Raw genomic sequence first — 934760 nt, 5'->3', positions numbered from 1 at the left:
GGGGGCTCCTTAGTTGCAGCTCACTGGCTCCTTAGTTGTGGCATGTGAACTCTTAGTTGCGGCATCCACGTGGGATCTAGTTCCCTGACCAGGGATCAAACCCCAGTCCCATGCACTGGGAGCGTGGAGTCTTAACCACTGTGCCACCAGGGATGTCCCTTAATGTTTAGTTTTTTTTGTCCTGTTTTGTTTTTTAAATTTTTATTTTTTGGCTGCGTTGGGTCTTCGTTACTGCACGAGGGCTTTCTCTAGTTGCAGCAAGCAGGGGCTACTCTTCATTGTGGTGTGCAGGCTTCTCATTGCAGTGGCTTCTCATTGTGGAACACGGGCTCTGGGCACACGGGCTTCAATAGTTGCGGCACGCAGGTTCAGTAGTTGTGGCACTCAGTAGTTGTGGCTCACGGGCTCAGTAGCTGTGCCTCGGGGGCTGTAGAGCACAGGCTCAGTAGTTGTGGTGCACAGGCTTAGTTGCTCTGCAGCATGTGGGATCTTCCCAGACCAGGGCTCAAACACGTCCCCTGTATGGGCAGGCAGGGAAGTCCTGTAATGTTTAGATGTAATGTCTTATTAAAAAATTAGAAGAAAAGTAACGCAGGACCGTGAAATCTGGGAGAGATTAGTCATCCACTTCCTCTCCCTCCCCCTCAAACAGAAATTCCAACCTCAAATCTGTTTTGGAGGGAAAGCACATACCTGTTATTCTTGACCAGCAGCTATGATGACTATCCAGCCTTTCTGGTTTGAGCCCAAACTATCCCTGAATGTGTAATCTTCATTGTAACTGACTGCCTCATATATGAAAGCCAGTCCTACCTAGAATTTACTTCTGGGTACTCAAGCAGCTGGGACCCTCTCACCTGTGGGCCCTGCTAGCACTTCCGGCATTCTTTGTCACCAGAGCAATTTTGACATGGTCGTATTTATTGGTGCTGTTTTGACAAGACTGCCTCAGCTTTTCTTCATCTACCTCCCAACCTTAGTTGTCTATTACTGTGTAACAAATTACCCCCAAAACTGTTGGCTTGAAAACAACAATAACCACATATTCTCTCACCATTTTTGTAGATAAGGAATTTGGGAAAGAAGAGGCTGGGTGGTTCTGGCTTGAAGTCAGTCATGAGGCTACATTCAAGATGTTGCCCAGGGCTGCTGTCATCTGAAAGCTTGACTGAGGCTGGAGGATCCACTTGCAGGGAGGCTGTATTAATCACGTTTTCTATTTTCTGTATTTTATGTTTTGACATAAGCTGCGGGGCCTTACAAATGGATGGAGAGACTGCTCCTCCCAGGGCTAGGTAGTTACTAAAGCCAGTTAAAAACTTACTTGGGAGCATACCTCTCACGCAAGCGAAGCACCTCCTTTATCTACGTCACACACCAAGCCAGTATTGCCCTTGCCTTAAATTATCAGGGCAGGGTACCAGGCAACTAGAGACCACCCTTATAGCCCAAAGCCCACCAGAATTGTTCAAACTAGCCAATCCTAAGCTGTTTACTCTGCCCTGCCTTGCCTTTGCCAAAGAAACCCCAATAAAGGCTGTGGCCTAAGCTTTCCCCTTGCTCCTGCTTCTGCTGCCTGACCAAAACCTGGTGTTTTCCCTGTGGTCCTGCATGGCACACTGGCACCCTTCTCCTGGGAAAAGTAATAAATTCTTCTTTCAGTAGTACCAACTTCTCCATGTCATCACTCTGTCACCTCTATGAATTAAAATCCCTCAAGTACAGATGAGATAGACTCATTTCCTACAGCTGGTAGTTGGTGCTGACTTTTGGCTAGAGGCCTCAAGGCACTTTCCACAGGCTGCTTAGAAGTCTTTATAACATGGCTATGATTTCTGTCACAGTCAGTGATCCAAAGACATGAAGGCAGAAGCTGCAATGTCTTTTATAGAAACTTGAAAGTCACATGTCATTCCATAATACTGAGTCCTGCAGCTAGACCAGCTCTGAGTTGGTGTAGACTGGTCTCAGAGCATTCACACAGAAGGGCATGAATTCTAGGGGGTGGCTGTGTGTGTCACTGGGGAACATTTTAGAGGCTGGCTGCCACAGGGTATCATGGAAAATACTGACTTGCTACTTAAAAAATTTTTTTCCTTCAGAAAACAAGCAATTATACCCCCCCCCCCCCACCTCCCTCAAGCAGATATATCTGCTAAAGCACATTCTTGACTTTTCAAAATGTAACTTAGCTGACACTGAGAAGAGGAACCCAGGGATACTAAGTGCCTAGAACAAGCTCCTCTCCCTCCCTTCCTTGTCACATCAGTTTGGGATTAAAGATAATGGAAATGCATTGTTTAGTACTTAAGAATACTACAGAATGAATAATCTCTTTAACAAGACCATTACTGTTAATGTAAAAATATTCCTTAATCATAGGTCCTCTTGAGAAAAGAGTTTCAGGAAACTTATTCTAAAACAGAAATTCCTAACCAGTGTTTGAGGTCAGAGGACCCTTTGAGGCCTAATGGATTCTCTCTCCAAAATAAAATGTTTACACACAAAAATTTGCAACCTACTTCATAGGTGACTGAATGGAATTACTAGATTTCCTTCTTGCTTGCATGTCTAGGCTTTAGGAATTATTCATTCTACACTTTTGGAGCATCAGTGTTAGGGCGCTGCTGCAGGTACTAGGGGATCACAGTCACACAAGTTCCTAATGAGGGCAATAATCAGAAAACAACCTCAGATATTAGCTAAGGACAGGTTAAAAAACAGAATGTTACAGTGCTAGGGGTAAAGGAAACATGAGATGTAGCTAGGAAAGGCCCTTAAAAAGTGGTACTTGAATTAAGACTAGCATGAGGACAAAGCCACTAGTGCAGTAAAGGAATACCAAGTACAAAGAATCTGAGAAACAGATTTGACGTGTTCAAGAAACCAAATATGAAACACTGAGCAAAGACAGAACATGGCAGAGAGGCAGACACAAGACACACAGCAGAGCCATTAGGAACAGGGAAGAGTCATGGAGTTTTTTCGGGTGATCACAAATCGATGCCCTGTCCGTTGAAGGATTACGATGAAGCTGTGGGAACTGAGTTAGCACTCCAGATGGACCCTAGAGATGAAGATTCCAGAAGCCCTGCCCCACCCCATTTCTCAGGGTTCTGGTGGGTATGCCCTAGTTTCCATCTAAGTGGAGGTTGGATTACCTTTTTTATTTTCTTCTGGTCATGCCCCATGGCTTGTGGGATCCTAGTTCGCTGACCAGGGATCGAACCTGGGCCGTTGGCAGTGAAAGCTCAGAGTCCTAACCACTGGACCACCAGGGAATTCCTGAGGTTGGATTACTTGATCTCCCTCCACCCCCAAATTACTTCAGTCTTTTAGAGTATGATTGTAAAGATACATATACAACAAAAGAACGTATGTACTACCTCAGACTCCACCATCCACAGATAGATAGAAAACTGCTTGGGGTGGCAGTTGGGGCGGGGTATATAAACACTGGAGTGAGCTGGGGGAGATGATGAACTCAGTAGGTACAGAACAGGCCTTAGCATGACAGGGTGATTTTAGGTTCCCTAGGAACCCACTGCTGGAGTGGTCACACTGGCCCAACCTGGCCAAGAGTAAACTAAATGTAATCCATTCTTATCAATATGACCATTATGGTATCCAGTTGTTTGTACTTTGGAAGAAAATTTCTCAAGGTAGAGGAGGTGTCAGGCTCTCATGGTACTTTAAGATAGAGAGTAATGCGGCAGGCGAGGTGGCAGCAGCTTCAGTCAGCAATACCGGCTCCCCCGCTCTCTAGCACCTGTGGAGGACTGCTAGGAGCCCTAGTCCTGCAACAGTGATTCTCAACCAGGGGTGACTCTGCCACCAGGGAACAGTTGGCAATGTCCGGGTAGACGGGGAAGATTGCTAGTGACATCTAGTGGGTAAAGGCCAGGGAGGCTGTTAAACATTCTACAACATACAGGGCAGCTGAGGTTGAGAAATACTGCTCTAGAGTGACAGCAACACCTCAATGACTGAACAAGACATTTTGAACTACCAGAAATCATCTGGTGGAGGTCATGGCTTTTCCACACCTTCTTGGTGAAAAGTTCAAGAAACTAGTAACCATTCTAACGCTTCATTCAAGTATCAGCTGGACTCCTAACAAGAATCACACCTTCTTTAAACTGGAATACGAATATATGTGTTCTTTATTAGGGTGCTCACAAGAATGACACATTAGCACTGTCCTTCTGATGTGACAGAGAATACACACATCTGACCCACATCATGGCAGGAAATAGGCAAGGGGTAAGGGCTCTCAGAGCTGGTACCAAGCGTCTACTGTAGAAATCTCCATTCACCAAAGCAAGGATGTTCCCTTGAATTCCATCATCTTTGCTGTAGCTTCCAGTTCTCCATGACTGGCCCAGAATCCTCCATTCCAGAACCTCTTGCCACACCTTCAAGACCTAGGTCAACTGTCCCATGTCTCACTCACCAAGGTGCCTCTGGAATTTTGCAGCGTATCTCTTTGGTATGTTGCTGCCCTGCCACCCTCAGAGGCATAGGTGGGAGTTGGGGGGAAATATATTACCAAAAGCAAACAGCAGGGGTACATCAGAAACTGACTCTTGGGACATACACCCAACAACCTCACAGAAACATGCTTCCTCCCCAAATGATACATAATGTCCTAGAGAGCAAAGGAAACCCCTTGATTATTCAAACATGATCCTGTATGCTGGGCACAAGGGATACAAAGTGGACAGTGTTTACTTCCATCATGCCCTGCACAGTAGGAAGGTGGCACCTGAAGGCTGGAACCAAATCTCTACCTTGGCTCTTCCCTGCCTTTGAATGGTATCAACCACCCTGCTTCCACCTATTCTGGGCATGCATTTTCCAAAAGGGAGGATAAGACGGCAGAGAGAGAGTGGAAGTGGAGATTACAGGAGAGGCTGGGGAGGAGATGACAACCTAAAAACAAGACAAAAACAATACAAAAATACAAAAACCAAATTGAGCACTAAAATATTTTATAACAATAGAAAGTAGCTGGAAATACTATATGCTAACAAACAAACGATACATAACCCCTGGGGTAGGAGTCAGCAGCAGGGAGTGTGGCAGAGGCCACCTGTTTAGACTAAGAGCCTTTCAATGGACTGTTGGATGGATTGGATCTGCTGCTTCAGTTGTGAGCCTTCTTTGATGGTGACAGAACAGGCGATGACAGGTCTGGAGACCCCACAGGCTCGCCCCAGGGCCTGCTTGGAGCGCACAAACACGTAGGGCACATTCTTGTCCTCACACAGCAGTGGGAGGTGCAGGATGATCTCCAGGGGCTCGGCGTCTGCAGCCATCACAATGAACTCAGAGATGCCTCTGTTGAGGGTTTTGGTGGCTGTAGAGAGAACATGAGGCCAATAGGTGATGTGGGGTTGGGGCAGGGAAGCCACAACAAAGCAATTTCCAAGGAAAAGAAACAGGTGCAAGAAAACTGGGCAAAACGTCCAGGACTAAGCAATTCTGTGCCCCATAGTGGCCTTGGGAAGTGATAGGCAGCCAAGCACCAATTACTCATCCCCAATGCCTTTCTCAAACCCTACATCAAACCCATCAGTTCTGTCCAAACACATCCTAAATCAGAGCGCTTCTTTCCTGTCCTCTGCTACCACACTCATCCAAGTCACCACCACCCCTTGCCTGGCTGACCTCTACCAGCACGAAGCAGTGCAATGCAGCACTTCTCAAACTCTGTGATCAAGGATCAGGGTTTTACCATCCCAATCTGCCACGATCTATACTTCTGGAAAGCTCATACCACATGCAACTCACCGAGCAAGTTCAATGCACCACAGCATTGTTCAAATACTTATTCCTGATTGCTTATCTCTGTGACCCAGTGCTAGCCCACGGACCACACTCTTAGGTCCTCATGTTGGGCCTAATCAAGAGCATCCAGCCCTCTTTCCATACTGGAAATCTAGTCCAGAGACCCCACACAGGGACAGTGCCTTTAGCACTCTTCCTGGAGCACTCTCTGGTTGCCTTACCCTCATTGGCTCCTTTTCGAAGCTGCTTGTAGTTACATGACTGCTGAACGAGGTCCAATAGTTTCTTGGTGAGGTGGGCATCTGCAAGAGGGTAGGCCTTCGGATTTACATCAGCCTCAGTCTATGGCGGGGGGGGAAATCAAAGCATGAGTCAAACTGAACTAGAAGTTGTTCCAGACAAGTCACAAAATACTTCAGTCAACAATTGAGAGAGACAATGGTCAGCTTCCCTGCTCCCCCCCTCCAAACACACACATTTAATAATTGACACTGGCCTGCCCACTCTCAACTTAGAAAAATGAAAATATTAGGCTCAAGAAAAAAAAAATTAGTAATTACATAATCCAATAATGTATACTAAAGCTTATGTATTTTTGCCTCTTTAGCCTAATGCTTGCTAATATTATTGCAAATGGATTATTACAGGCTTCCATGGCTCAGTACCCATTTCAGTCACATGGGGTAATCTCTAAATTTAGATTTCCATATTCCACCCTGAATTTACTAAATCTAAACTAAGGTATAATTTATAGAAACCTAGCACAAAGTTCCCTCTATTCCCTTCAATATTTGAATCTTATTCTGTTTTCAGTAAGAATCCCGGTTTCCAAAACATCAACATATTTTCTCATTTATTCTACCCTACAATACATATAAAAATTGTTTCAGAATTGCTATACCAATACTACCTCCACCAACTATAAGGTCAACATTTCTTTTTATTCTTAGAATAATCTGACTAAAGCCGTCCAGAGTATTATATTCAAAAGTTACTCAAATTATTTTTTTCCTGTGGTTATCAATTTGATATACAATTAGGGCTCCTTCGTATTTAGTTTGCTTTTTAAAAAAATTCTTAAAAATATATAAAACATCTACATGGTTCCAAAGTCAGTGTTTTGAAAACTGGTAAAGGTAAACTGTAGAGCATTTATCCTGCCTTTCCTATACAGACTGTATTACTAGGTAACCAAATAGCGAGGATAAGTTTCTCCTGTATTCCACCTAATAAAGAAAGAATGATAAAATTAAATAGCACCATCTTGCAACCCATACTAATTTAATCCAAATTAATGGATCCAGACATTGATTTTAATAGCTACCAACATCACAAAAAATACCATGTGACCACTGCCCCTCTTAGCAAAACATCTGTGATCAAGCTGTCTTGGGGTGGGGGGGCGTGGGCGGAGAGCTAAGAAAAAATCTGATCCAGCCTTTGATTCTTTTTTTTGGCTGCACCGCAGGGCATTCGGGATCTTAGTTCCCCGACCAGGGATCGAACCCACACCCCCTTCAGTGGAAGCTGTGGAGTCTTAACCACTGGATCACCAGGGAAGTCCCAGCCTTTGATTCTAATACTAGATATTTTATATTAAGGAATTATTAAATTTTGGGGTATTGTAGTGGCATTGCAGTTGCTGAAAATCCTTATTTTATAGTCACATACTGTAATACCTATGGATAAAATGCTACCTCGGGCTTCCCTGGTGGCGTAGTGGTTGAGAGTCCGCCTGCCGATGCAGGGGACACGGGTTCGTGCCCCGGTCCGGGAGGATCCCACATGCCGCAGAGCGGCTGGGCCCGTGAGCCATGGCCGCTGAGCCTGAGCGTCCGGAGCCTGTGCTCCGCAACGGGAGAGGCCACAGCAGTGAGAGGCCCGCGTACCAAAAAAAAAAAAAAAAAAAAAATCCTACCTCAATGGATCCGTTTCAAAATAACACACGTAGGGAACAAATTGGGTGGTGCCTGGCCTATTCCATTCCTTCTATCCCATCTTCACCTCTCAACTTTAACCATTTTTATTAATTTCTCATTTGTTTTCCCTGTGATTCTTTTTACAAATCTATATTTTATTATAGACATAACCCGGGTGCAGCCCACGTTACCATTCCTGAGCACTGAGCAGTTCGCCCGCAGCGGTGCCGTCTAACCCTGGGTTTGGAGGCTGCTGATTATACACGTGTGCGGTGCCGCGGCGGCACAGCGGTTCTAGGTGGTGACCCATGGGTGATGGCCCAGTGGGAACACTCACCATTGAGTCCGCCTCGGCGGTCTCCAGCCCGATGCCGCAAAGACAAAGAAATGACCCACCCACAGAGGAGCAGGAAGTGACGTCAGGGGAAGTGGCGTCAATAACCTGATTGCACCAAAATGCCTGTTCCCTAATACCAACACATCGCACTGGGTGAATTTGTCATGGTCCCAGGGTGGTGAGGAATTAGGCAAGGGCTGGAGTAGACCTCTAATTATTTGCTCTCTTCATACATTCTAGAATCAGCTTTTTCAAGGTGTACAAAAAAAGCCTGCTGGGACTGATTTGTAGATTTGAAGTAATCCCAATTAGGATAAGACACCTTTAGGATACAGAATCTGTCAACCCATTCAAACACATGTATCTACCTTTAGTGCTTTTAAATAAAGCTTTGTAATTTCTCCAAAAGTTTTAATATCTTTTAGATTTACTCTTAAGATAGTTCAGCTTAAGAAAATTCACTCTATTCCGTAGTATACTAAGAATTTCTTCTGTTATAAATAAAATTGATGTTGAATTCTGTCATGTTTTTTGTACTGAGTTGGATGAATTAGACATTTCTCCTTAAAGTTTTTCTAATGTTAAACCACTTTTACACTCCCGAGATAAAACCAATTTTAATATTTTCTTATGATGGTTGCACAATTCTGTAAATATAAGAAAACCCACTGAGTTATACACTTTTTTTCTACTACCACCTTGTTTTGGTTTTGTTTTTTAAAATTAATGTATAATTGACCACAATATTGTGTTAGTTCCAGGTGCAAAACACAACACCGTTATTTGATATTTCTATACATTACAAAATGATCACCATTGAGTTATACACTTTTAGAGTGGAACTTTATGGTATGCAAATTATCTCAATAAAGCTATTTTTTAAAGTAGGTGTAAAGTTTTTTCATGTCAAAAAACTTTAGTTTTTCTTATTGAGTTATAATTAACATACGGTACATTAACTTAGTTTCTTTATTATTATTCAGCCGTCCTATTTCTACTTGAATTGGTTTTGATTCTATTTTTTTCAGGTATTTGTTCATTTCATCTAAATTTCTACATTTATAGATATCACATTGTTCATAATATCCTTTCTTTTAATGTTTGCAAATTATATCTCCTTCAAGTTTGTTACTCCTTATTTATAACTTTTTGCTTATTTTCTTGATTAATCTCACCAGAAGGGACTTTTCACGTTACTACTTCTCCCCCACCAAGCATTTTAGGTTCCAGTGCTTCATTTGTATCCTACATACTCTCAATATGTGGTATTTTCATTATTGTTCAGTTGTTTTCAAATTTCCCTTACATATTTTCCATTTGACCCACGAGTTCTTTATACCTTCTTTCTAAACACTTTGTTTCTGATTTCTAAGTCATTTGTATTTTGGTTGGGAGACCACGGTCTATATTATTATCATCTTTTAAGAGTTGTTTAACTTGCTTTATGACCCAGTAGGTGGCCAATTTTCATTAATGTTCTCTGCTTGAGAAGTGTCTTCTATAACTGATAGGTAAAGTATTCACTGGTTTCACTACGACCACTAGGTCAAGTTTATTCATAGTGCTGTTCTAATCTTCTATTTCCACACTGATGTTTTGGCTTCACGATCAATTAAATGCTATATAATTGCATATTTGTCTATTTCTTCTTGTAATTATGTCATTTTCATTTTACTTGTACCTTATTTTTTAGCCACTATCTTTACTGATTTTTTTTCCCGTTCTTTTTACTTCAACCTGTCTTTTAACTGAAGCACTTAGTCCATTCCTGTATTTATTTAAGTACTAATATATTGGGTCCAAATCTCCCTTCTTTTGTGCCTTCTATTTGTCCCACCTGTTCGGTTTCCTTTTCTCTCTTTCCTTCCTTTGAGTTTTTTCTCCCCACTATTTTCCCCTCTAGTGGTTTGGAGTTATTTATCTATATTCTTTTGGTGGCTATCTGAGAAATCACAACTTATGTCTGTCAAAATCTAATGCTCAATAATGTCACCCTCCTCTTAAACAATAAAGGTTCCAGCAACACTTTTATTCCTATCACTCCTCATAAATATACTTTTTAAAATGCCAGATATTTTTATTGCAGTTTCCAATAGCCCATCTCTGGAAATTAGGATTCTCAACTCTTAATAAACATAAAATGCACAAAAGGGGAGACTTCAGGAGATCCAACACGATCAAAGAAGAGTCACTTTATTGGTTTAATAAAAGTCAACAACAACAAAAATTCCACTCAACTTTAAAACCAAACCACCTTATAAATAGCAACTGAAATTTGCTTAGTGTGTATTTATTCACCTTTTAATTTTTCCAAGGGCTAACTGAATGAATGAATGAATGAAATCTTACTGCTAGGCAACTGTAACCCGTAGCTTGATGCGTTTGATTTCCCCATACACCAGACAGCCGAAACCTGCAAGGTTTTGATTTAACAACAAATAGTGCATGCTCACTCTCTCCATACCAAACGTTAGGTCTACTAAATGCATTTAAACTGAGATCAACCGATTCCAAAACTTTTCACGGCACTGCGAAAGATGAGCACTGGTTTAGAAGCTTTAAATTCTAGGCTCAGCCACGTACTAGCTTCAAAATGGGGGCGGGGCGGGCAGTAGGAGAGATACCGCTAGGATCCAAAATCCGTTAAAAGGATTAAACCTCATTACGGAAATCAGTGTTTTGTAAACTCTTCCCTCCTTACTAAGTGCCAACCAAAACTAGCTACCAGGCCACAAGATCTGACTAAAAAGTTGGAGACCACCAAGAGTTTTAGAGGAGCCGCACGTGGTGCTACCAGCGCTTCAGATTTCAGAGGCTACCGCCTCGCAGGAAGAGTCTTTCCTGCATTCCAGGCTGGGGTTCACTCCACGTTCCCCACAGCCCCCAAACGCCAAAGGCCACTTTAATCCCTGGCCCATGTAACTCGCGGCAGACACTAGGCGCGCAGACCCATGGAGAGCTCCCTCTCCTGAACATCAGCAATGGAGAAAGCGGGGTAGGAGAGGGCTGATCCAAATCCAGGGTTCCACCCCATACTCTAGCGATCCCCCCAAAAGAAAAAGAAAACCGATGGAGCCAAGTTTCCCCATCCATCCAGCTTTCAACTCTCTCCTACGTGGGTTTGTCTCTTTCTCCCAGGTTGGGCCATGCCCCCTCTGCTCACCGGAGGCTTTCGGCCAGGAGCACAAACTGCGGAAAGAAGCCCCAGCACAGCACCTGAGACCCTGAGTCCTCTAGACTTCTAACCTCGGGCCGGGAGAGAAGACAGTGCTTGGCGCTACGCGCCCGCCCGGGCCGGGCGGACGAGACGGCGCACGTTCTAAGCACCCGACAAGCTAGTGAGAGAACGGAACCCCGTCTCCCACTTCCCAGCCCTTCAGCCACGAGCACGCACTCACCATGGCTCCGCTTCCGTGGTACCGTCACTCTTCAAGGAGCACAGGCGACGTCAGAGCTGCAGCACTCACGGCTGAGGCAAGTCGCAGGGTAGAAGTGGAAATGGCAGCGTGCGGCAGGAAGCGGAAGTGGCGGAAGAGGCGGGCGGGTCACGCCCCTTAAAGGCACCAGCGGGGAATGACGCCAGTTTTGGGCGAGGGACCATATTTTGCTGTTTTTACTGTTATTCTACCATAAATTATTGGCCGAAACAGTGAGTTAAACATTCAAAAAATAACACACCAAAACAAAGATTTTCAAGGGTGTCGTCATTCCATTGCTAGTTTATCTTTTAGCACATTTTTGTGCTTTTAAAATCATCTTTTTTGTTCTACCCTGGTAAAGGAATGGTATGGAGATAATGATAGGTAATCCTAAATGTTCTCCTTCATATTCAGATGCCTTTGTTAAATTTTTCTGGTGGGGGTGGAGTCCACCAGAAATGGAATCCATTGAGTAGGGAATTCAAGAAGAACAGCAGGTTTGAGGATGGGGGCTGAGTTTGTCAGGTTGAGTTTGGAAATGTCTAGGACACCCAATTTCTTGTGGCTTAGCATGGTGCTTTTTTCCCTATGCTGCTCCAAATCTCCATTTTTTAAGGCTACACTCATGCCTCACCACCTCCAAGAGGTGCTCCTGGATTCTTATGGCCCTTACTCATCTCTCTTCGCATGATGCCAGGCATATCTTGGGACCATTTTGTTGTTGTTGCTGTTGTTGTTTTGGCCATGCCGCTCAGCTTGCAGGATCTTAGTTCCCCAACCAGGGATTGCCCTGGCAGTGAAAGCGCAGAGTCCTAAGCACTGGACTGCCTGGGAATTCCCTCTTGGGACCATTTGGATCTAGCCAAAACTAGACTGTAGTGGGCCAGTTCCAGTTATTTCCTTTGGAAACCTAGAAGTAGAGACGTAGCAGGACCCTTAGGAATCACGCAGTGCAACCCCTTCATTTTACAGATACTGAGGCCCAGAGAGGGGAAGCTCCTTGTCCACAGTCACAGAATGAGGCAGTGGCAGAGCCAGAACTGGACCCTGGGAATTTTGGCTATCGGCTTGGGTTACTTCTACCACATCTGGTTGCTATGCTTGAAAACCCAGCCAGATGGGTTTGAAGTGGCTCCAGGACTGAACATTTATTACGTGAAAAATCCCCCCATCAGACTTCATCCATGCATATCTATGACGTGTCAAAAAATAAATTTTGTCTCCAAATTAAGAAATTCCCACTGATGGCTCCTGTTTAAGAGTAGAACCTGAGGGGACTTCCCTGGTCGTCCAGTGGCTAAGACTCCACACTCGCAATGCAGGGGGCCCGGGTTCGAACCCTAGTCAGGGAACTAGATCCCACCTGCTGCAACTAAGGGTTTGCATGCCACAACTAAAAAAAGATCCCACATTCCGCGTGCAGCAACTAAGCTGCAACTACAGTCCTGCATGCCACAACGAAGATCCTGCGTGCCACAACTAAGACCTGGCACAGCCAAATACATAAATAAATAAATCGATATTTTTTAAAAAAGAGTAGAATCTGTGATTTGGACCCTGCTCCTCATCTTTCTCAGATCTTGTTTCATATTTCCTTTTTTTTTTTTTTTTTGCAGTACATGGGCCTCTCACTGTTGTGGCCTCTCCCGTTGCGGAGCACAGGCTCCGGACGCGCAGGCTCAGCAGCCACAGCTCACGGGCCCAGGCGCCCCGCGGCATGTGGGACCTTCCCGGACCAGGGCACGAACCCGCGTCCCCTGCATCAGCAGGCGGACTCTCAACCACTACGCCACCAGGGAAGCCCCATACTTCCATATTAATTGGACCTATCAGCTACCACTGTGGGAGAATGAAACCTTATTATTCCAGTTTACAGTCATAGATGTGTCATTATCATTTGCCTTTTTGATATCCTTTATAATAATGTCTGGTTGTTATTTGGCCTACCTGGCATCTTGGACCATTATATCCCAGATCTCCTAGTAATGACTGATAGGGGCTTGATGTTTTTATGACCATGAGTAATGAGACTGTATACTCTACCTAATTAATTGTTTCCCAACTATATAATAACTCAGTTTCCATGTTCTCACAGAACTAGCCCACCCTCTTGTATCTTGCTATTTCACTTGCTAGTTGGCTGATAAATGTTAACATAGGCTCAGAATCAATTTGTCTTAGAAATTTGTCTTTTACCACAGTTCTGTGCTTAAAATGCTAAATCCTTGCCATGGCTTACTATGCCTCTCCCCACTGGTACCCCCCTCCTCATCCGCATGTTACAGCCCCACCCACCTTCTTTTTCTACCCTGAGCTCACCGCAATCTCCCCAAGCCCATCCATCACTCTCTTTTGGGAGTGATGTGATGTGCTCCACTGTTCTGCTTAGTATTCATCACCTCTTCAGTGAAGCCTCCCTGATCATCCAGACCAGGTAATTACCCCTGCTGGATGCACCCACAAGCCCCCTCTACTTGCCCTTTGTAGCCTTCGTCAACTCTGTCTTTATTCAGTGTTTGCCTTTCCAACCATACTGAGAGCTTTATGAGAGCAGGGCTGGTAGATGCCTTGGACACTTTGGATATCTATCTTTTGGCACTGTGCCTGATCCAAAGGAAGTTCTTTTTCACTTAGGGATCTTTGGTGGGAAGCAAGCAAAAAAGAATCTGGGAAAAGACTCTGCAGTGGAGCCTGGAGGCTCAAGGGGAGCTGGTTGTGCGAGCAGGACCAGACATAAAATCTTACGCCAGTGTCCTAAATTTAGCTAAAGACCACCAGGCACACACCTCTACAGTGTTATTACTCATTGCAACAAGGGAGAACACATACCATGGGGAACTGTGGCACTTCTCAGTAAGAGGGTGTTTGGATTTACTATAGGATTTGACCTTGTGTCAAATGATTTCGGGAGGGTTCAAGGAAATGGGCTTTGCTCTGGATTAGACGCTATTAGAAAGTGTGAGTAATTCTATGATTGGGCATCCTAATAAATCTTATCTACAAGGTGGAAGGAATGAAGTGAGGCTAAAGCTATAATTGGTGACAAAATAGATATTAGCCAGGATGGTAAGGTGTTTGGTTATTTTTGTGGTTTTGACAATGTTCATGCTTTTGTCTGTGTTCAGACATGACTAAAGAGTGGTCTTGTTTTTTTCTTGATTATCACAGTTAGAGTGGTTTTGTCTGATGCTGACACTCTATGAAGTATTTTATGTTCAACAGGAGAACACCAAGGCTCAGCTATGAGTGTCAGGCCAGCTCCTAGCAACATCAGGCCTAACTGATAGAGCTGGGCCAGTTTCTAGCTGCCATGGGCTGCTTTTCTTTTTTTTTTTTTTACCAGCTTCCTATCCCTACCTTGATAGTTAGAGCCCTGGAAGAGAGGGCCCAATTGGCCAAACTTAGGTCACACCTCCACTCCTTGGCTGTCCTGGGCCTGTGAAAGAGTATCAGGTATAAGCCGGGGTAACATTTAACCAAGATACATTGTGTGGTATATTGAGTTCTTTTTTAAAAAAATTTATTTATTTTATTTATTTATTTTTGGCTGCACTGGGTCTTTGTTGCTGCGCACGGGCTTTCTCTAGTTGTGGTGAGCAGGGGCTACTGTTCGTTGCAGTGGGCATGCTGCTCCCTGTGGTGGTTTCTCTTGTTGCGGAGCACGGGCTCTAGGCACGCAGGCTTCAGTAGTTGTGGCATGCGGGCTCAGTAGTTGTGGCTCGCAGGCTTAGTTGCTCCGTGGCATGTGGATCTTCCAAGACCAGGGCTCAAACCTGTGTCCCCTGCACTGGCAGGCAGATTCTTAACCACTATGCCACCAGGGAAGTCCCTGGGTTCTTAAAGTAGAGAAATACTTCCCAACTGGTTGGTAAATAGGTGATGCCCTTCTACTGGGACCCCAGGGGCCACTTACCACCCAGGTATTAAAGGGTTAAGGCGTGGCCCATTCTGATTGGCTGATGACCCTGCCTGCTCTGTAATTCAATATTTTGAATATAACCTTTGGGTGAAAGTCTCCAGGGTAGCATTTATACTCCTACAAACAGTGATCTTGAGATGGGAAAGTAATCCCCTAACAAAAAATCAGGATATGTTGGGTGGTTAAACAAGAACACACATTCAATACAGTGTTCATTAAATGTTTGATATTGGATAGCCTGATGGACAAAAGGATGAAAGTATCAAATAGGAAGAAAGAAAGCAAGCAGACTGCAGTTTCCATCCCTCCATCATACACAGGGGAACTTAATCTCTCCATTCCAGAGGTCAGGATATTTAGAACAAGTTATTCTTCCTCTTAATTCCTTTTGGGCAGTTCCCTGATGTTGCCCTCACCTGTACTGAGGGCATGTTATCCAGCCCTGATGCCAGGTGCAGCAGCTGGAGCTGAGGCTGCAGCATCAGGAGCCTTTGTGAGGTGGCCTTAGCGACGGGGGTGCTATGAGGCAGGGGCTACCCCGCCCTGAAGTGGCTGGGTCAGCCATACCAGTCCTGCCCTACAACTCCTGAACACCACCTGCCTGACCTAAGCTGTGTCATGTTGCTGCCCCTCCTGGGCGTCTGTGCCATGGTGAGGCCCCATTCCAGGGCCCTGAGTGGGAGCCAGTGCGGGGCCTGCTCTCCGAGAATCACAGCTGCAGGGACCCTCGGTGCTGCGGCAACCTGCTTGTCCTCTGCCTCTTTCTGATCTGACAGGTCCAGAACTACTGGCACCAGATCACCAGGACCCACTCCAGCATGAGGAAGGTCATCAAGGTGAGGGGATCCTACACACCTCCTTCCCTCAACACCATGATTGTCTCAGTCATTTGTTACAAGGACCCTGTTCTATGCCCTGTGTATCAGAGATGAACTCAGACTGGTCAGGAAGAGCATTATCTTGCCCCAAACCCAGCGGTCACCCTGGACTTCTCTCTCCCTCACTCCTCAGGATCAATCCACCTGCAAGTCCTATGGGCTCTACTTGCAACCCATATCTCAAATCTGATCACTTCTTCTTCTTTTTTTTAATTTATTTATTTACTTTGGCTGTGTTGGGTCTTCATTTCTGTGCGAGGGCTTTTTCTAGTTGTGGCGAGCAGGGGCCACTCTTCATCGCGGTGCGCGGGCCTCTCACTATCGTGGCCTCTCTTGTTGCGAAGCACAGGCTCCAGACGCGCAGGCTCAGTAGTTGTGGCTCATGGGCCCAGTTGCTCCGCGGCATGTGGGATCCTCCCAGACCAGGGCTCGAACCCGTGTCCCCTGCATTAGCGGGCAGATTCTCAACCACTGCGCCAGCAGGGAAGCCCCGAATCTGATCACTTCTTAAAACTTCACTTCACCCTCCTGGGCAAAGCCACCCTCAGGGCTCACCTGGACTGTAGGTACTGCCTTCTGCCTGGTTCCTGCTTTCTCTCTCACCCAACCATCGTCAGTGCTCCACGCAGCCAACAGAATGAATTTCTTCTTTCTCTTTTTAAAAATGTTAACTCAGACTTCCCTGGTGGCGCAGTGGTTAAGAATCCGCCTGCCAATGCAGGGGACACGGGTTCGAGCCCTAGTCTGGGAAGATCCCACATGCCGTGGAGCAACTAAACCTATGCACCACAACTACTGAGGCTGCACTCTAGAGCCCGCGAGCCACAACTACTGAGCCCGCATGCTGCAACCACTGAAGCCTGCGCGCCTAGATCCTCTGCTCCACAGCAAGAGAAGCCACTGCAATGAAGAGTAGCCCCCGCTTGCCGCAACTAGAGAAAGCGTGCGCACAGCAACAAAGACCCAACACAGCCAAAAATAAATAAATACAAATTTTAAAAAAATAAGAAAAAAATTTTTAAAAAAGAAATAGACCACTATCAGCATCCCAGAAGGTTGCAGACACAACTGTGCTGATTTCTAATAGCATAGACTAGTTTTGTCCGTATGGAATCATACAGTAAGTATTTTTTTTGCACCTGGCTTAAGCCTAACATTATGCTCATGAGCAAGAACCAACTTTAAAAAAAACAGTTCACAGGACTTTGCCACTCAAGACTCTGCAATGGCTCTGATGGATACACTTCCAGTCAAACTCAGAATAAAATCCAACTCCTAACCACAACTCCAAGGCTCAGAATAATCTGCCCTGCATTCCTCTCTGACCTCATCTCCCAGCACTGTCTTCATCACTCACTCATTCCATTCTGGCCACACAGTCCTCCTAGCTGTTCTTATACAAATGACCCAGTTCCATCCTCAGGGCCTTTGCACTTAATGTCTCCTCTGCCTACAATGCTCTTTCCTCGGATGTCACTTGGTTTGTCCCTTGCTTCATTCAGGTCTCCATTCAAATGTCACCTCCTCTGAGAGGCCTTCTCTGACCAATATGTCTAAAGGAGCTAACCCCATTCCCACTCTGCTTTTATTTCCATTAGAACACTTTTCAAGGGGACTTCCCTGGCAGTCCAGTGATTAAGACTCCACGCTTCCACTGCAGGGGGCACGGGTTTGATCCCTGGTCTGAGAACTGAGATCCCTCATGCCATGCAGCGTGGCCAAAAAAACACAAACCAACAAAACACTTTTCAACACCTAACATTATGTTGTATACTTAGTTATTGTGTCTTCCATGTCTAAAAGACAGCTCCCAACAAAGAGGTTTTCTGTCTTGTTCATGCTGGTACCGCCAGCACCTAGAACAGTGCCTGGCCTGGAGTAAACTCTTTATCTTTCTTTCTTGAATGAATACTGTTTTCCCTAAGAGAACTGACTCCCCATTCCTGAGCCCCAGCATCCTCATCTGGATAATGGGGATTACAATCCTGATCTGAGGATTAGATGAGATAATGTGAATGCAAAATTTTGCTTCTCTGTTCTCACCTACAGGTGCCATCGCAGAAGGGGGCAGTGCCCTCCATGAGACATGACACTTGTTTTGGGCTGACCCCTGAATTCTCCTTCAGTCCTGGCCAGTTCAGGGGCCTGGATGCCCAACAATGGGCCCCAAATAAGAGAGGGGAATACTGGAGGAGCCACCAGGATTCATGGACCCAACATCTGCTTTCTAGTCAGCACCCAGGTCAAGGTTTACCTTGGGATGCCTACCCACCTTTGGAACACATCTTTTGCACCACCTCCTTTTTAAGCACCTGTATGCTAGCTCAGGACAGTTCTTGGGAAGCGTGGCAGGTACCCTGGTGTCGTAGTGATGACCAGACTCACCTGATTTTCAAGCCACTGCCCCCTGCCCTGGACACGTGCCAAGGGATGGAGCAGCTGTTGGTCCACTCCTCAGAAGAACTGGTACCACTGGAGCATATTGTCGACATGAGATGCCACCCCACCTCCATGGCCTCTTGCCCAAACCTCCCATCAGCCCAGAGGTTGCAGTTCTGTTCCAGAGAGTTCCTACCGGTTCCTTCCAACCAACAAGTGGGAATGCCCATCTGGAAGTCCTGGCGCTGCCCACGAGAGGCCTGGGCACCAGGGAGGGAAAGCCGGACACTAGGCAGAGAGGATAGTAGAGAGACCCATGCTCCAGGGTGGGTGAACCAGAGAGAGAGAAGAGGAGAGGATGCTTGGGAAATTCAGGCATCTGGAAGGCAACTCCCAATAAACTTTGGGATGGAGGACAAGGCAGAACCTAAGATCCTGGAGTTGGGGAGACAGAGACTAGTAATAAGTAAAGCTGTTGGAGAGATCTTGACACCATGGTGGGAGAATCAAGACCAGGTGAGAGTTGAGAATAGAGCTGAAAGTCAGAAACTACGGAAGAGAAATCGGAGGGATGCTGGAGGTGAGAATCTTCCTGAAACTCAGGCACGAAGAGGAGAGAAACAGAAACAGTTAAGATGTAAAACTGATGCAGAGACCCAAACGCCAATGTGGGAGACCCAGGATAGGAGTAGGAATAAGGATGCTATAGAGACCCAGTCTTTTGAGAAGAATAAGAAAGAAGCCAGAGGAGAGGATGAAGGAGAGACCCAGGCCCAAGTATTGAGGAAGCAGGGCCAGACTGGAACTGAGAATGGTGGGGAAACCCAGCTGCCAGGGTGGGGAAAACAAGACCAGATTAAAGGTGATACTAGTATAGAAATTCAGGCAGAAAAGAGGAGAAGAAAGGGCCAGGTTGGAGGTGAGAATGCTGTGCAAATTCAGATATCTGGGAGGGAGAACTTGGGGGAAGTGAAAAAAGAGGATGGCCTAGAGACCCAAGCCCTAGGGTGGGGAAAACAGGAATGCGTTCAAAGTGAGAATGTTACAGAGATCCAGACACCAGGGTGGGAGATGCAGGATCAAAACGGAAATGAGAAAGCTGGGAAGGTCCAAGCATTTAGGGTAGAGATCCAGAAACAACTAAGACATGAACTTCAAGTGGGGTGGGGAAATCAAGGCCTGAAAACAGGTGAGGATTCTGGGGAAAGCCAGATATCTAGAAGGAAGAACCTCAGGGAGATAAGAGAGGAGGATTGGGTGGTGATCCAGGCACGATTCTGGGGAGACCAGAAACTAGTAGCAAGTGAAATTGGCAGAGAATTCAAGATACCATGTTGGGAGAATCAGGACCAGATTGGAGGTGAACATAGAGCAGAAATTCAGGCACTGGAGAAGAGAGACCAGAGAAAGAACGGAGATGAAGATGGTGCAAATATCCTGGCGCCCGAGGCAGAGAACCAGAGACAATTAAGAGGTGTACCTCATGTAGAGACCCATCTACCAGGAAGGAGGAATCAGGAGCGGTTTGTTGATGAGAATAGTACAGACATCCAGGCAACAGGGAAGAGAAACCTGAGAGGCGTTAAAGGTGAACATGGTAAAGAGACTCAGGAACTTGGGGAAGAAAACCAGCATCAGTTAAACAGTGAAATTAATGGAAGGATTCTCATACTGAAGTGGAAAAATCAGGAACACATTAGAGGCAAGGATGGTGCAAATGCCCAGGCATCTGAGGCAGAGAACTGGGGAGAATTAGCAAGTAAAATTGATATAGAAACTCATTCAGCAGAATGGAAGAAAGAGGAGCAGATGGGAGGTGAGAATGGTGCAGAATTTCAAATCCAAGAGAAGAGAAACCTGAGAGGGACCACAGGTGATGATGATAAAGAGACCCAGGCTCCTGGAGGAGATTATCAGGGAGAGTTAAGAAGTGAAATCGATGTAGAGATCCAGATACAAGGGCAAGGCAGCCAGAATAAGGGTGAAGATGAGGACGCTGCAGAAATCCAGGATGTAGGGAGCCAGAGAAAGTGCAGAGCTGAGGATGCTGGAAGGCTTCGAGTACTAAGGGGAAGAAACAAGGGCCAAGTCAGAGGAAAGGATGCTGCTAAAGGCAATCTCCAAGTTGACTGTTCTGTGGGTGAGGGGCCCCCAGCCCTCACTGTCTCTGGATATGGGGCCATGGACCAGGAACAGGCTGTGGCCTCTGCTCCCTGCCCTGAGATGAAGGCTCTCCCCCACCAGAATGAACTCTTCCTGCTTGCCAGTGGGGAGGGAGAGCATTTGGCCAGCCAGAGCACGGCCACTGCCAGGAAGCACAGTGTCATTCCAGCCTCCTGGCAGGCCCAACCTAAACTCCAGAAAAGCCGACAAAGGGACAAAGGAGTGGTTCCAGGGAAGACCTCTGGCCTGACTCGACAGCTCTGCAACCCACAGTCTTTGGCTGCTGCCCTGGGCCTGCCCTCTGCCTGTCCCTCTGTCTCATGTGGCCAAGCCCCCCAAGCTGCCACAGCTCTGGTGGATTTTCCCACTGCCCTCACCATCCTGCCGAAGTGGCCAGTCCTCACGAAGTGCCAGCTACTGCTCCTGGAGTCCCTTATGCAGCGGAAGATTGCACACCTGAAGTGGGGCCTCCCCCAGCAGATCCTAGAATCCTACTTGCACTTTAACTTCTTAGCACCATGCCCACTGCCCCTTGAGGGGGTGAGGCTCCCTGGGTTACACAAAGCCTGTGAGCTGCAGGGGCAGCAGGAAGGGCATTGTGGGGCCCAGGGCCCCAGGCCAGGCCTTAAGTCCCCAGAGAGGTCCCAGAGCGTTCGGCGCCAAGAAAGGAAAAGCTCAAAACCTCCTACGCAGGCCAGAGCTCTGGAGGAGCGAAGACCACACCAGACAGAGCCAATGGGCATTTCTATCCATCCTGAAAAGCCTAAGAGGGTCAGACCACCAGGGGGCCTCAGAGAACGACAGGATGTCCAGAAAGAGGCTCCTCCTGGGGCCAAGCTCACTGCTCCCAGGAACCCCAGGCCTGCAGCAGAATCTAGTAGCTGGTGTGGCCAAGAAAGCGTCCAAGAACCCTCCAGTGAGAACAGCGGGAGCAGGAAAACGGTCAGGCCAGGGGTCTCCCAGATGGCAGAGAGGGCTCCCGGCAGAGCGAGGATCTCATACTCTGGGGCAGACCACTGGAGGAAGGAGCACGCATCTCAGGAGCCCCCCAGATTCAAATGTCAGCAGCCCACACACAGGAGAAGAGGAAGCCTGGAGCTGGAGGAAGGCAGAGGGGCTGGGCAGCAGCCTTCCTCCTGTCCCACAGACACCTTCAGCTCCAAAAGGAGTCTGCACTCTGCTGCAGCAAGGCTGAGCATGAGCTTTTTGAAGAGGATTTCCTGGTCCCCACACCTGGCCAAGCCCCAGCACTTAGCCCCCAACCTGAGTGTGAGGGATCCTGATCCTATCCTGCTTCCCGAAGTGGGTGACCCACATGCAAGGGAGGACAGCATCAGAGACCACGCTTCTTTGAAGAGGGACCTTCAGCCACCAGGTCACTGCGGTGCTGGGGTTGCTCTTCCCAAAACAGAAGAACTTGAGGAAATTGAGAACCCACATGGGGCCCCAAGGAATCCACCAGCCCCCCAAAAGTTTGGTCTTATGAAGCATTTGAGGGGTTTCCTGCTCCAGCATGGCTTTAGGAAGTAGGCAGTGGGTTCAGAATCCTCAAAACACGTCAGAGAAGGCAGGAGAGTGGTCTGCTTACTCCCAAAGGGCATGATAAAATAACCTCTAATAAAATTGGTTATTTGGGCCCTGTGGGGTTCTGATTTCTTTGGTACACGTTTTATGAGCGCCCCCCTTTGGCGGTCTGGGATACTTTGTGGGTGGGATAGAAGCTACTTCTACTCTATGGTTTTGAAGGTTCAGGGAATGTGGGTCAGCCCAATGCCATCTCCTGACACCTCCCCTCTCCAGTTCCTCAGAGGAGGGTTTACTGAAGTTTCTATCATAGTTCAGTCCTGTCCTATTCCAAGCTAATTCTGATTGAGGTCGGATGCTCAAATAGCTTCAGCTGCTTGTGGGAGGGGTGGTGCTCTGCACCGGACACTATTATTCATGTCCTTTCAGTCACAAGGAAGGGAGCTGATCACTGAGTATCTGCCCTGCTGGGATTCTGCTGCCTATGAACAGATTTCACGGAAAAACCATTTCCACCTCTTCAATTCTCAAGCACTGGCAACCCTAATTCCTTGTTGTTTTCCCTCACCTCACCCTCCAGGACATCCTGGAGCTAATTGTTTTTTTCAATCAAGTCTGAAACTTCTTAGCTAAAAGGCATTATGTCTTGTGATACTTCTGTAGACAGCTTCAGCAGGTTGAAGCAGATTCACAGAACTCAAATTTAATTCAGAAAATTCAATTCAGGTTTTCTCCTCCTCTCTCCTTTATCCTCCCCCACTTCTTTCCTTTCTCCCTTCCTTTCTTCCCTTTCATTTAGCTTTCCTATTTTTAAATTCATTGTCAAACCCATACATGCTCATTAAAGAGAGTTTAGAAAATTCAAAAAAGGGAAAAACAATCCATAATCCCATCACCCAGTTAATGTTTTGATGTTTTTCTTCCTATGTGTTGCCTATCACTACCACGGCACTTATACTGGGGTTGGCAGGCTCTAAGAAGGCTCCCGATGCTCCCTACCTTCTGGTATTCATGCCCTGTGTATTCTCCCCTCCTCGAGTGTGGATTGGATCCAGCGACTCACTTCCAACGAATAGGATACAGCAGAAATGATGGAATGTCACTTCCGAGAACAGGTTAAAAGGCTGTAGCTTCCATCTTGGGTACCTTCTCTCAATTCTCTTGCTTGTTCCCTGAGGGAAGCTGTCCTCCATTTTGTGCACTGCCTTATGGAAAGGCACATGTGGCAAGGAACTGAGGCAGCCGTTGGATAACAGCCCTCAAGAAAGTGAGGCCCTCAGTCCGGCAGCCTTTGAGGAAATGAATCCTGCCACCAATCATTTGAGTGAACTTGGAAGCAGATCCTTTGGCCCTAGTGAGCCTTGAGATGAGTACAACCTCAGGAGAGACTTTGAGCCAGGGTCACCTTGCTAAGCCATGCCTGGATTCCTGATCCACAGAAACTATGAGATAATAAATGTTTGTTGTTTTAAGCTGCTAAATATTGGGGTGTGTTAGTTTTCTATGGCGACTGTAACAAATTGCCACAAACTTGGTGGCTTAAAACAACTGAAATTTATTCTCTCTGTTCTGGAGGCCGGAAGTCTGAATGAAATCAAGATGTCAGCAGGGCTACACTGCTACCAAAGGCTCTAGAGGGCAATCCATTCCTTGTCTCTTCCAGCTTCTGGTGGCTGCAGGCATTTGTTGGCTTGTGGCACCATCACTCCAATCTCTGCCTCCGTGGTCACAGTGCCTCCTCCTTTACTCTGTGTGCCTCTTCTCAAGACAGTTATCATTGGATTTAGGGCCCACTGGATACTCTGGATGATATCTTCATTTCAAGATCCTTAATTACAACTGTAAAGATCCTTTGGAAAAAAGGTAATTTACAGGTTGTGGGGATTTTCGACGTTACATTAGTTTGCTCCAGCTGCTATAACAAAATAATACAGCATGGGTGGCTTAAACAACAGAAGTTTATTTTCTCATAGTTCTATAGGCTAGAAGTTCAAGATCAAGGTTTTGGCTAATTTGGTTTCTGGTGAGAGCTCTCTTCCTGGCTTAGAGATGGTCACCTTTTCACTATGTCCTCACACGGCCTTTCCTCAATGCCTGTACATAAAGAGAGAGATAGATCTTTCTCTCTTCCTCTTTTTATAAGGCCTCCAATCCTATTGGATTAGGGTGTCACCCTTATGACTTCATTTAAACTTAATTACCCCCTTAAAGGCCCTATCTCCAAATACAGTCACATTAGGGGTTAGGACTTCAACATCTGAATCTGGGGGACACAATTCAGTCCACAGCAGACATGGAGGTGTCTTTTTGAGGGTCACCATTCAATCCATTACATGGATTGTTATGCAGCAATAGATAACTAACACAAATGTACCCAACTGTAATAATTTGTTTCTCTTTCTCCTTGACTAGTTCTAGTTCCTTGAGCACAGGGACTGTCTCTTGCTCACTTTTGAATCCTCTAGATCATAGCGGAGTTCCTGGCTCCAAATTTTGTCTAAAAGAATACATAATTTGTTGACATTAAAAATGTAAACATAGAATAATGTTTAATTATATGGAAGATGTACATGATATATTTTTTCTGAGAAAAGTTTACACACCTTTGTATGTTGCTGTTGTAAAAAGGTATAGAAAAAGACTAGAAGAAAATACATCAAAATATTTTTTTCTTCTATTTTCTTCACTGAACATATATTACTGCTATAATATAATTTAATGGTGTTGAATAAATGTTTGCTTATTTATTTTACATACTTATGTATATAATTCTGCATCTTTTGTACACTTAGCATTTTAACGAGGATTTTTCCATGTTAAATCTACTTTTCTCAAGAATCAGTTCATAATACTACATTAAAAATAAACCATTGTTTTCCAAATTATTTTGCATGGAAATCACTTTTTCTACTCTGTCACACTGCTTCTGAATGTAGAAAACATCTCTTGAACTTATCTCCTTTAACACTAACCGGTTGCTGGGCACTTTGGTGCTAATTAAATCCTTGTAGATTGACGGGTTTTGTTAATACACTTAACAACAAACTATTTTTTCTTCTTCAGTATACCTTCTGCGCTCACAAAATCGCAAGTACTGTGCAGCCCTCTGTGAGACGATATTTTAAGGGGACCATCTTAGAATCTCTGAAAGAAAGGTGTCACCTTAGATTGTTTGAAAGGTGCCACGTAAATTTAAAATAATAGAGCTGATAGTTTTTCGATAAGAATCCCTGAGATCGTTTACTTTTTAAATACCAGAAATAGATTGTTTCCTTTTCTTACTTTTTCAAGGATAATAACAGCGTCTTTATAAATGCTTTTCAACCTTCGGCGTGGTAAAGACGAATTCCTGCAGGCTCCAAGAGCAAACAGCTTGAGGCTTAGAGGTAACGCTCTTCCGACTCCTGAGGCGCGTCACCCGCCCACAGGGGCCGCTGCTCTCCTGATACTGGCTGGCATTCGGTTCGCGCACGCGCATTACCCTTCTCCCCACGCGTCCGTGTCGAGCTCTGCCAAGTGCGCCTGCGCATGAACTGCGCGGGAAAAGGTGCTGCCGTGGTAGAACGCAAGCGGAGAGATGTCTGTGAGGGAGCCAGCGGCAGGCCTTCCCAGGCCCGGGAGGGACGAAGAGGCAGCGCTGCTCTTTGAGAGGGCCCATTACCGGCACGACCCGCGCTGGCTGCTGCCCGTGCCCCCACGCCTCTGCCTGGCCTGCGCGCTGGAGCTGCTGCCAGAGCCTAGCGTATCGGTGCGAACTGGCATTTCCCTCACCAACCGGGCGGGAGCAACTCCCTTCAACCGAGCGCACCTTCCCCGAAACTAAGCCGGGCCCACCCGCCTCATTAAATCTAGCCCCTAAACAGGCCCACCCCCTTACCGGCCACGGCGGCCTACCCCGCAGACCGCTCAGCATCCCCTTCCCCAAGGAGGCCCAGACCCTGGCCCTGCGCCTCAAGTGGGCCTACCCTGTCCGCACTAAACCCGGGGCTCCCAGGGCCCCCAGCCTAGACTCACTGGCACGCGTTCCCACCTTCCCGTAAGCCCTTCTCTCAGCTGCCCTCCCTTTGCCGACCCTCTCACCACTTCTCCAGGGTTTAGCCTTCACTCAGGCTCCCTCCCGCTTGAGTCCCCGCTCAGCCTGAGGGCAAGGTGCGCGCACCCTGGGGGCTTATTCCTTCGCTTTCTGACTGTGCGAATGGGAGGAGGGGGCTCCTTGGGCTCAGTGGCGGCAGGACGAGTGGAAGTTACCGCCCAGCAGGAGTGGGGTGAGGGGAAGAGCTTTCTGACAGGCAGAGCTGGCTGAAGCGTGGCCTGCCTGTTCCTTCAATGCCTACCCACCTTCGCAGTGAGTTTTTTGTCCGTGGAGACCTCCAAGAAGAGTTTGGGAGATGACTGTTCTCTCAGAGTCACAGGGCTGGAATTGTTGCCGTGGGTGGGTGGGGGATGAGCTAGATCAGCGGTTCTCAAATTTTTGCTCTAGGGATGGCTTTACACTTTTTAAAAAACTATTTATTTATTTATTTTTGGCTGTGTTGGGTCTTCGCTGCTACCGGGCTTTCTCTAGTTGCGGCCAAGGGGGGCTACTCTTCGTCGCAGTGCGCGGGCTTCTCATTGCAGTGGCTTCTCTTGTTGGGAGCACGGGCTCTAGGCACGCGGGCTCAATAGTTGTGGCATGTGGGCTCGGTAGTTGTGGCTCGCGGGCTCTAGAGCGCAGGCTCAGTCGTTGTGGCACACGGGCTTAGTTGCTATGCGGCATGTGGGATCTTCCCCGACCAGGGATTGAACCTTTGTCCCCTCCATTGGCAGACAGATTCTCAACCATTGTGCCATCAGGGAAGTCTGGCTTTACACTTTTTAAAAGTGTTGAGGACCCCCAAAGAGCTTTTGTTTATTTACTGTATTAAAAATAACAAAAGTTTAAAGGATTCATTTAAAAATAATAGTAGGGCTTCCCTGGTGGTGCAGTAGTTGAGAATCCACCTGCCAATGTAGGGAACACGGGTTCGATCCCTGGTCTGGGAAGATCCCACATGCTGTGAAGTAACTAAGACTGTGTGCCACAACTAGTGAGCCTGTGTGTCACAACTACTGAAGCCCGCATGCCTAGAGCCCGTGCTCCACAACAAGAGAAGCCACCGCAATGAGAAGCCCGTGCACCGCAGAAAAGACCCAACACAGCCAAAAATAAATAAATTTATAAAAATAATAGTCCATTACATATTAATATAATTCTTTTTATTTTGGCAAAATATAGGTATTGATAACACACAATTTACTATTTTAGTGAACAGTTCTGTGGCATAAATGATTTAAAAAATAACTATTTTCAAAGCAAAAAAGAGTGTAAGGAATATCTTTGTTTTACATTTTTGCAAATCTTTTTAATGTCTGGCTTAATAGAGGACAGCTGGGTTCTCATATATTTCTGCATTTTATCTGTTGTGACATGCCTCCTTTGAAAAATACTGTACACTTGTAAGAGAATAAGTGGAAAAGGCAAATAGCATCTTAGTATTATACAGAAATAATTTTGATCTTGTGGATCCCCTGAAAGTGTTCTGGGCACCCTCAGGGATCCAAAGACAGCTCTGAGAACCGCTGGGCTAGCTGGTAACATCTGCAATATCACTGAGGCTAGAGTTCTGAGGCTGCCATTGTTGGACAGTGAGACATAGAGATGAATAAGACAATGAGGTAGGGAAGAAAATAAGAGATTGCATTCCTGGGAATCTAGAAGGTGGACATATTTGTGGTCAAGTGCTGTGTGGGTTAAGGAGTGAAATTAGGAAAGGTTCTTTAGAGGAGGAAGCATTTGAATTACGCTTGAGAAGATGGGTGAGATTTGGGCTAGAGGAAATGGGGGAGCTTTTTCCAGGAGGCAAGGATTAGCAAGGATGAGTTTGGGAGGTAATCAGAATGTATTTGAAGGGCAGTTGAGGGAGATGAGATTGGAGAGCCACGGTTGAGATCAGTTCCTTTAAGAGTTTGAATGCAAGCTAAGGAGCTTGGATTTAATCTGTCAGGTGAAGGGACGTCATGGAAAATTTTTGAGTAACTCATTTAGATCACTAGCTTAATGCATTATGTGGGAGGAATTGGTGAAGGAGAACAGGAGATTTACACAGTTTAGAGGCAATAAGAGATGCAACTTCTCCACCTTTTATTGAACACACTTTTCTTAGCTTCAGTTTTCACCAGTCGAAGGGGTGATGTAGTCAGTTGTACCCATGTTCCAGTTCTGTCCTCGGTGCACACCCCTTTTTTGACCTAAGTTTTGCTATTGTCTTGAGTACTTTGCACAGCTGCTACACAGTTCCCTGTATAGGGAGGTGAATTGAGTGTGAAGATTTATATCTACATTGAAAGGAAGAATGAATTTTTCTCTACCTACCTCGGTGAGGCTCATGAATGGTCCCCAGTATCACTCTCACAGACTGTGGAAAGAGCCCTGACCTCGGACAACACCTGGTTGGATACTTAGATTTGAGTCCTTGGGAAGGTGCCTGAGCCTCAGTTTTCTCATCTCCAAAATGGCGATAATAATATCTGTTTTTGCTTGCTTTACCAACTCATTAGGCTTAAATGAGCTAGTTGACAAATGAGTGATTTGTGAACAGTAAAGTGCTATGTAAATATACTTTATTAGGAACCTTCACTCTTGTATAATCCTTTGTTTGAACACATGGATTCCTGTATGTAAATGATGCCCTTTTTCATGCTCCATAGTTTAGATGATTCTACCAGTATTATCTTGTAATTATATTTGGAAATTACACTTGTTTGGGTTCAGAATGGCTGAGACTTGGTTGCTATTGAATATTTTTCTTCATCTGCTCCAAGTTGGTGCGCAAGAAGCACGTGCTGTCCGGCTTCCGAGATGCTCTCATGAGGCATGCCTCCCTGGTCATGCAGCTGGTGGCTCAGGATCAGAGAGTCTGTATCCACTTCATAAGCATGCTTTTCGGTGAGATTGAAAGGAAAACTTGGCATGAATTTTGCATGTATACCTTGTACATTTGCTTTTGGGGTCTTGGAGAAATGGTCTTGAAACCATAGTTTAGACTTTTTGCGATATAACAGTTTAACTTACTAGTAAGTTGTTTTGTCATAATAATGAAGAAATTGTCCCCTTTCTAAGATACACGATGCATTGTATGGTAACTGGCTTTACCACAGCTCAGAGGTTAGTAAAAGTGTGAAGATGAATGTAGGAAATGTGTGATCTTTCAAAAAGTCCAGTCTCTGTGGTCTTTGAACAGGATTAGGAGTCAGATCTGGAGTCTGCTGATCTGAGTGTGACCCTGATTGAGTTACTTCTTCTCTTCTGTACCTTAGTTTCTTCATGTGTAAAATGAGATGGATTAAAAGGTCCCTTCTTTTTTTTTTTTTTTTCCCCCGGTACATGGGCCTCTCACTGTTGTGGCCTCTCCCGTTGCGGAGCACAGGCTCCGGACGCGCAGGCTCAGCGGCCATGGCTTACGGGCCCAGCCGCTCCGCAGCATGTGGGATCTTCCCGGACCGGGGCACGAACCCGTGTCCCCTGCATCGGCAGGCGGACTCTCAACCACTGCGCCAGCAGGGAAGCCCAAAAGGTCCCTTCTTTTAATACAATTATAATGTCCTATGGAATGAGCCCTTTTAGGGAGGAAGGGAGCTAACTCGAATTGGGTGCTTTTCTCTGCCGGAGGCTTTTCAGGCTTTTAACTGCCAGGGCAGTCTTTTAAGGGAGAGAGGATGATCTCCAAGGCTCAGGGAGGTCTTAGCTAACAGCTGGCAGAACTGGAATTTTACTCCAGGTCTGTTAGAGACTCCAGAACACACAGTTTTTGTGCTGTGCCATACTGACTATTTTTATCCTTTTAAAGCCAGAGTGGGTTACTGAAAATCTAGGGTTTGGTGCTGAGGATAGATTTTAGCTGGGACATTGCTTAAAGCTGCTGTTAGTCTTAGAATTCACAGTGTGCCTTTCTGGATTTGTTTGTCTTTTATCTGTTAACCATCCCCCTCTTACCTCCTTCTGCTCCAAGGACTGTTATGCAATGTGGAGGATGGGAGTATAACAGACCTCTGTATTGAAGGTAAGATTAAACTGTGTGTACCTAGCATTTGAAGCCGGGGATATTAGCCTGAATTGCAGCTTTGATTATTTGAGACCTTGATGAAATGTTCCATTTTAGAGACAGATAAAGAAAATTCAATTATCAATCATTAATTTTGCATTTCTTTCTTGGACACCTACTCTGTGCCACGTACTGTATCAGACACTAGCGTTGTATCTGACATGGTCCCTATCCTGTAAGAGTTTACAATCTGGAAGAGAGATTGTCTGGTAAATAACAAGGGCTGATGAGTGCTGTTACAGAGACATGTACAAAACTCTGTTTTTGTTACATTCATATTGGTTGGTTGGAAGTTGTCTGCACATAGGCGGTGGAAGTGCCTGGGTTTACCTATAAAGGACTCAAGAAGAAGGAAGACAAGAGCATTGGGATGAGAGGATTCTTTTCTTTTTTTTCCTTTTTTTAATAAACTTATCCATTTCATTTTATGTTATTTTTGGCTGCGTTGGGTCTTCGCCATAGCGCGCAGCCTTCTCATTGTGGTGGCCTCTCCCATTGTGGAGCATGGACTCCAGGCACGCGGGATCAGCAGTTGTGGCACGTGGGCTCTAGAGTGCAGGCTCAGTAGCCGTGGCTTACGGGCTTAGTTGCTCTACAGCATGCGGGCTCTTCCTGGACCAGGGTTCAAACCCATGTCCCCTGCGTTGGCAGGCGGACTCCCAACCACTGCGCCACTAGGGAAGTCCCTGGGATGCGAGGATTCTTGCCGAAAGAGCAAGAACTGTATCAGTTAGGTTATAGTCACGAAACATAAACCACACAAGTTATTTGAACAGAAAAAAACTTTAAAGAATTATTGACTAGGTTACTGAAGGCAAAAGTGAACCAAGTTTCACTGAGGTAACAATTTTTGAAAACAGCTTCCACCCCTAGGGATAGGGAAACAAAGGGAGAGGTTGGAATTATTAAGACTTACAAGTTTGGAGGAAGGACCCCATACATGAAACACAAACCTCTGAGGAGAGGATGCTGCTTGGCTGCTGCTGGGTCCATGACTATCCAGACATGCAGTTAGCAGCTGTAACTGCTAGCAGCTGTGACAGATAAATCAATATGGTCTGTATGTACTTTTGCCCATCTCTCAGTCTAGAGAATGTGGACAAACAGATGTACCCCTCGAAGGTCCGACAACTGGCAGGGGTGGGGAGATTTCCCTTCACCATTTTCCTCAAGACCACTCTTGAGTGGGGCTATAATCCTAAAGCCATCTGCTCCTGGTTGGTACCAGCATAGCTTGCAGAACCCTCATCAGATCCCAGGAACTTCACTGAGGTGGTGGATACTAGATGGAGATTGCAAAGCTAGAGGGAGAAGGACTTGCTCCTTCCTTACTGTTTCCTGTTTGCTTCCTGTCTTCCTGTTTCTGTGAGTGTTGTCCTAGAATGCTTCTTTACCCTGGAGGTGGCAGAGCCTTCCCTCAGCAGCAGCCAGATCTAGTCTGCAGCTTTCCCCAGACTTGTAGAGCCAGCCTCTTCTTTACTCCTCCTCAAAGACACCAGCAGAAGTATCACAAACAATTGTATAGAAGGGCGGGTTTGGGGTTGAGTGATAATATTATCGCCAATTATTGGCACAGGAACTAACTCCTAATTCTGTTTTTTTCATATATGAAGTAGCAAATTCTGAGGAAGGAAAAAGGTAGAAATAACATAGTAGTTTTCAACCTTGGCTTCACAATAGACTTACCTGGGAAACTAAAAAAGTATCCAGATGCTTAGACCCTTTATCTAGAGATTCTGATTTAATTGGTCTGGGGTGGGACTTGGGTGTTAGTTTTTTTTTTCTTTTTTTAAGCTTCCTAGGTGATTCTAATGTACAGCCTAGTTGTCAACCATTGGTTAAAAACAGTGAAGAATGGGGGAGATAGAAAAGACTAATGCCGATTACCACAAGCAAATGACTTTGATTAGAAGGACTATGAAAAGTGAACTGTGGGCCATGGGTTGTCTTCTGATTAGTAATGTTATTGTGTCTTCTCAGTCCTTATCCAGCTTACAACTCAGCTGAAGTTGGAGCAGACCATTCATTGCCTGCTGTATGAGTGTCACAAAGAGGTCAGTAAAGTAGCTGTTGGTTCTTGAGTACCCCTCAGAATCCTCAGATGTCAGAGCTGGGTCAACCCTTCTTTGGATAGATGGGGAGATTGAAATCCGGAGAGGAAAAGGGACTTGCCTGAGGTCACTGAGTCAGTGGCAGAGCCAGAGCTAGGGCCTGGGTCTTCTGCTCCAGTACTCTTTGTAGCTTCTTTCCTTCCCTTTTCAGTCTCCCAAATGCTGCCTCCATGTGCTGAAGTCCATTTTCTGGCGTAATCATCCATGGCCATTCTCTATATCCTCCTAAATATAATACAGATTTCCTTGATGAATTTATTAAGGAAATATGTTCACTATTAAGGAAATATGTTCACTAAATGCTCTCTTGCCTTAGTATTTTTGTTTGGTTTATTTTATAGTGAAGGCATTTGCTTTTATCAGCATCTAAGGTAAACACTGAGAAGGTATATTTAACCAGCTTTCTTCAATGTAGCCATAGATATCAGTTAAACAAGCAGCTTCTGCATTGTGTTTAAGATTTAGGAATAATATCAGAGTCACTTTTTTTTTTTTTTTTTGCAAAAGGAAGACAAATGTTCATTTAACACCATCAAGAGCAACATTTAATTAGAAATAATGTTAAATAATCATGTCATTATAATTACTCTGCATGTGGTTAACATATGATTAAATTTATAATTATATATATCAACATTTATCATTATGATTATGCCACTTAACATTTTGAGCACTTTCTATATGCTAGGCACTATGTTGGTGCTTTACATGCACTGTCTCATTTAGTCCTCCCAACAACCCTATGAAGTTGGTCCTAGTATTAATTCCCACCAGAAGAGTTAGGAATCTTACTTAAGGTACTACAGCTAGTCAGTAGAAAAGGTGAAATATTTACTATTGACTCTGCCTGTAAAGCATCAAGCATAGTACCTGACAAATAGAGGGTTCAGTGATAATATAACAATAATGATGATGATAACCAATTTTTTTTTGCAATGAACTAGAATTCCATCTTTATGATGTTCCCAAATTTCACCTCCCAGTTTCTGGCTCCATAGGAGGCAAAATATGCTCATTTTAATTTAGTTTAACAAACATGTACTGAGCTAGGTACTGAGGACACTGAGAGGAATCTGACTCAGTCCCTTTCCTTCGGGACTTCCCAGTCCAATAGGGGATATAGACACTTAGCTAAAGAGGCTGATTACTGACTGTGGTGAGAGACACATGCAGTACAGGGTTTGGTGTGGATAGGGCAAGATGAATTTTGGTGGGAGATCTGTCCTGATCCTAATTTATAGAGCAGAGTATGTTCACTCTCTGTAGCTGTGTAACATGCCCTCCATGCGAGGCAGCCTGGCCACCCTGACCCTTCTCGGCAAGTTGGTGGATGCGATCCCTGCTCTGGCAGACAAGCTTGTGATGGAGCACAGTGAGTGACCTCTGGGGAAGAGCTACCACTACCCTTTCACCTGTTTTGATCACACTTCCATCTGGGTGGTCCATTCACTGTGTACATCTGGGAAGTCATTACTTTCCTTCTCTAGGCTTTAGTTTCCCCATCTGCAAAATCTGCTCTATGTTGGCCAATTGGAAAAAAAAGTGTTTCTCAACTCTGGTCTTGGGCTCCTTCAATTCATTTTGTTAACACAAAAGAATTAAGTACCTACTATGAGCCTTCCTTTCAGGTGAGAGGAAGAATTAATTCTGGAATATAGAAGCACTTTTTTTCTATCAGTAAAAGCAGATAAATATCTCACAGAGTATTTATCCAAGGGTAAATCACTTAACTTCTCTAAGCCTTGGTTTTCCCTTTTGATTAAGTTCCCAGAAATCATGTATTGTGGGGCATTGTAGGGGATTACCATCACTATTCCATTCAGGGCAATAGTTTGGAGTGTCATCTAGCAGTTGACATTGTGAGGTTCCCCTGGCCCCTTGGTTGTTTTCTGGATAGGTGACCTGATGGAACATCTGTTGAGAGGTTTAGTATACCCCAGTGAGGGGGTGCAAGCTTCTGTCTGCTACCTTTATGGGAAGCTGTACTCCTCACCAGTTGCAGCCGAGATGCTTTTGGGCCATTTCCGGGAGAAACTGTGTCCTCTCTTCCTTTCCACCATGGATGGTGCCCAGACAAAGGAGCTAAAGATCAACTGCTTGGGTAAGACATGGGACTGGAGAGAAAAGAGAAAGCTTTTGAGGTTTTGCTTGAGGATTTGAGATATTGGCTCACTAGTGGTGGGGAGGTTTGCTGCTTTGCAACGGATAGAAGCTGTGGGTTTGGGAGATAAGAGGCACAGACTGCGAAAGATGCCTAATGTTGGGTGTGGTATCCTAAGAACGTCATCTTTGGAAGGAGAAGAGGAAGAAGAGTGGGACAGCAATTTTTTTGCCTCTGGTCTTTACTGCATGCCCTGGTGCATCCTGTACTTGCTGTCAAATTAATCTTCACACTGCATAGCTTGCATCCTGTCACTCTTCTATTTGGAAAATCATCTATGGCTCCCTCTGGCCTCCAGAGTGAAGTCCAAGTTTCTCTGCTTGTTATTTGAAGCTCAGTGTACCCTTTCAGCCTCTCCTGTTACTTCCTTACATAAATACACGAGATCTACTAAATGCTTTTGAGCAGGGAGCTTTTGTATTTTGGATAGAGCAAATGGACACTGTGATTGGTGACTGGGTGAGGACCTGTTTCAGAGCAGGAGCTACAGGGAAAAGCATAGTCTGTGGGTAACAACAATTTCTTTTCACAGTTTGGGCCAAGAGCTCTGTTATGACTAGTTCAGCCACACATAGAGAGTGTTCATTCTGAGCCAGGCCCTGTTCTGGGCTCTGGGGTCATAAAGATGATCAAACCCAGGCTCTCATCTGTGGGAGTTCATAGCCCAATATGGAGGACAGATGTGATCAGAGTCCATTGTGGTACATGCTTTCGTGGAGATTGCAAAGAAAAAGGTGGGATTCTATTCAGCCTAGTACTTGAAGTCCTAGCCAGAACAATTAGGCAAGAGAAAGAAATAAGAGACAGAAGTAAAGGAAGGAAGAAGTAAAACTGACTCTGTTTTCAGATGACATTACCTTATATATAGAAACCCCTAAAAACTACACTAAAAACTGTTAAAACTAATAAATGAATTCAGTAAAATTGTAGGATACAAAATCACTTGTGTTTCTATATACTAGCAACAAACAATATGAAAAAGAAACTAAGAAAACAGTCCCATTTACAACAGCATTAAAAAGAATAAAATACTTAGGAATATCTATGGAGACATGAAGAAGTTTCTAGGGGAAGTCGGAGGAGCTGCCTTGGGTGTATTCTGGTGCCTATGCTCCTCTTGCCTCACTTCCCAACCCCTTTGTTTTCTAGGTTTGCTGAGGCAGCTGCTGAAGTATGACCTCTTTGTGTCCATGATCATGAACAAATCTGCGCTGGTGGAAAGTACTGAGAGTGTTGAGGGGCCACCAGGAGAGACCTCACTGCCTTTGGTGCTCAAAAAGGTAGTTGTCTTGTGGTTCGTGGTCTCTGGGTTCAATAACAAGGGAACCTGAATGCTTCCTGGGCCTTTTTCCTTATCTACCACTCCTTCTATCCAGGATTTCCTAAGTATTTTCTTACTGGCCAAAACAATATGCTATTAGAAGGCTCAAAGTTGGTTTTCTTTCAGTCATGAAAGGATAAGTTAAAACCTGTGCCCTAGGTTTTAATTGGGAGCTGGCTGGTTATAGAGGCACCCTCTGCCTAGCACATACCAAAATTCTAGATTCCCAGAAAGAAAGTAGGGGTGGGTTCAGCATAAACTGCATTGCTTGTGCAAATAGTTTAGTCACAGTGAGCCACTTTTACCAGTTCTTGGAGGGTTGAGAACCCTCCTGAAATTCAACTTCCCAAACCCAGTGAGTGGCCAACCTTGCAGGCAGGACTTTCTAAGGATAACAGACTCAGGCCTGCAATGTTAACTCTTTTCTGCACATTCTTTGAAGCAAGGCTCATAGCAGAACCTTCCCTTATGTCCCAGGCTTGTTGAAACATCAAAACCAGATGAGGGCTGTGAAAGTACTTTTGCCAATGAAGGCCTGAGCCCTTCTTGGGGATGATGTTAGTGTTCTTTGAGTGCCATTGTGTTCTTTTGTTCTGTTTCTCTCCTGCTGCTGTTGACAGAGACTCCTTTCCATAATCTATAACTGCTCTCCTTGAGCACCATCCTTATGCCTGGCACCAGTAGTGTGTGAGGGATTCAGAGACAAATCAGGCTCCTGCCCTGAGGCATTCAGGCTGCTTCCCTCTGGTGCTGTCAGTGGTGTGACTGTGACACATTTTGCTGCCTGTTTCTCCAGCTTCTCCTTTCCAGAGATGAGACTCTGCAGGTGGCCAGTGCCCACTGTATAACTGCAGTACTGGTCCACTCGCCAGCGAAGCACGCCCCAGCCTTCATCCATGCTGACATCCCAGGTAGGAGGCCCCTTCTAACTTTCTCCTCTGAGGATCGCAGAGTTGTGCCTGGAGACCCTTGAGTAGCAGCAGCAGCAGTCTTGTTGGGAGTTCTTTGATATGCATACTGGAGGGATGGTTGGTGGCATGTTCATTGTATATGACAGACTCTAGGAAATAGACCTCATGAAGTCTGAATCCTCTTGCTACAGATTTCTAATATGACCTTGAGCAGTTTGTCACTGAACTTTGTCATTAATTTGACCATCTAGGAATAAACACCTAGCGTGGGGTGGTGGAAAGACCCGTGGACCAGGGAGGCAAAAGGAACTAATGTGTCTTGAAGGTTTGTTATGAGCCAGGAAATATGCCCTGAGGTGCATCGCAAATGTTGCCACATTTAGGTCCTCATCTTTGCTATTTTATGAATAAGGAAATTGAACTAGAGAAGGGAAATAACTGGTTTAAATCAGCAAGACTCGGCATTGGCAGAGAAGGGATACAAAATCAAGGCTGTCTGGCTCTAAAATCTCTTTTCTCTGTATCATGCTGCTGCCCATCCTGAGAATTAGGGGACCTGAGTTCCAGTCCCGCCTCTACCACCAACTGTTTCTGTCTAGGTCTCAGTTTCCCCATCTATTAAAAAGATAAGGTTACACCATAAGTCTGAGGGCATTTTCCAGGTTTATCTGTGAATGAATGATCATGTCTCATCAAGAGGGTGTGTGAACAGATGAAGTGACAGGTGTGAGATGCTGAATAAATCCAAGGCCATAGCGTTAGTTAAGGGATCATGATTACACTGTTGTCATTGATTGTTTTCTCCCTGTCTCCCTGGCCAGAGTTCCTCTTTGAGCATCTTTCCTCTTCCAGTGAAGTGCTTGTCTGGTCCAGCTACAACTGCTTGATACTTCTGGCAGAAGAGCCACTCTTCTTTTCCAAGTGCCACACGGTGTACGGTTGGTATTGTGGGTCCTGTACTAGCTCTGGCTCAGGTGGACAGCACTTCGAAGTTAGGTGGCAACAGCAGTGACGGGGGGCCAGCCTACACCTTGGAGAGGGGTGCTGGTCTGGTCATATCCATCAGCCCAAACTCATTACCAGATTCCACGTGCAAGCAGTGATATCCAAATAGTTCTGTTCTTCATTGATTGGCAGTATATATGTTTAGCAAGAGAAGGGCCACTAAATGAATTCCTGTTGCACCTTAAGAGCAACTTTACTCAGTCTTGGATTCAGTCTTTTCCTGCACCCCAGATATCTATCCATCTAGTTAGTCCCCAAGTTTTGCTGATTTATCCTTTCAAAGTTTTTTGAAACTGTCCCTTCTTCTTCTTTCCTGGTGATACCTTTCTTGTCTGGGACTTTTTATATCACATCTAGATTTTTAGACTGGGCACATTTAGTTACTCATTTTATATTCTGTGTTCTTATTCTATGCCAGGCACCAGGCTGGAACCTAGAGATTTAGAGATACATAAAATGTGGTCCCTGTCCTCTGGAAGGGGAGGGAGATATAAGCAAGCTTATTAAGACTGTGCAAGAGGGGAGGTACAAGACATGTAGGAGCTCAGGGGAGGCCCACAGCTCTGCCTGAGTGGACCAGGGAATGCTTCCTGGAGGAGTGGATGTCCTACCTTATTCTTTGAGGAGAAATAGGAGTGCGTGTAGTAGAGAAGGTGAAGCTCAGCTGGTAGGTATTGACTAAATACCTCGAATGCCAGGGTCGTGCTTTGGGTTGTGCTGGGTTTGGGGAGACAGAGATGAATCAGATAAGGGCCTTCCCTCAAAGATCTCACAGTCCTGTCCCATCAGCTCAACTTGTCAGGACTGCTCCATGAGGGCTGCTAGCAAATATTTGCTGTCCAGAGCCTCTCATCTCTCCTGGGAAGGCAGTAAAGAAGCCAACAAGCCCTGATCCCTGGCCTCTGCCATGTCATTTTGCGGTAGGGATCGAGTCAGTGGTGAGGAGCCTACAGGGAATCCTGAGGTTGAACAACACTGAGCTGCACAAGCAGGGCCTGCTGCTCTTTACTCAGATCCTGACTCGGTGAGCAAAGTAGTGACGCGTCAGGCCTGTAGGGGCCAGACTGGAGAAGGAAAGAAGTGAGGTATTTATTCCTGGTGGGGTCAGTGATAGGAGTTCACACACTCATTTCTCATTTACAATTTCTCAGGCAGCCAGAGGAGATCAAGCTGTTCCCAAGCTCAGCCCTGTGCAGAGATGCTGGCCGTGCCCTCCAAGAGGCAGTGAACAGCCCTGTGCTGGAGGTGGCTGCTGAGGCAGTGAAGGCCATTTCTGCCTTTCTGAGGTGAGAGACCCAGACAGGCTGAACTTTCCACCCCTGCGTGTACCCGAGGGCCTGTCAAGGCCAGAGCAGCTTCCAGGGGATGCTTGTCCTTTAGGTCAGGGAAATTTCATTGAATTATTTCTTCCACTGCTCTGTTTACTCTGTTCTGTCTTCCTGGAACTGCCATTTGGATGTTGGGCCTCCTGGATTGGTCATCTCTTTCTTTTCTTTGTCTGACAGTTTTTTATCTTTTTGTCATTATGTACTAGTTTCCAGGAGATTTTCTTGACTTTATTTTCACCTCCACTATTGAGTGTTTTATTTCTGCTTTCATATTTTTAATTTGGAAGAGTTCTTTCCAATTCTCTGCATGTTTTTTTAAAACAGGATTTTATTCTGTATTTATTTTGTGGATGTAACTTTTTAAAATTAGGTCATTTGTTTTAGTCCAGACCTTGCCCCCACTTCCTTTCTACTAATTTTTCCTTCTGCCCAAAATACTCTTCCCTGAAATCTTTGCATGACTGGACTCTTCCCATCATTCAGGTCTCATTCAGAGTGTCCTTCCCTAACTGACCCATCTGGCTATTACAGCACCTACCAGACACTTGACAGTTCTTGTTTATTCATTTGTTCTGTGTCTCCTCCACTATATAAAATAATCTCCAGGAGATAAGGGACCATGTCATTTTTTTCACTGCTATATGCCTCACTCCTAATAGATACTCAGTATATGAATGATGTTAAAATGGATGGTGAGACTAAGCAATCCTAGGGTCATGATGGGAAATCATTCCTTAGTAAGATGCTTGATATCTTGAGAAAACTAATGGAGGATAACCCATATTTATTTATATAGAAAATTTTACTTTGTTTCCACGCCCTCCCTTTTAAAAATCTAACAAAGTAATGTATTTAAGTGATAAAAAATAAAATACACACAAGGTTTATAATGAAAAGGAACAGCCGCCCAGTCCCCACTTCCTAAAGGAAACTAATTTTAACTCATTTTGGTTTTAGTTCTGGTGATTTATCTCCCTAAATCTAAACAATATGCTTGTAATGCTATTTCTTTATTTGTCAATTTAGAACATTATTCATTGACTTGCCAATAAGAAAAACAAGACTTAGGTCACATTATTTTGTCTTCTCTACACTTCCTTGGCATTTTTGCTAGTTACCATTTTATGTTAATTGATGTTATGTTTTCAAAATTTTAAATAATATACTTAAAACTTGTGTTTCTTGTTCCCTCAACTTGAAGCAGTACCTCTTGACACCCTACTTCGTTAGCTGAGTATATTAGCACCCCAGCTCTTTCTTTCCCTTCTCCTTACCGTCTACTTCTCAATGTCAGCTGTACCTTTAATTTTATTTAGTTATTTATTTTAAAAGGAAGATCTGGGGAGTGAAATGTCCATTGGGGACTTTATTTTATTTTATAATTTTTAAAAATTTTATGAATTTCTTTATTTATTTTTGGCTGCGTTGGGTCTTCGTTGCTGCGCGCGGGCTTTCTCTAGTTGCAGTGCGCAGGCTTCTCGTGGCGGTGGTTTCTCTTGTTGCAGAGCATGGGCTTTAGGTGCGTGGGCTTCAGTGGTTGTGGCATGCGGGCTCAGTAGTTGTGACACATGGACTCAGTAGTTGTGGCTTGCGGGCTCTAGAATGCAGGCTCAGTAGTTGTGGTGCACGGGCTTAGTTGCTCTGCGGCACGTGGGATCTTCCCGGACCAGGGCTGGAACCCGTGTCCCCTGCATTGGCAGGTGGAAACCACTGCGCCACCAGGGAACTCCCTATACCTTTAATTTTATATTGTAAAGTTTGTTAACATTTATAGTCTCTTCTGTAACTATATTTAAGTCTTCATCACTTGACTCTAGGTTGCTTCTAAAAATTGAATAAAAGAATAGCATTTACATTATAATGGCTTCAGTTTGTCTCTTTTCCCCTTTTGTCCTTTCCTGGATTTGAATCTCTAAATCTGGGGCATGAATCCCAACAAGGGTGAGATGAGTAAACCAACAGGGTAACAAAGACATAGAGTAAGAGCCAGAGTCAATCAGAAGTTCCCATGCAGAGCTGGAAATCTCCCAGGAGGTCAGTGTTATGGGGGACTGGTAGCACCTTTAGCACCTTCCAGGCAGGAGGTAGTATTTGAGCTGTGCTATGAGGGATGAGAGGGATTTAGATTTGTGGAAGGACCAGGGTTGGCCAAAACATGTAGGTAGGAAAATTTAGGGATTACTGAGGGTACGGTAGCCAGTCTGGCCAGCAGATTGTGTGAAGGGGAGTAGTACATGAAGAAGCCAGAAAGCTGGTTGGGTCAGAATTGTGGAGAGCTGTGGGTAGGGGGCTGGTTATTAATCCTTAGATAATTTTACTTTTGACTTTAATTTTTCAGAATTTTTACTGAGGTGGTCCCTCTGAGGTGGAGTGGTTCAGAGGGTCTCTGGGGAGCACAACCGGAAGGAGGAATGAAAAGTGAGAACTGCTGAAAGAATTTAAAGATGGCAGAACCAGGGCTTGACAGTCAATGTAGGATAGAAAGTTAGAGCTTCCAGAAATGAAGAGGGAAAGGGGAAATCAAGCCTTCACTATATACAGTTAATGGAGTGCCTGTTAGAAGGCCCAGCAGATTGCTCTCTGTTCATATGTCAATCCCAAATTCCCAATCTATCTCTCCCCCCACCCTTCCCCCTGGTAACCATAAGATTGTTTTCTGTGAGTCTGTTTTTCTGTTTTGTAAATAAGTTCATTTGTATCATTTTTTTTTTAGATTCCACATATAAGCGATATCATATGATATTTGTTTTTCTCTGTCTGACTTACTTCACTTAATAAGATAATCTCCAGGTCTACCCATGCTGCTACAAATGGCATTATTTCATTCTTCTTTTTTTAAAAATTTATTTATTTAATTTATTTTTGGCTGCATTGGGTCTTTGTTGCTGTGCGCGGGCTTTCTCTAGTTGCGACAAGTGGGGGCTGCTCTTCGTTGCAGTGCGCAGGCTTCTCATTGCAGTGGCTTCTCTTGTGGAGCACAGGCTCTAGGCGCGCGGGCTTCAGTAGTTGTGGCTCGCAGGCTCTAGAGCGCAGGCTCACTAGTTGTGGCGCACAGGCTTAGTTGCTCTGCAGCATGTGGGATCTTCCCGGACCAGGGCTCGAACCCACGTCCCCTGCATTGGCAGGAGAATTCTTAACCACTGTGCCACCAGGGAAGCCCACTTTATAGAGTTTTGACTCTTAGAAAGTTCTTCCTTATATTCTTTAAATAAGATCTGGGTCTTTGATAACGTTTACCTATTGATCCTGATTTTCCTCATCAAGGAAACAGAAAGCAAATTTGATCTCTCGTCCCCAAGACAGTTTATCACTTATTTGAGAACAGTGACCACCTTCTGTTCTAGATAGTACTTTTTTCACTGGGAGGCCCTTCTCAGTGAGAAAACCTTCTGTATCTTTAATAACAATAATAATAGTCTTAGCTGTCATTTATAAGGACTTACTAACTAGCAAACATCATGCTGAGTGTTTGGCATACATTATCCAATTTGATCCTTAGAATAATTCTATGAGGAGAGTACTATTAACTTTCATTGACTAGATGAAGAAACTGAGGGCTAGAGAGGATGAGGAATGTGCATGAAGTCGTGCAGCAGATATGTGTTGGAGCAAGGGTTTTTATCAGATCAGATCCTGGACCCGTGTTCTGATCTACCACCTGTCCCCCATTGCCTGAGAACCTGAGGGTACCTTGGAGTACCCTTACCTCACCATAGGCCTACCTTTGTCTCTCTGGGTGCAGGAAGGATCATCAGAGTGCTCTACCTGTGCTGTACAAGGAGCTGCAGGCCTTGCTCAAAGCCATGCTGAGCCGGTGTGCAGATTTTTCCCAGATCCCGTTGAACTGGAGGCCCCTGGTCAGTGCACTGCAGCCTGCTTCTTCTGGAGATCATGCTGTAATGTGTTTTTGGAAGATAATTAGTACATTGCATTACCTTTATATGCTACTTTATAGGTTTTTCTCATGCACACACGCCTACAATGAGATGTTATTTTTTTTCCTAACTGCAGAACTGTAGGACTTAATAATCGTTATCCTCATTATGAAACTGAAGTCGCAGGGGTTAAATAGTTTTTCTCTCAGGTCCAAAGCTAGCAAGGACCTGAGTTTGGATAGTAAATCCCAGGGTGTTTGTACCCAAGCCTACTACACACTTTGTCTTTTATTTATTTATTATTTTTATTTTTTTGCGGTATGCGGGCCTCTCACTGTTGTGGCCTCTCCCGTTGCGGAGCACAGGCTCCGGACGCGCAGGCTCAGCGGCCATGGCTCACGGGCCCAGCCGCTCCGTGGCATGTGGGATCTTCCCGGACCGGGGCACGAACCCGCGTCCCCTGCATCGGCAGGCGGACTCTCAACCACTGCGCCACCAGGGAAGCCCCACTTTGTCTTTTATATCATCCAAGCAGGTATGGTAAACATGCTCACAAGATTATTTAAGGCTGGATTCGCTATAATCTTAGAAAGAATCTGACCACTGTGCACTGTGTCATAATTGTTGGCTTTTAATGGGCCATGGACTTAAAATATCAGAAGAAATACTATTAACGTGGGTGCTGATTATGTCTTTCAGGATTAACTTTGGAAACTAAGCTCTTCACGCCTGAGGCGGTGGGGATTTTTGTGTGTGTTTTGGAGCAATAATACGGGCATTATAGCCAGTTAGGCTAATGTCCACTAGCCTGTGACAGTTTTCTGCGTATAACAGAACAAGAACCAGTCCTGTGCTTCACAGGGAGCCAAGTGGTTAAGGTTTCCTCTTCTACCATGTTTTAAAGGAGCTATTAGATGGCTGGATTTGTGGGGATGTACCTAAGATCCCCTGGAAATTGTTAGGTGTATGGGAATGCCAGACTCCAGTGTGAGAGGAAGAAGTCTGTAGTCCTCTAAGCAAAGACCAGAACACGAAGTAGGTACGTGGCCAATAGGTTCCCCTCTTTCCTTCTCACCTCAGGGCCATGCCTCCAGTAGAGATTCGGAGAAGACCATTCTTCGAAGAGGAAGCTTCCTCCTGAGCACTCTGGAGGGATTTAGAAATGCCTGCAGGTGAGGGGCCCTCTGTGGTCTGATGAGGGAGTAGTATGGAGGGTGGGTGTAGAAAGGAATCGGACAAAGGATGAAGCTCTAGAAGCAGCACTTGGTTTCTGATGCTTTGCTGCGTAGTGAGAGGACTTTGGCTGGGATGGAGGCTGGGGATGCGTGTGGGGTATGGAATGGGTATGTGGAGGAGGTTTCTAAAGATTCCCCCCGGCGAAGTTTTTGTTACTGTGCAATGAGGTTGTATCTCACTCAGGTTTGTTCCTCTTCCCAAGTAACCTAGTGCTATAGGTGTTCACTGAATGCTTGTTGGATTAATTCAGTACACATGAACAAGTATTTGTTGTATCTACTGTGTGCGAGGCCTGGTGCTAGACAGTGGGAGTAGAAAGGTAAGTCAGATTAGCTCCTACCCACAAGGAGCTCACAGTCTCCTGGGGAAGAGACAGTTTTGTTTATATGTGTGGAATTCATTACGTTGTCACAAACCTGGGGAAGGCATTCCAAGTAGAGAGAGCAGCATATGTAAAGGCAAAGAGATGTGAAACAGCAAACAGCATGGTATATTCAGGGAAATACATGTAGTAGGGTGGATGAGTCATGTGTTATGGGAGAGAGGGTAGGGAGCACGAAGCTGAAGAGGTGACCAAAGACCAGGTTCTCCCTCACTGAGGCGTCTGGAATTTTCTCCAGATCTGCTGGTCGGGAGACTTTCCCTGAGCCCTGAGCTCAGGTATCCCTCTAGGAGGATGCTTCTAACCTTTATGTTGCATAGGTAGTTGTAGATATACCCACACATTGATTTCTTAGGTTGGCTGTGGAATTCCAGAGCGAGCCTTCGGCCCAGGAGAATCCGTTCACAGCTCCCAGTGCTGAGAAAGAAGACACCTTGGAGGCCTTCTCAGAATTTCTTCTCAGTGCCTGTGACTCCTTGTGTATCCCCATGGTGATGGTGGGTTTTCCTGAGCCTTGGACAGCATGAAGCTTGGGGAGGAGAAGAATGTGAGAGCAAGCCAGGCTGAGAGGCACAAGACAGTGACTCGACTGCTCAACTGGACCTTCTGAGAGTCGTAGCAGTGTTGTTCTTGCAGCCACTTTTCCTTTGGTTTTAAAATCACAGTACAGTGTTTGGTTGTAAATAATAGATTAATAGATGCCTCTTAAAAAGTAGAAAGCAGTAATAATAAAATAATAAATAGGTAATGTTTATGAAGTGATAAATGCCTTATATTCATAATTTAACCCTCCCAGTGACCCTGTGAAATAGGTCCTATCATTTCCCCCAATTTAAAGATGAGCTTGTCATTTTTCTATGGTTGTAAAGCAAGTATATGACAGTTCTGAGGTTTGAACCTATGTATTTTTCTGCTTAGTAAAGAGTAGCAGTCAATGTCTGATCTAGGCTTCACTAAGGAGCACATATGTGAGTTCTATAAAATGACAGGTGAGAGACCTGAAGAGAGCCCTGGGTTTGAGCTGACTTGAGATGGAGATAGTAGGAAGAGCGGGGTCCAGAGCTGTTGACTGCCCAGATGACCTTGGGTGAGTCTTGTCCTCTTTGAGGTTTGGATATCCTGTGAGCCTGTGAGGAGCCACTGTTAGTTGGGAAAGGACACCTCCAAAATACCCACTGGGAACAGTAGGTGGCAGCAGGGGAGCATCCTCTGGTTCTGACAGGAGAGCCTCTTTTTCTTGAAGAAGCCTCTGAGGCAGAGTGCCAGGGTCTTCAGGTGGGTAGCTCTCAGGAGCCCGGGATTGCAGCTCTGACTGGCTCGCACTAGCAGTAGCCCTTCCTCACCTGCTCTGCCTTCCTCCTAGATTTATGGAGCGTTAGAGCTAGATCTAGAGCTAGATCATAGAATTACTGTATTATTGTTGCTTTCTACTTTTCTGTATTTTACACATTTTCTTTAATGAGCTTGTATTACCTTTCTAGTCGAAAAAAACTTGGTTTGAAAACCAAATGAAAAGTATCTGTAAGAACCATGTCCCTGAGGCCCTGCCTATTTACACACAGGGAACTGAAACAGCGAGAAGGGAGGGGGTGACTGACCCAAGGGCACACAGCGACTTCGTACAGAGCTTGAAATAGAACTCAGATTTCTCTACTCTTAATCCAGAGCTCTGTCTACCATATCAGGCTGCCTCATGATTCTGTTCAATGATCACATGAAAAAGAAACGTGAAGGAAGTTTGTAAACTAAATTATTATATGTTAGAAGCATGAGCGTCACTCTGCATTACAGTTTAGAAAGTGCCTTTTACACATGAGATATCATTTGTTTCTGGGAGGTAGGACTTGTTATTTCTGTTTTACTCTTTGGTAGAGGCCCAGAGCGGTAATGAATCTTGAACAGTTTATCAAGTGGCAGAAGATGTAAACCTTGGATGCAGGCTTGTGACTTCAGGTCCCCTAGTGTTTCTTGTGCCCTTGAAATGGAAGAATTTAGTCTCGCATTGCTAGATGATGCAGTTTTTGCTGATGCTGTTTCTTCTTCAGAGGCTCAGTCCTGGAGGACTGTGCTCTTCCTCTTGGTTCTTTGCAGAGGTACTCGGAACAGGCCACTCATCCAGCCTTGATGGAGGTTTTCCTCTCAGTTCTGCACAGCCTTTTTGTCATCGTCCCCCATATGAAGGAGGAATTCTCCAAGAAGCTTGGTAGGCAGCAGGCAAGTGTGGAAGTTGGGAGGGAGGCAGGCGCCTTAGGCAGTTGCTCAGGGTACTTAAAGAGTGCATAACCTGTGGATGGGAGGCTTACGTATTCATTCAGAATTAACATCCACACTCTGCCTAGTGTTGAGTGGAAGGGTATATCATCCATCAATCAAAAGTCCTTAAAGGCAGTTCTCAAATTAATTGACACTTCTCTGAGAATGTCAAGAAGGTTCCAGTTCAGAGCCCACAACAGACCTCCTTCCCCTAATTACTCTCATCCTCCACATTCCCTCAGACCTCACAAGATGTTTAGTGTCTCTAGCTCCTGAGCCCTGAATGACAGAAGTATCCCCAGTCATTGTGACAACTGAAAAATGTCCTGTGTACTTGCAAGTGCCTTATAGAAGAGTGGTAGCACTCTGTGTGAAAGTGCTGTCTAACTATACTGTACTGAAATGCCTTCCTAAAATTGAACCCAAGTGGCTCTTGACTCCTTCAGCCTTCTCCAGGTCTTCTTGCATGTATTTATTTTCTTCCCTCACTAGTCATTTTTTCTCTTCAAAATATAAACCTTCCTTTCCCACGTCTCCAGTTTTCATCCTATAAATACCTCAATTTGCAGAGTAAGCCCAGGAATCAGAGTCAGAGTCTCCTTTATCCTCTTCAGAAAGTGGTAGTGATGGTGAGAATGGGAAGGGGAGATAGCCAAAAGCAGAAAAGGGAGTAGAGAGAATGGTAGTAATCATTAATAACTAATGATAACTAACATAATATTAAGCTCTTACTATGTGTTAGATACTGTTCTCAGTGGTTTACATGTATTCATTCATTTAATTCTCAGAAAAACTCTAAGGAGTATGTACTATGATTATCCTCATTCTGCTGATGAGCACATTGAAACTTAGGTTGGACAACTTGCCCAAGGTCACACAGGAAGTGGTGTGCCCAGGATTCAAACTCAGGGAGTCTAATCTGGCTCTAGAGCCTGCTTTCTTAATCTTTATGCTATGCCTGCCCCTTATCATTATCATTTACTGTCTTTTCTTTTATTCCTGTCACATAGCATGCAGTGGGAAGTCTACCATGGAGAGGTAGCCAGGGCTCAGTCATGAAGGGCCTTGTTGACCAGGTTGGGAATTTGGACTTTATCTTGGGATCATTGAGTCTTAAAGAAGGAGAGTGACAGGCTCAGATTGCTGTTTCAGAAAGATCCTTCTTGGAACAGTGTGGACCATGAGTTAGAGGGAGGCAAGATTGGAGGCAAGAAGTTCAACCTCTTGCATTAACTCAGGTTGGTGTTAGGAACTAAGGTAGTATGTGTGTGTGTGGGGGGGTGGGCTGTGGTAGAATGATTGGATGTAGGGCATGAGGGAGAGGGAATAGTTTAGGGTAATGCCTTGGCTTCTGGCTGCCGTCTAGGTGGGTGGTGGTGTTTTTTATTGAGAGGAGGCTCCCTAGAGGAGGATCTGGTTTGGGAAGGCAGTAGAGGGTGTGATCAGTTTGGATCAGGGTACCTCTGAGATGCCTGTGAGATGTCCCAGTGGAGCTTTTAGGTAGGTAATTGACTATGTCTGAGGTCATGGGAAACATCTGGTCTTAAATATAGTGTCACTTGAAAGAAAAACGCACAATGTAAGAGTTGTAAGTTAAGTTTTATTTGGGGACCTTGCTGAGGACTATAGCCTGGGAGACAGCCTCTCAGATAGCTCTGAGGAACTGCTCCAAAGAGGTAAACGGGAAGCCACAATATATATGAACTTTTTTGTTTGGAAAACGTGTAGTCAATCATAAAAAGATTACTGCTAGTCACAAAAAACGGACATCTCAAGTTAATGATTTTAGTGCCTTTTTTTGTGTATGGGAAGATGCAAGAATCTGGGGTCATTTGAAAATTTCCCTTAGATAGCCATCTTAACTATCTAGGGGCCAGTATATCCAAAGTGCAGAATGTTTCCTGTTTTTCCCCATCCTGACTTCCTCTCAGGGTACACTGTTGGTGGGCTGAGGAACTGCATTGGCTAATGGCTTGATCCTTGTAGAACTGGAATAGCAGGCAGCATTTTTTTCTTTACAATAAATATAGAAGTTTTCATCATCCAGCCTTTCAATCATTCAACAAACATTTATTGGGTACCTGCTACATGAAGGGCACTGTCCTAGGGCAGAGGATGTAGCAGTGAACAAAACAGACCCCTGTCCTTGTGGGGCTGAGTCTCTAGTGGGGAACAGGTGAGATTCCTCATGGTGAGTGTGTAAAATGAGATGATCAAAGGACCAAGACAAAATAAAGTACAATATTTAGTGGTCAGGCGGAACAGATTACTCCAAAGTCCACTGGTAAGGAATGGTTGGAGAGGTAGGAAGAAACCCAGAAGGGGATGACATTAGGGAAGCCAAGTGAAGAGAGTTTTGTAGATGAGGGAGTGGTCATGAGTGTCAGATGCATCCCAGAGGTCAAGTAAGACAAGGACTGAAAAATGTATATTGGACTTGGCATCATGTAGGCTGTTGGTGACCTTGGCCAGAGCAGTTGCTGTGAGTGGTTGGTGTGTAAGCCGGACTGTAGTGAGTTGAAGAGTGAGTTCAAGGTGAGGCAGTAAAGGCAAAATAGGCAAATCTTTCCATAAGTTTGGTGTAAGGGGGGAGGTGAGAACTGGGGGTGTAATTGGAAGGGGACATGGAGTTAGGAAGGATTTTAGTACCCTCTAAGACTGGAAACACTTATTTCTGTTAGCAGTGTATACGAAGGAGCAGTAGAGAGATGCAGGGGTACTCAGCAGAGCAAGGTCCTTGGAAAGGAGAGGGGCCAGGATCCAGAACTGGGGAGTTGAGGGGCATACCTTTTGCAGTTGTCTGTATATTTGATGTGGGATTTTGAGCGAGTTTCTGATTGATGGTCTGGGTCATCCTGGAGAGGTCCCTTGTCGCTGTTCAGAGGTATCTTTGTTCTCTCTAGGAAAAGAACAGAGTACAGGAAACCCTTAGGAAGCTATTCCATGTAGGAAGTGGGAGGAACTTCTAGGAGACAGTAGGAGGCTGTGTGTAAGAGGGGAAAAAGTAGGACCTTTGTGATTAGCACATATGGGTTGTGTAATAAACATCCCTTGCTCATTGACATTGGGCAAATTAATTTTCTTATCTGCAATGTCCTCAACTAGAACATGGTGATAATAATGGGAGTGAAATGAGGCAACATATGTAGATTTCCTGAATGAGTGTACCTCTTAGTCATTGTGACAACTGACATATACTCCTTTCCTTCCCTTCATCTGCTCTTTCTGCTTGCCATACTTCAAGAGCCAAGAGAATCCAGTCTTGGGGTGCTGAATGGGTGCAGCTTCAGAAGTGTAGATCTCCGGCGGGGCAGTGGTGCAGAGTGCAAGGCATGTAGAGAAAGTGTGATTACAGGGAGGTCTATGTAGCCTGAAGCCAGCGAGAACAGGGTCAGGGCCCAAACTGCAAGAGAAAAGAGGGAAGCAGGCACCGCCAGCCAAGAGGGGGTAGAGACCTGAAGTTGGGGGTGGAGAAACTCTGGATCCCTGAGAGTCTGTACCACGAGGAACCCTTCCAGCAGACAAATTGGGCGTTCCCCTGCTGAGGGAGCCATGGGTTAAACTGCTGTCCTCGAAAGTTACTATGAAACTGAGGGATTAATTCCCTACCAGAAGCCCTGCAATAGAATAAGATTATCCCCAGCCCTGGAGCTGGTATAGTGGGAGCTCTTGTCAAGAATACTGCTTTTACAGGGACCAAGGATGGACAGGACAGAGGTCAGTTTTGACAGAGAGCTGCATGGCAGGGCGGGGTGGGAGCGGGGCAACTAGGAGAGTCAGGCAGTGCAGGGGCCTGGGCCAGGGTCACCAGCTAATGCAGACTGTTCATCAGAAAGGAAGATGAACTTTTATTCAGTACCTACTCTGAGCTAAGTATTTGTTAGATCTTCTATATTCATTTATTTTACTTAGTTTCACAACAACGTTCGAGGTATAGATATCAAAACTGAGTCTCAGAGTAGTTAAGTAAGTGTTCCAGAGCCACATTTCTAGATAGTGATGGAGCAAATTTCAAACCTGGGTCTGTGTGATTCCAGAACTAGTACCACCCAGACTTGGGAGTCTCTGTAAAAAGTCTACTTTAAATTGCTCTCTGCTTTCTTCTCAATTCTCCCAAGCTGCCTCATCCTTCATACAACTGACCCTGGAACTGAAGGCCAGGTTCTGCAGCGGCCTGAGGTATGTATGGTCCCAAGGGGACAAGTGTCCTTCTTGACTGGACAAGTGGAAATTTCTGATTAGTGTGGTTTAGTCATAGGACCTTGGGGGGGATTGACACTGTGGGAATTGCTCAGCAGCTGATGGTACGAGCTGGATGGGCTCCTGTAGCTTTTACTTGTCTGGTTCTGATACGACTTTCATTCCATGTGATACTTGGATGGGCACCTGTAACATCAAAACTGGAAGGGCTCTTAGAGATCATTTGTCTAACCCCTCATTTTACAAACAAGGAAACCAAGGCCCTCACAGGGTAATCGATGCTGTGTCCATCAAGAGAGAATCGTGTTCTAGTTGCTGCCAGCCCAGCAATTCCAGAGGAGAGACTCTTTTGTTTAAAGTAGAGAGGTTGCTGCCTCAGTCTGTCTCTTTAGGCTTCTAGGACAGCATTCCGTGCCTTCCCATTTTTGATTTGCCACCTGTCTGCATTTACTCAGCAGATTCCACTTGTTACTGCCTGCAGTCCTCAGGGTGACCTCAGTGCAGCGTCTAGCTCTCCTTCCATATCTCCGAATAGAACACCAACATTCAGGAGGGAATACAGGGATCCACCTGGATTCAGAGTCACAATTTTAGATGTTTTTTGTAGTTCTCCTCAGCTACCCATTTTGGATTCAACAGCTTCCTCTTTTTCTAGTACGCCTCAGCCCTTTCCTGACCCAGGAGGACTTTTTGTTTCTATGTTTTATTTTATTTTATTTTTTTAATAAATTTATTTATTTTATTTTTGGCTGCGTTGGGTCTTCGTTGCTGCACGCGGGCTTTCTCTAGTTGCGGCGAGTGGGGGCTACTCTTCATTGCGGTGCGCGGGTTTCTCATGCGGTGGCTTCTCTTGTTGCGGAGCACGGGCTCTAGGTGTGTGGGCTTCACTAGTTGTGGCGCACAGGCTTAGTTGCTCCATGGCATGTGCGATCTTCCCGGACCAGGACTCAAACCTGTGTCCCCTGCATTGGCAGGCGGATTCTTAACCACTGTGCCACCAGGGAAGCCCTATATGTTTTATTAAATTGGAGCTTAGTAGCCCTCCTTGATTTATTTTTTTCAGGAAATTTTTAGTGAATGCCTATATGGGCCAAGTGCCTAAGTTACATCTGTGGGCAGCAGGTTCCATATTTACTTTTCACAGCTACCTCCAGACCTTCTCTACCAGGGCCATGGTTAGAACTTCATTGGGCTCTGGCACAAAGCAGTGGTGCCCCAGTACATGGCAGGGATAATGCTGTCCCAGCCAAAATAGCAATGTACTCTCTTGTTCTGTCTTCCTCTTCTCCCACTAAGTCACTCAGCCCTAAACCAGGTGTGTTCCAGTTTCCTCTACTACATGTGCATCAACCTCCTCTCAGCTCCAGAGAAGACAGGACCACCTTCCCAAGAAGGTAAGATGCTGTAGTTTGACCACTCATGAGGTCTGTGGTGGTCTTTTAGAGTCTGGATGCCTTGCTGATTGGCTGGGTAGTGAGTCAGTACAGTAATAAGAAACCTTTGCTTGAAGCTACCCAGAGGAACCATGGAATCATGGAATGATGGAACTGTAGGCGGCTTCCTAGGGAGGTGAGATAATAAATAAATCAGAAAACAGTGGAATCCAAGCCCCTGGGACCTTTAGACTTAAGGGTTGAGAAGGACTCTAAAGCTCAACAAGTCCAGTTCCTCCCCGTGACCAACTTCTCTGCATTGTCCCTCACACCAGGGCTCTTGCTCTCTGCCTGTTACCCCCAGATACCTTTGCTCAAAATATCTTTTTTTTTTTTAAACCTAATATGAGATTTTCCTAGTCTATGTTTTCATGCAGAAGTGTATTTGTTGTAGAAATGGGGAAATGGCGAGTACTCTAGTGTTAAAGTTAGAAGATACTTTATTTATTTATTTTTGGCTGTGTTGGGTCTTTGTTTCTGTGCGAGGGCTTTCTCTAGTTGTGGCAAGCGGGGCCACTCTTCATTGCGGTGTGCGGGCCTCTCACTATCGCGGCCTCTCTTGTTGCGGAGCACAGGCTCCAGACGCGCAGGCTCAGTAGTTGTGGCTCACGGGCCTAGTTGCTCCGTGGCATGTGGGATCCTCCCAGACCAGGGCTCGAACCCGTGTCCCCTGCATTAGCAGGCAGATGCTCAACCACTGCGCCACCAGGGAAGCCCTGCTCAAAATATCTTGAACAGCCTGTTTCATTTCTCCATTCCTTCATTCAAGAAATATTTCTTGAGCATCTACTATGTGCCAGACTCTATTCAAGGAGCTGGTAATAGGGAAACAAAGTCCTGTTCCAATGGAGTGGGAGAGGCAGACAATAAACACATAGATATAATGTCAGGGGTGGATGAGTGCTATGAAAAAAAATAAAGCTAGGTGAAGGGATGGGGGTGATGGAAGGAGGAGGTACACGTTAGGGTTTTCATGAGGAGGTGAGGAGGTGGCATGTTGGTGGAGGTCTGAGTGAGGTCAAGGAGTCCCATGCACCATCTAGGCAGGGGGAGCAGCAGATGCAGGGCTGAGAGCTGGAGGTTTTCCCTTTTGCTGAGTATTAGTTGAGCTTCTGCAGCATGTCAGGGAGGCCTAAGTGCAGCTGCGGATACAGTGATAATTACGATACGTTCTCTGCCCTAAGGAGTTCCTCTATCCTAGACCTCTCCCTCTTGCTATAACATAAAACAGTTTAATCATTGTTTTATTCATTCATTCAACAAATACCGTGCCTTCTTTGTGGGTGACATTTGCTGCTGGCTGTGTTTCCTCTTTTTACATTTATGAAGATGTTGTCTTCTCCCTACAGACTTCCCAAACCGCTCTTTTTCCTTTGTCTTTCTCAGACACTATGCTGAGAGAGACAGCAGCACAGGTGAGCATTTTCATTCCTTCCAACATGGCTTGGCTTCTAGTTCTCTCACTGTACCAGCCACTCCTCTCTGCTCGGTGTCCAGCTCTCTGCCTCCTATTCAGGTGTGGTCTGGCCTGCACAGAGAATGACATGATGACTTCCACCATGGTGGCAGCCGCATCACAACAGCCTCTAGTGTTCACCAGCACCAGCCCCTGCTGCAGGCAGCTCCCTCTCTTGTTGGAATAGGAGGGGCCACACTGTCTGCCCCCTCAGACCCTGAGATCTTGTCATATCTCAGAGCACCAGGAAGAGCAGCCAACCTTACTTACTTATGGATGTGCGAGGCTCAAGGATATTAGTTTTGTTATTATCACAGTGGTCATAGTGTGCTTTGGTAGAAAAGGCCCTAAGCTTAGAATTAGGAAACCTGACCTGACTCTGCTAGCACATCGCAGTGGGACATTCTCCATGTCACCTTCCACTTGCCTGTAGGCCCACTGCACTGGCAGGATGGACCCTTTCATTTGACCTCTAACTTGGCCCCCTGCTTGCAGTCTCTCATCCTCCAACCAGTCTTCACCGACTGCTAGACGATCTATCCTTAACATCTCAACTACCCTGGCCTTCAGCCATTGTCTCCAAACATCAGTCTGTGGGGCATTGTCCGACAGTGATGGAGTTTTCTCTGGTCTATGGTGAAATTTGGAAAATAAGGGTAATGTAGTGAATTTTCCATAAAGGTGACTTTATTCAAAATTTAAGCTCTGAGGTCCTTTTCTTTCATATTCTTTTGGTAATCAAATGTTCTTTCTTTTAAGAAACAGAAGTTTCATAAGAAATTTAGGAATCTGTTCTCAGGATAAAAGCCATATTCTCTATTCATCATTCAAGGTCTTTCACAGTCTAGCTACAAATTACATCACACAGTCCCAAACCCCTAACACTCCACATCTATTCACTGAGGGGCCAGTCACACTGAACTCCTTCCTGCCCCTTATACATGACTTCCTCTTATGCCTCCAGGCTGCTGAACTCCTTGCTTCCTGGCTCAGGGAGTCTCTTCCCTCCTTTCTCTGCCTGTTTTCTCTTCACCCTCCACAGTTCCCTCCTCTTTGAGCTTGCCCTCCCCGTCGCAGGTGGCGTGAGTCACTCTCTCTTCCACGCTTGAACATGGCACTGATCACATGTCCTGTAATTATCTGTCTCATTATCTGTTTTTTCCCACCAGCTGCCAGCTACTGGAGGTAGGGCCCATGTCTCACAGCCTGGCCTAGAGTAGCCAATCAGTGGACATTGTCAAGTGAATGAATGTATCTATGTCCTTCCACATGCTACCTTTAGTCTCTCCTGGTAGAGAGGAAGAAGAGACTGATTTCCTTTTATCTGGCGTGTATCCTTGCTGCCCTGTGCAGTACTCTGTATGTAGTAGACACCCATGTGCTCATTACCTGCTCTCCTGTGTCCTTTGTGTGATTTTTCTCCTGCTTGTTCTCTCCCCAGAACTATCTGCAGTGTCTGAGCTTCTGCAGCATGGGCTGCCCCAGATAAGCAGCAGGAGCCCTGAAAGCCTTGCTTTCCTGTCGGATCGCCAGTACGTGGAGGGAGCCACTCGCCAGAGACAGTACTGCATCCTGCTCCTCTTCTACCTGGCCTACATTCACGAGGACAGGTCAGTGCTCAGAGCTGGTGGCTGACAGTTGGTTCTGGAACCTACATCTTTAGCCAAGTTCAGTTCAATAAATGTTTACAGAGGCATCCTCGCCAAGCCTGGTGCTGGGCACTGGGGACACAGAGATAAGTGAGAAATGGCTTATATTCCTCAGGGGCTCACATGTTGGAGAGGGGGTTAAGACAGGTGGGTAGTCTGTCTAGAGACAGAGGCCTAGAATGCTAATGAGAGTTCCTTGATATCCCTGAGGGTGTTGTTCACGCACCAAAAAAAAATATCAGTGCCTTACTTTGGTTTTAAGAATCACTATACAATTTTTTAAAATTTAAAATCAAAAGACTATTTTCTGTTAAGCTTTTAAAAAATAATTTATTGAGTTAAAATTTACATAATTAAATTAACTGTTTTAAAGCGAATTTAGTGGCATTTAATACATTCACAGTGCTGTGCAACCACCATCTCTATCTAGTTCCAAAATATTTCCATCACTCCAAAGTAAAACCTCTTATCCATTAAGCAGTCACTACCCATTCCTTTTTCTGCTCAGCTCCTGGCAACCAACAGTCTGTGTTCTGTCTCTATGGATTTATCTATTCTGAACATTTCCTATAGATGTGGTCATACAGTATGTGACGTTTTGCACCTGGCTTCTTCCACTTAGCACAGTGTTTTCAAGATTCGTCCAGTGAGCATAATGTTTGTAGCATGCATTGGTACTTTATTCTTTTTTTTTTTTTTGGCTGAATAATATACCGTTGTATATATACACCACAATTTGTTTATTCCTTCATCCATGGCTGGACATTTGGGCTGTTTCCACCTTTTGGCTATTGTGAATAGTAATGCTGTGAATATGTGTATACATGTATTTGTTTGAGTACTTGCTTTTCTCTTCCTTTTCTGTATATACTAGGTGTAGAATTGAGGAGTCATATGGCAATACAATGTTTAACATTTTGAGGAACTTCCAAATTGTTTTCCAGAGTAGCTGCAATCCTACCAGCAATATTTGAGGGTTCCAGTTTCTCCATATCCTTGTTAACACTTGTTGTCCATCTTTTTGATTATAGCCAGCCTAGCGGTTATGAAGTGGTTTTTGCATTGTGGTTTTGAATAGCATTTCCCTAATGACTAATGATTTTGAACATCTTTTCATGTTTTTCTTGGCCATTTGCACGCCTTCTTTGGAGAAATTCAGATCTTTGACCCATTTTTTTAACTGAGTTGTAAGAGTTCTTTATATGTTCTAGATACAAGTCCCTTATTAGATATATGATTTGCAATTTTTTTCTCCCGTTCTGTTAGTTGTCTTTTAACTTTCTTGATGGTATCCTTTGAAGCACAGAGTTTTAAATTTTTATTAAATCTAATTTTAAAAATTTGGGGGGGATGAAATATGTCTGTTTTTTCTGTTGTCATTTATGCTTTTGGTGTTGATTCTAAGAAACCATTTTCTAACCCAAAGTCATGAAGATTTACTCCTATATTTTCTTCTATAGTTATTTTCTTTCACAATTTTAGCTCTTACATATAGGTTTATGATCCATTTTGAGTTAACTTTTATGATGGTGTGAGGTAGGGGTCCAACTTCTTTTTTTTTTTTTTTTGTGGTACGCGGGCCTCTCACTGCTGTGGCCTCTCCCGTTGTGGAGCACAGGCTCCGGACGCACAGGCTCAGTGGCCGTGGCTCATGGGCCCAGCCTCTCCGCGGCATGTGGGATCTTCCCGGACCGGGACACGAACCTGTGTCCTCTGCATCGGCAGGCGGACTCTCAACCACTGCGCCACCAGGGAAGCCCCCAACTTCTTTTTCATAATGTGGCTTATACAGATGTTCCAGCGCCACTTGTTGAAAACATTATTTTTCCCCCTTTGAATTGTCTTGACACCCTCATTGAACATCACTTGACCCATGAGATAGTTTAAAAGTTTTTTTCTGGACTTCCCTGGTAGCACAGTGGTTAAGAACCTGCCTGCCAATGCAGGGGACATGGGTTCGAGCCCTGGACTGGAGAGCAACTAAGCCCATGCGCCACAACTACTGAGTCTGCGCTCTAGAGCCCATGAACCACAACTACTGAGCCTGTGTGCCACAACTACTGAAGCCCGCGCACCTAGAGCCCCTGCTCCGCAACAAGAGAAGCCACCGCAATGAGAAGCCCATGCACCGCGACGAAGAGTAGCCCCCACTCTCCATGACTAGAGAAAGCCCCTGCACAGCAACGAAGACCCAACGCAGCCAAAAATAAATAAATAAATAAATTTATATATATATAAAAAGTTTTTTTCTTATTTTAAAACTCGTGCTTATTGTAAAAACTCAAGAAAAATGATTGGCTATAACGTTAGAATACTTCCCCATACACCTGCCAGAGTTAACTACTATTAGGTACCCTCCATGAACTCTTCTGTGTGTTAAAAAACACGAATAGAGGGACTTCCCTGGTGGCACATGGTAAGAATCCACCTGCCAGTGCGGGGGACGCGGGTTCAAGCCCCGGTCCGGGAAAATCCCTTATGCTGCGGAGCAACCGAGCCCGTGCGCCACAGCTACCAAGCCTGCGCTCTGGAGCCCGCGAGCCACAACTACCGAAGTCCGCACGCCTAGAGCTCGTGCCCTGCAACAAGAGAAGCCATTGCAATGAGAAGCCTGCACATCGCAATGAAGAGTAGCCCCCGCTCGCCACAACTAGAGAATGCAACGAAGACCCAACAGAGCCAAAAATAATAATAAAACAAAACAAAACAAAACAAAAATCACACAAATATACTTTTTTTTTAATATACAGAATGGGATATAATACAAGGTCTTCAACTTGCTTTTTAACTTAACAGTATATCTTGGACATCTTTCCATGCTACTACATGTATTAATAGGTCTACCTTATTCTTTTGGTAGCATAATATTTATATTATGGCTATTATCCATTTTCTTTTTAGTTTTTAAATAAACATTTTATTTTGGAGTAATTTTAGATTTACAGAAAAGTTACTCTTCACCCATTTTCTCCTAATACATAACTGTGGTACATTTATCCAACTAAGACAGTAACATTGGCACATTACTATTTTTTCCAATTTTTTAAATTGTAAAATACACAAACATAAAATTTACCATCTTAACTATTTTTACTGTACAGTTCAGTAGTATTAAATACATTCATAATATTGTGCTACCATTACCACTATCCGTCTCCAGCACTCTTCATTTTGCAAAACTGAGACTCTATACCCATTAAACAGTAAGTCCATTCCCCCCTGCCCCCAGCCCCTGCAACCACCATTTTACTTTCTGTTCCTATGATTTTGACTATGCTTAGTACTAATTATAGTGGAATCATACAGTATTTGTCTTTTTGTGACTGGCTTATTTCACTTAGCATAATGTCTTAAGGTTCATCCAAGCTGTAGCATATGTCATAACTTCCCTCCTTTTTTGCACCAAATAATATTCCATTGTACATGTATATACCACATTTTGCTTATCCATTCATCTGTCGATAGAGACTTGGGTTGCTTCCTTTTATTATATATTGTCAATAATGCTGCTGTGAACATAGGTATACAAATATCTCCCTGAGTCCCTGCTTTCGATTATTTTGAGTATATACCTAGAAGTGGAATTGCTAGATCATCTGGTCGTTCTGTTTTTAATGTTTTGAGGAGATGTCATACTGTTTTCCACAGTGGCTATACCATTTTACAGTCCCACCAGCAGTGCACAAGGGTTCCAATTTCTCCACATCCTCTCCAATACTTATTTTTGTTTTTGTTTTTGTTTTGATAGTAGCCATCCTAATGGATATGAGGTTGTTATCTCATAGTTTTGATTTGTGTTTCCCTAATGATTAGTGATGTTGAGCATCTTTTCATGTGCTTATTGGCCATTTGTATATCTTCTTTGGAGAAATGTCTATTCAAATCTTTTCTCCATTTTTTAATCAGATTGTTTCAGCTTTTTTGTTGTTGAGTTTTAGGAGTTCTCTATGTATTCTGGATATTAATTCCTTATTAGATATATGATTTACAAATAATTTCTCCCATTCTGTGGGTTGCCTTTTTACTCTGTTGGTAGTCTTTTTTTTTTTTTTTTTTTTCGGTACGCAGGCCTCTCACTGTTGTGGCCTCTACCGTTGCGGAGCACAGGCTCCGGACGCGCAGGCTCAGCGGCCATGGCTCATGGGCCCAGCTGCTTCGCTGCATGTGGGGTCTTCCCGGACCGGGGCACGAACCTGTGTCCCCTGCGTCGGCAGGCGGACTCGCAACCATTGTGCCACCAGGGAAGCCCTGTTGGTAGTCTTTTGATGCACAAAATTTTTAAACTTTCATAAAGTCCAGTTTGTTTATTTTTTCTTTTATTGCCTATGCCGTTGTTGTCATAACCAAGAATTCATTGCCAAATTCAATGTCAAGAAAGTTTTGCCTTATGTTCTTTTCTAAAAATTTTATAGTTTTAGGTCTTAAGTGTGGATCCATTTGGGGTTAATTTTTTTTTAATATCGTGTTAGGTAAGAGTCTAACTTCATTCTGTTGCGTGTGGAAATCTGGTTTTCCCAGCACCATTTGTTGAAAAGACTGTCCTTTCCCCATTGAATGGTCTTGGCACCCTTGTTGAAAATCATTTGATGATATATGTGAAGGTACAATACTATTAACTAAGCTTTATTCAGATTTCACCAATTCTTCGTCTATCATTCCTTTTCTGTTCTAGGACACAAGCCAGGAAACTGCATTGCATTTACTATTACCTATTTAAAAATGTTTAATTTGGGGGGGTCTTAATCTGATAGGTGAGACATAGGGTAGAAAATTTAAAAGATATAAGAGGGTATATAGTGAAGTCAGTTTCCTCCTCTCCCTTGCATGTACAAGTATAGACGTCTCCCTCCCCCAGAAAGTAGCCCATTGAACACAGAAATGTTTAATGATAAATACGAGAAGGTGGACTGGCTGCCAAAGCAGGGCCTCCTGAACCCCAGAAGCAGCATCCTTCTGTTTAACACTGCCGGTCCAGCTGCCTGATGCTTTACCTTCTAGGTGTGAGTGAGGAGTCTCTGGCCTCTAATAGAGCCTTGCACAAAGCACAGAACTATGTGCTATGCATGTGTGACGATGCTTTGTTAAATATATACAACACACTCTTTGTGCAAGGTGTCATTAGAATGTGGACATGCTGGGACAGAAGGACAGTGGCTGAGGGAGGACGTGGCCGGGCAGGACAGCCATCTCTGCCTTTTTCACTCAGACTCTCCTTGGTTGACAGGTTTGTCTCAGAGGCAGAGTTATTCATGGCTGTGCGAAGCTTCCTCCTGTCTCTGCAGGACCAGGGTGAATGCCCTCCACTGGTGGTTTTCAGAGCTTCCATCTATCTACTTGCAATCTGCCAGGACAAAGACGGTGCGCTAGATGAGGTATGGACCAAAGTGCCTGGGGCTTTTCTTCCTCCTCTTGCACCTCTTCACATCATGGTTCCTTGGGAGACTATGATGATGTATATATAGAGAAGGTGGGTGGCAGAGAGAGAGTGTGTGTTGGGGGAGTGGGGGAAGATAGAGTGCTGATATATACATAGCCCTTGTAACTTAGCCAATTCTCTCAACAGTACTGGGAGGCAGAGATTATTATTTCCATTTTATAGATAAGAAAATCAAGACTTAGGTTAAAGTATTGATAACTTTTGCTAGGTCACACAGTTAATTGATGGCGTGACCAGGACTCCAGCTCAGACTTGACCAACTTCCAAGGCTCTTTTCTTAGTACCACCTCTGGTTTATGCAGGAGGAAAGAGGTGTGAAGTGTCTCCAGGTAACAGTTTATCAAAGTGTGTTGCCGGCACCCAGATCATTGTTAACCAGGCTGGTCTTGGATTGCTTTGAAGGTGGTTATATGTTACAAGTTTTCTCTCTCTAGCTTCTTTATAAACTCTCAGGGGTGGAGGACTATGTGTGATTCATCACTGGATCTGTCACCTTTTCCACTGAAAATTGCTTTTATTCCTTAGATGTGGACTCTTCAGCCTCAAATTAAGGACTCTCTTCCTTCACTGACTATTAATTTTGCCTTTTTAAAAAAATTACTATTGGGGCAAATGTGACATGAGCAGACCTGGTTTAATCTGAATGGAATCAGGAAGGTATAGTAGAAGTGCAAGTGTTCTCAAGTAAGACAGATGTAGGTATATAATGTCCCATTGTCTCTCTTTTTGTGGTATTAGCAGCCATTGGTGATCATTCCCTAGATCCTTTAATTCGTTAGGGATTGCAAAATATAATATCCTAATTCTGTCATTCTCTCTTTGTTTATTAACTGGACTATTTGTATAAAAAAAACTTCTCTCACCAACTATTCAGTTACTCTGAATGATAGATTGTATAGGAAGCATAGAGTGAATGTTTGATTCTTTCCCTTTAATTACCAGTTTTCAAAAAAAATGAGTTGGTTGCCTAGCACTCTCTAAAAGTGACCAAAGAGATTTTTTTAGTATCATTATGAGCTCATCGATTTAAAAATATTTGATGGTTTCAATCCACTATATTATCCTTTTGAGGATCAAACCGTCCTATCTTTGGCCAGTGGGAGACTATTCAAGGTTGCTCCTAAGCCCTTTTGACACAACCTTAGTGATCTTTGACACAGAGTTTGAGTTTTCTTTTCTTTTTTTAAAAATAAATTTATTTATTTATTAATTTTTTATTTTTGGCTGCTGCACGTGGACTTTCTCTAGTTGCTGCGAGCAGGGGCTACTCTTTATTGTGGTGCGTGGGCTTCTCTTTGTGGTGCTTCTCTTGCTGCTGAGCATGGCCTCTAGGTGCGCTGCTTCAGTAGTTGTGGCACGTGGGCTCTGGAGTGCAGACTCAGTAGTTGTGGTGCACAGGCTTAGTTGCTCCATGGCATGTGGGATCTTCCCGGAACAGGGCTCGAACCCGTGTCCCCTGCATTGGCAGGCAGATTCTTAACCACTGCACCACCAGGGAAGCCTGAGTTTGAGTTTTCTAGTATCACAAGATGCTTCAGGCATTCCTGCTCTCCCATCCTGTCTTGATCCTACCCAGTTAGGCTTTCACTCTTACCATATCCCTGAAAATGCACTTGTCAAAGTCACCAATAACAGAGACATGGCTAAAGCCAATAGTCAGTATTTTAGTCATCATCTTGCTTGACCTATCAACAACATCTCTTTTCTTTGAAACACTGCTTTTCCTTGGCATCTAGAATACCAGGTATTCCTAGTTTTCCTCCTACTTCTGTGGCAGTTATGTCTCAGTGTCTTTTGCTGATTCTCTTTTATCGCCTTGACCTCTAAATGTTGTAGTACCTCAGGGCTCAGTCTGTGACTGCTTTTCTTTTTTCTCTAAATTTACTGCTTTGATGATCTCATACAGTCTCATGGTTTAATTCATGGCTGGATTAAACAAGATCACTCTGGCCACTAGGACAATATAACAGAGGAGTACAAGGGTGAGGATGCAGAAACCAGTTAGGAGGCTACAGCAATAATGTAGGGAAGAGATAGTGGAGTAGGTGGTGAAAATTGTCAGCTTCTGGATATATTTTCAAGTTGGTGCCATAGGATCTCTTGATGGACCAGTGTGAAGTATGAGAATAAGAGAAGATAAAAGGATGTTTTCAAAGATTTTGGTTCTCATGAGGGTCAAAGAATTGTTGGATTGAAATACTAGAGGGAGTGAGCTGGAAAGATAGGAGGGGTGGTGGTAAAATGGGACGCTTGAAACTGGGATTATTTGGGAGGGTGCAGTTCTTTGTAATGACAAGGTCTAGATACATGACCGTGGGAATGAATGGCTGAGGCAGGTAGAGGAGATTAGAAGGAGGAAGTAAGAGAATTTAGAGGCCAAGGTTTTCGAACTAGGGAAATGGGAGTGAAAATAGCCCCCCTTGAGAGACTGTAGGCAAAAGAGGTTTTTGGCAGAGAATCAAAGCAGCAAGGTGAAGGGAATATTCAAAGAGGTACAGGACATAGGGAATTTGCTGATAACTGTGAGTGAGTTCTAGAGGGCACGTGGAAGGGTTGTGGAGCTGTGTAAGAGTGGGAGATGGGATTTAAAGAGGGCATGTCCTGAGCCATATGGGGGTGACCTGAAATTTCTGGGCTTTCTGAGGTGACTGATGTAAACGGGGGAAAAGGACACAATAGGAATAGTCCTGATGGCTTCAAGACTAATAATCGTGGCAAGATTGGTTCTTGGGGGCCCTCTCTTCCCATCTACCAGTGGGTGTGGAGACTTAGGAGGTAGTTATGGAGGAGCTCCAGATTTCCCCTGTTAGGTGTGAATCCATAAATGATATATAACATTGTTTTGCATTTTAAAAATTCTTATATAAATATATAAATGGCAATATACAGTCACAACTTGTTTTTTTTTCACTTCATTTTTGTTTTTCTATTTTTATTTATTCAGGTTTTTTAAAAAATTGTGGTAAAATACACAAACATAAAATTTACTATTTTAACCATTTTTAGTGTACAGTAATGGTATTGTGTACATTAATATTGTTGTGCAACCATCTCACCACCATCTATCTCCAGAAATCTTTTCATCTTGCAAAACTGAAACTCTATACCCATTAAACAATAACTCCCCTATGTGCATTGACCACTTATCATGTGCCAGGTGCCAGGTGCCATGTGGGTCCCTGTCAGGGTTGAGGTGAATCAAACAAACTCCCTGCCCTCAGGGAGCACCAGTTTGGCAAGAGAGACAAAAAGATCTCCTACAAGGCAGGGAACAGCTGCAGTGCTTCCTGGAGCTGGAGGACCATTGAGAGCTACGAAAGCACAAGGGGCAAGAGGTTGTGTCCGATTGTGGCATCAGAGAGGCTTCGTGGAAGAGATGGAGGTAGTGAAGGGAGAACTTTCAGGCTGAGCGTAGAGTAAGATTTAAGATACAGAAGTGGGGAGTTACCCAGTCTATCCATTCAAGGAAGGAAGCCTAGTTTAGTGTGGCTTGGCTAGGTCATGTGGGAGAAGGAGTGGAAAGAAGCTGGGAGGTAGACCTAAGTCTTTAATAACATGCTCGAAAAGGAAATTAAGAAGATAATTCCATTTACAGTAGCATTAAGAAATTAAATATATAGGAATAAATTTAACAAAAGAAGTGCAAGGACTTGATCACTGAAACTCACAAAACATTATTGAAAGAATTTAAAGAATACATAACTAAATAGAAAGACAACCTGTGTTCATGAATCAGAAGACTTAATGGCCAGTTATAAGATAAATAAGTGCTGGGGATGTAATGTACATCATGATGACTACAGCTAACAATGTTGTTTTGTATATTTGAAAGTTGCTAAGAAAGTAGATCTTAAAAGTTTTCATCACAAGGAAAAAACTTTTGTAATTATGTGAGGTGATGGATGTTGACTAAACTTATTGTGGTAATCATTTCACAATATATACATTTATCAGATCATTATGTTATACTCCTTAAACTTATACAATGTTATACATCAATTATATCTCAATAAAATTAGGAAAAAAGAAGACAATAGTGTTCAGATGGCAGTACTCCCCAAATTGATCTATAGATTCAACATAATCTTGATCAAAATCCCTGTTGCCTTCTCTTTTGTTTTTTTAAGATTTAATTTTATTAATTTTTGGCTGCGTTGGGTCTTCGTTGCTGCACACAGGACTTCTCCAGTTGCAGCAGGCGGATTCTTATCCACTGCGCCACCAGGAGAGTCCCTGCCTTCTCTTTTTTTGTCCAGAAATAGACAAGTTGATCCTAAAATTTATATGGAAATGCAAGGGACCCAAAATAGCCAAAACAATCTTGAAAAAGAAGCACAAGGGCTTTCCTTGTGGTACAGTGGTTAAGAATCCGCCTGCCAATGCAGGGGACATGTGTTCGAGCCCTGGTCCGGGAAGATCCCACATGCCACAGAGCATCTAAGCCCATGCGCCACAACTACTGAGCCTGCACTCTAGAGCCCATGCGCCACAACTGGTGAGCCCGCGTGCCACAGCTACTGAAGCCCGTGCACCTAGAGCCCATGCTCCGTGACAAGAGAAGCCACTGCAGTGAGAAGCCCGTGCACCACAACGAGGAGTAGCCCCCACTTGCCGCAACTAGAGAAAGCCCGCGTGCAGCAACGAAGACCCAACACAGCAAAAAAAATTAATAAATTTTTTAAAAAAGCACAAGGTTGGAGGACTCACACTTCTTAAGTTAAACTTACTACAAAAATAGAGTAATCAAGACAGTGTGGTTCTGGTATATGTCTAGCATAGACAACCAGATCAATGGAATACAACTAAGAGTCCAAAAATAAACCCATATTTTATTTTATTTTTATTTTTTTTTTGCGGTACGCGGGCCTCTCACTGTTGTGGCCTCTCCCGTTGTGGAGCACAGGCTCTGGACGCGCAGGCTCAGCGGCCATGGCTCACGGGCCCAGCCGCTCCGCAGCATGTGGGATCTTCCTGGACCGGGGCATGAACCCGTGTCCCCTGCATCAGCAGGTGGACTCTCAACCACTGCGCCACGAGGGAAGCTGAAACCCATATATTTTTAAAAGGATGCCAAGACAATTCAGTGGGGAAAGAATAGCCTTTTTTTTTTTTAAGAATAGTCTTTTTAATAAATGGTGTTGGGATAGCTGGATATCCACAAGCAACAGAATGAATTTGGACCCTTACCTCATACCGTACACAAAAAATAAATCAAAATAGATCAAAGACCCAAATGAAGAGTGAAAACTATAAAATTCTTAAAATAACATGTTAAGGAATTTGAGCTTTGTAATATGTACAATGGGAAGAGATAGGTTTTTGAGGGTTAATAAATGATTCAGAACACCTGCCCTTTGCTTTCTCTGTGCCAGGTCTTAGGCCAAGTGCACAGATCAATCTGCCGCAGTCCCTGCCCTCAAGCATCTCAAGTCTAGTGTGGGAGGTGGACAAGTACACGCTGACAATTATGATACACTGTGGTATCATTATAGAGCTGGGTTTCTCAGCCATGGCACTACTAACATTTTGCACAGTCTAACTCTTTTCTGTGGGAGGCTGTCCTGTGCATTGTAGGATATTTAGTGGGATCCTGCTCTCTCCTACTAGATGCCAGTAGCACTCTCCCAATCAAGACAATCAAAAATGTCTGTAAACATTTTAAAATGTCCCCTGAGGAGCAAAATCACCCCCAGTTGAGGACCATTGTTATAAGGTAAGCACAGTGAGGTTTTCTTTTCTCTAGAGGGTGCTGGTAGTAGATATCCTGGAGCACTGAGAAGCCAGTACATTTTTCCCGCTATGTCTTGGCTGTCTGTGTTTATTGGGGATTGGGGTCTCTTGAGTCCTCTGCAAGGTGTATTTACCCCTTTCTTCTTTGCCTCCAGGCTGTGGTTGGCGCCATCAGAAAATTACTAGAGGGCATCCCGGACCTGCACCTAGTGTACACCCACCACCCCCTCCTGCTCAGGTTATTCCTGTTGTATCCAGAGCTGATGAGTAGGTTTGGGCACCGTGTCCTGGAACTTTGGTTCTCCTGGGAAGAGAGCATCTGTGAGGAGCTGGATGATGTCGCCTCTGCTGGGCAGCCCACCCTTCCCGCCAGCTTAGCAGCCCTGTTTCATGTGCTCAGAAGCAGCCCCAGCACCCTGCTCATTTTGCTGGTAGGTGACCACTTGCTCATTTCTACATTCAGAGATGGTGGGCCCTCTCTCTCTGGGAGCTGGTTTATTGAGGTCAGGAGGCACCCGCAGCTGCTTCTGCCTGCCTCTGGACTTATCACTGTTTCCATGTGAGTAGGAGGTGCTTTCGGCTGGCAGGTGCCTGGTTTCTGTAAGTCTATACCCTTTCTTAAGTCTGATGGAGGTCGGCTCACTGAGAGATATGTGCCTCTCTAATCCCCAGGGGATATACCTATGAAATGCTGACCTCAGTCACCATTCCCTCCCGCCTCCCTGTCTTCTCTTAAGCATATTCTGTTAACAAGGGTTTGATGTCATAGGGGAGCCCTGGGGCACGTAGATGAAGATGTCTGATAGCAGAGGGACTCAGCCTCTTTTCTACCATAACTCTCAGGATAATGTTACATGTGCAACACCCTCCCTTAGGCATACCCAGAATTTTTTTGTCATGAGTTTATTGCATATTCCATTGCTTTTTTTATGAAGTAAGACATTCCTATAATTCCTATAATTTCTGTCAGGTACATCAGTTAGATAAGTAAGCCGCCTGCTGTCTGGAGTTTCTAACACACTGACTTTAATTCCATCTTTTTTTCCTCATTATTATAGAGATGACTGCTATAATTTATATATATATATTAAAAAGGAAATTTTTTACACATTTGACAATTTGTATTTAGTGACCAGTTACTAGTTTTAGGTCCCAAACTGAGCACACTAGCATATGAGACACTCTTTTTAGAACCCCTGCCTTCAATGCCAGTTACTTGGCTCCCCACCCCTTAGTCCTGGAAGAATGACATAGCCCTTTAGAGAAGAGTGGGTGTTCCTTTGATATTCTTATCATCAACAAACACGATTCCCTGACTTTATTGGAGTGACTGTGGTGGAAATAACACCTGCATATTATATATCTCACATCCTTAGGTACCTACATCTGTCTGTATTCACATTCTCATGTACACACTCCCCACTCAGACTTAAATCTTCACCTTTTTCCCTGAGATCTGTCGTCTTGTGAAATCACACACGTGTTGGCTTGATAGGGGCCACATTCATGCTTTGGCTCAAATTCTTCCTTGGAGGAGGAAGAAAAGAGAAGAAGGAACGGGTTAAAAATAAACCATTAGTGCATAGGGAAAGAAGAAAAGATGGGATGCCAGGCAGAGTAGCAATGGACAGAGCTAAGATACTGGATTTTCTTTGCCAGGTAATGTATTCAGGGTCAATTCCTCACATATAACAGGTACTTATAAATCTTTGCTGACCTATTGAGTTAGGGGTCTGGACAGATCTAAGTGTCTCAAAAAAGAAAAATTCAGATCTTCTGAGAAAGATACTAATCATGGTATCTTATTTTTTTCTTTTTAAACAGATGAAGAAATAGGTTTAGAGAGATTTGTCCAAGGTCACAAGAGCTGAGATTAAAACCCAGATTTTGACTCCCTAATGTTCTTTCCAGTAAACTCAGCTAAATTCAGTGTTTCATCTAATGGGAGAGCTGTTTGTTTGAGCACTAGGGATATAGGGATGAATTTCACCTAGTCCCTGCCCCATGGGCCAGTGAGAGACTCAGACACAACAAACCACTAACAACTGGAAGATGAAGGCTTCTCTGAGCTTCGGTTTCCTCACATGCATAAAGGAGATAACATGGGGATAAATGAAAGAATGTATAGGAACACTTGTGATATGCTATACAGGGTAGACTATCATTCACTGATTATTGACTGACTCTGAACCGGATAATGTTAATCTCACAGAGGCTTATTGAATTGCCAAGGTCATATAGCTAATAAAGATCATGACCATGACTGGAGCCTAAATTAATGAGTTTTTCACTAAATTAGATCCTAGAAACATCAGTGGTAAGAAAAAATAGCAAGGAACAGCTTTGTTGTTTGTTCATGTGTATATAATTCCTACCATTTCTCCCCAGCTTCTAGCTGCAGGAGAGGAAAGAGTCTAAAAATATGTGGTGGTACCAATTTCTGTTTTTGATATGTGTAATTAACAGGTGAAAACAAAGCTGTTAATTGCCACTCTTATCAACGCGTGGTCTTTCATGTAGGTTGTTTATGTGTAAAAAACAGCAGCTCTGTTTGTTCCCTGCTTGGCCACATCCCTCTGGTCGGTCCAGTCCCAGAGAGTTCTGGACAACTCTGGACAGGAGAGACTGTGGAGTGGGCCATGCTCCACCCAGAGCCTTCCCACTGACCCATATGGTGGGGTGCACTCCTTCCCCTGGCATTCAGCATGGCTGCCAAATGCTAAGTAGCCCCCTTCCTTTTGCACTAACATTTACTAACTCAGGTTTCTAAGGGACCAGCTCTGGCAGTCAGGCAGCTGTGTGCCAGTGAAGGAGCAGGAGTGGGAAACTGGTTTGGCCTTGGGCCCTGTGACCTTGGGCAAATCACAGGTCATCTGGGCTTTAGCCTCATACTCTGTAAAGTAAAAAAGGTGGTGGAAATGAACCTCTAGCCCTCTCATTCTGAGATCCTTTCCTTCCAGAGATGTTTTCTGAGTCCCTACAAGGTAACAAAAATGAAGCCAATCTCATCCCTGCCCTTCATTAAATCATAGTGTAGTAGAACTTACAATGCCACTGCTTTTTTGATAGGCAAACTACTTAATCTGTCCCAGTTTGCTCATTTGAAAAATCGGGGTGCACCTACCTGGAAGAGTTATCATGAAGATACAGATAATGTATAAACAAACATACAACTACAGTTTAAACACAGCACAGTACCTGACATTATCAGGCCCTAATTGAGTGATTGCTATTGATAATGTCAACAAAAATTAATCAATAGTCAATCTAAGAAAGAAATGGAAAATTTTATTTGAGCCAACCTGAGGATTATAACCCAGGAGACAGTCTTTCAGAAAGCTCTGAGGGAAATTCCCTGGTGGTCCAGTGGTTAGGACTCTGTGCTTCCACTGCAGGGGGAAAGGGTTCGATCCCTAGTTGGGGAACTAAGGTCCTGCCAGCCACGTGGTGTGGCAAAAAAAAAAAGGAAAGCTCTGAGGTCTGTTCTGCCTGTAAGAGGTCAAAGCACAGTGATGTAAGTTTTTGAGACAAATGATGTGTTATTGACAGTTTACACAATCCAGATCTACACGTACAAAGCAAGTAGTGGGTCACAGGTCATCGTGGCTCCTTACAAGATTAGGAAGGAAATTATCCCCTAAGGAGTTGTGCGTTGTGACCCTTGATGAGATTAAGAAAGAATGTTGTCTCCTAAGGAGGTCTGGTTAATGCAGATGCACAGTATACGCCAAAGGGGAGGGAGGAGGCCCAAACGAGTAGAAAAAAAATTTTGTTAATTTTTCTCATCTTGCCATAAAATATGAATTATTTCATCAATATTTTAGTTGTTTCTCTGGCAGCTGCGGAGGTTTTTAAAGAGCCAGGCCCAGACACCCCTGTGCTACCCAGTGATCAGCCCATCTGGATTTGTCTGGCCAGTTGCCCTGTAATCATGTCTCTCTGTGTCAGAAGTTGTCTTCCCTGGAAAGGGAGTCTGTGTGTAACCTTGGTTTCATGACACCCAGCCCTAACTGGCCTGTCCAATGGAATTGGCTTGTTTGAGCTAGAAGGTGCCAGGAGCTATCAGTAGGATAGCCTCTGGTGTGGCTTCTGCTGGCTTTGCCTTTAACATATACTCATTAAAATAACTCTGAAAGCAAATAAAAAGCAATGTTCTTTCCCACCTTCTGAAACCAAGGCCTTTACACCTTGGGGCAGAAATAGCCAGATGCCATGGCAGAGACAGGGCCTGATCTGGTCCTTGCTTCCCTTCCTGTACCCTGAATCTGTCCTAACCCATCCTCTGCCTGCCCTGTGACATCTCCATTCCCCGCCCCCTTCTCCCTTAAGGCACCCTCAGGTCCCCTGTTCTGAAATAACCTCTTCTTGACCCTGTAATTCCATTTACAAGAGAGAGGCATCCCGGAAAGTAGAAAGAGCTTTGGGCTTGGAGTTAGGAGACCCGTATTCAAATCCTAATTGTGCCACTTACTAGCTTACATGAAGTTTGGCACATCACATAATCTCTCTGAGCCTTCATTTTCTCCTATTTAGGATAGACTTATTTGACAGGATGATGCATGGTAGATGCTGAGTGAGTGCTTCTTTCCCCAGGTTCTGTGACACCATCATTTGGGACCCTTCCCCAGCTCCTCTCTTATTCACTGTCCACCTGTCCCTAACCATAATGCCCTCTGAGCTCTGGCTTCCTTCTCTCCTGCTCAGGACCTCATCTATTCCAGTCCAGTGGACACAGCCCGCAAGGTACTGATCGTCCTGAGGACCTTTTTGAGGAGGAATGAGGATGTCCAAGTGGGTGGTCTCATCCGAGGCCACTTCCTGCTGATCCTACAGCATCTGCTGGTGGAACATGGGTCCTCCCCATCAGAAGGTCAGTCTGCAGCTGCTGGGGGCATGTATTGACCTGAAGGTCAGACAGAAGTGGCATCTCTGCCCTGATGAGGTCTGCTCTAGGAGAGAGAATCAGAGTTTTCCATGCAAAAGAAAAGTCAGAACAGTGGGGCATCAAACTAAACTTTATCTCCTTCCTCTCATTGGAGAGTGGGTGCTCAACATATTTGGTTTGTGTATGTGGTTTGAGTGTGCTTATGTTTAATGTCTGCATGGGTGAGAGTGTTTGATGTATGCATGCATGTCCCCACCCTGCCCAGCATGTGCTCAGAGCTGTTTGTCACAGGAATGGCAGCCTCCAGTTGGGAAGAAAAAAGGGGTAAATACTGGGGAGGTCAGAGAGGCAGCAGCAGCCAGCAGGGGCTGGGAAGGGGGTGGATCTGTGATGTATTGGAAGCTCCTGGTGAGATCCAAAAGGATGGTTTCTAAATCTGGAATGGGACTCCCTGGAGTCAAGGAAGCTTGATATTTGGTACAGTATGAAGACACTGAAAGACTGGGATTGGTCTGATTACTCTCAGAAAGTTGAATTTTTAAACTTCAAAGCAATTAAGAGGAAGTAGGTAGAGAGCTGTGGCTCACTTGGTCCAGTTCTGATTGAGGACGGCGGTTTGGAGGTATGTTTAAGGGTATCTAGAAGAGCTGAGTCTTTCTTTTTCAGGGAAGGACAAGCCACAGCTAACTAATAATAGTGTTTAAGAGCCATGAGATTTCTTGGAAACACATAGTGGAATGACTGTGAGCACTGGATTGAGATTTGGGTTCAAGTCCTGGCCCTGGCCCTGCTGCTGTGGGGCCTTGGAGATGTCACTCAGCCTCTCTGGGGCTCAGTTTTCTTAACTGCAAAATAGGAATAACAATCCCTACTTCACATGATTTTTAGGATGATTAAGTGAAATAATGAATTCCTGGTACCCAACCCAGAGCTGGCACTCAGTACGTCAGTTACCCCTCTTCTAAATGAAGAAGGAAAAAGACAGGAAATAGGGGTAAATCCCAACAAACTATTTACCGCTGGTGGGTCGTGGGTGCCTGTCTGACCTTAGGGTGATCTGATGGTCAATCCCCCTGACCAGCTCTCCTTGTTTCTCACAGCCTCGGGGAACCTGCCTTTGCTGCTGAGCCTCCTCTCCTTAGTGCAGCTGAGAAACGAGTCAGAGCAAGAACTGGACAGCATGGCCATGAAGCTCCTTCACCAAGGTGCTCTGGCTGCTTGGGACAGTGCCTGAGGGCCTGGGGCTGGGCGTGCTGTGGGTGTGTTCTCAGTGGTGCTGGCCTTGTTCCTTTCTTCCACCCTTTCATCTTTTTGGAAGAAGCTAGTGGGTCAGTCTACTCCTGTGGGCTTTTTTTTTTTTTTTTCTTTTTGGAGGAGAGAGAGGTTTATTGCAGGGCCGTGCAAGGAGAACGGGGACTCATGCCCCCAAACCCTGAACTCCCCGAAGGGTTTCAGCAAAGAATTTTTAAAGGCAAGGTGAGGGATGAGGGTTGCAGGTTATGCAATCAGCTCGTGCACAGTTCCCTGATTGGTTGATCTCCTGTGGGCTTCTTGATAAAGGACCTTCCAGAACTTTCTCTGCTAATGTTTGGAAAATCAAAAAAAAAAAAAAAATCATTGTGACAAGCTCCAGTATCAGGAATGCCTGGGTTTGTTCTCAGCTTAGTCATTAATTATGCAACCTTGGGCAGTCACCTTGCCTCTATGAGCATTTGGTTCCTCATAGGTAAAATAATAGTGCATACCTGATTTAGGGTTGATACAAAAATAACCGTAGATGTAGAATGCCACAGGATGCTTGGCACAGAGTAGGCCTTCATTGGGTACAATCCATGTATCTTCATTTTTCCTGGCACAAACTCAGTTTTCCACTTCACCCCACAGCTGACTCAGGATCTGATGATCCAGTCACAGTTCTCTAGGCCTCTTTTCTACCCATACTTCAAACCTCTCAGGACCTTTTATTGCTCATTAATGCGGTCACTAGTTCATAGGCAGTACCCTCAGGAAAATTTGTTGAAGCAAGGTTGAAATTAATAGGAGAAATGGTGTGTCCTCAGTACCTGTGGACTGTCAGGTGGCCAAAGGTGAGGATGGTTTTTTTCCCTGCCTGGAGCCCAAGGCTTCTCATGAGAAGATCAGTGTCTAGCTCAAAAAGAGCCTCCAGGCCTGACCTGGAGCTGGTCATGGCTGCCTATCTTATCAGGTTAAGGATGATGCTCAGCTGGGAGGGAGGTCTGTGTGTGACAAAAACAGCCATCAAAAGGGCCTCTAGGGAATGGACTTGAGGACACGGGGAGGGGGAGGGTAAGCTGGGACGAAGTGAGAGAGTGGCATGGACATATATACACTACCAAATGTAAAATATATAGCTAGTGGGAAGCAGCCACATAGCACAGGGAGATCAGCTCGGTGCTTTGTGACCACCTAGAGGGGTGGGATAGGGAGGGTGGGAGGAAGATGAAAGAGGGAGGAGATATGGGGATATATGTATATGTATAGCTGATTCACTTTGTTATAAAGCAGAAACTAACACACCATTGTAAACAATTATACTCCAGTAAAGATGTTTTTTAAAAAAAAAAGCAGTAATCTAAAAAAAAAAAGGGCCTCTAAGGAATTCCCTGGTTGTCCAATGGTTAGGGCTCTGCACTTCCATTGCAGGGGGCATGGGTTTGATCCCTGGTTGGGGAACTAAGATCCCACAAGCCATATACTGTGGCCAAATAAATAAATAGAAAGGGCCTCTAACAGGGAGAAATAACAGGCTGAAACATACACGTGAAATGAATATACATTTATGTATAACCCTTGAGTACTTTTATTTGAGAGCATTGAGGGTAGAGGACTGTAGTTCACAGGTGAGGGTATGGTTGGGGGGCCTGCTTGTCTGGTTGACCACAAGCCAAGCAAAGTCAAGTGTGCTGCGGCTGCCAAAAAAGTGAATGGTGGGGCAGACAGCACAAGCAAGAAGAACTACGGTCCTGCAGCCTGTGGATCAAAAACCACATTCACAGAAAGATAGACAAGATGAAAAGGCAGAGAGCTATGTACCAGATGAAGGAACAAGATAAAACCCCAGAAAAACAACTAAATGAAGTGGAGATAGGCAACCTTCCAGAAAAAGAATTCAGAATAACGATAATGAAGATGATCCAGGACCTCAGAAAAATAATGGAGGCAAAGATCGAGAAGATGCAAGAAATGTTTAACAAAGACCTAGAAGAATTAAAGAACAAACAAACAGAGATGAACAATACAATAACTGAAATGAAAACTACACTAGAAGGAATCAATAGCAGAATAACAGGCAGAAGAACGGATAAGTGACCTGGAAGACAGAATGGTGGAATTCACTGCCAGGGAACAGAATAAAGAAAAAAGAATGAAAAGAAATGAAGACAGCCTAAGAGACCTCAGGGACAACATTAAACGCAACAACATTTGCATTATAGGGGTCCCAGACGGAGAAGAGAGAGAGAAAGGACCCAAGAAAATATTTGAAGAATAGTCGAAAACTTCCCTAACATGGGAAAGGAAATAGCCACCCAAGTCTAGGAAGCACAGAGAGTCCCATACAGCATAAACCCAAGGAGAAACACGCTGAGACACATAGTAATGAAATTGGCAAAAATTAAAGACAAAGAAAAATTATTGAAAGCAGCAAGGGAAAAACGACAAATAACATACAAGGGAGCTCCCACAAGGTTAACAGCTGATTTCTCAGCAGAAACTCTACAAGTCAGAAGGGAGTGGCATGATATACTTAATAAAGTGATGAAAGGGAAAAACCTAAAAACAAGATTACTCAACCCAGCAAGGATCTCATTCAGATTTGATGGAGAAACCAAAAGCTTTACAGACAAGCAAAAGCTAAGAGAATTCAGCACCACCAAACCAGCTCTACAACAAATGCTAAAGGAACTTCTCTAACTGGGAAACACAAGAGAAGAAAAGGACCTACAAAAACAAACCCAAAACAATTAAGAAAATGGTCATAGGAACATACATATTGATAATTACCTTAAACGTTAATGGATTAAATGCTCCAACCAAAAGACACAGGCTTGCTGAATGGATACAAAAACAAGACCCATATATATGCTGTCTATAAGAGACCCACTTCAGACCTAGGGACACATACAGACTGAAAGTGAGGGGATGGAAAAAGATATTCCATGCAAATGGAAATCAAAAGAAAGCTGGAGTAGCAATACTCATATCAGATAAAATAGACTTTAAAATAAAGAATGTTGCAAGAGACAAGGAAGGACACTACATAATGATCAAGGGATCAATCCAAGAAGAAGATATAACAATTATAAATATATATGCACCCAACATAGCACCTCAATACATAAGGCAACTGCTAACAGCTGTAAAACAGGAAATCAACAGTAACACAATAATAGTGGGGGACTTTAACACCTCACTTACACCAATGGACAGATCATCCAAAATGAAAATAAATAAGGAAACAGAAGCTTTAAATGACACAATAGACCAGATAGATTTAATTGATATTTATAGGACATTCCATCCCAAAACAGCAGATTACACTTTCTTCTCAAGTGCACATGGAACACTCTCCAGGATAAATCACATCTTGGGTCACAAATCAAGCCTCAGTAAATTTAAGAAAAGTGAAACCATATCAAGCATCTTTTCTGACCACAACACTATGAGATTAGAAATCAGTTACAGGGAAAAAACGTAAAAAACACAAACACCTGGAGGCTAGACAATATGTTACTAAATAACCAAGAGATCACTGAAGATATCAAAGAGGAAATCAAAAAATGCCTAGAGACAAATGACAGTGAAAACACTGCGATCCAAAACCTATGGGATGCAGCAAAAGCAGTTCTAAGAGGGAAGTTTATAGCTATACAAGCCTACCTAAAGAAACAAGAAAAATCTCAAATAAACAATCTAACTGGGCTTCCCTGGTGGCGCAGTGGTTGAGAGTCCGCCTGCCGATTTGGGGGACATGGGTTCGTGCCCCCCGTCCAGGGAGATCCTACGTGCCGCGGAGCAGCTGGGCCCGTGAGCCATGGCCGCTGAGCCTGCGCGTCCAGAGCCTGTGCTCCGCAATGGGAGAGGCCACAACAGTGAGAGGCCCACGTACCGCAAAAAAAAAAAAAAGGAATGGAGACTTAGGTAGGTTTCATATCTAGGATGGTGGGGGGCAGGGGAGCAAGGAGAGGTAATTCCCAAGAGGAAAGGGATGTGCTCTGTAGATGTCTACTCTCCAGTGTAGTAACTGCTCGCTGAGGGCTGGCAGAGCATGAAGAGGCGTTTAATCTTGCCATGAGAGATTAAGGCTTCATGAGGGAGGTGAACTTTGAGCTGAGCCTTGATTGCTGAATAGGAGGAAAGGAGTTAGCCAGATGGAGGTGATGTGAGAGAGAGAATACGGTAAATTTAGGGAACTGCACGTTGACGGTTACAGAGCTCCCCTGTGAAGGTGGTGAGTGCCCTGTTGCTGGAAGAATTCAGAGACTGGATCTTCTTTCTGCTGATGGTGGCAGGTTGGCCTATGTGACCTCTGCAGACTCTCCAACCTGGAGTCTGTGCTGGCATGAGTGCTGTCATAGGATGCCTTTTGACCACCTACACTTGTGCAGTCTGTTCTAATGTGCAGCTGTGGGCTGCTTGCCTGATGTTTGTTCAGATGGAGGGTGTGAACATACCTTCGGGTTTGTCACTGTTTCTTTCCACTGGCCGTAATATCAGGGGTGCTCAGTTTGTGCTTGGTCCCCAAGACTGACATCTGAAATTAGCCAGTTGAGGGCCCCTAGCTGTAAGAAGTGTGAGTGCTGGTGTGTGCTAAAGCCATGGAGTGCTGAGCACTGGGGCTCCAGGGCACTCTCATCTCTTGCAGTGAGCAAGCTGTGTGGGAAGTGCAGTCCCACTGACACGGACATCCTGCAGCCCTCCTTCAACTTCCTGTATTGGAGCCTTCATCAGACCACGCTGGGCAGTCAGAAAAGAGGTGCTGGGGCCCGGGCTGGCATAGTGAAGAGGAAGGGTGCTGGGCAGTGTCTATGGCCCTTGCTGCCCTCAGTTTTTCCATCTAAAAAAAATTAAAAAGGGGGTGTGTGGCTGGATTGGATGGTCCTAAGGTCCTTTCTGGTTCCAGTAACCTGTGGTTCCGAAATGGAACTTAGAGCCTTAAGCTGATCCTTTTGTTCATTCACCATGTGTGTATGAAGCACCCATCGGGTGCTAACTAAACACCACCTGCCCTGCCCAACCCTCTACAGCTGCTGCAGTGCTCTTGAGCAGCACGGCCCTGATAGAGCTTCTAGAGAAGACGCTGGCCCTCACCTGGGCTGAGGAGGGCTCTCCCAGGACCGAGCTCCTCTGCTCCGCCTGGCTGCTCACTGCCTCCTTCTCTGCCCAGCAGCACGATGGCAATCTGCAGGTTAGTTTCTAACCCCTGTTGCTTTGGGGCATGGGTGGCACTCAAGGAGTGACAAGATCTTGAGTTCTGATCCCAGATCTGTGGCTTATTAGTTGTGTAACCTTGGCAAGGTATTTAACTCTCTGAGCTTCATTTTCCTTGCCTACAAAACAGGGAAAAAACATTCAAGGCTGTTGTCAAGTTGGTTTACATTAATCCATTTAGCACACATGGATCACCTGCATGCCAGGCTGTATTCTAGGCACAGAGGAATAAAAAATGAATACAGTATATACCCCAGACTTGGGGAACTTGTGTTGTAATCTTTAAGCAAAGCCCTAAAAGGTAAGCAAGACTGTACCCGGCTAAAATAGTGGGGCAAGGGTGCTCCAGGCAAAGAGAATGATATGAGCACAGGCCTGAAGCTGCACAAATTTAAGACTTGGTATATATATTTGAAGAGTGGTGAGGTACTGCGTGGCTGGAGTGTAGGGAATGGACTGTCAGACTGGACAAGAAGGCAGAATCCAGCGTGTGACCTTGAAGTTGTGGGTGGCAAGCTGTGAGTGCCATACTGTGTAAGCTGTCATGTGACCGTTTGAGAAGGTGATGCAGGGAACAGGAGGGCCATGGACATATCCACAGAGCACCCCGTTTCCTCGCAGCCCCTCCCTCTTGTATGACCTTGTCATCCTAGTGCCCTGCATGAGCTCCTCTGTGGGCTGCTTCACAGTCAGGTGTTTCCTCCCTAAGGCTGGCTGCCCCTAGTGGACAGAAACCATCTCCTAGCCTTTGAGGTATCCTCACACTGTGCCCAGCTCTGTGCCAATCTAATGCCAGGCACACACTCATTTGTGTAGAAGTGAAGTGAGTTTTCAAGTTTGGCCTCTAGGGTTTCAGTAAGCTGTAGCACATCTACACTATAGCAGATCTTCAGCTAGTTGCCAATGGGGTTGATTTGGGACAGGAACCTCTCCTACTTTCCTATGTGCGGCTATTGGGCCCACCCCTCCCCCTGCAGTCACCTGCCTGGATGGAAGCCTGCACCTTGTTTTTGGTTCTGCCCTGGCCCTCAGCTCATAACTAGCCAATTACGTAACTATCTCTACTCTACGTTCTCCCCTCTGCCCTAGTTCAGGCCTGATCATTCATCCTCACCACTGATATGGCCTATTCACGATCTTCTGGCCTCCAGCCTCTCCCTTGCTCCACCGCTCCTATCCCTATGGCCACGGTCTGTCCACACTTACCCTCTGCTCACTGTCCTTCAGCAGCCTTTTTGTTCTCCTCATAGCTGCTGAGACCCTTCCTACCAGGCCCCTCTGCAGCCTTACTTTCTGCCATTCTACCCTCCTTTCCTGTCTTCTGACCAAGTGTTTGCTCTTCTCCCAGTCAACTGTGCTCTTTCACATCTCAGTACATTTTTTGTTTGTTTTTGGTTGATTTTTAATAGCTATTATTTTTAGGACAGTTTTAGATTTACAAAAACATTGAGCAGATAGCACAGAGTTCCCATATAACCTCCACACACAGCTTCCTCTGTTTACATCTTAGATTAGTATGGCATCTCCATACCTTTATACAAGTTGGTTCTTCTGCCTGGAACCTGCCAATTCCACCAGCTAACAAGCATTTTTTTTTTTTTTTTTTTGGCTGTGTTGGGTCTTTGTTGCTGTGCGCGGGCTTTCTCTAGTTGCAGAGAGCGGGGGCTACTCTTTGTTGTGGTGGCTTCTCTTGTTCTGGAGCATGGGCTCTAGGCGCGCGGGCTTCAGTAGTTGTGGCTCGCGGGCTCTAGAGCACAGGCTCAGTAGATGTGGTGCACGGGCTTAGTTGCTCCATGGCATGTGGGATATTCCCATACCAGGGCTCGAACTCGTGTCCCCTGCATTGATAGGTGGATTCTTAACCACTGCGCCACAAGGGAAGCCCTAACAAGCATTTTTGAGGAATTGCTTTGTGCCAAGCACTTGTAGATCCAAGTAGAGGAAAAGCTGCCTTCAGGCAGCGTATGTTCTGGGTAAGGAGAGCAGAGCAGACTCACAGCTTTGAACCTGTCACCCAAACTAACCCCTCAGTATGGTCATTGCTTTGACATTAAGGAGCATATTCACGATGCTGGTCCTCAGCTCTTCTTCACGATAGCTCTGGAGAGAGTGAAAGCAGGTGGCACTGTTCCCTTTTCATAGGTGAAGGAAGTAAGGCAGGCTGAGAGAGGTGCAGTGCGGTGACTTGCCCACGGCCATACAGCTGGCAAGTGGCAGAGCCAGGATTTTGATTCCGGGCCATTGGACTCCAGATCTGAGTTAGGTGGTTGGTGGGCTCAAGAGGAGACTGACCCACAGCTAAGGCTGGGGAAGACTCCCTGGTGCAGGAGCTCTCTGAGGATGGGGGACACTTGGGAGAAGCAGGGTTCTCCAGGTCTGGGCTTGATTTTCCTCCTCAAGCTCCTGAATCCAGGATCCGTGAGGCTCACAAGACTCTGTGTGGCCTCCTCTGTCCTTCTGGATGCAGCGGGTATGTGTAGGGGGGGTAAAAGATATTGTAGCAGGTGGTTTTCTGCCCAAGCTCCCAGAATGTGGGGGTTACCCCTTTACCCTCTGCCCTGCCAGGTTCATCAGACACTGTCTGTGGAACTGGACCAAGTATTGAAGGCCCTCAGCTTTCCGAAGAAAAAGGCTGCGCTGCTCTCAGGTGTGGGACCAAGGGCCTCTAGCAGGAGAGGAAAAACCTTTCCCCTAGATTCTGAGATGAGACCACCCCACCCAGACCAGTCCGCGATCACCCCTTTATTATCCCCGTGGTCTTCCCCATGACAGCGCTGGTGGGGAGGTGGGGAATGAGGCAAGAACTGGGTGTAAGGCGTTTTCTACTTTCAGCTGCCATCTTACGCTTCCTGCGGACAGCCCTGCAACAAAGCTTCTCCTCTGCCCTGGTTGCTCTGCTGCCCTCAGGGACCCAGCCACCGCCAGCCCCTGAGGACACTGTCCTGGCTCCACTGGGAACATCACAAGTGCTGTCCCTGGTCATCGGACTGCAGAACCTCCTGGTTCAGGTAAGGCCTTTGTGGAGTGGGACCCTGGCAGTGGAGCCTGCTTCTCTCAGGATGACAGCAGAAAGGGGTGGCTGCCTGTCAAGATCCTGGTATTCCCACTAAGGCCTAGAGAGAGGTTTGACTGGTTTTAAAGTTTCAGTGACAGAAATGAAACTCAAATTGTCTCATAACTGAGAAGTCCAGGGGTCAAAACTGACTTCAGGCACAGCTGGGATCCCAGAGGCTCAAACAGTGTCATCAGAACTCTGTCTCCATCTCTTGGCTCTGCATTTCTCTCTCAGCTTTATTCTCATGGGATTGGTAGGATGACCAGCAGCAGCTCCTGGCTTATGTCCTTCCAGCAGAAAGAAAGTTTCTCTTTCCTCGTAGTCCCCAGAATTGAGTCTCATTAGCCTGGCTTGGTAATGTGGCAGTCACTATGCCCAAAACATGGGATGCTCTGATTGACCTGCCTTGGGTGAGTGTCCTCTCCTGGAGGCTGGGGCATATGGTCAGCTCTCCCTAACTCACATGGACTAAACATAAGAGAGGAATGGTTCTGCAAGAGAAAACTGTTCTTAGAAGGAGGAGGAATGGATCCTGGACAAGCAAAACAGTAGATGTCCACCTCAGAGGGGTTTGTGTTTTACAGCTTAGAGGATTCTTGGAGATCATAGTTTATCCAGCAGTCACATACTGTGACGGGTGGTGGGGGCATGGAGATCGATCAGATTCCCGCCTTTGAGAAGTTCACAGTTTCAGGGGGCGGTGGATGGCGCCATGTGGATAAGAGGTGCTAACACAGAGTGGGCAGTGCTGGGTTGAAGGGAAGCACTGCACAGTGGGGGCACAGGACGTACATTACAGGCTGGTGTAGGGTGACTGTGAGGCTGGCTGTCAGAGAAGACTTTCTGGGGGAGGTGCTTGAGCTGGGCTGGAAATATCAAGTGACTTGTCCTAGGTCCCCGAGGGTAGGGGGCATCAGAGATGGGATTGATCTTGATGGCAGCACAATTTCGTCCTCTGATATGGACTCATTCCCTGTCCTTGGCCCTCTGGCCCATTCCCACCCATGATTCCCTGAGACCTTCTTCTCTTTCAAGGAGCTTATTGTCTGTTATTTTCAAATATGAGCTGGTCACTGTAGGGTGACCAAGGCCCCAGATGTTTATGCTGTTTTAGTTAGACTTGGACTCTCTTTTCCTGCTCCTTAAAGCTTGCCCAAGACCGACGGTCACAGATCCACGTGGTCTGGTCTGATGGCAAGGCATCATGGGCAAGAAGAGGGAGGTGGGGGCAGCCAGCAAACGAGTGAGAGGAGTTGCAGAGACTTCCTCGGTCGGGGGGGGGGGGGGGGGGGGGGGGGGGGGGCGGGGCCTTGATATGAGTGGTCTCCGCTGGCCGCCCAGATAATGACAGACATATTTGATATGGCTGTTGATTGTGGGAGATTACGTTCAAGGATTGATCCCCACTGGGCCTGTGCACAGGTTGGGGGAAGTGGGGAAATGTGAGGATGTAGAGAAGGCTCCTGAAGTGGGCGCTGTGCGGATGCCGTGTCTTGTCCTGCCAGCACATCTATTCAAAGGCTCTGTGCTCTTCATGGATCAGACCTCTATCACGTATAGCACTTATCTCTCTCTGTTGTGAGTTCCCATTTTCATATCGGTCTTCCCCAGGCTGTGAGCTCCTCAGAGGAAGGGACTGTGTCTGGTTAATCTTTGTGTCTCCTTCCCCTTGTGGGTTCAAATCCAGTTGGGAAATCACGAATCAAATGAGAAGCAAAGCATCAGCTTTATTGCTGACAAACACCATAGTAGAATGTAGCTGGGACTTAAGGTCGGAACGGGCTTTTTTTTAGTCTGAGATTTTTCAAACATACAGCAAAGACGAAAGAATTTTACAGTGAACACTCATATACCCACCATGTACATTCTTCCATTAACATTTTACTATGCTTGCTTTATCATATCTTATCCAAAAGGATTTTTTAACTACCCTCCTTCCCTTGGGCCAGACTGGGAGCCCATAGGCAGGTAAATTGTGTTTGCATTTCCAATAATGTCCATGTTGGACACTTAGCCAGCTGGCCAAGATCTTAAGAGTCTGAGTTCCTGGGAGCATGACCTTTAATACCTTAGTCCTGCCCTGATGGCTCAGTAGGTGTTAAGCTAGCATCTCACTTGTTAGATAAATCTCTCGTTGGGTGAGGAGAAGCCAGTTAGAGGTGGGAGGAAGGGCAAATGCTTTCTCTCCAATGTTTCTGAAAGGGCTGAAGTTCCTGTTTTGTTTTTTTTTTTTTTTTTTTTGCGTTACGCGGGCCTCTCACTGCTGTGGTCTCTCCCGTTGCGGAGCACAGGCTCCGGACGCGCAGGCTCAGCGGCCATGGCTCACGGGCCCAGCCATTCCGCGGCATGTGGGATCTTCCCGGACCGGGGCATGAACCCATGTCCCCTGCATCGGCAGGCGGACTCTCAGCCACTGCACCACCAGGGAAGCCCTGAAGTTCCTGTTTTAATATTCAAAACAGAGAGTGGGAAAATGATTCCCTTATACTCAATACCCAGCATAAAGCCTCCCACAGAATTGGCATTCAGTAATGTTTGTTGAATGAGTGAATGAGGACGCAGAAATGAATATGATGCTGTTTCAGCCATTTAAGCACCCACAGATTGCAGGAAACACAAGAAATTATAATTAATGGCAAAATGACCTATTATTTGAATCAAGGAAGGCTCCACAGGAGAGGTTACTTTTGAACTGGCTAATCTTAGGTACCTGGGAAAAGGGTGGAAGTGCCCACTGGTTAAGAGTTAATTTTAGATTAGAGAAGGAGAAAGGGCACAAGGCCTAGGGTTTGTTTCTAGACCTGCCACCTACCACTCAGGTGTCCTCAGGTCAAGTATTTTCTCTCTGGGCCTCAGTTTTCTCAGCTGTAAAATGAGGTTAGTGAATTAGCTCAACCACTTCAAACTGTAGGTCTTAAAGACCTTACGGATCCTGTGAAGGAGACTTAGGGGTTGTTAAAGAGCGATAGTGTTTCCCCTATTATACGTTTCACTAAGATATTCACCATTTTTTAAAAAAATATAACAGAGTTATTTTAGTATAGGATCTTAGTAGAATTTTAAACAGTGGGAAGAATATTTATCCTATGATTTACCTGTATAGTATAAATACATAAATAAACAAGTCATTGCCTGGGATTAATTTCCAACTGATTTTTTTTTTTTCCTTCAGTATAGTCACCATTTTTTGAGTGTTAACTCTGTGCCAAGCACTGGTTAAACCCTCTGTATGCATTGCTCATCTTACCCTCTTGGCAGCCCAAGTAATCCTTTTATCCCCACTTAGCAAAATCAAGTAACCTTGGCCAGGATCACACAAGATGGTAAGTGACCAAGCAAGGCTTCAAACCCAAGTCTGCCCCATACGTTAACCTCCAGGTTGCTACCTTCCAAAAAATAGCATGAGGAGAGCATAGGATTTTTGTTGGTGTTGTTAGTTTGTCTTTACATTTTAAAAAATCAGTTTTATTGAGATATAACTTACATGCAATAAAATTCACTGATTTTAAAATGTACAACTAGATGAGTTTTGACAAACATATACAGTTTTGTAAACACCACCACAATCCTGGTATAGATTTCCATCACCACAAAAAGTTCCCTTGGACCCCTGTTTAGTCAGTCCCCTCTCCCCATCCCTGACCCTTGGCAAACACAGATCTGCTTTCTGGCACTACAGTTTTACCATTTCTAGAATTCCACAAAAATAAAATAAAATTCCACATAAATAAAATAAAAAAAATAAAATAAAATTCCACATAAATAAAGTATGTGGTCTTATATGTCTATCTTCTTTCACTTAGCTTAATGCTTTTGAGATTCATTTATATTGTGTTATCAGTACTTCATTTCTTTTTATTGGTGAGTAGTAGCCCCTTATGTGGCTATTCCACAATTTGTTGATCCACTCACCTACCGACAGATATTTGGGACTTAAAGATTTTTGGCTATCATGAATAAAGACTGGAGTACAAGTCTTTGTGAATATCCATTTTTATTTCTCTTGGATAAATACCTAGGAGTGGGATTGGTGGGTCAAATGACATATTAGTTTTCTATTGCTGTGTAACTACATATCACAAATGTAATGGCTTAACACAACACCCATTTATTATCTGACAGTTCTCTACGTCAGAAGTCTGGGTGGGCTCGACCAGGTTCTCTGCTTAGGGTCTCACAAAGCTGAAATCAAGGTATTGGTCAGGCTGGGTGCTTATTTGGGAGAGCTGGGAAAGAATCCACTTCATCCTCCTGTTGGGGGTGGGTGGGTCTTTCAGCTCTTTAAGGCTACACACATTTTTTCTCACACAGCCCCTCCATCTTCAAACCAGCAATGCATGTTGAGTCCTTCTCACACTTCTGGACTCTCTGGTTCTTTTTCTGCTACCAGCCAGAGAAAACTCTGCTTTTAAAGCACTGGTGTAATTAGATTTGGCCCACCCAAACAATCTCCCTTTTGCCATGTAATGTAACCTAATCACGGGAATAACATCTGGGAGCAAAGGTCATGGGACCATCTTAAAATTCTGCCTACCACATATGGTAAGTGTATGTTTAACTTTATAAGAAACCATCAGACTGGGACTTCCCTGGTGGCACAGTGGTTGGGAATCCTCCTGTCAATGCAGGGGACACGGGTTTGATCCTTGGTCTGGGAAGAACCACATGCCATGGAGCAACAGAGCCTGTCACCACAGCTGCCGAGCCTGAGCTCTAGAGCCCATGAGCCACAACTACTGAGCCTGTGTGCCACAACTACTGAAGCCTGCGCGCCTAGAGCCCGTGCTCCGTAATAAGAGAAGCCACCACAATGAGAAGCCTGCGCACCACAATGAGGAGTGGCCCCTGCTCGCCGCAACTGGAGAAAGCCCGTGTGCAGCAACGACAACCGAACGCAGCCAAATAAATAAATTAATTAAAAAAAAAAAGCCATCAGACTGCCATTAGTGGCTGCACCATTTTTCCTTCCCATCAGGAGTGCATGAGAGTTCCAATTGCTTCACATTCTTGCCAACACTTGGTACTGTCAGTCAGTTTTAGCTGTTGATGAGTGTGTAGTGGTATCTCAAGGTGGTTTTAATTTGCATCTCCCTAACCCTAAGTTCTTTTCTTATGCTTATTAGAGCATAAAATTTTGTTTGATGAAAGGTTCTGCTGCTTTACAAAAAGATTTACATGCATTGGCTTAGATAAACTGTGTGGCTCTTACAGAATCTGTAATCTGTGAATCTCTTAATGGGGCCCAGGGCCCATCCTTTTCTGAAGCAAAACAGTCTCTCAAATGCAGGTAAATCATCAGTATAATAAGCACCGTGCTTTGTGTGTGTGGGTGAGAGATGAAACCAACAAACATTTCTTGATTATCTACAGAGCCACAATCCCAAATCTGAAATTCTGAAATCTAAATTGTTTTGAAAACCAAATGTTTTTTTCTTGGTTGGCACCAAAATCCACTGGTAGCAAAACCGGACGTGAACTTCTGTGGGGTTTTTGTTTTTGTTGTTTTCTTGCAGAAGGACCCTCTGTTGTCCCACGCTTGTGTTGGCTGCCTGGAGGCCTTGCTTGACTACCTGCATGCCCGGAGTCCAGACGTCGGTAGAAACCCTCCCCATTCTCTGATGTTCCCATGGGGGAGATTGGACGGGGCCAGCACCTGCCACCCTCCCACCCCAGACTCCCATCCTCTGTTCTATGATTCACACTCATTTTTTTTAGCCAAGCCATGTGGCTTGCAGGATCTCAGTTCCCCAACCAGGGATTGAGCCCAGGCCATGGCAGTGAAAGCCCAGAATCCTAACCATTAGGCCACCAGGGAGCTCCCTGATTCACACTCATTTTGTTTAATTCTTTTAACAATACTGCAAGGGCACTGCCATGCCCATCATACAGATGAGGACACCGAGGTTCAGGGAGGTTAAGCAACTTGCCCCAACCAAGGTCACATAGCTCTTAAGTGGCAGAGCTCTTCCTGTTGCCTGCCTCCCACAATAGTGGGATATGTGGTCTCCCTGTGCCAGGCAGCATGGGTGGATAGAAGCCCAGGAGAAAGAAACGCCCTGGGGTCAGCTTGTCCAATGCCCTGCCTTTGCTGAGCAACCCTTTTTTGAGCCAATAGGAGAAAGTTTTCTTTAGCAATGTTTCAAGGCCTTTAGAAAAGCAGCATTAACAACACACGGTTGACTGGTGTTTCCCATAGCACTCCATGTGGCCTCCCAGCCCTGGAATCGGTTTTTGCTATTTACCCTCCTGGATGCTGGAGAGAATTCCTTCCTCAGAGCTGAGATCTTGAGGCTCATGACCCTGGTAAGTGCAGAAAGGATGGTCCTGTGGTCTGAAGAATGCCATCCTCCAAGAAGGTAGAGGGGCTGGATGAGCCTTCACCCTACAAGAAGCCTGCCTAGGGAATTCCTCTGAATGCCCACATCTCCTCTGCCCAGACTACCCAGACATTCTTTCTCATTCACTCATGAAACATTGACCAGGCCTGCCCACCACCTGCCAGATCCTGTGCTAGGTACCAAAGATGTCAGTGAGCCAAATGTTCTTCCTTAAAGGTCCCTCAGTCTAGAGAAGGAGATAGACAAGGAAATTCATAGTTAAAATATAGTTATTAATGGAAGAGTAGAAGATAATGCTAAGTACCTAGAACACAGTAAGTGCCCACTGAATAAACAAGGCAGCAAGCCTGTGAATGATAGTAAAGTGGATCAATGAATAAATCAATGGTTGGTGTAGGAACCCAGAGAAAAGAGTAATTGCTTCTGCCAGAGCTGTGAGGGAGAAGTGAGTAAGAATATAGTAAGCACCCAGTTAATGCCTGTATTTCTTTAATAAAATGAAAACATTCAGCAGTGAAGGTAACATTTTAGCTGAGGCTTGAAGGATTAATAGGCAAAGAGAAGGAAAAGTATTGCAGGTACAGTATTGAAGTGAGAACAGCAGATATACGAGAATGTGGTGGTGTGTCTGGGTAACCACACATAGTCTAGTGTGAGGGGCAGGGTAGGAGTGGCGGGACTGAAGGGGTCAGCAGAGCAAACTCTCAGGGTCTTGCAATCCTCCTCATTACCTCACTCTCCTGTGACACAACCCCACCCCTGCCTACCAACACTGAGCTCTTGAAGGCAGAGTTCTGTGGGCTTCAGATCCATGCCCCCAGCCCAGTGCTGAGCCCAGCAGGGCACAGCAAATACCTGTGAATGAAGGAGATGCCGAATCACTACATGTTTGGGCCTTCTCTCCCTGGGCCAGTTTGTGCGGTTCCGGAGCAGCAGCATCCTCTCTCGTGAAGAGGTGGGCCATGTTCTGCAAGGCGCAGCTTTGGCTGACCTCTCTACCCTCTCCAGCACCACACTCCAGGCTCTGCGTGGCTTCTTTCTGCAGGTGGGTGGAAAGGGGATGCTATTTAGCCACTGTGAGGCCAGACCCTCTGTATCATCTTCCCTGTGGAGGTGGGGAGCTCTAGCCACAGCAGCCAGTGGGAGGTCAGGAGTGCAGGGGGTGGAGGGTAGAGAGGGCCTCTATGGAGTGGGCACTGAGAAAGCCTGTCTTCCCTACCCTCTTCTCCCCGCAGGTCCAGAGCATGGGCCTCCTGGCTGATCATAGCATGGCCCAGACCCTGCAGGCCTCCTTGGAGGGTCTTTCCCCCAGGGCCTCCACGGCCCAGCCGCCCCTACAGGACATGATGTATCCTTTCTTGCATCTGGGAGCTTTGACCTGAGCAGGGTCACCCAGGTAATGGGAAGCTATAACGTCATGCTTCAGGACAGAGAGTTGCACTGTCTACAGCCCTGTCTTCTACGGCAAGCAGGGGTCAGCGAGAAGAATTAACAGTGGTAGCAAGGACAATGACTTGCTCTGTTTATTAAGTTCCTACCGAGGGCCAGTCATGTTACATGCACTGTATCTAATCCTCACAGTAGCTACGAGTGTTAACACAGTTGTAACTTAGCTCAGAGAGGTTAAATGACGTGCCCAGAATCACACAGTGATAGCATCAGGATCTGACCCCAGACATGACCATCTCCAAAGTCATATCACCAGACTCAGAAGGGAGGTAGTCCTTCCCCAGGAGCTTTGGAGAAAGTTGCCCAAGCCCGGTTGGCATAGATGCTGCCCTAAGCACAACACAGTGGGGGAGGGTGCTGGGTGACTGGCACATCCCTGAGAAAGCCTGGGGCTGTGGGCAGTGCTCACTGGCCCTCTGAGGGGTTGTTGGGGTGCTCCAGAGACCCTGTGGTCTGGAGGTGTGTGTGTGGCCTCCCTGGCTCTCCTCCTAACCCTTTCCATGGAACGTTCCCTGATGTATAGCAACTACCCAGCCCAGGTGTTCAGGTCCCAGTTTTAGAATCCATCCCACTCTTCTCAGGTGCACCTCTGCTCTTGTCTGTTTTTGCCTTTTTGGGCCCTGGAAGTGTGGTTCTCCCATGGCTGGCCCCACCTCTCTGCTATTCTCCTCTCATGTTTGCTGCCAGCTGCCTGGGAGGAGTGGCTGTATCCCTGTCCCACATCAGAGACTGATCTCAGGACCTGAAGGCCCAGAAACAGAACTGAGACCTGGAGAAGACAAAGTCAGGGCACACTGGTTTGGGGGAAATGGATGACAACTGCAGCCGTGCATCTGGAGCCATTTACTCCATTGTTGAAATAGGAAATAGTGATATACTCACATGCCTGTGTGGGCTCTCCAAAAACATTTCCCTTTGGACTTACCTTGGCTCCCTCCAGCTGGTTCCTCAGCCAGGATGGATGGCCTCAGGGAGAGAAGGGGAGGGATTTGTTCTGCTAACACCAGCTGGTTACCTCAGTTGAAGACGTCAGTCAGGCCATCCTTGGGGCAGAAGGGGCAGAGAAAGGCCATGTGTTTGGTGCTGCTGTGGTCCAAGTGCTCTAGGAAGTACTTTACCTGCTGCTTCACCTCAGGTGAAAGTGGAGAGAGGTACAATTTCCAGGCAAGGAAGGTGAGCAGGTCAAAACCTCAGCTTTCCTAGCTGAGGGAAACTGCCCAGCTCAGCTCTTCCCTGGCTAAAGTAGGTCCCCAGTGTTCCTTTCTCTCCCGGCCCTCCTCAGAGCGTGTATTTGTGCACACACGTCTTTCAATGTCTGCCCTCCACAACTGCCCGCACGTGTTCTGAGCTCAGCTCACCAGGGCCTTTAACTCCCTTCCTGCCTGTCTGCCAGGGCCCCGGTGCCTGTACTTGGCTAGCCCTTGGGTCTGGCTGGACTGACCCTACGCAAAACTGGGCTGAACTCCATCCTAATGATAGGACAGGGAAGGACCCCACGAACTTGGGTTAGAACTTGGTGGATCCGAGGGGCGAGCAGGGTATGCCCCAACTCTGCACTGCACGTTACTTAAAAAGAAAAAAGTGTTAGCCACGACCCACTAAACTGATCTTGACAACTGCAGTTTAAAAAACACTCAGCTGGTACGGCCCTGGTGGTCCACTGTCTAAGACTCCCCGCTCCCAATGCAGGGCGCCGGGGTTTGATCCCTGGACAGGGAAGTAGATTCTCACATGCAACTAAACATCCCACGCGCCGCAGCTAAGACCCGGTGCAGCCAAATAAATATTAAAAAAAAAAAAAAACAACTCAGCTAACGAAACAGTTTCGGGGAGGGCGCTGGGGAGGCCGCCCAGCCTGCAGGGGTCAGGGCCTCATTGCTGATGCGTCCGACACACACCGCAGGCTGACTATCTCCTCCAACCACACCTCAACGCGGCTAGTGCGCAAGCCGCCACGCAGGGTGGGCGGGACCGAACTCCCAGGGACCTCGGGCAGGGCTAGCGCTGGAGCCTACTGGGCGGGGCCGGAAGTTAGGTCAAGGAGCGGCAGTCGCGGCCCGCGATCTTTGGGCGGGGGCGGCGCTTGGCAGTTCCTGCGAGGCTTCTGTGGGACACTGAGGTTCTGCGCCTCTGCCGGTCGTCTGCGGACCCTCGAGGCGAGGTGCACGCTGACTCCTGTCCGCCCGCCCACCCACCCGCCCGGCCTGGTAGGTGGGGGCGGGGGCGCCGGGCGGGCAGGCTCCCGTGGGGGGGGGGGGCGGGGGAGGGACCGAGGGCCCAGAACTGGCTGCACACGTTGGGGGTTGGGATTCGCGGACCCGGACGCCTCTTCTCATTAGAAAGACTTTCTCTTCCCGGAGCTCTAAAGGCTAGGGGCAGCGACCCTGGTCTCCGAGCCCGGGTTGCCGGCTCAGGATCCACCACCAAGCCACCTCTGCAGAATGGCCTCGGAGTCGTACGCCCAGCCGGGAAGAGCTCTGGGGACTCATGGGGCAGAGAGCGGGATTGAGAGGCGGATAAGTGGGAGTAACAGTAGAGACAGCAGGATCTGCCCCACGCAAGTCCGCTTTTTCGGCTTTCTTTTCCCACTTTTTCCTGCTTCAGTCATTACCGGCTGTCTGATTTCCCCTGACCCCAAGTTCTGCCTTAACCAGTGTTTGGTTCCCTTGAGTCTGGAGCGTGACGGTGGAAGGTAAGGGTTCTGGGTGAGCTTGAACTGTTTCTTCCCATTCTCTAGGCTTCAGTTGTCTCATCAGCGTGGGATGGGGGCGGTTCTCTGGTTGATCTGTGTGGGGTCTCACTGTCAATAATTGAGCATCTCTGGGACACACCTAGGTGTCCTAATAGAACAGTGGCCAGCTCTGAGATAGCCTGTGCTCATTAAGACTCTTGATTTAGCCTGAGAACCCATGAGTGACTTTGGGCAGTCTCCTCCTTTTTCTGTGCTTTGGTCTCCACGTTGGTAAAATTGGGCAGCTATTATCTGAGTAGAGGCTGCCTCTGACTACTGTATTTAAGATTGCACTTTGCTGACTCCCTCTTATCTTTCTGTGCTTGTTTTACAACTTCATTGGTTTCTCTTAACCCTACTAGGGATGAAAGTACCAGTGTGCAGGGAATTTTGTTTGTCACTGCCGTATTCCCGGCTCTAGAACAGTGCTTGGAACGTGACAGGTACTCAGTAGGTAATTGGGGAATATTGCCTAGATAGGAACAGGTGGTTCCTAAGAGAATAACAGCCGTCTTATCCCAAGACTGTCTTGCCTCCCTTCCCAGCCTGCACCCCTTCTTCCTTTCTGATGACAGAAGTCAGGAAAGGTGGGAAGCCCCAGAAGTTTCACATCTCTGACTGCCTGGGCCTCCTGAGAGGCCAGGATGGGGAATTGAGAGGCAATGATATTGACCAGGCCCTCCTTCCTCAGGCACAGTGCCTCACCCAGCCTTCTGTCTCTGCAACAGGGAGATGACTTCCTTATCCGCATTTTGCAGTGAGGAAGATGAAGCTCAGAGAGGCTGAGCAATTTGCCCGAGGTCCCGAAGTCAGTCAGAGCCAGAGCTCCAGTGCAGGGTTCCAGGCGTTGATCCCTGTTCTCTAAGTATCCCTGCCTTGCTGACTTTATCTTTCTCCCTCCCTCCTATCATCCCATGTCTTTATTTTGTGTCTGTTGGTCACTGGCCCTGGGCTAGGAACTGGGGATCCAGGGCTTCCCAAAGCTGGGTTCTTGGTGTTTGGAGGCTGTGTCATTATCAGGGGAAGTTGCTGTTCAACTCACTTTCTGTTTCATGTAACACCAAGCTCTGGGTCTCACCTTCTTTCTCTGGGTTACTCCCCTAGCTCCAGAGTCTTAGATATGGACCTTCTTCGGTTCCTGGCCTTCCTCTCTGTCCTGCTACTGTCTGGGACAGGAGTCACAGACACCCTGAGGACCTCCCTGGACCCGAGCCTGGAGATCTGTATCCTTTGGGATTGGAGGTGTTTTTGAGGGGTCTATAAATGAGGTTTCTCTATACCCACAACCCCTTGGGAGATTCCAAGGATGGAGCAGAACCCCCTAATAGGAACAGGGGAGAAAAAGTAAGGTGCTCTAACCAGACCTTGTTCAAGTCAGTTCTGTTCTGAACCTCAGTTTCCCCATATGTTAAATTGAGAAGGCAAGGCATATATCTCACAGCCATGAGGACTCTTGAGGATTGTACATGTGCCTCATTCTTTTTGGGTGAGACCCTGGCTGGAGACCAAGCCCTGGCATACTGGGCTGCCTACCCAAGGGCTGGGTCTTGAAAGAATAGAAACTCATAGAGAAGGGTGGGGGGCACCCCAGGCAGAGTATACAGTGTGAGCAGAGGGGTGGAGGTTCTGGGAGCAGTGAGTGGCTGTAGGAGACTGGGGAAAGACCACGGGGAGGGGAGGGCAGGAGCCAGGTCCTGAGGGTTGTATTCAGGTTGTTGGGTGTGGAATCCTCTGTGAAGTGGATGAATGATATGTTGCAGGATTCATATGCTTCTCGGAGAGTGTATTCGTTCCCTGGGGAGTCCCAGGCATGCACATCTATGCCCCTGGCAGAGACTTGCTGGCCAGGGTGGGCCCTCTCGATCGGGACCACTGGATTATCCAGGCAGGAGAACTGGTGCCAGTTCCTTAACTTAATGCTGCTCAGACAAGAAGATGTTTGAGGTGAAGCGGCGGGAGCAGCTGTTGGCGCTGAAAAACCTAGCACAGCTGAATGATGTCCACCAGCAGTACAAGATCCTTGATGTCATGCTCAAGGGGCTCTTTAAGGTGCATGCAGGCAGGGGGCAGCTCATGGCAGGCCTGGTCTTTGATCTGGACACTGATGGATGCGTAGGAGTTCCCCAAGGGGATGGTGTTCAATGAGGGGGAAGCGCATGCACAGAAGATTTTTTTTTATATATAATTAATTTATTTTATTATTTATTTATTTATTTTGGAGTATGTTGGGTCTTCGTTGCTATGCACGGTCTTTCTCTAGTTGCAGCGAGCAGGGGCTGCTCTTCATTGCAGTGCACAGGCTTCTTATTGCGGTACCTTCTCTTGTTGCAGAGCACGGGCTCTAGAGCACAGTCTTCAGTAGTTGTGGCACGCGGGCTCAGTAGTTGCGGCTCGTGGGCTCTAGAGCGCAGGCTTAGTAGTTGTGGCGCACGGGCTTAGTTGCTCCGTGGCATGTGGGATCTTCCCGGACCAGGGCTCGAACCCGTGTCCGCTGCGTTGGCAGGCAGGTTCTTAACCACTGTGCCACCAGGGAAGCCCCTCACAGAAGATTTGAAGTAGGGTTGAAGTAAATGGGGCTGGGGCTGGTCTGGGAAGACCTTTTCAAAGCCACTCAGCCCAGGTGGGGTTCCCTCAGGTGCTGGAGGACTCCCGGACAGTGCTCATTGCTGCAGATGTGCTCCCAGATGGGCCCTTCCCCCAGGACGAGAAACTGAAGGATGGTATGGTCTTCCCAATCTCTCCCTCTCCTCTTCCCCACTCCATCCTTGATCTTCTCTAGCAGCTCCTTCCCTCTTGTTCTTGTCACTCTTTTCTCTCTCTGGAAGTACCCTCTTGTGGCACCTTCCAAGGAGTCTCTTTGGGTAGTTGGGCACTTAGTATATGATTCTCCGAGTGTTTCTCGGCTCGTTTCAGAGCCAGTTTCTGTGTTCCTGACACATATATTCTGTCGTGTGGTTAGGTGTTTGAGACGGGGGAACTAGGGAGGAGGCTTTGCCCACTTCCCCTCCAGAAATCCTTGCCTTCACCACCCTGACCCTCCTGGTAGAGATGGCAAGGGTGGTTCCCATTTATAGGAGAAAGAACTGAGGCCTTTTGAAGTGACTGGCCCATGGGAGCAGTTACCTTCACTCTTTACTACTGTTCTAAAAGCTTCAACCCCCTTAAATCCTTTTTGAGACAAGGTGAGACCAACATAGATAAATAAAAGAATATTTTGAATCCCTTCATCTCCTTTTCCAAGAATTTCTCTTCAGTGGTAATTTCTCCCCATTAACTGGTTACATTCTAATAGTAGAGTTTGTTAGGTCGCACTGTCTGAGACAGGACGGAAGGAGCTTTTACGTATTGAATGTTGGGCACGTTACAAATATCTCTAATCTCCATGATAACTGAGGAAGGCACTATTCCCTCCAGTTTCCACGTGAAAGAGGACAGGCGGTTTGCCTGGCTCTTACCTGTAAACCAAGCGAACTCCTGAGTTCTTTGCGGTTCAAGATCGTTCTGAAGCCCAGGGGTCCCTGCCCCACTTGTCTCAGACCCAACCTGGCATATCTTTGTAGGAGTCTGCTTATCTCTGTGTGGCCTGGCCAGTGCTGGTGAGCGCTGCCTGGGCCTTATCTATAGGGGTCACTCAAACAGGGGCTGCCACCAGGGCTGGGCGTATAGTTACTATTCTTCATGCTAGCCTGGGTTCGGGGACCTGCCACCATAATGGACACTAAACTCAGTCTAAACTGATTTGTTGACTAGAGGAAGGATATTGGTGGGAAAACTGACCAAATTCAAATTAGGTCTGTGGGTTGATTAATAGTATTGTATCAATGTTAATTTCCTGGCTTAGATAGTTGTGCAGTGGTTATATAAGATGATAACATTAGAGGAAGGCCAGTGAAGGAATTTTGTGGTGTATTATGTAAGTCTAAAATTATTTCAAAATAAGAACTTAAGCATTTAAAATAAAATTGGGCATACGCTAAAAAGAAAACAAACCCTGATGTGTTCCCTGGCCATCCTAACAGAACTGACCCCTCACAGACACTGTAGTTGTGTTAACAAAAGGGCCCAGCTCTGGACATTAGGATACCAAGTTGGGGAGGTTAGGCCCAGCGAAGCCTCATGGGCTGCATATGCCTCCATGTGCAAAATGACACCCACCTCTCTGGTCCCCATGGCAAACTAGTTTTCTGAGCTGTGAGAAACAGGGGAAAGAGCATGTCCTTTGGAGTCAGCCCTGGGTTTGCAGCCCAGGTTTGCTACTCACGAGCCGTCAGCTTCAGTTTCCCATGTGAGAAATGGGAATAGCAGACACATCTCCTTCTAAAGGTGGTTTTGATGATTCAGTGACCTGGTAGACATAAAGCCCTTAGCATGCACTGTACATGTGGTCAGCAGCCTGTGGGCCTCAGGCACCGTTCCCCTTCTCTGATTAGTGGGCTTGTCTCTGTTCTCTGGAGGGTGCGTAGGGCTGGCCAGGAGGGCTGTAGAAGGGCATCTCCCCTGGCCACTCATCAGGGTCCTCTCACCAGCTTTCTCCCAAGTGGTGGAGAACACAGCCTTCTTCGGTGATGTGGTGCTGCGCTTCCCAAGGATCGTGCACCACTGCTTTGACCACAACTCCAACTGGAACCTCCTCATCCGCTGGGGCATCAGCTTCTGCAACCAGTCGGGCGTCTTTGACCAGGGCCCCCACTCGCCCATCCTCCGCCTGGTAAGGACTGGGGTGGAGGAGGTCCGGGAGCCCTCTGTCTGGTGGTATGCTGTGAGCCACGCATCTGCCTTTAGTGAGGCCTGAATGTCAGCCTTTGGTTGCGTTTTCTGTGATAAGCCTTGGGCCACCTTGAGGTGCCCTTTCATGGGGTTCTGTGCTGACCTGGGTCCCTAGGGGTCACCACCTGGCCCACATTTGTTCAGGCCTCGAAGGGGGTGGCCCTTGGGTGAGTAGGAGGCAGGAGAAGGCAGAGGATGACTAGCTTTTCCTCATCCGCAGATGGCCCAGGAGCTGGGAATCAGCGAGAAAGACTCTGACTTCCAGAACCCATTTAAAGTAGACCACACAGAGGTGAGCTGCTGGGACCTGTGGCCATGTCTGCTTGGCCTCTGCTGAGCCCTGGGAGGCCAGGGCCTGCAGGGGCTGGGGCACCTAGAGTGGAGTGTGAGGGCTTTGGACTTGGAGCCAGAAGTGCCTGGGTCTGGGCCTGAGTATCACTCGCTCACTGGTACCTTTGGGCAACCTGCTGGCCCTGTCTTAGCCTCAGCTCCCCGTCTGTCCATGCGGTGTGGACCTCAGCTGTGAGGGCCAGTCAGAGGCTATGAACACATCCATCCCAGTGTACGGTAGGCACTGTGCCCATCAGGCGAATGTCAGGGAAGCCATGGGAGGTCAGGCCATGCTTCTCTGCCCTTGAGCCTCTGAGCACCCAGCCAGGCTTCTGTCCCACATTCCTGCACATGTTCTCCTCCTAGGGGCTGAGGTGGGCTCTGAGAGCTGGAGGCTGCAGGGGAAGCATGACAGATACGGACACACAGTAGAGGGGAGGAAGAGATCAGAGGTGGCAGGGCAGGGCCTGAGCGGCAGGGAGGAAGGGCCAGAGCACTGTACTCCTCAAATCACAAGCTCTCCTCAGGTGTAGGGAGGGACCTCTGAAGGTTTAGGATTTTGCTGCTGTTTTATGGATGCTGACAGGTTAGAGACATCAGAGTTTATTGCAGCAAAAGCAGTTGCTGTTGGCCTGGTCATGTGGGTTTCCCGTATTCCCCAAGTCCCAGGAGGGTGACACAGAGGGGCCCAGGCAAATGCCACCCATGCAGTGGGTTTGCATCAAGTCTAGAAGCACCAAGCTTGGGAAATTCACCACCTTTATAATGAACAGAAGAAAACCAAGTCTTTGCAGGCAGACATCACCTCATCCTTCATGGTTGCTTTCTGCAAACACAACCTGAGAAATGGCCCAGGTACAGAGTGGTCTGGTGTACCAGCAAGAATGTGCAGGGCGATGGAGATCACCTCCCCACGGTCCATCCATCAGCCCTACGTGTCTTGGCTTAACTCACATTTCTACAGGAATGTCCTATTCCATGATTCATCTGATCAGTAGAGACTAGGACCACGTTTGTTCAGCTTGTCTCAGACTCCTGTCAGTAGGACTCTAAGCAGCAGGATGAGGCCACACGCAGTGTTGATCTCAACCATATGCTCCAGGGTCCTGGACTTAGCCAGCTCTGATAAGTCCTGGGGGGGCGGGGGCAGTAGGTCTTACATTCGAAAATCAGCACGCCGTCTAAGACCAATCTATCATCTGTTACCACCCATACAAGGGTTTAGACTGAGCTGCTGATCTTTGATGCCATTGCCAGTGATTATAGGGGCCAAGAGATAGACCCAAAGCAACGCTCATCCCCAGTGGAGAGGCATTCTGCGGCCCACTGTCTCCTACATGTTACCACTTGATTTGGGTCACCAGTGCATTGTTTGGCTGAGCTCTGGAGGCAGTGTTGCTGCTGAGTTGCAGCCTCGGTTGCCCTACATGGCATAACCAGGGTCACTCAGGGATCAGGAGAAGCAGATGGATTTGTATGTCAGATTGAAACAAGGTTGTTCTGGTCTGTGTGTCTACACAGGGTTACTTTGGGAGCTGCCTTGGATGGTATCAGACACAGCAGAATAGTTCAGGACTGACTGCGTCTATGTGAATTTTCCCATCACGTGGTTGAGAATGACACACTGGACAGCTGGTCTGACTCTCAACTGCAGCTGCCGCTTGGCTTGGGTGGACCCTGGGATTGTTTTGCCAGGCGGCAGTGCTGGATCTAAAGGACAAAGAGGATTAATTGTTCCACACACCTCCTGGGATCTAAGGCACTCCCTCCCCAGATTATTGGTACAAAATCAACATGTCACATCCCAGGACCTATAATTTCACTTTTCTCCAATTATTCCCTACTTTCACCTAGACTTTTTGTTCAGAAGGGTCATATGTGAGTGGGACAAGGGCATTTTTGCAAGATTTCTACAGACACATATCTCCCATCTTGGCCCACATGGGCCACTACAGGGAGACGTGGCAAGGAGCGTACTGAACCAAGTGGTCATTATTCTTTTTTTTTTGGCCGTGCCACGCAGCATTCAGGATCTTAGTTCTCCAACCAGGGATCGAACCCGTGCCCCCTGCAGTGGAAGCGTGGAGTCTTAACCACTGGACCGCCAGGGAAAGTCCCTCAAGTGGTCATTATTCTAACGATCTTGGGCCATACTGTTCCAACCAGGGACTCTAGGTAGCTGAACCAGAAATACGGAGTCCTCTGCTTTGTGTCAGTCCATGGTGGTGAGAGTATTGCCACACTTAGTACAATGATGCATGTAGGTGGCAGTGCCAGTCAACTGGGCTGTGTAGGCTTGATCAGCCTTTTGATTCTGGTTGGTCTCATCAGAGAATTGGCTATGAGCATCTAAGCGAGTGGCCCAGACTGCCCCATTGTCAACCACAGTTTGTTTCCACAGTTCATGGCCCCCAGGAGGGATGGCCATCTTTGATCTGCCAGTTTGTAGCCTGCTCATTTGGCAGACCAGATGGCTAGGACACTGACAACAGTCAGTAAGAATACAGCATGCCTGGTCATTAGGAATATTGTCTAGGCAAGAGTGACGGCTTTTAATTCAGATTGTTGTCTTACTAGCCTTTATGGCAGTTGGTCTTCCAGTGTCATCCCTGGGGCCAGATGGCTGCTGCTGCCCGTGGTCACCTGTGCCGAGGGTTCCCAAAGCCGCCCCAAGGTTGATGACTCGCTAGGAGGACTCACAGGACTCAGTGTGTACGTGTACTCGAGGCTATGATTTATTACAGTGAAAGGATCCACAGTAGAATCAGCAAAGGGAAAATGCTTCTTGGGTGAAGTCTAAGGGAAACCAGATACAAGCTTCCACGAGTCTCTCCCAGTGAAGTCACACAGGACACAATTTATTCCCCCAGCAACAGGTTATAAAAATACGTGTGAAAAGTTGTCTATCAGGAGAGCCTGTTAAAGACTCAGTGCCCAGAGTTTTTACTGGGAACTGGTCACGTAGGCACCCTCTGCCTAGCACATACCAAATTCCAGACTCCAGAAGGAAAGTGGGTGTTTAGCATAAACCACATTTTTGCACAGTTTAGGTGCAGTGAGCCACTCTTATCAGTTAGGGTGATGGGAATCCCTCCCAGTAAACCAAGTTCCCAGACACCAGCCAAGGACCAACCTTGGAAGCAAGGCTTCTAAAAGATAGCAGTGAGGCCAGCTATGTTAACTCTTCTGCACAGCACCATTAGCTCTTCATTTAGGTGAACAATCAGAGGACAGACCTGACTATTCAGAGGAACCTCTGACTCGAGGGCCCTGTTGAACTAGTGGCTTTGCTTCAGGTGACGGAGTGGGGGATATGGTTTTCCACACTAGCGTAGCTGCCTCCCCTTCATGTAAAACCAAGATGACACATCCTTCAAGGTTGCTTGCTGCAGTCACAACCCTGATAAATGGCCTGGGTAAGAACAGTCAGGACTGGGTTCTTGGTTACACGGCAAGAACATGCAGGGATGCTCAAGGCCATGGCAGATTGCCTTTCCCAATGAGGGGGCTCCCGTGGAGATGCTTTTTTTGCTGTGTCACTGGCTCTTCTTGCCCTGCAGATCATGAATGCCTCTCACACACGAGGAGGGTGAGAGCATGGGGCACTGAGAGAATGGGCTCCAGGGTAGATGTAATTTAGCTTCATCATAATGTGCTCTGCTTGGGCATACCTCAGAAGCAACATACTTTCCTTTTATTGGCTGGGGACGGTCCCAAGATTTTACTCAACTTTTTGGTATCCCGTGTGGACCTGTCCACCAGCAACAGTCCAGGTTTGCTCCGCTCACCTTGGGCATTCTCTCCATACCAGTGGGTGTTCCGGGAGTCCCCTCCTACTACATACCCATCACTAGAGCTAACTTGTATCAGGCTTCGTGCTGGCCACTGTCCCAGTCCAGAGGGAGCTGGCCCTCTCCCTGCTCTGAAGATGCTCACCGTCTGTTGGGGAAGGTAGCAGAGAAACACAGTCCCAATCTAGCATGATCTCTGTACCAGTGCAAGAGGGAAGGACCCATGCGAGGGAGCCTATGGAAGTAGGGGGTGGAGGCTCTGGCATAAGTAAGAAGTGCGGGGTTGACCAGCTCAGGGAAGATCTTCCCAGGCAGAGGGACCAGCTTGCACAAAGGCTCAGAGGCATAGCACATGCATTTGTTCAACGTTTAGTGAGTATCTACTGAATCCCAGCCACTAGAGAAGCGTTCTAGCTCTGCCCTCCTGGGAATGGCATTCTAGTTGTAGGAGATAGACAGTCAATAAAAAATATATGATAGGTGGTGATAAGGGCTACGGAGAAAAACAGAGGAACGTGGTTAAGGAATTCCAGGGGTAACACGGGAGTACAGTTGCTATTTCACATGACTTGGACACAGAAGGTTCTTACTGCAAAGACGTGAAACAGCAAGGGAGCCAGCTCTGTCTCTGGGGAAGAACATTCCAGGCTGAAGGAGCAGCAAGTGCAAAGGCCCTGAATTGGAAGCATATTTGGAAGGGTGGGGAGTGTGAGAGGGGGTGAGGTCAGAGTTGTAGGCCAGAGCACAGGACCCTTGCATGTCTTCTCAAGGGCTTTGGCTCCAAGACACATAGGAGCAGGGTGAGGGTCTCTGACTTATCCTTTTAAAGGATCAGCCTGGCTGCTGTGTGGAGAATAGTGAGGGGGACCAGGGAGGAGACGGATACTGGTAAGGAGGATGCTGTGCTTGTCTATTTGGGAATTAATGGTGGCTTGAACCAGGGTGACAACAATGGTGCTGGCGAGGAATGGTCAGATTTTGGTTGTTTTGAAGGCAGAGCCAATAAAATTCACTGAGGAAGCAGATCTGGAGTGAAAGAGCTGCATTAAGGATGACTCGACGATTTTTTACCTGAGTGTGTGGAAGAATGGGACTGCCATTTCTAAAATGGGCAGACTGGTGGGACAAGGTCGAGGGCTGGATCGGGGATCAAGGCGTCGTTTCTGGACCTGATGGGCATCTGAATGAAGATGTCAAGGAGGCGACTGGGTATATGACTGGGTTTCAGGGGAGAGCTTAAAGCTAGAGCTGCAAATGTGAGAGTAGCAGGGGGGCAGGGCAGGTATAGCAGTGGTCTGAGGCCTGAGGCCTGAGATGTGCCTGCACTTAGAGACGGGAGAATGAGGAGGAACTCGCAGAGCACCCCAAGACGGATCAGTCAGTGCTAGGGTAGCAAACCCAAGAGGGAATAATTTCCCAGAGGCCGTGTGAGGAAAGTGACAAGAAGGAGGAAGTGATCTTCCTGTCAGATGCTGCTGGAGGGTCAAGGAAGATGAGGCTGAGAATCAGCCACTGGATTTAGCAGCATGGAGACATGCCATCAGAGATCTCAGTAAAAGCTGTTTTGGTTGAGTGGTGGGGACAAAAGACTGAGTTTGGAGAAAATGAGAGGAAAGGAAGTGGACGCATCCCATCAAGTACGGGTGACGCTTTTGAAGAGTTTTTCTTTTTTTTTTATGTTTCAGGTGTACAGCATAGTGATTCAGTTTTTTTTTTTTAATTAATTTATTTTTATTTTTGGTTGTGTTGGGTCTTTGTTGCTGCATGCAGGCTTTCTCTAGTTGTGGCGAGCAGGGGCTACGCTTGGTTGCGGTGCGCAGGCTTCTCACGGTGGTGGCTTCTCTTGTTGCGGAGCACGGGCTCTAGGCATGCGGGCTTCAGTAGTTGTGGCTCGCGGGCTCTAGAGCACAGGCTCAGTAGTTGTGGCGCACGGGCTTAGTTGTTCCGTGGCATGTGGGATCTTCCCGGACCAGAGCTCGAATCTGCGTCCCCTGCATTGGCAGGTGGATTCTTAACCACTGCGCCACCAGGGAAGCCTGTGATGCCGTATTTTTACAGACTATACTCCATTAAAAGTTATTACAAGATGATGGCTATAATTCCCGATGTTGTACAGTATATCCTTGTTGCTTATGATAAAGGTTTTGTTTTCAAGGGGAGCAGATCAACGGGAGACTAGCTGGAGGAGGGTGTGGGTTCCAGGGTAAAGTTTAGTGTGATGGGAGAGACTACAGCACGTTTGCATGTTGATGGGACCCCCCAACCTATTAGGGAGGAAGAACCGATGGTGCAGGGGTAGGAGAGTTGCTGGAGCCTCATCCCTGAGGAAGGGAGGGAGGGGGGAGAGGAGAGCTGGTGCCCGGCGGTGGGGGGGGGGGGGGGGGCGTGGCCTAGCCTGGAAGAGCAGTGTGGGCACAGCAGCAAGTGGGTTGGTGGGTATGGTGGTGGGAGCTTGCGGAAGTTGTCTTCTGAGTGTTTCCATTCTCTTTGGAACAGGAAGCAAGGTCATGGGCTGCGAGTGAGGAGGGGAGGAGTGATGGAGGTTCTAGGAGAAGGTGTGTCTAGGAGAGCAGGAGAGTGAGTAGACCAGGGAAACATTCTGGATTGTCAGGCAGCACGAAGGGTCCGCTCGAGGTTAGCATCAGAACTTAAAGTAGGCATTAGCCAGATCTAGCGGGGAGGAGATCCAGGAAAGGGATAGGCATTGTTTCTCTTCTGATCCACCTAGCTGGGGCTGGTGGGGCCAGGATCTCTTGACTTGTCCTTCCCCAAGCCGGAGCCAAGAGTGTGGAGTCCTCTGTGGCTTGAGGGGTCTCCCAGCTCCTCCTTCCTCCCAAGAGGATCAGAATTAACTTGTAGGGATAGGAGGCAGAGTGTGATAAGGAAAGCACTGGTCAGGGAAGTGGGAGGCCTGGGGGCTAGCCCCAGTTGGGACTAGCTGTGTGACTTGAGCAGATCACTTACCCTCTCTGGGCTGCACTTCTCTGGCTTCATCCCATCTTCCAGACTTGTGGTTCAGTCTAACATGGTAGGTGGATTACTCCACAAGGTGGAGCTCCTAATTTGTTTTTAACATCTACCTTGATCAGACACTTATCAGATTTATCGTATGAACAAATAAAATGGGTGTATCTCACAACAAGGTTACCTGAGTTTTGGGTACTATCGTATCTCATATTCTAACGTTATTCATTCATTCATTTAAAAAATACATGCTAAGTGCCATCTATAAGCCCAGCAGGCCCTGCACTGGGGGCTTGTGGCTCAGTGAGCAGCATCCGACACAATCTGCCTGTCCTCGTGGAGAGTGTGGTCCAGTGGGGGCAACAGGCACGAAGCAGGTGGTCACAGAGGCAGCTGGTGGCAGGGGAGAAGCACTGAGAAGGAAACAGAGGAGGCAGCCCCAGCCGGGAGCCAGGGCAGGTCCCCAAGGACGGTGACAGCTGAGCTGGAGCTAATGTGGCAGAGGGGGTGGGGGCTGGGAAGAGCCACAGCACGTGCAGAGGCCTGGAAATGGGAGTGAAGGAGCCCAGGGACCAGAAGTGAGGGAGGAGGAGAGGGGGGCAGGGTGGACCTGCAGATGCAGCTGTGTGAAACCTTGTCCTGAGAGTAATGGAGAGTCGTGGAAGGGTTTAAGCAGGAGTCAGACTTACATTTTGAAAGTAGCTAACTGCAGTGAGGAGAATGGCTTAAGAGGGGCCAAAGAGGGTGTGGAGAGACTGGGAGATGCCCAGATTTATCAGGAGGGCGGTGGGGGAGGTGATGGGGATAGCAGTAGGATAGGCGAGACAGAGAGAAGTAGATGGGTTTGAGACTTAGGGGGTAAAATGGGCCAGGCCTTGGCAATGGACTGTGAGGGGTAGGGGTGGGGGTGGGGGCAATGCTTGGTCTCTGCCCTGCTTGCCTCGACTGGGTTGTGGGGCACTGCTGTTCATGAGGACAGAGACTCTGGAAGGGGACTGGGTTTTGGGGAGATGGAGCCATGCTGGGCTTGGGGCACGTTTGCACATTAGTGGAGGTGTCAGACAGGCATTTAGATAGGGAGATGCACATTTGAGTGGTAACTGACCATAGAGGTGGAACGGAAGCCCTGTGGTCAGATGAGCCAGTCTGGAGAGTGGGGGAAGAAGAGCAGAGGGCCTGGGGATGACCCCGGCTGAAGTCCTCATCCTCCTGCCCAGCTCGCCCTGTGTTCCCATCTCCTCACTGGGTACCACCGTGCATCCACTGTGGAAGCCACGAGTCTGGGCACCACTGTTGTCGTCTTTCCACCTCTTTCAGGCTCTGCCGGTTTAACCTCTGGCCCACCTGCTTCCCGTACACTCCCTTGCCTAGACGTTGCAACTTGTTCGCAAGTGGCAGGACCCCTGTTGTCTTACTCTTGCCGGCTGCCATCTCTTCCTCGGGGTTCTGGGAGTCTGTGGTGGTCTTCGGCACTCAGCCCCTTCACCCTGAGTGGAGTCTTTCTGTTGTTTCTCAGATGCGCCATGTAGGTTCAGCACCTGTCCCTCTGCCTGGAATGTACTCGTCCCTCGTCCTGTTTGCTTGGCAAGCTCCTGCTTATCTTCCAAGACCCACTCAGCAGTTTCCCCAAGCCCATTTAACTATCTCCATGTCTGCGGGCTGCCCGAGGGCAGGGCCTGTGTCTCAGTGACCTTCCTGTCCCCACAGCAGCCTAGCTCAGAGGGAACTCTTTGCTGCCAGCAGACTTAATCAGACCACTCTGTTCTTCCCCTCAGTTCAGCACCAGCACTGACCCTTTCCAGAAGGCCCTGAGAGGAGAGGAGAAACGCCGGAAGAAAGAGGAGAAGCGGAAAGAGATCCGAAAAGGCCCTCGGATCTCAAGATCCCAGTCCGAGTTATAGCCCTGGAGCAGCCCAGGGCTCAGGGGGCCAGGAGGAGGCCAGTCGGGAGGAAGAGGAGAATGCAGCGGTATGACTGGTGGTGAGAGCTGGCCCCTGTGAGAGGGGAGGCCGAGTTTGCTCAGACCCCTGGAGCTGGCTCTGAGCCCCAGCTGAAGGGACTGGGCCGCAGAGGGCTGCATTTCTCCCCAGGGACCTTCCTGGAGGGGTGCCAAGGGAGCCTTCAGAGGGCGCTGCAGACCTAACCCGGTAGAGACGCTGGGGGGAGCAGGAGGGATCCTGGGCTGGACTCTCCCGCTGGGTTAGGACCGCTGGCCGGCTGGCTGCTGCCCTTCCTGGCGAGGCAGCAGAGCTAGGCTCTGAGCCATGTGTGGAGGTGTCATGCCTGCTGCTGGCCCCACTGTGTCACCGAGTTGCCTGGCACAGTTGTCCCCTGCAGAGACAATAAAAGCCAGCAAATGCTCTGGGCTAGCAGGTTGGTTTGGGCCCCAGGGAGCCTCTCCATGGGGCAGGTGAGAGGGGCCTGGGTCAGGGGATAGGGGGCCCTCAGATGTAGAGACCACCTTAGAGGATATTCCTCCTCCTCAGAGGAGCCTCAAGCCCTGGCGGGGCAGCAAAGCAGGGGCTTGGCTTTGACCTCCAGTTCCCTTCTCAGCACTGTCATGGACAAGGGATCAGTGTTGAGAAGGGACCAGAAGTATCCTGGGAGGGTGTTTAGCCCAAGACAGCCTTGGAGCAGCGTGATCTCTGTCCTCAGGTATCCAGGGAAGTCATTGAGCAGGCTCGGGGAAGAATCAACTTGTCCTCTCTGGCAGCGCAGGGAGACCATAGCCTGCGGGTGGGGGCTCTTGGGGGACAGGCTGCAGCTCTGCAGGAGGCTGTGCTTTGTAATGGTAGGGCTACTCCAAGCTGGATTGATCAGATAGCAAGCTCCCTGTGTCAGGAGGTGTGTAAGAAAAGACCAGGGCCATGGAGCAGGGAAGCTGCAGAGGGAGTTAGGCCCTGAGTGGGCTGCCGCCCTTGTCATATCCCTTCCAGGCAGAGAAGGGAGGGGCTCTGGGGGGAATTCTAGCTCTGTCTCTTTGACTTTGCCAAGCCAGGGGAGAGACACACAACTATCCCCAACCCTCTACCACTAACAGTGCCCAAGGGAGACCCAGGGTCTTAGCCCATCAGACTTGCGGAGTGACCCTGGCCCACCCCTTACCTGTGCTGTGGCTTCATTGGTGTAATGAATTTGATAATGTCTGAACCGTCTGGCCAGCCCTAAACTGCTTCTCTGAGGTTGGGGCCTGGCTTCTCAGTGACAAGAGCCCTTCTCTGATGGTTCTTTGGTCATCCCGTAGATTTGCTGAGCACCCACTATATGCACAGCCAAAGAGAGGAGCCCAGTCTTAACTTGTGTTCACCTCTGTCCCATTTAGCATCTTTATCCTCCTGGGTTCTTCCTTCTATACCTTCACTTCTCACCATCTTGGTTGATCCCTTCCTCTCCACCCTCCAGTGGGCCCAAGTTTTCCCATCTGACACCTTCAAAGGTACAAACAGAACCACTCTGCTCTCTTCCCCGGGCAGCTCCAGCTGGGAGCTATGGGAACAGCTGCAGAGTGGGAGGCACTGTGCCCATTTACCTGATCTCCTGGTACTCAGGTAGCCCTCTGCAGAGGGTTACTGAGGCTCTGGGATGGGAAGGCATTGGACCAAAGTGAAAGTGAGTCATATGGTATGCCAGCAGACAGTCACCCCCCACTGTGGGGAGCCCTGTGAGAGCCACTGAATGGTGGAGTTGCAGGTGGCACTGTCCAGCTCAGTGCCTAGTCCAGAGCAGGGCAGCAGGGTTTAGTTTTCTGTTTCAGGGTGAGACTAGTATAATCTATACCAACCCTCCTGCATGTAAACAATGAAAAGGACTTTCTTGTCTTTTTTCCCCCCAAATAAGGTACTTTATTTATTATGTTATATATGTTAATTATCAAAAGTAATTTAAGTAATACTGAAATACCAAGAAAAAAGTAAAATTCACCCTAAATCCCACCATTCCCATAACCATCACTGACACTCAGCTCTTGGGCCTTCCATCCTTTTTGTCCTTCATGTGATACACAGATCACGTGTAACTTCAGTTACAGTAGCTACCTTGTATGGGCACTGTGTGTCAGGACTTATTCCAAGTGCTGGCTTGCATCAGCTCCTTCTGCCTCAGGGCCTGTGTGTGTGTTGTGTGTTCCCCTAGCTATGCCAGATGCAGTTCCCTCCTCATAATTTTAGGTTTTGTCTTAAATATCAGTGCCTGTTTTCTTCATCAGACTGGAAGCTCTCAGAGGGCAGGAACTGTCTCTCTGCCTGCCACAGAAATGTTCAATAAATATTGTCAAATGAGTGTACAGATGATCTCACTTAATCTTCACCACTACAAGGGTGCACTGTTCCCATTTTAGAGCTAAAAAAACTGAGGAAAAAAAAAAGTTATTTAACCAGCCCAAAGTCACACGGTTTGTAAGTGAATCCACATGGCTGCCTCCACCCAGCCTTTGAACTCTTAAGTCTTGACCGCAAAGCAACTGCTACCTCTCACAGACTAGCAGGAAAACATAGTGTTCCCTTTTAACAATATATCGCGTAAGTCTTTGTCAACAGGTATATTCATCAGGTCCTTATTGGGCTTCCCAGTTTTTCCCAGTTACAGCGGACTCTGAAGAGCTCCTTTGAGGGCACACTTCTCTGAGCACTCATACGTTTATTCCTTAGTATAAATTCCTAGAAACCTGCACAGTTGTTTACATCGTGACCAACTGCAACACTGGAAGTGCGGTGGCTGAAGGAGTGGGAATCCGTGGGTGGGTTGCGCCTCAAAATCCCTGCGGAACTTTGTCAAGATGTGCTCGGAACCCACCTCAGAATGCCTGTGGTGGTTCCGGGCACTGGCGTTATTTTAAAGGACTGCAGGAGATTCTGAGGTACCCGGGGTGAGGCAGCTGGAGTAAGCGCGTGGTCGCGGCAGGTGCAAGGGCGCAGAGTTTGTAAAATACACTCCGTACTTGGGCAGTTCGCGAGCCTCGGTAGCCGCCTTCGTAAGGGGCTTGGGAGAAACGCGACGTGAACGATCTCCATACTCCTCCGGGCCCCAGTGCTGGGGTCCAGTTTTGATTCTACCCGCCACCCAAGCGGGCTGGGGGGACCGGGGCTAGGGTGGGGGAGAGACAGCTGGGACGATGACGTAATGTGCTCAAGGCTTACTCTGGGGGCGCCCAGCGGGCGGGGGCGGGGTGGAAGGTGTTAACCCTTCATTCCCCAGCGGGTGGATGGAGTAGCTTGTGGAGCCGAACCAACAGAAAAGGGAGCGGTTCCTTTAAACTACGGGAAGGAGGTTGGGCTGAGGACCTGGAGGCTTCTCTTCGCATTCGCTAAGAGGCCGCCAGGGGAGGGGCCTCGATATGCAAATCTGAGCTGCTGATCGTTGACGCGCCATCACCCCACGCGCCGCTTCGCGCGCCGATTGGCCAGGACAAGCCTGGTCCCATTGACAACAAACAAGGGGGCGCGCGCGGCCTGGGGGCGGGGCCACAGAGGGCGCGGGTTGGGGCGGGGCAATGCCGCCCCGCCCCGCCCGCGCGGCGCAAACATGGCGGCGGCTGGCACCGGCCGGTGAGGCGGTATCCGGCGGGGGCTGTTGGGTGTCATGGGCGGTGACGGCGGCACCGCCCCCGCGTCTCCCTGAGCGGGACGGCAGGGGTTCCTCTGCACCGAGCCGGGCGATGGACGGGAGCGGAGAGCTGGGCGGTCTGGAGACCATGGAGACGCTCACGGAGCTGGGCGACGAGCTGACCCTAGGGGACATCGACGGTGAGTGGTGGGTGGGTGGGTGGGAGTGCGGGGGCGCTCGGGGAGGAAGGGGTTACGGCGGCGCGCGCGGGTGCGCGTGCGCCCACCCCCCGGCAGCCCCGTCTCGCGCGGGAAGACCCTGCAGGCGCGGTCGACCCGGCTGTCCCCAGCCCTTCCGGGCGCTGTGGGTTTGAGCCCCTCCCGGCCGTTCCGCTCGGGCAGGCCGCGGGATCTGCTTCGGGGCGCCTCGTGTCCGGAAGCGCAGCGAGGGTCGTGGGGTCGGGAACGCGGAGCCGGGGGCGTCGCGGGGGCCTGGCGGGAGCAGCCAGAGGAGAGCGCGCGACCGCTGCCTCCTTCGCGCTCCTACACGCGCGGTGCGAGGTCACGCTTGCCCGCCCAGTGGCTCCGCGTCGCACCTGTCACTCCACTCCCGACCGCGTGGGCGGCTTTGGGGTTCCCCGGGCCGGGACCCCAGGCTCTGCGCCCTCACCCCTGGTCTTCCCGGGGTTGAAACAGGGCCGAGTCTCCTGGCGCCTGGGAAAACTTTGGGCAGCGAGCGGCTGCAGAAGCAAGTTCTGATGAAGCGAGCGGTGGCGGCGGAGTGTGGACGCATCTCTCCGGGATAGAGACCCGGGCGCTCCTGCTGTTGCGCTGCAAAGGGAGTTGAGCAGCAGGAATTTTGAGCTGTGGCCCCTCGGGGACAGGCTGGGGAGCGGGTGGCCTTTGTTCCGGCGACCTTAACAGCGGAGAGGAAGAGCTGGTAGGAGCACAGGGATCATTTTGTGATCACGGAACCCAAAGTTTGGAGAGGGTCAGCGACTTGCCCAAGGTCACCCAGCTGGTTACGGAGCACAGTTCCTGGGCCAGTGTTGGTGTCGCTGCTCCATCAAGCTTTCACCTGCTCCTTGGGGGCGAGGAGTCCAGTGAATAGGTTAGTCATCATAATAATAACTCTGAATAGGTGGGTTCTTCTGATATTCTAGGCCCCAAACGCTTAAATTGTTTCACTTATTCCTTACTACAGTCCTTTAAGATAGATACTCTTTTTGCTCCCATTTTACAGGAGAGTGAGGCCAGAAAATGTTAACTTGTTTAAGGTCGCTCATTTTAGATTGTCCAGAACCCATACTCTTAATCAGTAACTCAGGTGCATTGTGCTCTTGAGTTTACAAAGTGCTTTCATGTCCAAGATCTCACTACAGCCTTGCAGGCAGGTATGATGACTACAATCTCATTATACAGATGAGGAAACCGAGGCAGCAGAAGATTCTCTTCCAGGGGAAGAGATAGTGGCAACAGCTAATTCAAAAGAATCCGTTTCCCATTTTGCTTCTGTAACATTTCACCCCTTGGCCTGACTTTTCTTTCTGATTTTGGTCATACAGACAGTGTGGTAAGACCCTTAAATGACGCCCCAAGTCTAACTACAGACTTTTCCACTGAATGCTCAGAAATACAGAAATGTGTTGGCAAATGGGGGAGGGAGGTTCTTGGAACTTAAGGGCAGCTAACATGTTTTGAGTACTTAATGTGCCAGGCACCGTGTTAAGCAGTCATTGCACATTAATGTCCTCAATCCTTAACAAGTACCATCAGGTAGAGACTGCTTGTTATACTACATTCATCCCCTCTTCATAGATCCTGAAACTGAGGCTCAAGGCAGTTCATTAACTTACCCAAGGTTACACAGCCAGTAAGGAGCATGTCCTAAACTGTCCACTAGCAACCTCACACAAAGAAATTCATGTGCATTTTGCATTCCCATTCCAAAACTGATTCTTATTTATCTTAATTTGTAATGTGTTAAAGTACCTGGTAGTTAAGTATTAATCTTATCCCTATAGATTTCTGAGTAATATGTATGTTGTGGAAACTACCACAGTGGTTCCATGGCTTCACAGGGCTCCATATTAGATTTGGGAGAAAATGGCTCCCTGTCTTCACTGGTCAACAAGTATTCAAGTGAGAGCTGTAGGGAACATGAAAAGATAGGAAAGATAGAATTTTATGGCTTTGTGGAGTTTGAGATGAATAATAGTAAAACTGTAGTGCTGAGTATAGAACAGCTCACAGTTATGCAGAGCAGTTAGTGAAAGTAAGTGTGGAGGGAGCTTGGTAAAGGCTGGCTTACCAGGAAGACCACACCAAGGAGATGGCCCTGGATGTGGGTCTTAGAGGAAAGAAGGGTTGGGTGGGCTGAAGGCCAGTGGTCTGCAGGCACAAATATCCCTGAAAACTTACCCATCCATCTCCCTCCAGAACATCAGCCCCATGAGGGCCAGGGCCTTGCATTTTGTTTCTTTCACCTAGAATTAAATATTTGTGGGGTGCCTGAATGAATCCAGGGACCTTGAGCTAGGCAGGATTCTAAGTTATACTAGACTCAGCCCTTGGTGTTGGTTTAGGTCAGAGCTGGCCAGCCCAGATGCTTCTAGGAGCTGGTTGGGTGAGGAAGAAGAGATGCTGTGGGTAGTGGGGGAGAGAGGGTATGTGTCACCTTGAGAGCACATGCCAGCCTCTAGGAGGTAGCCATGTGGATGTGAGGTGATGATCCTAAGAAGGTGATGGGATGGGGATAAGAAGTGGCCATTGTGCAAGGTGCTGGATGTGGCAGGACATGGCCTCAGTGAAACTTGGCCCTGAAGGCAGAGCAGAGGTGGAATCCTAAGATCCCATTAAGGCTTTGATCCTGGGCATTGGGAGGGCTCAGAAGCTAGCAGGAAGAGCTGGTTTGGGGAGGTGATGAAAATTTGTCTTAAATGGACTGAAATTGAGGTGCTAGTAGGAAATGGGAGGCAGATAGGAGAAGGTTAAAACTGGGGATGGAGATTGAGGACTAGTCACCCACCCATATTGATGAGTTGAGTATAGAGGTGAGAGGAGAAGATGGAACCGGAGGTCACATCAGGTGAGGGAAACATAATAACCTAAGGGGAAGTGAGCTTTTTGAGGAGCAGTTAGTGGATGATGGAGATAGTGCTGCAGAAGACAGCACGGATGACAAGACTATGAAAGGACTCATGGGATTTGGCAATTAGGAGTTCCACCTTTGACACAGCAGTCAGATGGGGTGGTCCAAGGCCAGGTAAACCAGAACGAAGTCAGGAGTGAGCGGGGGGCGGGTGGACAAGTAGAGGCAGCTGTTCTCCGTGGAGAAGGTTGAAGCAACTTTTCGGTGAGCTAATTTACTTTCTGTCCTCATGGATTTGCCTATTCTGGACATTTCATATAAATGCAATCATGCAATATGTGGCCTTCTTCACTTAGCATAACGTTGAGGTTCATCCGTGTTGCAGCACGGTGTTCCCTTATATGGATGCACCGTGTTTTGTTTATCCATCCATCAGTTGTTGGACATTTAGGTTGTTTCCACTTTTTGGCTATTATAAATGAAGCTGCTGTGAGCATTCGGGTACAGGTTTTTCTGTGGACATATGTTTTCTTTTCTCTTGGGTAGATCCTCTACGGTTTTTGTTGCTGTTTGTTTTTTCCTAGCGCTCATAGTAGCCCCATTTATTCACTTGCTTACTTTCCATGTTCCCGTAACTAATGCAGCCTTAAATCTTGTGACAGAAACTCAGTTTGGTGGTCAGTTTTTTTTTTTTTTTTTTTTTGCGGTATGCGGGCCTCTCACTGTTGTGGCCTCTCCCGTTGCGGAGCACAGGCTCTGGACGCACAGGCTCAGCGGCCATGGCTCACGGGCCCAGCCGCTCCGCGGCATGTAGGATCTTCCCGGACCGGGGCACGAACCCGTGTCCCCTGCATCGGCAGGCGGACTCTCAACCACTGCTCCACCAGGGAAGTCCAGTCAGTTCCTTTTATCGCCCTTGTTGATGTCTCTCCTGGGGCCTTCCCTCTTTTTGCCCCATCTGATGCTTGTCTAGGTCTGCTGTTTCACACTTATCCTGGGTCTACCCTTAACCATCACCCGGGGTCGGGGGCGATGTTGAAGCCCTTGTTCCCTAGTTCTTGTTTTTTTTTTTACTCCCTTGTTTTGATGGAGCACATCCTCCAGTAGCTTCCTAAGGAAGTGTACTTTAGAGGTAAATATGTGGGGCTTTACCTCTAAAAATATATTCTGACGTCTCCAATTTGATAGTTGGGGTGGGTTTAGAATTTTAGGTTGAAGGCATTGCCTCATTGTTTTCTAGCTTCCAGTAGTTGAGAAATCTGATACCATTTTAATTCCTGACCCTCTGTGTGTGACACGTTTTCTCTGAAAACTTGTGGGCTCTTGTCTTTGTCCTTGGTGCTCTGAACTCCACGATGATGTCCACTGATGGGCTGAGCTGTCAGTCACTGTCCCTGCTTGGTGGGCTCTGAAGGGCTCACAAAGTCAGATACCTACATTCATACAGTCCTCTTGCTGGTAGCCCACCCTGTGCCCTAGGCTTCAGAGTAACTTGCTGTTCCTGAGCCTTTGGGTGGCACTGTCTTGGGCCTCTGCTGGCTTCTCCCAGCAGTCAGGCACTGGAGAGGCGCTCTGTAAAAGTGTGTCTAACGAGGAAAGGAAGGCGCTTCAGGTTGAGGTGTTGGGTGGGCCCCTAGTCGAGGTGTCCACATCACTGGGAAGATCGGAGTGGCCAGCCTGTGTCGGGGAAGGTGTGGCCAGCACACCACTGGCAGGGAGGCGAGGAGACGGGTAGAAACTGGCTTCGTGTCTCTCCAGTGAGTCATACTTCGGAAAAACTGCTCAGTGAGGTGAAGCAGAGATCTACTTTTTACCCCTTTTTGAAGATGTAAGCTTTCTCTTGACACTAGAACATATATCACTGTTGCTAGTGTTTGGCTTGAAAGAGCTGCTGCTGCTCTTAGCTTATTTATTTTCTGCCAGTTTTTAGCGCCTGGTCTCATCCGGTTCCATTTCGTGGGATACATCTTCTAGGGTTGCTCAGACCACTGAACCAGTCTCCTGGGGTTTCTCCTTCTTCCTGGGTCTGTTTGGTTTCGCCCTTGACAAACGTGTTGCATTCACACCTGGGCCTTTGGTCCAATGTTCTTGAGCGCTGCCTGCCTCTCATGTCAGTCTTTTCTGTCATTCTCATACTCAGCTCAGGTCTTGGCATTTTTTCTTGGCATTTTTAAAAAAGTGTATTTTTGCTCCTGTATCGAATAGATCTTTTCTTTTCTCAATTTCATAATTTAAAAAAGAAGTTCTTAAGCAACTTTATTCAAATAGCGCTCCCTGAATATCAAATTGTCTATCCTGCTGGATTCTTGTCTGAACTTTATTAACGTGCACATGAAATGTTACAGCATTTTCACTTACGGGTTGCTGTATGTTGAAACAGTTGAGGTATAATTGCCTGTGATCCAGTGTAATTCATCTGAGGGGGCAAATACCTATCCATGTCCCCGTGGAACATTTGCATCATTTGCAGTTTTTCATTAACATAAGTACTGTTGCCCTGAACACAGATGAGCAGATCACTTTGGAGTCAGTTCGTTGGTGCGTGTTTCTCGTCAAGGACTCTTCAAGTGAAGAGCTGGGTGACAGCTCTTACACACTGCCAGCTGTAGCCCTTTCATTTTTTAAAACTTTTCCAGTGTTATAAATTACTGTGGTGATTGGAACTTACCACTTGGAAAATATTTTCATCTTTTCAAAAAGGTGATACATTCATATGACAAAATAAAAAGTATGAAAGGGTACTGTGAAAAGTCTTGCCCCCAGCCCTGTCACCATCTGCTTAGGGCCCACAACCCCAAGTTATTAATTTTTTAGTTTCTTTTACATCCTTCAAAACTTAATGCAAATAGAAGCAAATAGCAAGTATGGATTTTCATTTTTGCCCCCCTTTTTATTTTACCAAATAACGTGCTCTAAGCTGTGTTCTTCTGCAGCTTACCCTTTTTTTTCCACTTAACAGCGTACCTTAGAGATCTTTCCAGTCTTTTTCACTGCTGCATGGTTTTCCATTGTATGGATGCACTGTAATTCATCCAGTCCCTTTTTGCTGGACATTTGAGGGTGTTTCCAGCCTCACTATGAAAAACATGCTGTGGCGAATAGCTGTGTAAATTCGTCACTTCACACATGTGCAGGTGTTGGAGCAGGATAAATGACCGGAAGTGTGCGTCAGGGTGGGGTGGTGATATCTACACCATAGGTGCTGTAAGAGTCAAATGAGATAAAACATGTGAAAGGAAGGGGCAGGTACTAACATCCTCTTCTGGCTCATTTGTGGTTTTGATAGATCCTGTCAAACTGCTCTCCTCACTAGATGTACCAGTTTACTCCTCCACCAGTGTGGAGGAGAGGGCCTGTCCTTCTCAGCTTCCAGCTAGAGTCTGGAACTCTAGTCCCTTATTCTGCCTGTCTCTTTGCCACATGTATGCCAGTTAAGGGCTGATGCTGCCCCAGCCCCCCAACAATGCACATGTATAGACCCCTCTGTCCTGGCCTCCTGGTTCCTCATATTTCTTTTCTATACTTGAGACCACTGGACAGTCATTGGGCAGCCACCAACTTTCTGAGCAATCCCTTCCTGTGCCTCTAATGTTCCCTTTGCTTGCCCAGGACCCTAGTGGTTGCGGCTGTTTTACTCCTCTGCTGCCTTTGGTTTCTTGGAGTGGTCCTTTGTCTGGTTTGCTTGCTCTTTATACTTTTAAAATTGCTCCTGAAGGTACAGCAGCAGTTCCTTATTTTCAGCCCTCTGCCTTGGGGGACTTGAAAAATGACTTCTTGCTTTACATTGTTTCAGTGGGACTCTTTCCTGTCTGGGTTCCTTTTCTTGGTGTCTTGGTGGCAGCCCTTGCTGCCCCAGAATTTCAGTGCATCCTCCATCCTCGCATAAAAATTCTTTGGGGCTCTCCATTCCTATAAATAGTGTTCTGGAAGTTGCTTCCTTTCATTCTGATTCTCTTCAGACCACCTTTCACCAACATCTGCAGACGTTTTAGGAAATGCCCTTTTGTTATGAATAGCCTCACTTCTCACAATACTTTCCTTTGAACTTTTAAAAGTCAATTGTGGTAGTTTTTCTGAGCTAGTTGGGTGGGCTTTCCGTGATTATTTGTTGGGCAGGACTGAAATTGACTTGTGATTGCTGTTTTCCATTGTGTGATTCTTACAGACATACACTGTATTTGATAACAAATATGGGACCGTTTCATCTTGATCCTACAGGTGTACCATCATTTATCCTGAGGTGCATCAGTTCTCTAGGTGAAGGTGACTGTCTTATTCTTTATTAATTACTGACTGTCTCTGCAGTCACTGCTACTTTTCCATCCTTCATGAGGTTTTGAAATCACACTGTAGGCAGCACCCGCTACATGCCCAGCACCATGTCTGGTTAGACCTGCAGTTAAGACCCTTACAGAGGGCCTGTTTTGTGCTGGGCTCTGGGTACAGCACTAGCAGGGTAAGCAAGGTCCCTATCCTCACACAGTGTGTATGGCCCTTTACCTACATTGTCTTTTGCTCTTAATTTTTTCTTCAATTCCACGGTGTGTTACAGATGAAGAAACTGAGACCCAGATCACAACTAGTAAGTCATAAAATGGTGACCTCGGTCCACACGAGTCCAAGTCCAAAACCCATGTACTTTTCCTCTACTCCATGCCAAATCCCCATCTGATGTAGCGGGCTTCAGAGTTGTGAACACAAGGTGGAGTGGTGGGCTGAGGCTGGAGAGACCCAGGATCCTCTGCTCAGGTACACATTCAGACCACATGTGTTTATCAGGAAGGGTCTGCCCTGTGCTGGGCACTTCAAGTGACTTCCCCTGGGTCCTGCAGCACTTCTCTAACCCTTAGTTTCTGCTGTGGGGTGGGGAGTGGGGATGTCTGCATCACAGGTGTTGTAAGACTTGAGTGAGCTACAGCACATAAAAGGAAGAGGGCAGAAAATAACATTCTCTTTGACTCTATCTGAGAATGAATGAGGAACTACAGTTTGCAAGTTGACTCTTAGGACCAAGGGCCCTTTTTTAGAATACAGTTTTGGAATGTTTGTTCTTTTCCTTTTGAAGGTGGTGGATGGGACACAAAGGAGCAGTCACAGAACAGGGTAAAGTGTTCCACTTCTGGACCACAAGCCTCAAGGGTTAAACTTTGTTGACATGATGGAATTTTTTAAAGAGTAGCAGATCCCAGAGCCTGGGCCTCAAAGTAAGGCTCTCTGGGGAACCTCTGTTTAGAAACTAATCCTAAACCATTGAAGGGCTTGGAAACTGGAAAACAGGACTCTTTCTGCATCTCTCAGGCCTTTGGAATTGCTAATGAATACATGTCTAAATGTCCCTTATAATCTGGCTTCTGCATCTGGTCTGTTGGGTTCAGGGTCTAGTTTGGAACAGTGATGAAATTCCTCTGGCTACTGAACCAGATGTGGAACTGCCTTGTTAAACCGGTGTCTTCTTAGCTCAGGCCCTCACCATCCCATAGCAACAAGTGGAAATAATGCTTCTTCCTAAGTGTGGACATTCCTACGAGGCCTTACACTTTACAGAAGTCCTTCTGATACATTTGTCTTCCTAACAGTGCTGTGAGGCGCTTGATTTTTATATCCATTTATATCCATTTTGCAGATGAAGACATAGAGACAGATAAAATGATTTGCCCATGGTTTACTGGGCTCATGAAGTGGAGTCAGGAGTTGAACTTGGGCCTTCTGACATGGCCTCCTGTACTCTTCCCTGCCCTGTGGGAATGAGGTGGGAGATGCCCTGACTCAGGAAGCCTGTCTAGGAGCCCCTGTTCTGGTCAGTAGTTGTTTTAAAATTTTTAAATTTAATTAAAAAAATTTTGTTCATTCCAGTTCAGTGTGAGTATCCACTACATTCGCAGCACATCACTAGACTCTGGGGTGTTAGAGATGAATGAAACTGTCCCAACTTTCACGGAGCTGACATCTAAGCAGCCAGTCAGAATACAAAGCAAAATGCAGAAGAGGCCAGAACAGAGGAATAAACTCCAGGTTTTTGGAGCACTAAGGAAGGGAAGTAGGAAAATCTTCACAGAGACTTTGGCGTTTGAGCTGAGTTGTGAAGGGTGAGTGAACAGCATTTTAGAAAGGAGAATTTGGAAAGGCAAAATGTTCATTTTGACAGAGCTGGACCAAAGTTGGGAATAATTTGGCATGTTCTGGGCATATGTGATTCACTGTGGCCATAGTACAGTGTAGAACAGACGGTCTCAAACTTTAATGTGCCTAAGAGCCCCACCGGGGTACAGCCACTTTGAAAGGTTTGACCACTGTGCTCAGGTGATTTGCAGGCTATACTCTTGATGACTGTTGTTTGCTGTCTTCCTCAAACACAGCTTTGATTGGGTCCCTCTCCTGCTTCAGTGTGTCCTGTGTCAGTCAGGAGGCTTGGTGATAAGCAGCAGAAGCTGCCTCTGGCTAGCTCAAACAGAAAAGGAGTTTATTGGAAGGATGGTGCACAGACTGATCAGAAAACCTGGAGAGTCAGACTTGGAAAATGCGCTGGAGCCAAGGGCAGCTCAGCAGCAGAGTCCAGCTGAGGAGAGCCTGGAGCAACCTGTTTAGGACCGCGCTGCCTCAGCGATCTCTGCCTTGTCTCTGCTTCCTGGGGTCATTCCTGCAAGAGTCATGTTCCTGGTGGGATCATGCATTCATCAGAGCCGACCTGCAGGAAACCTTACCACCAAGACCACCCAGTGGGCGTTCTCCAAAAGGAAGATCAGGGTGCTGATGGGAGGGTCGGGTTGAAGGATGACAGACAAAACAAAAGTTGCAGATGTCCACTATGTTTTCTGTGCTATGCCGTATGGCACCGTTAAGGCCTTTCACAACTTAAGTGTAAGCAGCTCCACCTCTCCACTCTGTTCCATGTGCTGTCCGCTGCATCTCCTCCCAGGACATTTCCTGGTGCTGTGGTTTTGCTCAGACTGTTTCCTTTGCCTGCAATACATGTCCCTCTCTCTAACTCATGAAAGTCTCTTCACCCTTCTAGGCTCCACTTTCACTGCCTGCCAGGATGGGTCAGTCCTCTCTCTGCCCTCTGACAGCCCTTTCTTTGTGAGGCACCTGTCTGTTCTCGCCCTTGTCATAGTTTGTGGAGTTGGTTGGATTTCTCCGTCTTCCCTGTGAGGTTGGGGGTGGGAAGGGAAACGACACTTCGGAGCCCTTCCTCTATGCTGGGTCCCACTCCCGGCACTGCAGTGCACAGTTGTATGCGCGTGCTGGGTGGCTGTTTGTAGCATGATTTAATAACCTGCTTTGCAAGTATTATTTTTGTCCTTAGTTTGAGGGAGATTTGGGGGTGTGGTAATGAATGGAAGGGTACGTTGGTGAGTCGTTGGGGGTGTTTCACTTTTGCCTGAATGCTTTAAGGACTGAAAAAGGTTGAGATCCCCAGCTCTGGAGACTCTACCCACGGGAGGACAGTTCAGGTGAAGAAGTGGCTTTTGCCAGACATTGTGGACACTCAGTCACCTGGCATTATGTGACGCCAGGCCCTCGAACAGGATTGTGCGGGAGCGTTCCTTGGCATCTTACTCTCTGTTCCTCAACTTTTAGCCTCTTGTTCCAGGAGAGTGAAAGAGAGAACAGTGCGATGCGGGTGGGAGCAGACGAAGGGTTGGGAGCTACAGGACACCTGGGATGACACTCCTTCCCTTCCCCAGCTGGGGGTATTCGTTCTCATTTGAGAACAAGGCTCTTACTGAGCATCTGTCTGATGCCAGGCTCTGTCTGGTGACGTCTATGCAATAATAGAAACGAAGCATCTGTCCAGTATGGTGGCTAAGAGCTTGACTCTAAATCCCAGCTCTGCCACCTGCGGACTGCGTGACATTAGACAAGTTACTTTAGGTCTCTGTGCCTCATCTTCCTTGTGTGTCAAGTGGAGGCAATAATGGCATCCATCTCAAAGTGTGGAGATTAAGTGATGAAATCTGTGTGAAGTGCTTAATGTAATTGCTGACACATGGTAAGAGCTCAGGAAACATGAACAATTACTATACTATTTTTATTATTACTGCTAGTAATTGGCTTGAGTTTTTTCTTCTTAATTGTTGTTCTCAAAGTCTGTTCTTGACCTCTTTCTAAAAGCAAGCATTTCAAAGTAATAAATGGAATAAGATGGACAGCCTTTCAAACGGGGAGTGTCAACAAATCTGATGCCTTTAATTTGGTGTTGGGTAAGGGCTGGAGGCCTGGGTTCCCGGCCAGGACACAGGGTGGGACTGTCGCATGAGTGGGGACATTCTAGAGCCCAGTTGCTGTGAGGTGGGGCAGCCCCAGGGGTGGAGGGACTCCTGAGAGGAAGCCCCCCAATGTGCTTGTTGGGGCGACTTCTGGAGCAGGGTGCCTGCAGAAAGAGCACCGGGCCTGGGCGAGGGTGGAGGAGGCTCCTGCCCCAGCCTGCCGCTCGCTGACTCACCTGCCTCGCACCCCCTCTTTGGACTTGGGCTTGTTTCTTCCTGTGTAACAAGCCCTACCACCATCACCCCTTTCAGGCACTTCTGTGCCAGGCACTGTTCTGAGTGCTGTGCATAGAGTAACTCATTTAAAAGAGTGCTTGAAGCTACCTCATGGGGTGATTTGAATTGTATACCGCGACGTGTGGAGCTGCTAGCAAGGTGTTAAAAGCAGAAACAACTGGGGACTTCCCCGGCGGTCCGGTGGTTAAGACTCCGTCCTTCTAATACATGGGGCTCAGGTTCAGTCCCTAGTCAGGGAACTAAGATCCCGCATGCCACGTGGCATGACTTACGACTGGGTGACACTGCTAATGAAGTTCTTTTCTAGTAAAGAAAAATAAATCACATTTAAACTTTGTCTATAAATACACCCATACTCACACACAAACATGAGATAAATCGCAGTAAAAATCAACAACAGAAGCTTTTTAAGCAACATACTCCCAACAGGTTCCTCTTGCATCATGTGCCGTTTTTCATCCCAGCACTCAGCAGCTGGCCCTGGCGAGTGTTTACACAGGGTTTCTTTGCCAGAACATGTGCCTCTTGAAGGTGTTCAGTTTTGTGTCTGGCACATGGTAGGCTAAGTTAATGTTTGTTGAGTGCATGTCTTAAGGGATGTGTGTTCATTGATTTGTTATTTGTTTGAAGAAAGAGAGGTGTTCTAGAAGGGAGCATCTTGTCAAGGCAGAAGGTCTCATTTGGAGAATAATTTAATAATTTGGGAGGGAGGTATACTTGCAAAATGCAGTCAGGCAAAAATCTCTCTACTGCCCCATGAGTCAGTTACATGGGTGTTGCCCTGAGATGAATCTTCTTCCATTAACATTGAACTTCATATTGAGAGTAATGAGACGGATTACATTAAGTGCCCCCCTCCACACACACCCAGATTCCCTGTACTTTACTGTCTCTCCAGGTCTGTCTTGCATCTTTCTCCCAAGTTGTAAAATCCAAGAAATGTTTGTTTTGTAGGGAAAATAGAGTGCATAGAGGGGAGACTCAGACAAACCTAAATACAGATATAAATTCAGATCTCAGCCCAGCCACTTTGTAGCTTACATGAGAGGCTTGTGAAAGTAGTTTAACTTCTCTGAACCTTATTTTCCTCACTTGTAAAGTAGAATAATAATACTAGCATCTGGGTTTGTGTAAAGTGCTAAGTAGGTATCAGTGATAGCTGATTATCATGTTGTTCACATAGAATCAATATGAAATTAATTTAATTTTAGTCATAACCACCTTCTGTGCATTTAAATAAAATATGAACTATAAATTTGATTTCTAATTAGAAAATAAGTTTTATTAGCTTTGTCACTGAGTTGTTTTTGCTTTTAAACATCAGTAATGTGACTGTTGGCTTTTATTCAGAGGTTAAATTGGAATCTAACCTGGAGAGATGTCCCTTTTTCAAATGTTACGATAAAAAGAAACTATGAAAAAGTCAAATACATTTTATTACGTGCTGGACATATTTCTGTATATTAATATGCATCCATTGGAGTTTGGATTATTCCCATATTTATAAATAAAGAAACAGTCTCAGGGAGAGTAATGAATTTTCCAAAGGCAGCACAACAATTACATCACTAGATTCACAACCCAGTGCTGCTGATTCCACAGCCAGTTCTCTCTGAATTTAAACTTGGGAATCCCCATGCTGTTTGGCCTTCCAGTTAAGTCTTGGTTTACCTGTTTGACCTCCTGCTTTTCTTCTTTAATATGATTCTTTGCCACACTTCCTTCACACAGTCCCTAAGAGATAGGTGGCCTGTTTCCCAGTTTTCATACATAACCAGAACTCTTTTTTTTTTTTTTTTGCGTTACACAGGCCTCTCACTGTTGTGGCCTCTCCCGTTGCAGAGTACAGGCTCCAGATGCGCAGGCTCAGCGGCCATGGCTCACGGGCCTAGCCGCTCCACAGCATGTGGGATCTTCCCAGACCGGGGCACGAACCGGCATCCCCTGCATCGGCAGGCGACTCTCAACCACTGCGCCACCGGGGAAGCCCGATGCCGATTTTTTTAACTACCAGAGTGCTTAGTGCCTGGAGAGGTACAGGGGAGTGGAAGATTTTGTCTAGGTGCTTGTAGAACACAAGGTATAAGAAAAGCATTAAAAGGCTTCCCAGGTGGCACACTGGTTGAGAATCCGCCTGCCAAGGCAGGGGACACAGATTCGAACCCTGCTCCGGGAAGATCCCACATGCCACGGAGCAACTAAGCCCGTGCGCCACAACTACTAAGCCTGTGCTCTAGAGCCCATGAGCCATAACTACTGAGCCCACGTGCCACAACTACTGAAGCCTGCTTACCTAGAGCCCGTGCTCTGCAACAAGAGAAGCCACCGCAATGAGAAGCCTGCGCACCACAACGAAGAGTAGTCCCCGCTCTCGCAACTAGAGGAAGCCCGCGTGCAGCAACGAAGACCAAATGCAGCCAAAAATAAATAAATAAATTTTAAAAAAAGAAAAGCATCACAAAAATATATCTTACTGTATGTAATATGGCAAAATAAAATTTTTTAAGGTGAAAAACATAACTCTTATACTAATATATCATCAGCACATACCAAAGATTTATTAACATTATTGAGAAAACCAGCAGGATGACCAGGCTGGATTCAAGGGGAAAGTAAGAAACTGATATTTACATAGTTGGAAAGAAATAAGATTGCAAATTTAGATGCATAACTGGTTAATGTCCTACAGGGCAATAAAAACAAAGCTTTCAAGGTTATCTTTTTTACCAGAGAGAAATCATTTGCAACTTGTTTATTTTCTACATGAGAACATCTAATTTTACAGAATGTGTGCCTAATCAGTAGTAAATAGGAAGTCAGACAACTTTATGTTTCTGTAGAGCATCAGATGACCTTTAGAGCATTGTCTAAACCAGAGTTTAGGCAATGCTCTGGTATGACTTTAAAGAGAACTGTACTTTTTTTTTTTTTTTTTTGGCTGTTTTGGGTCTTAATTGCTGTGCTGGGGCTTCCTCTAGTTGCGGCGAGCGGGGGCTACTCTTGGTTGCGGTGCGCGCCGCTTCTCATTGCGGTGGCTTCTCTTGTTGCGGAGCACGGGCTCTAGGCGCGTGGGCTTCCGTAGTTGTGGTGCACGGGCTTAGTTGCTCCGCAGCATGTGGGATCTTCCCAGACCAGGGCTCGAACCCGTGTCCCCTCCATTGGCAGGTGGATCCTTAACCACTGTGCCACCAGGGGAGCCCAGAACTGTACTTTTTTTAATTTCCCATATTTTCAAGTTTTAGACTTTTTTTCTTAACAAATAAATCACAGTTGGGTTCAAGATCTAAAAGATGGCTGGATCTGAGGTAGAAAAGAGTCCTTGGTGGAAGAAATTGTGAGTCATTTTGAAATGGAATTGTGCAGTTAAAGGAAGAGGGCTGTAACAAGCAGAAAGGGTAAGGCTGCCTCCCCCACCCCACAAAGGCATGTGCCAAAAAGGAAGGGAGTGGGTATTTTTCCAGGCTGGATGATGAGCTAAGGTGAATGGGAAGTGAAATCCCCTGGAGTAGGAGGGAGCAATTGGTAGGAAGCTACCAGTTGGTAGGAATTGGTAGGAAGCTCATGTTCAAGAAGTTTGATTTGCTTTGAAAGACTGTTGGACCAACAAGATACTCAAAGAAGACGATTGTCACTGGGTTGAAGGCTGCGGTTGAAATCAAGGCAGGGTATGGAAGTGGAGCAAAGAGATAACTCTGTGATACTACGGAAGGAGACCTGCCAGGAATTCATAGCGAACTCACGGCAGCGGAAAGAAGAAGAAAGAGCAATTGAAGGTAGTGCCAAAGATCACTCTCGTTTGATTGAAACTCAAGAGCTGGCTCGGGTCTCCTGCTGTGTTGGACCAGAGAAGCCAGGACCGGCCAACTGAGCTGGGGCCCTCTGGGGCTGCCCCTGATACCCAGCCTGGGCAGGTGGCGAGAGAGCCAGACAGAGCAGACCAGAGGCCATTTGAGAATGACTTGGCTTCTCTTTGTGTTTTCTTTTTCTCTTAATTTTCAAATGTTTTATTTTATTATGTAATACTTGATATGTGCAAAGGAATATATGACGCATTTGTGTGTGTTGTGGAACACAAGCACTTAAGAACCCCACCTCCCCACCCCGTTTCCCTTTGTGGTTTCTTTGCCAGTAAAAAGAGTTTACTCATCCCTCGCTTAAAATATAGGATGCCCAGGTCACTAGTTTGTCATCCTGTGTCATTCAGTGCCTCCTCCAGACTCCCTTTCCCCAGGATGGTGACCCAGAATTCCCTTGAAGTATACAATTGTGTCCCTGTGCTCTGAGCTTCTTACCAAATGGCTGTGCCTCCTGGTGTTTGAGTGGAACAATTTTAAGGCAGCAGTTTGCCTGCTGTAACTGTCCCCCTGTTCCTTCTGTTATTGCTTGCATTTCAGGGCTTCTGGGTTGAAGGGTGTGGTTGACAACCCAGCTCCTTACCTGCCCCTCTGGGTGACTTGAACGGGGATAATTGATGTTTTACGTCCTGGGAAAGCAGTGGTGATCACAAACAGCAAGATGGTGGGAAAACGAAGAGTTATCTTACCATTGACCCTCAGGCTTGATATGGGTCTACATTTTACTTCATTTTTTTTAATTTTAAGATTCTTTAATTATTAGAAAAAAATCATCCTAGGAGGGGAGACAGGATCGTCAGCTTGAAAGCAGGATACTTGTTGCTCAAGAAGGATTCTTGCTGGATATTAGATTTTGTGTTTACCTCCCTCTCCCCCACGGTTGTGGTCCATCTCACTCCCAACAGCCTTACACACATCACACACCATGCTTCTGTGTTCGTAGGTTTGTTGGGCAGACCTAATGTGAAAGATGAAATGAACAAAAGTAACTGAAGAAAGTTTAGGTCAATATCCTTAGGATCTTTGGGAGGAGGAACAGAAACCATGTAATTTTACTGCACAGGATTGAAATTGTTCTGCTGTAATGGAACATACACATTCCTAAAAATTACCGCATTATGCAAAATTACACAGTAAAAACCACAGGGCTTATGGGGAAAGTGGGGTTAGGGTCATAACACTCAAAAACTTCATAGGTGACCGGAAAAGAGAGAGAAAAAATAAGTAGGCATTCTAAAAAAAGATAGGGAGGTACAAATTACCATGTATAAAATAACTAAACTACAAGGATATATTTATTGTACAGCACATGGACTATAGCCAATATTTTATAATAACTTTAAATAGAGTATAATCTATAAAGATTTTGAAATCACTGTGTTGTACATCTGAAACTCACATTGTAAATCAACTATAGCCCAATAAAAAAATTAAAATTAAATGGTAAAAATAAATAAAAAATAAGATAAGACCCCCTAAACAGCACAGTTTTACAGATGTTAAGTGGCTAAGAAATGTATAACTACCACAATAAATGTAGCACTCTACCTTAAAAAAGACCTGAGGTTTGCTTGTGGAAGTAGGCGTTGGAAGGTTATAGCTCGCAAGTTATTGTGAAGTGATGGAAGGAAGGCTTTCTGAAGTCGGATGGAAATTTCTGACCCCAGATGTAGAGGGTTACAGCTCATAACGCACGCAGGTGATCTGACAGCTGGTGGATGTTTGAAATGTGTGCGTTTTTTGTTTTCCTGTGTGGCTCATTTCAGCTGGGTATGGTTTTTTGCATTTTTTAGTGTTTCTTTCATGCATAAGTAAACACGAAATTTATGTTATGCCCAAATTATTCCCTAATACATCCAATGCATTGGAACAAATCTGAATTTTCCAAAAAAAAGTCAATGCAAAACTAACTGTCAGAAACCACTGTGTATAACATGTACTAGCTAATAGTAAGTGCCAGGCACTGTGCTGTAGATTCTATGTGAATTATCTCTCAACAACATGACGAGTTAGATATAATTGTTAGCCACATTTTATAGGTGAGAAAACTGTGGCTCAGAGAGGTAAAACTTGCCCCAGGTTACAGCGCTAGGCCAGGGTAGCTCTCAGTGAGTATGCCATTCTCTTTCCTGAGCAAAAAAACAAAACAACAACAACAACAAAAACCCAACAAAGTGGGGCAAATATTTGCAAATATATAAGAACGAGCAAATATCCATAATGTACGAAAGTTTTTAAAATCACTAAAAAGAGACAAACAGCCCAGTAGAAAAATGAACAGAGGTCAAGAGCAGGCAATTTACAAAGAAGGAATACAAATGGCCAGTAAAATGGGGGGGGTGATGTTTGACCTCATTTAATACGCATTCATGTAAATTAGAACAATTAGATGTTGTTTTTTCCAACTATCAAATGGACAGAAATATTGGGTTGGCCAAGAAGTTCGTTCGAGTTTTTCCATAAGACGTTACAGAAAAACTTGAACTTTTTGGCCAGCCCATTAAATGCGGGGAAACACTGGCAAGCATATAGATTGTTGTAACCTTTCCAAAGTATATATACCTGTCATTTGACCCAGCCATTTAATTTCTAGAAATTTATCCTAAGAAAATAATCAGATAAATGGGAAAAGATGCTTGTTCAAAGATTTTTGTCAGTGTTGTTAATAATGGTGAAAAGATGAAAGCACTCATCCATCATCACTAAGTGGTTAAAGTCTGGTGCATTAATATAATACAATACAATGTATTGTTCCCAAAGGGAGCAGGGACAAAATAGCATCTTCAGCGTGATCCCATTTTTGTAAAACCATCCCATACATGTGCACACTTGTGTTTGCAAGCAAGCCTTGTATAGGAAGAAGTCTGGAAGGATACACATCAAAACATTGGCGGTAGATGTCTCAGGGTGGTGGAATTGCTGGATGATTTTTTTTTTTTTGGCTGTGTTGGGTCTTTGTTGCTGCACGAGGACTTTATCTAGTTGCGGGGAGCGGGGGCTACTCTTCTTTGCGGTGTGTGGGCTTCTCATTGCGGTGGCTTCTGTTGTTGGGAGCACGGGCTCTAGGCGCGTGGTCTTCAGTAGTTGTGGCATACGGGCTCAGTAGTTGTGGCCCACAGGCTCAGTTGCTCCATAGCAGGTGGGATCTTCCCAGACCAGGGCTCGAACCCGTGTCCCCTGCATTGGCAGGCAGATTCTCAACCACTAAACCACCAGGAAAGCCCTGCTGGATGATTTTTATTTTTTCATTTAACTTTTTTCTACATTTTTTGGTAGTGAAGGTTACTTTTATGATTTAAAAAAGAAAATTATTTTAAAACATTGTCTAACACAAGATCCATAATAAATTCAAAATATAAGAATAAATGACTTCTGTAAAAGTAGTTCTTCTGGCACCTAACAGGGCTAGGTAACAAATACCCACTGAAAGAATTTTTGACTGACTGCGGTTTGGAGACAGCGTTACCCCATTTGGGGCTTCCGATTCTTTATTCTTGACCAGAATTAATCTGACCAGATTTCGAATTACCTCATTCTGAGGTAGATGCCACTAGACTGAGCCAGACACAGTGGCTTATGTTACCTCTAGGTCGCGAGCTCTGTAAAGTACAAGTGAACTTGGGGTCTCCTTGGATGAAGCCTGAGACTGTCAGGCACAGGTGACAGCCGGAGCCTCTAATTTTGGTTACGTGATCAAAACCCAGATATAGTTTCTTGGGGCCCAGCCTACTTTATCAAGCAACTTAGATCTTAGTTTATGAAGCAGCTAAACACAGGAATGTGGCTTGGTGGGGGAGGGTGGCTGACAGGAGTCCCCCCTCAAGGTGAGCTGGGGTTTGCAGGCCCTGGTGGGCGACCCAGCTCCAAGGAGGCCCGTGTCTGGCCTTCCATGTCTAGCCAAACTTCATTTTCAAACCTCCATAAAAACTGCCTTGGGCTTCCCTGGTGGCGCAGTGGTTGAGAGTCCGCCTGCCGATGCGGGGGACACGGGTTCGTGCCCCGGTCCAGGAAGATCCCACATGCCGTGGAGCAGCTGGGCCCGTGAGCCATGGCCGCTGAGCCTGCGCGTCCGGAGCCTGTGCTCCGCAACGGGAGAGGCCACAACAGTGAGAGGCCTGCGTACCGAAAAAAAAAAAACAAAAACTGCCTTCTCCCAGGCCTCCTTCTCTAGGTTTCATGGCTCTCTGCAGACACGAGAGCCTGTCTGTCCGTAGCACACGAATGATTGAATGATGGGAACAGGAAGAGCCAGGAGATGTGGGGAGCTCCCGAGGTGTAGCCCCCAGGTACTGAGCAGATCTGCGCCTGGGTGGGCCTCGTTCCACTTACCGGGGCCTCCCCTTCTCTGTCACCGCAGACCAGACGGGTCCCCGGGAGGCCCAGCGTGCCTGCTGCAGCAGTGGCTCAAAGAACCTCTTCATTATTTCTTCCTTCAAATGCTCAGTCTTAACAGCTCCTCTGTGCCCCTCAGCCCCGTGCCCATCTGCCTGGCTGGAGATAGCTCCCTGGAGCTCCTCATGTGTGGGTCGAAAAGGATTTTTTTTTTAAATTTAAGCAGTCGCATTCCATCTGCCTACACACACTTAACCTGCTTTGTGAACTAAGCTTTGTGACCTCCGTACATTACTTCACCAGCCAGACCATGTCTCCCCAACAAAAGGTTCTAGAGAGCACTCGACAGGATAAGTGGAGCTGAGTGCCTGTTTAGTGGGGCTTCAGAAGCACCACTGACAGGGACCTTTGTAAGGGTCTGCCCCCACCAAGCACTGTGCATCAATTTTCTTATTAATCCTCACCACAAAGAAGCCAAGTGAGTCTTCTTGTGGCAGCCTCCTGTAAGGAAACGAGGGTGTAGAAAGAAGTGACTTGCCCACGTTCACACAGCTGATTAGATGGGCCCTTTGAGACCCACCTAGTGCCAAAGCCTGTGCCCATCTACCCTCTGGCCTCTTTTGCCCTCCTTAGCTTTCCATGGCTTAGAACAATCAGCCAGGGAGTGATGTTCTTTTGGCTCACAAAGTAGTCCTCTGTGTTGATTCCCCAGAGTCAGGATTTTATGGGAGTTCTGGAAAGCTCAACGAATTATTAGGTTTCTCTTAATTTCTTAAAGCATTTTATAATATTGTGTTGTGCTTGGAATGTGTCAGCACCAAGTTGTGTTTTGTTTAAATTTTGTGCTGAGTTTGAGGGTATTTCTTAGTTTAATCATGTACAAGGAATTGGAATTTGTTGGTACAGGTTACAGTATCTGTGGCATTCTGCCCATTTCTCCCTCCCACAGCTGACGGCTGAGTGGGGACAGAGCAGGGTGTCGAGGTGTTGGTAAATAACACCACCGTGTAGTCATTGAATCTTGTGAGATGCAGTCTCGCCAGCAGGTTGAACTGACTGAACACTGAACATGCTGAACTGCTAAGCTCCAGTTATCCTGTGTGGAGGTCGTGCTAGAAACCCCTGGTAGCTTTCTGCTCGCCTAACATAAGACTCTTTATAGCCCAGATTCCTCCCCCTCACACACACAGACACACACACACACACACACACACACACACACACACACACACACTGCTAGAAACCTGGGAGGGACTTGCTGGTGGAGGTTTGACGAATGAATGGAGACAGTGTTTGGGGGCTTTGTTTTTCGTTTTTGTTTGTTTTTTCTTTTTGGTGACCAAATCAGAGCATCCTGCAGCCTTGAGGGTTTTGAGAGGAGGGTGCCGGAGTTTAGGAACAAGCAGTAGCTTTTTGGGAATGTGTTGGAGAGGAAAGGGGAGAGAATGTGGACAGGGGAGAGAATTGTAGATCTGAACATACCTGGGTCAAAGTTGAGGCCCCAGACTCCTAATGGGGAGCAGCCCTACGGGGAGGAAGGAGTCATGAGAGATGAGTTGTTAGTTGTGGATTAAGTTCGATTTGGGTGAACCATTGGGAGGATGAAGCAGGGGAAGAGGCCCTCTGGGCTGGGAATTTAGGGGTCCTGGGTACTTGGAGCATGATCTGCCAATAGAAGGCGGCATGATCTTCAGCGGACACATCCCCTTGGCTCCACAGGCTCCTTGCCCAGAGGAAAGGGGCACAGCCAGAGGGGTCCAGGGCCTGGGCTGTTCTGCCCTGACCTTCTGACAGTGAAGGCACTGGGGTACAGTCGAAGAAGGCGAGGCTGGGAGGCAGAGAACTGGTTCTAATCCTTGCTGTGCCCCGATGAGCTGTGTGACCTTGGCCGAGTTATTTCCCTGTCCTGGACTTCGTGTATCATCTTTCCATCCATTCCACCTCTAAAGTTCCATGACTTGGAGGCCATCAACTTTATCATCCCCGAGTGTTCCTGAGGGTACCAACAGTGCCCAGGGATATGCCCATCTTGGAGAGAAGGCCCAGAGTCTGCCTGTGGTGAGGAGAGTTGGGGTCTGGGGACTCCCCTGCCATGGGAAGCAGTGCTGAGACTGGAGGTGGCCTCACAGTACAAGGCTGCTGAGCTCCAAAGACTCAGGACAGCAATACCCCAACCGTAAAATGTGACCAGCTGTACCCTCCAAGAGGAACAGTCACCCTGCACAGAGGTAGCTCCTCTTAGGCCTGGTACAGACAATGAGGAAAGTGGGTAGAACAAGCCTGGAGGTGGTGAGGAGGGAGAAGAGCATCAAGCAAGTGAAGTCCTGTCCCACTCCCCCATGAGAGAGAGGCGACCCATCTCTGCAGTGTCTTGGGAAAGCTATTGGATTTTCATGCCTCGGTTTCTTAAGCAAATTTGAAAGTTAATAGATATTTTGGTTGGCAGTAGAATTACTCCTTTCCATTTGCTCACAGAGATGCTGCAGTTTGTCAGCAATCAAGTGGGAGAGTTCCCTGACTTGTTCTCAGAGCAGCTGTGCAGCTCCTTCCCTGGCGGTGGTGGAAGTGGCAACAGCGGCAGCAGCAATGGCAGCAGCAGCGGTGGCGGAGCCGGAGCCGGGGACCCCTCGGTGCAGCGGTCCTTCAGCCAGGTCCCGTTACCTTCCTTCTCGCCCTCGGCTACCTCCCCCCAGGCTCCAGCCCTACAAGTCAAGGCTCCCCCCACCGCGGTTCCCCCTCCGCCAAGGGCAACTCCCGTTCTTCAGCCCCGCCCCCAGCCCCAGCCCCAGCCTCCAGCTCAGCTGCAGCAGCAGACAGTAATGATCACCCCGACATTCAGCACCGCTCCCCAGACGAGGATCATCCAGCAGCCTTTGATATACCAGAACGCAGCTACCAGCTTTCAAGGTGACTCAGAACTCAGATGTAATAGCGATTGGTTGGTTCAAAAGTTTTTGTGCCAGTTTGCAGACACTTCCGAGGTAGACTGTAAATAGTTCTGCCCTCTCTGGGGATGACACAGCCTATCAACTTGGCCCTGTCTGAATGAGGTTTCAGTAGCTGGCCGTAAGCATAGTGGTGCAGGAACACATTCGGTCTCTTCAAATACCTTAATGTCTACTGTGCCTGTTTCAAGGATGCGTGGTCAGAGACTCCAGCGGGCACAGTAGCCACAGGGATGTCCTGGTAACTAGAGGTGGGAGCTTGAATAAAATTAGTCTTGAAACTCACCCAGGTACCAGGAAGATCTCAGCACCTGTAGGTTGAGAACCATTCATCCAGGAGACATCTCCTGAGCGTCCACTGCAGAGAAGAGTACTCCTGTTAACATAGGTGCCGTGTCTCCGACTGGCGGGCCTCACAGTAGGCCCTCGGTGTGTGCTGAGTGAATGAGGGACTTTCTGTGTTGTGCTGTGTCCCAGCACCTTTTCATCAGATTGCTCTCTGACCCTGTGGGGACCCCTGGGTGGGGTTAGTATTGCTCTACTAATTTCAAAGAATCTGACAGGTCTTTAATGGGCTTCAAGGGTTTAGGGGCTGGGGGGAGGCCACAAAGCGAGAAGCTGAGACCCTCATCCCAAAGTGCACCTTCCATTCACTTCACGGGAGGAAATGAAGCCCCAGGGAGTTGGCTCTCAACACCTGCTAACTCCCTTGCTGGGTGCAGTCACTTGCTGATTAGCTTCTCTCACCTCCACCCCAGCATCGGAGTAATGAAATAATTTGTACTCGTTCCCTCAGAAATTGATGCAGCCCTTATGGGATGTTCTTGTCATCTAGACCAGCTTGTAAATGGCTGTGCACATCTTCTTCAGCAACAGGTGGGGAGTTGGGATCGTTAGGAGGCACTCCAGCCTCGGTTATTGCCACAGCTACGGTGACAGAATGCATTCCTCGTCCACGTGACCTTTTTTCTTCTCTTTTCCCAAGTCCTTCAGCCTCAAGTCCAAAGCCTAGTGACATCCTCCCAGGTGCAGCCGGTCACCATCCAGCAGCAGGTGCAGACGGTGCAGGCCCAGCGGGTGCTGACGCAGACAGCCAATGGCACGCTGCAGACCCTCGCCCCAGCCACGGTGCAGACAGTTGCTGCGCCCCAGGTGCAGCAGGTCCCGGTAGGTGGCTGACAAGAATTCAGGGAGGCCTTGGTTGGGGCTCTTGGCCGGCCTGTGGTTGAAGATGTGGTCTACGTGCTAAGCAGGACCAGCGGAGTGTGAGGGAGTAGCTTGCAGGGCAGGTAGGGGCACCTGGACCTTACGAGACACCCGTGAGACCTGGCAGAGAAGACGTCTGCAGATGCACACTGGCACCCACCTAAACTCAGTAAATGCTGGTGTATTAACTCATTTACACATGTAATGGGTATAAAACTGAAAAGAAATGTGCCAGAATGTTCTTAAGGTGTGTATCATAGTGGACTGTATTTCTAACTAATGAAGTAAGTTAGCTTTAAAAAACAATCCAGTTTTACCATTTTTGCTTCCCAGCCCTTTTCCTCACATTCCTAAGTTTGTCCACAATCAGGTCTCTCTTCCTTCCACTGTCCACCCGAGCCATGCTTGCTCTGCCCCGGCTAGGCCGCTGGCATTGCTCTCCTCAAAGCCTTTCAGCCTTCCAACCCAGACCCTCTTTAGCTGTACGCCTTCTCCCCGGCAACCCAGTAATCAAGCTACATTCTCAGTTTTATGAAAATTTTATTTTCTCATTCTTTTCTGGAGGGTCTGTACAGGAAGAAGTAATGCAAAATAGAAAAGTAATGCTACCTTCCTTTTCCTTTTCTTCCTTTTCCATCCAGGTCCTGGTACAGCCTCAGATCATCAAGACAGATTCCCTTGTTTTGACCACACTGAAGACAGATGGCAGCCCTGTGATGGCCGCAGTCCAGAACCCAGCCCTCACTGCCCTCACCACCCCCATCCAGACAGCTGCCCTTCAAGTTCCGGTAAGAGCTGCCCCCCACCCCACCCCCACTTCTTGGGGGTTTTAGGCCTCAGAGATGGTAACGAAGCCTCCAGATACTGAATAGATGTGGCAGCTCTATGCAGTGTGTCAGATTGCAAAATTACCCCATTTTAGGTTTTTTTTCCCTTAAGAAGTACCAGCACTGAATGTTATGTGGGAGTACTAGGGTTTATGAGGGGCAAGAGAGGAACAGCAGAGGAGCCCCAGTTTCTGGGCAACAGCTCCACACAGGACCATCTGCCTCTTAGGTCCTGCTGATGGAGGTTTAGCTTCTGAAGGACCCTAGGCCCCCCAGGAAGGGAGGGGCTCCAAGGTGGGGTACATGAAATGCACCCATACTTCAGTTGTAGGGTCTTGGCCACTGTCTCATCTTGTGGCAAGAGAGTCTGAGAGAAAAAGTGATCAGAATTCAAAAGCAAGCCTTACTCATAAAAGCCAAGAACTAGAAACAACCCAACTATCCATCCAAAAAGAACTATTGATACCTACAACTACGTGGCTAAACCTCAACAATAGTACACTGAGCAAAAGATGCTTATCACAGAGAGTTCCTGCTGATGATTCCATTTATACAGAGTTCAGGAAGATGGTGCTGGAAGTCAGAGCATGATTACTGCTCTGGGGGAAGGGGCATGAGGGAACTTTCTAAGGGGATGGAAATGGTCTGTGTCTTGGTCAGGGTTACCTTGGTTACACACATTGTATGCATACATCACAATTCCATTAAGCTGTACACTTAAACTGTGTGCTTTTTACTATGTGTGAATTATTTCTTGATGACTAACGAAGTTAAGAAGCTTTTTGTGTGTTCATTGGCCATTTGGATATTGAGGCCATTTGTTGAAGAAAATAAAACTAAAAGTAGTGAAAACAGAAACAAAGAGCAGGCAAAGCAGATTTGAGGGGAAAACAAGGGGAAGCCTCTCTAGTTGGTCTGTTTAATAAAATGGCTCTGATTTTCACTTCTGCCCTTGAGCTTTTTGATGGGCAAATCGTATAAGGAAATGCAGTAAGTTAACTTCACCGTCATGTGAGAGGAAAATACGTGCCATACACCAGGAGAAAGTTCTGTGGTTGGTGCATTGTATGCGAGCTCAGAGGTGGCTAATGGGTCGACAGCAAAGCAGGAATCACATGACGTGTTTCTGGCATCCCTACATCAAAGGTTGGTGTGTATCCACATTAATGCTGTTGTGGCACATGACTAATCAACAGTGACTCTGAAAGGGGCACAGTACCTGAGGTACCACGGCTCCTAAGGCTTCTGGACTTAATTAACCCAGGAAGGGTGTCAGGCTATACAGCGTTTTCAGGTGATGCCACGTGGCCAGGGCCAGTGGGTTTGTGTTGCGAGGTTGCTTTACTCAGGCTAACCAAGTGGTCATTCTGCCCTTGTGTCTGTTCTAGACCCTGGTGGGCAGCAATGGGACCATTCTGACCACAATGCCTGTGATGATGGGACAAGAGAAAGTGCCCATTAAGCAGGTACCTGGAGGAGTCAAGCAGCTCGAGCCCCCCAAGGAAGGAGAAAGGAGGACGACACACAACATCATTGAGAAGCGGTATCGCTCCTCCATCAATGACAAAATCATTGAGTTGAAGGACCTGGTCATGGGGACAGATGCCAAGGTAGGTGCCAAGCAAAATGTTATTTCATGCCCCATCATCTCCCCTCTATCTGTCTTTGCTGCAGGAATTTAGGGAAGACCCAGGCCCAGGCTGAGTGAATGCAAGAATAGTTAAAGGTGCTCTCTTACTAAAGCATCTTGGTGTTTTGAAATTCCAGGATTATAAAATATTAACTGTTGGGTGTTGGTAAGGCCGTGGCCTGCCTGGACCTTTGAGTCTGCTCTGCAGTGGTAGTGGCCACCACCACCTCCACTACCACCACCGTGTCGCAGACACCTACTGCTCACTGATGGCCAGATACACAACCGTGTGTACATCTGAGGCAGCTGATGGCATTTTTGGCATATGTTTAATTGTATTCAGGGATGGCTAACAATATTTTAACCTTTTAGGGAGGAGGAAAAATGGAGATTGGATCTTTGACAAAGAACAAATAGAGGAAATTGGTTTTTCATAAATTTCTGGTGTTTCAATGAATGTACCTTTTGGCTTTGGCACATAGGAGATTTTTTTTACCTGTTGTCTGTTTATCTTTACCTCTATTTTGAAAGAAAATATAATTTTCCTTGTAGCCTACAAATCTGAAAGGTACTAATAAACCTTTACTTAAGATAACCAGCCAACAGTACTCTGGTTTTTTGTTTGTCATTTGTTTTCCTTAAAGTTTGTTTTGATGCTAGGATTATCATAGGAAGTAGGAGTAGCAGCTAATATATAGTGTTACTGTGTGCCAGGCCAGAGGCTAAACTCTTTACACATATTAGCTCATTTAATCCTCATGGCAAGCCTATGACTCATATACTATCATTATCCCTATTTCACGGAGGAGGAAAGTGAGGTTCAGAGATGTTGAGTAACTTGTCCTGGGTTGCACAGCTAAGTAGTGGGAGAGTCAGCATCTGAACTCAGCACCTCCCACTCCAGAGCCCGAGCTCTGGGCCTCTGCTCTCTTCACTGCAAGCTGGTCTGACGCCACCGTGTTTTTCACCCGTCTTCCTTCCCAGATGCACAAGTCTGGCGTTCTGAGGAAGGCCATTGACTACATCAAATACTTGCAGCAGGTCAATCATAAACTGCGCCAGGAGAACATGGTGCTGAAACTGGCAAATCAGAAGAACAGTAAGTGTGCTCGTTGAGAAAAGGGTTTCAGACTTTCCGGTTATAGTAGAAGTCCTGTGCTGGGCACCGGGCAGGGTCCACTGTTGTGTAAAAGGTGCCTTCAGGGGTGAAGCAGGAGCAGGGGCTGTGCATCCCTCACCTAGCCCAGCTCCAGCCCAGGTGGGGTGCTATAAAACGGACCGTTTGCCAGGTAGGGTTTTCTTTACAGAGCTCTTGAAGGGCATTGACCTAGGCAGCCTGGTGGACAATGACGTGGACCTGAAGATCGATGACTTTAATCAGAATGTCCTTCTGATGTCGCCTCCGGCCTCCGACTCAGGGTCCCAGGCAGGCTTCTCCCCCTACTCCATCGACTCTGAGCCAGGAAGCCCTCTATTGGATGACGCAAAGGTAATGAGCTTTTGAAATCCCCTGACCCCTGGAATCTCTCCCATCTCCCCGAAGTTAATAGTGGGGAGGCTGCAGACAGCGGTCCAGGTCAGGTGTTCAGAGGCCCTGGGCTGGAGAGGAACGAGAATTCTGTGAAATTAGCCACGTACTGGAGAATAAAGAAAAAGAAAGCTGACTCTGTATGGGGATACAACCTCCGGTTTTACTGGTCCTTGCTGAAAGGGCCCATCAGAGGGGAATAATGGCCAAATCCAGCATGGGAACACACAGCGGCTGTTGTGCGGAGCCAGGAGTTGCTGGAGGCGCCTCATCGCTTCCCTCGCCCATAATGAGCCTGGCAAGACCACTTTGTGAGCTTGATCAGTTGGGTTAGGATGATGCTGCCTCTGGGTCCTCTTTGGGAAATGATTACAATTTGCAGTCTAATAGATAACATTCCTACCAAGGGCCTTTAATTGTGGAAGAAAGCCCCTGGCAATTCTTGTTTAATGGAATTCGTTAAAAGAGGCTCAAGCCTAATGATCTTCCCAGGAGCCTGTGGAGACCACTGGGGTTTGTGCTGTATTTTGGCATTGGCAGTTTCTGGCCTCAAAAGCACAGAGTTCCCTTCTAGCATAAGTTTTTTTTTTTTTTTTTAATTTATTTTATTTGTTTATTTTTGGCTGCGTTGGGTCTTCTTTGCTACGCGAGGGCCTTCTCTAGTTGTGGCCAGCGGGGACCACTCCTCGTCGCGGTGCACGGGCCCCCCACCACGGTGGCTTCTTTTGTTGCGGAGCACAGGCTCTAGAGCGCAGGCTCTCAGTAGTTGTGGTGCACGGGCCCAGTTGCTCCTTGGCATGTGATCTTCCCGGACCAGGGCTCGAACCTGGGTCCCCTTCACTGGCAGGCGGATTCCCAACCACTGTGCCACCAGGGAAGCCCCTAGCATAAGTTTTTGATCAGACCATTTATTGTATCATGTACTTAATTTTATTAAGGAAGCTCTATTTTTGAAATATTTTATAAATGTGATTCTGCTTGGTAACAAAAGGCCACGTGACATATACGTTGAATTAGATAGGTGTCTGAATCCTCAGAAGAAATTTTCAAATGGTTTAAAAATACTGAAAACAAGTTGTGTGGGATGTACACCCTGGGAGTCAGCGGAGATCTGGTTCCAGTCTCCCTCCCTCCTTAGGCTCCCTGGGCAGGCAGGGCCTCTGCCTCCAGTTCTCCCTCTATAAAACTGGGGAGAAAACAAAACAATGTTGTGGTTTTAGATATAGGCAAGCGTCTGGGAATTCCCTGGCAGTCCAGTGGTTAGGACTCCACACTTTCACCACTGAAGGCCCAGGTTCAATCCCTGGTTGGGGCACTAAGATCCTATTAGCTGTGTGATGTGGCTTAAAAAAAAAAAAAAAGAATAAGCAAGCTTCTGTAAATAGGTTCATACTAAAGTATGGTCTTTAATCAACTTTGAGGTGTAATTTATATGTGATACAGTGCACCTATTTTACTGTATCGTGCAGTATGATGAGTTTTAACAAGTGTATACGCTTATGTAACTCACAGTAATCAAGATATAGAGTAAAAAGCTGAAAGCGTTTCTTCCAAGATCAGGAACAAGGCAAGGATGCCCACTCTCACCACTTTTATTCTACATAGAATTGGAAGTCCTAGCCACAGTGATCAGACAAGAAAAAGAAATAAAAGGAATCCAAATTGGAAAGGAAGAAGTAAAAGTGTCACTGTTGGGCATCTCTGGTGGCATAGTGGTTGGGAGTCTTCCTGCCAATGCAGGGGACATGGGTTCAATCCCTGGTCCGGGAAGATCCCACATGCCACGGAGCAACTAAGCCTGTGTGCCACAACTACTGAGCCTGCCCTCCAGAGCCTGCAAGCCACAACTGCTGAGCCCGTGTGCCACAACTACTGAAGCCCGCACACCTAGAGACCATGCTCCGCAACAAGAGAAGCCACCGCAATGAGAAGCCTGTGCACCGCAAAAAAGAGTAGCCCCCACTTGCTGCAACTAGAGAAAGCCCGCACGCAGCAACAAGGACCCAATGCAGCCAAAAATAAATAAATAAACAAACAAAAAAAAAACTGTCACTGTTTGCAGATGACATGATACTATATACAGGAAATTCTAAAGACACCTTCAAAAAACTGTTAGAACTAATAAATAAAATCAGTAAGTTTGCAGGATACAAAATTAATATACAGAAATCTGTTACATTTCTGTACACTAACAACAAAGTATCAGAAAGAGAAATGAAAAACAATCCCATTTACAATTGCATCAAAAAGAAGAAAATGTCTAGGAATAAATCTAACCAAGTAGGTAAAAGACCTGTACTGGAAAATCTATAAGACATTGATGAAAGAAATTGATGACAACACAAACAGATGGAAAGGTATATTGTGCTCATGGGTTGGAAGAATTAATACCATTAAAACGACCATATTCCTCGAAGCAACCTACAGATTCAGTGCAATCCCTGTCAAAATACCAAAGACATTTTTCACAGAACTAGAACAAATAATTCTAAAATTTATGTGGAAACACAAAGGACCCTAAATAGCCAAAACAATCTTGAGAAAGAACAACAGAGCTGGAGGTAGCACATTCCGTGATTTCAGACTACAGTAATCAAAACAGTGTGGTACTGGCACAAAAACAGACACATGATCAATGGAACAGAATAGAGAGCCTAGAAACAAACCCATACTTAAATCTATGACAAAGGAGGCAAGAATATACAAAGGGGAAATGACAGCTTCTTCAATAAATGGTGCTGGGAAAATGGGACAGCTACATGCAGAAGAATCAACTGGACTACTTTCTCACACCATCTACAAAAATAAACTCAAAATAGATCAAAGACTTAAATGTAAGACCTGAAACCATAAGACTCCCAGAAGAAAACATAGACAGTATGCTCTTTGTTATTGGTCTTAGCAATTTTTAAAAATTAATTAATTAATTTTAATTTATTTATTTTTGGCTGCGTCGGGTCTTTGTCGTTGCGTGTGCAGGCTTTCTCTAGCTGCAGCGAGCAGGGGCTACTCTTCGTCGCGGTGCATGGGCTTCTCATCACTGTGGCTTCTCTTGTTGCGGAGCACGGGCTCTAGGCGCACGGGCTTCAGTAGTTGTGGCACACGGGCTCAGCAGTTGTGGTTTGCAGGCCCTGGAGTACAGGTTTGGTAGCTGCGGCGCATGGGCTTCATTGCTCTGCAGCATGTGAGATCTTCCCGGACTGGGGCTCGAACCTGTGTCCCCTGCATTGGCAGGTGGATTCTTAACCACTGCACCACCAGGGAAATCTGGTCTTAGCAATTTGGGAGGAGCTGTGTCTCCTCAGGCAAGGGGAACAAAAGCAAAAATAAACAAATGGGACTACATCAAATTAAAAAGCTTTTGCATTGGGACTTCCCTGGTGGTCCAGTGGTAAATAAAGAATCTGCCTTCCAATGCAGGAGACACGGGTTCGATCCCTGGTCGGGGAACTAAGATCCCACATGCCACTGGGCAACTAAGCCTATGCGCCACAACTACTGAGCCCACGCATCTCAACTAGAGAGGCTGCATACCACAAACCACAAAACCCATGCGCTCTGGAGCCCAAACGCCACAACTACAGAGCCCAAGTGCTCTGGAACCTGCGCCCCACAACTAGAGAGAGAAAAACCCACACGCCACAACTAGAGAGAAGCCCACACGCCACAACGGAGAGCCCGCGCACCACAACAAAAAGATTCTGCGTGCCACAACTAAGACCTGACGCAGCTAAAAATAAAAATAAATTAAGAAAAAAAAGAGAGTAAACGGATGTAACCCTAAAAAAAAACAAAAGAAAAACCTTTTGCACAGCAAAGGAAACTACCAACAAAACTAAAAGGCTACCTACTGAATGGAGGAAGGTATTTGCAAACAATATATCTAATAAGGGGTTAGTATCCAAAATTTTCAAAGAAGTCATACAACTCAACATCAGAAAAACCCCCAAACAAACAACAATTTTAAAATGGGCAGAAGACATGAATAGACATTTTTGCAAGACATATAAATGGCCAACAGGCACATGAAAAGATGCTCAACATCAGGAATTCCCTGGTGGTCCAGTGGTCAGGACTCCGAGCTTCCATTGTAGGGGGCATGGGTTCAATCCCTTGTCAGGGGACTAGATCCTGCATGCCACAACTAAGATTTCTCATACCGCAACTAAAAAGATCCCACATGCAGCAACGAAGATCCTGAATGCCACAACTAAGACCCGGCACAGCCAAAGAAATAAATATTAAAAAAAAAAAAAAAAAGACATATGCACCCCTGTGTTCGTTGCAGCATTATTTACAATAGCCAAGATAAGGAAGCAACCTGAGTGCCCAGGAATAGATGAGTGGATAAAGAAGATGTGGTATATATGCAATGAAATATTAGCCATAAGAAAAGAGTGAAATCTTGCCATTTGTGACAACGTGGATGGACCTAGAGGGTATTATGCTAAGTGTAATAAAAGAGACAGAAAATGATAGGTGTTGGTGAGGATGTGGAGAAAAGGGGACCCTCATGCACTATTGGTGGAAATGAAAATTGATACAGCCACTATGGAAAACAGTAGGAAGTTTCCTCAAAAAATTTGCAATAGAACTACCATCCAATCCAGCAATTCCACTTCTGGGTATTTTTCTGAAAGAAAACAAAAACACTAATTCAAAAAGTAATGTTCACCCTTATGTTTATTGCAGCATTATTTACAATAGCCCAAGATATGGAAGCAACCTAAGTGCCCACAGATAGATGAGTAGATAAAGAAGATGTGATATATATATATATATATATATATATATATATATATATATATATATATATATATACACCGTGTAATGTTACTCAGCTGTAAAAAAGAATGAGATGTTGTCACACCATGTGTGATCCTAGAGGGTATTATGCTAAGTGAAATGAGTCAGACAAAGACAAATACATAGGATTTCACTTACATATGGAATCTAAAAAACAAAACAAATGGACAAACACAACAAAACGAAACAGACTGGTAGATACAGAGAACAAATGGGTGATTGCCAGAGGGGAGGGAGTTGGGAGGGTGAGTGAAATAGGTGAGGGAGGTTAAGAGATACTACAAACTAAAAAAAAAATTTAAAAAAAAGATACTACAAACTTCCAGTTACAAAATAAATGTCACAAGGGTGAAATATACAACATGGGGAATATAGTCAATAGTATCGTAGTGTTTTTGTATGGTGACAGATGGTAACTAGACTTACCATGGAGCTGATGTAATGTATGAAAACATCGAGTCACTCTGTTGTGTACTTCGAACCAACATAGTGTTGTAGGTCAATTATACTTCAATTAAAAAATAACAATAGGGAATTCCCTGGAGGTCCAGTGGTTGGGACTCCACTCTTTCACTGCTGAGGGCCCGGGTTTGATCCCTGGTCAGGGAACTAAGATCTTATCAGCTGTGTGGTGCAGCCAAAAAAACCAAAACAAAACAAAAAACAATAAATGGGGCTTCCCTGGTGGCGCAGTGGTTAAGAGTCCACCTGCCAGTGCAGCAGACACAGGTTCAAGCCCTGGTCCAGGAAGATCCCACATGCCACGGAGCAACTAAGCCCGTGCACCACAACTACTGAGCCTGCACTCTAGAGCCCGGGAGCCACAACTACGAGCCTGCGTGCGGCAACCACTGAAGCTTGCGTGCCTAGAGCCCGTGCTCCGCAACAAGAGAAGCCACCGCAATGAGAAGCCCGCACACCGCAAGGAAGAGTAGCCCCCGCTCACCGCAACTAGAGAAAGCCCGCACGCATCAACGAAGACCCAATGCAGCCAAAAATAAATAAAAGAAAAATAAATTAATTTATAAAAAAAACAACAAAATGATAAATGAATAAATCCCTTCTAGTTTAGAACAAAATGATATAGAACATTTTTATCTCCCATGAACTTACACTTTGCAGGAAGTGCACACACGTCTCTCCAGCCTGAGACTTCTGATCTGCCTTCTGTCGCTTTAGATGAGCTTGCCTGTTGTGGAATTACACAGAAACAGAATCCTGCAGAGTGTTCTCTTTTGTGATGGAGCTCTGTTGTAAAAGCAGAGCTCATGTCCCTCTGGTCTTTAGAACATGTTCTTCTCCCAGGTAGCAAGAGGGCAAGTGCTTTATTCCCATCTGACTTAATGGTCTTGAATTTAAATCTCATGATCTGATTCCGATATATATAAAAGTAAAATGCTATAAAAATCCATGCAGTATTCGTTCTAACCTTGTGGCCCCGTTTTGAAGGTCAAAGATGAGCCAGACTCTCCTCCTGTAGCACTTGGCATGGTGGACCGCTCGCGAATCCTGCTGTGTGTCCTCACCTTCCTGTGCCTCTCCTTTAACCCCCTGACCGCCCTGCTGCAATGGGGAGGGGCCCACGACTCGGACCAGCGTCCACACTCAGGCTCTGGCCGCAGCATGCTGTCTCTCGAGTCAGGTAGGTGGAAGGCCCCTCGTGCCACCCGGGCCTGGGTGGGCTGCTGTGGCAGGAGAAGGCCCTGCATGCAGCCACTCGGCTTGTCCGCCAGGTCCCGAAGGGCTTTCGTAGGGGGCCCCCGCCTGCTTGCTTCTGATAGGGACTGGCATAAGTCGCATTTCAGAAGTAACAGGGCAAACCCAAGTTCAGTCAGAAAGAGCAAAACAAATCAGGACCCTGCACTGCCTTAATTGGGGGTTTGAGGGTGTGGCTGTTTGAAGGAGGATGTGGTCTTCTTACTGCCTGAGTCATTAAACCAGGGGCCTAACCCTGCCTTGGCTAACAAAGATTTTTGTGGCATCCTGCCCCATAGAGACAAGGGCTACAGGGTTCCTAGTTAGGCTGTAGAACTGTCCCAAATTTGCTATAGTGTGGATTAAGGTGCATGTATTATTCCTCCCCTATGCACTTCGACATTGCTACTAAATGAAGCAGTCGCATTTGTTCCAAAAATGAGGTAGGAGGCTCTTTGCTCTCACAGTGAGGGGTCAGTCAGGTGCCCTGCAGTCTCCCAGGGCTGCTTCAGGAGGCGCTTCCCCACGGGCTCAGCTGAGACGCTCCTCCTTAGGTTCTGCGGGCTGGTTTGACTGGATGATGCCAACGCTCCTCTTGTGGCTGGTGAACGGTGTGATTGTCCTGAGCGTCTTTGTGAAGCTGCTGGTCCATGGGGAGCCAGTGATCCGGCCGCATTCGCGCTCCTCAGTCACCTTCTGGAGGCACCGGAAGCAGGCAGACCTGGACCTGGCCCGGGTGAGTCCTGCCGCCTGCCTTTCCCTTTCCTCCCCCAGGCTCGGCCCATAACTCAGCAACTTATTCCAACACCCCAGCATATAAAAATACCCCGGGGGCAAGAGGACGAGGGGACCCTACCCCCAACAGTTACAGGGCAGCGGAGGAGAGGGCACCTAGGCAGAAGTGATTCCACGGACACGAGCTGATCTCTAGTCTGTAATATGATGGGAGAGTAAAGTGCTCTGGGAATCTGGGGTGTGAGCAGAGTGGTCAAGAGCAGGAAGGCCCTTCCAAGGGGAGAGGATGGCAGGAATAGGTGGGCTTCTGGGGGACTAGCAAGTAGATGGGTATGTCTGGAGTGTAGGATATGTTGGGGGAGACGAGGGCTAAGGCTGGTAGTGTAGCTAGGGCCCAAGTTGGAGACGTATTTGACTAGCAACTGATTTGAGGTTTTTGTCCCAGTTCCCTGGAGAACCAGGAAGGTTTTTGAGCAGGAAAATTTGCTGCAAATCCTCTTTTGAAATCAACAAAGGAGTTTATGGGAAGGATTCTGGGGCAAACTCACGGCACGGAAGGAAGAGTTAAACACCCGTGTCTCGGGAGGAGCAAGGACCAGTCCAGCCCTCGGCAGCAGGTAGCCATGGGCTTGCTCTCCCCGCCTGCCAGCTGCGGAGCCCACAAGAGAGAATTTGGCCAGCCAGTCTGTCAGTGGACCTGTCAGCCATGTCCAGGGCTGCGGCTACTGCAATATAGGTGTGGTTGTTGGCGCCACCCCTAACGCAGGATGACACGTACCCCTAGATGTTTATCCTAGAGACAGGTTCAGGGCTGTGTTTTACGAACGTCATTCTGGTGGCTGTATGAAGGGTGGGTTGGAGGAGGGAGACACAGATGCATGGAAACAAGTGAGGGTGCTCTTAGAGGAGGCTGGGTGAGAGGTGACAAGGAGCTGGAAATTGAAAGGAAAGGCATGAATTCAAGAAATACCTGGGATGTGAAATGGAAGGAAAGTGGCAGTGACAGTGACTCAGAGATGGGGGAGGCTGGAAGCTGTGGTGGGCTCCATCTAACCGTGTTGCTTGAAAGTGCTATGAGAGGGCCCTGAGGGTGAGAAGCTTCCCGACCAGGAGGCAGGCCGTGGTGGCCAAGATGGGTCGGGACCAGAGTGTGCCGGAAGCTGTGCGTCTGCCAGGGGAGGGCACTCAAGGGCGAGTTGGATTGGTGAGTTGGAAGAGACAAGAGCCAAAGCCCGAGCCTTGGAAACAGCCAACCTTCCTGGGAAAGACGAGGAAGAGGAGCCAGGAGACACAGAGAAAGGCCCACCTCCTTTGGAACCTGTAAACACAGGTGCTTCTCCTGGCTGGAAGGATGGCAGCACCACCTCAGAGATTGTCATCCTCAGAGCGTTGGCATCTACTTTCCCCTTGTAAGGATCCTCTTTTCTGTAATGGTGCAGGAAGGAAAGTACAGGTATCATACCCACTGCGTGATGGGAAAGGAGAAGAGCGTTTACTCCAGTTTCTCAAGACTGTGTCGCCTCCAGTAATGAGAAAAACAGAGAAAAAGGCCTTCAATACAGGGCAGTAGACTCCCTGCTAGACCCTCTCAGGTTGGCAGAGAGTTGTTCAGATCCTTGGTTAGAGTAGTTTAGCTGTGTATTTGCCTAAAACTGTGGTTCTCAAACGTCAGCAGACATTAGGATCACCCAGAGGCCCTGACCCCAGAGGCTCTGATTCATTAGGTCGGGGGGGTGGGGGGGGGAGGGTTAGGGTGAGGCACCAAGAATTCACATTTCTCACAAGATTCCCAGAAACCAGTAGCATCTAAGAAGATGCTACTGATCTCTGGGAACCACACTTTGAGAACCTAAAAGATCACATCGTTCATCATCTAGATCCATGTCATCACCATATGTATGAAAGCTACGTACATAAATTCTGAAATTCTGAATAGTATTTGCTTGAAGATATAACATAGTACCATCCCAATTTAGTAGAAAGACTGGGAGGAAATATATTAAAATGTCAGCAGTCATTCTTTCTGGGGGATAAGATTACAGGTGATTTCTTTTTACTTTTTTGTAGCTTTCTAAATTTTCCCAGATTTTCTTCAGTGAGTATGTATTACTCTAATAGTCTGGAGGGGTGAAGAGAAAGTAAGAGTTTTTGTTAAAGTAAAACAAAAAGGCCACGTCAAGGCCAGCGAACATTACACCTTCTTGCTTCTTGCTAGGGAGATTTTGCAGCTGCCGCTGCAAACCTGCAAACCTGCCTGTCGGTGTTGGGCCGGGCACTGCCCACCTCCCGCCTGGACCTGGCCTGCAGCCTCTCCTGGAACGTGATCCGCTACAGCCTGCAGAAGCTGCGCCTGGTGCGCTGGCTGCTCAAGAAGGTCTTCCAGCACCGGCGGGCCACCCTGGCCACTGCCGCAGGCTTTGAGGAGGAAGCTAAGACCAGCGCTCGGGATGCAGCCCTGGCCTATCACAGGCTGCACCAGCTGCACATCACAGGTGAGGGCTGCCACCACGGCCTGTCTTGCCTCGAAGTGCCCCCATGCCATCGCTCCACCCTGGCGCAGTTTGCCAGTTTTCTGCCCCAGCTGAATGATGTCCCCTTCACACTACCCGTTTAGGATGGTTAGACAAACAGCTAGAGCGGTAAAGATTGCAGTTCATCAATTTAAGACACACGTTTTTCACATTAACATCTCTACGCTTGGCTTTGTCCTCTACACAATGAATGTCATGGTTGAGTTGGCAGTGTTTTTTCCTTGGTGGTACTTAATAGTGAAACTTAAAATTGATGGCATCTTAGATTCAGTGAAATATGATCATTTATTTCATTCAACGAACTCCTGCTCTAATGGAGAAGCAGACAGGTCAGCAAGTGAATTAGAGTTCCGTGTGGTAGAGGTAGCGGAAGAATTGGATTTCAGTTCAGGGGAAGGGGTCCTTGTTGGGGAGGGTTTCAGGAAAGGCTTTCTGGAAAGTCTCGGCTTTGCACGAAAGGATGCGTAGAGTTCACCAGCTCTGCAGAAGGGGAGGTGCCTTCCAGGCAGAGGGATGCATGTTCCCAAGGAGGAACCCCACGTGGGTAGCTCTGGAGGAGAATATTCCAGTGGTCCCCAAGGTTGGCTGTGCAAGGGGAGAGGGATGGGAGCCAGTGCAGTGGAGGAAATGACGTCATCAGGTCTGTGCTTCTGAGGTCGAGATGATACGCTCTGAAGAGAGCATTGAGGCTGCCTTCAGGGAGGACCAGTGGAAGCTAATGCAGGTGCCAAGAGGACAGGACAGAGATAAAGGAGAAAGTGGGGTTGACAGGCCTTGGGGACTCATTGGACGGGAAGGGTAAGGAAGGGAGCTAGCTAAGATGGTTCTCTGGTTTCTTGCTTGAGCGTTTGGGTGAACGCTGTTGCCACCAGCAAAGGTAAGGAAAACAAGAGGAAAATCAGTTTTCTAGGGAGGAGGTGAGAAGTTCCGCTCGGGACACTTGCCTGTGAGACACCGAGGGGAAATGATGCAGTGGTGGGGGCCACGCTGGATCTGCAGGCCAAGGAAAGGAGCTGGGTCTTTGGCCTGCAGGTGAGAATGAAAACCATGGGTGCTGATGAGAGAGCTTGTGGTGAAGGGGGCCCCTCGAGGGCATGTGGAAGGAGACCCACACGGAAGGGGCAGGCCCGGGACAAGGAGTCGGGCAGAGGCTGCCTGAGAGGTGGTCAGGCAGGAGAGGCCAAGATGCTTGGTGTAGAGGGAGCAAAGTCAGAGGGTTCAAGAAGGGAAGTTGCTGCTGGGCCATCGATAAGATGAGGGCAGAGAACAGCAGTGGGATGTGGTAACAGGATATAGGTAACAGCCCTGGTGGCTGAGGGAGGGAGCTTCAGCCCAGGCCCCAGGGGGAGTGGAGATGAGACACTGGAGCCAGCTGTGGGGTGTGAACACCTGGGGCCTTCGTAGAGTTCTAGCAGAGGGCCATTTGCAGACCTCCCCTGCTTCTCTGTCCCATCAGTGTGCCCGGGCCCGGGGGGAGGGAAGCAGCTCCATCCCAGGTCTCTGATCTGGAGGCTGCATCTGCTCAGGAGAATTCCAGCTGGGATGGTTCACATCACTCATTCTGCCCACATTCACTGAGCACTTTGTGGGCCTGGCCCCACGCAAGGCACCAAGAGGACAGAGGTGACACGGTCCCCACACTGCCCTCCGCCTTCCTTCCCTGCAAAGGAGAAAGGCCAGTCGGTGGTGCCTCCCAGGGGAGACCAACACCTAACGCCTGTGCAGAATGAAGTCTGGGGGCTGATAAAAGACCAGAGAGGCTGGGTGGGATTGGGAGGCCTGGCTGGGCCACCCCTGAGGCTCAGCAAAGTGAGGCGCCTGCTTGCCTTGGGCACCTCCCTGCACTGTGGTGAGGACTGAAGCAGGCAGCAGCGTGAAAGCCTCAGAGCCTCGACGGGCCCCAGGGCCTGAGCAAGGGCACTCTGGTCCCCGAGTTCAGGGCCACCGCAGATGAGCTGTACAGCCCTCACGGGAGGGTTAGTAAGCCTCTCCTGGCCTTCCACCTCCGCCCCATGATGTGTCCGCTGTCACGGCTCAGTTGTGTGTCACGTCCCCCCACCTCAGGAGGGTGTGCGCTTATATACTGTGGGGTCTTGTTGAATGAAAATAAAGTCAGGTCAGTTTGTTCTTGGGTTTTTGTCTTTAATTTTTATAACCTTTCTCGCAACATTTGGAGACGCAGGATTGTGTTAGCAGGACGTGGCCATGCTGTTGACGCCGTTTTGGAAAGCGTTGGAGTTCGCGCCTCTGAGTCCTGTTCACCGGCCTGCGGTCACAGCCACTCCCCATTACACAGGGCTGGGGCCGCGGGCCAGACCTGTGACCTGTGTTTTCTCTTGTCCCCAACAACCTGTGAGGCAGAAAGGAGCACACTGCTACGAAGTCACAGAGCCTGGCACCCCATCCAGGACTGTGTGATCACCGAGCTCACAGACTTTCTCCTCTGGTTCTGCTGGTGCTCCGATTATGCTTGAGAAAGCAGGAAAAAGCTTGAGTCGAGGGAATCTGTCAACAGTCGTTGTCCGTTTCTGCCGCCATAGGCAAGCTTCCTGTGGGATCCGCCTGTTCAGATGTACACATGGCTTTGTGCGCTGTGAACCTGGCTGAATGTGCAGAGGAGAAAATCCCCCCGAGCACGCTGGTTGAGATCCATCTCACGGCCGCCATGGGGCTCAAGACGCAGTGTGGAGGCAAGCTGGGCTTCCTGGCGGTAAGTGTGCTTCAGTTCCCTCCTGTGGACCTTCGCTGAGTGCCCTTCCCAGCCAGGAGCCAAGATGTGAACATAGGTGTGGGCCCCCGCCCTTGGGGGGCCGACCACCTAGAGGGGTAGACATTCATTCAGTGGGTCATTCCACAAATACTTAGGGCAGTGAACACAACAGACCAAATTCCTCCCTTAGAAGCATAACAAGGCATTTTAGTGCCCTGAGGTGAGAAGATTGATTCAGTGATAAGAGCGACCTGTATTCAGGGGTTAACATATGACTCTTCTGCTTGGAATCTTCTGGTTGTGTCTCCTGGTTCTTTTGTTCACTCAGAAGTATTCTATTTGGTACCTTGTGTTGATCACGGCACTGTGGATCCAGAAATGGAAAACAATGTATGTCTTGTGAGGAGCTCAGGTCAGATTCTGGGGTGGGAACTGGGGTTTCAGGCGCCTCCAGTGAGCCTGACACAGGGCCAGCCTCGGGAATTCACAACTGGATAATTCACAGTCCTTGTTACCAGCTAGTTCCCAGCCTCTGCTGACCTCAGGCTTCCTCTTACTGCAGCAGACACAGGCACGTTTCATTCAATGTCTACTTTGGGTAGGCTGACGAACACATCAGCTGTTTCAGAAAAGAATGATCACATCCCCCCTATCCGTTTCCATATCTCATTAATAACGCTGATGAGCTGAGAATGAGCAGGACCGTGCCCTGTGGTGACGCTGATACGTTTCTTGAAGTGTGTCACCGTAATCTGGGTGGCGAAGGGCATAGGAGAGCCCAGTGTACTTTCTGTGTCTCAACCCCGTTTCCAAGACCCAAATAAGACGTTCATTCAGCAAACGTGACTGAGTCCCTGCTCTAGGCCAGGCACTTCCCAGGGAGGACGTGCAGTGGCAAGCAGGACATTCGCCCTGCCTGGGGGAGCACATAGTCTGTCAGGGAAACCAGACCAGGACCAGGCCTTCAGGGCAGTAGATGAGTGTGAGGGTGGGGCTAATCTGGCTGCCCAGAGAGCACACTGGGCTCCCGACCCCATCTTAGAGGAAGTCAAGGTGGGCTTTCTGGGCAAAGTGAATCTAGGCTGAGAGCAGTCCTAGTGCTCTGGGCCAATGTCGTTACATTTGTAACTTCTCTGCCCCCCAGAAGTACTTTGAAGGCATTAATTTTACGGAAATACAGCATACATACAGAAAAATATGCACATTTTAACTTAACAGCTCTTTTTACAAAGTGAACTTACGCATGTAAGCAACCACCCAGATCAAGAAGTGGTACGTTCCCATCACCCCCAAAGCCTCCTCAGGCCTTCACTCATGCTGCCCTCCTCAGAGGTAACCATCATTCTGATTTCTGTCACCGTAATTTAACCCACCTGTTGTTTGTTGTTCCTGTAAACCTTTTATTGAAGTACAATATACATGTAGAAAAGTACGCAAATTATAAATACACAGGTCAGGGACTTCCCTGGTGGTCCAGTGGCTAGGACTCCGCGCTCCCAATGTAGGGGGGCCCGGGTTTGATTCCTGGACAGGGAACTAAATCCCACATGCCGCAACTAAAAAAGATCCCACATGCTGCAACTAAAGATCCTGCGTGCCGCAACTAAAGATCCCGCGTGCCGCAATGAAGGTCCTGTGTGCCGCAACTAAGTACTTATTTGGCACAGCCAAATAACAAATAAATAAGAAAATATTTAAAAATAATATTAATAAATAAGTAAATAAATAAATACACAGGTCAGTGACTTCACAAAATGAACACACTCTTATAACCAGCAGACAGATCAAGAAGCAGAACACGACCAAGATCCCAGAAGCCTACCTTGGGCCCCTTGCAGTCAGCAAACTGCCCCTCCCCTCAAGCCCTCCAGCCAGGTGACCACCATCCCCATGAAAGGAGAGTCACACATATGTCCTGTATATGTCTGGCTGTCTTCGCTCAGTGTCACGTGTAAGGTTCATTTACGTTGCGTGTACTTACAGATTGCCCATTCTCATTACGTTATAGTAGTCCGTTGTATGACTAGACGCTTACAAATGGACTTCTGGGTTGTTTCCTGTTTTTGGTTATTGTGAATAGTGCTGCTGTGAACATCCCTGTTCATCTTTCAGTGAACATGTGACTGCGTTTCTGGGCTGGCGCTGCTAGGTCAGAGGTTATGCATATGTTCAGCTTCAGTAGACACTGCCTGACAGTTTTCCAAAGTGGATGTACCAATTTTCACCTCACCAACAGTGGAAAGAGTTCCAGTTCTGCACCCTCACCAACCACGTGACAGTGTTGTTTTTTTAGCCCTGCTGGTGGTATCTCATAGTTTTCATTTGCAATTCCCAGGTGATGAAGGATGTTGAGCACCTTATCATTGGCCATTGGGATAGTTTGTTGGCCATTTGATCATTGGCCATTGGGATAGGTTGTTGGCCATTTGGATAGCCTGTTTTGTGAAAACCCTGTTCAAGTCTTTTACCTGTTTTTTATTTGTGACGTCTTTCTTTTTGTTGGTTTGAGGAGTTCTTTTTTCTGGCTATGATCCTTTGTTGGATATGTGCTTTGCATATATCGTTTCCCTCTGTGACTTGCCTGTTCTCTCTCTCAGTGGTGTTGATTGATGAGCACAAGTTATTTTTTTTTTTTTGGCTGTGTTGGGTCTTTGTTGCTGTGTGTGGGCTTTCTCTAGTTGCGGTGAGCAGGGTCTACTGTCTTCGTTGCGGTGCACGGGCTTCTCATTGTGGTGGCTTCTCTTGTTGCGGAGCATGGGCTCTAGGTGCGTGGGCTTCAGTAGTTGTGGCACGAGGGCTCAGTAGCTGTGGCTCGCAGGCTCTAGCGCGCAGGCTCAGTAGTTGTGGCACACGGTCTTAGTTGCTCCGCGGCATGTGGGATCTTCCCGGACCAGGGCTCGCACGCCTGTCCCCTGCATTGGCAGGCAGATTCTTAACCACTGTACCACCAGGGAAGTCTGAGCATAAGTTCTTAATGTTCATGAAATCCAGATTATTCGTCTTTTCCTTAGCAATTAGACATTTTATGTCCTGTTTAATATATCTTTATCCTACCCCAAAGTCATGAAGATACTCTCCTATGGTATCTGCTAGTCTCTTTATTTTCAAATGTTCCCACATAGGTCTATAATCCACTTAGAACGGATTTTTGTATGAGCTGGAGGTAGGGGTGCAAGATCGACTTTTTTTCATATGTATTATCTCCCAACCCCAGAATCTGTTGTTAAAATGACTGCCCTTTCTGCACCGCACCAAGTGGCACCTTTTGCTTAAATTAAATGTCCACGTGTGATGAGTCTCCTTCTGGACGCTCTAGTCAGTTCCATTGCACCAACACCGCACACCCCTAATGGCCAACCCCTCGAATACGTCTTGATATCTGGAAGTGTCAGTCCTCCGGCTTTAGTGACTAGTGTTTGCTCTTTACCTTGCCTTATAAATTTTAGGATCATCCCGTCATCCCAGAAATCCCACTGGGGTTTTGATTGTCTTTGTTGCTAAGACACAGGTGTTCTTTAATGGGCTACTCAGCCCATTTGAGGAAGGCATGTGTGTAACAGCTGAGGATCAGGAAAATGGTTCCCTAATGAGTGTCCCCCCACCCCAAAAATATTGGGTATGCCTAACAAGCAGTGAGCAGTTTAATGTGCATTTCCTCAGTTTTCTTCCTGCACGTCAGAACATATATGCATTATAATTTATTTAATGTGATCATATCAGAAACCCTGTTTTGCCACTTGCTTTTTTCAACCAGATTATAAGTCTTGGGCCTCTTTCTTTGTTGCCGCCTATTCCACTTGCTGCTCCAGCATGTGTAAATACTGTCCTTGATGGAGCCAGTGTGCCGCTGCTAGATGTTTGGGTTGTTTCCAGCATTTGCAGTTAGAAACAGTACTGCAGGAAGTACCCTCACCCGCTTGTACAATACCTCTTCAGGTTAAGTCTAGAGATGGTGATGCTGGGTCAAAGAGTATCAATATTTGGAAAATCAGTGGTATCGCCAAGTGTGCATTTTCAGTAAGGTGGGAAGAGGAGAGGAACCAGTCTCTAGGAAAGTAGCTGCTCCTCTCATCTGTTTGCTTCTCTTGGAAGGGGAATGAGAGACCCAGATAGTACTTTCTTAAATAGGAAGAAGCTTTGAATTTGGTGGAATGTATTTAGCCAGCAAATGAGTCAGGCATTGGGGGTCACGCAGAGGGCTGGCCTCCGTGAAAATGGTGTAGACCAGAGGTTGCCAAGCTTTCTTGGTTCGCGGCACCCTTTGTGCCTCAGTAATTTTTTTCATGGTTTCCTTGGGCTAAAGGAAATACCTAACAGTTCTGTTTGTTAATTAGGTGCAAACATCTTAATAGATACTTGTCTTAACAACTTAGTAGCCACTTGGAAAAATAATACACAAAACTGAAGGAAGATATAATGTTTGAGTTCTATTCTTAATAACCATAGATACTTACTAATGGGATGCGTGTGCCTGCTGCATGTGCCTTCTCAGACTTTGAAATCAGGCTGGACACCACCACCTTCACTTCCTGTCCCACACCAGCTTTCACGCTGCACTTGCTTTTTATTAAAACAGCCTCCAAAAACTCAGCTTCCCAAAGATGACACCACCCAGAGGACGGTCATGCAGTCTCACATTGAGACCGAACTGCCTCCATCTAGCAGTTTACATGGTGTCCGATTCATGTTGAGCATCGCTGTGTTTCCCCCCAAAGTGTGATATATCCAGTGGCACCCCTGTGGAATTTGCTGCAGTGTTTTGGGGTGCCTTGGCACACAGTTTGAGAACCGCCGAGTCGGACTGGAGTGGGAGGACATAACCTGGAGTTGGAACTGGCCCAGGGGTACAGGGTGGCCCTCAGGATCCGAACAGTTCTGAGTCTCCTGCCACAGCCTCTCAATTCAGCAATTAGCAGATGAGTTATGGTGGTGAGGTTGCTCCTCAGCCCCAGCTTGAGTGAATTCTGGTGTCTGTAAAATTTAGGAAATGATCATGGGGTGGTAATACCAGGAAAATTAAAAGAGCAACAGAAGTGGGCTTCCCCAGCGGCACAGTGGTTAAGAATCCGCCTGCCAATGCAGGGGACATGGGTTCGAGCCCTAGTCCGGGAAGATTCCACATGCCGTGGAGCAACTAAGCCCGTGTGCCACAACTACTGAGCCTGTGCGCCACAACTACTGAGCCTGCTCTCTAGAGCCCGTGAGCCACAACTACTGAGCCCGCGCACCACAACTACTGAAGCCTGTGCACCTAGAGCCCGTGCTCTGCAACAAGAGAGGTGACCGCATTGAGAAGCCCGCGCACCACAACGAAGAGTAGCCGCTGCTCGCCGCAACTAGAGAGGAAGCCCACACACAGCAACGAAGACCCAACGCAGCCATAAATAAATAAATGTATTTGTTAAAAAAAAAAAAAAAAGAGCAACAGAAGTTATTTTCTCAGTTTCCCTTCTAGAAGCCATGCCGTGGATGACTATCCCAGGATTTATATTTCTTATTAATTCAAACCACTAAACTGGAGCTCCCCCTCCTGCTGAGATGTGTTATAACTAAAGTTTTTCTTTTCTAAGAATTAAGCTTAAAAAGGTATTTTAACTTAATGATTTTCTAAATCGCTTCTCTGGGTTCCTCTTGCAATATCACCTAACCAGGCTTTGTTTCTGCTTCTGTTGGTGACGCTTGGGCCCTTCTTAGGGATCAGTGGTCCTAGATTTCCCCTGGAGCAGCCATCAAGCTCCCTTGCTTGTCAGGTATGTGCTCTCAGGAGAGAGCTGGGGGCAACTGTTAGAAGGTTCGCAGTCTTCAAAGGGCCTGGAATTACCACCAAACCACCCCCAACCTCTGTCCCCTTCAGGCTCCTCAGCTGCTGTTCTCTGACCGTTGCAGTTACAAGCTCACATCCAGGGAGGGCTTTGTTGAGGGTCAGGAGAAGGTCATAGAATTCTCTACATTTGCTCTCCAGTCCCCTTTTTAAAGTATGGTGATCAGCAAAGAGGAGGAAAGGCCATTAGCGCTGCCGGCCCTGTGATTAGAGATTGAAGTGACATGCCCCGCCTGGTCCTGTGAGTGCCATGATAACATTAGAGAACAGTTTGGCCGGGTCCTTTTCTTCTGGATTTAGGCAGCCGTCACCAGGTTCCCCAAGAAAGCCAGTCTCCTTGGTCCATGTTTCTTGAGTGGTACTTTGGCAGGGCTATTTCTGACCCTGGCCTTCAAGTCTTCTGAGGCCATCACAGTAGCTGATGGCTGCTCAGAGCCCAGTAAAGGTCAGAACCATCAGACTGAACCAGACAAGGAGGTGGCTACCTTCGTTGTGGAGGTGAGGGCTGCAGTGTAAAGGTTGAGGTCCACTGCCCGGCCCAGCAGCCCCTCCTCTGGGCTCCCTGCATCTCACGCTTCTCTCTCCCTCCATCCTTCTCTGCTGAGCTTCTCATTCAGATTGGCCTGTATCGAGTGGTTTTTATGGGTTGGAAAACATGGGTTTTAGAATAAAGATATCCTTACTCAAAAAATGACACAATTTCTGAAAACATGGTTAGACAGCATCGTCCCTACAATTCTTATTCCTGGGGCCCTGGAGTGATGTTATCCTGTGGGCAGAAGAGGGGCCTGGGAAACTGGGGCACTGGCTCTTTGAATTGTCCAGCAAAGAGGGTGTTCACGTCAAGGACTCATCCAGGGATGGCAGGGGGTTCTCTTTAGGGGGCTGGACGAGTCTCAGGGCTGCCCTTTCACTCCAGTGCTTTCTAGAGTGACAGTGATGGTAAATAACAGTCACTGACCACTTGCTGGGCGCCTGTTCTAAACGCTTCACACTCAGAGGTAAAAGAGATGAAAATTAGTCAAAGCAGAATACGGTTTTGCCTAAAAATACTCTGAAAGATATGTAAGTAAAATGACAGATGAGAAAAAGTCCCAGGACCCAGTGGGCCACCTGGCTAGGGTGCAGCGCCATTGACGGGGCTGAGGGCTAAAGTGCCGCGAGGGGCCTGGGAGAGCCCTCCTCAGCTCTGCAGTTGAATGCCAGCACAGCCCAGAACAAGATTCGAGTCGGGTTAGGCAGACCCAGCAGGACAGGGTGCAGCCGGGCCCCCGTGGGTGCCTTGAGGCCCCACCCCCATCCAGCTGGGGGTGGTATGCGGTCATAGAGCCCGGAAGACTCCACCAGGGCCATGGCCCTGGTTTCAGTGAGGGCATTTCCTTCCAGGTATGTGAGTGCCCCAGCCCTCCTGCTGACCTCCCTTCCCCAGTCTGCCTCCACCATGGTGGCGCAGCCAGCGTTCTGCCACCCTGCTGTCACCGTGGTCCTTGTCCTTCCACAGAGCTACTTCCTCAGTCGCGCCCAGAGCCTGTGTGGCCCGGAGCGCAGCGCTGTTCCCGACTCGCTGCGCTGGCTCTGCCACCCCCTGGGTCAGAAGTTTTTCATGGAGCGGAGCTGGTCCGTGAAGTCGGCTGCCAAGGAGAGTCTGTACTGTGCCCAGAGGAACCCAGGTGAGAGCACCTGTGCAGCTATGAGAGCCACCGGTACCACAGGGTGGCTACACTCCAGACACGTGGGGACACAGGATGCCTCAGCCATGTTTTCCTTAAACTCAGGGAGGTCATGAGCCTGGTCAGCAGCTAAGCTGGGTTTGCAGCTCGCCTCTCTCTGACATGCAGAGCCCGTGGTCCTGACATCAGTCACACCGCCACACGTTACTAATGGTGATTGAGCACCAGCTGGAATCTTGCCCTTGTTCTGGGCGCTTTGGAGACTCAGAGGATGTGTGGAGTTGCTGTTTGCTGGCCCCAATCTCCCGCTCCCCCTGGAAAGCAGACAGACATAGACGGAGCAGTTAGGGAACAACAGGCGACAGACGGTCATCAAGTGCTCAGAGTGGTGGCAGGGACAGGGCTCCAGGCGTTGGGAGGCGATGCTGGCTTGCTGTCCCCGGTGTCTGACAGTGATTGGAGTCCCCGCACCCGGCCTCGGAGCAGGAGAGGCTGTTCGGGGTGGCTCAGACTTGAGCAGCCGTGGCTTTCTGCTTTCTGTGCTTTTCCTCTCTCTGAACTGGGAGTCTGGGGCGAGTCAGACATGTCCTGCAGGTACAGGGGTGTGTGTCAAACATTTTGTGGGGAAGGGAGGTTCCACCGTCGTTTCTTTTTAATAACTTTATTGCTCAAAGGAAGAGTGATGTACAACACCAGAAAGTAAGGATGAAAGCAAAAGCCATCGTAAATCTCAGCTGCGTCGCCAGGCTGCTTTGTCTGCGCCGTGGACTGCCCCTGGCTCTCTCACCTCTGGTGGCTCTGGCTCTAGGCCTTCTCGCCCAGAATGTGTTCATAAGTGTCCTGCCTCCCCGCTCTTGTCAAATTGAAACCCACACGGCTGTGGCGTGTGAGTGAGGGGAAGGCTGGTGACGCCCTGCCAGCTGGGGGGGCCTGTCGGTGACAGTCAGCTGTCACAAGCATTGCAAGGCTTCTTGTTTAATAGGCTCAGCCAGACGATTGCTGGCCACAGGCCTCACGCAAAGGCTCTGGTAAGCGGGAGCGGCGTTTCCCTAATCCCGCCAGGCAGCAGCCGGCGCCACGTGCCCCTCTGCTGGCTGTCCTCCTGGGCCGCAGGAGAAGAGGCCGTCCCTGAGACGTGCACAGGTGTACTGTCCACCTTCCCATCTCCTGTCTCCTGACGAGGCTTGTGGCCGCCACACAGCTCCCAACCTTGAACGGAAGCGCTGGCCGTTGCGCCAGGAGGCACAGCACTCCTCACACGCCCCCGGAGCCAGTCCAGGACCCACCCCTCCCCACCCCCATCCCCACCTTCTGACTGTTCAACAAGCAGTGCTGGGGTCTGTTGAGGACGTTTGCCCCGATTCGGAGGGGACAGCTGCTCCTTGGGTTCCTCTCCCCACCCTCTATTTTCTCTGTAAGGCAAAATGAGCCCATAAGTGAGACCCACTTACCCTTCTCCCGGCCTGCCTCCTCTTCCTCAGCCGACCCCATCGCCCAGGTGCACCAGGCCTTCTGCAGGAACCTGCTGGAGCGAGCTGTGGAGTCCTTGGTGAAACCTCAGGCCAAGAAGAAAGCTGCAGACCAGGAAGAGGAGAGCAGGTACTGACCCCAGGAGGGGCCCCCTGCCTCGGGCCGTCTGCCCGGGAAGCGCAGAGGTGGCTGTGAGGCCTAGAAGGAAACAAGCCCTAGTGTAGGGTCAAGAGGGAGATCCAGTGATTCCTTCATGTTTACTTCTTGAACCTGGCAGCCCCGCGAGGGCCCTCTGCGGGCTCTGACCTGGCCTCTTTGCCTTGTACTGCCAGACCAAGGGTATCACTTTCCGCCTTTTTCTCCTTTTTACCCATCCCTTCACCAAGTGGAGTCAGTTCTCGGAGCAGTCAGGGATTTGATTCTTTTGCTTTGCTCTTTGCCAGGGGAAGGGTGGCCTGTGGAGGGTGTGGAGTGGAATGTGGGGAGCTCGGCAGAAGGCAGGCGCTCTGGCCCAGACACCTTGTGGGACCCCGACCTGTACTGAGTGTGTCAGACAGTGTCTTATTCTTACAGAGTTATTGAGTGCAGTCTTTCCTTCACAGAGTCAGACCTGAGAGGCAGACGGGCCAAGGTCACTCTGGTTCACGGCCCAGGTCCTGACTGGAGTGCACCTGAGCGGAGAGGGGAGGGCGGTCCTACCTGGGAGGTCAGAAAACTTCTGGGCAGAGACGACAGTTGAATTAGGTCTTGAAGGGCGAGGGATGCAAGAGAAAGCTGGCTCTCCCGGCAGAGGGGAGAGTGTCAGAACCGGTGTCAGGGCAGCCTGGGGAGAGTGTGAGTGGTGTGAGAGGCAGAGCTCGGGGCGCCTGGTGTGGTGGGTCTCAGAGCTGGGGGCTGACCAGCCAGGCCATGAGCGTGGTCCTTGTGTACATTCTGATGTGTGTGGGACCCTTTCTTTTCTTCCTAGTGAATTCTCCAGTGCTCTGGAGTACCTGAAGTTACTTAATTCTTTTGTGGACTCTGTGGGGATTGTGACCGCCCCCTTCTCCAGCAGCTGCGTGCTCAAGTCAGCCCTTGGTAAGCATCTTGTGGGGCAGCTCCGCAGGCCTCAGGTTGCTTGATTCAGCCCTTCACAGCCCTTGTGTCCCAGGGTCCAGGGTTAGTTATGAGTCTGCACTCGAGAATCTTCTCTGGATCTGAGGTGTGTATCTGCAGCCCCCATGTAGCCCTCATGCACAGTTCCGCCGTGCTGGACAGCGTTTTGGGGCCAGGAGATCATGATTCTCCTAGAAGTGTGACGATGAGTGAGTCAGTGCCCTCCCTGGGCCCTGGATGGGTGGGGCAGGTCAGGAATTCTCCCAAACGCTCAGAACGGGCAGCAAGTGGTCCCGGCACCGGGAGCTGGGGAGGGGCTCACCTTTCAATACACAGTGGTCCCCGGGGCTGCTCTTGGGTCTGACACTCTGCCAAAGAGGCCTTTCATCTGGGCACCTATATTGCTACAGTACCCGTTGCCTTGGGTGGCACAGCACAACCACCGACTGAGTTGTCACCAGGACATTCTTTGCTTCTGTTTCTAAACTGCCATCTGGGTGATGGCACACGAGCTGTCACCTCTTGCGCTTCTGAGGCTGCTGGGGGACAGCGACACGGAGCTCCCTTCTGGCCGCTCTCCCTAGAGAGAGAAGGATCCCAGAGAAGCAGCCGCCCCATCGTGACCACTGACCTCGTGGCCTGTCTTTATTTCAGAGTTTAGAAAAGAACATGTTCTTAGGCCTTTCATCGTACAGGTTCACTGAGAAAACTTAGCCTCAGAGAGGAAAACACTAAAAAGATTCTAACCTGAGCCTGTTACTACAAATACTTTGGAAACACCACTTTTCACAACTGTTGGAAGTTTAGGTTGTTTCCAGCTTTTTACTTAAAAATAACACCACAGTGAACATCTTCGTGGAGCCTTTTTTCTCTAGGCCAATTGCTTTGTGATGGATTGCCCAAAAAATGGGATTACTAGGTTAATAGGAGTGAACGTTGTTAAGGCTGTCAGTACAGATTGCCAAATGTGTTCTGAGATGGTGCTGGTTGGCGCTCCCACCAGAATCGTGTGAGAGGGCAGCCCACAGGCCCCAGCCCATCGCCAGGAGGGAGAGGTGGCACGAACGATGGGAACCAGGTGCAGCCAGCAGGCTCTGGTTTCTGTGGGCGCTGGAGCAGCGTTTGGTTCTGTTCACCTCTAGGTCCAGACGTTGTCTGTCGGTGGTGGACGTCCGCGATCACCATGGCCATCAGCTGGCTCCAGGGAGACGACGCAGCTGTGCGCGCTCACTTTACCGAAGTGGAGCGTGTTCCCAAGGCCCTGGAAGTGACAGAGTGCGTAGCCCCCCTTGACCACTTGCTTGCTTCTCTCCAGGGGAGTCCCCAGCGCCAGCTGTGCCAGGCTCACTGGGTTAGTGGGAGGGAGCAGGTCTGGGTGGCCATCTGGGTGAAGGGTCAGGCAGCCTGGGGACTACATGACAGATGGAGAGATGAAGTGAGGGGGTGAGGGCACCATGGAGAGACCAAACGTGGCGAGCACGTCTGTCCGTGTGTGTCACCCCAGCAGCGGTCCGCGCTGCTTCCGGGCCTCCTTGCACAGGCTGACGGGCAGGGAGAGCCGGCAGCCCCCAGCATGTTCAGAAGCTCCTGGTGGAGCCGGGCAGGGTGCTGATGGCTTACAGCCAGCACCGGCTTGTGCAGGCCCGAGGATCCTTCTCTCAGGTGCCAGCACTGCATCCAGTTTCCTCTCCGCCGCCCTCCCCCCCGCCACCGGCGCTATCACTAAACAGGCCTTTAGCACAAGGCATCACCGGAGAGCTTTGACTGTCCTCTTGGGGGACTTACGCCTGCTTCTCGGGGGCGTTTGGCCCGTAGTGACGAGCAGCCCGCCGGTGTCCTGGCTGCTTCTGACTGGATCTCAGTGTCCCTGACATCCTCTGCCATTCGAGAGAAATGGTAAAATGCTCCAAGACAGAAAGGCCTCACTGGGTCTTTCCTCAGAGCCAAGGCTGAGCAGATGCTTAACCAGGAGAGCGGGAGGGAGCTGAGAAAAGCAGGTTGAGGCAGTTTCCCTAAAGTCGGTCTGACACTCCAGTTTCATTGAAGTAACCCATTTTTAAGCACCCTGACCAGTGAGCGCCCACCCTGTGTGTGTTTTCTCCCAGCCAACGCACCTGAGGAAACTGAGGCTCAGCGGGCAAATCATCTGAAGTCACCTCACTTCTGAGAACAGAGCCCCAGTGTGCAGCTGAGACCCCCAGCGGGCGTTCCTTCCCCCGAACTCAGTCACTCCGGGGCCCCTTTGCTCTTTAGGGATAATGATGCTGTGGGACCCCTCCCCCAATCCCAGCCTCCCCACTGTCTCCCTGACCTGCTCTATGAAACGAGGCTAAGTTTCTCCAAAGAGTTGAACACCTGGCTTCTGGGGCAATGGCCGTTAGAGAACAGGTGCAGATAATGGGACCAGTACTGTACGTCACCACAGGTAGCAGCGAGTGGTATTGTGGCTACTTTACAGATGAGGAAGCTGAGGCACAGATTGTTTGAATGACCATCTTAGGCGGCTTCTTAGTGGCAGCCCTGGTGGTTGAGCCTGCGTCTCTGATCCCTTCCTGTTGGCCACGAGCCGCGTTCTGGGGTCTCCTGTACCTCTTCCATGATTCCGTCATTTCTTCTGCGAATACTTAGCTGAGGGCGTACTCGGTGTCGGCTGCGTTCTAGGCTCTGGGAGGCGGCAGTGAACAGGACAGCAAGTTATAGCCGTAAGCGAATAGACAGTGGCCGTCCTGCTCGGTGCCTTCTCCTGTGGGAGCCTTTGCCTGTGCCAGGCCAGTCTTGGCTCCCGTGAAGCAGCCGGCGCATCGCTGGGAGGGGTTCCGGGCCAGAGGCCAGTCAGCCTCCGGGAGTTCGCACAGCGCCTGGTGAGGGAAGGAGGCGCATAATTGGGGGAGCCAGGGGGCCTGACCCGGGGGCCAGCCAGAGGAGGCTTGTGGGGGGCAGGACAGGAGAAGGCGGACCAGAGGGCCGGGCAGGTGGAACAAGTCTCAGGAGACAAGTGGGAAATGGTGAGAAAGGGTATTCCCGGCAGAGGCACCCATGTCAGCAGAGGCAAGGAGTGAGGAAGGGAGAGGAGATGAGCTTCGGTTGCCTGGAGCCTGGAGCAGGGTCAGAGGCAGATGGGAGGCAGGGCCGCGGCCAGGCTGAGAAGGGCCTTGTTTAGAGCTTGCTCTCCCTCTGCTCCCCTCACTTCCTCCTCCAGCCATGCTCGTTCCTGGATATTCTCACATGTGTCAGACACTCAGGGCCTTTGCATATGCTGCTTCTCTGCCTGGAACCCTCCTTCCTAGAAATCCACACTCCTGCTTCCCCGGTTCCTTCAGGAGTTCCCTCAGGTTCCTTCTGCGCGAGTGTCACCTTTCCAGAGAGGACGTCCTTGACTATCCTTTATAAAATGCCACCCCCTTCCTCTGCGTGACTTTCCTTCATGGCACGTGCACCACCTGGCATTACGCAGTCAGCATCTAATGCATTTATCATCCGACTCCTTCACTAGGAAATGAACGCCGTCACCCTTCCTTGAATGAGGAAGGTGCTTAGGGGTGGGAAGCCTCCCTCACTCAGGGCTGGCATTTCCGATCTGGAGCTGGGGATCTGAAACCATTATGATGGCAGCATTTGGTTTAACAGACAGACCCACGTGTCACAGCAGCGAGGGGGCAGTCGTCTCCGGCTTGGGCTCCCCCTTCATTCTCCACAGGCGACGTGCACTGACATCCTGCCTCTTGCCTCTCTCACCGCCCAGGAGCCCCCTGGTGAAGGCCGTCTTCCACACCTGCAGAGCTATGCACGCCTCACTCTCCGGGAAGGCGGACGGGCAGCAGAGTTCCTTCTGCCACTGCGAGAGGGCCAGTGGCCACCTGTGGAGCAGCCTCAACGTCAGTGGGGCTGCCTGCGACCCAGCCCTCAGCCATGTGAGTGAGGGCTTCTCTGGCCCCTCGGGGAGGTGCTCAGCTCTGCTGGGTAAGAGCACTCTGACCCGCCTTGAGCTCACCCAGCCCATGGGGCTGTGCAAAAGACAGACCAGGCAAGCAGCCCCCTTCCCTAGATCGTAGGCTGTGGGTCCAGGTGGCTTTCCTTTCAGTACTTGGACAAGCATGTTCCCACCTGAGTCCTGGGTCCTGCGGGCCCTCAGCTTGGTCAGCCCCAGGCGAACCTCAGCTGGCCAGGGCTCTGCATTTGCTCCAGGCAGCTTGCCCGACTCCCCAGGCCCCCACGGGCCCCCGCCCCCTCACATGCACATCCTGAGCCAGCTGAGCGTCCTGGGCACCCCCGTGGCTGGCTGCACACCCTCGAGCGGGCAGCTGTGGTGCATTGTAGTTGCATTGCATGTTCTGGCGGTACCCATGCAATGTTTCCACAGTGCATCACAGAGGCCTGCCCAGCCCTCGAGAGACTTCCAGCCAGGCCTTGTCAGAGGGCTCTGCTCTCGCTGTTGGGTCACAAGGCAGGGCCATCCGGGAGAGGGGAGGGGAGGCGTGCACGCAGCTGAAGGTGAAGCATCATCTGTTCGCAGGGAGGAGCGTGGTCTCACTCCAGAAAGGGAGACAGGAGGTGTGTCCTGGAGGGTCCGGCTCTGAGCCCCTCACTAGGGTTTGGTCTGGCACTTCTGGCTAGAGGTCATCAGTGGCCCGGACCCTGGGGTGAACCCAGGACAGCAGGCAGCCCTACAGGACAGGCAGTGTGCCGACAGGGCCCAAGACCAGAGGCTCGAGGGGAGCCACGGCTCGCTTTGTGCGATTCCTCGCTGGTGTCCAGTACTGTTCGTCTTCGTGAGAACTAGACTGTCTCAGCTTAGTCTGGGGAAGGAGAGAGAGGCTGCGGGCACCCTTGGGATTGGGGTTCCTGCGTGGGAGAATGGGCCTAGAAGAAGGGAACTCCACAGAAGCTGGCCTTCCTCGGGGACAGAATTCAGCCCCAGGCTGCTACCCCACCTCTTAGAAGTGCCACCTTTGTTTGAGGAGAGAGACCTCATCCGTGTCCCCCCACCAAGCTGTCAGCAGCCAAAAAACACTGTGGCCGAGGGTCAGCCAACGTGCAGGTTCAAGGCAGGGTCCAGGTCTGGGGCAGCACGGTGAGCTCCCCAGGTCCAGCACCCTGGAGAAGGGGAAAGCCAGGCTGCACAAGATGAGGAATGGCCTGGGGGAGTCCATCAGAGCCTGAGGGCCGCATGTGACCCATCTCGAGAAGCGCTGCTCCCTGGTGCCGAGGGCCCTCTGGAGCAAGGCAGGTGGCCTGGCCTTGGCGCCTGGCGGCATCTGTGCTTAATGGCGCCAGTGTGGGCTAAGGCCAGTGCTTCTGAGGCCGGGCATGGTGCCTCCACGCATTCTCTCATGTAATGCTCACTGCAGCCCTGAGGTGCCCGTTTTGTGGGTGAGGAAACTGAGGCTCAGAGAGGTTTGGTCATATGTCAGGGTAGATCTGGGTCAGTGGATCCAAACCCAAGCATTCAGCTGCTCTGCGGCTCTGCCTTGTTGGGCTCCTGTCTCCCTGACCCCAGAGGCCACTTGGGCCGGGCCTTGGTTGCCCTCTGTTGAAGCGAGCCTCTTCTCCCTGGTCCTCCATCTCCAGGCTGTGCTGCCACTTCAGGCTTTTGGATTCCACTGGAAGGATGGGGCCAAGGCACCTTTTGAGTATCTCAGCCTCCCGGCCAGCCATGAGAGGGCTCCTGTGAGGTGGGAGGGACCTGCGACTTCCTATCAGGCCCATGTCCTCGCCACTGTGCCCCCTACATGAGCCTGCAGCCTCTCTCTGAGCCTTAGCTTCCTCACCCGCAAGATGGGAGAACAGATCTACCACCTGGGGCCATGGAAAGGACTAGATGCCATGAGCTTAAGTTCACTCTCCAGGTGTTCTCTTGCTCCCTGTGGGGTGTTTTCCAGGTTCCCCTGTCTGGGGCTTCACCCTTCGTCCCGGAGCTGGCGGGTGTCAGGCTGGGGAGGGCCTGGTGGGCGCTGGGATCCTTGCCCCAGGAATCGGCCAGTCACCTGTCTTCTCCCTCGTGGCCCACCCTGCAGGTGGTCCAGCTGCTGACCTGTGACCTGCTCCTGTCGCTGCGGACAGCACTCTGGCAGAAACAAGCAGGAGCCAGCCAGGCCCTGGGTGAGACCTACCACGCGTCGGGCGCTGAGCTGGCTGGCTTCCAGCGGGACCTGGGCAGCCTGCGCAGGCTGGCACATAGCTTCCGCCCGGCCTACCGCAAGGTGAGGCCCGGCCTGCTGGTGGGAGAGGGCAGAACCCAGCACAGCACTGGCCTGGGGTCGTGGAGTCGGTCTCCTGAGGTCAGCTGAGCTATCAGGCACTGGGCTGGGTGCCATGTATCCCTTTGTTTGGCTCATGTTGGTGGAGTACTTGCTGTGTGCCCAGCCCTGGAGCATGGTGGTGAGCAGGCCACACGGCCGCAGACAGAGGACAACACAGATTGCGCCTCACCAGTTAAACTCGGGAATGGGGGGCTCTGGGGGCAGTGGGAGCAAGAAGGGGCTCCCAGCCTGAGCGGAGAGGGGCGGGAAGGCCACGAGGAAGCTCTCTACTCTGGGTTCATAATTGGTGTCAGAGCAGCAGAATGCCCCTAGACATGCCTTTCATTCTTTTTCTGAGCCCCTGGGGGCTTTGGTTCTGCTGCCCGACGCCCCACGTAACATCCCCTTGGCGATGGCAACACGGTCTGAGATGAGCTCTGGGGGCAGATGTGTAACTGGGCTTGCTGGACGCAAATCATTTCGTTGTTTGGTTTATTTTTATTGCTAATTAGGGTAATATACTCAGCATGTTCTCGCTGCCTGAATTATTTTCCAGAAATTCAAGCGAGAAGGCCAGAAGTGTGGGGAGGGAAGGGTGCGAAAAAGAAGGGCTCAGGGTGAGGCTGCCCCCACCCTAGGGTGCTATGGGGCCCTCGCAGGGTTACGCTGTGGCCCGTGTGCAGCGAGCCAGGACAGACACGGCAGATGGAGTACAGTCATGTGACAGCCACCCCCCTCACCGTGGAGAAGAGGAAGTGTGCCCCAGGCACTGTGGCCCCCATCAAAGGCTTCCTCAGAAAAGACTGCTGCGGAAGCCCTTCACCGCCTCCCCCGGTGCCTTCCAGGGCAGCGCTCCTCACACACTGAGATGTTAAGGTGTAAAAGAACCTTGAGATGTTAAGAAATTAGAGACCTAGGCCTGGCCCCCCATCCCCAGTGACTTGTATTTACAGAAGAGCTGCAGACTTTCACCTGGAAACCTCTGGACTCTGTTCCTTTCTGAAGAAACAGGAGGCAACAGGACCCTGAACCTCCTTGGTGCTAGCGCAGCCGTCCCCCTGCCCCCTCCTGTCCCTGCCTCACCTCTGTCCTGTTTTCCAGCTGGAGGCAGCCTCCAGCGAAGTGCGGGTCCCCCCAGGCTACTTGTTTTCCAACCCCAGAGGGCGCGTTGGCGCTCCGGGTCAGCGGTAGAGGAGGCAGCCCTTGGCCTCTTTCTCAGCTCGCAGCCTTGCTCCTGCCCCACCAGGTGGCCTGTGCTGTGTTCCCCTTTCCTGCCTGGCTTGTGTCGGGGGTCAGAGTGAGGACGAGAGAGGTTGCTTTCAAGGGGTGAGCAGGGCAGGGTGTTGTGGAGAGAAGGGGTGCCTTCGGGTGGCAGACGAGATGCTGCAGGGAGAGAGACCTACTGGGGCACAGACAGGTAAGGACCCCCGGCTTGTGTCCCCCTGCACCTCCCAGGTGTTCCTGCATGAAGCCACCGTGCGTCTGATGGCGGGGGCCAGCCCCACCCGTACCCACCAGCTGCTGGAGCACAGCCTGCGACGGCGCACCGCTCAGAACGCCAAGCATGGTGAGCCCACCGGCACCCTGCGCCACGGCCTGGGCAGCCTGGGCGGGCCCTGCCTGGGGAGGGGCGGGGAAACGGGGGAGGAGCCCAGCCCTACCCTGCCCTCGGCATCTGCAGGGTTCTCAGAGGCAGCGCGAGAACCGAGGAAACCCGAGGCTTGATTTGGTGGGTGCCGGGGGAGGGTCCATGAGGTGCTGTGGGGCTGGGACAGCCTTGGTCGCGTTGTCACGTGGTCCAACCCCGAGTGAGGAGGGGACGGCTGCGCTGATGGGCCACACCTCGGCCCCGCCTTGGAGTAATAGCCTGTGGCACCTCGGGTTCAGCTCATCTCTGTGAACTAGGCAGGGCACTGGAACCGCCCTCACTTGAGGGGTGTGAGGATTAAATAAACCAGCTCACACCGAGCCCTGGGAACAGCGCCTGCGTCCTGGCGGGCTCTCATCTCAGCGAGTGCGTGTCTCATCGTTCCCACAGGAGAGGCGGACGCCTGGCCCGGCCAGCGAGAGCGGGCCACTGCCATCCTGCTGGCCTGCCGCCACCTGCCCCTCTCCTTCCTCTCCTCGCCGGGCCAGCGGGCGGTGCTGCTGGCCGAGGCCGCCCGCACCCTGGAGAAGGTGGGCGACCGGCGCTCGTGCAGCGACTGCCAGCAGATGATTGTCAAGCTGGGGGGCGGCACTGCCATCGCCGCCTCCTGACCCCCGGCTCTGCCCACCTCGGCCACCACTTCCCTCTGTCTCTCAGTCTCTCTCTCCCTCCTCCCTCTGTCTGTGTTCCTCTCCCTCCTCCTCTGCCTCCCAGTCTCCCTCCTCCCTCTGGGAGCTGTGGGATGAGCCGTGGCTTCTGAGCTGTCACCTGCCAAGGCTTTTGGACCACCTCAGGCTAGTGGGCCCCTTGGGCAGAGCCCCTTAAAGCTGCTGTGGATAGATGCCCACAGTCCAGGCCCCAGTGGGCCTGAGAGAGGAAAGTCAGGGCGGGGCAGGAGTTGGGGGCGCCCTGACGTGGAAGCGGCAGGGGGAGCTCCCAAGCTGCCCGGCCCCGCCTCCAGCCCTCCCACACTCTCTCCTGTGAACATCTCCCCACCTTTTCCTGCTTCCTGGTTGTTTATCAGGCTTTTTCCCTCTGGGGGACTTAGGTCTCTGGGCACCAGAGCGCTTCACCCTTGGCACTGTGCCAGCACGCCCCCCCTTTTTATACGAATGTTTTTATATCAGTGTGCTTGGGGTTGCCGTGATGCAGGGCTAAGTTGCTGTGGCATCTCTCTTTCTCTCCCTGGGTCTGCGTCCCCTCCCCTGTGCCTAACAAAGCCAGTCCGTTGTTTTCTCTTTACCACACAGGAGCCCCGGGAGGAGGGGGCCCAGCCCTTGGGAGGCGGGTGGGGGGTAGGGGGCAGACCTGGGGATGGATGAAATAATGTCGGCATAATTTTTTAATTTTTTAAAAAATAAACGATATCTTATTTAAGTGTCCTGTTCCTTCCCACTCCCCCGCCCCCTGGGATGTCAGCCCAACCTTGGGTTAGTCCCAGGGGGTTGGGAAAGATGAAGCCACCCATTAAGGACTGGGGACCAGGGGCCTTCATGGGTTCTCAGCTCCCTGTCACCCCAACTCCTACCTCCATAGTCTGTTTTTATCCCTAATTCTTGACCTGAAAATAAGCCAGGGTGGCAGGGACCAGACCCCAACCCCTCCCCAGTGACAAGCCCCTTTTCAGGGTGGGCACAGTGTTGCCCAAGGTGGGCACTAGGAATGAAGCCCCCTTCCTTGCGGGGGGGGCCCTGGAGGGAAAAGTGGTCCTACTTTTCTGGATCCCTTGGCTTGGTGCCTACCCGGAGGCCATTTCTCCTGGGACCCGAGGGCTGCCTGGTACCCCGGGGCCTGCTGGGAGGCTGAGAGGGGCTGCCCTCCTTCCCTCCCTCCCTGTGCTTCTCACCCACTCAGGCTGGTTGGGGCAGAAAGTGGGCCGGGACCCCAGCACAGATGGGGGTACACAGCAGGGAGGGGCTCCTCTGGCCAAGTGCAGGCTGGAACAGTCAGCTTGGACCTCACCCACTTTTTCTCTCCTGCCCACCCCCCCCAACTGTAATTTATGGCCCCGGCCCACTGGGTGAGCCAGCCTTTGTGTCATGTGTATATACTGTGCCTTTTCTCATTCTCGTTTAGGGGTGGGGGGGTTGTTTTTTCACTGAACAGGGGGATACACCTATGGCTTCCTTGATGTGGAATCATTCACTGTGTCCTGGATGTAGGTTATTGAATAAACACAGATTGGTACCACCCAGCGTGAGGCGTGTGAGGGTCTGTGGCACGACCGCTGTGGTGACTGCATGGCTCGGCCTCCAGTGGGGTCAGAACTGAGGATAGCCATTCCCTCTCTGCTGAGAGGCCCCAGGGGGCTTCAATCTGATGGACCTTCCTTGCCTGCCCATGCACTTGGCCCCTTCCTCCCAATGCTGGCTGCTTGGCTCACACTCCAGGGCTGGGACAGACCTGGGATAAAAGGGGTATTGGTGTTGCTGGGGTCAGAGGTCACTGTATGCAGGACACAGAGCTGGCTGTTTAGGGGACAGCAGGGTTTTTTGGGATTTGGGATGCTAAGCCCTTCTGTGTTCACCCCTCAGAGAGGAACCTCTCCCCTATTGGGTGGGCCACACCTTGGTTTCCCCGTCTCCCGGGAAGCAGTGAGCTTCTGAGGATGTGGCCTGCAAGTCACATCCAAGTCCAGCTCCTGTACTTGCCAGCTGGGTCCCCTTGCGTGGGGTGGGGGGAGGGCGCATGCATCACCTCAGCTTCCACTTCCGTGTGTGCAGAATGGGGCTGACAGTCCCTGCGTTTGACGAAGTCCCCATAGGCTGTTGGCCAGTTTGAGCGACACAGCACATGTGAAGTGCCAGTTTATGGTGAGGGCCTAGTGAGGCTGGTGAGGGGCCGGACCCCAAGGAGGGCTGGGATGGGGGAGTGCTGGGCCCTGTGGGGAGGCGGGGTCAGCAGTGCCACATCAGGATACGCCTGGGGGCTGAAGTGCATGGTCCATGACCTGGCTGGGCTGAGAAATGGGCCAAGTCCCTTCAGCTCCCGAAGCCACTCCGTTCTCTGAAGGGCAGTCACAGCAGACCACACCGTCCCACGGGCCAGAGCAGCCCGGGGCAGGGCTGGCAGCTGTAGCTGGTCTTTGTCCACAGTTATTACAGCAGCGTTTTCAGTGGAGGCCTGGCCCCCTGGGATGTAGATCCAGGGCCCTTGGGACTGAGAATGAACCAAGAGGTCACGCCCACCTCCCAGCATAGCCTAGCCAGGGCCTATGTCACCAGGGTGGGTGGCCATGGGTGGCTGATACGTGCCCAGGAACCCAGTCCTTTCGTGAGTCTCTGCAGGATCCATGGCTCAGCACCCACCCCCCTCCCCCAGCCGTATCTGTACGGCTGCAGGAGAGTCCCGGGGACAACCCCATCCTGGGTTGAGGGTGTGAGGGCTGCCTTCCCTGTAAGCCATGGGCGTCCTCACTGCAGGCATGAACATGGGCTTTGGGCTCTGTTCTGCCCGCGGGCTTCTGGGCCTTGATTTCCTCAACGGACGGAAGAAACAGCAAGGTGGACCCTCCTATGGGTGAAGAGCTGGTGGGTTTGGGGGCCTCAGGGCAGCCCAGCCAGCAGGAGGAAGGCCTGAGACTCCCTGTACCCTGGGAGCAAGGGCCCCTCTGCCAACACACAACCTTCCCTCTTCCCCCACACCGACTGCTGCTGCCATCCCACCACCAGATTCACAGTGGTTGCAGAATACGGAAGAGTCCTAAACTGGAGTCAGTTGGGTGACCTTGGCATGTTACTTAGGTCTCAGGACCTCAGTTTCCTCTTCTGAAAAGCCACACACCCATTGGGCTTTTGTGAGGATTAAATGGAAGAAATAGCAGCAAATGGTGGCCACTGTTATTAAAACAGTATACCCTGTGCCTAGGATACACACGAGGGAAACTTTGTTGAGGTCACACAATGGGGTCACACATACAACCCAGCCCTCAAGCTCCCCATCAGTGCCTGGCACAGACGAACCTGATGGACGCAGGCTGTTGGCAATGCCCTGGGCCATGGCCAGGTGCTGGGAGCCTGCCTGGCCGGAAGGGGGAGAGCTGGCAGTGCCAAGCATGAGTGGGGTAAGCACCCTGGTGGGGGCACTGCCAAGGCTCTGGGTCCAGCATCCCCATCCCTGTTTTCCCCCAGAGCAGCCACCGGGAAGAGGCTCCCCCATCCTGAGTACCAGCTGTCTACTCGGCCCACAGCCCACAGTCATCAGGGGGGTGGCCCTGGGCCAGACTGGCCAAGTGGCCAACAGCCCAGGGGCCGGCCCAGGGCCAGAAAATGTCAATGAGGCTCAGCCAGGCTCAGCCAACTCAAGCTGTAGAGCAGGTGACCGGCTGGAAGGGGCTCACCTCCATTAAGGGGCATGGACCCTCGGGAGCCCACCAGCCCTCTCCCCTGTGCCCAGCCTCAAGATGGCTGGGGCCTAACTGCGCCCTCTCCCGTGGCTCCTACTGGTGTGGACGTTAAGCCTGGCATTCAGCCCTGACCACCCTCTCCAGCTACTTCTCCCTGGCTCCCAGAACCCTTGCCCACCAGCTTTCAGGAGCGGTCCTCTGCTCTTGCACATGCTGTGCCCTCTGCCGGCACTGCCGTCTGTCCCGTCAATGACCAGTGCCTCCGCCATCAGTGCCTCGCAGAGCCAAGCTGGGGCTCCTTTATTCTCAGGGTTGGGAGTCACAGAAAAGGGTTTATTTACACAAGGAACCCGGGCCCTAAGGCCCCCAGGACAGAACCACTGACTTTACCCAAGTGGACCCAGGAGCCCTGCAGGCTCCGAGGCTCCTAGTCCAGTGGGCAGGCAGAAGGGCTGGCCTTCATGGCCAGCACCCCTCCTTCCGGTAGCCTGGGCCCCCCGATCAAGCCCATGGCGAGTCCCCCAGGCAGAAGAGGGCTCCTGGCAGTGCAGTGCCTCAGAACGAGCGGCCCCTTCTTCACACGGTGACCTCGGCTTTGCTGTTGGTGCTCAGGTGCCTGGGTCCGCGGCTGGCGCGTCCATAAAGGCCAGGGGGCTGCGGGCTGAAGGCCTCGGGCAGCTTCTCCACGGTGAACTGGCGCCGGGGTGCGTCGCCGGGCCTCCGGGGCGCTGAGGAGGCATGAGCCGCCAGGTGGCCGCGGGGGGCGGGCTGGGCCGGGCGGCCGTCCGTCCAGGCCTTGTAGTGGCCCGATGGGGTGGGGCCGGCGGGGGGCACGTAGCCCGGCGGGGCCCAGGGGCAGGCGTCGAGCAGTGCAGGCAAGTCCTCGGGGGGCCTCCGGGCTCGCGCCGGGAGGGTCGGCGGGGCAGCTTCAGTCGCGGGAAAACGCTGGTAGAAGTCCCGCGGGGAGGCCTCTGCGGGGACAGATGGGCGTGGGTCGGGGGCGTGGTCAGGCTCCGGGGGCGGGGCCTCAGAGCCTCCCGGCTGGGACAGTCCGCAGGGGCCTGGGTCTCAGCCCCACCGGGGAGGGGTAGGACGGGGACAGGCCGCTGGAGACGAGGGCTTCCTAGGCCCGGGGCTCCGGATTCGGCGACGGGGTCCCAGACAGGCAGCCTGATCGGGGTGGGGGGGGTACGGCCGAGGCGTGGCAGCCGATTGGCGTAGGCGCGATGCGGAAGCTGGGAACTTTAGAACTCGAACTGGGACCCCGAGCCCTGCAGTCTTGGAGCTTGGACACCTCGGGTGCGGTGGGCCCGGCGCTCCGGGCACAAACCTGGCCACTCACCTGCGGCCTTGAGCGCGGCTGCCTTTAGGGTGGCGTACTTGGCGTAGTCCGGCTGCCTCGTCAGGCTGCCGCCGCCCTGCAGCCGCGGGGCGCGCGGGGGGCCCGCTGTCGCCGAAGCCAGGGGCACGTTGATGGGGCGTTTCTTGTCTGGATGGGGGGAGGAGGAGATGAGACTCGGCCCGCTGACCGGAGGTCACCCTGCCCCAGCACTACCGCCTCTTCGCAGCCCATTCCCCAGCTACGATTCAATGAGAGCTTGTGAGATGACTTATGAACTTACGCCTTGGAGACTGAGAGCAGAACCTGACTCTTGAAGACAGACTCTCCAGTGCCTAGGACAGGGCCTGGCTCAGAATAACGTGAGTAACAGTGGCCAGCCCTGAGCCGGTGCTCATCTAACAAAAGACTTGCCAGCACGTAACGTTTGAGCCTGGCACTGAGGCCCAGGACCTGCTTCTCCCAGAGATGAAGAGAATATTTGAGGATTGGAACCCATACTGGGGGGAGGGGAGGTGCTGTCAAGCCTGCTTCACCAGCAGGAGTCCAAGAGGGAGGCACCAGCCTGAAGGAAGAGGCCCACAGGAGGCCACAGCCGTGGGCCAGTCGGACCCCAGGGCACTGAGCCAGAGCCTAGAACCAGGCAGACCCCAGAGCCTGAGCTGGGGATCCCCGAATCTAGAACCTTCCTCACAGAGTCCCTGAGGCTGGACGTTGCAGGACCCGTCGAGGGACCCTGGCCAACAAGAGGAGCTGACTAGCTTGCCCACTGCCCACTCACACACCTGCAGAGGCAGGCGGCTCACTTCTATTTGGGAAACAGCTCACAGCCTCAGCACACCCCTTCCCCTGCTCCCAGGCCCTCCTCAGACAAGGGCGGCTCTGTGCTGTAGATCAGCAAACACCCTCCCGCTAGTCTACTCACCTGTGCTCCTGTGGAGGGAGCCCCGGGGGAGGCCATCGCCCATCTGCACCTGGACACAGCTACCCAGAGGTGGGTCCAGAGGTGGAGGCAGTGGCTCCTGGGGGCCAGGCTGCTTCAGAAGTTCTGTCAGTGTCCTGTGGGGAAAGAGTGGTGACAAGCAGCCCTCCACGCCTCCTGCTTCCCCATCAGCCAGGTCTGGTCTATCAAAGGCCAGCCCCGGCCATCGCTTCTCACTGTGTGGCCCTGGGCAGCTCTTTCAACCCCTCTGGCCTCCCTTCTCTCCTGTGATTGACCTCATACATCCAGTTTCCCCTCCCAGGCACGACCTGTAGCCTCCACATGGCCAGTTCTCAGAGTAGGTCAGGAAACCAATGGGGTCACGTGTAACCAGGGCCACCTTATTTTCCAAAGGCTCCCCTCCTCCCCTTTCTGGAGTCCACTCCCCCAGATCCTCCATGTTGAGCCTCCTCTCCCAACACAAGCTCTGTGAGTGTATCAGGCTCTTGGACTTTGTTTGTGCCATTCCCTCTGGCATCAGTTACTTTCCTCCATCTCCTCCGGGAAAACTCCTACTCATTCTTCAAACCCCACCAGAACCCTTCCTCTACCAGGAAGCCTTTTCTACCTGCCTACCTAACGCCCCTCCTGCAGCAGGGGCTTCTGCTGGGTTCTGGAACAGAGCTGCCAGCACAAGCACGGAGGACAGACAAATGAGGGGAAGGAGGAACCAGGAGATCCTGCAGTGGCAGCCCCGCACCAAAGGCTGTGTGACCTTGGGCAGCCGCCTCCCTGGCTACCAGGACACCCAGCCCCCACCCAGCTGTGACGGAATCCGACTGAGCCTTCCCCACAGACAGCCAGACCCAGCCTTCAGCCCAGCTGCCTTCAGAGCACGGAACCCATGATTTTCTCCTAGCTTGGTCTCTCCCTCCTGGAGCTGGGGCCTCAAATGACTGATTCATGAAGAAGCACACTGGAGGTGGGACACCTGGGGTGGGCGCAGTTTGGCTGCAATGTGGCAGGGTCTGAAAGTCTCCTAGTGCCTGCCTGAGTTGACCTTCATGCCCTGCCCACTCCTCAGCTGCCCACACCTGTGGTCTCATCTCCGAGCAAGCAGTCACCAACCAGCCCTCCCAAACACCTGAGCAATTTTCATGCCTCTGAACCTTCGCAAAAACTTTCTCCAAAGACAGACTCCGACTCCTCACCAAACCCTCTGAGAAGCCTTCCCTGACCACCAACCTCAACACGGCAGAATTAAGGGTGAGACTTGAGGGGAGGGCAGGGGTTCAGAGCATAGCCACACACGAACTGAAGTGAGGCTCCAGGTCTCCCCAGATAAGAAGCAGGAGTCAGGGCACACAGGACCCTAAAGCCCAGAGAGAGGAAGGCACTGGCCCGGGCCACACAGCACATCAGGGTGGTCCAGCTCTTCCTGAAGCATTACTAGACTTGTTTCCCGGTCCCCTGAGGATGAAGTGGGTTCCAGTGAACGAGTCACTAGGCTGCCCCAGCCACGCCCTCTACACCATCATGGCCCTCAGTTCCTGCTGCCCCACTCTGGTCAAGAACAGGCCCTGTCCTCTCCCCCTCACCCAGCATGAGGCTCCAAGCTCAGGAAGCCCAGGCCGTGCTTCTGAAGCATCCAGGACCCAGGCTGAGAGCCACCACATTACACATCACGGATGCAGCACAGTAGCTGAGGCCAGGGTTCCAGGCCCAGCTCTGCCCTACAGCTGTCTGGGAGCTGGTGGCCTAAGTGGTCTGGGGGACAAGGGATGCCGTGGAGTGCCAAGGAAGCCCTCTTGCCCTTGAGGTCTAGGAGTGGGGAAGCGTCCACACCTAGCCCACCCAGGCATGGGGGCCTCTCTCCACTGTCACTTCTAAGTACCAGCCTGCCTGTCTTACACATGTCAGCAGCCCACACAGCCAAGGGAGTGGGGACCTGGGTGAGCAAGTGAGGAGGGTGCAGGGCCCAGGATGGGGGTGGCTGGGGGCATGTGAGTGTGTCGGGGGCAGGGGGGGTGTGAGTGTGTTGGGGGCAGGTGAGGCTTCCAGGGTCAGGACACAGAATCCCAGAGCCCCATCCCAGCTGAGGAAGAGAACCTGGGTCCTGTGGCCCCCACGTCACATGAAACTCAGAACTCAGCTAACACCTGTCCAGGCCTCACCAAAAACGAATCTGTACCCCGCCACATACACACTTCAGGTCCGCTTCTACACAGGGGGATACCCTGACCCTGCCTGGGGGCACTGAGTGGGGTGAGTGGGGAGGCCTTTTAAAAATCCTAGGGAAATAAGGTCAGGCCTGAGTCACAACTATGCGGGGTGGGAGGGGAGGAGGGAGGGAAAAGTGGGGAGAGAGCCAAGAGAGCTATAGAAAGTGTCCCTTCCCCGGGGACCCACGCCTCCACCCTGCGCTAGTGGGGCTCGGGGGCCCCAGGTCCCCTCCCCTAGGCGCGGATCTTGTGCCCTCGGTCGAGCGACCTGCCTTCCCCGCCCACTCCGGAGGAGGCGGGAGCCTCGGGGGAAGGCGGCCCAGCACCCAGCTCCCGCCGGAAGGTCAAGGGGAGACAGAGCGGTATCAGCTGTCTCCCTCCGTGAAGTGGGGGTGGGGGGCGAGAGAGACCTGGAGACAGAGCAGGGAGGGAAAACCTGGAGGAGGGGGCTGCTGAGAGGACCAGAGTTTCGGAGAAGGGCGGGAAGGATGAAGGATCGCGAGGGGGCGCCCACCTGGCAGGCCACCTGTCCCTGGGCTGGGAGGGGATCCCGGACCCCGGCCCCGGCCGGCGCGCTCTCACCTGGTCACGGTGCGCCGCGCGCGCGGTATGTGCGCCCTCTCCAGGCCCAGGCGCGCCCCGATGCCGGCCAGCACGAACAGGGCGGCGACGCCGCACACCGCGTAGACGACCGTGTGGCTGCGTTCGCGGCCCGGATCCCGGGGCACCGTGGCGTCGCGGGCACGCGCGGGAGGCCGGCCAGTCTGAACCCAGGCCGGCGTGTCGTAGTTGGAGCAGCGGCTCTGGTCAAGGCGCCGCGGTCCGTCGTGGCAGCAGAAGCGGTAGCCGCACGTGCCGCAGCAGAAGTTGTAGGCGCCTGAGCTGCAGTTGAAGGGCGGGTCCCACTGCCCCATCACGTCGTAGTAGCCGCGGCAGCGGTCGCCCCCGGCCGGGGCCGCCGTGCCGGGCGCCGCCGGCTCCTGCGCCTCGGGGGACCCCGCGCTGCCCGACGGCGGCCGCGCCAGCAGCAGAGCCAGCCCGAGCGCGAGCCCGAGCGCCGGCGGGCCGCGGCCTCCGCGCAGCCCCTGCGCCCAGGCCCGCTCCATCGGGCCCGCGCCTTCGGCTACAGCACCCGGCGCATGGCGGCGCGCCGCGGCTCCCTCCCGCCGCGCTCCGGGCCCGCTCGTCCGCGCCCGCAGGGATCAAGCCCGCCCTGCCGTCCTAGCGCTGGCTCCCGGCGGATACCTCCTCGGTCGTCAGCTTCCTGAGAGGACCCCAGACCCTGGTGGGCTCGCGGGGCCGCGCCTCCGGCGGGCGCGTCCTACGCCGAGCCTCACCTCGGACCCGAGCCAGCCAGTCCGCGCCCTGGGACTCCTCCCGGGCAGGGCGGCGGGTCCTCGCCTGCGCTCGGTCCCGGCCTCTCCCCGGCCCGGCGGGTGTGCGAGTCTGGGGCCTAGCGGGGGCGGCGGGCCGCCGGACACGGCTGCCTTCCCGCCGCCCGCTCCGCGCTGCCCGCGCTCTGGCTGCGGCTCCGGCTCCGCGCGGCCTCGGGCGGGCGGGGGAGGGAGACAGCGGGGGGAAGGGGGACAGGCGGGAGGGAAGCAGAGCCGGGGGAGGAGCGCGGCCGAGGCGACGGGAGGGAGGGGGCGCGGCAGGGCCCGCACAGCCTGGGTGCCCCACCAGGGACCCTCCCCGAAGGCCTCCCCCAAACATTCCCCGGAACTGGCGCTCCAGAGGGTTCAGCTCAAGGCTCTCGGAACTGTTACTTCGGACATTACGCCCGCCGCGGGAGCGCTTCGGTTCACAGGTGCGGGGACTGAAAGGACCCAGCAGCCCCAGAGAGTCGTTGCTGCCCACCCGCCTTCCTTCCCGTCTCCTCCATCGGTTCCGATCGAGACAGAGGTGTGACTTGAGGCAGGGAATGTTAAGTGGGAAGGAAACTCCCAGCAGAGCCGCGGCAGAGGGCCAAGTATGGGTCCCCTCCGCGCCACCTAGGGAGGAGCTTTAACCCCGGGGCGCACACCCTGGTCCAAGAACTTCTCAGTCACCGGGCTGGGGTCCTGGGGTGACCCCACGCCTATGGGTGATGGACCTGGCCTGGTCGGCGCCCTCCTGGGATCTCTCCGCCACCCCAGGTGTGAAAAGGAGGAGATTGGTTTAGCCCCTGCCTTGTATGAGGACAGCAGGGCGTCGCCTGGGGGCAGAGCCATGGGCAGATCCTTTGCCCTGGTCCCCACAGGATGCTCAGGTCCTTTCTCAAGCCCGGGGGAAGAGGGTGAAGGGCAGGTATGGAACCTACTCGGAGCACTACTCGGCTGTGGTTTTGGGTTTTTTTTTTTGCGGTACGCGAGCCTCTCACTGTTGTGGCCTCTCCCGTTGCGGAGCACAGGCTCCGGACGCGCAGGCTCAGCGGCCATGGCTCACGGGCCCAGCCGCTCCGCGGCATGTGGGATCTTCCCGGACCGGGGCACGAACCCATGTCCCCTGCATCGGCAGGCGGACTCTCAACCACTGCACCACCAGGGAAGCCCTCGGCTGTGTTTTTGAAGTTAGTTTTAATTGGAGAATATGACCCGATCCCAGGTGCTTTGCTTTTCTCTGCCTGTTTCTCATTTTAACATCAAAAACTGCCCGTTCTGGGGTCAGGGATCAATACGGGGCCTCCCACTGTCTAGATGGGAGCGTCAGGAGGGCAAGGGCTGCATGGACCACTTCTCCGATGTTCCCACACAGGGCAGGCCTCTGCCGTATTTGCTGAATGAATGAAGTGAAGTGACTCTAGTCTCTAGTTTCAGATAAAGAATTTGGGCTCCTAGGGCCCTTCCTGCTCCCCCTTGCATCCTCTCTTCACTCAGCAACTGGGATCAGCTTATAAAAATGGAGGAGGTGGAGGGAGGAAGAGGGAGAAGGATTTACATTTAAAGGAGGATCAGGTTTTCTGCTGATGAGATGAGGGGCTGACAGGCTAATTTCAAGGCTAAAACGGGAAGGCAGGTGACCTCCCTTTAATGCCCTCCCCCATCAGGGTGATTCCTTGTGCCCTGGCCAGAGACAGCCTGCTCCTCCCCCCTCCCCCCACAAACACGCCCAGCCCGGAGGACACTACCCCATTAAAAGACTTTATTACCATTTTAGAGAAAAAAGAAACTAGATGAGCAAAGGGATAAAATGAAATTGCCTTAATCCCATCACCAGGGATAACTGAGGCTTTACATACTGTTTTGTAACTGGTTTTTAGTTTGCTTTTTGCTGTCAAACTTTCAGATTATTATTCTGTTTATTTATATATTATAACTGTATTTTCTGGTGCATCCTTTTCTGCTCCCTTAGCTGGTGTTCCTAGACATGGGAACCACGGCACAAACTGTCCAGTCTGTATCAGTGCCCCCGTCACACACTGCCAAGCAGTCCTCTGTGTTACTGGGTCTTGGAAGGTGACTGCTTCTCCCCACTTTCCCACCCTATTGCTGGGCACTAGGTTTAAAGAGGCTTGTCGCTGCCCCCTGGGACTGTGGCTTCTTCCCAGGTAGGATCACCCTACTGGGCCCAGAACAAGTCTTCCAATGCTTTCCTCCCTGGGCCCCTCTCTTGCCCCCACTGTCCTGGCATCATTGGGTGCTCTGCTCAGCTTCCACCCCAAGTTGACTGCAGTCAGGAGATATATATATATATCCATTTATCCAATGAAGGAGCTGGCTTTCAGCTGTCCCCTCCACTGTGCCCCCAAGGGATTGATGTCCAACCTCCAACTCCTCCCCACATCCATCCTCCCCATCTCAGTCTTGTTCAGTGGTCAGCCAGGAACAACAGATGCCCACATCTACCAGGTCTGTGCCAGGCGCTCCATGCCCTCTCCATGTGAACACATAGCCTTGCAGTGGGGGAAGCAGGAGAGGGCAAATGCAAAGACAGACCACAGCTAACTGGCTGAGCCCTGGGGTCTGGCCATTCATTCAGCTGACACTGTCCTCCAGGTGCCCAGCCATGTGCTGGGCAAGGGGATCTAGAGAGGGAGCAGTCCAGCTAAGGGGGGATCCCTTTGCCCAGGCTGCCCTCCCTGGACCCTGGGGTCTCTCTCCAAAGCAAGGCACCAGAGCACCAGCCCCTCATCTCCACTGCCCGCCGTCCCCAAGCCTGTGTCACCAAAAATCATCCATTGATCCAGGCTTAAAATAACCCCTGGCATCTGCAGTGAGCCCCATGTGGCGGGCAGAGGAGCCGTGTCTCTGTTCATGAAGGGAACCCGCCCCACCCCCAGCTCCGAAAGCTGGAGTGTGCAGGTGTCTGAGTGTGCTCACGAATGTGAGTGAGAGTGTGCATGTCTGGTGCTGGCACAGCTATGAGAGCCTTCCCCGCACATGTGTGTGTCAGTGTGGATATGCCTCTGCATATGTGTTCTTCCCTCACTGTTGAGTTCTCGCCTGGTGTCCAGCTCTGGCTCAGCGTCCTGAGAGGAGAGGTTGTGGACATTAAGGAAAACCTGTCCTGGGCCTCAGTGTCCTGATTTTAGGTGGTAGGTCACCAGTCTGCCCAGCCCTCCTAGAGAGAAACCCAAGACCCAGGGAGAAGAAATGACTTGCTGTGACCGGCACACAGCCTGGAAGGGCTGGGGTATGGCCCGGAACCTGCCCTGTGAGCCCCAAACCTACCTTCTGGCCAGTTTAGTACAAACAGAGAGAGCAGCTGGAGGACCCCAGCCCAGAGGCCAGGCAGGTGTTCCTACCCCCAGTAGCAGCACACCCAGTGCCTGACTAACGCCTGACACGACAGCTCCTCCATAAGCCCCCAGGCCTTCCAGCAGGTTGTTTCTTCCTGGAAGGCCTTTCCAGCCCCTCACACTGAGAGCTCCTGTTTATTCTTCATTTTGGAACCAGACTATTGTGGGTTAGAATTCCTGCTCTAGTAAGACCAGTCGACCTTTCTAGGCCTCAGTTTTCTCATCTGCAAGATGGGCTGCTAGCTCCTCTTTGGCAGGGCTGCAGGAAGAAGCCAATGGGTCCCTGGATGAAAAACATCCAGGAACATGCAGCCTTTTGGGAGCCCCCGCCACAGCGGTGCTGAGAAGATTGTGATGGCCACTGTGGGTGTCGTCCACAAGCCTCAAAGGCCTCATTCCCAAGCCCACCCTGCTTTTGTTTTGTCCACGGTGGAGGGTTACGCAAGAAGCAGAGATTCTAGGGGACTACGTACTCCCTGCTAGTGCAGATGCGAAGCCAGTACTGGGAGCGGGGTCTGGAGGGGAGGGCCTGAGGCTCCTTTGTCTCCATGAGAGGCAGCTCGTGACTCAGGCTCCAGCTGCCTGTGGGAGGGAGGGTACCCCCGGGCTCCTGAGGTTGCGAGGGAGCGGGGGTTCGGGGTGGTGGTGCTGGGAACTGGAGCTCAGCTTCCCTTCTTAATTCCGCATCACCCAGTGAAGGTGCAAATCCGGAGCTGCCCACCAAGACCATAGCACGGGAACAGACCCAGAGAGGACGGTGCTCGGCAGAGGCCGTACAGCGCCTCCACCCGGGACAGGTGCTCCCTGACCCACTAGCCTGCCCATTCCTGGGACACACCTCCGAGGTCAGCTCCGAGCCCGGAGCCGGAGGGCGGGGGACGGAGTGGGGGAGGCCACCTCTCCCCAGAGTCGGGGCCATGCCCTGCATTTGGACCCCTCCTGGCTCGGGCCGCGGTTCTCGGGCCTCGCTTGAGGATGGGGACCCCGCGTGAGCGCGGTGGTCCAGAGTTTAGAGAGGCTACAGTTGGTAGCCTCCGCTCATCCGTGGCCTCCCTTTTTCCCTGCGGGTGGGCCTTGAACCCACCCCTTCTACATGCTCCTGACCCCGCCCCTTTCGTGTTACCTGGAGGCTCGGGGTTCCTCAGCCCCACCTCTCTTGACCCCGCCCTCGCCGCGCCTCTAGCCCTGGCCCCACCCACTCCGTCCCACAGCCCCGCCTTCTGAAGTGCCACCGGTCTCGCTGACCGCAGGAGCTGCCGAGATAGACTTTCACCTGCCCTGGAGTCGCTGGCACCGTCCTAGATCCATGCAGGACACCCGGGGCTGGTCCTCAGAGTCTCTGCAGCTCAGGGGAGTGAGGAGATGCTCAGAGGCCCCCTGGGCCCCGGGACCCCTGCAGAGTCCCTGGAAAGAGCATGGGCTGGAACACTGGCATGGGTGTCCTCCTGGCTTCTCCTCTCCTCGACTCTCCATGTGATCTTGGGCAGTGGTTCCTACCCCCCAACCCCCCCTTCCCCACCCCCAGGTCAGGATCAGGCAGCTGGGGAGCTGGCTCATATTGGAGAGAGGTCAAATTTCCGTTCTGGGTGAGGGAGAATTTGGCCTGAGCCACCAACAATAGAGCAAATGGGAATGAGCTCCCACCTTGTGCCCAGAGAAGGGCCAGAGGGGTCTGGTGGCTTCTCGGAGGTGACAGAAAGGGTGAGACCAAATGATGGGGTTGGAGGAGCACTGGGTTCCCTGAAGTGAGTGCCCCTGTGTGCCATGGGGGCAGAATGGCCACAGGGAAGGTTCTGACAGCCTCACCTGGCACTCAGGGGCCACACTGCCCAAGTCTCCAGCCTCTCCTCCTGCCCCCTCTTCTCTGCACCTTTGCACACAGTTCCTTGGGCCAAGAATGCCCTTTCTCTGCTCTGTTCCAGCAGGAAAACTCCACAGAACTCAGGGCATACCTCCTACTCTCCAAAGCACGCTAAATGCTAAATTAGTCACACACACACCCTCCCCGGGACTTCCCCAGTGGCGCAGTGGTTAAGAATCTCCCTGCAGAGGACACGGGTTTGAGCCCTGGTCCAGGAACATCCCACATGACGCAAAACAACTAAGCCCCTGCACCACAACTACTGAGCCTGCGCTCTAGAGCCCGTGAGCCACAACTACTGAGCCCATGTGCCACAACTACTGAAGCCCGCGCGCCTAGAGCCCGTGCTCCACAACAAGAGAAGCCATCGCAATGAGAAGCCCGCGCACTGCAAGGAAGAGTAGCCCTGCTCGCCACAACTAGAGAAAGCCTGCGTGCAGCAACGAAGACCCAACTCAGCCAAAGATAAATAAATAAATAAATAAATAAATAAATAAATAAATAAATTTATATATATATATAAAAAAAATTAGTCACTCCCGCGCTTGGGGCATTCCCTGGCTCTGGCAGGGATCAGGACCCTGTCCTGTCATTGTGTCCCGCTCTGTCTCTCCCACTGGAATAGGACCTAATGGCAGGGTCTGAGGCTGACCTCCTGGCACTGACCAGAATGGTCCTGGCACAAAGCAGGCGTGCTGGCATCTGGTGTGATCAACGGTGCAGTAAATAGATGAGCGATGGGAGTGGTAACTCCTGAGACCAGAGCCTCAGGCTCTGAAACTCACTGGGAAACTCACTTCCCAGAGGGAATTTCTAAGGGTTGGGGGCCCTGGGCAGAAAGGTGTCTTCATTCCAGGGAAGGAAGGAAGTAGAGGCACTTCTGAGGTGGAGACCATACTTTCCACATGACCTCTTTAATCTTGGACAACTGGTTGGTCCTCAGGCTCCGTTTTGAATATGGGAGATAGGCCCAAAGAGATGCAGCAGCGTCTAAAGGCAAGGGGGCCATCCTTGCCGAGACAGAGGGAGGTTAGGGGTCAGGTCCTTCCTCCCTGGCCTCACCAGCTGGGCCTCCCCACCCCCAGCCTGAGCCGGGAGCTAGGGCTGCCAGGGCAGGAAGTGAGACGTGCCTGCAGGAAGCCCCAGGAGGAACTGAGACTTCAGCCAACCCCGCCCCCCCCCCCCCCCCCGTGGGGCCCTGGGGACCTCCGGGACACCTGACCCTCCATCAGGAAAAACTGTCCAGAAACAGGCTAGTGGGAGGCGGGCTACTTCCCTCAGTTCCCATCCCAACAAGCAGCTCTCCCAGTCTATCGTGGATCCCTCTTACTGCAGAAAGAGACCAGCTGGGGAGGGAAATCTTTGAGTAGTGATAGAAACAAGGAGTAAAGCCTGGGATCAACGCCTGGAGTCTGCTGCTCCCCAGCAGAGCACCTGGGCCAGGGTACTTCTGGACAGGTAGGCGCCCGGGTGGAGCCCAGCTCCACCGCTGCTTATTGTATCTTGGGCCAGATCCCTTCACCTCTCTGGGCCTCTTCTTCCCTACCTGCAAAATGCGCCATATCATCCTGCTCACGGACATGAACGGGTCCAGATTTTCAGGAAAGCAATTTGACCAACAGGGGTCTTAAAAAAGGTCAAGGCCTTTTTAAAGCAATGACTCTCCTTCTGGGAAAGAGACTCAGTTTCCTTATCTGTAAAATGGGGGTGGGGGAGTGAGGATCCTCCACGTTGCCTTCCCAGTCCTACTCGGAGGGCCACAGGCCACGAGGACAACTTTGCGTCCAACCCCCCACCACCATTTTTCAGAAAAGGAAACTGAGACTGGACTAGGGGTTCACTGGGGACACGGTGGTGCCAGAGGTTTGCGTGTCTGGACCCCAGGGGTGTTCACCCACTTGTTTCGCCTCCAGGGCCCACCCCCTGGCTGTGGTAGAAAAGGTGGCGTGAGACGGATGGCCGAGAACAGCTCAGACCCCCCGAATCCTGAGATGGAGGGAAGTGGAAAGCTGGACCCGTTCTGGGCCTGCTCCCCACCCTCCTGCCTGTGCCCGCACACTGACCTCACCTCAGCCACCTGGTGGCCTGGGGGCGGGGAGGGGGCATCTGAGATGGGTTTGGGAGGGAGAGGAAGAGGCTTAGATGTAGTAGTCCAGGTTCTGGGGCTCCAACTACTGCTGGCCGCTGACTATCTTCTGAGCTGGGAAAGGGGTGGGCAGGAAAGGCAGGTGTCTGCTGGGCAGCTTTGATGGGCAGAAAGCAACTGATGCATGGAACAGAACACGGTCAAGATGGGAATTCCCTGGCGGTCCAGTGGTTAGAACTCCTAGCTCTCACTGCCGAAGGCCTGGGTTCAATCCCTGGTCAGGGAACTAAGATCTCATAAGCTGCGCAGCATGGCAAAGGAAAAAAAAAAAAAGGAACATGGTCAAGAACCTACAAGTGGGACAAAATGGTACTCAGAATCCCATCTGCTGATTCCCAGTCCATCGTGCCTTCCCAGGGTGCTAAGCTGTGACAAATTCCAAGGACACTGTCCAGGGTGGAGTCCAGGCCAGGAGGTTCTAACCCTGTGTCCCTGTGTAGGAGGATCGGCAGGAAAGTCAGCGGCTGACTGAGTGCACAGGATGGTCCAGAACTGGAAGAGATGGTCTCAGCTCCAGGCCCCAGAGCAAGGGGCACCACTGTCAGAGGAACAGTTCCACTGGGATGGTGGGTGACCATAGGGGGCTGGCACAGAGTGGCCAAGTGACCCAAGCACTTGAGGAGGACAGGCCACAAAGAGAAGGACACTCAAGGGACATCAGGTCCAGCTGGTTCAAGGCCAGAGGCCTGCCCTGGCCTCCTAACAAGGAGCCTCTTGCAGGTCCTGGGCCCTGCCCTGTGTACAGCCCAGTGTGCCCTGGAGGCAGCTGGGATTCCAGGTGGTCTCTGATGGAGATGCCTGTCAGTGTGCCTTCAGTGTGAATCTGCAGTCCAGCTCCAGAGGCTGCAGACTTCCTCCCAAGGGAAGAGAGGGCTTCCTCCCAAGGGAAGGGAGGGCTACAGCCTGGGGCTCTGCAAGCTGCCACCAGGGTGAAAATGGCATCATAGGTCCTAGCAGATTGGGCCAAGCTCAGGGGTGACCCTAGGATACAGATACCAAAGAATCAGCACAATTCAGGCTATTTCTTAAAATCATCTTGTACTCAATCCCAAAGAAAACAGGTCAGTTGGTTACCCATTGCTTCCATTTGTATCAGTTTAAAAGCAGGACAGCTCTGAGAGCAAGTATTAAAAAAATACAACACCCAGCTACAAATTAAGCATCCTCCCACTCGATAATTTTCCTAGATTCATTCTGGTTTCTGGTGGCTTCCCCATGCTTAAAAAAGAGTACCCCAACCACTCGAAAGCACAGAGCTCAGCCACGACCTTTGAGGGCTGCCATAGATGGTACGATTTTAAGCCAAATGCTAACATGCCATACGATGCCATGCAGTCTGAACCCTGTGGTCTGCGGTGCCTGTGGTTCTGCAGGGTTAGCCGGGGAGCAGCATGGTTCCCAGAAAAGGGATGGGTGAGAACTGGGGTGAAGAACCGAATTCAATCTCTAAGCCCCTGGCTGATGGCCCGCAGGGAGGGCAGGGACCACCTCCTGCCCCCTCCGTCGCTATGGTTGCTCCGGGCCGGCCGTCTTAGTGGTCACCAGCTCAGTGGAACCCAGCTCTGTGGCTGGCACAGGTACGCTGTGGGCAGGTGGGGTGGTAGCTGGGTCTTCACTGGGCGGAAGCCAGATGGGAGCTGTGGCATCCAGGGTTCCCAGGGAGAGGACGTTGTCACCGTCCAGGGGCTCTGGGGAGGTGGCAGGGGAATGCAGGGTCAGGATTGGGTCACAGCCTTCCCCCATCCCTGTTCCAGAAGCCTCCCTGGAGGAACAGCCCTCTGACTTATGAGAGAGAAGTCAGTTGATGAAGCCCCACTGGCGGGACTGGGGAGGGTGGCACATGATCGGCCCTCAGGACAGGAAGTGCTGAGAGCGCTGGCAAAATGGGAGAGGGCGAGGAGGGGTGGGAACCAGTCTGGCTGTCCAGAGAGAGGGCAGGACAGACCCCCTCCCTCGACCGGGCTCCCCAGCCTTGTGTCTCTTCCTCACACAAGTCTTCGTCCCCTCTGTCTGCATCACCCCCTAGAGCCCAGCCTCTGCTTCAGACCTCCCCCACGCCTTTACCCTGCCCCTGCCCCTGCCCCTCAAGGGCCATGTCTCCCCTCCGACGGCCCCCAGCCCTCTCGGTTCCCCTAGACACGGAACTTACCATCCTGGTCTCTGTCCGGGGCCTCCAGGGCCTCTGGGGCGGCCGCCGCGCCGGGCCGCCGCCGACGGCGCCTCCAGCTCACCAGGCCCAGCAGGACCAGGGCCAGCGCCAGGCCCAGCAGCGCGGGGGCGCCGAAGAGCAGCGCCGGGAGCGGCAGCGCGGCCTCGGCCGTGGCCCCCGGGCCCACCGACTCCTGCGGCTGCAGCGCCGTCCCGGGCGCCAGACTGCTCGGGCCACCTGCTGGAGGGGACGGGCAGGCAGAGCACGGGGCAGAGGGGAGAGGCGAGCGGGGAGGGGGAGGGTCGGAGGGAGGCGAGGCTGGGCCGCGGAGGGGAGGGACAGCCGGACGGGGCAGGGCAGGGGGAGGGGGAGAGAGGGGGCCATGAGGGCCACGCGGCGATGGCTGGTCGCCATCCAGGCCCCAGCCCACAGGCCCCCCTCCTCGCCCGTTAACGCGATGCCCCCCGACGTCCTGGGACAGGTGGGGGTCATGCCTGCGACTCTGGTAGGGCGGGGTCCTCCCGGCAGAACCCTCCCTCCCCTTTCAGGGCCGCCCTGCGTGCTGTCCGTCAGCGCGGCTCAACTCTTACCCGGTCTAGGCTCTGTCGTCCGGAGGAGACTGCAGGCTACGCATTTGCGAACCAGCGGGTCGAAGCACTGGGCCTGCAGGCACTGCGGGGTGGCCGGCATGTCTCTGCCCCTCAGGCCCCTCTCCCCTCGCCTCATGCTGCCGAAGCCCATGCCTGTCTGCCTACCCCGCTGGGGCTGAGTCTGGCCTCTGCTGCCCCATGGGGAGGAAACCGGGCGGGGCCACCACCCACCCCGCCCTCCTGCCTGCTGGGGTGGGACCAGGTGGGGCCACTCTTAGCCAGGGCCCCGGCACCCCAGACCTTCTATCTGTGGTTTCTCCATTCAACCATCACCTCCAGACAACCACTGGGCGGGCCCTCTGCTGGGCACTGAGATGAGGCTGGGGCTCAAACCAGGGCCTGCTCTTGGGGAGCAGAGGATGGGCCCCTTAATCGGGACACAGACCTCTGGGTGGCCTCCTCTGTCCTGCTTCCCAAGGCCAGCCCAGAGTCCTAGACCATGCTCACCAGGCATCTCCCCCCCACCTGCCTCCTCCGGGGAGCCCTCCTGTCCTTCTCAGGCAGAGCTGCTCAGTTCATCAAACACATCCTGAGTGGCCATACTGTACCAGGCCCCAGACGACTCCCACCCTGGAGGTGGTGATGGGGGAGACAATGCCTCACGGCAGCGGCATCAATGAAGATGATCACCACGGAGGGGACAGGAAAGCTTTGTGGAGATGATGAGAAGGTGTTTGCTAGTGGAGTGAGGTCTAGGGGAGCGCCCAGGGTGAGCAAGGGCCTAAATATGAAGGCCAGGGAGTACTGGGACCAGAGGCCCTTGACTGAGAGAAGCTGGGACTCCGGCTGGAAAGGCACTGGGGAGCCATGAAGGGCTTTAAGCAAGGCGTGTCATAGTCAGATTTGCCTGACTATGGTTAGCGAGGAACCACTGGCTGGAGTAGAGGGCACAGACGGGGTAGGTTCAGGGCCAGCTCGGTCTCCAGATCCTAAGCAGGAGGGACACTCAGATCCACAGATGAACAGACAGACGAACAGACCAAGGCCCAGTAGGCAGGAGGCAGCTCACCCACCCGACTCCTTTTTCTCAGCGCTGTGTGTGTCCAGGCTTTCTCGCCTCTGTGTCTCACCGAGGCCCCTCCTGTCTGTCTCTACTCCCTGGTGTTTGGGGCAGACCCACCTGTCTCTCACCTGTGTCTCTCAGACTGAGTCTCAGACAGACACACAAGCCCCCTCGACCTTCCTGGACATATGCTGCCCCCTCCCTGGGGGCAGGGGCTGGCAGAGAGCCTCAGCATGGAGCACGGACTTAGAGCCTCATGGTGGGCCATACCAGACCCCTAAGCAGTCAGGGCTGGAGGTGCACAGAGGAAAGAGTAACTGCCCCGGGGGCAGGGAGGGGGCTTAGGGGTAGGAGTAGATCTTTAGCCGTTCAAGGGGGAGGGAAACCTTCAAGGCAGAGAGAGGGGATGGGCAAGGGCAGAAGCACAGAGAAGGGCAAGGGGAAGCTTGCTCTGGGAACAGGCATGGCCACTGCCTCAGGGGGAGGCTGCAGATGGGCAGGGCCAGGCCTCAAGCCACAGGCCTGGGGCAGTGAGGGGCCCCAGGAGGTGTCTGAGTGGGGGAGAGATTCTCTGAGCTGTGCCTTAGAAGGGACCCTCTCCCCGGCTGCTGTGGAGTCGGAGACTGGACAAAGTAAGCAGAGCTGGCACCATAGCCTAGGGCCAGGGGACGAGCCAGCAGCTGTTTAGGAGGAAAGAGGGATGCCATGGAGTGAGGGGAGCAAGGCCAGCCCCCAGGTTTCTGGCTCCGGGGACCCTAGGACTCACACAGAACCCTGAGTTGGCCGGCCTTGGGGAGCCCTGGCCCACTGCCTCTCCGTCCCCTACCTACGGGCCAGCAACTCCGTGGCAGGAAGGTGTGGGCGGTGGGGCAACTGCAAAGGAGAAGTGGGTCTGGGGTGGTGGGTGTGGGTGTGAGAGTGGGTGTGTGGTGAGGGGGTGGGGAGCCCAGAGCTGGAGAGGAGTCAGGCCAGGGAAGGCCCTCCTATGGGGCAGAGGGGCGGCGGCGAGGCTGGAAGACTGCGCCCCAAGCCCCGCCCCATCGCCATAGCTACGGAAGCTGTTATTACCTGTTACCCCAGGGCCCTGACTTGCATCAGGCATCTCTTTTAACCCCAGTGGAGGGGGCTGGGTGTCGGGAGCCTGGAGGGGGAAGCTACTCCTGGGTGAGGGTGGAGCCAGGTCTGGGATCATTTACTTGAGCCATCACTGCAGGGGCTGCCCTGGCCTCTGTCTCATCTCACCGTGGCTGCTCTGACTCTGGGGGAGGGTTGTGGCGCTGCTGGTCGTGGACCCTGGCGCAAGCCATCTTGAGGGAGAAGCGGAGACACTCAAAGGTTTGACACAAAGGTTTCCTGGGTGCCTCCCATGTGCCTGAACAGCCAGGCGCTGAGGACGGAGCAGACAACAGGACACGTGTCGATGGAGCGTGCGGGCACCTGGCTCAGAACAAACCTTTTCACTTGCGCCTCTTAAACAGGGAAGCGGGAGGCCTCGAATCTCTGGACGACTTAGGAGTTGTTAAGAAGAGAAATTTCACCATCAGACCAATGTAGTAAAAAGTTATTCCTCAACGTATTCTTTTTTTTTTTTCTCACATAGCTCTTAAGTCAATTAATTTTTAAAATTTGTCTTCTACGTCACTTTTTAACTATGAGATGTGAGCAAGAGAGAAGAGTTAAACTTTCTAAAAATCAACGTGGTTCAAGCAAAGTTCCCTTGCTCTTTTGATAGTTTTTACTTTAAATAATTTGGTGTCATCACCTCAATGCATGTTGAAGCAGAAAACAAGGGACTTTGTTGCTGAAAAACCCTTCGGATGGAATCTATCGTGTTCTCAAGTTTTCATTCAATGATGAGTTTTTTTAAAAAGACGATTAATTTGAGTCTGTCAGGGAAAAGGGAGTCTCCCTTGATCTGTATCCCTGAAATGCCCCCCAAAACACCCTCCCCATGGTTCTGACACAGGTGTTATCATCATGAAAGTATTTCAGATGGGGAAATAAGGGCTCTGAGGGGCAAAGGGATGACCCAGCACGTTCGAGGTGGCCTGGGTGGGGGTCTGTGTCCAGCCGACTACGAAGTGTGGCCTGTGCCTTTCATGCCTCAAGGACAGGACTGGGGAAGTGAGGGAACTCTGCCTGTTGGACAAGCTCAGTGTCATGGTGGGGGCAGTCCCCAGGGGCACAGAGACCCAGCCCCCCAGATCTGGATGTGAAAGTGCTCTGAGACCCGGGATGCGTGTATTCTGTACTTAAAAATTAGTTTTATTTGTCATTTTGTGAGTAATATCTGAACACAGTCTCATGAAAAAACCCTCAAACAATACAGAAGCCTATGAGTAAGAAGGGGCATTTCCCTGCTGCCCCCAGAGGGAGTCTGTTTTCACTTTGGAGCCTTTCATCCCAGTCTGATTTTTATGCCTTTAAATTCTCGTGTACGTGCATAGAGGAAACCAGGTCTTGTGTTTCATAGACGGGCCACGTGGTGTGGATGGTTCTGTTGGCCTTTCCCATCCCTGGGCCCGTCCTGAGCGCTGTGCTGGCTCTCTTGCTCCATCTTTTGTTCTTTTCTTGGATGGACCCGGGCCCTTGGCGGTGAGACCGCAGAGCCCTAACCACTGGACTGTCAGGGAAGTCCCGCTCGCTCCGTCTTATTTTGTCACAGCGGCTGGAGCCCCCAGAGTAGTGATTCCCTTTGCCTTTCTCACGTATTAGCTCTGACATACAGCACACTGCCAGAAAGGGCCCCTCACCGGGGAGTGGGAAGGATGCGATGTTGGGCCTCTGGACACTGGGAGAGGGTGGGAGAGGCAGGGAGATCAGTACAAAGTCCTGGTGAGGCCAGAGAGACCCCGGGGCCCCTCTCCCCCTGAACCCGTTATACAAGGGCAGGTCATGCCTGTCCATGAAGCAGTTAGAAAATCCTTGCCCAGGCTCTTCCAGGCCCTCTCTGTCTACCCTCAAGCCCCCAGCCTCCCTGCACACAAACACACACACACACGCACACACACGCAGTCCAGGGGTTCCTGGCCAGAGCAGCCCCGGCAGTTCTCTCAGCCTGGCCCTAGGCTGGGGGACGCGGGCCCTCCATGGGAGGTCAGAAAGGAGACCCGGCCCTTTAGCCTCACGGCCACAGGGAAGAGAGTCCCCACCTCCTGGGGCCAGGCCTGCAGGTGTGTAAGGTGGACAGAGGCGGTGAGGCTAGGGTGGGGGCAGAGAGGAGCAGGGAACTCCCCAGCGGTCATCCCTCCGCAGGCACCATTCGGGACACCACACAGGAGGGACAAGGCCACTGGTTCGGGGCCTCCTGGGGGCTTTTGGCCCCTGTGTGACGCACAGGCCAACTCCGCGTGCAGACACCAGGTACTTACTGAGACCTGCTACGAGTCAGGCACTGTTCTAGGTTCTGGGGAGACAGCAGGGAACCACAGAGACAAAAGGCCAACAGTAAAACCATACAGTGGATGAGGAGGTGAGAAGTGCTGGGGAGAAAACGTCAGGACTGAAGGGTGGCAGGGAGGACCAGAGACTTGGGAAAGGCCCGGTGAGACCTCGGAACAGGGGGACAGAGGTGCGAGTGACCCCGGAAGATGTCTGGGGAGGAGCAGGCAAGGCCCAGGGACCGGCAGCGTGCACGCTCACCACCTGCTTGGCCCTGTGCCCTGCGTGTCACCTGAATCCCTTGCCTCAATCCTGTGGGGGGAGGTGGAATTGTGATTCTTACTTTGCAAAGAACAGAGCAAGCTCAGAAGGAAAAGGGATGAGCCAGGCAGCCCCCGGCCCCTGAGCTCTCCCACCGCCGCTCCCACGATACAACATCTGGGGGTCGATGACACTGGGGGGGTGGGGTCAGGTCCGGCACAGAAGAGGACCAAGTGCTGGGCAACCCCTCTGAGCCTGGCCTGGCAGGGCTGTTATGCAGTCAGACCAAGCCTCCACCAAATGCTAGCTCCCAGAAACCCCCAGGGAAGGCTGCCTCCTGCCCAAGCCAGGGGCCCTGGGCATTGCCCACCCCCTCTCCTTCCCAGAGCCGGTCAGGGACCCCCCTGTCCATAGGGTCACACTCAATCAGGACTCACAGATTTGGGATGTGCAGAGCCCACCACACTGTCTCCCTCAGCCTCGCCAAGTGTCTGTGAGAAGTCCTTTCACAATGATTCTCTGCATAGCCCCAGGGGAGACTGACGGATGGCAGGCTGGGGTGGGGGCAGTGTTTCAGTCAGCAGGCACCTTCTGGAAAGGGTCCCTTTGTGCTGGCCTGGCACCAGGTGTGAGGGGGCCTTGACCTCAAGAACCTCCTGCACCTTCTGTGGAGGGCCTGGAGGGTGAGCATGCGGCAGCTGCGGTGTCAGGCACTTCAGTTTCTCTGAGCTCAGGAGAACCTCAGCAGGCCGTGGGGCTCAGGGATGGGAAGTAAGCCACCCCAGGTCACACTGCAGGTTGGCCACAGACCCCAAGTCAATGGGACTCAGAGGCCAGGTCCTTTCCCACTGCATCACTTCCTCTCTGTGGCCAGGCTGCCCCTGCCTCTGCTCGCTGAGGGGTGGAGACACAGGTGCCATGCTGCGGAGCCCCCTCCCTGAAGGGAGGCCCTGCCTCCTGGGCAGACCCGGGCCTGAATGCTTGGGTCTGGGCTGCCTCCTACGGAGAATGTGAGCTCCTTGGGCCTGGGCTCCAGGGCTGCCCACAACCAGGTGGCCTGAGGACACAAAAGAACCTGTGACCCTGAACAAGCCCAGCTCCTCTGACAGCCTGGATGCCTCATCCACAAGGCGGGGGCCCAAACGTCTCACTCCCTCCTCTGTGCTCTCAGAGAGCCTGGACCGGGCAGCTCCCAGGCCCAGCAGAAGGGCATCCCTTCCGGGAGCCTTGGGCTGCCCACCCACTCGGACCTGCTGCCCAGGGGTCCATGCCAACCCTCAATAACTGCCTCAAACGTGACCACCCTGTGACCATGGCCAGCCCCAGAAGTCTTCCATTTGCTTGGAGTTTTATGTTTAAGATAACAGCTTCTGATTCTCAGTCCTCACAACCGGCTGGAAGAAAGGCATCAATTAGCCTGACCCCATTCTACAGATGAGGAAACTGAGGCACATCAAGGATAAGTGACCTGCCTGAGATGGGGAGATCAGTAAGAAGCCAAGTGCAGCCTCTCCCGTCTCCCTCCACAGCACCAAGCGCCAATTCTGGGCACCACGGGGGCGTAAAGACTGGTCTTCCGTCACCTCCCTCAGTCAAACTGTCTCCGGGACAATGTTGCTGGCCCCTACTCCCCGGCTGGGGGCAGTGGGCCTGAGGGTGGCCGGCAGCCGTTTAGGGGTTGGTCAGCTCTGCTGTGAGGCAGAGGCGGCCTCTGGGTTCCAGGGCCCCACGCCAAGCTCGCTGGAGCTGACAGCAGTGACAGCGTCACGCTCCCCCAGCACTTGGAAGGCTCCCAGATCCTCGGCTGGAGAACGTGATGCCACGCTATTTCTCATTAAATGGTACCAGGTGGCGAAGAAAACGTGGCATAGGGACCAGAGAGCGAGAGAGTGCCTCATGCTGGCTGGGGGTGGGGGCGGGTGTATGGGGAGGACCCCACCTGTCTCCAGGCAAAATGACTAGCCCAGAAGAGGCAGGCAGACTGTGCCCACACCGCTGCACTCTCCTGCTTGGACACCATGCTCCATCCCCCAAAGGCCTCCTCCCTGGCCCCCCCCCCCCCCCCCCCCCGCCCCCTCCACCCACCGCAGCCCTGCAAAGCCCTGCCCTTTGTGGCCCAGGCTCCTGAGGGGCTGAAGACAATGCCGGTTTTCTAGGAGCCGAGGGTCCTTCTGGAAGGCTGGCCTCCTGGACCTCTGCTGATCCAGCCCATCCCCGCGGATTCACTGCCCACCTTTACTGCCAGCCTCTTCCTTCAAGCCAGACCCACCCCAACCTCAGCACAGAAGCTGGCTTCCCTTCCCAGATGCTGCGAGTCCTTGGGCGATCCTTGTGCCCCAGGCCTGCTGGAGCCTGAGGCTTGCAACATCCTCCTCCTGCGGTGGGCCGGGCCCCTGGCCTGCTCTCCGCCCTCCCCTCTGTGAAGCCTCCCCCTGTGCTAATAGGAGACTGCCCTTCCAAATGGCTGCTTTCTCTGGCTCAAGGCCTGTGTGTCCACCATTTCTGTGTTCTCAGCTCAGGGCCTGCCCAGCAGAGATGCCCAAACCTTTGTTCAACGATTAGGTGCCTAAGAGAACAACCAGAGAGAAAAAGCAGAGAATTGGGGCCAGAGGTCGTCTCTGCCTCCGATTAGCTGTGCGACTGTGGATAAGCCTCTGATGACAACAGTCTCAGTTTCATTAACTGAAATGGGGAAACACTGTCAACCTCACAGGTCTGCGGGGAGGGTGGCAGGAGCGACTGTGTGAGAAGGGCTCTGTGAAGTGTGAAGCTCTGCGACGTCGGGTGGGTGACGTCTGGGACCTGAACCGAGTCTCCACAGCTGGCAGCTGAGGTTCTCGGTGGGCTGAGGGGGCTCCCTGGAAGACAGCCAGGCATCTGCAAACCTTACCGAGCACGCACGAGGGGTCGGGTGCTGGGCCAGGTCTGGAAGGAACCCAAGGAGAGGAGAAAGGCGGGCCCTACCCTTATGACGCCTGCACCGAGTTTCAGGTTGGCCCATCCTTCGGTGGAGAGCGTGAGCTGCGGCTGCCATGGTGACGTCAAAGCAGAGGCCCTGCAGTGCTGGCACCGTCCAAGGCATCAAGCAGGGCCGGTCGGTCCTGAGGCCTGAGGATGGAGGACAGGCCGGGGCACAAGCAGGAGGGGCGGGGTTGGGAGGGCGCTGTCACGCTCCAAGGTAGCCAGAACCTGGCTTTCCTCCTGAGGCCTCTCCCCCCAGGCCTCCTCTTCACCCCCAAGCTCTCACATGCATGCCCAGCCGGCCACGGGGGAGCAGCCGGAGCCCAGATCTGGCTGCCAGGGTTTCTGGATTCTAATCCCGGCACTTCCACAAATTCTAATGAGACCCAAAGGAGAAGGAAAGCAATGGTCATGGCACAATCTCTTGCTGCCAACCCAGAAAGCAGCCCTCAGATTCTCTCACTGAATTCGCACAACCTTAAGACTTCACAGTGTAATTCCTGGATGTGCACCAGGTTTTGAACTTAGCTCTGTGTGATTTCAAATAATCGTTCAAATAACTGTTCATCGAGTGCTCACCTGGCACTGTGTAAGCATCAACACGTTTATTATGAAATACAGCAGGCGCTCAGACAAGCGCAAGAGTCATACAACCTCAAGCACTTCACCTCCACCACGTCACACAATCCTCACAACGCAACAGGGTAGGGAGAACAATCTCCATTTCACACCTGGGAAAACTGAGGCCCCAGGAGGCAACAACCAGGTCCTATAACCAGGCATGGCAAGGCCAGGATGCAGAGTCAGACTGGGCTCACAGAGTCCAAGCTCCCCCCACCCGGCTCCTAATTGTTCTGAGTCAGTTTGCTCATCTGCAAAATCAGAGTGGTGGACGAGACTAGTGATTTTCAATCTTTTTTTAGCCACGGACCCTTTGTTCGGTTGAAGTCTTAAGTGGAGAGAGAACACGTCAGATGGACGAAGACCTGGGGCTCTGCTGGAGTGAGCGTGGGAGGGGGAGGGGGGCTGCAGTCCCACCAGCTGGGCTCCCTCCCCACCCCCTGCCCCCAGCACGTGCTGCTGGAGCTCGAGGACTTTGGGCCCTGAGGCAACTGCCTGCTGACCCCGGCCTGTCAAGCCCCGGCAACAGTGACTGTTTACTGAGCCGGGCACCAAGCCCTGGGGAGGGGCAGCCCGGGGGCTGGTGGCCCTCACAGGTCCTCCAGGGAGGGGTTCTCAGAGCTCTGCAGCAGGGACAGCAGGTTCAGGGCCGAGACGCTGGGCACATGGCCGGCGCAGATCTGCAGCATGCGGACCAGGCGCTGCGCCATGGTGGCTCGAAAGTCTTCTATCTGCAGAGGAAGAGCAGAGAACAGCGGTGAGGGGTCTGCTCCTCTCACGTGGAGCAGCTCCGCAGGCTGCCCGGGGGAGCGGGGTGCTGAGATGTGGGGACAGCTCAGGGCACCGCTGCCCAGCATGGCCACGCCCTTGTCCGCGCCACACCTCGCCGAGCCGTTTCCAACCACCTTAGTTTACCGAATCCTTCAAACACCCTCCAGGGATACCAGAGACGATGACCCTTGCTCCAGAAGAAATGAAGGCCCCGCAAGCTGGGCTGGCGAGGTTAGGCCAACTGTCCAGAGGCACACAGTTAGTGCCTGCAGAGCTGGCATCTGAACCAGGGCTAGTCCCAACCAACGCTGGGGTACAGTAGGCCCCAAAGGCTTCCCAACCTGGGATCTGTCTGAGAAAGACGCTCACAGGGGTAGAAAGGAGGGGTGGGTAGAGAGTGGCCCTTTCCGAGGACAGGGAGGCACTGTCAACAGACGGTTCCTATATCAGGGCCTCTGAAGGGCTGGCGGGCCCAGAGGAGCCATGGGATTAGGCAGGGGTGACAAGACTGTCCTAGGGCCTGGCATCAGATGGCGCGGGCAGATGAGGTGCTCATTAGAAATGTTGAGGAATAAACAGTGATGCTCAGATGTTCTCCCCTGACCAACAGGTGGCCTCAGAAGCATCTCCCCCTTCCCCTGTTCCCTCTCTAACTGGGGAAAGGGCGCCACCATCCACCCAGTCACCCAAGCTAGTGATCAGGCATCCCCACGTCCTCCACCATTTGCCACCCACGACATCCTGGGTTTTAAATCCAGAGGTGACGTCAGTCCTCATCACATGGCCTCATCCGCACTGAGTCTCCTCTCAGCAGAATCTGACGCAGCTGCTCCCTCCCCTTGACAAGTCTTTTCCACCTGGCTCCCAGGACCCCACCCTCCGGGGCTTCTCCTCTCACCCCACAGGCTGCTCCCTCCTCTGTGTGACATCTAACTGCTGGGGGTCCCAGGGCTTGGCCTTTGCATCTCTTTCCCCCACACTCGGTCCCCAGGTGATCTCATCCAGCTCTGTGACCTTCAAACCATCTAATTGCTGAGGATGCTCAAACTGCATCTCCAGACCTTTCCTCTGAATGTTAGACACACGTGCCGCTGCCTGCTTGGTTTCTGTGTAGACATCTAACAGACTCCTCAGTCTTAGTGTGTCTAAGACGGAGTTCCTGGGAGTCCCCCCAAACTGCAGTCGCCCCCCATCTCAGCCACAGGCAACCCTATCCTTCCAGTTGCTCAGGCTGAAAACTCCAGAGTCGACCTTGACTCTTCTTCCTCTCCTGTCTCACATCCAGGCCATCAGCACATCTGTTGGCCCCGCCCTGGAAACACCCAGCATCACAGACCATCTCATCTCCCTCTTCCCCAGACACCACTGAGCCAAGGCCACTCTTAACTCTTCCAGACACAGTCCCCAGGCCCATCTCCTTCTTTCTGCCCCTGTCTCCCTTCAGTCCACTCTCCTCCCAACAGTTGCAGGGACCCACTTAAAACCCGAGTCAGGCTGTGTTCCCCCTGCCCAGCCCCACACTTTCCATTGCTCCAGTCTAACTCAGAGTGAAAGCCACCACCTGTCCTACGACCCACAAAGCCCCACGGTCACTCTGACTCGTCTCTCACAGCTCTGCTCCAGCCACCCATGCCTCCCTGTGGACCTTGAACACAGCAGGCAAGTTCCAAACTCAGGGCCTTTGAACTTGCTGTTTCTCCAACCTAGTGGGCCTTTCCACCAGGAGACCCCACGGCGCCTTCCTTCAAGTCTTTACTTACAGGTCATTTTTTTTAGTGAGCCCCTTCAACCCCTATGTAAATCTTGCCACTTTACCACCACCTGACAGGTCACATCCATTCTCTAACACGCCATACGTTCTACTTCCTCACTTTGTTTCCTCCACTAGAACAGAATTGGGAGTTTTAAAACTGTTCTGGCTCTATGCTGCTTCCCTAGTGCCTAGAACAATGCTCGGCGCACTGTAGGTTATGTAAGAAATACTTGTTTTATTATTTTTTTAATTAATGTATTTATTTTGGCTGCATTGGGTCTTCGTTGCTGCGCGCGGGCTTTCTCTAGTTGTGGCGAGCGGGGGCTACTCTTCGTTGCGGTGCGTGGGCTTCTCATTGTGGTGGCTTCTCTTGTTGAAAAGCATGGGCTCTAGGCACGTGGGCTTCAGTAGTTGTGGCTCGTGGGCTTCAGTAGTTGTGGCACGCGGGCTTCAGTAGTTGTGGCTCGCGGGCTCTAGAGTGCAGGCTCAGTAGTTGTGGTACATGGGCTTAGTTGCTCTGTGGCATGTGAGATCCTCCCGGACCAGGGCTCGAACCTGTGTCCCCTGCATTGGCAGGCAGAGTCTTAACCACTGCACCACCAGGGAAGTCCAGAAATACTTGCTGAATAAGTCCTCTGAGCTCTGTGGCCTCTGCCTCTGAACTGTCCCTCCAAACTGCTGCTGCTCTCACTTGGACTCCACAGTCCGCTTCCCGCAGCAGCCTCGTCCCGAGGCCTCCTGCCTGTGGCCAGGCCTCCTCCCATCCACACATCATACTCCAGAGACGTGGCCCGCAAATCCCACTTCTGACCCTATCATGACGCCCCGTCACCTACAGGAAGGAATGGCTGAATTCCACTGCCAGGCTTCCAAAGCTCTGCAAATCCTTCTCCTGCTGCGTATGTTACATGTCGGTCTATTTTGCTTGCCTCTGAGAGGCAGGGCCAATATCTGAGGCATTTGTGTTCTCAGGGACCAGCACAGGGCCCGATCAGCGGAGCTGGGAAATGATTTCACTGGGCGAATCCCACACCTCCCTGGGTGTTTCCTCATATGTAAAACGGGGCTAATAATTCCTGCCACGCAAAGGCCTCAGAATACGGTGAGGCTCCAAGTCGATTAAGCGGAGGAGGGTGCCCCGAACGGGACGACAGCGGTACGAGGAGTGTTGACCGTCCAGACACTGGGTGCTTTGTGTGAGAGAATGCCAGGTCTAGGTTCTCAGCAGGGCTGCTGCTGGCTGGAAATAGAAAGTCGGCCCCAGACCTTTTTTTTTTTTTTTTTTCCCCCAGACCTTTTTTTGAGAGAAGTTCTCAGGCTAGAGGACAACCCAGGACCTGCTACAGCCTGCCACCTCATGGCCACACACAGAACTGCAGCACCACGCGCACCTCTGCCGTGGAGCAAAGATGGCGATTCCCCTTCAGCGCCAAGAGAAGGCAGGCTGTGTGCGTGTGCGTGTGCGTGTGCGTGTGTGTGCGTGTGTTGGGGGTGGGTCGACTTGTTCAAAGCCACACAGTCAGCCCGCTAAGACAGGAAAGGGACAGCTGCACGCCAACCTGGCTCTTCCGCTGACTTCCTAGCTGTGTGACTGTGAGCACGTCTCGCCTCTCCTGTTGTGAGGAAAGCCTGCAGGGACAGGCTCCTCAGGGGTGCCCCGGGCCTCAGGTCCTACCTGTGAGATCGGAGCATCGGTCTAGTCGGGGTTCTTAAAATAGTCATCAAATGTGAAACACAAATTTGTACATCTTAACCGATGCGCCGAATGAGATCTAGGGCAGGTCTAATGACTTCTGCAGTGTCGGAGTAGTAATGAGAGCTGCCCCAATCCCCATGGGACATGGCAACGTCCCGCCGCTTCTATTGCTAACAGTCACAGGTTCTGCTAATACTACTGACATCTCTTGCCTACATTCACAATGATAAATTTCTTTTAGAAGTTACTGAAAACAAGAAGTAATTTTTTTTCCTCGTCCAGGTCCGCAAATCCCCTGAATTGTTCTCCCTTCCGACCAGAGGGGTCCACAGACCCCAGAGTAAGAACCCTTGGTGATGAGGGACCACATACTGACTCAGTTCCCTCTTACGACATCACTTTGCTTTTGGGAACAGGTGCAAGACCCAGAACAGAGCAGAAACACAAATCTTTAAAACGAATCTCAAAACCAACTGAGCAGGCCTGGCGTGCGGGTGGGGCAGCCCAGGCCCTGGGAGCCCAGAGGCAGCAGCATCAACTCCTGCTGAGGACCCTTTAGCAAAAAGTCATCAGGTTCCGTACCACACAAAGAGAGGCTGAAGAGCAAAATTCAACAGCAAAATAGAAATCTGCTGTGCTGGCCCCACAATGAGCATTCACCTCGTGAGAAACACCCACACAAGCAAGTCAGGGCAGAACTAATATCACATGTATCCATCCAAGCACCTGCCCACCTACCCAGCCTCCCCTTCTGCTGCCTGCTAGACCCCCTGCCCCAGGCTGGGACCAGACAAGGTCTGCAATCCAGGGATGTAAGGGGGACACTGGGCACCTTCACTGCTGGTTAATGAGGCAGACAAGATGCCTGGCCTCACAGCACTTAACCCCAGCAGGGAAGTGAGATATTAACATGGACCCACAGGTACACACACAAGACTTAGTTACGAGTAGAGACAACGACGCAAAAGCAAGAGGTGATGGCGCCTGGTGTATGAGCAGAGCTCAAGATGTGCACGGAGCATCACCCTACTTTACATGTGCGAACCCAAGGCTTTCAGTGACCCACCCAAGGCTTACGGTGACCCACCCAAGGACGGCGAGCAGAAGAGCCAGGATTCAAATGAGGATCTTGTCTCCATATCAGGACCCCCTTCACCAGGGTACTCGGCGAGCCTCCAAGGAGCATCCCTGCCACGGCCACTGTGTGCTGACTGCCCCACCCCTCAACCCGCGTGCTTGGGGTCCTCACCTCCAGGTCGCAGAAGAGCAGGGGGCTCCGGTAGGTGTGGGCCAGCTGCATGACGGTGTTCCGGTGAATGCTGCAGTGGCTCTCCCGCCCAGCTGCAAAGAAGCCACGGCCTGTAATCTCTACCTTCATGACTGTGATCTAGGAAGCACTGGGCCAAGTAGTTCATTTCCCCTCTCTGGGCCTCCGTTTCTTACTAGTCAGTGGGGTGACAAGCCTGTTCTACCTTCCTTTCAGGGCAGTCAAGATCATCAAATCAGAAAATAGGCTGAAGGGGCTTGGAGAGAGTCCTCAATAAAAACACGAATTTCCTCATCTGTGAAATGAGGATAGTAACGACCCCTACCCTGCTGAGTTACTATCGAGATTCAATGAATGAACACACAGAAGTGACCTGGTGTCCATTTATCCAGCAGTGCTTAATGAGAATCATCTGCGCCAGGCCCTTCCTGCAAGGAGCTCGCAGTGTAGCTGGTGGGGCAGGCACACCGTCAGTGTAGGTAGAAGGGTTAGGAGTCTCTGACAGAGGCATGTGTGGGATGGATACCCTGAGGGCCCAGACTGCAGGGCTGGTCAGGTCCCCCAGGAGGCAGAAAATAGGGGTTAGCGAGATAAAGAAGAGGAAAGAGTATTTGAGAGAAGCCACATGGTACAATCATTAAAGGCATGGGCTCTGGAATATGACTCTCTACGTGTGAATCTCTGCTCTACCACTGCTCAGCTGCGGGGCCTTGGGCAAGTTACCTAACCTCGTGACCACAGTTTCCTCTGCTGCAAAACAGAGAAAATAGTACCTACTACAGTAGTACCTGTCGTGAAGATTAAGTAATATAGAAACAAAGCACTTAGGACAGTGTCTGGTCTATTGTGAGTGCTCGATGTAGGGTAGCTGTTATTATTTCCACTGTTGATATTACCAAGTTTCAGAGAACTATAAGCTGAGCCAAAGAGGGGAAGAGTAATAGGAAATAAGACAGGAAGCAGGGGCCAAACTGCAAAATACTTTGTGCCTTTACAGGAGTTTGGATTTTACTCTGAAAGCCACAGAGAGCCACTAGGCACCTCTAAGCCGTTATCTCAGCGGAATTAACTTGGCAGACGGATCAGCTCAGATTTGCTTTATAAAGACTGACAACATCAGATTCCAAAATGCATGTGTTTTCCATCACCCAGGCTGCCTTTGCAAGGAGTCCACCACAGGCCCAGCCACAGCCTGCCCTGGGTTGGCGAGGGAGGGGGTGAGCGGCGGGGGAGGGATGCACTTACCGCCTGTGGCGAGGAAGCTCACCTTCCCCAGGAAGAAGGTGGCGTCCACATGGTGCAGGGACTCCTCAACATTCCGGAGGCTGCAGTGGCCAGGGCGAGAGGACAAAGCAGAGGACAAACCTCACAACAGAGAAAGCAGAAGCCGCCCCGCCTCTGCTGCCAGAGAGGCCAGAGAACGAGAGGAGGGTGACAGGAAACAGCCCTAGAGGAATACTTTGTCCTTTCATATCTTTAAACTACACTTTTTTTTTTTTTTTTGCGGTACGCGGGCCTCTCACTGTTGTGGCCTCTCCCGTTGCGGAGCACAGGCTCCAGACACGCAGGCTCAGCGGCCATGGCTCACGGGCCCAGCCGCTCCATGGCATGTGGGATCTTCCCGGACCGGGGCACGAACCTGTGTCCCCTGCATCAGCAGGCGGACTCTCAACCGCTGCACCACCAGGGAAACCCTACATTTTTTAAAAAATTTAATTTTATTTATTTTTTTATACAGCAGGTTCTTATTAATCATCCATTTTATACACATCAGTGTATACATGTCAATCCCAATCTCCCAATACATCCCACCACCCCCCTCCCACCCCGGCACTTTTCCCCCTTAGTGTCCATACGTCTGTTCTCTACATTTGTGTGTCTATTTCTGCCCTGCAAATCGGTTCATCTGTACCATTTTTCTAGATTCCACATATATGTGTTAATATACAATATTTGTTTCTCTCTGACTTACTTCACTCTGTATGACAGTCTCTAGACTCATCCACGTCTCCACAAATGACCCAATTTCGTCCCCTTTTATACTGAATAATATTCCATTGCATATATGTGCCACATCTTCTTTATCCATTCATCTGTCGATGGGCATTTAGGTTGCTTCCATGACCTGGCTATTGTAAACAGTGCTGCAATGAACACTGTGGTCCATGTCTCTTTTTGAGTTATGGTTTCCTCAGGGTATATGCCCAGTAGTGGCATTGCTGGGTCAGATGGTAGTTCTGTTTTTGGCTACTCCACACGGTTTGTGAGATCTTAGCTCCCCGACCAGGGATGAACGTGGGCCCTCGGCAGTGAGAGCGAGGAGTCCTAACCACTGGACTGCCAGGGAATTTCCCAAACTACTTTTAATTACAAAGTGACTCAAGTTCGTAATATAATCAAACAGTAAATACGGGTGTATAAGTAAAAAGTAGAAGTCCCCGTCTCCAGCACCACCTTCCGTTTCAACTCCCCAGAGATACTGTTGCTGACAGTTGGGGGTGTAATTCTTCTGGAATATTTTTCATATGCAAATACAGACAGTGATAGGTACCAGCATCCAGTTGGGTCTAACTGGGTTCGACAACTCTGTTACATTCTTTGGAATGACCACACAGTACCACAAACTACTTTCCCTGTGATGGACATTTAAACGGTCTCCTCTTGTTCACCGTTACGAAAGATGCTGCATGAATTTTCTTTCCCACAGGTCCTTACACATCCAAGCAAACGTTTCTGTAGGACAGATGCTAGAAGTGGAATGGCTGGGTCACAGTATGTGTCTTTTTTAAGTGTAGATAAGTATTGCTGAATTGCTTTGCATTAAGATTACAGTGATTTTAAGTCATATCAATCATATGAAAACACTCTTTTCCTCTAAGCAACGGCACCCTGACCTTCTGGGTTGAGGCTTTCATTCACTCGTGTCCAGGGAGTGATGAAGGAACCTGTGGTCTCCTGGCCAAAAAGCCATCTCAAAGGTCAGGCTTCAGGCTGAATGAACACAGCCTGAGGCCAACAGCAACAGCGGCCCTGCCCCTAAGTGTGGCTGTGAAGCAGGATCTCTCCAAAGACTTGGGCCAGTGTCCCTTCTGGTGAACAGAGAGATCTCACCCAAAGAGCAACAGATCTGCTGAGCCAGGGCCTTCTGGCAACCACGGCAGATCTCAGCGCCACCTGGGCCTAAGTCACCACTGACTGGTTCCAACCGGTCAGGTAGTGCGGTCTGGACTTGGTCCTGATGCTACAGGTATCTGGTGTCTCTATGCCACTGGATTCCCAGGTGTTTCCACCACATCCTTCCCTTGATCCCTACCACAGGCCCAGGTATCTGCCTTGGTTTCTGTGCTGGACACTGTGTCCTGCTCTTAGCCTGCTGTCACCCAGGAGGGAGAGGGCAGACCTTTCTTCTGTACTCCCTAGGCTGGCTGCAGTCCTGTCCCCAGGGTTGCCAGCACCATAGGGAGACCGGATCAGGCCACCAGCATCAACACCACCCATGCTGCCACTGCCACGGGCCCGCGCTAGACTGGCTCTGATGCTGCCCAGGCCTCGACAGTCCTCCGAACACACTACACTCCTCCTGCCCTTTGCATTAACCCTCCACCTGGAACATTCTGCTCACTTTCTCTTTCCCTGGCTAATTTCTCGTCATCTCTCAGGTGTCTACTTAAATGTCACCTCCACCGGGAAGTCTAGCCTGACCTAAGTCCTGGGAGTCAGAGGTCTTGTTTGGGCTCTCACAGCCCCCTGCTTCCTTCTTTTTACAGTACCCATCGCAGGTACTGTAACTGTCTGTTCAAAAGTCTAGCCTCCTCCCCTAATGGACCTTGAGGACAGGGTCTGTTTCATTCATGTCTGTGCCTGCTGTCAGGGATACACAGTAGGCCTCAGAGAGCCAAATGACAGATGACACTGCTGGCATTTATCAGTGTCTTTTAAACATCTTGCATTGGCCACTGGCTCCCCGCTCCTCACCGTCTAAGTTAACCCCAGGCAGCCTCTCCCTGTCTCCTCTCCTTCCCATCACAAGTGAGGCCACTGTCCCAGCACATCCCCGCGCCAGGTCTACCTGAGCCCGGCAGCCCCCATCCTCTGGCTCTCACCTGTGTTTGCTGTGAAGGTTGACCACGAACACAATCAAGTCAATTCGGGGCCGATTCACATTGGAGGGCAGAGGGAGGGACTTTGCCAAGTGGCTGAAAAACAAGAAATTGCAGGACTAAATACGTACCCACATCACAATGACTGTTCACATGCCGCCCGTCACAGGGAAGAGGCTGTCAAGAGCTCCTCTCCTATTCACCTGAAGCAAGACTTTTCAGGTGAGCACAGGGGCAGGGCAGAGCTGGTCCTATCCAGATGACTCCTGCTCTACTCTCCCTGCCAGAAAGTTTAGTAACTGCCTTGGCAAGAGGGAGTTTTGGATATAAGATGGCATGAGGCTAGACATCTACACTGCATGCTGGGAGGGAGACCAGGCTCAGAAGCGGGGGAGGGTGTTGGACTGTGAAGTTCAGGTGTTAAGATTGAAGCTCTTTGGAGTAAGACAGAAGTGGCCCCAAATCCCAGGTCTGCCAATTATCAGCTATGTGACCTTGGGTAAGTCACCCTCATCATTCTTGTCTGGACTTAGTCTCAGATTGTCAAATACCCACCTGAAGGGTTTTTTTGAATCCTCTACTTCTGCCCATTTCCACATATGACTATTACTCATCTGCCCCCCACCCCTCAGCTTATAATTTAAGAATACCAAAAAGTATACAAAACACAAAAGTTAAAAAAGAAACACATACTCCTAAAAGTTCAGTTACCTAGAAATAACTACTATTAACGTGAGAACATTTTTCTAAACATCTCTCCATGTACATAATGTATACACATTCAGACACTAGAATACAGTAGATGTAATCGAAAAATAGGAGGGAGTTCCCTGGCAGTCCAGTGGTTAGCATGTAGCGCTTTCACTGCCGTGGCCCAGGTTCAATCCCTGGTCGTGGAACTAAGAACCCGCAAGGGGCATGGTGCAGCCAAAAAATAAAAAATAAAAATAAATAAAAATAGGATAATAGTATTAATTTTATCTGAATTTAGTGGAAGCAAAATAACTAAAGTAGAACTGAAAAAAAAGATGAACTTTGGATAAATTATTTTTTAATCACAAGAAGTTATTTCCTCAAAGAACCCAATTAAAAAAAGATTATGGAATAAATGAGTAAGTTGGTATCATTTTTAACAGTTTTCATTCTACCTATATGGGATTGATTCTCTATTATTAAGAAAAGTGAGAAAATTAGCATTCTTATAATCTACCTTACCATTTGGACAAAACTTACAAATGTAATTTATATTGCTATTATTAATGGTATTATTATATACATTTATATTTTGCTCTAACCATAACTTCGGACCTCAGCTAATGAAGTTGCCACTCTAGAACATGAGAGAGACAAAGGGTACTGAGGAAGGTCTCTCACTGGCAACTAAATGCTTCAGCAATAAAGAGACAATCATTTTTGCTCACAACTCATTGGCCAGAACTAGTCACGTGGCTCCACATAACCACAAAAGGTCAAACCTAGTTCCTGCCAAATACTACAAATGCAGAGAGCTGAAAATACTTGACAACAGAATGAACAGATGACCATATGGGTGATTTGCTTCTCCTGCCTAAAAGTCTGAAGAATTATTTACTTCAGAAGTAAATAATTGTCCATTTTTCCTGGAACAAGATATATGTACCCTTTTTAATGGACAAATTCAACTCTTCACTCATTCCAGGGAAGTCTTCTTCTACTACACTTCAAATACTTTTGCTGTAATTTTCTCAAATCTTTCTTCTTTGTAAATAATTAAGTCTTTAACCACATCTACTCTGATCCTTGCTGTTTCTATGTATTTATTAGATAGATTTCATATGGTATTATTTTTCACCTTTTTTGTCCTTAGCTCTGCAACCTCCCTTTTCCTCTCATTCTGTTGTGTTATTATTTGGTCTTTGAACGCTTCTTTAAAAAATTCATGTTCCTATTAAATTCCTCAATGGCACAGAGAACTCAAAAAGGAGCTTTCTTCCCCTTTCCCCAGAGTGGGTTCTTCATCAGATTTTTTGCATGTCATGTGACTCTTTTTTGCCAATGGTTTCCATCTTGCTGAATGTAGGCAATTTTATCCACGTTTTCCATTTACTCTGATGCTAATTAAATTATTTTTTTTGACTTTTTTTTGGGGGGGGGCCTTGCCCCATGGCATTCAGGATCTTAGATCCTGGACCAGGGATCAAACCCGTGCCCCCTGCAGCGGAAGCACAAAGTTCCAACCACTGGACCACCAGGGAAGTCCCAAATTAATTTTTTTTTATCCTTTCCAATTTCTGAGCTATGGGTTTGAGATTATTGGTTATTGTGTTTGGTGTTCTATAGCCAAAGAACCTGGCAACATAGGTAGAGCACAGATGGACATATGAACAATCTTTATTTTGAGGGAAAGATTACGTTGAAGGAGAATGATCCAAATCTAGAGGGTATTTCCTCTGTGGGAATTGGAAATGCCCCATACTAGGTAGAATAAGGGAACATAATCTTTATCAGGGAGAATGACACCCACATGTATTCAGTCACTTGACTCCTGCCAGCAGCTGTTTCTACTCCCTCTCAGTTAGAAGAAGGAAAACAAAATATACTTTTGGAGAAAAAGTTACTTTTTCTCCAAATTTGGGGGTTATCTGAGCATGTACTCTGTGCCAAGTATTGCTCAAGGCACTGGGGATTCACCAATGAGCAAAAGTCAAAGTCCCTGCCCTCAAGGGGCTGACCTTGGTCCCTAGGGGTGGCAGACTGGAAACAAGTAAAGAAACATGGCAACTTCTTATAGTGACAAGTGCTAGAGGAAAATAGAAAAACTGTGTGACAGTGATGGAGGAGGCCTTTGGACGGGGACAGATCACGCGTTAGGACGGAGTCTCTGAGGGGTTGGTCAACCGGCTCCACCTGTGCCCGCCTCTCTGGTGGTCCCCCTACAGCCAACCCCGCTCTCCCTTGCGCCCAGGCCAGCGATCGGACACCCCCAGCATAAGGCTACTTACACCTTCAGCTCCGATGTGCAATCCTCCTTGAGCATCGCTTCGGCCAGCTGCTGCAGAAGAGCATCCTCCGTGCCCACCAGCTGCCCAGAGAGAGAAGGCGACCGACTGATACCTGGACACAGCAGTCCCGCTGGAGGGCCCGGACGGCCGCGAACCCAAGATTCTGGCTCCAGCGCGCGAGGCACCCTTTTACCGAGAGGACTCCGGCAGAGGGCCCGAGGTTTGCACCCTCTCCGGTCCTGCCCGGAAAGCACTCACTACCTCCCCGGACCCTTCCTGGAAAGGCATCGTCTCTCCCGGAGGTCCGATCCCTCTACGCGGGAAAACAGAGTTTTGGACAGCCGGCACCCCGCCCTGCGCGCGGTCGCCCCGCCCAGCCGCCCCATCAATCAGAAACTGCGCACTTATTGGTGGGGATGTCCCTCAGCCTCAGAAGGGCGGGTACTCCGATTGGTTCAGAGTGTGGCTCTCCGGCCCACCACACCCCAGCCAGAACAGCCCACGCCAGCACCTCAGAGAGCGCAGGGGACCTGGCGGCTGAGGCACAGCCTGGGAGGAAAGGCGGGCGGGAGAATCTGGGCTGCTGACGCCTACCAAGATGGTGGCCGTGTTCAGGCCAGGCAGTTTGTCCAGCGGCCGCAACACCGACATCCCAGGGACAGGCCGAACCGCCGCTCGTGCAGTGCGCGCCGGGCTTTCAAACCACCCTGTGGCCCACCCCTTGTGCGTAATCGCGGGTCACGTGACAGTGCTTGGGCAGGACCTTCTTAAAGGAACCACTACCGCCTTTTCCGAGGAGAGGTTCCACCGCTGGCTCTAGGCACATAGGGTGCTGCCTGCGGGACAAGACTTTTATTTCACGACTGGGAGAAAGAAGATATTCAGTGATTCAGTTATTCATTTTCATTAATTCGTGCTCATTCAAGGTGCTCTTGATTCCTTCCAAACCTGTCCCTCACACATCTTCTCCATCTCAGTTGACTCCGTCCTTGCAGCTGCAAAGAACAAAATCTTGGGTCATTCTTGACTCCTCTTCCCCGCACCTCACAATCAATCCGTAAGCAAGCCTGTGGGTTCTATTCTTAAAATGCAAGAAGCCGACCATTTCTCACCACCTCCACCCCAGCACCAGGAGAAGCCACTCTCCTCTCTCACCAGGTCTACTGTAAGAGCCTTCTCACTGGCTCCCTGCTTCCACCCTGGTCTCCAGGGCTACTGGCTATTCTCCACACAGCAATCGGAGTCATCCTTTAAAAAGAGAAATCAGAGCAGGCCACTTCTCTGGTCAAAACCCATCAATAGTTCTCCTCTTGCTCAGGTACATTGCAAATGCCTTACGGGGCCTTTGAGGCTCTGTGGGTTCTGGCCCCTGACAGTCTCTCTGGCCTCATCTTCTGCCCTTCTCCCTCTAAAAACGGCTCTAGGACCCCTGGCCCTGTGGTTCCCTCTGGCTGAAATGCTCTCCTCCCAAATAGTCACATGGCTTGTTTCCTCACTTTATTCAGGTTTCTGCTGCAATGTCACCTCATCAGAGGGGGCTTTCTTAACGACCCTATCTAAAATAGCAAGCCCTCCCATAATCCCTCTCTCCCCTTTTCTGCTCAGTTTTCTCAATAGCACTTCACATATTGACTAGAACTGGGCAGCACCTGAGATTTTACAAACTAATAAACTGTTACTGTTTATTACTGATTAGTAATAGTCTGTTACCTTTTCATGGATGCTGCAGAAGACATGAAACTCCTGGGTAAGGGACAAAGGACATTATTACTCAAGGTAAAAGCAGCAGCTGTGGCTTTACCTTTGTTTGTGTCATTTTCCCCACGTCCCGCAAGCCCTGCAAAGGACCCACCCATCATGTTTGCCTGTACACCTCGTGGATGGCCTTATAGGAGAGGAACACAGAGGTTAGAAATTCAAACACTGTAAAACAGTGAGTGGTAGGCATGCCTGTCCTTTTTCCGGTTGCTTGTTTTTCCTGTTCTTTTCCCAACCCTCAAGGTTGCTTGCTGCAAAAACAAACCCTTAGAAATGGCCTGGGTAAAGAGCTTTCAGAGCCTTGCTTTCTTGGCATGCCCAGCAAGAACCTGCAGGGACTCAGAGCCCACAGCAGATTGCTTCTCCCAACAGTTATATAATATCTGCTCATTGTCTGTCTCTCCAACTAGAGCATAAGATACATGAGGGCAAAATTTTGTCAGTTTGTATGTCCAGCACTTTAAAAAATGTCTGGTACATAGTAGTTGCTCAAGAAATATTTGATGAATGAATGAATCGATTTACATCCGTTTGTTTATTCTCAGCAGTGATTCATTCATTCATTTCCTAGGGAAGACCCAATGCCCCACCCTGGGAACACAGATGAATCAGATGTTACTGACCAACTCAGTGTGATGGGGGAGTAGGACCGTGATCTCACAGTGTGTTCATTACTGTGACATGTGGGAGAAAAGAGGCATATTCCTGTCTAACCTAAATCCTTCTCACTGCGAACCAAACTAGTTATACCTTGCTTAGAAAGAGCAGGAAGTACGTGGCTTCAGGGAGCCCCTGCCCCAGCACAGATGGTGTTTTGATTCCCCATGGCACAGGGCACGGAGGGGACTCCCTGACAGTCAGGTAGTAGTAAGTACTAGGAAAATAAAGTAAGGTGGGCTAGGGGATAGAACGTGATGGGTAGGAGGAGGTACTTTAGGTCAGGGGAGGCCTAGCTAAGAAGGTGATGTTTGGGCAGATGTCTGCATGCGGTGAGAGAGGAGCCAATTAAATATAGTGAAGAAGGGAGGGTGGGAGGAGACGCAAGAGGGAGGGGTTATGGGGATACATGTATACATACAGCTGATTCACTTTGTTATACAGCAGACACTAACACACCATTGTAAAGCAATTATACTCCAATAAAGATGTTAAAAAATAATAAAATGGAAAAAAAGAAAAATGCTAAATAAATATAGTGAAGAAGAGGATTCAGGCAGAAGGAGCAGCAAGTGATAAGACCCCAAGTGGGGAGCATTCCTGACACTTCTGAGGAGCAGCAAGGAGGCCAGTGGCTGAAGCAGGTGGGATGAGGAGCGAAGGAGATGAAGCTAGAGAGCTGATCGAGGGCCAGGTGACTGAGGCCCTTAGAGAGTCAAGGAAAGACATTGGACCCTGCTCAGCATGGTCCAGGAGGGGCTGAGCTGAGGCCCATTCAATCAACCTGTGCTGAGTGCCTGCCTTGGGCCAGGCCTGGTGCTGGACACTGTGACCCAGGCACAGAGGTTTCAGTGGTGGATGGACAGATAACAACAGCCAAAGGCAGCACAGTGGGTGAGAGCCAGCATGGGAAGCAGCTGGAGCCCAGATGAAGGTGCATTAAGGCTCCCTGGGGGCCCCCATTACACTTTGCTGGGGAGGTGACTGTTGGCTGAGGGGTCAGGTGAGTGGGTGCTTGTCGCATAGGTAGTGCAATAGAACATAGTTGTGTGTAAGACCCATACTGTGATGAAGTGTAGAGACTGGCAGGAAGCCCAGACCCAGGCCTGGAGGTTCTTGTATCATCAACACCCAGAACCTGCAGGGCCATCAGAGACCCTCTGGGCCAGTGTTTTTCAAACTGACTTCTGCGAAACCCTGGGGAGATGCCTCAGGGGCACCGGGAGGGGCAGGGGAGAAGCTGAGTACGTAGGGCCCAGAAACCCCACCCCACCAGTTAACAGAAGCAGCTCTGGCTTCATCTCTGTTACATATTGAGCATCCTATAAACTTTTTTGTGAATAAAGAATCACGTGGCTAAAACAATATCTAAGGGCTGCTGATCACTTTTTTCAATAAATGTATTTATTTATTTTTGGCTGCGTTGGGTCTTCGTTGCTGCATGAGGGCTTTCTCTAGTTGCAGTGAGCGGGGGCTATTCTTCGTTGCAGTGCGCAGGCTTCTCATTGCGGTGGCTTCTCTTGTTGCAGAGCACAGGCTCTAGGTGCGCGGGCTTCAGTAGTTGTGGCACACGGGCCCAGTAGTTGTGGTTCGAGGGCTCTAGAGCGTAGGCTCAGTAGTTGTGGCGCACGGGCTTAGTTGCTCCACGGCATGTGGGATCTTCCAGGACCAGGGATCGAACCCATGTCCCCTGCACTGACAGGCATTCTTTTTTTTTTTTTTTTGCGGTACGCGGGCCTCTCACTGCCGTGGCCTCTCCCGTTGCGGAGCACATGCTCCGGACGCGCAGGCCCAGCGGCCATGGCTCACGGGCCCAGCCGCTCCGCGGCATGTGGGATCTTCCCAGACCGGGGCACGAACCCGTGTCCCCTGCATCGGCAGGCGGACTCTCAACCACTGCGCCACCAGGGAAGCCCAGACAGGCAGATTCTTAACCACTGCGCCACCAGGGAAGTCCCCTGTTTATCACTTTTAAAAACAGATTTATTAAAGTGTAATTGACACGTAATAAGCCACACATATTTAAGGTGTACAGTTTGGTAAGTTTTGATATAAATATACACCCAGGAAGCCACCACCACAATCAATTTATAATGAACGTATCCATTACCTCCAAAAGTTTCTCTGTGCCCCTTTCATCCTCCCCCACCTCCTCTCTGCCCTCCCACTCCAAACTGTTCAACGGCACTTTGCCAGCTTTGCTCATCATAGTTCAATACTGGAAATGCCCCAAATGTCCTTCAGTGGTGAACAGATAAGCTGTGGTACATTGGTAAGGCAACATCGTCAGTGCAGAGAAAAGCACTGTGCTCAGCAACAGAAGTCAGACACAAAGGAGCATATACCATAAGATTCCATTTACGTGCAATACAAATACAGGAAAAACTAATCTATGGTGACAGAAATCATATCAGTGTGTGCCTTTGGGAAGGCGGTACTGACTGGCAAGAGACAGGAGGGAACTGCCTGGGATGATGAAAATATCCTAGACATGGTCTGGGTGGCAACTGCAAAGGTGTATACACAGGTAAACGTTCATCACTTAAGGTTTGTATTTTACTGTATGTACCTTAGATCTTAATAAAAATCTCTCTGGAAACTCAAACTCAGTCCCCTTGGCCCACATATGCTGGAGAGGACACTTGCAGGACTCCCAGATCGTCCCACAGATGGCAGGGTGTCTGTAGGTTGGGGGACCCAGAGACCCAAAGCCATTTGACCCATAGCCTTTGCCACCTGCCTGTCCTCAGTTTCTGGGAATGGATTCCCCAGGGAGATGGTTCCTCGAAGACTCTTCCCCATCCCGTGGGCCTCCGGGGCTGCTCTCTCCTCCTGAGACGACAACCACTGCTGTTTATGGAATGCTCACTGGGCCTCTGAAACTTTGCAAACACTCTGTCTCTAGCATAGGAGGGAGGACCCAGGCTTGGGAGGTAGACCCTCACCTCCAGCCCACCCCCGCACACGCCCTGGCTTTGTCACTGAGAAGCTGAGTGACCTTGAAGAAGGAGAGGGTAAGCAGCTTCACGTCTCTGAGCCGAAGCTGCCTCAACCCCAAAGTGGGCTTCAACAACTAACCAGCTGGAGGACCAGATGAAGTGATGTGGGGCCCAGTCCTGGCCTGGCGGGGAGGGCTCCGTGGCTGGGAGCCACGACCATCTCAGGCTGTATCCCAGCCAGGGGGCCTCCGGGGCTGGTAAGGCAGAACCAGGAGGGCAGCCCCTGCGAGCGGGCCTGCAGCCCAGGCTAGGGCTCCGACCCTGGCACTGAGACTTTTGCCATGTGACCTTGGATGACCAAGAAATGAGTTAACATAAATATGGAAAGCACTGAAAGCAGTGTCTGGCATATGGTAAATGTTACATTGGACCAATGTGTCCAGAATCTCAGTCTTGGTTCTTCCCTCTATAACACATGACCCTCATTGGCTCTACTGGTCATTGCTTCTGTGTCCTGCCCACATGCCAGGGACCCCAATCTCTCCCTACCCTCAAATGACAAGTGGCCAAATCCTCCTAGTTATCTTGGTAGGGGACACTTCCTCTCTAGGTCTAGTAGCCGTGGGGTCCAGCAGCCTGCTGGGTGGCTCCCACCTGTCCCGAATTTATCCAACCCTGCTCTGCCTGTCATCTCTGTACCATGTGCACAGTGCAAGGGATCCTGAAGAGAAGGCTGGTTGCCAGGGCAACAGAGGATAAAGCCCTTGCTCTGCCAGGCTGCTGATTGGCTAAGGCAGGTCCCACCTCCCGCTATTCTGAGGGTGGGGGGCAGAGAGAAGGGTCTCCAATGGGCAGGGAGAGGTACAGGCTGCCGGAGCTAGCCCAGGACTGCCCCCTCCTGGCCCAGTCAGACCCCCTGGGCCTGAGAAACTCTGTCTCCCGTAGGGGGCGTTGGCCTCGCCCTTTCTCTGCTTCCAGCACCCGGGGCGGCTGCAGATGGCAGCATCTCTGGGGACGGCAGCTGCGACTGAGTCCACGGGCCGACGCTGAGCTGCTTAGGCCGAGGCTGTGCGCTCAGCCCGGAGCCCTCGGAACAGGCATCTGCAGGGCTTGAGGTGGGTGTGCGGGCACGGGGGTCGGGTGGAGGATTGAGTGGTGCTTGGGAGGCAGGGAGAGGGGCTCTGCAACCCTCACACTGTCCTGGATGGGACTTTAGCTGGAATGGGGGCTAGAAAATTCCTTATAGATCATCTGATAGCCCCCGCCCCCACCCCATCATTGTGCAGGGAACCCTGGAAGTTCAGAGAGGGTGAGGAGGGGCCCAAGGTCACACAGAAGGCCAGTGAATGTTTTGCTTCAGCTAAGCCAGTCCTCTGAGAAGCCAGGAGAAGGTCTGGGGTCCTCAGTTGCCCCAGAATGCCTGGGATTTTGTTCACAGGGCTGGAGAGGTTGGGAGGCCCTAAACACTGCTTCACAGGCCCACAGCATTGCAGCTGAAATGGCTTCTGATCTGCCCAAGTCCCCCATTCTCATGTTTAAGCTCAGAGGAGGCTAGGGTCCTGGGAGGAGCCAGGGGAGGCGGCACGAATCACTTGGCCTCAGTCACGCTAGTTTGGAGCAGCCTTTCTGCTTGTAGGTCCCCTTCTCCACCTCCCCCTAAACCCAGGCCACACCAAGCAATTCTGAACCCTCTCTTTGGCTCTATGGAAGGACAGATGGTTAGGAGGACACTGCTCTAACCCTGACTTTGGGCCATTAGCACACTCTTCATTTTATTTCTCCATGAGGAGAATAGGGCACCTTGAGACACTGTGTTTCAGAACAGCCAGTGGGGACCCTGGAGGGCAGGGGAGGGGCTCTGGGTGGACGCAGGACTGGGAAGCAGCATCTCTCCCTCCCCTGGCCTCACAGCCCACCTCGTAGACCCACCTGGCAGTAGAGGGACAAGAGGAGCTGGAGCTTGGAGACAGAGGTCTGAAAAGCTGGAGCTTCTCTTCAGCCTGCCCTGGAGGTCATTCCATGCATCCCCTTTCTTCCCTCCCTAGAAGACAAGGTGGGCCTTTGCTCATTTCATTCCGTTCAGGTATTTTCCCCATCAAACCTCAGGACATCGCTGGGGAGTTGGAGTCCAGCTCTGTCACTTCTCAATTGGGTAACTCAGGGCAAGTTAGTGAACTTCTCTGGGCCTCAGTTTCTTCATCTGTAAAATGTGCACAGTAACATCTACCCCATAGGCCTTCTGTAAGGTCTGTGACTGCATTCTGACTGTGGTCTCCCTGCCTGACAGGCAGAAGTGGGGCTCCTCACCTTACCCTTTTCTCACACCTCAGGAAGGGGCTGAGGGTGGGTTAAATGGGCCCTGATTTATTCCATTTCTGGAGAAGATAACCTGTGGTGGGGCTTTTGAAGTATGTATAGGAGTTTGCCACATGAACATGAATGCAAAGGACATTCCAAGGAAAATGAAAGCATATGCAAAGATGTAGACTGTATAACATGCAGATGCACATAGGTGACTGACAAGTGGTTCCCTGTGATGGCACGTAGTGTGGGAGATGAGGCTGGCAAGGTTGGCAGAGAGCAGATGTGGGCATCTCTGGGCCATTCTAAAGAGTCTGGGTGGATGTAAAACTTGTGAAGCACCTTAAACCTGCTAGCTTCCACTTTCCTGCGTTCCCCACCTCTGGTGCACTGGAAATAACAATAGCTGATATTCACTGGGTGCCGATTCTGCACCAAGCAGCATGATGCTAAGTGCTCCTTAGGCATTGGCTTGTTAAACATTCACAGAGACCCTAAGAAGTGGGTCCTACTTCTATGCCCATTTTCCAGATAAGGAAACTGAGGCCCAGAGAATTAAGAACAAACTACTATGTAGCACTTGGTAAGCGCCAGGCACTGGTTCTGAGCATTTTACGTAAATTAACTCTTTTAACAGTCACAACAGCCCTATGACCTAGATACTGTTTTCACTCCCATCTTACAGATGTGGAAACCAATGTCCAAGTCTTTTGGGGCTGGCACTGTGTCCATACTCTTATAATTATAAAATGGGGCATGGGCCTGAATTCAGGGGCCTGTGCAGAGCCTGTTGATGTCAACCAGGTCCCCCAGGGATGGGCAGTTGTTCACCATGCTTTCACTAAGCCACACCTAGCCAGGATGCACGGGTGGCTGGGGACCCACTCATCTGTGAGGGGCCTAGTAAGTGGCAGCCTCTGCAAATGCACAGTCAGAGCCGGGAGGGACAGCTCAGAGGAGGCATGGCCCCAGCTGTCCTTTTCTGAGTGCTCTGAGGGGTCAGTCACCTCACTGAATCCCCACAAGGCTCTGGTAGCGTCCCCTTCTGCAGGGGACAATGCTGAGGCCCAGAGAGGTTAAGCAACCTGCCTGAGGGCACACATACTGTTGAGGGACTGAGCCAGGGCCAGCCCTCAGCTATAAGCTTCCTTGTAGAAGGGTGAGTAGGAGCTGGGTGGGCCCCTGGGGTGGGGGCAGCTGTGTGCTTGGTCAGGGGGCCGGGGCTGCTGAGTCACTGCTCTCCACTCTCCAGGGTCTCCGTCTTCCCAGCCGTAAGGTGAAGCTCCGACCTCCTGGCTCTGTGAAGCCTGCGGGTCCCCCTCTGGGAGGGTGGGTGGGATAAGCAGCCTCTCTGCTGGTTCTCACCGACCGCGTCTCAGCAGCCAAGGCCTCCGCGATGCCGCACTTCCTGGACTGGTTCGTGCCTGTTTACCTGTTCATCTCTGTCCTCATTCTGGTGGGCTTCGGCGCCTGCATCTACTACTTCGAGCCCGGTTTGCAGGAGGCGCACAAGTGGCGCATGCAGCGCCCCCTGGTGGACCGTGACCTCCGCAAGTCAATGATGGTTCGCGACAACCTGGCCTTCGGGGGCCCCGAGGTCTGAGTTGACCGGCTCTGTTGGCGGTGGGGGGCCGGCACCGGGTGCCCTCTCCCGTCCCGCCCGGCCTGGAGACCCTGGGGCAGACGGAGGAGAATCCCTGGTCGTCCAGGCTCTCCCTCGCAGCCTGGCTCCTCCCAGGAGGAGGGGCTCTGGGAGGACCCTGGCTGTGGGGCACCTGGGTGCCTTGAGATGTCGCTGCTGATGGCCCAGGGCTTGCTCTCCAGGTCAAGCCAGCTTATCCCACACCTGCCTTCCCCAGCTCTGGGGACGCCCCACGGCCCCCCAGTGCCTTTGTGCTGTCCAGCACTCCTGCCCCTCCACCCGGCCTCAGGCATGGCTGCCCCTGCCTGTCCTGAGCCTTCAGATCTCCCACTTCCCTACCAGATCCTCGGTGACACTCAGCTCCCCACTCCAGCCAATGGTATCGACCCTACAGCTTCATGGGCCAGGCTTCAAAGCTGACCCAAGGAAAGGGCCCCCTTTGGAGGGATGTCAGCTGAGTCCAGCCCAGTCCTACCACTCCGGACCCGGGCTTGGCATGGACGAGTGTTTGTGGTGGGGTGTGCAAGGGGCAAGGCCATAGAGGAAGGAGGTGTGTGTGTGCGTGATAGAGAGAGAGAACGTTTGGGGTCAGGCGTGCGGAGGGGAGGAGAAGCATGTTTGTGTGAGGGGGGTGGCCCCCAGGCAGGATGCGAGGTGGTGGGGATGGGGTGAGCTTTGTGGGCAGTGTGGGGACCACCAGCAGTTCCCACCCCCCACCCTCGGCTGGACTTGCCTATCCCTTCCCTTTCCCAAGGCTGAGGCCACTGGCAGGAGCCCCTGCCCTCCCCTCCGGGTCCTGCACTGCACCAGGGGCCCCAAGCCCACCCTGGAGCCTCTCCTTCTCTGTGGAGCACCACTGCCTCCTTTTTGGACATAGATTGGCAACCTGCTCACTCCCCTCCTTTGGGGCGTCCATCTTAATTTATCTCAATAATAAAGACTCCATGACTATCTTTGCAGGACTGTCTCCTTTCCTAAGAGTAGGATCATGTCTATCATCTCACTGGGTCCTCATAAAAATCATGATAGTTCAATATCCCCCATTTGGGGGATGGGAACACTGACTCTCCAAGAGGAAAGAGCAGTTTCTCAGCAGTGGCACTATTGACTTTTGGGACCAGATCATTCTTTGTAGGGGGGCTGTCCTGTGTGTGGTAGGGTGATGAGCATCTCTGGGTTCTACCCACTAGAAACCAGTAGCACTTGTGCCTCCCCCCTAACTAACTGGATTCCCTGGGGTAGAGAACCAGTTAGGATATAAATTCGGGCACAGAGATGCAAAACGGCAGGGCCTTAAACCAAATAGAACGTTTTTCTTTCTTATGGTACAGTTCATAGGGAGGTTGTCCAGAGCTGATCTGGTGGACAGCTCCATGCAGTGTTCGGGGACCTGAGTTGCTCCTCTCTTGCTGCAGGGCTGTTGTCCTGGTTGGTGCCACCCGAGGGGGGCTCTTCGGCATCCCGAGGAGCAGGGTGGAGGGAGGGTAGAAGGGGCCACTTGCCCCTTTGAGGGACACTCCTGCTGGCTGGACCTCTTACATCCCTTTACACCTCACCAGTCAATACATAGTCACGTGGCTACTCCTAGCTGCAAGGGAGGCTGGGAAGAGCTGGGTGGCTGTGTGTCCATTTAAAAAGTCCCCCTCCTTACATATAGCTGATTCACTTTGTTGTACAGCAGAAACTAACACAACATTGCAAAGTAACTCTACTCCAATAAAGATATTAAAAAAAAAAGAAAAAGAAAAAAGTCCCCCTCCTTGAAAGGGGGAGGACACACAGAGGCAGCTGCCATTCCATTTTCATAGGGACTTGCCAAGGCAACAGGACAACATGCTGAGATTTGAACCAGACCTCCTGACCCCAGACCCGGGCTCACTCTTGCACACGCCCCATCTTAGGAGTCAGCAAGAGCAAAAGCTGCCTTCTCTCATCTCGAGGGGTGAGGCTGCCCTTCCTCCCTGGGGCAACCCAGCAATTGCAGGGGGCTGTGTTGCAGAGCCAGGTTAGAGTGAGGCAAGAGGGCCCCCTCATTCAATTCTCAGCACCTCTCTTGCCTCACCCTAGGCCCAGCCCTGCTGTTTCTGAGTCTCACAGCCCTGACCTCTGACCCAGCAGAGCATTTTGCAGCCCACAGGGATTCCCCCCACCCCCGCCCCCACACCAGGCAGCTTCCCCACCACACTACCGCCCAGGACTCTTGCAGGCACAAGAGACCAAACTGAAAACAGCTGCAATAATAGGGTTTGGTTCTGGACTCAGGCTCAGCTGGACCCTGGGGCTCAAGGATGTCACTGGGTCACTCCAGCTCTCCATCCTTCTCTCTCTCCATCTTGTTAAGCCCTGTGGGCTTCCTTCAGGTGACTTTTCTCCACGTGGTACAAAGGTGCCCTGGCAGCCCCAGGCTCATGCAGCCCTTGTGCCTTGATTTCAGGTGAGAGCACGCATCTGTTCCTGCACAACCTCAGGGGGTGGGCTCCTGTCAGCCCCCAAGGCTTACGAGCTTAGGGGATGGGGGTGCCTTGATTACCAGGCAGCTCTGGCACCCACCCCGGCATCCAGGGGTGGAGTTGGCTCTACTGATCACATGGTCTGAGGGGGTGGGGGTAGGTTGCAGCTGTTACTTAAAGGAGGGGAAGGGATGCTGGGCAAAACCCAAGAGGGACTGAGGACACTGCTTTACGGAAGAGGAAACAAGCACGGAGAGAAATGACCCACCCGGGGTGACCCAGGGGGTTACTAGTGCCTGGGTTTGGGACTGGGAGTCTGGGGTGGGGAGGGTGGGCAGGAACCCTCAGAATTTGGTGAGCATGTGAATCGGTGCTCTGGGTATGGACTTCCAGGGCAGGCAGGGCGTGGCGGAGGCAGGACCCATTGGAGGGCAGGGCCCTTCCAGTGCCTTACAGATCACCCCACACAAGAATGGGGGTAACCAGCACCACCCACTGGGTAGCCAGTCCCACACTGCCTCAGTTTCTCTGGCAGTGCCAGCCCCACTGTATTCTGAGCTGCCTTCCCTGAGGGGATGAACTTCTTTCATTATGAGGCTCTGCATTTCACGAGTTCCTTCAGTGCTAATCCAAGTGAGTAGAGGTGTCAGGCGTGGCGGTGGGGGTGGTGGTGGCTGGGAGGCCAGGACTGGGAGCCCCGTGCTGCTGTTACTCATCAGGAAACTGGAAGAGCCCAAGCAGAACCATGTGCATGAGTTAGGACTGATGGCTGTGAAGGTCAGAAGCCCCACCTCCACTAGCTTGGGTGAGAAGGGGAAGTTATCACAAAGACTCTGGAGTGTTCCGGTCCTGTAGGACAGGAAAGTAGCAGGGACTCAGGACAACTAGAAGCAGCCACTCAGACCCCCTTAGAATTCTTTCTCAGACCCTTTTTTTTTTTTTTTGGCCGCACCAGTGTCCCGTGAGATCCTAGTTCCCTGACCAGGGATCGAACACGTGCCCCCTGCAGTGGAAGCGTGGAATCTTAACCACTGGACAGCCAGGGAAGGCCCCTCAAACTATTTTTTATTCCTGCTTCTGTATACCTACTTCACTAACCAACCCCGATGCCCCCCATCATGGAAAATGTAGCAGCCAACTTCTGGCAACTTTTGTCTTACAGCTCCAGCCAGTGGAGAGAGAGTTACCCTGTCCCTCTCTCTGGCTGCAAGCACAAATATCTCAGGGGTGGGATTCATGGCTCATCCTAGGTCAGGCGCCCATTTTAAACTCATCACCCAAGGCTGGGGCAGGGTCCTGTGTGTGGTCCAGCTTGGGTCAGGGCCCATCTGGACCAGTCAACATGACCTGAGCACAGGTCATCTCAGAACCTGATGCCGAGTCCTACTGTCAGGTCTCTTGGGATATTACCTCGGGAAGGCGGGGTTCAGAAGAAATGATGAAAACTGCTCCCCCACCCCTAGCTTGAACACACCAGACAGTCCCTATTGGAGATGTATTCAGCTTAACTGAAGGCCTCAGACTAGATCTGGCCAGCAGCCAAGTTTGGTATGTCCAACACAGTGCTTTGAAAAGATGCAATTTTTTTTTTTTTTCTGCACCATGCAGCCGGCAGGATCTTAGTTCCCTGACCAGGGATTGAATCCAGGTCCTGGGAGTGAAAGCACCAAGCCCAAACCACTGGACCGCCAGGGAATTCCTGAAAAAATGCAAATTAATTGGCAACATTTCTAAGTCAGGAGATTTCACATAAAAATCTTTTTTCTGATTCCTCTTTAAAAATAAAAATTCTGGCCGTACTGGGTCTAAAGTGTGAAGGTGTTCAAGGTTACAGGCTTCACAGCCTCAGCAGGGAGGACGTTGACCGTGACCCTACCTGAGGCCTGGGCAGTGGCCAGTCTTCATCGCAGGAAAGCTGGCAATGTCCAAAAGCTGCAGCAGGGTCTCCTACCCCAGGCTTCCAAGGAGGAGCCTGAGGCTCAGAGACGGTAAGGGATTCACCCAAGCCTTCTGCTCTTAAACCTGGATCCTTTCCCTGTGCTCTCCCCAGGGCTTATTACATAAATGGTTACTTATACATGCTCCTCCTATAAAGGACCCAAGAAGGTTTTAGCTGAAGGAGCCACATACATGGGGGTGGAAAGGAAATATTCTGACTCTGACTCCTACAGTAATACTATTACTTGTCTCTGAGCTTCCTGGCAGCCACAGGGAAAGGGGAAACACAAAGAGATCATTTTATTCCTGTTAGATGATAGCAGGAGAAATTGACTGTTAATGAAAGACAAGTTTTCTGGTTCCAAATACTAAAAAGAAATGTCTCAGTGTTAAGAGCAACACAGTAGACTGTGCCCTCAGCACTTTTTACAAGGGGCACGGTTGACCTAGACAGCAGAGGCTACAGAAACAGGCCAGTGCCCATGGAACCAGATTTTTCCATCTGCTAGGGCATGCCAGAGGACTGTACTGGGAGCAACTTGAGGTCAGGGCCTGGCAATAGTAAATCCTATAAAACTGTCCATTTAAATTGCATTTTGGGGGGATTTCCCTGGTGGCGCAGTGGTTAAGAATCTGCCTGCCAATGCAGGGGACACGGATTCGAGCCCTGGTCTGGGAAGGTCCCACATGCCACAAAGCAACTAAGCCCATGTGCCACAACTACTGAGCCTGTGCTCTAGAGCCCACAAGCCACAACTACTGAAGCCCGTGCGCCTAGAGCCTGTGCTCCACAACAAGAGAAGCCATAGCTATGAGAAGCCCGCGCACCACAACAAAGAGTAGCCCCTGCTGTCCGCAACTAGAGAAAGCACGTGCACAGCAATGAAGACCCAACGCAGCCAAAAATAAATAAAATAAAAATTTTAAAATATTGCATTTTTTGGGACTTCCCTGGTGGTTCAGTGGCTAAGACTCCACGCTCCCAATGCAGGGGGCCTGGGTTCAATCACTGGTCAGGGAACTAGATCCCACAGGCCACAACTAAAAGATCCCACATGCTGCAACTAAGAGTTCACATGCTGCAACTAAAGATCCCACATGCCACCAAAAAAAAAAAAAAAAGGATCCATCACGCCATAAGGAAGATCCCACACACGGCCACGAAGATCCTGTGTGCCAGCTAAGACCCCGTGCAGCCAAATAAATAAATACATAAATAAATATTAAAAAAAATAACAATACGTTGCATTTTGGGGGGCGAGTTTCTTGCTCTGACACACAACTGAGTTCACCAAGCATTTCTGTGCGCCAGGCACTGAGAATCACAGATGATTAAAGCCCAGATAAGTGTCCTCTGTCAGTGCCTGGCATTGCGCTCAGCTCATGTCAGATTCTTGTAGAGAGCTGGTTGTTTTTATATCACTCCTGCTCTGCCTGCCTCGCTGGGTTAGGGTAAATGTCGAAGGAGGTAGTTGGCAGGAAAGCACTGTATAAATCCCATGCATAATACAGCTATTCTCCAGAACCCTGCAGAGGCATGTCACATACCTGCTCTACCCCAGGCACTAGGTCTGGCACCAAGAATGCAAAGACAACGACAATATAGTCCCTGAATCGAAGGAACTCACAGACTGGAGGGGCAGACGGATATGTAAACAAATTACAACTGTCCTAGCGAGAGAAGTATGTGTGAGAAACTGAAAATAGAACTGAATCCCAGGGAAGGGGTTTATCAAGGAGGATATGACTACTGATCTGGGTTTTGAAGGCTGAATAAGAGTTTTCCCTATAAAGGGAAGAGGAGCCAGCAAGTGCAAAGCCGTGGAGGCTAGGGAGGACGCAGACCTTTCTGAGAATTGTGAGTGGTGTCCTGTGATTGCAGCACAGAATACTGGCAAGTAAGTGGTGGGAGAGGGGCATGAACAACCAGAAAGTTGTGTTTCAAGTAAGGCTAGGTCCAGGGAGAGAACCTGATGACCTGCTAATTGCCATGTCCTCCAGGAAGGCTTCCCTGACCCCACCAGCAGCTTTCCCCATTACAGCCCTAGTCTTGTGCTGTGATTTTTTTTCACATGTCTGTGGAGAGCAGCGACGGCATCTTCTTATCTCAGCCTGCAGCCTCCATGGCACTGGGCAGGGCCTCCCTGAAAGCACGCTTGTCGGATGAGTGGGGCCTGTCTCTTTGTCTTGCCAGGGGCCACCCATCTACTTAGAGACAAAGATTTTAGAGAGGCTAGGAGGCTTTCTGGGGGTCAGGTTTTGTGCAGGTTTTAAAAATGCTTTGGGAGGTTTTGAAGAGTCCTGGGAGCTTTCCTTTCCCACCATCTGGTTGCTGTCAGGATACGGTGGGTATGTCTGGGCTGGGTCCAGGACAGGGAAACAGGAGGCGGGAATGTGTAGGGTCCCTGCGTAGGAGTGGCTGCGATGTTCGGACTCTGGCCCTGGAGGGCGGCACAGGCTTCTCATTGTTCTACCCCCTCGGCTCTCCACTCTGGCTGAGCGGGCAGGGCTTGGGAAGGCTTGAGAGACCAGCTTTGGGAGGGAGGCAGTGGCTCCAGGCTCCCTCAAAAGACTGTCACACTGTCAGTCAACACCCTTACAAAGAACCCTGGGAGGGCAAAGCCCCTTCTCCTCCACCACGTCAGGTGGGGGGCGGGAAGCTCAGAATTTGGAGCCTGGAGATGTGGGTGTCCAGCTACGGGTTCATTGTGTGAAACTTGGCAAGTCCATTTCCCTCTCTGTATCTGCAGCTGTAAACAGTTGATATTGATGTGGAAGTCACAGAAAATCACGAGGGTAGATGAAAGGGGAAATCAGAATTACAAGACAGTAATTTCAATGACTAAGGTTGATTGAATTCATTGCATGAGGGATAGTGCAACGGCACGTCTCACTGCATCCTTACAGCCGCGTGAGCGGGCCAGCAATGCTGCTAACCAAATATGTCTGTCTCTTCAGCTCTTGCACATGGTAGGGTTAACCTTCCTGCAACTAGTTCTTGCCAATGAGTTGTGATCAGAAAAGTCCAGGCCAAAGCATATAATAGCTACCATATGATTCACCACTCTCTCCTTCCTCTGCCACAAAGACCAACATGGCTCCAGAAGGCGGTCGCTCCATCAGCCGGGGTTCCAGAGTGAAGGAGACATGGAACAGAGCCTCAGTGGACCCAGACCACAGTGGACATGAGGCATGAATCAGAAATAAATAGTTGTTATTATAAGTCACTGGGATTTTGGAATTGTTTGTTACTGAAACATAATTTAACCCATCTTGACTGATATAACTCCCACTTCACAGATGAAGAAACTGGAGCTCACAGAGATTAAGTGACTTATTCAAAATCACACAGCTGTCACAAACCCAGATTTGAGACTCTAGAGCTTGTGCCACTTGTCTGGGAGGCCACCACAATGATTTTTTGCTTGGGTGGAGGTCTGTCCTTTGAGGCCACTTTCAGGCCTGTCAACCTTTCCTTTGGTGGGAAAAAAACTTGTGTACAGACACAAGGAGGTCATTGCCACTTTGGGCCACTAGAGGGCAGCTGAACCCAAGCGCATAATTAACAGGCAGGCAGTTTCGTCCAGGCCCCCAACACTGGAGGAGAGAGACAGGCAGGTGAGCCTCAGGAATACTGAGATGAACAAGACCCATTCCTTGCTCTCAAGGCCCTAACAGCCTGGCAGGGAGCAAGATGGAGGAATTCTAGACCTTCAAGAGGCCACATGAAGGCATCTGGTCCCTATTTAAAAAGGCAACTGAGGCCCAGAGGGGCAAGAGATCTGATAGAAGTTGCACAATGAGTCACTGGCCAAAGAGAGGAGAGAAGCCCACGAGTAAGGACCCCTGACTTCAGCTCAGGGTTTCTGCATCTCAAAGATAATGCAATCCAGTGGGGGTGGGCGGTAAAGGCTCCCCCAACTCAATCTGTCCAGGGAGAGCTGTGCTATCCCCTCCTCCAGCCACCTCTTTTCTTCCTAGAATCAGGCTGGTCCTCAGGCCTCAAAGCAAGGAGAGAAGGGGAAGAACTCCAGACAGATCCCCTCCCCCACCCACTAGGACTTCCACCAGGTTGTCCTGGTAACCAGAGCACAGCCAAGTTTGAGAACCTAAAGCTTGCAGGGTAGAGAATGAATAAGAAGAGGGGAAGTTCCTAGGTCCACATATTCACCATTCATTCAATCATTTTTTCCTTTTATTCATTCATTCTACAGAAACTTATGAGGGTAATTCTTACCAGGACCTGGGACCCAGAGACGAATAAAATCCAGGCCCTTTAGAACTGTGCTGTCCAATATCATAGCCACAAATTAAATTTAAATAAAATTAAAAATTCAGTTGCTTGGTCCCTGTGATGAGGCGAAGATTAAAGGAGATGCCAGGAGAATGCTTAGCCTAGTTCCTGGCTCAGGGTGAGTGCTCAGAGGATGTCCACCGTCACTGCAGTATTATAGTTACTGTAAGGATCTATTTACGTTCCCATCTTCCTGAGCAGAAGCGGGCTCCTTCCCAGTCCTGACGTAGTGCCTGGCACATAGTCAGTGTTCAGTAAATGGTAGCTATTATTATCACCTTCATTATTATTACTATTCTTATGATAGAGGCAGAAGAGGGGACCCAGCCCAGCCCAAGGGCCAGGGTCTGCTGACAGCCCGCAATGCCAGAGCCAGGCTGGGAGACCTCCTGGGTCTCCTCAGGTCCAGGGGAGGGTCATCTTCGCAGGCTCAGGGCCTTAGTACAGGGTCCAGGTGGAGGGAGCACGGGCTCAGGGGATAGTTGTTGAAGCAGAAAGCCCCTGCTTTAGTCTCCAGGAACTCCATCTTGCTCCAGGAAAGACCTCAGATGGGTGGCCAAGGTGGTCTGAGGGTCACAGAACTAAACAGGGTGTGGGGAAATGCACAGGGAAAGCAGAAGTGAGGTCGGCTCTGGGACCACTGGAGCGTGGCCATGTTTGGAGTCTCCCTATTCTTATGGCAGACATCTCTCCAGGGTCAGAGTCTGTGGGAGACAGAGCAGATTTGGGGAGGGCAGGCAGCAGGGCACCACACCCCACGTGTCCTTGAGTCCAGGGCAGCCAAGCCTGGCTGTTACGAGCCTCCCATGGCCCTTTGGGATTCCAGAGGCTCAGAGCAGCCATTCACTGACGCCCACTGGCTGAGAAGCCAGCCCCTCCCTGCCCCACAGCCCAGCCCAGCTGTGGATGGAGCTGGTGGTACAGGTCAGGAGAAGGCTGGGCCCTAGGCCTGGGGACTACAGCCTGGAGACTGAGGGGATCAGAGAGATGAGATCCGTGAGCTGGTCATCACAGCCAGAATCTGGGCGCGGAGGAGGTGAGGGCCCTGCACTAGAGTTAGCGTCCCAGACTGAAGAACACTAGACCTTTCTTGTTCTCTGATCAAGGTAGGTGAGTATTTGTGGGTGGGGGGAGGATAGTACCAAGTGATTGATGGTGGGTGGATGCTCAGTGAGGGGAAGGGATCTGGGGATGTTAGAACAAATAGATCTCAGAAATTCTGTCCTCTGGCCAGCTGTGTGTGTGTGTGTGTGTGTACACACGGAGGGTAGATGTTTGTGGTTAAGTGAAGGGTAAACATGCATGTACCCAGGTATGTGTGGTTGTGAGGAAGGGCCCCAAAGCAGGGCTGCAGGGATAAACCAAGTGGGGAGGTGATAAGGCAGGGACAGCCTTGGGTACAAATATGTGACTGGATGGGGATGAGGGGCTGGGGTGCCACCGTGAAAGATGATGAAGACCCCTCCAGTGTCCTGCCTTCCCCGCCCCTGCTCCAAACTTTAGGGCCCTAGCCATAAAATCACACTGCCCCCCATAAGCCCCTGCTGCCAGTCCCCCTCAGCAGCATCATGGCCCCACCTGCTGTGCCGAAAGCAACAGAAACAACTTTGCTCCAGAGGGTGGGTTATAGGGAGCCCAGAGTGTGCCCTAGCTGGCCGTCTGGGAGCTGTGGAGCCCCCGTCAGGGGATGGCTCATCCACGCAGACCACCAGCCAGTCCTGGACGCCCCCTCCCTGACTCGCCATGTCCTGGCAGTCCTGCTGCTGCTTCCTCTGTGCTATTCAGCCTTCTCCAGCCCCACCCCCAGCTCACAGAGTGTTTCAACTCGCTGCTCTCCTTGCTGCGAGGCTTACAGGATCTCAGTTCCCGGACCAGGGATTGAACCGGGGCCACGGCAGTGAAAGCCTGGTATTCTAACCACTAGGCCACCGGGGAACTCCCTCCTTGCCTCCACTTCTCTTCCCCCCTGATCTTGCCATCACACAGTCCTGGAGTGGCCACCTGCAGATCTGACCAGGTCATCTTCCAGGGCCTGAGCATCACTGTGGCCTGGCCTGGGCCCCAGTGCCCCTGCAGCCTTGTCTCACCCCTCCCCCACAATACAGCCTGGGAGCCCCATGGAGGATTTCCAGAAAGATGCCACATTTCCTCACCTTTGGGCCTTCTGTGTGACTTCCCCCAGCCCCAGGCCCAGCCTCCCTCCTTTAACCCCGAAGGCTGAGCTAATGCTTCCCCCACAAGGCTCACCTCCAGCATAGCTCTGCCTGCTTCACTGTCCGGTGCCCCTGGGGATGGCCGGTCTCCCCAGGGCAGATACTGTGGCTTGTTCACTGGATAAGTACCCTGTGAATGCTCATTACTTCTCTACTTCCCAAGCCTCACCTCGTCCAGGGCCCTCTTCAGCTCCAGTTCTGGCTCCGATTTCAGCTCCAGCAGCAGGCCAGCCCAGGGCTCTTTCCTGGTTCCGGGCAGGAGCCCCAGGTGCAGACCCTCTTCCCAAGCCAAACTGGTCACCTCTTGGTCTCCTACCTGGATGCCTGAACTCCTATTCTGGCTGCTGTGTGTGGGAACTCAGAGTCCTCTGGCCCCTTCTGGAAGAAGCAGATAAGCTTCCAATAACCACTGCCCTCCACTGGGGCTCCTGAAAAGGTATATGTGACCTCCATGGAGTTGGCCAGAGAGGGGCCACACTCAGGCCTGCAAAGGGAGAGGTTTCCTCATGCCAGGGCAGCCTGCTCATTGGGTTCCACCCATTGCTGGAACATTCTTCCACATTCACCTGGTATCTTGGTAGGGGTGTGTGTGTGAGGGCCCATGTGTGTGAGGTGTGTAGGCACGTAGCAGGTGGGAGCTGTAGGAGGGCTGTAGGAAGGGACAGGTGTACTCCACTGAGGACTTGACAGTCTCCCAAACAAGGCCCCTTCAGAGGAGTGCTAGCTGCTAGTCAGGACAGGGAGGGCCAGCACCTGCAGGCTCGAGCACCTCACCCCCATTTGGCCCCTTTTCTCTGTCGATCAGGGGAAGACGAAAGACCTGGATGGACCACGACTTTGCAATGCAGCCTCACGGAGCCCCAGGCGCTGGAACCTCCTTCTCCCGCAGCCACCTACTGGGGCGCCCTGCCCGCCCCTCAAAGCTCCCTGGAGGGGTGTCGCCTCTCATCCCTGTTCTCAAGAAGACCATCCATCTGGATGCTTTCCCCCAGAGCCACATCCCACAGGCTTCCGGCCGACCAGGCCTTGGAGCTAGGGCGTGGAGTGTGCCCCCACAGGAGACTGGCAAGAGCCTGGCACCCAGGAAGCTCAGCTCCATCTCCCTAACAGTCCGCCAGCACAGCCAGGCATGGCGCTTGGGCCCCCTGCCTTCTCACTGGGAACAGGTGTCTACCCCGGGCAGGGAGGCTGCCACCCACAGAGGAGGGAGGCTGCCTTCTCCTGACTCACCACCTGTGACCCTAGTGCCAGGGGACAGGGTCCACTCTGAGGGCCCAGGTCACCCAGGTCTGGCCAAGCCCAGCAGGGTGCCTGCGGTGGAGAAGCCCCTGGTGAGCTCATGCCTGACCCTGCCTTTCCAATCCCGGTTAGCTCAGGGTCCACCAGGTCCTGCAGGGCCAGGCTTGGTGGGTCAGAGGCACCCTGTCCCAATGACCGCCCATGTGCCTACCAGAGCTTCTCCAGGAAGAGGCAAGCCCCGGCCCAGGGGTATTCAGAGACCCCGGCTGCATCTCCAAAGGGCCATCCCTGCCACGGGGCCTGCGACGGCCATGCATTTGGCTGCCCTGGATACAACGAGGCCAGGCACATCCGGACATTCATCCACGATGGCCACCAATAGGCCTGGCTTGGCTGTCCACTTGGCTACACCAAACACATCTAGACTGGACACAAGCACTGAGTTCCCTCCTCTGGATAGCAAACTGGGCTCTGCCATGGACGTGGCTAAAGCAGGCACAACCAAGCCACGCGCGGTCACGGACGCGGTGACCCCAGACCCAGAAAAGCTGGGCAAAGCTACAGCAGGCACAGGCAAGCCAGATACAACCACGGAGGGTACAGCCAGGGAAGTGGCAGCACCAGATCCAGGCAAACTGGACACAGCCCTGGTGTTGGCCGGGGCGAACAGAGCCAAGCTGGACATGACTACGGGTTCTCTTGTGTTGGATACAAGCAGGCTGGGCACAGCCATGCATTCAGCTGTGCCGGTCACCCCAGACCCAGTCACTGGTGAGACCACACTGGACAGTGTCATTAAGCTGACGAGATCAGACACTGTCACCTACCCATCAATGCCAAGCAGAAGCACAGATGCAGCCCTGGACCATGCTACGGCAGATGCTGCCACAGACTGGGTCACAGCGCTCACCATGCTGGACCTGGCCAGAGAAACCAAAGGTAAATGCAAAAGGCTGGGCTGGGGATGCGCTGGACTGCTGGGGTGTAGGAGCCTGGAGCTGGATTACGCTTGGATAGATCTGGGGGACTTTAACGTCAGAGTTGAATGAGCTGGGAGAAAAGGGAATGGGGTTGAGTGGCAGAACACAGGGGGTGCACCCTGAACTGGGTCCCACTCTGCCAGTCAGAGGTCAGGTTGAGGGAAGCCATCAGAAGGGGGTTTACAGGGGTAATTTGTGGGAGAGCAATTATGCTGAGTCTGTCCTTTAGCATCTTCCATGATTGTTTCTTTGTTCCCTGAAGAGCTGAAATAATTAGGTGATCTATAGGTGAGTCCAGCTTGAAAAGCAAACCACCTACACGAAAATATAGACCAGCACTTCAGTAAGTGGTGATTTGTCTAACAGTCGACACTGCCACGCTCCTGTAGATGTGAATAGTGATCTCACCCGAGACCTTCTAAATCATCCCCAGTCGGTCTTTCAGGAAGATGGTTGTTGCTTAAAAGGTGCCTCACCTGGAATTTTTTCTCGGTCCCTTACCCCCAGCCCTTTAGTCCTGAAAGGTGAGTTGGGGACTTGTAGGTTGGAAGTCCTACATAGAAGAAAAAACAGGTCAACACAAGGGCTAGAAGTTCATTTGGTCTTAGAGAGGCTGTGACACGCCTAAAGTCGCACAGCTGGTTGATGGCAGTAAGCCGATGGGAACCCAGATCTTGGAATTCTACTTTGGGCAGTCTCATTCCCAACATTTCAAAGGCTCAGAGATTCCGGGTCTGGCAGATGCTTGGAAGGTATCCAGTCCAGTGGCTTAACTGGCGTTGGGGGTTGTCAGCCCCCTTCTCATTGCCCTCTGCACACTCGGCCTGGGGGAGCCCACCCAGGCTCTGGTCTTCCCTCCTCCCTATGGGACCTCAGCTCTCCCTCCATCTTCAGCCCAGCCCTCTCTCTCAAAATGCAGGTGTAGACACCCAGTGGCCTGCCGGACCCCTCTACCCAGACAACTCCCGGGCATGTCTAGAGGCAGCCCCTTTCTTCCTGACTTCTGCCCTCCCTGATCTCACTCCCTCAGCTGCAGGCACCATACCAGAAACCTGGGTATCCTCGTCTTCCTCATCTTTCTCTCTCCTTCATCCCATCAGTCTAATTCCAACTCTGTTGATCAGTCTCCTCAGTCCTTGGCTGTCTGTCCCCTCCTCTCCCTCCCTCTGTCCCTGTGAGGCCACCCCCTGCCCCTCCACGCAGCTGCCACAGGGACTCATATATTTCATGGCAGCACTTCCTGCTTAACAGCTGTTGGTGACCCGCTGTTACCTTCTTTGATAAGTCCAGCTCCTTAGCCTGGCTTGCAAGGCTTTGGACTTCTCCAGCCTCTTAACTCTATATCCTTGTCTGGACTTTTCCCTGCTTTGGTGCACCCGGGAGCTCTGTTGTCCCCAGCACCATGCAGCTGTCGCCTCTGGGTCTCTCCATAGGCTGCTTTCCCTTCTTCCCTCGCACCTATATGTGCCTTTCCATCTTGGCCCTCAGCAAGGGCCCTCACACCTGCACCCACAGTACCCGGTGGGTGCCCACCACCCTGCACTCACAGTACCCTGTGCATACCCCACCCCCTCCGTTAGGACAGGCCAGCTTTCTGTCTTGACCCACCAGACCCAGAGCTCTTTGAGGACAGAAATGGTGACCCTCATTCCTGTCCCCTCAAGGCCTGGCAATATGCTGTCCATTCAAGTGGACTGAATGCAAGGATGATTTTTCTGAAGGGTAAATTGAGGCTCAGGAAAGTTCCTGACTAGCTCAAGGTCACAGGGCTCATCATCCCAGAGCCAGGCCCGGAACCCGGGCTCCTGAATCAGTCAGGGTTCTACAGGCAGCCGCGTCTGGGCAGAACCGCGTTGAACCAGCCCAGCATCCCAGCCACCGCGTGACTCTCGCGCGCGCACCGCCTCCCGCAGCTCCCACAGGTCCCCTGCGCTCCCCGCCCCGCCCCGGCCTAGAGGGTAACAGACCGGGAGCAGGATCAAGGGGGAGGGACCGGGACTGGGATGCGGGAACCATGCCCCACCCGGAACCTCGAGCCTGCAGGCACAGCGCCCCCGCGCGCCTCCCCGGCGGCCCGCAACCAGCCCTGGGTACCCGCTCCCGTGTGCGGGCGGGAGGGGAGCCGCTGCGGGCGAGGACGCCGAGGGAGGGGGAGGGGAGGGCCCTCGGCGGGGCGGGCGGGTCACGTGGTGCGGGTGGCAGCGGCGGCGGCGGCGGCGGCGGCGGCGGCGCGGCGGCGGCATCGGTGCAAGCGGGCAGGGGCAGCGCTGCGCCGAGCCTGCCGAGTCGAAGTCCCGGGCTGGCGCGGCAGCGCGGGGCGCGGGGACGGCGCTGCCGGGCCGCGGGCCGGGCGGGTGGGCGGAGAACGCAGAGGGGCGAGGCCCGGCTGCAGGGTCTGCTCGGCCCAGGAGGAGCCCGCGTCCAGCTCAGCCTTGCAGCCCCGCGCCCTGAGCATCTTCCCGGAGGAACGGAGACAAAGGAGGATTCATGTCCAAAGGTAGGAAGGCCGGCGGCGCCACCGGCGCGCGCCGAGAGGAGGCTGCGGCCCCCAAAGCCCGGCTGGAGATGCTACCCGGGGAGGGTTGATGCGCTGAGGAACCCATGCGCGGTGACATACGCACGGACACACGCACACACGGTGGCACACATCCCAAGATGTACAAGCCCGGAGAAATGCACATATGGAAACGCGGAGAGATACAGAGAGCCCCGAAGAAGCGAGGAGGCACCCAGATGCGCACAGAAAGCTCCACACTGGAGCACACCAAGAAGTGCACACACATGCACACCACGCACAGGTATCAGGACCACCTACAGCCAGACAAGAGACCTGTGCGCTGACACGTAGACCCCTTCCCCCACACATAGGCGCACACTGAGACGGGCACCAGCTGGTGGTCTCCAAGGGAACTCGTTGGCCTCCAGAGGACTGGGATGGAGGCAGGGGTATCCCAGGGCCCTTTGCTTCTGTGAATGGGAAAGTACTAAGATATCTTTTGTGATTCCTTTTCTGAGAGCCGGGGGCTGGAGCTGGGGTGGACTGGAATTGCCTCTGCGGGTGGGGGCGCTGTTTTGAAGGCGGCTGGGGGCTGAGGAAGACCTGCAGCTCCCCATGGAAGAGCCTCCCCACCCCCTGGATCCCCACTAAGCCAGGGAGGAAGGTGCTATTCTGGAAAGGTCCCTTCCCCCTGCTGCCACCTTCCCAACAGAGGGGTGGGGTCCCTGGGCCAGACAAAGACAAAGCCATTCATTTGCCTGTAAAAGAAAGCACCAGGGTCCTTGCTTGGCACGGGGATGGGGGGAGGTGCTGTTTCTGTGGGGACTAAGCTAGAGCTGAGTGGGGTGGACAATGTCTCTTCCTGGAGCACTGATGGGCAGGTGGCTCCCGGCAGGGGGTGCTGCAGACAGATCCCCTCCTCTCCAGGGGCCCTGAGAGAGCTGGGAGTTTAGGAGGAGCCCCCAGAACCACTTAGGCGGGATGGCATATTTGAGCTACATCCTGCCGTGGCCCCATCCTGAGCTCTTGCCCCCCCTTGGGGAGCCCCCCTCCAATCCCTGTTGCAGGGGAAGGAGAAAGTCTCGTAACAGAGTCTACCTCCGTGACCGTGGCCCACACAAGAGCCATCTGCTGGGTGGAGGTCAGCTGCTCTGCCAAGGGAGCAGCATCTGAGGGAAGAGAAAAGTGATGGCTCTGAAGTAACATCTGCCTTCATTCATTCATTGCTGAGTGTCTTGTTATACTAGGTTCACTGGGGCACAGAAATCAATAAGACGTGGCTCCTGCGCTGAAGAAGGGTGGGAACTGGCATATGTTCAGTGCCAGGTCATTGATGTCCATGCTTTTGTATAAGCTTCATAGCAACCCAGCAAGGTAGGTACTGTACCTATTTTCCTGAGGAGAACACTGAGGCTCACAGGGGTCATCCAGCTGGGAGTCAAGTATGGGCCATCTGGAGTTGGCATGGCGGGACCAGGGGAGCTGTAAGGGCAGAGGATGGAGCTGCAGAATTCAGCTCCAGAGCTGCATTTGTCCTGTGCCCTGGAGGGCTTTATGCACTTGTCAGGCACCCTCACCAAACAGTGGGCCCTTGGGGGCAAGGACCTTGTCTGGGGTCCAAAAGTGTCCTTGGCATTTAGTCTAAAGTTTGGCTGGAGTAGGCTCCCATTTGACAGCCTGTGGGAAGGCCTGGATGGGAGGCATGGGATGGAGTGAGTGAGTGAATGAATGTGATGACTAGGAAGTTAGTCGGGGGCTGAGGCAGCACAGAAGAGAGGCATCCACACGAGATGGGAAAGCAGAAGGTTTCCTGAGGGGTAGCCCTTGGGCTGAATGGCGAAAAAAGAGGACGAGTTAGCCAGGGGCTGGAATGGGCGAAGGGTCTTCCAGCAAAGGCTGTGACACAGTGACCCACCACAGGTTTGCAGTAATTGTGGCTGATTGTAATTGCCATGCGGTTGGGAGGGGCAGCTTGCCAGCAGGAGCTCTATGGGTGCTCATAGGTGCTTGATAGAAGAATGAAGGTGAGATCTGCTCCCGTTCTGGACCTGCAGCAGGCCTGCTGTAGCCCCTAGAAGTTGCCTGGGAATCTGGTAGGCCACCCCCTTCTTGTAACCAGGGTCTGTCTTTTTGGGAATGATCTTTGAAGATGCTGCAGTTGACAGACCAGGGCTGAGCAGGCCATGGTGAGGACACACACTTTATAAAAATACTTACAAAAACTCCCATAAATAAATACTAGACTCACTTTCCAGGTCTGTAAAATGAGGTAAGACCCTGCCTGCCCGACACACACATACACACCGATGGATCTATCTCACAACACAGGTTGTGGAGACCAAATGGGCTGGCTGTAGAGGCATGAGGGAGATGAGCAGCTGGGCAGGGAAAATGGGGCATTGGCCCCCAGTGCAGGTGTGCTGAGTTGGGTCCGGGAGCCACGTGCAGAGTGGATATGATGGCCAGGCTGCTGAGAGTCAGCTGCTGCAGGGCTGAGCCAATCTTGCTGCCTTCTGGGGCCGCCTGGCTGGCAACAGCTTCCTAGGAAGCAGGAGGGAGCCACGCCAGGCCCTGGGGAGGTCCTGAGACTTTGTCAGATTTGGCTGTGCCTGGGAGTGACAAGGAAAGAATGGTTTCCAATTGAGAGAGAGAGAGAGAGAGAGTCTTGCCAGGACCAGTGGAAGGACCAGGTGGTAGGGGTACAAGAACAGACTCCTGGCTGGGTTTGGGGGTGGGGGAGGGAGGTACTCCTGTCCCCTCACCCTCTTTCCCATCTGCTGCTCCATCAGTTCTCTCTGTGAGCCTGAGACTCTGCAGGGTGGTAACCGTGAACCGTAGGATTCTAGAATGGCAGAGCTGGAAGAGGGCCTTTGGAGAGCGTGGAGTCCAGTAACTGTGCTGTGTAATTAGTATCTGGGGCACCTCCCTCTCACGAGTGCTTTCACATGCACCACTTCATTTCCCCTCCTGACAGGCTGTGAAGTTGAAAGGGACAGGAGCAACAGGGTCTGGAACAGGGAGGCGCTGTGCAGGCGCTTCTAGGCATATACCTCGTGTGCAGTGCTCACTACAGCCTTACTCACGATCCTAACCGGTTTACAGAGTACAGAGGAGGAAGCAGGCGCGTGGGAAGGGGGGGTGGTTTGCCCAAGTCCACAAAGCTGGCAAGCAGCAGAGCCAGGCTCTTTCCACATCACCACACACCCCCATTTTACGGGGAGGGAAATGGAGTTGCTGTATCCTGAAACCCACCCTGGTGGACAGTGGCCTGATGAGGAAACACACAGATTTCTCTTGTATGTGAATATACCCATGATCTGCCAGACACAGAGGGATGTTTGTCTTTCTCCACTGGGGAAGGGCTGTGATTTCAGCCTCGCCTTTCTTTTGCTACCCACCATCCCAAGAACACGTTGTGTCATGTCATCTTAGGTCAGTGATGGCCCCTACTTGGGTCTCATCCTCTCCCCAGCAGTCAAAAGGGGAGACTTATTCCCCCTCAGACTCAAAACTAAGGCTCGGAGGGTGTCTGGGGGCACCTCAGGGCACAGACCTCCTTGCCTTGCAGCAGTGCTTGTGGAACAGAGGGGACACGGAGGCTGGGAGACAGGAGTGATGCTCACTCTGCAGAGATGGGGTAGCCCTATATGTGCTTCCTCTTTTTTTTTTTTAAATATTTATTTATATATTTACTTGGCTGCCAGGTCTTAGTTGCGGTGTGTGGGATCTTTAGTTGCGGCATGTGAACACTTAGTTGTGGCGTGTGGGGTCTAGTTTCCTGACCGGGGATCGAACCCGGGACCCCTGCAATGGGAGCACAGAGTCTTAGCCACTGGACCACCAGGGAAGTCTCCCCATGTGCTTCTAAAAGACAAGCAACTGGATCAGTGACAGGCAGTCAACAGATGTTAGGTCCAGTATCCTAAAAGGTCTTTGCCGTTTTTCTGGGGGAGGCAGGAACTCAGGTCAGAATAACCCCAGACATCTCTCAGATCAGTGGTTCTCAGCTGGGGCACTGTTGTCCCCAGGAGACATTTGTCACTGTCTGGAAATATTTTCGGTCATTAAACTGGGGGGGCTACTCCCTGCATCTAGTAGAGGCCAGGGATGTCACTAAACATCGTACAATGCACAGGACAGCTCCCTGCAATAATTATCTGGCCTAAAATGTCAATAGTGCTAAGGTGGAGAAACCCCTGGGTTAGAGACACAGATGTGGTTCTTAGGAGCAGCGAGGTGCATATGAAAGTGCCCCAGCGACTGGAGGGTCTGGGTACTGGTCCAGATTTTGCATCTGACTTGCTGTGTTCTTGGCAAGTCCCTCCCCCCCAGGCGTCAGTCTCCTCATCTGTGAGATGAGAGACCTGTACTGGATGTCCCTTCCAGGCCCAACCCTGTATGATTCTGTATCCAGAGAATAATACTGTGCCTTCCACGTGACCTCTGCTTTCCTCTAGCCCACCCCTCCCACCTTGGCTTTTCAGGGCTCCCGGAGACCAGGACGGACGCAGCCATGTCAGAGCTGGTGCCTGAGCCCAGGCCTAAGCCGGCAGTGCCCATGAAGCCCGTCAGCATCAACCCCAACCTGCTGGGCTACATTGGCATCGACACCATCATCGAGCAGATGCGCAAGAAGACCATGAAGACAGGTTTCGACTTCAACATCATGGTCGTTGGTATGGAGGCCGTGGGTTCCCTGGAGGCCCTGGTGGCAGGCAGCACCCAGGATCCCGATTCTTTCTCGAGGATGGCCTCAGCCCTGGCTTCTCTAGAATGAGCTCTTTCTCGGAGGAAAGATCTCGCTGTGCAGATCACAAAGGCCTGAGCCCTGTCTCCCCACAGGCTGGCTGATCCAAGGGTGGGAGCTGGGGGTGGGTGGTCATTGTGGCCCCACCAACACCTGGCTGTGCTCAAGTTGCCTTCGTGTGTGCGGCACACGGCGGGCATCACCAGTGTCCTCCCCTAACTTCAGGAGCTGGGGGAGGATCGGATGAAAGGTGGTCTTCTTTCTGATCTTTTGTGTGCTTTCAAGCTTAGAGAGAATTTCCAGGACACTGGTCACTAAGTAGGGTCACTGGGTCACAGAATGTAAGAGCAGAGGGGGGCCTTTGCCTGACCTCAGTGAGATATTCTCTCTGTTGCTGAAACTGGTATCTGGGCATCATCCTTCTTTCCTCCTCCTTTATCCCCCAATCCAGTCAATCATCAAATACGGTCAATTTTACCTGGTAAATATCTCTCAAGTCTGTCTACCTCTCTCCATCTCCACTGCTACCACCCTAGGCCGAGTGGATCTCTCCCCTGGATTACCAGGGCCACCTGACTCAGTGCTGCTTAAACGTAAGGAGCTAGGCCAGAGTGTAAATCGTCTGGAAAGTCTTGCTGTAAAAAACATCGGCTAAACTAAACATTGTGCTTGGTGACATAAGTTGATTTACTTTCTGGTGCGAACTTCTTTTTCTCCCGATTCTCTGTCTCCTGTCTCCTTCAATCCATTGTCCACCAGTGACTGAATAATTTTTCCAACCTGCAAAACTCAAGTCACACACCCTACTTAAAATCTTTCTTAAGTTTACGGGTTTAAATTCCTAGCCTGGCCTGGCACTACCTCTCCGCTGCTGTCTTACCACTTCCCGTGTAGCATTTGACTCCTCCCTTACAGGGAACAGTTCTCCTGGACTTAACATGCTCTTTCCTACCTCTTAGCCTTTGTGTATGCTGTTCGCTCTCTCTAGAACCTGCCCTCCCAGCTTCTCATGGGTCATTTGAAGTCATTCTTAGGTTTTAGCTTAGTTATTGCTTCTTCGTAGAAGTCCTCCTTGATCCCAGAGAGACTGGATTAGGTTCCCTTTGGCATTGTCCGCTTATGTTTTGTCTCCCTCACACCCAATGGCTCCTTGAGGGTGAGGATGATGTCTTGTTCACCACTCTACCGCCCGTTCTAGCAAGGTGGGCCGCTTCTCTCCCCGGCAGTGCCTGTGGCATTCGTCACGGGTCAGTCACTGCGCGCAGTCAGTACCGAGCCCAGAGGTAGCCTTTTAAACATATTAGGCACGTGGCTACTGCCAGTTAATCAGTTGGATTGAGAAATGGACCTTATTTGCCATCCCTGGTCTCATCCAGTTCCCTCCCTCCCCACCGTCCTATCAGTAAAGAGAAACTAAGGCCCAGAGGAGCAAACATGGCTGGTCCAAGGCTTCAGGGAAGAAGCACAGTTGAGTCTAGAACCTTAGGCTCCAGCCCCCTGCCGGGCCCATTTCCTAATATATGACAGGAATGCTCTAGACCAGCACACCTCAGACTTTATTGCCCATTTGATTCATCTGAAGTCCTGTTAAAATGCAGATTCTGATTCATAGGGCTGGGGTGGGGCCTGGGGTACCTCATTTCCTACAAGCACCCAGGTGATGCCAAGTGCCACTCATTAGTTGCCAGCCTTGCCGGTGTGATTCTGGTGCATGTTTGAGAAACACTGCTCAGACCAGTGGTTTTCAAATATTTTTAGTGTGGAGCTCTCCCTTGGAATGAAATCTTCTGCTGAACTGCAGTGTCAGTATGCAAAGTAATTCTGTCTTTACTTTTAGTATGATTAAATATTAAAAACTTAGGTCAAGCAAAAACAAAACCAAACCGAAAACCACTACATGAGACAAATGCAGAGGTTGTTCCTTTCCCAGTGGTCCTGGGGCTCCAGAAGGAGAGAATGTGGAATCCAACTAACATTCCCCCAGGTCCTTCACCAGTAAGTAGGAAACCGTTCCCACCCACCTGCTCTCCCTACTCAGCCCCTTGCCTCCCCAGTGAGCCATCAGTCAAGGGCCTGGATCACAGCTCTAGAATTCTGTAAGCTCAGGGGAGAGATACTAGTCTCGGCGGGTGGGCATGGGGTCTCCCTGCCTTCTCATCTTCCTCCTGTCTTGCTGCAGGTCAGAGTGGACTGGGCAAGTCAACACTAGTCAACACGCTCTTCAAATCCCAAGTGAGCCGCAAGGCCTCCAGCTGGAACCGGGAAGAGAAGATTCCCAAGACAGTGGAGATCAAAGCTATCGGGCACGGTGAGGACCAGGCAGGGACCCCGATGGGCATTGTTCAGAGGAGCCTCTGGCAGAAAAGGGAAAGAATGGGGCTTCTTGGAGAATGAGACAGATGAAAGACAACCTCAAGACAGAATAGAATTAAGCCCTAAACACGAGGGAGCCAACTCCTTAGACTGTAAGTCCAGGAAAGGGGGTGAGGGAATTAGAAAGGAATGAAGTAGGATTTGAGCTGGATGACAAAGGCTGGGTGGATTTAGACAGGCAGAAGGGGTAAGGACGGCATTTCAGGCGCAGGGAACAGCATGGACAAAGGTGTTGAAGACCCTGAACTCGACTTTTCCAATAATCAGTCCTTCAGAAGGAAGGAGCCCAGCTCCCCCCGGGCTGGTAGGGGCACCTGGTGTCAGCTGGAGGAGTGATCTCCCTGGTGCCTTTTTTTAAGAAATTTATTTATTTATTTTTGGCTGCGTTGGGTCTTTGTTGCTGCACACGGGCTTTCTGTAGTTGCGGCGAGCGGGGGCTACTCTTCGTTGCGGTGCGGGCTTCTTGTGGTGGCCTCTCTTGTTGCAGAGCACGGGCTCTAAGCACGCGGGCTTCAATAGTTGTGGCATGTGGGCTCAGTAGTTGTGACGCACGGGCTTAGTTGCTCTGCGGCATCCTGGTGCCTTTTCTGTTCACTCCTCAGTGATAGAGGAAGGCGGTGTCAAAATGAAGCTGACTGTCATCGACACGCCAGGCTTTGGAGACCAGATCAACAATGAAAACTGGTATGTCTGCCTGTGAGATTTCCACCCTAAAGACTCTGCAAGGCAGATACGGAATGTGGCGCAGATTCACTCACACTGAGAGCCATCTGCGCCCTCCCTGCTGAGGGGTTAAGCGGGAAGGCTTGCTGAAAGAGCGGAGGGGCTTTGTCAGGAGGTGAGGGAGGAGGTCCTCATGGGGCCCAGGCATGGGGATGGAAGGGGACAGTACAGAGGGAATGTCAGCTGAGGGATTGCCTGGAGATGGGAGTGGATCTGTCATAATAGGCAGGAGAGGCAGAGCAAGGGGAACTGGGGTGCAAATCCAGGCTGACCTGAAGGCTATGGCAGGGAGCTTGACCTGAGAGCCAGATGTTGTAGCCCTGGACAAAGAGAGGATGGGTGGAAAACAGGAGGAAGGGGAGTTTCCATGGAGAACCTTTGCCTCTGGGAATCCACAGAGCAAAGCTGCAGTCAGCGTCCCGCCAAGAAGGGGTGAAATACATTGCCCAGGCATAGACGGAAGGGTCGACTGTGAAAAAAAAGCACAACGTAAGAGCTGTGAGTTGGGTTTCATTCACTGTCTCACTGAGGACTGTAGCCCGGGAGACAGACTCTCAGATGCTTCTGAGGACCTGCTCTGAAGAGGTGGGCGAGAGGCAATATATGTGTGATTTCTGGCTGGGGGATACGGAGAGTCAAGCAAACAGCTCAGCAAAAGGCACGTCACGAGGATCAGATATCTCAGTTAAGATTTTAGTGTTTTTCTAAGTAGGGGAAGGTGCAAGGATTTGGGTCCATAAAATTTTTTTTTTTCTGAAATACAACTATCTGAGGGCCTGTTTTCCCTGTTTTCCCAAAGTGCAGAGAAGCCTTATCCTGTTTTTTGTCCTGAATTCCTTTCAGGGTATATTGTAGATCAGCGACTGCAGTGACTAATGACTTAATCCTTGTAGAACCAGATGGCAAGTGACATTCCCCACTTTACAGAAGGTGCCAGGCAGAAGTTTGCTCCCAGACAGGGATGGTGACAGTTGTCCTCTGTGAGGGAGCTGGGGTCTGCCCCAGACAGACAGGACCACTCAGCAGCACACCTAGGAACTGGCTGTATTGATCTTAGAGAAGTGTCTGGTTGCCTTCTTTTCTGGCTATACACACACTTCTGGACAGAGAAGGGTTATTATTCATTGTTATCAATGAATTGTTGCCATGACTGAGTACTTTCTACGTGCCATTGCTCTGTTAAGTACTATACCTGTTCTTTCTGATTCTTCTATGAATCTCTCCAGGCACCTATTGTTACTCTCTTTTTACTTATGAGAAAACAGCTTCGGAGAGGGGCAGAGATTTCCCCAGAGCTGCCCAGCTAATAAGTAATGGATGTGGGGAAAGTGTGCGCTGCTGTCGGGAGTGGGATGGGGTTCTGCAGGGTCCCTTAGCCCAGTCAGAGAGCTAGGTCCCCAGGGGAGCTCTGCCCTTGATCACAGGGAAAGCCATCCATGGGAGGCCGAGGGATAATAGTCAGCAGGTAACCTAGACCCACCAGGGGAGGTAGGAAATGAGATGGATTTGAGGGGACTGCTTCCTGACCATGTCTAAGGTGAGCTCCCAGGTCCTGTCCTTCTGGGACATCCATCTGCTTTCTTCCCACCCCCCAGCTGGGAGCCCATTGAGAAATACATCAATGAACAATATGAGAAATTCCTGAAGGAGGAGGTGAACATAGCCAGGAAGAAACGCATCCCTGACACTCGTGTCCACTGCTGCCTCTACTTCATCTCCCCGACGGGACACTCGTATGTACCAGTCCCACCCCCATTGCTGGGCCTGGCTTTAGTTTGCATCATCTGTGCCCAACCTGTAGTGGGTAACCGTTACCTGGACTCAGCTGGGGAGGGCCAGATGGGCCCCAGTGTAGTCACAGTCCGGTGATTCCCCAGAGTTTCTTGCCAGGAGAGTGAAGCTGACCGTCAGCCCCTGCGCCGCCCATTGGTGTTCTGGCACCGTAGCACGACTGTGCCGGCGGACAGAAGTTGGCTTATGTGCCCCAGATGCTCCTCATTTGTTCAAGAGATACCTGCTTTGCACAAGCCTGGGGTCAGGGGCAGTAAGAAGGGTGAAATGGGGAGGGGCTGGGCTACTGGATTGGGGCTGGTGTTTGCGGGGGGAGGTACCCAGCTGTAGGCATTTGGAGGGCGGCCAGCCCAGCATGAGGAGCCAGGTGTCTAGAGATGAAGACTGGCAATAAGCAGGGCATGCTGGGAAGTCTGGTTGTTGAGTGTCAGGCGGGGCTCCATGCTAGGGAGTACCAGGAGAGAACGGAGCAATCCAGGTAGGCGAGCAGAGGGCGGGTGTCTCGTGATTTATCACTAAGCCCAGCTTAGTTCAGTTCTTGAGAAGATGGCACAAGCAAGGCAGGCCCCCAGTGTTGGAGGAATCAGATATTCAGCAGGTTTTCAATGGAGGAGCTCAGGAACTCAACAAAAAGTTTGCGTTATCCCTCCCTAGAACCTGGACCCAAGGTCAGAGCAAGCCAGCAGATGGCCTGACTGAATGAGTCCCCTAGACTGCAAACTAGAGCCAGATGGGGGCCCCAGAGTCCAGAGGAAGCTGGCCCCGCAGATGGGGGAGGGATCAGGCCCCCAGATGGAGCCCTGCAGGACTAACTGGGGGCTGGGAGGAGACCTGTCAAAAAGTGCTGTCTTGTAGGCAGAATAGACACACACATGTAACCGTGACACAAGGACGTTTGGGTAGGGACAGCAGTCCACAGCTGTCCCCAGGAGAAAGAAATCTCAGGTCAGAAAAGATGTCATGAAGGCGTGGTTTGAGTGGGGCTTAAAGAAGGCAGGATTTGCATGGGAACCGAGGAGGAGAAAGAGAGGTGGTGGACCGTGTGTGGGTGGAGAGTCGGGGTCTCTTCTGCACATTGAGATGGTGGATGTGTGTCGGATAGGAAAGGGAGCAGCCTCTTGGCCTCAGCCAGTTCCCAGCCCAGTCCTCCTGTCGCAAGGGTGCCCCTGGAATGGTGGCAGTGGCTGCGTGGGGGAGGGCACGGTGGCTCTGACACCCCACCTTCTCTGGGCCCCAGCTTGCGACCTCTCGATCTGGAGTTCATGAAACACCTCAGCAAAGTTGTGAACATCATCCCTGTCATTGCTAAGGCTGACACCATGACCCTGGAGGAGAAGTCTGAATTCAAGCAAAGGGTGAGAAGGCCCCCTCCTCCTTTTCCTGTCCCCATCCTTGCCTTCCCCTCTTCTGGTCCAAGCCCTCTCCTATCCTTCATTATTATATCCACCCTCTACCCCGCTTCCCACCCAGCCCCTACTCAACCATTAAAGAGGCTGGACTGGTGGTATCTGGGGACCAACAGTGAAGAGAAGTTAGTGCAGCTCCAGCCTTCTTGCTGCCCTCCAAACTTACCTGCAAAGACCTCTGAACACACAAGTCACCATGAGCATGAGAAACCACTCCTCACTGTTAGGCTGCTTGAAGGACTAATTAACCAACTGCCTGCTAGTCCTTATTGTTATTTTCCATAAGCTCTATCCTGTGTCGGACACACAGGCGACGGGGTTGGGGAGACGCAGAGGAAGTATAAAGACAGTTGCTGCCTTTAAGAAACTTACAATCAAGTAGATTACTGAAAAGATGCTGGGTGGCTTCCTGGAGGAGGAGACTTAAGCCGAGCTTTGAAAGAGGATAAACAGAGAGGCTGGGGGTGGGGGCGATGCACCTCTCTTCCCTGCAAACAGGAATATAACAAGTATGGCATGAGCACTGCCCATGTGGAATCTGTTCCCAGCTGTACTGCTTGTCTGAATCCTAATCTTACCCTAAGGTGAACAAGCTAGACCCCCAGACTCTTCCTCATTGCAGGCTGGGGTGGGCTATGGTAATTGTAGGGTTGGGGCTCCCATGTGTTCAGGATCCTCCTGCTGCCCAGGGCCTCAGAGTTCAGAGATAACTGGATTATCAAAGACTGCATTCGTCCCTCTGACTTCAGCATGCACACACTTGCACACGCATGCACACGCACACATGGCCCTCTCTCCCCTTACCATGCTTCTCCTCCCCACCTCTAGGTTCGAAAGGAGCTTGAAGTAAATGGCATTGAATTCTACCCCCAGAAGGAATTTGATGAGGATTTGGAGGACAAGACAGAGAATGACAAAATCCGGGTAGGTGCCTGGGACTCTGTTCATCACACGGATGCCCGCCTTAGTCCCCCTGGGCTGTGGGTCACGTACCACTTCTGCTTTGCAACCTGCTCTTCCCTTTCCATACTCCCTGCCCCACCTTGCCTGACCCAGACCAGAAGTGTCAGGGGAGAGGTTGAGGACTTGGGGCGCTGGACAGGACTGTGAACCCTGCACCCAGGAAGCCAGTGCTCCGTCCATCCCCAGACCACACGAAAGCCTCTCGTTCCCCCACAGGGCCAAGTGAAACCAAGGTATGGGGTGATGGAAGGGCACAGGCAGGAAAAGCTTCAGCCTGGGGTCCACAGTATCTATACTCTACCAGAGCTCTGCTTGCCAGCTTCCCCTTCTATAAAATTCAGAGGCTTATAGGCTCTTTTTTTTTTTTTTTTTCCCGAGAAGAACCCTTAAAAAAATTAAATGTCAGACAGACTCCAATATGTAAAACACAAAAACAGAACTGCTTTGGCTAAGTGACACAGGCACAGCCCTACCTTCTGAGCAGCCCCTGGGGTATTTCCTGGGATTTTTTTTTTTTTTCTGGCTGCGTTGGGTCTTCGTTGCTGCACGTGGGCTTTCTCTAGTTGTGGCGAGCGGGGACTGCTCTTTGTTGCAGTACGTGGGCTTCTCATTGCGGTGGCTTCTCTTGTTGCGGAGCACGGGCTCTAGGCGCACGGCTTCAGTAGTTGTGGTGCGCGGGCTCTAGTGGCACATGGGCTTAGTTGCTCTGTGGCATGTGGGATCCTTCCGGACCAGTGATCAAACCCGTGTCCCCTGCATTGGCAGTCGGATTCTTAACCACTGTGCCACCAGGGAAGTCCCTCTCCTGGGAATCTTAAGGTTTCATGAAACCTGGCTTGGAAACCACGGACCTATGTGATTTCTAAGATCCCTCTCAATTCTAAACTTCTACTATTCCATGATTCTACATCAGAATCCTGAGTTCTAGTCTGAGCTTTTCCATTAACCACTGTAACCTGGGACAAATCACTCATTTGCTTTGGTCTTGAGTCTCCATCATCAAGTGTGGTAACCTGGTAGAAGCCCCTTACCTGATGTAGTTGAGACAGGTAGTTGGTCAGTTAATTGAAAAAATCAATTGAAGTGAAGAAGTTATTTTAAAAATGAAACCTATTTATCTTAAATGTTTATAAAAAGTGTTTTAATACATTCATTAAACATTCTTTTCATAGAGAGACAAGGCCTCTCCTTTGAAGGTAAGTCTGCTCTGAATGCAAAAGCAGCTCACCTTTATCAAGTCTTTCTGAAACATTCAACTTAATTTTCAGAGAAACAACTCTCCACACTGATATGTCCTCAGCTTATATAACAGTTAATTTATCCAATTGCAACAACAAGTACACACCAGGCAAAAAGATTTGGGAACAGATACCTGGTGGAGCAGAGGGGCCTACGCACATCAGAAAGCAGCCTTTGAGCTCTGGAAGCTCAGCGGGTGTGGGCCTCTGCCAGTGGGGGAGACAGTGTAAAGCTTCAGTTACTTTGGCAGTCAGTCGTGTAGGTGTCGTTTAAGAGGTCTGTCTTTCCTGGTTATCTCACAGGGTTGTTGCAAATCAAACCAAACCTGATAAAGCGCTGAAGGGCGTGAAGCATTCTCCAATCGTAGGGAAGCTGATACTGAGGTTAACCTGCTAGGCACGGGGAGCAGTCGGGGTTGGACCCAGGCCTTCGGACTCCCAGTCCAGTGCTCTTTTTAAGAGACAAGAGCCTTGCCCTTGCCATCAATGGGATCACTGAATGAGCTTCAGAAATGTGCCGTTCAAGGCTAGAGGCCCGGGACCGTACTCCATCCTGCCCTTGGAGGCCCAGATGGTAGGAGGATGACATGCACGTGTGTCTGGTTTGTCAGCAGGAGAGCATGCCTTTCGCTGTGGTGGGAAGTGACAAGGAGTACCAAGTGAATGGCAAGCGGGTCCTCGGCAGAAAAACTCCCTGGGGGATCATTGAAGGTAATTCAGTGCATCTTCTTGAAGAACTGGCCGCTGGTCAGTTTTGCTTATTTATTAAGCATCTATAGGTCAAGGCACAGTCCTGGGATGTAAGATATAAGATGAATGTCAGCCAGACCCTGCCGTAAGGGGCTTCCAGTCTAATTGGGAAGATGAGGCTCACAGGCAGGAAGCAATAAAAGTTGGATTTAGCACCTGACCAGGAGGCACTAGCTCAAGGGTCAAAGGAGTTCAGAACATGGAGAGATTATACGGATCGGAATAACCAGAGAAAGGTTTTCACATGAAAGGAGGCATGATCTGAAAAACTCTTGAAGGGTTGTTCAGATGTTGCCATTTTCATTTTATGAGGAACGGTGTGACCTTGAGAAGGTCACAATGATTCTGAAAGTTCTCAGAGAATCACTTCAGTTGATCACATTCATTATGATACCCCTCGGAGGGGAGCAGGGTAGGCGTGGCCGTTCTCAGAACATCCGTCCTGAGGCACTTGAGTCTCAGACAGGTTAAGTGTCCTGTCCAAGATGACATGACTTGTTAGTGGTGAACCTTGGATTTTAGACCCAGATACTTTGATTCCAAAACCAGGTTCATCCCATTATATCGTGTTGTCTCTCATTTTTCTATGACCCTTTGTGGGGATTTTTTAAAAAATAGCTTTTTCTCATCATCTGCCTTGAATCATGAGAATATCTGCCCTACCCATTAGATTGTGAGACAAGAGCGTTTGTGGCTTAATCCTCTTCTGCTTCCACAGTCTTTGGCAAGTGATTTGCAAATCGTAGGCACTCAGTCTATGTTGAATTAAATTTATCAAACGCCATCGTGACCTTTTTAAGATGGCGTCGTTACTTTCTATGTGTGTTACTGTCTTCCAATCAGATTATGAGCTCCTCAAAGATAGGAATTGTGTCTTAGGCCTTTGACAGGTTTCTTAGACTCCCTGTGTATTAGTTTCCTTTTCTATAAAATGGGCAATACAATAGCGCTTATTCCACAGAGTCTAGAGTAGTATTGCGCCCCTGTAGCTACTTAATGAATACTTGTTCAATGAGTGAAATCCAATGCACTGAAGTGCCAAGATGAGCACACCTCTGAAAGGGTGACCATAGCCTGCCCCGTGGCTCCCTCCTAAATGCCTCCATGACCTGAACAGAAATTCACCGGCTGGTGTTGCAGCATTAGTGAAATGACCACCTGTTTTTTTTTTTGTTGTTCACAGTGGAAAACCTCAACCACTGTGAGTTTGCCCTGCTTCGAGACTTTGTCATCAGGTAAGATGCACCCCTCCCGTCAGATGGCAGGTTTAATTATTTGGGGTCTGGAGGCCGTCTGTTCAGATCGACTTCCTCAGTCCCCAGGTCTCTCTGACAGAGCTTTCTGCTCCAGTCCCAGCTCGCGTCTCAAAGGAAAAGGGGCTCAAGAGGTATCATGGGCTCTCTGGAGTGGGTCCAGGCCATGGACGCGATGTGTGGACCTCAGACGTGGGTCCCCTCTTCCTCCTGCCGCCGCTAATCACATCCCTCTCTCTTCTCGCCCTGTGTCCTTCAGGACCCACCTCCAGGACCTCAAGGAAGTGACACACAACATCCACTATGAGACCTACAGGGCCAAGCGGCTCAATGACAATGGAGGCCTCCCCCCGGTGAGCGTGGACACAGAGGAAAGCCACGACAGTAACCCATGACGACCCTTTCTCTGTATCATCACACATACCCACTTCTCCATGCACACACATCCCCAAACCACCACCAACCACCTTCTTCCTTTCTCTCCTGTCCCACAGGCCTATCTGGTAATTGTGGAGCATCTTGTCTACAGTGTATGTGTGTGTATGTGTGTGAGTGTGTGTGTGTGTCTGGTAAAAGTGTGTGTGTGTGTGAGATTGTGTGTGTGTATGTGTGTGCACCTGTGCAGGGGTGAGGTATTTTTACTGCCCTCCCTGGAAAGTCCCTTGTAAGTTTGGTTCCTCCATGGCTGTCCATTATCTGTCTCCTTTCCTTGTGTCCCAGAACAAAGCCGTGTGCCTCACTCAAGTGGTCTGGGGGAGGTTTAATTTAAAAATGATGGGAGCAGGTGAGCCACAGGTAATGCTTTCTTACCTCTGAAACCCACCTGCAAACAGGGACTGCAGAGATTCTCCAAGGACAGTCTGTGGAGCTAGACCTGGGAGGGGACGGGGAGTTGATGACTTAACCCTCTCTGTAAGTCCGGGTTGGTCTGGGGTAAGGCTAGGACTATTTTGGAAAAGAAAGATCAGGGGAGAGCAGAGAAGTAGCCCAGAGCTGGGCTCCTGCAGAAAGAAGTAGTACCTAGAAGTGGAGGAGAGAGCTCTACCCTTTGGTCCGTGTCGCGTTCACTGTCCGAAAGCTACTACCTGTCACCACCAAAGACTGCTTGCTTTCCGCACTCCCCTTGCCTCGCTCCCCTCGGCTTCCACTTCCTCTCTTTTCCCCCTTGCCCTCCTTCCTTCATTCTACCCCCTCTGACTTTTCACTTCTTTTTACCCTAATCCACTTTAGCTTCATTTCTATATTTAGGATTTATGCCCAGTCTACTTCCCAAAACGACTTTAGGCCACTTAAAATAAAATCATCACTTAAATCACAGGACAGTACAAACTGAGATTTCAAGAGAAATTGGATTTATAGAGAGGCATGGGAAAGAAAGTTTCTGCGGTCGAGCGCTGAAAATGGCCCCGAGCTTGTGGGCAGCCCAGCAAAGGAGGAGACACAGCGAGTTATGCGGTGCCCACTGGTTAAAGAAGCACATGTGCTGGTCAAGTGAGACAACCTGTTTTAGGCATTAAGTTCTAGAAGAACTGAGTCTAAAGTATCAAGAACAATATACAGTATTTGTCTTTCTTGGTAGTTTGGCAATTTAAAACCACACCTCCCTTCTCTCCATCAGGATTCTTCCTCCTTAAAGCTGGCTTCTGTTTCTCTCTTCTTCTTGTGTATACTTGACCCCCACCCTTTACTTCTCTTCTATTCTCTCTCTGTCTCACTGTCTCTCTCATGTTGAAGCTAATTGCATTTTTGTCTGTCTTTCTCTGCTTTTCCCCAGTTCCTCTTCCTGACCCCTGTAGACATTCCCAGTGATAGCCACAATCATACATGTAGCCTTTTCTTGCCTTTCCCTTCAGCCCTGTATTTATTAATGCATATATTTCCCCTGTTGTTTTACAAACAAGTTACTCTTTCTCCTATAGTCTGTAAGGTGGCTGAAATTTGGGGCTGGGGAAACAGTTTAGCCTTAGGCAAGGGAAAACAAGTGATACAGTTTACAGTAACCTCTTACAACCTCCTGTTCCATCTCCTGGTCTAACCCTAGGTGTTTTACTGGTCCCCTGCAGATCCCAGCGTTGATAGTCCCTTATCACTCAGGTGCTAGGAGAACACATAGACTTAAGACCAAGATTCAGTGGACCAGGAGAAAGAGGCAGGTGATCTGTTGCCAGTGGCCCAAAACTCATGGTCACAGTCTTTCCTGGAAGCACCTTACCAATCCAACCCACATCTTCCCTCACCCACAAAGTTATTCGAGGCAGGATAGAAGAGCGGCAGGGTCAGAGCCCAGAGGTTGCTACATTTCAACAGAAGAGGGATCCCTGGCTTATATGGAAATGTGGGACTAGACACCTCGGCCTAGCGGGGAAGGTCTAGGGGTGAGGGGGGGGCATTAGAGAGGCTGAGTAGGAGACTGATGCTTGGCGCCCCTAAATCATGATCTCAGCCTCCCTGGAGAAGCTGTTTTATATGTCTGCTGCCAGCTGCTGGTCTCCACACCCTCAACCGTTCTCAACCCCCCCGCAGGGAGAAGGCCTCCTGGGCATTGTCCTTCCACCTGTGCCAGCTACCCCCTGTCCCACTGCAGAATGAAGGCCATTTCAAGCGCCGCTCCTCCCTCCATTCCTCTCAGCTGTTATTGCTGCAGGGCCACGCCCTTTTTAGTGCTGTGTGTGTCCAGCCAACACCACGGCCCCTCTCAGCCCTCAGCCGGTGGGAGGGGCCGGCTGCCCCTTTAGGACAGTTGCTTCTTCCATTCATCCAAACCACCCCTCTCCTCCCAGTGGAATGGAGTTCTCGCCAGCACTGCCCTCCTCCATCATCTGTGTCAGCTGGTCCTAGCCCATCTGTAGGGTGAAAGAGCTCACCAAGAGCTCCTTCTGCCCTTGCAAACCCATACCGGCTACTTGTAACCATCTCCAAGGGAAATGGCATTGTTCCCTGTCCATTCATCTGCATGAGCTACTCTTGGCTTCCTTAGAGGGTCAAGAAAGCAACTTTTCTCCTTGTTGGATTTGTTGACGTCAGCTGTGTGAGCCCCAAGGTGGGACGAGGGTGCCTCCTTCATTGCTCAAAGCTTATTTATAAGGGTGGGTCACTACAGATCTGGGGGAGCAAGGGCTAGGATCACTTTTTAAAAAAATCACTGCTTGTGGCTGGCCGGGAGGGTAGTCACACACCCTCCCTGCCCCATAATGCAGCCACTTAGGGAGCATGGTTTTCCTGAGACATTCCTGGAGTTGACTTCCTTATCCTCAAACTTTAAATAAGAACTAAATGCACACACAAAACTCCAGAAAGTCACAGGATGTGAACTCTAGGAGGAAAAAAGCACCCTTCTGTCCACTTAGCAATAAGAGGGAATCTCTTCCCACCCACCCTGACTACTCTACCCCACCCCCTCCCCCACTCCGTTAACGTGAGTAATGAATCAGCCTGGCCACAGTTGGTCACTGTAGGCTAGTGGAAAATCCCCAGTGGAGGGTACAGCCCCGCATCAGATGCATGAATGTTTGCGAATGTCGGCTGCCACCGCCCCACACGCTATGTCTTTATGGAATACCCCTTGCCCACTGCCCCACCATTTCCACCTGGACACAACTTGCTCAAAGGCTGGTGACTTGTGGGCCATTCATCTACAACCAAGTCCTGATGGAGCAAGAGGCCCAAGCCTAGGGGATGCAAGAACGACCCATTTCTTAAATGTTACCAGTCCCAGCCAACCTTTTGGTGACATTATGATTAATTTTCCCAGTTGAAAGTAAGCAAACAGACACTCAAACTGGTTGTGTAAATGTTGCTAGACTTTATGTGTTGTACAACTAAACATTGCTGTTTGAACAATAACTGAACTGTGTTTTATTTTTGCTCCTCAATCCTTGGCCAAATTAGCCATTACATCATCTCACCCATGTGTGGAGGGTGAGACAGGGATCATCTTGGTAAGAAGTAGACACAGGAATTAGAGATGGAAAAGTTTTTGTGAGGTCAGTTCATCTTCAGTGGGCATGAAGTTGGACCCCTGTCATTATTCCCTGGAGTTTTGTATCCAGAGTGAGTGATGGAGCTATCACACTTTACCTTGAGGGATGCTATGCTCTGCATAGCCTGTCTCCTCTAATGGAAACAATGTCTATTTTCATTCAATTAATTTCCTAGCTTTCACCCTCCTTTTTCCAGAAGGCATAAAACCAAATCTAGGAAAGGAGTGGACCTATCTTGCCTAGAGACCTGCCTTGTTTTTTTTTTTTTTTTTTTGCGGTACGCGGGCCTCTCACTGTTGTGGCCTCTCCCGCTGCAGAGCACAGGCTCCGGACGCGCAGGCTCAGTGGCCGTGGCTCACGGGCCTAGCCGCTCCATGGCATGTGGGATCCTCCCGGACTGGGGTACGAACCCGTGTCCCCTGCATCGGCAGGCGGACTCCCAACCACTGCGCCACCAGGGAAGCCTGAGACCTGCCTTTTTTGCAGTGAAGACTTTTAAGAGCTAAACTTAAAGCACTAGCTTGTATTGTCTTTTTCAAACTTAAACCAATCCTTCCTCTCGTGAGGTTCACACTGTCTTCTATAGCCAGCAAATAACACAACTCTACCTGTATATTATCTCTCTGAATTTGAATGTGACAATCATGTGCAACTGTGTTTGGGTCCTCAACATTCTGTAGGGTGAGCACAAGGTATAGATGAATGGTGGGGAGTCAAGACGAGAGGAAGAGAGGTCAGCAGGCCCTTGGAGTCATTCAAGTAAAATGATGACTGGAACTAGAACGGCAAGGCCACACCAAGATGGAGGGAAGTGAGAAGATTTGAGTGACACAGCAGTGTGGGAATCATAAAATATCACAGCTGAAAGAAACCTAAGAGTTCTTCTCGTTCTTCCTTCAAACAGATATGGAAACAAGTCTAGAAAGCATAACCGTCTTGCCCAAGGTTGTACACTTAGTTACCAAGGCAGAACAGGGCCTAGACCTCAGCGCTTGTTCCCCTGCTTCACGCCATTCCTATTGTAGTCGTGCTTTAAAAGTATATATATATCTGGTGGTCCAGTGGTTAAGACTCCACATTCCCAATGCAGGGGACACGGGTTCGATCCCTGGTCATGGGAAGATCTTGCATTATGCTTGGTGCACCCTAAAAAAAAAGATTTAAAAAAAATACATATATTTCTGAAATCAGCATACATCTTACAACAGATGTCCGTTTATTTGGCAACTTTTTTTCCTTCAAGTTACACTTTAAAATAGTGCATTTTACAACTGACAACATCTTAAATTTGATGAAATATGGTAGGTGGTCCAGAAGATGTTAACATCCTTCTGTTTGAAGCCCTCTGGTGCTATTGGTGAAGTTTAAAGGAAATAAGAATACATACAACATTTTAGTTTTAAAAGCAATTCTGGTATAACGTATCCCACCTGATCTTCACAGTCACCCTTTGGAGGAGGCAGGGCAGGTATGATGCGTACCACAGAGACAAAAGGCTTTCTCCATCTTGGAGCTGGAACAGACTCACACAGGGTCGAAATTCCCCCTTTGATTTCCTGACCCAGCAACGCACCCTTTCCTGGATGCTGCCTCACAAGAAATCGGCTCTGATCCCAGGCTTTCTTTGGTGGAAGAAAGTTCTGCTCGCCTTAGGAGAGGTGAGGAATCGTTCTGGACCCTTTCTCCAAAGGGCAACAGCTTCCTGACTCAGGCCAGGGAGGGCGTAGGAAAATTCCACTTTTAATTTTGATTCCCAACAGGACCAATTCAAGTTCATACCCGTGGGCAGCGGGGCAGCCACATAGGGGCCAAGACGGCGAATCACCGTCGAGGAGGCCACTCATCACTCACTCCTCTGCGCTCCGGAGGTGGAGTCAACTCCCTGGGCCCTCCCCCTTCCCCATCAGGGCTGTCTCGACCTTGACTCCGTCTGGTCCTCTGACCAAGGCCCCTCACGTGACCAGCCGCCTCAGTCCCTTACGCCATAATCTCCGCCCTCCCCTTCAGAGCCCCACCCAACAGCTTGGCGCAGGCCCCGCCCCTTCCCATCTGAGGGGCGGCAGGAGCGGCCCTAGGGCAGGATGGCAGTGAACCGGAGCCACACCGAGAACCGTCGCTGGGCCCTCATCCCCTTCGGCGAAAGGTGCGTGAAAGGAAGCCTGCGGAGCTGTCAGAGGAGGCAGCAGATGCACGGGGAACTGGCGGCTCGCAAACTCTCAGCGCATCAGACTTTCCCGCCTTTTCCGCGTGCGCAGCGGGCGTGGCTCCGCCCCGACGCTAGGGCGCTTGCTGCCTCACGGGTGTTCGGAATGGGAAGGCGGCAGCGGGGGCCGTTGCACGTGTGAAGGGCGCGTGCTGCCTCAGAAGAAAGGTGGAAGTGCAGTGGTGGGAGTGGGGAGTCGCACCGACCCTCCGGGTCGCTTGCGGCTGCTGTTAGTGCGCTACCTTTGTAGAGTGACGGGAACAAGGTGCCAGGCTTCTGGGAGGTAGAAGAGGCATGAGTGTCTTTGGAATCTTTCTGGAAGGATCCCGAACTGTCAGGGGCCTCTCCTCACTCTCAGAACTTCGAAAAGCCCTCTCTCGTCTTCGCCCCAACCAAGGAGATGACTGGTCTTACTTTTTTCTAAAGATCAGGACCGGAAGAAGACGCGTCTAGGAAGAATGACGCTCTCTTGCCTCCCATGGCGGCCTTGGGGTTCGCACCGATCGCTCTGTGTGGTGCTAGCGGTGACCACCGCTCGCCCCTCTTCTCTCGCCTCTGTCAGGCTCAGCCCGGAGCCGCCCATTTTCACCTCCCCACCTAACACCTCGACTCTGCCCCGCTCCCCTCCTTCATCCCCCGCCCCCATTTTTCCAGAGGCCTGCTCCAGCCCCCGGCACTTCTTAAAGGTGCTCCTCTCTGCTCCGGTTTGCCCTCGTTTTCCTTTGCGCTCGCCTAGCAGTGAGACTCTGAAGCCCAGGGCTGTGCTCAGGTGAGGCAGAGCACACCTAGGTCGCTTTGAATGCATCTGTCAGGAAGACCATTTAAGTCAGTACCACACGCTGATGTCCAGATCTTTTTTCTATGCTTCCTTCCCCAGAATATTTTCTTGACAGATTTATACGCGCCGTCAAGGCGGTAGGTTCTCCCTTGCCCCTGAAGGACCGCTGCTGTTTGTTCAGTTTTGTAGTAGGAGATGATTGCCCCCCATTCTGACCGCGTGCACACTGGCCTAGAGAACGCTGACCTGTGTGCCTGTGGCTCTGTGCCTTGAAGCCACTTCTAATCTGGTGTTCGGGTGTCTTCTCATTCAGGCTACGAGTCTGTCTGTCTGCTTTTCTGTTTGTGTGCTGGAGGCAGGGAATGACGCATGGTTTTAAAAAATTGTAACATATACTGATTTTATGGTCCTTTGATTACCTTTGTGGGGTCCCTTGTGTGCTCTTGAATAGTTAACCATAGCCGAGCACTGTGCAAGGGCTTTATAGTTATAACTGCTCTATCTGCAATAAGGATCAGTACTAGTTTCCTCGTTTCACAGGTGGGAAAACTGAAAGAGAAGTAATTTGCTTAAAATCACATGGCCAGTGCATGTGGGAGAGCTCTGAACTTAGGCACTATGCATTCACTTCTCTACTCTGGCTGCCCCTCTAAAAGGAAAAGGACTGCTTCTCTTCTTTCTTCTCAGCAAAGAAGTCTCTGTAGGTGCTCTGGCTTCCTGGATAAAAAACACTTTAAAGAAATAGCTTGAGAGGGAGAAGATTGGTTATATTTTGACTTCTCTGGACTATTCACAATACACAGTTGAGAAATTCATCACAGCTTGGCTGTGTTGTGTGGAGATTTTTTTCTGATCCCAGCTGAAAAGTCATAAATGTGCGCGCCAGAGTCTACTGGTAAAAAGGGAAGACATTGAGTTTTGTTTTTTTTTAAATCCATATTCAAAAATGTGTGCAGGTAAAACCATGTAGAAAACTTGGGAAAAATTTTAAATTACCCCAAATTCCTACATCCAGTGCTTTTTACATTTTGGTATGTATCCTTCTGTACTTTCCCCTGTGGAAATATACACACCTTCCCCTGTCAGACTGCTTTGTAACTTGTTTTTCTCCTTTACCAATGTATTGGGGATGCTTTCCAGTGTCGGTACCTACATCATTATTTTCAATGTCTTGTACTCCAGTATGCATACATATTTGCTCCAGCCCATATCTGGGATAGTCTGATTTTTTTTTTTTTAAAAAAGGAGGGTATATTCTTTCTTTTTTTTTTTTGTCTGCATTGGGTCTTCGTTGCTGCGCACAGGCTTTCTCTAGTTGCGGCGAGTGGGGGCTACTCTTCGTTGCAGTGCGCAGGCTTCTCATTGCAGTGGTTTCTCTTATTGTGGAGCATGGGCTCTAGGCATGCGGGCTTCAGTAGTTGTGGCACGCAAGCTCAGTAGTTGTGGCTCGCAGGCTGTAGAATGCAGGTTCAGTAGTTGTGGTGCATGGGCTTGGTTGTTCCACAGCATGTGGGATCTTCTAGACCAGGGCTGGAACCTGTGCCCCCTGCATTGGCAGGCGGATTCTTAACCAGTGCGCCACCAGGGAAGTCCCAGATAGTCTGCTTTTAATTTGTCCTTGCTATAAACATTGCTGCAGTGAACTTTTTAAAGATTTATCTTTGCCCACCTGTCAGAATGTTTCTTTCAGATATATTCCTGAAAGTGGAATTGTGGGAGCAGAGGACACAGACTTTTAAAAAAATATTTTAAAAATATCTTTTTAATATGAAAGATCTTGTCAAAATATTAAAAATCTTTTATATTTAATATATTTATACACAGAAATATATTTATTGCAAAATTACCCTACAGAATTATATCAAATTACATTCCTTTTAATACTTTGAGTGCCCAATGCCAACACCCTGTGTTAATCTTTGATAGCTCTCTCAGTCTGATCATGGAATCTGAATACTGATATCTTTTTTTAAAGCTTAATTGCTAGTGAAATTATTTTTGTCTTATGGTTATTGACTATATGTATTTGGTAAATTTTCTTGGTTCATAAATGTTCTCCATTTTTTTGCTAAATTGTTAATTTTTTAATAAATATATTTATTTATGTATTTATTTATTTATTTTTGGCTGTGTTGGGTCTTTGTTTCTGCTCACGGGCTTTCTCTGGTTGTGGCGAGCAGGGGCTACTCTTCGTTGCAGTGTTCAGCCTTCTCATTGCGGTGGCTTCTCTTGTTGCAGAGCACGGGCTCTATGTGTGCAGGCTTCAGTAGTTGTGGCACGTGGGCTCAGTAGTTGTGGCCCATGGGCTTAGTTGCTCCACGGCATGTGGGATGTTCTTGGACCAGGGATCGAACTCGTGTCCCCTGCATTGGCAGGCAGATTCTTAACCACTGCACCACCGGGGAAATCCCAAAGTTGTTCATTTTTTGTGTGGTAAAAAGCACATAACAAAATTTACCATCTTAGCCACTAAAAACATAAAAATTGTATATATTTAAGTATACAACATGGTGATTTGATGTAATATACATAGTGAAATGATTCCTACAGTCAAGTTAATTAACGTGTCATCTCACATAATGATCATTTTTTTACTCTCTTAGCGTATTTCCAGTGTTCAATATAGTATTATTAAGTACAATATAGTCTTCATGCCTATATATTCGATCTCTAGACTTATTCATCCTACTTAACTGTAAATTTTGTAACCTTGCTTAACATCTCTCCACTTCCCCCATCCCATCAGCCCCCAATAACCACTGTTCTACTCTCTGCTTCTGTGAATTTGAATTTTTTTTTTAGATTCCACATGTAGGTGAGATCATATAGTATTTGTCTTTGTCTGGGTTATTTCACTTAGCATAATGTCCTCAAGATTCACCCATGTTGTAACATGTGACAAGATTTCCTTCCTTTTTAAGGCTGAATAATATTCCGTTTTACTCATATAACACATTTCGTTTCTCCATTCATTCATTGATAGACTTTTATGTTGCTTCCACCTCTTGGCTATTATGAATAGTGCTGCTATGAACGTGAGTGTGCAAATATCTCTTTGAGACCCTGCTTTCAATTCTTTTCGATATATACCCAGAAGTGGGATTGCTGGATTATGGAGTAGTTCTATTTTTAATTTTTGAGGAGACTCCATACTGTTCCATAGTTGTCGCACCATTTTACAATCCCACCAAGAGTGCACAAGAGTTCCAATTTATCGACATCCTAGGCAACACTTTTCTTTTTTCAATAGTAGCCATCCTAATAGGTGTGAGGTGCTATCTCATTCATGGTTTTGATTTGCATTCCTCTGATGATTAATAAAGTTGAACATCTTTTCATATTTTTAAGCCATTTATATATCATCCTTGGAGAAATGTTTATTTAAGTCCTTAGTCCATTTTTAAATCGGTTTGGTTTTTTTTGGTGTTGTTGAGTTGTAGGAGTTCTTTACATATTCTGGATATTAACCTCTTATGGTTTGCAAATATTTTCCCCCATTCTATAGGTTGACATTTCACTCTGTTGATTGTGTCCTTTGATGCACAAAAGTTTTCAAGTTTGATATAGTCCCATTTGTCTATTTTTGCTTTTGTTGCCTGTGCTTTTGGTGTCATATGCAAGAAATTGTTGCCAAGCCCAGTGTCATGAAAATTTCCACCTATGTTTTCTTCCAGAAATTTTGTAGTGTTAGAGATTATGTTTGGTTCTTTAATCCATTTTGAGTCGAATTTTTAAGATGGTGTAAGTTAAAGGTCCAACTTCATTCTTTTGCATGTGGATATCTAGTTTTTCCAACATCATTTGTTGAAGAGACTGTTCTTTCCCCATTGAGTGGTCATGGCACCCTTGTTGAAGATCATTTTACCATAGAAGTGGTGAGAGTGGGCATCCTTACCTTTTTCCAGATCTTAGAAGAAATGCTTTCATCTCTCACCATTGAGTATGATGTTAGCTGTGGGCTTTTCATAAATGGCTTTTATTATTTTGGGGTAGTTTCCTATGATTCCTAGTTTGTTGAGTGTGTTTATCATGAAAGAGTGTAAAATTTTGTCAAATGCTTTTTCTGCATCAATTGAGATGATCATGTGGTTTTTTGTCCGTCATTTTGTCAATGTGGTATATTACATTGATTGATTTTCTTAAAAAAATCTCTATTTTTAAAAAAATTTATATTAAGTTTGATCCTTTTCCTAACCCGTCCCTATTCTCTCCACAGCCCCCCACCCTGGCCCCTTGCCTCTGGCAACACCCTACTTCTCTGTTTCTTTGAGTTTGACTTTTTAAAGATTCCACATATAAGTGATTCCATGCAGTATTGTCTTTCTCTGTGTGGCTCTCTCTCTCTCTCTCTCTCTGTCCATACATATCTATCTATCTCACATCTTCTTTATCTGTTCATTCATTGATGGACACTTACATGGTTTCCATATCTTGGCTATTATGAATAGTGCTTCAATGAACATGGGAGTACAGATACTTGTTTGCTATCCTATTTTCATTTCCTTTGGATATATACCCAGAAGTGGGATTGCTGGATCATAAGGTAGTCTATTTTTATGTTATTGATTGACTTTCGTATCTTAAACTTTGCATTCCAGGGATAAATCCCAGTTGGTCATGGTGTATAATCCTCTTAATGTGTTGTTATATTCAGTTTACTAGTATATTTTTGAGGATTTTTTACATGAGTATTTTTCTGTTTTTTCTTATTGGAAGTTTTTTGACTACTGATTCAATCTCTACCTGTTATAGGTCTATTCCAATTTTCTTCCTTTAGTCAATTTCAGTAGTTTTTTTCTAGGAATTTACCCATTTTATCTATGTTATCTAATTTGTTGCCATACAATTGTTCATATATTCTCTTATAATCTTATTTTAAATCTCTGTAAGGTCTGTGATAACATCCCCACTTTCTTGCTTTTTTTAAAATGTTATTTATTTATTTATTTATATTTGGGTGTATTGGGTCTTTGTTGCTGCACGCAGGCTTTCTCTAGTTGCAGCGAGTGGGGGCTGCTCTTTGTTGAGGTGTGCAGGCTTCTCATTGCAGTGGCTTCTCTTGTGGAAGAGCACAGGCTCTAGGCAAGTGGACTTCAGCAGTGTGGCTTGCAGGCTCAGTAGTTGTGGCGCACAGGCTTAGTTGCTCTGTGGCATGTGGGATCTTCCTGGACCAGGGCTTGAACCCATGTCCCCTGCATTGGCAGGTGGATTCTTTTCTTTTCTTTTTTTTTTTTTTGCGGTACGCGGGCCTCTCACTGTTGTGGCCTCTCCCATTGTGGAGCACAGGCTCCGGATGCGCAGGCCCAGCGGCCATGGCCCACGGGCCCAGCCACTCTGCGGCATGCGGGATCCTCCTGGACTGGGGCACAAACCCATGTCGCCTGCATCGGCAGGCGGACTCTCAACCACTGCGCCACCAGGGAAGCCCTGGCAGGTGGATTCTTAACCACTGCGCTACCAGGGAAGCCCAACATCCCCACTTTCATCCATAGTTTTAGTAATTTGAATTTTCTTTTTTCCTTGGTCAGTTTAGCTAAAGATTGGTACATTTTGTTGATCTTCACAATGAAGTAACTTTGGTTTCATTGATTCTATTTTTCTATTCTTTATTTCATTTATCTCCATTGTAATCTTTATTATTTCCTCCCTACTGCTAACTTTGGGTTTCATTTGCTTTTGTTTTTCTAGTTCCCTAAGGTGGAAAGTTAGATTATTAATATGAAATCTCTCTTTTAAAAAATGTAGGCATTAAAAGCTATAAATTTCACTCTTAAGCACTGCTTTTGCTGCATCTAAATAATTTTGGTATGTATGCTTTTGCTTTCATTTAGATCGAAGTATTTTCTAATTTCACTTATGATTTCTTCTTTGACCCATTGGTTGTTTAAGAATATGATGCTTAGGGCTTCCCTGGTGGCTCATGGTTGAGAGTCCGCCTGCCGATGCAGGGTACACGGGTTCGTGCCCTGGTCCAGGAAGATCCCACATGCCACGGAGCGGCTGGGCCTGTGAGCTATGGCTGCTGAGCCTGCGCGTCCAGAGCCTGTGCTCTGCAACGGGAGAGGCCACAACAGTGAGAGGCCCGCATACTGCAAAAAAAAAAAAAAAAGAAGAAGAATGTGATGTTTAATTTCCATATATTTGTTACTTTGTCAGATATCCTTCAGTTATTGTTTTCTAATTTCATTCCATTGTAGTCATAAAAGATATTTTGTATGATTGCAGTCTTCATAAATTTCGTGAGACTTGTTTTGTGGCCCAACATATGGTCTATCCTAGAGACTGTTCCATGTGCACTTGAGAAGAATGTGTGTTCTACCTTTGTGGGGGGAGTGTCCTTATATGTTAGGTCTGGTTGAATTTTGTTAGATGTATCCATGCTTATCATTGTTGTATCTTTTTGATGATTAACGCTTTTAGTATTATAGAAGATTCCTCTTTGTCTTGTAATAATTTTTTTTCACACACACTGTATTTTATTTTTACAAGAGATAAATAAGTCTATGTTTTTCTGATATTAGTATAGCCACTGCAGCTCTCTTTTGGTTACTGTTTCATGGAGTATCTTTTTCCATCCTTTTACTTTCAACCTATTTGTGTCTTTAGATCTCAAGTGAGTTTTTGTAGACAGTCTATAGCAGTAATATGTTTTAAAAAAATATATTCTACCATTCTCTGCCTTTTAATTGGAGACTTTAATCCATTTAATTTAATGTAATTATTGATAAGGAAGAATTTAACTTCTGCTCTTTTGCTATTTGTTTTCTATATTTCTTATATCATTTTTGTTCCTCAATTCCTCCATGAGTGCTTTTTTGTGTTTAACAGATATTTCTTAGTATACCATCTTTATCTCTCTTCATTTCCTTTGCTGCATGTATTTTACTTATCTTCTTTGTGGTTGCCCCACAGATTATGTTTAACATCTTAATTTATAACAATCTAGTTCAAATTAATACCAACTTAGTTTTAATTATATGCAAAAACTTTACTCCTACATATCTCTGCCCTCTTATATTGTGATTGTCACAAATTACATCTTTATACATTGTGTGCTCATCATTATAGATTTATAATTATTGTTTTATGCAATTGTGTTTTAAATCATATAGGATGAAATGAAATGAACAAACCCAAAATTCATTAATATTGATTTTTAATTTACCTATGTAATTATCTTTCCCAGTGTTTTTTATTACTTTGTGTTGATTTCATTTACTGTCCAGTGTCTTTTTATTTCAGGCAGAAGGACTTCCTTTAACATTTCTTATATTTCAGATCTAGTAGTGATAAACTCTGTCAGTTTTTGTTCACTTGGTAATGTTTTAATTTTTCCTTAATTTTTGAAGGATAGTTTGGCCAGATTTAGAATTCTTGGTTGACAATTTTTTTTTCCTTTTAGCACTTTGAATATTTCATCCCATTACCTCCATATTTTCTGGTGAGAAGTTAGCTGTTTGTCTTATTGAGGATTCCTTGTGCATGATAATTTTCTTCTCTTGCTGCTTTCAAGATTCTCTGTATTTGGCTTTCAGCAGTTTGATTGCAATGTGTCTCAGTGTGGATCTCTTTGAGTTTATCCTACTTGGAGTTTGTTGAGCTTGGATGTGTAGATTCATGTATTTCATTAAATTTGGGAAAATTGTGGACATTATTTGTTCAAAAATTCTTTATTCCCCCTTTTTTCCTCTCCTCTCCTTCTGCCAGTCGCATAATACATACGTTGATATGTTTGATTGTGTTCCACAGGTCTGTTAGACTCTGTTCCTTTTTCTTCATTCTTTTTTCTTTCTGTTACTCAGGTAGTAACTATTCATCTCAATTGACCTATCTTCAAGTTCACTGATTCTTCTGCCTGCTGAAATATGCCATTAAGTCCCCCACTACTGAACTTTTTATATCAGTTATTATAGTCTTCAACTCCAGAATTTCTGTTTGGTTCCTTTTTATAATTTCTATCTTTTTATTTTTGTATTCTCTACATGATGAGACATTGTTTTCATCCTTTTCCTTAGGTTATTAAGTCGTTGTTTCTTTTAATTTTTGAATATATTTTAAATAGTTTATTTAGAGTCTTTGTCTAGTGAATCTAATTTCTTGGCTTCCTAAGGGGCAGTTTCAATTAATTTTTTAAAATAAATAAATTTATTTATTTATTTATGGCTGCTTTAGGTCTTCATTGCTGCGTGCTGGCTTTCTCTAGTTGAGGAGAGCAGGGGCTACTCTTCGTTGCAGTGTGCAGGCTTCTCATTGCAGTGGCTTCTCTTGTTGCGGAGCATGGGCTCTAGGCACGTGGGCTTCAGTAGTTGTGGCTCACGGGCTTCAGTAGTTGTGGCTCGTGGGCTCTAGAGTGCCTGCTCAGTAGTTGTGGCGCACGGGCTTAGTTGCTCTGTGGCATGTAGGATCTTCCCGGACCAGGGCTCTAACCCGCGTCCCTTGCATTGGCAGGCAGATTCTTAACCACTGCACCACTAGGGAAGTCCCATACTTTCTTGTTTCTTTGCATGCCTCATGTTTTTCTTTTGTTGAAAACTGGACATTTTTAAAAATTATAATGTGGCAACTCTGGAAATCAGACTCTCCCTCTTCCACAGGGTGTTGTTGCTGCATATTGTAGTTATTGTTTAGTGATTTTTCTGAACTAATTTTTTTTTTTTTTGGTGGTACGCGGGCCTCTCACTGTTGTGGCCTCTCCTGTTGTGGAGCACAGGCTCCGGATGCGCAGGCTCAGCGGCCATGGCTCATGGCCCCAGCCGCTCCACGGCATGTGGGATCTTCCCGGACTGGGGCACGAACCCGTGTCCCCTGCATCGGCAGGCGGACTCTCAACCACTGCGTTACCAGGGAAGCCCCCTGAACTAATTTTGTAAAGTCTATATTCTTTGTTATGTGTGGCTAATGACATGTGTGGCCTCTTTTATGTTAATTTAGAGGCTAGCTAGTGATTTGACAGTTTACTTGTATGTTTGGAACAACAACAACAAAATCCCAGCCTTTGCAGATGGCCTGTGTGTGTGTGTGTGTGAGTTGGAGCCTGTCTTTATCACTCAGCTAGGCAGTTTAAAACTCTGTCTTAACTTTCACTGCCTGCTTGAGCAGAGCAGAGCCACTGTCAACCAGAGGTAACAGTTTTGGGGCCTTCTCAGGTTTCTTCTGAGCATGAACTCAGCCCTGAAAATGTATGTGTGGTGCTTTCTAGATTCCCATGAACATGTCAGAGGTTTTCAAAGCCTTTATTCCTCAAAGTATCTCATTTCCCAGTCTTTCCTTCCTCACTTTTCAGTTTTTTTATTGTTTGCCCAAAATGTCATTCTTTGCCCCAGATAGCAGCTCTAACACATTTGCCTTGAAATGTTTTTGACAGATGTGCCCTAGGTAGCTGCCTAAGTCCTAAGAGAGTTCTGAGTTAGGCACATGCCCTTAGAGCTAGTCCTCCAGGAAGCCACTGGACAGGTCAAACCACAATAAGGTCTGTTCTCCTCCGCCCAGGAGTGGGCACCTATACTGAGAATATGGGTGGTTGTTGTCAAGGCTGTTGCCAACCTGGGGAGTGGAGGATAGTACTAGGGTAAGTTAAAGTGCACAGAACTCCCTTATTGACATTCAACTATTTTTTTCTTGATTAAACATTCCCCTAGTTGCTATAAACTTTTGATTAGATTCTGGAGTTCTAGGCTGACCTTTAGAGTTCCTTATTCCACCATTTTTGCTGACATCCTATTTTTTCATAGTCTCTTAAAAAGCCCTTTTTATCCATACACCACCATCCTAGTTCCAGTTCTTATTACCTCATATCGCAACATTTTTAGGAACTCTTAAATGGATCCCTCTGACATACCACTACTTCCTTGATCATGTGACTTCCCTGCTGAGACAGCTGTAAGTCACAGTTCTGCCTTGCCTATTGAATGATGTCTCCAAGCTCTAGTCCCAGCATGATTCCAGCTTTATCTCACTATTCCTCCCGGCCTCACTTCCATGCTGTTTTGATGAATCCACATAGGTAGGCTGCTCCCAAGTACGCAGTTTTCTTTCCACTGCATACCTCCATTAATGCTGTTTGCTCCCCATCAGGATTTTCCCCTACCCTCACTTCTGCCTACTGAAACACTATTCATCTCTTAAGAATTGGCTCAATGGGACTTCCCTGGTGGTCCAGTGGTTAAGACTCTGCACTCCCAATGCAGGGGATCCCTGGTTGGGAAGCTAAGATCCTGCATGCTGCATGGCATGGCCTAAAAAAAAAAGAATCAGCTCAAATGTCAACCTTTCTGTAAAGTCATTCCTAATTACTTCAACCAAGAGCTAATCTCTCCTTCCACCAAACTGCCATGATATTTTTGTTCCATTTATGTGATGTATGTCATATATTTCTTGCATTATTACCTATATTCATGTTTTCATTCACTCATTCTTTCAATATTTAGTAGCACCCACTTATATATTTATAATTTATATATACAAATTGCTAAGAAAGGGAAAAAACCCAGTAGGATTCTATGAGTAAGAATAGGATGAGCCCAAGTTTTTCAGGTTAGGAGTGCAGGGAGAACATGACAGACAGAGGGAACATGTCAGAGCGTTCGGGAGCACTCTGCGTGTGCCTAACGTTCTTTACCAGAGTCCAAGAAACATTTCCGTTAACAGAGTGCTTTATACCAACTGCACAAGAAGTAGAAGAATTAATGAATATACATTAAGAATAGAATTAGGTTTGATAAGAAAGAAGAACCCAATGGGACTTCCCTGGTGGTCCAGCGGTAAAGAATCCGCCTTCCAATGAAGGTGAAGGTGGGTTCGATCCCTGGTTGGGGAACTAAGATCCCACATGCTGTGGGGCAACTAAGTCCATGAGCCTCAACTAGACAGCCCTCGTGCCCTAGTGAAGAGCCTGTGAGCCACAATGAAAGATAACGAGTGCCACAACTAAGACCCAACGCAGCCAAAAATAATAAATTAATTAATAAAAGAGTGGGGGAACTAATTTTTTTTAAAAAAAGAACCCAATGATAAAGAAGAAGAATAAGTGTGAATTGTCAGAGAATAAGATCATTTAAATTCCTTTCTATTTTAATAAAATAGTAGTAGCAGTAGCAGCAGCAAGTAACTTTTATTAAAATCTCCCTCCAGGCTAGAAACTATGCTACGAGCTCTGTTTGTATAATTTTATATAGATTCTAAATTGTGTGCTGTCTGCCCTGTCTTTTCTGCAGTGTCTTGAAGCAGAGTCAGGATGTGGACCTCTCCTTCCTACAGCAACCAGTGGGATATGATCTCTTTAATGGTACAAAAAGAGGAACATTGTTTCTCACTTCATACCGGGTAATTTCTACTTCTACTTTGATCTGATTAACTCTACATTTTTCCTTAAAATGGAGAGAGGTTAAACATTGACTTTCAAAGTATTTTAAACCATTTCTCCTTTGAGATTTTCCATGTTGAAGTGTGATGGAAGAAAATTAGTCATGCTTCTCAATTAGGCCAGAATGCCAAAGCAGCCTTAACTTCAGAATTGCTCTTATATGTCTCAATCCATGGATAAATTGCATTCCTTTTCCAAAGTTTCTTTTCTCTCTTAGGTGATCTTCGTGACTTCACACTTAGTCAATGACCCCATGCTTTCTTTTATGATGCCATTTGGTCTGATGAGTAATTGCACCATTCAACAACCAATCTTTGCCCCCAACTACATTAAAGGAACCATTCAGGCAGCTCCGGATGGTAAGTGTCCCCCCTCAGAAGTGTATTTTTTCTCAAAAGCTTCCAGAAGGTTTAAGATTCAGACGTGGCCCCTGCTTCATTGGGTAGTGCTTCTCTTATTGTTTGTGGCAGTCCTTCTGTTACAGCATGCCAGCCTCTTAGTGAGTGTGTGCCGTTTCTTCCTCCAGGTGGCTGGGAAGGACAGGCTATTTTTAAATTATCCTTCAGAAAAGGAGGTGCCATTGAATTTGCCCAGCTGCTGATGAAAGCTGCCTCTGCTGGTGAGCGATGCTTATAAAATTATCAAGCACTTTGGGGTTTGGGGGCCTGTGTAATTGAAGTAAGACTGTTAGCTAGTGAAGACTTCTGGCCTCTGTGGTCAGGCGGTTGATATTTGCACATGTATTCAGCGGGCATTTCCTGAGCCTACTGACTATGTGCCAAGTAACATACTACGTGCTAGGAACACAAGATTTAGTCCCTCCCTGTCCTGAAGGAGTTTGCAGTCTAATGGGAGCTTACCGTCAGACACCTGAACAGCTAATTATACCTGATAGTCTTTTGTCCATTTAAGTGCCGGTCTCATGTATCACTGAGTAGTCTTGTTTTCGGTAGCGTGGCCTTGGCTCTTCTTCCTCTGGCATGGCTTTTTGTCTTCTCTCCTTTCTGACTTTGCCTTTGCTTCTCTTAGGTTTAATTCCCATCTTCCATGGGACTAAAGCATGGGAAGAGGTACCATCAAGCCCTGCAGCACTGATCTAATGGATGTACCAGAGGATACAAATAATCTTTTTATGTTATATTTTATTTATTTATTTATTTATTTTTTTTTTTATGTTATATTTTAATTCAATCTAGCCTCACTATATATCCCTCATTCTCTCACCTTTTGTACTCCAATCCAACTGGGTTTCTTTGTGCCTTGCCCTCCCACCTCTGAGCCTTCATGCTATTTGCTCTGTCTGGAATGCTCTTCCCCTTTCTCCCTTGCCTTCTCCACTCCCAACTCCAGTCTAGTTGAGACAAACACAGTCCAGTAGAGATAGACATATGCAGATACATTATCCTGTCTTATGGCATGTGCTGTAATAGAGGCATGGGCAAAGTTCTGGGGACACACAGACGAATGTAGTGAATTTTCTACCTTAGAAGACTGACTGGATCATGATGCTATAGACCATAGTCAAGTGTATAAGAGATAGTCTAGGGAATTCCCTGGCAGTCCAGTGGTTAGGACTCGATGCTTTCAGTGGTTGAGGATTGGCCCGGGTTCCATCCCTAGTCAGGGAGCTAAGATCCTGCTAGCCACATGGCCGAAAAAAAAAAAAAATGAGTATAAGCGATAGTCTAAATTGGAGAGGAATTGAGTTCAACTTTAGACATAGTAATTAATACTAGCTAACACTTATTGAATGCTTATCATATACTGGGCAGTGTTCCAAGGCCTTTACATGTGTTAATTTATTTAATCCTCACAAAAACTTATGATGTAGGTTCTATCATTATCCCCAATGTATAGCTAGGGAAACTGAGTCAGTGATGGTTATATAATTTCTCAAGGCTATACAGTTAGCAAGTGGTGGAGCTGGAATTTGAACCTTAAACATACTCTCTCTCTTTAAACTTTTCATTTTGAAAAAAAATAAGATCTATAGAAAGTTTTAAGAATATTACAGTGAACTCACATGGACCTTCATCTAGATTAACCCATTATTAACATTTTCCTACATTTGCTTTTTTAAAAATAATAAATTTATTTGTTTATTTATTTTTGGCTGTGTTGGGTCTTCAGTGCTGCACGCAGGCTTTCTCTAGTTGCGGTGAGTGGGGGCTACACTTCATTGTGGTGCACGGGCTTCTCATTGCGGTGGCTTCTCTTGTTGCAGAACACGGGCTCTAGGTGCGCGGGCTCAGTAGTTGTGGCGCGTGGGCTTAGTTGCTCCGCGGCATGTGGGATCTTCCCAGACCAGGGCTCGAACCCGTGTCCCCTGCGTTGGCAGGCGGATTCTTAACCACTGCGCCAGCAGAGAAGTCCCCACGTTTGCTTTATGTTATTCTTTTTTTTTCCTGCTTTTGTTTGAACTATTTGGGAGTAAGTCACAAAGATCATTTCCTTCATTTCTAAATATTTCAGTGTGTATCTCCTAAGAACAAGGGCATTCTCTCATCTAACCTCAGTGTGCTTATCAAATCAGAAAATTTAACATTGAAACAATACTATTGATTATTCAAATTCAAATGATTGACCATTACTATTCCTAATTCTAATAGCATTTTTTTTTTCCAATCCAGGATCTAATCCCAGATCACATATTGAATTCAGTTGTCCTATTTCTTTGGTCTCCTTTAGTCTGCGCTCAGCCTTTCTTTTTGCCTTTCATGACCCTGACATTTTAAAAAGAATACAGCCTTATTGTTTCGTAGAATATCCCTTAATTTGTGTTTGTCTGTTTCCTCATGATTATATTCAGGTCATGTATTTTGGCAGGAATACTGTATAAAAGATGTTGTGTCCTTTTGAGCCTACACTCTTAACCCCTGCACCATATTAAGTGTGAGGTACACAAGCTGCTAGAGGCAGTAGACATGCAGCTTGGAGCTCCAAAGATGCACTGTATCAAGACACTGATTTGGAAATCCGCAGCACATCGGTCATCTCTGAAGCCATGTGAATGATGGGCTCATTCAGTGAATTAAGGATGGTATGCCAAGGGTCCTCAACATTTAAAGGATAGGTAGGGAGGGGTGACCTTCAATGGAGATTGAGAAGGGGCTGACTGAGAGGTGAGAGAAGAATCAAGTGAGTTCATTATCCTGGAAGTCAAGGGAGGAGAAAGGTTCAAGCATTACTGGGTAGTCATCTGTCAGCTGCTGGAGAGATGTTTGGTAAAATGAAGACTGAAAAATGTGCATTGCATGAGGAAATTTGAGGTTTTTGGCAGAATTATCAAGAGATTTCAGTGAACTGCTGGAGAAGAGGGGTGATGAAGAACGATGTTAGAGAAAATTGAGGAGTAAGAAAATTTGTTGCAGTTACTGTTAAAAATACAGTGCAAATATATAAAGGCCAAGGAGTTCACAAGCTGTACCCAACTGGCAGCTCTTCATGGTCCAGAGGGCAGACAGCATCTGGAAGCCTGACATTGGATAACAGAGTGTCCTACAGACAGAGGGAGTGTAGCTATGAAGAATCCGGGTCAGGGGACACTTGGAAATCCAGTTCCCCTTTGCTACAGATGTCTGGGGAACTCGGGACAATTGCATTCTGGGTCTTGAATTCACTCTTATTTTTGGCCTCACAGTACTGAGGGGGCTTATTTTTAGGATTATGAGATAAGGGTCAGGCAACTTCAGGGGATTCTCTTCGTGCTCTCATTAAGTTCTGCTTCTTGGCCTGCAAAGGTAGGTCAGTGTCTCAGCCATTGCACAGCCACTTGGAAAGGATTTAGGCAACTTATATGAACTTGGCCCAATGTCTGAAACTGCTCTGGGTCTGATTATGTCATGGTTTAGGTGTGGAAGCCTATGCCTACTCCCCTGGCAAGAGTCAGGTCTTGTGAATGGGCTTCCTTGAGGCCTTTGGAATTAAACACCCATCATGCATCATGAGCTGATTATATGACCAGGAAAGATTCCTTTCGCCTCAGCAGAGTTGCTTTGTCAGGGCTCTTTGATTTAAGTTTTTAGCAAACATGTATTGAGTACCTATTGTGTGCCAAACACTAGGAGCGACAATTGGGAACACAACAGTGAACGAGACATAAGTACATAGTCCCTGCTTTTGTTAAACTTACAGTCTAGTGAGAGTCATATAAGAAATAAGCAAACATGTAAGTGAATAAAATAATGACTTATTCTGAAAGGGGATACTAATAGAATATTGAAAGGGAGGGTAACAGGGAAAGATGACAACTTTAGATTCAGAGTGAATTAGTTAAGATAATGCTAGCTATTGAAACAGATAAACCCCAAATTATCAATGGCTTAAGATAATGGATATTACTGCTTATATAAAGGCCAATCAGCAGGGGTGAAAGGGGGCTCTGTTCCACATAGCCCTTCAGGGACCCAGGGTAATAGAGTCTCTGCCATCGTTAACACATGGCTTCCAAGACCTCTTTGGGTAGTGAGCAGAGAGGGGAAGAGAGTAAAGATCTCACCTGGGAAGTTTTCATGGGTCAGGCCTGGAAGCAGTGTACATTACTTCTGGTCATATGCCATAGGCCAGAAATTAGTGTGGCAGGCTGATAATGGCTCCCAAAGATATAATCTGTGTCCTAATCCTCAGAATCTGTGAATGTTACCTTGTTTGTAAAAAAAAAAGCCTTCTCAGATATAATTAAGGATCTTGAGATGAGGGGATTACTCTGGATTATTCAAGTGGACCTCAAATACCATCAAAAGTGTCCTTTTAAGAGAGAGGCAGAGGGAGACAAACAGAAGTGCTTTCTTTAGTACTGCCATTACATTGGCCTTTAATGGACTTGCCAACTTGATAGAATTCTCACTTGGAAATTTTTTCTGAATACCTATCATGGTGGGTGTTATGCTAGGCCTTCAATAAGCACAGGCAAATATACACAATCACTGCCTTCAAGAAGCATACAGTTGAGGACAAGGGCAATGTATATTTTTAATCTTGTATCCTGGGGACATTGTTGGACACACATGTAAGGTGATGGTTAATACTCTGTTAATTATTTGGTTGCTAGCTGCTGTACATCTGACTTAAAAGAATTAAAGAGTCCCTATTTTGCCAAACTTGTCTTCTCAGCTGCCAGAGGAATTCCACTTGGAAGTGTAAATTACTGGTTCGGCACTTCAGGACCCTATATAATTACTGCACCAGGGGGCATGATGTGCACTCAACAGACGCCTTGTCCAGGTAAGATATGGCATGGAGGTTCTTCCTGGGAGGTGGAAAGGTACGCCAGGGGCTCAAAGATCTATTCACTGCTACCTTGCCTCCAATTCTGCTGCAGAAGAAGCAGCAGAGGTTTGGGGGGCTGGAAAATAGTTGAGTCCATGACTTCATTTCCAGACTAAAACTCAGTGGCAAGTCAGTAAATGACAGGCTTCCATTTCAGGTTTACTTTTAACTATAATGTACAAATATGGAGCATACCTGGGCAACTCCCATCAGTGGGAACAGCCACTTCCTGCTTACAGCCTGAGCAGAAACATGTGCTCTTGCCAACTTCCCCCTTCCCCTTTCACACAAGCATAGCCATCATGCTTGTGCCATGCCCTTCAACCTCACCGAGGACTCCAGTCCTCGGCTTTATGCCCTGTACACTTTCCTTTAACAGTCGTGCCTGTCCATAGCTGCTGAGTCATGTTCCCAGGAGACATAGATCAGTGATTCTCAACTACGGTCCACAGTCTGTTGGTGGACCACAAAAAGTCTCCTAACAGGTTACCAACAGACCCCCAAATGCAGGCTGTCTCTTGGGTTCTCCTTGGAGCATGACGTACATGTCCATCGGCTTATTTAGTTTTGTATACAGCTGAAGGATAGTTATCTATAGTCTTAATAGTTACCTTAGTTTTTAAGGGTTACTAAAATCTAATATTCAAGATCTAAAAGTAAGTGTTGCTAAAGTTTTATAAAAACATTTTTGAGTTGAAATTCACATAACGTACAATTAACCATTTTAAAATGTACAATTCAGTGGTATTTAGCGTATTCACAATGTTGTGCAACCGCCAGCTCTCTCTAGTTTCAAAAGTTTTTCAGGACTTCCCTGGCAGTCCAGTGGTTAAGACCACGCTTCCACTGCAGGGGACGCAGGTTTGATCCCTGGTCGGGGAACTAAGATCCCGCATGCTGCGTGGCGAGGCCAAAAAAACGAAACAAAACTTTTTCATCACTCCATAAGAATACTCCATACCCACTAAGTAATCATTCCCCATTGTCCGCTCCCCACATCTCTTGGTTTCCTCTAATCTACTTTGCGTATTCTGTGTATATCACATAAAAGGAGTCAAGCAACATGTGACCTTTGTATTTGGCTTATCTCACTTAGCATAATATTTTCAAGGTTCATCCAAGTTGTAGCATTATCAGTACTTTATTCATTTTTTGTGACTGACTAATATTCCATTGCATGTATCATAGTTTGTTATCCATTCATCCACTGATGAACATTTGGCTTGTTTCCACCTTTTGGTTATTATGAATAATAGCTCCTACAAACATTTGTATATAGGTTTCCAGGTGGACATAAGTTTTCATTTCTCTTGGGTATATACCTACATTTGGAATTATTGGGTCATATGGTAATTTAATGTTTAACTTATTTGAGGAACCACCAAACTATTTTCCACAGCAACTGCACTATTTTGTATTCTCACCAGCAATGTACAAGTTCCTATTTCTCCACATCCTTTCCAATGCTTGTTACTTAACTTTTTTTTGCTTGTTGTTTATATTAAAGCCATCCTAGTGATTGTGAGGAGATATCTCATTATAATTTTAATTTGCATTTCCTTGATGATAAATGATGTTGAACATCTTTTCATGTGCTTCTTGGCCATTTGCATATCTTCTTTGGAGATATATCTATTCCAGTCCTTGCCCATTTTTAACTTGGGTAGTTTGTCTTTTCATTGTTTGAGTTGTAAGAGTTCTTTATATATTCTGGATATCCTTATCAGATATGGGACTTGCAAATATGTTGCCCATTCTGTAGGTCATCTTTTACGTTCTTGAGAATATCCTTTGATGCACAAAAGTTTTAATTTTTGATGAATTTATCTATTTTTTTCTCTTGTTAGTTGTGCTTTTGGTATCAAATTAAGAATCCATTGCCAAGTCCAATGTCATGAAGATCTACCCCTATGTTTTATCTAAGAGTTTTATAATTTTGGCTCTTATATTTCAGTTATTGATTCATTACGAGTTATTTTTTTTTAATTTTAAAGAATATTTATTTATTTGGCTGCACCAGGTCTTAGTTGTGGCACATGGGATCTTTGTTGCTGCATGCAAGATCTTCATTGCGGCATGCAAGATCTTTTAGTTGCGGCATGCAGGATCTAATTCCCTGACCAGGGATCGAACCCGGGCCCTCTGCATTGGGAGCATGGAGTCTTAACCACTGGACCACCAGGGAAGTCTCTATGAGTTAATTTTTGTATATGGAGTAAGGTTAGGGTCCAGCTCTGTTCTTTTGCATGTGCTTATCCAGTTGTCCAGGAATCATTTGTTGAAGACACTATTCTTTCCCCACTGGGTGGTCTTGGCACCCTTGTTGAAAATCAATTGGTAATAGATGTTTAGGTTTATTTCTGGACTCTCAGTTCTATTCCCATTGGTATATGAGTCTATCCTATGCCAGTACCAGATTGTTTTGATTACTGTAACTTTGTAGTAAGTTTCAAAATAGGGAAGTGTGAGTCCTCCTATTTTGTATTTCTTTTTCAATATTGTTTTGGCCATCCATGGTCCCTTATAGCTCCATATGAATTTGAGAATCAACTTTTACATTTCTGCAAAAAGACCATTAGAATTTTGATAGGGATTGCATTTAATTTGTAGATCAGTTTTGGGGGAATTGCTATCTTAATTTAATATTGTCTTCTAACCCATGAACATAGGAACTCTTTTTATTTATGTAGGTCTTCTTTAATTTATCTCAGTAATGTTTTGTAGTTTTCAATGCACAAGTCTTTTTTAAAAAATATTTATTTATTTATTTGGTTGCGCTGGGTGTTAGTTGCAGCATGCAGGATCCTTAGTTGTGGCATGCGAACTCTTAGTTGCGGTACGCATGTGGGATCTAGTTCCCTGACCAGGGATCGAAGCTGGGCTTCCTGCATTGGGAGCGTGGAGTCTTCTCAATGCACCACCAGAGAAGTCCCAAAACACAAGTCTTTTACCTCCTTGGTTACATTTATTCCTAGGTATTTTATTCTTTTGGATGCTATCGTAAATGTAATTGTTTTCTTAATTTCCTTTTTGGATTGTTTATTGCTATAATTATGGTTTTTTAATTAAACTTTTTATTTTGAGATAATTGTAGATTCCCATACGTTTTTGGAAATAATACTGAGATATTCTTTATACCTTTTACCTAGTTTCTCCCACTGGTAACATTTTGCAGAACTATAGTATAATATCACAACCAGGGTATTGACATGGATACAATAAAAATGCAGAACATTTACATTACCACAAGGATCACTTCTGTTTGTCTTTTTACAGCTACACCTACTTCCCTTCCTCCCCCTCCTCTTTAACGCATGGCAACCACTAATCTGTTCTCCATTTCTATAATTTTGACATTTCAAGATTGTTATATAAATGGAATCATGTAGTATGTAAGCTTTTGGGATAGACTTTTTTCACTCAGCATTATTCCTCAAGATTCACCCAGGTTGTTGCATGTATCAATAATTTGTTCCTTCTTTTTGCTGAGTAATAGTTCATGGTATAGATGTACAACAGTTTGTTTAACCATTCAGCAGCTCAAGTATATCTGGGTTGGTTGCAGGTTTTGGTACAGGTTTTTGTGAGAACATAAGTTTTCATTTCTTGCCCATTAGGATGGCTGCTATCAAAAAAAAAAAAACAGTAAACAACAAATGTTGGCAAGTATGTGGAGAAATTGGAATGCTTATGTACTGTTGGTGGGAATATAAAATGGGACAGCCACTGTGAAAAATAGTATGGAGGTTCCTAAAAACATTTTTAATGACCCAGCAATTCCACTTCTGGGTATATACCAAAAGAATAGAAAGCAGGGTCTAAGAGACATTTGTACACCATGTTCATAGAAGCATTATTCACAATAGGTAATAAAATGAGTTAGGAAGTGTTCCCTCATCTTCAATTTTTTGGAAAAGTTTGAGAAGGATTGGTATTAGTTCTTTATGTGTTTGGTAGAATTCACCAGTGAAACAATCAGGTCCAGGTGTTTTCTTTGTTGGAAGATTTTTTAAATTATTGATTCAGTCTCCTTACTAGGTCTATACAGATTTTCTATTCCTTCATGATTTAGTGTTATCGGTTTTAGGCTTCTAGGAATTTATCCATTTCTTCTAGGCTATCCAATTTGCTAACATACAGTTGTTCATAGTAGCGTATTATAATCCTTCTTATCTCTGTAGAATCAGTAGTAATGTACCCACTTCCATTTCTAATTTTAATAATTTGAATCTTCTCTTTTTTTCTTGGTCAGTCTAGCCAAAGGTTTCTCAATTTTGTTGATCTTTTCAAAGAACCAGCTTTTGGCTGCACTGATTTTCTCTATTGTTTTTCTATTCTCTTTTTCATTTATCTATGTTCTAATTGTTATTATTTCCTTCCTTCTGCTAGCTTTGGATTTAGTTTGTTCTTCTTTTCTTAGTTCTTTAAGTTTTTAAGTTAGGTTGTTGACTTAGGATCTTTTTTGTTTTTTACTGTGTTTTTAGCTGTAAATTTCCCCCTTAGCGTTGCTTTTGCTGCATTCTTTGAGCTTTGGTATATGGTGTTTTTTGTTTGTTTGTTTTAAATATTTATTTATTATGTGGGGTGGTGGTGGGATGAATTGGGAGATTGGGATTGACATATATACACAAATATGTATAAAATAGATAACTAATAAGAACCTGCTGTATAAAAAAATAAATTAGGGGCTTCCCTGGTGGTGCAGTGGTTGAGAGTCCGCCTGCCGATGCAGGGGATGCAGGTTTGTGCCCCGGTCTGGGAAGATCCCACATGCCACGGAGCAGCTGGGCCTGTGAGCCATGGCCGCTGGGCCTGCGTGTCCGGAGCCTGTGCTCCGCAACAGGAGAGGCCACAACAGTGAGAGGCCCACGTACTGCAAAAAATAAAAATAAAAAAATAATAATAATAATTAAAAACAAAAAAAAGCTCAAAAAATTTATTTATTTATTTGGCTTCAGCGGGTCTTGGTTGTGGCATGTGGGATCTTTTAGTTGTGGCATGCAAACTCTTAGTTGTGGCATGTGGGATCTAATTCCCTGACCAGGGATCAAACCCGGGTCCCCTGCATTGGGAGCACCGAGTCTTAGCCACTGGACCACCAGGGAAGTCCCGGTATGTTGTGTTTTCATTTTCATTCATCTCTAAGTATTTTATAACCTCCCTTGTGAGTTCTTCTTTGATCCATTTGTGGTTTAAGAGTGCAGTGTTTAATTTCCACAAATTTGTAATTTTTCCAGTTTTACTTCTGTTGTTGATTTGTAAATTCATCCCTTTGTGGTCAGAGAAGCTACTTTGTATGACATCTATCTTTTAAAATCTATCCAGACTTACTTTGTTGCCTAATATATGTTCTATTCTGAAAAATGTACCATGTATACTTGAGAGGAATGTGTATTCTATTGTTGTTGGGTAGAGTGTCATATATTTGTCTGTTAGATCCAGTTGGTTTGTTGTATTTTTTATGTCCTCTATTTCCTTATTTATCTTCTGTCTGGTTGTTCTAGCCATCATTGTGAGTGAAGGATATTGAAGTCTACAACTATTATTGTAGTACTGTCTATTTCTTCCTTCAATTCTGTCAGTTTTTGCTTCATATATGTGATGGTCTGTCATTAGGTGTGTAAATGTTTATAATTGTTATATCCTTTTGCTGTACTGAACATTTTATTAATATGTAATTTCCTTCTTTATCTCATAATCTTTTTGATGTAAAGTCTATTTAGTCAGATATTAGTATAGCCACTTTTGCTCTCTTTTGGTTACTATTTACGTGGAATATCTTTTTCCAACCTTTTACTTTTGATTTATTTATGTCTTTGTATCTAGAATAAGTCTCATACACACAGCATGCAGTTGAATCATGAGTTTTTATTCATTCTACCAATCTCTGTCTTTTGATTGGGGAATTTAATCCACTTACATTTAAAGTAATACTGATGATGGGGGCCTTACTTCTGTCATTTCACTATTTGGTTTCTATATGCGTTATAGCTTTTTTGACCCTCATTTCCTGCATTACTGTCTTCTTTTGTGTTTAGTCGATTTTGACTCCTGATCTCTCTGACCTCCCTTCTATGCCCCCAGGACCCACGCGGCCTGGATGGGGTGGGTACCGGTCTGGGAGCTCAGCAGGCTCCCCGGCCTGAGTGGGCCAGGCAATCACCCTCCACTCCTCTCCTGCTCTTCCCAGAGAGTCCCTCCCACCTGCTTCTCCTGATCTCCCCAGCCTCAGGGGCGCTGATCCTGTCTGGCCTCCACTTCTCCTCCCCCCTCAGTCCCCCTATGACCAACTGGTTCACTTTGGGGTTCCTCCTGTCTCCTTGGGCATCAGAGTCCCCCACCAGAGGCTGGCAGGTGCCCTAGTTGTGGGGCGACACTAACTCCATGTCTTCCCACATGGCCATCTTGACTCCCACTACTCTCATTTCCTTTTGTTTATATTTCATAGCTGTTCTGTGTGTTTGTGTGTGTGTGTGTGTGTGTGTGTGTGTGTGTGTGTGTGTGTGTGTCTACCATGGGGGTTACATCTAGCATCCTAAAGTTATAACACTAATTTGAATTTTTACTGTCTTAACTTCAGTAACATACAAATACTCTGTACCTTTACAGCCCCTCTGTCTTCACCCCTTTCAGTTGATGTCACAAAATTCATCTTTATACATTGTGCCCCCCAAAACATAACCTAATAATTCTTTTAAATGCATTAGTCTCTTTAGTTATGTAGAAAACAAAAATGGAATTACAAACCATTGTTATAATAATATTAGCTTTTATAATTGCTCAATGATTTACCTTTATTGAAATCTTTATTTCTTCATATGGTTTCAGATTACTCTCTAGTGTCCTTTCATTTCACCTTGTAGGACTCCCTTAAGCATTTCTTGCAGGGCAAGTCTAGTAGTAATGAACTCCCTCAGCTTTTGTTTATCTGGAAACATCTTAATTTCTTTCTCACTCTCACAGGAGTTTGGCCAGATATAGGATTCTTGTTGGACAGTTTATTTCTAGCCTCCAATGTTTCTGGTGAGAAATCTGCTGACTTTCTTATTGAGGATCTCTTGTATGTGATTATTCACTTCTCTCTTGCTGCTGTCAAGATTCTCTCTTTATCTTTGGCTTTTGAAAGTTTGACTATAGTGTGTCTCAGTGTGGATCTCTTTGAGTTCATCTTACTTGGAGTTTATTGAGCTTCTTTGATGTTTATATTCATGTCTTTCATCAGATTTGGGAAGTCTTCAGCCATTATTTCTTCAAATATTTTCTCTACATCTTTCTCTCTCTCTTCTTTTTCTGGAACTTCCACAATGTGTATGTTGGTCTGCTTGGTAGTGTCCCACTGGTCCCTTGGGCTCTGATCACTTTTCTTCAGTCTTTTTCTTTCTGTTCCTCAGTATCAACAATTTTTATTGTCCTGTAGTCAGGTTTACCGATTCTTTCTTTTGCCTATTCAAATCTGAATGTAAATTCTCTAGTGAATTTTTCATTTCAGTTATTGTACTTTTCAGCTCCAGAATTTTTTGTTTGTTTCTTTTCTTGTTAGGTTTTCTATCTCTTTATTGATACTTCTATTTTGTTCATATACAATTTTCTTGACTTTCTCCACATTTTCCTTTAGTTCTTTGAGCATCTTTAAGACAGTTCTTTTAATGTGTTTTCTACATAGCTTAAACATAAATATGGATTATGGAAAAGTAACTTGACAGTCCATTCACACTGACACAGTCAAATCACTTAGGGAATGTAGCCAAGGAAATAAATAAATCTCATGTTTATTATAATATTAATTGGAAATTTGGAAGCAACATGCTCTCCAACAACCAGGGAGCACTTATCATAAGTAGCACTTATCAGCATGATAAAATATAGTCCAGCTTTTAATTTATGAAATACATTAATAATATAAAGAACTTTCTCATAATGTCAAGTAAAAAGAGCCAGATTTTTAAAAAATTGTATGGTTGTTATAATCATGATCGTATAAAAAAGATTAACAGAGATCCTACCAATAAGTGCACCAAAATATTAAGTTTTTGTATTTGATTATGGAATTATAGATGACTTCTAAAATTTTATCTCTTCTCTATTTCCCAAATACATATTCCTCATTGAGCATTTATTACTTTTTTATCATCAAAACAAACTTTATTAAGTATGTATCTGGGTACAACTATAAGTAATGTAGAGATATAACTATAGGGTTGTTTTCATGTTGATTTGAATTCTTCCACAACAAGAAATGATAAAGCCTTCAGCTGGTGATGGCTGAAGAATATGGCTTCTGCATTGTTCTGCCTGCCTGAATTCTCTTCCTGTGTCAGTTTGCTTCAGTATTATTATTTATTTTTTTTTTAATTTTAATTATTTATTTATTTTGGCTGCATTGAGTCTTCATTGCCACGCAAGGGCTTTTCTCTAGTTGCAGTGAGCAGGGACTACTCTTCGTGCAGTGCAGGGGCTTCTCATTGCGGTGGCTTCTCTTGTTGCAGGGCACAGGCCCTAGGTGCATGGGCTTCAGTAGTTGTGGCATGTGGGCTCAGTAGTTGTGGCTCACAGGCTCTAGAGCACAGGCTCAGTAGTTGTGGCGCACGGGCTTAGTTGCTCCGCGGCATGTGGGATCTTCCCGGACCAGGGCTTGAACCTGTGTCCCCTGCATTGGCAGGCGGATTCTTTTTTTTCAGTACGCGGGCCTCTCACTGTTGTGGCCTCTCCCACCACGGAGCACAGGCTCCGGACGCGCAGGCTCAGAGGCCATGGCTCATGGGCCCAGCCGCTCTGCGGCACGTGGGATCTTCCCGTAGTGGGGCACGAACCCATGTCCCCTGCATCGGCAGGTGGACTCTCAACCACTGCGCCACCAGGGAAGCCCGCAGGTGGATTCTTAACCAGTGCGCCACCAGGGAAGCCCCAGTATTATTTTTTATCTTCTATCTCCTTCTTACTTATTCCTTGTCTACTCTAACAAATGACTAACTGATATTTTTCCTTCTCAGCATACCCAGTTGTGGTCTACAGACCCCCACCACCAGGATATGGAGCATCACCTGCGGGATATGGAGCCCCGCTTGGGGGATATGGAGCCCCACCTGCGGGATATGGAACCCCACCAGTGACATATGAAGCCCTGCCTGCAGGGTATGGAGCCCCACCAGCTGGAAATGAAGCCCCACCTCCAGCATATGAAGCTCCACCTGCTGGAAATAGAGCTGCCTCTCACAAATCTGTGGCAGCCCAGCCGGAGGCTTCTCTTCCATCTACCTCATCTTCTCAGGCTCATTTACCACCTTCTAAGAAGTAAACATTGAAGACTCACCAAGCAAAGGGCACCCTAAAACTGAAGTCACAATAATAAGGATGACTCAGGTATGTGGTTAAAGGCCTGTCTCAGATAGCTGTCACACCCTTTGGGAAGGCAACCTTAGAGGGAAGATGAAGCTTTACTTCCATGCCTAGATTTTAGAGGCAGAGTCAACTCTTGATTAGATGGGCTAAAGGAGAAGTAGAATTGTAGAGCTAATTCTCCAGTAATTTGGTGTACATTGGGCTGCATTTTTTTTAACATGCCTTGAGTGAGTGTGGAAAAAATGTCCTGCATTTTCCCCTCCCTCATTCAAGAAACATTTATTATGCTCATTTTGCTAGGAACTAAGATATATATTTAAAAATATCAACTTGAACACTTTGTTGTTTTTCATAGCATTATTTATATTAGTGAATGGATGGGACAACTTAAATTTTCAGTAGTGAGAGAGAATTTCACAAGTTATGGTATATCCATACAATGAAATATTATGCAGCCATTGAAAATGATATCTAGAGGTAGGGGAAGCCTTCTATAAGAAGACCAAAAACAATGAAGAAATAAAGGAAACCAGTGATAAATTTGACTATAACAAAATTTGAAACTTCTGTATGACCAAAGTTAAAAGATAGGCAAGAGACTAGGAGAAACTGATTTCCAACATATATATTAAACAGACAAATAGTTTGTAGTCAGAATATATGTACTTCTGCAAATCAACCCAAAATAAAAAATGGACAAAAGATGTGAATTCTCAATTAATTGAGGCAATAGCATGACCAAGAATCATTTGAAAAGATGTTTGTTCAACCTGACTAGTGTTAGCTAAATGCAACTTGAAATGAGAATTTTTATTTCTAAAGATTTACAAACATTAAAAAGATTGAGACAGGGACTTCTCTGGTGGTCCAGCAGCTAAGACTCTGCGCTCCCAAGGCAGGGGGCCTGGGTTCGATCCCTGGTCAGGGAACTAGATCCCGCATGCCACAACTAAAGATCCCACATGCCACAACTAAAAAGATCCCATATGCCACAACTAAAGATCCTGCATGCCAAAACTAAGACCTGGCACAGCCAAATAAATAAATAAATACTAAAAAAAGAAAATGATTGAGACAATTGACGAGGTGACTTCCACCTCGGGCCTTTTTCTATGTTCCTTGTTGGGAACTGCCTGTAAGTGGCATCCATCCAAGCGAGAAACTAGCATAGGTTGCTGCGAAATGACTGTGCAGAGGTAGCCCCAAGCTGGCAAGGGATGGTCTGGGTTTTCTGGACTCTGTGTTTTTCTGGTAAAGGAACCCTGAGGACTGATCAGCTCTTGCAGGTCTAAAATCATGGCCCATGGACCAATAACATTCAAGTATGTGGCCATAGCGTTCTTTCAGCATGAGTGGGAATTCTCGACCTTGTTCAGAAGAAGTTGTACTGCAGTGTGATGATGGAGAACTATAGTAACTTGGTCTCACTGGGCCATTCCATTTCTAAGCCAGACATAATTGTGTTATTGGAGCAAGGAAAAGAACCCTGGATGGTTGTGAGGGAAGAAACAAGAAACTGGAGTACAGGTTTGGATTCAAGTTATAAAATAATCAGTGATAGAAAAACGTTTATACCTGGAAAACATTCATCTCTTCTTCTGCATCAGAGAATTCATAGTGGTGAGAAACCCTATGAAGATGAAGAAAGTCGGAAGGCCTTTAGTGATGCCTCAGACTTTGTTCAACATGGAAAAGTTGATATTGGGGCAGACAGCCAGGACTCCAAGATGGAATCAGTTGTACCACTGAAGAAGAAGCTCCTGAATGTCAAACTAAGGGAGCTGGCAAGCTGGATACTAATGCGGGATTTCATCCTTAAAGGAACTGCTGGAGCGTTTCAAAGAGGTTATTACTGGTATTACAAGTATTTCAACATGAAGAAAGGGAGCATTGTAGGGCTTTCTGTGTTGCTGGCAGCTTATGTGCTTTTCAGCTACTGCAGTTCTTACAAGGAACTTAAACATGAGCAGCCAAGTGAGTACCTCTGAAGAGGGCACACTCTGCATTCCTGACTATGACTTTTGCCTGGCACCCCTGAATCCTTTCATATCCTGATGCAGAATTAACACCCAAGAGAAGATGACTGGTTAAAAAAAAAAAAAAAAGGTCTCTCTTAGCAACTTTCAAGTATGTAATACAGTATTATTAACTATACTCACCATGCTGTACATTACACACCCGTGACTTATTTATTTTATAATTGGAAATTTGTAGCTTTTGACCACCTTCACCCATTTCACCCACTGCCTCTGGCGACCATCAATCTGTTCTCTGTATCTATGGCTTCAGTTTCATTTTTTTGTTTTTGATTTTTTAAAAAAATTTCACCTATGAGATCATACAGTATTGGTATTTGTCTTTCTCTGTCTGACTTCACTTAGTGTGATGCCCTCGAGATCCAACCATGTTGTCTCAAATGGCAGGATTTCCTTCTTTTTACAACTAATGTTTGATTGTATATGTGCCACATTTAAAAAAAATCCATTCATCTCGTGATGAACTCTTGTTGTTTCCTTGTCTTGGCTATTGCAGATGGCGCTGCCTTGAACACTGGGGTGCAGATATATTTTCTTTTATTTTTATTTTTAATAAATTTATTTATTTTATTTATTTATTTTTGTCTGTGTTGGGTCTTCGTTGCTGCGCACGGGCTTTCTCTAATTGCGGCGAGCGGGGGCTACTCTTTATTGTGGTGCGCGGGCTTCTCATTGTGGTGGCTTCTCTTGTTGTGGAGCACGGGCTCTAGGCACATGAGCTTAATAGTTGTGGCACGCAGGCTCAGTAGTTGTGGCTCGTGGGCTCTAGAGCACAGGCTCAGTAGTTGTGGCGTATGGGCTTAGTTGCTCCGTGGCATGTGGGATCTTCCCAGATCAGGGCTCGAACCCGTGTCACCTGCATTGGCAGGTGGATTCTCAACCACTGCGCCACCAGGGAAGCCCCAGATATATTTTCAAGATAGTGATTTTGTTTCTTTTGGATTGTTGACTTAAGAAAAAATGTACAACATGAGAGTTGTGAGTTAAATTTTATTTGGGGCAAAATGAGGACTATAGCCTGGGAGACAGCATTTCAGATAGCTCTGAGAAACTGCTCCAAAGAGGTAATGGGAGAGGTCAGTATATATGTGATTTTGGTGAAGGGGGAGTACATGCAATCAAGTACATATTTTTTTTGCAGAAGGTTACTGCTAGTCACGAGGAGCAGACATCACCCTGAAGGATTTTAGTGCTTTACTAGATATGAGGAGATATAAGAATTGGGCTCATAAAATCAGCTCCTGAAAATACCTAACTATCTGAAGACCTGTTCTGCCAGTTTTCCCAGAGCACAGAGAACCTCATGTCTGCTCTCCACCCTGAACTCCTTTCAGGGGGTGTTGAAAGTCAGCAGATGCAGCAGCACATTATTTAATCCTTGTAGAGGTAGATGGCAAGTGCCAATTTGTATTTGACAGGATGAAGGCCAGGAAGTGGATCTGCTGGGTTATATGGTAGTTCTAGCTTTGATTTTTTGAGGAACCTCCATGCTGTTTTCCGTAGTGGCTGCACTACTTTGCATTCCCTCCAGCAGTACATAAGGGTTCCCTTTTCTCTACGTCCTTGACAACACTTGTTATTTCTTGTCTTTTTGGTAGTGGCCATTCTTACAGGTGTGAGGTGATATTTTATTGTGGTTCTGATTTGCATTTCCCTGATGACTGGTGATGTTGGGCACCTTTTCCTGTGCCTGTTGGCCATTTGTATGTCTTCTTTGGAAAAATGTCTATTCGGAGCCTCTCCCCATCTTTTTTTTTTTTTTTTTTTGCAGTACACAGGCCTCTCACTGTTGTGGCCTCTCCTGTTGCGGAGCACAGGCTCCGGACACGCAGGCTCAGCGGCCATGGCTCATGGGCCCAGCCGCTCCGTGGCATGTGGGATCTTCCTGGACCGGGGCATGAACCCGCGTCCCCTGCATTGGCAGGCGGACTCTCAACCATGGCGCCACCAGGGAAGCCCCCCATTTTTTAATTGGATTGTTTGTTTGCTTTTCTATTAAGTTGTATAAGGATTTTTAAAAAATATATTCTGGATTGTAAGTCAACTATACTCCAATATAAAATTTAAGAAAAGACCGAAAAACTCAAGTGTTGGGAAGAATGTGGGGAAAAGATTATTTTTTATACACTATTAGTGGGAGCATAACTTGGTATGCCTTTTTATTTACTGTTAATTAATTATTCTTTTTTTAAATTTAATTAATTTATTTATTTATACAGCAGCTTCTTATTAGTTATCTATTTTATACATATTAGTGTATATATGTCAGTCCCAGTGTCCCAATGGTATCCCTTTTTAGAAAGAAATTTGGCAGTACCTTTTTTTTTTTTTTTTGGCTGCACCGTGCAGCTTGTGGGATCTTAGTTCCCTGACCAGGAATTGAACCCAGGCCCTCATCAGTGAAAGCACCAAGTTCTAACCCCTGGACTGCCAGGGCATTCCCCAAGTACCTTTTAAAAGTTAAAATATTTCTAGTCTTTTTTTTTGTTTGTTTTTGGTTTTGTTTTTTTGCGGTACGCGGGCCTCTCACTGTTGTGGCCTCTCCCGTTGCGGAGCACATGCTCCGGACGCGTAGGCTCAGCGGCCATGGCTCACGGGCCCAGCCGCTCTGCGGCATGTGGGATCTTCCCGGAGTCCCCTGCATCAGCAGGCGGACTCTCAACCAGTGCACTACCAGGGAAGCCCAAAATATTTCTACTCTTGATTTAGCAGCTTCACTTCTCAATATCCATTCCTAAGAAATACTTGCACGTGTGCACAACAACGTGGGACGATTTCATTACATTCATTGTTTCTAACAGCACCAAATTAGAAATATCCTATATGTCCATTAATAGTAAATATTTAAACTATGGAACTTGCATGCTACATATGCAAAAATTTCTATACCTTATTGTTAAATGAGAAAAACAAGTTTTATGCTACAGTAATTTTTAATTCCATCAGACTGAATGCCCCCTTTTAGAAAAAATATTTTGTAATGTCTCCTTTACTTCATTGGAATGAAATTCGTAGACAATTGCACATGATTCTGCACTATTTCAACCAAAATCAACCCAAGGCCATAAATGTGATATAAAGAAGAATAGAAGAGTAGTTTGGGTGTAAAGTTTTAAGTATTTTAATATACATATAAATGCTCAGATTCCACCGTACTAGAAGACACAAAGAAGTAATCAAGTGCTTACTCACCATGTGTAGATTCACTTTAGTTGTAAAGTGATATATGTATGCCTATTGGTGACTTGAATATCATGGTGGCATTGCCATTGGCAATATTGTTTTCCAAAATGATAAACATTTCTTGACAAATTTCCAAATAAAACGAAGTTTAATTTTCCCTCGATTTCCACAGTGGTTGAATTCCTGAAAAGTTCTGTCTATATTAAAATCATTTGAGCTCTAGGCTCAAATGATTATAAGCATGTATTTCACCTACATCAATGGCCAGGGATTCATCTGAAAGTCATGAGCGGGTATAGGATGATTTTTTGTTGTGAGGAACTGCCCTATGCCTTTCAGAATGTCTAGCATCTTTAAGTACCACCAGTGGCCTCCAGTTATGATAACCAAAAATATCCCCACTTATTTCCTAATCGCTCCTTCAGGGGTAATGCCATCCCTGCTGAGAACCACCATTCTAGAGTATTCTAGACTACTCAAAGGTTTTCAGCCTCTTAAGAGCTCACTGTTCTCTCACTCTGTCCAAGTTCCTAATTTCGTTGGCCTTTCATTACTTTCTTGCAGGTTTAATTTATTTGTTAAGCCACATGAAAGTGAGGCATTAAAAATTTAATTCTTTTTAGATATTGTATAGCAGAAGGGTTTCAGGGGCTCCAGTCCACAATATTACTAGACACAGAAGACATTTAAACCAAAACATTTTTTCTATGCATATTTATATGTAGTTGAGAACATGCTATATATATATAGTGTTTCAGCTATTTTACAAACAAGTTTATAGGTTTTTTAAAAAAATAACTTTATTGAGATATAATTGATATATTAAAAACATATATATTTGATGAATTTTATAGGTTTTTTTTTGGCCACACTAGGGATGGAACCCAGGCCCTCAGCAGTGAAAGCACCGAGTTCTAACCACTGGACCACGAGGGAATTCCCTTAAAAAGTTCTTCATAAATATCATTAGTGGCTACATAATATTCTGACATGGTTACACCATTACATATTTTCTTGATCCCTATTTAAGATATTTGATTTGTTTGCAGGTTTTTGCTATTACTAACAGCATTGTTAACTTCTCTGTTATGTAGAGCTTTAAAAATTTGACGGGGGTGTCATTTCCTTAAAACAGATTAGAGTTATTGATTGACTCTCATTGTAATAATTAGGAAACCAGATCTTCTATATTCCCAAGGACAGCCATTCCCAAGGAAGTCAGGGGGGTGTTATTTAAGGGTGTTATGTGAAAAAAGGGGTTATTGAGTCATATATATTTGAAAAAGCTAGGTAAACTGATTTCTTCATGACTTCATGACTTCTCAGCACCTATAATGAACATCATAAATTTCCAAGAGGGAGAGATTTTCAATTATACACCTTTTTTCAAAATTATTTGACCTTAGACTATTTAATTCACTAAACACTTTGGAAAAACTATGGTTCAGTGGAACAAAGTTTGGGAAACACTTTCTGGGATATTAGAATTAAAATGGACTTCAAAGCTTTTTCCAACAATGAGGCAAGTCAAAGATCATTCTTCCTCCCATTCCAAGAAAAAGAGTTTCATGTCCAGTTTACAGAGAACAGGAGATCTTCTTAAAGAAGCTATATGATAATATAGAGAGCAGCTAGCTGCTGCTCCCTCTTAGTTACTGGCATTGAGTCATGCATGGGTCTACAAAACTGCAGTGTCAGTAGCACACGGGACTGCCTGTATGCCCAGTCCTGGCACATTATGCTCGTTAGTATTCAAGGCTCTGCAAGGTCTGGCCCTTCCAGTGACCTCTCCAGCCAAGTGACCCAGCTGAGCATGACCTTTGCCTCTGTACCTTCCTCTCCACGTGTTCTACTCATCTTTCAAAACAGCCCAGAAGTCCTTTCTTCTAAGAAGCTTTTTCTGAACTCCCTTTCTAGGATAATTGCCCTTCTACTGAGCTTGTATGGTACCCTTGGAGTGTTTCTGGTGAAATACTGTGCCAGTCCTATTGGGATTGTCTGTGTGCTCATCTCCTCCACAACCCGTGAGCTCCTTGAGAGCAGAGCCTGTATCTCATTGCAGGGGTGCCTAGCAGAAGGCACCGCATAGAGTGGGTGTCTAGTAAACATTTGTAGAGTGAATAAATTGTGTTTATTCACTCTACAACACGAGTAAATTGTGTTTCTTGATTTATGATATACACATACATATACAACACATTCATATACCACTGAGTTCTGGCCACCAACTAAAGATTATAATTTGCAGAATTGGTTTTGTTTGGCAGACAGAAAGGATTAGAAATTAAAATTTCAGACTTTATAACAAATATTGGTGAGGATGTGGAGAAAAGGGAACCCTTGTACATTGTTGATGGGAATGCAAATTGGTGCAGCCACTCTGGAAAACAGTATGGAGTGTCCTCACAAAACTAAAATTAGAACTACCATATGATCCAGCAATTCCACTCCTGGGTATATAGCCAAAGAAAATGAAAACACTAATTTGAAAAGATATATACACTCCAATGTTCATAGCAGCATTATTTGCAATAGCCACGATATGGAAGCAACCTAAGTGTCCATCAACAGATGCATGAATAAAGAAGATGTGGTGTGTGTACACACACACACACATGCACGCACACGCACACAAAATGGAATACTACTCAGGCATTAAGAAAAAGAATGAAATTTTGCCATTTGCAACACCATGCATGGACCTGGAGGGCATTATGCTAAGTGAAATAAGTCAGACAGAGAAAGACAAATACTGTGTGATATCACTTACATGTGGAATCTAAAAGAGAAAACAAACTAGTGAATATAACAGAAAAAGAAACAGACTCACAGATACAGAGAACAAACTAGTGGTTACCAGTGGGGAGAGGGCAGGGAGGAGGGGCAGGGTTCAAACTACTACATATAAAATAAATAAGCTACAAGGGTATATTGTACAGTACAGGGAATATAGCCAATATTTTATCATAACTATAAATGGAGTATAATCTTTAAAAATTGTGAATCACTATGTTGTACCCCTGAAACTTATATAATATTATAAATCAACTTTACCCCAATAAAAATAAATAAATAGATTGACATAAAAAATTTTTTTTTTGGACTTTGGAGAAAGCTGTCTCTTCTCTGGCCGATTGAGTTGAACAGCCCTGAAGGCATGGTTATATTTCACCTCTTCCTACCTCACAGCCACAGTTTGTATGGTTCTTACTGGCCAAAGCCACCACGGGCAAGGGGGTCCCATAGAACTCATCTGGTGTTTAAAGGCCTTTGAAAATGACCTAATGACTATTACTATAGCTAGGTGCCAGGCAAGTGCTAAAGCACTTCAGAGGCGTATCTCACCATAGCAATCCAGTGAGGATGAAAATCTATTAATATCTTCATGTTACAGCTAAGCACACTGAAGCTTGGCAACCTTAGGAAATGAAAGAATCCACAGCTGTTGAGGTGGAGGCAGGACATGGACCCTCACCTCTGCTCCTGAGCATCCTCTCTTCATCCCACAGGTGCCAAGCGTAGGAGGCGTCCCCTGTGCACGTAGCGGCCTGATCCTCTCCACACACCCGTGAGGTCCTGGTGAGCTCTGAGTCTCTTTTCCTGCTGCAGGCTTGATCCCTGGTGATCAGAGGGCTTAGAAAATCAACTGTGTCAAACGTGGTTTAGCAGGTCAGAGGAGGGCTCAGATTTCTCACAGGACCAGTAGATTGGTTCCAGATCTTCTGCTGCCATGTAATTGGGGTGCAGGGCTTGCTGAGAGCCTGAGGTCAGCTGCCCTTGAGTCAGCTCAACTGGCACCGGAAAGAGATCTTTGGGTTTTTCATGGCCTTATGCCCTCATCTCCCATCACAGCCCCAGACCTAAAGGTCTTAATTGCCTTAGCGATGGCTCCGAGTAAAGGGTACTTATAACAGATGGGAAGGTGAAGAGTTTGAGAGGGGCAGTAATTAGGTCAATTGACCAGCCCGTTTATTAACTATCTATTCGTGCCCAGCACCCTGCCAGGCACTTCACATGCATAATCCAGTGAGGTGGGTGCTTGGACTCCAATCTCATAGATGAAGAAACTGGGCCCGAGGGAGGAGCAAATTGTCAAAGGCGCACAGCTGGCTGGAAAGCGACAGGGCGAGATCCAAACCTAGGTTTCCCTTTTCATTCAGACACTCATTTGTTGAGTGCCTTTTGTGTGCCATTTCTATGCACTTTATCAGTCAACAAAACAAACAAAAATTCCTGCTCTTATGGAGCTTACATTCTACTAATACGAAGACACAGTCAATATATTTTTAATATATATATATATATAAAATGTTATGATATAACTAGGCGTATCATATTCATACTGCTGGAAAAGCAAAGACAGAAGTTATTAAGAGCTATGAAAAAATATAGAGCAAAGTAAGGGAGATTGGGAAAACTGGAAGATTGGCAGAGGGAGCAGATTGTAATACAGCCTGGTTGAGAAGGTAATATTTGAGGAATGATTTGAAGGGTAAAGGAGATGAGGGAGTAGCCACGCGGATATCTGGGGAAGAGCGCTCTAGGCAGAGGGAACAGCTAGTGTAAAGGCAGCTTAATTCCCAGGTTTCTTCCCTTATACCCAGTGCCTCAAAACACAGATGAATGCGAGAAGACTCCTGTTCTCAAGGAAGGAAAATGCTTGAAAACAGACCGCAAGCCAACCAGAGTGAGAGAGATCCGAACCAGCAAGTAAAACAGTTTGGGGATGGAGACTGATTTCTGCTCCCTTTCCAGACTGATTCCTAAAAAGGTTGTCGTTAGAAAACAGGCCTCCTTCCTGTCTATGTCCTGAGGATAAAAGAGAAGTCAGTGTAACCGAAGAAGCTAGGGTCACCCTGGTTTTCACCCCTGATTAAAGCCTGCTTGCTGTTGCATACCGCTCCTTGGCCTTGGGTCTCTCTGTTTCTGAGGGCATCTGTGATATGCATTTCCTGGCGCTGTTCCCTTGGGGCCTCCCAGTAGGGCAGCTTGGATGCACCCAGGCTCTCAGCTTCAGGCTGGGTGCTGCACTTGTCCTGCTTCAACTGTTCATTGTCTGGTTCCAAGAGAGATGGATCTTCTCAGCTGAAGTCTCTGAATCCCCTTGATGGAGCACTTGCCTAAGTCAGGGAAGCCCATTCTCTGACTCTCCATGGAGAGGAGGGCCAGAATAAATTGATGTGAGAGCTTGTGGGACGACCACTTGTTTGTCGTACTGCCCAATATTGTGCCCTGGGCTTCCTAAGGATCAGTTCAGGTTAAGTACTTACTGAGGCTGCTCTGAGCCAGTCCTGTGCTCTGAGGAATCTGATATGCCCTGATCTCGAGGAGTAAACAGACTACCCCAGAGATAGACAATTTCATTACATTTTCCAAGTGTCCACCTTGTCTTGGACTCCACCCATCCCTAAAATATAAGATGGAAGCAGATAAGTACCACACCCTCTGTGTGGTCCCTGCAGGGAGGTTGTCTAGACCTCCTCCTGTTGGCTTGCTCTGCTGGTCTTATCTTCTCTGGTCATCAGACCTCTGATATGGCCTTGGCATACCTCAATATGGGCAAAAATAAATAGATATAAATAAATAAATAAAGCTGGAAAGGAACTTCCCTGGCGATCTAGTGGTTAAGACTCTGAGCTTCCATGCTTCCATTGCAGGGGGCATGGGTTCTATTCCTGGTCGGGGAACTAAGATCCCGCATGCCTCGAGGCACTGCCATAAATAAGTAAATAAAGGAACTAATTTAGAAATATTTCTGCTCAGGCTTGGGTTTTTCCCTTGGACCCAATTATGGCATTAGACTTCTGGCTTTTACCTGATGACCAATGAGAGAGACACTCCTAATTCCTTACATAAGTGCAGTGATAGAGGTCAGCACAGGGTTCAGAGGAGCGGTTCTGGCCAGCCCAAGTTGGTTCTGTAGGCTTCCTGGAGAAGGGGCTGTCTGCGTTGTTTTGATGCCCCAACCAGGAAGGCCTTTGGTCTGGGCATGTGGTCCAGCTTAGTAAGGAGACCGGTTGTCCCCTTGTGCCTGCACATCCTTCTGCTCCCTTCACAGACTGATTCCTAAAAAGGAGAAGAGCAGGTAAGGGGCTTGGAAGTCAACATTCCCATCCTCACAGCAAGAAAAAAAAGCTGAATAAATTGAAAATCAGTTACTCTTCTTAGATCCATCAGAGAATTGAAGGCCTCAGGGCAAACTGCTGTCTGCAAAACTGGGGAGACAGGTGGATACAGAGAACCACGATTCACCGAAAACAAAACTCAAGAAAGGAAACCCCACCCATGGAGCCAGCATCAGGGTAGGAAAACTTAAACTGCAGTTGACGAATTGCTGGAGGCAATTCAAGCTTGTAGGCAAGCTTGAGAGTTAAAAATTTCAGGGGTCCAGTCCTTGGGAGGAGTCCAACATTTCTGTGAGTTCTACCTCTAGGAGCCCTACCAGCTCCCCACAGTAAAGAGTGGAGAAAAGAAAAACCCTTTGTACTTCCAGCAGGGGTAATGGAATAGTAGCTATTTTGAAATTACACCCAAAGCCTTTTATTCCCTTAACATGGCCTATTCTCAAGAGAAATCATTTAACCAGGGTCTAATTGACTGGGGTTTTACCAGAGCCTAACTGACCCAGGGAGGGAGAATACCCAACTCCAGTCCACTGTAACCTTTCATGCAGAGGAAGGGAAATGTCCAAGTCCAGCCCTAATTAGTCTTTCTGCCTCCACTAAGGGGGGTGGAATCCCCCTTAGTGGGGTACAACTGGGGTACACTTGTGAAGGTCAAAGCCCAGGGGCAGAAGTCACTAAAAGTTTGACACCTAATCATAGAACTATAGAATTCTTCCTTTCCCCTAGCACCGTACCACCACATCCACAGGGCCCCTGCCTAACAACAGGGGATTACAACTGAAAGAACTGCACATCACAGACCTTATTTAAGCAGTCTCTAGGGAAACACAAAGACAACAGAGGAGACAAAAACTTGGACACCAGAGGAAATTTTAGTCTCTCACACCTGCAGATACAGCAAATAATAAACACAGCCTAATTGCAAGCCAGATAAACATAAGGCCTTACACTACAGGCCTATTTAACTCAGTTCCTTTTACATAGTATATCATGTCTGGCTTTTAGCATACAACTACAAGGCATACTAGAAGACAAAAAACACAGCTTGGACAGGGCGAGAATCAGAACCAGACTCAGACATAGCAAAAATGTTGGGATTATCAGACTGGGAATTTAAAACAACTGATTATTAAGAGCTCTAATCGAAAAAGTGGACAGCATGCAAGAAAAGATGGATAATGTAAGCAGAGAGATGGAAACTCTAAGAAACAATCAAAAGTTACCAATGCTCCTTGAAAGACACAATCTACCAAAACTCACACAAAGAAAAATAGATAATCTGGATAAGCCTATCTCTATTAAATAAGTTGAATTCAAAACTAATAACCTTCCAAAAAAGAAAGCACTAGGCCCAGATGGGTTAACTGGTACAAAACATTTAGGGAAGAAATGATACCAGTTCTGTACAACATCTTCCAGAAAATAGAAGCAGAGGGAATACTTCCTAAATCATTCTAGGCAACCAGCATTATCCTCATACCAAAACCAGATAAGGAAAGAAAGAAAACTGCAAATCAACATCTCTCATGAACAAAAAGGCAAAATCCTCAAAAAACTAGTAAATTGAATTCAACAATATATAAAAAGAGTTATACACCATGACTAAGTGGAATTTATTCCAGGTATGCAAGACTGGTTTAACATTCAAAAATCAATTAATATAATGCGTTGTATCAACAGGCTAAAGAAAAATCATATGATCATATCAACATGCAGAAAAACATTTGACAAAATCCAACACACATTCATGATAAAAACTGTCAGTAAACTAGGAATAGAGAGAATTTCCTCAATTTGATAAAGAGCATGTACCAAAAAAACTCTATAGCTAACATTAAACTCAATGGTGAGCAACTAGATGCTTTCCTCCTAAGATCAGGAACAAGGAAAAGACATCCCCTCTTACAACTCCTATTCAATGCTGTGCTGGAAGTCCTAGCTAATGCAATAAGACCAAAAAAAAAAAAAAAATCAGTTTTACTTTTTTCCAAGTCTGTATACATTTTATTTCCTTTTTTATCATGATTTTTATGATTATCTAGGTAGAAAATCCCAAAGAATCGACAAAAAACAAAAAACCTCTGAAACTAATAAGGAATTATAGCAAGGTGGCAGAATACAAGGTTAATATACAAAGTCAGTTGTTTACCAGCAATGAACAATTGGAATTTGAAACTAAAACACAATACTATTTACCAAAATAAAATTAAAATAAAATAAAAAGAAATACTTAGGTATAAATGCAACAAAATATGTACAAGGTCTATGTGGGGTAAACCTATGAAACTCTGATGAAAGAAATTCTAAATAAATGGGATAGCAAGAATTCTAAATAAATGGGTTAGCAAGAATTCCATGTACAGGGATAGCAAGAATCAATATTGTCAAGATGTCAGTTCTTCCCAATTTGGTCTATTCAATGTAATCCTAATCAAAATTCTAGCAAGTTATTTTGTGGATATCAACAAACTGATCCTACATTTTATATGGGGAAGCAAAAGACCAATAATAGCCAACACAATACTGAAGAACAACAACAAAGTTGGAAGACTGTCCCTATCCAACCTCAAGACTTTATATAAAGATAGAGTAATCAAGACAGTGTGGTGTTGGTGAAAGAATAGACAAATAGAGCAGTGAAACAGAATAGAGAGCCCAGAAACAGACCACACAAATGTAATCAACTGATCTTTGAAAAAGAAAGACAATTCAGTGGAGAAAGAATAGTCTTTTCAATGAATGGCACTGGAACAACTGGACATGGACATGCAAACAAAAAAATCTAGACACAGATATTTTACAAAATTAACTCAATAAGCATCAGAGACCTAATGTAAATGCTAAGCTATAAAAATCCTAAAAGATAACATAGGAGAAAAACTAATGACCTTGGCTTTTTGATGAGTTTTTAGAAACAACACCAAAAAGCACTATCCATGAAAGAAAAAATTGATAAGCTGGACTTCATTAAAATTAAAAAGTCTGCTCTGTGACGGACACTGTTAAGAAAATGAAAAGACAAGCCACAGACTTGGAGAAAATATTTGCAAAAGACACATATGGTAAAGGACTAGTATCGAAAATATACAAAGAACTCCCACAAGTGAACAATAAGAAGAAAAACGACCCAGTTAAAAATGGGCAAAAGATCTGAACAGACACCTCACCAAAGAAGATATACAGATGGCAAATAAGCATATAAAAAGATGCTCTGCATCATATGTCATTAGGGAATTGCAAATTAAAACAATGAGCTACCACTACACACCTATTAGAATGGCTAAAATTCAAAACACTGTCCACACCAAATTCTAGCAAGGTTTTGAAGCAACAGGAAGTCTCATTCATTTGCCGGTGGAAATATAAAATGGTACAGCCACTTGGAATATAGTTTGGTAGTTTCTTATAAAACTAAACATACTCGGGACTTCCCTGGAGGTCCAGTTGTTAAGACCCCACACTTCCACTGCAGGGGGTGGGGATTTGATCCCTGGTCGGAAAAATAAGATCCCAAAGGCTGCACGGCTTGGCCAAACAAACAAACAAAAAACTAAACATACTCTTACCACATGGTCCAGCAATTGAGCTCCTTGGTATTTATCCAAATGAGTTGAAAATCTATGTCCTCACAAAACTCTGCACGTGAATGTTTATAGCAGCTTTATTCATAATTGCCAAGATATGGAGGCAACCAGATATTGTTCTTCAATAGCTGCGTGGATAAACAGTGGTACATCCATACAATGGAATATTTTCAGCGATAAAAAGAAATGAGTTATCAGGTCATGAAAGTATACCTTAAAGGCAAATTGCCAAGTGAGAGAAGCCAATCTGAAAAGGCTACATACTGTATAATTCCAACCCTCTGATGTTCTGGAAAAGGAAAAACTATGAAGACTGAAAAAATTGGTGGTTTCAGGGGTTGAGGTGGGGGTAGGGAGGGATGAGTAAGTGGAGCACAGAGGATTTTAGGGCAGTGAAACTTGTGTGCTGGACTGTAATGGTGGACACAAGTCACACATTGGTCAAAACCTATAGAATATACAACACAAAGAGTGAACCCTAATGTAAATTATGGACTTTATTTTTTATTTATTTATTTTTAAATTTGGCCGCACCACGCGGCTTTCGAGATCTTAGTTCCCCCACCAGGGATGGAACTTGGGCCCCGGCAGTGAAAGTGCAGAGTCCTAACACTGGGCCACCAGGGAATTCCCTTACGGACTTTAGCTAATTATAAATATCAATATTGTCATCAGTCACAACAAATGTACTACACTAATGCAAGATGATAACAGTGGAGACACTGAAGGAGGCCTGGGGGGAAGAAAGGGGGTATAGAAATTCCACGTTCTTCTCAATTTTTCAGTAAACCTAAAACTGTTCTTTTAAAAAAGGGGGTTGGGGGGAGACAGGAGGACTGGGAAGCGCATTAAGCGGGAGAGCCTGTTACTTCCCATGCTTCCTATAGAGGGCTTCTGGGCTTAGTGGCAAAAACCACAATGTGGAAAAGTCTGGGCCTGAATAATTCCTTATTCAGGTGCCATTCTAAGTGCTTTACATATACTATCTCGTTTAATCCTCTAGCAACAATCCTATGCGGTAGGAACTATTAACGTCCGCACTTTACAGGGGAGGAAGTAGAAGCACAGAGATATTTAGTAACTTGTTCAAAATTGCTGCAAGTTAAGCCAAGATTTAAATCTAGATATTAGAACACGTAACTAAATCACCACAGGCAACTTTTTTCTCATTCTATAAACTGGGCAGTCTATTTTAGTGAGGGAAATCACCCCAATTTATTATACTTGCACATCCTGAGTCAGTACAAATACCTCTGTTCCAACCTGGGGAGGTATGGGGTCTCTTTCAGCTGAGAGGTCAGTCTTTGTAGGACCCCCTCCCACAAACACCCTATCCAGGGACTGTCTGGGGGAATAGTTTCTGAAAACTGGTTGAGTTTCTTTAAATAGGAATCCAGGGGAGTCTAGAATGTTAGACTGTTTTTATCAGGGGAGTCTAGAAATGTTAGACTGTTGCGGGAGACAGTGTTGTGGAATAGGTACTTTTCAACCAGTTCCTAACACTTCCGTCTTTATTTACCACCAATGTCTTTGGCTGTGCACATCGCCTCAGTGGTTCCCTTTCCACTGACGCTCAGTCATGGGGGTCTGGCCAGTCCCTCTTCTTCATCTTCACTATAATCACCCCCTGTCCCTGTCTCCCTGTCTCTCATCTGGACCCTTGCACAGCTGATTCCAGGCTCCCTATGTACCTGTCAGGGTCCAGCCAGGAGACAGAAACCACATCATTTATTTGAACAGAGAGATAGCTGTGCAGCCATAAGCACTATCTAACTTCAGAACATTCTCATCACCCACCCCCGCAAAAAACCCATACTCACTAACAGTCACTACCCATTCCCTCTTTTTTTTTCTTAAAGCTTTTTAAAAAATATTTTATTTTATTTTATTTATTTTTGGCTGTGTTGGGTCTTTGTTGCTGCGCATGGGCTTTCTCTAGTTGCAGTGAGCAGGGGCTACTCTTCGTTGTGGTGCGCGGGCTTCTCATTGCAGTGGCTTCTCTTGTTGCAGAGCACGGGCCCTAGGCGCACAGGCTTCAGTAGTTGTAGCTCGTGGGCTCTAGAGCACAGGTGGCGCACAGGCTTAGTTGTTCCGAGGCACGTGGGATCTTCCCGGACCAGGGCTCAAACCCGCGTCCCCTGCATTGTCAGGCGGATTCTTTACCACTGCACCACCAGGGAAGCCCCCCATTCCCTCTTGTCAACCACTTATCTACTTCCTGTGTCTATGGATTTGCCAATTCTAGACATTTCATATAAATGGAATCATACAATAAGCTCTTTTATGTCTGGCTTTCTTCCCTTTGCATAACATTTTCAAGGTCCATCCGTGTTGTAGCACATACAGTATGGATATACCGTATAGGTGGTATGGCACACGGGCTTCTCTCTAGTTGTGGTGTGTGGGTTTTCTCTCTCTAGTTGTGGCACGGGCTCCAGAGCGGTGGGCTCTGTAGTTTGCAGCATGAGGGCTCCTTCGTTGAGGCACATGAGCTCAGTAGTGTGGCGCCCAGGGTTAGTTGCCCCACAGCATGTGGGATCTTAGTTCCCCAGCCAGGGATTGAACCCGCATCTCCTGCATTTGAAGGAGGATTCTTTACCACTGGACTAACAGGGAAGTCCCTCCATCCCTTCATTTTGAGCCTATATGTGTTCTTAAAGCTGAAGTGAGTCTCTTGTAGGCAGTATACAGTTGGCTCTTGTTTTTTTATCCAACTAGCTTTTGATTAGAGAATTTAATCCATTTACATCAAGAGTAATTATAGAGAGAGTTCCCTGGCAGTCCAGTGGTTAAGACTCCATGCTTTGGGCTTTCCTGGTAGCACAGTGGTTAAGAATCCGCCTGCCAAGGCAGGGGACACAGGTTCGAGCCCTGGTCTGGGAAGATCCCACATGCCACGGAGCAACTAAGCCCACGTGCCACAACTACTGAAGGCTGCGTGCCTAGAGCCCATGCTCCGCAACAAGAGAAGCCACCGCAATGAGAAGCCTGCACACCGCAACGAAGAGTAGCCCCTGCTTGCTGCAACCAGACAAAAGTCCGTGTGCAGCAACAAAGACCCAACACAACCAAAAACAAATAAATAAAATAAAATAAATTTATTTTAAAAAAAAAGACTCCATGCTTCCTTTGCAGGGGGAGTAGGTTTGATCCCTGGTTGGGGAACTAAGATCCCGCATGCTGCATGGCTTGGCCAAAAAAAAAAAAAAAAAAAAAAAAGAGTAATTATTGATAGGTAAGGACTTACTAATGCCATCTTTTTGTTTTCTGGTGGTTTTATAGTTCCCTCGTTCCTTTCTCCCTCTCTTGCTGCCTTCCTTTGCGAATTGATGATTTTCTTTAGTGGTATGCGCTGTTTCTCTCCTCTTTATCTTTCGTGTATCACTGTAGGTTTTTGCTTTGTGGTTACCATGAGGTTTACATAAAGACCTTCTAGATACAACAGTTTATTTAATGCTGATAACAACTTCACTCTATTGCATACAAAAACTCTACCTTTTTACTCTCTCTCCCTTTATGTTTTTAATGTCACAATTCACCTCTTTTTATATTGTGAATTCATTAACAAATTATTGTAGCTATAATTATTTTTTAATACTTTTGTTCTTTAGCTTTTATACTAGAGTTAAGTGGTTAACACACCACCATACAGTAAGTCCCCTACATATGAACAAGTTCTGTTCCAGAGCACGTTCATAAGTCCAATTTGTTCATAAGTCCAACAAAGTTAGCCTAGGTACCCAACCAACACAATCGGCTATATAGTACTGTACAGTAATAGGTTTATAATACTTTTCACACAAGTAATACATAAAAAGCAAACAAACACAAAAAATAAACAGTTTTAATCTTACAGTACGGTACTTTGAAAAGTACAGTAGTACAGTACAACAGCTGGCATACAGGGGCTGGCATCGAGTGAACAGGCAAGAAGAGTTACTGACTGGAGGAGGGAGAGGAGGTGGGAGACGGTAGAGCTGAAGGATCGTCAGCCATAGGAGACGGAGGGCAAGCTGCCATTTCACTCACACCTGACGTTGATGGCTCAGGTTCTGGTTCCTTGCTGGATTCAATTCTGTCTGCCCTCCTGAAAAGACAATCCAGTTATGCCTGGGTAGTAGCTCTTTTTTTTCTCATCATAGATGACATGGTAGCACTGAATTGCATTCTGAACAGTTGCTGCAACCTTCGTGTACTGTTCTACATTCGGGTCCTGTGCCTCAAAAACTAACAGTGCCTCCTCAAATAAAGAAAATCCCCTTGCTATTTCCTGCATCGTGAATCTCTTCGGTTCTTCAGTTACTTCTTCCTCTTGTCGCTCCACTCTCTCAATTATTTTCATTTTTGTCTCCATCGTTATCGCTCGGTGCTTCTTAGCAGTACCAGCTACATCACCACTGCATTTATGCTTGCTTCCAGACATCCTGGGCTTGAAATAATGATACTGTACCACTGTACTCTATACAGTACTGTACAGTAAAGTACACAAAAGCACAACCACTTATAGAGGATGCATGCATGTGACAATGTACGCCAGACACATGAACTAACTTGCATGACTGGACATGGGAACGCACGTTCGCATCTTTGAAAGTTCACAACTTGAAGTTTCACATATAGGGGACTTACTGTATTACAGTATCAGAGTATTCTGGATTTGACTATATACTTACCTTTACCAGTGTGTTATGTATTTTCCTATGTTTTCATGTCACCAATTAGCATACTTTCATTTCGGCTTGAAGAGCTCCTTTCAGCATTTCTTGTAAGGCACATCTAGTGGTAATGAACTCCCTCAGCTTCTGTCTGGGGTGGTCTTTATCTCTTCTTCATTTTTGAAGGACAGCTTTGCCAGATAAAGTATTCTTCGTTGGCAGTTTTATTCTTTTAGCACTTTTTTTTTTTTTTTTTTTTTTTTTTTTTTTTTGGTATGCGGGCCTCTCACTGCCGCAGCCTCTTCCGTTGCGGAGCACAGGCTCCGGACGCGCAGGCTCAGCGGCCATGGCTCACGGGCCCAGCCTCTCCGCGGCATGTGGAATCCTTCTGGACCGGGGCACGAACCCGCGTCCCCTGCATCGGCAGGCGGACTCCCAACCACCGCGCCACCAGGGAAGCCCCTTTTAGCACTTTTAATGTATCATCCCATTCTCTCCTGCCCTATAAGCTTATAGGGCAGGAGAGAATGGGATGATACATTAAAAGTGGACAAATCCACTGATATCCTTATGGGGATTCCCTGGTAAGTTACAAGCTTCTTTTCTCTTGCTGCCTCTAAGAGTCTTTCTTTGTCTTTGATTTTTGACACTTTTTATCATAATGTATCTTGGAGAAGATCTCTTGAAGTTGGGTTTGCTTAGTGACTTATAATCTTCATGAACTTGGATACCGATCTCTCTCCCCAGATTTGGGAATTCTCAGCTGTTATTTCTGCCTTCTCCCTCTGTTCTCCTTCTGGGACTCCAGTAACTTGCAGGTTGCTTCTTTTGATGGTATCCTATAGATCATATAGGCTTTCTTAATTCTTTTTTTTGAATTTTATTTTTTTTATATAGCAGGTTCTTATTAGTTATCTATTATATATATATTAGTGTATATATGTCAATCCCAATCTCCCAGTTCATCCCACCACCACCTCCCCTGCCGCCAGCTTTCCCCCCTTGGTGTCCATACATTTGTTCTCTATGTCTGTATCTCTATTTCTGTCTTGCAAACTGGTTCATCTGTACCATTTTTCTAGATTCCACATATATGTGTTAATATACGATATTTGTTTTTCTCTTTCTGACTTACTTCACTCTATGACAGTCTCTAGGTCCATCCATGTCTCTACAAATGACCCAATTTCGTTCCTTTTTATGGCTGAGTAATATTCCATTGTATATATGTACCACATCTTCTTTATCCATTCATCTGTCGGTGGGCATTTAGGTTGCTTCCATGACCTGGCTATTGTAAATAGTGCTGCAATGAACATTGGGGTGCATGTGTCTTTTTGAATTATGGTTTTCTCTGGGTATATGCCCAGTAGTTGGAATTGCTGGGTCATATGGTAATTCTATTTTTAGTTTTTTAAGGAACCTCCATACTGTTCTCCACAGTGGCTGTATCAATTTACATTCCCACCAGCAGTGCAAGAGGGTTCCCTTTTCTCCACACCCTCTCCAGCATTTGTTGTTTGTAGATTTTCTGATGATGCCCATTCTAACTGGTGTGAGGTGATACCTCATTGTAGTTCTGATTTGCATTTCTCTAATAATTAGTGATGTTGAGCAGCTTTTCACGTACCTCTTGGCCATCTGTATATCTTCTTTGGAGAAATGTCTATTTAGGTTTTCTGCCCATTTTTGGATTGGGTTGTTTGTTAATATTGAGCTGCATGAGCTGTTTATATATTTTGGAGATTAATCCTTTGTCTGTTGATTCATTTGCAAATATTTTCTCCCATTCTGAGGGTTGTCTTTTCATCTTGTTTATAGTTTCCTTTGCTTTGCAAAAGCTTTTAAGTTTCATTAGGTCCCATTTGTTTATTTTTGTTTTAATTTTCATTACTTTAGGAGGTGAGTCAAAAAAGATGTTGCTGTGATTTATGTCATGGAGTGTTCTGCCAATGTTTTCCTCTAAGAGTTTTACAGTGTCCAGTCTTACATTTAGGTCTTTAATCCATTTTTAGTTTATTTTTGTGCATAATGTTAGGTAGTGTTCTAATTTCATTCTTTTACGTGTAGCTGTCCAGTTTTCTCATCACCACTTATTGAAGAGACTGTCTTTTCTCCATTGTATATCCTTGCCTCCTTTGTCATAGATTAGTTGACCATAGGTGCATGGATTTATCTCTGGGCTTTCTATCCTGTTCCATTGATCTGTATTTCTGTTTTTGTGCCAGTACCATATTGTCTTGATTACTGTAGTCTTAATTCTTATTTATTCTTTTTCCTTTGTTACCCTCTAACTGGGTAATTTTAAAGTTCCTGTTTTGGAATTCACAGATTTTTTTCCCCTGATTGCTCCATTCTGCTGGTCATTGATGCTCTCTATTGCATTTTTCATTTCATTCATTGTATTCTTCAGCTCCAAAATTTCTGTGTGGTTCTTTTTTTAAATGATTTATCTCTTTGTTAAACTTCTCATTTTATTCATGTATAATTTTCCTGATTTTGTTGAATTGCCTTTCTGTGTTTTCTTGTAGCTCGTTGAGCTTCCTTAAAACAGCTGTTTTGAATTCTTTATCAGGTAAACTGCAGATCTCCATGTCTTTGAGGTCAGTTACTAGAAGATTATTGTTATCCTTTGGTAGTGTCATGTTTCCTTGGTTTTTCACGTTCCTTGGAGTCTCACATTTTTGTCTTCACACTTGCAGTAGCGGGCACCTTCTCCAATTTTCACTAACTGACTTTGGGAGAGAAATCCCTACCATCAGTCCTGCTAGAGACTCTGAGGCTTTCTCAGACCATCTATGGATACACCTCCACCATGCTTCTTGCTCCCTCTTGTGGCAGAATTCTTAAGCTTGTTTGCCTTCTCTTGATCCTGCAACACACCAGGCCAGGTGCTGACAGCCTCCCTTTTGTTTTCCCAAGGGCTGAGCTAAAGCTCAAGTGTGTGGTCTCTCCCTCGCCTGCAGACTCAGGCCGGCTTTCTACAAGCCGTCTGCCAAAGCTCACTCTCACCACCATCAGGAGTGTGCACAGAGAGCTGGCCACGGGTAGGGGTGTGAGTGGGTGAGGCACACAGAGCACTGGAGGTGCCTACGGGCCAAGTGGGGGATCTGCAAGCAAGGTGTCCCCAGCAGCTCCTGGGCAGGCTCCTTGGAGTCTGCAGCACAGTTAGTAGGATCTGCATCCTTTAATGCCCTCCAAGTGTCCTATCTGCCACTCTCCCAGCCTTTTCCCACCCCGGCATCAGCCAGCTCACGACTCTGTACTCTGGATGGCATGAGAGAGGAATGTGCCTCTTTGGCAATGTCCCACACAGCTGGGGAAGTCAGGTGCGCACTGGCATGCTTCACTTTCCCCTGTGGGAGAAATCAACGGCCAAGAACGTCTCACCCAGTACTGAGCTGTGCTGCCTTGGGGGAGGGGTGATGTGGGTAAAATCAAACCCTTCCTCTTTTCCTCTCCAATGTGTCCCAACCTCTATTTTCTTTCTCCAGTGGTGTGCTGGAACTTCTCCACTGGAAACCTGGACTTCCACAAAGGCTCGTTCATCTGTGGGTGATTGTCTAAGACATTGTTCTCCAGGGTCTCCCACACTGTGGCTGAGAGGGGCTGGAGCCGGTTCACAGGCCACTGCAGGGTCTATAGCCAGGACCGAGGTCCGCATGCCTATTACCTGATGCACAGGTGGGTAAGACTTCTCCTGGGTCTCTTGGTACCTGGTGCTGGATCCCACAGGTGCTACAAGGCACTTCTGTCTGTGGATGGATGCCAAATTGTTGTTGAGTGCAGGGATATGTGAGGGCTGTCTTATTCAGCCATGTTGCTGATGTCACCCCACTTGAAAAATTCTTACTCTTTACCCTGAATATCCAGCTGACAGATGATATTCTTCTCCCCTCTCTTCTTGTTCACCCTTTCATGGATGGGAATGATCTGGGAAAGAGCGAGGATGGCTCTATTCCTGGAGCCATCTGATGGGGTAAAGACGGCAGAAAAGTTTGGATAACATTGAATGGGAGAAAGGGAATATTACAAGATTGTACTGCATTTTACCAGGAGTCTGGAAAAAGAAGGATATAGAGCAAGAATCATTAATGGGAAGCTGACATCTGACTCTGATATATCTGATACACACAATCACCAGTAGTGGTAGAGAAGATGTCCATTCCTAATGACACCCAATTCCATCCTTCTTCATTCCTTCTCTTGGGCATCCCAGAGCTGGAAGATGTGCACGTCTGGATGGGATTCCCCTTTTGTGTATACTGTTGCTTTCCTGAGGAATGCTGCTGTCTGTAATCCAGACTGAGCGTATTCTCCACGAGCTCATGTACTGTATTCTAGCCATGTTGGACTCTTATTGACCTGGACTTATTCACGGCCACCATCCCTAAAATGCTGGGCATCTTCTGGCTCACTCTCAGGGATGGAGATATATATATCTATAGATATAGATATAGATATAGTTTTTACTATATATATATATACATATAGTAAAAAAAAAACCAGTTTATCTTCTTAACCATTTTTAAGTGTACACTGCAGTACTGTTAACTATACTCACATTGTTGTGCAACAGATCTCTAGAACATTTTCATTTCGCAAAACTGAAACACTGTACACATTGAACTCCCACTTCCCCCTCCCCCAAACCCCTGCCAACTATCATCCCACTTTCTGTTTCTATAGACTACTTTAGGTGCCTCCGATAAATGGAGTCATACAGTACTTGTCTTTTTGTGACTGGCTTATTTCACTTAGCCTAATATCCTCATGTGTCAGTTCTTTACTTTCGTGGCTGAATAATATTCCATTGTATGGTTAACCGCATTCTGTTTATTCATTGATCAGTTGGAGGACATTTAGGTTGTTTCCACTTTTTGACTGTTATGAACAATGCTGCTATCAACATCTGTATATAAGGTTTTGTGTAGACACATGTCTTAACTTTTTTTGGGTACATACCTAGATGTGGAACTGCTGGGTCATGTGGTAACCCTGCTTAACCATTTGAGGAATTGCCAGACCATTTCCCACAGGAGCTGCTCCAGTTCTACATTCCTGCCAGCAGCATGAGTATATGAGTTCCAATTTCTCCACATCCTTGCTAACACTTATTATTATCTGACTCTTCTAGCCACCCTTTTGGGTGTGAAGTGGTATCTCAGTTGTTTTTATTTGCATTTCCCTAATGGTTAGTGATGTTGAGCATTGGCCATTTGCATATCTTCCTTGGAAAAATGTCTATTCAGATCCTTTGCCCAGTTTGAAGTTAGGTTGTCTTTTTACTGAGTTACGAGTTATTTGTGTATTTTAAATACAAGTACCTTATCAGATACATGAGTTGCAGATATTTTCTCCCATTGTGAGGGTTGTCTTTTCACTCTTTTTAATATAGGCAAATCACAGCTATTAATTTCCCTCTGGTCACTACTTTGACTCCATAAGTTTTGGTATGTTCTGTTTTAGTATTTTTGGTGTTGTGTACTTGTTTTCATTCATCTCAAAGTATATTCCCTTGTATGTGATGAGTCACTTGTGTCTTGCTTTCAAAATTCTCCCTTTGTCTTCTGAGAGTTTGATTATGATGTGTCTAGGTATGGATCTCTTTGACTTTATCCTACTGGTAGTTTGTTGAGCTTTATTGATGTATAGATTAGTATTTGTCATCAAATATGCAAAGTTTTGAGCCATCATTTCTTCAAATATTCTTTCTGCCCTTTCTCGTCCCCTTATGTCTATGCTGCACGGTGTGTCATAGGTCTCTGAGCCTCTGTTAATTTTTCTTCATTTTCCTTTCTATTCCTTGGATAGGTTAATTTCAACAGACCTATCTTCAAATTTGCTGATTTTTTTCTCCTTGGTCATGTCTGCTGAGCCCCTCTAGTGAAATTTTTCTCAGTTATTGTACTTTTCAACTCTAGAATTTCTATTTGGTTCCTTTCTATAAGTTGTCTCTTTACTGATATTCTCTATCTGGTGAGACACCATTCTTACCTCCTCTAGTTCTTTTTTTTTTTCTCCTCTAGTTCTTTAGACATGGTTTCCTTTAGCTCTTTGAACATATTTTAAATAGCTGACTTAAAATCTGGTACTAGGGTAAGTTAAAAACTCTAAAAAGCTTTCTGTTCTTACCAAGATTCTACTGTCTTTCTTGACTGAACACTCTCTGGGTTACTGAAAGCCTTTGGTTAATTTCCAGAGTTTAAAGTTGATTCTGATTATATATGGCAGACTTTTCATTGGTCTTAGAGAGAGCAAACTTTCGGTGGTTCTTACGGGACCATTTTTGTTGACCCTTTGCTTGGACTTTGATTCAAATAAACTATGGAAAAATATTTTTGAGACAACTGGTGGGAGTCCCCACCAGTTGTTGTGGGGACACATGTGTGTCCCCACCATGTGGCCACATGGGTGAGGATTCCAGACTTTCACTGCTGTGGCCTGGGTTCAGTCCCTGGTCTGAGAACTGAGATCCCGCAAGCTGTAGGGTGCAGCCAAACAAACAAACAAAACAAACAAAACAGAAACAAACAAAAACCCAACACACCTGGCAAAAACTGAAAGCAGCCTGGTTATCAGATTAAAACTTTTATTTTGTTGGATAAGAAAATTGTATATTCAAGACCCTATTGCCTGTTAGAGCTACATAGTGGTGGTTAGAGTTTTCTTTGATTTGCTCTCAAATACTCCAGCTTACATGCAAAAGTATGTGAGGGACGAGAGATATGAAATAATGGCACATGTTGATGGTTGTTGGATCTGGGTGATGGGTACATGGAGGTTCACTTACCATTTTAATGTTCAAAAATTTCTATAATAAAATTTTTTTTAAAAAAACAGAAGGGGTACCCTTGGGTCCAGACAAGGCTGCCTTGAACTGGGAAAAATTAATTTAGTCCCATACTGGCCTTGGGCGGAAGGGAGTAAAACAATGTCCTGGAAGATAGCGTGTGCCTTAAGAGAATAAAGGCTAACGTGAGAGAACCAGTCAGGTACCCTCAGGATAAAGTTATACAGCAAGTAAAGACATGTAACTATCTCTGTGTCTGGAAGGCAAAGAAACTGACTGGTCAAATCCATGCTGGTCCTTGGCCCCAACTCCCAAGTCTGGTGGTCTCCACCACATCCCACAGGGGTGGAAAAGATTTCTTTCCTGGGGCTAGCAAAAGAAGTGTTTCTGCCCGAAACCATTCTGCTTGGCTTGCCCAGCACTATGACCAAGACCCAAAGCTGGAGCTATGCATAGGGTGACAGACCTCAAAGGGCAGAGGCCTGGGATGAGGTAGGCTTCTGTCCTCCTAAGTGACCCACAGCCTCAAGACACCAACTGGGAAAAGGGAGCTTCCTCTGATGACCCCAGACTCAATCAGGGAAGCTCCAGAAATCTTAAATTACACTATAAAAGGTATGTTTGTGAGTTCTTTATAACATACTCCAAATACAATGACCTTAAACCCTGAGGGAGGGAACATGGGAGATCCACCCAGAAAAGTTCCCACAGGGCAGGACCATGCAAAGCCTGAGGCACTGGGTGCTCCCACATTCAAAGCACAAGGAGAAGGTACCTAGCCTGGTCTGCTGCTAGCTTTCCAGAGGGGAACAAGAGCCACTAGGGAAGACAGGTGCCCTGAGGCCTTAGCTAAAAAGAGGGCTTGGGAAACAGGAACCAAAGGCAGGCAGTCAGAACCTGCCATTCTTTACTTTAATACCCTTTTCCCTACGAGGAGGGGCAGGATATATATTGTAAGACACAAAGAGCCCCTGGACCTTTCTTTGCACATAGCTGAGGGATCTGAAACTCCTCTGCAGCCAGGTTAGGAGAGGAGAAACTAAGGGAGGAGCTGGGGGCACTGGTGGGCAGAGGACAAGCTACACAAGCCCTGTGGGAGAAAGGCAGAGCTGACTGCCCTCGGCTGCACCCAGCCCAGGAGCGTCAGTGAGCGAAGCCCTGTCAGGAAGGGGGAGAGGAGCTGAAAGAGGCTGAAGACAGTAACGCAACGTTCCTTAGCAGGTCAAGGGCCTTTCACTGTGCAGCAGAGGGGCTGCTGAGTGCGGGTAGTGGCTGGCAGACCCTGTAACGTCTGAATGCGGTGGGGAAGAGGGCCTGGGACCATCACTAGTCCGCCTCACTGTGCCGTTACCACCACCATGATGCTAGGCACAGCAGGGATGACTGGGGCGGGAGGCAAGCCTGGCATGGCCAGAAGTACAGTCTGCAGGTCGCGGTGGAATGAGGAGCCAGAAGAGGCCATACATCTTCCATGCAAGGTGAAATCTGAAACCAGCACCTTGTGTAGTGCCACCCAGAGTCCCCACCTGATCAGCCCCTGGCCCCAGGTCCATATTACAACTACTTGACTAAAGAACAGCTTTATTGGTGACCCGAAGGAACCAAGGTCACTCCCAGGCAGTGTCAGCCTGTAAGGCCTTCTCCGGGCAGGAAAGTTGATCACATAATAATTCATGGGACTTCCCGACAAGAGGTCAGAGCTCCACTCCTAATTTTAAGAAAATTCCAAATCCTGATTTCAGAGTCAGTAAAAAGAAGGTCAGAGGCTAGAATCCTGACAAGTATCGGTGCCTCTGCCTATGGGGGCTGAGGAGGCCGGCCGAGTTTTCAGCAACATCCATGGGGCTGAACAGATGAGGTAGAGGCCAGAGAGGCCACAGGAAGTCTCCCCAAGACAAGTTTCCAAGAGACTTCACACTTGTGCAGGGCGTAGAACCCGGCCCTGAGATTGCACTTTGGGTCTGACGGGTAGAAGACGACCCCACCTACTGGCCCTCAGCACGTGGAACCTCCGTGGCCTGGGCTCAGTGGTGCTGCCACAGCCTGTCACACGTCCCAGCTCCTCACTGCTGGGGCGTCCCCAGCTTCCTGATAGGATACAGGTACCACATCACCACCCCGGAAGGGTTGATGATCAATGTGAAGTTGGTTTTATCCCGGAGGCCACTGATGATGTCACCCGTGTAGACGTTCTGGGCCTGCAGGGGGGAGCACAGCACTATGCCACCCTAAGAATGGCTGCACAGGGACAAACCCCCCCCGCCCCCCACTCCAGGGGATGTAAGAGCCTGCACTTTGGCCTGTGTTGACCCTCCAGTATGCCCTACAGAAGTGGGAGCCCGAGTCCCCATGACTTCCCCTCTGGCAAAGCCAACAGATGCCCAAGTACTGGCAGTGGTGAGGGCCCAGCCCACCAAGAACCTGAGACATGTGCCAGCAAGACTGCAGAGGGGAAACACGCGGCCTCGGGGGCTGACGGGACTCATTTACACAAGGTAGTCGTTTGTGTAGCTTGAAAACACCAGTGCAGAGCACAGCACCAGCCAGAGGACCCAAGGCCCACGGCTTAGGGGACGGTGTGTGAGTGAAGGGGCCCCCGTATGAGTAGGACCCAGCAACACCCTCAGGGAAACCCAAAGCGCTGCAGGTAGCAGGGCACTCACCTCATACACCTTGGAGCTGGTGAAGTTCAGCCGGGCGAGGGAGGTCCGGTAGGGATACGGCATATCTGTCCTGCGGCTGAAGAAGACTATAGCACTGGCCTCACTTGCCAGGGGCCGCATGTACACCTCAATGTAGGATTTCTCCTGGCGCAGAACATGGCTACTGGCTGGGGTCCCTGCTCAGCAGGCCCTGAAGCTCCCTTCCCAACCCGCCCTTGAGCTCTGGGTCTCGCCAGCCCACAGTTCCATGTCAGGCAGAAGCTTGGAGGGGAAACCACAGCCCTCCAGCACACAACTCATCTTAACTCCACCTTCCATCCTTCCTTCCCTGACTCAGCAGACGCTCCCCGACACTTACTCTGTGCCAGGCCCCACGCCAGGACACAGATAAATGCTGCATGAGGTCCCGCCTCAGAGAGCTTACAGGATAACGGGAGAGACAGACATGGACAGCCCCTGGCACTGGACTGGAGGGCACCGTCCAGTTAGAACGATGAGCTCTGCCCTGAGCAGCCAGGAGGGTGAAGCCACAGCCTCCAGAAGGCCCCTGGGCCTGGCTCCACCATCCGCCCCTCTGGCAGGATTAGTTATCGCCTCTGGGCATCACCAGTTCAGCAGCTGCTTTCTATATTGGTGTAGATTTCCTTTTACTAGAGAGGCAAAGATCTGGGCAACGAGCACAAGCTTTGAGGTGACACTATCGGCATCTAGTCCTGTTGTACCACTTACCAATTGTGTGGCCTTGGTATAAAGTTACTGAGACCCTTCAAGTCTAAGTTTCCTCATTTGTAAAACAGGGAAGGAGCATCGACCTTCTGAGAAAATGTATCTAGAATGTCTAGCACACACTAGGTGCTCAACAACTAGTCTACACTAGTACTAGTAGTAGTTGTACTCCATGGCTCAAACAACTCCTAAACTCTGAAGGCAAGCCCTATTTCTCTGCCAGCCATCACAGACTTGTGCAGAAGTTTTGTAGTTCCAAACCGAGGGGCCACACTGATCCCTTGTGCATGTGTGGTGATGTCTCCCTTCCCCAAATCCCACAAGCTGTCCTGCCCTGGCCCTGCTCTTACCCAGGCAAGTGAGGGACAGTCGAAGCAGCTCCCAGTAGAGACTTCGACTGAATGCAACTAGGAGGGATTGAGTGGATTTCAGAGGCCCAGTCCCGACCCCTGAACCTCTGGCCTGCAGACTTGTTTCCAGGGGAGCCCAGTCTCTCAGCCTCCCTTCCTTGCTCCCACACCCCCAGTACCTTGAGAATCCTGCGTCCTTGGATGCCTAAGGGATCCTGGTTGATTTTGATCATGAGTGGATTCTGCAGAATGTCCATGTTCTGGGCGGAGATGGTACGCAGGTCCGTGGACATGAAGAGGGGGGCCGCCAGCACCGTCCACAGGGCCATCTGGGCCCGGGCTTGCTCGAAGCTGAGGCCAAAGTTCCCAATGAGCAACTGGGGGCAGAAAAGAGGATTGCTAAGCTCTGCCCTCTTCAGGGCGGTGGGCGCGGGGACCAACCCTAAACTTGTAGCAAAAGAAGACAGAGATGGGGGAGGATGGCCAGGTGCGGGCCCTGGTTCTGCAAACACCATTCCCCAGCAGCGTGGCCTTGGGGTGGGTCAAGTCACTTTTCAGAGCCTCAGGTTTTTTCTTCCATCAAGAATATGGGGGTGATAATATGCTCTGACCATGTCACAGGTTGTTCAGAGGATCCAATGGATCCTGTTGCCAAAAGCGTTTATAAACTGGAATATGCAAGTCAAGAAATACAGCCAGGATGGTAGTAAACCAGACCCGGACAGAGTCTCTGCTCCTGCCACTAGCCACCCACCTGCCCTAACGACAGCTGACTACACCAACGGGCACTCCCGTCCTCAGCGCAACCAATACACCAACAGGACACAAACGATTACTGCCAGCTCAACACTCTTGTGTACTTAGTGACACCAATTTAACTAAGCACTGTATATGTGCAAACCATGCCAGACATTTAAAGGGTCATCCTTCTGGGGACTTCCCTGGTGGTCCAGCAGTTAGGACTCCTCGCTCCCACTGCAGGGGGAGCGGGTTTGATCCCTGGTCAGGGAACTAAGATCCCGCATGCCATGTGGCATGGCCAAAAAATAAAATAATTTTTAAAAAAGGACTTGGCCCTGGGCCTGGTGCCTAATAGGTCAATGAAGGTCAGCTCCCCTCCAGCCCCAGGGAGCTGAGTCCTGTTTGCAACATCAGCCATGTGCTGGCCTGAAAAAAAAAATAAAACAAAAAAAAAGGGTCATCCTTTTAACCCTCAAAACAACCCTATATATATAGCAGCTGCTATTATTATTTCCATTTTCCAATTGACAAAGCTGAGTCACAGAAAAAATTAAGTCACGTGCCCAAGGTAAGTGGCAGAGCTGGAGCTGGAACTCTAAAGCAGGTCAATTTCTGTTTCTCCAGGCACCTCTCCATCTGGCCTAGTATTTGTAATTATTATAATCATCACTGACGGTAAATACTCGTTGACTAAAGAGATAGCTATAAAACTGTAAGATAAATTGCAAAGAAATTTAAGTGATCAGGGCTATGAGTGAGGTAGGTATGAGAGGCCAGTTCTGCCTGTGGAGGGTAACAATACAGAGCATTGAGAGAGGGGTCAGAGGCAGACCTGGCAAAGAGTCTAGGGAAGGGTGGCAAGAGAGTGTGGACTATCTGTGATCTTTACCCTATGCAGGAATAAGGTCTCACACAAGAGTCACTACAGATCAAGTTCTCAAGTTTCAAGACACATCAGAACTGCCTGGGAAGACTTAACAATGGGCATTCCCAGGCCCTCTCTGAACATTCTGATCCAAGAGGTGGGGTGGGGCCCTGGGAACAGAACTGTAAGCCCCCAAGGCAAGTCCAGCACGGCTGGTTCAAGGACACGTTTCTGATATGCTGGTCTAGAACCTGGCAGTCAGCGTCCAGGAAGACAGCATAGGGCAGTGGGCCTTGGGCCATCCCCCTCCATGCTGGTACCATGTCTGGGTCGTTCCAGTGCCCAGGGCCTGCCACCGGCTGCAGAATGTCCTGGTGGGTCACAAACCAGTCCAGGATGGAGAGCACGCTGCTCCAGGAGTCCTGGATGTCGTCATAGTTGCGCCAGAGGTTGCAGATGTCCACCAGCAGAGTGTAGTTCACCTGGATTTGGGGGGAAGGCAGAGTCCAACACCAGAGTCACACTCTGCTGCCTAGAGCCCTGCAAAGGGGCTGGGGAGCCTCAGCAGGAGACATAGAGGGTAGGGAAGGGAGAAGAGAACAGACCTTGAGCGTGTTCAGGATGGGGAAGGCCTCAGAGGGAGTGGCCCTGCTCTGGAGCTGCCCGGCCTCTCCTCCATGCGTGCTAGTGCCAGGAGCCGACCCCTCCCTCTCACGCCAGCTGGGGCCAAGCCCAGGGTATGGACCCAGGCTGGCATACCATAACCTTCCCTACCACACACCCACCCCCGTGTTCTCTCAGTGAGTCCCACCCTCTGCCAGGTTCTCCCTCGGGTCTGCAAGTCTGATTCCACCCTTTCTAGCACCCTACATGCTGAAGGGTCCCTGGTGAGATGCCCACGAGGCCTTTCAGAGGCCAGGCCCCACCTGCCTGGCCTCACCAGCCTTCTGGATCTCCTAGCCCACTCGGCAAAACCCAGGATTCTGACTGCTTGTTGGGTGCTGTGTCAGCACATAACATATGGTTCCCATGCCTTGGATACCCATCCCTTCAGCCCACCTGACAAGTGTCTCCTCTAAGACCCTGGGCTAGCTCAGGCCCCCTCAGGTACTTATGACCCTTTCCTAGACCTACAAATCAGCATGTGAGCAACTATGATGAGAGGAGCCCTGACTGCATAGAAGGCAAGGAGGCCTGGGTATGAGGGGCATTGCCAGGTGGGTTCACAGAATGGCTTACCTTTGGGGGGAGGCCCCCTTCGTAGGCTGGCCAACTGCAGGAGAAGGCGATGGGGCGGCCTGTGGCGTTCAGGGCAGCAGCCATCTTGGGGTACCCTGGAGAAGTCCAACCCAAACATTTTAGGATGAAGAGACACAAGATGAAATCTGGGGCCTCAGCCCAAACCTCCCACCAAATGGGAGGAAACTACGGTTCAAGGAGGTGCTTCCCTGTACCCAGAGCTGCAAACACTTCCCAGGTAGGGGCATGGTACCAACCCATCTTTAGGGAGCCTGGGAGCCAAGATCCCCCTAGGCCCTGGGTGAGGGGAATTGGGAAATGCTACCCGCTAGGGGCCATACAGACAGATGAGCACTGTGGGGCCTTCCATGGCCACCCCTCCCTGTCTACCTAATGGCCCCCAGCCAGCTGTGGGACCCACCCTCGGCCCGTTCCTCGGGGGTTGAGAAGCAGCCATCCAGCTTCAGCATGTCCACCTTCCACTTCGCGAAGGTTTGAGCATCCTGGACCACCTTGTCTAGCGTGGTGCCTGGGTAACCCATGCAGGTGAAGTTGCCCATGTCCGCGTAGATGCCCAGTTTCAGGCCCAGGGAATGAGCCTGTGGGGGGTTGACAACACACTGGGCTCAGGCAGCACCTCAAGGAGCCACCTCCCAGGCACATCTGACCACGCCCCATTAAAACCTTCAATGATGGGACTTCCCTGGTGACGCAATGGTTAAGAATCTGCCTGCCAATGCAGGGGACACAGGTTCGAGCCCTGGTCCGGGAAGATCCCACATGCCACGGAGCAACTAAGCCCATGCGCCACAACTACTGAGCCCGCATGCCACAACTACTGAAGCTCATGAGCCTAGAGCCCATGCTCTGCAACAAGAGAAGCCACCACGATGAGAAGCCTGCGCACCCAACAGAGAGTAGCCCCCGCTCACTACAACTAGAGAAAGCCTGTGCACAGCAATGAAGACCCAATGCAGCCAAAAATAAATTAATTAATTTTAAAGATATAATAAATAAATAAATAAAAACCTTCAATGACTTCCTAAAGCCCAAAGGAAAGGGTCTCAGCTTGCTGGCCTGGCCTCTGCCAACCATGATACTTCCCCTCCCTCCAACACACACACCTTGCATGGGCTGTTTCTGGCCTCTAGGCATTTGCTTCTGCCATTCCCTTGAATGCCATCTCTCTAGTATCAGCTCAAGAATTGCTTCCTCTGGAGAACCTTCCTGAAATCCCAAGCTGAATAAGATGTCCTTCCTTGCTCTCACCCACTACAGTGGGTCAAAACTACCTGTCCATGTATCTATTTCCTCCACCAGACTGTGAGTTCTCAAGCAGGGATTACAGAAATGAGCCCTAAGTAGGATGGGGTGGAAAGAGCGGTCTGGCCCACAGGCCAAGGGGCAGGGCTGGGGTGGGGCTCACGTAGTCAGCCAGGAAGGCCATGCCGTTGGGGAAGCGCTTGGGATCAGGCACCAGGTTGCCTTTGGCATCACGTCCACCAATCCAGCAGTCATCGATGTTAAGGTATTCGTAGCCCAGTTCCCGCCATCCATCCTGTGCCAGCCGGTCAGCCATCTCCATGAAGAGCCGCTCACTGGCGAGGGGTGGGGGACAGGGCTGCTCAGTGGCCCAGCACTGGCCTAACCTTAACCCCACCCCCCGTTCCTCAGAGCTTTTCAAACTTCTTAGATGCTCTGAGTGTGAATCCAGCCTACAAGTACCATGGCCTTGCTGTCAGCCGAGGACTAAGCCAGGTAACAAGTGTGAGGGGTACCAAGGATTATGTCATGAGCCATGAGCAGGGTGGAGCAAGAGGAGTGACGGGGCCCCCAAGCCAAGAAGCAGAACCGGGCCAATGGGAAGCATGCGGGGTCCGGCCTGGCCCTTAACAGTTACCTTCTTTCCATTATCTCAGCGGCTGCGTCCACCACAGGGTCCCTGCCCCACAGGCCTGAGGTCACCACAGAGGCCCCAAGCTGGTCATGAAGCTGAGTGTCAGAGGTCTCAAAAGTCACCTCTGGTTGCTTTCTCTCTGGGATGGGGGGCTCTAACCCTGCCCTCTTTCCTAGCTGACCCCCACTCGCTGCTCCCACTCTGTGAGGGCCCTAGGCAAGCCTGTTGGGTGGTGCCGACCTTACTCACCTGATGCAGTTCTTTGGGTCCTCGTTACAGTCAGTGTTGCAGCGGAAGCGTTCCCAGGCCAGCCAGCCCATGGGTGGCTTCCGCAGGAGCCCGTTCTCCAGAACCAGCACCTGGGCCACCAAGGCCAGCAAGAGCACTGCAGGGGGTTGGAAGGATAACTGTGAGTGGCTCCTATAGCTCCAGCCCTCACCCCACCCCACCCACGTGCTGCCCAGCCCTGCAGAGGCTGCTGGCCTGCACATTAGGGGAACTAGACTCTCGCGCTTAAGGTGGAATGGGCTCTTCCTGCAACTCCTGGCTCCAGGAGTGCTGTGAGTGGGTGGACGGTGCCTGGGGTGGGGCAACGTGTTTGAGGCCCGGATTCCCACTTTGCTGTTACCACAGCAGTGCTGGAATTATCAAAAACTAACACCCTGAGGTCATATCCCTTCTATACCCTGACCAGCTCCCCCCACTCCATTCACACAGAACTTGACAGTACAGTGTAGCCAGACTCCAGGTCTCCTGAGTCCCATCCAGGGCTCTTTGTTCTCCACAGACACCCAAGAGGCTTCAGAAGGGCTTAAGAGGCCAGCCGGTTGGACCTGCACCCAGCCAGCTCACTTTCCCTCTAGGGCCTCAGTTTCTTTATCTGCAAGATGGAATCACTGTACTGACTTTACAGGGCTGTTCTTATTACATGTTGATGTTAATAAGATAGGGCCTCTGTGCTTTGGGGTAGAGGGGGTGCGCAAGGAAGAGGCCTCTTTGGAGGGGAACTGATTCCTAGGTGGGGAGCACTTCCTCCTTTCCTGGCCCACTTCCAGGAATGAGAGGAACATGTCTCCCCACATACCCACATCAGGGAAGGAGGCCCAGACGCCACAGGACTGGAACTTCCTCCAGGTAGCTCCCACCCCCAACTGGTCACCTACCCTCCCAAAGCCACCCCCATCCGTGTAGGTACCTGTCTTCAGCAACATCGCTCTGGACTCAGCGTCTCGGGACCTGACCAGATCTGCCCTGCTTTTACCAGCTCTATATGTTGGGCTCTGGAAGCTAAGAAACGTTAGAAAAGCACTGGCGTCACTGCTGCCTGGCTAGCCCTGCCGCCCTTAACCTTGGGTGTGGATCCCACACTGGGTCCCCAAGCCCTCTCACCGCTCCCCCCCTCTACCCCAGCCATCACTTCCCCGAGCCTGGGTTCTTCCTGAGGAAATACTAAACAAGGTATCTTGGACGTTAGACCGCACCCCTTCTGCGCTGCTGGGAACCCCGAGCGCCCAAGGGCGGCCCTCTGCCAGACTGGGGTCAGAGAGAGGCAGCGACAGGCTCGAGGACGCCCAGGAAGAACGGAAGCGGCGGGCCGGGACCAGGCTCCGTATTCCCTCCAGGTCTGGGTTGCCGCCCCCCGTCCCCAAAGACCGCAGGCCCAGCGGCCCACCACGGGGACCCCAACCAGAGTCGTCCACATTTGACACTCACCCCTTCCAAGCCGCCTGCTTCGGTCTCCGGAACCAGCCACCACCGCAGTCACCTGATTCGCTTCCGGCGTTCGAGAGGGGCGGGGCCTCACTGCGCCTAACCTTCCCCGGAGGACCTAACAGAATCCCCCTAGCAACGTCCTGCCCCGCCCTCTACCGGCCCAGTAAGCCCTCGGAACATCCCCAAGCCCCACCTCCTTCGATCTCCGGCTCTGCGCGCCCCCGAGGCAGGCACGAGCCAACTGCGGCTTCACGTGAAGCTAGTCCTTTCACCTCTGCTGGGTTCCCTGAAGGCGAGGATAGTGCATAGATGATGCTCAATAAAGAGCTGTGGCGTGAATACCTGCTGGGGGCTTTTTTAAGGAAAAATGGGAGAATGCCCTGAAGCAGGGCCCGTAGTAAGCCGCTCAAAAACAGTAGTGGCAGATGAATAGGCACCACGAGGAGGATGGGTGGGAGAAAGCAAACCAGGTGGAGGACACAGTTCCTTCAAAGCCAGGAGACTCTCCTTCCTTACCTAATACTCGGACCACCCATTATTCTTATCCAGGCACTTTGCATATTCCTTCCTCTTTCATTCATCAAATACTTATTGAGCAACCGCTAGGTAACAAGCACTTTATTCTTGGTACCTTCACTTGGATGATCACTGGGCATCTCAAACATAACTGGCCCCAGACACCTGCCACTTCCATGTCTCAGGTAATGGCAACTCTCCTTCCAGGTGCTCAGGCCAAAACGCTGGAGTCCTCCTTGCCTCCTCTTTCCCTCACTCCCTACATCCAACCTCTCTGCAAACCTTGCACTCTCTACCTTCAAAACCCATCCTGAATCTGGCCACCTCTCTCTACTCTCCCAACCCCCATCACATCTTGCCTGTATTACTCCAGCAGCCTCCTCACCGGTCTGCTTCCACCCACATTTATTCTCTCCTTAGCAGCCAGAGAAATCCTGTAAAACAGGGGTCCTCAACCCTCGGGCCGCGGACCGGTATCGGTCTACGGGCTGTTAGGAACCAGGACGCACAGCAGGAGGTGAGCGGCGGTCAAGCATGAGGCTTCATCTGCCGCTCCCCGCTCCCCGTCGCTCGCATCACCGCCTGACCAGCCCCCCACCGCCCCCGCTCCCCACTTCCGTGGATAAATTGTCTTCCACGAAACTGGTCCCTGGTGACGAAAAGGTTGGGGACCGCTGCTTTAAAACATAGCTCAAGACCGTGTTCATTTCAGCCTGGAGTAACAGCCCTCACAGGTTTACAGAGCCCCAGGCCACACATTCTGACCCCACCTCCTGCTGCTCCTCCCTGCCCCCCTCCCCCCCCCCTTGCAGTTCCTCAAACACAACAGGCCTCTGGGCCGTTGCACTAGCTGTTCCATCTGCCTGGAATACTCTTCCTCCAGATTTTCGCACGACTGGCTCCCTCATTTCCTTCAAGTATTTCCCAAATGTCACCTTCTCAGTGAGCCCTACCTTGACCATTCTTTTGAAAATTGCAACCGCCCTACTGCCCCAACTCCCAGTCTCCTTGCCCCTGCTCTATATTTTCCACAAAATTTATTGCCTTCTAGCACATTTATTATGGGTGCTATTACTTTTTTAAAATTTATTTATTTTATTTTTCGGCTGCCTTGGGTCTTCCTTGCTGTGGGCGAGCTTTCTCTAGTTGTGTCGAGCGGGGGCTACTCTTCATTGTGGTGCACGGGCTTCTCATTTCGGTGGCTTCTCTTGCTGCAGAGCATGGGCTCTAGGCGCGCAGGCTTCAATAGTTGTGGCTCGCGGGCTCAGTAGTTGTGGCACACTGGCTTAGTTGCTCTGCGGCATGTGGGATCTTCCCCGACCAGGGCTCAAACCCATGTCCCCTGCATTGGCAGGTGGATTCTTAACCACTGCGCCACCAGGGAAGCCCATGGTTTCTATTATTAACTGAATAAAAGTTAATGGGGGAGACATAATAAACAGGAAATAGAAGCCTGAGCGTAGGGAAGCTTTTCTTATAAGTGGTTAGTGCTATAATGAAAATACAACCCAGGGATGTGACAGAGACCTGCAGGTAGGCTACTTTCTCAAGGCCAGGGAGGGGACATTTGAGCTGAGACCTAAATGATGTGAAGGAGCCCTGAGGAGTTAGAGCCGAGGGGCAGGCTTGAGAAGGAAGCGCATTCTAGGCTGCAGGAACTGCAAGGGCAGAACTCTGACGTGGGGACCAGCAAATTCATGGGGAGGTGTTCTGAGCTCACCGGCTTCCAGGGCTGCTGGGAAACCCTAGCCTCCTGCGTTTGGTTGTGCACTCCTGCAACCTTCACTGCAGGCCTAGCTGTCGACTGACTCCAGGCAGAGTCTGGGCGCTGAAGTGCGTTTCAGGCCGGCGGGAGTGGCGGAAGCAGAAATGGATAATCCCCAGAAGCAGAGGTCCGGGCGACGCCAGGTGCCGGGTTGGGTGGCTGGGAAGCTGGGCCGGGCCTCGCGGGCTGGATAGGAGCCCGCCCAGAGGAGGCGTCTGGGCCGAGGCCGTCCCAGGCTTGGCTCTGCGGGAGAAGTGGGCCGGGCGGGGAGAGGGGGACTGGAGGGGGAAAGGGAAGGTCTCCGAGTTCTCTGGGAGGTGGACTGGGTCCAAGGCCCCCGGACGGCCTGAGGTGGGACTCTGCATTCGAGGCCTCCCGCCACTGACCAGCACTGTGGCTCAGGCGGGTCACGGCCTGTCGGGCCTCAGTTTCCCTCGGGCATGGATCGCGGGACGGCTTCGCGGATCGCGAGGCCTAGTGAGTCGTGGGCGGGGAGGGGCGGGGGCGGTAACTCGAGCCGCCCAAGCAGGGTCTTTCGGCTCCCGTGGCCAAGTTAGCGGCCCGGGCGGAGGCGTGGGGTCCCGAGCCGGAATCGCCCCTGGCCGCGGCCGCAACCCACCCCGCGGGTCGTCCTCCTGGGCTTCGGGGGCGCGGAGGTGAGAGCGGGCCCGGCGGGCTCGGGAGGCGGCGGCCTCCGGGAGGGCGTGGCCCGCGGGGACGTGGCGGGACAGCTCCGTGCGCGATAGGGAAACCGAGGCGGCCGCCGCACCCGGAGTTTGCGGCGCTCGCCGGGGAGTTCCGGTGAGGCGACCCTGTTTCAGGGCGACAGCGGGTTAGGGGCTCCCAGCGGTGGCCACCGGCCAGGGAGTCCCACGCCCCAGCCCGCCGCTCCTCTAACAAAAGAATTCAGAAAAACGCGGTGCACCGGCTTCCCGCCGGGGTTGAAGTCCGGGCCTCGCATCCCTGGAGTGGGGAGGTGGGTGGAAGACGCCTGTCCCCGTGAGGGGGTGTGGAGACAGTTCGGTGGGCTCCGGATCCCCTCTCCGCGCCCCAGAGCTGAGGCCACTCCTCGAGGAAACATCTGTGTTCTCCCCCCACCCCACCCCCGCTTCTCCTCGACCACCATCGGAGAATGGCCCTTCCCCATCTCAGGACCCTGCTTGCTTCTCTCCATAGCCCTTGTCAAGACCGGTCCTTACGTTATTTATTATTTAATTAATTTAAAAATTCACTAATTATTATTTTTTTTTGTCTTTTTTTTACAGCCTGTCTCCCCCGCTGAAATGTAGGCTCCAGGAGGGAGGGACTTTGTTTTGTCCACTGTTGTAGTCACAGTTATTTTAACAAATAGTTTCGGAGGGCCTTCCCAAGCCCTGCAAGGGGCTGGATATTGGGGGTTACACTGGGAGACATTCTGGGGCTGGGGACAGCGGTGTAAACACAAAGGAAATCATTGCGGGATGAAAACAGAAGTGAGGGGGTTGCTGGTTGGGTCACCTTAGATCAGAGCACCTTCGTGATCAGTACCACCTTAGACATAGTGATCAGGACAGGCCTCTCAGATTAGCTTACTTGAAGACCACAAATAAACTGTGACAAGTGCTAGAAGGGAAAAGCAAGAAGCCATGAGGGCATTTAACTCTGACCTAGCATTAGAGGGCAGGGCAGTGAGGTCTGAACAGTGATGGTCAGGACAATGGGACTCAGCTCCTTAAATTGCCCGTAAGTTCAGGGCCTGGGTGGTCCCGTGGTGGTTGGGGGGGCGATTATCAGGGTTCAGGGAAGGCTTCCTGGAGGAGGTGGTGGTTTCATTTGGCCCCAAAGTCTGAGTAGGAGTTTTCATCCTTTAGGATGGGTTGACTGGCTTTGAGAATTCTTTTGCAGGTGTCCCAGAAACCACATGGTCAAAGGGCTGAGCCGTGTGGCCAGACAAGAGAGGCCCCTGCCTTTGCCCAGTGAGCTCTGCTGGTAAGTGGGTCATTGCCAAGACTTGCTCCCAAAGGGTGGGAGTGAATCAGGAGACCAAGCTCCGCTTCTCACTGGCCGTGTGACCATGGGCAGTTCACCTTCACTGTCCTGACCTCAGTTTTCTGAGTCAGGAGGACAGTTGGATGAGATGCCACTTGTGACCTGTGGGGCACCAACGTTCAGTGGTTGAGGTTGATCCTACTCAGCCGTGCCCTGTGTTTGTACTTCGCTCTTATTTACTGAGCTGGTCCCTGTCTGAACCCACAATGATGGAGGAATGAGGCAGGCCTGCCCCACCCCAGCCCTATCTGGCCCTGAAGGCTACTAAAGGACAGCTGTGCCATTAACAAATGAGAGGCCAGCAGGGGTCCACAGGGCTCACAGAAACCCTGGATGTGTGGCTTCAGGGTTGGAGCTAAGGGGCCCTCAGATTAGGGGATGGTCTAAGCACAATGGTTTTTATGAGTTTGGGGTCCATTTCAGCTCAGCTGATGCCTTTTCCTTTGGGTTTTAAACAGCTCTGTCAAAGCCCTGCCATACCTCCTGGTCTGATACAATCACATTATCCTTTTCTCTGAGTCCTCTGATGTCCAGTTTTTTGCATGATCCTCACAATAGCCCTTTGAGAGAAAAGGCAGGGGAGACTAGCCCATTTCACAGATGAAACACTGAGAGCCTCAGGGCACAGCAAGTGAGAAGAGCCCACAGGCCTGGGGCCCAGGTCTCTCCAGAGCCAGTGCTCTTTTTCCCACAGGGACACAAGGGCTGCCTCCCTCTGATCTGTGTCTGCCTCTCTCACCTCACAGTTCTTATGCGAGCCATGAAGCTGAACGAGAGGAGTGTGGCCCACTACGCCCTGAGCGACTCCCCAGCAGACCACGCAGGCTTCCTGCGCACTTGGGGGGGCGCAGGGACTCCACCCACCCCCAGTGGCACTGGCCGAAGGTGCTGGTTTGTCCTTAAAGGCAACCTGCTGTTCTCCTTTGAGAGTCGAGAGGGCCGGGCCCCACTGAGCCTAGTGGTGCTGGAGGGCTGCACAGTGGAGTTGGCCGAGGCTCCCGTGCCTGAAGAGTTTGCCTTTGCCATCCGCTTCGACGCCCCTGGAGTGCGCCCACACCTGCTCGCGGCAGATGGGCCAGCCGCCCAGGAGGCCTGGGTGAAGGCACTGTCCAGGGCAAGCTTTGGCTACATGCGCCTGGTGGTGCGTGAGCTGGAGAGCCAGTTGCGTGATGCCCGCCACAGCCTGGACCTGCATCGCCACTCATCCTGGAAGGCCATTCCCAGCCGCTGTAAGCCCCAGGCTTCTGACCACTGGTCTCCTGACCTGGAGAATGGTTACTCCCTCTCCAGAGATTGCAGCCCTATGGCCTTGGTGGAAGAAGGGGGCAGCAGGCCAGCAGGGCGGGGCTTGGCCGAGTGGGAGTTGCAGGGCCCTGCCAGCCTCCTCCTAGGCAGGGGGCAGAGCCCCGTGTCCCCTGAGACTTCCTGCTTCTCTACTCTACATGACTGGTATGGCCAGGAGATTATGGAGCTGAGGCGGGTGTGGCTGCAGAGTGCCCAGGGGAGCCAGCCAGAATGTGAGGAACGGGATAGGCCCTGAGCCTGGGCCCTTCGGGTTCAGCCCTTGTCCTGCTGGTCAGGACACCAGGGCCAGTGCTTTTTCAAGAGTTTAATGTTTACTGGTTTCTGAAGTTGCTGTTGGATGTGAGTTCTCCCCTTCCTATTTTTTAGGCTTGCTCCAGGTTCCAAATCCACCCTCACGCCTAGAGGGGACTGAGGAATCATTAACTTTCAACCCCTTTATTTCCTGAGGGCCAGAGAGGAGAGGTGGCTTGCTCAGCAGCCACAGACCTAGGTCTCCTGACTGCCCCTCTCTTAGCGGATATTAATGAAATGGAGGAAGTGGGGAATATTACATGACCACAGGCCGCTCTGCCTTTCACCTACACACGATTCTACAGACACAATTTCCAACATGGGGAATCTTGTATAAATACCAGAAGTTGGCTGCAGTGTTGGCTTGAGGGACTGATATTGTCAGAAAAAGTGGATTTACTGTGTTATGGGGCTTTCTGGAGCCCGGCTCATCCTGAGTGACGAGAAGATTGGGCATGGGACCCCCACTCTGCAATTTGGACAGGACTCTTTGGAGGGAGAGGGCACTTGGCCAATCAAGAGGGATTTATCCTGCTCCGAAAGCGTTAGGGCCCCATCTTCTTTCCCTGGCTGCCCTGTCAACAGATGGTGCTTGGTCATTGCCCCAGGAGGGCCAGTAGCTTTTATATGTCAGCAGAAATCCTTCCTGTACTGTGTCCTCAGCTGCCAAGTGGGAAGCTGAAGTGGGGAGGCAGTGAGGATCCCTGGAAAAGCCAGTTTCTTACTTTGGTGTTCAGTCCTGGGCCTCTAGAAGCTTGGGCACAGGCTTCCTGGCACGCTGTGATAAACTCTTCTCTCTTGGCTGGACCCCCAGAGAGATGCTCCTCATCCTGAAACCCCCTAGGAACTCGTGCATAGTCTTGCTTGGCACCCAGTGTGTGCCTGCCAAGATCCTCTTGTTCCTACTCTCACCAGCATGGTGCCAAGCATTTGCTTTATCGATTGTTCTGAGAGGAAAAGTGGCTGGTTGGACAGAGCCAGAGGCCAGATCAGCCTGATAGCCTAGGGGTGTGGTGGCAGTGGCTGGATGGAAGATGCAGAGCCTGGTCCAGTCATCCCTCTCCTCCGATATACACAATCTCCCCCTTCTTAGCCTCTCTCCCTTATTGGGGCCTTGGGCAGCCTGAGCTAGAGGCTTCGGCTCAGAGCCTCTTAAGTCCAGGAGGCTGACATGCCGTCCAGGGTCCTGGACCAGTTCCTAGGAAGCCAGGCCTGTTTCCCAAGAATAGGGGCCACCTCCCCAGCCCTGTATGGGAGCCCCACAGCCCCGATGCGTCTTGTTTTATACACAGACACTACGGGCTTTTTGTTATCTTGCTTATTGTTACAGTGCTTTTTATACGATTAAAACATTATGGTTTTTTTATTACTTATTTTGGCTCAAGTTTACTTTAGCAATCACCTAGACAGTTTGTGTGAAAGCCCCCATTTTTCCCCTTTTCAGATATATTTTCCATTTAGCTATACATAACATATACCTTGGCATGAAATAAAATTCCAAAATCATTCAAGTAGCACAAGTAACAAATTTGTATTTTTAAATTGTTTTAAAAAATACAATAGTTTGAAGTTCAATTAAAGTGGTTTCTCATTTCAACAACCCCCTGCTCTGCCACGCCCTGGCGGTCCTGGGTGCGGCAACAATGACAGAAATCTGAAGGCTTCACAAGGACAACTCCAGTCAGGTGGCCCCGCCCACCAGGCCCGGAATGAGGGCTGTACCGGGCCCTTGGCGTCATCCTCCTGACGTCACCATGTGGGGCCGCTACAGGAACTAGGCGCATTGCGCAAGTCTGTGAGCTGCACCTCTCGTCTGATCCCTAAAGCCTCGCGAGGCTTCGGGCGGCGTTCTTCCCGAGAGCGGCACGGGGGCTGGGTGGTGGGGTGCAGGTGCCCGGACGAGGGGGGGGAAGCTGGGAGATGGCGTCCGGAGCGAGTCGCTGGCTGGCGTTGGCACCCGTCGGATTTGGGGCTTTCCGGAGCGGGCTGAGCCTGGGGAAAGGTGGCGATGTCTCCGCCGGACGGGGCGGCTTAGTTCGGAGTCTGGTACCATCGAGGTCAGTCATCGTTACTCGCAGCGGCGCCATTTTGCCCAAACCGGTGAAAGTGAGTGTCTGCCTGGAGGCGGGGCGAAGGGGCTGAGGACAGTCATTGTGGGGAGTGTGTGCGGGCTCACGCTGATTGATAGGAGCAAAGGCCAGTCGAACGACCGCCTTAGACCGGAAGACGGATCAAGGACAAAGTTTTGCGCTGATGCGCTGCTAATTTTGACAAATGGGAAGAAATGGTCGGGTTAGATCCGGGAGTTGAGCGGGGTGCGTGGAGACAGATGGGGGGCAAGAGCGGAGAAAGACGGCACTTAGCACTAGCTCATCGTGAGGAGTGCGGTGCCCTGGCTCGCCGGAGCCACAAGACTCCGCTTTATGCATCCAGTATAGACAAGTCATGTAACCTCTCCACCATAGAGTTGATGGGATGAAAAACGAATTGTGGAGTGATTTTGTAAATAAAGGGTAAGTGGGACAGACCTTATCTTTTTGCGAGTTTTGACCTAGTATTTAATTTCATGTGATTGGGTGTGCAGAGAATTATTACCATCAGTGTTTTTACAAATGAAGAATCTGGGGCCAGACTAGTGAAGCCAGTGTCCAAAGCTAGCAGCTGACTTAGGTTCCGGAACTCAGATTTCCTGCTGGTACAACTGCCACCAGATCCTATTTTTTCCCACCACTGTGTTATCATATGCCCTCAGTACCCTTGGAGTTTTCTCACTAAAATAGGAACAGTCCCTTATGCCAAGTAAGTTTGCTTTTTGACTCCAGCGCTGTGTGAGACTTACAAAACATTCTTTCAAAGCTAGTCTGGCCGACTGCAAGCTCACACAAGGTGAGTTCAGGGCTGTTTCACAGCAGGAAGCACGGTCATGTTGGGGAAGAGCTGCCTTTAAAGAGGCACAACTGAAGCGAAAAACAACTTTTTTTTGAAACTCCGTAGGAAGATATGAGAGGAAATGTTAAAATTTTACTGAAACTCCGCCAGTGCATTTAAATAGCTAGTCTTTTAATATAAAGACATGCTCGATTTTCAAAACATATTTCTAAAATTTAATGTAGTGAAATCAAATTTCTCAGGCATCAGGGAACCAGTTAAAGAACTGTATAGAATATCCCTTCACTGTACATGTTCATTTTTTTGTAATGTTTTCATGTATTTAGTAGTTTATTCAAGGAGAGCTGAACTCTATTCCCTAGTCCAGCTTGTAGTACTTTCTCACCTGTTTATGAGTATCTGCAAGTAATTAACAGGTTGTGCCCTAACTTTTAGATGTCCACGAATGCCTTGTACTTTTCTTACAAGTGCACAGTTTGATGGCCATAAAATCACTTTATCTCTTCTTGTGATTTTTTTTCTTGCTCTGAACTTTTCCAAGGACTTTAAAATCAAGTTGCTTATCATGGATCTCAGGTCCACAGGAGGGAATGCTCCTGAGAGGGCCAGGCCTTCTGTGGTCCTACTGGAGTGGGCTCTGGCGCTCACAGCCACCACTTTGACCCTCTGCAGATGTCCTTCGGCCTTCTCCGTGTGTTCTCCATTGTGATCCCCTTTCTCTATGTCGGGACGCTAATTAGCAAGAACTTTGCTGCTCTACTTGAGGAGCATGATATTTTTGTTCCAGAGGATGATGATGATGACGACTAATAGGTAAGACTTGCTTTTGATGCAACTGTGATGCAGTTTGGCCTGGTAGCAGAATCTGAACATTCGAAGCAGAAGCACAGACTTTTAATGCATTGACTCTTGGTGACTAATGTTTTTATGTCACCTTTTCCCTATGCTGGATGAAAGAAACTATCTTATTGACTTACCGATTCACTGGCGTCTCTTCCAACCAGGTTGGATCCCAGCCAGCCTTTTCTATTTGCCCTTTTATGTACACTCAATTTTCTCAACCCACAAATATTCTTGACAATTTAATATGCCTTACACACCCACCACAAACAACTTCATTTCACCAGCTCCACATTGAAATTTAGAAACTGCAGGCCCTCATCAGTGAGCTCTGGTTACCAAGCTCTGCACCAGCACAGCCTGTACACGGGCACTGCCGCCTGGTTCATACACTGCTCACAAACCCTTCCCCTGTGCCAGTTCCATCCAGCTGTCTTGTGCTGACTTCCTGTGCCCTAATGCAGCCCTAATGGCTGCATTACCGTTATAAACAAGGACCCTCCTGACTCTTTAGTCTGGCATTTAAGGCTTGCGATGATCTGGTCACACCTGTTCTTCCAGCCTTACCTTCCATATTCCCAACCACATACCTATCCCCAATATTCACTATCTCTTGAGTTACTCACTCTCTTGCCCACTCCCAGTGGCCCATTATTCCTCCCAATTGAAAGATTATTTCCCACTGCTCTCATTTCTACCAATTCTTCATTATCTTTGATGAAGTCTTTCCTCCATTTGAAAGTGACTGCTCCATCCCCTAACTGACCAGTACCTCTTGTGACAGTCGGTATTATATGCTTAAGATATACCCTAAACTCTACTTGACCATATTCTTGCTGCAGGGAACATGTCTTTTTTTGTGTGTGTGGTACGCAGGCCTCTCACTGTTGTGGCCTCTCCCATTGCGGAGCACAGGCTCCGGACGCGCAGGCCCAGCGGCCATGGCTCACGGGCCTACCGGCTCCGCGGCATGTGGGATCTTCCCGAACCGGGACACGAACCCGTGTCCCCTGCATCAGCAGGCGGACCCTCAACCACTGCGCCACCAGGGAAGCCCTGGAACATGTCTTTTTATACCTTTAGGCCCCCAGTGCCCAGTCTCTGGTGAATGTTCAGTATATATATGAATGAATAATTGAATGTACTCAAAACTGCCTATCTCCTGCCATGTTTGGTAGAACCACTGTATGGAATTCTTTCAGTATATGGTAAGAGGACGGCTCTGTCACCCAATTGACTGCTGCTTTACTTTCTTGCAGGGCGTGGAGAAGTATAGAAAGGAGAAAGCCCTAACTTAAGAAATGGTGATGCTCGCAGCCTCTCCTCCTTCCCTATCAGCAGATGGGCCCAGGGAAAGCCCTCAGCCTCCCAACCCCAGTGAAGCCTCCTGCATGGTCTGTGACCATAGCTCAGATCCCCAGGCTCCGGGAGGTTCCTGGAGATGTGCTATCCACTGAGCATAATCAAATTGTGAATAAACATAATAAACATCAGCTCTGTATGACTGAGTGATGGCTGAAGTTTCGTAATACAAGTAGGCTGTAGTTGCAGTTTCTTCACCCTGCTGTCCTATCTGCTTCAGCTGAACAAATAGGTCTTTGATTTACAACCCAGGGCCTCCAGGCCCCTATGGATCCACAAGGTAATCATGGGGACCTGGGACCAATCTATCTTCGTTATTTACGAAAGCCCAATGGCTGCACAGGCTAACTAAAGGCTCAGCTTTTGTGCTGAGTAACACTGGCTAGTTATCCCATGCAATCAGAAGAAGCTTTGATTGTTTAAAACTCCTTGAGAAATACCACTTTTTAGAATTCTTTCAAAACTTGGATTCCTTAGATGAAAAAATAATAAAGGGCAAGAGGAAACCAAATACCGTATGCTAACACATATACATGGACTCTAAAAAAAAAAAATGGTCATGAAGAACCTAGGGGCAAGACGGGAATAAAGACACAGACCTACTAGAGAATAGACTTGAGAATACGGGGAGGGGGAAGGGTAACTGGGACAAAGTGAGAGAGTGGCATGGACATATATACACTACCAAACGTAAAACAGCTAGCGGGAAGCGGCCGCATAGCACAGGGAGATCAGCTCGGTGCTTTGTGACCACCTAGAGGGGTGGGATCGGGAGGGTGGGAGGGAGACGCAAGAGGGAGGAGATATGGGGATATATGTATATGTATAGCTGATTCACTTTGTTATACAGCAGAAACTAACACACCATTGTAAAGCAATTATACTCCAATAAAGATGTTAAAAAAAACAACAAAAATAATAATAAAGGGGTTGCTGGTGCTGAAAAATTTAGGAATCATCAGGGTGACTGTACCTATAGATACTGAACCCCTTTCTCCAGCATTTAGACTGTCCAGGGAAGGAACAGAGAAGACTACCATCCAAAGCAAACAGATCAGGTCTTTAACCTGGGTCAAGATTTATTCTCATCGCTAGAGCCACACTCCATTTGCAAAGGGAATACTTCTGTGCGTGCACTGAACAGCTGTGTCCCCTAGCAGGATGCCTGATTGACAAGTTAATTTCATCTTTAGGACCAATGCTTGTTGCGGACAGGAGGTTAGGCCTCTGAGCAGCCATTTTCTTCAGAACCCAGGGAAAAACAGCCCAGCTTGTCAGCTCTACTTCTGGGCCTCTTCGTGCTGCTCGGATCCTCCTCCAGTAGCAAGAGCTGGCTAATTTTGGATAATCTGTGCCATTACACCAAAATATCCAATCCTGGGGGCTGTAGAAACACAGCTAAGTTAACAAAGCCATCCAGCATCACACCCAGAACGGCAGTTTCTGAGCAGATGGCCTCACCATTCCTGTTTACCAACATGCAAGGCTCTGAGAAAAGAGAATCTAATTTACTGGAAACACCACACTTCAGGAGACAGGAAAGAACAGGTGGTGTGTTCAACTTGTTCAGACGAAAAGTGAGACTGCAGAAGTAGAGCTTCTCATTGGTTCACCAATGGAATTCTATCATGAAATGACCATCATATATTGAGTTTATTTGTGCTCTAAAATATTTAAATATCAACATGCACTTTTCCATTGAGTGATTTCACGGGTCGTGCCCAACATAGAACTTGGACAGGAAATCCTTTGGCCTTGGTGCTTCTGTTTCATGGAAAAACCGCATAACGTGTGTCCGCTGCTTCCACACTTTAATTGTTTCTTCCAGTTCCATCTTTCCCTGCACAAGTGAGGGGAGAGGTCTTCAGTCAGAGTGGTTGAGTGGAAGGAATACAACACTGAAGGCCAGGACTCGATTCTCTGCTCTGGCACTGACTTGCTGAGTGACCTTGGGCAAGTAACATACTGCATCTAGACCATACTTTCTGCATCTGGAAAATGAGGTGGTTGGACTAAGTAATTCTGAGACCTTTCAAATACTCCTTAACTCTCTGGCTGACTGGTTCCAAGAGGAGACTTTAGGTCACCAGGCCTCTGCCCCGACTGCCTAACCTGACTGGCTTAATTTACATTCCTGCTTAACATTCTTTCCGTGTTATTTACTGGCCCATATGCTGAAGTTGCCACTGATGCCAATGAGACGGACCAGAGAGACAGAATCAGGCCCAGGATCTGACTCCATGGCCTGCTCTTCCAGCTGAAAACTGGCAACCAGGTGAAGCAGTAACTTCCAGGGATGAGGTTCAAGAAGAGTTCAAACTTTCCTCTGTCTGTTTTTAATTTTAAAATGTAAGCCCCAGTGGATTTTCCCTTGAATAATCTTATAATCTATTTAACCAGGTGAGAACCTCCAAGTTGAACTATTCCTTTGAAACACTATGTAACAGTTGCTGACCTAGTAGTTGCTTTTAAACTTGGAGATAAAATGTTCATCTGAGAAGAGTGAGAAGCTCTGGACAAATTGGCTGCTCTTTAAAATCAGTCAGGGAGAGTTAGTTACCTTAATGACCAGAAGATCAACCGCCCTGGGGTCTGTGACGTGGGCATTCTTCATAAACATTTCTCGGACTTTATCCCGTCCCTGTTTCACAGAGATGTCTAGCTTGAATAAATGCACTAAAGAAAAAACATGATTCAGAGTAGAGATGGTTAAAACATGTTTTTAAAAAAACTGAGTCAACGGCTAGTCATTGAACACATAGGTTGCCCATTCATTCCATTCACCAAATACTAGCCTGACCTTAAGCTAGGTGCTTGAGGATGTGAAGAAGCGTGAGATATGGCACTTGCTCTCAAAGAGCGTATTTGTTTGGGGAGACAAGCCCACTGCATTTGAAGAGGCAGTATAGCACAGTTCAAGAGTATGAACAACCTGGGTTCAAATCCCAGCTCTGTCACTTATCAGCTATATGATTCTGTGTATGTTCACTTCTCTATGCCTGAGTGTATTTATTTGTGAGTGAAATAAGGACGACAACAGCACATACAACTACAGAGCTGTTGTGAGGATTCTATGAGAGAACGGTGCCTGGCATGGAATAAGCTCTCAATAAATGTTAGCATTATTATTACATGGAGCAACTGACAGAAGATGACATGGCTGAAATTAATGTACAGTGATATGGTGCAGGTTTGTGCACCATGCAAACTTAAGAGTTGAGGGAGACTGCTGAGTGTGCAGGTAGGGAAAGGCATCAATCCAGCAAACGATTACTACCATATTAGGTTACCTGGAAGAAAGAGAGGAGTTTAAGATGTAGCTCCTGCTCTCTAGGCCTTAAATCCATGAGTGCAAATATTAAAATCACAATATTCAGCGATCCCTGATTAAGTGCTAAAATAGTGGCACAGACTCAGTGACCTGGGAGTTTGACAAGGCATATAGATGTCCTTTGAAAATTAGGTGTTTTTATTCTCATCCTCTGGCAGTTGGACTTCAGTGGATTTGCTGATGGCAAGGACATGAACAGGGCCTTGTGTGGTAGGTGGAATAAGGACAGAAGAGGGGCACACGAGGCTCAGGGGACAGCATAACCAAGGCTCACAGGCTAGAATGAGCACTGTGGTTGAGCAGAGCAGTGGGCTCATTTGGTGAGGATACCCTGTGGTGTGGCCATTCCTGTGACATGTCCACTCTCGTCTATGGAACTATCACAACCAGCTCTGAAAACCATGAGGGCTATCTAGTGACTGAATTAATCAACAACAAAGTTTGAATCTTTAATTATACTCATAACTTAGTGATGGCAATAGAAAAATAAAGCTTCTGCTGAGGAAGAGATCATGCCAGGCTGATTCAACCAAAGAATAAGCAATAGCAGAAATCTAGTAGGAGAAACTGCATCCCAGCTTTGCAGGTAAGTGTTAACAGAGAAGACAGAGGATCACATGAGAAAGAACTCAGTATCCAGTGGTGTGCTGGAGCAGGCTGCCATGGTGAGCCAATTATACACATCTCTTCCCAAGTCGGCCGTCACTGACTTCACTTTGATAGCTTAAAATCAACCGTGGTGGGAGTATTTACATCATTGAAAATGGTAAACACTATAAATCTAGATTTCCTGACGGAGAATTAGCTGTTAAACACCATAGTATCACATGTGGAATTTTAGAAAAGAGCAAACAAAGGGACCATAAGAAGACAGAGACACAAATTAATGCAAACTAATATGGATGCTGGAATTTAGAATCTTACCACTAGAGGACTGTGGGGACTTGCCTTAAGTCAGACTACTGGTCCCTGGCAAACATGGGCCTAGAATCCAGGTTGCTTATTGGTTTTTAATTTACAATTTTGTGCTCTTTTAAGGAAAGGAGTATGAGGAATCTTCCCCTGCTATCAGTGCTTACCTTTCCTGCGTTTTCATATTAGAATCCTGCCCAACCTTGGGAGAGAAAAGCGAGGTGCCTCTGTGCATACTGGGGGAGCTGGTGTCCACCTACTCCCATTCCACAAGATCTCCTGAACCACACACCAGCGCACTGGGTGTATGAATCTTCTCCTCAGGAAAACATTCACAGGCACAAATGCAAAGTTTTGCCTACAGTGTCAGTTCACGGATCCCTGAATGCCCATCTTCCCAGGTTAAGAATCCTTGTCTCTAAAGAGGCAAATTCATAGCTTTGTCCTAGTCATCCTTCTCCCACCTCAACCCCCTGAACACACCCCCTCCACCAGTGAGAAAGGCTGCAGGAAGGCAAACAGGAACAGCCTAAGCTATAGCCCACTCAACTGTTCTTTGGTCTAAATCAGTGGTTGTCAAACCAGTAACGATTTTTGCCCACCAGGACATCTGGCAACATCTGGAGGCGTTTTTGATTATCACAACTAGGGGGGAGAATGCTAATGGCATCACTGGGTGGAGGCCAGGGATGTTGCTAAACATCCCACAATGCACAGGACAGTCTCCACAACCAAGAATTATCCAGCACAAATGTCACTGCTGAGAAGCCCTGGAGTAAATCATTTCCAACTGTTCTTTCTCAACTCACAGACTCCTGGCTTAATCTTCGAATCCTGCATATTTTAATTTCGATTTGAAAAAATTTGAGAGGCACAAAAAGAAGATATGGAAGTGCCCCTTTTGGATGAAGGTGACTTCCATAGTCTGTGTGTTTTCCTCAAGTTATTGTTAAGGCTTTTCTGAGTCAGGGAGGCTCTGACAGGTTAGGAAGGATGACACTGATGGTTCTCAGCCGTCTGCTCCAATTCATTTTGGTAGCATTCATACCAAGTGCCGGGAGATCCTTAGATGGGAAGGCAGCATGGTGTGATGAAAAAAGAACATGGGATCTGGGGTCAAACAAGCTGGGTAAGGTCTCCACACCATCATGAACTAGGACCTTGCCTGGGGTACAGCCTTCTCAGTCTATTTCTTCATCTACAACGTAGGGAAGACAATAACCTCTTACCTAACTCCTTTACGGGAATGTGGTGAAAATCAAGTGACAACATCTTATAAACAGTAAAGCATCGATACTGATGTTAACTATTAAAAATTTCAGCACTTACTTCCCATACCTCTGTTACATTTTGGGTTTTAATGATCTGGTTATATATGCCTATCTTCCTGACTAGACCATAAGACCCTGGAAGGCAGGGTTGTGTTTTAGTCACTTTCATATCTCTCTAGGCACCCAGTACTGACCCTGTAGTACAAGAGGTACCCAATGAAATGGAAATTAAACAAATGAATAGTTTCTATAGAAGGTCTCCTGTTGTGCTGTAACCAGCAAGCAGCATGTAGTATTTCTTCAAAGGAGGGAATCCAAGGCAGTTTCGTTCTGTGCTCCCATGTGGAGGCAACCACCCAGGCAAATGGCACTCTGTTCCACAAGCGCAGCATAACTGGGTCCCGTGAGATGCAGGGAAAACTACAGCAGAAGCTGAGCCAAGTGTAACAGCTGGACAATCAGGGTCTGAAGTCTGGCTCTTCCACTTACTAATGGTGTGAGTGAGACAAGTTTATGTGCCTCAGTTTTCTCATCTGCAAGACAGGGAAATGATTAGAACCCACCCTAAAATGAGGCAATGTAAAGCATTTAGCATAGTGCTGGGCCATATGTATGCATTTCAATGAATGTTAGTTATTATCAATACTTTTACTTATTCCCAGTCCTTAGTTTGGATCCTCAGCTGGAATCCCCAATGATGGATGTCATGACACCAGTGTACACACAGGCCTGAGAAAACGACAAGCTACAGATCACTGATCCTCCCCACTGACCCCCCGCCAACCTCCCCCTGCTCTACAGGCTCCTATAACCCCCTGCCTTCTCCTCTTCTCAGGACCCTTCTGACTGTGGGCTTATCTTCTCAAACAGTATTTGAGGGAAAGTCTTGGAGGGTGTTGATTTTGAACGAGCTAGATACCTGGGTTCTATCCTCAACTCAGTCACTGATTTTTACCGTTTGCCAACTATTCTTTCTGCCATCTGGGTCTTGTTCCCCATCTGTCCCCTGAAGGCATGTAAATTTGTAGTCCCTGAACCGCCCGGATCACTCCGGTTTCTCCCTCCCTTGTATCCTGTGGGTCTAAGTTATGGTCATGGGCAACCTCTCAAAAAGTCAGCTTGAGGACAAGTGACACTGGAGCAGACACAGCTCCCGTACATTAAAGAGCTGGGTTCTGCACGGAGTGTAAGCCCTACACATAACAGTAACAATAATAACAAGAGAGCAGTAGCAACCAGCACTTAATGAGTGTCTAAGTGTCAGACACTATCCTATTCAACAGAGCAACTCTCTGAAGAAGGTACTATATATTATCATTCTACAGATGAGGAAACTGAGGCATAGCGAGATGAAACAACTTGCTCAGGGTCACACAGCTACTAAGGGGAAAGTGGAGGCAAGTCCATGTAACCACCACATTCTACACACAGGCAAGGAAGTGGCACCCTAAGGGGTGCTATGGCGCTCCAGCTCACTTAAAAACACGATAAAACACACTAAATCAAATCAACAAAATTACCAAATATCGACAGTCCCTGACATCTGTACTGCCCTTGACAGTTCAGATGGGATTTTCCCCAAGTTTTCTTTCATCGGGTACACGGGGCAGCGCTGAGGGGGATGCCAAGATGAAAAAAAGTCTCTGAACGTGGGGAGCTTATATTTTAATCCTTCGGGTGAACACATTGGTTCTCTGACATCCAAGCGAAGACAGGGGTTCTGGGGGGGCAGGGGAAGGAGTTCCTAAGGAATACTAGGGGCCTGTGGCACTAGGTAAAAAGACTTTGGAGACTGGGGAGGGAGGCACCTCACCCGGAGGGGCTGGAAAAGACACCACTGTCTGATTGGATGACCTTGGAAAAGTCACTTCCCTGCTCCGGTTCTGCTTCTTTCTCTGTGGGGGATGTGGGAACCAGATGATCGCTCAAATCCCACCGCCCCTTTGTTTATATAACCTAATGGATGTCTGTAAACACATTCACGAACTCTAGTTGACTCTGGGTTCCAGATCCACCAGGGGCTGGCTCTGGGCCTTGCGCGGATCACTTCGTCTCTAGGTGCTTCCGCTGCCTCATCTATAAAGTGAGTGTGTCACTGACAGTCCTTGCTCTCCCTCCCAGGGGTTCGGGAAGAATTACGGGGGACAAAAGGGCAAGGGCGCCCTAGCAGCGCGGTTCCGACGCAGAGCACGACTGGTCTGACCCTGGCGCCGCCGCCGCCAGGTCAGGTCCACCAAGGCTCGTGTGGCCCTCCTCCCCTGAAGCGCTCGGGATCACCTCTGCCCAAGCTGGTGACCTCGGCTCGGACCGGCAGAAATGGGAGGCCGGGACGGCGGCGACCTTGGGCGGCTGCCTCCGGGGCCCCGCGTGCGCCGCTGCCTCTCACCAGTGTTCGGCACCTCCCGATACCAGGCGCGGTAGAGCTCGCGCACCCTCCGCTTGGCCTCGTTCATGTCCCGACTGAAAATGGGCTTCACCAAGGTGTTGGCCGCAGCAGCGCGGCGGAGGCCGCTTGCCGCCATCTTGCGAAAGAAACCACCTCCCAACTTCACCCCGTTTCAACCCGTAAGTCTGGCCGAGGGACAAATCTTTTTTCTCATTGGCTAAAACTTAAAGTCCCGCCCCTAAACTACTGGTGGGCGGGAGAACGGCTATGGGTCTCTCTGATTGGCTGAGAAGCCTCTCTCTCTCTCCCTCTCTCCCTCTCTCCCTCTCTCCCTCTCTCCCTCTCTCCCTCTCTCCCTCTCTCCCTCTCTCCCTCTCTCCCTCTCTCCCTCTCTCCCTCTCTCCCTCTCTCCCTCTCTCCCTCTCTCCCTCTCTCTCTCTCCCCCTCTCCCCCTCTCTCCCTCTCTGTGTGAGAGAGGCAGGTGGAGGCTGCGCAGGCTCACCTGCGGAATCTTACGCTCGGCCGTTGAACGTCCTAACGGTCGCCCGACCGCGCCGCCAGGGGCCGCTCGGGCCCAGGCCAGCCGTTGTGCCGCGAGTTGGCGCGTGCCTGCTGTCTGGCGTCCACTGCGTCACGCCCGCGAACTGCCCCGGGCGCTACTGTGGTAGCGCCCATCCACACGCACGTCGTGGATCTTCCGCGCTTGGGCCGTGGGCCCTGCTGAGGCAAGTAATGGCGCCTGGGCTGCTGTGGCGTTGGCCTGGCACCTCTGCGGCTTTTCCGCAATAACTTTTTCCCCCCTATAAACCAGCTCTTTTGAAGCGAGGTAGAGACGTGAAAGTGCTCTCCTGGCCTTGAGCTTCTGAGCTTCTCGGCCCTTCTCCACAGCCCAGGGAGGTGGGTTATATCATCAGCCCCATTTTAGACGGGGACGTTTTCATCCCAAACTCTGGATCTCTGTGAAAAACAGCCCAGAGTTTTGGAGCTGGAAGGAACCTTAGGTCGTCCATTCTGGGTACCTCTCTCTTTCCTGGCATTTTTCTTTTTTTTGGCCTTGCTGCAGGGCATGAGAGATCTTAGTTCCCCCATCAGGGATTGAACCCGCGCCCCTTGCAGTGGAAGCACAGAGTCTTAAGCACTGGACCAGCAGGGAAGTCCCTTTCCTAGCATTTTTCTACTGAGGCTATCTCTGAACATCAAGGGGAGCCTGGAAGGGTAAAGGGAAAAATAACAGCTAACAACATGTCAGGCCGTGCGTAGATTTTCTACTTAGTCTTAGTTAATCTCATAGATCAGGTGGGTACTGTTAGCATCCCCATTTTACAGGTGAAGAAAGTGAGGTGGTGCAGCCTAGGTCACTTGCCATTTTAGGTTCTGCCCCAGACAGACTCCTGCCTGGAGTCCACTGGTCATTTCTGAAAATGCAGTTGATAGATACTTTGTGAGTTTTGGGGAAGCAGCAGGGGTCAGGGCTGAGCTTAGCTCTGGAACCCCAGCCAGCATGGGGGATGGCCCTGCATCTAGCCCAGTCTTACCCATTTTAAAGGGTAAAAAATTGGATTTTTTCCCTGTATTATTTTTTAAAATGTATTTGTACATTTAAATGAATTATGCATGAAAAGAAAGCTTGTAACATTGTGACTACCTAGAGGGGTGGGATAGGGAGGGTGGGAGGGAGATGCAAGAGGGAGGAGATACGGAGATACGTATATGTATAGCTGATTTACTTTGTTATAAAGCAGAAACTAACACACCATTGTAAAGCAATTATACTCCAATAAGCATGTTAAAAAAAAAAAGAGCTGAGGTGATAAAACAAAATGAGACAGTGTATCTATAGCCTGCTGTTAAAGGCATCTACTAGATATTAGTTAAGAAAGAACTTTTGAAATATAAAAATGTGGTAACTGTGAGATGGGGTAGTGGAAAGAAATAGGAACCAAGAATAAAAGCCTTCCCCAAAAGTTAAAAAAGCATGTAACATATGTAAGTGATAAAGCATGGTAGAATGGGAACTTTTGAACTTCAGTACCCACCTCAAGAAGTTGTAGTACAGTTAACATTTATGTATTGTGTACCATGCTCCTGGTAACCACTGTTTTACATTCTTCAGGCACATTAACTTGTTTAAGCCTTGAAACACACCTGTGAGATAGGTGCTGTTATACCCATTCTACAGATGAGGAAACTGAAACACAGAGGCTAAGTTACTTGACAGTACTGGGTTGAGACCCAGGTAGCTGACTCCAGAGTCTGCGCTCTACCTCTGATACCCACCTGTGTAATTCTGACCTGGTTCATGCTCCTGCCTCCTCTAGGAGTAACCACTGTCATGAGTTTAGTGTTTAATATTCTTATGCATTGAAAAAAAAAAGGTCTCTAAAACAACTCACAACTGGGGGAAAATATTTGCAAATGGTATATTCCATAAAGGACTTGTATCTGGAATATATAAAAGACACAACTCAAAAAAAATAGCCCAATTTAAAAATAAGCAAAGCTGACAACACCAAATGCTAATGAGGATGTAGAGCAGCAGGAACTCTCATTGCTGGTGCGAATACAGCTAGTTTGGAAGACAGTTCGGAAGACAGTTTGGCAGTTTCTTGCAAAACTAGCATACTTTGTACTTCCCTGGCAGTCCAGTGGTTAAAACTCCGTGCTTTCACCACAGGGGGCTTGGGTTCGATCCCTGGTCCAGGAGCTAAGATCCCACATGCTGTGAGGGGCAGCCAAAAAAAACCCAAAACGAACAAACAAAAAAAACTAGCATACTCTTACCATATAATCCAGTAATCACACACCTTGGTATTTACCCAGATGAGTTGAAAACTTATGTCCACACAAAAACCTGCACATGGATGTTTATAACAGTTTTATTCATGATTGTCAAAAGTTGGAAGCCACAAAGGCGGCCTTCAGGAGGTGAACAAATAAACTGTGGTACATGCAGACAGTGGAATATTCTGGAGCATTAGAAAGAAATGAGTCATGAAAAGACATGGAGGAAACTTTAATGGATATTACTAAGTAAAAGAAGCCAATCTGAAAAGGCTACATACTGTATGATTCTAGCTATATGACATACTAGAAAAAGGCAAAACTATGGAGCCAATAAAAAGATCATTGGTTGTCAGGGACTAGGGTAGAAAGAGGGATGAATAGGTACAACACAGAGGGTTTTTAGGTCAGAAACCATTCTGAATGATGCTATAATGGTGAATACATGTCATTATATACTTGTCCAAACCCACAGAGTGAACCCGAATGTAAACTGTGGACTTTGGATGGCAATGATGTGTCAATCTAGGTTCTTCCATTGCAACAAATATAGCACTCTGATGGGGCATGTTGGTAGTGGGGGAGGCTGGAGGGTGGGCAGGGCAAGGGGTATATGGAAACTCTGTACTTTGCACTTAGTTTTTCTGTGAACTTAAAACTGCTCTTAAAAAAATAGCCTTTTTTTTTTAAATGGGCAAAGGCTTTGAATAGCTGTTTTTCTCAAGAAGTGATACAAATGACCAATAATACATGAAAAGACACTCAGCGTTCATTAGGTAAATGCAAATCAAAACCGTAAGATACCATTTCTCACCCACTAGAATTCCTAAAATAGAAAACAGACAACAGTCAGTGTTGGTGGGGACATGGAGAAATTGGAACCCTCGTACGTTGCTGATGGGAATGTAAAATGGTACAGCTACTTTGGAAAACAGTCTGGCAGTTTCTTAAAAAGGTAAACATGGACTTACTATATGATCCAGCAATTCCAATCCTAGTATCTACCCAGGAGAAATGAAAAGATTTGTCCACACAAAGACTTGTATGTGAATTGTTATAGCAGCATTAGTCACAATAGCTAAAAAGTAGAAACAGCCCCAAAGTCTATCAACTGGATATACCAAAAAAAATTTTTTTAAGTGGATAAACAAAGTATGGTACATCCATACAATAGAAAACTCTTCAGCCAGGATGAACCTTGCAAACATTATGCTCAGAGAAAGAAGATAGACACACAACAATACAGTATGATACCATTTGTATGAAGGGTTCAGGAAAGGCAAATCTATAGAGACAGAAAGTAGATTAGTGAGCTGAGTAGAAATGAGGAGTAAATGTGTAGCATAAGGTTTCTGTTTAGGCTGATGGAAATGCCCTAAAATTAGTTCATGGTGATAGTGTACAGCTTTGTAAATATACTAAAATTTATTGAATTGTACACTTAAAATGGGTGAAGAATGAATTTTATGGTATGAAAATTATATCTCAATGAAGCTGTTGGAAAAAAATGGTCTCAGGACTTCCCTGGCGGTCCAGTGGTTAAGACTCCACACTTCCAATGCAGGGGGCGCGGGTTCGATCCCTCGTCAGGGAACTAAGATCTCACATGCCACACAGCGCAGCCAAAAAAAAAAAAAGGTCTGATGATTTTTCAAATGTGTAAAGTCCAGTGTGTCTTAATAATGCCTTCTTCCTTTCATCACCTTAAAAAAGGAAAAAACCCTATTTGTCCTTATTAAAAACAATTATTTTAGAAAATTGGACAGGATAGCACAGTACAGAAAATAAATATCCTCTGTAAAATTAGAGGCAATGTAGCATATCGTGAAAAAAATTTATTGTCAGTCCCTGATATCAGTTACAAGCTGCATGTTACCTTTCCTCCATGAACATTGGTTTCTGCATCTGTAAAACGGGCATAACAATGGCTACCACACAGGGTTGAGAGGATTAAATGAGATAATGTATATACTAGGAAGTGCCTGGAAGAGTGTCTGCTTCACACAGATGTTTGATAAATGTCAGTTTTCTTTCCTTTGCCTACTAATCAGATTATGAGAATCCCGTTAACTTTCTTTAGCCTCAATCCCTACAACACATTTACAGAGTATACCCTAGTGACCAAGAACCAGTGGAGGGTGGTAGTCTTGTTGAGGTGGGAGGGTTGGAATGCACCCAGGGCATTGCCTAGATGCTGTGTTTGCATCTTAAGCCCCCATTTTTTACTTACATTATATGTTATGGATTAATACAAGTAGAGATTTCTAAAGGTGATTTTATGAACATTTAACCCAAGATTTTCAATTTAACCCAAATTTTTCAATTTTCTGTAGAAAAGAATATTACTTTTTTTTGGTAGGGGACATTGATGTACATATAGGTTAAGAACTAACCACTATCCCTAGCCACCTCTCGCCACTGTCGTTGGTGCCCAGTGAATGTTAAATTGGGTTGAATTGAAGACCTCAGCATTTAAGATACTTATGCTGTTGGTAGTGGAGTGAGAACTAGATCCCAGAATTGTTTTTTTAAGATTTTTTTTGATGTGGACCATTTTAAAGTCTTTATTGAATTTGTTACAATATTGCTTCCGTTTTATGTTTTGGTTTTTTGGCCTCGAGCCATGTGGCATCTTCGCTCCCCGAATAGGGATCGAACCCACACCCCCTGCACTGGAAGGCAAAGTCTTAACCACTGGACTTCCAGGGAAGTCCCAGCTCCCAGAATTTTTTACGTGGGTTCGGTGTTGTTCTTCTACTCCATCCCTCCTCTCACCCCACTTTTGGCCTTGATTTAAAGCTTTTCTATCTAAAATGGTTGCATCCTTCTTCCTGAGACCACCACCTTAGAGTCAGAGATTTGAGCAGAGGGTGTTTTGGGTTCCAGTGGTATATGGGATCATGGGGTCCCAAGATGGAAGCAAAAGCAACGGGGAGGTATCAGGAATTGATCCATCAGGGCCAAGATATATAGCCACATGCCTTATACTCAGCCTTTTCTTTCTGGCCCCTGTAGGGAAGGGAAAGCAGCTTTTATAATTTTCCCTGTATTATGCTACACATTTTAAATTAAACTTTTAAGATAATTATAGATTCACATGTATAAGAAATAACACAGAAAAGTCAGATGTACCCTTTACCCAGTTTTTCCCAATGGTAACATATTGTAAAACAATAGTACTGTATCGCAACAAGGATACTGACATTGATATAATCAAGATACAGAACATTTCCATCACCACAAGGATCCCTCATGTCATCCTTTTCCTTCCTTAGTCCCTCCCTAATAAAGGGACTCCATTTTTATAATTTTGTTATTTGAAGAATGTTTTATAAATGGAATCATACAGTATGCAGCCTTTTGGATGGGCTTTTTTTTTTTTTTCACTCAGCATAATTCTCTTGAGATTCATCCAGGTTGATAAATGTATCAGTGGTTTATTCCTTCTTATTTCTGAGTAGTATTCCATGGTATGGATTTACCACAGTTTAACCATTCACCCCTTAAAGGACATCTGGGTTGTTTCCAGTTTTGGGCTATTATAAGTAAAACTGTACGTATTTGTGTACAGCTTTTGTGTTAACACAAGCCTTCATTTCTTTAGTATAAATGCCCAGGAGTGCAATTGCTGGGTTATGTGTTTGTTGCCTATTTAATTGTGTAAGAAACTATTAAATTGTTTTCCAGAGCAGCTGTACCATTTTGCATTCTGATTAGCAATATATGAGTGACCCAGTTCCTGTTCTGCTTTTGGTGAAGCAACTTTTTAATTTTAGCCATTTGATAGATGTGTAGGAATAGCTCATTATTGTTTTAATTTGCATTTCACTTATGGCTAGTGATGTTGACATCCTTTCATGTGCTTATTTCCCATCTTATATTTTCTCTAGTGAAATGGCTTTTCATGTCTTTTGCCCATATTCTAATTAAATTGTTTACCTGTTGAGTTTTGAGAGTTCTTTATATGTTCTAGGTGCTAGTTCTTTGTCAGATACATGGTTTGCAAACATTTTCTACCACTCTGTAGCTTGATTTTTCATCTTTTCCGCACGGTCTTTCACAGAGCAGGAGTGTTTAATTTTGATGAAAGCCAATTTATAATTTTTTTTCCTTTTGTGGACTGTGCTTTTGGTGTCAAATTTAAGAACCCTAGCCCTAGGTCCAGAAGATTTTCTATGATTGTTTTCCTAAGAGTTTTATGTTTTACATTTAAGTACATGGCCCATTTTGAGTTAATTTTCATATAAGCTGTTAGATTTAGATTGAGGGGTTTTGTTTTGTTTTGTTTTTGCCTATGGATGTCTGATTACTCCAGAACCATTTGTTGAAAAGCCAGCTTTCCTCCACTGAATTGCTTTTGCACCCTTATCAAAATTCAGTTAAAAGCTACAATAATCAAAACAGTATGGTATTGGCATAAAAAACGGACAGACAGATCAACAAAACAGGAAAAGAATGAAAAGGAAAAAAGAAGAAAATCTTGACATTTGTGACAACATGGATGGATCTCAAGAAAGACAAATACCATATGATTTCACTCATATGTAGAATCTAAAAAACAAAACAAAACAAAAAAAAGCAAGTAAAAAACAATGAGCAAATAAAACAAAAACAAACTCATAGATACAGAGAACAGATTGGTGATTATCAGAGCAGAAGGGAGCTGGAAGGTAGGCGAAATGGGTGAAGAGGGTCAATTGTATGGTGATGGATGGTAACTAGACTTTTGGTGGTGATCACTTTGTAGCGTATACAGATATCAGATTATAATGTTGTACAACTGAAACTCATAAAATGTAATATACCAATTTTACCTCCAAAAAAAAAGTCAGTTGAGCCTATCAGTTGGTGACAAATTCTCTTGGTTTTCCTTCATCTGAGAATTTCCTGATTTCCCCCAGCATTCCTGAAGGATATTTTCAATGGATATGGGATTCTGGATTGACATTTCAACACTTGAAAAGTATTGTGTCACTTCCTTCTGGCCTCTATGGCCTCTAATGAGAAATTAGCTGTCATTCAAATTGATTTTTCTCATATAGGTCCTAGATTTGTTTTTCTCTGGCTACTCTCAAGGTTTCTCCTTTATTTTAGTTATAATATCCAAAGTATGTAAAGAATCAGTAGCAAAACAAATGAACAGAGAAACCAAATAACCCAATTAAAAAATGGGTGAAGGACCTGAATAGACATTTCTCCAAAGAAGATATATGAAAGGCCAACAGGTACGTGAAAAGATGCTCAACATCACTAGTCATTGAGAAAATGCAAATTAAAACCACAATGAGATATCACCTCATGCCTGTTAGAATGGCCATCATCAAAAAAACAAGAGATAACAAATCATGGCACGGTTGTGAAAGGAAAAGGAAACCCTGTTGGTGGGATTGTAAATTGGCACAGCCACTATGAAACACACTATGGAGGATCCTTAAAAAATTAAGAATTAGAATTACCATATAATCCAGCTATTCCATTTCTGGGAATGTAGCCAAAGGAGATGAAAACACCAACTTGAAAAGATATCTGCATCCCCACGTTCATAGCAGCATTATTTATAATAGACAAGACATGGAAGCAACATAAGTGTCCACTGATGATGGATGAACGGATAAAGAAGTTGTGGTCTAAATATACAATGGAATATTATTCAGACATGAAAAAACAGGAAATCCTACCATTTGCAACAGCATGGATGGACCTTGAAGGCATTATGCTAAGTGAAATAAGTCATACAGAGAAAGAAAAATACTGTATGATCTCACTTACATGTGGAATCTAAAAACAAAAAAAAAACCCCCCCAAGTCACAGAGGCAGAGGGTAGAGAGAGGGGGAATTAGAGAAAGGAGGTCAAAAGGTACAAATTTCCAGTTTTAAGATAAATGAGTACTAGGAATGTAATACACAACATGACTATAGCTTACACTGCTCTATGATACATAAGAAAGTCCTTAAGAGTAAATCCTAAGAGTTCTCATCATAAGGAGAAATTTTTTTTTCTTTTTATTGTATCTATATGAGAAGATGGATGTTAGCTGAACCTACTGTGGTAATTATTTCACAATATATATAAATAAAACCATCATGCTGTATGTGTTAAAATTTTACAGTGATGTATGTCAATTTCTCAGTAAAACTGGAAACAAAAAACTAAACAAAAAAATAATATAATATCATCAGGATTTTGATTGAGATTGCATTGAATATGGATTATAATTGAATATAGAAATGACATCTTGGAAATTCCCTGGCTGTCCAGTGGTTAGGACTCTGTGCTTTCACTGCTGAGGGTGTGGGTTCAATCCCTGGTGGGGGAACTAAGATCCCACAAGCTGTGGGTGTGGCCCCCCCGAAAAAAAATGACATCTTTATACTGCTGAGTTTTCCTAACAGGGAACATAGAATGCTTTACACATAGTATGTGTATGTATATTCAGACCCTAAGAGAAACTCAAGACCTTTGGATGGGGATCAGAGAACAGAGCATTTGTTGCTCACAAAGCATCTTGTACCTGTTCCCCACACTAATTCTATTTTCTGCTGTGTCTGCTGTTAACCCATTTGGTCCAGTGAGTTCTTAATGTCAGATATTGTATTTTGTTCTAGAATGTCTATGTTATCTATTGCTATGAACAAATTACCTCAAAACTTATCAGCTAAAACAACAAACATTTATTATCTCATGGTTTCCTAGGGACCAGGAATCCAGGTGAGGCTTAGCTGTGTGCCTCTGGCTCAAGGTCCCTCATGAGGTGGTCATCAGTCAGCTGGCACTGTGGTATCATTGAGGGCTCACCTGGGCTGGGGAAGAGAGTGTGAGGTGGCATCCACTTCGTGGTTGTTGGCAGGCCTTGGGCCCTCATCACTTGGGGCTCTCCACAGGGCTGCCTCATTATAAGGCAACTGTTTTCCCCCATAGCAAGTGTTCAGAGAGTGAGAGTGAGTACAGTGTTCAAGATGGAAGCCACAGTCTTTTTGTAAACTTATTTTGGAAGTGACATCTCACGTCTACCAAATTTATTCAATAAATCCAGACCACACTCAAATGAATACTAGGAAGTGGAGATTATTAGTGACTATCTTAGAGGCTTTCCTACCACAGTGTCTATTTGATTTTTTACTGATTTGAATTCTCTGTTGAATTACTCTAGCTCTTCATCTGTTTTGTCTATCTTTTTGTCTTATTTTCTTTAACATGCTAATCATAGCCATTTTTAAAAGTCCCTATCTGCTAACTCCAATATCTAGATTATCCCTGGGTCAACTTCTTTGACTGTTTATCTCTTAATTATCAGTTAATTTTTCCTCCTTCTTTATAAGTTTAGTAACTTTTAACAAAAATATTTATTTATTTGGTTGCACTGGGTCTTAGTTGCAGCTTGCTGGCTCCTTAATTGTGGCAGGCGGGCTCCTTAGTTGTGGCTCATCAGCTCCTTAGTTGCAGCACGTGGGCTCCTTAGTTGTGACATGCATGTGGGATCTAGTTCCCTGACTAGGGATTGAACCCAGGCCCTCTGCATTAGGAGCGCAGAGTCTTAACCACTGTGCCACTAGGGAAGTCCCAAAGTTTAGTAACTTTTATTGTTAGCTGGACATCATGGATATGTTGTAGATTATGTTAATTTTTCTCTAAAGGAATATCAAGAAAAATAATAGATACATGTATATGTATAACTGAATCACTTTGCTGTACACCTGAAACTAACACAACATTGTAAGTCAACTATACTCCAATATAAAATAAACGTTTTTTTAAAACCACAAAAAAATAAAAAAGGAACATCAAGTTTTGTTTTGGCAGGCTTTGAGGTTTGAATTTAGGTTTCAGTTGTTTGGAAGTATTTTAGTTTTGCCCATAGTTGTAGATGCAGTCCTTATTCCTAGGGGATGCTTTTCTGGAGTCTTAACTGAATGCCTGGAGTATGCACCAAAATCTCTTCACTTTGGCCAGGCCCAGTCTCCAATGTCATCCAGCACTATGTGACTCTGAATTTCCCCATGTGCTCTCAGCTCCCCAAAGTTGTATGCTACGCTGTCTTACCTGCTCAGCCCAGCAGGTGGCCAAGGACTCGAACATCTATACTCAGACCTTTCAGGCTCTTTGCCTATGGTTACCTCCACTTCACTTCCCTGACCCTCAAATTCTGTGACACTAGCAGCCCTAAACCCCAGGCTCTGCCTCTTATACCCAGTAAGAATTCTGCTCCCTGTCTTGGCTCGACCACTCCAGGTCACACTTAGGGAAGTACCCTCAGGAGAAAATCTGCATTGGTTGCTCTCCATGCCTAAAAGTAGTTGAATGTATTTTGTCCCCTTTTATGTTTTATGTTTGTTTATTGTGCAAAGGTAAATCCAATACCAGCTACTCCCTCACGGCTGAAACTTTTAAGTCTTTGAAAAGCCTTAGTGGGAAGCCGATATTTCACCAGCTCTATTTTTTTTTTTTTTTTTTGGTACGCGGGCCTCTCACTGTTGTGGCCTCTCCCGCTGCGGAGCACAGGCTCCGGACACGCAGGCTCAGCGGCCATGGCTCACGGGCCCAGCCGCTCCGCGGCATGTGGGATCCTCCCAGACCGGGGCATGAACCTGTGTCCCCTGCATCAGCAGGTGGACCCCCAACCACCACGCCACCAGGGAAGCCCACACCAGCTCTATTTTTATTTCCACTGTGCTGTTTCTTTTCCCTAATAGACAATTCACTTTTATGGGTGCCATATCCTCTCTTATCTTTTTGAGGATTTTAATATTTACTTTAAAGTCTCTTTTGATTTTCTCTATTAACTCTTTTCCTTAGTCATTAGTTTTTTTTTGTTTGTATAGCATTGTGCCTCTCTTTTCTACTGTTGGTTTTCTTCAAATATTTGGCAAGTTCTGGCTAAGTGCTCAAGTCTGTCTTTGAGATTCTCTGATGGATTCTCTTTGAATGGTTTTATTTACTGTGAAGTGGCATTAGTCTCTGTGGAGTCAAGATAAGACATTGCTAGGCAGGGTACACTTGTGGTTAGACTTTGGGATAATGGGGGTCCCCAGACCTGCTGGGTGTTACCAGCCATCCAGCAAGGGGCCTCACAATCATTGCTCTCACCTGGTGGTTGATGCATCTGTTTTTGTCTGCTTGCCACAGGTGGGGAAAGAGAGGAAGTCAGTCATCTTTTTGCTTCACATGAATCCCCAAACCAATCATCCCAATAAGTTTCTCTCCTGCTCCCCAGATCTGTCACTCTGACGGACAGAGACTCCCAGGGACTCTCTGCCTCTCACAGTGATGTTCTCCTGCCTGTATTTTGTTCTTTGGTTTCCTCTGTCAACCGCATCCTGCCTGCCTTCCATTTCTGAGAGATTCCTTATGGCTTCTGGTTCAACAGGGTACCACATTTTGCTTTCCAGCGCTATTATGGATTTATTTAAAGATCTACTTTCTTTTACCTCTGTTGTTTGAGGTAGGAGAGAGAGGCACTGTACACAGATGGCAGTCTGATGTCTGGCCTTAGTGGCTCCTGAGAACCTTTCTGTTGTCTTGACACCGAAAGCTGACTTGGCTCAGCATAGAATTCTTGAGTCACAATCATTTTCCCTCAAAACTCTGTAGAACATGACTACACTGTCCTTTAACATTTAGTATTTCATGTGGTAATTCTTATGCCATTCTGATTTCTGATTCTTTTTTCTTTTTAGGTAACCTTTTTTTTTTCCTGCCTTAATGTTTTCTTGTTCTTTACGTTCAAAAATCTTAACCAGGATATGTATACATATGGAAAGCTTGGTGTTACTTTTGCCTCATTAAGTCAATTTAAAATTATATGATTTAAGGGTCAAGGCTTCCTTCACTTCAAGGAATTGCATTTGCACCTTTGTCTAAAATCAACTGACAATATATGGGTCTATATCTAGACTCTATTCTGTTCCATCTCTCTTGACATCAGCAATCTCATACTGTCTTGATTACTGTCCAACTTTACTTTTACAAAATTCTAGGTTGTTGGCACTTCCATATGGACTTTAGGAACAGCATATCAATTTCAACTACCAAAAAAGTTTGCTGAAAATTTTATTGAGATTACACTGAATCTATAGATCAATTTGAGTGTGGAATTCACATTTTAATAGTTTTGAATCTTCTGATTCACGACCTTGGTTTATCTCTTCATTTATTTAGGTCTTTAATTTCTTTCAATAATGTTTTGTAGTTTTTAGTGTACAGCTCTTCCACATATTTTTTGTCAGAGTATTTCATATTTTTGATGCTATAGTAAATGATATTTTTAAAATTTTAATTCCCAATTGTTCAGTGCTATGAACAACTGACTTTTAATACATTTGTTTAAGAGCACTTTTAGGTTCACAACAAATACAATTGGTTTTTACATATTGATCTTATATCCTTCACTTTGCTAAACTCTGGTAGCTTTTTGGATGATCCCACAGGATTTTATACACAATCATGTTGTCTGCAAAATAAAGGCAGTTTTATTTCTTCCTTTCCAATCTGATTACCTTTTACTTCTCTCTTTTATTTTTTAATTTTAATCTTTGTAGTTCATTGAAAGAGGTGATCATCATTTAATGGCTGATTGTATCAAATCTGAAAAACATTAGTATAATCAATGAGCAAAATTATGATATAGATGCAAGTGAGAGGTTTTTGTCTCATTTGCAATTTGCAGCATAAATTGATGAGGGAATGTTAACACAAGTAGTTTTGTAAGTTATGCATGTAAAGGGCTGAATCATCGCAGTCATGAGGTTCTGACTCTAGAAATCTGTTACTAAAAGTATACAATTTGACTTCAGGAAAAAAATCAACAAGTGATAATAAATCAGATTTTAGGTTGGTTACTGGACTAGATTAAGCATGGTAAGGGAAGTCTGATATTATGCTTCTTCTTTGACATCGTTGCCCCATTCAGGAGTGTGGTAGGTTTACCGATGGTGTAAGGGATAATTACTTCTATTTCTTAACTTAGTTCACTGTCTAAAACTTCCAGTACAATGTTGCATAGAAGCAATGAGGGCAAACATCCTTGCCTTATTCCTGAATTTAAGGGGAAAACCTTCAGTATTTTACCATCGGGTATATTGTTAGCTCTAAGTTTTTCATAGATGTCCTTCATCAGGTTGAGGATGTTCTAACTACTCCTAGTTTGCTGGGAGATTTTTTTCAGGAACAGATGTTGATTTTGTCAAATGTTTTTTATGCATCTGTTGAGATAATCATATGATTTTTGTTTTTTAGTCTATTAATATGGTGAATTATATTGATTGGTTTTTGAATGTTGAATCAACCTTGCATTCCCGAGGGTAAACTCCTTTGGTAATGATGTATTATCTTTTTATATGTTGTTGTTTTCAATTTGCTAAGATTTTGTAAATAATATTTGCATCAATGTTTATGAGAGATGTTGTTTTGTAGTTTTCTCATGTCATCTTTGTCTGGTTTTGATATCAGATAATGCTGCACTCATAAAACAAGATGGGAAGTATTTCCTCCTTTTTTTCTGGAAGAGTTTGTGTAGAATTGGTATTATTTCTTCCTCAGAAGTTTGGTAGAATTTACTAGTAAAGCCATGTGGACCTGAAGTTTTCTTTGTGGGAAAGTTAAATAAATTCAATGTCTTTAATAGATATAGAGTTATTCAGGTTATATATTTCTTCTTGCATGAGCTTTGGTACTTTGTGTCTTTTAAAGATTTTGTCCATGTCATCTATGTTGTCAAACTTATCCGCATAGCATTGTTCATAATGTTCCCTTATTTTAGTATCTATAGAATCTGCATCAGTCACCTTTATCATTCTTGATATTGATAATTCGCATCTTATTCATTTTTTCCTGATCTAGTCTATCTAGAGGATTGTACACTTTGTTGAGCTTTTGGTTTTATTGACTTTTTTCTTTTCTTTGTCTGTTTTCTATTTCATTTCTTTTCACTCTGATTTTTAAAATTTCTTGTGCTTACGTTGGCTTTTATTTGCTCTTCCATTTCTAGTTTCTTAAAGTAGAAACTGAGGTCATTGATTTGAGACATTTCTTATTTTCTTTTTTAATTAATTATTTATTGAAGTATAGTTGATTTACAATGTTGTGTTAATTTCTGGTGTAGAGCAAAGTGATTCAGTTATACATATTCTTTTTTATATTCTTTTCCATTACAGTTTATTACAGGATGTTGAATTATAGTTCCCTGTGCTATACAGTAGAACCTTGTTTTTTATTTTTTAATTTTTTTTTACTTTTTGGCTGTGCCACGTGGCATGCAGGATCTTAGTTCCCTGACGCCCCCATGCCCCCTGCAGTGAAACCCACGCCCCCTGCAGTGAAAGTGCAGAGCCTTAACCACTGGACTGCCAGGGAAGTCCCATGTTTATCTATTTTATATATAGTGGTTTGTATCTGCTAACCCCAAACTCCTAATTTATCCCTCCCCCACCCTCTTTACCCTTTGGTAACCATAAGCTTATTTTCTAGAGACATTTCTTATTTTCTAATATAGGTGTTTTTAGTGCTATAAATTTCCCTCCATGTACTGCTTTAGCTGCATCCCACAAATTTTGATATTTTTTCTTTTCTTTCAGTTCAAAATGCTTTCTAACTTTCCTTTTGATTTTTTATTTCATATATATACATATGTATATATATATGTATACACACACACACACACACACACACACATATATATATATTTTAGCTGCACTGCAAATCCTGTGGGATCTTAGTTGCCTGACCAGGGATTGAACCCAGGCCCTTGGCAGTGAGCACAGAGTTCTAACCACTAGACTGCCAGGGAATTCCCTATTTCACACATATATTATTTATGTATTTATTTATTTTTGAATTTTATTTTATTTTATTTTTTTATACAGCAGGTTCTTATTAGTTATCCATTTTATACATATTAGTGTATACATGTTAATCCCAATCTCCCAATTCATCACACCACCACCTCACCTCCCCTGCCACTTTCCCCCCTTGGTGTCCATACGTTTGTTCTCTACATCTCATACACATATATTATTTAAAGGTGTGTTGTTTAGTATCCAATTATTTGGGGATTTTTCTAGGATCTTTCTGTTACTAATTTATAATTTAATTCCATGTGGTCAGAGAATGTACTTGAAATTACTTAAATCTTTTATTTTTTTTTAATTTTATTTATTTATTTATTTATTTTTTAACATCTTTATTGGAGTATAATTGCTTTACAATGGTATGTTAGTTTCAGCTTCACAACAAAATGAATCAGTTATATATATACATATATTCCCATATCTCTTCCCGCTTGCATCTCCCTCCCTCCCACCCTCCCTATCCCACCCCTCCAGGCGGTCACAAAGCACCGAGCTGATCTCCCTGTGCTATGCAGCTGCTTCCCACTAGCTATCTACCTTACGTTTGGTAGTGTATATATGTCCATGCCTCTTTATCGCTTTGTCACCGTTTACCCTTCCCCCTCCCCATAGCCTCAAGTCCATTCTCTAGTAAGTCTGTGTCTCTATTCCTGTTTCACCCCTAGGTTTTTCATGACATTTTTTTTTCTTAAATTCCATATATATGTGTTAGCATACGGTATTTGTCTCTCTCTTTCTGACTTACTTCACTCTGTATGACAGACTCTAGGTCTATCCACCTCATTACAAATAGCTCAATTTTGTCTCTTTTTATGGCTGAGTAATATTCCATTGTATATATGTGCCACATCTTCTTTATCCATTCATCCGATGATGGACACTTAGGTTGTTTCCATCTCTGGGCTATTGTAAATAGAGCTGCAATGAACATTTTGGTACATGACTCTTTTTGAATTATGGTTTTCTCAGGGTATATGCCCAGTAGTGGGATTGCTGGGTCATATGGTAGTTCTATTTGTAGCTTTTTAAGGAACCTCCATACTGTTCTCCACAGTGGCTGTATCAATTTACATTCCCACCAACAGTGTAAGAGGGTTCCCTTTTCTCCACACCCTCTCCAGCATTTATTGCTTCTAGATTTTTTGATGATGGCCATTCTGACTGGTGTGAGATGATATCTCATTGTAGTTTTGATTTGCATTTCTCTAATGATTAGTGATGTTGAGCATTCTTTCATGTGTTTGTTGGCACTCTGTATATCTTCTTTGGAGAAATGTCTATTTAGGTCTTCTGCCCATTTTTGGATTGGGTTCTTTGTTTTTTTGTTATTAAGCTGCATGAGCTGCTTATAAATTTTGGAGATTAATCCTTTGTCAGTTGCTTCATTTGCAAATATTTTCTCCCATTCTGAGGGTTGTCTTTTGGTCTTCTTTATGGTTTCCTTTGCTGCGCAAAAGCTTTTAAGTTTCATTAGGTCCCATTTGTTTACTTTTGTTTTTATTTCCATTTCTCTAGGAGGTGGGTCAAAAAGGACCTTGCTGTGATTTATGTCATAGAGTGTTCTGCCTATGTTTTCCTCTAAGAGTTTGATAGTTTCTGGCCTTATATTTAGGTCTTTAATCCATTTTGAGCTTATTTTTGTGTATGGTGTTAGGGAGTGATCTAATCTCATACTTTTACATGTAGCTGTCCAGTTTTCCCAGCACCACTTATTGAATAGGCTGTCCTTTCTCCACTGTACATTTCTGCCTCCTTTGTCAAGGATAAGGTGACCATATGTGCGTGGGTTTATCTCTGGGCTTTCTATCCTGTTCCATTGATCTATATTTCTGTTTTTGTGCCAGTACCATACTGTCTTGATTACTGTAGCTTTGTAGTATAGTCTGAAGTCAGGAAGCCTGATTCCTCCAGCTCCATTTTTCGTTCTCAAGATTGCTTTGGCTATTCGGGGTCTTTTGTGTTTCCATACAAATTGTGAAATTTTTTGTTCTAGTTCTGTGAAAAATGCCAGTGGTAGTTTCATAGGGATTGCATTGAATCTGTAGATTGCTTTGGGTAGTAGAGTCATTTTCACAATGTTGATTCTTCCAATCCAAGAACATGGTATATCTCTCCATCTATTTGTATCATCTTTAATTTCTTTCATCAGTGTCTTATAATTTTCTGCATACAGGTCTTTTGTCTCCTTAGGTAGGTTTATTCCTAGGTATTTTATTCTTTTTGTTGCAATGGTAAATGGGAGTGTTTTCTTGATTTCACTTTCAGATTTTTCATCCTTAGTGTATAAGAATGCCAGAGATTTCTGTGCATTAATTTTGTATCCTGCTACTTTACCAAATTCATTGATTAGCTCTAGTAGTTTTCTGGTAGCATCTTTAGGATTCTCTATGTATAGTATCATGTCATCTGCAAACAGTGACAGCTTTACTTCTTCTTTTCCGATTTGGATTCCTTTTATTTCCTTTTCTTCTCTGATTGCTGTGGCTAAAACTTCCAAAACTATGTTGAATAAGAGTGGTGAGAGTGGGCAACCTTGTCTTGTTCCTGATCTTAGTGGAAATGCTTTCAGTTTTTCACCATTGAGGACGATGTTGGCTGTGGGTTTGTCATATATGGCCTTTATTATGTTGAGGAAAGTTCCCTCTATGCCTACTTTCTGCAGGGTTTTTATCATAAATTGGTGTAGAATTTTGTCAAAAGCTTTCTCTGCATCTATTGAGATGATCATATGGTTTTTCTCCTTCAATTTGTTAATATGGTGTATCACGTTGATTGATTTGCGTATATTGAAGAATCCTTGCATTCCTGGAATAAACCCCACTTGATCATGGTGTATGATCCGTTTAATGTGCTGTTGGATTCTGTTTGCTAGTATTTTGTTGAGGATCTTTGCATCTGTGTTCATCAGTGATATTGGCCTGTAGTTTTCTTTCTTTGTGACATCCTTGTCTGGTTTTGGTATCAGGGTGATGGTGGCCTCGTAGAATGAGTTGGGGAGTGTTCCTCCCTCTGCTATATTTTGGAAGAGTCTGAGAAGGATAGGTGATAGCTCTTCTCTAAATGTTTGATAGAATTCGCCTGTGAAGCCATCTGGTCCTGGGCTTTTGCTTGTTGGAAGATTTTTAATCACAGTTTCAATTTCAGTGCTTGTGATTGGTCTGTTCATATTTTCTATTTCTTTCTGATTCAGTCTTGGCAGGTTGTGCCTTTCTAAGAATTTGTCCATTTCTTCCAGGTTGTCCATTTTATTGGCATAGAGTTGCTTGTAGTAATCTCTCATGATCTTTTGTATTTCTGCAGTGTCAGTTGTTACTTCTTCCTTTTTCATTTCTAATTCTATCGATTTGAGTCTTCTCCCTTTTTTTCTTGATGAGTCTGGCTAATGGTTTATCAATTTTGTTTATCCTTTCAAAGAACCAGCTTTTAGTTTTATTGATCTTTGCTATCGTTTCCTTCATTTCTTTTTCATTTATTTCTGATCTGATTTTTATGATTTCTTTCCTCCTGCTAACTTTGGGGGTTTTTTTGTTCTTCTTTCTCTAATTGCTTTAGGTGCAAGGTTAGGTTGTTTATTCGAGATGTTTCCTGTTTCTTAAGGTAAGATTGTATTGCTACAAACTTCCCTCTTAGAACTGCTTTTGCTGCATCCCATAGATTTTGAGTCGTCGTGTCTCCATTGTCATTTGTTTCTAGGTATTTTTTGATTTCCTCTTTGATTTCTTCAGTGATCACTTCGTTATTAAGTAGTGTATTGTTTAGCCTCCATGTGTTTGTATTTTTTACAGATCTTCTCCTGTAATTGATATCGAGTCTCATAGCGTTGTGGTCGGAAAAGATACTTGATACAATTTCAATTTTCTTAAATTTACCAAGGCTTGATTTGTGACCCAAGATATGATCTATCCTGGAGAATGTTCCATGAGCACTTGAGAAAAATGTGTATTCTGTTGTTTTTGGATGGAATGTCCTATAAATATCAATTAACTCCATCTCGTTTAATGTATCATTTAAAGCTTGTGTTTCCTTATTTATTTTCATTTTGGATGATCTGTCCATTGGTGAAAGTGGGGTGTTAAAGTCCCCTACTATGAATGTGTTACTGTCGATTTCCCCTTTTATGGTTGTCAGTATTTGCCTTATGTATTGAGGTGCACCTATGTTGGGTGCATAAATATTTACAATTGTTATATCTTCCTCTTGGATCGATCCCTTGATCATTATGTAGTGTCCTTCTTTGTCTCTTCTAATAGTCTTTGTTTTAAAGTCTATTTTGTCTGATATGAGAATTGCTACTCCAGCTTTGTTTTGGTTTCCATTTGCATGAAATACCTTTTTCCATCCCCTTACTTTCAGTCTGTATGTGTCTCTAGGTCTGAAGTGGGTCTCTTGTAGACAGCAAATATATGGGTCTTGTTTTTGTATCCATTCAGCCAATCTGTGTCTTTTGGTGGGAGCATTTAGTCCATTTACATTTAAGGTAATTATCGATATGTGTGTTCCCATTCCCATTTTCTTAATTGTTTTGGGTTCGTTATTGTAGGTCTTTTCCTTCTTTTGTGTTTCTTGCCTAGAGAAGTTCCTTTAGCAGTTGTTGTAGAGCTGGTTTGGTGGTGCTGAACTCTCTCAGCTTTTGCTTGTCTGTAAAGGTTTTAATTTCTCCATCAAATCTGAATGAGATCCTTGCTGGGTAGAGTAATCTTGGTTGCAGGTTTTTCTCCTTCAACACTTTCACTGTCACTCCCTTCTGGCTTGCAGAGTTTCTGCTGAAAGATCAGCTGTTAACCTTATGGGGATTCCCTTGTGTGTTATTTGTTGTTTTTCCCTTGCTGCTTTTAATATGTTTTCTTTGTATTTAATTTTTGACAGTTTGATTAATATGTGTCTTGGCGTATTTCTCCTTGGATTTATCCTGTATGGGACTCTCTGTGCTTCCTGGACTTGATTAACTATTTCCTTTCCCATATTAGGGAAGTTTTCAACTATAATCTCTTCAAATATTTTCTCAGCCCCTTTCTTTTTCTCTTCTTCTTCTGGAACCCCTATAATTCGAATGTTGGTGCGTTTAATGTTGTCCCAGAGGTCTCTGAGACTGTCCTCAGTTCTTTTCATTCTTTTTTCTTTATTCTGCTCTGCAGTAGTTATTTCCACTATTTTATCTTCCAGGTCACTTATCCGTTCTTCTGCCTCAGTTATTCTGCTATTGATTCCATCTAGAGTACTTTTAATTTCATTTATTGTGTTGTTCATCGTTGCTTGTTTCATCTTTAGTTCTTCTAGGTCCTTGTTAACTGATTCTTGCATTTTGTCCATTCTATTGTCCATTCTATCTCCAAGATTTCGGATCAACCTTACTATCATTATTCTGAATTCTTTTTCAGGTAGACTGCCTATTTCCTCTTCATTTGTTAGGTCTGGTGGGTTTTTATCTTGCTCCTTCATCTGCTGTGTGTTTTTCTGTCTTTTCATTTTGCTTATCTTACTGTGTTTGGGGTCTCCTTTTTTGCAGGCTGAAGGTTCGTAGTTCCTGTTGTTTTTTGTGTCTGTCCCCAGTGGCTAAGGTTGGTTCAGTGGGTTGTGTAGGCTTCCTGGTGGAGGGTACTAGTGCCTGTGTTCTGGTGGATGAGGCTGGATCTTGTCTTTCTGGTGGGCAGGTCCACGTCTGGTGGTGTGTTTTGGGGTGTCTGTAGACTTATGATTTTGGGCAGCCTCTCTGCTAATGGGTGGGGTTGTGTTCCTGTCTTGCTAGTTGTTTGGCATAGGATGTCCAGCACTGTAGCTTGCTGGTCGTTGAGTGAAGCTGGGTGCTGGCGTTGAGATGGAGATCTCTCGGAGATTTTTGCTGTTTGATATTATGTGCAGCTGGGAGGCCTCTTGTGGACCAGCGTCCTGAAGTTGGCTCTCCCACCTCAGAGGCACAGTACTGACTCCTGGCTGCAGCACCAAGAGCCTTTCATCCACAGGGCTCCTTAATTTGGGATGATTCGTTGTCTATTCAGGTATTCCACAGATGCAGGGTATATCAAGTTGATTGTGGAGCTTTAATCCGCTGCTTCTGAGGCTGCTGGGAGAGATTTCCCTTTCTCTTCTTTGTTCTCACAGTTCCTAGGGGCTCAGCTTTGGATTTGGCCCCGCCTGTGCATGTAGGTCGCCGGAGGGCGTCTGTTCTTTGCTCAGACAGGACGGGGTTAAAGGAGCCGCTGATTCGGAGGCTCTGGCTCACTCAGGCCGCGGGGTAGGGAGGGTCACGGAGTGTGGGGCGGGCCTGCGGCGGCAGAGGCCGGCGTGACGTTGCAACCTGAGGCGCGCGGTGCGTTCTCCCGGGGGAGTTGTCCCTGGATCCCGGGACCCTGGCAGTGGCGGGCTGCACAGGCTCCCCGGAAGGGCGTGTGGCTAGTGACCTGTGTTCGCACACAGGCCTCCTGGTGGCGGCAGCAGCGGCCTTAGCGTCTCATGTCTGTCTCTGGGCTCCGCACTTTTAGCCGCGGCTCGCGCCCGTCCCTGGAGCTCTCTCAAGCAGCGTTCTTAATCCCCTCTCCTCGTGCACCAGGAAACAAAGAGGGACGTAAAAGTCTCTTGCCTCTTCGGCAGGTCCAGACTTTTCCCCGGAAGCTCTCTCCCGGCTAGCCGCGGTGCACTAACGCCCTGCAGGCTGTGTTCACGCCGCCAACCTCAGTCCTCTCCCGGCGCTCCGACAAAAGCCGGAGCCTCAGCTCCCAGTCCCGCCCGCCCCGGCGGGCAAGCAGACAAGCCTCTCGGCTGGTGAGTGCCGGTCGGCCCGATCCTCTGCGCTGGAATCTGTCCGCTTTGCCCTCTGCACCCCTGTTGCTGTGCTCTCCTCCGCGGTTCCCAAGCTCCCCCACTCCGCCTCCCGAAGTCTCCACCCGCGAAGGGGCTTCCTAGTGTGTGGACACTTTTCCTCCTTCACAACTCTCTCCCGCTGGTGCAGGACCCGTCCCTATCCTTTTGTCTCTGTTTAGTTTTTTCTTTTGCCCTAACCAGGTACGTGGGGGGTTCCTTGCCTTTTGGGAGGTCTGAGGTCTTCTGCCAGCGTTCAGTAGGTGCTCCGTAGGAGTTGTTCCACGCGTAGATGTATTTCTGGTGTATCTGTGGGGAGGAAGGTGATCTCCGCGTCTTACTCAAATCTTTTAAATTATAGAGGCTTGTTTCATGGTTGAGAATGTGATCTTTCTTGGTAAATATTTCATGTGTATGTGAAACTAAGGCATTCTTCAGTTTTAACCACCATAGTTTTGTAATTATTATTTAGTTACATTTATAGTAATTTGGGGAGGGTATAAAAGCTATTGTCTTGAATCAGAAGATGTCTATTTGACTTCTTCAGGCACCCTGAGGGCAGTCTGTGTGTCCTGTTTACATTTCTATCCCCTGAGCATTATTCCTGGACCAGAATGAAAGCTCAGCAGACACTGGTTGAATAAATGGATTACACTTAGAAATGGTCATTTTAAATGGTTATTTTAAAAACAAGATTATTGTGTTATGTGACAAGACTGAGTCTTATACACCTTTGTGTCTTTGTGTCTCTACAGGGCTTTGCATACAGCTTGGCACATTGCAGGAGCTCAGGCAGCATTGATGGCATTGAATGGAACAAAAGAGATACCTACAAAGGTGCTTTCTCTGACTGGTTGGGATTTAAAGCCACCCTGAGGCAATGACAAGCTACTCTGGCCAAGGTTGGAGAGGTTGTCCTGTCATAAAGCCCCCTAAGACATGATGTCACACACAGACAGTGCTCTCCTGTGAAAGGGAGGGGCTGTGCACTGGACTGCCAGACTTAGCTGAGCTCCGGTGCCTTTCTCAGTCTCAGTCCTGGAGCCTGAGGGGAGGTGAATAGGTTGCCTGTACACTGATATGGTCAAAGGATACTCTGCAAATCACTAACGTCATCAGGGTTGGTAGATTTGGTAAGCAGTTTCAAAAGGTTGCGCTCAGTAAACCACCCAAGCAGGTGAAAATTGTCTTTACGACTCCTAGCCTGCCTGTCCTGCATCCCTTTCTACTTGACGTTCCCCCTTTCCCCCTCTTCTTCTCTCACTCAGGACTCATTTTCTCTCCTCCAAACCTTCCCTCAGAAAAAGCCTGATAACTTTGCTCACACCAAGTTATAAATAACTAAAAAGCTTACTGTAGAGTATACTGCTAGCAGTATTCTCAGAGAAGGAAATTCAGTATGAAGGGAGGTGCTGTAGTTCCCTGCAGAGAGATGAAGTGAGCTGAGGCCCGAAAAAGGCCCACTGGATTTGGTGACTAGGAGCATATTGGTGACTTTGGTGAGAGAGGCTTCAGAGGTTGATGGGGACAGAAACAGATTGCAGTGGGCTGTGGAGTGAGGGAGAGGTGAAGAGGGGTGAAGATACGTACTGCAGTCAGCTCTCTCAAGGAGACTGGTGTGAAGGGTAGGGGACAATAAGGACTGTATCTGGAGAAGGGATATGGGTTCAAGGGAGAAGGCCTTTCTTTTTTTAGTGGAAGAGATGAGTGATATGTTTAAATACTGATGGGAAGGAGCCAGAAAAGGAAAGGATGAATATACAAGTGAGAGAGGGGACCTCCAAACACCCAGGTTATGAGAAGACCAGGTGAATGGAGTACGAGAGGGGGCTAGCCCCAGAGAGGGGGGCGCAGCCTCCTCCCCTGAAGAGGAAATGACCTGTGAGAAGCAGAGGATGGATGAGTTTGGTGGCAGAAAGTCTAGGGAACACCCATCTGGTAGCGCGTGTGTTCCCTGGTGAAGGTGAGGAAGGCAGAGGAGGGGCTGGAGGTTTAAAGAGAGGTTCCGAAATAGTCCCTGTGGGGCTTCCCTGGTGGTGCAGTGGTTGAGAGTCCACCTGCCGATGCAGGCGACACGGGTTCGTGCCCCAGTCTGGGAAGATCCCACATGCCGCGGAGCGGCTAGGCCCGTGAGCCATGGCCGCTGAGCCTGCGCGTCTGGAGCCTGTGCTCCGCAACGGGAGAGGCCACAACAGTGAGAGGCCCACGTACATCTAAAAAAATAAAATAAAATAAAAAAACGAAATAGTCCCTGTGGAGAATGGGGAACTCACTTGGGAAACAGAGGCTCACCAGGCCACACTGAGGTCCACCTCACCCTGGAGACATTGACTGTACCACAGTGTCAGTTTATATGCAATTTGACACTGAAGGTGGGATTCTAGACAGGGAATTTCTGAGGCAGCTAGGGAATCTCCCCCAGAACTCCCAAGATTATTCCCAAAATGCTGTATAACACAGAAAATACTTTAAACTGTTCGTAGTTTTTAATCCTTTTTATTTACTATTATAATTAGCCACCTACACCTGGGGTCATTTTACACAAAATGTTTAACAGAGCTATACCTTTTTCCTTAATCCTCTCCCAACCCCGCTTTTCCCATCCTGATTCCCTGGGACCTACCTTTCCAGCTCTGAGGACGTTGAAACCAGCTTTTGTTTGGGGCTCTGAGGTCTTGGGAGAAATTCCTGAGCATTTTCCAAGCTCCTAGTGCTAGCCCACTCCATCCTGAGTTTAGCCTCCAGCTGTGACCAGCAGGCTCTCCCCTGGATGAACCCTGCTTGTGGAGGTCCTGCCATTCCCCCAACTGCCTCTAGCCCATTGCAATCCCTGCAAGCCACAGAGTAAAGGAACACCAGGACCCTGGGTCTATGTGATGCATTGACTGTTGCCATCTTTTCTTCTTAGACTGAAAATGGTGTTTGGTCTGTGCTGCCAGAGAGAGAGGTAAAGTTTAGGTGGGCCCTGTTACCATGCCCCAAAAGACCAGGAAAGGGGACCCCTCACTTGGTGCCACAAGGATGGGAAAATAGGGTTCTATATTCCCTTTTCCCTGACTGTTATAGTGTCTCTGGGACTCAGGGTCAGGGTGGAGGGTGTTATAGTGTCTCTGGGACTCAGGGTCAGAGTGGAGGACCTGGTACTGACAGGTGGGACATGCCTGTGTGTGTGTAGGCAGGGAGCCATCATCCTGGCAGTGCCGAGATGCTCTGTTTGAGGGAGTTCCCTGGTTGCCTAGTGGTTAGGATTTGGCGCTTTCACTGTGGAGGCCCAGGTCGAGGAACCATCCTGCATGCAGTGCAGCACAGCCAAAAAAAAAAATAAAAAAAAAATAAAAAAAAAGATGCTCTGTTTGTCCCAAGGGAGGGGTCCTAGAAGAGGAGGATGGACAATGAGATATTATTTCTAATCCAGGTTGTGGGATCTGTCAGTCCAGAGTAGGGAGGGCTTTGGAGGGCTTTGGGGGGAAGAGCTAATCCAGCACTTGAATGAATAACTATGAGTGTCCAGCCAAGGCTAAGTCCCTGCCTTCTGGCTGGAGAGGCAAGATGGACCTGTGTAAACAAGTAAAGAAGGAAAGGAGAAGGGAGTGGGTCAGGGGATCCTTGTGGGTTCCAGGCACCAAGTCTGGCTTTCTCAGCAGTAGGCAGAGGCACAGAGCATGCCGGCCAGTCAGCAGGGAGCCCAGGCTGAGCCCTGTTACTGCTGATGGATTCATTCATCCACAAGTATTGATTGGACGAGTGCTGGTGGAATAGGTCCTGGGGCTTGGACTGGGGAGGAAAACCAGCACCCACCGGTGAGGGCACGAGGCCCCAGCCTCACACTCAGCTCTGCTTTCCTTCCAGGCTATACAAGTTGCTGTATGTAGTACACATCTTCATTCTTGCAGGTAAGGGTCTGGGTGCTGGGGTAATTTGGGGATGATGGCAGGACCCCAGTCTCCAGCTACTCACTGGGATTCCCAGAGGCCCCCTCTTGAGACTGCCATGTACCTGGCTCCCCAGGGCTGGTCACACTGCTCAGAGCCAAGGCTGGTCTTCTTTCCCCCTTTCTTCCCTCTGCACCTTCATGGTGAGTCTGGGATTTGAACCCATATCTCACTCTAAAATCCATGCATACCCCACAAAACCGGCAAACAAACCAAAAAACGCATACAACCAAATAATGTCCTACAGCAGTGATCTTCAAATTTTTGCTTGCATACCTTTTGAAAAACTATCCCTTCACACATTGTAAGTTAATATCTAATATCTTTCATCACACATTAAAATAGTTGAAAAGGATATAATTTCTGGCATATTGTAAATACTGACATATAAAAATAATTACATCACTCTTTTAAACGTTTTAACTAGTCTTTCTTCATCTACCTGCAGGAGTGGTGTACTACTATTTTCAGGGGTGTGTGGGGAAAACAGCTCCTGACCATGAGATTGCTGGGGAATCATCACAGGTAGGGACCTCTGTCAGAGTTTAGAGGGACTGTCTCACTGTAGCAAAAACAGAGGTCATACTCCTTGATCTCAAATGGTCAACCAACTGTGTGTGTGTGTGTGTGTGTGTGTGTGTGTGTGTGTGTGTGTGTGAGAGAGAGAGAGAATGTGAGGGCTCTGGAGAAATTCCCTGTGTTCCTGGCAAAGTGTCAAACAGAGGCCCCACCTGCCATGGGCTGGCTGTAAGCTCACCTCAGAGTTCTGTAGCAGTGACCTAGACAAACCTAAAGGAACAGGTGACCCCTAATGCATGTGAGTAGCCCTGGAATATGGTTCGACACTCATATGTGAATCGGGTGGTGGTGAGCAGGACACCTGCCTGGGGTTACATACCCTCTTTAATATCCCAGGTCCAGGAACCTATGGCAGAAGCCCCTCCTCCCAGCCCTCTGTCAGGAAAACACAAATGGACACTGGATGCCCACTGAGGGCCACGTGCTGGATTAGGTGTTGCCCATCTATTGAAACCTCGCAGCAACCCAGTAGCTCCCACTTTATAGAGGAGGAAACGTAGGCTCCCAGAAGAACAGTGACTAGACCCAGGCTGCCCCAGGTGACAGGACAGAGCCACATACCTGGTCTCTGGAGGCTTCCTGCTCTCCATCTAGTGCTATTGGGAAGAGAGGATTTTCGTGGGAATAAGCTTATCTGTGACCCAGCAACACGGAGAAGTGTGTGCTACATATTTAGGGAGGGACTATTCAGAGGTTGGAGAGCCCCTAATAAGGCCCATGTTGGCAGGTGCCTTAGAGACAGAGTCCTATGTTGCTTCCTTTTTTCTTTTTATTAATTAACCAAATTTTCATTTTAAAAAGTTTTATTGTCATCAAAGATATGCATATACATAGTTCGAGGAGTCAAAGTTTTAAGACTTGAAACAAAAAACTAGCTGTCTTTTGTCCCTTCACCCATCCTCTTCACCCATGATTCCCACAACCCAGGGTGGGAGTCTTTCCAGCTTCCAATTTTCTAGCTGAAGCCTTTGATTTTGCCTCCATGGTTCTAAATAGAAAGCTTATCCTGCTTTGTCTTAATTTTTCAGATTTAAACATTATCAAATGAATTCCTACAACGAAAGATGAGGATTTAGCTCTTGTAACAGCTGCACACTTACTGCCACCTCCAACATACATCTCACCTTTCTCTAGTCTTCCAGTATAGTTATATCCTAGTTTTTTGCATTGTAAATGTTTTATTCTGAGTAATGACATCTTCAGTTGTTAAAAAATTTTAAGTATCAGTTTTGCTTTTTTGCTGACTTTTATGTTATTTTGGCTTTTTTTAAATAATTAATTATTATTATTTATTTATTTATTTTTGGTTGTATTGGGTCTTCGTTGCTGCGCGCTGGCTTTGTCTAGTTGCGGCGAGCGGGGGCTACTCTTCGTGCAGTGCGCGGGCGTCTCATTGCGGTGGCTTCTCTTGTTGCCAAGCATGGGCTCTAGGCGCGTGGGCTTCAGTAGTTGTGGCACGCGGTCTAGTTGCTCCGCGGCATGTGGGATCTTCCCGGACCAGGGCTCGAACCCGTGTCCCCTGCATTGGCAGGTGGATTCTTAACCACCGGGCCACCAGGGAAGTCCTCATTTTGGCTTTTAAGTCCCTCTCCCACACAGTGGGCTCTTTTCACTCATTTTAAAAAAATTAAGGTATTATTTATACAGAGTGAAATCCATCTCTTTTAGTGTGCAGTTCTGTGAGTTTTGACAAATGTATGCAATTGTATAATTGCCACCACAACCAGGATACAGAACAGTTTCATCATTTCAAAAAATTCCCCCATACTCATTTATAGTCAACCTTTTCCCCACTCCTAGCCCCTGGCATCCAGTGAGCAGTTTCTGGTCCCATAGTTTTGCCTTTGCAAGATGGTCATATAAGTGGAAACATCCAGGGACTTCCCTGGTGGTCCAGTGGTTAAGAATCCGCCTTCCAATGCAGGGGACGCGGGTTCGATCCTGGTCGGGGAACTAAGATTCCACATGCCATGGGGCAAGTACTGAGCCTGTGCGCTGCGACAAAGACCCAGCGCAGCCAAAAGTAAAATAAATAAATAAATAAATAAACAACAACAAAAAAACATCCAGTATGTAGTCTTTTATTTATTTATTTGGCTGTACAGCAGGATTGTGGGATCTTAGTTCCCTGACCAGGGATTGAACCTGGGCCCCCTGCAGTGGAAGCACAGGGTCCTAACCACTGGACCTCCAGGGAATTCCCCAGTATGTAGTCTTTTGAGCCTGGTTTCTTTCACTTAGCACAAGGCATTTGAGGTCCACCCAGTTGTGTGTAGCAGTGTTTGTTCCTTCTTATTGCTGAGTAGCTGTCCATTGCATGGATGTACCATGGTTTGTCCATTCACCAAGTAAGAAACATGTGGATTGTTTCTAGTTTTTTGGCAGTTACAGATAAAACCACTATAAATGTTCATGTACAAGTTTTGTGTGAACATAGGTTTTCCTTTTACTTAGGTAAATACCTAGCAGTGGGATTGTGGGGTCATGCGGCAAGCGTATATTTAGTTTTGTAGGAAACTGTAAAACCTTTCCAAAATGGCTGGCACCCATTTTGCATTCTCACTGGCAATGAATGAGAGGGTCCATTTGTTCCATATCATTTCCAACATTTACCTTTTTTTAGTCATTCTAATAGGCTTGTATTGTAATTTTATTTAGATCAATATTGAGGATTTACATTGTGTTTATTTTTTTATTAATTAATTAATTTTTGGCTGCATTGGGTCTTTGTTGCTGCGCACGGGCTTTCTCTAGTTGCGGCGAGCAGGCGCTACTCTTTGTTGCAGTGCGGGGGCTTCTCACTGCAGTGGCTTCTCTAGAGCAGAGCACGGGCTCTAGGCGCACGGGCTTCAGTAGTTGTGGCTCACGAGCTCTAGAGCGCAGGCTCAGTAGTTGTGGCGCACGGGCCTAGCTGCTCTGCGGCATGTGGGATCTTCCCGGACCAGGGCTCGAACCCGTGTCCCCCCTGCATTGGCAGGCGGATTCTTAACCACTGCGCCACCAGGGAAGCCTGAGGGTTTACATTTTAAAACTATGTAAATAGTATTCCTGAGTCACGTAGTGTACTGTAACTACTCTTTGTGTATAATTTTGTTTTTTCCTCTTTTTTAAAAATTTGTTTTCTCTGTACCTATAATTAATTCATCCAAAATCTCTACCAAAAATATTAATCTCCTTGCAATACACTTAGATAAATAAGGTGTTTTATCTGTATGATCGTTTCCCTGGAGACATATCTCATGGAGCCCTCCATCCTCCTCTTTCCATCTGGACGGGACGTCCTTGAGGCCTGCTGCTCAGCTGTCCTGGGACCTCCCTTCACCGTCATTGTGGGGAGTGCTTCACTTCTTTCACGTGTGGGAGCTGATGTTACTCTTTATTTGGGGGGAGCACAGCCTCCAGTTGCTTCCTGAGGGGTAGTCTTGAGATACTACATATCTGTAAAGGTCTTAATTCATATTTAACTAAGTTTGGCTAGGTATAGAATTCTAGACTAGAAATAATTTTCTGACAGATTTTGAAGCTCCTCATTTTCTTCTGGCTTCAAAGGGTTGGTGTTGAAAAGTCTGATGAAAGTTGAATTCCTAAAACAGACTTTTTTCTTCATATCTCTGGAAGTTTTTAGGTTCTCTTCATCCTCAGTGTTTTGAAATTTATTGATGGCATAATCTGGGGTGAGTCTCCTTCATCCATTGTCCTGGACACTTGGCGATTCCTTCTCTTCTGGAAACTCATGTCGCTCATCTTTGGGAAATTGTCTTGGTAAAAAATGAACATATTTATTTGATATCTCTCCCTGCCACCCCAGTTTGTTGTCTCTTTTCCCTCTTTCAGAAAGATCTATGATTTAGCTGTTGGACCTCCCGCTCTCTTCTCTCTATTCTTTACCTTCTAAAATTTGATTGGATTTTTAATTTTTAATTCCTATTATAATATCATATTTGTTTTTGAAGAATTAGAGATTGTTGTTTGAACATTTCTATTTTAGCGCCCATACTTGTTTTGTAAATGCAAAGTTTATCTTTCTCAAGCCATCAATTATTGTTTGTGTGAAGTTTTCCTTAAATCCTTGGTAGTCTTTAGGTGTCTTCGCAGCAGGCGTTGACAGTGGACTAGTACATAGCTGAGCCCTTAATATGTCACCTCAGCCTTCCTTCTCTCTCTCTTTCTCCTTGTCATGCAGCCCTTAGGGGAGACCTTAAGGCCAGTGTGGGGACTGATGGATAAATGCTACCCTGTGACCGCTCAGGTGGGTCAGGGCTGGGGACCCCTCTCCCCCTGGGGTAGGATGGCTGTTCTGGGCACCCTCGGTAGGCGCACACCATAAGAGGATGGGCCAGGCAGGGAAGGACTCCCAGACACTCACAGCTGAATGTCACTTCCCCTGTTTCCCTCTGCAGAGACGCAGAGTCAAGAGTGGGGAGAAGCAAGACTCTGAGGTAAGTGAGGCCTGCCCTGGAAGGGCCCGGGGCTGGGGCTGTCTCCTGTCAGAGCTCCCTGAGGCTCAGGGATGCCCCAGCTCATGGCCAGGGGTCCCAGGGAGAGTAGCAGGGCCCCTCTAGGAAACCTACAACCCTCCCACAGCGTGAGCTGAGAAGGGAGGGGCTTCCCTGGAAAAACAAAGAACTACACACACTCCAGGTGTGGAGAACAGGGAGAGGGGTTGGGGGATCAGGGGGCCTTTCTGCCCATATTCTGCCCTCTTGTCCCTCCCTGCAGGCCATGACCCCGAAGGCAACAGGAGGACCGAATGATGCTGCCCCCAAGGAGGAGGCTGATATCTTGTCTTCGGACGAGGGGGAGATGAGGTCCCCAGGAGAGGAAGCAGGCAGCCCCATTCCTTCCTCCATTCCTGCTGGGAAGGAGGTACCTGAGGAGGAGGAAGCGGCAGGGACCCCAGGCTGGGAGGTAAGGAAGCCTCGACTGGAACATCCCAGCATAGGTCCTACTGAGGAGCCCCAGGGCTCTGCAGGGTGGAGTGGAGAGGCCCTGGGGAAGGAGGGCAATGGGGGGCGGGGGCACCCCCAAGATGACTGAGCCAAACTGCCATCTCAGTCGAGCAACAGCTCTGTGAGGAGCTGAGAGGAGTAGACATGGCCTGAGCAGAGGAGATCTGAATCCTGGCCTCCCCTGACTCCTTGTGAAGTGAGGCCTGTTTCCCCATCTGTACAGTGCAGAGCCTGTCTCATCCCACCACTGTCCCCTTTCTTCCTTCCCAGGAAAATAAAAAGGTCCAAAAGGAGATTGCTGCATATACTTCTGGTAAGACAACTGGCCCCACCTGCTGTAGCAGGGCTGCTCTCCTCTCTAAGCTCGGTGACCCTGCAGAGGCCACAGACAGCCGAGCTCCTCCCTGACCCTCCTGCCCCAGGGAGGGGAGGGAAGAAACCCAGGTAGCCGGATGCCCTGTCTTTCCTGATGAGCACCCCCTGCCTCCTGCTTCCTTCTTGGGTTGGCAGGACTTGAGGCCACTGTGCTTGGGGTGGAGGAATGCCTAGCCTTATATCAACGTTGACCTGCTTCCCTGGCACCAGAGGGTACCCTGGCCCTGGGGAAAGGTTCCTCCCAGCAAGGAACCCACAGGGCATGTCTGTTTGTGCTTTTTAGAGGCTTCTGAGGTGGACCTAATGGAGGAGAGGCCTGGGGGCTGGGTCCCCCAGCTCCTGAGGAAGCTCTGGCTGGGCTGGTCCCCAGCCTCTGACATCCCCAAGACTCAGAGCCACGAATGACAAAACATCCAATAAATCCAGAGTTGCCGCTTCTGCAGGCCTGGCTGCCTCCTTTCAGGGGCCTCAAGTTTCCACAAACTCAGTGTGTTTTCATCCACGCTCCCTGTTCCAATAAGCTGCAGGAACACCACCTCCTGCCACTAAGCCCACGACAGGGGATAAGCTGGAGACTGAACGGGGCCCTGGCTGGTCTTCTGACTCAGTGCCAAGGGAGAGGCCAAGTTCCCTGAATGCTAAGAGCTGTGGAGCTCACTGTCATGAAGGCAAAAGTGGCCTGGCTGGGGGTGGTGCTTCTGCCTTGAGTGTCTGTGGTCCCCAAGCTGTTAACCTAAATGCACCAGGAAGTCTGCTTATGACTCAGGTAAGCAGACAGTCATTAGAAGCCCTTGGGTGGTGCCTGTGCGTGCTTAGAGGCCAGAACAAACTGTCGGGGTGGTGGGCACAGGTAGACGGTGGCAGTCCCCGCCCTCAGCTAGGGCTCCAGGCTAATGAGGTCCCAGCTCCAGAGTCAGAGCAGGAAGACAGGCCCCAGCAGCCATCTGGTGCAAACTTCTCATTGGCTGAAGGGGAATAGAAGCCTGAGGCCACACAGTGTCGCAGCAGAGCGAGGACTAGAGCCAGGGTGTCCTCCTCCCAGCTCCCCACATGGCCTCCTTCTGCTCTGGCCACCCCATTGTCACATGGGTCCAAGGTTGACCCCTTCCCTAGGGCATGCCTGCGGCCCACAGGGGCTCATTCCCGGCCCCTGCCAAGCCTCCTGAGTGCCCGGCCTGACCTGGCCACTCAGAGAACAGAGCCCGGGTTGGAGCCTAGATGAGTGTCCTCCCACTCGAGCGTGGCCGTGAGTGGCAACTACTATTGGGCAGGGGCTGGGAAATGAGCATCCCTAAGGGGCAGGGAAAGGGGGCCCATCCTATCTTGGGGTGACTGAGAGTCCCAGGGAGGTGGCACACTCCTGGGCTGCCATCAGGCTTCCCAGGGAGAGCTCTGGCATCTGAAGACTGAGCTGTGGGTGCTAACCCGGCCTATTGCTTCCCAGCCATCCCTGAGTTCGCCAGCTTTGGGGGCAGCAGACTTGATGGTGCTGGCTGAGCTGCTGGCCTGTGGTGCAAACTGAGGGTGGCTGGGCCTGAAATGTGGGCATCCAGGTTGAGTGGGGCCCTCCTCATCCCCACTGGGGCCTGAAATCTCTCACCAGCCTATTCTAGTTCCTTCCAGCAGAAACCAGGACCTATTTATAGACTTTGTCACTAACCCAAGTAACCAGTATTGGGTCTCCAAGGGTGACTAGGGGGTAAGGTGTCACCTTCTGAACCTCGGTATACCCATCTCTCAAATGGGGTCAAATGCCAGGTAAGGATGGATCAGGCAGGGGTAGGGGCTGGATCTGGGGAGGCTGCTGAGGCCCCATGAGCGCCAAGGGGCTGGTCAGGGGCCCTGGGTGGGACTCAAGCCAGGTTGGAGCCACCAGACTGGTTTATTGTACATCAGGGCTACTTTTGAGGAGTGGGCTGGGGGCTTGGTGCCCACCTCTAGCAGGGCAGAGCACAGAGCTGGTAGGGGGATGGGGTCACCAGGAAGGCAAAGACACCGTGGCCACTGGGGCGGGGCTGCCCAGTGGGCACTGAGAAGCTCAAGTGCTGCAGGAGGCTGGTGAAGAAGAGGAAGCGCTCCATGCGGGCGAGGGGCTCCCAAGGCACGAGCGGCGGCCTGTGGGCGGGCATGGGGGCTCTCTGAGCCTGGGGGCCTGGGCTCCTCCCCTTCAAGACTCCCTCAGGACAGGTAAGCAACCGGGCACCCCACAGGTACCTGCTGAGAAGGGTATGAAGGCCTCCTGCTTGACGAAGCAGCCCTGGGCATCCAGGAAGTGCTCCGGGTGGAAGTGGGAGGGCTTCTTCCAGATGGTCTCGTCCTTCAGCACTGATGACAGGTTGGTGATGAGTGTCGTCCCCTGGCAGGAAATATCTGTCATGGGTGGGTCTGGACTGGGGGATGCCTGGACCCCTGCGGCCAAACACACGTGGGCACACACCCTCTGCCTGGCACACACCTGGACTCTTCAAGTAACCCTCAGCCCAAGAAGCTTCTCGGCACCCTCCCTGTCCCCATGGCAGGGTAAGTGACTTGCCTCCCATGGGTGCCCTTACTGCCACCTGTCCCTTGGTGAACGGGCTCCTCCAACACTCTGTGACACGCTTTAGTTTGTCTTCCCTACCCGACTACGGGCTCTGAATGGACAGGGCCAGCCCTGCCTCTGCTCTCATCCTCACTCCCACCCAGCCTGGGACATTCAGTGCCTGTGGAAATGAGGATTGGGTGGCTTGGATTGCAGTCCTGACCCCACCTGGCAATGCCCACATTGGGGCTACCAGGTGGCAGATGGTGCCGAGCTGGGGTGAGGAGAGCCGCAGGCCTACCTTTGGGATGAGGAAGCCCTGAACTTCGATGTCATGGGATGTCATGTGGGGCAGGCCCAGTGCGATGATGTCCCCAAAGCGCTGCACCTCATGGACCACGGCCATGGTGAAGGGCATGAGGGCCTGATCCCCCATCTCTGGTTGCCTCACCTGCCCTATCACCTCATCGACTTCCTGTTGGACATGTCCTGGAAAAACAAGCATCCTCATAGTGGTCAGACCCAAGGGCTGGGCCCTGACCTCCTCCTGACTCCTGTGTAGGGCTGTGCCCACTCGGAGGGGGAGGTCACTGTGACCTCTGCACAGAGCTGTTACTGGTGGCCAAACCCACCAAGCTCAGGGGCCTCAGGCTGTCCCTTTCCTCCCTCCCCCATCCCACCTGGCCCCTTGGGCTAGGCTCTCGCTGCATATCTGGGTGCAGGATCATGAGGAGGAGGGCCCAGGCCAGCGTGGCTGAGGTGGTGATCACCCCGGCAGAGAAGAGGTCAGACACCACCAGGTGTGAAGCTGCTCTCGGGGTTCCCCTTGGCCTGGGCCACGCAGGGAAGGTAAGCGCAGGGACAGAGGGAGGAAGCCTCCAAATGGCCTTCCACTCTGCTCCTGTCAGCCCAGGTGTCTGGTCATGGGGTGATACACAGGCCTGCGCTTGCCTCACGGGGCCTTCAACCCTCAACCCACCTCACCTCCACCTCATCCAAGAAGGCGTCAGTCAGGTCTCGGGGTGGCTGGGCCCAGTCCCGGGTCACCCTATGCTCGATGACCAGCTCATCAATCAGGACCATGAAGGCTCTCTGCCCCGGGAAGACCTTGGCAGCCAGCCCTGGGATACGCGGGAGCACGGGGATTGCTTCCAGCACCTGTGGGGGTCACAGCTTTGGGGCCCTGGGACCTTGTGGTGCTCAGGCTTTCATCTGGACCAGTCAGGTCCTAGCCTCCTCCAGGATGTCCCCACCATTGACCTTGTTCCTCCCTAAGTGCAGGCCTCGCCCCTCTCTCCTGGCCCTGGGCGCAGAAAGATAAACCTAAAGTCTGCATCTCATGGGTGCCGGTGCCTTCCAATGAAGGAACCCTTCCTCCCCTAAGCCCGCTGACCCTCACCCCGCCTCTCCCATCTGTGTTGTCTGTCATTTCCCCACTTCCAGGCCTTTTCCCTTGCAGTTTCCTCTCCCGGGATGCCCTTTCCTCCTCTGACCCTCTACGCAAATCCTCCTCCGGGGAGGCCCTTTGCAGGACGGAGGCCTCCTCTATGAAGCGCCCTTCCCTCACCTGGCGCACGAAGCCAACCTCCTCCTTCAGTCCATCCTCCAATATGTCCAACAGCTTGAGGATGCGAAGGTCGCTGTACTCAAAGCAGCTCCCGAAGGTCAAGGAGGCGATCACGTTGCTCACCGCTTTATTCAGGAGGCGTTGGGGCTAAAGGGGCGTCCTGGGAGGGAACGGTGCATGTCAGGGCGTCGCCTCCATCTCCTCTTCCCCAGCCTCTTCAAACCTGTTCCCTGTCCCTCAGCACCCACCGGCCTGATCGGCGAAGGCGGCACAGAGGCACGAGGGCTCCTCGGTCACCCACTGCTCCAACGACTTCTTGCCCAGGCCGAAGTTGCGCAGGGTGGACGAGGAGAAGCGCCGCTCCTCGCGCCAGGCTTTTCCTTAGAGCGCCAGGATCACTCCTGGGGGCGGAGCGGGCACGTGGGCGTGGCTCGGGTGTGTCCCGGCCCCACCTTCTGCTAGCCCACAGCGCTGGCGGGCTCGCCGAGCCTCCTCGCCTCGGCCCGCCCCTCCCGGTGCTCTGCTCACACAGCCCCGCCCCCTTTGGGGCAGGCCTCGCCCCTCCGCTCCGCCCACACCAACCTCACCCTCCCCTCCCAAACAAATCCCGCCCACTTTGACACCCCCTTCCACCTGGGGACCGGTCCCACTCTCTGCCCGCCCGCATTGCTCGCCTACTCTCCCCTGCTAGGGTCAGGTCTTGGCTCCAATTTTTACTTTGCCCACCGGGACCCCCTTTCCTCTTCGGGGAAGGTCCTGGCCCGGCCCTACCCTGCCCGCTCTGACTTTGTCCTCATTCCTGCCCACCCTGACCTCCCCTTCGTGCCCGCGATGGCCCTGGGCCGCCCTCTCTCCGTAAGGCCCCGCCCCCTGCCTCGCCCGCATTCTTCCTCCCCCACCCTTGGCACAGACTCCTTTCTCCTCTTGCTGCCCCTTCAAATTCGCTGGCTCTTCCCTGCACCGAATGTCCGCGACCCTGCCTCCCCTTGGCCCTGCCGGTATCGGGTCACTGCTGGCCCAGTCCCCGCCGGGACGCGGTCTGCCCCCTCCTCCGCTTGCCTTCCGAGCGCGGCCCGTAACCCAGGTGCTCGTAAACTGTCGCAGGTGGGCGGTCGGAGTTGTCCTGGCTGCGGTACACCAGCGCCTCTCGCACAGGCGCCAGCCCGTTGAGCACGACGACGGGAGTCCAGACCTGCTGCAGGCTGAACACGTCCCCGAAGCGGCGCCGCAGCTGCAGGCCGAAGGTCGAGGGCGTTTGTCAAGCCCAGGCCCCGCCAGGCTGCGGGCCCAGCCTCATGGCGTGAGCCCTGCGGGAACCCTAGGCCCCTACCAGGAGCGAGGGGGTGCAAAGATTTTATCCAGTCTTGTGAGCCTGGGGGTTAATTACATCCACCACAGTCGAGGACCTCAAGTTGGATCAGACCACCCAGCTATGACTGTGCAGAGGTCACCAAAGTTGTCAATAGACCAAGTTAGCATCCCATTTTACAGGTGAAGAAACAGATTCATAGAGGTAAGCGTGAGGTCCAAGGTCTTGGACCTCATGGTGGCAAAAGATTTGAACCAGATCACTGTACCTCTCTCAACCTCGACTACCTGATTTAAATAGGGCTCAAGACCAGACTCCTCTCCCCCATTCTCGAGACCTTTCCTCCTGATTTAATCATAAGGGACTCAGGCTCACGTAATGTAAGAGCTGGCCAGCTGAATCCCCAGCCTGTTGCCAAGTCGTACTCCCCCACCCCCTGGCCTTTGCCCTCTTGGACCTTGGGCTGTTGGGAAAATCCAACTGTTCTCGGGCCCTGAACAAATGCCCTCCCTTAGGAAGCCTCTCAAATCTGCCTCCTCCTCTTGGCCCAGTTCCTTTTCCAGCCTGTGACTTCACCCACCACCCGCTGTCTGCTGCTAGGTGGGGTCCCTAAGACCTCCGCTGCCCACTTCCCACCCCCATCCTCCTTACCTGGCTAAAGCTGAGAAGTGGGTCCTGGAAGTTCACCTGCAGCAGGTTACCCAGCCCAGGCAGTGGCATGGGACCTGGTGGGTAGCGTGCGGCCCAACGTGAGTGCTGGTGCATCTGGTCCACCAAGAGCAGGAAGACGGCCACAGCCACGGCCAGGGTCACCAGTGTATCCCCAGTCAGCAGCATGGCTGCCTCAGTGTGCACTGGGCTCCTCAACACATCAGACACCTAGGACTAGCCCAGGCAGGGCACTCTCAACTGCACCTCCAGGGCTCAACCAGTCTGGGTCTTCTTTATGACAGGAGCTGAGACTGGCCTTTGCCCTCTGCCCTGAGCCAACCTGCCAGGGAGAGTGTGCTGCCAGAGGGTGCAGGGAGGGGTCGGGGAAAGTCAGGTGCACAGATGGCCACTGTCCCTCCTGCCCTCTCCACGTGCTTACAGAGGGTAGGGGGAGGACACAAGAAGTCCTCCCCTTCCCCTAGCCTGACTCCCCAGCTCTGTAAAGATTCCGAGGAAGAATCAGGGGTCTTCAGACTTGATCCTGCCACCCACCTGTCACTTTAGTCTCACACTCTCTAATGTGCTCACAGCCTCATCCCCAGAACATGTCCTTGTCCTCCCATGTATCACCTGCCTCCTCCTGAGTGGCCTTCACCTCCCAAGTTTGTTACTGGCCCTTGCCCAGCGCTGGAGGGAGGTCCTAATGACCAGAGGAACCACTGTAGGGGGATAAAGTTCTTGGTGTCCCCTCACTTCACACTAGTATACTCAACACACACACAGAGTCACACACTCAAAAACCACACTTACACACATTCACATACTGCCTACTCACATGCATATTTACACACCCACAAAGCCAGACACATTAACACGTATGTACCACTTACATGCTTGCACAGAGACCCAGCACCAAGTCCTCGGAGTTCTCAGTGGTTGCCTGGACCCAACCCACCTCCTCCCACCTCGAGGCTGCTCGCAGTGATGCTGGGGACCTTCCCCTGGCTGGCCGCTGGCTCAGCTTCCTTGGTTTCTGCCCGTTTCCGCCTGGTTGTGGCCATGACAAGTTTGAATCTGGGGATGGGGAGGCAGCAGGATTGTCTTCAGAGCTCCCTAGTCACATGACCAGCTGGTCTGATGGCCCAGAGACCCTTTCCTAAGTTTGTTACAAACTGGTCCTTGGACCTTCTAGCTCTTGTGGCCACCCAGGTGATGAATCAATCTTCTTTGTGTCTGTGCCCATTTCCTAACTTGGAGACATGTGAGGTGGGCACTTTACCTTGTTGACTGGACTGCCAGTAGGCTCAGGGTACTAGAGTGGCTTAGCATAGGCTGTGACTGTCCTCAGAGGAGTGGGCCTGCTTCCTCCTCCTTGATTTGTCCTTGAACATCAGCTGTTCAAACTCTAGAAGACAAGGGCATGGATACCAGATGGGGATGTAATTTCTTTACACCCTCACAGGCCTGCTGAGGAGCACAAAGAATGGATTCTCAGGCCTCTCCCTTTGCCGGCCTCCTCCCTCTCCATGGGTCCAGTCCACCCTGGCTCCAGCCCCACACCTTCCAATCCTGACTCTCTGGTCCCTTCAGTGGCTCCAGTCCTCGACGAAATGTGCAAACCTTGGTACCACCCTGCACCAGTGTGTGCCACCTCCAGGCTGGAATTGTGGCATTTCCTGGGTAGGGGTCAAGCCCCCTCACCCATCCCAGGGGTATATGAGGCAACCTCTCTTTCTGAAAACAGCTGTCCCCACTCCCATACCCCGACACCCCCATTCCCTCCCTCCCATCTCACTCCCCAGCGGGGGGAGGACCAGGTTCTTCTCAGGGTGCAGGACAACACAGAGTGCTGTGGCCTTCAGGTATTGGCTTTCAACATTTGCAATCCCTGCTTGGTCTGTGAAAGCTGCTCCTCCCCTTCCAAATTCCCGCATCTCCACCCTCCTGCCAGGCCCAGGGCCAGAGGGTCTAGCTGGCTGGGGCCCGACTGGGCCTTCCTCAGTTTATCTGGCCTTTCCTGCATCTTGCCTTGACCAAGGCTTGGGTTCTGTCCCACCCTGTCTGGATGCACCCTGTGCTGGGCGCTGGGCTGGGCACGGCACTGGCAGCATGGCGGGAAGGCGATGGTGGGCCCCTGCTTCAAGGTGCTCATGACCAAGAGGAGTGGGAGCCAGAGAGCTAACCATCAGGCCAGCAGTGCAGGGATTGCGTTGAGGGTTGTGGGGACATTGCCCCAGGCTGGAGCACACTTTCCGGGAAAACTTCCCAGAGGACTTCGGCTGGCTTGGCTCTGCAAGCCAAGGTGACCTGGCAGTGGGACTAAAGCACCAATGCAAAACAGCAGGACGGGGGCAATTTGAGGCTGGGGCTTTGCAAGGTCCGGCAGAGGACTGGATTGTGGGAAACCGGGGTTCCTGGGCCTCAAAGAGGCAGGGAGACCAGTTTTGAGGCCACTCAAAAGACTGAGAGGGTAAGACCCATGGGCACCCTGGGGTCTTCTCAGATCCAGCCTGTGGTCTTTCATCGGGGCTCAGCCAGAGAATCAGGTGGTGTTAGTCGGGCTGGCAGGATGGTCTATCACAGGTTTGTCACAGTGGCCCTCGATAAATTGCATCTCCCTTTTGTTTTGGATGTGTCACGCCCTCCCCAAACAGTCACTCTAATGGACATACGAAGGGCAGTGACAGACATGCCTGTAATTCAGGCAGTGCCCTCCCGTTACTGGGCGCCTATTGTCCAGGACAGGCCTTGAGGAAAACCTGTGATCGTGAGGCCAACGGCCTTTTTCAATCATTGTGCACACTCACATGCCGGGCACTGCTGTTCACTCCCCATCCTCCCCACACCCTGTAAGGTAGGTGGCTTTATGGTCCCCAAGGCACTGGAGTCTCAGGGATCACGGGGTCAAAGTCACAGAGCACCATTATGGTCTATCTCAAAACTCATGCTCTGAGCCACTGCTCTACCGTGGACTTCTATGAGGGCCAGCATTTAAGTTACTGAAATTTGTTATTTTAGAAACATACTCAGCCTGCCCTTGCTGGTTTCTGCTCTGGTGAAGCTGCTGGTGCTAGAGGGATGAGCCCCCCCCCATTCTCTCCCGTCCCCCAATCTCCGTGTCACACGTGTTCGCCCGCGCAGGGAAGGCCCAACTGGACACTGCGACCTGAGACTGAGTCCTGGGTGACGTCCGCAAGATGACGGACCAGAAATCGCCAGGCCCTGGGGCCCCCAAGCACGGAGACCCAGCCGTGGGACTCCAACGCGATGCGGAGCAAGCCCCTTGGAGAGAGCTCTAGAAAGCAAGTAGGGAGCTGCAGCGCCCAGAGAGGGCGCTGTAAAGTTGGTGGCAGTTGGCTCGCTATACCCACCCCCCCCCCCCCCCACGGGCAAGGCCAAGCCCGCGGAAGAAACCCCTCAATTCCCGCTCCTCCCGGGGGACAGAAGTGGGAGCTGGCATCTGACTCGCGGTACTGCCCTCCCGGGCCCCGCTGGGATGCAGGTGGAGGGCCGGCCCGGCAGCCGCCGGCGGGGAGGGGGGGGGCGTGGTCGGGGAGCGCCACGGGCGAGCGAGCGAGCCAGCGGTCTTGGGCGGGGGGGGGGGGGGGGCGGGTAATGGCCGGCCTTTCCCGTAGTTTTCCGGGAACAGGGCTTCAGCTGGACAAGATGAAAAAGTTCCGGAGCTCGGCTGCGCAACAATATGAATATGCCTCACACTACCGAACAGTACACTTACCGGTTAAGATGGTAGTTTTGCTGTGTTTTTAAACCACGGCGTAAAAATTACTTTAAAATAATACATCACCACTGCACACCGATTAGAGTGGTCAATATCCAGAACACTGAGAACACCGAATGCTGACCAGGATGTGGAGCAGCAGGAAGTCTCATTCACTGCAGGGGAGAGAATGTAAGATGGCACGGCCGTTCCTTACAAAAACACCTGTACCTGTACACTGACGTTTACAGCAGTTTTATTCATAATTGCCAAAACTTGGAGAAACCAAGATGTCTTTCAGTAGGTGAATGGATAAACTGTGGTATGTCCAGGCAACAGAATATTCTTCAGCACTAAAAAAGAAATGAGCTGTCAAGCCATGTAAAGAGGAGCCTTGCATGGAGGAGGAACCTTCAAGGCCTATTAACCAAACGAAAGAAACCAATCTGAAAAGGCTACATACTGTGTAACTCCAACTATATGACATTCTGGAAAAGGCAAAAACTATGGAGGCAGTAAACAATCAGTGGTTGCCAGGGCTCAGGGAGGGAGGGATGAAGAGGGGGAGCACAGAGAATTTTTAGGGCAGTGAAACTACTCTGCATGATACTATAATGGTGGATACATGTCACTAACCGTTTGTCCAAACCCACAGAATGTACACCACCAAGAGTGGACCCTAACGTAAACTATGGGCTCTGGGTGACAATGATGTGGCAATGGAAGTTCTTACCAGTCATAAAGAAAAAGCACCACTTTGGTGGGTAACGCTGATACTGGGGGAGGCTGTGCACCTGTGTGGGGGCAGAGCATATGAGGGAAACCGCCGTACCTTTTGCTTTACACTATGAACCTCAAGCTACTCTAGAAAATAAAGTCTGTTAAAAAATACAGAGAGCTCAAAAGTGGCAGGAGTTGAAATGCACATGAACAGCTGAGGCTTCCTGCAGAACTGGGAAAGCTAGAGTCAGGAGTGGAGCCTGGAACAGGGCCACTCCCCAGTTAACCGTCATTTCAGTAGCCAGTTTGAGGAACCATCAAAAGTGCCTTACTCAGAGTATCATCAGCAAGTCAAAAGAGGACAGAAGAACAAAAGGCAAAATGATGAAGAACCATTTGCTGTCAGGAAAATATTTTCCTTAAGATGCATATCTTCCAAGTTTTGTGGCTTAGTTCTCAACACCTGAAATCTATCAATTTCATTTGAACTGTGTTAATGCCAAGTCAAGACCAGATGGGAAGCCAAGGAGCTCAAAAAGCTGTCATTTCTATGCAGGTTCCGTGGCCGACACAGCACACCCACCCACACAGCTCCATCCTGGCCGAGCAAAATTATAAATGGACCGCACTGCTTGATGTAGCTATTATAACAAAATTAATCTGCCATTTCTGCAGCCTCAAATTGATGAGCACACAAGAACTCATTTATAACTGCTTATTTCTACTTCACAACATTCCTTCCAGTGTTACTGTTCTCTAAAAATAAAGTCCGTTAACATTGTATTATTTTTTAATAACCTTTAAAATTAATGTTGATTGGAAATATGTCCTCATATCAACTTAAGCAATCTGGCCATCCCCATACGTGGCTGAGTTCCACCCTCGAGGGTGAGTGGCAGGAGTCCTCGGTTTGTTTCATGCCAGGCTCTGCTGCAAGGCCTGCAGGAGGCCAGGACGGCTGGACCAGTGAGCTGGCAGCCGCCCCTGCAGCAGAACCAGAGCCACCCTGAGGACTGGGATGGGAGGAGAAAAGAGACGCGTTTGCTTTAAACAAAAAAAGAAACAAGGTTAAAATGAAGTTTATTATTTTTTTTGATTTTTTTGTTTTGTTTTTTAAATAAAACTGTTTGTGAAACAGCTATTTTATCCCCACGGCAGAGTGACCCCTGAAAGATGCACTAACCCCTTCTTAAGGCCTTAACAAGATTTTTTTTGTACTTTTTTCTTTTTTTAAAACTCAGATATTTAAAAACTGTACAATTTACAAAACAAAACAAAACAATACAACATAAAGAATCATGTAGCATGGGGCTGCTCAACCGACAGGCCCCCTTTTCCTTTATAAAAATGAAAGCAAAAGAAAAAAGGGTGGAGTGGGTGTTCCTGGTCAGCTTACCTCACATGATCATACCTGACACTGTCCCTCCCTGTGTCCGCTCCTACAGCTTAGGTTTCCGTCCCGTCTGTCCTGGGGGTCAGGGCACAGCTGCCTGAAACATGCCCAGAGGCGGCCATCCCTTGACCCTGCCGGCTGAGCCACTTAGTGGGATGCTTGGGGCTCTCACCGGCCACAGTGACCCAGGACGCAGCTGTGACCTTGGAGCTTGTGCCAATTTCACCCCCCCCAAAAGATAAAAATCTTAAAAATAATAAATAAATAGTGTTTCTGGAAATGAAAAAATTTATTTTTGTGTTTAAACATCATTCTCCCACTCTTGAAAACACGGACCATCCCCGCTTCCCTCCCCCTTGACCTTCCCACTTTGAGACAAATTACTGACAATAGAATAGTTCGGTGTGGTTTGTTTGCTCTTCCAACCCCGGGTCTAGAATCTCTGAATTGTGTAAGTTGGGCTAAGGATCTAAGTCAGCCCTGTCCTTGTGAGATGAGAGTTTGTTCAGTTCAATTTCACATTTAAATTTCACTGTTATTGGAACAAATTTGGAATTCTTAAGCTAGATAATTTTAAAATAGAATCAAAAGGGATAGCGCACCTTTCATTTAAACAGTCTTTCCAGACTAAAAATAGATTTATATATATATATTTTATCCCTCCCTCTTTTAATTCCCCCCACCCTTTCCCATCATCCCCCCTCCCCCCACCCCCCACATTGTCACTATGGAGATTGTGTCCATGGAAACAGCCATTCCAACTTCTTGGGTCTTTCTTTCCTGTGGTGTCACCAGTTTGAGAGTGATGTAAGAACTTAGGAAGGAAGTGCTGGCACGGGCAGGCACGCGGGGTGGGGCGGGGTGGGGTGTGGCTGCACAGGAGGACCATTTCCATTCCATCACAAGGGTCCACCACCTTCTCATCTCCACAGTCTCACCTGCAAGACAAGCAGACACTGGGTGCTGGGAAACCCTGTGTGGTGCTGTAGCCAACAGCCCCCGCTCCGTGGCGGCACCGGGGTAGGGGGACTCTGCAGGGTCCAGCAGCTGCAGAACCCCTGTGAACACACTGCTCACACTGCAGACGCCCAAGACCAATGGCGGAGCCAGTCGTGTGGCTCTGGGCCTGAAACAGGGTAAAGGCAGCAATGACCCGGCCAGCTGCGCCAGGAACGGACTCTGAGTGCCCTGTCCCGGGTGTGTGGAAGGAACCGAGACCAGGAGAGAGTTCTCTGACCCGCCAGGTGGGGCTGCCTGGAGTGGAGTGGCTCTCAGGGCGACCCCTTGCTTAGGACCCCACCATCTGGGGCCTGCAGCTGGGCTGGGCTTGGCACTTGGTGGCAGGGACCAGTCCTCACAGAGGTGGCTGAGTACCCAGCCAGTCTGTGGAAGAACCGGCTCAGGACCACGTGAAGGCTGCCTCCAGTCACAGGCAGCTCTTTACATCTAACAGCGAACACTCCACCCAAGAGCTCTGACGGAAGGCAGGTCTCAGCTCATCCTCTGAGGCTCCCCAGGCCCTGCCACTGGCGTCTCTCCTTCCAGTCCAGGCTCCAGGCTCAGGAAGACTATCCTGGTGATCACATGGGGTACGTGGGGTTGTATCAAGGGCCTCCTCAGAATGCTTCGCGGGCCATTCATTACATGTGCAAAGATCTCAGAGAGACACAGCAGTTTCCAAGGAATTCAGTCCAGAAAAATTACACCAGAAGCCAAGAGTGGTGGCACCCTCACCTTTCTGCCAATCACAGCACTCTTGGAAACCGTGTGTGTGTGTGTGTGTGTGTGTGTGTCTGTCTGTGTGTGTGTCTGTGTGTGTGTGTCTGTGTGTGTGTGTGTGTGTGTGTGTGTGTGTCCCTCCTCCAACCAATAAACCTCAAGAAAACCCAGACACCACTATCTCCTTTTCTGCTTCCATAAAACTTACTAATATGCAAAATAGTTAAGACTGGTCTGTGTGCATGAGCCATAAAGAGATTCCTAACTGCTTGACAGAAAACATGAATAAACAGGAAGAGACTCACAGAGACAGCAGGACAATGTCGCCACCCTCAGGTACAAGCAAACCCCGGGAATCCAGCTGGAGGCCCTGGGGACGTGGGCCAGTGGCTGAGCCATCCTCAGGACGTCCCCGGCCACAGTGTGGCTTCCCCGGCACTGATGGTGGCTCTGGCCCCACCTATGTGGTCCATGCTTCCCCCTCCCCCAGCACGGACACTCTCCACTCCTCACTCTGGTTTCCTGAGGCTAAGGCTGCCAGGAAGGCGGGGAGAAACAAGCAGCCTTCTCAGGTGAGGACAGAGGACAGGTGCCATGCATATCCTGCAAAGCTCTGCTGGTGGAGGGAGGGACAGGGCAGGGTGTGCCCTCTCCCCAGTGCTTGGCACAGTCTTGGGCCTGCACCCCTATCCTGCTCATTACTCACAACAGCAGGCCCCAGCCCAGCGCCCATCTCCAGAATGAAGGCTGTCTCAGCACCAGGGTCTGCCCGGCCGGTGGGCTGTGCACGCTGCTGACCCTGGGCTCCTCCCCTGGTGCCACAGGGGGACCTGGTGGTCCAGGCAGCCTCGGCCCTTCCGCACCTCCCGCCTGGGGCTTTGCCTTCCAGCCTTCCCAGCAGGGACCTTCCCCAGGGTCTGATATTAGACTGGCCCAAACACATGATACCCTGAATGTAATGGGACCCTAACTTCTCAGTTGCTCCTCAAAACTGTTCCTTCAGTAGGGAGAATGGGAAGAAAATTCTTTAAGCACCGAGTAGGGGCCAGGCACTATGCTAGGAGCTTTACAGACATTATTTCACAGTAACACTGAGAGGCCTGACCTCCATATCTTGGAGATGAGGCAGCTGAGGGAGGTGACACATGTGGCCCAAGGCCACGTGGCTGGTTAGAAGTGGGACTGGGGCTCACATCCAGCAAAGCTCCTCTGCTTGGGCCCCAGGGACTCTGCCTGCGAGCCTCCATTGTTGTGGGCCCCATCCAAATGCACAGGACACGGCTGAGAAGGCAGCACCCCAGGCAGGGCCACGGAGCAGGCGCGGAGCTGCTGCGCCAGTGAGCGAGCGGGCGGCCCTCTGTGCTGAGGACCTGCACGCTTCTCCGTAAAAAGGCAACTGCACGTTCAGCTGCCGGCGATCGGGACTTCATGCTGGGCCAAAGCCTTCCAACACCCCTGCCCTCGTCACCCTCCTTCCTGCTGCCCTTCAGCTTCACCTCCGTGGCCTGAACCTGGGCCGGGTCAGTCTGTCCTCCAAATCCTCCCGCGTCTGACACCAAGCTGCCCTCTCCACCTGCGGCTTGGCGGCACCCCCTCAGCCCCACGGGACCTGGCCAGGGTGTGGAGGGCAGCCTCGTCCTCAACCTGTACCCACCCGGGCGCCGTCAGGTCAGCACTCTCCTCCCTGGGCTGCAGGTGCTCCTCTATTTAACACGGCTGTCCGCCCTGCGAGGAGAGGGACTGCCGTGTGCCCCCTCGGGCCAGTGCACGACGGGACAGAGACAGCGGTCCCTGCGGACCGGGCAGGCAGTCTAGTGGAGATGCAGACGATACGTGAACACACAAATGACTTGAGGTTGTGGTGATGCCAGGAAGGCTGCAGAGTGGGGACAAGGGGACTTGGAAGGTTGCCGTGAGGAAGTGACACTGAAGCTGAGACCCAGAGAAGAGACGGAGGCACAGTGCTCCAGCGCAGGGAGCTAAGCGCGAGCACAAAGCTCCGCGGGAGGAAGCTCAGAGGAGCCGAAGGAGCCTCGCCGGAGACTCCAGGGGCCCTCAGAGGTGTGCTGGGCAGTCTGGACTTAATCCTACCAGGGATGGGAACCTCTGAAGCTGCAGTTGTGGGAGGCAGTGAGGGGCTGCCGGGGCTGGGGTGGGAGGGAAGGGGAGCCCCGGGACATGACGCTCTTCACACGCAGGCCGGCTGTGTGACATTCCGACCACAGAAGCTGCTCGGGAAGGCCCAGCTCCAGGGCAGGGAGGCTGCTGTGTGCAGCTGGCACCCAGGACAAGGCAGCAGATGGATGGAGGATACTGCTTCCTGCCCACTGGATCGGGAGACCTGGGGGGTGGGGTCTCCTTGTTTACTCAGATGAGAATGGAAGATGGCAGGGGGGATGTTCCGCGGTCAGAGCCCTGCCCACTCGCTGCCCTGAGCCAGGGAGGCTTCAGCACGGGGAGAGGGCAGCACAGGCCGGCCACACGGCTCCATCATCCACAGAGCCGGGAGGAGGGGGCCCACTGACAGCTGCCCGAGGACCTGTCCTCTGTGGCACTGCTGGCCTGGTGAGGGACAAGCACCAGGTATCTCACGTGGTGGCAGGAGATTAGAACTCACGTCTCCTTGCCCCAGCCCTGGGGTTTTCTGCCAGACAGGGCAGCTGTAGGGTCTGGTTTGCAGCTCTGAACCTCCTGCTCCTCCTGGGCATGGCTGAGGGCAGTGCACCCAGCATTTGCTGACACCGCACCCCAGGCCAGGCTGCGCCGGGCATGGTGGAGGCATTTCTTAACTGAATCCTCACAAGGTTGGCCACTGCTATCCCTCTTTTTTCAGAAGGAAAACAAGCACAGAGACATTAAGTGGCCTGAGCCTGGTCACACAGCACTTTCCACACTGCTCTGGGTGAGAAAGTGGGGCGCCACGAACCGGAACTCACATGTACAATCACTGTCCCTTCCCCGCCTTGTCGGGAGACCCAACGATGGTGGCTCTGTGTCCTCAGCACGGATACTGAAATGAATGCTCCTTGAGGTGGGGGGCTGCGTCTCTGTCCCCAATCACTGGGGCTTCCGCACAGTCTGCAGAGGGCTGACAGCGAAGGCCCACAATGTGACTGCTGAACCGCGAACCCAGGACGACGGGTCCAGCCTCGCGGGGAAGCACTCGATGACAAGCAGTTCAGGTGGACGAGACCAGAGGCGCATGTTCGTTCCTTCCCTCCAAGAGGTGAAGGTCTGCCCTCAACAGACTCGAAACGACCCCAAGCCGAGGGACACGCCACTCAATCACTCAGCGCCTCATTTCTTCTGTGTAAACAGGAATGATAACACCAACCTTCTGAGGAATGAACTACGAAGCCTACTGTCCCACGAGAGCCAAGGGCTCTGTCAGCTGGCAGAGCCCAAGAATGAGCAGAGAGAAAAGTGATGATGAACAAAATTAAAACTTCCAAGAGGAGATTTGCCCACCAGGCCCAGGGCCCAGAGTTCTTCTTTTTCTCAAACATGGGCTGGGATTCCAGGACAGGAACAAAAGGCACTGAGTAACCAATGGTTCTCTCCCTAACTGGCTCTTCCTGGACACTTCCAGGAACACTCCACGTGGCCTCCTATATAACCCAGCCCTAACCACCGGGGCCAGGAAGGTGGCAGAGCCCCCTAGACACAGTAGAAGGGCCAACAGAAACATTCTTGAAAACCACCCAGACTGCTGCTTGCCCTGAGGGTCAGTGGACCCCGCGGGTTCTAGAAGTGCACGGGGCTCCGTGTGATGACCCACCCTCCCGCCCTGCTCCGCTCCCTCCACTCCCAGCCCTACTCCCTGGAAGAGCAAGACAGAAAAGTGTGAGTGCAAAGTCCTCACTCGACAGCCCCTCAGGAAGCACTGTAACCCCCACCGGCCCCAGACACTCAGCACTCAGCACAGGGGCCTTCTCTGGAGGTCAGTACCGGGACCCACCTAAGAAACAGACGACTTCCCAGATGAAAACTGCCACATTCTGAGGTGAATTCTGTTTCTTCCTCAAAGTACTGTTAGGCATTCCAGAGAAAGGCAGACACCCCCCACCCCGACTTGTAACAAGGGGGAGGGGACATTCCACAGAGACTCAGGCACATGGGCTTGCTGTCCCAGAGAGCCAGGCCTAGCACACCTGTGTGGGTCTCAGCCGTCTGGAGTAAACACAGACGCCCTCACTTGCAGAGAAATAATCCCTTAACGAACAGTTCTGAGACAACTAGCCCCCCACCCCATCCTGTAGAAGCAAGTGCCCCAAGTTACATTTTGTTTTTTCTTCTCATGATGTTTTGCTCAGTGAGGACGGGGCGGGTGAGGAAGGCAATGGGAGCATTGCAGGCCTGCTGCTTCTAGAGACCCAAGTCCCATAATCCTGCTCTCACAGGCACATGCTGCCAGCCCAGACCACGAGCCCCCAGACACACTCACAAAAAGCACAACTCGACCTCCTGAGATTTTTAAAAGTAAAGTTAAACGGGATGCTAAAGTCTACTAAATCGTTGAGGGGATTTTCCTTCCCTTTGTACTTCTAGGAAAAGGAATCCTTCATAGACCTGGGGGAAAAAAAAGATTTCAAAAAACAAAACTTGGGGTATTTTTTGTTTTTCAAAGGAGAACCCATCATAAGCTTTAGAGATGTTAAGTAAATTAAGAAGAGGCCTCTGGCAAGAAGCCTTTCTGAGACAGGGCAAGAGTGAGGGCTGCCAGCAGGAGAGCCACCCCCCCAGAGGCTCTGTCCCGAAGCCAGCTGCGTTCTGCCCCTGGGGACTCCACACACAAGGCCTGAACCCCGGCGGAGGATGGGACCAATTTAAAGCCCCACGCCACCTTTCCACACGTATTCTGGGGAGCTGAGCAACAGATGGAAAGACATGGTATCCACCTGGCGCTGGCAGTCCACGCGATTAAATGCTGGTGGGGCAGCCTGGCCTGGGGTGAGCAGGAGGCAGCGGCCCGACACCCCCTTGCAGTCTGGCAGGGGCGGCGGCCCCGACTCACCTGTGCTTGCTGTACTTTCCATTCCCACGAGCACACTGCCCCCCTCACCCCCGCTCCGACTGCTCTGTGCTGAGGCTGCCTTTCGCTGTCTTGTTCTGCAAGGCGGGGAGAGGGCACGGGAGGGGAGGCTGACGCCGGCAAAGCCAAGGAGACAGGACAGGAGGGACAGAGAACGAGCGTGGGGGTCAGGGCAGGCGGAGGTGAGGAGAGGAACGCACATGGAAAAGGAAAGAAAAAGCAGAGTCAGTGCTGAGTGACAAACAGGAGATACTCAGACAGGGTCTTCTGAGGTAAACTGTGACCATTAAAAAAGAGAAGTTTTTAAAAATAAAAACATGTAAATTAAGTAAAAAATGGGAGAGAAAATTGTAAGATCCTATGATCCATATTGGAAAATAATTGTTAAAGAAAAGCATAAGTAAGCATCTTTCAGAAGCACTTTGAGGGCAGACCTGTCAGGGCGACCTCTTTCTAGTACTTTCTGGCCCCACTTAGAGACTGAAGACCGTGAGCACCAGTGGCCACCAGGGGTCAGTGTGACCTCAGCCGGAGGAGAGCCGCCGCTGCAGGGACTGCCAGGTGGCGGGTCTCCACCATCCCAGTCCTTCCCTGGGGTCCCTTTCTCCACGCCCTCCCGTCTCCACACACGCATGTGGTGTCTTGGAAACAGGCCATTCACACACACCCCCGCCCCCATCTTCGTTCCTTTCCTAAATTTAAGAGGTGACCAAGAGACCACCTCCTCAATCAGCTGCAGGCACCACTGGCTGCTTTGGCTGAAGTAAAACCTGGAGGAGACTGTGAGTTTCCCCAAAAGCCTGGAGTCAACTCTCTTTAGCCTGGGAAGACACCTCTGCTTATGTACCTAGACCTACAGCCAATCTCACCTCACGCCAATCTGTGATCTGGGGTTCCACTCAACTGCGGGGGAAACCAGGAGTTTTGTGTGTTTCTCTTCCAATTTCTCTTAACAAACACCTTTCTCCCCAGCTGCGCCACCCCATGGGTGCTGACCCCACACCACAGGGCTCCCTCCCATTTGCATCTCGGCCCTCCCGGGGCCAGGAGTGCTCGGCAGCCCGGGCCCTGGTGGTGTGGCCGTGACCCTGCAATGTCTGGTCTCCAGGTCTTTCAGGAGGAGCCCCGCCGCCACCCCCAAGTCCTGCGGGGAGGGGAGCACAGGCTCTGCAGGCTCTGACTCACCTTGTGCTTGGGGCACCTCACCGAGAAGTTCTCCTCATGGAGCAAACAATCTGCAAGAGAGAAGGGGACAGTCAGGACGAGCCTGGCGTGCGGCACAGCCTGCGGGGCGTGGGGCCACGCTGGCCAGGGCAGACAGGGTCACACATGGCGATAAGAGGTCTCCACACTATGATTTCTAATAGGAAACCACGCAAGACACCCCCAAATAAGCTATGGCACCTCAACATGGTGGAATGTCAGTCCAACATGAAACGTTTCAGAATAGTGAACACGATGCAAATTGCTCAAAAAACCAGGATACATAAATGTACAAGTACAATCCCAATTTTACCAAAATATTTTATATGCATAAAAAAGGACAAAGGAAATCTACCAAAATATGACAGTGATTCTCTTTGGATAGTAATATTATAGGTGATTTTAATTTTCTTTATTTTTTCTGTATTTCCATGATCATATCCTATTATTCTAATCATCAGAAACAATCTCTAATAAGTGTTATTGTTAAAATTCCTTATCTTAGGCTAAGGCCATTCCACAGGCCCACGCCAAAGCTTCCTTGTGAAAACACTTTGAATCTGGAGGCATCTTTTCTCCTCTGTGGAGAGTCACAGGTCAGAGACAGCAAGGAGGCCAGGCCCGTGAGCCCCGCTGCCACCCTTGCCCCACACACAACCCACGGACACACTGCAGAAGGTCCATAATCCCTGCTAAATGCTTCAGAGAAATGTGAAATCCCACGAGGGGGCGATTAATCCTTGGAGGAAAATCACTCATTCCAACTGTTAACACGGTGGTGACACATCCTCCATGATGGCAAGGACGCGCACCTGCCTCCAGGGGCGTTGTGCTCTGCGGCACAAGCGTCGTGCGCGGAGCAGGGCGAGGAAAGCGACTTAACGAGCTCACTCTGCACACCACAGCTCCTGAAGACCGACAGCCAGGTCACTGGTGCGAGACGCAGTGGCCGAATGTTAATAAATATTGATCACACATTCTCAGAGAGCGCCCAGGCACCAAGGCGGGAGGCGGCCGTGGTACTTAGCCTTGTTAAATTTACAATTTAACTCAGGTTTAAAGTGAGGTCCAGATTAGCGGCCTGTGTACCCACAGATTTCAAGTGAAACAGTAGTAAGCAACGGAGCACACAAATGGAAACTTTTGAGGTCCTCTATAATCTTAAATAAATAAAGACCCTTTCACAATTCGGCTAAGCCACCTCCCCTTCTGGAGTCCTAGAATCTCTAGGGTCAGATGGGTTTGGTCTTCACAGTTCCCGGGGCAAGCCTCGGGGCATGAGAAACAGCAAGTCCTGCTAACCTTTGCATCCCTATCCCCTCCCCCCTCCAAGCAAAGAGCGCGGCAGTAAATGAAATGTGTTAATTTAAAACCCACAAGTACATGGTGTGACCGAGGCTCCTGCTGCTCCAATCTGCCAGAGAGCTCACGAACAGCGGGAGACAGACAGCTGGAGCTCCAGGGAAGCACCTTCTCCTTACCTGGGCTGTGGCAGCAGCGCATGCTGGCAGAGTCTATAGTTTGGGCCAAAGAGAAACAGCACAGGCCACGCGGTGGGGAAAGACCACGCTTACACCACAGGGGTTTACAGAAATAAGGAGGGGGGCCGTGTTAGCTGGAAAAGATGCCATCAGAAAGGTAGAGGTGGCTCGGGTCCCCTCACTGCCACGAAACAGTGACCAGCTGTGATGGACCATTAGTAAAACATGCTTAAAGTTAGGAAACATGTTCCCTCGAAGTTAAAAAGAAGAAATAAAACAATGTAAGTAAACACTAAAGGCAACTTGGAACTAATGCCAGGTACTTCTGGGAATGGAAGTCTCCGAAACGAATCTACGAGACGGGGTGCACCTTTTGGCTAGGCCTCCCGAACAGGCAGCGGCTGTCCCCATTCTCGTCATGTCCACCGGCCATCAGGAACTGCACTTCCTGTTCCTGGCAGGGTGAGAACCACAGCTGGAGGGCTTAGACACCTGCAAGGGGCCAGCGAGCCTCTCCTGGGCTGCCTCCAGCCAGGCTCTGCTGGGGAAGAGCCAAGAGTGGCAGGAAGTGCAGTAAAAGCTCTCCTGAGGGCTCTGGACAGGCGCCTGGCCCCACACTGCCGGCCCGCCAGCCTCTCGTTTGATTCCTTTAAGCCCCTGGCAACACCCCGCACTGTGCAGAGGGCCTGGTCAGCACTTCCCCACAGTGAGGTCAGAGTCAATGGCTGGATCATCACGCAGGCTGGAAGAGACTCACCAGGTTGTCTAGTCGGCAGGGTGGCTTCCAGACACAAACAGCAGCACCCCAGAACAGTGTTCCACTTTGAGTCCTCTCTTTGGGCTTAAAGGCAGAGGACTCTGCTGAGCTCCTCATAACAAGCTATGTGGAGCTTCAGATACCCACATGCACCCGTATATACCCCATGCTGAGGATGGTGAGCCCGGGAAGGGAGAAGACGAAAGGATGTCTAGCGTCCTTTGGATCTGCCAGGCCCCGACAGTCTCCAACTCAGCTACAATCTCCTCAGAGCTACGCTTAGTACTCATAATGGCAAAATCCAGGCTGGGACTCAGGGACCCACCAGCCTCACCCCACCTCGCTGAGAGGCAGCCTCAGGGGCCGAAGGAGGGGAATAAGAAGGCGGGAGCAAGGCCCTGGGATGCAGAGAGCTCCTCTCCAGGGAGAGGCCAGACCACCAGTTCTTTCGTAGGACCCATCTGGGGCTCTGAACCCACTGCTGCAAGATCAAAGTCAGCAGCGGAGAGAACAGCTTTAAAATGCTGCTGGAAGGGTGGCTACAGAAGTGAAATTCCCAGCTGTGCTTCCTCATGAGGGTAAAAGAAAAAGCCCCTCTAGGCAAGATTCTATATGCACAGTGGGATTATAAATGAGCTACCACAGCTCTTTTTTCCTTTGGTATTAATTGTTGTGGCTTATTGCATTAAATACATTAAATCTTTTTTTTTTTTAAACAGCACTCATGTTCTTATTACTGCACTCTCCCACCTGGAGACAAATCCTATGCCTGTGACATAACAAGCAGCACAACAGAGCAAACTGTGATGTCACAAATGTGCAATCACTATTAGGAAGGGGAAACGCTGCAGGAGCCACAGATCCTCATGTTTCCATGGAGATGTCCCTGGTGATAAAAGTTTTCCCTTCGTTATGAACAGCTCTTTAAGGTTTGGGCAGCTGACAGTAAGGCAGAGATGAAAATGCCAAACTGTTCCTTACTCCATACAGAGATGGGGGACTCAAACTCAGGGACTTACTTTTATTGTAACTAGAAAGAAAGTCAATCAATGAATGCCTTTCCTGGATACAAAGATCCATTACATATAGAACAGAATTCCTGAGAAGACTGTGTGGGATAAATACAAGCATCAAGCTACACAGAGCAGTGCAGGCTTTGGGTCACTGTGACTCAGGTCATCCAAGAGACCAACAAAGACACGGTCACCTTGTTAAGCTGCTTCTTTGGTCCCAGCTCCGCATGGAGGAGCAGTTTGCAGCAGCTGGGACAGCAAAGCCAGAGGGCCAAGGCCCCGACCCAGACAGCCTTCCTCTCCCTGGATACTCGGCCACCAACTTCTGCCAAACAGAGACGTTACCAACTTATCTGGGCAGGCCATGCAAGGCAGGTTCAAACAGAGTGACAAGAGAGTCCTTTGCTTCCTAACACTCAGCTGGTAGAGCAGGCCCTGCTTCCCTGCTGGCGGTGCGTGCTAGAGGGCCTCCACTTGAGGGAGGAGAGCCCAGTACCTGTCCCGAAGAACCCCCAGAGCCTGGGCTAGAGCAGGGCGTTCCAGCCGCCAGCTGCACACGGCCATGGGAGTCTAAACGAAAGAAAAAGCTCAGTCCCTCATTCCCACTAGCCACCTTCCAAGCGCTCAATGGTCACACATGGCTTGTGGCTACTGTATTGGAGAGTACAGATCTAGAACATTCCCTCACTGCAGCAAGTTCTACCGAGCGACTCCACTCAACCCCTGGAGAAACTGTACCTGGAGGCAGGTGCCCCGTGTGCACACAGGGAGCACGCTCGCAGGGGGGACGAGGCACCTGCCTGCTGCTCACCTCAGGCTGCTGGGCAGAGCCTCCATGCAGGAGACCACCTCTCACCGCCCACCGACGGGGAAAGCCAATGCTTGCAGCATTCCCCACAAAAGACTTACACACAACTGCCGAAAACCCAGAACCTGACCATCTTCATTAAAAATCACGAAGCTTAAACTAGAAAAAGAAACAAAACGTTCTGAGGTAACCCTGGGCGGTATCATGAAAATGAGAAAAGGCAGTGGTTGGGCTTCTGAGAGAGAAGGATTTAATGGCTGTTCTATAGAACATGCCAGACCACGACCCAGGGTGAATTACTGCTCAGACTCAACAAGTAAACATGTAGAGGAGGACAGAGGATGGAAGGGACAGACTGAAACCCAAACTCCCTGAACTGACATTTCAAGGCTCTCTTCTTTTTTTATGTAATAAATTTATTTATTTATTTATTTATGGCTGTGTTGGGTCTTCGTTGTTGCATGCGGGCTTTCTCTAGTTGCGGTGAGCGGAGGCTACTCTTCGTTGGGGTGCGCGGGCTTCTCATTGTGGTGGTTTCTCTTGTTGCGGAGCACGGGCTCTAGGCGCGCAGGCTTCCGTAGTTGTGCTTCAGTAGTTGTATCACGCGGACTTAGTAATTGTGGCTCACAGGCTCTAGAGCACAGGCTCAGTAGTTGTGGCACACAGGCTTAGTTGCTCCATGGCATGTGGGTTCTTCCCGGACCATGGCTCGAACCCGTGTCCCCTGCACTGGCAGGCGGATTCTTAACCACTGCACCACCAGGGAAGCCCTCAAGGCTCTCTTCTTACTGCCCACTTATCCCTCTGGTCACACGGCACCCTGGCCACCAGCTGCCCTTCAGCACATGCAAACAAACTTTCATGAGAATCTAACTTTGGCATAAGCGTTATCTTTCTGTACCTTTCTTTTTTTTCGTCACACTGTGTCGCTTGGCAGGATCTTAGTTCCTGACCAGGGATCAAATCCAGGCCCCCAGCAGTGAAAGCCCGGAATCCTAACCACTGGACCACCAGGGAATTCCCTTTCTTGTTCTTTTTAGCTGCACCCCCTACAGAAACCTGGAAAGAAAAGAGGGAAGAGGAAAGGAGGGGCAACGAGAAGGATGTGAAAGGCAGGGGGACACACTTAAGCAAACGTCAGGAGCGCTGGGAGGAAGGGTGGTCGAGAGGAACTCAGATTCCTCCCACGCCTGTCGGATCCGACTCCATGTGCTTTATGCCTCTGTACCTGCTCCCATCACCTGGTCAGCCACCAGGCCATTTGAGCACTCTTGTTTGTCTTCCCATTTTCTCTTCCTCCATCCTGACTGAAAGCATGAGAACCTGCTAGGTGAAGGTCTCAGACCCATCTGATGCTCAAAAAGTAACTGGTGAAAACAGTCAACAAAAAGCCAAAAGTCAGGAGGAAGAAAGAGGATTTCCCAGGCTGCTTGAAGCTCTGAGTCAGAACTCCAGTCTTCTGCATTGCTCATTGGATGGCACTTCTCAGACAAAAGGTGTCCTTCTTTCAACAGTTATTACACTGCAAAACACTGCTCTGATCATCTCCAGAGACCTGGAAAAAAGGTTTGACAAAACCCCACACCAGTTCACAATAAAAACACACAACAAACTAGGAATAGAAAGGAACCTCTTCAGTTGCGTCAAGAACATCTATGAAAAGCCCACAGCTATCATCATGATAGATCAGAAACAAGACAAGGATGTCAGCTCTTGCCACTTCTTTTTTTTTTTGGCTGTGGACCATTTTTAAAGTCTTTATTGAATTTGTTACAATATTGCTTCTGTTTTATGTTTTGTTTTTCTGGCCTCGAGGTATGTGGGATCCTAGTTCCCCAATCAGGGATTGAACCGCACCCCCTGCACTGGAAGGCGAAGTCTTAACCACTGGACTGCCAAGGAAGTCCCAGCTCTTGCCACTTCTATCCAACATTATCTAGAAGGTCTAGCCAGGCAACTAGGCAAAGAAAAGAAAAGGCATCTGATTGGAAAGGAAGAAGTAAAACAATCTACTCACAGATGACACATCTTGTATATAGAAATCCACTAAAAAACTATTAGAACTAATCAGTGAGTGGAGCAAAGTTCCAGGATACAAGATCAATACACCAAAATCAATTATATTTCTATACAGTCACAGTGAACAATCTGAAAATGGAATTAAGAAAACAATTCCATTTATAACCACACCAAAAATAATAAAATACTTAGGAATAAATTTAACAAAAAAGATGCAAAATGTGTACTCTGAAAATTACAAAACACCGTTGAAAGAAATTAAAAACTGAAGTAAATGGCAAGACAGACACCCCATGATCATGGGTTGGAGGACACACTATTTTTTTTTTATAAGATTGTGACAACCCCTAACCTGATCTGCAGATTCAATGCAATCCCGCCCCCCCTCAGAAATGGATAAGCTGATCCTAAAATTCATATAGAACAGCAAAGGACCCAGAATACCCAAAACAATCTTGAAAAAAAGGAACGAAGTCGGAGGATTCACACTTTCCAATTTCAAAATCTACCACAAAGCTACAGTAAACAAGACGGTGTGGTACTGGAGAGAGTCCAGAAATAGGTCCATACACCTATGGTCAACTGGTTTTCGACAAAGGTCATCGAATGAGAAAAGAGTAGTCTTTTCTACAAATGGTGCTGGGACAACTGGAATCCACATGGAAAGAAATGAACTGGACCCCTACTTCACACCACATACAAAAATTAACTCAAAACGGATCAAAGACCTGTGTAAGGGCTAAAACTATAAAACTCTTAGGAGAAAGCATAGGCATAAATCTTTGTGATTTTGGATTATGCAATGGCTTCTTAAATATAAGAAAAGCAACAAGCAACAAAGAGCATAAGTGGCAAAAGAAAAACAGATAAACTGAACTTCACCAAAGATGCTCAATATCATTAGCTGTCAGGGAAGTGCAAACCCAAATCACAATGAGATACCACTTCTTGCCCACTGGGATGGCCATAATAAAAAAGACATAAAAACAAGTGTTGGTGATGATGTGGAGAAACTGGAACCCTCACACACTGCTGGAGGGATGTAAAATGGTGCAGCCACTTTGGAAGACAGTGTGACAGTTCCTCAAACAGTTAAACATAGAGTTACCATATGACCCAGTAATTCCACTCCTAGGTTTATACCCAAGAGAAATGAAAACATTTAGTCCACACAAGGACTTGTCTGTGAATGTTCACAGCAGCATTATTTTGTATTATTATTGTATAATAATACAAAAGTGGAAAACCTAAACGTGCATCAACTGAAGAATGATAAAATATGGTATATCCTTACAATAAAATATTGTTAGAAAATAAAACCAATGAAGTACTGACACATGCTGCCATGTGGATAAACCAGAGAAACAGGAAGCTAAGTCACACGAAACGCATCACAAAGACCACATATTGTGTGATTCCATTTACATGAAATGGCCAGAAAAGGCAAATCCACAGAGATAGGAAGTAGATTAGTAGTTGCCAGGGGCTGGGGGTGAGGGAGAGAGACCACCAAAAGGTAGTAGTTTAAGACGTGATGAAAATGCTCTAAAATTAATTGTGATTGTGCTTGCACAACTCTGTGAATATAATGGTAAAAATCATTTAATTGTGCACTTAAATAGGTAAATCTTTTGTGAATTATAAAATTTATAAAAAATATCACCCCATTTAATTCCTTTTTATTATCTTCTCTGCATTCCTTCAGAATTTACAAACAGAACAAGGTCAGAAGAGACAAAAAGAACTATGAAGGAGAGAGAATCAAAATGTTATTTCCTACCCTTCGGATGCTCTGAACAAGGGTCTGTGGTCCCATCTTACCTGCGTCAATGGCACACGGGTAATGGTAACGGAAGGAGCAGCCTTTGTTGTAGCAGCCCAAGGTGGCGCCTGCCTCCTGGCAGTGGGAACATTTCTGGAAAGGAAGGAAGAAGTCAGGCGTGTCACCATCCCAACCTCACCCCTCTCCCCCAGGCCTTCCCCAGACCCCGTGGGTCAGACCTCAGCGCATGTCTCTGCGGTTACAGAAGTCTGGCAGCAGGACAGGCTGTCAATTTCTAACCACCACTCACTGACCACACCATGCGAGGGATCCAGCAGTAATGTTTTAGGCCAGGCCTTACAAATGTTCACAAATAAATCAAACAGCACAACACAGGCACCCAGCCCTGCCCTTGGTGTGCCCACTGTCCACCTGCCTGTGAGCCTGCCTGTCCTTTCCTCAGTCCTCACCACTATGGTGAACTGCCTACAGATCTTGCCCATCTATTTCTGTTGTGGAAGTCTGGGGTAGGAGAAGAGGGTACGATAGTAGAGTTATATATAAACCTTTTAGAATTAAAAGTGGAATTTGGTTTCTAGTTTTTATTTTCGTAAGAAGATTTTATTTTTATTCTGCTTATCCCAAATGCCCAATACAAGTATATTTCTCTTTTCAGAAAATATGGGCTCCTGTGTGCAAACGGTATTTTTACACACAAATCCTATTTTAAAGGCACTAGGAAACCTGCCATGAATTTCTGGCTGAGACATTATTCTGTAATTGAGATGCTCCTCCTTCTTTGGTCAGGTTTTCGTAAAGTGGGGCACATCTCTATCATGTGATGTGGCTGCCATGATCGCTCAGTCCTGTGTCCTGTCAACAATAATCGTACTTGGAAAAACCACATTGGCCCTACTGAGGAAAGATGCAGACCCTTCTGGTGGCCGAGGACACACAGCTAAGGCTACCTGAATGATACAGATTCTGATTCTAGGGAATCAGATTCCTGATTCTAGGGAAAATAAAAGTGCTCCATAAGCCGTTACACTTGTGGAAAATGGCTCCCCAACACATACTACACACCCTTCCTGGGGCAAAGTGACCAAAGGGCACCCTTCCCTCTTTTCTCTTTTGCCTGGGATGTCAGCCTATCAGGGTCTGTGTGGCTTGCAGGCCTGCAGCAGTCAGGAATGCCTCACCTAGTGAAGTGAGGCCCACCTGGACGGTGCCATGGAATGAACACCTCCAACTCACAGCAGCAGGAGCAGGATGACAGGGAGCTGGATCAAGCTTCCCTAATGCTGATGCTGATGGAAAACCACACAGATGCCAGCAACAGCACAGCCCAATGCGCACCCTGAATCATGCGTCAGGCATCACCCGAATGATGCGGCTCATTTGGTCCTCATAACTACCCTGTGACATCCCCACTCTACAGATGAGGTTCCTAAAGCACCATAAGGGGAAGTAACCTGCTCCAGGTCAGAGCTGATCCCAGCTGACCACGCCTGGCATCCTCCAGAGGCAAATGCAGCAGGAACGGGGCTGTAAGACAGCCCTAGAAGACCAACATTCTTCTGGGTGCCGACAACCAGTAAATGTTTATCATGTGCCCTCATACCCTTGCCAAGAAACAAAAGACTACTTGGCCCAGAGTAAACCAAGGACAGTTGGCAGCTTCTCGGGCAGCCCTAGACTTTATCTGCTTTTATCAGTGCCACAGGGCACCTTCAGTACAAAGGTCTCACCATCAACCAGAGGGAATGAACATGGCTAATTTCTCAGTGGTCACCCACAGCCATTCCCATTACACCCCTTCTTCCTAAAGGAGCCCCGAACGGTCAGCCATCCGGAGGACTCATGCTCCAGGCCCTCCCCACGCCCCTGGGGGGTGAATCTCAGTGGTGGCCATTTAGGAATGGGTGTGTCAAGCATTTCTGGTAGTGAAGTCTGCAGGGAAAGGGACTTCTGGGAAAGTTTTGCTCTCTTAACAAGGACACAAGACAGAAAGGCAGGAACAGGTCATCTTCTCGCTCGACCTCTGTGAGAAGGGGATGGTGAGATCTGTAGCAACCATCTCGTCACCACAAGGGGACAGCTCTGAAGACAGAGCCCAACCTGCTGAGGGCTGCAGAGTGACAGGATGGAGAGAACCTGGATTTCTGTGACATGATTAAGCACTAAAGTAGCCAACCCCAGGACCATCCCATCTCCAGACTTGTTAAGGGGGAGGACACTTTTCTTAAAAAAAAAAAAAAAATTACCTTTTAGTTTAATTTTGTAACTTGCAGTCAAAATATCCTGACTGATACAGAAAGGGACCTAGGACTTGAGGCCCTGCTGTATAAGGTTAAGGATGTGGGCTCTGGAACCTAACTAACTCCCTGGTAAGTGATTCCACCACTGACCATCTTTGTGTTGTTCTTGGCCAAAGTCCTAAACTTTGTTTCTTCAAGCTGCAAACGTGGACCTGGTAATACGATCTACCTCACAGAGATATTGTGAGGGTTAAATGTGTTAATCCAGGCTTACAACAGTGGCTGGATCAAAAGCGCTCCGTAAATGTGACCCAAGATGACCATGTGCCAGACACACGACACAGACTGACGAACAGCCACCTGTGGAGCAGGCCTGTCATCACCCTCGGATCCGAACACTGTCCATTTCCTTCCTACCTCGACACACACCCCTCTGCCCCCGGGAGGGCTTCTCAAAGCTTCTTGTCCTGAACCAGCCCACAGGCCCCATTTTTCTCATCAAGAAAGCAAACCCATCCCTCCCCAGGAAATCACATCACTAAAATGATGCATGCTTCTTTCAATTAAAAAAGCACAACTAACTTACTATATTACTTCCAGAGGAGAAAGACCCTGTATGACCTATTAGGTAGGGCCTTAGAGAAAGGACCTTAAAGAGTTTAGGTCAGTGGTTCTCAAAGTGTGGTCCCTGGACCAGCAGCATCAGCTGGGAACTTGTTCGAAATGCAAATTTTGGGATTCTGGGAAGACTGTAGAGTAGTAGCACTGGGAATCTGTCCCCACACCTGGAAAAATAACTGCACTGGCAGAATCTGTCTGATGTAACTGCTCTGGAGCTCTGGAGTCTGTTGAAGACCTGCAACTTCCAGGGGAGATGTGGGTGGTAAACAGCAGTTAATTCTGCCCATCTCCCACTCCCAGCCAAGTGGCAGGCAACCTAACTATACAAGTTAAGGAACTATGAAAAGAAGAACAAACTAAACCCAAAGCTAGCAGAAGGAAGGAAATAATAAGGATTAGAACAAAAATAAATGAAACAGAGAACAGACAGAGAATAGTAGAGAAAAACCCAAGTGGGGACATTACTATTGATTCTACAGAAATAAAAAGGATTATAAGAGAGTACTATGAGCAACTGTACACTAGCAAATTGGATAATCTAGATGAAATGTACAAATTTCCAGCAACACAAAACCTACCAAGATTAAATCACAAAGAAATAAAGATTTGAATAGATCTATAATTAGTAAGGAGATTGAATCAGTAGTCAAAAAGCTCCCGAAAAAGAAAAGCCTTGGACCTGATGATGGCTTCACTGGTAAATTCTACTAAACATTTAAGAATGAACTAATACCAGTCCTTGGGAAACTTTTCCCAAAAATTGAAGAGAAGGGGACATTTTCAAAATCATTCTACTGAGGCCAGCATCACCCGATACCAAAGCCAGAAAATGGTGTGTGCACACACACAGAGACACACACATACACAGACACAAAAACCCTACAGACCAATATCCTTTATGAACATTGATGCAAAAATCCCCAACAAAACACTAGCAAACAGAATCCAACAGCACATTAAAAGGGTTATACACCATGACCAAGTGGGATTCATTCCTGGAATGCAAGGATGGTACAACACACAGAAATCAATGTAATATGTTATGTCAACAGCATGAGGGAAATAACTACATGCATGATCACCTCATTATATGCAGAAAAAACACTTGACAAAATTTAACACCTTTTATGATAAAAACACTCAACAAACTAGGAAACAAAAGACGTATATGAAAAACCGACAAGGATTATCATACTCAATGGTGAAAGACCAGTGGTGTTTCTTTTAAGATGAGGAACAAACAAGGACACTTGCTTTCACCACTTCTATTCACCATAGTACTGGAAATTCTAGCCATAACAATTAAGAAAAAAAAAGAAATAAAAGGGGTCCAAACTGGAAAGAAAAAGGTAAAATTATCTCTGTTTGAAGATATGATCTTATATGTAGAAAACTCTAGAGATCACAAAAAAAACAAAAAACAAATACCTTGCTAGAACTAATAAATGAATTCAGCAAAGTAGCAGGATACAAAGTCAACACAGAAAAATCAGTTGCATTTCTGATTCTCAGTAGCATCAAAAAGAATAAAATACTTACGAATTAACTAAGGAAGTGAAAGACTTGTACAATGAAAACTACAAAACACTGCTGAAAGAAATTAAAGAAGACATGAATAAATGGCAACACATCCCATGCTCATGGATTAGAAAACTTACTGTTATTAAAATGTTTACAAAGTGATCTACAGGGTGACCTTACAGAGTCAATGCAATCTATCAAATCCCAATGACGTTTTTTGCAAAAATAGAAAAACCTATCCTAAAATTTATATGGAATCTTTTTTTTTTTTTTGGTTGTGCCGCACAGCTTGCAGGATCTTAGTTCCCCAACTAGGGATCGAACCCAGGCCCTTGGCAGTAAAAGCACAGAGTCCTAACCTCTAGACCGGCAGGTAATTCCCATGTGGAATATTAAGGGAACCTGAATAGCCAAAACAATCTTGATAAAGAACAATGCCGGAGGACCCATACTTCTGATTTCAAAGCTTACTACAAAGCTACAGTAGTCAACAGTGTAGCACTGACATAAATACAGAGATATAGACCAATGGAATAGAATAGAGAGCCCAGAAATAAACCCTTCCGTATATGGTTAAATGATTTTTGAAAAGGGTGCCAAGATCATCCAATGGGGAAAGGACAGTCTTTTCAACAAATGGTGCCGAGAAAACTGGATATCCACATGCAAAAGAATGAAGTTGGACCCTTACCTAACAGCATATATAAAAATCAACTAACAAAGGACCAACGACCTAAAATGTAAGACCTAAAACAATAAAACTTAGAAGAAAACATGAAACAAAAGTTTCATGACATTGGATTTGGCAATGATTTTTTGGTTATGACACCAAAAGGCCCACATAACAAAAAGTAGACAAATTGGACTTCATGAAAATTTTAAAATGTTGCGCATCAAAATACACTAGCAACAGAGTAAAAAGATAACATACAGGATGGGAGAAACTACTTGAAAATCATATATCTGGTAAGGGATTAATATCCAGAATATACAGAGAACTCCTAAAACTCCACCAAATAACAACAACAACAACAAAAACCCCAACCAAAACAAAAAACCCAACCCATTTCAACAATGGGCAAAGGACTTGAATAGACACTTCTCCAAAGGAGATATACAAATGGCCAATAAACAAAGGAAAAAATGCTCAACATCACTCATCATTAGGGAAATGCAAATCAAAACGAAAATGAGATACCACTTCACACCCATTAAAATAACTACTATCAAACAGAAAAGAACAGTGTTGATGAGGATGGGGAGAAACTGGAACACTTGGGCACTACTGGTGGGAATGTAAAATGGTACAAACACTATGGAAAACAGTATGGCAGTTCTTCAAAAAATTAAAAATAGAATTATCATATAATCCAGCAAGTCCACTTTTGCATATATATCCCACCAACATGAAAGAAGAGTATGAAAAATATTTGTACACCCATGTTCACAGCAGCATTATTCACAATAGCTAATATGTGGAAGCAACTCAAGTGTCCATCGATGGATGAACAGCTAAGCGAAATACGGTATATGCATACAATGGAATATTTTTCACTCTTAAAAAGGAAGGAAATTCTGACACATGCTACAACCTTGAGGACACTGTGCTAAGTGAAATAAGCTAGTCAGCAAAAAACAAATACTATATGACTCAACTTATATGAGGTATCTAGAATAATTTAATCATAGTATAATGGTGGCTGCCATGGTATGGAGGGAGGAGAAAGTGTGGAGTCTTATTTAATGGGTATAGAGTTTCGGTTTTTTTTTTAAACCTGCACACAGATTTTTTTTAATATTAACTTATTTATTTATTTTTGGCTGCGTTGGGTCTTCATTGCTGTGCGTGGGCTTTCTCTAGTTGCGGCGAGTGGGGGCTACTTTTTGTTGCGGTGCGAGGGCTTCTCATTGTGGTGGCTTCTCTTGTTGCAGAGCACAGGCTCTAGGCGTGCGGGCTTCAGTAGTTGAAGCACACGGACTTAGTATTTGTGGCTCCCGGGCTCTAGAGTGCAGGCTCAGTAGTTGTGGCCCACGGGCTTAGTTGCTCCGCGGCGTGTGGGATCTTCCCAGACCAGGGCTGGAACCCGTGTCCCCTGCATTGGCAGGCGGATTCTTAACCACTGTGCCACTACTGAAGCCCTAGAGTTTCAGTTTTACAAGATGAAAACAGTTATAGGGACATATGGTGGTGATGGTTACACAACAATGTGAAGGTATTTAATACCACTGTGTAATTAAAAACTATGTATTGGGTTGGCAAAAAAGTGCCTTCGGTTTTTAAGTAAAAATAAAAGACACATTTTTCATTTTCAACAAGAACTTTATCGAACAACAAATGCTCCCTTTTGTTCCACTATCTTCTGCCATTATTCAGGCAACTTTGTGATTCCATCTTCCCAAAACTTTTTATCTTTTTGAGCAAAGAACTGTTCCAGGTGCCTTTTACAGTCTTCCAGGAAACTGAAATTTTTTCCATTAAGAGAATTTTGTAAAGACGGAAATAAATGGAAATCCGAAGGTGCAATGTCTGGTGAATACAGTGGATGAATCAGAACTTCCCAGCCAAGCTGTAACAGTTTTTGCCTGGTCAGCAAAGAAACATGCGGTCTTGCGCTATCCTGATGGAAGATTATGCATTTTCTGTTGACTAATTCCGGATGCTTTTCGTCGAGTGCTGCTTTCAGTTGGTCTAATTAGGAGCAGTACTTGTTGGAATTAATTGTTTGGTTTTCCGGCAGGAGCTCATAATAGAGGACTCCCTTCCAATCCCACCATATACAACTTCTTTGGTGTGGTTGGTGGTGGTTCATTTCGCTTGCCCCACGATCTCTTCCATTCCACATTATTGTACAGTATCTACTTTTCATCGCCTGTCACAATTTGTTTTAAAAATAGAATGTTTTCATTACATTTAAATAGAAAATCGCATGTGGAAATATGGTCAAGAAGGTTTTTTTCGCTTAACTTATGTGGAACCCAAACATCAAAGCAATTAACATAATCAAGCTGGTGCAAATGATTTTCAATGCTTGATTTGGATATTTTGAGTATGTTGGCTATCTCCCGCGTGGTATAACGTTGATTGTTCAAAATTAAAGTCTCAATTTGATTGCTATCAACTTCAACTGGTCTACCTGACCCTGGAGCATCATCTTGTGAGAAATCTCCAGCACGGAACTTTGCAGACCACTTTTGACACGTTCGATCAGTCACAGCACCCTCTCCATACACTGCACAGATCTTTTTTTGCGTTTCAGTTGGGTTTTTACCTTTCTTGAAATAACAAAGCATAATATGCCCAAAATGTTGTTTTCTTCCATCTTCAATATTAAAATGGCTACACAAAAATTCACCAATTTTGATGTCATTTTTTAAATCCATTCTGATGCAATAGCTGTCATGATACAATCTAACAAAACTGTTTCGAATGAAGTTAAAGACAACCAAGCGCTACTAGAGCCATCTTACGGAAACAAACAAACCTTTTGGCCAACTCAATACTTAAAAACGGTTAAACCTACAGCTACTAACATCATACTCAATGGTGAAAAGCTGAAAGCATTTCCTCTAAGATCAGGAACAAGACAAGGATGCCCACTCTTGCCACTTTTATTCAACATAGTTTTGGAAGTCCTAGCCACAGCAATCAAAGAAGAAAAAGAAACAGAAGGAATCCAAACTGGAAAAGTAAAACTGTCACTGTTTGCAGATGATATACTATACATAGAAAATCTAAAGATGCTAACAGAAAACTACGAGAGCTCATCAATGAATTCAGTAAAGCTGCAGGATACAAAATTAATACACGGAAATCTACTGCATTTCTATACACTGATAACAAAAGATCAGAAAGAGAAATTAAGGAAACAACCTCATTTATCATCTCATCAAAAAGAATAAAATAGGGAATTCCCTGGCGGTCCAGTGGTTAGGATGCCACGCTTCCACCTCAGGGACACGGGTTTGATCCCTGGTCAAGGAACTACAAAATCTCACATGCTTCATGGCACAGCCAAAAAAAAAAAAGAAAAAGAACAAAATACCTAGGAAAAAGCCTACCTAAGGAGGCAAAAGACCTGTACTCTGAAAACTGTAAGATGCTTATGAAAGATATTGAAGACGACACAAAGAGATGGTAAGATATACTGCTTTCTCGGATTGGAATAATCAATATTGCTAAAATGACTATACTATCCAAGTCAGCCTACAGAGTCAATGCAATCCCTATCCAATTACCAATGGCATTTTACAAAAAACTAGAACAAAAAAATTTTAAATTTGTATGGAAATACAAATAGCCTGAACAGCCAAAGCAATCTTGAGAAAGAAAAATGGAGCTGGAGGAATCAGGCTCCCTGACTTCAGACTATACTACAAAGCTACAGTAATCAAAACAGTACTGTACTGGACCAAAAAAGGACATATAGATCAATGGAACAGGATAGAAAGCCCAGAAATAAACCCATGTACCTATGGTCAATTAATCTACGACAAAGGAGGCAAGAATATAGAATGGAAAAAAGACAGTCTCTTCAGTAAGTGGTGCTGGGAAAACTGGACAGCTACCATGTAGAAGAATGAAATTAGAACATTCTCTAACACCATATACAAGAATAAACTCAAACTGGATTAAAGACCTAAATGTAAGACTGGATACTATAAAACTACACTAGAGGAAAACATAGGCAGAACACTCTTTGACATAAATCACAGCACTATCTTTTTGGATCTGCCTCCTAGAGTAATGGAAATAAAAACAAAAATAAACAAATGGGACCAAATTAAACTTAAAAGCTTTTACACAGCAAAGGAGACCATAAACAAAATGAAAAGACAACCTACAGAATGGGAGAAAATATTTGCGAACAATGTGACTGACAAGGGATTTCCAAAATATACAAACAGCTCATACAGCTCAATATCAAAAAACCAAACAACCCAATCAAAAAATGGGCAGAAGATCTAAATAGACATTTCTCCGAAGAAGACATATAGATGGTCAACAGGTACATGAAAAGATGCTCAACATCATTATTAGAGAAATGCAAATCAAAACTACACTGAGGTACCACCTCACTCTGGCCAGAATGGCCATCATAAAAAAGTCTATAAATAATAAATGCTGGAGAGGGTGTGGAGAAAAAAGAACCCTCTTGTACTGCTGGTGGGAATATATATTGATACAGTCACTATGGAGAACGGTATGGAGGTTCCTTAAAAAGCTAAAAACAGAGTTACCATATGATCCTGCAATCCCACTCCTGGGCATATATCTGGAGAAAACTATAATTCAAAAAGATACATGCACCCCAATGTTCACTGCAGCACTATTTACAATAGCCAAGACATGGAAGCAACCTAAATGCTCATCAACAGATGACTTGATAAAGATGTGGTATGTATACACAATGGAATATTCTCAGGCATAGAAAATAATGAAATAATGCCATTTGCAGTAACATGGACGGACCTAGAGATTACCATACTAAGTGAAGTGAACCAGACAGAGACAGACAAGTATCATATGATATCGCTTATATGTAGAATCTTCAAAGAAAAAAAAAAAAGAAGATAAAAGTGAACTTATTTCCAAAACTCACAGTTACCAAAGGGGAAAGGGGGGGTGGGGAGGGATAAAAAAGGACGTTGGGATTAACATATACACATACTATATACAAAATAGATAAACAACGAGGATCTACTGTATAGCACAGGGAACTATATTCAATATTTTGTAATAATCTATAAGGGAAAAAAATCTGGAAAAGAATATATATATATATATATATGTATAACTGAATCACTGTGCTGTACACCTGAAACTAACATGATATTGTAAATCAACTATACTTCAATAAAAAAACAAACAACAAAAAAACAGTTAAGGGGCTTCCCTGGTGAAACAGTGGTTGAGAGACTGCCTGCTGATGCAGGGGACACAGGTTCGTGCCCTGGTCTGGGAAGATCCCACATGCCGCGGAGCGGCTGGGCCCATGAGCCATGGCTGTTGAGCCTGCGCGTCCGGAGCCTGTGCTCTGCAACAGGAGAGGCCACAACAGTGACAGGCCCGTGTACCACAAAAAAAAAAAAAAAAAACAAAAAACAGTTAAGATGGTAAATTTTATGTTAAGTGTATTTCAGCACAATAAAAGAATTTAAAAGATAAAGAAATCCAAATTCTCAAGCCCCATGTCAATGTGCAACAAATCTCCAGGCAATTCTGATGCTCCAATACAGTTTGAGAACCACTGGTCCAATTTCAACCCCCCAACTTTTAAAAATTAATTAATTTTATTTTGGCTGCACTGGTTCTTCATCGTGGCATGCGGGCTTCTCTAGTGCAGTGTGCGGGCTTAGTTGCGGTATGTGGGATCTTAGTTCCCGAACCAGTCATCGAACCCTGGCCCCCTGCATTGGGAGCGCGGAGACTTAACTAACCACTGGACCACCAGGGAAGTCCCGTCAACTCCCCAACTTTTTAGATGAGGAAAAACAAAGACCCAGAGAGATGCTATGACTGGCTGAGGTAGGATTTCAGAATTCCTGGGAGCCATTTAGTGCTTTCGCCATTATACTTCTGTCCCCGGCAGACTAATGTAGACAGTGGGGCATGATAGGCAGAACTGACTCCCAAAGATGTCAAAGATGTCCAACTTCATCCTCAGAATCTTTGCCTCACAGCAATGGGACTGTGCAGATGGGGAGGGTAAGCTGGATTATCAGGTGGCCCCAATCTAATCACATGGTTCCATAAAGTAAAAAACCTCTCCCAGAAGTATCAGAGCTGCAGGCTTTAGGGAGATGTAATGATGAAAGCAGGGTCAGAGAGATGCAACACTGCTGGATATGAAGATGGAGGAAGAGGCCATGAGCCAAGAATGTAGAAGTTGGAAAAGACAAGAAAAATTCTTCCCTAGAGCCTCCAGAAAGGAACACAGCCCTGCTGATGCCTTAATCTGAACTGTAAGATAACAAGTGTGTGTTTTCAGCCACTGAGTTTGTGGTAATATGTTACAGCAGTGATAGAAATCTAGTAAGTGGGGATTTCCTGAGAATCTCACAGTAAGAGAAGGGACCGTTCATTTTCCTGTTACATCCCTCAGTGTAACAAGCTTCTCCCTCATGGAAACCCCCAAAATTTCACTCACTCTTTAGTAGGCATCAGGCTTGTCTGGCATCAGATTAGTGACACTGCAACTGGAAGGGACACTGGGTCTGTCTTCAACACATTTTTTTTTTCTGGTTCAAAAAGAGGCTAGAAGCAAGGTGACCTGCTGAAGATCCCATAACTAGAAGTACCAGAACTTAGAACTAAAGCCTCTTTTCTTCTGAACCCCAAGGTTCAACCATTCTTTATACCACACTGTGCTGCCTTCTAGTCCCCTTCATCTACTCAACTATCCAACATTTGAAAAGTACTTCCTACATGCCAGGTGCCAAAGACAATATAAAAACTTACCTGTATAATAGCTTCTGTTTCTATTCACCCCTTCTATCCTAAAATCAATACCCAGGCCAGTACCATTTCCAACTGGATTTTTTGTTCTTTAGTTTTTACCTGAAGAAACTATGTATACTACCACTCTCCCATAGTGCAAATAATTTAATAAAGTCACTGTACAGCTAAATGTCCTTTGTTTTTGACGCCACTGTTGTTACAAGTTTAATGATATTTATCTCCAGGAGAGATAAGTCCACACAATACTGTTCCCCACACAAGTGAGACACACAGTGGGACTTTTCAATCATGGTTTCTAAATCAAAGTACTTTTTACAACAAGCAACGGTCCAATCATCTCAACAGTGAATCTTTCGTTTATTTAGGGGGGAATAAAGGTTATTTTTAAGCCACTGTGCATTTCTTGATACTGTAAATCTTGGGAAATACTGGAGGTGGCAAATTGCTGGAGCCGAATCACCTAAAAGCAGTTTAGTTCATATCCAAAGGAAGCTCTGAGGGAGAATGTTGCATGCCTCTTCATTTACAGGAATGTCTTTCCTATGAGATGTAACGGCGACCTGAATAGTCGCTCTGCTTAACGAGCATCTCTGAGCAGCCTCAGTGCACTGAAGCATTTGGGTCAGGGTATTGTTAGTGTTGATGATGATCAGTTCTGTTAGAGCTTTAAAGATCACAGACGTTGCCACTACTGTGCCCAAGATGGCTTTTAGCCAGCACTGCACACACTTCTGCTCGTGCTTACAGTATTAACTTTTTCATGTCTGTCCACCCTCCACACCCCCCAAACTGCAAGACTCATTCTTGTATCCTCAGGGCCCGGCACACTGTAGGAACTGTTAATGTGGGCTGATGGAATGAACGCGATGCCTGACACACTTGAGAATGTGGAGATAACTAACGAGAATACTCTTCAACATGAGTTTAAAAGCTGGTGCTAGTAGAGCATGGAACATGTGGAACAAGGTATGTGTTAATTTTTGGCCACCAGCAAGATCTTCCTTTTCCTTTTAATTATGCCTTCCATATCTAGGACAGAAGCCTCTGCCGCCGAGCGGTCTACTCCAGCCACGTGGCAGCGACACAGTCTACCTGTAAAGAGCTGCCCCCTTTACAGGTAGAGCTGCCCTGGGAGCAGCTTTCTTTGAGGCAACTCCGCACCCTGTCGATTTTCTTTCAAGAGCACTTCAAGGTGTTGGCCAAAGCAATACATATAAAACCCTCTATGTTTTGGGTTCTTGCTTCCTTAGAGTTAATCTCTTTATGTCCCCTGAAAGCTCACGAGACCAGCTGGAAAGTTCTGCTGCTGTTTGCCATTCTCAAGACCTGGAAGAAGGGATTGGCACCAGCCTCTGGAGCCCACACCACAGCCCAGAGCACCACTAAGGCTTCAGAGACCCCCTCAGCGGGGAGAGACACCCAGTCAGTCCTTCCACAACCATTTACTCAGTGCTACGAGAAGTATATATTTTAAAGTAGCATCTATGTCCCATAGCTGTTCCAGAAAAACCATTAAATCTTAAAAAATTATGATGATACTAGTTTAAATGCCATCAGTCGTGTCAGCAGCATTCACTGGCTAACGGCTAACTGTGCCTCAAGACAAAAGCTCCCGGTCTGACTGGCTTTTCAGAATAAACATGGATGGTCTAATGTAAATACTACGCTCGTGTGAAGCAGCACAGGGGCCAATGGAAAGAGAACCTGAGGGTGTCAGCTCTTGCATGAAAGCCAAAAAAGTCACATCAATTTTATCATCTGCAAAATGGGGCTAACAATACAGCTGACCCTTGAACAACTCAGGTTTGAACTGCTGGGTCTTATACGTGGATGCTTTTCAATAGTAAACACTACAGTAGTACACAGTCCGTGGTTGGTCGAATCTGCAAAAGTGGAGGAACCGAGGGTATGGAGAGCTGACCTATCAGTTATACTCGGATTAATCCCCGTGCTGTTCAAGGGTCAACTTTGTTTTCCTTCCTCATAAAGTTGTTCGAAATAACTGTGAGAGTGTTTTATAAACTAGAAAGAGTTATATAATTGTTAGGGCTTACATGTCTTTTTTTTTTTTTTTTTTTTTTTTTGGCCACACCGTGCGGGAAGCAGAATCTTAGGTCCATGACCAGGGATCAAACCCGTGCCCCCCTGCAGTGTAAGCACAGAGTCTTAACCACTGGACTGCCAGGGAAGTCCCTATAATGTGTCATATTTTTGGCAGTTACTGATGTCAAAATTAGAAAACATACCAAGTAGATTCTATTACATTAAGACAAACTAAGTTTAAAAACTGTTTTTTGGAACTAATTTTTTTCCTTTAGAATACTGGCTGAAACAAGCAGACCCTGGGTGGTCCTGAGCATCTGCTGTCAGTCTTTTTGTAATTTGAGTTGCTGTGTGTGTTTCAACAGTATTTCACCTCTGAGGGAGTTGTATGGACAGCTCTTGGCCAAATCTCTGAACACTGCCTCTCTTAGCTACTATTCACTATTACTTTCATTTTATTTCCCCTCCTAATTCTATCCTTGAACAATACAGATTAATGGGAAGTATTTTTAATGTTTTGTGAAGCACTTTTGCATTGGAAGGAAAGGTTTTAAATAAACAAGGAGAGGCTTCCCTGGAGGCACAGTGGTTAAGAATCCACCTGCCAATGCAGGGGACACGGGGTTCAAGCCCAGGTCTGGGAAGATCCCACATGCCGCAGAGCAACTAAGCCTGTGCGCCACAACTACTGAGCCTGCGCTCCAGAGCCTGTGAACCACAACTACTGAAGCCCACAGGCCTAGAGCCCGTGCTCCGCAACAAGAGAAGCCACCGCAATGAGAAGCCTGCGCACTGCAGTGAAGAGTAACCCCCGCTCTCTGCAACTAGAGAAAGCCTGCGCACAGCAAGAAAGACCCAACACAGCCAAAAATAAATAATAATAAAATCTAACAAACAAACAAGGAATAAAAACAATCGAGTACAAATTAAACACTAGCAGGGGGTCAAAAGCGTCCAAAGCTGAGCAAAACCAGAGTGAGGAAAAGGGCCCTGCGGGCTGGCCTGCTGTGCCCTGTAGGTACTGCCCCTGCCTGTTTGATGACGCTGACTCAGGTTGTCTGCACCAGTGTCACCTGCCACGTGCTCCTAGCCACAGTTCTCCCAGCCTGTCCCCACCCTTGTTATGCAACCCCTCACTCACGTTAGGATAATCTACAATAATTTCCACCTCTGCTTCTGGACCCCTCACGATGAGGGGCCGAGACCCAGCCGGTGGCACGGTTCCTCACAACACACCCAGAGCCTAGCGGCTCATCTTCTCTGCCTCCAGGATAGAGTCATCTGCTTCCCCTCAAAACCAGGAGAGGAAACACACATGCACAACTTTCTTTAATCCAACTGTCATCTTTTAGATATAAAAATCTGGGATAAAATTACTCATTTAGATTCCCATTTTCCTCCCATAAAAACCCCAGTCAAAAAGTGGTTCTGCTGCTGACCCTGAAAAATATTAGCTTCTTTGGGAAAGCTTTTCAAACCACATTATAAACATATAAAAAATGTCTTTGTGGCTCAGTGGGAGTTGAGGGGTGACTGGCCCTGGAAGTGGAACAAAACGCATGACAGCATGACCAAGGTCAAAATCTAAGTGCGGCTGTTCTGGCAGCGTCTCCCAGCTGCATCCCTGGCCTCTGTTTCGATCCACGAGGAAAAAGCCTGTTCCCTGAATTTGTACTTGTACTGTCTTTGTACTTGCAGATGGGTTTACACTGAAGTTTTGATGCTTTGAATTAGGCTACAAGGTTTGGGATTAAAGGACTTTTTTTCTTCATTAACAATGTCCTTTCTTGTTTTTCTGTACTTCATCTGCCAAACAGAGGAGGCCAGAATTTACCCACAACCTTGAGCACATGAAGAATACATTCAGAGTGCACATGCCTTTCTACGATGGATTTGTTCACTTTACCATTCAGCAAACAAATAATGAAAACTTATTAGGTCTAAGATGCAGCTGGGGAAGAGTGTCTTTTCTCTAGACGATTCTATCCCATCTCTTTTTTTGTTGTTGCTATTTTACAAATCTGGACTTTCACACGTTAGGTGCACTGGAAGTAAGGCATCTGTTGTGCCTCCATGATAGGTGAAGGTGAGTAACCACTGGTTAACAGTAAAAAGCCAGGCTGGTGCTTCTTTACAGAATCACGAAATACAAGTTATCCTACTGAAAATGAAGAAAGGATTTTGATTTCCTAATGAGCTGTTCTTGGGACTTTTAATTTGCCTTATTAACACGTCAATTCTGAGTTTACAGCATAGAACTGCAAAGTCGAGAAAATGGAGACATGGGCTAGAAGAAAATTAATAAGAACCCAATTAGTTTGGTCTGTGTCGGCTCAAGTTTTCTCTATTCCTTATCTTTCCCTCTAATATCCTGGTTTCTCTAAAGGTTGTAAGAGACCATATGATCAAAGTGCCTTTGATTCTCGGTGGTCTTTGCCTTGATATTTAAGTTTTCTTAAATGGTATCAACTTCAGAAACGTAATCATCTTTCCTTCTTATTCATTCAACCAATTTTACCTGCCTATGTGCCAGGCAAGGGGGCTGAACTGAAGATCAAAAGTCTGCCACTGGGGAACTTATGGAATGGTCTGTAGGTAAGACACCAAAACTGTGATGTGTTAAGATGTAAATGGTACTTTAGAGCTTAGAGGTAGTATCCCTGACCTAGTGAGGCAGGTCAGGAAAGCATTCAGATGTCAGGGCAGAAGGAACAAACTGCCTTGCAGGAACAAGCACTCAGGGTGTGGAGAGCTGACACAGTGGGGCAGGATTCTGAAGGCGCAGAGAGCTGGTGAGCAGGAATGTGGGGTCAAAGATGGCCTGTTGTTGGGTGAGGCATGTCACAGAAGAGTTTGGGTACGGGGGTTTGGGGGTGGAAGTGCATACAAGAGGCTGCACTTAGAGATCTGGAGATAAAACCAATAGGACTTGGTGATAAGCTACAGCCACGGGGGTCTGAGATGTGTCTCGTGAGCCCTAGGTGTGTGTGGCGTTAAGTGGCGGGACCCTCACTTGGCAGGCACAGTGGAAGGGGAGCCCTTCCAGCATCTGTGCAGCAGGACTCTGATGAGGAGAGGACACAAGTGGCCCCTGCTCTAAAAGCTACTTACTCTGAGAAAAATTCCATTTAAGAACACAATGTTGTGGACTTTGAGCAATATCTCAACTGGAATGATGAGGAAAGAGTTTAATTTCAAATGACATTTTCTGGGTAACTGAAGGCAAAACTAGAAACCCTTTCTGGAACACATGAGTCTACACTATTTTGAATTGAACTGATTATTCTCTATTGCCTCAGAGTGATGATTCTATTATTAGGAATACTCTTGTAAGATACTAGGTAGAGACTAGGCTTTTTTTTTTTTTAAATCAAAGTGACTCGGAGGTATAACTTAAAACTTGCTTTTCAAAATAAATCTCTGCTATCAAGCTTTTTTCCTTATCATTTTCTTGTTTATCCTAAAGTGGAGGGGAGAAAACAATCCAGTTAAAGACATGTTCCAGTCGTTGCTGACATCTCCTGGATTTGCCTGCCTTATATTCAGTGGGCTCTTTTTCTTGGTTCCTGCCTCAAATATGGGCAGCCTAAAAAGAGACAAAGACACAAAAAGAGAAAAATGGAGAGACAGCTGGGTTGGAGAGGAGGCTCTGGGTTCCTTCCTGGGGTGGAGCTGTCCAGGGAAGTGGCAGTGGAGGTGGACCAGCAGCAGGGGCTCCACAGGAGACAGGAGACCAGCGTCCGGTCCTGCCTCCTCCGCTAGACCAGCCTGGGCCAGTTAATTAATTTCAGCCTCAATTTCGTCTCAACAAACTGGGAACAGTACCCAGATGGGAAAAAAGGAGGAGGGTGGAGAATCTTTTAAGAAAATCAATGAGGAAAACAAACCAAAAATCCCCCCAATCAACCCAGAATGTGCTCGACGGTGAAGGAGAAGAGTATTTTTTAAATGACGTGTAGGGTATCCTAAGACACTCTGTATAAAAACAGAAGGGATGGGACTTCCTTGGCAGTCCTGTGGTTAAGACTCTGCACTTCCACTGCAGGGGGCATGGGTTCAATCCCTGGTTGGGGAACTAAGATCCCACGTGCCACGTGGCCAGGAAAAAAAAAAAAAAAGATTAAAAAAAGAAGTAGGGAAAATGAGGGCCTAGCAGCAATCCCAGGATGGCCTCCTGAACAGCAGAGACCTTTGGGCTTATCTGCAACGACACAGGAAGCTGGGGATGGCAGTGCAGGCGTCCAGGAGGAGCTAGCTTGTAAAACAATCCACTACTAATGCTTACACCCAGCAATGTTGCCACTTTCATGCACTTGTTTTGAACATTTATCTTTTTAATACAACAGCATTTTTTTAATAGGACAGGCACAGTATTTAACGACTTTTTAAAAATGATGATAATGTTCTCTAAACATGTATTAGTACAGGTACTAGTCATTATTTCTACCAAGGTGCTCACAAAGCTTAAAGTTTTAATGATCACATATGGAATGAACTTCAAACATGGATATGGTGGGCACAGATGCTGGCCATTCACTGTGGGTTTTAAATATCCTATAATTCCTGGTCTAATTCTCATTCTCCTGGGTTAACAGTCTTCAGATTCAGCAATAACAAATTTACAGAGGCAAAACCAAAGCAATACAAAGCAATATCCCAGATAAAATGTATCTACCTGCCACAATTACGTTAAAACCAGTCTTCATCCCTGCCCCCCTTCTAAAATATTAAAGCATTATAAAAGAAGACTTAATCATTTTTCTCTTGATCTTAAAATGTACATTGCTATGTAAATGCATATTCTTCATAATTCCACTTACAAGAAAGTCAACACAGGCCTCACTAATGATGTTTCTTTGGCTTAACCAGACTTTGGTTTTTTCCTGAAACAGTTTGCATTTTATCTAACTCACAGGTACATATATTCCATTAAAACAACTGTAATCAGAGGTTTTCTTTTACAGCTGGAGAAGAAAGCTGTAACTCTGTTGAGAACATTATATATCTTGTCTGAGGGGAGTTTCCACATGGTAGGAAGAAAAGGGATGTGTGCCCTTTAAGAAGTTAGAAAGGAGGTTTAAGGCAGTAATTAGCATGTTTGCTCTGAATAGCAGCTGAGAACCTGAGAAAGGCTAGCTCAGCAGGAGGAGGAGCCCTGTGGCAGCCCTGTGAGAAGAAAGAGAACAGCTTTCTCTAAGTGTACAGATAAATGCTTATAGACAGAGTTTAAAACACTGAAATTTAAGTTGTACACGACTACATACTAGTTTAATTTTTTTACCCTTTGCTCAAACAGTGGATTGGCCTACAAGGAGATATGATTGCCTTTTGCGCTTTCTGAGTCTAAAAAGGCATCTTTTTTTTTTAAACATCTTTATTGGAGTATAACTGTTTTACAGTGGTGTGTTAGTTTCTGCTTTATAACAAAGTGAATCAGCTATACATATACATATATCCCCATATCTCCTCCCTCTTGCGTCTCCCTCCCTCCCTCCCTATCCCACCCCTCTAGGTGGTCACAGAGCACCGAGCTGATCTCCCTGCGCTATGCGGCTGCTTCCCACTAGCTATCTGTTTTACATTTGGTAGCATATGTATGTCCATGCCACTCTCTCACCTCGTCCCAGCTTCCCCTTCCCCCTCCCCATGTCCTCAAGTCCATTCTCTACGTCTGCGTTAAAAAGGCATTTTTTAAAAGAAATTACCTGCCAGGAAAGTGACTCTCAGTATAATCCTGCTCCTCTCCACTGATCATCCAACGCCGAGCCGGGTCTATGCATCCAGAAAGGCGCTTATATTCAACTGTTTACAATTTCAGTGGCAGAAATGATGAACCTGCTGCCACAACAGGCCTCCTTTAGCAAGATTTCAAATTTGTGCAGCTTATACTGGAACTTAAAGCTCCAAAGAAGTTCCAAACTCTTGGAGATCTTTTTCCTTATTTTCACTGCCTCTCTTCCTACTTGCATTTGTTTTATACTTTCTTGACCAGATCTGCTTCCACCTCACCCATCCCCATCTTCCCAACAGAACAACTGAGTATTGCAAGTCAAGATCTTGTCAGGCAAAGCCACCCTATTCCTGGAAGTGGCAGGTTCTTTAAGGGCAGGGGGCAGCCTAAAAAGGGACAGACAGCAGAGGCACTTTTATATGGGGGCATAGTCCCAGCAGAAAGGAACTTTAAAAAATGAGGACATCTTGGTATATTTAAGCTACTGCCATGCCAATTCAACTATCCATAGGGTCACTGGTCCCCACACCCTAGAGCCAGATCCCGCTAACCCTCTCAGCAGGCTTTATGGGGCCACTTAATGAGGTGATAATGTGTGAGACACCTCACAGGGCATTTCAGGTCCTTCCATACCTTGACTTCCCAGAAACCCTGCACTGGAAAAAAAAAACTTGGTCCAAACCTAGAATGGAAACTTTGGTACCAAAGTTAGTTGACTGGCTAAACACTGAGTTTTCAGAGTTGATTTCAGTCTGTCACTTGTCCCGGCATCACCAGAAGCGTCGTGGCCGCCACCCAGAAAGACTGAACATGCAGCATTCCAGGTGTTTCTTACCCCCAAGAAAGTCTAACAGCTACTAACTCAATCCACCTTCGTGGATGGGGACACTTTCTTCTTCATTTCAAGAGCAGGAAGATACTCAGCAAGAGGCCAATCCTTACTTCAACAGATGGAGAAAATGGGAACGCAGAAATAATATGACCAAGATCAGAATTAATTAAATTCAACAACTACCTCCCCAACCTTCAATTTTTTAATGTCAAGTGACTGTTCGACATATCTCATTTTACTCCTTACAACCTGACAGGGTAGATCAGTTATTATCTCCACTTCACAAGTTAAGAAATTAGGTTGGAAGAGGCTAAAGTGACTTGTCTACCATTACAATTTTCCAAGAAGTCAATCCCTACCAATATTTGGATGAAGGAAAAAATGAGATCTATAACGTTCTATAATCATCACTCCTCCCCAACAATCTCTTCTAGTGTCTTCGGAGACCATTCGTGGGGTAAATCCAAGAGCCTCTTTTGCTCTCCTTCTGGTACCTGTTCTCTGGGCAGCCTGGTCAGGACACAGTATTTATGTGATGAAAGGTGGGTCCACCATATATGTGGGTTTTCTTTCATGAGTGAGATTACAAAGAAGCAACAGAAGATGGGGTTTCATAATTCCCAAGTCAAATTAAGGAGCTGAAGGCAACAACTGGTGTTTGCTGGTGGTCTCAGTGTGTGTGTGTATGTGTGGCTGGATCATTTCCTGGGCTTCTGAAAGTTAATTTGGAAGGTTTTGAGTGGAGAGTCTTCCAGAGCTGAGCAATGAGATCTTGTTGGCATATGCAACTTAAATGGAATTCTCTTTTTTGCAAAGTGTGGGTGGGGTAGATGGTATGGGAGAACGGAATTCCCTTGCTGGAGAGGTAGCATCCTTGGAGGTGACTGGCTTTAATGAGGAAAAGGTCTGCAGCACTGCAAAGCCTCGCCTGCCAGGAGGCAGCAGCAGCAATTTATAGGGATGCCACCCACAACCGCGTGGTAGCTTTGCATGTTGTTCCGCAGTTTCTACTGCGGGTGCTTTGCTTATAGCCCTGGGCTGACATGTCGCTCTTGGAGAGTACCTGGACCAGAGTGAAGGTGCAAACATTAATGACTGTTTGTGTCCACCTGTGAGGGGTAAGGGGACAGAGGTAGTGACACTGAGAAAGCCACTGTTCAGAGAAGAGAATTAAGAGTGTGCTCCTGGCGGACTGTGAGTTTCAGAGGGCTTGATGGAAGGGTTTGGGAAAGCAGGAAGGTGTGGATCGTGACGTGGGCCTATTTTTCCCACCACTCACCCTGAGCTTTGGGCTGGTCCGAGCGCACAGTAACTCTGGGCAGGTTGGGCCTCCGGAGCCTTCCTGACTCACCTTTCCCCTCGCCCAAGTTAGGTGCAGCTTTTCGGTGTTTACACAGACCACACACCCTCACAGTCCTTACACACATGCTGATCTAAGCTTATCTAGAGCTGCTCTTAGCTGCAAGGAACTATCCATCAGAAATTCATTAATTCGTAAATGGTCACTTGGATGTCTAAAAGGGAGGCATCTTAGACTTAACATGGACGTGATACACCTCCTGATCTCCCCACCAAAACTTGTTCCTCCTCCAGGCCTTCCTGTTTAAAGAAATGGCACCGCATTCACCCAGTTGCTGTTTCCACTCCTGCCCACACAGGCCATGGGGATTAGCTCCTGCCGACCTCTCCAACCTCATTACCCTCTCCGCTTTTCTGCTACTGCCTCACCACACTGGCTTTCTTCCTGATCCTCAAACCCACCGAGCTCCATTCCTCCCTGCAGCCCCTGTACCCTCTGCACCTCTCTGGTCTCAAAGGCTGGCTTGTTATACCACTGCCACCTCAGCACCTCCAGGAACTTCCCCTGGGCTCCCAATCTAAAGCAGCTGCCTGGTTACTTTCTACCACATTGTCTTCTTTTAATTGTGTGCACCAATCTGTTCCTGGCACCTATCAGATGCCAACTAGTAAAGGGTGTAAGTAAACCAAGGTTGTAAGCAACGGCATGGCCACACTTGGGTTTTAGAAGGATCTCTTTAGAGTGGAAAATGGAAGGGGGTCAAACTAAAGAGTAGAGAGACTGATTAAGATGGTACCTAATTGAAAAGATGATGGTTTGGGGGTCTGGGGTGTTTCAATGAAGATATGAGAGACTTGAGTTCTCTAGGAAACAAGAACAATGAATGTCTCAATAGGAAACAAGGGAAGGAGTCTATGACGGCTCCAAGGGTTTTGGCTGGGGCAGAGGAGAGCACAGAACTAGGCAGGGGACACACATATGCTGGTTTTGAGTGAGGCCAGTGGGCAGCTTCATAGACAGATCTGGAACATGAGTTCTGAGTGTCATTAGGTCATATTCTCATACAGGGACTGTTCCTCTCCCTTCTGAGTCGAATCTCTCCTCTAGGTTGTCAGTCTAGGACAATAAAACAGTGTTAGGGCTCTGGGTGACTGACCTCTGGATCTCACGTTTTTGTCTCAAAGGGCACACAATAAAACACACAAACAACAAAACCTTTGGTGAGTGCCTTGTATACTGTGCCTCACAAAGAACTACCGGGATGAGCAATTAACACTACCATGGTTGACTATCTCTCAACCATTAATTTTTTTGCTGAAACTATAAAGTGCCATATAGAAAAAACTGTCACTCAGTCTCATTACCAAAACACATTTTAACATTTCCCTTCAATTATTACATGCTTCGAAAGATTACTTTAAATGACATCCAAAGGCCCACCTTCCTCCACCAGATATTACGTTGCTCATTACATGTCTTTCTTAAGTCACAGGTTCACGCTGTGCTGATCAGCCCTGTGTCATTCTCAACAGCGGCCCCAGGACTGACCTAGCCCCTGGGGAACCAATCTGGTGAGGAAGACAGTCACAGTACACGGTGCTAAGAAGTAGCGCAACAGGTATAATGGGAGTGCTGGGGACCTGCTGCTTGGGGAACCAGGTGACAGGTGAGTTGGTTTTTTAAAATCCATGTGCTTTTCATGAACAACAGTGGATTAAAATGCCCAGGCCTGTTGGGAGGTGCAAGGTCTTGTGTCAGCAAACAAATATATTTTGAGGGGCTGCCTTTTCAAAGCATTAATATATTTTGATTCTTTCCAGAGACAACTCTACCTAGAAATAAGCAAAGAGAACCATCTGGCAATTACCCTATTGCTTATCTTAACCAGTTTTAAGTAGTTTTTGAATGAAAAAAAAAAAGTAACTCTCAAGCAAACAAAGGACCTACATCTGATATCTGTCTGAACCAAGATTTAAATTTCATAGACACTATTTTCAAAGTCTGGAACCACCTGGCATCTCCACAGAGCCAGTCACAATGAGTATGCCTGAGAGTTGTTAAATGAGCATACGTTTTACTAGAAACTCTTCTACTAGCTGCTTAGTAAACAGGTGAGAAATAAAATGCCTTCAAAGGTGATGTCACAGGACAAAAGGGAACCTTCCTACACTGTTGGTGGGAATGTAAACTGGTACAGCCACTATAGAGAAAAGCATGGAGGTTCCTTAAAAAACTAAAAATAGAACTACCATATGATCCAGCAATCCCACCCCGGGCATATATTCGGAGAAAACCATTATTCGAAAAGGTACATGCACCCCAATATTCACTGCAGCACTATTTACAATAGCCAGGACATGGAAGCAACCCAAATGTCCATCGACAGATGGATAAAGAAGATGTGGTACATATATACATGGAATATTACTCAGCCATATAAAAAAGAACGAAATAATGCCATTCGCAGCAACATGGATGCACCTAGAGATTGGCACACTGAATGAAGTCAGACAAAGGCAAATATTATATGATACGCTTATATGTGGAGTCTAAAAAAACGGTACGAGTGAACTTATCTACAGAACAGAAACAGAGTTACACATGTAGAAAACAAACTTACAGTTACCGGGGGTAAGGGGTGGGGGATAAATTGGAGATTGGGATTGACAATATACACACTACTATATATAAAATAGATAACTAATAAGGACCTACTGGATAGCACAGGGAACTCTACTCAATACTCTGTAATGGCCTATATGGGAAAAGAATCTAAAAAAGAGTGGATATATGTATATGTTTAACTGGTTCACTTTGGTGTACACCTGAAAATAACACAACATTGTAAATCAACTATACTCCAATAAAATTAAAAAAGAGAAGTTGATGCCACTGCAGCTGGGTCTCACTCCCATCAGAAGGGGCCTGCACTACTTCAGACTTAAGTTTGTTATTTTGTTGGCCTTGGTCTCATGCGTCTGCTTATGTGGCAGCTCTTTAGTTCTGTTCTCACAAGGCACATTACTTGACAGCAGTATGCTGCCAATATATTCAAATCAAGTGTCAGTCATAAGCACACATAGCCAGAATCACTCCACTGTACTTGGATTAGTGGGACAGGGTCATATAGGGCTGAGTTTTCTCTTTGGTTTGACTTCTACCCAATAAGCTTAATGACAGGAACACATTTTTACTAAAATGACATGTGAGGACACCTTCTAGGACTAACATCAGCCCACAGTACTTATTTCATCTAAAAACCACAACTCAAAAGCCTCCAGGAATAGTCTGGAACCCACCAATTGCTGGTGGTTTCGCACTGCCCGTAAATTATAAAGGCTCAATTCCAAGACTGCAATACAGCCCTCTGTGGTCCATATATACTACACATATTAACTATTTTTGGTGGGAGGTGGAGTGTGGTTGTCTCGAATCATTCCATGAATTCTTAATTATTTTGGATCTCCTTTATGGTGCTGACCTGTCAAAAATGTTTATTTAAAAAACTTCATTACTAGGTAGACTCTTTACTGTGGTCTTAGATAATCATTATCAGAAATTTACCAACTCACAAGAATATTAATGTCTTTACTTAATGTGAAGACAGATTTTATTCTCTTCCTTTTGCCTCCTCTCCTTGAGGACTCTAATTCCTGAGAGTGTTCACGTGGGCTAATGCTATTTCATGAGACAGTAATTAATATTACACCTTAGGGCTTCCCTGGTGGTGCAGTGGTTGAGAGTCCGCCTCCCGATGCAGGGGACACGGGTTCGTGCCCCGGTCTGGGAAGATCCCACATGCCGCGGAGCGGCTGGGCCCGTGAGCCATGGCCGCTGAGCCTGCGCGTCCAGAGCCTGTGCTCCGCAACGCGAGAGGCCACAAGAGTGAGAGGCCCGCGTACCGCAAAAAAAAAATTACACCTTAAACACCACGCTCCCCGCTCCCCACAAACTTGAGTTTCCCACCAGAGTAATAAAAATGAGGAGAAACTGTTTGTTTCATATGCAGGGCAATTTTGCTATCCAGGAGGATACGTTCTGGACACTCCTGGGACGAATCACTAACTGTGCTAGGATGGAATGATATAAACCACAGCTTACTGAGCGAGCTTATAACAGGAACACATCTTCGCCAAAACAACACGTGAGGATGCCATTCTAGGGCAGAAACCAGCCCACAGTACATGCCAAGCATTTCTCTATGTACTTTCCAAAGAGTAACTCATTTAATGCTCAGGACAACCCTCTTCACAGCAGGTGCCATCAGCTTCCATATTTTACAGATGAGGAAGGTGAAGTACAGAGGTTAGTGACTTGAGCAAGTGACCCGCTAGGAAACTCACAGGAAGCAACGTGATTCCAGGTCTTTGACCTAGCCCCAGGTGCTGAGCAGAACGGCACACACACACACACACACACACACAGTTGCTGAGCAGAACGGCAAAGGCAGAAAGTTGAGGAAGATCTTTGAGGGCAACCATTAAGCTCACTGGACTTTCCCTTATTAGACTTCTTTCCAATACATGGGAAGATGGGAAGAAACTGGTCTCGGCTGTGGCCTTCAGGTGCCTTCAAAACTGGCCTTGGCTTGGGATGAGGGGGCGGAAGCTCCATTTTTTTAACAAAGCTGGGTAAAGGAAGCTGTGCCTCCCTCGTGCAGGAGCTGTGTGGGGCAAGGCACTGCTTTCTGCAGGAAGCGCGCGAACCTTCCTGACAAGGGCCAGGAGCCCTCACACAGGGCTTCTCTTCAGGCACCAGCCCTGGGGCCCGGGGCTGAGGCTCACTCACCTGTGAAGTGACAAAGGTCCCTCACAGCATTCTAACTTCAGATTTCTACTGGTTTTCTAACAAGGACTCAGATATTTGTTGAATTGAAATGAATACTTACTTTTACATACTATTTGATCATGTGAGCTCTTTTAACATATCAGCAATAACTCGCTTAACATCTCAGGGATGAATTATCTGGCCTAATATACAGTGACTTGTCAATATTCTTATTTATGGTCCTTCAGCATTTTCAAAGAAGAGTGTGCCCCTTATAAATTTTATTTAAAAATCAGGTGTAATGCTTCTCTCATCCCTAAAAGAAATAAAGAAATAGACTGTAGGAACACTAAGTCTTTCCATTTGTAAGGTAATATAAACAATAAAATTCTAAGCTTCAAATTTCACAGGAGATTCCCTAGAATTCAGAAAAACCAAATTCTGAAAGAAAATTAACCCTTTCTCTGTAGGTTCAGTCTCAAGGCCATCATGTAGTGTTATAAAAAGAGATATCTATCACACAGGTAAATGTTAAGAAAAATAGGAAATAAGATAATTACACAATTTTCTGCTGTATGATAAAAGTCATGGGAATAGAGAGATGAATAGGCCTCGGTGCCTTAATGTGTAATGTGGACAGGCTGTGACAGAAATGAGCGTTGTGATGACAAAGACCAAGTGATGGGGGCTGGGGAGGGAGGGAGGGAGTGTGAGGAAGATGGAAGAGGAGAATGAGAGAGAGTGTGGGAATGTGAGAGAGGGAGGGGCAGAGTAGAGGAGCATACAGGGGTGATGAGCTGGGGGTACAGGGATGAGGGGAGGGAAAGGAAAGAGTCAATGGGGGGAAGAGGGATACTGGAGCTAAGAGCAGAGACCAGGAGTCTATGGAAGGCTTCCGCAGGACCTGGGCTGGCGGCAGCATCCGTGCCAGGCTGCTAACTTAAGGAGCACATAGATGGGAATTCAGTGAGAATATGGGACAATGCCTTTATTTTACAAATAACCGGAGAAACTACCTAACCTGTTTTTGACATTTGAACACGTAGTCACATTTTCACAACATAATCAACGTATTAGTACTTTTATACTTGTCAAATTATGTTTTTTGTCACAATTTAAAGTAAATTAAGGAGGATGTTAGCCTGCTAGCTGTATGAAGGCAAATTATTATTGCCCATTATTTAAACTTGTAATAAAAATAAACTTTAAATACTTTAAATAACCTTTAAATATAATCTTTAATATACTTTTCAAGATTGAAAACAATCTATTTGGAAGGGGTGCCACCAGCCTAGGTAGTGGAGGAGGGGAGGGGAACAAGCACAGGCCGGCAAAGCTGAGATGTGCAGTCTCAAGGGACACACCAGAGATCCATGGCCACCAGATCCCTGAAAGCCTTCCCATTCCTAAACGTATTGAACAGGTTTTTATGTAACAAATTATTTGTATGTCTATTTAGAGGCAATTACTTCTGTCATACCATCCATGTCAGAGGACTCACATATATAATTACATCAAGGTAAATAATCAGAGGTCATAGTTAGACAAAACCAAAGAGGACACTCAGAAAAGTAAAGACGGTGAAGGCCGTTTGTACAGGAATGTTCTAGATTTCAGCTATTTTTAGATTAGTGTGAAGCTTACAGGGAGAGGAGCTATTGTTTGTCAAAGACTTTGTATTATTCTGTTATAATATCGTGCTTGTCAAAACACCTGATAAATACATAGGCCAAAATGGATCTTTAATCAAATATATGTGGCCTTATCTCAACACGACAGGATTGAGAGCACGCTTATTAAGCAGACCAAAATCGAAGGCATCTGTTAAAACCCAAGATAAAACTAGACTCAAAGTGACCTTGACAAATTGAAACAGCATCCATCAAATTAAATAAAAGAAGGCAAGTTAGTGTAATTTGTTCTTGAGTACATTAAGAAAAGGAGAATAAAAGCTAGGCAAATAAAACTGAAAAGGATCTTGCAGTCACAGCACAACATCAGCTCCAAGAGCCAAGAAGCATAACTTTTTAAACCATTTTAAAAATCAACACATCACTGGGCTATACTACCTGAGCATGTGTCACAAAAGCCAAGCCGTCCTTTATTCTGAGGGTAATGGAATGGTATCTTCTCTCTTCCTATCTCACTGAGTGGCTTGTGAGAATAAAACAGATGTGCAGTGTACTAAAAAATTCAATATACAAAGCTAGCATTCTATTCTAAAAGAGGGATGTAAAAAAAATAGAATGGGATCAAGGGAAGAGAAAGGTAATATTCTTAAAGGGCACTGGTATAGTGAATGAGTACAATATAAGAAAATAAGCTTAAAGCTGCAGTATGAGATTTAATTTAAAATTGGTCATGAAACTAATATAATGTTATATGTCAATTACATCTCAATTTTTTAAAAAAAGGTGGTCAGGTGTTCTGAAACCTGTTACTAAAGGAGAGTGGAATCTGCAGCCCTGATGGTGCCATCACAGAACCCCAAGATCTAAGTTTACAGCCTCTACTATATAGAAGAAGTGTAGGGACAAAAATACCTGTTTTTATGCCTTCTCCCTTTAAATGAAACTTTCCAACTTAAACAGTTGAGGGTGCAATTAATATTTTAAAAATCAAAAACTACTTTCAATGTTCTCTACCTAATGTGCTTCATGTTATTTTAACCATTTAGTCAATGGAAGCTATGAGGGATGGGTTAAAGAGACTGATTTATCATATTCAGTGTATTTGTTCCAATTATAACATTCCAGATTTTATTTTGGGATCAAAGCTGACAAGTAAAAGACTAAATTGTCACTTTCTGAAGACATGATTCCTGACTAGGAGTTTTAAAAGGCAGGCCTGCTGTTTGGCCCTTTTGAGGATGGAGGGAGCTGTGATTTAGGGTGGTCGCATCATTATAGGGTGCTTTCTACTTTCTATAAACTAGACTTGAATTGAGACATGGGATCTAGTGGTTTGCTGAGAAGGATTTAGCCTGCTGATTACTGGTTACCAGTTATTACTAGAGAATGTTCAAAAGTTTACACATAAAAATTACTCTGAGAGATGTTAATAATGTTCTATGTTGAAATAAAGAAAACATGGGCAGATAGGGACACACACCAAAAAGTAACAAATAAAACAAACCAACCCACCAAATACAGTAACCATCAGAGTAAAGTTGGCAAGCAGGCCATCAACTGGGGCAAAATGATGATTAATGGATTACTGAGCTCTCAGAACTGACTAAAGAATTCTGTGCTTACTTTAGAGTCTTAAACGTTATGTCCCTTTAGGACTTCGGCATTTTAAGACGCCACTGTGGGGGACTTCCCTGGTGGCCTAGTGGTTAGGATTCTGGGCTTTCAATGCCGTGGCCTGGGTTCAATCCCTGGTCGGGGAACTGAGATCCTGCAAGCCAAGCAGTGTGGTTAAGGAAAAAAAAAAAAAAAAAAAGCCACTGTGTCTAAAAAGCAAATCTATTTCAAACTTGGGGCTTTAGGAGTGACAATGATGGTGCAGAGGGGGAAGGAGGGAGAAAAAAGATCCTGTGGGGAAGTGGGGGGGTGGGGACAATGTCTTGGAGGGAAAAGCAAACTCCTTGTGTGGCTGAATTAGAATGTTCTAATTTAAAATATATGTAAATTTCACATTAATTACATTTTTTGACTATAGTTTACAAGCACTTCCTTTACATCAGACACTGTTATAAATTCTGGGGATAATGCAATGATAAAATACAGTGCTTTGTAGGGAAGATGTAGTGGGGAGGAGAGGACAGTATGAAGTGTCCAAGAATACTATGATCCTGGCTGATAAAACCCTTATTAAGTATGACTGAAAGTCACCTGTACATCTGTCAAGCATGGAAAGTTTCAAATACAAATCAATACAAAAAACTCTCATCTGATTAAACATCACAGACTGAACATACATTTACACACCTGTTTCCTTTCCACAAAATAAAGGGATAAACTTATAAATTCATGAGGACCTGAAGAATGGGAGGGGAAACAAACAACACACAGGAGATGTCCAAATTCTGGAAACCGGAAATAAAACAGAGCAAGTGCTTCAGCAGACTGAAGGGAAGAAGAGGGGAGAGTGCAGGGGAGGAGCCGCTAGAAAGCCAGCCATCTTGTGGCACAGAGCCTGGGAAGCACAGGTGTCTCAGAAAGTGGGGGGTACAAGGTGGGGCTGGAAAACAGAAGATTAGCTCAAAGCCTGTATGAGGAGTTAGGTCCCTTACTCAACCCAGTTTAACCATGTAACTGTCCCCACAGAGGGATATTCAGAGAAGAGAAAGTTGTTGAAAATATCAGAAATGAAAATAAATAAATAAAAGGTTGATTAGATGATAAAGTTGTAGGAAGCATGGAGAAATCAGAACAAAAAGAGAGAAAGAACACAGAATAGGAAAGAAAAGACAAAGCCAGAAGATCAATCCAGGAGGTACAATTCCTAATTAATGGGAATTTCAGAAGGAGAGAATAGAGAAAACAGAGGGAAGGAAATTATCAAAGAAGTAACACATAAACTTCCTGATCTAACAGCCACGAGTTACAGATGGCAAGAAAAGGCCAACCTCAAGGCCTATCATTTGAGATTTCAGAACTCTAGGGAAATGAGAAGATCCTTAAACTTCCAGAGGAGAAAGACTCAACACACATATTAGGGCCTGAAAATCAGAGTGGTTCCAGTCCTGTCGACTGCAACACTAGGAGGCAGAGGACAGGTCAGGAAGCATGACTCCAAGATCGTGAGAGGCAACTAGATTCTATACCCAACCAACCCTCCATCAAACGTGAGGATGGGATAAAGACGTCCAGATACATAAGATCTCAATGTATTTACCTCCCAAGCATCCTTTTTCTCGGGAAAATACTAAAGGATGATGCACTCCATTAAATGAGGACCCAGACTAAGTAAGGTAAAGATATGGGTAAGGTAACAGCATTCCACAGAGGGAAGAAGTAAATGATGATGACTGTGATGATGAACGCCCCAGGAAAAGTTATGAGAGACCTGACACATATACACTAATATGTATAAAGTAGATAACTAATGAGAACCTGCTGTATAGCACAGGGAACTCTACTTCACTTCGCTGTACAGTAGAAACTAACACAACATTGTAAAACAACCATACCCCAATTAAAAAAAAAAAAAAAAAAAAGACCTGAAGAACAAAACCCCCCTTGGAAGGAGCCGTTTGGATTGGAAAGATGTGGTCCAAGAAAATAAAAAGCAAATAAAAACATGAATTAATAATTCTAGAGAAGTGAAAAGTTTTAAAAGAAAGAAGTTATATCCACAGTATATATTTCGTAAGTATTACAGAGTCAGATGTTGAAAAATGGGACAAAAGATCCATAGATAACACAAGTAGCGGTAAAAACTTATCGTTTAGAAACACAGGAAACTGGCAGAGGAATCAGGTTTGAGAACGGGTGAAACAGGCATGTTTGTTTTAATGAGCTGGAGGACACTAGCATGGCCCTGTAACCTGTGAACACATACTGCTGATAAAAGTAAAAAGTGAAACAAATGTCCAAATTACTTAATTTTCTGTCTGTTATTTGGGTCTAGGAGCTTTATTATTATTTTTTAATTGAAGTATAGTTGATGTACCATATTATGTAAGTTACGGGTGTACAACATAGTGATTCACAATTTTTAAATGTTATACTCCATTTATGGTTATTATAAAGCACTGGCTATATTCCCTGTGTTGTACATGAGCTTAGGGGCTTTAATTTGGAGGAATCATCATGTGATGTGAAAGAAGAAAAAATACGGCTGAAACAAGTGAAGGTGGAAGAAAAGGAATCAAAAAGAAGTAACAAAAAGAGCAACTGGTAAGGGATTTCTCGTACTCACCATCTCTCTGGCTATTTCCAGCGCTTCCTGCAGGCCATAGAGCCTGCCGCAGACCAGGTAGATTCCATTGGCCCAGAGAATACAACCCTCATGGACCCAAAATTCATTGCTGTCAAGAGGTAGTTCAGGGATTTGTAACTCCAACTCGGGGCCACCTTCTGAAGTGGTGGGCACGGAGGGCTTTGAGTCCAAAACAGTCTTTTCGCTGCTGCCCTCGGTGGTTGCTTTTTTACAAGGGAGCCCCCTGGACAGGGACCGGGGGCCTCCGCCACAGTCTTCCGAGCGGTGTCGCCGCTTAAACCTGGGGTGGGCGGCCAGGCTCCTCTGCTCCTTCTGCTGCTGCTGCTCTTCCTCCTCCTCAGTGTCCGTCTTGGAGCCATTTGAAGCGCTTTTGTGCCGTACCTTAACTTTGCTCTGCATTTCCGTGGCCCTCTTAGGAGGCGGATTCTTGGGGAGAGTGGCTGCATAATCTTGGGGATAAAAGGGTCCAAAGAGGTCGCCCATGTTGCGGTAACTGGCCCACTTGCCACACAGACAGCACACCAGGTGCCCCATAACAGAAGACTCTGTCACGACAGGTCCCTGCAGCATAAAGGATGAAGCTGGGAGCACCTTGCTTTCAGTGCTGCTGGGTGGAGGGGTCAGGGACCTCTGACCCTTCCGACCCCTCACCAACTTGGTCTGTTCTTCTTCCTCAGCATTGATGATTGTACAAACGGCTCCAAGTTCACACTTGTTTACTACATGGATATAAGGGAAAAAAGACTTGTTCTTGGCATCAGTTTTATCCAGTGGCTGAGTGGCATACTTCAGCTTGATCTCAGGTTCTTGGGGCTCTACGATGGGAACTGCTTGTTTGGTTTTCCGCTTCCTTGGCTGCGCCCCAGGCTTCCTTCTCTCCCTCCTTTGCCTCTGCTTTTTTGGCTTTGGCTCTCCATCTGCAGAACCTTCTGGTATCTGGGGGGGCTGAGGGGGTGGAGGTGGTGGCTGCTGTTGTTTCTTTTGCTTATTCACACTACCAATGGGTCTCCCCTTCTTCTTTCCTGATGGGAAATAACCCTTTGGGGGGAAACCCTCCTGTTTGGGGGAAATGGTCACTGTATCGTTCTCTTTCTCTTCAGCCTTGGGGTTTGCCTCAGGAGCGAATGAGCCCGCTGGAGGTACATTCTTTGAGTCAGGAAAGATTAAAGGTGCTGTCCCACCCAGGGAACCATCTGGTCTCCCTTGGTTACTCCCAGGCTTCTGTGAGGTTGCGGATGTCATGGCACCAGGAGGTTCCTTTCCAGCAGTGGCCGTGTCTGGGTGTGTCTCGGTCTTCACTTTGTCATCCCCACTGCCACGCCACTCCTCCGAAGATCGTGCAAGAGGCTTTTCTACGCTCAACTCCTGGTTTGTTGGACAGACTAGGTCAGACACCACCTCACCTTTTCTCTTCTCCATCTCGGCATCCTGAACAGCACCACTCCCGCCTTCGGGAGGGCCGCTCTTCAAAGACAGGATGTCATCCAGAGTAACCGTGTCTCCCCCAGCCTCCGCACTGTTCGAGGATGCACTCCTCCTAATGTTTGGGGATGTGATCTTCTGAACGATAGCTTCCAATTTCAACCCCCGTCCTTTCCGTGGGGGCAGTATTTTGGTCTTGGCAGGACTTGTGAGGGTAACAGCAGGGCAGTTTCTACCATCTGGACTTGGAAGGTCCTTGGAGGATTCTCTCTTAGGGATGGACTTGATCTCCTGGCTGTGAGAAAGATGGGCATAGGAATTGAAGGCTTTATCAGCACCTTCTTTTGATGGGTGAAGGAGGCGCCCTTTATCTTCAGCGTTACTGTTCTTCACATCTTGTGACTGTCTCTTACTGGGAATGGGAGAGATAAAAGAACGGACACGCCTCCTCATGATTAAGGGGTTTTGAGAAGAATGATCCTCTTGACCTGGAAGCCTTAGCATAACATTACTAGGTTTGGATGACTGTGTAGACTCAGCTAGCCCATGTCCGTCGGTCTCATGGGGTGGTCCATACCTTTTCTGACTGGACATTCCTGGAGGACCGCCGCTTTTGGCTGGAGAAGTTTGCCGAGAAAGATCCCAACAAGATTCTTGTTGTAACTTCTGGGAGCCGTGCTTCAATTCGATGCCTTTGTTAGAAAGACCATCACTAGACATGAGGCAGCGCCCACCATCCTGACCGCTGGGGTCATGGTAAGTCCCCATTGGTGGGCCATACATCATGCCATCTTTGTCATTCTTCAGGGGGCTCCGTACTCGGTCAAGAAACTGCTGCTGCCTTGGACTCTTGCGGGGTCCTTCCTGCCTGTGCTGAGCCGCAGCGATCACTCCCTGAGCAGAACTGCTGCTCCAGTCCTTATATTCCTCTTGTTGCTGTTGGTACATCTGTCTCTTGTAATGGAGCTGAGAATTCAAACCTGCATTGGGGTCCCCATAAGCATGAGCGCGAGTGTTTGTGTGATAAGCAGAGGCCAGGCTTTCTGAGTTGGGAGAAAAGGGAGTGTGCAAAGAACTCCTGTTGGCCCTCTCTGAAAAGGTCATATGTGGGTTTATGTGATGAGGGTCTCCCCCTGGGCCTCTGCTCCTCCCAGGAGACATCTTCAATTTTTCTGAAAAGTCATGATACTGAGAAGGGGAACGACCCCTCATGCCCTCCCGACCACCAACTCGGCCAGGGACTCGCCGCATTGGCGTGGGTCTGCCGTCCTGTGGGCCATAGTCTGAGATGGAATCATGGGTAGCTGCTCCAGGGCTGGCGTTGCCTCGGTAAGACTCATGCTTGATGCTAGCAGGGTGGCAGTGGTCTCCAGATTTCTTGTTGTTGAAACTAGCTTGGGACTTGGATTGTTCAAAGTCTTCCTCTTTTATCTGCCCACTCTGCGATTTCAGCTTTGTTTCCATGGACACCAACCCACCTGGAAGAATGACCGACTGACTTAAACTTGGATTGAGACGTTCATTCCTCCCAAGTCTGGTGTCGGCACCCATGTGTCCCAGTGAGTGAGCCCCCGGGTCTCTGACAATCTGTCTTAGTGGAGAAATATCACAGATCACTGATCTTCTTTCAGAGAGGGAACCCCCGGGCTCATGGGCTGATGACTGAGGCTCTATTTCAAACTTTCTGGGAATTGGATAGTCAGCCAAATTGATCTGTTTCATTTCAGGAGCTGAGCCACTTGATTTCCTTTCCCAGGGGCCCCAGTGGGGATTTTCTAATAGGGAACCAATGCTTTTGTTCAAAAGGCCCCTGCTAGCTAATTCATTGGTTTGACTAACTAACACATTAGGCCTTGTGGCTCCTTCTAGGCCACCAGCCATGCCCTGGTGCTCCTGAGTACTCCTAGAATATCTCCTGTCAGGGTGGTGGTGGTAACCCTGAAGCACTTCCTGCAGGAGGCTAGGGAACTTTTCATTCCTACCCTTTCGCTCCCCATGGCTAGTGAAGTCCCCCTTATCTTGTCCTGTAGGAAACTGAGGAAAGCCACTGACATTTCTTGGCACGGCTGGCCCAAAGCTATCCTTGTAACTATAGCGCAAGCTTCCAGGAGATTTGCTAGGCTCAGTTCTGCCTATAAAACCAGAGCCCCCTGTGGAGTGCCCGCTCTGGCCGTTTCCTTCTCCATTGTGGTTGGAGTTATTATCTCCATTTTTGTTTCCTTTATTTCCTCCTCCCGGAGGCTCTGGCTGTGGAAGTGACGCATGACTGGTTTCCTTTCCCCCGCCAGTGCTGGGTGGCCTCTGAGTGGCTGCAGGATCATCCTCTTGGGAGCCTTTTTCTTGCCCACCAGGTTTTTCTACCCGACTTGTCATAGCTTCCCGGGAGACAATCACCCCAACTGTCTTCTCACTGACTTTTGGGTTGCCCTCAGATGACAATGGCATGTCCTTAGCACCTGGTGAAGCGGTCTCTTCTCTGGCTACAGGACTGGCACTGAGTCTGGGGGCTTCATTCTGAGTGACTTGTGCTGGTGAGGAGCCTGCTTTCTCTGAGGCTCCACCCTTGTAGGTGGTGTCAGAACTGGTGCTCTGGCCACTTAGCTGCCTCACCCTCTCACCTTGATCCTCGGAACTGCTGGAGCAGCCTCCATCCAGCGACTCTGCCATAGGGGACTTCAGTTGTTCTTCAGCCTGTGAGGAGCCTTCGGAGTTTGTGCAGCTGTCTGCTTTCTTAGAAGATGAAGAAGGCCTCTTGGAGGTCTTCTTCTGAGGTGTCAGTGCATCGGAAAGTAGCATGTGTTGAACAGTATTAGGAAGATTGGCCACTTGCGTACTCAGGGCACTCAAACTACTCAACCCAGGATCTGTCAGCCGCTTTTCTGGCACCCCTTCTAGTCCAAACCCTTTGAAGCCTGCAGCATGAGAATTAGGACTGGGCATCATTGATGGGGTTGGGCTGAGTTGAGGCATTAACTGTAGAATTCTGTTTCTGGAACCCATCGGCACATTGCCTTGCCCACACTGGAGATTCTCCCCACTCTGCATAAGAGGAGATGGGGTAGAGCTACAGCTTGGAGACTGAACCACAGAGGCAGCCGGGGAAGGGTTAGAAATGGGGCTGAAGTTCTGGTGAAACTGCATGGGGGACCTCACAGGAACCTCGGGCTGGCTGTACTGCCCCACCTGGCTTTGCAGCGGCAGCTTGGTGGCAGTGTTGGTATACTGCATCACATGCTGCGGATGCTGCTGCTGCTGCTGCTGCTGCTGTTGCTGTTGCTGCTGCTGCTGCTGCTGCTGCTGCCCCTGCTGGGTCCCTTGTGGAATCTTCGTCTGTTCAAAATTCTTCATAGATTGAGGCTGATAGCTGTAATTCGATTGTGTTCCGTAAGCCTGTGCATTAGAACCCACATTATGTCCTTCGTACTGGGATCCAGCATTCACACTGTAACTGCCGTCATAGCTCTGTCCAGACTGGCTGAAGCGTTGTGGTGAAGGGAAGGAGGAGGAGGTCGTGGCAGAAGACTGGTAGTGTTGGCCAAACTGACCCACTCTTAACTGGTAACCAGTGGCAGAGGCTGGCAGAGTTGAGGGCCGCTGCATCGGCTGCATGTGGGATGAGCCGGACGCTGGCTGGCCAGTGGCCTGCGGCAGAGGCTGATGGGACTGGTAAAGCTGCTGTCTCAACTGCTGCACTTGCTGCTGCTGCTGTTGGCTGGAAGGCTGCTGCTGGTACTGAGCGCTCCCTGGAGAGAAAGGTCCCGTGTAATCCTGCTGATAATGAGACACGCCACCAAGGGCAGAGTGCTGTGCTTGAAACTGGCCCACATGACCCTCACTCCCATACTGATTGCCAAAGCTGCTCCCCTGGGGGGGTCCATAGCTCTGCACAGGCCCAGAAGGCCTTCGCTGAGCAGGCTGCGGGGTTCCGGCTGCCACAGGGTCTTTGCTGCCTGCCATGTAGTAAAAGTCTCCAGCCTCTTTCCTGAAACCCTGGTAGCCCTGATGGCCGGAGGTTTCGCTAGCCATTGCCGCTGCTGCAGCAGCAGCCGCTGTTCCTCGTCGTCCACCACCACTGCTGCTGCCACTGCCACCACTACTGCCACCTGCACCCCCAAAATTCTGGAACATCTGGGCCTGGCGAGGGCTGAACTCTTCTATCCGGGATGAGCCGTGTACCTCCTGTGGGTAGCTCTGCTGGTTTCCGTGGTAACTGCTTTGCTCCCGGAAGGACTGCATACTGTTCAGCAGCACCGCAGCAGGCCAACAGCCCTCCTGGAAATGGAAGAAAAAAAAAACGAGTATTAGACATGCATCTCCTCAGTACAAATAAAATCAAGTTTAGAGATGGAGGGGACGTGAAAATTCAGATGCCCAGATGAAATTAACTGGTTTGAATTTCATCTCCTTTATTTCTTATCCTATCCATTTCTGAAGCTGCAAATAAGCAAAGAAACATCCATAAGAGTGAGGCAGAAGTCTACGATAGTATGAAAAGAAACATTCATTCTGGGTAAATACAAATTCAATACAGTAAAAACCTCACTATTAGATAAATGAGCCCCCAAAATATGGGGCTATATTGTCAATAAAAAATCCAACAATTTTTAAAAAGTCTTCCAGTTATGGTGGGGGAGGGGTGAGAAAAAAACACTTTCATATAGTTTGTTTCATGTATTATTAGACTGATTATTGAACTGAGAGTCTCACTTAATGATGAGGCAGTTACTCCCCTCCCCGACTCTGAGAAATAGAACTGGCCTGAGAACAGAAGTCAGCTCCTTATATCCTAATGCATGTGACTGCAGGTTTACTATAATTACCAACAATCTGTGATGGTGGGTGACCCCGGGACACTCAACTCTTAACACTGCATGGATTCCTTATTGCTTCAGTCAGCTATACAATCTTAGGGGTTAACCTCTTCTTGACACATAAGTATGTCCAAGCCCCACCACCCGCCCCCATCCTCAACTCCCAGGTTCAAAGGGCTAGGCATCATAAGCCAAAGTAGCAGTGATTATTTGTTCAGATTCTTTCCGGAGGTTTGCAAGAAGTTTTAGCATCTCTGACCCCCATGTAGTTTTTGACTTGCCAATCTAGTATTCACAAAGTTATTATTGGCCATTCCTATGAAAGAGAGAATTCAGTCACACAGGAGAACAGCAAAAGATATAGAGGAAAATTAGAATTCACCAAGCCTAGGACCTAGACTCTTCCCAAAGTCATCTGATTGGGTCAACACTTTGCATTACATTTGCTAATGTAATTCTCATGTAATATAATACTCCTCTTAAACAATTAATCAAGAGCTGTTTTTTTTAATTGGAGTATAATTGCTTTACAATGTTGTGTTATTTTCTGCTGTACAGTGAAGTGAATCAGCTATATGTATACATATATCCCCTACCTCTAGGTCTTCCCTCCCACCCCAACCCCCCCATCCCACCCATCTAGGTCGTCACAGAGCACCGAGCTGAGCCCCCTGTGCTGTACCACAGGTTTCCACTAGCTCTCTATTTTACACCTTTTGCCTGGGCCTGTCTCCTCAGAGTCAGAGATGAATAAGACAAGGTCAAACTGCTCCAAATGACTTTAGAATCAATTATTCAAAAAAGAAATTACAAAACACACATGGGCTAGGGTAAGTTAAGACAAAGTTTTCCTACAATGGCTTATGAATCTACTTTCTTAATTCCCTCTCAGGGGAGCTGAAAAAGAAGTTGCGGGCAGGAAAGTCAGTGATTCTTTTAAAAGATGAGTTGGTAAGCTGGATTCCGTATCTCCAAGCCCTGCAGTGGCTCCCCATTTCATCCCAAGTGAAGCTGGTCTGGGAGGCCCACCCCCTACCTCCTAACTTCTCTGACGTCCTCCTCTGCCACTCTCTGCCCTAGTTCTGCTGTCTCCTTGCCTCTGGGCCGGGCCACCAGCATTTCTACAGAGGAACTTTGCTCTTGCCGGCGATGCTCCTCCTCCAGAGGCACACGGCTTGCCCCTTTACTTCCTTCCAGGAACCAGTTTGGCTTTCCCCTGGCCATCCTATTAAAAAACAGCTAACTCCACACCCTCACCTGGGCCTTCCTGATTCCCCTGCCTTGTTTCCTCCCCAGTATTTATTCCCAACAGGTACATATGCGCTACTTCTATACTATCTGTCCCCAGCCCCCACTAGAATGTAAACTTCCAAGGGCAGAGACTTGGTGCCTTGCTGTAATCCTCCTGTCATTAAAACAGTAAGGAGCACACAGCAGGCATTCTATAAACCAGTAAATGCACAAGAAGTAAGCCTCAGAGAACCAGGCGAGAACTTCCATACTCAGAGGTGGTGGTGTGGCAGTGAGATGAGAGAAGAGCAGGAAGAGAAAATAGAATATGACTGATCTGAAAGCAGAGCTAGATGATGCCTGAGATCCTACCTGTAAAATTATCCAGTTCCAGAGGGAAAAAACCCCACTTAAGTCCATATGAGAGCTGTGAGGAGACTGCAGAAATTAAACATGGACCACAGCTGAAGATGGTCAGCAACTCTAAACTCTGAAAGCTTGACCTACTTCTTCCTGAAGTATCTTAAGTCTAAATAGCTAGACAAGAGTCTACTACTTGGATATTAAGTTTGATTATATAATCACATGACCCAAAGTCACCTTTAAACATTCAAGTACAAATAATCTCAGAATCTAAAGGAAACCTCTTCTCATCCTCTTCAAAATGCCTTTGCAACAGACAGCTATTTTCTGTGTTCCACTGCATCTGCTGGGCAACAGATAACTCCTACTGGAGTGCTTACTGTAGTGCTTGATACTGTACCAGCACTTTACAAGCACTGACTCACTGAATCCTCACAAAATCAGCATCCTCATCTTCCAGATGAGGAAACTGAAGCACAGAGTTCACAAGGCTGGCCTGGCAGTCTGCACCTTCAGGCCACGTTCTTAACACTACAGTACCCAGAGGATCTAATATGAGTCAGTGACAACTGCCACTTGTCCTGTCAGAGGTCAGCCTTGAAAGTGGATGACCCCACCAACAATACTTTGAAGTTATGTGCTTCTCTATTCCCCTCTCACAAGGACCTCCCAATTAAGCCACTTAGGGTAAATTAGTAAGCACCTTAGGAACTAAGACTGTCAGGACCAATTCTGTCCACACAGGTATTTTTCCTGTTTGTGGTGTCCTACCCTAGCTCTTAATGCCAATGGCTTTCTCTACATGATAAAAGGCAGCTACTAAATCTGGCAGTTTAATGAAAACCTTCCTTGAGAGATCATCTCTCCATAAATAAACATCTTACATGTTGTTTAATTAATCCTTCTGTAAATAAAATCAGTCTTCTGAAAAATGAGTATATAAACAATGTTGCCACTTGCTCCAAATTTTTCCTCAGCAAGAGCTGCTAAGAAGTAAAGAACACTGTAACATCAGCACTTCCCGCCTCCGCCTCCGGCTGCCTGGCTCCTCAGAGAATCCCATCTCCAGAGTGGGAGACAGATTTAGGTACAGTTCCTTCGGAGGTGTGCTCTCAGCCCTTCTCAGAGGTTTCCTGTCCTGTATGATGTCATCCTCTTCCCTATTGTTATTGTTCTGGTTTATGGACTAGATGAAAAAAGACTAGAGAAAAAAAAAAAACCACAGCCAGGTATCTCCTGCAGGGTATTAGTCAAGTTAAACACTCTCGGTACACATGAAGTATCTGATCACCAGAAAGTGGGTGCAAGTTCATTTTTTAGTATTTCCAAGTAAAGCAATTAGGAAAACCAAGTATACCAGCAATTGAAAATGTAAACCCAAAGTACTAATTTTAGCAGCAGTGTATAAAATAAGCTACTAATAGATAATTCCAATACTGTCCCATCATTTAAGAAAAGCAGAGCATCAGTGTAATCAGTTTTATAGCTTCATGATTAATAGTGGCAAATGCCTGAATTTCCTCGTTTGAATGAGTACAGATGCAGTAAAGAAAAAATGACACTCTAAAAGGAAGCAAAGTCACCCATAAGGAATTTCTATACCTAATATGAAAAAGGTTTACCAACTCGCCTCCCTCCCCAACTCTCCCCTTCCTGGTTCTCTCCCATTTTCCTAAACTTCCGAATGGTTTCGGGAGGGCTATGGAGGCGCACTGGTGAAGTCCAGAACGTAGTGCCTTATGTGTTCCATGGTTCATGATCCAGAGTCCACACTGACCTCACTACAAGCACTGCTTCCCCCTGCAGCCGCACTCTCCACCCTACCCCAGGGCCAACGACCTTGCCATCTTGTAGAAAACCAACATTAGCCTTCTTTGTCCTTCTTCCTCCTCGTGTCCGGTATCATCCCACTCCCCAAACCATTCTCTTCTCCACGAAGTTTTCCAAACTGTCTTCAAGACAGTTTCCTTGAGAGATCTTTTCCAGTACCTGCTTCCTCTTTTATTCAGGTTTAACCTTTGATTTTCTGCTTATTGTCCTCCCTTACCTTGAAAAAATGCTTTACTCTTCAAGATGTTAACAACACAAATACTTATAGTTATGGCCCTTGTCTGGTGGATTATTCTGCTTTCCCTCCAACCTTACTCCTCACCCACCTCCATCCTACTGTCTCTGGGAGGGGGCACCATAGGGACCGTCAAGAGGCTCCACTGCCCCTCTGGCTTCTGGTCCAGTTGCCTGGAAGAGGCAGGAGGAGGGTGAGGAGGAGGAATTTACCCTCCTGGCTCCCACCCTGCAGTGGCTGAGACTGGCTGAGATGACCCACCAATGGCCAAGCCCCGGGTGGGCAACCTCAGCAGCCACCGTCTCCAGGCTCGAGGAATGGCTTCCTCCTCTTGCCTTCCAGGCCCAGGGATACTAACACCTCCTGCTACTGCTAGCCCAGGAGACTCCACTTTCTCTACTGGTGTCCCCAGTCCCTGCTCGCCCTTTGCAAATAGTCCCAGTTCTGCACTGTGGACAACTCAGCAGCATTGTGACCACCCTCTTTCTAAGTTCTCCTCTGCAGACCAGAACCTGGGAGCTACCTTTTCAGAACCCTTTTTCCAGCATAATCTGGGTTAGAGTTTACAAAGAGGAGCACAAGAAAGATTTGAAAGGCAGAAGAAAAGGAGACGGTAATACTCCTGGAGGTGGCTGCAGCAGACGTGGATTCCTAAGCGGCTTCCCCATGAGCTCACAAGAACCACTCACTGTGGTGTTTCAGTGTGAGATGATCGGTAGCAGCTTCCCTGACCTTCCCAATCCCAGTTCTTCCAATGGTTGGGTAAATCCTTAATTCCTCTATCAAAACTCTTCATACCTGGAATAGAAAGCTTCCTTTTGCCTGAATGAAACAATTAAATGCTCCTTAAATTACCCAGTTTGAGTGTGCCATCTGTTTCCCACCAGGACCCTGACTAATATCGTTCTTCTCTCATTCCTAGGATTTCAGAGTAGAATATTATCACTTGGGAAGGGAGAGACTGCTATTTCATGCAACATACCAGAGGGTCTAAAAATCCTCCCACAACAAAACACCTATAAATGTCAGACAAAATGCACAGCCAAGCTGCAAGGAGGAAAGAAATGCCCAGGATTCAAAATTGGTTGGGACTCTGACCGCCAGGGATGGGGTGGGTCAGGTATGCAGGACTTACTAACCATATGGTAATGGTTTTAATGACAAGGCCTCCAGCCCTCTTTTGGTGGTGGTGGTGAGACAGAACAGTCACTTTTGCATGTAAAGACTCTAGGCAGTGTCACTTGTGGCTGGATTAATTTCCATAAAGATGACAAAATACATTTTTAGGCAGTCACCAACTCATTCTCAAGGACAAAAATGTTCTTTCCTCAATTGACCCAACTTCCTATCCCCAAGGAGAACCACGATCACCTCTTAGACATCCCTAGGCAAGATGCTTGAGAACAACCTCAAACTCATCTCTTCCTTGAACTCTTTGTATTTATGGTGTTACCTAATCCTGTGACTTTTCCACCTCTTGGATTTGCCCTTTACCTCTCCAGCCTTGTCACTGCCATTCTCATCTTTCTTGGACTAAAATAACATCTCTAGAAGGTCTCTTTCCCAGAACCAATCACCTGGAACAGCTTTTCTTCACCTGCTGTTTTGACAGCATTGCCTCCCCACATGCCTTGAAGCCCTCTGGCATCTTCCCAACCCAATTTCTGCTCATCTCCACCCTCTCAATCAAACCTGCTCCATCCGCTCTGGGCCATCGTCCTGCCCTCACCTTGAAGCCATCTCTGAAACATCCCTAGGTCCACAAATTCCTTCCTACTGAGTCAGGTCATATGGTTCCCAGAATCTTAAGAGCTCCTGAAATGCGACCTTTTCCACAAGTCTTCCTTGAAGCAGGTCATTTGTTAGCTTTTCTCTGTTAGTAAAAACAAACTTAGTGAAGTGCATTTGCCTTTAACCACTATCTAAAGGTATGCACTATTGATGATAATAGCTACCATTTATTCTGTGTGTCAGGCACTGGGTAGTTTTACATATATTTCAACTTACAGGTGAGAAAAAAAAAAACAGATAAATTATGTAATTTGCCAAAAGTCACTCTTCTAGGATAAACTGAAGCTGATATCCTATAACTCAAATTCTTTTGGTTCTAAAACCCACTTTCCCTTCTTTCACTGTACCACAAATTGAGCAAGGAGCACTTAAATCCAGGTTTTAAATATTCCTAACACTTTGGGTCTTCCCTGGCGGTCCAGTGGTTAAGACTCCACGCTTCCACTGCAGGGGGCACAGGTTTGATCCCTGGTCAGGGAACAAAGATCCCACATGCCTAGCAGCACAGCCAGAAAAAAAAAAAAAAAAAAATCCTAACACTTAGACAATAACTGTAGCTATCACCTATTTCCTGCATCTCTAACACAAGCCACACACTGTACCAGGCACTTTACATAAATATTAATGTATTTAATCCTCACCATGCTCTAACAAGTATTAGTGCTCCTTTCTGTAAAGTGAGGCTCAGAGAAGTTAAACAAGCAAAACATTCATAGTAAACAGACAGGTGGGATATGGAATGCCCACCCCAGAACCCAACCTGTACTTCTGACAGAAGCCTTCCATGAAACAGCAGCAAGACTTTGACAGATTGGGAGTTATTTTAGAAGGAAATCTTGAAATTTTCCAGAGTTGAGTTGACTTTCTATACCTGGGTAGTTCTATGTTGTTTGCTCTATGTATGTGCAAACATGGAATCTTCCTAAGTAGATCAGGCAAAAAGATTTGCTCAAGGTTTTGATTTGATATTTCATATTCTATATCATATTTGCAGATGAACAGAGCCTAGACCCTTCTTGGTGGCTGACAGGTGTCTCAGTACAATTAGGCCTTAAGAGTAAGATAATGTGCTGATGGTGCTGGCCTGTCCCTGGCTTGGGAGCCCAGAAAGCAGCTTAAGGAACCAACTCAGAATTTGCAAGTCTGTCGTCTAGAGGAAAAGACACCCACCAGAGTGCTACAGATGTAAGAAGTTTGCTCTGAGGGTCAAAATCTGTTTTGTATTAACCATGCAAGCTATAAAACACATCCACCTTCAACCACGATCAAATACATTGCTGGCAAAAAGTGGGAGCACAAATTCATAGCTATTAAATTAAAAAAAGAAAAAAAGCAGAGATGATATGACACCTGGTGAGGTTGGGGTGAAGCTGGTACAAACAATAGCAAAAGCAGCATAAATTATTACAACCCTTTGGAAAAGCTATTTGGTAATAAAAATATTAACATCTTTTGACCCAGTAATTCTATCAATATTTACTAGATTTCTATCCTAAGGAAATCTCAAAACAATCAAGCAAAAACCACAGTACCAACGTATTCACTCCAGTGATACCTATAAGCAGAAAAGATGGGCAAGAATCTAACTTTTTAGCATTTGAAAATGATTAAACACATTATGGTATTTTCACTCAATGAAATAGTACATATTCATTGAAAACAACTGTGAAGATTCTAGCACCATAGGAAATGCCTGTTTTACATACTAAGATGAAGAAAAGTAACCATATGTGTGCTATGGTTACAACTATCTGGAAGTCATTTGGTCCAAGGCCAAACAGTACGGAATAGTGAAAACCCTTCTATTATTCAGGGAGGCAGGATTGTGGATTCATTTTCATTTCTATAGACATTAATACCTGCATAGAAAATAATCACTTAAAATTTCATTAACCTTATTTTAAAAATATACCTCTCACACTATCTCAAAAATATCTTTGTTCTGCTGACAGCAAAGCACTTTCCTGACTGAGAAGGGAAAAAGGAAGGCAGAGGAGACCCTACAAGCCCAGGGGCAGGTGGGGGAGAAATGGGCAATGTCAGGCAGGAATCCTCGCTCTAGAAAACCTGGCACCAACACCACACATACACTGTGGTGCCCAAGTGAGTGTGTACACAGAAAACACCGGCTCTCTGAGCTATTTTTCAGAATTAGACCTAAAAACAGCTGAATTCCACCCCAGAGTGGGCAGCCCTATTTTTAGACATAATCTCAAATAGCTAAGAGACCACAGCATCCTATCACCACATGTTTCTGTAACTGCATGGAAACGCCATAAACTTCTCCTGGACAGGCCAAAGGGGCTCAATCCCATTCCCATTAGATAGCTGCCTGTCTCATATTCACAAGATCAATCTAGATGACCTCAACTGTGGGCAGGATGGCCAATAGTTTTGGAAAAGGCGTAGAGCTGGTGGTATCTCTGGAGCTAGCTGGGGCTCCCTGTGGGTTTTTTCCTAACTGTTGAGCCTGAGGGCTTCTGAGATGTTATTAATTTTTTTTCCTCACTTAAAGGTTGTATGAGTACATAATTTCTAAACCTTCACAGGCAAAAAGGATAACAGAAAGCAATCAGTGTTGCCACTTATAGGCAAAAATGGCTTCATTTTATAACAGCAACAAAATTTAAAAGATACCAGAGGACTAATCCAAAGTAGGAGTAGGCAAAAGCTACATGTCGAAATAAACTTTACCAAAGGACTCCAAAGAAGAGCTCAAAAACAAAACAAAATAAACCAACCCACCAGGGAAACACATAACGTATCTAGATGAAAAGACACAGTATCATAAAGAGGTCAAGTCTCCACAGATCAGTTTATAAAACTAATAACATTCTGGTCAAAATCTCAGTAGGGTCTTAAAAAATAATTTATTTTGAAATAATTTCACATGTACAGGAAAGCGACAAGGTTCCCCAACTGATAATACCATTTTACTTTTTAGTTAATATTTCATATCATTTGTTCCACTACCTATACATATTCATTACCTATACAGTCAACCCTCTGTTATCTATGGGCTCTGCATCTGTAGATTCAACCAACCACAGATCAAATATATTAGGGGGGAAAAATTCCAGAAAGTTACAAAAAGCACAGCTTGAATCTGCTGCTTGCCTAGCAACTATTTATAATATATAGTACTCACACTGAGTTTGTAACTATGTGTATGTAATGTAGCATTTACATTGTACTAGGTATTGTAAGTAATCTAGAGATGATGTATGGAAGGATGTACATAGTTTATATGCAAATACTATGCCATTTTATATAAGGGACTTGAGCATCCACAGATTTTGGTGTCTGAGGGGGTCCTGGAACCACTCCCCTGCAGATACTGAGGGATGACTATATACAGCCTGTATAAATATTATACAGCCTGTATAAAAATTAGCTTCTTCCTGACCTCTTTGAGAGTAAGCTGAAGACATGAAGCCCCATCACCCCTAAATAGTCCAGTGTACATTTCCAAAAAAAGGAACATTCAACTGCATAACCAGCATAAAACCCTCCACACCAGGAAATCAACATTCACACTACACCACCAATCCAATCCACGGAGTCCATTCAAATTTTGTTAACTGTCCCAACAACGTTTCTTTTTCCTTTCTGGCCCAGGATCCCATCCAGGAATACAAGTTGTCATGTCTCACCAGTGTCTCACCAATCTGAAATAGTTCCCCAATGTTTTCCTGACTTCCATGTCCTTAACAGAGCATAGCCCTTTCATTCTGTAGCATGGTCCTCAACCTGCATGTCCAGGCTCAGGTCCCGCTATCTTGGCAGTAGTATCAGAGACGTGATGCTGTGCTCTTTTCAGTGTATCACATCAGGGATGGATGGCAAGCCATCCCTCCACTGGTGGTGATGTCAATCTCATTCACCTGGTCAAGCCCATCTCTGCCAGGCTTCTCCACTGTAAAGCTACCACTTTACCTTTGTAACCGGTTGAGTATCTCATGGGAGAATCCTGAGATTATGCCAACATCTTGTTCTTTGTCAAACATCCACTCATTGATGACTCCCATGTGAATCAACCACCTCTAGGATGGTTGCCAAATGGTGATTCTCTATCCATCATTAGCAGGCAGAACTTTCCCTCCTCACCCATGTATTCATTCATCTATTTGATTCTCAAACTATCCACATTTGGCGAGTGGAGACCTCTTCAAACTGGCCCCTGTATCCTTTTGACATGTTCCATTCCTTGAGCATTCCCTTACTTCCTGGCACAAGATGTTTTAGGCTCATCATTTACTTTCCCCACCCCCACCCCTGGAACTAGCCATTTCTCCAAGGACACTTGATTCATTTTAGAGGAGGATAATATTTAGAAACAAGGATCTGAGTGCTAGGATTGTTCATTGCTATTGGGATGTCACTGTTTCTAGCTAGAAAATATTATGCATGTACACGAACACCCACACCTATAAGTACTTCTATATCTACAGTTGTATATACGTTTAAGAACCACACGTTCATCCTGACACCTCCAATTCCAACCCAAAACCCTCAAGGATCTTTCCAACCTTCCATCTTTCCATGTTTGTAATTCCCTCCTCAGATAGTTAAGACACCTGGCTCCCATTATCCTCAATATATACTTACATACTTGCTTAATCAATTTACTTACTTTGCTCAACATAACTCATCTCCCAAGCTCTGAAGCCTCATTCTTCAAGTCTCCTCACCATCACCCCCTCAACCAGAGGACTCTCCACTGTCTCTGTGAGGCTTTGATAAATGAATTCTAAAGCTCAATTAAAGAAAACATGTGAAGCTAGTCAAGAAAATTTGGGAAACTGAAAAGTCAGAAGATATTTGTCCTACCATGTATCATAACTTTTTCTAAATTATAATTAAAATAAATTAAAGGGTATTGGGATAACATGCTACATTTCTGGAATTTTTCAGCGAGAAAAATAATTGTGTTAGATCCCATCTCATGATAACCATAAAAATAAACTCCAGGTGAATTAGAAAGCTAAACATTACACACACACACACACACACACACACACACACACACACACACACACACACACACACACGCATTGTAATTTTAGAACGCTAATAATCCTAGGGAACCAAGCTGACATTCAGTTTTGAGTTTATAAATGCCATTCCTCACTAAATGGAACCCAGGCTTCTTAGAAAAATGGCTGATCCTCCAAGGGGCAAAGTACAAGGTATAAGCCTATAATAACTTCAACCGTGCCAGAAAGCCAGGATATACTTTCAGCCGAATGGAGACATGTCAAACCAGCCTGAGGGGGTACTTGTGATTTTGTAGGATCAAGCTTTTATTCCTTTTACTATATTAGATGAATTAACAATGGAAGAATTCCAAACTAGTTCTCTAGCTCTGTATGTATGAACATGGATAAATTTTAGAAATGATACATACGAAAAAGGCCTGGTGTTTGGGAATATGGTTCTAAGTGAAGGGAGGGAGGTACTCAGGAGGATCCAACTGTGACATCTGTTAAATCTGGGTGATGGGTACACAGGTGCCATTAGACTCTGTGCTTTTCTGTTTGTTTGACACATTTTGCAAATAAACAAGATTCTGGTTTCCCACTTAACCGGTCTGAGGAAACACCACAGAGTTCACAGCATGGAATTTAAGATTCTTCAGCTTCTGACACCAACAGAATTTCCAGCTCCGCTTTTCATGACCTCATTTCACACCTCCTACTCCAGTGACACCGAACTTCTCTCCATACCCCAAAGGTGCTTCAGACCTCAGGTCTTTGCCCAAGCTGTTACCATGTCTAGAATGCTAGTTCTCTGTCCACTTCTACCATCTGATTAACTCAGACGCTTCTGTGAAGACCTGCTCCAACATCCCTTCCTCGGGAGCGTCCTTCCAGTGAGTCAACCACTCCTGTCTCTGTCCCCACAGCTCCTGGCAGCATGATGTAGCAGAAAGGGCATGCATGGACTCTGAACCCGGACACAGTCAGATTCTGAACTGGTTTTGCATCATACCGTTAGTGAGATCTTGAGCACATTACTCACTTCTTAAGCTTCGGTTTCTTCAACTGTAGAACAGAACTGCCCTGGAGTTTGCCCTTGATAAGGTGAAAGATACAATGCACTATTCCACTAAGAAGACTTCTCCTGATACTGGAAGCAAGTCCCATCTTTTCCTTTATTACTGATAAATTTCAAAATAATAAGTCTAGAAAATGGCTGAGAAGGATACATACCAAAACATTAACTAGGGGAGGAATAACTTTTTACTTGTTTGATTTTTTTTTTTTTTAGTAAGGCTAAAGTCATGTGTTACTTATATAAAAAAATTTGGTTATGAGACAAAAAAGGTTATTGAAAGCCCCCCAGAACGGTCTGGCAAACAGTAGCTTAACAATCACTGAAGACTGATGTTATGAGGGTGAGGAGGGGTATGAGAGGACCAGAATGAGGATTCAGGCTAAACACCTAAAATGCAAAAAGAAGTAAGGAAGGTGCCTTCCCTCAAGGGGCCCATGTCTAACAGGAGAAACATTTACACATATGTATATTCATCTTTCAATACACATTTGAGCAAATTATCACGTTCCAGGCACTGATTCTAGGTTCTGGAGATACAGCTATGAACAAGTCTCAAGTCCCAACCTTCCATGAAAACAGCAAATAAAGACAAAACAATTACAAATAAATACACGCCAGGAACTAAGAAATGCTTAGGGAGAAGTAAGGGAGCCTAAGGGGACAGAGAGAAGGGTGTAGGGGAAAGGGTAGGATTTAAACAGGATGGTTTACACAGGAAGACAAGCCTCCCTGAGGAGGTGATGTGTGACTGGAAGGAGGTGAGGGGATAGGCTGTGCAGAGACCTGTGGCAAGGAGCACAGAGGTGAGGCAGGAAAGGGCTTGGTGAAAGGATCAACAAAGTGGCCGACGTGGCCAAAGTGCAGGGAGAACAGAGGGAGGCGCAGCCAGAGGAAAGGACCCTGAGCACACAGGCCTTGTTATCATGGGGTCTGCAGACCAGCAGCACTGCCGTCTGGGTTCTTGTTGGAGATGTAGAGTCTCAGGCCTCGTGAACCTACAGAATCAGAACCCGCATGTTAACATGCTCAACAGTGAGTCACATACATGCGAAAGTCTGAGAAGTACAGATGAAAGGCCTTTTAAGCCACATAAGGATGTTGGATTTTATTAGAAGGCTTTGAGCTAGAGAGCAGCATACTCTGGTTTCAATTCTCAAATGGCAACTCTGGCTGTTTTTTGAAAAACAGACTTTGGGAGGTGCAAGGGCAGAAGCGGGGAGTTAGTTACGAAGCTATTTTGGTCGCCTGGGTAAGAGATGTTGGCCGCAGAGATGGATGTGGTGTTGCTGGAGGTGGTGATGTGTGGTCAAAGAGAGGATATATTTTGAAGTCAGAGCTAATGGAAATTGCTAATGGATCAGAACTGGATGTGAGGGACCCAACAATGATGACAAACAGCAGCAGCCATGTGCCAATCACTGCTCTATGTCCTTTACAGTTAGAAGTCCATTCGGTCTGCACAACAGTCCCAGGAGGAAGGTATAGTTGAAAACCGCACTTTATTAAAATGAAGACAGTGAGGCAGAGAGAGGTTCAGCAACTGCCCAAGGCCTCAAAGCCCATCAGGCGGCAGCGCCAGGTCCAGGGAGCTTATACTCCAGCACCGTCCCTTACTGAGCAACTGTGACCACTGCACCGTTTATGGAGAGGGACAAGGCAGGCAGGGGGAGGGACTGAAGGAAACCAACAGTGCTTTGCTGGACATGTTAACTTTGAGATTCCTAGTGGCGTCCAAGTGGAGATGTCAGGTAGACAGCTGGCATGTCTGGATCTCAGGGGAAAGGTGGGGATGGAGATATAAACGGGAAGGTCATCAGCACAGAGATAGTATTTAAAGCCAAAGGAGTGGATGAGATCATCCACAGCAGTTTTTCAAACTGAAGGTTGTGAAATCAATTTAGTGGGTCATGAACGGTACTTAAAAAAAATGAAATAGAACAGAATGGAAAATAACAGTCCATGGCTCAGAGTAAGATGAAGTATGAGAACTTTCTTATGAAACTTCTGCTTCAGGCATGAGTGTCTAGGTGCATAAGTGAATGTAGTGTGCGTATACCAGGTTGGTGTGTAGTTTGGTCAAAAAAAGGTTTAAAGCCACTGGTCTAGGGATTTGTGTAGGATTGATCCCTTAATCACTCCAACATTTAGAGGCTGGGAAAGAGGAAAAGAAGCCAGAAAAGGAGAGTGAAGAGAAGAAACAGCTACTGAGGAAGAAAGGCAATGTGGGATCCCCGGAGCTGAGGGAGTGTGACATGCTGGACTCCAGATGTGCTGGTGAGGGTTGTGCAGTGTGATTCCAAACAGGTGTACACAAATGATTATGGGATGGAGAGGTAAGCACACGGTGCTGTGGAAGCACAGGGGTGGGTGACCTGTTTAAGGCCTCACAGCTGAGGGCAGAATTAAAAGGGGAGGGGGAGAGAAATGAGATTAGGATTTTTAGATCCTGACTTTGAGGGGACAACAGGATATCCAGTCTATAATTTCCATAAACAGCAAATATTCAGTCGTTCAATTTTTTTTTTTTAATAGCACCTACTATGTGCTGGGCTCTTTACCAGGCCTGGGAATACAGGGATGACTAAAACTATTCTGCCCTTTTGAAAAAGCTTACACTCTGGAAAGGAGAAAACTGCAAACAGATCAGTGCCACAAGGCAGAGCATGTAACAGATCTGACGAGGGCACGGGCAATTCTCCTTTCCAACCACACTGCTCACTGCTGGCCAAGTCAAGTCCACCATTCCATCCAGACCAAGTGTCAATACCTGTACTCCTACCTCTTGACTTGTGCTTTGCCCCTCCCAAAAATGTTTCCCAAATCTGTGTCATTCTTCAGGGCTTGGCTCACATCTGACCTCCTCACTGAAGCCTTCAGGAAACACTCAGTGATCCTGCCTTCCCTGAAGAGCTACAGCATTTCTTGTCCACACACCACTATCCAGTGCCTGGTCCCTGCCTAGTCCTCACTTCCCTACCTCAGCTGAGTGCCTCATTTCCCCAACTAGGGTTACATGGTTGAAAGCATGTAACAAACCTCTTTGACATCTGCCTGGCATTCTAACAGCCAAACAAAGACTTGCTTCCCCACAACCCAATTTAAATACATTTCAGCATTATTACTAAAACAGATCTGATCATGTCACTCCCTGACCTCTAAAACCTTCCCTGGCTCCTAATCATTAGTACAACACACAGACAACTCAGTCTTGTCTTCTAGGAACGCCATACAGCGTTCCTCTTCCCTGCCTCCCGAACACTCTAAAGCTGGAACAATGGCAATCAAAACAAATATAAAGAAAAAAGATGTATAGACATGAAATTAAAAAGGAGACATTCATCAAACTGTTGACAACAGCTGTCTTTGGAGTGAGGCTGCAGGGGACAGTCACCTTCCAGGAACTGGTTTAATGAACATGTTAACTTTAAAACAAATAAAATTTAAAAAGCAAAGAAATTTAATGACTGCAGCTATTTTTACTGAGTCCTTACACTATGTGCTAGGCAATATATTATAGTCTCATTTAATGTTAACAAGTCTATGATGTAGTTATTAGCCATTCTGCAGATGGAGAGACTGAGGCTCAGAAAGTTGAAGTAACTCTCACAAGGTTAGTTAGCTAGTCAGTGAAGAAGAGATGCTGGGATTTAAACCCAGGTCTAAAAAGAATGTGCCCTTAACCTCTCCTGTCCTTATTCTTGTTCGGTGCATTCCCCAGTGCCCCCACATACACCTCAGCAGTCCTTCCTTTGTTCTAGCTGGTTCCTCTGCCTGAATAATGTTAGCTTTGCTGACATGCCATTCACCTTCAAGGATTAGTGCAAATTCTGCTTTTCCCCTAACTCCTCCCTAGAGGAGTTTACCAACATTACCTGAGAGTAATTAAACCCTCTATTTCCCCAACAGCTAGTGCTTTGGCTCTCCTACTGCCATACATGTAGCAAGCATTCAAAGGCTGGGTGAATTAAGTTGACAATGTAAATTCTCCTTCTGACAAAAGCAAAGATAACAGATGGAGACCAAAAGCTTTCATCTGTGAGGGAAGTTAATCTTGAGAATGAGTTTCTATGATCCCTCCCTCATTCCCCGCTTTCAGCCTCACCTCTCTGCACCTCTTCCACAAAAGCTGAACATTACAGATCGCCACTTCTGATGAACAAAAACCACGTAACTTATTTAAAAATGTAAATAGTGTAAATCAAAAGGTTTTTTTTTAAGACATCTTAAATAGTTTTGAAAATTGGTTACCTTTTTCCAAAGGCTCTGACCTTTGCAGAAAAGTATTTTTTAAGTTTAGCACAAAGAAATGTGAAAATATTAAAAGATACTATACATACACATAAACACGAAGAGACGACAGCTAGTCAATCAGACATGCTTAAAATGCAAAAAGCTCTTTTAGCACCATCTGACCACGTCTGAATTTATGAGCAGAAGTTGAGGCCAAACGAACAACACACTGTAAAACAAAAGCACTGCCCCAGCAATCTTAGAAAGGAAATACAGGATGGGATGAACAGATTTTAACGTGTTCTTAGCTTCCTGGGTAAAGCGATGAGAAATGCAGTCAACTGAAGCATTAAGACTTGATTTTACTGGAGGTACCAAGACCACTGGTCAACCTGCCAAATGAAGCAAAGGCAGAACTGAGCTCTATGGGTGCAGTCCACTCCAGATAAAAGCCAGTGGACCTTTTTACAGTTTATGGGGTCCTCTCCGTATGGCTGGGGATGCAGGCATGGGACGAATACTGTCTGGATGACTGATTCCTGTGAAAGAGCACAGGAATTAGGAGGAGCTGAGGTGAGCCAAGTGGACACACTCTACAACTTGCACCATTGCCTCAAACTCACCACAACTTGAAAATACTGAGAGACAACGCTTTGGTTCCTGTTAAATGCATGTATAAGCTAAGTGTCCTTCTAAAGATTACTGAGCTTCCCACTTAAAAAGAGAGAAACAAAAAACAAAACAAAAAACCCCACAAAAATTCCACACCTATAAACAGCTGGAAGAATCGTTTCAAACATGTAACAAACTTCTAAACTCCAGCTCCAAACTAAAGAGAAAGAGTCAACTTTAAGTCTCCAAGAAGAGCCTCAAGAATCAGCAAATTGATCTGGAGTTGGAGGATTTTAAAGAAATAAAAAGACAGATCATTTCAGTAGCGTAGGATCTTCGTGAATGGCTTTAGCTCTCGACTGTATTTTATGTTCTCATTTCATTTCAAAAAGGAAAAAAAAAAAAAAAAGGGCAAGCCAGAACCATAACAAGGAGAGTGCCAAGTGTACAAATAACAGGCACTGAGAGACAAAAGAAACTACTCCTGACAACTGTTTGCTGTCTTTCTCTAGAGATTTGCAAAATGGGATTTCCCTGGTGGCGCAGTGGTTAAGAATCCGCCTGCCAATGCAGGGGACACGGGTTTGAGCCCTGGTCCGGGAAGATCCCACATGCCGTGGAGCAACTAAACCCGTGCGCCGCAATTACTGAAACTGCGCTCTAGAACCCGCGAGCCACAACTACTGAATGAGCGTGCTACAACTACTAAAGCCCGTACACCTAGAGCCCGGCTCCACAACAAGAGAAACCAAGGCAATGAGAAACCCGCGCACCGCAATGAAGAGTAGCCCCCGCTGACCTGGCGGCAACTAGAGAGAAAGCCTGCATGCAGTAACAAAGACCCAACGCAGCCAAAAATAAATAAATAAATAAATTTATTTTTTTTAAAAAAGAGAGATTTGCAAAGCAATAACCATAAAGCCCTCCTTGACTGCCCCCGCCCAATCAGCACACAACCATTTCTCCCCTTACGGGACAGTGAGAGCACCAAGCCTTGCTTTCTCACCTAGGAGTCAAACCAAATGTCTTGAAGAAAGAGACCAAGAAAAACATGTTTAAAAAAACTTCTGGAAATAGAATTTTATTTTAGTAACCCAAATGAGCAAAAATACAACTTTATTTTTGCAAGGTACAATTGCTTTCCCTATTAAACCTGTTTTCAATAGATTCTCCTGAGTGATGCACTGGAAAAAATACTACATTTAGAATCAGGAAACCTATATTTAAATACTAGTTTTGCCGCACTTGTTCTGTGACTTGGGCAAATTACTTAACCTGAAAGTCCCACTTTCTTCATTTGCAAATTACCTACCTTGTTGCCTCACAGGAATGCTCAACAATAAATCTGTAAACTGCTAAGTACCACATAAATTAAAGTGATCATTATCAGTACTACCGTCATCTCTCACTTTCCCAGGTAAAAATCTGAACCAATGACAAAACAGGCAAGAGACAAGCAACAAGGAAAAAAACTGGGAGAAGTTATCTATTAATCAATCAAACAAACAAAATACAACAAAACCCTAAAAAACAAAATAACAAATGACTGATAGAAAACCACTCTGTGACAGTTAATTTCTGTGTCATTCTCTAATTAAGAAAGCTCCCATACCCTGGGGTCTATAGTCCATTCATAAAAATCACAGCAGGGTTAAATTTAAATCTTCATCAGTGCTCATAATTCACAATCAAAATGCCAACGGAGCACATTCTTATTCTATAGGCAGGAGCCACAAGCCACAAGACAAATCCCCACCTTCCCCACTGAGGGACAGCGGCTTGACTGTCAAGACCCACTTGGAGGCAGCTGGTCTCTGACAAGCAGGGGAGCGTCTCTTCCTTCCCTGACCACTGGCATGGAATTAGCAAACACCAACTTTAGTTATTTTGAAATAAGCCCATAGAGAACAGATGGCTGATGAAAAGGCATCACCACTTGCAATCCCTAATTTTGAAAATAAAAGTCAAAACAACATAAACATCTTCTGAAAAATCAGCAATTTCCAAACTTTCTAGATGGTTATAACAGTAACTAAACTTTATCTGGTGATTACTATGAGTCAGGCAATATTCTAAAAGCTTTAGTTATTAACAAATTTAATCAGCACGACCACAGGTAAGTACAATTCATATTTTCATTTTTTAGACAAGAAAACAGAGGCACAGAATAGTTATTTGCTTAAGGTCACACTGTTAGTAAGTGGCAGAGCTGGGGTTCAAAAATCGGGTAACTGGCTTTGGAGACCATCTCTAGATACTGATTCTTGGAGAATCCTCTGACCAACACTGCTTGGTTTTCCTGACCAGTGTGCCACCTTGTACTCAGTGTCACACTGAGATGTAACCAAGACTACAGTGTGGTGTCTCTCACGTTATGGTCACTTGTTTCAAGGTGAATGTTCAAATAACATGAGCCCCTGAAAATAAGGTCTCATTTTCTGCATTCAATAAAATAATTTGGGAAAAAAACTGAATGAAATATATATATATATACATCTTTTAAAAAGTAACAAGAAGCTAACAGGATAATGAGGAATTACCAAGTTAATATCCTAGAAGGAATGGAAACCCAAAGATGTAATAAGACTGCTGATCTGCCGGAGGTGGTCAAGGGGCCCAGTGGCATGCCTGCCCTTCTAGGCCCTGCATAGGGAGACACTTGGTAACCTCAGCCCAGCCCCAAACCAGGGGACTGAGGCCCTAAAGGGCTGCATCCTAGGAGTAAGAGTGAACTAGAAGTAAACCAGTCTTCTCATGGACTCAGCTTCAAATCACCAGGAGAAGATCTCAAACTCTCAACCCAGATTAAAGTAATCCTAGTTCGCTAGTGCCCTCAGACACCTGGAAAAAGCAAATGAAAATCTTCCTTGGAAAAAGACATGAAGGCCTCTAATTACTTCTATAAATAATGTTGCAAATACTACATCTAGCACACAAACACATGAACAGACAAAATACCATGAGTAAGAACCATCATAAACAGTCAAAGACCCAAAGGGACTCCAGATAAATGAACTGAGAAAAGGAGATTATGAAACAACTATATTCACTCTGTTCTAGGAAATAAAAGCCAAGCTTGAAAAATTTAGCAGGGAACAGGAATCCATAAAAAACAACATAGCAAATTTGAAAGGACCCAAACTTTTCAGTTTTTATTGTATTTTTCAATACAATAAACCTATCCACTGAGTTCTTAATTTCAATTAAACGCAGATTAGTCAAAGAGAGAACTGGTTAAATGGAATACAGGTCAAAAGAAACCACCCAAAATGAAAAATAAAGAGGATAAAAAATATAGGAGAAGGGATAAGTGATCAAAAGGAAACAGTGAGAAAGTCTAACATACCCATATAACTGGAGTCGCAGAACGAGAAAAGAATGGGGACAAAGCAGTATGTGGAGAGACTTGCTGGGAATCCTCCAGAACAGATGAGAGAAATCAAGCCACAGATTCAAGAAGCCTGGTGAATACAAAATCAGTGATCTTTATTATCCTAGAACGTCTTCTAGAAATAACATGGCCTGTTCTGTAAGTTTAGTGCCACAACTAATTAACTAGGGGCCAGACACAGAGAATGTAAAGACGCACACTCCCAGCATGTGAAGAGCTCAAAGTCAATCACTTAGAAGAGATATGTAAAATCACAATAATCTAATACTCTCTCTACCTTTGCACTACTGAAAAGAAGGGGGGGAAGAAAAGAAAAGGAAAAGGCAGAAAAAAATGCTAGAGAGACGTATTTAAAAGGAAAATGGGTTAAGCGTAAAGGCAATAAACGAAAAGGTGCTTGCAGGAGTAAAAGTAAGGACACTCCAATGTCAGCCAAGATCCAGGCCTAGATGCTATTTCCATTCCGTTCACTGTGCTAATTAAGCATACCTCACAATCTAAACTCAAAGTCCTTGGCATGAGAAATTCAAAGAAGAATCTTTTCTTCATACCTTCTCCCCAATCTACCTAATTAAAATTTTTTTTAAATGTTAAATCTAGGGGCTTCCCTGGTGGCGCAGTGGTTGAGAATCTGCCGGCCAATGCAGGGGACACGGGTTCGAGCCCTGGTCTGGGAAGATCCCACATGCCACAGAGCAACTGGGCCCGTGAGCCACAATTACTGAGCCTGCGCATCTGGAGCCCGTGCTCCGCAACAAGAGAGACCACGATAGTGAGAGGCCCGCGCACCGCGATGAAGAGTGGCCCCCACTTGCCGCAGCTAGAGAAAGCCCTCGCACAGAAATGAAGACCCAACACAGCCATAAATAAATAAAATAAAATTTAAAAAAGTTAAATCTAAACAGACAATTCTGACTTAGCTCTTGGCTCTATTCATGGTGACATAAATAATTCTAATGAGCATCTGTTCCTCTATTACTTGAGACAACGTGGAGAAGCTGGCTCTTGGAAGTTCAGGTAGAGGAAGGAGAGTTCCACCAGGAGCTGAGTGAAGAGCAGTCATTTGGGAACAGAGACTACCTGTAGTGAAGTATACTACAGGTAGTATAATGTGAAAATATAATTCATGGAATCCTCAAGTTATATGAAAATCAATCTTGTAAAAAGCCCAAGGATCTCTGCCTTCTAGAAAACTCAAACTGCTAAGGGAACCCTCTAATCCAAGGAGATAAAACACAGGGAGGGAAACAGCTTCTGTTGTTGCCCTTCCCTCAAGCTTCTGTAGCATGTACATCCCCGTACTGGGAATCAAGTGGGAGAGGAGCTGGCACTAATACATCAACCCTGCTCCCAAGTCAGAAAGCTGACATGCAAAGAAGCAGGTGATACTGAGCAATGTGTTGATGAAATAAGGCAAACCCTTTCTGAAGTCTAGTGCTACTGAAGTTTCAGGATAGGCTGTCCATCACTTGGGAGCGCTCCTGTGATTCTGTGTTTGGAATATGACCTTCAGACTAAAACACAAAGACATGATTCAATACGTAACTGTAAATGTCTCTGTCTTAGGAATAAAGTGGCTTACAATATTTTACGCACACTAGGTCTGCCTCTCAAAGCTTGGTTTCTCCAGATCTCATGAGTCTTCTGAGCTGTACAGGCTTCAAAGAGATCAGGAAAAAATACAATGACTAAATAAATATACAGACATCAAACAATCTTCAAAATCATTCAAAATTTCTTCTGTTTCTGGGATTCAAGTACTGTTCAAATGTGCATACAGGCTTATTCATATCTAAACCAATAAAAAAAAATAAGCCAATGTGTCTTAGGAATTCCAGTGGTCCAGTGGTTAGGACTCAGAGCTTTCACTGCCAGGTCCCAGGTTCAATCCCTGGTCAGGGAACTAAGACAATGTGCCTAAACTAACTTGTTCAAATGTTACTAGCAAAAAAGAATCCCAAATTCTCAGACAATGTAAATCACATATCTGATATCTGATCAGAGTCTAGTATCTAGAATATATAAAGAACCCTTACAACTCAACAATATAAAGACAACAACCCAATTAAAAAATAAGCAAAGGACTTTCATAGACATTTCTCCAAAGATACACAAATGGCAAACAAGCACATGAAAAGATGCTCAACATTATTAGGGAAATGCAAATCAAAACCACAATGAGATACCACCTACCCGCTTGGATGGCTATAATCAAACAAGGGAAAATTACAAGTGTTGGGCAGGATGTAGAGAAACTGGAACCCTCATATATTGCTGGTGGGAATGTGAAATGGTACAGCCACTTTGGAAAACAGTTCCGCAGTTCCTCAAAAGATTATATACAAAAAAAAAAAAAAAGATTATATACAGTTACTATATGACCCAGCAATTCTACTCCTGTATATACCCAAAAGAACTGAAAACAGAGACACAAACAGATGCCTGTATGCCAATGTTCACTGCAGCACTATTCAAAACAGTTAAAAGGTGGAAACAACCCAAGTGTCCATCAACAGATGAATGGATAAACAAAATGTGGCATATACATACAATGAAATATTATTCAGCCATAAGAAGGAATGACGTTCTGATATGTACCACAACATGGACAAACCTTAAGAACATTAAGCTATATGAAATATGCCAGACACAGAGGACAAATATTGTACGATTCCATTTATGAAATATCTAGAACAGGCAAATTCAAAGAGACAGAAAGTAAATTAAGATGGTTAAAATGGCAACTTTGTCATATACTTTTTTTTTACCAAAATTAAAAAAAGAGAAGTTAACATGCAGCCATTTTTTTTTTTTTTTTTTTTTTTTTTTTTTGCCATTCCGTGTGGCATGCAGGATCTTAGCTCCCCAACGAGGGGTCGAAACTGTGTCCCCTGCAATGTAAGTGTGGAGTCTTAACCACTGGACCAGCAGGGAAGTCCCACGTGCAGCCATTTTGGAAAATAGTTTGGCAGTTCCTTACAAAGTTAAAATACTCTTATACAATCCAGCAGCCAGGTTCCTAGCTATTTACCCAAATGAACTGAAATTCATGTAAACACAAAAACTTGCACATTAATGTTTACAGCAACTTAGTAAACTGCCAAAAATTGTAAGCAACAGAAATGTCCTTCAATAGGTAAATGGATAAACAAATTGTGATATATACATACACTGGAGTATTATTCAGCCAAAAAAGGAAAGAAGTAATGATACATACTACAATGTGGATGAACCTAAAAACATGCTAAGTGAAAGAAGCCAGGCACAAAAGGTCACATACTGTATAATTCCATTTATACGAAATAATCAAAATAGGTAAATCCATAGACAGAAAGCAGATTGGTAGTTGCCAGGGGCTGGGGGAAGTGGAAAACTGAACCATCTGCTTAAGGAGTATGGGGGTTTTCTTTCGGAAGTGATGAAAATATTTTAGAACTAGATTGAGGTTGTGGGTGCATAATGTTGTGAATGTACTGAACACCACTGAATCGTTGAACTGTTCACTTAAAAATAGTTAATTTTGGTCAAAGGGTACAAACTTTCAGGTGTAAAATGAATAAATTCTAGAGATTTAATTTACAGCATGATTAGTATAGTTAATAATAATGTATTATATTAAAAATGGTTCATTTTATATTGTGAGTTTCACATCAATTAAAAAAAGGAAACAAAACCAAACCCAGGGTTTCCCTGGTGGCGCAGTGGTTGAGAATCTGCCTGCCAATGCAGGGAACACGGGTTCGAGCCCTGGTCTGGGAAGATCCCACATGCCGCGGAGCAACTAGCCCCGTGAGCCACAATTACTGAGCCTGCGCGTCTGGAGCCTGTGCTCCGCAACAGGAGAGGCCGCGATAGTGAGAGGCCCACGCACCGCGATGAGGCGTGGCCCCCGCTTGCCGCAACTAGAGAAAGCCCTCGCACAGAAACGGAGTGCCAACACAGCCATAAATAAATTAATTAATAAATAAAATTAAATAAAAAAACCCAAAGGAGGTATCTTGAACCTAGGACACCCAAGAGTGAGTAATCTCATTACTTGGTGCCCCCCACCCTTACTCATCTCCCTCAATCCTGGCTCACTCCTGTGACTTTCAATCGCCAGTCCTGCAAACACGTGAAGTACTGAAGAACAAGCTGCTAAATGGGTTTCAAACACTAAATTCACCATTGTTTCTTTTAATACTAACCTACTTCTCCCTTAAGATCTGAGCACAAACACTAAAAGCTAACCTTTCACCAACATTGTTCTAAAATATCTTTGTGATACCTTCTGCGATGCTCATTTAAGGGGGACAGGACAATGGATGTCTTGACCCTAAGACTGCCTCCTGCCGCATGATGCCAACCTTTCTGCCCACCTGTTCAGGACCACAATCTTGCTAAGCTTGCTGGCTCTTACTGCTCTCACTTCTCTAGAATCAACAAATGTTTTCTAGCACCTTCTCTTCTCTATGGCCAAATTTTTTATAATGTATAATCACTGATCTACCTGTTTGCTTCCCTCACTATACTGCTGAACACCCTGAGGACAAGTGCTGGCTGGGACTCATCCCAGAACTCTGAAAAACAACTGCTGCTGCTCATCCAGTCATTTCTGACTTCCTGTCGTCTATTCTAACGTGCAAGACCTGCTACACTTCATTCTTTACCTACCTCCCTCCTGACTTCTTTTCCAAAAGGTTCCTAACCACCAAAACAATCCTTGGATATGGACAAGTCTTCCCTGTGCCCAAAGTAAATACAGTTGGTCCTCTGTATCCACGGATCCAACCAACCGTAGACTGAAAATATTTGGGAGGAAAAAAAAAGATTCCAGAAAGTTCCAAAAAGTAAAACTTGAATTTGCTGCACTCTGGCAACTATTAACTAGCATTTACACTGTATTAGGTATTATAAGTAACTTAGAGATGATTTAAAATATATGGGAGGATGTGCATAACTTATATGCAAAACCTATGCCATTGCATATAAAGGTCTTGAGCATCCGCAGATTTTGCTATCCCTGGTGGGGGTGGGTGGGGCGGTGTCTCCTGGAACCAATCCCCAGCAGATACTGGGGGACAACTGTACCACCAATTCTGTGCTTTGCCTACTTTTGTTCTTCTCTACTTCAAAAACTATTCACAGTCTGCTCTCATATTCAATGCACTGCAGAAAATATAAGGAGTGTTGACAACCACAATCCTTGGCCTCAAAGAGGACTGGGAAAGGAGGCAAGAACATGTTTAGAAGGGTATAATAAAAAGTGAAGATTAAATGTACACAAGAAAATTACAAAATGCCACGAGAGAAACACCCAGGTAAGGGAAGGTTAGGTTTCATGGAAGAAAGAGCATTTAAGAAAGGCCTTGAATGATGGTGATCCCAATAGATGATAGAGAATGGGAAAAGAGAGTACAGATGTATGCATGGAAATGGGAACACAGAAGCTGCACTAGAGAATACGTGAAGGGAAACTGGAAGATGGGGCTGGAAAGGCAGGAAAGGGTCCTACTGTGGATAACAAAGCAAGGCATCTACATTTACTTCAGCACACAAGAGGTGTATTTTATTTCTTTAATTAATTAATTTATTTTTATATATTTTATTTTTGGCTGCATTGGGTCCTCACTGCTGTGTGCGGGCTTTCTCTAGTTGCGGTGAGCGGGGGCTACTTTTCATTGCCGTGTGCGGGCTTCTCATTGCGGTAGCTTCTCTTAGTGTAGAGCACGGGCTCTAGGCGCGTGGGCTTCAGTAGTTGTGGCTCGCGGGCTCTAGAGCACAGGCTCAGTATTGGTGGCGCACAGGCTTAGTTGCTCCACGGCATGTGGGATCTTCCCGGACCAGGGCTTGAACCCATGTCCCCTGCATTGGCAGGTGGATTCTTAACCACTGCGCCACCAGGGAAGCCCAAAAGGTGTATTTTAAAAGATTTTCTGGCAGTTGTTAGGAAGAGACCGAACCATGGCCCAGGGAAGAAGAGTTACTATTCAAGAGGCTCTGACAGGGCTTCCCTGGTGGCACAGTGGTTAAGAATCCGTTTGCCAATACAGGGGACAAGGGTTCGAGCCCTGGTCCAGGAAGATCCCACATGCCGCGGAGCAACTAAGCCTGTGCGCCACAACTACTGAGCCCACGTGCCACAACTACTGAAGCTCGTGTGCCTAGAGCACATGCTGTGCAACAAGAGAAGCCACTGCAATAAGAAGACCGTGCACCGCAATGAAGACTAGTCCCCGCAGGCCGCAACTAGAGAAAGACCGCGCAGCTACGAAGACCCAGCACAGCCAGAAATAAATAAATAAAATAAATTTTAAAAAAAGAGGCTCTGACAGAGCTCAGGCAGGTCTCCCACTACGCTCGTCCAAACCACTTCTAGTCCCCACTTCCACAACAGCCTTGTCTCCTACTCAACTGGCTCCTCAGCATCTTTTCAAGAGACCCCTCCTTCAACTCCCTCACTTAAATCACTATACAAAAAGAAAATAATTTAATAGTTTGTCCACAAAAGTAATTAAAAGCAAATCTTACAGACTGATATAGCCTATGGTACCTATTCTTCATAACAAATATGTGGGCTCCTATCGGATGCCATGTACTGCTCTAGGCAACAGAGATGCAAAGGTGAAGGAAGCACAGTTTTTAACCATGGAATTTACATTTAGTGGGGGAAAAAAAGATAAAAGACAAAAATGTCGTTTAAATGCTGTGAGGAGAAAGAGTGGGGCGCAGGGAGAGAAAACCTGTGTGTGTGGGGGGCTTCTAAGCTCAGATCGGGGGAAGGAAGCAGTGATGCAGTATGTATTTTTACAAGGCACACACTTTATATTAAAAGGGAGAAAAAGGTTTTGAGCCACACAGAGTTGGGTTCCAGCTATGTTTCATCAGAATTAAATAAAATAATGAAAATAAATACTGTGCACTGTGCCTGGCACTTGGTAAAGGATGTATAAATGTTAGTCATTAAATCAGTGGTTTAATATACAAAGAAAAAAATTTTGCACTGCAATATTTAAAAACTAGGTAATAATTTAGCATCAACTGTCTGAAACAAATACTTAAGAACTCGTCAGGAGGGACTTCCCTGGTGGCGCAGTGGTTAGGAGTCCACCTGCCAGTGAAGGGGACATGGGTTCAAGCCCTGGTCCAGGAGGATCCCACATGCCACGGAGTAACTGAACCCGTGAGCCACAGCTGCTGAAACTGCGCTCTGGAGCCTGCGAGCCACAACTACTGAAGCCGCGCAGCAACGAAGACCCAATGCAGCCATAAATAAATAAACAAATTAATTAATTAAAAATCCTAAAAAAAAAAAAAAAGAAGTCTTCAGGAGATGAACCACCTGCAAACAGAAACCTCAGAATATTTTGTAAAACAGTATTAAGAACCACCTTCATCTACAAATAAAAAGACAGTTCTGTTATTCAGTGCTAAAAAGAAGTGAGCTATCAAGCCATCAAAAGACATGGAAGAAACTTATGCATATTACTAAGTGAAAGAAGCCAATCTGAAAAGGCTACATACTGTATGATTCCAACTATATCATATTCTGAGAGTCAAAACTATGGAGACAGTAAAAAAAACTGTGGTTGCTAGGGATTAGGGGGAGGGAGAGATGAATAGGTAGAGCACAGAGGATTCTTAGGGCAGTGAAACTACTCTGTATGATACTATAATGATGGATACAGGTCATAAATTTCTCCCAACCACAGAATATACAATATAACACCAAGAGTGAACTGTAGCATAAACTATGGACTTTGGGTGAAAATGTGTCAAGGTAGGTTCATCAATTGTAACAAAGGTACCACTTTGGTGGGAGACGTTGATAATGGGGGAGGCTGTGCATGTGCAGGGGCAGAGAGGTATGTAGCAAATCTCTGTACCTTCCTCTTAATTTTGCTGTGAATCTAAAACTGCCCTAAAAAATAAAGCCTATTTTTTTTTAAAGTACGGGATATGCACTAAACTGTAAACAATAGTTATCTCTGGAGAGTAAAGTTATACACCTATGTATTGTTTGAGTTTTACAACAAGAGCATGTACTAATTTTATAATAAAAGGATACATTTCAAGAAAAAAAAGTTCTAAAAGTTGTTTCAACTAAAACACTATGCTAACATTCTTGACATTTTTTCTTTAACATATGTAATTATTTCCATGTATAACTATTTCAACAAAAGTAACTATTTTCATATGACCATTTTAACTCAGAACAAAAATACTGTTAAGAGTAGTAGGATTTTTTTCAAATTTTTAATTTAGTAGAGTTAAATCTTATTCTTAAAAGGAAATAAAATATTATGAAGTATATCTCTTAATACAGTATTAATAATCTGAATCAAGTCAACAAGAAAAACAATATATTGGCTTATGGAACCAAGTCTTTATGTATCTCTAGATGGAAAGACAAAATTTCCCATTTTCCTATCCCAAATGATTTAATTTAGAATGAACTAAAGCAGAGAGAAAACATGTCTCTCCCCCTCAGAACGTATATTACCTATTAATTTGCTAATGAAATCAGATATGTGACTTATACATAGTCAGTGTTGTGACTTTACATTAGCAGACACCTCTTGAGTAGTATTATCACTGGGTTCCTGGAAGAGATTTCCTAACAAATAATTCACTGAGGAAGGTTCTTTAGCAGATACAGAAGGACCGGTATCGAATACTAAGAATATCTGAATTGGCAAAAAAGGGGAAGTAGAGATAACACTTGGTCTGCTAAGAAAATATTCAATAAACATATAATCAACTACTATAATTAGAAGTCAATTTCAATTCTTAATAACATTTCCGAGGTTTACATCTTAAATATAAGCAAAAAGCATCAACAAAAGAAATCTTGTTTATATAAAAAGATTTCTGCCGAAATCTTAAAACCTAACATTTTGATTTTGAAAATAAGTTGCTGATTTTTTTTAATCTAGAGAACAGTAGACTGGGCTGGCATCCTTTGAAAGCTGAGTAAGATAAGTTCCATAAAAACAGGTAATAAACGCATGGAACTCATTAATTCAGAAAGGGGAAAAAGAAACTGAAGTTTCCATGGCACATTCCTTTGAAAGCTGGCAGGAAAATTTCTACTTCATTTATTAATTCACACAAAAACTATTTGCTGAGCACTAACTACACACCAAGCACTATTCTAGGTGCCGAGGATATGATGGGGAACCGCCCTCACACAGATGTTGTTCTAACAAGTAGGCCCAAAATGGCAACTCTGGACTCCACTCTATTTTTTTTTTCCCCTAAATCCAAACCCAAACTCTTCCCTTCAAAGGTGTCACAAATTTATGCTGCAAGAGTTATTTTGCAGTTCATCAAATTAAGCACAGAATCGCACAGTGCACAAGTTAAGGGCACAGAATGTGGAGTTAGGATGCCTGATTCTAAATCCTGGCTCTGCTACTTTTTAGACGGGACCTTGGGCAAAGCACTCAACCTCTCTGTTACAGCTTCCTCACCTGAAAAAATGGAGATAATAGTATACCCTCATAGGATTTTTATAAGAATTAAGTGGGTTAATATTTTCAAGTGTTTAATTACATAATTATTTATTTTATTATTTATTCAAAGTTTTTCATAAATAAAATATCCTTGCCCATCTGTTGGAATTAACGTGGGTTGATGCCAACATTTCCTATAAGTCCATGTTGTTTAAACCAGCTTTAGTTCCTTCTCATGCAGACTAGGGATTTGGCCATGGGAAAACCTCCAGAACAGGAACAGGAAAAGATGATCAATTCATCATTTGCTTCCAGCCCTCCCATCTCCTTCCCACCTCCACCTCTCCTCACAATCAACAAGTCTCTCAACCACATATCACAACTCTCTTCACAAAACCTTGTTTCATTAGTAAGAATAAAGTGCTCTAGCCCAGATTCAAGGCCCATCATCAAGCTATTCCCACTTCACCCTTGGCCCATACTTCCTTCTGACAGTCCCTTCCCTGCAATCTCCAGGCCCCCCTAAGAGCCTGCACTTTGCTATATATATATAACATGCCACATACTTCCAAGCCTTGCTTCTTGAAGGACCTTCCCTTGGAATGCTCTCTCCTATCGATCCTTGCAGATCCTGCTCACAGGTTCCCTCCCCTCAGTCTTCTCCGATATTCTTCCCATTCTTAATCAGGGGTAAACCTCTTCCCTAGAACTCTGGCTGCGCCACTATTATAGTCTTGCAGATCCTATATAGATTTTATGAATGTTAATTTTCCATGTCTGACTCTCCCACAGACACTGAACTCCGGGGAAAGGGAAGACGTTTTATTTACTTTTGCATTTTTTGTGCCTAGCATGGTATAGATTTAGCAATCTGGGCTGAATCGAAATAGAAATTTTCTTTTTCTTGTATTTCCTCTGATGTTTCATTCCCACAGGCTTCACTTGGCCTCTGTCTCTCATCTTTAGTGATAGCCAACTTTTAGCACTTTGCTAACCAATGTAGCAAAATTTCAGTTAAAAAAAAAAATTTAGTAAGTGACACAGGCTGCAACGTCCTTCACTCCAACTCAAACCTCTTATTCAATATGTTAGAACTTAACCCCACTTCCACAAAGACTTCTTAACTAAAAGATGAAAATTCTACTCCCGTTATGTTTAAACTCACATATCCACTAGGTAAAAGCAAAACAGAACAGCAGCACTAAATTCAACGCAACGTGTACTTTTTTGCTTATGTCTGTTCACTAATGTACAGGTGCCTGTAAGTCTTTAGGTTCATTTACACTGTGTATGTTGAGGGTGTAGGAGTCATTTGGCTGGAATCTTGGAGGCATGTTCGCCATGCCTCTGCCATCAAGTAGGAATTATTGCACATAAATGACTCTATTCTACTGCCTAAAACTCTCTAGGAGAAATTCCCAGAGTTCCTCACAGGGCAGGGAGTTCTTTGGTTTGTCCACCCAAGCCACTAGCACTCCCTCTGACCTCATCTGCTGCTGTTTTCCTTCTCAGAGTTGAGGAACAGCAGGCCATCACTCTTTAACATACCCTAAGACCCTCATTAACTCATTGCTTAGGATACTTTATCAGGCTAAATTAACTCGTTTCTTTGGCTGATATTTTCTCTGAATTTTCCCCCTATTCTTCAACTATTTTAGTTACTCTTAAAGATGCTTTACAAGTTTTTTATAACAAATCCAAATTTAACATTACTTTAATACATACTATGTGAAGGGGACATAAAGAAATAAAGATTAACAAGGCATGGTGACCATCTAAGAATACAATCTTGTGGTGAAACAGACACATTCCATAGTAACTGTAACATATGACATACATCACTGTAATATATGGATAAAGATAGAGGAGAAAGATAGGGCATTCCAGGCAGGGGCTCAGAAGCAAAATGGTGCATTCACTCTCAATGCATTGATAGGCAATGTGCCAGCTGCTGGGACTATAAAATAAAACACAGCCTTGACCGCAAGGACCTTAGAGCCTAGTGCAGTGGTATTCGAAAATACTTTGCAGTTTTTCCAGCAAAAGTCTTCCACAGATACCCAAGATAAGAAGAGAGAGACGGTGAGAGTTGCTCTAGCTGTGGCGTTGGGAAGAGGATGACTTACTTCTTCCACTACAGCCAGGCCACCTGGGGTACCTCAGGTCCAAGGGGATAAGAGTATCCCCCACCTTTCCTGTTTTGATACAACACTGAGAACACTGCCACCTACCTAACACAGTGAGCGCTTCATAAGCACTGGTTAAATAAAGCATGAGAGCTCTGGAATAATGTATAAGTCACTGGTCTAATGAATGGGAATGGCAGAAGCTTATGGGGACACCAGGCAGGAAAAGCTGAGTCTAAATCACTGGAATCCAAATCTAGACAAACAACTGTAAAGGTCTGACCAATTTCTCTAAAATCCTGGAGGCAGAAAGCTCGTCTTAACTACTTTTTACATCCCCCTGCAGTTCTTGTTTCCTTAGCCGGCTCTATCTGCTTGCCGCAGCAGTTTCTTCAGACCTTTCCTGTATTCTTCAAGCTTCCAACTCTCCACCTCGCTCTTGCCCCTCCAAAGAGGACCTTCACAGAACTCACAGAAAAGCACTCCTTACCTTCCTGCCCCCATGCGCATCTGTTTCCTGCCCACACACCTTGCTTTCCCCTGGAAGCGGGTATTCTTACTACCCAAAGCCAATCGCCTGGATCACACTGGGCCCTGAGTTCTACTGGAAGGTCCTCAACCCAACACTCTCCTACATCTTCAGCACGGCCCTGGGCTGGCTCCTTCCCACCTCAATTTACACATGCTTAAGGTTCTCTTATATTTAAAAAAGTCTTCGCTTGACCCGAGATTTTCCCTATAGCTACTTTTTACTTTCCTCAACAGCCAAATTTTAGGAAGGTTTGACTCCAAACTTGTCTCCACTTCTTCACCTCACTTTCTCATCAATACACAACCACCTGGCTTTAGGTATCCCCTCCTCCCAACTGACCCTTTTCAATAACCTCAGCTACTGCCTCTGACTTGAGACACTTTCTTTCCCCATGCCATGCTCTCTGGGTTTTCCTCCTAACCTGTCTGGTTGCATCCTGTCTGCTCTTTAAACACTGCCCTGCTCCCTTAAATGTTCACATTCCTCAGAATTTTGTCTGGACCTCTGAGCACTTGCCATTATTAGCAACAATAACATAACTGGGGCATGGGCTTGGAGGGTGGGGAGTGTCTAAAACTACAAAACCTTCTAGGGGCTGAGGTCTGTAAAGTCCCTGTTACTGGTGGGAGATGCCCATCACTCAGGCAGGAAAAAAGGAAGGAACCACTTCTCCACATATTGACATTCCCTGTTTAGCCCTGAGAGCAATCTCATCTACTCCCAGGCTGGAACATACACGCTAACCTCTAAGTCTTACTTCACAGTCCAGTTCCTTCTCCTAAATATCAGTTCTGTGTCTCAAACACTTGATGCCTTCCTTACAGGCATCTCAAACTTAAGTCCAAAATTAAATTCATCACTTTTACCCCACCCCAATCTTCTTGTTCTCCACTGTTTTCTATTTCAATGAATGGTATCACCACCACCTAATTTCCAAGCCAGAAGTCTTGACTCTCCTTGGTTCCTCCTTCTCCCTCAGAGATCTACCTCCTAGTAGGCTTGCTCTCATCTCGTCATCACCAGCCTCAAGATCTTCACTTAGTCAATACATATGGCCTACTATGTGTCACTACTGCTGTTGACGCTGAGTGTACAGCAGTGAACAAGCCAAGCTTAATCCTAGAGGGAGAAGACAGGCAAACAAATAAATAAAAGGATGAGACAAATTCAGATGGTGATAAAAGTTATGAATAAAATAAAGCAGGCTGATGTGACGGAGCACTACTTTAGGCTGTGAGGGCTAGAGAAAACCTCACAGAGAAAGAAATATTTAAATTGAACCTGGGGACTTCCCTGGTGGTTCAGTGGTTAAGACTCCGTGCTTCCAATGCACGGGGCATGGATTCAATCCCTGGTCCGGGAACTAAGATCCTCCATGCTGCGTGCCAATGTGGCCAAAAAGAAAAAAAAAAAAAGATAAACTGAACCAGAATGACAAACAGAAACAAGTCTCACACAGATTTGGGAAGCAGAGTATTCCAGGAGGCAGAGGGAAGGGCCGAGGGCAAAGTTCCTAAGGTAGAAATGAGCTTTTGAGCTTGAGGTGATCAAGAAACAGAAGGAAGGTCAAAGAGGCTGGAACTTAAGGGAGCAAGGAGGCCAGGCCAGATGGGCTCAGAGGGAGGCAGGGGTCAGAGAGACCCTTGTCGGCCACCATGAAAGCAATGGAAAGCTACTAGAGGGTTGTAGGAAGACAACTGACATAACCCAATTTGAATTTTTAAAGATCACTTTAGCTGAAAAGCAGAAAAAAATGGTTTGGGAGGGCAAAAAAAATTGGGAGTTGCAAAACCAGTCAGGAAACTAATAATACAGTTGTCCGGATAAGAGGGGATGGTGCTTGAGATGGGAAGGAACAAGTTTACGATGTATTTTGGACATAAAATGAAAAAAACTTGCTGGGAGATTAAATGCTGAAAGTGAGAGGGGAAAAAGAAATCTAGGACAATTCGTAGGTTGTTTTTAGGTATAATTTACATACAGCAAAATTACATGCAGTATATGATTCAATAAGATGTGATGAATGCCTACCAAGACACAGAACATTTCCATCACTCTAGAAAGTTCCCTCATGTCCCCTTTCCAGTGAACCCCCTTCCACCCAACCACTGATCTGATTTTTGGTATCACAGACTACTTTTGCCTATTCTAGAGTGTCTTATAAATGGGATCATCCACTATGTACTTTTTTGTGTCTGGCTTTTCACTCTGCATAATTTGTGTGAAATTCTTCCTTCTCCCTTGTAGTAGTTTGTAGTAGTTTGTTTCTTTTCACTGCTGAGTGGTCTTCCACTGTATGAACATACCGTTTTGTTTATCCATTCTCCCACTGGATGGACGTCTGGACTGTTTCTAGTTTTCGTCTATCGTGAAAAAAGCTCCTAAGAAGATTCTTGTACGAGGCTTATTTGTGGACATATATTTTCATTTCTCTTGGATTAATACCTAGAAATGGAACTGCTGGGTCACAGGGTAGACATAACGTTCAACTTTTTAAGAAACTTCCAAAATAGTTTTCCATAGTGGTGGCATCATTTTATAGCCTCATCAGCAGTGTACTTGGGTGGGTTCTTGCTGCCTGACTCCCAGGTGTTTCGCTTGAATAACTACCTACACCACAGCCAAAATGACACTCTTTTAGCTCTTCAAACATTTCTCTCTATATTTCTTTTTCTTTTTTTTAAGACCTTTGTAGATGCGCTCCAAGGACACTTTTCCTCCTTACCCCATCCCATTTATTGCCTGTCTCATGCTATTTATTTTCATTCAACAAATATCCTGAAAGATGAGAAAAGGCTGGGTTGGCCACAGTGTTCTGAGCAGAAGCAGCAGCATATAACGAAATCCCTGAGATGGGAAAGAGCTTGGAGCCTTCAGAGGACACAGAGAAAGTCCATGTGTCTGAAGGACGGCAAGCAAAAGCAGCAGAGAGGTGGCCAGAGAGGTGGGTAGGGGCCAGGGGACTCAGAGCCTTGGGAGAAATGGGAAGGAGTTTGGATTTTCTATTAAGTGCTATGAGAAACCATTAAACGATTTTAAGGGAGGAAAGACAGGTGACTCTTTGGCTGCTCTGGGCACACTGGAATAGAGACAGACAGACGGGTAGAAATGGGGAGGCTGTGTTAAGAGGCAATCACAATGTTCCAGGTAGGAGAGGATGGTGGCTCAGTGGTTGCGGCAGTAGAGTGGACAGATTCAAGTCGTACTATGGAAACAGCACTGACAGTAACATGGTGATGGATTAGATATGGAGGGTAGTGAGAGAAAAGGAGGAATGTGATTTGAGAGAGTGGGTAAATGGTAAAGCCACTTATGGAGAACGGGGCAAATGGAGGAGAGTTTGAGGAATATGTGTTAGTTCTGGACTTACGAAGCTCAAGTTACTAGTGAGATACCCAAATGGCAGCGTCAAGCAGGAGTTGGAGGAGCTAGGGAAGGTCTGGCTGAAGGTATCAACATGCGGGTCATCAGCTTACTGGCAATCATCAAAGCCTAGGGATATCCGAGAGCACCCAGGGAGCAAGGGCAATGAAATAAGAGGGTCCAGAGAATGCCAACGGTTAAGCAGAAGAAGGGAGGAACGAGCCATAGAGGTGGGAAGAGATTGCTGAGACAAGACAAGCGCCTGGATGAGGAAGCGAATGGTCCTCTCTTGAGAAGCCTCCTGTGACCTTTCAAGTCAGGAGGACCTATCTTGGTACAGCACCATGTACTCCCCCCATCAGAGCACTTTCAACAGCCCTGTTTAGTTGCCCTTCTCTACTGAGCAGATATTGGAGGATGTAAAATCAACAGGATTGTCAGGAATCAGCCCCGCTCTAGACAGTGTATTGGTACACGGTACAATGTGGAATGTTTGTTTAATGGACAACTACACTAACATTCACTGAGTGTCACCTATAGGTGGTGCACTCCACTATATACTTTTCCTATTTTAGTTCCTTTTCTCACCAGCCCTGAGGAAGATATATCTCCATTTTACAGACAAGGAAACTGTGGCTCAAGCAAAATGCCCAAGGTCACTCACTGCTAATAAGTGATGGAGCCAGACTGAGGCCACACATCCTCCTTCATATGCTCTGCTGTCTCCATAAACTTCCCATCACGTGGACTTTCTATTGCAAGAATGTCCTCTCATATTACTGCCAAAGGGATACAAACCTGTCCCCAGGTAACTGACCCACCAGAGTACTAAGTCAGGAAAATGTCCAGGAAAGTAGTCCTGCTCAAGAATCCCTACTATTTTTTTTTTTTTTTTTTGCAGTACGCAGGCCTCTCACTGTTGTGGCCTCTCCCGTTGCAGAGCACAGGCTCTGGATGCGCAGGCCCAGTGGCCATGGCTCACGGGCCCAGCCGCTCCGTGGCATGTGGGATCCTCCCGGACCGGGGCACAAACCCGTGTCCCCTGCATCGGCAGGCGGACTGCCAACCACTGCGCCACCAGGGAAGCCCCAAGAATCCCTACTCTTGTCAGGCACAGTGAATAATCTCCGGACTCCCAAAGTAATGCTTTATCTTAGGACGCTTCTAAATGTAGAAGTGAAACCTTCCCTGAAACTTGAGGTCTAGAGGTGAAAAACTTAGGACTGCTAGGGCCTTACCTCTTTTCAGTTCTAGAACTCAATTTTAGCCACATACCAGAAATTTCTCCCTACATCTAAAGGGCCTAATTTGAACTTCACAACTAATTCTGAATGTGGCAAAGAGCTTCTCCATGTCGTCCATTGTGGACCAAGATATAATCAGGGTGAGACTGTATCTCAGGGGGTCCAAAGAAACCAATATTACATAACTTTGTGAAAAGTTAACAGTAGTACTCTGCTTTCAAGATTGATGTACTGTCTTTTCCCTGACTTCTTAAGATTGCAACTACACAGGTTTCCTAAATGCATACATTAGCACCCAGAGGCTTCCTTTCTTTTTCTATTCAGGAGCAACTGTTAACTATCAACCCTCTGGTCAGAGCATGGGCTACGGGGGAAAGAACACTAGCCTCGCTGGCAAAGAACAGGGTCCTAGCCTTGACTATCACTGTCAGTGTAAAGCCGCATAACTCTGGGCAGGTCACCACCTTCTTGGCATCTTTCCTGAGTTGTAAAAGAAGTGTAAAGTGCCAGACTAGGTTTCTTTCAGTTCTCTATATAACTCTACCAGAGAGCACAGAAAGGGTGGTTGAAGGTATGTAGGATGCCACTGGCCGGCTGGGAAAAGTGCGGAGGACGAACCCTCCTGGCTGTGGATGACGAAGCCTGTCTGCCCTGCGCTGTTTCCTCTCCTGCCAGAGCCCCCACTCTCAGCCACCGGGGCTCCCCCCAACAACTCCCTCCCCAACCCAAGGTCACCTGGGATCCTCCATCTGAAGCAATACCTAGCAGAGTGTCCCGCATACAGATATCACTAACTTTTGCTGGCTTCATTTGAAGCTTTAACAAAGTACAATGATTGTAACACCCCAATCCAACTCCTCAACAAAGAAACATAAACATAATGAAACTATGTTTCTAATAATGCCTAGCACTCATCAACTCAATAACAGATCTCTGGCTTTTTTTTTTTGGCCCCACGCATGGCTTGTGGGATCATAGTTCTCCAACCAGGGATTACACTGGTGCCCCCTGCAGTAGAAGCATGGAGTCCTAACCACTGGACCGCCAGGGAATTCCCTACACATCTCTTTTTTATGAGAACAATTTTAATAAAGCAGACACGTTCCTTTTTCTTACCCTTTATAAGGTACCACTAATGACCCCTCTTAAGTTCTTTTGAGCCAGGTCCCCATTCACAAAGCATAGATATAAACAGAGGGAAGACTTCAACCAACCCACTTCTACTCTTTGGATTAACTTCTCAAGATGCTCAGGACTAAAGCAAATTATTTACTTTGTTTAACGCCATTTTCATCCATCCCACAGATCAAGTTTGACTGCCCTGCTGGCAGAAAACACTTCATAAGAGGGTACATCTTCATGACCACTCTGAAGCAGTATCCCTCGAGTCACTATCATATTGTCTTCTTACTCTCTTCATAGCTATTATCACCGCCAGACACTCTTACTGACTGTCTACAATCCCTCTCCAGAGCAGGCTCCTTCTCTACCTTGCTCACCACTGCATCTACCATGTTTAGAACAGTGCCTACAAAAGCTTGTTAATGAAAATTAGAACACAGAGGACCTTAATCCATGTTTACGGATGTGATGTTCAAACATGGTAACCACCTTCCAATCAGGATGATGTTCAAGTGTTCCAGTGAACTTCCACCCTTTCCCACAGAACAGCTTACATATGCAGACTGCAACAAGGATATTTTCCCCTGTAGCTAATGTTTTCTCTTTCTTCCCCACAATGAAGCATCAGATAACAAGCCACAGATACACCAATAAGTCACTTTATAGTTCTTCTTCCTGCTGGGTCATGCACATTACGTACAAAGCAAACACAGCTCTAACGTAGAAAGTACTGATTGTGTTTGTTGCCAAGAGAATCTTTCCATCCATACTGCATGTACCATAGGTATTAAGAGAACTTTCAAAGCTACCTAATAATATAAAAAAACTATTCAGTCTAAGTGCAATGTGACCAAATCATGCTCTATAAAAGCCTTGACTTCACTATATTTCAAATGTATGATTTTTATATACAGTATTGCTCCAATATAAATAGGGTTTTATTGTTTTGCTTTATTTTGTTACTCTTACCTCCACAAAGAGAAAATGAAGGCAGCCGAGTCAGAAGCCCCAGACAGATCTAACGAACACTAAGGTGCCTTGAACATAAGCCCCCATGAGGAAGAGAGCTTAAGGCATACTGGGGAAAGGGTTGTCTTTTGTAAATATATCTTTTGAGTCCCATCTGGTCAAACTGAGAGCAGGCACCAGATAATGATTCCTGTGCATTGTAAACCAGTAGTAACACAGACAGGAAAAGAGATAGCCCCTTACATATCGTATCACTCTTTGATCTGATAGAAGTTTTCAGCTCAAGATAGAACGACAGAATTGGGTACGAAAGAGAAGTTTTTAGATTAAATCTCAGGTGCACTGGCAAAATTGGCCAGGTACAGGGAAAGTGAAATTTTAGAAAACTGCCAGGGGTCACTAAACTATATCGCACAGTCACAAAAACCATCCTTTCCAGTATTTTGCCCGAGTCCAGATTTCAGATTCATTATAACTTAAAAAAAAAAGAAGGGGGACACAGCAGGAAATTTGTATTCCAAAGCCAACCTACCACTGGCTGATTTGTGTCTTGAGCTGGCAGTGAGCTATAACAGACCTAGTAAAGACTCTGGAGCCAAGGGGAGGACGGTCACAATCAAACCCTGACTCTCATTAGCTCTATGACCTCTCAGGGAAAGGAGAGGTGATATATCTCTCAGGTCTGCTGGGTGGATTTTGCAAGATAAGTTAAAATACCTCAGACAGAACCTAGCATTCTGAGGTGTTTTGGTTTTGTTTTTTAAAACGAATGTTAGTAAGCTTTCCTCTCTTTCTGAAGAGAAGGTTGAACTCACCAGAAGTCCAAATCTAATTTCTTGGTCTACATTCATTACATTTTATGAAGGTTAAAAAAAAAAAAAAAAAAGGTTGCAGAACCTAAAACCCACATCTCCTGACATCTTACCACCTTGGCAACCTTATCTCACATACGTAAACAAACAAACTTTTACCTCTGTAAGAGTTTTATAAACTTTTTCCTCACATAAGTTACAACAAAAATGTAAATTAACGTGTGGTAACTGTTCACAATTTAAGTAACTATAAGGTTTTAAAAAGGCCACATAAAACACAAGGTCATAATTCAAATACCAACATAGAATAAATTGTTTAGTTTTGGAAATTCCAAATACTCAATCTTTATAGTCATATAAAAGTGTCTACCTATGTGACAGGCCTGATGTTAACATACAAGAAAAAGTCTACCAAGGTGTCTCCAAAGTCAGCATTACGAGCATACCTCCCAATGCTGTGACCCTTTTTGAAACTGTTTGCATTGAATGAATAAAAAAGAGGTCCAAGAAAGACATATTACACCACATTAGGCACATGTCCTTCAAGCATCCCAGTACTAGAAATTTAAGACAAGCAAGACCAACATCTGAGGTCGGTCCAGAAGGACTAACCAGTCAAACGCAGGGCCTAAGGCCCTCACACACCATAAAATCAGTGAAACTGACTGGGGCTCTTCAGCATCTGAGAGGAAACGTCCAGCTCCCATTAAGGAATAAACTGGGGATGGGGATGCAAATAATTAGCGCACCCTGAGGTGACAGTTAACTCCACTAGCACACCACTTCACAGACAATATTATGGAATTCCACTTTGTCCCTACTCTGAGAATACTAAAGCTGGAAACTTCAGAAGTTAGCCAAACACCAAACATCCCTTGAAAGAACTTTAAATAAGATCCCTCCACAGCACCCTGCAGAGAAAGATCTTGGAACTCCTAGGAGCCAACCAACACACACAGACCCAAACACACATTAGCCACAACTCCAAGGAGTCCGATGTTCTCTGAAAAACCTTTTTCCTGATAACTCTTCTTGCAAAGAGAAAAAATACAAGGCACATTCAGCATAGGCCAGAATATTTCTGAGAAGCACAAACCAACATCTGGGATTTGAGGAAAAACTGCACACCGACCAAGTCTTACATTCTGTTGGAGAAGGAACACGCTGAAAACTAAAAAGTGAGACAGGCTTTTAAAAGCCAGGTAAGGGACAGCCTGCATTTCTCAGGAAGTCGCCTATGACTAAAACAAAAGCACAGATGGGGGTGGGCGGGGGGGTGGGGGGTACTACCTAAAACCCCTGTAATGTTTGACCTGAAGGAGAGTCTTCACTGAATGGATGAAAAAACTGGAGCCTTGGGGAGGTAGGTAACTTGGCCAAGGTTACAGTTTATTTGGTGGTAAAGCTGGAAGTAGATTCCTGGACCTCCAAGTCGAACTTCAGTGCAGTTTCCCACTTCACCAAGCTGCCACCCCATTTAAGACGTTTTATAAAACTCCTCACTGAGGCAGTTAACATAAGGGTCCAATTATCATTCAAAGATCTGTCTGTTAGATAATAGCTCGAAAATTCCATCCATTTTACAGCATTTATCAGAGTCATCTAATCTTCGAGGGGGAAAAAAAGCAAAGAGGAAAGGGGGGAAAAAAAATCCCAATTTCTATCTGTCCCCTAAGGGCAAACTAAAGGGTTGCAGACAGTGCTAGTATCCACAACCACAAAAACAGGCAATAATCCCCACCCACGGGCCCAGGAAGTTGGCCCCTCCTCTGCACCGCCCGCCCCCCGCAACTCAGTAAATTCCACTCCCATCCAGGCGCACGAGAGATGTTCCACCTCCCGCCGCTGACAGAGCGGGCTGGGCCGCATTGGCCACTCTCCTTCCACCACCACTTTCCCCCACCCCAAAAAAGACCAGAAGCCTAGAGCACCACCGGGCCCCCAAAAGAGCGTTTGCTCGCACACGGGGACCACCGGATCAAACACCCCGCCCTGCTCACCGCGGCGGGGGAGGGGGAGAAAACCCCACGCAGGAAGTGTGTCCCGCGCTCCACTCCCCGCCCCCAGGGCCGGGACCTTGCGCCCTGCCAGCCGGTACCTGCCCTCCGCCCCCAACAGGCGAGAAGCAGCCGCGTCCACATGGCTTCAGGTGTTCACATGGCAATAAACGGGCCCCCGGCCCTCCCGTGGCAGGGGCGCGCTCCGGCGCCCCAGCTCCGCTCCCGCCCGCTAGCCCGCCCGGCCCCTCCCCAAGCCCGGCCCTCAGCCCGCCCGCCTCGCCCCCTGCGAAGCGGCGAGAGCCGCGGGATACCCGGGGCCGCCAGGGACCCCGGGGCGGGCAGAGCTGACCCCGCCGATCCCCGGGCACCGCCCGCTCACATCCGCCGCCTTTGCACCCGAGGCCGCGACGAGCAGGTACCTTCCCCCGGCACCCTCAGGCCAGGACCGGTGCCCAAGCCCGGCCAGACTCCCAGGCCGGCCCGAGACCCCTCAGCGCCCTGATGCCAGGCCGGACCTTTTCCCCTCAACGCCCCGAGGCCAGGGCAGGCCGCTCCTCTCTGCACTCCCGGGTCGGGCCGGGCAGGGACAGTCGCCTCAGCAACCCGAGTCCCGGCCTCGGAGTCCTGGGGCTCAGCACTCCCAGGTCGGGCCGGGCAAAGACCTCTGCCCCCAGCCCCAGAGGCCAGACACCCGGCCTGGCCCTAGCTCCTCAACCCTGACCTCTGCCCCTCCCCCTCAGGCCCGGGCAGCGGTTACCTGTGGGAGCCCCCCGCCCGGTCCCTCGGCCTCGGCCGGGGGCGGGAGGGGAGGGAGCGGCGGCGGACGGCGCTGCGCGGGGTGGGGGTGGGGGAGCCTCCGCCGCCTCCAGCTCGGGCGCCGGGGCCGGCGGCGGGGCGGGCCGGGGCCGCGGCCCCTGGAGGCTCGCTCCGGCCCGCGCGCTCGCTCCCTGGTCAGGCGCGCCTCAGGGCGGGCTCTCCTGGCGGAGGCCGCGGCCGCCTCGCAGGGGCCGAAAGCGGCTCGGCTCGGGGTTTTTTCTCTCCATTCTCCCAACACACAGGAAATAACAGAGCGTCAGGTGACGGTTCGCGGCCAATCGAGAAGCTCCGGGCCGCGGCGCGCGGGCGGGCGGGAGGGCGCGCGGCGGGGGCGGGGCGGCAGGGGGCGGGGCCGGCGGGCGCGCGCGTGCCCACCCGCGTGCGGCGGCGCCGAGGCCTGTGCACGCCGGGCCGCAGGAGACATCCGCCCCGCGGCCGGGGTCGCGCGGGTGTCCCCTCGGCGGCCGGGGGGGATGTCGCGCGCGTCTCGCCGCTCGATCAGTGCCATCTTGGCCCGCAGCTCCCGGCCGTCCTGGGAGTGGCCGCGAGCCAACTTTCTGGGGAGTTGGTGGCCCGGAATCTCTCCTTGGGATTTCTAGAGTTCCCTGGAGCCGCCAAAGCCAGAATCGCATCTCTGTCAGCCTTGGGGAGCCCGCGGGCGAGAGCCCACTCTCCTCCCCGTAACCCGCTTAGTGGTGCCGGCTCCTGCCCGCCTAACGCCCACCCGGCCCTCAGGCCTAGTGCCCTCAACGCCTCCGCCCCTTGGCGCCCCGTGTCCTTGGATGAATGACTTGGGCCCTCTTGGGACTCAGTTTCCTCCGCAATACAAGCGAGGAGTGGGGAGGCCCACCAACCTCACGTGTAAAATAGACGCTCACCAAACGCCAGCCGCCTTCGCCTAAGGCGGCATTAAAAAGCTGCCATGCCTGGCTGACTGGACCCAGGGTCCAGAATTAATTTGGAGATAAGGTGGAGGATTTGCGGTGCCAAGGCCTCGGGCCGTTCCCAGCCTTCTTTTGCAAATCTCATGTATGTTTTATGGAGCAAAGGAATGGTTGACATTTCTTTTCTTTTTTTTTTTTTTTTAAAGAAAATCTCGGTTGTAAAACAACCAGAGATGTTTGTGCGGCCTGACCCACTGCTATCAAAAGTGAGAAGACCAGTGAGGCTAGGTTGTACTTGGAGTGTCTGTGATCCTCCCTCTGGCTCACCCAGAGCCCTGGCCAAATTCTCTCCCCACTCCGGGCCTCAGTTTACCGTTGGTACAATGGGAAGGAGAAGAGTGTGGACTGGATGTCCCTGACGTTGACTAAAATTGCTGATTCTAAATTAGACCCCATCTGCCCTAGATGTTAAGGGAGTATGTGGTTTCCTTTCCTGAAGCAACCCAACTTGAAAGTAAATTGGAATTGGAAGAAGAGGGTAGCAGGTGGAGGCTGATAGGAACCAGGTGTGGCCTGGGGGCCCAGTTTCAGTATATCTGAGGTCCATAGCTCCCCAGGGCCTGTCTCTACCCTTTCACCTCTCACCCCACCTAGACAGAGACATTAACACTCTGCCTTGCCTGGGGCCATGCAAAGAGGGTCCTGGCTGTGGTGGCACCTGCCCCCAGCAAAGGGATCTAAGGTAAGGCCTGAGTTGGTTCTGGCACCCCAGGAGGATGTGGCGGGGGAAGGCAGTGGTTTCTCCTGGCTTCTGTCCAATCACACAAAGTGGGGGCCGGCTCCAATGTGGGTCAGGGCTATTCCTGGAGACTTGATTCCCCAGCACCTCCTGCATGCCAGGCAGGGTGCCGGTCTCTTCTGGTCTCTTCCGGGGCAGAGCTGAACAGGCCGCCAAGCCCTGCCCTCTGGCTGTTCCCATTGTTCTATGAGTTTCATTTTCAAATTCTTTGGCACCAAGACCCAAAAGGCCAGTGCTGGCTTCTGCTTGAGTCAGAGCTACAGAGGGAAAGAGGGAACTCTCAGCACAGACCCATGTTTTCTAGACAAACACAGAAAGATGCATGAGAGCTTCCACTTGGTGTTGGGAGCACCCTCAATTTCTTGAGAGACTTCAGGAAGAAAAGGGAAGCCCATTTCCTTAGAGTCTCCTACCCCATCGTTCTTCCCTTCCTTTCCCTTCTTCCTCAGCTTATTCGGGTCTCAGACTAGGGGACCAGAACCTCAAATGGATGGTGACAAGCCATGCAAAGCCTCATGCAGAAGGGAAGGAATGCAGACAGATAACTGAAGTCCAGGCTCTTGTTTGTTCCTGCCTCCTGTCCTGAGACTGACCCTACCGCCCCCTCCCCACCCCTTTGGACCCTGCCGGAACAATGGCTAGTTAACCTCCACCTGGAAACCTCCCCAGTCCTAGGGCCAGGCCAGCCTGGACCTCTTCAGCCCTAACAGCCACTTTCCCTTTCAGTACCATTTGGAAAAAGAACATGTGTGGGCATTATGACCAACAAATAGATTTGAGTTACGCTTGGGCTGTGTGGCCCTGGACTAGTCACTTCACCTCTCTGAAACTTGGTTTCCTCAGCTGTAAAATGGGGATAATATGACCTCACTCATAAGGTATTTTGGGAATCTAAAGAGAAATGTATAAAAAAGTCAGTACAGTACCAGGCACACATTAGCAATAGCTACAGTTCTATGATGTGGACATACAAACAGACTGAGGTTCAGAGAGGTTAAGTCACTGCTCAAGATCCCATAATGGCCAGAGCACAATAGCTGGGAGCTCCCTCCTCTTTGATCACATTAGTGTCTTCTATTGTTCTCTCACTGTCTCATCTGTGAGAATCCTGTTTTTCTTTTTTTTTTTGAATTTTACAATTTTATTTTTTAATACAGCAGGTTCTTATTAGTTATCCATTTTATACATATTAGTGTATATATGTCAATCCCAAGAGAATCCTGTTTTTCCTACCACAGTTTAAGGAAAGGACAGTAGATTAGTTGGGGGTTTTTTTGTTTTTGTTTTTCTTCTCTCTCTCTCTTCTAGTCCAGTCCACTCAAAAAATACATATTGAATTGAATCAGTGTTTTCAATTCCAGAAGCAAAATTAATCCTTTCCCTCCTCCTCCAGCTCCGAGATGGCTTTTGGAAACCCTGTGTCACTCCCTTTATTACAAACTCCTCTGCCCTCCTCCAGGCGCCTGGGCCACTCCGGGATTACAAATGGAGCCTTCTGCCTCTAGGTCACTGATTCCGCTACCATCTGTCAGCATGGATTGATTGAGGAGACTGGCCCTGCTCGGCAGATCAGTGACTTGTGCGAAGTGAGCTGGGCTGTCGGTGCCTTCAGCGGCAGGCGGATGTCCTTCCTCTCACTCGCTGGCTCTCTTGAGCACAAGTACCGCCCTCACCTTTATCCTTCAGTGGCCCCAGCTCTCCTTCCTCGTAGGAGGGGCCTCCTGCTAACTCTAGCACGCCAGGAGGGAGGCCTCCTCAACTCGTGCTCACAATCCTCCAGGAGACAACTTACCAGAAAAAGCCTCTGCTTAACAGAGTGGGGAACCCCCCAAAGCGTCCGGCAGAGCCTGTCCCAAGCCAGGCACTTTTCCCACGCAAAGCACAAACCTAAGGGTGGCCTTCATTCCACACAGAGCACCTGCTGTGTGCTGGGCTGTAAACCCTGATGGAGGGAACACAGGGCCTCAGAATAAGTCTTTCTGGGGCAAGGGCAGGGCAGGCTCTAAGGCTAAGGGGGTGGGGAAGCCTCCAAATAGAGAGTCCGGGAATACCAAGCCTTAGCCACGTGGGGACAGCCACTGCAGGTCCCAGGAGGGCTGTGTGCAGCGCAGGGCTAGGGGAACGAGAGATGAGGCTGCAGAGGTGGGCAGGGGTGGGGTCCTACAGGGCCTTGTATCTGTGACCCATTTGGCATGAACTGGTTCCACAGGGTCTCACAGTGACCTCTGCTCAGGAGATCTGCCCCTCAACCCTGCCTTCCACCTCATTCCTCCAGGCCCCAAGTCGTGGCTCCCTCCTCCTCAGCTCTCACTGGTCACACTGGGCTGCCTGTGCCTGTGTCTGCCTCTCCCACAGGACCGTGAGTATTCACAGGGCAGACACCCCTGCTTCCCTCGGGTCTCTGGCATCCTCTGCAGGGTAAGGCACCATAACCATCAACATGATAACATGAATAATGACGAAACAGCCCAGAGGAATCCAAGCTGACTGGGAACAGGCACTGTGTGTCTGTAGCGACATCATGAGGTTGGTACTGTTCTCATCCCCACTTTACAAACGGGACGACTAAGGGGCAGAGAGTTGAACAACTTGTCCCAAGTCACACAGCATAGAAGAGGCCAAGCTGGGATTTGAACCCAGGTCTTTAGAGGTTGCACTCTTAACCACCAAGTTTCCCAGCACTGGGTAAACACTGGAAAGATGGATGGACACAGACAGTTGGTGGGTCCCAAAGTTTGCAGGTGGATAGGGAAACAGACTTGAGGGGACAGCAGGGTCGGCACCAGTCTCTCCCCACAGGTAACATGGTGAAGCCCTGGAGACTGGGCAGTTTGCAGGCGTTGGACCTGCAGACCCCATGCCTGGAAGACCCAGGCCTAACCGACAGCAGCAGGACGCATCAGCACACTCGGGACACTGGAGGAGTTGCAGCTGAGCAACGGGAGGCCCCTGCTGCCTGGCCTCACAGAAGCTCACCCTTCGGCCCACTCAACACTCCTGCCACTAGTGCCTCAAGTCTCCCTGGGAAGTCCCTGGCATGGTGGCCCAGCACAGGTCACGGAGCTGGGAGTGTAGCCTGGCCTCACTGATCTGTGTCCTTTAGCAAATCATCCAATGGCTCTGAGTCTCAATTTCTTCATCTGGAAATTGGAATGCGTGGGAGGAGGGGCCGAGTGGTCTGCCTGCCTCCAGGAAGTCGGGTCCCTTACCTGGCTGACCCCATCCACTGCTCCCAACAACAGTGGGAGGCAGGGATTGTCATCTTCATTGTGCAGAGCAGGAAATGGACACACAGAGAGGTTAAGAGACTTGCCGGAGGTCACACAGCGAGCAAGCAGCAGAGCTGGTTTGAACTCAGGCTTCTGGCCCCCGAGCCCCCACTGAGTCACTTACAGCACTGCAGAGTGTTCAAGTGAAGATGGAACGATCTAACAATAGCAGTGACAAAGCCATGTCTAAGCACTTCACCTGCTCTAACTTGCTTAGTCCTTATAACAGCTCTCCAAGGTGGGTCCTATTATTACCTCATTCTGCAGATGAGGAAACTGAGTCACCGAACAGCTAGGCAGAGTTGGAATCTGCAACCAGGCAGGTCAGGCTGCAGAGCCCCTGCATCGCTTTATCACAAGAGAACAATAGGGAGGCTCCTTTCCATTGGGATTATTTCTGCTTGAAAGCTCAAGACTTTTAGCCCCATCACTGTTGGGCTCCACGGGAAGGCAGTGCTGCATGCTGAGGCATGCTGGGAAAAGACTTTGTTCCGTCCTGCTTTGTTGACATGCTCTTCATTTTAAGCCTGAAACCCCAGCTTCCTGTGAAGAATTCAAACCGTGGAGAAAAATGTGGCCATAATACAGCCACTACTTCCTGCGCCTCCAGTATTCCCTGAGCTTGGGGCTCCGTGTGTGTCCTCACACTTAACCTTCACAACACCCAAGTAGCCCCCACTTCACAGCTAAAGAAACTGAAGCCCAGAATTGCTAACACGATGCCCAGAGGCACACAGCTGCTAAGTGGTAGATCTGAGACTCGTCCCCAGGTCCTTCTTGAGAATTCTGGCTCTTCTGACCACAACAGCTGCACCCCCGTGGGATGCGCGGAGGTGGGTCTTGTTTGCTGGGCTTTGAGGGAAATGCTGCTGCTCATCGTCTGCCACAGGCTGGCGCCTCAGTGTCACAATTCCTGGGCCGCAGGGAAAGCACCAGGACACAGGTGTGACAAGTGTGGACATCAATGTCCCCTCCACTCCATCTCTCCCTCCAGGGATTCAAGAATGGCTCCCCTGCCACCAAGGTGATTGTCTTCTGGAAGCAGTCATGCCCTGTGAGGTTCCTCATCACTGCCCTGCATCTCCCCGGGAGCTCACAGGATAACTCCAAGGCCCATGTGTGATTCCGGGGAAACAGAAAGCAGCAGAGTCAATGGATTCTCCAACTCCCAACTGGTCTTGTTGATTGCAGCCTCTTCTCCCGGCCCACCCATCCCTGCAGCAAACTCATTACAGTTTCCAGAAGCCAGCTTTGACCCTACGACCCCTGGCTCAGAGGTTGTTGGTGGGCCCCAAGGAGCTTCAGAATTCAAGTTAATTCTCATCCACCTGGAACACAAAGCCCTCGCCTGGCCCCAGCCACCTCTCCAAGCTTCTCTCACACGTCCCTTTCTGCTTCTTTGCCAAACCAAATGGGCTGTGTCCCTATCATGTGCCTGTCTGCTACCCAAAGCAGGAAGCCCTTCTCTCTTCCCTACAGCGTGAAATTACACCCTCTTTCAAGTCTTACTCAAATGCCACCGCCTCCACGAAGCCTTACCTTAATACTCATCATAAATTCACTCCACAAACATTGATTGAGCCCCTACCATATGCCAGGCATTGAGCCCAAGGGTCCCTGTTATCATGGAGCTTACAGTGCCATAGAACCATTAGAGCAAACAAATGATCACATAAATAATCATTTGGTAACAGCCATGAAACACATTAGTAAGCAAGTGGGCAGGTGCCCAGAGGGTGTATAATGGGACCCTGGGTCTTGGGGATCCAGGACATTTGAGCTGAGACCTGAAGGACAGATAGGAAGTTGCCACGTGATGAGGTTGGAAGAGAGCTCCAGGCAGTGGGCACAGCACAGGCAACAGCCCTAAGGCAGGAGGGAGCGAGTAGATTTCCAGGAATGGAAAGGAGGCCAGTGCGATTTCAATGAAATGAGTAAGCTGGAGATGCAGTTGGAGTGAGACAGTGCAGACCACGGAAGGCTTGGGGACTTTATCCCAAAGGCAAAAGGGGGAACCACTGAAGGATTCTGAGCAGAGAAAATAGTCAATATTCATTTATAAATGATCCTGGCCCGTGGCTGTCTCCTGAAAAGCCTAGGCTTTGCGTCCAGCCACCCCTGAACCTTGGCTGTCTGGTTGTTTGGGGGTGAAGTTTTCAAACCCCTCCTCCTGGACTGAGCTCTCGAGGGCAGGGCTGACCTCCGGTTCTCCCGCGTCATCCTCAGCACGTGGAGCTGCTCCAGAAACATTTGTGGAACGAACTAACAGATAAGACAAGACACTTACCAGCATTTCCCCCGGAAGAGGCCAGGCTGCCTGGGGGGCCTTCCACGTTCTCTGGAAATCACAAAATTCAAGGGTTTTAGTGAGGTCACGACTCAGGGAGCCCTTGATAGTAGAGCCGGCATCCCATGGATGCCCGCGCCCAGGGCCAGCATGACACCGCACAGGCATCTGCCCGTGACCGTGTCCTGAATGACCAGAAACAGAACCAAAAAATCCCAACAGCTGTTAAGGTGCTTTCGAGTTTACAAAGCACATTTCACAAGCAGCCTCACACAGGGTCAACCCTCTCGGGTGGATACAGTTGCTGCCCTGTTTTACAGATGAGGAAACTGAGGCCCAGACAAGGGAGGGTCTCTGGCAAGTCATCTCAAAGCCAAGACTAGAACCTGACAACAGTTCAGGCTACTTATGGCTCCCATGGGGTTAAGAGAGCTTTCCGGAAATTTCTTTTAAAAATGTTTTAAAGTGACATATTTCATCAGGATGTCTGTCAGCCAGCAGTGGGAGCCAACACACCAATTCTCACAGGCCGTTCCCCCTGCATGTCAAATCTGCACACTCAGCCCCAGGCCCTGAGGCTGGTGGCTTAGCCCACGGCACGGGAGGGGCCTGAGTGATGAATCCTTGGCTCCCTGGGCTTGGTGCTGGCACAAAGCAGGTGCTCAGGAGACTCTGAGTGTTCTCCAGGGGAACCTGAGCTGATTTGAGGGATAACAATAGAGAACACTCCTACGGCTCTCACATGTGCCAGGAAGCATGCTAAGTGAGTTACCCGCATTAACTCAGGTCATCCTCACAACAAGGCTACGAGGTGAGTACGCCAATGATCCCTATTTATATGTGTGGAAACTGAGGCTCAGAGCAATAGCTAATTAGCCTGGGATCACAGAGCCAGTGAGTGGCAGAGCTGGGATTTGAAGCCTTTAAGCAACCCCATGCCCTGGCTGAGTGAAGGTGGGCAGAAACCTGTGCATTCTCAAGGACCGCGACCATGTGGGGTGCCCCTCCTGCGCACACTTGATGACCGCTATTCCCATTCCCCATATATCCTGTGTGGGCGAGCAGTGACAAGCTGGCATGGTAACTACCCCATCTCCCCAGCCTCCCCTGCCCTCACCCCGTGGTCTCTGGGCTCCCTTTACCTATCCTGCCACCTATGGGCTCCCGCCCCAGCTCCTTTTTGGTAGTAGGTGGGGTGTACAAAAGAAAGGGAGGGGGCTTCCCTGGTGGCGCAGTGGTTGAGAGTCCGCCTGCTGATGCAGGGGACGCGGGTTCATGCCCCAGTCCGGGAAGATCCCACATGCCACGGAGCGGCTGGGCCCGTAAGCCATGGCCGCTGAGCCTGCGCATCCGGAGCCTGTGCTCCGCAACGGGAGAGGCCACAACGGTGAGAGGCCTGCATACCGCAAAAAAAAAAAAAAAAGGAGGGCAGAGGGCGATGCTACCTTGAGAAGGCTCTGTAAGCTCTGGAGCCTCAGCCTTTTCACGGGCAGAATGGGGACATTAACATCGCCCGCCACGGAGGGCTGCATCCACCCAAGTGCTTAATCCATGACCTCACACCTAAGTGCTGGTTCCAATTATTCTGGCCTCAGATACCCCTTGAGGGGGAATCACTCGTCCTGTGAGCAGGCAGGCTCAGGGAAATACGGTGCCCACGGTCACCCAGCATCGATCACCCAGCACAGCACAGTGGAACAAGGAATGAGTGGTCTGTCTGACTCTGAAGCATGAGTGGAGGAGAGAAGGGAGGGTAAATGAAACGTTTGGGTCTTCCACGCAACTCAGCGTCACACTGCCAGGTGTGGGCTGGATTTGGCTACCGAGTCCTGTATCCGCCCACACCCAAGGCTCTCCCCAAATGGTGCACATCGAGTGGTGTTGGGGGAGTCCTGTGCCCTCCTGGGAGCCACTATCTTGCTGGACCCTCTCGGCCCCCTTCCCCAGCCCAGGTGAGGTGTGCTGGTGGGGACAGGAGGAACAGTGGGAAGGCCAGACATCGAAGTTGTTCAACTGTGGGCTGACTGCAGAATAAAAGGGAAGAAAGCATCCTTTCCGGAAAAATCAATGGACAGATGTGACCTCCCAAGTCACAACCTACACGGAAGCCATCCAAGAAAATCAAAGAGACGAGAGAATTGCCACCCCTTACAGCAGCTGAGAGAGGTAAGCGAGCCCAATCCCCCATCAAACAGATAGGAAAACTGAGGCCCAGGGTGGGGCCGTGACTGGTCCAGGGCCCCACGGTACGTCTGAGGCTCTGCCACGTGTGAGGGGTGTCCAGTCCCAGGTGGCCCATTTGCAGTGGTGGGCGGGCCCTTGTGGTCCTCATGCCTCACAGCCCAGCCGTCGTCCAATTCCCTCTGTCTTGCCCACATTACCAAGGGTGTCCGTTTAGCCTCGCGCAGAAAACACCAAATATCTGAGGCTTTTCCCTGCATGCTTTTGGCTTCTGGGGTGCCCTACCCCCCACCCCCCACCCTCACACGTTAGGCAGAGTGAGGGGAGACTGTACTCCATAAGCTACTACATAGTTGTGCAATTAGAACAGAGCCTGCCTGACTCGCAGTAAGTGCTCATAAATGTCAGTTTTTTTTTTTGGCCGCGCCAGGCGTCTTGTGGGATCATCATTCCTCAACCAGGGATCGAACCCGGGGCCCTTGGCAGTGAAAGCACAGACTCCTAGCCACTGGACCGCCAGGGAGTTCCCAATGTTAGCTATTATTACTAGGCATGATTATCCTGGCCCACAGACACTAGATGCTAGAGCCTTCACTCTCCTGCACTGACTTCTTTGAGCTAACAGTTGTTGAGTGCTCTCCGGGAGCCAGGCTCTGGGCCGACTGCTTTGTGAGAGTTATCTCGCCTCATCTTCACCACAGCCCTGTGACTTAGGTACCATTAGTACCCCAGGAAACCAAGGCTCAGAGAGGGCAGGTGAGTTGCCTGAGGCAACACAGCTGGTAAATGGCACAGCCAGGGTTGAACCCAGGCAGCCTGGCTCCCGCTATGAACTGGGGGGAGTAGCGGCCCTCATCTCTTGCAGGAGCTTCCAGTCACGTCAGGGTCCCAGGCAAGAGAAGCTGCTCCAGGAACCCTCACCCAAGTTGGGGACCAGGCATCTACTCTGATTCCCCAGCAATGTTGGCCCCGTCTCAGAGTGGGGCCTGGGCTGGCCCTGGATGCCAGAAGTCCTGAGACTCCAAATTAAAAGGAGACCCAGGCTGGTTCTTATAATTCCCCGGCTGTTCAGGAATCCCAACAGCACAAGGCCACCCTGAGAGGAGCTAGAACAAGCCAGCTTTGTGTGCAACCTGCCCACTCTCATCAAGTCAGGCCCTCCCTTCTTCCAGAACTGGCTCCCACTGCTGAGAGAAAGTGTTCCCTCTCCCCTTTCCCCTTCCTGGGCTTCAGCCACTCAAGGTGACTGGCCTGTTACACCTGCAGCTCTCTGCTCTTATCCTTCCTTCTGGTGGTACACCCTCCCCTGCCTTAGCCTGGCAAACTCCTACTCATCCTCCAAGACGTTCAAATGCCACCTCCTCTCTGAAGCCCCTCTTGATTGACCTGTCAGAATTCACAAGGGTACCCCAGGGAAAACTTTTTTTGTTGTGCCTCTACGGTGCTGGCATAGCCAGCTCCCTCATAACCACAGCTGCCATTAATTGAGCACCTGCTGTATACAGGTGCTGCACCTGCAGTCTCCTTAGTCCCTACAACAAGCCTGCAGATAGAGTTTACTACTACCAGGTCACTGCCTTTTAAAACTGCATCCCTGAGAGATTAAGTAACTTGCCTAAGGTCATATAGCTAGAAAGTGGCCAGGGAAGACTGCAACTGAGGGCTGACTCCAAAGCTCCTGGGGTCCATCAAATTGGGGGCATACAGAGGAAAGGGGCTTGCTGTGCTTCTTCCATCTATGTATGCCAAGAGGGTGGGCACACGGCTCCAAGTGGGCAGGCTCTGTGAGCCTGGGCTGGGTGAAATGAGCTGACCGGCCAGTTGGAACCTCGACTGGTACTCCCAACACCTCTGAGAGAAGGGTCTCAAGCCCAGGCCTGGAACGGACCCAGCATCTTGGCCTTGAGGAGGGTCTATCCACTGTTCCTTCCTTTTCCATCTGATGAAGGAGGCTCCATGGGGCACCAGAGCCCCGCAGGCGAAGGCCAGGTGCTCCTCACACACAGCTCCCTGGCTCCTCTATGAAGGTTGGCTTGTGGGCCCAGGACCTGAAGGAAATGCTGGGGTAGATTAGCGAGCCCGCCAGCAGTTTCCAAAGGGACATTAGCCACATGAGGCTCTCCTGCTTGGGGCAGATGTCCCGGTCACAGGCATAGCTGTGGCTTGTCCCTACATGTCAGGCTTCGTGGGGGAAAATTCCCCTTCCGGTGGGTTTGCCCAAAGGAAGTGAGCCCATCACCCCTTCCAGGGTGTGAGGCAGGGTGACTGTTCCATCCTGGTGGCCCATCTTCCTGGGGTATCAATGGGTCTGGATCTGCTCCCCTAGCTTCCAGGCACACACTCCCTCTGTACTCAGCTCTGGGCGGGTGCTGGGAACACCGAGAAGGATGCCTTAAAAATCCTGTACCCAAGAGCCTGACAGTGACCACACCTCTCACAGCACTGTGAGAGGGGACATGGGGATGGGCAGGGCGCAGGCCCCCAGACCATCCAGGTTGAGGGCAGGGAAGGCTTCCTGGAGGAGGCTAACTGAATCCAAAAGGACTTGACCAGGCAAAGGAGGCGGTGAGGTCCAGGTAAGGAACCAGCTCCTGCGGAAGGAGGGCTAGAAAGAGGGCTACAGCCTGAGGCCTAGTGTGTGACAGGCTGGACCCAGAGGGCCTTCCCCTGACCCTGCATCTGAGGTGGGCTCCTGCCTTGGCTTTTCAGCTCGGATGTCTCCATCCCTGCTGGGGCCTGAGCTATGGCCTGGCCCTACTAAAGCCCCACTCTCTGTGTTCTCTGGAGACTTCCTCTAGAGACTGACCACCTCTGTACATGCCACTGCTCCTGGCTGAGCCCTGCTGCAGCCCAGAGCCTAGAGCTGTGGTTGCTTCCCAGCCCAGGTCAGGCTCAAGCTCTCTGCCCTCATGTGCCCGTCAGAGGAGACAAGGTCCTGGGACACCTTGCCAATACCAGCCCGGCCACAGAACCCGTTGCCACCCTCCTGCAGCTGGGGGCAGGCCCATCTCTGGCCTTGTATCTTCGAACCCCATCTGAGCCTCAGTCCCTGGCTGTCTGTCTCTGGTTACCCTTGGGAAGCAGCTGTGGGCAGAAGTAGCCTTCTGAGACCTCAGGCCGCCCAGGCTAAGAGAATGACAGGACAGTGACCCTGGCTGGGGATGGAGAGACCTTGCAGGGAGGCAGCCAAGATGGGGCAATGGCTGGGGGTCAGGAGAGCAGCCTGGGCTTCCTGCAGAGTGAGGAGGGGGCTGGTGTGCCAGAGAGGAGGGAGGACCAGCTCCTCCCCGCCATGCTGGCCTGTCTGTCTCCAGCACTTCACTGTAAAAATAAATGGAAAAAGCACACACCAGACAGAAAAAAGGGAGGAAAAAAAACAAAACCCCAAACCGCCCCACATGGGCTCCCTCAGCGGGTTTGGGCCAAGGCCTTGGCCTGGGTTACTTGCTGCTGCTTTTCCCGGGAAGCTGCTGGTGCCAAATTTGCATTTACCACAAACAGAGACAACACAATGTCATAATCCTTCTCCTGTCACTCTCCCCTCTCTTCCTCCTCCCACCTCAGACACGCACGCTAACACAAAATGACGGCTCCCTCGACAGCCTGAATGAGCAAAGCCCTCGATCTGCCTCTTAATTGCTGGCGTTTCTCTCTGGCCCGCGCTCCGTGCCCCTCGCCCAACTTGCAGCAGACCACCCACTGCCCCCTCCTTTGTCCCGAATCTCCGCTGACAAATGGCCTGCTGGAGGTGGAAGAATAAGCCTGGAAATAATGGTGGGGGGAGAAGCCAGCCCCTGGCCACCCCCGGCCGCCTCTGCACCCTCACTGCCAGGGTCCCAGCCACGGAAGCTGGCTGGACCTCAGGGGACGGGGGGCAGCGAGAGTGACTCAGCCCCTGGGACTCTGACCCGGGGCCCTGCCCTTCACGCCCCGGCCGCCGCGCTCCCAGAGCAGCCGTCTCTCCCCCCTCCTCTCCCGGCCACCCTCCCGGGCACCGCTCTGAACATCCCCCGCGCTCCCCTCCCTCCATCGCTCTTTATGGCAGTTTCAAAGCTGCAGCCGCCGCTCGAGCAGCTGCGGCCTTTGATGGGGACAAGGCAGTGAAGGCCGCCCGGGAGGCCCCCGCCCGCCCCCGCCCGCCCCTCCCCGGGAGCCTCGGGCCGGGCAGCGTGGCACGGCGGAGCGCCCAGCCGGCACGCCTCGCACGCCAGAGCAAACTTTCGTGACCGGAGGGAGAGACACGGCGCATGCTGCGTTACCTTTGCAGCAGCATCCTTCCTGGCACTTGCTCCAGACCCCTCCAACAGCCCAGGGCGACCGGCCGGAGGAAAACAACTCCCGAGTGAGGCTAGGGAGGAGGGGAAAGGGAAAAAGGAGAAGGAAAAGGAAAGGGGGCAGTTTCTCGTCTCTCAGCCTCCTCGCGGCTCCTCCTGCCCGAGCCGGCAAGTGAAGTCACAGGGCCGGGGCGGTGACATCAGCCGAGCCTCTGACATCACGGCCCCTGCCAGATCTCACCTCTGCAGGGCGGAGATGGAGGAGCAGCGGGGAGGAGGGGATGGATGGAGGAAGGAGGGGAGCACAGATTCCTCCATCGCCCTCAAATGCAGAGAGCGCGTGCCAGCGTGGGGGGGGGGGGGGCAGGGGAGGGGCGGGTGGCTCATCTCTGAAGAATATGTTTTATCTCTATAGATAGGGGCGATTATGTGTCTATAATTGGCCCCCGAGTGAATGGCTTAAAAGGGCCGAACGCCCACCACAGGCAAGAATCACAGCTCACTGCTGTTCCTGGAGCCCAGTGGGTCAAGGCCAGTGTGACGGGTCGCGGAGCGCCTACTGTGTGCGGGAATTCGCATCCAGCATCTTGGGCGGTGATTGCAAACACCTGGTGTGGCTCAGCGAAGGAAGGGCCTCCCCAAGGCGGTGCAGAAGGAAAATGCGCTGGGATTTGAGGCAGGTGGCAAAGAGGGTGGGATAGGGCCAGTCACAGCCAGCAAGGGGGCCCAGAGCCTGAAGGGCCAGCCAGGCAGCTTCGGGGCTTTTTGAAGCCTTTCACCGGCTGCAGGATCAAGGCCTTGGATTTGATTACTCAGCCTAGGCCACCCCCCAGTAAAGTTGGGCTTCAGTAGGGGTAGGCAGAATGCAGCAGTCCCCATCACCCCAAATCCCATCTCCAGGGGTGGCAGCAGCAGGCAGCCTGCCCTGAGCATGTGGCTAGCAGCACCAGTTCGGTGGGCTGAGCACCTACTACTACGTGCAGTCCCAGCACCGGGCATTCATGCTCCCCCTCTTACTCCGTGGCAATGCCTAAGAGGTAGGCGCCAAAGCCCCGTGTCAAGGTGGGGAAACTGAGGCCCAATACATGGAGGGACGAAACAGAGACCCAGGTGTCCAGTGCCTGGACTCCAGACCACGGCCAGATCCTTGGCCCTGCAGTGCCCTCGGCCTGAGCCTCCTACTCTACAGCTGCACAGACCAGCCCCGATGCCCACTTGCTTTAAGTAAACCATGCGTAGTCTAGCCTCTGCCCTCAGATGAGACACCACACAACCCGCTCTACTGTGTTCCCTTTAGCTCAAGACCCCAGCCCAGCCCAGGCCCCGCCAGGCCCCGGTGTGGCAATCCCACCGCAGCACCCTCTTCCCTGGCACCACGGAGCACCTGGGCTGCTGAACACAGGCTGCCCCTAATTCGGCTCACAACTTCATCTGAGCTCCTGGGCCTGGCATCGGGCGAGTCTACTAAGCGCCAGACTCCAGCTATCTCATTTCACCCTTCCCACGTCCAGGATGTCAGGGTTAGAGGCCAGGAGACCGGGCTGCTCCCAGGGTCTGGAAAGTACTTCCCTTTCTCCCAGGCTTTCCCCAAAGCCTGGAGCTAACGTTCCCACCTCAGTTCTCAGGACTCCGGCCATGCTTTGCACCGGTCCTTCCCCCACCAGGACCTGACATGGTGCAAAATCCACACCAGGCACTCAGTAAAGCCTTGTAGTAAACTGACCCTAGGCACAAAAGATGTGCGCACAGGCGCAAACACCAGCGAGGAAGCCCAGAAGAAACACCTCCATTCAGTTCCCTAAACAAACCACACTCCCTCTGGTCTCCAGGCCTTCGCACCTGCTCTTCCGCTGCTCGGAACACCTCACCCCACTGTCACCCGTTCCCTGGCTACATGAGGGTCTCGACTGAAACATCACTTCCTCCGAGAAGCATCTCCTGACCCCCAGGTCCAAGTGAGATGCGGCTTTCCATGTTTATCCCCCATCATAGCTCCTACTGAGTGTCCCGGGAGGCAGCAGGAAGTGGTGGAAAGGGATGGAGGCTTCAAGGCAGACTGCTCGGGTTCCAATCCCGGCTTCCCAACTCACTCACCGTGTGACCCTGGACAAGCCACCCGACCCCTCTAAGTCTGTTTCCTCCTTTGTGAAATGTGGGCAAGAACAGCAGTGCTATTGAGAGGGTCTCAGCACAGTGCAGACCCTCACCAGATCCAGCAGAACTGTGCCTGCCTGTTCACCTGCCTGCCTCCCCAGCCAGGCTGCTAAACCAGCCAAGGAGATGGGCCTGCTTTGTCTTCTGACCCCTGGCACAGTGCCTGCACACAGTGGGCATTCAAGAAATAGGCACCGAGGAAACCAGGCAAGGTTGGTTGACACAGTGGATTGGAGAACTTTAATTCAGTTCGGCAGGCACCTGGTTTTAAATCTTGGCTTCACCACTTCCTTCCTGTGTGACTGTGGGCAAGTTACTTAACTTCTCTGAGGCTCTTATGCTCCACCTGTAAAATGGGTATAAGAACAGAACCTGCCTTATAAGGTTGTTGTGAGGTTACATGAGAGAAGGGATGCAAAATGCTTAGACCAGTGCAGACTCGTAGCAGGGGCCAGATCCGTGTTAGATGCCATCATTATTACCTTATGTGATCTGGGCCTGAGAGGTGCCACAGACAACAGAGGGGAGTCTGAGAGAGACGTGGTGGAAGTGGGAAGGAAGTGGACTTTGGAAGAACACAGACTGGGCTCCGACACAACCTCAGTGAGCCTCAACTTCCCACTCTTGAAGGAATGTAACTAACGCTCCTTACTTCGCTGAGTTTTTGAGTGGCAAACTGCAGACAAGGAATATGAGTGAGCCTACCGGGCACTTAGTAGATACAGAATAAATACGGGTTCCCTTCAGTCCCCTCAAACTATGGACACACATGGACAGTTATTCAGTAACTTTTCACAAATATCTCAACATGGATGAGGTAGGATCACCAAGTAGGGAGCAACAGATGCAGAGAAGAGGCTTAGAAGGGATGGCAGCTGGGGGAGGCACCAGGAAAGGCTTCCTGGAGGAGGAGGTGTGTGAGCTGGGTCAGGAAGGTTCAGGGGAAGGGAGGAAGGAGTAAGTGCATGGACAAAAGAGTTGGGGCACCCAACCCCCCAAAGGCAAAGCACATTTCAACACAGCAACTCAGAAGGTAGAGGGGGCACTGTCGCCTCTGTTTGGGAACATGGGGTTTTGGTAGCACAGTGGCTGAGCTGGAGGGCTCCATGAGCACCAAGCCTCTGTGCTGGGCATGTTGTCATGGATACAGGCCAACAACACAGAGACCAGAATAACTGAGCTGGGTGGGATGCTGGAATCATCTGCCCCAATCACTCTACAGATGGGGAAACTGAGGCCCAGAGAGAAGAAGGGACTTGACCAAGGTCACATGTAGGTCAGTGGCAGGGACCTACCTGCCTACGCTTAGTCTCATAACCTCTAGGTCAGAATTCTTTTAATGGTAACGGCAAAGACAAGTTAATGGTACTTACGTAGTGCTTATTGTGTGCACCTGTGTCTTAGCTTCTTAGGAAGATGAACTCATTTGAGCCCCACGACAACCCTCTGGTAAGGGTCTACCATTACCCCCCCCCCATTTTACAGAGGAGCAAACTGAGGCCTAGGGAACTCAACTGAGTTGCCCAAAATCACACCGCCAATAAAGAACAGAGCCAGGATTCAACCCCAGGGTATCCAGCCCCAGAATCTGGGCACTTAACCAATACACCCGACTGCTCTCATAGCATGCATCCGTCCCATCGTGCATGCGTGCACCCATCCACCCAATCAAGCATGCATGCGTTCATTCAAGCAGTATTTATTTGAGCTCCTACTGTTCCAGGCACTCAAGAATCAGCAGTGAATGCACACCCAACCCCACGGAGCCCTGCCTGCCTCTCTGTGACCCACGCTGCCTTGTACTGTGCCCAGCCAACTCAGAGCTCACTAAAAACCGTCCTCCTGAAAAGCCTGGTCTCAAATTTAGCTGCTCAAGACCACAGACCGCTCTATTGCTGGGAAACCACAAACCAACCCCCCTTTTAAAAGCCATTATGTCGCTTGCTTAGGAAAGTGGGAGTGAAGACGATTGATCCAGTATCAATTTCTGGGTAGAATGGTGAATTGCATGGATGTCCGAGGCCTCACTGGCCCAGGGGAAAAAAAAAAAAAAAAAAGATCCTGCAAATCAGATTTGGAAATAGTACACGGGGCTTGAAGCAGTCGAGCGAAAAAGTTTAATGGTTGAGTTTTGCCACCACAAGAGCTTTCCACAAGTCCAGCCCCCTGGGCAAGGAGGACGCAGCCCAGTCGCATGCACTGGGTACCCTTTCGGATAGCCTTCGGGGCTCCCAGAAGACCCAGACCTTCTCCTGCTAATAGCAGACTGCCTGCTCTGCTCCAGGCCCACTACACTGTTCTAGCCCAAAGGCTGGCATGACTGTCCCACTCCCCAGAGGAGGAAACAGAAGAAGGAAGACTTTCCCAAAGTCAACACAAACCAGGCCTGGCTGGTTCCAAAGACTGTGGTCCGCCCTCAACATGGCCACTTCAGTGCAGCCTTGGGCAGGCCTTGTGCCTTCTCTGAGCCTCCAGTTTCCTCTTCCTTGAAGTGAAAACACTGAGAAGCAAGAGCAGGAGCTCCCTTCCAGCCCTGGCATTCGGTGCTTCCATCTGACAAGGCTGCAAGATTGGTGCCAAGGACAGGACGAAGGGCCGGCAGGCGTTCCCCCAACCCACACCACCACCACCACCTTCATCTCACCTCCACTAAACAGCCCCAGAACGACATATCTTAAAACAGAAATCCACTTCAGGGAGGTGAGGTATTTTAATACCCATTCTACAGATGGGGCTATACAGTCAAATCTGTAAGGGAAGTACTCTCTCCCCGCCACTCCTCCCCCAACACATTGAGACGTTCTGAACATCATCCGCCATTGCCCCAAAGCAGAGACAAAGTGAGAGGAACTGGGTGGCTACTGAAATCAGGTTATTAGTAGAATTATTAATAATAATCCCCAACATCTGCATAATAGCCACGTCCTGGCTGTGCAAAGGCTCCCAGCCTCAGTTTCCTCTTCCATAAAACGGGAATAATAGTGATTATTCTTCCCTGAGATGGCAGGACAAGAATCACGCATCCCATTTTGCAGATGAAGAAACCGAGGCCCAGAAAGGTGGTGTTAAGTGCACTGAAGCCACAACTCAAACATGGGTCTGTGACACAACGCAGGAGGCTAAAAGGAAAGAAACGTCTGGGGTGGCCTGAGATTCTGAACCAAGCACACTTTTATCTGCTGGCAGTCTGCTGATGGCCACAAATGAAGGGTGATTTGTCCCCCCCGGGGGCCATGAGGGGCCTGCAGCCTGCCCTGGGCACAACTGCCACCCTGGCAGACCCCCAGAGAGTCCCCCAAAGAATCTCTGCAGTCCCGAGCTTTTTTCCCATTCCAAACATGCCAGAGCCCCGCGGACCCCGGAGGCTGCTACTTAGCGCCAGATTAATCACACCAAATTCTCCATCCAGATACTGCGTGCAGGCCGAACTCCCACCGCTAATCGCCATAATATTCTCCTCGGCGTGTGCAGGCGGCCGGGGCGATGTTCCAGGAATATTAATTCTCCACCGCCGGCTCACTCTCGCCGCACGCATGCGCCCCCTGCATGGCCGGCTGCTGTTCGGGGATCAGGGGGCCGGGCAGGGGGACAGGGGGCCGGCAGGAGGCAGTGCCCAGGTCAGAAACCCTCCCCGGGGGCTGGGGGCTGCCCGGTGGTAAGCGGTGGCCCCAAGGCCTGGCTTACATTTTAACCTGCGCCACCGCAGGGCTGGAGGTGGCTCATGCCTGCAGTGAGGGTCGCCCCGCTCACCCTGTCTTTTCTCCCAGTTTTGCCCCCAAGCCCCCTGCCCCAGGACCTGCAGGAGGTTCAGGTCCCCCGAGAAGCCACAAAGCATGAGTCCTCTGATGTCCTCTCTACACAACAGAGCTTTGAGGAAACGGGCAGCTAGGGACCAGCTAATCCCAGCCAAAAAAAAAAAAAGAACACACAAAAAAGGAATGAAAGTCTTTCATCTGCTCAAAATATAAAACCGTGGGTGTGGAAGGGACTCAGGTGAAGGAAGTTGGGCTCTGCTGTGGGCCTGTCCCGGCCTGGAGGGCGCAGGCCTCCGCTGCCGGCAACACCTGACCCTTGCCTAGCACAAGGAGGGGACCCTCTCCCCATAGTGTGGCCACTAATAAGAGGGGCCCAGGAAAGGCTGGCGGGGACAGTGTCTAGCTTCTGGAGGGTCCCTGAGGAGACGGATCACACCTCTGTCCCGAGCCCACTGGCTCTGGTCGAAGCGTATGCTGCTGGGTCTGGGGACAGAGACACTGGCCTGTCTTCAGGGAGCGCCCAGCAATTCAAGAAAAACAAGAGCTCCCCTGCACACAGGCCCTGGGAGCACGCCTCCTGCCCATCCTGACCCCTAGAACACCGCTGGGAAGAGTCGCATCCTCAGGGGCTTTGCAAAACACCCCTCTTACCTTATCCTGGTTCAAACTCAGTACAACCATGGGAAGCAACTTTAATACTCCAGTTCACAACTAAGGAACCTGAGGCACGGAGAGGTGAAGTCAATGGCCCAGCCAGATGGGTCCCCAGGCTGTCAGAATTCAAAGCCAGTGCCCTCTCCTCTCCAGGGCACAGCCTCACTCCACACCCCCGTCCCTCCCCTCTCCAGGGCTCCGTCTCCTCTTTTCTGAAATGACCTTTAGGGTCCTTCCTGCTCCCACATCCTGGCCAACAAGCAAAAGCATTTATTGAGCACCTACTCTATACCAGGCCCAAGGATCCAGAAATGCACAAGGTTGTGTTGCTTAAGGAGTTACACAGTCTGGTGGGAGGAAAGAAAAGTAAACCAGTGACCACACTCCAGTCTGAACCGCAGGGGAAGGGGCCTTCCCCCATGGCCTTGGGGTTAGAGAGGGCTTCCCAGAGGAGGCAATCATTGAGGAGAAAGTGGGTGGGGAAGGGATCCCTGCACTGGAGTCTGGACCAGAGTGGACAGATCGGGCTGAGAGTGGTTTCTGTGAGTGGTACAGTGAAGGCGGCCTCTGTGTGAGGAGTCAGATGAGAGCAGGAGGGGTGTGGCTGTCAGTGGGATGGTGTACTGGGCTGCGCAGGGCCCCAGGCCTGGCGTGGATCCAGGTGGGCTGAACCAGTACCTACTAGGTTGTCTAGGCTGGCCCAGGCCAGGCAAGGGCAGGGCCCTGGGCCACGGAGGGCTGAGGAGGGGGCCTCTTGAAGCCAGGTCTCCTGACTCCTGGTCCAGTGATCTGACTGGGAGGCAGGGCCTGTAAGAATACCCAAAAAGGTGGGTCCAGACTAACGAAGTGAGCAAAAGGGGCCTACGTGAGGGTTTGGGGCTCAACCCAATTCCTTTCTGGCACAGACAGGTTAAGAGAATCAAGGTTTAAACCACAGAGGTGGGAATTCCCTGGTAGTCCAGTGGTTGGGACTCCGCACCCAGGTTCAATCCCTGGTCAGGGAGCTAGGATCCTGTAGGCCACATGGTGTGGCCAAAGAATAAATAAATAAATATTAAAAACAAAAGAGAAAAACACAGAGGTGAGGGATGGAGTCCAAGCCCCGGGCCTCCCCCACAGCAGCCAGCTCCTGTCCAGCCTGAGGGCCACCGGTCACCCCCCATTCCCCTGTGAACACGAGGTGTCTGACCTGAGCAGGTGCCCGGCACCCCTCACACACTACCCCTCACATAAGCCTCATGAGCATTAGAGAACCAAGGGGTCTCTCACCCATTTCTCAGATAAGGAAACGAGGCTGGGAGAGAAAGCACGGATGGAAATGAACACTCAGGGCCCACCTACATGCCGGGCTCTCTGCCCATAATCTCACAGGGTGGGATTACAAGGAGGGAGCTCACTCAGGTCCCACAGGCAGCAGAAGGCAGCTTTTTATGGTTCTTACGTGGGGGCCTGTGTGTGCACTGTCCTGTCCCCCAGGCCCCGCTTTCCCGATCAGAACATGCACACAGAGGCCAGGTTGCTGTAGAATGACAGCTTCCTGCCCAGCTCCTGCGCTTACAGTCCCGAAGCACCAGTCCCACGCCTTGGACTCACTTTTGAGAAATCCAAGGCAGGGCTGGGACTTAGCTGGGACCCAGTAGATACTCCGAGACTTGGGGGCAAGCCAGGTCCCAGCCCTGCCCTCAAGGAGGTAACATCCCAGCCTGTTAACTGTAACCAAGGTGGACCATGGGACCCCAGGAAGGTGGGCAGCAAGTTACCCTGGGAAAATCCCAGAAAGCTGCCTGGAGAAGGGGGCATTTGGCAGCAGCCTAGAGGGCAAGGAAGCCTGTGTGAGCTCCAAAGCTCCATACACGTGAGACACAGGGCCCCATGACTTCGTGGGAGACTGGGCTCAGGTTCAACTCTCAGCCCTCACCTCCCTCCCAGGCCCATTCCAGGCCAGCCCCTCCCCATTCTCTGCACCCCTATCTCCTGCCTCCAGGGTACCTTATGCCTGGCCAAACCCAGTGAAGGCCCAATCCCAGGAAAGTCCAACGGAATGACAGACATGTGCTTGGCATGCCCCTGGGCTCCAGTCCCACATACCACGTCCCATGTGGCACTGACCACTATGAGTGGCAGGGCCTGGGTCTCAGGTGCTGGGCCCCTGCAGGCAGGGCAGATGGACCAGGGAGTCAGGCTCTGGGCTCCCCCTAGATTCAGCTCTAAAGCAAGGCAGGGGATAGGGCATGAAGCCTGGGTGAACCAGGGGCCCAGTCCCCTCACAGGAGGCCTCCTGGTCAGGCCCAAGTCCCTGGAGGAGGCTGACAGGTGTCCTTCCTGGGTACCAACCCCCAAGAGATTCAACAGTATCAAGTGTTGGCTCCCGGCTCCTCCAACCAGGGAAAGACCCGGGTCCAGGCCCAGCCTTCCCCACTCCTGGCTGAGACTGAGCAAACCACCTCTTGGCTCTAAGCCTTAGTTTGTGCATCTGGAACATGGACCGGCCACACCTATCTTGCGAAGTTATAGTGAAGATTCCGAGTGATTAGTTGTTTGAAAGTGAATGACAAATAGAGGGGGTAAATGTCGGCTGCTTCCCTAGGGCTGGGCATTTAAAGAGACCCAGAGAAATAAAAACAGGTCCTCTCCTGGACAAGGGAATTCACATTGACCTCCTTTATGGTTCGTGACAGCCTGGAGAGGGAGGAACTACTATTCTAATTTTACAGGTGGGAAACTGAGGGCAGGCAGGTGAGGGGGCTTGCCCAACGTCACGGAGCTCCAAGTCCCAGGTGTTCCTTGCCTGATTCTCTAAGTGGGCGCTTTCAGGCTCTGCAAAGGGGTGGCAGGGAGGCCTGAGGCGCCAAAACCCAGCCCACTGGCCAACCCCAGCCTGAGGGCCAGGCTAGGGAGGCAAAAGGCTTAGCCTGGCCCCAAACCCCAGCTCAGGAAGAAAAGAGCCCGCACCGCCTGCATCCCCGAGCCTGCAGCCATCCCGGGCTCTGGCGGGGACTTGTTCTGAAAGCCAGGAGCTTATCAGCTCTAGCGTGGAAGTGAGGAAGGGGCTGGGAAGTGGGAACATCCCCGCAGGATGAGCCTCCTGGTGGGGAATCCCCCCTGCTAGCCTCCTGCACGCAGAGCCTGCAGTGCAGCGCATTAAGGGAGCACATGCACTGTGCTCACGGCACAGGCAGGCACCTGCCAATCTCAGCCCACGGCCCCCGCCCCAGCCCCCTCTCCCGGAGGGCAGATAATTCTCTCGCTCTCCCAGCCTGACAAAATAACTAATGCTAACTCAATAAAGTCCCCCTTGAAGGTTTTTAATTACCAGACTGTGCCGAAGACTAAAGACTCCGGGAGCGGGAGGGAGGCCAGGGGAGGCTGATGGAGGTCGGAGAGGCGGAGGCAGGGAAGCAGCTTCCCTTCCAACCCAGGGAGAGGGCAGCTGTCCAGGGTGCTGGGTCTGGCGGCCACAAGGATTTAGGATTCATCTCTCTGCAACAGCGGCCACTGATGGAGGCAAGGCTAGTTTCCTGGCAGGGACCTGACAAAGATTATCTCGCTTAAGCCTCACAGCCAACCACAAGGTCACACAGCCAAGCCCGGACTGTCCAGCTATACTTGGTGACAGGCAGAGTGTCTGGCGGCCTGCAGAAGGAAACACAAGCCAGGGGAGTGGCCGGAGGGGCTGGGGGCACAGGGATGATCCCTAGGAAAGGTCGAACGGTGCGCAGTGGCTTCTGTGCAGTAAGGTGGGCTGGGCCATGAACACAGCAAAGCCAGGAGCTGGCTGGCTAGAGGCTGCCCAGGGGGACCCATGCAGGACCTAAAGGCGGGAGAAGAACATCACCAGTTACGGGGCAAGGGGGCTCAGGGACCCCCACGAGGAACCCCCGCTGCCACCGAGGGAGACGATGAAGAGAGGGAAAGGCGAGGGTGTGGCACAGCCTAGTACCCAAGCCAAGCCTCCCACCCCTGGCCTGAGCACTCCCTCTCGGATAATAACACCTGAAGGGACTTGCATGGCTGCCTCTGTCCCAGCACAACCCCAAAGCCCGCCCTGCCCCGCCCTCTGCGGCTCCTGCCCACTCCACACTCCCAAGCCAGGGGCCTTCCTTCTACGCCTTCCGACTTGCCGAGCCTGTTCCCACCTCACTGTTCCCTCTCCCTGGGACGGTCCCCCCTTACATTTTTACACAACCGCCTCATGTCATTCAGGTCACAGCCCAAAGGTCCCCGTCTCGGATAAACCTTCCTTGAACTCCCTACCTCGTCCCTCTCTGTCAAAGGCCCTGAGCACCTGCCGAAAGAAATGGTGTGCAGCCTCCGGCCCCAGCCCCACGTCTATCCCCTCCTCTGGGCAGCCTTCCCGTGACCCAGGCAGAGTGACCAGCTCCCCACACGGTACAGGCCTCCCTCCACACTCAGACCCTAGGCATCCTTGAGAGGGTGACTCTGAAGCCCTCTTGCTGGGGTTCAAATCCCACTTCGGTCACTTATTAGCTGTATGAACATCTCTGAATCTGTTCCCTCATCTATAAAAGGGGTAAGTCCTTTATTTGTAGAGGTAAGTGCCTGGTGAGTGCGTGGTGTTGCCTAGAACCATCGTCACCATCACCATCAGCCCATCCTCTCCCCGCCAGGCCTCAGCTAACTGGATGCTGCATCCTTTGGCCCCGGCACAAGCCCTAGACGTGTGCGCGTCAGTGAGTGCTTGTTAGCTGACTGACCCTGTGAGACAGGCCATGGAGGTGCAACTGGCTCCTTTTTCTAGATGAGGAAACGGAGGTTGCCAGAGAGGCTTGCCGCTGTTCTGTGAACCCATTGCCCGGCTGTGCTCTTTTCGCTGCTGCTTCTGTGAATCGGCTCTTCTCAGCTCTTCGGAGGCACCAACTTCGGGGGCGGTGCTGAGAGCCGCCGCAGCTGTGCCTGGCTCCCAAGGGCTGTGTGCGGTGGCTGGAGGCCCCAACACCCAGCCCTGCCTGGAGCCTCCTGGCTGGGATCACAGCCCTGCGGCGTTCGAGCTGCTGCCCACCAGCCGGCCCCCTGGCATCAGGCCCGGGCCGCCAGCCAGCCGGGAGAGGAGGCAGCTTGGCTGGCAGCCAGCTCACAGTACCCGAGCTGTCAGCCAGGAGGCAGGCCAGGCAGGGCCGAGACCCCCGCCCCTGAACGGGGCCCTGGCCAGGCTACCGGGACAGGGCCAAGCTTCTCACTGCTACAGCTACAAGGGGGCCCTGTGGCTGCCAGCCCCAAGCAGGGCTCGGGACGTAATGTCGCCGGGTGGGGACCCAAGAGGACTCGTTTGCATTTACTCAGCTCAGCTTTTCACTATTGTGGAAGTAGCACGTGGAGCAGAGGGAATTTTCAAGTCAAATAATAATAAAAACAGCAACAACTACAGCTGACATTTAGCAAGCACTTACTCTGTGCCAGGTGTTTTATGTGTGACTGCACTGACTCCTCCCAAAGGGAGATGCTATTATTATCCCCTCCGCCGACGTGGCAACTGAACTCAGAGAGGTGCAGCAACTCACCCAGAACCACACAGCAAGCTGGGGGTGTACTCGGAATTTGAACTCAGGCTCCAGAACCCATGCCCCAACCCCTCCACTCCACTGGCTCAGGCAGGCCTAGGTGCCCACACTGGACTGTCCAGCTGGGTGACCTTTGGCAAGGAAGCCACCCATCTGTGAAATGGGCACCATCAGAGAGGGGACCACTCTGTACAGCTGACCAGGGGCTGAAGACAGAAAATCAGGACTGGGCAGAGGATGTGTTCCCTAAGTACAGCCTGGGGGATGGTCATGTCCATCGAGCAGCAAAACGAGGAGGAGTGAGCCCCGGGATGAGGAAACCCATCTCATCGGAGTCTCTGACAACCTGCCTCCACCTCCCCCTCCCAGCCTCCAGGGCACCCTCCACGGCCACGGCTGGCCAACGGTGGAAGTCCACCAAGCCAGGGCCCTGAGGATCAGCCTCTCCCCACCCCAAGAGGGTAAACTCGGGAAAAAGTGGCCAGAGGATAACAGGCTAACGGATTTAGACAAACATGTGCAGACACGTCTTGTGTGATCTCTCTGGTCTCTCGGCCCAGATCCTCTGTCCCCCCAGCAGCTGGGGACCATCAAGTAGGGCCCACCATTCCTGGTTCAAGGTCTCATAGAAAGGGCACAGAGCAGTCAGTGGTGAGTGTGTGCCAGGTTCAGGGCTGGGCACTGAGGGTGCAAAGGCAACCACTCAGCCCAGCTGCTCACATCTGTACAAAGTGCTGGGGGCTTTTTTTTTTTTTTTTTTACCATCTCTCTTCTCGTTCAATTCAAAACAAGCCCATGGGAAAGACGATATTGCCATCGTCCCCGTTTCCCACATGCCCAGAGAGGGACAGTGCCTTACCCTAGGCCACACAGCTAATCAGGGTGCAAACCTGGCACACCTATCACCAGATACCCTAACCCAGGGAGGGCCACGCCCTTCCGCTCAGAGCCACTGCTCAGCTCCCAGAGCAACTCCTCCGAGAGGCTGAGGGGAGCAGAGGAAGGACTGCGAAGGATGACCCTCTGGGTGGGCAGAGGTCCTCTGGAGAGAGGGTAGGTAAGGATCGGCACACGGGCAGTCAGCCTGACAAGCTGACTGTGGCCAGGGGCACCCAGTGGGCACCCAGAGGCAGGAGCCAGCCCCAGTGTCACTGACTGAGGCTTCGAGGAGGGAAACCCGGCAGATGCCAGGAGCACTCCTGGTGACTCCACAATGGGAGAGCTGGTGAGAAATGCCCAAAGTCCCAGTGGCATCACAGAAGCCTGCTCTGTGCCCTCCTGCCAGACACCCGGGCAGCAGAAGGCACCCTTATCCGGGGTGGGGGTGGGGATGGCAGACGAGGGTCTGGTCTCCGGCTCGGCTGTGTGACTGTGCAAGTCTTGGCACCTCTCTGAGCCTGGGCTCCTCAACTGTGCCGTGGTGAAGCAGGACACACGACCCCCTCACTGCCCCTGGGGCGCACTGGGCACACAGTAGGCCTACCGGCCTGCTGGCACAATTACAGTTTTTGCCCTAATTGCTTCGTCTCTGCACTTGCCTTTAACGGACACGCCTGCCAGGAGGACAAATTTAACCACAGAAAGTGGAGCAGGGACAGGCCAAAGCCTGGGGGCCGGCTGGTGGATGTCCCTTCCCCCAGCACAGATCACCCTCCTCAGGCCAGTCTGGAAGCAGCTAGCCCAGCACCCTGGACTTCATCCCAGTTGCCAGTCGGCCTAGAGGAGGCCCCCGCTCCTGCGTCCTCAGCCTGTGACCGCGGCCCAGTGCACTGGGCAGTGAATAACCCGGGTTGGGGTGGGGGGGAATCGCAGCCACCCCTGCCCTCTGGGGATGGGGAGAAAAATGGAGGGGGCTCTATGAGGCCACCAGACAAATCTGGATATGGGCCCTGGGGAGTCAGCCTTTAGAAGGCTTGGGGAGACAGGAAGGGTGGTGGGCAGATGGCAACCAACTGGGGATCCCAGAGAGCATCCACTGGGCAGGAGAGGGCAGGCAGGAGGGGATGGAGGGCTCCTTCCCAGCTCTGCCCCTCCCCTCCCTCCAGCCCCCTCTGGGCGTTCACAGCCTTCCCTGATTGCCTCTCACACCCGCCTCCCACCTGCACCCCGTCTGCTCTCTGCACTGCGCACTCCTATATTGCTTATTTCCCCCCGCCCAAATCACTCCCTGCCAGTCCACTCTCTCCCCTCTCCCCTCCGTCCTGACAGCAGGCCTCCAATGCCCCAGGCCCCAGTTTCCCGCCAGGACAAAAAGGCTGCAGCCCTGAACTGGGCAGTCTTGGCCTCAAGACCTCGTGAATAAAAGATGCTGGCAGTGGTGGGTCACTCAGGGACAGGTAGGACTGGGGCACAGGACGAGGGGGGGGTCACTCCTCCACAGTGGACACTACCCTCATTGGTCAGGGGTTCTTCTCCCTTTCCCCAGCCAGCAACTCTCCAACCCCGCTGCACCTCTCCCTGGCAAGGCAGCCCCCTCCCCAAAACTTCAACCTCTGGGGTGACTGGCCAGGTCTGTAATGTCAGGAAAGGAAAGCAATTAGCAGGCACCTGGAGGGGGAGGAGTGGGGAAGAGAGAACGTAGAGGAGAGGAAGTGGAGGGGAATGGGGAGGAGGGAGAGGAAGGGAGGAAGGGGAGTAGAGAAAGGCGGGGAGGAAGTAGGGGAGGAGGGGGTAGGGGAGAGGAGAGAAAGGGGTAGGAGGGAAAAGTGAAGGGGGAGGGGAGGAGAGAAAGGAGGGGAAGGGGCCAGGAGGAGGAGGGGAGGGCCGGGGAGGGGGGAGGGGGAGGGGGGAGGGGCGTCTGAAATCCCGCAACATCAAAGCCTTCCCAGCCGCAGAGCTCAGTCACGTGCTCGGCCTCGTTCCTCTCGTTCCTTCGCTGGGAGAAGCCGCTGGGCCTGGGGCTGCTGAAGGAATTTTAAAACGAGGCAGATTGCCTGGAATATTGGGGGGTGGGGGGTGCAGTCCGAGAGCTTTGTCTCAAAGCAGGTTTTGAAACCTTTCCCTCCAAGGAGGCTGTCGGGGCAGAAGGGGCCTCTGGTCAGCCGCTGGGCAGGTGGCCGAGGGCCAGGGCCACCCAGCGACGCCGAGCCCGCTGGTGGGAGGCCAGTGGCAGGGCCAGCCCAGTTATCCAGAGAAGCCAGAAATCCGGATTTTTTAGGTGAAGGCTTCCTCTTTTTAATATTAGAGAGAGAGAGAGAGAAAGAAAGAGAAAGAAAAAACAAACACCACGTGGGCCAAATAGGGCAAGTGCTGACCGGGGTTCATGACCCCAGTCTGCTGGGCTCCAAACCACTTGTATCCCAGGTGAGGACACCTGAGGCCCAGAGAGAAGAAGGGGCTTGTCGAGGTCAGGCTGGAGCCTCCAGGTCAGGCAGACAGGCGAGGGTCCCGGAGCCCGAGGGGCGCGCAGGGCTGTGGCTGATAGGGAAAGCCTTGGGCAGGGGATGGTGTCAGAACCCCACCCCCCGTCCGCGTCCAGCCGGGGCCCAATGCGCCCACCACTCATCTCCCCCAGACCTGCCCCTTGGCCTCCACTCGGCCTGCTCTCCCTGCCCACTTCTCACATTCCGTCCTGACCCATCGGCCAACTCCTTCACTCCCTAAGGCCCCAGGCTCAGCTGCATTGTTATTAATTCACTCAGTTATTCATTCTGCTGTCCACTCCCACCCCACAAATAAGGCCAGGACGGGGGACTATGGTTGGGACGGAGAGGCTGGGCTTCCAAGGAGGCAGCAGCTACCTCTGTGGAGTGGCGACTGGGGTCGGGGGGGTCTCTCCAAAGGAAGGTCCAGGGCAGGCGACTAAGAACTCCAGGCAGAAGGTGATGGGGGGCTGAGTGTAAAGGGCTGCTGGCGTCTAGAGGTAAGGCTGGGTGGGAGGTGGATGTGGGAGCCTCAGAAACCACACGCAGGAGCTCAGGAGATCTCTCTTGAGGACACTGGGAGCCCCTGGAGGTGTCTCAGCAGCAGGGAGGTTAGCTTAGATCCTCCCTGCCACGGAAGTCCTTCGTTCCTCCACTTGTTCCTTCCACAAGTATTCACTGCACACTGACTCTGCGCCAGGCCCCAGGCAGACGGAGGAGAGGCTGTCAAACGGTGCCGGCCCTCAGGTGGTGGGGGAAGCCGTGTGAACACCACAGACACCACTGCAGGGTGAGAGGGCTGTGGTGAGGCCTGGACTGGGCGGGCAGGCGACTCGGAGCCCACCTGGCATAGGAGCCCACCTGCGAGGAGAGGGCCGAGGGAGCGGCAGGTGCACAGACCCAGAGATGAGACGAAGCAAGGCTTTTCCAAGTGTCAGTAGTAGACGTGGCTCAGCAGGCTGAGGTGACACAGCTTCCTGACTTTATCCCAAGGGCAATGGGGGGGGGGTGCGGGAGGGAGCAGGACAACTGATGCTTGCAGGGTGAGGGGACCTGGCCGCATGCCTTGGCCCCCTGAAGGCCATCACGGGGTTTCTATCTGTAGAACCCGAGCAGATGGGCAGCTGTTCCTGCGGACAGACTTCATTTCCAGTTAAGAAAACTTTCTAGTGCACAGAGCCTTTTGGCTGGGCAGCCACACGGGCTGGTGTGAGCAGGACTCAGACTGACGGGCTCAAAGTCCGGGCCCAGACAGCTGGATGACCTCTGCGGGTCCCTCAACCTGAGCCCCAGGAGAGGAGCTACTGGGGGGCTCGAGAGAACCCCTACAATAGACCTAGCATGGCACTGGCCCCTGACCCCGGAGCCGGCATCCAGGGGCAGCTAAGGGGACAGTGGGGAAAGGGGTCAGTGCTTGGGGGGAGTTGGAGGGTAGCCCTCACTGAGCAGGAGCCTTGATGCCACCAATAACAACACTACAAGGTGTTATGAGCCCTGTTCTCCAAATGGGGAAACTGAGGCGGGGCTCCCACACCAGATTTAGGACAGGCACTGCGGCTGGCAGAGACCACAGTCAGGGTCTCCGGAAGGGACAAGGACAGGGCAGAAGGGCCCCAGCAGAGGGGCTGCCCTGGGACAAAGCCTAAGAGAGCATCCAGAGGGTGGGCGGCTTTCTCCTCAATCCTGGACAATCCACGGACGGCTGGGAGTGGGCGCTGACATGTGCCCAGCCCCGGGGAAGGCGGAGCTCAGGAGACCAATCTCTATACTCAAAGAGCTCCCACCCCACCTGCCAGCCACCAACGACCCCCCTTTTACAGATGAAGAAAACAAGGCAAGGAGAGGATGCTTTACCAAGGTCACCAGCCAATGAGAGGCAGAGCCAGGTGCCAACCCTCTGTACCCTGATCCTTCATTAGTGGGATTCCTGGATGTCTCACGCTGGGGGTGGGAGCGTGAAGAAGGAAAAAGAAAAGGGAAAAGGAAAGAAATTGGCACTGCTGGTGGTCCTGGCCCAGACAGCCTCTCCCAGGGCACCTCTCCACCATCCTCAGCCTACGGAGCACACAGCCCCCTCCTGCCTGGCAGCTCCGGAATGACTTCTTCACTGGGTAGAAGCCCTCCTGCTCCAGCGCTGAGGCCCCACCTGGCTTCACCGCAGCCTCCAGCCCTGCACACAGTAGGAGGTTCCTAAGCACTGGGGTGGATTATTCATGGAAACCCCCATGTGCTAAGTCCTGTAACACATGATCCTTTTTCTCCTCACCACCCCATCCCATGAGGGAGTGGGTGGGGAGTATGTTATTCATACCATTGTACAGAGGAGGAAACTGAGGCCCAGAGAGGTCCAGCCACTCCCCTCAGTCACAGAGAAGCAGTGACTTTCAGCCAACACACAGCAGAGACCCGAGCACCTTGTATTTTGACTCACGTCACTTTCACCACAACCCCTTAGGCAGCTATTACCGTGTCCCCATTTTCCAGACGGGGACCTGGATGCAGAGAACTTAGGTAACTTACTTGCCTGACAAGCAAGGGCACTGGGATTCAATCCCAGGCTGTGTGGCCCCAGTCTGCGCCTTTAACCACCTTCTCCCCTTACAGCCTCCTGGTGAGGGAGGAAGCGGGACTCGCACCCTGGCTGGTCTCCGAGGCCTGTGCCATTTCCACAAAGTCACCGAGGGGACCCTCACGGATGCCAGGGGGTTGGCCTGTGGATGGAAGGTGTGCACAGCTCCGAACTGGCTCAGGCCAAAGGAGGAGGAAGAGGAGGGGGGAGGAGGGCGTGAGGGAAAGCAGAGGGGGAGGGAGAGGCAGGAGAAGGGAAAAGGGGGGAGGGGGGAGGGGGAAAGGACAAAGGGGAAGCAGAGGGGGAGGGAAGGAAGGGAGAAGCATGTGAAGAGGGGGCCCCAGGGGCCACATTCCAGCCCAACGGGGACCAAGGCCCCAGCCCCCTCTGTGCCAAGGAAGATCTGCCCGGTCCCCCTGCCGCTAGAACATCAAAGCTGGTTCCCGGCCAGCCCCAAGGTAGCGTCCTTTGAGGTTTGGCAGAGATGGGGCCATATTTCAGGCTGATAAAAAGCAGGCTGCAGCCACCCCCTCCTGCCCAAGATTCCCATCTGGATTGTCTACTTAATACCCCATTACGGAAGAAAATATACAGTCAGCTCCCGCTGGCCTCAGCTGCCCATTCCTCCCTCCCTCGGAAAAGATCAAAGCTGTGCTAGATTCCCGCCCAGGAATTCCGTAACCAGAACACAGGCTGGGGGAGAGGCAGGTAGAGTCCAACGCAGGGATGCCTCCAGAACCTGGGGAGGCTGGGCAGGGGCAGGCGGCAGCAGGCTTCCAGGTGGGTGCTGGGGTGGCTGGCTCAGGAGCTTGGCGGAGAGAGAGCCCTGGACTTTGTGGGGGGGGGGAGGGTCACATCTCACCCTGGGTCCTGGGTGCCTACCTGGCCAGCACCACCCACAGTGCTCCCCCGAGCCCTCCCTTCTCACCGCCCCCTTGGCTCACAAAGCTGGTTGCCTTTATGTCCATGATGCCCTCTGAGATCTCCCCTGGCCCCACTGCAAGCGCTGGGGGCGAGGGACAGCTACAGATCAACCCGTATCTACTGTAATCAGCACATCACAGCTCAGGCTGGCTGCGGCCCAGGCCTATGCCAGGTAGGCACTTGGGTGAACATTTCAGTGTCATAGCAATACTGTGAGGTGGGCAGAAGCATCTCACAGCGGGGGAAACAGGCACAGGACTTGGGTGACTTGCCCAGGGTGGCAAGCAGCTGCACGTTGGGGCTGCCCAGTGTCCATTCTTCCATAGCGAGGCACAAGATTTCCACTGCGGAACACCCTCGCTTCAGGGTGGTCTTGGTGGAATGTGAACCAGGTGTCAGTCTCCCCAGAGAAGCTGACACCATGTCCTATACAGTGCGGGCAGGCACTGGACCCTCTTCCAGGCTGAGTCCCCGGAGTCTCCAGCTAACCTGTATAGCTTCTACCAGCGGTCCCATGCCCTAGGGTTTGTCTCCATGGCTTGTGCCCTCTCCAAACCAAGGAAATAAGTTCAGAGAGGCCCAGAGACCTACAGATGATGCACAGCCCCTGGGGAGCTCTGGGCACACAATAAACCCTTTCCCTGGTCGCCCAGTATGGAGGGAGAGAGAGCAGGACCTTTACTGCACACCCTCTGGGTCCTAAAACACAACCAGAGCAAATATCAGCCCTGCTCCTCCAGCGCTGTCTCCTGGGCCCTAAGGCTGTGGGTGAGTTTTAGTTAATGAGCTGGGCCAATTCCCTAATTCATACTAGGTAGTGGCTGACCCCTTCCCCCTGATGAGGACCACACCCCTCCTCCCTCCCCTGTATCTCCCTGCCTCCTTCTCAAGAAATGGCACTGTCAGGACTTCCCTGGTGGCACAGTGGTTAAGAATCCGCCTGCCAATGCAGGGGACACGGGTTTGAGCCCTGGTCCGGGAAGATTCCACATGCTGTGGAGCAACTAAGCCCGTGCGCCACAACTACGGAGCCTGCGCTCTAGAGCCCGCAAGCCACAACTACTGAGCCCACGCGCCTAGAGCCCGTGCTCCACAACAAGAGAAGCCACCGCAATGAGAAGTCCACGCACCGCAACAAAGAGTAGCCACCGCTCGCTGCAACTAGAGAAAGCCCGCGCGCAGCAACAAAGACCCAACACAGCCAAAAATGAATAAACAAATGAATAGATTTATTAAAAAAAAAAAAAAAGAAAGAAAGAAACGGCACTGTCATCTACCTGGGGCACCCCACCCCCTCAACCCACAGCATTCTCCCTGGTCTTCCTATGTCCCCCTCCCGGACACTCTCCACACTGGCCATCCCATCAGTCTCTCTACACTGTACATCAAACCAAGCCCCCTCCAGCTCCCAGGAGAGACCAAACTCCTTGCCCGGGATGGACACCTGGCTTGCCCTCAAGTCCATGTCATTATTTCCCCAGCAGCTGTTTAACTGACATCTGTGGGATGAAAGGATGGACGAAGCCCAGTTCCTCGGCACATGTTGTTCCAGAGCTGGGGAATCTCTGTCCTGTCCCCGCGCCCCTCCCATCCATCCTTCCAGACCCTGGCCTCCCCATTCTCTGGTCTTCATCCCTTTGGTCTGACAATGACCCTTGGCCAGGTGTCATCGCTGGCATGTCATCTGCCTCCCCATGGCCGGAGCTCTCTGAGGACCAGGTGATGTCTGCCCTTCATCTGCCTCCCCACGTCCACCCCACATGGGGCCTGGACCTCAGAGGCGCTCAAATGCTGGAAGGCAGGAAGAGCCTCTCAGGAGGGATGCTCGAGGCACTGGCTGCCCCACACTCATCCCATCAGAAATCAAACGCAGAGGCAGGGGTGCCCCTGGGGGCTCAGGGGCCTCTGCCCCCTCATGGTCCACTCAGATCCTTCAGATCCCGGCCTCCACCCCCCTTCCCCACTGGCGATGGAGCAGCAAGTGCAGGGCGAACCAAGCGATTTTCCAGACCTAGTGGGGCTCAGCAAGACAATCTGAACAGGGGACCAACCTCTGGCCTCTGCGAGGCGGCAGAGCGAACAACGTGAACACAGTGGCTGCTGCGGTCCCTACAGCCACCCCCACCCACCTCGAGCAGAGAGCTCGGCTGGCCAGGAGATGCTGCGCACGGCCGCCAATTCCCCGGCTCAGCGGAAAGCCTCCATTTTGCAGGGAGAAATTAATGAAAGGGAGAAGCCTGGGAAATTACGAGTTGCCACCTGCAATTTCTCCTTCCAAGGAAAGTGGCGCAATGGCTGATTAAAGCAGCAGCCGCCCTGCCCGGCTGGGCCAGCAGCTGAGGACCTTGTCTGCCTGCTAGAAGGCAGGTGGGAAGCAATGGGGGGTGGATTGCTAGGGGACCCCAAGCTTATACAGCACCCCCTGGGAACCTCCCAACTGAGGAAACCTCCAGCTGAGAGAAACTTCCTTGCCCCCTTTATCAACAGGCAGTCGGTGGGCCTCCGTTGTGACCCATGGAGCCCCATGGATTAAAAGTACACCCCCCTCTCCACCCCCGGGTGCTGGGTTCTTCGTAGGCCAGTGGGAGAATTAGGGAAATGGCGCTGATGGGGCTTCACCCATGCCTGGGGCTGTGCTGGGTGTCTCTACCTACTGAGTCCGTAATGCCACTGGGATGAAGCCACTGTGGCCATTTCACAGACCAGGAAACGGAGGCTCAGAGACCAACACTTGTCCGAGGCTGAGGATGAGGGAGAGCCAGGGCTGGGTGCCAACCCAAGCCATTTGGTGGCAACAGTGGGACTCTGCTGACAGCAGAGGGCAGCTCCTGAGATGAGCTGAGGGAGGACAGTTGGACAGGACACCCACTGCAGTAGCCACGACTTGCATCGGACGAGTGGCACGGAATTGTCAAATCACGGCCGTCCTCCCTCCCTGCCTGGTCACCACCCCAACCTTCTCCTTCCATAATCAAGCCAAGTTCCCTGATCCTGGCCTGCTTTCTGTATCCAGGGCTAGGGCAGTGGACAACTCAGAAGGATGACTTCAGAGCCACTGGTCTAGGTCCCACTGCCCCACCTAATCTGACAGGAGCCAGACCATTTCTCCCTTCCAACAGCCCACAGATCTCCCTCAGATCTCAGCCCTCATCAGCATATGAATTCAGACTAAGGTGTGAATGACTGATACGAGCTTCATCTCCCCTCCTCTAGGGTTTATGCATTTGGAGGCACTAAACTTGACTTCCTAACTGTGAGGATGATGGTTCACACGGGTGAAGAGCCCCCTGAGATAAGAACCTGGGAGCTCCACTCCTGGCACCAAGCATCAAACACAACAGAATGCAACCACCCCAGAGGAAGACCAGGCCTCCTCTGCCAGCTCATCCTCTTTGGCTGTGCATCTTAAGGTAAGCCCCACGACCTCTCTGAGCCTGAGTCTCCTCTCATCCTCCCCTCTCCAACCGTGTGACTCCAGGCAAGTCACTCAGCCTCCCTGGGCTCCAGCTCTGAGAACCAGGAGGCAGCCTGCTGTGATATCCTTCAGAAGGCAAACTTTGAGGCACTATCTCCCAGCTCCATGGCCCTGGCCGTATATTATTATAATGGCCTTGGCCAATAGGGGTGCAGGCTATTAGAATGAGTTAAGACCAGATTAATCTGCTTAAAAAAATATGCCTGGTTTTTATGCTGTGTATTCCCTCCTAACAACTCAGGCTCCTTCCAGGCCATTATCTCGTTTTATCGTTAATTCAATTCCATAAACATGTATTAAGTGTCTATTATGTGCAGAACCCTGGTCTGGTAGCTGGGGTGGGGTGAGGGGGCTATGGTGCAGGCAGCCCCAGCCCCCAAGGTGCCTACAGTCAAGCAGGGGACCCACCTGACCCTCAGATCTCATCTCAACTGGGACAGGAAGCGAGTGAGCCAGAGCTCAAAGGAGGGAGGTGCTCACCAACCTGGAGGATATAGGGATGCTTCCTGGAGGAGGGGGCCCATGAAAACTGGGATTGGAGATAGCAACATGGACAGAGGGCCTGCTCTGTGCCAGGTACTGTTCTCAGCACTTTACACACAGAGACTCAATCCTACCAACAACCTAGGGGGTGAGCACTAACGTCACCCCCATTTCACAGATGAAGAAACTGATGTTCAGAGGGGTGATTTATTAGAGGTCCCAAAACGAAGCCATGAAATCTAACCACAGAGTCTGGGCTTTGACCTCTATATAGGACCCCCAGTGCCCAGAGGGTGCCTGAAGTGGAGGGCGGGCACATAGCATCCAGGAAGGAATGAAGGAGAGAATGGAGGGAAGAACACTGAACCCCGGCCACAGGTCAGAACTGAGTCTGGTCCTTCCAAGCAAGGCCTTGAAGGATGGTTGGATTTGGGTGAGCAGAGATGAGGTGGGGCTGGGGGAGGGCTCCCCTGGGCAGGGCCACTCGGGAAGAAGCAGGACCGTGAAGTCAGTCAGACCTGGGTCCAAATCCTGGCTCCACCTCACTGGCTGGGTGATCACACACTGTTACTTAACCTCTCTGAGCCTCAGTTTCCAGCTCTGTGAAAATGGGGACGATAACACCTGCCTTGCTGGGCAGAGGTGAGGATGAAATGGGCTGGGGCTGCCCACTTGTACCCAGGGTGGACACTGGTGCCTGCAGCCTGGGTAGAGGAGTGACAGGACACACTGGAGAGGCCAGGTGGCCCAGACCACTGGCGTGGGAGGCCATGTCAGAAGCATGGACCGTGGACCTCAGAGAGGTGGCCCAAGACTGGACTGGGGGGAGCAGGTAGCACATGACCATTACATAAATGAGAAGACAGGTAAAGTGGGACCCAGCACATGCTGCGTGACAGTCACTGGCTCCTTCTCCTGTTCTCTCTCAAGGATGTATAGACAGCAAACAATCCCCAGGGGCCCCCACCTGCCCTGTCAGCCTGGAGGGAACAGGGTAGAGGCCGGACAAGCAGAAACAAAGGACTGTGAGCCTGGAAGCTGCCAGAAACCAGAGCCCACAGTGGCCACATGCCAGGACCACAGCAACAGACCACATGCCAGGAGCTCCGATCCATCACCCAGGCCCTCTGCAAGCACCCGTGTCCTGGTCCTCCCTGCTCTGGCCTGCCCACTTCCCTAGCCTTCTTCCTTATCATTCCCCTTCTCCCTGCTCCCAGCAGCCCCCAGGCTCCCGGGCCTCCCCACGTTCAGGAGTTCCCACCCCTACACCTCCGGTACAACCCTAACCCTACCCGTCCCTCTACACCTTTGCCCGCAGTACCCTCTTTGCCTGGAAGAACATGTGCTCTTCCTTCTACTCTCACCACAGACAGTTTTTCCTCTGTGAAACCTTCTGTGTGACCCCACCCCTGGCCCACAGACAAGGGAGGAGGGGGCTCCTCTACATTCTTACAGCCCTTCACATTCCCCTCAGCGGAAGCAGAGCAGCAAGTGACAAGGAATGCAGCTTTGAGTTCAAGTCCCTTTTCATGAATTAGCTGCAAGTTCCGTCACCTCTCTGAGCCTTGCTGTCCTCATCTGTAAAATGGGGTAATACTGGCACCTCACAGTGTGGCGGTGAAGATGAAATAAGAAAAGCATAAGACGATTGCTTGGAATAGTGGCTGGCTTTTATCACCATCAGGATGCTCTGAGGCTGCAGTCCATAGAGCTAACTCCTCACTGATCCTAATCTCCATCCCTCCCAACCCTGTCTCCCCAGTGCCCTGCACAGGACCTGTGCCCAGCTGCTGCTGGATCAAAGGGCAGAACAACTCTGCCTGGAGCAGCCAGGAAGGCTTCACAGAAAAAACAGTACCTACTGAGGTTCTGAAGGATGCATAGGAGTTTTCCAAGAAGGGCACAGACAAGGAGAAATCTCCAGGCAGAGAGAACTGCTTCAGTTGGAGCCCACAGGCCTCAAATGCCACACTGAGGAGTGTGGACTTTATCCTAGCGGCCGTAGGAAACAAATTTTTTAAGTAGGGCTATGGCAGTCACCTGATATTCATTCACGAAACATTTGCTGAGGGCTTACTACGTGCCAGGTACTGGGGATACTTCGGAAAACAAGACGAATGTGGTCCTGGGGCCACAGAGCTGATGTTCCAGTGGAGGAAGACAAGACAGTAACAGGGATTCTCATAAATAATTCATTGATTCCAGCTGTCTGGAGGGTTCAGCTGGAGAGGTAAGTGGTGCTATGAGACCACTGACAATAACAGGAATCCAGCCTGGTGTAGGTGGGAGCTCTGAGGAAGTGGTGTTTCAGCCAGACCTTAACAACAGGGCGTTAGCAGACAGAGCGTGAAGACAACATCCTAGGCAGACTGAACAGCATGGGCAAGGTCCTGGGGCGGGAAGGAGTGTGGCCTGCGGGAGGAAGCGGTGCCTGCATGGCTGGAACATGACAATGCGGCACCGGGTGGCAATGGGGTCCGGAGGGGCAGGGCCTGGGGGCTGAGGTGAGCAGTTTGGATTTTATCCCTCAGGCAATGGGTAGCCAGGCTGGGAGCCTGAGAATGGAAGATTGCCAGGTCCTGGTTACCCTGCAAATTCCTGGACAGGGAGCAATGAGTCAGCCCCAACAGGTAGATTTGTGGTTTGAGACACTCCCACACCGGGAGCCCGGAACCTCCCACCGCCCAGCCCACAGGCCCGCCCTCTCCTCCCCAGCAGAGTGGCCACGGGCAGATTGATGGGGTGGAGACCCGCTCCGTCTGGAGTTTAGCTCAGCTCCGGCTGTGTCTTGGGTGACAGTGGCTCATCAGTACTTGAGGAAATACAGCCTGGAGGGCGGACCAGTTAGGAGCTGCACAGCTGACCAAGGGCCGGCCAGAGCAGCGTCCGCTCCCCTCAGGACGGTGGACACGGAGGGCGAGAAGACGGGGAGCAGCAGGGAAGGTGGTCGGGCTGTGCTGCCGCTCCAGAACCAGCAGGCCGGCTCCCCGACCTGTAGTTGGCGCCACACCGGAGGCCCCGCAGGGACAGCAACTGGGCCTGTGGTCAGGGAGACCGAAGGGGTCTGTCTGAATGCTTCATCTCCTGGCACCAACACCAGCCCTGAGCCCCTCACCCCCCGATGCAGGGGGCGGGGGGAGGCAGCGGGTGGTGCTGTGTACGAATGGGTGCTCTGGCTCTCACACCCCGTCGCTGGAGGGCCATGCCTGAGGTCCCGGGCCTCTGCGTGCCTGTTTCCTCATCAGACAAATGGGAATGTTTCTGCCTCAGAGGGTGGCTGCAAGGCTCAAACCAGATTCTGGAGTGACTGCCTTTCACTACGAGGCCAGGAGGATCGGGCCCTCCTTCGGCAGCTGCGAGCCCAGAGGAGCTGCCCGTGGTGCCCTGCCAGTGCCCCACAATGTCTTGGGCAGGAGGGAGGCGCAGTAAAGGGCGTGGAGGGGAGCCACACGGACCCAAGTCCAGCTGAGGAACCTGCGGGGGGCCTCAGCCTCCTCCCCTGCAAAACAGGAACAAAAACACCTTCAGCCCAGGGCTGTGGTGTCAGGTAAGAGCAAGGAGATGTAATCCCAGGCACAGTGCAGGTGCACAGAACCTGCCACCTGTCCTCCTGACTCTGCCTCTTTTCCCCGTTTCTCTTGTAAACCCCTGAGCCGCAGCCCTGTACAGTCAAGACGGTGTTAGCCTCCTAGGCACGTGGGTTACCCAGAAACTGGGACTCAAAAAGGGTCTCCTCCCTGAAGTGGGTACTGAGGCTTTGCATTTTAGAAGAGGAACTTGGACAGGGCAATAGTTATGCCCAAGGGATGACTCATTAACGGTAAAATTTCTGCCAACTGGCACAGACAAGGGAGGAAGACACTGAAGGTTGGGGAAAGACCTTCCTAGGATTTTGAAATCACCTTGTAGAGATGGGCAGTAATTTACAGGGTATGCACTGTATGGCTGGCAATATACCAGGCACAGGGGCCGTAGAGAAAATGGAGAATCTCAGATATCTAGGAGGTGCCCATCAAGAATGAATGAAGAAGCAGGTGACTGGGGCTTAAAGGATCAAGGACTCCACCACTGGCTGTTTCCTGCTGGTCAGTAGGCTGCCTGTCTGGCACCAGGACAGCACACTCAGCCACGGCCCCACCTGCTCTGGCCAAACTTGCTGGGAATGGGATCCTAATGGGCGCAGAAGAGGCGAATCCCTTGGCTGGATTTGACCTTATAAATGGGGGTCTGACAAAGCCAGGCCAAGTGGGGCCCCAGGCCTTAAAAGAATCCATGAAGGGAGCCGTGAAGGTGGGCGCAGGGGACCCGGGGTTGAGGGACCTTCAATTCTGGAATCCTCTCTCCTTGCCCTGGCAAAACAAGTGTCAAGACCGAAGCCCAAGATGACAGCCCACGTTCACGGCCACCACCATCCTCATTACCATCCCCCACTGTACACCATGGGGACAGACCGCCCATGGCTGCCCTGGCTCAGCCACCATTGCTGTGAAGCCCCACTCCTCCCATCCCTGCTCTGAGCCTCGGGCTCCTCGTGTGAAAGATGTAAACGGTCACCCCGGCCATGAAAAGCCAGGAGGCCACAGATCGCCGGAAGCTCACGGAGCATCTCCTTCCCCTCCCCATGTCTGAGCAGAACGTGAGGGCATGGGGTGCCTAGCTCCTGGCCTCCAACCTCCCCATACCCCTGCCCCACATCCCAACGCCCGGGCCTCCGAGCACATGTCCACATAGCTCAGGCGAAAGGTGCCCGGAGGACAGCTGGATTTGGGGACAGGTGTCAGGTGTGGGTCATCAGTCCCTGTCCAGGAATGTTCAGGAAAACCAGGTTCCTGCAAACTTCCTGGCTCCCCTGCCTGGCTCACACCACCACCACATATGGCCCCTGGACAAGCCTCTTAACTTCTCTGGGCCTCAGCTTCCCCACCTGGGAGCGCAGGTGATAATGCCCCCCTGTGGGTGGGGTCCAGAGCATCTTCGGTGCCTGGCACTTGGTAGGTCTGCAATGACTAGAGGTGGCTGCTGGGATGTGGGTGGGCTTCCTGGTGCGTGGCCCGACTCCAACCCCACTGCTGCCGAGCCCCTGGGGCCGATGGTATGCGGCTGACCAGGTGCGCTTACCAAGGCTTCTGAGAGCCCGAGGTGGCCCGCAATCACCCAGTCCAATATGGCATCATCTCCCCAGGTCAGAGAGGAGCCCACAGCTGCAAACAGAGCCCTGCCCAGCAGGCATCCTCCTCCTCACCGTCTGGGCCTCAGTCATGCTCCTGCCTCCCGCAAGGCCCCTCCTCATATCTAACCCCACCCGGCCAAATCCTGCTGCCCTTCATGGCTTACGCCCAACACCATCCCCTCCAGGGGTCTTCTTGATCATCCGCCAGAATTCTTCTTGCCTCCTTGGGACACCTCCAGGGCACTGTTAGGACCCTGGCTCTAACCCTGGATAATTCCTGGGCACCTGAGATTCACAGCAGCCTAAACAGAATTCTGTTCTGTAAACACAGCAAGCTTAGTCTCACCCCAGGGCCTTTCCACATGCTGTTCCCTCTTCCTGAAATGCTCGTCCCCGAGACCTACACATGGCAATCTCCTTCCTGACCTTTACCTCTCAGCTAAAATGTCACTCTCCCAGGCAAAAGCAGGGGCTCTGTCTGTTGTGTGCAAAGCTGTACCCTTTGCACCTAGAACAGTGTCTGCAGCGAGGTGGATACAGGGAAGCAGGGATGTTCTACTCCTGAAGGGCCCCAGGCTCCTGCTGGGGCTGGTTCCACCGAGGGCCACCCCAACATAGGGGGAGACCTGTCCACTAATCCAAGGGCGTAAAGACAGACTTGGAGGTGACGTGGTACGTATCTGAAACTGGCCGGAACCCATCCCTCTGCCTGTGTGCTCTGGGGCAGACGCCTAATGTGAATTGTTTCTGTCATCAGGACACAGAGGGGCTTGACACAGACCAGCTGCCGTTGCCGGGGACAGGCTGCTGGAGCGCCGATGGGCTCTCAGCAAAATTGATGACCGTTGTCAGAAAATGATTTCCCCGTGGCCCGACGCAAGGCCTAGGAGGAACTCAAATCCCAGGCAGTGATGCCTCCCGGGGCGGGTGGGCGGGCGGCCAGGCAGGCAGCCAGACAGGCGCCTGCACCTGGCCCAGCTGTTTCCCAGGGCCGGGGAGCCCGCAGTTCTCAGGCGAGAAGAGGAGCCGGCAGGGCCCACACCCGGGAGGCCCGCACCCAGGGAGCCCTGCCTCCCCGCGATGAGAGTGCGGGCTCCTGCCCGTACCCCTTTTAATTCACTCTGTACATCCAAGCCCAGTGCAGAGCCTGGCACAGTGCAAGCACCCAGAGAATGCTTGTTGAATTAATGAGCAAATAAACGACAATTCTAAAAAGCTTCAGAGGACAGCACACCAGCATCTAGAGAAGAGATTTGCCAATTGACAAGGAGAGCAAAGGGCATGGGCGTCTGGCCACCCGGTGCCTGCCCATCCACGCACGGACCCTGTGAGGGAGGGAGAGACTGCATGGCAGGAAACAACAGAAGGAGACCCCATCACAGTCTACCCTGGGCCAGAACCCACCTCCCAGCCCTCCCGACACACAGTCTGCAGCTCATACCAGAGGTGTCCAGACAGAGGAGACAGTAACGGTGTCCAGGCAGAGGGAACCATGCAAGCAAAAATATGAAGACAAGAGATCGCATAAAGAGAGGGGCTCAGACTTTATCATTTATCCGAGTAGCAGGGGACCGGGGCAGGTTCTGGGATGGGAGTGACCAGGCCACATTCGCATGCTAGACCAGAAAGGTCATGGAGTAGAAATAGGACGGAGGCTGCAAAGTGACATGCATGACCTCTGGACTCATGGGGCCTGCATTTCACCCACCCCCAGGGCCATCTCCCAGCCGGGGGACACTGCAGCCACTCAGTAAACACAGACTGACCCACAGATTAACCTGTTGGTGCCAGGAGGATCAGAGGAGCCTGGAAGGGTGAGGCAATCAGAGGCTCCCCACCTGTGCCCTGGTCCAGCCAAACCACACCTGCTCCCCGATCGGTGCCTTTGCTGCAGCTGTGCCCTCTGCCTGGAATGGCGTCTCTTCCTGTCTGGGCAACTCTTCCCTCAAGACGCCCAAACGTCCCCTTTTCCAGGAAGCCTCCCTTGACCCCAGGGCTGGGTGCCAGCCTCCTCTGGCCCTCGGTGCTGAGCCCACCCCAGCACTGATCCCCTGGGTGGGGTCATTATTCATCTGTACACCTCCAGCTCCACTGGTGAGCCCCACATCTGGCCATCACAGGTGCCCAGGGCCCTGTCCAACCCTGACACCTAGCAGGGGCTCTGAAACAGCAGGGAGAGGTGATGAGCACAGGGTCCCCCTTGCCCGGGAATCCTCTTCACTGGCTGCCAGCAGGCTCAGGGGCGGCCCTGGCAGAATTCCCTCCCGCCAAATACACAAAGCCGCACCTGTGCCACGGCCCGAACACAACGCGTGAAAACCTCAGTCCCAGCACGAAGTCAGCAACCCTGCCCATCTCTGCTGTCCCCTCCTTCCAGAATATCTGGGGCAGTGGCCTTTCCCTTCCACTACTCCCCACTGATCCCGGGGCCCAGGAGAACAAATGCTCACATCTGCTGGGCTAACACGGGCTCCAGAGCCTAGTACGCATTGCCCCCAATGGTCAGATGAGGAAACTGAGGCCCGAAGACAGATCATCTTTCCTGGTCCTTTGCCCATGGAAACAGCAACTCTTGGCTTACAGGGGCTCCCAGAGGGACTGGAACCATCCATGACTATTTCCGCCTCACACTCAGCCCTCTTCAGCCCATCTTTTCTTTCTGAAACCAGGATCTGATCACATCGGTCCCCTGCTCAAGTGCCATTGATGGCTCCCACTGCCTCCAGGACCGTGTCCCAACTCCTTGGCTTCCAGCCCCTCTGGGGCTGGCACCTGAACTTGCTAGTGGCATCTCCATCACTCTCCCAGTCACAGCCAAGTGTCGCCCCTCCCCCAAATGCTGGGTGTCCTTTCCCACCCGCTTCTCTCCCTGGAATGTCCCCCGCCCCCCCCCACCTTCACTGCCAAGGGGACTCTGACTCACCCTTAAGGCATCAAAGGTCTCACCCCTCAACAATCTTCCCAGACGCCCCCAGTTCCAGGGAGCACCGGCGAGACCATCTGTCTGTCTCCTGAGCCCACAGAGCGCTCCTCATGCCTGGCCCGACCTGACCCACCCCTCCCTCACTGGCACACCCTCAGCATTTGCTGAAATGAATGAATTATCTCATTTAGCCACAGAGCACGCCCAGCTCAAACGCTGGCAGTTCGGCCAAGAGCCCTCGTGTGGAAATCACCACAACGAAGGTGGCAGTATTTCACCTCGCCCAGAAATTTACTGTAAATTCTCAAGTCTCACCAGAATGTGCGTGCGTGTGTGCGTGTGTGTGTTTGTGTGCGTGTGTGTGTGTGTGTGTGTGTGTGTGTGTTGGGGGGAGGGGGCAGTGCCGGGTGACCGAGCTTCAATTTAAACTGAGATGACAGAAAATCTCCTCCTCCTCCAAACGTGTCCGGCCCATCAAGCTCACCCAGGCCCTTCCCCAGTGTCACCTCATTAGCCCCTCACCACCCTGTGAGGTAGGTGGGCAGGGAAACAATACCCCCATTTCACTGAGGTGGAAACTGAGGCTCAGAGAGGCCAAGAGACCAGTGGGTAGCGTGAAGCCACAAATGAAAGGCTCTGCTCTCTCCTCACTGTTGGGTCTAGGCAGGAAAGGGCGTGTTGGATACAGCAGTGGAGCCCCTGGGTGGGAGTCTGCGGGCCTTTCCCACGGCCTGGAGGGGGAGGGGCGAGCCAAGGTGGGCACGGGGTGACCCCTCCCTCACAGACCTGAAGAGAAAAACGGCAGCAAGCCAGCGGGGCCCAATTAAGTATCCGGCTTCAAAGACACCCATAAGCCAAGAGGAGCCAGATTCCACTAGCGCCCGGGCAGGGAATCATCCCGGCTCCACGCCATGCGTGCCCGCCCATCCCCTGGCAGCCCCGTTGGCCATGCTCCCAGAGCCCCACGGGGCAGGCAGGCCCGGGCAGCCTGGGCCCCACACTGAAGGCCCCTACCGGCCCCGCACAGGGATGTGCCGGGGGGGGCTTGGGCCTTGACCCCACCACCAGCCCCAGCCCGCTTACCTGCCAGAGGCCCAGGCCATGGCCACAGGCCCTGCTGGGGCAGCCCAGGCCCCACCCTGCTCACCAGGCCTTATTTGCATATGCTAATTAGCTGCACATCCCTTGCTCCCCTTGCCAGCTTGTTTGGGGAACGGCTGGATCCGGCTATACCTGTACCGTGCTGATGTCACGCAGAGCTATTTCCAGCCTGGTTGCCATGGAAACCACAAGGCCTCAGCTCCAGTTAGGAGTTCAATATATAATTTACTTACTCCCCCATCCCCCCAGCCCCACCCCAAAGAGACTGGGGCGTACAGGGAACAATCGGCTAAAATATACAATAACACCCTCCACTTTCCTTGGCCTGTGAGGGGAGAGGAAAGGGAAGGAGGAGGGGGCCATGCGGCACAGCAGAACGGTAAATCCACTCTGGAAGAAGCGGGGATGGCAGAGAGGAGAGAAATGCTTTCCTCATTAAGAGGAAAAACAGAGGCTGGCATTTAGGGATGATTCCAGAGAGCGGGCTCAGCCCTGGTGAAGGGGGCAGGATGGGGCCTCTACCCAGCGACCCCAGCACTGCTTGGCCAAGCTTTCATCAGGGGCCTCCGGTGAGGAATGACTCCAGGCTGAACCATCAGGCTGCAGGTGACCAGCTTCACTCTGTGAGGCCCCAGGGCTTGGGAGTGCACTGCTATCTCGGGTGTTGCCAGGGCCTGCTGTTCAGAAGCTATCCCAAGAAAGGGGCATTGGCCACCTCCAGGCCTGGGTGTGCAGGATACCCCCGATCCATTGCCTAGCCAGCTGGGGCCTGGTGCCACGAAGTCAGCCGGGGGTGACACTTGCCCAACAGGGTTTAGGGCCCTTCCATTCCCCTGGCCTGAGGTCCAGCCAGCTCTGTTCTACAGGCATTCACTGACATCAGCTCCATGCCATGCCCTGTGAGGGACACTGGGGGTGCGGGAGGGCTGGGACATAGCCCCACAAGCAGGGACGCCCCAGGCTGGGTGGAGGAGGACAGATCCTAGCACCAACAAGGTCTACGCTGAGTGACATGAGCACAGGGCTATGGGGGCACCAAGGTGGTGTGTGACCTTTGGGGACAAAGTCAGAGAAGGCTTCCTGGAGGAGGTGCTGGCCTGAGCTAAGACTTAAAAGAGTGAGGACTTGGCTGGGGGGCGGGGGGGAGTGCATTCCAGGCAGCAAGGACAGCATGAATGAAGACCATGACAGGTGTTCCTATGGTCCTGCCCTTGTGCCCCACAGGCAGGGAGACCTGAGGGCTGCGCCCACCTGCAGTGCTCCAAGCTCGAGTTACCCCAGACCGCTCCTGCCTGGGCAGACATGGAAAGCCACGGGGGCCTCACTGTACGTGTGTGGAGGGAGACACAGGGCCCTAATTCCAGGTCTTTCTCTCTCCTCCACACTCCATAGCCCTTTGGGCCTGGCCACATTAGGACCCAGAGGGGCTCTGAGCAAGCCACTCCCTTTCTGACCTTCAGTTTCCTCCCCATAAAATGGGGAAACTTCATGCACCCCAATTGCTCACAGCAGCATTATTCCCAATAGCCAAGATAAGGATGCAACCTAAGTGTCCACCAACAGATGAGTGGATAAAGAAGACATGGTATATATACACAATGGAATACTACTCAGCCGTAAAAAAAGAATGAAATTTTGCCATTTGCAACAACATGGATGGACTTGGAGGGTATTATGCTTAGTGAAATAAGTCAGAGAAAGACAAATACTGTGTGATATCACTTATATGTGGAATCTAAAAGATAAACAAACTAGTGAATATAACAAAAAAGAAACAGACTCACACACACAAAAAATGGGGTCATTATTTGAGCCCAGAGAACCGAATGAGACAGCAGGTGGTCAATAAGCAGTACCAGAACGTTACAACCATTGTATCTAATTCTCACGAGTATCAGGATTCCCATTTTCTGGATGAAGAAACTGAGGCAGGGAGTGGACAATGAAATAAAGCATCAGGGCTGAGCTCTGAGGGCCCTTTCTCACACCAGGCAGAGGCCTATGTTTCCCTGTGGGCAGGCAAGGGAGCCTGCTGAGAAGTCCTGTTTCTTTTTTCTTTTTTACGTCTTTATTGAATTTGTTACAATATTGCTTCTGTTTTATGTTTTCATTCTTTGGCCATGAGGCATGTGGGATCTTAGCTCCCCAACCAGGGATGGAACCCGCACCCCCTGCATTGGAAGGCAAAGTCTTAACCACGGGACCACCAGGGAAGTCCCTGCGGCTGAGCAACTGGGATCCCCCAAATGGGTCTTTCCCAGGAAGCCTCCCTCTGCCTCCCACCCCAGCCCCTGGGCTTTCCCAGCCCTGCTCCTTCCAGGAATTTCCCTGCTGCTCGTCCTGCCCCACAGGAACCCCTAGATCCTGCCCTACCGCACAGCTCTGCCCTCTTCTGCTTACCATCCCTGCTCTGCCCCACTGCTGCCTTGATTCAAGAGTCAAAAAAGGGAGCACAGTGAGCCCCCAGTTCCTCAAGATCAAGCCCCTCAACTTCTCCACCCTTCCTTCTTCCACTCTCACCCCCAGTCACTCTGTTCCAGCCACACTAGCCTTCTGACTGTTCCTCAAATTCACCAACCACGTTCTGGCCCCTGGGCCTTTGCATGTACTATTCCACACATTTGAAAGGCCTTTTTTTCCCCAGAGAGCTGTGGAACAGAGCAGTGAGAACACGGATGATGGAGCCAGAAAGCCTATGTCTGATGCCAGCCTTGCCACTTAGCAGTTGTTGACCTTGGACACCGTCTGCAAAATGGGCACGATGACCCCCATGCCCTTGTTGTGCAGGTTGGATGAGTTAACATGTGCAGAGCAGGGCCTTGGTCAGGCACAATCAGCTACTGCTACCACGACCACCTTAGAGCCACTCGGCTGGTTCCCGACCTCCTTCGCGTCTCTGCCTTTCTCCCCAGGCTCCCAACTGACCTCCCCCCACCTCAGGCCCTACTCCCATCCCCCTACCCAGCTCTCCTTCCCTCTCAAGGCCGTCCCAGTCCCCGGCACCATCGTCTGTCAGGTCAATATCCATTGCCCAGAAAACCATCTCGGGAAGACAGGACGGTCAGCTCTGTGCGTGCTGTGTCTCCAGGCTGGGCGCACAACAGCTGCTCAGCATGTGTCTGGGGATGGATGAGGGGATGGACACACTTGGACATAAAGAATGATGAACACGTGACCCACAGCCTCACCCGGGCTCCGGAGCGATCCCTAACCGGGATCCTGAGTTCACCAGCCACACGGCGGCATCCGCGGCTTCAGGGTGGACTCAACTGTGAGCACCTGGCTGGCAGAGAACGCCTCTTGTGAGCGCTCACAGAGGCACCCGTCCCCTCGCCCCTGCTCAGCCCCCAGGACCAGGCACACTCACAGCTGCGTTTGTCCACGTGCATGGCCGTTCCCACTCCCCCACCGGCCCAGTAATGTACACACGGCCTCCCAGGAAACTGCAAAAAATCAGTTAATATAACATTATGGCTGAGAATTTAAATACACAGGAGTCAGGCAACGCAGACTTACAGTTCCCCAAGCAACTGTAAAAACCGCACAAGCAATTCAGGAGTGAGGGCTGGGAATGGATTTAAGGCCTTCTCGTTCAGAGGCAGACCCGGGGGCTGCTGTGCCCTGACCTGAAGGTGACGGACACAGGCTTCAGACAGATGGTTCTTCAGGGCACAAGGGAGCACCGGGCACCGGGGACATGCAACTCAGGCCACGTGGCTCACTGGACACGGCCCCTTTGGGGATCAAGGGAGGCACCAGCAGGGGCTGAAAGGAAGACGCCACGGTCCTATGAGCTGGGCTCCCCATCTCCCCCATCTCTGATGCACCCGCATCCCCCACCCTGGCTTCTAAGACCAGCTCACTCTAAGTCAGGACTCAGGACCCACATGCAGCCTGACACTCTCGTCCTCTCTGTCTGCAGAGGCAAGTGCCCCAGGGCAGCTTCCCAGGCCTCCTGTGCCCTCTTCAGCAAAACAGATCCCTGCCTGTAATGACTGACTCAAGAAAACAGGCTCTGGGGCCCTGCTGGGTTTACATCCCAGCCCCCTACTTCGGAGCCTGTGACCGTGGGCAAGTGGCTGGCTCTGTGTGCCCGCTACCTCATGTAAATGGGGGCACTAATACCTGCCTCACAGGACTGGGACAACTGGATGAATTCACACACATAAAATATTCAGAACAATGGCCAGCATGTAGCAAGTGCTCGGTAATATAAGCAATTATTATTGCTATCTTATCGTTTTCCTTTCCAATTCAAAAAGAATCTGAGAATTGCAAAACACAGACAGCGGCACCGAAGTGAGGGAAATGGAGTAAAGAATTCATTCATCCACTTAGTGAAGACTGATTCAGTGCAGCCACTATGGAAAACTGTGGAGGTTCCTCAGAAAACTAAAAATAGAATTACCATATGATCCAGCAATCCCACTCCTGGGCATATACCTGGACACAACTATAATTCAAAAAGATACATGTGCCCCTATGTTCACAGCAGCACTATTCACAATAGCCAAGACATGGAGACAACCTAAATGTCCATCGACAGATGAATGCATAAAGAAGATGTGGTACGTACATACAGTGGAATACTACTCAGCCATGAAAAAGAATGAAATAATGCCATTTGCAGCAACGTGGATGCAACTAGAGATTATCATACTAGGTGAAGTAGGTCAGAAACAGAAAGACAAATACCATATGATATCACTTACATGTGGAATCTAAAATATGGCACAAATGAACCTATCTACAAAACAGAAACAGACTCACAGACATAGAGAAGAGACTTGTGGTTGCCAAGGGGGAAGAGGGGTAGGGAGAGGGATGGACCAGGAGTTCGGGATTAGCAGATGTAAACTGTTATATATAGGATGGATTAAACAACAAGGTCCTACTGGATAGCACAGGGAACTATATACAATATCCTGGGATTAAACCGTAAAGGAAATGTATATAAAGAAAAGAACGTCTCTATGTGTGTAACTGAGTCACTCTGCTGTACAGCAGAGATGGGCACAGCATTGTAAACCAACTCTACTTCAATAAAAAAAAAAAAGACTGATTGAGGGCTAAGTGTGTGTCGGGCCGCATTCTGGGCACTGAGGGGCAGCTGTGAACACTCGGAAGATAAACGAGATGACCCTGGGGGAAGTGAGTCCCAACACCAGAGGCTGCTGCAGATCTGGCTCGGGCGTCCCAGCAGCCTTCACACAGAGGGAGGAAGAGGGGCGCTGGAAGACATCAGAGCTTCAGCAAGCCGTGTGCGTGATCACGACATCAAACGTCAGCAGGGAGGGTCTAGGGTCTCCCTGGGGAGGATGCGGGGAGGGACTTCCAGTGGAAGAGACAGGAAAGGCTGGGGAGAGGTAAGGACGGACATTCATTCCTTCACTGGAGAAGCATTCATTCAGCACAGAGCATGTGGGGCAGCAGAAAGATTCCTAATATGTTAGTGTGGAGTGAATGAATGAATGGGTGAACGAATGAGTGAATGCAGGTGAATGAGTCCAGGTTCGGATCACTCATCCAGCTCAGTTTTCTCTGGCCTCTAGTTCAGAGGCTGAGGCCCCCACTGGACAACCCAACCAAGGACATTTGAGTTCCAGGACCCAAGTACGGGAGCGTCATGGAAGGCTGGGGTGGCAGCCCCTCCCACAGCCAGGAGAGGAGGGGGCCAGCACACAGCGGGCCACTCAGACAAGAGCCGCTGGGTTCTGAGGACGCTTGGTCAGTCAGGGGTGACCTGAGGAGGTGACAGCTGAGCTGAATCATGCACAGATCGGGAGTGAGAGCCTTCCAGGCAGGGGATCCTGCGAGCACAAAGACCAAAGGCAGGGACAAGCCCGACAGGACGGAGAAACAGGAGAGAGGCAGGTGAGGTGAGCAGGGCGCGAGACCAGCACCAGGTCTCCTGCTCCAGCCGACCGGCCAAGGGCAGCCACGTTTTCTTCATTGAGGCAGGAACGCGGGCGAAGCTGAAAAACAGCGGGCACCATGGTTCAGAGCACAGACCCTGGAGCCAGGGTCTGGGTTTAAATCCAGCTCTGAGCCTCGGTTTCCTCATCTGTAAAATGGGGATGAGAACTGTACCAACTTCAGGAGGCTGGCGTGAGGACTGAGTCAATGTGCTCCAGAGCAGACGCTGCGGGAGGTGCTGTTATTATTATTATTATATGAAGGGGCAGGGGCCAAGGGAAATGAGGACATAGGAGGGAGGAGGACAAATTAGCCAGCAACAATAACAAGTAAACATTAATTAATTTCACTAGGCCTGATAAGGAGCTGAGAAAAATGGAAGCTGGGAGACATTAGTGATAACAGAAAATAATCTACAATTGAGAAAATAATCACCATTTGTTCTGAATTGTATGGTTTGCTAATGTCCTTTCACAGCCATTGGCTTGTGTGGTCTCCCGGCCACCCAGAGAGTACTATCGTCCCCATTTTTCAGGTGAGGACACCAAGGTCTAGAGAGGCCAAAAGGCTGGTTCAAGGTCACCAGCATGTCTGTGGACGAGGTGAGACCAGAAGAATCCCAGCCTGGTCCTTTGCCCCACGCTCTGCACAGGGCTGGGCGCAGGAACAACTGCTGAATGAATGAGTGAATGAATGAATGAACAATGTCAAGCAAACACGAATCAGATCTCACACTGGCAGGCCCTGTTCCAGGCACTTCTCCCAGCTTTCAGGCCTCTCAGCTGGCCCTCCCTGACCAGAGTTCTGCTTCTTCTTCCCACCGGGCACAAGGACACCTCAACAAAGCCACCAGAAGGTACCAGGGACAGTATCCCCCATCACTGGGTTCCCCTGGCTGTTCCGGGGACACGACCAGGCAACGGGATGTTCTTCCCCCAGGAGCCCAGGAGAGCAGCAGCCACTCCCGGGCTGGCCTTGGGAGGGAAAAAGGCCCCCAAGGTGTCCCCTCCTGCCTACTGGCCTCTCGTCAAACTCCTCTCTCTCACCTCACCAAACGGGGCCCCTGGGGCCAGGCTGCCTGCCTGTCCCAGCAACACCACTGTTTCCTACCCAGCAAACCCTGCCTCCCCTCCCTGGGCACCACCAAGAGACGAGACAGGGGCTGGCACTAGCTTGACCATTCGTGGCAGCAAGTCACGCTGGCTGGGCTGGGGGGTGCCAAAGGGGGCCTCAAGATTTCATGCAGCTCTGCTGGTGTTTGTGCAGCGCCACGGGCCTGGGCATTGCGCCAGGAGTCTTGGGTGGGCAGGACACCACGGTCTTGCCCTCAGGGAGCTCAGACTCCAGACCAGGGTCAAAGCTGGGCACGAGTGACCTCAGCGAGGGCTTGCACCAGAGGAAAGGGCCTCAAAGCTAGAAGGACCGAGAACGTTCACCTGCCAGGGCTTCGAGGAGAAGCTGTGGCGGAGCCGAGACAGCCTTGAACAGAGAGAGAAGAGGGCACTCCTGGCAGAAGGGACGGCAGGAGCCCAGGCCGGAGTCTGACGGCGTGTGGTGTGCTGGGAAGTGGAGGCCGTGGGGTGCAGGGTGCCATGTTCAGAGCCCGAATTCTGCCACTTACTGCCTGGGGGGAACTGTGCACCTCTGTAGGCTTCGGTCTCTCAGGTTGAAAGTGGCGATCAGGAGTCCTACCTCGCAGGGTTCCTGGGGTCAGAGGCACAGAAAGGCCAGGGGCTGTTACTGCCGTCCTCGAGGAGATTAGGCCGCTTGGTGCCTGGTTGGTGATGCCACAGGACGCCTGTCGTAGTGCACCACCCAGACTCCCTTTAGCGCCAATGTGAGGGCTTCCCCAGCTGCCAGGGATGTTGGTTGCCAGGGACTCACAGCCATGCCCCTCATTAGAAGGGAGGCCCCCACAACGAGGCATGCCCTCTCCCTGGGGACAGCTGCACCAGTGATCAGTCAATGCAGCCCTGCAGGACCACCCCGGCTCTGGAGTGTGCATGGGGTCCTGAGGTCTCTGTTGTGACTGCATCGCAGCCCAAATGCATCTCATGCCCCCAACAAGCACTGTTGCAAGAGCGCTCCCCGGTAAGCCTCCCGCGCGGATACCCTGGAGTCTGCTTCTGGTGAAGCCAAACCGTGACAACATCCCCTCCCACCTCACCGGGGCCCAAGGCCACGCAGCCAATTCCCAGCAGACGTGAAACACGGCACCTTTGCCACAGGTTATTCTGCAGCCTCACTTGGGACAGACCTCGCGACGCACATCAAACGCACCGCTCTCAGTTGGGATGTGTGCTGATGCCCTGCTGGCCAATGCCAGGTTCTGGGTGAGGAGAGGGGACATCACCGAGAGCACCCCCAGCACAGTGCGGTGAAGGAGCAGTGGATTCAGGGCCTCATGGAGCAGGCAGCATCCTCAGCTGGGCTGCCCCAAGCCAGCACTTCACCCCTGTGGGCCCCAGTTTCCTCATCTGTGAGACCACCACTGTGGTCGGGACCAAGCTTTTAAGTTGGCAGAGAACTACCACATTCACCCTCTTCGGTGGCTTTACCAGACCTTGTCAACCTTGCTCACCTTCCTCAGAGGAGCCCAGAGAAAGCACGTGGCTTGCCCAACATCACACAGCCAGGGGACCCCAGAACTGCAGCTCCGGGCACAGCCGGCCCTGTTCTACTAGTGGCCACTCAGCCATTCAGTCCGTCCTTTAACGAGCACTTACCAAGCGTCTTTTCTGGTGAGGAAAGTGCACACCTTTCTCCACTGCCTGAAACGAATCCCCGTGGCCTCATATCAGGAAGGGGAAAGAAATTAATGTGTATTAAATGACTACTGTATGCCAGGCATGTCCCCAAGGGACTCAAACCCTCATGACAGCTGCATGAGGCAAGTGGCACTATCTCAACTTAGCGGGGAGGGGCGGAGGGACAGAGCGGTCACAGAGCCAAGCCAGGGTTCACCCCACATCTGCCTCCAGGGTCGGCACTGCTGCGGTGGGGCCGCAGGGAAGCTGGGGGCACAGCGAATGAGAACACTGCTGGACGCAACCTCTCCTGACGTCTCCAGGTACAGAGACGCCTTGTGCCGAAGGAACAGAAGTGGGGAGTGGTGGGCACCTGCCACGGCCCTCCGAAGACCCATCCCGAGGGAGGGAACCTCTGACCTTGGCCATGAACTCATCCTTTCCCAACCTGCCAATGACACGGAAGCCAAAGGCGGGGGGCACAGGCCTCCCCACCAACCTTCAGAGGGTGAGTGGGAATCCGGGGAAATGGGGGAGGGAGGAGGGCTCGCTCATTTCCTGGGTGGTACCTTCAAGGCTGGGGTGAGGGCACCTCACACGGGCATTTCACACACCTTCCCATACGGAGTCCTCGCATCTAGGCTTTGATGGGGGCAGTGAGCCCATGTTATAGATGGGGAAACAGAGGTACTCTCCTTACCCAAGAAAACACACAGGGCTTCCCTGGTCACGCAGTGGTTAAGAATCCACCTGCCGATGCAAGGGACATGGGTTCGAGCCCTGGTTGGAGAAGATCCCACATGCCGCAGAGCAACTAAGCCCGTGCGCCACAACTACTGAGCCCGCACGCCACAACTACTGAAGCCAGCGCGCCTAGAGCCCGTGCTCCGCAACAAGAGAAGCCACTGCAGTGAGAAGCCCGCGCACTACAACGAAGAGTAGCCCCCGCTCGCTGCAGCCAGAGAAAGTCCGCGCGCAGCAACAAAGACCCAACACAGCCAAATAAAAATAAAAATAAAATAAATTTATTTTAAAAAAACCAAAACAAAATGAAAACACACTGAGGAAATGGCGGAGCTGGGCCACGAACCCTGAGATTTCCAGGCTTGGAGCTATGAAGATTCCCTGGATCCACAGAATCTAAAGGTGCATGTGTGACATCTGATTTGATCACTCCTCAGCCTAAACCAACCCCCTGGGGGTCCTGCTCCATAAGGCACCACATCCCTGCCCCTAGATCTTCTTGTTCCTGCCACACATGCCTTTCACGTCCTTGGATATATGGCACTGCCTACCACAGGGCCTTTGCACAGGATTTCCCTCAGCTTGACACACTGGCCCCTGCTTCTACCCATTTAATTCCTATCTCTCCCATCATAGCTCTGGGCCCCCTGCTCCAGGAAGCCTCCCTGATCTCCCTCAGTCCTTGCAGCCCTTGTCTCTGCTGCAGTGTTCTCTTTGTAGCCGAGAGCATCTAACCTGCCATTACTGTTGTTGGGCCATGCTCTATCTTCTCTTAGATTAGAGGATGAACTAATGCATCCTCTCCACCCACCCTCCCTGGCCTGGCCTGGAGAGGTTGTGAGCTGCTCTCTCCGCAGTAAGACCACATCTCCGCACCTCTCTGCCTGCTCTGCCCACCTGTTCCCTCCAGCCAGGCTGAAGAACCCGCCTGCAGAGCCCATCTCTCCAGAACCTGGTAATTTGCTGATAAACAGCAAATTACCAAGGTATCCTGAAGCCCTGGCCTCCCTGAGGGGTGACGTGGAGGGCTTCTGAGACAGAACAGGTGCCTTCAGGATCCAGGTGCCTGATGCCCTGCAGTCCAGCCCTCACCAAGGGTGTGTGTGGAGGCAACTCGGTCCCAAGACCCCAGGAGCACTCAACCCACAGGGCTCAGGCCCGTTCTCAAGCACAGCTCCCGTGCTACAACCCACCCTGAGCCTGATCACCTGTCCAGCCCCCTTACTCACCCCCGGTCTTTTGGTTACAAGCCCAGTCCTTAGCTTCAGACTGCCCAGGATGAAACCCAGCTTACCCCCTGGCTGTGTGACCCTGGGCAAGTCACTTAACCTCTCTGGGCCTGTTTCCTCATGTGTAAAATGGGGAGAGGGACCCTACTCCCTTACCTGGCTGTGGGCTGGGGTCAAGGGTATGATATATGTGAAACGCTTAACGTGGGCCCAGCACATGGCAAGGGCCTGACACACCTCTGGGAGCATCACTGTTCATTCTCGCTGAATTCATTCGCTGTGCCCTGTTCGAGAACCCGGAGGAAGCACCTGACACGGGCCTCAGCCAGGGAAGGGCAGAGCAGGTGGGAGACAGAACACGAGCACAGGCTCGGGGACAAGGAATCACTAGTTTTCCGGTGCTCTTTGCCAGCCCACGCCTCCCTGCCCACCGTTCGTGAGGCCTGAGACGCCTGTAGCACTTGACCTCCAGCCCAGGGAAAGCTGGGGTCCGCTCCGTCCACACCTGCATCCCACCAGCCACCCCCGACCCTGGGCTCACTCCACATCCCCCCTTTGGCAGCCTCACCTCCCTCCATCTCTCTCTGAGCCACTGCAGAAAGCTGGTGGGGTCTTCCAGAGGCGAGAGGCAGGTGAATCTCATAAACTAGTTCTCTTCCAGAGCCACCACCTCCCCAGACAGGCAGCAGCAATGGCAGCAGTCACACCACGCAGCAGTGATAAGGAGGGAGCAGAGTGGTAGGAATTCCTCCCTCCCTGCAGTGAGGCCATAAACCCGTCCTTCATCCCAGCTCTCAGGCTGCCGAGGGTTGCTCACGTCTGCCCTGCAGTGGAGGTGAGGGCCTGTCAAGCCTGGCACACACCTGCTCCGAGAGTGGCACACACAGGACAGATGGCCTCGCAGGACCCAGGGCCCCACGCTCCCCTCTCCAGGAGGAAGAGGCTGAACAAGGAGAGCAGAACAAGGAGAGCAAGGGGGCTAAGTAAGGAGAGGAACGGGGGAGGGGGCTGGGAGGCCATAAATGCTGGGCCAGAACGTGGGCTTCATGCTGTGGCAGCAGGGAGCCATGGACAGTATGGGGGGCAGACAGTGTCAGGACAGAAAGTGGGGACAGGATGGGCACAGCGGACACGTGCTGGAAAGCCACCCAGGAGACTACTGCAGGGATACAGGAGGGTAGAGATAAGGCCTGGCTGTAGATGCCAGCAGAGAAAACTGGGAAGCAGCCGAGGGCTGGCCATGGGGAGGCCGGTACCCTCCCCCACTCACACCATTCCCCCAGCCTTCCCTGATCCAAGGTCCAAGCCAAGCCCTCAGCAAAGGGTGGCCTCAAGCTGCTTGGAAGAGCTCCATGGGTGGTAGAGAAAGTGTGGGCTCAGGAGACACTAGGTGCATACAGGGCCTGGCCCAGAGTAGCAGGAGACCCACTCACCGTTCAGTTGAGGCCCCAGGCTGCCTGCTGGTCCATCTCCCTGCCCTCCTCTGCTGTGCAAGGCTTAACCCTGAACAGGGTCCCAAGCCCCAGCTCAGCCCCCTCCTCATCTGAGTGCCCATGTGGACTCTAACCCACACTGAGCTGACAAATCCTGGTCCGGGGCCTCTCGGGGGGGCCCAAGTAGACCTGAGTCTACAGAGGCCTGCAGGGTACCACACTCCCATGCTGTGGGCCTCAGTTACCCCATATGCAGCATAGGACCATGATCCTTCCTTCCAGGGCTGTCAGAAAGATTAAATGAAAGGTGAACTTGCCCAGCACAGGGCATGAACTAAGTCCTTTCCCCTGGGAAGCACTGACACCCTCAGCATGTTTCCAGATGACTCACATTCCTCCCCAGCACCACACTCTCTCCCTTCTACCTCAGGGCCTTTGCACATGCTATTCCTCTGCCTGGAACACTCTTCCCTGTGTCGCTCTCTCCTCTGGTTGTTCCGGGCTCAGTTGCCACCTCCTCCGGGAAGGCCTCCCTGGCTCCCCAGATGAGGTCCAGGTCCCATGAGTCTCTCCCACTAGAATGCAAACTCCATGAAGCCAGGATGGTGATTGGCTTGCCCACGGATGTGTGTTCTCATAAATATTTGTTGAATGAATGAATGAGACACAAGGACAACCGTCCAGATCTTCAGTGACAACACAGGGCCACAGGGGTGATGGGGACTGTCTTTTTTAAAATATTTATTTATTTTGGTTGCACCAGGTTTTAGTAGCAGCAGGTGGGCTCCTTAGTTGCACCTCGCAGGCTCCTTAGTTGCAGCATGTGAACTCTTAGTTGCGGCATGCATGTGGGATCTAGCTCCCTGACCAGGGATCGAACCCGGGCCCTCTGCATTGCGAGCGTGGAGTCTTATCCACTGCGCCACCAGGGAAGTCCCACGGGGCCTGTCTTGAGGGCTGTGGGTACCTGTCAAGGCCTCTGACTCAGCCTGCAGGGTCTGAGACGAATTCCCAGAGGACGTGACTCATCAGTCTGAACTCTCGATACTTAAAGCTGCAAGGAACACCCACTTCACAGATGGGGAAACTGAGGTCTAGAGTCAGGGGGCTGCCCTCTAAGTGTCCTGAGAAGCTGCCCTGCTCCAAAAATCAACTGTCCAAGGCTCTGACAGTCCCCCACCCCTGGGTGGCCCATCCCACCCGCCCTGGGACTGCTCCACAGCCCGCCCAGGGCCACTGCCTCCTCTCCTGGTCACCTCGGTGGCAGGGCCACTCGGGGCTCGCGTGGCGCTGGGCTTGCGTTTGCACGGCTGAGTTGGGCAGCTGGCAGCAGCGCAGCTCCGAACCAGCTGTTTGGATGACAAACTGCGTTCAAGCTTCATTAGGGTAATCACGGGCTCCCCTCCTGGCAGCGCCGCGGAGCGCGACTGTCAACCTGAACTAATCAAAGCCGGCCCCAGGACACCCGCCCGCCTGGCTGACAAGCCGCTCAGCCGCTGCGCCACCTCGCGCTGCACACCTCCCACACGGCTCCCAGCCGAGGCCCGGTCCGGCGGGCCCTGGAGAAGGCCAGCCTCACAGAGACCTACCCTATGCTCCCCAAGATCTTGCGAACCTCAGAGGCCCCATCAGGGTGGGACAACTGTGACGGTCACTCCCATTTCTTACAGCTGGGGAAACTGAGCTCATGAAGGGAAGCCACCCAGCTATAAGGGGGTGCAGCCACGCTCAGACCCAGGCCCCCATCACTCTTGTTCCCACTGCCTCCCATGCCCAGCCAACCCTACTTTTTCCTTCCCTTCCAGGCCTAGCAGGCCAAGCCTGGAGCTCAGAGGGTGGGTTGGCCACATGGACTTGAAAAGCCCCTTGATGGCCCTGAGCCTTGAGCCCTGAGCCCCAGGAGGGCCATCACAGGCTCTGGTGACACAGGTGTGGAAGGCACCCCGCCAAGCGCTGGGGCCAGCACTTGAGCAGGCATTGCTGTCTGGGGCAGAATCTGTCCTCTAGCCTGCAATCACCTCCCTGCTCAGCTGGGCTGCCCCTGGGCATCTGCCAACCAAAGCCAGCCCATCTGCCCTACAGCCTCAAAATCAGGACGTGGCTGTCAGGGCTTCACCTGACAACAGGGGAAACTGAGCCCCACAGAGGCAGTAACAGAGATGATGGAGTGTAGTGGAAAGAGTATGGGCTTTGGAGGCAGATGGATATTCATTCATTCATTCATCCACCCATTCACTCATTCAACAAATACTAGCTAAGAGGCTGCAGCATGGCAGGCACTCCGTACCTGCTGAATGAACAGATGATGAGAAGGATAGGTGAATGAATCAATGAATGGCGCCGGGGACGCAGCCGTGAACCCAACAGACACCATCCCTGCCTCCTGGAGTTTACTGTCTAGTGGGGGAAGCAGGTGCTTAACAGACAATTAATTACAAACGACATGGGCAGCGAAGAAAAAGCTGAACTAGCCTCGTGACATCCAGCAGGAGGGCCCAGCCTGGTCAGGGGAAGTCCAGGCAGGCAAGCTGGAGGAGGTGACGCTCCAGGTGGCCACTGGAAGGAAGCTGAGGGTGGACAGGAGGAAGGAACAGCATGTGAAAAGGCCCTGAGATAGGAAGGAGCTTAGGGTTTTTGAGGACGAAAGGCCCACCCGTCTATGAGCCTGGGGAGCAGTGACAGGGGCAGGAGCTGACACGAGCAAGGCCTGGGGGAGGATTTGGGTCTTTCTTCCAAGGGTGATGCGAGCCACCGGAGGGCTGTGAGCAGGAGTGTTCCCTCGGTGCCGTGGGCAGAGTCACTGGGAGGGTTCAAATCCCAGTTCTGCCAACTTCTGCTAGATCAACAGCACGGACAACTCGCCCAGACGTCACGCTGAACCAAAGAGGCAGACACCAGAGGGGGGCACACCGTGCCATTATGTCTATGTGAAGAGCAGAGACGGACAAAGCCAGCCTCTACGGTTAACGCCAGGTGGGCGACTGTCGGTGGCAGGTGAACGATGACTGGAAGGGGTGCGAAGGAGCCTCCTGGGGTGCTGGGAAACTTCTAGGTCTGGACCTGGATGGGGGTTACAAGGCTACACGTGTATGTGAAAATCTATCCCTCTGTACACCTAGACTGGTGCACTTTCCTGTATTAAGTTATACCTCCAAAAACAAAGTAAATAAGAACAAATCCTGGCTCTGCCGCTCTGCCTCTCTCAGTCTGTTTCTGCCTCTGTGACACAGGGACAGTGACAGGACCTGCCTCGCTGCACAGAGGGTTGAAGAGGATGGTGTGTACCTCGGCTGTGCGTAAGCCTGGCAAGCCGACAGCCAGTGCACCGAGAACGCAGGGCACGCCCAAGCAGAGACACATCAGGCTTCCCCTACACCTTGGCCCTCTGAGGGCCTCAGTTTCCCCATCTGCAAGGGGCCAGTATCTCCATCTGTCTCAGGGGCAACAGAGAAAAAGGAGTAAAAACCCTCATACCCAGGCACCTTTGAGTCCCCCTCCTCCCAGCCACAAGCCTAAGAATAATTCAGAGGGTGGCACCCATGGTTCTCAGGTGTCTCTGCCAGCTCTGCACACAGTAGGTACTGAACCAGCAACCTAGTACCCAAGGCCACACACAGCAGGACTGAGGCCAAGCCCAGGCCTCCAGTTACCCACCCTTACAGGCACAGAGTAGGCTCTTCCTGGGCACCTACTTTCAACGTGCCAGGCCCAGCCCGGGGCCTCCCCTCCAGCAGGAACGCCAGCCCACCATGGTGGCCCCTCCAGGGCCCACTAGGATTCAGGACAATGGGCACGGGGGCAGTGGGAACCCAGGCTGAGGGGCGGGCCCCTGCCTGGAGCTGGAGCTTAGGACAGACTCCTGTGGAATGGGCTCTGTGAGGCCCTGAACAAGGCTGATTCAATGTAACATCACCCTTGACACCAGAGGGGCCTCTGGAGGTAGGGAGAGGCCTGGCTCCCTGTCTGGAGTTTGAACGTCTCACTGGCCCCCCAGAGACCTTGGGCAGCCTTGGGAAATCAGATGGTGTCATTGCCAACTTTCCTGCGGGCTCAGCTATCCTCAGGGCCCTTTTAGCATCATTTTCTCATGAGTCTGCCAACAACATGGGTCATAGGGCTCAGGATCACCTTCAGCTCCATTTCTCAGAGGAGGAAACTGAGGCTTGGAGAGGTGTGGTGTTCCAGGACTATCCGAGTGCCCAGGATCCCAGTGGGCAGCCTACCAGGCACAGCCCAAGCTCCCAGAAGGGGAAGCCAGTGTAGTTTGTGCCCTGTCTTCCCCGCCACCTGGGGGCTGCTCACTCATGGCTATTTCACTCAGTCAGGCAGTCAGTCAACAAACACCAACAAAGAACCCACTGTGTGTCACAGGCACTGTTCTAGGAGCTGGAGGTAGAATGCTGAGCAAAGCTGCTGCAACACAGATTCCAAATTAACAACAGCTCTGTCTGTTACTCACTCGGCAAATGCCAAGAATAAGCACAGTGGTAAGGGCAATACACCCAGTACCTGTCCTGTGCCAAGTGCTGCACTAAATATTATCTAATTTAATCCACAGCCTCATGAAGGAGGCGGCATTGTCATGCCCATTCTACAGATGAGGATGCGGAGGCTCAAATTCAGTGACTGCCTAAGGCTGGTCTCACAGCCTCTAAGGGGAGCAAGCATCTAATCCCGGGCTTGCAGGCTCCTCATTCCTGTCTGTCTGTCAAGCCCTTCACAGGCATTATCTCACAGGAGTCCATGCCCGTGCTCACACTCAGGCCCTGGCTGGGTGCACAACCCAGCTGCACGCTCCCAGACCCACCACACACCACCCCTGACCCCGGGAACCCTACGGAAATCAGCTTAGCCCCAGTGAAGACCACGGCTCTGCGCTGGCTCCCATGAAGCATGTGGAGTAAGGGAGACACAGAAAAGCAGAGAGCCCCGCCTGGAATGCTCTCCCCCTACACCTCCCATGGCTGGCCACTTCTCTTCCCTGAGGTCTCGGATAAAAGCCTCCCTGACCACTCTGCCTCCATTAGTGCCCTCCCCCGCCCCCCACACAGCCTCCCCAGCATCCCTCAGCTCTCCTACATAGCTCTGCCCACAATCTGGCACCAGACATGTTTTAGCTTGTTTACTAGGTGACTCTCTTTCCTGCCATATTGTGAGGGTGGGGACCTGGTCTGTTTTGTTCACAAGTGCATCACTCCCCACACCTCACCCCTCAACGCAGTATCTTGTGCATAGTAGGGCCTCAATATCCTTATTAAGTGAATCAATTTGCTGAATAAATGTTGCAGAGGGAAAAGCCCAGGGGTTGTGAGAACACAGCAGGGGCATGTTACCCCCGATCTGAGCGGGGGGAGGAGGGAATGGGGAAGTGTTTCGGGCAGAAGGCATAGCAAAGGCAAGAGCCTGACGGCAAGAAAGACCTGGGCTCTGGGGATCTCCAGGCGCACTCACTGAGCGTGAGAGGAACAGCGTGTGAGACGGGGAGGCCATCAGGGTCCCGGAGAGGGTGCCAGGGGGCTCTTTGCAGGGCTCCAGCTCTGGGGCAGGGGTCTCCCACCACCCAGATCACGTACCAGCCCTGCCTAGGCCAGCCTGACACCCCAGCCCACAGGCACCAGGAGCACAGTCCTGGGCGCCCGCCTCTGGGTCAGGGAGCCGTCGACCACCCGTGCAGGCTGCAGCCTGTGGCCCCATTACCATGGCCTCCTCCAGCAGAGCAAACGAGTTGGCACTAAGAGACAGAGCAGCTTGGGTGAGCTTCTCACTGCAGAGGGTGGCACAGCTATGGACAGCAGGCTACGTCACTCATGTGTTGCAGCCACGACCTACGGGAGGCGGGCAGGTGGTGGTGGCAGTGGTGGCAGCAAGAACTGGCTATGTTCAGGCCAGCAGACAGCTCTCACATCCCATACCAGCACACCCTGGCACGGCGGGGTGGTCACGTGCGAAAGGCCACTCCAGACGCCCTCCCTCTCTCCAGGCCCAGGCCAGGCCTTGGCGCCCACCTCCCCTCCCCTCGGATAACTTCAGCTTTAACCACCACCAGCTCTAGCTGCCCCTGGACCCCTTCACCTAGATGTTCCCCAACTCAGTCCTGCTCCAGGCATCTCATCTCCGCAAATCTCCACCCCTGCCCCCAGGTATTCAGCCCAGAAACTGGTGCCTTCTCCTGGCCTCCTCTCTCCCACATCCTCAAACCACATGGACTCTCTCACCTCCAGCCCCGCTGCCATCTCCCTCCTTCCTCTGTCTCTGCCTCCAGCCCTGCTCCTGAGACCCTCTAAAGATTCCCAATCACAGGGAGAATAAAGCCCAAGCCCCTTCCTTTCTGCCCCTTGAAAGGCCAAACTCAGACCCGCCACAGGGCCTTTGCACCTGCCTCTGCCTGGGATGCTCTTCCCCCTGATCTCCCCATGACTGGCCCTCCTCGTCCTTCAGGTCTCAGCTCAAATGTCTCTTCTTAGAGAGGCCTCCCCCAGAGCACCCTGGCCAATGGTACCCACACTCCAGTCACCATCACTTCACTCTTTCACATTCTCATGTACCTACTTCCTGGCTCACTGTCTGTCTCCCCATCAGCCTGGGAGGTGCTTGACTCCGTGGCTGTGTCTGAATGGTCACTTGCTGTGTCCTCAGAGCCTGGCATATAGCAGGTACTCCATACCTCTGTTCAACAAATTAGTCCATCAGCTGTCAGTCTCCATGGTACAGCTGGACCTAACCACATCAGGGGATCCCGGGACCCGCTGGATGCTGCAGCCTCGTGTCCAAGGCCGCGGTGATCGGGCCTTTGCCTAATTCTCTAGCCTTGACTCTGGGGTTCCTCCTCTCACTCTGATTCCCAGACTCACACTGTGCCAGGATGCACTCCCTGACCCTTCTCTGCCAGCAAAGTCCTACTTATCCTCTCCACAGCACCTTCTCTGACCTGCCCAAGCCCATGCCTCCTGCTCCTGATGTCTCCTCCACAGTCCTCAGCACCTTCAGTCCACACCCCTCCTCATTCACTGCCTCGCATCAGCTTCCATCCCTCACCTCCTTTCCTGTCCTTTGTGCTTACAAGCCCTGGTGCCACAGGCAGTACTTAGCGTCCCCCACATCCTGCACTTTCACATCTCCAAGCCTTTGACCCCTGCTGTTCCCTCGGCCTAAGTGCTCTTCTCTGCTGCACAAACTCCTACTCATCCTTCAAGACCCAACTCAAAATGTCACCTCTTTTGTAAAATCCTGCCTGTTTTTTCCCATCCATCAGGATTCTTTTGGTTGTAAGAGAAAGAAATCAACTCAAGAGAGCTTGAGCCAAAAAGGGGACACGTCTATTTATGTAACTGAAAACTCCAGGGGTGGTTTCAGGCATAGCTGAATCCAGAGGCCCAGATGAAGTAATATATACTTTCATCTCAGCTTTCCTTCCCTCCATGTGATGACCTTATTGGAGAGTCCCCACCCTAGATATGGTCATGCAAGAGGGCAGCCAGAGGTCCCGTACGCACACCCTCTGGGTTCAGCAACCGTAGCCAAATCAATCTCCCCCACAGGCTCTAAGTCAAAGTTCCAGGAAAGCCTCTGATAGGCTCAGATGGGCCATATGCTCATTTCTCAACCAATCATCGTGACCAGGAGGATGGGGTGTTGGGCTCACCCTGGGCGATGGAAGGCTGTGGGTCCCAGGACCTGTGGGTGCCATGAAGACGAGCCTCTCAGGCCCCGGTCCCACTCTGGACACACCTCCCCCTCAGTCTCCATGCATCCCTGTGCTGTGGGTTCTGTCTACCCAGCCAGGGCCCTGGACGCTCACAGCTTCGCAGGACAAGGAATCGTATCTCCCTCACAGCTGGTTCCCTGCTGCCTACTCAGTGACAGCCCCAGAGGGCAGCCTGAGAAACTTTTTGCCTGAGTGGACGGAGGTCTGCTGCACAGAGGAGTCTACACGTGCCGGGTGTGTAATAATGGGTTAACCGTCACCCCTGGCAGGCAGCAGATCTGCATTTTCACGGAGGCCTCAGGGGGACACAAAGCTTTAAATGGCAATGCAGAAGGTCTGAAGGGGGGTGCCCACAGCGGGGGTGGCGGGGGTGCCCTGCGGAGCCCAGTCCCAGCAGCCCAGCCTGCGGCGGCCACTCGGCCAATCCCGAAGAGCTCGCTAAGGGGCTGCGAGTGGAAGGGCTGGGAAAATAATTACCGAGGAGGCCCGGGAGGGAGGCGGGGAGGCTGGAGAGAGGCTTAATGAAACTGCTAACGCGTTAGTGATTCCTGCCTGCTTGGGAAGGCGGAGGCAGACAGCCATGTTGCCAGCTCCCGCGACTGAGTCTGCCAGGCGGGACGGGCTGGGCACGGCGAGGCGGCAACAATAGGCACCTCTTCATCATCTGCCTCTCAACATGCGACTTTCAAAGGGCAATCTTAATATACTGAAGTCGGATGACAGTATATTTCAACACATCTCATATGACATCGGGCTGGAGCCCATGCAGATCCATTACAAACAGAATGGCTAAAATTCTGATTAAACACAGCATCACAGAGATCTAAGGACCACGGTGAGCAGGGTGCCTGCTCCCATTTTCCAGACAGGAAATGAGGGCCCCAGGAGGTCATCCACCTCTGGGGAAACAGGGTCATTCCAAGAAAGCATCCAGCCCTTTTAGCCCTCCTGTGAGCAGCCCCTTTGCCCAGACCCCACACGGCTTTTCATTCTCAGAAGAGCTCTATGACGCAGGCAGATGCCACAGCTCCCCTTAACAGATGTGTCCAAGAGTCTTGCCCAAAGTCACAATGCAAGGCCAAGAGGCCGGAGCACCACCCCGGGCTCAGGCTCTCGGTCCAGCGCTCCATCCTCCGCACTAGGTGGGCGCTTATTTAGCAATGCAATCTGCCCTGTGGTTTTCAGTTTACATCTCATTTCAGCTCCAGGTGAGAAAACGCAGGCACAGAGAGGTTAAGTGATGTGCCCAAGTCCTCACAGCTGGTTGGCTACAGAGCAAAGACTCAGAGCTGGGGGTTTTGGCTCCAAAACCATCTGCTTCTTGTTCAAACATCCCACGGTACACAGTGGGTACTTGGTACCCCCTGGGCAGTTGACAGAGAGATTTGGGGCCGCAGAGAAGCCCACACTCCACTTAATCAGGGTTCTCTGGGGAGCAAACAGAAGCTGGGGCAGTTGCCTAAGGCAGAAATGACCACACAACCGCACTCAGGGCGCTCCACTCTGAGCCAGGCGTGCGCCCAGCACACAGCAAAGTGCAATCCCCACTGTACAGATGAGGAAACTGAGGCTTGGAGAAGTGAAGTCAAATGCTTTACACAGTGACCCCCAGCTGGTAAGTGACACAGACCGAACCATTCAACAATTCCATGGGGTAGCCCTGACCCAACTGCTGCCTACCCCCAGCCTCAAGCAGGCACTTACCCAGCCAGCTGCTCACGGAACCCAGTCCCAGATACAGACTGGAGGCCAGTGATACGAGGAACCAAGTCGGGCCCACCCCCCCCCCCACCCCTAGATGCACAGGAAAGGCTGGGCGACAGGAGTGGGTGTGAAGAGAGGCTCTCGGTCCCTGTACACTGAGCAAAGCACCCCCTGCTCCCACGCTGGTCAACAGCCTGGTTGGGGTACTCAGGAGACCAGGAACTTGGTGCCTAGCTGGATGCCCCCTATCAGGGTCTAGTGCAGACGAGGCCTGCAGGGAAAGACTGCACCATCTCTACCTCACAGGTGTCCCCTTGGAGCCTTCCAGATATCCCCAGGCTTGGGGAGACTCCTTTCTAGGGGTTCTAGCAGCTCATCTGCTCCTGGGTTTGTTTCCCCAGGGAGGCCTCCGGAGGGTGAAGCCACTTCTCAACCCCCCTGTGAGTACAAGACGGCAGTGCAGGAGGCGTGTCCTGAATGAATGAATGAACGAGTAAGTGAATGAATGACGGAACAAGCCCCTGCCTCCTGACCTGCCACTGCAGTCACTTCCCCCAGCAGCCCCCACCCAGTGAGGAGGCTGTTTCTGTCCGCACAAAAGGACTCCCGCCTCACGAGACCAGCCCTGGCCCTCAACCATTGCCAGACAAGGGAAATGAGGTTCGGAGAGCCCAGGGCCTCACGGGAGGCGGGAGCACAAGGGTTAGGACCCAGAAACCTGGACTTCAGTCTGTGCCTCAGCCGCAGGCTCTGACTCGTCCTCGTTTCTAAAGGCAAATCCACACATGCTCCCTCGTCTGACCCCACCCACCCCAGGGGACACGGCCGTGCCCACCCCAGGGATGAGGACACTCGGGTGCAGAGCCGTAGAGGGCCTAACCCAAGGTCACGTGTTCATTAGGTTGCACAGGTCTCAAATCCCTCTGATCTTCCCATTCTCATCATCCATTCCACACTCCAAAGCCGCCTCTTTGCCCATCACCAACACAGTAAAGAAGGAGAAGGGGAGGGGGAGGGGGGGAGGCGGGAAGGTCCCCCCGCCCCCCCCCCAGCGGGCTCCTTTCTGGTCAGGGGAAAGGCCTCTAATGAAGGCCCCACGGATGCTGCTGAGCTGGTGGTGTCAGCCTGGGAGCCCCGCGGAGCTGCAGGGCGCGCATCTCTGCTCCCAATTAGCACACAGGTCCTCCATCAAAGCGCACGCCTGCTGCCAGGAGCAGAGGCCAGAGGGACAGCCCTTCTAACAGTAGGAGGAGGCCACGGCTCTCTGGCAGGCCCTGGCCCCTGCACCTTGCCTTTCTGCGGGGAGTGCAAAGCCCCCAATCCCCTCACTCACTCACACCCTCTCCAATCAGCCAGCTCAGGGCAGACGCCGTCACCCCCGGGGGACACGCTAATGAAGATGGCCGACATTAATCTCTTCCTTCTCCCGACAGGTCAATTTATAGTTCCATGGGGAGACCTGGCACTTGGCCAGAGGGCCTGACATAACTCTCCCTGTTCCCCAGGAGGACGGTGGGGGTGGGCTTGATGGGGCAGAGGGGGCTAGGGGCCCCAGGGACAGGGTAGGGAGGCCCCTCCACTTGAGTGTCCACCATCACTGCCCCAACAAATCCAGGTGGGACCTTGGCCCCTGAACGTAATGGCTGAGGGACAAGGCCTGCAGGTACCCGGGAGCAAATCTGGTCCTCAGCGCTTCAAGCCAGGGAACCCTGCTCACCAGCAGGAGACCCCAAGGACGCAGGAGGCTTGGGATTTCCCACTCCTCACATATTCCCATGGGGTTATGAAAGCCCCTCTAAGGAGCTACAGTTCATCTGCTTCTGACAGACCCCCCGGCGTTCATTCCTCAGAGATCACTGAGCTGGCCAGAGCTTCCAGGCTGGTGGGAGAGGCCGACGTGGAAGCACGTTGCCCCCGGCCGAACCGTGCCGAGAGCCATATGGAGGGACTCACCAAGAGCTGGGGGTGCCCAGGAGAAGGAGCACTGACGGCACCCACCCGAGAGAGGTCGGGGTCTGGGAGGACCACGGGGAGGAGAGGACACAGCTAGGCCCTGAGGATGAGTGAGAGTTCAACAGGCCAGGAGACACGGAGGAGGGGCTGTTTGGGGATGAGGCCATCTCAGTCTCACGGGTGACCCAGTGCTCAGGGGCTCTGCAACCAAAGGACATCCGGCTCACAGGAGTGAGGCTGCAGAGGGGGGCAGGGCAGACCACAGAGAAGCCCAGCCTCAAGAGACAGCTCAGGAGTTTGGCCTAGTTTAGGTCTGTGGACAGCTGAGGAGTTCAGAAGCTCAGAGCTGCTTTTAGAAAGACAGCTTCGGCTATGGTGTCCCAGAGCAATGGTGGAGGCTGGGGAAGAGAGGTGGGAATGTCCCGGTCAGAGGGTAAAAGGAGGGAGAGATGCTTGTGGGGTGGAACCAATGGAACCCTGTGGTTGATTAGATGGATGGACAGGTAAAAGTGTCCGGGAGGTCACAGGCCTGGGGGTCTCCACTTTGGGTGCGGATGGAGGCGATGTCATTGGTCTGGGGTAGGAGGATAAGGAATTGGGCCTGATGCTAAACGTATGAGTCTGGAAGGTGCCAGAAGGAGCAAAAACCCAGGCCTGGGCTTGGGAGAAGCCAGGACCCAAATGTTGGCCCTGGGGGGCAAAATTCTGAGCAGCGCTGGACTCCGCCCGATGCAATTCATTTCCTTGGCAAAGGTGAAGCCAGGGGACTAATCCCCCCTCCCAGACACTCCAGGAGGAAGCAGAGGCCTGGCAAAGGAAGACGGTAAAGCCAGGCAGTCAGTCCCAAGTGCTGGACAGAGCCCTCCTACAAGAAGCATATATGGGCCAGGCTGCCCCCACCTCCCCCAGTGCCAGAGCCCAGTGCTGGTTCTGCACTTAATAGGTGCTCCATGAGTCCCTGCTGAAGGGACTCCCCTTTCTTTCACGCCCTGGCCCCTCCCCACCCCACCCCCACCCAAGGCAACCCACCAGGTCTCATCTAATCCCCTCAGCAACCCTGGGAGTGTCTTCCATTTTCCTAGGCTGGAGACCCAGGCCCAGAGAACTAAGGGATCTGCTCAAAGCCTCTCAGCTTTCAGGTGCTAGAACCAGGGTCTAAATGACCCCAAAGCACACATTCTTAAAGAAAGGGGGAAAAAAGAACAAGGCTGAAATAAAGAACCTCAACGCTTACAGTGGATGCATTATGGTGGTGGGACAATGGCTGATTTTTTTCCTTCTCTTCTACAATGAAATATTCATACCCGCACTCTGTGGTTGTGCGTGCCCTAGTGGGGAGAGCTCCAGCTTTGGCGTCAAACAGCCGGGTGAGGGGGGGGCGGGGGTCAAATCCTGGCTTGGCCACTTCCTAGCTGGGGACCCTGAGCAAGCTATTTGCCCTCTCCTAGCCTCTGCTTTCTCATCTGTACAATGGGGACAAAAAAAACGCTACTTCAGACGAGCCGGTCACACCCGGCACACAGTAGGCACGCAGTAAGTGCCAGCCTTAGAGCATCACTCCCCCGCCTTCTCGCCACCTGCCCGGCCTCCAGAGGGAACTTGAGACGCCCCCACGTGCCAGACGCTGGTGCTGGGCGGGCACCCGGTCCCCCGGGCGGGCGCCCACCCACCCTCCTGCCTCACCCCGCCGCGTCCGCGCTGCCCGCTTACCCTGGCGGCCGGAGGGCCGACATCGGTCCCGCAGGAGAGCCCGGGCAGCGGGGCCGGGCTCCGGAGCGCAGGGCGCGGGCGCGGGCAGGGCGCGCGGGGGCGCGGGCCGCGCGCTCCGGGCCGTGCGCCCCGCGGCCGCCGCGTCCTCGCCTCCAGCGCGGGCCCCGCGCGCCCCGGCCGGCCCGGGGGCAGGCCCTGCGCAGCGCCGCGCCGGGTGGGGGCGGGCCTCGCGGGCCCTGGAGAGGCGCCCGGGCGGCGCGGGTTCCCGGCGGGCGCGGGCGGCGCCGCTGCGGTGGCCCCGCTGCTGAGTGGTGGGACGCGATTTACTGGCTGCAATTCCCGGCGCCCCTCGATGGCACTTAAGAGAGACCGGGAGGGAGCCGGGGAGAGCGCGCGGAGGGCGGGCGGGCGGAGGAGGGGCGGCGGGAGGCGTGCGCGCCGGCGGGGGAGGGGCGCGGGCGGGGGCGGGCGGGAGGTGGGGAGAGGCCCGGATGGAGGCGGCGGGCGGCCGCGGCGCGCCCGGCGGGGGGGGGTGGGGGGGCCCTTGCCTGCAGCCCCAGCCCACCCGCGCCCAGTTCCCCGCAAGGACTGGCGCCGCTGGTGGGGTTGCGCCAGCCCCCAACTCAACCGGCCCACCTCACCCCAACCTCCCCATTCACAAATCCCCCACCGTCCAACCGGCCCAGCCCTTCACATCCCCCCCAACTTCTAAGCAGCCGGCTCCACCTCCGCGCCCCCTGCCCATCACCACCACCACTGGAGGTCAGAAACTCTTGGCCCACGGGCCCGATCCAGCCAAAGCCGTGCTTGCTTTGACCTCATAGTAATTTTTATTTTGATTTAAAATTAATTCCCATCATTTAAAAATCGGTAGTTTTCACAGACAAATCTCCATTTCCAGCTTAGTTCGGAAAAGAGGAGGCTCAGGCGGAAGCCTCTCCCCTTGCATCGCTGCTTGGCAGCAGCCTTACCACAGCACTGGCCTGCAGCTCGCCCCAGTCCCCACCAGGCCTGCCTGCCTCGCCCTGGAGGCCTGTGCCTTGTCACACTGGCACCTGGCCTTTCACACACCGGCCCCTTCCCGTGCCTTTGCAAATCCCTTTCCATAGGATACCCACCCCCACCCCTTGAGGCCCTCTCCTGGGAAGCCTCTGCCACCTCCACACCCACAACCGGTGGCCACCCAGCCCCTCCCTGCTCTCACAGCCCCCCAGGAGGTGGTGGCGCCTGCCCTGTCCTGCCTGATTCCTTGCTGGCTGGCACTGTGGCCTCTGCGGCTGCGCCCTCACCACGGCGCTGCTGCTCTCTGGCTGGATTCTCCTTCGCATCCTGGCTCTGGGCCTGGCCCACAGTAGGCACTCAGTAAGTGCTGGCTGAGCGGTAACCAAAGAGGAACAGCCGGACTGGGATTCCACAAGGCGGCCTGGGCCATGGCGGGCACAGGGCACGAGTCCCTGCAGCTGATGTTCATTTTAAAAGCCCCAAATGTTCATTCCGGGCGGCTCTTGCCAACCAAGGAAACTAATGATTTCCACGCTTCATTTTTCTCCACCTTAATCCCACTGCCAAGGTTTCAGGGCCTCTGCTGCTGCTGCCCTCAGACTGGCATCAAATCCCTCCCTGAAGGTGCAGTCCACCTGGGGAGTGTCCAGGCGGCTCAGGGAGGGCATAACTGTGCCTCCCTCACCCTTGTGAGGTCACAGCAGGCTTCAGGGCCACAGATCTGAGGTCAGAAGCTGGCCAGTGCCCATGGGGGGAACAGAGTAGCCCAGAGAGCCCTCCTGGGCTGGTGCAGCTGTGATGACTCCCCTGGGCAAGTGTCTCTGGTACCCCTTCATCCTACTGCTTCCTGAGCAGAAGACAAGTGGGCGCCAGGCAACAGCCACCCCTCTCCAGCTACCAGGTACACCACAGAGTTTTCTAAAAAGCTGTGTCACAAATCCAGCCAGATACCAGGATCCCATCTTACAGAGAAGAAACAAGTTCAGAGAGGGTGACCTTGCTAAGGTCACAGACTGTAGGGCACTAAGCCAGGAGCCTCTGTGGCCCTCCAGAGTGTCCCTGCCCCATAGCAAAGTGAGACCCCCTCAGGGCTGTATCCAAAGCTAAGTCTAGGAGGTGGGACTGGTCTGTAATGGAGGAGGTGCAGGTACCTCGATCCCAGCGCTGGTTCTGGGCAGGCCTCCCTCGCAGAGCCTTGCACACCTGAGCCAACGCCTCAGAACCCTGTCCCCATCTCCTCAACCACCCCCTGGCCACGGTGGCCCAACCAGGTGCCCTTTCAGTGCGGGGCCAGGAAGCAGGCCTGGCTCAACAGCCAGCAACCCTGAACAAGTCAAAAACACCTTCCTGGGCTTTGGTGTGCCCATCCGCAACATGGGGGAACAACCCAGCCTCTATGGGCTTTCGGGGGCACAAACACGACAGCAGATAAGGAGGAGGGAGAGTCAGGAGGTTAAGTGCTTAGGTTCTGAGGTGAGCTGCTCTGAGTTCGCAGTCAAATGCTCTACCCCTGATCTATACCCCCTGAGCTGGTCTGAGTTTGAATCCTGACTTCCCAACCTCTCAGCTGTGACTCACCCACTTGGGGCCTCAGTTTCCTTCTCTGTAAAAAGTGTAGGAGCAGATCGTAAGACGATCAACTGACTTCAGAGACTGTAATGAGGCTGATGTGGGACCGTGCGTGTAGAACCACTCAGCACAGCCTGGCGGTCATAAGGTTCAAGGCTTATGACCTTGACCAGCAATAGTGAAAAGTATGGGCCCTGGAGGGTTCACATCCTAGCTCTACTGAACCAGCTGTGTGGGCTTAGGCAAGTTACACAAACTTGCTGGGCCTCAGTTTCCTTGTCTTTAAAATAGGAATATTAACGACAGTTCCCACACCATCTGGTGGTGCTGTAGATTAAATTAGACAACTCAGGTCCGATGTTTAGAACAGCGCCTGGCACCAGGAACACGTAGACAGCATTAGCTCACTGCTCGTTACTCTCAAGATTAGTAAGGGCAGCCAGTCCCAAGCTCAAGGACCCAGGACAGTCCCTTGACCACAGGCTGGGGAGCCCCAAGGCTGCCCAGCCTAGAGGCCTTGGTAGCAGTGACAGGCAGTGGGGAGGGAGGACTAGCTGAGTCCCTCAGGGTCCAGGATTGTCCTGGAGGCAGTCCTGTCCAGAGAGAGGCCCACCTGGACAGAGGAGCGAGGGACCCTTACAGAGGCCTTTCCTGACCCCCTAACTTCAGTACTTCCCGATTGTCCCATCTTTTACTGTCTCTGTAGTAACGATCAGTATTTTAAATCATCTTTATTCTCCTGTGGATGGTCTGTCTGTCTTTGCCCTCTCTCCATATAAGCTCTGTGAGGACAGAAATTTTTGTCTGTCTTGATCCTTGTCATATCTGAGTCAGAGCCAAGCACATAGTAGGTGCTCAACAAACATTTGCCACTAGAAAATCAGATGATAACATTTAGCCAGACGGGTGGGATGGCAGAGCTCCCCTTCCCAGAAGACAACCCAGTCCAGCTGCTGCCCCTTTGTTAGCTCAGTCCCCCACAGCGGGGGTTGGGGGGCCAGAGTCCTAGCCACTCTGCAGCCAGGAAGCATGTCACTGTCACTGCAGTGCAACTGGGCCTCTTGGGTGAGGGAGGGACCCAGGCAACTTTCTGGCTCACAACTCATTTCAGAGCTGCCTGGTGACACAGACGGGCCCACAGGCTCAGGAAGGCCCCGTTCCAGCAGATGCAGCCTGGGACTCCTGCCCTAGAGCCCGGCAGGGCTTCTCCACCCCCGGAACTGGAGGGGTTTCCAGGCTGAGTCCCAGGATGTCATTTGGGGGCTGGGCTACCACCCCCTCCCCAGCCACAGTCCCCTCACGTGTGCATGGCACTCCCCCGTTACAGTTTACAAAGTGCGTTCACAGACATTATCACATCGGCTCCTAAACGCCCCCTAAAAACCACAATAAATCTCTCGCTCTGGCTCCCAAGCCCACCGGCTGCTGCGTAATCAGCAATCAGCAAGCAGAGGGGCCTCAGGGCCCAGAGCCTGCCAAAGCCGACACCAGCAGGGGCAGAGGGGGTTCCACGTGGGCGGGTAGCAGGTGGTGGGTGGCAGGCCCAGCTGGGGCGCTGCGGGAGCGAGGAGCAAGCCCGAGGCCCAATCCTGCAAAGAAGAAAAACGCTGTCTGGGAGAGCAGCCAGCAGGGCTGGAGGGGAGAGGTCTGGGAACCAGACTGAGGGGTGGGGCAAAAGTTAGGGATGGGGACAGGAGGGTTCCTTAGCGCTTAGGAGCTTCACGGGGCAGGTGGGCCCATGGCGAGGCACCAGGGGCCCAGGGACAGGCAGCCTCATCTGGCTTTTCACCTGCTTCTGTCCACCCCCGAGATAACAGCCCCGACCAGTTAGTCCCCCAGTGTGCCAGGCCTTCGTGCTTGCTGTCCTCTGCCTGAATGCCTTTACTGCCTTTTTGACATCCTAACCCTCCTTGAAGGACAGTTCAGAACTCTCCCACCTGTAGATCCCTCCCTAGCTTCCGGAGGCTGCACCTCAGGCCTCAGCTGTGCCTGGGACCCCTCTCCTTGAACTGTCAGGCCCCTTTCCCTCTTTGTACCTTGTGCCCCTGAGGGCAGCAGCTTTGCAGTGGTCCAGAGCCAACCTCCCTCCCCACCCCCACTTCCCCCCGATACACACTGAGTCACAAGCAATGGCACGAGGCTGGGGGCTGCTGGCTGGCCAAACACCCCAGACCAGATGGTTGTAGAGGGAGGTGAGACCCCCACATGACAGGCCCTGCCAGCACTGCTCCTGTGTTTTCAGCCCAGCGCCCAGCTCCAGGCAGCCACCGAAAAAGAACTCTCCAACATCTGAGCCAAGTCAGCCAGCAGCCGTGGTTGGGTTTTGTTTTTTTTACCATTTGCCTTGATTCTCAAAGTTATAGGAGCTCAGCTTACAAACTGTGGAAGGTTCAGGAAAGTTTAAATAAGCAGGGAGAGGGAGGGCCTGGCCCGAGGGGCCTGTGGCTGCCCTGGCAGGCGTCCCTCCCGCAGACAAGCCTGTGTCTTGCCCCTGCTGCCTGCCTGTCAGGCGGGTGCCCGGGCAGGCTACGGGCTTGACCTCTGGGATGCAGAGGCAGTCGATCTGTCGCAGCTGAGATTGTGGCTGTGTTGCAGAGGGCGTGGAACAGGTGGCAGCTTCTCTGCGGTCACCTCTGAAAGGATTGGCGTTTTCCTTTCTCCTTGATATGAAAACCAGCTGCTGGGCCCGGGCCCCGGTGGGCGGAGACACCGTAGTTCCTGTGAAGTGTTCATCGTGCGGTGTCTCAAGTGGGTCAAGGCAGTGGATGTGAGGGAGCTGGAGGCGGAAGGTGACGCCGGAGTCCCTCTCTGAGCCCTGGGAGACGGCAGCTGGGACTGGGAGTGCGGAGCTCAGGGAAGCCCAGGGCCTGGCTCCTCAGCCTGGTGTCCCAACTCCTTTTCCCTGATGAGGGATTTGTATCCAGAAATATAAAGACCTCTTACAACCCAACAATAAAAGGACAGGAATTCCCTGTCGGTCCAGTGGTCTGGACTCGGCACTTTCACTCACGTGGTCTGGGTTCAGTCCCTGGCTGGGGAGCTAAGATCCTGCAAGCCGCGTGGCGCAGCCAAAAAACAAACAAACAAAACAAACAAAAAACAATAAAAGGACAAATAACCCAATTTTGAAATGGGCAAGGAATATGAACAGACATTCTCTAAAGAAGATGTGTAAATGGCCAAGAAGCACATGAAAAGATGCCCGACGTCATCAGTCATTAGCCAAAACCACAATGAGATACCATTTCTCACTCACTGGAATGGCTGCAGTCAAAAGACAGGCAATAACAAGTGTTGCTGAGAGGATGTGGAGAAACTGGGACCCTCATACACAGCTGGTAGGAATGTAAAATGGTGCAGCCACTGTGCAAAACAGTCTAGCCACTTGTCGAAAGGTTAAACAAAGAGTTACTATACAGGGACTTCCCTGGCGGTCCAGTGGTTAAAATTCTGCACTTCCACTGCAGGGGCCACGGGTTCGATCCCTGGTCAGGGAACTAAGATCCCACATGCCGTGCGACACAGCCAGAAAGTTTAAAAAAAAAAAAAAAAGAGTTACTATATAACCCAGCAATTCCACCTCTAGGTATCCACTCAAGAGAAATGAAAACACACATCCATACAACAATTTGTACGAATGTTTGTAGCAGCGTTATTCACAATAGGTCCCAAATGGAAAAAACCCATCTGACGAATGGATGAATAAAATGTGGAAATGTGGTCTATCCATTCAATGGAATATTATTTGGCCATGAAGAGGAATGACGTACTGATTCATGATACAACATGAATGAATCTTAAAAAAAAAAAATTATGCTAAGTGAAAGAAGCCAGACAAGAAAGGTCACATATTGTCTGATTCCATTTATGTGAAATGTCCAGAATTGGCAAATCCATAGGGACAGAAAGTAGATTAGTGGTTACTCAGCCCTGGGAGTAGGGAGAAATGAGGAGGGATTACTAATGGGTACAGAGTTTCTTTGGGGGATGATGAAGGTGTTCTAGAATTAGATAGTGGTAATGGTTGCACAACTCTATAAATATGCTAAAAACTAGTGAATTATACACTTAAAAATATATATATATTTATTTTTGGCGGCGTTGGGTCTTCGTTGCGGTGCGCGGGCTTCTCGTTGCGGTGGCTTCTCTTGTTGTGGAGCACGGGCTCTAGGCGCGCGGGCTTCAGTAGCTGTGGCTCGAAGGCTCTAGGGCACAGGCTCAGTAGTTGGGGCTCATGGGCTTAGTTGCTCTGCGGTATGTGGGATCTTCCCGGACCAGGGCTCGAACCCGTGTCTCCTGCATTGGCAGGCATATTCTTAACCACTGTGCCACCAGGGAAGCCCGAATTACACACTTTAAAAGGATGAATTTTATGGTATGTGAGTTATATCGCAATAAAGCTTTTTTTAAAAAAATGATAAATATCTCAATGAAGCTAATTTTTCAATGAGAAAATGTCCCATACTTCAGTCTACCCCACAGGCCCCCAGGAGTTGGCCCTGCCACCTGCCCAGGCTTGGCCCCTGCTGCTCCCAACTTTGGACAAAGGTGGGGTACCAGGTAGTGGAGGCCTCGCTATGTGCACAGCACCCTGCTTCCTCTCATGAGTCCCACCGGTGTCTGCCTCAGTCCTTTTGCTCCAGCTCGTCCTTCTTCCTGAAACACTCTCCCCCTCACCACCTCCTGCTCGTCCTCTGGATCTCAGCTCAGATGTCTGGTCCTTAGAAAGGCCTTACCTGTTCCCAGACCCCGTGACCTCTCTACTCTCACACAGTTCCCAACCTTCGATGCAAGCATGGTGCAAGCACGGAGTACACGCACAATAAACCGTAGCCAAACGAGTGAAGCAGGAACAAGAAGTTCAGTCTGAGGCTGAACGTGTTGGGAAGCACGGGCTGCAGAGGGGAGCAGGCAGGCCGAGGAGGGCCTGTGCGGAGTGGGCTCTCCTCAGGGCAATGGGACACCATGAGAATGAGGAGGGTGGCATGCCAGACTCAGGTTCAAGAAAGATCTCTTTGGCTGTTCTGCAGGGGATGGAGTAGCAGTACAAGGCTGGAGGCATAAGGCCAGGGGGAGGCCATGGCCTTAGTCCAAGCCTGGAGGAGCAGGGCCCAGCCTGCGGCTGTGCAGGCACAGAGGAGGGATACACGGGGAAGAATCCGGGAGCCAAAATCAAAGTGACTTGGAGACGGCACCAATGGAGGGGAGACGGGGTCCAGGATGACGCCAGGTACTGGTGGTGCAGAGGGCCAGGTGTGGATAGGGACATTTCCAAGTTAGGTGCGCTGCAGTAGGACCACATCTGGTGTGAGGTTATCTGAAGTGGCCAATTGTGGGACCTCAGCAAGTGGTACCCCCACCCCACTTACCAGATCTACACAGTCACCCCCGATCCCATATCCATCCCCCTTGACCCCTCATCTTCCTGGGTCAGGTCTCAGCATCCCTACTGATCAAGGCCACAGCCTCCTCACTGGTCTACCTTCTCAAAACAATTTGCCTTTTCTCATTCGTCCTCCGTGGTGCCGCCAGCACAGGGTGGGCCATCCCCCAGCTCAGAAACCTTCAATGGCTTCCCACTGCCCTCAGAACAAAGGTCAGATGATCCATCAGGGCCTATGAGACCCTCCGTGGTCAGCCCACCTGGCTTTGCAGAATCCCCTCACCCCCATGCACCCTGAGCCTTTGGGTATGCAGTGCTTCCACACTAAACGCTCTCTCTCCCTCTGTGTCGGGTCTAAAGACCACCTCCTCGGGACCCCCCCCATCCCTGTCTCCCTGAGTCTTGGCAGCACGGAGCCCTCAATTCTGTCAGTCTTTCCTGGAACCCAAACCAGTGACATGACCTGACCAAAGATTTTTAGTGATGGAGACTTCACTTGAAATGACTTAGAAATGTTCAACAATGAGATCACATGTAGTCACAAACTTGTTGAGTGACCTTAAACTGGAAAGAAGTAAGACTACCCTTTGGTCGTATTCTGCCCCGTGAAGTTGCTTCAGGCCTGGACATGAGATGTCAGTCCACGGGAGCAGAGATTTGTCTGCTGAGTTCATGGACACAGGCCCAGTGTCTGGGACAGCACCCGGGTAGTTGGGGTGCTGAGGTGGGGCTGGATGGGTGGGAGGAAGGGTGGTGGGTGGGTGGGTAAGTGGATGGATGAGTAGACGGGTAGGAAGGATGTGTGGAGAGGATTCATATGGGCCGTGGACCACTTTAAGCCCAGCCCCCAGTCCAGAGCACAGAGAGGGTGACCCTTCCCGGGGCTGGGCTGGGATCCGTGTAGCCCCCATGGGCACAGAAAGCCCCAGCTTTCTAATCCACCAGGGGCTGCCAAGCTGGAGATCCCGCTTGGCCATGGCATCTGCTTGTTTGGGGCTCAGCCGCCCCCCACCCTTCACAGCATCCCTGGCCTCCCTTAGGGTCTCTGCTGAGCCTCTGGGCTCAGCCAGCCTTCCCAGCAGTTTGACCAGAACTCTCTGGAGCCATCCTTGACACCTCTGCTTGCTCATGCGCTCCCTGTCTCTCTCTCTCTCTCTCTCTCTCTCCCACATCCAATCCATCAGCAAATCCTGTTAGATTATTTTCAGCAGCCTCCTATCCGTCTCCCTGGTGCTGCCCTTGCCCCTCCCCCAGTTTCTTCTCCACTCAGCAGCCAGAGGGATCCTTTTATTTTTTTTTTTATTTTTTTATTTTTTCAGAGGGATCCTTTTAAATGGTGAGTCCAGGAGGCCTCACCATCTGGCCCCCATTTCCTCTCTGAGCTCATCTGCTACTGCCTCCCCCTCCCTCACTCCCCTCCAGCCATGCGGGCCTCCTTGCTATTCCTTGACCGTGTGAGGCACGCTCCCTGCTCCCCGCTCCCTGCTCCCCGCTCCCTGCTCCAGGCCATTGCCCTGGCTGATCCCTCGGGCTGGAATACTCTTCCCCCAGAGAGCCATCTGACTCAGCCCCTCACCTCCTTGCCGTCTTTGCTCAAATGTCACTTTCTCAATTAGACCTTCCTTGGACACCTTATTTATTAATGAAAAAAAAAAAAAAAACCATCCACCCCTTGTTTCCCTTCCCTGTTTTATTTTTCTTCTTAGCACTTATCACTCTGGACCACAATATATTTTACTTCCTTATTATGTTTTTTGTCTGTGTTCCTCCATCAGGAAGTGATCTCCATGAGGGCAGGGGTCTTGTCCACTGCCCTGTACCCAATACTGAGCATGGGGTCTGCATGGCACAAATGAGGTGCTCAACAAACACGTGCAGAATGAAGGAAGGAATGAGTGAACCTCTCCAGGGTCCAGGCTTTCTCCTCCCTGAGCTGGCCTGCCCTAGGCTCAACGCCCATGCAGGTCCTCCCAGCCCCATCACTGCCTTTATCCCCTGGCCACTGGCAGCTCTGGCCCACCATGCGGCTACTTTGAAGAGTCCCAAAGCCCCTCCCCTGCCTGAGGGCTGCCCACACCCTCTCAGAGGCTGCTGGGATGGGTGCAGGTACCGGTGGCTCCCAGAGCTGAGTTCAAGGGAAGATGATCCAGGGCTGGCCCACGCCCCACTTGGTTCAGAACCACTTATGCAGCACCTTCCCCAGCGGGCCCAGGTGGACCCCAGCAGCTGGGACTCCCCTGAATACCACCCCCCGCCACCACCTTACATTCTCCTGTTCTTCCCCCTTTAATCCTCGCCTGACCGGGTAGACAGAGTGGATGGGGTCACTGAAACTGGAGCTCAGAGAGGTCACGTGAGCTGCCCAGGGCCCCCAGCAAGGTCCCGGGCTTCCCTGGTGCTGGGCCGGATGCGACTGGATAGAGGGTGCTGGCTCCTCCCTTGCCACCCCTGCTGCACTGGGGACAGTGAGCTGGGTGGTGGGGCCCATGCACGATGAGCTGACAGGATCTCCGGTGAAATCAGCTTGGGGACTGAGGCCAACAAATCGATGAGCAGTGACAGCTCGACTCAAACGTTTCACACAGACTTCACGCCGTTGCGGTTGCAGAGACGTGGCGGAGACGTGGCTCTGGAGACCGGCGAGGGGAGCTTGTTGGCCACGGAGGCCAAGCGTGTGTGTGCACATGTATGTGCACTGCAGGCACATGTGTGTGCGTGTGCCACAGGGTACAGGACCCATGAGCACACAGATCACCATGGGTCCCGAAGACTACATCCCCTCGCCCCAGTGACTCCAAGGGGTGGCCTGGCGATGGGGAAGGGCACCCAGGAGGGAGAGAAGGGGGCATCTGGACTACCCGGCAAAGGGCATAACAGGACAGAGTCCTAACCAACGCACAGCCCGACGCAGGTGCAAAACCCCTCAGCTGCTTATCCTCTGCATTTCAGGCCTAAGCTCTCTAAGCCTCAATTATACCATCTGCCAACTGGGTCTAACAATTCCCACGTTGAAGGTTAGTCAGGATTAAACACGACGAAGTAGGCATTCAATACACGATAACTATGTAGGTTACTGGTAGCTTTATTAGATCTCACATTTGCACAGGAGAACAGGCTGCCCATTTGTGCTGGAAGCTGTCGCCAAGCCCCCTGCTTCTGCCTTGCAGCGAGCAGGACACCAGACACAAGGCCCTACCCTCAAGAGACTCACAGATACTAATAATGACGTGCACGGACGTGTATGTCCCAGCCGGCTGACTGTCGGAGGCGGTGTGGTTTGCTGCTCTACAAGCACAACCTCATTTAATCCCCTGGAGAGCCCTGTGAGTTGGGGGCAGCTGCTGTCATCCTACAGAGGAAAAACCAGAGAAGTGAAGTGGCTTGTCCCTGGTCACCCAACGGGCGAGGGGCAGAGCCAAGATTTGAGTCAAGGACCTTCCTACCACGCACAGGCAGGACACGAACCTGCGTGACCTGAGACATCGACTGCTCACATCAAGGCGGCACCTGGGGCCGTGGGAACACTGGGGAAGGAGGATGTGAAGAGGGGTGGCTCAGGAAGAGACGGACAGGGAACTCCACTGCACAGGGACTTAAAGGCATGACGGCTTGGACAGGAGAAGGGGAAGGGTAGGCCAGGCAGGGAAGGCAGCCTGGGCAAAGGCCCAGAATGGTGACAGGGCAGCCCAACCCAGGCCTCCTCCCTTCTGCCTGGCTCCACCCTCCCGGCTGATGCGGCTCTCAAGGGCCTACTCACAACCTCTTGCCTCTGCCCGTGCTGTTCGCTGTTTGCATGCTGTGTCCCTTATTCTTCTCCCTTCCAAGCTCGGCGGGGGCAGGATTTGAAACAAGCCTGTGGATCCCTGGCTACACTGCCCTGCTTCACAGAAAGGGTGAGACTGAAGCCAAGAGAGACCCAGGGTAGAGAGGAGTCTGCCAGGAAGAGCATAGTGAGCAGAGGGAACAGAATGTGCAAAAACACGAGGGCAGAGTCAGGACTGGGCCTGGATCTGTCCTCCTGCAAAGCCCAGAGTCCCCACCACCACCCACCAAACTCCAGGGCTGCAAAGCCAGTGCTCCTTCCACTGCCCTGCCCGGGGGACGCAGGATGCAGGGGACGCTCACCCCTGGGGATAGAACCCCAGCTCCAATGTTGTTCAGCCCAGATGCTGCTTCTCCCTGAGCCTTGGCTTTCTCTCCTGTGACATGAGATGGTAGGCCCACCTCAAGAATTATTTGAGCAAAGGTAAGGAAAGTCTCTAGCACAGAGTAGGTGCTCTATAAATACCAACTGCCTGGAGCACCGTGACAGGGCCCATTGGAGTGAGATTTCCCCAGCTCTCTGGGTCCTGGCATTGAGCCATTTCCTAACCAGGGAGCCAGGAAGCTCTGGAGGGCAGGGAGGCTCTGGGCTAAGCCTGGGTGGGGCTGCGATTTACAGCAGTGAGGTTATTACGAAGATGAGATGTGAGCCCTGCCTCCTGGAGGCCAGTGTCAGTGGTGGCAAGAGGCCTGTGTCTGCCCTCAAAGCTGTGCTTTTCAAAAAGTCATCGTGCGGGGGGACTTCCCTGGCAGTCCAGTGGTTAGGACTCCACGCTTCCACTGCAGGGGGCCCAGGTTCCATCCCTGTCCGGGGAACTAAGCTGCGCGGTGCAGTGAAAAAGAAAAAAAAAAGCAAGAAGTCACTGTGGGGCCTCCCCGTTACTCAAGGTACCCCACGGCCCAGCTGACACATGAGACCAGGAGGCAGCTGTCTGGAACCCCTAGCCTGACCTACCCCCGCAGCTCCCCATGTGAGGGAGGCAGCGGGGCCTGCGGGGCTGCTCCACAGGCACAGGGCTGTTGGAGGTGGCCCCTTTGCCACTCTACCCTCTAAGCTTGGCTGTTATAGGGGAAGCTTGGGGGCCCCAGGAGGGGACAGTGGCACTTACTGGGCACCTTTTGTGGGCTCCTTGACTCCTAATGCCTCTGACAGCTAGGTATTAATATCCCCATTTCACAGATAAGGAAACTGAAGCTTGGAGAGGTCAAAGAAACTTGGACTGCTCAATCCAACACGACTTTAATCTCCCCTCCCTCCACTTGCAGAGGTTGTTGAAACTCCTGCAAAGTGTCCATCTTGGGCATACCTGGAAGAAAGTTCTTAGTGTAGGCTGAAATTAGCCCCGTGAAACTCCCGCTTCAGGCCCCAGCACCAGCTCTCAGCTGTACATGGCCTAGGCCCTCTGTCCCTAAAGCAGCCTCAGAGAATGAACCCAGCAGGACCTCCCCATTTAACCTGTGTGTCTCCCCTGGGTAACTGCTCCTCTCCGAGCCTGTCTCCCGACCTGTCAAATGGGGATAACAACAGCCCCTGTTTGAGGGGTGGTTTGGGAGGCTCCAGGGAGTCAATAAACCTGGAATATTCCAGGAGCTTCCAGAGTCTTCAGAGAAGTTCCAGCCAAGGGGAGAGGCTTAGAGGGTTTCCAGAGGACTGACTCACCTCCCCCAAAGGAGGAAGTGGCCTTGATCACGGCAGCCCTGCGGTGGGGGCATGGGACTCAGTCTCAGAGCCTGGCATGAGCAGGTTCATCACACCTGTGCGATGGACCTGTGCGATCCTGGCTCCCCGAGACCTGGCCCACCCAAAGATGGCTCAGTCTTGTGAAAGGGCAGCAGGGAGTGGGGACAGGTAGGTCTGGATTCAAGTCCCTTGTCTGCCACTTACCAGCTATGTGGTAACGTGGCTGCCAGTCACCTCTCTGCTCTGAGCCTTGGCTTCTCCAGCTTCGCAGGCCTGTCTCAGGGCTGTGGTGCTCAGCTAAGTGTGAGGCCAAAGTTGGGTGGCCCCTCAAGTGGAGAACCAGGCATGTTCCAGGGCTGGCCTCCGCTGGGGACAGCCAGGCTGCCCCTTTCATTGTCTTCCCTGCCTCGCTGCTCCCTGAGGGAGCGACTGGAGAAACACATCCAGAAGAAAGGCCCCATGTCTTTGCATATTCTGTTCCCCCTGCTCACCATGCTCTTCCTGGCATTCTCCTCTCTTCCCTGGATCCCTCCCTCCAGGTTTAAGTCTCACCCTCTCTGTGAGGCAGGACACGCAGCAGAAAAGGCACATAGTCAGGAGTCCACTGATGGGAAAACTGAGCTGCTGAAAAGAGAAGTGATGCATCCAGGATCACACCATTGGAGGGGAAGAGCCAGGATTCCAGCCCAGGCTCTGCTGCTCTGCCTAACGCCTCTCCAGGCAGCGCTTAAGCCCCTCCTCAGTCCATCTCCGCCAGCCACGCTGCCCACACTCATTCCCACCTCGGGGCCTTTCCCCACATGGTGACCCCAACCTGGAAAACTTGCCCTTCTCTCCAGCCACCTGACCCCTATTGACTTTAATACGAGGTTACCTGCCCACCAGGCCGGTCCTCAGCCCCTGGAGCACACTGCCTACCTGTCTGCCTGACCCTCCTCCCTGCCCAATTTCTATTCACCTCCCAGGTGGCCCTGAGTATGCCCCCTCCTTCAGGAAGCTCCCTCGGACCGGCTGGACCAATTCCTCCTCTGAGCTCATTCCCGGACACCACCCCATTCCACCTGCTTCGTGATTTCTGGCTTGGCGTCTGTCTCCCTCCTCAGACTAGGGCACCGTGGGTGGCACAGGAGGTCCTGTTCACATGTGTCACCTCAGCACCCAGCACAGAACCTGATACAGACCAGGTGTTTAGTATTTGCTGCCCCTTCATGGAATCCATCCATCTAGCTTTTCATTCCACAAATGTTTATTGAGCATCAGGGATACAGCAGTGAGAAGACAGGCGGGGCTCTGCCCTAGTGCGGGTTACGTTCTAGTAACAGACACATACATGTATAACATAAGGTCACGTGGGAATAGTTGCTGAGGAGCAACAGAGCAGGGAAAGAACAACCCAGTGGGGAGAGGATGGGGCGGGGAGGTAAGGGAAAGTCTCTCTGAGCAGGTGACATTTGATCGATGTAAATACCAGAAGGAAGTAGATACTGGGGAGAAGGAACAGCAAGTGCAAAGGTCCTGAGGTGGGAATACACATGGTATGATGGAGGTCAGTGGGCAAGATGGGGGGTGGCAGGAGCTGAGGGCAGAGAGGGAGCAAGCGGGGGCCCCAGGCAGGACTCTGCTTTGACCCTGAATGAACTGGGAGCCATTGCTGGGTTTTGGGCAGAGAAGTGCAGGATCTGGCCTAAGTTCCAGCAGGGTCACTCTGGCTGCTGCATAGAGAATGGATTCCAGGGGGCCGAGGGGGAAGCAGGAGAACCATGAGGAGGCTGCTGCACTCATACAGGTGGGCAGTTCAGGTGGAAAAGGGGTCAAACTGCTGGTATATTTTGAAAGTAGAACCAACAGTATTTGCTGATGGTGAATGGGGGGTAAGGGTGGGGTGGAGAGAAAGAGAGCTTGAGATTATGAAAAGAGAGGGAGACAGGAGTCAAAGATGATCCCAAGGTTTTTTGGCCGGAGGAACTGAGTGGAAAATGAAGGTGCCGTTACCTGAGGTGGGGAAGGTTGTGGAGGTGAATTTCAAGAGCTCGGTTTGTGATTGCTGAGGTGAAGCTGCCCCCTGGCCATCCAAATGGAGCTGTGGCAGGCAAAAGGCATCAGCTGGACAGGCCTGGAGTTTGGGAGAGAAGACCAGGCTGGATGTGGGCACCTGCTGTATGAGTCCCCACGTCTTGCACATAGTAGGTCGTCAGTGAGTGCCTTGTGAGGGACACAAAGCTGGCCATAGCACAGCTCCTGACCTGTAGGTAAGGTGGACCAGGGCCCCGCGGGCCAACCACGGAGAGTCGCATCCTGAGGGGGGCACAATGGGCCCCGCCACCATTCCTCAGCTAACATGGCTGGAGGGTGGTCTGGGAAGGCCTCTTGGCCAAGGTGGCATAAGAATCTTGGCAGACAGAGATGGGGCGGGCATTCTGAGAAGGCAGGGGCTCTGGCTTTAGGGATGAGGTGGGAAACAGGAGGGGGAAGGCCCAATGGAGCCAGTGGGGCTGGGGTTAAGTGGATGGTGCAGGAGCCCAACCCCTGGCTCCAATCCACGCCCTGGTACCTGAGGCAAGATACTTAACCCCTGAAGTCTCGTCTTTTCCTCTAAAATAGGAATGATAACCATATCCCCTGCATGGGTTGGTGTGAGGATCAAATGAGTTAATCCATGTAAAGTACCCAGAATAAAGTGATGGCAGGTTCTCGAAAATGTGACCTACCCATTAGTACTGAGTCCAGAGAAGGCGGTGTGCTCCAGCTGGGAGAACGAGAGAGAAATGAGGGGAGAGAACAGTGCATGAGGCCCAAGTGTGACGTACCTGGGGCCCAGTTAAGGAGGGGAACTTTATTCCCTTTAGGCAGTGGGGAGCCATGGAATGTTCTGTGCAGAGAGAGGAGCGGTGCTCTATTTAGTCCTCGATTATCCTCTACCTGTGCTCAGCTTGACGCACCCACTCCCATCCCAGGCGCAACAGTCCCACCCAGCAACCCACCTGCTGGGCTCAGGGGCACGTCTCACGTAAGAGCTAACGCTGGGTGAGCTCTTAACTACATTAGTTCTCTCAACTGCCCCGGGTATGAGGTTTGTCCGATTATTATTATGGTTTGACGAATGAGGAAACCAAGGCACAGAGAACGTCACACAGGTCAATGTCGTCACGCAGATGGTGGCTGCCAGAGCCGGGACACGAACAAACCGAGGCAGTGGACTCAGCTTCAGAATCTCCCCCAGCCTCTCCCGGCTCTGAGACAGACCCCAGAGCCCTTTGAAGTGGCCGGGCATCGTGTGGAGCACCCAGCACTACGTTTCTCCCAGCAGGCAAGGTGGGGTCGTTATGCCCACTCCCAGGGGCAGAGGCTGCAAGGTGAAGGGCCCCACAGCTTGTCCACGGAGGAGCTAGTCCCTTAGACTCCACATGCCCGCACTAGGGACCTGGCAGGCACAACACCTGGAACCCAGAGCTTCCTCTAACCTGAGCCTGCATCAGGGGTGAGCTCCCTCAGCCTGCAGCTATTTCTGAGGTCCTCGCTCCCCTTTGGGAGGATGGGGAAGACAGTGGATCCGTCCTCCCAGGCTGCCCTGGGGCTCGTGTCACAGGCCCCTTCACTGTCTGTTCCCCTCCTTTATCCTTTCAAAGTGGTTTTTCATCCCAAGAACCGACCTGGCTCACCAGGTCCCGGCCCTGCCCTGCAGAGAGGAGACTGAAAATCAGGCTTAACTGCATCCTCTTAACAGTTTCACAGCCAGAAAAACCAGCAGAGGGAAATACAATGTTTGCAGACCTGGTCAGGTCCAAGGTCACTCCATAAAAATGGATTCCTAGAAAAACATAAACCAGCAATTTACCCAGTGAATTTTATTGGCTCAAAAAAAAAAAAAGCTATCCCATTTGAATAACGAAGGGAGAGAAACCATTCCCAGTTCCTCCTTTATTAGTGAATAAGGACACACAAAACTCAACAGAAATGGAATGTTCACAGGCAGCTTCAGGACTGATTTATTAGCCGCTTTCGTTTCATAAAACCCAGCATTTTCTATTAAAATCGGATGATGTCCAAAAGGTCTGTTTGCTTTAAGAAATTGTATTTAATACAGGTCAGGTCCTAGTTTTATTTTTTGTTTTTTTAAACAAAGCTCATATTCTCCTGACTCCACGCCTGTTACTACAGCCAGAGGGAAACTGATTTCAGAATCCATCTGATAATGTCGGATTTCTTTGTGGCATCCACTTCATCGCTCAGCAGCCAGCCATGATGTCATAAGCCCATCAGATTTCCGGTAGGGGGGAAACGCTGGGGAATTGGAAAGAATGGATGTTTCTTACCCGTCAGGAAGGGGAGGGAAGGGGCTGGGTGTGTTTGGGAGGCGGGGGACGACGGGAGGCAGGCTCAATGTTTGTGATATTAAATGTCAGGCAGAAACCTGAAAAATCCAGCCACCCAGATGTTTTCTAAATATCCAGATGTCTGGCACCGAGCAGACCGCACTCCTCCCGCCCCCTCCCGTCCCAAGAGGAGCTCGACATTTCGGCTTTGACCTCAGGTCTCCAGCGAGTGCGGGCTGCCAGGAGCTGTGCATCCTTGAGGCTGCCCACCCTCGGGTTGGGAATTTTTTCTAAATCTTTACACATGGATGACAGGAGTAACTACGTCCAGATTTTTAAAAGCTGTTGAAGCAGTGATTTGAAAAGTTCAGTCCCTGGAATTAGCTTCCACGGAATACACTATGCAAGCCAAAAAGGAGGGAAAAAAAAATCCCTCAGCCAACACACACACAAACATATGTGACTCTCAAGCCATAGGAGTTAAAAACCCAAAACAAAACCAGCAAGTCTGAGAACCAAGGACTCGGAACTGACACTGAGAAGCGATGAGCCCTCCCACAGGAGCACGCTTCCCCCAAATCAGAAAAACACCAAACAGCTTTGTTCTTCCTGACAAAGCCCCTCGCTTCCAAGGAACAGACAGTTGCCAACAAAAGCACAGGGTAGAACTAATTTACACTCAGACTCGGGGCTTCGAGGAGTCATAAAGTACAGAAATGGAAATGGCTTTGCCTGGGAATCTGCCTCCCCACCACTGGCAACGGGGACCCCCGGGCCTGGGGGAGCCCCGCAGGCCACAGACGGAGCAGAGTCCTGGCTTCCAGTGGCCTGGCCACACGCCCACTGAGGCCACCTCCAAGGCCTGTAGCTAATTGCTCCTGAAAACGAGCCAAGAACGGCAGGCCCCTGGGGCCCAACCCTGCAGACTTCACAGGGAGCCAGGAGGAGAGGCAGCTGGGGAGGGGACCACCTCCAATTAGAGATGAGTGCTTGGATAAAGAGGAAAGGGGTGGCCAAGGGAAGGTGTCTGGCAGAGGGCAGGAGGAGGTGAGTGGGGGCTCAGGGCTGGAGCTGGGGGGCTCAGTGGCATCATCTCCTAGAACAACCCCTGTGCTTTTCAGATGCAGAAATTGAGGGCCCGAGAGTGGCTGAGTGGCCCACCCAAGGTCACCAGGCTAATTAGAGGGACAGCCAGTACTGGGGAACAGAAAACACAGGCGTGGCATTGCATGCCTCTTCCCTGAACGTTATCTAATTTAATCCTCACAACACCCTGTGAGGGAAGGATTATCATTAACCTCAGTTACCAGAGGAGCCAATGGAGGCGCAGAGAGGTTAAGTAATTTGCCCAAGGTCACACAGCTCGTCATTAGCAGAACTTGGCGTGAACTGCTGAGTCGCTGCCCGACTCCAAATCCAGTGCTCTTTCTGCTGGGTCGGGGGGGAGGCAGTTAAGGTTTAACTGGGAGCAGTGAATCTGATTTAAATACATCTTTTTTTTTAATTTGGTTTTTTTTTTTGCGGTACGCGGGCCTCTCACTGCTGTGGCCTCTCCCGTTGCGGAGCACAGGCTCCGGATGCGCAGGCTCAGCGGCCATGGCTCACGGGCCCAGCGGCTCCGCGGCATGTGGGATGTTCCCGGACCGGGGCACGAACCCGCGTCCCCTGCATCGGCAGGCGGACTCTCAACCACTGCGCCACCAGGGAAGCCCCTAACTACATCTTTAAAATGCTGGTGATCCCCATAGAACAAAAGGGAGTAAATCATTGCAAATTATTATTTTTTTAATTTTTTAACATCTTTATTGTAGTATAATTGCTTTACAATGGTGTGTTAGTTTCTGCTTTATAACATAGTGATCAGCTATACATATACACATATCTCCATATCTGCGAGTTAATTTTTTAAAGCAATTCCAGTCAGGAGGGCTGGCTGGGCGGCTGGGTGGGGAGCCCGTTTTTATTCCTTCGCTGCCAGGGCCTGAATAAAGCATGCAGACTCTCTAGCTGTGCGTGGAGGCCGCTCAGTCCCCTGAAGTGGGGAGGATGGGGGGGCACTAAAAGCTTTGTCAGGCGTCTGTGAGAGCATAATCTGCCACAGGAAAGCTGCCAGGCGCACAGGTCTGTCAGAGCCAGGGGAGGGAGGAATTCACTGAGCGTAGAAACGATGAGAAATGAAAATAAGAGTTGCCCCTCTACGCCTGATTCCTACTTTCCAGCCAGGAGTTTAAATGAACTGTAGATCACCTGGGCTGCTGTTTGTGGCCCAGAGGCCTGACTCCGGATCAGAGAGGCACTGCCCGGGGTCCTGTCTGTCCAAGATGTGGGGGGAGGAGGGGAGTTACTGTGGCCCTGTACCCTGGCCATCCTGGGGACCCTGCTGGCCACCACCTTCTCCCAGAGTGGCATTTGAAGGAAACCAAGCCTCCCAGAGCTGGGACAGAAAAATGAGGAGTAGGCTGATCTGAACTCAGAGAACAGCACAGTCACCTGTCCCCAGGCCTCCCCCCAGAAGGGTCTCTTCCCCTCCTGAGGGCCAGGCTCGGCGCTCCAGTGGGCCATCTGTGCCAAGCCTTTTCCTGCTCTCTTCCTCACCGGGCCTGCTGGTTTCTTTTACTTTGTATCTCTGAACAGCAAATGGGGTGTGGAGCCCAGGACTCAGGCCGGGGACGGGGAAAGAAAAATTTCTGCTGTCAGGATGCCTGACCTGGCTGAGCAGCTCCTGTTTTTCTGGGGAAATTCTACTCATCCTTTATTCGCTTGGCCTACCATCTACCCAGAAGGGATTCAGGTCCTGCCCTCATGCCTCTTACAGTTGATGGGAGGAGACAAACATCAACCCAATAATGACATAAGAATGTCCATGGAGGGAGTGGTTCCCAGGCTATGAGAGCCTGGCATAGGGAAAGTGTCAGGTCAGGGAGGTCAGGGAAGGCTTCCTGGAGGAGGAAGAACTGATGATGAGGCATTAACCCTTCTGACTCACTGTCGCCTCTGCAGAGAAGCCTTTCCTCATGCCCACTCAAGGTTGCCTCCTGTCCCCATTCCTTTCCTGACTGTTGTTCACCAGCTATGTCCCTGCACTGGTCTGAAGCCTGTGAGGGCAGAGACAGGGTTTGTCTTGTTCACCACCGAGTTGCCTGTGCCTGGGACACAGTCGATGTTTGATGACTACTTGTTGATCAAAAACATAAATAACATGTGCAAAGGACCTGTGAGGAATCACAGAGACTAGGAGGGTGTGTGAAAGTAAGAACGGGGCCAAAAGGCACAGAGAGGTGGGGCCACCCCGAGAAGCACCCTCGACCTGTAGGTGTCCCTCCAGCCTCTGGGCCCCCTTCTGCCTTTCCCCTGTGGCAGAGACTGGGGTTGGGTGTCTTTCTTCTCCTACAGAAGAGTGTCACATAGCTACCCTGCCCCACTTGATCTGCGCCAGACACAGCTCCCCTGGGTCGAGGTAGGTGAGCACTAGATTCACCTGTCCCATACTCTCCCACCCCCCCCCACCCCCACCCCCCCCACCCCCCCCCCCACCCCGCCACCGCCTTCCCTCCTCCATTCATTCCCTTGCCTGATGCTGTGAGGCCACTGGGAGCCACAAAGGGGCAGGGGGAGGCAGATCCGGATGTCCCGATCCAGGGCCTCCTGACACCCCACCCCCAGGTTTCATCTGCGCTCCCCCCGCCCACCATCCTGGCGCCCTTCCTCCTCCCTGAGGCAGAAGTGGAAGGAGAGAAGGAGCAGGGCTCCGGGCTTGGACCAGACCGGGTTGGAGTCCCCTCAGCTGATGACCAGCGCGTGTCTGGACACCAAGCTGGCTCTACCCCTCACAGGTGAAATGGAGATGCCCCAGGCTTCAGCGGGGACAGAGCAGGTGCTGGGCGGACCTGCCTGAGAGGCTCGAAATCAACCTCTGGTTTTCCTCTAGGGCTCAGTTCAGTTACTGCCTCCCCAACTCCCTTTGCCACCTCAGCTGCAGAAGCTGAGGCTGGGGTTTGGGCTTCCCCCAGGGCGCCTCTGGCCCGGGGAAGCGGCTGAGGCCGGCGGCGGCGAGCGGGGTCCCAGCCCCAGCGCGGCGCCTCCGTCGGCACGCGGACCCTCCGTCCGCGCCGCGCGCTCCTGCAAACTTTCCGCGTCTGCCACCCGCCCGCGTGTACACCTGCTCGTGGTTCTGCGGCGCGGGTCCACACAGCCTCACCTGCCCCCGGGTCGCTGGAAGGTGCCTCAGTCATAGTCCGAGTCTCCAGGCTCACCCGCCGCGAGTTACGAGGACCGTCAACCCCAGCCTTCGGGATCAGTCTCCACTACCTCGGGATTTCGGGGGTGCCTCAGCCCGCTCACCTGCGCTCGTCTACACCGCCTCGGCAGCCCCCAGGTCACTGAACACGTCTCAGCTCAGAGGCCGCGTCCACACCGCCTCGGAGATGTCTCATCTCTGGGGCCGCGTCCACACTGCTCAAGCCTCACGAGACCCTTCAGAGCGCGGACCGGGACACAGACCCCGCGACAGCCACTCAGCGTGGGAGGTGGTGCCCCGATCTTCTCCGGGCGCCCCCCACGCCCGGAGACGCCCGCGGGGGGCTGCTTACCTTGCCCGCGGCCTCACGCTCCTGTCCAGGCGATACCGTCTCTTTCATACATTGGTGCAAGATTGTCGATGGTGAAAGAAAATGTTGTATATCCTCTGCCGGTCACTTGGCAGTTCCCCACCCTCCCCCCTTTCCTCTTTTTTCGGCCCTTAAGACAATACTGGGCCCCAGCGGCCGGCCGCCGGCCAGGGAACTCCGGGCAGGCGCGGCTGACCGCGGCGGGGCGGGCCTTAGGCGGGGAATGGGCGGGGAGTGGGCGGGGCCGGGAGGGGCGGGGCACGCGGGCTCCTGCCGCCCTCCCTGGGGAAGCCTTCGTCTGCGACTCGAGCTCCTGTTCCGGCTCCTGATTAGTCGGCCGGCCGGCGATGCTGGCTCCTGATTGGCTAAGGCAAAGAAGGGGTGCAGACAGTGGGGGTGTGGGGTTGCGGGATCCATTCTTTGCCTTTTCTTTTCCCCTGTGTCCGCCACTACTCTTTTGGGTCCTCCTGAGATCTGTATCCTTTTCCTCACTGCTTCTGTACACCCCATCATAACACTTAACTACCTCGAGGGTAATGCGTTTCTTTGTCTTTTTCTACAAAATAGGTAGCACCTTGAAGTCAGGACACCGGGTTTGTGCCACTCACCGCTGTATCCCCAGGACCTGGCACCCAGGAAGTGCTCAGAACATGTTGATTGAATTCATGGAAAATGTACATATAGGTTTTTAGAGCTGTCTTTAAGGCTGGTAACATCCCTAGAGGGTGATATTACTATTCTCCTTCTAGAATGGGGAGACTGAGGTGCAGAGAAACGCTGTCACTTGGGACATGCTACATCACTGGACCTCAGATCCCTACACAGCGATGCCCTGTGGAGTGTCCGGGCCTGAGTTTCCCATCTATCAAAAGGGAGTGGATTAGATCAGATGGGTTAGAAGGTGAATCGTTTCAATGAACAGGCTGCACCGAGCGCTGTGTTTGGCAGTACGAGTGAGACGGCCCTGCCTTCGTGTTAAAATCCTGGTAGCCTGCAGCGCCCTCTCCCTCTCTGACCACCCCCTCTCCCCCAATCACAGCGGAAGTTAAAAGCACTCTGCTCAAACCAGTGTACCTTGCCCGCTTCTGAGGGGTTTGTGGGCATGTGGGAGGATTTTCCTGGGGGAACCACAGGGGTTATCATTAAGCAAACTGACTTGAGCAGGCACGCTGTTCTGGGGGGAGGGCAGTACTTGGGAACCTCCACCTCCCAAGAGAGTCGTTTTGATTGCAGGGTGGTCTCTGATATGGGATAGGGGAGAGAGCTTCCTCTGACAGAGGAGGATGTAGGAGCTGCTGCTGGAGTTGGGTGGGGGAGGGTTAATCGACTAAAGAAATGCTGCGATCCTGGGCAGTCAGATCCAGGTGTGCAGAGGAGCCAGCTTGGTGGCACAGTGAGTTCTCCCTGTGTCTCTGTCTTCACATGCCCTTCTGACAAGGATGCCAGTCATTGGATTTAGGGCCCACTCTAATCCAGTATGACCTCATCTCAAAGTCATTACATCAGCAAAGACCCTATTTCCAAATCAGGTTACATTCACAGGTACTGGTGGTTACGGTTCCAACATATCTTTTTTGGGGTCACAATGCAACCCACAACCAGACCCAATATGGAAAGACCATTCTGGTCAGAGGGAAGCAGAGCAGGGGCCCTGAAGCTGCACAGGGTAGGTTACCCTCCTAGCTGCCCACTGCTCTTTTGGGACTTCTCTCCAGCTCATCTCAGTTCCTGGTACCTGGCAGCTACCTAAACAGAGCCAGGAGGGAGCTGACCCCCTGGATATCAAGCCTCTCCTTCCAGCAGACCCTGCTCAGCCTGGGACCCTGAGGAGAGCGCAGCCTGCCTTCCCTCCTCCCCCTGCCTGCCTGACCCCCACCCCCACCCCCACCTGCATCCCACATGCAAGATGGACAAGGACAATAAAAGCTGTTTCACCAGCAGGTGGTGATTAATTGCCAAGTTAATTAAAGAGGCAGTAATTACTCTCGGATTTCAGAGGAAGGAGTGATGTCTTAGGCAGGGGTGGGTGGTCAGCATTCAGGTCTCCCTGAAGAGGTGGGGACAGAAGATAGAATTTGAAAAGCCAGGAAGAATAAACAAACAACATTTTAAAAAACAAGTAACATTTAAAAGCTTCAGTCTTAGCTATATAGCTATGGTTTTATTTGACAGAATCAGGTGATGGGCTTAGATGTTTAAGCCTGTCTCCGTACTTTCCCATCTTTGAAATATTTCATTAACAACAACCAAAAAAAAAAAAAAAAAAAAAAAGGCCGCGGGGAAGTTAAATATTTCTAAACTCCAGTTTGGGATTTATAAATGTCCTCAAATACACATTGCCTCAGTTTACACAATGGAGAGGACCTTAAAATTATGTGTAAATCAAATCCCGTTTGCCCACCCTGTACGTCTTAACGCAAGTGATGCTCTATCTTCATTTCTGATTGATTTTCCCTGGCAGAGGCGCAGAATTCTTTGCTTTAAGTGTCAGGCTCTCTCTGTCAAGTAGTTAATGACCTATAAAGCACTTAAAACGTACTGGAGGAGATGTTATTTGGAGGCACCCCGTGGTGTACCCTCTCCTATTGTCAGTAATCACCCCTCATTTATTTGCGCTTATTGGTTTGGAATTTGCTATCAGGTTTCCCTAAAGTGGAGCCCACCAGGAAAGGTCCAATTCCATATGGACCCAGATGAGTGCTGGGGTTGGCACCCAGGGGCAGCAGCAGCAGCTGAGGAGGGAAAGAGACCTTTCCTTAAGAGCCTTTCACCACGGGTGCCCTGGTCACCTCTCAGCACACCTTCCCTGATTACCTCATTCCTCCTGCCGCTGTGGCCACCACAGCCTCCCCAGTTTCTCCCCATCCTCCGTCTGCAGGCTCAACCTATCTCCTGAGTCCTGACCCATTCTCTCGGCTGCCTTCGGGACACCTCCCCCTGGTTGCCACCTGGATTTCCCCCCACGTTGCCTCTCTACGCCTGTACATTTGGTTCTGTTTACTGAAACCAGCCTCTGTCCACTGGATGGGGGCATGGACATCCCTTCACCCTTATGCCTTGAGGCCAGTAGGTCACCAGGTCTTGTTGTCCCCTCTCCAAAGTGGCTCTAGAGTCTGCTTCCCTGCCCCAACCTCTACCTCCTCGGTCTCAGTCCCAGCCCCAAAGCTTTTGCTTTTGGAGGCAGCAGCCTCCAAATGGAACAGGCCACCCTCCCCAGAGCCACTCAATCGAGTTGCCTCCTAAAGAATGATGTAGGGGATTTCGCTCTCCTGTTGCCCAAGCTCTGTGGGCTCCTCAGCCTCAGCCTGGTATCCAAGGCCCTTCATGACCTGGGCCTGGTGTCATCTCTCCAGGCTCCTCCCAGTGCTTCCCCTTTCCTGCCATCTCACTCCTTCCATCTTCAGGCCTTTGCTCATAATATTCTCTACCTGGAGTGCCCTCATCCTTCAAGGGCACCTCTTCCAGGAAGCCTTCCTTGGTTTGCTCAGGCACGGTTACCACCCTCCTTCAAGATCCCATAGACCTTCCCATGATGTGTTTTCCGCGGGTTACTGTGTCTGCCTGTCTTGTCACTCACTCAGGGACATTTACCAAGTGTCCACCAGGAGAGTTGTTGGGAGCACGAGCCCTGCTATCAGACAGGCCCAAATTCAAATCCGGCTTTGCCCCTTGCCAGCTAAGTGACCTCAGGCATTCACTGCCCCTCTCTGAGCCTCAGTTTCCTTCTCTGCCATGCCCTAGAGCTGGTGCATGTCCTTGGGCAACTGGAGGACGACGCCAACCTGGCAAGGTCAGTGCTGGGAGTGAGAGGAGAGGCCAAGGCTGGGGTCAGCGAAGAAGCTGTGGCTGCAGCAACCTCCAGGGTCAGGGCCGTGAGGAGGCATCACAAGGAGCACAGAGTGGGAGTGAGCCACTGACCGGGGGTGGTGGTGGGGGGTGACTAGGAGGCTGAATCGGCTCTTCCAGGAGGAAAAGTACATCTGACTCCTAGATTGCTATAACCAGTTGCCACAAGCTTGGTGGCTCAAAACAATATACACTTTTCCTCTTACAGTTCTGGAGGCCAGAAATCCAAAATCAGTTTCAGTGGGCTGAAACCAGGGTGTCTGCAGGGCCATGCCACTGCAGAGGCTTTGAGGAGAGCCTGTTTCGTTGCCCTTTCCAGCTTCTAGAGCTGCATTCCTTGGCTCAGGGCCCCTATGTCCAGCTTCAAAGCCTGCAAGGTAGCATCTTCAAATCTCTTTCTCTCCTTCCATCATCACATTGCCTTCCGCCTTCTGTCTGTAATCTCCCTCTGCATCCCTCTTATAAAGACACTTGTGATTGTAATAATCCAGGATAATCTCCCCATTTTAAAATCCTTAATCACAAGTACAAAGTCTTTGCCATATAAGGTAATATTCACAGGTTCCAGGAATTAGGAGGTGGACATCTTGTCGGGGGGGGGGCATTATTCAGCCTATCACAGAAGGCAACCAAGCGAAGAGGTTCAGATCACTGACTCTGAAGCCATTTCTGGGGGCTTGAACTCAGCGGCACCATTTGCCAGCTTCCTGGCTTTGGGCAAGTTGCTACATCTCTGATACTGTTTCCTCGTCTATAAAATGGGAACAGTGCCTAGCTCCAGACAAGAATTCAGTAGGCATTTAAGTATCTATTGGGCTGAGGGAGCTGCATGTGCCAGGGCCTGGAGGTTAAGAGAGACCCCGGAAGGGCCCTTCTGTAGAAAGAAGGGACGAAGGGCAGGAAAGGGAACAAGGCAGGGCAGGCTGGTGTGGAGGAATGAGGAGCCGGGCCATGTCCCAGGGAGGAGGGAGAGAGAGAGCGAGAGAGAGCGGAGAGAGCGAGAGAGAGCAAGAGAGCGAGAGAGCGAGAGCGAGCGAGCGAGCGAGAGAGAGAGAGAGAGAGAGAGAGAGAGAGAGAGAGAGAGAGAGAGAGTGTGTGTGTGTGTGTGTGTGTGTGTGTGTGTGTGTGCAGGGCAGTTTTAGGATGGAGCATCGTAAGGCTCTCTTTAGTCTCCAGCTCTGGGCTTGAACCCAGAAAGAAGACAACAGCGTCCTGAAACACTGAGATGTGGGGTAGGAGTGCAGGCCAAGGGGCCAGATTAAACCTGGGGTCAACTCCCTCCTCGGCCCCTCCCAGCTTCCTGCCCTTATCCAGAGAAGCTGGGCTTACCCGCGGGCACAGGCTGAGGGAGGCTGAGGCATGGGAGCTCAGGGCTTGCCTTGTATCGCTACAGTTACCATTTTTCTTTCTGGACCTGGGCACTCGGCTCCAGAACCGCCCTCCCCTGGGGACTCACTGCACAGACTTGTTCTAACAGATCCAAGGGGGCCACCAGCAATCTTGGCCCCGCCCCCCCAAAAGGCACCCCCCCCCCATAGGAAGCAGTAGGCTGTGGGGCTGCAGGAGGAAGGTGGGGGGCATTTGAAGCTGGGTCTTGACTGGTTCCCAGGAAGCCAGAGTAGGGGACCTTCTAAAGGCCTGAGCACCCTGAGCCTTCCTTACCAAGCCAGCCGCTCTCAGGGTGATTGTGACCTAGCCTGGACACTAGGGACCCACAGGGCTTTGTCAGTGTTCCCACCCCGCACTCCCCACTGGGCTCAGTCCTGCTGGCTGCTTGGAAGGTCCCAGGCCCCGCATGGTCAGGGCTGTCTGGCCTGGCCTACAAGCCCCTGAGGCAGGACATTGCTGAGTCGGCTGAGACACCCCCCTGGCAGTGACAGAGGCTTCTGGGATCAGTTAGCAGGACCACCCTAACAGGGCTCACGGCCCCTGATGTGTGCTCCACAGGCACGCAGCAGCATCATCGACTGATCGGAGCCCCTAATAGCCTCCACGGCCCGGAGGTGAAGCGAGGGGCTGCCGCTGGCCTGTCTGATGCGCCTGGGCTTGGCCTCCAACAATCCAGCACGGAGCTTGCCCCTTCCCATCAGGCGACAGGGGGCTACCTTTTCACCACGTGCACTTTCATGGCCCTGCCTATCCTGGTGGTGCGGATGCAGCTACACGTCTTCCTCAATTTTCACATACGTAAAATGGGTCACCTACTAATTAGAGATCGCTTTCTGGAAATCTGGGAGAAAAATCATTCTCCCTTTTTCAGCAAGAACCAGCACTAAATCACCAGCAAAGGAATAGCTGAATTTATTCTTTAAACAAATGGCTCTTGGGTCCCTGCTATGAGTCAGACAGAAAGAGAGACGAGTAAGGTATCTGCCATGCTCAGAGAGCTCAGACCCTCCTGGGGATGTGTGTGAACCGATTCAATGCAAGGAGGTCAGAGCAGTCAGAGAGATGAAGAAACTGCTTGGTGGGGGGAGGGAGTTTTAGGGAAGGCTTCGTGGAGGAGGTGGCATTTGAGCAGGAATTCCTGCTCAGGTTCAGAGGTGGGGAGTTTGGCCCCAGGGGGAACAGCAGCCATGATTGGAGCATGGACAGGACTTGGGGTGACTCTGGGCCAGTGGGAGCTGGTCAGAAAGGAGGCTGATGGACTCCATGAGGACAGAACTGTCTGTCTCTTATCCCAGCCCCAGCACGGGGCCTGGCACATAGTCGGAGCTGAACAAATGTTGAAAGAATGAAGGGATTGTAAGAGCCCTGTATACAGGTCTGAGGGGTCAAGCCTCCAACCTGTGGACAGTGGAAGCCACTATGAGGTTTTGTACAGGTTGTAAGGTAGGGGTCCTGCTTCATCCTTTTGCATGTGGATGTCCATTTCTCCCAGTGCTATTAGTTGAAAAGACTGTTTTTCCCCATTGAATTATCTTGGCCCGTTTATTGAAACGAATTGACCATAAATGTAAAACTACTGCAGGGTTTTGAGAGGGGAGTAACATGGTCAGATCTGTGCTATAGGAAGATCAATTTGGTGGCAGAAACTGGGAAGGGCTGGAAAGAGGAGGGGTTGGAGACTAGATGGGTGGGCTCGAGGGAGGAAGGAAGGGGGAACTAGGAAGAAAAGCAGTCCCCAGATCAGCAGGGGCGCATGGTGGGGAGCCAGGTACAGGGCTGTGCCGGAATGTGACCTGCGGAGGGGCCTGTGGCACTCACTGGGGAAGTGGGATGGGGCGGGTAAGGGGGTGACAGAGAAAAAGCCTGTGCTCCTCAGCCCCTCAATGTCCCAGAGTGGTGAAATTAACCCCTCTCTAGATATGCCAATGCGAGTAGGTTTTCAGGTAACGAGAGGATTGTAAATGCAAAACAATGCCAATTACAGCAGCGTTACCCCAGATTATAAAGCTTCTGAGAAGCAGCTCACACCTCCAGGCGTGCTGTGCCTGGAAATTTCCAGGGGAGGCTGGGGATCTAAACATCCAGGCTGCCTGAGGCCAGGCCCCACAGTGGGTGTGGGCAGCTGGGCAGGCCTGGCCCCGTCACTCCTACAGACCTGCCTTCATTTCCCCGAGGAAATAGACCACTGACGGGCAAGAGGACACCCCCGGGTCCCCACAATTCTGAGCAATATTCTTAAGGAAATTTGTCCCTTCATGGGCCCCCCAGCCGGGGGGGGCACAGAGTCCCTCCATGGCTCTTTCTGCCTCCCCCCCGCTGCCCTTTGCCTGCACACAGTTGGAACCAGCCCAGCGCTGCCCCTTCTGTGCTACAATGACCTTTAGCCGGTCAGCTTTCCTGAATCGCAGTCTCTGCTTTGGTAAAATGCAGAGACAAGCCCACACACACACACTTCGCAGTGTGTTTTCAGGATTAAATGAGATCTTGTAGATAAAGAGTCTGAACAACAGAAACCAGTGCAACCTCCACGCACGACGATTTGGCAGTGTCCGTTAAAATAGTAAATGTCCACGCCCTGGGCCCCAGCGATTTCTTCTCGCCATTTCCTGCAGAGAAAGTTTTGCAGATGCGTCCAAGGGTGTTCCCTGCAGCACCTTCTGTGAGGTTAGAAAATCATAAACAACTGAAAGGGGCATTAACAGGGGCCTGATTAAATTAGGATCCATCAGTCCTGTGGAATCCTTTGCTGTAATTAAAGAGTCTGGCAGTTCCTGTGTGCTGTCACCGGCAGATCCCCACCACGTGGGACTGCATGAACAAAGCAAGAGCAAATAACACCTACAGATGATTCCATTTAAGCTTTTCAGAACCCCACACAAACACTAGATATTTTATGTTTGTCTATGTGCATATATGTATGTAGATGCAATAAGAACAGCCCGGAAGAAAATATGCCCCAATGACCCAGGGTTGCCTCTGGGGAGGGGATTGGGATGGAGGCTGGGAGGTGGCAGGAACATCAAAGAGAATTTCGCTTTGCTGTAGTGTCTACGTGTTTTACTGCAGTACATGCCTGTGTCCCCTGCAGAGATACACACATACAAAACACACGCCAACACCAAGTGCAGAGAATAGTAACGGTTAGCCTGACCCACGCACCATCAAGGCCCAGAGGCCACAATTCTGACTGCAGGTCAAGGAGGGCACCTAGGAAGGAAGGTGTCTCAGTGCCTCCTGCCACTGTCCGCAGCTCTTACAGTCTGGATTCGGGTCTGGGGAAGCCCCTCAGGTGGGCCAATGCCATCCCCTGGCGTGCGGGAGGGACGCACTCTGTTAGCCTGGCTGGGCCAAGGCCCCAGCCCGCCTCTTCTGGCTGGGCATTCTGCCAAGAAAACTCTTGAACTACATAAAAATCCATCCTGGAAATCCGAGAGGCATCCTTAGAACGGAGCGTAGCCTTTCAATTCGAATGGGGAAAAAAAGGCAGATTTGCCTGTAACTTGATTTCAGGGGAGTGAGGCCCGGTGGCCAAAATGCAACAACTGCGTCTGGCCGTGGCCCTCACGCCAAGGTCCTGCCATGTGCTGTGAAGGGGACCCCAGCCCCACCAAGGTTTCCAGTGTAACCAGCACGTGTTCCCATGGAAACTCTGCTTTGCAGAATCCTTTGGAAATTGTTTCCGAGGAGGGGGAACCGCTTCCCACACCCGCTTTGCATTCCTGCGTTTGGTTTCCAGGGATGATTTTCTCCAAGTGCTGAGAGGGGCAGGAGCAGGAGGGAGGGCTGGAGGCTGAAATCTGCCCGAAGGGGCAGAATGGCCATTTCTAAGCCGCTACCCTGGAGAGACCAGTGGAAGCTGAGGGTGTCAGCAGTGGGTGAGATGTTTCAGATGCCCAGAGGCCTGGAAGAGGGGTGGCAGGGGTGTGACCTAGAGATGGTAGGGAATCCCAGGTCAGAGCTAGGGCGGGTCAGGCAGAAAGAAGCATAGGCCGAGACCGTGACATACATGTCCGCCCCCCTGTGGTGAGGCTGGGGCGGGGTGTGGACGGGAGGAAGCAGTGCCCGAGGCCTGGCCCTCAGGGGCTGCCAGGGGCTTCTGCTACAAGCTCCTGGGCCAGGGGTCCACCCTCAGGATGGCTGCCATCCACCCTGCTGGTCTAAGTCTCCCCTTCACCTGGGTCTCACCTATTGCTCCTCAGCCTGCAGGGGGCCAAAGGAGGGGGTCCCCACCTCCAGGGAGGCCTGCCCCTCATTTAGCAGATTCCCTCCGCACTGCCCAGTGGCAGCCTGTTTTTCCTGAAGGATGAGTGGAGAAGGAAATACACACCTGCTGAGCCTCTGCAGGGCAGGGAGTTCCCCATCTGTCCTCTCTGAGTAACACTCAGCGACTTGATTGTTACTGAAGCCAAGGCTCAGGTGGACATGGCTTCTGGGAGGTGGAGCTGGGATTCGAGAGAGGCCAGCGGCCACCCAGCCCCAGATGACCCCCAAGGGCGGTTCCTCTCTCTTCTCTCCTCTGCCCACTCAGAGTCCACCACGCAAACCTGCCCTCCAGGAGCTCAGTTCGAGCCCCCTCTGCCCCCTCCTCCTCTCTCGTGGCCACCTGCACCCCCTGCAGTCGTCTGCCACCCCTCACCCCTGCACCAGCCCATCTCCGCAGGCTCCCAGTCCCGGGGGCTGGGGAAGGAGGGGTGCTTAGTCTTCTTGGCTCCGTACTGGGCGTCCCAGAACGTTCTCCTCTGGGGGGTCCCCCCTTCCACCTTGACCCTCCTCCCTGCCTCTCTCATTGCTCGCTGAAGACCTCAGCGCCTGCCCAGCCTTGCCCTGAACTGAGCTCGGTCACCACACTTGACAACGTCTGTGTTCACAAGAGGGGCGATGAGTTGGCCCCTGAGGGCCTCACAGGCCGCAGGGAAGAGTTGGGATTTTGTTCCAAGTGAGATGGGAACAGTGGGGGGTTTTGCACACGGGGAGGGCCATGGTCCTGTGTAGGTCTCACCAGGATCCTTTGCTTCGTGGAGAGGGGACTGCAGGGGGCTGGGCCAGGGCGGGGGGTGCAGTCTCTCCAGGCTCCCCGCACTACCCCAGGGGCCAACTGGAAAAGGATGATTCCCAGCCTGAGGGTCCGGGGCCAGGGGCTGAGGACGCTCTGGGGCCCAGCGAGGCAGCCTCCTCCTGTCTTGCTGCCTTTGGTTTTCCCTGGAGAGGCTCCACTGCACGCTGAGCGGCCTGCCTCCCTCACCCGGCCCCCAGCCCCGGCCTCTGCCTCAGGCTGACGGAGTCAGGGGCCTGGAAGGCAGCTTCGCCTCCCTAAACAGGCTAGGAGTTTGTTAAACTGCCTTCTGGCGAGCGGGGGCCTCTCCCCACAGCCCCGTGTTCCCGCTCAGAGCCCTCCTTGCCGTGTGCTCCAAGGCCAGGCTCAGAACCAAGCTGAGATGCTGTGAACCGTGCCACAGGCCCAAGGGGGCCACACACAGCCCTAGTGGAGGGGCAGGGGCTTCTTCCTGACGTCAGCCCAGGCCCACCCTGCCGGCCCCAGCCCTTACCCTGCGGGGGGGCCGACCTGCAGGGCTGAAGGTGCTACCCACAAACCAGCCGGGGGTCTGGCCGGGGCCTGCGCCTCGGGCCACCACCCTCCTGGGCACATTGGGGTTTGTGTGAGAGGGCACCTGAGGGACCTCTGGGGACAGCACTGGGCGTGTGTGGAGAGAGGACTGGCCTGCCCATTGCACGAATGACCAAATAGTGGAAAGCAAGGGAGGGACGGGGGACAGCAGGAGAGGGAGGGCTCAGAGCCTGACAGCCTGCGTGAGCCCACCCTTAGCCCTGGTCTGCCTGTGAGGTAGGTTACAGTGCGGGGCTGCCGTGAGGTGAAATGAGGGGTAACGTGAACACTCGAGCAGCAGAAATGGCTCAGGGTCAGACACTGAGGGGCCATGGGGCCTGAGCTTCTGCAGCACAAAGGGACCCCTCTGCCCACCCCAGGGGAAGGCCCAAGAACAGAGCTATGCAGCTGGACCACGACAGAGAGGGCTGGCCTCCAGGCAGCTGGGACCAGCCCGGGGCAAGGAGGGAAGGGGCCGGGCTGGCCTCGATCCCCAGGGGCCGGGGCTGGGGCATAAGGCAGACGAAGACAGAGGAGGTGGGAGGGGTCGAGATAGGCCAGGTGGAGGGGCTCTGGGGAACTGGGCTGTAGGTAGACCAGGAGCAGCGAGGCCCTGAGGCTGGGGAAGGTTTGAGGTGGTGGTGAGCAGGGCGTGGTGAGGAAGCAGTTGGCACACAGAGCGTAGGCGGCCAGGCTGATGGGAAACAACCTTGGGGTCCTTGCTGGGGGAGGCAGAGAGCTCCCTGCGTGTGCCCGGACCCTCGCAGTCCCAGGGCCCCACTGAGCCGCCTCCCCGGCCTCCAGCTCTGTTCCTGAGCCCAGCCCAGCCTCTGCATGGTTCATTCTTGCCCACGCCCCATACCCCCCACGCCATCCCCTGATCTACTTTGTGTGGTCGCCTCGTGCCTTTGGCCTAGTTGGGCGGGGGGCGGGGAGACGGGGGCCCTTTGCCTAGTTGCTCCTTTATTCACCTACGCTGGGACCCCTGTGCACACAGTACTGACAAGGGTCCCTGGCGGGAACCTCCCGGTGGTTCAGGCTGGTGCAAGAGAGCCCGTGTGTCTAGAGAGGGTAAGAAGGGCTCTGGGTGGCGTTCAGGAGAGCCCTTGGGGAGGGAGGGAGGGCCCGCCTGGCAGAGGGAGCCGCTCGGGCAAAGGTCCGGAGATGTGGCACGCTCAGCGGGTGTGGCCGGGCTGCAGAATGGGGGGGTGGGGTGGGGCCAGCCAAGGCAAGAGGGCAAGTGAGGTGATGGGGCACCCCTGGGGCCTCGCTTCTGGTACAGATCGAGTCCTTTGGAGGGAGAGGCTGCCCCAGGGCCTCTGATCCAGGCAAGACCCAGGGGCAGGCAGAGCTTGTCCTAGAGATTTTCATAGACCAGGTTAAATTCACCATCACCCTCAGATCCATGTTGTTTCTCCTGGAAAAAAATAAAAAGAAAAAAAGAAATAAAAAACAGTAGGGAGGGAAAAGAACAAACTTGCACAACTTTAGTTTTAGGCAGAGGCAGACAAGCAGATGGCTTCCCAAGCAGCTTTGACAGGGAGACCTGTCCTTGCGCCCAAGCCCACCGCACCAGCCTCTTCTCCCATCATTCCAGCCCATGCCTGCTCTCTGCCCTCCAACTCCACAGACCTCTTCTTTCCTGCCTTGGGCCTCCCCAGGTGCTCTTCCCTCTGCCTGGCATGCTCCCTCCATCCTACCTGTTCCCTGGCTACCTCCTCCTCACTCTGCACCCCCGAGAGCCCCCTTCCCAGCTCTGGCCTAGTCCCTCCCCAGAGCCCACCCTTCACAGGAGGCTACAAATGTCTCTGTGTGTTTGTAAGATCAGTGACCCTGTTCCTGCAGACCCAAGGATCCTGGAGGGCCGGAACATTTCTAGTCATCCTGCCAGGACTTCAGGGCCTGGCACATGGTGGGCACTGCCTGGGATGGCCCAGACATCCTTGGGGAAGCCCTGCCTCCAATCAGAGCCTAGTTCAGGGATGAGTATACAAAGGGCTTTGAGAATAGGAGATTCAACAAACAGAGTCAGCCTGGGCCAGCGGGGCCAAGCACTTGCTCCCCTCACTTCCTGATGGCTTTTCCAAGGTGCCTACCCACAGCCCTTGAGCTCCTGAATCCAACCTTGCACTTGATGGTGTCCAAAGCTCTGGTGTCGTTGCTACTTAACTTGGAACTCATTTGAATTCAGGGGCAGTTGATTTTGCAGTAAAATGTCACTCATCCACTTTACAGATGAGCAGACTGAGGTTTAAGAGAGAATCATGATCGGGACTTCCCTGGTGGCTCAGTGGTTAAGAACCCGCCGGCCAGTGCAGGGGACACGGGTGTGAGCCCTGGTCCGGGAACATCCTACATGCTGCAGAGTAACTAAGCCCGTGAGCCACAACTACTGAAGCCCGTGCTCCTGGAGCCCGTGCTCCACAACAGGAGAAGCCACCGCAGTGAGAAGCCTGCGCACCGCAATGAAGAGTAGCCCGCGCTCGCTGCAACTAGAGAAAAGCCCGTGTGCAGCAACGAAGACCCATCGCATCCATAAATAAATAAATAAGTGTATTAAAAAAAGAGAGAGAAAGAGAGAATCATGATCAAGTGATATGCCTTAGTCCCCATCGTGATAATAACGAAGCCCTGTCCAGACCCTCCCAGGCTGGCATCAGTGTAGACTCCAGCTCCCGGCTTTAGCCACCTTCAGCCTGGGGAGAGCTAGAAGCCAAACACCCCTGCTTTACCGGCCAGTGTAGACACTATACCGTGCCCAGTGGCAGTCACGATTGCTCATCTTGCATGGCGCCTACGGGGTCCCAGTACGACATTTGATCCCCATGGCAAATCTAGGAGGTGAGTGCTGTCAGGCTCCTCAGTTTACAGCCGAGGAGAAGCAGGCACAGAGGTTAGCCCCTTGGCCAGGGCTGCACAGCTGGTAAGGGGTGGAGCAGGGGTTCAAATCCACCAGACCTCCTAACCACTAGGCCAGCTGCCTCGCAGAGAGGGCTCTGATTCAGCAGCAGGTGGCTCACTCCTCTGGTCCTATTTACCCATTTCCCAGATGAGGAACAGGACAAATGGAGTAAGACGAGGCTCGCTGCCCAGCCCCTGCATACCTGGGAGAGCAGGTCCTGGTTGGAGGGCGGGCTGCTGGCCTCACTCTGGATGCAGTCGTAGACCTCGGTCTCTCGGCGCTGCAGGTCCTGCAAGAGACGTGGGAAGGTCAGAGAAAGGTGAACAGAGGGGCAGGGCCCCGGCCGCAGCGGCCTGCTATACCTCCCCGCCGTCCTAGGGAGCCTAGGAGCCGGGCAGACCTGTGAGGGGACACCCACCACCCCCAGCCTCGCCACTCGCGGTCACACGGCTGCACCTGTGCACCTGCCGTTCCCTCTCAGAGCCATCTTACCCCTTCCCCGCTAGTACAGTGCCACTCCTCTCTGTGCCCCTTGCCAGCCCCTCACATCACCTCAAGGCTCTAGCAGAGCCTGTGCTCAGCCCGGTGGGCTCTCCAGGCCCCCAGGTAGCTGGCAAGAGGAAGGGCCCAGGCCCCCCTCCCACCATCCCTGCCTGTCCTTAGGTCCTTTGGTGCAGCCAGCAGCCCCCAGATGTGACTCCCATGGCCAAGGCTTCAATAGGATGCTCTCCTGGCATCCCCCCCTCACTCCCCTGGGCCAAAGCCCTGTCCCTGTGAGGGTTCCACCCACGCATCCACCCCTGTAGGTCTCCCTTCACCCCTCACCCCAGCCTGTGCTCACAGATGACCTAGGTACCCACTGGAGTCACACTCGTTCCCACAGCTGTGCTGGGTTTGTTGCTGGGTCACTAGCTGTGGTTGGCACACTTGGAGAACAACACCACATGAGCTCTGATGACGGGGCTCCTGCTCAGCTAGATGTGTGCCTTAGGGCCACACTCACTCTTGGCCCAGCAGAGGCCTCAGGATGGTAGAAAGAGATGGAGCTTTGAAATCAGACAAGCCTAGGTTCAACTCTCAGCTCTGACACCTGCCAGCTATGGGCAACCCCGGAACCTCCCTGTGCCTCAGTTTCCTCATCTGTAAAATGGGAATCATTGTATCTCTCTTTCAGGCTCAATGGATGATTAAATGAGATATTGTACATAAAGGGCCCAACAGAGGGTCTGGCGAATCCCAGGTGCTTAATAACTGTTGAATGGTCATCAAGGGAGGCTTGATGCCTCCCTCCCCTCTCTGCGGTCACAGCCTGGACCCTTCCTCAGACCCTGATGGGCACCGGGGTCCCAGGCAAGGGGCAGACGCTGCTCCTTGGGGGATGTCGGAACAGAGCTACTAACAGCCTAAGCAAGAGGCAGGAACCTTTCCTTCCCACGTGTACATGTCATATGGATGCCGGCTGCTTGCCAAGGAGGTGGTTTCCCTGGCAACAGGCAAGCAGGGGTTGCCGAGGCAGGCTGCAGAGACAGGTGGTGCTCTGAGGCAAGAGAAGGGAGGGGAGGTGGGGTGGGGGGAAGGAGGCTCCGAGAGGTAGCGGGGCATGAAAACCTGTGTAATAAACCATTTGGCACTTGGGAGACCCTCACTTCAAGGGCATCACACACAGGGATGGCAAGGCTGCCCTAGGGATCTCTGCGTCAGAAAGAGGGAGGGTCAGGACTTCTGTGGTGGCACAGTGGTTAAGAATCCACCTGCCAGTACAGGGGACACGGGTTCGAGCCCTGGTCCGGGAAGATCCCACATGCTGCGGAGCAACTAAGCCCGTGCGCCACAACTACTGAGCCTGCTCTCTAGAGCCCGCAAACCACAACTTCTGAGCCCGCGTGCCTAGAGCCTGTGCTCCGCAACAAGAGAAGCCCGCGCACCACAACCAAGGGTAGCCCCTGCTCGCCGCAACTAGAGAAAAACCCTGCAGCAATGAAGACCCAACGCAGCCAAAAATAAATAAAAATTTTAAAAAAAGAAAAAGAAAGAGGGAGCGTCTTGGAAGGGGTGCTTCCAACCTGCCTCTGGGTAAGGAAGGGGGCAAGGCTGTCCCAGGGAGGAGCCCAAATTCCGGTGAAAGGCATTTTCCAAGGCCTGCTCTGGCCTGTTGGGCTCTCATGCCTGCCCAGAGCACCAACCACTGCCGGCAAGCCTGGCACACGGGATGGGAATCTGCTCCTCAGCAGCCCTGGGCCTCCACCGCCTGTCCGCCCAGACCTGGATCCACAGATCTGCCAGCCCCCCAAGCTGGATGCTTCTGGTCACACAGTGAAGGGAGAAAAAGGGCCTCCTGGCTGACACGTCAGCAGGAGAGCAGATCTCGGGTCCCACAGATGGTTCCCTTCTCCCTCGTGTCCAGTCCACGCGGGCTGCCCACCACGCATTAGCCCAGAGAGGCCCAGAGATGTCTCAGGTCACACAGCCCCTCCCGCCCTTCGCTCCATGTGCTCCCACTGGCCTGGGCACACAGCTAAGTGATTTCCCAGCCAGAGAAGAGCATCCTGACCTGGGACCCCACAGGCCTGGGCCCCACACTGCAGGGGTCATGCTGTGGGTGGGAGCAGCTGCAGGGCTGAGGGCAGGGGAGGCCGCAGAGGTTGCTGCCAATTAGCAGCTGCTGAGTGAAGCCTCTGACAAGCCCTGACCTGCTGGGCTGCGTTTGCGTGCAGGGAGTGACCGGCATCACTAGGCTGTGAAATGCAGGGCAGCCTCGTCGACAGGATGCCTCCTTGGCCTTGCCTGCTGGTGATGGGGACTGCCTCCCACAGGGTACGCCCGCGGGGAGAAGGCCAGGCCTCTGAACGGGCTGGGCTGGGCTGTACTGGGATACGGGTCTGGGATCCAGGCCCTCTGAGCCCTTTGCCTCCTGCTGCCCAGTATGAGCAGTGATGCTGGGCCGAGTGCTCACCAGCCCTGGCAGAGGCGTGAAGTCCGTGCCAAGGCTTTTGTCCAGGTGGGCTGAGGCCAGAGCTGAAGTCAGCTGCCCTGGGCCAGGACCTAATCTGAGGGTCCGGGACATTGGTCCCCCTGTAATACCCTCCCCTGTCACCAAGGAAACACAAGAGCTGTGGTCTCACGGACACCTGCATGTTGAGGTTTGCATGGTGCCTTCTGCGGGGCAGACGGCTGAGACCTGGGGGCCTTGTTCAGCAAGGAGTGGTACTCAGGAGAGACGGAGCACCTCTGCTCTAGGTCAAGGTCCTGGCGTGTGTGAAGTAAACGGCCCACGGCAGCGACAGGAGTCTGGTGAGGCAGGGCTGGGTTTGGCCTCCAATGAAGGCCTCTCGTGCCAGGCTGAGGAGCTGGCAATGGGGAGCCCCTGGAGGTTTCTGAGTGGGAAGCGACAGCATCAGTGGTGTGTCGGAAAGGCCCCTCCTGCTGCCGTGAGGCGTGGGAGGGCTGGAGGCTGACAGCAAGAATGAGGCGCTGGGCCAGGCAGAGGCTGGAACACAGCTGGGTGGGGGGGCGGTGTCCAGATGCTTCTGGGGAGCGTGAAACTACAAGGCTGATGCCCCACATTCGCCATAGAGCACCTACTCTGTACCCAGCACCGAGCCCCAGGGAACCCCAGCCAGCTGGGAGCTAAGAACAGGCCTCCACTCAGCTGATCGCTGAGCACCTACTACGTGCCAGGCACTGGGCTGGTGCGGGGGAGGGCGCCAGGCAGACCACGATCAGAAAGAAATTGGTGGCTGTAAGGGCCACGGAGAGACCCAGAGAAGGAAGATGGGGATGTTGGCTCACGGAGAGGGTGGGGAGGTCAGAAAGGCCTCCCTGCAAAGGTGCCCTCTGAGCAGAGAGCTGGGGAGTGAGACAGCAGCCCCTGGACGGCTCCAGAAAGGACGCTGCGGAGGGGAGGGTGCAGCCAGCACCAAGGCCCCCCTGCGGGGTGGGCATGGGGGGCAAGCCTGGTGCATCTGGAGAACATCAAGGAGGCCAGTGTGCCTGGAGCGAGTGAGTGAGGGGAGAGACAGTGGGAGGACCTGTGGGCAGAGCTCTCGGAGACCACTGTCAGGGCTCCGGTGTTGACTCTGAGTGAGACAGAATCTATCTCACTAGACGGCCGAGGTGGTCATGAGAACGTGATCCGCAGACCTCCAACTCCAGGGATCAGCATCGACCCGGGGCCCCAGCTGCTGGGCTCTGAAACCCATCATTACATGTGCACAGAGGGCCCCCCACCCCCGCCACCGTGGGCTACCGCCAGCCAATGACTGAGCTCAGCAGGGATGCCGTCACAGCCTCCCGCCCTGGGAGACCTGGGAGTCCTCTGACTGGGCTCCCCATGGCCTGCTGAATCTTCCCTAGATGGTGCGGTGGTCGGTGCATCTCTCTGCCTTCCTTCACCCTTTCCTTTACCCAGGATGAGATCTGCAAGAGTCTGATGACTCTCCCAGTCTTCTCCATTTTCTCTCACAGGTGGTTTCCCTAATAAAACTATCACACATTTACCCCCGTCTTGGTGTCTGCTTCTCGGGGGACCTAGACTCACCAAGGGCTCTGAGCAGAGCGGGATGTGATCTGTGTTTGGGTGGGATCACTCTGCTGCTCCTGGGTGGAGCACAGACTGTGGGGCAAGGATAATAACGGGCCAGCTGATTAGAAACCAACTGCAGGACTCCAGGCACGAAATGGTGGTGGCTCCCACCAGCGTCAGCCCTGGAGGGGTGAGAAGGTCAGATTCTGGATATGTTCGCAATGAGATGTGCTGATGGATCCGATGTGAGCAGTGATGGAAGGAGAGAAGGAAAGGGCAATTTCAAAAGGTTTAGCCTGAGCATCAGGGAGGATGGAGCAACCATTCACTGCATGAGGAGGACTGTGGGAAGAGGTACTTCGATGGGTAAAGAATTGGAGATTGGTCTGAGAGAGAAGCCGATATGGGGTCCAAATGCAGTTGCTTCTGGCGTTCAGAGGAGGGGCCTGGGCTGGACATATAAATTTGGGAGTTGTCAGAGTGTAGAGGGTCTCAAAACCTTGAGGCTGCTTCACTCCCAAGGAGGAGAGTGAAGATCAAAGAGAAAGGGCCCCAGGCCTGGACTCTAATGCTTAGAGGTCAGGATTTCTCTGGTTCCTAAGAAGGAACCAGGGATGCAGGCTGAGGAGGCATGGTAGTGAGTCAGAGGGGCATTAGGAGAGAGTGGAATGTTCTGGAAGCAAGTAAAGAAAGTGTGTCTAGGAGGAGGGAGAGCTCGCTGGTGTCACATGCTGCTGCTCATTGGGAAAGAGGAAGACTGGGAACTGACCACGGGGTTTAACAATGTGGAGGTCAACGGGGACCTTGAGAAGGAAGGCTTTGGGGGGCAGAAAGGAGAGGTGTGCAGAAAGCCTGACTGAGTGGGTCGGAAAGGAGAGCCAGAAACTGAAAGACAGGGAATTTTGACAGATCTGTTATAAGGAGTCGTCGAGAAAGGACAGGGTCCCTGGAGGTGGCTGTGAGCTCAAGATAAGGAATTTAAGATGGAAGAAATCATAGCATGTTTGCAAACCGGAAATGTAATACTGTATCATTAGCCCTATATTAAAGGTTATGAAACCAAGGCTCAGAAAGTTTAAGTAGCAGAACCCGTGAGCAAAAGAACTAGGCCTTGAACCCCAGTTTGTCTGGCTTACTCCAAATCCATGCTCCTTAATAGGTCAACTTGGGCTTCCCTGGTGGCGCGGTGGTTGAGAGTCCGCCTGCCGATGCAGGGGACACGGGTTCGTGCCCCGGTCCGGGAGGATCCCACATGCCGCGGAGCGACTAGGCCTGTGAGCCATGGCCGCTGAGCCTGCGCGTCCGGAGCCTGTGCTCCGCAACGGGAGAGGCCACGACAGTGAGAGGCCCGCGTACCGCAAAAAAAAAAAAAAAAAAAAAAAGGTCAACTTTTCACACACAAAAAAACTGGAGTAGTACAGCTTTTTTTTTTTCCTGTCACAATACATCATGAACATTTTTCCACATGAATAAAAAGCAAAAATTGACATAATCAGAAGGAGAAATATACAATCTACAAGCAAATGGGCAGATTTTAACTCAATTCACGCAACATCTGATAGACAAAATAATCAATAAGGATATGGCAGACTTTAGCAACACAGTCAATAAACTTGACCTCGCTGACACATACAGAACACTCCCTCAGCCATGCACAATGCACACGAAATACAAGCCAACAATAAAGCGAGTCTCCAAAGACTTCAAAGGATTAAAATCCTACCGAATGTATTCTCTGATCACAGTGGAATTCGTGAGAAACAAAAAACAGAATGATAACTAAAAAACAAACGTTTGAAAATTAAGCAAAAGACTTTTAAATAACTCATGGGGCAAGCGGGAAATTTAAACTGAAAGACAACAGAACTATGACATATCAAACCTTGTGGGATACAACTAAAGCCGTACTTAAAGGGAAGTTCATAACCTTAAGTGCATAAATTAGGAAAAAAGAAAGATTGAAAATCAGTGATCTAAGTACCCCTCCAAAGAAAGTAGAGGAGACGTATACAAAAATCCTTCCCTGGGCTTCCCTGGTGGCGCAGTGGTTGAGAGTCTGCCTGCCGATGCAGGGGACACAGGTTCGTGCCCCGGTCCGGGAGGATCCCACATGCCGCGGAGAGGCTGGGCCCGTGAGCCATGGCCGCTGAGCCTGCACGTCCGGAGCCTGTGCCCCGCAATGGGAGAGGCCACAACGGTGAGAGGCCCGCGTATCGCCAAAAAAAAAAAAAAATCCTTCCCTGGATGTTGTCCACTGTCACCACTCTTGTTCACCATCACTGTCTGAGGCAGTGCGATAAAACAAAAAAAAAAAGAAAGAAAAGGTATGAAGATTAAAAAGGAAGAAATGAAACTTCCACTATTCATAGATGACATGACTAGGTTCATAGAAAATCCAAAGGAACTTACAGAGAAACTATTAGAATTAATTAGTGAATTCATCAAGGTTACTCTCTATATAAAGTCAATATACAAAAACCAATCGTATTTCTACATACCAGCAATAGACAATTAGAAAATAAAATTAGGGACTCCCCTGGTGGTCCAGTGGGTAAGATTCCGCACTCCTAATGCAGGGGGCCCAGGTTCGATCCCTAGTCGGGGAACTAGATCTCACATGCATGCCGCAACTAATAAGCCCTCATGAAGCAACTAACGAGTCCGCATGCCGCAAATAAGAAGCCTGCATGCTGCAACTAAGACCCAGCACGGCCAAAAATAAATGAATAAATTTAAAAAAAAAGAAAATTAAAATGGGGACAACACCTGTATCCTGAAGCCCTATTATGAGTATTAATGACATAACAGGTATAAAATCCTACAACAGTACCTGGCACGTAGTAGGTACTCAACAAATGACTTCGTGACATCATCATCACTCTTGTTAACGTATTCTTATCTGCCCAGGCCCAACCCCAGCAGCTAGGGACTGGTCTCAAGGGCTAGCAGAGTCTGCGGCCTCCCTTCACATCTCCTTTCCAGCCCTAAAACCTTTTGAAGCCACCCTGCAACCCCCTTGGGCCTCTTCCTCACGCTCCAGAGAAGTCTAAACACGGGCAAGAAAGATGTTCCATGCAAAAGTGAGTCTCTTCCATTAAAAGTAATCTTGGAGAAGGATATTTATTCATGTGAAAAGATGTTCATGAGATATTGTAACATGAACAAAACTAGCTGTACTACTCCAATTTTTTTAAAAAAAAGTATGTGTGAGTGTGTGTATGGGTCTCTTTGTATGTGTTTACAGAAAAGACTGGAAGGTACAGAGGTCAGCGCTACTAGTGTTTATACTGGAAGAAGATAGGCTTACGATGATGGTTATTTTCCTCTTTTTGATATATATAGAAAGATCTCGTGTGTGTGTGTGTGTGTGTGTGTGTGTGTGTACGGAGAGAGAGAAATGTTTTCATTTAACAGTTGACACCAGAATTCCTCCTAGGGAAAATACCACGATGAGCTGCTGGGAGAGAAGAGAGAATATGGGGAAGTCTGGGGCCACGTGGGAAGCAGTGGCTGCTGGAAATTCCCTGGGGTGGAGGGGCTGAAGGCCCCATGAGAGCTGGCCGTGTTACGTTCTGTTTGGGGTTATGGGCGCTGCCCTGTAGGAATGCTGCCTTTGCCTCGTCCCCATCTGCCTCATCCTCAGTAAACCGGACCATATTCTGAACACCCTCTGCGCGGGGTTTTATGGACATCGAGGAAGGACCTGAGCTTCATGTATGAGTCAGGGTGGTGGGGACAGGAACAGCTACAGCCCATACAGGCAGAGTCCCGGAACATGCCCTTGGAGGACCTGCAGGACCCAGGCATGGCTGTGCACCTCCCAGGTGCTGAGTCAAGACCCCTACCTGGCGGCTGGAGGCCCCGTGGAGTTGAGACCCCAGCTGACACTGGGTGGCATTTATTCTTCACTTTCTCCACAATGAGCATATGTTATTTGTTCAACTAAAATAGATGTAACTGAAAAAAGAATGTCTGTCACCATCCCAGCCACCGGGCAGAGTGACCACGTGTTGACCAGATGGGCAAGCCAGGCTGGGGGAGCGCACAGCATCTCAGCCGTGTCTCTGCTTGACTGTAAGGACATAAAACAGTGCGTGTGTGTGTGTGTGTGTGTGTGTGTGTGTGTGTGTGTGTGGGGTGGGGAAGGGGGGTGTGAAGAATTGAAAATCATTGTGTGTTAAGGGCGTGGGACACTGCCTGACTCTTTCCTCTTTTTGTGATTCCTGTTGCTGTGGCTCCGATGCTGTTTGTGCAATGAAAACAGGAAGGAGTTGGTGAGCGGGTCAACGTCACTTGGTCAGATGAAGGGACTTTCTCCATTCCTCACCAACTGTGCCCTCACTGGCCCTCATTCCAGAAGTGCACGGGCACGCCAAGGAGGGGACCCCAGCGGCACCTCGCACCTGCACTCCTTCCAGGGCCCAGGGCCACACACTTGTAACCTCGGTTCACCTTCACAGAAATCCCTCCAGGCAGGAATTCTTGTCCCCAGTTTACAGGTGAGGAAGTAGAGGCTCCCAGAGAGGTCACACAGCTGGTACACTGGCCGAGCCAGGGAACCAGACCCCGAGCCAGGCCTCAGAGGGCGGAGGACTCACTGTGTAGACGGATTCGGGTGGAGGCTGCTCCCGGCTGCTGGCAGCGCTGGGGCCCTTCTGGGCAGTGTGCTTCCGTGGAGCCTGCGTCTGTCTCTGTGGGGAAAGGAGTCAGGGCTGGGGACCAGAGGCTCTCCTTCTTCCCACCCCCAACCAGACCCCACCAGAGGAAAGGATGGCAGGTTGTCATGAGGCCACTCAGAAGTGCATCACTCAGCACCTTCCATCCACCCTCTCCAGGGAAACAGGGCAAATACCTGCAAGACCTACATCAAACCACTCGTCTGCCCGGGGACACCGGACATGATAAACATCCCGGCGAGGCAACTGCCCACCACCCAGTGCCAGAGCACAGTGCCCGCAGTGTGACAGGGTCCCTGGCTGCAGCCCATTACTGTGGGTGTTGCTGAGTGAGCCAGCGCAGGCCAGACCAGGTGTCCAGTCCCTCTCTGCCCCTCACTGGCTCTGCGGCCTCACTCAAGCACTTACTCTCTCCGGACCTCAGTTTCTCCAGCCATCACCCTCCTTTGCGAGATTGGTGCACAGATTCAGGGAGGTGATGAGGGAGTCAAGCACTCTTGACACTCGTGGGCCACTTATGTGGCCCTTGGCCAACCACACACACTCTGGTTAGCCAGGTGGTGTGAAGAAGGGGACACCATCCCTGCCCTCCCGGGGCTTAAGACCCGGTGGGGAGATGGACAACGAACCAGCAGTTTTACCACGTGTGGTTCATGCGCTGACCCACGGGGACAGAGCCCCTGGCGCACAGGAGGGAAAAAACGCCTCGCCTGGCAGGGAGGCTGAGAGGAAAGCTGTTTAAGGCCGAGATGTTCATTGGGAAGAGAGGCAGAGGGAGCAGGTCTGGAAGAATTTAAAGACGGTCGGCGTGGCCGGAGAGGCGAACCTGCCCTGGTTGGGTCAGGACGGCCATGCTGGGCTTCGAGAAGAGGGTGGACGGTGGAAAACATCTGAGGGCTTTAACCAGGAGGCGCCAGGATCAGAAAGTGGTTTCAGAAAGCTCACGCTGGGTGCTGCGTGAAGCGCTAATGGTCGTGGAGGCCAGGGCAGTGGGCCTTCGGGAGGGTGAGGGCTCAGCTCCTTCCAAGTCAGAGGGAGGCTGTCCGGACGCCCCCCTCATCTCAGGCACACCACACTGCCAACAGTGAAGCAACACAGCCTCATCTCGGGGCAGGACCTAATTAAAAACCCTAGCCGCCTGCCAATCCCCAGACCATTTACTTGGGATTAGCTCTCGAGAGCTGCTTAACACTCGGGCAGAAGCCAGCGCCACCCCCAGTCGCAGCATAATAACGGCTCGGGAGTACCTGGAGCCTCACTGGGTGCCAGGTGGGGCTCTAAAGGCATCACTTGCCTTATCTCCTGTGCCTCTCAACAAACCTGCAAGACCAGTCTTCATATCATCCCTGTTCCACCCATGAGGCTGCGAAGGCTCAGAGAGGGCTGACAACTTGCCCCAGGTCACAGAGCCAGAAGGGGCAGGGGCAGGATTGGAACCCAGGTCTGTGTGATTCACCAAGATGCTGATCTGGCAGTACCTGGAGTTTTCACTCCCCTGTTTTGTTTGAAAGTGCAGGTCTCACAGAGAGATCGGTGCAGGCATCCGGGCAGCACTTCACAGTTTACAAAGAACTCTGGGACTTATTGTCATTTAATTCTCATAGTAGCCTAAGGAGGTGGGCATGGACTTCCCACTTGCCAGAGGAGGAAACAGGTTTGTCCAGCTAGTCATTGACTGCCCTTGGATCAAACCCAGATGCCCAGTTCTCAAATCTCGTGCCCCTGCCCTGCACCACCTACTTCACTGCCAAGGCTGGCGGTGTGGGCTCATGGGCAGGGGCTCTCCTGGACCCCATGGGGAGCAGCACCCAGGCCTGGCCTCGTGGCATTCCTATTGAGGCTGGTGGGGCCGCCAGGGAGGTAACTGCCACTGTGGGTTCGTGAGGAGTCCATGTCTACCAGGGGCTGGGGCAGACTTCTCAGGGTTTGCTTGTGCCCTGAACATAGGACAGGAGTCTGAGGATGTGTCCCAGGCCAGGGAAACAGTGCAGTGTTATTACTGGGGTGGTGATGCTCCTTGGAGCCAGCCTTGCCCCATCTGGGTGCCCTGTCCCAGACCATCAGCATTTACCCTTCCAATTGTGATTTTCAAATGAATAAACCAATCGGCAGCTCAGGAAACCTGTAGAGCCTCTGTTTCCCCCTCTGTAAAATGGGAGCGATACTATCACCTTGCCCACCTCACAGCCTGGCCACCTCTGACTCATCTTTCAGGTCTCAGCTCTCATTTACTCCATCACTCCTTCCATAAGCACTATGTGTCAGGGTCTCCCAGACACTGGGGACACCAAGTCCCTTCTTTCTGGGGCTTATGCTCTGGTGGAGGAGACAGTAATGACACAGAAGCAAGGGTGTGGGGAGCAAAGCAAGAAGAACCAAGCGAGAAGCAGGGAGACCCACATTCTGGGCGAGGGGTGATGGAAGCCGGGGCTGGGGTTGGGGCAGGAGAGAAGGGGCTGGATCCTGGACAGACTATCTGCAGGACTTGCCGAGGGATCGGCCGTAGGGGGAGGGAGGGGGCGGGCACAGCAGCAAGCCTTCTGGCCTGAGCATCTGGGGGCCTGGTACCATGTGCTGAGCTGGGGCCGACCTGGGGGGACTAAGGAGTGCTGTTCCTGACCAGGTGGGTGCAGACGCCCGTGGGTGCCCACACGGAGTGGACGTGATCTGGGGCTCGGGGTGGGGGGCTGGGGGGCTCTGGGCAGCCACATTGGGTGGGACTGTAATCCCGGGAGCAGAGCCGTCACGGAGGAGCGTAGACAGATGAGGAGATCTCTGAGGAAGGGGCCTGGGAGGTGCCAATGTTCAGAGGCCATGAAAATGTGGGTGACCCAGCACAGGGCCACCGGGGGATCCTAGGACCAAGGAAGGAGTGTGCCGTGGAGGAGGGAGACTGTGTCTGATGCCCTGCGAGGATGAGGACGGATCAGCATCGGAGGCTGCCTGCTCCGGGGAGCCAACCTTGACCCCAGGTTGAGCCCTCGAACCTGCTCTCAGGACAGGAATCATCTGCATCTTCTGAGTCAGTGGCTCCGGCTTCGATTCATTTATCAGATGTGCTGCTGGCGTCCTCCATGCCTCTTCCTCCTCGGCCCTGTCCTCCCGGCCCCCGTGGCTGGCTGCCGGGCCTGTCTCTGGCCGGGGCTCCCACTGCATGCTTTGCTCCTGCGTTCAGCTCATGGTTCAAACGCTGGCCATCCAGTTCTGGGGCAGCACCTACAGGGGCCACGTCCGAATTTGGATCCAGCTCCGGGAAGCTCTGGGAACTTCTCTGGCAACACAAACCCAGCAGCAGCTTCTGGCCTCCTGAGTTCTCTCTCCTTCAGGACCAGGTTCTCACAGCAGCCCCTCCTCCCTCAAGTGCAGGGAGGGACAGGAGGAAGTGTCCATGCACTGTGCTCCCACCAGGGGTCGGGCACCAGCTGGTGACTCGCAAATGCAGTCTCTTCCACCCTTTTCGGGTAAGGGTGGGGATCCATCCTTATCCCCATTTCTGGAGGAGAAAACACACTCGGAGAGGGTCGAAACTTGACAAGAGGACAGGGGCTGCATCTGTCTTGCTTTCCACTGTGTCTGACGATTAGCCCGGTGCCTGGCACACACTAGACACTCAACAGCTATTCCTGGAAGGAGAGGAGGGAAGGCGAGAGGGAGAGGGACGAAGGAGGCAGGGTCTCCGAGGCCGTGTGGCAGGAGGAGGGGCTGGGATCTGAGGTCAAGCTGAGGCTTCGAGGTTCACGCTCTCCCATCCTCCCTTCGAGACTTTACTGAGCACCTACTCTGCACCACTGTCTCCCTGGCCTCTCAGGACACTGAGATCCAGTCATTAAAATCCTCTTTTTGGGGCTTCCCTGGTGGCACAGTGGTTGAGAGTCCGCTTGCTGATGCAGGCGACACGGGTTCGTGCCCCAGTCTGGGAAGATCCCACATTGCTGCGGAGCGGCTGGGCCCGTGAGCCATGGCCGCTGAGCCTGTGCGTCCGGAGCCTGTGCTCCGCAACAGGAGAGGCCACAACAGTGAGAGGCCTGCGTACCGCAAAAAAAAAAAAAGAAAAAAAATCCTCTTTTTGCAGAGCAGGGGCTGAAGTGAGGGCTCAGGGTCAAGGTCTTGCCCTGACTCTGCTCTGCCCTCACCGGCTGTGCTTCACACTTCATGGGAGGCGTTTGTGTGGTCATACAGTAAGCCAAGTGGCGGGGGGGTCCACAGACGGAGTATGAGTCCCTCAGCACCCCTGCCTGAAGCCCAGTTACTGTGTCCACACCCAGGTTGAAGCCTGGGAGCTGCTCGGTGAGGGCAAACAAGAGCTGTCCTGCCTGTACCCATCCTTGGAAGAACAACAGGGTGGGGAGGAAATATATTAAGGGCCAGTCACCGCCTCTCTGAGCCTCACTTTTCAGAGCTGTAAAATGAGAAGAAAAGTCTCTCACCAGGTGACGCTGCGACGCGAACCAGAGCACGCCTGGGAGGGTGCCTGGCACCCAGCGGCCCTGAGGAAAGGTGTCTTCCTTCCTTCTGGGCTGCCGGGGATCCAGAAAATCTGAGATAAGGTTTCCTAATCTGGAGGGCTAGAAATGGTAAGCACGCGGGCTCATGGCTTCCATCAGACACTCAGAGGGACCCGTGGCCCGGAAAAGGCTCAAGAGCCCTGATTTCTTGCAACAAGATCAAAAAGGACCTGGTGGTGGTGAGTTGGCAGCACAGGCCCAGCCACAGCGCAGGACGAGGGAGGGGGCCCTGGTGCAAGCGGCCACGAGGAACACCTATTCCAGGCACCCCTTCATGGGGTGGCATCCCTAAGCCATGGTGAGTGGGGTGGGGGCAGCGTCGCCGTGTGCCCGCAGCCCCTACCTTCTTCCAGAGCAGCAGGGCCGTGGCCAGGATGCCAAGGACAGCCAGGAGGCCGATGAAGCAAAGAAGCAGGAGGTCCTGGGGGCCCTGCGGGGGCTCTCGGTAGCCTGTGTCTGGGTGCAGGGCAGGGAAGCAGAGACGTTAGTTGCCTGGGAGAGACACCCCCCCACCCCCCAACCCTACTTACAACTCTCCCCCACCAGGACCCCCAGACCCCGCCTCTGCTGAGGTCCTCCTTCCCACACTCGCCTTGGCTACGTTTCTATGTTTGCTGCCTTGATTCCTGTTAGGAGTCAGGACTACATCCTTTGCTTCTTAGGTGCCCCTGCCTCGGTGACTTGGGTCCACCGAGAGGTGCTTATGGGACCTGGGTGAGCCATTTCGCCTCCTGAGGCCTCCTCCTTTCCACACGTGAAGTGGTGATCATGCAGGCAGGAGTGGTGAGGGTGAAGGGGGTGGGCTTGCACAAGGCCTGGCAGGTGCTGCCGGCACCAGGGGTAGGTGAGAGCACAGCCCAGCCCCTTCCCTTGAGCCATCCAGCCTTTCATCCACCACTTTCTCCTTCCATGCCTCTGTCCACCCCTCTGTCCAGCTGGTTGGCCCAAAATTACAGCGTGCCAACCACATGCCAGGCTCACGAGCGTCTGTTATTTAACTAGCACGTCCTGCTACCGGGCGCCAGCCCTCGCATTCAGGATCTCACTCATCCCAGGAAAAGCCTCTGGCAGGCAGGGTATTGCCAGGAAGAGTAGGTCCAAGGTGATATCCTGGCAAGCAGCAGGACTGAGGGCCAAACTCAGGTCCGTGGGATTCTGTAACCCTGGCCCCTACCAGCGGGAGTCGCAGAGGTGCCTCAGAGAATCGCGACTTCAGTGATGGGCTGTTCTTAACCTTTTGGAGTCATTACTCTTTTGAGAACGTGAAGAAAACTAGGAATCTGTCCCCAGAAAGATACACACGAGCCGTGTCTTTGTTCACAGGTCTCTGCAAACACACGTGCACATGCCCCATTCTGTGCTCACCGAACTAATAGTGCCAAAGGGACACTGAGAAAAGGGCCTGCCAGAGGTAGTCAGACCCACACCCCAGGCCTCTGCCACACAAAGATGGGCGTCTCGGCACACCTGTGTGGCCAGGGGCTCCCCGAGGCTGCTCTGTTCTGTTTTGCCAAAGCTGAACAATGAGGCAAACGTTCCCCACTTCGGCTCCTGTGCCCCAAAGTCTGCCGGCTGAAACCTCCGGGCCCTTCGCCCTGGGAAGAGACGCGGAGGAAGCTCACCTCTGACCAGGATGAAGGTGCCGTTGCCTGTCACCCTGGAGCCCGGCCAGCGGACGGAGCAGTAGTAGGTGCCAGTGGCAGCTGCGTCAGGCAGCTTGGGGGTGATCTGACACTCTTCGGTGTGGGTCTGGTTCTCTCTGCCTGGACCAGGTTTGCAGCTGGTCTTCTCCTCAGAGCTCGTCCGGCCCAGGAGGTCCACGTAAAAGTAGCTGACTGTGAAGTGCTTGAAGGTGGGGGTGTATGGGTAGGTAATCCTGCAGCCGAAGGACACGGCCTTGTTGGCCAGAGACACCACAATGGGGAGGCCGGTGTGGGTCACTGACTGCCCTCCTGCAGGGGAAGGAAAAGGAGAGAGTGGTAACTTCGATCCCCTGCTTCCCCTTGAGGACCGTGCCTCACACTCACACGTCCCACGCCCTCAGTGTGCGCAGGTGGTGTCCAAGTGCTTTACACGTGATGACTCTATACTTCCCAACACACCCAAGGCACAAGTGTGTAAGGGCTCCATTTTACAGAGAGGAAGAGTCTGGGGTCAGGGAGGTCAAGCCTCTAGCTTTCAGTTTCTCTGCAGGTATGGAGCGGAGCTGCCACCACCACCCCCCCGACCCCGGGCTGGATGACCCCAGACCCCACGCTTCCAACCACTCTCCCTCCCAAAGGTCAAGAAGCCACGTTGGATAAAATCACAGGTCTGAGACAACCCGAAGCTGGTGAAGGATGAGAAGTAAAGAGGAAAGAGGCAGGAAACAAAATAATGAAACCCTTCCTGGCAGGAAGAAGCACTTCCTGGCATAGACAGATGCACAGAGGGAGGCAGGTCTGCCCAGGGCTCTCCCCAGCCTGAGGGGGAGGCATGCCAGGGAACAATCAGGAGAGACACACCTTTCCCTGAATCTGAGCTTGGAGAATTTGTCAAGTTTTTATAGACTATAATAAGCAATGCCCCAGAAGCAGTTTTCCAACAACGCAGAGGTGCTCCTTATGCAGCCATTTGGCCGTGAGCATGACGAAGGCAGTTCTCCGGGAGCTGTCTTCTCCCCCACCCCCGTGTACCACCCCCCTCTCATCAGAGGCACCTAGGAAAACAATTTGAAAGCCCTCAAAGCAGCAGCCTGCCTGGCTGGGCGGCCCGCCCTCCCGCAGGCTCTGAGGCGCTGGTCAGATCCTGTGCAGGGTCAGCACAGCTGCCACCTCTCCCCCCGCCTGGACTTCAGCTACACAAGCCACGCCCACCTTCAGTATGCCCTGCCCCCCCCGCCCGGACTTCAGCTGCACAAGCCACGCCCACCTTCAGTACGCCCTGGCCTTCCCTCTCCTGCAGATGAATGACAGACAGTTCTAGACTGAGGTCGGCATCGAGCAGCCTAGAACGTGCTGGCCAGGTTGCTAATCGGGAGAAAATGCGTTGGAGCCACTCGCGTGGGAGCAGCAGGGTTTAGGTGGCTGGAGAAGTGAGGCGTGGGCCTCCCACCTGCGGTCCGTGTGGCTCTGGCAAGAGGCCAGGCCGGTTTCTTTGGTTTCTTCTTGGGTCCTTTCAGCTCAGCCCTGGGCCGGATCCTCAAGGGAGGTGAGGCCAGGCCCCCTGGGAGACTCGGGGGCAGGGGCGGACAGGGTCCTCCACACCCGCTAATCCCTCCAAGCTCGGGCCAAACAGATATTTTGAGCTTCCTGGGGAGCAACTAAAGAGACACCCCCTCCCCCGAAGAACTCAAGCCAGTTCCAGGGAATCGACTGGCGTGTCTGGACGTCACAGTGGGTTGACTTTGTCCTGTGTGATGCTCACGCGTGGAGACGCCACTGAGCCAGCCCCGGGGGCGCCCCTCCGGTGAGCGGCGGGGAGAGGACTTCACACCACACCGTGGACCTCTGGGCTGCTAGTGGCTGCTGTTTAGCTAGAACGATATATTCATTTTGTCATAAAACAAGGAGCCTTGATTCAGGCCTGAGGTTGGAGGTGTGGCAGGGGCAGGGTAGGGGTGCAGAGCCGGCGGGAGAGGGGTTGTGCATGACCCCCCCAGGGTCCCAGGTGGGCCGAGAGGACAGGAGGCGAGATGAGCAGTGCTCTCCAGCCCATGCTGTGTCCTTCCTGCGCACAGGCCACCGCCCCCCTCTGCAGCCACCTCTGCCGTCCTCTCTGCCTGGGACCGCCACCTCCTCACCTGGCCAACGCCTAGTGAGTCCCCCAAACTCAGCTCAGGAACCACTTGCCAACTCTTCCGTACCTCCCCTCATCTGGTTCTCATGGTGACCCTGCGAGGCAGCCAGCCAAGCGCCAGCAACAGGCTGGTGTTTCCTCATGAGGGTCGGCAGGTTGGAACCCAACCAAAACCACCGGGAAAGTGGCTACGCCGAGGCCTCTCCCCCTCCCCCAGGGCCGCTTGCTCCTTCTCTCCCGTATCTAAGAGGCCCCTCCAGGCCCGGGGAGGCTGGACGTGCTGTCAGCACGGCGAGGCCACCTTCCTGTTTGTCCTGGCAGGAAGACGTTCATCCAACTGTCTTAAAAAATTATCCCCATTTGAGGTGTCTTTCTAGAAAATGAAGGAATCTGCTAGTGCAATTAAGCCAATCTTTTACATTTCTGGGGAAATCTATAAAAATAGATGATCATTGTTCTGTATTCTTCTGGGATTTGTTATTTTAAGGTCAGAGGGACAGGACTGTGGAAGTGTATGGTCTTGGCTCAGGTCTGCCACAGAGAGAACCTCAGACCTCAGGTGAAACTGCTGTCTCCAAAAAGTGAAGGGATGAGGCCATCTCTGTGGACCAGTAAGGTCCGTCAGTCAGGAGACAGCAGGCCCAAACAAGGAGGAGGACGGGAGGCCTGCTCTTGCAGCAAAGGCGATTGGGTTCTGACCTGATGATGTAGCTAACTGCTTCCAGGGCCCCTTCTTTTTACTGGGTGTCAGCAGCCCAGTGCCTGGACCATGGCAGCCCAGCTCCCACCTCCTCTCCTGGACCTGTGCCTCCAAGAAGCCCCTCTGGGGTCCAGGCTGCTCCAATCGGTGGCCACCTAGAAGCATCCACCAGTTAAGGCCCCGTGCTACAGACAGGTTCAGAGTAAGTTCTGAGTCCACAGATGCTTTTCAGCTACCAGTTGTTTGCAGCTCCAGCAAACATTTAAGAGTATCAGTTAGATCACAGGCCCTGTTTGAGGTCCAGAGGGGCTCCCTGCCCTGGCAATGTCCCCAGTCTAACAGGGACGGGAGGGAGCCTGGAGTGGGAAGCCTGGCGGAGAGGGAACCACTAACTGTGACTAGGGAGGAGGCGAAGGGGTGGTGATGCCCTGGGGGTCTGGAAGCAGGAACACACACGTACAGTGAGGCCAGAACTGGCCCAAGGACAGAGGGGAAAGAAAACGTATAGAAAACGTATTCTGGCTCCGTGTGGCACAGACCCTATGTCAACTAAACACCGTGACAGGACTTCCCTGGTGGTGCAGGGGTTAAGAATCCTCCTGCCAGGACTTCCCTGGTGGCGCAGGGGTTAAGAATCCTCCTGCCAGGACTTCCCTGGTGGCACAGCGGTTCAGAATCTGCCTGCCAATGCAGGGGACACAGGTTTGAGCCCTGGTCCGGGAAGGTCCCACATGCTGCGGAGCAGCTAAGCCTGTGGGCCACAACTACTGAGACCGTGTGCCACAACTACTGAAGCCCACATGCCTAGAGTCCGTGCTCCGCAACAAGAGAAGCCACCGCAATGAGAAGCCTGCGCACCACAATGAAGAGTAGCCCCCACTCGCCGCAACTAGAGAAAGACCGCGTGCAGCAACGAAGACCCAACACAGCCATAAATAAATAAATAAATAAATTTATTTATTAAAAAAAAAAATCCTCCTGCCAATGTAGGAGACACGGGTTCGAACCCTGGTCCGGAAAGATCCCACATGCCGCCCATGAGCCACAACTACTGAGCCCGTGTGCTGCAACTACTGAGACCTGTGCACCTAGAGCCTGTGCTCCGCAACGAGAGAAGTCACCACAATGAGAAGCCTGGACAACACAGCGAAGAGGAGCCCCTTGCTCGCCGCAACTAGAGAAAGCCCGCGCACATCAACGAAGACCCAACGCAGCAATAAGTAAGTAAGTAAATAAATAAATAAAATAAAAATAAACACCGTGACAATCCTATGAGGCAACGATTGCAACCCCATTTTGAAGAAAAGAAAACAGAAGGTCTTAGAGGTCCAAAGCCACAGAGTTCCTAAATGGTAGAGTTGGGATTTGAACCCAAGTTTGTCTGACTGTGCTTAAGGAAGAAAAGCCAGCACTCGGGCCAGGCAGCGGAGTCAGACCCAGCCAAGTGTGACCGGTGCCAGACTGTGAGCGTTCGCGGTAGCACCAAGCACAGGAGACATCAGATGCTAAGAGAGGGCTTTGTCAGACGCCTGGTAGGAGGCATACTTTTCCACAGTTGGAGGCTGACAGGTGGCTGCACGGCTGCAAGATCACATGGAAACCACGGACCAGACAGTGTGGGTGAAGAGAGGGCTTGGACAGAGCTGCTGGGGCACCCAACCTGCCCTGCGGGGGCCTGCTTCTCACCCTAGATGCAGAGGGGCTTCCTTGGGATGCTCACAGAGCTTGAGGTGTGCCCCCTGAGCGCCACAGGGATGGCACGCTGGCTGGCGCCTGTCTCAAGCCCTGTATCAGCTGCATCATGCTTTGGCCCTAGTTCAGCAAAGGGAGTGTGTCTCCCGGGGGACAAGGTGGGCCAGGGCCGAGTGGACCAGCCTGGGGATTCTCTTAGATTCATGGGCTGTCAAGAGGGGCAAACGGCCCAGGGAAGAGGACTGGGGCGGACCTTGGATTCCTGAGGCTGTAGCAGGAGGGAGAACCACAGGAGCCCGATTGGGGGCCCCTGAGTGGCCATGAAAGTGCCCAAGAGAGTCCACCCCACACCCTGCACCCAGAGACAGGCCCCGTGTCCGCAATACCTGATGGGCAGGGCTTCTCGCTCCTTCCCGCTCCACCCGGTTGACACGTGGGGACGCTCGAAGAGGGGATCTGAGCAGAGAAGGAGGGAAGAGGGCCCTCACCCCTTACTCTCACCCCATGGCACCAGGAATGAGTTCGGCGTCAGTCAGTTCTGAATCTTGGCTGTAACTCGGGTTTGGAGACTTGAAGAACTCATCTGCGACGGTAAATGACCGCAGGGCTCTGCGGTGCTCAGGATGGCTGCAGCAGCTCCAGGCGCGGAGGAACCTCCGCACACCAAGAGATCTGGGCTGCAGCAGCACCACAAAGCTGCTTTTGGCTAATTCTGTGCATCCCGGTGCAGCCTACAGGCCCGGACAGGCACCGGGAGGAAAGCACTTCAAGGAGCCTGGCGTGTTTTCTGCAGGAGGGACGGATTGGTGGCACAAGGGAGAAGGGGCTGGAGGTGGCTGTTCTTCCCAATGCAGGTCTGAAAGGACAAGAGGGGGCGGGAGGCGCAGGGAGAATTTGAAGGTCGAGTCCAGGGGGAGTTTTTCTGGATGGGAGAACTGTGAGCCTGTGTCAGTGTGGATGGTTCGGGACCCGGGAGGGGGTGCAGCACTGTTGGGTGAGGTCCATGGCGAGTCGGAGGAGAGAAGGATTGGGAAAGAGTTGCAGCTGGGCGTCTGGGAGGGCTCCACTCCCCAGGGCCACCACCCCAGCCCCACACAACTGCAAGCACCCAGAAGCTTGCACTGGGCAGCACGGCTACACCCCAAGCCCTGCCCACTCCTACTTTGCAGGAGATGGTGTTTTCAGGGATGGTACATCCTCCATCCCTCACTTATTGGCAGCTCCAGGGACTGCTAGGAAGCCTGCGGCCTGAACAGAAATGGCGGGGGGTGGGGGGGGGCGGGGGAGGAGTGCCTGGGAGAAGACCAGTTTCCAGAGGTAGCAGGCCTGGGTTTGGATTCTGGCTCTGCCATTAAAAACTGTGCAACCTTAGGCAAGTGACTTTACTTCTCTGAACCTCGGTATCTTCCCTGCAACAAGGGGAGAAAAACAATGCCAAACTTGCAGGGTTGTCATGAGAAAAAATGGGTCCAAGAACACAGTATGCCTGCCACAGGGTCAGGCTGCCTTTCCCCAGTGACAAGGAGGCAGGGAAGCCAGACCAGTCCTAAGTCCTCACCGTGAACGTGGAAAGGCAAATGCCAGCCTGACTCTTCTGCCCACGTAAGTGAGAAGCCCACAGCACAGGGCACTGCAGCACAGGGTGGCCTCCGGGCATGACAGGACCCCCAGGGACTCCCTGCCTCCTGCCCCAAGCCTGTCTAACACCTCAGGCCCTGTGCTGGGCCGGATACCAGGGGTAGGCGACACCGTGGGGCGTGGACCCTGGCCTGGCCCTCGAGGCTCGCCTGCCTGGGAGAGCAGTGTGTGTGCAGGGGTTCTGAGCCGGGAGGCCCTCTCGCCCCAGCAGCTTCCAGCTGCTCTTCCCCCATCCTGCCTGCTTGTCTGCCGCCCCTGTTGGGAAAGACTTTATCTACCACCCGCCGGCACCTGATTCCTCCCTTTTCCGGTTCTTCTTTTGAATCTGTGGGCGCTTGAACTGTGGGTTTGAGAGCTGGCTGGCAGTTGGTGCCTCACTCCCCACTCCAGCCCAGGGACTCCATGCTGAGTCTCTGGGGCAGGGATCTGTAATCAAGGAACTTGACGGGGTGTGGGGGGGGTGCCCACGCCATCAGACCTTTCCATCCCCAGCACAGCAGCCCCCTCTTCCACCTTGGCAGCTCCAGCATCCATCCTCCTCTTCTCCCCAGCCAGGCTTGCCGGGCACTGCCCTCGAGGGGGATCCACCAGCCATCCTGATCCTGCCCTGCCTGGCCCTGCCTGGACCCCTCACCAGAGGAGGCCCAGGAAGGAGTCTGAAATCAATTTACAGGGTCAAGACATGCAATTAAAAAACACAGAACATGGAGCATCTCGTTTGTAGTAAGGACGCTGTTTGTGACCTTCTGGTTTGTTACATTCCTACAACTGGATTCAGACAGGGTCACGCTAGAACGTGCATCCCTTAACTTTAGGCCGCTGTTAAAAAAATTTCTTTTAAGTCCTTGTCCTGGCGGATCCAGTTAATTCCCTCAGGCCCTGTGCAGCCCCACTCAGCTGCCCTCGGTCCTCACTCACTCGCTCCCCGACAGACGCCAAGTCTACCAGGCTCTTGAGCCTTTGCCCACACTATTCCAGCTGCTCAGAATGCCCGTCTGTTCCCCTCCTCTCCCCAGGCTGTGGAGTCACCCTCTCAGTCTGCAGGACTCGCTCACCTCCTCCCTGAGCCACTCCTGGGTGCATGGCCCTGCCCGTAGAGCACAGACCCTCAGTCTTCGCTGTCAAGCCTCCGATGACAAGGACTAACCTCCACTGGGCGTGTTCCCTTTTGCAGATGAGAAAACTGAGGCTCAGAGAAGGGAGGAGGTTTGCCCAATCGGCACAGTAGTTACTAGTGGAGGAAATGGGATTTTAAGCTGTGTCTCTTCGAGCAGATAACCCCACACTCTTATCCACTACTCTGGGCTACAATGTTAAAATCTCAAAGCAAGCAAAAGAAAAACCTTTTCAAATGAAAGAACTGCCCTCTTTTTTAAAGGGAGATAAAAATTCAGAGGCCTTTCCCCTAAATTTGGGTCATCTAATAGGGAAACACATCTGACAGCCCGAAGGGGGTCTGAGGGTGGTGAGTAACCCTGCAGCATTAGGGGGACCGAGACCATTGCCCAGCTCAAGAGAGCCTGTGGCTCCCAGAGCAGAAACCAGTGGCCCCAGGAGCCCTGTACAGACTGGTGCTGTGGCGGGGCCAGCCAGAGTCCCTCCCTCACCGCGGCACAGACATCCTCTCACCCCTAGAACCTGGCACTCTCCCCCACACGCCCCTCCCTCCCCAGCCTCTCCAGCTGTCCTGGGCCACTCACTGTTCCTCTCGCCATCCAACCCCAGAGCCAGGCCCTGGCCCCAGCTTCCCCCTCTGCCTGGAACTCAATCCCTTCCAGGGCACCGAGCCAAGGGTATGAGAGCCCAGAGGTGGTGATCAAAGGTATCCGTTCCAACTTAGGTCGATTTTAAATGAAAACGCTTTGTCCAGCTACAGAAGAGAGCAGTTCCCACGGTCTTTATTTTAGGCATGGAGCTTTGCCCTCCAGTTTAATTCTGGCATCTCTCAGAGCCATGCCTTTTTTTCAAGGCCCTTCTGATGGGCTGCTAGGAAGACACAGATGCGGGGCTGCTGGTTTTATCACAGAGCTCTGGCCATTTGCCTGAGCCTGAATCCCGGGATGCCACAGAAAAACAGGTGAGTCCTTCAGGACACATGCATCAAACATGACGGTGCGTGGCCAAGCAGCTGATTAGGGAGAAGCACAGAGCAGGCGTTGGAAGGCAATCTTTGAACAGAGCGTGTGTATCCTGGAGCTTTTAGCGCTGATGCCCTCGGAACACTGCCATCAGACTGGCTGTCACATCTTTCAACACCTCCGACTGACAAAGATGCTCACGGATGTGGCTTGCCTGGGGGTGGGGGGGAGGGCATTTCCATGCCTGCCTGCATGCTGTTCTCAGGCCTCCAGACTCTGGACCCTGGGTGCACAGGGACCACACGGGGACACAAACCGAGTGCAGAATGTCAAATGTTTAGTCCCAGAAATGTACAAGTTTCACCGTGTTAATTGGTATTTTTATAGCAGTCACCTCCCTCCTGGCCTGTTTTGAAAGGCAAGTTGCTCAAACTTTGGAGCTCGTTGGAGGGTGTGGCCTGGGGACTCTGTTTCTCCCTTTACAAGTAGGGGGTCAGGATGTGGTTGGAAGCATCATAGAGCCAACGGCTGGAGTGAGGTTTTGCTCCTTGTCTCTGAAAGGGGAGAAATGGAGCAAGGGGGATAGACCCCACCAGGACGCATCCTTCAGCAAGGAATGTGTGTCCCCCCCAAAGTCCCACTGCCACTGGGAAGGCACCTGCCGGACAAAGCTGCAAGTGGTGAGATAAAGGGGAGTCTCAGGGATGGCAGAAACCCAGGGGAGGAGACCCAGCCCACACAGAAGGGGCAGGGGCTTCCTGGAGAGGCGACCCTTGGAGCTGGTGCTTTGTTTTTTTAATTATAACTCTTTAGGGCACACCCCTCCCCCCACCCCCGCATTACGAAAGCGCAACATGCTCACTGTATAAATTCTAGAAACCGCAGCGAAGGATCATAAGGGCGTCAGGCTTGTGTGCAGTTCTCTCCCCCCACCCCCCGCCCCCGTGACATCACAGCTGTGAGCATTCTGGTCTTTCTTTCCCATCTCTTTACCGAGCTGAGCTTTGGAGAAAGAGTCATCGGAGGCAGCCAGGTTTAGAGGGGAGGGTGCACGCGAGGGGGTTTAAGCACAGGAAAGCTCCTGGGTGAAGCTTCTATAAGGCTTGAACCAGGCCAAGGAGTTGGGGGACTCCAGAGCCGTGGTGGAGTTGAAAGAAAGGGTTTGAGTCGGGACCAGAGGGAGGTGGGGGGTTGAATGTTGTCCTGGAAACCTGGGGAGCCTCTGTGGGCCTCAAAATCGGGAAGTGACACGGTCACACTTGATGTTAGGGAAATGACAAGAGAAGTACTAGAGAGCTCCAAGCAGCCTTCCTCAGCTGCCTAAAACCCTCGCATTAGTGACTCGTTCTGTGGGATTCGGCGCCCCCACCTCCAGCCTCCTTTTAAAATATAAATGCTTCTGGCTGACAACACACTAACTCCTTCCTGTGGATGCCTCCGCCAGAGCACACTTCTATCCTGACTTCTCTTAAATCTCCCCCTCCCCAAAGATCCTATACCCTCCGGGCACAGAATCACTCAACTGCCCTCCATCTTCCTCTCCCACCCCTTCCGCATCCTCCCATCTGCCAGCCTGGTCCTTCCCTCTTGCCCCATCCCCTCCCCTCCCAACATCTGATGCTTTCCGCCCAGGAGGTCAGCAAAGACCCTGGTGGCTAAGCTGTGGCTCCTGTTCTTTCTGGCCTTGACCCTGGCCCCAGAGACCCCTTCCTCTCCAGCCTTCCCCTTCTCTCTTTCTTACACAGCCACCTCCTAAGGTTGGGTACTTGTTCCTCGGCTGTCTGTACCCTCACCTGCCCCAGGTAAGCTCAGTCGTGCTCCACACCTCTGAGCTCCTGCACATTCAGAACCACAGGTGAACACCCTGGGGAGCAAGGCTGGTTCATCAGGGACTGGGAGAGTTGACCAGAAAGGGCACCACAGAGAAAGTAAGAAAGTACCAGAGCTTGACCTTGGCCAACAGGTTGGAGTCACCAGGTAGGCAAGTGAAAGGACACCTTCCAGGCCAAGGGAGCAGCAGGAACGAAAGCTCAGGGGCACAGTCACCAGCACGGCTCAAAGTGGGGTGTGGGGAAGGGGGGCAGGAACCTGGGAGGAAAGGGTAGCCCAGGGCCAGGGAGGGGGGGATGCGGGAGGGGGAGGGTTCTACCGAAATTCTCCACAGCAAGAACCAGCTGATGGCAATGAGGCTGTCTGCAGCTGTGCTCCATGGACCCAGGGGTGATCATCCTTATATATACACATTCTCTCTTGGGCCCTTAGCTCCATAGGACAGGTCTGAGAGGGGAGGTTCTGATTTAAAGGGTATGCATGTTTTAAATTTTGGTACGTGTTGCCAAGTATGAACTTGCCTTCGGAAACGTGCCCTCGGACCCTATGACCAACGCTGTAGCAAGTGTCTCGCCTGATTGTCTGAGGATGGGCTGCCTGAGGGGAGGAGGCCAAACCTGCACTTGAGCTTGGGTTGCACCCACTTGGTGCCTCCTTCCTGCCCCCACCCCTACCCCACAACCTGCCCGTGAGCAGCAAGCAGGGACCAGGCCTAGAGCCTCAAGAGGGCGCCAGCTCCGGCCCTACCCTGCCTCCACCACAGCCCACGCAGTCTTGGGGTGGCTGTGTGTGCTGACGGGGGAGCAGATACCAGGCCCACCCCCTCCTCCAGGCAGCCTGTCCCCACGATGGAGACCCACAAACCTTCCCTGCGGGGTCCCAGGTGCCAGCCCTGGGGCCATCGGTGGTCCTGGATGTGCCCTCCTCTTGCCACTGGCAAGAGGCCTGCATAGGAGGGTGCTGAGCGCCATGACAGGGACATAGGAGCTCAGAGCGGTCAGGTGACTCGGACAAAGTCTTCCAGGACTCAAACCCAGGTAGCTCAGGAAGCCAGGGAGCTGCTCCACCTGCCAATGTCACATCTACTCCCTCTCCCTCCACCTCTCCAGGCTCATTTCAATCGCCCCCTTCCCTTCCTCTGGCTTTGGCCCCCACCCCAGTGCCTGACACCCGCACTCCCACTACCGTGAGGCCCCACCTAGATCCTTAACAAGCAAGCAATCAGGTGGAGGGTCAAATCCTGTTTCCCGGCTTACGTTTACCCAGCACCCCGACATCCACCCCCTCATTCACGGATCAGGAGGGTTCTGTCACTCCTCTCCTGGTGGCATCACACCTCCACCCTGCTCAGAACTCCAGGGGTTGTCTGGCTGCGAGTTGAATTCATCCTGTTACTGTTAGTGTCTCCTGGGCATCCTCTGGGTGCCAGGCCATGCTGGGAGTCAAGGATTCGAAGCCAGGTAGGTCCGCACGTGTTCTGCCCTCTCGAAGCTAACAGTCCAGACAGGGAGGCGGACAGCGCAGAGAGAAGCAGCCTTAATGGGAATATACCCCCTGGAGGTACCGAATACACGTGTGCCTGGAGACCACACATGAGTATTCACAGCCACAGACGGGAACACCTGGGACGTCAATCATAACTAAATAGATCGCAGTATATTCATTCAATGGGACGCTCCTCAGCAGGGGTTGACAAACATGTTCTGTAAAGGGCCAAGTACTAAATACTTTACACTTTGCGAGCCATATGGTCTCTATCACAGCTACTCAACTCTGCTGCTGTGGGGCAAAAGCAGTCATAGACGAGCCGTGAATGGCTACGCATGGCTCTGTTCCAATAAAACTTTACTTGTGGACACGGAAAAGGGGATACCGTCATCACTCGGTATCCACGGGGCATTGGTTCCAGGACCCATCATGGACACTAAAATCCACAGATGCTCAAGAGAGGGGGTATCTTGTGCGGGTTGAGGGGTACAGGGGCTTTGGGACACTAGAATGTTCTCTCTCTTGAGCTGGGTGGTAGACACACAGGGCTATTTATTTAATATGTATTGTACTTTTCTGTGTCTGTATTATTTTTCATGATATAATGGCATAGGATTCATAAAATGGCATAGACCGTCAACTGGATATATCTTAAAAAACATAATGTTGAGGGACTTCACTGGCGGTCCAGTGGCTAAGGCTCCACGCTCCCAACGCAGCAGGCCCAGGTTCGATCCCTGGTCAGGGAACTAGATCCTGCATGCATGCCGCAACTAGGAAGTCCGCACGCCACAACTAAAGATCCCACACGCCGCAATGAAGATCCACGTGTCGCAACTAAGACCTGGAGCAGCCTAATTAATTAATTAATTAACATAAATAAATAAAATTATTTTAAAAAACAAAACAAAAAAACATAATGTTGAGTGAAAGATGTAGGTCGCAAAGAACACCCACAGTATCATTTTGATTATACAAAGTTCAAAAACAAGCCAGACCCATCTATATTACTTGGGGACGCAAACTAAAGGATACAAGTATAAAGAAATGCCAGGAAGCGATTGCCCCAAATTCAGGATCGTGGTGCCTCTGAGGGGAGAGGGGTTGTCTTGGGGGTGTCCAGAGGCTTTGGGGCACTAGCATGTTCTCTTTCTTGACCTGGGGGGTAGACACACAGGATTTTGTTCTATAATATCTATTGTACTTTCCTGTGTATCTATGCTATTTCACAATTTTAAAAAAGAAAGCAATGACAACAGGACCAACTGGAATGGCATCTGAACCCCTACCTGACGAGCATTTATAATCCACCTGGAATCATATCTCAGTGGGAGTTGTATCCCACAGCTCTGCTAAGAGACCCTCCTCCCAGTCAGACTGAACCTCTCACCGTTCCCTCGCCCTGGCTCTGCCTTCCGACCTCCCAGCCTTTATTCATGCTGTGCCTGCCACCCGCCCACCCGCTCTGTCTCCTCCCTGTCTCCCCTTCCAACACTCCCCCTGCCCCACCTCCAGCAGAGAGGTGCTTCTCGTCCGCCAAGACTTGAAAGCTCTTTATTGGGATTAGACGAAGATGAAAAGCAGAGGCCAGTCCTGACAGAGGCCCAGAGCTGCGGGAAGGGAGGCAGCAGGCTCCCGAGCATCTTGTGGACAACAAAGGGAGCGGTGACCCTGAGCCCAGAGCAAACGGGGGAGGGGAGGCAAGCCTGCATCGGTACTCTGGCCTTGGGTCTTGTTCTGCGGGTGAGTCTCACGGACTCCACCAGGCTTGGGGTGGGGGCTGTGGCTTGTTCACCACCAGGTCCCCCCAGTGCCTAGAACTGGTCCTCTTCAATGAATATTTGAGAGATAAATACAGCCCAGAGCTCTGGAAAGGCCAGGGAGAGAAAGAGGACTGACTTTTTTGAGGACACTGAGGCTCAGAAAGGTTAAGTAACTTGCCTGAGGTCACACAGCAGTCAATATAAGAAGGCAGGACTTGAACATGGTCTGTCTGGCCTCAGAGCCCTTGCAGGTGACTTGAGGCTTGGTGGAAGCAGGGCTAGAGCAGGTGTGCAGCTGCTCCCAGGAAAGCTGAGCCTCAGACTCAGATGATTCACCTCTGAGGAGAGCAGGTGTCCACGAGACCAGAGGTGGCTTCTAAACCCTTTGAGAAAAGTAGAATTTGCCGAGGGCTCAAGAGCCCAGAGGAGAGCAGGAGGAGGAGGGCTGGGAGCAACAGAGGTCCTGAGGTGCCATCCGAGGGTGTGCTGGAGACCCCTGGAAAAGTCGAAGTGACCCCAAGGAACCCGTGGGCTCCCCAAGATGTAGAGCCAGCCAACTGAACCTTGCATTTCGATTGGCTCCTCTAGGCTGGCAGGTGGCTGACATTCTCTGAGCCCTAACCACATGCCCTAACCTCAGTCTGGGGATGGGCCACGAGCAAGCACTCCTGTCGCACCCACTTGACAGATGAGGCCATCGAGGCACAGCAACATTAAGAACCTGCCCAGGGGCCCAGGATGAGTTGCAGAGCTCAGACCCAAACTCAGGCCTGCAAACGCCCCTGGCCTGCACTCAACGCTGCATCAGGCAGTTCAGGGAAACGGTGCATCGAGCCAAAGCTTTATGGACAATATGCTCCGCAAGGCCCCCGGTGGACACAGTTGAGGCCACAGGCTGGGTCTTGGTGCTGGCAGTGGTGGAGCTGTTTGCACCAGGCTGATGCGTGAGGTCAGGGGAGGTTTGGGGGACATAGGAGGGGTAGGATTCCCTCCACCAAACCCTCAAAGCTCAGAGACAAGAGGGTGGGGAAGGGGTGTGGCACAGCAGAGAGACAGAGCCAGGTGCCCACAGGGGAAGGACCAGGAATAATGGGGTGCTGTCTGCTGCTCCAAGAGGTTCTAGAAGGGACCTCCCTGGTGCTCCAGTGGTTAAGACTCCACGCTCCCAATGCAGGGAGCATGGGTTTTGTCCCTGGTCGAGGAACTAAGGTCCCAGATCCCGCATGCTGCAAGGCGCTGCCCCAAACTAAGAGAGTTTCTAGGAGACCACAAGGTGTTTCCATCTCTTGCGAAAGAGCAGTTTCTCTTCTGCATGTTTGCTGCAATACTGGGGGGGAAATCTGTTGTTTCTTTCCAGTCAAGAGAGTTACAGAAATGCTTCTCACAGCAGCACCCCGAAAAGCCTCTTCCACTCAGGTACTAGGATGTGCCAGGTCCCTTCTGGGGAGGAGGGACCACACAAAGAGAAATGATGGGAATTGGGGGGAAATTAAGTTAAAAATGAAAAAGCAGGCGTTCCAACACATTGTCACCCACAAGCCACATTTCCTCAGGCCATCTTTGCATCTGTCCATGGGTGGGTGAGGGGGGGGTGTGTGAGGTGCCCAGATGAAAGGAGATGACCTCACAGGGGGCCGGGCCTCGAGGCCTGCAGTAGGTGCCACACAGTCAAGTCTTGCCTCCCCAGGGGGGTAGATCTTTCTGTGAAGAATGTTCTTTACAAAGAAAGGTAAGAGGACCCCCCAGAGCCCACTGCCAAGAGTCCTGGCTCGGGGCTGAACCTGGCCTCTACTTACCCTCCAGGCCATGGGCAAGCTACCTGGCCTCCCTGGGCCTCAATTTCCCGGTTCCTGAATGGTGCCAGTGGGGACAGCACCCCAAGGGAGCCTCGAGGGGGCCTGAGTATGCATGTGAAGCCCAGCTTATGTGCTCAAAGAGGCTAATTCGTGATAATAAGAATAGCTGTTATTGTTTATGGTATAACCGAAAGGCAGAGGATGAAGTAGAGGGTGGAGAGCAGCTCCTGGAAAGCTCATAAAAGTCAAGGGGAAGGGGAAGGAAAGCACCCAGCCTGCACCGCGGGGGGCAGGGGGAGGACTCCTGGGGCTGCAAGAAGGTCGGCACTGCCCAGGTGAGACGGCACTGCCCAGGTGAGACCGAGCCTCAGGGACCCCGGGGTGGGCAGCCCTGGCCAGGGACGCTCCTGGGAGTTCCCTGGCCTGGATGAACTCGCCCCAAAGCCACTCATCCCAGCGCCTGGCTTGGATCCAGTCCACCCAGCTTCTGAGGGAACCTGGGACCAGGAAAGGGGCACAGTGTCAGCCCCCGGAAAGTAATGATGTGGCCTCTGGTTGTATTTCAGGAAGTGGGAGGTGCCCCCTTTCTGGCAACAGTGGCAATTCTGTGCCCCAGGCATTGTGCTCCCATGGCCAGCAGCTGCCTCCCTCCTCCCCCAGCTAAGAGGGGCCACACCTGGGCAGGTTCCATGCGGTGGCTCCACTGTAAGCTGCCTTGGGAGGGAGCTGTCCCTCCCCAGGGATTGCCCACCCAACTGGATGCCCCCAGGCCGCAGCAACGCCCACCCACCTCTTTGAAGGGCCAGGAGGTCAGGCTGTGCTGGGAGGGAGGCTGTTTCAGCAGCGAGGGTGGGGAACGCTGCCCCCGCCTCTTCAAAGCCACCTTGGCAAGGCCTTAGCTAAACATCTCCTGGTCCCTGAAGGCTTCCCCTGTGAAGTCTGCAATGTTCAAACGCAACCAGCAAATCCCCCGAGACAGGTCCCGGGAACTAGCCGCGGGGCAACACGAGCCAGAGAGGAGCGCGTGGGAAGGAGGATGGCGTACCTGTGCCTGCGAGCTGCAGGGTCCAGGGGAGCAGGAACAAGCCCAGGAGCCGGGGGGCTGGGATGGGGCCCGGTGGGGCCCGCCACCAAGGAGGCCGGCTCTCCATCGGGGCCCCCGGGTCAGTGTCCGTCCTTCCTCTTTAGCTCACATGAGAAGACAGCCTGCTGGCATCCACAGTTCCCCTTGGCTTAGCCAATAAGCTCCTCCCTGGCCGCCCTTCCGCTTCCTCAAGGCCTCAGTTGGCCCCCTTGTCCTCTCAATAACCCCAGAATTGGGCTTCCCTGGTGGCGCAGTGGTTGAGAGTCCGCCTGCTGATGCAGGGAACACAGGTTCGTGCCCCGGTCCGGGAAGATCCCACATGCCGGTCCGGGAAGATCCCACATGCCGCGGAGCGGCTGGGCCCGTGAGCCATGGCCGCTGAGCCTGTGCGTCCGGAGCCTGTGCTCCGCAATGGGAGAGGCCACAACAGTGAAAGGCCCGCGTACCAAAAAAAAAATAAAAATAAAAAAAATAACCCCAGAATTTCCACTCAAGTAGTGGGAACAGCCCCAGGCCAGGTGGCCGGCCTCCAGGTGAGGATCTTGTCCAGGGGAAGAGTTGGGAGGGGCTAGGCCTCCCAATCCCCCCGGGGGGTGGGCTTCTCCCTCCTCAGCCCCTTTCCAGCTAGTGGCCTGTCCAGAAGACACTGGTGACAGAGGTGGGCACAGGATTTCCATGGGATTTACAGGGCTGGTTTAGCTGCTCACGCCTGAAACTCTTAACAAAAACAAAAAACCAACCCCATTCACAGAAAGTTCCCCTCGGAAATAGTCCAGGAGCCCGTTGGATTAAGGTGCTCCTCCAAGAGTAGGGTTTTGGGTGTGGGAGCAGGGGGTGGAAGTGGTCGGGAGGATGGGATGGGGCAGGCCGTCAGGGGGAGGGCAGGAGCCACAAGTTCCCAGCTTTCCACGGGGCCAAAGAGCCCGTCATTAGTCCAGTGAAGGCCACCCTGGGTGCCCCGCAGAGGCCCAGCCAACGCCTCCCCTCTGACCGACCTCACGTGAGATGTCTTTCCTCGCTGCAGCTTCCCTAAACTTGAGCCACCGCTTCTCCACCAGGAGACACGTGAATTTCTTCCCCATCCAGCCAGAACAGCAGCCCCTGTCCCCCCTCCACAGGCCCCAGCACAGGTAATTCTTTGCCGCCTGGGCCCCTTTCCCCCGCAGACTGGGAGCCGCTCGGCCTGGCCTTCTGGAGCCCAGCACCGGGCAGGGCTGAATGTGGGGGGACAGAGGTCTGCCGCGTGTCCGGAGTGGCAGAGGGAAGGGGTCTGGGGAGGTGGTGAGAGGAGCCAGCTGGCACGGGAGGAAGGCGGGCTGAATGGAAGGTGATGTGTTTCAGCGCAAGCTGAGCGCTTCCCCTCCTTTCCCCATTAGTGCCCATCAACCCTCAAGATAAAGGTTTTTATCCCAATTTGACAAACTACGCCCCCGAGAGGTAAAGCAACTTGCCGAGATCAGGGTGGGTACCTGGGGCGGGCATTCAGTGCCCAGCTGTGTGAAGCCGGAACCTCTCTCCCCACCCCTGACGCGGCCCCCAGGGATGGCAGGACGGGGTCCAGTTTCCGCCCTTCGTCTGAGTGCTTTCCCCTCAGCCACTTAGCACACAAACAATGAAAACCAGAAGCCGTTTCCCACCAACTCCAGGAGTGCCAGGAGGATGGCAAGCAGCAGGGCCCGCCCACCAGGTGAGGAAGACGTATGAACACAAGACATTTCCTACTGGCTGGGGGGCGGCAGGGACCCCAGTGGTATTGACTGTTGATCTATCACAGTGATACATGATAGCATATGTCACAGCGAGACACAGATAATCTGCTTCACGCTGTTTCCGAGCTCCTGGGGGGAGCAGGTTGTCTAAGCACCTCGATGCCATGGTGATAGACGTCATGTTAATGCCTCCACGCACGGAGGGAGCACTGTAAAGGCATCAGTCTGTGCCTCTGGGGTCTCTTTAGGACTCGGCATCGGAAGGCAGCCGAGCGCCAGGCAGCCTCGGAACACGGACCCGGGCTCTGCCTCCACACCTGCCTGTCCACTCCGGGGCTGCTCTACCTTCCCCCGGCCATCAACACAAGGCCCTGGGCCCCCTAACGGGGCAGCCCACCTCCGGATCTGCACGCTCAGAGCCCCAGGAGCTTTGCCACCTCTGAGCCCAAGTCCAGCCCACGGCCTCTTGCCTGCCTGTGGCCTTGTTTGTCTTCTTTACCTCTGACCCCCCCGAGCCTAGCACAGTGCCGGCACCTAGTATGTGCTCGATAAATACTGGTGCATGAATGATGCATGAATGAGCATAAGACGGGGGTAAAGTGCCTCCTGCCCAGGCTTGCTCTGAAGGTGGGTGCCTAACATCGAGCCTGGCTCATAGTAGGCTCCCTTCAGGCCCCCGTGGGATGGCTGGACTCCAGGGTGGGGCAGGAGGAGGGCCATGCCCTCCCCGGGCAGATGTGACCTGAAAAGAAGTGGCTGGGGGTCTTGGGTCATTGTTGAGTTTCGTAGATGTTCTGAAGCCACCCAGTCTCCTGGGGAGAGGCAGGCATGGACCTTGGGTGGGGAGCCAGAGGGCCCAGGTTGTACTGTCTGGGCCTCAGGAACAAGGGTGATGGAAGAGAAACCACAGCACATCCAGAAACCTCATTTTCTTCAAGACTCTCCACCTCCTCTCACTGAAGTGGCCACCAAGCAATGAACTTGCTGGACTTTGGTCCATAGGCTTCTCCTCTTCCCTGCCCTTGGTAGGAGCTTCGAATAAGTGGGTGAAAGGAAGAGCAGAGGACATGAGGCTCTGTTGGCATCTCCAGTGGGCAGCCAGGAGCTTCGCGGCCTTTGGGCCAGGCCTCCACAGCTGAGTCTGCAGGCGAGGGCCCTGGGGCCGGCGGACTCAGCCCCTGCTCTTGTCCAGTCATCTGTCTGCCTGTCCACCCATCCATCCATCCATCCCTTCACATTTTGCTGAGCACCTGTTCTTCACCAGGCACTGGCCTCAACAGAAGGATGCAGAAGTGAAAGACCCCAGCTTCGAGGAGCCCATGTCTCCGGGCAGGGGGAGAACTATAATATATATATATATATAGAGAGAGAGAGAGAGAGAGAGAGGCCTAATATATAGGCCTCCAGATAATATAATATAATCAACACAATTATACAATCACATCACAGTTCAGAGCAGTTACTCAATGCCATACACCATCCAAAATGATTTTAATCTACACATCAATTTAATCCTCACTGCAATTCTACGAGGCAGGTACTATAATCACTACCATTTTACAGATAAGGACACTGAGGCACAAGGAGGTTAAAATAAAATTTGCTCAAGGTCACACAGCTAAGAAATGTGTCCAGGGGAAATGACCCAGCCTCTGCTCCTAACCACTGCTCCAGCCCGCCTCAATGGCAGAAGTGTGTACAGAGCAAAGAGGGAGGCAGGGGAAGAAGTGAACTACTCGGGGTGGAGGGAGGAGGGGCTACCCAGGAGGACTTCATGGAGGAGGTGGCAGCTGTGAAGGAAGAGGAAATGGGGGAGCACACACATCCCCTAAAGTCCTAAGGTGCCTTGTCCACACAAAGACTAAAGCTTTCCAAACTGGACCACAATTGCTGGCCTCCATACACATATTAAGTGCCTACTGTATGCCAGGCAGTGGGAGTATAAAACATAAATCTTACTTTTGCCCTTAAGGTGCTCCCTGTCTAGGGAGGAAAACAGAAGCCCCAGACAGGATTTCCAACTGCCCCAAGTGAGTGAGGGTGAGTGATCGAGTGAGGTGAGGCCCCTGGAGCCGCGCTTGGCTCCAACGCTCAGGATCTTCTGTGTCTTCTCTGCGTTTCCATTCTCCTCCCTTTCCTACCTGCAGGAAGTCACTTCCTTCCTCGGTATAGACGCCAGCACCAGAGGAGCCCACCAGTTGGAGGGGCCCCCGAGAACGCCCTCTGAACTGGCCTGCTGGTCGAGATGGAAAATGTCCCCCTCTGTCGGGCCTCTACGTCCCCACTGCCCGGGGTACCAGGGGCAGCTGGGTCGGCTCCTTGTTTCCTTCCATCCTCTCCCTCAAGCACCCCCACACTGGAGAGAGCGGTGCGGAGGGCAGCCTCCCTCCTCTCCTAGCAATACTCAGGTTCGCCTTGGAGGCCCCCTTTCTGCACCATGTAGCAGCCTGCAGGTGGGTGGTGCTGACGGACCCCCCACCGCTGACCTCAGTCTGAGAGTGGACCTGACCACCAAGCCCAGGGGGCCTGAGAACTGGCTATAACTCAGTCGAATGAGACCCATCTAATTGTGAACTTTCTCAGGAGGGAACGAGCTCTCTGTTGCTGTAGCCGTGCAAACCATCCACCCGCACGCTGCTGGAAGATGCCTACCTGGCCTGGAATGCTGACCTGGCCCATCTCCAAAGTCCCTTCTCCGTTCAAGCTGCTCCGATTTTGGCCTGTTTATGAAATATTTGTTTCATGCCAGACATCATTCTAAAGGCTTTACGTGTATCGAATACTTCAGTCCTCACAGAAACCTCATGTGGGTAGGTGTTATTATTGCCCCCATTTTACAGATGAGGAAACTGAAGTTCAGAGACTGTAAGCCACCTAACCTAAGTCCACACAGCTAGTAAGCAGTGGAACAAGGACTTGAGCTCCTCGGCTGCACTTCTAATCACTACGCTCTCCTGCAATTCATTTGATTCTCCCAGGGGGGGCTCGTATTACAACCCTCATTTAGTGATGGAGAAAAATAAAGTGGCCTGCTTGGGGGTCCCAGAGGGGACCACAGTGCAGGGTTTTCCTATTGGACACATACTCAGAGTTAGATAAGACTCTCCTTGCTAACTCTGTTGGGGGGAGGCAGCAAGGAGCTAGTGCCCCCTCCCCAGCCCCTGCCACACTGAAAATAATCCTGAAGATCTGAAAAACAAAGGTGGCATCAGTTTTCAACCTTTATTCCATGTTCACCACGTGCCAAGGCCTTGTTAGGATTAGGCTCTTGGTACCGTTGTGTCCCCAGCAGAGACAAGCACCGACCAGGAGGCTAATCACTGGAGGTCCTTGGGCGGCGGGGACCAGAGCTTGAAGGTCCCGTACTCAAGCCGCCACCCCCTCCAGCCACGAGGACAGCCCCTGGGTTGTCCTGTGCTGATGGTGCCACCTGGTGGCACATGTGGCTCTCACCTGTAATGTCTTCCTCTCCAGGTCACTTCTTCCCTCTCTGGGGTCTTGGGCTGCCCAGAGGCCACTACGCAGCAAGGTCAGAGCAGGACTTGAGAGGCCACGTGATAAAGTCGCAGGGGGCAGGGGGTGGACAGGGCCGGCGGGACCAGGCATGCGCTGGGGGCCTGTGGGAACAGAGGGCAGGGCATGCGGCTGCAGGGCCCCAGCCAGCCTGCCTCCTTGGGCACACAGGAGCCTCCTTCAGAGCCCGCCCCACTCTGTCCTAACAGCTGCTTTGGCTGGGAACACCTTAGAAATTCCTCTTGGAAAGCTTCATAGGAGCCAGTTATTGGGCGCCAGGAAAACCAGTCCATGGCCCCCAGCAGGGCTCCCCATAGAGTTCAGCCAATTAAGGAAGCAATTAGCCTCCCCCGAGGCTAATTCATGCACTGGCACCTCACACAGCTTTATGGTTCTTTGGGACAGAGGGCCTCAGCTCCCTGCGGGCAGAGCGGGCTGTGCGGCAGCCACTCCTTACAAAGATTCCTGGTCCCACACCAGCCATCCAGCTCCACAAGGCTTCGGGAGGCCAGAGGACCTGTGTTTTAACAGATGCTGGTTGTCACACTTGAGAAACTGCCCGAAGTGCTTCCCAAGGCAGATTTCCAAGGGGCTGTGGGTAGGGTGATGGGCAGCTCTCCAGGGGGCCTGCTCTGAAGGGGCCACTGGCCAGCAGGAGCCCTTCGAAGAGGCTGGGTCGTCCCTCCTTCCTTCCTTCTCCCCCCTTCTCCTCCACTTGTCCTCCCTCCCTTCTCCCTCCCCCTTGGAAGGCCGTTGTGGTGGAACTGGAACAAGCCCCCTCCATTTGCATCCCAGCCCTACCTCCTAAGCCAGTGGGGGCAGTTTCCTCACCTACAGTATGGGGGTGAAGTACCCTCCTTGCACGGATTGGATGAGGAACAGTTGTGGTAACACAGGTGAGAGTGCTTGGCAAAGAATGAGATGTTGATTGGAAGTAGCTGTTTTGCCTCAGCCTTTGAGCCTCTCTCGAGTAGGTCTCTTTACAAGAGGTGGGCCGGCGGCTCGGAGGGGAGCAGGTTCTGCAGAGAACAAGCGTCCAGCATCAGGAGATGAGGCAGGTGTAGCCCCCAAAGGTATGCGGTTATGGATGAGGAACTCTGCCTGGGGGGCGGGTCTGGGGGCAGCAGGGAGACACGCGGGAAGGTTGGAGAGTGGGAACGGGACGGGAGGCCTTCCAGGCAGCCTGGAGTCCTCGAGCTGGACCCCTGGTAGGTTCCAGAGCAGGGTGCAGGGGGCTGGGCAGCATCCGGTGACTCTCCCACCAGCTGACCCCTCAGGAAAGCTCTGCTCTCCCCTCTCCTCCCTGCCCAGAGGTACCTTTCCTCTCACTTCTCTTCCCATCGAACTGTGTCTAGGCCCGCTCCCTCATACCCTCTGCCTGGGGAGACCTGGGTCAAGGTCAGAAGGCCTTAGGTCCACAAACAGCAAAGAACCCAAGCCAGCACCTCTAGTTCCTACAGGAGTCCAGAAGTCCCTCCAATGGCCCACAAGGAACTTTGGTTCGCTCATTCATTCATTCAGCAAATATCTCCAGGGCGTTGCTCTGAGCCAGGCCCTGTCCTGGGCACTTTCCATCTAGGACAGAGCTTGACACCCACACATCTAAGTCACAACCCAGTGGGAACCCAGTGTGAAGGGGACACAAGCCCAGATCAGGCTGAGCCTGCCATGGAAACCAAGGCCACAACATTCACAGAGTCTTGGTAAGATGCTCCAGGAGTAGAAGAGAGAGGGCTGGCAGGAGGGGCTGGGACGTCAGGTCCAGGCTAAGAAGCTGAGACAGGACAGGGGTCCAGGGGAGCCAGACTGGGACGGACTCCCTCCTCCCCCATCCTCTGACGAAGCTACCTTCTCTCTCCAGTGTCAACAATCAGATGAATGAAACCATTTATTTTTCTATTAAAAAATTACTGGTATTGCAACTAGTATAGATTCCTACTGTTTTCACTTCACAGTACAGATTTTCAGCCACACTCTGAGTTAAGCAGATTCCTGGCTGTTCCTGGAAGCCCGGCATCATTTATGACACGGTTTCTGAGTGGAAAGACTTTCTCCAGAAGACACAGCTCATTTGGAAGTAAAGAGATTTCCTGCGTTCACTGCAGTGAAAATCCTGTTCTTTACAAAACCGCCTGCAACACTGAGGAGAGGCGGTGGGCTTTTTAGGACCAGAAATCTTCATGGGGTGTGCTGATCGAGAAGGACCACAGTCTGCTCTTCGTCCAGGTAGAAAAAGAAAGGGGAAAAGTCAACTGAGTCTAGACCTTTGGATGTTGCACCGTGAAATTTCCACCAGGTCACAGGATGGGCAGCAGCCTGAGAGCCCAAAGATTTCACTCACCCAGAAACCTCCTCCCCAGGAAATTCCCCCACCCCCACGGAGCCCAAAGGAAAGTATTTTCAGGCTTCTTCCATTGGACTTGGGTGAAAGTATTCCTAAGCAGTGGCCCAGCCTGGCTGGGAGCCCGGGCCTGAGTCACCGCATCCCTGCGCCCTGCTGGCCACTTCTTTTCCTTTCTTCCCTCCCTGAATCTAGCTGCTGATCTTTGTGTCACCACCTTCTGGAAGATGAGCCATGCGCAGGCCATGGCCATCCCTGAGCTGCCCATGGGACCGGGGCTGGGCTCCTTGCCAGATGCAGCTGACCTCAGAGTAGGCAGGAGGCCCATTGTCACCTGGCCCAGGGCCTGGACCCAGGCAAGGGTCCCCTCTGACACCATCCTTCCCCCTCCCCCCCAGAGGGGGAGGGGAGGAGACTAGCAAATGGTGCTGGGGTCCGGGCAGCTGAGGGGACAGCTGTGCTTGGGGTCAGGTGGGAAGGGTGGAAGCAGGGGTGAGAGCAGGAGGCCTTGGCTGTTTGCGGAACACACTGGGGGAGGAGGAGATGAGGGGGGATGGGTTCAGTGGGCTTCCTGGGGTCTGCAGGTGGCCTGGGGCTCCTGCCACCTCTCCCTGGAGTCCCTATGGCTTTGCTCCCTCCCCCCCCACCCCTCCCTCTGCTTGTGTTCCCTTGACGGGAGGCTCTCAGGCTCACAGAGCTGCCCCTGCCCTGGATGAAATGTCTTTCCCTCGGAGTTGTTTTTTTTTTTTAAGAAGGATACAAGTCCTCCTTTTTTTTTTTTTTTTAAATTTACTTAATTTTGGCTGCGTCGGGTCTTCGTTGCTGCGTGCAGGCTTTCTCTAGTTGCGGCGAGCGGGGGCTACTCTTCGTTGCGGTGCGTGGGCTTCTCATTGCAGTGCCTTCTCTTGCTGCGGAGCACGGGCTCTAGGCGCGCGGGCTTCAGCAGTTGCAGCACGCAGGCTCAGTAGCTGTGGCTCATGGGCTCTAGAGCACAGGCTCAGTAGTTGTGGCACACAGGTTTAGTTGCTCCACGGCATGTGGGATCTTCCCAGACCAGGGCTTGAACCCATGTCCCCTGCACGGGTAGGCGGATTCTTAACCACTGCGCCACCAGGGAAGCCCTTTCCCTCAGAGTTTTCACCTCCAGGTCTTTCTTCTTCCATTTCCCGAGCAGGTCTCTTTCCTTCTCACAGGTGAGGACAGGGGGGTGTGGTGTCCTGCCTCCCCTCTTCAGGCCAGGACATCCCTGGTCCTGATCATTCCCCCCACCCGGCTTCCAGACCCTTCCCCATAGAGGGCTCCTCCAGCCTGCATCTCCCTAGTGCCCAGCTGGGGTCTGACCAGGGCTGAGGTCAATGGGACCATGGCCCCGCCCACATTCTGGACAGATGCCTCCTGAGAATCCCCTACCTCCTTCTGGGTCCCCTGTTTCCCCTGAGCTGCTGGTCGACCCTCTGCTGTGCCCCCTCTATGCCCCAGAGGCCACCCCCCACGTGGGTCCTCTTTTGAAGTAACTCATGATGTTGACTAACGTCTGCCTCTCACGTGGCAAAGCCTGCCCTTCCCTGAAGGGGCCCATTAGGGCGGCCCGAAGGGAGAGGCACTGCCGCAGAAGACCCCCTCTTTATCCTGACAGGCTGATCCCAACCCCTCACATCATTGGCTGAGATTGTTCACAGGTCATTTTGATTTAGAAAAAGGCTTTCTCGGGCTCTCGGGATCCGCTCTCTATGCGGAAGTTCAGAGCAAAGGCAAAGATAATACTCACCCTCTTAGCGGGGCCCATGGGAGGAACTGAAACCATCTTTGTGAGACATGCGCCAGGAAAAGACGGAGGGAAGGGGCTAAGAACTGGCATCTGTTACGGACGCAGAGGCCTGCAGGCACTTCACACACGTGATGTCACAGCCCCCCAGGAGGGACGCGATCCCCCTGTTGACAGAGAAAGCACCGAGCTGGGGAACCCGGCCAGCCAGGACCCAGAGCGAGGCAGTGGTAGGAACAAGCCCCTCTCTTCTCTGTAAACCGCCTGCTCTCAGCACAGAGGAAACTGGGGTCTGAGGCTTACAATTTCCAGGGGATTTTCACTGGAAAAAATCCCTACAAGTGCAAAGCCAACTTTAGGTATGACTGTGAATATTAACTTCCCCTTCTTGTGAGAACAGAACCCACAAGTTACAAGTTCTAAAAGGCTGACAGAACCATAACATTAAGCAACCCAGGAACATAGACTATTGTGTATGGACTGTCCGCCCACCTCTACAATGCATTCCCTGTGATTTTGTACACTGATCACCTCTTTGTTGGACAAGGATTCTGGAACGTCATATTCTATCGAGAGAATATAAACTTCGACCAAGTTTCCTTCATAGATGAGCAGGAAGAATTCAGGGCATGTCCAGGTTCCTCACGCGGGGACTCCCCTGCTCCTTGGATGGACGACCCTCCATACCCAGTGTGGCTGTGCTGTCCTCTCTGCAGGGACCTATTGTGAGTTATGTTCATTGATGTCAATATTTCATGTCAAATCACCAGGAGATTTAAACCTTATTCCATCGTGTTCATCGGATGTCCTCTTCTTCATTCATTGGTGGGAGAATTCCTGGAAGCCATCTGGACCCTCAACGGCCCAAGAACTGGCCTCCACGTGGAGGTAACTGGCAGCCACATAACCCAGGGCCAGTCCAGCGCCAGCCGCCTGGAAGAGAGAAGAGAAGGGAATCGAGGGGAAAGAGGTTTAACTAACTGAGGTTGAAACGTCTCACATCTGCAAACCTTACAGAAACCTATGGTCATGTGAACGCAATGCAGTTACATATTGCAATTCAGTGGCCGAAATAAAGCCTGAATTTTGACTGAATGGCACTGACTGAGCAGGTACATCCAGGCAGGCGGAACCAAGCCACTCCTTGGCTGTTCCAGAGAAAGTGCCCCAAAGAGGATGCGGCAGCCAAACTCCTGCTAGTTTTCCGTCTCTCTCAAAAGGCGCAGCCTTGGAAATAACCCTTGCAGGTAGGGGTGGCCTCTCTGCCTTATAGGAAACTGAGTCTGGACTTGGAGGCAGGAGATCTGGGTTCAAGGCCCAGCCCGGCCTCTTCCTACCTGCGGGAACTTGGGCAAGTCATGAGGGTCCTCTGAGCCTCCCCTTCCTCCTCCATGAGGCCGATGAAAAGAACAGCCACAAGGAACGGGAGTGCCTGTGAGTGAGAGCCTGTGGACGTGCACGGGGCTGTTCACTTCTGTCCGGGGATCCTGCCGTCTGGGGCTCTGCAGGGGGGCCCAGGAGCCCGGTTCTGGGAGCTCCTCTGTCTCCCCAGGCATGGAGAAGGGGGTGATGTCTCTGATCAGGATTCTGAACCAGTTCCAACTAGGCTGTGGTTTCCCAGCAGGCGGGGCGCCAGCCTCCCGCCCTGGCCTCGGCCTGCCCTCCACACGGGGGCGCTCTGACCAGCCCACCCGGCCACCTCGGCAGCCAGGCTCCGCCTCGTTTCCTTTCCCTTTCAGACATGACGGATGACTGACGGCTCCTCCTCCAGCTGTAGAGAACTCCAGCCCGCACTTTGCCTCCAACTCGATCGTGCAGGACCCAGCTCCCCTTCATCCTGGCACCAAACGTCTGTTTGATCAGCTTTTCATCCGTTTTCCGAAAATGTGGTGATTTGAGGCTATTCTGAATCTTGCAGAACTGTACGTGTTGCACCCTGGCAAGATATTGATGAAGCCCCAAAGCTGATACTGGAGATGCCCTGCTCTCTGACAGCCCCTTCATCCCCTCACGGCCCCCTCCATGGCCCCCACAGCCCCTGGCTCTCTCCTCTTTGCCAGGGCCACCGTGAGGGACAGAGGGTCAGCTGAATGCGCTTAGCAGAGGGTCAGAGAGGCGGTGAACGTGTCCTCACCGGGTGGGGATCCTCTGTCCTGCCCCACCCCCAGGTCAGCTGGGAGGGGAGGGGTGGGGCGGGAGGGGCGTTGGGGTAGCATACAACAAGGTGGCATCTCCGTCCTGACATCCTGGATTCCACGGCCCCTCTGCTCAGCCTTCGTGACAGTAAAAAAAAAAAAAAAAAAAAAAAGATTGTTTCAGTGCTGGTTAAGTGTTCTGCATCTCACATCTTTAGTAATAAGCTTTCTCATTTGACAGCAAATCCCAGTTTTACAAAGCACTTTTTCAACCATTTTTTCCCCTTGTGCACAGACCCCTGTAAGGTAGCAGCTCCCCAACTTTTCAGAGAAGGGAGCCAGGCATCGGAGAAGCTGTGGCAAGTTCATGAGTTACTGTCAAGGATGCTCATAGGTTGATCCAGCAACAGAAAAGCCAGGGGTACCCTGATTGGGAGCTGCGGGCGTCAGGGCAGGGAGCCAGGGGCCTGGTAGGCAAGGTTGTGGGTGGTGGCAGTGGACCTTGGACCAGGGCTCAGGATGGAAGCTCTGAAATCCCAAGGGTGAGGAAGGAGGACGAACAGAGCAGGGCAGAAACAAGGGCCCAGTGAGGATGCTGGGGGACAGAGTGAAATCAGAGCTCAGAAAGTGTAATAATCAAAGATCTATAAAGACAAAGCTCATCACACCCGCCCTCCCACCCCTCAGTCCCTCTCCCCCAAAGGGGTCTACACCCTCAGGCTCACCTGCAACCTTCCTCACTCTTCTGACCTGCAAACAAATAAAGCACAGAGCCACACACAGCCAGGGAACTGGGTTTGTTGGTTTTTACTGCGGTAGGGCCATCCTCGCCCTTTTCACCTGAATGCATCCTGCTTCGGGCCGGTGGGCAGGCCGGTGTGGGCTGCTCCAGCCTGCGCCTGGCCGGTGAGCTAAATCGGGAGGGAGGGCCAGGCAAGGCTGCAGAAAAGCAAAGATCTGTTGATCTGCTCTGCCCGGGGTGGGGTTGGGGGGACTGGCCCTGGGGGAAGAGGCAGAGGGCAGGGAACTGAAAGAAGCCAGCTGCGGTGGGGACAGCCCTGCCCGATTGACTGACCTGGAGAGGGCAGGAGTCCCCACAGTACAGTCAAGGCTGTTCCTAGGGTGGGGTGGGGCAGCAGGGGGAACAGGGGAGGCCCAGCAAAAACTGGCAGAACCACCCCCATCATAAAAGGATATGTTCTCGTCAGGCTCTTTTCTAATCCAGACTCCCCTCCCCCCCATTTCTCCCGGTCGCCTTGTTTCACCACAGACACCACTGGGGAAATCGCTGGGAGAAGGAAGGAGGGAGAAGCAATGGGGTTTATTAGGAATGGTGACTTTGTGATTTTCTGCTGCTAAGCGGCAACACGAGCTTGCCCTCCCCCCGCCTGCCGGACAGAGGAGAGGGGAGAGTGAGGCGCAGCCCCAGCCCGAGGTCTGGGCGTGACAGCATGGGGCAGCGAAGGCTACAGGGCCACCAGCGAGCACCAGGGCCCCAGCTTCTCTCCGCCCTCTCTGAGACAGTCTTACTGAATGTAGTCGGTTGAACTGTGTTCCCCAAAAGATATGTTCAAAGACTAACCCCCTGTGAATGTGACTTTATTTGGAAATAGGGTCTTTGCAGATATCATTAGTTCCTTTCATCTTGAGATGAAATCATCTTGGATTTAGGGTCGGCCCTAAATCCAGTGGCTGGTGTCCTTGTAAGAAGAGGAGGGGACACACAGAGACACAGGAAGCAAGTCCACGTGAAGGTGGAGACAGAGACTGGGGTGATGTAGTTACAAGCCAAGGGATGCTGGGGGCCACCAGAAGCAGGGAGAGGAAAGGAAGGATTCTCCCCCAGAACCTTCAGCAGGAGCATGACCCTGCCGACATCTCGACTTTGGAGCACTTACCTCCAGAACAAGTGTCTGTTGTCTGAAGCCACTCAGTTCGTGGTACTTTGTCACAGCAGCCTCAGGAAACGAATCCACTGAATAAAGAAACCAAGCAGGGATCATTAGGGAGGATGATGACTCTCCTGAAGAAGAGGCAGGCAAGGGATTTTAAACACCTCTGAATCCACTTGGGAGCAACCCTTTTACAACAAGGAGTAGTAAGAGAGAAGTCGGTAACCTTTTATTGTAAAGCCACATAACCTTATGAAAAGTCTGGAAAATAGAAAAGCACATTTACCTGTTATCCCATGATACCCTTTGGAGTCTACAGACCTGGGTTCAAATCCCTGCTCCATCTTCCTTTTGACTTGAACGTAATTCACTTCTCTGAGCCTCAGTTTATTCATCTGTAAAGTGGGGATAATAATCCTGCCCCCCCCCCAAATTTATTAGAATTAAACAAGAAAATACACACTAGGTCCTAGCACGTGCCTGGCTACTCACCAAATCTTAGTAAGGTGCTTGATGAATACTGGTTCCTCCCCCTCTCTGATAAAAAGCTCCAAAATGATGAGATTGAGTTCATTTTAAAATCCCTAAATGTGGATGTATCACAACTTTCTTCTTCCTTTATTTGGAAACAATGGTTTTTTTTTTTTTAACTTTTAGAAAGATTTATTTTTAAATTTACATACAATAAAATTCACTCTCTTGGGTATATAATTCTCTGGGTTTTGACAAGTGCATAGAGTCGTGTAACCACTACCATAGTCAATATAAAGAACATTCCAGGAACTTCCCTCGTGGCCCAGTGGCTGAGACTCCACATTCCCAATGCAGGGGGCCGGGGTTCGATCCCTGGTTAGGGAGCTAGATCCCGCATGCATGCCGCAACTAAGGAGCCCGCCTGCCCGACTAAAAAAAAGGATCCCGCACACCGCAACGAAGATACCGCGTGCCACGGCTAAGACCCAGCGCAGCCAAAATAAATAGATAATTTAAAAAAAAGAACAAAAAACAGTCCATCACCTCCCCAATTCCCTCCTGCAGCCCCTTTGTGGTCAGACCCCCGCCGCAGCCTTCAGGAACCACTGGCCTGTTCTCCTTTTGTCTTTTCCAAAAAGAGGTTCATAGACGTGGAATCGCAAGCACGTGGCCTATCGCGTCTGGATTCTTTCACCGGACATACGCTTCTGAGGTCCGTCCATGCTGTCGTGCGGCTTCCCCCGTATTGAGGAGGGGTTCCCGCCGAGTGTGCTCCTGTGTGGATGACCACAGTGGCTGACCCCTCCAGGTGAAGGATGCGGGCTCTTCCCCGATTTCAGTGACTATGAATAAAATTGCTATAAGCATTCATGTCTGGGTTTTCGTGTGAACATGAGTTTCCATTTCCCTTGGGTAACACCTGAGAGTGGGGTTCCAGGTTCCCATCAGGTTTCTAATGGCCTCTGAGTCAGACCTGCTCAGAGGTGGGGTAGAGAGAGGAGCACGGTCTGGGAAGATCTGGGTCCCTGTCACAGCTCAGGGATGACAAAGGTCAACCAACTGAGGAGCACTGCTGTCACTTCAGCCTCCTCCAGGTCTGCTTCCCTTCTCTTGGAACGACCAGGCCAGGGTGGGGAGGAGGGTGGCCAGCGACGGGCCCTGGGACTAAACCGAGCTTTGTGGTATAATCCATATGTTCCGCTGCAGCCCTCCGGGGTGGGGAGGTGGGAGCAGCTCTGTTTAGTTCTGGCGCTACTGGGCCTGCAGGTGGGTCTGCGCCATCCTTGCTCTCGCGGCTGTTTCTGGACTATTCTCCTCCCTCTTCCTTACAAAGCCTCCCTCTGCGCCTCCCGTCCTCAGCTCTCCTTACGTGTCACCTGTTACCTCTCCTTGCGGCAGGTACCCAGACCTCCAGGCCACGCCGCCCCCGGTCCTTGAAGATCCTAGAGCATGGCCTCCTGTCCCATCCACCAACTGCTCCTGTCTTCTCAGTGATTCCAGAATCCGTGTCGATAGTCCTTAGGCCTCTCAGTCCTTCACTTTCTCTCCTCCAATGGCTTTGTCCTCCTTGAAGCCCAAGGACCCAAGGCACGCTCTGGACCTTGCACCTGTGCCCAGATCCTTCAGCCCCTCAATCTCTAGCACTTCTTCGTCACCACCTCTTACCATCCACTTCCTGCTTCCAGATTCCTGCTTCCAACAATCCTTGGCTACCTCAGGGCCTACGAGCCATGATCTTACCCTCACCCCATCCTCACTCAACACCACAGCCACTCTGACACCTGGAAGCCCCCTCTCCATCCTCATCCTACTTGCCTGGGGAGAGCCCGGCTCTGGTTAGATCCCACCCTCCACCCACCTGTGCAGACGCCCACTCTCCCCAAGGTGGCTGGAGACCAACACACATCCCCATGGACCACTCTCACTCACGATCCAAATCGCCCACCCCGAAGGGGCCCCGCTGCCACCTGGTCCAGTTCCTGCCCCCGCTCTTTGGGGAATAACCCCACCTCCCCTCTCTGCTTCGCCCACCTGCTGTACTTCCCTGAGGAAAAGGAGAATCGGCCAGCAAAGAACTCAGGATCCCTCAAGATCCCTTGCCTCCACCCTTCTGCTTGTTCAGACTAAAACCTCGGGGTCGTCCTCACGTCCCCGCCTCCTCTCACACCCCACCCCTCCACCTGAAAGTATCCCCACAATACAGCCCCTCACGTCCCCTCCACGCCACCGGCCCCCTCCGAGCCCCTGTCTCCCACCCGGTTCACCGTGGAGCCTCCCCACCGAGCGCCCGCCTCTGCCTACGTGTCCTTCCCCAGCTTGTGCTCAGCAGCAGAGGGCTAAGCCGGGTCGCGTCACACCTGCACACCCTTCATGTCACTCGGGGTCAAAGCCAGTGTCCTTGAGCCCTCACAGGCTCTCTAGGACCTGCTGCCACCCCACCTGTTACTTTCCGTCCAGCCTCCTCCCCTTCTCTCTCAGGCTCACCCACTCGCCACACTGGCCTCCTTGCTGGTTCTCCAGCCAAACTCGCTCCCCTCTGAGCCTTGGTACTTGCTGATCCCTCTGCCTTGAGCCCTGCCCCCCAACAATATTCATGACAGTCCCTCCCGTCACCGTTTCCCAGCTTCACTAAAAGGGTCCCCTCCTGGGGAGGTCTTCCCAGGCCACCCCATCTAAAATGGCACCTTCTCCAAGCTGCGTCTTCCTCTCTGCCCGTATTCTTCTTTGGCACTACTGCAGTGTCTTTTTTTATCTATTTTTACCTTGTTTGCTGTCCATCTCCCTTTACTGGAACATGAGCTCCACGAGACCAGTGAGTTGTCATTTGCCCACTGCTGAGTTCCCAGCACTGTCGCAATGCCTGGCACATAGCAGGAACTCAATAAGTTTCTGCTCTCCTGCGCTGCCCGTGCCCACCCGGGACCTCTCCTGGGGCCGTATCCTGTCCTTCTTGCCAACTCAACCCACTGCTTTGGAAATTCTCCCTGGCTCCTGCATCATTCCCCGCTTGCTGTTGGGTCATTTCCATCAGTGTACAAACATGCAAATACACTGGATTTTCTCCTTCTTAAGAAGAAAACAACCAAGGACGTCCCTGGTGGTGCAGTGGTTAAGAATCCGCCTGCCAATGCAGGGGACATGGGTTTGAGCCCTGGTATGGGAAGATCCCACATAGCGCAGAGCAACTAAGCCCATGCACCACAACTACTGAGCCTGCGCTCTACAGCTTGCGAGCCACAACTACTGAGCCCACATGCCACAACTACTGAAGCCCGCGCGCCTAGAGCCCGTGCTCTACAACAAGAGAAGCCACCACAATGAGAAGCCCGCACACTGCAACAGAGTAGCCCCCACTCGCCACAACTAGAGAAAGCCCGTGTGCAGCAACGAAGACCCAACGCAGCCATAAATAAATAAAATGCTAGTTCTTTAAAAAAAAAAAAAAGAAAGAAAACCTAAAAAATAGGATCACACGAAGTGGGAGAGAGGGAACAGTGTAGGGAGGATAGGGGTAGAACGGGACCTCTCTAAACATACCTTGTTTTGTAGTTTTGACTCTGGAACCATGTAACTGCCTTATTTAATTATAAATACATTAAATTGAAATGAAAGAAATCCCCTAAAAAAACAAAAGCAAAAGGATAGGCTTCCCTGGTGGCGCAGTGGTTAAGAATCCGCCTGCCGATGCAGGGGACACGGGTTCGTGCCCCGGTCCGGGAAGGTCCCACATGCCGCGGAGCGGCTGGGCCCGTGAGCCATGGCGGCTGAGCCTGCGCGTCTGGAGCCTGTGCTCCGCAACGGGAGAGGCCACAACAGTGAGGGGCCCGCGTACCGCAAAAACAAAAAAAACAAAACAAAAACAAAATTTGTGGGACTATTAGCTATAGATATTTTGCAGATGCTCTTTATCAAGTTGAAGAAATTCCCGTCTATTCCCAGTTTGCTAAGAGTTTTCGGTTATTTTATTTTATTTTTTAAAATTATTTATTTGTTTGTTTGTCTGTTTTTGGCTGTGTCGGGTCTTAGTTGCAGCGTGCAGGCTCAGTAGTGGTGGCGCTCGGGCTTAGTTGCCCTGTGGTGTGTGGGATCTTAGTTCCGCGACCAGGGATCGAACCCCAGTACCCTGTGTTGGAAGGCAGATTCTTAACCACTGGACCACCAGGGAAGTCCTGGGTTATTTTAAAATCATGAATGGATGTTGGATTTTGTCAAATGCTTCTTCTGCATTCATTGATATGATCGTATAATTTTTCTTCTCTAGCCTATTGATATGGTGGGTTACATTAATTGATTTTTGAATATTGAGACAGACTTGCATACGTAGAATGTGTTCCGCTTGATTGTGGTATATAATTCTTTTTATATTTGTTATAAATTTGATTTGTTAACATTTTGATGAGGATTTCTCTATGTCTGAAATATATTGGTCTGTAGTTTTCTTTTTTTCATGCTGCCTTTGGTTTTTATATCAGGGCAATACTGGCCTCATAAAATGATTTGAGAAGTATTCTCTTCTCTACTATTTCAGGAAGAGATTGCATCATAATATTGGTGTTAATTTTTCATTAAATGTTCGGTAGAATTCTCTATTGAACCCACCTGGACCTAGAGGGTTTTTTATGGGAGATTTAAAATGACGAATTCAATTTCTTTAATGGTTATAGGTCTTTTCAGATTATGTATCTCATCTTGCTTGAGTTTTGGTAGTCTGAGGTTTTCAAGGAATTGGTCTGTTTCATCTAAATTATCAATTTATAAGTGTAAAGTTATTTATAGTATTCCTTTATTATCCTTTTAATGGCTGTAGGATCTGTGGTGATACCCTTGTGTCATTCCTGATACTGGTGACTTGTGTATTCTCTCTTTTCACCTTGTCAGTCTTTCTAGAGGTTTATTATTTTTTTCAAAGAACCCGTTTTTGTTTCATTGACTTTCTGTATTGTTTTCAATTTCATTGATTTCTACTCTTTATCATTTCTTTCCTTCTGCTTGTTTTGGGTGTATCTTGTTTGTCTTTTTTCTCGTTTCTTGAGGTAGGAATTTAGGTTATTGATTTGAGACATTCCTCCTTTCAAATGTCAGCACTTCATGCTATATATTCCCTTTCAGCTCCACTTAACCTGCATCCCACACATATTTTCATTTTCAGTTCTTTGTAGAGGATTGTTTTTTAAAGTGGCACCAAGATGTTTGGAGGAGACAAAGACAGCTATCTACCAAAAGGCATGCTCTTCCCCTCAACGGCATAGATGTGTTGCCAGGAAGTGGCTACACAACCAGGGACTAAGTTTCCAAGTTGTCCTTGTCTCTGGTGAGGCAGTATGAACAGTTCTTGCCAATGGAGTGTGAGAAGTGCTGTATGCCACTTCCAAGCCAATGAAGTTAAGAAATAAATATTCTTTCTTCATCCTCTCCCTTTCTATGATGGAGGCAGGTGATGAAGCCTTAGGGGGTAGTGGAGCCGAAAGATGGAAAGGCTATGGTCCCTGAATCACTGAATGGAGAAACACCTCCCACCAACTGTGAACGCTCATATCGGTCTGTTATAGGGGTGAGACACATGTCTTTTTGTGTTAAACTCTTAATAGTTGGGATTTATTTAGCAACAGCTAGCATTTCCTTGCTGTTAACCTCAACAATCAGCAGTGTAACTTGAAAGACATCTTTTAATAACCTGTTAAGGGCATGGCATCCATAAATATACCTGAACTTATTGATTTCATCCAGAATCAATTCTTGGGTATGAAAGGCCTTACCGTTTATTGCCTTGTTATACCTACTATACTGAGAACATAAAACAGTAGAACATTTGGACAAGAGACCCGATCAGAAATCCCAGTTCAAAAGCATTTGGGAGCCATTCAGAAAACCAAAGCCCCAGAGCTATCATCTCTGACAGTGCTGCTCCAGACTTCTGCCTTTCCCCCACGAATGTCTGCTGAAGACAGCTGTCTGGAGAAATGAGAATCCCTGCACTGTCTCAGCAGACAGTTTCTGCTCCCTATGTCCCCATGGTATGGGCACATAGATGCCTTGGGAAGAGCTGATACTCTTAGGCTCTGAACCCGCTCTCCTGAATTTATGTTTCATTTTTGTAAATCAGACAGGACGTGGTCCGGAACCGTCTACAAAACACAACCCCAAACTGCTTCTTGATGTATTTCCAGTTGAAACGAACAGCTGCTCTAGTCTCAGATCTCCTTTGTATCATTTGCTGTTTGCTGTATCTGTCTCATTGGCCTCCTCTTTTTCAGAAAAATGTACTTACATTTAAAATAGAACGTGGTTATATTTTTGAAAGCTAAATGTCTTCCTCACCAGGCCAAATGGGGGTGCTTTCCCCCCTCTTTTTTCTCTGCACTTCCTCTCACATTAAAGCTGTTGAATTTGATAGGAGCTTTTGACTCCTATCTGGTTTATAAGCTCTGATTTCTAGAACAAATTACCTACGTAGCGCTCAGGCAGGCACCCGCGTCTGTCAGATAACCCTGGAGTTTGATTTTTCCGCCCTGCCCCCGCGCTCGATTATTCATTCATGGCAGGGAGAGATCCGGAGGGCCAGAACAATTTCATCAGCCCTTGGAATTCACGTACTGTGAGCCTCCTCTCCCCAGACCACGCCGCTACCATAAATAGACGTCACGTGGCTTCCTTTTATGATAAGGTCGGAGGAAACGAGTGCACAGGGAGAAGCCGCTAGGAGAGTCAGAGCTCTGAGTTCCGGCTCTAAAACCTGAACAGAGCTAGTCTTCTTGCCGGGGAGGGAGGGGGGGGGGCAGCTCAGAAAGGAGGGACGAGGTGGAAGACCTCGTGGGCGGGCCGCCTCCCGAGGGCTCCTCTGGATACCTGAGCGACTCCCTGACTCGCAGCACTCTCTGCCCTCAAACATCCCTACCCCTCGCGAGGAGGCCCGCAGACTCCTTCCCGCCCCACCTGCCCGGCCAGGCTCTGCGGCTCCCCCAGCTCATTTTCTGATAGAGCTGTCACTTTTTATTGCTGATGGGAGAAATCAGTTCCTCTCTTAGCTGAATGTTAATTGGCCTTTCTCCGCTCTTTCATTCAGTTAATACATGCAGTCCCCTAGTTTTTTTCCACTCCCCAAGGGAAAAGCACCTTAGTAGAGAAGCATTCCAGCAAGACAAGGAAGGTGTTTCTTGCAAAACTGCTAATTGGTAATTGCTAAATCAGAGGTTAAGAAAAAGCTAAAAAGGAGTGCAAGGAGGGGGGTAACCAGGCATTTCGGTAGTTCCACAGGAGTTTTAACCGCCTGCAGGCTCACCGCTACAGTACCTACCACTGCAGAGGGCTCAGTACTCAGTAGGGAGACCCGGGAAGCCAGCTGGGTCTGGTTGAAGAAATCAACTGAGCATCTTCAAGGGGCCAGGCACCTAGACAGACCCGAGAGGTGCCGAGATAACTAAGATGTAGTCACAGGAGGCAAACCAATAAATAAACTGGAGACACTGGTTTCCATGGGACCACAGCAGCGGCAGAGGTAAGCCGGGATACTGCGGGAGGCACAGAGCATCAGAGAAACTTCCTGGAGGAAGCTACGCTGCAGCTCAGCTGTATAGGATACCTAGGAGGTCAGCAGCAAGGGCATCCCAGGTGGAGGAGACGGTCTGTGCCGAGTCACGGTGCCTGGAACAGGGTGGTGCATGGGAGGAGGTTACGGTCACAGCAGGGCTTCGGTGCCCAAGCAGGTTTTTTCCCCCATATAATTTTATGCCCTTAAAAGAAATAGTCTTATTGAGATTTAATTTATATTCCATAAATTTACTGCTTAAAGTGCACAATTCAATGGTTTTAAATTTGTTCGTATATTTAAAGAGTAATATTCCTGTATATTTACAGAGTTGTACGCCCATCACCATAATCTAATTTTGGAACGTTTTCATCATCACAAAGAGGAACCTTCTCAGTGGGGTTTTTGATACGGGCCTGGCCAAATTCTGCCTCACATCAGTTGGCAGCAGGGCAGAGAGGGGTTTGGAGGGGGAAGCCTGGCCCCTCCCTCATCGAACCCAGAACATGAGCAAGGAGCACAGCAGGGACTGAGCCCAGGGGCTAAAGATTTGTGGCAGCGGCAGGTAAAACCTACTCCATCTCTTAGATTCTTCTTTCTTGACAGGAAAAGAACTAGGTTATGAACACTCAGGCTAGTTTTTGCTGGCTGGTTATTTAGTGGTAGTGATACAAATCAGTATTTTAGATGGATGGTCGCCTACTTACAAAGAAAAAAGACAGAGGCCGTATCACAGCAAAAGCCAGAATTCTGAAGTTTCTGCAAAATGGGAGCAGCACAGAGCACTATTCGTGTGTTTCATACAGCAAAAACCAGAGCTGGTCTGTCCCCAAAAACGGGCAGGGAGGGCTTCCCTGGTGGCGCAGTGGTTGAGAGTCCGCCTGCCGATGCAGGGGACACAGGTTCGTGCCCTGGTCCGGGAGGATCCCACATGCCGCGGAGCGGCTGGGCCCGTGAGCCATGGCCACTGAGCCTGCGTGTCCGGAGCCTGTGCTCCGCAACGGGACAGGCCACAACAGTGAGAGGCCCGCGTACCGCAAAAAAAAAAAAAAAAAAAAAAAAGGGCAGGGACTCTGTCCTCAAAGTCTCTGTAGGATGACTGAAGTGTGGTCACGTGAACCAGAGTCTTGAGCAGGCCTGCCTCTGTGTAGTACAGATAGACCATTCATACCCAAAGTTCTTAGCAAAGCAAGGACCAGAGGGAATGGGTGCACCTCTGCAGTGGCTTTGGGGGCAGGTGGGTCTGATCTGAGCATGATGCTATGATAATTGTGTGTTATTTTTAAAATATGTGTTCATTTATTTATTTATTTGGTTGCACCGGGTCTTAGTTGCGGCAGGCGGGCTCCTTAGTTGCGGCATGCATGTGGGATCCAGTTCCCTGACCAGGGGTCAAAGCCGGGCCCCCTGCAATGGGAGCACGGGGTCTTAACCACTGCGCCACCAGGGAAGTTCCTAGGTTTATTTTTTAAATTGCAAGTAAGAAACAAAAGCAGAAACAAATTAAACCAGCTTTCACAATAAAGGGGACTCAGTTCTGACAAAATCTTGACCGGTGTAATGTGAAAAAACTCTCCATACAAAAACGTAGACATGCAGGATGAAATATAACTACGTAAAGAAACCTAAGCGCAGGCTGAGTTAGCAAGCAAGAAAGGGACAGCCCCAGGGGCCAGAACAACGAGGGAGAAACCAGAGTGCTAATCATGCGATCTGACCCCACAGCTGCCTCAGGGAGGGATGCAATCAGAGCCAGGAACCCAGGGGCCTTGGCTTTGGCCTCCACATTGGGATGAGATGTGGAGATGGAAGGTAAGATCTTCAGAGGACAGGAGGTGGACAGGTGAAACTGATTGCCTGAAAAGCCAGGCTCCTCTGAAGGCTGATCTCCCAGTGAAGGGGTGAAGAGCTAGGAAAACCCTATCCCCTGGCATGAGGAGATAACAAGAAGTTTGTCTATCACAGCACAGGCGAGAACAGGCTACTTACAAAAGGATCCTCTGAAAAATCCAAACCTCACCTATGTGCTTTGAATGGGTTTGAGGCCCAAATTGGTATTGTAGGCATGGTCTGAGATTCTCATGCCAAAGGAAAAAATTGGTCCCAGGCTGGTGATAACCCTGGGCCACCTGGCAGAGCAGCTGCAAAATGGCTTTAGAGGGACACTCTTACAACGCAGGTAGCAAGAAGTTCTCCTGGGAAAAACAAGCTCCTCCAAAGATGAGCTCACGATATCAAATTCCAGTGCCGGCACCCCCTGTTTTATTGCACCTTGCTTTATAGTGCTTCACAGATACCGCATTTTCTACAGATTGAGGGTTTGTGGCAACCCTGTGCCAAGCGAGTCTTTCAGCAGCATTTTCCAACAGTATTTGCTCACTTCATGTCTCTGTGCCACGTTTTGGTCATTCTCACAATATTTCAAACTTTTTCATTCTTTTTCTATTTGTTACAGTGACCTGTGATGTTACTATTATGACTTGCTGAAGGCTCAGATGATGGTTAGCATTTTTTAGCAATAAAGTATTTTTTAATTAAGGTATGTGCCTTGTTTTTTATAGACATACTGCTATTGCACACTTCCCAGACTATAGTATAGTGGAAACATAAATTTATATGCACTGGGAAACCAAAGAATTCGTGTGATGCATTTTATTTTGGTATTTGCTTTACTGTGGTGGTCTGGAAGCAAACCCACAACATCTCCAAGGTATGCCTGTATTCATGAAGAAAGAGGTCATCTTGAACACAGCAGATGCCACAAACAGGAGGATTAGAGCCCTAAGACTCTGAGATAGTACAACAGCAGGGCCAAAAGAGATTGTGCGATAAGAATGCTTATAATGATTCAGGGCCAAAATGAAAGGTTCAAACGCTCAAGAAAATAGCAATACATCATGAAAACAAGAATAGGCAGATCTGAACAATATTTACAGATGAAATGATATGATATTTGAGATTGCCTCAGAATAATCCCAGAGTGGACAGCTGTGTGGGTTGGCACTTGTGGAAGGTGAATAAGCATAAGTACATAGGGGTTGCATATTCTATTAACTCTAATTTTATATATTTGAGATATCCATAATAAAAATTAAAAACAAACAAAATTAAAAGCTCCAAATAGAACTTCTAGAAATGAGTAATATAAAAAATGAAATTTAAAGCTCAAGACAGGGTTAATGGCAGATCAGACAGAGATGAAGAGAGAATTGATGAACTGGAAGATATTTTTAAAAAATATCCAAGGGCTTCCCTGGTGGCGCAGTAGTTGAGAGTCCACCTGCCGATGCAGGGGACGCGGGTTCGTGCCCCGGTCCGGGAGGATCCCACATGCCGCGGAGCGGCTGGGCCCGTGAGCCATGGCCGCTGAGGCTGCGCATCTGGAGCCTGTGCTCCGCGATGGGAGAGGCCACAGCGGTAAGAGGCCCACGTACCGCAAAAAAAAAAATCCAGAATGCAAGGTAGAGCAGAAAATGTAGGGAAAACTTCAAGAGAGATTAAGAGACACAGAGACACAGAGGATAGACAACCACTTTAGAGTGCCATTTTCTAAATATTTATTTAGTTATTTGTCTGCACCGGGTCTTAGTTGTGGCATGCAGGATCTTCACTGCGGCATGCAGGCTCTAATTCCCTGACCAGGGATCAAACCCCTGCCCCCTGCATTGGGAGCGCAGAGTCTTAACCACTGGACCACCAGGGAAGTACCTAGCATGCAATCTGACATTATCTGGTGATGCTATGACCTGACAGTTTCACTTCTAGTTTTGCTTCTCATACGTAAAAGTATGAGCACTAGAGCTATGTGTAAGAATGTTCATAGCAGCATTATGTATAATAGAGAAAAGATGGAAATAAGCTAAATATCCTTTGGTGGCAGAGAAGATAAATAGCTTACATCTTGGTCATATAAAGCAGTAAAAATAAATAAACAGCAACTACATGTCTCTCCATTAATAAATTACAGCGGGATACATACATACATATATATATATATATATATGCCACATCTTCTTTGTCCATTCATCTGTCTATGGACACTTAGGTTGCTCCTACGTCTTGGCTATTGTAAATAGAGCTGCTATGAACATCGGGGAGCATGTATCTTTTCAAATTATAGTTTTCTCTGGATATAGGCCCAGGAGTGGGATTGCTGGATCACATGGCAACTCTATTTTTAGGTAAAATTGTTTTTTTTTAACCCATATGTTTTAAAATTTAAATTCACGAATCACCCAATATAAGGGTCAAAGAAGATATCATAAGGGAAATCAGAAAATATTGAGAACCGAAAGGTAATTAGATCACTATGTGCTAAACTAGAAGAATCCCACTGCAGGATTATGCAGAGGGAGAGTTATAACCGTAAACACACACATTAGAAAAGAAGAGCGTTTCCCTGGCAGTCCGGTGGTTAAGATTCCACGCTTACAATGCAAGGGGCGTGGGCTCGATCCCTGGTCAGGGAACTAAGACCCCACATGCTGCACGGTGTAGCCAAAAAGAAAAAAAAAGAAGAAGAAACACTCCAAATAAGTGTCCAACTCTAGAAGGAAGGAAGAGAATAGAATAAAGCAGCAAAATTAAAGTAGAAGGAAGGAAATTAGGAAATAACAAAGAACAGAAATTAAAGAAAAAAAGAAGAGGATCAACAAAACCGCAGCTGGATCTTTGAGAAGACTGATAGGCAGCTCTCCGGCAGGAGCGGCTGAGAACAGGAAGGAGAAGGGACGAGGCATGTTAGGAATGAACAAAAAGGACACAGCACAGCTAGAATAGAGATTCAAAAAATAATGGCAGCCCACATTTACAAGTCAGTCTTTCATACCCCATTCTATAACGTAATATTTATTTACAGTGTAGGTTGAAATACAAATCTTTGCTACAGAACCTTCTGCCTGGGTATAGTAACAGTGATGGGCTAACACTTACAAAGAACTTACTAGGAACCCCTGCACCTGCCATGGGCTCTCTTGCCTCCACCCCTTTGGTTAGGCTGTTTCCTCAGCTCAAAATACCCTTTCCCTCTCACACATCTTGCAAAGGTTCGGCTAAAATGCAACTCCTCCGGCTGTTCCTGGAAACCCATTATCCACTCTACCCTTCTTCCTTACCAATAGAACAATAATTTTTGTTCAGGATAATAAGATGCCCCATTAAAATAACCACAACTACAATACTATAGCCCCAGCTTCCTCTACGTCTCAGGGTGGAATGGGACTCCATTTTGTTACAAGTAGGAGTTTGCTAGGTACATTTTATTTTTAGGTACATTTTTTGAAGATATATTTTTTTAAAGTTTATTTATTGATTGATTGATTGATTTTGGGCTGCATTGGGTCTTCCTTGCTGTGCACGGGCTTCTCATTGCGGTGGCTTCTCTTGTTGCGGAGCAGACTCTAGGCGCGCAGGCTTCAGTAGCTGCGGCTTGAAGGCTCTAGAGCGCCTGCTCAGTAGTTGTGGTGCACGGGCTTAGTTGCTCCACGGCATGTGGGATCTTCCCAGACCAGGGCTCGAACCCGTGTCTCCTGCATTGGCAGGCAGATTCTTAACCACTGTGCCACCAGGAAAGTCCTGAAGATTTTTTTTCTTTTTGGCTGTGTTGGGTCTTCGTTTCTGTGCGAGGGCTTTCTCCAGTTGCGGCGAGCAGGGCCCACTCTTCATCACGGTGCGCGGGCCTCTCACTGTCGCGGCCTCTCCTGTTGCAGAGCACAGGCTCCAGATGCGCAGGCTCAGTAGTTGTGGTGCACGGGCTTAGTTGCTCCGCGGCATGTGGGATGTTCCCAGACCAGGGCTCGAACCCGTGTCCCCTGCATTGGCAGGCAGATTCTTAACCACTGTGCCACCAGGGAAGCCCCTGAAGATTTTTTTTATCTATCCACCCAGCCATTCATCCACCACCCATCCTTTCACTCATTCATTCACCCATCCACTTGTCCACCTGTCCATTCACCTACCCACCCACACACCTATCCATCCATCCATCCATCCATCCATCCATCCATCCATTTCTGAGGGCCTTTAAAGTGCCAGGCACAATATTTAGGTACTTGACATAGAAAATGAGTGATATTTGTCCCCTGCCTTTAAGTAACTACACTCTATTTGGAAAGACAGATAAAGAAACAATTTCAATACATTTGTGGTAAGTGCTATGCTAGAGGTAAAAGAGAAATAAAAATCTTAATATCTTTTCCTTTTCTCATTCATCCAGAGGCACCTGTTTGTCTCAGGGAGGATTGTGATTTTTGTAGTAGAAATGTAACAAGAGAAGAAAAAAAAAAGACCCTTTAACCATTGAGTCTTAAGACCAACTCTGAGTGCACATAATAGTCTTGAAACTGAACTTGGTTCAGTGAAGAAAGGGATTTTCTAAATTCGAAGGGCTCCCCTTTAAGAAACACTGACCGAATCTGGTGGACTTGGACCCAGAAGCAGGATACAAGGTCAAAGGATACGACTTGGGAAAGTTCCCATCAGGTAGGAAGAGGCAGGAGATCAGATACAAAGGCCTTGGCTCGCTCCCCCAGGTCATAACAGCAGTGGAAAGGCCCAAGGTGAGAGTGGCTGGAGAACATGGGAGGCCAGGCGGTGGTCTCGGAGGATTCTGTGGCCAGAGCTCAAGGACCAGGCCGACTGCTGCTCAGTGGGCCCAGGACAGGCACCGCCTTAGCTGCACGCCTTAGAGGCAGAAGCCGGAGCCAGGACGCTGTCGGGGAAGGCGTGGGGAGAAGGAGCCCTGACAGGAAACCCCAACCTGAATGTACTTGAACTCCTCTTATCTTGATGGGACTGAGTTAACTCGGAAGGAGTTCTTTTTTTTTTTTTTTTTTTTTTCCGGAAGGAGTTCTTGAAGCCTGAAGAGACTGAGTTAGCTTTGATTAGCAAGTTCACGGTGTTCAACTTTTCTTTTTCATTTTTTTGCCCTTAGCAGGAGTGGGGACTTGTGAGCGAGACAGAATCCATTACAGACCATTTTCGGTTGCATTTCTGTGGCCCTTTGCTTACAGCATGCAGATTTTATCCCATGAGGGAGGCTTGCACCGGGTGCTGAGAAGCCAGAGGGCTGAGGGGGGTGTCAAGGGGGCCATGGGCTTGCATCAGGGCAGTCACACAGGGCGCCAGGCTCAGGAGGGCCCCGTACTTAAGGATTTCATACTCCGTGGTCGTGGTCTTGAAATGCTTAATCATTTTACCTTTGAATTTGTGTTTTGTTAAGAGAAGTCTGATGGGGCAATAGAAGGCTGGGGGCTTGGGGTCCTGCGTCCCACTGCCTCCTGGGACCAGGAACTAGACGGTTCTCAGCGACCTGCTCCCCGGCCTTGCCCACCTCACCAGAGCCTGCTGCTGCCCTCAGCCCAGGCCAGTGACGGGGTCATGTCGGTCGTGGTGGGGAGTGACCGAGAGGCCAGTGTGTCTCTGGCGCCCTCAGCTCCCAGCAGGAGCCTCAGAGCAGGCAGCCGTCCTCGCCCCAGGCTGGCTGTGCCGTGGCGTGTTTAGCAGGTCACTTGTAGGAGGCCCACCCCTCATCTAGGCACCAGGTGTGTCTGTGCACGGAAGCTGCATTCCCTTGGGATTCCCCTTCCACCATGAGCTTGGGTGGCAGGCCCGTGGGAAGGGGAGGTCGACTTCCCACCCCTGCCGGGGCCCTGTAGTCCAGTAGCTGGCGGGAACGGGATCCTGGCAGCCTCTGAGGGTCTGCACCTTCACTTCACTGTCCTCACGCCTGATGGAGCGTGACATTAGGTAGCAAATAAAAAGCATCACGACAGGCTGAGAAGAAAGGAAACAGCTGTGTCTTGTTAGCATCTTTAACGCACCGTTTCCTACTTTTCAGACAAGAGGCCTCTGCATTCTCATTGCACACTGGGTCCCACAAATCATGCAGCCGGTCCTGGCCTCAGGGAAGCTTTACCAGAAGGAAGTCTGCTGGGTCTTAGGCCTTCAGCCAAGCTGGCCCACCAGGTAGCAGTTTTGACCACCTCGATGGTCAAAACTCAAAAGGCATCACCCTGCTTGGTAGGCTCGCCCAACCACACGATCAAAGCAGGGCTACTGCTTCAGAAACACGGAGGCCAGGCTCTGGCCTCACCAGCAGCATCTCCAAGGCCCTTTCCACCAAATATCTCAGCGTCTCCAGGGATATCTCACTTCTTTTCAAGTACTATTTTCTCAGCTAGCACATGATTTCTGCCACATTCCTTCTCTCCTTCCTGGGATGGCTGCCTTTGGAGCTGTCTGCAGCCCTCAAAGCCCGAGAGTACATTCCACGACTGCCCGCCACTGAGTGCCTAGATTCCGGTCCCCACTGACAGATTAGTGATGAGGAGCTAGGATGTCCGCTGTGCCTGCCATGCGCCAGGGACCCCCCTGAGCACTTGACTCATTGAATCCTCTCGTCAACCCAACCAAGTACGCACTTAGCACTGCTTTCTTCCACATGAGAGAACAGAGGCACCGAGGGCACGGATTGAGCAGGGGATGGAGTTAGGATTTGAACTCAGGCAGAAAAAGTGATAATTTAATGATAAAACAAACGATGTCACACCTGAGACGGTGTGCTGGAAACTCGCATGCAGTAGCTGAACACGTGTTTAAGCTGCCAGAAAGGATTTTACCAGCAAAAAGGAAACACTGACTCATTAGCATGATGGTGACAGTGCACCCAGTTTGGAGAGCTTGCGTGCGGTTGGGCGTCCCCTTTGTGGTGCAGAAGGGCAGGGAGGACAGTTGGGATCAGGGACATGGGGTCAGACGGCTGGTGGTACAGATACATCTGACAGCCTGCATCAAACCCCTCACCTCTGCCCCAGGCCCCAACTCGACAGGACCAGGGGAGCAGCCTGTGTCTCCACCACCTGACACCCCCCAGACCCCAACTCTAGTCTCACAAGGCCAGTCACAGAAAGTCAAGATGCTCAGTCTGGTTGGTTTAGAAGCCAGGGTTAGATTTACATTTTTAATAAAAATGTTACATACTTGGCCATAGCTGATTTATTTGAAGGTTACCTTAATTTCTTTCAGTCCACAGGGGCCCAATTCAATTTGCAAGGCTGATTAATTCGTCCCTCCTGTCCTCACTGTGACAGTGACAGTGATCCCACAGAGCTCTCTTCTTCCTCATCTGACCCCAGGGCTCCTCTCTGCATTTCTCCTCCAGTGATACCTGGAGCCTCTGGTGTTTCTGTCCACCTGTGGTTTCTGGTTGTCACAGTCCCTTTCTAGGAACAGATAAAGATCTGCCCTGCCCAGAACCTTCGGCTTGCCCCAGCCTGAAGTTTGCTGGGGGGTCTGTCCTAGTTTCACCATCTTAGGGCCAAAGAGGGTCTGGAGGAGGCAGACACTGCCCCTCCTGAGGGCCGGCCACCCATTCTCCAACGCAGCACAGGTTACACTTTTAAGGTAACCCTCTGCAAATTTAGAACCATGACATTTTGGATACAGTAGTTTCTGGGAAAGCGCCTGCATTTTGTTTAGACACATTTTTACCTAGATATTTGCCGAAGAATCCTGGAATTAAAATTCAGTCATTTGCCAATTAAAACTAATTTATTTTTTAATAAATTTATTTATTTTATTTTTGGCTCCGTTGGGTCTTTATTGTTGCATGCGGGCTCTTCTCTAGTTGCGGTGAGCGGGGTCTACTCTTTGTTGCGGTGCACAGGCTTCCCATTGCGGTGGCTTCTCTTGTTGCGGAGCACAGGCTCTAGGCGCGTGGGCCTCAGTAGTTGTGGCACGTGGGCTCAGTAGTTGTGGCTCGCGGGCCCTAGAGCGCAGGCTCAGTAGTTGTGGTGCACGGGCTTAGTTGCTCCACGGCATGTGGGATCTTCCCGGACCAGGGCTTGAACCTGTGTCCCCTGCATTGGCAGGCGGATTCCTAACTACTGCGCCACCAGGGAAGCCCCTAAAACTAATTTTTGAAAGGATATTTAACTCTGTGCTGCCAGTCTGTATGTACATACACACATACATACTTTATGCATACGTGCACGTGTATTTAAGTCTCTTTGGTTAACTGTGGAAATAAACGAAGACCAAGCAAATGAGGAAAACAAGGCTATTTGCTCTGAACTTGCTATAGTGAAGGAGTGGGCCAGTGCCGCCTGCGTTTTGGCAAAGACTCAAAGGCAGGCAGAGTTGAAAGCTTTAAAGCGGAAAAAAGGGAAGGCCTCAGGTGCGCCCTGATTGGAGGCTGTTGGCCTGGGGAAGCTGTGGGCAGGCTGACTACAAGCGGATGTCCTATGTGATTGGTTAAGGATACAGATTCGGCTTTCTCTGATTGGTCCTAAACTGGAAGAGAGGACATAGATTAAGAAAGCTGTTGGTTATTAATCTAGAGCTGGTCATTTGGGGTCAATTGTTAGAGAATTTGTTGCTTAGTTTCTTGGATTGTCACAGAGATAGGAATCTGGCTTCCTATCTCTGCAAATCTGATTTACAGAGGGCTGGCTTCCTGGGAAGGGGTCAGTTTCCCAGGCAGGTTGCTGCAGGCTGTAGGTAAAATTTCTATTCTTATATATGGTCTAGCCATTGTCTTTATATATTCAGTCTCTCATGATAATTATGTAAGAATGGGTCAAATACGTCCATCCCTTCTCTTTGAAGGGTAAATCAGTCCATTCAGCAAGTTTAAAAGGTGACCTTGAGGACTTCCGGGAAGATGGCAGAAGAGTAAGACGCGGAGATCACCTTCCTCTCCACAGATACACCAGAAATACATCTACGCGTGGAACAACTCCTACAGAACACCTACTGAACGCTGGCAGAAGACCTCAGACCTCCCAAAAGGCAAGGAACCCCCCACGTACCTGGTTCGGGCAAAAGAAAAAACTAAACAGAGACAAAAGGATAGGGACGGGTCCTGCACCAGCGGGAGAGAGCTGTGAAGGAGGAAAAGTGTCCACACACTAGGAAGCCCCTTCGCGGGTGGAGACTTCGGGAGGCGGAGTGGGGGAGCTTGGGAGCCGCGGAGGAGAGCACAGCAACAGGGGTGCGGAGGGCAAAGCGGACAGAATCCAGCGCAGAGGATCGGGCCGACCGGCACTCACCAGCCGAGAGGCTTGTCTGCTCGCCCGACGGGGCGGCGGGACTGGGAGCTGAGGCTCCGGTTTTTGTCGGAGCGCCGGGAGAGGACTGAGGTTGGCGGCGTGAACACAGCCTGCAGGGCGTTGGTGCGCCGCGGCTGGCCGGGAGAGAGTCCGGGGAGGGGTCTGGACCTGCCGAAGAGGCAAGAGACTTTTACGTCCCTCTTTGTTTCCTGGTGCACGAGGAGAGGGGATTAAGAACGCTGCTTGAGAGAGCTCCAGGGACGGGCGCGAGCCGCGGCTAAAAGTGCGGAGCCCAGAGACGGACATGGGACGCTAAGGCCGCTGCTGCCGCCGCCGGGAGGCCTGTGTGCGAACACAGGTCACTAGCCACGCGCCCTTCCGGGGAGCCTGTGCGGCCCGCCACTGCCAGGGTCCCGGGATCCAGGGACGGCTCCCCGGGAGAGCGCGCGGCGCGCCTCAGGCTGCAGCGTCACGCCGGCCTCTGCCGCTGCAGGCCCGCCCCGCACTCCGTGGCCCTCCCTACCCCCCGGCCTGTGTGAGCCAGAGCCTCCGAATCAGCGGCTCCTTTAACCTCGTCCTGTCTGAGCAAAGAACAGACGCCCTCCGGCGACCTACACGCACAGGCGGGGCCAAATCCAAAGCTGAGCCCCTGGGAACTGTCAGAACAAAGAAGAGAAAGGGAAATCTCTCCCAGCAGCCTCAGAAGCAGCGGATTAAAGCTCCACAATCAACTTGATATACCCTGCATCTGTGGAATACCTGAATAGACAACGAATCATCCCAAATTAAGGAGCCCTGTGGATGAAAGGCTCTTGGTGCTGCAGCCAGGACTCAGTGCTGTGCCTCTGAGGTGGGAGAGCCAACTTCAGGACACTGGTCCACAAGAGGCCTCCCAGCTGCACATAATATCAAACAGCAAAAATCTCCGAGAGATCTCCATCTCAACGCCAGCACCCAGCTTCACTCAACGACCAGCAACCTACAGTGCTGGACATCCTATGCCAAACAACTAGCAAGACAGGAACACAACCCCACCCATTAGCAGAGAGGCTGCCCAAAATCATAGTAAGTCTACAGACACCCCAAAACACACCACCAGACGTGGACCTGCCCACCAGAAAGACAAGATCCAGCCTCATACACCAGAACACAGGCACTAGTACCCTCCACCAGGAAGCCTACACAACCCACCGAACCAACCTTAGCCACTGGGGACAGACACAAAAAACAACAGGAACTACAAACCTTCAGCCTGCAAAAAAGGAGACCCCAAACACAGTAAGATAAGCAAAATGAAAAGACAGAAAAACACACAGCAGATGAAGGAGCAAGATAAAAACCCACCAGACCTAACAAATGAAGAGGAAATAGGCAGTCTACCTGAAAAAGAATTCAGAATAATGATAGTAAGGTTGATCCGAAATCTTGGAGATAGAATGGACAATAGAATGGACAAATTGCAAGAATCAGTTAACAAGGACCTAGAAGAACTAAAGATGAAGCAAGCAACGATGAACAACACAATAAATGAAATTAAAAGTACTCTAGATGGGATCAATAGCAGAATAACTGAGGCAGAAGAACGGATAAGTGACCTGGAAGATAAAATAGTGGAAATAACTACTGCGGAGCAGAATAAAGAAAAAAGAATGAAAAGAACTGAGGACAGTCTCAGAGACCTCTGGGACAACATTAAACGCACCAACATTCGAATTATAGGGGTTCCAGAAGAAGAAGAGAAAAAGAAAGGGACTGAGAAAATATTTGAAGAGATTATAGTTGAAAACTTCCCTAATATGGGAAAAGAAATCGTTAATCAAGTCCAGGAAGCACAGAGAGTCCCATACAGGATAAATCCAAGGAGAAATACGCCAAGACACATATTAATCAAATTGTCAAAAATTAAATACAAAGAAAACATATTAAAAGCAGCAAGGGAAAAACAACAAATAACACACAAGGGAATCCCCATAAGGTTAACAGCTGATCTTTCAGCAGAAACTCTGCAAGCCAGAAGGGAGTGGCAGGACATATTGAAAGTGTTGAAGGAGAAAAACCTGCAACCAAGATTACTCTACCCAGCAAGGATCTCATTCAGATTTGATGGAGAAATTAAAACCTTTACAGACAAGCAAAAGCTGAGAGAGTTCAGCACCACCAAACCAGCTCTACAACAACTGCTAAAGGAACTTCTCTAGGCAAGAAACACAAAAGAAGAAAAGGACCTACAATAACGAACCCAAAACAATTAAGAAAATGGGAATAGGAACACACATATCGATAATTACCTTAAATGTAAATGGACTAAATGCTCCCACCAAAAGACACAGATTGGCTGAATGGATACAAAAACAAGAGCCATATATTTGCTGTCTACAAGAGACCCACTTCAGACCTAGAGACACATACAGACTGAAAGTAAGGGGATGGAAAAAGGTATTTCATGCAAATGGAAACCAAAAGAAAGCTGGAGTAGCAATTCTCATATCAGACAAAATAGACTTTAAAACAAAGACTATTAGAAGAGACAAAGAAGGACACTACATAATGATCAAGGGATCGATCCAAGAGGAAGATATAACAATTGTAAATATTTATGCACCCAACATAGGTGCACCTCAATACATAAGGCAAATACTGACAACCATAAAAGGGGAAATCGACAGTAACACATTCATAGTAGGGGACTTTAACACCCCACTTTCACCAATGGACAGATCATCCAAAATGAAAATAAATAAGGAAACACAAGCTTTAAATGATACATTAAACGAGATGGAGTTAATTGATATTTATAGGACATTCCATCCAAAAACAACAGAATACACATTTTTCTCAAGTGCTCATGGAACATTCTCCAGGATAGATCATATCTTGGGTCACAAATCAAGCCTTGGTAAATTTAAGAAAATTGAAATTGTATCAAGTATCTTTTCTGACCACAACGCCATGAGACTAGATATCAATTACAGGAAAAGATCTGTAAAAAATACAAACACATGGAGGCTAAACAATACACTACTTAATAATGAAGTGATCACTGAAGAAATCAAAGAGGAAATCAAAAAATACCTAGAAACAAATGACAATGGAGACACAACGACCCAAAACCTGTGGGATGCAGCAAAAGCAGTTCTAAGGGGAAAGTTTATAGCAATACAAGCCCACCTTAAGAAGCAGGAAACATCTCGAATAAACAACCTAACCTTGCACCTCAAGCAATTAGAAAAGAAGAACAAGAAAACCCCAAAGCTAGCAGAAGGAAAGAAATCATAAAAATCAGAAGTAAATGAAAAAGAAATGAAGGAAACAATAGCAAAGATCAATAAAACTAAAAGCTGGTTCCTTGAGAAGATAAACAAAATAGATAAACCACTAGCCAGACTCATTAAGAAAAAAAGGGAGAAGACTCAAATCAATAGAATTAGAAATGAAAAAGGAGAGGTAACAACTGACACTGCAGAAATAAAAGAGATCATGAGAGATTACTACAAACAACTCTATGCCAATAAAATGGACAATCTGGAAGAAATGGACAAATTCTTAGAAATGCACAACCTGCCAAGACTGAATCAGGAAGAAATAGAAAATATGAACAGACCAATCACAAGCACTGAAATTGAAACTGTGATTAAAAATCTTCCAACAAAGAAAAGCCCAGGACCAGATGGCTTCACAGGCGAATTCTATCAAACATTTAGAGAAGAGCTAACACCTATCCTTCTCAAACTCTTCCAAAATATAGCAGAGGGAGGAACACTCCCAAACTCCTTCTACGAGGCCACCATCACCTTGATACCAAAACCAGACAAGGATGTCACAAAGAAAGAAAACTACAGGCCAATATCACTGATGAACATAGATGCAAAAATCCTCAACAAAATACTAGCAAATAGAATCCAACAGCACATTAAAAGGATCATACACCATGATCAAGCGGGGTTTATTCCAGGAATGCAAGGATTCTTCAATATACGCAAATCTATCAATGTGATAAACCATATTAACAAACTGAAGGAGAAAAACCATATGATCATCTCAATAGATGCAGAGAAAGCTTTCGACAAAATTCAACACCCATTTATGATAAAAACCCTGCAGAAAGTAGGCATAGAGGGAACTTTCCTCAACATAATAAAGGCCATATATGACAAGCCCACAGCAAACATCATCCTCAATGGTGAAAAACTGAAAGCATTTCCACTAAGATCAGGAACAAGACAAGGTTGCCCACTCTCACCACTCTTATTCAACATAGTTTTGGAAGTTTTAGCCACAGCAATCAGAGAAGAAAAGGAAATAAAAGGAATCCAAATCGGAAAAGAAGTAAAGCTGTCACTGTTTGCAGATGACATGATCCTATACATAGAGAACCCTAAAGATGCTACCAGAAAACTACTAGAGCTAATCAATGAATTTGGTAAAGTGGCAGGATACAAAATTAATGCACAGAAATCTCTGGCATTCCTATATACTAATGATGAAAAATCTGAAAGTGAAATCAAGAAAACACTCCCATTTACCATTGCAACAAAAAGAATAAAATATCTAGGAATAAACCTACCTAAGGAGACAAAAGATCTGTATGCAGAAAATTATAAGACATTGATGAAAGAAATTAAAGATGATACAAATAGATGGAGACATATACCATGTTCTTGGATTGGAAGAATCAACATTGTGAAAATGACTCTACTACCAAAAGCAATCTATAGATTCAATGCAATCCCTATCAAACTACCACTGGCATTTTTCACAGAACTAGAACAAAAAATTTTGCAATTTGTATGGAAACACAAAAGACCCCGAATAGCCAAAGCAATCTTGAGAACGAAAGAAGGAACTGGAGGAATCAGGCTCCCAGACTTCAGACTATACTACAAAGCTACAGTTATCAAAACGGTATGGTACTGGCACAAAAACAGAAAGATAGATCAATGGAACAGGATAGAAAGCCCAGAGATAAACCCACGCACATATGGTCACCTTATCTTTGACAAAGGAGGCAGAAATGTACCGTGGAGAAAGGACAGCCTATTCAATAAGTGGTGCTGGGAAAACTGGACAGCTACATGTAAAAGTATGAAGTTAGATCACTCCCTAACACCATACACAAAAATAAGCTCTAAATGGATTAAAGATCTAAATGTAAGGCCAGAAACTATCAAACTCTTAGAGGAAAACATAGGCAGAACACTCTATGACATAAATCACAGCAAGATTCTTTCTGACCCACCTCCTAGAGTAATGGAAATAAAAACAAGAGTAAACAAATGGGACCTAATGAAACTTAAAAGCTTTTGCGCAGCAAAGGAAACCATAAAGAAGACCAAAAGACAACCCTCAGAATGGGAGAAAATATTTGCAAATGAAGCAACTGACAAAGGATTGATCTCCAAAATTTATAAGCAGCTCATGCAGCTTAATAACAAAAAAACAAACAACCCAATCCAAAAATGGGCAGAAGACCTAAATAGACATTTCTCCAAAGAAGATATACAGACTGCCAACAAACACATGAAAGAATGCTCAACATCACTAATCATGAGAGAAATGCAAATCAAAACTACAATGAGATATCATCTCACACCAGTCAGAATGGCTATCATCAAAAAATCTAGAAACAATAAATGCTGGAGAGGGTGTGGAGAAAAGAGAACCCTCTTACACTGTTGGTGGGAATGTAAATTGATACAGCCACTGTGGAGAACAGTATGGAGGTTCCTTAAAAAGCTACAAATAGAACTACCATATGACCCAGCAATCCCACTACTGGGCATATACCCTGAGAAAACCATAATTCAAAAAGAGTCATGTACCAAAATGTTCATTGCAGCTCTATTTACAATAGCCCAGAGATGGAAACAACCTAAGTGTCCATCATCGGATGAATGGATAAAGAAGATGTGGCACATATATACAATGGAATATTACTCAGCCATAAAAAGAGACGAAATTGAGCTATTTGTAATGAGGTGGATAGACCTAGAGTCTGTCATACAGAGTGAAGTAAGTCAGAAAGAGAGAGACAAATACCGTATGCTAACACATATATATGGAATTTAAAAAAAAAAAAATGTCATGAAAAACCTAGGGGTGAAACAGGAATAAAGACACAGACTTACTAGAGAATGGACTTGAGGCTATGGGGAGGGGGAAGTGTAAACGGTGACAAAGCGATAAAGAGGCATGGACATATATACACTACCAAACGTAAGGTAGATAGCTAGTGGGAAGCAGCCGCATAGCACAGGGAGATCAGCTCGGTGCTTTGTGACCGCCTGGAGGGGTGGGATAGGGAGGGTGGGAGGGAGGGAGACGCAAGCGGGAAGAGATATGGGAATATATGTATATATATAACTGATTCATTTTGTTGTGAAGCTGAAACTAACATACCATTGTAAAGCAATTATACTCCAATAAAGATGTTAAAAGAAAAAAATAAATAAATAAATTAAAAAAAAATGAAGATGGACTAAAGACAATTTCATATAAAAGAACATAAAAAAGCAAAAAAAAAAAAAAAAAGGTGACCTTATTAAAGAGTAGCAATTAATCCGCTTAATTCTGTCAGATCTCAAACAACTTCACTGAACAAATCCACAAAAATCACATGTGATCAAAATGCAGCTATCTCACACATAGAACCAAGCTCGTGTTTGGCAATAGCGTGGAAATCGTACATGACCTAGATTGGGAGAGAAAACCAAGGCAGCTCCTTAGAAAGCTTCAGACAGCTCCTTCGTCCCCCCTTCCCTGTCCTGGCCCCCCTCAGCGTCTCGCCAGGCAGTGCTGGATGAATTCTGATGGAGGACAGAAAATTAAGGAAAGGAAAAAGTAGCTTGGTAATGCAATTCAGAAAAATGCATGCTTTCCTCCTGAATTATTAGGACAAATAACTCTGCTTGGCAACAGCACCCTCCCTTCTGCAGTGGGGATGAAGCGGGTACTTCGGGAGACCCGTCCTTGGTGTCCCGTCGGTCCTGATGGTGGGAACAGAGGTGATTCTCCTGATTCTTTGGGGGCCAGCCCAGGTCAGTGCCCTTTCTCATGTCAGGAGCACTTGGAGCTCTTCCTTGTGAAATTAATTCCTGATCATCGGTGCCTCCGCTTCCCAGCCTGGGCACTTCCAAGGCCCTCCCTTCACTACGGTACCAAATTTCACACAAAGGCAAGGAAATGGACCAAGGATGTGAGGCAAGGAGGCCGTGAATCCACAGACGCGGGCTGCGGGGGTGGAGTCGGACGGCCTGGACGGATGCACAGTTTTGCCCAAGTCAACAATGATCTGGGCAAACCATGTATTTAATTTCTTTTGTTTCAGATTTCACATTGGTGCAACGAAAATTAAGATGCTATTTCACTCCACTATTTCACTCACGACACGTTGAACGGCTCCTCTGTGCCAGACGGTACATGCTGGGTGCTGAGCTTACGGCTCGTCCATCTACACAGAGGAAGATGATAAACACATAGCAAATCAGAAGCTCACAGACTTGGAAAGTCTCTGAAGGTGGACATTCATCCTCGGCTTCCCTTTCCCTCACCCCACTTCCCGTCTGAAGACAATCCTCTCAGCTCCATCATCAGACCTGGTCTCCCCAAGTCCACTCTGCAGGGGCCCCTGGGGATTCCAGGAGACTTTACTGGCCTCCTGCCTCTGCTCTCTTGCCCTGAGGGTCAGTTCTCACCACGTCAGCTAGGAAAATCCTTTTAAAACATAAACCCAGTCATAGTTTTCTGCTCAAAACTCTCGCATAATTTTCCACCTCTCCTGGAGTGAAAGGCAGCGTGCTCACGGTGACCTGCAAGGCCGTCCCAAACCCGCCCCTTGCCTCTCAGACCTCCTTCCTGCTCCCTCCTTCAGCCACTGTGATCCAGCCACCCGTCCTTGCTGCCGGGGGACCCTGCGTTGAGAGGGGCCAGGTTCATGACTGTTGGTCGCACACGGTTATTAATGGTGCCACTTCCACTCTCAGAGGCCCTGGTCTGGATGATGGATTAGGCGGCCGCACTGGCCGCTCACTTGCTATTTTTTCTCTCCTCTGCCCGGCCTGCTCCTTCCCCAGAGAGCTGCTGCCTTCCCTCACCTGCTTTGGGTCTTTGCCCACATGTCGTATTCCGTGACCGTGCTTTTCCTCCCTAGAACTTCCCACCACACTGTTTATTTTTCTTATTTGTTTATTGTGTCTCCCTGCCCCCCGTGCAGGCTCTGTGAGGGCAGAGATTTTTAATGTCTTGTTCACTACTGTATCCCTAGTGCTGAAAACACTGCTTAGCACACGGAGGTGCCTGAGAGAGTAGCTAGATGAGGGTGGGGATGCTACTTTGGATACGGTGGTCAGAGGCGACTTGTCTGAGGGGTTGGCACTGAAGTTAAGGTCTGTATCGGTTTCCTGTTGCTGCTGTAACAAAGTACTACAAACTTAGTGGCTTAGAACAACACAGATGTATTATCTGACAGTTCTGGGGGTTAGAAGTCCATGATGCATCTCAACGAGCTAAAATCAAGGTGTTGGCAGAGATTCATTCCTTTCTGCAGGCTCCGAGAGAGAATTAGCATCCTTGCCTTTTCTAGCTTCTAGGAGTCACCCACATTCCTTGGCTCCGGGTACCTGCCTCCATCTTCAAAGCCTGATGGTCGGCCAAGTCTTTCTCATGATGCCATCTCTCAGTTCTGAATCCTCTGCCTTTCTCATCCCAATTTAAGGACTCTTAGGATTACACTGGGCCCACCCAGATAATCCAGGATAATCTCATTAAATCAGCTGATTAGCAAACATCATTCCATCTGCAATCTTAATTCCCCTTTGCATGGAACGTAATATATTTACAGGTTCCAGGGATTGGGACATGGATACCTTTGCAGGAGGGGCATTATTCTGCCCTAGTGGGGATGCTTCTTTGGATAAGGCGGTCAGGAAAGGCCTCCCTAAAGAGTTGGCATTGAAGGCAAGATCTGAAGGACAAAGAGGAGCCACCTGTGTGAAGAGACAGAAGAGGTTTTCAGGCAGAGGGAGTAGCATGTGCAAAGACCCTGGGGCAGAGAAGAGCTTGGCTTATCAAGAAGCAGAAGTTCGCCCAGAGAGGCTACAGTATACCGAGCAAGGAGGAGAGTGGTCCCAGGTGAGGCTGGGGAGGGAGGCAGGAGTCAGCGCAGATGCCATGGTTTTCTCTCTCCCAGGCTAGGTCATGTAGGTTCTGTGTGTGAGGCAGCTGCATATTTCTAAATTTAAAAAATTTTTTAAATTTATTTATTTTTGGCTGCGTTGGGTCTTTGTTGCTGCATGCGGGCTTTCTCTAGTTGTAGTGAGGGGGGGCTGCTCTTTGTGAGCAGGGGCTGCTCCTTGTTTGTTTCTCATTCCAGTGGCTTCTCCTGTTGTGGAGCATGGGCTCTAGAGAGCAGGCTCAGTAGTTGCGGTGCACAGGCTTAGTTGCTCCGTGGCATGTGGGATCTTCCCGGACCAGGGCTCGAACCCATGTCCCCTGCATTGGCAGGCAGATTCTTAACCACTGTGCCACCAGGGAAGCCCATGGGCAGCTGCATTTTAATAATATGATTCTTGTGGGTTTGCTCTATGAAGTTGTTTGCAATCTGACAGTATAAAACAGATAATTGCTATTCATTGACAAGGCCACCTTTTAAACTTGATGAACTGACTGATTTACCCTTCAAAGAGAAGAAAAATAATTTATTCTCTCACAGTTCTGGACACCTGAAGTCTGAAATCAAGGTTTCAGTAGGACCCCGCTCTCTCTGAAGGCTCTAGAGGAGGATCCTTCCTTGCCTCTTCTAGCTTCTGGTGGTTCCCGGCTGCTATGAACTGAATGCCTATGTCCCCCCAGATCCAAATGTTGGAACCCTAACCCCCCAGTGTGATGGTATTAGGACACGAGTCCTTCGGGAGGTAATCGGGTTTAGATTAGATCATGGGGCCGGAGCTCCCATAATGGGATTAGTGCCTTTATGAGAAGAAAGACAAGATCTCTCGCTCATCCCTCTCCTCCTCTCTCTGCCACGTGTGAACACAGGAAGAAGGCAGCCATCTACAAACCAAAAGAAGAGCCTTCAGCAGACATCACATCTGTCAGCACCTCGATCCTGAACTTCCCAACCTCCAGAACTATGAGAAATAAATGTCTGTTTCAGCCACCCAGTCTGCGGTATTGTATTAGAGCAGCCTGGACCGACTGAGACGCCGGCAGTCCATGGTGGTCCTCGGCTCGTGGCAGCAGCACTCCAGTCTCTGCCTCCATCGTCACGTGGCCATCTTCCCTTTGTGTCAGTGCCTTTATGTCCAAATTTTCCTCTTCTTATGAGCACATCAGTCACTGGATTCGGGCCCACCCTAGTGGGACCCCAACTTAACTGGATTACATCTGCAAAGATGCTATTTCCAAATAAGGTCACATTCACAGGTTCCAGGTAGACATGAATATTTGAGGGACACTGTCCAACCCAGGCCACCTCCAGTTCCATATGGCCCTCTGTTACTATCTCCCCAGGCCACCCCAACCCACTCTCCTTGAGCTGCCCTGGCCCAGAGCTACCTTATCAGACTGACTTTTTTTTTTTTTTTTTTTGCGGTACGCGGGCCTCTCACTATAGTGGCCTCTCCCGCTGCGGAGCACAGGCTCCGGACGCGCAGGCTCAGCGGCCATGGCTCACGGGCCCAGCCGCTCCGCGGCATGTGGGATCTTCCCGACCGGGGCACGAACCCGTGTCCCCTGCATCGGCAGGCGGACTCCCAACCACTGCGCCACCAGGGAAGCCCCAGACTGACTTTTCCTGTTTGTGGGTTTGTATACATGTTGCCTCTCCTCTCCATACCCTATCACCCTGCCCCCAATTTTGACTGCAGCCGCAACTATTTTTTTTTTTATCAGTAAGTCTTTTTACAATGCAGTTGCCTAGCAGACTGAATGCAGTTTAAATCCTCCAGATACCTCCTTTCAGGTCCATTTCTCTCTGTAAAGTGCTTGTCTTAGAAAATCTGGGAAGAATCTGAGTTTGCTCTTTATATCAACTAATTAGTATATACAGGCTCACCCTCCTATATGGTTACAGCTATCCTGAGCTGCTGACTGACTTCAGGCCACAGTACAAAGGAGACTTGTGCCAAAGAGGCTCAGGGAAGGAAGAGCTGAGTGACACTGTAGTCAGAATGCTGTTCTCCATCATCTCCCAGTGGACACTCACTGCTGCATCCTGTTACTCAGATGGTCGTAGAACCCAAGGAGGCCACTAGCCATCCTCCATTTGGTAAAGGAGGAAACGGGGGTTTTGGAGGTTTACAGGACTTCCTCAAAGCCACAGCAAGTATGTGATAAAAGGAAGGCTCTGGAGTGAAATTGGTAAGTGGTTTCTTAATATGATAAAATATATATACTTTGTTCCTAAAGCTAGAATCTAACTTAATGGGTAAATACTAAGGGCATTTCCATAAGATCAGCAATAAACCAAAGAGGCCCTCTACTATTCAACCCTGTACTGGAGGCATCAGGCATCTCACTACTTGTGAGAAAAGAGAAATCAATAAGAGGTACAAGAATTGGGGAGAAAAGGAGTAAATCTATCACTTGCAGGTGATATGACTGTGTACCTGGAAAGCCCTAAAAGTATTTTGCATTTGTCTTCATTGTTACATTTCTGGAGTTGTTCATTTCTTGGTGTAAATCCAGGCTTTTATCTGGTATCATACACCTTCTACCTGAAAAACCTCCCTTGATGTTTCTTCTAGCACAAGCCTGCTGGGAATTCATTCTCTTGGCTTTTGTTTTTCTAAAAACATCTGTATTTTTGCCTTAATTTTTGAAAGATATTTTCACTGGGTATAGCCTTTTTAAAAATATTTATTTATTTATTTGGCTGCGTCGGGTCTCAGTTGTGGCATGCTGGATCTTCCTTGAGGAATGCGGGATCTTTCGTTGCAGTACTCGGGCTTCTCTGTAGTTGCAGCGCACGGGCTCAGTAGCTGCAGCGCGGGCTTAGTTGCCCTGCACCACGTGGGATCTTAGTTCCCCAACCAGGGATCGAACCCGCGTCACCTGCATTGGAAGGCGGATTCTTAACCACTGGACCACCAGGGAAGTCCCTGGGTATAGCCTTTTGAGTTGACAATATTTTCTTTCAGCTCTTTAAAGATGCAATTCTTATCTTTGTTCCTCTGAATGTAATGTATCTTTTTCTCTGGCTACCTTCAAGATTCTCACGTTACCTTTGGTTTTCAGAAGTTTTAATATAATATGTCTAGATTAAAAAAAAAAAAAAAGGAAGGCTCTGGAATCATGCCTCCACTTCTCTACCCAATCCCCCACCTGTTGGCATCCAAGCCTTGGAAGGACTTGCCACCAACTGGTCTTGTAAGATGACCGCAGCTACCCTTGGTGCTTGTAATAGCCAAGGGTCCCACCTCCAGCTAGCTCAGGTCCTAGAAAATGTGCCAGCTACACTGTGCCACACGGGGCCACAGCCGAAGGGACGTGGGATATTACTGCCTCTGGGGTGGGTAGTGGAAACTAAGAGGAAGAACTTACCAGCTGTTTAAACCCTGTTGCATTCACCCTTCAAACACTCTGGTGGCTCTGGTTCAGTGACCCCCCGTTAGTTGGTTCCCATCTTTCAGGTTTTCTGAACATGCAAATGAACTGCGCAATAAATCCCCCCACAGGCAAAGCCACGATTTCCTCAGCAGGTGGACGCGGAACGCTCGATGACCTAGAATAATCGACGCTTTGCAACAAGCACTTTTTCTTCCTACTCACTATCGCTGCGCTTTAAGAGGAGAAAGGAGTAACCGCTCTCGCACGGTTACAAAGAGACACTTGGAAACATGCTGCTGGGGGCCGCTCTGTCACCAGGAAAGACAACGGAATACGTTTTAAATGTCTTTTCCCCTTGCTCTGTCAAGCAAAAGCATCGGAACCCTTCTGGGAATTCACCGGCCCAGGAAAGAAAATGAGGCCCCGCGGTTGGCGCCACTTGCGCGCCCTCCGCTCAGCCACCGCCCAAGGTCGGTGGCCGCCGCCCGAGGTCGCAGGGGCGGGGTCGCCAGCGCGGGCTCCCAGCGGTCGTGTAGTTGGGACGCGCTCGCTAAACGCAGTCGTTCTCTGCAATGGCTCACGGCCCTTTCTGTTTTGAAGGCGCCTCTGTTCATTCCCATTGAACCGCCTTCTGCAGAGGGCGACCCCGATTGCAAAGTCCCCAAGCGCTGTTTTCCTCTTTTTCTGTCCCCACTGGACAGACCCTTAAGGCTCCGCGTACGTTTGGTGCCCAACAGAGGACCTGGCGCGCGTCGACCCCCGCTAATGCTTGAGGGATGGATCCCTACCTACCCTGTCGCCAACGTGCGATCCCAAAGGAACACCCATTTCTCAGGCTTTAAAAAATTCCTCTTGAAAAAAAAATTTTAAGTCACCAAAGATTCTAGCCAGCAGGAACTTCAAAGATGGAGAGCTTGAAATTACTTGCTCCGAACGTCTTGCTGAACCAGCAGAGTCCTTCTGACCATTGATCTGCAAACCTGCTGGGTCAGGAATCAATGCTGGTCCTGGTGCTGGTGACAATGGTGTGTGACAATGTGGCCAATTTGGCCCACTTGAGGGAAAGGCCAATCCGAATCAGTGGAAGTTCTGAATTAGACAAAGTGTAATAAAATTTAAGCATTTTAAATGACTGATTTACAATCTTATTTATAAATTATTCATGCATACTATAAAGAAAGGGTTTATTAAGGTAAATTTGGAGCAGGCCCCTATCAGTCATACTTGAATGAAATAATGTTTTGACTCTTGCTGTAAATACAATTGAGGACCAAAGTAAATCATTTCAACTTTTGTCACTACCCAGGAGGAATGAAGATTCAGTATTTATCACCAAACAAGACACCCAAGTAAAGAAAGTTTTTCTTTCGTTAACTGAACTTGTAAAACAGTATAATAAAATCAACAATACTTAAATAAAAGTATAATAAAATATCTGCGAAAAACATGACCAAATGATCATTTTTTTAAAAAATCAATATTTGCTATTTAGGAGCCAACATATCCTTACCCAGAATATAAGGTTCCTAATACCAGAAAAATCATTTTAACCATGATCTTTGACCATCTTTGCAGCTAGGACTTTAAGAATGTTTAGATCTGGACCTAACTTGTGTTATTCAGAGTTCTGTAGGAAGGTTCACTAGGCAAAAATCAACTCTGAGTTAATGGGAAGTCCCTGGCGGTCCAGTGGTTAAGACTCTGCTCTTCCACTGCAGGGGGCGCGAGTTTGATCCCTAGTTGGGGAATTAAGATCCCGCATGCCAGGCGGCCAAAAAAATTTCAAAAAAAATTTAAATCCTGAATTAAGACCAAGACTGAGCTTGGACTCCCCCCTCGAGTTGCAAAATATTTATTAAATACCTTTAAGGGAAAAAAATATATTTTTTTGGCTGCACTGTTCAGCTTGTGGAATCTTATTTCCCCCACGAGGGACTGAACCCGGGTCCTTGGCAGTGAGAGCACGGAGTCCTAACCACTAGACCAGCAGGGAATTCCCATAAGGGAAAATCATTAAGTCCACTAAACTATGCATCACAGACAACCTCTGTGGGGCATATGTTTCTGTTTTTTTAATTTAAAACATATTCATACACACAAAAAACATTTTCCAGAATCCTTGTGCCTAATAATTGTGTGCTTACAGAAAATGTGGGCCAAATGGCTTAAAATTATTACTTTCAAGAGACATTTCGGGGGACTTCCCTGGTGGTCCAGTGGGTAAGACTCCACACTCCCAATGCAGGGGGCCTGGGTTCCATCCCTAGTCAGGGAACTAGATCCCGCATGCATGCCACAACTAAGAGTCCACATGCCACAACCAAGAAGTCCATATGCTGCAAGTAAAGATCCCTCATGCCGCAACTAAGACCCAGAGGAGTCAAAATAAACAAACAAAAAAAATTTTTTAAGACATTTTGGATAAAGATTATGGAATAATTCATCCCTCAATACCTAACTTCCCCATGGTGTGTTTTTTGTCCCTTTTATTTTCTATTTGCAAGCTTCTTTGGTCAACACCCACTTTATAGACAAAAGAACTGGAGCACAGAGGCCACACACTGAACCAGTGACAGAATTGATCACAGACACATGAGCTGTCCTCTTCCACCAGAAGCCACGGTCCTCGAGGGCTCCACACCCACCCACTTGTCTATCTGTAGGACTGAGTATTTTAGAGATGCATAGAGTTGAACAATTCAGTATTGAAGTGCAAACTTGTTTTAAAAGGCTGCCTACAGTTCCAATAAGTTTTTAAAATCTGATTTGATGTTTAATATAAAATAAATATTGAATATCAACCATATATTGAGGTTTTAATGAAAAATATAATCCAGAAACCAGAAGTCAGGTTTACAGGTGCCTAAATGACATACAAAGTGTTGAGATGATAAATGATGCCCATGCATGAGATCCATACTACAAGATCCAGCATGCAATTCATTTATCAGGTGATCTTTTGTGCTGTTTCTATTTCCTTGCATTTTAGGGTTTGGACCCTAAACCTATAATTTTAGAAAAAGTACTGCTAACAATTTTTTAAATCGGGAATACATAATAATATCTCATAGAACTACTATTCCATGAAATAGTTTGGGAAATGGTGTTTTCATATAAATCCAACCAGTTTTAAGAGGATGAAAAAAATTTTCTTTGAGGATGAAAATTTTTTCCTTTACCTCCAAAATTTTAAAAAATCAAATCAAGAATACAATGGCTGGGCTTCCCTGGTGGTGCAGTGGTTAAGTAATCCACCTGCCAGTGCAGGGGACACGGGTTCGATCCCTGGTCCAGGAAGATCCCACATGCCGTGGAGCAACTGAGCCCGTGCACCACAACTACTGAGCCTGTGCTCTAGAGCCCACATGCTACAACTACTGAAGCATGCGTGCCCTAGAACCCGTGCTCCGCAACAAGAGAAGCCACCGCAATGAGAAGCCCGCGCACCGCAACGAAGAGTAGCCCCCACTCGCCGCAATTAGAGAAAGCCCGCACGCAGCAATGAAGACCCAATGCAGCCAAAAATAAAAAATTAATTAATTTAAAAAAGAAGAATACAATGGGCATAGTCTAGAAGAAAAACCTACAGGCTGAAGTCAGGAGGTCCTGGGAAAATCATTTCGTTTCTCCAGGTCTTAATCTCTTGTTCCCCAAGGTCCAGGGTTCAGCTTACACCAGACTCTGTGACCTGGCCCTACACCTCATGCCATGGGCCTCCTACGCAGCTATCAATACAAGGCTGCTCCACAAGGGCTCAACATATTTTTGCTAAATGAATCAATGACCCTATAAAAACACATACAAATTACGACGGTATGGCGGTGTTGTGAGGAAAATTGAACAGCCATCTCCCTATAAAGCACTGTCATTAAAGAGGACATTTATCGGGCTTTTAAATTAATTCGGCTTTCCCATCTTTTATCTACGCATTAATATATTTTTGTAATATCCTATTTGGGGCTCACTTGCAGAGTTTGCCAGGAGAAACAGAGAGAGGAATAGTGGGAGGTGAAAAACCCAGACTGCTTTCTGTGTGCTTCTACTGACACCAAAGGTTTATCGTGAAACTGACACTGAGCCCAATCTCGCTTGCCACAAAGACTGTCGAGTATATACCTGCTCTGGTTGTCCAAGAAAGGCACACGAGGAGCTGTCTGTAGTAGGAAAACGAGGTATACCTACTGACTGAGTTTTTTTTTTGGCTGCGTTGCGTCTTCGTTGCTGTGCGCGGGCTTTCTCTAGTTGTGTCGAGCGGGGGCTACTCTTTGTTGCGGTGTGTGGGCTTCTCATTGCGGTGGCTTCTCTTGTGGAGCACGGGCTCTAGGGCACTTGGGCTTCAGTAGTTGTGGCGTGCAGGCTCAGTAGTTGCGGTGTGGCATGTGGGATCTTAGTTACCCAACCAGGGATCGAACCCGCATCCCTTGCATTGGAAGGCAGATTCTTAACCACTGGACCACCAGGGAAGTCCCCAAAAGTATTTCTTGATCAATGTAAACATTCTAAAAATCACTGAAAAGGGTATAAAGTACATTGTCTATATCATTGGGGAAAAGTATGTTGTACTTCCTATTTTACACATATTTCTACCTAATTTTTAAAAGGCTTTCAGGAACCAAATCTTCTGACTCAGATTTTGACTGAAGTCTGAACTCCCAGAGTCACAACACTGGCACAGTACAGTCCCCTGTGACACGAACAGGATTAATTGTAAAGTTTCCAGAACCGAGGCGCACCCTGCTGAGGAGGCCCTTCACCCCTCATGCTATAATGCAATATTCAGTTATCTTCCACGTTGAAATACAAATCCTTCCTACAGGATATTTTGCCCCAGTATCACATCATTGTGATGACAGCCCTATTGTATATTCAAGCTCACCATGAGCCATAGAACAGTGTGCGCCTTTGTGTGAATTACCTTGTTCAGCAATGACTTATCCCCGCTCTGCGATGAGGAACTGAGGCTCGGAGAGGTGAAGTAACAGTCCAGAGTCACACAGCAGGGACTGCCTGGACCAGTATTCAAACCCAGGCCATCAGCTTCCTGAGCCTGAGCGCATACCCTTTGCTGCACCTCCTCACAAAATTAGTCTTGAGAAAGTTACTGCACCATTTTTTGTTTTTATTTTTATAAATTTATTTATTTATTTTTGGCTGCATTGGGTCTTTGTTGCTGTGCGCGGGCTTTCTCTAGTTGGCGGCGAGCAGGGGCCATTCTTCGTTGCGGCGCGCGGGCCTCTCACTGCAGTGGCTTCTCTTGTTGCGGAGCACAGGCTCTAGGGTGCACAGGCTTCAGTAGTTGTGGCGCACAGGCTCAGTAGTTGTGGCTCGCGTCCTCTAGAGCACAGGCTCAGTAGTTGTGGCGCACGGGCTTAGCTGCTCTGCGGCATGTGGGATCTTCCCGGACCAGGGCTCGAACCTGTGTCCCCTGCATTGGCAGGCGGATTCTTAACCACTGCACCACTAGGGAAGTCCCATGCACCATTTTAAAGTGGGGAACCGGAGGCAGAAAGGGCCAACAGCAACTCTCACAGGCATCCAGGTGGCAGGAAGTCAGCAGCATTCAGCAGACACATTTGGGGCTGTCCTGAGCCAGGGGCCCCTAACTTTTTGTGTCCAAGACTTCAGTGAGGGCTCTGGCACACTCTCCACAAACATGCACAAGATGCACACACACAAAACTTCACATAGTCCGTGGGATCATCTAAAGTGCATGGGATCCCAATTAGGAATACGCCTTGCTCCCCTCCCCAATCCTAAAGGAATTTCTGTTTATCTGAAGTTTTAGAATTTTTGATTTACTAATTCCAATAACTGAAATGTCGGGAAAAATAAATCACTTTTTTTCTTCAAGACCAAATGTCGGGACTTGCCTGCTGACACAGACTTCCCTGGTGACACAGCTAAGCCCCTGCGGTGCCACAACTGCTGAGCCTGCGCTCTAGAGCCCTCGAGCCACAACTACTGAAGCCCACGTGCCTAGAGCCTGTGTTCCGCAGCAAAGAGAAGCCACCACAATGAGAAGCCCGCGCACCGCAACGAAGAGTAGCCCCCGCTCGCCGCAACTAGAGAAAGCCCGCATGCAGCAGCGAAAACCCAACACAGCCAAAAATAAATAAATAAATTTATTTTTAAAAAAAGACCAAATGTCCCACACATCCTTGCCTCCTTCTATTTCCCCCCTCTATCTCCCCTGCCAATAAATCTGTCTAAAGCCCACCGGTTAGTTGTGGCATGCATATGGGATCTAGTTCCCTGAACTGGGATCGAACCCAGGCCCCCTGCAGTGGGAGCACTGAGTCTTATCCACTGTGGCACAAAGGGAGTCCCCACTTGCGACTTTAGAATCCATTGTAAGGATGCTGGCTTTAACGGAGGGAAAGGAGGAGCCATTGCAAGGTAGGGACAGGGCATCACTCCGGCTGCTGTGTTGAGAAAAGATTTTAGGAAACAAAAGGTTACATAGGGTGAGGCACTCTGGCAGTATTTCAGATGCGAGATGAGGGTGGCTCCAACTGTCTGGCAGCAATAGAGGTGGTGAGGAGAGACGGATTCTGCATTTATTTTAACGCAGAGCCAACGGCATCTCGTGATAGATGGGTTCTGGGGTGAAAGAAGAAGAGAAAGAAAGGATGATTGTAAGGGTTTGGGCCTGAGTGACAGGGGCTGGAGTTGCACTCAACAGAGAGAGCAGGACTGAAAGGCAAGATGAGACATGCGGATTGGGATGGCCCGAGACAGATGTGGACACAGGGATGCTGAGAAGGCAGCGGGGTGCCCGAGAGGAGAGGTTCCAGCCAGAGATAGAAAGGTGGGAGCTGTCAGCCATCACCAAAGCCATGAGAAATTACTGCCAAAGGAGAGAAAAGGTAAAATTTAAAAATTAATTTCTGGTTCATTTATAAATGTTCACTCAAAGAAACAGAAGATCCTAAGTATATTAATTCGGATTTTTACAGAAAATCAAGTTATCACATATAAATTTAGTACAAGCTACAGTGGAGTAGATGACACTTTCAGCTCTTTGTTGGGCCTCTTTCCCTTGATGCTACTCCTGTCGGTTTTTTAAAAGCGTAAAACATTACATGACATCTTAGGTTGTGTCAGCTGTCGGGGTTATGTGTCTATTTTATTCAGCTCAGGATTATGCTGGCCTTTCCAAATGGCCAAAAAGCTTGTAAACTTTTTGACGTCAAATCAGGGAAGGTGCATATAATCTATTTTAAGATAAAAATTAGGTTCTGAATATGTGACTAGTATCTTATTTCAGAACTGCCACTGCTGCATCATTTAATAGTTTTCACCCATGATCTGATCTGATGCTGGAAACACCCATGAGGTGCGTTAGGAAAGCACCCTCCCCGATGGCTGAGGATCACGGAATGCCTGACAATCTTCCAGGCTCTGAATGTGAAGCCTGTGGATTCCAGGACCTGCCCAGGCTCCAGTCAGACCCTCTGGCTCCAGGCCCAGTTCTCACTCTACTTCTTATGGCTCTTCTTGATTAAAAAAGGAGAAACCCATCAACTTGAGGAGAGTCAGAGAACATGGAGCAAAGGGAAGCATAAAGAGAAAAGAGAAAACATTCCCAGATAAGTAAGCATGAAGGCAGCAACAAAACAAGGGCAAGACAGTAGCTCTTAAACTCCCACTATTCACTTAAGACCCCAAATTCAACCATCAGTATTGCAGTTTGGCACATACTAAAAAGATTCTACATTTTAAAGGGTAAAATTCATCCCCTGTCCTACTGCGCAGTAATCCAGAGCCCTTTACCAGATGAGACCAGCTGCTGTCGAGTTTCTTCAAGTGCGAGGAATCACGTGGGACCTGGCCACGCCTTCAGCTTCCAGGAAGCCTTCGTATCGGTGTCCTTGACCCCATTTCCCCCTCCTTAAAAATTAGCCTCCATTTTTACCTCTGAGGAATACTAGTTTATGAATATATAAATAGCCAAGAAGCCTCTATGACCTATTTTAAGACTCCAGAGAGAGCAGCCTCCACCTTTGAACTATTCTCCTACTCACCTCAAAGCTGGATGCTATCTTAGAATGGATCCCCAACTAGAAGGGGAAGAAAGGCTATAATTTCTTACGTGGTTACTTGGTCAGACACGGAGGCGCGTCACAGGAGCTGGATTTGGAATGTGTCCTCACAAGAGTCAGAAGACCTGGGTTATGGTCCTGGGTCTGCCCTTCATTAGCAGGGTGACCTTGGAAAAGCCCTTCATCCCCATCAGATGGTGATGTGGTTTTGCTGGCCTGTCTCAAAAGGATGCTGTGATCCAATGAGAAAATTCACTCACTCAGTAAATATTTGGTAAATCATGCATGAAGAAATGTGGTGTAAATTGTAAAATGCTAACAATGAAAGATATTGTTACTTTTCAACAGAAGGCAATGAACATCGTATTCTATTGGTATACAAGATCCCAAATGCCCATGGCAACCCTCTGAGCTGTCAGTGGAGGAGGGAACAGTTATGAACAAAATCCTACTCGTGACTTTAGGTGCATACTCGCCAGTCTTTTTGTTTTTGTTTTGTTTTTTCTATTAGTATTTAATGCATGCCTACTTTTTTAAAAAATTAATTAGTTTATTTATTTAGGCTGTGTTGGGTCTTCATTTCTGTGCGAGGGCTTTCTCTAGTTGCGGCGAGCGGGGGCCACTCTTCATCGCAGTGCGCGGGGCTCTCACTGTCGCGGCCTCTCTTGTTACAGAGCACAGGCTCCAGACGCGCAGGCTCAGTAGCTGTGGCTCACGGGCCCAATTGCTCCGCGGCATGTGGGATCTTCCCAGACCAGGGCTCGAACCCGTGTCTTCTGCATTGGCAGGCAGATTCTCAACCACTGCACCACCAGGGAAGCCCATGCCTACTTTTTTATATAAATTTATTTTTATTTATTTTTGGCTGCGTTGGGTCTTTGTTGCTGCCCACGGGCTTTCTCTAGTTGCAGCGAGCGGGGGCTTCTCTTCATTGCACGGGCTTCTCATTGCGGTGGCTTCTCTTGTTGCGGAGCACAGGCTCTAGGCACGCGAGCTTCAGTAGTTGCGGCTCGTGGGCTCAGTAGTTGTGGCTCGCGGGCTCTAGAGCGCAGGCTCTGTAGTCGTGGCTCATGGGCTTAGTTGTTCCATGGCATGTGGTATCTTCCGGTACCAGGGCTCAAACCGGTGTCCCCTGAACTGGCAGGCGGATTCTTAACCACCGCGCCACCGGGGAAGCCTTGGGGGGCTGTTTAGATGGGATGGTGCAGGAGCAATAAGGGCAAGCGCCCTCGGGGCCCTGGAGGTCTCGGTGGGGAGCTGGACTTAATTCTGAGTGGCTGGGAAGCCGGTGAAGGATTCTGAGGTGAGGCGTAGCCTGGTCTCACTTACATTTTAAAGGGATCATTCCATTTGCTCTGGGGACTGTTTCCCTAGTGCAGGGGCGGGAGGGGGTCGAGATCAGGATGGGCTTTGGGGTGGGGGGAGGAAGAAACGGACCGACTCTGGATTAATTCTGAAGATAAAGCCAGTGGGATTTGCTGATGAACTAGAACACTTTTACCCATTTTTAAACTTCCTGCTACTACCTTATCTGCCGTGCCAGGTCCTACTGGTTCTACTGCATATGCCTCACTCCAGTCAAGGCCCATTTTTCTGCCCAAATGTAAGTGGTCAGGGCAGCCCCTGTTGGCCGCACTGGCCTCCTGCCCTAACCCAGCAGCGCCGAGCAAACTGTACAGGCAAACCCGAGCCCGAGATCCCACTGCGAGGGTTCACGCGCATTCACTGTGTGTGTGCTGTGGCCTTATCTAAAAGCCTAGATGGACGGCAACAACGTGAACGCCCGTCCACAGATAAATTATGGTACATCCATGCTCCGAAAACTGACAAAATTGTTAAAAAGAACGTGGTAGATATATACGTGCTGACAGCAGAGATGTCTGCAACATAGATATTTTCAGTAAAAGTAAATTGCATAAAAATATGTACGCTTTCCCTTTTTATTTAAGAAGACATGATCTATATGTTTGCATGAGCATAGAACAGAGAGCTGGGGAGGACACGTACCCCATTGTGAACGGTTACTCCCCCCAGGTGTGGGAGGAGAGAGGTCCAGAGGGAGGACCGTATGGATCTCTGCACTGTTTTACTTTTTTACAGTTATTAAGTGTTGTTTTTATAAGAAAAAATGAGATCTTTTCCCCAAAGGTCCTGTCCGGCTCTTGCAGGAACTAGTGGACCATCTCTGCCCGTTCCCACCCCCTCCATCTCTCGGTCTCATCTCTCCCAATACCTTGCCCCCCTAGTCCTGCCAGGCAGTGCCTTCCAGGCTGTTTCTGGCTCTCAGCGTTTGGCTTCGCTCCCTGGACTCCATTAAAGCCTCTTTTCCATCTGGCAGTGCCCACAACCCACCATCTGGGGATGGCCCACACTCCCGGATCCTACCCAGCCTGCCTATAACCCGACCACTAAATGCTCCTGGGCCCCCTTCTCTAACCTGGCCCCCATGCCCCTGCCCTGGAATGTCTAAAACACTGATACGCTTTGAATCACTTCTCTGCTGGGAAACTTCCAAGGTTTCCACTGCCTATGAAATAAAACCCAAACGCTCTGGCATGGCAATAAAGGCCCTTCACAAAACTTGGCCCAATTTCTCTGCCCGCTTCGGGCCAGTCTCCTGCTTCCTGTTACCCAAGCTCAAGCCACAGCAAACCGGTCAAGGTTCCGAATACGCCAGGCCCTGTAGGCCTTGTTGTCCTTATGCCTTTGCTCAAGGAGCCTGGAATCAGCTCCCCACTGGTCCTTCTCCTCCACCCCCTTCAACTGACCCCAGGCAAACAAATACTTAACTGTCAAAGCCTCTGTCAAATTCCCCTCCTCCTGGAAGCATTCTCAATCCTACCGCCGTCCTGCAGAAATAGTTAATCCCTGCCTGCTCTGTATTCTGTAGCATTTTGTCATAGCCTACTCCAGGAGTTGACTCCAGGAGTCAACGAAACGGGGCCCGTGGGCCAAATCTAGCCTGCCACTGATTTTTGTATGGCCTGCAAACTAGGTGTATCTTTTACATTGTTAAGCAGTGAGCAAAAATCAAAAGGAGAATACTTCATGACACATGAAAATTATCTGAAATTTAAATTTCAGTCCATAAGTAAATTTGATTGGAACACAGCAACACTAGTGTACTTAGTTAGCTAGGGTCCACGGGTGCTTTTCACGCTACAGTGACAGAGTTGAATAGACTGTATGACCACAAAGTCTAAAATATTTACTATCTGGCTTTTTATAGAAAAAGTTTGCCAACCCCTGGGCTACTCTTTTTTTTGTTGTTTTAATTTTTGGCTGCCTCAGGTCTTAGTTGTGGCATGCAGGATCTTTTGTTGCAGCGCGCAGGCTCTTGTTGCCGCGCGCAGGCTCTTGTTGCCGCTCGCGGACTTCTCTCTCATTGAGGTGTGTGGGCTCAGTAGTTGTGGCGTGTGGGCTTAGTTGCCCCACGGCATGTGGGATCTTAGTTCCCCGACCAGGGATTGAACCCACATCCCCTGCACTGGAAGGCAGATTCTTTACCACTGGACCACCAGGGAAGTCCCTGGGCTACTCTATGTTTGTATTTATATAGATGTCAATTTTCAACAAGACAGTAAACCCACAAAAACAAGAATTTATTGTACTTCTCTGTTTATTTGTAGCCCTTAATACTGTATCCAGCATGTAGCAGAATTTCAATATTTAGTGAACAAACGCATTGCTGTGTTCTTGAAAGGGAGAATGTACTGGGTTCCTAATTCACAGAGGGAATGTCACCATGAAAGAAAGATCAATGCCAGGTGCCATTGGGATTGGAGGTTAGCATTTTTTTTCATGAGGTAGAGAGAGAATAAAACGTGTCACAAGTTCAATTCCACTTACAATTCCTACTGATTAAGGACAAAAACTGAGATGTTAATAAACACTTAAAAGTTGCTTTTCAGGAAAAATTCCCGGGCTGTATTGATTCCACTGATTTTATTATCCTAACGCAGGCTCTTTTAGTAGGGGCCGTATTTACCTACGACTTTGTTTAAAATACACAGGGCTAGGACTTCCCTGGTGTCACAGTGGTTAAGAATCCTCCTGCCGGGGCTTCCCTGGTGGCACAGTGGTTGGGAATCCACCTGCCAATGCAGGGGACATGGGTTCGAGCCCTGGTCTGGGAAGATCCCACATGCCACGGAGCAACTAAGCCCGTGAGCCACAACTACTGGGCCCATGTGCTGCAACTACTGAAGCCCATGCGCCTAGAGCCCGTGCTCCACAACAAGAGAAGCCACTGCAATGAGAAGCCCACACACCGCAACGAAGACCCAACACAGCCAAAAATAAATAAATGAATAAATTAAAAAAAAAAAAAAAAGAATCCTCCTGCCAACGCAGGGGACACAGGCTGGAGCCCCTAGCTGGGGAAGAGCCCACATGCCACGAAGCAACTGAGCCCGCGCACCACAACTACTGAAGCCCGCACGCCTAGAGCCCGCACTCCGCAACAAGAGAAGCCACCGCAGTGAGAAGCCCGCGCACTGCAACGAAGAGTAGCCCCCGCTCTCCGCAACTAGAGAAAACCCATGCGCAGCAACGAAGACCCACTGCAGCCAAAAATTAATTAATTAATTAATTAATTTAAAAAAGAAAAGATACACAGGGCCTCTCCATTTCCTCTCTTATCACATCTAAAGACATGATTAGTTTCCAAAGTCCACCATAATTTGGTCCCGCCCTACCCATCCAACCCCAAATCGGAATTCTCTCCCCACAGGCAAGGCTGGCTCTCCAGTCTCCCCAGGCACCTGTCTCCTGCCAAGGCCACCTATCAAACTCTAAGCATCCTTGAAGACTTACCTCAAGCCCACTCCTCCTTCCCTGAAGATTCTGACTCCTCTAGATTTCCAGGACGTGTATTAAAAACAAAGCAATTACCTCTGCTAGACCTTTTGGCACTTGATAGAGCTTGGAAAGCTAGTAGCCATAATGGAACTGTATATTCTCTGTGAAAGAAAACTTCATCTCACCCCGCTTGTGTATCCCACATGAGGTGAGACCCTCAGCAAATGCTTAAAGGTTTACTGAGTTGGTGGGGGTCAAAAGATGAGTAGCCAAGATTAGACAAGAACCCAAAGCTGTAATGAATGGAGAGCTAAAGTTAATTCTATAATGGAAAATACACATAGGATGCTAATGGCAAGTCAGTGGGATCAGCAAGGGGTTTAGGGAATAGGTACCTGTGAAATCATCAGTGAATGCTGGAGAACTTTTTAAGATACAGAAATAGGACAGATATTGCACACTAAAGGTACAAAAGCACATAGTCATCCTTGGTCCTTCCCAAGACTTCTCTAGGCCTGGGTGTGGGAGGTGAGAAAAAGTTGGATTAAACTAGTTAACAGTTATTAAGGGCTTTACATGGACTCATTAGCTTAAATTTCACAACAACCCTATGAGATTATCATCCCATTTTACAGATGCAGACAAAGAGACACAGAGTCATCTGGCACTGATAACTTACATGTCACAACCATGTAGGTTATCAGTGTCAGAACCAGGATTGAAACCCAAGCATCAGGCCATGGCATCTTAGGTAATAAACATACTATATCACATACTGTATCAAAACTGTGCTAAGTATTACATATTTTATAAAATTATTTATATAAAAATAAAGTTAAATTAAATATAAGTATTTTCTTTAATCCTACAATAAGTTTTAAGTATGTAGCTCAATTTTTTAAAATACTTATGCATTTTAAATCAGTAATGCCAAAATATAAACATTCAAATGAAATGTATGCAGCTTACAATAACTTGACACATTCTTAAACTTAAAATACATCACACCAAGAAGCTTAAAAAGCAGTTAAAATTGCAACCTTTGAACATTATATGTCAGTTTTCACACAGTAAAACAGAGGAGTTTTGACTGTGTACATAAATTGCATTTCCAATAGGCTAAAGAAGCATTAAGAAGTTTTCTATCTATAGTCTCTTTTCTCACTGAATAAATTTTTCATGCTATTTTTATCTACCATTTATTTTGTGTAGGACGCCGAGCCAGGCACCCTACTGGCATTATCTCATTGATTAAATGATTCAGTGCACAAAGTTCTAAGACCCATGCTGGGCATAGCTAGTGCTCAATAAATGTTGGCCATTATGATCTCACTTAATCTTCACATGCCGCGTCATTCCTAACGAGGGAAGGAGTATTGTGCTCCACCACAAATCTGGACACTGTGTTCAGTCCAGAGTGACCCATCTAGTACGTGGCAGAGCCCAGCCAAGGTCAGGTTTGTCCCTTCTTGCACTGCCACTTCTCACTTCGTACTTGATTTCAGAACATTCTTGGAAAGGATTTGGTGGCTTGTCAAAAAATATAGTCCATTTCAGACACATGGCATAACGTAGATTACATGTGGACTGGAGACTACTGACTCATTCCCTGTGGGAATTGGAGGAGATCCGTGGAAGAGGGAACACAGGGTGCAGAGACTGCCAGAAGAACAAATGAGACCTGGTCCTACCCTGAACACAGCTTCTGAGAGGGCTCTGCCTCTGTGCCAGGCAGAGGACTGATGCTGAGGTGCTGACTGCCCTGGGGAGCTAACTGACTAGCAGCAAAACAGCCCAAAGACAAAGAGAAAATAGCTGCAAACGGGGATGAATGACGAAAGCAAACAGGGTGCTGAGCTGGGGACCAGAGTTACAACTTTAGATGTTCAGGTAGCAGTTTCTTATACTTTTCCTACCAAATGTTTTATAATCAAATGCTATGGACAAGGGAAGCTATATACTCTCCTTCTTCCCTATCCACCTGGCACTTTCCATAATGGTAAACTGAATGGATACCTTTTCTTTTCTTTTTTTTTTTTTGACTTCATAGGACAAAATTCTACTCTTGGGTGACAAGTGCCAGAGTATCAAGAAAGTTTTGTACGTGCCTTGACAACGAAACGTCTAGAACGGGGCAGGGGGGGGGAGGCGGCGGTGGCGGCGCATTTGCTAGATTAAATACCTTTTTTTTTTTTTTTCATGTTTGCTTTCAGGATCCTCCAACTGGGAGTTTCTGGGGCAAAGGGTAGATGCCCAGACATTCTTCTTTGGAGCTGTCTCCACAGACAGCGATTGATAAGAGGCAAAGGAAAACACAAACACCTCAAGGCAGATTTAGACACTGAGTAGGTGTGTGCTGCCCCATGAATTAGTAATGAACTACAAACCTCCCAGGATGAACCGAACAGATGAGGGCTTTTTTTTTTTTTTTTTTTTTTTTTTGGTGTTATAAACTTCAGTTACTCTCCAACTATGTATCTAAAGCATAAGCCTCCAAAAAAACAAAAAAAAAGCATAAAGCTCCCTTGGGTAAAGCCCACAGCATTTGCCTCATTGTCTTAGTAAAATCCCAAGTGAGGAAAGCAGAGTTTTATTTCAACTGAAGACATTATTTGACCTGAAAACAGTTTTGAGAAACAGCTATATAAACAATAGCCAATCTATTTCCAAGCTGAAGGCAGGGGGTAGCGTAGTGGGTGCTGGGAGTGGCTGGGTGGCTATTTCCACATATACTTGGTCTAAAACTTAGGACTATGAATTCTTCCAATAGGAGCTGGTCTCCCACTGTCTCCAAGGATATGAAGACATATATGCAATGTATAAAGATGGCATTTGGGATGCTTAATTTACATATTCTTTGTGAGCATTATTATTATAATTATTATGTATCATTGTACAGTTTCATGTTTGAAGATGGATGAAAAAAGCTAGAGAGAGAAGAGACAGAAAATACATGATATGAAGATAGGTTAAAGACTTTCATTATTTAACCTGGAGGAAAGAAGGTTGAAGCGCATACAATTAATAATTGTCTTCAATTATTTGGAAATTTATCATGTAGAAGTTAATGATAAATTGCCCTCCATTTCCAAAAGCAACAAGAGATGGTGTGCTAAAAGTGTAACAGAAAGTGTTTAAGTTAGAACTTCGGAAAAATAAATGTTATGAGACCAAGGAAGAAGGTGAAATCTATTTCTTTCTAGCCCTGTATCGATGGACCAATAAGTACGTTCTTCTAAATGATACAGGTACGGTGGGTCTTATCACTCAATCGGTTACATTCGGAAGCCCTTTCTGTCTTACACTACTTTGATAAACCGTACTCTATCAACCGCTAGCCCAACGTGGGCACAGTTCTAGAATACTCCGAGGTCCCAGAATGTCCCTGGTACCATCAATTCAACCTAAAACAAACTGACGATCCTTACAATTCCTGCCTGGTGAATCAAAAGTATTCTCCAATACTGGTTCTGAGTTGACCCCGAAGGTCCTCCCGGCAGTTTAAGAAGCAACGTTCAAAGAATCAAATCACAAACGAATCAACAATTTGTAAAAACATTATTCTGTTTTCTGTACATATCTGAAACCCCATTCCCAAGTGCCAAATCTAACTTTTCAGTGACTGTCCAATTAAAAGCGCCCTAAGACTTTGTACGGCGGCAGCAGGAGATGTGCTTTAGAAATCTTTGACCCCGAAGTGGTCCTTGAACCAAAAACGTCTAGAGAACCCCACCGGAGTGTATGTGTATTCCTCTCCATTTTCTCACACAGGGGTCGGAAGGAAGACCCTTCCTCCCTTTTCTCTTTAAATTAAGGCCAGATCAGTAGCAGCCTAAGCGCGAAGGGACTGCAGGCCTTGGTAGGAAGCTGCTGGACGCTCTCCCGGCGCCTGCCCCGGGTCCCCGCGTCCGCCCGGGGAGGACGCGGGCAAGGGCTGCAATAAGGAGGGAGGCCGCCAGGGGGAGCTCCAGTCCCGCCCGGGAAGCGCCGCACGGCTTCCTGGGGGTTGACCCGCGCACGAGGTCCTCACCGCCCGAGGTCCGCGCGGCGCTGCGTGTTTGGCGTCCCGCGGCGGCCGGGGCCTCCGTGGACCGTCCAGTGCCCCCTCATGCGTCTCCCCCTTTCTGCTCGCGCTCACCCTAAACCCCGCAGCGCCCACCTGCGTCCTCGCACCGGCCGGGTGCCGGTGCGGCCCGAGCCGCTCTCGAGGGGTCGAATTCCGGGTCTGCAGGAGGCGGGTCTTCTTCGAACTCTATGTCCCGGTAAGGATGAAATGCCTCTCTCCCCTTCCATTCGGCCTGTCACCCCACTGCCCTCAATTAAGGAAGCTTTCTTTCTCCAAAAAAGTGTCGCGTAAGTCGCGGCCGGGATGGAGACTCGCCCCGCCCCCGAAGGGGTCCTAGAAGGAAGGAGAACGGGGGTGGGGGGGGGCGGTGAGGACCACACACACAAACACACACTCGCTCTCTCCCTCCCTCCTGCACCCCTTCACCCCACCCCCCAGCCACGCAGGCATTCCCCGGCCCCAGAACGGCTCCTCTGGCCCCCACCCGCCCCCGCTCCCCTCCCCCACGGTACCCGCCCGCGCCCCGCCTTCCCCGCGCCCCTTGCGCACCTGGAAGCAAATTCACGCCTGGAAACCATCCAAAGGGCGGGAGGCGGCTGGTGCTGGGTGGTGAGAGAATCAAATTGAAACGAACCTCTCAGTCGTTGGAAAAGCATTTCCCCACCCGCCTGTCCCGACCTGCAGGATTGGTTAAAATACTTCTGTTTACTCAGTGGCAATACGAGAGGTTTGGATGAAATTTTTTTCTGGAGCCCATCTGAGGGCCTCTGAGCGTCTATACCGCCTTCAGCCTGGAGACTTTTCCAGATTTTAAATGGGGACTGAGCTGCTGTCTCACCAAAGGAGGAAATTCCTTGAGACCAGGAACAGGAACCCAAGGGAAAGCACCGTGGTAAAAATGCAGCTGGTGGGAATTAATGCACGTGTGTGTCGCCTACTGCAGGCATCAGAGATGGGACCTGGTCTAGGGCACTGTGATGGTGAGATGGGTAAGGGAAGGAGCCCCGCACCTTGTGGGCCCTCAGTCCTTGTTGAAAGAGAGAAGCCGGCTGGGCTGGGTGAAGCACCTCACATCTCCGCCCTAGGACGGTGGGGGGACCTGATGGGCTGTGTGAGGGAGGTTCAGAAAAAGGATGAAGTGCCAAGGCCAGACTTTACCTCCCTTGCAAAGTTTTCCCCCGGCCTACTCTGCTATGCTGGAGGCTGAAATGATTACCACCCTGACCTCCCTCAAACTATGTTCCATTTAGTAAACATTAATCTAGGAAGACCCAACACTAGAGCCAGCAAGGAAGCAGAGATGCTTATTGGGAGGAACTACGGCATCGTGATAGCAACCATCAGTTATACCACCAGTCCCTTTCAACTATAAGCCTCTTATCTTAGGTTGGGTGCCCTGGGAAACAAAGCTGGAGTCTCTTATTCGTGCATGCAGACAGCTTATTGGGCAGCCTCTGAGTAAATCAGAGAAGCTGCACTGGACAAAAGTTGAACTTCGATGCAGCTGGGAGCCTGACCCAATTCCATAGGGAGCTCAGAAGCTGGGATGGTCCTTCAGAGTTGTCCTGAATCAAGGTAGGGGGCCAGCCCTTTGTACCCCTGCATGGACCAGTCGTTGGTGGTGGACTGCGCTAGGGAGGTCATATCCTTGATCATGGCTGGTCCCTTCAGTAAAGGGCAAGTCTCAGGGAAGAACTCAGCTGTGAGCTGTCACAGCCGATGGCTGGAGGAATGGCACCCCGGCCCTCGGAGGATCTGGCTGGCACACCACAGCACCCCCTCCACGCCTTGAGGGCATCCTGTTTCATTCTCTGCTGCTCTACGCACATCTGATTTTTTTTTTTTTCCCCACCGCTTAGGTTGCAGGGATAGATGATGGTCATACTACAGCTCCTAATTTTTTTAAAAAATGTGTTCCATTCTGAAGAGAGGCCTAGAGTAAGGCTGGAATATCAAACCCAATTCCAGATTTGCGGGACAACTTGGCCCAACTTGGATCAGGTTGCCCACCCCAGTAACTGGTTAGGGACCCGGGTTCGATCCCTGGTCAGGGAACTAAGATCCCACATGCCACGGGGCAACTGAGCCCACGTGCCGTGACTACTGAGCCTGTGCACTCTGGAGCCCTCACGCCACAACTAGAAGCCTGTGCGCTGCAACGAAAGATCCCGTGTGCCGCAACTAAGACCTGATGCAGCCAAATAAATAAATAAATATCTTTTAAAAAATAAAATAATGTAGTGTAGGCAGAGTTGACCCTTGTCACAGTTATTGAGCAAAAAGAAAGAAAGAAAACCCCACTTATTCTGTTATATGGTAGGAGTTGAAGAATTCTAGTCTGTGTTGCTCTGGTTGCTTAATCAACTAGGAAGAACCTACCCCCTTTTACTGTAGAGACCATGGCGGGCAGGATGCAGGATTCAGGGCAAGGACGTTCCCTGAAGCTGACTGGGGGGTGCTAACACGTTAGAACTAGGAGACACGGAGACCATACACTGCTTCATTTTACAGCAAGAAAACGTGTTGCATACATGACTTGGAGCCAGAAGAACTAAACGCAGTTGGGCTCCCTGTTCTGTGCTCCTTTCATAACTCAGGGAAGCTTTGGGTCCTGGGCTCCTCTGTCTGACTCTGGCAATAACTACATTGACAATCTGTCAGCCCTCCTCACTCCTGTCCCTCTCCCCGAGCTCCCCCCTGTGGCTTGAGGATAATGATATCGCCTATTATTGAATGCTGACCGAGTGCCATGCATCGGGCTAGGAGCTTTCTCTGCGTTTTCTAGTCTACCCTGTGAATCAGGTGTTAGGGATCTACTGGATTGCTTCTCTTCTCTTCCCCTGCCTCTTATAAGACAATCGATTTAATAAAAGGTAATCCATACTATGAATTTTTATAACAAGGATTTATTCATTTTGTGATTAAAAAGGTAAAGCAGTTATCCATATGTGTGACCATACGTGAGCCCAAGCTGTAACGACATTTTAAGGAAGGAAGGACACCCTAGAATGCAGTTCCCTTAATTGTAACCTTTGAAAAAAAGAGAAGCCCAAAGTGAGAGAATCTCTGACTGCCTGTCAGGATCGTATTTCCTGGGCAACAGCAAAGGTCTGTGGGTTATGCAGTCCTCGGCAACTCAAGGGTCTATGGCTAATGCCCAGGTGGCAGCAAGGGTCTCTGGGTAATGCCCGGGAGGCAGCAAGGGTCTCTGGGTAATGCCCGGGCGGCAGCAAGGGTCTATGGGTAATGCCCGGGTGGCAGCAAGGGTCTCTGTGTCATTTAGTCCTGGAAAGCGCAAGGGTCTTTGGGGCATGTGTTTCTGGGTAACAGCCAGTGTCTGTAGGTAACGCAGTCTGTCGCTGGGATGTGACGTGAATGACATGGTTTTACTTAAACACCCAGAACATGTTTCCAGTGCATTTGGCTACACCCCCTCTTCCTCGTGGAAGGACTCTGTTTGGGTCAGCCCCTCACCCACTTTGCACTTGCTCATTGTCAGGATGGGTAACGGGAAGCCCTTCTGGAGGCTCACACCACGTGGACTTCACCGTAGAGGCCCAGGCGGCTATCATCCTGTCCCAAAATGTCCGTGACCAGGCTCCAAAACCAGAGATGCCTATGTATCGTGTTGTGTATAATTTTTGGTTATTAATTTACTTTTAAACATTCAGTAATTCTCATCCCAGCATTCTTCCGCCTTTGTTTCATTTACGGGGGTACCGTGTTCTTGTGCCAGCCGGGGCCTCACGCCAGAAATCTGAACCTCAGCCTTGTGGAGCCTCGCGCCCTAAGCTTCGCAATCCTTCCTCATTCACGTTTACCTCAGCCCCAGAGGTGCTCGCCTCTGCTGGGTTGCTACCTCAGTTACGCCTTCTCTTTTATTCCACCCAGTAGTTAACCATCTTTTACCTCGTTAATAATTCTTTGTATTGAAATTTTCCCTGCTCAAATCACTTGTATGATTTTTGCCCCCTGCCTGGACCCTGACAGATAGATACTGGTAGAAATTCCCTGTTTGACTCACAGACTTAGAGAACAAAGTTATGGTTACCAGAGGGGAAGGGATAGTCAGGGAGTTTGGGATTGACGTGTATACACTGCTTTATTTATTTATTTTTGGCTGCATTGGGTCTTCATTGCTGTGCGCGGGCTTTCTCTAGTTGTGGCGAGGGAGGGCTCCTCTTCATTGCAGTGCAAGGGCTTCTCATTGCAGTGGCTTCTCTTGTTGCTCAGCACGGGCTCTAGGCGCATGGGCTTCAGTGGTTGTGGCACGCAGGCGTCAGTAGTTGTGGCATGCAGGCTTCAGTAGTTGTGGCTCGCGGGCTCTAGCGCTCAGGCTCAGTAGTTGTGGCGCATGGGCTTAGTTGCTCCACGGCACGTGGGATCTTCCTGGACCAGGGCTCGAACCCGTGTCCCCTGCATTAGCAGGTGGATTCTTAACCACTGCGCCACCAGGGAAGTCCCTACATTGCTATATTTAAAACGGTTAACCAACAAGGACCTACTGTATAGCACAGGGAACTCTGCTCAATGTTATGTGGCAGCCTGGATGGGAGGGGAGTTTGGGGGAGAATGGATACATGTATATGTATGGCCGAGTCCTTTTGCTATGCACCTGAAACTATCACAACATTGCTAATCAGCTATACTCTAATATAAAATAAAATGGTTTTTTTTAAAAAAAGCCTGTTTGAAGTAGGTTCAAGACAGCTGGGCAGAGAGGGGGCAAGTCAGCGGGAGGAGACATCTCTGAAGGAATTTTGATATGAAGCTGAATTGAGAAATGGGGCCAAAGTTGAAAGGGGATTGGGGGGGGTTGTTTTGTTTTGTTTTGCTTATTTAACATTTTATTATGGAAAATTTCAAACGTATACCAAAGTAGAGAGCATACACCCCATATATAAAAAGAGTATAACAAACCCCCATATACCCACGTTATGGGTTGAAATGTGTCCCCCCAAAAATATGTTGGCATTCTAATCCTCAGTACCTGTGAATGTGACCTTATTTGGAAATAAGGCCTTTACAGAGATAATCAAGCTAAAATGAAGTCCTAAGTGTGGGTCCTAATCCAATATGACAGGTGTCCTCATCAAAAGGGGAAATCTGGACACAGAGACAGGGACACACAGAAGAAAGAAGATGTGAAGACACAGAAATCACCTTGTGAAGATGGAGGCAGAGATCGGAGTGATGTATCTACAAGCCCAGGAACACCAGAGATCGCCAGTAACCCCCAAAGCTGAGAGAGAGGCCTGAAGAGATTCTCCCTCAGGACCAGCCTTGCTGACACCTTGATCTTGGACTTCTAGCCTCTAGAACTGTGAGACAATAAATGTCTGTTGTTTAAGTCCCCCAGTTTGTGGTACTTTGTCCCGGTGGTACTTTTGTACCCAGGTGGGTTGGGTACAACCCATCACCAAATTTCCTCTCCACCCACACCCACTTCTCCTTCTCAGATGCTTTAAAGGCAACAGTAAGGGGGAGGAGACATCCCAAATGGAAGGCCATCCTGGGCCAGGGCCTATGCTGGGGTGGGGATGGGTGCCATGGTGGTCCCAGGAGCCCTCTGGAAGGAACATGCAGAGGAACTGCAAGCATTCAGTTGTTTTAGTGATGGGGAGACAGGCTTGGACGGGCCTTTCCTTGTGGAGTGCAGTCCTCTCCACTGCAGAGGCCAGGCCGAGCCTTACTAACTTTTCCCTGAGCCTTTGCACCACTCACTCCAGACAGGTGGCCGGGATGTATGAATACATAATTATAACACAAGTATACAAATTCAACAAAGATGCTTCCTCTTCCTTCTCCATTCCAATCTCTAGACAAACCCTAATCAGTTTCAGTTGGCAGGGATGTCACTTCACCCTTTTTTGTGACACTTGTCTTTCCTCTTCTACTGTTTTGATTTGAGCTTTACTACATTTTCTTTCAAATACTCCCAGGTGCCTATGTACCTTGTCCTGCCCTTGAGATGGAGCCTGGCCTTGTTGCCTTCCCACCTCACCTTCTGTTCACTCCTCAATGCACTGTATCAGGATACTGACCCCATCTCACCAGTGAACCGAGTGATAACCATCCCCTAACCTTACACTCCCATTAGCACAGCTCCAGCTTCAGCTTGTGCTGTTCTCTCTGCAGTGCTTGATTCTGTTGACCACGCCCTTCTTCTTTTTTTTTTTTTTTTTTGGCTCTGTAGATTAGACCACTCCCTTCTTGACAGTCTCCTCCTTTGGCTTCCCGGAGATCGCACACTTCTATGGGTGGCAGACCACTTCTCCTCCCAAGGGTCTGACTGCACTGCGTAAGACTCCCTTTGTGGGCCCCCCTCCCCTTGCCTGTCCAGGAAATGCCAGGGCTCCTCAGGATCTCCCAGACCTTTCCCCTTCCTGCACTGCACGCCCTCCAAGTAGACCTCATTCATCTCCATGGCATCACCTGCCAGCTGTAGGCCCATGGTTCCAATTCTATATCTCCGTCGTTAAAGACACTAAACATTGTATTTTAAATTGTATGTCATATATAGAAGAGTATGTAAGATATCTGTAACACTTTGAAGATTTATGAAAATAAGGCAAACACTTATATAACCACCAAACAGTTTTGGAGCTAGAACATTGCCATCATTTTAGATGGTCCCTATGTGTCTCTCCCTGATCACATTCCCAAGACTAATATTCCTCCCCTTGTTATACTTTATAGTTTACCACTATGTATTAATCCGTAAGCTATATTTTTTAGATATTCCACTTCTATTGAACCAAGCTTCCTCAGGTAACAATTGTAAATTCTGGGGAAAAATATAAAAAACAATGACCTGAAGGCACCAGAAAGCAACGGAAACAAGCAGATACTGGATGGGGGTTGACACGTGGAAAAGAAAGGAACCGAGTGAGTTTCCCACTTCTTAAAATAGATTTAGGCTAAAAGCAGGCCCCAATCCTCACAGCTAAAAGAGGTATACAGACAGCTAAAACCTGAATAGAGCCCCACAGTCTTCCTAGTTTGAAAACTGAAAAACAGATTGTGGCAAAAGCTGGCAAGTTAAGTAGGGGAGTTCCAAAGGAGAGAACGAGAGTTGAGGAGCCCCAAAATCTGTATATATATCCTGTCCAGACCTCTGATTGACCACTGAATTATGTAGGCATGGGGTAGACTCCAAGAAGCCCAGCTGAGGCTAAAAGAGCAACACTGAAATTTGAGCTGCTTTTTACTAAAAGGGAGACCAAATTTGCAGAAGGAGTTCAGCCAAGTTAATTGCTAAAATAGATAAATCAATATTCTGTGGAAGAGCTGTATCCAGACTCTATATCATGTATTATTCACAATAACCAGAACAGAATCCAAATTACTCAACATATAAACAGGAAAATGTGACCAAGAGAAAAAAAAAAAAAAAAGCAATGGAAACTGACCCCAAGAGAACCCAGATGTTGGAATTAGCAAAGATATTTAAAGTAGTTGTTATAAGTGTGCTTAAGGACATAAAAGAAAATACACTAATGACTACTGGAAAGACAGTAAATTTGAGCAGAGTAATAGAAGCTAGAAAGAAGACCCAAATGGAAATTCTAGAACTGAAAAGTACAATATCTGAAATTTAAAATTCATTGAATGGGCTTAGCTACAGATTGAAGATGACAGAAGAAATAAAGAACCTGAAGACAGATCAATAAAAATTATCCAATCTGAAAAACAGAAAAAGATTGAACAATATATATGTATTAGTTTCCTATCACTGCTGTAACAAACTTAGTGGCTTAAAAACAACACAAATGTATTATCTCAGAGTTCTGTAGGTCAGAAGCCTGACACAGGTCTCACTGAGCTGAAAATCGATGTGTCCACAGAGCTGTGTTTCTTTCTGAGGCTCTAGAGGAGAATCCATTGCTGGCCCTTTCCAGCGTCTCGAGGCCACCCACATTGCTCGGCTCATGACCGCTTCCTCCTTCTTCTAAGCCAGCAACATTTCACATCGCTGTGCCTTTCTTCTGTAATCACATGTTCCGCTCTGACTTTTCTATTTTGCCCCCTTTTCTGCTTTCAAGGACCTTTGTGATTTCTTTGAGCCCACTTAGACAATCCACATTAATCTCCCCATCTCAAGGTCCTTATTATTGCATCTGCAAGGTCTCTTTTGCCACGTGAAGTAACACATTCACAGGTTCCAGGTATTAGGACACGAGCGTCTTTGGGAGGCTTTTTTCTGCCTACTACAATGTACTTTATAGTTTTTCTCCTTTTTGAACTCCTTGTAAAGTGTATTACACTGTCATTCTCTCTCTTTTTTTAAAAAAAATAAGTTTATTTATTTTTGGCTGCGTTGGGTCTTCGTTGCTGCGCAGGCTTTCTCTAGTTGTGTCGAGCATGCGCTGCTCTTCGTTGCGGTGCACGGGCTTCTCATTGCGGTGGCTTCTCGTTGCGGGGCACGGACTGTAGGCACGCAGGCTTCCGTAGTTGCAGCATGCGGGCTCAGTAGTTGTGGCGTACAGGCTTAGTTGCTCTGCGGCATGTGGGATCTTCCTGGACCAGGGCTCGAACCCGTGTCCCCTGCATTGGCAGGCGGATTCTTAACCACTGCGCCACCAGGGAAGTCCCTGTCATTCTCTTTTGTGTACTGCTGCTTTCACTCACCATGATGTTTGTAACTTCCATGTCTGGTAATGTGTGTAGCGCTCATTCATTTTTTTGTCATTGCTATATCGTAGTCCATCGAATTTCATATACCACAATTTATTCATCTTTGTTGATGGACATTTAGATCATTCATCTTTTGGCTTTCACAAGCAATACTACTTGTACATATATCTTAATGCATATGTATACCATTTTCTCTACGTTTTATACCTAAAAGATAAACTGTTGGGTCATAGAGTATCAATCTTCAACTTTAATAGCTGATGTCAAACTGTTTTTCAAAGTGCCTCAATTTATACACACACACACACCCCACCCCTGCCACCAGCAGCTTCAATTGCTCCACATCCTACCCAATACTTGGTATTATCAAACTTTAAAAATGTTGCCAGACTTCCCTGGTGGTGCAGTGGCTAAGAATATGCCTGCCAATGCAGGGGACACGTGTTCGAGCCCTGGCCCAGGAAGATCCCACATGCCACGGAGCAACTAAGCCCATGCGCCACAACTACTGAGGCTGTGCTCTAGAGCCCGCGAGCCACAGCTACTGAGCCCTCGCACCACAACTACTGAAGCCCACGCGCCTGGAGCCCGTGCTCTGCCATAAGAGAAGCCACCTCACTGAGAAGCACGCATACCGCAACGAAGAGTAGCCCCCGCTCGCCGCAACTAGAGAAAGCCCGCGTGCAGCAACAAGGACCCAACGCAGCCAAAAATAAATAAATAAATTGATAAAATTAAAAAAAAAATTTTTTTGCTGATCTGGTGGGTATGTAATCACAGCAACCAGTGTCTAGTTAAGTCAACAGAAAAACTAGGTATTTCAACAGAGGGAATTTAATGAGGGAAATTGTTTACAAAAATGTTGATACAGAAGGAAGGGCAAACTAAGAAAGATTGCAAGATTAGTAATTGCAAGAAGCTGACACAGCTCCTAGGGCTGATGCAACAGGAGGAAGGTTGACACATCCTCCAACACTGGCTGCTCAGAACTGATAGAGGCGCACTTGACATTCTCTGGGAACACAGAAGGGGCTCCTCCTATGATGCTGTTCCTGCAGTTCTGCAAGGACAGTCACTATTTCTGGTACATTCACTGTAGCTTGTGAGCACCTCTTTGTAGCCGATGGCTCAATCCCGTATCCACCCGGTCACCCTGGTCAGAATCCTTGGAGCCATCCTGATGCCCTCCTCTTCCAGTCTCTTCCCCACTCCTCAGCCACCCCAAACCCTGTCTGTTCTACCTTCCAAATCTCTCTAACCTGGGCTGTCTCCTCTCTCCTGTCATCGCGGACTGCAGGGACTCCTGACACATCTCTCTACTCCAGCTCCCAGCACTGGGTCTGGCGAAAAGTGCCTGCCCACAAAATGTTTCTTTGATGATCTGAAAACAGAAGGGTTGGGGGCAGATGAACCATAAGATCCCCTCCAGTTAGACATTCTGGGATAAAGAGAGAAAGCGGCTTCCCTTTCTAACCTGAGTCAACAGGAGGACAGTGGTGGCCACACTGATGGTGCAGCTGGACCAGTTGTTGAGCTACTGAGATGTTCTCACACCTGCTAGTGAGGAGCCTCCGCGAGCCCCTCCAGGGACGCCCTGCAGACCTCCCCAGCACTGAGGGGTTAAGGTGGACCCCAGCCTGGCGAGTGCTTAAACATTTGAACATCGCTCTGGAAGGGTGAGTCTGGGAGGAGAGTTAGTTTCACTGAGTCAAGATCTGTTGGTTTGGGTGAACTCTATTCTGTGACTTTTAAAATTAATTAATTGATTGATTAATTAATTAATTATACAGTAGGTCCTTGGTTATCTATTTTAAATATAGCAGTGTGTCTTTTGTGACTTTTTGTTTTGTTTTGTTTTAATAGAGGTATAACTGACATTCAATAATAGTTTTAGTTTCAGGTGTATAACATAGCGATTCAACGTGTGTACACATTGTGAAGTGGTCACTACAATAAGCTTAGTTACCATGTGTCACCTTACAAAGTTAATACAATATTACTGACTATATTCCCCATGCTGTACATTGTATCCCTGTAATTTTATTTTATTAACATCTTTATTGGAGTATAATTGCTTTACAATGGTGTGTTAGTTTCTGCTGTATAACAAAGTGAATCAGCTATACATATACATATATCCCCATATCCCCTCCCTCGCACCCTCCCTATCCCACCCCTCTAGGTGGTCACAAAGCACCGAGCTGATCTCCCTGTGCTATGCAGCTGCTTCCCACTAGCTATCTATTTTACATTTGGTAGTGGATATATGTCATTTTGTGACTTTTAAAGTCTAAATGAAATGAGGTGAAAACCCAGACTCCCTGGGCAAAAGGGAAGCTGTGGGTATTCTCAGAAGGGGCTTGCTATTTAGCCCCTCAAAGAAGGGGCTTAGGCTTAGTTGCTCCGTAGCATGTGGGATCTTCCCGGACCAGGGCTTCCCTGGTGGCGCAGCGGTTGAGAGTCCGCCTGCCGATTCAGGGGACACAGGTTCGTGCCCCGGTCCGGGAGGGTCCCGCATCCCGCGGAGCGGCTGGGCCCATGAGCCATGGCCGCTGAGCCTGCGCGTCCGGAGCCTGTGCTCCTCAACGGGAGAGGCCACGACAGTGAGAGGCCCGCGTACTGCAAAAAATAAAAATAAAAAAAATAATGTTTCCTTGCCTTGTTTGTGGCAAGGAAACAGAGAGCAGAGTCAATTCCCTCCATCTCATCAGTCACCTTGGGGCTCTAAGGAAACAGGTCAGGCCCTGCCTCAGGGCAGGAAGGGGAGGGGAGGAGGGAACAGCTGGCTTGGCAGACGGTGCTTAGGCCTCTGTGCTTCAGGCCAGTAGGATAGGGCAGGCTGGCAGCCAACTCAGCCTAAGGACAGCAGGGCAGACGCAGCTCTTGTGACTACACGTAGTGGAGTGACAGAGTGTATTACCCGCCCTGAGCTCAGGTTTCAGCAAAGGCTTTTAATAGCTCCGGAGGGTTTGCCAAGCTGCCCTGGACTATGTCACTTACTCTGAAGCTACTTGCCCAGGGCCAGGCACACCACAGGGACCCAGCATTTCTGTCCATCCCCACCTTCAGGCATTCAAGTACCCCTCGCCGAGACCCCGGGCACACCAGCCCCTCAGTCCGACCAGGTTGGGCCAACACCCGTCACTGTTTCAGTTGGCTCTGGCTATACCCTATGTCCCCTAAGTTACAACCAGCATCCCTGAATCCGTGCCCAAACCAAAGAGGATCTGCTGCCCTGAAGCCTCAGGAGTGTGCGGGCGCTCCCTCCACGCAGAGCCCCGTCTTCAGGGGGTGGAGGGGGGAACTGCCCTGAGCCCATGAGGGTCACCCTCTGTCAGGGCCCCCGTGACAGGGTGTGTATTTGTGTAGAGTAGGGAACTCCCTAACGTTTTTTTCTAACGGTGTGAAACTACCTGACCCACAGGGGACTGAAAATGAGATATGCGCAACGTCCCACACAGAGACTGACCCACAAAACTGGAGACCAGAGGCCCACTCTCCGGGCACTCTAAGGAACTAAAAAGAAAAATACAATTTTTGAGGTGCACTGGTTTTCCGAGGTTATGTATCATTCCTTATTCTTTCATTTATTAATTCATTTAACAAACAAACTTCCAAGCTCCTTTCACGTGCCATAGCTGTTCCAGTAAACCTACTGCTGTGTAACCATCCACCCAAGACTTAATGACAAAGGCCTTTCTGCGGATGACTCAAATCTACAAGTGAAATAAGAAAAGATGGCTGATTTGACTACATAAAAATTTAAAAACTTCTGTGTGGCAATAGATTCAAATGACAAGCATTTAGGAAAAAAATATGCAACTCATATCACAAAAAAAGAACTAATCTCTCAAATAATTAAGAGTTCTAAGAAATGGGGGGGGGTGGGAATAGCAAAAATAGAGACAGCACATTCTAAAAACACAAATGGCCCTTAAGTTCGTAAAGAGATCAAGCCCATTAACCCAAAAAGAGAACTTCTAATTATAAGTACCCTGTGATACAATTTCTCATCTATCAGACTGACATAAATTCAAAAGCTGGATACTGGCCCCCTCTGTCAAGGCCACAGGGGAGTAGGCAGGCTTGTCCAGCACAGGTAGAGGGCAGAATGAGACAGTCTGGCGATGTGGAAGCATCCAGCAACATCACGGTTGTGTTAGCCTTTGCTCCAGTTCTCCCTCCTCTGGGAGATTAACTTACAGTGATCCCTGACCGTGGTATACTATGCAGCATTGCTGTGAAGCAAAAAAATGGGAAACATTTCTTTTGAGAGTCAATTTTCTCTCCGTAAGGGACAGATAAATAGTGGCTTATTCACACAGTTGAAGACTACATAAGTATAAAAATAGCATGAGGAAACATGTTTTTTTTTTAATGAATGTGGACAAAGCTCAAGGATATACTGCTAAGGCACAGAATAGTGAGTATAGCAAGCTAGTGCCAGAAAAGTGGGAAGATTTGCCCACACGTACATTACAAACAAAAAACAAAAAACCCCACGGGGCTTCCCTGGTGGCACAGTGGTTGAGAGTCCGCCTGCCGATGCAGGGGACACGGGTTCGTGCCCCGGTCCGGGAAGATCCCACATGCCGCGGAGCCTGCGCGTCCGGAGCCTGTGCTCCGCAACGTGAGAGGCCACAACAGTGAGAGGCCCGCGTACCGCAAAAAAAAAAAAAACCCACGAAGAATACTAAGAAATTAATAGAAGTTTCCTGAAGTGAGTGGTGGGAGTGGGTTGGCCAGGGATGGGGTGAAAACAAGATACCCCACTGCACACCTTCTTGTGTGTTTCTTCTTTGAACTACATGAGTGTGTTATCTCTTTAAAAAATTAAATATGCATAACTCAATGAGAAGGAAATATACCATGTCGAGTTATATGGGACACAGCTAAAATCGTCTTTAGAAGTTTAAAGCTTTAAATACATTGAATAGGATACAAGGGGGAAACTTTTTTTTAAAGAAAGTTGGAACAGAGCAAAACAAGCTTGTTAATAATGGCTGTACATTTCACAGTGCAACACACAGGCTATATTATATTTAATCAAATTAAACTATAAGTCAAGTTTCTTGTCAGGGTTGTTTTTTTTTTAATGAAACTCTTAAGTGTTGGTATAATTTTAACGCACAGAAAAAGTTGCAGAGGTACTACAGAATTTCCTCTACGCCCTTCACCTAGTTTCCTGTGATGTTAATGCCTTGCATAACCATGATACAAAGCTAGAAATTAACATTGGTACATTACTGTGAACTAAACTCTAGATTTTAGATTTTTCCAAGAATGTCCCTTTGCTGTTCCAGGATCCAATCCAGGATACCACACTGCATTTAGTATCAAGGATTGCTTTTATTTCATAAACTTAGCCGAGGGACTTTCCTCTTGCTGATGAAGGAGGAACTCCTGGGCACATTTCTGGCTCTCACTTATTAATCCCTTCCCACCTCTCTGGATGTGGTCACTATTTTAACCGGAGGAACACAGCAAGGTAGTAAGGACGTAAGACCTTAAGACTTACTCCCTGACTTCCCGCACTGTGTGCTGCTGCTTTCGCGAGCCCAGAGGGACAGGCTGGGAGGGAATGTTCTTTGTAATTCTCAGCCAATTCAATCGGCAGAAGTTGACTGAGCCTCAACGGTGTGCAAGGCACTCTGGTAGATGCTAAGGGGGAAAACAGAGTTGAGTAAGACCTTTTCCTAATTTTAGGAGCTGACCCACCCAGGAAGTGGACCCAGTTGAATACAACACCAGACAGGGGGTCAGAGGCAGCATACCAGCAGCAAAAACAAGAGATGGGGAGATGCATCCCACCTGAGAGGACTGAAGAGGGCTTCCTGGAGCAGGTGACTTTCGAACCATGCCTTGAAAGAAGGGTAGGGTTTCAAGGGTTGGCAAAGGGGAACGGAATTCTGGACCGAAGAAATGGTGTAAGCAAAGGTGCAGCAGCGTGAAAATGTGGGCACATGCAGAGAACCAGTAGCCCGGGATTCCTGGTGCTGGATATGTGTGTTAAAAGGAGGAAGAGTGACCTCAGGGAGGGCCTCCAGTGCTGGGCGGGAGATCCACTTCCCTCCAGAGGGTAGTGATGCCAAAGGTCAGAGCTGCAGCCATGCTGTAGGGTAAGCTGGTGGCAATGGGATACGTGGGGTGGAGCAGGGGGCCTGGGGGAAGGGATTTCTCTTGTCTTCCTGGGGTGATGGGCACCCAGCCCGGGGGGGGTCAGTGGAATGGAAGGGGGCAGAGGCAGGCAGGGAAAGGCCGCGGTGGGATCACGGTCAGGATGTGAATGTGAGGATGAGGAAGGAGGCGGAGGTGGGTGACTGAGGCGAGCCTGAGGGACAGATGAGGTAGCGGATATGGTCTGTTCTGAAGGGGCCGGTTGGGCTGAGGGAATTTGAGGTCAAATGTGCTAGAAGTCCCCACTCAGAGGTCAGGCTGGAGCCTGGTGCCAGGTATAAATGTGGCATCGTCCATGAAGAGGTGGCAGTGTGTCCCCAGGGCAGAGGAGGAAGGAGCCTCTTCACAGGGGCCATGTCCCCATTACTTCTGTCAGCTAAAAAAATATATTCACAACCTAAAAGTTGAGAGTTATGTTTTATTCGGTGGGAATTTTTTAGGACTTCAAGCCTGGGAGGCAGCATCTCAAGTAACCCTGAGAGAACTGCTCCGAGGAGGTGAGGGGTGGGGGGACCCAGGATAGATGGGAGTTTTGCAACAAAGGGCAGGTAGTCTGAACATCAAAAGATTATTGTTAATTAAAGAAAACCAGGGACTTCCCTGGTGTTCCAGTGGCTAGGGCTCCGCGCTCCCAATGCAGGGGGCCCGGGTTTGATCCCAGGTCGGGGAACTAGATCCCGCATGCTGCAAGGAAGATCACACATGACGCAACTTGAAAAAAAAAAAAAAAGATCCCGCATGCTGCAAGGAAGATCCCACATGTGGCAACGCAGATCCCTCGTGCTGCAACTAAGACGCAGAGCAGCCAAATAAATACATAAATATTAAAAATAAATAAAATAAAAAATAAAATCAGATATCTCAAGTTAAGGAATTCAGTACTTTTCTGTGTATGGGAAGATGCAAGAGTCTGGGCTCACTGAAATTATTCCTTTGATACACAACCTCAGTTATCTGGGGCCAGTATCCCGTGTTTTCACATCCTGAGTTTCCTCAGGGCTCACCGTAGGGAGTGGCTGCAGTCTGATGGCTGCTAGATGGCAGGTGTTCTTTCCTTCCTAAGTCTGCTTAGGACTCTCCAGCTCACCACTGGCTGTGGCTGCAACTGCTGATGAACTGTGACATCCTTTGTTCACTGATATGGCGGTCAATATTCCATTGATCACTTCTGTCACCTCAGGATCTGTGACCCCCTGCATAACTTGTCAAGGAAGCCAAAGCATTTCTGGAACTCATGGACACCACTGTGCATGTAACCACCTAGAGATGGTCTCGTCAACCCCAGCTCCCAGCCTCCCCAGACCCCCACCATTCAGTAAGGTCCAAACTCCTTAGCTCCACACTCAGACCCATCCTCACCCTTATCCACATTTTCCAGCCACCAACTTTCCCTGCATTGTGACCCGCCCCCCAGCATGTCCACCAGCCCTGTCTTCAGGACCAGGGTCTCTGATCACCTCCCCCCCCCCCCCCCCCCCGGCACACACACACCCCAGGGAGAATTTACTGTACAGCTCTCTCTCCAGCCCTCAGCCGGCTGGATTCTGGTTCCAGTTAGGAGCTCTGCTGGACTGTGACCCCTCAGGGACCACATGGATTCTCTCCTAGGCCTTCCAACTAGCAAATGGTGCTGAGTGAATAGGAAATATTTTCCCTTACTTGTCCTAGACTAGCCACTTTCAGAGACTCAAAGGATGCACACTACAGTGCCTTTATTATAGGATTTAGCACCCCAAACATCCCCTTGGGGTACTTGATCCTCTCCAGGCTCAATGTCATCGTCTATAACCCTTCCTCACCTGGGGGGTTCCTCATGTTCCCAATTTATACATTCATTCCTTCACCCATACAACAACTATTAAGGCTGGCTCATGCCAGGCAGGGTGAGGACCCCAGGACACAGTGAGAATACGGTGGACGCAGCCCCTCCTTCCAGGAGGACATTAAACCACTAAAAGAGAGTCACCCCACCTTTAGGCCTACGGTACTGGTCAGTGAGGACCCACGGGGTGCCCCGCTCGCTGGGGCAGCTCCTGGGCCTTCGCCAGCTCCTGGTCCCGCGCAGGGGCAGGGGTGGCCATGTGGACTGTCCAAGGGTCGCGGTTCCACCACCCACGTGTCAAGCAGGGCCGGCTCTGCTCCCTGCGACGCGGCCCCGGGTGTAGCCCGAGATTTTGAAGGTCGTTTGGCCACAGCCCCCGGGTTCCCCAGCGGCTCGGCTCACAGCCTGCGCCGGGCGGGCGGGGACGGCTTTCCCCGTGCGGGCGGCGGCGGGAGCTGAAGGTCAAATCCGACCACCTTCGGGATCCAGCCAGCCCGCCGGAAGTCCTGCGGGCGGGGCGGGCGGGGCGGGGCGGGGGTCTGGCCGCTGAAGGGCGGAACCCGGAACTCTGGCGTCCCTAGGCTCCGGCGCGACTTAGCTGGATGGAGAGACGGCCGCCTTGAGACCGCGGGACGCGAGCGATGGGTGAAGGTTCCCAGTCCGGGGCCCCCGAGACCGGAGTGTGATGGGGGAGGCCACGTGGGCGCTTCCATCCGCCCACCCACTTACTTGGGACCGCGGTGGGGGGGTGCTCGCCGCCCTCCTGGCGGTAGCAAGTCCTGCGTCCGCAGCCTCTGGAGCAGGCCGAGCCACACCGGCGGTGGGGGACGCGGGGGGAAGGGGGGGCGGGGACCTGGCCTCACTTGACCTCCCAGGGTTCCGGGAGCCCCAGGTCAGAGAGGCAAATTCGCGGGCGTCTGGGGGTAGGCAGGTCTCAGGCCCGGCCGGGAGAGCCTGAAGGGCGAAAATGTTAGCCCTGGGCGACGGAGGAAGCAGCCCTGACTTGAGCAGGCCGGAGACAGTGTAGTGCCCGGTGGTCGGGACTGGGGCCTGGGGTCGTGCCGCCCGCGCTAAATCCTCGCTCCGCCCCATTCTCTCTGTGTGACCTGGAGAATGGCCTGCACCTCCCTGTGCCTCAGTTTCTGGGTTTGCGAAGGGACAGAAAAGGAAACTGAGGGTTGAGAGGTTTTACTAACTTGCTCAAGGTCACACAGCCAGCAAGTGGCAGAGCCCAGGCCTAGCTAACCCCCCAACCTATTCTAGAAAGTTCTGCTGTGAAGCCCTCCCAAGGTTTTCCTCACCCAGTGGACCCCGCTTAGCTTTCCTCATCTGGCTCTCTCCCCATAACCCCCGGGGGCAGCGCAGGCAGCTGAGCCCCCTGGGTACTGCCAATGCTCTGGACACCTTGGGTGTGGATGAGGGGCTCCGGAAGTTCAGGCTCCATGAATGGTCACTCTGTGTTTCAGGTCTAATCTCAGAGCTGAAGCTCGCTATGCCCTGGGGCCACATTGCTGCCAAAGCCTGGGGCTCCCATAAGAGCCCCCCAGTTCTCTGCCTTCACGGGTGGCTGGACAATGCCAACTCCTTTGACAGACTCATCCCTCTTCTCCCGAAAGGTGGGCGTGAGGCTGAATGGAAGCCAAGGGGTGAGGCAGTGGGACTGCAGGAGAATCAGGAAGGGGAGGTGGCTGACCTAGACGCCTTCCCCTACCCTTTCTCTCTGTCTCAGACTTTTATTACGTTGCCATGGATTTCGGGGGTCATGGGCTGTCATCCCATTATAGCCCAGGTTTCCCGTATGACCACCAAAACTTTGTGAGTGAGGTCCGAAGGGTCGCAGCAGGTGAGTAAGAGACAGAGCCTGTATGTTCATCTCTGTGTGTTGTGGGGGTGTGTGTGTGGGGGGGTGCTCTGGGACATGCCCTCATCCTTGGAGTTGGTTGTGGTGGCCAGGAAGCAACGCTGGCTTGGGCGTGACTTGAGGTCTGGCCCCAGTTCTGCCAGGAATTCATGGGTGACTTTGGGAAAGCTGGAGAGAGCTGGCAAGAAGAGCACACTTCTTCCTGCGAGTTCCACCCCTGCTGTGGAACTGGGACTCCTTTAAGTGGGTTTCCTGAGTGGGGCATCCCAGATGCTGGGGAGGGATTTCCAGAGCACAGCGACTGCAGGACAGAGGGTGCGGGGAGGCTGGGCCCATCCAGACCTGGCTCCGTGTGTTTTCAGCCCTGAAATGGAACCGTTTTTCCCTCCTGGGCCACAGTTTTGGTGAGTACGCTTTGGCCAAGACCTGACTGGTCTTGGGCTGTGGGGCTGTGAGGAAGGGAGGGGAGTTGGTACACAGGTATCTTTCCCTTGCACTTCTGGAACCGCAAGGGGAGATGGAGGGGGTTCATCAGACATTGACCCTTGGGCACCATGCCCTCTGGCCTCAGGTAGCTCCCCAAGGACACGTGGCCCCGTAGATAGCAGTCTCCGGATCTGACGAGGGAAACAGGGTCATGTCTGATGCAGGGACCCCGTGGCCCCAGAGAGGGAGCCTCAAGTTTGATAGTGAATGCAGAGCCCGGCCTGCTGGTGGGGGCCAGGAGCCTGGCCCCTGGCTCGGGGCTGGCTCGACCCCTGGGAAGGAGTTTTAGAAGGACTTTGAGAGCTGGGGAATATCAGCTAACTACTCTTTCGTCCCCCCAGGTGGCACTGTGGGTGGAATGGTGAGTAGCTTACAGTGACCATCCCTGCTCGTGCTCCAGGTGGGTGGGGAGAGCAGGACGACGAAGGGGAACTTGCCTGGAGAGGGGGGTGCCTCCTCGCATCGGGGGTTCCAGGCGCGTTTTAGTGACTGTGCCAGCTTCCTTTGTAGGCCTGTGATAATCACTGTTGTGAGGGCATTCCTGATGGAGTTAAGTGTTCCAACAGTGCCCATCTCCTCCGTCACAGAGAACCCTGGAGTCCAGCCCCAGGGTCGGGAGCTTGATGCTGAATGCAGATGGGAGTAGGGGAGAGAAGGGTGCCCTGAAGGGACAGGAGATTCTTGCTGGCCTCTTGGGCAGCACCCTTTCCCCAGCCTAAAACACCGGTGTCCCCACAGGAAAGTGAGTCCCTTTCCCTGCCTACTCTCCCCTTCATCTTTCCCCTTTTGTGTCACATTATAGTTTTCCTGTATCTTCCCTGAGATGGTGGATAAACTTGTCTTGCTGGAATCCTCGCCATTTATCCTGGAAACTAACGTAAGGACAGGGCTTTTCATGCATGCTGTCGCTGGGGAAGACCTGGGTCCGGTCCCAGGTAGTGCCCTCAGCCCTGCCTCCCTCAGTGGGGCGGGAGGAGGTGGCAGAGGGTAGACAAAGGGCCTCAGGGCCCCCCCCCCAGAGGACAGGGTTATGCTACTTACACCCTAGGAGTGGGCAAGGAACAGGGCGTGTGGGCCTGGGTCATCCTTGGGAACCCTGTGTGTGGCCTGGAGTCTGCAGGATGCCAGGTGGGTCACGAGGCGGCAGGGGTGAGAGAGGGTAGAAGCAGTGGGCTGAGGAAGCTCTGGGGGCGCACGGTTGGGTGCGCCCACCTGCGCTTGTGCTCAGTCAAGTACCTTTGAGCTGTGCACACACGGCACAACTGCACACAGTAGACCTGAGTGTGGACCCGTGGGAAAAGTGCTGACCCCTCTCGCCACCACCACCAATGACAACAACCAGAGCTAACTCTGCATCTGAGGGCTGGCTCTGCCGTTTCCCTGCTCTGTGACCCTAGGCAGGTCACTTTGCCTCTCTGGGCCTCAGTTTCCTCACCTGTAAAATGAGGAGGTTGGAGTAGAGGACTGTGGAGGTGCCCTCCAGCTATGACAGGTGGTCATTCTGTTCCCGAGGGCTCAGCCTCACATGGGTCCTTCATCAGTTTCAGTTTTCTTGTCCATAAAATGATCACAGATTCCATAAGGGCAGGAACCATAGCTGTCTCTTTACCACCACCTGCCGAGTCCCGGCACACAGTAAGTGCTTGATAAACGTGCGTTGCATGAGCAGAGAGCTCGTAGGTTACCGTGAGGATTCACTGAGACAGCGGTGGCTGCCACTCTTGCTTCTTTACCGGTTTCACCCACTGAGTTGACACACACAGTGCCCCCAGGGGCTTCCTCCATCTTCAGCCTGATCCGTCCAGCTGTCCCGGGCCTCAGGCAGGGCTGGGATGGCTGTGACCGAGGCAGTCACAGGGCTAACTGGCAAGGACTGATCCCATGCCGCCGCCCGCTGGGTCAGAATGCATCTTGGGCCAGGCGGGTGTGCAGCTGAGGGGCTCTTGAGGGTGGAGGGTGGGGCTGGGCGAGGGAGCAGGCCCCTTTGCGTGCGTGCAGCTGGGAGCCCCGCCCTGCCCACCCAGCAGAACCCATGAATCCTTAGGAACTGGAGAACATGCTGAGCTACAAGCGGAAAGCCATAGAGAACATGCTGCAGGTGGAGGCCTCCAAGAAGCCCTCCCAAGTGGTCAGCCCGGAGGAGATGCTGCAGGGGTGGGTGCCGGCGGGTGAGACCGGTAGCCTCAGAGGCCTGGGGGAGCTCTGGACCACGGAGGGAAGAGATCTCTGGGGCACGGAGGAAGCTTCCTTCTCCTACTGGCAAATCCACAGCAAGCCTGCTTCTCCCTGTGCTCACCTGGCGCTCCTTAGCCGCCCCAGCTGGGGCTTGAGCTGCGTTCTCCCCACCCCTCCGCATGCTCTCTGCCCCCCTCTCCACACACACACACCCCCACACCGATGCGAACATCCCCATCGGTACAGGCCTGTGTCCTAGTGGGGTAGCCTTTTCCCTGCCCTCCTCTCCTTTCATCTGGCCTCCCCTGCCCCAAGGCATCCAGTGTCCTCCTTGTCTCCCCCAGGTTCCTGAAGAACAACAGTCATGTGGGAGAAGAGTGTGGGAAACTCCTACTGCAGAGAGGAACCACACAGGTGGCCACAGGTAAGGGACTCGCTGTCCAAGGCCGTTGCTTATTGGCACTGTGCTTACTGAGGAATGATGATGGCTGGGCTTTATGGCTGCTTGCTCGGGCCCAGGCATGATACTTAGTGCTTTACAAAAAGTATCTCCTTTAGCGCTCCTACTGCCCTATTTTCATCCCGTTTAAAGCAGGGGAAACTGAGGCTCAGAAGGGCCAAGCGGCCTGTGCCAGGTCAGGCGGCTACTGCCTATCCTGGAAAGCCACGTCCTGTGGGGAGCTTGGTCAGGGGTCTTGGGACTAAATGTTGGGGTACAGCACAGCCCTGCTCTGCTGATCCTGTGTGGTGGGTGCCTGGTGTCCGAGGCGAGGCTTTGAGGACTCCCGTGGGGCAAGCGACTTTGAAGATGGTTTTCCGAATGGAGAAGCGGAGGTGGGGGCACCTCGGCTTTGAAGGTGGTTTTCCGAATGGAGAAGCGGAGGTGGGGGCACCTCGGCTTTGAAGGTGGTTTTCAGAATGGAGAAGCGGAGGTGGGGGCACCTTGGCTTCAGGGCAGCATCAGGCCTGTGTTTTCTACACTTTATCTCCCAACATATTCATTGAAGAAACCTTTTACTCGGAGTCCGCTCTGTGCCCTGCCCCTTTCGAGGCTGCAGGAGCATGGTGAACCAGAACAGACACCCGCCCTCTCCTGGTGGCCCAGTACCCGGCCAGCACAACTCCAGGGGGCGCCACCCACAAGCGCCCTTGCTGGCAGCGACTGCCCCAGGAACTCAGAGATTGTGGGCAAGCTCCTTCCCACAGTCAGACTCCCTGGTCTTCTTAGGTGACTTCAGTTTGTAAAGAACCAAACGAGGCAGGGATCAAAACCCCAAATGCCTGTGGGAGCTGAACAAGTTGTGAAATTATGCCGGCTGCTGGGAGTGGGGCCGTGAGAAGTGGTGGGGATTGTGGCACTGAGACCGTGCGCCCTGCAGGAGGGCGGCTCCCAGGGCTTATCACATGGGAACTCGGGGCTCCTGTGGCCAGAATTTCTAGCTGCTCAAAAGGAGCCAGAGGTCTGCTGTGCTGTAATATTTTTTTTGGCCGCACCACGTGGCACGCAGGATCTTAGTTCCCCAACCAGGGATCAAACTCGTGCCCCCTGCAGTGGCAGCGCGGAGTCTTAACCACTGGACCGCCAGGGAAGTCCCTGCTGTGTTGTAATGTTTCTCAGAAGTTGCCAGCACACCATTAGGTCAAGTGCAATACACCTAAGGAGGTTGGAGACCCGTTCTTGTCTTGGTTACCGTCTCTGAGCGTTTGTCTGGCCCTTCCTGCAAATCCATCATGGAGGAGGGAGGTCGATGGCAGAGGGCGTGGGCCCCAGCTTCCCTGATGTGCTGGTACAGATGGCGGGCCAGAGGGGCCCCCGTGCAGAAGTGGGCTAATCCGGAATTAGACGTGCACCTGGCCTGGGAAGCCGATTTGGCCAGCCCAGGGTCACATGAAACAGTGAGCAGAGGTCCGCTGAGCCACTTGTCAAGGGGGTGGGCAGAGGGGGTGGGAGGGGTGGGCAGTGGGCAGGCGGCTGGATCGTTGTGTCGGGCCCAGCCCCTCCGCAGCAGTGTGGCCCTTTGAGGCCCGGGGTTAACCTAAAAGAAGACCAAGCAGCCTCCCAGACCCAAGTGGGCGGGGTGACAGCGGGGGAGCTGGCATTCCAGGACCCTCCTGAGCCCGTTCCCTCAGGCCCCAGAGCCTCCGAGAGCCCCCATTCCGTTCTGGAGCCGCACACACCTCCGTCATCCAACCCCATACCCCCCAACTCTGAATTCCTTCCCTAGGGCTGCCGTCACAAAGTCCCACAGATGGGGCAGCTTCAACAGCAGACGTTTACGTTTACTGTCTCACTGTTTCAGAGGCCAGAAGCCAAGGCCAGAGCGCTGGCAGGGCTGTGACAGGCTGTCCGTGCCTGTCTCCTGGCTTCTGGTGGCCTCAGGTGTTCCTTGGCTCATGTGTGACCCTCTCCCCACGTCTTCACAGGGTGTGAGGTGAGAGCGCTTTGGAAAAAACGGGGTAAGGGGCTCAGGATGTTCAGTAGAAGGGCCTGGGTTGGCCTTGTGGAGAAGGTGACTCCTGAACCCCGTGATGCAGATGAGCTGCCGGCAAGGGCTTGGTGCACGAGCTCCATCAGGTTTGTGGGAGAAACGAGGCCGTGAGCCAGGGCGAGGAGGGAGGCCAGCTCCTATCTTATCTGCCTCTTATCTGCGTTCCCATCACAGCCCTGGCCCAGGCCTTCGGAATGAGGTCAACGTGTTAGCGTTAGCGTGAAGGAGGGAAGGTCCAGCTCCGGGTGGGGTTAATGACCAAGGACTGTCTGTTGTCAGTATCCACCGCCTGCAGCCGGCCCACCATGGGGGTGCTCAGACCCTGTCACAGGCTGGGCTGCCCTGGGGCTGTGGGCATGATTTCTTTTGACTTGCGCAGTTTAAACACAACAATTTGGCGCGAGGGGGATTTTGAATAGGTTGTTCATATTTAGAATGGAGAGAGTTTATGTAAAAATGGAGATTTCCGGTTTCTTTTGAAAAATGGCAACACCTGGCAGCACATTCTGCCTTCTGCATAGGCAAGAACAGCTGCGCGGAGACCCTGCTGTGTGCGAGCGGGTGCTGCACCCACTCTGCCCAGCCTCTGCGGTGAGTCCGTGACCTTGGCAGGCCCCAGCAGAGGAAGCGGGTGGTGCACCCACGATCCTGATACCTCCCGGTATCCACCAACATAGAGGCTCTCCAAACGCAGAGATTTTTATGGGAGCTTTATCACATAGGCGTGAATGATGGTTAACCCAGGCTCTAGCCGCTCTCCCTTCCCCGAAGGGCCGGGCTGGAAGTTCCACGTTCCTAATCATGGCTTGATCTTTCTAGTGACCAGCCCCCATCCTGAAGCCATCAAGAACCCACCAAGGGTCACCTCATTAGAACAAAAGACACTCCTATCGCTCAGGAAATTCCAAGGGATTTAGGAGCTCTGTGTCAGAGATCAAATGTTCGGACAAAAGATGCTTCTTGCACTTTCACCACTTTAGGAAACAACAACAGTTTTTAGGAGCTCTGGCTAGGAGCCAAGGACCAGGACTAAAATATATGTTTTGTTATATCACAGTGTCACAGTCCCTAACTGTTGGCAGGGAAGCGGGGAGTCTATGGTCCTGATAATATCTCCTGCATTCAAGACCATTTCATTTTTTAAAATTATTTAATTATTTGTTTAATTATTTATTTATTAATTTTTGGCTGCGTTGGGTCTTCGTTGCTGCGCACCGGCTTTCTCTAGTTGCGGCCAGCCGGGGCTACTCTTCGTTGCGGTGTGCGGGCTTCTCATTGCGGTGGCTTCTCTTGTCGTGGAGCACGGGCTCTAGGCGCACAGGCTTCAGCAGTTGTGGCACGAGGGCTCAATAGTTGTGGCTCGCAGGCTCTAGAGCACAGGCTCAGTAGTTATGGTGCACGGGCTTAGTTGTTCCACGGCATGTCGAATCTTCCTGGACCAGGGCTCAAACCCGTGTCCCCTGCATTGGCAGGCGGATTCTTAACTACTGTGCCACCAGGGAAGCCCCTGGACTCCTTATTTAAGTGACATCTGTGCTGGCCCACTGGTCTGAGAAACACCATTCCTGCCCTCACAAAGGTCATTGTCACAGGAGAGGCAGACAGAAAAGCAGCCGGCTGCGGGAGTGCCTGGGGCCACGTCAGGATGTGTCAGGTGGAAGCAGGCTTGAAAAGAGCTGGAGGACTTGACCACAGGGAGGAGCAATTCTTAGGGCAGAGAAAACAGCACGATGGGGGTCCCCAATACCTGGGGGGGTCACCCCACCCCCAAGAAAACCCCCTTTTTAAGTCTTTTCACATCCTCTCAGCACCTGAAACCCAGGCCTGGAGGAAGGAGGAGGGCAGTGAGCCTGGGGGCAGGGGCACCCAGGGGTCACCCCTGGTCCTGCACATGCAGCAGGGCCAGTCATCTGTGCAGGGAGGTCGTGGCTGGAGCTGAAGGCAGCCCAGAAGCCTCAGCCGTGGTTTGATCAGGCTGAGATGATCTAGTAGTGTGGAAACCAGAAAACCTTCCAACGACATGGTCCTTCCAAGTATTTTGAGTCACAGATGTCTAAGAACCTCTATCAACAATTAGCTGTGGGGCTTCCCTGGTAGCGCAGTGGTTAAGAATCCGCCCGCCAGTGCAGGGGACACAGGTTCGAGCCCTGGTCCGGGAAGATCCCACATGCCGCGGAGCAACTAAGCCCGTGAGCCACAGCTACTGAGCCTGTGCTCTAGAGCCCACGAGCCATAACTACTAAGCCCGTACGCCACAACTACTGGATCCCACGTGCCTGGTGCCCGTGCTCCACAATAAGAGAAGCCACTGAAACAACGAAGAGTAGCCCCCGCTCGCCGCAACTAGAGAAAGCCCGCGCACAGCAGCAAAGACCCAACGCAGCCAAAAATAAATAAATAAATAAATTTTAAAAAAGAAACAGCTGTGAGTTATAAAGAGCCCAAACCCCTTGTTGTCCTGGAAGATATGATCTAGCAGAGGGTAAATGATAGAGTGCATTAGAAAGTGCCGGGAGGGACTTCCCTGGTGGTCCAGTGGTTAAGAATCCACCTTCCAGTGCAGGGGATGCGGGTTTGATCCCTCGTCGGGGAACTAATATCCTACATGCCACGGGGCAGCTAAGCCTGCGCCACAACTACTGAGCCAACATGCTCTGGAGCCCGTGAGTCACAACTAGAGAGAAGCCTGCGCACCACGATGAAGATCCCAGGTGCAGCAGCTGAGACCCGATGCAGCCAAATAATAAATACTAAAGAAAGAAAGAAAGTGCTGGGAGTTACGGAGAGAAATAAATCAGCGGGGGATGGAGGGGCTCTGGTAAGATGTTTGTGGGTGTAAAGGGGAGGTCCAGGAGGCCTGGCTGGGATGGTGGCATTTGAGCAAAGGTGTGTAGGGAGGAGGGAGCAGCCTTGCTTCTCCTGGCCGGCGCGTTCTCCTGGGGTGACCCACGTCACCGTATCATCTCCCTTTCTCACTCCCTGCGCTGCTCACATCAGGCAGCCTCCAGGGTCTGAGATTCTGTGACCTCCCTGAGACCCTGCAGCCCTTTTTTTTGTTTTTTTTTAGTATTTATGCATGCATGCATGCTGCACCGGCTCTTAGTTGCGGCACGTGGGAGTTTCGTTGTGGCACACGGGCTTCTTAGTTGCCGTATGTGGACTCTTAGTTGCGGTACGTGGACTCTTAGTTGCAGCATGCAGACTTTTAGTTGTGGCAGGCATGCGGGATCTAGTTCTCCGACCAGGGATCGAACCCGGGCCCCTTGCATTGGGAGCACGGAGTCTTATCCACTGAACCACCAGGGAAGTCCCCTGGCAGCCCTTCCTTGAGGAGACATTGCCCAGGCGGGAACTGCTGGGTGTCCATCCTCATTAGGTGAGGCCAAGTTGCCCCCACTGGGACCGTGGCAGAGAACCCAGCTGGAGCTGGGACGACCCAGGCCTCTCAACCCCTCCAGCCTTTCTTTTTTGGCTCGATTTCTCGCCAACAAGTGAGGATGCAATCCTTAGCTCTTAGGCACTTCCTGGTGCTTAAAGATCCGAGTGAACATTTTAAGGTTCTCAGAGATGAGACTACGATGCCGGGTGGGTAATTGTCCCACCACCATCATTCTGTGCTGCCCTCTGGGATGGCCGGGGAGGCACCTGCATGGGCGTTCCTGTCCGTGGCAGGGTAGCTGTGGGCAAGCTCTGCTCTGGCTGAACCCCAAGAGGATATTGGGGGTGGTCTCTGCAGGTCCAGGCTGAAGAAATGAGCCCCGGCTGCACGGGGCCCAGGGTCCCAGGGGAGCCGAGCTGAGTTCCCCCCGCCCCCCGCACCCTAACAGGCGGCGCTGAGGCCATGTCTCCATGCTTCCTTCCAGGTCTGTTTCTGAACAGAGATCGGAGGATCACTAGGGTGAGTGCTGCTGTCTTCCCACCCTTCACAGTGTGCCTGTCAGCTTCTTTCTTTTTCTTTTTTTATGGTAGTAAAATATACATAGTATGATATTTATGCTATATGTAAATTCTGTGCCCAGTAATCCCAGTCCTAGATATGTGCCCGGCAACAGTGTGTGCTGTGCGCTCCATAAGACATGTATGAGAACATTCCTGGCAGCTTTATTCATAGCCCCAAAGGAGAAATCACCCAAATGTCCATCAACAATAGAATGCATAAACTGTTATACATTCATACAGTGGAACACCACACAGGAATGAAAATAGCACAGTTACAGAGCAAAAGAAGCCCAAACCAAAGAAGAACACAATGATTCTATGTATATGAAGTTCAAAAAGTGGCAAAATTGATCTAGGGGGGTGCCCTTGGAGAAAACCCCTGAAGGGAGCCTGCTGGGTGCTGAGGGGTTCCAGGCCTTCATCCGGGTCATGGCTGCACGGCCGCATCCGTATGTCAAAGGCCATAATGGGCTGACACCCAGGTCTGTGGACTTCGCTGTAAGTTATACTTGAATTACAAAAGAAAAATACAGATCTGAGGATGTAAGTGGACTAGGAAAAGGAGGTCAAAGGAGAGATGGAGAGGAAGAGAAAAAAGAAGCCAGAGGGACTTCCCTGGTGGTGCAGTGGTTAAGAATCCACCTGCCAATGCAGAGGACACGGGTTTGAGCCCTGGTCCGGGAAGATCCCACATGCCACGGAGCAACTAAGTCCGTGCACCACAACTACTGAGCCTGCCCTCTAGAGCCCGCGAGCCACAACTACTGAGCCCACGTGCCACAACAGCTGAAGCCTGCGCGCCTAGAGCCCGTGCTCTGCAGCAAGAGAAGCCACCGCAATGAGAAGCCCGCACACCTCGATGAAGAGTAGCCCCCGCTCGCCGCAACTAGAGAAAGCCCGCGCGCAGCAACGAAGACCCAGTGCAGCCAAAACATAAATTAATTAAAAAAACGAGGCTGAGAAGCTGGGGTAGGAGGAGGTGAGGGGCAGTTCACGCCTGAGCTGAGTCCTGGCACCACCTCCTGTTAGCTGTTGACTGTGACATAAGGACTTAGCGTTTCTGATCCTTCGGGGAGGAGATAATGTGTGACGTGTCTGGGTCCTCAGTAAATGCTCATGCATTAGGCCTCGTGGTTGATAGGGGAGCCTCTGCTTCTGGAAAAGCCCCTGAGGTCACTGTGGCCCGAGGAGCAGGAGGTGGCTGGGAGGGGTTAGTGCAGAACGACGACAGTAAGTGGCTGAGCAGGCAGCTGTGTGCCCGTGTCTTCACAGGAGTCGTAGCTTCATCGTGATGCTGTAGCACAGCGCGACAGTCGGTCCGTATGGGAGCTCTCTTGAATTAACCCGCTCAGTACACGCTCACTGAGCCCGCCTCTGTCGCGCCGTGTGCCGAGAGCTGTGAACACAGAGAAAATCCTGAGAGCTGCTGCCCTCAGAGGCTTCTTGGCCTAGAGCGGCACAGTCCAATAGAAGTATAATGTGAGCTCGTGTTAATGTCACGTCTTCTAGTGGCCGTATGAACAGTGAAAACAGGTGAAATCAACTTTAATAATATTTTCTAACTCAGTGTATCCAAGGTGTTACCACTTCAGCATGTAATCAACATAAAAAATTATTGAGATATTTGACATATTGTTTTCTTATACTAAGTCTTCGAAATCCAGCGTGCAGTTTACACCTACAGTGTGTCTCAGGCTGGACTAGCCCCATTTCAAGCTCTCAGTAGCCACAGATGGCGGATGGTTACCGTGTGGACAGTATAGACCTAGACCTCTTAAATGGTCCTAAGATGGGGAGGTCAGGGCTGTGATGGAGGCCAGCAGTGGCTGCGGAGACACCAAGGTGCACTCTTTCTGCACTGTGGCCTAAGCAGGTTTCTTTCTCATGGAAACAGTCGGTGGAGGTAAGTGGGCTGTGCTTGCCGAGAGTCCAGAGCCCAGGCTGGCTGGGCAGCGTTACAGGGCAGCCCGTGGACCGGGAAAGGAGGTGTGGAGGGGCCACGCCTCAGTCCCAAACCTAAGCCCAGAAGTAGCCCAGGTCACTTGTCTGCATTTAGTTGCATGGCCACACCTGGCTGAGGGGAGTCTGGGACATGTCTAGCTGGGCAACCATGAGCCCAGGAAGAGGGAGAACAGATTTGGAGGTGGAGGGGGGAAGTCTCTGGCCTGAGGGAGTTAAAGCCCTCTGTTGAGGCCATGATACGGTTGGGCAGTGGGCTTGGTCCTGGTTAGGTGGCCAAAGGGGCCCCCACTGTTCCCAAGGGAGACCGGTTTCTGCCCCCGGCAATGCCAGAGCCTTGTGGTGAGAATTCTCTGGGGTTTTGTCTCTGCAGCCAGAGTATTACTTCAATTTCATCAGCAGGGAGCTGTTTGTGCATTCCATCAGGAAGCTGCAGGCCCGCGTCCTCTTCATCAAGTAAGTCTGAACCAAGCGCCCCAGACAGACGTGAGTGCCAGGAATCTCCAGGTCTCCTGGTGTGGGACCTCTTCGCCATCTTTCTTGGGCAGCCCCCCGGCCGCTGGTGTGTGGAAGGCAGGCAAGGCAGTGGGAGGGCTTGGGCAGCTGGGGATGGGAAAGGACTGCACCGCACTTTTCAGCAGGTGTCTGTATCTGTGGGGGGCACGCCCAGGTAAGGCAGAGAGACTGGCAGACACTGGAGTCTGGCCCTTGCCCTCCCCAGTCCTCCAGCCACCCTGGGCCCCTGACATCCCCTGACCTACACTGCTCCTGTCTGCTGTCCTCCCTTCCCGCACCTGCTAGCCAGAAGCCATCCACTGCCTCTGGGTGCCACGGCACAGTGAACATCCTTTGGTGTGGCTTAGGTGCCACCACCCACTCCACTGCAGCCATCCTGGACTGGCAGGAACTGTGACTTCCAGGGACACATCTGCCGAGCACAGGGGTTTAGAAGGCATGGACTCGATAGGGGCAGATCCAGACCACAGTGAGATACACTGCACACCCCTAGGATGGCCAGACTCTAAAAGTGAGATAACAAGTGTTGGTGAGGATGCGGAGAAACTAGAACCCTTGCATGCTGCTGTAGGATTGTAAACTTTTTTTGTTGTTTTTAAATGGCTGCATTGGGTCTTCGTTGCTGCGCACGGGCTTCCTTTAGTTGCGGTGAGCGGGGGCTACTCTTCGTGGCGGTGCGTGGGCTTCTCATTGTGGTGGCTTCTCTTGTTGCAGAGCACGGGCTCTAGGTGCGCGGGCTTCAGTAGTTGCAGCGCGTGGGCTCTAGGGCGTGCGGGTTTCAGTAGTTGTGGCGCACGGGCTTAGTTGCTCCACGGCATGCGGGATCTTCCCGGACCAGGGCTCAAACCCATGTCCCCTGCATTGGCAGGCGGATTCTTAACCACTGTGCCACCAGGGAAGCCCCTGGTATTGTAAAATGGTGCAGCCGCTTTGGAAAAGTCTGGCAGTTTCTCAAGCCATTAAATTACCATGACCCCGCAGTTCCACTCCCAGGTGTGTTTCCAGCGTCTGTGCACACAACAGCTTGTACTGATGGCACACAGCAGCGTCTTTCCTGATCGAATGAATAGTGTTGGAGGCAACCCAGATGTCCATCAATGGACAGATAAGCAAAACATGCTCCATCCGTACAACGGACTCTTGTTCAGTGACAAGCGGAATGAAGCACTGATACACACTGTGACGTGGACGGACCTTGACAACATTAGGCTAATTGAAAGGAGCCAGGCACAGGAGTCCAGGGAGCATATGAGTCCATTCACATGCAAGTCCAGATAGGGAAACATACAGAGACAAGGCCGATCAGTGGTTGTGTAAGACCGGGAGCTCTATGTGGAAACTGTAGGTGCGGGATTGTTTGTTGTTGTTGAGGTGATTAATTATGTTCTAAAATTGACAGTGGTGATGCTTGCACAACTCTGAATATACCAAAATCCATGGAACTGCACACTTTAAACGGGTGACATTATCTCCATAAAGCTGCTAAAAGAGAAAGAACGCACGGACTCTGAGCCCGTTCAGATCCCAGCTCCGCCATTCAGTGGCTGTGACCATGGCCAGGTCCCCTGAGATAAACCTGAATTGCTTCACTTGAGCAGGCCTCAGTGAGCTGTGAGTGCCTGCGGGGACTGAATAACTCAATCCTGAATTAAACCTGGGCTCCAAGGGACCCAGCTGTGGGAAGATTGGAGGGAACGCCCAGGCTGGTCTCAGTCTCAGAGCCTGGAGCCCAGGGCTAGGGGAGAGCATGCAAGGAGGTGGTCCCAGATGAACCTTTCTTCTCGTTTCCCAGAGCAACCCAAGGGTTTTACGATCTGAGGAGAGAGAATGATGCCAACACGGAGCTCGTGCTATTCGTGACCAGCTCACTGAGATCCACCCTGAAAGAGGTGGGTACGTAGGGCTCAGGGCAGCTGGGCTGCAGGAGGGGCTGCCAGGCCGCCCCGGGCTCCAGCTCACCCATCTCTTTTCTTGCACTGGGACCTCTGGTCTGGCCCTAGGTCTAACAGGTGACCCCCCAGGAGCTACCAGGCCTCACTCCCTGCTGCGGTCCCTGGAGACCTGGGGTCACATATAAATCAGCACAGAAAGCAGACTTCTCATTGGCAGAATCTCCTGGCTTTATTGTCCTCACATATTCCCTACGCCACACCCAACTCAGCACTGCCACGATTTCCTAGGGTCCCACATGGGAACAGATGACCAGTCTCATCAGTGGGTGCTGGCCTCCCAGTTGGAGGGCTGGGACATGTGCTGTGACTTTGCCCTTTGCCTGGGTTCCTGGGAGCACCTGGCATTTTATGACCATCATCCACCATAAACACCTGACCCTGGGGCCTGTGCAGACGACTGGGTGTCACTAGAGGGAAGCCCGTGTGGCTGGCTGGCCAACTGCAGTGCCTTCCTGCCTTGTCGGCCTTTCTCCCGGGCAAGGGCGAGTTTGAAAGGCTGATGGTCTATTCCTTTTGCAAGTGGACCTTATAAGATGCTCAGAACCAGCAGCAGCCCCGACTACCAGCCCCCTCCCCAGCCTAGCTCTACAACTTCAGCTCAGAATGGCCTAGAACCCCAGGGTTTGGGCTCCTCCCTCCCAGACAGGCCTTTCTCACTGGTTTTGAGCCAGGCCCTGACACCCCCCAGGGGGTGCTGTGACTGACTGGGGCCCGCGAGGCTACGGGTCAGGCACTGCCAAGGCTCCTGTGGTGGACACTTGGAACCACTGGGAGGCAGCAGGCCGTGGGAAAGCCCCAGTGCGCCAGAGGGGCCCGCAGAGCCCTCCACTGGATCATCTCACCACGTGTCCCCTCCCTTCCCCAGAGGTTCCAGTACGAGCAAGTCCCCGGCAACCACTATGTCCACATGAACCAACCCCAGCACATGGCTGGTATCATCAGCTCCTTTTTACAGAGCAAGGAGAGGATCCCAGCCCACCTGTAGCCCTGGGCCAGGGGCTACAGACGCCTGCTCAGCCCCCGACTCCCAGCTCCCAAGCCCAGGCCAGGCGTGGTGGGGACAGGGCCCCCTGGTCCTGAAGACCAGCGTGGCCGGAAGAGAATCCTGTGGCAGAGCTGGGGGGGGAGGGGATACAAGATTCTGACACTAACATCTGTGACTTCAAGGGGGAGACGGTGTCTGGGTGTGGGAGTTACCTGTTTTGTGACTGGGTAGCAGGCAGAGGGAGGGGCTGGGATAGGCCCACCGGTCTTTTGTAGCCTTCTCTTGCCGCCCAGCTGGATGAAAAATAAAATGTTCTTGTATTCTTTCTGCGTTTGAGGCTGTCTCACTGCCCATGGGGCTTCTCCGTTAGGCAGAAGGGGAGAACACAGCAGACACTCAGCCCTGAGAGGAGAGTCCAGAGACAGGCTGGGGACAGAGCCCATGACAGGGAAGGAGCCACTTTCTGGGCCAGTGGCTTCCGGAGTCCAGGTCCTTGCGCCGGGCCCCAGGACTGCCGAAGCACAGGAGCCAAGGGGTGACACTGTCCTTTACCCCACATCACGTGGGCTCAGATCTCTGGGGCTGACGTGTGGTCCCTCAGCCTGGGCACGGCCGCTGAGATGAGTGCTGCAGGCCCTGTGTCCTCGCTGGCCACGCACTGCCACCCAGTCCCCACCCCTCTCCACGGGGCCCGCGGAGGGTGAGGCTCAGTAGGGTCGGAACTTGCGCTGGGCCCGCATCAGCTCGATCCTCTGCTTGTCCTCCTGGAACTTCTTGCGCAGCTGCGCGAGATCTGGGGTGAGAGGGGGTAAGACGAGACAGGGCCGGGATCAGACAGGCCGAGCGGAAGCTGCCCCCGCTGCCCCCCACTCACGAGGGCAGCAGCCCCTCCCTCAGTCCCCACTCCCCGCTGGGGGCACTCCGCACAGCCGCCCCCCTCCCCCGTCGCCTCTGCGGTGGGAACCGGAACCAGACTGCAGCCCAGTTGGAGGGCAAAGGCTGAAGTGGAGCAGAAGGGACACCCGAGGTTTCAGGCGGAAAATTCACCAGGTCGAAGAGAAAGCAGAGAAAGCCACAAGGCACTTGCTCCCTTACTACCCCGCCTCCAACACGCCCCCCAAGGTGAAGGAAGAAGGTTCTGGGGCTGCTGGGAGACCCCCGGGACATCTCTCCCAGCCCCTCCTCACGGCAGCTATCAGGCCGGGGGCGCGCGTCAGGAATAAGGGGCCTCCACCCCGAGACTGCCACAGAATTCACGCGGCGACTCCGGTCACCAAGGGTGACCGGGTCGGGACACCGGGTGTGGGGTTTTGAGCCCAAGGGAGGGGAGGCTGGTGGAGGCCCGTCAGGCGGGGCCAGAGGAGCGCAGAGCGAAGGAGCGGTGGGCACGGTGTGGGCAGGAGCAGTGAGGCAGGTGAGGGCGCGGTGTGACCGAGCGGCGGGGTCAGGGCCTCCCCCGTGCAAGGCCAGGACCCTCTCCCGGGTCCACGGGGAAGCCGTCCTGCCAGCAGGAGACCAGGCAGCCCGGGCTGCGAGCTCAGCGTCATAGCCCCCGAGAGCAGCCACAGGTGGTCAGGGGCTCCCTCTGCGTGTGGCCACCCTCTGCGTGTGGCTCCTTGCCGGAGGCTGACAAGGGCCTGGAGGTGGGGCCTACATCCCAGGTGCCTGTGCAGCCTCAATATCCAGAAGCACCCGCGGCTGCCTCGGGAGCAACAGGGAGCCCACGACACGGGGACGCTGCCAGGCTGGGACCGTAACCCCAGAGCCTGTTAGGAAGTCTGCGCCCAAGAACGCCCTACCCGCCCGCAGGCCTGGCGCCTGCCGTCAGGAGCTCCGTGTCTGGCCAGGGCTGGCAGAGCGGCCACAAGACCGCGTCCACAGCCTGGGCGCCCAGGGCAGGGGGCCGAAGGACAGGGGCCTGGGGCGCGCCCTTACGCTCCATCTTGGTCTCGCGGTGCTGCCAGGCATAGAAGTTGAGCAGCTCCTTGCGTGCACGCTTCCGCTTCTCCCTCTCCAGCACCCGCAGGCTGGCCGCCTCTGTCCTCGGGAGCACCGGCCGCCGGCCGCGGCGGGTCACCTTCACCCAGCCCTCCTCGTCAGGGACCCCTTCCTCCTCCTTGGCCTTAGCCTCCTCCTGCAAAGAACGTGGCCCTGGGATGGGCAGGTGCCTGGGAGCCACCCTGCGGCCCCAGGAGCACCTCACCTCCCCCTCTCCGCTCTCCCTCCCGTGCCCAGGACCGCCCTGGCGCCGCACCCAGCACCGTGTGAGCGGCTGAGTGTGGGGGAAGGGCGGGGGGCAGACGTGCCAACGCTGCCTCCTCCTCCACCCTCGACCGTCCTTTCCCTAGAGACCATTCCGAGACTAGATGTTACCCAGCCAGGAGGCCCAGGGCTCAGCAGAGAGAGAGGAGCCTGGACTCCACCAGCTGCCCGTGTGGAAGCCCCACCTCAGCCATCTTCTCGTCGTACGTCTCCATGAACGTGTCCACCTCGACTCTCAGGGCCTCCGGGTCCGGCACCGAGTCTGCGTAGTCTCTGATCCACTCTGAGGGAGGAGGGAGCGAGAGAGAGACGGATTCCAGGCCCGCCCCTCGGGGCCCCGCCCAGGACCTTGCAGGCCAGGTGGGGTCTTCTTGCACAGGCCGCAGGGAGGGAGACTCGTGGGCCAGGGTTTGGGGCGTGAGGAAGAGCCTAGTGGTGGCAAGCTGGGCCCTCACCTATGCCCACCCCGAGTGCCAAGCTCAAGCCTCCCACACCTGCTCTGAGGGCGAGGGGACACGGCAGACGCCAGCCCACAAAGCTCCCCTCCCCGACCCAGGGCCCAGGAAGGAGGCGCCCGCTGGCACCCGAGGTACTGACTGTGAACGCCGCTCTTCACAGGGTGACTCTCTGTCGAGACCAGCAGAGGGCCCTTCAGGGCCAAGGCAGCTGACACCCCACGTGGCTTCTGGAACACCACGTAGGCCACCTGGAACCCCTGGGAGGAGAAGAGATGTCAGTGCCAGGAGCCTTCCCATCCTCCCAGCCATCCCAGGCCTGGCCCAAGGGCTCCCCCCTGCCCTCAGCCTGACTTGTCGGGGGGCCGGGGGAGATGTGCTGGGCTGTTCCTGAACGTGAAGATAACCAGGAGGTTGTTCTAATCCAGGGGAGGGGCGGCCACACTCCTAGTTATGCAACTTCTGCTAAAAATGACCCGATCCCACCTCTTCACCAGGGAGAGGTGAGACACTCAGGACTTTTGTTCCAGGTGTGGGAGGGACTCAGGGAAGAGCGTGTCTCCCTGGGCCAGGAGTGGACAGACAGATGGGGCGCTCACTAGTTCAAACTCCACTAAACAGGAGGAGGTGTGGACTCAAGGCACACAGGGAAACGAGGCCCAGGCCACCAAGCCTAAGAAAGAATTGACCTCAATGCGGGACGCAGCAGGTGGCTCAGGGAGGCCCCTTGGGCAGTGAGCAGAGATGCTCCTGAGCTTTCACCCAGGACAATGGAAAGAGCCAGACAGGACACGGCAAATCTGGGAAAGGAGCGGAGCTGTTTACCTGACAGCCCTCCTAGACCACACAGGCCAGGACTGGCCTGAGCACAGGGAACGCTTGCAAGTCCCACTGCCACCCCTGACACCACCTTCCCCTTACACACTGGGGACACTACCCTAGCCCGACCCACATCATCCTTCAAGCAGACCCCAGTGGTGGAGGCTCACAGGAACTGGCTTGGGGTGAAAGAACTTTGACTTTGGCTCCTTTGGGCTCTCAGCAAGATCCGGCTTCTCCTGTAACTCCACCGACTGGACAGGGCCGCAGGGGGACAGCAGGCGGGACAGGCACTCCTGCCGTGGCCGGAGAGAAGCACAGTATGAGCGGCTACAGGGCCTTTCTGGAGCCTCCCTCTGCCCTGGGCGGCACTGCCAGGGGACCGGGGCCCAGAAGGTCTCGGAGTCCAACCTGGGGGCGTGCACAGAAGGCCTGGGCAAGCCACCACCTCCTCAACACAGAGGTCACAACCCCGGCCCCCCCACGGCCCCAGACAGCAACCTTGTGAATTTTCATGTTCAAAGCTGTGGGTAAAAAGTCCACTGGCCGGGGACTCGGGAGGGAGGACACAGAGGTGAGACAAAATTCAGGTATAAGCTTTTTGGTTTTATGACAGGACCCTGCTAGAAGCACGTGCCCAGGATACGCTTGGTCTGTTCCTGAAAGGGATTTCTCCGTTTGAAAGTGAATGATCCGGGACTTCCCTGGTGGCGCAGTGGTTAAGAATCCGCCTGCCAATGCAGGGGACACGGGTTCAAGCCCTGGTTTGGAAAGATCCCACATGCTGCGGAGCAACTAAGCCCATGCACCACAACTACTGAGCCTGCGCTCTAGAGCCTGCGAGCCACAACTACTAAAGCCCACGTGCCTAGAGCCCGTGCTCCGCAACAAGAGAAGCCACCGTGATGAGAAGCCCGCTCACCGCAACTAGAGAAAGCCTGCGCGCAGCAACAAAGACCCAATGCAGCCAAAAATAAATAAATAATAAAATAAATTAAAAAAAAAAAAGTGAATGACCCGTAAAGTAGGAGTGGGTTCTCAACTTTTAAAAAAAATTATTACAAGAACAGGTGGGACATTTTTACTTTTATTCTGAGTACTCTGATTTTATACAAAAACCAACTAAGTTTTACTACCTGAATCAGCCATTTAAAAAGAGTTAAATCTGGGAATTCCCTGGCTGTCTAGTGATTAGGGCTCCATGCTTCCACTGCAGGGGGCACGGGTTCAATCCCTGGTTGGGGAACTAAGATCCCACATGCCGCGAGGCACAGCCGGAAAAAAAAAAAAAAAAGAGTTAAATCTACTCCGCTGGAATCAGGATGCTGGTTATCCTTGGTGGGGGGAGGGGCATGACAGGACTTCTGGGGGTGCGGGTGATGTTCTGTTTCTCCACCTGGGTACTGATGCCACAGGTTCACTCAGTTTGTGAAATGCAGTGAGTGCTACACTTGGGTCCAGGCCCTTCTCCATACATACACTAGTCTTCAGGAAAAGTTAAAAATGACACCCTCTCCTCTCACTGTTACTTTTTCTCTTTAACTGTAGAGGAATCTTTTAGAAATTAGTATTTCTTTTCTGTAAAAAAACATCGAAAATCCAGCAATTCCTTTAGTTTCTCTTCTGTAAAATAATGAAATACTAAATTTAACAGCTTTTTTTTTTTAACAGCTTTTGTGAAAAAAAATTAACAGACATGTCTGCATAGTAGACTCAGAGGTAATTTTATTTTCTTCTACTTTTCCTATTTTTTACTATGGACATGTATCAGATTTTTATTTTTTTTAACATTTATTTACCTATTTGGCTGTGCTGGGTCTTAGCTGCGGCACGAGGGATCTTCGTTGTGGCATGCAGACTCTTAGTTGCGGCATGCGGGATCTAGTTCCCCAACCAGAGATCGAACCTGGGCCCCCTGCACTGGGAGCACGGAGTCTTAACCACTGGACCACCAGGGAAGTCCCGTCCCTCAATTTTTTTAAAAAAAGACAATGATTATGTTGTCAGATGTCACACAAGTAGTTGGCACAACTTTCACAATACTCAAGAAGAATGTTTGAGAACATGTGTCTCTGTCTTCGTATGGAATTATGGTAGACAGAGACAGTTATGCACCAATCGCTTTAAGCAACAGAACATTTCAGCTGTATTATTAACAGTGCCTGCAATGGACATGTATCAATTTTATAATCAGGGGAAAAAAAATACATAACTCAAACAATTCTGGGTAACATACAAAAAGCTCTGGGTTCCCTAGGGAATTATATTTTTTACCACACACCTTTAAAAGGCCAATCTCCTGCCACAAGAGAGGCAGCCTTACAGATACCACCCCTCAGGGCTTCAGTTAGCTGTTTCCACTGCACCACTAAGGACTTGGCGGGGGGCCCATAGGAGCCCAGCTCTGCCTGGAGCCCCCGCCCCAGGCTCAGGTTCCCTCCCAGGCACCAGTTTACCTCTGTGCAGTATGGGGGCACATTGAGGACAAAAAGGGTCCGTTTCTGAGGCCAGGAAGACTTGGTGCCTTCTCGAACTTTGTGCTCTCTCACATAGATGTAATGAGAAGACTGCTGCTTTTCAGAGAATTTGATGGGAATGGCTGGAAGGAAAATGGGGACGGGGAGGGACAGCATGAAAGTCAGGTTCAGGCTGTCCGCTTCCAGTCCTGTGTGTCTGTCTGTCCATCCATCCTTCACTGAGCCCTTCCCCTAGGCAAGGCCTGTGCAGGGTATTATGCAGGCTGGGAGGGTGAACAGATAATCTGCCCAGAAAGGGCTCCCAAGCTTGCGGGAGAGAGAATGTGAACAGGATGCGTAAGGAGAGAAGTTCCAACTCCGCTGCTCTTGGGGTAAACAGCCAAGTCCTTACCGTGGCCGCCTCTGCAGCCTCTCCTCACCCCACCCTCCCCCCTCCACACCACATGCTGGCCCCTCCGGCCTCCTCTCTGTTCCTCCAATAAGCCAGGGCCTCACACATGCTCTCCCTTTCCTGAAACATCAACCCTCGTCCTTCCACCCATCCTTCAGGTTTTCACTTCACTTCCTCAGGAGAGCCTTACACGCCAGGTTAGATCCACCTGCTCTGCGCCTTCTTACCTTCTCTCACGGTCTCTATGTCTCTATTTGTGTGATTTTTTTTTGGCCACACCATGGCATGCGGTATCTTAGTTCCGCGACCAGGGATCGAACCCGTGCCCCCTGCAGTGGAAGCACGGAGTCCTAACCACTGGACCGCCAGGGGAGTCCCTTGTGCGATGATCAGGCCGATAGCTGGCATTCCCATAAACTTTAACCCTCATCAAGCTAAGGAATGTTCTGCTTTTCTCATCACCTTCTTCAGAGCACAGTGAGGATACAGCTGCAACCCCTGCGCTCAGGAAGCTCACATGGCGAAGGGAGAAAAGGACAAGAAGTAAGCATGTAACAAGGTCGTATCAAATAGGAAGGAAACACACAGAGTGAAGTAGTGCAGGGTGATGGGTGGCAGAAGCCTGAAGACAGGCCATCGATCGGGACCAGCTCTTCGAGGAAGAAACATTAAAGCTTAGACCAGAATGACAGGAAGCCGTGGAACAGCGCAGAGCCGTCTGAGGAAGAAGACCCAGTAAGTTACAAAAACGCTGAGGGTGTAAAGAGCTTGTTGCCTCAGAGGAACAGAAAGAGCTGTAGGTTAGCAGGAGCCAGGCTATGCGGGGCCACGCAGGTCAATGGTGGGAAGTGTGGATCTTGTTTTAGGTGCTAACTTTCGCCTCTGGAGGGAGTTCAGTGGGTATGGGCGTGTGAGGCAAGCTCTGATTTAAATCTGACTTTAGAAAGAACATTCTGGCTCCTGGGTGGAAAACGGAAGGCAGGAGAACCAGTGCGGAGGGCACAGGCCAGGTGAGCGCTGAGGGGGCTGGACTAGGAACTGCAAAGGGGAGCTGGTAAGCGGACGGGCGCACCTCAGGGGGAGAGTGTAGACGGACGCGGGTTCGCCCTGAGAGAGCGTAGACAGAGGTGGCTTCACTCAAGGGAAGCGTTAACCAAACTAGGCTCGTCCCGGGCGAGTGGAGCCAGATGGGAACAGGGCGCCGCGCGGGTCTTGGGGGGCCCCGGGCCTCACAACCTTCCGGGCCTCATGTCCAACTGTGTGGCTGCTCCTGGGGGCCCAGAGCCACTGCCGACCCCGAGCCTCCTGCCGACGAAGCCTGGCCGTCCCCCGGCCCCGCGTCCCGCAGCCCCTCACCTGAGTAACCCGGCGGGCTCAGAATCCCCTTCTCAGACTCCCGCGCCGCACGCTTCCTCCCGCGCGCCACCATCTTGCCAACCGGAAGCCGCGGCGGCCGCTGGGAGTTGTAGTTCGGCTCAGGGAGCCGTTTCCGTGACGACGGCCGCGCCTGGGGGCCCCGCCCCTCGGTTCCAGGCCCGCCTATCCCGGCCCCTACTCCCCGACCCCCCCGCCCACTCCCTCCCGCCGTGCTCCCAGGGCGCCACCTTCATTTGCTCGGATTAAAGTCTGACCGTGAATGTGGGGGTAAATTCCGTAGAGCTGGGCCGCTCACGGGTGCGACCTGTACTTTCCGTTCATTCATTAATCCATTCCACAAATAGCAGTGAATACTCCTGGCACTGTCCTCAGCGCTAGAGATACAGGGGTGAAATAAAATAGAGCCTTCCCAGAGTTTATTTTCTAATGAGGGAAAGAAACTATGACCACTGGGACTTCTCTGGTGGTTCAGTGAGTAAAACTCTGCGCCCCCAATGCAGCAGGCCCAGGTTCAATCCCTGGTCGGGGAACTAGATCCCGCATGCATGTCACAACTAAAGATCTCGCATGCCGTAATGAAGACCCGGCACACCCAAAAATAAACAAATAATTTGAAAAATTATAATAATAAAAAAGAAACCAGTAAACATCTAAGAAGCAACATATAAAGCACACGCATCAGTGCAAAGTGCGGGGAGTGTGGTGAGAGAAGGTGTTGTCATTTTAAATAAGACGAAGCCCTCATTGAAGTGACATTGAACAAAATACTGAAGGAGGTGGGGGAGCAGGGCGTTCAGGTGAAGAGATTCTGGGCAGAGGGAACTGGCGAGGGGCCCTGAGGCTGGAGCCTACCTGGTGTGGTAGAGAAATAGCAGAGAGCACAGGGAGCCAGAGGAAGAATCGGTCAGGGGGCAGGGGCCTTGGTGGGTCAGGTAGGATCGGGTAGGCCACTGGAAGCACTTTAACTGTTACTCTAAGTGTGATGGGGGCCACTGTGGGATTTTGAGCAGAGAGGAGTCACTGTATTACAGTTAGACTGTGGGGGGCAAGGGCAGCAGCGGGGTTGTTTAGGACATCATCGCAATAATCTGGGGGAAAGATGATGGCTTGGTCACCAAGGAAGTAGTAGTGGAGGTGGTGAGAAGTAGTTGGATTCTGGGTATGTTCTGAATAATTCCAATGGGATTTGATGACCGATCGGGTATGCAGTGTGAGAAAAAAGAGAGATCCAGGACTACTGCCAGGTTTCAGTGTCTGAGCAACTAGAAGAATGGTGTTGTCATTTACTGAGATGGGAAGACTGTAGGAGAGGTGGGCTTGGAGCAGGAAAAGGTGGGCAGATCTGGACTTTGCCGTGGACCACGTTGAGATGCCCATTAGACATCCTAGGGGAGAGGTCAGGTGGGCAGAGAGATATGAAACTGAAGATCACAGAAGAGGTCTGACTTGGGAAATACATGTGGGAGCTGGTGATGTACAGATGTTATTGAAAGCTATGAGAGAGGGTGTCATCACCCAGGGAGTGAATGTAGACAGAGGAGAGAAGTCCAAGGACTCTATTTATCTGATGACCAAAGGCCCACTCAGACCATGTACCCAACTCCCCTTGAAATTTCCAGTATTCCCCTTGTCCCAGTGTACAGTTACTTCTTGGAAGTGGCTGTGGGTCCCTTTGGGGAAGGCCTGGTGGAACTGCTACTACAAATGTTTGCTCTGGCATTATAGCATTCTTCTCAAGGGAACCCAGCCTCCCTTTCAATCAGTGACCTCTGGGCCTGAGGACTGACTTGGGTCTGGAAACTGGATGAGGGGTTGAGATTTTTTCCATTAGCAGCTGGCGTTAGCCTCCTGTTTACTTGTTTTCCTTCTTTCTTTGATGATAAAAGTCAAGAAATATCATGGTTGCCATAGTCCCTGGGAATACCATGGTCTGGGAGCCATCAGCACAGAACCCTGCAGGCCCACGCTCCCTGGCTGCCGCTTGGCCTTGCTCCCGTTCTGGTAGTTACATCAACCCCAGCCTCTGCTCTCTGGAATCCTGTCATCCCCACTGACCTCTGGGAGCCCAGCTCCAAGGTACTGTCCACCCCTCTGGCCTCAGAGGCAGCCGCCCGAGCCCCCTGTGGCATCAGTGATCCTCACTCGTGCATCCCTTGTGCTTGAGTGAAGGCAGCTCCTGTGGGCCCTCTGAGCATGCAGCCAGCTGGGTTCTCTGGTCTTACGTCCACCTCTGAGCCTTTTGGTCCCTTCTCAATACCCTGCCAAGATCGTCCTGTTACCTCCCTCTTATTTAGTGGGGCCACCATTTCTTCCACACTTCAAGGAGCCATCTCAGTGGCATATCAGGACTGGCTCCAGGGCTCTTGCCAGATCACATCCTGAGCCTCGGGGGAGTGGCTCCATGTCTGTGAACCCTCCCTCACCCAACCTAATATTCTGCTCTCTTCCCACCGGAGCCCTCAAGACCCACCTTGGACATGGTCTTGTTCTGCTGGCACATCTCGGCCAGTTTCTGCAGCCAGTGTGGGGAATCATCTCAGTTCTCTCATGGCAGGGGCAGGACTTCCCCAGCTGGGCTGTGGGGAGACGCGATCATAATTATTGGTCCAGAAGCAAAGAGGGAATTTAGGGAGCAGATCTTGAGGAGGGAAAGCATTGCTTCAAGGCTTCTACCTTAGGGGGTGTATTAGGGCTCTCCAGAGAACAAGAACCAGTAAGATATAGAGATAGATACATAGATAGATAGATAGATAGATAGATAGATAGATAGAAGAGATTTATTATAAAAATTGGCTCATGTGATTATGGAGGCCAAGAAGCTCCATGATCGGCTGTCTGCAAGCTGGTGGTTTGGTTAAGTCTGTGTGTGGAGGTCTGAGAACCAGAAGCGCGGATGTCTGAGGGCAGAAGAAGATGGATGTCCCAGCTCAAGCAAAGGGAGCCAATTTACCCTTCCTTTGTCTTTTTGTTCTGTTTGGGCCCCCAAAAGACTAGGTGATGCCCACCCACACTGGTGAGGGCCATGTCTTATCCAGGCTACCAATTCAAATGCTGATCTATACTGGACACACCCTCACAGACACACCCAGAAAGAATTTGTTTACCAGTTATCTGGGCTCCCTTATCCCTGTCAAGCTGCCAGACAGAATCAACAATCACAGGGAGCTCCCTGCTGGCCTAGTGGTTGGGATTCTGGGCTTTCATTGCTGGGATCCAGGTTTGGTCCCAGGTCAGGGAACTGAGGTCCCGCAAGCCTCATGGGAAAAAAAAAAAAAAGAATTAACCATCACAGGGGGGACTTTGCGTGGTCTCCAGGTAAGAGGCTGCTATTCTTAAGCAAGAGGGAATGGGCCACTTCTACTGGCTCAGGGGGTTAATGGGAATCTGGGGTTCAAGATCCTTAAGCCCATCTACCAGATGTCCCCCTGCTAGGTTTCAGTGTCCCACTCCTTCCCTTCTGTGACCATGACTGGAGCACAGGCTTTAGCAGAGTCATCTTTTTGGCCTGCTTCAGAACTCCACTCTTCTCAGGCAGGTTCTGGGCCTTCACCAGTACAGGCTGCAGTAGACAAGAGTCTTTAAACACTGATATTGAAACCTCCTGGCTTTCACACTGGGCCATGGATTGATAAATGTCTGTCCTGAGCCTGTTATTTTCTCCCTCAGCACATCATTGCCACTTAATAATAATCAAGTTCACTTTCCATATAAATTACCATTGCCCCATGTATCTCAAATGTTAGAGACATTACCTAAGCCAGTGTACCCCCTTCCCCAATGTGCCCCATCCCAGGGCAGAAGAGATGAGTCTTAGTAATTATGAGATTCAGCATGCCAAGTGTTATCACAACAAGTTTCAGCTAGCTGTTGCTGCATAACAAATTTCCCCACAACTTAACTGCTCAAAACAATAGCTGTTTTATTACCTCTCATGATTTTGTGGGTTAGGAATTTGGGCCAGGTGATTCCTTTGCTCCATATAGCATTGACTGAGGTCATTCAGTTTGCATATGGTCTGGTCTGAAGGGGCCAAGTCAGGTTCACACATATGTGGCATCTTAGCAGGGATGGCTGGAAGGCTGGGCTCACGTGGGACTGTCAGCTAGAGCACCTACCCATGGCTTTCCCAATATATGGTCTCAGTAGTGAGTCTTCATACGTGGTGGCTCAAGGCCACCAGAGGGTGTTCCGGGGGTAGGAAGTGGGGAAGTGGCCAACGTTTCAAAGTCTGGGGCCAGAAGCTGGCTGAGTCATGTCTGGTCAAAACAGTTACAGAGCCTACTCAGATTCAGGAGGGGCACAGACCCCACCCCTTGAAGGGAAGAGTGTCAAATAATTTGCAGCTATCTTTAATCCACCATAATACCTACTCCAGTTACTGTCACCAACTGGATCTTTGTTGCCATCTAGCTGTTGAGCCTTCCAATTCCAGAATCTAATTCTGAGTATCTATTTCTTAGACTCCCTTCTGGTACCAATTGTTCTAGAGTGGGTTCTCCCAGAAGCAGACCTTGGAACAAGGATTCAGGCGCAAGTAGTTTATTTGGTAGGTGATCCCAGGAGACACCACTAGGGAATTCAGTGCATGGCTGTAAGTTCCAACACTCCACCTTGAGTAGACTGATAGCTTTGTCTCCTCTTCCCTCTTTAGCCTTTGAAATCCAGTATTTAAGTCCCTGTATCAACAAATACCTGTAGCGTAGCTATAGCTTCACTGCTAACTTAACATTCCAATATCTAGATTCTTCATTTTTGTGCCTGGAGATATTCCTTATTTTCACAGGTGTACAGCACTGAAAGGAAGGTTGTTATATGAAGAGTTTCTAGGTGTTTTGTAAGGAGAAGGTTTTCCATGTAACTTAGTTCTGCTTATTGCTGGAAGCAAAGGTCCTATTTTTTCAGCTTCATATGATCTCTGGGAGATTTTTTCTAAAGATGGCTGCCAACAATTCCTCCCACCCCTGCAAATACCTGCCACTCCTTTCATCAAGAGCTGGAGGCTATGTCCCCACTTGAATCTGGCCAGTCTTGTGACTTGCTTTGACCAACAGATTGTGACAGAAGTCATATACTGGGGTTTTCAAGCCCAGGATTTAAGTTTATAGCCTCCAACCTCCTGGAATCTAGCCATATAAAGAAACTTGACCTAGACTTCTGAGAGAGAGAGACCACATGGAGAGAGGGAGGCCGCCAGCTGAGTCGTGTGAATTAAGTTGTATCAGTTGTTCTAGCCCCAGCTGTACTGATGGAATGAAGCTGTAGGAGTGAACCCCACTAACACCATGTGGCGGAGAGACGAGTCATCCCTGCTAAGCCCTGCCCAAGTAGCAGAATACTGAGAACATAAATTATTCTTGCTGTTTTAAGTCACTACGTTTTTCATAACAGCTTTATTGAGATATAATTCACATACCATAAAACTCGCTGTTTCAAAGTATGTAATTCGGTGGGTTTTAGTATATTCACGAGGTTGTGCCACCATCACTGCTATCTAATTCTAGAACATGTTGAGAATCCTAAAAAGAAACCCCATATTCATTACCAGCCACCCAGTCTTCTCCTTCTGCCTTCAGCCCCTGGTAACCACTAGTCGCTGTGGACTTGTTTATTCTGGACATTTCATATATATGGAAACGTACAATATGTGGTCTTTTGTGACTGGCTTCCTTTGCTTAGCATAATTTTTTCAAGGTTCATCCATGTTGCAGCATGTATCAGTACTTCATTCCTTTATTTAAAATTGTGGTAAAATAAACATAAAACTTACCATTTTAATCACTTTTAAGTGCACAATGTAGTGGCATTTGGTACATTCACATTGTCGTGCAACTGTCCCCATTGTCCACCTCCAGAACTTTCTCACTCTCCCAAATTTAACGTCTGTACCCGCTTTCCCCTTTTCCCAGCCCCTGTTAACCACTATTCTACTTTCTGTTTCTATGAGTTTGACTACATTAGGTACTTCATATAAGTACCTTATTTCATCTTATTTCATGCATCTTATTTCACTTGCCATGTTTTCAAGGTTAATTAATGTTGTAGCATGTATCAGAAGTTCCTGTCTTTTTAAGGCTGAATAATATTTCATTGTATGTATATACCACATTTTCTTTATCCATTCATCTGTCAATGGACATATGGGTGTTCCTACTTTTGGCTGTTATGAATAATGTTGCTATGAATATTCATGTACAAGTTTTGTGCAGACATGTTTTAATTTCTGTTGGGTATATATCTAGGAGTGGAATTTCTTGGTTATATGGTAACTCTATGTTTAACTTTTTGAGGAACAGCCAGACTGTTTTCCAAAGTGACTGTCCCATTTTAAAATCCCACCAGCAATGTATGAGGTTTCCAAGTTCTCCACATCCTTACCATGACTTGTTATTATCTATCTTTCATTAGAAGTATCTTACTGGAAGGTACTGTACTGAAGTGGTATCTTACTGGAGTTTGATTTAATTTCCCTAATGACTAATGGGTTTGAGCATCTTTTCATGTGCTTGTTGGCCATTTGTGTATCTTTTTTTTTTTTTTTCTTTTCAGAAATGTCTATTCAAATCCTTTGCTCATTTTGGGAGGTTATTTGTCCTTTTATTTTTATTTTTTAAACTATATATTTATTTATTTGGCTGTGCTGGGTCTTGGCTGCAGCACGCGGGATATAGTTCCCTGACCAGGGATCAAACCTGGGCCCCCTGCATTGGGAGCACAGAGTCTTAACCACTGGACCACCAGGGAAATCCCAGTCCTTTTATTGCTGAGCTTCCGTTATTCATCTTTTCTGAATACAATTCCCTCATCAGATATATGATTTGCAAACATCTTCTCCTATCTCCTGAGTTGTCTTTTCACTTTGTCAAAGGTGTCCTTTAAAGCACAGATTTTAAAATTTTGATGAAATTTATTTTTTGTGGATATCCAGTTGTCTGCACCATTGTTGAAAAGACTATTCTTTTTCCTCACTGAATTGTCTTGGCACCCTTGTCAAAAATTGATTGACCAGGGGAATTCCCTGGTGGTCCAGTGGTTAGGACTCCACGCTTCCACTACATGGGGCACGGGTTCGACCCCTGGTCGGGGAACTAAAATCCTGCAAGCCACCGGACGCAGCCAAAAAAAAAATTAATTTATCGGATATGTGAGGCTTACTTTTGGACTCTCCACTGCATTCCATTGATCTATATGTCTATTCTTATACTAGTACCATACTATTTTTTTTTTTAATTTTCTCTTGGGCTTCCCTGGTGGCTCAGTGGTTAAGAATCCGCCTGCCAATGCAGGGGACATGGGTTCGAGCCCTGGTCCGGGAAGATCCCACATGCCGCGGAGCGGCTGGGCCCGTGCGTCACAACTACTGAGCCTGCACTCTAGAGCCCGTGAACCACAACTACTGAGCCCGCGTGCCTAAAGCCTGTGCTCTGCAACAAGAGAAGCCACCTCAGTGAGAAGCCCATGCACCGCAACGAAGACCCAACACAGCCAAAAATAAATAAATAAAATAAATTTTTTTTAAAAAAGAATTTTCTTCCGTTTTCAAGACTTTCTATACTTTAATAGTTGGGGTTTTTTTTTTGGGCCACGCCACACGGCACGTGGGATCTTAGTTCCCCGACTAGGGATCAAACCTACATCCCCTGCATTGGTAGTGTGGAGTCTTAACCACTGGACCACCAGGGAAGTCCCATTACCACACTGTCTTGATAGCTTTGTACTTAAATTTTGAAATCAGGAAGTGTGAGTCCTTCAGGAAGTGTGAGTCCTTCAATTCTTTTTCAAGACTCTTTTGGCTACTCAGGGTCCCTTTAAATTCTTTAAAAATATGTTTTATAGTTTTCAGACTATGCGTTTAACCCTTGTTATATTTATGTATAAGTATTCTAACACTTGTTACATTTATGTATAAGTAGTTTATTCTTTTTGATTCTATGCTAAGTGGAATTGTTTATTTTCTTGTGATTTTTAGATTTTTCATTGCAAGTGTATCGATTACCTACTTTTTTGATTGTTTGCATGATATATTTTTCTATCCTTTTACTTTCAACCTTATAGTTATATTTGAAGTGAGTTTCTTGTAGATAGCATGTAGTTAAGTCACACTTTTTCATCCACTTTGCCAATCTCTGTCTTTCAATAGATATATTTAGACCACTTGCACTTAATAGAATTAGTGATGTTAGGGCTTGAGTCTCCCATCTTTTTTGTTTTCTGTTCTTTTCTTTTTTCTGCCTTCCTGTGGGTTACTTGAATTTTTTTTTTGAATTCCATTTTGATTTATCTATAGTGTTTTGGGGTGTATTATCTTTTTTTAGAAGTTGTTCTAAGAATTACATTAAATACACATAAGTTACCACAGTATACTGTTGACATTTTATCAATGTTGTTGACATTTCTAAGTGTAGAAACCTTCCTTCTCTTGATATCCCTTAGTACTTTCCCATTTATAAAGTAATTGTTTTAAATATTTCCTTTACATACATTGAGAACATCAATTTTATAATTTTTGCTTCAACCATCAACCATAATTTAGAAAACATAAAAGAAGGAAAATATTTACCCAAGTTTCACTATTTCTGCTGTTCCTTCTTCCTTCCTTTTTGATGCTCCAAGTTTTCTTATTTTCTCCTTTATGTTCAGAGCTCTTTTTGGCTGTGTTGGGTCTTCATTGCTGCGCACGTGCTTTCTCTAGTTGTCACGAGTGGGGGCTACTCTTTGTTGCAGCACACGGGCTTCTCATTGTGGTGGCTTCTCCCGTTGCGGAGCATGGGCTCTAGGCATGCAGGCTTCAGCAGTTGTGGCTCGTGGGCTCAGTAGTTGTGGCTCATGGGCTTCAGTAGTTGAGACGTGGGCTCTAGAGCACAGGCTCAGCAGTTGTGGCGCACGAGCTTAGCTGCTCCGTGGCATGTGGGACCCTCCCGGACCAGGGCTTGAACCCGTGTCCCCTACATTGGCAGGCAGGTTCTCAACCACTGCGCCACCAGGGAAGCCCTAGCCATTCTTTTAGGGTAGGACTGCTGGCAACAAATTCTCCTAGTTTTCCTACATCTAAGAATGTCTAAGTCCCCTCTACGTTCTGAAGGATATTTTTCACTTGATATAGAATTCTCAGTTGACGATACTTTTCTTTCACTACTTGAAGTGTGCCACTTCCTTCTGGCCTCATGTTTTCTGATGAGGAATCTCCTGTCCCTTTATAGGTAAGATATCATTTCTCTTTTGCTGCTTTTGAGATTCTCTTTAGTTTTCAGTTTAGCTGTGATGTGTCTTGGTGTGCATTTCGTTAGGTTTACCTTGTTTAGGCTTCTCTGAATTTGCAGGGGTATTTTTTCTTTTTTTAATCTTTTGGCCATGCTGCGCGACATGTGGCATCTTATTCCCTAACCAGAGATTGAACCCACGCCCCCTGCCTTGGAAGCGTGGAGTCCTAACCACTGCCAGGGAAGTCCCATGCAGGTTTTCATCTTTTGCCATTGCTGGGAAGCTTGCAGCCATTCTTTCTTTGTTTTTTTTTTTTTTGCCATGCCACATGGCTTGTGAGATCTTAGCTCCCCAACCAGGAATTGAACCCAGACCACAGCAGTGAAAGCCCAGAATCCTAACCACTAGGCCACCAGGGAACTCCTGACAGCCATTATTTCTTCAACTGCTTTTCAGTCCCACCCTTACTTTTCTCCTTCTGGGACTCTGATGACACAGACTTTAGACTTTTTGTTTTAGTACCATAGATCCCCATAGTCCTTCATTATTATTTTTTAAGTCTATTTTCTCTGCTGTTCAAGTTGGGTAGTTTCTATTGTTTTAACTTCAAGTTCACTGATTCTTCTCCATTTGGGGGGGGCGGTAATTGTATTTTTCAACTTTATTTGGCTGCACCGCACAGCTTGTGGGATCCTAGTTCCCTGACCAGTGATAAAACCCACAGCCCCAGCAGTGAGAGAGCTAAGTCCTAACCACTGGACCTCCAGGGCATTCCCTGTTTTTTTTTTTTAAATACATTTAAAATTTTTATTTATTTTTGGCTGTGTTGGGTCTTTGTTGCTGCACACAGGCTTTCTCTAGTTGCCGCGAGCAGGGACTACTCTTCGTTGCGGTGTGCAGGCTTCTCATTATGGTGGCTTCTCTTGTTGTGGAGCAGAGACTCTAGGTGCGCAGCCTTCAGTAGTTGTGGCACGTGGGCTCAGTAGTTGTGGCTCGCAGGCTCTAGAGCGCAGGCTCAGTAGTTGTGGTGCACGGGCTTAGTTGCTCTGCAGCATGTGGGATCTTCCCAGACCAGGGCTCGTACCCGTGTCCCCTGCATTGGCAGGCGGATTCTTAACCACTGCGCCACCAGGGAAGCCCTGTATTTTTTGACTTTAAATGGTTCTTTACATTTTCTATTTCCTTGCTGAGACTTGTTGCAGTGTTAATTGCTCATCAACACATTTATGATGGCCACTTTTAAATCCCTGTCAATAATTCTAACATCTCTGTCATCGTGGTGTCGATGACCATTGTCTTTTCTCCTTCAGGGTGTGATTTTCCTGATCTTTGGTATGAGTGACTTTTGACTGAAACATGGACATTTTGGGTATTATGTTAAGAAGACTCTGGATCTTATTTAAATCTTCCTACAGCACACCTCCTCTGACGGGCATGAAAAGGCACTGCTTCATTACTGCCAGGTGTGGGTGGCAGTGAGCTCCATCATCGAACCACACCTCTACTAAAACCCTGGTTGGGAGGGGCTGGGGTGCCCCATTTCTCCTCCCGTGGCCTCCACGGACATCAACTTAAAGTCCCAGCTCCCTATCCGGCCTTCTCTTGACTCCAGCCCTGCAGAGATTTGGGGGTGCCCCCAGTACAGCCTAGCAAGGATTGGAAGTCTAGGACCCAACTTGGCATTTACTGGTGAAGGTGGGGCTGCAGTTCTTCCTGTGGTGTTTCACTGGAGTTTTCTTTCCGTCTTGTTAAGCTAACCCCTTTCCGGTCCTCACCTGGGTTTTTTGGTTGTTGGTCTGCTTCTCTAGCACCCAGCTTGGCTTGTATGAAGCAAAAAGAAAACCCAGGGAACTCAATGCCAGTCGTTCACTGGGTCCCAAGGTCCCCAGCCAGTCTTTCTTCTCTCCACCTTCCAGTCTTATGTTTGTTTTATATAAAATATCCAGGGCTGTATTTAGTGGAAAGGATACGGATAAGTACTTCCATCCCATCTTCCCATATAAGAATGTAAAATGGTGCAGCCACTGTGTAAATCAGAATGGTGATTCTTCAAAATATTAAAAATAGAACTGCCACATGATCCAGCAATTCCACTTCTGGGTATATAGCCAAAGAATTGAAAGCAGGGTCTTGAAGGTTTTGAAGAGATATTTGTACACCCATGTTCATAGTATTATTCACAACAGCTAAAACATGGAAGCAACCCAAGTGCCCAACAGATGAATGGATAAGCAAAATGTGGTATATACATACAGTGGAATATTACTCAACCTTAAAAAGGAAATTGACACATGCTACAACATGGATGAACCTTAAGGACATTATGCTAAGTGAAATTAGCCAGTCACAAGACGACAAATACTGTCTGACTCCACTTACATGAGTAGTCAAAATCATAAAGACAGAAAATAGAATAGTAGTTGCCAGGGGCAGGGGAGGATCTCAGGAGAGGAATGAGGAGCTGGTGTTAAAGGGAGAATTTCAGCTCCTACAAGATGAAAAAGCTCTGGAGGTGGATGGTGGTGATGGCTGTACAGCAATGTGAATGTATTTAATACCACTGAACTGTACACTTAAACATAGTTAAGATGATAAATTTTGTGTGTATAATTTCTTTTTTTCTAATGCATAGTTGATCTAAGAAGTAAATTTCACCCGTAAGTGTAACTTCAAGGCAAAGGCTCCCCTGTTCCCTATGAACAGACCTTACTATGTTGGAGCTGACCATGCTTAATACACAGTGAGGCACTTTAGGCCCAGAAGGTACCGAGTTCCTCTGCCAGGTGCTTCCAATACACTGATGCTCACATTCTCTCAGCTGCGGAGACTGCAGTTCAGTGAGTCCTGGGAACAACTGTCCCAAGGTCATAGCTGGTGAGCCGTAAAGCAGAGGTAAATCCTCGTTTCCTTGTGCCAAATTCCATGAGGCCTCTTAGCATAATCTTTTCAGAAATGACAGCTCTAAAGTAGGAATAACAAATGTTTATTCAGAAATGGATAACACAGTCTCCTCCATCCCTTAATGCCTCTTCCTCTCCTTTTGAACAAAAGAGACACAGATGGGGAATGCAGGGGGGTGGGAGGTGAAGGACACAAGGATTGGCCTACCACCTTCTGTTTCCCACGATGCCATCCTGTAGAACAGGGGGGCAAACAGGCTCTGCCCTGCAATGTACCATATGGCCAGCCAGAGGACAGGGCCCAGATGGCCAGGCAGCTGCAAGTGGGCTCACTGAAACCCTGTGATAAGCAGAGCAGCCTGGCATGGTACTGGAAGGGAGACAGGAGGATAAAGCCATGCAGTCGGGATACGTACCGTCCCTCCCGAAAGCAGAGTCCACGCAGTGATCTGTCTCCAGTACCTGCGAAACCAGGTCCTAGTGTCTTATGGACATTCTCTGGGGCCAAGGAGGGGAAAGTGTAGGAGGCGTGTCTCCCAGCTGCTGAAGAGAACTAAGTTTGCACCCATTCAAAGAGGGAGAAGGGAACGAAAGCAGCCTTCTTTAAAGTACTAGAAAGTGGAGCAGCAACAGGCAGATTCCTCGGGCTTCCCAGGCCTGGGCAACCTCAGACCTGGAGGACTGAGCTCGGTTCAAACCCTGGGTCCCCCCTGCTTGACAGATTTAACTCTGTGGAAACATGAGTTTCCAGGTTTTTCTTCACTGGACTGGCCCCAAGTAGGTCATGAGAGATCCTTAGTGTCTCAGGTCCCGTTTATACTTTCTAGGCTTGTGCCTTCCATACCACCTGCTACTGATCTGTAGCCCTCCCAGAATCCCGCCCCCCAAAACATGCCAGCTCTGCTAGGCTGGCTTCCCTTTACAGTCCCAACAAACCGGCAGGAAACTGAGAATGAATGTCACTGGAGCGATGCTGTGCTGGTATATTCTGGGGCTACCCCAGGTTCTACAGTTTTGCCCCAAATGCCTGGAACCATACTGAGGGAACAACTCACCAGCTTGCCTGGAAAGGCTGCTTTGCTCTTTCACCTCCCTCCCCACCACCCATCTCCCCTACCCCTACTGCCAAGGCAGGAAAATACCCTCCCATCAGGGTGGGTCCCTCACAACAGTGGAGCAGTGCCCCCTGGTGGCTGCTGGATATATGCCGCCTCTCAGCATCCCTAACTATTGTCCTGTTCCTGTACCTAAGGCCAGAAAAAAAAATCTAGCAGTAAGTCAACAACTCCTATTCAAATAACCCCCCAGACCCAGAGTCACAGAACAGGAGGCAGACCCTTTGAAACACCCAACTAGCAGAGAGCTGGCATTTGCACCAAAACCAGGGTGTGACAATGCTGTACTGCGTGAGAAATGGCAGGCTAATGATGAAAGCCCCTCCCAGCAGTGACACCCAGAAGGCCAAGAGAGCTGGGGTGGGGCACTCGGCACAATTCAAGGGAAGAGGGGAGTGTGAACTCAAGAATTTACTCTAGGTTGACAGAGACAGTACAGGTCCCCCAAACCAAGAGCCAGCGGTGCACTCTTCCTAGCGAAGCAAGTCTCACCCTGCCCTTGCCACAGGGTCCTCTCCAGACACACTGGTCTGGAGCCAACTGCGGTGAGAGGACAAGGGGCCTGTGACCTGATCCCCACCTAGGCCACCTCCACTGACCAGGAGAGTGAGTGGCAGAGATCTTGAGCTGACCTGGTTCCTATTAGGATGGCAGGGGCTTCCATTCCCCACTTCGAAAAGTTTAAAAAAGAGAAAGGGGAGTCAAACCCTCACCCCTGAAGAAAGAGCAGTGTCCTTCAAACAGCCCCTGGCCTGCATTCCATTGGGCCTCAAGAAGGCCACCCAGAGAATTCAGGGCACCATTTCCAGATAGAAAAAAACAATTTAGGGCTGAGTTTAGGGGGAGACACTCTGAGCAACACAAGCTTACCTTGGTGATGAGGTGGAGAGAGAAGAGACATACTACAGGAAATGTTAACATACAGAAGAGCACGGGGTAGAACACAACACAGAAAGGCGGGTACCATCCAGTGAGGAAGCTCTCTACCCCCGGCGACCCTTCCCACGCTCAGGGGCCTCCAGTCCAATGGCCCATAGGTCACAAGCTTTGTTTTGGGAAACAGAGCCACCCTCCTCTGCCCCCGCTTCTGGCTGTCTCGCTCCCCAGCTCAAAGTTTGATTTTGAATTCTGTGGGCTGTGTGGTCACAGAGGCCCCTGAGGACTTGAAAAGTGCCTTCAGGATGGTGTCAGGGTCCACTTCGGCAGGAGGGTTGGATGAGGCGGCAGAATTCACCCTGCGAGGCAGCTCACTCTCCTTTTTCACTGAGGGGCTGTCGCTCAGCCGTCTGTAGAGAGCAGAGAAAAGTCAAAGTCCTTGTGGGTTTCCCGTACGTAGAGAGCGTTCCCACTGTTAGCTGAGGATCTCTCAAAAGCTGAGCACCAAACATAATGCTTTCTGTACCCTTTTACTCCATTTCTTACAGCAAACCTATCATTTTTTAAATTTGCTGATGAGACAATTGAGATGCAGTCTGCTATGATCTGGGGTTTTAAGTTTAGGAAACACTGCATGTCCCTCAGGGATGGTCAAACACACATCGGCATATTACACATTCTGAGAAGTCTTATAGATTTAACTGGGTTTAGCCCAGTGGTTCCCAAACTCACTAGGTCATAAAACGCACATTTTTCAGAATACAACTTAATCCTGGAACACCGTTTAAGAAACTTATGTAAGTCACACGACGCAATATCCAGGGTTCAAAGTGCCGTCTTTCGGTATTTCAAAGTCTATTTCAGGCCTGCCCCACACTACCCCTCCCACCTTGGCAAGGTTAACATTCTCCCTGGGTCTGTGTATCCTTGTCTACAAAAGGACTTCCTTCTGAATGTCAGTCTAGACATTTTCTGCATCTCAGGCTTCAAAAAGTCCTCAGTCCTAGACCAGGCAATGTATGCCTGGGTATGTAACAAAACAAGGGGTAGCACCCAGCACTGCCCCCCAGAGTCAATCATGAGGAGGCAGGGTTTTCCGCTCACCCGGACAACGCACACACAGTTGTGCAAAGAGGGACACAACTGGCCTGCTCGCCACTTTCTTCTCAGGTGTTTCTAAATTATAAGGCTGGGAACGAGGTCTTAATGTTAGCCCCTGTGGGGTCAATCCCCTGCAGAAATGATGTAACAAGCTACTTTGTACAAATTTAAGCTTCCTGATTGGCTGCCTGCTATCAGAGCAGAGGAAATGGAATGGAGCTGTGATACAGGCAGTTTACCCCTCCGAACAGAGAGATGATCATGCAGAGTAGGCAAGCAGAAAAGCTCCACTTGGTCCCCAGCACCCCACCTTTGGAACTTACAGCAGGATGGGCTGGTCTGAGGTGATAACATTCCCATTCATGTGGAGGTTGCATTTCATTGGTTGCCCTGAAAAACCAAAAAAGAAAAGGCTCTGCCATGGGACTTCAGCTCCTCACACAAAAGGACATGGACTGCCATTTTCATTACCAGGAGTCAAAGCATACACCACTGGCAGCTCTGGCTGCACAGCTAGGGATGGGGCTGTCAGGTTTTGGCAAAGCCAGAGACTAAGAAAACCCCAGGGTTATGAGGTCCATGAAACCTTGCCAATGATGGCACCAAGAAGCCAAGTGGCAACAGAACTGGCTTCATGCAGGAGATCAGAGTCAAAGTAAGGGAAAAAGTGGACTCAGCATGAAGCAATCCAAACTTGTTTGTGAAACAAGTAGTAAGGGAAAATGCTTACGGTATAAAATTAAGTGAAAAAAAGATTCAAAGTCTATGTTCAGATGTCTACTTTGTCCATGAAGGATTAACCTTACAAGGACTGGATTCCCACTTTATATAGCATGTGATAAGTGTAACAGTAACAGCACAAAAAAAGGGGAAGAGGGAATAGAGCCCTATAGGAGTAATATTTCTAAATCTCACTGCAACTGCGTTAATACTAACCTGAAATAGATTCTGATAACCTACAATGTATACTGTAAACCCTTGAGCAACCATTAAGAAAGTGACTCAAAAAATATAGTGGAAAAAAATCATTAAAAGAACTAAAATGCTGCACTAGATTTTCATATAATTCAAAAGAAAGCCACATAAAGTGTAAACAGATTAAATAATCCAATGAAAAAGCAGAGGCTGAGATAACCAACAAGGATCTACTGTATAGCACTATACTCAATATTTTGTAATGACCTATATGGGAAAAGAATCTGAAAAAGAATGTGTGTGTGTGTGTGTGTGTGTGTGTGTGTATCTATCTCTGAATCACTGTGCAGTACATCTGAAACTAACATTGTAATTCAACTATACTTCAATTAAAAACATAACATCTCTGCTTGCTCTTAGTACACAGGTGGGCCCGGAGGGTTTAATGCACCAGGAGGTCAAACCACCCATCTCAGAGGAAGGCCTGCTGTGAGCAGTGAGGAGCAGCAAGGTGAGGTGGCTGCTTTCTCCCTGACTTACCATCCAGACACCGGTTGTTATACTTCTTATATGCAGTGATGGCATCGTCCTTCTTCACGAAGACCACCTCTGCTACCCCAGGATGGACCAGCCGAGCTCGCTTCAGGGCTCCACAAACACAAAAAAGCTCCTGTGAAGAACAAGAGGGGTTAGTTAGGGTTGAGGGAGAATTTTGGGCAGTCATCCTTCCAGCCTGCCATTCACACACTCCAGACAGGGCTCTGGGTTGACTGGTGGCCGCACTCTGACTGAACATGCCCAGCAGCCAAGATTTCAGGGAGGCTCCATTTTAGGTGGTCCTGGGACATCCACAGGCCTCAACCTGGGACCAGATGAGGGGAAGAGCTGTTCTGGCAGTGAGAACTGAGTCTAGGCTTACAAGCCTTGGAGTCCCTGTGACTCCAAGTCACCCCCAAAGTCCTCCTGCCTCAGTGCCCACTTCCTCAACAAGGGTAATAGTTATGGAATATGGAATTTCTGTCAAGAGTGTCTGTAATGAGAATGGACAGACATATAGGCTCATCAAAGACAGTGGCTAATATATCATCTGGGAATCAGTTAGAAACACAAATTCTGGAGTTCTATACAGGGTGACCAATCATCCTGGTTTGGCTAGATTGAGGGGTTTCAACTGAAATCATTTTCAAGGCAGTGCTTTGTACACTTGTGTCATCATCATCATTTATTCCAACTCCAATCCCTCCTCATTTCACAGACTGAGGCCAGAGAGGGAACCCAATATGGATACAGACTGCAAAGGCCAACTAGCACCCAAGCCATTTCTTCACCTGCAACTGCCTTCACAAGTTGGTTATAGGGACAAAAAGAAGATTTACGAAAAGGTCGTTGAAATGATTTGTTTCTAATGATAAAAGGGAAAATGCTACATATCAAAACCAAGATACGGAACTGAATACTAAGTGTGATTCTAACTTTATTAGTTTTTCTTTTAACATTACCTATTTGGGTAGAAAAGAGGTGAGGATGACTATTATTGGCAGTTCACTATGATTATTGGCAGTTTACTATGAGTAGTAATCATTACAGGTAATTCGTTTTTCATTCCTCTGTAATTTCAAAGATCCTGCATACAAAATGCCTGCCACACAGTAAGTATATAAATAATAATAGCTATAATTAACTCAATAAATAAAAGCTATTATTACTTTTATAATCAGGAAAAAATTGCTTTCTTTCTAATTTGTCAAGTCTTATACAAAGTAGGCAACAATTTCTATTCTCATGTGCACTGTTCACAAAGTGATCACCCAGCACTCACATTTCACAATTAAAACCATTAACAAACGTGGCGGCCAGTGTGGGCTGTTACAGAACCTGGGACTCAGCTGCAGGGAGAGGCTGGAGTCCAGCTGCATTCATTCTGTGATCTATCAGTTGAGTAAAAAGGGCACCTGGGTTCTTTAACAGTCTTATTGGTGCCTGGGTTCTTTAACAGTCTTATTGGTGCCTGAATGAAAATGAGGTTGAAAAGTCCTGGCTGAAAGAGAAATACCGTATGCTAACACATATATATGGAATTTAAGGAAAAAAAATGTCATGAATAACCTAGGGGTAAGACAGGAATAAAGACACAGACCTACTAGAGAATGGACTTGAGGATATGGGGAGGGGGGAAGGGTAAGCTGTGACAAAGCGAGAGAGAGAGGCATGGACATATATACACTACCAAACGTAAAATAGATAGCTAGTGGGAAGCAGCCGCATAGCACAGGGAGATCAGCTTGGTGCTTTGTGACGGCCTGGAGGGGTGGGATAGGGAGGGTGCGAGAGAGGGAGACACAAGAGGGAAGAGATATGGGAACATATGTATATGTATAACTGATTCACTTTGTTATAAAGCAGAAACTAACACACCATTGTAAAGCAATTATACTCCAATATAGATGAAAAAAAAAAAAAGAAAAGAAAAGTCCTGGCTAAGTCTGGGCCACCCTTCACTAGGTACCTGAATTGGGTTTTGCCCATGACTGCCAAGGGTGGGACAGGATGGACCAGAAGCGCAATCCAGAGGGGCCAACCACTAGGTAACACCAGTCCATTTCATCCCTTTTACTTTGGAGCTATCATGAAAACCCCTAAAGGAGGAAGAAATTCCAAAGACTGAGGAAAATATGAACCACTGGATTTTGCACAGTGGGACTAAATGATCCCATTCTAGTACAATTCCATGGCCCTGAGATTTAGGTTGGGCACCTGGCTCTGTTTTTGTTTAGGTTTTTTTTGGGGGGGGGGGGGGCCACACTGCATGGCTTACAGGATCTTAGTTCCCCGACCAGGGATTGAACCCAGGCCCCGGCAGTGAAAGTGCCGAGTCCTAACCACCGGACCACCAGGGAATTCCCCTGGCTCTGGTTTAGAAGCTGTGAGGAAAAGGGTTCACATACCTGGCCTGACTGCTCTCCTTTGGAAGGTCTGCTTCCAAGGCTGGCCCTTGGCTGGCATCTGGGAACTTAAGATTCTGGGAGGGCTCCCATAACCCTAACTGATAAGAGTGGCGCACTGAGCCTAAATTGTTTGTGCCGACAATACAGTTTATGCTAAACACTTGCTTTCCTTCTGAGTCTGGAATTTTGGTGCTAGGCAGAGGGTGCCTACATGACTCGTCCCTGATAAAAACCCTGGGCACTGAGTCTCTAATGAGCTTCCCTGGTTTCACACATGTCATTACAACCAACCGCTGGGGGAATAAAGTGTATCCTGTGTGGCTCCAATGGGAGAGGACTCCAGAAGTTTGAGTGTGCTTTTCTCCAGCCTTTGCCCCACGAATATTTTCCCTCTGTTAATTTTGCTTTGTTCCTGTAATGAATCTTAGCCCTGATACAACTCTATGCTAAGTCCTGTGAGTCCTCTTAGACAATCAGCTAACCGGGGGGTGCTCTTGGGGACCCTTGAAACAGAAGTGGCTTGAGATTTGAACTTCTGGCAGGCCACAGTACTCACAACAATGTCCTCCTCGGTGACTCGAGGGTGCAGATTATTCACGGTCATCTTGGTGCCTTCCAAAGGGCTGAGGACAGGCTGCCACAGACAAAAGAACGTTACCAGAAGTCAGTGAACAGCAGAGCTCACTTCAGGCAAACGACCAGGAAGGCCCAGAGGAAACCCCCATGGAGAGCCTGTCACAATTGGGCCCCTCTAATCATGCCCCCCTCACCCTATGCCAGGGAATGGAACCTCTCATCATCTCCCAAATACGCCGGGCCCTTTCGGGCCGAGCCTCTGCCTGGAAGGCCATTCACGTTTCACGACCCGCCCGGCTCAGATGGCGCTTTCTCTTTAAAGCCTTCCTGTATCTGTTCAGTTGAATTAGATGCTCTTTCCTCAGTGCTCCTGGCAGCCCTCTGTTGTATCACCAGGCACAGTGCTCTGTCTGCAGCTCTGTTTTCCCTATTTGCCTGTGAGCTCTCTGAGGGCAGGGGCCACTGGATCTTGGTTTGCTCATTTGTAAAACGGGGGTGGCAACGCCCACCTCAAAGGCACTATGAGGACCCAACCGGATGCACACAGCACACTGCCCACCCAGCACAGGCTAACTCTCAACTAGTGTGGTCACTTCCTCTCCTTCACCTTCACCTCACCTCAGCAGGCGGCAGCTCTTTGGGGGGATCCTCCTTGTTCACTAACGTCCGGGACATGTTGGTCAAGGCTTTTGTTCGAACAGAGGAGGGGAGAGCAGGAGCTGTGTATGCATCATTCTGAACCACTTTGGTGAGAGGAAGGGCCTTGGACATGGAAAGCTTGGAACTGCTCACCCCAGCCTAAACAAAGAGGAAGAGAGGAATCTGAAAAGCTAGGGACCCAGACACCCCAAGGGGCTGACAACCCCCAGTATCTCAAGGCCTCCCACCTCCCAGTTCCATTATCGATCTAAAGCCAGAAAGGTGCCAGCTGCCAGGGAAGGGGCAGGAGGAGAGAAAAACGGCCTGCACGTGTGTTCACAGAAGCCACTTTCCAGTGTGGGAAGCCCTTTCCAAGAAGCTTCCACGCAGTCCTGAACAGGAGCCACAGGCTCACCCATACCGTTTAGACTTTATAAAAACCCTACAATTTGGAGTTAAGAGGCCAAAAACTCGGGGTCAGGTTCACTCCTAGATACGCTTCTATCACTATGGGCTGGCTGGGAATAGGAACTCACTCTTAAGAAGGCCTGGACTCCCAGCTTTTTGGTCCCTGTTCTGCACAGAGGAACAATGTGTAGCCCTGCCTCCTCAGCTCCCAGACTGTCAGGGACATGCTGGCAGAGTCAGCATGTGCAAAGCAGCAGAAACAGCTCCATCCCTCATTCCCCTGTTACCCCTAAGTGCGGATGTGATCCCTTGGAAATATAAACCAGTGAACTCCCTGGTTTTAATGTGTCTGAGGAAAAAAAAATGCATGAGGCAGAAGTGGCAGGTGGTCTTGTCGTAGGAAAAAGGAGGAATGCAGCAGCCAGACAGGCAGATGATGGGACAGGGTCAATTCACCAGCTTCTGCCAATCCAGGTGAATCTAGATTCATGCTGGATCCCACATTTCTCAAGCTGTTTTCTGAATCTCAAGAGCCAGTGAGTGTAGTGGTTAAACACATAGCCTGGGAGCCAGACTGCTTAGGCTTAAATCCTTGATCCACTACTTACAAGCTGAGCAGATTTATTTCACCTCTCTGTGCCTAATTCCTCATCCGTAAAATAGGGGTAATAATAGTACCCATCTCACAGGGAGGGAAGGAAAGGAAGTCTTAAATAAGTTAATATAAACACAGGGTTTTTTCCAATTAGGGTTAGCCACTAACTGAGTTAGGAAAGGCCCAGCCCCTTTGTAACAAACTGGCATCATTCAGCTTCACACATCACATTAAGAGCTTCAACGGTAACCAGGAAATTAGTCCACATATTCAGTGCAGTGACCAAAACTGAGTCTTTGGGTCTCTGAAGACCAAACAAAGGCACTTAGCTTGGGCACCCACTTGCCTCCCTATGTGTAATCTGGCCGCATGCACTGAGCTGAGCGTGATGTTCAGAGGTCCCTGATATTCCGAGGAACTACTTTCTTTCCTTCTCTGCATCAGCATCCTAGTCCATCGAGCTTTCCCTGCATGCAGGCTGCACCTGGTGGAGCCTTCAGGCAAGGCTCAGTTTATTCTTGCTAACACACTGCCAAGGGAATCCAGACTCAAGAATGGAGCCAGAGCTGCTGACCATGGAAGGAAGGGGACCAGGCAGAATGTCCTGCCACAAAGGAAATAAAATGTGATTCTGTCCTGTGGGATCACTTATATTTCCCCTGCAGTGACTCAGACACAGCAATTGGGAGCTGCAGCTCTGCACTTCACTATCTGTGGGATCTTGAACAAGTCAGTGGACGTGCTGCTGGTCTCAGCATTTATAGAAGCCAGGGGTTGGACTAGTTCCGGTTTTGATAATCTCATGACCCAAATGAAGAAATATTTCTGAATTGAAAGGCCCTACTCTCCACCACCTCTCCCATGAACCTGATCAGACACACCCAGAGTGTAGGAAGAAGGTAAGATGTCATACCACGTGGTGGAGAAAGCTGCCTGAGGCTGCAAATTTCATCTGTTTACTAGGAATGGGAGCTATAACATCATCATCTTCATCCAGGTCATATAAATTCTGAAAATAAAGAAATATAAGCTAACGTGGTATGCAGGCTCTCAACAGACATTTGGAGTAAGGACAACAGGGAGATGAGGGCTGGAGTAAGTGAGGTGGGGAGAGAAGTGGGTGCAGGGGGAGTGCCTGGGGAAACTGGTCTGGGAGACTGGGGCTCAAGTCCTGGCAGGCTGCCTCCCTGCCCCCAAGGGCGCAATGAAAGTGCTGCAATTCCAGTTACATCAGAAGTACCTTTCTACAAGTGGGTACCTTGTAGTTACCTATCAAGGGCCCCTAAAATGTCTGTTTATATCCTTTGGCTTACAAAGTCTGTGCCAGGCAATCTGGCCTATAGAAATAAACCCAAACTCTAGAAAAAGCTTTTTTCCTCCAAGATGTTCATAGAAGGATTTCTAACAGTGGAAATTACAGGAAAATGGTTGAAATAAACTCGAATGTCAACTCAATGGATCAAGCAGTTATTAAAATGTTTACAGTAAATGTGAAACAGAAAAACGCTTGAGTTATAAAGTGAAAACAAACAACATGAAACTGGATAATAACATAATCACAACTACAACTATGCATTAAATAAATAATAATCACACACACACACACACACACACACACACACACACACACACACACACACACACACACACACACACCCCCCCCCCCCCCCCCCACAGGAAGGAACCAGGGCAGAATTTCAACAGGGGCTGGCTGTAGAGAGCCAGAGCATGAGGACTTTTTTATCCCCTTCCTTAACCTTTCTCTGTTTTGCAAAATTTCTGTATAAGCACATACTACTTTTATAAAAAAAATAAAAATAAAAAAAATTTCAATTTGCCTCTCTCTCCCTATGCATTTAAGAAATTTCTTTTTAAAACTCATACACTGCAAAAAGTGTCAAATGTAATTAATCCCTCCTCCAACTCTTCAAATTGGAACCTTGGGCCAGGCCTCAGTTAATCCACTTGGAAGGCCACATCAAAACACGCAAGTGTGGGGGACTTCACTGGTGGTCCAGTGGGTAAGACTCCGTACTCCCAATGCAGGGGGTCTGGGTTTGATCCCTGGTCGGAAAGCTAGATCCTGCATGCGTGCCGCAACTAAGAAGTCTGCGTGCCGCAACTAAGAGTCTGCACATCGCAACTAAGAACTCCGCATGCTGCAACTAAGACCCAGCACAGGCAAAATAAATAAATAAATATTAAAAAATTTAAACAAACAAACAAAACCACACACGTGTGTATACACACACACACAGTCCACCTGTTTGGCCTGGTGGTTATTGACGACGTTGATCTTCATTCCAGCAGGATGGGCATGAGTTGGTGCCATGGCCTTCTGCTGTGGAACCTAGAAATACCCAGTGGTCACAATTCATCCCACAGGGCCTGCATGTGTTCTCTATATGAGTAGAGGATCACTTAACTTAAAATATGGTGGGCACTCAGTTTTGGTCTGTGGTAAAAGGCCCTACAAGACCGCCTTATGCCCAAAGCAGGAAAGCGACAGGAAGACTCATCATCCCAGAGATCATGTGACAATGCATTTGCAGGGCTCAATGAACCTGGCTTAATAAATGTTCACTGCTGCTGCTGTTCCTTTTACCAAAGATGCTGAGAAGATTAAATGATATTGTTTCCATTCCCTTTGGGGCAGCGGCTGTGCAAGTGGCCAAGACCCTGCACTAAGAGCCAGGTCTGATTGGGCTTCTATCCTGGTCCTCCCTCCCACTGACCGGTTGTGTAACTGTGCACAATTACTCACATCTCTGAGACTTAGATTCTTCTTTTATAAAACTGGGGTAATAATCCATGGTTGCAGTGAGGAATACATGTTAAGTACCTGCTACATAGCACGAGCTCAGTCAATGTTTTGTCCTTTCCTCTCACTTCCCTCTACTACTATCTCACTTAGAAAATCACTTAATTTCTCTGGACTACCCCCCACCCTTTTCTTTTACAGAAAAGTGAGATGATATCTTGCCTACCTCATATGGTTACTACACAAACAGCTGGGGGAATTGTCACTTTGCCTAAACACTCCTGGTCCTTGGCCTGAAACTACAGCTGTTACTGGTTTCCAGGAATCTGTGACAGGAGCCACAACCTACCTGGATGGTTTTAGTGAGCTTCAGAGCAGGAGTCACTGTCCCAATGGGTGGGCTCATGAAGGCAGCAGGGGAATTCCGCTTCAAGCTGATCTTCTCCCGGGCATCAGCCACCTGGTGGGGCTTCTGGGGCACCGTGCTCTGCTGCTTGCGGGAATTCAGCATCTCTCTGGCATCTTGCACTTTCCCTTTGATCCGGAACCTGGCATCTTTCTGCAAAAGCTTTTCCCGGGCATCCTTGACTCCCAGCTTGAGCCGGGCATCTGAGAGGCCAATCTTCTGCCGAGCATCAAATCTCTGCTGGAAGGTGGCTGTGCGTGCTGGCTGGCCGAGAAGGCTCTGTTGGATCCCAACACGAGATCGGACACCTCCAACTCCTGGTCTGGCATTGAGCCTGCAAATAAAAACTGCAACATTAAGAGGATCTGGATATCAACAGCAGGCTGTGGAAGTAGAGCCATGGTAATACCGGAAACAAAGAAAGTCCTGGAGAAACCAGAAAGCTGCTCCCTGTCAGAGGAAACAATGAATAGAGACTTCCATAGTTTTATGACTTTTAACTCTGCACTGTAAACAACGTTAGGAGGGAGGGCCTGCTGGTTTCTATCACTAGGTAAGACTGTTTTTGCTCCCAGACCAGGTGTTTTTAGACAGTATGATAGACACCGCCAAACAATACCACAAAAAATATTTCCCAGATATCAAAACCCCACACACTTGAAGAGCAACTTCAGTTTCCAAAGTGCTTCCACATCCTTGCTCTCAATCAGCACTCTCAGCACCCTGTGAAGCAGGCATTATTATGCCCATTTTACAGCAGAAGAAACAGGCTTAGAGAGCTTGAGTGATTAACGGAGGGTGCCCAGCTGGCCTCTGGCAGCCTCCTGCCTCCAGGGCAGGCAGATATCCCCACTGGGCTGGGACCAAGAAAGCCAACACATGGGTCTGGCTTGGAGCCAGAGGACTAACAGACTAAGATATAAAGACTTGGTAGACAGAAAAATAATCACTCTGAACTGTTTCTATTCACAATACTCTGACTCCAAATGTGTAGGTTTTTTCCTCACGCCAACTAATTCTCTAAGTCTCTAGACACCAACTGGGTGTCTGACAGCTCAATTCTGACACTAACTACCTAGAGTTGGCACAGACTCCACAGGTTAAAGGCTCAGTCCCACAAGACTGCCCTCAAGTCAGAGGTCAATTCCAAGTCCTGGGCTTCCTGTTCATCTGATCGACGGGCTATAAATGGAGGGTTCACACGACCCCCCCTCCTCAAGTTACATAATTTGCTAGAATACCTTACAGGACTGAGGGAAACAGTTTACTTATTATTACCAGTTTATTACAAAGGATACAATTCAAGAACAGCCAAAGAGAAGATATGTGTAAGGCAAAGTACAGAGAAAGGGTATGGCAACACCACCCTCCTGGCACATGGATGTGTTCACCAACCCAAAGTTTCTCCAAACTCAATTGTATAGGGGTTTCTATGGAGGTTCCTTTACCATAATTGATCAAATCACTGGCTACTGATGATAAGCTCAATCTCTAGCCCCTCTTTTCTACCTGGAGGTCCAGGGTAGGGAGTGGGGTGGAGCTGCAAGTTCCAACAGGCTAATCATGCCTAGGTCTTTCTGGTGACCAGCCCCTGTCCTGAAGCTCCCTAGGGGCCTACCAAGAGCTGCCTCATTAGAACAAAAGATGCTCCTATCACCCTTATCACTCAGGAAATTCCAAGGGTTTTAGAAACTGTGTGCCAGGACAAAGACCAAATATATACTTATCACAGTCTGCAACAACAAAAATGTCAATCCAGAAACTGTTAAAACTGGAAAGGAACGAAACTCCATAAAACAAGTCCCATTCTCTTCTGGGGCTCCTTCGTTGGCTCTTCTAATGGCTTGCGAGGAAACAGAAGACGCTTCTAGTCCAATCCTGGAAGTCCTCTCTGGGATCTGTGGGCTTCTGCCCACCCCACCATAAGGCTTCCAGCCACACAAACAGTCCTGTGGCAGGTGCCCTGCCTGGGGACACCAACTCCTACGCCTCCTCTTTGGGAAACCCTCTCTGATTCTTCCAGGACAGCCCTCCTTTGTGTCTATTATCCTTTGTGTTCTTCCTTTCTCTCCCTACCCTGGACTGGGAGGGAAGTGGCGGATGGGGCTCATTCCTGATTCACTGCCCCGTGCTTTGTAAGTGTTGCTGAGCCCTGGCTCAGTATCAGAAACATCTAAGGAGCTTCTTAAAAATATAGATAGCTCTAAAAAAAGGAAAGAAAACTAACAAACAAAAAAATACAGCTCTCTAAACCCCACCCCAGAGCTACTGAGTCCAAAATCTGGGTGAAGGCCTGGGCATATGCATTTTTCACTCGACAGGTGATCCTGGAGAACAGCAGTGTTGAAAATCTCTGACCTGGAGTTAGAAGGTAAAACTACTGAATAAACAAGTTCCTATACCATGTCCCACATCACTGCGCAGGCCTCCCAGGAGGCATCCTTCATAGTGGGCAAGCCACTGGGTTCTCCTACTGCCTCTTTCTTCCTCAGCCAGCGGGAGTGAGACTGTCCACCAGCTCCTCTGCTAACAGCAGGAGTGCAACCAAAGGTGAGTCTTCCTGGCACCAGTAAAAGAAAACCTGGACCTTCATCTTGTTATTCTAAGCATAGTGGAAAAACACCTGCTGCCACTACTATGCCAGAGCCAGACCTAAGGCAGTGATGCATAACGTCATTTTCTTTGAAAAATGGCAAATTAGGATTTAAGTACTTTCCGGTGGGTTTATACAAAAAACAGGTGGAAGGGACTTCCCTGGTGGTCCAGTGGTTAAGACTCCGCACTCCCAATGCAGGGGGTCTGGGTTCGATCCCTGGTCAGGGAACTAGATCTCACATGCCACAACTAAAAAAAAGATCCTGCAGGCCACAACTAAAGAAAGATCTCACACGCATCAACGAAGATCCCGCATACCACAACTAGGACCTGGAGCAACCAAATAAATAATTAAATAAATAAATATTTAAAAACAACAACAACAATAAAAAAACAGGTGGAAGAGAGAGTGGAAGGGATCATTTACAGAATCAATCAGATTAGGTTTAAGGTGGGTAGGTGGGACTGCTTGTCCATCCCTGCTCTATTTTCTCATGTAGAGACTCTGGGAGACTGAGGGGACTTCCCTGGCGGCACAGTGGTTAAGAATCTGCCTGCCAATGCAAGGGACACTGATTCAATCCCTAGTCCGGGAAGATCCCACATGCCGTGGAGCAACTAAGCCCGTGCAACACAACTACTGAGCCTGCGCTCTAGAGCCCATGAGCCACAACTACTGAAGCCCGCGTGCCACAACTACTGAAGCTGCGAGCCTAGAACCTGTGCTCCGCAACAAGAGAAGCCACCGCAAAGAGAAGCATGCACACTGCAACGAAGAGTAGCCCCTGCTCGCCCCAAGTAGAGAAAGCCCACGTGCAGCAACGAAGACCCAATGCAGCCATAAATAAATAAATAAATTTATATATGTTAAAAAAAAACCCAAAACTGAAATTGAGTTATTTGTAGTGAGGTGGATGGACCTAGAGTCTGTCATACAGAGTGAAGTAAACCAGAAAGAGAAAAACAAATACCGTATGCTAACACATATATATGGAATCCAAAAAAAAAATGGTTCTGAAGAACCTAGAGGCAGGGCAGGAATAAAGATGCAGACATAGAGAATGGACTTGAGGACACGGGGAGGGGGAAGGGTAAGCTGGGACAAAGTGAGAGAGGGGCATGGACATATATACACTACCAAATGTAAAACAGATAGCTAGTGGGAGGCAGCCACAAAGCACAGGGAGATCAGCTCGGTGATTTGTGACCACCTACAGGGGTGGGATAGGGAGGGTGCAAGGGAGACGCAAGAGAGAGGGGATATGGGGATATATGTATATGTATAGCTTTGTTGTACAGCGGAAAAAGAACACTGTAAAGCAATAATACTCCAATAAAGATGTTAAAAACAAAACAAAGTCTGTGGGGCCATGGGAGGGCTTAGAGGTAGCCCAGGGTTTCTGGAAAGAGTAGTGTCAAAAGGCACCCTAGGCAGACCAAATGTGGAGAGCGCCCCCTACAGCCCACAGCTTGTAGTGTCTTTGCTCTCGCAGAGGGGGAGGGGGGAGCTGAGGAGGCGTTTAAGTTCTCCCCATTTCCCCACCCTCAAGAGCATTCTTTCACTTCTCCCATATAACTTCCACAGCTGAAGGCTCTCTCCTTGGAGCCCTCAAAGCACTGAATAAAGCTTCTATTAAAGCACTTACCACGCAGCATCACAATGATTTGTTTACAAGCCTGCATCATCCACAGGATTAAGAGCTTCCCAGAGGGTACATCCTACAGCTCTTCCCCTATGTCAACAGTGCCCCAGGGGAATGACAAAGGCTCAGAGAGCTATGTCAGGGATCCTACAGGCTACTAACTTACATTCTCCTTTTAGGCTCACAATCTCTGAGATCACCTGCCATCACTTCCATTTTACAGAGGAGAAACCAAATCAAAGAGCTAGTGGCATGGCTGGGACTGGACCCCAGACTCCAGACTCTTTCCATTATAACAGATTCCAAGCTTCTCTCTTTCCTACTCCAAGCCCCAGGGGAGGTAAGACGGGAGAAGGGGTGGCTGCCCTGGAAGGGCTTCTCCTAGAGAAAACTGCCCCTGCAAAGCCAGTCCTCCACCCAGCCCTCACCAACTGGTCCAGTGCCCTGCTAGGATCCTGGCCACCAATTGCTCTCCCAGCTGAGAGGGGGGCACCCACACAGCCATGGCACAGGGCCACTCTGGCCCTTACTCCAAAAGTGGAACCCACAAGGATCTTGCTGAGCTGCAGGAGCTTCAGGAAAGGTCTCCCGGAAGAGAAAGCAGCTGGTCTCTTTGTAATGAGTGGACATTACAAAGGGAACCAGGCTGCATACACACTGACAGTAGAATACTTCATTGACGACCAGGTCCACCACACAGTGGACGTCAGACACATCCTAACCCAAACCTGAGCCTGGCCTCCTGAATGAAGATGTCCTATCTTCATCTGTCTTCTCCAAATCCCACCTCCTCCCATCACCAGGGTACCCCTACCAAAGGTTCCTGATATTTATAACTACAGGAGGTGGGATGATCTTATCCTGTGATACACCATGATTTTACAATACCATAAAATTGGGCAAATCTAGACCCAATGGCATAATTATGCTTTCAAAAAGTCAAGTTACCCAATTTCACCAGTCATTCAAGCAATTAAACATTATTGCCAAGAAAAAAAAAGAAAAAGCTACTGAAAGCAACTATTTTGAATAATTAAAGGAACAATGAGATTCTTTTTTAAATGGATGTAGGATTATCAGCTTATCTCTTTTTTTTTAAAAAACAATTATTTTATTTATTTGTTTTTGGCTGCGTTGGGTCCTTGTTGCTACGCAGGCTTTCTCTAGTTGCAGGGCGTGGCCTTCAGTAGTTGTGGCACGTGGGCTGTCGTCGTGGCTCACGGGCTCTAGAGCGCAGGCTCAGTAGTTGTGGTGCATGGGCTTAGTTGCTCCGTGGCATGTGGGATCTTCCCGGACCAGGGCTCGAACCCGTGTTCCCTGCATTGGCAGGTGGATTCTTAACCCCTGCGCCACCAAGGAAGTCCCAACAATGAGATTCTTGAAAACAAAATTCATATCCTTGAACAGAGAATGAAGAAAGGGGCAGATTCAAAAGTTTTCTGGTTCATTCCAATTGGGTCTGAAAAGTAAACCTTTGCAGAAGGAAGGGCGGGGGAGATTAGGCTTCTGAAACCTTAATTTATTCATATTCCTCAACAATTTCCCTTCTCTGATAATTTGTAATGGCTGTTTGAAGTGTTGCCATTGAGAATTCACAGAAGTCCCTGGTTGATAAGCAATGTCTGCCATGGCCACACAAGGGGCAACTGGCTACCACGGTTTATGAAAGATTTTACAAAGAAGGCACTCTCAACTAACAGCTTTGAGCACTTACTACAGATCCATAAACTTTGACCCACCTCCTTTAACCCTCACAACTCTGAGAATTAGGTTATTATCCACCTTTTATAGATGAGGAAACTGAGATTCAAGGAGAGTAACTATCCCAAATAACAGAGCTATAATGGTGAAAGCTGGATTTGAACTTCACTATACCTAGTTAAAATACCAATAAATCAAGCGTGGGTCAAAAATAAAGAACAGGACTCAAGGAGTTAAGGAAGGGTGAATACTGTCCCCAAGCTAAGGAAAAAATTAGGACTCCAGTCACATCCAGGGATATAGCGTACCCTCTAGTGACGAGAGGGTGAGCACACACACTGAGGCTGGCGGACAGGGTGCTCACCAGAAACCCACACACCATACTGCTTGTCTAGCAAGGAAGACCACCAAGATGTCCCGTGCTGGTATTTTTATCTATTTGAACAGCACAAAAAGGTACATTTTGGGGAGGGAGGTGATACAGCTGTGGACGCAAGAGCACGAGTAAGCTACTTTCCCTCAATTCCATGTATTCAGTTCCCTGGTTACACCAGTTCTTTCAACTCCTTTCATAAGCAGCTTTAGGGGGTTTCAGTGTTCAGGCTTTTTATAATCATTGCTCCTCTCCCTGCATGAAAAGACAGCCATTCATCCCAGCAAGCAGCAGTACTGCTTATATGGCAGGCATTAGTCATCAGGAATTTTTCAAATAAACACTCCTGCTAGAAGCAGGTCTCTAAAACATAGAACCAGTTATGTTACCCTCCTGCTCCAAGAACTGCTAAGAGTTCTCTAACAAAGCCCAACCCCTCAGTGGAACCACTAGTCTGGCCCCCACTGCCTGCAGCCTCACCTCCCACGGCGGACTATCTGATGTTCCCGAAACACATTCTGCACTTCTGGCCTCAGTAAATGTTCGGGATGGGGAGAGAGGGAGGTTTTGAGCAAGTCTCTTAACTGCCTGGCCCCATCACACCTTAAACAGTGCAACTGTACACTGCTTCCAGACGCTCCCCAGGCACGCCACCAGGTCCTAGGAAGAGTGGTGTGGGCGAGAGGGCAAACGCCCTCTGGAGCCTGTGCCCCTCCCCCAGTCCCCTGCCGGAGCCTGGCATACACATGACCAGGGAGGGTCTGTCTGAGGCTAGGAATGCCTCACCCTCTTGGATCTACCTGTGGAGAGCAGAGTGGCAGCTGGCTCTGGACAGATGTCCGGTCCAAAGGATTCGGGCCCACAAGGGGGACCCTGGACTATTCTAAAGTGGATTTTAATCCATGGGGGTCTCTGGGTTAGAACGTGTGTGTTGAGGTCATCTTAGGGAGGAAACACAGTTTAGTTCTAACAATTACTGAGGGTCAATTCTGAACTATGTGCTTTAGAGACACAAGGAAAAACAAGACATGATCCCCTTACCCTCCAAGAGAGTCTTGTGCAGATGTTTCATTTTAAATTATAATTCTTCCCTTCTAAGCTAATGTAGCAACTCATTTACCTCCTCCTTGTTTTAGATCTATTTTCCTTCACCTTATTTCAATAAGGAAACCAGCAGTGAGTACCAGGACCAGAGCCCTGGCCTGAACTCAAAAGTTCCCTAACCTCCTCTCCCCACGGCTCCAAGGACTCTCACATATGCATCTGGCCCAGAGCTGCTCACCTCCAGCACACTCAAGGCCCAACTTCCCTACTAAGGCTGCCGTGTCACCTTCATCTAACGACATGGAGGGAGTGACAGACAGCTATCCTGTGAGGGGTGAACTGAGCAAACCAAAGACGGGGTGACTTGACTAACCAAATCAGTGATACTCTCACATCTAAAGGAAGAAATCGACAAGAGGGGCAGGCCCACGCCACAGCTGGTGCCCAGTGCTGCCCTGGAAGGACTCATCTATGGGTCTTGAACAACTGAAGCCACTAGAGATGTGCTGTGTGTGGGGAAGGAGAGCACCTCACCATGGCCTGGATAAAGTACCATGAAATCATTCCCCCCTTTCTCTAATTTCATATTAATCAAGGAACCTTTTGATGATTAACTGGGGGCCAGGTAATAACGATGATGATGACACCTTTCTTGACTCACACAGTCCGATGAACACAAAACAGAATGGCTGCTCTGAAGAACAAGCAAATTCCATGACCTGTGAAAAGGGGTTATTCACACTTCCACGGGCTCAGTCCTTTGCTATTTCCACTAAGAAGAGGAAAGAAGTTTTCTGAGATGGTCATAGGTTCTTTCTTCCTAAATTATTAAGCACAAAGTTCTTCCTGGGACATCCATGCTACATTAAACCAAAGTTTCCAGTAAGGTGATTTCTTCTAGAAAGCATGTAAAATACCCATTTGTTTATTGTAGGAACTGACGTTTGTTCACTGAAATTTGTTCAGACCTTTCAGTCCTTGCTGGGGACTCCCTCCCCACCCCATCTAGTTTTTCCCTTTGCTGGCTGTGCAAGCAAACTAAAAATGGAGATTCCAGCAGGTTTAACCCAAACACAGCATGCAGTCCAGTTTCTTCTACACTGTCTCTTGGCCTGCACTTCCCCCAATCCAATCTTCACATAAAAGCAAAGCAATATTCTCACACTGAAGACTGGATGTTACTTCTGTACTTAAAAGCCTTCCTTAACGATGATGATAACTAACATCTATTGGGCACTCAGTACCCATCAGATGCTTTCTGATGTACTTTAGATACACTGATTGACTAAGTCCTGACAACACCTAATGAAGTGAATATTATCCATGTTTTATAGATAAGGGAAGAGAGGCATGAAGTGGTTAAGTAATTTTCATAAGATCATATGGAAAGTGGGAGAAGCAGGGATTGAAACTTGGCAGTCTGACTCTAGGACCCCAATGCTTAGCTATTATGTCCCCTGGGGGAAGGGATTTGGGCTTCTAGTCTTTTTTTCTTTTTTTTGCGGTACGCGGGCCTCTCGTTGTTGTGGCCTCTCCCGTTGCGGAGCACAGGCTCCGGACGCACAGGCTCAGCAGCCATGGCTCACGGGCCCAGCCGCTCCACAGCATGTGGGACCTTCCCGGACTGGGGCACGAACCCGTGTCCCCTGCATCGGCAGGCGGACTCTCAACCACTGCGCCACCAGGGAAGCCCTGGGCTTCTACTCTTTTAAAGTCATTTGCTAAACCCTTACTATCTGGTACAAACTTTAAAATATACATTCTTACATTCTCATTTAATTCTCTCAACCACCTACCAGGAACCATTATTACAAATGAGGAAACTGCCCAGCTCAGAAGTCACCTGGCCAGGGAGGTACAGACCCAACAATGGGCCTTGCCAAGGGACCAGGTCTGCCTGGCTGCACAGTCTCTGCTCTTCCCAGGGGTCCACATATCCTCCCTTCCCTGCATGCCCACCCAATGCCCAACACAAGACTGTACACATCAACACCAAAAAAAGTACAGACGGCCTGCAGTCAGGAACTGAGGGAAGTGACTGCAGGAAGCGCAGGTCCTGGGAAGCTGGCTCATTCGGCAACTGTCGAGCAAACCTGTGAGACCTGGATGGGCTTAGAAGTGGCCCGAGGACCCAGCACCAATTCCACACCAGTTACTAGAGGGAAGACCTAGGAGAGAACCACTCACACGTAATGGTAGAGTAAATTAATGCTGGGTGCCTGTCATGAACCAGAAGCCAGGTGAAGCGCTGGCTGGTGAATTCCGTGGTGGCGGGCGCAGTGGCTATGTGTGCAGAGGTGAGGGTGGGGGGATACCTTTCAGAGAGTAAAAGAATCCATTTTCTAGCCACAGGCACGCAGGCAGTGTTAATAAATTCACGTCTGCTGAGTGAATGACTACCTGAGAAAACTACATCTACCTTTACAGCCCGGCTGTTTACAGGACATGTGAACTAATTTAACGCGTGCTGGAAAACTACTGGCCTAAGTTCCCACTCTTTCATACAGGTGAACTGGAGCGCACAAAGGCTGGAAATGACTAACAACGTTTGAAGGTCCAGGGGAAGTCCGGAGCACCTAACTGCGAACCATCCCCGCGACTCCTCACCCAAATACAGAACAGTCTTCTCTGCGAACCATCGAGAAACAGCCGGCCTCCAGCCCCGTCCCACCTGTTTCTCTGCCCAAGCCTGAGGCCAACTCAGCCAGCTCATAAAGTGCACTCGGCACCGATCTCAGCTCTCCGTGGCTTCGGGCAACTCACTCCGCCTCCAGCTCCTCATCTGGAAAATGGGGAAAACATTAAGAGCGGGCCAGCAGGGCTGCGAAAAGAGCAAAGACCGCCTGGGCAGCAAAGCGCTTAGAGAACCTGAAATGCCGCACAAAGGGAGTCGAGTGTTAGAGAACAAGCAGGCGCAAGATTTGGAAATTAAAGGTCTGGGTGTGGATCTCGGCTTCGGCACTAACAGACCGGCAGAGTCTGAGCAAATCACTTGCCCGCGCAACTCCAGTCGTCCTAACTCTGAGGCCGCGCTGAGACCGTGGGGCAGCGCCCGGCTCCTCAGACGAGGGGCTGCGCCGGAGAGACCCTCCGGGCCGCGGACAGCGCGTCCCCTCCACAACCGCAGCTCCGCCCCCCGCGGGGCGCCCCTCGGGCCGCTCCCACAAGCCCCTCAGTCCGGCCCCTCCGCCGTCAGCGGTCCGACCGGCCTCTCCCCGGCCCGCCGGAGCGACGGCGCCTGCAGCCAGTGGGCAGCCGGGCGGCCGGGCCCGCGGCGGCGGCGGCGGCCGGGCCAATGGGGAGCGCGGCTGTGGCAGGGGGCGGGAGCAGACGGCCCTCCGCGTCGCGCCCAGACCGTTCCCTCCTCCGCCCCGAGCCCCGCTAAGACTCGGGCCGTGAACCCCGAAAGGAGAAAAGGCCGCTCACCGCCCCTTCGCCGCAGCCCCTCGCTTCCGGATGAGCTCGTCCAGGGAGATGTCCGCCATCTTGCACCGCCGCGCGAGCCGCGAGCAGCTAATCGTCCCTCAGCCCTGGAGCCCGCCCCTTCGGCCGCTACGGAGCAACTAGCGGCTTCCGGCGTTCGGCTGACGAAGTCTCGCGACAGATCAAACCGAGCAAGAACCGGAAGGGGCGGGGCTCTCCCCGTGAGCCTTTGCGACGTCCGCTGCTTATCTGCATACGGCGGGTCGTAGCCCTACCGTTCCCTCTTTCTCCAGACGAGCAAATAAAATGAAAAGCAACAGAAAAGAATTAAATGAGTAAGACAATCTTCAAAGGAAAGAGGTTCTCGGTTCGACGGTCAACTTTGCCACTCACCGTAGGGCTAATGAGAATGGGATTCATTACCTAGGAAGTAAGCGTTAGTAGAGGTTTATGCCTTAAACTTATGAGTAAGGAAAATAACGATTCGGGGTGACACCCGAATCCTCACTGCTAATGTGAGACGAATTTTTGAGCGGGTAAAGGTTGCCCCTACGGTGACCCGCCTACTTTGCGGGATGCCTGGGTGTTGCGATCTGCCCGTACCCCTTGCATTTAAAAGGTAGAATTTAGAAGTTAACCCACTTGAGGAAAGTTAAAAACGAACTAAGGAATTACGTTGTCGATTAACGGTGGTGGTCAAACCTCGCGCCCCTATCCGGGCTTGTTAACCCGTAAAAGGGTTAATATTGGGTTAAAATAATACAGTCAGTTCTTTGGAGCTTACTAGCGGCGTCGACTGGGAGTGTTACCAGCTAATTGTTAGGGGGAGACAACGTGCACTACACGGGAGCCTCGTTGTGTGGGTTATAATGCAGTGCTTACGTACCACGGCTCACACTTATGGGCCGTAGAACGTTTACAACCGAATGTTTTTGCCAGCCTGACCGTTGTCTTCCTGATCTGCACAATGGGGCACATGAACTACGTCGCTGCGAGGGCCAAATGAAGTGTTCCGAATCTGTATTTTTTTTATTAATTTATGTAATCTCAGTCTCCAGCACTGATCCCGGTGGGAGATTCAGTATGTCGAACCAGTGAATGAAAAATACAACAACAGCAGGAAACGGAATTCCTTGGCGATCCAGTGGTGAGGACTGCGCGGTTCTGCTGCAGCGAGCCCGGGGTTAGACCCCTGATCGCGGAAGTAAAACCCCCGCATGCAGCGCGGTGTGGCCGAAACACCACAAACAGAAACATAAAACAAAGACTAAACGTGCAACGCGTTTTAGACCAGCGCCGAACAAAGATTAAGTGCCCTATGAATCACTGCTGTAAGTACAACGGGTGAGTGGAGTTATGTGTTCTCGACAGAACATCACACCGCAGATGAAAACCTGGCATCAGAAAGAAGGTCCGTGGAGAGACGAGCTGGTGAAGATTGGGCACCGGAGGAGGGAAATCCAGGTCCCCGCCTTCGCAGCCGTGATTGGCTGCTGGCTGGCCCTCCTTTTCTCAGTCGTGAAACAGGACCATTAACTCCTCCCTCCGCGAGGTGCCGGGAAAGAACGCGGAAACCAGGAACCAACCCTTGGCCGGCTGCACAGCGAAGGGCAGGCAGGTGCGCAGGATTAGGAAAGGGCCAGAGGAGCGCGGGAGTTAAGGCCCTTTCGCACCTCCACGCGAAGAAAGCGAAGTGTAAAAATAGCGCTTAAATAATTTCCTTAAACTACCCCAATAGTGGAGTCATTGATGTCATGTAATTCTGTGACTGCCGGATTGCCCTCCTCCAGAAGCGTTTCGGAACTTCGTGGGGTCTTATTTGGGTGTCGGGACGGCAGGGATCCGGTCACGTGGAGGCGGGGACGGGATGGGACGTCCCACTGGGTCTCCCAACGCTCGGGACATTCCCGGGGCGGAGGCGCCGGTTACGATTCCTTGATCCTGGGTTTCGCTCCATTTCTTGTATGAACACGCAGGACTTTTTTCCTGGTGTAAACAAATATGGGATTGCCAGCAACGCACTTGCGCTGTAGCCAAAGGAACTGGGTCCTGCCTTACTTGGAGACTAACCAACAATTGTGACCCGCCTGGGAAAACCGCACCCCTGTCGGCAGAGCGGGGAAGGCGGGCGGCATTAGAGGCTGCGCCAGTGCGGGGACCATGCGTCCATGCAGACTCCTGATGCTTCCGTCTACGGGCCTTGGGGCCACCAGCATTTACATGCTGAAATGTGCATCATTTTATGAAGTCCTTTCCTTTTTTGCTTTTATAGTATGTTTGGGTTTTGCATTTTTGTTTTTAATATTCATTTATTCGGCTGCGTTGGGTCGTAGTTGTGTAGGCTCTTCGTTGTGGCGCTCAGGGCTTCCTCTCCAGTTGTGGAGCGCGGGCTCCAGAGAGCGTGGGGTCAGTAGTTGCACGCAGGCTCTAGACTGCGTACGGTTAGTTACCCCGCGGCATGTGGGCTCTTAGTTCCCTGACCAGGGATCAAACCTGCGTCCCCTGCATTGGAAGGCAGATTCTTAACCGCTGGACCACCAGGGAAGTCCCCTTTGTGTTGATTTTTTTAAAAATTCTGTATAGGTGGGTGGTATCAGCGGTGACTTCAGGAGCGTAAAGCGGCTGTTATAAATGTTGTTTTTAAATGGTGTCACGTCTGAGAGGGTGGAGAATCACTGGCTTATTCACTCACCCATTTTACAGGTGGGGAGACAGACTTACAAGAGGGTAGGGACCAGGTCCAATTTACGTCCTTCCCAGCTTCAGCAGACAGCCTCTTGTGGGCTCAGGCAGTGTGCAGCAAGTCTCAACGCTCAGGCCCGTTTTCTTATCCTCCAGATGGGGACAGGCACCAGGAGACCTAATGTGTGTCAGACGCTCAGCAGTGTCCTCAGCAGACGGTAGGTGTGGAGAGTCAAGCGCTCAGCAGAGTCCTCAGCAGACGGTAGGTGTAGAGAAGAGCCATCAGGGCCTGAGAGGCCCAGGCTGAGTCCTTCCCCTGCCCACTGAGGAGTCCCAGCCCTGCTCCAGGATGTGTGAGGGCCAGAGACAGAATGGAAGGTGAGAGATGAAAGGGGAGAGTGGCTCTCTAGCCCCGAGGCCTCCTGTGAACTCCCCCGTCTTCTCCTCTTCCCCACTCCACTCCAGCCACACTGGCCCTCACTGTGTCCCAGGGCCTCCGCACTTGCTGGTCACTCCCGCTGGAGTACCCCTCTAGCCCTGCCTCCCTCTCCAGTCTCATCCTCACTGTCCCCTCAGCCACCTGCCTTCCTTGATCTGTTTCTGGAAGTTTCTTCCACAAGCTTGTTCTAGCCACAAGGCCTTCACACTTGCTGTTCCGCCTTGAACACCTACCCCAGTGGGGCCAGCTCCTTCCCTTCACATCGCAGCACAAAGGTCACCTCCTCAGAGGGAGTTCCTGCTGCCCAACTCTGAGAACAGCCCTCATTCCCACACTGTCCCGCCTTTTTTTGTTTTTTAATTTTATTTTTATTTTTGGTTGCGATGGGTCTTTGTTGCTGCACAGGGACTTTCTCTAGTTGCGGTGAGCGGGGGCTGTTCTTCATTGCAGTGCGTGGGCTTCTCATTGTGGTGGCTTCTCTTGTGGAGCACGGGCTCTAGGCACGTGGGCTCAGCAGTTGTGGCTTGCAGACTCTAGAGCGCAGGCTCAGTAGTTGTGGCACACAGGCTTAGTTGCTCCGAGGCATGTGGGATCTTCCCAGACCAGGCCTTGAACCCGTGTCCCCTGCATTGACAGGTGGATTCTTAACCAGCGTGCCACCAGAGAAGCCCCACACTGTCCCATCTTTAACTTCCATCTTGGCATTTCCCATCACCAGTTACTTGTCTAGTGTCTTTCTTGTGAACACCCCAGGAGCAGGGAAGGGTGTGTCTGGAGCAGCCTTGGCCCTGGCCCTGGCCCTGGAAGAGTGCCTGAATGAATGAAGACACTCCCTTCCTCACCTGTAGCTTCCCCAGGACAGGGCGACACCTGCCTTGCCTCAGGCCCGACCTCCACCCTGAAAGCCATTCACTGCCCTGAGCCTCAGTCTCTCTGTTGGAAATAGGTGCTACTGACTTCTCTCTACTTCTCTCAGGGCTCTCCAAAGGACAGAGTAAAAAGGAAGACACTGGGGACACACAGGGTTGTCCAAAGTTGGGACTGGGGACACCTTTTAACACGGCTGAGATGATGTGAATAAGGCTGGGTGTAAGGGGAGGGTTAAAAGTTGGACCCCCACTGTCCACACTCCATCTATTCCCAGGAATCTACCCTAAAAGAAGTCATAAGAAAGGAGGGTGAAGGACTGCCCTACTGGCGCAGTGCCTAAGAATCCGCCTGCCAGTGCAGGGGCCACGGGTTCGAGCCCTGGCTTGGGAAGAGCCCACATGCCGTGGAGCAACTAAGCCCGTGTGCCACGACTACTGAGCCTGCGCTCTGGAGCCCGCGAGCCACAACTACTGAGTCTGCGTGCCACAACTACTGAAGCCTGCGTGCCTAGAGTCTGTGCTCCACGACAAGAGAAGCCACCGCAATGAGAAGCCCACAAACCGCAACGAAGCGTAGCCCCCGCTCGCCACAACTAGAGAAAGCCCGCAAGCAGCAACGAGGACCCAACGCAGCCAAAAATAAAAATAAATTTAAAATAAATTTTTTAAAAAAAGGAGGGTGAACATGGCCACTGTTATTTACAAAATCTGCAAACTGGAAACAGCCTAACTGTCCAACAACAGGGATTTGCTACATAAGAAAATCATGATCCATGTGGGCCTACGGTGAGTTTCTGACCACAGCGGGAAAGCACATCTGACATTAGGGGAAAGCAGAGGCCACACAGTGGATGTCGTGGTGTCATCCAAGTTCTAAGTGCTGGCCTCTAGCTTCCGGCATTTTTTCCCCTGTGTATACTCTTCTGAACTCTCCCAATATATATATATATATTTTTTGGCTGCACCACATTAGCTTGTGGGATCTTAGTTCTCCGACCAGGGCTCAAACCCAGGCCCCCTGCAGCGGAAGCACGGAGTCCTAACCACTGGACTGCCAGGGAAGTCCCCAAGTTTTCTACTATAAACACAAACGTCAGAAATAAATGCCAGGCCTTACACAGCCCCTTCCTCTCCCCCTCCCTCCCCCACAAGGACATAGGTCACAGAGCCTCCAGGAGCTACAAAAGTGTTCAGATTAGCAAAGTTTTACTTCAACGTTATGTGTGCTCATAAATGACTCTGAAAAGCCGATATGCAAGAGGATGACACGCTGTGGTCTAAAGGCAACGTCGAGGCCACTGAGAATGTCCCTCAGACAAGAGGCTCTGCTCAAAATCTCCCCCACCTGGGGTGAGGGCAGCAGGAGGGGGGTCTGGGACAGAGGGATAAACACATCATCTCAGCTCTCCCATCAGGACTGGCGGCCCGGGACCCCAAGCTGGTCGATCAGAGGTCAACTGCTTGGAACTCCCAAAGCTGCCTGAACGTTCTGGTGTTTCAGGGAAATGCGAAGGCTCCCGGAGGGCCCGTGTGCCGGATGGAAGGGCCCTTGGTCAGCCCCCTCCTAGTCCAGCCCCAGGGGGAGCCCAACTCCCTGCTGGCCGGGCCTGTGCCCTGGGGTCAGGGCAGCCTCTCACCCCAGCAGCCCCGTCAACAGGACGTGTTGGTGTTACCTACCACGTAGTGTCAGGTGCCGAGGCCTGGCTGTGGCCCTGAAGCAGGCAGTGGGTAGGGGCCTGGCACCTGCAGCTATGGGCTGCCCGTATATTTATGTTTATTTCCAGAGTGTGGTAATGCTCTGGGGAGGGTGGGCAGCATGGTGCTGGCAGCCTCGGCCCAGTAGTGTGTGTGTTTTGTGTGTGGGGGGGACATCTCCAGTGAGGCCCAGACAGAAATCTGCCCTAAAGGTGGCCGACAGCAGCCACCTGTAACAGAGCCCTGCTCCCAAAGGGGCCCCTCGGGGGGCCAGCCCAGCGGGGTGACCTCCCAGGCACGGGCAGGCCAGGCTGAACCCGGCTGCAGCAGGAGACGTGGGGGAGAGTGGTGTTAACAAACGACAGCAGGAGGAGTGGGTACGGACAGGGCGACAGGGCGCGGTGAGTGTGGGGCGGAGCCACTGGCCAGGGCCCGCCCATCAGAAGGCGAAGCAGCGCTCCTTGGGGTGGCCCACGCGGTCCAGGTTGGGCAGGCAGGCGTACTGGATCATGGGCGGGGGTCCGCACATCAGCACCAGCGGCTCCTCCTCTGGGGGCGGAAGGTGGTCCCGGATCATCTCCTCGTTCACGAAGCCCTGGCTGTAGTCCCAGGCTGCGGGGTGGGAGACCAGGTGAGCCCGAGTATGGCTGTGTGACCAACTGCCAACTGCCCACCCGCCCAGCACCCTCTCCTCCGTGACGAAGTTCCTGTGCCATGAATTCCTCCCTTCTTTCCACAAACACTGAAGAATGAAGAGGCTGAGCCAAGTAAACCCTCAGCCCGATCCCCTGCCCCCAAGCCTGGCTCACCTGTGCCACAAAGGCAAGCCCATCAACTTTCCCCACCGCGCTTCACAGCGTGCAATGCATTTCATTTCCACTGGCCTCTCATGTGGCCCTCAGAAACGCCCTGTGGGCGGACAGGGCAGGGGTTACTGATCCCGTTTTACAGATGTGGGAACTGAGGCCAAGAGGACCCAGAGTTGAGTTGTCCCAGGTCACACAAAAAGGCATGGACAGGGCTGGGACGTTAGCCCCAGGTCCCAGAGGTCCCCCAGCCAGTGCCAGGCTGGTCAGGGTGACATTTCCTGCCCCACCACCCTCCATGCTACCTACTGGCCCTGTGCCCACTGTCTGGCTCTTCCCTCTACTGCATGTCGGTCCACGAGGAGCTGTGTCTGGTCCACAGCTGTAGTCCCAGTGCCCAGACAGCCCCATACACAGTAGTTATGCAATAAATGATGAGTAACGGAATGCGTCCCAAATAAGCAATCGGTGAGCCTGAAAACAGCAAGGCCAGGACCCAGGCTGAAGCTCCAGATGCAGGACCCTCGTGGCAGCAACAGCTCCTCTAGGTCCTGCCGGCCTCCCTGTCTCGCACACGCACGTGTACATGCGCAGTGTGTCTCCAGGTTTCACCTGAGATCCAGAGCCACCTTTTATTCCTACAAGTCACTGCTGGTGCCCGCGGCGAGAACCTGGTGCCCCGAGGCTGGCAGGGCTCTCGTCCCACCCAGGCCCTCAGGACTGACCTGCCAGCAGGGGCTGCTCAGGGAGGGGAACCAGCCAGTTCCAGGAGCATGGTGGGCCCACGGGGACGGCAGGCTGGCAGGGCTCCGCCAGGAGAATGGGGCTCTGATGACTGGGGCCCGAGGAGAGGCGGAGGAGGCGACACCCAGCCCGGCTCCACTCTGGCTCCGATCTACGCCTTGGCTTCCACATCTGCGCTCAGGGCCGTAACTCCCCCATCACGGCAGACAATGCTCTCTGCATCACATCATGTACACTCCATGGGGGGGGGGGGTCCCTTGCGAGGGGCCAAGCCAGTCCCAGCTGGTCTTGGGATGAGGAAGAGTCTGCTGTGCTGAGCAACGGGGTATTCTTTACCTCATGGACACTGAGCTGAGTAACTGACCCCATCTCCCTTTTCACTTTGGCTGCTGGGAAGCTCAGAGTGATATACATGGCCACCCACAGCAGGTGTGCATCACAGCCCATGCTTCTGTACAAACCTCATTCCCAATTCCATTCTATGGCCCTGCCCTTGTTTTTCTTTCACTCCCACTTTCCATTTATACCACTCCGACTCACTCTATGAGTCTTTGTAAGGTGCCTAAAATCCCTCTGGAACAAGGCGGGACATAGGTAGGTAGGTAACATTTTATTAACAGATCTAAAATTACTTTGAAAAAACCTGCATGGGACTAAACCATATTTGCTAGTGTAATGAATGTACAGGTATGTAAGACACATCTCAATTTCACAAGGACGTTTTTAGATAGTGTATTTTTCTCTACTTGTATACTGAAGGTGACTCTGTAGGGGAAACAGGGTCAGCTGGCCCCTCTCCCCTGTTCTTTTGCTTAGCTCCACACTGCCTGCTGGCCTGGTACCATTTCCTCCTCAGCGTCTACCCTTTTCAGCTTATACCTAATGTTACGGCAATACCCGAACTACTCTCGAACTGTGGTCAGGGTAATAATAAACGTAAGTGTAGAATACCGGGAGACTACCCAACTGTATTTCTCCTTGGCCAGTAACTGGTTACTCTTAAAACTGTCCCCAGGAGGCACGTCGGTTTGGCGTTGCCAGGTGTCACCACCAGAGGGCAGTGTCCACTCCTCCTGTGGCCAGGCCGTGTGCAGGCAACAGGAGTAGAGACCCCTGCAAGGACACTCCCATCGTGGCCAATGAGCCTACCTGACCACACTCTAGAACCTGCAACCAGAAGGGAGCTAAACCAGCTTTCATTTCCCCCTTTTGAATGAGACGTGGGTACAAGATAAATATTCCTTTCTTGGGCTTCCCGGGTGATGCAGGGGACACGGGTTCGTGCCCCAGTCCGGGAGGATCCCACATGCCGCGGAGCGGCTGGGCCCGTAAGCCATGGCTGCTGAGCTGGATGGGAGAGGCCACAGCAGTGAGGGGCCCGCGTATCGCAAAAAAAAAAAAAAAATCCTTTCTTTACTGGAAGCTCGGACTCCCAGAACCAGTGCCTCCTGTGCGACCTCCAGTCTCTATGACTCCACTTTGTCTTTTCTGGGTCTCACTAATCACCTGCTACTGTACTTTATAATTTACTAATAAACCTGTTTCCTGTTCATCCTCCCCAGCTAGAACATCAGCTCGGGCCAGGCTGGTTTCGGGAACACACAGAGTGAAGGGTCCGACCAGGAGGAGACCCACTGAGACACGGGTGGGCCCAGGACGGCTGGTCCAGCCAGAAGCCCTGGAACAAGACTGTCAGGTCCATGGATCCACCAGGGGCCCAGGATCCGATTTGGTCAACCCAGGAGGGTGGCTCCTCTCTCAGGGATGGACCCTGTTGAGATGGGTACCCCCAGAGCCCGCCTGCTCATTTCTGGGGGAAGCAGAGGGTGGCCTGTTCCCCACACTGTGGTGGTTGAGTCCCAGGGGACCGGGTGGCTGTGTGAGGAGGAGGAGGCAAAGCAAGGGCAGTGTGGCAGCAAGCTGGTGCCCACGTGGGTGCTTTGAAAACGTCCAGTTTCCAATATTTAAAAATTTCCCATGAAAATGCAGGCCCCCAGCTTCCCCTGAAAAATGGAAAGGCTGGCCTCCAGGGCGGTACTCCTGCACAGCAGGGCTGCCCGCAGCTGGGAGGGGGCTGCCCCTCTGCACAGGCAGATGCTCTCCAATTCGTCACAGTCCCCAACACTCCCTATAGTCTCCTAACCCTGAAGCCAAACATCACTGGTGTTATCTACCAAGAAGCCTCAGCTGCTGCTTTTCTTACAACAGAGAAGAAGTTAAGATATTTTTTGGAACCACATCTGCCTAAGGCATGAGAATGGAGTACAGTTTAGTTCCCAGAGGGCAACCTTGTTTCAGGTTTTAGGGGCAGCCCTCATTCACCGCCTATGGGACCTTGGCAAACAGCTTAAACACCTGGATAAGTAGAATGAAGGTAACTGTACATCAGCCCAGCCCACACTCCAGGGCTGATGATTAGAGAGAAAATGGGTGTAAAGTGCCTTACAGGGTATACACTGCAACGTGGAAACACTCACCCTCACCCCAGCACTGGCCCTGGAGACCTGCCCCACAGTGAGCCCCGGCCCAAGGGGAGAACGCTGGCCTTGTTTGTCCAGCTGAGAGCAGGGCAGGCAGGGGAAGGTCTGGGGCTCTGGAGGAGGCGGGTGTGAATTCAAGCCCTAGCTCTGGGGTTTTCCCACTGTGTTCCCTCTCTAATCCCTCCTTCCTCATCACCTTCCTCTCACAGGGCCACAGTGAGCACCAAAGGAGACCATGCAAGCAGAAGCCTCCACAACGGCAGAGGGCTCCGCCAGGTGAGCATGGGCCGGCACCTCCACCCAGCCCACCCGCCTGGACGCTCTCACCTTCAGGGGCTTTGTCCACTGTGTACCAGAGCTTGAAGCGCGCAGAATGTTCGTTCCTCAGTTCCTCCAGCTCCGGCCGCAGCAGGATGTCCTTCTCAGTCTGCAGGGGGACAGGACCCAGCGGTCAGGAGGGACAGCGACAGGGACTGCTTTTGGAGACCCTCGTCATCCCGCCCACCCATGGGCCGCACACTTGGCAAAGCTTCCAGGGAAAGTCCAAGTCTTTCTATGTTCTGGCGTCTCAGCTTGTACGTCCACAGTCTAGGAAATACAGATACTACTTCCCCAGATCACACCTGGCCCTCCGCAGCCTTGCCCACGCCAATCCCTCTGCTTGGCCTGCAGCTCCCCACTTTCCGTCCCCACTGATTTCGTTTAGCCAGCCCCACGTGGCCCTGTAGAGTTCAGCTTGTCACCTCCTCCAGGAAGCCTTCTCAGACCCCCAGGGAGCATCAGCAATCTGCTCCTGAAACAGCCCCTCTTTCCATTCCTAACCACAGACTTTGCCCTGTATGTCTGCAGGTCACTCACAGACGGACAGGGCTCCTCAGGCCAGTGGGTGGCGTGACTGATCTCATAAGACTGTTGTGAAACTGGGGGCCAAAGAGCCCTGTCGATCAGAAAAGGTCACAAACCTCTCCTGAGCCCCAGGCTGGGTGAGGGAGACCACGGGAGAGGCGTGGAGATTGTTCTGAGCGACCTCTTTTCCTTTTTTTTTTTTTTAACATCTTTATTGGAGTATTAATTGCTTTATAATGGTGTGTTAGTTTCTGCTTTATAACAAAATGAATCAGCTGTACATATACATATGTTCCCATATCCCCTCCCTCTTGCGTCTCTGAGCATCCTCTTTATGAACAATGCCTCTCTGACCGCCCTCACTGCCCTGTTCCTGAGGATAAACTCGAGGGAGCGGAGTTCAGGGTAGAAAATTCCACATGGTTAGGGCGTTCAACACAGCAGCTGCTTTACAATCCCCGGGTAGGTTACACCAAGGCGCACACCAGCAGCGTGCCCAGGAGTGTCCACCTCCCTACGCCTCTGCCAGCACTGGGTAATGATCCTTTAAGCTTTGGCAATCAGGTTAGTGGAAAGTAAAGCTTATGTTTTATTTTTTATTATTAATAAGTAAGTTTGTCACTGGTCTAGTAATATCTTATTAGTTTGTAAAAACTTTTTATATGAAGGATATTAATTTTCATTGGTGATGCATTATGTCTCATCCCCAGTTACTTATCTTTCTACCTTATTTATAGTTTGTGTTTTTCCCCAGGGGAGCTTTTCATTTTTAAGCAGATGGTTCCATCAATCTTCTCCTTGACGGGCTCTCCCTGGTGTCTTGCTTAGACTGACCATCCTTGTTCACTCATTCATCAATACTTCCTGTAAAAATGCTCACCTTCTACTTTTTTTTTTCTAAGAAAAGGGCATATGTTGAACTCATACTTTATTTATTTTTTAATTAATTAATTTATTTATGGCTGTGTTGGGTCTTCGTTTCTGTGCGAGGGCTTTCTCCAGTTGTGGCAAGCGGGGGCCACTCTTCATCGCGGTGTGCGGGCCTCTCATTATCGCAGCCTCTCTCGTTGCGGAGCACAAGCTCCAGACGCGCAGGCTCAGTAGTTGTGGCTCACGGGCCTAGTTGCTCTGCGGCATGTGGGATCCTCCCAGACCAGGGCTCGAACCCGTGTCCCCTGCATTGGCAGGCAGATTCTCAACCACTGTGCCACCAGGGAAGCCCTCACCTTCTACTTTTAAAGCTTCAATTTTTTACATGTGTATCTTTAACCTAAACTTCATTTTGGTACAAGGTAAGGTAGGGATCTACTTCGTTTTTTCCAAGTGCATAGCAACTAACTCAACACTCCTTTTCCTTTCTCTTTTCACGTTTGGTATGTCACCTGCATCAGATACAAAGTCTCTCCTACACTTGGGTCTGTTTCTAGGCCAGGGCTGTTCAACGGAGTTTTCTACAATGATGGGAACGTTCTACAATAGATCTGTGTTATCCAACAGGGTAACCACTGGCCACATGTGGCTATGAAACCAATGAAATGTGGCTAGTGAGACTGGGAGAGCGCGTTTTTAACTTTGTTCAATCGTGTAACTAGCCACATGTCCCAGCACAGTCTAGATTTCCTGTTGTGCCATCCAGACGTGCAGTTAAGTCCAGTAAGCCCAGGTCTCACGTGTGGCTCCAGAACCATGCCATTTTTATCACCGACACTTTCCAGTATGTTCTAATATCCAGTGCGCTAAGTTCTGCCTTGTCACTCTTCTTTTTCAAAACTTTCTTGGCTGTGCATGTGTACTTTGTCTTCCAGGCCATACTGCATCATTTTGTCATGTTAAAGGGGAGAAAATATCCCCACTGGGACTTCGAGTATTACTTGATGAAGAACTGACACCTTCGGAATATCTGTCTCCCTGTCCAAGAACCAGGTCGCCCCGCCGTTTATTAACGCTCCCTAATGCCCTTCTGAAAAGTCGTGCTTCCCTTAGGCTGGGGGCAGAGCCCCAGCCTCCCCTGGACTCAGGATGCCGTCCTCAACCTGCCTCCCCACCAGCCTCCACTCCCATCACTAGGTCACTCCAGGAAGAATGCACACGTCTGCAACGTTAAACGCTCCTATCCAAGGCCATCTCAACCCTCACAACCGTCCCGAGAGGTGGGTCCCCCGTTATCCTACATTACGGATGGGCAAATGGAGGTGCTGCGGCCCCCGTCCAAGCCAAGCACGGAGGTCACTGAGGACGGGGGAGGGAGGGGCAACGACTCAACTGGAGCAAAGCAGCAGTTCCCACAGTGTGGCCTGCAGACCCCTGGGGTCCCCGAGACCCTTCAGAGGGACCTTGAGGTCAGAACGATTTTCATATGATACTTAGTTGCATTCTTCACTCTCCTCCCTCACGGCTTCCAGAGGCTACAGGACTCGTGACACTGCACTGACTAAAGTGCAGAGAGAGATACAGAATCCACCGCCCCTGCTAACGGGCACAAAGATGCCCGTCCAGGCGACAGAGGGCTGACGGCCTCCACAGAGACTGCCCCAGTACTACCAAGCTGAACGCTGCCCACCCTCTCAACCCCACCAGCCAGCTTGGAATTTCTGGCTGCCTCCACCCACCCCTAGTCAAGGCCACCTCAGTTGGCCTCAGAGCAGTTTTCTGCAGCTGTGTGGGACCTCAGCCCGGGGACCTCAGCCCGGCCCCCCCGCCTCCAGGCTCAATGTCCTCACAGATGACATGGAGTGGAGCCTGGGCCAGATGGACCCAGAGGCAAACTGACCTGAACCACATCTGAGAGGCGCAGGGGGCCTGGGCACGGCCCCCACACAGGCAGGGGGTGCCTCGTCTTAGCTTCCCCCAAAAGGGGCATCACTGTAAGATCCACGTATTCAGTCATGAAACACTGAACCTAGAAAGACCCTTGTGATGACCTTGCTTCATCATCTCATTCCACAGCGAGGGAGCAAAGCCCAGAAAGGGAGAGTGACTTGTCCAAGGCCACACAGCAGGCCGGGGCGGGCAGGCAGCGGGTGTGGGGAGGAGGACATGCATTCAGGAGCCGGGGAGCCCAGGTCCAAACCCTGTCCCAACTCCCCCAGCTCAGGGACCTCGCGCGGGTGGGACCTTGGCACGTCATCTGTGAAAACAGCCCTTCGGGCTCCTCCCACTTCACTGGTGAGTTCCAAACTCTGTGTGCGGTGAAGGGAACCCTGAGGTGCCAAGGAAGCAGCCAGAGGAGCTGTGGGTGCTCCAGGGGCCTCACCCCTCCACCAAACAGCCCCACTCGGGTGAGACGCTCTGAGCTCCGCACTGAAAAGCCTGACCCCACCAGCCCCTGTGAGGGCTGCTGTGCACAGAACGTTCAGAGCACCCCTCACATTTCAGCCTCCCTGAGCACCTCCGCAAAGCTGTGCAGACCCCTGAGCAGTGCCTGCTGGGCCTCGCCCCCTCTCAGCAGGAGTCGGGTTTGCAGACCTCAGGTCCACCCACTGACCTGGTTGGCAAAGAGCAGATGGCACACGGTCTGATCATCCGGGTCCTTCATGATCGCACGGATCACCTGCAGCATTGGGGTGATTCCTGCAACACAGCCACCCCCCACACACCGCGTGAGCGCCTGCTGCATACGCGCAGGCCCAGTGCCAGGCAGATGCCCAGAGCTGCCAGGACAACTGGGACCTTGGGAAGCTCCCAGTCACTTGTAATCTGTGCCGCATCCCACACCCTGGCCCCGAACCACGACATCCGCCCGCTAGGGACTCAGTGAGGGGCTCCGGGTCCACATACCCGTTCCTCCTGCAATCATGCCCACAGACTTCACCGTTGTGATGACAGGGCTGGATTTCTTGTCCGGACGGATGGCAAACGTTCCTGGGGAGAGGAGAAGGGGTGAGGCCCAGTTCTCAGACATGCTGTGCCTGGGGGTCGGAAGGGCTGGAGAAGCTGCCCCCGCCTCAGGGGTTGGGGCGCGGCGGCCACCACAGCCCCCAGCCAGTCAGGGTGAGGGGGATGGGAAGGCGGCACCGGGACCAGCTCAGATGCAAAGAGGAGCTCGAGGACGAGTTCCTCACTGCGCATGGCTGGGGAGCAGGGAGGCTGGAGAATCAGGGGCGGCCCAGCTCAGCCCTACCCCTTGTTCGTTCTCAGCCAAGCAAAGCTGGTCTGTGGGCCGCATCTGGCCCCCAGAGGCAGCTGGTCTGCAACCCCTGTGCCGGCCACCTTGATTCCTAACAGCCAGGGAAACGGAGGCCCCAGAGAGGAGATGGCTTGCCCTGCGAGAGTCACCCATCCAGACAGCAGCAGAGTCGGGACCTGCACCCAGCATCCACCGCCCCCACTGGGTCCTCGGGGAGTCCAACCCGGATCACCTTTGCCCTGGTAGACCAGCAGCCCATTTGGGCCTCGGAACTCAATGGTGTCTCCAATCTTCATGCTTTCCAGGTACTGGGACATCTTCCCTCCAGCGGGAAACTTGGGGTGGGTGTCTTTGAAGTAAACCTGCAAGACACCCACAGTCCTCAGCTCCCCGTTCCCAGGGCTGCCGGGGTGAGCTCTGGGCCACAGTGGGAAGACACTCTTCTGGGGTCTTCTGCGGCTGTGTGTGGCCTTCTCACACGATGCCCCTTCCACCCATCAAAACTTACCCGTCTGTGTCCCGTCCCCCGCAGTGGTCTGCCCTCCCCATAACATCCCCTTGGAGGGCAGCGCATCAGCCTGGTGTCCGAGGCAGCGACCCGAGGGCCTGCTGCATAATGTTCTGCCAGGAAGCATCTCTGTGACCACCCCCCACCCCCTCCCCCGGCAGGAGATCCCCATGGCTGTCAGCTCAGTAAAGGCTCTGGGAAGCCGGCTCACCAGGCCCTTCTGGTGGATGTTCAATTCTTTCCACTTCGAGCTGCCATAAAAACATCACTCTTGGAACAATTTCCTTCCCGGTGCCTTTTGTGATTTCAGCTTTGGAAAAAGGGATGTGCTACAACGCTCGTACAGAGAGATGGGCAGACAGGGGAGGAGCTCCAGGGCTGGGATGGCTGCACCACGGGGCATTTCTGCTGGGCTTTGAAGGGCAAGCAGGAGTGATGAGCAGAGAAGGGGGAGAGGCAGTGGGGGAGGGACAGCGTGGGCAAAGGCCAGGGCTTGGGGCCTCGGGGGTGGGGTGGGGAGAGGAGCTTGCGGCTACAGCACAGGGGATGTGTCTGTGTGTCTGGGGTGCGGGGCAGGGAGAGTGGAGGGAGAGTGGGCAGAGCCCACTGCGTGCCAGGCTGGGGGCCTGACCTTTAGCCAGGGCCAAGGGGGCCAGTGAGGTCTCCAAGCCAGGAAGGGCCTGGTCCTGGTGAGTATTCCATCTCTACTTGAATCCCCCCAACACCTCCTCCACATCTGGCTCGAGAGACTTCAGCAAGAACAGATGCTGAACTCTCACCACCTTCCCTTTCCTTCCGGACAAAGCCCCAGACTACCAGGGCCTCCAAGGATCTGCCTGGCCCTGCTGACCTCTCCCTTCTCGGTCCCTCAAGTCCTCAAGCCTCCTCCTGACCTCAGGGCCTTTGCACCTGGAAGGTCCTTTTCCTCCGTCTCCACCTGGCTGCCGCCTCCTCAGCCGCCAGACCTTGCCTCACTGTTGCCTGCTCAGGGGGGCAGCTCTCATCACCCCACCCCCACCCCAGCTCTGGTGCCCATTCTAGGTGCTCAGTCTCTTGTGCTTGTCCCCTGAACAAACACTGACCTCTGTGTGACCACCTGTTCAGTGTCCATTCTCCAGCCAAAGACAAGATACTGAGGCCGGTGGGCCTGGGCACCCAGCACAGGGTCTAAATGACACCAAGCGAAGAGGAGATCCAGGCCAGAGCCAGGACTGACAGGCCCAGCTCCCTTCCTGCCCTCACAGACACAGCGCCCAGCCCAGGACCCTGTAAGACCCAGGGCTGAAGCTGAGGCCCAGCGGGGGTCTCTGCTCCTGTCCCCCGACTCAAGGGTCCAGTGAGGGGGCCCTGGGGCCTGCACAGTGGAGTTGAGAGAGCAAGCCTGATCCCCGGGGGTGCTGAGCCAGGGCAGCCATGGAGGTTTGGGCCTTGACTAGGGAGGGTCTCTAACATCCAGCCCACCGGCCTGGGCTGGTTCACACTTTTGGGTGGGTGTGTAATCAGAGAACACGGATCACTGCTGGAAAGTTTGTGTTTCTAATTTCCATAAAAATGTGCCGGGCTCTAGTTGTCATTTCTCCTTCTGTTCAGCATCTTGTTTTTTAAGATCCTTGCTGGTTGTTCTACGTCTCTCTGGTCTGTTGCCTCTAATGGCTACATCTTCCCACAGCGCACACCCAGCCCCCTGCCGGTGATGGATCCCAGAAAGTCCCTCACCCCGGCTCCCGGACACCGTCCCATGAGCTCCTCATACTGCACCCCCAGCGGGCCCGTGGGATGCTTCCCAGGGGAAGAGCAGGTGCCCAGCTCACTGGGCTTCGCCAGTCCGAGAGCAGGAAGGTGAGCCCTCCACGGGCTGGTGGGCCTGCCTGGTTCCTCTTCTGCAGATGCACAGCCTGAGCCCGACGCCAGCCCTCTGCCGAGACCCCAAAGCTTGGCTTGTGCTAAGAACTATGATCTGCTGTTCACTCGGGAACCAGGCACAGCGAGCACAGGGCCTTCAGAGATCAGACTGTGGGGCCTTGGCTGCGAGGTGGTCACCCCCGCGCCAAGCAGCTGTGGCCCCAAGGCCTCACCTTGATGACCAGGTCCACGAAGCCCTTGTCGTCATCGCTGGAGACGGGCGTGTAGGGCCGAATGACTAGGTTCCCGTCGATTCGAGCCGAGAGGTAGATGTGCTGGCCTGCAGGACAGCAGGGGTGAGTGTGGGCTGACTGCCCCTGCAGGGCCCCCTGGGTCTTCTCAGCCCACTTTGCTGCACCCCGTCCAGCATTCAAAGCCTAGCCTGACCTCGGCTCCCACTGCTCCCTTCGCCACCCCCAGGGACTCCCATCACGTCCCATCTCTTTGCCTTTGCTCGTGCTCGTGCCACTGCCGGGGACACTGAAGCAACTGGCCTCTTATCCTGACACTCACCCTTGAAGGCCCAGGGTGGCTGTCACCTCCTCCCTGAAGCCTTCCCTGCACTAACTGAAATGCAAAGCCCCCACCTCTCTGTCCCAGCACCGGCTCCACGTGTGCTGGGTTGGGGCCGCACTCACCGACAGGGAGGCCCAGGATGTGCTGGGGTGACGGCAGAGCAAAGCGGAACCGGCGGGTATCATGGCTGATGACCTGCAACGAAGCGTGAGCTGCTGCATGGCACCCAGGGCAGAGGGGCCCCCAGACTCAGAGTGCCCACCCCTCCCCAGGACCTGCACACGCGTGTGCAAGGGCACAGAGGTCAGATGCACACTGGGTGTGCCTCTGCTCTCACTGGCCCAGAGAAGGGCACTGACCCACCCAGGGCCACAGGGCAAGGTGGTCGGAGCAGGGAGTGAGCTCAAGATCCCAAAGGGAGGGACTTCCCTGGTGGCGCAGTGGTTAAGAATCTGCCTGCCAATGCAGGGGACACAGGTTCGAGCCCTGGTCCGGGAAGATCCCACATGCCGTGGAGCAACTAAGCCTGTGCGCCACAACTACTGAGCCTGCGCTCTAGAGACCATGAGCCACAACTACTGAGCCCTCGTGCCACAACTACTGAAGCCTGTGCGCCTAGAGCCTGTGCTTTAAAAAAAAAAAGATTCCAAAGGGAGGCTGCCAGACACCCCAGAAAATTCAGGAACAGGAGGAAAGGATCCACCTCTGCCACAGCTTGAGAAGTGTCCTGGGGAGGCAGAAACAGCTCAGGGACTGGGCCAGCAGTGGGGCAGAGCTGAGACAAGGCCCCATGTGCCCAGACCTGGGACTCAAGAGAGGGGCTCTAGAAGCCACTACACTAACAGCCGCCCCCGCCCCGAGAAGTGGGACAGCATGACCGTGGCTGGGCTGCAGAGGGCAGGAGGCATGGCAGCCTTGCTGCCCAGGAGGTCACTGGGGCTGGCCATGGCCAAGACAGGGTGTGCGCCCAGGGTGTGGTCAATGGGTGAAGGCCATTCCCCCTCCACGGTGGGGCAGAGGCTGCTTAAGAGTGAGGCTGGGCTGAGGAAGGAGCCCAGTCTTGACTGGGGCCAGGGAGGTGAGCATCCCACAGTGAGCTGTGTCAGAGCTGGGAACCGAACCCAGTGCCCGCACTCCGACCTGGGCTCCGGAAGGCCCCTGTGAGGTCTCCCCTGCACCAGGTGCAGCAGGATGGTGGGTGTCGAGGGGCCGTTTGGAAGGCAGGCAGCTAGCTGTCCAGCACATGTTGACGCCCACACGAGGAAGGTCCAGTGATGGAGAGTGTTACCACCAGGGGGAGAGACGCCAGACCTCTCCAAAGGGACAGAGCGTCACTCTAAGCATCACTGAAGCATGTGAGCCAAGGCAGGTGGCCTGGATCTCAGGAGAGACGGTGCCCAGCCACCACTTAGGACGCAGTGCTTGTCGGCGGCCAGTGGGCCTCTCTGCCCCACAGTCCGGGCCTGAAGCTGCAAACGGAGCCCCAGGGCCTCCCGCAAGCGGATCCCAGGATTATCAACTGGTCCTGGGGCTCAAGGTCAGAAACCCACGTGCCAGATGTTTTTTGGGGAAGAACAGAAGTGAGAGAAAGACACTGATGATTACTAGCCCAGCACAGCAAAAGTCATGAGGCTAACGTGTGTGAGGGCGCGGCACGGTGCTGGCCGTGATGGCCCGAGCAGTAGACTCACAGAGCTGTGGGCAACCTTGCTGATCGCCTGGTCCAGTCCCGTTCAGAGAGGGGAAGGGCCGACAGCCGGGACCCCTCCCTGGGCCACAGCAAAATAACCAAGAGCAGGCCCACCTGCTGGCCCACCACTAGGCTACAATGGGGGAGGGGAACTGCTAGCACGTGTGCCTCCTGATCAATCCAAGGGGCCTGGAGGGTCCACCGTGTGACATCCTGTGACAAAATACCAGACAGTCATCAAAACTAATGAATCAGGCCTTCCCTGGCGGCTCAGTGGTTGAGAGTCCGCCTGCCGATGCAGGGGATGCGGGTTCGTGCCCGGTCCGGGAGGATCCCACATGCCGCGGAGCGGCTGGGCCCGTGAGCCATGGCCGCTGAGCCTGCGCGTCCGGAGCCTGTGCTCCGCAACAGGAGAGGCCACAACAGTGAGAGGCCCGCGTACCGCAAAAAATAAAAAATAAAAAAAATAAAAAAAATAAAAAATAATGAATCAGCTTTGGGTTAGACATGTAAAGGTGTCCATATTGTACAGCTCGGTAAAAACTCAAGTTATTAAAAAAGAGAAACTAAGTATACACACACCTGAACCTCCACACATCATGTACGCAGGAATGTACTACCAGAACGGCTCATGGTGACCCGTGGAGGGGACCCTCTGCAAAGGGGTTATGGGGGAGGGGAACGTTCACACCTCATGAACAGAGCACATATAAACATGTGCTTTTATTTTATAAAAGTAAAATTTTTATAGCGAGCACATATAAATCATACATTACTTTGGGAATTAAAAAACAACAACAAAGAAAAAGAACTTTATAAAAGGAAAAGCTTTTACAACATTGTTATTTCATTTTAGTAAGAAAAAATTGTGTATAAGATATATTGAGAGGATAAGTGTGGTCTCATCTGGGAAGCAGTAATTTTTTTTTCTTTTTCTTTTCTTTTTGCCTCTCTCTGGTTTTCAACTTCTATGAAATCCTGTTACAAGTACAGTCACAGGAGCCCCAGCTCTCATGGGGAGCCCGGGTGCAGACTAGAGCCCAGGACTCAGGCTTCCGGCAAGTGACTGACTTTCTCTGCCCCATGACTCAGTTTTCCCTGTCACACCCCTCCTGAGGCAGCTGTGGTGGCCAGAAATAGCACATGGGAGGGGCTCTGATGAGAGAGAGTAAGGAGGGAAACAGCCTTACAGGGTGGGCGGCTGGGCAAAGGAGGGAGAGGATGGTTTTAAATCACGATCAGAGGTCTGAAAAAGAAAAGCATCAAGTGGGGAGGGCAGGAGCAAGCCTGTGGGAGGAGCAGATGGAGCCGCCCCGCCCGCCCGCAGGGAATCTGACAGATGCAAAAGACTCTAGGGGCCCTGAGTGGGTGACCCTGCGGGCGGGCGGGGAAGGAGGAGGGGAGGAGACCTTATCTTTAAGGAAGGGGCACTGGGATGGGAGCCGCGAGGCCTAGGTCTAAGTCCTGGTCCTGCCCCTAACTCACAGTGTGACCTGAGTTTCTCCTCTCTTGTCCTCTGTTTTCACAGCCATTAAATGGTTACTTGGACCCAAGAGTCCTTACAGGGTCCCTCCCACTCTGACCTTCTGGGGAATAGTGAGTGTGGTTCAAAGAACCAGCTCTGTGGGCAAAGACCTGAGTTCAAAGCCCTCTGCCGCTTACTGGTAGCCTTAGAAAGGGACCACCTTGCTTTCCCCATCTGTAAAATGGGCAGATAATGGGACCTACTTCACAAGGGGCCATGCCCCGAGCACATAGTAGGTGCCTGTGAAATGCTGTGATGCTGACAAGGACAGAGAGGTGCCCATGCCCCACGACGCCCTCAGGCCCCACACTGACCTCCTTGTCAATCAGCCGCAGCGGGTACTTGATGTCCGGGTTCTCGAGAGTGATGGCTGGGGTGGAGCGCTGGAACAGTTTCATGAACAGGCTATACAGGAACCAGACTGGGGAGAGGACCACGTGGCCCAACTGAAACGACAGGACAGACCCACGAGGTCAGACTGCCCCCTGCCCTTCCTCCAAACACACCTCCGGGCCTCTCCCCTACCAGGAATGCCCTCTCCCCATCATGTTCATTCAGGGAACCCCAGCTCCATTTTGGTGCCAGCTGGGAGAAGTTACAAAAATCAGACTCATGAAACCTATCACTGTGTTACTGAGTCGTTGGAAAAGCTCCATTTTCCCTGAGGAATGGGGACAAAGAAAGCTACATAACTGAGCATGTAGCCCTTTTCACTTTGGCTGCCAGGAAGCTCAGCATAAAGTTCCCAAGTACCTGTGCTTAATCTTGAGCACTGTGTATCTGTGCTCCCTCCCTCCCTCCCTCCCTCCCTTTAGTCAATTTCCCTGGCCCTATTAAGTGATGTCAAGTGCTAGCTCTATTTAGACAAACAGACAAACCCCTGAGCCCTGGGGTTCTGCCTTCAGATGCGGGGGCAGCCGAGGCACTGAGCTAGACACTAGGAAGCTCTGCTCCTTGCTGGCTGTGTGACTCTGCACAAGTCCCTTCCCCTCTCTGAACTGAACTGGACCAGGTGATCTGCAAGGTCCCCTGGAGCTCTGAGAGTCTACTCCTAGCATCATGCAGAGCCCTGCACAGGGGTTAACCTCATGACAACCCTATGGGGTAGGCACTGTCATCACCACCACTTTACAGATGAGGAAACAGCTCAGAGAGGTGAAGCAACTCACCCACAGCCACACAGCAGGCAGGTGGGGAGCTGCAACTCAAACCTGAGTCCACCTGCCTCCCCAACCACACTCTTAAACATCAGGCCTCACCCTCATCATCACTCACCCTCTTGCGTGGCTCTGAGAACCTCTTCCTTGCCAGCCCCCTGCCCCCCATATCGCAGCCTCACAAAGACCCTAGAGGCGGTTTGGATTTTTTAAAAACAGAGAAAGCCCACATCCCATGGCCAAATAAAACTGCTTAGGTTTACCTGGAGAGGACACCCTTGCAAGGAAAGACAACCAGCCTGCTGCTCTTTCTAGCTATTTTTGTCCCTGGGAAAAGCACTTAGCCTCTCTGCCCTGTTTCTCCATCTGTGAAATGGGAGTCATAAGCTACACTCTCTGGCTGTGAAGATGGAGATCGGCTAACCCAGGCCGTCCCCCAGCAGGCACTTGACCTCACTGGGTATCTGTGTGCAGCAGCTACCCTTGGCCATCCGGAAGTCGAGTCCTGGGCAGCCTCCACTATCTGGACCACAAGTGAGACTCAGGAAGAGAACAACAGCCTCAAGACCGCTCAGACCAACCCTACAGTGGAGAACCTGGCAGACCCCACCCTAACCAGGGAGCAGCACAGGAAAGGGGCCAGCTGACACCGTGCACCTCCTGACACGAAGCAAGAAGGGCCCAGCACCGCGCTGTGCCTTCCTTCAGGAGCACACAGCTTGCCTCTGACACAAGGAAACACCGAGCGCCTTTCGCCGCGAGAACTGGCACCACTCTTCAAAAACGTCAAAGCCAGGGCTTCCCTGCTGGCGCAGTGGTTGAGAGTCCGCCTGCCAATGCAGGAGACGCGGGTTCGTGTCCTGGTCTGGGAAGATCCCACATGCCGCAGAGCAACTAAGCCCGTGCGCCATGGCCTCTGAGCCTGCGCGTCCGGAGCCTGTGCTCCGCAACGGGAGAGGCCACAACAGTGAGAGGCCTGCGTACCGCAAAAAAAAAAAAAAAAAAAAAAAAAAAAAGAGAGAAACGAAGGCCGAGGAATGGGTCCAGATTAAAGGGGGCTCTGGTGGTTCGGAGGGTGCTCCCCTAAAACTCATGTCCACCCAGATCCTGGGGATGGAAAAGGGTTTTTGCACGTGTAATTAAACTAAGGATCTTGAGATGAGATCCTCTTGGATCCCCCGGTGGGCGCCAGATCCCACGACAAGTGTCCTTCTAAGACAGAGGAGAAGACTCAGAGGAGAAGGTCGTGTGAAGACAGAGACTGGAGTGATGTGGTGACACGCCAAGGAGGCCAAGGACTGCTGGAAGCCACCAGAAGCAGGATGAGGAGGAAGGCCCCTCCCCTAGGCCTCCAGAGAGCACACCCTGCCAAAACCTTGATTTCACACTTCTGGCCTCCAGACTATGCAAGAATGAATTTCCATTGTTTTATGCTACCTAGTTTGTGGTAACTTATATGCAGCCGTAGGAAACGAATACAGTAAGTCCCCTACATATGAACGAGTTCTGATCTGAGAGCACGTTTGTAAGTCCAATTTGTTTGTTAAGTCCAACAAAGTTGGACCCAACTAACACAATCAGCTATACAGTACTGTACTGTAATAGGTTTATAATACTTTTCACACAAATAATACACAAAAAAAAACAAACAAAAAAATAAAGAAAACATTTTAAATCTTGCAGTACAGTACCTTGAAAAGTACAGTAGTACAGTACAACAGCTGGCATACAGGGGCTGGCATCGAGTGAACAGGCAAGAAGAGTTACTGACTGGAGGAGGGAGAGGAGGGGGGAGACGGTAGAGCTGAAGGATCGTCAGCCATAGGAGACGGAGGGCGAGCTGCCATTTCACTCACGCCTGACGTTGGTGTCTTTCACTCACACACGTTCGCACCTTTGAAAGTTTGCAACTTGTAGGGGACTTACTGTACAGAGGCCAAAGAGACAGAACAACTGAATACAATGTGTGGTTCTGAATTTGATTCTGGGCCAGGGGGAAAAAAAACAGTTGTAAAAGACAATCCTGAGACAATAGGTGGCATATGCATGAAGGCTCACAGATTAGACAATAGCACCGTATCAGTGTTACATTCCTGATTTGATCATCGTCCTGTGATTATGCAAAAGAATGTCCTTGTTCTTAGGAGATAGATGCTGAAGTATTTAGGGGCAAAGAACCATCATATCTGTCGTTTACTCTCAAATAGTTTAAAACACACACACACACAATAAAGTAAATATAGCAAATGTTAATATCTGGTATATCTTGATGAAGAGTACATAAGGGCTCTTTATACATCCTTTCAACTTTACTGTAAGTCTGAAATTATTTCAAAATAAAAAGTGAAGAAGGAAGTCCACACTAGTGGTTCATATAGTGGGGTCAACAACCAAAAGGTTTCCCAAAATACTGGTTCTCAAGAAAATTGTTTCACAGCTTGTTCACTCACCCTCCCTAGTGTACCTCCCTGACTTTAGTTCTCACAGCAGATGACCGTGTGTATTCTTCTTATCATAACACTACAAATTCCCCTTTTTGCCTTGGCTGCCAGGAAGCTCAGAGTCAAGTTCCTTGCTTGCATGGAGGCCTCTTTGCTTCCTCTGCAGGCCTCTTGAGGTATCATGTTCTACAGAGAACAGACCTGGAATGGGCCCCTGCCCTATTGAGGATCAGGTGAGAAGATTCTCACCTCTCAAGGCCCAGCCTCACTGCTCCCTCCCTTCCCAGAAGCCCTGCCAGGACCCCCCACTCTATCAACTGGGGAGGACACTCTGGCTGAGTACCTGAGGCCTCTCTGAGCCTCGTTATTCTTGGCTATAGAAGGAAGGTGAGGGCCACTGCCTGGCCAACAGCCCAAGGGAGCTGGGATATGAGATGAGATGGGGGGCTGAGGTCACCGAAGGGTCTATAACCTGTGGAATGTGGGCATGCACACAGGTTTTTCTACCACCCTCGTGGGGCCCCCATCACCCAGGAGACGGAATACCCAAATGAAGGAAGGGCAGAGGCACCAAGATCCCACACCGGGCCTGGCCCTGCCCCCAAACCGGTCCGGCTGCTTCAAGTTGCCCAGCCGAAGCTTTGGTTACAGGCCTTTTGTCGGGCTCAAAACACCGTGCCTCTCCCGCAGACAGAGCCTCCAGGCTGGCTGCAGCCACGGCCTTGCCCCACGGGGCCCCTCGTCTGTTAACCAATGGGTCTAAACAGAAGGCCTGAGGGAGCTGGCCCCAGCGCACCCCTCCGGCCCGCACAGGGCCACACACAGGGTCTCTGGCCACCTGCCCACTTAACCCGCACCTACCATGTCCTGGCTACCAAGTGGTATTTCACCCACCCTGGGTCGCATTTAAGGCCCGTTGGCAGCCCTGGACTCTGGGGTCAGGGGACTTGGGTTTGAGACCCAGCTCAGGACTTCAGGAGAGAATCTTCACCTCTCCAGGCTCCATCTTCCTCAAGTTCATGAGGACAGTCCCACCTAGGGCTGGGGAGGAATCGAGGCTGCAACAGGCCATGTTAGAGCAGACTGGCCAGTGTCCCCGAGCTGGCGCTGCTCCAAGAGTGGGACGTGAATTCTCCGGCATAATCCTCACTTCAATCCTAGGCAGTAGGTACTGTGATTATCATCAAGTTACAGATCAGGAAAGCCAGTCCTCAGAGGACTCACAGCCATTTCTCAGAGAGATTAAGTGACGCACCCATGGCCACGCAACCCAGGCCTGTCCAGCCCAAAGTGTGGCTCTTCCCAAGCCGCCTCCCAGGACAGATGCCCTGGAGCCCACAGCCCAAAGCCCCTTGCTCCAGCACAGTCCCATCTCCCGGCTCTTGCAGTGAAGCCCCAGCTGCCCAGACTAACAGGCTGCTCCGCCACCCCCAAACGCCCACCACGGCTCCCCACTGCCAACACTCCAGGTCCCCACTATCCGGTCACAAGCCTTTCTTGCCTTAGGCCTTTGCACACTCTCCCTTCTGCCCTGAATGCCCTTTCTCTTCCCTCATCCAACAACTCCTATTCCACTTCCAGAGCCCAGCTCAAACGTCAACCCTTACCCTCTAGCTAAACAAGCCATCAGCAGACATCCGGAGCCCCCCCCCCCCAACCTCTGCAAACTCCACGGGGATGAGGGCGACTCTGATGATTCCTCTGCTCCAGGCCTCTCCCACATCAGTCAGGGAAGCCATATCCATGGAGAACATTGTTTAGGGAAAAAGTTGAGTGAAGCTACGTTTGCAGGAAATCACCATTGTTGGGAGTCCTGGAAATAAACTTAAACGACATTAAGAGCCCAAGTGGAGTTATGTTTGGTGCTCTCTGGAGTTTTATTTCCCCCCAGCACAGCCGTTTAAGTGGTCAGCCAAGTTTAATAACTAAGACCCCCTGGCCTGCAGCTCGCTTCACAGTCTGCAAAGCACCTTCCCTTCCATTTCCTCACTGACCCTCAGCACTGGGAGACAGGCCAACTGCATTCTTCATTTGACAAACGAGGAAACTGTGGCTCAGGGAGGCCCAGGGTGGAGTCTGGGCTTCGGTTCCCAATTTTCTGTCGTTCACCCCAAATCTCTCACCTGCCCCAAATGCCAGCCCATGGTTACGTGCTGAGCCGTGAAAATGACTCATTTGTCAACAGTTCTGAAGATGAGTCCTCAACACTGGCCTTGGCCCTTACACCGAACTTGCAGATCCCAGGCGCCAGCTTCGTGTGCCCTGGCTGCCAGCCCTGGGCTCACACGGCTGGGCCAGGTTCCCACGTGAGGTCACAGACAATGTGCGACGGCACACCCAGGAAGGCGGGGGACCTGGTGTCTCATCTCTAGCACTCAGAGCAGAGACACTCAGTAAATATTCGTGGATAAATTCACAAAGGGACAAGAACAAGCCCCTGCACTGCAGTCTCTCTCTGACTTTTCTTACTTTGTCTGAAAGTTTCCGCAACCAGGACAAGGGACCAGATGCTTCCAGGGGGAGGGTGGGGCTCGGCCCTCCACGGAGCACAGGGCTGAGGGGTTGGATCCTGAACTCCTGGCTGTTTCCACACCTGCCTCCCAGAGGTGTGGTGGGACTGCAGCCGCTGCTGGAAGGAGCTGTGCCAGTGAGCGGTGGATAATGTGAGCGGCCTTCCTTCCAGTCCCCGTGCCCAGACGCGACACTCTCGTATCTCGCACAGTCCTTGAGCCCGGGACGCGGGCGCTATGGCCACTCCACTTCAGTGAGGACACTGAGACAGGGTGAGAACTGGCACCCAGCTCGGTCCGATCACTGAGCCCCAGCCCTGCACAGTCCCTCTACGTCTGCGGACAGTCGGGCCACTGAGAGAGCAAGGGTGGACTCTGTACAAATTCCTCTCTGGAGGCAGCTGTGAGCTGACCCTCACTGTCAATCAGTCCTTCAGGTCACAAACCCCAGTGGGCACAGCTGTCAGGGCCCATGTGGGATGCGGCGGACACAGGTCAGGGGACTGCGTCCCTGGGGAGCTCAAGCCAGTGTGGGAGATGGACACGGGCAGAGAAAAGGGTGCCGTGGAAAGGCGAAGCTTCATCTCTGGAAAACTGGAGGCTTTACCAGACTCACAAGGGGCTGGGATGCCCTGTTCCCCGTCCAAGGCACCACTCCCACCCCTGCAAGCAGTGGGCAGAGTAAACAGGAGGCAGGCGGCCAAAGCCAAGGTCCCACCCCAGCTCCTCCTCAGCTGTGCTGCTCACACACACACACACACACACACACACACACACACACACACACACCACGTCACCCCAGCTCCCCAGGGGAGTTAGGGGACAGCTGCTTCGCCAGGCCTTGACCTGGTGCCCCATAGGCCACACAGTGCCCACCAGGGAACCCACCACCTGCCTTTCCCCACCTCTGCTAACACAGGAAGGGGAGAGGGAAACGGGGTGCCAGAGTCCCAGGATGCCTCCAGGGAACCCCCAGCTCACCCACCACAGCCGAGGGGCTGGGTAGCCCTACTACCCCCATGTGGCACCCAGCCAGCTGCTCACCCCCTGGAACTCCCCACCGGGACCCTGCCATCCACTCTACCCAGGTCAGGTCTGGGTGGGCAAAGGGACCTGCCAGGACCCCCCAGGTGCCAGCCCCCTGTGCTGAGGCTTCCCTGCCCGCTGCCCGCCAGCTGTCCAGCTGGGATCTGCGTGTCCACCTCCCTCATGGCCCCCTTCTCGGGAAGCAGGAGCAAGTGGGAGGGAGTGGAGGAAGCTCTGCAGCGAGGGGCTCCTGGCTCTGCGCTTCTGGGAAAGGGAACCCAGGAGGAGGGGCAGGTGGACAGTGGAGCTGCCCTCCACAGGGGAGACCCAGCCCTGCTTCCCAGGGGCTGGGTGTCTGGACCACGGACTAGGCACAGAGCTGCCAGGGTCAGGGGAAAAGCCTTGGACTCTACCTGTGGTGGCGGCCTGTCAGGGTCCACTGAGCACTCACAACTGTGCTGGGGGAAGGGGAGCCAGAGTCGGGGACGGCAGGCTAAGCCCCCAACATACCCCCAGGTGGCTGGCAGGTTCAAGTGCCAACCCCTCGGCGTCCCCACTTCCGGTGTGTGGGAGGAGGCCTCTCTCAGGGCCTGCACGTCTCAGATAAGACGCCTGGTGCCCAGAGCCCGTGCTGGCCTCCCGCAGACGGCGTGGAGCCGCTGTGCCAGGAGGCCTGCCTGGGGTCTGCTCCGGGTATTTGGGCTCAAGTGGGGACCCTGGCAGGGCCCAGGAGGAAAGGGCAACCCTGCCACCCTTTGGATAGAGGAGGCTTAGGAGTTGGTGAAGGTCTCCTGACGCTCAGATGGGGCTCTGCCCCTCATAGAGGGGCTCCAAGGGGTCCTTGGCTCCTCGGCAAAAACACTGAGCAGCCAGATCTTGGGGACACAGAGACAAACCCAACCAACACGGCTAGAAGGTGAGAAGCACTGCAGGAAAACAGCAGGGGCGGGGGTCTGGGTTCCAGTCCGGAGGCTGAGCAGTGAGGGAGGAAGGGGATTGCTGGGAACACGGTCAGGGCGTTACGCTGAGCTGGGGTGATGCCCCCAGGCTAGCCCTGGGCAAAGCCGCCCCCTGGGCTGAACGCCACCCAGAGTCCTGGGCTGGGCCACACATTCACAAGCCAACACCCAGGCCAAGAGGCCTTCTGCCGAGTCCCCAAGGGGGAGCCCCACAGAGCCAGAGGGAGGAGGTGGAGGAGGACGCCAGGCAAGAGGCTCTGGGCCTAATCCTCCCAGTGGCAGCCCTGCCCAAGTGCCCCCAGCCAGCGCCCAGGCACCCGCATGTGTGGGTGGGGACTGCCCTCTGGCCACAGCCTCAACGTGGAGCGCAAGCCACGCACCACCACTGTGGCTTCTGAGAAATTCGAAAGGCCCGAGGGCGAGGGAGGGTGGCCCTGGGCCGAACCAAAGCGACAGCATGACGATGGACTTTGCAGCTCCACAAGTTCAGACTCCGCCAGCCCGGCCAAGTGTTGAGTGGCATTTCTTCATCTGTAAAATGGGGCCAACGGCTGGGGCCTCTCATGTTTGCTGGGTTAAGAGAGACCAGAGCCTAGCTTGCAGCCCACGGAGAGGGTTCAGGGGCTGTTGTCGGTAAAAACTGCGATCCAGCAACACCGCACGTGTGCGCGCACACACGCACACACACTCATTCCACACGCACACACTCCACGTGCACACACCCACTCCACATACACTCACTCCACACACACACACACACCCCTCACACCCACTCCACACGCACACACTCGCAGGTACTCACGGTCACACTCCCGCACACCTGCTCACTCTTTCACTGTCACTCACCCCCATACACACTCCTGCACACGCACACGTCACACCCACACACCCGGTCACACACACGCCCTCACAAACTCACACTCACACATACGCGCTCCCTCCTTCACACTTCACACGTGTTCAGTCGCACTCACACTAACTCACACACGGGGGCACCGGCCACGTTCACCCCCGCACTCGCTCAGCACTAGCGCACACATCCGTACTCATCGGCCGTCCGGGCTGAGGGGGGCGGCGGCGGCGGCGGCGGCGGGCGGGGCGCCCCGAACGCGTGGCCGCCCGCCTCCGGGTGACGCCCCTTGACCGGGAGTGCTGGGCCCGGGTGCAGAGGCCCGGGCGTGAATCACGGCCGCACGGGGACGACCGGGGCGCGGCGGGCTGGGTGGGGCGGGGCCGGGTGGGGTCCTGCGCCCCGCGTCCGAGCCCGGACCCCCCGCCCCTAGCGGCCGGGCGCAGTCGGCGCTGCCCGAGACGGGGGTCCGGCGCCCGCCGGTCCGCAGCGACGCCCCGGGCCCGCGGCAGCCGGCGTCCCCTCCCCGCCTACCGTGCTCAGCTGGGCCCCCATGGTGGCGCCGCTCTGCACTCGCTCCGCCGCCGCCGCCGAGACCGCCGCGCCCCGAGCCAGCCCCCCGGCCGCGTCACCGAGGAGGAGGGGCGGGCCCGAGCGCGGCCCAGTCGGGGCGCGGGGGCGGGAGGCCGAGCTAGAGGCCCGGCTCCGCCCCGCCCCGCCCGCTTCCGTCCACGGGAAGAGGGTTGAAGGGAGAGGATCCGTTAGAACGCGGGGCCGGGCGCCGGCGCAGTCGCCCCGGTAGCCTGCGGCGGGGCTCTGACCCGCTGAGTGGCCTCGGGTGGGACGCTGGCAGTCTCTGGGCCTCGTTTGCCATCCTAAAGGGGAGAAGATGGCGCCCCCTATTGATGGGATCTAAAATAAAATCCGGAAACTCCACCACGGCCTCCAAGGCCTGCAGGAGGAAGCCCCGCTTGGCCTGACCTCAGCCTGCGCCCCTGAGCACGTTGCTGGGCCTCACAGGCCTTCTTGTTCCTCAAACTGCTCGGCTTGGTCCCGCCTCCAGGCCTTTCCCTCTCTGGAACACCATCCCTAACTGCCTCAGGGTCAGCCCTGGCTTCTTGCTTGGGCATCAGGTGAGATGTTCCGTCCTCAGCAAGGCCTGCCCTGACTCCCTCTCCAGGCAACCTCTGTGGTCTTCCTGGCACTTAGCATTAAGCTAAAGTCACCCTTTGTGTTTCTTCAGGGATGGTCTGCCCGCAGCCCCACCCCATCACAGTGGACTGTGGGCTTCCTGAGAGCAGGACTCTGCTTTGAAGTCCCCTGCCTGCCTGGAACCCAGCACAGAACATAGAGTAGCATATAGTAGGTGCTCAATAAATACTTGTTGAATGAGTGAATTCAACAGACAGTGGGCAGGTGCGTGCTCTGTGTAGGCCCATGCTGGCCCGCCGGGGCTCTCTGGCCTTGATTGCAAAGGAAGTAATCAAATAGGAAAGCTTTACTTGAGCATGTGCAGCCAGTAAGTTCTCACGACTAGGTGCTTCCTAGGCCACCCACGGCACAGGTGCCCTCTCCAGAGACACCTTCCACAGAGGCCAGGGGAGCCACAGGCCACCCCGAACCTTAGCATTTCCCCCAGTCACTTCTCGTTTTCTCCGTGTTCTTTGTTACACCTGGACTGGTGATGGTTATCACGAATGTGGATGTCTGATGTTGGATTTTCTTCTCGTGAAATTTGGAGGTGACGAAGTTGCCTTTCTCCTTTATTTTATTTTATTTTTTTGCGGTACGCGGGCCCCTCACCGCCGCGGCCTCTCCCCTTGCGGAGCACAGGTTCTGGACGCGCAGGCCCAGCGGCCATGGCCCACGGGCCCAGCCGCTCCGCGGCACGCGGGATCTTCCCGGACCGGGGCACGAACCCGTGTCCCCTGCATCGGCAGGCGGACTCTCACCCGCTGCGCCACCAGGGAAGCCCGCCTTTCTCCTTTTAATCATCACCTAAATGGCCTTAAATAAACAAAACTTAAATACTATTTAGACTAAAGCTATAAATGCTAGTCCAACAAACAGTCCTAAAAAATCACAATTAGGATGGAATCTATTTTTTTGTCTTGTCATTTAAATTATTACATGCACTTGTAGACTCAAAAAGGAAATAGCTTTCCTCCTAAAGTTATCACTGCTGTTGTTGCCTCTCTTAAGATCATATTAACTGTCTATTTCTTTTCTTATTTATCTGTCTGAACCTTTTCATAATTGTTGTAGTATACAGGATTAACATTATAACAATATAAATTATTGAAGCATTTTGCTCTCACTACAGTAAAAGCTGTTGTGTTTACACCTTACCCCACTGAAACACTCCAGTGTGTAAAGCACAAAAGGAGATTTCACTCCTGGTTACATCTGGAAGCTTCCCTAGAAAGTATCCCGCCTGCCAGGCTTGGCCTCGCATGAAGGAGTTGTGGTCCAGTTTCTTTGGGAGGGGCAGGGCAGAGTTCTCCCCAGACTCCGGGAGCTGCTCATCTCCCATATAACTGTAGGGTGGCCCCAGGGGCAGAGCGTTGGCGGGTGAGGGAGAGCGGGGAGAAGAACCAGAGGTGACATTGGTTAGGTGGCCCATTCCTGCTCTTGGAACTCAGTCCAAGTGGGGAGGGTTCAGCTGCCATTCACTGTGTGAGCACAGGCCAAGGCCTTCCCCTCTCTGGGAAAGGGTCAGGGAACAAGGTCTTTAAGACCCCTTCTACTTCTGATATTTTATTCTGGGTGGGTGTTCCTTCAGACTTTTTATTTGGAAAAATGTCCAATGTACAGAGAAGTTGCAAGCATAGTACAATGAACCACCGGATTCACCAGCTGTTAGCCTTTGAGCCCTTTTCCCCTTCCTCCCTATCTACCGTTTACTTTGGCTGCACCGTGGAGAGTTAGTTGCAGATATGTAGCCCTTCACCTCTACACACTTCACCACACGTCTCCCAAGAACAAGGCCATTCTCCTACATACCACTGTGCAGTATCAAATTCAGGGAATTTAACACTGAAACAACACAGTTGTCTAATCCCCAGTCCACATTCCACTTGTCCCGGTTGTCCCATAATGTCCTTTCTAGCCATTATTTTTTGCGGTCCAGGCTCTAATCCCAGGTCAGGCATGGCCTTTACTTGGCCAGGGGTCTTTAGTCTCCTTTAGCCTGGAGACAGATGGGATCAAAGGGCAGGTGATGGGTCACCTGCCTGTTGGCGCCTGCCTGGTCTCCCTATTGTAAAGGTAACTTTTACTTTGATACCCTGTGAATGTCCTAATTCCCAACAAACTTTCATCCAATGCTTTTAGTTGATGATCATGTCTGAATCAATTATCATTGAGGTAGTTTAACTAACTGGTTTAGAGGTACTTTGGGAAAAAACAAGCCAAAAAGGACCTTTTGTCTTAATTATTCCTCAAGGCCCTTTGGTGAGCCAGAGAACAGAAACTCTCACAAGCCTGTTTGCCTTCTGCAAAGGCAAACATCTGGTCAGCTGAGAATCCCCTACTCTACTGAGGTGTTTGATCCTTGGGAGAGGTTGGGAAACGGGACAGAGAAACCATGAGTTTCATTTTATAGAGAAGGAAACTAGGCCCAGAGAGAGGAGAGAAGTGGGCAGCAGTGGAATAATTCCTCCCATGGAGTCTCTGGGCTCCCGCCCCTTCCAGGTACCAGGGCAGAGGTTTGGAAAGGAGGCTTTCAGGCTGACTGCGGGGCAGAGTTTTCAGGGTCCAGGTTGGGGCTGTCCGACCCTTGCCAGTCTCCCTGGTCCCTATTACCTATGTAGGACCTAGGTTGCCAGATTTAGCAAATAAAAATTCAGGATGCCCAATTAGATTTGAATTTCAGATAAACAATGAATCAGTTTTTTGGTACAAGTATGTCCAAGATATTGCACTTAAATGTAGCTATACTAAAAAATTAAAAGGGGACTTCCCTGGAGGTCCAGTGGTTAAGACTCTGTGCTTCCAATGCAGGGGGTGCAGGTTCGATCCCTGGTGCGGGAGCTAAGATCCCACATGCCTCATGGCACAGCTGAAAAAAAAAAAAGCTAAAAAAACCCTCATGATGTTGTCCAGGGTGTTTGGACTGACATTAGGGTTGCCAGGTAAAATATAGAACACCCAGTTCAATTTTAATTTCAGGGAAACAATGAATAATTTTTTCTCCCTGCTGTGGGGAATTAAAAAATGCATGGCACGTGTTATCAGATATAGGAAATAAGGCAGGTAAAGTCAGTGGGGCCTTGAATGCTGGCATGAGCTGTCCTTCTCAGAGTAGCTGACAGCATTGAAAGAAGGGACTTAAGTTTGGAGGCCCTTTGCCAGACAGTTCTAGAAAGGGACCAGTCGGGGGAGACTGCAGTGGCTGGTGACATGCCATGAGGCTCAGGCCAGGGGTCAGGGGATGAAAAGAGCATTCAGGAGGCAGGACTGATGGGGCCTGAGGCCCACCAGCTGGTGTGAGTGGGCGGGAGGCTTCTGGCCTGGCATGGGAGGGGGCGGGGAAAGCCTGAGGAGCAATGGAGTCCAGTGTCTAGAGTTCAGCAGGGGCTGGGGCCGAGGAGGGGAGAGTGGCCCTGAGTCAGGGAAGGAGGGACTCAGAGGTAGGGCAGTGTGATGGGCGGTGGAGCAACCTCCTAGGAGGCATTTCTGCCATAGGAGGAGCTGGCTGGACCTCTGGGCCCTGGGAGGGGAGGGCTGGGTCTCCCCACTCCTGGAGGTGGACGGAGGTGAGGGGCCCAACCAGCCAGGCCACCTGCCCACCCCCTCTCATAGCTGAGTGTCAGGAGAGGCCAGTGAAATGATTCATTGCAAGCTAAGGTATTAACCCCCTCGGGCATTTACAATTTGAAGAGAGAGCTTGTTTAAAAAAAAAAAGCAGCAGCAGCAGCAGGGACTGGAATAGCTTTTTAGCCGGTGACTGAGGCATTACTGGTAGAATCAGGCACCTGCTCAGGCTGTGAACGAGCTTCAGCAGGGAGGGGGTGCTGGGACCGGAGGTTGGCTCCACTGTCACCAAGCCTGTCCTGCAGAGGCCTTTCTGGAAGCCACAGTCTGCTCTGGTGCAATCTCTGTGCCAGCAGAACTGGGAGGTTGATGAAACAGGAATGGGTGCCGCGCGTGCGCTGTGGCAACCGCATCAGAGTTCTCCAGAAGTATTCACAGCACAGTCCCAGCCTGCAGGATCCAAAACCCATGGAGCCAGTGGAGTCTGGCCTGCACCCCTGGACCAGCCGAGCCTGAGAGTGAGTCATCGCTTACCCAGGGCATCCTGTCTCCATCTCATAGCAGAGAGGCCGTGGCTCAGAAAGGGAAGGGCCTGGCCCAAGGTCACACAGCTGGTGAGGGTTGCGGCTGGAGTTTGAACCCAGTTCTCCTTGCTTCTGAAACTCAGCTCTCCCCACGGCCACTTGCCCCCAGAATCAGGCATCTGTTTTCCTTTTCCTTGTTGGCTTGAGCCACCTTACAGAGAATGTCAGGGACTGACTCGGGGGTGAGGGTTCTGTGTTACTGCCCCCATATCTTGCCTTCTCCAGACCAGAGATTTTCAAATCTTGGCTCTTGCTGTGTGACCTTGGGCAAATTACTCCCCTTTCTGGGTCTCAGTTTTCTTGGCAGTAAAATGGAGGATCATCTAGAACCTAGTAGAATCCAATAGAGCAAAGGTTGCAAACTGTTGGCCAAAGGTCAGCATCCAGCCCTCGGAAGAGTCTGTTCTGGGTTTTGGCTTCATTTGAACCAGTTGCCAAGTGAGTATTTCTGGCTTCTTGTGACAAATCTGAGACTCTTGCTGTACCAGCTCCCACAGGCAGGCCCTGCAGGTGCTGGGTTTGCAGCCTCTGGTGGAGCTGATTCTACGACCTTCCCAAGGTGCCCCCATAGAGTGTAATTTTCACACTCTTTGCTCCCTGGGAAGCAGGAGATGGGTTCTAGGTGTGGCTCTGCCCCCAACCAGCTGTCTGACCTTGGGCCAGCCATCATTCCTCTCCGGGTCACATCTATAAACAGGGGCGACACACCCATCTCAGAAGGCTGTGGTGAGGATGAATCGAGATGCCAGGTGTAAAACTGCTTTACAAAGCTGGGTGTGTGGAGAGGTGGATGTTAGACCTAGCAGCACCATTACCTGAGTGTCTGTGGTATGTTGAGGGCTAGGCCGGGGAATCACAAATGAATGCGACTCAGTCCCCAGAGACACGCAGAAGCACCAAGCTGAAAACAGTGGGTCCAGGCCATTCACTTGTGAGTGAAGACAACGGAGACCTCATCAAGGTGACATTTGCGTTGCTACCACCCGATTCATTCATTCACTCCTCATATCTTTACTGAGCCCCTACTTTGTTCCAGGCACTATTCTAGATGCTGGGGGTATAGCAGTGAGAAAGACAGACAAAAATGCCTTTGAGGGCTTCCCTGGTGGCGCAGTGGTTGAGAGTCTGCCTGCCGATGCAGGGGACACGGGTTCGTGCCCCGGTCCGGGAAGATCCCACATGCCGTGGAGCGGCTGGGCCCGTGAGCCATGGCCGCTGAGCCTGCGCGTCCGGAGCCTGTGCTCCGCAACGGGAGAGGCCACAGCAGTGAGAGGCCCGCGTACCGCAAAAAAAAAAAAAAAAAAAGCCTTTGAAAAGCTGACATTCTAGTGGGGATGGAGTGTGGAGAATAAACAAGAAACGATTTTTTAAAAACAGACATGTAACTTCGCTGAGAAAAGGAAAGAGAGAGCAGGGTCAGAGGGTACAGGTAGTAGTGGGAGTTGCTGTTTTATGTCAGGGCCAGGGAGGCCTTCCTGAGGTGATGCTAGCAGAGACCTAAAGAAAGTCAGTGAGCAAGCCCTGTGGATAACTGGGGAAAGAGGGTTCCAGGAAGTAAGAGCAGCAAGTGCAAAGACTGAAGCAGGAGTATGCTTGGCTTCTTTTTTTTTTTTAATTAATTAATTATTATTTTTCTGGCTGCATTGAGTTTTCACTGCTGCGCATGGGCTTTCTCTAGTTGCGGCGAGCATGGGCTACTCTTCGTCGCGGTGCATGGGCTTCTCACTGCAGTGGCTTCTCTTGTTGCGGAGCACAGCCTCTAGGCACGTGGGCTCAGTAGTTGTGGTGCTCGGGCTTAGTTGCTCCGTGGCATGTGGGATCTTCCCGGACCAGGGCTCAAACCCGTGTCCCCCGCACTGGCAGGCGGATTCTTAACCACTGCGCCACCAGGGAAGCCCACTTGGCTTCTTTAAGAAGCAGCAATGATGTCAGTGTGTTCCATTACTGTGAGGCTAGCTTTGACCACTTGGCCAAGACATGTCTGCCAGGCTTCTCCCTGTAAAGGTCTCTATTTAATAAGTCATCCATGGGATGGTCCTTTGAGACTGTGATTATATGATTTGACTTAATCCTCACAGCAACCCTAAAGCAGTTTTAAAACATATCTGTAAATTCTCTGATATCCCATCCATTGGGAGATGGGGGTCTGTGTCCCCTCCCCTTGAATCTGGGTTCTGTAACTTCTTGACCAATAGAAGCTCTGTGACACTGACATTTTGGTGGGAGCCAGACCATAAGAAATTGGTGGCTTCCACTTCCTGTCTTTTGGGACAGGAAACCCAGCCGCCATGCTATGAGGAAGCACAAGCAGCCCATAGAGAGGCCCACGCGGAGAGGAGCCAAGGTCTCTGACCCTCACCTTGGCTGAGCTCCCCAGCCAACAGCCGACACCAATTTGCTGGCCATGTGAGTATACCACCTTGGAAGCAGGTCCTCCAGCCCCCAGTTAAGCACCCCAGCTGACACCCTGTGGAGAGATGACCCACCCCCCACAAGCCCTGCTCAAATTTCACATCCGTAGGCAAATTTAAAGACTATTGTTTTGTTTTATACCACTAAGTTTTAGAGCCGTTGGTTACACGATAATAGTTGACTGGAGCAAACCTCATGAAGAAAACCTCCCCATTTTACAGACGAGAAACTGGGGCAGAGAGGGTTGGAACGTCTACCCAAGTTCTCACAGCCAGTTAGTGGGGGAACCAGCATTTGAAATCAGCTTCTTCATGTTATAGTTTGGTGAACGGAGGTTTTTTTATCTTAGCGAAGTCCAATTTACCCATATTTTCTTTATGATTAATATGTTTTGTGCAGACATACTATTTTGAAACTTTTTTTTTTCACATATGACTAAGTAATGTCTTTTGATGTTAAACACATAATGGTGTTTGACAGTTGCCCGATGTTCTGTTACATGGGATGCTATCATTTATTTGACCAAGCTCCATTGATAGGTATTTAGTTCTTTCCTAACTTTTCACTGCATTGAACAACACTGTGGGGAACACCTTGCACATATATCCCTGCATTGTTCCAATTATTTCATAAAAATAAGTGCTCAGACGTGGAATTGCTTGGGCAAAGAGTGAGCAAAGTTTTAAAGCTTCCTAGTAATATAGCCACACTGCCAGTGGGTACATTATGTAAGTGGGAATGGGTTTTCTGAGGCTGTCATAACAGATTACAACAAACTTACTGGCTTCAATAAACAGAAATTTATTCTCTCACAGTTCAGGAGCTCAGAAGTATGAAATCAAGGTTGATTCTCTCTGGAGGCCCTGAGGGAGAAACCTTTCTGTGGCAGCATAACTCCAATCTCTGCCTCTGTTTTTTTGTGGTTTTTTTGTTTGTTTTTTGTTTTTGCAGTATGCGGGCCTCTCACTGTTGTGGGCTCTCCTGTTGCGGAGCACAGGCTCCAGACACGCAGACTCAGCGGCCATGGCTCACGGGCCCAGCCGCTCCGCGGCATGTGGGATCTTCCCGGACCGGGGCACGAACCCGTGTCCCCTGCATCGGCAGGCGGACTCTCAACCACTGCACCACCAGGGAAGCCCTCTGCCTCTGTTTTCATGTGGCCTTCTTCTCTCTGTGTCTGTGTCCTCTCCTCTTCTTCTTTTTATTTATTTATTTATTTATTATTTATTTATTTATTTAGCTGTGTCGGGTCTTAGTTGTGGCACTTGGGATTTTCGTTGGGGTGTATGGGCTTCTCTAGTTGCGGCGCGTGGGCTTCTCTCTCTAGCTGTGGCGCACAGGCTCTCTAGTCGTGGCACGTGGGCTCCAGAGTGTGTGGGCTCAGTAGTTGTGGGGTGTGTGCTTAGTTGCCCCGTGGCATGTGGGATCTTATTTCCCTGACCAGGGATGGAACCCATATCCCCTGCATTGGAAGGCGGATTCTTAACCACTGGACCACAAGGGAAGTCCCTCTCCTCTTCTTTTAAGGACACCAGTCACTGGATTTAGGGCCCCCTAAATCCAGGATGATTTATTCTTGAAATCTTTATATAATTGCATCTGTGAAGACCTTCTTCCCAATAAGGTCACAGTCTGAGGTTCCATGTGGAACCCACTACAACCCACTACAAACCTGGTCTTTCTTTGTCCCTTGGTTAGAAAGGTTGTTGGGGGTAGAAAGGATATCCCCAGGGCTTCCCTGGTGGCACAGTGGTTAAGAATCCACCTGCCAATGCAGGGGACACAGGTTCGAGCCCTGGTCCAGGAAGATCCCACATGTCGCGGAGCAACTAATGCCGTGCGCCACAAATACTGAGCCTGCGCTCTAGAGCCCATGAGTCACAACTACTGAGCCCACGTGTCACAACTACTGAGCCCGCACCACTAGAGCCCGTGCTCGACAACAAGAGAAGCCACAGCAACAAGAAGCCCACGCACCGCAAAGAAGAGTAGCCCCTGCTCGCTGCAACTAGAGAAAGTCTGCGCAGCAATGAAGACCCAATGTAGCCAAAAATAAAAATAAATAAATTTAAAAAAAGAAAGAAAAAAAGGAAAGGATATCCCCAACTTGAGCTCAAGCTAGGGCTCAGACAGATCTGTGCAGATCTGGGCAGGTCTGGATGGAAGTCCCTGATGGTGATGGGGCAAGCCTGGCTGATAGCTGTTTGTGTGAGGGGCTGAGCAGCCCCCTGGGAGGGCAGCTATCCTTGGGAGCAGGGAGCTGGGCACCTCGTATGACAGTACCTGCACCTCCTGAGCACCTCCCAGCACTGTCCAGGCACTTCCTCGGGTGCCATGTGAGGTGAGCTGGACCCCAAAACAAAGTTAACCACCGAGGGAAGGGGCAATTCTGAGTCTCTCTCATGGTGTCCATCACTGGCATTGGTCTCTAAGCCATCCCTGGGGCTGGGCTGCCTGCCATCTTGCCACTACCCATGTGAAAACAAGAGCCCGAGCAGGCCAGTGAAAGAAGGGCTGCCCACCGCAGCCTGATCATCAAGGAGAGTCAGTGTGCAGGCTTCAGCAAGAAGGAAGCAAACCATACCCAGGTATTCTGATGGACAGACGGAACGACTATGGGTACCACATGGGAGGGGTCAAGGGCCCGAGAAGGCGTAGGACCCAGAGCGCTCCTGGTTGAAGAGCTGGTGTTATTGAGGGCTTCCTGTAGTAACTTATTCAATCCCCCAATATGCTGAGGAAACTGAAGCACCGAGCTATTCAGTAACATGCCAAAGGCGACACACTAGTGATGCTGGAAGGGACTCAAAGCCAAGGCTGGCTTGCTCCAGGGTCCATGTTCTTAACGTGATCGCAACTGCCTGGGACGGAAACCCGATTCAAACCACCTGCGCAGGAAGGAGTTTACTGAAGGCCCCTGCCAGGTCTCCCTGCCCCACTTCTTTGCCGCTTTTTGCCAACAGTAGGTGTCTTCCCAGGGGGTGGACCTCCTGGCCCGCCGCTGGGTCTGAGTAGAGAAATCCTAGAGAAGGACCTTGATTGGTCTGTTTTGCCACGTGCCCATCTTTGGACCAATGAGTGATGCCAAAGGGCTGGCGCTCTCCAATTGGCCCAGTTTGGGTCAGGTGCCTACCCCTTAGCCAATCACTCTGGTGAGGGAGGCGGAGTCAAGTGGGGAGTTGGTAACTCCCCTTGGGATGGAAGGGGTGGTGCAAGGTGGGTGCAGGGAGGGGGTCCCAGGATAAAGGGCAAGCGGGCCTGTGACCATGGTGGGGTGGTGCTGGTGGTTAAAGTGAGCTGTGAGCTGGGTGGCACCCAATGGGAGTCACCACTGGATCCTAGAGCTAGAAAAGGCTCCATCCCTGACTTGGCTTGGGCAAGGGGAGGATCGGAAGGTGCTCTGAGAACCTCAAAACACTGTGTGATTTTGTCCAAGGAGGAAGGGAGCCAGCCCCACACGAGCTGCCCTGTGCGTGTGGCAGCGGCCAGGGGCTTTTCCTGCGTGGAGAGATCGGATCAGAGGTTTTGATCTGGGCTCTGCTTTCTCTTGTTTTCCCCTGTATTTTCCTCCTTCCCTTTCCCTGCGCTCACTGCCCCAGGGGAAGGGTGAGGCAGAGCAGAAAGCCAGCAGCCTGCCTGGGGCAGGGGGAGGGCTCCCAGCATGGACAGAGCTCCTTGAGGACACACGGAGGAGGAAAGTCTCCCAGCCCTGACTGGAGGGGTGGACCCAGGGCTGGAGAAGTGGGGAGCAGCTAAGGGAGAGTGTAGATCCTGGAGCCAAGGCGTCTGCCCCCAGCGCTACTGCTGGCTAATAGGATGGCTTGTGTGAGTTAGAGGAAGATGCCCCCACCTCTGCCCCATGCTGGGATCCAGGGCGTGGTGAGTGACCACACTGCGTGTCAAGCTGGGTTTCCACTCCCACCTCTGCTGGGTTCTTGCACAACAGCACAAGATGGTTCTAACTGCACCTGCTTCCTGGGTGCGCTACACTGCCGGAGAGCAGGGGCCTTCCTGGTGTATCTGGGCCACTGGGACCCAGGCAGTCTCCCCAGAGAAGCCTCTTGAACCCCACAGGGATGAAGAGGAAACAGGGAGCTGCTCAGTTTCAGCCATCCTATGCTGATTTGTGAAGATGGGTGACCAGCAGAAACCTGTGAGGACCAGTGACCAAGGACCAGCCCCACCCAGTTCCTCCTCTGAAACTCCTGCTCTGAAACTCCCCTCCCTCCTCCTCTGAAACTCCCCTCCCTCCCTCCCTCCCTCCCTTCTTTCCTTCCTTCCTTCCTTCCTTCCTTCTTTCAGATTGTTCAACCTTTGCCTATTGGGAGCTCTTTCAGTTGGCCTGTGTCCCCTTAAGGTAGTGTATGTGTGTATGTGTGTGTGTTTGAGCCCTTCCTTAGTTTCTGGCACTGCTAGGTACTCCAGGCTCATTTTGTATAATCCCTGCCCTAGTTCTAGAACCAGGCATTTCTCCAAGGAGACTGGGTTCCTTTTAGTGGAGAACGGCATTGGAAACCAACGTCTGGCTGCGTAATGTTCCACCGTGTGGATCTATACGTATCCATCCATCTAGTTACGGATGTTTAGGCTCTTTCCACTTTTTGGCTATTACGAATAATGCTGCTATGAACAGCACTTGTGTACAAAGTTTTGTGTGGGCACGTGTCTTCATGTCTCCTGGTGATAGACCTAGAAGTGGAGGTCATACGACTCTATGTTTATGTGGCTGAGGAACCGCCAGTTTTCCAAAGTGGCTGCGTTATTTTACAGAACCACCAGCAGTGCATGAACTTGCAGCTTCTCCACATTCAAACCAGTGCTTGTCATTGTCTGTCTTTTTGATGACAGCCATGCTAGTGGGTGAGAAACGGTATTGACTTGTATTTCCCTAAGAGCTAATGGTGTCAAGAGCATCTTTTCGCTTGTTTGGCCATTTGTGTATCTTCTTCAGAGAAATGTCCATTCAGACCCTATGCCCACTGTTAATTGGGTTGTCTTGATTACTGCTTTTTGGTGTCCCTTCCATTTGGGCCTGAGGAGATAGCCTCTCTGGCTTCTTCCAGTCCCGACCTTGATTTTAAAGAAATGAATGGGGCACAGTGGGCCTTGGTAGGGGGCCGCCTCATCAATTCCCAGAGGTTTTGGCGACCAGGTATGTGATGAGAATGTGGCAGCCGCGAGGATGAGGGGCCCTAACTCCGTGAAGCAGGGAGGGGGCTGGAGGGCATGCTTTGTGCCTGTAGAACTGTAGGAGTTGGGGACCACTGGGGCATCTGTTCTCGAACAGCTGACACAAAACAGAGGCAGAACTTGCTCCCTTCTCTGGCACCCCATCCCTCCATGCCCATAGGAGCCCTGCTGGGCTCCTCCCCAGGCCACCCGCACCTGAATGAGATCCAGGACGTTTGTCCCCAAACTGGTTTGTGCCTGTTGAGTCTTTGCTATTGTAACCCCTGAAGTAACTCAGTGTTATGTAAGCTGCTGAAACTTGAGGGCAAACAGAAAAATTGTGGAGGTTTCTGTGAAAATAAACTTGAATCCCATGGAAAAGTTTGATATAGGTAAGTTGCTTGACAGTATTCTGCAGAATGGGGAAATTCCCCGGCGATCCAGTGGTTAGGACTCTGCGCTGCCACTGCAGGCTGCACAGGTTCCATCCCCGGTCGGGGAACTAAAATCCCATGTGCTGCGCAGCGCAGCCCAAAAAACAACAAAAAAAGAAATCTGCAAATTAGGTGAGTGAAATGACTGTTTAACATTGAGAAGAAATCATCAAAATCTAGACAGGCTCTGTACTTGGATGGCTTCTCGAGCCTCTGAAGGTTTGACCTCTACCTGGGAGCCAAGCCTAGAAGCCCCAGATGCTGCCTGATGGGGCTGGGTTAGGCCAAAAGCATGATCCTGTCTCCAGGCAGCAGCCCTAGCCTCTAGAAAGGTCTGGGTCCTCATCGACAGATTCCAAGGGGATGTCCACTTAACACCAGTTAAAGCAAACTGTTTAAGGCACGTGTGTGCCGGGACTTCCCTGGTGATCCAGTGGGTAAGACTGCGTTCCCCATGCAGGGGGCCTGGGTTCGATCCCTGGTCGGGGAACTAGATCCCACATGTGTGCTGCACTAAGAGTCTGCATGCCGCAAGTAAGAAGTCCACATGCCACAACTCAGTCCACATGCTTCAACAAAGAAGTCCACATGCCTACAACTAAAAGATCCTGCATGCCACAACTAAAGATCCTGCGTGCTGCAACTGAGACCCGGCGCGGCCAAAATAAATAGATAGATAGATAGATAAGTAAATAAATATTAAGGCACAAGTGTGCGTCTAAGTCCATGGGCTTCTTCACTAACTGACCATCCATGTCCCAGCTGGGGAGAACGAGACAGCTTGACTATATGACAGCACCCTGTGTGGGGGGATGGATGAGAGAGACCCAGTGTCAGGGAGAGGAGGGAAGCACAGTGAGGGCCAGGTTTCAGTTTCAGCTTGCCTGCCACCTCCCTGGTCCCGCACTGCAGCCCTGTGTGCGATACGGGCAGAGATTTCCCAGAGGCCGGGACTGGGGCCCACAGCAGCGCGGGAGCTGCCCATGGCTGATTGGTGGACTGGCGGTGCAGGGCTCTTTCATGCTTCTGGCTCTGGCCCCAATAAAGAGCATCATGGGAACAAACAGGCAAAAAGAGCTGAGTCCAGAGAGAGCCCTGGGGTGGGTCCCTGAGGAGTCGGCCTCCAGGATTCAGTCTCAGTGCAGCTGGTTGGGCACAGGAAAGAACACAGGTCTGGTGTCCAACAGACCCGGGTTCAAGGCCCAGCCCCTCCATCCACTGGCTGCGTGACTTGTGCACGTGGCTAGGCGGGAGTCTGTTTCCCCATTTGCAGCGTGGAGATGATGACACACACATCCTGTGTGTGACATACACCCCTTCTGTGGGTCTGTGCTCTCTCCTCCACAAGGGGGCGCTTCTCAGGAACACAAGGGCCAGTGGAGAGTGCTTTGGAGACAGAACTGCTGCTCAGGCCCCTGACACTCCAAGGCTTTGCCATCCCAGCCCCCAAACCCAGCTGCCAGCCAAGGTGTGGGCTCCTGGCCCTGTGAGAAGGGGTCCAGGCTCTGAGACACCAGGCGTGGGTATGGGAGTGGGGGGAGGCAGATTCCCACTCAGTCAAGAGGCTTTCACTGTCATGGTCACTTCCCTGCTCGGGGCCTCAGTTTCCTCATCTGCGCAAAGGGATGACACCACCTACCAGGTGTCTGGGACGCTCAGAAGAGCACACGCTCCATTTCCCGAACTCCAGCCATTCCAGGGCCTGCGAGAGGTTTGTTCCACCGAGCCCCACCTCTTTTGTTAAGTCTTTAAATGGATTCACTTTTTTCCTTAAAAAAGAAACTATGTCAGGGACTTCCCTGGTGGCGCAATGGTTAAGAATCCGCCTGCCAATGCAGTGGACACAGGTTCGAGCCCTGGTCCGGGAGGATCCCACATGCCCTGGAGCAACTAAGCCCCTGCACCACAACTACTGAACCTGTGCTCCGGAGTCCACGCACCACAACTTCTGAGCCCGCACACCTAGAGCCCGTGCTCTGCAACAAGAGAAGCCACCGCAATGGGAAAGAAGCCCGCGCACTGCAACGAAGAGTAGCCCCCGCTCGCCACAACTAGAGAAAGCCCGTGTGCAGCAATGAAGACCCAACATAGAAAAAAAAAAAAAGAAGAAAGAAACTATGTCATCAGAAGCAGAGAACAAGTATCACTTGCCAGAAATAGAAAGTAACCATAAAGATAAGCCCAGTGGAAATACTGTGACTACATTTTAACTGCCTGCTGTGGTTGGCCAGAGGCCTGAGCAGGGCCTGCTCTCCTCTGGATATAAAGTGTGCTCAGCCCGAGTCACAGAGGTGGACAGGTGTCCTCACACTGAACCAAGCTTTCTCTTCTACCCAGACAGAAGGCTGGAAAGAGACGTGGAAAGGTAGGAGGTTTCTCTCCATGGAAGTCCACGTTAGTTAATGCCACATCCATGTAGCACTAAATGACCTAAGGACCCCCTGGCCCCAGCGGGACGTGCCCACACTCAGGGGAGCTGGGCAGGTCACCCCACACGTGTGTCCTTCTGTGTAAACTAGGACCTGGCCGCTCTGGGTTCTTGGTCAGTTTCTTAGGGTCCGGTTCACAGAAAGTCAAGTCCCACAGTCCATTCCTGCCGGGAAGGCCAGGGGCAGAGGACCCCATGGCAGCGCCCCTGAGGTCCTGTCCCGCAGAGCCCCTGTCCTATCTGGACACACCTCTCTACCCACAAGGGGATCCTGTGCCGTTGGTGCACTCAGCACATTGCATGGAGGCCCCTGTGGGCCTGCCTTTAGGAGCGGCAGGCATGTGGGCTCAGGCCTGGAAACAGGTGGTGACGGAGAGGTAGATGGGGGTGGGCATCAAGGGAGGGAAGGCCAGACTTCTCCCGTGAGCCTGTGAGCAGCCCCGTGAGGTCACAGCCACCTGTCTGGGCCCTCGGCTTTAGGGCGAAGATGGAGAAGGAAAAGGAGGAGTTCTGGTGATGGAAGAGGTGAGGGAGCAGGGCCCAGGGCCTGGCTGGCCAGCTGAGAGGCCAGAGGTGTAGGGCCAGACCGCCCTTGTCCTGATCTAGGCCGGCTGTGTGATCTTGGTCAGCACAGGCCCGGCCTCTCACACTCAGGGCTCTGGAGGGTGAGCGAAAGATGCCACCTGGTGGTCTGCCCGGGCCCCTGGGCAGGTGCTGGGGAGGAGCAGGTGAGCGGCTGCAGGAGGGAACAGTGCGGCGCAGAGGGGAGGTGTCCTAGGCCAGTCGGCGTGCAGATCTCTCTGCAGAGCTCCCGCCGCAGCCTTGTTATCCAGCGCCCCCAGGTGGACAATATGAGAATGACTGAAAACCCTGAAGAGACAGGAAACTGGCATTGCCCTCACTTCCCACGCAGAGCAGCGCCAGGCAACCCCATCTGAATCTGGCCTCCACCTCTTACCTGCTCCGGGGCCTCAGGTAGGCCACTGGAATTCTCAGTTTTGTCATTTGTAAAGAGGGGTTCAATCCCAGGAGGCCCTCAGCTAATTGGCAGTCCCTTCCTGCCCCTCACACTGTTTGTTTTCACTGGTGTGGCCAAGTGGTGACAGGATGACGGAGCCCCGCGGTGACCTTGCAGGTCTCAGAAAGTCTACAGAAGGCTGGAATACTAACATCCCTGCCACCACCCCCCTGAACAACCAGTTGCTTTCCCTCCCTGTGCCTCAATCTCCTCCTCTGTAAAATGGGGTAAATGACATGGTACGTAAAACACTCAACACTGAGAAGACCTTGTCATCTTCCAGGTGGGACTATTCTGAGGATTTAATTGCAATATGTTAATTTAAATCAAATGCGACAATGCATGCAAAATATGTATATATTTAAAATATATATATTCCTAGGGCAGAGACACCATAATAAATGCTCGTCCTGCTGGGGCTCTGAGACACCTCCAGGCTCAGCCGTTCCAGGTGGGGGTGGGCAGGCAGCGCCTGGTGGTGGCACCCGGAGCAGAAAGCAAAGTGGGCCAGCTCCTCCCATGCCGCCTACCTCATGTCCCAGCCTGGACCCCCAAGGGGCCTCCTCATGGGTCTCTGTGCCTCAGTCAGCACACAGAGGCTGGGGCCCTGTCCAGATCACACAGCAAAGCCAGGCCAGAGACCTGGGATGACCAGGGTAGACTTGATATAAAGCCTGAGGTTCTTCGTCTGAGCCCACATGCCCACCGGAACCTGCTCTCTCTGCCCCCTTTAGATCCTGCCTCTGCCTGGAGGGCAGCGGCCTTCTCCTCCCTCTTTATCAAACCCGGTGGAAAGGAGGGAAACGTCTTTTTCTCTTACCCTCCTACTTGTGACCCGGGGCCTGCTCGACACCTCTCCACTCACCAAGGCTAGTCTCCTGTGTTAAGCTGTGTTCACAGGTGACACACGGGTGGCTGCTGAGCTGGGCCAGCTTCTCCTGCAGGAGAGCAGGGCCGTGGGCGCCACGGAAGCTGTAGACTGTGCCAGCAAAGGGTGGGTAAGGCCTGGCAGGCGACCAGGTGTGCGGGTGTCCCAGGAGCTGCAAGGTCACAGGCATTCAGAGCAGGCGGCATTGGGCTCAAAGAAAGAGACCCTAGCTCTGCCACCTGCCCCTTGTGTGACGCTGGGCAGGTGACCTGACCTCTGTGAGCCTCGTTTGCTGAATTGTAGAGAATCCTATCTTTCACCAAATATATTGATTATGGGAGAAACACCAAATAAGCATCTCAGTAGATGCTAAGGTGGTATTTGATAAAGTCCAACATCCATTCTTAATTTTAGAAACGACTTTATTGATATAGGAACAGATTTTATGCCTTAACATGATAAAAATATGTAAATATATGACACTAAAAACCAGTGTTATATTCACTGGTGAAGCAGTAGATGCATTTCCATTAACTTCTGGAATAAGGCAAGGACTTCCTGTCACCACCACCATTTAATGCTGTTCTGGGGGAGCTAACCCAGGCAATTAGGACACACAAATAAAATAGATTAAGTGTTGGAAATACAGATGCCAAATTTCACTGTGTTTAGATTATTACCTGGAAAAGCTAAGAGAATCAATCAGAAAAAGTATTAGAAACTTTAAGGAGATTAGAAAAAATTAATACTTAAAAATCAAGTGAAACTACTCTGTGTGAGATTATAATGGTGGACACATGTCATTACACATTTGTCCAAACCCATGCAATGTACACGTAGAATGAACCCTAATGGACTTTGGGTGACAATGATGTGTCAGTGTAGCTTCATCAATTGTAACATATGTACCACTCTGGCGGGGAACATTGATATGGGACAGGCTGTGCACGTGTGGCACAGGGGGTATATGGGAAATCTCTGTACCTTTCCACTCAGTTTTGCTGTGAACCTAAAACTGCTCCAAAATATAGTCTATTAAAACAATCAATTGTCAAAAAGAACTTAAAAAAATGGAAAAAAAATCAATTGTCTATTTATAAATATATAGTAATTGATTAGAATGTCTCTGAAGAAAAGACCTCATTCATCATGGCATTTAAGAAAACATCCTTTAGCAAGGATCGTGTACGTTCTATGTGAAGAAAGGGGTATAAAGACTTAAATTAAAAGACAGGCTTTAGGGACTTCCCTGGTGGCGTAGTGGTTAAGAATCCGCCTGCCAATACAGGGGACATGGGTTTGAGCCCTGGTCCGGCAAGACCCCCACATACCGCAGAGCAACTAAGCCCATGCGCCACAACTACTGAGCCCACACGCCTGGAGCCCGTGAGCCACAACTACTGAAGCCCGCACGCCTAGAGCCCGTGCTCTGCAACAAGAGAAGCCACTGCAATGAGAAGCCCACGCACCGCAATGAAAAGTATTCCCCGTTTGCTGCAACTAGAGAAAGCCCGCGTGCAGCAACGAAGACCCAACGCAGCCTAAATAAATAACCCAGCGTCATTAAAATGTCCATTTTTTCTAAACTACTTATTCATTTAATAAAATTCGAACAGGATATTTAAAAATTAATCAAACGATTCATCTAGAAGAGTAAATGTGTGAGAATAGCTGTAGGAAAATTCTGAAAAGGAAGAGTAATGACGAAGGACTGACTCCATTAGCTATTAAAAGAGATAATGCTTGTTATTATAATTACCTAAGGTAATTGAACATATATTATATTCCAGGCCCTGTTCCAAGGGCTTTATAAAGACCACACCATTTGATCTTCATTACAACACTTGCAGGAGTAGGGATTAGGGTTTTAGGGCCATGGCTCACGGGCCCAACTGCTCCGCGGCATGTGGGATCTTCCCGGCCGGGGCACGAACCCGTGTCCCCTGCATCGGCAGGCGGACTCCCAACCACTGCGCCACCAAGGAAGCCCAACAATGGGCTTTTTAAAGCAGAACTCAAGAGAATGAAAAGACAACTCACAGACTGTGAGAAAATACTTTAAAAAACACATATCTGATAAAGAACTTGTATCCAAAATACACAGAGAACTCTTCTAACTCAGCAATAAGAAAACCCAGTTTAAAACAGGCAGAAGATCCAAACAGACACCTCACCAAAGAAGATACACAGATGGCTCATAAGCACAGGAAAAGATGGCCAATATCATATACATTCAGCAATTGTAAATTAAAACAACAGTGAGATACCACTACAGACCTGTTAAAATCCAAACGGCTAAAACCCAAAAAACTGAAAACCAAACAAACAACAAACAAAACTCCACATACCGACGTGGAGGTGGAACAACAGGAACTCTCATTCACTGCTGGGGGAAATGCAAAACAGCCACTTTGGAAGACAGTTTGATGGTTTCTCACAAAGCTAAACACGGCCTTACCATAGGATCCAGCAATCACACTCCTAGGTATTTACCCAACTGACTTGAAAACTTATGTCCACACAAAAACCTGCACGTGGGGACTTCCCTGGTGGCGCAGTGGTTGAGAGTCCGCCTGCCCATGCAGGGGACACGGGTTCGTGCCCCGGTCCGGGAAGATCCCACATGCCGCGGAGCGGCTGGGCCCGTGAGCCATGGCCGCTGAGGCTGCGTGTCCGGAGCCTGTGCCCCGCAACGGGAGAGGCCACAACAGTGAGAGGCCTGACGAATTATACATTCGTCAAAGCTCATAGCACCGCGCAACACCAAGCATGGACTCTAATGTAAATGGTGGACTTCTGTAAATAATAGTGTATGAACACTAGGTCATCAATTTTAACAAATCTAATGCTCTGATGGTGACATAACCATCAGAGATCTAAGTGTTGGGGAAAAAATCCCTTCCAGGTGAAAGGGTTCAGAACATCCCACCTCAGAATATGCTGCTTTGGAATCCTGATTACTTTGAGCTGAAGGTACTTGAGAAACAGAAGATGCAGGAGGGACTCTCTGCCCTCCCCTTTCTACCTAAAAGCAGGTCATACATTTCCCAAGAGAAAGGTGCCCTCCCTGCACCAGGAAGAGAACATTCTTATCACCAGAGACTGGGGGGGGCGATGCTGAAGGGGATCTGTACAAACTGCTAAAATTACCCCAATTGGGACTTCCCTGGTGGTCCAGCAGTTAAGACTCCTCGCTCCCAATGCAGGGGGCCCGGGGTTCAGTCCCTGGTCAGGGAACTAGATCCCACAGGTGGTAACAAAGACCTGGTGCAGCTAAATAGATAATTAATTAATTAATTAATTAAATACCCCTGATTTTCTATTAGTTTTCCCCACGTATTTCCTCGTCACTGTCCTACAACTTACTGCCCGGGCCCCAGCCCCTTCATCCTGTCACATCCCCACAAAGTGTCTTCTTTATGTAAAAAGGTGTATAAGCTTTGGGGCCCAGTGGCTTCTTTGGGTCTTCATTTTTCTTCCGGAGACTCCCATGTTGTACACCTGAAGATACTAAATAAGTTTATATGCTTTTCTCCTGGTAATCTGTCTTATGTCAGTTAATTCTCAGCCACAGAACCTAAGAGGGTAGCAGGAAGTTTTCCTGCCCTACACAGGGAAACAGAAGCGGAAGCAGGCGGTGAGAGGAGGCCCCCACCCCACGGAAAGTCCTATTGCTATCCTTATACGAGAATAATTGGTTCTGTGCAATGCAGGGTAGACATCGATGGAACCCTTTGGAGTCCGGAAATAGACCTAAGTATAAAGGTGGCACCTCAAATTGAGGAGGGGGAATGATGAATAGTCAATAAGGAGGCTGGGGGAGACTGCTGAGAGCCCTCCGCCCGCCTGTCCCATGACCTAAAATTCCACCACCACAGCTCCTCACTCTGGGTTAAGGTGCAGTCACGCTAGTCATTGTCAACACCACTCTCACAACAGGCCTAGCTTATCCCGTACTCTGTTCCGGGGTGGGGTGGGGGGGTCCGGCACATGAGTGGGTCATGAGTGAGTGGGGAGTCGAAGGGCCTGGTCTGGAAGGTGGGCACCACCCGGGGATTCTGGGAAGCTGGGGGATACCGCCCCAGCCCTGCAACTAACCTGAGCAGCATGAGGGATGGGGGGGCGGCAAGGCCTGGGGAGCACCATCTGGTGATGACCCCCGCGAGGTGAGGTGGGCAGAAGGGTGGACCACACTTACAGAAAGGGCGGTGTGTCTACGTGTGTGCACGCGAGTGTCGTGTGTGTCAGTGTGTGCACAAGTGAGCGCATGTGTGGGGTAGGCCGTGCGTCAAGCGTGTGCACCCGGAGCGTGCGTGTGTGCGCACAGTGTGCGCGTGTCACCCAGAGGAGGGGGAGTCCGGGGCGGGAGTCCGGGGCGAAAGGCCGGGTCGGTGCTGATTCGGATCTGCCCTCCCGCCCGCTCCTTCTCGTCGCGCGGGTATTCATAGAGGAGGCGCACCCTCTGACTCACAGATCTATCGATACAGTCGGTCCTCCCAAACCAGGAGGACCCTGGGGAGAGGTGGGGGGAGGCTCTCAGAGGCGCCGGGGGTCGAGGATCAGACGCGGGGGCGCGCCGAGCCAAGAACGTACCTGCTGGGAGGCTCCGGCCCCCAGGGGGCGTCCTCGGGCCAGGAAAAGGCTCCCTGCGCCCGCGCCAGGTCCTGCTGTCCCTTCAGCCACGTAGCCGGCCCTGGGAGGCGGGTGTGCGAGTCCGCTGGCGCTTATCCACCACGCCCTGCGTCTCCGCTGCTCCAGATACTCCAGTTCATTCGGCGTCTGTCCATCGGAGCCCTGCGGACCCCTCGGTGGGGAGGAGAGGACGCTGTACCCGAGGGCTGTGGGGCTCCGGGGAAACTGGAGGCAGGAGCAGAAATTCTGGCCAGGGGCGGGGTTCACGGCCAGGGGGGCTGCCTGGGGAGGCCTGGGAGGACGAGGAGCTTAATGCATGGAGGAAGTGTTTCAGGCAGAGGGCACAGCTGGAACAAGCGCCCGGAGGTGGGAGAGCTGGGGATGCTGGGAGCGCCGAAAACCCAGGGTGGGAGAGGCCGGCCGGGGCTCTGGTGAGGGGTCGGGGGTCCGCCTGCCGAGACCTGCGTCCCCACCCCCGTGGCTGTGGTCGAGGGCGCCCGCAGACTCCCCGGGGGGCGGCGGGTGCCCCCTGGAGCCTCCGGGCCCTCCGTCTGGGTCCCCCGCGCAGCCTCAAGGCGGCAGCACCGAGCCTCCAGCGCTCACGATAATCCTCTGTGTCTCCAGCTCCTTCCCTCGCCTTCGTTTCTCCGGTTTATTCCCCGCTGCACTCAGCATTTCTAGCCCTGTCCCTCCAGTTCTCCTGCGCCCCAGGGGCTCCAGAGGTTGTTGGATGAAGCGCTTGAATGGAGGCCGAGTTGGCGTCCGCGGGGCGGGCCGTGTGGAGGGCTCAACGCTAGGCGTCTCCACCTGGCGGGTTCAATGAGGTCGCGCAGGTCTGGGCTGAGGACAGAGCCTAGCAAAAGAACATGCTTAATCCACGTGAGCGCTTCTTAACAGCAGTCTCCCCCAAACCTCTCATAAGTGCCAGTCAACGCCCCCTCCAACTTCCACACTCTGGAACTTTCTTCCATCCCTTTCCACTACCCTCCCTTCAAAACAAATTACTTCCTTTCACTAAAAATCGAGAAACACACCCAGCCCCTCCCTTTCTTTAAGAACTCTTAATTGTCTCCCCTCAGGGTAATTTCTGCTTCGTGAGGAAGTTCCGGCTACATACCACCTTAAACCCAAAGGAAGCAATAATGGTGCAATTCAGGCAGAGCGCCAGGGCCCTCTGATCCAGCCAGCTGAGGGTGAGGTACTGCGGGTCTCCAAGTCCAGCCCCCCTGTCTCCATCCACCTGGGCAGGCACAGGTGCTGAGCCCAGTGGGAGAGGGGGAGGGGGGTTCCTGAGCCAACATTTTCCAGGGGACTTCCTGCAGCACCTGAGCAGGTGAGACCTGAACGGGTGAGGCCACGGGCAGATTTGGCTGGAAGATACAAGCTACTGCAGGACCTACACCGTCTCAGGCCACCTGTCCTCTTGGCCATTGATGACGAGGGCTACCTGTGCCCTCTGTGAAATCCTGCTGTGTTAGTGCAGAATTCCAAAGAGGGGGATATTACTGAGGGCAGAGGGGGAGCCTGGGCCAGAGCATTTAGGCCTGCCTTTGACACTGACTTTGACCTTGAACTTGTTACTTATCTCCCTGAGCCTCAGTTTCCTCATCTGTAAAATAAGAATAATTGTACCCATTCTGTCTCTGCAACCTTTTTAATGCCTCTGAGCTTCAATTTTCTCACCTATAAAACGGGGTTAATTATAGCCTTTCCTGTCTATCTTACAGTTTTACAATGAATTCCATTCATCTATTCATCAGATGATGATGATGATAATGAAAGGAGAGTGCTTGCTATATGCCTGACACCGTGCAATACAGCTTAAATCATCCATTCCTTCCGACCACTCTGGGAGGTAGGTGTCTGTATTACCACCATTCCACAGATGAGGAAACTGAGGCCACCTACTCAGCATCACACAGCTGCATGTGATTCAGGCCCAGGCAGTCTGGCCCCAGGCAGGGACTGGTGCGTGGTAGTCCACGATATAGTTGAATGAGTGACACTGCAAAAGTGCCCTGTGAAGAGAGGGTCTGGCCCAAGTCCGAGTGGGGTCTGGGGGTGTCCACACCCCACCCCCTGCTCATTGACACAGATGAGCTTTGCAGGTTTGTGCACTGTAACACGCAAAGGATGGGATCTGCCACGTAGTCTGTTTTCATTCCTATCTGAGATCGGGGACTCTGGTGGGTCCCCTGGGTAGTCACAGGGCAGGGTCTTTGGGAGACAGCTTGGGACTCCCTGGTGTCATTGAAAGAGCATGAGTTTTATTCCCAGAGAGACAGGAGTTCAAATCTTGATGACCTCTCTGAGCCTCAATAACCTCATGTCTAAAATGGGAATGTTTATGACAACTTAGTAAGGTGGGTGTGTGACTTAAACAAGAAAACCTGCATAGTGAACTGGACCTGTGGCAGCCTCACCTGCCCACTTCCTGCATGCCCACTGGCTCCCTGGAGGAACCTCAGAGCGACCAGCCCCTGAGCCCTCTGCATCCCCTATTTGACATCACTGACCGTTTCCTCTGGGAAACAATATTATGGCAGTTGAAGCAGAAAAAATTAACTTTGCCTGGGAAAAACTACCTTCTGGTACCTTTTGGTCATCTCGGCTCCCCAGGTGCCCTGCTTATTGCTCCAGTCACTTGCTCTGCTTAAATAAACTGTTCACAGAAGCAGACTATTTGCAGGTGAAGAACTTGCTGAAACTGACGCAGGACCTGTGGCAGGACAGAGGCACCAGAATGCATTCGTTCAAATAATAAGGCAGATAAGCAGCACGCCAGGCTCTGTCCTCGGCTCAAAGACAGCCAAGATTGTTTTGCAAATGTTCATCCTGACAACCTCATTCCTAAAGAAATGAAATACTTAATAGTTAGAAGAGGATACCGGGCATTTTCAACATTCTGCCTGGTAGTCACTTTAACCAGACCTACGTGGTCACTGGACACTTTTTCTATCTTTCACATCACCACAGCCACTGGTTTTGCTAAGCACTGTGGTATAAAGACTAAAATTTAGGCCCCGTATTATGTACAGCCTTGACTTCTGGTGAAATTGGGAGAACCTCAAATGGCCTGACAGCAAGTCCCTTGCACAGGAACTCTGCTCCCGTGGATAAGGTCCCCTAGCTAAACAACCCACCTTGTCCCACGGACCTGGTACAATTCCTGCTTATCCCTGTGAAGCGGGTTTCAGCCTCCTGGCAGCCCGAGGAATTATACCAACAAACCCCATCACGTCCGCCCATGGGAACCAGAGGCACCTCACCCTCTTGATACTACAGAGCCTGGCTTCCCTGCCCCTGGTTGTTCACACTGTTCCTGAGGGCAAGTTAGGTGTGGGTCTGCATGGTGTGCAGTGTCCTCTTTCCCTGGGCTGTGAGTATATATGATGCATAAACAGATTGCTGTCTCATCTGTCCAGTGTTGGGTGTTGTGTTTTCAGCCATTGCCACCACCTTCAGGTGGGGGATCCCTCTCTCACCAAAGAGGTGAATAGGAGGGGATTAAAACAAGCGTCTGCTTTTATCCCACTTCAGCTACATAACTGGGGTCCTATTTTCTTCATCATCCAATAGCACTCTCCTCACTCTTCTTTAAGCTTTCACAGTTTCCTCTAGGCCCTTCCTGCCATCTGGTTCCCAAACTAATGCCACACGTTTAAAGTTTTAATTAAATTAAATTAATTAATTAATTAATTTTGGCTGCATTGGGTCTTCATTGCTGCACACGGGCTTTCTCTAGTTGCGGCGAGCAGGGGCTACTCTTCATTGAGGTGCGCGGGCTTCTCATTGCAGTGGCTTCTCTTGTTGTGGAGCATGGGCTCTAGGTGCACAGGCTTCAGTAGTTGTGGCATTCAGGCTCAGTAGTTGTGGCTCTCGGGCTCTAGAGCGCAGGCTCAGTAGTTGTGGCGCACGGGCTTAGTTGCTCCAGGGCATGTGGGATCTTCCCGTACCAGGGATCGAACCTATGTCCCCTGCGTTGGCAGGCGGATTCTTAACTACTACGCCACCAGGGAAGTCCCTAAAGTTTTTATTTCAATAGCATCCTACTTCTACATATCAAATTGCCTTCTGGTCATCTATCACTGCATGAAAACACACCCCCCCCCCCAAATTTAGTAGCTTAAAACAACAGTCATTTCTTTGCTCACAGTTTGCAATTGCATAGGCTCGGCAGGATCATCTCTCAGCTGCACATGGCATCAGCTGGGATAGCTGACTACCTGGAAGATCCACTTCCCAGATGGCTCACTCACAAGGCTGGGATCTCAGTGGAGACTGTGGGTGAGCTGGGAGCCTAGTTGCCTTCCATGTGGGCCTATCCATGCAGCTGCTTGGGCTTCCTCACAGCATGGCATCTGGGTTCCAAGAGGGAGGAAGTGAAAGCTGCCTGTTTCCTTAAAGGTCAGGCCCAGAGTGGCCGTCACTTCCACTGGGTCCTAGTCCCAACCCAGACTCAAGGGGTTACAGGTAAGCTCCACATCTTGATGGAGGAGGGGCATATGTGTACAGAGAGGGTAGGGGTTGTTTGGAGTCATCTTTGGAGACTAACTACCACAACTAGCATTTATCAAGCTTTTCCTATGTCCCCAGTATGGTGCTGGGTACTCCCACATGCAATCTCACAACAGTCAAGTAAGGCAGGAACAATGATTATCCCCATTTTACAGATGTGTAAACTGAGTCACAAACAGGTAGGTAATTTGCCCAAAGCCATTTGGCTTGTAGGAAGAGGGCCCAGAATCAAACCTGAGCAGTCTGCCTCCAGAGCCCACCCTCTGAACTAGCAGCAAAGTCCACTAGTCATTACAGTTTTTCTTGAGATGCAATTTTGACATTAACAACAAAGTGGAACTGTGCCCAAGATGCTAGCGAGTTCCAAATAAAACAAAATGTGACATTCATTATGTTTCAGCACAACTCATTCTGGAAATTTGTGCCACAGAATGACTTGCATTTTCCCCTAGGAGCCCTCTGCGGCAGACGTGGCCAGTCCCTCCCCAATACCCATTTCTCTATCTTATGTAGCAGTAGACATTTTAGCTGGGCACCTGGCTTCCCAAATAACAACTGCTTTTTTTTTTTTTTTCCCCAGCTCCCCTTCAGAACAGAAGTGATGGGAGTGATCTCTGGGTCAGGTCTGCTGGCTGACTATGGGTGCAATGGCCGGAGCTGGAGCGACTGCTTTGGACCATGAGATGAAAGCTGAGTGTGGAGGGACAGACAGGGCAGCAGAAGCCTGAGGTGTTTGAATGACTTTGGGGAGCAGCTAAATCCTTGAGCCCTGACCGCCCCCCCCCCCACACCTCTGGCCTCTTACCTAAGAGAGAACTAAAATTCTACCTTCTTTAAGTCATTGTTAATTTCAGTGTTTGTTTCCACATCTCAGATTGTACAGTAATTTATAGACAATCCAAATGGAAGGGCAAGTGCTTATCCAGGGATGTAACAGCTGGGCCGGTAGGTCTACAGTTCCTCCCAGTCCTGAAATTCTGTGGCTTTGTGATGGGAAAGGGTTGGGCTGGGCTGAGGGCTTCCAGCAGTTTCTTGGCTCTGCGTTGGATGCTCATCTCTTTTTCTTCTTCGTGTGAATATTCTCCCTCAATCTCAGTTCTGAATTTCTGTAATCAAACTGGGGGTGGGATTGCATTTAAAACCCAAATGGAAAGTAAGAAGCTGATTGCAGATGAATCTTCCTTTCAGTCTTTCTGGGAAGTTGGGACAGTTTATCATCATTTTGCAATGGCCAGAAATCCATTTTGTGAAATGTTGCTTTTTGTTTGTTTTTTTCTCTACCAAAACATCGCAGAGTCATCGGGGGTTTTATGAACTCTGATTTAAAAAAAAAAAAAAGCTTTTTTATCCAGCGTGGTTAGGATGTGGAGTTTCCTGGTGAAGAAATATTCAGGTATATTTGGCTTGTCTGAGGTTTTTGGGCATGTAGAGACTTTCCTGGGACAGGGAACAGAATGGGGAGGCCCAGGGCTTACCGGAGATGACATCAGAAGTGAGAGGGGAGGTGGGGTTACCAGGGCATGGAGCCTGGAGCCCTAGCCATGGCGAGGCTCAGGCAGTGGCAGAAATGGAGGAGAGGGTGACAGGGCAGCATCGGCTGAGGACAGAGGTCTGAGGGCAGGGAAGCCAGGTAGCTGTTTCCAGGGGCACAGTCCCCATGCTGGCCTCTTTCTGATGGGGTGCTTGTATCTGGACGGGCACACCTGGCATGGCTTGTCAGGAGTCAGACTGGCCAAACATGGAGGAAGTGGAAATTGGTTAAAGACCAATGTAAAAATGGCATTGACTACAAATGAATTATCCTGACTTAGAAGGTGCTTCCAGATCTTGCAAAGTGGGGTCAATGTACACCCTTCCTCAAAGGGTGAGTGTGAGGATTAGATGAGTTAACATGTATAAAGTGCTTATGAGAGTGCCTGGCTGAGAATAAGGGCTGGAAAGTGAATCATCACCATCGTCATCATCATCACCCCTCCTCCATTTAATAGAAAATTATTCACTGGAGTCAGCTGTGTTCTTTCAAACCAAGAAAGGTTTTGTTATAAGAGAGTTCCATGCTGCTATTAAAACAGTGGATTGCTAAAGGCAAATAAGGAGGTGCTTCGATTTCCCTGAAATTTGAGGAAATTTAGGTTCAGGACTTCTATCCTTTTTTTTTTGCGGTACACGGGCCTCTCACTGCTGTGGCCTCTCCCGTTGCGGAGCACAGGCTCCAGACGCGCAGGCTCAGCGGCCATGGCTCACGGGCCCAGCCGCTCCGCGGCATGTGGGATTTTCCCGGACCGGGGCACGAACCCGTGTCCCCTGCATCGGCAGGCGGACTCTCAACCGCTGCGCCACCAGGGAAGCCCGGGATTTCTATCTTTTAAGCACAAACTTGACACACATCTTTTGCATGGCTTTCAAGTTCAGCCACTGACTTCGCCATAGTGCTTCCTGACCTTGCCTCACATTTCCCATCTCCTTTTTATTATGATTTACAAAAATTAATTGTGGGGACTACCCTGGCTGTCCAGTGGTTAAGAATCTGTGCTTCCATTGCAGGGGGCGCGGGTTCCATCCCTGGTCGGGGAACTAAGATCTTGCATGCTGCGTGGCGTGGCCCAAAAAAAAGACAAAGCAAAAACAAAAAATTGGTTGTGGTAAAATATACATAACATAAAATGTATCCTTTCAACCATTTTTTTAAAAATTATTTATTTATTTATTTTTGGCTGCATTGGGTCTTTGTTGCTGTGCGCGGGCTTTCTCTCGTTGCAGTGAGCGGGGGCTACTCTTCTTGCGGTGCGCGGGCTTCTCGTTGCTGTGGCTTCTCTTGTTGCGGAGCATGGGTTCTAGGTGCGCAGGCTTCAGTAGTTGCGGTGCGTGGGCTCAGTAGTTGTGGCTCGCGGGCTCTAGAGCGCAGGCTCAGTAGTTGCGGCGCACTGGCTTAGTTGCTCCGCGGCATGTGGGATCTTCCCGGACCCGAGCTCGAACCCGTGTCCCCTGCATTGGCAGGCAGATTCTCAACCGCTGCGCCACCAGGGAAGCCCTCTTTTTTCTTTTTAATTAATTTATTTCATTTTTTATAGAACTTTAGTTGCGGCATGCGGGATGTTTAGTTGCAGCACGTAGGATGTTTAGTTGCAGCATGTGGGATCTAGTTCCCTGACCAGGGATCGAAGCCGGGCCCCCTGCATTGGGAGTGCGGAGCCTTAGCCACTGGACCACCAGGGAAGTCCTCATTATTTTCACTTTGAATATTATCTTGCAGGATCTTGGTGGTAAAATGATCTCTCTCTCAGCCTTCACTACTCAATCCTTGTCGTTTCCTCCCAGACTCCAGTAAAATGAACTCTTCCTGAAAATTTCAGCTGGGAGTGGGGTGGGCGTCACATCTCGTGGCTTTAGACCAAGCTGGGGTCAAAGCTGCTGCTCCCCCTGCCCTTCCTCTGCCACGGGCCCTTCTCAGCAGCATTGGAGAGCACAGCTGGGCACACTTCAGCCACAACCCAGCAAGGGATCCTCCAGGGCAGAGTGAGCCTTTATTAAGCTATTGTCTCTAAGGTACTTCACCACCCAGAAACAGCTGGTCCAAGAATATGGGGCGTGACCTACTGAAGACTGAAGGTATGTCCCTAGTTGGGAGGCAACCCCTGAAAAATGGGGTCCTCACTTAGAGGATAAAGCGTATGTGCTGAATCAGAGGCCAGCATATCCCGCAACAGAACACACAGTGAGGAATCATGACTACACCCAGTAACCACTCATGGAATTTTTGTTTCCTGTTCCTGAAACTTGCAAGGGGAAATGCTTCCAACAGTGGACAGAACAATGGTTCCACTGAATTGGAAGCTGGGACTGCCAGGGGACCGTGTTAGGCCCCTTATCCATGGGACCAAAATAAATAACTAAAGTAAATATATATATAATATATAAAATCTAAATTATATATTTAAAATAATATTATTATTATCACCATAACATTTGCCCAGTGATTTTTTTTTTTAGTATATTCACAGAATTAGGCAACCGTCATCACTAATTTTAGAACATTTCCATCATTCCAAAAAGAGCTGCCATTCCTATCAGCGGTCACTCCCATTCCCTCCTCCCTCAGCCCCTGGCAGCCACTCATCTACTTTCTGTCTCTTTGGATTTGCCTGTTCTGGACACTCCATATAAATGGAATCATATGATATGTGGCTTTTTCTGTCTGGCTTTTTTCACTCAGCATGTTTTCAAGGTTCACCCATGTTGTAGCACGTGTCAGTACCCCACTCCCTTTTATTGCTGCATAATATTCCATTGTATGGATATATCCATGCATCAGCTGATGGATATGTGGGTTGTTAAAGCCTTTGGCTATAATAATAGTACTGCTATGAACATCCACGTACATATTTTTACGTGGATATGTGTTTTCAGTTCTCTTGGGTGTATAACTGGGAAGGGAATTTCTGGGTCATGCGGTAACTCTATGCTTAGCTGTTTGAGGCATTGACAGACTGTTTTCCAAAGCCGCTGCACCGTTTTTACGTTCCCCCAGCAATGTATGACATCTCTCTGACACTTGTCATTGTCCGTCTTTCTGATTATAGCCATCTTAGTGGGTGTGAAGTGGTGTCTCACTGTGGCTTTGGTGATTAATGATGTTGAACATCTTTTTTTTTTGTTTTTTTTTGCGGTACGCGGCCCTCTCACTGCTGTGGCCTCTCCCGCTGTGGAGCACAGGCTCCGGACGCGCAGGCTCAGCGGCCATGGCTCACGGGCCCAGCCGCTCCGCGGCATTTGGGATCTTCCCAGACCGGGGCACGAACCCGTGTCCCCTGCATCGGCAGGCGAACTCTCAACCACTGTGCCACCAGGAAAGCCCTGTTGAACATCTTTTAATGTGCTTTTTGGTCATTGTATATCTTTCCTGGAGAAATGCCTTTCAAATCCACTGTCCATTTTTAAATTTTTTTGTTGTAAGAATTCTTTATATATTCCAGGTATTAAGTCCCTTATCAGATATACGATTGATAAATCATTGATTCCATTCTGTGGGTTCTCTTTTCACTGTCTTGATGGTGTCCTTTGAAACATTAAAAAAAAACACTTAAGTTTTTTTATTTTTTTTGGCTGCGCTGTGCGGCCTGCGGGATTTTAGTTCCCTGACCAGAGGTTGAACCCTGGCCCTTGGCAGTGAAAGTGCAGAGCCCGAACCACTGGACTGCCAGGGAATTCCCTCCAAATTTTAATTTTAATGAAGTCCAATTTAACTATTTTTTTCTTTAGTTATTTGTGCTTTTGGTGTCATGTTTAAGAAACCATTGCCTAATCCAAAATTGTAACGAATAAATCCTCTGTTTTCTTCTAAGAGTTTTACGGTTTCAGCTCTTACATTGAGATCTTTGATACATTTTGAATTGGGTTTCATATATGGTGTGAGAAGGGGGGTCCAACTTCATTCTTTTGCATGTGGATATCCAGTTTTCTAGCACCATATGTTGAAAAAACTATTTTTTCCCCATTGAATCGTCTTAGAAAAAAATCAATTGACCATAAGTGTAAGGGTTCGTTTCTGGGCTCTTCAGGCAGCATTGGCACTTAGTCCCAGTTTTAGATTTTTTTCCACACTCTGCATCCCACCCTCTCAGAGACTCTGGCACCAGCTGACTGTCACCTCATCCTCAGAGGCCTGAGGCTGGCTCAGTGGGATCCTTTCTCCAAGCTCCTGAGGCAGCAACACCAGGGGAGCAGCATTTGCCTGGGCTGAAGAAACTGGCTCATCCAAGGTCATTTCTTCTTCCAGAGACAGCCTGTATCCAGAGACTGATCAATGTGACCTGTGAGGATCCAGCTCCTTGCCCCAGCTCAGGACAGCTCTGCAAGGCCATCTCAGCTGCAGACCTACCTCTAAGTTCTTATAAATGAAATGACATACAACTATCACATGCCCTGGGGGGTTATTCTCAATCGACCCAAGCCAATCCTGGTCATTCCACTGCCTTTGCTAGTAATTGGAGCAGGAATGGACACATGATGCTATTCTGGCCAAGGAGAGTTAAGGGAAGTCAGTTGGAGAAGGGGGCTTCTGAGAAAGTTTTCATAGACACAAGGGAGGAACATTCTCTTTTCTGCCTTTTTGTATTAGTGCCTAAGGGTGTGATGCTGTAGTACTGGCAGCCATCTTGAGGCCACGAGGGGACCAGCCTGAGACTAAAAGTCAATACACTGGATCCCTGAAGACATGAATACGTTGGTGAGCTACTGAATTAATCAACCCTAGAGGTACCCTATCACCAGACTCCTTGTTGCTTGTGGCAGGCACTGTTAACGGTCCTCTAGTGTCCATTCTTCCTGTCATCCTTTTAGTAATAGAACCTACTGAGTTTTAGCTGGACATGTGCTGCCCCCCCGCCCCCGCAGTTGCAGACTACACTTCCAAGCATCCTTGGGCAGCTGAGTGTGGCCATGTGACTGAGTCCGGGCTGATGGGATGTGAGCAGAACATCCCATTGCAAATTCTGGATCCTCTTCTTAAAGATGTTTGCCTTGGGCACTCTCTTCCCCTCTTCTCACTCGCTGAAAAACAGCAGCAGCTGGAGCCCTTTGGAAGCCCCATCCTGGAGATGACAGTGGTCCCATTGGAGCACTCACCTTGGGACACTCACCTTGGGGCACTCACCTTGGGGCTGTGATGTGAGAGAGAAACAGTCTTCTACCTTATTTAAGTGACTTCACTTTGGGGTCTTTTTGTTACCAGCAGCTTCCCGAGTACCTTAGCCAATATATCATGTGGGATAATAAAGGCCCTCCTGATTCCAGCCACCTGAGTTGTTTCTAGCAGCCAGGACCTCCTCTCTGCATTTTCTCTCCTTGGAAGTTGATGGGGGCTGGGGCTGTGTTCTGATTTTCACTGACGGTGGACTATGTGGCTACAAGGAACGTCTTCCTGTTTGGGGGTGTCTCCTCCCCCCACCCCACTGAGTTCAGTCCCACCCACCACCTTGGTTCCCTCCCGCTGCTGCTTCCGGCCCAGGGAGGTGGATGCCCTCCCCACACCCCACCGCAGAGCCTACATCACACTTGAGTCCACAGTCAGTTGTCAGGCCCCGAAGCCGTGTCCAGTCCTGACCCCTCCACCTCACAGCAAACTTCCCAGCATGCCTTGCACTGGCTGGTCCACTTTAGGACAAACAGATTTAGGAATAAGTAAACCATGAAACCAGACTTCCAGGAATATGGTCCTAAGTTACCTCATCCTCGTTCTCAGATAGAGGACATTCCAACTGAACATATAAACAAGAAGCTGAATATTGATACAGCAGCAAGGGGGAATCATTCCCCCACCCCAGAGCTGCTGGAAAAGCTACTGCCTTGCTCGCCTGTGCCTGGCCAGCCGGGAAGGTTCATTAAATAACTGATAGCAAACCTGCCTTGTGCTCCTGCTGCGCCACTTGCTGCCCCCCAATAAAGGAATGGGTCCTCATCTTCTTCCCCAGCCTCCGGACAAAAACATCTGTAAACACATCTGCCAGAAACAAATCACATGGTTCCCAGGATCTGATTACTGTCCCCAGGGCAGCCTTCCCCGAAGCCCGCCCCTCCCTTCCTTCTCCTTTCCCAGAACTTAAGAACAAATGCCCAACAAATGTTCCGGTCCTACTCCAAAGGTGGGGGTGGGGCGTGGGGTGGGCAGCCTGAGGCTGCCAGGCATCAGGCTGACTGTGAACTTGGGATGGGGCAGAAGGAAGCACAGGGTGTCTGGTCCAGGCAGAGGGGCCCAGGGAGGGCTCTGGGCTCCGGTCCGTGGGCGTTGCACAAAGGAGGTGGTGAGGATTACAAGCTCCCGCCCCAGGCTGGCACTAGAGCCCTCTCTAGCCCCCCAGCCAGCCTCCTTCCTGCCCTGAGCTCTTTCCTTAGGACAGCCAAGGCCTGGGTTCAAATCACAGCACTGGCTGAGCCTGTTTCCCCACGTAGAAACGGACGTGTGTTGTATATAACGTGCTCCATGCCAAGGCGCTGTGCTGGCTCATGTGATCGTCACAAGCAGGCTAGGAGTGGGTACCGTCTGTCTCCTCTTTGCAAAAGAGGCCACAGGTACAGCTCTGGCCAGGGCCAGGAAGCAGGGAAGGGTGACCTTTGGGCCCCCCTGCCCTGCCCTGCCCTGGGCATTAGGACGGTTCCTCCCAGCCCAGAGGAGGTACCAGAACACAGCACCAGGACAGGCGAGGCTGGGGGCCTCCAGGCTAGGGGGTGAGGGCAGCAAGGGGCACTATCTGGCCTCACAGCCTGGAGATGAATCAGCCTTTCTCCTGTTACCTCGGCTCCGCCTGTACTCACCCTCGAGGATGCTCCTGTTATTTCTGGCTGGTGGATCCTGCCTGGTGTAGAGCTTGCTGCATTAAGAGGCTGGGTGTGGGGCAGCCTTAGTGAGGGGAGGGCTCAGCGAGGTACAGCCCACAACCATCCTGGCCAATGCATGGAGGGTCCTTACTAGAATGTGAAAGAGAAAAAAGTCAACCCCAAACCTCTGCGTCCCCTCTCTGTCCCTCCCTGCCCACCTTCTCGGAGACAAGGATGCCAGGAACATCTGAGCGTTCTCCCATCCTTGGAGGGCCCTGACCACCATGCCAGGGTGGGGTCCTCTGAGAAGGCCTGTACACCTGCACTCCTGCAGAGCTGGCTGAAGCTACTCTGGCCCGGCCTGATTCTTTGGGTTAGAAGGTGTCCAGGGTGGCCGAGGGTCCAGGGATCCCTAACTGATGCTCCCAGAGAGAGGGGTACAGAGCTGGTCCCTCTGGGCCCTCAGCTCTGCATGGACTCATGGGAACTTCTTGAGGCCTCTGCAAAGCCACATGGATGTCCCCCTGCCATGAGCCTGAGCCCAACCTCAGGAAAGACCCTGAGAGAGGCTTGACATGGCTCTGCCCTTCACACCTTTGGAGGGACGAGCCAAGACTCCAATGGTCATGGAGGATGCCTGAAAGCTGTGGGGCTGGAGGAGGGGGCAGTCAGGGAAGGCTTCCTAGAGGGGACCTCAGCCTTATGGAAAAGAACAGGAGTTTGTTGGTGAAGGTGCTTGGAAGGCACTGCAGGCAAGCAGCATAGAGAACACCAACACATGGCCATTAGGGTGGGGACGGGAGTCAAGAATGTGGTTTAATGCCAATGGAAGGCAATGCTCAAGGCTGGAGAGAGAGGCTGGGCCAGATTATGGAGGGTCTTGAATGCTGGGCCCAGGAGTTCGGCTTTGTTCTCTAGGCAACAGGGAGCCATGGAAGAGTTTAGGGTGAGGGAGTGACATGTCTGTTTCATCTCTGTACGTGACCACTTAGTAGGCACTCGTGATATGATGGCCAAGTGACTAAACAATGCTTCGGGACTTCCCTGGTGGCACAGTGGTTAAGAATCCGCCTGCCAATGCAGGGGACATGGGTTTGAGCCCTGGTCCGGGAATATCTGACATGCCGTGGAACAACTAAGCCCGTGAGCCACAACTACTGAGCCTGTGCTCTAGAGCCCTCGAGCCACAACTACTGTGCCCGCATGCTGCAACTACTGAAGCCCGTGCACCTAGAGCCTGTGCTCTGCAACAAGAGAAGCTACCGCAATGAGAAGCCTGTGCACCGCAAAGAGTAGCCCCCGCTCGCCGCAATTAGAGAAAGCCCGAGCACAGCAACGAAGACCCAATGCAGCCAAAAATAAATACATTTATAAAAAAAAACAAACAAAAACAATGTTTCACACTAAGAGGTCATCCCACTTGCTCAACTATATATATATATATAGAGAGAGAGAGAGAGAGAGAGAGAGAGAGAGGGAGAGATTGTTTGTATTATTAAAGTAAAACCTACTCATTCTAAAAAAATTTTAAAAGATAGGTGAGGTGATGTTGCGGTTGGAGAAATAACTGACACAGTATTCATGGTTTTCATCAAAAACATTACCTGCTCTTGAATACCCCTAAAGCCATGGATCTCACCTCCCTACCAGGCTGCCCAAGACCTTTTTAAAATAATTAATTAATTAATTTTATTATTTTTTTGGCTGTGCTGGGTCTTTGTTGTGGTGCGCGGGCTTCTCATTGTCGTGGCTTCTCTTGTTGCGGAGCATAGGCTATAGGCGCGCAAGCTTCAGTAGTCGTGGCGCGCGGGCTCAGTAGTTGTGTCTCGCGGTCTCTAGAGCGCAGGGCTCAGTAGTTGTGGCGCATAGGCTTAGTTGCTCTGTGGCATGTGTGATCTTCCCGAGCCAGGGCTCAAACCCGTGTCCCCTGGGTTGGCAAGCATATTTTTTTTTTTTTTTTTTTTTGCGGTACGCGGGCCTCTCACTGCTGTGGCCTCTCCCGTTGCGGAGCACAGGCTCCGGACGCGCAGGCTCAGCGGCCATGGCTCAGGGGCCCAGCCGCTCCGCGGCATGTGGGATCCTCCCGGACCGGGGCACGAACCCGTGTCCCCTGCATCGGCAGGCGGACTCTCAACCACCGCGCCACCAGGGAAGCCCGGCAAGCGGATTCTTAACCACTGCGCCACCAGGGCAGTCCTGCCCGAGACCTTCTGCTGGCAGAATCCAGAGGCCTCTGAACACCTCCCGCTCGGCTGCCACAGAGCAGCCCGCTGAGCCCCAGAGTTCCTGACAGCATCCCCCATCCTAGCTTCCTACAGGGAGGGTCTCTCCAGCCCGGCGGAATATCCAGCTCTTACAGGCAGCTTCCGTCCTCAACACAGACCAGCTGGGGCCTCACCCTGCAAGGAGCAGATTTTCCTCTGCCCATCCCTGGGGCTGCCAGCATGGTACTTCTGTCTCTCCTAGGTTCTCAGCCAGACAGCCAGGGTGAGGCAGGAGAGATCCCAGAGGCCTCACACCCCCCATCCCCCACTCCCCGCCCCCGGGGAGGTGGTTAGAGGCCTCTGGATTCCGCCAGCAGCAGCTCCCGGCAAAGCTTCAGGGCCTTGTGCGTCGTGGGGCCCTGCCTGGGCCTCCTCTAAGCTGGGAGGTTCGTGCCCCCAGGCTGGTGGTGGGCTCCTTATTTGGCTCAGTTTAGAACAGGTTCAGGCTCATGATGGGGTGGGGGTGGGCATGAGGCCTGACTGAGGCTGTCTGTGAGCCCTGAAAAGTGAGGCGGGAAGCAGGCTTCTCCCATTCCCTACCGCAGTCGCTCTCCCGCACCGCGGCTGTGAGCCTGCCCAGTGGCCAGGTCCCCGGGCCCCCCGACCTAGGCAGGCTGCGTGACCTCACGCACGTACCCCCCCCCCCCCCCCCCCCCCCCCCCCCCCCCCCCCCCGCACCGCCGCAGCCCCAGCTGCCTCCTCAGCCGCAGGGTGAGTCACCTTTACTGTATTTATTATTCTCACTTTTATTGTGTTTATCGCGGGCCGGGTAGGGGGTGTTTCCTTTAAAATGCTTTTCCTGAGCCACAAGAACTCCAGGGCCCCTGCCTGTGAGTGGGCAGCTGGCACATGTCACTCCTGCAACATTTCTGGAAAGAAGGATGAGGTGGGCAGGCAGGCCCTCCCCCAAAGAGCTCCCCAGGCCGGCTCTGCCGGCCTCGGCCCCCCTGGAAAAGAAACCCAAACCCCAGAAGCAGCCCCCACTTGGGCTCACGAAGCTGGGTGTGCATCCCGGCTACCCCACAAGCGGCCTCCTCTCCGTCCTTCCCAGCCCCTTTCCTTGGGCTTCTCTGTGCTCCCCTCGTGGGCACTTCAGCCCCAGCCTGCCTGCTTCCCGCGCTGCCCTGGAAGATGCTTTCACACTTGCCAGGCTTGCCCGCTGTCTGCAAGACCCCACCAGCCTCCCGCTAGCTTGAAGGGAGCAGCACGCCTTCCAGTAACAGCTCTTGGGCCGACAGTTCCCCGCCCTCCCTGCTGCCTGCCCCAGATCCCGCGCTGCAGCAGCTCCGGTCTCCCCAGGAAGGGGGGCCGAGCCCTTTCCTTCAGAACGCCGGGCGCAGAGAGGGAGCCAGGCAGGCAGGCCCCTCACAAGTAAAGCTTCATGACCTTGTGCGTCGTGGGGCAGTAGCGGGCGTGGAGCTGGGCCAGCAGTGCCCTGGACGTGGCCTTGAAGCGCGTGCCCTGGCTCTTCTTGTTCCACACGTGGACAGCGTAGGTGGCATTGAGCAGCCGGGACAGCTCCTCGGGGCTGACGTCTTCGAAGTACTTCTTCCAGTTCTGCCAGGGGATGGGGTAGAACGCCTCGTAGGGCAGGGTGGTGACGCCGCGGCAGGTGTGGCTCTCGCCCAGGCTGCGGATGGAGCACCACTTCTTGAAGACCCGCGTGAGCAGCTGCGGGCCCTGGTGGCCCCAGATCCAGCCGTTGTAGTGGGCCACGAAGTCACGCATGCACAGCGCCATGAACTCGTGGTGGCGCTCGAAGGCCAGGAAGGCGCCGTTGAGGACATAGCGGGACTGGGTGCCCAGCGCGTTGGTCAGGTTCCCCAGGTTCTTGAGGACGATGAAGTCCGTGTCCAGGTAGATGCCTCCAAACTTCCACATGAGCGCAATCCTGGAGGCATCGGAGAGCACAGGCAGCACGTAGGGCTCCCACCGCTGCTGCAGGGCCGTGTACCAGGCTGCCAGGGGCGTGTCCCGAAACAGCTCCTCCAGGTCCAGCGGGAGCATCTGGACGTTGGGGAAGCAGCCCAGAAGCGAGAGGCCCAGGTGCCGGGGCAGGGAGGCGTTCCTGCCGGGCAGCCCCTTCATCAGGACCGCCACCCGGGACTCAGGCTGGGCCCTGGCTGCTGACTCCACGGAGCACATGAACAGGAAGCTGGGGTCCGTCCGGTCAGAAGTCTCCAGGAAGAAGATGTTGCCGGGAGGTGGGGTGCCGGAGGGCGGTGTGTGCGGGACCAAGCGCGGGCAGGGTATGTCAGCAGGCAGGTTAGAGAACTGTCCTTGGTCCCCGGGCTCTCCCACAATGTGCCAGTAGACCATGACGGAGACCAAAAACATGCACTTGAAGCCGATGATGAACAGGGTGCAGACCCACTGCCTCTGGGCACCCCGGAGCAGCTGCAGCAGGCAGTCGGGGGGCCTGGACGTCATCTCCCCAGATGATATCAGGAGACTCCAGCAGGAACCGGCTGGTCTGTAAGAGACGAGCACCGCATTCGGGCAGGCCACTGGCACCCCTGACCCAAGAAAGACACTTCCTACAAACCCAGCCACAGCCGACGCCGGCTTCCAGAGCCCACGGGCCTGCCAGGTGGTCAGAGCCCCACCTCCGTCCTCATCTGTAAAATGGGGGCAGCGGGCCACGGACTGAGGTCTGAGCAGGGTCCCTTTCACTCTGTGACATACCTGTGAGCTCCCCAAGGGCTGGGCCAGCACCACCTACGACGTGCGGCCAACGTGGGCCCAGGGCAGGGTCTGGCCTCTCGGCCTGGCAAGGCCTGTCCCCTTTGAACTACCAGGCTGGTAGCCTATGATCTGAGGCCCAGTGCATGCACCTCTCGGTCCCATTCAGTTCCACCAGCCGGGCCTAGAGCTGGTCCAAGAGGAAGAAATGCCAGCAGCCACAGGGACTTTTAGCAGGAGGCCTGGGGCTCTGGGGGGCCTGGGTGCTGGCAGCCAAGCTCGCTCAGGCGCAGGCCGGGTGGACCCTAGGCACGTGGGCATGCTGGCCGGGTCCCGAAGCCCTTGGGCAAGACAAGACGGGGTGTCCTGGGCCCCTGGCTTCCCCAGCCCCTGCCTAGAGGGAAAGGGACAGGGAGGTTGTGCTATATATAGTCTGTGACTTGACTAGTGCCACTGCCCTTGGACTCTCATTCTCTCGTGATGCCCAGGCTGCTGCTGGCCAGGAGCAGGAACATTCTTGGGCGCCTTGCAAGAGGCTGGGAGGAACAAGAGAAGCTTGCGGTGGGACTGTGTGAATGCCTGGGACATGAGGGGCCCCAGGTCTGCCTGAACCAGCAGCAAGACGGTAATACTGGAGCGAGGGTTATATTCATTCATTCAGTGAATACTGACTACCCACCATGCACGTGTCAGGCAACCTTCTCAGCATTTCACACATATTAACTCATTAGACACTCGCAGCCACCCTGTGGTGAGGAAACTGAGGCACGGAAGTCTGGTAACTCATGCAGACTCCTCTGGCCAGCAAGTGGCAGGGCGGGGTTTGAACCCAGGCTGCCTGGCTCCAAAGTCTGTGTTCTCTCCACTACGCCATCCTGCCCGGCAGACAGGGCTTGCCACCGTGTGAATGCTCCTGGCACCTGGGGACTCAGTACACACTGACCTGGACAGTGCTCGCTATTAAGAGAGTCCTGGCCGCCATTTACTGTCACCCCAGGGGACAGCTGCACAGTTTCCCCTTCAGAGGCCAGAAAGCTTGGGTGCAAAGCGGTGGGGGACTGGGTGCAGCCTGGGGGCCCAGGGGGGCTGGAGTCAACCCCTCCCAGGACAGAGGCGTCTTGCAGCCCGAGGGTGGTGCCGGGAGCCCGCGACTTGCTCCCCATGGCTGTGGCAGGGAACCGTGACCACGTCATGGGCTGGAAACTGACCAGCCTGGCCGGCCCATGGTGGCGAGGTGGGGATCCAGGCAGCCTGGAAGGCCTCCTGGAGACACGCCCTGGCTCAGCAGCCAACCTCCTCTGCCAACAAGGACTCGGTCCTTCCACACGCTCTCCATGCCCGCAAATCCATCTGCAAAAGATGGCGAGAGACAGAGTGAGGCCGGGCAGGCTGGGCCTGCGGCTCCGCTGTTCATTGATTCCTCCACTCTCTGGGCCCCTCGGCCCCTTAGGGAACATGCTTGTGAGAAGAGAAGAGTCAGGTGCAGCCCTGCCCTGGAGGAGCGCTCAGCCTAAGGGGAGACCATTTGGAGAGAGACAAGGACAATAAACTAGATGATGGCTGAATGGAGCACAGGGACCAGCAGAGCGGGAGAAGGTGGCTGGACGAGAAGGGAATTAGCCAGATGGGCCTCCATGAGTGCCGTGGGGGCCTGCACACCTCTCTCCCCAGGACCCGGCTCAGTGCCTGGGACACAGCAGCCACACAGGAAACGGACTCGCTGTCTGATTCACTCACTCAGCAGCCAGAGGGCCGCTTTAAAAACACGAGTCCGGGGCTTCCCTGGTGGCGCAGTGGTTGAGAGTCCGCCTGCCAGCACAGGGGACATGGGTTCGTGCCCCGGTCCGGGAAGACCCCACATGCGGCGGAGCAGCTGTGCCCGTGAGCCATGGCCGCTGAGCCTGCGCGTCCGGAGCCTGTGCTCCGCAACGGGAGAGGCCACAGCAGCGAGAGGCCCGCATACCACAAAAAGAAAACAAAAAACAAAAAAAATAAAAAAACCCACAAGTCCGGCCAGGTAGCTCCTCTGCTCAGACCCTGAGTGACGTGGGAGGCCCAGGCCACGAGGTGCTGCGTGTCCCCATACCCTGACCTCACACCCACTTCTCTCCCCATCACCGCCTGGCCTCCTTGCTCTTTCAAACCCATCCCCCCACGCTGCTGTCCCAGGGCCTCCGCACCTGCCGTTCCCTCTGCTTGGAACGCTCTTCCTGCAGGTGTTCACACGGCTCATTCCTTCACCTCCCTTTGGTCTTCACTCAAGAATCATCTTCCCACGGGCCCTCCCCAGCCCCTCCAAGACTCCAGCTCCCCCACCACTTCATAGCCTCTCCCTTTAGTTTATTCTCCCTAGTACTTATACTAACATACTGTACGTTTTTGTACTTGTTTGTTTGGGTTATTTATTTGGAACATAACCTTATGAGGACAGGTAGTTTTTTGTGTTTGGTGTGTTTTGTTTAGCCTCCAGAATAGTGCCTGGGTCTTGGTATGTAGTAAATAAATATTGAGTGAGTGTCTCAGCGTGTGGACCAAGTGAGTGAACGAAGGAGTGAGCAGATCTACGAGTGATCAGAGAATTAATGAATGAAAAAATGCATGAGTTAGCGAATCAGCGAGTCATGAAATGAGCCAGTAAGCATGTGAGTGAGGAAACTGCGGGTCACAGGGAGGGTGAGCTGCCTGGGATCCCGCAGCCAGGGTCGTGAGTGGCAGAGCCATGATGTAAACCAAGAACCTTGTGTTCCCCTGGCCCTGGTTTTCCCCTGCAGGGAGAGAGGCTATTTCGGTCCTGAGTATTTTTAATCCACTATGAACCACACCGATGAGTGCACAGCACAGGAGTGACCTGGCTCTGCCAGTGTGTGGGCAGTAGCAGGCTGTCAGGGAGGCGGGAGCCCTGGCCGACCGTGGTTGAGGGGGACAGACGCCAGCAGCACCGTATTTGGTGCTGGAGCCCAAGACCCGGGAATAGAAACTGTGTATGGGGCTAAGTTGGCCGCAGCCCAATACCCGTGTGACCTCAGGCCCAAAGCATTCTCCTGGTCCCCTAAATGGGCCTCCCAGCTGCAGCCCAAGTCCTGGCCTTTGTCAGTTGAGCCTGGCATGTTCCTGCCACGTCCTGTCTCCCTGCTTACCACTTCTAGCCCTGCACTGGGGAGGCATTCCCAGTTAGCACAGAACTGTGGTCACATCTCTGCTCTAACTCCTTCTGTGACTCCCTGTCATCAAGATCCCCTGTGATCCATCTCAGGCTGGAAGTAAGGGCATGGCTGGTGGAGACAGAGGGCTAAAGGTCTGGCCAGAGCCCTGTTGACCTGGCCCTTGGCACCAGCTCTGTGGACCCCACTTTGGGAGCACAGGGGCCAGGCTCAGGCGCCTAGAAAAGGCTCCCGTACTGGGCGCTCATCACCCCTTCATGGCCTGCACCCACCTCTGCCCCACAGCAGGGGCGCTCCACCCCTGACCCTAGGTGGGCTCCTGTGTCCCGCCCAGGGCAGGAGAAAAGGGCTGTAAGTCACGTGTAACTGGGGTTCCCAGGGGAGACGGGGAGGCGGTCTGCTGGTTTTGCTTGCCCACCATCCAGTCCCACTTCTTTTTTTTTTTTAAGTTTTTCTTTTTCTTTTTTTTTTTTTTTTTTGATGTGGACCATTTTTAAAGTCTTCACTGAATTTGTTACAATATTGCTTCTGTTTTATGTTCCGGTTTTTTGGCCGGGAGGCATGTGGGATCTTAGCTCCCCGACCAGGGATCGAACCCGCACCCCCTGCCTTGGAAGGCAAAGTCTTAACCACTGGACCGCCAGGGAAGTCCTCATTCCCACTTCTGATAACAGCACCCCAATTTCCTTTGGGGAACCACCCCTGCCCCACAGAGTCCACTCCCAACTCTGGGGTGGCCCCGTGATTCAGGTCTGGCTACTGCCTGTGTCGTGTTCCACCAGCCACAGTGCCCGGCCCCACCCTCTACCTTCGGAGATTAGAAGGTGCCATGGATGCTGGTGACCTGCTCACCGGGAGAGCACGTGCACAGGACCAAGTGAACACAAGACAGAAGCCCTCTGGCAGTAACTGGGTTTAGGAGCCACGAGCTATCCCAAACTAGAGACAACCTGCCCAACCTCTCATGCGAGAGGGGGTGAAATTGAGGCTCAGATATGCTCAAACCCACACAGAATCACAGCCGAGGCGGGACTAGAACTCAGCTCTCACACCAGCACACGTGCGACTGGATATCGGGGTTGTGAATTCTCCAGTGTTTCCCTCCCACGGGCCCTAGAGGCCGGGAACCAGCTCTGGATGTGGCCTCAGGGGATGCAGGCAACTGCCTGTCCTCTACTTCTGGGACAGGTCACGTAATGCCAGGGGCCTCAGTTTCCTCATCGGTGGAAGGGGCGCGCAGTGTCTGCCCTAGGTACTGCGTGCACTTCTACCTGCACTTGGACCTTGCTGGTTCTGCTGTTGGTTGGGGGGCGGGGGGCGGTTTGGAAACCAAAGCCTGTGGGCAGATATGCATAGGAAGGGCAGAGGAGGCACTGCCAGAGGGTCCTTCTCTTCCTGGAGGCCCACAGGACTGAGGAGATAGCAGCTGATGGGACCCTGTCCTCTGAAATGGAGGGCGGACCCCAACCTGAGAGGAAAGGAGAGCCTCAAAGCAAATGATCACACCTTCTGAAGATTTCTCCAATCAGTCAATCAATCAGCAATTAATCAGTGCCCTAACCCCACCCCGTCTCGACCTCTCTTCCTGCTTTCTGTCCCTGGTCTCTCTCTCGGTCCCTCCCACCTCTTCCTCTCCCTGCTGCCCCTCCAGGTCTGTCTGTCTGTCTCTCCCTCCATCTCTCTCCCTCTCAGCCAACCCTGGGATGCCTTTGTTTGGTCCCTGATCCCACGACACCACATCGGGGGCAGAGTTGCAATGGAAAGACACAGAGAGAGACAGGGGCCAGAGACCAGGTTGACAGGACGGAAAGGACCTGGAGGGACAGCTGCCTCTCCCCTCGCCCCAAATAAGCTGCTCCCCGAGCGAGGGACACGACGGCCCCAGCTGGTACCTGCGCCCCATGCCAAGCAGAAGAAACCAGGATTAATTATGTACTGGGAGGTTTGGGGCTGGGGACCCAGGGGGGATGCAGTGGGTGACAGAGGAGACAGGGAGCCTGCTGCATCCTTCTGCTCGATGAGGAAGCATCTCACGGGGTCAGGAGGCCCTGGCCCGGCTTTAGCTGGGGTCAGTGTGTTTCTCAGTTCAGCCTGACCACCAGTGAGGGGTGCAGCTATTATTCCAGCTAATCACAGCCCCCGCTCCCCTGTTTAACTTTCAGAAAATTTAGGTGACTTGTCCAAGGGACCATGGCTAGTGGCACTGGGGCTGGAGTCTGCTTCCAGGTCTACCCAACCCTGCTGAATTTGCTGTGTGACCTTAGGCAAATTACTTTCCCTTTCTGGGCCTCAGATTCCTTCTGCACAATGAGGAGGGGAGAACAAAGCTAACCAAACGTTCTAATGGTGGGGACACAGGGCATGTGCTGATCAACTTCCTTGATAAGTTAACATTTTGATAAGATACCCGAGGCTATACATTGAGGTATCCAGGGGAAGGTCACCGGGCCAGGAAATGGAGCATAGAATTCAAACCCAGGTCCCTCCTGACAGCTTCTGTTCTGCCACTAATTGGCTCTGTGGCCTTGGGCCTGTGCCTGCCCCATATCCTCTTCATCCACGAAGCTGAGGGGGGTGGGCTCTTTGGTCTTAGAACTCAGGCCCTCCTGGGTGTGAAAAATCAATACTTAGAGCTTCCAAACCCTACTTGAAGGGTCTGCTGTCCTGTCTACCCCCGCTCTTTCAGGGCATAAATAAATGATTTCTGCTCAAGAATTAAGAGTGACAGTTACTAGACGTCAGTGATCCTTGTAAAAGTGGCTGTTTTGGGGCTTCCCTGGTGGCGCAGTGGTTGGGAATCCACCTGCCAATGCAGGGGATACGGGTTCGAGCCCTGGTCCGGGAAGATCCCACATGCTGCAGAGCAGCTAAGCCCGTGTGCCACAACTACTGAGCCTGTGCTCTAGAGCCTGCGAGCCACAACTACTGAGCCTGCGTGCCGCAACTACTGAAGCCTGTATAACTAGAGCCTGTGCTCCGCAACGAGAGAAGCCACTGCAATGGGAAGTCCACGCACTGCAGCGAAGAGTAGGCCCTGCTCGTGGCAGCTAGAGAGGGCCCGTGTGCAGCAACGAGGACCCAACGCAGCCAAAAATAAAAATAAAATAAAATAAATAAACTTATTAAAAAAAAAAAAGTGGCTGTTTTCAGAGCAGAGGTTATAAAATGTTCCCCCTCCAAAGCCTGTAAGGTATTCCAAAGTCAGAAATCAAGCAGACAATGGCTTGCTCTTTGGGGGATATACAAACAGAAAAATTAGAGAGGCGGAGACCTCTTTTTCCAATAGGAATAAGGCAGATTCTTAGTTCTGAATCTTCCCTCTTCTACTGATGTCAGACAGAGCGACAGGGCAAAGAAAAAATAAAACACAAGCTACAACATTAGGGAAATCAGGAGCAGGAAAAACCCCTCAACTCCAAGTTACATGTAAGTGTGGCACAAAGCACGTGAGGCCAGCAGATACAGCAGTGAGCGGGGGGGGGGGGGGGGGGGAAGAACGGGGTGCAGGGGGCGCCCAGTAGCGGAAGATTGCAGAAATAAAGGAAGAGGGAGACTTCCCTGGTGGTCCAGTGGCTAAGAATCCGAGCTCCCAATGCAGGGGGCCCAGGTTCGATCCCTGGTCAGGGAACTAGATCCCACATGCCGCAGCTATGGATCCCGTGTGCTGCAACTAAGACCCGGCTCAGCCAAAAAGGTAGATAAATAAACAAAAGGAAGATGAATAAGACAGGAGCTGGGGGCTTAATGAACCAGGGGGGTTCAAGGTTGGAGGCAGTGGCCTCTTTTCTTTAAATAATGGCAGTTTTATTTTATTTTTTTATTATTTTTTTTGGCCATGCCATGCTGCATGTGGCATCTTAGTTCCCAGACCAGGGATCGAACCCATGCCCCCTGCAGTGTAAGTACAGAGTCTTAACCACTGGACCTCCAGGGAAGTCCCCGGCAGTAGCCTCTTGAATCAGGTTGGGTTCTGAGAGGCAACAGAAGAGTGGATGCAGACAAAGGCCATATTTTAAAGGAATAATCCATTCATGTAAAAACAGAGGAGGGAGCCTTTCAGCAGAGAAATCTAGAAAACAATCCTGGCCTCTCTCCCAATTTCCACCAAAACCTCCTGTCAGTTGCTAGTCCAGGAAAATTCAACTCATTCAAATAGAGAGAAAAAAAATTGTTAAAGGCATAAACACAACATCCATACAAATAAGCTACGTGAGTGAAGAGGGAAAGGAACACTGATGTTCCCTCATGTATAAAGAAGATTCACTATACAAATATTGCCACAAAACAAATAAAAATTCTAATTGAAAATTGCAGCAGGATTTAAAACAGTCAAAATAAAAACCTTGAGAAGAGTAATTCCGGCTTGAAGAAAGACCAGAAAGCAGAAATACAAGAACTGGAGAAGAAATGGACAGAAAGAGAGATGGCAAGATATGAGGATGGGGACTTCCCTGGTGGCGCAGTGGTTGAGAATCCGCCTGCCAATGCAGGGGACACGGGTTCAAGCCCTGGTCCTGGAAGATCCCACATGCCACGGAGCAACTAAGCCCATGCACCACAATTACTGAGTCCTCGTGCCCCAACTACTGAAGCCCAAGCACCTAGAGCCCGCGCTCCACAATGAGAAGCCACCACAACGAGAAGCCCACGCACCGCAACGAAGAGTAGCCCCCGCTTGCCGCAGCTAGAGAAAGCCTGTGCACAGCAACGAAGACCCAACGCAGCCAAAAATAAATAAATAAGCAAATAAAAATTTAAAAAAGAGATATGAGGATGATAGGTGAGAACTGATAGACATGCTACATAAATAGTTGCATGTGTGCAGCAAATTCAAGTTTTGCTTTTTGGAATGTCCTAGAATTTCTTTTCCTTTTAATATTTTCTACCCACAGTTGGTTGAATCTGTGAATGTGGAATCCACAGATATGGAGGGCTGAGTGTACAGCCAAGCTGTTCTTTAATACAAAGGTTAGAGGGACTTCCCTGGTGGCGCAGTGGTTAAGACTCCACGCTCCCAGTGCAGGGCGTCCGGGTTCCATCCCTGGTCAGGGAACTAGATCCCACATGCATGCCTCAACTAAGAGTTCGCATGCCACAACTAAGGAGCCAGCGAGCCGCAACTAAGGAACCCACCTGCTGCAACTAAGACCTGGCGCAACCAACAGCCACTATGGAGAACAGTATGGACGTTCCTTAAAAAACTAAAAATAGAACTACCATATGACTCAGCAATCCCACTACTGGGTATATACCCTGAGAAAACCATAATTCAAAAAGAGTCATGTACCACAATGTTCACTGCAGCACTATTTGCAATAGCCAGGACATGGAAGCAACCTAAGTGTCCACTGACAGATGAATGGATGAAGAAGATGTGGCACATATATACAATGGCATATTACTCAGCCATAAAAAGAAACAAAATTGAGTTATTTGTAGTGAGGTGGATGGACCTAGAGTCTGTCATACAGAGTGAAGTCAGTCAGAAAGAGAAAAACAAATACCGTATGCTAACATATATATATATGGAATCTAAAAAAAAAAATGGTACTGATGAACCTAGGGGCAGGACAGGAATAAAGACGCAGACATAGAGAATGGACTTGAGGACACGGGGAGGGAGAAGGGTAAGCTGGGACGAAGTAAGAGAGTAACAGTGAAATATATGCACTACCAAAGGTAAAAAAAATAGCTAGTGAGAAGCAGCCGCATAGCACAGGGAGATCAGCTCCGTACTTTGTGACCACCTAGAGGGGTGGGATAAAAAGGGCGGAAGGGAGACGCAAGAGGGAGGGAATATGGGGATATATGTGTACGTATAGCTGATTCACTTTGTTATACTGCAGAAACTAACAGAACATTGTAAAGCAATTATACTCCAATAAAGATGTTAAACAAATAGTAAAATAAAATAAAGGTTACACACCAATAGTTTCAAAATATAAGGACTTAGGCAATAATGTATTATGAGGAAAACTGAGGAATAAGCACAGCCAACCAAATGGTGATTGGAATAACTTTAGCAACCCCTCCAAAAAAGAGATGGTAGGAATAAGGATGACATAATGGAATGACAATGTTATCTAGTCAGGCAATGTAAAAATGATACAACTAAAAAAGTTGGTAGGGCAGGCAGAAAGAAGGTAGAGAGTAGAACAAGCTCAGTGGTTGCCTTATCTTTAACTGCCAGGTGTAAGAGCTAAACTAGTGAAAGTTTAAGCATATTTAAAGTACAAAGGTGACAGTGAGAAGGATAACACTACCCAATTATATTGCATCCAATAAGATACATCATTATGTCACATAACACTAAGAAATTAAAATGCTGCCAATTAAGCAATGTTACTTTGCTTTCTTATTATGTAGAATTTTTCTTTTGCAAGAACGTTTTAGTCAGATTTTTTAGCGTTTGTTTTTTTCATTTTTGGCTGCACCGCACAGCACGTGGGATCCTAGTTCCCTGGCCAGGGATCAAACCCTCACTCCCTGCATCCTTGCATTGGAAGGGCAGAGTCTTAACCACTGGACCGCCAGGGAAGTCTCTTAGTCATATTTTTAAATCACCTATCACACCTGTGCACACATAAGAAGGAAAATAAGTGAAATAAATTTAGTAGGGTGTTCCTGAAACTTCACCACACGTAAGACCTGAATCTTCTGAATGACTTCAACTCGGTGTCACTGATGTCTGTGTTTTCCCACATGGTACCATCAAGTCCAGTTTACACAATGGACTTGAGCATCTGAGGATTTGGGTAGCTGTGAGGGTCCTAGAACCAATTCCCTGCGTGGATACCAAGGGACAACCATGTATTAATTTCTGGCCACACTTACCATCAAGTGTGGGTGATACAACACCTCTTAAAAGAGTGCTTCACTCTTGTCTCCAGAATTTTCTTCTGAGCTGTGGACACCTCTTCAGGTTGTCATGTCACTGCATGTGCAGGAAGTGGTAACTGTCATGAACACCACCTGACTGAGAGCTTCCAGAGGCACTGGATGGAAACAATATATGCCTTACTCACTCAATACAGTATCAACTGAAACACGGGAGTGACAAGAGAAAGGAGAGGATGAAGAAACAAGTTAAATTTAATGTTGTTCATAGAAAACAAATAATAGATACTATCTAAAGAAAGAAGGAACAAGAGGTTTTTTTTTTTTTTTTTTTTTTTTTTTTTTAATCTTTTGGCTGCATTGGGTCTTAGTTGCAGCATGTGGGATCTTTTGTTCCGGCAGGCAGGCTCTTTGCAACGCGCAGTCTTCTCTCTAGCTGTGGCACATGGGCTCCAGAGCATATGAGCTCCGTAGTTGCGGCACGTGGGCTCTCTAGTTGTGGTGTGCAGGCTCCGTAGTTGCGGTGCATGGGCTTAGTTGCCCCGCGGCATGTGGGATCCCTGACCATGGATTGAACCCACGTCCCCTGCATTGGAAGGCGGATTCTCAACCACTGGACCACCAGGGAAGTCCCTAAGAGTATTATATAAAGGATAAATATAAATGCAGCCACTAGAACAAAAATACAAGCTTTCCTAAATATCAGACTATTTATTTTTAAATCAAAGAAAACAGACCACACAGTCAAAGAATAAAGAATATAGCCCTCCCACATGCACAAAGACACATACACACATACTGCTCACAGCACGGGAAAAAGATAACAGACATCAGTCATATCAATAAATATAAATAGATTTAACTCACTTATCTTTACACAGAAAAAGATTTTTAGTTTAGATCTCAAGCAAAACCAAACTCTATCCTGTACTTGAGAGACAAACATCAAAAAACGTGATTTAGAAGGTTACAAGTAAAAGAATGAGCAAAGGTTTAAAGACACATAGAAACAAAAACAAAGCTGGGGCCATAATCTTAGTATCTGACAATGGGAGCTAAAGCCACACATCACTGAATGGGACAAAGAAGGGCCATTTATAATGCTAAGTGGTATCATTTACAATATGCACCAAAAACACTGCAGCAATTTTCAGGAAGAAGAAACTACAGGGATATCAGAAGAACTAGATTGAAACACACTAATAACAGACTTTAATTCACCTCTCTCAGCCCAAGAAACACAAATAAGAATTCAGAAGACCTACAAAATAATCAGAAGGTACTACTCTGTATCAAACTCTCGATTCACTTTCTTTTCAAGAGCTGATGGAATATTTATGAAAATTGAAAACCTTAGCAACACCCCTAAACATAAAAAATGCAGACATTTTATCATCACAAGGCAGAATGACTAGAAATTAATTTAAAAGTCAGGAAATTTAAAAAAAAAACCTCTCTTGGACAATTCTTCAGTCAAAAGGGAAAATACAAACTGAATTTATAGGCTTTCTAGAAAACAACCATAATCAAAATATCATGAATCTGAATCTATACGATACAGCTGCAGAAATACTCAAAAGAATATTTACAGCCTCCAATACATGTGACAAGTAAAACAGGACAGTTTAAAAGAAAGAAAGAAAGCACCAGGCTAAAAATGTTAGAAAAAGAACCACAAAATAAACAGAAAGAATAAGGAAAGAAAGATTACAGTAGAAAAAGTTAGGAAGCAGATAAGCAGTAGAACTAAGAAATAGGGCCCAAAACTGGCTCTTTGGAAAAAATTCAATAAAATATATAAATCACCATTAACCGAATTAAGGAAAACAGAAAGTGAAAGGGATGAGAGAGCACCCAATGCAAACTGAGACATGCCAAATGGGAGAGTAACCAAAGAAGCAGAGGAAAACTTTTTTTTAAATCATAAGATAGTACTTTGCAAATAAAATTTAAAACCAGAAAAAAATAATTTTTAGACAAATGTAATAAGTCAAGCCTGTGCCTGGAACAGATCGTCTAGACAGGCCAACTTTCACATAAGAAATAGAATTACACAAGATCATTAAGAAACAAAAGCAACCGGGCAGGACATTTTTAGAGAGGAATTTTACAAACTTAAATAACAGAAAATTCCAATGCTTTCAAAAGTGTTAAATAGCAAAATATATGAAGGAACACTTAAAAAAAATTTTGAAGCATAACATAGACACCAAAACCTCACAAAGATTGCACAAGATACCCTACTGACCGATATTGCTTATGAATATTATTGTAAAAATCCTAAGACAAGCAAATAGAATTCAGCAGCACATCAAAAGAATGAAACATCAAAACCAAGTGCGGGGTCTTCCCTGGTGGTGCGGTGGTTAAGAATCTGCCTGCCAGTGCAGGGCACATGGGTTCGAGCCCTGGTCTGGGAAGATCCCACATTCCGCGGAGCAACTAAGCCCGTGCGCCACAATTACTGAGTCTGCGCTCTAGAGCCCCGCGAGCCACTGCTACTGAGCCCGCGTGCTGCAACTACCAAAGCCCATGTACCTAGAGCCCGTGCTCTGAAACAAGAGAAGCCACCACAATGAGAAGCCCACACACCACAACGAAGAGTAGCCCCTGCTCTCCGCAACTAGAGAAAGCCAGCGCAAGCAACAAAGACCCAACACAGCCAAAAATAAATACAATAAATAAATTTATAAAAACAAAACAAAACCAAGTGGGGTTTATTCTTGGAATGCAAGGGTGGTTCCATATTAGGATATCATTAATATAATTCATCCTATTCCATAGATCTAAGGAGAAAAATCATACTGTCATCCCCAGAAATGCTAAAAAAATTTGATAAAATTTCCAACACTCTTTCTGGATAAATTAGGAATCAATGGATACTTCCTTAACAAAAGTATATATATCACCATCAAAGCCAAGAGCCAGCTTCATAGGGGGGTATGAGTACCCAGCTTCACACATGAGGGAACTCCTGTTGAAGACAGGAGAAAAACAAAGGTGCCCAGCACCATCACGGGCACTGGAGGTTTTCATCAAAGCAATTTGACAAGAGAAAGAAATTAGAGCTATAAAAACTGAATAGGAAAAAAAACAAAAAGCAAACCTGAAAAGAAAAAGTTGAAACAATTATTATTTTCATATGATACTGCTGTATACCTGGAAAAATCAAGAGAAACTATTGAAAAACTACTACTAACAAAAGAATACTGTAAGGTGGTAGGAGACACACACACACACACACACACAAGCACACAGAAGCAGAAGATATAATGAAAGAAATGACTCCCACCTACAGCCACCACAATACTCAGGGTTAAACTTAACAAAAGATGTTCAAAATTTACGTGAGCAAAATTTTAAAGCCGCTGACAACACAAAATAGAGTTGAACAAGTGGAAAGTTGCACTATGTGTTTGGATAGAAGATTCAGCTTCATAAAAATGTCGATTTTCTCTAAGCCAATTTATAAATTGCATGCGATTCTGGAATTCAACAAGTTGACTCTAAAATTCATCTAGAAAAACAAACAAGCAAGAACCTACAGGAAAACTCTGAGGAGGGACACATGAGGAAGGACTGGCCTTTTATGAGAGACATTAAAACACAAAGTACCAATAATTAAAACAACCTAGTCTCAGCATATGAACAGACAGGGCAAATGAAACAAAAGAAATCACAGAAATACTGGATTGGCCAAAAAGTTCGTTCAGGTTTTCCATAAGATGTTACAGAAAACCCCGAATGAAATTTTGGCCATCCCAATAATATGGCACTTGCATATCCAGTAAAGGCAGTGTTTCCAATCAGTAAAGCAAAAATGGATCTTTTAATACAGGTGTTGGGCAAGCAGAGAAGCCACTGGGGAAAAAGAACCAGATGAATTCATACCTCAGAATGTGCCCTAGGATAAACCCCAAATATAAAATAATAAATGTTTCGAACAAAACATGGGTGAATTCCTTTATAACCTTAGAGTTGGAAAGGTTTTCTTAATTATGTGCGAAATTCAAAAGCCATAAAAAAAAAAAAAAGGATAAACTTGACTCCTTGGGGGAAAAAAAAAAAAAAAACTTCCCCAAACCTTTCGCCAAATACCAAGAAAGTCAAAAATACAAGTGACAACTTGGGAATGACTTTTGTGTCCCTCAGATCCCAGAAGTCTAATTTTTCTGTTATAAAGAGATCCCACAAATCAAGGAGAAAAAAACCCAACAATTCAAAAGAAAATGGGCCAAGGACAGTTCACACACACACACACACACACACACACACACACACACACACACAATGATGCTTAAACAGGTAAGCAAGACAGGGGAGCTTTTTGTAAGTAAGAGAAATGCAAGTCAGAACACTCAGCAAATAAGATGTGAATGAATCCAAACCTTTGACAACACATTTTTCTGGCAAGGCTGTGAGGAAACAGGCCGCCCCCCATCCCCTGCACAGTGCTGGCAGGCAAGCCAAATGGTCCTGTTTCAGGGGCGGAGGGCAAGTGAACAACACCTATCAAAATTACACATACATGTGGGACTTCCCTGGTGGCGCAGTGGTTAAGAATCCGCCTGCCAATGCAAGGGACACAGGCTCAATCCCTGGTCCAGGAAGATCCCACATGCCTCGGAGCAACTAAGCCCGTGCGCCACAACTACTGAGCCTGCGCTCTAGAGCCCACATGCTGCAACTACTGAAGCCCACGCGCCTAGAGCCCGTGCTCCACGACAAGAGAAGCCACCGCAACGAGAAGCCTGCGCACCGCAACGAAGAGTAGCCCCCACTCGCCATAACGAGAGAAAGCCCGCGTGCAGCAACAAAGACCCAACACATAGAAAAATAAATAAAATTAAAAAAACAAAGTTAAACATACACGTACCCTTTCACCACGCCATCCCAGTCTGTGAATTTATCCTACGGATAAGTGATATTTGTGTTGGTCACAGGTTTGTTTGCAACTGCAAACGCTTAGAAACCACCCAAGGTCTTTCTTGAAGGGACTGATTACTCAGTGACACTGACACCATGAAAAACAATGTCTGCTCCCAGCGGGCAGGGACCAAGGCCACTTCTACTCATTAGTCTGGTCCCACATGGCCAGCACAGACCCTAGCACGTAATAGGTGCTTAATACATATTTTTTGAAAGAATGAGTAAATGATCCCTAAACTGCCCAGAAAGCCAGGATCGAATGAGGTAACCAACCTAGGGGAGTGGCATCTGCAAACTGGAAACCATGAGCAGGTGCAGATTACAACTGCTGGAAAGTGTAATTGGTACGTTCTGCCTCTCCATCTGAGGGTACAAAATAAGGTCAGAGGCTGTGTCCCTTAATATTGAAGTACCTGAGTACTCACCTGTCCCAGGAGAGAAAAGGTGACCTTCCCAGCTCAGCAAGGCTAGTAAATGGGGGAGGGGGAGTAGGGTTTGCTTCGGGTATGGCTGCCTCCAAGTCTCTGACCTCCTCTCTTCCCCGCGGCCATCCCTCCCTCCCTGGGCTGAAGGTCAGGCCGCCTGGGGCCAGCTTCTCACGAGCAGGATGGAGTCACTTTCTGCGCAGTTCAGGGAGGTATAAGACACCATGAATCTGGACACCCACACATTTGCTCTCAGGGAAACTGGACTGGGAAGACTGGGGGCTGGGGTGCCACTTTCTGCAGAATGGTTAGGGATGACCTCTCTGAAAAGCTGACATTTGTGCAGAGACCAGAGGAGGCGAGGCACACGCTGTATGGATGTCTGGGGAAAGCGTGTCCAGGGAGGAAAATCAGTGAGTGCAAAGGCCCCGAGGCATGTGCGCCTGAGGTGCTGCCAGAGTAGCAAGGTGGGAGGATGAGGGCACCAGGAGAGGAGGCCAGAAGGACAAGGGGACACTGGGCCATGGGGGGGGGCCCTTGAGGGAGGGGCTGCCGTTGGGAGATTTTGAGGAGGAAAGGGTTATAGTGACTCATGCCTTTTTTTTTTTTTTTTTTTTTGCGGCACCCTGCGGCTTGTGGGCTCCTAGTTCCCTGACCAGGGATTGAACCCAGGCCCTTGGCAGTGAGAGCGCGGAGTCCTAACCACTGGACTGCCAGGGAATTCCCTAGTGTGACTCATGTATTAAAGAAATCTTTACGATCTGGGTGCTTTTTAAGACTAAAGCCCAGGGGACGTGCGGCAACAAGAAAGCAGTTATGGGACTCTTGTGATAATCCAGGGGAGAGGGAGCGTAGACAGGAAAGGAGGGGGAGAGCTTCTCTGAACAGATTCCCCCAGGCCTCTCCCTGCCCCGTCAGTGCCGTGGCCACAGCCCAGCTCAGCTCTCCCCGTCGTCTCTCTGTCTCTGTCGGGGGACCCACTACCCCAGCCTCCTCCCTGGCTTCCTGTCTCAGCCCCAAGAAGGTCTACAGACCCCACAATACCGAGACCTTGCAGGCACTTCCCCTCAGCGCTGCCCCTCTCCAGGCCCACGACCTCCAGACCAGCCAAGCTGGCATCTGCCATTTTGCTCAAACCATCAGGCTCTGGGAATTCCAGGCTTCTGCAACGTGCTCTTCCCTCTTCCCAAAATGTCCCTCCCCACTCCCCTGCCCAGGAACTTCCGGAGCAGAAGAGGTAGGAAGTTTGCCACTTGCCAAGAACACGCCGCTTGTCAGGCACCCTACCAAGCACCGCTCGTCCTGTGTCTTCATGTCCACCACAGTGGCCCCTTTTACAAACGACAAAACTAAGGTACAGAGGAAAGGGGCTACCCGGCTAGTAAAGGTGGGAGGCAGGATTTGCACCCACCCAGGAGTGTCTGCTCCCCAGTCTCAGGCCTTCCTTCCTCGGTCTCTCCTGACCTAGGTTGAGTAGAGCCACCACCTCCAGGAAGCTACCTGGATTTTGGCACAGCTCTCACTGGGGCCTGTGGGCTAGGTCCCCGGTGCTGCACACACCAGCACACAGTAGGAGCTCGTGGCTACCTTCCAAAGGAGCATGTGTGTAAGCAGCCCTCACTCCAAACCCTGTGCTTCGCCCACAGCCTAGACCAGCGGCAGACCTTCAGAGCCCGCGGGTGGGTAAGTCCTCTGGGGAGGGGCCAGGGTGAATTTGGCCTTGGAGTGAACTGGGATCAGAGGAAAGTGGGCAATGAGCCAGATGTGGCTCACCCTGCCGGAGACTGTAAATGACATTAAATTAGGGAGGGCCTGGCACATAGCAGACGCACCATAAATGCGTGATGACTGGTTGAGTGGTGAGGGATACAGGAGAGCCATCTGATACCCTTAATGCCTTTGAAAACGATGGCAAAACCTTGGAAGGAAAACCAACTCCTCTCTATTGCTCAAACTGGGAATTCCAAGTTTCTGAAACATGCTCCTCCCTCTTCCCAAAATGTCCCTCCACCTTCCCCTGCCCGGCAACCTCCTAACCATCATAGGTAAGATGAGAGCCATTTGCCAAGAATCCGCCACAATTGCCGTCCCGGTTCTCTTCATACCTTTGGGTACTGCCTCTGTATTTCCACAGCACGCATGCACAGACACTTCGCCAACGGTGGGATCACAGGGGGTGGGGCTTCCAGTCTTTCTAGAGTGTGAGTGTGTGTGTGTGTGTGTGTGTGTGTGTGTGTGTGTGTGTGCGCGCGCGCGCGTGCACATGGTGGAGGTGCAGCGGATGTCCAGTCACCAGCCTGCAGTGACACCTCCTGCTTTGCTCTTTATCTTGAAGACTTGAGGTGTGGGCACATGACATGTCAGCATTTTGGTTATACCCTTTCTAGTCCTTTTCTGACGCCTCCACTCACACGGAGCAATGTTTACACAGAGCTGTGGACAGGAGACGCACAAAAAGTGATCCTATTACACCCACTGTTTTACACCTGGTTTTATTTTTCACTTAAAAATATGTGGGGCCCCTGTCTTCTAAAACTAGGTGGTGGTGGAAGTAGTTACATAACCAGACCCACTTCTTTTTTTTCTTTCTTTTTTTTTTTTTGCGGTACGCAGGCCTCTCACCGCTGCGGCCTCTCCCGCCGTGAAGCTCAGGCTCTGGACGCACAGGCCCAGCGGCCATGGCTCCCGGGCCCAGCTGCCCTGCGGCAAGCGGGACCCTCCCGGACCGGGGCACGAACCAACTGTTTGGAAATATATCTATGCCTTCCCATTATGTCAGTAAACACAGCTCCATGCCCTAACTTTCCAGGGCTACGTTGTACCTCATCATCTGTATCCCATCTTGACTACTTTGACTACTGGAAATGTGGCTTCTTTCCTTTTGCTTTTATAGACAACTCTGTGGTGAGTTTCTTAGCACTTACATATTTGAACACATCCTTAATTACCTCTATAGGACTGGCTCCTAGAAATGAGCTGCTTGGGTCAAAGGAAATGTAATTTAATGTTTTAGATACAGATCATTCACTTGTCTCCGGAAGGGTTTTAAAATGTCCAAGTTCTGTCCGGTGTCAGGGCGTGCCCACCTTCCTATCCTCTCACTGCAGGAAGGGATGGGCGTGGCTGAGTTAACATTTTTTAAAAGCTCCCGGTCAGGCATGGAGCTATGTGGTTTAATAATAACAAGAGTGTATATTTCCTGAGGGCTTACCATGCACAGCCAAAGGTCAAAGCAGTTTTCCTTCAGTAACTCGTTTAATCCTCCCAATTAGCTGCCAGGCAGGTCCTCTTATAATCAATTACAGCTTGAGTTGGAAACAAAGCACAGCTGGGATTCAAACACCCTCTGCCAGGTGAAAGGAGCCCAGTTCACCTGGGGCTGCACCACGGCCAGGGGCTCAGATCTCACTGTGGTAAAGAAGAGGCGCTTGAGTCTGAGTCTCAGTTCCCTCATCTGTAAAATGGGGCTGACAGCACAGGATGGCTGAGAGGGTTTAAAAAGACCAGGTAACAAAGCGTCTGGCACCTAGAGGGGGGCTCAGTTCATGGAAGCCTGCCCTCAACTCAGGCGATTGCCTTGGAGGCCTGTGGGAAGAAGCAATTGAAGACTTCAGACAACTGGGAGGGGAGGGGTGCCTCTCTGGGCTCCGTATCAGTATCTGGGACAATGGCTTCTGTGCTTTCAAATCGAGCCTGCTCACAGAACGTAAAGATCTCTTTTCCCATTTTCTCACGTTCACCCAGCAACTCAGACTTTGCACAGGTGTGACATCCAGAAGGCTGTGTGCTCCTGCTGGGTGAGAGTGTGGGCGCAGGGGTGACTGTGCAGGCACCCACAAGGAAGGGAAGGGGAAGGGGCCCTCCTAGCCCTGTGGCCAGCCCTGTGGAGCTGGAAGCCCCTGGACTCACTGGGGTCTTTCCAGAGAGAAGACAAACAGAGGTAGACAGGGGAGGAAGGGACGCTCACTCACCAAGCACCAGACAGAGTAAGATGGGTACCGCTTCCCGATATCTACTAGAGATGGAGGCTCGGAGAGGAAAGCGATTCTCAAGGGCATGTGGTTAGTGCAGGCAGAGCCTTCTTTGAATCCAGCCCTGCCATTCATCAGCTGACTGACCCTAAGCAAGGCACTTCCCCTCCCTCTGGAGTTTGTCAGTGGGGGTGATAACACCTGCTACCTCCCAGGGAAGCAGGGAGGACTCAAGGGAATGGGGGGGGGGGCAAACAGCAACAGGGAGCTGGGGACCTCGGGTGCAGAACCCTCTCTCCACTGATGCTTTTTCTACCTCCTTCTCTAGGAAGATCTGAGCCGACTCATAAGATGTCCTCCCAGCCCCCTCCCTCCCACCTCCTGTCCTCATCAGCTCAGAAGATCCCTCTGGACCAGACCCCTCCCACCTCCTGCGTCCTCTGGGACCTCATTCTACCGACCTGCCCCTCCTTCTCCAGGGGCTGCAGCCACTCCTTCTTCTGGCTCTTTCCCATCAGCTTATAAGTGCAGTCAAGTCTACCTTATTGAAAAGCACACACACAGATAAAGTAAAATAAAAAGTGCTGCTCAAATACACACGCCATCAGCAGCAAAAACAGAAGCCGAATGACAACCTGGGAGAAGATCTTTGCTGCAAAGAGACCAGACAAGGGGTAAACATCTCATTGATGAACTCAAACAAATGAGTAAGAAACACACAAAGATCCTAGATGTTCATACTCTTTCACCCAGTAATTTCATTTCCAGGAAATAACAAGAAACGCACACTCATAGCCTAAGGAAGTGGGCAATGGTACAGTCCCTTTGGAGAGCCTGCTGGTTCTAGGTATAACCATCCTAGAGGTTCATATCCAGTGACTACCAAGTAATTCCCTTTCCAGAAAAAAATCTGGCAATGTATAAATTTATGTATGAACTCAATGTAACATCTAAAAGAGCCAAATATTTTTAAAAAACCAACAAAACCTAAATGTCAAATGAGGTCCATTAACTAAATAAGATGTAACAATATCTAAGCACTGAAAAATATAAAAAAATAATTTGAGAAAGGTGAGGCATTTGAGATGTTTGTATAAACAAGACACTCAAATATGTACCAATGTGTTTTTTAAGAAGTCTGGCAAAAAGGGCAACTTTTAACAATAGTTATATCCAAGTGATGTGAATGCGGAATTTTTTCCCTACTTCTTTCAGTTAATTCATTCAAGGAAAGTGTAGTGAATGCCTACTGTGTGTCAGGCCGGGCACCGGGCTTCAGGCAAGCTTCCTCCCTCCAGGAGCTTCCAATCTGGAGAGAAGGGGTAAGGCTCAACGGGAGGTGAGGGCACACCTAAGAGGCGCCTGGCTGGAAGGAAGTGCATTCCAGAGAGCACTGCCTGAGCACAGCCTGGGTAGCCAGGTCAAAGGTGGAACCATCCCCTCTACCCACCTGGAGGTGCAGCAGCTGCGGGGTGGGCGAGCTGTGGTGGGGAAGAGCCGTTTTCACACGTCAAGCTTCCCTTTTCTCATCCACCCCTTCTTGTTAAGAATGTCCCTGGCAGCCACCTTGTCTCGCTCTGCCCTGGTACCAACTCAGACCCGAGGGGACCTGCATCCCCTGCTGCCCCGGGTCCTTGAAGATCTGGACCGCCATGACCGCGTGGGTTTGGGAGCTGCTGGCTGGGGCTGATTAGGTAATGTGGTGAGTCACAACTTTCTGATGTTCCAAGTAAGTCACCTTGAAAGATTCTGCCAACCCTGCACACACTGGGGACCTGGGACCCTTGCACACAGCAGGAGCAAGTCCACTAGCCTAGGCAGCTATAGGGCTTCGATGGGTACAGGGAAGCAAAACACATTTTACAGAATTTCCACTTCAGTGTTTGTCCTCTGGTATCTATCGCGTGACCCTAGCAGACAAGGAGGGACAGGCACCAGAGGCACTAGAAACATGTGTGGGAGGAAAATGAACAACTGAGAGGGTTCCATCTCGACCCTCCTTTTCTTTTTTTCCTGTTTTTATTTGGGCCTGATCTGGGGACTCCCCTAGGGGATCTGGCTGTGGGCACTGAGGGGGTAGTCCCCGCTAGCCTGGGCCTTGCTTTGTCACCCTGAGCAGGACGACGACTCCTTCATTGGGAGCAGGTAACAAAGGGGAAGTCCTTGGACAGCTGGAGTGGAGGCAGGGGCGGGGGGAGCGCCAGAGCCGGAGCATACCAGGTGTTCCCGGGTGTTTGTTGAAGGAGGGCACAGATCGATTTCAGAGACCCCAAGGGGCCTCCACAGAGCGGTCAATCACTCAGCATTTGGGGGAGACCGAAAGGGTGTCCTTCTGAGAGAAGGGTGGCTTTTAACCCTCTCAGAGCTAGAGGCTTAGCTGAGTCTGACGAGGAGGTGGGAACTTCTACCCGCAGGTGTCAGATACGGAAACTGAGGCCAGGGGACTCCCCTAGCACGAAGGGGAGTGGACTCTGCGACTGGACCTCCGAGCCAGAGCCTCGCCCAAGCACACCACTGCTCCCACTGGGACTCAGTGTTTCCCATCTGGAGGAGAGGGAGGGAGAAAAGCATGCCCGAAAGAGGGAGTGGTCTGAGGTTCCGGATCCCTGAGAGCGAGCGCTTACGCCCGACTTTCCCCGCTTCCCGGATCCTACCCAGGCCGTCCCTCCATCTGGAGAGCCCTTCCCCCTTGTCGGCGGTCCAAAGCCTCAACATCCCTAAAGGCCCGGGGGGACGCCTCGCATCCCCCGCAGTCTCCCTTCAGACGGCCCCTCCCCACCCCTCTCCCCAGCGGCGCCTCCTGCCGGGCCAGGGGCGAGCGCAGCGGGCGGTGAGGCCTCCCGGGGCGATTCCGTGCCCCCAGACAGAGCGGCGTGACTCGACCAAGGATGCAGCGCGGGCCGGCGGAGCCCGCACTCGGACCCGGGCTTCTCGCCCCCGCGGGCCCTCTCTCCCGCCGAGGGACCCCGGGCCGGGCGGCGCTGCCCGGAGGGCTCCCGGGCGGGGTGCGCCCTCCCTCCACGGGCCGGGCTCCTGGCGCAGCTGGGATGGAGGCGGCGGCCGGGGGACCAGGGCGCCCAGTCGGTGCGCACACAAGGGTCCCTCCGGGACAGGTGGCCCGGGCGGGCGGCGGCCGAGCCCTCCCCACCCCTCCGCAGCCCCTGTCCCTTCCCCTTCCTTCTCGGAGCGCTCCTCCCCACCTGTGCCCGGGGAGCCCCCAGGTCAGTGTCCCGGAGCCCGCCCAGCTGCACCCTCCGCAGAGCCCCTCATACCTCAGGCTCCCGTGGCTCCGGGAGGCGGCCAACTGGTCCCAGCGGGCCGTCGGCGAGGCGGTGGGAGGGAAGTGCCCAGAGCCCGGCGGGCGGGAGCACCGCCCCTCAGGCCCGGGGCGTGGTCAGCCCCGCCCCGCCCCTGAGGGGGTCCCTTGCATCTTCACCGCTCCCGGCGCCCAGGGCTGCACCATCACCAAGCCGCGGGCCAGCAGGTATGGTGCGCTCGCCGTGCCTCCCTGCTGCCTGTTCTATGGGCTTATAATCCCATTTCCCCTATTTAACAGGTGAGAAAAACAAGGCTCAGAGCGGTTAAGTAACTCAACTTCAAACAGCTGAGAAGGGGCAGTATCGGTATTTGAACTCGGGCCCGCCTGACGCTACTGTACCTCCTCACAGCGTGACCCGTGCTAAACGTTTTGCCTGCATCCCGCAGTGTTTTACCTTCGCCGCTCTGTCCTTTCGCCCCTCACTCTCCTCCTGGTCCACTGCACACTTGCTGTGTTGTCTTCACTTCCTCCTCGCCCGTCCTCTCACTCCGCTGATGACCAGCGCCCAGGCCACGGGAACAGTCTGCATCCCAGCGCCGGGAACAGTACTGTGCCTCAGTATGTGCCGTTGAATGAACGACTCAGAAGAAAATTCCCACCAGCTTCCACCACCCATCCGTCCACCTCCTGAGATGGCGCCCAACCTCCCCTTCCCTGTGGGGACCAGGCTGAACTGGCCCAGCTGGCCCGGAAGCCCCCTCCACTTGTCCACAAGATCCCACCCTTCAAGCCAACACTGATCCAGTGACTCTGTCCTCTCTCCCCTCTCCTCAATCATTCCTGTCAGTTCACACGCTGTTACTTCTCCTATCCTAAAACTAAAACCAGAGAGGAAAAACAACAAGAACAAAACACTCTTACGAACCCCCTCTGCCCCCTCCAGCTACGGCTGCCTCATTTTCCCCTTCCCTTTACAGCAAAAGTCCTCCAAGGGTTGTTTCTCCAGGCTGTCTGCAGTCTCTCTCCCCCATTCTCCTTTAAAACCCATGTAATCAGGCTCTTGCCCCTCTCCCCACTAATCCCCAGATCTGTCATTTGGGGGCCCCAGTGATGTTCATGTTGCTGGGTGCAGTGCTGAGTCTCTGTCCTTGTCTTGCTGGTCCCTCCAGCAGTATTTCTCACCGCTGCCCACTTCCTCCCCTCTCATGCACCTTCCTCTCTTGGCTTCCCAGACACCACATTGCCTGGTTCTCCTCTTCCTCCTTGGTGACCCCCCATTCTCTTTTGTAGCAGCCCCCCCAACTTCTAAATGTCACCCCAACCTGTGGCTTTGGAGGCTTCTAGCTGCGGATGGCACCAAATGTGGCCTGCAGCCTGGACCTCTGCCTAAACTCACATATCTAACTGTGTGCTGGAGACCTCCCTTATCTCACGCCGTCCAACGTCCTGATCTCCCCCAAAACCGTCCTCCTGCATCTACCCCATCTCAGTTAACGAAAACTCCACGTTCTAGGTACTCAGGCCCTAAACCTGGATTCCTCTCTCTGCCCACAATCTGCATACCCCACATCCACTCCAAGAGCAAATCCCATCTGCTCCACCTTGAAAATATACCCAGAATCGGACATTCCTCACCCCACCCTCTTGTCCAAGCCAGCAGCCCCTCCACAGGCTGAGTGCGGAGACCTCTTCTCACTCTATCCCTGCCTCCCCCAAACCCCTGTCCAAACGGCAGCCAGAGAGATGATGGTAGAACTAGGTCCAGATCACATCCCTCCTCCGCCCCACCCCCTCCAGTGGTTCCTCATTGAGCTCAGAAGCCCCACCTCTGCCCTCTGACCACATCCCCTTCTTTTCCATCAGCCAGACCCTGCCCAGCCACACTGGCCTCCCTGCTGGCTCCCACCCACTCCAGGGCCTTTGTTCTTTCCACTCCTCTGCCTGGAACAGCCTTGACTACATACCTGCTTAGCTACTTCTATCACTTCCTTCAGGTTCTCTCTGAGGCTTCCCTGACCTCCATTCACACCCTGATGCCTTCCCTCCTCGATTTCCCCCCACGCCCCGCCCCCGTACACCTATCAGCATCACCATGTGACCTGCTTCGCATTTCTCTTAGGCATTTATTTTATTGCCAATCCCCTGCCCTAGAATGTGAGCTCCACAGGGCAGGGGGTTCCTGCTGACCTGTTCACTGGTGTGACTCCCTCCTGGAACGGTGTCTGGAACAGTAACTGGAATGTGTGGAATGGATAAACCTGTACCCTTTCACCGCTGGTAATATTCACAATACTTTTTCTGTATATTGGCTTTTTCATTCCAATAAATATATTTTAAAAGGAAACTTTATATTACTGCCTGGAGGAGGCACCACTACCACTAGCCTAGAATAGAAGGAAACAGTAAAAATGAGAATAAAGCAAATGCTCTAAGGCTCTGGGGACCCCATGGCCTATCGAAGGGCTGAACCCGCTCCTGCTTTCTCCCTGTGAGGAAGTGAGATTCACAAGATATACAGAGGCAGTAAAGACAGGCCAGCACCTAGCAGAGACCTGCCCCTAGACCTGAGCAGAGACCTTAAAGAAATAAAAAACAAATCCAGAATTGAGAAGGCAATGGCTTTCTTCTGGGAGCCATCTCTTGGGCTGTGCTCAGATATCCCCAGGGAATCTGCCTCCTTGCAGCTTAATTAATCTCACAACAATCCTGAGATCATGCTGTCATCAGCCTCATTTACAGGTGAGGAGTCTGACGCTGAGATGGGAACTGGCCCGAACTCACAGAGCCAATATGTTAGACGGGCAGAGACTAGAATTGGAGCGCTTGTCAGACTCTGGGGCCAAAGCCCTTCTAGGCTGACCTGGCCTGGCTGTCGGGGCAGTTTCGGGGGAGGCGATAACGGGGATGGAAGCACCCAGGTGCCAGCCCTGCTCTGGCCTCAGTTTACCCATCTGTAAAGTGCTGCCTGGGAAGCACAGCCTGGCCACCAGGGACTCTTGTTGAACTCTGGGAGGGAAGGGTATCCTCTTTCTTCTGTGTGGGCACTGGGTGTACCCTCTGTTCTGGACGAGGAGTGGGGATTGTGTAGACCAGAGCTTTACGGTGCCTCGCCACCACCAGATGAAGGGACGACCCATCTCAGAACACAGCCCATCCCCCAGGGAGGCCAAGACACATGCAGCGGAACTTGACATCACTGGAGCCTCTGTGGCCCTCTGGGCTTGATCTGACTGGCCCTCGGCTTCCCCATTATAAAGTTCGGTTTAACCAGATGAGCTGGATTCTTTTTCCCTGTGCAAAGAAGAATCCTAATTGATACAATTTTCACTATAGCACTTTCTGCTCCACCTATAAGCAAGATGGAACCTCTCCCATTTTCATGAAAAAGATAAGAAAACAGTAAAGCAAAGTCCCCGCTTTCACCCCATCACCTCCAGTTCTCTCCCGCCTTCAACCAGGTTTCTCCAAAGAGTCACCGCCACGTGTCGCTTCTGATCCTTCCCTTCCTAGGTCCCCTTGCCTGTTGTCATCTGCTTCCTGTCCCCTACTGGGAATGGAGGCTTTTGCCAGTGTCATAGCGACCTGACTGTGGCCAAATCCCATCAATATAGGATAAACAACAGTATTGTTAACCTTTGTTAACAAAACAACGGACTGAAAGAATTGACTGTAAACTTAAAACCTTAAAAATACCAGTACTTCCAGCTTTGTTTCTCCAAGAGAGGCCCAAAAGCCACAGCAACCTTTGGACTGCCACCCCCAAGTCTCAGGGACACCCCAGTGCCCAGACTTTGGTTTCTAAGACCTTCTTCACCAAAGGAAAACAGGGTTCCTCGGAACACTAAAAAAAAATTTGGAGTGGGGGACAGTCCAGAATGTCCTGTTGTGGCCAGGAAGTAAGGCCACCCTCAGAAATACCAGGAAAGCAGGGGAAAGATGATGGAACCATCAAAAGTCTCCCCCAGTGCTGGCCAACCCACAACAATACAGGCATCAGAGGTTGTTAATGGAAATATAGTTCATTTGAATAAATTCACTCTGTGAAAGGCCATGGCTATAACGATCCTCAAAAGTGAAACGTTACCATGATGCCTTCAGAGAGGGTTGCAGTACAGGAAAGACGACAGCCACAGGACTTGTTTGAATTTTTATGGAACTTATTAAGTTGGGATGTGTTAGTCTGTGTATCTATCTTGTCTCTTTTATTGGTGTTAACTAATTAGAGAGACATGTTTGCTTTAGCTGTGTAATCAGAAAAGAGTAAACTCACAGCCCTGGGCTGGAGGCTGGGGGCAGGCAGAAACTGCACCATGAAAGGAAAGGCTGACTTGTGGTGGTCTCACAGGACCACCGGGTTGATGAGGCTCCTTCAGGTACGCAGTGTGGGGTCACCCTCGGCTGTCCAGGAGAAGGAGCGTTCACAGAAAATGTCCACAATGATTAGCTAGCCAAGTGTCACCCCAGGAGAGACAGTAAAGCCCTGTTTCCTAGCCAAGGACCAAGGTCAAACATACAGATGCAGTGACCTCAGCTTATCTTGGGAGATTATCACAAACATGAGAGGGTATCCAAATTCCATCAACAAAGCCCCAGGGAGAAACCACAACAAATACAGCAAAATCCCTAAGAAGAAATAAAAGCCAAGTTGGAAGTGATGCTCACTGTCTTGACGTTTTACAAGAGTTTTAAGTATAAATGTTATGACAGTGTTGTTCTTGGATGCAGCCATAAGAAATCTGTAATTGCAGTTTAAATTGACAGGGATTTACTTATTCAAGTTTGTAATCAAGGTTGGAATACTCAAGAAAAATTGGATTTTTAAGTTTTATTTATGAGGTAGAAGAGCTCTAGGGTCCACATAGTTCTAGGGACTGAGATGTCTTGATAGCAACAGCTCTGTCAGCAAATGCAGCGGCGGTTTATAGGCTGCCTCTCTGATTCTCCTGGTGGCATCTGACAGTTGACCATGAACTCTCTGTGCCCTTGGCCTCCTGACCCTCTGACTGGTCATCCTCTAGTGGACTCTTCCTTCTCAACCTACCCGTGCCGCACACAGGAGTCCTCAGGCCCTTTGCCGGCCCCCTCTCTCCTTGCCGTGCACATTCCCCATGTGTCTCCTGTACCTGTGGCCTGGCCTCCATTCCACCCTGGCCTCCTTCCAAAGCTGAAACCTTGTCCAGCCCGCAGAGGGGTTGCAGGTGTCCAGAGCTACCTCCTGAAATGGCAGCATCAACGCTCCTGGGCCCTCATCTCTCCCACTCCCTTACCCAATCAACCACCAATCCTGCCAATTTCACCTTCTCACTCTCCCAAACACGCCTTCTCCTTTCTGTCTCCTTACAGCAGCCCTCAGCTAGCCATCAATCCATCACTCGGTGCCTTCTGACAACTCGCAATGTTAAGGTCCTAGAAATACAAGGCAGACCAGGGCCTGCCTTTCGGAGCCTAAGCCGGCACTTCTCAAGCTTTACTGTGCTCACCAGTCCCGGGGGACTGGTTAGAATGCAGATTTTGACGCTACAGGTCTGAGCTGGGGCCTGTGACTCTGCATTTCTAAGAGGCTCCCAGGTGCTGCTGCTGCTGGCAGTGGTCCCAGGCCCACTCTTTGAGTACCAAGGTCCTAGATTACACAAGGGTTTTGAGTCTTGCCAAACAGAATGGGCAGAGGGCCATGGAGGAGCCAGGAGGGAGGGGTCTTTTGACCCAAATGACATTAAGTCCTTCTCCAGAGCCAATGCAATAGATGCTGGTTTCTTTCATCAAATCATTTTCCCTAGGACAGGGCTCTTCTGCTATTCTTGGCTGGATCAGGGAATTTCCCATGATGCTTAGTGAGCCTCTTGCCTCCTGAGCTTGGTAATTAAGATGCCCAAGGCTTTCACCCCATCTCTGGAGAAAAAAACAAACAACACTGCCTTCAACCCCTTCCTCTCTCACTGCATCCACCCCTGCCTCTGAAAAGGCTTTTGCCTGGCCAGCCCTGTGCTCCTGCACCGGCAGCTCCGGAATGGTCCCCTGCTTCTAAGATACCTCATCTAATTTTTCTTTTGGAACTTCCCGAAGCTGCCAGGGCTAAGGATGAGGTCCAGCTCTTTCACATTGCCTCCAAAGGCCACCTTCCTGGACTTCTCCACTGCCTTCCGGCCTAGGATTCACAGGTTTGCTCCAACCAAGAAGAAACATCCCTTCCCTGTTGCTTCTCTGGTCTCCTCAGCCTAAGAATGTCCTTCCCAACTCCTTGACTGACCCTCTAATTTCTTAACAGGATTTTAAAGTGTTTACATTTATTTAATTTCTGTGCAAGCTTAGGAAGAACATATTATTTTGACCATTTTGTAGATGACAAATCTGAGGCTCAGAGAGGCTTGGTCACTTACTTCAGGTCACACAGCCAGGAAGGCACTGGGTGCAGACTAGAGCTAAGCCTTTCACTCCATCCTTCTGTTGGGTCACCAGAGTTTTGCTTGTTCTTAGCATTTCCTTGTGAGCCATACTTCAATGGAGGGATATCCATGGTGTGATGTGAGCCCAGAGGAGGCTCCACCACCTGTTATGTGCTTGAGCTGACTCATGTCAGCTGGAGAGAGCCGATGGTGGCCATCTCTGCCCAACTCATGTTAAGTGACATCACACTGGTAGCATGAAATTGGCTACGCTGGGAGTATTTACGCCACGGAAGTTGGCAAATGCTACAAATCAGGGCTTCCTTCCTGCAAAGCAAGTGGTTAAACATTAGCCAGCACACCATTGCAGCTCACCCAATTCTCGGACGTAGAGACAGCCTCCTGGAGAAGATGACTTCTGAGCTGAGCCTGGCAGGATGGGTCGGGGGTGGGCGGGTGGACAAGTGTTGCCTTCACCTAGAACATTCTACCTGTCTGCTTAAGTCTCACAAAAAGTGAGCAAGTGGTCTATCCTAGAAAGGAAGCAAATGGTTTACAAGAGAAGAATGCTAGGAGTGCAGAAGGGATTCTAGTTGCAGGACAGAGCGGGTACAAGGGTCACCTGACCTTGTGTGGTCACCTGACCTTGTGTTGTCACCTGGGAGAAACAGAGTTTACCCTGCATACGCTTGGAGGCCAGTGGTGGTTTGCATGTAGGAGAGGGACACAAGTGAACGTTTGGGGGGAAAATCTCCCTGCTGGCAGTGGGAAGCAGTAGAGGATGGCTGAGAGGGCCCGACGAGGAGGCCACTGAGACAACCCACGGAAGAGATGCTGAGGGCTCTAAGACAGCTGCCGGGGGCTGGCTGTGGGTGAACCAGCCCCCTGCAAACTCCATGAAACCCTGGCTGACGGGTACTGTGGGGTGGGGAGAGAGGCAAGCGTCTAGAAGGAAGCTTGGGCACCTGGATGCCAGTCACTTGAGACAGGACACCTGGGCTGTGGGTTAGTTTTGGGGGAAAAGATGGTGAATTCAAGTTATGTGTGTGTGATATGCATTTGAGGCACCTGGGCCAGCCAGGTGGGCGGTCAAAGGCAGACGGGCATTGGAGCTGGATCTCCAAACACAGATCTGAGCTGGAGATACACAGCTGGAGGTCATTGGCTCAGAGTGATGGACACCTGGACAGAGCTCTGAGGGGCACCAGTGTTCAAAAACCCATCAGGAGAGTCGCCAGATGTCCACTATCAGGGTGGGATTTTTTTTTCTCTTAAAAATAATGAGAACTTCCAGTTTCCGGTCCAGCACGTAAAGAACTTGAAAGTCATCACTCCCATTCTCCCAAAAAGAAAAAAATCTGAACAAACTGAAAATCAATAACTCTTCTCAGATCCCTCAGAGAACTGAGGTCACAGGCCAAATCAGTGGCCTGAAAACTGGAGCGAGAGGTGGAGGCAGAGCAGAAGCCCACAGCTAGAGCCAGCGCTGGCAGGACACTCATACGGCGGGTGACAATTGCCGGGGACTCCAGCGTAGATTAGCCTGAGAGTTAAAAACGTAAGGGGACCCCAAACTTTCACGCTTTGGGCAGGGAGAGGGGAAACCAACTATTTGGAAATACATCATGAGCATTCTGTTCTCTGTAATGTAAGGGCAATAAAAATTGTTCTCTACCCTCTTAGGGTTTCCAGCTGGGACTGACATAAAAGAGATTAACAGCAGAAAAGCATACGGACTTTATTTACGTATAAGTGGGAGCCCTCACCACAAAAACAAAGACCCAGAGAAGTGACTGAGACCCAAGTGAATTAACAGTTAGGGTTAGCTGGGACTTCCCTGGTGGCGCAGTGGTTAAGAATCCCCCTGCCAATGCAGGGGACACAGGTTTGATCCCTGGTCCGGGAAGATCCCACATGCCGCGGAGCAACTAAACCTGTGCGCCACAACTACTGAGTTTGTGCTCTAGAGCCTGCGAGCCACAACTACTGAGCCCGTGTGCCACAACTACTGAAGCCTGCACGCCTAGAGAAAGCCCGCGCGCAGCAACACAGCCAAAACCATAAATAAATAAATTAATTTTAAAAAAAACAATTGGGGTTAGCAATTGTGGACAAGTAACTAAATTACATGGGAGGTCTATAGGGAGATAAGAGTTATTGAAACAAAGCCTGTTTGTATGGATATCTCTTGGCCTTACTTCCCTCCCTCTGGTGATAGGAATGTTATTTCCTCCTAGTACAGAGAGGGCACCTTTCATGTGGAAATTTTATCTCCTGCTTTCAGAAAGAAAAGGAAAGTCAGAGGGTGCCCTTCATCCCTATGCTGTTTCTCAAGTGCTTTGAAGTCAAAATAACGTGCCACAGTGGCATGTTTGGGGGGATATCCTGAACCCCTTCGGTAACAAGGCCAGCCCTTAAGGGAAAGGACCTTCCTAGCGCCTTATCCCACCTGGGAAAGGGAAATTAGTCAATTCCATCCACTCTGGATTTCTGATCCTACATAGGAAAGAAAAAAAAGGCTAATAAGCTCCTCTGAAATTCACAGCCCGGGGACTCCGGCCCACTGAAAAAAATGACAGCAGACTTCCCTGGTGGCGCAGTGGTTAAGAATCCACCTGCCAATTCAGGGGACATGGGTTCGATCCCTGGTCCGGGAAGATCCCACATGCCGTGGAGCAACTAAGCCCATGTGCCACAACTACTGAAGTCCATGCTCCAGAACAAGAGAAGCCACTGCAATGAGAAGCCTGCATACTGCAAACGAAGAGCAGCCCCCTCTCGCTGCAACTAGAGGAAGCCCGTGCGCAGCCCAACACAGCCATAAATAAATAAATAAATTTATTGAAAAAGAAGAAAACAATGACAGCAGCCATGAAGATTTACTTATAAGATTATAGAATGTTTCTCCTTCATAACCTTCCAAAACAGAAAGCACCAGGCCCAGATCGTTTCGCTGGTGGATTCTACCAAACATTTGAAGAAGAAATGACACAGAAGCAAAGGAGACACTTTCCTAACATTCTATGAGGTCAGCATTACCCTAATACCAAAACCAGATGAAGACATTATAAGAAAGGGCAACTATACAGTTCATACAGCTCAATATCAAAAAAACAAACAACCCAATCAAAACAATCGGCAGAAGACCTAACTAGACATTTCTCCAAAGAAGACATACAAATGGCCAACAGGCACATGAAAAGATCCTCAACATTACTAATTATTAGAGAAATGCAAATCAAAACTACAATGAGGTACCACCACACACTGGTCAGGATGGCCATCATTTAAAAGGCTACAAATAGGGCTTCCCTGGTGGCGCAGTGGTTCAGAGTCCGCCTGCCGATGCAGTTCGTGCCCCGGTCTGGGAAGATCCCACATGCCGCGGAGCGGCTGGGCCCGTGAGCCATGGCCGCTGAGCCTGCGCGTCCGGAGCCTGTGCTCTGCAACGGGAGAGGCCACAACAGTGAGAGGCCCGCGTACCGCAAAAAAAAAAAAAAAAAAGAAATGGGGGACAAAAAAGGCCTCTGTTCCCGGGAGCCCCACAGGGTCCCATTTGATGTCATTTTCACGAAACTGCAAAGTTCAGACACCTCCTCTGAGCTCCCGTGGCCCCTGCACACACCGTGCTGCTGCCCCAGTCAAAGTCAGCTCCCCTGGCTTCACAGCTGGGCAGGACGTGGGCTTAGACTTTCAGGGACTTGCCACTCTGCTGCTCCCCCAGCCCCTTCCTCTCCTGAGAGCTGCTCCCCACCCTCCCCAGCCTCGTGGGCCCGGTGGCTGGCCCTCACCACCCCACGAGCCAGGTCGTGGTGCCCCTGCATCACTGCCTGGTCACCAGGCCTGGCTGGGCCCGTTCCTGCAGGCTCTCTGTCCTCAGCCTCAGGAGGCCTGGGTCAGCCACTGAGCCTGTGTGGTCCTGGCTAAGCCCCCGGCCTTCTCTGGGCCTCAGCTTTTTCCTCTTGAAGATGGAAGGAGGATCCCTGCCCCAGCAGCAGGAAAAGCCATGGCCGCGCAGGGTGCAGCTCACCCTGGAGCGAGGTTTGGATTCTTCCGTGGGTGAGGGTCCTGAGCCCTCCTGTGGGGCTTAAAACATCTCCCTTCCTACCCTGTGCTCTCCTGAGTTCTCGTAGGCTGGGGCTTGGCTGTGGGAAGAATGTCTGGCCTGCGTTTCCTTCCAGTGTCCACCGGGCCCCACCGTCCCCGTGGGACCTTGGGTGGAACACGTCATCTCTCTGAAGCAGAAACAAGCGTAATTACTGCTGCACAGCGCACTCTCGGGGTGGACGGGAACACCTGCTCACAGCAGGAGCTCAGCACAAGGTAGAGCTTGTATTGCTTCTTTGCTTCCTTAGAGTATGTCCCTCGTAGTAATTGTTCTTAACAAGATGGGATCATCTTGTAAAGCTCAGATGCGGCCTGATGGCACCTGAGGGCTGCCCAAGTGTCCCTGCAACTGTTATTTCCAGGTCCCCTGTGTGTGTGGAGGTGGCATCGGGACCAAGCATGATGGTGAGCGTCCTGGGCACCGAAGGTCCTGGGCCGCCCCCCCCCCCCCCCACTTTTTGGGATGACGGATGTGTCCCCAGCATGCCCCATCTTGCTGGGTGGTTTCTCCAGGTGCCCAACTGCCCCTGTTAAAGGCTAGGCATGGATCCAGCCAGGCCTCTCGTCACCCTGAGTGTAGGTCCACGGTTGGCCAATGACCAGTGGCCTCAGCCTGGGCCCAGGTCCTTCCTCACGACTGTTGATGAAAAATTAAGCAATAGTCGATCTAAGACACAAATGGAAAATTTTGTTCGAGCCAACCTGAGGATTATAACCCAGGAGACAGTCCTTCAGAAAGCTCTGAGGACTGCTCTGCCCGTGAGAGGTCAAGGAACAGCGACATAAGTATTTGAGACAAAGGGTTATACGTCAAATGACAACGTCAAATGACATGTTACTGACAGTTTACACACTCCAGAACTACGTGTGGAAGGCAAGTCATAGGTCGTCGTGGCCTCTTACAAGCTTAAGGAAGGTTGTCTCCTAAGGGGTTTTGACCTTTGGTGAGATTAAGAAGGAATGTTTTCTCCTAAGAAGGTCTGATTAAGGCAGACACACAATGTACAGGGGAGGGAGGAGGCCCAAACGGACAAAGAAAAGGTTTATATTTAAATTTTTCTCATCTTGCTGTATTACTGGAACTTCATTTCATCGTTATAAACTACAGCCCCGTGGGTTCTGCTTTCCCATCAGCCAGAGCTCTGGCTGCCCGTCCTCTGAGCACCCACCGCGGGGCTGGCTCGGCTCCAGGGCCTTCTGGGCCTCTGTTCCCCAAACAAAAGGCAAAATCAGGAACACACCCGGGGAGGGAGCGTGATGACCAGGTCGCTTCGCCCTCCCCGAGCCTTGCGAGGTGGGACCGGAGGAAGAGAAGGGGGACCGCAGCCAGCAAGGGGCCGGCAGCCGGGGCTGAGTCGGGCTTTGGAGCTGGGCCCCAGGACCCCGGGGCTCTGAGAAAGCCAAGAGCCAGGCCTTCTTCTTAACCTTCATCCTTAGGCACTGGGCCCAGACACAGCAGGGCCAAGGCAAGGTCCCCCACGGCCAACATTTCACTAGAAAAATTGCTCCCGTGGAGGTGAGGCCTCCCAAAGGGCGAGGCCAGGGTGAGTGGAGAGCGAGGGCCATGCCAGCTGTGCACACCCGCTGGCCCCCGCCCTGCCGCCCGAGCTCAGAGCCCGGTTAGTCTTTGTGGGGGGCCTGAGGCTGGGCCCACAGCTCCACGGGGCTCTGGCTGTCTCACAAGTCGGCAGGATGAGGCTGCGCCTGGGTGGGATCTAACTTTCTCTCTCTGGCTACCCCGCTTTAAGACCTGTTATTTGTAGTAAAGCCAAACAGGATATAAAAATAGTCCCCTGAGGAGTTCCCTGGTGGTCTAGTGGTTAGGATTCCGGGCTTTCACTGCCATGACCCGGCTTCAATCCCTGGGGGAACTGGGGTCCCGCAGGCCACGAGGCATGGCCAAAAAAAAAAAAAAAAGAAAGAAAAAGTCCCCTAATCGACTTAAAAATGGTTCCCCAGAAAAGCAGGACAGTTGCTGCCCAGAATGTGCCAACCATTTAGGAACCAAGAGAGGACTTTAAATTGTCCTTCGTATCACAGACACATGTGGGAGGGGGTGACAGGCGTTCCTCGTACTCAGGCGGCATTGAGAGCCATTGTCCCTGGGTCCCCCTGCGGGGCAAGGGGAGAGAGGAGGGGCAGAAACGCCAGGGGCCCCCAGTCCCTCTAGGCCAGAGGAGGAAGGGGCCGGAGGCCACACCAGACTCCCCACCACACACCCCATGGTCCACCCGCCTTGGGCTTCCTTGGGTGTCACCCAGCTGTTCATCCTCCAGGAGACTGTGGGCCATTCAGAGCGTCAGTTTCCTCATCCTCAAACTAGAAATAATATTCATCCTTCCCTCCCAGGTTCAGAGTGAAGTACCGGCTACCTGGGGGCCTGGGCAGGGAGGGCACCATGGAGGTGGACAGGGTAACCCTCTCGCCACGAGGGCTTGTGCTTCTGTGGTCCGTGGCCTCACTCACTCATCCTCCCAGGACACTTGTCAGGCTGTCTGTCCACACAGCTTTGGCCCTAACCATATTATCTGGGCATCTGGCTCCAGTTCTGGCAGATTCCCTTGCTGTTCCACTCTCCAAATGGATAAGACAAGCGGATTAAATACCAATTATGTCTCCAGGATCCATGGCTGGGTTTTCCTGGCCTGATGTGGTATTTTTCTGAGTAAGAGGAAGAAATCATCGAGGCAGACTCCTGCCATTTCCGAAGCGCCTTCGGTCTTCTGGGTGAGTTCCAGGGAGGCTCTCTTACCACCACTACCCCTACCCTCCAAACCCTGTCTGCATCTCCTCCAGGAAGCCCCAGGAATGTCTCAGCTACAGCCACCCTGAAATATGTCCCCTCCTCAGGTGGGTTTGCCTTTCTCTTTGGGCTCCGAGACCCTGTCCTCCAGCCGGAGCCAGCCAGGAGCAATGGACCAGAGTCACAGCTCCTCTCTGGTTGCAGGATGCTCTGAGAACTGTACAGTCACCTCAAATGCTCGTCGTTGTCATCACCATTCTCCTTCAAAACAGCCATGGAGCTGGATGTGTCTGGATTCAAATTCCAGCTCTACCGTGTGAGCACGACCTGTGTGCTGTGGGCAAGTCCCCTGGCTCCCGGGCCTCAGTCTCCTCCCCAGCAGAATGGGGATGATAGTGAATCATAGGCAAGGCCCGGGTAGGGCCAGCCACATAACAGGGCTCAGCAAATGGGGCCGATTTCAGGGGAGCGGCTGCCTGGCCCCTGCCTGTCCTTCCAGCACAGGTGTGGTCCTTCAGTTTTAAGGAAAATTTTAAGAAGATGCGCAATTGTGTGTGTGTTTTTTTAATAAATTTATTTATTTATTTTTATTTGTTTACGTTTGGCTGCACCAGGTCTCCGTTGCTGCGCGCGGGCTTTCTCTAGTTGTGGCGAGCAGAGGCTACTCTTCGTTGCAGTGCGTGGGCTTCTCATTGCCGTGTCTTCTCTTGTTGTGGAGCATGGGCTCTAGGTGCGTGGGTTTCAGTAGTTGCGGCACGCAGGCTCAGTAGTTGTGGCTCATGGGCTTAGTTGCTCCATGGCATGTGGCATCTTCCTGGACTAGGGCTTGAACCCGTGTCCCCTGCATTGGCAGGAGGATTCTTAACCACTGCGCCACCAGGGAAGCCCTCACAATTGTTGAAATAAGAGAAATAACATGTAAGAGTTCAAAAACTAACAATAGTAACAATAACATACGGCTTTAATAAATGGTGTTGAGTCAATGGGATATCCATGTGGATATAAGTGGGTTTCAACACCATTCCCCATACAAGGGAGCAGGACCCTATGGGGCCTTCCTAGGACAGAACCACCCCTGCAAAGTCCTCTGCCTGCCTCTTGTCTGTAGAAAAACTTTAATCAAACAATACATTTAATCAGAAAAATGAAAAAATACAGAAGCAAAGAAAAATAGTCAAACAAGACAAAATAATAATAGTTTAGTCATTAAACAAAGTCAAGGACCTTTAGTTCCTCCTCAAGAGCTTTAGATAATATTCTGAGCCGCATCCTTTGCGCTCTTTTATAGGCACTGAAACCCCCACCAGGTGGAAGGAGTTAACTACGTGATGACCAGGCTGTAGCCATGACATGAGCTGCTCCATCTTACACAATTCAGGGAACTGGCCTCAAGGAAATGAGAACAGACCGACCTTGGAACTGAAGATTAACTGTATTTAAAATAATCAAGATGACCCTGATCAGACTACCATACGACCAATTTTAAGATGATTTTCAGAGCTAACTGTGCTGTTCTGCATGTAGCCTCCTTACACCCCTGCCTATGCACCCCTGAAATTCCCCTTTAAAAACTCTTGCCCCTCGGGACTTCCCTGGTGGCACAGTGGTTAAGACTCCGCACTCCCAATGCAGGGGGCCCAGGTTGGATCCCTGGTCAGGGAACTAGATGCCACATGAATGCCGCAACTAAGAGTTTGCATGCCACAACTAAGAAGCCCGCCTGCCGCAACTAAGACCCAGCACAACCAAATAAATAAAACTATTTAAAAAACAAAACGAAACAAAAAAACTCTTGCCCCTTGATCAACAAAGGGTAGTTAGTTCTTTGGGACATGACTTCACCTTCTCCCCAGTATTCCAAGTTTCCTCAATAAAGCTTTCTTTCCTTTTACGCAACACTTGTCTCTAAGTATTGGATTCTTTCTTCTTTTTTTTGTGGGGGGGCTGTGCCCGTGTGGCATGTGGGATCTTAGTTCCCCAACCAGGGATCAAACACATGCCCCCTGCACTGGAAGCTCAGATTCTTAACCACTGGACCACCAGGGAAGTCCCATCAGTATTGGATTCTTGAGCAACGAGAAGCCAAACCTGAATTTGGTAACACCAATACCATACATAAAAATCAACTCCCAGTGTATTGAGAATCAAGCAATGAGAAAAGCGAACAAAACTTCTAGAAGAAAACAAGGGTATATCTTTATTGGGTTATGCAAAGCCTTCTTGAAGAGGACACAAAAAGCGCTAACCATAAATGAAATGATTGATAAATTAGGCTACACTAAACTTAAGAATTTCTGTTCATTAAGAGAGAGAAAAAGGTAACAGACAGAGTGGGAAAAGATATTTGCAACACAGAACTTCCCTGGTGGCACAGTGGTTAAGAATCCGCCTGCCAGTGCAGGGGACACAGGTTTGATCCCTGGTCCAGGAAGATCTCACATGCTGCAGAGCAACTAAGCCTGTGAGCCACAACTACTGAGCCCGTGTGCCAAACTACTGAAGCTCACACAACTAAAGCCAGTTCTCTGCAACAAGAGAAGCCACTGCAATGAGAAGCCCGCGCCCCGCAACAAAGACTAGCGCTACCCTGCTCGCTGCAACTAGAGAAAGCCCACATGCAGCAAAAAAGACCCGGCACAGCCAAAAATAAATAAATAAATTAAGAAAAAAGATATTTGCAATATAAAGTTATGAAAAAGGTCTGTCTCTAGAATATATAGGAAACTCCTACAAATCAATATGATAAAGATCAAAACAGGAGCGAATGACTTCACAGAAGAGGATCTGGAAAAGGTCAGTAATACAAGCGTGGACGTGCAGATGTGTTAGTCATCAAGGAATGAGGTTAAAGGTGTGTTGCGATATCAGAGCACTGTTCACCTGCCAGCAGGTTTCGAGTGAAAAGACAGATGCCACTCACTGCCGGCGAGACTGTGGAGGGGGAGGAACTGGGACACCCACGCTGCTGGTGAGCGTGCCGATGGTTACAGCCTCTTTGGAAAACATTTTGGCAATATCTTCCGAAGACACACACCCTGTGACCTAGCAGTTCCACCCTTAGGTACATACGACAGAAAGTGCACAGATGTTCCCCCCCCCAATCTCATACCTGAACGTTCATAGCAGCTTCATTCATAATAACCCCCAACCAGAAACAACTCAGAAGTCTCAACAAGAGAACGGAAACACACCCGTGGTGTATTCACAAAATGGAAAAGTAGCGCTGAAAATGAGCAAATCACAACAACCGCGTGGACAAAGCCATCAATACAATGTTGAGTGAGAAAATGCAGACCCGCAAAAAGGAACAGAGCAAGCAGTGCTGACTGCGGTTTGAGAAGACCTCACGATGGGAGACAGTGACTGGGAAGGGGCCCAAGGAGACTTTCTGGTGCTGGTTTTATGGGGGCATCACTTGTGAAAATCCAGTCTGCTGTGTGTATCTTTGTAGTCATGGAATGCTTAATTCGAGAACTTACTTTAAAAAAGAAACCGTAATAATTTAAAAACCAACTCCAGATCCTGTCCCCAGGAGAAAGCTGACGGGTTGACAGCTTTTCCTAAATGCATTTTTCCCCAGATTTACGATGCATATCAAGCCTTAGATCATGGTGGTTCCCGATTCTTCATTGCTACTAAACTGGAAAATTCGATAGGCCATCGGGGTTGACTGGAACCTGCGATGGTCAGTCTTATGTCAATGTGGCTGGGCTATAGCCCAGCTATTCGATCAAACACTAATCCAGGACTTCCCTGGTGGTGCAGTGGTTAAGAATCTGCCTGCCAATGCAGGGGACACGGGTTCGAGCCCTGGTCCGGGAAGATCCCGCATGCCGCGAAGCAACTAAGCCCTCGCGCCACAACTACTGAAGCCCGCCCGCCTAGAGCCCGTGCTCCGCAACAAGAGAAGCCACTGCAATGAAAAGCCTCCACAGCTCAACGAAGAGTAGCCTCCGCTCGCCACAACCAGAGAAAGCCTGCGCGCATAACCAAGACCCAACACAGCCAAAAATAAATAAATAAAATAAATTTATTAAAAAAAAAAAAAGATGCTATAGAAACCTTGGTCCTAACCACGGGTGCTCCCATGTGTATGTGCGATACACGTGTTAACACACTTGTGTTTGCTTTTCTCTTGTTAATCTGCCTTTAGTCAGTCTAATTCTACAGCCAGAGAACCTAGGAGGGTAGAAGGAAAAAGAATTTTTCCGCCCCTATACTTACTACACTGAAGCCAGGTCGGGCCTCTCTCAGCCTCCCCTCCAAAGCCTGAGGAACTCGGGGAGGGGCAGGACAGAGGCCTGAACAGGGACAGAAGGGGCACAGGGAGCCTGCTGGGTGCTGGGTGATGGTCACTCGGGTGTGTGCTGAGAGCACACGGCGGGTGCTTCAGTGAAGGAAGGACTGAGACCACTTCAGTGAGGCCGCCCCGCAGAGGGGGACCCCAGGCTGGCACCCCCCCATACCCGCATTTACCCATGTGACCTGAGCACATCCTGGGCACACTCCATGCCTCCGTGCTTTCTCCGTGAAGAAAGGCAGGGATGCCTTACCTACCTTCGGGGGCCTCACCCAAGGGCCCAAGCCGCAGGCCTACTGTGTGCAGGGGGGCCCCACTAGGCGCCTCATGCACTTGCTGTGGTTCCTCCCATCGTTCCTCCCACCGCGAGGTGGTGGGCCCTGCTCTCCTCCCCATTTGGACGATGAAGCGGTGAAACCGTCATCGCCCCTCGTAGCCTGTTAACCTCCTGAACGAGCTCTTAACCACCACCCGTGAGGGTTATTCCCAGCAGAGGCTGCCGCTGGGGAAAGGCCCGGAGGAGAGACAGAGCCTGGCTGCCCCTGGGCCCGCGGGGGGCCGACAGGGGGGCGACCCGAGGGGTCTGTGGATCACTCTGAGGGAGCTGGCGGGGGGCGCGAGCTGGGGGGACAGCAGGGCCTCTGTGTGTAAGCGAGCAGCTGGAGGAGGGGCCCCCGGGGCTGCAGGGTCCCCCCGGCCGGGGCCAGCTGGGGCCAGCTCGGGTGGAGGCCCTGGGGTTGGGCACACATGGGAAGGAGGCTCTGCACTAGCTCTCCGCACGCGGAAGGTGGGAGCGGCGGCAGGGCGGCCAGAGCAGCGGGGCAGGGGCCTGGCAGGTGGCTCTCACCAAGGCCCTGGTGGTCCTTGGAGGACCAGGTGCGGGTGCGTTGGGGAGGCGAGGGGTCGCAGGGGCCGGTGTGAGGGAGGAGGGTTGACTCAAATGCCTGGCAGGGTTCACCTAAACTCAGGCGGGGCCCTGGGTGCCTGAGCCCCACGTGCAGCCCGGGGCCGTCTGCGCCACTGAAAGGGAGGCCAGGGCCCACACCCGTGGCGTGCGGGGCAGACGAGGGCGCAGTGACCCAGCCGACAGGATGGTCAGAGAGTGCAAGAGAGGAACTGGGCGCTCAGAAGACTGAGCTCATGTCTGGTGCAGGGCAGCAGGGTGGGGATGGGGGCAGGAAAAGGGTGACCCAGGCGTGGGGAGTCAGCACCAAATCCTCAGGGCAAAGCTGGGACACGCAGCGGGCAGGGGGCCCCCATGACCCGGCGCCTCAGCCCCGGAGAGGGACCAGCCCAGAGGGTGGCGGCCAGGGGAGGAGCCTGTGTGGTCAGAGATACCCCCGGTGTCTCTGTCCGTCTGTCCATCCATCTGTCCAGGCCAGGCCCATGGCTGGCGCTCCTGCCACTGCACTGTTGTTTTCAGCGAGACAAATGACCTGGGTGGGCAGAATGATAAGAACTACAAATAGAGGAAAATGGACCCAGAATGGAAGGGACGGGAGAGAGCACAGGTGGCTTTGTAAATGGATCACGTGACTCAGTGCAAACAAGGGTGTCTGAGCCACGTAGCCACAGAGAGCACAGCAGTTTTCGGGTCTGGGAGGAAGGTCAGTGACACCACATCCTGAGCGCAGGAGCACCGCTGGGGGAGGGCTGGGGCCTCAGGGTCTGACCCTGGGAGGTCACGGTCACCCTGAGTCCCAGTGGCAGACCCAGACCCTGACGCCGGGCTTCCCGAATCCTCTTATGCCACTGCCATTGCCCACCGTGTGTCCTGGGCGGTTGTCACCCGTCTGCCCACCTTAGCAACCTGCTTTTTATGGCAGTGGGCCCGCCGGGCTCTTGGGGGTGTGGGCAGGGAAAGCGTTATGAACAAACCAAAACGAGTGGTGGTGAAAGAGATGGCTGGAAAATGTGCCTAAAAGAAGGACTGCGGCACAGGGTTAGTGGTGCCGGGTTAAGTCTGTCCAGGGTTCGAGCCCCAGTGTCCTGCCTGAGGCCCGGCCCAGCTCCTGCTGCAGCATCTCCTGTCAAGCTAGCACAACACCCTCTGCAGGGCGGGGCTGGGAAGACGGAATCCCTTCCCTCAAAATGTGTTCCAGCCACGGTTCTAGGCACTGGCAGAACCCGTGAACCAGATGGACCAACAACCCTGTCCTCAGGGCGCTTGTGTTCTACCAGTGCTGGGAAGACACAAGCAACAAACAGGACGAGGGAGGGAACTACGGGAAAAGGCGAAAGGAGAGCAGGACTTGGGGCATCAGAAGTGTCTGGGGGAGGGCTGCAATCTCTAGAAGGGGGATCGGGGTCACTGAGAAGGAAGAAGACCTGAGGATGGGGCCTTAGGTGGGAGGAGGGGCACGCTGGCCAGCACCCAGGAGGCCGGCCCAGGTCCGAGAGGGGCCCGGCACAGTGGAGGTCTGGGGGAGGCGCTGACAGCTGGAAGGGGCCAGCGAGCAGACCCCGGGTTCCCGAGGTGGCGTGGCACGATTTGGGGGAGAGTCACATTGGAGCCAGGTGTTCAGGTTGAGCGTCCAGAGGCGAGAAGGACACAGGTGTCCTGAAGCCTCAAACTGCCTGTGAGCAAGTGGGAGGGGGGAGTCTGGCCGGAGTCCTGGCGTCCGTCTGAGGCCTTCGGGTAGGCTCTGCTCGGGCCCCCAGCACCACCCAGGCCCCCCAGGCTCCCCACCCCCTTGGGAGCCCCATGGTCTCACTGTTGTGCTCAAGCTCACTGGGAAAGCCCCCTCCAGGCAGCACCTACATTCCCAACAGCTCTTTAAGGTGATCAGAAAATGCTGCATTTTCACAGAGAGCTTGTTCTGGTAAAACACCCCGTTCCCCTTCCCCTTTCTCTCCCTTTGCTTTTCCCAATTGCACAGAAATTCCTGGCCCTCACTGGCTTTGCTCTCAAGAACAAAAGCATAATAAATATCTTTTTCAAAGCACCACTGCTTAACCCTACAGCCCAGTCTCGGCCAGTTTCCTTCAGGTCCTTGGACTGTCATATCACCATTTACTTTCTTTTTTTAAAAATTATAATTTACTTTTGGCTGCTGTGGGTCTTTGTTGCTGCGCGCGGGCTTTCTCTAGTTGTGGCGAGCGGGGGCTACTCTTCGTTGCGGTGCGCGGGCTTCTCATTGCAGTGCCTTCTCTTGTTGTGGAGCATGGGCTCCAGGCAGCCGGGCTTCAGTAGTTGCGGCACGCAGGCTCAGTAGTTGTGGCTCGCGGGCTCCAGAGTGCAGGCTCCGTAGTTGTGGCGCACAGGCTTAGTTGCTCCGCGGTATGTGGGGTCTTCCCGGACCAGGGCTTGAACCCGTGTCCCCTGGATTGGCAGGCGGATTCTTAACCGCTGCGCCACCAGGGAAGCCCGCCATTTTCTTTTTTAATCAATAGATCCCAAATGTGATTTGTTAGAACAATTATTAACTAACATCTTTACTATTTGAAGAACTCATGCAAATTGATTACGAAACAAAACACCATGGGGCGGGTAGTGCTGTGAGGTGGGGCGAGCCCACCCAGATGGGGCTCCTGCCAGCCCCGGCCCTGCGGTCCAGAGGCCCTTCGTGTGAAGAAGTTCAATGATGGAGAAAAGCAAGGCCACATTCAGCGTCGGGGGTAGGACCTTTCACTGAGTCTCACTCGCTCCCTCTGTAAAATGGGAACATAACCTGCTCAGAGGTTTTCCTGCAGGTGGACTGAGCCCAGGCCCCAGCCTGGAGCAGGGCTAACTCAGTGTGGGAGCGTCTCATGGACACTGTTATGGACGGAACTGTGTCCCCTTAAAGTTCAACATGACTGCATTTGGAGATGGGGCCTTTAAGGAGATAATTAAGGTTAAAGGGGCCCAGATCCCACAGGACTGTGCCCTTATAATAAGGGGAAGAGACAACAGAGGGACCTCTGGCTCTCTCCGAGGAAAGGCCGGATGAGACACAGAAGAGAAGGCAGGTGTCTGCAAGCCCGGGAAAGAGTCCCTTCCAAAGCCACCCTGAGCCTGCACTTCTCGCCTCCAGGACTGTGAGAAAGTACATTCCACCGTTTAGGCTGCCTGGGCTGTGGCACCTTGTTAGAGCAGCGTTTTGGGCTTGAAAGATGCCACTCTGCGAGGGAGTGGCGAGGGAGCTGTGCCCCAGAGGTCAGCGGAGGTGACCTCACTTCCAACAAGGGCTCCCGCCCTGCTCCGGCGCTACGGACAACACCTCAGTTCAGGACAGCTGCACCTCAGGCCTCACACACACACTAAAAACAGATCCATCTGGAATTACGAGCTAATCAAGTGCGCACCAATGTTACACCACGAGCCCTGATTTATGATTCATCAAGAAAGCTTTCGTTAAAAAAAAAAGTAGGCAACACGATCTGCCACAACTGTTTATTATATTTAGAAGTCTACAAATTTGAGCTTTTAAGAAAAATTCACAAAATATTCAGTTGAAACCACATTTCTGGTTCATCAAATTTCAAATATATTTTAATGTGCTGAACAATATATTCTAATGCTGTCTAAAACACAGCCAAATTATTTTTCTTTTATTCATTTGTACACATTCTGTAATTTTTTGAAAACCAAGATTAAGATAAAAAATGTTAAGAAAACTACCCAATTACAATGATTATTTTCCCATGTACTGGAATATTTTCTGTGGGTGTGTCTTCTTACCTTATTCATTTTTACTTCTGTACACTATATCGATTTATAAATGCACTTAGGGAGTTCTCATCTTACATTTCTCATAAATTCAAACAGCAACGCCTTGTCAAAAGATTAATTTGCTTGGCAGTGCAGAAGCTTAGGCTGTTAAAAGCACTCACTGAAAATTATTTTTAAATTTATCGATCATCCAAAATAAACAATTTCAAAGGGACAGACGCCTTTAAACATGATTTTGAAATCACCTTAACATGTGGAAATATAAACGAAGCAATCTCAAATTAGACACCAGCCATTTTTGGTCTTTTGTTTTTATTCTTTGCTCCGTTTTTAATGAAATATATGTCGTGAATTTTGTTTCTCCAGGCCCTCCTCGTATCAGCTGATGCTGGTAACCCTTAGCCCATGAGCCTCACAGCACTGAGACCCCCCCCCCACCCCCGCCCCCGAGGAGAGGTGGAGGAGCCCTTGTTTCCAGACCCCCAGCTGTTGGAACCAAAGAGTCCAAGGAAATTAAGCAGGGGTGTGCACGGATATGCCAGAAGGAAGGTGTGTGCAGGAAGTCACGCAAAACAGAAATCGCAGGGAAGCTTCTACTACACCAAAAATAACAATTTCTCAAAAGAAATATTAAAAATCAGGAATGTATGTATACCCTGTGAAAAAGTAGCAAAACAATCCACAAAACTGGCTGGTCTTCACTGCAGTCTGTGATGTGGTCACTGGTTCATTTAAAGAGGAATTTCTCCAGGAAATACATATCGCAACGTCAGTATTAAGAACCATAGCGATCCTACAGAAAGAACCAACACGAAAGTTTACGACTATCAGCGTCACCAAAACGGGTGCCGCAGCGACGGGAACCCGCACCCGAGGAAGTGGGAACCGGAAGCTCCTGGCGCCTGCGCTGCGGCCCCTGGGCTGTGGGAAGGACGGTGAGGGGTGCAGGGCCCCATGGTGAGCCCTCCAGGGGGCAGGTGTGATGGGGGGACAGAGGAACCCTGAAATTCTGGTTCAGCGGAGGGATCTTGCAGGAGCACCTTAAACTCTCTGTGCCTCTGTTTTTCAATCCATAAACTGGGGATGATCACTTATAAAAAATAGGGATGTCACCTCCGCGGAAGGACTGTGTGGGCTCGGCTGCCCTAAGGGACGCGAAAGAGCTCTGCGAATTCTAACCAAAGGTTGTGTCACCCACAGCAGGAGCCCCAGGGCCGCGGAGCTCTCCACAGTGGGGGCACCTCCCCAACCCGGGAGCCCCCTTTAGCGGCAGCAGAGTCCACGTCGATTAGGTCCTACTCCCTACAGCCATGTTTCACGTTATCAATAGCGTCCTAAAATAACGGGAGGTAAGCAAGAAGGTTCACAAAGTCGCCTTCGTATAATCAGAGCCGGCCTTAAAGCATTATACGTGAGCACGTTCCACTCCTGCCTCATTTAAAAGACTGAAATACAATCTAAATATCCAACTCGGGGAATATTTAAATAAATTACATCTATTTTCACTCAACAGAATGTGGTTTCTGAAGACTTTTTAACTACACGGAAGTGCTCATAACAAAACATCATGAAGGAAAAAGAGGGTGCAAAACCACAGACACAATATAATCCTTTACAAATTTTAAACAGGTATCTGCACAGAAACCTAGAATCAACATAGAATAAGCCAAATGTTAACGGAAGTCTGCCCTGGGAGGTGGGGTTATGGGTAATTTTTTATTTTCTTCTTAATATTTCTGTTTCAATAGAGGAATAGAGTAGGTCATGATCATGACAATTCCTGTAACAATTCCTCTAGAGTCATAACTTAGAAAATTTAAACAAATATGAAATTATAATTTCTGGTTTTCATGGTGTCCTGGGTTACACTGTAGCAAACATATAAATCAATAATATAAAATCTGACTTTCCAGCAGTTGAAGAGTGGTCCGAATCTCATTTTCAAAACTATGAACCCACCATCAAACTCAGTTAACGTCATCCCCGTTTCACTAACCTGAATCGAAGTCATGACTCCGTTAGCAAAGACGGAGAGCTTTCCAGCAACGGATCTCACTCCCTGCTTAAACTGGGCCATGTCGGGGGCCGTGGGCAGCATGCTCGTGAGGTTGTAGTTTCCTGCACACAGAGCAGACACTGGCTCGTCACTACCGCAGGGATGGCACAGCCAGTGCCCAGGGACCCGATGGCTTTGGAGAACTCGGCTCCCCTCCCCTCCAGCTGCCCATAAGCAGCAGCTGTGGTTAAGGGAAAAGGAGCCTGCGGTGGGTTTCAGCGCCAGCCCTACCATGAAGCAGCTGCAAGACCCCACGGTGAGAGAAGATGCAGCACTAGGTCTTAAGACCACCACGGGTTCAAATACTGGCACTGCCACTTCCAAGCTGTGTGCCTTTGGAGAGGTTCCTTACCCTCTCTGGGCCCGTTTCCTCCAGGCACTTAACACAAGACCTGACAGAGAAGTACTCAGTCAATGGCAGATGGGCGGACATCTGTGGGTTTTTCGGACTCAGCATCTCTTCCCCCTTTTGGTACAAGCCCTCCTCCTCTGCGGGAGGTCTCTCCCCCAGCCCCCTAAACCACGCATGGGCACGTGACCCAGACCTAGCCAATCAGAGCCTTCCTGGATTCCCGCATTCTCAAGGGAGGGGAGCCGTTTGCTTGCTCTGGGGTTACTGGTGGGGGCGAGGCGACGCTGTAGCTGTCTGTGACTAGGGCTGTCCCCCTCCCACTCCCTCCTCAAGGAGGGAAGGAGGAAGCCTCTGGCAGTGCGGGAGGAGGCTCACCCCAGGAGGAAAGGCAGAGGGGTGGGTGGGGCTGTCTGCGGACTCAGCAGGGCCGGCCGACCCCTCCCCCTCCCCGAGGCCGCTGTCGGCTGGGTTTCTGCTGCTAAAGTTTTGGTTGTCCCAGCACAGCAGCATACTGCACACAGGTGAAGCGCATCAGAGGTGTCACACATAAAGGGGTCCCTGGAGCTGACAGATGGGCTTCTGTGGCGCACTTTTGTCACACAGCTGTGAAAAGGTGCCGGAGGGGCTCAGAGACTTTGTGAGAGAACGCCAACCCTGCAGAGCCTCCAGGGAGCCAGCCCAGCTGCCCCTCGGCTCCGCAGGTCACTCTACACCCGCCTGCCCCTTAAGCAGCAGCAGAAGCCAGGTCCCTTTCCAAGAACCAAATAGGAGGCACGCATTTACCCTCCGGCACGGACGCCACCCCGGAGAGACAGTGTGTCTTCCCACAGCGCCATCCCGTGCCCAGCACTCGGGGAGGGGCCACAGGTGCGGCTGCTTCTCCTCTCTGCCCCTCGTGACATTTTAGAGTCTTGTAGCCCTTTGCCAATGACAGAGCGACAGCCTAGCCCAGCCCAGTGACGGGACTTGGGTTCAAAGCCCAGCACGGTGGGTGCTACCAGCCGGTAAGATGAATCTGAGAGGAAATGAAGAGCTAGTGTGACATCCTGGGCGCAAAGGGCCAGTCACAGCTGCTCCATGGCGTGGCGAGGTCCGGAGCGGCGAGGGGGCTGTGCCCCAGAGGTCAGCGGACGTGACCTCAGCAGAAGCGCCTCCACTTACAGGCTTCCAACTCGAGAAACGCTGAGAAAGGAGGGAGCACAGCTGAGGCAGGAGGTTTAACGTGGAGGCAAAGCGCTGCGGTGGCTGCTCCACTCGGGCGCACAGACGCCCCTTCTTTTTGCTCAGGTTGACAAGACTCCGGTTTGTGTAACTGAACCTGGTTGGCGACAGCACCGCACAGCTGTGACGTGTGACAGATATGCTCAGCAAATCACCAAACAAAACCGCCCGACGGCCGACTGAAGTCAGTGCTTTGGAGGCCGACAGGCCCAAAGAGGCCAGGCTCCTGGACCCCGGGCCTGAGCCAGGAGGAAAGGAGAGAGTGGCCGACGTGCCTCCGGGGAGCCTCGAGACCCAGGGACAACAGCAAACGCGCCAGGAGCCCCTACGACCCTGGGCAGTGCGCCCCGAGCCCGGACAGAGGTGTCCGTCCGCAGCGCCCTGGGCTTCCCGGGTGGCCCCGTTCAGACTCAAATGATCAGGACCAGGTTTTGGAAAGAAATGCACCAGAGGGGCAAGCTGGGTTTCCAGCTTCTTCTGTTCCGACACTGCTCTCAACAAAGAACAAAGCCACCTCTGCTCTGTCATCTGGTTCCCTCTGAGCCTGAGTGGCTCCCTCGGAGGCAGTGCCCAGCGATGGCCGTCCCCCGTCCCCCAACTGACCCTGCTCTGGAGTGACGGCAGGGACGGGCACTGTGCCAGCTGTGGATGCTTACGTGTGCTCCCCATCTACTCCCTCCCAGACCGTGGAAAGGAGCGGCCTCGGAGCAAAGCCAGGGTTAAAGCGCGCCCCCAGGAAGTATCAGGAGGCATTTCTAATTTGGAGAAATCTTCCCCTTAACCCTGAAGAAATTATAAAGGTGATCTACCTAGTGGCACTGATATTTCACGGATGGGGAAACATTTAAGATAAGGAACACAGAATACTCTCTTAAAACCAGCTTTTGCTCTTTGCTGAAATGCACTCTAAATAAAAAGTAAATATTTAATGATCAGTGTTCAGTGCGCTTGCACTTAGAGCAGTTATTAAAGGCATCTGATGAGAGATGCAGAATGAGGGTAATCGTGGTCTGAACCATCTGGGTTTGGGATGGAGGAGGGAGGGGGAGGGAGGGCAGGTGCTGCAAGCAGGACCACTGGCCGCTGGGGAGGGGCTGAGGGTCCCTGGGCAGCCTCGCACCCCAGGATGGTCCTATCAGGGCTGCGAGTCCCCAGGACAGGAGCCTGTCTGGGACCCACAGAGGGCCAAAAAAAATCAATGGACCTTTGTTTTCTGAAAGGGGACAGGAAGGTAAACGTCATCGCTGGCTGCAGCCTTCCTTCAACAATTGGAAATGCTGCTCATTTGATCTCTGAAAGGTTGTTTTTTTTTTTTTTTTTTTTGCGGTACGCGGGCCTCTCACTGCTGTGGCCTCTCCCGTTGCTCCGGACGCACAGGCTCAGCGACCATGGCTCACGGCCCCAGCCGCTCCGCGGCATGTGGGATCTTCCCGGACCAGGGCGCGAACCCGTGTCCCCTGCATCGGCAGGCGGACTCTCAACCACTGCGCCACCAGGGAAGCCCTGAAAGGTTTTTTTAAACAAACAATAATGTTTCAGAGTGAAACTTCCAGTAACTTGAATTACAAAAACAAACACGGCCAGGGGTGAGATTCAACCTGTTAGGTTCTCTGGACTGCCCTGCCCCTGTGCCAGGGCGCCCATGAGGTAGCCCAGCACTGACCCACGGGGGGCAGAGGCGGGACCCTGGGAGGCCTCCACAGAAGCCGAGCACCCCTCTGCCAGGGGCGGCCGCACAAGGAAATGCCCTGACAAGAGGCCAGGACACCGAAAGTTCGCATATGAGAACACAAGTCCGTGAGCCACACCTGCCCCAACCCAGGCCCAGTGCAGGAAACGGCCCGTCAGAAAGCAGCTGCTCCTGCTGGAGGCCAGAGGGCGGCCTAGGAGGCTCCCTGCCCAGGGGCCGCGCACCGGGCCTGTGTCCTGCAGGTCTCTGGTCCACCCACCTGGCTAGAACCCTCCCTCTCACTGCAGCACAGCAGCCGGGCAGCGCCCGCTTCACCCCGGGGGCCACGGTGGCTCTTGAAACGCCCCCAAACCCCAACACGGAAGGCCCCAGGCATTCGGGTCTCCCCCATGACCTTCTCTGTTGGGGCTGTTTCTCTCTGGGCTCAGAAAACAGTTGTTCTCTGTGGCTGCAAGGCCCAGCGGCCGCCCGTGTGGGGTCCCTCCATGCCCACGCCCAGCTCCTCCAGGACGGGAGACGAGGGGTGCAGGTGGTCCCGGGCCTTGAAGATCCCCCCCCGCTTGGGTGCTCCTGCTGACGAGTGGGCTCCTGAAATGACCGCAGAGGACCCTGCTCCTTGAATGTCGGCCGTGACATAAGGGGGACACGTGGCCCTCCCCTTACCCCCGAGGCCTGACTTGGGGCTGACTGGGACTGGAACACGGCTTTCCTATGGCTCAGGGTCAGAGGGACAAGCAGAGAGGCGCTTGGTTCTGGACGCCCGTGACGGGCCTGTGTGCTGAGGCTTACTCCCTGAGGGGGGGTCCAGACATCTCTTCATCGGGGTCTGGACCCTCCTCTCCACCTGCCTGGCTCCAAAGCCCCATTCTGTCTCCCCTGGGAGGCGGAGGCTGGTGGACTCACCTGTTCTATCTGCTCTGACTACCCCTGGCGTCCGGGAGGGGCCTGGGAGGGCCTGCCATGTGCCAGACCCCGAGGTGACACTTTACATAAAGGACCTCATTTCAGCCTCAGTACAAACTGGTGAGGTAGGTATGGATATTACCCACCCATTTTACAGAGGAGGAGACCGAGGCTGAAGGTGACCTGAAATCCCCCAGGTCTCACAGTTAGGGAGTGGGTCCTGCCACACGGAAGCCCAGGGCTGTCCCCTCCAAGGCTGTGACACCACACGAGCCAGACACCAGGTTCACACCATGCTAGGCACCCCACCGCCCGTGACGATGGTTCAGGGAGATGACATGCCGGGTAACTTTGGGGACGTCGCTTAAATTCCATGACTTGGTCTCTTCACATGCAAAGCCTGGAATAATAACTTCTGCTCTGCCTGACTTACAGAGGCCATAGGAGCATCAAATAATGGCCGCTAACAATCCTGGTAAAGTACAAAGCCCTGTCCAGAGGAAATGTATTCATGCCGCAGACACGGTGGAGACCAGCCTCATTACCTGCCGTCTGCTTCCTCTGCTCATCAAACAGGTCAGCAGAACTGATGGAGGAACTTGCCGAAAGCCTCTCCAGCCGAGCCCTGGTTTCATACTAGACAAGACCAGGAGGAAAGAAACATTAGGCTCCAAACACCATGAGCAATTCTGCAGAAAGAATCACCGAGGAGCTATCACGGCTGGGCTGGGGGCCGGCATGACGCTCACGTCCTGCGGGTCACAAGCAGACAGGTGAACGCACAATGCCACGGCCAACAACGGTCAGTGGAGGGGAACCCAGAGGGAGAGTGACAGTGACAGCTCTGTCATGTGCTGCTCTCACCCAGCTGCCAGGAAAGGCCGCTCCAAGAAGCTCTCTCCCAATAGCCTTAGGTGATTTCCTAACTGAACTTGAATGTTGTCAACTTTAAAACAAGGCAGATTTTAGTGGGTGGAGAATAGCCAAGTGGCAACTCTAAATACACTCAAAATGCTAGTGGAGGGCTTCCCTGGTGGCGCAGTGGTTGGGAGTCCGCCTGCCGATACAGGGGACATGGGTTCGTGTCCCGGTCCGGGAGGATCCCACGTGCCGCGGAGCGGCTGGGCCCATGAGCCATGGCCACTGGGCCTGCGTGTCCGGAGCCTGTGCTCCGCAACGGGAGAGGCCACAACACTGAGAGGCCCGCGTACCGCGCAAAAAAAAAAAAAAAAAAAAAAGCTAGTGGAATTTCTACTGCTACAAAATAAAATCGGTACTTTAGGAAATAATTATTCTCTGTATCGTGCAGGAAGCCTAGTAATAACACGTATCTCTAAGAGTTTTGCGTAAGCACATTAGTGCTTCACAATTAAAAGGAAACCTTTAAGCTCCTCATTTCCATTTGAGTCTTACTGCTTAGCCAGACTCCGCTAAGATAAGCTCATTAACATTTCTGAGAAAAGAGGCAATAATCTCTTTTCTGAAAATAAATATACCTACCCTCGAGAATCTATCTGTATACTTCATTTAACTATGGTTAAAAAATTGCTAAGTAGGGCTTCCCTGGTGGCGCAGTGGTTGAGAGTCCGCCTGCCGATGCAGGGGACACGGGTTCGTGCCCCGGTCCGGGAAGATCCCACATGCCGCGGAGTGGCTGGGCCCATGAGCCATGGCCGCTGAGCCTGCGCGTCGGGAGCCTGTGCTCCACAGCGGGAAAGGCCACAACAGTGAGAGGCCCGAGTACCGCAAAAAAAAAAAAAAAAAAAAAAAAAAAAAAATTGCTAAGTAAATTACAGGTGTATCAAAAATCTCCTGAAATTTACTCAAAAGGTATCGAATGGATGGCTATTCAAAACACTGAGAAAGGAATGAGAGAAAGATGAGACACTGTCCCTGCCTTCCCATCACTCCTCTAGCTGGAGCGGCAAAGTGGGGCGATTAGTCAGAAAGACCTGGGCTCGAGTCCTGCTCCAGCACTCTGGGGACAGGGGTCCCTTGCAGCCTGACTCCATCTCACTCAGCATCCAGCACCTCCTCCCACACCTCCCGTGGCCCTGCTGGCTTCCTGCTCTGTGGGGACCACACAGAAACTCCCTGGGCACTTACGTCAGCTTTGGCTTGTCTTCCAAAGTACATATCTGAGGAAATGGCTTTGACGTTGCCAAACTTCTTCTGGGCCTCATCTGTATTTTCAACTGGCTCATAGTCTGGCTTGCGGCGAGCAGTAGGTCTACAGTTAGCAACAGCCAAAACAGGAATGACGTCAGTAAGATGATGAAATAGGAGTTTTCTCCCATTACCCCTTAGAGAACACTGGTTTTGACAATCACCCACAGATGAGAATGCCTTTGTGGGAGTCCAGGAGTCCGGCAGAGAGGGTCCAGCACACTGCTGGAGCAAAAAATCCGAGACTGGATGCATTAAAGAGGGTAAGAGGAATAGTTTCACTGGGCCCATGTCACTCCTCCTCCAAGGCAGCACAGCTCAGTGCCAAGAGGGATCCACGGGGCCTGCAATTTCTCCCACGGGGGAAGGTGAGAGGGTGGTGAGCGGGTGCCTGGTCTCCCCAGCTGTGTGGGACATTGCCAAGGGTGCCTCTTTCTTTCTCATCCCACCCAGGATACTGAGGTGACCGACACAGCTTAGGGGCTGCGGAGGCTGGAAGCAGAGCAGCCAGGGCTCAGAACTCATCAAAGCTGTGTGCATTCCACTAACCACTTCCCGAACTCCACGAGGAGGCCTGCTCACAAACCACTGGATACGCTTTGCCTGGGGAGCCCCCAACTGGCCCTCCAACGCTCTGCATGCCTCACCCATGCACCTTTGGCCCCACAGCTGGCTCCCTGCACATGCCCCTGTGGATGGTGAGGGCAAGCCTTTGCAGACAGAAAGTGAGCATGTGCAAAAGTCAGCCCAACTCTGAGATTCACAGAGGGCACAGCAACCCGAGCATTTCAGGGCACCACCCTGGGGAGAGCAAGCAGGAGGCTCTCAGCACCTGGCCCTGCTCTGTGGGACTGAGAAAAGACATACCATCCTGAGATGTCACCCCCAAGAGGAATAAGAAGTGTGGAGTGAGTGCATCCATAGCAAAGGTCTGAGTAAGCCTCCGCATCTCCAGCAGGGCAGACTACTGAAGGCATTGCTCACCCAAAGCCAGGCACTAAAGACTGGAGGAGGCGATTGCTCCTTCAAATGCAAAGACAGCAACACAAGACTCCAAGGAACATGAAAAACCAAGGAAACATGATACCACCAAGGGAAACAATAATTTTCCAGTAACTGATCCCAAAGAATTGCCTGACAAAGAATTCAGAATAATTGTTTTAAGGAAGCTCATCAACCTACAAGAACACAGACACCTCAATAAAATCAGGGAAATAATACACAGATAAAATGAGAAGTTCAACACAGAGACAGAAATCATAACCGCTTCCCATCGCTCACATTACCGTCTGAGCTCCGCCTCCTGTCAGATCAGCGGCGGCATTAGATTCGCATAGGAGCATGAACCCAGTAGGTTCGAACCAGAACTGCACGTGGGAGGGATCTAGGTTGTGCGTTCCTTATGAGAATCTAATTCCTGATGATCTGAGGTAGAGCTGAGGTGGTGATGCTAGCGCTGGGGAGCGGCTGCAAATACACATTATCATTGGCAGGGAGGTCTGACTGCACAGAAACCATAATAAGTCAATTGCTTGCAGACTCATCAAAACCCTGTCAGTGGGAACTTCCCTGGTGGCAACAGTGGTTGAGGGTCCGCCTGCCAGTGCAGGGGACACTGGTTTGAGCCCTGGTCTGGGAGGATCCCGTGTGCCGTGGAGCATCTGGGCCCGTGTGCCACAACTGCTGAGCCTGCACTCTGGAGCCCACGGGTCACAGCTACTGAGGCCCACGTACCTGGAGCCCATACTCTGCAACAAGAGAGGCCGCTGTGTTGAGAGGCCTGTGCACTGCAGTGAAGAGTGGCCCTGCTCGCCACAATTGGAAGAGGGCTGGCACGTGGCAGTGAAGACCAAACGCAGCCAAAAATAAAAAATAAATAAGTAAATAGGTAAAATAAATAAATTTGAAAAACAAAACAAAACCTGTCAGTGAGTGGCAAGTGAAACCAAGCTCAGGGCTCCCATTGATTCTGCATTATGGTGAGTTGTATAATTATTTCATTATATATTATAATGTAATAATAATAGGAATAAAGTACACAATAAAGGTAATGCGCTTGAACCATCCTGAAACCACCCCCCACCCCCGAATCCCGGGCCGTGGAAAAATTGTCTTCCACGAAACTGGTCCCTGGAGCCAAAAAGGTTGCAGACCACTGAAGCAGAAGAAAGAATCTGTGAACTTGAAGACAACCCATTTGAAATTATCCAGTCAGAAGAGAAGAAAGAAAACAAGAAAAAGAGCAAAGAAGCCTATGTCAATTATGGGACACCATCAAGAACACAATTCATGCATTGTGGGAGTCCCAGGAGAAGAGAGGAAGAAAGGGGCGGAAAGCTTATTTAAAGAAATAATCTCTAAAAACTTCCCAAATCTGGAGAGAGATGTGGACATCCAGATACATGGAGCTCATAGGTCCCCAAACAGATTCAACCCAAAGAAATCTTCACCAAGAAATATATAATAAAACTGTCAAAAATCAAAGACAAAGAGAGAATTTTGATAGCAGCAAGAGAAAGAAACTCATTCTATAAAATGGAAGCCCTGTAAGGCTATAAGCAGATTTCTCTGCAGAAATCCTGACGGCCAGAATATAGTGGGATGATATATTCAAAGTGCTGGAAAAACAAACACAAACACAACTGCCAGCCACCAGACTTGTCCTACAAGAAATGCTAGAAGGAGCTCTTCAAGCTAAAATGAAAGGATGCTAATCAGTAACATGAAAACATAGGAAAGTATAAAACTCACTGGTGAAGGTAAGCATATAGCCAAATTCAGAACACTCTAATACTGTAATAGTGGTGTATAAATCACTTAACTCTAGTGTAAAGGTTAAAAGACAAAAGCGGTAAAAACGACGATAGCTACAGTAATTTATTAGTGGATACACATATAAAAAGATGTAAATTATGACATAAAAAACATAAAATGTAGGGAAGGAGAGTAAAAGAGTAGAGATTTTGTATGCAATCTAAGTTAAATTGTTATTAGCTTAAAATAGACTGCTATAACTGTAAGATGTTTTATGTAAGCCTCATGGTAATCACAAAGCAAAAACCTATAGTAGAAACACAAAAGGAAAAGAGAAAGGAATCAAAACATACCACTATGGAAAATCATCAAATCACAAAGGAAGACAGCAAGAGAGGAAGCAGCAAATAGAAGAGCTACAGAAACAGCCAAGAGAGGAAGCAGCAAATAGAAGAGCTACAGAAACAGCCAAGAGAGGAAGCAGCAAATAGAAGAGCTACAGAAACAGCCAAGAGAGGAAGCAGCAAATAGAAGAGCTACAGAAACAGCCAAGAAGCAGTCAATGAGACATGGCAATAGTACACCCTGAACTATCAACAATTCTTTTTTTTTTTTTGCGGTACGCGGGCCTCTCACTGTTGTGGCCTCTCCCGTTGTGGAGCACAGGCTCCAGACGCGCAGGCTCAGCGGCCATGGCTCACGGGCCCAGCCGCTCCGCGGCATGCGGGATCTTCCCGGACCGGGGCACGAACCCGTGCCCCCTGCATCGGCAGGCGGACTCTCAACCGCTGCGCCACCAGGGAAGCCCTCAACAATTATTTTAAATGCAAACAAATTAAATTCTCCAATCAAAAGACACAGAGTGTCTGAATGGATTAAAAAAAAAACAAAAACAAAAACAAGATACAACTATATACTGCCTGTAGGAGACTCACTTCAGCTTTAGGGACACACATAGGCTGCAAGTAAAGAGATGGAAAAAGCTATTCCATGCAGATGGAAACCAAAAGAGAGCAGGGAGAGCCATACTCATATCAGACAAAACCGACTTTAAGTCACAAACTGTAACAAGAGACAAAGGTCTTTATAGAATGATTAAAGGGTCAATTCATCAAGAGGATATAACAACGGCAAATATTTATGCACCCAACACAGGAACACCTAAATATAATAAGCAAATATTAACAGATCTGAAGGGAGAAATAGACAGTACTGCAATAATAATAGAGGACTTTAATATCCCACTTTCAACGATGGACAGATCATCCAGACAGAAAATCAATAAGGAAAACTGGACTTGAACCAAATGGAACAAAAGACATATTCAGGACGTTCCATCCTATAGCAGCGGAACACACATTCTCAAGCACACACAGAACATTCTCCAGGATGAATCACGGGCTAAGTCACACACAAATCTGAATGATATTTAGGTCTTAAGAAATTTAAGAAGGTTGAAATCACGTTAAGTATCTTTTCCAACCACAGGAGTATGAAAGTAGAAATCAATAACAGGAGGAAAAGTGAAAACTCCACAAATAGGTGGAAATTAAACAGCACACGCCTGAGCAACCAACAGGTCCGAGAAGAGACCAAAAGGGGAATTAAAGGATATCTGCAAACACAATCTTCAACAAAGGAGCCAAGAATATACAATGGAGAAAAGACAGTCTCTTCAGCAAGTGGTGTTGGGAAAGCTGGATGCTGTAAATCAATGGAGTAGAACATTCCCTCACACCATACACAAAAATAAACTCAAGATGGCTTAAAGGTTTAAATATAAGACATGACACCGAAAAACTCCTAGAAGAGAACATAGGCAAAACATTCTCTGACATAAATTGTACCAATGTTTTCTCAGGTCAGTCTCCCAAGGCAAAAGAAATAAAAGCGAAAGTAAACAAATGGGACCTAATCAAACTTATAAGCTTTTGTACAGTAAATGAAACTATAAACAAAATGAAAAGACCACCCACAGAATGGGAGAAAATATTTACAAGTGATGCGACCAACAAGGGCTTAATTTCCAAAATATGCAAAACAGCTCCTACGGCTCGATATCAAAAAAACCCACAAACGACCCAATCAAAAAATGAGCAGAAATAGACATTTCTCCAAAGAAGACATACAGATGGCCAACAGGCACATCCACAGATGCTCAGCATCACTAATTGCTAGAGAAACGCAAATCAAAACTACAATGAGGTATCACCTCACACTGGTCAGGATGGCCATCACCAAAAAGTCTACAAATAATAATTGCTGGAGGGTGTTGAGAAAAAGGAACCCTCCTTCACTGTTGATGGGAATGTAAGTTGGTGCAGCCACTATGGAGAACAGTATGGAGGTTCCTTAAAAAACTAAAAATAGAGCTACCACATGATCCAGCAATCCTACTCCTGGGCATATATACAGAAAAGACAAAAACTCTAATTCTAAAAGATACATGCACCCCAGTGTTCATAGCAGCACTATTTACAATAGCCAAGACGTGGAAGCAACCTAAATGTCCATTGACAGATGAATGGATAAAGAAGATGTGGTTTATATGTATGCAATGGAATACTACTCAGCCATAAAAAAGGATGAAATATGCCATCTGCAGCAACATGGATGGACCTGGAGATTATCATATTAAGTGAAGAAAGTCAGACAGAGAAAGCCAAATTTCATATGATATCACTTACACGTGGAATCTAAAAAAGATGATACAAATGAACTTACTTACAAAACAAACAGACTCACTAAAAAAGAAAACAAATTTAAGGTTACCAAAGGGGAAAGCTGGGGGAAGGGATAAATTAGGAGTTTGGGATTAACAGATACCACTACTACATATCAATGTAAAATAGAGGGCTTCCCTGGTGGCACAGTGGTTAAGAATCCGCCTGCCAATGCAGGGGATACGGGTTTGAGCCCTGGTCCAGGAAGATCCCACATGCTGCGAAGCAACTAAGCCCGTGCGTCACAACTACTGAGCCTGCGCTCTAGAGCCCGTGAGCCACAACTACTGAGCCCACGTGCCACAACTACTGAAGCCCGTGCACCTAGAGCTCGTGCTCTGCAACAAGAGAAGCCACCTCAGTGAGAAGCCCACGCACCGCAACGAAGAGTAGCCCCTGCTCACCGCAACTAGAGAAAGCCCACACACAGCAATGAAGACCAAATGCAGCCAAAAATAAATAAATAAAATAAATTAAAAAAAAAATCTCACCAATTTTCTAAAAAATAAAATAAAATAGATAAACAACATGGTCCTACTATAAAGCGCAGCGAACTACACTCAATACCTTATAATAACTTATAATGGAAAAGGATATGAAAAAGAATATATATATATATATACTTACATATTCAGTTGCATCTATCTATCTATCTATCTGAATCACTTTCCTGTACACCAGAAACTAACACAATATTGTAAATCAACTTTACTTCAATTTAAAAGAAAAAAGAAAAAAAGGATATCTTAAAACAAATAAAAATGGAAACACTTATGGGATATAGCAAAAGCAGTACTAAGAGGGAAGTTTAAGGCCAACAGGTATATGAAAAGGTGTTCAACATCAGTGATCATCAGAGAAATGGAAATCAAAACCACAGTGAGATATACCCCCTCACACCTGTTAGGATGGCTATTGTCAAGAAGACATGAGATAAGCGATGGTGAGGACTGGAGAAAAGGGAACCTTTGTATACCACTGGTGGGAATGGAAATTAGTATAGTCACATGGAAAGCAGTGTGGGAGTTCATAAAAAAATTAAAAATAGAACTACCATATGATCCCACTTCTGGGTATATATGTCTGAAGGAAACAAAGTCAGTATCATGAAGAGATCTCTGCAGCCCCGTGTGCATGGCCGCATTATTCACAATAGGCAAGATATGGAAGCAGCCTAAGTATCCGTCAATGGGTGAACGGATAGAGAAAATGTAGTATATGATATACAATGGGATAATATTCTGCTATAAAAAGGAAAGAAGGAAATCCTGCCCTTTGTGACAACATGGATGAACCTGGAGGAAGCTAGAGAAAGACAAATACTGTATGTCCTCACTTGGATGCAGAATCTAAAAAAAAAGAAGTTGAACTCAAAGAAACAGAGAGCAGAATAGCGGTTCCCAGGGAGATGGGGGCAGATGTTGGTCAAAGGGTACAAACTTTCATTTATCAGATGAATAAGTTCTGGGGATCTGACGTACAGCATGGTGATCATAGTTAATAATCCTGTAGTGTCACTTGAACTGTGGGAAGAGAGTAGAGCTAAAATGTTCTCAGCACAAAGAACAAAAACAGGTCAAGCTGATTTGGGGTACGGCAAACGCACTTCTCATTTATAATGTGTGCACACGCCATTTCGCTTTTTAGAAAGCCAACGGCAGTAATTTTGTAAAAGGATTTTAGGCCACTTTGAAAAGGCTGGATATTCTAATTAGAAAAATGAATAAATATCCAAACCACACAACATTTGAATGAATTTTGCTATTTAAAATAGGCCTGTTGGGCTTCCTTGGTGGCGCAGTGGTTGAGAGTCCGCCTGCCGATGCAGGGGACGCGGGTTCGTGCCCCGGTCCGGGAAGATCCCACATGCCGCGGAGCGGCTGCGCCCATGAGCCATGGCCGCTGAGCCTGCGCGTCCGGAGCCTGTGCTCCGCCACGGGAGAGGCCACAGCAGTGAGAGGCCCGTGTACCGAAAAAAAAAAAAAATAGGCCTGTTATTTCACTCTTCAGTTCCACGGATCAATTAGTAAATACTGAATACATTGTCATGCACGTAAGACACTGCTCCACATTACGCAGGATACAAAATGAGTAGGATGACGGTACATTCCAGTCACCGAGGACAATCCCAGGTCACACCTGTTGTCCCAACATACTAGCATTGTCCCCCTGCACTCTATAAAGAGTTCCCTGGTTTGGACGATACATTATACAGCCCTTCATTCATAATCACCAAAAACTGTAGACAGTTCTTTGACAGGTAAATGGATAAACAGACTCAAAAATAAAGATGGAGGAACACAGCAACATGAATGAATCTCAAGTGCACTACGAAAAGTCAAAGAAGCCTGTCTAACAGGGCTGGTTACTGCATGCCTCCAATTATATGACATTCTGGGAAAGGAAAAACTGTGAGGTCAGAATACAGACCAGGATACAAAGAATATTCTTGAAATAGTACAACAAAATCATTTACTAGTGTTAGAGAATTTCCCTAGAGATGCATAGAGTCACTATTTACAATCCCACTGCTCTGGTATTCATACCTGTCTGTGTAGCCTGTGGTTTTTAGAATGATGTCAGTGTCTTTGACGGTCTCTTTTTTCCAAAAGGAATCCGAACTGTCATCCCAGCTAGAAAAAGAACTGCTCCTTAACTCCACTGGCTCATCAAAGTACCTGTATGAGAGAGAGCAGAACAGTGACTTTGGAGGACCTGACCGATGTCCACTCACATCCGGTGCATGGGGACCGCCCTTCCCGGCCTCTTTGGAGTTGGGGGCAGCCATGTGATCTGGCCAGTGCAACAGGAGCAGACATAAGGCGAGTCATTTCCAAGGCCTTTCAGGTGCCCAGTCTTCTCTTCCCTCGCCGCATGGAAGAGGTCGGGTTTTCCAGGTGCTTCAGCCTCGGGCAGGTGAAACCACCATCCACCTGGACAATCAAGATTCCACCAGAAGGACAGGTAAGCTGGACAATCACCTGTACCCTCAGCTGACTTTAGCGAATGAGAGACAAACCATCATTGCGTTAAGCCCTAAAGATCAGGGCGGGGGGGTGGGGGGGGGAGTATTTCTCACTGCAGCGTAACCTAGCTTATCCCAACAGCGCATGACGTCTTTGAGTGCTACCCCCTATAGGTTAGTCACAAATAATGCTTCAAGCCCATCCGAGGAGCTCTTTGTTGCCAATCCGGCCACGTCAGCCACGGTATAAGGCACCATCCCTAACAGCAAGCAGCCCTCAGTGTAAGTGACGCTGACAAGCCTTCTCCTGGAATCGCTGTCACGGGACCACCGCCCCGAGATGCTCTTCAGTCTGGAGCTTGACGTGAGCTTTGTCTGTAAGCATCTCAGGGGAGCTGCTGGCCTTCTGGGTGGGTTTACACTTTCATTAGCTGAGCGTCACTGAGCAGGGCATCGCTGAGAGAGCAAGGCTCAGGGACAGCTTTTGGTCCTGAGTGGTGGGAGAAAAACCTTTGACCAAGAGCAGCAGGGTTTGCCTGGAACAGGACAGAGATTGACAGGTGAGGCGGACGTGCCAGAGCCGCAGTGGAAAGTGACCGTGTGCCACCTCAGAGTTCAGGACCGCTTAGGGCGGAAAACAACCCGGCTAGGCATGCACTCCTTATAAAGGTGGTTCCCGAAGTTCAGAAGAGAGACGCGGATCCCAATGCTTGGGGCTGAGGAAAGGAAGGATGAAGGAAGAGAACACAGAGGCTTCAAAAATGTCACCAAGGTTTCTGCAGAGAGTAAGAATGGAAGCACACAGGAAACAAGGTGAGGGCCAAGCCCCGAGGGCATAAGGAGTTCATGAGCTAAGATGGGGGGCGGGGGAAAAGACTCAATATACTCTTTTATTCTCGCAGGAAAAAAACCAGAAAAAGGAGGGGGCATAAACCTGCCGTTTGAAGCAGATGGTATGACTTCATATGAATAATAGAAAAAAGGCAGAATTTCCGAATGTGGTTTCTGCATTCTCTGGCAAGGAGGTCATTAAGAACAAAGCTGGTTACACTAGCCCTCTCTCTCCAGGAAGGAAAACACGCAGTGTTCAAAGCGTATCTGGATTTCAGCTAGAAACTGACCAGGCTCTCCCTGCGGCTGATCAGCGGATGAGCCTGAGCCACTGGGCTCTGCTCAGAGAACAGAGACAACCAATCCCTGTTCAGAGAAGAGACCAGAACAACGAAGAGGCTCGAAGTCACGTCTGAGAAAGAAGGTTTGAAAGATGTGATCCACTTGTTGGCCTGGAAAGTTACCTTCAAATATCTGACGGACATATTTCTAAGGGACCAAGTGAAAGAATTAGGACCGATTCAATAAGGAATTTTAAAACTACTTAATAAGCACCTATGAGGAGCCAGGCACTTGCTGGGTGAGGATACTGGGCAAGGAGACATACTCAGATCCTGCCCTTATGAGGTTGACTGATCTGAGCTCAGAAACCCAGGGAGATATGTAAGCATAGGGCAGTGTTTCTCATGGAGCTGCTGTTGGACTGAAAGGCTGCCTGGAGGAGGAGGAGGGGGAGGAGGGGGAGGAGGGAGGGGAGGGGAGGAGGGAGGGGAGGAGGGAGGGGAGGGGGAGGAGGGGGAGGAGGAGGGGGAGGAGGGGGAGGGGGAGGGGGAGAAGGGAGAGGAGGGGGAGGAGGGAGGGGAGGGGAGGAGGGAGGGGAGGGGAGGAGGGAGGGGAGGGGGAGGAGGGGGGAGGAGGGGGGAGGAGGGGGAGGAGGGAGGGGGAGGAGGGGGAGGAGGGAGGGGGAGGAGGGGGAGGAGGGAGGGGGAGGAGGGAGGGGAGGAGGGAGGGGGAGGGGGAGGGGGAGGGGGAGGGGAGGGGGAGGGGGGGGAGGGGGGAGGGGAGGGGGAGGAGGGGGAGAAGGGAGGAGGGAGGGGAGGGGGAGGGGGAGGGGAGGGGGAGGGGGGAGGGGGAGGAGGGAGGGGAGGGAGGGGAGGGAGGAGGGAGGGGAGGAGGGAGGGAAGGGGGAGAAGGGAGGGGAGGGGAAGGAGTGCTAAGGGGCTGCGTTGTCTCCTGGAGGGCTCTGTGGTGGGGTGGGGGTGAGCACTGGATGGAGGTGGGTGGAACTTCCAGGCCCTTCACAACTCTGAGGCACTGGTACTCAGGACTTTTTGAATTTAGTATCACTCTAAGGGAATATTCTTCATTCCGATAAGCCAAAGTGCTTATCCTGGAATGTAGGGCCATCGGATTTTTTTTTTTTTTTTTTAATGACTGGACAATTAAAAAATCAGGAGAGAGAAAGCCATTCTGCTAGGGTCCTACTGATGAGCAGGAGCCCGTTACGTCGTATTCTCTGCACTGCGGCGGGGAGGGTGCCCTTCCCACCACTCACCAGCGAGGCTCCCTGTGCTCCTACATGGTGTACGCAGTGCGGGAGGGCCTCCCGATGCACCAGGGAGGATGCGGTGGAGGACGGGCATCCACCAATGGCTGTGGGGCACCTGTCTTTCCTCGGAAACACAACAGCTGCCCCGGATCTCCAAATCTTTATTGACTTTCTAATGTTTTGATTTCTAGATCCTTGTTCTTAATACATTTCATTTTTATTTTCGCCCTCCCAGTCTGTCTTCACCCAACCTGAAAACATTCCTTACAATCCCTTGATAAGAGCACCCTAATAGCACATATCTGATTTACAGCTATATACAACTGTCTGTTCCACTGAAGGCCACACTGGCTTTATAAGGCTGAACAAGTTGTTCTAGTTTCATTATTTGGTACTCAATATATAATTACATTGTTTATATCCTGGAAACAATGGAACTCAAAAAAACAAACAAAAAAACAAATCCCCAAGATATGGTTGGTCTTATTTTTAATAGAAACAGTACTCTTTCATAATTCATAATATTCAAGCTCTAATGGGCTAATGAATTATTTGGAAGCAATGAGAGCTCTTCATGGAATACGCCTGCTTTCCGAGAGTCCGTGTTTATTTGACTTCATTTGCCAAAGTAAGTGTTGTTCTACCAATAGTAGCTACCATAAGGAGGACCAGCAGAGGCGTTTACGTTCCCATTAGACAACCTGCAGGTGATGATAAACAACACACCAAGGTCTCTGGCAGGAATCCAGTAAGTGCGGTCAACATAAAAACGCCATCTGCTCCCCGGTTTCAAACCATAAATAATTGTTCCATAGCAACGAAGGCCTTTAGGGCTAAGTCTTTTGACTAAGCTTTTGGAGAGGGAGGCCAACAGGATTCCTAAAGCTCCCAACGGGCAGAGGAAGCCCCCCAGGAGCAAGGCTCCCCAGCTGCCCCCCAGGGCCCGTCCTCACCCGCAGCCACCTCTCCTTCCAACCCTGTGACCAAGCGGCAGCACTCATGGAGCTGGAAACCTACTTCCTTTACTTGCCTATGCTCTCCTCTGCATAGGAGTTGTAATGAGAAGTGAAATAATCAAAAAGGCTTTGTGGAGAAGCCAAGCAGGCGAGTGTAGACCCTGCACCACTGGGAGTTTTCTTGACCCGGACACATCCTCCTCTCATCTAGTGTGCACATCCGACACACATGCAGCCTTCAAATCAAGTTAGACATTTAATTTTAGCCTGTAGAAAATGTATTTAAATACTTTAAAAGGCATGATTTGGAAGTTACCTCTAAGTAACCTGAAACCCAGTATGTTATACAGGTTACTCACAAGCAGCAAACATCAAACCACCCTGTCTCTGAAAGCACTGCCAGGGAACACCTCTAAACTACTAACTTTTCTGGGGGTTAAATATCTGGACTTGAAGTAATGTGAAGCTATGCTAGCAGAATGATTTAAAGATAGTTCTCTGTATTACAACTCCTTACCTATGGACTTTGACAGGAGACTACAGAATTGCAGGATTAGATTCTAATTAGTTAACATATATTTATATCTGTTATGTATATGAAAACGCTTCAAGCCTGTGTAATTGCCAGACAACAGTGATGCCCTTTGAGATGTGAGTGAGTGATGGCGTCTCCTTGTAAGGACCGCCCATTACTGATGGGCACACATTCAATTTCCCCGAACTCCAAACTTGAAGGTGGCCCTCAATGAGGTTAATTTAAGTATCTAACAATGGTAATTAAACGTTTAGACTGAGTCACACATCTCCTGAACTGAGTTTCTATATAATAGTAGCAGCTAAACATGACAGCACTATTCCCAGCGCTCTGTATTAACTCATTTAACCCTCGCACACCCTGAAAGGTTGGCACTGCTGGTGTCCCTAACTTACAGATGAAGAAGCTGTAGCACAGGGACGTTACAGAGCTCAGCCCAGATCACACAGTCAGTAAGTGGCAGGGCCAGGGTTCGAGTCCAGGTCGCCCAGCTTCCCAGCTGGTGCCCACCTCCTGACACCCCAAGTTTACTTGGTGCCTGTGAAGCAGGCCGCCCTGTGCTGATCAGGTACCGCACAGAGTGAGTCAATTCAAGTTAAACTTGTTTTCGGCCTCTGCAGTGGCTTGAACCTGAACCACGGCCTCTCCATGGTCAGCTTCACGCTGGAGTTAGGCAACTTGTCCCCGTCGGATGGGGAGCGCTGAAGGACGGGGCCTAGGCTTTATCCCGGGACGCCCCTCTGAAAGCAACAGGGTTTTACATTCATAAAAATGCACACACAAAGAGCGTTTATTTAATAGTCTATCCTGCCAACTGGAGACTCCAGAAGCTGGTATCCTGAAAACAAAAGAAGCTGCTGAAGGCGCAGCTGTGAAATATTCCAACTGTTGGAATAAGACTGAACAGCTTAACATACACCTTTGGGATTCTGCATGTTTCTCCAATTTCACATTTTAGATAAATACAACTTTCCCACCTCTAATTTTAACTCCGGGGTGCAGATTTTATTATCAAACATTTCAGTATTAGCAAACATCATCCACTAAAGGGGGTTACCCCGATTTTTTTCCAAAGGACGTCCTTGACTCCAGCCAAAGCTTTTAAAAACAATGAAGTACACTGATTTGTGTTTGTTCCTAACGCAAATAAACTCGTGAGTCCATAGTGATCACTGCTTTTCAAAAAGACACTTTAAAGATGATTTCTACCAGGTTACCTTGAGCTGGAAGTAAAATGCAAGTCATCACTGTCGTCGCTATACTTTTTTCTTGGTTTCGCTGGGATTGGCGTTTCCTGTTCAATGGTCTGCAAATCTGAAGTCACTGAATGTGAAATACCACTGGAGAAAATAGAGAATAAAATAGAAAAGAATAATATTAGTTCACGAGGACACTTGCGTGTTCACCAAAGAACGAATCTTTTTTTTTTTTTTTGGCCTCGCCGCGCAGCTTCTGGGATCTTAGTTCCCTGACCGGGGATCGAACCGCGGGCCCCCAGCAGCGGAAGTGTGGAGTCCTAACCTCTGGACCGCCAGGGAATTCCCATGAATGTTTTAATTTACACTCTCAATAAAAATATACTTACTAGTGGGGTTAAAAACATGAGCAATAAAAAAATATTGTTTTGGTGTAAGCATTGAAAAATACTGGACTTTAGCGAGGCCTGTAACTAATTATACAAAATACAGTCACATATATCAGTTATGTTTATGGCATCCACTTAATGACAAGTCAGACCGATTTCCTTTTACCGAAGAATCAAATTTGGAATTTTTCATGCTATAGTGAACACCGCTGTCCCTCGGCTTCTGAGGGGGATTGCTTCCAGGACCCCAGCAGATAAAAAAAATCCACAGTATTCCTTTGTACTTTAAATCATCTCTAGATTACTAATAACACCTAAGACAATGTAAATGCTACGTAAATAATTGCAAATACAATGTAAATACTATGTAAATAGTTGCCCCTAAGAGTGGTATATGCAGCAAATTCAAGTTTTGCTTTTTAGAACTTTCTGGAATCCCCCCCCCCAAACATTTTCAATCCCCAGTTGGTTGAATCTGCAAATGCAGAACCTGTGGGTACAGAGGGCTGCGGGCGGACTGTATTAGAGCAAAGCAAAACAACTGAAGAAAGTGAGTAATGAGAAAACAGTTCTGAAGTTGAAATTAACAAGGAAAATCCGTTCATGATTAGCAAACTAGTTTAAATTCTGAAATCCAAGAAAGCAGAGTCTTACATACCTTCTGCAGTTTCCAAATCCCATGCCAAGTCTCTCTGATTCCACCTTCTTTTTGCCACTCATGTTCATCTTTTCATCTTTCTTCATCTGAATATTAAGATCTTTATAGGCTAATCGTAATGACGACACACTGCCAGAAAAACCAAATGCTCCTTAACTTAGCTTTAATTCTTGTTCTTGAGTTAAACTACGAAGAACATTAAACATATCACTCTACTTGTAGCTTCATGCTGCTTTCCATAATTAACGATTATGAAGGCAAGTTGGCATTTTTTGGGGGGTAAAGGTCTTTTTTGAGTAGATGCTCAAGAAACTCTGAATGAGTTTACAGATACTTTTTGGTTGCTGCTGGACTTACATTGCTGTTCTAGTTTATATCACTTATTATCATGTCATAACATGATGTATACTGAAATTATCTCTCTAAAGGATAGTAAAAAGCAGAATTTCTTACTTGGACCAATATTTTACTATACTTCAACATTACATATCAAACGTACAAGGTTAGTCTCGTTGGTCTGCTCTGGTTTAAGATAAAAAATATATACAAGGGCTTCCCTGGTGGCGCAGTGGTTGAGACTCCACCTGCCAATGCAGGGGACACGGGTTCGTGCCCTGGTCCAGGAAGATCCCACATGCCGCAGAGCAGATGGGCCCGTGAGCCATGGCCGCTGAGCCTGCGCGTCCGGAGCCTGTGCTCCGCAACGGGAGAGGCCACAGCAGTGAGATGCCCACATACCGCAAAAAAAAAAAAAAAAAAAAAAAAAAAAAAAAAAAATATATATATATATATATATATATATATATATATATATACACAAATTTGACTTAACAAATAGATAAATTAAGAAGGGATTACTTCACTGCAAAAGGGTTCTTCAGTTTACAAGAAAATTTCCTGTAGGGTCTCTTTATGTAATCAGGCTCTGAGAGCATTTAAAATGGAGTTATCTCCAGTAATACCACTTCTGGGCATATATTTGGAGAAAACCATAATTTGAAAAGATACATGCACCCCAACGTTCATTGAAGCACTATTTACAATAGCCAGGGCATGGAAGCAACCTAAATGTCCATCAACAGAGGAATAGATAGAGAAGATGTATATATACACACACACACACACACACACACACACACACACACACACACACACACAATGGAATACTATTCAGCCATAAAAAAGAACAAAATAATGCCATTTGCAGCAACATGGATGGAGCTAGAAATTGTCATACTGAGTGAAGTAAGTCAGACAGAGAAAGACAAATATCATATGATATAGCTTATACGTGGAATCTAAAAAAAGGGTACAAATGAACTTATCTACAAAACAGAAATAGAGTTACAGATGTAGAAAACAAACTTACGGTTACCAGGGGTTAAGGAGCAGGGAGGGATAAACTGGGAGACTGGGATTGACGTATACACAGTACTATATATAAAATAGATAACGAATAAGGACCTACTGTAGAGCACAGGGAACTCTACTCAATACTCTGTAATGGCCTATATGGGAAAAGAATCTAAACAAGAGTGGATAGATGTATATGTATAACTGATTCACTTTGCTGTACACCTAAAACTAACACAACATTGTAAACCAACTACACTCCGATAAAAACTAAAAAAAAAAAAGAAACAAAAAATCGGAGTTGTCATTTCTCAGCCAATAGTTTCCTCTGCACCACCAGCCGGATACTCACCGCGTATCTCTCAAATATTTGTGACAAATAATGCACCCAGGTGAGAAATGACGAACGAAACGCTGTCTCTCACTCTCAGATTTCCAAACATGCTATAAATACTTAATTTTTCATAAAGAAAACCAGGCCTATATTAACAATTACAAGAGTAAATTATCATATTAGTAAAATAGCAACAAAATTTCAGGGCCTTGAAAAATGATATACCTACCTTATCAGGATTTCTAAGCTACCATCCATTTTATAAAATTGTGTAAAACGTCACGAATTCCTTGTAAGAAAGGCACTGTATAAATTCCATAATGATATAAATACATTTCTCTGTAGTAAAAGGGAATGACGACAGAATTTCTTACTAGGAAAAAATCACCTTGCTTTTGCTGTGAGTCAAGCAGGATTTCTGTTTTGTTTTCATCTGGCAGTTGGTTTTCTTTACTATTATTCCTACAGATCAGGTAATGGTAACATACCCACTTTATTACTTGGAAAATATAATATACTCTTTCAAGTATAAATTTTGGAGGAAAACAATAGATCTGTTTAAAATCAGTAGAACTGTGGTAACAGAGTCTTCTGGAGATGAATGGATAGGGATGGTATGAGATGGGGAAGTTTTCCTTCTTGGGGTACTTGACGTACGATTGGGTCTATCCTCCATTAAAAGTGTGCACTTTTAACAGCCGGGCCCTGGAAGCACTAATGGAATAAGGAAGCCAGGACTCCAAGCTTCTCAGACCCGCAGAAGCCCTTCCAGTACCAGCTCAGCTCAGGGGAGGGCTGGCCAGACACTCAGGTCAGCAAGAGAGCAGCTCCAGCGGCACCACGGTATCTTCCTACTCTTTCTACCAACTGCGCACACAGACGCCTCTGAGGATGGGCCCAGAGGCCGCCAGGCGAGGCTCAGGCTACTGCATGGATCGTTTAGTTTCGCGGTCCGACAACACAAGAAACGATACCGCTCCTGAGAGCTGATTGAACTGAAGTAACTTTATTTACAGCCATTAAAAAAATGAACGTGCAGGGCTTCCCTGGTAGCGCGGTGGTTGAGAGTCCGCCTGCCGATGCAGGGGACGCGGGTTCGTGCCCCGGTCCGGGAAGATCCCACATGCCGCGGAGCGGCTGGGCCCGTGAGCCATGGCCGCTGAGCCTGCGCGTCCGGAGGCTGTGCTCCGCAACGGGAGAGGCCACAACAGTGAGAGGCCCGCGTACCGCGAAAAAAAAAAAAAAAGTGAACTTGCAGAAGACTAACATCAAGCTTGGGCACTTCCTCATAGCTGGCACAGCGCTAGTTTGGTGAAACTGAGCTGTGATGTGTCTGAGCGGCAGGACGGTGATTAGGGCATGGTGGTGCAGCTGTTCTGAACAAGGCCATGAAAGGGGTCAAACTAGGTTCCCAAGTCCAGTTCATAAATACCCCATGATCTGCATCTTTGCTTTTATGCTGTACTGAATGGTCCTAATGAAAGAGACACGTTGAGGCTGGTGTTGTTTCTAGTAGTAACATGCTAGTTTCTGTCCACCTGACCTACAGGAAGGGAGCTGCTGCTTCCTGTATTCCACGTCTCCTGTTCTGATCAGGCGGGGATTTCACACGTTCTCTGGGAAAACCTCAGGCACAAGCAATCTGGACAGAGCCTGCTTTCAAACATACCCATATTTTTTTTAAACTATTTTCTTAAATTTTTTTTATTTATTTATTTTTGGCTGCATTGGGTCTTCGTTGCTGTGCGTGGGCTCTCTCTAGTTGTGGTGAGCGGGGGCTACTCTTTGTTGCGGTGCGCGGGCTTCTCATTGCGGTGGCTTCTCTTGTTGCGGAGCACGGGCTCTAGGCGCGCGGGCTTCAGTAGTTGTGTCTCACGGGCTCTAGAGTGCAGGCTCAGTAGTTGTGGCTCGCGGGCTCTAGAGCGCAGGCCCAGTAGTTGTGGCGCACGGGCTTAGTTGCTCCGCGGCATGTGGGATCTTCCCGGACCAGGGCTCGAACCCGTGTCCACTGCACTGGCAGGTGGACTCCTAACCACTTCGCCACCAGGGAAGTCCCAACCATACTCAGATTTAACCTTCCCCCTTGCCCAGTGTCAAAAAGCCTAGCTAAGTCAGAGAGACATCAAAGTGAAGTCTGTGAGAACTCAGAGCAAACCTCACAAAGAGCATTTCAGGTCACATTTTACCCAAATACAGTTTAGTGCTGCCCCCTACGTTCTGTGAGTTAAAGGACAGTGAGGAATAACTAGCAATTTCAAATTATCTGGCTTATCGTATGGTCCTCTGAGCATCAATAGCAAGAAATGACACTGGTTGAGCACTTACTATGTGCCAGGCACTGTTCGATGCACTTTAATGAGAATTAACTAAAGGAATCCGCACAACAACCTCATAAAGTATTTTCTTCGTTAGGCAGCCTGTAGTAATTAACTCAAGCTAAAACAGATGCACGTGAAAATAAGAGAAAACACCATATAAATAAAATAAACATGCATACAAAACAGGACTCCAAGTCGCCTTTCCTCTCTTCTCTCCTTACCGTCCTCTATGCCCAGTCACGGGCACTTTCCAGATGGCCATGTGTCCCTTCTGTTCTCAACACAAATGAAAACCTCCCAGGAACCTTAAGTATCTACCTAAAACAAGTCTCCAGTCTGGCCTCCTGGCCTCCAGTTTTTTCCCGTTCCTTCTGTCCTGGATATCGCCACCAAACGCTTTCCAAAGCACACCCCTTCTTCACAGCACTCCCCTCAGATGTGATGTAAAACTGCCCGCCTGACTTCAGGGCGATCCCCAGCATCATTGCAACGTCCCCAATCCAGGAAGGACCCCAGTGCCACCGCCTGGATTCCCTCTTCTTCATTCTCTTAGGCTCTTCCTTCTCCCCCGGCCCCGTGCCAAGTCTGACTCTGAGACTCCTTCAAGATCCAGCCTCAAAAGCTCTGCAGATGCCACCATACCCACAACCTTCCATCACACAATTAGAACTTAGTCACCCAGTTCAACGGGGCTTCACCTTATAAACACCTTTTTTCATTACTGAGATATAGTTCACATACCATAAAATCCCCCTTTCTAAAGTACACAGTTCAGTTGAGCATATTCACAAGGCTGCCACCGTCAGCACTATCTAATTCCAGAACATTTTCATCACCCCCAGAAGAAACCCCCGCCCATTAGCGGTCACACCGCCTTCTCTCCCCTGCCCCCAGCCCCTGGCAACCACTAGTCTGCCTTCTGTCTCTGGATTTGCCTAATTTGGACATTCCATTTCTAAGGGATCATACAATATGCGGTCTTCTGTGTCCAGTTTCTTTGTTAGCATAAACATTTTAAGATTTATCCATGCTGCGGCACGTGTCAGTACTTTATTCCTTTTTATGGCCGAATAATATTTTATTGTACGGACATACACGTTTTGTTTATCCATTCCCTACCTGATGGACATTTGTGTTATTTCTACTTTTTGGCTATAGGGATTAATGCTGCTATGAACACATGTACAAGTTCTGGTGTGGCTACACGGGCCTATTTTAATTTCTCTGAGAATATACTGAGGGGTGGAACTGCTGGGTCATGTGGTAACTACCACCAGCAAAGCACGAGGGCTCCCGTTTCTCTGCATTCTTGCCAGCACTTGCTGTCTGTCTTCTTGATTACAGCTACCTTGAGCGAAGTGGCATCTTCCTGGGGCTCTGACTTGCATTTCCCTGATGACGGACGATGCTGAGCGTCCTTCCTGCGTAAGTACCTCCTGAGCGCTTCTGTCTCTCCCTCCCCGCGACCCCATCCCAATCCTGTCTGCACAGCTTCAACCGGAAATGGCGACTGCCTCCTTCTCCCCTGGTCTCTCCCCTTCTAACCTACACGTCCATGCAGTTTTCGTTATCATAAAACTGAATTTTGCATTATCCTCCTCACACACGTATGTAAGAATAAATGGCATTTGGAAAGCATATCTCAGAAACATATTACTATGACCCAATCAAACTTACATCGATTCTTCCTTAGGTGCCGCCCTGGCCAGAAGGTCTTCCTGTTCCTTCATTTTATCTACGGCTTGGGCTTGCTTTTCAATTTCATTAAAGCACGTATTCGTCAGTTTCTGGGCTCCCAAACTTCCTTTTTTGGCCCCAAGCTAGAAGATACAGTATAAGATTACATTCTACCCAAACTGTTTGAAAACGTTTGCAACAAAAGCTAACATTTATCGAGGGTTATTACTTGGTCCTCACGACTCTATGAGGCCAGCACTGTCTCCATCCCCGGGTGATGGATGAGGACCTGGAGCTCCTGCCAGTTAAGTGACTCAACCAAGATCCCACAGCCGGCAAGTGATGAGGTCGGGACTCAAAGCCCGCACCTGCCTCCAGAGCAGGGGCTCTGAAAGGAATCACGGCATCGCAACATCCAACCAATGACAACCCGCCCAGCCTCACCAGACAGCACTGCTTTCAGAACCGTAACCATGACAGAAACTCCCAGGGAGCCTCTGTTGATTTTTTTTCAGAATTTTGTCATTGACAGAGAAATGTTAAACACTCGTTCTAGAAAATCTTCACTAAGTATAACATCCCCTCATTGAACAAAACAAGCTCTTTATCAAAGCCACATTCATTATGATATGGCTCAAAATAAAAGGAAAATGACAAACGTGGCTCTTCTGAGTGCATGAGCCATTTTAGAGCTGAACTACCAGATATTTTATACATAATACTCACTCCTCTTTTAGCGTGATTTGGTTTCTTTTTTATGATAGAGGAAACCTCTGTCAAAAAATAAAAAGTAGAAAGTCAGACCAATGGAAATATATAATTTCAGTGTATATTTTCAGTGTATTTTTTAAAATTCTAAGATACTGTATTTTATTATTTAAGAGACTATAACATTTTCCACATTAGTTTGTCATCCAGAAGTATACGAGTGTGCTTTACATGAACAGAGCTTTATCAAAATAGAGTCCTCAGTATTTCCACGTAGTATCCAAACTCAGAGATTACATATGTTCTTGGGACACCCCACTGAAGAGAAATAAAGAGACTGAGTTTGCCCCATTCACTATTTTCTTCAGGAGCATTTCATATTACATTAGAACAAACCCTCCTATTAATCTCTACTCTTCAAAAGATTTCAAAATTGTTTTAAAGCAGAAAGTTAGCCAGGCATTATGTATACAACTAAAGCAGTGAAGCGCCTTCCACTCTGATTTATGTTATCATATTAACCAATAAGAAATATAAAACACTCTATTATTTTGGTAGCATTACATCTTAAATTGCACAAAAATATATGATGCTTTTAGATAACGTTTCTTAAAAATTGTTTTCTGGGTAAATTTTAATCATAGATTACATATTCTGTGTTTAGAATTATGTAAAAGAGACCCAGTAAGACTAAAAATTATTTTCTTACAAAGTGAGAATGTGCTTTAACAGGAAAAAGATAGCATAAAACCACAAACAACAAAGATTAAAACTTTTAGTCCTAATGAGGGAATAAACTCACTACATTTCAAGTATGAAAAAGCCATCCATGGAAATCCTCCTTTTCATCACTTTCTTTTAGATTTGTACTGCGGTAGTCACATAATCTGCTCCCAATCTCCTACAAGTCTATTATAAATACATGACGAAAATATCTGGAACATTTCTAATAGTTTAGTTATTTTTCACCAAAGCAGTTGCTTTCCAATTAATACAGTGTACTATGCACTAATTTCAGATTGTATTTCCCCGATAATGAAAAATTAGAAATGAAGTTCACCTACGATAAAATCAGAAAGACAAGAAAATGCTAAGAGTTCTTGAGTAGCTAGCAATGACTTGGCTGTTCTGACCTCTGCTTATGCTGGGACATAGACCAGCAAATGAAAAGCATCAAGAGCAACCTTCGCCGGGTACAGAGGCTGCTGCATTTCACAGTCACCAAGCTGGCCGAAACAGAACAGCATTTTTGCTTAAATAAATCTCATTACATTTGGAGTTCTAGGCAGAATGTAAAGACAGGATTCATTATTTTCTTAGTTAATCTCACTCTCTAAATCCCAATACAGGGTAGCACATACCACCTAGAGCAGCCTTTGTTGGTGCATTAAGACCTTCCACACTTGGTCCTTGTTCTGGTCCACCTGAAAGTTGAAAATATTGATATTAACGCAGAATATAGACTCATCAAATGTGCTTTTGAATATACAATACACTCAACTTGCTCAGTACTACGAATCTTATCCAATTCTGTCAATGACTGCCTTTTCTTTTTAGCTACATATTCTATTTTATCATTTTAAGAATTTTAAAAGTCCATTAAAACAGAAGTATATTTTGTATCCAGTTGCTTTGTAGAATAAAAATGTTATTGGTCTCCCTAATTAATATCATTTGGAATTCTACCTTATGGTCCAGTGTTTTATTTTACTTTATTTATTTATTTATTTATTTGGTTGCGATGGGTCTTAGTTGCGGCATGTGGGCGGGCTCCTTAGGTGTGGCATGAGAACTCTTAGTTGAGGCACGCATGTGGCATCTAGTTCCCCGACCAGGGATGGAACCCGGGCCCTCTGCATTGGGAGCACGGAGTCTTAGCCACTGCGTCACCAGGGAAGTCCCATGGACTGGTGTTTTAAAGTAAACTCTTCTGAGGGACTTCCTTGGTGGTCCAGTAGTTAAGAATCCGCCTCCGGTTTGCAGGGCAGAAATAGAGACACAGATGTAGAGAACAAACGTATGGACACCAAGGGGGGAAAGTGGGGGGCCAGGGCGTGGTGGTGGTGGTGGTGGGATGAACTGGGAGATTGGGATTGACATGTATACACTAATATGTATAAAATGGATGACTGACAAGAACCTGCTGTATAAAAAAATAAATAAAATTCAAAAATTCAAAAAAAAAGAAAAAGAAAAAGAATCCGCCTGCCAATGCAGGGGACACGGGTTCGAGCCTGGTCTGGGAAGATCCCACATGCCACGGAGCAACTAAGCCCATGCACCTGCGCTCTAGAGCCCGCGAGCCACAACTACTGAGCCCGAGTGCCACAACTACTGAGCCCATGCTCCGCAACAAGAGAAGCCACCGCAATGAGAAGCCCGCGCACCGCAACGAAGAGTAGCCCCCGCTCGCTGCAACTAGAGAAAGCCCGCGCGCAGCAACAAAGACTCAATGCAGCCAAAAATAAATAAATTAATTAATTAATTTTAAAAAATGCTTTATAAAGTAAACTGTTCTGAGATACCAAGTACATATGTGGACTATACACCCAATATATGTTAACATTTGGAAATTCTAATACCAATTATATCAGTGACAGAAACCTAAATTTTCAGTTGCCGAGAAATCTGCTCTGTTTGCTAGTTGATCTAAACAAAACGATTCTGGTTAGGAACTCTATTAAAATTTTTATTTTAAAAATGTTATTTTAACTTAATTTTATTTATTACGTTAAAAATGGATAAACAACATGTAATATATCCATGCAGTGGACTATCGTTTGGCCATAAAAAGAAATGAAATACTGATACATGCTACAACATGGATGAACCTTGAAAACATTATGCTAAGCACAAGAAGCCAGTCACAAAAGACCACACAGAGTATGATTCCATATATATGAAATGTCCAGACTAGGCAGATCCTTAGAGACAGAAAGCGGGCTAGTGGTTGCCAGGGGCTGGGACAAGGAGAGAATGGAGAGTGACTATTAGTGGGTAGGGGTTTCTCTCTGGGCTGCTGAAAATGTTCTCAAATTAGATAGTACTGATGGTAGCACAACCCTGTGAATATACTAGAAACCACTGAATTGCATACTTTAAAGGGTGACTCTTATGGCGTGCAAATTATATCTCAATAAAGCTATTCTAAAAAAAATAGCAGGCCCAACAGTGGTTTAGAGTAAACTCAAGTATTTTATTTTTATACATTTTTTAAATGGTAAACTCTAGTTAAGGCATTTAAATAGGCAAAAGCAGAATGAGTGAGAATAATGCCAATTTGTAGAAAGAGAACTGATTCTACATTTATTGATTACTTACTCTGGGCCAGGAACTGCTCCGGGCACTGTAGGAACAGCAGTGAATAACAACACAGAAGCAGAGCATTGCAGGCCCCATATTCTATTTGTTAAAATTCTTCTGTTCTCTCATTTTCACTGCGTGACCCTTACATTTAATTGAGACTGTACCTTGCACCCGATGCTAACACATGAAATTCTGGGTTAAGCCTTGAGACGACAAGTCTCCCTAACTAACCACAGCTTAAGAAAAGTTCTAGATGGAGAAGAGAGAGGAAAGTGTTGTTGCAGGTGCAAAAGGAGGCAGGATTCCAAACAGTAAAACCTTTTAGGGGAAATTCATCAGCTAGGGACGCAGCTTCTGAGAGATTTCCAAGAAAACATCTTGGTCTGCATTCAGTTCCCTTAGCTTTCTGTTAGTAAACAAACGGAGACATCTGAACTTCAGAGGTTACTAAACCTCCCGTGGCAGGTAACCTTCAATCTCAGAAGGTGTTTTACGCTAATAACTTGTAAGAGTTAGAATATTCACATTAGGGGGCTTCCCTGATGGTGCAGTGGTTAGGAATCCGTCTGCCAATGCAGGGGACACAGGTTCGATCCCTGGTCCGGGAAGATCCCACGTGCCACGGAGCAACTAAGCCCGTGCACCACAACTAGTGAGCCTGCAAGCCACAACTACTGAAGCCCGGGAGCCACAACTACTGAGCCTTTGCTCTAGAGCCCGTGTGCCACAACTACTGAGCCTATGTGACACAGCTACTGAAGCCCGCGTCCTAGAGCCAGTGCTCCGCAACAAGAGAAGCCACCGCAATGAGAAGCCCGCGCACCGCAACGAAGAGCAGCCCCCACTCGCTGCAACTAGAGAGAGCCCGCGCGCAGCAACGAAGACCCAACGCAGCCAAAAATAAATAAAATAAAATGAAATTTTAAAAAAACCCCAAACTGTAGCAAGTTGAAAGTAAAAATCCTCAGTAATTTCATTCTCCAGTGAACAATTTGGTGTTAACTGTGTGTGTGATTTGGGTTCTCTTTTTTATAAAAATGAGATCATATTCTGTGTTCAGTAATCTTTTCTCCCCACTTTATAACTGACCATGGGCATCTTTCCCTAGCAAATGCAAGATTCTCATTTTCTAGTAGTTCCACAGATGCCAGTGAAGCACAGGACAGCACTACAGGGCGGGTCTCAGCACTACCTTCATTGTTTGCTGGAGGAGCGTCCACGTTCCCTGGTGTTAAAGAAGATGGTTCTGGTTGTGCTGATGTCCACCCTGTGCCGCTCACCTGAAGCAAGGGGAGAAAAGTCGTTACCAGCTAAGCAAGAAAAGTCATAAAAAACAAATAACAGGGGAAAAACCTAGTAATTTAAACAGTCACCTTCCTACCTGGATTAGTGGGAAGGAAGGATAAGATATTAAAATATACCTGTTCTTAAGTCTCCGTTTCCATGCTCAAATTCCTTATTTCTCCTCCTTTTCTTTAAATAAAAATTTTATTACGCAATAATTTCAGACTTACACAAAAGTTGCAAAGATAAAAGCTTCTATAGACTCTTCACCCAGCTTCCTCTGATGTCAAAATACCCAGGGTACATTTGTCAAAGCGAAGAGTCATCGCTGGTACGGTATTCACTAAACTCCAGACTTTATTTGGGTTTCACCAATTTTCCCACCAGTGTCTCTTTTCTGTTCCAGGACCCAGCCAGGACCCCACGCTGCATTCGTCACGTCTCCGCAGTCTGCTCTGCTTTGTGACAGTTTCTCAGTCTTTCCTTGTTTTTCAGGACCTTGAAACTTTTGAAGGGTACTGATAGGTATTTTGTAGAATGCCCCTCACTTTGAGTTTGTCTGATGTTTTCTTGTGATTAGACTAGGTCTGGGGGAAGAACAGCAGAGAGGAGGTGCCCCCTCAGTGCCTCATGTCAACACGACTGTGCACTAGTGATGCCAATCTTTTTCACTTGGTTAGGTTGGCACCTGGCAGTCTTTTCCCTGTAAAGTTACCGGTTTCCCCTTTCCATCCTCTAGTCCTGGGAAGCGTCACTAAGTCCAGTCCACATGCAAGGCGAGGGGGGTTGAGCCCCACCTCCAGAAGGGTGGAGAGGTATATGCATGGTTTGGAATTTTCTGTAAGGAAGACTGTCCTTTCCCTCCATTTCTTTATGCAATCATCCACTTATATTAGTATGGATATTTATTTATTCTTTGGATTATAGTCCAATACTATCATTATTTTGTTGTTCAAATCGTTCCAGCTCTGACCACCGGCACCTCTTCCAGGTTGGTTCCCGAGTCCTTCAGACATGTCCTCGTCCATTCCCCCTGCCCGGCCTCCTAGCACTTCCTTTCTTCTAGCACCGTAGGGCGCTCCAGGCTTATCTGCCGCAGCAGCCCCAGTCCTAGAATCGGCCATCTCTCCAAAGGCAGCCCTGGGTCCTTCCATTGGAAAACAGCATTTAGAAACCAAGGTGTGGGTGCTGGGTGTGCCTGTTGTCCTGGGGTGTCACTGTCTCTAGGCCTCTCAGTGGACAGAGCTAGGTCATATATCTGTGTGTACTAACCCGTGTGTACACACGTATCTGCAATTAGTTCTCCATCATGTGTATGTGTGTGTGCGTGTGCATACAGATACATAAAGACAGAGAGACACTAAAATGAACATGAATTCATACTAATGTCTCCAACTCTAATCCACACCAAACTGTTCATCTCTCTCCTCTTTTTAGCCCATCATTTCTATTGCTAACATTTCTCAGCTACTAATCATGGATATTCTGTATCTAGTTCTATATTAAACAGTAGCAGCAGATCATGACAGCACACGCTTCTCTTTTGTTTTCTGTTCCCATCTTTTTTGATAACTATTTCTGGTAACTACTGATTCTGTCGAAGATAACATGTACATAATGTGCAAATTATAATAGCAAAAAAAAATCAAGGTTTAGCAAGGTATACAACTTTACATAACTTTTTCTTGAAAATCAGTTAAAGGACTGAGTAGCAGTTAAGCAAACGGGGGCCCCTCCCCATCGGGACTGGAAGATGCAGGGCAGCTAACAGAACACCTGGGGCTATAAGCAGGGGCCGCGTACATTTCCTTAAAGGGCCAGTTAGTAAATACTTCAGGCTTTGCAGGCCTCACGTCCCTGATCTAAGCGACTGGGGAAAATGCACAGAGGGACCATGGATTGTCGTTACTACTCCTATCGGAATACGAAGATGAGGTTAATGAAACGGCACTTGTTGAAGGCTTCCTCTGCTCTGGGTACCAGCTACTTTTACCTGTGTTAACGCATTTCATTCTCACAATAGCCTTGAGATGTGTTCTACGTACACAGCTAAATAGGGACAATGAGATTCAAACCGCTCTTAAAATCTGGGTTAAAAAAGCAAAAACAACGGGCTTCCCTGGTGGCGCAGTGGTTGAGAGTCCGCCTGCCGAGGCAGGGGACACGGGTTCGTGCCCTGGTCCGGGAAGATCCCACATGCCACGGAGCGGCTGGGCCCGTGAGCCATGGCCGCTGAGCCTGCGCGTCCGGAGCCTGTGCTCCGCAATGGGAGAGGCCACAACAGTGAGAGGCCCGTGTACTGCAAAAAACCCCAAAAAAACCCAAAAAAAACACAAAAAACTGTCTTCATCTTTTGTCAGTTCCAAAGCTCTGAACTGCACTGGGGAGACCCCTAGTAAGACGTCCTCAAGCCTCCCTCAAAGCTGGGTATAGGGCACGGGACTGAATTCTAGCCAGCAGGCTATGAGCAGAAGTGACGTGTGCTACCTCTAGATTGTAAAAGGATGGGGCGCTTGCTTTCCCGAATGTCTGTCCTCCTCCCGCTGGCTGGGAAAGGTCATGAACTGGAGCAGCCACTCTGCACCCTGAGGGAGGAGCCGCACAGTGAGAAGAGCAAAATCCATACCCCGGTCAGCCCTGGACGGCCCACCTCTGCACTGCTGGTGGGAAATGAACTCCTACCTTATTCCAGGCCTGACTGCATTTCAGGGCTGTTTGCTACAGCAGCTTAGCCTACATCCTAACTGAAACATTTAAAATATATGCCCTTTATAACTTTACTGCTGATAACTTTAGTTATGCCTTAGAAGCACACATGAAAATTACGTGAAGCGTAACACATACCTCAGGAGAAGCGTGAGAGGCAAAAAAATCTTCCTCCTTTGGTGGAGGGGACAAAGGTGGAACCACACAGCTATCAAGCCACAGCTGGAACAAAAACACATGCAGCGCTCAGCATTTCACTTGCTTCAAAGTGTTTATTTAATGCTCTTCACTCCCTTTCTGGAGGCCTGTCTGCTAAAGATTTGTACTTTCCATTATTGTAAAGTCAGGGCCCCTGAGCACATTTTAGTAACACATCAATCCAGTAACTTCTGCCACCAGACCCTGTGGAAGGCAATCGCCAGCTCCCCAAGCCATTTCCGGAAAGGAAAGAGCCAGGGCTTCACGTCTAAGGGCAGGTTCCAAAGTACAGTCAACCCCCATCATTTGTGGAAAAGCAAAGAGCCAGGGCTTCACGTCTAAGGGCGGGTTCCAAAGTACAGTCAACCCCCATCATTTGTGGATTCCACGTCTGCGAATTTGTCTACATGCTACAATTGACTTGTGACCCCAAATCTGCCGTCTTGCACGGACACACGCAGAGCAGCAGAGAATCTGTCACCCCAGGTGCACGTTCCCAGCTGAGGTGGAACAAGGCGACGCTCTGCTTCCTTGTTTCGGCTCCTGCTGTAAACACGGGTCCCTTTTGCGGGCTGTTTACTGACACGCTTTCCACATTTTCGTGCTTTTTGTTGGTGGACCCATTGTTTACAATGGTCCCGAGCACGGTGCTGAAGCGCCACCTCGCGTTCCTAAGCACAGGGATGCAGTTAGCTGAGCGTCATTCAGCTCGAGCCGCGATGCCCCCGGCCGCCAGCTCAGTGTCAGTGAGTCAACAATACACACTAAAGAAGGTGTCTTTAAACAGAAACACAGGTAAAATAAGGTTAGTGTTGATCAGCTGACAAAGGTGGTGCTGCAGGACTCTCGTGCAGTGTTCAAAGCAAACTTACCAAGCAGGACCGTGAATAGTAAGAATCCACTACACGCTGCTTCCTTGTAAGAGAAGCCGGCTAGCGAGTTTTACTGTTTGGGGTAAAAACTACTTTTTCTACTGAAACAAATGTTCCTCTGAAGGAGACCCCCCCCCCCCCACAACCCGCTGTGCTTACGTCAGTGCCGTGCTTCCGGGTTGCCTGGGAGGCCAGAACCTTGATTCTCTCCCTATAAAGCTGGGCAGCGCGACTGTTGTACTTGGCATTGGTGTCGTTGGTGTCACACCCGTGTTGATGGAAAAAGGAAGACTGCAAAGGAAAGTAGGCGGGTTAACAGCATCGCTGCATTAAATCTAACGTGGTGATCAAAAACGTTACTGCATGCTATGAAGGACTTTTTTGAAAATACTAGTGAAAACCAAAATAATTTAAACCATGAAAAATTTTTATAAAATTTTTCCTTGTAAAAGGGGTAATACCTTCCACAGATGTAACATTAACATTCTGGTAAAAGTGGACATGAGACGTGCCTCACAAGACAAAATAACTGGCCCTTCCTTGCTCCACTAAGCCACCTCCTGCTCCACTAAGCCACCTCCATCATCCTGAGTGCTATTTGGGGGAACGCTTTCCACTCGGGACTACTTTTAATTTGAGGAACCCACTTTAGTGTAGATTCCACTAAACTGGAATTTTTTTTCTTTTTTTCTTTGTATCTATATGAGATGATTTTTTTTTTTTTTGGCTCTGCTGTGCAGCGTGTGGGATCTCAGTTCCCCGATCAGGGACTGAACCCGGGTCACAGCAGTGAAAGCCCGGGATCCTAACCACTAGGCCACCAGGGGGCTCCCTACATTGGAATTTTTGACGAGTCAGGAGCCACGCTAACCTCCTTGTCGAGCACTATTTCTTCATCAGCGGAGACCACAGCATAGGCAAGGTGATGAAACAGATGTTTAGACAATTAGAGGACACTGCTTTCAACCACCTCTGATCTATGTACAGACAATGAATTACAGTATTCATATCTTAATTGAAGCAGGTGCTCTAAAAGCCTGCATGAGGGATCCTCTTATTAACTCAATGGGATGAGTAACAGTAGGGAGCACCCACATGTACTAGGTCTTGTCTGGTCCTTTGTGGGCACCATCCCGTCAAATCCTCGTGGCCAGACTCTCAGGGAAACTGAAGCAGAGAGTTTCAACAACTTGCTCAACGTCACACAGACAAGCGAGGGGCAGAGCTGGCACTCAAACCCAGGCAGGATGGTTTCAATCCCACTGCTTGAGCTGAAGGACCACTGACTGACCTGCCTCACCCCATCCGCCCCATCTCCACTGGCTGAGACGAGGAAGCCGCTCTCTGGAGTTGGTGGGGGACTCTGCAGCCTAGGAGGGTTTAGTTTTAGTTTTAGTTTTATAAAACTAACAAGGACAGATACTATCAAGCCCACAGTATTAAGTTGAGGAACAAGTTTGTGGACATAATGAAAATGGGTATGGGTTTCTAATAACATGCTTGAAATACTTAAGGCACGCATTCTCAACAGGGGCAAAAATGGTTTCCTGGAAAGCGGGAAAAAAAATAATCTTAGTTATTACAATGGTTTGTAGCCTTCCAAAGATCACCCTTACCTGACAAAATCATATTCCTTAGTATTTAATTTCTCTCACTAGGGAAAACTAAATCCAACTTAGATTTAAAATAAGTTCATCTATTAATTCAATTTTCCTGCTTAAGGAACAATAATGAAAAAACGCTGAGATACGCTGGTCCAGGGGAGTCTGGGTATTTTGAAGACTACTATTTTAGATTTACTGTTTTAATTTTAAATATTTAATTGATGCTAGACATAATTTTTATTTGAAATGTAGACAAATTTGATTTCCAATACTTTGAATGTTTAATGGTACGTCTAAGGGAATTCTATTTACTCAACCTATATCATTTTGGCATAAAAACACGATGGTATTTTATATAAAGGATGATTTTGCTGGCTAGATTTATAAGGCTGACAGTTTAGCGTTCTAGAAATCAGATATACTGAATTTGTAAATGAAGTTTAAAATGTGTGAGGATCCTTAACTAGGTTTGTAAATGGGGTTAAGGAAATTTGCTCTTTTAAAATTATAAATTAATTGAACACTTAAAAAGTTATTTTTTACACAGAAATTACTAAGTTTATAAATTGATACATGATATTTATAAACTGTAATTGAAGATTTGGAAAACAGGTTCTTTAATCTGTAGATTTAATAAATTAAATAAAATTCAGGTAAAAGAAGCTAGAAGCATTCCATCTGAGTACAAAAGTCACCCTCAGATACTAAAGAACTGTATTATCACAAAGAAGTCTCCCAATTCCTCTATGCCATCACTTCCTGGTTTAATTTTCTTCAAATCACTTACCACCACCTTTTACTTTGTTTATTTACTGCTTTACTTGCTCTCTGTCTCTGCCTGTAAGGGCGGGGTCTCATCTGTCTTGTTCATCACTGTATCCTAGCCCAGAGCTTCGTGTTTATTAGGTTTTGAATAGATTTCTGGATAAACAAGCGAGCTGGGTCGTCCAGCTCCTAAGCCCATGTCTTCCCGAGGTCCGACAGGGCCTCCCAAACTCTTACATGGAAACGTTAAACTTCTTCACTAGTGCAACACATATTTATACAAGAAGAAAATGACAAGTCTGAAATGAACTTACTGCAGTAGCATTTCCTCCAACTTGCATGCATCGCAATTGAAACCAAGACCAGTTAGAATCCAACTCTGTAGATCTAAATGGAAAAAATATTCTTAAATGTTAATACTGTTCTTCCCCATAATCAAGCCACTAAACTTCTGAGGATAAGCTTTCCTCGATCTTCCGGATCCTGAAGAATTCTAAGTTTGTGTTAACAGTGACACAGGCTTCCAGGGTGCTAGGACTCCAGGGTGCACAATAGTTGGCACAAGCCACTCCTGGCCCCTCTCACCCTTCCTAGAAGCCAAGGCTCCAAAAAATAGATGTACTGTTTGGATTTTTTTCAGGTTGGCTATCGATTTGTCCAGTGTGACCCCTAACAGGAGCCTGGAGGGTGCTCACAGTCTTACCATCAAGTAGAAGGGAGTCTCAAGGTCACTCAACATCACCACCACCAGGGAGCGGAGGAAACTCAGGTTTTAGTGCTGCTTAAGTGAAAACTGCAAGTGCCTCCTATCCCCCACCGACACCTTATGCCCTACTTACCTATAACCTAAGATCAAATCAGAGCAAGAAAAAGGCAATAATTGTAGTCCCTAACAAAAGTAATTCACCAAGTGATCACCGTAAAGCAAGATATGACTGCGCGACAATATTAGAAATCTTTCTACTGAATCCACAGACATGAGCAAAAGGCAAGGCTAACCCATATTCAACACTAGCTTGTCCCACACTAACTGGAAAGGAATGTGGACATTTTAAAATGGGTATAGGTTGGGCTTCCCTGGTGGCGCAGTGGTTGAGAGTCCGCCTGCTAATGCAGGGGACACGGGTTCGTGCCCCGGTCCGGGAAGATCCCACATGCCGCGGAGCGGCTGGGCCCGTGAGCTATGGCTGCGGAGCCTGCGCGTCCGGAGCCTGTGCTCCACAATGGGAGAGGCCACAACAGTGAGAGGCCCGCGTATCTCAAAATAAAATAAAATAAAATAAAATGGGTATAGGTTGAACACCCTTTACAAAATGGGCAAGGTAGAAAGAAAAGAAGCTTTAGATTCACCAAAAAATGTCTTTTATGCTGCCGTTCCTATTTCTCTTATTTCTCTGCCTATTGGTATCATTTAACTTTCGTAAATACTAGGATGTTATTTTGAAGCCAATAGCTACCATAAGATTAATAATAATACTAATACATATTATTATTACATATACATAGGACAAAGCGCCTTCATGGTAATATATAAAAAGTAAAAATTAAACCATACTTTATAAGAAACAGATTTCTTATAAAGACAAAAAAGTCTCTTTTTAGGGCTTCCCTGGTGGCGCAGTGGTTGAGAGTCCACCTGCCGATGCAGGGGACACGGGTTCGTGCCCCGGTCCAGGGGGATCCCACATGCCGCGGGGCGGCTGGACCTGTGGGCCATGGCCGCTGAGCCTGCGTGTCTGGAGCCTGTGCTCCGCAACGGGAGAGGCCACAGCAGCGAGAGGACCGCATACCGCAAAAAAAAAAAAAAAAAGAAAAATCTCTTTTTAGAATTTGATTACCAAGCAAGGTGACTAAGTTAGATAGCTTGCTCTGAAATCCTTTCCCTGAAAGATCTTGCTTAGTCACCACATTTTCAAGTTGAGTTAGGTGCCATCCCCACCCTCCTTGGTCACAGGGTGGCAGCTAACAGCACAGTCTCTGGAGGCAGCCTGAAAGTGCAAATCTCAACTCTGCCATTATGAGTTGTACGGCCTTGGAGAAATTACTTAACCTCTCTGCACCTTACTTTCCTCATCTGTAAAGTAGGGATAATTACAGTATTATCCATTTTGCTCTCATAGAAATTAAAAAAGCTAATATCTGAAAGGTGCCTGGCTCATGGTAAACACCACATGGCTAAAATTCTCATCACCACCATCATTACCATCATCGTGGAGACGCTGTCACACTGTTATAACCGGCAAGTTCCAGAGGACAGGAGTGTCCCACATTTTTCTCTCAACTCCTAGCACAGGAACATAATAGGTACCTGAATGTGGGCTGACTTTAAACTTTTATTTTTATTTTTATTTTTTTTGCGGTACGCGGGCCTCTCACTGTTGTGGCCTCTCCTGTTGCGGAGCACAGGCTCCAGACGCGCAGGCCCAGCAGCCATGGCTCACGGGCCCAGCCGCTCCGCGGCATGTGGGATCCTCCCGGACCAGGGAATGAACCCACGTCCCCAGCATCGGCAGGCAGACTCTCAACCACTGCGCCACCAGGGAAGCCCCTACCACCAGGGAAGCCCCAACATTTTTAAAAGTCCTAAAATTGAGGATATACGTACTCAAATTTGCTAATCTGCCTTACAACATTTTTTAAACTAATTTTTACTGGAATATAGTTTATTACAATGCTGTGTTAGTTCCTACTGTACAGTAAAGTGAATCAGCTATTCGTATACATATATCCCCTTTTTTAAAAAATTTATTTTATTTATTTATTTATTTTTGACTGTGTTGGGTCTTCGTTGCTGCGTGGGGGCTTTCTCTAGTTGTGGCGAGCAGGGCTACTCTTCATTGCAGTGCATGGGCTTCTCATTGCCATGGCTTCTCTTGTTGCGGAGCACGGGCTCTAGGCACGCAGGCTTCAGTAGTTGTGGTACGTGGGCTCAGTAGTTGTGGCACACGGGCTTACTTGCTCCGTGGAATGTGGGATCTTCCCGGACCAGAGACCGAACCCGTGTCCCCTGCATTGGCAGGCAGGTTCTAAACCACTGAGCCACCAGGGAAGTCCCTCCCCTCTTTTTTTGGATTTCCTTTCCATTTAGGTCACCACAGAGCATTGAGTAGAGTTCCCTGAGTTATACAGTAGGTTCTCATTAGTTATCTATTTTATACATAGTATCAATAGTTTATATATGTCAATCCCAATCTCCCAATTCATCCCACCACCCCCTTTCCCCCCTTGGTGTCCATACGTTTGTTCTCTATGTCTGTGTCTCTATTTCTGCTTTGCAAATGAGATCATCTATACCATTTTCCTAGATTCCACATATATGTGTTAATATACGATATTTGTTTTTCTCTTTCTGACTTATTTCACTCTGTATCAGTCTCTAGGTCCATTTATGTCTCTACAAATGACACAATTTCATTCCTTTTTATGGCTAAGTAATATTCCATTGTATATATGTACCACATCTTCTTTATCCATTCCTCTGTTGATGGACATTTAGGTTGCTTCCATGTCCTGGCTATTGTAAATAGTGTGGCAGTGAACATTAGGGTGCATGTGCCTTTTTCTTTTGGCTGTGTTGGGTCTTTGTTGCTGTGCTCGGGCTTTCTTTAGTTGCAGCGAGCGGGGGCTACCCTTTGTTGTGGTGCGTGGGCTTCTCATTGCAGTGGCTTCTCTTGTTGCGGAGCACAGGCTCTAGGCACATGGGCTTCAGTAGTTGTGGCACACGGGCTCAGTAGTTGTGGCTCACAGGCTCAGTAGTTGTGGTGCACGGGCTCAGCTGCTCTGCAGCATGTGGGATCTTCCTGGACCAAGGCTCGAACCTGTGTCCCCTGCATTGGCAGGCGGATTCTTAACCATATGCCACCAGGGAAGTCCCCATGTGTCTTTCTGAATTATGGTTTTCTCTGGGTATATGCCCAGCAGTTGGATTGTTGGGTCATATGTTAATTCTAATTTTAGTTGGTTTTTTTTTTTTTTTTTGTGGTACGCGGGCTTCTCACTGTTGCCAGGGAGCACTGGTATTTATTTAAAATAAATAAATAAAATAAATAAATTTATTAAAAAATTACAAAACGAAAATAACAAGCTGGGGTCTGGCCACGTGCCAGGATTCATGTGAGTTCATTTGCTCACTCCTCCCAAAGCCCTAAGATGAGTATAAGCCTTCTCATCTCCACTTTTAAGGGAAGGAAACTGAGACACAGAGAGGTAAGGAACATGCTCACCTTGCCAACAGCTAGGGATGGCAACGGGATTCAGACCCCCAGCAGCCAAGCTGCAGCATCCTCACACCTACCACCCACCTAGCACTGCCTTGTGAATCTCTGGGGTGCCTACTGCACCCAGGCTCACGTCAGCCTTCCCTTCCCACGTGTACCCCCCCAAGGGCCTCAGGACTATAAAGTTTAAGCTCCCAGACTGGCCCTCCCAAGGCCACGCAGATCTTCCCCTTTGAATCTTATTTCTCCTCATTTTCCTATGCATATAAAAACTAGCTACTAAACAGTTCACTTTTTCCCACCTCTATATCTTCTCGTAAAGTCTGAGTGCGGCCCTCCTTTTTCCCTACCTTGTCTCCGTTATCAAAATCTCACCAGACCTTCGAAGTTCACTGCAAATGTGACCTCCTCCTTTACACTTTGCCTAATTTTCCAACCAGAAGTAGACACCATGCTCTGTTTCTATCAATGTTCTTTATAGTTTATCTTCTTATTTATGTTGTATTTGTACCCCCAGCCCACCAACAGTGACAAGGGTGAGACCCCCTGCACTTGTCACACCCCATGACATACTTAATGGTGAACTTGAGAATAAACAGAGCCAGAGAGAGGAGCACTGGGACACTCAGCGTCACAGGCACTGGGCGAAGAGCTCCGAGGCCTGGAGGGTGGGAAGAGGCCAGACCATCAGGTCCACTCTGCAGTCAGTTCCCAGCGCAGTTTGCCATTTCCGCAGATGCCTAACCTGTCTTTTCCTTTTTGCTTGGCAAAAGCCGTAGTCTAAAAATTTTTTTCCCTTTGTAAACTCGTTGACTTGAAATTCTACTTAAAAACAAAACAAAACAAAACCTCCGGACTTCCCTGGTGGAGCAGTGGTTGAGAGTCCACCTGCCAATGCAGAGGACACGGGTTCAAGCCCTGGTCCGGGAAGATCCCACATGCCGCGGAGCAACTAAGCCCCTGTGCCACAACTACTGAGCCCGTGTGCCACAACTACTGAAGCCCACGCGCGTAGAGCCCATGTTCTGCAACAAGAGAAGCCACCGCAATGAGAAGCCCACGCACCGCAATGAAGAGCGGCCCCCGTTCACCGCAACTAGAGAAAGACCGCGTGCAGCAACGAAGACCCAACGCAGCCAAAAATAAATAAATTAATTTAAAAAAAACTAAAAAATCACAAAACCTCCTTTTAAATAAACATTCCACCCATGCCAAACTGTTAATATGTTCATGCCTGGGAAATGGGACTCTGTGTGTGTTTGTGTGTGTGTGTGTGTGCACGTGTGTGTGCAGCCAGCTAGCACGGGGAGAGGAAGGAGAGGGGAAGGGGGTTCTAGAGCAGGGACTTTCACTTCCTACTTCATATACTCTGGGACTGTTTGGATTTTTTTCCGCAGTGAACTAATGTTTGTAAATTTTTTTTTTTGCGGTACGCGGGCCTCTCACTGCTGTGGCCTCTCCCGTTGTGGAGCACAGGCTCTAGACGCGCAGGCTCAGCGGCCATGGCTCACAGGCCCAGCCGCTCCACGGCACGTGGGATCCTCCCGGACCGGGGCACGAACCCGTGTCCCCTGCATCGGCAGGCAGACTCTCAACCACTGCGCCACCAGGGAAGCCCTGTAAATTTTTTAATCAATAAAAAATGTTTAAAGAGCAGCCCTCCGCCTCATGAAAAGAAAATCCTTAGCACCCTCATCATCCTTGACTTTCTCCTGCCCAAATCCTAGACTGTTGCCCTTGGGTTATATGTACAGTGATTTTTTTTTTAAACAGTTGTTCTTGAATCATTTATAAGCATCATGATTCATACAGTTATATTTATCTAACTTTTAAAAGGGTAGTGATTAAACCTGCAACATCCCAAACAGGCCCTGCTGTCCAGCCTCATCAGGCTCTCAGGCAGCCCTTCCCTCAGCTGGGGAACACGTCAGAAAACCACCTGATTTCCTGGAACGGTTTAAGCTGGTGTTGTGCTGTAGTGGTGAGGAAAAGGGAGGGCCAGGTTCTGATGGGTGGGACCTCGCAGAGAGGAAGAGGGAAAGAGCACAGTGAGAGAGAAAGGAAGACAACACACTACGCATCGCCTCAGTCTAGGCATCGCGACCTCTGGACAGAGTGGGTCACCACGTGCTAACTGGGGACAACTGACCTGGGGGAAAAAGTACATGAAGAATAAACTTGCCCTGGCAACCAAATCCCTCCACATTTCAAAAAGAGACAAGGTCAGGAGAGTGTATTAAAAATATCCTGGGTCCAGAATCTAAGAAAAAAGAAAAGAAGACAGGAAACTGACAGATATTCTGGAAGTAGTAGGAACACCCAAGAGAATTCCCTTTTCTAAATCATGACCTATGGAGTTCTATGGCTATAATAACATTTAGCCCATTTTGCTTTGATAAACTGATTTCTGAAAAAAAGAACTCAACAAAGTACATAAAGTTTTCTTCAGTTAATCCATTGAAAAGAAAGTTATGGGGACTTCCCTGGTGGCGCAGTGGTTAAGAATCTGCCTGCCAATGCAGGGGACACGGGTTCGAGCCCTGGTCCAGGAAGATCCCACATGCCGCGGAGCAACTAAACCTGTGTGCCACAACTACTGAGCCTGTGCACCTAGAGCCCGTGCTCCACAACAAGACAAGCCACTGCAACGAGAAGCCCGTGCGCCGCAACGAAGACCCAATGCAGCCAAAAATATGTTTAAAAAAAAAGAAAGTTATGTTGTTATTATTACTGTATAGTTTTTGCGCCAGGATACAAAATATCTCGTTACAAATTATCATAGATTTTACCCTACAGGAACAAATGCTCTTTATGGTAATCACACTGTAGTATCAGTATTCCTTAAGTCATAATATAAAATAAAACTGCTTGCCATGATTTCAAACAGCCTGCCTGCCTAGCTGGCTCCTTCCCTGGAAAAAGAACTGGCAGGGAAACAGGTGAGCTGACCTGGGGAGGCCAGCCGTACAGAGATCTGAGCCACGACTGCTCAGAGGTGCCCCTGTACTTCCAGCCTCCTACTGGACTGTGGGACTGTGTCCAGAGGGGGCATCTTTCTCTGATGGCCACAAAGGCCCCAGAAAGGCTACTACCAAGAGGTCAGAGCAGAGATAGGGACTAGCCAGAGGGGTCCAGGCAGCCCACGTCTTTCACATTGCAAACATTTGAAACTGCCACTGAAATTCATGCAAAAATCATTCCCTCGGGCTCTGCTATAAGTGTCGTTGGAGGCTGAGCTGCCGGATTTTGCTGGGGGCGCAGCCCTGATCTGACGAGGGTCTCCCGCCACCTGCAGTGACTGTCCACCTGGAGGAGCAACAGAGACCCCTTCCCCCAGGAGGCATCAGAGCAAGACTCCTATGTGCTGCTAATTATCAGAGACAAGAAAGGAAAAGGAGATGCTGCCTCAAGGCTTCTGTTCTGACTGTGGCTTCAACACTGCTTCCTCTCACACCAAGCTCTACAGCACAGCCACCAAGTAGAAAATAATTCATTTTCCGAGTTTACTCAATTACACAAGATTTAAATCTCCATGACTCATAATCAACCTCTCATTTTACTTGACGTCAAAGCAAACATAAAGGAAAAGGGGAGAGAGACCCACGTAACGAGGTAATCACTCCCACCCCCAGTGAGGAAAGTTCCCCTTACCGAATAAAACTCAGGTGGACACCAAGCGACCGGTGTGACCCCGAGCAGTCGATGCACAGGAACACCCCATAAGTGATGCTGGCCCAGCTGGGATTCTTGGCACCGCAGTCAAAACACACCTGAAAGAAAATTTCAAAATTCAGTTATTCATCGATTCTTATCAGCCAAATGAGCCACCCTATAGGACAGTACAGGATGTGGCTTCAAAGCTGCTTAATCTTTACAATTCAAACTGATTATTAGAGGGAATTCCCTGGCAGTCCAGTGGTTAGGACTCAGCATTTTCACTGCCAGAGCCCAGGTTCAATCCCTGGTGGGGGAACTAAGATCCCACAAGCTGCACAGTACAGCAAAAAAAAAAAGAATAATAGATAAACAAACTGGTTATTAGAAAAATATCTCACCTAGATTTTTTTTTTAAACCTCAAATTTCTATTTCTTTTATTATTATAATGTTACTGTATTATATAATTATATATCAATAGACTATTAATATAATGCATTAATTATATGTTATATATTTTTGTATATCTATTATAACAGTACGTAGTATGCGTAGTGAAGAGAGCTTAGATGTGTTTATTGCCTCAAACATGACTCATGCATGAAGCATCGGCAGGGTTCCTGCCACTCACATGCATGAACGCTAGACAGCGATGTCCCCTGCAGGAAAGGCCCAAGGCCTTACTGTCCCCTGGGCAGTGGCTCTACCAAATGTCAGGCGTCTGTGCACATTTCTCCTCTCCCCAGCCAGAGGAAGACAGCCCCCTGGATGCTGCCCTGGATCCTGCCCTCCAGGTACTGACCCCCTCATGTAACCCCCACCCTCGATTTGCCCAGGAGGCCCGTGTGACCAATGATATGGCAGAAGTGCTGGCGCGTCCCTTCCGGGGTGAGGTCGTAAAAGACCCTGAGGCTTCCTTTCTCTCTCTCGCTCTCCCCCCAGATCACTGGCTCTGGGGGACGCCAGGTGCCATGTCTTGAGGACACTGGGTCGCCCAGTGGGGAGAGCCACGTGGAGAGGAACTGAGGCCTTTAGTCCAACAGCCAGTGAGGAGCGGAGGCCGGCTGACCACCACGTGAGTGAGCTTGGAGTGGGGGCCCCAGCCTCCTGAGAAGCCCTGAGCCTTCCTTCCTCAGCACTGACTAAAGTCAACATTCCTCACCTGATAACAGGAGCACAAACGTACTTTAGAATACACAGTGCTTGTTGTGGAAATGAATACTTATGAGTAATTAGAGCCAGGACAACAGGACAGTTAAAAATTCCACAAATAATAGACTTGTTTTGAATTGTTTTCCAGAAAAAATAAAACTATATTTTAGCTAACTGAGCCACCCCCAGATTCCTGGCCCTCAGAACCTGTGTGAGACAACTTGTGTTTGTTGTTTTAAGATGCTGAGCTCCACAATAGATGCTAATAGAGAGAGCTGTTCCTGCGTGAAATGCCGTGTCCTTCATGACCTCTGCCCCTTCCACTCTGTCCAGGTCACTGTTATTACTCAGACACACAGCTCACGTCCAAGGAGTGGGCCCCCTCCTGCACAGCTCGGAGCTCCTGCAGCGTTGGGGGCCCTTCCCTCACCTTGCCTTCCGCCTGCATCTGCACAGAGCTCGGACGTGGCTAACGCTCAATAAATGTTTTCTGTGTGTTTTTTCATCTCCCACAGAGCCTGAAAAATAGTGATCTACCCATACAAAGCATTCAGGAAATACATGTTAGTCAAATGAACAACGTATAAAACTTATTACCAGCTCAAAAATTAGCACCAGCCCCCTCAACACTGAAGTCAAACATTCTTCATCTGATAACAGGACACAAAAGTACTTTAAAATACACAGTGCTTGTCACGGAATTAATATTTGTAATTAATTAACATCAGCACAACAGAGTGGTAAAAATTCCACGAATATGTTTCCCTGGTGGCGCAGTGGTTGAGAGTCCGCCTGCCAACGCAGGGGATGCGGGTTCGTGCCCCAGTCCGGGAGGATCCCACATGCCGCGGAGCGGCTGGGCCCGTGAGCCATGGCCGCTGAGCCTGCGTGTCCGGAGCCTGTGCTCCGCAGTGGGAGAGGCCACAACAGTGAGAGGCCCGCATATTGCAAAAAAAAAAATTCCACGAATAGGAGGTTTTTTAAAAGCCCCCATCTTTTAGGTATGCTTTATAGGCAGAGCCACCTATGTGAAGGTTGTCTCAACTAGAACCATCAAGAAAGATCTGGGGACTTCCCTGGCAGTCCAGTGGTTAAGACACCACGCTTCCAATGCAGGGGGGAGCGGTTCAAACCCTGGTCAGGGAACTAAGATCCCACATACCATGCAGTGTGGCCAAAAAAAAAAAAGGAAAGCAAGCTCGCTTCTGGCCTTTTGAGGGCAATACAAGCGTGAAAACACGCGTGGATTTTCCAAAGCCCCTCATGGTGACAGGTTCACAATAAGCAGGCAGGATTAGAGGGCTGACAGTTGACACGAGAGGCACCAGGCATTCACTCCAGTGTTTACTGACTGCCTGCTACGTGCCAGGCACTGTGGCAGAGGCTGAGGTATTAAGAAGTGGATGGCGGCACTGACTCCACGAACGCTTGCTGAGTCTCCCCATCTCCCCCTACCCCCGCCCCGGACAGGCCACTGAAGTGGGAGTAAAGGGCACGGAAATGAAGATGCCCTGTGGTAACAGCCATGAGAGTAAGGAATGCCCACCCCTGGGATGCCAAACAGTGGGCCTGACTCTGCCAAAGGTGCCGCCCCTCTGCAAGAGGACACTGTGATCCCTCACTCACTTAGCTAACAGCTGTCACTATCAGTACGCCCCCGACACACACAGAGTGCACGTACAAAAGTGGCCTGGGAAGAGTCAGCCCGCGTGGAGCCCAGTCTAGCAGTCCCAGCGGGCAAGACAACTAGTTATAATGTTGAACCTTAGTAAGCAAGGACAGGATGCAAAAAGTTTTCTAGACAGGGCCCAAGTGGCATGTGGGATGTCAAGAATAGAGTCTAAAAGGGCAGAAGGGGCAAAAGCCTGTGCAGGAAATGGCCCTGTGCAGGGACACGACCCAGAGGTTGGGCGCACACAGCCCAGAGCAGGCAAGTCTGAGAATCACTCCCAAGGTGGTCGCAAGGCTGGTTACGAAAAGACAGCAGCGGGGCTTCTAACAAGTGGCCTCAGAATCCTCCTGACCCACCAACTAAGATGAGGAATTGCAGGCCTCTTGCCTTCCGAGACGGCCCGCACTCTTGTCTGGAGTATGTTTCTCCCAAGGCCGTTCTCGCCTTTTGAGACAGACCATGTTCAGCCTACAGAATATGTATCTCTCTAAATAAATCCATTTCTGGACTCCCCTGGTGGTGCAGTGGTTAAGAATCCATTCCACAATGCAGGAGACACGGGTTCGAGCCCTGGTCCGGGAAGATCCCACATTGCCGCGGAGCAACTAAGCCCGTGCGCCACAGCTACTGAGCCTGCATGCTAGAGCCCGCGAGCCGCAACTACTGAGCCCACGTGCCACAACTACTGAAGCCCGCGTGCCTAGAGCCCGTGCTCTGCAACAAGAGAAGCCACCGCAATGGGAAGCCCATGCACCACTCGCCACAACTAGAGAAAACCTGCACGCGGCACAGGAAGACCCAAGGCAGCCAAAAATAAATAAATAATCCTTCTTTCTCCTGAAAAAAAAAAAACAGATGAGGAATTGCAGAATGCAGCTCTGTGAGGGCTGGGGCCTTGTTCACCTGAGCTGAGCGCTGAGCACTGAGCCTGGCACAAAGCAGGCACCAAATGCAAATACAGGTGGTAGAAGAGCTCACGAGCTGAGACTGGGCCCCGTGGGATCTGAGGTCAGAGGGCAGTTCGAAATCCAAGTCTGGCTCTCTGCTGGAGCAGGGACTCCATTTTGTTTTGATGGGCAAGTGGAGATATGGTCTTCTAAGCAGAGTATCAGTTCTTATGGTGATAAAAAGTAGTTTGGGACGAACAATTTGTTTTGCTACATGGTCAGAATAATTACTATAGAAATCACAGCTAATATTGAGTGTTTGCTCCATGTCAGGCACTGCTGTTGGCCAACAGAATCTTGATAACAACCCTATAAGAAGGTACTGTTCTTATGCCCATCTGGGCCAGCTTCCGGGCCTGTGTGTGATCGACGCAGTCACACAGGACACCGCACACAGAAGCGCCCATAGGTGGTTAATGCTCTGCTGTCTCATCTTGAAATTCTTAGTACTTTTGAAACAAGGGCCCTGCATGTTCACTTTGCACATTTCAAGTTCCCTGCAGAGTATATAGCGCCAGTTTTCATCCCCGTGTTAGAGAAAACTAAGGACACATGAAGTTAAGTGTCATAGCTAAGACATGGCATCACAGAGACTGGACCCCGGGCAGTCTGCCCCGGAGTGTACTCGTCACCCCTTCACTACACTGTCTCTTACCCCGCCAGGCAGCCCTTTATCTGTCCTCCAGGCACTAGACAGACCGTATGCTTCCTGAAGGCAGGAGCCTGTCTCTTTTTCCATCAGTACATCCTCAGTGCTCTGCAGTGCCCGGCATGCTGCAGGTGCTTAACTGGTATTTGCTGAATGAATATTTGCTGAATAACTCAAACAATCAATATAACACTAAGGGAAGAGCAGAGACAAGGGAGGATTTCACAAACTAGAAAACTGGCCCTTTGAGTTAAAACCTTTGATCCAGAGTAAAGAGCCATCATACATGAGAGGGAAAACTGGACACCACATTCTAAAAGCAAATTGAGGTGTTTTTCTTTAAGTACTTTCCTGTCTTGTGTGTCTTAGAGCTCTTTTTAACCATCTCACTTTAAAAATGCTTATTAACTCTTCCACATCATTAAAACTAGTTTTCATCTTTGCTTAGATAATGGTTTCTTATTAACAATCAAATAAAAAGTCTTAATCAAGAAATGTAGCACAGGGCTTCCCTGGTGGCGCAGTGGTTGAGAGTCCGCCTGCTGATGCAGGAGACACGGGTTTGTGCCCCGGTCCGGGAAGATCCCACATGCCGCAGAGCGGCTGGGCCCGTGAGCCATGGCCGCTGAGCCTGCACGTCCGGAGCCTGTGCTCCGCAACGGGAGAGGCCACAACAGTGAGAGGCCCGCGTACAGCAAAAAAAGAAAAAAAAAAAAGAAATGTAGCACAAGACTGTGGAACACTACCAGAAAATATTTTTGCTCGATGCTTTTATGAATCCTACTACAGAATATAAAATTTTCTACAAGTGTGTTGTTCATAATTAAAATAATAATAACAACAAAAAATTGCTGACATGTATTGAGGGCCAGTATATACAGGTACTGCTCTAAGTGCTTTTCTTGGATTTTCTCATTTAATCCTCACAATAACTCTCTGAATTAGATCTAGCTCATGTCTCATTTTCAGATGAGGAAAATAAGGTACAAAGTAGTCAAGTAACCTGCCCAAGGTGACAGGAAGTCCCAGGGTCTGGATAACAATTTACAAGCAAGCCCACACATGTCCCTCAAAAGTGTTCTTGGTATAAAGACACTGACTTCTAATTTAAAAGGGACATCTTTTGATGAATTCAGTCAAAGAGAATATATGTTGGGTTTCTGAGATAAAGCAGACCAAAAAATGTATAGTTTCTACACTGCTAACTGCAGATACTAATCTGGTCTAGTTTACATCAACCCCTCTTTATAAACAGATTAACCTAAATTCGAAAGTCAAGAAAATAGCAAAGAAATCGGCACTGGAGAATTCCTGGAAACTCTTTCCCCTCCTGACTTTCCTACGTTCATCAGATATCAACTCCTATAAACTGTTTCCTTGCTCACTTCTCTTAGGCTGTAAAAACATGGGCTCCCCTCCACCTAGACCTAAAACAAAGACATCTAAGTTTTGTAAAACTCTGGGACTTTCTTTCTATGCCATCATGTCATGGCACACAGAGTCCATGCTGACACGACGGCCCTTTGCACTGTCCAGGTTCCACTCTGACCTGTGATCCTCAGCAGAGGGTGTCACTTTAGCCCGATGTGTCACCACATCTCCAGCCAGTAGCGAAAAGTTGTTAAGAGTCATGGGTGGGGGGAAGGGACAGTCTCTGGAGATAAAAAAAAAAAGGAAAACCCCTATCTCCAAAGAGAGAGGCAAAAGGGAAGGAAGGGAAAGGGGTCTGTGGTGGGCTTTCTTAGCAAGAGACAAGAGCGCGAAGCCACTTAGCAGTGATCACTTAGCAGCTTTATCAGACAGGGAAACTGAGGCTGCCACCAGAGGACACAGCTTCCCTGAGGAGCTTCAGAGGTGAGCTCGGAGGCAGGGAGGTGGCGAGCCGAGTTTCCCCGAGCGCCCAGCGCTACCAGCTGGAGTTTCTGGCCCGGCGCATGCTTCCCGGCTGGGTCATAGGTGGCCTGTGGTCTCCGCCCCCAGTCGCAGGAGCCGCGGGTACGCCCCCTAGCCCTCCCTCGGGCCCCCGAGCTCGCCCCCCGCTCTCTCAGGAACTCGTGTCCACTCCGCCCCCACCAAAAGCCGCCTCCGACCCCCGTAAGTTCCCCGGCCCGGTGTTAGGAGCCCACAAGGGTCCGCCCCCGGGACCCCCAGATGCTCTCGCCTCCCGCCCCCAGGACTCCCAGGTGCCCGCCCTGCCTCGGACCCTGGGGTGCGCCCCCTACCCCGCCCCTCCCTTGCTGAAGCTGCGGGGCGGCGCACAGTCCGGACCCAGGCGAGGCCCAGCCGCTGCGGCCGCACAGTGCGACGTGTCACAGGCCGGGCCGACTCCTCCTCCCGCGGCCGCGGCCACTGGCGCCGCAGGGGCCTCCCGCAGGGTCCGGCAGGGATGCCAAGCAAGCCTGAACACGCCCGGCGGCCGTTACCTTGTTGGTGGGCACCGACCGGAGGCGCTTGAAGATGGTCAGGATGTCCTGCTTGCTGGGGTCCCCCATGGTCACCAAAGAAACGAGGCGCAGCTGGCCCCGCCAACCGGGAAGGGCAGAGTAGGAGCGGTTGCCGCCTCCGGGAGGTAGACGATGGCCGAAGGGCGGGGCTGCCCGTGACGATCAGACCGGGCCTCTCGATGTCCCCGCCCACTGCCGGAGCGCACGCGCCACTCTCCCCAGTGGCCCTCGCTTAACAGTGCCACTGGCTCCTCCCACTCAGGCCCCGCCCCGGTTCCTACGCAGGAGGCTCGCGCGCTTCCTCCAGGTCTCCGCCGGGCCTCCACTCCCGGCAGTAAGTGGCGAAGCTCGGTCCGGGTTGGGTTTGTACCTGCGCGCACGGCTGGTCGAGCCACCGCCGCTTCGGCTGACGGACTGCTTCCTCGGCCAAGGTCCTCTCACCTCCTCCCCGTGAGAGCGGCAGAACCTGTCACTCCAAGTGGCAAAGGAGGAAACTTGCGGGGCAAGGGCCTCCCCGCCGGCTCCCCACACCCGAGGACTCAGTCCAGGAGCCGGATTTTCGCTAGTCGCCTGAGCCCTGGTGGGAGGCGTCCTATGGCGAAAAGGATCAGTTTGGGTTATGTCAGTGAGAGAGTCAGCAGTTCTTCTGAGGCAAAAGGCGCTCAGTCAAATCAGATGAATATAGACAAGAAAAGAAGCTGGCCCTTTCCTACCCTTCGGCTGACATTACTAGCTGGAGGGTTTAAACGCTTGGAGAACGGTGCCTGTTTTGCCTTAGTGGGTGTGGAGCCACTAGGTGTCACCTGAGGTTCCGCGGGTCAGGAGAAGGATAACAGGTTTTGGAGTCAAATGCAACACCTTGGCTCCAAGCTCACTCCAGCCAGCTCCTTCCCAGCTCTGTGACCTTGGTCAGATCACGTCTCTAAAGCTGGGTTTGCTCCTCTGTGCAGTGGGGTGAGAGATGCGGAATCAGTGCTGAGCAGTACAGGAGAGCAGCTTCCCAGTGAAGCCCTGGGAAAGGCTTTGGCAGTGGTCTTTCAACCTGTCTGGTTAGATGCCCTCAGGGAAGTTGGAAGCTTGCAGGGTTGGAACTATTCCAAGGAAGGGAAATGTATTACCTTCCAGAACAGTAAGTTACTTTTACAGTAAGTTTCAGCTGTGACTGAAAGTTCTGCCTTGTACTGAGTCAAAGTATATACATACCGGGCTTCCCTGGTGGCGCAGTGGTTGAGAGCCTACCTGCTGATGCAGGGGACACAGGTTCATGCCCCGGTCCGGGGAGATCCCACATGCCGCGGAGCGGCTGGGCCCGTGAGCCATGGCCGCGGAGCCTGCGCGTCCGGAGCCTGTGCTCCGCAGCGGGAGAGGCCACAGCAGTGAGAGGCCCGCGTACTGGGAAAAAAAAAAAAAATTATATAAATAAATAAATAAATAAATATATATATATACACATACCCCTGTACTTTGTGTCCCTAGGTACGGGTTTGACCCTACACAGAATACCTGGCATGTTTATGAGTCCTGTGCTTTCTGATGGGAATGGGAATGATGGTCCCATTTACTATTTGGAGTTGAAATCTTCTTACCAAGTTATATATCAGATTCAGGATATTGTCTACTCCAGTCTCCAGTATAGAGATCCCTGAGAAGAAGAAAAAAAGTGCAATGAAGTGTAGACAGTATCTACACTAGTTGGGGCATAAGGGGACACACACACCCAAAAAAAAAATACCATTTGTACACCCATCTTTCTCTTTTCTATCATCTGCTTAAGCGTTCTTCATAGAACTTATTATCACCTAAGGCCATAATGTGTAATACTCCCCTCAGCTGAATATAAACTTTTTGAGATCAGATGTATTGCATCTCTCTCTCTCTCTCTCTCTCTCTCTCTCTCTGTATAGATATATATATATCTATATCTATATATCTCTCTATATCTCTCTATCCCCAGCACCTAGAACAAAGCCTGGCACATAGTATGCATTCAGTAAGTATGCGTGGAATGGGCTTAGAATGTAGAAAGCTGCAAAGAACGTCACTCCTAACATAATAATGAGAAAAGGCTGGATAACCTTTAAAATCATAACTTCTCTTGAGCCCATCAGAGAGCTGAGAGCAAAGCAACCAAGTAAACTGAATTCCAAAGAGAGCCTAGCCTCTCCAAACACACTTGGAACAAAGAGCTCTTTCACCTTTGGCAAAGCACAGGGGAAAGAGGTGGCTGCCATACAAGTGGGCAAGAGGAAATCAGTTAAAATTTTAATGAATTCTTAGAGGCCAAGCATGGGCTAGCATGTCAATTTGGAATAGCTAGAAGCCTCAGAAACAAGAAGAGTTTACATTCATTCACAAGCTCTTTTCCATAAACCTCCATCAGAAATCTTTCTTCATGAGAAAGATGGAGACAGAGATCTCTGACATCAGAGAGAAACCCCTTGGTAGGGCAGGCACCCAACTTTTGGGGGGTGGGCACAAAACCCCACCCGCTTCCCTTCTCTCTTAGAAAGCAGAAGCAGGAAATTCACTCTCCCTCAGGCTGCAAGCAAAGATCCATTGCTGCCAGGAGTAGAAGCAAAATCTAGTAATACCAAATCCTGAAGAGGATAGGAAATCCTCTTGCTCTCAAAGGAGGGTAGGCAGAAATTCATTGCTTCAGATCTGAGCATAATAGAACACAGAAGAGCTTCGAAAGAAGGGCCCAGCCAACAGGCAGGCCCACGTCGCCCTCTGGGTACTGTCCTTGCCATCTGTGTCTTATGGGGATATCCTGGTGTGGCTCTGGCCAAGTGAGACAACATTTAGTTTATTTAGTCCATCCAGTCGGACAGGAGCTTGCTGAAAGCCAAGTGCCACTCTAGGAAAAACCAGACATGTTTACATAGTCATATGATGAATCACAAAGTTAGAATAAGCACAGATCTCATCCTTGCCCTGGTGGACTTTAGTTAGTGCTGAAAAGAAAACAAATTGCTGACTTAAAAAAACAACAACACACACACACAATGTAAGAGCTGAGTTGAATTTATTCAGTGTCTTCCTGAGGACTCTAACCCAGGAGACAGCCTTTCAGATAGCCTTGATGTACTGTTCCAAAGAGGTGAGGGAGGAGCCAGGATATATATGAATTGGGGAGGGGGGCTGGAAAAAAACATGTAGTTGAACGTCAAAAGATTACTGGGAATCACAAAAACAGACATCTCAAGTTAATGATTTTAGTGCTTTTCTCTGTATGGGAAGATAACAAGAATCTGGGGTTACTGAAATTTTTCCTTAGTTGTGTATCTTAACTATCTCAGGGCCAGTATCCAAAGGACAGAATGATTCCTGTTTTTCACCATCCTGAATTCCCCTCAGGTACACTGTCAGTGGGTGACTGCAGTGGCTATTGGCTTGATCCTTGTAGAACTGGAATGGCAGGCAACTTACAAAGTGAACACTATCTCAGACATGCCATTTCTGTACAGGTCAGATACTTTTGAAAATGAGCTCATGGACTCATGAGCAACCTTATCTGCTTTTTTTAAAAAATTAATTAATCAATTTATTTTGGCTGTGCCAGGTCTTAGTTGCAGCACATGGGATCTTTAGTTGCGGCCTGCAGGATCTTTTAGTTGCAGCATGCGGGCTTCTTAGTTGTGGCATACATGCGGGATCTAGTTCCCCGACCAGGGATCTGCATTGGGAGCACGGAGTCTTACTCACTGGGCCACCACGGAATTCCCAGTCTTATCTGACTTCCACCAATCCGTATATGCTCAGGCAGTGCACTTGTCACCAAACTGAACTTGGGTCTGCTTGCCCGCTGCACAACAAAGCCAGTTTACTGACACTGGGTTGTGGTGAAGGAAAGCACATTGTTTATTGCAGGCACCAAGCAAGGAGAATGGGCAGCTCATGCTCCAAGACCCAAACTCCTCGATGGTTTTCAGGGAATGGGTTTTAAAGGCAACATTGGGGTGAGGGTTTCAGCTCGTGGGCTTTCTTCTGATTGGTTGGTGGTGAGTTAACAGGGTGATATTTCAGGAACCTTCTGGTTCCAACCAGTCTGGGGTCAATGTGCTTGGGGTCAGCATGTAGTCAACAACCTCCACCTGCATGGGGTCTTAGTTTCTGCAGAACAACTCAAAGATGCATCAGATTGTTCTGACAGTTGTTATGAGGATGAACCAAGACTCTGCTCTATCGATGAACTAGTTTCTTGACTGCTTTTCCTTTGTTTCTACATTTCCTCACTTCCTTGATTAGTAGCTGCTTGAGTCTGGTCTTTGGAACTCAGGGAAGTTCTGGGAGACTAAAGCCGTTTTTCACAAACAAGAGACAGGGGACACAGAGGGGCTTTTGTACCCAGGAGGGCCCTGCGGAGTCCTGCTTGGCTTCACACTTCTGGAAATTCACAAATGCCCTCTCCGCCCCCGTTTATTTGGCTGCGTTGTGTGGCTTGCGGGATCTTAGTTCCCTGACCAGGGATCGAACCCGTGCCCCCTGTGTGGAAGCGTGGAGTCCCAGCTCCTGGACTGCCAGGGAATTCACCTTGATTGATTTTTTTTAATCAATTTATTTATTTTATTTATTTATTTTTGGCTGGGTTGGGTCTTCATTGCTGCACGCAGGCTTTCTCTAGTTGTGGCAAGTGGGGGCTACTCTTCATTGTGGTGTGCAGGCTTCTCATTGCGGTGGCTTCTCTTGCTGCAGAGCATGGACTTTAGGTGCGTGGGCTTCAGTAGTTGTGGCACGTGGGCTCATAGTTGTGGCTCATAGGCTCTAGAGCGTAGGCTCAGTAGTTGTGGCGCACGGGCTTAGTTGTTCCGCGGCACGTGGGATCTTCCTGGACCAGGGCTCGAACCCGTGTCCCCTGCATTGGCAGGCGGATTCTTAACCACTGCGCCACCAGGGAAGCCCCTTGATTGATCTTTTAAAAGTAGAAATTTAGGACTTCCCTGGTGGCGCAGTGGTTAAGAATCCGCCTGCCAATGCAGGGGACACGAATTTGAGCCCTGGTCCGGGAAGATCCCACGTGCTGCAGAGCAACTAAGCCCGTGCGCCACAACTATTGAGCCTGTGCTCTAGAGCCCATGAGCCACAACTACTGAAGCCCGCAGGCCTAGAGCCTGTGCTCCACAACAAGAGAAGCCATTGTGACAAGAAGCCCGTGTACTGCAACGAAGAGTAGCCCCCACTCGCCACAACTAGAGAAAGCCCGCGCATAGCAACGAAGACCCAACTCAGCCAAAAATAAAATAAATAAATTTATTTAAAAAAAAAAGAAATTTAAGCTGATGCCATTACCGCCTTTAATGGGATAAAAGATTTAGAATCCTCATTACTGTGACATTTGCAACATTACAATATTATAAAAAATAATTGGATAGTGAAATGAAAAATTATGTTTACACAAAACCTGTACTTGTATGTTTATAACACATTTATTTGTAATCAAAAACTAGAAACAACCCAAATATCCTTCACTTGGACTAACAAACCATGGTAAATGCATTCAATGTAAACTACCCACAATAAGTAGTAACAAACTGATCCGTGAAACCACGTGGATGGATCTCAGACGAATTATGTGAAGTGAAAGATAAGACAATTTCAAAAAGCTACATATTGTATGATTCCATTCACATGACATTCTGGAAAAGGCAAAACTGTGGAAACAAGACCGATCAGTGGTTTCCAGGGGCTGGAAATACAAGGAGGGGTTGATTACAGAGGACCAGGCAGAAATCTGGAGAGTGAGGGGACAGTTCTCTATCTTGTTTGTGGTGGTGGTTACATGACGTATGTGCATTTGTCAAATTATACACTAAACAGGGTGCATTTTACTGTATGTAAATTATACCTTAAAAAATAAAAAAAAGATGGGAAACAAAGACGTGCTCAGCAATATAAGACTTCTCACACATGGAATGTCATTAAACATTTTTAGTGGAAGCATATTTAGGGACAGGAGAAAATGCTCATGATCAAATATTAAGAGAATGAAGCAGGGTACCAAACTACGTTTAGAGTATGATCCCAATTTTGTAAAAAACACACACATTAATGATAAGGGCAATGAAACATGGGCACATGTGTATGTATAGAAAAAAGACTAGAAAAAATGCACCAGAATGTCAGCAGTATTACCTCTGGATGTTGGGACTTTAATGTTTTTCTGAATACTTTTGCTTAGTTTCCAAGTTTTCATCTGAACCTTTGTTCCTTTTACAACTACTGAGTGGTCATTAACATTGTTATTTGAAAACTATTATAGAGGGGCAGGAGCAGCCTGGCTAATCTTGACCAGGAAGTGGCCAATGAGCTGCACACAGTTCGCTTGCAGTCAGTTTCACCTTGTTGATCAAATGCCATCCGGCTCGGGGCTGTTTGTTCTCAGACCTCTTGGCCAGGCACTCGGGTTTCTGTGGCCTTCGGTTGCCATGCTGCACGTCAGGGCTTTAGCCCGCTGACGGCCAGTGTTACTTATCCTTTCCTCAGACAGTGATGTTATTTATGCAGTTCATTTGTTCATCTGTTCCTTCCTTCCTTCATTTCCTAGCCTTTTCCACAGACGATTTGAAGAGGTCTAAAACAGTCCAATCTGAGTTTTACTGGGTGGCCCAAAATTGATTTCATTTTTTCTTTTCAATTTCGCTCCAAAGCACTGGGGCGAGAGAGAAGATTAAGGTGCAGTGTCTGCACCAAGGAGCTTGCTGTTTAAGCAAGAAGATGTGCCCGTAGTGGCACTGAGGCGCTCCAGAGCACGGAGGAGGGCCTTTCAGGTCCGGCGTCTCGGAAATGCGGTAACTCCCATTCTGGTAGGTATGTTAATGAGCGCCACTGGGGGCAGGCACATCCTCGTCCTCTGAGGCCAGCGACCTCGTTGTCCAACAGCACAGCCTAGTGGGCAGGGACTGCACTGCACTACCCACGTCTGAACCTAGCTAGCTTGGCTGTATGGTATGGTACCTTGGGCAACTTACCTACCCTCTCTGTGCCTCAGGTTCCTTACCTATAGAAATAGGAATAATAATATTTACCTAGTTCATAGGGCTGCTTTGTTAAATATTAATAAATGTTAAAGAGTTTAGAGCAGGGTCTGGCTCAGAGTGAAATACAAATGTTTACTATCATTGCCATTTTATAGATGAGCAAACCAAGCCTCGGAGAAATTAAGTATTTTGCTCAAGGTAACATAGCTAAGTGAGGCCCCACAATTGGGGCCAAGTTTGAGTGCAGAGAATATGGCCTCACAGTCCACGCTCTTAACCACTGGCTTCATTTTTACACCTTTGTAAGACTCATTAATTTTCAGAGAAGAAAAAAATATTGTGTCAGGTTTTGGTGTGGAAAACCCAGACCTCTTCTGTACAGTTTCAGAGATGCATGAATATATGGCTTGGAGGAAGCATTCACGCCCAGCCTCTGGCTGGGGAAAGTCCGGAGTCTCCATCTGGGGTCTGCATACTTTGGTTATTACTGGCTTGACTTAGGATGGTGTTTGGGGGTGAGACCATTTTCACAACAAGGTGCCCATCCGACCCTCATGAGGCAGTTCTCCCTCTACTACGTGGCTGCCTCCTAACCTTCCCTGCCCCTTGCCAGGGATGGGAGGTCACATTGGCCTGTGTCCCTTGCTCCCTGGGCTCTCTTTGTCCTTAGCGTGCCCACCTCCTCAGCCCAGACTGTGGTTGATCAGTCTCTGGGTCCCCAGAGCTGGGTTAGGAGCATCTGCTGGTTATATGAACAACTCCAGGAGGACACGGAATTGCTGGTATTTGGGGCAGCTCTGACTTGCTCAGAGGGTGGTCCTGGGTCAGCGTCAGCTGGGGACTTGTTAGATGTGCAAGCCCTGGGCCTCACCCCCCAACCTGGTGACTCAGAAACTCGGGAATGTGGCCCAGCAAGCTGGGTTGTAACAAGCCCTCTAGATGTTTGAGAACCAGCAGTTTAGACAACAGCATCTGCTGTCTGGAGTTGGGCATCGGAGTTCAAACCCCACCTCTACCCTGACTTGCTGTGTGGCCCGATGTAAGTCACTCAAGCTCTCTCGTTTGTTTCCTCAACTATAAAATGGTGCTCATACATCGTGAGGAGATTTCTATGATCCTTTGCAGGGAAAGGTGCTCAGCACAGGGCCTGGCATGTAGCTGATACATGTTTAGCCCAAGGCTGGTTGGAAACAGCAGGCTGAGAAGCTGCCTGTCCCCCAAGAGTGCCAGGGTCAGCCTGGCTCCTCTGACCCTGTGCTTGGCAGTGGCCCTGCCTGGTGGGGCATGAGTCTCATACCTCAACCTGGGTCTGTCCTTCCCCGGGCAGCAGAGCTGCTTCTATGCCGGGCCCAGGCCTCTCCACCAGGGGGGCCCAGGTCTGTCCATTGAGGCGCTGTGGCTCGGCCCTTCTGCTCGCTCCCTCCAGAGACCACAGAGGTCCAGCCCGGAGGTCACTGCGGGCCGGTCTAAGGGAAAACTAAGGCCCGGAAAGGGGCACACACCTCCTGCCGGTGTCTGGGCAGGGGTGCAGAGAGGCGCAGAGAGGGCAGCTGCCACCCTGGAGAGAGCTGGGGCTGTGAGAAGGGGTGGGGGGGGATGAGAGGCAGTTTCCAGGACACCTTGAGAGCAGGGCCCCGACCTGGCAAGTTCTCCCGCTTCTGGACACCCAGCTCAGAGAGGCTCAGGCACCTGCTTGGGCTTCAGGGCCCACAGGGGTGGAGGTCCCCCCAGGCTGCCCACAGCCCAGCCTGACCTCTACCCAGGCGGGGACACTTCCCGCTGGAAGTGGGGGAAACAGCTCAAGGACCCCATAGTGCCCACCCCTTAGGGTCTTGGAGCCGGGTTGGGAGGCCCTGTTTGTCCAAATTTCCTGAGACTTGTAGGCTGACCTCCAGAATCCACCACGCACACTCAGGAGACCATCCTGCCCCCTCATCTCCGGCCACTGCGGCCAGTTATCACAGTGACTCCGTCTCTCCCTGATCTCTGGAGTCCCCTGAAGGCAAACATGGGCCCTTCCTCATGTCTGTCCTGGCACCACCGAGTCTTGCACACAGTAGGTGCTCAAGAACTGCTTGATGAATGAATACAACCCAGGAACAGAAAATAGGGAGGGAGGGAGGCAACTGCCTGCCAGGAGGGGCTATTCGGGGTCAGACCTGGCTCAGCTACTCCAGCCACTTGCTCTGTGGCCACAGGCACATCACTCCTGACCCTCACTTGGCCTCAGTTTCCCCAGGAACAAGGAGGGGCCCCTCAGCTTCCCACACCCCCATCCCATGGATGGCAAGCGGCCCCCCAAGCCTGCCCCCTAGGACTTGAGGCATTGGCACAGCCCAGATCCACAGGCCACCCAGAGAAGGCCAGGCCGGGCAAGGGGACTGGCCTGCCTGTGTTTAGGTGGGTAAGGGCCCTGCAGGGAAGCCTGGGACACCGAGGCCAGCCCTGTCCTCCATGTGCAGGGACTCCAGAAGACCCAGTGTTTTAGCTCATACTGTGGCATCAGATCCCTGCCCAGGTCACTAGGCCATAGGTCACTTGCCCTCTGGTCATTACTGGGGGGCTTGGAGAGGAGGAAGTACTCCACCCCCCCGCCCCGCTGAGGGAAGTGGGGTGGGGTGGGCTGCTGAGAGCCCTGGGGACCCCTGCGGGTGGTGTGGATGCAGCAGTGATCCAGGGGGAGAAGGGGCAGCTTGGCCCAGGCAGTGGCTATGGGGGTGGGGAAGGACAGAGAGGCAAAGAGGGCTCAGTGGCCCAGCATGGAGGGCATGGGAGGGGCAGCCAAGGATGCCAGAGGGTCCTGACCGGGGACCAGGAGGGTGAGGTGTCACGCATAATCATGGCAAAAGTTATCATCTCCCGAGCACCTGTGGCCTTTCACCCCTTTATCCTAACCCCCACCCGGGAGGCAGGTATCACACTTGCCTGAGAAGATGAGGCCCAGGAGCGAGTTAAGGCTTACAGGCTCACCCCGAGGGCCGGGCCGGGAGAGGATAGGTGGGCAGTGTGGGCCCTTCAGGCTTCCTCGCAGGAGCTCTGAGGATACAGGAAACTGAGAAAAGGGCCTCGCCGAGCAGCGGCTGTTTCGGCCTGACTTTTGAGGGTTCCTCCTGCTTACCCACCTTGTTCTTTATCCGCCAGTGGAGAAAGCGAGGACGGGCTTGCCCTCGAGAGTCCTGCAGATGTGGGTTTGAATCACGGTTCGGTCACAGGACCTTGGGCAAGTCACTGGACTTGAATTTCCAGACCTTCTGTGTCTTCTGCAAAGTGGGGTGACTCCAGCCTCCCCCATGCGCTGGCATCACAGTACACGAGCTCACCAAAAGCCCAGCAGGCCCAGCTCAGGAGACGGGACTGGGTGCCTGCTCTGACCCCTCCCTTCTGCTCTGGCCCAGCTTGTCTCTCGGAGGAGCCTGTGGCTGGCGAGGCAGAAGCTGGTGACTGCCCTGGGCAGCGGGCAGCTGCGATGGGCTCCAGCTTCTCCTCAGAAGTGGAGAGCGGGGGCCCCATCACCATCAGACCAGGTGGCAGATGACAGATTCATCCTTGGCCCTTAATGAGCTGGCAAAGTTAACCTGCCGTGGCGGCTACCCCCTCACTCCTGCACCCCTGTGAGGGCCTGGTGCCCAGATGGGGCGCTTCTCTGGCAGCCTGACCGACGTCAGTGAGTCCAGCAGCCCTCACACCTCTCCTTTCCCGCCTTGCCCTGGCCTCCTTCCGACTCCAGTCACCCCGAGGGTGAGGGTGGAGGGCTCTTCAGGGATCTTACTCGGTGCCACAGGCCAGCGGGGACTCCTGGGGTGAGCCTGGCTCTTGGAGCCTCTGCTTCTTTCTCTGTAAAATGGAAACGGGGAGACTCATCTCACTCACAGCGTGTTTGGAGATGGGCATGTTCCTTGCAGATAAGTAGAGAGGGC

General features: G+C 49.9%; 25 protein-coding genes, 5 long non-coding RNA genes and 2 other non-coding genes across 77 annotated transcripts; 14 read left to right on the top strand and 18 right to left on the bottom strand.

Annotated features, from left to right (window-relative positions):
• Positions 1-4974: 4974 nt before the first annotated feature.
• SNU13 (small nuclear ribonucleoprotein 13) lies at positions 4975-11581 on the bottom strand. 3 transcript variants are annotated; one of them, XM_033865940.2, is made up of 3 exons: positions 11445-11581; positions 6012-6132; positions 4975-5359 (listed from the first exon to the last, which is right to left on the bottom strand). In XM_033865940.2, exons 1-3 carry the CDS (start codon positions 11445-11447, stop codon positions 5097-5099), a joined length of 387 nt encoding a protein of 128 aa, XP_033721831.1. In that variant the 5' UTR covers positions 11448-11581; the 3' UTR covers positions 4975-5096. The 3 variants fall into 3 exon arrangements, with proteins under 3 accessions (XP_033721831.1, XP_033721833.1, XP_033721832.1); XM_033865942.2 differs by lacking the exon at positions 11445-11581 and adding an exon at positions 8047-8118; XM_033865941.2 differs by lacking the exon at positions 11445-11581 and adding an exon at positions 7901-8040.
• A 14317-nt stretch (positions 11582-25898) lies between these two features.
• Positions 25899-93067, top strand: MEI1 (meiotic double-stranded break formation protein 1). The gene is made up of 32 exons (XM_019944141.3): positions 25899-26076; positions 29169-29292; positions 30356-30406; positions 32429-32502; positions 33826-33931; positions 34457-34660; positions 35870-36000; positions 36838-36952; positions 37774-37890; positions 38882-38981; positions 39109-39243; positions 43028-43142; positions 44241-44332; positions 45134-45275; positions 46870-46981; positions 51150-51210; positions 52528-52625; positions 55562-55730; positions 60994-61141; positions 67092-67367; positions 71641-71806; positions 72922-73026; positions 77706-77816; positions 78088-78248; positions 80837-80918; positions 81104-81279; positions 86840-86921; positions 87523-87629; positions 88578-88709; positions 88900-89012; positions 89801-91320; positions 91718-93067. The coding sequence occupies exons 1-31, from the start codon at positions 25906-25908 to the stop codon at positions 89844-89846; spliced, it is 3822 nt and encodes a 1273-aa protein (XP_019799700.1). The 5' UTR covers positions 25899-25905; the 3' UTR covers positions 89847-91320; positions 91718-93067.
• On the bottom strand, positions 83543-90151 carry LOC141275808 (uncharacterized). The gene is made up of 3 exons (XR_012324160.1): positions 90039-90151; positions 88520-88703; positions 83543-83767 (listed from the first exon to the last, which is right to left on the bottom strand). It is a non-coding gene; the product is annotated as an uncharacterized lncRNA (long non-coding RNA).
• CCDC134 (coiled-coil domain containing 134) lies at positions 91193-107978 on the top strand. 2 transcript variants are annotated; one of them, XM_019944181.3, is made up of 7 exons: positions 91193-91320; positions 92949-93067; positions 93772-93893; positions 94480-94564; positions 96371-96552; positions 96832-96903; positions 105472-107978. In XM_019944181.3, exons 2-7 carry the CDS (start codon positions 92965-92967, stop codon positions 105595-105597), a joined length of 690 nt encoding a protein of 229 aa, XP_019799740.1. In that variant the 5' UTR covers positions 91193-91320; positions 92949-92964; the 3' UTR covers positions 105598-107978. The 2 variants fall into 2 exon arrangements, with proteins under 2 accessions (XP_019799740.1, XP_019799724.1); XM_019944165.3 differs by lacking the exon at positions 91193-91320 and adding an exon at positions 91421-91805.
• Positions 107979-109207: 1229 nt separating this feature from the next.
• Positions 109208-169768, top strand: SREBF2 (sterol regulatory element binding transcription factor 2). 2 transcript variants are annotated; one of them, XM_033865935.2, is made up of 19 exons: positions 109208-109437; positions 131493-131924; positions 132948-133129; positions 133810-133956; positions 135384-135605; positions 136610-136724; positions 136933-137114; positions 143409-143601; positions 144209-144390; positions 146605-146881; positions 149461-149630; positions 156953-157121; positions 158603-158720; positions 159559-159668; positions 160829-160961; positions 163429-163597; positions 165701-165886; positions 167381-167492; positions 167964-169768. In XM_033865935.2, the coding sequence occupies exons 1-19, from the start codon at positions 109350-109352 to the stop codon at positions 168182-168184; spliced, it is 3408 nt and encodes a 1135-aa protein (XP_033721826.1). In that variant the 5' UTR covers positions 109208-109349; the 3' UTR covers positions 168185-169768. The 2 variants fall into 2 exon arrangements, with proteins under 2 accessions (XP_033721826.1, XP_033721827.1); XM_033865936.2 differs by lacking the exons at positions 109208-109437; positions 131493-131924 and adding an exon at positions 131979-132838.
• Positions 169769-172190: 2422 nt separating this feature from the next.
• Positions 172191-182208, bottom strand: SHISA8 (shisa family member 8). The gene is made up of 4 exons (XM_033865937.2): positions 176984-182208; positions 174183-174316; positions 173261-173407; positions 172191-172889 (listed from the first exon to the last, which is right to left on the bottom strand). Exons 1-4 carry the CDS (start codon positions 177505-177507, stop codon positions 172495-172497), a joined length of 1200 nt encoding a protein of 399 aa, XP_033721828.1. The 5' UTR covers positions 177508-182208; the 3' UTR covers positions 172191-172494.
• A 3929-nt stretch (positions 182209-186137) lies between these two features.
• TNFRSF13C (TNF receptor superfamily member 13C) lies at positions 186138-188081 on the bottom strand. 3 transcript variants are annotated; one of them, XM_033865931.2, is made up of 3 exons: positions 187865-188081; positions 187275-187592; positions 186138-186813 (listed from the first exon to the last, which is right to left on the bottom strand). In XM_033865931.2, exons 1-3 carry the CDS (start codon positions 188013-188015, stop codon positions 186632-186634), a joined length of 651 nt encoding a protein of 216 aa, XP_033721822.1. In that variant the 5' UTR covers positions 188016-188081; the 3' UTR covers positions 186138-186631. The 3 variants fall into 3 exon arrangements, with proteins under 3 accessions (XP_033721822.1, XP_033721824.1, XP_033721823.1); XM_033865933.2 differs by having other exon boundaries at positions 187275-187511; positions 187865-188080; XM_033865932.2 differs by having other exon boundaries at positions 187275-187514; positions 187865-188079.
• Positions 188082-196113: 8032 nt separating this feature from the next.
• CENPM (centromere protein M) lies at positions 196114-209432 on the bottom strand. 4 transcript variants are annotated; one of them, XM_033865929.2, is made up of 6 exons: positions 209314-209432; positions 208720-208799; positions 205742-205834; positions 202884-202963; positions 201621-201712; positions 196114-196882 (listed from the first exon to the last, which is right to left on the bottom strand). In XM_033865929.2, the coding sequence occupies exons 1-6, from the start codon at positions 209368-209370 to the stop codon at positions 196742-196744; spliced, it is 543 nt and encodes a 180-aa protein (XP_033721820.1). In that variant the 5' UTR covers positions 209371-209432; the 3' UTR covers positions 196114-196741. The 4 variants fall into 4 exon arrangements, with proteins under 4 accessions (XP_033721820.1, XP_033721821.1, XP_073644216.1 ...); XM_073788115.1 differs by lacking the exon at positions 196114-196882 and adding an exon at positions 196889-199239; XM_073788116.1 differs by lacking the exon at positions 196114-196882 and adding an exon at positions 196889-199239 and having other exon boundaries at positions 202906-202963.
• A 5641-nt stretch (positions 209433-215073) lies between these two features.
• LOC109551537 (small integral membrane protein 45) lies at positions 215074-218969 on the top strand. Its single transcript, XM_073789302.1, has 4 exons — positions 215074-215188; positions 215985-216126; positions 217627-217650; positions 217757-218969. Exon 4 carries the CDS (start codon positions 217771-217773, stop codon positions 217975-217977), a length of 207 nt encoding a protein of 68 aa, XP_073645403.1. The 5' UTR covers positions 215074-215188; positions 215985-216126; positions 217627-217650; positions 217757-217770; the 3' UTR covers positions 217978-218969.
• Positions 218970-229735: 10766 nt separating this feature from the next.
• SEPTIN3 (septin 3) lies at positions 229736-252252 on the top strand. 9 transcript variants are annotated; one of them, XM_033865927.2, is made up of 11 exons: positions 229736-231089; positions 238112-238303; positions 240554-240682; positions 241350-241431; positions 243066-243203; positions 244499-244616; positions 245496-245591; positions 247480-247579; positions 248802-248853; positions 249131-249224; positions 251395-252252. In XM_033865927.2, the coding sequence occupies exons 1-11, from the start codon at positions 229736-229738 to the stop codon at positions 251458-251460; spliced, it is 2421 nt and encodes an 806-aa protein (XP_033721818.1). In that variant the 3' UTR covers positions 251461-252252. The 9 variants fall into 9 exon arrangements, with proteins under 9 accessions (XP_033721818.1, XP_073644213.1, XP_073644212.1 ...); XM_019944233.3 differs by lacking the exon at positions 229736-231089 and adding an exon at positions 233351-233627 and having other exon boundaries at positions 247483-247579; XM_004315171.4 differs by lacking the exon at positions 229736-231089 and adding an exon at positions 233352-233627.
• Positions 252253-254867: 2615 nt separating this feature from the next.
• Positions 254868-291914, top strand: WBP2NL (WBP2 N-terminal like). The gene is made up of 8 exons (XM_033865682.2): positions 254868-254994; positions 267046-267154; positions 267412-267553; positions 267721-267813; positions 272307-272417; positions 281453-281822; positions 290530-290599; positions 291625-291914. Exons 1-6 carry the CDS (start codon positions 254933-254935, stop codon positions 281755-281757), a joined length of 822 nt encoding a protein of 273 aa, XP_033721573.1. The 5' UTR covers positions 254868-254932; the 3' UTR covers positions 281758-281822; positions 290530-290599; positions 291625-291914.
• On the bottom strand, positions 274575-274647 carry TRNAW-CCA (transfer RNA tryptophan (anticodon CCA)). The gene has a single exon. It is a non-coding gene; the product is annotated as a tRNA-Trp (tRNA).
• Positions 283199-287751, top strand: LOC101325751 (zinc finger protein 30-like). The gene has a single exon (XM_073788110.1). It carries the CDS (start codon positions 283199-283201, stop codon positions 283787-283789), a length of 591 nt encoding a protein of 196 aa, XP_073644211.1. The 3' UTR covers positions 283790-287751.
• Positions 291915-309741: 17827 nt separating the features above from the next.
• On the bottom strand, positions 309742-318506 carry NAGA (alpha-N-acetylgalactosaminidase). 3 transcript variants are annotated; one of them, XM_033865924.2, is made up of 10 exons: positions 318372-318506; positions 317854-317945; positions 316908-317043; positions 316188-316359; positions 315183-315360; positions 314762-314856; positions 313843-314004; positions 312096-312293; positions 310841-310984; positions 309742-310395 (listed from the first exon to the last, which is right to left on the bottom strand). In XM_033865924.2, exons 2-10 carry the CDS (start codon positions 317867-317869, stop codon positions 310312-310314), a joined length of 1185 nt encoding a protein of 394 aa, XP_033721815.1. In that variant the 5' UTR covers positions 317870-317945; positions 318372-318506; the 3' UTR covers positions 309742-310311. The 3 variants fall into 3 exon arrangements, with proteins under 3 accessions (XP_033721815.1, XP_033721814.1, XP_033721813.1); XM_033865923.2 differs by having other exon boundaries at positions 309742-310375; positions 310841-310981; positions 318372-318505; XM_033865922.2 differs by having other exon boundaries at positions 309742-310375; positions 318372-318504.
• Positions 318507-320644: 2138 nt separating this feature from the next.
• On the top strand, positions 320645-325649 carry PHETA2 (PH domain containing endocytic trafficking adaptor 2). Of its 8 annotated transcripts, none has more exons than XM_019920717.3 (4): positions 320786-321129; positions 321918-321937; positions 322537-322620; positions 323427-325649. In XM_019920717.3, exon 4 carries the CDS (start codon positions 323432-323434, stop codon positions 324218-324220), a length of 789 nt encoding a protein of 262 aa, XP_019776276.2. In that variant the 5' UTR covers positions 320786-321129; positions 321918-321937; positions 322537-322620; positions 323427-323431; the 3' UTR covers positions 324221-325649. The 8 variants fall into 8 exon arrangements, with proteins under 8 accessions (XP_073645327.1, XP_019776272.2, XP_019776276.2 ...); XM_019920714.3 differs by having other exon boundaries at positions 321918-322374; XM_073789226.1 differs by lacking the exons at positions 320786-321129; positions 321918-321937 and adding an exon at positions 320645-320779.
• A 355-nt stretch (positions 325650-326004) lies between these two features.
• On the top strand, positions 326005-329506 carry SMDT1 (single-pass membrane protein with aspartate rich tail 1). Its single transcript, XM_004315174.4, has 3 exons — positions 326005-326382; positions 327838-327978; positions 329265-329506. Exons 1-2 carry the CDS (start codon positions 326197-326199, stop codon positions 327973-327975), a joined length of 324 nt encoding a protein of 107 aa, XP_004315222.1. The 5' UTR covers positions 326005-326196; the 3' UTR covers positions 327976-327978; positions 329265-329506.
• A 1495-nt stretch (positions 329507-331001) lies between these two features.
• On the bottom strand, positions 331002-337425 carry NDUFA6 (NADH:ubiquinone oxidoreductase subunit A6). Its single transcript, XM_033865919.2, has 3 exons — positions 337268-337425; positions 331928-332043; positions 331002-331207 (listed from the first exon to the last, which is right to left on the bottom strand). The coding sequence occupies exons 1-3, from the start codon at positions 337401-337403 to the stop codon at positions 331076-331078; spliced, it is 384 nt and encodes a 127-aa protein (XP_033721810.1). The 5' UTR covers positions 337404-337425; the 3' UTR covers positions 331002-331075.
• Positions 337426-337935: 510 nt separating this feature from the next.
• On the top strand, positions 337936-369960 carry LOC101331550 (uncharacterized). 2 transcript variants are annotated; one of them, XM_033865914.2, is made up of 10 exons: positions 337936-337992; positions 360443-360524; positions 362596-362634; positions 363537-363580; positions 364068-364144; positions 368382-368447; positions 368599-368637; positions 368918-369106; positions 369418-369460; positions 369806-369960. In XM_033865914.2, exons 2-10 carry the CDS (start codon positions 360499-360501, stop codon positions 369925-369927), a joined length of 645 nt encoding a protein of 214 aa, XP_033721805.1. In that variant the 5' UTR covers positions 337936-337992; positions 360443-360498; the 3' UTR covers positions 369928-369960. The 2 variants fall into 2 exon arrangements, with proteins under 2 accessions (XP_033721805.1, XP_033721807.1); XM_033865916.2 differs by lacking the exon at positions 362596-362634 and having other exon boundaries at positions 337943-337992.
• Positions 357878-379177, bottom strand: CYP2D6 (cytochrome P450 family 2 subfamily D member 6). The gene is given in 12 exon segments (XM_033865917.2): positions 357878-371617; positions 371620-371637; positions 371737-371878; positions 372345-372572; positions 372724-372847; positions 372849-372874; positions 373028-373201; positions 373611-373750; positions 373753-373770; positions 373859-374011; positions 374670-374841; positions 375571-379177. Coding segments are annotated over 12 exon segments (1539 nt in total). The 5' UTR covers positions 375757-379177; the 3' UTR covers positions 357878-371459.
• Positions 379178-382089: 2912 nt separating this feature from the next.
• On the bottom strand, positions 382090-571487 carry TCF20 (transcription factor 20). 7 transcript variants are annotated; one of them, XM_073789218.1, is made up of 8 exons: positions 548931-549179; positions 485246-485296; positions 433657-435310; positions 429596-432516; positions 397255-397348; positions 389338-389387; positions 388135-388262; positions 382090-382339 (listed from the first exon to the last, which is right to left on the bottom strand). In XM_073789218.1, exons 2-7 carry the CDS (start codon positions 485249-485251, stop codon positions 388179-388181), a joined length of 4809 nt encoding a protein of 1602 aa, XP_073645319.1. In that variant the 5' UTR covers positions 485252-485296; positions 548931-549179; the 3' UTR covers positions 382090-382339; positions 388135-388178. The 7 variants fall into 7 exon arrangements, with proteins under 7 accessions (XP_073645319.1, XP_033721799.1, XP_033721802.1 ...); XM_033865908.2 differs by lacking the exon at positions 548931-549179 and adding an exon at positions 571290-571487 and having other exon boundaries at positions 429596-435310; XM_033865911.2 differs by having other exon boundaries at positions 429596-435310; positions 548931-549178.
• Positions 571488-579571: 8084 nt separating this feature from the next.
• On the bottom strand, positions 579572-616717 carry NFAM1 (NFAT activating protein with ITAM motif 1). Of its 2 annotated transcripts, none has more exons than XM_033865904.2 (6): positions 616560-616717; positions 600375-600704; positions 599096-599208; positions 594170-594262; positions 585252-585338; positions 579572-583564 (listed from the first exon to the last, which is right to left on the bottom strand). In XM_033865904.2, exons 1-6 carry the CDS (start codon positions 616663-616665, stop codon positions 583505-583507), a joined length of 789 nt encoding a protein of 262 aa, XP_033721795.1. In that variant the 5' UTR covers positions 616666-616717; the 3' UTR covers positions 579572-583504. The 2 variants fall into 2 exon arrangements, 1 of the variants encoding a protein (XP_033721795.1); XR_012324594.1 differs by lacking the exon at positions 579572-583564 and adding an exon at positions 590708-591854 and having other exon boundaries at positions 585290-585338.
• Positions 616718-619755: 3038 nt separating this feature from the next.
• LOC109551540 (uncharacterized) lies at positions 619756-632637 on the bottom strand. The gene is made up of 10 exons (XR_012324600.1): positions 631804-632637; positions 628787-631269; positions 628061-628199; positions 627668-627862; positions 626458-626859; positions 625930-626093; positions 622652-622839; positions 621761-621924; positions 620960-621027; positions 619756-620540 (listed from the first exon to the last, which is right to left on the bottom strand). It is a non-coding gene; the product is annotated as an uncharacterized lncRNA (long non-coding RNA).
• Positions 632638-678379: 45742 nt separating this feature from the next.
• Positions 678380-683805, top strand: LOC117314145 (uncharacterized). The gene is made up of 2 exons (XR_004528820.2): positions 678380-678647; positions 683535-683805. It is a non-coding gene; the product is annotated as an uncharacterized lncRNA (long non-coding RNA).
• An 11820-nt stretch (positions 683806-695625) lies between these two features.
• On the top strand, positions 695626-711774 carry SERHL2 (serine hydrolase like 2). Of its 7 annotated transcripts, none has more exons than XR_012324593.1 (13): positions 695626-695738; positions 696554-696703; positions 696817-696930; positions 697311-697352; positions 697776-697795; positions 698237-698311; positions 699479-699588; positions 699954-700033; positions 705166-705270; positions 705962-705996; positions 708370-708452; positions 709912-710123; positions 710305-710401. XR_012324593.1 is itself a non-coding variant. In XM_073789220.1 (13 exons), the coding sequence occupies exons 1-13, from the start codon at positions 695729-695731 to the stop codon at positions 711447-711449; spliced, it is 1041 nt and encodes a 346-aa protein (XP_073645321.1). In that variant the 5' UTR covers positions 695626-695728; the 3' UTR covers positions 711450-711774. The 7 variants fall into 7 exon arrangements, 5 of the variants coding, with proteins under 5 accessions (XP_073645321.1, XP_033721790.1, XP_073645324.1 ...); XM_073789220.1 differs by lacking the exon at positions 709912-710123 and adding an exon at positions 711330-711774; XM_073789221.1 differs by lacking the exon at positions 709912-710123 and adding an exon at positions 711330-711774 and having other exon boundaries at positions 695628-695732.
• On the bottom strand, positions 710609-719333 carry RRP7A (ribosomal RNA processing 7 homolog A). Its single transcript, XM_033865903.2, has 7 exons — positions 719210-719333; positions 717442-717584; positions 715156-715281; positions 714309-714426; positions 713897-713994; positions 713385-713583; positions 710609-712242 (listed from the first exon to the last, which is right to left on the bottom strand). Exons 1-7 carry the CDS (start codon positions 719280-719282, stop codon positions 712157-712159), a joined length of 843 nt encoding a protein of 280 aa, XP_033721794.1. The 5' UTR covers positions 719283-719333; the 3' UTR covers positions 710609-712156.
• A 5611-nt stretch (positions 719334-724944) lies between these two features.
• POLDIP3 (DNA polymerase delta interacting protein 3) lies at positions 724945-754605 on the bottom strand. 3 transcript variants are annotated; one of them, XM_004321355.3, is made up of 9 exons: positions 754448-754605; positions 743609-743999; positions 742762-742848; positions 741412-741507; positions 739475-739654; positions 738837-738914; positions 735876-736005; positions 734744-734810; positions 724945-733729 (listed from the first exon to the last, which is right to left on the bottom strand). In XM_004321355.3, the coding sequence occupies exons 1-9, from the start codon at positions 754504-754506 to the stop codon at positions 733552-733554; spliced, it is 1266 nt and encodes a 421-aa protein (XP_004321403.1). In that variant the 5' UTR covers positions 754507-754605; the 3' UTR covers positions 724945-733551. The 3 variants fall into 3 exon arrangements, with proteins under 3 accessions (XP_004321403.1, XP_004321404.1, XP_019799873.1); XM_004321356.4 differs by lacking the exon at positions 742762-742848; XM_019944314.3 differs by lacking the exon at positions 734744-734810 and having other exon boundaries at positions 733535-733729.
• Positions 754606-754894: 289 nt separating this feature from the next.
• On the top strand, positions 754895-755044 carry LOC117314358 (U12 minor spliceosomal RNA). Its single transcript, XR_004529105.1, has one exon. It is a non-coding gene; the product is annotated as a U12 minor spliceosomal RNA (small nuclear RNA).
• A 4579-nt stretch (positions 755045-759623) lies between these two features.
• CYB5R3 (cytochrome b5 reductase 3) lies at positions 759624-784904 on the bottom strand. The gene is made up of 9 exons (XM_033865901.2): positions 784750-784904; positions 775587-775718; positions 772180-772252; positions 771715-771821; positions 769364-769493; positions 768783-768866; positions 768490-768575; positions 764487-764586; positions 759624-760741 (listed from the first exon to the last, which is right to left on the bottom strand). The coding sequence occupies exons 1-9, from the start codon at positions 784768-784770 to the stop codon at positions 760569-760571; spliced, it is 906 nt and encodes a 301-aa protein (XP_033721792.1). The 5' UTR covers positions 784771-784904; the 3' UTR covers positions 759624-760568.
• A 21537-nt stretch (positions 784905-806441) lies between these two features.
• On the top strand, positions 806442-813736 carry LOC117314144 (uncharacterized). 2 transcript variants are annotated; one of them, XR_012324599.1, is made up of 2 exons: positions 806442-808370; positions 811614-813736. It is a non-coding gene; the product is annotated as an uncharacterized lncRNA (long non-coding RNA). The 2 variants fall into 2 exon arrangements; XR_012324598.1 differs by having other exon boundaries at positions 806442-810802.
• Positions 813737-818290: 4554 nt separating this feature from the next.
• On the bottom strand, positions 818291-847398 carry LOC141275930 (uncharacterized). The gene is made up of 4 exons (XR_012324597.1): positions 847329-847398; positions 846888-847160; positions 819344-819496; positions 818291-818531 (listed from the first exon to the last, which is right to left on the bottom strand). It is a non-coding gene; the product is annotated as an uncharacterized lncRNA (long non-coding RNA).
• On the bottom strand, positions 822829-843974 carry A4GALT (alpha 1,4-galactosyltransferase (P1PK blood group)). The gene is made up of 5 exons (XM_073789219.1): positions 839493-843974; positions 839167-839201; positions 834288-834923; positions 825501-825642; positions 822829-824083 (listed from the first exon to the last, which is right to left on the bottom strand). The coding sequence occupies exon 5, from the start codon at positions 824038-824040 to the stop codon at positions 822976-822978; it is 1065 nt and encodes a 354-aa protein (XP_073645320.1). The 5' UTR covers positions 824041-824083; positions 825501-825642; positions 834288-834923; positions 839167-839201; positions 839493-843974; the 3' UTR covers positions 822829-822975.
• A 21370-nt stretch (positions 847399-868768) lies between the features above and the next one.
• ARFGAP3 (ARF GTPase activating protein 3) lies at positions 868769-924025 on the bottom strand. Of its 3 annotated transcripts, none has more exons than XM_019944411.3 (16): positions 923846-924025; positions 916999-917117; positions 909445-909517; positions 906921-907052; positions 905830-905913; positions 902894-902981; positions 899760-899819; positions 898414-898460; positions 897688-897830; positions 892006-892134; positions 890980-891102; positions 885473-885604; positions 877390-877513; positions 875829-875919; positions 871058-871179; positions 868769-869854 (listed from the first exon to the last, which is right to left on the bottom strand). In XM_019944411.3, exons 1-16 carry the CDS (start codon positions 923912-923914, stop codon positions 869837-869839), a joined length of 1554 nt encoding a protein of 517 aa, XP_019799970.1. In that variant the 5' UTR covers positions 923915-924025; the 3' UTR covers positions 868769-869836. The 3 variants fall into 3 exon arrangements, with proteins under 3 accessions (XP_019799970.1, XP_019799963.1, XP_019799977.1); XM_019944404.3 differs by having other exon boundaries at positions 899757-899819; positions 923846-924023; XM_019944418.3 differs by lacking the exon at positions 905830-905913 and having other exon boundaries at positions 899757-899819.
• Positions 924026-934760: the final 10735 nt, after the last annotated feature.

This window comes from Tursiops truncatus, chromosome 11, assembly GCF_011762595.2.
Source record: "Tursiops truncatus isolate mTurTru1 chromosome 11, mTurTru1.mat.Y, whole genome shotgun sequence".
Lineage (NCBI taxonomy): Eukaryota > Metazoa > Chordata > Mammalia > Artiodactyla > Delphinidae > Tursiops > Tursiops truncatus.
This window is presented reverse-complemented; position numbering and strand designations above follow the sequence as displayed.

Bases quoted from the DNA above. Each gene is read 5' to 3' on its own strand.
- SNU13 (XM_033865940.2), bottom strand. The intron at 5,360-6,011 runs GTAAGGCAACCA...TTCTCTCTACAG, and splicing joins TCGAAAAGGAGCCAATGAGG to CCACCAAAACCCTCAACAGA.
- MEI1 (XM_019944141.3), top strand. From the start codon at position 25,906: ATGTCTGTGAGGGAGCCAGCGGCAGGCCTTCCCAGGCCCGGGAGGGAC. The intron at 71,807-72,921 runs GTCAGTCTGCAG...TGTTTCTCACAG, and splicing joins TGGGTCCTCCCCATCAGAAG to CCTCGGGGAACCTGCCTTTG. The intron at 81,280-86,839 runs GTAAGGCCTTTG...GTTTTCTTGCAG, and splicing joins TGCAGAACCTCCTGGTTCAG to AAGGACCCTCTGTTGTCCCA.
- CCDC134 (XM_019944165.3), top strand. From the start codon at position 91,555: ATGGCCTCGGAGTCGTACGCCCAGCCGGGAAGAGCTCTGGGGACTCAT. The intron at 91,806-92,948 runs GTAAGGGTTCTG...TTACTCCCCTAG, and splicing joins CTGGAGCGTGACGGTGGAAG to CTCCAGAGTCTTAGATATGG. The intron at 96,553-96,831 runs GTAAGGACTGGG...CCTCATCCGCAG, and splicing joins ACTCGCCCATCCTCCGCCTG to ATGGCCCAGGAGCTGGGAAT.
- SREBF2 (XM_033865935.2), top strand. From the start codon at position 109,350: ATGGACGGGAGCGGAGAGCTGGGCGGTCTGGAGACCATGGAGACGCTC. The intron at 146,882-149,460 runs GTGAGGGCTGCC...CTGCCGCCATAG, and splicing joins GCACCAGCTGCACATCACAG to GCAAGCTTCCTGTGGGATCC. The intron at 159,669-160,828 runs GTAAGCATCTTG...GTTCACCTCTAG, and splicing joins CGTGCTCAAGTCAGCCCTTG to GTCCAGACGTTGTCTGTCGG.
- SHISA8 (XM_033865937.2), bottom strand. From the start codon at position 177,507: ATGGAGCGGGCCTGGGCGCAGGGGCTGCGCGGAGGCCGCGGCCCGCCG. The intron at 174,317-176,983 runs GTGAGAGCGCGC...CTTTCCCCACAG, and splicing joins GCGCGGCGCACCGTGACCAG to GACACTGACAGAACTTCTGA. The intron at 173,408-174,182 runs GTGAGTAGACTA...CCCCCCATCCAG, and splicing joins CTCCCTCCACAGGAGCACAG to ACAAGAAACGCCCCATCAAC.
- TNFRSF13C (XM_033865931.2), bottom strand. From the start codon at position 188,015: ATGGGCTTCGGCAGCATGAGGCGAGGGGAGAGGGGCCTGAGGGGCAGA. The intron at 187,593-187,864 runs GTAAGAGTTGAG...TCCGCGGCCCAG, and splicing joins GACGACAGAGCCTAGACCGG to CCTCGCCTCCCTCCGACCCT. The intron at 186,814-187,274 runs GTAAGTTCCGTG...CCACCTCCCCAG, and splicing joins CCCGGACAGAGACCAGGATG to AGCCCCTGGACGGTGACAAC.
- CENPM (XM_033865929.2), bottom strand. From the start codon at position 209,370: ATGTCGGTGTTGCGGCCGCTGGACAAACTGCCTGGCCTGAACACGGCC. The intron at 208,800-209,313 runs GTAGGCGTCAGC...CTCTCTGGGCAG, and splicing joins TGAACACGGCCACCATCTTG to CTGGTGGGCACGGAGGATGC. The intron at 202,964-205,741 runs GTGAGAGCCAGA...TGGCCACTGCAG, and splicing joins AACCTTCACAGCAAACACAG to CCTCCGGAATGTTGAGGAGT.
- LOC109551537 (XM_073789302.1), top strand. From the start codon at position 217,771: ATGCCGCACTTCCTGGACTGGTTCGTGCCTGTTTACCTGTTCATCTCT.
- SEPTIN3 (XM_033865927.2), top strand. From the start codon at position 229,736: ATGGACCACGACTTTGCAATGCAGCCTCACGGAGCCCCAGGCGCTGGA. The intron at 238,304-240,553 runs GTATGGAGGCCG...GTCTTGCTGCAG, and splicing joins CTTCAACATCATGGTCGTTG to GTCAGAGTGGACTGGGCAAG. The intron at 241,432-243,065 runs GTATGTCTGCCT...CCCACCCCCCAG, and splicing joins CAGATCAACAATGAAAACTG to CTGGGAGCCCATTGAGAAAT.
- WBP2NL (XM_033865682.2), top strand. From the start codon at position 254,933: ATGGCAGTGAACCGGAGCCACACCGAGAACCGTCGCTGGGCCCTCATC. The intron at 267,814-272,306 runs GTGAGCGATGCT...TTGTCTTCTCAG, and splicing joins GATGAAAGCTGCCTCTGCTG to CTGCCAGAGGAATTCCACTT. The intron at 272,418-281,452 runs GTAAGATATGGC...TTTCCTTCTCAG, and splicing joins TCAACAGACGCCTTGTCCAG to CATACCCAGTTGTGGTCTAC.
- LOC101325751 (XM_073788110.1), top strand. From the start codon at position 283,199: ATGATGGAGAACTATAGTAACTTGGTCTCACTGGGCCATTCCATTTCT.
- NAGA (XM_033865922.2), bottom strand. The intron at 316,360-316,907 runs GTGAGTAAGGTC...ACCCCTCGCCAG, and splicing joins GACCCAAAGAACTGCATCAG to TGAGCGGCTCTTCATGGAGA. The intron at 310,376-310,840 runs GTGAGTGCCCTG...TCCCCCCTGCAG, and splicing joins CCAGCTCCAAGGTGTATGAG to GCCCAGAACGTCTACACGGG.
- PHETA2 (XM_073789226.1), top strand. From the start codon at position 323,432: ATGCGAGCCATGAAGCTGAACGAGAGGAGTGTGGCCCACTACGCCCTG.
- SMDT1 (XM_004315174.4), top strand. From the start codon at position 326,197: ATGGCGTCCGGAGCGAGTCGCTGGCTGGCGTTGGCACCCGTCGGATTT. The intron at 326,383-327,837 runs GTGAGTGTCTGC...GACCCTCTGCAG, and splicing joins TTTTGCCCAAACCGGTGAAA to ATGTCCTTCGGCCTTCTCCG.
- NDUFA6 (XM_033865919.2), bottom strand. From the start codon at position 337,403: ATGGCGGCAAGCGGCCTCCGCCGCGCTGCTGCGGCCAACACCTTGGTG. The intron at 332,044-337,267 runs GTGAGAGGCAGC...TTTTTTCTTTAG, and splicing joins TCGGGAGGTGCCGAACACTG to TGCATTTATTCAAGCTAGAC. The intron at 331,208-331,927 runs GTAACTAACTCT...TCACTTGTGCAG, and splicing joins TTGATCTTCTGGTCATTAAG to GGAAAGATGGAACTGGAAGA.
- LOC101331550 (XM_033865914.2), top strand. From the start codon at position 360,499: ATGGAACAAAAGAGATACCTACAAAG. The intron at 363,581-364,067 runs GTAAGGGTCTGG...ATCTACCTGCAG, and splicing joins ACACATCTTCATTCTTGCAG to GAGTGGTGTACTACTATTTT. The intron at 368,448-368,598 runs GTGGGTCAGGGC...TTCCCTCTGCAG, and splicing joins GCTACCCTGTGACCGCTCAG to AGACGCAGAGTCAAGAGTGG.
- TCF20 (XM_033865908.2), bottom strand. From the start codon at position 571,337: ATGAAAGAGACGGTATCGCCTGGACAGGAGCGTGAGGCCGCGGGCAAG. The intron at 389,388-397,254 runs GTAAGATGGGAC...TCTCTCTTGCAG, and splicing joins CCCGTGTGCCATTGACGCAG to ATTGTTTGCTCCATGAGGAG. The intron at 388,263-389,337 runs GTGAGTCAGAGC...TGCCGGCGTCAG, and splicing joins TGAGGTGCCCCAAGCACAAG to CCTCCCCTCCCGTGCCCTCT.
- NFAM1 (XM_033865904.2), bottom strand. From the start codon at position 616,665: ATGGAGAGCCGGCCTCCTTGGTGGCGGGCCCCACCGGGCCCCATCCCA. The intron at 594,263-599,095 runs GTAGGGGCTGCG...CTTTCCCCACAG, and splicing joins CCCTGCTGCTCTGGAAGAAG to AGACAGACGCAGGCTCCACG. The intron at 583,565-585,251 runs GTATGCAGGGGC...ATTTTTTTCCAG, and splicing joins ACCAGGACCTGCTCTCCCAG to GAGAAACAACATGGATCTGA.
- SERHL2 (XM_073789220.1), top strand. The intron at 696,704-696,816 runs GTGGGCGTGAGG...TCTCTGTCTCAG, and splicing joins CATCCCTCTTCTCCCGAAAG to ACTTTTATTACGTTGCCATG. The intron at 705,271-705,961 runs GTACGTGGACTC...GCTTCCTTCCAG, and splicing joins TATGTGGACTCTTAGTTGCG to GTCTGTTTCTGAACAGAGAT.
- RRP7A (XM_033865903.2), bottom strand. From the start codon at position 719,282: ATGGTGGCGCGCGGGAGGAAGCGTGCGGCGCGGGAGTCTGAGAAGGGG. The intron at 715,282-717,441 runs GTAAACTGGTGC...CGGCCACGGCAG, and splicing joins TGCCCCCATACTGCACAGAG to GAGTGCCTGTCCCGCCTGCT. The intron at 712,243-713,384 runs GTAAGGGCGCGC...CTCTCACCCCAG, and splicing joins CCGCGAGACCAAGATGGAGC to ATCTCGCGCAGCTGCGCAAG.
- POLDIP3 (XM_004321355.3), bottom strand. From the start codon at position 754,506: ATGGCGGACATCTCCCTGGACGAGCTCATCCGGAAGCGAGGGGCTGCG. The intron at 739,655-741,411 runs GTATGACATCTT...CTCTTTGTTTAG, and splicing joins GCAGCTTTCTCCACCACGTG to GCTGGGGTGAGCAGTTCCAA. The intron at 734,811-735,875 runs GTAAGTCAGGGA...TTGGTTTTTCAG, and splicing joins TAACAACCGGTGTCTGGATG to GGCAACCAATGAAATGCAAC.
- CYB5R3 (XM_033865901.2), bottom strand. From the start codon at position 784,770: ATGGGGGCCCAGCTGAGCACG. The intron at 775,719-784,749 runs GTAGGCGGGGAG...CTGTCGTTTCAG, and splicing joins TGGGGGCCCAGCTGAGCACG to TTGGGCCACGTGGTCCTCTC. The intron at 772,253-775,586 runs GTCAGTGTGGGG...GCTTCGTTGCAG, and splicing joins TGCGGCTGATTGACAAGGAG to GTCATCAGCCATGATACCCG.
- A4GALT (XM_073789219.1), bottom strand. From the start codon at position 824,040: ATGACGTCCAGGCCCCCCGACTGCCTGCTGCAGCTGCTCCGGGGTGCC.
- ARFGAP3 (XM_019944404.3), bottom strand. From the start codon at position 923,914: ATGGGGGACCCCAGCAAGCAGGACATCCTGACCATCTTCAAGCGCCTC. The intron at 905,914-906,920 runs GTAAGCACAGCG...TTTTTGTTCCAG, and splicing joins CCCGGAAGCACGGCACTGAC to CTGTGGCTTGATAGCTGTGT. The intron at 898,461-899,756 runs GTATGTGCTACC...ATTTTTTGACAG, and splicing joins AACAAAGGCTGCTCTAGGTG to AGGTTTCCTCTATCATAAAA.